Genomic DNA, 1,153,433 nt, shown 5'->3' with positions numbered 1-1,153,433 from the left:
ATTTTTTTATTACACAGTATTTAGTAACGGAATGCTATTGTATAATTTGTTGGGATGGTATTTTCTAATGATAGTAGCCTATTTATTATTATCAAACCTTCTTAATATTTTGCAGCCCCATTTTCAACTTCTCTCGGTTCATTCTTAATTGAATAAGAATGCACAGCGAATAAATTGAATGCCCACTGGAATCTCTATTTCTGTGATGTCATAAAAGAGGGACGCACAGAGATATTGGCACACGTATTCCTGAAGACCACAAAATATTTCCTAGTAATAAAATTCCATTCATTAATTTAATTATTAGTTGTTCTCTTGATATTTGACATTTACTTTGATATTAGACTGTTTAACGGAATTATAATTCCAGATATGTCCAATATATTTTATGAAGTATAATTATACAGATTTATAACGAAAATAATTAATACTCCAAAGTTTTATCTGTTAGTCAAGCTAATAATGTTTTATTACATTCGAGTTTCTTGGTATTTGCCTCAGCAGTTTCAACAATGTGTTAATAAATATACATTACAATAAGAGAAACAGCATTTTATCTGTTTTACAAATTTCAAAAATCAGTAAAACACCAAGGTATATTTAGATTATATGGATAAGTTATACGTTATGTGCAGTTAACCTTAATTGTGTATGTCCTTCAACTTCTATATTAAAATTCAAGAATTTATAAAAATTCGTTTATACTACACGTTTAATGAAATTAATTTAATCAGTGCCTGGCCTGTTATAAAGTTCTTCCTTAATATTTTTTTTTAATGTTAAAGTATTATTTTTTTATTTTCAATCTTTATTTTTAAAACCATCTGCAGGAACTGTCGAGATATTTTAGCTAGTATAACTTCTTAAGTTTAAATAAAATTCCTCAATTTATCAGTCGAAAGAGTGGTGAATATTTCGAGTCATTTTGTCAACCTGCTGTTGCTGGGCAGTACTCGTCTCAGATGTTGATATGATGGAGCCACCCATTCCTGGTTTTTCGGCTAATGATGTTTCCAGAGCCATTAATAGTCTTAATGGAAAATCAACAGGTGGAATCGATGACATACCACCCTTTATTGTAAAAGGATTATGTAATGTTTTGTTCCCATTCTAGTTGACTTATTCAACATAAGTTTGAAGATTGGGTATTTTCCCAGGACATGGAAGAAAGCTAGAGTCATTCCCATACCTAAAAAGGAGGATTCCAGTATCAAGAACTTTCGTCCCATTTCTGTGTTAGGTGTGTTGTCGAAGGTATTTGAGGTTTTGCTCTGCGAGGTCTTCCGAACATACATCGAGCTTAATGTTGCTGTGGAGCAGCATGTATTTTTATTGAGTAGGTCAACTACCTCGAACCTTTGCACTCTTCTGAATAACATAGGTCCAGCAGTAGCAGGCCAGGATTACGTAGATGAAGTACACCTGGAATTCCAGAAAGCTTTTGATACAGTTCCACATAATCTTCTGTTGAATAAAATTGAAAAAATGGGTTTCTCCTCTTCGCTGGTTAGGTGGACCGCTTCTTACCTTGCAGACCGTTGTTTCAGAGTGCGTTTTGGGGATTCCACGTCTGATGAATTTCAGATTGGTTCTGTTGTTCCTCAGGATCGAACCTTGGTCCACTCCTTTTTTTGATTTTCATCAATGATATTGTGGAGCATGTTAGTTGTTCTGTCCTGATGTTTGTTGATATCAAGATCTATAGGAGGATTTCTTCAGATGCAGATCATCTGCCGTTGCAGAGAGCGTTGAACAAGGCTTGGTTGTAGTCTGTTGAAAATAGTCTTCCTTTGAAACTTGGAAAGACGAAGGTAATCTTTCTCACAAGGAAGACGAATTGGTCTCGTTATGTGTACTTTATGAGCAACTCTCGCATTGAACGAGTCTAGAAGATGAAGGGCTTAGCGGTTCTTTTTGACACGAAGCTTTCTTTTATACGTCACACTGAGGCCATTACTTCATTGACAAGAAAAATTTGGATATTGTGAGATGGCTTTATCGTCGTTTCATATTGATAAGCGCTTGTTTATTACTGTATAAAACACTTGTTCGTCCTCTTGTTGAGTATTGCTCAGTCATTTGAAACAAGGATCGTGGTTTCACTAACGATTTGATTGAAAGCGTCCAGAAGAAACTTCTTTGGGCGTTGAGATGGAGGTTTCCTGGTCAGTTTGATACCACTTCCTACACTACTCAATGTAGAGATTTGAACCTAGAGAGACTGAATGATCGGCGAACTGTTTTCGATTTGAAGTTTGCTGCAGATCACCTCCACGGTACTTTGCCGGAATTTCGGGAATTATAACTGCGGGTGCCAGTTCGGAACATCCGGAGCTTTAGGCCCTACATCGTTAGAAGAGTTTCTGAGTGTTCTCCAATATTAAGGTGCTTTGGTCTGGCAAATAGTTTTGCTGATCTATTAGATCAGCGAAACTATTCTTTTTGCTCGTCCATCTATTGATGAAATACGTCGAGCTGTAAATGGTAACACTGACTGGGTTATGCTGGATAGCATATATATCCATTTTTCATACTTATTCTAGTGTTTAGATATTATTAACTTTTTCATACTCATTTAATCACCTTCTGAAATAATATTATAATTTTGTATTAGTTAAAGTAGTTTTATTAGAATTATTTTTTGTTACTGTTTCTTGTGGGCACCCCCGTTGATTCCTTGGGCACCTAGCCTCCTGTATCCATCTTTTGGTACTGAGGTTGCAAGAGGAGTGATGGAGGTGCAACATAAGAATTGCTTAATAATAATTATTTCAATGATTAATATACTGGTTGTTGTATTCTTTTTTATGAATTTGTAAATTATTAGTATTTTTAGAATATATTATTATTAAAATTGTGTTCTAGATTTTGTATATTTTGAATTATGTGTTTTTTAATTGCAAAATTGTAAATTATTACCTGAAAATATTGTCATATATTAATCGTCATAATTATAATTCTGGTTGTTGTATTCATTTTATGAATTAGTAATTATTATTACTTTTAAAACGCATTATAATAATATGAAAATTATTTTTGTTGTGTTTTGAACTATTTTATTACTAATATTATTTTTATGTTCTGCATAGATTCATAACTTACATTTAATATTACTTATATACATGTAAACTTGCTACTGATTTGTATACATTACGTACATAACGTTACATTATTAGTTTTTGTGTTCAATGTACAATATAGAAAGGCTTAAGTAGCAACGGCTACTTACACGGCAACAGAACGCTGTTGTACAAAATAAATAAGTAATTATTATTATTATTAATAAAAGGGTTTGTGTGTTAATGGGAAAGCGTCTGTCTTGAAGATTGATTAAGTACAAATTAATGACAGAGTATTTTCATTTATTGAAATTGATTTATTTACTCTGTATTTTGCAGAACATGTAGAGCAGAGATCTGTTGACTAAAATAAGTAAAATTGGAGCTACCAAATACGTTTCACTATATAAGTTATTTTTTTCATAATACTTACCGTGCAGTTATAGTTCTTTTATGAGTAGAACTGGAGGTATATTCTATTGCCATTGATCATGGCTAAAAAATATGGTTCAGGCGTCTGTCTTTATGTGAAATCATTCTGTCGTTTATCTGCCATACCGTCCATGCAGGAAACTGTACCCATGGAGGAGCGTTCTGTACAATAGTAATGCTAGGTAATTTAGTCTTATTTGATGTATCAATGACTCCTATTCCCGTATAAAAGTCCTGAATAGAGTTCATGACTGTATCCATAAATATTGTCACTGATCGATTGGAACTTTCAGAAGCGGTTACTACATATAACACTAATTTCATCATGTCACTCTGTTTATAAATTTTATTTTATACGTATTTAATTTATTACTATAAATTTTAGGAATATCATGTTATTTTATATATGTAAACAATCGGAGTAAAATTATTTTAGCATATCGATTTTGAAATTCTCAGCGGTTAATTACGTGTTTTTCGGAAGGATGTTAAATTATTCTCATGACGCCAGTAGCAATAATATTGTAGTAATGAAGAGATGTTATATCAAACATAATTAATTTTGCTTCATTAGTGTAGGTTGAATCCATGTATAATATATTATATTATAAACACAATCAGACTGGTAGACGTGCAATCGGAACACCGAGTTTAGGGAAGGGACGTTAACAGTGAGTTAATATTGAACGGATTGTTAACGGTTGATTAGTAGACCGATCATAATCAGTTCTGAGGCGATGCTCAGTAACATAGTTCGTTCGTTACTGCCCAGTATTGTAATAGCTGTCGCAGTAACAGCAGACCGCTACTATTATTTGTAACATTAACGTGATGTGATGATCTATCCAGTGGAGCGGTACTATGTATCCCTTCTTGTTCTGTTCTCTATTTCCATTTCCATAGACACCGGAATATTCTTAAGTCTGCCAGCTATTCTGGTCGATTATAATTTCTGTTTGAATAGGAAAGGTTCTTAGAGTTATCTGCGAAACTATCTCTCATTTTAAAATATATAGTATCATTTTAAATCTATTAACTGTTTGAAATCATACCTTTTATTTTCAATTACATTTATTTTTTCATTTTATTTGAAACAGCTATAAAGCTATAAATTATGCTTTGAAATTTTTGTGACTTATTTTGACGATCGAAAGAATAAAATTATCTTTTTTTCCGTTTACCGCAATCGTTTAAAATATCTTAAAGATAATAACCCTATTGAGAAAATGTATGTCATTTATTTGGTATTTGTTCAGGGGTGCGAATCTAAGCGTAATGTTTTCCTTTAAATCTTAGAAGTAGTGAGCCATCAGTTAATTTGATATGCTGTTTGGTATATTGGAACTTCTCTTCGTCATTTATTTCATTAATTTGCCATTTTGTGCTTTTGTATTACTTTTTTTTTAATCTACACGTCATTATTTAACACAGAGTGTTGAATTCGATAGTGGCTTAGCGAGCGTTTCCAAATTCCAATGAAGTCGTAAAGTTAAAAATTGGTATACTCTTTATGAATCTGTTAGTTTTTGCAAAACTAACAGGCCGTTACTAATGTTTGAATATTTTGTAAGGAAATTGAAAATTATGGAAAAATAGAATCAATTAGGTTTTTATTGATCACTGAGATACGTCCCCATTTTTTATATTTAAATATAAGAAAGACTTAAAAATTATTTTTCATTATTAATATATATATATGTATATATATATATATATATATATATGTGCGTGTGTGTGTGTGTGTGTGTGTGTGTGTGTGTGTGTGTGTGTGTGTGTGTGTCTTACTTGAGTGTTTTTTTGTTTTTTTATTTTAAATAACAGCTTTTGTTTTTTTTTATTGGATTCACATTATTATTTTAGTCTTTATTATTGCACTACATTAGAAATTTCATTTCGATTTATTTTATTCAAGATTGATACAAATACGTGAATTAAAAATTGTTCGCCAATTAATTAACGATACCATTATGCTGTTACTGATAAAATGAAAAGATTTGTTGATCTTAATATTTCTATTCGTAAATTACGTTAAACGTTACTTATCAAAATTATATTTTGCCATTCTTTTTAATGTCGCTGCTAATAGCGCTGGTTTGACTTAACCAATATATCGTTGTTATACATTCCGTTTAAAAACTAGTGCTTTTGTACGTTTAACGTAAAGGATGTAAAACCTAGTTAATGATTTCGGATCCTTGTACAAACGCATTATGACGTGAGTGCGCCAGAACTACGCCTTGCAAGTATAGTCGCACTGCACAGTTTTACGAAAGAAAAACCAATCTCAGTTTACCTTTTTCACAATTTGCTTGTGTTTTCGTACATTGGTAGCAGCTGAGGTTCTTCTGATTTGTTGAACACTGAATTTCTGATTTTAAACCTATTTGGTTAATAAAAATGTTTCTAGTTTAACTCTCAAGGATTCTTTAGCCCTTCCACGCGTATAACTTCTCTCCGGATTTGGTTGTTTCAAAATCTTTCTGTAGTTTCAACTGTAAGATTATTAAATTATTTGATTAGGTTGAATTCTGTTACAGTATTGATTTCATTCTCTGTTAAATAGGATTGCATTTTATTTCAATGAATTACATAAATCTGTTAGGTTGAATGAAATTGATAATTAAAAAGGAACACAAGCCCGAGTGTTCATACAAACCTTAATAAATATTTAAGGAATTATTATTTGTTACTTATTGTTGACAGACTATTAAAATTTTAATATTTAATGTTAGGTGCAGGTAAAAGTTAAGAGATAACGAGTGAAATTTTCCAGACCAAGTTTATCCGTATGTTTATTTAAAATGTACAGTAAAATTTATGTACACGCAAGATGTAAAGTATGTTTGCTGAAGCAATATAAATAATTAACAGTTGTAATAAATAAGTTGTAGAGAATATAATTAAATATATTTTTCCGTCATGAAGTGTCTGCTAATTTATTTTTCATTTTCGGAATTTTTGTACTGCAATGATCACCAAATTAAATTAAATTATGCAAATGAAAAAGAAATATTTTTGCATTAATGAACCGTGTAAAATAAATTTAATTAGTAAAATGCTACTATCATGGGAGTCAATAATTTTTTTTTATTTGTTTATTTATTTTTTATTGTTCAGAGAATGAAACGATAAATTCGTTGGTAAAATAAAATATCAACGTTTTACTTATATATTCTTTTAAAATTTTTTCCTCTTTTTTCTTTTTTTACTTTCCTGGCAGCATAGCGCTAGGCTATGCTGCAAAAAGGAAAGTGTTGTATCAGTCAGAAAACGTGGTATAGTTTTTTCTATTTCTTGACATTTCATGCTCCCTTTTCTTTTTTGTTTTGTTTTTTGGGGTCCTTGGACCCAAATTCTCCACTTTCCCTAAAAATCTAAAAAAGCTATCTTTATATTTATTAAAATTTTTTTTTAACCGAATCTCTATATTTTCCTAAGCGTAGTAGTAGTGCAAGTGTAGCCCAAACAAAATACTTTGGTGGCATATTGTGAGTGGGAAGCCGATCAAATTTTGAAAATATATAAGAATAAATTACCAATGCCAGTAAACAGTAACAACTTTGTTGTCAGCTTTTTTGAATAGTCATTTTTAAGATATTCTGGTTATTGAAATTTCCAAATTAATCTTTTCCAGTCAAGTAATTGTAAATACAGAACTATGAATGTAAATTATTGTAAATGACATGTTAAAAATACTTTAATCAATTGTTTGATTTTTAATCGCAATTCGTACGTAGTTTGATTTGACTTACAACTACAAAAAATAGTTTTCTAACTTTCTCGATCGCATATGGTGTTGTTACCTAAATCTCTTTTAATAGGTTCCCAATTTGAAATTAAATTTTCTATTGTTATTTATATAGTTTTACATTCATAATTTGGCTGTTTATAATTTTATTTATTTATTTTATTTTTCTTGATTTTGGAGTAAACTGTTAAATGTAAAACAAGCAATGAAATACGTTTTAATATTTTACCGATTATTTTATTGTTTCTATATTTATTTTCACCGTATTCTAATTTATAGTTTTACGGGTTTTTTGTATCTTTTTTTATATACATAACTTCCGTGGTGTTTATTTACATATTTTATTAATTATTATTTTTTCGACAGAGATATATATATATTCCCGCCGAATGGATTCAACGGCACGTTGTAATTTATAACCTTGTGGTAGCCCTGAAAAGGGCCGTTTTTTGTGCTAGCTCTGGGAAGAGCTGTTGGATTTGGAAACCGGTATCCGGCGAAATCGGGAAGTTGTCCATTGAAATCAGACTGGGCTTCCCCTCAGCGGCAGTCGGGTCCCCGCTACACCGTGGCTGTGATGGGCCCCGGAGCCCCGTAGTGTCGGGTCGGCGTCGGTCATCTTTCGCCGGCGCGGCCGAGGCGGTTCTCCCTGAGCGATTCCACGCCGGGCCGACTCCAGCTGCTGAGTCCGCCAGCCAGGGCGATTGAAGCCCGGCGAGCTGGAGCGGGAAGGTAGCGTTCGCTTCCAGCGACTCCCTCGGCGGGACGGCCAGGCCTGCTGCTGTTGGCGTCCGCCGGGAGGTCCCGCTTTGAGGCGGCCAGGGAACTTCTTCTGCCTTCTTCCGTATTCTTCTTCTTGGTCTTCTTCAGGTGGTGGTCGATGACGAATTAATAATTCACTGTAGTGACGTATAAAAGATGTAAACATCTTTTATACGTTACAATAAACCTTATACGTTACAATGTAACCTTATAGGTTACAATAAACCTCATCGATTAGGTTTTTTATTCTTTGTTTTCTCCATCAGTTAAGATTTACAGCCGTAACTAACTACAGTATTTATGTAACGAATTTATTTACAGCAGATTATAAAAGTAATCGAACAAATGAAACTCCTTATTTAAAAAAAAAATATTTCGAATTATTGATAATGATGAAGTTATATTACTAAAAGATTATCGTATAAAAAATAACATCGCAATTTATCATATTGAATATTTTAACTTTCCTTTATTCGATTACAAATTTTTTATTTTCTGTATTTCAACAAGTACCATATTGTTTAGAATTAATGCTACGTATAGAGCTAGCAGTAATATTTAAAGATTAGCATCAAGGCTTATAACATCCGCTAACAGCTGATACCGGCTGATTTCTAAAACAAACAATATAAATATTATAATTCTATATATATATATATATATATATATATATATAAAAAGATCGATAGACAGAGGTTTATGATAAGGTTCATGCTTTGTTAACATGACGAGCTTGTGAACTATTTAAACCCTTTCGTCGCATCTCAGAATAGAACAGAATACCACAGTACGACGTCACATTATGTAAGAGTGTAATATTCTATTGTAACAACTGTAGTTCGCGGAACGGTAATCCGCTATTGTTTATATTTCTGCTAACAACAAACAGACATGTTAGTATGCAAATATTGGGTGCTGTTACAATTTTTTAATTGAAGATGTGTCAGAATAGAAAAAATGGTTGATTATAATCATTTTTTGATGTGTAGGTTGTTTTTTAGAAAAACCTCGACTAGAGAATAGTGACAGGTAATTTTTCTGTTCCTTACTACAAAAGAGTGTATGCAATTAATAAGTTTTCCTTGAGGAAATGTTTTTGCAGTTAGTCAAAATTGACTTTTGATAGCGGTGCTACTTTGTGCGGAACTTTGATTGAAAATTTCCACGGTAAAAATTTATTGTAAAGTTCGGTAAAAAATTACCGAACCCCAGCACTATTTATAAAAAAATAATAAATGTTAGACGAACGAAAAGTTTCATCATAAAGTTAAGGAAAGTGTTAAAGTTCAATTTCTGCACTTAAACGCGTAATTAAGTACATTCCAGTTATTACAGAAAGAAAGGTAAATTTTAAAGGTAATCTTAGATCGGGTAAAATATTTTAACAATATCTTTAACAGACAGAGGTACTGTAAACATTTCTGGGTATATAATACCCACAAATCGCAGGTAACTGAAGCAGTTACCTGCGATTTCCTAGTCGTAAAAGCCGCAGTAAATATCTGGGTACTTCCAAAATATCAAAAGAATGAAATCAGAATCGTAATTAACGATCTGATTTTATATCAAGTGTGTATTCTGGTTTTTCACGAGCAATTATATCAGCAACCCGTTTTCATAAACGGTAATTTACTCTTATCACAGTTAATTTTCTCGACATTATTAGATGGTTTTCGCCATCGGATGATCTTCAGAAAAATTAAATTTAACTATATAGATAGAAAGAATAAATTAAAACGCGATATAATTTTGTTCCGTAGTATAATTCGAAACAAAATTTAAAAAGGTAAACCCTGATATTTATAAAGAAAATACAGTATAATAAATTTATAAAAATCACAATATTCAGTCTGTTAAAGACGTTTACATTATCGATAAATTTCTAGAATGAAGTACATCAAATAGTATATAATATGTTTTTTATTATGTTCACGCTCGATTTTAGAACCGCTGAACTGATTGTTAATCCAGTTATAACTACATTATATGGATAAAACCTTTATAATCCACATACGGCAATTCATGTGGATTTTAAAGTTTCTACAATAATAAATTTCTTCATACCTAAAGGATAAGAAGTTGTGAAGTAAAATGCACTATACAGATGTTTGATTATCAACAATAAATTTTATTGAGATAAATTTCAGAAAAAAAATAATCGTTAAATAAATTTCAGGATTGTTTTTTCTCTTGTTTAGTAATTAATACTATGCCTCATCAAGCTATTACCTTTTTACGTTTATTTTTAAGTTAAAAACAATTACCAGATGCGCCAAACAAAATTAATTTAAAATGCTTGTGATAAATATGTTTGTGATAAAGTTTTTGAGAAAAACTTAAAAAAAATAACAGCGTTCATTCCAATAAAAAGCTATAAAACACTTACAAGAAACGATAAAACTGTATTATACAGTTCGTTTTCCAAGTAAAAGTAGGAATGAGATAACATAAATAAATAAAAGTCAGAATAAACAATATTAAAACAGTTTTAAAATACAGTTTGTTGTTATTATTTAGTTGTTACAGAAACTTTGAAGCTGTGAATAAAATGAATATTATTATTGCAATAAAAAAAATAATTAATTGCAATACTCGTATACATTATCAGCTCTTTCATTTTTTTCCTGTTTAGCCTCCGCTAATTACCTTTCAGATAATACTTCAAAGGATTAATGAGGATGATACGTATGAATGTAAATGAAGTGTAGTCTTGTACAGACTCAGTTCGACCATTTATGAGATGTGTGGTTAATTGAAACCCAACCATCCAAAGAACACCGGTATCCATGATCTAGTATTCAAATCCGTGGAAAAATAATTGACTTTACTAGGACTTGAACTATTAATAGACTTGAACTATACTATTAATCTTTTCGTGTAGTTAAATATTATCGGTAGGTCAGTAAAATAAGAATTATGTATTTCAACACTATTCATTATTTTTATTTATTACTATTCAACATAAAATATTTCAGTGAATTATTTATTACGCTAGATCTATGGGAACGAAAAACCGAAATACTTATTTCCACGGAACCACCGAACCTTGACAAATTCAGTAGCTACTATAATATGGAAGGCTATAGTTTGTATTATCCATCAGTTAATTATTACTTATTCACCATCTTTACTGATGTAAAGGAGAGAGTACGATGGTTTATGTAAATAAGAATCTAAATGTTATTTAAATTGTTAATAACTGTAAAATGTTGATGTTGAAGCATTTTACCATAGAAGCTAAAATAAATTTAATATTGAAATTAGATATCATATCGACAATAAAAAACTAGAACAAATTTATTTATTAATGATATAGAAAATTTAAAATTAATAATATTATTTTATAATTTTTTTTTTCTATCTGACGAGGTTAAGCGGTTTAAAAGCTATATTTATAACGGAATTGCTGTGTGTCCTTTTATATGACGTTAAATAAACTATGGCCATTTGATTACAGATACTGAAAATAAAAAAAATGAAATGGAAAAAGTGATAATGGGCTAAATTTATTGAGAATCTTATCGACAAGCTGATTAAAAAACTTTTCCTTTTTTAGTGAAAAGCGTACATTAGAATAAAATTTTATTTATTCACCACTGTTAATATTGTTGATTCCCTTTCCATCAACACAGATTATTTGTTAAAATTGATGAAGCATTTACGTAGATTTAACCTTAAACAACGAAAAAATGTATACACTAGTTATTTTATAAATTATCAACTTACAAAAATTAAAAGAGGTGGAAATTAATTGGAAATATTATCAGTTCATTTGAAATCAATAAGAATTAATCAAAGATATAAAGCGGTTAAATAAACTTTAAGTAATAATAATGTTTACTCAAAATAATAAGGTATTTTTAAATATCTCCACAAGGAAATAAGTATCGTAGAGCGTGGAATTTAAAAACGGTTTTAAAATGTCGTCACCGACTTTACGGCAGTATAACAGTCTAAGAAAGAGAGCATACCGGCTAAGATGGGATTAAGGGAATATAGTAAGAAAGTAAAAAGGGAAATAAATGTTGTATCGATATTAAACTCCCGCCGGATCTGTAAACGATGAGAAACTCTGGTATGGAATGAGGAAAGAATTTAAAACATCTCTTGTTTAAAACCGACCTTGTTCCTGCTAGCAAAACTGAACGGTAGTTAAACTTTTTGCAGCTCGCCACCCATTAGTAGAACACTGAATGTTGAACCCGGAGTTATCTGAAGAGCTGAAAGCTGTTATCAAATATTCATTCGTTGTTCCCTTCTCATCCTTGTTCTTACCTTGCCACGTTAGTCGTCTACATTTTATGCCGGTGAAGTAAAACATACGTACTGATACTTACAATCCTCTTTCGTAAGGCTTCTTACAATATCTTTATTTTTTTATATAAGAAAAAGTAATTTTGGTGCTTTATTTTGAATATTTTATACGATAGAAAAATGAAAACCAGCGATTAATGTGTCTACTGTTCTCTTAAGATATATGAATCATTATAATATTCTCCTCTCCTGTACCTTATTGTTATCTTGTTTCATCATTACAGTTATATTTAAATTTAAGTATGAAAGCTACAAAAAGTACTCTCTTGAGTGTCATTTTATGATGTTACACCAAATGGACATTTTACGATCCAGGAAGCTGCGTAACTTAATTCTTATTCCACTGAATTTCTTCTCTTTACGATTCTAGTACCGTATTTCCATATTGTGCACTAATTTATTGATAGGGAACTAATGGAAGATTCTTATGTTATTATTGATAAAACGATACATAATTCTCGATAACTTAATGAATGTAATCGATTCATATATAGTAGTTTGCTGTTCATACTTATCTATAAAGCGAGAATTTAGAATTTAAATTGGTTTTACCTTTCTTTGCTATACTTAGAGATTTTATGTGCTTTCTTAGAGGCTATAGTTAAAGTGTCAGCATGATGGATGATAGATTGATCCATTTTTTAAAGAATTTACAATAGAAGTGTTAGGAGTTTATAAACGGTTTAGTATTCGAGACAACACACTACTTATACAATGATTTATTCAAACACTTTCCAGCAGACACATAAATACTATTTGGTAAAATACACGACTTCCGTTGTGTAGCCAAAGTCAAGTCTAAATTTGATGCTGGGTTGCATGCTGCTTAATTCCGTATCCTGCTGATTTACGCTACAGTTAAAGGACTGAAAAGAATGCCTAAACTGCTCGTATGTAAGTTTCTCCATTCATAAACGTGTATTTATATTTGTTATTTACCAAACATTGTCATTTTAATTGTTAATAAACATGACGAACGTGAGTAGTGTCTAATCTTTTGAAAAAAGAATTATATATGATTCACTTTATAACTCTCTGGAATTGCGTTACTACTTGTTAATAAAACTCTGAGTGGTAAATCAAACTTTTGCGATTATGTATCACGAGGATGGAATGACCAAATATTTATAGATATTTATTGCGTAACCCCTTATCACTAAATTCTCTTAAAACCATTTTACTATCATTCATTTCATTATTTAGTCGTGTTTATTTTCTTTTTCCCGTTTCATTTGAACCATTGATTTATCTTTCCGGTAATGGAGCGTTTACAAGACTTAATTGACCCGCATTAAAAAAAAATTGTACATTTTTTATAAAAATCGTGGTTTATCATTAATGTTTTTTTAAGTATGACAGATTAACAACATACATTAGGTTCAGGAAAAGTTTTTCTTGCTATAATTGTTATAGGTTAAGAGAATAAATTCCCTAAAGTTTCGTTGAATTTCTAAACACTTGCTGTGACTCGATAATTTCACCTACGGAATGTAAAGCAGAGATGGAACCACCCCATCTCTGCTGAATAAATTCCATGTCTCTTTTCTGCATATTCGTAACTAAACGGACTCCTTCCTCCAATATTCCCAAAGATTTAGGAAAGTGAGTCTCGAGTTGCAAATAGATGATTTTTTTTATTAGACATTTTTTAAAGCGATTTTGTTAACCTAGTCATTTTAACTTAGTCATTGGATTTTTTTTAAATTGTCAAGAAAAAACATATTTGTTCGGGAACAACTGAGGATGATAAATGAGGAAGTGCTTTGTCAATCGGGGATAATAATATTAATACCATGCGTTTACCTGGCATATCACATTATATGAGTTAATGTCATACAAGAGACTTATTATTATTCTGCAGAGATATTTTTTTGCTGTAACATTAATTTTATTTCACCAATCCATTTACATTTACGGGTTGCTTACAAGGATGAGTGCTTAACGATGAAAAGTTTTATAAATTAAGTGGTTCCAAGGTCCTCGGCTGCCAGTGTCTGTTCGGAAATTTGTACTCGAGAATAAATCTGAATATATGAGTATACGAGTGATTCTGAATGTGAAAGCGATGAAGATGATGAGGTCCTCGGCTGCCAGTGTCTGTTCGGAAATTTGTACTCGAGAATAAATCTGAATATATGAGTATACGAGTGATTCTGAATGTGAAAGCGATGAAGATGATGAAGGTTTATAGGGATTGAAACACTCAAAGCGATGATAATGATAACTGTAAACGACGAGGATGGATAGTAATTCAAAAAAATTTGTCTGTGAATCTACAATATCATACTTTTTAAATAAAATTGTATACTATAATATCACAATAAAAATTAATCGTTTTAATATTTTATACTTTGTCAAAAACCTTTTTACTTGTTTGTTGATTTATTTATTTCAGTTCATAGATTGTTGCTAACTAAATAGCTCATTGTATACTATTTTCATATATAAATAGTAAACCATATATTTCCTTGCACGGTGAGTATTCCCTCGTAAAATGAGTATGTAAATAGGTCTCTAAACTGTTGTTTAAGATATAAATTATTCGCAAAATTAAATTGTTAAACATTAATGAACATATAAAGAATAAAAAAATGCATTTATGTAAGTTATTTTCAACATACAGCGCGTATCTGTGTGCTGTGCGCGCATAGTGTATACATGGGCGCGCGACTGTATAATTCCGTTTTACTGCCTTACGTACTAATCAAGCTGTCAGCAATTTTTACATATGCATTGTTAAATGTTAAAGAACAAGCGGTTCAATTGGCTAACATATCCGCGATTAAATATTTTTGCAAAAATTTTGGCAACTTTACCCCTGTCCACCAACCCCTTCACCATAAACTACCTATCAGCCGTTTCGAACTTAGGTTTAGTACATTGTTAACTTTCATTGTACTAATTTTCAAGCATCACGTTGATGGATCGGGTTTCACGGAAAAATGGCACATTTAATCTGTTTTACGTGGTCTCCGTACCAAAACCTGTTAGCCCGCCAGGATCCGTAACATACATTAGTAATACATCGATTTCCAATAAATTTCGTCTACCACTAAGATCAAACCAATTTTTTGGCGCTAACTCTTGAAATATAAGATCTGTAAGATAAACTGACAGTCACCTATAGGAATAACACAACTGATAACTAACTTTCAAGTAAATAATCGAAATTAAGATAGATTAAACTGACGAAAATATGTAAGCCGGTAAACTGAAACGGGGACACTCAAACGGTGTCTGAAGATCCTTTAAAAGTTAAGTAAGGTGGTTCCATTTTTAACGGATCCATTAAAACAATTTTAACTCAGATGAAACTCCCAGGTTCACTGGATACGGAACATGATTGCATTGTAAAAAAAAAAAAATAGTTTTAACTGCTTAAGAAAAAAAAGAGTTTTCTCTTCAATTTGGCATGTAGATCACGAAAACGTCAGTATTCAAAAGTCACTGTAAATTCTTTTGAATATTGAAAATACATAAATCACCACGATTTCGCACTGACAGAAAGTAATAATCAAACCGTTTAACACCAAAGATTTATTACTTACGTAACTAATTAGAAGTCTTTATGTATTTAAAAGTATGCACTGTTATTTATATTATAGTTAATTTAATAAACGATACCCAAGGAAATAAAACCTTAGCAAAGATCGCTACACTACTACTTATTGGATTTTTTCGTTGACTCTACAAGACTCTAAAAAACGATTCCCTATTTGAAATTCAAGATGAGTTCAGTAGACAATAACTATTGATTTCTTCTCTTAAGTTTTCTTTTCTTTATTTATAAAGTTACAGTTTATATAATATTTATATTATGTAATTTTAATTCTCTTACTATAGTAATATTTTAACCGTTCTTAATTCTCGAAGCTTAACAGTATTATCTGAAATTGTATGTACAAGTTACCCGGTCTTATACAAGGAGCTGAACGTATGAGTTCCCACGGGATAACTTCCATGGAGTGTCTAGAGACGTTGTGAATCAATCTTGTTACTATAGTTCCTCTCCGATATTCAGTTTGCTCCCATTTGTCACTGGATTATCATATTATTGAATTTGATTAACATAAATAGCTCAACTCTTTACTCAGAGGATTGTTTACCTTCCTTGTCTCTCTACTTCTCTATCCTGTTCTTTCTTTCGCTTTATCCAGCCCCAGCAGGTCTGCTCTCTTACCTGATAGTCACAGTTCGTTCTTTATTACATTCTACTTTTCAATCTAGCTTTAATTTTGTTACTAGTCTTTTCCTCTCTTTTGCTAACTAACTACCTTAACGAAATCACTAGCTTATTATTCCTAGTTTCGTGTACTTAATTTTCTTTCAGGGTAGGTTATGATAAAAATCTCGCTTTGCATTTATAACATTCTACAGTACTCCATTCGTCTCTTGACTCTGTTTAAAATTATTCTGTATCCTTAATTAATCTATGATTTACAGATATATATTTTTAGAGGTTACCAGTAAAATACTGATATTACTGTCTTATTTTACTTGTACTTAACTTACTTTGAAAATTGTTAGTATTTATCTACTTCGTGTTTACTGTTATGAAAAACTTTAAAAAAATTTCATTATTTAAGATTTTTGATAAATGAGGCAATAATCTTTTTGAAAGGAATAATCTGTTTCTGTTATTTGGTTTGTGCTTACAGAGCCGCCTTGGATTTTCATTATTTTAAAAAGAACGAGGAAAGGGCGTACCACATCGACAACATTTTGTTTTTTATTGCCCTTCGGAACTAGAACTCTTTTATCAAAAAGAATGATTGGAATATCCCGTAAGAAGTCTGTATGCAATACCGACTTTACTGTTGATTCCCTTCTAGAAACTGGAGCATCGGTCCCGGAATCGGGTGGTCCTAATATTTCCAGTTTTCTTACAAACAGGCTTTCACTATGTACTTATTTGTTATTTTCATAATATTATACGAACGTGTGCTAAAGGAATGAAATCAAAGAGAAGTTTCTGATGCAATCCCTGCACAACTACGCCATTTGAAAAGGAATAAGCTTTAAACTAATGAAGATGTTTTCCTAATCCACTCACTATTTCCTGAATGGTCTGGAAAAAGATACAGTAGTTTAATAAATTTAAAAATCTTGCATTACATACCCGTTAGAGAAGTTATATAACGTATTCCTAGATTTATCTCGTCGTTGATGTCTGCACTACTGAGTAGTAATTTTCTTGCTAGTATCGTTTTATCCATCTAAGTAGGCGTATTTTTGTAGGTTCCGGGTTCGAATCCCGGTCAGGCATGGCATTTTCACACGCTACAAAAAATTGTCATTCATCTCATCCTCTGAAGTAGTATCTACTTATATATATATTTTTTTCATTCCATTATTATTCTAAATTTTTTTTTCCTTTCAATAGTTGCTCCTCTATTAGATCATCTACGATTACTCTTACTGTATTATTGTATTTCATGATATATTTGAATTTCATATATTTGTAACTATATTTAAATTGAAAATGCACATACAATTTTGCTTTTACTTCAGTGTATAACATTTTTGCTGATTTGAAGTAAGTTGTGTTTCGCTTTATTCTATATGTATATATATATATATATATACACACACACACACATATATATATATATATGCTAACCCCGTCTTACGCCATCTTTTCGTAAATATAAACTGCTGCATTATACATTGTATTCGTTACATTTTATCCGTTTCTGCCTGCGGCTGTTACGTTGCCTGCACTTGTTTTTGAATTGTGAATTACTTCCATTTGTATTTATTTAAATTTAATTTCTCTGATATTTTTGTAAAATACGATTTTTATATTTTAATTTCTTCTATGACATGAGAGTATTAACTGTCAAGGATGGACAGAATCGCAAAAATACCAGTAAATAGAGTTCTGCAATCTAATTCCAGGTCTCTAACCTTTTCGAGTAATTAGTATTATAGGAAATAATGCATAAGTTTCCATTAGTTAAACTGAATTTTCTTCTTGTAATTTGAAAGGAACGGTTTCAGTGAAACATCTGGTTTTTAAGTTCCATTTCTTGATAATGTATGAAAAAAAATATTTTCAGTCTTTATTCTTCTAAATGTATTAAAGTGACTATTCTCATTAAATTGAATAAGTTCCCTTTTTTGTATCAAAATTGTCTTCCATTTTGGTTTATTTCCGTTATTCGGTTAGAATTTTTAATCACTTATCTTACTAAACATACACACTCATAAGAGGTAGAAAAACCTTATAATTATGACGCATCGCTTTGACGAATTCTATTATTTATGTTTCATGAAAGCTAAAATAAACGCACTTTAATGAATTTCCTTATTATACTCGTACACATAGCTTTAGAAATTCTATAAAAATCAGAAGAAAAGTAAAATTTTAATTTTTTCTTGCCTGTGGTTTAAATTTCACATTATGTGCAAATGAAAATTAGCTTTCAAATGATAAATACCTATAAAATAAGCTACAGAATATCTATAAAAATTATTTTGCTGAGTTGATCCGATTTAGTTTAAACTGTCATACGTTATTTTAGCGCCTGATTATTTGGAAAGACAAAACATGGGTAGACATCCTTTTATACTATCCGGTTTTGCTGAATAAGTTGTTTAACCGATTTGCAGCAAAACATTAGTGATATGAACTGTTTTAAGAAATAAGTAGTTACAGGTGACATCAATGGTGAGAATCGATCACAGACAAAAAAAATAACACGCATATAATATAAGATATTAATAAATAATTTAAATAAAAGCATTCCAGGCAGTACTTCCCGAGATGTATATGTAACTGAACCCCAACGTAGTCAATTCTCCCTTGCTGACTGACGTGGAACATAGCTACAGTCGATCCGTCTCTGCAGCATTGGCTGTCGATAATACAGCTGGTATCACTGGATCTATCCATCTACAACTGTCAATTATTGAATCTTCTGTTATAATTAAATTTCTCTATTTCACTGTCCACGATAAAATTATTTTCCCTTTTTTCTCTACAAATTAATTAATTCTCTACAAAAATATAAGTAAATTTTAGAAACACTATAATATTCAAAACGCGCGCAACAAAAGTTCCTTTTTCAACTAAGGACAAAATGATGATTTGTTTAGCCACTTCACAATCAGGTGTTAAGAAGGCAGCCGTAATGGAGGCCGTACTCCATTATAATTTTCTTTACGATAAACTTTTTCTCTTCTGAGATTTTTTAAATTTACGAGAGTCACGCTTTTTTTTTGACGGATTGTAAATCACTTTTTGATCATCCAGCCACTTCCCTACATTTCCTATAAGTGCAGCATTTCCTCTTTTTCTTTTTATACCGAATGGTATTTGTCGTTGTCTAATATGTGGCGCATGAGGTTTTCAGCTGTAATAAACATACTTCTGTCAAAAGCTTAAAAGATTATTGAAAGTCATTGCATCGTGGTTTTGCCAGTTTTTTTCAACTGCTCCAAAACTAATAATATATTTTTGACGAAGCCCTCTTCTCTACTACCATAAACAATGATGAGTCTATTTTCTTTCCCGATTTTTATTGTGAAGCCAATTTCTTCATCAGTTTGCCAGCATTTAGTAATAGAATGTCCTTGTTCATACGTTTGAACTGAATCTTTTAAGAAGTTTGTGTTTAGTTTGACAAATTTTCCATCCAAATCCAAGCTTTCTTATCTATTTCTTGAGTATTAAATATTTTTTTCCTACAGTTTATAAGGCCATCCTTTTGTATAAGGCTACAACTTACTGACCACACGAACCTTTTTTGACCGTATAAAAAACGAATTTTTGTCGTATAGTGCTTCTAAACCTTTTTCGTTTTTTTGCACTCGGATTGCTTACTTTTTAGGTATGAAATTGTAGTTGATCTTTGGAAGACGATTCTTTTCTCTCAGTTATAATCTCTTTTTACCGCATTAAAGAAATTCCACTGAAATTATTGATCATATCAGTTATATTAATCTCAGGTAAACCAAAATTATTTTTATAATTTCTGAATTACTTAGTAATATACTTTACTTTTCTCACCACTTTTGAGTGATGTGAATACCACAAGTGACATTCGCATTAGTGGCATCTTGACAGTGGCCAGACTGGAATATGTCTTGCGGCTTTTGAAGATCACCTCCGGTAAAACCCCTAAGAGCTCTGTACCAAGGGGGTGGCCTGACGGCCGGATCCGTCACATGACGGATGGATGTCTTTCTTCCGGGGTCAATATGCTCTCTGAGAGGTCTGACATCATATTTTTCTATATTGACATAGTTTATTATTATTATAATATTCCTTATATTTAGAAAATATCTTTATCGTTGTAGTTTAATACGAATAGATAACAATCCCTCAAAACAAATCAAAAAACTTTTATTTTCATACGTACACTCACCAATGCAAAAGAAAGTTACAGTCAATTCTCAAACGTGTACTGAATCATCAAGGTGCTGAAGCAGGGACTGTACTACGGACAGCGATAATACTTCTACGTAATTTTTTTTTAATTATCTTAACGATATGAAGGTAACTCATGGAACCGTATCGCGCAAGCCTCTCCATAATAAATAATCATGGACCTGCAGTAACTTATTTTGTCATAAACATCGGTGATCGTTTTGAGAAAGAGCAACAAATACAATATGAAACATTTTATCAGTCGGTGAAAATAAGCTATACGTCACGTAATAAATAAAACAATCAAAATAAATATACAATTTATTTTGTTCTTATACGAACTAACTATTTTAAAGAAAAGTAAGTAGTAAAATAAACATAAGGTAATTTGATTTATTATGAAAATATATGATCATAAAAGTAATGCAAAGACACTACACCAGGAGATGATAAATAAAACTAGCAATAAGCGAAAATATATTATGATTAATGGTTAACAAACTATTAAAAAATATTAAGTTTCTTTATTTTTTAATTATATAGATGTTTTTAAGCGCATACGTAGAGATTTTTATTTCAAATGATTATTAATAAATTTTTTCATTTATTATTTTATAAAATAATTTTTGAAATCTAAAAATAGTTTATTTTTCATGCACAGTTCAAGGATTTTATTATCGTGTTTGTGGCCGAAGTAAGAGTTGATACAGAGCGAATGACTATTTGTTAGTATCTCACTGGAAGGTAAACCTTTTCTCGCTATAGTAAGACTATCACTCCGTCTTCAACTATCGATTACCAGATGGTAGTTTTGTGGATTACGTCCGCTTGTAACCTTTACTTTCCCTCTTAAGCGTTTGACTCGTATGATGCAATTTTCCATTTGTTTCTGTTCTGTACTAATCTTTTAACTTCAGCATAAATAATTTGAAGTAAGTACCTCACCATTAAATGGTTAATTACTTAAAGTAATCAATAAACAACTGAAGTTTTTTTTATTTTGTCAAACTGGATTATCAAGTTTAAAACTACTCAAGTGAAGTTAGATTACAAAAATCGTTTATTGTATAAAAAGATAATAAATAAATAAAAATAAGTTCTCTTTTGATAGGAATTACTTCAGTATTATGTAAAAAAAAATACACCAATACCATATTATTCATCAATGCACTACACTTTATAGTATCTGTATTAAAGATATACATTACTTCCTCACTTATCTGTAAGTATTTCTTCAGTCTTTGTCTTCTACAATTTTTATCCTTTCCGTGTCCCTCCATATAAAAATTAATTCCAAGTTTTAATACACGGTTAACAGACTTTTCGTTAGATTATTCTAATTGAAGAGAGAAACTTACTGCAGAATGATGAGGTCTACTATCAGGCCGCCCAATTTTCAAAATTTTCCTGTAAGACTGCAATTCAATGGTTCTATTTTACTTTCTCTGTTTTTCTATTGTACATGTTTCACTACTGAAAAGCATTATACACAACAAAGTTTTCTTTCTATTTCTTGAATCTGTGTTTGATTCCAGCAGACTATTTATATTATATTGTTTATTGTCAGCAACTACTTTACAATTTGTAAAAATACTATATAGAACAACAACGTACTTCAACATATTATGTTTAAGTTAAAAGATTAATGCAGAACCGAAACAAATGGAAAATTGCATCAAACCATTAAAATTCCTGGTGAGTCAAAATAAAGGATATAAGTGGTCGTAATCCTGATATGGATTGATTCATTGATTTGCATGGCATTTCTCCCGCCAGCACCCCATTCGTTCGCCCTAAAGCATAAGACCGAATGTCTGTGCCACAAACGGCTACTGAGCCTCAAATCAGTTTAGTGACCAGTATCCTAACTAGCTCTAGAGCTAATCTAATTACGTGAGCGAACTAAGCATGGTGCCACACACCACTTGGTTCGTGTCCCACCACTCACTTGTCATATATTCCAAAATGGGTAGGCGCACCCCGTCAAATACTAAAATATATATGACATTCAATAAATTAAATTTATCCCGTCAAGACAGCAATTCGCTGCCACGCCTAGGTAGCTGAATGCCAGCAAGTACCTGTCCACCAATATTAAAGGGCTTGGTGCTTATTAATATTAAAGGCACGGTCCAACATACGGCTCACGCCACATTGACTCGCCGCTTATGAGTGGCCAATTTTCCCCTTAACCACTAATCTCTAGGGTGGCCTAAGTTCTGGGCCCCCCAAGAGCTGGGCAGTCGAACATCATATGTTCGTTCGACTGGACCTCCCCGCAGACGCACGACTAATCAGCTGCCAGGCGGAACCGAAACAAATATTGGTTCAAGTTGGCATGGTTGGAGAGCACCTGGGCACCCGTTGACCTTAAAAACGAAGGAAAGGCATACCAATCCCCAAGTTCTGTATAAATATATACAAGGACCTTCCCTTAGTCGTAGCGTGCCATTCTTGTTGCCATGCATCCATCGCAAGGCTGTAAAGCCTCCTACTTAGGAGGGAGATGGGCAACTGAACGAAATTTAGAACCGGTGCATTGTGATCACCGTTCCGCTCCGGTGCAGGCCGGGCTCGAAACCGCATCCCAACTCTATCTCGGCCTCCCTGCCTCTTCGCAACTTCCACATTGCCGCCCGAACTTTCACCACTAAATGGATTGGGAGAGCCTTTCCCAATACGGTGGTAGCCTCGTAGGAGGTTTTTTTAAAAAACATCAGTGCATACTATTAATGCTCTGCGCTGGGCACTCCTTAAATTCTGAACAATTGTTCGATTTCTGTCCATCCTATGCGCCCAAATGGAAGCAGCATAAGAGGCCATACTTTTGAAGACATATCGTTACACCATGTACAAATGACGGCCCGACAGCCCGTAATCCTTCCGAGCAATCCTCCTAAGCTTCTGCATCACAGAGACAGTGTCCGCCGTTACTTTCCTAATGTGGTAGCTAAACAGCAACTTCTCATAAAAAAAAACACCTAGGTACTTATGAACTCTAACTTGGCTAATCACACAGCCTTTATACTTAGTATGGGGGTTACGACTGTACGATAATTTATCTGCACCCTTGAGAAGCATAAACTTCGTCTTGGGCACAGAAATCTTAAAATTTTGCATGTCAATCCAGCCCTCCGCGGTCGACAAAGCCGCCTGCGCCCGGTGTTCTAGCTGCGGTCGTGAATTACCACGAACTAACAGGAGACAGTTATCGGTGAAAGCCTGGGCAATGACCCCTTCCGGCAATGTTGTCTCAGAAATCCGTCAAATACCAGGTTCCACAGCAGGGGTACGAGAACGGAACCCTGCGGGCTTCCCCTGGTGACGGACTTTTCCACAGCCATTTCTAAAGCGCATCTTTAAACAGAGGCGTACGGTTTCACAAATAGTCACGCACTACAGCCTGCAGGGCTACGGGATATACCTGATATGGATTGTGTGATTTTTAATTTTTAAACCCTTTATTAGTTTTAAGGAGAAACAATTCAACTTATTATTATTATTAACTAATTGTTAAGAATTTGTCTTGCTCAACAGCAAGACAGATTCTTAATAATAAGTTTTGATTCTAGAGTTAAGTAGAATCAAAACTTATGTACTTCTACTAAACTTCTCAAAACTTCTTCTACTCAACTTATGTATTCTAGATAAGTTGAGTTAAACAGTACTTTACGGTTTTTTGTATCTTCTGGGCATGGATTATCACTCTCAAAATGTAGCAAACATTTAAAAAGTATCAGGCGGTGATGTAGTGCCTTGTTAATCTAAATCACCTAAATATATTTCATCAGTCTTCTTAACAGAACCTTTGATATGAACTTTAACAAGCTTTACAGATGCTTTGATCAGTGAAATGATTTTAAACATAATTTTTATTTCTGCTTTACACATATGCATACAAACTGATATGTCGCATGCACCGATCTAACTAACCAAATCATCAGTAAGTATAAATTTTGATGAACACATGAATGCGTTATCATACAATAAAATAATGACATAATTGTTAAATATATTTAAACAAGTTATAATCCTGTGTGTTTTCGGAAAAGCACGGCGAACCAGGAGGGGTGAGCAGTTGATGGTATTAGAGGGAATTTTAATTTCTCCATTAAATGAATGTCCCACCCTTCCCCCGACACCGTGCAATTACAGTATATTCATTAAAACGGGGGGAATTAAAAAATACGTGCCGTCGCTCTTGTGGAGATTAGAGAACGGGTCTGTGTTACGTTAGAGCACAGCTGGATGCCTGCGTTTCAGTGCAGTGCCCGGATACTGATCACGGTTCCGGGTACCGATGTGTTTTAATACCACAGAGTCCCTGTATTATTTTATAACTTCCTCCCTTCCTCGTCACCCTTATAATACAGTTGTTGTATAGTGTGTGTAAACATTACTAATCTTTATTCACTACTTTCCCGAAAGAGATATTCGCGTGGGTCAACATTTTCTCTCTTTTTTTTCTCTTGCCCGTCCCGCTCTCAAAATATCGATGCATGAACTATACTAAGTCCAGTTCTTCTATTATTACTGGAGTGTACTGCAGTGTATATTATCGTATATGGAATGGAGCGGTACCGCAGTTAAGCTAGGGCAAAAGAAGCTTATTGAATTTAATTATGTGCCCCTCGAGGAAAGGGGAAAACGAGGAACAAAAGGAAGAGAGACCTCGTGTTTACCTCTTTGAAATACTGTAATGTACGTAAAACTGTTTTGTATTTTATTTTCATTCACGCAACCGATTCACTTCTATGATTTGCCCTATGCTTATACACAACCCGTAAGTAAGTACTAACGTTAAGAGAAGTTGGAAGGAGGCATAAATAGAGCGGATGAAAAGAACATAAACGTTGAAATAAGAAAAGGAAAATTCGTAAAACGAAAACTATATTATTCGTTTTTAATTAAATAACTTATTTTTAATTAAATAAATGACTGATAAAGGTATTACTTTATCATAGGAACCTGTTTAAAATTTACAGCAATATGTGATAAAAATAATAAAATATGTGATAAAAATTACATGTGTTACATGTAATGTAACACATATAATGTAAATGTAAAAGTTACATGTGTTTGTTAGTCCAGATTTATGAGGGCGAGTCAAAATTTACCTACATCTTTGGTTCTACAATTTATTTACCCAAAGGTAGTGGTTCAACACGTACATAATTTTTCTACATTGTCACCTGACTTGTCAGTGAACTTGGTTCAGCTGTTCACAAGCTTGCATATTCCTTCCAAGAAGGTTTTTGTTTGGTCGCGAAACCACTTTTGCACCGGTTCCTGCATATCTAAGTCTATGGTAAATCGACAACCTCAAAAAGCATTGTGGAGTAGCCAAAACAGATAAAAGTCGGAGAGAGCAAAATCTGGGCTGTAAGGAGGGTGTTCCAGTACTTAAAAATTCAACTTTTTGATAGTTGGAACGTCGTGGCGAGCCGTGTGCGGGCAGGCGTTGTCATGCAACAGTATGACAACTTTCTTCAACAACAGACTTTACGGAAGCCGACCTCATCGTAAATGATTTGATGTGGGCAGACCCATGATTGATGTTTAAAGAAGACGCCAACTCATCGATGGTAACTCGCCTGTTCGGTAAAGCCATCTCTCGAGTATGCTGAATTTTATTGTACGTGATGGAGGATGACTGGTGTCCTGCTTCCGTCATCATTCTCGTCTGGCCATTTTTAAACTGCTCGATCCACGAATAAATACTTTTACATGATAAGGCACTGTCCTCGTATTGTGATAAAAGTCAATGATGAATTTCAACCCTTTCACACTACGTCCTGAGAAACTGGATCACTGCTCGCTTTTCCTTCTTGGTGCAAACTCCTGGCGGAGCGGACATGTTTACACTGTAACAGCCGGAAGGCAAATAACGCGATCGAGATCAAATATTGCACACGTGACCGTAGTCGTAGAAACTCTTAGCATGCCTGCGCAGAAGGCAGTATGACAACCTTGAAGATAGGTTAAGGCGAAAGTACCATTTTTGATTCGCCCTCGTATGATGCAGCAAACAAACATTAGCCAATTGAATAATTAAAGGAGACAATTACAAAATGAAATTAAAACAAATGACCTAATCAAGTTGTTATAAAATCTATTTTCTTCGACCTTGGTAAATTTTGGAATTTACAAACCGTTTAAAGAGAAATTTGCGGATAGGAATTTGGAATTTTACGAACCATTTGTTTAATCGCTTTTGAGCGATTGAAAAATTTAGTAATGAGTTCTCACAAACCGGCTAACAAATACTGATGAAAATATTGAAAAATGAATGATATATTAATTTGCTTCAAATTTTTCTTCTTTTTCTTGTCACGAAGTAGGCTAGATTTCAACAATAATTCTACAATTACAATTTTTTATTGTTATTGTTGTACATTAGAAGTTTATTTATTGATTTTAAACATTTTATTTCTCTCATACATCAGAGAAGTTATTAGGATAGATCAAAATAATCGCTTTGCCCTTTTTAACTTTCCTGTATCTCTTTGTTTTTCCGGACGATATTTTAAGGTAACTTGAATCATTTCTTTTATTCTTACGATAACTAAATTTTCTTCCTGTTTCTGTCAATGCGACATATTACATTTTGAAACTAGTTTTTTTTTTTTTTTTTTTTTTTAAGGAATCTTACAGTAATTAAATGCAGCAGTCACCGTTTAAAAATGCTTTGATGCATGTCCTTGATCCTTCATCAGAATTGTCGGAGCAATATTTATTTTCAATTTACGGATGGGAAATTTAAATGAAAAATGTTAATTATCTTGTACTAGAGTATTTTTCGGGAGCATAAAGTTTAGTTCGCGAGATCCAAAATATGTTGAAATGTGAAATCAAATAAATTATAATTTATTAAATATAAAATGGTTGTTTCGCATACAACTTACGCACTAAAATTGGAGTTTATAAATTAAAGAAAAACTATTGCAACAATGAAATTATACAGAAATTGACCGAAAGATGTATTTTTTAATAGAAATTTTTATATTGGACAGATATTTTAAATTTATGAAATTAAAATAATTTACATTTTATCATTATTTATTACCTTTGTATTGCTTTGAGAGAGAATTAGTGACCACTTTAATTAAACCTTTGGCTTTAGGAAGATGTTTCTTAATCGTAAAATAGATATTCTGTATAAATAATTTTTATCTTTATTTTTCGTCGATTCTTGTTACAATTTAAACTCTTATTTTTTCTCTGCCTGCTATCATATCAGCTATGGTTTTTTTTTATAGTATAATCTTAAATGACTTATTACAAATATATGTATTTCTGTGCTGTATGATTACATGTTACGTATTATCTGACTCAGTTTTTCTATGATTTTTAAGGATTAATGTTTTAGAAGTGTTTTTATGGTGATACCAGAAATAAGTTATTATGTAAACATTTTGTCTTTTTTACTATTTTTGAAAAACTCCTTTGAGAAACGTTTTATACTGTGTTTGTTGTGGATATAACAGGCTACTACAGAAGTAGTCATGGATACTGTAGCAGACTATTGGATAAAGGTTTTGTGTGAGAATACAGAGTTCAGCTGAGAGGACGGGATTGCGAGTGCGGGTGGGGGTTAGTGAAAAGCCATCAACAACGTTTTTGCCAGATAAGACTTTCAGTCCGTTGTGAAGTCCACTCTTCTCTCCTTGTCCTCGTCGTCAACCCTTTGTGTATGTGATATCCTCGACCACATCGTGTGTCCCTTTTGGGAATAATGTTAGGTAGAGAAACACCCCTCTAGTCCCTACCTTCTCATGCTGCAATCTAAAATTGAGTTGTGCGATTCCCCGTACTACAATATTGCTACCGTAATTGCAGCTTACTGTCGTTCTGTTATTGTAGTCGTAGTTGGGTTTTGTAATGGATTTTTACAACGATCTATGAAAGGTTTTGTTTTTGGATTAACGGATAAAATAGATCGTCGGTACAAATAAATAAGTGATAAAAATATTCCTATTGAATAATCTTATCGCATTTCAAAATAATATACCTAATAATGAATTATATACACAATTCTCTTTGCTAATTAATCAAACAATTAGATATACTTATGAATAATATCTCTAAAAAACTGGGAAAATTTAATAGTTACTTATTAGTTTGACAAGGAGTATCGCATTCGCATAATAGTTATTCCCCATTTAAATTTTTTTGATCAAATGAGACTTTATCTAAGGAGTAGTAGGTAAGGATTAAGCTCTTTCGTAAGTAATCTAATGTATTTTTAGGTAGATTTCATAAGAAAACTGCCTATTGCAATGGCTACCATGATTCGACTTCCGGAAATTTTCGACATATCTTCGCGTTTCACATCCCTCAGACCCCAAAACCACCATCAGTTCAAAACTTTATGTATACATTTAAGTATACAAGGTGTTCCATATAAAACGCAACCCAGCCTTATATTGGTAGGTATTGAAATAATAAAAAGGCATGTGTAAATGTAAATGTAATTTTTATTATTACCATCCATTACCTTACATTTAGAGTAAATGTTGGAAGTGGCCGCCATCTTCTTGAATACAAGCTTCAATTATTTTTACAGCGTTTCTTACAACTTTTTTCAAAGTTTGTTGCTGGATATTTAATACAGCTTGTTCAATATTGACTTTCAATTGTTCAAGTGTTCGTGGTTTGTTGCTGTAGGCTTTTTCTTTGAGATAACCCCGTAGAAAAAAATCCGCCACAGTCAAATCTGGAGAACTTGGTGGCTACAAGCCTCGACCGACAACACGATTACCAAAGAATTCCTCAACGAAATCAGAAGTTGAACCTGCGTAGTGCGATGTCGCACCTTCATGTTGTAGCCATCAGTGTCTGTCTTCAAGAGTGCGATGAACTGAAATAAAATATCCTGATATCGTTCTGCATTAATGGTATACTCGAAAAAAATAGGATCGATTATTTTCTTCCGCGATATCGCGCACCACACGCCCATCTTCTGCGGATGTAATGGTTTTTCGTGATAAACGTGGGGATTTTCAGCACTCCAAATTCTACTGTTTTGGCTGTTTACGTAGCCATCCAAATGAAACCGTGCTTCATCTGTGAAAAATAACGAATCCAAAAACATTAATTCCCTCACGCAGAAATCGACAGAACCGTTGACAATATTGTAGCTGTTTCTCTTTGTCGGGCTCCAGAAGTTGATGAACCGTTTGAATGCGATAAGGTCGTAATTGTAATTGTTTGGTCGCCCGATGAACAGTTGATTTAGACAAATTAATTTCAGCAGACAAACGTCTGATCGATTTATTTGGCGAGGCCAGTAATCGGTTTTTGATTTCAGTGACTGTATCTGTATTCAACACTGACGCAGATCTTTTGTGTTCCTTGTTATTTACAGAACCAGTCTCTCTAAATTTTTCAACTAACCTTTATACTGATGTTTTGTCAGGAGCTGGTTTATCTGGGTACTTATGGCAAAACAAATCTTGCACTGCAACCACTGATTTCGTACTGAAGTACGACTCAACAATGAAACACCATCTTATCTCTAGCAATACACTGAACGTTATGATTGCATTGTTGTTACTATCGGTAGTGTTCTACTGCGTCGCCGCGCTGTTCAGATGTTGGACGAGTCCATTTCAGTAACGAGTAGGGGAGTAAGGTTGACTTTTGAAATTTCATGGATGAGTGATTGATGGGTTGCGTTTTATATGGGACACCCTGTATATATATATATATATATATATATATATATATATTTCACTTTCTTGTGGACACGATAACTGCCGTAATTTTGCGCCAATCATTTTCAAATTGAATCATAAAATATAACGACCCAAAATCTCGGTGAGTTTGTTAGTTGGCAAAATCGGACCATGGGGTTGGAAATGGGGGCTTTTTCAGAAAAACAAAATATCGTTATAACTTTCGTATTAAACAAAGTAACGAATTCGCTTAAAGTTCCTACTATTCTTTGGATAAGATCCTAAAACCTATCTCAGTAAAATATTTTGATATCACCAACCATTGGCGTAGGGGGTGGAAAAATTGGGGTTTCGAGGACAAAGAGATAATTATACCTCCCTTAATAGGCACATTATCGAATCGGTTTGAAGTGTTCGTTAGTCCTCTAAACATTACCTAAAACCTTTCTTTGAAACAATTTTTGATATCACCAACCGTTACGGCAAGGATGATCAAAATATTGCTGGAATGGTAAGAAAATGGGGCTTGTTGTATGCTAAAAATGTGAAACTTTTATCACATCCAACCATTGTCATATTGAGTAAATTTGAACTTTTTCTTAACTTTAAGGTGAGAATTTGTTTTATCCCCTACTTAGTACCGATGAAATCTACCTCCGCTTTCCGGTGTGCCTAAAGGGATCTTTTTAATATGCTGTTATAGATCTTTTAATGAATACATTACTAAAAACATTTTAAAAAAGTTTAAAGGTTCTTTAAAAATAAAATATTAACATCTGGTCTTTAAAACAAAATGTTGAAAAGGATGTAAAAACTAAATGAAATCACTTATCGATGATGAAGCTCTTTTATTTAAATTTAATACTTCAAATAGTCTTATTTTTTTTAACACATTTTAACAGAATTTTTTGTATGATAAGGAAAAACGGCACTTTAAACTCTTATTAGATGTTAAAGTTTTAATTTTTAATAGGATAAACTTTCAGACTTCTCCGTCAAAACAAATAATTACTTTTTGAAAAACAATGTCTTTAACTGAAAAAATATAAATTTATTCTCTTTATTGACGCGTATTCCTCCTAAATGATTATTTTCTTTATTATTAAATCTTCTCAAAACTTAAGAAATTGTATGAGATTGTAGCATCTTGCCACTTGGTAGAAGGAATTTTAATTATTTGTATCGTAAAATGGATTCGTATTTTTCATGTTGCATTTCCAGTTTGGTATTACATTTAAATATTTTTTTTCCTAAATACGAGCTGTTAAATTTATTCGATTTGAATTAATCACAATATTTTTTAATAATATCGTAATCGGCTAATTTTGTTAAACAGCTATAAGATTGAAGATATTTCAGAATAATTTTTTTGTATAATTTAACCATTTTGTTTTTCCTGGTTTATTATTTAAAAATGATTATATTTTTATACTTGATGTAATCTGTTGTTATAGAGCCAATTTCTAATAGGAAGAAAATTCGGTTAGAACAATACACACAATTAGAATTTAGCTCAACAAAACAAACTAATCTTAACGTAATAAACAATCATTAAACTGGTCTAGAGATCGTAATTTAGGATAATTTTATCTTTATTTTAAACTCGATCTGGGCCTTAATTCTCCCTTTTCAAAAACGGGGAAATACAGTTAATTTAGTTGAGATTAAATTAACTCAGTTTTTATATTTTCAGCAATTTATGGCGTCCTTAAATTGTAAAAAAGCGCTCAAGATCTGCAAAAAAAAGATTATTTAAATCTAAAATTTTTCTATTATTAAAAAAATTGATAACTAAATGAAGAAATAATAGCAATAATTAATTAATAAATGAAAAATATTTTGTACTATTATAAAACGAATATTTCTATCAGCGAGAATAATAAACACAGCGGCTAACCAAAACTTAAGAAATATCATTTTAGGCAATCACAATTGAAAGTGTGAAGTTAACTTAAAAGTCCAAACAGTTGAAATATACAACATAGGTTGCCCGCCACAATTTATTACTTTACACATGCCTTTTATAATAGGTTAAAAGCGATAAAATTTATCTCTTAAAAGAAGAAATAGAATGAACTAGAAATTTATCTAAAATATTTTCCCCCTGATTAACATAATTTAGGGACAAGAGTTAATTTACTTTTGATAGACTGTTAAATGAAACTACTATTAATAAATGGATTAAAAACTGTAAGAAATTATTAGATACTGGTCCCTGTCGTAATTCAACGATAAACATCTCCATCACTGTTGATAAATTAAGATTTCCATTTATCTAATTCCTGCTTCATACTGACATTTTTTTAAATGTTCGTTTTGTTATAAAGTAATTTTAAAACTAGTTTTCATTCAATGATAAGCTGCAGCCAATCTCTGTATTCTAAGTTTATAACGAGCCAAATAATCCATATTCTTATTTAGGTTAATAAAATACGATACCCAAATATTCATTTGTGTTTAATCTATACACTACACAGGAAAACATGAAGTACTTGTGATGATGTTTAATGAAGAACAAAACACGATTTCTCAGGTGAAAGTTTGAAGTGAAAACTTCTTTACGCGCGTTGTGCGGAGATTTTGGAATAGACTTTTGCGTGGAAAAAAAAGAGCCGACTCGTAATCAAAAATCGTCACGAAACGCTAGAGCTATACATATTATAAATGGGTTAGTTCTCATAAAATACAACAGATGGCGCTGATGTGTACTTTAAAATAGTTTATTATAGGTGTTTTTAAAAATTGTTGGTTTTAGCTAATTTAGAGATAAAATAATTTTTAACAATTAAAAATTAGTTTCAATTGATAAAATATTTATTTTTAGCAGTAATAATTTATTTTAATTAAGTAAATGCCCACTTAATAATTTTTAACTCTATTCAAATAATCTTACATCAATTAACGCCATCTCTTGCATTTTAAGAGAACTAGCCAAGACCAGTACTATGCATTTTGTACATTCTAAAATTCTAAACACATGCAGTACAGTAAATTTAGTACATTCTAAAAAGAATGCAATAAATTATACTTCTATAAATATATATATATATATATATATATATATATGTAGGCATAGTAGTACACGCAACGCGGTAGATAACGCATATATTTTATACGCCATTCGGGATATTCATAAGAATAAAAATTATTTTTTTACATTTACAATTCCTAATAATTTACTTATAGTTAATTCAGTAAATTTTATTATATATTTTTATTAGGATAATTCAATTATGTAGGATAATGAAGATAGTAGTCAGAATTCAACTAACAGTCAGAAAAGAAATACAGATGAAAGCGATGATGATACTTATAAAATGAATAAATAAGATGAACGTTCAAAAGAATTACGAAGATTACGTAATCAGCGATATAGGGAAAGTCAAAAGAGAAAATTGTCAGAAACAGACATGTCCGATGAAAAAACCAGACAAAAAGAATTATCGAAATTGCGTTCCAAAAGATATAGAGATAAAAAAACCCTTGATCAAAAACAAAATATTAAAAGAATAGAATAATTTTTAAAAAACTTCTCAACGATTTCGAGATAAAACCAGAAATAAAAAATTACAAACAATTCCTTCTTCCCAGATTGCTCGTCCATCAAACGTTGATGTTCCAATTGTTTCTGAAAATAAAAAATTGCCAACAATCCATACATCACAAATAGAAGGTCCATAACACGTTAATGTTCCATTTATTTAAGAAAATACCAAAAGTTAAGCATTCATGCATTCCAGAATCTTCAAAATTCAATTCAGAAGTGATTTCGACTTGTTTAAACAAAATTTTAACAATTTTGTTACAAAAAATAATCAAAATTCCTATTCTAATCATATCAGTGCACATCTTGAGTTCCATAAGCAATTTCTTCAAAACGATTTTGGTCATGATTGTGATAATTGAGAGAGTTTATGGTTTAAAAATATTAAAAAATGATGTTACGTAAGTAATAATATTCAATTTATAAGAACGCTACTCACTAATGATAAGATACCACAAATTAAGATATGCTCAACTTGTCTGGCTGCAATTAATAAACAACGAATACCACCTTTATCTATGTACAATGGATTCAAATACCCTCCTATCTAGAAAATTTGAAAAAATTACCATTAAGTTTATTATAAAAGACTTATTTCATCAAAAATACCATTCATGCAGATTAAAAGTTTAAGGCACGTTCAGGGAAAATTTGGCATCTAAATTTTTATTTTTATTTTTTAATATCTGTGTGCGTCATAACAACTATTAAAATTAGGTCAGTTTTTGTTTGTTTTACGTACTTGTGTAGTGATTTACAGTTCTTCTTTATAAATAGAGTATATGCATTCGATTCTTAAACGAAAGAACGAAAGATTGAAATTTAATGAAAAAATGTCATTTTTAATTAACCTTTTTTCCGGATTTTTTCTGCCTTGCTTAAATTCACACAAACCGCCCAAATGTAATAGTAAAAAAATAACTTTTCCCGTTATTCGGGTAAAATTGTCAGCCGTCGATGGGAAGTATTTTGTAGTAATTTTATTTATATATATATATATATACAGACTAAATTTGTGTGATAATCAGAAAGGATAAGTTAATTTGATAATAGTGTTAAGTCATGAGAACCCTACGAAGGAACAGAATGGAATAGTTAAAGAAAATTCATGGAGATGTAAGATAAGCTGATACGATATGGTAAATTAAGCAGACCAGAAAGAATTAGAGACAGGCAAGTTAAATGGATGGTGACTAAAATACGTAAAAACTATTAAACTGATTTACTTGATTAAATTTCGTATAGTATACTGACAAAAAAATGAAGGTCTTAAGAACCACGTTGCCATTAGTAACGTAACGTGCCATTAGTGTAATTCATTAAAGGAGAGAAAAAATGCAACGTGATTATCCTTGTTCTTAAGCTTGTTCTTTTCTAGCTTTATTCATGTAAAATATACTTTATAGAAGAAGTATGGGAATGTGCGACTGCGAATAAAAAGAAAAATACCAACTTTTAGTTCATCTTTTATGATGGTCGTCTTTGAATCCGTATAGAACCTGCAGTTTTCAACAAAAACAAAAATTGCCTTTCTGAGGAGATTTTGGTCTATCAACTGAAAAATGTTCTTTTCCCTTTCGCAGGCACGTATCAAAATAGCAAAAACGCTATCAAATTTTTACGACTTTTTCCTGATGAGGTGCGTGATTCAAAATCCAGTCTTCTCTTTCGTCGTTCGCTGTTTAATGATTTTTCAGGATCTATATTAAAATTTTTCTCAATCATTTATTTAATCTATACAAATTTAAATGCTTTTCAATTATTTTTTTATCCCCTTTTTCAATTAAAAGTGAAGTGTAATAAATATTGTTATACATAGATTATTCTAGATGATTATTATTGAACAAAACGACAATAGATTTCAACCGGCAGAAAAAATAAATAAATAAACATAAAATAACACAAACAAAATAAATTGAATGCAAATAGTCTAGCTAACAGTATTATTATTTCTCTGACGTCTAATTAAATTTTCAGAATGAATAATCCTGTAAACCAACAACCGAGTAGGTAACTTAAGCAGCCCTTTCCTGTTCTTATAAGAAGAAATCTGATCAGATTAAAATCAATTCGGTTGATGAAAAGGGTCGTTGTTAGGATGTAGGGGATGTAAGTTGCAAGAATATTAGTTCGCCTGATAGGGTTAAAGTAAAGAAATAATAATTGTTTATACCTCGCCACGAGTATAAAAATAAAGGGTAGATTTAATAAGAACCTATATTGAGGGTGGAAGATTTCTAAATTAAGAAAGAAAAGTGGAATGAGGGTTGTGAATTTCTTATAATAAGGAGTAAATAATTATGGTTGATTTCTTTTTATAACTTCTTACGTTTGAATCCACTACTGTAAATAAACAAGAAACTTTCATTATGTACGATTAGGCTATACCGTTCGGAAATAAGAGTTCTTGAATTTGAGATGTTACGTGCGGTTTTTTTTCTTGTGTAAACGGATATTTTTTTACAAAGAAGGAATCTTTTTTCATTAAGAAATTATTTATAAATTAAAACCTTGCTATTCTTTCCGGCCGAGAGACAGGAAAGTATAAGAAAGAATAAAATACTTAAATAATTTACTTATCGTGTTAAGCATAAAATGAATCTAGCTTTGTAGAATTCATTTCTGGAAAATGTACTCTAATGGTGAAATATTGTTCTTCATTTACTACAGTGCAGTTCTGGAATCTACCGTAAAGCTTTACACTTTACGTGCTTCTGTGATTTGTTAACATTGTTAAATCGGTTTATATATATGTGTGCGAGAAGAGATTCTTTATAAACCGATTTCTACACTGTTTTTAATCTTGAAAATTCAGTCGGGTTGTTTCATTAGGGTCTATGACCGCAATGAAAATATTTCAATGAATTCAGTAGATGAGCCTGTGATAAAATAATAAAATTTTATCGTTAGATATTAATATTTCAATTTTTGAAACGTTTTTTTTTCCAACATAAAAAATGCACCGGTTTATTAGAGGGAATTTACTATATATTTTTTTTAATTTCCAGTACCCGTAATAAGAAGAGGTCATTCAGTAATTAAAGACACAAATTGCTCTGCACCTAAAATGGTTTATTTAATTAATGCGATTTTTTTTCACTTTTCAACATAATCTCCAGGTGCATTATTACACTTGCCCCATCTCTGAATCAGCTTATGTATGCCTCCTCTAAGGAAATCTATGTTTAGATGTCGGACCTAATTTAGCACATTTTCTTTATCGTCGTCATGGCCATTAAACTTCTTACCAAGAAGCGCTTCCTTGAGTGGAGGAAACAAGTGGAATATCGAATTTCCGGTTGTTTTGAAGTAGAATTTTCATAGTATGGGTGACGTAATAATTCCCGTTGCAATCTGTCGATTTTTTCTCGAGATACCTGATTTACGTGAAGTTACTTGAGTTTGTTACCTGGCCGGACGTTATCATGAAGCAGAATGATGTTTTTTGCGTTGAAATCTAGGGCGTTTTTCAATATCGATGGCTTCACTTTGTTGATAAGCATATCACAGTGTGCTGCTTATTGTTCGCTGATCTAGAAAATCGACAAAACTAGACTTTTTGTCGATTCTACTCCAACCACCGTCTTTTTGATTCCAGTCCATAATGGTAAATCAATGCCTCATTACAGTTTAAAATACTGTGCAAGAAACCATTAACTTCCTGCTGAAACCGTCGTTTCAGCTCAGTGCATATTCTAAGTCTTGTTTGCTTATGGTGATCTGACAGATCTCTTGAAAGCCATCTTATTTTTATTTTACAGTACTTTCGATTATAATGATATGAAGAACTGTACCGACACTTACTTGTAGTTATTCAGCTTTAATCTTAACTGCAATCCGTCGGAATTCTTGGATGAGAGAATGTATGCGAGTTTCAAGCGCTGGGATTGAAACTTCAGTTGGACATCCAGAGCGGTGCTCATCATTCACTGAAGTTCGATCGACATTAAAGCTTTCTACCCACTTGCAAAAAATTATTGTTGTTCATATTACTTTCTTCATATTGGTTGCTTGTAAAAAAGTAAACGTTAACCGATTTTTGAATTTGAGAGGAAAAACGGATCAATACACCTGTTTAATCTATTCGCAAACTTCAAGAGGAATCCCCATCGATTTTAAAGTTATAAATAAAACAATTTTTCTCAAACACCTGTTCAAAAATAAAAAGTTTATTAATTATTTGTCGAACCCTGGTAAAACTTGATTATTGAAGAGAGTTCAATAGTAAAGTTTAGTAATAACGAATAAATTTTCTCCTTTTTTTCTTTTTATAACAGTTATATACAGAATGCCCACAAATCAACGGAGAAACATCCAGAACAGGTACTACTGGTGAAAAAAATGAAAAATATTCATACAAATACAGGTTTGGAAACGCTTTGTTTTCGAGTTACGGCTAACGAATGATTTCGCCCGGATTACAGTTCTAATAAAAGGAAGCTCTACTGTAATTTTTGGGACCCAAATTAAGGAGTAAAGTTGGTGGTTTCTTATGTAATTTGAGCTATAAAATAAAGCAGGTCTCAGAACTGTGACTACAGAAGTTTTTATGATATCCGATGTAAAAAACAAAATTCGGTATCGAAAAACAATTTTTTTTCAGTTTTAAGTATAATAGCTTTGTTAAATGATTCATAAATGCAGATGATAAATTAACAAAACTTGTAGAGCGTTTAATTATAAGAAAATTAATGTAAATACAGCCAATAAAAAGTAGTTAAAAACTTTTAAAAATCGGTTTTTTTATTGAAGCAAAACAGATAAAAAATCTGTTTAATTTTGAACAGAAAATTGTATTATTCTTTCTGTGCCTAATAAACATTATTCTAAATATAGTAAAATAAAATACATGAAACGATAAATAGAAACAGAAAATAACAAACCTCGATACGCAAGATTAATCATGAGAGGTAAGGGAGGCACCGTCGATCCAAGAAAGATAATGGATCTTATTTCTAATAAGAGAAGGCTTAGGAAGAGGTGGCAATGTTTCAGCAACCCTGTGAATAGAATATCTTTGAACAGGGCTGCTCGTAGATTGAAACGATTACTGAATTTTATTAAAAATGAAACTTAAAAAAATGAATTGAGAATCTTTCTCCTTTGCGTAGAGACGTCTTTCTCTATGTGGAGCCAAGAAAAACTTTCAACAGCTTTCATCCACGTTTACTCCTCATCGAATGGGTCATGGATTCGGTGTGATGGAAAAAATGCTGATCAATCTGCTGTTTGAGTAAGGTCTTTCAGCCACTCGAAAAACAGTGGGTTGGTGTGGGGAAATTTTTGAATTCGTGAACAGCTCGATTCCTCTGAGTCTTGTAAGGAAAAAGAGAAAATAATTGAACATTAAGGAATACTGGTTGCTGAGCAGGAGTTCACAGCCAACAGTTTCTAATAAACAGTTGTAAACAGAGATTGTGAAACCTATTTGAACCTGTGGGATTCAACTCTGGGATGCAGCAAGCAAGAGAAACGTTGATTTTTAATTTTTATTTTGAATTGTGCTACCGATATTGTGCTACACAACACAAAACAAAAATAATCATTCCTATTGCGCTACTTATGGTAGAAAAACAATAGAATAAATTTAAAAAGGAATAGTAGTAGTAGAATAGAATAAAAGATGATTGGCAACACTATGGATGCAGTTCTAACTAATATCACATAAAGTCACCAGGTCCAACACGTGAAGTCGTTTTAGCCTTCAAACGACCTAACTATTGTCTAGAGGGTTCACAACCAAATTGTTCACGTGGTTGCTTAACCGCAGCTTGTATATTGCACCGAAACGCTTTATTCGAAAACCCAGATATTCGTGGATACACTGTTTTTCACGAACCATAGCGTTATTGCTATGCTCCTCACTAATTTGTTTTGAACTCACTTTATGTATGTACTTACCTTACATGTTCTGTACAGAAATGTTAGTATGTAATTTTTGAGGACCTTTGAGGAAGCCTTTCTACATGTGATTGTATGTGATCATATTTATTTATATCGTTTCTGTAAAGATGTAACCGATTGTCACATCTTTGAGACAAATACATTTGTCTCAAATGTATTTTGAGACAAAAAAATTCTTTTTTGACAAAAAATACTTCCCTTCCTGATAAGACATAGGTTTATTTTGGTTATATTCTCGTTAAATGTCATTTTAGTAAAAAATTACTTAGAAAACCTGTTCTTTGCACAATTTTTAACAACTTTTGTCTAAAACTTCTTTTAGTTTTCATATTTATTTGGGTTATGATATTTCTTTCGATTATCTTATTTAAAGCCGGGGGGATTACTTTCAACATTCGATGATATGAATATTATAGAGTAGAATCTGTCATGTTGTCAGTTTTCATCTTTAATTAGTCATACAGCTAGAAAAGCAGCACGAGTTAGACAAATATTTGTAATGTTTCCAATGAACAGTTTATTGAATCTGAACACCTATGTTAAAGAACTTGCTGAATAAGTCATGACTCAAACCAAGCCGGATGTTAAATAGCTAGTTTTACATATCATTCTGTATACATCTATGCAATTATAAATCTAATTTCAATTTTTCAAAATAATATATAATATAGTTTTTTTTTTCATAATAGACTATGACTTTCTACCATTCCATTCTGCATGCGAATATTTCTCAGTATTTATTAACGGAAAAATCTTCTAAAAAAGTAAAACAATGTACAACTAGTCGTATTACCAGCAACTTAAAAATAATCGAAAATTATTTTAAAATATTTTACAAAAAAAACTTTTCATGTGGTTTACATTTTGTTAAATTTTTATAATTTTCTTATAGTCAAAGTCTTTCTGCATCAACCCATCAAACTAAAAGGCTTTATTTATTTTTGTTCCACTAAATTCAGATTTTTTTATTAGTTTTAGCCACTGACCTGGTAGTCATTAGTCATAAGGCCATGTAAGCCTCTGACTAATGGTATGGGTTTATTGTCTGAATTAACTCAGATCATTTTTACGTGGAATGCAGGTGTTATTTATGTTTTTTTTTTGTTCATTTTATGTAAATAATTTTAAACCTATTTAAAATTATTTTCATAGTTATTGTTACACAATTAATATTCATTAATGTTTCTGCAATATTCATTATTACACAATTATGATACTGAAATACTAGTAATATTTGTGAAAAATGTCTATTTTTATGATAAAATTATCATTCCATTGTTACTATTAATGGACCGGTCAGAGTCAGCTCAGATGGAAAACAAATGTAGCTTAGTTGTGAATAGTCATATAGCCCGGCAACGGTTTACGTGTTGTACTATGTGTGTTTATAAGTATGAGTGTGTTGACGTGTTCAGGTTAGCATAAACATATTTCGCTGAACATGTTAGTGGCTTAACAGTTCCTTAAATCCGCACCAATATTTTCATATCACACATGCGTGCGCACGCACCCACCAATAAAAACTCGAAAAACTTATGAACGGAGAGATACAAAGAGAATGAAAAAGAGACACCGAGTAAGTGAGCGGGCGTGCGATTTCACATTCTACTGGAGCGGAAGTTTAATATCAATGTGGAGGCGAACGAGTTTTACTGTTCGTTACGCGGACAAAATGAATAATGTACTGAATAAATGGGAAATTAAGAATCTTGGCGTTGACTGGTTTTACCGGCTGCGTATATATATATATATATATATATATATATATATATATAAGCGCACGTGCGCGCGCGTATAGCTGTGATACACTGCTAAACAGTCTCGTATATTATTCCGAGTTTTGTCTGGCAGAATCCAGATATTCTAGCTCTTCCTCTTTCGTTTCACCTAACCGTCGTCCCCTTCCCGACACATTTACTTCTTTTGTTTCAAGTCTCTTCCTTTCCTCTTTATACGAATTATCTCTCTGTGTCTGCAGTTCGTATGAACAGAAAAACTCATCGCTCTTTTTCCTGAACATTTAATCCTAAACGTATTGTTTTCAGCATTTCTCTTTGGTTTATGATATGAGAGTCCGGATTGAAAAAAGAATAAAAGTTTTACAATAGGGAGGACTTACGGTAAAATGCATCCTCTACTATCTGATGATTCCACCTGGACACATAAGGTAAAAGAGGAACAGTTGAATATGATAGAATTTTAAAACTGTACGTGATTTGTCGATAATTATTTTCAGTCGTGTTCGTATAGTAATAAGAGAAATAGGCCTTTTACATAATCATCCTACACGTTTTTTGTTTTTTGCTTTAATGATTTGTCAAAGAATTATTATTTAAACTTTTCTCTTCTAAAATAAGAAACGCAAAGTTAGACACGAATTTCTAGGTGTTCTATACTACAGAATATTTGTTGAGTATTATTTGTACGCATAATTTTTGTAATAATGTTTTATAATTTTTACAAGTTTGGAATTAAAACTTTCAGTCACTGAATTCTGTAATACTGAAAAATTAGACAAGATAAGAGTCATAAAACGAACTTAAAAACTTGAACAAATTTATACTTTCTACTATTGTGGATTTATTTTCTGAAATGCGATATACGTATAAGAGGAAACATCTTTACATTAAAGTAGACGCACTGTTGACCTAGTTGAGGGCTAGAGTACAGTCAGTTTGGCTTTCGTTTAGATATACTCATTGTTATTCTGGTTTTAAACCTATAGAGACAACCGCTTATCTAACCATCTTCTTTAGAAAAAATACATCGTAACAATCGCATTTCGTGCTACGTAATGTTTCGTGTAAAAAACCTTTCTAAAAATCCATATGTTATAATTTACATTGTAATTATAAAAAAAATTAACTTTTTTTATGAAATTTATAAATTTGGTAATTTACTTATACGAGTACGCCGGTTCACTATTTTAGCTGGAAGCTATGGTACATGATACGGTTCGCATCATCGCTGGGAGCAGAAATTTCCATTTGTCTGTCCTTTTGCCATAGACAAAAGGATATTCTTCCTTTTGTCTATTTTTTTGATATCTTTTGTCTATGAGGAAGAAACGGTTTAATAACGACTGCTATTGTGTGTTGTTACTTGGTATCGTAGTTACTTAATTAATATATAAATAAGTAAGCTGTTTGAAACGAATACGAATTAATTTTTTACTGTTTCTGTTAACTTGTTAATTCGGATTTTTTTAGTTAAATTTATTCGTGTAATCACATCAAAAGGATCAGATATTGGTTTCATAACCTCATTAATTGAGTAACATTTGAGACGCTAGGTTTTTGCCAACTGTAAAATATTTCAGTATTCATTTTTTCTAATTTCTGAGTATCGAGGTTTTAAAGGCACATGACACATAAAGCCGATCTGTAGTAATAACATTTTCCTTTTCTTTATTTTCATTAGTTTTTCTAAATAATATTATACTGATTAAATTTAGCAATATATTTAAGCAATATAATTTAGCAATATTTAACGAGAAATTTGTTGTGTGAATTATGAAAAATATTTCTCTTTAAATAGTAATAATTGTACTGTTTATAGATTAATTCGTTGATTTATATTATATGAGGGCGCTGGTTTACTATTTTAGCTAAAAGCCGTGGTAGATGATACGGCTCACATCATCGATTGCAGCAGATCATTGAATGAATAGCCTAAAAGTAGAATAATAAAAAGCTACATTAAATAACAAAATAGCAAACTAATTTAGCTTATTTTAACATTTTTTACGGTTTTTTTTTTTTAATTAAGTCTCGTAATTATAAATAGAAACGTATAGAATAGAAATTTTCATTAAACAATGAGACGTAAAACACATAATGGAACATCCATTGAGTTGGGTTAATTCGATTGGTTAGGTCGGTAGGTGCCGTAATTAGTGGCCGCAGTGACGTCATATCTCTTCTCTTAAGAGCATCTCTACCACAGTAAAGCATGTACCTTAACAGTTCTACCAACCACCACTGCCATCATGTTGCAAAACCACAACAGAACCTTCTACAATACTCTCTCCAACAAATCCATTCTTCTGTTGTAATGCTATTTCAAGGATGCTTCCATTATTTCAAATAATTAAGACGTGTAGCGCAATCCATTAAAACGTTTTCTTCATGTGGCAAAATACTAATTTTTTTCTCGTTAGATAATTTTCTTTTTTAATTTCTGAACGGAGGCCATACCAGTATTTACGATTTTAAGATGAAAATACAAAAGTATGTAGTTTAACGTTTAATGTGTGAATTTAACCTGATGGCCGAAATCTATTTATTGAAAATTAAGATTTTTGTATCTTTCTGCTATGTAAACCATACGTATAATAAAAAAAAAACATTAAAAGTTCCCTTTCGGCACGCCAGAAGACGAAGATAGATATCACCGGTGCTAAGTAGGATATAAAAAAGATTCCCACCTTAAAGATAAACTTCAAATTTACATAATACGACAATGATTGCATGTGAAAAAACGTTTCACATGTTTAGTATACGACAAGCCCCCCATCTTCTTACTATTCCAGCAATATTTGGTCATCCCTTGCCATAAGGGTTGGTCATATCAAATATTGTTCCAGACAAAGGTTTTAGGTAATGTTTAGAGGACTAACTACCACTTTAAACCAACTCGATACTATGACTATTAAGAAAGGTATGACTTTTTTGTTTTCGAAACCCCATTTTTTCCACCCCCTACACCAGTGGTTGGTGATATCAAAAAACTTTACTTAGATACGTTTTAGGCCCTTATCAAAAGAATAGTAGGAACTTTAAACGAATTCATTACTTTACTTAATAAGAAAGTTATAGCGATATTTTGTTTTTTTGAAAAAGCCCCCATTTCCAATCCCATGGTCTGATTTTTCCCATTCTCGCTGAGATTTTGGGTCGTTATATTCGATGTATCAATTTGAAAGTGATTGGAACAAAATTACGGCAGTTATTGTGGTCACAAGAAAGTGAAATAGGTATATATATATATATATATATATATATATATATATATATATAAACTTTTGAACTGACGGTGGTTTTGAGGCCTGGGGGATATGAAACGCAAAGATATAATATATCGAAATTTTCCGGAGAGTCGAATCATGGTATTAAAATATGTAGCTTTCTTATGAAATATACCTAAAATTAAAAAGCCCTTAATTAGTAAATAAAAGCATTTAAATATTTATTCCGTTTCATGTGAAAGAAGCGATTTTAGTTTTACAAACTTTAATTTATTCGTTATTTTAAACAAACGAAAGGATGATTTGTCATGCAAACTATAAGTGTTTCTTTTATGAAAATAAAAAAAGGATATTAAATTAAAAATAGGGATTTTTTTTCTTATTTCAGCTAAGCCTGTGCGCTTTCACAACTCACCTGTTTACTTTTCTCATACACGAAAAAAATAACTCGGCCTACATTACGTTTTTTCTTTTACATTTAGATTTTATATGTTTTGTCTACTTTTGGATTACATTTAACGAATTTTGATAATATTATTTTATTCATTTGGTTTATTTAATTAGGGGTGTATATAATCGTATGAAAAACTACGGCTAGAAGAAGGAAAATGGAGATCCTGTCCAATATCCTTAGTTAAATTAGTAATTCTTCAAAATAACATTTATACCAAAACTTCAAAAAGTACGTACGCGAACTTCATCGGCGCCAATTGTTTCAGAAAAAAGCTAATTATGGGTAATTAAATGAATTTTTATTCGAAATCCAGTAGAGAGAGATTAAAAATTAATTGAACCATAATGAACGACAGTTACAATTTTTCTTCTTTTAATATTCATTTATTAGCGATCAAATTACATTTACTTAATGATAATTTGACTTAATTTCATTTTCTTAATTGATATTACAGTTTAATTGTTGTTAATTCTTTGTCACCATGTTTCAATAGACATCAATATTTGTTTATAATAAATCGTCATAATAAATGCAGTTTGTCTAAGGAATGGAAAGTAAGACTTCCGTAAGGCTCGCAAAATTAGACCTATTTTATCACTTAACATATAAACTATCACTTAACATATATTTATCACTTAAAATATATATATATTTTAAATTGTTACCACATATATGCCTAATTTCTTATCGGCGAATGAACACGGTAGCAACTCAGATGTGATTGGCGCATAGTATACGTACGTGCTGATACAAACATCTCTACCGCCGCGCAGATGACCGCGCAGTTCTACCACCATAGCGGCTCTGCGGCCCCACCACTCTCAGGCTTCAATAAAATAGCGTGCACGAGAGTGAATTTTTCATTCATCGTCGACCACTACCTGGAGAAGACCAAGAAGAAGACGGAAGAAGTTCCCTGGCCGCCTCAACGTGGGACCTCACGGCGGATTGCAACATCCCCGCCGGAGCAGCAGGCCTGGCCGGCACGCCGAGGGAGCCGCTGGACGCGGACACTATCTTTCCGCTCCAGCTCCAGCTCGCCGGGCTCAGCAGCAGTAACCGGCCCAGCGTGTGTTCGCTCGGGGAGAACCGCCTCGGCCGCGCCGGCGAAGGACGACCGACGCTGCGGGGCTCTGGGATCCACCACTGCTACGCTGAAGTGGGAACCCAACTGCTGCTAAGGGAAAGCCAGGTCTGACTTCAATGGACGAGCCGCAAGTCCCTGACTTCGCCGGAGACCAGCTTCCGAACCCAACAGCTCTTCTCAGAGCTAACGCAAAAAACGGCCCTTTTCAGGGCCACCACAAGGTTATGAATTACGAGCCGTCGAAGCCATTCGACGACAACAACGGTTTGCTAAAAAACCGAATAAAGTTTTACCTTGACCATGAATGAGCTAAACAAATCATCAGAAAACGGTAAAATTTCATTTGGGTGTAACTAAAGTACGAATAAGAGTAGAAAAATAAACAAATATATTTTTTTTACCATCTAAAAATAACTTTTAACTAAATAAATGTCTAAGGAGAGAAGGTCCTTCTTTCAGTATACAAATTGTAATTAATGCACTACTACCTTACTTATCAGTACAGAATTTTGGAGATTGACACGTAAAGGAAACGTTCTATGCCTAAAGCTGTTCCTCCTGTAGTTTTATACTAGACTAAGATTTATAGTTGTTGACTAATTCCTTTCCCGTTAAATTGTGATATCTAATTGATGACAGATGCAAAATAATTTTTTAATAATGTACATAATATTTTACGTTAAACATTTATAAGACAGGATTATTAATAACATAAAAGTTATATTTTATATTTTTATAATATTAGAATATTTTAATAACAAAATTTTTTTCATAAAACTCTGACCACTGATTATTAGAACAGTCAGTTCATCCATGGCCACAACCGTTTATTAAAAAAAAGGTCGGTGAGTTTTTTAAACTACATTGAAGCTAAGAAATAACTGTTTTTAAATAAATAATAAAATGTGATATCAGGTTCGGATTAAAGGTAACATACGATAGTTAAGATCTCAGATCCAACTGTTCTGGAAGTCTCCATGACGTTTAACGAACTGAAATTTTTAATATCGTTTTAATTTTATCTACCTACCTTTCTGGTTTGATAAAGTACCAAAGGAGAACATTTCTTTACTTCAAATTTTTCTTCTTTGTCCTTCAACATTGAAGTTTGTGGAGATCGTAATCATCTAAAAATTTCCTCTCTCGAGAAAGCCGGTTTATATGGTAACAATTTAAATGTAACACATCTCTTTTATTCAAGAGTTCATCAGTAATAATAATATTCTGAATTGGCAAAATTATTTTAAAAGTTTAATTAATAGTCGGATATATACTTACAGGTCAATATTATTATTATTTATTTATTATAACAACATTACGACAACAGTGCATAAAAAATATCTTTCTAAAAATTAAACTTTGTTAATGCTTTTGTATTTACATCAATCGATTCGGGACTCTACTTTTAACGATACAATTTTAAGAAAAATATATGTAAATAGGTCAGTTAGTCAGTCAAGTCTAAAAAAAAAGTATTTATATCTGAGTTATTTAAGAACAATCCCAATGCTAAAACATAAAGAACATTTACAAAAACAGCAACTGATAACAGTTATTTAAAGAGAGGTGTTGAACCATCTTTTTATTTCTCTTATTAAAATAGACTTACGTTACTCTTTCAGTTTTTTTTTTGTTCCTTGCAGCTTTACAGAGCCAATTATTACTACAAAGAAACTACGTTAATGTATGAATAGAGAGTTTTTTTTTTTTTATTAGGATAAATATATATCTTGCAATCACGGTCTTAATAATTTTATAATAGATTTAATGCTGATCTTTAAATCAGACAGCGCTGTATACGTATTATAAAAAAACTTCATTATTTCTCGCATAATGAAAATTAGTATTTATGCGTTGCATCAAATAGATTACAATATATTTCGCGTGTTCGCAGCTCGACCACGATATTGACAGTAAAAAACTAAAAATTTCTTATAAATACGATTTACTCTTCCGATAAAATAAAATATAAAATAATAATAACGATGGTAATAGTAATAATAACAATAGTACTAATTGTAATAATAGTATTAGATATATGACATACTAATTCAAATTTGTATTGAGACAGTTAAATTATATAAAACTTGAATACTGTCTAATTTACTAAAAACGTTATAATGACCCTCCTAATATTAATACCTAATATTGCATTAACAGCAACATAAAATTAGAGAAGTCATACAATTCAATTCTCTGCGAATATTATTACTTTTCATGTTTACAATAGAACTACCCTACACTTTATGGATGAATTTAATACGGTCACTTTCACTACTGTTTACCAATAACTCGCTGAACAACATCCTGCATTCAACTTGAATGCTAGTGACGTACTTTTCACTCTTATGACCAAACGTTTGCTGATAACAGCGAAACACAATCGCGTCAAACATGGCCTCGCAGAACTACTCGCTTAACTGCTGACTATTCCCGCTGGTCCTGGCAGTATTTATATCCCCTGGCCTGCAGAACCACTATCCGCCTCATTCCTTAACTGTTGAAGCGTAATAATTTCACCGTCTTCGCCCTTACGTTTTCCCACAAATTCCTACTCCGATCCGGTAACACTTTTTGTCGAACAACAGCTGTTGGAGGTGCCATTGTCTTCACTTCAAGAACAGACTGTTAAACTGACCTATTAGCCTGAGCAAAGGATCCCTTTAATTCCTTCTGGGTTCCTTTCATTTTTATTTTCTCATATTTTCTTTTTAATTGGAATCCGTTACACTCGTCCTGTTACAATATTTATTTATTAAATATAATTAAGAATAAGAATAAATTCACGTTTTAATTTATTATATTACTATTATTTGCATTAAATATAGTCGTATATATATTTTTTTTCCCCTAGCAAATTTATTTTGACTTCCCATATGCACTTCAACAATTGCGTACTGCTTATTGACTATTTTGTCCATCTCATTCAAACATCATTCATTTGGTTTTATTGATGTCTCAAATTTTTCCCGTTCTCTTTTATTAGAACAGAGCAACCGCGGAATGTATTGCGTTGTTTTACCGATAAGTTATTTTAAGCATCGGTATGGCATTTTTACCACACTGATGATTAAAATCTGCACCGGTTTTTCTGTGTTATACGCAGGGCTGGTGACATCTTTATTTTTGTAAAGGGACGAACGAAGACATTACGTTCGTAAATTTTAAATAGTTAAACTAATCATACACCATTCGATATCTTCAATGTAATCAATACAATTAGACTTTCGAATGACTTCAAGACTCAAAATTGTTTCTCTAGTTGCTCTGTTTCCATTAAAACATAACTGATCTTTCCTTCTACACTTTCTTTATTCCATTTTTTTTTTTATTCCATACTTTGACAAATAATTGTCGCAATTTTTATGGATTACAGAAGTTTTAGCTTTATAATAATCCATTATCAACCTCAAAGCTCGAAGTTCTTAATCCTCGGTACCCTTCAGAAAACTTATTTTTTGAAATTAATAATAGAGTATGAAATCAACTAATATTTTCCCACTAACATAAATTTTTTATTAACAAATATATTATTTATAGCATCTTTCTGACGCTGTTAAACCTCTCTTAGAACATTTCTTGTCTTTCTTGTTTCACTTCTTAAAGAACGTTCTCTAATTCTTCTCTTTAATGATGGCCGCAATTCTTAAACCTGATTCTCACTTTCAGAAGACCAATTTTTAAAAAAATCATTGTGTTCTTTTCGCCTTTGACCTTTCTTTTGTAATTTCCATTTTTTCTTCGACCTTTGTTTATTTTTTTTTTTCATTTATTTATAATTGTTTTGGATCCAGTTTTCTTTCTTCTTTGTACTTTTATAAACATCGTATCCCTTAATTTATTTTATTTTCGGGGTTTATATGGCCGAATGACGTTTACTTATGTGACATTACACTTATGTAACTGTTTTTACTTATAAGATTCAGTAATTGTTTAAATTATACTGTATTCACAATAAGACATGATGTAGATAAGTTATACTACCGAGTATAATATTAAAATGATCGTAGATAATTTCATGATGCTTTTTTTATGTATTTAATATTTCTGCATTCTGAAGAGTCTGTGATTATTTCGTTTATATTACGAAAGTAATTCATTTCCTTATTTTACTTTTAATTGCGTTACCCAGTTGTGTATGAAAACTTTATTTAACCCTTTTATTATAAAAAAGGATGTAATCTAACTTGAACGATATATCTTAGTTAGTTACCATCTTATCGAATTTTGTCGTAGTTTCTTGCATTGAGTTACACAAAATTTATTTGTTATTTAGAAAGTTTTTGTGTCGGCCGTTTAATTTGTGCAAACCCCTTTAGCTTTTATTTCTTATCGTCTTGTTTTGATAACTTATTGAACGAATGTTTTATTATTTGTTAGTTTTTAGTGGAAGAAATCCAAGATAAAATCTTTTTTAATATGGACTTACATAAAAAGTTCTCATATTTTTGTTCATTTGGCAAATAACACAAAAAAAGAAACAAGTAATGGGCGATTTTAAATTAGCAACAGTCTGTAAGTAGTTCTCGAGCGGGGTCGGCCTGACGACTTCTTTCAACTTAAGGAAGTTTAGGTGGAAGAAAAAGGGAGTGGTGGATATTTGGCCGCGAATCAAAATGTAACTTAATACAAAGGGAAAGTTTTCCCGGAACCGAATAAGGGTGCCAGAAGCTGCATTAAAAGCGTAGACATATTTTGTCGCCATTTATCGTCTAGGAGTTGTAATTATATACTCAAATAATGTCTTCACTTCCATTCGTTCCTCTTTGTATGTTTATGCAGTAACACTATTATTGCTGCTATTTCTTACAAAATCTTTTGTCATCGTCACTATTATTACTTTTTCAATATTATTGTGTGCGTTTAAGCGTTAGGAACCAAACAGACCGACAAAGGTTTATCGCTTCCTTCTTACAGTGGGATGGCATTTCTGTTTCTGTTAGTTTAAACCCTGTAAATTATGTTTAAAAAATACTACTACTTAAATAATAAGTAAATAAAATACTTATTTTCAGTGACTAACGTAAAAGGGAAATTTAAAATCAGGGAATAACTTTGTATTAAAATTTTATACTTTTATTAATTACTGTTAATCATTGAAGATCTACATTACTGAGAAACTGATGCATAAAAAGAATTTTCTAACCAAAAATATCCTTCAAGATAAATGAGAAAAAAAATCATAGCAAAAGTTATTTTAATGTAAGTTTTTCTTTTTTTATTGTACATGTTACAGAAGAAACTATTTTCTCTCATGATGATGTAAGTTATTACTTAAATCACCCAATAACTTAAAGGTGCAAGTTTTTTTAATAGCTTAATCATTTATACCGCGTCGTAATAATAATAAACGCGTCGTAACGTAGCATTTTATTTCATTGTAACTTGAACTTAAAGAATAGAATTCCTTGTTTTAATGAAACCGAATTCAGTAATACAAAGGGAACAGTTTTAATATATCCTGAGAAAACTTTACAAATTCATGTCATTTGACTCTAAATAAAATTTTTGCCTCATTTATGCGATTCATTTCCGGATCCACGAACATTGAATCGATTAACTGAATCGTTAATTACATTTAGATCTCCTTCGTCATCTGTTCTGATAATGGTTATTTTAGTGAGATGTAAATGGTCGGCTTGAAACGAGTTAGAAGTGTTGTAAAGAAGTTAGTCTGAACGGGTACAGCTATTTATGAGAAGCTAAATTCAATGCTTACTAACCCCTAACGTGCACTGTCATCCTGAGACAAGTATACTTGGACAAGAAGAGCTTGAACTAAACGAAATTGAGGAGTAGGACAAGAAAACGGTAAAGCGCTTGGTGGAGAGAAGAGAAGAATTGACGAGGAGGGAATGAATGTGAAGTGTTGAGTACAAAAGTTATGGCCTCGAAGGAGAGTTCAATTCCAATCTGAATCCGTTAACTGTTTTTGGAAGAGGAAAACGGAAAGGGGAAAGAGGCCGACCTTTCTTGATAGTCGAGGGAGGTGCAGGACGAGCAAACTGTTCGGCCTCTTGATCCCATGAACCACTCTTTAACAAAAGGGTTTGGGGCCGAGTATCGTAACGACCCAACTTTGCCAATATTCTAATTGACGATTGGGCAACAAATCTCCTGCTTTGTTATTTATGTGGTAAGCTGCCGAGACCTTATTTCTTTCACACCCCTTTCCACTACCAGTAGTTCTTTGTTTTTTCTTCGCTTCTTCTTACTTAGTCTACTTCTTGTTTCTGCTTGTTATATTCTTTTCCACAAGTAGTTGCTTCCTAAAAAACTTTCTGACGATTTTTATTTACGATTCAACAGTGACTTTCATTTCTTGCTAGGTGAATAAAAATAATTTATGTGAAAGATTATAATGATAAAAAAAAATAATTATGATTATTTTCCATCGATTTTTACAACCAAGTATCCTTTTTACAAAGATTTAGTTGTACAAAGTTTTTTCAACAATTTTTAGTTTTTAGCGTGAATATTGCAGAAACATCTTATACCACAATTTTTTAAAAATTGAATTTTTATAAAATATTATATGCGTTAAAAAATTACGTGAAAAAAAAAATGATTTTATATGTGTTGTAAGAACTTATATAAATATCTGGCCAGCAAGTACTTATATAGTCATCATTCTAGTAACAGAAATAAATCGCTACTTAACCAACATGATTTGTTGTTTATGAAAAAAATTAGTGGTTACATTTTCATAAATAAATAAACATTTAGAATTAGTTCCAATTAACGACTAGACATTTACATTTTGAAAAATTGACGTTTATGGCAATTAATAGAATCTGAGGTCTAATTTTTGTTCGAATATTTTTCAAGATCATGAAAAACCATATTTTGTTGGCAAAAAATATTTTTCAGTTTTTATAAAATTTTATATTGGATAAAGAACTTAAAATTTGAATATTTTAGTTCCATTTTAAACAAATATAACGTAGAAAACGTATTATTAGGTTAATTATGTCTCTTAAATAAAATTCGTAGTTTTTTTTTTCTCCTAAAACTACGGAACTTTTATGGCCTCATAAAGATTTAGGAAGAAAAAGCTCAAATAAAACAAAATAATAAAAGACTGGTGTTGGATATATTTAACAGATATTCAAGGAATCAATCGTTAATATGTTATCAGAATATTCAAGAACTAAAGAAACTTTTCCATGTTCGGACCTGTATTTCTTGAAATTATTTGAAAAATTGTTAAGGTTGGCTTATAGTACCGATTAATACCTTAAACCTTACTATTTCTTTCGATTTGCAGAAATAAAATGGTAGATTAATTATAGAGTTGCAGTAGGTAAATAATTTTAACTCTACCTACTCTTCTTAAGATTAACTCACTTAATTTGTACATTTTAACAAAAGGTTTTCTAGGTTCTGTTTGTTTAAAAACGAACTAAATATTCAATTTTAATTTCTTTCCAACCTAAAACTTTCTAAAATAACTGAAAAAGAATATCTTTTGACAGCAAAATTTATTTTTAAATGATCTTGAAAATGAGACCTCAGATTCTATTAATCACAATAATCGTCAATTTCTCAGATTGTAAAAAAATAAAATGGGAACGATTTGTGTGTTTTTTTATTGCCAAATAAGTTTAAATATTTGAATAATCGTGATAAATATGTATGAACGGAAAGACATCAGAAAATGCACAATTTTTCTGTGTTTAGGTTACTAATGTAATCTATATTTTATTGATGGAGGAAACAATAATTGTTGCAATCAAATTATTTCTTTTGTACTAGGTGGCATTTGCATTTAACAAGCAAATTTTAGTATTTTAATTGTTAGTTTTTCTTCATAGGCCGGAGAGTTTGTTCAGATAAGTCATATATCTTTTGGATATGCCATTATTTGATTTTATTTATTCAGAAACTAGACGGCAATATCAATACTGTAGGATATAGTGCGAACAATTTCTAGGTAAGGAATCGATTATTGATATCTTGTGCATTTAACTGATTAGGAAATACAGTATAAACGTTTGGTTGGTAAGCTATCAGTACCACTTAAAAAGTTTTCTTAACATCTAATATACGAATAAATAGTTTTGATTTGATGATTGAACAATGCTGCCGACCGATTCTTTTTCGATTATCTTGTATTATCAAGTTGAAATTATCATTTTTGAAAAAGTTTAATTTATGTAATACGACCAGTTTTTTCGTTAACATGTAAACATGTTTTTCGTAAACATGGTAAATTAGACTAATATAGTAAGCATTTAAACACTTTTAAAGAATCTAGAAAAAGTATAGCTTCTGGCAGATTTATTTTGATAAGTTAGACCGGTTAGCCTACAATCTAGCTCGGGAGAAGATGCTGAAAATCTGTTTAATGTTTATCGAAAGTCAGAAATTAAAAAATTATGATATAAAAAATAAACATGAATTTTTGTTACCAATGTAACAATTTTGGCAGGTATGATTGTCGTATGCTGTAAATCTTCAGCTATCTTTAACGAACTTCTGTTTGATATTTTTTGTACATCAAAAAACACTTTGATACATTAAAAATTTTAAAAAAATTTACAAATATATTAGCAGGGTGAAATATTAAAAAATGTGTCATTAAATAAAGGAATTTAGAACGCTCGGAAAAATCAGGTGATTACAAACCTATGAATTTGTTTGGGAATAATACTCACACGTCTTATTTATTCAAGACATCCGTTGATGTCCATGATTATTCAAGGCTAATCATTTATTGTAGAAATATATAATTATAAGAACTCATACGCCTATTAATCTTCATATTTCTATATTTGTAAGTTTTATTTAATAATTTCCCTACAACATTAGGAAGAAGTCTTCATGCGCTTTTTCATTAAAAAATAAATTCGACATTATAATATTGTAATATTCATTATATTTATTGCTTTATGATTTCTTTCAGTTTTTGCGTTGTCCATAAAAACTTAATTGGCAATATAATATTTGATAATTGAATCGATTTCAAATCATTGAAATCCATTTTTTAGACGCGATTCATTTATCGTAAAAAATATCAATTTTTGGGACCAAAAATAATATATTTGTTAAACTAATTTAAGTTAATAAGTAACACTAATAAACACGGTTTTTGACACATGAAAGTTTTGTTACGTGCCTAATGTTACATCTTATGCTGAATTCAAAAATGTAATCTGAATTTTTCCATCGCTCACAGTTTTTGCGTGATAACATTTTTGAAGTATACTTTAGGGCTATTGTAAGTTTTATTTAGGAATAACTTATTTACATAAAATATATTTTACATGAATTATTGCAGAGAGTGAAATAGAAACGTAACATTACGAAGGCAATATTAGTGTATGCATGATGATTCATTTTACAGATTCTGACATGTCAGTACAAAGCAGTTTTCTGAGTCATAAAATTAACACATTAGAGTCCTTTAAACTTTTGCTGTGTATATATATATACACTATGGTTTCATTCTGTTTTGTCTTTTATTGCCAATTATCAAGTGCGTTATGTTAATGAAAAAATTCGCCAAGGAAGTGCGTAAAAGATCTGGATAACTTCTGTAGGGATTTAACGTTTAAAAAAAGCCGAAGGTTGACTCCACTAGTTAAAACATGTTATAAACTATGTTTTGGGTATAAAGTTTGGATCAAGATAAGAATTGAGACGGCAGATCTGCTGCTTCACCTGTGTGAAACGTCTGACAGTCTTGGCCAGGAGTAATCGGTACATGGTTTTTCCCATACCGATGATGTGGCGTGAACCATAAGACAATTTTTCAGATTGTTATTTCTGTATTAAAAAGACAAAGAAAGTAGTAGTAAATCCAAATATACAGTATAATACTCGAATTTACTATCAGCTGTAATTCCAGGACCTCTTGGTGAGGACTTACATATTCCGCATTCTCCAACACATCTAAGTTTAATAGATGAATCCAATATGAGATAGCCATTGAAACTTTTACATGAGGATTAAGAAGATCCTACTTTTGGAGCAGAATCCTCTTCACGTGAATTTCATTCACGGAGAATTAAACGACTTTTTCTCGGGATTTGAACTCATCGAAGAAACAAGCCGAGTTTTTGGGATATAAGTTGACAGGCAGGAATCTTCCCCATATTGGCACTAAAATGTTTCTTTTATAATTGTAAGTAAGTGTTTCATGATTTACATTCTGAAAAAAGTATTTTACTGTATTGTATTGGATGCATATTATCATGAACATAACTCTACAGAATGGACACTGTTAATCTATTCTTCGAAAACTAGTTTAAAGCTACCCTTTTTTTCACAATGACAACAAATTCCCTTCTGTAACTATAATTTATTCGACTAACATGAAAGAAACATTATCAAATAAGACGATATGAAGACCAATACAAACATATTTTCCAACCCTCGATGACAAGTGAAGAACAACAGAATGGCCTGCATTTACCGAAATGAAACCTTGTGCTGTATAAGTCATGTCATGTCTGATCCTATTTTTGGCGGTGGCTTTCACCGATACTTAGACGATTGAGATAACGGAATCCGGGCTTGCTTAGTGTATGGAGTTAGATAACCTGTAAACGACATCCAACAGACTTACGTTTAGGTCGCTTGTCGGTCCGTGGTTGTCGTGATATTGTGCAGGGGAAGCCCGAAGCATTCGAAAGAAAATCTTTTAAACAGTGAATAAAATACACATCACTTAATGAAGAGAACATTTTGGTTGACTTTTTTAATGAATTTTGTGAATGCTGATTAGTTTAACTGATGTAGTTTAAGTCCAGCTGAATTTTTTTTAACTTTGAGGTATCTTCATTAATATTAACATTAATTAATATGAATTTATTAATTCATATTAATCAATATGAATAATTCATTTCATCCACTGTCGTTTACAAAATTAAATCAGTAATTCAATCTTAATGTACACATTACTACCTCTATACTTTCCCTTTTTTAGTTTTATTACATATATATATATATATATATATATATATATATATATATATATATATATATATAAGAACTAAACGGTTACGGATACTTTTCGTATCCGTAATATCATAATTTTATTAAATTCTCTGGGAAAGAGCAAGCGGTGACCATTAAAATGCTTCTGTATTTTAACAAACAGTAGCAGTAAAATCAATATTGAAACTTTGACTTTATTTTCCTAGGTAATCAAAATCTTCATCCCTCTTAGACAAACAAACTACCCCCGTGGATGCCATCTAGAACTGTAAACACACAATGAGTGCGCGGATAGAGTAAGGGAGCTGTTGAAAGTAAAGAAAGAGCTATCGAACGACGGGTGTGAGTATAAGCTAGTAGTTCGCCCTCGTAGGCTTACTCTCTATATACTATCTCGCTCTTTCTCTCGCTCTTTCTCTCTCTCTTTCTCTCTCTCTCTCTCTCTCTATCTATCTCTCTCATACATATATCTCTGCTAATGGACTGACTACTGTACTCCATTCCACTTTGTTCTAATGGACACACTCGAAATGTTTAGTCTGTACTCTCAGACACCCACTAATCAACCACTGAACCAGTGACGTTTCTAACTAGCCTCTTCCCATTCTAGATCTGCTATTCTCCTTTCCAATTATTGCGCGGCTGTTTATTGTTAAATAAGTACTTCAGAAAATTATTTTTTATTGCGGCAGAATAGATTTGGCCACGTTATAACCAATTTATTTTTCGATTGCGATTTCAGTCGATTCAGTTCTGTTTCTTTTCTTATTAACTTTAATTGTCTTTGTAGAAATATTAAAGTAAATAAATAACTTCTGAAACATTACCAACCTTAGATATAAACGATCCTATGAATAAAATATCTTACGACATAAAATTTTATCCGGTTAATAAACTTATGTTCCACGATTAGCCAAATGTTAATGCGTCGATTATTATCTTGTACTTAAACATGGTAGTCGATGGTGTAGAATCGTAGATATTAAAGTTTTGTCATTAGGATCATCCTGTTTTAGTATGCTGTGATGTTCTGTAACCATTTTAGTGCCATGTTATTAACAGAAATTACTTGTGATAAGAACTGTGGTATATTGTTTCTTGAGAGGTTTAGTTACCAAGTTAGAGGAATTAGTTAGACTAATTTTATTAAAGTTAAAAGATTCTCTATAAATAAATATATGATAAAAAATATTCTATATTTAAGTTAATTATACTACATCAAAAATGTTTTGTCATCATATCATTATTAGATTATTTGAAAATATTTATGTTTACTTATCAAAATATTTAAAGTCAAAAAATATTTACGTAATACTATAATCTATTGTGATAAAAGCGTTTATTTTTAAATTAAGATTTAATTAATAATTTCCGCTTGCTGCAAATCGGTTTAATATATAAAAGAAACTATTGGGTGTATATTTTGGCAAACAAGTTAATGCGTGCAATCGAATGAAAAATTAGGAATATAATATATATTTATGTATGACTGTAGTCCCGGTGGGGGATCCCTTTGGGGGTCCCCAGTAGAGGCAAGGCGTCAAGATCGGAGTCCCGGTGCAGAGTTCCCTTTTTGGAACACCTAAGGCACATTAAGGCACCCCCCGGAGCTGAGTTTATGCTTAATTGCGTGTCCGGCTCCGGGCGGCGGGAAAACTACAGATGTATAAAAAAAAATATATATATATATTTACAGTGTATGTTTTGTGGTCTTTTTCTTCTGAAAAATATGTAAATTATCATAAAAACATAATTATTTTTATGTAGTTCTTAACGAACATGAACGATTTGTACGGTGATTTAAAGCCTATTCCTGTTGAAGATTCAGGACATATCTAGACTACCCATAATTATATTACCTTCACCTCCTTTAGTAATCCTTTCGTAGTAATAAGATTAGTTAATATAAATAAAAAATTAAAGTTCGATTGAGAGAAAACAGTCTATCAAACATCCACTAAACGTTGGATTCTTATACGAAACCAGAAGCGTTCCATCACTAAGTTCGAAAAGCTCTACATTCTGTAACCTCTTCTAGAACTCCTTCTTCCCCTCCCATTAGTTTATTAAAACATTTAAATACCGTTAATCAATTTTTTTTTTTCAAAATCCGTTCTGCCTTTGAAAAGCAAAACCATGTGAGGGAATGAAAAGTTTGCGCCACTTTGCCCGCCGACTTTTAAATTTACCATAATTGAAGCGTTCTTCACCTCAGATTTTTGTTCTGTTTCTTAAATATAGTAAAAAATTTGTGCAAAATAAATTAAGATTTAGAGCAATAAAATGTTATGGTTATATATGAACTGTTGCAAGAAAAACCAAATGGCGTTAACAAGAAGTATTAAATGTTAACGTGGAAAAAATGATGTATAATTATTTCAAATTTACAAGAAATTGATTCATAACATCGAAAAAAATAAATAAAATAATGATTTATATTATAAATAAATACGGTAAACTTAAATTATCACAAAATCCAATAAACTTCCGAAATATCTAAAGTATTCAAGGAACAGTATGAGACGTTTTAGACTTTTCGAAGAACATGTATTCAATGTTCTTCAAACAAAGAATCATTTTCGAAATAACAAAGAAATAGAAATCAGTTGAGTTTCACCTAAAAATTGAACTCAAGTAAATATATTAACCGATTAAACGAATGATTTTAAAAATAATAAAGTAAAAAATTGTATTAATGATAATAACACGTGAACTAGAGGAACCTTAAAGGTTATCAAATAAATCTGTAGTTAGAAATTTATATAAATGTTTGATTTTTGTCTTATTAAGAAAACTTACTGACAGTTTCAAACTTCAGGCGCTCATATTATTTAAAATTTATTAAAAAATTTTAAAATATTTAAATGCGCCTTGCCTTTAATGCAATAATTAAAAATTTAGGTTATAAAACCGAATAAAATTAATTCATCCTTTTTTTCTTTTTTTTGAGGCTTGCAGAATAAATATGTATGTAGATAATGAGACACTAGATAAATAAAAAGAGAAAGTAGACAATTAGCGGTGGTGAACAAGCGAACGATTTACCAAATAGTGCGGTCGACTGGGAACTAGAGAAGCGACGTGCTACTAACCGGCATTTATGACTTCAGGGCTGTCCGTAACTTACTCAGCCGTATCCATAATGCAGAATAAAAAAAGAAAAATCTAAACGTGTTAGATTAGGCAATCTTGGCAGTCAGGAATGTGGACCAACCCATTTCTCAGGGAAATGATGATTTAACTGAGTAGAAAAGGCTCGAGAGAAGTGGGAGGCGCGCCATTGTGCTGGAAGTATACTTTACGTCTCAGCGCTAGAGGAACCACCTTCAAACAGATGCGGCAATTCTTCTTGAAGAAAGTGCAAGCAGATCTCAACATTCAAGCGGCCGGATAATATGAACGGTCCAAACAGCTGATTGTGAAGAAGGCCGCACCATACTGACGGTTAATCGGTGTTGAGAATTGGCTTTCACCGTATGATGAGAATTTACTTCTGCACGTGTACGCTCGTTGTGTAATTTGATGACACCATTTCGAGTGAGATTTTTCTCGTCAGTAAAGTACCATTTGCCTCGTCGGATTTGTAATCCATCAGTTGCAGACCTCCAAACGAAGCGGATTGTCTGCTGGGTGTAGATGTTGAACTGGCTATTTATAAGGATAAAACTTTTGTTTAAGTGTCCTCCAAACTATCAAATGAAAAACTCCGATCCGCGAATTAAGTCGTCTTGTACTGACGCATGTACTGCGCTGAACTGCATCGATAATAATTTAATCGATAACAGCGTCGTGTTGGACAGCTGGTACGAAAACTAGGTAGTGAACCTGTTACCTGAAGATTACGAAAAGTTGCGCTAATTATTTTGCTATCTGGAATCCTGCGATTTGGAAAACATATTTAATATTCTACTGCAGCAGCTGTAGCATTACCATTACCATTACGTACACCCAAAATGAATACATTATCAGCCTTTACCTCTGTTGTAAATTTGTACAGCATTACTACAATGGCTAACCGATCACGTTCAAATTAAAATTCGCAGAAAACCGTCGCTAACGATAGCACAGTTCACAGTATTCGATATACTCAATGTACCTTACAGAATTATTTAAATACTAATGAAGTATTGCACATTGCTGATCAGCTGTTGTTATTTTATTGCCAACTTTGAAATAATAATTTTTCAAATGATTTATTTTCATTAATAAAAAAATTTTATCTAAATAATTTTTATTTTATAATTGTTGTGTAATTTCCAGTTTTTTTAAATTTTATTTTAACAAGTTTTCCACGTCACCAAAAAAGAATTTAGTTTTTGTTTCCACTAAGTCAGTACTTTACTGACAATGCGGTAATGTACTATTTCTAAATAAAATTCTAATTTTTCTATCTTTTCTTTGTTTTATCCAGTCTGCACTATTCTGTTCAGAATTTAATTCTCTACAAGTTTTGTTAACATTTTTTTTTAATTTTTATGTATTATTACCCATTTAACGAAGTTATTGCACGTCAAAAACAAAGAACAGGTTTTTACTTCAATTTATTGAAGTAAAGTAAGTTTATTGATTTCACCCCGTATTTCTCAAAAACAACTGCAGCTATGTTATGGGACCTTCTTTATTCGATTTTTCAGGTAAAAATCCATAAAAAATCACTAATTCTATCCTTTAATTAACATCCCAAAAATTTCAGTAAGACTTCATTTCTCCCTGGTAGCTGAAATTCGAGCGAAATCTTTCAGTAGTAGTACAAAGCATTTTAGAATATATGTTTTTAAAAACTTTTCCATTATTTTTACGAGCAGATAGCTTTAGCTTATGAAAGTCCCAGGAGAGCTTCGTGATACACTCGATATATATATTTTTTTTTTTTTAATAATAAATAAATACAAAAAAATAGTTTTAAAAAAAATTAAGAGGAAAGTCGTTGTTATTCTTAAAAAAATGTTTTTTCTCTCCAATCAGACCAAAAAAAAAGTTTTTTAGAATCATTAAAATTGTTCGAACGGAATGTTAAACTTACTGCTGTTTGAAATACAAGCAGTCAGATTTTTTTTACTCCTTTCCGTCACTCGTCAGTCAACATCTTGCAGCCATCGATTTTATTACAATTTGATAACAGAAGAAATATAAGGAATATTTTAATACTTTTTTGAAATAAAGCCAGAATTATTTTCACCACTTATTTGATTTCAGTCATCGTCACGTCGACAGAAAATAGATTACATGTAGCTACAATTCAGAATTTTATGAAGGATAATTCAAAATAATGTGAACGTCAATAAAGAGCGTAAAACGAATTTCAACCTTGACTTCAAATCCACTATTTCACCAGTAAGAAATAACAAAAACTGGATCACGGCTCGTTTTAAGGTTCTTCCAATTTATAATCAATCATTTGCAATATCCTAAATACGTATAAATCATTAGACTAATTTTCATTTATTATTAAAATAAGGGCCCGATTTTTATTATCAGTAAGTCTATTTTGAAATAGCTTACGTATCTCATGCGATTCACGTAAAACAGTTTGTCGGATTTTCATTAAAGTATTAATGAAATGAATAAGTACACGGTTATATTACCCCATCAAGTCATTTACGTAATTTAATTTAGAACATTTCGTCAATCGCACGGTGTTTATTTAATCGTGATATGAACTTTCATAAATAACAATATTATATTGGTTAGTTCTTAAGATTACATTTTTATCATTAGAAACAAAACATTTCGCAAAATTTATAGTAACCCTTAAAGTATGTTTTAACAGTATGAAAAAACATATTATGACCATATAACCACTAAATGAAACAAAATACGAGTATTCTACAGTTCTATTTGATTGTGGTTAACTTCACGCCGTACATTATTTAGACCGCATAGAACCATAGTTTTGTCTTAAATAATAATAGCACCTAACAATTTCGATACATAAATAAAATTTAAAAAATTATAAAATAATAAACAGATACAAAAAATCAGTATTAAAAAAAAAAAATTAAGAGGTAAACAGTTTTTCTAAATTTTTTTCTCTGGCAACTAGAAAAAGCCAGACTAAGGTTCTGTTTTAAAGTAATTACTTGAAAAATATATAAGCAAGTTTTCATTTATGAAATTATTATTTTTTAACAGGTAATTGTTATGTTTAATTTTGGTAAGTCTTAATTATTCCTGCAGTGTATATTTTCCCTAAATTACAATCAATTTTTTTGTAAATGACTAATTCTGAATAATAAAATATTCTAAATAAGGTTTGCATTTAAATATTAAAACGTATACAATCAAAAACTAAAACAGTTTTATATAATTAATTTATGCAATATTGCACATAATATCCAGTAACGGGAATTGGCCGTTAGAACCTTACCTTTTTTTTGCTCCTGTACATCGTGCGGCTTATTTGAAGTCCCAAAACCGGAAAACTTTATAATATATATTTCAATATTTAGTAACTGGTTGCTTACAGTTAAAGGTTTAATATATAAATCTGTGATTATAATGTATGTATTTGGCTTCGAGAATTATGTCAAAAACGTTTATCCATGTAGTTTTTTATCTGTAGTCTAAACCCTTGCTGTTAGGTAAAAATTATGTTTTAACTTTTCACCTTCTTTGACACATTTACAGAAAGCTCTTCTAATGCAGGTAGAAAAATCCATTTTATACTACCCTCAAAACTAAAAACTGGTCCAAGATTTTTTAATTACAAAAATAACACTGTTTGAACATTTTCGTTACATCATCAGAAACAAGTAAAAAGATTTTTAAAAGCTAAATAGCTCTGGGGCAAATTTAATTCTAGCTTAACCTTGGGCTGTATGGCTGAAACTTTACAAGATGCTAAAAACTTTTTGTCCTTAATTCTGATAAGTCTTAATAGTGCGTCTCAGTATACATTTTATGCAAACTACAGTTGGTTTTTTGTCTGTTTTTTTGTAAATGACCAATTCTAAATAATAAAATATTCTGATTCATATTTACTACTGAGTTCCAAAACAAGGACTTCTATTCTGAAGTCGTTTGTGACTTCTAAATGGTTAATATTTGTATTTGTACTCTTTTAAAGAGAGGATGTTGGTAGGCATTCTATATGCGATTACGTAAATGAACTATTATTTGTTAAACTGTTAATGATGAACGGCTCTCGTGATTTACTGAACGAAATGATATACTGTATTTTGTTTTACAAAAATTAAACGTAAGGATAATTTTATTGATTCAAGACTACTCAATAGATAGAAATTTCAATCGATCGAAATACCTTATTCCAAGTAACTTCTCTGTGAACACTAAGGCGGTATCTTCTGGAAAAGAGATAAAGTAGATATAGTATGTACGTTCTGCCCCCAATTTGAACTTTGACCTCTGAGAATTTCCTATTTTTTTTTTACCTTTGGAAATTTTCTTTTTCCCTTTCTCCCACAATCTTTTGCAATTAAATACATTAAATAACCATTTAATGTATTTTCAATTTTTTGCAAGCAACATTTTCACGTTAATGTATTTAACTCATTTTCGCAATCTTTTGCAAGCATAATTTTCCAATCTTTTATATTAATAAACAATCTGTTGATGTATTGAATTCCTTACAATATTTCCTTGTATTGAATATAAACTCTGATAAATCTAGATTAAAGGTAACAATTAAAATGAAAAACTAAGATGAGAATAACTATTAGTTAATTTAATTATTTAGTAGCTTTTTGCAGGTTTAAAGTTCACAATTAATAATATATTTTTTTTTTATAGAAATAATAAAAATTAAATTTAACCTTTGATCTCTATTTAATAATTCAGAGTTTTTTACGCATGTGCAATAGCATATTTAATAATTTAATACAATATTTTGTTCATTTATTATATAGACACCATGAATTGTAAACCTGTATTTTTACAGCATGATTATGAAGCCGCTAAAAACCGAGGCAGATTAGCTATTTGTGACTCGAATTGATTCTCAATTTTATAAAACGCCTTTAAAAATAATTTAATCACTTATTATTATAAAAATACGAAACAAATAAAGATATTTATTTTTAAACAATATAAAAAATTGCTTTTTCAACATTTTAAATTCATACGTAACAGATGCTGTAGCATTTAATCTATTATTGGAATGTATATATGAAAAAAGTCAAAATGTCCAAACCGATAGTCAAGACATAGTTTTTAAAACTAAAAATATTCCCATATTTAATTGCAATTAACTATAGATCAAGGTCAAACTATAGATACAGTGTTTGAAAAGCTATTAGTTGAAGAATTTGAATTTCAAGGTAAAGACAGCGGTTGGTATTTAATCAGTATGATGGTTTATTGTTGCGTATAAATAAATTTAAACCATTGCGTGGTTCTTCATATATAGATTTGCCAGATAAAATAAATAAAAACAGGCTGTGATTAATGTTACAAATAATGATGCTTTCTGCTTGATTAATTACATGGGCTATTTTATCGAAACATGTAACCAAAAATAATCCACAGCGAAAAGTTATAATATGTTACTGGATAAATATGATTTTTAGCATCTTAACTTTTCCAGTTGAGATAAAAGATATTAGAAAATTTGAAGTCGCAAACAATGTTTCTATAAACGTATATATACTGACAGATGATGAAGTTAGACCTTTAAAAGTTTACGAAATTGAAAAATCAGATCATTTTGATCTATACATTTAAAGAATAATGATAATTCACATTATTGCTATATAAAAGATTTTTCACTATTAGTTACGTTTCAATTGACGAAACACGCATCTGAAGTAGATATATGCAAACGCTGCTTTACATTCTATCATAAACATAAAAGTAGCGAATAAAGAATGAATGCTCATTTAAAACGTTGTATTTACAATGAACCTGCACATAAAAATGCCAAAACCGTGTGAAAATGTATTAAAACTTAAAACATATGAAAACCAATTTCCTAGCTTGTAGCATATGTTGATTTTGAATGCATATTGAATCTGACACCGTATTTTCCAACATACACAAAATCTTATACTTAAACACACATACACGAACCGATGAGTTATTGTCTATATTTCGTTTGTCATTAATCGGTTTATGGTGAAATGAAACAAGGTTTACCAAAACAACCTGTACCGTACAGAGACAAAAACGCTGCTGAATTTTTTTTTAAAACTATATGATTTTGCAAATCAAGTTTCAGAAAAAATTATATACATATTAAAATGATAACTCTTGCAACTAATGAACAAAGAAAATTCGGCAACACTAAACACTGCGAAATTAGTCAAACATCATTCGGTGAATAATGTAAAAAGGTTGAGATGCAGTTATGCTGTAACTAACGCGTAAAACTTAAATCTAAATTTGGCGGTAGCTTGAACCTAAAGAAAAAATTTGACGGGAGATTAAAATTAAAGAAAGGCGGGAAAAGAGGTAGTAAAAATAAATTAATAGATTCAATACAAAAACGCGCTTTATATGGTTAAAAATTAGTTAAACATGCAAAACAGTTGGAAATTTCACATTTTAGGGTTATTTTTATGCGAGATGCATTACACAAAAAATTGTAAAAAATGAACTCGCTTTAGTCAATTTAGATTCTTCAAACATACTCTGTACAAATTGAATTTGTTTTTAAAAAATCGATAAAATGTAGCTTATTTTGATAGTATTGGTGATGTACATCCCCTACAGAATTGATGAATTATTTCGGAGAATCTAATGTAACATAGAATAATACTAGATATCAAGCGCATGACGATGTAATTTGTGGTCGATTATGTTTTGAGTTTTTAAGTGAATAAAATATTAATATTTTTTTCATAATAGGGATATTGAGCTTCTATTATCGATTAATGGTATAGTTCGGTGATTAATAATACATTATTTCCACAAATCCATCTTTCAAAAGGACAATGTAAAATGGATTTATAGTTGATGACGGGGAAGAGTATTCCCAATATTGAAGAAAATAAAACAATAAACTGTTTCGGTTTTGATGAAGATTAAAAAAAAAAAGATGAAAACGATAATGTGCTAACTAAAAAAAAATACATTACTATACTGACAGACAGTTATGCAATTAAAGATATCGGTGTATATACAAGCTAAAATTAAAAACTTTAAACAGTCTATTGTAATTAAAGCAAACAATAATTCATTATACTGAAATTAAAGGCACAGTATGAGTATATTTTTCAGATAAAGATTGCAGTATCGGTCGTCTAATGGGTTATGGATTGAGACTACTCAAAACGACTCTTAACACACATATCAGATCAACCAATAAATATTGCTCCTGTAAGTTTATTACATGTAAAATGTAATATTATTATATTGTCAGAGATGGTAATCAAGACAATATTTTGTATGCGTTTCCATTAATCGCCGACCCTGATGATATGATTGATGAATATCCATTGAATATTGTATTTTTACCTGTTGGTGTGAAAGAAATTAACAATTTAGAGACACAGTTAACCGATCAAAACGACAATTTATTTAATTTGCGTGGCGAACAAGTCAGCCTGATGCTGGTAAATCAACCTATGTAAAATAAATTATTGCAATTGATGTTTTATTTTTTTTTTAATAGATAGATACAATATACCTCTTATATTCGATAGTGATGATGTTGTTTTTGTTAAAAATTGAGTGTACAAAGCATGGAAAAGTTAAAATCTCTGGGACTTGAAATCGTAAATGAAAAATTAAAATCTATCCGCGGCTAACCAATACATTATTGAAATTATGGATTTATTATTTTTTTTATATAGTAGTATTATGAATTCTTTAACTGTTGAAAAATTTAAACGTCAAGACGAATCGTTAACGTATAAACAATACCATAAACCATATCCATTTATGAATAAATTCGATAAGGGTGAAAAAATTAGAATCTATAAATCAACCAGATGTATATACTGTTCCTGGTGATAGTTTTTTGATTGGTTATGGGAAACCTGTAGACAAAAAAAGAAGAAAAATAACATCAGATTTAGTAAATTTTGCTGGTGCATTTTTATTGGATGATATTAAGTTTCTTTTAAAAGGGTAAGAAATAGCCAGCAGTAGAAATTTGGTGTAACAACGATTATGGAAATGCGATTTCAATGACAAAATCTTTAGTTTCATCTGCGGAAAGAGCCGGAAAGATGAGTGGTGAAAATTATATTCATATGGACAATGATGGTAATTTCAGTTTGCACATTCCATTATCAATATTGATGGATTTTGCTGAAGATTATAAAAAAATAATCAAACAATAGACAAGAATTAGTGTTGAAATGTGGTAATAACAATGTAAACGCGATACATGCTACAGTTTCATATCATAAATCTAAAGTATAATTAACAGAAATCGTATGGAGTATACCATATTTAAAAACGGCACCTGAATTTCAACCGGAATTGTTTAAATTGAGAGTTAAAAGTTATAAGTTCCGTATGAAATTTAGAAATTGGGAACTTCACGAATATCCGACCGTTCTTAAAACAAATCCTATAACATGGAATTTAAAAACATCATCGCAGTTAGACACATCACGTTATGTTATTGTATGTTTTCAAACCGATAGGAAAGATAAAGCTGTTAGTTATGTTAAAATTTGATTCTTGTAAGTGAAGGATATTATAGTGAAATGATAAATTCACCTCAATATCCATATGAAGATTTACACTGAGATAAAATGTTAATGTATAGTATGTTTATAAAATTTTTAAAATCATATTAAAAAAATATCGATTTGCCGTTCAAATTTTCAGATTACAAAAACAATTAACCATTATACGTGATTGATTGTTCTCGACAAGATGAATGTATAAAATTAGGCATTGTTGATTTAAAATTTAAAATTGAAACTGAAGAAAATTTCATGTCCAATAGAATAGCATATTGCTTATTAATATGTAACAATATAGTTGCTTATTCACCATTAACTGGGAAAGTAATAAAAGAAAAATAGTTGATTAGATTTTGCGTTGTTAATTTAAATTTTTTGCTGGCGTTGTAGATTGAAAAGATTGTAATGGACGAAAGGTCAAATGTAGCAATATTATCATAAATTTAATTAATACCATTCTATAAAAACAAAAATTATTATTTTTATATAAAAACCAATTACATTTTTATCACATATTAATTATAGTATGTATAAGTAAACCAGTATTAAAAATAATAATATTATAATATAAATAAACCAAAAATTTCTTTAGTTAGATTTATCAGTTTATATTATGTATGACACTCAATCCATCAACATGTTGTTTATTAATGTAAAAGTTTGGAAAACATTGCTTGCAAAAGATTGAAAAAATACATTAAATAATCATTATCCTTAAAATGATGCTTGCAAAAGATTGTATGAGAAAGGGAAAAGGGGGATTTACGAGAGGGAAAAGGGATGAATTCCCCAAAAAGAACAGGGGGAAATTGCCAGAGGTCAAAGGTCAAATTTGGGGCAGAATCTACATTCTATATCTACTAGATAACATTTAAATTTTCGTTACTATTTAAGTAACGTTAGTGAAGATAAAAAGAGAATTGGCGAAAGAAATAGCCCTGTGGTAAACCGAATCGCGATAAATTGCTCACTTCGGTCTGTTCCCCCGATGTTAGTGACTAATGATGATACTAACAGATTCGACTAGTATTCCATGCTGTTCAGTTTAGCATTCATACATGAAATATGGAATCGAATCCATTAACCACGATCATTAAAAGTGTTAGTGGTTTAAACCCATCGCTTAAATTTTTAGTGATAATTTCACCGAAATTAATAACTGTCTTGAATATTTTTTCAAAATAAAATTCACCTCAATGAATTGCAATGTATTTTTTGAAGGAATTCATTGCCTTTACCATAATTATTTATCCATTATTTTTTATAAATTCATAATAAACTTGCTGGCTTTTTTTTTTGGGTGACCATTGTTTGCAGATCTCTTAGGGCTTTATTTTATTTTTTAAGATGTTTAAGAAAATACTCTTTTCAAGACATTCATTAGAAATTTAAGAGGCTTAGATAAATGTAGAGCTATTTTCTTTAAGCGTAAATTACGTACTTTATCAATATCTGGTCATTTTTTTTAACCATTAATTTTTTCTATTTTGTTAGAATCGATTAAAAGACAAGATAATAAATATTTATTGAAGGCAGCTATCCTTTTTGAATTTATTAATATAAATCCTGGCTAAAAGCCAGTTTAAATATTCAGAGAAAATGTGTTACGCCATAAATTTATTTTAAGTATCAATTAATCATTATTATTAATCCAAATTTTGTTTGTTCGTTTACTGTATTTAAATATATTTTTTATTAAAATAGTTTATTTTAGCCGTTTTTATCAATTTCATTATCTTATACCGAAAATCTATGAATTTTCTTATACAGGTTGTTTAACCAGGTATTTTCTTAGTTTTTCAGTAGTTTTCCTTTAAGTGGTATTTTATGTTAAGTAATTTTTTCAACAATTTTGGTTTTTAGAGGCATAATATTGTTTTCTAAATGATCTATATCTATTCTGTAATTAATATTATAATGTGTAATATCCATTCAGTTTTCTTTTTTAAGGGTCTTTGTTATATGATTATAATTATATTTTGCAAAACTTTGCTGCGGTATTACTTCGCATTTATTTATTTAACAAGATAAGCAAGCTTTAAAATGAGTTATGAGTCCAGTTTTTGTAACTTCTCACTAACTTGACGCCTGGTTTCAAAGTCAGGTTTCATCTTTCGTTTTACTCTGCAACAAACATACGTTAAACTGGTTAATTAGAACCGTTTTAAGTTAATGTTAACTTAATTATTTCTTACAGTTTTTCATTCAAAAATTCATTAAGGATGGGATACGAGACAGAAGGAAATAGCGAATATAAAATGATAAAAGTATTATAACTAGTTGGAGGGTTTTAACTTGCTCCGACTAGTCGTTACCAAATCGACCCGCGTGGGTTTTAAGGCGAGGGTTGACTAAGAACAGCAAAAGTGAGGGCGATGTAGACGATGATTACATTTTAATTATGATGGTGAGTATTTCAACCACCACTCTCACCCCCACTCACTGTCTTCTATATCTTCTTGCAACCCGGTTTTAATACGCGTAAAAGAAAAGTTTCGTAGTCTAAGACTAATGTAAAAGATTTTATTATGAAGGTGCCCTTTATCCTCCTCCTCCTCCTGTTCACTATACCGCTCTAGTTGTACCGGGTAAACGTAGATTTATGCCTTTTTACTGTGTAAAAGATTCGTTCCAGTAATGCGGAACGAGGTACGTCGTATACGTTGCCAAAAGTATGGGATAAGAGCATAAATTCCCCTGACGGCTGCCACCCTCCTCCTTAATAAAATTGATAAGTGGGCCTAACTGACCTGATTCTTTCGTTTTCCATTTTACAACTGCGTACCTTTTATTATTGAAGGCAAGCTTTCTTGATAGATATAATAATAATTTTCTTGTTAATACTGGGTTCAGAATTTTTTTATGAATAAAATGTTCAATGAAGAAGGACGAAATTTTCTATGATGATATCTTAAAATACATACTGAGGAAGAAAATATAACCACATAGAACACTTTAAACTTAAAGCAGATTGGTTGTGCGTGCGCGCGCGCGCGCGCGCGTGTGTGTGTGTGTGTGTGTGTGTGTGTGTGTGTGTGTGTACTTGTACATGCGCTCACATTTGTATTGTAAATGTCTGTCTTTGTACAAGAGGATATGATTTCATGAGGTAGGTACATCATTGATACGAGTTCCTAAACTCCTCTTATTTTTTTCTTGTTATTCTTTTATTCAAAGATATACTTTTAAAAGAATCGAATCAAGGATTCATTTATGCATTCAAAAAGAGAATAAACTTCACATTAATTATTTAAAGTCTTTTAAATATTAAAGGACGAACTCTAAACAATTTCTTTTTACGTTTATGTTATGAAACATCTCGGTTGGTTAAAAAGCGCTAGGTAATAATCATTCCATTTTTTTAAAAAACTAGTCTTCGGTAAACCCTAGTGAATTCACCTTTTGTGAATCAGAAGAAATTATTTATTTTTCTCCTCTTGTTTCACAAAATGTTAAATCTTTCCGATGTAAAGTTATTACCAGGAATGGAAAAATTCCATTGTTGTCATTAGAAAATTATTGAAATGGAATATTATTTCTTATCCTGCTGTTTTTGTAAACTCTAAAACAACTCATCTTCCGTACTTATTTAGTGTATCGAAGAATTTACCACAAAATAATGTTTTTTAAGAAGGAACATGCTTTTGTCATTAAGATAATATTATTGTTAACAATTTATAATAGCAGTGATTGATTAATCGATTCAGTCAGGTAGTAGATTTAGAATTAATGAATTTTTAGATATATTAATTCGCAAGTAGAATATGGTGTTATGTTAATCAAAAGGACAAAATTTTATAATTCAGATGGGATTAAAAATTACAGTTTTGTTTATAACTCAACTTATCAGCAATTTAACTTGTTAACAAGCTTATGACGCCGGAGAAGCTAATTTTAACTTCTATTTCTATAATATCAAAGAAAATGTTCAACCATTTTGAAAAATATACTGCTAGAATTGTAGCCTAGTTCCATACTTAACTTTGTACCTCCTCTTAGATATACAGCTCTTCCACGACGACGGCGACTGCGATGGCGGTGGTGATGGTGAAGATGATGATGAAATTCCACTTTAATCTCCCATTTGTTTACAATTATTTATAGGAACACTAAAAAATAATAAGAATAGAATTAAATAACATCACGGTATCGGTTACAAAGATTTGTGGAATGCAGTTTTGATTCATAATACAAGAATGCCATTCTGAATTATTTTCCACTTGAAAGCAATAAAACAATTCGAACAATCATTCATTCGTTTTTATATTTCGCAATTGGAATCAAATAAAAGAATCTCTACTTTTTTCATTGGAGAAAACAATGCCCGTGACAAAAAATACCGATGAAGTATATTTAGTTTAATAACTTTAACAAAAAGATAAAAAGAATTTGATAAAAGGAATTTCTAATGCGTTGTTTAAGTCGTAATTAATACTATAACCTTACTTTTGTGTATTTGTACTCGTTTGTCGGTGGAAGCGCTGATTTATTTTCTAGTTTTACAAATTTGGATTAATAATTAAACGGTAAAAATTAGATTTCATTAATAGTAAAGACATTAATATGAGTGGAATTTAATCACAAATCCAGTTTAAAAAATTCCAATTCACTAGAAATAACCCCGATATCGGGTGTGCAATATGATTTTAGTATGTTTATTTTATTGTGTTTTAAACTTAAGAGATAGAATATTTAAATATTAAAAGAGTAATAAATAATTGTAGTTAATGTGTAATGCGTATATTTGCCTTCATTCATGTTGTTTACTGGATTCTGTACTTTAAATCCAAAAGACTGAGTCAGACTTTGTAATTAATTTTATTAACGTGCTTTAGCCGATGTTTTAAATATTTGATTTTGTCCGAGAAAAGGCTATCTTGGTTCTTTAAATTGTGACATTATAGTTTTGCTATTATCTATTTTATGAGACCGTTTTTATTAACTTTCATTATATGAATTGAACGAATATTTCATATAATAATAAATTTTACCTATTACTTGATGTCTTTTTGTGTATATAAAATGTACTATCAATAGAAGATAATGGTTGTAATAGCTTCTTATGTAAGCTACAACAGTACAATTGAATGTAATGAATAAATAAACAGTAATATTTATCGTACGATTCTAAAACAGTGTAGAATAGAAAGGTCTCATGAAATTTAACCGGTTGTAATGGTAGAAGGGATACCAATATCGCGGTCCTACCGACTCTGTTTTCTCGTTGGAATAATAAGAAACACATTAAAATGTCATCAGAGCGGACTCGGTGGGGTGGCGACCCCCTGCATTATTTATGTTCCCTCCGCGTACCCTAATGGCACTCTGCTGGGCACCCTTTCTTACAGCCTTTAAAACTCCCGGCCCTTATTGCTCTGTATGTTAAACTCCAACTAATTATTGCCACTACTCCAAACCTGCCCATTTCCAATGATATTCCTATTTAAAATTTCCCCATCCTCTCGGTCAAGTCCAATAAAATAACTTTATTAAGGAACACGAACTACAATTTCTAACCTTACCAAAAAAAATGTTTAAAATACCTAAAGAATGTTTAAAACAATTTTTGATGCGTTTGTAATCGCTAATTACAAGGAGAGTTCATCATGTACTATTTGCTTCATTGAAATGAATTGTTTGTATTACTATAAGTTTTGTGCTCATTGTTTCTGCGTTTTCGTATATAATTTACTCGTTAAACAAACAGTTAAGCATTTTTTTAACCAAAAGAAATAAATGGTGTGAGGAGGATTGTTTAACCTTTAATAATTGTATGAAGTTACTGGTTCTTGTTGAAGTACTAAACAAAGACCAAAACAAAAGGTAATTGAAAAGGGTTTGTAATGAGTTAAGTCTTTAAAAGTTTATTCTGTAGTTTTTCATAAAGATTATTTAGCTGAACTCCTTATCTCATTTAATGATATAAACCAAACAGCGATTAGTTAACAATTTTGATTCTTATGCATATTATTTCTGTTTATGAAATCTCTAAAACTGTTTTGTTTATACATGAACATATGATTAATATTTATTTTTCATTTATTTAATGGGTACTCTAAATCCACCTGTTATTTTTAAGGAGTTTCGTATTTCTGTTGCACGCGCGCGCGCGCGCGCACACACACACACACACACAAATACAAAATCTTACCCACACACATATTTATATATATATATATTTTTTTTTAAATTCTTATTTTTAATATACAGTTTTTATTTCGTGATGATTTATGTTAATGGTCACAGTGATTTTGCCTATAAAGTGTAGAAACAGAATCTCAAATCTGTTATGCGTTTCCCGTAAGTGTCACTTATGTTTTTGTTTTTTTTTTTTTTTTTTTTTTTATCTGAGTTACGATTTTTTCTAACATAAACCCATGAATCCCGCTGAGAAAAAGATGAAGGACTCTTAAAGACCGGAACTGTTTGCATCACTTCCTGTGTCCCATCGAGTCGTAAGACATGCTAGGAAACGCCGTAGTTTATTTCACGACTTAGTGTTGACTCGTCCCCTCGTTATCCGTGCTTCTGCTTCCTGAGCTTACTCCAGTTCTATGACTTTATCAAACGACGCTATTTACAATGCTAATCAACCGGCGCCTATACTAACTGTACCTCACACAGCGACTACCCACCCTCTTGAAAATACAACAGCGGTTCAAGATAAACCCTTAACCGTTCTCCCAGTCCGTCTCGTTTTCTTGCGAAAAATAAACAATGCTGCCCTCTAAAAAAACAACAGAAATACGTACATTGAGAAACATTAAGGCTAGATTTTGTAAAAAAAAGCGTTCTTAAATTGTTTTGTGTAATTTTATTTTTTACCTTTACTAAATAAAATAATTTATTAAAGAAATCTTTTCCTCTGAATAACAATCTTTCTGAACACTTCCGTAATTTAATCATTAGTTTGTAGCAAGCAACCAACAGTTCTACTTAAAAAAAAAACTTAAAATTTGTTTTACAACTTAATATATATACTTTTTATTATTATTTTATTTCTTTTTTTTATTAAAGGCAAGGCTTTAAACATTATATTAATTATAACTTTGTCATTTTTATGTACTAAAATATCAAAATTCATTCATAAAATTTGCTCATCCAATGGTTACGTAATGTAAGTTATTTTACTTTGTAAGACATTTTCACGGTTTTTTTTGAAATCTTAAATATTTAAAGATTATAATTCACTTGGTTTCTTTTTTAAGATGTTATAAATGTTCATTCATTCAAATAAATTAAATTTCATCCTCAAGGGACCGGCAAGGTAAAACTGAAAAATGTTATTGCAGATTTAAAACTATTTAGTTTCTTACTTATTTCTAAAAAGCATTTTTACTTGACCTATTTTTAAGTTGTACTGCATAAAGTGCAATAATAAAAAGTCATTAAACAGTGGTATACTTTTATTTTACAATACTACACTTTTTTGAATAAGTGTCACTGTACTCAGCTTATTTTAATTATGAAAAATTATTTTGGTACCCTATTTGAGTTAATTATTGTTTTGTAATGGTTTATGTTAACATTAAAATTGACATTTGTACATTTCAATCTTCGTAGGGGGTTTCCGTTAAAACATCCTCGCCTGAACGGAAAATTTAGTATTTGTTAAAAATATAGAATAAAAAGAAAGATTTCTGGTGATTCATCTCTAGAAATCTTACTCTCATTACTTTAATAAGAAACTGGGGTTGGTAAAATACTGAAAAATTAAATGAAAAATATAATTATGAATTTTCTTAATCTCTCTTAAGTTGTATTTCTGTTTCAACAACTGTTTCTTCAGTTTGTTAAATTTCATACTTAGGATTATCTACAGATACTTAGTTAATGTCATAGGCCTAAAATGTAAAACTACAGTTAAAAGGAACAGTATACGAATTTTTTTTCTTTTCCACTCATATTTCAATCATTATAAATTCTACGTAAACTAACGATTAAACGGATGTTAATTAATCACCGATTGTAATTCTAACGTAATTTTTGTTCAAATACACCTATTTATTAAAAACTAATTTTTCTTCAGTTAAGTAAAATTAAATATTATATATATATATATATATATATATATATATATATATATATATTATTTTATTATAAATATAAAATTATTATATATATCATTATTTTATTTATATATTGTAACAAGACCGGTTTAGCGGAATGAGTAAAGGATTCCTGCCAATTAAAAAGAAAGTAGTAGAAAATATAATAATGAGAGGAATCCAAAAAGGCGCTGAAAGAAACCCTTTTAGTAAAGGTAACAGGTCCATTTAACAACAGTCTTTCTTAATACTGCCCACTGCCATATCTACTGCCCTCCTTTCTAAGTGCCCAGACCACTAGTCTGGTTCGGAAATTAAAGAGGATAGGAGTATAATACTTCGGGGAAGACCAGTTGATCAGTCTAAGCAAGACGTTGTGATGTCAGTCTGCGATTGAGCTGCAAGGAGAGTCTGCGAGATCAGTCTAAGCGAGACTTTATTATGAGAGTCTGCGAGGAGGACAGGGAAGGAGCAAATTTAGTGTGTACACAGTTCGACAACGCGATTAAGATGACTTCACGAGTAATTCCACTGCACGAAAATAAGAAATGGTTTCGTGAGTACTATTAAACAGTAAGTGAAAAAAATAATATGCAAAATTTCATTTACAAATTGTTAGGGTAGTTTTATTTTGCGAACAGCAAAGGTATTTGCAGTAAAAGAACTTTATACTTGTCTTATCTACTGTACTATTGTTGTTAATACAAGACTCGTATGGTTAAAAGTGTTAAGACTAGCGGTGACGCTAATGGCTTTTGTCAATAGAACTGAATTCTGCTTTTCAACATTTACTGCCTGTAAATAAATCCTGACTATTACTTTAAATTCTGTTTTGTGTATAATTACTGTTTATTATTATTATTATTATTTTTATTAATAATATTGTTTGTGTTGTTTTACTTATGTTTTTAAACTAATAAATTGTAATTATATAAACATTTTCAATTGTCAATCTCTCAATATCCTGATCGAGCCGCGAACACGGGACAATATATTTTATTTACATTACTTGTATATTTTCGATTGTATATTGTAAATTGTTCGATTAATCGAAAAGAAGGAAAATTATTTATGATTTCAAAACGTTTTAAAAATTTTTAAGAGAAATAGAGAACAACCATATTAATTGTAAAATATGTACGGAGAAAAATGATCTTACTTCATTTGCTGGTCAGTTGTTCTCAGGTTTTACCCAGAGTACAATTACTCCTCAGTTCAAAGATCTTTTGCCGAAACGAATTGTAGTACTGGAACTTTTAACATTAAACGTAAGTAGTATAGAAACCTTACATACAAACGTAATGCCGACCAGTCCTGAGCACAAGCCATTACGTTTGTAAGTAAGGTTTTTCTTCACGATAGCTGATTGGTCAGTAACCTGAGGTTATTTTTCACGAGAGCGACCCCCTCTTTCTAGTTAAATTTTCACCACGAAAGCGTGTATTTACTACAAAAAGCACAGCAAAACACGACTCTGTCTCATTTCAGTAAATCAGTATATTATAGATTGGCCTAGAACCTATCTCATATACATATAAGATAACGTCATTAGCTATCTCAACAATAAAAAAAATAAACACTCTACAACCTTTATCGCCTATCAACCCGCTTTCGTTGAAAGTAATGATTCCCGATGTTTTTTTCAAAACATTATTATAAATTTAAAAGTGATCAGAACTGTTAACCGAGTGGTTACTATATAATAAAAACATATTTTTATTTTATTTCATCATCAAATACAAAAAATATTGAGAGAAAAGGGCGTACCTCGAGAATGGTTGGAGTTAGACGCATGAAACTAGCGGTTATCGTTCCAGAAAGTTGGAAAGTTCCCTTGCGATTAAGCCTTTCAAAATCGCGTTAGAATTGGTCTAGGACGCACCGTTTTGCAGATACGCCCTTTTTTTTAATTTATGATGTGATGAATAATTATTAAAGAACTAACAATGATTTTGAAGTTTAAACTGACATTATAGACAATAAATAATCATTATTGTTTACATTAAAAAATAATCAATGATATATTACACTATCGCTGAAAGTAATGATGCCCAAACATCATAATAAAATTAACAGTGTAAAAAAGCTCTATCTCCATATGATGACAAAAGATTCGTGTTAGAAAACCTTATAGATACACTTCCATATGGAGATAAGAAATTAATGAATATATGATAAAAAAAGAAATTAGTTTCATATGTATCATGTATTATTTAATATGCAACATTAATACATATATTTAATATTATTGAAATTCAATTTATTCAAAATAATAGACATTTTTACAATTCTGTATAATAAGTAAAAATATTAATCTACATTACATGAAACTTAATATCGAACATCAGTACTACATGTAAATTCTACATCATGATAATTATGAACATTAGACAGTTTTTTCATACCCTTATATATTATATAACTTCTTTAGAATTATTAATTTCGTTTAAATCTGATAGTGTAAAATTATTGAATCTTTGTGGTAAAAATATTTTTCAAAAACTTTCAATTCAACAGATAAAAGACAACTATTTGTATTGTATCTTTGGTTATTTTAAGCTAATTATTGATATAGGTTTTTTACTACAACAAATTTTGTCTACGTGGTGGGAAAAAATTTAAAAATTGGTTTCGTAATAAAGATTCAAAAGAATTAATTAAATTTTATAATAATAAAGCCAATTCTCCGATTCGAGGATCGGCTTTTTATAATTTTAAAGGTGATAATAAAGAAGAAATAACTAAAATTATTACCGGTACATATGTTTATAAAAATTGTTACTTAATATTGCTTCGTGGATATTAAAAGATTTTTACGATAAATGTTATGATATAATAGAAGATTTTTTTTATTAAAGATTTTATGTCATATCAAAATGATAATGTTCAGTTGCAGTTGAAAATGAAATATGTAGAAAATAAGCAAAAAGAATTACAAATCGAAATTAAGAGACTTATAGATGAAAATTTAAAGCGTTTGGTAGCTGGAATTCCAGCTAGCAAAATATTATGTATAATGTCGATTCAAAGGGTAAAAATCCATTAGAATTAGTCATTTATGGTACTTATTTAAGGGAGGAATTAATTTTAGATTTAGTTTGTTGGATCTCTAAAGATTTCTATAAAAAATGCTATAAAATTATAAAAGATTACTTCACTAAAGATTTTAAGTTATATCTCAGTTGCAAATGAAATTGAGTTATGTAGAAAATAAGCAAGAAGAATTGCAAAGCGAAAATAATAGACTTAATGATGAAAATTTAAACATAAGTAAAAATATTTAAAATCATCAGTTTGTTGTAAAAATTTATCGTATGTATATAGAGACAAATGAGTTTAATAGATGTATGTTATGAACAGATAAAAGACAATTATTCATATGATATATTTTGTGATTTTAAGCTAATTATTGATACAAATACAGGTTTTTTAATGCAACATAATTATGTAAAGATAGTGGGAAACGATTTGATAATTGGTTTCGTAATAAAGAAAAGGAACAAAGGAATAAATTGAATTTTGCAATAATAAAGCCGACGCGCTCATATTCGCGCATCGGCTTTTTATGAGGTTAAAGGTGATAATAAAGATGAAATAACTAAAATTATTATCGGTACATATGTTTATAAAAACTTGTTACTAGATATTGCTTCGTGGATATCAAAAGATTTTTACGATAAATGTTATATAATAGAAGATTATTTCATTAAAGATTTTAAGTCATGTAAAGATGATATTGCTCAGTTGTTCAAATTTGCTATATATACAAAATAAGCAAGAAGAATTGCAAATGAGAAATAAGACTTGTAGATAAAAATTTAAAGTAAAAATAATTAAAATCAACATTTTATTGTTGTAAAACATATCGTCTTTATGTATAGAGATAAATGTTTAATAGATGTTTGTTATGAACAGATCAAGACAACTATTCGTATAGTATCTTTGGTGATTTTAAGCTAATTTATGGCGTCTTTTAAGCCGGGTCTCGATCTTTTAACAGCTGCCTGCATCTAACCAGGTCCTCCAAGGGAGCCCCAGACGGGTCTCGGTCTTAACAGCTCGAGGGTGACGGAGTTCTCGTGTCTCATCGTCGTCATCCATCCTGGCAAGGCCGGACGAACGATGACTCCACAGGAGGCTGTCCATCACCCCTCTCTACCTCGTCGTCACTGCCTTTGCGCTATAGTATCGTTTTAATATATTCTGACACAGCCCTGAATTTGTAGTCTCCAGATAGCATTGTCGGTACAATCGTGTCTACATCGAGAGGTCCAGATAGTTGTTCGCAGATGCCTCTTTCGACCTTCCACCGTCGACCCCTGAACACAGCATGTTCAGGGAGTCATAATCTCCCCAATATAGGCGCTCGGAATTGAGAGCCTCCTCCTCCCGAAAATATATGACCTGAAGATCTCGTGCCCCATTTAGAACTGGGTTAGCCAGAAAGTGAAATGGCCAAATTTGCGGTCAATCCACGGTGCAACCTGTTTTATTACTGATCAAATTGGAATACTCGTTCCGTACCCTTCATTCGTCGTTATCACAGTTACTGAAATCGCTGTTATCACGACTGTACTAAGCTCGGCGTCGTCGAACTATTCCTCTGTTCGCTGTTCCCTGGCAGTATTTATATCCCCTGGCCTGCTAAACCAGTACCCGACTCATCCCTTAAATTGTTAAGCGTAATAATTTTCATTGTCTGCTCCCTTACGTTTTTCTATAAGTTCTTATTCCGGTCCGGTAAACCTTTTGGTCGAACAACAGCTTTTGGAGGTGCCGTTGTCTGTATTACAAAGAACAAATTGTTAAACGGACCCATTATTCTAAATAAAAGGATCTCATTTAGTACCTTCTTGATTCGTTTTTATTCTCTCTTTCTTTCTTCTTAATTGAAAGAAACCCGTTACCCTATCTGTTAATCTGTTATACTGGTCCCGTTACAATATACTGGAAAGGTACGCGCCTTATCTGTATGATACTGACCAGCAAACGTCAGTAGATTCAACATCAATTCCCGTTTATTACCAATTAAACCCAAAATTTTGTTAATAGTTAATATTAAAAATTGCCTATCAAAAAATTAGTTGGGTTATGCAACAACTGGTTTCAGCAATCACCTCTAAGTACCTTTTTGTTAATTAACAACAATTGTTATACTGATTGTCAAAAATTTCTCTCTGTTATTATGTTGTAAACGAAATTATTGCGTACATTTTATTACAATTTTAAATTAAATTACACAGGACCAGACGGATTTTATAATACACAAATAATGTTTTCAGAAAAATCGATAGGTTAATAATTTTGTCGTCGAATTTTATTACCGTAAATTGTGTTTGTGTGTGTGTGTGTGTGTGTGTGTGTGTGTGCATTATTTATTTTTAATTAGTGTATAGTTTTTACCATAAAATTATTTTTTATCAGTTGTTTTTATAATTAAATTAAATATCAATTGATAAATAATTTATAACAGTAGCCTTGCTTGACTGACCAGTGTTGCTGTATTGCTGTTAGTATTTTTTTGTATTAATTTTTTCATGTTCACAAAATAGAATGAAAGGATTGGTACTGTCTATTGGTATATTATTTATACACAGTATAAAAATAAACAAAAGTGATAATTTTAATTAAGATTTCGTTTCCCGGTATAATTTTTTTATGTAATTTTCCGGAATAGTGTAATTTTTTGGTATTGTGTTACAATCAAAAAACAAGTTTTTTAGATTTTATTTTAAATTAGAAATGAAAAAATCAAATAATAGTTCGCAGATGATTTAGTCCCCCTACTTATATAGTTTTTGAATCATCATATTCAACATTTGATGTTCAGGTTTTGATCATTAAATGAGTAATAGCAACAAATTTATTCTATCCCAAGAAGAAGGATGGATAATCCAGCCGCAATGTAATTTATGCAGTCGTGTACTTTCCTGCTGACTAAAAGTTCTGGATTCGACTCCCGGTAACGGTGTGGCAATGTTTCAGGAACCTTTCGTTATAAGCTTTTCATTTTCTGTATTAGAATACAACGCATAACAGTCGGGTGTAAATCATAAAAGGATCTCTCTCTCGATTAATATCTATCTACAATTTTACAAGAATCTGTGTTCGATGTTATGTAATCGACGACATGTTAGTCCTGTAGTCCTTAAATTAGACACACGTTCTTAATTTTACGTTTTTTATTACTTAAAGATGAAAATCACACAAAGATAACGTTACAGTACTTAAAACTTAATTTTAAAGTAAAGTTTATTAGCAAATTTTACGTTAATTTCATAGCGATAATTCGTAAAATTAGAGTTCAATTAGTTTTTCTTGAATATCTGATCTTATTGAATGATTTTGACTTATATTTCTTGTATAAAATAACCGTATGAAAGATTGTATTTGGGACTATAGAACTGCACAGTTGTTACGTGATGTAATAAGTAGTGGGGTCTCAACTATGTAATGTGGCAGAGTTATTTGTCCTCACATTGTTAATTACACTTATTATTTCAATCTCGTTAAAGAAGGAACCTAGCAATATATTCTAATTAATGATATGATTTATAGAGATATTATTCCATCAATCGCATTAAGGAAACTATGTTACTTTTAGATCATGTTGATTTATATTATACAGCAGCGGCAAGTTGATCTCCGCCTTTTATCCCCCTTTCAACTCCCTCTTTTCCAGATCGTTTTTGGGGTAGTTGTTCAACCCTGACAGGCTGAGAATTTATTACACGTTTGACCTTTAACGCGTGTTATAGGTTATATTTCCCTCTTGAATGACCTATATCAATTTTTTCGTCTCCTGTGGGTTCATTTTGTAATTCACTCGATATAACTATCTTATTCTGTACTTCTGTTATAGAAATTCTCTATCTGTACATCTTTATTGTGTGTCTGTATATTCCTGTATATAAAACCAATTGGTGTAAGGTTATAATCAAAATAAAATTCTGTAGGCTTCATGATAATAAATTGTAATTAAAAATTCTATACTCCTGCTTCGGAGGAGTTTAAAATTTTATTTGTTTATTGAACTACATTCATGATTATATGCGAGATGATGTGTATTACAATCAACGTGGAATTCAAAATCTGCTTAGATTAGAATTCGAACGTTCTTTAAAATGATGCATACGAATGAATTCAATCATGTATATCAAGATACGTTACTATAAAGAAAGTCTTATGCCTCCGTTAAGTAAATTTCTCAAATCTTTGTCCATTAGATTCGTAAAAGTTTATAACAATCTGTATAACGGTGTAAAGTCGTAAGAGTTTTAAGCCGTAAAAGTTTGTGAAGAATTTAATGAGGCAAAGCAAAGTTTTATATATATATATTTGGACTATAATTTTTGAATACTTCATACATTGTATTTTAGTAATCAAATAATAATATGCTGAGACATTCTCAGATCTTGTAACCGAATGTGCAATGTTATGCACTTGTAACCGAATGAATATTCCAAATTAAACGAATGTCGCATCATAATTCGTTCCATTTAATATCATTTAACAAGAATTCATTTAAGAGATGATTTAAGATCATTTAAATAAGATTATATAAAAACTGAATTTAAGAATTTTTAATATTTTCATTAAATAAAGCATAATTATCAACAATACAGAATTTAGACGTTTTAATAAATATACATAATTCCTAATTACATCTGTAATGAATAATAATAATATATCATACTTCTATTTTTACGTTAATTATTTTTGATTTGAATTATATTCGATAATTATTATTTTTTAATGTCCAATGTCTTTTTGGTATTTTCCGAATTGTCCTTAATCTCTACCAATAAATTAGGTGGTTTTACTTATGTTTTGTATTATTTGATTATTTATGTCACTTTCTTGTGTTTAATAAAGGTTAGCTTACCTTTATTAAACACAAGTGGTCTAGTGGTTAACTCGTCGTCGCAAATCAATGTTTAATAGCTGATTTTCGAAGTCGAAGATTCAGGGGTTCAAATCCGTGAAAAGGTTTGTTGCTTTTATATGGATTTGAATACTAGACTTTGTATACTGTACGTTAGTGGCTGGGGTTCTATTAACCACACGTCTCATGAATGGTCGGCCTAAGTTTGTACAAGACTACACCTCATTTACATGTCATACATATCATCCTTATTTCATTTGACCGTGGGGAGGTGTTGCTTATTGTTTACTAGCTGAACAAATTTCAACATACACAATAGGAAAAAGATAGGGGTTGGTAAGCCTAAATTTTTCCCGATATTATTATGAGGTCAGGAAAAATCTGGAAAAATATCACGGTTTTTCCCGGTGGGAGATGAATTAAAAACTGGTAAAAATAGCATGAAGTTATCTGTCAGCCGACCCCTTAAACAGGTGAAATCTCATTCCTGTTTTTATGCTAGCATTTTCTTTGATGAATAAACATTTTCAAGGGTTCACCATGTTTCATTGAAAAATCTTCTGTTCTTTAAAGCTCCTTTTTAGATGCATACAAATATTTTTATACTTTTATTTATTCTTCCATCTACTCTTCTTTTTTTAAAGTTCACAGGTTTTAGTAAAATATTTATGATTAAATTTAAATTTAAAAAAAATTGTACCAGATTGTACTTTTCAAATTACATAATTACACAGTTATCTTGTATATCTTTTTAGCTTTAATTTGTTGCTGTTTCTGAGTCCGAGTGTAATTAAGTTTTATAGCAATTTGTTTCGTTCCGCGTTTATTTTGTGGGAGCAGAACAGGTTTATTCCCTGTAAAACGTATTCTCTCTTTTAATTTATACGAATAAATCAGCGTTTGTGCGTTTAGTAACATTTTTTTGGCATTAGTGCTCTGATCTATTGTATATTATGTTGGCTTTCACAGATTAAATCGCATCACGACACGTTGATGATATCAGTCTAAATGCGTTATTGTAATGGCTTGTTATAAATGGCGGCTTGTGTACCTGGTGTACCTATGGGGCAGCAAAACATGCGTTCAGGCTACCGTACATATGCTTAATATCGTATTTGAATTTTAATCCCAAAATCCTGCCACCCACTGCCGAACCATTTGTTTTGTTTTTGAATTGCTTACTGCAGTTGTGACAGTTTTCTAGCGCTGAGGAAATGAGATTTTTTAAAAATAGGTTTTTAATTAAACGGTTAAAGCTTTTAAATATACGCAGAGAGCCAGGTCTCGCATATCTTTTCCACTCTGACACTATCTCATTGAATGTTTTGTCATTTAGAATTATCACCAACGCTAAAAATTGATTCGTGTGTACGCATTTATATTACGTGTTTATGTTTGGTGTGTGTACTTGTTGTAAATGAACATTTTACTTAAAACTTTTAAAGTTTAAAAAAAATTATTTATTGTGTTCACTAACTCAGTACAGCAAATATTTCGTTTACATTATGACAGGTAATCATGAACTACAGCTTGTCGAACATGCATAATCAAAAATGTTTTTATATATACTTTACTAAAAAAATTTTTTCAAAGAAATCCTCAGAATAAAAGCTTATATTAATGAGTAACATAAGATAACCCTCAGAGCATATCAGTTTTACACACGAGTGATTGGTTTAAAATATAATTAATATATTTACAGAAATACTGTATCTGGTAATAAAGCTAAATAAAACTAAAAATATGACGAAAACGATCTACTAAAATTGCCTATTCTCTTCAGGGTATATAATGAAATAAAAACGAAGATTTTATTCATAGATTCACTTCAATCTCTAATATTTTTTCTTTTTTTTGTAATAGTTTGAACTGGGTCACGCTAAACACTTATTTATAGGTATAGATAAAATGTAATGTTGCTTTGTTTATTATTGAACGTGCAGACGAAAACAAGAGAACATTTTGAAGATATGTTTGTCTCTAGATTATATCAACAAAAACTAACTCGTCCCAAATGTGGCTTCATCTCTCTCGGCGATCCAGCAAAGAAAATCAACATTTTCCTCTGATAAGTCTTGTATCAATCGGTTCCTTAATTTAATGGTCCCTGCTTTCAATTTTCATTCGTTTTTTTTTATTTTCCAGTTCCTTCCACTTCATTTTCACAATCTAAGTGACTGATGTAATTATATATTATGAAGTCATCAATTACGTTGTAAATATTGATGCAGTTCATATTTCATATCAGGATAAAAAACACGAGATTTTAATAAACGTTTTGCGAGCACTTTTTAAAGAAGAGTCTCATTACCAAAATAAAACGTTTTTTAAAAGGTTTTACGTCTTTTTAAACATTTTGTTAGCTGATTTTATTCACAATATCAAATAGGATGCAAACGGTTTAAGCGAAATGGAAAATGGTCAACCAGTCAGTGGTACGGCGAGAAATACCTTAAGTTTTCTTCAGCTTTTCTTTGTTACTTCTCTTATGTATGCATTAGTAAACCGGTTAAGTAACTTTTTTTAAATGCCTATGAGATGTATTAAGTAAATTAATATTTCAATAATTGATTGAAATGGAGTAACGAACGATTACTATTTAAACCAAAGAATAAAAGGGATTTTGTAGATCTGTTAAGCCAGTTTATTGGTATAGAGAACATTGCGTCTATTAAAATTAATATTATCTTGGAAATTTCTATTGAAAAAAAACAATATGGCGGATAGAGGGAAAATTAATTGAGGTAATGCATTTCTCTAAATAAAGTTCTTTTGTTTATTTTGATGTTTTTGAATCTTAGGTTTTGTCAACCTCTCCTGGGATATATATATATATATATACAGAACCACACTTACATATCTATATATATATATATATATATATATATATATATATACGTACACACACACACACACACACACCCACATTCACACTTCCACGTATACTTATACTTTTCTTCTTGTTTAAGTTTATTTACAAAAGTTCAATCAACCAACAACGCATAACCCTCCACATTATTTACGATTTTTTTTTTTAAGTCATCGGTCATTTGATTGGATTATGTTATTTTAAATTTCTTTCTATTGTGTATTATCTTTTTACCTTAACATAATTAATAAACCCTACGGCCTTGGCTATCAGTTTCATAAATTCCAGTCATCAGTGGCTGCAGTACAAGTTTTCCTGCTACACATCAATAAAATAATTAAATGTAACACTTTTTATTAATTTTGTCTAACTTTTATTTTCAAATTGAATTCAGTCTTTTTAATAAACTCAAATCGTTCAGAAATTCTAACTTATTTTTGCCTTATGCCAGCAGGACAGTCAGCAGCGCATTTTAACCATTTTTTTATTATCATTGGCCGTTGAGTAATTTCTCTGCTCTTAAAGTTGAGTTTCTACTATTCTATTGCTATTTTTATACAATGGTTAAAAAAGAGCAATGGGTATAGGCTATATGAAGTTAAGCGAGCTTCAAGAGAGTCTACTGTAATGATGCCATCAATTTCTTTATCCTAGTTCTAAACCTCATCGGATAATTTTTTCTCATTCAGTAGTACCTCTATATATATTCCTGCCACTTGTTAGTACCTACTCGTCACTCTCTCTATCTATCAATCTCATTGGTTTTCCATCCTCACATCAAATTTGGCTTCATTTCCCACACGTTTACTTTTATTTTTTGTACTGCACTACCTTCGTAGCAATTATATTTCTCTATACTTCACTATACCTCTTCATCGACCATTTTGACTTTGCTGTTCAGCATCTACTTACTCTTAATTTATTATTCCTGCAGTCTATTCTATCAAATCAAATATATATCAGTTGTTATTTTATCTATGATTTATTACCAAATGTTAACTTTTTTGTGTAACATTTTATCTCCTGGTTTAATTTTTCCCTTTTTAACAACTGTCGGTTCATTTTCGACTGAATCTGCTACTTTTATTGTGTTTTCGGGGTCTATGATTATTTAACTTTTAACTTTATACTATTCCTTGTTTGTCTGTTTTACTTCTCTTTACGCTCAATTGCTCAATTGTTTCTTCATTTCTTAAACTTTAACCTATTATTCATAAAAACTGTTACTGAGTACAGTTTGCAGTTTAAAATTTGATTTTGAAATCTCTGTGTAACCATTACGTAATCTACTTTATACCTACCCGTAACCTTTTATGATTTTTTTTAAAAGGGTGTTTGTGCGTATATATTTTTATATAAAAATTCTCAATATCTCTTTCATTTCTCTTTCGTAGCCCATATTCTCCATTTATTTCAATTCTCCTTGCACTCCCTTTTCCCTTTGCTGTCAAACAATTGTCGTTTAAATTTCTGATTTTGTCTTATTTCTTCCTATATTCTTTCTGTCAGCGAAAGAGGTCGTCGTATAAATCTGCAATACTGTAGGATTGAACTTTTAATCAATCCTGACTAAAATAGTCTTCTCTATGTGTTGCTTATTAAAGTAACAAATTTTTCCTAATTTATTCATTGTTATTCCAGTTCTTGCATTTCGTTTTTTTTTATTAATTGTCCTATAATATTTTGACCAAAACTCTATTTCTCATCTATTCATTTTATCTCCATACTCCTCACAACATCTAGCTCTAAAATTTCAACTTCCTGTTTTAAATTACCTAGCTTGTCATTCTCATTTAAGTTTTTAACGGTCCGAAGCATGCCATAATTTTTAAAATTTCTGATAATCTTTTCTTAAGCAGTCTCCATCCGGAGATCGATTAGGAAACTATCTTACCTCCAAAATATTTTATCAAAGAGAACACCAACACGCTGATTTTCTCAACAAAAAATAAATAAAAAATCATTTCCTTGCAAAATATGGTTCTAGCTTTCCATTGCTTTTATGAGCGCAATATATTGAATCTAAAATACATTAATCACAAGTTTACTGTTTAGCCCCTATCAAGAATCTATTAGTTGGTGCTCTCAACAGATACTGAAAAGCTTTCTATCCGTTTTGTTATTAATTTTTCTGTCCTCTCTCTTGACACCCGCCCGTTACGGTGGTAACTATGTTGCAGCTATCTGTTTCTCAAGCACATATGATTTTCTGCGTGATGATATTTCGGCTTATTCACAGGCCGCCAACACTCACCTGTACACAATGTCTTTGTTGACTTTTTGACAGTTTTTAGATGTACCTTGATTCCTCCAATCCCCATTATATAGCACTCTACCGTACTTCAAACATCGCTGCTGTATGTCCGCGGCAGCTTATTCATATTACTCTTAAGTTTCATCTAACTGGTTAGGATAGAGGAATATCTTACGGCCCGTCTTTTCCCAATATTTACCCTGGCGTAACTAGGGATTGTGTCTTTTGGTCAGAATCAAGCTACTTGCAAGTATCGCTAAGGAGCGTTTTTACGAAGTAATAAAAATAATAAATAAAAACAAAATAACACGTTTAAACAAAAAAAATTACGACGAACATTACTGTGTATTTCTTTATCACTTCTTCAAATTAATTGCGTAACAATATGGTAATTTGAATAAGGATATTAAATTACTGACAAAATTGAAAACTAATCTTGATAATCTCATATTTTTGAAATCACGAATAAATTATATTTTTGAATGGTTATCCAGAAATTAAATGATTGAGAGTGCGAGTAAGGCATTTTGATGATTCTTACGATTATTAGGTATCCATGTGAGAAATAGGAATGAACTACACGCAACCAAGCATACCAGCTGATTCCTTTGTGGTTTAACAAGAGCGAAAAAACAATGTTTTATCAATATGTAGTTTAATTGGAAACGTTGTTCCAAAACTAATTTCAGGCATTTCTTCATTTTCGGTAAACATATTTTGTAACTTCTATATGTTGTATTTGATGTTCCTGATGTGATAATTTTGCGATTTCATTTGCATCTAATTTACACATTCATTATAATGAATTCTGATCTGAGGTGGAAAAGCTTTCTTTCAATCAAAACAATCTTACAATTATATCAGATATTGGCTTCTCACGTAATTCCTTATCACCATCTGTAAAAAAACTCACATAGTAAGACGTAATTATAAATGTGTGGTCGAAGAGAAAAGTATACTTCCCAATATTTTTTAAGCATCATACTCTTCTAAAGAAAAAATGTAGTATTCATTTTTTTTTAATTTTAGTTGAACGGTCTCATTCGAAACTGATTACACAACCAGAATCATCAGTAAATTTGGATATACCCTTGAAAGTTGTATAATCATACGAAGAGTTACGGAATCCACTGGAAACTATTCTGAATAGATATCATATTCGTAATACAGATGATTAGATCAGTCAATTTTTGGAGAGAAGACTAACCAAGGGGGTACAGATACAGTCTCTTGATTTTCATGAGATTGAAAACCAAGTAGTCTGTGATTCTTAAAGTTAATAACATTAAATTCATCAATTTTATGATGATAAAATTTAAAAATGAAAAAAAATCATCAAAGAGAAATTCTTGATTAAATCAATTTCGGCTGATAAGACTTCAAAGTATGTATCATCAAGTTTTGGTGAAAGGGTTTGGTATACGTAGGTTTTTGAGAATGTTTTTCATAAGAGGATTTGAGTTAAAGAACTGAAAAGTAGGGCTTTCACTTGAAGAAAAGATTTTGTAGCGTACGAAATCATAGTTTTCTGCCTGATTTCTAGTGCTTCTGCAACTTCAGCCAAACTACTGATTGTTTGGCTAATTCTGTAAGCTCTCATGTTTATTGTAAGGTTTACTGAGCGAAAAAAATTCTTAAGGTCAATGGCACACTGCGCTATAAATGATTGAATAGTCTGATTTTTGTCTGATTAAGATAATAATATAAGGTTTCCTTTCTTACTTATTTGAAGATAGTTTTCAACGATAGTATCGTGTAATTTCACTAAGGCGATCAGCTCGAATTATCGATGGTTGTCTTCATAAGAGATTTTCATCAAAGTAAAAACCAAGAATTCTATTTTTTAACTCTCGTAAAAACTATGTTTTTTATGTTATTTGGAATACGTTTTTTATAGAAAATAACATATTCTGACATTTTTTGAATTTTTTTAATGAAGGCAGTAGCTCAATTTGTAATTTACTTATATTAAAGAATAAAGTACTTGAATTGTATTATCTTACCGCTGTAGAGAATAAATTTATCAGAAAAAAAGAAGGCATGGTAAGATATTATAAATATTAGATCATTTATCCCTTAGATCAGATGATGTTCTACAACAACATCATTTGCTGGGTGTAAATCACGCAAAAAAAGTTTTGTTTTAACCTAAATCACACTATTTTTAAAAAAAGTAAATATAAGTCTGAGAACAGACCCATGCAATTTATAATGATTTTTACTTTTACCATTACATAAAGCCCTATTATCTGTCTAAAAGCACTGTACTTAGGCAATGGGATATATTACGTACATTAACTTAATTTTTACAAGATCGTCAAGGATTGAAAGCTGATTCCGAAACACATTTTGAGAATGTGATAAAAATACGTTATTTTCGATCGGCTTACATACTATCGGTAAGGGAGATTTTCCCATAATTGTCAAACTTATTTTGTTTGGTTTGCATTCATGAAAAATAATTTTTCTTTTCATTTAACAAAAAAAAACCGTCATAACAGTCTTCGTTTTAGACAAGAGTACTATGAGTACTAAGCTGGACCTGTGTTTCATTTTTTAACGTAGGAATGAATTCTTTAATTTCATGTAATCGAACGTGTGAATTTAAATTTCAAAATTTTGCATAATTTTTCAGTTTCAAAAGTTGTAAATGTACTTTCTTAATTAAAATCAATGCGTTCGAAGATTAAAATGAATATGATAAAGTAGCAAACTAACTACACAGAGAATTAATATTCTTTTCTGAACAAAAAAGAAAATAAATAAATAATAAATCTTTAAATAAATATAAAATATTAGAAAGACCATACATAACTAATAAATAAACTTGTAAATTATCTTTTCGTAATTTAAGTTGTTAATCAATTTCAAAGTTGTTTTGTTGTTTCAAAGTTGAGAATATCTGAGATGTCGTCACGGAAGAAACTTAGTCTCTTGTTCAGATGAAAATCTAAACACATAAATCGTTTTTATAGAAAAAATTGTTATATATAATAATGATATTTTTAATTATAATATATTTTGGTAATATTAGTAATAATTTCTTTTAACACATCTAAATATCTACAAACTGTTCCTTCAGAAGAGTGAATAAGTGTGGCAAATGTTCATAATTGTTTTGGAGAAAAGCCCAGCAGCAGTTATTACTAATTATATTCTCTTCAATTTGAATTGATCCTTAAGCTGCCTACAGATATTGAATTTTTGTGCCTGACCTGGACTCGAACCCAGAACCTCTGGATAAAGGCAGAGACTCTACCTTTCCGCCACGAAAATCGACATTAATATAGATTAAAATTAATCAAATAATCTTTCTTCTTAAATTTTTAAATAAATTAATTTTACTTATTATTAATGGCACAATTTCTCGTCTAAAAAATTAAACATTCTTGCCCTAGAATCATTGCCCATGCAAAAATGTACAACGCTAGATATTTAACAAATTGTCGACTTGAAGAGATTTAGCTGCTCGACATGACGAGTAGCATCTCTGTTTTCTGTTCTAGATTTATTAAAAGACTAGGCATAACTATTATAGTAGTTATACTACTAGTACTGCTTATAGTAGTTATTGCATATCTTTTTGTAATTTGGAACCACTCAATTTGTATGACATAACATATTTTCCAAAAATATTCTGTTTGACCGCTTAATAGAATAAAATTTTAATTTGACACCTTTATAGAAAAACGTAATTCTGTTTTAATATTGAAGATAAATGCTACCCGACGCAGTAATTCGAAAAATTTGAATTATTATTTTTTTTTTTTAATCCTCTTTGTGTATATATATATATATATATATATATATATATATATATATATATATATATATATATATATTGTGACCATGTGTACGTTTGTATGTGTATTATGTAATGAGTTTACCTGAATTAGAGTTAGTTTTTTTTCTATAGTGAGCATATTATTTTAAAAGGTAAAACAAATGAATAAGTTCGCTTATCTGAATGAAAACAACAGCTTAACATTAAAAAAAGGAGAATACTATTGAGATACTCACTTATTTTTGTTTGATTCTGTTGATTAATAAAGTTGGGCTTCAAATTTAAAAATAATTGTTGAGCGGTAGTAGGGAAACTGGATTTATTTAGTTTGCAGTACGTGCAGCATTATGAGTACCGTTGCTTCACAGAGAGCAAGAGAAAAATGCAATATAAAAGCAACCCCCATCCTTAATAATTTGTCAGTTTTACTAAATTTAAAACCGTGTTGTTCTATATCGTTACCGCATCTTTATTGTTTCTTTGAAATATATTCATTCATTGGATATTTCTAGCTATTCACGCGTTACAATATAAAATAGGGAAATATTTATTTAATAAACACAAATTGATAATGTTTTGTCGATTCGAGATCTATTGAAATTTGATATAGGTTAAGTCTACACATCGATTGTTTGTTTATGTATTCCGTACATTTAAGTCGCTATAATAATAATAATAATAATAATACAATAGATTATAATATTGTAGTGAAATTGTTCAAGTCATGCAAGGTGGATTCAAATGTAGCCTGTACGCTACCTATATAATACAAGTAAAAAAGAAGTAACATGTTCGCGTGATCATATAACCAAAATTGATGTGTTTTATATATTCGTTCATTGTAATATGTTTTAGATATACAACGAACTGATATACATATAACAGGCTGATTTTTTATTACAAAATTTCAGTTAACAAAAAAGTATGTGTTTGTATGTGTACTTTGGGAGATTGAGATGTGATTGTACACAGTTGAACAACACCACATTCAGTAAGAGAGAGTCTTACACAATTAAATAAAAGTTATACGTAGAAAGTAAATGGGAAGTATAAAATACAATTCATATATTACCGATTTAAATTTCAGATACATATTTTATATAAACAGCATATCGTCTAGTTTAGTTATGTTTAAAAAAATAATAATATTTAATCTGTAATTTACTAGCAACATATAAATTCTTGTTGCAAGTATAACTAATGATAGTAACTTATTTCGTTGTTGGTTTTTATATCGCCGTTGCTCTTCATTTTGATCGCGTGATCAGATTTCTGTGAATTATGATTTTTATTGTTTGAGCATAATACAGATAAGAGTTTGGCCCGTTTTTACTTCCTGAGTTTATGCTGGTTTTTACTTCCTTGTACTTGAAGTATTGTAATCACGAAAAATTTTGGTTTTCGGATTTCAGCGAAAATATTCATTTTAATCATCCCTGAATCCATTTTTATTAGTTTTGTCGAAACGTCTGTACGTACGTATGTACCTCGTATAACTCAAAAACGGTTAGCCGTAGAATGTTGAAATTTTGGATGTAGGAGTGTTGAAACACCTAGTTGTGCCACCTCCTCGTTTGATTGCAATCGACTGCACCAAAAGTGTCCAAAAAAAGCGCAATATCCAAAACATTTGAATTTTGGACTTTTTCTTAATTGCAGTAATAAGCCCTGGTAGAGAGCTTTTCAACGATATATCATAAGTGGTGGTACTTATTTTCATTGGTTCCAGAGTTATAGCCCAATAAACTTTAATTAATGGAATATTTTGATCTTACAAAGGTAAGGGACATCGGCTTGAATCCGACTTCATTTCCATTCCTTTTTTTTAAGTTTTTTTTTTTAATTTAAATATATTGATTTATTAATAATTATTAACCTCTGATTGTAAAAAAACTTTTACAGTAAATAATAATTCAATAACAAAAACAAAACATGTAATAAAAATTAAATATAATTTAATGGGTGACAAGGAAGTCATGTGGGTCCACATCAGATTTTTATTTTTAAGTAAAATTGATAGAAACACTAATACATGGGTCCTGAAACTGACAAACCGTCTACATAACTACCAGATTTGAAGAACAAGATTTTTGGCTTCTGTATGTAATCTTGAGAAGCGCACATTCTCCAGATTTGAAAAGTAAAAAAAGGTTGTTTTTGGAAATTATATTAAGAATATAGTCTGTGGGCTGTATTCAGGAACAGTTTGAAACAACCGTTAAACTAGTTAGTAAGGTTACTAGTAAATCTTACCACAAAAAACCACTAACTTTTCTGTTATCTACTACGCCCCATCTCCATGGCAGAGATCCGTCACCGTTAATCACGACCACGTTAATAGATCACTGTGGCAGCGTCTTGGTTTTTTATCCGCAGGTCCCGGGTTCGAATCCCGGTTAGGCGTGGTATTTTTCATAAAAATTTCAATTTCATATTCCCATGGCAGAAACTTCGAGCTTATGAGGTAAATCAGTCATTAAAAAAAATAATAAAAATAAAAAAACATTTAAAAAATATATGTAATACAAGTACTTCGAATTTCAAAGGATTTACGCCTGCGATAATCATTACTTCTACGCTGTGGCAATTATTACTTGTAGATAAATTAAGCATTCAGTTAAATTTATTTCATTTCCAAATTAGGCATTTAAATTAATTAATTTTCAATCAATTATTTACCTATAAAATGAATAACGAAATTGAGTCTGTGGTACTACATCAAAAAAACGAAAGTAAAAAGCTACTTCCACTAGTTGGCGTTATTAGGCGTGCACAAATTCCATCATTTTAACAGTCTATTATAATGACTTTTTAAATCGAACTATGATCAATAACTAATCGTGAATATTGTAAGCGTTTGCTCAGATAACTTCATCTAATAATCATTAATATAAATTTTGATACATTTGCAACATTGGAAATGAGACAATTTTAGTTCCAATGTTAATGTGGTTTGAAAAGTCTAAATTCAACACTGTCTACATAGTTTCACAAGAAATGATATTATCAGTAGTTTTTTAGGGGGGGTTATATTTTTTTTTACATATGATCATTGCAAAAGAATAAGTAGTAGTAGTAATAGAAAAATGTTCTGATCATCAGGTAACCTATATTTACAAGTAAATTGGCGCAAACTCTTTTCTTTTTACATTTGTTTCCACAATTTTCCATTTACGCCTTTACCTAATCATATTTTCCTTAATAATAGATTAAATAATCCTCAGTACAACTCAGTAGCACATGTTTGCATACTTCATTTTCTGACATTTTTTAAAATAAATAACTGTAATATTTCTACCCGCTGAATACGATTTATTTTTTTCGGAAACGAATTCCTTGATAAGTTCCCTATACGAATTCCTTCAGGAAGTAATCTTTTACTATTAAATCAACAGGACTGATATTTAAAATTTCTCTCCAGTTTTCTTTGATAATAATTGTATTCTAAACGGTTTGTTTGTAGTGAAGATATGTTTTATTCAAACTCAAATAACTGAAACATTCAGTGCTTCATTTTAGTTCGGATACTGTAATTGATCTCTGTATTCGGTTTTATCAATTTCCTTGTGCGATTACTTATTTAATATAATAATAAGGTATGAACCATTTGAAACTGGAGTTAAACTTGATTTCAAACTGTTTCTTATTTTATAGACACTATTTTTTGCACTTTCAGATGAAATTTTCGAACTTATCATTGTTGAAATTGAAAATAGGTGTGCAAGAGAAAATTCCTTTTCTTCTTCTGAAGAAATATCACTAATAGAATACTATTCTTCAAATAGGGAATTGATAAAACTTACGGAAAATTTTTATAAGAACAAATTCCGAAGGTAATGCTCTGCAAATGATTTTTGAAATTTGTTCAATCAATCGTCAGCGTCGTTAAAATACGCCTTTTTAGAGTATTACAAATGTTTTAGTATATTTATCTCTCATTTAATGACAAACCTTATGCAATAACAACGAAAAAATAAAATTGGATTTAATATAAAGCGGTAATATAGTTTACTTGGCTGATAAAACCAAAAAATTGCAGATCATTTGTAATTTAATGTACGTGTAAATATGAAATAATTACACAACATGAACAAAATTTTAACATATAATTATTTTTTATAGAATAACATATTTTTCTATTCCTTGGACAAAATGAAGATCTTACTGACTTTAGTATATAAAGAGCTTATAAAGTAATATTCCTTTGGTAAATTTTATTGAGAGTACTCTTTAAATTTACCAAGTTAAGATCAATTAGTTCTACTGAAGAAAAAACTCTATTACAAATTTCTTTATGATCTACAGTTAATATATTAAGCTGTTACGCAATGATAAAAATAAGTGACAGCTATGTGCTAACTTATTGAAATCATGTAATTTCTTAGTACTGGTACGACATGGTTCTGCCTCATTGATGGTTTATGTCCTGACCAATCGGAGCCAAGCAAAAAATATTCAATCTAATACAGGCTAAATTTAAATGTATGCGTATAAATGTGTTTATCTAAGGATACAAATAGAAATAGACGGGTAAAGAAGTTATTGAACGACGATTGCTCATGAAATTGTCATGTAAAATTTGATTCGCTAGATATGGGTTTTGGAAATGATATGATTACGGTGTGAGTACGAGTTGAATACGTACTTGTCGAAATACCTTTGTAATAACACCTGTACGGAATGTTTTGAAGGTTATAAATCTTTAATAGCAGTAAAGTGTACCGTATGAGGTCATTAACTACTATAAAAAGATCCTAAGTTGTGTTTTATACGAAAGTAAAGTTGGTCTCGGACCCGATCTTGAAAACTGATTGATATACTATCTCGCAGACTCCAAGCATCAAAGATGCTAAAAAAGTAATGTTTGAGTTGAATAAATGAGATATTAAGTAGAAATAGAAGTCTATATTGGGATAGTGATTTAATTGACATTTGAAAAGAAACAGTTACCTGTTACTCCACTTTAAACAGTATATGAAACCACTGCTTCCCTGCAGAAAGGATATATTAATCTGTTGCTTAACACTAACTGTCCCAGTCTATCGTACGGCTATGGTACGTGTAAAGTGCTCGAGGTACAACTGACATAGACTCGTTGATTTCTTTGAGAAAAATGATATTAATAGAGTCAATCAAGTTTATGTATATGTGTTTGTACGCACAGTGTATGCATTTAACATGTACAGTAAGCTGGATTGTTGTCTTGCACGAGTACGTACTAGCAATTTATTTTTCTGGCTTGAATACGAATCAGTTGCAGGATATAAAACAATTCAAGTTTGCGAAAAAAAATAGTATTCAATCCTTAAATTATTTAAATTTTATTTCGAGTTGAAATTAATCTGTTAATGTGTCTTTTTTGTTTTTTGTTTTTTTTTTTTATGTCGGCGATATTTGGCCTATGTGCAGCCTATAACAGAACTCTTCACGTTTGGCAATGTCGTATTTACGTATAAAAAAATAAATTAATCCAGTTTTAAGAAGTACATTTCATCTCCCTTTTCCTTTACGTTCGCTAAAACGTAAAAAATACTTCAAACCTACATTACTTATTTCTTTCTCATTCCTGTTATCTTATTTCTGTTAAGAAGACTCTTTCTTTCCCTCTTCCCATCCCCGTCTCGTACTACTTTCCCGCTCTTCCAAAGCGTTTACCCCTACATACCCTTTCCACTCGCTAAAGAAATCTAACCTTTCCAACACTGCCTGTTTCGTTCCACTATAAGGGCGGTGTGTTACGAAGTAGCGACTTTACTTTTTGACACCAACCGACCCTTCCCGAACTCCTCCTCTTCATCTAGTATTTTTCCTTTTCAGTTGTACCGAGTAAAAAGTACCCTTTATTTATATATATATACACACTAAAATCCTGCACAATAGGAAGCTTTTTGTAAGAATAAAACTCTAGTTTTGTATAGCGCTGCACCTCTTGTTCTCTGCTTTTTTTCTAAATGTCATACCGTATTGTTTACATGTTTGATATACATATATACACATAAAATTTAAGTATATAACACATCTTTCACTGTCTAAAAATACTTCACCGTAAAATTTTCAAAATAAGAAGAGAGTACTGCAATTAAAGTACTGCTGGAACGCTATTTATATTACTCACTAGTGTGGATCTGTGAACAACTCCGGAAAAAAATGAAAATGAGTCATTATATTATTATTGTCCCTGATGAAAATGTATATTAATATGAAAGTGAAAGTATGATGTATACATTTTTCTCTCCACTGAAATGCGAATGCAAAATAATTCATGATTTTGTTGTGTGTGGCGGGCGGGCGTGCGCACGCGCCATGTTTATAATTGATAACTATTAGAACAAAGGAAAGGGTGTGTTTTAATTGTTCCTGTTTTTAGAAATTTGTATAGATTACATATCTTAAGAGAGCAATTTATAATATATAATTATAGTATCATTATTTCTATTGCTTAAATCCATTTTACGTCACAGGCCTTATTAAAATTTTTCTAACGTGGTTTCATCCACTGTCCATGATGGGTTTGTTATTTAAAATAAAAATCATCTTTTATATTCATTCTCTATTTTTAAGTCTGTGTACACTTAATTACACTGTTAATTTCTCGAAGTAATATTAAATTATCACATATGTATTTTTGTAAAAAATATTATTCGACTGTAGATGTTATACCATTATAAATAACTATAATTTAAGCGTTGTCATAAATAGCAAAATCTAAGATTTAATATGTATATTTCATTTTATTAAATGTACATAATCCACAGAACAACATGATGTTGTTCTATGAGGATATTGTTACATTACTTCAGCTGTATCTCAGTTACTAGCTTGATGGCATTCTTCGTTTTATATAATTTACTGCACTATCTTATAAAACAATTTAACTTTTCATAGAGAAAATTTAATCTGATCTTTTGTTTATTTAAAAAAACATATATATATATATATATATATAATATTAATATATTAATATCTTTATTTCCGTCTTTTTTATATATATATATTAATTAACGAACCAGATTTTACGTTATGGTTTACGCTTGGTTCCATGCGATGTCTCTGCCTCAGAATATTTTACAGAAAATCTGATTTAAATAGAATTTTATTGGTGCTTTCTTTAAACTCACAAAAATAATATGAGTGTTTTTTTTGTCGTTACATCTTATTTTACCAAAATAAGAATGACGGTGAAAAAATTTTATATTAATTCTTTTTATTTCATTTTTTCTTTAGCTTTGGTAGCGTTTGGTTAAATTAAGAAATACCGGAATAATTTTTTAAGAAGTTAAAATATGCATTCTTTTACGACTCGCATTATTAAACCTCCCCCTTACAAAGTCTTTTTGAACAGGAAGCGTTTGTAATTTTTTCCAGAGATTGTGAAGTTTTAGTTTAAAGAAATTTTAATTACTCGTTCTACTAAAATTTCTAATCTTTAGCGATTTGTAGAATCGAGACAAGTAGAACAAAACTCTTTTGTAACAACTGAAATACAATGACGGATGTGATAATGATGAAGCGTAATACTATATAATCTTTCTTTTTTCTATGGCCTTTATAGACAATAAACATAACTGATGGACTGATTCATATGATTTTCCGTTGTTCTCCGGTTTTCTAATTGAAAATCCGGCATCCCTTAAAGTGATAACCCGTAAAGTGGCACCCCGTAAAGTGAGTTAACCTGTAGATTGTTACATATATGGGTTGCTGTGACAGAATATGTAATTAATTAGAAACCGACGAAAGTCAAAAACGACTAAAATGCCTTAAATTGTTCTGATATATGAGCTACCGACATCAACCTTCCCCAGAAAGGCAAGCGCAAACATTCTGGACCATTTCGAGACATAGTTTGTTGAATAAACATGGAATAAACAAGACCCTATTTCAGATTTTATTTTATTCCGTCCAGTAATGTACTTTCAAATGTTTTACCTGACTTTTTGAGATTTAATTTTCGATTAGTTTTGATTTATTAATTTTATATTTCTTTTTTACTACAAGAAAACATAAATACCAGGCATATAAAAAAAAATAATAATTTTTTACATGTTCTATGTTTATAAGGCGAAAAAGTCATTGGGTTCTGCTATATTTTTAAGCTTTTCTTTAAGTTAGGTCATAAACTGTGAATGTAAAGCGAAGTAGATTTTCAAATTTCCTTTTTAAATAATGTTTAAATACTAGCTTCGAGATGAACTCAAAATGTTTTGAAGAAAAATGTAATGTCCTCTATAACTACATAGTAAATTATAAATTGTAACATAGATAATAAACCTTGTTGAAGAAAATAAAGTAGCGTATTTAAAATTGAGTTAGAGGGAGTTATTGAATGTTGATTACCTATAATCCGAATTTAATCCTTTAATCTCAAATTTTCTAAATTCACCATAACAGTTCTTTTTCTTCTAATATTCATTTTTAACGTTAGACGAGAGATTGACAGAGATAAAATTCAATGTATGTCTTTTTATTTAGTAGGAAAGTTCGAACAAAGGTTAAGAAGCTAGGGCTTATAAATTGGCCTCATAAACGTGGCAACTATTGAAGTGTAAGGGCACAGATGGTTTACATCCTTCTTTACTGTTTACTTCCATCCTTTTCTTTGTCACTTTTGTTTGAGAAACAGTAAGATACGTTGGCCTTGGATCTGAACGGCAACGCCTACAGATTGTGTGCTATTTCTTCTATCACTTTAAATAGAATAATATTTTACGGCCAATTCTTGTAATCCTATTTATCACCGATTTAAAATTCGTTCTCTCTTTTGCTACTTTAGTCGTTTCTATGTTATTTTTTTCTCGTTGTTTTTAAATGAGTAGGATTTTATTAATTTCTATTATATTATTATCTTACTATAAAATTCAAACCTGTTTTTTATACTTTTTGTTTCTTTTTTTTTTCTCTCAGCTCCCCTGGGCCGGACCGACTTGTTGGTATTACGCCGCCCAGGGGAGTGTCTTTAAACTCAAATAGGCCTCCCCTCCTACCGGCTATATACCGGCATGGCAGGTCGGCCTACCGGTTAGCTCTTTTTGAGAGTTCTTTATTAATATTGCCCTTTTGGACACCACGCCAGACCCAGTTCGCCGCGACGCGGCGCCTGGTCCCATCAGTATTCAGTGTGCTGTTGCCTGACTGTTACCCGTGGAGTCCTTAGTGGCTCATCAGTGCCGACACACCGCAGCATGCTGGACCTCACCAGCAAGGCTGTCCACCCAGTCCTATTCTAGCCAACACCTTGTCTTCTCTCATCGGAGTATTTCTGTAGAACAACTTGTCTAACAAAACTAGCAAAATTATTCCAGTTTGACTCGCTTCTAAGCATGTAGTCTGTTGTTGTCTCTGGAGTTATACCTGTGAGTGCCTTACTATGTCTAAGTGTGTCCCACCTATTGCACTCAAAAAAGGTGTGCTCAGCATCATCTATCTCGTTGCAGTAGTTGCAAATTGGCTCTTCTCTCTTGCCTATTTTGTGCAGGTAGTTGTTGAAGGAACCATGTCCTGTAAAAAACTGCGATAGGTGATGATCAACCTCACCAAATCTTCTCGACAACCATGGCTTGATGTGGGGGATGAGAGTTCTCGTCCATCGACCCATAGCTTCCTGCGACCATCTTTCCTGCCAGATATTATAAACGGCATCCCTGACCTCTTGTTCTGGCTTGCCTTGTGCCCTCTCCACCCTCTTTTTTGCGATTAGGTCAATAGGAGGTGTACCCGATAACACGCACAGGGCGGCATAGGACACTGTCCTGTATGCGGACACAACACCTAGGAGCACACACCTGTGCGTCCTCGCCAGTCTCTCTTTGTTGCGCCTGATGGCGATAGAGCGCTGTTTTTTATACTGAAACATTTATCTCCCCGTTTATTGTTATTTTTTTGTTACCGTTAAACTACGTAAAAGAAGCAAGATTGGAATTTATATGTTGTACTTTAATTTTAATAAGCGATAGGACGAAACACTAATATATTTATATTAATCTTCAGTAGCCCACCTGGCTGGTCTAGTGATCTGTGACTCGTTGTCACAAATAAGCTGTTTAACAGCTGATTTTCGAAGTCAAAGGTTCTGAGCTTCAAACCCTAGTAAAAGTTAGTTGCTTTTATATGGATCTGAATACTAAATAGTGGATACAGTGCGCTTTGTTGGTTGAAGTTCAATTAACCACACGACTCATGAATGGTCGGCCTGAGTCTGTACAAGACTACACCTCATTTACGTGTCATACATATGATCTTCATCTCATTGTACGGGAGGAGGAGGGGTTGCTTATTGTTCATTTTTTGAACAAATCGTAACGAACAAATTAAAAAAAAAAATTTATGTGGACACTACATGACTTCCTTGTGCGTCTATTAAACAATATATACACATTTTTAGTTGCACTTTATTTAAACTTAATTCATTTGAAAGTAAGATATGATTCTCCAATTCTTTAATAAAATGAACAGTTACACAATTTCTGAAATATTAGTTTTTATTAACATCAAATATTAATACAATTAATTCAACAATCTTACATGAAATATTAGGATGGTGTAAAAGTCCCTTTTTTACTCGTATTACTAGATTAGTATTATTCGTATCTTCATGTGTTGCTGATTAACAATAGTTTTAGATTTCTGGTGTGTCGTATAAATAAAAGTTAATAATAATTAAACTATTCCGTTTAGTGAACTCCTGTATACTGGTTACAAATGTTAATTTCGAACTTACGGTGTAAAATATTCAGTTTTTATTGTTGTATTTTGTTGAATAATCAAAAATAGAGAAGAAACAATCATACAGGACAAAAAAGATAACATGATGAAATCTCAAAAAAAGACAAGAAGATAAATATTAAGGGGAAGAAAATTTTAAGAACAAGGGAAGAATAAAAATTTAAGAAAATATGATAAATATAAAGAACAAGAAAATGTTAAAATCAAAGAAAGAATAAAGAAGTAGAAAATGTTGCAAACTAAAAAAAAAATAAAAGGAAAAAAATGTTGCAATCGAAGAAAGTATAAAAGGATTAAAAGATGATAAATACAAAGAGGAAGAAAACATTAAGAGAGGATGATGAATATAGAGAGAAAATTTTAAAACTAGAGAATGGGTACACAAATTAAGATTACAAGAATTATATCGATTCAAAGAGCGATAAATGATTGGCAACAATAAACAAATAAATGAAGTAATGATCAACTCTGACTTAAGCAGAATATTGTGTGATAATATCAGAGTAATGAACTAAAAGCTAAAAGATAAGAATTTTTTGCCACTCCGACTTAGGGAGAATATTGTCTGACAATATCAGAGCTAAAAATAAGAACTAAAGCTAAAATGAACTAAAAGATAAGAACTAATCTAAGAGCTAAACTGAACTAAAAGATAAGAAATTTTTGCAATTTATTAAAGATTGGGCATGTGTGCCTCAGTGTATACGAGTATGTTGTTCTTGTGAGGGTCTATTTTTTAATAACTCAGTAGTTAATTTTAATGTAGATAAAATTAAACAGAAATTCCAGAATAATTAAATAAAATTAATAGAAATAAACAAAAAAATCCAAAAATAATACGATTCTAAATTATAGTTTTCAATTGATATTAAATAATCAGATATTTTTCCAAATCTAAAATATATAAACGAATGCAATAATGCCTATTAAATTACAAATACCTCTTTTTTAAAGAACATAACATTTTGTTTCACTAATTACTTACGATTTTTTATATTTTTTTTTTTATTATTGAAGTATTGTTTATTATAAAGACGTTTTTACAATCACGGGTTAATAATTATTAAATCAATATATTTGAATTAATAAGAAAAAAGTTAAAAAAATTTAAAAAAAAAAAAGAAGAGATTAAGTCTGATTCGAACCAACGCGCCTTCCATGATTCAAATATTTCATTAATTAAAATTTTATTTGGCTATAACTCTGGAGCCAATGAAAATAAGTACCACATGATATATCATTGAAAAGCTGTCAGTGAGGGCTTATTGCTGCAGTTAAGAAAAAGTCCAAAATTCAAATGTTTTAGGATTTTGGACTTTCTTGGATACTTTTGGTTCAGTCGATTGCAATCAAAAGGGAAGGTACACAACTAGATATTAAAACAGTCCTAAATCTAAAATTTCAACATCCTACGGCTAATCGTTTTTTCAGTTATGCGAGATACATACAGACGTACTTATAGACGATATTTACGTACGTACAGACGTCACGCCGAGACTAATTAAAATAGATTCAGGGATGGTCAAAATGGATATTCCGTTGAAATCCGAAAAGAAAAATTTTTCGCGGTCACAATACTTCCTTTACTTCGTACAAGGAAGTAATAAGAAAAAACTTTTAAAAATTCTGAGTAGTTTGTTGGCTCAAAACAATTAGTAAAACAGAATAATTGTTTAGTGGATTATTAGTTAACCAAATAAGCTTGAAGCTTGTGCATGGGAAGATGGAACTAAAATTTTGCAGCGTTATATTGCAAACCATAAAATTTACATGCGTTCCGGGTAAAAATTATTTTACCTTTTTTCATTACTTAAAATATTTATAATGTTATAGCTTAAATTTTTAATATTTAGGGGATATTATAGTCTGGAAAATTTTGGCTAATGTTTTAGTTAGGGAAGTTATCAATAGTTATTTGGTCTTTGTGCGCTTTTTTACATACAGCACAAAAATAATTGTTACTGATTGCATTATGCTGTTTTATTTACATGATTTTTTTTTTTGTAATTGATTTCTTTTTTAAATAAACAGGATAATGAGATGTTTATGTTCGATTTTGAATAATAATATATGTAAAACTAAGCTGTACTTCACATGGGATATTTATTTTAATCGGCTCTTTCAAGTTTGATGTTGGATAAATAATTATATTCTAGCATTTAACTAGTTCATCAACTCTAACCATTCTGAATCAATTAGCATCGTTTTCAGTCTGATTCTTCTTTTTTTAATTTTTTTTATTTTACTTTACAAATCTAAAAAAAATAAATTAAAAAAATATACATATAACATTTTTAATCTCGTATTAAGATAAGTATATTGTATTTATTATATTTTAATTTTATCTGTAAGGTTTTTCTTTATATATTTATTTATTTATTTTTTTTTTTTAATAATTCTTGACTAGTTTTACAAAATTTAGAAAGATTTAATTTAATCTTATTTATTCAGTTCTCGTTTGTATTTAATTAGATGCATATTGGTTTAGAGAATCAGTAAAAGTTTTTTTTCTGTTTATTAATACTTTAAGAGGTTCTTCATTCTATCATTAAACAAATAGATACTGCAAAACACGATTAAATAAAACAAATGATTTTATTACAGTAATTCAGATGTAACCGAAAATAATTTTCTTTCATGTTTTCCCCTTACCCCATTTTAGAGCATGAAAGGTTAAGCACAAGCAGCTCTCTGTCTCACTCACTCTCACTCTTTCTCTCTCCAGTAGGTATAAAATACTAAGCCACTTAGGTGCGTTAGTAAAGGTCATAAAACATTTCCGCGACATTAGCCCAGCCTAGCACAAACCTCGCCTAATGCAACTGTTCAATCATACTGGTTACAACTTAGCTTAAACGTTTTTTCGGCACCAGAAGTTTGACAAATGGGAAATTTGTACGCGTCGTTTGCATAGCCTAAGAGAGATATTTTTCTTCATTTCTATTTGTACTTGATGATAAATACTATTGTTATAAGTTTTTTCTTCTCTCTTTCTCCCCCCACTCACTGTCTCTCTCTCTCTCTCTCTCTCGTTCTCTCTCTCTCTCTCTCTCTCTCTCTCTCTCTCTCTGTGTGTGTGTGTGTGTGTGTGTGTGTGTGTGTGTGTGTGTGTGTGTGTGTGTGTGTATGTATGTGTGTGTTTGTGTGTTAGCTTATGCGCGCGCGCACAGACAGAAATCTGAAGTTTTTTTTAAAATAAATCACTTAGATCACCTACTCATTAAACTAATATGATCTGAACGATGTACACATATACCGATTGAAGTAAAATGTTTACTTATTTAAAGAAATGCTGTCTATACAATACATTCCTTTCTTGAACGATCATTAAATATCTAAGTTTCTTATGTGTTCTATAACATCTTGAGTGCAATATAAAAATCTTTCATCTAAGTAGAATAATGCGTAGTAATAAAAAGATATAAAATACAGGGATAAAATAACGACGTATTTCAATGGTTGTGGTCGCTTATAATAGAAAAACGCATAATAATAGAAAAAAAAATGATTAATTTGCAAATTGATTGGTTGATTTGAATAAAATTCCGTAAATCTCAAAGAATCTAATCTTGATTCGGGACCCAAAGTCAGCTGCATCCCTTCTTCTTGTAATGAGTATATCTGCAGTTTGTTACTACCATGGCTTTCCAGAGATGGATATCTTCTTAATCAGAATCCAATAACAAAATAGTGGCCGCTGACAGCCTCGATGAACCGTTATCGTTAAAATATAAATGATTCGGCCAGACTCGACACTTACACAATTAACAATTCTGACGTTACTCATATTCGGTGATTACATGAACATGTATAATACATGTAGCTTAATTCACAATTTTAATTTAATTTTTCCGAATATTTAATTTAAATTTTATTTTAATTTTTCGAATAATCTCGGACTCTTAACTTTAAGCGGTGTCAGTTTCTCTTATTGCCTACATTAAAAAAATATTTACCAGAAAGTTTTTTTACGTCAAAACTATTGAATATTTTTGAGAAAATTATAGATTAATAATCACTTATAGAATGATATAAGTTATTCCTGAAAGATTTAAAACTTGACAAACTTTATTGTTAGTAGTCTTCTATTCAACATATAATAATTAAAAGAATATTCCCATAAAAATAAATAAAAGGGTCTTAATTAATAATTAAAAGTTTTAAAATGTGAAATTTCATACACCGTACATTGAGATTCAGCACAACCTTCAGTGATGTGTTTAGCATAAGAGTTTATTGTCACCTTGATATCTGTCTACAACTAATCAGTTGAATTGAAAATTAACGATCTATTTAATAAAATTGTCACGTGTTCGCGGTTCGACTAGGATAATGAGAGCCTAGCAAACGTAAAAATTTCTTACAAATACAATTTATTACCCTAAAAACATATGAAGAAAATAAATAATAATAACAATAATAATAAAATAATAATAATAATGACAAATGTACATATAACATACAAAATAGTAATTTAAATAAAAACACAAAATTGATTTAATAACAATTAAATTTTAAATACCAAAATACAGTCCAATTACTAAAAACTTTATAATGACTGACTGATAGAAACTAATATTGTACTAACAATAAGATAACAGAATATCACAGATAACACAGCTAAGTCACAGGAGATGTGGCTACAATGTTAAGGCAACAAATATTGGTCAAGGTTGAAGGCACCATGGTCTCGGCGAGTAGGCGTTCGGCGAGTACACTTACTCATTAAGGACATTGATGGCCTTACCTCAGAAGAGGATTTGATGAGTGAGATACGCAAGACTGTTGGTGATTCGGTTACCATCGATGTCCTCTCCCTGAGGGCGAAATAAAAGTGGCAACGGTGGCGGTCCCTCCTCTACTGGCGACAGAATTATTGAAAGTTGGCCGAATTAGAGTCGGGTGGGTGTCTTTTCGGGTGTCCAGGAGATCTGACGAAGAACGTTGCTATCGATGTTGGGGTATAGGGTACCGGGCGAGAACCTCCGGCAGTTCTGACAGAAGGGAGCGATGTTTCAATTGCGAGGCAGAGGGGCAACTCCGTAAGGACTGTCCAACGGAGGCTGTGTTTGTACTGCAATGTCTGTAGGCACGCTCTTGGTGGCCATGGCTGCAGGGCCGGCGCCCGGAAATGAATCCTGTAGTCTTCACTTTTGGGATGAATTTAGGGTTGGGACAGCCCGTCCACGAGGGATGTGCCGCTTAGGTGTCCCACCCTCGATGACTGGGCGGGGACTCCTACATGGCTTCGGATTTTAGGGGGTAAAGTAAGACCGCAGTCCCGGTGAGGGATCCCTCTGGAGATGCAAGGCGTAAAGACCGGAGTCCCGGTGGGGGGACCCCTTTGGGGTCTCCTCATTAGAGGCATGGTATATCAGCTAAAGACAGAGTCCCGTCTGCCTGAGGGGAAAATTAGTTCTCGCGATGAGGCAGTTTGAGACGATGGCACCCCTTGTTGCTGTTTGTGTCCGGCTCCAGAGTGGATAAGAAGTGATGCACTCAAAAAAACAATAAGATAACAATAGAAAATCTAATATTCAAACAATCCACTTTCTACAAATATTATTGCTTTTACTGTTTACAAAGACCTACCCTATTAATTTGTAATGAAACAAATGAATAGTATGTGCGTTTAGTTTTAACATGTATCATGAATTTGACCTTTTTAATTTTTCTTAGTGAAGTCCAGATCTAATGTAAGAATGGGTAGAAATTATTTTAATTCCCTGAAGGTACTATTATTCTTACGTGGGATCTGGTACGAAAGAAAGTTGATTTCAATTTATTGGGTTTCTCTTTGTGAAAAAAAATCCTACGAATTATCCAGTCAAGTACGAACTTGTTTATTGCTCCGCAGATCAAATTTTTAACGTTTTTTTTTCAACAATATGTAAGTTTATTTGAAAATTACTCTTTGTGTACGAGTTTTGGAACATAATATGGTTAATTCATAATTCATTTGATTCAGCTCATTTTATTAAGAAATTTTTTTAAAATTATAACTGGTTTCCATTTATCGACAGATTTTATTATTAAACCAGTAATCATTTATGTTCTTTTAAATTTTTATGATAAATGTTTTGTTGCTTCTATTTATTGAATAATTGTTAATATCGATTTTCTTTTTTTATTTCGGTTTCAATGATGTTAAATCCACGGTAGTAGAAACAATTAACTTTTGAATTTTCTCTATATTTACTATAAGACTTTTGTAATTTTTCCTTTTTTTATTTGTCCACTTTAATGTAAAACGTAAATACTTTATTTTACTTCCCGAAGAATATTTTATTTCATTCTTTCTGGAACAATATGATTGCAAATTATATTAAAGAATAATTGTAATTGCCTTTCATTTTCTAATTAAATTTTACATTTTATTCGTAAATAACTCTACATAAAGACGTAATTAATATTTTTTTTTAATGAAAATGGACTGTGATAAAAAATTAAAGAACAAAATACAATTTCAGAATTTTAAAATTCTTTCCTTGTTTTCCTCCTTTCTATTTTTTAATTTTTCTCTCTTTTTCAATCGTAAAATTATGAACTTTAAAAAATACAAACATTTAAAAATTGAGCCACCAGAATCTCTTGTGTTTGTAATTAGCCAGTGAATTTAAAGTATTGTAAAAATCATGTTTAAATTTCTTAATGATTATAAATATATCGAAAGTCTTAATATGGTAGATAACAAAACAAGTTACGTGTGAAAACCTAAAATACATAAGGGACCCGTTTTTTCGCTCATTCATTTTTCCTTTCCACCGAGCTAAAGAAAAAGGTCACAATATTTTTCATCTAAAAGTACACCGCAAATTTTCAACGACAAAGTTCGCTTTGGCACACTGTTACAACTGGTGTCTGATTAAGTTTGCGATTTCAGATAACCCATCTTTGTTTTAGATCTCATTTATTAAAAAATAATATAATTAAAAATCTCTCTATAAATTGTTGAAGCTAGATTATATAATCAAAATTTACAGTGAATACTACCCTGAAATTTTCCTTCGTTGCATATAAAGAGCAAGTCGCAAAAGAAATTGTTTCGTTACCAGCCAGTTTCATTAAAGTAGTTCTCATGTATTCTCCAAGCGATGAATAATTTCTTAGTATGAATAATTCTCTTTTCTAGTGCTTTAAATTTCTTTTAAATTGTATTAATTTTCTCTTAATTTTTGATTCTTAGCACTATTTTAGTTTCATGGAATATATATATATACTAGATGACAATCAAAGTAGATTACTCTGAAGTTGCTTATGGTTCTAGACCCGAAAGCTGAAGCAAAGTTCCTTAAATATGATGAATATGCAGCAAACAGTACTATTACTCTTTTCTTCCACTATTTTATTAAAGTACTACGATTATGTTGTCTATTAAATATTAAAATCCTCATTGTAAATTCATGGTAAATGATGTGTGAGAGATTGTACTCACTTTTTTATATTTATCCCTTTCTATTGACACCATAAGAACACGCTGACATGATTAATTTTATTTAATTTCATAAAGAAATGTTTCTCACGTGATGGTAATAGGTTTTATTTATTTATATTTCAACAATATGATGTGTTTTAATTAAATAAATATTGTAAATTGAATAAAAACGCGTAATTTTAATACAACCAGAAAAATTTATTGGAGAGTTTTTTAATTCACCTTGTAAAATCTTAATTATTAATGAACCAGAAAAATACTTTAGTGATTATCTTCAAGCTGGTTTTTCTTCACAAGGTAGTGGATGTGCTATTATCCGCTGAATGATTTAATAATTTTTTACCACGACCTTTTAGTTTGCCGTTGTTCTTATGTTCATTCTCTGTTTTTTTTTGTTACAGGTAAACATCAATATTAGTGGTCTTACTGAATAACTCTCCTGTCGATAAGTTTTAATACACTCATGCAATCAGACGGTAAGTTTGAGTAATTTACTTATCGATTAGTGAATCTTTATTTCATAAAATGTATGGCAATTCTTGGCAAATTTAATCTTGTAAATCTCTGACATCAGATGAAAGAGATATTTAACTTATATGTTTGTTGAATTTGACAAAGCTAATTTTAACTTCAGGCCTAAATTTATTTTTCAATAATACCAAAACTTTGCTTTATTGTTTTAATTTTTTTTTACAAATTGTGACCAATTCAAAAAAAATTCATTCCTCTTAGAAATAAATTAAAAAATTTTACTTTTTTCTAGAAAAAGAACAGTTATTTTAAAAAATGAAGTATTTATATCTTAACAGAAAAATATATTTTACTTTTAGTTTCCTTTTTCTTAAGCATTTTATTGGAATTTTGTGGACCGGCAAATATTAGTTATTAGCCGTTTGAAAATAAAACGTATTTCACTGAAGTAATAGTTTAACTTTAAAGTTTAAAAATATAATTAGTACATTCCTTCTTGTAAGGTGTGTAAGAAAACGCGCGTAGTAATTAAAACTAACAGTTATTAACATGGGAAAGGAACGAAATGGAATTTGAAAAAAATTACTTTCAAACGATTTGTGCAACGAGTTACGTAACTACCACGTAATAACAACACAGAGGTTCTATGGATTCCAGGTTACAAGACACTTTTAACATTGCACTTTTAATTTACAAATGAACTTCATCTGCAATTGAATAAAGGTTATATGTCATAAAAAAAGTACCTTTCTACTTCATTTATCACAACGCATATACGGGTTTTATGTTACAATTTTTAAAAACAATCCCGATTGAAGTGCTTGTTATTTGAAAAATAGCCACTGATCGAAAAACCTTTGATCCAAAAACCCGCAAGTTAATGAAGCTCAATAAGAATAGATTAGTTATTAATCAAGTTAATAAGGTATATTTAAAAAATATTTTAATATTTCTTTTTAAATAAATCAGGCATAAAATCTAGTTAGGTTGAAAAGCAATCTAGAAGGAGGAAGCTTTTCTTCAGTTTTTGAAGACAAATATCAAAACTTAAATAGAATCAAGTAAGTTAAAGAAATAAATATTTTAATAAAACAAGGCCATCCCAGACGTTTTTATTCTATAACGAGTTGTTAAGGTTCAAACTCATAAGTAAAGATATTACGTGACTGGCATAAATGTGTCTGATAAAATCTGTTTAGACCGGGTAACACTGTAGATTATTATAGCAGGCGTTAAATATTTTTAGATTGCATAATTTTAACCAATTAAAGCCGAATTTAACGAGTTAAATTTCGGCATTTTCTACCTTATCCTATAATGTTTGTGTGCACGCAAACGTGTACTATTCAGATCACTGTTGAAACGTTTAACCATAAATTTTATATTACTCTAATAGGTCGATGAAATGAGTCTGTACTTCTGCAGAATGAGATACCGATGGAGGGTGCTTTAAGGGGGTGAGGATTGGAGGGAGATTGTGCTATGTCAGCAACTTTCTCGGCGAGAGGTGCTCTCGCATTCGCTATTCTGTCTCGCTCGTTCGTTCTGTGTCATCCCTTCTATTCCTGCTATATTCAATATCTGTCATTCTTTCTATTGGTTAAAAATAAATTAAATCAATAAAATAACACATAAATATATCATTATCTAGGTTAACTACAAACTTATTAAATTGTGGTCGTAAGGCCTACATTAAATCGGGAATGAAAATTTGGAACTGGTTCTCCAGAATAAATTCAGAAATTAGTTGCCGTTTAAATTAGGCAATAGTATTTTATTGCGTTTACATTGTTACTTAGTATTGATCTTTATACAGACGTCTATCTCCAGAATGTATGGCGATGTTACAATCGTAGTTTAAGCCTCAGGTAAATGCTGAGTATATCTCCATTTTAAAAAATTAATAAACCGTATAGATAAAAACTGGTTGGCGTTGATGTGGAAATGAGATAATCTACTTGCCATCGTTTCAGTCGGCCATTTTAGTTACTCTTGCACCACAATAAAAGGATTAAAATAAAATTTCTAAAACCGTACAGAACATTTTTTTTCACTCATAAGCTGTTTTTTAGCCTATTAATTGCAAAGGCTCAAAAATTAAAATTTTGGCCATTTTCCAAAACTAAACGCATATTTTGGGGAGTAAATCATTAGTCACCTCTACCTGATGTCAGAGGATCAACGTGATAGGTGACATAATCATTATTGGCTTTTGTATATTAAATTTGAATACATAAATATTTGTGAAAAACGTTAGAAAATAAATCTTTTAATTTACTGCTTGGTATTTATAAATATTATTCTCTAATATACTTGTACTTTAATAATTGTTTAAAAAGTCAAAAACATGTTTAGCAATTAAAATTATAAGGAGGTGGTTATAACAAATGAGATTTAGTGAAGATATCAGTTAAAAGAAAAAGGTTACCTCTTTTACAGCTAAATGCTCGATTTTACATGGTAAAAAACTCCCTAAATATAAGATCGAAATCTTTATTTTAACAAATTTCAAAATATTTTATGTGAAAATAATGGAGGTTTATCTTACTGTTCAAAAAATGGCCCTTATTGACAATTTATTCGACCTCATGATATTGTGCCCGGTTTATTGAAAAGTATTGAGGCGTCTATTCGCAACATTATACCCGATTTTCAAGAATTCATTGGATTACAAAAAAGCTTACATATTTCCGAACATTAAGGTGCAATAAACGAGAAAAACCACCAGAATATTAAACTCAGGAAAAAACGAACAGGGTATCTGCGTTTCAATCTGACACCATTCTTATTTCTTACATTCTGAAGAAAACTAGAAATGTGATTTTCATTTCAACAATGGTCTTTGACGCTGATATTGATTCTGGTACTAGAATTTGTATTAAAAATGTGCAATTATTACCCGACATAATACTATGAAATCGTAAATTCATGAAGTTGAAGTTTCAGTATAGTTATTAAAGTATGAGAAACCCAGAATAACACACTAATAACAATGGATATTTATTAAAAATAAAAAAAGAGGGAAATGGATGGTAGTGTATTGCCATACTGAGATTTTAACAAAAATTGTATATTTTGAAAGACATTTTCTGTTTAATATATTTTCAATAAGATCATTAAAATAAATATTTATATAATTTTTCTGAATTAGTTATGACACGTTTTCATAGGAGAGTAAAGCAAACGCCTACACACTTAACTTTTAGTAAAGATACAGACTAGAAAGCGTCTAATTAAGAGTTTAACAATTATATTTCAACTAATATTCCAGTTAATTATTTTAGTTCAATTAGAAGTATTCGATTCTGGACCTCAGTCTCGTACTGTAATATTAAAGAAATTAAAGAACACTATTTCTTTCCAATTATTACTATTATTCCAAACATTATTGGTTCCCCTGAAGATTTTTTTTTTATAAAAATTCAAATTGAAATCAGAACTGGATAAACAATTTTAATCACATCACATGTAATTGAACAACTAGTGTAATTAATCATAAGGGGATTAAAACTGGAATAAATAATTTGCAAAAATGTGAAATTTTTTGAATCTTCATTTTCAGTGTTATCATTAAAAAAAAACAAAATAATTAAATCCGGTTTAATATAAAATCAATTGAAGATAATTCATAGTCGCGGAGTTGATCTTGAAGATGATCTGTACTCGTGAAACATCATTTGCGTATGTAATCAATTTCTCTGGTTCTAATCAAGATAAGCTTATGCTTTTTGAGATAGCTAATGAAACTTAGGATCTCATCCCTCAATACTTCAACTAAGATGACGGAAGGCGGGAGGGATGTCGAGAAAGATGAGTTCAGCGCGATAGGTTAGAAAAGGAGAGAGGGAGAAATTTCGCTGTCAATATTTGGTTTGTCTGATTGCGAGAATTTCTCCCCTCTTTAGACACATCTCACCGCTTTCCTCTTTCTCCACCCCTTCTTCCACATGCTTTCCCTTTATTGCTGAAACTTGACCGCAATATCATTAACGGCTTAACATCCACTACCCTTCTCATTACACATTACAGACACAAATATCAACATTGACTAACATGATATCTTTCTCTTAATTCTGTTTTTGTATGTTCATATGTATATATATATTATGAATCTTCTATTTTCATGCTGTTTGATGATGCTTGATTGCACAGTTCTTTTTTACATAACTTTTTAACTCTATTAACTCTTTATATTTACGTTATTTTAAATGAGCAATGTTAATAGCTGTTCGTTTTCATTTATCTTTTTTTTTATTTGTGTATGAAACATCATCGTTAAATTTGTTATATTAAAAGAATTAATACTTTTATATTGTAACTTAAACTGTACTGACATATTTTATACAATTATAATTCTTTATATTAATCGTATTATAAGTAATAGATGTGAGATAGCTATAACATTTATAGTAATATATTTAAATATAGCTAAAGCAATAACATTTAACAATCCCGACGGACCGGCCAGTTGATATAGTGTTTACCGTGCTATTTATTAGACCAGCTCTCTTGTTCGATTCCCGTCTTAGAGCTCGCTTTTTTATTCTATTATTTTATTCACTTTATCCTAATCATTAGATTACGCTCGTGTTAAATTATCTTGATAATAGTATTATTATGATAATTAACAGAAAAAAGGATCGACCTTTGCTATCAGTCGATTCCAAGTTCTTAGAAGTTCGATGTTATGCAATTATAACAGGAGTAAGCGAATGCGTTTGTACGTTTAGTAATGTTTTATTAGAGCTGCTTTTGTAGTGACTGGATTAACCTATTGAAATGTATTCTTGTATTAATGCATGCGTTATTTAGAAGTGACTGATTTTGGTAAAATGAATAGAACAGGCAGTCATTTCTTTGTAATTACCGCAAAAGAGGATATTTGAAATATAATCTATAATTTAGCCGGTCGAAAATAAAACTGAAGAGATATTTCATCATAATACATTGCATTGCACACGTTCGTCATGATAACATTCATATCACTTAAAACTATAGTGAAGCTAATGTTTTTCCCAGTATTCAAGTAGACATGGAAAATCAAACAGATACGTAATCAATCGATTTTAACAATAAACGCACAGGTAACTTTTAATGGTCGAGTTCAATCGATAAATCTTTGTTTGTGTTTGCTACTAATCTTATTGTCTGCTGCGCTCGTTTGCTCCCTTTGAGAGTCGTGACTTAATTTAGTGAATCACTAAAACGATAGATTTATTAATCTTTCTAACTTTTTGTATTTTGTAAATTTTTGTTTTTATTGAACATATATATATGTTCAATAAAAACACGTCTGTTCTAGCAGACGAAAAAATTACTGATGTTGGTTTTACTTCAACGAGGATAACATGTAAAAGATACCCTGTTTCTATCTAATATAAGTGCTGTTCTTAGATTATGGGCAATATCTTGAGCGCTTTTCATGAGTCGATTGAGTTTCATTTTAGGAAATTACCAAAATACTGTTCGCCGCTATAAAATGAGAAAAAAACGAACAAAACATAGCAAATGCTATGCTACCATTCAAACATTTCGACCACTTTTAGTAATTGACTTCGATCGGATAAAGTGGTTTTTTCATTAGCAGCCTTAGAAAATTGAAATGAATAACTGAAACATAACCGGTACTGAAACATGCTGGTGATAATAATAAAGTAATGTTGCATAAACTATTATTCATTTTCATTTTATTACTTTGAACATTATTCATCTTTTATGTATTTTATATTCTAAGTTTTGGCTTTTATAAACTTTTTTTTTTAAATCATATACCAAATTAAAACTTTTTCTCTATTTTTTTTACTAACGATTCTTTTCAAGCAAATGTTATGTTATTTTATTTTTATAAATCCCAGAAAACGCGATTTATATGACTTTTTGATATTTCAAGTAGATTTACAAGAAACACTGTACAATGTAGTCTTTCGTAAAATGAAATTCATGTATATCAGAAAAATGAAAAATTCGAATTAAAAATGTTCTATGGGCCCGCGCTTCATCGCGACTAGGGACTGGAATAATACACATGTTCATTGGGGCTTATGACATATCAGCTAGGAATCAAGCTTTAAAGGATTGCATCATGAACTTGCATCTCGACGTGATCTCGGTATTACAGCCGACATCCTGGCCGTAGGATCTGACTAAGGTTCCGGACTTACTTGATTTTTATGTAACGTCGAGTATATAGTGTGTAGACTTTTGTAAAGACTAGCTACGATTCAAAGTTCGCTCATTCGCCTGTCCCACTCACTATAGCACGGTGGTAATTAGAAAGAAGAAATCCCTTATTCTACAGAACAGGACAGATTGGTGGTCTTACACTAGCTGGATCGAGGTTGAAGTGGCCGTACCAATTGACCATTGCGTTGAAATATTCGGCTGATATAGATTATGCGACCGAATACCTGACCTCGGTGTTACAGGAAGCAGCCTGGCGCTCAACGCCTGCGGACAAGAACGAGGGCAAGGTGAAGCGGACTGCCCACGGGAAGTAATGGATCTCATTTCAACAAAGATGTGGCTCAGGAGGAGATGGCAATGTTACAGGAGACCAGAAGATAAGACATCTTTAAACAGAGGTTAAAACTAGTCCTAAAGTCTTTCAAGGAGAAGACGTTTAAAAACGTCATCGGAATCGGGTTCTTAGAGAACCCGATTCCGATGAGTCTTCCGATTAAGCCTTTCTCATCTAGTGTAGTGCTGCCAGTGATTGAAAATGAGGCAAACTCAAAGAAAACCCCTGGCTTTGACTTGGTTACCAAGAAAATCGTTGTTGCTCATATCTAAGGCCGTAATTTATGTGACTACAACTGTTCAATGGTATCCCTCGAACGACGTGGAAGTGGAAGGTCCTCGAACGTCTCGGAGTGGAAGGTGACTCAAACAATGATGGTACATAAGCTGGAAAAGTCGGTGCACGATATTTCCTCGCACAGGCCAATAAGCCTATTATATCTAATGTATTAGAAAGGATATTCCTTCAGAGATTGTGGCCTATATTAGAAAAGAGGCAGACACAGGATCATTCGTGTTGTTACTACTTGGAAAAATATTCTATCTGGCTGCCTTTGTAGATATATAGCAAGTATTAGATAAGTTCTGGCTGCCTGGTCTGCTATTCGATCTAAAAGCAAATCGACCCTAATATTTTTGCTTAATATTGACGGACGCTTCTCCAAGATTGAATACAAGAAGGTGTTTCTAAATTCGTTGATCCTCAGGGCTCAATATTGGCGCCTGTCCTCTACATCATCTTCACTGCGGACCTTCCAGTCATAGACAGTATCACAATTGCATCGTTTATGATTGACATGGTAATCGTGGCTCTCGATGATGATCCAACACAAGCCTCGATAAGCTGCAATCTCGGTTAGACCTTCTAGCCGAGAGGTTGAAGGAATGGAAAATAAAGGTCAATCAAACAAAATCGACTCGTATCGAATTCGCTATGAGAAGAAGTGACTACCTATTTAGATGGAGGTAATATCCCGCGAGCTGAATGTTTATTTAGGGTATTTAGGTATTCATCTAGATCGTCATCTAACATAGAACGTTCACATTAAGGAAAAGAGGAAACCGCTGGATATCAAATTTAAGAAACTGGTTATGAGGGAGGTAAGAAGTCGTAACCATCTCTATCTAACAGGCTACTTCTGTTCAAAGTGAATCAAAAACCGGAATCTGACTCTGGGGTACAGCGTGTACCAGCAATATAGAAATTATTCAGCATTTCCAGAATAAATTTATGAGATGTATTACATAGGCGCCATGGTTTGTACGAAACCACGAGATTCACGAGTATTTAGGGTTACCTTTCGTTTGAGAGGAAGTCGATCGATTTGCAATAAGAGCAAAATAAGACCGGATTAACTATCTAGCTGTTAACTTCTTAGAAAATGGGAAAATGTGTAAAACGTTTAAAGAGGGTACTTTTATTGGACCTAGGAACCTAATAGTGATTTTCAGGACAAGTTCCATTTTCTTAATTTGTGCATCATCAAAGTATTTATGTTTATGTTTTTGATCATTTATGATTCTAATGTTATTTGTTCCAATGTTACTGTTATTATTTTTATGTTGTGGTTTTATTCGTAGTATTGAGATTATTATGATCTCTAGTTCATTACTAGCTGGACTTTATCAATGCCTAACTACCTTTAATCTACTGTTAATGTCTAGAATGTACTTAATTATGTGTTTCAAGAGAAACTCCTTTATAACTTGATTATTGTCATGACATTTTCTTGTGGTGTCAGATCTACAAAATCGATTTTAAATATAATTTGAAATACAAAAAAAAAATGTTTTACAGATTCTGAGCTTTGTTTATGTGCAAGAGAGAATTAGGTACATATCATGACAGAATAGACATGGTAATAAAATGCTGTTGAATAGGTTAGTGTAAGTTTGTACGAAATCCTAATTTTTTATTATCAGGCAGTGAATCTAACTTGTACTAGAGTACTCTACGTTGTCTCAGAAGGCCGTAACATTTTTCACCACTGAACTGTAAATTTTTTCTTTCTTTTAAATGACTATAAAAATTGATAAATGTCTACTTCTTTTAATCGCTTTTTGCAACTGTTTATTGTAAAAAATTATTCTTTGATTCGATACCTGGAGAAAGAATCATCATCAGTTCTTCGATTAATGGCCTTCCAACTTCCAAACATTAATCAAAATGACGTAAAATTTCATGAATCTAAAAAGTCTACATTTTAAAATTTGCAACCGTTTTTTATAATTACTCTCCTTTAGTTATGGAACTTGGAAATGGTGCTTAAAGAAAAAGAGAGTAAGCTTTTCTTCCTCGTTCTTTTAAAAATAAAATACAATTATATCGCCGTGTAAATTTTTTTTTTTAATAATAGTTCACAGAATTATATATCAACACTGACAGATTGATTTCTTTTGATAACAAAAGTATAATCACATTATACCTTTTGTGATTAGTTCGACAAAAATAATAGTAGTTAGCTTAATAATATTTTTCCAAAATAATGCGAAAAAATCGAAACTAATCTTCATTAAATCCCAATTTTTGTTCTGCTAATGCCTGAAATTAATTAAAGTGAAGGAAAATTAAAGAAAATTAGTTGTAGTTTTAAGAACTACTTAATTAAAAAAAATTAGTTGTAGTTTTAACTGTTTTTAATCTAACTTGATTGTACGCCTGTTGAAACGCGCAAAAAATCAAAAAAATATGGCTTAGGACCTATTAGTTGCTAATAATTAATTTATACTTATAACCCTCGCTTGACCATTTTGTAATCAACGTTTTCCAACTATTGCCCAATTTTCAAGCATACAAATTTCAGTCAAGAATTGTGAAAATAAAAAATATTGTTGTATTCGATTTTATACGTGAATAAATACTTTATTAAGTATTACTTTATTAAGTATTAAGTACCAATCGACGGGTTTAATTATTATTAAACCCGTCGATTGGTACTACGGAGACAAATTGGTATTGAACGTTAAAATGTTTAGTAAATATTTGCTTCAGTAGAACACTGCAATTTAGTAACTGCTGTAGAAAGTATTCTCCAGCTTTCCTTCTTTTGAGTGTACACTTATAGTTAAATCTTACTTTAAGATAGATTTACTCACTAAGTGAATAATAAACTTTTCAATTTAAGATGATTTAGCGTCTGTTATCATATATTATTTTAATATAATATTATTCATTAAATTTTTAGTTAATTTTTTAATTTTAATTAAACTGATAATATAGGCGCTATCGTTAAATATGTTAACTTTCATGATAAGAAACGAATTTCCTTTTTGTTTGCTTAAAGTTTGAGATACATTGCTTCTTATATTTCAACAAGTGATATTGCGTAACACATTATAAAACTTGGAAACAACTTATTGAACTAAGCAATCTAATAAGTACGCAATGGAATGTATTATTTTATTAATTATTCAATATAAATTCCGTGCATATATTAAAATGGTCAGTTATGTATTACTATTTATTTATTTTTTTATTATATTATTATTTTTTGTATTTGTATTATTTTTGTTGGATGGATATAGGTTGCTAGACAAAGAAAAAATAATTTTTACTTCCTTGAATGAGTAAAGGAAGTATTGTGATCGCGAAAAAATTCGGTCTTTAGATTTCATCTCCTTTTATCTTTTTGTTTAACTTTTTTATACTTCCTTGTACGAAGTAAAGGAAGTATTGTTATTGTGAAACATTTGGGTTTTCATATTTCAACGGAAATATCCATTTTGACCATCCCTGAATCCATTTTGACTAGTTTCGGCGTAACGTCTGTACGTATGTATGTATGTATGTATGTATGTGTGAATGTATCCTCCCATAACTCAAAAACGATTAGCCGTAGGATGTTGAAATTTTGGATTTATCACTGTAGTAACATCTAGTTGTGCACCTCCCTTTTTGATTGCAATAAAAGTTTTATTTAATGATATATTTGAATCTTAAAGAGAAGATTCAAATATATACATCTGCTTGAATCAGACTTCATCTCCTTTTGTTTTTTTTTATTTTTTATTGATTTATTTTTTATTTAAATATATTGATTTAATAATTATTAACCCGTGATTGAAAAAACGTTTTACAATATATAATAATTCAATGAAAAAAAATTATTAGTGAAATAAAATTTTATGTTCTTTTTTTAAATGTGTTAATGTAATAGATTTGGTGAAACATCTGCTTATTTAATATTAATTGAAAATGATAATTTAGAATCATATTATTTTTTTATTTTTTTAGCAAATTCTTATTAAAATTGTATATTTATTTTTTTTAAATTATTTTATTTTATTATTCGACAGAAATATAAAATATACTTTTGAATTGTATTAAATTTAAAGTGATTCTTGAAATTTTTTTCACTTGTGCGTAATATGCACAAGATTTCTGGTGTGTCGTAAAAATAAAAGTTAATAATAATTAAACTATTCCGTTTAGTAAACTCCTGTAAACTAGTTACAAATATTAATATTGACCATACGGTGTGGAATAATCAGTTTTTATTGTTGGATTATTTGATAAACAATTTATTTAAAGAGTAATCAAGGGACTTTTACTCTAACCTAATATTTCAAGAAAGATTGTTGAATTAATAATTGTATAAATATTTGATATTAATAAAAACTAATATTTTAGCAATTGTGTAACTGTCACTTTTATTAAAGAATTGGAGGATCGTATCTAACTTTCAAATGAAATAAATTTAAATCATGTGCAGCAAAAATGTGTATTTATGTAATTTGATTGACTTAAAAGAAGTCATGTGGTGTCCACATCAGATTTTTTTCAGTTGTTGAAATACTTCCTGATGCCGTTTTACTCTACTCTTTGCTGTGAGACAGCGGTTGTTTTACCACTTCCCTTATCGTTGGTAGCACAATTTCTTAAATTGTACCTGTTCGGTACCTGCGCTGCTGTTTGGCACCATGTGATAATAAATATTAGTTTTTTCTTCTTTTCAGCATAATTTGTTTGTATTTTATTAAACATGTTTTATTCATTAATTGTTAGTGCGTAACACACAACCACACGACACGGCCTAGTCGCTAAGCTTGTTGGATTTAATCTTATTATATTATCGTAAGAGGTATTAAATAATACGAATCAGTTTTTGTTTTATTCATAGTCCACTTAACATAATGAAACAGTACCCTTCATATCAACAAAACTTTGGTGATAATTATACTTTATAAATCAATAATATAATTATATTTTTCAAATCAGTATGCTGTAACTGAGAACATTATAACTGTATGAAGCAATTAAGAAATAAATAGTTGGATAGTTTGATTTTGGAAGGAAGGTGAACAATAATAAATATATTTTTAAATAAAAATAAAAAAAAGATGCGATTTTATTTTATTTGTTAATAATTATAAAAAATGGTTATTTTCCTACATATGTACGTTTTTCACAATTATAAAAAATATGTTGCTTGCTCCCTTACTCCCTTACTCCCTTACACCCAAGAGTCGGGCATTTATATTTAGATATGCTTATATATCAAGTTGAAAACCTCTGCTGAATATTTATATTTATTCTGCTCACGATAGTTAATTTATCAGTTATTGTAAATAGTTTTTTCTTTTAAAAACCTGCGTTGTTATACCAGCTGTTTTAAATTACAATTCTTATTTTCTCTTATGTATTTTCATCACACTTTTCTATCCAATTTATTTTTAATAAAAAATTGCTGCCTGTTGTTACTGCTTGGAAAACGCAAATATTTGTTTATTTATTTATAAAATCCAACTCTAAAATCAATTGTTAAGCAACTCTTAAAAAATTAAAGAGCAGTGATTTAATTTTTAGATACGTAACCCATTTTCTTCCTTCTAGTTCATTATTTAAATGCTGGCAGCGGCATAACAATTTTAAAACTGCATTATATATCCTTTCTGGTTGTGTAGGAATAGGAAAAACTAGCATGAATTTGGGAGTTAGTCAGTCAGTCCCAGTTTTATATTAATGTTAATTTTTTTAAATGATTCGAGTTACTAGAAAGAGTGTAAATATGTAATAAGTCTGTATCTGTGTGTGTGTGCGCGCTCGCGCATGTTTGTTGTATATATTTCAAATAAATAAATATTTAAAAACGCATATACTGAACACGCAAAACTTGTAGCTTACATCGTAATATAGTATAATATTATACTAAAGTTATACAGTAATTATACTATATAAAGTTAGTTATTATACTAAATAGTATTAACTATAGTAAAACCTAACCCTTATAGGTTGTAGCTAACATTTTTTTAAATAAATTTAAATTTTTTGCAGGCGATGAGTCCACCAGATAAACTTATTAATCTGTTGCGCGGAAAATGTTTTGAAAAGTGTACTTGCAAATAAATGTGCAATCCCTAATATGTATTCGTTCTACTACTGTAATCAATTATTATTAGTGAATTCCGATTTAATAATTCGCTCAGGTGCATTCAGATAATTAATGACAATAATTCCCCTAATAGCAATTATTATGATTTAACTTGAAGTAATGTCCTACAACCAATGGGGGATTGAGGTGATCGGATTTGACCGTTAGACCTATGTCCAGACGCATTAGTAATCGTTGTACTAGACAGGGGAATTGAACCATTACATCTGCAGGTCCCGGCATTATTGTTGTGTGTCCCATGGGTAGTAGCAACCAGCACTTCACGAGGCGTCTTCACAATGCGTCTCATCTTCTCACTTATTGTCAACTTCTAGAGTAAGAAGGTATCAGATTCACCATCAGTACTAGTGCAGTTCTCGCTCGTCCCGTCTATTAAACTACTTTCCACGAACCAATCTAACCGACCTCAGAGAGCCGGGAAGGGAATCGAAAAGGGCGAGATAGAGGAAGGGAATCTACAGTAACGATGTTTCAGCAGCCCCCTCTCACTCGTTCGTCTTACCCGCTCTTGTATTCTTCTTATACTACTGCCCAGTAGTAATTTGGCAATCCTCCCACGTCATCTCCTCGCTATCCCCGCATCCGCACACATTCTGCAAAACCAACAAAGGCGCTCTCTCTTTCCATCGTCAAAAATACGTTTGATCTGTTTTTAGTTTTTATATATAGGACCCGTGGGGGTATTGAAACACATATAAACGCACAGCTTTTTTATACTTATCCCTCTCATCGTTCCAATCTGACTTATCTTTTCAAGAATATAAGTTACACGCCGCACTCTGTATCCGTTGCAAGGGCGTGCGTGTGTGTGTGTTGTGTGTGTACGCGCGCGCGCAGATAAATTAATGTACATATGGACGCAAGCTTATAAGCTTGCATCCACATGCACATTAATTTATTTTACGTAATATAATATAAACCTAATGTATTTATTTTTATTTTTTTATCATCAGCATTTGAATTGTTCAGATTTTTTCATTCATTTTTGTTTACTGCTGATCTTAACCTCAACACAATCAATGATTAAAATATAAGTGCATTTATCCCTGAGACATTCAAGCTGTTGCAAGATTTTTATCCGGTTATTCTTGTAGAAACGGAAGTTTTATCTTTCTATAATATGCACCTTAATTATTTTTAGTGTAACATATATTTAATAAAACTTCATCACAAATTTATCTTGCTATAAAAAAATCCATTTTAGAGAATCTTTTTGAAGAACTTCACTAGCTTTTACATTGTGAGACAAACTTATGCAATGAAAACGATCAGAAAAAAATAATATGGTGCAAAGAGTGAAATCTATGTTAATAGCGAACCGGTTTGGTATTTTCAAACATGAATTAATCAAAACTTGCACCAGAACTGAAATTGTTACTTCTATGTTGAGATAACATCTCACATTTACGAAAATGTAGTTCCTCAGCCTGGTCAACTTAGGTAGCGGCCTTCTCAGGCTAGAATAGGAGGACATTATCCTGAAGTAATGTGTAAAATGGTTCCCGGGTCGAGTCATGGTACACAGAAGGGTGGTTGCATTGGCGGTTGGCATTTCAAGCAATAAAAGCATTAAATGTGCGATCTTAGCTTAAAATAATAACTATTAATTCTCAAATAATAACAATATCCACCTCTACCCAGACAACACTGTTTTTCTGTAATTCAAGACAAAACTTGGGCTTACGAGAAAGGATCTTCTTACAGTTCCGTCACAATGATCTTTCAATCAGTTCAGTAAGTTATAGCATCCCAAAGAGCAGTTTGGATTTGAAACTCTCCGTAAATATGCTTTATTAAAAACTTCAAATGTACAGTACGATTTAATCCAGTGATTATCCCAATCTAGTTTTTCACCTCATTATTTACGGTTCTCCAATTTCAATTCAGCAGATTCATTTTTCTTTTTTGTAGTTTAATAGCGTGTTTTTTTAGAATTCAAATTTTTGGTGTATTAAAGAAGTTATAAAAAATTATTCAGTTATTGTAAGTTTTCCTGGCACATTAAACAATACAGAATAACTATAAACTGAGAATATCTTTGATAGTTTAGAATTTAAGTCAGATGGATAATAAAGAGGCCTACCAAACTTTTAGTAGATGACGATATTTTATATTCATATGCAACGTCCAGCAGATCTGGACAAAACATTAAAAAAACAAAAAATCAACGATCAAATATACTTGTTTGATCGCTGGACCGTAGGCTAAACTATTTTAAATTTAAATTTTTATCTCTACTAAAAGTAATAAGTTTATTTTTAAAAGAAGGTAAAAATTCAAGATTCCCTTCCTCGAGGTGAAGAGATATTATTGTAACGAAAACAAATAAAAAAAGTATTTTATTAGACGTTCATTTAGAAAAAAGTGATCAGCAAAATATTCTAGATCACTCCTTTGTTAAAAAAATGTATAAATGCATTTTGCCATCTAGCTTCGTTTAAATATTTTCAAAATATTATAACAGAGATTCAAACTACATTTTTAGAAATAATTATAGCAATTCAGCTTCAGTCTGCATTATATTAACAAGTGCATAAAGTCTGCTGTTAAAGATTGCTATTATATCTATTAGCCAAGTTGTGGGCCGACTTAATTTAAATATATTATCTTGTATATTACGTACGTTGCAAATGGTGAATTGGAAATGATAAGAAAAAATGGAATGGAGACAAAGAAGAACTTCATCATTGGTGTTCAGTTTTAATAAATTATCTGTTAATCTACTTATCTATATTACCACGTTCTCTTCAACTTTCTTAAGATTATCTAGTAGATATATAGGTAATTATTTGCCTAGTTTGTCTTCCAGTCTTACGATGGAACCATCGATAGCATTGTTTAGTTGATCGATTTCACGTAGGGTGTGCGTAGTCATTTTATTAAGTGTCTCTTCGTAGCCCTATATACCGAAGCTGGTTCTAAAATTGCTTAGAACACAAAAAGTTAATAGCAAATGAAATTACATACCCTTGGCGGGATTTTAGACAATTTATTTTACCGTTTAACTTTATAATTACTAGAAACATATATTTTAAATACAATAACAAAAGGTGGGTATATTTTCTGATTTTCCGGTGAAGATTCAGGTGATTAGTAGATTAGGAGAAACAAAAAAAAAAACGTGCACAGTTAAACAGAGATAAAAGATTTATAAATTAAATCATAATACTACAGTTATTTTCATTAAATTGCTAATGAGGGAAAAGTCCATACATAAAATTTCTCTTGAGAATATAACTCTACTGTATCCTTTTTTACTTTCACCTGTGAATTTATGAGATCATTGGTAACTGTACACAATGATGACTGATTTCAAGTGAGAAGTAAATTAAATTCTTCAATTTAATTGAAGAATTATGTACATAATATAAAAGCTGGTATCCTATATTGTAATAAGCTATCTAAGTTTAAGTATTTTTCTTTTTGTATTTGTGTTGAAGTGTTAATATTAACAATAAATTATCGTTAATATTATGTTACTAATTGAAAACCGGTAGGTGACTGATCGTTAAGAGATTACAATCAATACTCTCCGGTCAGAAAATATCTGTTTACTGATGTTAATCAAAGTCCTCGAATTGTATTAGTATTCTTAAAGCTCTCAAAATTCGTTGCATTCACCAAGTATTCCAAAAAAAAAATAAACAAAAGTACGAGTAAACGAAACAAAACTACAATTTTGTAAGTCAACATAGTTTTGTAACTAATATTTTTTTAGAAACTGTTATAATTGTTTTAATTATTTTTTTGAAATAATTTTTTATCCTTTTAAATCATCATTCGATGATTTACGACCTGCCCAAATCTGAAATATTTATACTTGCGCAAATCTGGAAAGCTTTTATTCAAACGAACTCTTTATCAGAACAATGCACTCATAAAGTTTTCTTTAGACATTAAAATTTATAATAGAACAGACAAAATTTTCAATTTATCACTATTTACAAATCATAGATGTGAATTTTAAGTATCTGATTTCACGGTTTCAAGGACATTTCAACTAATAAATTTAAAACTTAGGTGTAAAGTTACATAAAAAAATGTCAAAGCAAAAGGTTAAAATTAAAAATTTTACTTGTGTTTGAGTTAATAAAACGTTGGAAACTAAGGAAAATTATTAAACTAGTGACATTATTCACAGACTTTCCCTAGGCAATTATTTATTAATTTCGTTACAAGTATTTCATATTCATTTATTACATGTTGCATTTATGTAATTTATATGATTTTGTTTTACTGACAGTAAAGAATATTTAGGTTAACCGGGTCTATAATCGTCGCTTATTCATTTAAAAGTATCGATATAAATAAAAAGTTATACTAATAATATTATTAATGTTAATACTACTGTGATCTATTTAACTGCGCGTAATAGCTTATAAAATTAATAAACCCGAGTGCACTATCACAGGTGGTTTAATAGGTCGTACTTAATGTTCTAGTGAATACATATGTTTTTAGCTCAACTGCATCATTTTGACGATGAATAAAGTAGATTAGAGCATGCTTTTCTCCACAAAATGTGTTTTCTGGTAAAATATTAGTATCTATTTGTAAGCAGTGCATGTAGGTTCATCGTTTCATTTGTAAATGGATTTAAGTGCATATGTTGCATGTATTTGTCACAGAAACGCTCGTTACGTTAAATTCAATCTCTATTCACCCGTGGTATATTGCATTATGAAATTTTAAAATTATTTCTGAATTTTTTTTTAATATTGATTTGTATATACGTAAAAAAACCTAATTTTATTAGAAGCATTATCTTTATTTTTGTTTCACTTTATACCGTACTTGAATGCTATATTTTATATGTTAATTACAAGTTCGGCTGTTGTTTATTAAACCGTATACTGTATTATTAAACTGTATAGACATTAGTGTTCAGTTTATTTTAAGTTCACTAGCATATTAGCTTCTTTACGTATATTAGCTGTATTAAATCACGTAAAATTAGGGCGCCACATTTTCACCAAAATTGTTCACAATTTGAACGTTGGAGCAAGATCTAACATGATTCATATGTGTACCCTCTCATGTGAGAGAAATTAACAGAACTTTCACCTTGCGCAGAATAGACTCTGTGCTCAATCATCGCGTAATCGAATGATAGCAGGTTTCCTGTTTGACATTGTTCTACCGGCCGGAAGCAAATATGATATAATGAAAACGATTGAAAACTTTATTAATGAATCACAAGATTAGAAATAATTTATAAATAAATCTTCTTAGAAATAATTTATAGTTATATAAATATAAGTATAAATTATAGATATATAGAACATGAATTAAAACATTATTTGTGTTCAGTTAGACGACATATCGGCAGAATTTTCGAAAACATTCTCACTAAAAACAAACTTCAGTAATAGGTACTCTACATATACTTACATATAGGCTAATAGAACCGTATAACCATCACACATACTTCAAAAAAATAATCTGTCCTACGTAGGGAACAAGATAACTCAAACGCCAGTTAAATTACTTCTTATAATCGGTTCGTTCATCCGTGCTGCGTAGTGTGGAAGTTTCACGACCGTTTTACGCTTATAGAGTTAAGGGAAACATATTTTGAAAGTATTTATTCGATGTTTTGTGTTAGGATGACTAAAATCAGCGTATTTTGCTATATAACATGAATATACCTGCCAGTTTTAAATTTCTAGCTCTTTTGGTTTCCAAACCCTTTTCAATTCTTCTTTTATTTAAATCCCAGAGAATGTTATGTGAAATAAGTTCCTTAATTTTTTTAGATACCACTTTGACAATAACTACTACCAACTCAGCCCTCTTTCTTTTTTTGGAGTGCTCAGAAACATTTATCCCTAACTTTGTGAATCTGTGAGAGATATTATTTGTAAAACCATTTTAAATCAGACCGGTAGTTTCTATGATTAAATTTGCTTACTAACAGATACTACAGGGTTAAATAAACGAAGATACCTGTTTACCTAGCTCTTACAACATCACTTCTACTTACGTTATTATGTCAGAAATTCACAATGGTCGACTGCTATCACTAAGTGTACAGCATGCTTCACTGTTTATAAAACAGAATCCTCAACTCGCAATTATAATAATAATAATAATAGCAAGTTAGCAAGTTACCCTTATTATTTCGTCACATGAAAATGATTCAGGGAGTGTAAAGGGATAATTATATTGAAACGTATTTGTATTACCGAGCTCACATTATAGTTTCATAAAATGTCTATCGTTCCACAAATAAATTGTCAACCGTTTCCATTGATGTGCTGTATTAAAATATAAATTTCTTATAATCTGATTACAAAGTTTTGAATGATTTTTATATGCAATAATTTTTGAAGTTATACTTCTTTTAGCGCGTCTTAACGCGCTAAAAGAAACTGATCAAAGTGTATTTTCAGCAAGTTACGGAAGTTGCGCGAGCCGATGTAACACACCATGAAGATTACCGCAGGCTCAAGTGGATCAGTTTGCACGCACATAAGTGTAGTATCTAATTTAATCAGTAGTTCAATGCAATTAAATTATTAGCACGTGTTGTAAACATAACAGATATTGAGTTGTAATAAATATATATTTACATACACGGATTTCTGAAGATGGATATTTTAAACTGTAAATATTATTGTTCATATTCATAAAACTTTATTCTTATTGCAGCGTATTTTATTTATTTTTTTTTTTTTGTGAAAATTGTGTATCAAGATTTGAGGGTATATTTATGTAAGTATTATTTTTTATGAGTACAATTATATTTTTTAATGACACAGAAAACAGCACTCACCAAATAAATTCTTAATTTTTAATAAAACATTTTAAATTTACCAAAAACAAAATTTTTGATAAAATAAAACTATTTGTATCATATTTTTCATATCACAAGCTGCTGATAACCCTCGTGCCAATTCAGTCGTCAACCGAAGAATTAATGAAACAAAACTAATCGAAATATATTCGATGAACTTAATGTTATATAACAACGAATACGTCAATATTTTTAAACTGTATGAAATAAATATTATTTAATGTAATTTAAGTATTATTTATTCAAACATTTATTCATGGTATTTAATGTCGTCTATCCATCTTTTGACTCAGTTCAAATTTGTTTGAATGCATAAAAATATTATTTTTTTATTCACGCCAAAGAAGTACAACTTCTTACGTGCGTACATAAGTACATAAGCTTTTTTTTTATTCAGTTTTTAAACACTTTGTTTTAGTATTTTAGCTTGCCATTATGATGTTAGAGTTCATTTCTATCCTGTTTGTTATTTCTGCATGTTTTTATTTAGTTATTTATTTACGCATAATATTTAGTACACATGAATTTATTGTGCAAAAATACAAAAACCAGCAGTAATCTGTTCTTAAGATTAATGTCCGAATCCGGCTCAGGAAACTATACTAAGTCTTTTATGTGACTTCTCATCTCATCTGTTTAAATTATTACTTAATTTTAGTGATCGATGCAGCCAGTCTATCCTGGTGTATTGCATTGTCCCATTGTATGTATTTTTTGTGAAATTATCTAAAATTCTTCTATATTACTTTATTATATTTATTTGTAATTCTTGAATTTTAAGCGCAATCAATTCCATTTCTATTTAAAAAAATGACTTTATTATAGTCCTCTCCTCTTATCTACGGAATGAGTTCAGATTAAATTTTTGTTTTAGAATAAATTTTTATCAGCAAAAATATGAATTTAAAAGATTTAATGATTGTTAAACTAATCTAAGCGCATATAAATCCAAAGGATTTCATTGACTAATACTACCACTTCTCAGGTAGGCAGAAAGCTGAATTGGGGATAATTATTGCCCAAAGGATATCCATAAAAAAGTAAGGAAAACTTACTTCAGATAATCTCGCCTGGGATTTAAATAGCATAAGGATTAAAAGGGTGTGGAGACGAAAAAAGTTAGAAATTTAAAACTGGCAGATATATTCACGTTACGCAGTAAACTGTGCTCTTTTTCAGTTATCCCAAATAAAACTTTTATCAAAAAACCTTCAATAACTCACCAGTCCTAAAATTCGACAGAGCTGAAAATTAACAATTTATTCGAAAGGATCCAATTAAAGATTTTTATTTGGAAAATTAAAGAAGTTATTTTGATAAATTAATTGGATGAAGTAGGTAATTAAATGTGGATTTAATGAGATGCTGAGACAGTTAGAACTAAAAACATAAAACTTGAACTGAAGTGATGATCCCCTTAGATAATAACCTACCGCTAAGCAGTAAAATAGCTAGCTATCTAGGTAAAATTGATAGTAATAAGCAGTACATATAGATTTATGAGAAACATAGAAAAAGAGAGAAGCTTGAAATTCAGATCATGTTCTTTCAAGAAAACAATTCTTGAACCACTTATCCAGTTTTCCCTTTGGACCATTCCCATTTAGAATGAACTGAATTCAGCTCTCTCCCCCTCCCCACCTCGGTGATGGAGCAGAAGAAGCCTCGTACAGCTGGGAAGTCTGGTCAGGACTCTGGTGAGTCGACTCTGACGGGGGAGCCGGGAGCCGGGAAGCTTCATTAGAAATAAAAAACTTTACTCATTCTCATTCATACTCGTATGCTTTCAAATATAAAATTTCAAATTACTTGAATGTACAAACTTCGGACTGATCTGCAGATGTAGGGTGTTTTGTCAACTCAATGAGCTAAACAAATACAAAAGAAAGGACTAAATCATCCAAAAAATGGGTATTTCAATTAATAAACATTAAATCAAGAAACCTTTTGTTTTCATCTGTATGTATATTAGAAAGCGAAAACGATTAACTATATTTAAGCAAAAAAATGAATATTTAAATAAACATATTCATTAATGATTCAAATAATGAATAATAATGAATGATGAATAATAACAAAAAATAGTTAAACAAATTCTTTGGAGATTAAAAAATAACAACTTAGCTGTGCAGAAGTCCATTCAACTGAAACTTTCGGTTTAATATGCAAGCATGCTTTCATCCAACGAGGCTTTCTCAGAAATGAGTAAAATTGTTCTACAGTACAGACACGAACCTATTTAATAACTCCCGACGGGGAGTCATACTCTTTAAGACGGTGGGGGTTAGCATTCCCACGGCTGTAGCCTCTGCAGCCTTTCTTCCGACTACACCCAGAGCTGCAGAACATGTTATAATATACAGACACACTACATCAAGAACACTACAAAAATTACAACACATTCCCTTACACAACAACATCCTACACTGTTTCTTCTCACATCTACACTCGATGGTGTTGCGACATCTTCCAAAGGTAGGAACACAAGGTAGAAACTGTCGTGCTGATGGGTAAATGGGTCTACGTAGTGAGTCTCGATCGATATCCCCTGGGAATTAGGGCGAACCCAGTTGTATTTAGCTTTAGCTCCATTACGCATGCGCTCTGCTAGAGTGGTCCGTTATATCGCCGGTACGCGTGGGACCAAAGTTACAAGTTCACAAGAAATTCCTGTGATGGTTGGTGGTCCATCACGGTAGTCCATCAAGGTAGTCTAGTGAAAAAGCCTCGCCTTTAATTAAAAAAGTCGTAACGGTTTCAGATGGTTCCCCAAAGAATATTAAGAAATTTCGAAACGGATCGATTCTGATCAAAACATATAATGATGAGCAGAGTCGATCTCTATTACGTCTGACTACTATTGACTATAATGGATAGTATTAATATGAGCAGATGCCACAAAATTCTAAATACGAGTCGGGAAGTATTCTTTGCCAAGACCTTTTGGATATAGATGTCACCGAAATAATTGATGAGCTTCGTGCCCAAGAATTTGTAGAATGAAACGTTCCCGAGATTGAAACTTTTAAGAGAAAGCAATTCTCAGAATCTGTACGGAGCATAAACTATCCTTTCCAGCCGCACGAAGAGAATATAAAAATTAATAAACTCTCGTAACTTGGCTAAACCCGACATCTCTTTCACCACCACGACATCTAGCAAAGCTCCATTAAGTGCAGGTAACCATCAAAGTGAATCGTGCAATGAGTTAAAAGAAGTTGTGTAGATGTTATCTGATCAAGTTGCTTCACACTACTAGATACAACCACTATTTCAGAGCTTATTAAGATGAATAAAAGTCGATAATTGCAACCAGTGAAACCAAAAGTTTGATCCATCTGAAAGTCCTGTCCCTGAAGGTTTTCCTTTGCGGACAGGGGTAAATGCAGCTGGTGGTAAGCCACCAAATATATTCCCTGTTAAAGGAGCCCATACAGCCTCTTCCTCTGGAATGTCGTCTGCAACTTCCCATTTTTCTAAATCTCCCTCTTCAACACCACGTTTACTGGAGAACATGGTAGAGGAACCGCTCGATCTCAGGGCATCGGATTTTCTTAAAATGAAAAATTCGAAAAAGAAAAACCGGATCACCCTAACTAATTTCGTCATATATTTCCCTGTACTTCTGCATTTAACTACTTTTATTTATAAGCATTATTCAGTGGAACGTTAGAGGTCTTCGGTCCCGCATTGAAGATGTTAAAGTGTTGTGCGAGCACATGAACCATTAATAATGTGCTTCCAAGAAACGCATCTATTACAGCAAGATGCGGTAACCCTCAGAGGCTATACATGTGAGAGATACAACTGTCTTTCAGATTGTAGAGAGAGAGGTGGTGTTGCTACTTTCTTGCGGAACGAGTTGTCGGCTACAAGACTACAACTAGCTACCCTCATTTCTGTTGCTCCTGCAAAAATTTCATTTCCGCTTAAAATTGCATCTGCAATTCGTATCTCTTACCGAACTGAGTTCAATGCTCTAGAAATATCAAATCTCACGTAAATCCCATTGCTGTCGTTAACAGTAGGAGACTTCAATGCCCACCATATTTCCTGAGGCTCATCTTTCTGTTCCTCTTGAGGAAATATAATAAATAGAGGGAGACAAGACTTGGAACTTTGTCTACTGAATGATGGGGTTATACACATTTATTTCCTTATCTACTAGTACACTGTCAACCATCTACCTCTCCTTATGCTCACCAAATGTACTACCTCGTCTGAGTTGAGTTCTAGCCTTGGTGGAGTAAGGAAGTGCTGCTATGCGCACGTTTATCAGCATTGCTTGTTGATACACGTGTTGCTATGACTAACTGTGTTTTTCTTATGGTTAATAATATCTTCTGCGTATTTTATTAAATCTGACACACTCCCTGTGACAAATTAGTTTTCTTTTATTTTGTAAAATATTAAATCGTTAAATAAAATATTATTTACAATATTTCAAATTGTGTTCCGAGTGGTGAGTGTTTCTCTGCAACCTTTGTTTAAATTATGGATAAATTTGTAACACTGCAGTCTCACAAAGGAAAACGGGTTCGTGCAGTTAATTTGCCTGAGGAGAAGGACCAAGCAGCAGACGTTCGGGTTATGGACTATCTAAAGGTGGAATTATGTTAGCCTATATATATAATTTTCGGGGTTTAAATTATAATTTTTTCCAAGCTGTTGGGGGGACAGTGATGACGGTAAAATGGGATGATTGCTGTGTTTACGTAATTCCAGTTTACTTAAACAATAATGAAACGTGGGAAGATGATTTTAGAAGATTATGGAGCTTTATGGAAATCATTGGCGAAAGGTTTTACGTTGTACTATTAGCGGATTTTAATAGTAGAATAGGGGATCGACAGGTACTGCTAGCTGAAATAATGGAGAGTGAATTGAATGTAAATGCAATTAAGTGTTCTAAGAATGAAGTTGTTAATACTCGGGAGCGGAAAGTGATTGAATTGTGTGAGAGGTTTGATTTGTGTGTGATAAATGGAAGAACAGGGTGTGATAAGAATGGTGAATGGACTTTTATTAGTGGGTTGGGAAGTTCGGCTGTAGATTTATGTTGCATATCATTAAAGTTATTAAGTAAAGTTAACGATTTTCAAGTTATTTCCGCATATTTCTTGGATCACATGCCCGTTGAGGTGAGAGTACAATGGCAGCGACCATTTAAAAATGATAATTGTTTTTTTTTTGTCTCTGTTACCGAAGCTGAGGTGGTCTGTGGCTGAGACAGAGAGGTACAAGCATGCATTAGAAAATTTAACACGAGACGCGGTTTTGGATTATTATATTATGTTCGATGAATTAGAGGTTTTGGTAAGGTTTTTTATTAAAAAGTTATTCTGTTTGCTGCAGTCCACTCCTAATTGTGTAATATACTTGGAAATGGCTAAGATTAATTTATTTCATCTTACTTTTAGTATGAATTATAAAGATATTAAACTTAAAAGAAGATCGTTCGCCGCGTAAACTTGTTATTAAAGTTATCGAGCACAGTATCAGGTGGTATAGGGTGTGGAAGTCAATAACGGAAAGGTATGGCTGTGAATTTAACGAGGGTGTGGGTGGTGCATGTGATTGGAATGTACAGCTGAATAGTGCGAATGAATGCATGAAGAAGGATTTAAAGGAGGAATGGATGGCGCGTGCTCAAAAGTCGTTATTTCACAATATTTACCATCGTCTGGATCACGTAGTCAAAGATCGGAATTATTTTACTGTAAATTTAACAGGAGCGAAATATCGGTAATATTTAGAACGTAGCGTGCACTACGAAGATTAAATAAAAGTCCGGGTAGGGATGGCGGGCAGTGGTTATGCACATTATGCAATAGGCTGGAGGAAGAAGACCAATCACATTTTATCGTAAGGTGCGTTTATAAGAAATTCTAAACTGGGCAACATTGTCTTAACAGGGGAAGAGATAATCAATCTACTTAATGAGAGGGATTGGAAAGGCTGGTAGGATTTATTAGCTGTGCTTGGTCTTACAGATGTAGTTTAGTTGCTGAATTTAATACTTAAGTCAAATATGGAGGTATGTGTATGTGTTATTCAGGTGCTTCGAATTTAGGATGAAGTATATATCGCTCAGCCCCGTTGCACTGAAACAGATAATTTAAAGGTGAGGTCATAATCAAAGTACATTAATAAAATTTATGTTCATTAGACTGGGTGCGGATTGATGGTTATCTTGTACGTATTGTATTGTACTGATTATTATTTTTGTTTTTTTATTATGTCTAGTTTTAGCTTATTTTCATTTGGCTGTTAATGTAGTAGAATTTGGTTTACTTCTGGGAATTAGATTATTTATTACTTTGTGTCCTTTATATATATATAATCATTAGATTATTATAAACTTGTGTTTGTTTATAGACGACTTTATAAATATTAAAAGTCAACCTGACCCATAGGGTTGGTCTAGGGGTGAACGCGTCTTCGCAAATCAGCTGATTTCGAAGTCGAGAGTTCTAAGGTTGAAACTGCACAAAACTACACCTCATTTACAGTCATACATATCATTCTCTGAATTAATACTAATGGTGGTTCCGGAGATTAAACAGAAAACGTAAAAAAAGAACTCAACCTGACAGAACAACCAGTTCATGGTTATGTCTATAAGATGTGTTTACGTAATATTTTGTAATTACCTTCATTCTGAAATAAACATTTTATTATTATTATTATTATTATTACTACTACTATTATTATTACTCCCTCGTCTTAATTGGTTGCTTGTCACGACATTCATGGCAGTGACCACAGACCAATTACTATAGACTTTGGTGTCGACCACAGGGTGAATAAAAGACCATAGAGATGGATTGTTGAAAAGGCAGATTGGAACAGTTACCATAAAGTCTTCCCATCACAGTATGACGATGATGAAGACGCCCTTGACGAACTTACATCTTTTACGTCTCTGATACTTTACAATGATATATCCCACAAACATCGGGAAACCCAAGACGTCTTTCCGTTCCTTGATGGAATGCTGATTGCCAAAACGCTGTTAGAAATCGACGAGAAGCACTACGCAAATTTAACCCCAGGCCTACAAATGAACACCTAGATTTTTACCGTAAGGCTAGAACGGTATGTCGTCATATATTCTTAGACGCCAGGAAAATATCATGGAGGAAATACGTGGACACCATCTCACGCACTACTCCCACGCCTACTGTGTGGAAAAAGATCCGTACAATCTGCGGATCACCAAAACAGTCGATTCTCGTACTCATTCATGAAGGAGAACTTACATGACCTACAATAGCAAGTATTTTGGAAGATTGTTTTCGATCGGTGTCCCTCACCTCATCATTCAGTAATTAGTTTCACAGGTACAGAATACATATGGAAGTACTATCATTAAACTATGGTAATTCGGTCAGTGAATTAAACGCTCCATTTTCATTTAACGAGTTGTGTCACACGCACTTAAATACTCATGTGACACCTCCCCTGGACCTGACTCACGTGATCCTCCCCTGGATTTGTCTGAGTATGCTCTCACACTTTCCTAAATCGGCTCTACAATACCTTTTGTGTATTTATAATAGTTTGTTTTCCCTTCGGTCTGGTCAGAAACCATTGTCGTACCAGTACTTAAACCTGGTAAAGACAAAGGAAGCCCCTCAAGCTACCGCCCTATCTCTTTGACAAGCGTTTTATGCAAAGTGATAGAGAGAGTGGTGAACCACAGGCTCACATGGTATTTAAGAGAGACATGGCCTTCTATATCTAGAACAATGAAGATCCGCCAAGAACATTCTTCCATCGACCATTTATTGTCACCGGAACCAGCTACTCAAAACGCTTTCCTACTCCCCCAGCGCCTCGTAATTATCCTGTTTGATATCAAAAAGGCGTACGACACGGCCTTGCGACGTGGTATTCTTAACACCCTTAAAGAATGGGGAGTCAAGAGCTGTATACTTGCATTTATCAGAGGTTTCTTAATTGACCAAATTTTCCGCACTTGTATTGGAGATTCCTTATCGGGTAGCGCCACCTTGGAGAATGGCGTGTCTCAAAGAAGTGTTTTAAGTACCATCTTATTTTCTGTAGCCATCAGCAGTATTATTAAATGTGTGCAGCCACCTGTTTCATGTTCATTATTTGTTGATGACTTTGTTATATATATTACGTCCCGTTCAACAGCCACAGCAGAGATACTGCTACAGAACACTATATCTCGCCTTGAAACTTGGTCCAGGGTTACCGGTTTCACCTTTTCACTTAAGAAAACAAAATGTGTAGTCATTTCTCGGCTGCGAGACCCTTCCATTCCGCAAGGTTTTCTCAACGGAGAGCTAAGTACTATCTCTCCCGATATCAGGGTTTTAGGTTTATTTTTTGACAGCCGTGTTACTTAGGTCAAACACATCAAAGAATTAAAAACAAAATGTTCCAAACTTTTAGATATGCTGCAAGTTCTTACCAACACCAACTGGGGAGCCGATCGGTCACGTATGATACGTTTGTATTGTTCCTTAGTTCGTTCCCGTTTAGGTTATGGTTGTATCGCCTATACTCTTCAGTGCGCCATACTGTTCTTAAAGTGCTGGATGCTGTACACCATAGTTTTCTTTGGCTTGCCACAAATGCCTTTAGATCAAGCCCTGTCGTAAGCTTACTTATAGACTGCGGTGAGCCATCACTTTGGGATAGACGGGACCAGGCTTTTAGCATCTTATTTTGCCCGTCTCAAAGGACAGCCAAATCACCCGGCTTTTGACTCAGTCCTTGGAAATCCAAGGAAACATATTTTTATGTTTCTTTTAAATAAATTTATCATATTTCTTAGATTCCTGCTGTGATATTTGTTGTAAGTGTTTAGTGATATTAGTTTTAAGGTTTATTTCATTTTTAATATTTTAGTTTTTTGTTGTTAGTTATGTTTTTATATTACATCCCTCTCAGACTTTGTTAAATTTTATTTATTTTTAGTTAAATTTTAGATTTTAGCTGTGACGTAAGGTTTTGTTTAATTTTTTAGACTAGATTTTGTTTCTTTTATTTTTTTATAAAACCATTTACTCCAGGCGATGAAAACGCGAAAGCGTTTTAACGTCAAATATTACTTAAAACCAGTAACTTCTGATTGAATTCGAAAGATATATTGATGAGATAATATTGGCAGAAAAATTTGTTAAAACTAATTCATGATTTTCAGAAAATTTTCTTACAAACGACAGGAAGAAAGTACGTATGAAGAATTAAAACAGTTTATGGTGTTCTCACTTTTGGAGTAGCTTCTCAGTAATCAGAAATCTTTTCAGATCTATGTTCGTTGGCTAAACTATTACATATACTTACATGTTTGCATTTTTAGTCTTATTTGCATTATAGATATATTGCATTTAGTTATACATGCATTTACATTCATATGCATGATTTATTATAAGTTCGACTTATAATGAAGTCCCTTATTGGCAATTAAGAAGAGACATCGCTCTTACTTTATCCGGTATTCCTTTCTCTGCTCCCTAACGTGAAAATTTCAGAAATATCAGCGTTTTTTAAAAAGTCAGGTCTTTTAAGTTCACGAAGATTAGTTTGTGAAGTATTAACTAGAATTTTTTGCTCTATTATTAAAATTCGAAGGTTTATAAAAGGTTTTCAATGTATATTATAATAGTTTAAATGAGTCTGAATTGCTTCTGAAGGAATGAGACATTTTTATAATTTAGTATTTCTCTCCTTTATTCACATTTAAAAATTAAAATAGTGTACATTCTACACTGTTTTTTTAACTTATCATTATCATTAATAATATTGGTTCTTTTCCAAATTTTCGCTTGTATTTTGCTCTTTATATTTATTATTACTGTTTTTAATTTAGATTTTACTTTTTCTTTTATTTCTTATTTAATAACCTCCACAGACAATATCAGAAAATACAGACATTTTGCCCGTAGAGTAGCATCACAGTTGAGAGTTTTGTGTTTGTTTTTGGATCCCTTAATTCTCTCTGCTTTAGGATTTAGTTCAGTTTTACAAGTTTTTTACGCTGAACATGCTTATTTTTTATATAAATATTTTCTTTCTATAGGAGAAATAAAATACTAAATTCTGTCTTAAACAGCTATAATTAGGAGTTACGCGTAATTTGTTAAAATGGCGTCTCAAAACAAATTCAGTACTCGAAGTAGTTAGATCTGTTTACTAATTGTGGACTGAAAAGGTTAATATTTAATTATCACCTTATAATGACGAATCAATTCAATTTTATTTCATATTTGACATATTTTTGATATATTTTTTCGTATTATTCATTACATGGAATGGAATATAAAAAAAAGTACTTTAAATAACATGAATTTATGAACAAATAAATGAGTATACATAAAAATATCAAAATGTAAAATACGAGTATGTAATAAATTACAGTATTATCGATAAAATGTTGTTACGCATGTTGAAACCTAACTTGATTCAGAGTTGTAACCTCATTTTTTTGTTTGTTTATTTAGCAAGACAACTAAATTTAATATGAAAACATACCATAACACTATTTCTGTTTATGAATATTGGTTATACTTCAACATTATGTTAATTAGCATCATCGATATATTTCATGTAGTTCATTAATTTAGACCTTTTAAATAAAACTTTACGTGAGTTTCCGTAATTTACGTAGAGTTTTCGTAATTTATTTCAGTATAGATCGCTCCTGCCATTTTTAAAATACAACCACCTTCTAATTTATAATTATAATTTTATCACTTAAATTGTTTTTTGTTTGTCTTCAGTCATTTGACTGGTTTGATGCAGCTCTCCAAGATTCCCTGTCTGGTGCTAGTTGTTTCATTCCGGTATACCCCGTACATCCTACATCCCTAACAATTTGATTTACATATTCCAGACGTTGCCTGCCTACACAGTTTTTTCCTTCTACTCGTCCTTCCAATATTAAAGCGATTATTCCAGGATGCCTTAATATGTGCTCTATAAGTGTGTCTATTCTTTTAGCTATATTTATCCAAATACTTCTTTCTTCATCTACTTGCCGCAACACCACTTCATTTGTCACTTTATCCACCCATTTGATTTTTAACATTCTCCTATAGCACCACATTTCAAAAGCTTCTAATCTTTTCTTCTCAGATACTCCCATCGTTCAAGTTTCTCTTCCATATAAAGCGACACTCCAAATGTATACATACAAAAATCGTTTTCTGACAATTAAAATAATTTTTGATGCAAACAAATTATATTTCTGACTGAAGGCTCGTTTCGCCTGTGCTATTCGGCATTTTACGTCGCTCCTACTTCGTCCATCTTCCCAAATAACAAAATTCTTCTACCTCCATAATCTTTTCTCCTCTTATTTTCACATTCAGTGGTCCATCTTCGTTAATTCTACTACTTTTCATTACTTTCGTTTTGTTCTTGTTTATTTTCATGCGGTAGTTCTTGCGTAGGACTTCATCCATGCCGTTCATTGTTCCTTCTAAATCCTTTTTACTCTCGGCTAGAATTACTATATCATCAGCAAATCGAAGCATCTTTATCTTTTCACCTTGTACTGTTACTCCGAATCTAAATTGTTCTTTAACATCATTAACTCCTAGTTCTATGTAAAGATTAAAAAATAACGGGGACATATATAACATCCTTGTCGGACTCCCTTTCTTATTACGGCTTCTTTCTTATATTCTTTCTTATGTATTATTATTGTTGCTGTTTGATTCGTGTAAATGTTTGCAATTGTTCTTCTATTTCTTATTTGAACCCAATTTTTTTTTTAATTCTGAACATTTTATTTCAGTCTACGTTATTGAATGCCTTTTTCTAGGTTGATAAATGCCAATTATGTTGGTTTTTTTTCTTTAATCTTCCTTCTAGTATTAATTTGACGCCTAAAATTGCTTCCTAACACTTCTTCCACTCTCCCCTCAATTCTTCTGTACAGAATTCTAGTTAAGATTTTTTATGCATGACTAGTTAAGCTAACTGTTCTGTATTCTTCACATTTATGTGCTCCTGCTTACTTTGGTATCATGACTATAACACTTTTTTTGAAGTCTGACGGAACTTCCCCTTTTCCATAAATATTACACACCAGTGTGTATAATCTATCAATCGCTTCCTCACCTGCATTTCGCAGTAATTCTACAGGTATTCCGTCTATTCCAGGAGGTTTTCTGCTATTCAAATCTTTTAATACTCTCTTAAATTCAGATCTCAGTATTGTTTCTCCCCTTTCATCCTCTTCTTCCTCTATAACAAAATTTTCTAATTCATTTCCTCCGTATAACTCTTCAGTATATTCCACCCACCTATCAACTTTACCTTTCGTATTATAAATCGATGTACCATCTTTGTTTAACACATTGTTGGATTTTAATTTATGTACCCCAAAATGTTCCTTAGCTTTCCTGTATGCTCCATGTATTTTACTAATGTTCATTTCTCTTTCCACTTCTGAACACTTTTCTTTAATCCACTCTTCTTTCGCTAGTTTGCACTTCCTGTTTATAGTATTTCTTAATTGTCGATAGTTCCTTTTACTTTCTTCATCACTAGCATTCTTATATTTTCTACGTTCATCCATCAGCTGCAATATATCGTCTGAAACTCAAGGTTTTCTACCAGCTCTCTTTGTTTCGCCTAAGTTCGCTTCTGCGGATTTAAGAATTTCCTTTTTAACATTCTCCCATTCTTCTTCTACATTTTCCACCTTATCTTTTTTACTCAGACCTCTTGCGATGTCCTCCTCAAAAATCTTCTTTACCTCCTCTTCCTCAAGCTTCTCTAAATTCCACCGATTCATCTGACACCTTTTCTTCAGGTTTTTAAACCCCGATCTACATTTCATTAACACTAATTTATGGTCGCTATCAATATCTGCTCCAGGGTAAGTTTTGCAGTCAACGAGTTGATTTCTAAATCTTTGCTTAACCATGTTATGCAAACATGGTACCTATCTCTTACCTTGCAGTATCGCCTGGCTTTTCCATGTGTATATTCTTCTATTATGATTTTTAAACTGGATGTTGGCAATTACTAAATTATACTTCGTGCAAAACTCTATAACTCGGTCCCCTCTTTCATTCATTTTGCCCAGCCCGTATTCACCCACTATATTTCCTTTCTTGCCTTTTCCAATGCCTGCATTCCAGTCTCCAACTATGATTAAATTTTCATCTCATTTTATGTGTTTAATTGCTTCGTCAATTTCTTCGTATACACACTGTACTTAAATTGTAAATATTATTCAACAGTTTTAAGGAAATGTTATAAGAGAATATAAGAAATATTTAATCTGAATCATAAAACAACATACTTGCATTAACTGAAATGCAGCCGTATGTTTCATTTTGTTTGATTATATCAGGTGGTTAATAAATATCCAATTCATTGTCGGATTGTACCGTGTAAATTCTACCGATAGTAAATTCATTAAGCGTTTTTCCTTATTTTTCAATAACCAATTGAATCCTCATGTTAAACTTTGACGACTTCTAACTGCAGTTCAATCAGTTAAAAAGTTATAAGATATGTTATAATTTAAATTTATTGAAAATTTCAATAAATTAAATAAGTTCAGGTTTTCAATTTATTGAAAATATGATCGACTTCTGTACTGAATATAAAGAAATTTCCTTGTCGTGATATTATCGCGCTAAACATGATTGTTTGCCATTTCTTGTTGTCGGATCAGGTATTATCGTTTATGTTTCGCTGATTTCAATTTTCACCTACGATCCCGATTTCATAAAATGTAAAATAAACAAATTTCAGTCGGTAGTGACATCATTATTTTCACAATTGATGTTACTGCTAATTGTATAAGTCTCTTATATAACGGATTATATCTATAAAATACGTTTCTGTATATGAATATACTTATACAAATACAGTATAAAGATATGTATTAATATTTGTAAATTAATACGCTACTAATGTATCGGTTCGTCTACTTAGCTGAGTCTTACCTAAGGCTGAGTCTGTAGGAAAAGGTTGAGAAGAGCATGAACAAGTAGAAGATGTATAAACAACACATAGAACTTGTGCCAAGTTTATAGTTTAACAGAGATCTACAACCTAAATAAACGCGTAGCACGAGGAAGATTTTAATAGCCGATCATAAACAAATAGAACAAAAATAATAATTTTTGCGATTTTTAATGACAGAAACATTTCTTATAAATATATTCCAGTTTCTGTAATTTCCTTTAATACTTGTTTTCAGTAATTCAAGCTTCCTGTATTATCGGCTTTAAATATACGACTGCTTTTCTCAGGTAAAATAAATAGCAAACAATCACGTTTAGCGCGATAATATTACGATAAGGAAATTTCTATCTATTCAATACTGTCGATCATATTTTCAGTAAAGTAAAAACATGAACTTATTTAATTTATTTAAATTTTCAATAAATCTAAATTACAACGTTTCCTATTTGTTTCTAAGCTGCTTATCTTGTACAAGTTAACAGGTTTAAAAAAAAGCTTTTGTCTTGTAAATTATAAAAATTGACTTATAGTTTGCTTTAACTATCGATTTTCGTCGCTATCAAGGTATCGTGAAGACTGTCGAGTAAGTTGATCCTCGACGTTAAAAATAAGTTTATTTTCATCATATTACAGTCCTCTTCGTATTACTGCAAGCACGCCTAAATCTGTTACATATTTCCCTTGTTCCTTTATGAACGTAGAAAAAATATTACATAATTCCTAAATTCCTAGATCTTTTTTTTCCGAGTCTAATAAAAATAATAAATTCATTCAATTCATAGCTTTCATTTGTCTGATATCAAGCGCGAAAGATTGTTTTCTGTTAATTTGTTTATTTTTTTGGCAATATACCTAATTTAATGTTTTTTAAATGTTTTAAAGAATTAAGTGTTTTTACCCGCAGTGTATAGCATTGACATTAAAGAAACCTCTTTATGAAATTTTCATGTCTGTTAGCCATAGGGAAATGATTTCAAGATTCCTTTTAAAGACTAAGAATGCTTTTTTGTTAAATTCTGCGTATTTTATTTATGGATAGGCTTTATATGGTGAACTTAATGAGTGTTACAGGTGGTTTTTGTCTTTTTGTCTTGCTTTATTTAGCGCATAGCTTATAATTTTTATGATTGGTACCAATTTTTAAATTGTTTTACACTATTATAATTTTTTTTCAAAATGTATCAAGTTATATTTTGTTTTTGATAAGTTACGTTCGTGTAATAAAACTTGGTATTACTTCAAAGAAAGATAGGTATTTATATGTAAAAGAGAAAACAATAATTACCTCTTTCCATTCTACTTTCCTTTAGATTGATACTCTTCTTTAAAAGTTCTGCATAGACGGCGCCAGTAAATAAATTCGCAAAGCCGGCTCAACAAAGACGTTCTGTATCTTATTTTTGGTTCAGAACTCTTCGACCTCTTTCCTGTGAATCGACTAGATAGAAAATTATTTTCTTTGATAATCTTACAGAGTTTGAAAAAGAAATAGCGGTAGGGTTAGCGAAAGAAAGCCGAAGAGTTCATTTAATCAGAGACCATATTAATAAAAGAGCGTCGCTCGAAAAGATGTGAGGATGGAAAAAAGTTGAACAGAATACGATAATGTAGGCGGAGTAAAACGGACGGATCAACAGATATTGGAGGGAGGAGTGAATGAGGCCTCAATAGCATGCGATGTCGCTGTATTAAACCAAAATACCATATTAAATTTAAGCGTACAATAACTTGGTCCCTATTGAATTTTTTCGTGAATTTTTAGTCTTTGATATGTTAATTTCATTTCAAAGTGAACTTATTTTAATTTATTAATTAGTATCGAATAACACTTGAACATCTTAATATCGAATGAGACCTATTTAAAAATTAAAAATGTCTTATTGCTTTAAAAAAAAAAACAATAAACAAGTGTTTAATTCGGACAAGTGCACTACAAAAAACCTCTCGGGTAAAAAAAAATAAAAAGTGCTATTTTAACAATTATAAGCTACCATTCGCCAATTACTCTCACGTATAAATATATTCTCAGTAATGTGAAAGAGAATAAAAAAATAATAAAGCAACAAATGTTAAATATGTAGGGCGCGACCCCCTAGAGGGGCGGGATAACACTAAATGGGGGGCGCGACCATATTGAAAAGAAGATACTATTAAAAACATTTATTATTTTACTGAGAGGAAAGCAAAACAAAATACATTCTGATATAATAAATAATAAAATACACATTTTCACTGATGTAATACTCGTACACGTATGAATAGGATTGTATCAATACTGCACATTTAATAATAAGTTTGTTTTTATTTAATTTTATTCATTTCATTTATTCATTTTATTTAATAATTAATCTATCAATACTGAATTAAAAACAAGTTTTTCCAGCGAGTTCTTTTTCTATATCTAGCGGGGATCTGTATTTTGTATTCAAAGCAGCCATCGCAAAAAAGGTTTCGCAAAGGTCGGATGTTGAAAATGGTAATATTATACGAAATGCTTTTCAGTGCAGAAAACTCATCACCCACCCCTGCCCAAAATTCAAAGTGATTACTAAATTCTCTATTGATTTCGCTACTTACCGTGAAGTCTATGAAGATTTCTTCTTTGACAGTTGAAAGCCCTTCGGGAGTACTTTAAAATAGATCCCTAACCCACTCGTGACTTGCTACCAAGTTGTCATCAGCAAGAAGATACTTTGTAAAATTCTTTGCCAGCATAGCTAAATGATTTGCAGTGGTTGCAAAAACAACTTTCAGATGTTTTACTTCAGCCTTGTAAGTTTTAAAACATTCATCCACATTTGCAAACATTTCTAGGTTTTTTACTTTAAATTTCTGCTTCACAATTCCTATTTTCCACAAAAACCATTAACTTTATCAATCGTATCCAACATATGTGTACTTACTCCTTGGAGTTGATGATTCAAGGTATTTAATTTCTCGAATATGTCGACAAAGTAGCTTAATTCCACCACAAATAAACCATCTTGAAACTTCTCGCCTTCCGGTCGGTTTTCCTTTTCTAGAAAAATGGCGATTTCATCTCTTAATTTATAAATACCGTTGCAATTATTTTTCCCACATGATAATCAACTTGCCTGGCAATAAAATAGTAACGCTGAATGTACTGCACCCATGTTTTTAGAAAGTGCATTCTTGATTTAGGGGTCTTATTTTTATATAATTTACTACGGTTACAACTGTCAATTAATATTCAGACCAGGACTCATTTCTTTGGAAGCTAATTTCTTTGGAGCATTTCTGTGTATCATGCAATGTATCCAGACTCACTGTAGAGATTTTTGTTTCACAAGTGCTTGTATACTTTGGAATCTTCCAGACATTGAACGAGCACCATAGGTGCATATTTCGACGCAATTTTTCCAGTCTCTGTTTGCCTCGTTTATAAAATCATTTAAGATAGCAAATAATGAGAATTCTGTTGCTTTGAGTTCTATTGGTTTGCAGAAAATTAGTTCTTCTACTGCTGACATACCTTCACAAAATCGAACATAGGTAATGAAATAAGCATCTTTATTGCTATCTGTTGACTCATCAAGCTGAACGGAAAACAATTTGTCACGCAACTTCCCGAAAAGCTGATGCTATACATCTTCAGCTATATCACCGACTTGACGGGCAACAGTATCATTTGATGGAGGTATGCACTGCAATTTTTTGCAGTAACTCCAAACATATTTTCTACAATCTCAATTGTAGCTGGCAAAATAAGCTCTTCACCAATTCTGTAAGGCATTTTACATCTGCCTATTTTATGTGAAACTCTGTAAGAGGCAAATAACTTTATTTTCATTCGCAAAGGTTTTTTAAAAATGTTGTTTGCTATCATATAATTCTAATTTTAATTCGAAGAATTCTCGGGGTTTATTAACGTACTCACTATGAAGCGCTTCCAAATTTCGTTTAAGTTTATTAGGTTTCATGCTATCTGCTGCCAAAATGTTTGAGCAAATGACACACATGGGCCTTTTTTCTTCATTTACTTCAGTACTGGTAAACCCTAAATTTATGTACTCTTGAGAATATTTTCTTGATTTCATTTTCGGAACTATGATCGGTCTGTGCAATTGTTGATGCTTCACTGTCGACTAATACTCGTTTACATTTATATACTTATAAAATTACATTTACTTATAAAATAAATTGTCCCGGCATCAACGTTTTTTCTAACTGGAGGCACAAGTATAAGGAAAGAATTATTAACATATTTTGACACTTTTAGATTGTTATTAAATTAAGATTATATGTCTCATTAAAAAGTGCAATTTAGTCGTATTAACTTTTTAAGCCTTTAATTATAATACAATCTTGCAAACAAGAATTGATATATGGTGTCCCGGCATACGATTGCATGTGCATGTAAGTAACAAATATACATACTTAGTACTACTTTTTAATGTTAAAAAGTGATCAAATAAATAAAAAAAATATATATATATAAAATATATATATAAATTATAAATAAATATATATATATATATATATATATATATATATATATATATATATATTTATTTATTTATTTATAATATATATATTAATAATAATAAATACGTAATAAATTACGTAAAAATGTTTTAATTTGATCATACTTAACACTTTATCACTTTTATCATTTATTTTTGTTTTTACTTTATTTTACTTATTTAAACGTTTTCTACGAAATTTGATGATTTTTTATTTACGTAAAGTAAAATACACTCAGTTAAAGAAAATTGCAAGTATGTGTATTTACGCGGCCTTCATTCTCCCCATCAACTGAAACTAAACAGCTTTTCCACTGATATCTCTTTTGAAAATTTAGCGATATATTTTATTATTTTATTTATAAGAAAAAATATGAAAACGTTATGCCTATATAATAATAAGTACCGATCTGTATTATGTTTTTATCAAAGAGCGGAAATTAGGTAAAAAGAATTAATCTTCTCCTCGTTACGCTTTCATTTACTTGACGGATGAAGCTCAAAACTTATTGCATTCGTGCATTTTACATAAACATTTATTTTCATTATAAATTTCAATGAATTTAGGTACTGTGTTGCCTTTGAATCGTTAAATAACTGGTGAGAAACTAATTTTATATAATAGTTAATACGAACCACTTCAGTAGTTACGTCCAATCTTTAAATGATATTACTTATTAAGTTGAAACTGCATGTAATTGTTGTTATTAACAATAATAGTTTTTGCCAGTTTCCGTGGTGGAGTGGTAGCCTCTTAGCCTTTCATCCGGATGTCCCGGGTTCGGTTTCCTGTTACGTATGCCATTTTTCATACGTCATATTTCCATTTCCATATTCCCACGTACAAGCTTCTGTGTTGAATTAATTCATAGGCAATAAAATCTGAATAAAAATTTGTAAGAACTTTTTAACATTCTCAGTTGTACTCCGATCTTTATTTTTGAGAAATTCGTAATATACTCTCCCGATTTTTATGTCTGCTTCCTAGCTTTTTTATTTTTATTACTATTGACAATTTATAGCAACAATTAGTACAAATTTTCTTTCGATCATAGTATGAATATTTTAGGTGTCTTGCTAAATGATAAATTCTTATGAGACGTTCAAATTGATTTTGTGTGCATGAACATGAAATTAAATTCTTCTGAGCTAAAGTGTATCAACAAAAGAACTGAGCATGCCAGAATTACTAAATATTTAACAAACTTATAAATATTAATGCTTAAAACGTTATGCCTTGGAGATCCTTTGAAATATCAGAGCTAGCTTCCAGGATGCAAACACGGGCTGTCAAATAATTATTTGGCATCGGAAGATATGAGTTATCCAGATCGATATTTAATAAATAAAAAGATTCTTACCTACCTAGAATTTGTATTTTTCAACACGGAACCCTTGAAAAAGGAGACAAAGATTTCATTTATACTTACATAATAACAATAATCCCTCTTATCAAACCGGACAACAAAACTATTTTTTATTTAAATAGAATAGTTCGTACTAAATAAATGAAATTATCTTACGAACTTATATAAAAATAAATTAAAAGGTTTACTTAAACGAAACTATGTTACATTGTCAATTACTTATTTTTTTAAATAATAGTTAAAATTTTGAAATATTTTGCATTCTCTTTCGAAGTGAAGAAAAAGTACATGGGTTCTTAAATACGCAAATAAAATTGTTTTACTTTTTTATTTTAATTTTACTATCACACGTGTGCTTATTCATTCGATTGTTTTTTTTTTTTATTTTTTTTTAATTTTAGTACTTAATCTATCCTATTCTCTTTTTATTCTTAATTTTGTATTTTAAGATACTGATTTTATCTGCACGGTTATTCTTGATTCTTGAAGACAGATGTTGGGGCAAAATAGCACAGTCTATATATATTATTATATACTATACTATATAATAATATTACATAATACTATTAGACTAAATAATAGTATACTATATTGAGTTTCAGTAGAGATAAACACCTTCTTATTCCTCACGTCATTTCTGTGATAATAATACCTTACCTTTAATATATAATAATTTATGTCTTAATATATATTAACTTTATAACGGATGGTATACATTACTATATACACTGATTCGAATATCTATTTATTTCATCTCATTGTTAACATTAGTTTATTTCATTAAAATGTCTGATACGGATGAAATATTTAGTAGAATAAAAATATCCAGCCTTTTTAGATATCTCCAGCACAAAACAAATTTATGAATTTGTTTTTACTAGTATTATACCAATTGTACAACAGAGATGAAATGCGGGTTGCAGCTGGTAAGCTTGCTGGGTTGAAAAACTATATAAAGTAAAATTATATACTACTATTATTATTTCATGAGAACGCGTATGTTAAGAAAATGGGAAAGTATTTGTAAATTTTATGTAACTAAATTTACATAAAAATAATTTTAACTTCGAGAGTTTGACCTTTTTGATGATGACTGAAAAAAGTAACAATCTTTATTATCACTAACTTAAAATACTAACTTTACCTTAGAAGCTCTGCTAACGATTTTACCCACATTTAAGTTATCCATCAAAACTTTCGTCGAACTAAATCAATTAATTCAACACTTTACAAAATGTAATAATTCAAAATAATTTCAACTAATTAGCTACTAATTCAAAATCGAGCGTTATTAAATTTTGTCTCCGAGAGCATGAGCATGATAGGGAAAGCTTCCGTGATGGTCGACAATAAACTCTTGAAGGAATCTGAATCTGCTAGATTCCTGGGTATGCACCTTGATCGAGGGCTGACCTGAGATAAACACATAGATCATGTTTGCGCTGAGATTTCATCGGGCATCTTTGCTCTGCGTAAACGCAGGTGTCTGCTCTTTAGATCTGTTGAAAATGGCGTACTATGGGCTAATATTTCGACACTTGTCCTACGGGATTCGAATTTGGGGATACTGTGGTCGGAGCTTGCTGATTAGGGTGTTACAGCTTAAAAAAAACTGTTAGAGTGATTATGAAATTAAAATTTAGAGAGTCGGGTAGACACTCGCTAGGATTTCTGACTTTGCTCTGCCTTTATATCTTGGGTTTTGTGGTGTATTGCCGTTTGAAATGCAGTTTAGTGCGGAACGGAGATGTACATATTTACGATACCAGAGGAAGTGACAACTTGCGTGCCCAACAGCGCAGAACATTGGCTTTCGAACGTTTGCCGACTCAAGTTGGTTTCAGATTAATTAATAGGATTCAGATTAATCCCAGAGGATTTCAAACAAATTCCTATTCTGAGTCGGTTTAAATCTCGACTAAAACACCTTTTGGTGTCTTAAGGCGTTCTACTCTGTTGACGAGTTCATGGATGGCCGCTGGGATAATTAATCAAAATTTTATAAGAATAGAGCATGATGTCAAAAGATGTGAATTGTGCATTTTGTATGTTTCAATGCATTTTGTGCGTTTTGTATGTTTCAATGGGGTGACTGAATGGATAGAAAGGACTTGAAATTTTTTTTAATTTTATTCTATTCTGTAGACTTTTAACCATATTTTCTAGTTATTCATTGTTGACGGTTATAATGCATGGTTTTATTGTTTTTACGTAATAAAACGATTATTATTATTCGCCCGGGACCCCCACGGCTTGTGAAAAGATACATCAATAAAATCGACGAGAAGAAATTCAAAAGAAAGATCTTCTCAGAGATGGTAACCTCTGAAAACATCACCAACGGGGGGACGCTAGCCCTGAAGCCGTAATTGCTTCGACCATGCGGCTGATCGCTTCTGCATGCGACGCTTCCATGCCCCACGGGAGGACGAGGCACCGGAACCGACCCGTGTACTGGTGAACACCGGATTACGGGGTTGCGCTGAGAGTATCTTCGACTAAGACGAGTGGCGCAAAGTGCAAGGAATCGTACAGATGCAAATGCCAGGCCAGCCGAGTATAAGATGGCAAAGAAGCGGCTCCGTCGAGCCATCAACGGAAGCAAGGCATGCTACTGGAGAGAACTGTCGGAGACCGTGGATGCAGACCCTTGGAAGCTGGGTTACAAGATAGTAATTCGGCGATTGGGGGTCTCGCGGTCAACAGCTCCACTAAACGAGGCTAAAGCGGAGCACGTTGTTAAGATGTTGTTCCCGGCCCCCTCGGTCCGTGCCGAGCGGGACTTCTGAAGGCTGGGTCATTTAGCGCCAGATGGAAGACCGCACGTCTTGCGCTAATTCCCAACGGCAAAGAAAACCTAGAGTCACTGTCCTACCGCCCATTGTATATGCTTGACACAGCTGGGAAGGTATTGGAGAAGCTGTTGTCATTGGTTGTTATTGGAGAAGACTGGTTGCGGCGATGAATCAGGCAGGTGGCCTGTCACCTACCACTACGGTTTCCCGAAGGGTCGGTCGACCATAGACGCAATTCAAGAGGTTTTTGAAGCAGTGCGGCGAGCAGAGAACCACAATAATTTTTCGCAACGTGTATTTTTTCTCGTTATGTTGGACGTTAAAAACGCTTTCAACTCCGTACGGTGGAGCGATATAATTCGGGTCCTGGAGCATTAGTTCCATGTGCCTCAATACCTCCTCAGAATGGTGGACGCATACCTGAGGAACCGGGTCTCATTTACAAGACCGCGGCAGGCGTAGGACTGCGATCACGTCAGGGGCGGCGTAGGGGTCGATTCTCGGCTTGATTTTGTTTTCAAATCGAATTGCTACATTTAGGGTGACGCAGTACCATGTTTCGTATGTGTTGATACTATTTTTGGTGTACGTAAATCGAATTAGACATCAACCAAAGCATGAGCCAATATTGTTGGAACCCAATAAGATATATGTTTTGAAAAATGTTTAATAGAAAAAACCTTATCGTAAATATTCATAAAAGTGGCTAGAATAAAAATCCAAATTTACAATTTGGAATTTATCCAAATTAAACAACTTGGTTTTTTATTTAACAAGATATATGCCAAACAGTAATTTTACGTAAATAACGTTATTGACATTTCTTCTTTTTTTAATGACTGCGCCAATAAAAAGAAAAAGAAAAAATTGACCTCTATATATATATATATATATATATATATATATATACACGCATCAACGTTAACGGAGCGACAATTTGTATTAATTAATAGCCCAAAGGGTTATCAATATCTATCACATCAAAGGAGTATCGTATCTACTGGTTATATTGTAGTCGCAAATCAGTTATTTAACAGCTGATTTTCGAAGTTGAAGATTCTGGAGTTCAAATCTCTGTAAACATTAGTTGCTTTTTATGGATTTGAATTCATGACAGTGGGTACCGGTGTACTTTTGTGGTTACGGTTCAATTAACCACACGTCTCAGGAACGGTCGGCCTGAGTCTCTACAAGACTACATCTCATTTACATGTCATACATATCATCTTCATTACATGCGACCGGTTAGAGGATTGCTTATTGTTCCCTAGTCCCAACAGAATTGCAACGTGCACATTAGGATAATAAGTTAATAGATCCAAAGTGAAATATTAAAAGTGGAGTTTAAAGTAAAAATATACCCGCGTAATATATCAACGTAATGTTTTTAAACTTAGTTTCTGGGAATTAAATATTTTTTAAATAGCTTTTCATTAATTTAATTATAACTAGCCAATCAGGGATCGCTTCGTTCGCCCGACTGTCTAGCCAGGAGGCGGAGCCCCTGGACCCATGACGCTTTCTTCATCCTCATGATTGTGAGAATATTAAATATTTTATACATATTCATTAAAGAAAAAAAATTAGTCGTTTTACTTCATTATAGTTGGTTCATGCGTGATGCTGTTGCAACAAACAGAACCGCAATCTTTCTCATTTATATATATAAAATAATAACTCATAAATTAATTAATAACTCATTAATAACTAATTAATAACTCATAAACATAACTCGTAAATTAATTTTTATTTATTTATTCAATTATTATTTTTTTTACTAATAATTAACATTTTCAATAATGTTAACATGTTATAACATTACATAACATGTTTAATAATTAACATATTTTGTAGGATTATGTTATAATCCTTTTATTCTTACGGTCGTAATTCGTGGCTGTTATATATGCTAATATCTACTTGTTTACTATATATTGATATATATAGTAAACAAACAAAAACCGAAATATTTACTTTTATAATTTTTTCTCTCTTAAATCATTAAAAATTCCAATTTTACAATATTTACGTGAAAATTATTTTCCGTATTAACACGTTAATTCGTTATAAATTTTCATTCCTGCATTAGGCTTTCTGAAATTAAATAAAAGATATTTTAACATATATTTTACTTTTGCCGGTTGTATCATTAGTTAATATTTTGTCGGTCTAAGTCAATTCGATTTGTTTTATTTAATATCAAACATTTTGTTCTGTTTTCTATTATTTATCATGTATCATAAAATTTTTCGATTCTATCGAAAAATTATTATTAGAATCCTGATATAGTCGTCAGTCGACAAAATAACTGGCTGATGTGATAAGAGTTTTTAGTTTAATTTGCAACATATGCTTGTCACATTGATTTATCTTTTAAAGCTATACTTTGCTTACTTTTTATGAAATGTAATTATTTCATTTCAGTTATAAATCGGTCGATTAATGGGTTCTTTAAAAATGATAAATGATTAAATTAACATGTAATTTTTAAAGGTGAGTTTAATCAATGACCTTGAAGTACGAATACAAAATGAACTGACCAGATAGAGTTTAGGAATTTATGTCGGTATGTCGTAAATAAAAACGTAAGAATGTTGTTGTGCTTGGATGCCGAAAATATATTTATGGCTACAAAATTTTCCATTTCATCTCACCTCTGAAATAATTGGTTCCGGAAGCTAAAGAAATTAAAAAAAAGACCCACCCCAAATCCAAGCCATCGAGAATTAAATTTCTGTGTTGTATTACATCCTAATATTTGAGATTCCTTTTAGGAAGAAGAAACAAAATTAAAGGGAAAAAACGAAAAAATTGATTCCTGCCGAGTGGACGTGATGGACATTTTATTGTTAAGGTGTTTCTAGTGACTTGAAAGCAGTTACTGAGGAAGTATATCTCTTTATGTCACCCTTAAAAGGCGATTATAAAGAGCACACCTTATTTAATCGTAGTAGTTCTCTTAAGTTTACCGCTGAGAATTCATTCGAAACCCAGCTATGGCCATTAGCTGTTTGGATGAAAAGTTTTCTTAGTTATCAGTTCAATTGACTCCCGCTTACGCTAGATAATGTGACCTAGCCTATTTTAGAAGTAAGCTAATTAGAAATTCCGCAACAAAACCTATGATTTTGGTTCCTGGTGTAGTTAATTATACATAGAGCTAAACCGCCGTTAGTTTTGTTTAGTTTATATAAACGAAATTTATTTTAATGAAAAAAATAAATAAAATGTATATCGTAATATTTTGTAAGTGCGCATAAATTGTATGTGATATTAAAAATAATATTTGTAATGATATAAAATTTAAATATATATAAATTGTATAAATATTTAACTTTCTGGGAAAAAATTAATTTAGATTAAAAATAAAGTTACTTCACATTTTCTTGATAATAAGTAAATGAAACTTAAAAAATTTAAATATTTAATTTCTTAATGGATTATATTTAAAAACTTGAATATTTTGTCTCAAGATATGTATGAAATGTATGGGCATCGGCGCCTTAAGGATTGTGCGGCTTCATGCATTTACTGTTCAAGACGAAGCAGACTGACTTCGGTAGCAATTTTTCAAAATTAATAAGCATCTAAGCTACAAATAATGTAGCTTAGTGTCGAAGTGAAAACTTTTATTCCTTTCCGTTGCGAAAATTTCTCCTACAGAAAAAGAGAACCCACCTTCGTATAATATTTTATTAGACCAGTCGTTACGATCTACCCTTCCTGTAAACAATAAAAATACTACCGTATTTTATCATCTATATCTATTTTTATTATTTAGGTTATTTCTTTTATATCCATTTATATTCTTTCTATTTCAATGGTTCTGATTATTGAAATTCAAAACTGTATGAGGTACGAGGTATGTAAGAAAAGATATACATGTATGTGACTAACTAAGACTTCATGAAGAAGCTCTTGGTCTTATCCTCTTGATTTTTAAGCTTTTTTTTATAACTCACCCGTTGACAAACTTTGAATTATTATAATATTTATACTAATCTGTTATCAATAAATTTAAAACCAGCAAAATTAAATTATTCATTAATAAAATACGATAGCCTAAAATGTAAAATTTTGTTTTTGTCTTCAGTCATCAGTCATTTGACTGGTTTGATGCAGCTCTCCAAGATTCCCTATCTAGTGCCAGCCATTTCATTTCGATATACCCCCTACATCCTACATCCCTAACAATTTGTTTTACATATGCCAAACTTTGCCTCCCTGCACAATTTTTCTCATATACCTTTTCCTCCAATATCAAAGGATTATTCCAGAATGCCTTAATATGTGGCCTCTAAGTCTGTCTCTTCTTTTAACTATATTTTTCCAAATGCTTCTTTCTTCATCAGTTTGTCGCAACACCTCTTCATTTGTCACTTTATCCACCCACCTGATTTTTAACATTCTCATACAGTTCAAGAGTTTCTAATCATTTCTTTTCGGGTTCTCCGATCGTCCAAGTTTCACGGCGTATAAAGCTACATTCCAAACATATACTTTCAAAAATGAGATTTAAGTTATTGATGTAAGAAAATTATATTTCTGACTGAAAGCTCGTTTGGCCTGTGCTATTTGTAATTTTATATCGCCCCTGCTTCGTCCATCTTTAGTAATTCTACTTCCAAAATAACAAAAATCTATCTCCGTAAACTTTTATATTCCTATTTTTATATTCAGTGGTCCATCTACATTATTTCTACTACATTTCATTACTTTAGTTTTGTTCTTCTGTGTTTTCATACGGTAGTTTTTTCACAGGATTTCATCCATGTAATTCATTGTTTCTTCTAAATCTTTTTTACTCTCAGCTACAATTACTATATCATCAGCAAATCGTAGCTTCGTTTATATTTTCACCCTGCACTGTAACGCCGGATCTAAGCTGTTCTTTAAGATCATAAACTGCTAGTTCTATGTAAAGATTAAAAAATAACGAGGATAGGGAACATCCTTGTCTGACTACCTTTTTTATTACATTTTCTTTCTTGTGCTCTTCAATTATTACTGTTGCATCATCGTTCCTGTAAATGTTAGCAATTCTATCTCTTCTTTGAACCCTACATTTTTTTAAATGCTGAACATTTAATTCCAGTCTACGTTATCAAATGCCTTTTCTAAGTCTATAAATGCCATTTATGTTGTTTTTTTTTTCTTTAATCGTCCTACTATTAACCTTAGCACATTCTTCTTCAACATTCTTATATTTTCTACGTTCATCCATCAACTGCAATATATCCTCTGATATCCAAGGTTTTCTACCAGTTCTCTTTCTTCCGCCTAAGGCCGCTTCTGCTGATTTAGGGATTTCCTTTTTATCATTCTCCCATTCTTCTTCTATATTTTCTACCGTGTCGTTTTTACTCAGACCTCTTGCGATCTCCTCCTCAAAAATCTTCTTTACCTCCTCTTCTTCAAGCTTCTCTGAATTCCACCGAGTCATCTGACACCTTTTCTTTAGGTTTTTAAACTCCAATCTACTTTTCTTTCAATCTTCCAGCCATTTTTAAACTTGTAACATTCCACGCTCCGACTCGTGGATTGTTACTTTCATTTATTAGTGTTATTTAAATTGTTAAATAGTCGCAATTCATTCTTGAGAGTTAAAAAAATATTCCTTCCCTCTGAGTTGATTTTATTGTATTGTTTTTCAAAAAAAATATACTTCCTGAACCACTATAAGTTTAGCTGAACTCGTAAGTTTACCGCTGAGAATTCATTCGAGAGCCTATTATGCCATCAGCAATTAGGATAAAAAGTTTTCTTCGTTATCAATTCAATGGAGTCCCACTTATACACTTTACTTATGCCTATTTCAGAAGTACACCAATTAGAAATTCAGCAAGATTTTAGTTACTGATATAGTTAATTACATACAGAGTTAAATAGTCGTTATTTTTTATTTAGTGTATATTAACGAAATTTATTTTAATGAAAAAAAAAAAAAAATTGTTGGTTACACTTTCTGAACCATTTCTTCTGTGCTAATTTTGCACAGGAATAAATAAGCTAATTAATGATAGCTATTCTTCTAAGAGTCTACTTATTTTTGCCGACTTTCTTGTCATAGTCAGGTTTTGTTTTTTGTTCTGTAAAGATAACAAAAATAAGTTTTTACGTTCAGATATTTTAATTAAAAAACTTAAAATGATACATGATGAATAAATGAAAATGTATCGGTCAAAATCTGGTTTGAGAAGCATATGAGATCACAGGTACGCTCTTCCAAAAAAATTAGTGTTTTCATTGATAAAAACATTAGGCGATGATTGCCAATCAGAATTATTTTCAGTTTGCCTCCGCTCTCTCCACTTGTGAAGTACGTTATGTACCCTATCGTTGAGATTTATATTTTCTTTCTTTACTCGCATCGAGTTTGTTAAAAATGTTTCCCGTATTTAGAAAAGTAACTGAAGATGCGAGGTGATGATAACAAATATACCGAAGATTGTCCCTGCAGTCGTAGTTTCCTGCTAGGGGCTCCTCTTATAAATATTTGAAAAGTGGCAAAACTAAGACACAACAGAAAGATGTGAGGTTAATGTAGATGGAGTTTTCAGGGATGGTCGGAGGGGTTAAGATCCAACAACTTCATTTCCACTCTGTAACTCGCTATTGTATGACGTCACTAATAGTAATGTAACGCCCGCTAATGGAAAATCCCTCCCGTACGCGTCAGACACCCTCCTCTTACTTTTTGTCTCCCTTCATTCTACGTGTTATGTCGGTATAGTCCGGAGGTGAAGGAAGCATCGGGGTGTTAGAATGTGTTTTTAATGATAACAGAAAGCAGGTCGCATGAATCCTTCAACAGCAGCTTTTCTCTTTCACTCATTTTCTCTCGCCCCTCACTCTTCCCGTATTTCTCCCTGTTTGTCTCTTATTTCTCTTGTTTGTTGGATTGCTGCTTAAATTATAGTGGAGATTAAATTTTCAGCCGGATAACTGGATCGCAGTAATCTCATAATTAATTACCCCGTTTTATTAATTAATTTTATGATGTTAATTGTTGATTTCACGATTCAGTATTTAATTCATTACATTTAATGTCCTATTTTCCCTTTAATCGTCTTATTTTCACAAAATTATTTCTTAAAACAATTTAATACTCTTCATTCCTATAGATTCTGGAAGCAGATTTTACTGCAGGATGTATTCTACGCAGAAATTAAACGACTATACAAATGAAAAAATTTCATGATATTATATTTCATAAATTTAAGAATTAAATCTCCCCCTTTAATTTTTTTAAGTTCCTTCACTATAGGACTACTTTTTTTATAAGTGATGAGGATTTCTTTTCAATTACAATAACGTGACGATAATTTCATTTTGAAGAAAAATTAAATTACATACTTGCTAAGATATGCTAAATTATATGAAAAAAGACTATTGAAGATTGTTTTTATTAAATATTTTATGATACAACTCCTGTTAACAATGTTTTATTAAAAAAAAGTGTGCTGACAGGATTTTTTCTTTATGTGTGCGCATTTATGCATACAAACTATGAGTAACTAATTTAACAGCTTATTTGTATTCTCAGTTTAAATCTAGAACAGACTCTTTACCTAGAATAGCTACTGAAGCTAGGGTTGTTCTATCAGAAAGACCTATTTTCATAATGGATGACAAAGGTCCAAGTCCTGTCTCACATCGTGTACTATATTTCCCCGAGTTGAGCAGAAAGTCGAGCACCAAGAAACATGGTGGGCATTGAAGTCTCCCACTATTAATGATGGAGATGGTATTTGTGCGAGGAGGTCTGAGATATCCAGAGCACTGAACTCAGTTTCGGCGAGAGATATAGATTGCAGATATGCAACTTGAAGGGGACAGAGATCTTCACTGCAACAGCAGGAACGAGAATGGTCAGTTGAATCCTTGTAGCTGATACCTCATCCCTTATGAAAATAGCCACTTCACCACTCTCTCTACCGTCCACTACACAGTCGAATCTGTCACAAAAGTACCCCCTGAGTGCGATTACGTCATGTTGCAGAAGATGAGTCTCCTGGAATCACATGACAATCGGATCATGCAGCTGCGCCAGTACTCCAATATCTGCAATGCGGGACCGTACACCCCGAACATTCCACTGAATAATGTTCATAAAATTAAAATAAAGTAAAAAATACAAATATAATAATAATAAATATACTCAGGAAACCATATAGAATTCAGTTGTACGTGATTCTATTTTTCTTTTTTGTGTTCTTCACCTTAGATAACTCCGACGCCGGAGGTTCCTCAGGCATAACATCCAGTATATGGGGTGACGGCGGAGGAGATTTATGAGAACGGGATTTCGCTACTGACATCCCAGAGGGGGTGGCCATGCGGGTCACTTTCGTAGGGACCTTGTTACTCGGCTTACCACCGTCTGTGGAGGCCTCTGCCCGTACCGGCAGCACGTTAGGAGCAGGAACGTTTTTATGAACCACACTGTTGGATTCAGTTACTGCTACACACTTTTCACACCCTTGTCAGCCCGGAAATAGTGGCTGTCGGCAGCACTTTGGGAGTAGGAACGTTTGTACGGACCACACTGCTGGATTCCGTTATTGAGACGCAGGACTTGTCACTCATCCTCGTCAGCCCGGAAGTAGTGGCCGTAAGCGAAGTAACCTGATCAGAAAGCATCTGAACGAGCTTCTTAAGTTCCGTGCAGGATCCGCACTGTGGAGCATGAACAGGAGTAGCAGTCTGTTTTGACGCAGCAGTGGCGAAGGACACATCAGGTTGAACGAGATTACATGAGTTAACTATCTTCCTATACTCCCCGCGTGCAGCCGGGAAAGATAGATTCTGCTCAGTACAGATCTTGAGAATCGCCTTCTCTTCCTTAAAGGTTGGGCAATCCCAGGAGCGAGCCGTATGCGAACCATTGCAGTTCGCACATCTTTCTCTTTCCTCGCAGTTAGCGTCACTGTGGCCTTCGGTAGCACATCGAGCACAGATCTCCGACATCGAGCAAGATGTTGTAGTGTGACCTACCTTTGGCACCTGAAACACCGCCGTGGGTTGGGAACGAACTGGCGTACCCGAACGGAGAGGTAACCCACTCTAATCCTCTCTGGAGGAACAGGAAGACCGAACATCAGTATAAGGAACGGCGTCGGTTCTTCTGTTCCGTTCTGCCGTCTCATCATACGTTTCACCTCTACAACACCCTGAGTACTAAGTTCATCAGCAATTTCCCTCAAATTCATTTCTAGAAGGTCACAACAAAAAATCACTCCTCGGCTGGTATTTAGGGTCCTGTGGCATGCCGTACTTACGATTATGCCGCCCATATTGGTCAGACGCAACAAAGACCGACTCTGCTCGTCGTTATATGTCTCCACCAGAATTGTCCCACCACGTAATTTTTTAATGTTCTTCGGAGAACCAATACTTCCTGTTATGCATTTACTAATGAAGAAAGGTGAGACCGTTTGAAGGGAGCCACTCTCCTGATTATTCTTAACAACAAAGCGGACATTCTTGCACCGAACACCATCTTCATTGGCTGTAGCAAAATTATCCTCGTCAGACGAAGCTGACCGAGGCCTATTCACCAGACTTAAAGTGGTAGTTTTTCAGATGGACCACCAACCATCATAGAATTGGCTGTAGGAACTGAAATTTTGGTTCCACGAGAACCGGCGATACAATAGACCACTCCAGCAGAGCGCACGCGTACTCGAGCTAGAGCTAAATACAACTGGGTTTGCTCTGATCCCCAGAGGACATCGTTCGAGACTCACAACGTAGAGCTATTCACCCATCGGCACGATAGTTCCCACCTTGGGTTACGGTTGCATTTTGTAAGATGTCGCAACACCATCGAGTGTAGATGTGAGAAGAAACAGTGTAGGATGTTGTTGTGTAAGGGAATGTGTTGTAATTTTTGTAGTGTTCTTGATGTAGTGTGTCTGTATATTATAACATGTTCTGCAGCTCTGGGTGTAGTCGGAAGAAAGGCTGCAGATGCTACAGCCGTGGGAATGCTAACCCCCAATGTCGCAACACCTTCAAGTCTAAGTGAAAGAGATAACTGTGTTGGATGTTGTTGTGTAGTCGAGTAAATGTATATGTTGTAATTCATGTAGTGTACCTGGTGTAGCATACCTGTATAGTAAAAAGTATTCTGCAGCTAAGTGTGTAGTGGGAAGAAAAGCTGCAGAGGCTAGGCCCGTGGGGACGCCAACCCCCAAAGGTAGTAGTCCCTTCTGAAGTATTATCTGAACGGTAATTACCGGAGGCTAAACAAGAAAAAAAGGTACGAATGCCATCGATAAGCTGCCGGTGCAGATTCCCAGTGATGAGAAAGCAAGGTTGAGCCATAAAAGGGTTTTGATACAATGAATCCTATACAATGACATCCTTTGCCATTTCAAGACCGGTGTTTGAAGCAACCCGAAGGAATGTGAGCAGTCACATGAGTAGGTATATTGGTGCGATTCTCGTATTGTTCCTTTATGGATCCAAATGTAGATCTCATGAGCCGAATGTAAACGTGCTACAATTTACAGTTAAATTCGGAAGGTAAGCAAGCAGTTTTAGGTGAAGCCCTCTCTTGAGGAAAGTCTAAGGAAGGGTTTTTCATAAATGATAAGGGAGATCCTTCTTTTGGCTTGGAAATGTTTCCTATATTTAATTTTTCATACACTTCCCATTTTTGAAATATCAAACTCTGATTCCTCCTCAATAAAATATCTTAACCACACAAACATTAAGTCGACTTCCGTGGCGCGAGTGGTAGCGTCTCGGGCTTTCATCCGGAGGTCCAGGGTTTTGAATCATGATCAGGTGTGCAGTTTACATACGCTACAAAATTCCATTTCCATATCCCACGCACAAGTTTTTTTAAGCATATGTGGCGATATCATCAAGCATTAAAAAAGATTTCTATATAAATACTCAATGCCTAGAATAACACGGAAGAAGTTGAAATATTTCTTTCAAAGAGTCACCAAATTTTGCATTTATTCAGAGCATTGGCTGACTAGAACACAAGCCATTTCTGAATCCGATAATTTCAAGCTAAACGATGATTTTTACAGAACTTCTGATAAAAGAAGGAGAGTCTAAACGTTTATTAAAGACTGCCTTTTTAACAAAGTTGAAAGTTACCGTATATTCGCAGAAGAAATTAATTTCGAGTGGTGTACAACTCAATTCCAAGTCTAAAGTTGATATTGACGGTAATTTATAGATTTTTTCTGGTTCTTTTGAAACATTTCTACATAAACTAATGGAAACTCTTCTTGAAATTCTTAATAAATTCAGTGTCAGTGAAGTTCAATGTTCAGTGTAGTGCTGGCGATTTTATGTTAACTTTCTTAAAAAATCGATTCTTGTGACGAATGATCGTATTCCTTCTAGTACTTTCAAAGTAAGTCGTAGATGTTATTGTTATTGTCCTTTCAAATTTAATCAATGAATCTCTCAGCAACAGAGTATTCCTACCGTTTTCTGCTTAGTATCCGGAACCACCGTAAGGTATTACTTCAGAAGATGATACGTATAAATGTAAATGAAGTATAGTCTTGTATAGTCTCTGGTCGACTATTACTGAGATCTGTGGTTAATTAAACTACCAAAGAACACCGGTATCCACGATTTAATATTCAAATCCGTATAAAAGTCCCGTTACTAGGATAAAACCTTACCCTAGTAAAGCAATTAATCCCTTTACTAGGATTTGAACCTTAGAACTATCCTTAAGAAAGGTTCGGCACTTAATTTACAAAATTAGAGGCCGTTTCGTTATTGACCATATTTTCTAAAATATTTGGAAAGATAATGAAAAATCGACTTTAAATTTTCTTAAAAAGTATAATGTATAAACAAATTTTGAGCCTGATTTTAGGAAAACATTGTCTACTGACACAGCCATTATCCAGTGTTTGGAAAACATTTTACTTTCTGTAGATAACAAAAAGATTCCATTTTTAATTCTTTGCGATCTGAGTAAAGTTTTCGATGCAGTTCAATTTTTTACTGATAAAAATAATTAGTAGTTATCGTATCAGAGGATACGATATTTTTTAAATATCGTACCCTTACCAACCGAAAACGAGTTGTTAAGATTTCATCTTTTGATAAGAGTATAAATGTAAAATTTAGGTCCTCATTTCATGGTGTAAAACGCGGAGTACCTCAGGGAAATGTTCTCAATCCCTTCCTTTTTTTATTACTTATTAAAGACCTCAAAATCATAAGAGTGATGATTTTAACAGACGACTCAACTGTATTAATATCTTCAGAAAATTATTAAAAAGGCATTACATATTGCACGATATCATCTCAAAAAATTATTCATTGGATGGGTTTTTTCCATCTAACTTTAAATATGGATAAAACCGTTGCATTGGGCTTCTCATGTAGATGTAACATTGCTGATAAACAGGATAGAATTCCCGTTAATAACATAGTGTTTCTGTTGCCCACAAAGCAAAATTTCTGGGCGTTTTATTTGATAACTTGTGGATAGACAAATTGAATTTCGTTAGTAACAAATTCAAGCCGTACTGGTTTTCTACGAAGGTCCTTAATAAAAGCTTGTCATCATTATTAAATATTTATTATACATACGTATATTCTCTTGTAAAGTGTAATGTCATAACTTGGGTGTCCCTTCAAAAAGTCAGAATGAGTTTTTAGATAGAAATTAGTGTTATCAGATCATTATCTGACGCTCTTAAGTATGAATCGTCTAAACATACATTTAGAAAATTAAATTAACTTATCTTTGCGTCTATATTTATGAATGCCCAATCTTTGCTAAAAAAGAATAGTCACTTATTCTTTAAAAAAAACAATATCCACATCTACCCAACTAGACAACGTAACTGATATAATTCAACACATTATTTTGGCCCAAAAGAGAAAGGGCCTTATTAGGTTTACCGTTGCCATGTTTAATAAATTGCTTAACCATTTGAAAAATCTTCCATCAATTTACATAAAATACAATGGAAATATTTTATTTTACGGGAACAATATTATTCTGTTGATAAATTTTTAAATAATACTAACTAAAATCAAAACAAAAAAAATTCGCTTTATTGCATCCTGTTCAATATGTACGTAAATATGTACTCAAAATAAATTTCATTTACCTGTTGTTAATTGTAAATTATTTTCAAGTAATTTTTATATTCAATGCATTTATTTTAATATTAATTTCATGTTTTCTGTATTTAAGTAATTAATATGGACTTAAACACTTGTATTTTTTATCTTATAATTGTTTTTATATTTACAATGAATCTTATATTGATGTAACCTGTACAATGTATATTTATATTACGATCAGCATAAAGATTTATTTATTTAAGAACGCGTAGTTTGACTGACGTTTGAATGTTGGCGTGCGGACTCTTGCGTTAAACGACTTCGCTAACAAACAACCGTATAGAAGCCATAAAGTAAATTTTGTGTTTTTTAAAATTTCGAACTTGCTGCATTACTCTTACATTTGAGAGATCGATATTGGTGAGCAAACCTATTGCGTATAATATTCATCATTTCTTTACACAGAGAATCATCGCTTTACATGAGTTCGTATCAGATCTAAGGAATTACGTTTACCTAACGGCAGTCATCAAGTATCTATCTCATATTTTCATTAGTTTGGGCTGTAAGGTCATAGATGAATGTTGCATCATTTGATGATAAATTGGCTTGTTCTTGTGGATACCTTTTCATTTGAAACGATATGTAACGATTGGCCGCCATTAAATTGCTTAAAATCAGATAATGACACGCTTAAAAGGAAAGTCTGTTTCTATAACCGTAGAAAAGACTGTATTATAATTTGCACGTAACTACAAAGATTTTTTAATTATAACTGCATAAATTTTCACGTAATTAGAATTGTCACTGAACAGATATTGTACTAATCTGATCAAGTCAGTGTAAGTTAGGACACTTTTTTGCAACAGTATTTTCGAACCGAAGTAAGTATTCCGGCACTTCCGCACTCTTCGGCTTGTAGCGTTTCCTTAAAGAAATTGGTTATTGAAAAATTCCTGAGTTCGGACTAGATTGTAGTCGTTGTTGTACCTTCCTGCACAGGTACCTCTACCTGCACGATTATTAACTTTAGCATGGCGATTTGTCGAATTGGAGTGCACACCTAATGGGGGTATTGGGTTAAATTGGTTGCGATCGACCAGGGTGTATTCCGAGAGGCCCTCCTAACCGGAGCTGAAGTGGGAGATTAGATGTTATACTTAGCTCCTGACAGACCAAACTTTAGGACCTCTGGGACTTGGTTTATTGTTTATCTAGCGGCTGTGCTCCAATCGCTTAAATTCTTACGATCCGTTGCGGTTACCGAAATAATTTCGCTGATAGATACGCTGTCGTGGCGTACTTGAGGCATTTGCGGCATGGAATAATTTAGACTGATTGTGGTAGGCGCGGGGTCTTCTTCTCCGCGGTTTTCTTAGGCTTTTGCTTAGTTCTTGAGGGCAACGTGGTAGCGTTAGGTGTCAGCTGTCTTCTTCGGAAGGCAGAACTCATACTATCTCTCGTGACGAATAACCGATGTAGATGTCCCTCGGGGCATCTGCATCGGTGGCATCTCCCCGTGGCCGGGCTGTACACTGTGGAATGTGTTACAGTTTGAGGGCAAGAAGATGTCCTCCGTTAAAGCCACTGCTGGCAAGGAACGGAGGGGGTGGTGTAGCGACCTGACACGCTACGAGGCAGGGATCTTCTCCCCTCGGGGGGGAATTGAGAGGTACCGCTACTGTGCAGGAGCGGTACCTGTGCAGGAGCGGTTTTTTCCAACTCGAAAACAAGTAATACACGGATGCTTTTTTTAATTAGCAACAAAGATTATCAAACTTTTCAGAACATTAATAGTTAAGCATATGAATGCGGTTAACAACCGGTTAGCTGACTTAATCGCCAGTAACGGGCAACACCATCTCGCCAAGTTACCGCAGTAAAGTTGAGAAGGAAACCAAGATGTTTATACACGAATTGTATACATTAAATTGGAGTAAATGTAGTAGTATATATCCTCATAAACTCTTATCATAAAATTTGTGCTAACAAAATAACATAATTATATTTATTAGGGTAAATATTTTCAGAAAAGTCTACCCGTCGTCTTAATGGACTTGTTATTTATTGGAACAGCGAAGATCATCGGTAAATAATCGCAATATCATTACGGAATTTAGCATCCCAGGTTTGGTTCTCGGTTTAGGATAATGTCATAAGTTCCGTATTTTATTGGAAGAAAATCTGACTGGAATTTAAAAGTACTACTACCTAATTAAAAAAAAGTTAAGTTTAATTAATTTTTTAAATTATTTCACAGCATTACAAAAATCCTTCATAACTACATATTTTTATTCAAAATACTATGTCAATTAATTACTCGTAATTTAAATTTTTATAAAAATCTTGACAGCAATTATTTTTGACTTCAGAATTAATAGTTATCCGTTTTCTTGTATTTAATTATAGTTTCAATAACCATTAGTGAAGAAATTAGTATTTTATCATTCTCGTTTGAGAATATTCACCTTAAAATAAAACCGTCTTAATAATGATGTACTTGCATTTGAAGTACATTGCACAATGCCATTGTTAATGGATCACCATTTTGCGTTTTTGATAGGATTTTCTAAGAGATGATTTTTTAGGAATTTTTCGTGTAAAAACGATTAGAATAATGTAAAACTTAGATATAATCCCGCTCTAAAATCAGTTTATCTCTTCCTTAATTTGGGGTCTTATTTACGTCACTTTTAACTCACCAAATATTACTTTATATTATTATATAGAAATTTAAATATTAGCATAAAATTTATATAGTCATATATGGAACTTGAGACGTGAATAAACATTTTTAAATAATGCCTCATATTCAAGCATGAATATCTGAGGTATACGAGAAAGAATTCAAGAAATTAATAATTAATCATGCTAAATTAAATGCACATCGATTGTGAAATTTGTCTGAATTCTTGCTGCTATAGTTAAAAATATAAATCTGAAAAAACAGATTTTTCAGATTTATATTTTAACTACAAATACATAATTTAAATGTATATGATTTTTTGTTTAATGATTTAATAACTTCCATGTTTCTAAAACATGTTGATAACCTTGAAAAAATATTTTTAATTAATCAAAAAAGTGATAGAGATTTTAACTGTTTACTTACTACGAATTCATTTTCAGCAATTCGTAAGAGTGAATTAAACGGAGGTAATATTTGTTTATGATGGAGGATATCGAAAAATTAATCAAAATTAATTAAAATTTACGTCTCGAGGAAGAGGGGAAAATTAAACGATGACAGCAGAATTCATTAACTTACTGAGAGTATTTTAATTTCATTTGAATACTGTGTAACAGATAAGAAGATATGATAAAAATTGTAATAACGTAGAACAGAATGACCTCTCTTCTGTCACTGAAGCGAATGATTGTGCGGGAAGATCTCACCAGTAATAATTATTTGTCAATTAAAGTGATCAACAAATTAATTACCATCAAGTAAGTTAGTTATCAAAGTGGTCGTTGATACCATTGGCGCGCTAGTATAGCCATCAGCTGTAATTAAGTAGGGTTGACATGTCCAAATTACGCGGGACTAACTTTCGACTGTTAAATCATCCTGTTCCTTTCCTTCTTTACTCTTCTCACCCTTCTGAGCGAACCGTTTTTGCTTACTCATTCCTTCTATCTCTCTCTCACATACACACTCACACACACACTCGCTTTCTCGTTGCGTTTCTCTTCATCATCTCTTATCTACAACCTCTCATTCTTGTGGACCGACAAGAGAGGAGGGATTTAACAGTGAATAACTGTTTTCCTCGCTTATATGTGTTTCTGTGAACCCTTTACTAATTACCCATATTAATTTATTTTACTTAATCGCAAGGGCGAAACTTTTATTTTATTTTTAAAAATGTAATCGTTTAATAAAATTTATTTTAAAAAACTTTAGCTTGTCATTATTTTCCAGTTAATAACAATTCGAAAAATATCTATTTTTTTGTCTGTCTTTCTCTCACTCTCTCTCTCTCTCTCTCTCTCTCTCTCTCCCTCTCCCTACTATCAATTAACCACAAAATCAGCGTGGAATGGTAGAGTTGTTTCTCATTATTCATATCCTGTGTTTTTTTTAATAAAATCCTCTTTTTTCAAATATGGTGAGCCTTTTACTAATGTTTATTCTCTATTTAGGATAATATTAGAGACAAACTATTTTATACTAACGTTGGTGGTTTTATTATAATAATAAGTAACTTTTATCTTACTTATCGAAAACTACTGAAGTATTAAGTAAAAAAAAAGATATACCAAAATACTTAAATAATATATTTTTAAAATATTATAAAAATAAACATAATAAATATGCCTCTGTACAAAAAGTAATAGGTAAAAATATAACATATTATTTATTATTCTATTGTTATTGTTAAGAAGGAACATGTTACTTAAAATCGATTTCTTAACTCTCAGCCTAGCATGGCACTCTTTTATATACTTGTACTACAAAATTTCCATTCCATATTCTCACACACAAGTTTAGAGCTTATGTGGTAAATTTTGTTTTTATTTATTGTGTGTGTTATTATAGTGTGTAATATAGAAATAAATTAAAATTTATTTCTATATTACACACAAACAAATTCTTTTATTGATTTTACTGTAGTAGTAGTTTCAGTAAAATAGTAACTACTATACTATACGTACATACAGCAAGCACACACACACAAAGAAGATTTAATTATATCTAAATATCTGTTTTAGTTCTATGTTGCGTAGCTAATAAAGAATATTAGCTACATATGGTACAGTCGTAATCATTTCATAAACTGTTTAAAACAATTGAAATATTATGTTGTTAATCTCTTAATAGCAAAGTGTTTATTGTTCCAAACGAAAATTATTTTCTTTAAAAGTATCAATTTTTTTAAAATAGGTTGCAGGTTACGCGGCATAGATTTACGAGTACATCACTGCCTCTTTCGTGTGAACAATCCTTGGAAATTATAGGAAAATATTTAAAATTCCACTACAATTTCCTGATAAACATTTTTCAATTTTACTGACAAACGTATTTTTTAAAATCTGTAATAAAACATCTACTAAGGTGAAAAAATTATCTTGATATTTATAACAAAATATAGATTACGCTAAAAATTTCCGCTGTCGCTGGTCGAAATAATCACCGGAAATTACGACCTGAAATTTTATTATTATTTTTAATTTACTTGTATAATTTTTGAATTTTTGTTGTAATCCTGTTCTTTTGTTATAAAACTATTGTGATTCGATGACTGCAGACGAAGATATTTCTTTCCGTTTCAAGATCCACTACCACTAGAACAAGCTTAAAGTTTATGAGGGTAAGAAAATAACTGGATTTTTTAACATAAGTAACACATTTTATAGTCTCATTTCGTCAAATTTACAGAACTCGGAAATTGAATATACCAAAATAATGGGTAAAAACAGTGTTTTTCTCCATTTTCTTTAAATGGAAATGCAGTTTCTTCTGTTCAAACTAGTTAACAAAATAACAAGACGGGGTTAATTGTATATATATTGTATCTTTTTGTTTTAACTATTTATTAAATGTAAAATTATTACAGCTTAAAAAACCAGTTTTTGTCTACCATTACCTACATACGTATATTTATAAGGATCAGTCCGTTGGTTTTTCTAAAACATAAATTTTTTATAGAAGAGTCTTCAAAATAATTCTTCCCAAGATATCGGCCAGTAAAAAAGTTCACGCTGAATTACATTTTTCTGTTGAATAAATGTTAAGCGTGGTTTTATTAACGGGATATAAAACTGTTATCACCATAAAATTCATATATTTTTTGACTTTTAATTTTTGTTTAAATAGCTCACTTTCAAGACATATTTTTTTTTTATAAATTTATGTTAAGATAGAATAAATAAAAAAAATAAATAATTTAGTTGGTAAGAATTTATTATCTCCTAAGTATAAGAACAGACTAATTAAAACATGACTTTTTAAGGCATGATGTTTCATATGACAAGTTGAACAGAATGATCTGGTGAACTGTCGTCTGCCAATTTCGTCGCATTCATTTATAAACATGAAACTGATAGATAGATAATGTATTATATTCAAAATCTAGATTTAACTTGTCATTTCAGATTAATAAGAAATAACAAGCATGTAAAGTATATCAATGAGATAAATAGGTAAACTTTTTAAAAACTATATTTTTATAGCTTACGTTTTTACCTGACGCAAACATAATAAGACGTCATAAAATAGTTAGAAATTTTAACGTTTGCTAAAAGAGACAGTAACTTCCAAATGACAATAGCATGAACCATCTTAAAACTTAAACACTTATTGATTTTTAACCCAAAAATAAAGCAAAATATTAAAACTAAACAGTTAAATTCCTGCAGGTAGTGCTATCATAACCCACCGTGCTGGTCTAGCGGTGAACGCGTCTTCCCAAATCAGCTGATTTGAAAGTTGAGAGTTCCAGCGTTCAAGTCCTAGTAAATTAAGTTATTTTTGTATAGATTTGAATACTAGGTGTTCTTTGGTAGTTGGGTTTCAATTAACCACATATCTCAGGAATGGTCGAACTGAGGCTGTACAAGACTACACTTCATTTACACTCATACATACCATCCTCATTCAACCTCTGATATAATACCTGAACGGTAATTCACGGAGGCTAAACAGGAAAAAGAAAAGGCGAAAGGTATTGCTATCATAAAATTCCTTGCAACAATAAAATGATAAACATAAAAGGTGGTAGTGTCTTCTTAATTACCTTAATATCCGTTTGACACTAATTCAGAAACTAAATACAATCATCATATCTTAATAACATGGTAGGAAAATGAAAGAGACTTAAAGTAAGAACAAAAGCAAAAAGAAGTAGTTGCATTTTAAATTTGTACCAAAAAACGTACGAAGTTTCCTGAACTGTTGAATCTATATAGCGATCACTAGACGTAATAAATTTTAGTACCGTAATAATCGAAATAATTTACAGTTTTAATTTACGTAAAAAAAAGATTTTATGAATTACATTTCCATTAACAAGTGGTGTAAAAGTTTTACCATTCTTTTATTGGTAAAAATAATAATAACCAACAAAAAAAATTGTCTCGTAAAAATATTTTTGGAGATTCACAGATTACATAATAATAGTAACTGATCCTAAATGAGTAATCTCTTATTCATTTAAATCACAGAATCAACCTCTTTCCTTTTAATATATTACATCGTCCTACTTATTAATTTCTTTCTTTCTATCCATTTACAAAATGTCTTAGTTTTCGATCAGCGTAGCATTAAGACATATTGCTATTTCTACAGTAAAATTTAAAACTACTTTCTCACTAGAAAGGTTAAATACAAACCTCTCTTTTTTTAAAAATCGACGAGATATCACTTAATTTAATAATATGTTAAATTCTTAATATCCTTGATATCCTTAATTTAATCTGATAAATTTTGACCGGTGAAATAGGATCCTGATTAATCATTTACTTACTATTTGGTTTTTTAATCTCCTCTATACAGTATTAAGATAAAATAAACCATATTTTTTAAATTTAAAATCGCTTTTTACCTAACTTTGCTCTGCCACTGCTTAAAAAGAATGGATAGTGGGCTAAAAGCAGTCAAAGAAATGCTAATTATTCAGTAAACATATATTCTGAAGGTTTTCCAATCTCATCAAAATTTAGATGAAGATGATGTAAACAAGTGTGTGAAATCTTACTTTCAACTGTGTTCACCAGCCTACATGCATCTACAAAAAAAATCAACAATCAATCTACAAACATTAAAATTTTAGTCTATGAACAATTTACAGAACTTTAGATAAAGGAATGGGTAAGAATAAAGGTGAACAACAGTAGGTATAATCTGTGATATGACCTGAATAACATAGTTCTTGAAAAATAACTTTTTCTGCTTTGTTTCTAGATGTCACTCAAGCTTACTGAAAAGTGTGGCACGATAGTTTAACATATAAAATGAAAAACTTACCACTAGTTCACTTCATTCTAAATTATACTTTGAGAGAAATGCTTTCAAATCAGCATTCTCATAGAAATAACACTACTATCGTTGTTTGCAAAAATCCAACTCTAATCGTGGAAAGATTGCAAGTCTAATAGTTTCTAAAAGTGGTTAGATGTATGAAAACTAAAAATCTACAAATTGTCTGCAAGAATTATTATATCATCTGAAAGTCGTAACATCTTTATCTTTTCAACTAGCACTGTTACTCTAGATCTAAATTGTTCTTTAACGTAATTAACTGCTAGTTCTATGTAAAGATTAAAGAGTAACAGGAATAGGGAACATCCTTGTATGACTACCTTTTTTATTTCTGCATTTTTCTTCTGCTCTTCAATTATTACTATTGCAATTTGGTTTCTATAAATGTTAGCAATTGTTCTTCTATCTTTTACTTGAACCCTACATTTTTTAAAATACTGAACATTTTATTCCAGTGTACGTTATCAAATGTCTTTTCTAAGTCTATAAATGCCATTTATGTTGGTTTGTTTTTCTTTAAGCTTCCTTCTACTATGAATATGAGTGCTAAAATTGCTCACCTTGTCCCTATACTTTTCTTGAAACCAAATTGGTCTTAATACTAATACTTCTTCCAACTCTCCTCTTTGTTCTTCTGCATAGAATTGTATTTAAAATGTTTGATGCATTAGTACTTAAGCTAATTGTTCTGTATTCTTCACATTTATTTGCTCCTGCTTTCTTTGGTATCATGACAATAACAATCTTTTTAAAGTCTGATGGAACTTTTCCTTTTTCATAAATACACCAGTTTGTATAATCACTTCCTAACCTGCACTGTGCAGTAATTCTGCAGGTATCCTCTGTACCACAGGACCCTTTCTGCCATTCAAATCTGCTCTCTTAAATTCAGATCTCAGTATTGTATCTCCCTCTACATCCTTTTCAACCCACTCTTTTTCCTCTATAACACCAGTTTCTAATTCATTTCCTTCGTATAACTCTTCAATATATTCACCCACCTATCGACCTTTTTTTTTGTATTATAAATCGGTGTACCATCTTTGTTTAACACATTATTAGCTTTTAATTTACATAACACAAAATTCTCCTTAACTTTCCTGTATGCTCCGCCCATTTTAACAATGATGATTTCTCTTCCATATCTGAACACTTCTTTCAATCCACTCCTTTTTTGCTAATTTGGATATCCTGTTTATAATATTTCTTAATTGCCGATAGTTCCTTTTACATTCTTCATCACTAGCATTCTTATACTTTCTACGTTCATCCATCAGCTGCAATATATCCTCTGATATCAAAGGTTTTCCTGTCAGTTCCCTTTGTCTGCTTAAGTTTGCATCTCCTGATTTAGGAATTTCCTTTTTAACATTCTCCCATTCTTCTTCTATATTTTCTACCTTATTGTTTTTACTCAAACCTCTTGCAATGCCCTCCTAAAAAATCTTTACCTCCTCTTCCTCAAGCTTCTCTAAATTTCACCAATTCATCTGACAACTTTTCTTCAGGTTAAACCCCTATCTACATTTCATTATCACTAAATTATGGTCGCTATAAATTTCTACTCCAGGATAAGCTTTGCAGTCAACGCCGTCCCCTCTTTCACTCCTTTTACTCAGACCATATTCACCCACAATATTTCCTTCCTTGCCTTTTCCTATGCTTGCATGCCAATCTCCAACTATTATTAAATTTTCATCCCCTCTTATGTGTTTAATTGCTTCGTCAATTTCTTTGTATACACACTCTACCTCATCATCATGGGTACTTACTTGCAGGCATGTAGACATTAACATTGTTAGCTTAGGTTTTGATTTTATCCTTATTACAGTGATTCTGTTGCTATGCATTCTGAAATATTCTACTCTTTTCCCTATCTTCTTGTTCATTATGAAACCTACTCCTGCCTCCCCTTTATTTGAAGCTGAGTTAATTATTCTAAAATCATGGTCGTTTTATTCTTCCCACCAAACCTCACTAATTCCTACTACATCTACATTTAACCTGTTCATTTCTCTCTTTAAGTTTTCCAACCCTTTTTTTTTAACCTCCAGAACCACTGTTAGGTACTGCTTCAGAGGATGGGATGGATGGCAATTTTTGAGGTGTGTGAATGCCTGACCAGGATTTAAGATTGGTAAATTTTCTAGTCTACCATCCTTTTTTAGGCTTCTAACATTCCATTCTTCGACTCATAGAATGTTTTTTTTTTTTTTTTAATTTTCTGGTGGCCTCTTCCTTAGTAGTTCTCACCCGAAGATCCGAATGGAGAACTAGTTTACCTATGGAATATTTTACCAAGGAAGGCGCCTCCATCTTTGTTACATGAAAATGCAGAGAGCTACAGTTTCTTGGATAAAAAACAACTGCAGTTTTCAGTTGCTTTCAGCTGCACAGTACTCAGAAGATGAGTGATGTTGATATGGCCATTTAAATCCTCATGACCTACACCCTTAACAACTATTGAAAGAGTTGCTGCCCTCTTTCAGGTATCATTCCTTAGTCTGGCTCTCAACAGATACCACTCTGATATGGTTGCCCCTTTGGTCCAGTTACTCTGTATCACTGAGCACTTAAGCCCCCTTACCATCGGCAAGGTCTCATGATCCATTTAAGGAGTAAAAGATGCCAACAACACACAGTATTTCCAAGTGGTCCACCATCCAAGTACTAACCATGCTCAATGTTGCTTAACTTCAGTGATCAGATGAGAACCAGTGTGTTCAATGTGGTATGGCCGTTGATTAATATGAGTATATATGTTGCATAACCATTCTCAGAATCAGAGTAAATACCACAACCGGAGTACATACATTCGTGGACTTAGAAATTAATATAGATTCTAAACTTCTGATTTCTCGACACATTACTGAGATTGTATCACGGGCAAGGAGAAAATACAACATGTTTTGGAGTATTGTTGGATTACATGAAGTTATGACAGGGTATATGCTATTAACAAGATTGAAGCAGTCCAAAAGAAGTTTTGTCATATTCTTGTCAATAGAGGTTCAATTCCTTCTGCTCCTTATATTGAACTCTACCATGAATTAGGATTATATTTGTTGCATGGTCACTGCAAAAAGGCCACTGAACATTCCTTATACAAATCTCTACATTCACTTTTATAAGGATTTGTTTTCCTGATTAGATTAAAAGTAATTTATGGTAACACTCGACACTACAGGCAGTTTTACGACACAGATAATTTGATGATATCTCCTGTAGCAAGATGTGTTGCAATTTTGAATGAGATTGTAGAATACATTGACTTTTTTAGTACTAACATATGATATTTTAAAATGGAATTATGGAGCCTTCAATAATGTTAACGTCAGCAAGTGAATTGAAATAATTTATGTGTTTCTACATTTTCTGTTGTATTTCTACATTTTTTGTTTCTTCCTTACATGTTCTTTGTTATATGTTAGATTTTCCATGTACTTTTATATACTCTAGTTTTTGATAAATTGAATTCGTGCAACATACAAAGGTAGGCATATAATTGTTCTCTGTGTGGTACCACAGTTTTCTCCTATTATATATTCTAACCTGGTTGTTTGGGCTCACTTGTGTGATGAAACTGTAGGGGGCAGGGTGTAAAGGAAATTGGGAGCCCTGCTAAAAAAATTATCAATAATATCTATAATAATCTAATTAAAATTTATAATAACAAATTAAAGTTATTCTTTACTAGTTGTCTCATTTGATTGATAGTAATAGATTTTAATGTATTTATTTATTTATTAATCAGAATAGAAGAGGTTGTAGTGTTGCAGTCTACATTTGTATCAATCCTGTATTATATTTCAAGTGGACCCTGTTTCAAGCATCCTTAATTCCTAAATGCATGTAACAAAGTATAAACAACGTATAAATTCATATAAGTTCTGCGATTCTTTTAAAAATAGAAATATTCAGATGTTTTAAAACATAATCTGTTGTATAATTTAATAATCTTGCACCCTGTACAAAACCACACTTTCACATGCTGTCAAAGGAAACTTCTTAACTTTCTCTCTATGAGAAATTCCCTATTTCTGCGGCATTTTCCTTCGGGGAGATAATGCACAGAGACATGTTTAAAGTCTTATGATATGGAAAAATTGCACTGTTAGAACTCTATGGGGTCTTAATGATAAAGTTTCATTCTGACCTGCTTTCTAAACTCTGAAATATTAACCACACTTGTTTCTGCATACAAGAATATAAATGGAAGAGGTCGATAACAAAATGGATTGGAAGTTCATCGAACACCTGTCAGGCAGCTGGTTAGAAAAAGCATCTGTAGATCTGCATTAGCATAAACCTCTAGTATAAATCAGGAGCCAGTTTTTTAACAATCTGCCAAATGCAAAAGAATCATTTTCATACACGTTATTTAAAAAAGCCATAACAAAATTGCTGGTGGAGTATACTCGTAGATATTATTCAGCGCCGGAGTTAGTGTGTGGTAAAAATTAAGCAAACTAATCAAATTTCTTTTATATTGTTTTACTTGTAATCTGAATTATAATTTTAAATCAGAAAATGTTATTCTTATTCTTGTTTTAATTTGTAAGATATGTATATGTACTGTTTTACATGATTTGTTTAAACAACCTTTCTACATCTCTCACAGAAATGGAATTTAATTGTATTGAGCTAATAGAGAGGAATATTATGTTTTATACAGTAAATTTTCTTCATATTTTTTGCCAAAATATTTGCAGGTTATGTATTTTGTTTTGTCAGGTTAAATATTTGCTTTGTCAAATGTATCCCCAATGACAATTGACTCATAAAGTTACCTCAGAAAAACTATTTTCTCTCAGTTGTCTCTAACACTCCTACTTTGTCTAATACGAGTATATACATCCTTTATTTCAATCTATTATCACAAACAGTTTCCATGATTGACGTTTCATTTTACTTTTGTTAAACTATTACTTCGAAGCGCTTTCCAGTCCAAATATTAATGAGCAACTATTATGTTGCATTGAAAGAGAAGTGAATACTTCCACAAGTTATTTCTCTACATTACTTAAAACAATTTTATTAAGCTTTTGTTTTATCTACATCAAAATAAAATTAAGATACTACACGTTAACTTGCTCTCCGTGAACAAGTTCATTGATTTTCCAGAAGTATTTATTAAAATTTTGGCAAGTGGTCCCAGTTATAAAAAAAAAAAAAAAAAACATAAAAAAGGTTCTTCAATGAGTTATTCTGGATTTTCCGTACTCGTGACGTTTTATAATATTAGTATCATTGGATATGCTATTACAACGTGAAAAATGAGACAAATGGAATTAGAAATGAAAAAATACCAGAATCTTGCCGGGAAGGCGTACAGCCGATCTGTAAGTCAACATGCTAACATCTGTAAGTCAACATTGCTGCCGGTCGCATCATCTATTGTTCAGGTTACATCTTTAGAAATTTATTAAACAAGGAAAAAAGGTGGGCAGTTGCAGTGCATGCTAAAATTTAAAACTAAATGATTGTTTTCACCTTAATATGAAGAAGTGTATATTTTTCTTCTTTCGGCACTGAGAAAAATCTAAAAGTTGGTACAAGCAATACAAGTGAATATTTCGCTTACATTAATGCCTAAAACGTACGTATAACATGTTGGATGTTATAGCACGTTCTGTCAGACATCATTAAATGTTTAAAAAAATAAATCTAAATATGTTATTCTCTTTCCATTATATTTAAGTATTTATATTACGAAATGTACTAAAGGTAATATTATTAGATATCCATTCATGTTTAGCTGTCTGAAATTAATATCATTAGTACAATGTACGGAAGTGAAATTGGGGAATGGAAGTAAAATTGGGGATAAAAGAGTTGGTGAATACAGCGAACGATAACGAAATTGTTACACATGAATACTCTCAGTTGATTATATATAAAACGCTAATTGTACAAGCTTTGTTCGTTAGCTTCAAGCTAAATGTTGCCACAACATACTGTTGGAAATTATTACATGTTATATAATATGCATAAAAACACGCCTCAATGAAGAGATTCTATGTTATTATTGATATTACTGTAGTCGTTGCAGTCATACCACGCGTTCTTCGTAGTGGCTGCTATATTTGATTATTACGAAGTACATGATTACGATTTACTTTTATAGATAACAATGCTTGGGCGACAGGAATTATATGTATCTACAGTTCTAGAATACAAAACTTGCGATTAAATGAGAATTTTATTCAGAACGTTATTTAGGTGAAAATGTTTCTTATTAGTGTTTAATTCTTTTTGCTGCATTTATACGAAGGTATTGTATTCTAATTATGAAGTAATTGTTGCTATGTGGGAATCCCGGGTAATGAACGTGCGGATTCCGCTGCTAGACCCATATAGCCAACCGTCTTTCACCACTCGTGTAACTACTACCGACTTTATTAATTCTGTTAAACACACTCTTCGAGGAAGGTGGCAAGATGACTGGATTATTACAGTAGATAATAATTCCGACACATCAAGGCTGCATAGGAGATTTTACAGTCCAGAATAATTGTGGAAAGGTTATTACGAAAAAACCTCCTCCTCCTTTGTAGTATTTTTTAGAAAATCTTACACGTGGACACCTAATGAGTCAGACCGATACACTCGTTTGTGTTCGCTGCAACTGCGGACTAACGATACACCACATACTTGTGGACTGTGTATGTTATGCGGCATACGTCGTAAATTTAAATTAGAAGCTAACATCCAAGATATTCTAAGGAACAGTGCGATTAGTTGACGAATATCTTATTGTTTCTTAAGGTCGAGCATCTGTATTCGACTATTTAACAATTATTTAAATATATTTTCTTTTGTAATATTGTATTATGTTTTTTTCGGGTGACGATAACGCAAAAGCGTTTTTCATCATCCCAAATATTTAATGAGAAATTATTTATTGAGCAATAAAACAAGATTATTGAGACATATAGTAACTGATCTTAAAATAAAGCAAAACGATCAGGAACAATATATTTGATGAAATATACCCTTTAAATTTATGGGGTTCTATAGAATATAAGCATTAAAAAAGCATCATAAACGATAATTAAAAAAACTGATGTGGACCCCACATGACTTCCGTGCACGACTATTAAATTACATATACACATTTTTTTAAAATGAAAGTACATAAAATTTAATTTCATTAATGACTTCTGATATTTTTGCACATATATATATATATATTATTGTTATTATTGAATTATTATTATCGTAAATTTTTTTTTACAAACAGAGGTTAATAATTATTAATAAATCAATATGTTTAAATTAAAAAAAGTTAAAAAAAATAAGATGAATTGTGATTCGAACCGATGTGCCCCCTTGTAAGATCCAAATATTTCATTAATTAAAATTTTATTTCACTTTTAGCCAAATAAAAAAAAAAAAAATAAGTATCTATATCGTTGAAAAGCTCTCAGTGAGGGCTTATTATTTCAGTTAAGAAAAAGTCCAGAATCCAAATTTTTGTCATTTTGGGCTTTTTTTGCCACTTTTGGTCCAGTCGATTGTTATCAAAAAAGGAGGTGCACAACTAGATGTGATAACAGTCCTAAATCCAAAATTTCAACATCCTACGGCTAATCGTTTTTGAGTTATGCGAGATACATACGTACGTACGTACAGACCTAAATTAGTCAAAATGGATTCAGGGATGATAAAAATGGATATTTCCGTTGCAGTCTTAAAACCGAAATTTTTCGCGATTACAATACTTCCTTTATTTCGTACAAGGAAGTAAAAATGAAAGTGAATGCTAGCGATATTAATGCTTACCATCGTTTAAAACAATCGAAATACTTTTCCTTTTTCCGTCCTTATGGTTAAGTTTACCAGACGCATTGATGATGAATACCACGTTACGCTAATCTATGAAGCGAAAAGTTGTAAATTCGTCACATCAGTTTACAGGAAGATAATTTGTTGATCAGTTCGGATATTACGTTAATAAATTCATAACAACAATAAGAAGAGGGCTGGTCATCAATGTTAAACAAATAAATAAAAAGAAAGCGTTGAAATATCTACTAGTAGACTGAATCTGTCACCCACCGGGTTGGTCTAGTAGTGAACGCGTCTTTGCAAATCAACTGATTTTCAAAGTCGAGGGTTATAAGGTTCAAATCCTAGTAAAGGTTACTTTTTTACGGATTTCAATTCTAGATCGTGGATACCGGAGTTCTTTGGTGGTTGGGTTTCAATTAACCACACATCTCAGAAATGGTCGACCTGAGACTGACACTCGCTCACTTCATTTTCACTTAGAGACTTTACACTTCATTTACACTCATTCATATCATCCTCATTCGTCCTATGAAGTAATCCTGACGGTGGTTCCGAAGGCTAAATAGAAAAAAAAATGATAGAATCGGTCGAGTTATGATGTTAAGTCATAACAGCTAAATTACATAATGCAAGTAAAATGAAACTATATATTACGGGTGGCTAGTTAAACGTATTGTTGTGTCCTAGAACGGTGAGTGGACGAAGAGCGAAGTAAATCAACACATCTCTAATTGCCTGTACGGCTTGTTCGAGATATAATCCGTATTTTACTGTTAAAACTACCATATGATTAATTTGATCCATTTTATATCGCGCATTTTTTACCGATTTGTTTATTTAATTTGTTTCTTTATTGAGGATTTATGTAATACTAATTTATTGTTACATTGTTAATTTACTCGCGTGGGTGGAGTAGAATTATAGTTTTCATTGTTAATGCTTTCATTTTTCTTTTCGGTCGGATTTAATAAATATACTCACCTGTGATGTTAATTAAGTTAATTAAGTCGGCCAGCTTGAAATTTATTTTCATTATTATTGCTTCGAATTTCTACTTGTTTATTAAGTTACGACATATTTGGACTTAATTACCAAACTCCTACAATTACTTTATTTACTACAATTTGAACTGGAATATTTTAAAGTCAATGTAATGAATATGTAAAGTTGCTGTTTGTAATTTTGTTTTGTTTTATAACGAATTGAATTTGTTCTTTTGTAGAAGTAAATCAATTTTAATCTAATTTTTTTTCAGATTATTTAGTAGCTTGATGTCAAATTAAATTGTAACTTCCGAATTATCATGGTTGATAATTGTTGTTAAAATTTTGAGTATTTTAAGGTATTTGAGTATTTTAAGGTATTTAATACTTGTGTGCATATCAATTCGGAGTATTGTAGAATATAATACTCTGCGAGTTGCTAGTAAGCCGGTCATAATTTTTTTTTACGTTTTAAAACTTGTGTAATATGCGCTCGCTTTTCCATGTGTATATGTTAATCTATTTATTTATATATTTTTTATTGTAACTATTTTAATAAATTCAATTTAAATATAAAGATAAAATGAAGAGATTAACGACATTGGAAAAATAGTACATTTTATATTCCTCTTAATTATAATCCTATAATATAATTTTGTCAAAAATGAAATCTTAAACTAATTATAAAATTACTATTTGAAACTAACGCAAAAAGGTTAAATTAATTAATCGGTAACAATGAACCGAATTTTCTTATTTATAATAAATAAGAAAATTCGAAAAATATATTTTCCTCTCCACGACTGTATAAATACAAGGAACAAAATTTATTATGTTGATTATAATAGGGAAAACAAACACGTATTTTTTTAGTTTCGAAAATGTATGTCGATATTAGAAATCAATAATGGCAAATTTAAAACCCTTGCTCGTACTTGTAAAAACTCATAATAAAATACAATAAAAGTATTTTAATGAACGAGTAAAGTTTGAGTGCAATGACTAGCTTAGGTAAATAACAACGGTGAATAATTCAAATTATTAACAATACATAATTTATATTTAAAAATGTATTTAAATATAGTGCATAAAAAATAGTGACAGCAACAGAATAATTTATTTTAATGGGATAGTAAATATTTATCTCTGAAGTTTTAACTACGTTTTAAAGTAATCTGTTATTTTAAAAAAAATCGTTCTGTCGAATTAGATCTCTGAAACAAATAATAAAAAAACAGGCAAATATTTTTTTTTAATATTATTATTATTTTTTTTTCATAAAAGCTCAACAAGATCACAAATAAAGAAAAAGAATTAGGTGAAATAATTTTTTAATGAAATTTTAGAAAAACTTACAACTTGGTTGCATGTTTATTAGACATATATTTTTTTATACGTACTAATATATTTTTAGTTTTAAATTCGATTAAGTAGCTGTATAAAACTATGCATATTGTAATCTGTAACGAATTGAATTTGTATTATCAGAACATTAGAAGACATACTAAAACCTATGATTATGTTATGATTAATTTAATTAACATAATTGCTCTACTGAAAATCTGGTTTAAGGATGGTGTACAAGACTGAATTGTTTGATGACAGTACAAAATATTTCGTAGCGATAAGTTGGGTTACCGAAATGGATTGGAGAGCGATTGCTATGTCTTCTATTAGGAGCATGTGATACAAAGCCAAGAGTTCTATATTCTTTAAATTTCCTTACAGCGTCTTGGGAGTGCAAGTCATACGTGTTACTTCAAAAACTTGAGGTATTTCTTCTTTCGTATATATTTCATTTATTATAAAATAGGACGGCAAAAGACTATGGAGGTAGAAGAATTTTGTTATTTTGGAATTAGAATCACTAAAGATGGGCGAAGCAGTAGCAATATAGAATGCCGAATAGCATAGACGAAATGAGCTTTCAGTCAGAAATATAATTTTCTTACATCAACAATTAATTTAAATGTCAGGAAAGCATTTTTGAAAGCATATGTTTGGAGCGTAGCTTTATATGGAAGTGAAACTTGGATTATCGGAGTACCTGAAAAGAAAAGATTGGAAGCTTTTGAAATGTGGTGCTATAATAGAATATTAAAAATCAAATTGTTGGATAAAGTGACAAATGAAGAGGTGTTACCCAACTTGATGAAGAAAGAAGCATTTGGAAAAATATAGTTAAAAAAGAGACAGACTTATAGGCCACATCTTGAGGCATCCTGGAATAGTCGCTTTGATATTAGAGAGACAGGTAAATGGAACAACTTGTGCAGGCAAGCAACGTTTGGAATATATACTTATACAAGTTGTTAGGGATGTAGGATGTAGGGGTATACCGAAATGAAACGACTGGCACTAGATAGGGAATCTTGGAGGGCTGCACCAAACCAGTTAAATGACTGAAGACAAAAAAACAAATTATATTAATCAGACTGCCTTTTGATTTTACTACTAGTAAAATGAGGATTTCTCCTGGGGTTTTGTTTAATGGATTAACAAATAAAAAAATGACCTTTTATATTTATTTATTTTCATCTATAAAATATCAAATAATGTAAATAAATGAAAACAAATTTAATGATTTAATGTTACATCTGAAATAATGCCACATGGAGGAGATGGAAGCGTTGTGAGGGATCAAACTGGAGAGAAAAATATAACAATATTATAATAATGATAGATTTTTTTTTACCCTACTAAACCTTTGTGTAATACGGTTCGGAATGCTTCCCGGTATTTAATATTATTAATATATATTTATAACAAATGAAATAAAACGTTTTTGTAGTAGTTTGTTGCAGTAAACGACGTTTTATTTCTTCAGTTTAATACAGTAAAATAGATATAATGTTGTACATTTTTGAAAAAGTATGTAAAGTTTCAGAGAGAGAGAGAGAGTGAGAGAGAGGTACTATTGTTTCAATTATATTTAGCCCCAAGTGAATTACGCGTTCTCTATAACTCGGAAAAGACTTCAGAGACGGAATAGTAAAGTACATAGAGAAAAAAAGAATAAGTTCAGAACGAGAAGGTGAGAGAAAGGAAAAGAAAATGTTTTTCAGTATTTCTTTATAATTCAACAAGCAGAAGACACCACAACAGGGTTCACTGTGGCGGTTGATAAGCCAACCTGAATCTGCTTGGCTTGCACAATTCACGGATTGTGGTTTCAGATGGGCTGGGAGGGTGTGGTGATTCGAGCCGGGTGTGAGTCGGTTTTGAAGGTATAAGGTTCTTCTATCCTCTGTTGTCGGTGGATAAGGAAGGCTGAAGAATTGAATCAACTGCTATCGCCTTCTCTTTCCTTCCTTCTTATAACTTAGCTCTTTTTCTTCCCCTTTTACTGTCCGTTATTTCTCTATCTGCCTTTTTTTCTTTCGTTGTTCACCTCGAATGGAATATCAACAACTTATTTCAGTGTTTCTGTTCAAAGAATTTTGACAAAAAATTTCTCCTACCAAAATTGGCTTAGTAACCAAAGCCAACATCTTGCAGTTTGTTAAAATTACTCAGCCTACTCGTTTGCGCCATAATTTTAAATAATACATTATTTTCACTGATTTAAGAAATTTGTTTCCTTTCAAATATTTCCAGTAACAATATTTACTCATCCTGTTTTAAATATTATTTCTCTTTATTTAATTAATAAAATCACTGTAACATATATAACTGTGTGTGTATATATATATATATATATATATATATATATATATATATATATATATACAAACACACATTTTCAGTTTAAATATCCAAATAGATTTTCTGATTAAAATGAATTATTTAAACATTTTTTTTTTTACTTTTTGAATTAAAATCTTTTGAATTAATTATTAAAATTACGCGTACGTTACATTAAAGAGTGTTTCATTAAATTTATGCTAAAAGGATTTTCATATAGTTGCTGATTAATTCTTTTCTATGTATACTGAAAGTTTGGAATTTAACCACCCTATTTAAGATAAAATTCGCAGACAAAAAATGTTGGAATTAGACTTTTACAATTTTATGAAAGCAGATGCCTGTCTGTCTGAAATCCACTTGGATACAGCGTGATCAGCAATTTGGAAAACAAGATAATAGAAGTAATATTATGAAAAATCTTTTTTTTTCTTTTGGTTTGGTGACTTGGTGTTAACTTGAGAATAAGTTAAGGTGTCTGTGAAGTAAACCCGCATCCGCCACTGGTTCAGTGACATGCGAAAGTACATGACCGAAGTACACAACATTCAGCCACGTTCCCGATGAAGGTGAATTCCCAATAATGAATTATGTACGTAGGTCTTGAGATTCAGTTAATTACACTGTCTAATGAACGGTTAGCTTGCGATTTATCACAATTCAGACGTCTGCCGAATTTTAATCGGTCTACAGACTCTGTTGATAATAAAAACATTAATACTGCAACATTTGTAATCCCCTCATAGATATTTGACCAAAAAATTATCAGATTTGAATCTTACAAAATATTCATAAACATCATTTCAAAAGCTGCAAAAATTACCCGAATATCACTTATCCAGTTACTCGTCTTGTTTTAAACAAGAAATACAAAAAACCAAGCAACTGTCACACTCTTCTCTGGTTTTACTCATATTTATTTCTGAATACAATCAATAATTTGTGTTGCCAGTGGTACACTTAACTAATTTAAAAGAAATATTTTATGTGAAACGAAAAGATAATTTATTAACTTTGAAAATATTTGTGTATTTCTGTATAAGTATAAAAAAATAAGATTCGTTTTTTTTTTTTTCATTTTTACAGATTACAGAATTATAGGATTAAAACTGGTACGAATAATGGATTATTTTCCGTTATGAAACTCTACACATAATAGCCTCTTGTTGCTTTACCAAAGCTGATTGTACCTAATTCAAACATAAAAGTTTTATGATGAGATTTGAAATAATTTGTAAATGATCATCCACTGGAATAGTTGTAATTTTTCAACGTTAATCTGTGTAGTGATTTTTAAAACTTCATTACGATATCTTAACCTGCCGTCATCTTTATACCGAGTTTTCGAAGAAACGTATGGCATACTTTCGGTTGCTAGGCGGGAGTGGGGAGAGATGAAATGAATTTTCTTTACGTTTTGAGGTATGAGGAGTAAGAAAATACCACACACTTAAATTGAGGTTTCGTTATATATTTATAGGCATATGTATAACATTTTGTGCCTCGAAAATTTCCCAAACTACTGGTTCAATTTCTTTGATATTTAGTTTTGTTGTAATAGTGTACTTGAAGTTGTGCATGTGAAAATTTGATGAAAATTGGGTTTTTTTTTGTTTAATCTCCAGGTCCACCGTTAGATATTGCTTCGTAGGATGAGATGAATGATTTGTAGCGTGCATGAAAATGCCATGACTGACCGGGATTTGAACCCGGGACCTCCGGATGAAAGGCCGAGACGTTACCACTCACACCACGGGAGCCGAGGATTACTTGTTCCGCTCAAACTTTTTTCGACCTTAAATTGTGAGTAACTCAAGAAAAACTCAACCAATCTTCATGTTCATCACGGTATATTGATCGCACCAAAATACCGTGGTCAAGATGAAGATCGGTTGAGTTGTTCTTGAGTTACGCATAATTTAAGGTCGAAAAAATTTGAGCGGAGCAAGTTCGAAGCGTGGTTCGTTATAATACTGCAAGTTAAAACGTATATGTTTCTTTATCTACGGTATCTATTGTTAGCAATATTAAATCAGATAAAAAAAAAAAAAATTAAACCAAATTAAATAATAAAAATTCGGTCTTGCGCCAAACTGCACAAGAATATTTTTCACTATTACGGCTAGTCGACTCTTAGAAAATCGCAAATTTGTTTCTCTCTATGTCATCTTATGTCTCAACGCCACATACTCGTTAAATTGTTAATGATGGTAATACCAAACTGGAATAAAAGAAATAACAAAAAGTGTGACTTTAATATTTGATTAAATTAATTTGAATTAATTTTTTGATTAAATCAATTTATTTTGATTTCGTGTTGGATTTTTAAAGTGACATGAAATTGGCGTTTTATATTATATAGAAAACAAAATGAAGATTTAACGTACATAATTAATTTCCTATTTAACTGATGGCAATTTGTATCAGTACTGTTTTTGCAGTTAGTGGTAACATATTTTCAGGAATTGTTCTGCGTATATTTTAACTTAAATATACCGCATTACCGTCCGACGTAGTAACTGTTGTGATCGTTAATTCTATGAGTTTACATTGTGTATGTTGGTTGTCGTATCGGTGATTTACTACTTTTAAACTCGCCTGTTAAATGAATGAATGTATCTAGTGCTGTAGAATTTCACTAAGTGTGTGTATGTGTGTGTCGTATGTGTTAGTGCATTGTGCCGTATTTTGTGAAACCGGGAGCGATGTTTTATCGGTCACATCCCGGCTGATGTTATTATGGAATCAATCATGTTGTAGTTCGTTGGAACGAGCGAAGTTTTCCCGCCCGTTTTGTTTCGGACCACCACTGTGATGCGGTTCGCTTATATAACGACGGCCATTGGTCTATCGGTTGACCGCTATAAATCCAATACTGTACGTTCCAAAATACAGTGTTGTGGGTAGGGAGTGTGTGAGTGAATACCTATGGAAGGGATGAATTTCGTGTGTAATTTATGTCATTTTTTTTTCATTAACACAGCAGCGCTGTTATACGGTATAGGTTGCTTCAACGATCCTACCCCCGACCACGGCTGGCACCTTGGCATGAGACACCGACGACAAACTATCGTCCTCTTGCCCTCTCTGTCGCTGTGCCCTCCCATTCTGCAGCCGCTGTTCGTAACCCTTCAAGAATGCAAGCACCCGGCCTTACCCATATAATAATTGCGAGCAATATATTCCCCGCAGAACGTATATTTGTGCGCCTGGGCCGAACCAGATCCGTACTGTCACTTCCCTTCCGCACCCTTTCCTATCCGTTCCAACTTATTTTAACCAACGTGCTCGTAATTCATGGTCGGAAACTTCCGACATACGCCACTGTTTCCTGCTTAAAATGTGGGATGAGATGTGGTCGGGAGACCTGTCGTGCGTGGTAACTAATTATGCATGTGTTGTAACAACTATTTAATAACTCATGTAATAGCGCATCGAAATAAACTCTTTCATCTGGTATTAATTCTACATTAATAAAATAAGCTTACATTTATAAATATGGATGTTTTATTTGTATTCGTATCTAAAATATTCAACCTAACATTTTTCCATATACTGTCATTTTTTTCTATCTAACTGTGTGACTAAAGACAAAATAAATAAATAAAAACAAATCTACTGAGATTAAATTTGTTTGAATTGATTGAAATTGCATAAATGTAAAAGTCGGTTATCAGTTTTTCTAAGCATTCCGTATAAATACTATATTTATCTGCAATGACGGATGATCACTCTTTTTGAGATTTAGTCTTGAAGTAGCATTTGGAGAAAATCATGTTTTTTTTTAGTATTTCTCTTTCTCTAATCTTTATTTACGTACAGGTAAATAAAGATATCTACAAACCGGTAGCTTACCGGTTTGTAGATATTATAGATACATATCATACATACTCATACATATCATCCTCATTCATCCTCTGAAGTATTACCTGAACGGTAGTTACCGGAGGCTAAACAGGAAAGAAAGAAGAAGATATAGATATGTCATTCAATACAGGGATGCATCAGCCAATTTTAGAACGTTAACAAAAGGGAACTTTTAAATATGATTTAATTGATAACATAATTTTTGTAAAATTTGTATTAATTTTTTATTTTATAAGGTTTGTTATTTAAAGTAGTCATAGAATTTATAAATGAATATTATTTACAAAAATTTTTAAATAAAATATTTTAATTCAACATAATAATAATTTTTAAATACTTTTTTTGTGAAATAATGTTTTCTTGATAAAAGAAATAAAATTATCATTTCTTTTCTACTTATCTATTTGTCTTTTTTTTGTTGAGAAAATATTTGAGTTCAAACATCAGAATCAGAGTTCAATGTTGTTAATGTTAGCATTGTCTTCATAGTTCATTTATTTATTTCTTCTTTTCATGAATTAATTTATGAGGACTTTGTAATTTACATACATTTTTTAAATTTTTTTGTGATGAATTAATTAAAAATTTTTATTTGTATTTCTGTTTACCTTTAGACCAAACTTTTATTTGATTTAAATTTTATTTTGTAGGTTTTATTTAACATAACATATTGTCGCGTGTTCGCGGTTCGATCAGAATATTGAGAGATTAACAATTGAAATTGTTTATATAATCACATTTATTAGTTTAATAACGAAGGTGAAATAAGACAAATATTAATAATGACAACAGTAATAATAATAATAAACGACAATAATAAAAAAATAATAATAATAGTAATCACAACTACAATAATAATAATAAACAATGATTACATACAAAACAAAATTTAAAATAATGTCGGGATATACTTCCAGGTAGTTAAATATTAAAAACCAGTATTCAGTCCCACTGACAAAAGACCGCTAATATTTACACCGATGACAACCGGTGTTGTATTACAACAAAGATAAGGTTAGACTAAAATTCTTTAACTGCAAATACCTTTACTGTTCACAAATAAAACCGTATAGTTTAGTACTTTATCTTTTTTACTAATAGGCTGTCAGTAACTCACCGAAAAATTCCTGTATTTATGTACTCTTTACATTGGAATGCTTGTAACGTCACGTCGAATACATCCTTCACCCTGCAGTACTACACGTACTGCAGGCGTCTTACAATCATTAAGGCGCCGCATTAAACGGCGTCTTACAATCATGTCGAATACTCGATTCTTCAAAAGTGATCTTAACTCGTCTCCTAGAGTATTTATACTCCTATTCTCTTGACTTGTAGAATCAGACCCAAGTTGAATCGTGAGAATGATCGTCAGAGTACTTAAATTTTTCCATAAATTCCTACTCTGATCCGGTAATTCTTCTCATTGAACAACATCTTTTGAGGCCTGTCAGCGGGCAATGTTTTAAAGAACGATGGTTAAACGGACCTGTTAGCCTTAGAAAAAAGATTCCTTTTAATCGCCTTCTGATTACTTCCATTATTATATTTTCTACTACTTTCTTCTTAATTGGCAGGAATCCGTTACTCAGGTCCTATATCATTGCTACCTTAGTATTAGTTTTTATACTATTATACTGGGTTCTAATTTAATGTAAATGTGTAATTTTTAGTAATTTAAGCGGCAGAGTGATATCATAACCAAGAATTAAAAAATAAAACAGTCCAATCAATCTTTTCTTATTCCTCTCTCGTTCGATCTTTCTATCTCATCATTTAGGCATAATAACATAAGATGGAGGGAAATGCCGTGTGACTAAGAAAGAACGTAAAAAACCAGCCAATTTATTTTGCAGGATTAGTTGTACTTTGTTCAACAAAGTTTGTTTCTTAGTCACACGACATTTTCCTCCTCCATATGTTATTGTGCCTAAACGATAAAAGAAAAATCGAGCGAGAGTAGAGTTGTACGTAGTTGATCGTTCTTACCGTATTGTGATCTTCCTGCCGTAATTAGTCGGAAAAGGACAATAAAATTGATATTCTTATTTAAAAAAATAAAAATAAAATAGAGCCTATTTAAATCTATATTATATTATATTATAATTTGTATTTTATATTAAGTAGGCTATATTTCGTCACTTGGGTCGATGATGTTTTTTTATCAATTTATGTTGTTACCCACAATTATTTATAGTCTAAGGAGTATAGTATTTACATCTTCAATTTTCTGAAATAATTTAAATTCGTAAAGGATAACATTCCATGGGATATTTCGAAATGAATGGAATAATAAACACTACAAAAGTGAAAGTGGAATTGACTGTATAATAAGCATAGTAACTCGTCAAAAATAACTGAACTGGGCCTGTGCATTTTGTACCTCATGCTTTGTTTGCGTTATAGATGTAAGAATGGAGATCGCAACAAAATGGTGGGATAGTATAAGGAAACAAAATTAATGTTCCTCTTTCTGCCGTTAAATAACTCATTGTAACGTACTGGGCGCACTCAAATAAAGGAAGTTAATGAATTAGAAAATATTTAATACAAGTTTTAACAATATAAGTACGCTATATCAATGATCTAATCAGGCAAAAATATTCTATCGCTTACTACAAACTGTCAGGTCGCCAGAAATATTCAACTCTGAATTTATGAAGAAATCGACTGAATTTTAAATAAAGAGAAGGGAAGGCAAGTCTTATTGAATTTCATAAATAAACACAGTACCATAGTAAGAATATGAATTTAGGCGATGCGGAAGTAAAGAAATTAATGAAGTTTCAAAAAGCTCTTATAATTTAGAAAAGTTTCTTTGGATATATACTGAATATACTCATGAAAAACAGGTCATTTGGTCACTAGGTCTTCTAACAATTAATTGCTTATAATAAATAATTACCTAAATCTTTAGCTATGACATAAATAACGAAAGAAATATAATTATAACCCCGGGAATAGAATAATATTCGTATTATACATATAAATTTTATATTATTTTAAAAGATTCAACAATATACAAATGTTAATTAATATGAAACTACGTTTTCAATAACGTAAATTACTACAAAAAATAAAATGGAATTTTAAAAAAAATCATCAAAGAATTGATAATGTCGACGCGTTTCATTATTCAACTTATAAATTTCTCTTGCCATTGAACTTGGATAATGGTGTCTGAAGTACCAGCACTATAAGTAACATAGTAATTTTAGGTTATAATACGTAATATTTTACCATGCTTGGTAATTTTGGATTTTTTCTCTTCCTTTGCTTCTTTTAAGTCTAGATTTTTTAACAAAAAGTAAATCGTGATGGTTTAGAAGTAATCTAAACTTAACCCGATGGATCGGTTTTGTAGTAAAATCGACTGAAATTAAAGATTTCTGGGTGTACGGCCACCTCCGGTTTAGCAGTTTTTTTCTTCTAGTCAAAACAAAGTTATGTATGACTCTTCCTTAGACATATTGTACACAGGAAACAATTGGTTTGAAGTATTTATTTAGATCGTTAATTAGATTAATCCAAAGCGGTGAATAGAATTTTGTAGAAAAATCTCCGAAAAGAGCTGCATTACCAGAGAATATATCCAGGAATCAGCATAGTTGGTAATAAAAGAAATTGAGTAAGTTCTATGCCACTGAATGGCACGACAAAAAAATGAAAGGATTGTCAAATCCCTGTTATTGTTGAAGGAAGTAACTTCTTTTATCTATATATATAAAAATGAATGTTTGTCTGTCTGTATGTCTCTTATGCCTTCTTAAACCGTTCATCCGATTGCGATGAAACTTTGGTTAGTTGTAGTGGGCACGCCTGCGAAGGTTTCCGAATGGACCCTGTAGGTGGCGCTGGGGTCGAAATACGAGCTCGTATTTCGAAAATTTGTATTTATGGTCCGATTTGGCTCATATTCAGAATATACATTAGTTACGTGAAAAGACAAATTTTTGCAAAAAGCAATAACCGCTAGGTGACGCCGGTGTCGAAATATTTACGAAAAAAACAAATATACAAACAGACTTTCTTCTTATATATATATATATATATATATATATATATATATATAAAAGGTAATGTTCGTATGTATGTCCGCTATAAACTAAAAACTGCTGGACCGATTTACATGCCGGAAAAAGGGAAAAATCAGAAAAGGGAAATAGGGAAAATAGGGGAAAAGAGAAGAAGGTAAAAAGGGAAATAGGTAAAATGGGTAAATGTAAATAGGGGAAAAGTGAAGAAGGAAAAAAGGAAATAGAGAAAAAGGGAAATAGGAACAAAGGGGAAAAAGAGATAAAGTGAAAGATTAAATTTTGTGATGTTCTGTATGTTCATTTTTTTAACGTTTTATCAAATTTTCAATTGTGATCATTTTATATATATATATATATATATATATATATATATATTAATATATATACACTCAAAGCTAGCAATAGCGAAGCATTGCCGGGTCTGCTAGTTGCCGAATAAACATCTTTGTTATAGTTTCCAAAAAAGAAAAAAAATATTTTATTTCTGCTGGTGTGTTATGGTGTGTGTTATGAAAATTAAGATTGTTTTTTTTTATTTCATTATCGTTTGTTTTCTTTTAACTGTAATGGAGATTTTGTACTCCCTAATTTGCTAAAAAAAATAAATCTCGTTATTGTATTAATTTCATAATATTTTTTTATACCTTACTTGTAAATCTACTCTTTTTTAACTCTTCATTTAGGTGGCGATTAGAAGAGGATGTTTAGTTTCTGTGACCTCACAAATAAATGGTTTACGGATTTCGAATTAGTATTACGGACATCGTAGAGTATTTATTCCACAAAATGACTAACTTTTCTGAATGGAAATGAATCTAATTTTCAGTTATTCTATTCAGTGAACATTTTTAACAGAAGTGTAGACCAACAATCGGTTAAAATGTTCGACATTCCGCTTGTTCTTTTAATCTTTTTTCTGGTGTTTTATCCGGTTGTAACTAGATTTCTTTTTCGCGTCAAAAATATCGTAATTTTTTATTACCAAACTGTTTCAAGTTTTGTTGTTTGTTTTAAAGTTTCGTCGTTTAATTTGTTGCCGTACATCATCAGCGTATTAATCTTGTTAAACTGTCTCTTAGGTGGATGAATCGGAACAATTGTTCAGAATTTCAATAAATCTTTGCTACAGAGATTATTTATACGTTTAAATATTTTTCCTGTTGTACTTTTAAATACAATTCTCAGCTAATTAATACTGAAATATAATTTTTGTCAAAGGAGACTGGGTATTGTTTCGGGAGTATTAGGAATTATATAATATTCTACATTGTAAAAAATTTTAAATGATTATCTTTTCATTCAATTTTTCATTCTTCTCATGTAAGTAGTTGACGAAAAGGCGTATATAAACTTTGATGAACAGAATTTTTTTAATCCTTATATCATAGAAAATGATCATTTCCGCGATCTTCAGACAAAAAGTAAATAAACATTTTTGCTCGACGGAACTTTATGGGGAATTAAATTTAACCGCAGTTGAAATGTATTTTACATTTAACATAATTTGGGGGGGGGGGGAGGAATCATTTTCCTTTTTGAGGGAATTTTTTGTTGGCTCAAAAAGTATTAGAAAGGAAAAATTAAAAGTAAAAAATTTTTGAACTTTGTTCAAAAACTTTTGTCCTCTCCCTTATTTAACAAAACACTTTGTGATTTGTTTACCGGGATGGAGTATTGAAATAATTAAGTTAAATTTGAACTGTTCTGAACAAGTTACAAAGAACTTTTTTCAGATCGTTTCTGAATGTTCCTTTTCCAATTTATAAAATTATCTCTACCCCATCAATTTTTCTTTCCATCTAAATAATTTATTTATCGGCTTTCCAATCTGGTTTTCTACTGAAATCTAGGCACCAGCTAAGAAATCTTTTAAAATATTTTTATATATCCCCAAATGATTGAAAATATCAACCAACACAGGTTATTATAAATAAAAGTCATTACATCAATGAGATGTAGATTCAAATGACAATATTGGTGCTTCTTCATTCTACACAGAAAGATTTACAATGAACATAATTTATAAAATTTTTACAGTTACTAGTTTTTTAAAACTTTTATTATGTGCTACTAAACGTACTGTTTACTACTGTATTATTATTATTATTATTATTATTATTAGTGGTAGTAGTAGTAGTAGTATTAGTGCTTAGGGGGTGTATTATAATGTGCACGTAAATAATAACTATTATCTTAATATTGACAGATTAATCTTAAATCTAACTCGATTTCTTTCCAAGTTATACATACGTCCTCTGGGAGTGTACACAACTTATAAATACTTGTGGTAGAGATTAAGCATACACTAAAACTAAAAGTATTTATTGGTCCCTATTGAAACCGATTTTTCTTGAGGTTCAGTGTGATGTATAAAAGTAGGCCTCTATCTGAAAGGAACACTGATAAAAATAAATATAAAATAAGTGTAACGTAATATCGTATGATCTTCGTTCCTTTTTACGTATTTTCTCCCTACTGTCTCCATTGTCCCCTTCCTCCCGTACATTACCATCAATCAAATTGGGAAGTGGATACGCCGCATCGAGGATTGCCTTATTTCCCCCATCTCCTCTGTTCCCCTTTAATTCCCTTTATTTCCTTTGTAAGGGTAAAGTAGTAAATCAGAAAAGCATGATGATTGCTCTTCACTGATTTGTTGTAGGACGGGTGTGTTGGGGAGAAAGGGTAGAAAATTCCATTAGCTTCCCGGCCCTATCCGAAATATTGTATTTATCCTCCCTATCCCTCTCTGTTACTCGTTATTGCTTATTTACTTTCTAATATCTGGCCAATTTGAGGTAATTCGTCTTGTATAAAATTCCGGTTATAATAATTGGTTTGCTTCTTCCTTTTCTTTGGGTTTCGTTGTATACCTTGGATACAAACAGTTCTGTCATTCACTACTAATGCGATATCCCCTTTTGCAGTTTCTGCGTAGTCTGATGAAGTGGTAATTTAAAAAAAAACCCAAGTGTTACTTTATTATCCGCTTGTAGAATGTTAGCTGCTATTATCAAATTAAATGAAACTGTGCCTGAGCTTTTCCTTTTTAATTAAAGGGTCAGAGATTTGATTATCGATAAGAAAAAAATCTGGTATTTGGTACTCGATGGCTAGGTTCCTTTAGTAACCTTATCCGATTAAAACTTTATACATTTTTTTTTTTTTAAATACTGGCGTATAGAGTTGAATCTGTTACTTCGAAATAGGCATCGGCGATTAAAGCATCAGATCCCACCTCATGGATATATCATTCAGTGATATTTCACCTAAACTGCCCATCAGTATGCATACAAAAAAAATACTTTTTTAATACAGTGAGAAAATAATCGTGTGGCATTGATGCCAGCATTTTTACTTATCATCCCGACTGTGGAGTTGATAGACGCTAACTTTAAATTTAACCATGAAAGTAGAGGTTCCTTCTTTCTTAAGCTGTAATTAATTTAATAATATGACAAACCTATTGTGTTATTTGATCATCATTTTATTTGGTTTTGACCTAATCCAAAAAAAATTCTTTGTGGCACGCACATTCAACCATTCTTAACTACACCTTCGTTGAAAATTCTTTACCTTTAATATTAATATATTGTGCCTTATATTGAAACTGTCGCGTATTGTCGAAGGTCGGTTGTTGTTTTATAAATTAAATGAATTATTTATGGTGTGGTAGTGCGCCATCTTGAAAATTGCTGTCCATTGTTCTTTTTTTTAAATCTTTCAGCAAATTTATTTATATTGTAAATGCTAAACTACGAATCACTGACCAATTAATGTAATATTAAAGCAGTTGAATTCTAACACCGATATTTATAGGTGTATATGTATTTGCATCACAGTTTAAGACATCTCCGACTCACTCAAATCTCCTAAAAACGTTACGCAAATATGATCTATGTATGATTTTTGTTGAAAATAACATCCATTAGACAGATGGCAAGTAGCTAGCTGTAAATAAATGTGTATGATTTTTCGATTGTTTTCATACATTTTAATGCGTGAATATCTTAGCTGTCGTCTAAGGAATGATCTGCTAATGTGTTTTGATGAGTTTCTTAGTTTTTTCACGTTTAAAACAATTTCACTTTTACCGTCAATTTTTTAAGATGATTGTTAATTTCGTTCGCTCTTGAAATACCATAAATATTGTTTTTTCGTTAGGTAGTTTTTTAACATTAGACAGTATGAAGACATTACATTACGAATGTATTTCATAGTGTATAAATTTTTAAAATGAATGGTTTCATTAAGTTTAATTGATGTTAATTGCATAAAGTAGTCAATTATTTAGATGAAAATTTCTTTCTTAAAATCTATCTTTTGTTACAAATAAATATGCTTATTAGAATTTTGTCTCAAATGACTTTCTTCAGTAAGTCTTAATTAAAACCGATGTAAATTAAGTAACCTTTTGGAACAAACATGCGTACAGTGAATTATTATCTCTAAAATTCCTTTCTTGAAAGTCACGTTCATGAACGTATGTTCATCAGTTATTAGAGTTTATTACTTCCTATTTTCTTGCTCGTTTACGTTTCATATAGCATTTTAAATTGCACCTTTTGATGAGCCAAGGTTATTAATAAATCGGTCTTATTAAAGTTTATGCTTGTGTTCTCTTAAAATATCTTTGTTATCTCTTTTACATAAAAGTATATTATCTGTAATTTATAAAGTTATTTACCCTTTGTGCTTATTCTCTTAACTCCGTCTAGTCTTTTAAATTGTATTAATTCAAGTATCGGTTTCAGTGTTATCACAAATTAATGTTGCTTCAGTTACGATAGTCTTGTGAAAGCGTCTAGTACTGTATGTAATATACTTGTTTATAAGCTAGTGCTGTACTTATCCTTGTTATTATGTTACTTCTTCGCTCTCACCCTCTTTTTGGGGCCTTCCATCGCACACCCTCTAGCGACTGAACAGAATTTTAATTTATCTGAAGCCTCCTACACCATACTCCCCTTTCTTCCTCATCTGTAGAGTTTTTAGGCGTATTTCAGAAAGGAAGGGATGGAACGGGGATCGCTGTGTGCTCCGACCAGACTCGCTAATGAGGCCTCGTTAGAGTCTCCCCTAATTATCTCTCCTCTACTCTGTACTCTTGTACAACTCCTCTTCTTCTTGCTGTCACCCGCTCTTCTCTGGCAGCTTCACTTCCTACACCCTATCCCTCCTTCTTTTGACACCTCCGCGGCAGTTGTAGCATCAGCATCCCTTCAAGGCATAACCACATAACCCTATCTTTCCTTTCATCAATTCCTTTTCCTTTATTTCCGCCTCGCATGTCGTACAACCTGTATTTTATCTTCACTGTAATTTTCGCCTTGTTTTTTCTGCTGTTCAAAAACTTGCCCTCAGAAATAAAAAGAAAAAATATGTCGTGTTTTCTTTCATATTTTTAAGGCTTACGTGATAGTTACTACATAACAATTGATAATGCTTAATGACAATTGTTATTTTTTTATTAACATTAATTAATAAATATACCAAGTTTTTTACATTGATAGACTGTATTCTGGAACATTTTAAAAATACTTAATTCTTTTCAGGTAGCAGTTGCAGTGTATATATTCATCTAAACCTACATAACTTCCACAGTGAGATAAATAAATAGGTACTTCAGTACACTAGTACGAAACCAAATCTAGACCTTAATCGTATAGACAAGTTATCATGATTTCTATTTCTGACTTTTTCACTAGGTTATTTTAGCAATATCTAGTATTTTTCGTCTACTGCTTTTCAGTTTTTGTCTGTACTCTGTATATTTTAATATTCAATTTATTTGAATAGTATTTCAAATAAAAAAACAAGATTTATTTTATGACAGGTAAATTATAAATGCCACAGTCGAATTTACTAAAAACGTTAAAATGATTGATAGAAACTAATATTGCATTAACAAGATAACAATAGAACTGTTTAAAGTTCATACAGTTCACTTCTGCAGATATTATTACTTTTACTATTTATAAAAGAATGACCCTACACGTTATGAATGAACAGATTACTGTCACTTTCATTCTTATGGTTTACCAATAACTTTATAAACTTATGGTTTACGAACATCTTTTTGCATTCACCTACTGTCTACGCTGGAATAATCGTGACGTTCTCTTCACTCGTTGTTACCACACGCTTACTGATATCGCTGTCATCGCATCCGCGTCAAACTCGAGCTTACGAAACTTCCCTGTTATCGCTTGTTATCACGACTTTGCCGAACTACCACGCCGACCTACTGACTCTCTCCGCTGGTTCCTAGTAGTATTTATATTCCCTGGCCTGTAGAACCAGTACCTACCTCATCCCTTTAATTGTTGAAGCGTAATAATTTTCATCGCCCGCGCCTTAACGTTTTTCTATAAATTCTTATTCCGGTCCGGTGGTAACCCTTCTGGTCGAACAATAGCTTTTGGAGGTGCCATTGTCTGTTATTACAAAGAACAGATTGTTAAACGGACCAATTACTCTAAGAAAAGGATCCCTTTTAGTTCCTCTAGATTCTAGATTTATCCAAAACAACTCACCATTCTTTAACTGTGCTGTGCTGTTTTGTGGTTATTTCATTTAATCAAGGTAAAAAACCATCTGATTCTTGATGGAAACAAATTTCGGGAATATTTTCTAAAGCTAATAGTTATGCATATTTATTTATTTTTGTTTAATATTAAAACATTGCATTTTTAAAATAAATAAATAAATAAAGTATTACAAAAAAGAAAGATTTGGTGCGTAAGTCGGGTCAGAATTTACATCCGCGGTCTCCTACACCCTATCTGAAAATTAAACAGTAGTTAGCCAGGTTTACAGACCGAAGGATTATGAAGAGAAATATCTTGATGAAATAAATAAATAAAAGTTTTTCTTGTTTATTACGAATATTAAACAGGATTCTTACCTTTATTTGAATTGCACTATCAAATTGGAATTAAATAAATATAAGTTTACGTTCATTAAAAAATGCACTCATTGATGAATAAAAATGTTTTTTAAGGATCCTCAAGAATTTTTCTGAAGTTCTATAAAGAATATACTACATGTAATATTAGCAAATCTGTGGTGTTTTCATTTAGTGATTGCAAATCTCTTCATTTCTGAAGTTAATCAAGTTATCATGTATTTTACTTCATTTGGCTGCAGTGTTATCATTAAAATTCAATTATGTTTTATATTGAATTACAAATATTCCTATGTTTGGCTGGTGAATAATTTATTTACCCGTTAGTAATTATATCAATGAAATTTCTTTGTAGGATTTATTTCAAAGTAAGTAATTAAGGTGTTTTGTTATTCAGTATCTGCTGTAATATTTGGAATGATTTTATTTGAATTTTGAATTAGCAATTAAAGTAATTGAAATAAAAATTATTAATACTTATCACTTTTAATACACGGTAAATATACCAGGTACTCTTGTTTTCTTTTTACTTTCCATTTTAATAATTAAAAAAAGTATAAGAAAATGTAATGTAGGCCAACAAAATTGCTACATTTAAGGGTTGGAAGTTTCACGGAATTGAAGAGCAGTATTACAGTAGTGTGATTCTGTTTGCTGGACGTTATAAAAGTCACACTTTATAGTCAATTTCTTTTTTTTAATTATTTTAATTTACTTTTTTAGTAAACACGTATTTTACACTAAAATCGATCTTTTTCAATTTTTTTTATCGTCCTTAAATTTAAAAAGGTTTTTTTAATAAAGTTAATATTCTATAGAGCTAACTTTGTTTTAGTAACATTAATAAAAGGATGTTTTAAACAATTTTTACTATTGAGAATATTTAAAAAAAAGTATTTTGTTATTACCATTAATCTTTCAAATTATGAGTATGTTTGGAAGTACGTTTCAAATTATCTAATATTATAAAATGAATTAAAAAGAAAAATGTTTAGTTTAAAATTTAATAATTTAGAAAATAAAAAAAGTTCGAATCCGCTGAAAAAATATCCTATGTAAAAAACTGGGTTAGTTAGTGATGACCTAAAAAATGATCAAATTGAAAATAAAAACTGCTATTTTCTTCATCCCTTAAACAAAAGCTTTTGTTCTTAAATTTTTTTCTGAAATGTATTGATTTTTTTTTCCAATTATAGTAGAACTTTCAGAATGTAACACCCATTGTATTTTTTAGTTTCCGCTGGAATTCTTTTTTAAATAAACTCTTAAATAAATAAAATTCATAATAAAATTATTTTACTTGTCGACATAAATCCTAAATAGCAACGAGCAGATTATAAATAACACCTTAGAACCCTTTAGTTCGAAGGTGGCTAACCAGATGGCTGTCACTATCAACTGGTATGAACTTTTAGATTTTTTAGTACTATATCTGATAATTGATTCGGCGTATAATTAAGTAAATAACAAAAGCAGATTAAGGTGAAAAAAACTCAAAAAAAATCGTAGTTTTCACTTAATAGAACGTCAGAAATCATTATAAGTGACGTTACGTTTTAATTATTGTCTAGTTGTGTGGCAATACAGAACCTTTGTAAAATCGGTTTCTGTCTGAGCAGTTACTTAAGAAACCATATTAATGCATAAAGCTGGCAACCATATTCTTATTTATTACCGGTATTTGCACCAAGGTTACAGTTTAACAATTTTACCCTGATCAAGTTAAAACTACTTTTAATCATTATGTACCGTAGCTATTTCCTTCTTTACATATTTTCTCGATTAAAAATAAATAATAAAAAAACTCCAGATGAATTTTAAACTGACAAAATGGAAAGCGATTTACTCCTGTGGTAAAAGTACACCAAAGGTATCATGATAAATATTTGTAATCAAAATATCTCAGAATAAAAAATAATAAATCCGTTTTTGGTTATTTAAAAAAAAAAAATAGTTTTAATATTTTTTTATAACATTAAAAAATTTACGTTCTACCACGCTAACATCACTTTCAAGTAAAACTTCCATAGTTTAACCCGTTCCTAGGTTTGGAATCGCAGAAGATCTCCACATCCATTATCTGATTTTGAAAACTTAAACTTCCCTTCTTCCACAAACTACTTACTCAAATTTCATTATCGTAGGTTAATAAGTAAACGAGATAAAATCATGTGAAAGCATATAAAAACATGCGTACATGTACTTACTTTGTAGTCTTCACAGATCTTGCGGGTCCATGACTTCCATTGGCAGTTTTTACCACCCATCTGTGTCACCCGCCTCCACCAACCGGTCACTATTGTGGCCTGCTTCTCCGATGATTTCTCTCAACCCTATCTCCCATCTTTTCCTTGGTCGATCTGGTCTTCTGATTCCTTCGTACGTTAGGTTAATAGTGCTTTTTATAGTAGCATTATGATCTAATATATTTTGGATTTGACAATGTTTAGTACTGATGGCTTGTACAGCTCATGTATTTTTTTTCCTTACACGCCATGTTCCTGTCTCTTCATCTAGCGCAGGTCCGTATATCTTCCTCAAAACTTTGTTCTCAAAGGATGTTAATTGGTTTTCCAACGTTATTTTACACGTCCAAATCTTACACCCGTACGTTAATATCATCTTTATAATTATACAATGCACCTACTCTTTCACCTTTCTTGAGACTGATCTACAGTTAATTGACCAGATGGTTTTATTTGCATTTAATATGCGATGGACTACTTCTTCTTCGATTTCATTTTTACAATTAATATTTATTCCTAAGTATGTAAAAGTATCTACCTTTTCGAATGACTCGCCATTAATTTTAATATACGTATTTGTCTTTACTTATTTTTCCTTTTTTAACGCGAGGATTTTTAACCTTACTCCACTTCGCTATTATCACTGATGTCCTGTGCTATCCTTTCTAATGCTATGTTGAATATGAGGGGAGATAGGCCATCTCCCTCTTTTTTCTCATTTCCTATAGTGAATACTTCAGATGTTTCACCCAGTATTCTTACTCTGTTTTTTGACTGGCACATACAGCATTTTTGTCATTCTCAATAATTTCTTCAGGATTCCGACGTCAATCATTGCATTGAAACCCTCGGCCTTATTTATCTACCATATGCTTTTCGGAAGTCTACAAACAGGAAATGTGTTACTTTATCGTATTCCAACCTTTTGTCGAGTAGCTATCTCAAGATTTCGTGAATGGTGAGTGATTTTTTTTAAACCTATTTGGCAATGTCTTATCACCCCTTTAGTTCTTTCTTCTATCATACTTAGTATTACCAGTATTTTATAATGTATATTCAGCATGGAAATTTCCCTTGTTGTTGTTCCAGTCAGTTTTAGCGTAGTTTTTTTTTTCGATGGCTCTATAACTAATCTCTCATCATTCCATTGCTAATGTTCCTCCATCCAACACTGAACAATTATTTTGTGTATCTCCTTCAGAAGTTCCTTTCCTCCTTCCTTTAGTAACTACCCGCTGGGTATGTTATCAGGACCGGGAGCTTTATTGAGTTTCAAGCGTTTAACTGCTCTCCTCACCGACCCTAGTACCTTTTCTCCTTGTTCAGCTGTATTAAGGGTGTTCTCTTCGGTGGCCACATTCAGAATTCAGAAACTCCTTGAGGAATTCCCTCTGCCTTTTTTTTATTTCCTCCCTGTTTGTTAGAACACCTCCATTCCTGTCTTTGATCATGTCCACTATTGGCTGGAAACCCTTCCTATGTTTTTTAATGAGGTTATAGAATTCACGTACATTTATCATTGTATTTTCTCGTTCCATTTCCTTTAGCTTTCCCCTTATGCAGAATCATTTTTTCCTTCTATCATGTTTTGGTCACATTTTTCTGGCTCTTGTATTTTTCCTTATCACTCGTCAATGCAGAGTGGACACTCGTCCACTCTGCATTGCCAGTTTCCGTTTTTGTCTTTTATTCTCTAAGGAACTCTTGCACTCATCGTCAAACCACTTATTTTTTACTGTGCCCTTCTTATAGTTAAAGTATATTTTTGCTGCCATCTCAATAGTTTCCTTGATACAGGACCAACGTGTGTCAACATCCTTGACATCTTTGCGTATTGGTTGTTTCTCTCGTCGATATAGGAGTTATATTTCAACTTATTCTCTGGCATATTCAGTTCTTCTACTGCTTCTCCCTTGGATTTGTCGTTTTCCTTTTTGCAGAGCTAATACTCTCTTTTAGTTTTGATATTTCTAATATATGATCAGAGTCGATGTCTGCTCAGAGTCTGATCAGAATCGATAAGTTCTCACATTGCATATATTACTGTGCCACTTTCCACTCCCGGACAACCCGGACCATTTTTTCTCGTCTGGTGAGATCCAGGTTCCCTTATGCATGTCTTTGCGAGGGTAGGAAGTAGTTTTGATGCACATGTCTTTCGACTGGGCAATATTTATCAGGCGTATACTATTATCATTGAAAGTTCTATGCAGGAATTTCTATATATTCCCTACTCTCTGTGGTAGCTTTCTTTATCCAATTTGGCGTTCAAGTCCCCTATTACGATCTTCATCCCATGTAGGTCAAAACTGTATACGTATTAAACAAAGACTCACAGAATACCTCTTTTACCATATCATTTTTCTTCAGTCGGAGCATGGGCATTTATTACACTGATAATCTTGAATTTTTCTCTCAGATCTATGAATGATACTCTACCACTGATAAATTTTATGTTTTTAATGCATTCCATGTATTTGTTCCTTATCAGGAAACCTGTACCTAGAAAATTTTTATCGGACCTACCATATACAAACGTGAAGTCGTTTTTCGTATGTTGCCCCTCTCACCACCCATCAAGTTTACTGCAATGTGAGGATGTCTAGTTTATATCTTTCTGATTCAACCAATAGATTATCGAATGAACTGAGTTTAAAAAGGCTTTGTGTATTCCATATCCCTAATCTTAGTTCACATTTCTTGTCCAGTTGCTTCCTGTATTTATTCAGTCTGTTCCGTGGCTGATGTAAAGGTTTCGAAAATGTTTCGTATGAAAACTATTTCTTATATTTGGATTAATACAACTTAATTACATACAACCTAAACACATTGAATAGAATATTTATTATTGCCTTACATTGTTTGTCTTTTTTATGTATATATATATATTAAATGCGATAGTAAAAGGTTTAAACACAGAATTATATTTAAAAAAAGTTTGAGTAAGAAGTAATGCAACAGAAATAAAAAAGGTAAACTATCAGAAGTTGTGAAGGTAACTTTTTGTTGATGTTTTCTACCTTCCACCTGCTGAGAGGGTTTAAAACCCTTTCATTGTAATACTTGTAGCCCCCGTCGGTAATAAGTTAGAACTCATTAACCGAAAATTCAAAGGTAAATTTCATTTATTCCTAAAACTGACAAAATTCTATTACCTTTTCTTTTTCATTTAAACTTTAAATTAGCGTATATTTTCAGTTAAACCGTTTAAATATTACTCAACTTTATTGTTTGTTTTGTCTCTTTCTGTGATTACTTGTCTTAAGTAATTAAAATTTTAAGAAGTTCTGAAACACTCTGATTTCTGAGTTCATTTTATTTCTCATAGAATATTTTATTCAACAAAAGGAACAAATATGGATTTCCTGTTTATTTTTCATCTGCAAAAACTATACTTTTGTAGATGTACTTACCATAAATTATCTATATCGTCTAATATAATTTGTTCTCTTGATTATATTTTAAGAATTGCGATATGCCTGTTAAGTCCCTGTCTCTTAACGGTAGTGGGAGGAGATCTGAATGAGATACAACAGAAAATGTCATAGCCGTTTTTTAGGATAGCGTATAACATGGTAGGATTAGTAGTAAAATAAAAAAAAGACTTTCTGTTGCTTTCTCACTGAAATGAATACACTGTTGCAAATCTGCACGCCCAATCCTCAAATCCATACTGGCCGAGTCGGCGATGAGGGGGTAAACGCTTGTATTCTTGTGGAATAGGTTGACGGTTCGAAGCCTGGCTGTACAAAGAATATTTTTAACTTCTGTATTTTATAGAGGAGGCAGTGAAAGGACTCTTTTGTGTTAAAAGTTCTCTGTAACTTGAGTACATTCTCTCACGACATTGTTTTGTTGGTTTGACATCAACACATCCTGATGGTACCTTTAATACAGAAACAAAGAATGTAGATTGACCCTGATTCAACAACACTACAGTAGTACGGCTCAAGGCATTCAGGTCTAATAAAACAACCGGATGCATAATGGTTTTCTGGATTCATAAGTTTCCGGAATGTGTCAATCGATAAAGACCAATCGAAATCTAGGTGATATTCAGCTTTTTAAAAGAGGAAAAGACTGACAGTTTGATAGTGAAATTGATAGCGAGAATCATCAATAAATATACCGATTTCAGAGTTTAAATTTATTTAATTTACAAACACTCTAGGGTTTTCATTATTTGTTTCACCATTTTTCAGTGTAAAAATAGAGAAGTTTTTTTGTAGCGCTCCATTATAGTAAGCCTGACCGGAATTCGAACCATCGTCCTTTCGACTGAAATAAGAGACGTTATCATCGCAACACAGGGGTAGTTAAAACAGCTTAGAATTTTACCGTCACCATGGAAGCATTAAAGCAGACGATTAAATTTTACCAACATTTTTTTACTTACCCCCGTTTTTTGTATTTACAATGATTACGAGTGTTAATATTTCATTAAACTGCAAAATTATGTTTTTTTTTTTAATTACTTTTTGTGAAAAATATCTGCCACTGATATTTATATTTTAAAATGAAATGATTCGAAAATGGATAGCATTTATCTGCATCACCCGAGGGAACAGAAACAAGACAGACTTGATTAATCATTAATTACCTAGTTTAACATTATTAAATTATTTTTTTTTTACGGTTGGGTACTACGATAATTATTTTACCTTTTAACTAATTTAATTAACGGTACTTCAGGCTTATGTACTTTTAGCATATGAGCTGAGTAAATCAACAGTTCGAAAGTTAGTTTAATGTACTCAATGCATCAATTCGTAGACTATGCGAAATCTGCTTGCACACGTGCGCATCACAGAATCTTCTACAACTCTTGTTCTCTATTAGGAAATCTCTGGTGCACTCTGACTAATATTGGACGGCTCATTTTAACACGCATTAAATTTATCTTGCCGAATTTAAAATCCTTCTCAATACCAATCATTTAATCAACTAATTTCAGTAAATCCGAATGATTTTATTTACAGAAACTGTTTTATCTTTAATGCAGTTAGTGTTTGGTGATGGGATTGAGGTTTAGTGATTCCTATCTTTACTGTATTCAAAATTTGGTTGGCCAACTATACTTCGGTGGTCGATACTCGTACGGCTAATTTGATAGTATAACGTTTTTCAGAAGCGATGTTAACGGCATTGGTCTTAAACGCTATTATTAAAATTGTATTCTATAAAAATATTATAATTCTTACAGTGCTTCAGTATATCAGCGCACTTGTTTCCGTAAGAACACAGAAGTTAAATAACATAATGAATAATTACTAAACGGACATAGCGATTCATTTACACCTTGAGCTGGCTGTAAAATATCTTTTAAATTCCTCCCGTCTAAGCCCAGAAATCGTACTATAAAAAAATTATATTATTTTTTCTGAACCGTTGCAGTATAATTTTGTACAAGGTTCTAAGTCTTATCAAATTAATTGACGTTATAAATTCATACGTCTGTCATTTGGTGCCAAGCTGCAGCGATCTGAATAATGACAGTAATGACAGAATTCGCTTTCTCCCCCCGCCAAAAAAAATATAGATTTGCTCAAGAGTAGTTGGGTTTGATACCTTACACTCTTTGGAAAGTGAAGGGTGAAGCGCTTACCCTTTATGTTCTACATTCTGCCAAATGCAATACTAATGCAAATAAACAATGTAAATAATCGAACCACTGTGTCGTTATTCATGCAGATTGTTTTATTCTGTTCACCAGTGGCTGTATTGTGAACAACCCTGATAGAAAGCAGCTGTGGTTGCTGCTTCTTCAAATCACATTTTTTTAAGTACCGTCATTTTAATTTCGTAACAGTTTTTGCCTTAAATAGTCTAATACTGTAAATTAAACAAAAATTGGGAGGAAAAATATTATCTCACTAGTTTGAATTGAATCTGAAACATTTTTACAATTAAAAATATGTTAAATAAAATCAGTTAAATGAAGTGAAAAAAAATCAAATCAAATACCGACTTGTACATCAAGAAAAACCTACAAAACCTAAAATAATTAATTATTATATATTATTTTGTGTTGCATCTGATCAGTCTTACACATCTGTAAAAATTTTGTTATGCTTAATCATGGGTATGCTTATAATCAGCATCATCATCGTAATTAAATAATCCAAAATAATTTTTTTAAGAAGTGGAGGAAAACCATATAACTCGAGAAACGATGATGATACATAGAAAAACTTACGTTGAAAGTAGTAGTAGAGAATTCTATTTAATTAATTTCTACTTATAATTTTAGAAACATTTCAAAAGATGAAACATTTGCAAAAGATGTTCTTTTTTTATCTTGTTACTCTTATTTGTAGTATTACTGCTAATGCAGTAATATATATTTTTTTGTACTCTCAAGATCAATTATTTGTTTGGTGAAAGCCTACAAATGTGGAACTGCAAATTTTGCTATTACCTTATCTAATAATTACGTAATAAAAAACTAAAAAAAAAAAACAACAGAATTTCAAAAACAGTTACCCAAAGATCCTTTGAGAAATTTTTAAAAAGAAATAGATGAGTGAAAGAAGAAGTAAAATTTGTACTTGTAAATTTAATACATATTTCATCAAATTAAATTAAGAGCATGCATGCTATTCTGGAAAACATGAAAAATATCATGAGATCGTTATAAATCATGGTATGCATTTTACCTTCTTAAGAACGTTTGTAATTCACGGTCATATTTGTTCAATTTCGCTTTATTATGTAAAACAAAATGACAAATTTATTTTTTCAATCGGACTATATTACTGTTTCTGTTATGTAGTTAAAATGCTAAGATATTTAAATTAAACAACATTTTGTTAAAATAAGAGAATTTTACGGTAATTTATCTTGAACAATGGAAACAATATTTATTCTTGGATAGCGGTAGAAAGTGAAAGAATAAACTCCTGGCTTGTAAATGTCTAGAATAACTGAGAAATAAAAATAATTAGAATAAAGCCGTAGCTGGCGACGCCATCTGAACTCTAACTCCACCTCCACTACGTATTCACCTCGCTCGGTGTTTTAACTGTAGCCATCTGTCTGCCCTTTCTGCTTAGAGGCGTAGTGGGAAGAAGGGAGGCGGAAATAACCGAGTATAACCGACGAGTAACGATTTAGTAGACAGCTGCACAAAGCGTGTACGCCAGCTCAAAGCTTTGTGCTTGCGTTCTAACGGAATTGTAGTCAGTCGTTGCCGAACCGTTGGTGAATGTATAGGTTGGGTGTGTTGCGGTATCCGTGCACGTGTTATGTTACGTGAAATCGGCTCGGAAAGTTTTTTATTTACATCATGTTAGCCTGCTTATTACGTTTAGGCCTTCTGGTGGCTGTATTAAGTCATCTAGGTGTACTTTCACAAAGTTCAATTGATATGCAGGATTATGGGAACCATTGGACGTCGTACTATGAAAAGCCATGCTGCGTTTCTCAGAGACACCTTCGACATCATAAAGGTATTTCTTAAAACAGCACAGTATAATCGATCAGTTTTATTCATTCATGAAACTTCATATAAAGTAAAAGTTGGCTGTGTATACACATTCAAAATGTCTGCTGGAATGACATGTCTAATCGAATGCTTGTTATTCAGTTCTTTTCGCTGTATTTTATTTATAGATACCATGCGAAGTCACAGTTACTCAACTGTTTCGTACTAATAAATACGTAAACGAAAATATTTAATCTTATTTCCGTTTCTTTAATATCTATCGCTAAATGATAAAACTTTCAACTAAAATATATATACACACACACAAAAAACAACAGGTATTGGTGAATCATTCCCCTCTCCATGTATATATCCCAAGCAGCCATATTCGAAATTTTTAGTAGTTAGACAACATGAAATATAATTTGCCGTTTCGCGTAGCTGCGTAATAAAAACAATTTGCTTCAATTATTTTTTATTTTACTTTTATCATTTTTAATTATTATCTTGTGTCCGATATTCACTAAATTAAAAGTTGTGAAAAAAATTGTATAATATATCTTCCACTGAAGTACGGAAAGAAGTATACCAAGCGTGATTCTTCAGCGTACTACTAAGGACTTAAATTTTACACTGTTATTTTCTTTGTTGTATTTGATAAATCATCTTAAAGTCTAAAATAACTGAAGACCAAGTTATTGAAAATTAAATTAAAAGGTTAATTGTTTGCAAAAGCAGTATCATTCTTTGCTGATCAGATTTCAAATTATATTAATTAATTAAAAAATTCTGAACGGTTAATTCTTTGCTCATATGCGTGTGCATAACTTGCTGTTGCTTTTTTTCAATTATTGTCTTTAATTGATTGTCAATTATTATTATTGCCTTAAATCAGTCCCCTTCAACTGACAAATTAGTTAATTTATCGTTAACGATTTTATTTATTTTTATGTAGTTGCATCATTAATATTTCATATTATTATAATTTTTAAATTTTATTAAGGACGCTAATCGCTTTTGTATATTATTTGTTAATTCGTTTTTATTTATTTGTATCTTTTTAGTTAATTCAACATTTTTCGCCACAGGTTCTCTTAATCCTTCTTGGTAAATTCTGGAGAAGTTAATTTTTTCCGTGAAATATAAAAAATTGTCATTCCTATCGCGATCTCAATGTAATGTATAACTACGTTTTGATCTGGATAAAGCGTTTACTTATTTGTTAGTTGGCCGATTTGTACAAATTATTCCTACTATCTTCTTGGTTACCTACTAAATGGTTTATTTGGCAGGTATTATTTATTTTTTGTTTTAAATATTACTATTATAGTTTATTAAGTTCAGTACATTGCCAATCCGTGCTGTGGTAGTTGTAATAGTAATTAGAGATTTTTTTTAAATTTAAGTAGTGTTTTATAACCGATGACACTAGCTGTGCGGTAATGCAGTTAGCTACAGTCGTGTAACAATTAATTAATTTGAACTTATATCTAAAATATTTATTTATTACTCTCTTCATATCGATCATAAACAGTATTTTCCATTTGGATTCAGTTACTATAATACTATATCCTTTTATTATTATCACCTCTAATTTGTAACAAAATAAAATTTGTTATTTTTAATATTTATTTTTTTCTTTTGTTTTCCCAGTAAAATAATATCGAGAATACAATATATTTATTTAATTACGTTTTTATTTTTAAAAAAGTACGTGTATTAAGGACTAAATAAATTTAATAATATTTAAAACTAATTATTAAAGATGATTCATGATTCAAGTTCATATTTACATTTTTTTTATTTTTTAGTCGTTGATGAGAGTTATGACCAGATATTTTGAAGCGTCACTAATTTTAAAAATAAACTTCATTGTAGAATAATATTTTACGTATTTATTGTTTGTTATTGGCTAACAAAATTTAATGTAACTATTTCAAGTGTTTGTATGACGTTTCATAAGAATTCATTACGCATTTCCTATGTAAAAACGATTGTCAAAATCAGACGATTAACACTGAATATCGATAATACAGTAAGCTGTTAATTGATAAAAAAGTTGTATGAAAAAATTAAAATAAAATTAAAAACGTTTTGAGATAGTTTCAAGAAAACCTTGTCTTGTAAACCAAAATTCTAATAAATTCATCAGAACAATTAAAATTTAACATTTTCGTGTTTTTTTATTTTTCATTTTGACATTGTTATTTGTGTATTTTATAATTTTAGTTTAAATGTGGTATTTCTGTATTTAAAAACTAATGTTAACTTTAATATATTAAATGTTAACCCAAATGATAATTTTTAATATTAAAATTTGAAAGTTTCCGCTATAATGGGTGGAAATGAAGTTAAATTAACTTCATTGAGGTTCACATTGAAGCTAATTCCGATTACATTTACCCTAGTTACAATGAGATGAGGCTACCGCAATGTTTGTCCTGTAAGTAACTATAGAGAACTTGAAACGCAACAACGATTTTAGTATTCTGATTTTAAGTGGTGTAGAAATTTTTTTTGGTTGATATTTCGGACGACAAAATAAGCACATTATTGATGTATATTGTTTTATAATTGGAGTAATTGATCTCTATAAAAAAGATATAATATTTTTTGAGACTTATTTGTTTTAAGATTATTTAAAAAAAAAAATAAATTCTCATTTAACTATTACTTAGTTTTTCTCTCTTTACCTCTACATTGAGCGCTTTGTAAAGATCTCTGCTTTGACAGAACGTGTGAATGTGAAAATTTCTGGTTAAAAAAAATGGTACTTACGTATTAACGCCACCGCAGCTACAGCTTTATTTAAAATTGAGTATTTATTTTATTGAGTCTCTTTAGTAATCTTAAGAAATGGTTATTTATATTTATTTATTTTATAAATATAATTTAACCTACACTCGCTAACCTTGACTAATTAACACCGTAATTTTTTGAGTATTTATTTAATAATTTCAGTAATTATGGCAATTATTTATTATATAAATAACAATAATTACTGAATTTATTAAATAAATACTCAAAATATTACGGTGTTAATTAGTCAAGGTTAGCGAGCGTAGGTAAAGTTTGGTTAAATTATATTTATAAAATAAATAAAGAGACTGTTTTGAATCTATGTTAAACTCTATATCGGCCCATTTTCCACCGAAATCCGATTGACTACTTTGTTTTTAAATAAAGCTGTAGCTGCGGTGGCGTAAATACGTAAGTACCAAAAAAATAGTTAAGAAATATAAAATCTATGGCGAGATTTGCTATCTGAGTCTCCTATATAAGGTTTTAATTCTAATTTAGATTAAAATTTTATTATTATTATTATTATTATTGTGTAATCAGAAGAAATAAAACCAAAGATGAAAAGGAAAACCAAAGAACAGCTCCAGGAAATTTGCAGAAGAGCAAAAACAAGCACTTTCGGAAAGAATGAAAAAGTACTGGAAACAACGGAAAGAAGAGAAGAGAAAAGGAAAGGTGATCTAAAAAAGAAGAATAGTAATCTTTATGTAAAAAAAGTAAGCATGTTTTCGATTCGAATTTTCCGTGTTTATATTTTCCACATGTCATATAATATTTCCATCTTCATGCCTGATCTTTACGAAAGTCTAAAGTCTCAACATAGAGTAAAGAAGGAAAAATTTGAAATTTGGTTGAAAAGGAAAAAGGTTGTAAGTAAATGAATATTTATTTTTTTATAAATATGTTCTGCCGCTAGGATGTAATTTGTTAGACTGTTTTTATTAATATGAAAGATTAATTTTTCATGTATACTAATTTTTTTGTTTTATCGGGTGCGTCTATGTTCTGAATGTTTTTACTTTTCATTTTGACATTGCTATTTATGTCTTGTAATCTTGTTTATAACTTTAGTTCAAATCGGGTACTTCTCAGTATAAAAATTAATCTGTTTGCCATTAGTTTATAGTATTCGTTCTATTAGTATCTACTATATAATATCTATAGCACTTTTAAATATCATTGCAATCGATTGACTAGAGAATTTGATCGTTCTTAGACCATGTTAATCTTATCGAGGTAATTTTGTTGCGTAATTCGCAGAATAAGTGAAATTTTATTGATAATAAATTGAAAATAACATTAATACATATTAATAACATTGAATATTGTTATGCCTTCTAATCGCTTATTATTGTATAACATATGTTGCTTCAAATTCAGATCATTTTCCTATTGTCTGCTTTGTTTTTGTAACATATTAACAAGAGTATTGAGTAGTTAATGTGTAAGCGTTCATTTAGTTAGGATTTAAAGATTGTGATCAATTAATCTGTGAAATTTTATTTCGTAATTGTTACTTGCTAAATGCACTATTGACAAAATATGCCAACTTTGTTACAAAGTGCTCGACGATTACTGAAAAGTAAGTAAAAAATTTCGGATTTTATGTTCTTGTATATAATTTAGAAAAAAATTATCTCCAACGACTATTAATGAAAAAAAAAAAAAATATTGCTTATACGACCACGGTTCTAGCTCGCGCATTTTTTGACAATATTTATTTATGACTGAGATCAGATTTATGAGTTTATTAGCTGCGAGATCACATGATTGTTATAAACAAAAGATTTCTTTAGAGTCGCAATATTTTTATCGCTCAAACCAGTCATAGCGGTAGACAAATATTCATAAGCTTTTTCGTTTGATATCGGTGTCGACAGCCTAGTATTCAAACCAAAAATCAGCTGTTAACACGTTCGCTGCGGTACGGCTCGTATATGTGCCGTAATAGAGGTAGTTGCTGTGTGCTTGTCTTAGTTTGCGTAATTTCAGTACAGTGCTGTACGGTAAGTTTTTTAACTCAACTCTTGTATTGTACGGGCCTTATTGTTACCGTATTGTAATTACGACTGTGCATTACGGGACATAATGTGCCGTATATAATGAATATTTTATTTCTCTTTAAAACTAAAAATATTTTTTTAAATTATTTTATAGTCTACGATATCTCTCTGAAAACATGTGAATTAATTCCAGTTAGACAGTTCTTTTTTACATATTCCTATTTAGCGTCTATTCGTAGTAATTGTAAGGGGTAATTTTGCTGGATTGTTCCGTGACGGCATCATTTCTTTTATTAAAATGACGGCAAATTTTCTATAAAAAATTTTTTTATTGTAATTTATAATGGTATATAATTAATTTATGGTATTAATTTGATAAAGATGAAAAATAAAATTAAGAATTTCAAATTATGTAAATGTTAAAATTCGATATTATGAATTTATAAAACTTTTAATCACAATGACATCATCACGAAATAATATTTGTTGAAAAAAATAATTAGGTCAAAAGTAAATCAATTATTTAATAATTTGGATGATGTTAAGTAAGCGTATAAAACATTTTATGTGAAGCGATTCAGACCGATTTATATGGTAATAAATTTTATGTTTTGTCCAGTGTTTATATTAGTAATATGTACATTTGAATGGATGTTTTTTAAAAAAAAATATTTCAACATATATTTCATTTTGAAATAAGATGACAAATCAAATCAGCGAGTAATGGATTAGGAGACGTAATATAATAATTAATCTAATTTATAAATAAAAACCAGCATTTATAAGATTTAGTAATATTATGAATGTTTTATTGAACAACTTGTGATAAAAATTTATGAAAAGAAAATCAAATTATCAGAAAGAGATAAAAACAGCGTGATATGCGGTACGTTACAAATGTATACCGAACGAAAATCCAAGGTTAAATAGTCCAGCATATAGAGTAAATCCGTAAAAAAAAACACGCGCACAGTACAGAACCTCAAGACGAGCTACTATGAGCCGTAACGCATAGTAGGTAATTACTACAAGTCATCATAGTTGCCCGTACAGCAAGAAGGTCAAGTTCCGTATTCTATCTGCCGCAGCAAATGTGTTAAACTATTGATTTACAAAGACCATTTTACCATTAGACCAACCTGGTCAGTTTAATATATATATATATATATATATATCGAAAGAAATAGACAAAATAAATATATATATATATATATATATATATACTGAGAGAGAGAGAAAATATATATATTACTGAACGAAAATTGTTGAACAACTACGAGTAATATATAGTAAAAGGAATAACAAACATAGTTCCACGGTCAAATTTATGAATTTTTGTTCAAGCACAAAAAGCAATTTATGGATTCCGAGTTTGCAATCTGAATCCATAAATTGCGGTGTGCTATCAGAACAGTGATTTGTATACACACAATAAATCATTCGTGGGTCTAATGCCGTTTCTTGTATTATATCAACGAACATTTTCTAATTATTAAGATAACGTCATCTTCCTGTTAGCAAAAACATGTCAATGATAAATTTGTTTTCACATGTCGTTATAGAAATTATTGAGGCTGTTGCAGTTTTTTTCTATATAATTATTAAGTTTTTTTTTTTTTTTTTTTAATAACGTTCTCAGTTTTAAGTAGTACTTTTAATACTTTTTTTTAATATACTTATACTAAATATAAGTATTAAGGCTTAAAAATATATTAAATTAAGATTCATACTCATTAATTCTTCCAAGTAAATTAGGTGTAATAAACATTAGATTGTGTCTAATAAGATTGCAATACCGTACGTACTTTATAACATCACGAATGATCATTAAATACCAGATCCTACTTTTTAACTATATTGCGCCTCCCAAGTAATTTTTAAAATTGGAAAAGAAAGTTTGGTGATAAGAGGATAGGTCGTATAATGAAGTTTTTGTCATTTGAAAACTAATAATGCATTTTTAATGAATAATAATGAATCATATTTAATTAAATTTTTTTCAGAATTTCGTACTTGTACTAAAATAATAATAAATAGTTATTATAAGTTAATTTTTTAAATTATTTAAGTATTAAAAACATTAAAGAAAGTAAAAAGAAAAATTACAATCGACGATATGTTACTAAACGCTTATCGTCGATAATTTAGAATCTAATAATCTCTCAAAATTTCATTTTCTTAAACTACAAATTTTTCTTTATTTATTTATTCCTAATTTACGAAAGTTTTTATTTAGTTACTCTTTATACACACGTGTGCGTGTATGTATATATATATATATATATATATACTATACAGAGTAAGTAAAAAATATGAACGTCCTCAATAACTTGAAAATCGTTCAAGATAGAATACTGTGACTTTCAGGATAAGGTATCGGTCAACTACTTTACCTTTTGACGAGCATACTTCGTACGAGTTGTGTTATATCCCATTAAAGTGTTTCATCACTACATTCCTAGTTTTTTTTATGAGAATTTATTGTGATCGGTTGGCTAATTGATTTTGTGTTCGTAAGCACATTCGTATGCCACTTCTGTTATTTTTGTAAGTCAATTTTGATTTTTCCTTTTTTGTAATTGTCTTTTATTGAATTAATTCTTTCAGTGTTATGTGCTAACATTGCTATCAACATGCCACTTTGTGAACAGGAGAGGATCACACTTTTAATGATGAGGGGCTTTGGTGATAGAGATTAGTCGTATAATGAGGTTTTTGTCTTTTGAAAAGTAAGGTGAAGCACTTACAAAGTTTCGATTACTTTTTATTTATGTTTTGTCCTGTAATACGTTAAAAAACTCATTTTGGTATCGGTTTCAGCTTCTCGGATAATAAATGCATTAAAGTAAGTTGCCGAATAGGAAAGTGACGAACGCTTTAAATTCGTCGGTTGACGACTACGACTTGTGGAACTTATTTTATTATCTTTCTGTTTCACGATACGAGTAGTCTTGTTGCAGGATGTAGGTGGGTGTGGCATGATTGTATCGAGGTGAGTGTGAGTGTGGATGTACGTGCTCGTACCCAAGGTAATCCAATAAAATGTGTTGGAAATTGGTATTTACTGAATAGTAGTTCAGCCATTATCTGTTTCCGTTGATGTGATTCTAGGGAATAAATATTTGCCAAAATAGGTACATTTTATGAAATTGCGACGTCAGTTATTGACAACTACACGTATTCACAAAATAGATCAGGATATGATCCACAGTCTTTGCGATATAAATTTCCTTCAATCCCCAAGGACAGGAAATCTATTGCGTTTCTTACTGTCAGGTCTGTTTTAAATAAATTAAAATTTCTCTTAGTATCTTTAATTTTATAGTTTCTTTTTAGTATTGTAATTTATTATTATAATTCTGATTATTTTGTAAACCTTTTAAAATTGAGATTAAATTTAAAAAAAATTAAATATTAAAAACTCAGCTGAGCATGAATAAGTTGGATAAAAAAACGACTAAAATCAATTAAAAGAGATTAATAATCATTTACAATTCCTCCATTACTTATTCGATTAGTCTTCTTTAGGAAATTTAATTATGAATTATTTAGTTTTGGTGATCAATAGTATATAGATTGTACTTCGTTTATTTTGTTGGCGCTCTAATGCATCAGTTCTCTGTGCATTGAAATCGTAAAAAACTAGCTTATGGAAGTAATACGGTGTCTGTACAGTTCCAAATAACTGTATCGGTCACATACATACAGGTGAACTAATCGCACACAGGCACAGCATCGTTCCTTTTCTTGATTAACTCTGCTCTTATCGGATCAGAACGTTTTTTATCTTAACGTATGGCATATTTTATCGTGAATTTTTCATGAATTCAAGATATTTTTAAAATAATTACTTTTTACTATAATCTAGTGAAAAGATTTCTTCCGTATCATGTTCCGTTCAACAATAAGAAATTATTTAATTACGGGAATATTTAATGAAAATGAACACGCTTAGTTTCATATATAAAATATTGTCTGTATGTAGTCTTAGTATAGGAAACTACACTTATGAACATAAAAGAAGTAATTTTTAAAAGAATTTTACCATTAATCTAGAGAACCGTAGAGAACCGAAATATAAACTCCAAACATTATTACTGTTAAAAACTCTGATGTGGAGAACACATGACTTTCTTATTGACTACTAAATTACATACACACATTTTTTTATAATGAAAAGTACATAAAATTTTATTTCATTAATAACTTCTAATATTTTTTCATATTTTTTTTTTTATATTGTTATTATTCAATTATTTATTGGAACTTTTTTTTACAGAGGTTAAAAATTATTATTAATTAATCAATATATTTCAATAAAAAAAAAGTTAAAAAAAGAGATGAAATCAGATTTGAACCGTTGTGCCTTCCCCTTGCAAGATCCAAATATTCCATTAATTAAAACTTTATTTGGCTATAACTCTGGAACGAGTGAAAATAAGTACCACTTATGATATAACGTTAAAAGGCTTTCAATGACGGCTTGTTACTGCAATTAAGAAAAGTCCAAAATCCAGATTTTTGGATTTTGTGCTTTTTATGGACACTTTTTGTTCAGTCGATTGCAATCAAAAGGGGAGGTGCACAACTAGATGTTACAACAGTCCTAAATACAAATTTTCAACATCCTACGGCTAATCGTTTTTGAGTTAATGCGAGATACATATGTACATAGGTACTTACGTGCGTACGGACGTCACGCCGAAACTAGTCAAAATGGATTCAGGGATGGTCAAAATAGATATTTCCGATGAAATCTGATACCGAAATTTTTCGCGATCACATTCTTCCTTTACTTCGTACAAGGAAGTAAAAAAGTAAAGCTATCTAAACAATATAATAACACAGTTTATCAAATTGTATTCTGTTACAATTGATATTGGGAATTATTAATATGTGGGTGGAATTACAGCTTTTTTCTTGTAATAATAAAAAAAAAAGGTTTGTTGTTTAATATAGGTCGTGTGTTTATTTTTTATTTTATTTAGCTCGTTTACTTTTACAAATTTTCTCATTAAGTTTATCAAAACGAATGCATCAATATTTTCTTTTGTTAAATGTGATCGAAAGAACAATGAAATAAAATGTAGTCGATAAATATATAAATTGCGCGAATAGAATGAGAAAAATATGCACAGATACTTATTTACATAAACCCATATTTTAACAGTTTTTGTGTGTTTCAATTGCAGATTAATTTTGGTTAAGAAATAGAAAAAAGAATTGCAGTTCTTTTGTTTGTTTTCTAAAAAAATTATCAATATTAAATTGCGCAGATCAATAGAAAAGTGATTGGGAAATCTCAGCGGCAAAGATGTAGTGCGCCAATTGTCGGCAACAGCATGAAACAGCGGTCGGAGTCAACTCTGTTGTCAGAAAGTATTCAAGAAAAAAGGTTTCCTTTACCTTACGGTGTCATGAATGTAGAACCTTTTTTAAATTTTGCTTCTATACCTTATCTGTTCTTAAGAATAAGACAGAGCCCGTGATATTTGAAGATAGATGAACGATTCAGATCATGAAAAATCCTGATGAACGCTATCATTTAAGATCGGATGAAGGGCATCCATTCGCGATGTCAATTTACAATATTTTATGTTTTCTAATTTATCAATTCATGAATTTTTTCGTTTGGTGAGGGATAGCCAATCATTCTCATTGGGACTGACTTTAAGCAAATAGGTTTTAATTATTTCTCGAGTATTACGATAAATAGAGACCGGGGAAGATTATTCGCACTAAAAAATAACTTTTTTTAATTTTTTATTTCTTGACATTTTGAAGTTTCCGAACTTACAATCAAAAAAACTTTTGTGTGTTTGTATGAATATTATTTGGCCTCATATATGTACATCAGAAACTGTTTGCTTGCTTACAACAACAAAATTTGGTTTTGTTAACTTTCGTATTTCGGAATAGATTTATTTTTACTTTTTTTTTTAAATAGAATGAAGGGTGGAAACATAGTAATAGGTGCTTCTCTAAAAGGAGTTTGGATTGGAACAACCCTCGTTGCGCGTTTTACTAGGACGTAACTTCGAGTAGGGTTGAAAAATAATAAAAGGAGGTTATTGTATTTTTCTTTATTTTGTCTACATTTTTTAAAGATAAGTTTGTGTAATGAGGTAAAATTGTATAGCTTAACAAAAACGTATTGGGGAATAAAATAAAAATTCATCCTCGATTTTTTACCGTTATTATGAAGTTAGTTTCTTAGCTTCAAACTCTTCGACAAAGATTTATTGCGGCTACTAAAACTTAATTGGAGATGTAAAGTTTAAAGAATATAGTATATTACAAATAGCCGATTAACTTAATCTGTTCCTCAGTATCTTTTTCTTTATTGTATTTGTCAGTAGTGTAGAGTTAGTACATGTAAATAATTTCTCATCTTAATTGTTACACAATTTTTGAAAGAAAATAAAATTATTTTTAAATTCAAAAAATATATTTATATTTTATTATTATTATTTTTATTTTTATTTCTAAACCGTTACTAGACGTATTAGTTCACTGAATTATTTGATTCATTTTGGTTATCTACTCGAAGGCTGCTTTAATTTTTCAAATGTGAAGATTAACTGTAAATATTAAGCTACGATAGCAGTGTTCCAGTAAGCCAGGCTGATTCTAAGTTACTGCAATAGAGTTTGAGTGGGTAAAATAGATAAAAACAAAGCCGCTGAACGTTACGTGGAAGTTTTGGCTCTACCTCATGTACTGACTTCATCCGATATTTTGACAATTATCATATTGCATACGACGAAGGATTAAGTTAAAAACCTCGTACGACATCTGCACAGTTATTAAAAACACGGTCCTTTTAAAGTTGGTTTTTCCAGCAGAATTTATCTTTTTATTTTTTCCGTCTCTTGCATCTGCTATTAAAGAAAAATAGTATTTATATACTTCAAGTTCATTTTCCAGTTACGTTGTCTTTGATAGGCCAGGTTTCATTATAAAAAATTGCCTTTCGGAGGAGGTATTTTCGTATATTTTTTCTTGTACGACGTTCAAGAGTTTAAATAAATAAAATCGTTATTTTCGTTCCCGAGTTTACTTATACGGTTTAATTATGTAATTTTTGCCAAGAAATGGAGTAGGTTAATTTACATTTCACTTAAAAAAAAGTTAAATCTTGATGTGACCCAGTAATATATTATTATGTTTTATTGTACGTTCATTTGTATTCATTAAAGATAAGTGTTTGCTAACACGCAGACTGTAATGGAAATTAGCCGTGCTTTCAATTAAAACAGATGAAAAGGTTTCAGGGCATACGTTAATTTGTCAATGCCCTGGCTTCCAGGTTCAAGCCGAGTTACATTATGTTTTATTAAAATACGAACACAAAACTGAATATGTGTCAGTAAAAGTCGAGAAGATGTACGTCTCCTACTGTGTTTCTTGATTTTTTGTTAATGCAGAAAAAAAATAGTTTTTTTTTTCAAAGAAATTTAACACTTATGTACGGTATCGATCTCATTCAATTTTTTTTTTTTAAAACAAAAGTCGTTTTAAGTTGTACCTTTTCGGTAGCAGTTGAATAAATTTCTGCTATTTAAACATTTGTAGCTATGTATATTCTTTTTTAAATGCGATATTCTCTTCTCAATTTTGTTATTGTGAAAAGTTCTGTTCTATTTATTGAAGTATTTTTTTTACAGTGTACTGGATGATATATTTATTAATATTGGAAAACCTGTTAATATTTAATATAATTAATTATGTTTCTTTAATGTTTATCGTTACAAACCACCCTTTACATAAAATTTCAGGTGTTTTCATGTTATTGTTTTCTGTGCTTTTATAAGAATAACTTTTATCTCCTAGTAGATGATTTGCTTAGTGTGTTTTAAACTGACTGTACATTTTACGAAGTTGTCAGTTGAGGAATAATGGTGTTTGCTGTTACTTGCATTTTACTTTATTATATTGTCTTGGACATGTTAATCTTATAAAACATTTTGCCGGATTGTAATAGTGTGTTTTAGTGTGTCGACGATTTGATAACATTATATATGTGGGGATGGGATGAAGGTTATTTTTCCTGTGGTCGGTTGGTTGTAGATAAGAGTTTTATTTAAAACGGGTTTCTTTTAATGCGGTTTGCTCAGGCTCTTTAAAATAAAAATGAATTTCGAGTTTTAAGACGTTGTATACAGAAAGCTTTCGGAAATGTATCTAATTTTATAATTACTAATTCGTAGCCATTTATAATAATACATGATTATATATTTTTGATATTATTGTTGAGATAATATCCGCCTTGTTGTAGTATTTGGTTGGATAATTACTTTATGTATTTACGGTTGGTTCATATAATAAATAAATAAAGGTATCACTTCATAATTTGATATGATCCTTTAGTATTTGAATGAATAATACAAGATTATGTATAAGTGTATTTAAATGCTTTTAATGATTTCATAAATGAAACATTGTTAAAGAATATATATTATATTAAATTTTTTAAGTTTGTACGTTGAGTGTATGAAGATTGATGGTAGAAGGCTGGAAGAAAACTTGACTGAATGTAGCAGTAATGGGAAGAATCGTGAAGGTGTCGTTCCTTCGATTCGATCCCTTATACTGAACGAAAGAATCGTGAATCGGTTTGCGGGATAAACCGATTCTGTTTACGGTTCCAAACAAAGAATTGGATAGGCGATAGAAAACAAAATCTTTCTCGGTTACGATTCGATTCGATTCATAGCAATCTTTCTTAAGAAGTCGAATGAGAGCTGAAAAGAGAAGAATCGAAGACATTTAGTAGGTATGCATCAATTGAATCGAACAGGAATGTGAAGAGAGATGAACCGTTAAACTTGGGTCAAGAAAAGAAAGAGAGCATGCGCATTAGAGTTTACAATACTGGTAGTGGGGGCAAAGAAAAGAATCGTTGAATCGGACGAACGAATTTTTTTTACGAATCCTTTCTGAGAATCAAAACGAAAGAATCGATTCCTGAAAAAGAACTGTTTGACCCACCACTAGAATGTAGTGCGACGCTTATATAGTGTGTACGGAGCCGCTGAATCGTCAGGAGCCGAGTGCATCCGAAAGGAGCGTATGAACTACGGAGCCGAGTGCAGCCGACAGGAGCCGAATTTGAACTGATAGAAACACTTTTAAAATTTCAAGTACTTCTTAAATAGATTTTTAGTAACATGCACTGAATCCGAACATATTGACCTCCAAATTATAATATGATGTTTTTTATGGTATTAAAATGAAATGTTACAGTAAAAATATTAAATGATAATAATGTTTGATTAGTAATCCATAATTATATAATGTAGTTACTGAATGAATAAATTATATAATATATAATCTGAATGCGTATTACAAATTAGTTAATTAAGTTATTAATGCTAATACAGTGTTTATGAGTATGTTAACAATCATAATTTTTGCAAGTCTCTGGACCTCTGCCCGCTATGACGAATCATAATTGGACAGATAGAAAAGAATTTGTTTGCGGTAGTGTTAGTACATCACTATAACCGATGCAGCTTTGGTCTTGGCGTAAATGTTTTGATTGTGGCCTTAAATCTTGATAGCGATTACGTTTATTGTTACTATCAATATTATCATCATTTGTATTAATATTAAGATTCGTGTTTGGTACACTCGATTTCCTTTGTTGTGAATGGAAAGTTTTTGTTGGCATCAGTAGGATTTTGTAAAATCAAATCGTTCTTTTTTTAAGGTTATAAAGGATATTCGCCTTTCATATACCATATATGTTTATGCTTCGTTGAGGAATATTCTCTGGAAATAACTTACGCGATATATTTTGATAAATACTGTCATCTCGTTGTTCGACAGATAATTATGATTATCATCGATAATTGAATGATCTGGTTTATTCGTAGAATATTGTTTATTATTATTGTTGTAAAATTGTTTGATCGATATCTTAGAGTGTGGTTTCTCAGTAATAAGATGTCTTTCGACGTTCGACCGTTGTCTGATCTGGATTTTTTGATACCCAGAATAGCATGAATAATGTTCTTTTAACTTTCCTTCGATTATTTTTTTCATCATTACATTGCCAACACATATTTATGATTGAACTCTACCAATTTTTTTTCTGACTGATTCTTATAAACAATAAGTAATTAATCTTGTTATTACTTTCTAATTTAGAATCATTGAATTTGTCCATATGGATGAGTGTATTGTGTTTCTTAGCACAAATCTTACATCCATTTTTTTAATAACATTAATTAGTGGAATGGCCTTTACGCAGACAATTAGAACAACAATTATAATTTTCTAAAAAGCCTTTATGATAATCAATGGACAAGTTAAAAAATTCCTTACATTGATAAAAGTACTGATTTGAATTGCAGAATGATCGTTGGTTAAAGTAAAATTTTGAATAAAAACGGACATTTTTTCTTTTATATTATTTGTTATGATATAAAGTACAGAAAGCATTTGGTAAAAGTTTTAGTTGAATTATGGTAGCGATTTACTTTGACATTGTTTCCTTTATTCACTTGGTATTTGAAGTGACTACGTTAACGCTTTCTGTAAGTTGTCTTCTCGTGTTGAGAAATTCTATTAAATCTTTAAAGTTGGGAAACCTTTGATTTGATAATTTCTCATTCTATAATCTTAAAGTGTTATAATCCAATTTAGATGTTAGAAATTGGACTACGATAAATTCATATGTATTAACAGGTAGTTGCATTGCTTCATGTGAATTTACATGTGAGGATATTTTGTTAATAAAATTAGGCAAAGATCTACAGATTCTCTTTTTATGGAATCTGAACTTGCGATGTAATTAGCAATATGAGATGCTAATTAATTATTTCTTGTCAGATCGTTCCCTTAATAATGCTAGAGCAATAATATAATTTTCGTTAGTTATTGGTAGATCTTTAATGATGGCTAATGCTTCATGTTTTAACAGAGCGTGCAAATAATGTAGTTTTTTTAAATTTGTTAAATCAGTATTATTATATTTATATATAATATGTTATAAAAATGCTGCCACTCTAACACTTTACCTCTGAATATAGGTATATTGGTTGGTTGCAATTGTGTTTGTTTAAATATTGTATTTGAATTAATTTCTTTATTAGATTATTTTTTATTATTACTAGTATCATTTATTAAAAATAAATCATCATCAAATTTCATTTCGATTTTTGATTGAATGATGTTATATCTGTCTTGCAAATCAAGAAGATTTCTTAAAATAATTTGTGAGTCGATTCTATCATCTTGTGAGTGATAGAATTTATCAGTAAAGTTGCGAATTCTCGTTATAGAGGTCTTTACTCTTTGTCTTATTAATTGTTTACTCTTTAATTAACTCTGCTCTCTTTATAGGCCTATACTCTTTGTCTTATTAATTGTTCCGATTCCATAATGATATTAAATAACTTAAATTAATACGAAATGTTAACAAAGTAAATTAAATCTGATATGAATCAATAATATTACATAAATGTTGTAGAGCTAGATGCTGCGATCCCCTTTATGCAATAGATTGTTGAATATGAAGATTCTTGAATGATGTTTCTTGAAGTTGCAGATTTTATCCGCAGTTGTGGTAGATTAAATGATGAATTCTTAAAAAATGTACATTATATATATCCGCGGTCGGAGGACCAAAAAATATGTTGTGCTAGTATCCGCCTTGGTGTAGTACCTTGGTTAGGGTAATTACTCTATGTTTTTACCGCTGGTTCAAATAATACATTTATCACTTCATAATTATATGTGATCCTTTAATATTGAATAATAAAAGATTATCTATAACTGTATATAATTGCATTTAATGATTCCATAAATGATACGTTGTTAAAGAATATTTATTATATTATTTTTTGTAAGTTTGTACGTTGAGTTCATGAAAATTGATAGAAGATCCGACTTATATAGTGTGTACGGAGCCGCTGAATCGTCAGGAACCGAGTGCATCCGAAAGGAGCTGTGAACTGTGCGGAGCTGAGTCTGAACTGATAGAAATACCTTTAAATTTTAAAGTCCTGCTTAAATAGATTTTTAATAACATGCACAGAGTCTGAACAATTAATTATATTGTACCATAATTATTTAAATAAAATTTCATAGTAGCTGTATTTCCTGTCGATAATCGGCATCTTTTTTACTTTCAATGTGTTTGAAACTACAGTTTCGTCTTGTTATAAGTTTATTTAACCTCCAGGACCACCTCATCGTTAAGTAGGATGAGATGACAATTTTGTAGCGTGTGAAAATCTCATGCCTGTCCGGTGTTCGAACCCGGTGGTTAATACATATTGTGTAAACTTATATCCTTTTTACGTAATTAAATAATTAATTGACTATATTTCCTCAAACAAGTAGTTGCAGTCAGCTTCACGATATTTATAACACCGTCAGCTTATCTGTACTAACATAATACTTTTATGTATGATTTTACGTATTATTTCAAGTATGAAAACCTTTATTTTTTATGTATAATATATAAACAAATAAATATATATTTGTTAATTATAACAAGCCTGCAATGAGTAACGAACACTGTTCTGTAGATGAAAGATTGCTGTTTTAAAAAGTGTCAAAAATACTAAAAAAATCAAATATATTTATAGCCAAAAAAGATAAAGTATTCTTTGATTTTATTTTGCATCGACTTGAATACCTGAAGACAATATTCGTAAATGATTTTTTTTCTTTCTTTTCCTTTGTTTTTATTCGGCTTTATAACTTCTTAGGTTCATTTCCTATAAATTTGTATTATAACGTATAGATTTATTTATACAGTATTTCGTATTGTACATATTAGTACAATAAGCAACTACGTTTGAGTGAAGCAGTTAATGAATTAAGTGCTACGGAGTTTTATTTACACTCCAAACTTACCAGAGTCTTGAAAACTGTATTCCTATAACAGACCTTAGTGTTTTCTATTGTTTTGAATATTTTTTACATTACAATTAAATTTACATTATCATTTTTGTGCTAATCGTTGTTGCAAGTGTAGGGAAATAGTGAAGCTCAGATGTTCGTTCGGTTAAAAAAACGTCCTGTTAAATGCATTTATACATTAGTTTCTCAGAAGACTATCCGGAACAGTTGATCTATAATTAGCTGAATCTTTACCGGCGTAGTTCGTTAATATACTTTTCTTTTTCCTGTTTAGCCTCCGGTAACTACCGTTTAGATAATACTTCAGAGGATGATATGTATGAGTGTGAATGAAGTAGTCTTGTACATTCTCAGTTCGACCATACCTGAGATGTGTGGTTAATTGAAACCCAACCACCAAAAAACACCGGTATCCACGATCTAGTATTCAAGTCCGTGTAAAAATAGCTGGCTTTACTAGGACTTGAACGTTAGAACTCCCGACTTCCAAATCAGCTAATTTGGGAAGACGCGTTCACCACTAGACCAACCCGGTGGGTTAGTTCGTTAATATACTGTTGGCACTTTCAGCAACTCTTGACAATTAAAAAAAAAGAATGATAACTGTTCAGGAATTTTATTAGTTTAATTTATTATTATTATTGCATATGTGTAATTTACAACTGTCGACCTTTTGTTAAGTTAATATTTAACAAACAAATTATTTCTTCGACTATAACTGAATATTTTTCTGTAATGATTAATCACAATTTGTAATGCTAAAGCAGTTTATAATCACATTAATTGTAAGCGGTTTAACAAATTAAACTTACCTCAACTTCTCGGATTAATTCATTTATGAATAAGTTAATACCTAATAGTACTTTTGATTTATTTTTAAAATAGTTCTCTTATTATCTCCGTTGGAAAACAATGCGGTTTGTATGTTTTTAATTGTGTTTGGGTTTTCTTAATTGGGAAAACCGCAACGGTCGATTTTCTTCGCATGTCCTTGAAGTCCGGAAAAAGATTTCGAGGGTTCGTAGCTCTGTATAATTACGGCTGACGCAATAATAGCTGAGCTGCACTTCTAAACGAATTTTCTATTAAAAAACAAAGTTATAAAAGGGTTGTATTTATTTCTATTGAATATATATATATATATATATATATATATATATATATATATATATATGAATATATGATGTTTTATTAATTTTTTTTCCTAAGACCTAAAGTATTAATTTTTTTGCTTTTTTAGCTTTAACCTTAAAGTGAATGAAATCATTTACACGTAAATGTGTTTAACCTGCACGTTTACTTATCTGTGGCTTCATAATTTTTTTTACTATCCGTCACGATATAAAATATTTTATACTTAATGAAGTTTTCCTTCCCTCTATAAATTAATTGTTAATTTTTATTTAAATTTTTTTCATTTTTTGTTTTCATAAAACTTTTCTTATTTTCTAATGTAAGTTTCTATTTTGTAGTTTATACTTACCGCGTCATTTAAGCATTTATACTGCTGTAAAACCGAGCTGTTACGCTTTACATATACAATGAAATATTATCAGTCTTAGTTTTGTGCTTTATTAAAGATCAGGAATATCCAGATTATTTTGCTTTTCTAGCTCTAATAAGTGAAAGTAAAAAACGTTTGTTTCTTTTTTTTAATTCTATTTTTATTACAAGTATATATTTTAATTTGCCGCTAACTACGTCGGGAAAATTATTATTTATCTTATTTCTAGATGATTAACGAAAAAAATTATCGTTTAAGAACAACACACTCCATATTTACTTGCTCCTGAGTTTAATATAATTGCATCCTGGATTGTATTTCGACTAGCATTTATAACTAAATTTTTGGTGTATTTTGTGATCTTCCATCTGTATGTTGTGGTTCTTTCAGTTTTTTTATATACTGACCTTTGGAGAGGAGAGTGCTTTACAATCATTTATTTATATATATACATGATCGGGTATTGAATGTAATTGTTATTTTTTGTGTTCAATCTTTGCTTAAATTATATCATTGTCTCTTTTCGTTCAGCTAGCGGATTGTGGGTGAAATCTGTTTAGCAATTTCACATCTTACTTTTTCAGAACGTTTTCTAAAAGTTTAAATTAAAAACATCATTAAAATAATAAAAGCATAGAGAGGTTGTGTTTCCATCTCAGTCATACATACAAAATGAACTATTTTGCTGCTATTACGGTTCTTGACAGATAACGAAACCGAAATGTTTAATTTCGCTTTGAGAATAATTTGATTACTTGTAATTTGTACTTGTAAATTTTTCTTAATTTTTAAATAATTTGGAATTAAAGACGACTTAAACGGAAAAAAATATTTTTACAACAAATGATATTCTGCTTCTAGGGTGCAGTTTATTAGACTATATATTAACATCCGATTTAAGTTGTAGGAGGTTTCATTCTGTTTTTAGAATGACTGAGGTACTGCTTTTGATATCAAGTTAATGATTCGTTATGAGATGTACAGTAAACTGTAACACTGATAGACAAAAAAAAAAAATTATGGTTTTTCTAAGTGTGATACCATTTCTTGAATAGCTTTTTTCCTTAGATTACAGATCTGTAAATGAAAATTTTCTATCGCCCTTAGTTTTAAATAAATTACGCTTCAAAAGTAAATTAAGGGAAAATACAGTAAAAATCTGTAAAATGTATAATTTTGCATGGCCATACCTACGTTAGAATGATTTCACTGATGCTTTTCTTTTATAAATAGCCTCAGGAACATCCCGAATTAATGTCCAACAGTAATCGGCTAGCATGTTAATATTCCATTTCCCTTTATAGCGATTTTCCATCACCGGTGGAAACGTTCACGGTGTTCGTCACTTAGATCTCCTAGGTTATCCGGAAAAAATCCAGAGGTGAATGGAGGAAATGTATTTTCAAAGACGTATTCATCCCATAGTTCTGTATGAAATAAGAAGTTGATTAACAATATCGTGGTAATTGTCGGATTTTTTTTTGCCAAGAAAAGTTTTGCAAACGTCTTTAAATGAAGCCCAAGTTGCACTTTCTACATTATTTAACATTGAGTTAAATACATCATCTTTGACCAACTCTTATTTGAGGACAAACAAATATTCCTTCTTTAATTTTTCCTTTACCTACATTCGGAAATTTCTGCCTGATGTACAAAAACCAGGGACTTTCCTTCAGCGTTTTTACAGAACTTTTCATTAGTCCTAGCTTGATATGGATCGGGGATAAAAATATGTTTTGGGTTCAACTAAGGAGTCATGTGTAATATTTTTCCCATCTGGAGTTAAGTTGTCTCGTTTCTTCCACTCTTTGGTAACATAATATTTATCCCTAGCTCGGCTGTCCCGAGCAAAGAAAGCACATGCACGTGGTATAATGTAACTATATGTCTAACAGAATAGCTATAACTTTCAAATCACCACATATGTTCCAGCTATGTTTTTTATAATTTATTTTTTCAAGAACGTCTTTCATCACATCGTATGTCTCTTTCAAATTAATACCATAAGCGATCTTTCATATTAATACCATAATATCGAAGGATATTTGTTACCGTTGTGTAGTAGAACCACTTTTAAACTATACTTGGACGAATCTATGAAAAGGCGCCAGTCCTCAGGTTTATGAACTTGTGCTAAGTGCAACATAAGCTCATCAATATTTGTACAACAAACCAAATTATTTTCATCAATAAAGTACTAAGTTCTTTTTGTCGGCTTCGAAAGCCCAAAATTTTTGTATTTTTCTGAAGCAAATTCCAACCTTGCAGTCTTGATCCTAACAGTTCAGCTTGATTTTTTGATAAATTTAAATCCCTAACAAAGTCATTTAATTCACCTTGTGATATAAGATGTGGCTTATTGGAAGATAATTTAAAATCAAAATCATTGTTGTCTTCTTCAGTACTGCCTGATTCTTCATCGCCTCTTTTGAAACATACATTCAGATCTGGCTCAGGAACTGGAATAATTTCACTGTGAAGTACAGGCCTGATTGCAGATTGCAATGAAGGATATTTTACAGTATGTGTAGATTTTTTAGAAATTCCAGACACACTTGTAAATAAAAGTAACAATCGATTACATGATCCTTTGGTTCACGTCAAACCATAGGTGCACCAAATGGCAAAGCCTTCCGTGTACCTTTCAGCCATTCTCTTAAATATACAGAACAATTAGTGCATGCTATATGAGGAGCCCATATCTTACCCGATCACCAATTTTTCACTGAAAGTACAAATGATATGCCTTTTAATTAATGGTGTAATATTTTTTCTATCTGATTTTACGGTAAACTCACCACATACATAACAAAAGACATCCACATCATTTACACAATTTCGAGGCATTATGACACTGCACTGTTAACAATCTTAAGACAGCATAAGACTGAACAGAAGTAATTCATTCCTAAATCCAGTGATAAATACAAACAACACAGCTGTGTTTTCAGCTGCATGTTTTGACCTGCACAGACGTGATCAATCTTGCCCATGGAGGCTTATTCTTCAATATTAGATACGATGTCACAATATGTGATTATGATATGATTTAATTCTTTGTCTAGAATTGTTTATTTATAGCTTACAAATTACGTTAACAAAGGTAATAAAAAATGAGCTAACAAATACAATATAGGAGCTTAAAATCCTAACTATACGTTGAAAAAATGGAAAAGTTCTTTAATTAGAAATTAAAACTTTTTCAAAAATTGTGGGTGATAAAAAGATTCTGAGTTCATATTCGTTTTCAGCATCAAAAAACAGATTAAAATCATGTATCACATGTTAGGAAACAAAAATTATGTTCATCAGTGTAACATATGTGTATTGCATATTTCATGCGATGGGCCTTTAAAAATAAATTAATTTCCTTTTAATTTTACATCATGTTGTATAAAAACATCGCTTCGAGAAAAATACTTTTAATAGCCTTCTAGAATACCAAAGATATAAAACTTCCACTGCAAAAGTTTTTTTCCTTAATTGAACAAATTACAATCATTAAACTGTTACCTCTTTTTTTCATTTTTAAAATTACAATATCCTAATTGTTTAATAAATCGTTGTGTTGTCTAAAATGATGTGCCTTTATTCTCTGCGTTTGTTATAAATGAACTGTATTAATAAAACGGGTGCTAGGGACTCGCCTGAAGATGTGATAATTACATCTCTCGAGCACTGAAACTCCTATTATCGTTTGCTTAATAATGCTTAACACGTTAACTTTTTCTATTAAAAAAATCTGATGTGGACACCTCATGACTTTAAATTACATATACACATTTTTTTTTTAAAATGAAAAGTACATAAAATTTTATTTCATTAATAACTTCTGACACTTTTTATTTTTTTTTTTTGTTATAGAATTATAATTCAACGTAAATTTTTTTTTTACAATGAGAGGTTAATAATTATTAATAAATCAATATATTTAAATTAAAAATAAAAAGTTAAAAAAAGGAGATTAAGTTTGATTCGAACCGATGTTCCTTCCCCTAAGAGCCAAATATTTCATTAATTAAAACTTTATTTGGCTATAACTCCAATGAAAATAAGCGCCACTTATAATATATCGTTGAAAAGCGATATAAGGACTTATATCGCTCAATAAGGACTTATTACTGCAGTTAAGAAAAAGTCCAAAATCAAAATGTTTTAGATTTTGGCTTTTTTTTAGAACTTTTTGTCCAGTCGGTTGCAACCAAAAGGGGAAGTGCACAAGTAGATGTTATAAAGGTCCTAAATCCAAAATTTCAACATCCTACGACTAATCGTTTTTGACTTATGCGAGATACGTACAAACGTCACGCCGAAACTAATCAAAATGGATTCAGGGATGGTGAAAATGGATATTTCCGTTGAAATTTTAAAACTGACATTTTTCGCAATAACAGTACTTTTTTTTACTTCGTACAAGGAAGTAAAAATACATCTGTTTTAAAATTAATCTAAAAGTGGATATCTGAATGACATTATGTAACATAATGTTTTAGCTGGATAATCAGAGATCATTCATATTACAACAATTTACTATTTAATAACTAATTTGGACAGTTATTCTTAAATTTACAGAGGAAAAAGATACATTATTTTAATACTCAAATCTTTTTTAAATATTAAAGTTTTATAACGATAAAACCATTGAAAATCCAGTTCTCCACACTTTGTTTTTTTGCGAAGCAGTTCCTCCGCGGAAATTTCGTGCATCAAGAAGCAATACGACTTATTTTGCCAATAATTAATTACTTTGTTCAGTTTTAAAAATTGAACAGTTATCTTAATTTTCTAAAATAACTGTGAAAATGCAGATATAATTGTTATTTTTTATTGGCTGCATCGATGCGCTTTTTAGCAATTATAAATAATTCACAGCTGATAACGCCCTGAGAGTATTATTACGAGTGTTTGATTGTTAAAGTTAGTTCTCCATCTGTAGTTACTTTAATTTTTAACTGGCGTGTGTATTTTTGATTTTAAAGAACCTATCCTTAATAAGTTTGAATTTTGCTCGTGGGGAAGAAAATTATACATCCACTTCTCGCAGGATTTTTAAATGTATAATATACATGGTTTGTGAGTGATTATATATATATATATATATATATATATATATATATATATATATATATTACTATTATTAATGTAGATAAAAAAAATTTGAACAAATATTACGCCAACAGCGGTTTGGATGATAAATATGTATGAATAAAAACAGTAAAAAGCTTTTAAAAAAGCAAGTGTGAATCGTTTTGAATTATGTATTCAGTGTGTTTTTCAAATGGAATAATTTCATTCTGTTTAATGAAATTAAAGAAATATAAATATTCATTCCACATTTCCTTCAGATCGTGGATTTTATTAATATTTTTATGTATTATTTCAATATTTTGTATGTTTTCTGCGTGTTAATTGCAGTTATTTTTTAAATTTTCTTGAATAACTTATACGATATTAATACTCTAAAAGTGTGCTTTTAAAAACATAAGTTTTGTACAGCAATACCTGTTAAATAATTTTTCTTCATTGTAAAATAAACATCATATTTTCGTGTAATTTTTAAATTAAATCAAGTTTTAATTTATTTCTCCCTGATGTGTCCAATTTAAAAATTTTTTCAATATGGTGATTTAATAGCAAACGTGTTTTTCATTTGTGAAAAATTTTGAATAAAAAAGGATTTTTAAATTTTGTAATAAAAATCAAGTAGCTGAAGGATCTTTGTTTTTAATGTATGGATCGTAGTTTATGAAATTTGAATAAGGACGGAAATTTAATTCTAATTTAATTGCGATAAGCATTTAAACGATTATCCAATTAAGCGTTTAATTTCATGTTCATTAACATTATTAAAGATTATATTCTGTAAATCTTAATGTGCGAGTCTAAAATAACTCTTTTTTTATAAATATACGATATACCCTAGGATTTATTATTAGGAATTTTATAATCGTTTTTAAGTTAGTAAATTGAGTAAATATAACGTAACCTAATATCTTTATGCTGCAAAGGAGCTTCAATTAAGACAGTCGTATCGTATTTTTGATTTAATTAAATTAATGATCTTAAAGTATTAGTAAATCGCTTGCTGCGTCACACTCCCAGCAAGAACAATGAATTAACGTAAAACATTGATTAGATCTTTTGTTAGGTAATAACTTTTACATTCAATTTATTCGAGTATGTATAGTTAATTTGTATTCTTTAATTATTAACTAGTATATAAATGATAAATCGCATTATTTTTGTTAATTTTCCATTATTTTATGAAGCATCCCTTCTACCTGTTATCGTACTGTTATATCTCATTGGGGATCTGACTGATTTTTTTTTAGGTCAGTAATCGGTTCTTCAGTGCGGAAGGAGTTTTTAATTTTTCTTCTGCAAAACGATTTCGAGAATTAACGGGGTTATTCGTTGGCCAATTCTAGAATTTCTGGAAGAAAATCAGTTTTTGTTGAGTTAAGCAGTTATCTCTGAATAATTTCTTATTTTACAAAATCCTTCAACAGCCTTTTTTTTTTTTTAGAATTATTCAGTTTTTCTCAGAGTTTACCTTTTTAATGTAAGTACTGCTGAGATTGCTCTTGTATGTTACGATTAGTTGTGTTATATGCATTTTTCAAAACCAGAAATTCTTTATGCATGGAATTTGTTGAATTTATTATTATATCTTGTTGTACATTTTTATTTCTAGTAATATCGAGGTAAGAGGATCATTTATTATTATTATTTCCATTTTTGAGGGAAAATAGTAGTTTGGGTTAGTGTAATGTTTGATGAATATTATATGCCTCGCATTAATTTGTTAGTATTGTCGGTTGAGTCTGCGTTATCTATACGAGTAGTTACAAAATGAAGTCTACGATGTGAAATGAAGGAATTTTTATATAGATTTAAAGAAGTCGTATGCGAGGTGCTGTTTGTCGATTTATGTACTGGTAGTGCGGTTTAAGTGTATTGTATGTGATATTTAACTTAACGCATTATTAATCTTATTTTTTATGTGCTATTTTTAAATTTTGTGTGACTGTTATGACGTATAACCTCCTACATTTTATCTTTGTTGTCTCCGATTTTTATTTACTTTATTACGTCTTGAGGACCTTATATATTTATTTTACTCGATAAGGATTTTTGAGAAGTACGATAAAGTAATATTTATTTCGGTTTTAAATTAAGAAATAATCTTTATACGTGGCGGGTCGCTAGTCGCTAACAAGTATGGTATGATTTTATGGATGTGACAACACTGATGTTTTATTTCTCGTTCCACCTCGTGTACGTGCATCGTGCATAATATACATACTCATATTTTACATGCGTCTGTATCTTTACTTTTACACTGCTAAGTGGAGACAGCGTGTATAATTGTTTCACACTCGGAAAGGAGATAATCTTTATGTTTACAATCAGTCTGCCCCGGTTTTTTTTTATTGCTATGAGGCATATAAAGCGAGTTTATAAGACAGCATTAGTCAAAAATTCTCAGAAATTATTGTTGTGTACTGTACCACCAGTTCCTGCGGCGAACAGGTGAAGGTGTCATTTATAGAGCTACATTCAACAATCAGTGAAGAAGGAAACGAACCTAATTTTTACTTAAGTACATTCTACTAAATAGTTAGTCTTACAGTACGTAAAGTACGATATTAATTTATTTTTTTTGTACGTCATTTTACTGGTTTGATGCTTTTCTCCAAGATTCCCTATCTAGTGCCAGTCGTTTCATTTTGGAATACCTCTTACATCATACATACCTAACAATTTGTTTTACATATTTCAAACGTGAATTACCTGCAGAATTTTTCCCATCTACATGTCCCTCCAGTATTAAAGCGACTATTCCAGGATGCCTTATGTGTAGCCTACATAAGTCTGTCTCTTCTTTTAACTATATTTTTTCAAGTGATTTTCTCTTCATCAGTTTGCTGCAACACCTCTTTATTTGTCACTTTATCCACCCATTTGATTTTTAACATTCTCCTGTAGCACCGCATTTCAAAAGCTTCTAATCTTATCTTCTCAGATACCCCGATCGTCCAAGTTTCACTTCCATATAAAGCGACACTCCAAACATATACTTTCAAAAATCTTGTCCTGACCTTTAAATTAATTTTTGATGTAAGCAAATTATATTTTTGACTGAAAGCTCGTTTCCCTTTGCTATTCGGCATTTTATATTGCTCTGCTTCGTCCATATAATTCTACTTCCCAAATAGCAATTCTTCTACCTACATAGTCTTTTCTCGTCCTATTTTTATATTCAGTGGTCCATCTACTTTATTTCTACATTTCATTACTTTCGTTTTGTTCTTCTTTATTTTCATGCGGTAGTTGTTGCGTAGGACATCATCCATGCCACTCACTGTTTCTTCTAAATCTTTTTTATTCTCGGCAAGAATTAACTATATCATCGGACAATCAATGTCGGTATATTTTCCTTAAATTTAGCAGTAAGCGTTAATGTGTGCACGAATTTGATCGACTACTAAATTCTTAGTCTAGAAAAAAGGGTACCTTCATTTCTGTGCCCATCTCACGATTATTTTTCACAACATTTTGTCTGGACTAATCCGAAGTAATTTTTTTGAAAGTTCAAAAAAGTTTGCATGTGTTTTAAAAACAATATCCTTAACATCTTGGTAATATAAAATATAAGTATCGCTTTAGTTTTTATTAGTTGGAGCTACAGCGCGGAATTTCAATATCCAGAATTGCGACTTTTTACTTTTAATCCTGTGGGAGTTTCAGGGACAAGTCTAATAATAATAAGTTGTGTGTTCCCTTTTGTGTCGAGTTTATTCAATAAGTTTTCTTCTTTCTATATTTCTCACACGCCTTCTTCACCTTGTTGTTAACGTTTTTGTTCCGAGCATCACAGTATTTTGAAAGTTTTTGTTCTTTTCGTTCTTTACTTTACTTGCTGATTTACTTATTTTCTTAATGTTACTTTGCAGTTATGGTTTTCAAACTTCTGAAAGTTGTAAAAGTTTTATACGGTATCATTCATTTCATTCTGTTGTATAAACATCGTGCGAGTTTTTAGTTGAACGGGTTTATTTATTTTCTCGTTTACTTTTCAACGATTACAAGCGTGTGTGTTTAATTTTTGTGGTTGATTTTGTAGTATTCATATTGAATTTATGTCGGAAAATATCTTTTCCATTGAGAGATTTTAATTTTTATCAAACTACATACGTTTTATCTTTAACTTCTGACATTTAATTGTAGATGTTATGTCATCGATAGAACACGTTTTTCATTTGTCAGGTCCAAATTGTTTCATCGTATTGAAGAACCGACATTTTTTCTTTGAACTAATTATGGGATATGATTTTAACAAAATTAGAAATTTTTATTATATATTGGTATTAATATTACCGGTCGTATTTATTCTCGTTTAAGGATGTAAACACTTCCGCAACTATTCATACACAAGTCATTTATACGAATGTAGGCTGAGTCTTGAAGTTTTTTTTATTGGTGAGAATTAATATCTTTAAAATTCCAAAAGCCGCCGCCCCTTTTGTTTACTCTGAGGTAGTATTTCTCACTTGTTTTCTCTTTCTTATGTCTTTTGCATCAATAAAAGATCACAATATCTCAATATTTTTGTGTTATCTTGCTGAGTTTTGGTATTATATTTTCAGGGCAAAACTGTGGTGTTACCTAATCTTGATGGCTTAGATTTCAATTCAGTTCCTGATATCATTTTTACTAATTATTGTTTTAAAACCTTTTTGTTAGTAATATTTGTCTTAATAAAATTTAATGACTTTGCTTGGGAAGGTTTTTTAGTTTTAAGATGTTTTTTACTCTGATCTCATAGAGATACCTTCGATCGTTTTTTGTTTCTTTCTTTTATTTACTAATTTAAGAGCTTCTGCGCCGATTTTAATTAAACTTTCACTGTTGGAATGGTTGATGATAAGAAAAAATGATAGGGTCTGTAGAATTTTAAAATGTGGCCGCTTACCTCATTCAAGAGAGGCGCCGACCTAGTAATCCAGAAACGGTTTTCTGTCATTGCATCTTATAGTTTATACTAAATTCTATCTAATCTTCATCGGCGTTGAGTTCATCACAATTCACCTGTCTGAAAACCAGATTTTCAATTACACGTGATGTTTTTTTTCCATCAGTTTAGCAAACATTATGCTAAACCCGATGATTTAGTAGACAAGGTTGGTTTTCGACACTCTCTCCCACATACTCGTATTATTCTGTCTCGTAAATAACTCATCTATACCTGGCGATTCAGAATTACAACAAGCTAGACAAAATCACTACTACTCATACTAGGAAAGCCGCTGCGTGAGGGGCCCTAATTCAACGAAGATTCAGTAGAAAAAGAAGCCTGTATATTTGCTGTAGAAAAAAATAATAGCTGTAGAAAATATTTCATGTCTTCCCTTAGATCGGTTACCATCTCATTTACTCCGCGTAATAACAGGGGTTTTTTAAGAATCCTTTTTGAAAGGATATCTTTCAAGTCTTATCTAAACTTTTTATTGTTTAATAGTTTTGATTTATTACTGTAACTGAATGCGCATTTTGGGGTCTAGATATTTCAGAAAATTATTTTTAAGGTCCGATTTTGCTCGTATTCAGAATATATATTAGTTATGTTAAAAGATATATTTTTTCGAATAATGGAAAAATAGAAATAGAGAGAAAGAAAAGAAAGGAAAAAGGGAAAGATTAAATTTTGTGAAGTTCCGTAATTTTAATGTTTTTATCTACCTTTCAATTGTGTTCATTTAATCTATATTTATACTCAAATCTAGCAATAGCGAAGCATTACCGGGTCAGCTAGTTTTCAAATAAAAATTAGTTAACTGCAATCATGATTTCGTTCAAATTTATTTTTAAGGGGACTCTTACATAAATATTTTCAGTTTCGAGAAATTGGGAAAAAAATCCTTTATGATAACCTTCATTATTCTACTGCTAGTTATTTATATCTAACGTAATAGGAATTTTTTTATTGTAAAATCATCGCAAAATCTGTTGTGGTTAAAAAACTAGATGTTTGTAAAATGTTAGGATTATGTCGTGATACAGATGAATATAACTCTAGGATTTTTTTGCGGGCAAATGAAAATGAATAGTTGTTTTAAATAAGGCTAACATTTCACTTTTATATCTACAGACTGACGACTAATTACGGTTCCTTTTTTATGGTAGGATGAGAGATGTTTTTTTTGTTGTGATAACGGTTAGCATATGACATTTGACCCCAGAACTTTCCGGATGGAAGCCGAACTCACGACCGCATTAATTTTATTCATTTTTAGCTTTTTGTGTTTGTTTGAAATTATTTTACTATACTGATTCATTTATAATCATTTTAAGAGTATCTATGTCGTACGTAAAAGTATCAGTGCATTAAAATTCGAGTGAATATTATTGTTGGACGTCACGTAGTTAGGAAATAATTGCACTGTCCTTTATCATTTTTGTCGTTCCTATCGCCAAGTTTATTTTCATGCTAAATGAAATGAAATAACTTGGTTGAAAGTGTGGTTTTCATCAAGTTTTTCCGTAGTTTACAATGCAGTATTTTAAAAATGCTCTTCATGGTTTTTCGTTATATTTTAACCGGATATGAGAACGGTTAGTGGGTTAGAAGATCTTAATTGTAATTTAAATTTTCATTCTACTTATTCATAGAACTTATAATCAGATATTCTAAAATTATGTTGTAATTATAATCATAGTATTATATTACAAATTATAATTGTTAATGAGAAGTCTTTGTTTTTGTTTTCCAAGAATGATCGTATTGTATATTTTTCTGAAATTTTAGAATTAGATGTATAGATAAATAGATTTGTATAATTCTATTTCATGTTTTATTTGAAATATATTTATATGTCGTGTTATTATTTACGAACTTTTTATTCATATCGTATCCTCGAAACAAGAGACAACTTTTGATAACTTTGTTTTTAGAAATTACTTTTGTTTTGTTTATAAAGGTAGGCGTTTAACACAACGATAATTATGTCGTTATTACGAAGTTCTGTAAAATTAGTTCCTTTGTTGTGAGGTTTTCAAATTAAGCCCTAACTTCTCGAGCATTCTTAGAAATACGTACCCGTTACCAAAACTTTCCTTTTCTAACCCTGAAGCATCCCTAGTCCTGTAATTCGAGATCGCTGAACAGTTTCGTCTTTGTGACTAAAACATAGTTCTATGATCTTAGAGGTCTTTATTGTCTGTGACTTTATCGTCGACAGAAGCCGGAGCTACTGATTAATGATCTTACCGATAACTAATTTTGCTCTCTTCAGTATATTTTATATCTTTACCCTAAATATTCGTTTTTTTTTATTTATATAATAGCTGTATAGTATAAGTTCAGAAGTAAGAGGAACCAAGTTTTATGGTTTAAAACCTTTTTTTATGTTTATTACTGTGTATTTCCAACTTTAAATGTTTTTTTTCCTGGAATTTGCGGTTAGTCATAATGTTTTTTTTTTTTTTACAGCCTATGAATATCGTTGTTGTCGTATTTTTTTTTACTTTGCTGTATGTATGCCCAGAAAAATAAAAACATCTTCGGGAGTTTTTTCTATATAAAATAAATATATGTAAGTTTCCATTTTAATTTGTTGCTGTCGGGGGAAAAAAAATTGTTGGTAATTTTAGCAATTTAGAAAGTATTGTCTTCAAACCCATATATAATACATGTTCATTTTTCCCTCAACAGGGAAGAATTAAGCTTATTTTTTAATGTGCTTGTTGATTAAAGCTCTTTGCGAAACGAAGAAATTTTGACTAGATTAATTGTTAAAAAGATTTTCTAGCGTGTTTTATATCGTAATTTTGTTTTGTAAGAAATATTTCACAGAAAGTGTAACAACATTTGGATCCTTGCATTGAAATCTATTTTGAAAATAAATTTCAAAATAAATATATATAATATATATATATATAAATTATTATAAAAAAAAATAAATTTAAACACTAAATGCTAATAATTTAGCATTTAGTGTTATTTTTTTAATAGTTAAAAAAATTTCATAAATTAGAATGAATTTATGCCATTTGTATGATTAATCACTAATTTAATAAAATTGTAGCAATAACGAAGCATTAGTGTAAATAATGCTTCTAATAGAATTGTTGGTAAAGGAATTACAAATTACATATAAAAAGCGATTTTGTCACCTCGGTACAGTCTATACTGGAATATACAGGTTCGACTACTCCAGTTTTCTTTATTACCCTCTATAAAACATTAATTGTATTATTAACTCCCTCGTCGTAAATATTTTATTATAAGTTATTTTAAGATGTTAAAAAAACCAAATATATCGATTTTAAGTCGCTAAATGGATTTCATACGGTACAGGTGTTGTTTTCTATCTGAATTATTTTTTTTTTTTACATAAATTAGAGTTACTTATCTAAAGTAGGTCGAAAATAATATGTTCGCTGAAAATCTCTAATATTTGAAGAACTTGCTGTTCATTGTAATAATAATTTAAAAAAAATTTAATACACATATTTATTTTTACTGAAAGCTACAATGTAAAAAATATTAATATATAATTTTTTTTTCCTATGTGTTCAATGTTATTTAATTATTTTCGCAGTAATTGTTCATAACCGATGCAGAATATTTAAAGCAATTGTACAAGTAGCTATATTGAATCTACAACATTTTAAATTTAATTATCAGTTATTATAAATTACTATCTTGAACTTCGGTATTTAAAGTAACTTATTGATAAGCGCAATTTGTAGCTTTTAAATACACGACCGAATACATTTATGTAACTAACCGCAGACGTTTATTGTTCTCTGTACGTTAACCATAATAGCTGTAGATAACCCGATAATTTTATACGGATTTAAATACTAGATCGTGAATACCGGTGTTCTTTGGTGGTTGGGTTTCAGTTAATCTCACATCTCAGGAATGGTCGAACTGAGACTGTACAAGACTACACTTTATTTACACTCATACATATCATCCTCATTCATCATCTGAAGTAATACCTGAACGGTAATTCTCGTAGGCTGAACAGAAAAAAAGAAAAAATATGGACCAGTAAGTCACGTCACTTTTGAAAATGGCAGGCATTCCGTACTATACTTACTTCAAAAAATGAGGAGCGAAGCGGTTTCCTTTTTCGCCGAGGTGTCACGGTCGCATATGAGCATGGCAAGCTCACCGAAACACGACATATACAACCCTTGAAGTGACACCTTCACTCTACTCACGAAAGGAACTAGCTGTATAGTGAAGAATATTACATTCAGATTAAAGGAGTCGGTTATGCCACGTATTTAATACATGGGGAGTTTTACATATTTCACAACCACAGGAAAGAGTAGGACATATAGTGTAAAGAAATCTATCAATCACCCGGTTTGAAATGAAACGTATAAAAAAATATCTCAATTTATTATCAGTTTTCGCAAACATTTACCAGACGCTCAATCATAAAATTTAACCTTTTGGCTGAAACGCTACTGTACAAAACTAGAGTCTTTAGCTATTTTTTTTCTTTCTACGGCAAAAGTAATTAAACTGAGGATGGTAAAAAATTCTTGTTTTTATAACTGAAATAATGCCACGATGTTTCACTTTTATTGTTTTTAGAAAAAAAAATTATTCAGACAATTATCATTTCTAGTTCCGCGCACTCTAATAGTAATTTTATTTATTTATTATTATTTTTATACTGTTTCTTTGACAATACCATTATGATAATTAAGATTGCAAATTAAGATCCTTTTTCTCCCGAAAGTAAAATTTTATATATGGTTTATTCACAATTAAACTTAACGTTTTAGCTCTAATGTGAAAGTAAAATTTAAAAAATTGATTTTGTTATTTCTTAAATTTTGTTTTTCTATTTTTTTTCCAGGTAAGTGTTCCACTTGAGCTTTGAGTGTAAAGTACTTTAAATTAACTTAGCCCTAAGAAGAAGATGGTAAGATATTTATTCTAAAATTCAAATTATTGTGTTATAAAATTTATATCTTAGAGATATCTTTGTTCCAGTAACAGTGTAATGTATTAGTAGCATTTTTACTTAACATCGATTAGAAAATTAAATTTCGTTAATACTCTTTAAAATAGGTTAGATATGACGTTTAATATGATTAAAAATGGGTGTTCCCTATAGGAAAATTTAATTTTCGTGTTGTTCTTTACGAAACACCTTGCATAAATGAACTTAGTTTAATTTAGATATGTATAAAGAAGTAGACGGAATTGCTAATTTTCTTATGATAGGGGTGAAATATATCGTGTATAACCTATTATGTTTTATGAAATAATAAAAAGGTGATTGTATGAAGATAACCCTTTTTATGTAAGTCAACGAAAGGTGGGTGATAAAGCTTTAAGAGGTGGTTATTTTTAAGTCTTTATACTAGTTATGGGATCATCCGTGGGATGGAGATACTGAAGGGAGATTTTGGTCATTCTTGTAGCAATTCATTTTGAAGAGTTTGCTCTAAACCGTGTTTAGAGTCCGTGTTGTGGGCTAGCTATCCCGAGTAATATCCTTACTTGATGGTTCACAGCCATTTTATACCGGTCGCAAATAGAATATAAAAATGTATTGTACCTTGAATCGGTTGTTTTTTTCCATAACCTCTTCGATAACATACGAATATTTTTTTCAATTGTTATACATTATTTCAATTTAAATCATTAATAAGCAGGTAAATCAGCCGCTTACACCGTGTAATTTCTATATTATTCCTTTATAGTTTTATAACGACTTTAGCGCCGAACGAATGTTAGGGATAACCTGCACAAGGGCTAAAACACTGGGATTTACATAATCCATTACGTTCAATTCAGTTTTAGGGCACGCGTAACTTTCCCATATTCATTTAAATGGGTTCTGTGAATCCCCGCGGTATTAGCGCTCGTGTAGCTCAGCTCGCATTCCAAGTATATAATACTATAGCGTTGGTTTGACTGCAAAGAATTTTTATTATTTTCTAGAATTTAAATACAAGTAATCGTAATAGGTTGCCAGATGTTTTTACGTAGAGTTTAAAATTATATTTTTAATAAATAATTAGTTATATTATTAAATGCGGCATTATTAGGGGAATAATCGTTCATAATTATTTAAAAGTTCCTAATCTTATTATGGAAGCACACTCTGGTCTTCATGAACATTTCTGAGATATCGAGGGTCGCTTCTGGTATCTGTATCACTAGTTTTCTTATTCTTTTTTCTTATTTTTTGTATTAAGGCAACCTATGTGGTACGCTAGCATTAGCGATCAGATAATTCAACGGCAATTAATTATAGAAACCTTTGTTTAAATTTTACTGGTTCCAGTAAAAGAGCCTCAATTTACATCAGACGATGTTGATGTTCTCAAATCTTATGTACGTTCCCCCGTGTGACGGTGAGTCTATTTGCACGCTATTATCTCGGCGTTTAGCCCTTTACACGTAAACTTTTGGAAGTACACATTTTATCTTCCTTTATAATTATATTTCCTTTAAAATGTCAACACTTTAAAGGGAATTTTATTTTCTGCAATTATGTTCTGATCAAATTTTCTGCATAACCGATTATTTTTCAGCGTTTCAAGAAAAGCTTGTAAATTTTGTAAGGCTCGGTATTACACTAAATTTGAAGGCATTATCTGCACGAGTACATTATCGACTGCACATTATCATAAGAGGTTAAACGGTGTTTATTTTTGGCAGTTAAAACATTTTAAGGCGTGGCCAGAGCAGCCATGACAAAATAACATTTCCTGTCTATCGGCTATTAGTGATGCTTGGTATCATACTGTTATCGGGGTTGTATGAAAACTTAAAACACTTAAGGACTTCATTAAATAATTATTTTTGTTATTTTAATATTATTATTTTAAAATTCTATTTTACAGCTGTATGTAATAAACTAATAAATAACGTTCTGAATACTCGTATTTCCAGTTAATAAATTAATGAAAAACAATTAATTTATTACTAATAAATTAATGAAAAACATATTTCCTAAAGTACTACATGGAGAGCTTGTAATTCCGTTTTAATCTTTTTAATCGACGTAAAGAGTGTACGGAGAATCTTTTTTATCGAAACAGATTTTGTATATAACTGCTTACGTAATAAAGCCATTCTAAAAATACTTGTTTTAGGATAATCTCTTTTCTGCCTTCTTTTTATCTAACTTTGATTTGACTTTATCAACCGCACTTGTCGTTTCATTATTTCTTGAGAGGTCTACGAGGTGTGATCAAAAAATACGGTGAATAATTTTTTATTAAAAAAAGTAATAAGGTTACATAAATTCGATTTAATCTCCTTCAAAGTACTGTCCTTTGCTAGCAATTCACTTATCCCAATGTTGACTCCATGACTGGAGGCATTTCTGGAAGGCGTCTTTCAGAAGGGCTTTCAGCTGCTCGGTCGTGGCCCTCTCAATGTCAGCAATAGTGTCAAAACGTTTTCCTACAGTTTAAGCACAGTTGTCAAAACGTTTAAGCACAGTTTTAATTTTTGGGAAGAGCCAAAAGTCACATGGTACTAAATCCGGTGAGTATCGCGGATGTGGACAGACAGGAACACTTTTTTCCGCCAAAAACTCGCGAATGAGAAGCGAGGTGTGACACGGTGGGTTGTCGTGGTGAAGAAGGAAGCCATTGGTCCATTTTTCTGGTTGCTTTCTTCGCACGTCGTTTCGCAAATTGGTTTGAACGGATCCGTACGAGATGTTAAGGTCTTCGATAGCTCTCGAATAGTCATTCGCCTGTTTGAACGAACCATTGTTTCCACTTTTTGCACATTTTCAACTGTTTTTGAGGTTACTGGACGTCCCACACGCTGCTCGTCTTCAACAGACTCATTACCGTTTTTAAATCGGTCGTACCACTTGTACACCGTCTTCAAAGTTACCACATTATCACCGTACACCGATTCTAACATTTCGTGAGCTTCTTTGGCACTCTTTTGCAACTTAAAACAAAACTTAATGTTAATGGCGTTGTTCAAATTCCATGTTGCGCGGCAGACACGATAAACACAACCTCTCTCTAGCGGCTCTGGCAGCTGACCGGCAAGCTCGAACGTGTTACAACTTGTCCCTGCCTGTCTCAGTTGATCATGCTATTGGACAAATTACAGCATATGGATGTATCGTCGGCAGTTGCCGCTTTAAAAATTCATTCACCGTATTTTTTGATCACACCTTGTAATAATAATCTTTTGAAACTGTCTTTTTTTTTCTTATTATTGGTGGGAGACGCCATTTGGAGAATATACTACGGGTGTATTCTTTCTCTTCGGCTGCTGCGTAACTTTTTAATTCTGTGTTAATTTAGTTTCATCGTTTCTGCTACTGTCCTTGTCTGCTACAGTTCTCATTTATTTTTTTCAATGATTCGAGTCTACCTATAAGACCAAAAGACTTAGTATGGAACTGACAAGTGTTGAAACTTGTATTTGTGAATTTATTTTTGTTTAATATTTTTTTCTGAGGGACCTTAAGGATCATGTATACACACATAGGCTTCATCTCATCAGCATTTACGATTCTGCTTTTTCTTCTGTTCTTCTGCAAATTCAAATACATTTTTTTTTCTGAAAGTTCGACTGGTCAGAATTCTGCTTTTTGATATTTTGAGTACTTTCAAATTCTTTTCTGCTTCTCTAAACCTGCATATTTTTGTTTTTCTTTTTTTCAAAAAATTAAAAATCTGTTCTCCATTCATTCTTTCTATAAAGGTGTCCGTAAAATTCTAATCTTCTTATCCTCATTGTATGTTCTATTTTTTCAAGGTTTTGATATATCTCCTAAAAAGTTAATTATTGTAATTTTATCTGCAATAGGGCTTATTGTAAGTTTTAAATTCCTCTAATATATTAAATAGTGATTTTCCCTAAATAATCGTATATTTTTTGAAATCTACAAAAACTGTTATCAATTCTGGATTTTTGGTTATTAGTTTTTGTAAAACTGATTTTACGTTAAAAATTTGTTCGGCGTACCTTTTTCCTGGTCGATATTCACCTATTTCCTTTTCAATTATGGTTATATTCTGTTTAATAGGCTTTAGATTGTATTTTATATGGTATTGATAAAAGTATACCTGTACAGTTAGTTATTCAGTTCGGTTTTATCTCCTTTTTTTATGGAGTGATGAATTAATGCTATCTTCCGTCTTTTGGGGATTTTTTTACCTTCACCATATTTCTTTAAATATTATATCTTATTTGTAATATAATTCTTCTGTTGCATATTTCAGTATTTCCGCAACGTTATCTTCGTCGCTGGTTTTGCTGGGTTTTTTAGATTTTGGATATTTTCTTTTATTTCTTTAGATTTTATTGGTTCTGAATTTGTTATTTTAGATTTATTTTTGCTAATTGTAAATTTCTTCTTGGATGTTGGTGTTTTATTAGTTTTGCAAAATATTTGGTTAGAGGGCTTCTAGGTTGTCTAGTAGTTCATCATTAGTTCACCTTTTTAATTTTTAAAGTTAGTGCGTATAGGTTGAAAACTGTTTAACTGGGTTCTAAAAGTTTGGTAGAAGTCTAGTGTTATTTATAATTAAAATTTCCGTCAATTATTTTATATGGCTGTTTTCATTTAAGCTTTTTTCATTTCTTTTAATTTTAGATGTTGCTTTTCTGAGTTCTATCCTTTCGTTCGTATTTTCTTCAGTTGTATTGGAATTAATTTCTTCCAGATCTTTTCTCTGTTTTGTAATGTATTTTCTCAGTTATTATTCTTATATTTACTCTTTGAGAAAGTTTCTCTGCTTATTTTACGATTTCTTCTTTACAATTTTCCCAATTATTTTCTTTAATTTCGGAAACTTTATCGTTAAGTTTACAATTAGTTTATTCCTATTTCATTCATTTATATTAAGTCTTTATTTTTTTCTTTTAGTATGTACTTTTAGAAAAATTTTTAGTTTAATTGGATTAGATAGTGATCGGAGTCAAAATCTTTAGATATCCTACTTTGATATTGAATATTTCTGTTGTGTTTTCTTTTGAGATCGTAATAAATTCTCCCACTATTGTGTTTGGTCACTTCCAACTTTTACATAAATAAATTAATTTTTTCCCCTTTTATTTGTTTTTATGGGCTGGATATTGGCGTATTATAACTTTTTAATTTTCTTTTCCTGTTTGAGCTTTTAAATCTTCTATTAATATTTTAATGTGTTTTTTATTTAGTTTTTCAGTTCGTATTTCCAAATTTTCCCATTATCGGTTCAACCTTTCCTATATTATTTATATTATCTTGGTTTATAGGGGGATATCAATTAATAGGATAGTAGTGTCGCGTGTTCGCGGCTCGACAAGGATATTGAGGAACTATCGTAAACATTTCTTATAAATACAATTTATTACTCTAAAAACGAAGAAAATAAACTAATAATCGTGACAATAAGTAGATGTAACATACAGAATAGTAATTGAAATAAAAAGACAAGATTTATTTAAATGACAATTAAATTATAAATATCACAATGCAGTCCCATTTACTAAACAATGTACGGTAACCGATAGAAACTAATATTGCATTAACAAGATAACAATAGAAAAGTCTAAAGTTCACGCAATTCCCTTTTTGCGAGTATTGCTTTTCCTGTTCCCTAGAACTACCGTACACTTTATGAATGAATGAAATACTGTCATTTTCACTACTGTTTACCAATAACTCGCTAAACAACTTCTTGAATGCACCCACGTTGTGGAATACTCACGACGTACACTTCACTCGTTACCATATTTATTGATAAAGCTGTTATCACAACTGCGTCGAACGCGGCCTCACAGAACTACTGACTGATATCGTTTGTTATCACTACTGCGCCGAATACGGCCTCGTCGAACTACTTTTTCCCGGCAGTATTAATTTCTCCTGACCTGTAGAAACAGTACCCGACTCGTCTCTTTAATTGTTGAAGCGTAATAATTTTCCTTATCTGCGCCCTTAACTTTTCTATAAATTCTTATTCCGGTCCGGTAACTCTTCTGGTCGAACAACAGCTTTTGGAGATGCCATTGATGGCCACAGATGGTTAAACGGACTCATTATTCTAAGAAAGAATCCCTTTTAGTTTCTTCTTTTCGTTATTATTTTTTCTCTGTTTTTCTTAATTGGGACAATTCCGTTACTATGGTCCGTTACCATGGTTACCTGGTCCTGTTTCAATATTGTTGAGCGAGATAAATATTGTATCTCTGTAGATAATTATTGAGAGAGATCAATGTTACAATATTATTGTTATAATTGTTGAAGGAAATAATCTGTTATTCCGGGACTTAAGCTCTACAATTCTATTTCGTAATTTTAAAATGACTACCGAATACTTTTTTTTTAGGGTGAGCTGAACCTTCAATAGTTTCTGCTGGTTTTCCTTTTAAGATTTTGTTGTTTTCATAAATAAAATTATCTTCAGCGTAAATCCAGTTTCTTGTATATGCAACTTTAATTTGAAATTTTAGTTAATTACATTCAGTCTATCTACTTCAGTTAATGATTTTACATCAGCAGTCCAATAAAATATATTCTTTAGAAGTATAATTTATTTACGGAATTTGAATTTGAAAGTTTTCAGAATCCTCCGATAACATAATCTTTTCCTTATCTAACTCCGAAGAATCCGAGACGGTAAGATGCACGGTTTTGTGCTACGGATTAGTACCGGCATCAGATTTACTTTCAAAAAAGATTATAAGTCGCAGAATTTCCCTGGATTAGTTCAACGAAAAAAATTGTCCGATAATCCAGCAGCACCAAGTATCTTTTAGCCTTTTCGGAACTTTTAACGACTTTCCGGAACGGATAATTCAATGCCGTTTGTTTGATTTATTGAGTTGTTAAAAAAATATTTGTGATGTTATTGTAGGGCCTTTTCTAATATATTAAATACAGACTTAAAATTAAACTTTAATTTAAAAAAAAATAATAATAATAACTTTCTGAATCCATTGTACATTTTATTTACTGTAAAAGCAGATGAATGCACTTCAATGACGTTCCATTTGAATAGTGCTATGCTCGTCGTTGGCACTGTTACTGATGGAACTGTGGTTTTCTGTTGAAATTTGTTCCTCAAGTAATTAGTAATTTTGACAATGTGTTTTGTCGTACTATTAGTTGTTCCGTCATTTCTGTTGATATAGCAGTTTAATATACGTTACCAAATATCTGTTGATTATAAATGTTATTATAAATATAAATTCTTAAAACTGTTGTTTTCTATTAGAATACTATTCCCAATAAAGTGATGGTTTAATTTGTAGAAATATGTATTGCTGATTCCAAATTAGAACTTATTTATTTTAATAACTTCACCAAATTAGAAGTTATTTCAGTTGGAAGGAGAAAGTAATAAATTGCTTTAATTGATGTAATCGTATATTTTTATCGGTAAGTTGTTATTACCTGTGAAGTTTTCTTACTTTTTAAAGAAACATTATTATATGAAGGATTATCTCATATATATATATATATACATACACACGAATGTTATAGCATAACAGGACCAGTGTAATGGAGCAGGGTAACGGATTTATTTCAATTTAGAAGAAAGGAAAATTAATGAAAAGAAGAATCTAGATGGATCTAAAATTTGTATTATTTATTTATTTTTATCTATCAGTAGAGTAATGAATTGTGTTTATAAGAAATTTAGTATATCAGCCACTCAATATCATGGTTGAACCGCGAACACACGACATTATTTATATATATATATATATATATATATATATATATATATATATATATATATATATATATATATATATATATATATATATAAGATGGTGCAAAATATTTAAGTTATTTTAATTAATTAACTTTTTAGTTTACATAATATTTTGATTAAATATTTTATTTATGCGATTGTTTATTATTTTTTCTATTTTTTACACGACTGCCCAAAAATGAGTGTAATGTTATTAGAGTATATGTATGTATGTTTGTTCCACCTAGCAGCTCAACGGCCGAACCGATTTAGAAGTGTGACCGCGCGCATTGGAACCCTTACGTTAAGGGGAGTGTTATAGACTATATATATATATATATATATATATATATATATATATATACACATATATATATATATATATATATATATATATATGTGTGTGTGTGTGTGTGTGTGTGTGTGTGTGTGTGTGTGTGTGTGTGTGTGTGTGTGTGTGTGTGTGTGTGTAGTAGTGCATATTTGCTGGTTGAAGGACAAGCTTTAATATGTTGAATTAATGAACTGTGAGTTGGGTTTGTACTGAATGATTAGAATCAGTGAAATGAATAATATTATAAAAATAATAGAATTAAATTTACGGTAAATAAAATAAATTAAAAAATTTCTGCTTAATAATGGGCTTCCCTTGGAGGAATGCGTGTGATGCTAATGGAGAGGTAATGCGAGCACCTCGTACGAGGCTTGACCAAACATCACCAATTGGTAACATGCGGGGTGCCCTTGCGGCGCTGTTTGGGATGTGGAATGGGGTGCTGTTATAATAGTATCTCTGCAAACGTCCGATTTTCAAAATTCAAGTGGGGTATTTGTTAGTAGTTTGAGGGCTAACGTTTGTATGCATCAGGTACACTGTCGATCTAACAGATAACGGTTATTCGGAAGTTATATCTTCGTAACCAGTCTTCCAGTTTTCTAAATTGAAACGGGGTATTTGCTAGTGTAATACAAAATTACAATGCAACTTAACCGGAACAAAAAGAGCAATGTTTTTTCGGCAGTCGTGTTTTTTAATTTTTAATATTTATCTCTTGTTAAGTAACGTTTTAGTAATTATATTGAAGTTATTAAAACGATGAATTCAGTCGGATACTCATTGTTACGATATTCATTATTGACCTCACAACTGCTTTAATGCGTTAACAGTCGAAAATAAATTGTAGATCTTTTATCATTTATTATTTAATACAAGTAATCTTCACGATGAAGGCGCACTTCGTATTGATAAAGTAAAATTAAAAAAATACTATTTTTTTAAGTAAAAGTAGTAAATAATGAAGAAAAAAGTGTATTTTAACATAATGTTTTGCTGTAACTTTGTTTATTAACTATAATTATTGATTGTGTATCTTTCATTGGAAATTTCCTATTATTCATATCAAGTAACTTATTCATACGATCTCGATAAATGAACTAATTGCGGTAATTATAAACGATTATTTATAATTAATGAATCGTATCTCGCCTTGACTTTATTTTTTAGTTATTAACGATCTGTAATTTAATTTCTTATTTTATTTTTAGCTGTGATTAAATAGTCAAAATACTTTAGGTAAGTTTAGACAGTGTTTAATTAGAGTTTGTATAAAAGTTATTTTGTAAATTAAATTATTATAAACAAGTTATTAATTAAATAGTATTGGAATCTTGATTGTAATGCGCACGTGACTTCCTCACTTCTGGAACGTGTCCCTCTTTCCACTGCCATTTGGATCTCCTACAGAGTTGAGTTTCAATTTCATGCTGTGACAGCACTACTTTACAAAGAATACTGATGAGTTGAGTACATTCTCCTCTGTCTCTGTCATTCTAGACATGTAGTCTGCTCTCTTGTCGCGCCCAAACACGCATTTACACACAGTGCTGTTTATTTATACAGTATGTACACACTATTACGCGCGTTTTGGGTGGGGGTATACTAAAAGACCTTTGTAATAAGCTTAATTTAATACTGATATTCAGTTTCCGAGAAGATAAATAAATCTTACGTCAAATAAAATACGATTAAGAAAGAACTGTGTTGCCTTCATTAGAACTCGACTAAAAAGAATAAATTACATTTCGGATGATATGTTGCGTATGCATAAATTTCATTAAATTGTATTTTTTTCTGAAATTAACTTCTTTTTTTGTAGATGATATTATTTAGCTACCGTATTATGTGCGATTGACACTGTGGAAACCATCTTGCGTACATTTACTAATAAAGTGGTATCAACTGGCCACTTTTAATCTGTTACGCTTTTCATTTCATATCGGTTTTTAATTACAGTTCTACTCAATTTTTATATTGTAAGGCAGTCTCCAACCGAATGATGCGTGATGTGGCTCGGTTTCTGTAAAAAATCGTTTACTGAGGCGAATCGCTCAACGTGATAAACGAAGCAGTTAATTTAGTCATTTGCAGTCGGTATTCGGATTTTGTTATTTGTAGGCGCGGTTAAAAACAAGAATTGTAGATTTGCAAAAAATATAATCTGATTTTTGAAAAGTAACGTTCAGATGATTTTTGTACGAAACTTAGTATATGATATGAGTATATGAAATATAGTGTATGATAGTAAGTTCTTTTTTTTGTTAGTCGTTTCTTAGGTTTTGCTACTGCTATTATTACTTAATTATTAAGATTTGACTCGATGGGCATGAATCAGTTTTTTTTTTTTTTTTTTTTTGCATTTTACATAATTTATTAATCCATTTTCCACTTGTAAAATCTAATTATAATCAAAACAAGATAATTTAACCTGTTCTGTTTGCAAGCGTGAGCAGGTCAATTACTGCAAAAAATTAATATTCTTTATTTATTAAAAATGAGAACTAAATGTTACAAAAATCGGTGGGTAAATAAAATAATGAAAAGAGTTGAAATTTTTTTTTTAGTTGGGTCTTACAAAAAAGTAATTTATTATCCCTTAATATTCTTTAAATATAAACTTTATATCTTATTAATGTAATATGTTATATATTTAAAAAAATAGTTGAATTCTTGGAAACTTTATTTTCATAAAGTGAATGATTATTGTAAAATATTGGATGATCTCTTTTGTTCTGTTTGTAATGTAATGCATTTGTTATTTTTACAACGATTGACATTTCAATTTATGTGGGTGATATGATAATCCCTTAGGTTCAGTAACACACTACAGGAGATAACTAATTTCTAATTATGTTGTAACTCTCTGTAAACGAATACAATTTAAACTTGATGTTGTTTGTTATTCGGATAATTTAATATTTAAAATTTTATTTTTAGTTGTCAGATACTTTTTTTTTGTTCATTTTTTGAATTCACTTTATTAAAAGTTAATTTTCACGTGTAATTTTAATAATCGCCTGTGTAATGAATAATTTACTAATATAACATTTTATTTTGAATTCTAAGTATAAAAAAAATTTATTCTGTTATATTAAATTTATTCTTTTTAAGTAGCTAACTTATACCCGTTTTGATTAACCTTTGTCATAATTTACAGAAATTTAGTGGATTTACTCACTCTTAATCACTGTGAACTTACCTTCACAATAATCATTTGAAATATTATTTTTCTAATTTAACGGATGTTGAATCTTTAACCACAACTAACTTCGATCAGGTTACAATTTGATAGATTCGTACGAACCGCTTCTGCTCGTTGATCAATGATCTTGTTTTACTTTCGCGAGATCGCTTGTTCTTTTACATTTGAGGATTGGTCTATCGAGCATCGAGTAAATGTTAATCTGGTTAACGTCGTATATTCTCCTCATCGCCTTTGACTAATGCATAAAACCTAAATAGCAATAGAAATTTGTGCTCTGTCAAGAACTGCGAATTTGACGGCTAGTATCTTTCCACTTCGGAGATACACTGCTATCTCATTTATCGGCTACATTGTAAACAGAAAATTATTCAGGTTATAAAATAAGTATGTACTATACAGAATTATGAGAATATAATGTAGTGTATTACTATTGAATTTTCATGTCCTGTAGAGAGTTAGTATTAACTCTGAGTTCTAAGCAAGTAGTCTTCTGTTCATCGACCGGGTGTTTATCAGTAGCCTTGAATTCCTACTGGATATTGTTTTTCCAGTTCTGCATTTCTTGAGCTCTTAAATTTCCTATTCTGGGATTTCGCAACAAGTTCTTCCCAAATAAAATTTGTGCTCTATTAACAACATTTAAAATGAAAACTTGCTACGCATACCTCACATTATTTTGTTTTTGTGAGTTAAAAATAATTTCTTACAGAAAATTGCCCGCAAGCTATCACACTATTCTTTTATATTAGTAATTTATTATTTTATTTATTTTTTTGCCAATGATACAAAATAGGTAATTTGTATTATGTTGACCGAGGAGGATATATGTTATATATATATAACATATATATATATATATATATATATATATGTCGCAGGGAAATGATGAAAACGGAGATTTGATCAAATTAAGTTATAATTACTTAATTATAACTTAATTAAGTTATAAATTTTTGTTCATGGTTTTTTTTTTCAATTAATTTCGAATAAATAATTTGTGTTACAGTGACTATTGTTGTATTACCTATACTCTACATTTAATATACATGATTTACTAAATAAATACTTTTAATATCTAAGCAATATTATTACATCTTTTCACTAAAACAGTTAAAGGAATTTGATCATATCACTTACTTTCTTTAGGGAAATCCCCCCACAGAGTTGTAATTTTAACATCTTCCGTGAATTGATCATCTACCTTAGGAATTAGATCAAATCTCCGTTTTTATCATCTCCCGGCGACATGTATATATGTTACGGTAAATTTGATAAATCCTGTGATTATGCATAATCTCTGGTTATATAACCGCCTTCAATGTTGGATAGTTTAATAAATATATAGCAATAAGTTATAATTTGTATATGAAACGTAATTAGACGAGGTTAGCGAGCGTAGGTTATGTTTGATTAGGTTATGCTAACCGAACATAACCTACGCTCTCTAACCTCGACTAATTAACAGTAATGTTTTGATTATTTAAGTATTAAATAAGTAATTATGCTTATAGTCGAGTTATATTTAATATGTTAACACGGAGAATATGTATAATTACCGGTATATTTAATAAATTGCTACATATTTATTTAATTCTCTAACATGGAGACGATTACACTTAACTGGTAACTACGCATCATCTCCGGATTCATCAGATTACCGTAACATATATACATAAATATCTTACAGTCTGTTAAACATTTTTTCAGAATATCTTTTCCAGTTTTCGTACATCTTTTTGTGACACGAGTATGTTATTTTCCACTAAAAATTTCCATCAGCACTCATAAATCCGGTGATTTACGGATAGGTTCGTTGAATCTGACTTTGGCCGTCTGTAGTTTACCTTTTTTTTATTTTTCAATTACCAACATCCTGCTAAGCGAGACATTCCAGGATATTTTTCATGTTTAATATTTTATTTTGTTACGAAAGCTTCATCGTCACGTTAAATGCCCTATATAAGTTTTTAGTTGACTTCTCATCAGAAACGCTTCCGAACTGGCATAGTTATTCTAGAAAATAACAAATTTTTATGCTATTGTTACTAAGTAGAGTGAGTAATGAAGTGGTTTCCCGTTGCCTTCAAAACAAATTCAATCCACATTTCTGCTTGCAAGCCCAACATGGTGCAGATTATGTTTATTCTTACTTGGTGATGTTAAGCCTCAGTGATCCTTTCCCTCTAACCCACCGGGTTGGTCTAGTGGTTAACGCGTCTTCCCAAATCAGCTGATTTGGAAGTCGAGAGTTACAGCGTTCAAGTCCTAGTAAAGCGAGATATTTTTACATGGATTTGAATACTAGATCGTGGATACCGGTGTTCTTTGGTGGTTGGGTTTCAATTAACCACACATCTCAGGAATGGTCGAACTGAGAATGTACAAGACTACACTTTCATTTACACGCATACATATCATCCTCATTCATCCTCTGAAGAATTATCTAAACGGTAGTTACCGGAGGCTAAACAGGAAAAAGAAAGAAAGATCCTTTCCCTCTATTCAACATGGAAGATGCTTTCATATAATCATATTTATTGTCATAGAATGTAAATCTGACTGCTGTCTTTTGTTCCTTTACTGTATAAACACTGCCTGTTCCGTATAGGAGAAAGGCGGAATAAAAAGAATTTTGGATTTATTATACACAATGTATTATTTCGCAGCGAATTAGAAATATTGCGACAGCAATGTGTAAAATGTTTCTCTATGGGTTTTATGTGTTTGTTTAATAAGATTCCTAATATACACCTTTTCGAGACAATCGACTATACTACACTTTCGCAGATGGTTTTTACCAAAAACCATCTGCTAACAGTCAAGCTGAAGATGGTGTCTTCAGTTTGATTGTTTGTAAGTCGATCGATAGGTTGATTTACATAATATATTTTTTTAATGTGTCACGGACTGATGGCACTACCAAATATAACTACAATGATGTAAATCAAAGAGCTCTCCATGTACTACTTTGTATTTTGCTTGCGTCTTACATCTAATTTCCTGCCAACACAAACTGTCACACTCAAGCTCAGTTAGGAGACAGGAACGTGCTCCCTAATATATGCGATTTCCAGCCTCAATACGAAATGAACTGGGAACTCTTCTAAATGTACCTGACTGCGGTTTGACACTTAGGTTTTAAAAAGGAGAGGTAGGGAAGAAAATAAAATTAACTTCCTACTGCAGTAAACATTTTTACGGTGTCCCTTGGTACTTGAGGAATTGAATGCAAGTTGTTTCATTGTATTCTCTTGGATATGCTTACAATTTTATGACAAAAATATTGATTTTACTTTCATGTCCGTTGGGAAAATACCTTTATTTAAACTGAATTTTCATTTGTAAGATGGTTTCTATCCCATTAAACTTAGTTTAATAAATAGTGAATTGAATAAACACTAAATAAAATAGTTTAGTAAATATTTTAACTTTCTTGTATATAAATATTTAAAAAAAAAAAATAACTTTGTGTTTATATGTCCTCGGACGGCACGTCTATTTATCTTTGGAGAGAAGTAATACTTTACTATAGGCAGACATTGCAGTTAACTGTCTGTATATTTGTGTTCATGATAAGATAATGACATTCAATGAGTAGTACAAAATTTTTCATTATAAGTGTAGGTATAATAATATCAAACTTGCTCCCAGCGCCATTGATAGTAACACTATTGTTTATACTTACGGTAAAATGTCGGGCAACTATTATCCTACACACACACACACACACACACACACACACACACACACACACACACACACAAATACAAATGTTTTTTCTTAAATTCAGTTGACATGGTAATAAAATACTTCACTTTTATATTTGCTCTTGGTACTGTTAGATATTTCTTTAGTCCTTTATTTTTAAAAAGAAATAGATTTATATTATAATTACATTTTAATTTTCAGACAAAACTACTTTGTTTTAGAAAACAAAACGATTAAGAAAGAGTTCTAAGACATGGTGTTAAATGAACTCGAAAGACCGTAAAGACATCAGTAAACCTTTATAAAAAATACTATATATATAATTGAAACCAGTAAACCACTCATTAACCCACCGGGTTGGTCTAGTGGTTAACGCGTCTTCCCAAATCAGCTGATTTGGAAGTCGAGAGTTACAGCGTTCAAGTCCTAGTAAAGCCAGTTATTTTTACACGCTTTTGAATGCTAGATCGTGGATACCGGTGTTCTTTGGTGGTTGGGTTTCAATTAACCACACATCTCAGGAATGGTCGAACTGAGAGTGTACAAGACTACACTTCATTTACACTCATACATATCATCCTCATTCATCCTCTGAAGAATTATCTAAACGGTAGTTACCGGAGGCTAAACAGGAAAAAGAAAGAAAGAAAAAGTAAACCACTCATTGAAACAGCTCTTGAAAGTAATTGTACCTTTAACCAAATTTAGGACCTAGGTCCTAATGAATTTATGCAAGCTTATTAACGGAGCTGGTAATAAGTTGAGGTTTGGATTCTGTACGGTGCAGAAGTCTACTTGACCATGATTAACATTGAGCTGGCAAGTATTTTTTTTAGATTGACTGAATCTCTATGTTAAAAGTTTTAAGAGTAATTTATTATTATTTCAAGTCTTTCCTTTTATTTTATTATTTTGATGGTGTAATTTTTATTAATATTTTCACGTTTTCGGATAATTTTTCAATTTTAATGCTTTACTGTTTTATTTCTAATTGCCTGTTTTATTAAAAGAGTCACATATTTTAATATTTCTTTTTCGGTGTAGTTAACTGTAACTAACTAACTTTTTTCTTAAATGCTAAAACTGAGTACTTAACTATTTTGAGAGAAAGATGTTCTGATCTCGGTCTCCTGACGCAGGGAAAAGAGACCTTGGTCTTACGTCTAAACGCCAGTGACTTTGATATGTTGAGAATGAATGAGAAGATAGATTTTTCTCACGAGAATTTTAGCGGATGATAGAAATTTCAGGTTGATATTTTCTATCCTTGAGAATATTGATGCGGCCAGGTTGTGGAAATTTCCATCGTTTCTCAAACCGAAGCGTTTCGTGCGATTTGGCTGCGTAATTTAATGCCCGTATTAAATTTTATATTGATTTTAATTTATAGATTTCTTTTTTGATTCATTAAAAACTTACATAAACTATAGGGAAATTTTTAAATTTCTAACAAATTCACTGTCATATAGTGAGTGGCGATTTTAATGTTCACTTTTTAAATATTTCTACCCTTGTGACGAATCAAATATTATCTCAGATCGAGTTAAAAAACTAAATATTTCTGTTTCCCAGCTGATTAAAATTATAAATACCTCCCACCGGTATTGAGAATATTTTTAAAAATTTATCAAAAGGTAATTTTCGATCCTTTTGTGTAGATTACGGTCTTTCACGTTAGCATTTATTGCTAACAACTTGTGACGCGAAAGTTATTACTTATATTCTTTTAAAAGGGTTATTAATAACAATTCTATTAGAAGTTTAAGAACCGTATTGTAAAAAATAGTTTGACTAAATAATTACAAAATTAGCGTTGATGAAAGATTTAACGATTTCAGTAATATTTTTCAGAAACGGTTCTTTCTTGCTACCACTTTTTGTAAAAAGGAACAATTTAAATATAAAAAACGAAAACGCACAAAAAGTTACTAAAGAAATTGTAAAATCTAGCTCTGCGCTAAGAAACCTTCATGAAATGTTGGTATCATATATTTTTTTATAACTTTAAAAATTACATAGAATTTATACTGAAGTTGTTTGAACTGCTAAATTTAATATCAATAATAAATCTAAACTATATCAGGATTATGAACCGAAAGAAGTTTTGTAAATAAAACAGATCGATAATTTCATCATCAAGGACTCAAATTCTGTTATCTCATCTTACTTGAAACGAGGAATTTAATAACAGTATTTTAATTTCCCGTTGATTCTAGGAAATCAAAACTTGTTTATAGTACATAAATAATAAATATTCATTGAATTTTGATGAAATTCTTGCCAATATTTAAAAAAAGTATATTCTGTTATTATCCTTCCCACAAATTTAATTAACGAACACTTCAACAACGAAGTATTTCTCAGATGCCTTTAAACTTTTACTATAACTCCTCTCCTTAAGAAAGATTAGGGAATTTACAATATTATAGGATAATGTTGTTATTTTCATTTTTTCTTAAATTATTTTAATGAATTATGAAAAACAGACTTAACATTTCCTGAAAAACAAGACTTACTGATAAACTTTCAGCATGGTTTCAAGAAAAAGTTAAATGCGCAGTTAAACTGGGAAGTTTGTCAATAGGTTTTTTCCATGAAACGTCGTTTCCCAGTTTTTGGAATTATTTTAAATAGCGTACGTAACAGAAGATCGATTTCATTTAAAAATTTAGTTATCTCCGTAAATTATTCCATATTTAGTTCCACCTTTTTTACCGATTGAAAAACTTAGTAGCTATAACCCAAGAAGAGATTAATTGGTTAATGTCATAACTTATCACCGATAAACAGGTAATTGACATAATCTTTTGGTAAGAATACTGTAAAATATAGTTCCTCACTCCAAGATGTGGAATATAGAGTGTTTTAGGAAAGTGTCATCTGTCCTTTATCTTTCTTATCGTGTATAAATAATCTACTTCAAAATATGAACCATTCATTTTACACTCTTTGTTAGATGGCACATTTATACCTATGAGTATATCCGAGATAATTACTTAAAAGACTAGAAAATTCTACGTTAATAGTTCAAAAAATTCACTTAGTCGACTGTTTGTTCTTTTCAAATAGACAGACATAATATTGATAGTCGTATAGATATGGTTCCCGTTTATGATAACGTTAATATTTCTTTTCCCTGTAACGTGAAATTTCTGGGTGATGACAAATTCTGGATGCAAATTGTCTTAGGATAATGAAATTGATTTCGTTTAAAAAAAAATCAAATCGTACTGTTTTGTTGTGGTGCGCTTTAATAAAATGCTATACTTGCCATTAATAAATATTTATTGTACTTACGAATGTATATTCCTGTCCAAAGTACAATAGCATCATCTCTTAGGCCTTTCTCAGTAAGTCAGAATGAGTCTGATTGTTTGGCGCCCATAATTATGAATCGTGCAAACCAATGTTTAAGAAATTTAAAATGTTAACTTATCTATGCATTTTTAATTACGAATGATTAAATTTTTATTAGTAAGTCACTTATTATTTAATAATTATAATATATATATATATATATCGAACCAGACAATATAACAGATTTCGTTTAACTCAAAATGGTACTTCGGCTTTGAGAAAGAATTTTATTAAAGAGTCTCCATAACTATCTGTAATCGCTTTAAAGTTTAGCAAAAGCTTCCCATCAACTTATTAGGACTTCAATTAAAAGATATTTTTTTATAGAAACAATAAATGTTACGTTATCGATGAATTTTTAAATATCCTGAATTTTCTCCTTCCCGTTGTACGGGTATGTGCTTAAATAATTTCCATTAATCTCTTCTGAATTTCATTTATTTTGCAGTTACTTTTTATATTTGGCATCTTTATGTTCTTGCTTTAACGTTATTTCACGTACTTTTAAAATAAATAATAAGGACTTATCACTTTTTTAGGTTTATAATTAATTTTATATTGCTCTGATCAAGGTTTACTCTGGTTTCCTTTGATCCATCTAGGGAAATGCTGGTAAGTTCCTTTTTTCATTATCCAAGGAGCAGCATATTTACCCAATCTTGACGCGGTCTATATAATGCATTGTTTTGTGTAGATCACATTAGAAGATTTATTTATTATTCGAAAATACCCGTATAAATAGAAACATCCCGTATTCCGCACTGCATTGTTATGGGATTTCATCTCTAACTATACCCGCTTTATTACTGCCAGCTTGCTCGGGTTAGAACGGACTTATCTGAGCCCCGACTGTAGATTATAACTCCGATTTAATGAATTTTGTTCTCACAACTATTAATTATTAATAAACTTATTGTAACGTTTTCGTAACACAAATTTAAATTTATTTATTTGCGAATAAATATGTTATGCATGAGTGAATGAAGATGTGTAACATCTTTGCAAAAAAAAAGATTAATTATATTTATTTGTAGGTGGTAAATTTTTTGACTTTATATATTTTTATGACCAAAGATTTTCATTAATTGTGTTCGTTTTACTCATTAAATTATTTTAATTTTCATTTGTCACCAAAAACTAGTTAATTATTAATAATTTTTTTAAAATGTAGAATTTATTTATCAGAATCTATTATTAACAAGTTAGTAACAATTAATTGATTTGTTAATTATTAATAATTTTTTAATTATTTGATGATTACTTTACATTAATTTAAAAATACATATATACCGGAATGTACTGTAGAGGGTTATAGCAACTATTGATTAAAAATTCAGTAGTTTTGAAACATAATAATGAATCTAGTAATAATAATGATAACAAGCGGTCTATAAATTACTAAAAAGTAGTAATGTAGGTACGTAGTGTGGGTTATAACTCCATTTTTATTAACCCTGTCCTCGCAAGCGGTTAAATATCAATAAACTTATTGTAGTGTGTGCGTAGCACAGAACAGTGCAAAATATTTATTTATTTGTGTAAACAGTATTCTGCTACTGATATTTAATATGGATTGAATGAATAAGGAAAAAAATTGTACAATAGAGACAACTTTGTACTATACATTTACAGATATTATTGAAACAAAAATCTAGAGAAGTTTCGCTTTTATCTTCTGTTATTTATTTTGTTGGTTTATTCTTTATTTATGATATTTAGAAACACAAAACTAATTGAATTTATAATATTTTATCCCTGAAGTACATATTGGATTTAGTGTTTTTAGGAAGTTATTAAATGAAAGGTATTATTAAATTATGTTAAGGTATTATTAAATAGGTACGTATTCTAATTAAATAATTCGATATTGTAAGTGTAAAATTTTCTACACTAATAAAATAATATTAATGTAATTTTGATGCTGTTTAACGGTGAGGAGAATGCAACGACAACTTTATTCTACTGCTGAAAAGGGAACAAAAGCTCCTTGTACATTTTCGTCAGGTAGTAAAATATGAGCTAACGATGTCAAATCTAACGGGAACAGCAGCAGTTGTCGCAGTCGAATAAGAAATCCAAATAGAGGTGTTTTTATTTTTCTTCGTCTTACAAAATAGTTGAAAGAGAACGACAGAAATTGCATGTATAATAACTGCCTTAACCGGTTGTTAGCATACGGCACGTACAAACGCTCATCTTTCGTATTAACTTGGTTTATTTAGGCATCGAAGTACTTACGCTCCATGATGCAGATGTGTTTGAAAAAAAACTAAGATGCTTCAATTTTTATTTTTTCCGTTACAGATCGATTGACCAACTGTTCGTGGATTTATAACATTAAAAACATTGTGACTTAATAAAAAATATTTATTAAATCGCATTTGATTTTTACATTTACAAGGATAAATGTTTGAAACAATGATCTGGTGATTTTTAATAACTGTGATAAGTCAACTAATTTTCAGCTATTGATGAGAAAAATGAAGCTTCGTACCATAATAATTGAGATTGTTATTTTGCTGATGTTAAGTGCTGAAAATTATGTATTTCGGTCTTCATATTAGTGATAATAATAATTCTATTTTAATATGAATTATAAGGAGGATGCTAAATTTAATTTATGTCGTTTTAAATCCTTAATTATTATTGTTCTTTCGTATTGCCCGAACGGGTCGGTACTCACTTTGTAACAATGATGCGTCATACAGAGATAAATTATTCCAAAATAAAAAATATCGTACAGAATTAAGGGACCGAATATACGAGTAGGATCGTATTCTGATATTTGTTGATTTAAGGTATATCCTGAAAATATCATTAATGCTCTTTTATTGTTGCTTTATCAAATAAAACTTTCTTTGGAAAAAATACGCATTTAACCGTATTCCTGTGTATAACTTATTCATGCAGGTATTTATGAACTGTCTTTATGGAGGTCATGCTGTCTTTAAAAGAGACCCTATTACTCCAGAAAGAAAGCACACATTAGGTTCTTTAACTGAAGAGATAAAGAGCGTACCTTTGAATAAGCGTACAAATATATTTTCTTAATGGTTACTGTGTATCTAGTACTGTAATAGGTAAATCACTTAGTAGGTAATTGTGAGAATCCATGTCGTTCCTCATAAAAGAACTATTTAAAAAGGGGGCTTGTGAAATTTTGTAATCATTAGTGTAGTTGAAAAATTGGTTATCAGATAATTTCATTTTCAAAATTGTAATTAATGTTAAAAAAAAGTTTCTGTGTAGCTGTTTTTACAGTTTTATTATATCCGTAGAATTTACAATGTCAACTAAAATAAGCTAAGATGTATTTTCACCAGCGGCCGAATGGAATCCTTTACAGTCGTTATTTTCTGAGAGCCCGCTGCTTTTTTACGTTTTTGAATAAAAACGTTTATAAAATTATATTTTATGGGTCTATTCTTTACGCCGTTGGTGTAAGGTCAGCTTATCAGTAACTGAAATCTATATTAATTAAAACAATCGTTTTCTTCACATTCCGAATAGTTCTACGATTCTAGACGAAAAAACAAAACTATATTTCATATTATTAAAGTATTTTATATTATATTATATATTAAGCGTAGGTGCATGACTTCACATTTATATTTTTATAAAATGAATATTTCTAATGAATAATACTGAAAAATAAACAGCAAGATGGCCATACTTAGGGATTCAGATCCCATCTTCGGTTTAAGTCTTGAGTATCTAAAATGTTGGATTCTGTTGATTTTTATATTTTTTCCCCTACGGTAGTACGGGAAAATTTTACGGTAGTACGGTAGAACTTTTATTAAATAGTGCTCATGATGATAACTAATTCAATTGATATTTACGGTAGTACGGTAGAACTTTTATTAAATAGTGCTCATGATGATAACTAATTCAATTGATAATTTATAATTAATTCAGTTCATACGATCATTTCATCATTAATTGAATTCGGTTGAATAACCTATTGATTTTGATAGAAGTTGGAAATAGAACAATTATTGTAGGTGGCCTACTTCAGTTATATGCTGTTAATAAATAAAATCGATTTATTTGACTTAGTAAAGAGATATTTTTACGAAAGTATGCTACGTACGAATATTATGATTTATAATATAATTTTTAGGCAGTTACCTGTAGGTCAAATAACATTTCTTTTAAGTGGTTAAAAATGATTTTTGTGTTCGAATCGTACACATGTAACCAAACTGCTTATTCTCGGGTGTTATTTGTGAAAATCTAGTAACTACTTAATTACGAAATATACTTTTACGTGAATTTAATTTTCTAAATAATAATATTTATGCTGCTTATTTTGTATTTGCGTGAATGTTAATAAAAAAGCTTTGTAATAAGGCTTCTATATTAACACCATAATTTTTTATTATTTTTTTGTTCCTCGGGTAAATGCATTCGCGCGTGTGTGTGCATCTGGTAGTGAGTGGCGGGATGATTTCTATTTTTCCTTCGTTCCCCTTCGCGTATCCTACTGTAATATCTTTTTCTTTCCCAATTTCCGTCTCGTTTGTGCTGTTTGGCTCTCCACTTCTAACTCAGGTTTGTTCTTATTGCGACGTTGATTAATATATCTCGTTTTCTCTTTTCAGCGTCTGGTTGTAAGACGTAAATAATAATAAATCTTCAGAAATTAAAAGTTCTAAAACGATTTATAACGAGCACATTGTCTTTGACACAATCGCTTGCTCAAATGAATTACGAGTATTAAATAAGTCGGGTGAAATTTTTTAGTAAATAGGGCTTATTATTAATCGAGTACAACCGATGACAACTGCATGGGATCGGTCTATGATCCTGTTATAGAAAGATGAAGGTGATCGAGGATATATACGACTAGGCTGAGTAAATTTAAAGACCGATACACAACATCAAGAAAATGACGCTGGATGAATTACATCCCATTCTGTCAAAAAAGAAACAAAAACTTAAATTGTACAGCATCTAGAAAAGGATTGAGTTTCTTCACCTTGTTCACTGAAGCGAACTCTGTGTGGAGATATATTTGTTGACCTTAGAAAACTGTTATTGTGTGTCAATGGGTACATCGTGTATATGTGTATACGGTGTCCTGTGCGTACAAAACGAAATGTTTCAAAGTTGGCTTGGCTGATTCGACCCTTATTCTATTAAATCTAATACTGAACAAATGTTAAATGCTATTCGATATTTTCAATTGGCTACTGCAGCATAAACATTTAAGATATTTCCGTTGTACAAATTTAAAATAGTAATTCCGTTTTTACAACACTATTCATAATATGTTTCGAACTAGAAAAAATTGACTGTTGATTTAAGTCATCTTGAACAGAAATTGAGGGAATTAATTTTATGACTTTACCGTCACCACTCATTTCTCTTTGAGATATGTTTTTCCTATTGATTATTTTTCTTTGCTTAATTCAGAGCTTTGTTTTAAAAAGAATGTGTATTGTTTCTTTTAGAATTTGTTTTAAGTGTAAAAACTTTGATTTCTTTTGAAGTCGAAGACACTGTTCCTTCTTCATGATTGTGAAACATACGATTACCGACGTACGTTTTTCGAGGATGTTTCTGCATTTGCTGATGTAAGTTAGCTTTTTTCAATTGCGTTTACGTATTGCCGGTGCGCTTTTATCAGTGAACTACTAATCCCTTTCACAGATAACACTAAACACGTTCAATACGTTTATCTTAAACAACCGTTTAGAATTTCATCGCAGGTGTTATTCCGCAGTTTTGCCTTTCCTTACTCTATATTATTAGTAGACCGCAAAAAGTTGTAAATCGGCCGTAGCATCGGTATAAGATGAAAATATTTATTATCTGTGTTTATTACTTTCAAAACGTTTAGTCTAAAACGTCGCTACAGTTTTTTCTGACCTATTTCTGTCATTATTCCCTTGTAGATCCGTTTCCTGTCCCTTCTTTTGTCAAAATATTTTTGCAAAATTTAAAATGGTTATTACTTTACCTCTTGAATTCACCGCGTTTCATTTTTTTTTTTTAACTCTGCCAGTTTTATTAGAACTCAAATGACTGTTTAGGTAAATCGTTTAGTTCTGCGCTCGCGATTGCTTGTATATTTTTTTAGTGACGTAGGAGAAAAATACTTCCGATTATTAGTCACAAGATAAGTTAAAAATAATCGGAAAAAAGTAAAATATAGAAAACTAAAGAAGAAATTATTGTATAGAAGTGATGCTTCTCATTTTATATAAATCAGTTTAGGTCCAGACCAATTTTTCATATTTTTTACTGTCTGAAAGATGTTTCTTATCGCCCTTCTGACCGATTCCATAGGTACTCGATAATTATCTCATCATGCGAGCCTTTCTATTAATCCTTTATATTTGATGCAAAAAAAGTGATTTTACAAAAATATTTTTAGTATGTGATTATCAAGTCAGATATTTTTGTTAAAAGTTTTTAAAGGTAATGATTATAACTTAATTGTTTTAAATTTATTTACGGTCTTCTCGTTTTTAACAAAGAAAACAGCCCAATAAACACAAACATCTAACTTTCTTAATCTTATCTCAAGTAAAAAAATAATTTTTTATACGATACTTGTTCTGATTAATACTTTTTTTAAAAATCTAATTGCTTTTCTATGTTCTTACTCATATTTGAGTAAAGAATCGCTTCGTTATACGAGTATACCGAAGCGATGTTAACGGTTCGCTTCTTGATGATTACGTGGACAGGCTCTGGGTGATTTAATTCGTCATACTCATAATTACGACCTTTTCTTTTGTTTTGGTTAAAATTTAACTTCGTTAGTAAATCGTTTATATCTGAAAGAAATAGCATTACAACCGATTTATCCGGTCTGACGGATGTTTTAAAGTAATGTAAAAAAATTAAAGTTATATATCACCCCCAATCAAATATTGAACATTATTTGTAGTTAAACAATATTTTTTATTTATTTACTTAATGGATGTTAACTGAAAAAAATTTAATCGTTCTAGATTTTAAAATTAAATTCATTCTATTTTTTTTTCATTGAAGATTTTTTTCTATTATCAGTTCATTGCGAAGCATTTAATAAATAAATAATAAAAATAGTGTACATATTGTTATTTCGTGTACATTTTAAATATTAAAATAAAAATTGAGAAATATCGCTTTATTAAATTGTTTAATGAATTGAATTCAGTTGAATTAAGGTAATGGAATGTCTCATTTTCCGAGAATAGAAATTAAAAACAGAAAAGTGGATTTCTGCCAAGTTGGTACTTAACGATTTACAGAATGAAAAGGAGGAAACGGTAAAAGAGCGTTGCCAGCTTTTTATCCTGAAATTAAAATTATCGAGTTGTAACGTATTGTTTTTTTTAGTCTCATTTTAGTTTCGAATGAATTACTGAATGAACTAAAATTATTTCATATTGTCTTAATAAATGCTATTCATGTGACTTTGCTTTAAAAATAAAAACTATGTCCATTATGATTATCGGGATTATTTTTTGTTCAGGATTAGAATCTTCTGATTTCATCAATAGTAACATTTTTCAAAGTGATTTTAATTAAAACGTGAAAATTTATCCATTTTTAGTTAATTTAATTGAAACCTCAAGTTTTATTCCATTACGAGGTGAGACCATAATAGCTTCACTTTCTCGTTAATAAAGCACGGTAAGAACAAATCTTAGTAATTATTTTCTAATATGTTTATGATGTTTTGTGCAACCTGATATATAAGCGGTTAATCATAGCGGGTGTGGTACTTGTAGAAAAATACTCCACTAATCTTATGTACACGACGCTGCCGATCATTAATTGCCTAAAAAATCGTTTTCTCTCGTGTTCTTGGCAGCTTCAATTTGGAGAGGGTATCCGATACCGCCTTTTGAAAAGTATTCTTTTTGAAGGAATGTAAACGGTCTATGCTGTTCTGTTGACCCGGTACTAAATAACTGAACCTTTGATATTTGAGAAGGGACAGCATGTTACAATCACCGGGCAGTGTATAACACGTACACATACGCGTCAGGCTGTGCTGATGCGTACATGATAAGGTCCACGCGGACGGACAACACACACACTTTCATGTTCACTAAGATTTACAAACGCAATAAAATACGCACACAACCCGAGGGAAACATGAAGCGAGTACATTATAGATAACGTTACATTGTCTTGTCTATAAGTAAGTACACAAGCAAAGGAAGAAACAATTATAAACTTTGAGGAAGCCTCCAGGCTGATAAAAGATGTATTTAAGGAACTTACGAAACTAATCGTCAAATATATTTAATATGAGTAAGTCAAGCCAAATTTACACGCGCGCGCACCCGCACAAATAAAGCATCTATAGCTAGTGGATTTGGTTATAAAAGGAAATGTAGAGGATAAAATAGTAAAGAAACGAAGTATATATAAAAACAGATAATTGACTAGTATGTCGGTAGCGTATTTCACATAACCGTAAATCAAATGAAGCCTGTAGTACAATGTTGCCCACAAGAAAGAAAGAAAGAAACGTAAAAAATAAAATAATGGTAAATAAACGTCGCAGTACGCCGTATGTTCGGAACGTAGTTGTCATTTTTTTGGTGTGTTCAGTTTTTTTATTGTTTATTTAACCTGGGCCTTAGTACGCTCCTATCCATTTCAGTCTTTTATGCCTTATTGTTTTGGGGCTATTAATCTATGTATGTTCTATTTTAGCTTTATTCTTGCTCCTTTTTTCTATTCATTTTGAATAAGGTGGAACCTTTACACGTCTCTCACGAATCTGTACACTCACTCGTGTTGCTGTGATTTGATTTATCAGTTTTAGTATGTGTATCTATTATAATAGATAGTTTAAATTACATAGGTTTGAGTATTGGGTATAGTGTTTCTATCCCGTTTTTGATGTGATATATTAAAAATAGAGTATTCGTTACTTTTGGTCATTGTTTGCTACCTGCTGTTTTATCTTTTCTATAATTATTTTCTGTCATCATATCTAGTTCGCTCAACAAAGAGTGGGAAACATTTAGAATTTTTTTTTTTTACTCTCATTGATCTAGCGTTATCGGTTGTATTGACGTGCTCATATTTCCATCTGAAACATATTTTAATTAATCATATTTTTTTTTTAAAAGCTGTCATGTATTTTACAGATGTGGGATCACTTTTTTTACCTGTATCACATCGGAAACTTATTTCTTATTCAGAATAGTTGGTCGGTAACAAAAAAAATGCGAAACTAAATAAAGATTTTTGCTTAACGTTTGTATTATATTTTAAGTGTGATATACGATACAGGTATAATCTGAATCTGTCGCAAATTTTTTTAATTGCTTATCTCCTGACCTGCGAGGTAGGAAAACAATATTCCTGACTTTCGGCTAATAAATTTTGTATGTACACTACCTATGGAAGGATGTTTTGTTACAACAGGGAAATGGTAATCGCTGCAGTTTTTCCGGACTCAGCCGAGGATTTCGGCAAAGTTTGGCATGACGGTCTGCTATACAAACTAGCCCGGTCTACTGTTCAAGGTCGTCATATCAAATTGTTCCGATCGTACCTGCTGGGGAGACAAATCACCGACAACATGGGGGAATCGGAATTATCCACGAGAACAATAACCGTCGGAGTCCCTCAGGGGCCCGTGATCTCATCCCCTCTATATACGGCATATACAAACGCTATGCCGCGCTGAGAAAGAGTCAAAACGGCCCTCTACGCCGACGAAACAGAATTTTATTACCGATCCCTGAACGTGAAATTCTCGGTAATGAGACTCCAACGACAGCTGGACATAGTTTATCCGTGGCTTGATAGGCGGAAAATTAGAGTCAACTGAGAGAAATCCGTGACCGTGTTGTTCACAAACAAGTAGCGCAGGCAACTGGAAATCTCAGGGGGGAAATTCCGTATGAGACGAGAGTACCTGGGAATGGTTTTGAACAAATGCTTACCTTCGTTGAACATCTAAATTATGTGACCTGGAAGGCAAAGGCGACCAGGGCCTTCCTGAACCCAGTGCTTAACTCCGTACCATCCCTTGGGCGACGAGAATATTAATCTACTGATTTGTACATGTTGCTAATTCTTATTTACACCTACCCGGCCGCGTCCGAGCATCTCTGCAGAGAAGATCCAACCCCACAGGGAGTAAGGAAAAGACTTTCTGCTGTCCTTGACGAACCACCGTGATTGGCAAGGTCACGAAATATTGGATAATCCAAACAAGGCCGGTTGGTTGTCTCCCTTTTTTGTTTTGCCTTTCTCTAGATATGTACGGGAGTAACACCGACTGAAATCACCAGAAGACAAAATCAGAAGGTCCATCTTAAAATAAAAACATATTTATAACCGCCATTAAAACTTAAATACCCGCCCGATAATTAGAAAGACCCAGCAGAAAAAGACCGTTCTCCAGACTCTGCAATTAATAAGGATAAAATTTCTCTGAAATTTTACAGAATGATTAACAAGGATGATTGTTGGGTTAGGTATTTCAAAGATATAGACGCTTCAAGACAGTGGTGAAGAAAATGAAATGGATATTGATGTTAATTTTTCGTACCTTACAACTCAAAAATAGAAAGTTGAAAATTGATCACCGTCTGTAAAAGTTTTACTTTTTTTCTTGGAATTAAGTACGGTTACGGATATGATCGTTCTTAGTGCACTAAGAATAGAAATTACGTGGCTGATCAGACAATCACCGATCTTAATATTTTGTTCCGAAATCTTTGCACCGTTTAAAATCAGTAGAGCCGATTTAATTGATCAGAAATTCATCGTTTCACTTGGCCGTCTCTGTGTACAGAATCTCTCTGCTATTTCAGCGGTAAATATTGGTGTGGATGGAATATAGCTACGTTTGACTATGTCGAGAATGTTGTTCGTTTATTTGTCGAGAAAAACACAATGAATAGAAATAACATAAAATATAACTTGACGTACGAGTATGTGCTGAAATATAATCGTCCCATCTCCTTACCCATTTTCCATTTAATATACTGTATTTCCCGATCATTTCAATGTATGAACAAAAAAAAATTATTTATTCGTCACGAAAGAAATAACTTTTCCTTGAGGTTATCTCTTTATGAAGAGTTCGATGAAATAAATTAATTTTATACCACGAACAATGCAAAATTAAATAAGAGGTCAATTACCAGTTTCTATGTTTCTATGTTTTAAGCAAAAAATTATTGCTTAATCCAGTAACTGCCAAGCGTCGCAATTGAGTCTTTAATGCGCTATTGTGAATACCAAAGTCGCTATTGCGACGAAAATGCAGGTCAGCGATCATTTGTTATTAATATACACAGCTGAGAGTCAAAATACTATATATATATATATATATATATAATAATACTAATACAGAATCTATCTAAAGAACAAGAATCGTTTTTTATTTCCAACACTAAATAACATGGATATATTACTGTCAGCGTAATAACAAAGACCGTGAATACATGTACTTTTGTTGATCTGTTGAGGTTATGTGTCTCGTTTGGTGTCGTGTCGCTTTGCGTTGTGTCAGTTACCTGTTTGTTTGTTTTATTATCTTAGTGTATTTTTTACTTTTGTTTCTTGTTTATTATTTCATGTCTGACTCTGACATTGATATTTTAAAGCGTTCCTGTGAAATTAGAGACATTTTCGATCGATCTTTTTGTCTCGCTGATAGTGATGTTTAAGCCGCTGAATCACCAGATTCAGAATTGTGAAACACCGTTTAGCCGTTCACCTGAACGTGATCTTGTTTATGTTCCTGATTGCAACGAATTTAGTGATACGAGTGACCAACATTCTGATAATGAAATAATGCCTCAATTTGAACCTGCAGCAGTGCCTGCTTTATTTAAATACCGTTCTCCTGCACCGGTTCCTGATAATTGCGCATCTGTGCCTATTTTACCCGATGATAATGTTCCATCACCTGCATCTGTTACTGATATAGCCCCTAAATAGGCAAGGGTTTATCCATTTGAACCCGAAAATGATATTGCTGCTAACTTTACTGTGAGAGTTACTGGACCAAAAAACCTGCTAGCTAAAGATAGTAAGTCTTCAGATTATTTTTATCATTTTTACAAATAATATTTGGATTCTTTTAGTCAGGTAAACTAATTTATATGCTGAGAAAAAAATTAATTTGAAAAGAAGATAAGGTTCATTGAAGCCGCTGTCTAGGCTGAATAAGTGAGTTGATGTAACTGTTCGCGAAATAAAAAAGTATATTGGTGTTATTATAAATATGGGACTAATCACAGAAACAATGTTGCAGATTATTGGGATAAAAATCACAAAATTATCATATTTTCATGAAACAAATAGATATCTTTCCCGCATGCCTAACAAACGCCATGCGATAAAAAAGTTAGAAATTTGTGATGGTGTTAGTAGGTATGTTTTTCACACTGAACTTTACAGCGGGAAAAACGTCTTGGCTAATGTTGAAGGTCCTTCCACTCAAAAGGTTGTTATGTATCTCATGACTAAAACAAGATCATTAGATAAAGGTTACCATCACTTTTGCGACAATTACCTTTGTACAAAGAGCTGCTGGAAAGGTCCACTTACTTGATTGGACTGTAAATAAAAATACTAAAGATTTGTTTAAAACTGTTGTTCAGACAAAATTCGGGATAACTGAGAGCATTTATTTCAGACAAAAAGAAATTCTTTTATTAGGTTATAAGAAGAAGTAAACCCGGAAGCCTGTTTACCTGATAGCATCAGCATGCCGCGCAGAAGATAAATTAATTATAAGTAAAAGTAAAACAGATGGGGTAAAACCTGTACTAATAAATAAATATAATATGTTTGTGGGAAGTGTTTACGTCAAAGACAAAATTATTTATCATGTAACTTGTACGAGGAACGTCGTTACCTGAAAAAAATTATAATATTCCAGACATGGCTCTTGCAAATGCTTTTATTTTGTACAAAAGTAATACGACAAAACCGCTTGAAAGTAAATAGTTTATGATAAGTATTTTACAAAGATTAGTTGAGAGTGCAAACGAACAAGTAGTCCATCCAATTCCTCAAGCAGCGGGTTGCCAGCATGAGTTGACCCATCGTGAGGAGAGGCTATGCGCAGTTTGTGGGCCTAGAAAGAAAACGGGGAGGTCTCGTTTTTGGTGCCCTGGTTGTAATTGTAGTGTACATCCAGCCAGATTTCATAAATTGGAGCACTTCTGGATGCCTCTATCGCGAGTAAGAGGAAGCAAAGATAAAGCAGTGACCCTGAACAAGTTAATAAAAATTAAATATTTTATTACTTGAAAAATGTTTATAGATTAGTTTGTTTCTGTGTATACTTTGTGTAACTATAATATTGATATGGAACTACAGGTTTTGTTGCATTATAAATTTATTCAAGTGGTTGATAGAACGTAAGAAAATAAGAAGGTACAAGTAATGCTTTTTTGTGTATGAATATTTTTTATAATTGGATAAGTAATAAAATTTATGTTTATATGTGTATACATATAAACATATTTACTTTATTTTCTCACAGTAAATGAAAACGCAATAATTATAGTACAGATAAAATTCTTCAAAGTTTTCTGATCAAAATGATGTTTATATGATGTAGCTGAACTTAATGGTTAATTTTATGTAGAATTTTTAATGTAGTAATTCAAAAAGTCCAAAAAAGGCTTGATATTTTAAAGAAACATTATAGGAACCTATGGGATCAAAATCGCATCTTGCGTTAGGTTGTACAATACCTAACACATTTGTACATATCATTCCCACCATTCTAAAGTAACGAATTTGAAAAACTCAACCTCTCAGGAGCGCTAAACAACTCAGTTCCCAAGTTAAATTTTAAATAGGAATGTATATTCGTAAAAGTGAAAAGGCTTAAACTAGCCCTTCCTAAAAGAAATACGCGTTGGATAATTTACCACAAGATGCAGGACGTTCAAATTAGTCGTAAACTGAAGAATCTGCAAAATGTTTTTTTGGCTGTATGAGGTTGAGCGTTATCCTGAAGCAAAATCACGCCTTTGGAAAGTTTACCACATCTTTTGGATTTGATTTTTTGCTTCAATAAACGCAGTAGCTCACAGTAATTGTCATTGTTTACTGATTGATCTTTAGTTGTGAAGTAAACCAAAAGTGAACCTTCCATATTCCAGAATATCGTCATCATCACCTTTCCTGCTAACATCTGAGTATAGAACTTGCTGTGGGAGATGAAGAATGTTTCCACACTAAACTTTGTCGCTTACTCTCGGGTTCAAAGTGATGGACTCATGTCTCATTAACAGTTATTATTCGCATAAGAAATGAGTCTCCTTCATCCTCGTAATGTTTCAAAAGCTGGGAAATTTTCAAACATTTCTCTGTGTGGATGCTGTACAATTGACGTGGAACCCAGTGAGCTCAGAACTTTCAAATGTTTAAAGAATCATGGATGATTGAAAATGCTGAACCATGGCTTATATTCAACTCACTTCCTATGCCATCAACTGTAATTCGTTGATTACCGAGAATCATTTGTTTAACCGCTTCAATATTGTCGTTATACGTTGAAGTGAAAGACCTACCTTGCCGCTGTTCATCAAAGAAAAATTCTACCATTTTTAAAGCGATCAATCGCTTTAAAATTCGTAGATTATGCTTCCACTCAAACAACTTTCTCCATATTGCTGCTGCATTCGAAAAATAATCTGTAGGGTTTCACCCCTTTGTGAATTGAGGAAACGTATCAATGCGCGTTTCTTCTTGGTGCAATCAGAAAAAGGAGCACTCAGTTTAAACACAATCACAGATAGCTAACAATGAAACAATATTTTCGGTTAACAGCTGATAGAGCTTATGAGTTATAGCAGAACAATCATTGCTGCCATACATGTGATTGGGAGGGAAATCAAAATTTACCGTTACTTTTTGACTTACCCACGTATATAATACACACATTTCCTAATAACCGTGATCTATTAGATCGAGAGTGTATCTGATGCACGCAAGAGTTAGCCTTCAACTTACTAACAAATACCCCGTTTAAATTTTGAAAATCAGACGGAAAATTGTTTGCAGAGATATAAGAGCAGTCTATTGCACCTCCCAAAACAGCGCCCCTGGGGCACCCCGTTTCTTACCAGTTAATGGTGATGATTGGTCTAGCCTCCTACAAGGTGCTTGCATACCTCACATTCTAGCCTTCCATGCAGTCCCCACGGGAAGCCCATTATTGGTAAACAATTTTTTTTTTATTACTTAATATTATTTTATATAACGTAAATTTAATTCTATTATTTTTTCGATATTATTCACTCGTTTAATTCGAATCATTCAGTTCAAACCCAGTTCAATCAGTGATAGAGACTCATAGTTCATTAATTCAATAAGAGTTTGTGCTCCAACCAGCAAATTTCCACTATTATTTATTTTACATATATATATACATATATAAAACAGGCCAACATATATATCTTAGCCTGTTTTATACTTTTCTTTTTTTTCCTGATTAGCCTCCGGTAACTAACTTTTAGATAATACTTCAGTGGATGATATGTATGAGTGTAAATGAAGTGTAGTCTTGCACATTCTCAGTTCGACCATTCCTGAGATGTGTGGTTAATTGAAACCCAACTACCAAAGAACACCTGTATCCATGATCTAGTATTCAAATCCGTGTAAAAGTAACTGGCTTTACTAGGACTTGAACTCTGGAACTCTCGGCTTCCAAATCAGCTGATTTGGGAAGACGCGTTCACCACTAGACCAACCCGGTGGGTTAGCCTGTTTTATACTTGATAATCTCCAAACTAACTGGACCTATTTGGACCGACGATTTATATTTATGAAGCATTGATGACATTTATTTTTGGTAACAATCGGTCAAGGGAGCTGGGAGATACGGATGTTATGGTTCCCGTAAACCAAACCTTTAGCAAAGGGTAGATAAATTCTTTTCGTATAATTTAATACCCTTTTGATAGCTGTTGTACTCTGTTTTATTCAGATTATTACTATGTTTTATTCTTTTTTGGTCTTATACAAATCGCCATAAAGATATGGAAACAAAATCCCCTTTTTTTTGTCGTTTCTGGACTCAAGGTTATATTCTTGTATTGTTAGATGATTTCATTACGTATTATGTCACTGTGGCGGCTGTATATTCGAGTAAAATTTAATTCAAGGTTGGGGACAATGAACCTAATTAAAAAAAAACTTTCTTCGGTTGTTTTTCTTGACATCTTCAGACTCGATTAAATGATTGTTATGACATTTAATGAAATCACTTCTGATATGGTCACCATGAATTCCGTATCGTAAAATTTTAATCAAACTAAAGAATCAATTTTCTTTACCCAATTCTTCACTTTTATTCTTTAATGTTCCTTTTATCTTTCCAAATAAAAAGTTTTTTCTATAATCTGGCGAAACTGCTGTTTAAGAGCACTGGTTGCCAGTGTTGCCGGCTTTTACTAATTTATTTATATATTGCATCGTTGTTAAATAATGTTCAATCTAGTGTATCCCACAATCTTGAATTAATTTTAATAGTTAGTATTTCATCTTATTTCGTTCTTTGTAGCTTATAAGTTAATTCTTACTCCTATCCCTTCATAAAGAGTATTTTTGAACAGAAAAGTAAACTGCAATTGTTTAGTATGTTGGTTCTTATAACGCAACGTTACGGATGTTAATATAATACTGCAGGTGGTCTGTCGTTGCCGGTTGATGAAAATAAATAAAAAAAACATACACAAAGGCTCCTCGGTCTAGTGGGGGTGAAGAGAACTCCAAGACTGACTGTACGAGTGATGACCTTCAAGCGGTTAACGACCGGTTTATACTAGAGAATAACTCTTAAAGCGCCCAACTACGATTGTTAACCGGCTTAAATATGATATTAATTAAATTTAAAGTTTACAAGTTTATTGTTCTGTGGTACCCGGTTACGTTACTCCTTGAATTCCATGTCCTTTCATTTAATGCATTTTATAGGAATTTTTCGCCTTTACTTTGAAATCTCACGCTTGCGTACAAAATAATGTTCATCAGGCTTTGTAAGATTATCGAGGCGTGCAGTATTAAAACAGTAAGAACATGCTACCTGCACGTGCACGTTTTTGAAATTAAGTTATCAAATTCTTGTATTGGTAAAGAAAGTAAAACTAAGTTAAAATAAAGTCTGACTACATGTTATGGGTTGGGGGATTTTGAGGTAAAATAACTAAATATAACTTTACTTTTGCGTTGTTTAAACCCGTTTTAGCTTTTACTTGTTCACTTTACTTACTGCAGAAATAATTGAACTAGGTCGCTTTAACGGTGATAGACCGGTTTACTTGCTTCTTTAACTTCGTATCACTGTACTACATTTAAACCATGGGATGTCAACTTCCTTCCTAAATTTTTCTTTTTTTTACATTTAACCAGTTTTTTTTAAGTACAAGAAGAATATAGAAATACTTACCGAAATATTTATAATTCATAAAAATAAATCGCCGTTAACGAAATACTCTTTGTTATTTAGAAAAAGAAGGTTAATTGTGTGAATATTTACAGTTCCAGTAACTTTACCGATTACTTGATGGTAAAATAAAGTAATTAATTACCTTTAGGAGGCAAACGTCTTTCACTTGATGTGGAATATTAATTTTCACTATTTGCTTAAATTAGTAGCCAGTTTTTGGTTTTTTTAACTTTTATGTATTTTATGGTACGGTTAGTTTTTAGTTTCGACTGCACGATTATCTTTCTGTTAGGATTATTAAATTAACGTATCAATTTTTAAATTATAATTTTGAAAAATATTTTATTTTTAAATTATTCGAAATCAGTTGAAAAAACATGCTGATCTACTAAAAAAAATGTAGGATTTTACGCATGCAAGACATTTTTCTCAGGCATAACTGTGGCGAATAAAATTTAATAAATTAATATATTTTTATGTAATTTTACCTTTGTTTAACAATTCCTTTTATGGAATGCTTTAGAGGTCAGATATAAATTCAGTTATAGCTACAGTATAGGAGGGTTTGTGTTGATTTGATGCTCGTGTGCTGTTGTTTATTTCGGTCTCAAGTGTAGAACAACATTCACTTTATGGTGATAACTTGAGTCTGGAAAGAAACAATGTTATTCTAGCCGCCAAAGGTGTTAAAAAATAGTTCTTAATTAAAGAAAAACCTGTAATGCTTTTTTCTGATAGCCTGTCTTTTTTTTTGTAAAATTTCGATGTTTTCCTTTTTATGTAACAGAATCTTTCTTTTTACGTTTAGTTAATTCCTTAGTCTTAGGCTAGGGGTAGTCTATGGATAAACGTTTACATAAAACTTTGACTTGTATGTGGAAAGATAAAATACGCGTAATTGAAAGGATACTTCTTCTTTTAATAAATTCATGAAAACACAATGTTGATAAGTGATGCGGATCTTATTCGTGAAAAGTTGAAGAAGAATATAAGTAAATATTTTTTATTTACTGATTTAATAGTAAAATTAAAATAAATATTTTGTTCTGATCGGTATCTAATGGTACATTATATAGATCATGCCTTTATAAGATAATACAAAAATGTATATTATAAGATAAAAAGTAGATGAAATAGAACTCCACATTAATTATTTAAAATATAACCGCGTGAAATAAAATAAAGGTAAACAAACAAATTAATTCATAAAGATATAAAATATAAGAAATATATCTAAAAATAAACCGCTATTCAAGTGTTGATAAATATTTTGAGACATGTCATTTATTGCTTATACGTTAAGGGTATTTTAAAAAAAATTGTTCGGTATTATTTAAAAATTCAGCGACAGAGTAACGTTTCTGTAAAAGAATATCTTTAATTGTATTTTAAATAAATTGGTGAGGGAATAAAGAATGTATTGATATTCAAATAAATAATGATATCTGTGATGAGATTTTGTTGTTAGATTGACATTTGGCACGGAGTTCAGATTTATAATTTTTTCCAATCTTAGATTAATGAAAATTACATATTATATATTTATAAACTTAATGAGAGTTAAACTTAATATAAACTTAATATTTATAAACTGTAATGTAGGCGAAAGCTCGTTTTCCATCTCTTAATGGCAAAAAATTAATTTCACACCTTATTACAGAGTATATTTTTATTCTTTTTTACTGAATAGCAATCCATTAGAATAATAAGGTTTTTGTCTTTACAGTTATTAATTTTCGCTCTGAAAATGCAATTACAATGTTGAACTAAAAAAATATATAAGAAAACGTGTTTATTTATAAGTAAGAATAGATTGTTCTGTTGATTAATTATTTTTAGACATTTCTGATGGTCGGTTTAATATGGAGGACAAAAGTATATTACTTCGGTAAAGATAGGACTTTTTTTTCTCGTTCATATGTTTTAAAGAACCGTTGCATTACGTACATAATTTCATGATTTTATTGACTACGGCATGTAAAAAGAGTTGTAAATAAAAAGTAACTTAAACTTTATTTATTAAAATCTATACGAATCTCGGCCGTCTGTGAAGTAACATTTAATCGCTTGATGTAAACGTAGAATACATTACAGACTACGATCTTCCCAGCGCGATACAGCCGTATCATGCTGTGAAGGATTATTATTATTACTAGTTTTTTGTTGTTATTATTATTTTCTAACTGAGAGTCCAGAGTTTTAATGAAATTTATTTTCCTGTTTCCAAATTTCTCACTTTACTTGAAGTAGTGTGATCTTTATCCAGTCAGTATCCTTGTAATTTTGTGATTTATTAACAAATCAAATAAATTGTTATTAAGATTGCATCTTCAACTAAAACTTGTCCAAACAACGAGTCTACATCAATGAAGATAAAACATACTAAATTTTCTTTCATATGAGTTTTTTTTGGTAGATTTGATTATTGATTACCTCTCCCCAATTTTATAATTTTTTTTTTCGTTTTTTTTTAACCAAAATTAATATCTTGGTTGATTATAAACAGAAGCGGAATCATTCGGTTGCTTCGTTGAGCACTCTTTGTTTTGCTCGTTTTATCATAATCTAATCGCAATTTCAATTATGTATTAATTACCGTAGAATTTATTTATTATCTGATTCTCCTAAAATAGGATGTTTAGCCAATATTTTGTGACTAACTCGAAACCAGAGTTTTATTCATTAACAGGTAATAAATAATTTTGTATCGTAACGGATAATCCGACCGATAATCCTGAATTTGAACTCTGCATGTAATCACTTTTTTGTCGTAGTGCATGATTAGTTTCTTTCATTCGGTCTATATTTGCTTCCATCGGTTTTGTTTTTTTGTTATCCGAGTTAAATAATGTACGTAAACGCATGATGATAAAAAATTGTAATTTGGTTGTCTTTGATATGTTTTGATACCTGTAACGTACAATGTTTAGTTAGCTTACAAGCTTGTTACCCCTTCTGCAAGTTATAAAAAAAAACAGCTTCCCTTCTCGTCCTGCCATTACTTTTCAGTCCGTTCACGTGAACTTACACACATCAATCATAATGGTAGTAGCTTTATCATAACACAATATTTCCAGTTTTACAATTACGTTTTGTTATCAGCAATGATTCATCAACTGAAAAGCCCTTATGCAACAGCTATAACTAATTACTAGTACACGGTCATAAATAATATACATAATTTACAAAATAAATTTATGATTATAACTTAACATAGATCTGTTAGCTTGTTTAATCTTTCTCTCACGTTTATTTTGTTGATATAATAAAACAGTACGCCACTCGCATGATTAAATATTTTTATATATATGTATAAAATTTTAAAAACACATTGATCTCTATGTTATGTGTGATACTATTATAACAGTTTGGTAATTTATATATTGTATTACCGAAAATCAGAACATGTAAATATTAAAATTCTTCAATAACAGTTGCTGAAGTTGTAGCTGATTTCTGAAAAAGAGAAAAAAGAAAGTAATTGAAAAAACGACATTTCTGGTCGTCGGTGAGGAAAATCAGACTGTCCATGTGAATATATTTTGTAGCAGTAAGAGATCACAGTGATGATAAAGAACTTTTCAAAATTTAATATCTTATTATAGTTTTATAAAAAAGTTACAATAGTGGAATATAAAATCAAAAAAAAAAAAAAAATACGTCAATAAAAAGTAAAATTACAAGGTCTATTTGAGGATAACGTTGAATCACCTTTAACTAGTAATTCTTCTAACAGTAGATCTCGTTCATTTTTTTTTTTAAATTGTCCTCGTCAACAAAACTAAATACAGTGAAAATAAAATATGAAACAAAAAGGGATTGCCGATCGTAATTAATTGCGGGAGATTTAGCCGGTATCAAAAATAATCTTACTATAGTAACGAGATCATTTCCAGGGAAGTGGACATCACCGATCACTTCGATGAGGTACATCCAGTATTTTCCTTTTTTTCCCAAGGGAACACAATAGAACAAAATTAGGTAAATTTATCGAAAACGTAAAATTACTTGTTTAGAAGTACTGAAAAGCCGTGCGCTGTACAGTAGTGCGAGAACAGGTTTAGAGGCAAAAGTTAGATGAAGTAAAACGTGAAAGGTTGAAATATCTTACGTTGCGATCGGACGAATACCAGTTTTCTCCTGTTCGAATATTAACTACATCTCGCATAGTTTGGGTATAAACCCAAACTGCTATTCTTAATTCTATATTTAAAATATTAACTTTTAATTTCTTTTTTTCTCATACATTCTTATTAATCTAGTTTTTATTTTACTATGTATACATTTTTTTAATAAATGAATAAAACTCAAGTTAAAGCAGAAACACTTTTGTGCTGTAAAAATAAATCGTTAACAAATGAAAAGAGCTTTTACAGAAACCTTTTAATTTTAATTAATTTGTGAAACTACTTACTGTCATTACCCAAAATAGTCGATTGGTTTTCTAAATGTCTTACCTATTAAGGATCTGTATTTTTTTCTTAAATAACATATAACACGTAAGATATTAAATAACAACAACAACTAACAGATTTAACACAAGAAAACAATAATGATATATATAAAATAAAATGCAAATTTAATACAACATAGATTGGACAAACGAAAAGAAAATTAAAATTAAGATATAACGAACACATGCGATTTAAAAAAATCAAAAACAAGATTCTAATTATGCAACGCATTTAATAAATGAAGGACACATACCCCAATGAAAACGAAAGAATAAATCAAATTAATTCGCAAATGTGTTAAGGAAGAAGAATGAAAATTTTAGAAAATTTAGAAATCTTAATTAAAATGTAACAATAAAACGATCGTAAATGAACAGATCAACATTCAAGCTGATGTCTGTTTCAAGAACCTCAATCTGTTGAAAACAGGAAAGAAATAAATAAATTGAAAAGATAAGTATAACCATTAGTAACAAATAAACAAGAAGAAGGCCAGATAAGGCATGACGTCAAATACAGGGCGGGCGTTGACTAAACGCTATATAAAGATTCACAAAAATTTAAAAGTACGGTACGACAAGTTTTAACAATGGAGTGGTTCCGAAAAGCGTCAACAGATGTTAAAAGAATGTCGCTAAGAAAGATAAACTGTATTCAACATAGAAAGTGGTCTTAGGAGAAAAGATTTTAGTAATTAATATTTTATAACAACAGTGTTGAATCGAGTTTGCTTCTTTCCTTGTTGCAAATTAAATCAGAGGTGCTGAAGAATCACTCTAAATAAACTATTGACTGTCATCTATTTAAATATTTTAATCATAATAGCTTTATGCGGGGATACAATTTTAATTCGTCAATATTCGAAAATATTTTTACAGCTTTGGGACCCATACCTTCTACTTATCTGACGAATGAAACACTCGCTGAATAGAAGAAGCGATATTCGAATTTGGTATTATGGAGTGATATTGAAGACGCCGAATATATTTTATTTAATTTTTGAGTATTCGGCCACAGCAAGTTTATGCTGGTCGTTAGAAGCCGAACTGTGGGTGACGTCATGACACATCGCATCGTGGAGGGGAGATCGTATGTTCAGTTTATAAGCACTTTCCATGACACCTCTTCAACCCCGAATCCATTCTCCTACCGACTGAGATAGCTCTGGGGCGCAACGTCTCACAGCAAACCATCCAGTCACATTTCCTTTAATTCAAACCAAATTAAATTGAATTGAATTAAATTAAATGATAAAGTGTAGGCCCAAAAATCACCTCCGACGTCCTTTCCTTAAGAGAGGACGCCTCCTTAAATAAAGGATTTCAGCCCACTCTAGGATGAAATGGAGCGCCTCACGAAAGATAAGCTTATTAGCACATCGTTCCGTCGGGCCCCTACCGACAAACCCTCCATTGGATCGGAATGCAATCCAAACTTCACAAAACGAATGAACGTCAGCCACTATTAATAACCGCCAGTCCATTAGAATCACCCAGCAGCAAAGGACGTGAGTCCGTATACTGCAAAAAGTAGGAGGGTATTACACCCTCCGACATCCTTGTGTTCCGTTCCGTTTCCTCTTCAACATTCTTTATCTAAGAAAGATACCAATCGCCATTTTGAAGGGGAAAATTTATGAAAAATCTTTACACACATTTCGTTACGTTTAATAGTAAGGAACTTCCCAACTGCAAATTCATAAGATGATAAACATGAAAACTTAAAAAAACCACGTAAACAGAGAAGTTGCGAAAATGTTAAAAACGGGATGTGGCTTCTATTGGTTGTTAAATGAACGTAATCATAGTGGCAGTGAAGGTAGTTCTCTAGAAATTGCATCAGCGATGAGTGGAAAGTCAAGTGTGAGCAAGATAACATTAATGGTACAGTGGTGTATTTTGGTGATTTAAAGAACCGTTTTCTGTATTTCTGGGTTATTTTTAGACTTAGAGAAATTAAAGCGTTACATAAAAGATAAGGTTTTGTTATAAAATTAAATGAAATTTTTATTGCGTATTATGTGTATACATATCCATTAATTTCTCTTTTTTTAAATTAGTTAACATCGTAAAACTTGTTAATTCTATTTTGGTTGATAAAAATGCAGTACTGTTGTTCGTTACTGATTTAGTATTTAAATAATAAAATAAATTTAGCCACAGTCGTGTCCATCCCTTGGCAATTCCAGTTCCTTAGAATTTTCCTGGTAGGTTTTACGTGTGGTTTGCTATTGCCTCCCAATGTGGTTAATTGAAACCCAACCACCAAAGAACACCGGTATTCAGAGTCTAGTATTCAAATCCATATAAAAGCAACTGCCTTTACAAGGACTCGAACCTTAAAACTCTCGACTTCGGAAATCATGTGATTTTGCAATTACGAGTTTAACCACTAGACTAACCAGGCGGATTAATTATACACATATATATTTCATAGACAAAATGATATTTTTACTTTCCTGGTACTGCAGAGGTGTAAGCACGGTCGTTGGAAGCTAACATTTTATTGTACAGTTGTGTTCGTTAACATTGTACTAAACGTTGTATAACTTGGCGGGTGAATTTGCCTTACAACTGTGTCGACAAAAAAAATTGTAGAAAAAATTTGAATTTACTATTAAAATTAACAACCGTTTCTGGATAGAATTTATAAATCAACATTTGTGTGCAGTTTTTCATTTCACTTTCATTGGCGTGAAAGTAGAAAAACGCATTTTCAGGAAATTATGGAAAAGCAGAGTTAGATAGCTATAAAAATATAACGGACCGTGGTAAGAATTACCGTGAAATTTAAATATCCTGTTCGCCTAATCCTTATTTATCATTTTACCGAGTACCAATTTGATTAAAAGGTCGGTAATGGGTTATTAAATCTATTTATTTTTATTGTTTCAAAAAGATTATTCCGCGATCTGACAGCCGTTTACCTATGAATTTGGTGTATTTAGAATTGTTCAATTGCTATAAGAATTCGACTGACAGTTTTGAAACGAAATAAAATGATAACAAACGCGTAATGGACGTAGATTGAAACTATTTTATGAATTTAAAAAAGGTACGTAAAAGAAAAAAATTGGCAATTCTCTCGTTAATTGTACAGTATCATAATTAAAGACCGCTGCCTTGTTTCTTTTGTTGTAGTTAGGTATACTTACTAGCTGTAAATGGATGATGCGGGCAAGTTTTACCGGTTTGTTTTTAATGATAACTGCTAAGTGATATGGAAAAAAATCATTAGAAGAATTTTTACGCTGGATTATCGGCTCTACGGGATTGATTTTTCCTTTAATTAGTTCGTGATGCCTAGTAAACCTGCGTGCGCTTATCTTATTATTTTACTATCAAAATCGTTTTCACGACTGAGATGTTAAAGGTAAGCGTTATTCTGTGTGCCTTACGATACCTTATGTAAATATTTTTGCGTGTCGTGTGGGTTGCATGTTAATGACGTAAATAGTAGCGGTCAAAAATGTTGTAAAATTATTAACGCTGAACTTATGGATCTGAGAATTTTAATCAGAAAAATGTGATTAACATTATACGTTCAGCTGTCTGAATGTTTTATTAAATTAAATTTTTTTGCTGGAAATTATTTTTGTACTTGCGCAGGAGTATGTGGGAGGATCTGTATGTTAAAGAAGGACGACGAATGAGAGCGAAGATTTGGAGGAAGAGTGAACGACGGCAAGGAAAAAAGATGAATGATTAATAAAGGGTGGGTACCGTTTGTTGGAAGTCAAGGCCTATATATGTAAATAAGAAAAACCTTATAATATGAAGAAAGGGTTGAACTTGTTTATATTAAAATATTTAATTTAAAGAAAAACCTTCCTTTCATAACAATAAAAAAAAAAGTTTCTGAAAATAAAGTAAATACGCAGCCTAGTTTTCTTATAATATTTCTTCGTTTCTTTTAATTTTTGTTTAGTATTAAATTTATATCCGCGTAGTTAAGGCGATATTATTTTTAATAAATGATTGTAAATTCTACTACGATGTGGAGGTGTCAGTCGAATATTCCGACTAAACATGGTAATTGACTAAACGTTTTATTACATTTGTATAGAACGCTCTATTCCTCGGTACGCTGCGCAGTTCATATTGCCGAGTAAAACATGTTAAATTTAAATTGAATTGCTGTACGTATTTTATAGCAAAAGAAAGGCGGGGAGAGAATGAGAAATGCATCCAGTTATTTTGTAATGATGAAGAGGGGGATGAGTGGGCTCTTGAGGAGAACAGCATGATCAAACGAAATAAGATTATTTATAACCCTCGGCGCATTATTATGGCGACGGTTCTTGCAGCTTTTAAATATGTTTCACCTTTAAAGGAAATTAAGATTTCTGTCATGGGAATGTTTTCTTTTATTTTTGTTTACGTAAGCATTGAGAGAAATTAATATTGATTTTTTTTATCGGTTTTTACACGCTTTCACTTTCCATAAATTGGGTTTGGGAATTCATATGTTATTTCGCCTAGCGACCGAAATTATTTATGTAATTTTTTTTACGAATTTTAGATTCTACAATTCCATCTTTCGTCTTACAATGTGTACAATTTTATTGCTATGTGTACTGCATTCGTGTAACATTCAGTACGTACCGTGCGTCTGAGCACTGAACTCGTACGTAACAGCAGTGAGGCGTAATATTTTCACTTGGATATTCTCATACCACGAACAATGTGTAGTGGATGTTATAATTATGGTTATTGAATGATGTTAATGTATATTTATATTATTTTTGTATGTCCTTTTTATTTCTTGAGTATCTTTCTCAAAAAATTTAAATAGTAAGTTACTGTGATTTTTTTTCATCAGGTACTTCATTTGTTCGTAGATATAATGTTATTGCGTTATTTCAATATCACCTCCCAAACTTCGGATATTTACAGTATAAACATCTCATCATACAAATCACATCTCACCGTAGCAGATATCAGATCGCCTATCCACCATTTCCTCGCTTTCTATTATGTGTAGCTGAAATCAGTTAACAAGGTGTTTAAGGAATTGCTTCTTTAGGCGTTCTACGAAGGTAGAACGCCTAAGTGGTTATATAACCATAATAAACTTCGTTCTTAAATTGGTCCGATACTGTTTGTCGCAACGATTTAGTTCATAGTGATCTCATTTCGAATGCGATAATCGGGCTGCACTCCAATAACTCATCGCCGTTGATCGTAATGGTAAAATCTTGTCGTTCACGTGATAAACTTTTTTGTCATTCTGGTACCTTATCTTATAAGCGTATTAGTAATCGTGTTAAAAAAAGATGGTTAGTAATCGTACGGTACTCTTCGTTTTTTACACTTTAAAGACCTAAAGCCTTAACCCTTTCTTTGTTTAAGAATGATTTTCCCTGCCGTATCGCAATAGATATACGGTTTATAGAGAAATCTAAATTATAATTTAAGTCTTTTTTAATGCACTATAGCAGTATTATTATAATCAATAATTTTTTTAAAAATCAGTGCCCTCGTTTACCTTGTTTGTTTCTGTAGAATAATATAAATTTCAATGATTCTTTTTAATTCTTTTATTCTCTAATAACGTAGAAAATTGTTATTTGGAAAACATTAACTGTAATTGAAAAAATGAATGCCCGTTGCAATATTTTATACCAGTGGTTGATTATGTCCTTCTCGGCTTTTTGAAGTATGAACTTTGGGTAGAACTGCCTTTTTGTTCCATGAAGTGATTCAGTGATGATCTCCGACGGAAGTTAATTATCTAGTATTTATTTACCAGATCGGGTTTATTTTACGCTAGTGTAAATGGTTGAGAAGAAGCGCTTTTGTGTCTGCCAGACTCATTATGTTTTCTTATATTTTGTTGTGTAAAAAGATTTAGGAGGACCGAACACCTTGGAGGTGTTCGGCAAAAAACCCTCAGAAAAACCAGGTTATATAAAGAAAAAATGAGGCTACTTTATTTTAAATCAATTTGTGTCGTAGATGTTAGGCTTCGTTGACGGTGGTCATATGATGTCACTGTCGATATACACAACCTTTCCTGTTTGTAGTCTTGGAAAACCATCGGGAAAGAATGGATAAGGAAAAGAATAGTTGGTGATAAGGAAAGATCTGCTTACATGGGTTTACGAAAGGAGACTAACAACCCTACCCGAAGGATTACCTATTTTTTCCCTGTTGGCGGTGATTCCCGCCTCCGATCCCTGGGGAGATCGGTGTAATTTTACTAAGGAAAAGAGCATATCATTACGAACTAAGAATTTTTGTCGAATAGAGTAAATTTTTGCTGCCACAAACGCTTTTCTTCTAGGTATTAAATTACAGTTTGTGGCGAGGCTCTGGCTTGCTTAAAGAAAACCCTCGTCCATCGCAATATGTGTTTGCGGTATGGAAGCATCCAACTGAACTACATACCCGTTTAACTAAATCTCCACTGGAGAGTACGCAGTGTTACTAAAAATACTAACTAAATCATATATTTGTTTCTAAACATATTCACAATAGTGTTTAGGATTCTATTTTAACAAACTATCTGAGTCGATGAACTTAGGAGTTGTACCGGAATCGGGAGAGATTTCACTTTGTAACGATCATTATTAAAATTATATGAAATTATGTGTGCAACACTCATCACACATTGTCTACAATTTAATAGGACTGTGTTAAGAATAGCTTTGAACTTGAATTTCTAATGCAGTACTATTTCAAAAACATAATTTTTGACATTGCGTGGAGTGTAAGGGTGAATTACTGGTGACGTATAGGATTTTGCTATGGTACATAGTTAAAATTAATGTGACCCTTGTGAAAAATGAAGTACGGAAGTAAAGGCATTGTAGCTTGCCTATTTATGTAAACGAACTTAGAGCTCTGAATAAGATTATTGTGGACATTAATTCTTATTTCCATATTCCTAATCTTTTCTCTTCGTGTAACGTTTCTGATTTAGTTTGTTTTATTAATTGACCTTTTTTTCTTGTTACAGGTATGTCATTTAGTGCTCCGTGTCACTTCCGTCTACTGGTTTTGGTGTTGATGCGGTTTGTTAATTTGGTTGTTTACTTATTTTTTTCGTAAATTTTATGGAAATTTTCGGCTGATTGTAACGGTTTTTGATTTTTATGAAATAATTTTTACCAAAAAATGGTTATAATTTTAATCCAAATTTTTTTTTTTTTAACTATAAAGGCTACGATCGCAAACAAATTAATACAATGATTTATGGCGCTAATTTCAACTTTATTGTAAGCATTTTATAATGAAAGTTAATGTGCTCGTATCTTGATCTGAAGCGTAATTTTTACTCATTATTTTCTTATTTCTGTAATTTCCTCGATTAATTTATATTGCTATTAAATTATATTAATTTATATATCGTACATTTATAACTTTTCTTTGTAATTATTAATTTAATGTATTAAATGCTGGGTTATTACGATTTGTAACAGAGCTCTGCCCAATTCACTTCATTAATTCGATGAAGTCATCATTCTCTGACCAAGTATTCTAACTCCATTTGAAAATTGCCATGTTACTTCGTTATGGAATTCCCAAGAAGTTCTTCCTTTCGAAATTAGTCTAGACCAAAATAAAGCTATTTTCTAAATAAAAAAATCCCCTAGATTTGCGATTTTAAACTAGGTCTAACGGTTGAATGCTTTTGAATTATGTATATATACAAACACACACTTATAAGGTATATGTTTTTATTCAAAATAAAATGTATTTCTATTAGATTAGAAATGTTGTTTTGTTGCCAGTGGTAATACAATTTATGTCATAATGAGTATATGTACCATCTGAATGTTTTTCCACTACGTAGACTATGAAAATAGCAATTGAAATTTGGTTTTCTCGTTTCTTTATAAGATTAATTTTTATTTTTATTTAGAGAACCCCTAAGGTGAACATCCTTTTTTGATATCTTTATTACATATCGCATCTTGTTTACGTTGCTAGCGGTTCCTCTCCTTCCGCCGATAAGGGCCGCTGTATAAACATTATTTTTTATTTAGCGCTAATTATATCGACCTCATTGTCAATCTTTTATTTTTGCTTGACAGGAAGTGATAAAGATGCATTTATCTAAATACTTTAATCTCTTTTTCTAAATTAGTAGGACTGGTAAGGGTTACAGCTTGTATTCGTATCCATGCAGTTTGTACAGATTGTATTCATATCACGGCTTGTGTAGGGAAGAATAGATACAGGATGTTTGTGTGTGTGTGCAAAATCTATGATGTTATATATTTTTCTAGATTATTTATTATAAAAAACATTATTTTGCAATAATAGTTTTTCAGTCTAGATTGTGGGTTAAGGTTGTAGAGTGATGGGATTTTATATCAAGTTTCTATTCAGTGATATGTTTTCCTAAACCCATATGATATTTGTGTTAGTGTTAAATTACATTTGTGTTTTGTTATATTACATTCCCTGTTAATTAAATACTAATGTGTTTGTATGTTTTTTCCTGCTAAGATGAACTGTCTAGTTGTTCGTTTTGAAAGTAGTTTTCGTTGTTATATCTTGGCGTTTACTCTGTTACAACATTGTGTTTGCTCCGTTGAATTAATGGTATTATGTAGAGATTTATATCAGTTGTCGTATTAATTATGGATCTATAATCGTTTTTTTCATCTTGCTTACAAATCTAAAATAACCGTAATTGCTTCTCTGATAGTGTATATAATGTGGAATGTATCGTTGGGTGGTCCCTGACAAAACGTTATTTGTCATGAGGGTAGCGAAGGTATTCATTTAGATTTTTATTTTCTGTTACTGTTAAAGATTTATGTGCTTATGATAAATCATCTCTAGGTTATTTTGATGTAAGGATAAAAATTAAAATTGTATTTATTGGGAGTTATTATATTTATTATTAATTAGTTTTACAGAATTTTCGTGATGCTTAATTTTTTACCTTTATTATTTAAATCATCCAAAATGGTGTGCATCCAAATATCAAATTTACTGAGATAAATTTCTCTGCCCTTTGTCTATTCCTGGTTTCTTTTTGTTTCCTGCTTCCAATTTTAATCAATTTAATGATAGCTGTGTTTGTTGGACATGCATCAAGAGGTGTTATTTATATTTAATTGGTGAATGCCAGTTAAATTCTTATGATGCTCTTAATGCATAATTTTAATTTTTGTTCGTGAAGAAATAACAAATATAAATTAATATCGGTTCGATCAGTTGCCGTTAATTTTATTTTTTTTCCAATTTATAGTACGTTGTTCGCTTTTCAATACTGGTTTTTCAGTGCGTAAAAATTTCTTACCGCAAAACGAAAACCGATTTATTAATGTTCGCTTATAATTCACGAAGAAACATTAAAAAAATTCAAACATTTACGTAGGACCAGGTGTTTTAGATGTAGAGAGTGTGCTCTTCCATACTGTATAGTAGTATTTTGTATTATTACTACATATAATTGTTGCTAATATTTTGAATTTTAGCATACAAAAAGTTATAAAATAGTGAATTTGCCATTTCAAGATATTAAGACGTTTTAAATTTTCAGTTCTCATAATTAAATAAAGAAACTAATAGCTAAGCACCGAAGACAGTTAGTTACCTTTTAGGTAACTGTCGTCATCTAAAATTTAGGGTTCAAATTTCGGTTAATTTATTTTTTTTATTTTCAGTTGAAAATTCTTGTATAATACAACGAAATACTTCTTTAATCTTCCTCCCCCCTCGAAAAAAAAAATAATGGAGCTGCAATTGACCGTTAGCCTGTAGTTGTGATAATGAATAAGTAAATATTTAATTAAAGACGCACAATATCTCCTTGTTTGATTGTTCAGTAAATACTGTCACTTAGATCGATAGTATTTCTATCTAACAGCGATTTTATTAAAACAAATTATGTATTTGGAAGATTTATTTTGAGATTTACGAGTTAGTAAGCGACTATGTACACTCTCATTTTTCATTATGTAATTTTTTTTTATATCTGTTTTGGAATGTATTTTTAACATTGCTTGTACAGATAACTTTGTCGCTATTTGATTCTACATTTTCATTTTACTCGACGGAAAGACAGAGAAATTAATTTATTTACTTACTTTCATTCAGAGATTATCTACTCTATCACGATTTACGTTTCACAGTCGCCTTGTATAATCTCAGATCGACAATTTTTTACATCGTAGCACCTCACTTGTACATTCACTACGATTATTGATGTTACGTTGTTGACCAACGAGTTTATTATATAATATCTGGCTTAAAAACTATGTAAAAATGACGATTTTTAATTAAACAAACCGTAAAATTATCGCAGGTTTTTAAACTTTCTTAATATTGATAAAAAATGTCTTCAACGAAATTTTCGATTAAGTTGTGTTAAATAATTACTTTTTTTTCTTACATGTAGATTGGAACATTCGCAAGAGCCGTTATTTTCTTGTACCCTTTTTTTTTAAATAAGGTGCTATCTTCCTATACTGATTTTCTGAATTGATCTTTTTTTCATTTCTTTCAAAAGATGGTACACATCGTTCATTATCTCCCTGGCTTGCCGTCTTGCTTGGCTTAAGATCACAGTAAAATGAGGGTAGGAAGCGCTATCCTCATTATGCGTACGTATATTTAAATAATTAGAATTAACGAATAAAATCCGACTGGAACCAACAGAGACGCATATAAAAAACTGTTTAGATTTACTATGTTTACATTGTTTATGATGTTATTTACGTTCTAGGTCATATTTATTAATGTGCCTAATTCACTTACGATGTTTATAGGCGTTGTGAAGATGGATAATCCTTATTATTACCTGTTTCATTATAATTATACAATTCATTTTTTAACAACTTTACCACTTATCATTTTTTATATTTTTCGCGTTCTATCTTTGGTCATAAAACAAACAAAAAATTGTTTAAAAACAAAATTGATTTTATATATCTAAAGAAAAGTCAGTAATTAAGCACTTAAAACGGCATAATTAGTATATTTTTGCGTATTCTAAACGGATGAAATTTATTTTAGTTTAAAAAGAAAGGTACTGCGTTAAGTTTTTCTTTATTTTATTTCTTTTTTTTAGCAGAAATTCATTAATGAAATGATATTGGTTTTAAAAATTTTTTTAATATATTTTAACAGAAAAGTGATAGGAGAATAAAATAACACCATCTTTGATTTTTATCTTTATTTTGATGCGAGTTAGTTTTATTATTGTTAAGCGTAATCTCATAAAAATACTACTTTAAGGACGATACGTGCAGAGTAATAACATACATTTATGTTATATGAGATACTTTAGAACAAAATTTACTAAAACGACTGAAATTGCTATTATTATTATTATATTTTCTGTAAGATCATATCATCAATAATTAATGTATTGTTTTTATTCTGTTTGTTATGAAAATTCATTTGAATAAAAAAATATTTAAGCTAAAAGACTGCCGTTTCATAAAAGCAAACATTTCTTATTGTCTTCATATACATTTTAGATTTTTCATTAAAAAATTTATCTTTTTTTTGTGAAAAGAATAGAAAATTGCGAAAGTAATGTTTTTAGATGTGGTGATCCGCAACGCAACCACCTTAGGACAGCAAAGCACAAGATGCGTAGCGATACTTATAGTATACTGTACTGTTCGTACAGTTACGAACTGGTTACGGGTTTCGCCGAAAATAATGTTTGTTCATTGTTCTGGTTATTTTTTTGTGGCGAACAGAGTAGTCACGTTGTTGAATATTGCTTTGCCTATTGTTGGGTTTGAGTTGCTGGTGTATTATCGGTCTATGAGAAGAGTGCAAAGGTAAGTCAGTGTTACTTAATCAATTCTTTTCGTATTAGGACGGGATAATTGTTGATTTAAAGACCGCTGTATCAGTTTCGGGTATGACATGTATTTGGTGTTAAGTTCCCTATTGTCATTAGTGTTTTTGACGATAAAAGACAGCCTTTCTTTTAACTGGGCCTAAACTAGGAATTTACAGCGTGACAGAATAGTTGTTATCGGTCAGAATTGCTTATTAGCAGTTATCCTATTTGAGTGCGGTGACTTTTTACTGTATCTAGAAATCCTGTTGTATAATTACTTTTTATTTAAATCATTTTTTCTTCTTATCTTTACCTATTTATATTAAATCAGTTTTTGATCTTGTTTAATCTAAATTTTCCTCTTAATATTAAGGGTCTGTTCACAGACATACACACACACACACACACACTCTCTCTCTCTCTCTTTCTTTTTTTCTCTCTCTCTCTTTCTTTTTTTTTCCTTTTTGTATAATGAGAGAATTAATATTCTGTTTAAAATCATAAACTACGCTCATTTTGTTGTTTGATATTAATTATTCAATTGTACACACTGTTTGAGTATTGTTGTGTTCAACAAAAATCAAATGAATCAAAGCAATATTTGTTCAAATGGAAAGTTTTATTTTACTGGAACGGAAAAGCTCTATTTTATCGCCACCGATCACTGCGCTGCACTATTTGTACAGAAATAATTGGCAGCTTCTAATAATCACTTTTGATTTATTTGGTCGTACGCAGACAAACGAACGAGTAACGTTTTGTCAGCTGTCCCCTCCCAACCGTTTTTGTTGTGATTTAGTATCGTTACATTTAATAAATAAAAATATAATATCGTCATAGATGAGATCCTTTTATTAATGATGATGGTAATTTAAAAAAAATAAATCACTGAATTCAACTGTCGTAGTTACAGCCAGCATTTTTTTAACGATTCTTTTACTAGTTTTAAGTGAAGTATAATGGAGGCTTTTTACGTTTGAATAGAGGTCATATAAGATGTAAAATACTAAAGGGTGTGTGGAGGCTGTTTAGGTCTGGTCCAGCTAGCATCTGTAGCACATGGGTTATTGTGGGACGTGTCTAATGAGCATTCCAATGGTTACTTTTTGTGGAATGATGCGGAGTGAATGGAGGTCGTAATTGTCGGTACGGCAGTTAGAGGGAGGTGTAGAGAGAATTTATCTACTCGTTCCAGCCTTCAGGCACACCTGCGCGGACCTTCCTGCCCGCACCTGGTTAGTTGCCTTTGTGATGTCTTTATTCTTTATTTCTTCGCTACTTCTTTTCTTTTTTTATCGGTTGGTCGACTGACAGGTCTACAACATTTTATTACTCTTTCATTATTTATAAATCGTAATCATTATTAAAGTATAGATAACGAATTATGTTTCTCACTCCAAACATTATTCTTACTCACCGATTCCGTCTAGTATTTTTTTATTCCCTCATTCACGCTCGCGTTACCACCCCTTCTCATTCGGTCACATACACGCGCGCGCGCACGTGCCCTCTATTGTTTGCGATAAATTCTATGTTTTTACTATTAATCGGTAATTAAGACCTGTTCTTACATGACTTTTACTTGGCTGAGTTTATCGATGATTATTTTACTCTTCCTTTCTACTGGTTATGTTTTAACCAAGTTGGGGAGTAATTCTAAAATAGATGCGTTTAATTGTTCTTAATTTTTCATTAAAAAAAAGATTTTTGTCTGAAAATACTCTTTTAAAGACATTTTGGTCGATTGTATTATTTTTATCCAGGAGAAATTGTAACAATGGTACTTAACCATTGTTGACTTAAACATGATAGAGATTATTTAGTTGCGTCTGAAGAAAAGTCGGCAAGTTCAATTTCGTTAAATCTCTAATAGAAAAGCTCCAATATATATTTCTAATATATAAAAATCTTAATAAAAAGCTGGTTCAAGCGGTATTTTTCGATTATTCCAAGCAGGATTTAATGTAGATCATTTAGGCTGTGTGCAAGTGAAATCTGTTTCGCGAGATTCTTCTACCTCTTGTATTTATTCCAACTTAACCACACTCTTTTAGGTTTTATAAATTAAGTGTTAGTTATTTATTTGTAATATCTTAGTGGCAATTTTTAAAATTTTAATTACACCAATTGCCTTTATTGATAAGTTTGAAGCTCATAAACTCATAAAACAGTAAAAATCAATATAAAGATTTCTTTTCCGCGAAGTATTTAATTTATTATTTTTTTATGCTAACCTCTTCTAAAAACTAAAAAAAAAAAAAAAAAAAAAAAAAAACACGAAAAGTTCTCTTTTTTTATTACTATTAAGCTCGACTTTAAGCTCATGTTTTATATATATATTATTTTGTCTTCGGTCATTTGACTGATTTAACGTAGATATCCAAGATTCCCTATCTAGTATCAGTCGTTTCATTTCGGTATAACCTGTACATCCTACTTCCCTAACAATTTTTTTTACATATTCCAAAAGTTGTCTGCCTGCGCAATTTTTCCTACCTACCTGTCCCTCCAATATCACAGCGACTATTCCAGGATGCCCTAATATGTGGCCTGTAACGTCTGTCTTCTTTTAGCTATAATTCCAAAATGCTTTCTTCATCAATTCGCCGCAACTCTTCATTTATCACTTTATCCACCAATCTGATTTTTAACATTATCCTATAGCACCACATTTCAAAAGCTTCTAACTTTTCTTCTCAGGTACTCCGATCGTCCAAGTTTTACGTCCATATAAAGCTACGCTCCAAACATATACTTTCAAAATTGTTTTTCTGATGTTTAAATTTGATGTAAACAAATATTATTTTTGACTGAAAGATATTTTCGCCTGTGCTATATGGCATTTTATATCGCTTCTGCATCGTCCATCTTTAGTAATTTTACTTTGCAAATAACAAAATTCTTATACCTCCCTAATCTTTTCTCGTATATTTTATATTCAGTGGTCCATCTATTCTTTTTTTACTACATTTCATTACTTTCGTTTTGTTTTTGTTTATCTTCATGTGGAAGTTCTTGCGTAGGACTTCATCCATGCCATTCATTGTTTCTTCTAAATCTTTTTTACTCTCATCTAGAATTACTTTATCAACAGCAAATCGTAGCATCGTTTATATTTTCACCTTGCACTGTAACTCCGGATCTAAGCTGTTCTTTAAGATCATTAACTGTTAGTTCTATGTAAAGATTAAAAAATAACGGGGATAGGTAACATCCTTGTCTGACTACGTTTTTTGTTACATCTTTCTTGTGCTGTTCGATTATTACTGTTGCAGTTTGGTTCCTGTAAATGTTAACAATTGTTCTTCGATCTCAATACTTGAACCCTAATTTTTTTTAAATGTTGAACATTTTATTCCAGTCTACGTTATCAAATGCCTTTTCTAAGTCTATAAATGCCATTTGTGTTGGTTTGTTTTTCTTTAATCGTCCTTCTACTATTAACCTTAGCACATTCTTCTTCAACATTCTTATATTTTCTATGTTCATCCATCAGCTGCAATATATCCTCTGATATCCAAGGTTCTCTTTGTTCCGCCTAAGTTCGCTTCTGCCGATTTAAGAATTTCCTTTTTAACATTCTCGCATTCTTCTTCTGTATTTTCTACCTTATCTTTTTTCATTCAGACCTCTTGCGATGTCCTCCTCAAAAATCTTTATTATTTCCTCTTCCTTAAGCTTCTCTAAATTCCACTAATTCATCTGACACCTTTTCTTCAGGTTTTAAACCCCAATCAACATTGCTTATCACTAAATTATGGTTGCTATCAATGTCTACTCCTGGATATGCTTTGCAGTCGACGAGTTTATTTCTAAGTCTTTGCTTAACCATGATATAATCTATCTGATACTGAACTATCGCTCGGCTTTTTCCACGTGTATATTATTTTATTATGATTTTTAAGCTGGGTGTTGGCAATTACTAAATTATACTTCGTATAAAACTCAATAAGTCGGTTTCTTCTTTTGCCCATCCCGTATTCACCCATTATTTCTTTCCTTGCCTTTTCCGATGCTTGCATTCCATTTTTCAACTATTATTACATTTTCATCATGTTTTATGTGTTTTAATTGCTTCGTCAGTTTTTTGTATTCACACTCTACGTCATCATCATCATCATGGGCTCTTGTAGTCATAGATGTTAACAACCGTTGTTCGCTTTTGATTTTATTCTTATTACTATGATTTTGTCGCTATGCATTTTGAAATTCTGTACAATCTTCCGTATCTTCTTGTCCATTACGAAGCCTACTCCTGCCTTCCCTTTATATGAAGCCGAGTTAATTATTCTAAAATCACCTAACCAAAGGTTGTTATCTTTTTCCTACCGAACTTCGCTAATTCCTACTACATCTACATTTAACCTATCCATTTCCCTCTTTAAGTTTTCTAACCTACCAACCTTTTTTTAGACTTCTAACATTACACGCCTCCGACTGGTAGAATATTTATTATTGTTTTCTTTTTTAATTTTCTGGTGACCCCTTCCTTAGTACGTGATGTTGGTATGGTCGTTTAAATCTTCTTGACCCACATCCTTAACAGCTACTGAAATATGTACCTCTGTGTGTGTGTGTAAAACGTTAAAAATTAAAAAATATATATATATTATGTTCATTACTAACAGATTAAGACAAGCAACGGTCATTATCTTATTCGTGCTGTATGTACGCAAATTATGTGAAGGATGGATTACCTGGTCTACCTGAAAGCCACCACGCTTTAAAGAGGTCATTTTTACGGTTATCAAATAGAAAATCGAGTTTCTTTATAGGTACATATACAGAGATCGCTCTCTCTAAACCACACAAGTACTAAAAACAGAGTAACCGTTAGTATTCCCGCTTTTCTAGATCGGATCAAAATGGTAATATCGTATATATATATATATATATATATATATATATATAGTATTTAGTAATACGACAATATTAAAAATATTGCCGTTTTCTGTGTAAATCATTTCTTTAAAAGTCACATTTAACTACTGAAATCATCTTAACTGCATGTATTTAATTAAAAATTAATAGGGAGTATTTTTTTATTAATAGAAAGTGAAATTTTTCGCGATGAATGGTGTTCTAATGTTGATTTTTGCGATAAAATTGATAAACACGATTTACGTTAAATAAAAAGTTTTATTTACTAATAAGTAGGACCTACTTAAAGTTGTAACGACAAAATATTTGATTTGTTGTTTCCACGGTTTCTTCGTCGTTGTCACAATTTTGAAGATTTTTTTTTTGTTTCGCTGACACGGTTAGTTATCCGTTTAAATTCTTCTTGGGCTGATAATTTCGCCACATAAGCTTGTGAATGGGAAATGGTAATTGAATTTTGTAGCTTCTGAAAAATACCACGCCTGACCGGGATTTGAACCCGGAACTTTTGGATGAAAGGCCGAGACGGTACCACTGCGCCACGGAGACCGGCGTTTCGTTCCAAAGATGAGATAAAATTACGTGATTTTAGTGTATTCATCTTAGCATTTACGCTAATTATTCAGTATATTGTAACATTTTATACTGAGTTAATAGTTTTATTCTAGTTAAGAGAGTAAGGGTGATAAACTTGCTGTTATTGTTTGCGATGTGTATTGTAATAATTCTAATGTTCATCGCTGTTTATATAATAGTTGTTAATTTATAATAATTAAATTTGTTGGGTGAATAACTCGCTGAACTGTGCTGCATTTAGATAACAGTAATGCGCGACTTAAGTTTAAAGTGAGGTGTATTTTTCCAGAAGACAGTACTTAGCATTTGTATTAATGCACACACTCTTAAAATGTACAAGTATATATTTTTTTCGTAATATAATTAGTAACTTAAACAAAGGTTGATCTCAAAGTTACGAATTTCAGCGGAATTTAAAATTTGAGTTTAGAGTCAGAATCTGATAATTGGAATTACAAAATTATTTACTCTACTCTTATATCCTTTTAAGCCCGTGATTACAATTTCTCTTAAGGCTATGGAATTTTAATTGCTGAGAATAATGTTGAAAAATAGAATTGAATTCGTCCTTAAATCGACTCAAAAACAAAACTAATCTGCTTTCGTTTATGGTATAGCCTAGATTAATAAAATGCGTAGTCCGTTAAGATATTGAAAAAAAAATCATTTGTTTCATATCTTTATACATCGTGATCTCTGTATATAATTTTAAACTTAAATCTTCATTTCAATCGAAGTTTTAAATTATCCCACATGTTTGCAGGAACAAAAAAATGGAGACAATACAGATAATAGAATGGGCTAGCTTGTTTCAAATGTGCTCTGAACGAAAAAAATAACTTATGCTATGTGGTGCATCAAAATTGACGTTATTTCAGTATTTATTATTGTTAATTGTCCATAAGTTTATGGTTCCTGGGAAGATCTATTTTTTGCTCTAAATTAAAAGCATCCTTGAAAGATTTCACGTCACTTCTTTCATTCATTGCTTTACCTTTATCGGTTTATATTATTAAAAAACTACCTTTAATGACGCCCACTGGAGTGTATTGTGTCGTCATAAGTTATTTCGGAATTCAAATTACGTATGTCTGAGTAAAAATAGACGGTAATTTTAGGATATTATTTCAATAAGGCTGTATAAAAATATAACAAGGTTGATAATGCAGTTAATAATTCAAACACCAATACTTATGACGTATATTACGATTATTGGAAATAATTTTTTTATTGTTAAGATTTTTCTCTTACGTAGGTGTTACTAAATATAGTTTATTATTTTTATAGCGATATTCTTTACCGTCTCCACCCCTTTATTGACGACATATGATTTCTATTTCTGTATATAGATTATTTGTCGATGGAGTGAAATATGATTTTATTCGTTTGAGATTTGGTTGAATGAGTGAATGAATTATAAAATAATTGTGCGAGACCATTTTACTGAGATTGTATATGTATATATTTTTGCTATGTTTCGTTGTATAGCGTATCAAAAGTATCATAGTTGTATAGCTCAAAGAAATCTTAGATTTCTTAGTTAGCAGCGACAAAAATGGATGCGCATAATATTTCGAATAAGTTTATTTAAACTAACTTAATTAAATGTTATAATTAATTTTGGATTATGTTCTATTTAGCGAACGTCAAAGAAAAAATAAAGATTACTTTCTATTTACATTATATAATTTTAGATATACGTAGATTAAGAATATTTCTTTGTAGTAAAATATTTAATCCGCTTCAAGTTTATCAATAATGTTTGTAATTCGTTTATTATATTTATTACATAAACAGTTTACCGTTCTGGTTGTGTTGTTTCCTTAATATCTTACGTTTTTTTGAATTGTGTTGTTCTTTGATAAACAAAAAATTGTCATTTAAATTTTTGAGCTGACGAATTAAAATGTAGATTATTTTTATGGAAATAAATTTTTTTATTAAATGAACTGTATACCTTCAGCTCTGTATAATAAATAATTGAAATATTTTACGTAGTTAACGATAGCATTCGCTACCGAATTAAGTATTAAATAATTTTACATTCCTCAGAGTAAAAATCATTAAAAGCTTTTGAAGTATTCATTGTATTACCACTTTGAGCTTTAATTTGTGTAAATTAACTAAGCGGTTATAATAATATTGTTATATTTTTGTTCTGCAATACAAATTATAAAAAGTAATTACTGTTGAGGCTTGCGATTCTAAATATATACTAGGTCGCTTCGTTTAGTGTTCTGTGTAATTTTGGTTTCACAGGTCTGCTGTTCATTTGTAAATATCATTCTGTTGTTTATGACGGCTGTATTCGTAAAGGACTGGTGCTGGAGTGCTTTCACTATGAGCGCGAATGCTCAAGAAGTAAGCTGATAATTTGTAACCTGAATATGCCAAACTCGGACGTGAACAATATGAAAAAATTAATTATTACGGAATTTTTTGTTCATATTTTAAAAAAAATGTCTACACGAGCGTAAATCGAGTTAGTTTAAAAGATTCCAGGATCAACAAAGGATAATTGTTTCAGTTTTTTTTTCTCGAAAAATTTGAGTTGTAAAGATAATTTTGGTAAATTATTGGAAAAGTGATTGAGGAATAGATTTTTTACTGTTATAAGCGGCTTATTAAGCCTTAAGTTCATCGATGAAGATACAACGCGACTACAGTACGAATAGTGAATGAACTACTGTAATATAGGTGCCTTAAAAGTTATGCTTTTTTATATGGTATTGATGAATAAGTCTAACATAATTCAGTATTTTGTTACCGTTTTTAGAAATTCTAAAATTCTAAATATTATAGCTCCTCAAGTCACTCTATACTATTACATTGCTTCAATGGCAAACGGTTGCACGTTTTAATACTTGTAAATACAACATGGGTATCCTCTTACGGTTACCGTACTAAACTTTTTGTAATAACAGAAGTTATAAAATCACTAACTTGCAAACGAAGAAGAGAATTATAAAGAATGCAGAAAAGAGAATGTATAAAGTAATAATTATTGATTGGTTTAAAGACTTGATACTTGCTTATTTAATTATGGTAATTTAACTTTTACTGTAATGTATGAAGTTTTAATTGATTACTCTCCTTATAACTCGTCGTGTATTTGCTGGCAACGCAAAGGTAGGCCAACACACAGAACTATTGGAGGTACAGACTGCATCCCAACCCTTCTTATACATTCGCAATGTTCTTCTTGTGTTACGATTTTACTCTGACATGTTCGAAACAAATTTATATACGCCGTAATTTAACAAAAAATTCCTTTGATAAATAAATTTAATTAAAGGGAGTACGTATCGGAAGAATTTCAAGTACTTGATATTATCTCGTTCTAAAAAGGTTTTGGTAATTTAATGATTAATTTACAAACAATTCCGATTATCGTTTTCATTTATTCCATGACTAGTTGTGTATTTACGAACGGTCGGCGACTTACTTTATGTCGATAAAAAACTTAAAAAGATATTTATTTAAAGAAAACATTATGTGAAGTGAAATTACTTCTTTTGAAACCAAAAAATTTACCTTTTCAAAATAGATAGACTAATAGTCTAATACAATATAGTATTCGTTTCTATATTGTAAAATATCACAGGATTTTTCTCGACCGTATGCTGTAGAATCTGGACAAGTAGAGGAAGTAGATTACCTACCGTATTTATATATCTTGCTGATATTAGATTACATTAATGAAGTTTTAAATACCGTACGGATAGGAACCTAGCTGAGTATGTTGAATAAAAGGTAATCTAAATAGGAACATGGTTTAGTAATAAAAGTTGTTAAAAGATAACGTTCGTAGTTGTTTATATTAGGGTGTAACAACTCCACCTATAGTAAAACAACGAGTACGTGCAACAAAATCTGCTACCCGGATTATCTTTGGTCATTCGGTCGGTTTTGTAATATTGGTGTGCAATCTATGCATATTTTAATATCGGTTAGAATTTAGTAAAATGAGATACTGGCCGTAAGTGTAGTGTAGTCAAGGCCGTATATGTAACAAGTTGCTAGCTGTGTTACACGGTCGCAAACTGCAGTTAATCGGTATACGTTTGGAATTGGATTTTTATTTTTTTATTTTGTCTGTAATAATATCTTCTATCGTGTACAGAACAATAGATGAGTTGTTGCCTTATCGATTTGCCAGTAAGATGATTTTAGTCTTGTTAATTTTCCTACCGCTCGTGTAAATATCCAATTATGCGAATTAGAGAATGTTGTAAATTCTTTTTGTTTAAAAATTTAATGCGGTTTTTTTAGCTGTGTAGGCTTCAGTTAGTCTGAAGTGGAATTTTAATTTTACAGTTATCGTACGGGGTCTTGTTGTTTCTAAAATGAAGATCCGATCTCTGTGGCGGAGTGGTAGCATCTTGGCTTTTCATCAGGAGATCCCGGATTCGAATACCGGTCAGACACGCATATTTCATACGCTACAAATTTAAATTTCCATATTCCACGCACAAGTTTCAAGCTTATCTGGCGATATCATCAAACAAAAACTGTTTATATAGACATTTAATTCATTATTACTGTAGTATAATATTCCTGTTTGTAAAATCATTTATACTCATAATTTATCAGTTTGCTGAAAATTGGAGGTAGAACGATTGACAGTTGAATGTTAGACTGAAAAACATTTCTTAATATGACTATGTAAATTCTTTATATATATCCTAAAAACATTTTAATTTTTTTTTTCATTTTTAACTTTAGAAGATTTATTGTGTAAGTCACTTAGCAGAATTTATGTTTAATATCTAGAAAAAAGGATAAGAATATCCTCTAAGTAACATTTTCTCCTTGCTGTATCAGTGTAAGTTTGAATATAAGCAGACTACCTAAACAGTTCAAACTTTGTTGACGGTAACCCCAAGTTATTGTGATCTTAATATGTCGAATTCTGTTATGAAAAAAAAAAAAAATATATATATATATAAATAAACATAACACGAGCGTAAGTCCGTACTGAGTTTACCCCCTATATATGCGTGTAAGCAGATGGCGCTTGCGAATGTCAATTATTTCAATCAACAGTCAGATGTTAGCAACAATAACAACAATTTTGTTGTTAATGTTTATATTCATAGATTTTTAAAAAGTCCTACAGTTCATGATCCCACCAAGTTGGAAGTATGAGGAGTAATCCGATTTTTGAAAACAGAAAATAATTCTGCAGCAGAAATTCACAGGCAAATTTGTGACATTTAAGCCCGAATATTAAGAATGACGCTAAAGTAGAAAAATGGTGCCGTTCATTTCGAAAAGGGCAAACGAACGTTTATGGTGAAGAAGGTAGCGGCTGCCCGTCGTTGATAACTGATGATTTGATTGAAAAGTTGACGAAAAAATTCGAGAAAACCGGCGCTTCACTGTGTCATAATTGTCTTTGATGTTTTACGATCTTTGATTTATGAAGTGTTTGCTGAAAAATTAGACTATAAAAAATTGTGTGCCGAATGGATGCTGAATATGAATTTTGCTTTAGTTAAATTTTTTTTTAATATTTGAAATGTATTTAACAAAGTTAAAAGCTCTTTTTGTACTCTATTTTCCTGTCGGGCTGAAGTCTTATTTATTATCTTGAAAAAAAAAATTATACATTAAAAAATATAATGTCTTTTTCAATATCTTGACTATTAGAAAGCATACATTCTTATTTTATCTTTTAAGTTTTACCATGTGAATAATTAAATCGGGTGCTGCATAAAATTTATAAAAGTTTAGAAAAATAAAAGTATGAATTCGATTTTGTGTATAAATTTTAAAAAGATACATACGTAATTCATATTTACGGTCAAAATACTAAACACAAAACGTCTAGAAAATTACACGTTTGTGTTTGAATAGGTCTGCTTCCAAGAATCATAGAATATTCATTAGTATATTCCATGTGAAATATATTTTTACGCAACTGTAAATCGGTAATTTATGTTAGAATTATGTACAACTAAGCGGATTTATAGTTTACAGAAGTTACTAGGCGAGTGAGGTGGAGTAAAATCAAATGATTGTTGATAAACGCGGCATCGGAAAGTTCTTAATGTCGATTTCTGTAATGATTATATAAAATTAATCAATACATATATATACACACACATATATTTACTCGTATATATTGACCGCTTTCTTGAAACTTGGTATGTTTTTATTAAATCATAATCTTTCAATTTATTAGGTATTAAAAATTGTATTCACGAAAATTAAATTTCATCGTTATACGATCTATGTTCCATTACATTTATTATCGTATTAATCCCGATTTTATAAATGCTTCCTCTTCAAGCACGTTGTAAGGAGTGTTTCGGTAAACCAGATAAAGAAATAAATTCAAATAAACCATCCAAGTCCGAACAAGTCAAGATCATGTCATAAAATTGTGACACTTATTGTCATTTATTATAAATTACTTTTATTACTTAAATTTTCATTATTCGACTACGTGAACTCCTAATACTCTACTGCAGAGATTCTCTACGGAATATCAGTAGATAATAAAAATACACCAGTTTTTATTTAGTGTTAAAAGAATGGAAGAAATTAATCACGTTAGTTGAAGGCTTGTTAACTAGATATGGAATTCAATAAATTTAATAGTTAGAAAAGTAGTAACTTAAAACGATATTTCATGGTTTCTGTAGAATTTTAATTCAACTAACATCTTTCAGGTGGGATTTCATAAGAAAGCAATGGGTACCAAGATTCGACTTTAGGAAAATTTCGACATATATTCGCGTTTCACATCCCCCAGACCCTAAAATCACTTTCAGTTCAAAAGTTTATATACATATATATCTATACATATATTTCACTTTCTTGTTGACACAATAACTGCCGTAATTTTCCGCCCGTCACTTTCAAGTTGATACATAAATTGTAACTACCCAGAATCTCGGTCGAGTTCGTTAATGGGCAAAATCGGACCCTAGGGGTGGAAATGGCTTTTTGGGAAAAAGATATATCGCTGTAACTTTCCTATTTAGTGAAATATCGAATTCGTTTGAAGTTCTACTATTCTTTGGATAAGGGACTACAAATTATCAGAATAAAGTTTTTTGATATCACCAACCATTGGCTAAGCGGGTGCAAAAAATGGGGTTTTGAAGACAAAAAATCATACTTCCCTTAATAGGCACAGTATCGAATCGATTTAAGGTGGTCATTAGTTCTCTAAATATTATCTAAAACATTTGTTTGAAACCATCGTTTACGGCAAGGGATGACCAAAATGTTGCTGGAATTGTAAGATGGGGCTTGTCGTATGCTAAATACGTGAAACTTTTTTCACATGCAATTATTGTCGTATTGAGTAAATTTGAAGTTTTTCTTAACTTTAAGGTGGAAGTGTTTTTTAACCCCTACTTAGTACCGGTGAACTCTACCTCCGCCTTTCGGGGTGCAGAAAAGGATTTTTTAGTTTTGTTGCATGCTTTTAATCGTATTTTTTTTTTTTATTGATGGAGGACACACGTTTCAGTAAACTAAAAAATTGTAGCTAATAACATTCAGGCAATCTGGAAGACTACTACACCTGTAACAGCAATCGTTAGTAATTGTCGGTTAATCAGTTAATGGGCTTCGTAATTGAATTTCTGTTAATATTTGAAATGCAATTAACAAAGTTAAAAGCTCTTTTTGTTTTCTATTTTGCTGAAGTGTTAAAGTCTTATTTATTATCTTGGAAAGAAAAAATTCGAAATATTGAAAAAATTCAATGTCTTTTTCAATGTATCTAATTTTATGATTGAAGAACGATCCTTTAGTAACAGCTAACGTTTTATTTTTATTATCGTGTTTTTCTGTCAGCATATTGGGTACAAAATTCAGTAAATTTTTAATTTTATTATTATGTTCGCATTGTAAACAAGGTACACATGAACTCTGAAAACTGAACAATAAAATAAGTTGTACATAAAACATTACCTCCAAAGTTTATGATTAATCATAGGTTGATCTCTTCCTAGGAATCATCTTATACCCTTGAACGTTACTATAATATAGGTCCAGGGCAGTGGATATTTCCAGTAATGTTCAGGCGGATTTATGTTTTGTTGAGAAAAGAATCGATTCTTTTGATCACTGGGGAATGGATATTTTTGAATTTTTTACGGCGGGTTATCAATGGGCTGTAGAAACGTTAAAACGTATTTATAGCCCATTGATTCTTGGAAGATCTAAAGATCTTTCAAGAATTCTGAATCTTAAGAGTTATTTACGAAGTAGGCCGAATTAATTTTGAGTAGGATGGGCTCGGGTCTTTCTTGAAACGATTAGGCTCAGTAGCCTAATCTAGTAAGTAAATAATATTATTTACTTTCTATTCATCAGAATGCCATCATAAATTTCCGATTTTGAAGTGCTGCCTTATTGTTGTTTCGGTTTTGATGTTTAATTTCCTTCACTTGTATTACATTTTTTTTCTTTTTACTTCAGTTACTTTAATAACCCACTGGCCTGATCTAGTGATTAACTGGTCGTCCCAAATCAGTTGTTTAACAGCATTTCCAAGTCGAAGGTTCTAAGATTCAGGTTCTTGTATAAGTTAATTGTTTCTATACGGATTTGAATGTTAGACAAAGGATACCGATGTACATCGGTTATTAGGGTTCAATTAACCACACGATTCAGGAATAGTCAGCCTGAGTCTGTACAAGGCTACAGCTCATTTATGTGTCTTACATATCATCCTTATCACATTAGCCGTGAAGGAGAGGGGTTGCTTATTGTACACGAACAGATTGCAACGTAAACGTTAGTAAAATGAATAATTTACTTTAATGGTCTCAATTCGTCTTTATCCGTACCGTCGCATTTTATCCCATTTGATTGCATTATTATTTTGTAAAGCAAGAACAGGTAAATGTGTTTTTTATAAACATCTTTACATAAATAGTAAATATACATAATTTTCTTAGTATAGTGCATTTTAAGGACTTCACTTAAATAACTACTTTCTTACTTCACAAATAAATAACGTTAGATAGCTCATTAGTGCCTTGAATTTACTGTGCGCCCGCTCAACCGTATTTTTGAAGCCGGATTTATTTAACTCTAGAGTATGGTAATGTTTATTTATTCCTTACACGAATAACGAATGATAAAATTTTATCGATCGCTGTAAATAAAAAGTTGCCGACCCTGTACAAAATGTATTTTTATATAAACATTAACGTTTTCCATTTTTTTTTAAAAGGCTTTAGTATAATTATAAATTTAGCGTACAGTTCTTCATCGATTACACCGGACAATACAGATTGTAGTTCGCATATAACATTTCTGACAATCGATACCGAGCTATTATTATTAGACTACACCGAAATAACTAAGTGTAGTGACAGGCAAACTTACTCGATTTTCTAGCGATTCATTTTAAACCGTGACTGTCTCTGCGATATTCGTGTACATCTTCTCGGCTCTTGTGAAGTGGTTTTCATGCGATAACAATAGTTTCTATTTGAATTGGTTTACATGTAAAGAAAACAGTTGACAGTCGTTAAATGAAATTATTCGATCAGAAAGAAAAAAGTCATAGTTACCGTCGCCGATTAACAAGTAAATTTGAAAAAAATTCGTACATTGTAGGGTTTTATATAATTAAACCCTAATATGAAAAAAATGCTAAAATGAAAATTTGAAGAGTAAATTGTTATTTTTAAATGTTTAAATTGTGATGTAAAAATTATTTATTATTCAGTTTCAACATTATTCTGTTAACAGAAATTAAAAATATGAATGTAGTTTAAGCATATTTATTTTCGTTTAACGATAGTTATTTAATGGTATACATATATGTTGATGTATTCAAGCTGAATGATGATATTCATATTATCGTTATTACTAATTTCCTTCTCGTAGGTTATTTCGCTTTTTCCCCAAAATATTTTCACTACCATAAAATTAATGTAAGAATATATTTTCTACATTAAAAATGAGCTAAAAAATCACAACTTTCGTCTGAAAAGTTTGTTTTAATAATTTTTTGGAAATATAAACCAATAAGTTCGTTGATTTTTTTTAAATTTGAAATTTTATTTAAAATAATATATGTTCTTTAAGAACAGAAGATTTCAAAATAGCAATGAAACTTTCTATGTTGTATTTTATTTCAGTTACGTTCCTTATATTTCTTTTCAGAAATGTTTCAATCCTTTAATATAATATTATGCGTTTCCGATATTTATCACGCTATCTATCGTTTTAAATAACATTAAAATTTTATTCACTTTTGATTTGTGTGGGTTTTTTCTAAACGAATTCGTCAGGCGGCTTCTAAAATTACTATGTTTTCTGTTATTGAAATTCCAATTCCTTTTAGCTGCTTTACTCGCATTTTATTCAACTTTTATTACTAAACGGTGACTGATTGATCTCTCTGTTAAACATTCTGTGAAATCCAAAGATTTCAAGAAGAAAACTGTTAGAATGCATCCTAAGCTATATCTATCCGGAATGTGTTGTAAATTTGAAGTCTTTTTTTTTTTTTTGTTTCCTGAGATGTTTGAACGGTATTATTTCGTCTAAATACTTACCGGCAATAGAGTTTAATGGTTTCCTTTTTTACATGTAAACTCCAATTCATTTAATGCTGTTTGTCAATGCACGTATCGTCTTTTAATGATCTAAAAAAATATTTAAATGAAAACTCAATGCAGAATGCATTCTTTTTACATGTTTGCAAATTTATGAGGCACAGAAAGCTTTTTAGTCTTGTATTATTAAATTACCCCTTTCTTTATTTGACCCAAAATCTTTAAACCTTTCAGTTTTGTCTGTATGTTTTGTTTATTTAAGTGATATAACGATTGTTTTAAACGTTGAGCTATTAATAAAAGTTGTAATTCATGTTTTGTATGTAGCATTTAAAATTTGCTCAAGTATGTCCGTAGAGTATTGTTGGTTTTGTTTTACTACTTAAAAAATAATAACCTCTCGTTTACGTAGGAGTTTAATATGATATTGATCGCGACAGAAATATATTCTTCGTTTTTGGTTTTTTAATTTTTAATTAGAATCGATTGAACAAAAATAGTTAAACCTCCGATCGTTCTGAATATAGATTCTCGTAGTTTTATGGTAGGTGTTAGGCTGTAACAAGGTTATATTAATGCAGTATGGTTAAAAATACCTGCAGTTTAATAGTTCTCAATTGTTTTTAGTAAATTTCTTCTGTTTACGAAGTATTTATATAAAATACAAGGTTATTTTTATTCTAAGCGTTAAAATAGCCGAACTATATTAGGGAAAGGAAGTATTTTTATTTGTGCATTCAGGGTTTTCTATCTTTTCATTTGATGCAATTCTGATAACGGTTACGTAGTATCATTTTTAATACTAAATAAATGCACGATTAATTTATACTATTTTGTTTTGAACTATTGCAGTTACTAAAAATCCAAGGCAATTTAATAAATTTTGAAGTAATGTTTGTAAAATTTGTTCCTATTCGTTACTGTCAAGTTCATATCCCTTTTGTTGTGCGTGTCTAGACCTCTGTAGATCACACTTGTAAGTTTTCATACAAGTAAAACTCTGAAACATCCTACAACTTAAATCCTGCTGACTAAAGAGCAGAAAGGTACGTGGAACATAATAATAAAGTTCAACATCGGAAGTGAGATGAAAAGTATGATTTTCTACGTTTATCTTTCTTATTTTTAGAGACACTTACAGGTGAAACAATTTCGCTAAATTATGGTTTGCTTTTTCCAGTTTTTACTGGAGTTGCGATGCCTTTGAAAGGATTTGCAATTTCTAAATAAAACGAGGAAAGGGTGAAAAGTAATGTTTCAGAGTTATAATGATCTTCGTGTAAACTGTATCGCTACCCTTGGGTGTGCAGCTTTACTAGCTAGCTGTTTAACTAATAATTTGTAAATGCTACTTTTAACCTAATAATTTCATGTGTACACGTCTGTAGAATTTTATTAAATTTAGTGACGTATCTGAAAGCCGTACTACTAACGTTTGCGTTTCACTTTCTTGGTCCAGTGTAGCAGATGTTTATTTTAAAATAAAATATTAAATAAAATAGAATTCTAGTGCGCTCAAACTGGATTATACGGCCGATATAAACGAATCATTACCTCACCGTTTGAAAAAGATAGTATCTTGCGTTAATTTTCTTAGTAAGTAGTGTAAGAAAAACTACCCTCGCTGCTCTTTGGCGTGTGACTGCTAAATAAGAAGTATAAAGATGAAATTGGAAGTTGGGAAATGTGTGAGCTGTTTATATATAATATAAATGTAACTGATTATTTCCGCTAATATCTAAATTGTTCTGAGAAACTGATATTGAACATATAAAGCGGATATCAGTAATATTCTGGTTTGGAAATGGAAATTATTATTAAACTAATTGTTATTCTGGTCTGATTTCTTTCGGAAATCGAGATTTATGTTATTTTATGGCAAACCGAGCAAATGGAGGGATACATTCTGTGTTTTACAGCTTTAAAAGTAACGCGTTATTTTGTAACTGTTAAATTCTCCTTTAATTAAATCATATATAAATTGGTTTTATTCTTGTTGATAATCTTGGGTAGTTAAGAAATTGATTTTATTTTCGCGGCTCAATACTTAACATTCCTGACCCGAAAAAAAAACAATTTAATGGAATATTTTTGATAACTGGAAAGCGTTTGGTCGATTTATTAATTTTAAAAGCATATTTCCTTATTGCTTGAATATTTTCTTTAAAAGAAAATTTCTCTTTAAAATGAATGCATAAAAGATTTATTATATGACAGATATTTGAAAAGAAGAGAACAAACGGCGTTGAGAGACAAGAATTAGTTTTGATTTCGAATTCCAATTTCTGCAAGAAGTTAACATTTTTTTAAGTTAAAGCCTCCCACCCGTCCATGCGCGATAAAGTGTATTATTAAAAAAAATTCAGCGAAAATAAATTTCTACATTTTTGGTTTATCAGTTTATTCTTATAACTATATTAGGTTTATTTAAATATTTAAGGATATTAATATTTATTGAAAAATTCATGTAAAAAAAAGAAATTATCTATAATTTTTATGATTATACTGCGGGAAAAATTTAAGTTTTTATTCATTGTACTACTAGTCGCTTTTATTAATTTTGAGTTTATAGCTTAATAAGTTATTTCATTATAAAAACTCGATAGTGGTCTTATTTTATTCCAAATTCCTTTTTTTAAACGTTTACAGTTTCATTTCTTTATTAAAATTAGCCTTCAAAACTGAAGAAAACTAATGATTGCAATTAAACCTTCTGGACTACTTTTTAAAACAACTTTATAGCCGTTTAGGAAGCGTACAAAAAATTCTAAAACTTGCTTTATTAATCTCCTAATAAACACCATCATTTCCCTCCAAAAAAATTTGATACATTTGACAAGTTAAATAAATGTGGTTATAACCAAAAAAAAATATTTTTTTAAACAACGGGTATAATTAACAAGATAAAAATAATATATTTATACAATTACCTTATTAATTCTACATGTTATCCTCATCAAAGTTATCAGTTATATACACTTTTCAAAGTACACTAATTTTTTGTGATAAATGTTTGTTTAAAAAATAAATAATTATAACTGATACGTTCTTTTTTATAAGCTAAATAAAACAATGTGTGTAATAATAAAAAGTAACTATTTTAAAGGGGACAAAGTTGGACTTAAAGGAAGAAAAAGATTCTTTTAACTAACTAATTGTCTACAACGTTGACGCAACGTTATTTCTTGGGTCATCCATAAAAAATTACTTTTAATATTTGTAAATATCTTTATATTTAATATTCAAGTATCTACAGGTACTGAATTCGATAGCAATTAAAAATAGTGAGAGGTGAATTACGTAGCGTGTAAATATTACTAAAACTGATCGTGATTAGAATCCAGAACCTTCCACACGAAAGCCCAGGATGCTACCGGTCTTTATCAAGAACGGTGTCATAGTTAAAATAGTTTTTGCTTTGTAGGAACTTCATTAAGTATTTAAATATATTAAAGAGACGCGCCTTCAGCTTGCAATTTTATTGCAAAAATAGCTTGTGTACGTCATCAGGACGATATACACTATTTTCACTAAATATTTAATTGTAGTTTCCATTTTAAAACGCATTCAATCGAGGACGTAATAAAGGTAGTCTTGAATTAATTATGACCATTCTTATTCAGTTTATTTTATTGAATGTTCCATACGGGAGTACTTTTTTCTTAACATTCCTGACACGAAATAACAATTAAATGGGATATTTTCGACAACTTGAATGCGTCTGGTTTGTTTATTTAATTGAATATTTTCTTTAAAAGAAAATTTCTTTTTAACATTAATAGATTTAAGATTAAAAGAATAGATGATTAATAAAGTGCATTTAAAAATCTCACAATGGTATAAAGTAGAGTCAAGTTAAAAATAATAGAAATGTATAATTTTTTATATCACTTCCTCATTTTTGAAGATAAATTTCATTAATGAAATTAATTAGGTTAACAAAACTTTGATTGAGAGTTAAATAAGAACTTTTTCGTTTTCTCCTCTATTACGAAAGGAGTTCTTAAGCTTCAAACTTATCAGCAAAGGTAACTAGACTCGAATAATTCGTTATACTATCCAAACCTTTTGTTTGAAAAATAGTTTTAGATACTTTTTCCTGGGCACACAACGAAGTGTCGTTATTAGCGCCCGGGTAAATATTATTACCGTAAGCAATTAAAAATTAAACTGATGTACATATGGTAAAGGCAAATAAAATCATAATAAAAAACAATATGGAAAATCTAACTTAAAACAACAAAACTGGATGAAAGATATATTAATAATAATAGTCAAATATTTGAATTCAGATATACAGTATTTTCACTAAATATTTTAATTTTTATTCTTTTTTTATTTATTTTTAATCCGTAAGTCTAGAAGAGATTATTTAGACAAACCTTACGTTAAAAGTTTCAACATCCTGTTTTAACATCCTTATGTGTTTGTTGCCGTAAGAAATAGTAAGACTTTGTTCGAAAGCCGTATCTTTTCCTGAAAGATTTCTGATGTTGCCCCAGTTTTAAATCTCAGACGCAATGCCGCATGACAGATATAGTTTACAAACATATGAAGCACCGTTAGTTGGCATTTGCAGTGAGTAGTGTGCCCTATTCGCAAACGGCGAATAATTACTTTCTCTCGTCGGTTACTCCTGTTTGAAGAGCCCCACGGTGACACATGTTTTTAACTGGATGAAGTTTATTATCGATGCCATTCATTCTGCTACTCATCACGAACCACCCTCTTCAGAAAATAGACAAGATATTCAGAAACAACACGGTTAGGAAAGGAGGAAAAATATTGTGTAACGGCAGGAACCGGAGTTTATTGTAGATTTAGAGAAAAGAAAAGGCGGTGAGTTCTGATGCCGAGCGGGGTAGTAGTTCTTGGCCGTTTCTGATGTCGATTAAGATGTTTGTAGAACATCGAGTATAAGGTGGGATGGCATGGTTGCGCTTTAATGCGGGCTACATAGGAGCAGAGAAAAACAGTTGAGGGTCAACATGTTCCTTTAATTGGGGAAATCAAATGCATTTCGTTTTCTCCGGGGAAAACGTGAATCCGCCGTTTTACACCACGATTCTAAATTGTGTTCTAGAGCAGTTTCCCACCAGTAGCTAAAGTCGTATAAGAAAAGTAAATTAAAAAATAATATACAAATAAAGAACACATAATGAATTTTCGCACGCAGTTTGTTACAGTATTTATTGCTACAACAAACAAGGTAATACTCACCGTGGTATGCCGTGTTCTAGTATAAAATTTTCGGATAGTGTAGTTCCAACTAGAACTTGAAACTACCGACTATTGAGGAAACCCCTGATAAATATAAGGAGATTTTCTTACATATCCCATTCATGTAGTTTATTTAGGATTCCGTTCCTCCAAGCTGTTGTACGCTTTTTGCAAATCGAAAAATACTGCAACTAGCCGATGGCGAAGTAGAAAGTCGTTTTGCATGACAGATTCAAAAACTACATGATCGATAGACGGTCTGCCTTAGTGAAAATCGCATTGTTTAGGTTGAATTAGAGAATTTCTCACAAGGTACCACACTGGACGACGGTTTACCATTCATTCCATCATCTTGCATGTGGTACTGGTCAAAGAGATATGAGATTACTTGAGGGGCATCACTTATTTTTACCTACTTTCAGTAAGGAAATCAACAATGCTTCTGACCAAGAAACTGGAAGAACCTGGTCAGAAAATATTCAGTTATAGATACACAAAATATGTCGTAATGCATTATCCGGGAGGTGTAACAACATACTGAACATGATGGAAGTGTCACGGGAATTAAATAACCGTAGTAATTAATTAAAACCGTAGTCGAGCGGGTAGATCTAATTTTGACCATTTTGTTAATCTTTTTCTATTAAGCCTTAATTAATGCCTTACAGTTGTAATGTATTTAAAAATAAAACATTCTTATATATATTTTCTTCTCATTTTATATTCTTGATCTCTTGTTCTTGGTTTGATTATTGGCTGGCTATCTTCGGTTGTTAATACAGCATCGCTAAACTGAATTGATCAGTATTAATTCTCTTGTTACTGATTTTCTCCATCAATGCTCGTATGTTCCTCCTATGAAGTATATTTTACAGTTTCCATTTCTGTGTGTGAAAATATTAGAAGGGTTTTTCTGCAAGGGTGGGATGAGAATCTACCGCTCAGAATTTAAACAGAAAACTAAATGTTTAAGAGTAGAATAAATTCTAGAAAATCTTTTTACCGACCATAAATATTTTATTATAGAATGATCTTTAACCAGCTAATTTCAAAACAGTACCTTTAGTTTAGAGGGTTGTTGAAGCCCTCGTGGAAAAAGTTTTTTTTTTTTTTAAATAAAATGTAGCGTCAGCTCAATCCCGACTAAGATTCAGAATTTCTTAATTTTCGTTTTGTTAGTTTAGTCAGTTGAGCCAACTCAGTTGACATGGACAAAAATTAAAATTATCTGTTACAAATATTGTTTTTCTCTTCTAATTCTCTTAAAACATTTTCAATGGATTCAGGTGCTACTTTCCCAAATGTTCCCCGTCTGCTATAGTGGAAAACAGATTCTCAGTTATTAGTAGACCTGTTATTTTGTTTAAAAAATCATTTTAGTAATTATTTTGCTAATTTTTTCTTCTGGTGATTCTTTTATGGAATAGTAGAGTTATATTTGTGATTTCTTGGTGATAGGCGACATTAAACAGTAGTTACGCGGTATTTAAGTTAATTTTATTGAGGTTGGTTTATTAGCTAAAATGGCGTTCAATAATTGCTGTTTTGATACTTCAATTGCGTAGTATTACTGAATGTTATCGAATCTACTAACTGTAGTACTGGATTAATAATAGCGATGTAGTCATGTTATTGCGACCGATAATGAATTGAATGAGTTAATTACTTTCAGCAACGGTAGGGTTCTGCAGAATTGTGGCATTATCGTTCGTACAATCCTTAAATCAGACGATTCAATTATTTCCCGTTGTTGAGAAAAGGAGATAAAGGAGTGGTTCGGTGACAACTGCAAACGGGGTAAGTGAGAAGGGTGTTAGAGAGAGCGTTGGAATGCACGCCTCTCTCTTTGTCTTGCTAGGGGATCGGTTGTGGTCAGTGGACAAGGGTGTCCACTTCCTGCTCCCGTTTTGTAAGCCTCGGGCAACGAGCAACGAGCATCTTCTATCTCTGCCCTCCGCCTACTTCTCATCTGACAATATCACATTGTGTGCGCGCGCCCTCTGGCAACCTCGCTAACTTCGTTATTAACGCTTTACTACTTAATACTCTTTAACGTATTGGAATGTGTGGCCCTTTAGAACATTTTGAATAAATTACCCTTAGATAAAGTCGATTAAGAAAAACCTGTGCCGCAAACCCTAACTGCATTACATCTATCCAGTTTCAGTTTTAGTTCTTTTGATCTATTTTTGTTAAAAAGCAGCCTTTCATACTTGATTCTGTCTGTAATATTATTTTGAAAGTTTTCTATTGACAACATTAATGTTATTAATAAAGTTAAAAAGTTTGTTGAGTAGCTAAAGTTGTCATTTATAGTTTACTTTTGTCATGTACGTTTCTTTGAATTATGTACACATAAAAAATGTTACTGTTGAATATCTCTTCCGGTTTTGATCTTAAACTACTATCTGACTTAAAGGTAACTTATCATTGGTTCGAATTCAGTGTAAAATAATTTTTTCCTGTTGATTCTGAATGGCATGTCGCGTTTGTAACTACTACTTTAATAAACAACACTTTTCCTTGTTCTGTGTACCTTAGTTATTATAGGTTCAGTGATGGTTTTTAATAAACATAAATCGCAGTTCCGAGTCAATTTTGAATTTTTGGAATGCGTGAACGTTTTACTATTTGGTTGTTTTTATGATAAAGGATCTGTTCTGTTGAATATCTTGTTGCCCAGCTTCAGCTTATTGCGTATTGTTGGCCTGGTTTTCATTAAATATAATGTACCACTATCATTAAGTAGAATGCATTGTCGGGTGTTCGCGGCTCGATCAGGATATTGAGAGATTGATTATTGAAAATGTTTATATTCTTACAAGTTATTAGTTAAAGAACATAATTAAAACAAAACAAATCAATAATAATTACAAAAGTAATAATAATAAGCGACAATAATCAACTTACAAAAATAATTAGAATATGAGAATAATAAATAAACAAATAATTATCGTAATAATCACAGTCACAACAACAACAATAATAGTAATAATAATAATAATTATTATTATTATTATAATAAATAAAAATAAATAATAAACAATGATTACGTAGAAAACTGAATTTAAAGAAATTGTCAGGATTTATTCACAGTTAGATAAATAATGAAAACCTGAATTAACACCCATTGACAAAAAATAGCATGACCACTAGTCTTAACACTTTAAACCGTCTTGTATTAACAATAGTACAATAGATAAGACAAGTATAAACTTATTTTACTGCAAATACCTTTGTTGTTTACAAATAAAACTACCCTAACAATTCACGAATGAAATTTAGTACATTATCTCTTTCACCTATAGTCTTACAGTAACTCGCCGAACCATATCTTGTTTTCGTGTACCATCCACACTGGAATTACTTGTGATGTCACCTTAATCGCGTCGAATTCGTATAACTCCTCTATCGTATCACTCTCATCTCGCAGACAGACATCATAACGTCTCGCTTAGACTGATTCGCAGAAATAATTTTTAACTGGTCTTCTGCGGAGTATTTATACTCCTATCCTCTTTACCTGCGGAGTCGGATCCTACTCGAAGCGTGAGAATGATCGACCGACCTCAGATTTTCCCATGAAATTCCAAACGTTGGTATGGTAACTCTTCTCACGGAACAATATCCGAATGTGTCTGTGAGCATTATTACAAAAGACGATTGTTAAATGGACCTGTGACATTTTTTAAAAGGTTTCTTTCTCCCCTTTGTGGATTCTTCCCATTATTGTATTTTCTGCTAGTTTCTTCTTAAATGGTAGTAATACGTTACTCAGGTCCGCTTTACCGAACGCACCGGCTTGGTCTAGCGGTGAACGCGTCTTCCCAAACATCAGCTGATTTGGAAGTCGAGAGTTCCAGCGTTCAAGTCCTAGTAGTCAGTTATTTTTACACGGATTTGAATACTAGATCGTGGATACCGGTGTTCTTTGGTGGTTGGGTTTCAATTAACCACACATCTCAGGAATGGTCGACCTTAGACTGTACAAGACTACACTTCATTTACACTCATACAAATCATCCTCATTCATGCTCTGACGAATTATCTTAACGGTAGTTACCGGAGGCTAAACAGGGAAAGAAAGAAGAAGAAGACCGGCTTTACCGGTCTTGTTACATTATGTTAATGATACATGTTGTCTTTGCTGTTAAAATATCTTTTTCGTTAATTGATATTGATTTATTAACATAATATATAATATACATATACATAATATATGGTTATATATACTATACATAATATATGATATTATATAATATACATATATTGTTTTTTTTTATTGCCATCATTACCAGAAATTTCAATTATCTAATATTACGTTTCGTCCATCCTTTTCTAAAATTCTACTGTATATGCGGTTTTTAGATTACGAGTTAGTTTAGTTGAACAAATTTATTATTTCCATTATGTGTTTTCTTGAATAAAATTAATTTGCCTTTTTTGTTTATATTTTTGACTTTGTTTATTTGTTGGCATTATTATTTCTGTGTATTTGAATAACAGAAAATTGGATACGGATTCAGGTATAATTGAAACTTATTTGTGTGGGTTTCCCACTCCGCACTCTCATGATCAAAGAAGACTAAAGCCGCTTTGGTCGGTAGTTTGTGTTATTTTCTGAGAAGTATTAGTGAAATATTTTCCGTAATAGCCGAGATGACTGTGGTCCACGCCACACTAGACTTCACATCAGGATACCAATTTCAGGTTTAGTTTGAACTCCTACAAGGGATTAAGGGTAGAGATCTAATACAAAGGTCTGAAGCTCATCCCAGACGAACGGATGTTGTGTAAAGTAGGTTCATTTTGTAAAGTTCCTAGAGTTGATCAAAAAGCTATGTTATACAGCGACGTAAACACTCTCTCGTACACGTTCATATGTTAGTTTTGATTAGAAAGCTAGGTACCGATTAAAACATTCGGACATCTATTCAGAAAACAAATCAATATGTACAACCAATCTCTTTCAGTCTCCGTGTGCTGTTCCCCCTTTATGATAAACAAGTTGTTCTAAATTAGTAGCCAATGCTACCGGTATTGTTGCTATTCTCTGTTCAGTTTACCCCGACTAGTCTCTTTATTTTAATTGTAAAAGCCGTTTAAAAGCAGTTCCTACAATTTCTCTTTATGTTAAATATTTCTTCCTACATAAATGAGAAAAATCGATAAATAAGATCGTTAATAGAAAGAGAAGGAAAGAGAGGCCTATTCGCCTATAGTATTCATTCTTTCTGGTATTCTTTCCTCTTCTCTTTTAATTAAAATTAAAAGAGAAGAGGAAGAGGAATCGTCACCTACCGAACTAATTATAATTAAAATCGAACTGTTGAATGAATTATGTATGTTTAGACCTGTTCTATTGTAACTGCGTGACGCGAATAAATAAAGATAGAATTGTAAAACATGAACTTTAAACGCTTGAATTTCTTAAGCGGTTTATTAATACTCTGTACATTTATATTAAAAAGATATTAAAGGAACAAAATAATTATTTAAATATTTAAAGTTTATAACTTGGCATTTGCATCTTGTGTAATTAAATCTTGTATTAAAGAATGCTTTCATTTGCTTCGTTATGTAAAGAGACAGACAGGTGGAGAGTATTTTTTTTTTTTTTTTTTTTTTTTTTTTAATTTTTACCGATTGTTGTAATGCAGATGATTTGTTCGTTGATCTGACCCATTATCAACGTTAATTTGAACAGTAGTAAATATTTTGAGTTCAGAATCAAGAGGAATGACGAAGTTTAAGATTGTCTATGTAAGTTTGTTTGTCGGTATTTTCCTTGTCGTATAGCCCCAGATGCCCGATATAATGCACTGAGATAAGCAAAGAACATATTAAATTCGATAAATAAGGAATCACCATTGCAGCTGGTCATAATCATTATATTTTTTATGGTGTTTGTATTTTAATGCCCGTTGACTTATAGTACTTTTTTCTGATAATTTTCAACGTTCAGACCGCTTTCTGAGTAAATTTACGTAGTCTCTCTTCCTGTTTAGTTTCCGGGAATTACCGTTCAGATATTACTTCAGAGGATGATTGAAGGTGATATGTATGTAAATGAAGTGTAGTCTTCTACAGTCTCAGTTCGATCATTCCTAAGAAGTGTGGTAAATTGAACCCAACCACCAAAAAACACCGGTATTCACGATCTAGTATTCAAATCCGTATAAATTTACGTAGTCTAATCTCCAGCAGCATCACTTAAACAGAATGAAACCTATCTTTTATGTAAGAATGCATAAACGGGGGAGGGGGTGGCGACCAGACACGTCACGAAGCTGGTGTTCTCCCTCGGGAGGGAATTGAGATGTGCGTAAACGAATTGTGTATTTTTTTTTTTCGTGGGCGCAAAACGAAGTATCAGCTTAAGCGCCCGAACATGATATTTATATAGTAAAAATGAAATTTAAAAGATTAACCTAAAAATTAAATAAAAGTAGTACATAAACACAGTATAGATGGAAAATGCCTATGTCGTATGCTAAAAGCGACATAAAATCATAATTAAATGCGATATTTAAAATTTAACTTAAAATAACAAAAATACCATCTGGCATACGCCAATTCAATTTTATCCAATAACCTATATATATAAAGGGTTTGTCTGTTTCTTTGTCATTGAATCACACGAGAACCAACCGATCGATTACTTTCAAATTTGCAGGATAGATTCGTGCTATCCCAGAGAAGGTTTTAAGCCATCGACCGAGCCCCTGGCTCCGTTGAAGATTAAGATGTTAAAAATATTCATTATTTCTTCGCTCCCAAGGAGCGTGAAGTTGTGAATTAAAAATACCCTTTAAGGAAAAAATAGATTAATACTTTTACTTCATTATTATATTTCTATCACTATGGCAAAGAAATAATTTGTGAATTTTTCGACGTCAAAGATTTGTGTACTTTATTACCGTAGTTATTATTATTTTGTCTTTTGTAATTTAATTTTTTTCAGGTTTCTATAAAGCCTGAATACTACGATTATTATTTATACTCCATTATTAATATTATTCAATACTACTCTCACACCATTAGAATAACTTACAGTGCGGGGGTCCAGGGAGTGGAGCCCTCTGGGTAAATAAGAATTGTGACCGAAGCAAGCTGTCCAGGGCACCAGTCCCCTTGGGAAATTGGGAGTGGTGAGCGAAGCGAACTTGCAACCATGCGGGGGGCCCCGAGGAGCCCCTGAGTTGGCTACAAGATTTTTCTGGGCTGACCTGAGCCCCTAGGGTCCAGGTTCAGGTTAGATGGGCCGGCTAGTGTTATTGTAATACAAAGTATTAATACAACACAGATATTTATTATTATTACAATGGTTTACACACTTTTCTTAATATATTATAAATTAATAATATTTTATTATGTATTTCCTTTTCCCTTAATTTGAGAAAGTTATTTATGTATATGTATAGGAACAATATGAATATCAGTTATTCGGGTAGGAAAAAGAAACGCACAAACCTGACTGGTTCTACCATGCTATACCCCATATGTAGCGTCTTAACTATCCCATGAAGCATGCGTACAATATGATCGCACGTATGCGAACAAGTTTCTTAATGCCCACTATAAAAAATTATCTTATTTTCCTTATTATAACCAATATGTTATTGGTTTATTTCTATAATAACGTGTCCGTCGCTACATAAATATCTGTAATTTGATCAGGTCGGTCTCCATTAATAACAGATCAGTTCATTTCTTAAGTTTGAGTGTCCTTGGAACAGGTTAAAGTTAATGCTAAATGCTATTCTCTAGGAAATGTTAAAATGCTGGCTTTTGCATCTTTTAAAAAGCGATGTAATGCTAGGCTAGACGAACGTAAGCTATCTTACGATTCTATCTTTCTCTCGGAGAAAAGCGCGGCTTAGACAAGTCATTAGTAACTAAAAATGGGAAAAAATTTTCGTGGTTTAAATTATGATGTAACATAGTCACATTTATGTACGACTCCATCTTATCGCCCTGATCTTCAAACCGAACGAACTGAGTTGGGTCGCAATAAAACGTAAAATCGCCGTATAAAAAAGTCGGTTTCCCTTTTGAAGAAAAAAAGGAATTGTCTGTCTCGGACATTTTGAAAAGCACAACATAAAAATTGAATAAGCGGCGTAACTATTAAAGAGATCAAGATGGAGGTCAGTCTTCATTGTTTTGTTTTCACATGTATTTTTTGAATGTAGTGATCATAATTACTGTGAATTCAGAACTTGGGATCAAGTAACATCAATAGTTTTGACGGTGTGTGAGTAACGACCCTGAAGTACAGCTGATTCCATAAGAGAGGAGATATGTAACAAATTCTTGGGGAATGTTAAAACATCAACATTTCGTTAAGTTCTGCCTTCAGTTTTTTCCCTAAATAGTTTAACTGTCGTTTAATTTATGACGAATTAATTTATATCCGGTTTGGATGACTTTGCTTTACTAAAATCATGATATCATGCAATGGAAAATACGTTTATAATACCCACAGTATAGCGTGGCGGCTGATTACTGGGCCGTAAAAAAAAACAACAAAAAATTGTTATATAAACCAACTAACTTAAACATGCATAAATTATTTCCTAATTATTCCGGTAATTCCCACGAAAATTTTTTTTTACTTATTTATAGTTAGTTTTTATACTGAAAAATATTTTGTGTAAATGATTTTTTAATAACTTGTAAATAACTTTTTTGTTTAAATTTCATCGTGAAATTAAATTTAATTTTTGTTTTATTCGGAATACTCATTTGCAAGAGGCATTATGGACCTGCAAAATTGGGATCATTCCCATGATTTCCATTTATGTGATTGGATGTCGCGCTTCTTTATTTATTACAGCTATTTTAAAATCCCCTTTAGCTTCATTTAACCCACATAAAGTTTTTAATTGTACACCTTCCTCCGTCAATTTATCGGTTTTTATAATTTATATTAGTAAGAAAAATGTTAAACTAAGTTTCGTAATTTATACCGGTTTTCTTACGTACCGATCGGCTACCACAGACTTGTAAAGTAAAAATATTTCTGGAGCATCATAAAATCAAACAAAATTTATGCACATATTTTATATCACGAAATCAGATTTGGATAAAGCATATACGATTAATTTTTTAGTAAATAATTTGTTCGTTACTAATAATATAATAAATGTATCGCTTCAGTCGATTTATTATTCGTCATTACGTCAGAAAACACTTAAGTTCGCATTATTAAATTTAAATTTTGGTCGCTGAATAATTTTTACTTTACCTTAATAATTTTATTTCTGCTTATTATATAATTGCCGGTCTTTTTTATATAAATATTATTTTTTTTTAAATTAATTCAAATCGATATTTAATTTAATGTTTCAGAATTGTTACAGATTACTGAAAATTGTAACTAGGGTGATACAAACGAGTCGGAGCTCTTACAGAAAGAAATTATAGTTGTTGGAGTTCTAATAGAATCTATTCCGATCTGGTCATTAGGGAAAGTTGCAAGACTGATGCAACACCACTTGAACGGTAGGAAGGGATGGGAAGAGAAGAGAAGTAAATACTTGGACTCATACCGGAGCCCAGGCTACTGTCTTCATTGAAATCATCAGTATATACTGTACACTGTTTCCATTGAAACTTCTATGTCTGTCTAAGAAATTGTGCCGCGTTTTATTAAATGATTTTATAATACGCCGAGTGATTTAAACAAATTGATTCATTTCGTTCTGCTAAGATTATCGTAGATCTTAGAAGTTCTCAGTTTCGAATCGAACAAACTGAAAGCTGTCAGCTTTTTTCAATATATTTATAATAATTACTACATATTTAAATATATTATATAATAGTTGAGGATTTCATGGATTAATTAGGTCGATCTTCTTTTCGGAGTGGTAACGTCTTTGATTATCATCCGGAGGTTCTGTGTTTGAATCCCGGTCAGGCACAGCTTTTTTTTATAGGCTATAAAATTTCTGTTTTCATATTCTGATGCACAAGCTTCGAGTTTATGTAGTGAATTAATCCATGAAGGAAAATGTTCTTTTAACTCTATGATGAAGCTTTAGAAAAATATGTTCTACTGACGAAAACCTACATTTCAAACTCCACTATTAGTATGTATGGAGAGGGAAAATCCATCAGAAGTGTACTTAAAATTTCTTCATCCCGTATTTACTTCATTCCAACGCTTGAATTGTATCCGTTGTACATACCATATTCCGCATATCACATTTTGAAAAAATTATCGGAACACATCATGTCTACAGTCGTCTCAGGGGTACCAGTTTATTTGCAGGTATACCGTTAGTGCTACAGTACAGTACATCCATTGTAGCTCTTTTTGGCAACGATTTATGTTTTAAATCTTAATTTATATTAAGAGTTTTATAGTTAATAACGGTAATCCGTTTCAGTAAGACTGAAAACAGATTTTTTATGTTGAAAGTTGTTATAGTGAAGTAAAATGTCAAAAGAAACTCATTTAAGGAAATAATTTTGTTTTCTCCTCCACCTGATTTTTATTTATCTTCTTTCATGAAGTGTACGCAGAGACATGGTTGATTGAGATTAGCCTTGCATTTTCTACTGGAGTTTGATAGTATGAATATCATGTATGTGCGTACACTACCTTGCTGCTGCCTTTGCACTAACAACTGAATATGATAAATTGTTTTTTGCTATCTTGCATAAATTATTTCTTTGTTTATTAAAAGTATTATGTCATCATTATTATTTTATTAATCATTATTTTGAGTGTAATAAGATTATAATGACTGTGAACAGATTCTAAGTGTTCACTGTATAATTAATCTATATATTATGTATAACATTTTATGTTATACATAATTATAAATATGTATGATTTATGATATAAATCTATAACAATCTATATTATGTTGATTCAACAATTTATTGGAAATTTATTTTGTTTTGTGTATATACGATTTTATATAACAAGATGCATATTAAAAACAATTACATTTTTTTGTATCCTAGAATTTTTTTACATTTTTTTGTTAGCCTGATATTGAACGCCACGCCGGTCCGAGTTCTAGTATTTTAATCAATACATTTGTCTAGTTAATACAAAAATAAGTGTATGTAATAGTAGTAGTAATAGTATTATAATTTTAATATAATTAAGTTTTATATCGATTACAACAGCATAAGGGTATAATCAGTAGCCAAAAGTTAATTATGAATGGTTCAGCTTCCTCGTTATTTACAGTACGCAGTAATAATTACAATAAAATAACGTCTAATTTGTGTTATCTTTATTCCAGATTCTAAGTTTTTGTATTTTAATTTTTTATACTGCTTTTCTTAAAATCTTTCTTTTTTTAACTTACTATCGTTTACATCTTGCTATCTTAAGTTATGCAATTCTAGTATTTACGTGGGATATGACCTATTTTTGCGGTATGTATTTTTATCAATGACAAAGGATGAAAAAGTTTATATTCTCCTTTTTTTAATTTACAGAATTGAATGAATGAGTCTGAAAATATAGATGAAGGAAGAAACGAGATCGAAAAATTGTAATAATAGAAATAAATTGAAGTTGAAATAATGCGATTTATATATTGGGCTAATATTACTTACGGAGTAATCGATTATGAGTTACCTTCTTTCAATAGAAATGTTATTAATAATGTAATCCTCCGTTATCGATACTTTAGAAAAAAAGAAAGCCGAAATAAAATTGTGATCTGTCTGCTGTATATAAGAGATAAAAGGTGCGATGATGGAGGTAGATGGGAGGGTTAGAGATTAAAGAAAAAAACAGTAACAGTTGTAATCGCAGAATTATCGATCTGAAGCTCTGAAGATAGAAAACAGAAAGTAATAATTTTCAGTATAATATAGTAGTACACGTAGGAAGCTAATTCATATGTATTGTGTATAGCGTTTGTATTGTCGTTTGATTTGATTACATGAACCCGTTGTGTTGTGCAGGTGTCGATATATTTCTTGGAAATTATGATTTGTGCGTCGCATTGCGCTGCAGTATTGGCGTTATCAGTTAGTTCGGTTATACAGCTTGGGGACATTCATCCCTACTATGTCCTCCCTGTTCCGATCACTCCGTGTGCGGTGTAAGGGCGAGTGCGTGAGAGGGGAACATATTGTCGGTAGCCTATTGTTTGCTTGTGACACATTGCTGTTGTTTCCTTTATAGCCCATTAGATAGCACTGTCGTCATATAACGGGCTCAACGGGCCGAACTACCCGGCACAACTGATAACAGGTGCGGATTTGACCGGTTGTTCGGTCGAAGGGGTGGATAGGCTCGGTATACACTCCGTGTCACACATTTGTCACCGCACCACCTGTCCAGTTTACTGTGATTAACTTGATATGATCCCCCTTCACACTTCTGCCTAACCGACAGCATTACTGTACTGCCATCTAATACAAATAGTAAACGGAGCGAGGTAACAAATAGACGAAGAGAGCGTGAGAGTGGTAATTTTGTACCGGTATTCATATTGCTAAAAATTATTTGGATTTATTTTCATAAATTTGCAGACGTGTCTACTTAAAACAGGTTTTTGTGTGTTGGTGTGGCATCAAATTAATTATTCCCAATATCCGTCTGATAATTAACTTAAAATTAAAGATCTTTGTAAATTGTTTCTTTTTATAGGTTATTGCAGACGAATAATCAATCAATCTTTTGTGTTTGTTTCATTTTCAGTAGCACGAAGGCTGGCTTGAAACTGATAATCTTGGTGATATTAATGTACCGGTCGGAGCGGAGGATATCCGAGACCAAGCTTTGCGCTATTATTATGTTTATTTTCCTTGTGCAGCTTATTACACTTTATAATCTTGCTTATAAATTCCCTTATTTGACTAAATAATTCGGACAATGCTCACTTACAATGTTAGAATAAGGTTTGATCGAATTTACACCATTACATTCTTAATTCTTCAGGCAAGTTGTTTGTGCGATTGTGTTGCTTTCTATTTATGAGGATCTTGCTTTCTAATCTTCATTTGTCCTGTTCAAGTTGTATATTTTATTGAGCGATCCCCAGATTAGTATTTGATTTGTTTGTAGTCAATGAGATGAATTAATGTGAAAAAATGAATTTATTAGAAACTTGAAGATGCTAATAAAAATATTCCAAACATATAACATCTATATACCACTTATTTCTTCTAATATTTGTGCTATTGAAACAATGAACGTTTAAATTCTCTATTGGCTATTAAAACCTTTTTTTTTGGTAAAATATATAAACCACTATTTTCTTTTAAACGCTCCTCTTTCTTGATCAGTATTTTAATTGTCCTTCTTCCTAAAATATTTTAGTTTTTGTAACTGAACTGAAACGGGAACCCGACCTATTAATTACTGAACACAATTTCCTTTAGTCAGTAATAAATTATTTCTTATTTCTTCTCGTTGGAAATTTAAAATAGAGAAACATTAAATGAATTAATTGTGTAACCACGTTTATGATACAAACTTTCAAACCCTTGTCCACATCTATATTGGATTTATTGAAAACCTTGAATCTCTTCGTGTCAACCGCAACGATAGAAGTATGAAAAACCCTTATAAATAAATATCTTTTTTGGTTGAGGAACTCGTCTTGGATGTACCGAGTAGAAATGGAATTTCTCTCCAAACAACGCCTCAATAAATACTGGTTACCGGTAACGAAATTTGCTGGTCCTCGTATAACAGCTAGTTTAAGAAGACTAAAATTCAATATTAATGTTGCCAAAGTATCATATGTTTTTTCCTTTTCAATACTAATTACCATACCAGCATCGATTTTATAATTATACACAGGTAATTCGAATTAATTTAGAAAAAGTGAAATTTCAGTAGAAGAAAGTAGTGGAGTGACGCGAGAAAGTTTTAGCATTCAGTTTTAAGTACGATTACTCGTAAGTGTAATAAAACTGAGTCGTAGAAAAAGAAAAACTACTCTGATTTCTGGTTTCGAGGATTCACCAAATCATTACATTCAAATTCGTGTAAAGAAATAAAATCACAAAAAGTATCCTCAAAAGTCCGTTATTGCATCTATATCTTCTTATGATACACGATTCAACATTTACGTGTAAATGTTGTCCAAATCATGTACAGTCAGAAGACTTTCCAGTTATATGAGAAGATGTATACTATTGGTAGGGTAGGTTTAACTTTTTAAGTCGTACCATAAAGCAGTGTTTGCAAAGATGAATACTTGCTGCTACCGGTCGAAATATTACTAGTCCAGTTTAAATGTAATTTTTTTTTTAGTCATTCTCAACTAGCTTTTGGGACTGAATTGTTTCCGTTTTACGTGAATGGTCTATTTACATCCTTTAAATATTCAGGATTCATACGATTATATTGCAATTAGTGTTGAAACAGTTTCCCATATTGTCCTACAGTCTGCAAAATGTATTAACAGATCACATTTACGCGGTTGGTTTTGTGCGATTAACGTTTTTAAGTTTTGTGAAAAAACTAATCTTTTTCATTTTGGTCTTAAAGAATTGGATGCGGCACGGCAACTTTGTGTATTGTTGGATCCTATGGAGTTTTTATCAATATAAACTCTTCTAGTTGGATTGTAGAGTTTTTTTGTGTTGGCCCAGTTGCACTAATCATTTTGCCTGCAGACTAAAGTCGATACGATTTATTTTTTTAAAGAAAAAATCACAAAAAATTCTAGACAAACGAATTTTTATATTATTTGTTAGTGGTATCAATTTCCTATCTGTGTTGAGTTAAGGGTGGAATTACGGGCAATGGAGTAGGAGAATAAAAGGTTATTTAAGAATCTAAGAAAACTTCGTAGACTATTAGAAAACTTATTCTTATGCATGAAATTATTTAAGAATAATTCATTTTTATTTAATGTGTATGTTAAAAATAACGACAATAAGATTTGTGGGTGTTTGTGTGTGTGTGTGTGTGTGTGTGTGTATATATATATATATATATATATATATATACTCCTATAAAGAAAACTGAATATACCTTTAATACAGTATAATAAGCATCGTCCTTTGATATTGCAATATTGTGCTGAAGTGTTATATATTGTTTTACTAATGTGTACTACATATAGTGATTGTTTGCTTTATATTAAATTTTAATTAATTTTGTACTGAACAATAGAAGGTATTGCATATTTGAATGACTATTGTTTATGAACTAAAAATCGTATTCTACATCGTAACACTTCTGTATTGTTTAAAAACGACACAAATGTGTGCGACTTGCCTATATACATCATATAGTCCGACTTTGGTACGTTTTCTAAAACATTTCTTAACTGTATTACTAAATTTTGAAGATTCTTTAATAGTGTGATTGATAAGAAGAATTTTCTATGCAAATTTAAGTAGTAAAACGACAATTTTTTTTTCTTATTACGAAATATAGTTTTTCCAACATAAAAACGTCAAGAGTGCATTAACTTTATTAAAATTAAAAAAAGAAGCTAAATTTTTCTATGTACTTCTTTACAATTTTATCCACGTGTACTTTTATAACTTACGCACTTTAGGATTTTTAAAATTCAAATTCGATAGTCGTACTGTTTAAAAGATAAAAAAAAAAAATTGGGAAGTGAATCTTTGTGTATTGTTTTTACCGACCCTTCAGTCGGTTAATTGTAATTGATTGTAATTTCGTTTTCTGAGAAGTTAACATCTTGAAAATGCTTTTATCTTCTCTTTTTTCCTTAAAAATGGTTCGTTTAAAAAACAACCTCATTAATATATTTTTAAAAATTAAAAAATAAGTATGTTGTACAATTTTAATTGTAAGTCAATAGTACTATTTTGTTTTTATGTACAGTTTTATTGGAAAGCAACAAAACCTCCAACTACCCACCCAGCCGGATGTTGTACAAATGATTTGTAAACACTTCATAGAAATAAAAAAAAAACTGTTTTTTTAATAAGAATGTTATTTATTAAATAGTAATAAATAATATTCTTAACAAAAAGAAATTACATTTTTATTATGTGTGTATAATTTTTTCATTTTTAACACTACATTTTAAAACTTATTTTTTTCCTGAGTTAGGAAATAGCGAAATTAAATGTAGAGTGTGAATTGAAAATTTAAAAATAAAGATTACTGAAAATTGTAAATGAAATTTAACAGGAATTAGTATTTCAAGATAAAAATGATGGAAATAGTGTGTGCGTTAAATAAATTTAAAAAAAATAAAATGTATTTATGAATAATGAAAGAAGCAAGACGCTGCTACTGGAAAACTGTTTCTGGCTCTGTAAGCAATTCTGCGGTCTTTTCTGTTCTACATGTATTAATTCAAACTCAGTAAAGTCGCTGCGTATGAAGAATAATTTATTTCCGTTTTCATATATTGTAAGATATTATTTAAGTCTCAGGCATATCATTTTAGTGTTTACATTTAATAAAGAGATTACTTAAAATCTTGCGGACCAGAACAATGTAGGTTTCTTTTCTGTGCATTGTTCATCTGAAATTGTGGATTTATATATATGTCGGCGCTGAATAGTTTATGCAGGTTATGTTGTTAATTTACAAATTGTGTCACTCAACATTTATAGAGTAATTTACGTATTAATCTTGTTAAGTGATCTCTTAATTTTCAGAATCTTGTGAAATTGTGTTTTAACAAGAAGATAAATTAATTTTTTTCTCTATCAAATAATAGAATTAATAAAACATAAAATGTTAAAAATAATCTTTATTTTAAAAGTAACTGTGAACGTTGAGAAACCACATTAAAGTTAACTGTCTAAATAGTTAAATAGGTCTTCTTTTAAAGTATTCATATAACCAGTAACTTTTTAGATTATTTGTATATTTCGTTTGTGTATATGAGTTCATTGTTTTTTGAACGACTGTAGTATTATAAGTTTGACATGGGAACTATCTAACTCAAGAAAGGTTATATTAGTATCGAGAGTGACGACTATGTCATGTCACGTCGCCTACAAAGTTTTTTTGTTATATATGACTTACAGTTGAATTTGTCTATTAATTCTATCGATCACGATAAACTAAACGTTTGTTTATATATGACAACGGTCAAGCTGCAGACTTAGACAATTACAATGATTTGCTTGATTGCAAGGATGTATTATCTTTCTGTCGGATATAAAGCTTAAACGTGACTTGTTTGGGTTTCGTTCCTGTGATTGTTGTTGTCAGTACATCTTTTAAGAATTTTTCAGAATGCTTGCTGGCTTTCTGATATAATAGCTTGAACTTCATCAAGACAAAAGATTGTTGTATAATCTGTTACTGCTATAAGAGGAGTTTGATGATATTATTCGTCAGATGAAGTAAACTTCCTGACGGTACATCGGGTTTTATATTGCATAGATTTGTCAAGACGTTCTGAAACTTGATTTAAATTTATTCAGATCCTTTAAGCTTGACTACCAGGAAAAAATTGCTCTCTGGCATATTCATAAATAAAATACAGCATAGTCATGTCCCTGTGGGTTGAATATACGAAATAGGTAATAATTTTTATTCACGTTACGTTAAAAACCTGACTTTATTCTAGAAAACACTTACGGTTTCAGTTGAAAAGTATTATTTTAATCACACTAGTATTTTGTTTAGTTGCCTTCCATGAAACTGGGTTCGGAATACTGTTAAAATTGGCTGGTTTTAGCTATTCGCGAAAGATTTTGTTTTCACGCACTTTTAACTAGGTTTTAAGGATACCGATCGCCTGTAAAATTTCATACGATAAGAATCTTTACAGAGACAAGAATTTGATTTAATAGTTAAATGGAATGTTGGTATGATAACGTTTCTTATTAATAAAGTAACTTGTGCGCGATACTTCTTTAGATTTATGAATAGTAATTACAAAATAAACCCACGTTTTTTTTAAGATTATTACTTTATCGATTACGCCTGATTTTACTTGAATTCTTTGACCGATAGAGATCTAAAAGCTAGTTTTTGCGTCTACGTAATCGTCTGAACTACCGTGACTGTGAAAAGATAAAGTACTCTTTGAGTAGCGTATCTCAAACTGGGGGTCGCTATGTTAGCCTACAACTTTACACGTAAACGATAATGAAATCATTTTATGAGAAAAAAATCGTTAATTTTAAACATTTTACTTACATTTATAAGTACACATGTAAAAAAAATAAATAGTTGCGTTTGTTTTTCATTTAAAAGTTTCTCCTTCGTGGATCTATGTTAGAAACACACAAAAGAAAATTGTTTTCAAATGATGAATGCATTTCCTATATTGAATTTTTAGCCCAACAGTGGACGAAAGACCCTTTTCACGAAGTTAAAAGGTGGTGAAAGGGTTTAATATTTTCAGTTCTTCTGTGACTAAATTTCTGCACTTCGATGAGCAGGCCAAAACGTATCTAAATCTTCAGATGTGAATTGTAGTTTTAACACGTTTTTTCGGCAGACATTTCGATCAGCTGGTCATAAATATCAACTGGCTTTTTTTAGTAGCTGCAACAGCGTTTACACTGAATGAATTCAGAAACCATCTGTTTGAGAAATCATTGTATCTTCCGGGAAATACTCCAAGATTTGTAAGAAATTTGATTTGATTGTAAGAAATTCGTACAATTATAATTACAGAGTTATTATTGTAGTAGCTTTTTATAACGAGTGTGCAGAAAATTTCAGGAAGACTTTTGAGGTGGAATCAAAACGACGTATTTTTTGATGACTTGCAGGAAAACGACGCTTTACATCATTTTGCTCTTTTTATACTTCCATTAGAGAAGGGTATTTTGACAGAATTTATTAATTAATACAAATACATTAAATTTTTATTTATCCGTGTGCTATATGTTCATTTTTTAATAATATTAACTGGAACGAGAAATACAGAAAATGTCTGTGTTTTATTTACGACATACCGTTATATTTATTACACATTTATTAACGCTATCTATACTCTCTTATTACTAAGCAATATTCTTTTGTATGAATTCAGTATGAACTTAATGAATAGAAAGGAGATGAAGATATAAAAAGATAATATAGAAAAACGAGGTTGTTGTTTCATTTCTACTGTAGATAAAACATTTATTTTGCTTCATTAGTCGTGCTTGTTGTGCATTAAAAAAAGTATTGCGTTTAGAAAGTAGGGGCGTTGAATATGTCGGAAAGTGATCGCGGAGGGTAGGGGAATCGGAGAGTCGGAGTACTGAAGAGTTGGCGATGTAATAGTAAGGAACGGACTCGACGTTATCATTTATGTGTGTTAATTTGAAAAGTCGTTGATGCAGCCAGCGAAAGCAGAGTTGCACTACCGCTATACTAAAGTTTTGAAAGGGCTTTATAGAGGGTTGGCTGCCGGCTTATGTAGAGGGTGGTAGCAGAGAGCTTACAGGGGTAGTTATTCAAAGGGTTTAATAAAATGTGTAATTGGCGGCAATTGCCGGGGACCACTCTCGCGCTTATATTCTCCCTTCTTTCCCTCCATCTACCTACCCCTTAATTTTTCTCTTTCTCCTTAGTCATTGATAAAATCGAAATTCAATTTGAGCTAACCTCCCCTTTTTTCTCCTCCGATTTCATCGTCGGCAGTGTATTCGGTACTGTCCCAGATTTAATTTTAAAACTCAGTCGGTCGTTTATTCATTCTATCGGAGTATCAAAAAAATGCCTCTGCGTCACTCCTCGCTGACGTTCGTTAATCATCAGTTTTGTATCGTATTTTATTTTGTATCCTCACAACGCACGGTTACGTTTTACTTTTGTTTATTTTTTCTCAGGTTTCGATGGGTTATGTTGTTTTCTTCGTTGAACGGATTAACATGGTAACGTCAAAACCCTATTCCTGTACTCTAACCACACTTGCCTTTCTCGATAAGAGAGTTAGTATTCAGAAAGGAAGTAACCGATATCCGATTAGTTTATAAACGGTAATATCGTTTTGGTGTCTTCTTAAAGACTTTACGGAAACGTCTATGCGTAAGTTTTGACTCGGCAGTACACATTGTTTTATTTATTAATCGAATTAAAAATCCTAAAAATTGATGTTTAACGGATTGCGTTTAAAGATCCGAATATCGAGTAAGTTTATGCGAAATATAAAAATTAGTGAATATGTGTTATATTTTTTTCGTAGAAATGATGATTATTTTTGTAAACTTAATTAATATGATAACTTTGAAGAATGTCCTGTGACTAAAATAGAACATGAAAACAACACAGAAAAAAGTACAGAAGTGTACGTATAAAAATATATATGTAAATTAACACAAAAATGATATGATAATAGAGGGGTTAGTAAGACCATCTTATTATGCTTTCAATATATCGGGGTGTAACGGTCGATAAAAAAGCACAGATATAAAGAGAAAATGTTTTTGGCACCTTATTCTTAGAAGAAACTCAAACCAATTGGTGAATTATTTAGTGGCGGAATAAAATAAAGTAAAATGGCACGACACCATTTAAACAGAAAGTCTAACGTAGAAAAATCAACTTAAAAATAGAATGTATGTTTTATTTATGGTATCGGAGTCATAGTTATTAAGAAAAATAATTTAGTTTCAATCGATAACTTTCTTTAATAAAAAGAAAAATGAAAATTATCTTAATCATTTTTTAGGGTATTTGAATCTTTATTAAGACTTTATTCATATTATTTTCATCGATAATTTATCCCATCGATGGAATGGTTTTATTTCTTGGACTGGCATGTGGTTTTTGAAAAAGATAATATTTGTTCGTTACAATGTATTCATGATTTTACCTGTTACTTTAGCTGTTGCTTATGATAGCTTAGTTTTCTTAGAAACATGGGTTTGTCAGTTTCAAGTTTTCCTAAAGTTTTAAATTCAGAATGCGTGATGGTGAAATATACAAGTAATCATCGTTGGGAAATTATGTTGATTTAATAAATGTTTTCATTATTCATTATTGATTCAACTTATAAAGGTTACAACGACTAGTTGTATGTGTGGATATTTTTCCTACGGGTCTCTTATTTTTTTATTAAAAAAATAAATAGAATTTTTCCCTACATCACTTGCTAAAGCTGTTGATGGATGTTGTTGATTTTTTTTTTTGTTTGAAGTACTTTATCGTAATAAAAATTAGGTAGTCAAAGTTTTCTTTATCTTCAGTCCAGTTGATAAAATAAAATCTACTAAAGACGAATTATGATAATATAAACTTTATCTATTTAATTGGAGGTACCCTAATTGGATTACCTTTTTTAAGGTAGCTGATTAGTATATTTGTCTAATTTTTTATAATTTTATTTTATTACGATTATTTGAAAATCTATGGTTGAGAAAAGTCCTTCATTCGTTTTTATACGATCGGTAGACCGTGCTTATTAATACGAAAAGTGTATGTTCGTGGATTCACCCCCTTTTAATGTATAACTGAAACGGGGTTGAATTTGAGTAAACCCTATTTGAAAGGAGTTCCACGGAATTGTAAAGTATTTCTCTTTGCCATTAGTACTTCTGTAGAACGTTCTTTGACGTTGCACGCCGTACTTATTTACAAGTAATTACCTCAGTTTTCTACTTGTAGAAAGGTTTTTTTCGTGTTTAAGAGCATATCTCCTTTTAATATAATATTTCTTATTTTGTTTTTCTTCTTTCAGTTTAATTACCTTAAAATTAACTAATTTCTTTTTGCGGTTTGAAAAATGTGGAATATTGCTCCTTTAAGTAATAAATTTATCGTTCAAATTTTCCCATCTTAATATACTCTATTTGGATCAGTTTCCCGTGAAGTACTTTATATCTGGCAGTACTTTAAATTGATTTACTCGCCGCGATGATTACGTAGTTCTGAGATCTCAATGCAGTGAAATTTAACCGATTGTTCTTGAAATGTGCAAGTTGTAAACGAAATGTAAACATCGTATTTAATAACCGATATGTTTACAAATCTAATATAACAACGTTTGCAATAAATCAAACGGTTAACATAAATGTAAAAACCCACGAATCGGGAAGTAATATTGTATTTTAATTTATATATTAGTAACTTTAAGTGAAGTAAACAATTATTCAATTGAAATCTGCCACTCATGTCAGTTGCAATGATTCATATCAGTTCTAGTCGGTTAGAGCGTATTATCTTTGTCTTTAAAAAATATTTTCAAAAAAGCGAAACAAATTGCAATATTCTTTTACAAAGTATTTGAATTATTCAATTTGTAATTTAAATGTTGCGTTTTATACTTAACAATATCTTTTTAAAAAAGTCTCCTGTTTCAAGATAAGTAAAAATATTCTTGCGAAGAATTCAAGAAGACCGACGTTTCGTTATTTTATTTTGATTGCACGTCCCAACTTGCAGCATCATGATGAACCACGCTTCTAACTTGTCCCGCTCAAATTTTTTCAAAGGTAAAATTGGCCGTAACTCAAGTACGACTATAATCTTCATCAAATTTTGACATGCACAACTTCAAATGAACTACTGCTGCATATCTAAGTTTCAATGGAATTGATGTAGAAGGTTTGGAAATTTTCGATTCACAGAATTTTATATACAGGCTTATAAGTATATAAGGAAACTGCAACTTAAGTGAATGGTATTTTTGTATTCCTCATACCTGAAAACGTAAGGAAGATTCCTTTTCGCCCCTCTCCCCTACTCATACCTTGCGAGAAAAAGTAATACAGTACTTTTCTTCGAAAAGTCTGTAAAAACAAAACTCTACATCAGTGTTTTGTTGCTCCCTCTTCTTAACACAGATCATAATTAAAAAAAAAAAAAATGTAATTCTGAGTGTAGATAAAACTTTAGTAGAAAAAGACACAACCGTTTATTTATCTGTAATTATCGATAACATACATATGTATTCGCACTTGCAATACATTTCTTAATAATGATTCAGATCTTTTTATGAACGTTTGGCTAATGTTTTTCGTTGAATTCAGTTAATTGTCGTATATTTAACATTTTATTAGAGGCTATGTGTTTGATGGATAAAATGCAAATTGAATAGGCAGTATAATTATAATCTATTTTGATGGATACAAATTGATGCATGTCGTGTTCATACCAGTTAATTGATTAAATTCGTATTGTCGGTGATGTTGATCGGACGAGGTCTGAGGGATTTTAAAGTCCATAGAGAGAGCGCGAGGTTGTGAAGAAGGGATGGTATTCATTCTGTTCAACGGTGGTGGAATTTAGGGATAGGGGCGTACTGATGAAAGACCCGGGAAATAGCTACAATTGACGGTAACACGGGCAGCTCCGGTAGGCCGTAATTTGTCACCGGCAGTGTGTGTGCTCGCGTGGCTGAGAACGATAGTATATTTTGAGGAGGAGTGAGGGAGGAAAGCTTCAAAATGTTTCAACCGTTTCGTTCTAATACGAAGCGATTACTATGTCATGAAGTCTTCAAAGGTCTCTTTTTCTCTCGTTTCGTACCCCTCTCTCATCCGGTTACGTTGAGTTAATGTTTAATTCCTCATAATGGCCTACAATAAAAGTTGGTTTCCACCCGGCCTGTGCTTGCCTCTTATTGCTTTCCTTTTAAGTCGTAATTCCCTAAAACAGATGAAACCTTTATTTTATGCTCTGCATTATTGTTCTGTCTGGTCTTTGATGTGATTATCGGTTAACAACGCGTTTTTTTTGTTTAGTTTTGAAATTGTTTTTTTCTATTATATCGTCGATATCAATTCGTAGTGAGCTTGCTCCTTGGTTACGGAATTTTCTTACATAAGCATGCGTAATAAAATTTTCTTCGCGTGTTAAAAGAACACATAAAAATTGAATTTTTTCAGAGGTTTTTCTTTCTGGTATTTTTTAGTTAAATATTTATCGCTAGGTAACTTAATCCTGTGTTTTCTATATTTATATTATTCATATACGTTTTGATAAAGAATTGTTTTACATTTGTTCGTTCCCCTTCGTTTATATACATGTATTTTTTAATCCGTTGTTGCATTTATTTTATCAAAAAGAATTTTAATTGCAAATTGTATTATTCTTTGCCCGTTTTTCATTTTTTTAGCAAGGAAATACCTGTAATATTTAAGGTTTCTTTGTGTTCTTTTTTTATTTAGATTAATCTTTTAATATTTGCTTAGCTTATATTATTTGCATACGGCGTACATAGCATTCTGGTTATTTTCATTTTTAATTCATTATCGGTAAGCGTAAGTGTATTAAGTTCTTTTTCCAACTCGTACTTCCTAAATTTAATTTCGGGTGAATTACTGGTTAACGAGAGAAATGTAGTCTAGCGCTTATTTTATTCGGCTTTATACACTGAAGAATAAGTTGAACGTTTCCCTGGTTAAAATAATGAATTAAAAGAATGTAAATACATATAAATAGAAAGGATAAACCAGGGGAATGTTCAACTATTTATATGTATTTACATTCTTTTAATTCATTATTTTATTCGATTTGTAATTATATATATTGGAGGCAGAAATGTAATTGTATGAACCAAGAAGGAACTCGCCTAAATACCTATACAAGGAAGAACATATTTGAACTATGTATCTTTTATTCTTTTTTATGTAGGTTGGTAGCGATGAAAAGTATAAATTTGTAAGTAAGGCAGGATAGCAGTTGGCAAGTTATATATATATAGTACTACCTATTGCTGATACAATAGATTGAAAAAAAAAAATGAAAGGGTGCTAGAAGATCGAGACTGAACTGAAAATATATATTCCGCTAATTACATAATTTTTTTTTATAAATCATTCACACTCTTTTAGGATTATTTTGTTTTGAGTGATACATTTAAGGTCAAATCTTTTTCATGTCTGCGTATACTAAACACTGGTATCTATGCGGAATAGTCTCAAATATCAACTTTTCATTTGTAACTGTTCTTATATTGTTGCGTAATTCCACGACTGTCCATTATAATTTTATAAGTGATAAATATACTGTATTACCTTTATCCTACCATGGGCTGGTAAAACTAAATAAGAAGATGAATAATAACTATTTAATTAAAAGAAATAATATAATTGAAAACTGACGGCTGATTAACCTTTTCCAATTCTATTTTAGCATGTACCTGCGTTTTCTACAGCTATTAATTAATTTATGGAAATAAGTACAACTTTAATTTTCTTACGTTTGTTATTGTTGTTCCTAAAACTAACTCAGCTAAATATATATTGTTTTTGGTTATGTAAACATAAAAATTTTATATTTTTTGTGGTGTATTTTTTTAAGCACTATCCCCGATAAAGACCCGGTTTTGTATCATATTTTCACAAAAAAATTAGCCTTCTTTCTCCTTCACTGCCCTTTGCTGCATATAACAAAACATTTTTTGAAGATATTTTTATAAGTTTTTTTTTTATGAAATCCCATCTAGACTTTGTTCATCAAAAGATGAACGTCTGCCTCGCTTTTTACCAGTTTTATTTATTTATTATGTCTTCCATTAACTGCTTTATTATGGCTATTCTAAAATATTATGTGGCTGTAGTCTTTTATATATTTTTCCGTAAGATTGAAATTATATAATATGAAACTATTTACAACTGATACCTCAAGCCTAAAATAAACATTTACGCAACAACTTCGTGGTTTTTTACGTAAAGGCGTATGTCCCCAGTACTGATCAGAACGATCTATATCCCCCATATATCTCGTATACTGGGATGTGCATAAACGTTTTTATATGTTATTTTTTTTACCTCTTTTTACTATTTGCTCTACCGTTTGAACTTCTGGGCTGAAATATGTTGATTGCATTGACAAATTCTTTGTCAAGACAACAAAAAGCCATTATTTCAGATTTTTTTTTTGTAATGCCAGAACTTGATGCACTTGTAATCTAGATTTTTATTTCAGTTAGTAGACCTTTCCTATTGGTTTGCACAGTGCCAGTTATGAATATTCAGTATTCTTAATTCTAAAGTTAAATTGTAACCAGTATAGAAACGATCAGTAAATACATGAAAGCCGGTGCCATCCGAATTTTGTAGTACGGTAGTAAGACTGTATAACTGTTCTGGCTGTGAACGGAAGGTCTGGTCTAACTAAAGTTTCTGTTACATTTACCCTAAAAGGGATGAGACGGCATACATTAACCAGTAGCTGAATCGGAAAGACAATAAATACGAAGCCCCCATCTGTCTAAATTTATTATCTATGAATTACCTAATATTTCTTATTTTACGACCCCTAGGTCTTTTTTTTAACCTAGGTTAAAACGCTGTTTAACCCTTCTGTTCTTTTTTTTTTGTTTAACTACCCCTAGGTCTAGTACACTAGGACTATTCAGGAAGAGTCAAGGGTAGACACGAGAATAACTGCAAAAATCTTTCTTTAGTGAATACATATTTAAAAAATAGATATTGGTCTCTCCAGTTTTCAGAAAAATAATCAGTAAGTTCGGGTATTGGATTGATGTTTTAAAATAGATCCTAATAAGTCTTTCAATTTATCTAATTTATTATACGCTTCCATGAATGCCACATTAAATATTGTTGCAAGGCAATGCATTTTTGAATTTTTGTTTTTGCGTATTTATTTGGAGTACCTACGATCTCTAATAACAATTCATCGGTAAAGAATAATTGAAAATATCTTCATCCATTTACTCCATATTACTTAGGCCTAAACGAAACCCTTATAGATTAGGATCGTTTACCGTATAGATTGATTTTACACATTCAACAACGTTAGAACTATTATCACACTCGTATTATTTATATCTGAATTGTAATTATCATCGAGCACATTACCATCTTTATCGCTAAATAAATTATCACTTCCTTCGTTATGAAACATGTAATTACTAATCTTATTATCCGGTACACGTGAAGTGGAGGACATCATTGTTGTTTATGAATACACATCTGACCAACATTGAGATGTTGATTAAAAATGTTGGTTTCTAGAAACATATTATTCTTAATTCTCATATTATTCTCTCATATCATTCTTTCATATTATTCTCTAATAACAATTCATCGGTAAAGAATAATTGAAAATATCTTCATCCATTTACTCCATATTACTTAGGCCTAAACGAAACCCTTATAGATTAGGATCGTTTACCGTATAGATTGATTTTACACATTCAACAACGTTAGAACTATTATCACACTCGTATTATTTATATCTGAATTGTAATTATCATCGAGCACATTACCATCTATCGCTAAATAAATTATCACTTCCTTCGTTATCAAACATGTAATTACTAATCTTATTATCCGGTACACGTGAAGTGGAGGACATCATTGTTGTTTATGAATACACATCTGACCAACATTGAGATGTTGATTAAAAATGTTGGTTTCTAGAAACATATTATTTAGCTAACAAATATGTAAAGAACAATCGTACAGAGACATCTGTTGGTATGAATTGATACTATTTTTTTTAAGAGGAAATACTCTGTTACTAGTTTTAATCCTAAAATTAATCCTAAAGAGCGATTGATTACTCACATAGAATTTTTATAGTAAAAGTTATTAGCTAATCTTAATAAACTGAATTAAAACAAATGTTTTCAGAGTAGGTAATAGCTGTTAGATTCACTTTTAGCAGTTACAATACGTTGATCTTGATAGCCTATGACTAAACCCTGTGGGTTGGTCTGGTGGTCAACACGTCTTCCCAAATCAGCTGATTTGTAAGTCGAGAGTTCCAGCGTTCAAGTCCTAGTAAAGACAGTTACTTTTATACGGATTTGAGTACTAGATCGTGGATACTGGTGTTCTTTGGTGGTTAGGTTACAATTAACCACACATCTCAGGAATGGTCGAACTGGGAATGTACAAGACTACAGTTCATTTACACTCATACATATCGTCCTGTGATATAATACCTGAACTATAATTCCCGGAGGCTAAACAGGAGAAAAAAAAAGAGTGATAGCCTATGGTTGAACGTGTTTTGCCGTTTTTTCTTTATCAGGGTGTTTGGAAATTTTTAAGCTTCATAATAAAGGTAGAAATTTTTCACTCATTAATTTCGGTGACTAGTTTAGTAAATGCATCTTAACAGTGCACAAATGTTACATATTCTAATTAATCACTGTATATATATATATATATGTATGATTTTTAGTGATAGCGGGCATATTTAAATAAAAAGATATCCGGAAAATAAAAAATCTGACTTAGAGAACTAAAATAAGAATAAAAAATGGTATTCTCTAATTACGCTTACACTGTCACTAATTTATTAATTCTTTCAGATTCAATGTATTACTTTGTGAGAAATTTTTACACAAATACTTATGTAAATGAAAATTAAATAATAAATAAAGTTTGCACTTTTGAAATTCAATATTTTTTATGCCAAGTTGGCGTAACTAAATTTACAGGTTTAAAAACTCTTGTGCTGTTAATAAATCCTTCCAGTTTGGATTTTCATTTATATTATTTGTATCAAACAGAATATTTGAATTACATAGTAAGATTATTTACTATTTTTAATCCTAAAATTATTGCTCTTACTTTAATTTTGTTCCATAACTCATCAGTAATATCAGGTAAGTTGTTTAAATCAACATTTAAGGTTATTAATTGGAAATCATTTAACCAAATTGTTCCCGCTGCAGTGGTTTTCTTCATCTGATGACTTGGAAAATGCGGTAAAACATCATTACTAAGGGTTTGTTTTACGTCATTACACCACCATGCTCGTCTGTCTTAGGAGAAGATTACTACTTAACGGTTAAGAAGTTTGCTTCAGGATATATTGATTTGAAAGTCGATTTTCGTCTTCCGGAACATCAGTTTCACTCATTGAAACCTTTATATTTCGCATTCATTTTACGATTTAACTGCTTAAGAAGAGAACACTTTAGTTACCTTAATAATGTTAATATTTAATGCATTGTCAGACGTGCAAGTAGATCTATCACTGAAAGATATCATGTTTATAATCAATCAATAGGTCGCTGGAAGATTTACTATTGTGTTAAATTATCACATGACAGTTTTATCAACCGAAACCTTGAAGTTATCAATTTAAGCGTCCATCAGATTGATCTTATTCATCTTTTATTTAAAAAAAATATTAGATTCATTATTTGGTTTCGCTTTGACTTAAGTTAAAAATAACCATTTTCAGACAACTAGTCAGTCAGTATTAACAAAAGTTCACTGTTCAGCTTAAACTTCTTTGCAGTTTAAAATTTATGCATATATATATATTATATATACCGTGTGATCATTTGAGTATACATTTATTATTTAACAGTTATCATTCCCATCTTAGTTTTGTTTGCAGGCATGTACACCATTCTCGGGGTGAACCTTTTTAAAATTATTTTCAAAGGGATGGACCCACCCTTTCTGCTACACTTACCCAACTCAAAAATCTTAAACGGAAATTGTAACATTTAATTACATTAATTGACAACCCGGAAAAAATAACGAATTTTGGTGAAAAGAAATTAAAATCCACCCACCCCTTCGCTCATTAGATGCGAAAACCCATTTGGGGTAGTACTTTTTTTAAATCTCAGTCTAACAAAGATAACTATAAAACTACGTGATATTCTTAAAACATTGGAAATAATCAAAATCCGTAGATTAAAATTGTGTAAATTACCAACACAAAATTTCAGTTTTAAAATGTTTTCTAAATTTTCAAGAGTGTAAAACTTATTTTTTTTTAATCAGACAGTGTAGATTGTGACACCTCATTGCTCTTTGAATTATAAATAATTTGGTACAAATAAAAATAGGTTCACTGGTATTGATGTTATGATTAAAAATGTGATTTTTAGGTTATGTTGGAATACAGTGTTATTAACACAAAGCATTAGGTCTGAAATCGCCCGTTCTTCTTAAAAATATGGGTTTTAGGTTTCTCCAGCATTGAAAAAACGTGCCAGTAAACACAATATTATAACATCAGTTAAACATACGAAGAACCAATTATAAGGTAAGTTACCTTCTTCTTTGCTGCAACATGTAGAAATACTGACTACCTTGTTATAACAGGTTATAATTTTCTCCCAGTTATTGAGATAGTAGTTTCTATGGTAAATTTTTGCAATTTATTTTCTTTCATATTGTATGTAATTAGTGGCAAAAAGTATTATTTGTTGTATTTATTTCATCATGATGTTTTATTTAAATTGTTCTTTAATTAAAATTTGTATTTGGTTTGTGTAATTGTTCTACCATTTGACTTATCATTTTTTTTCTTTAGCAGATGTGTTTCGCTAAAATGACTTACAATTTGGAAGAAAGGACTGAGCTAATTTTTACAAAAAAATAGATGTGCTAGAAGAATTGCCCAAGCCTTTAATGAACGGCATTCAAATAAAAATATTTCAAATTTTTATTGTAAAACTTTTAAAAAAATTTGAGAAAGGAGATCTGTCATGAATAAGAAACGTGCAGGGCAAAAGGTTTTAGACGATTAACTTTGGTTGAAATCTTGGGAAATGTAGTAAACCTCAAGACTCAATTCCTAAATTATCCCGTGAAACTGGGGATTTCTTACGGTTCTGTTTTCACTACAATAAAATTGAATAAATTTTTTCCGTATAAAATTCAACCTGCTTCAAGAACTGAATGAGGATGATGCTGACAGGTGGATTGAATTCTGTGAAGAAATTATTCAGTTAATAGATGCCATTTCAATGTTTACGAAAAATATTTATTTTTCTGACGAATTCTCCTTTTTTTTCTAAATGGCTTTGTTAATAAATATAACTGCCGATACTGGAGCGATATTAATATTATTATGTTTTAAATGTTGAAAATACGCAGAATCCTAAAAAAATAAATGTGTGGGCCGGAATTTGCGGTGATGATATAATCGGTCCAGTATTTATCGATAGGAATTTGACAGGTGAAAAGTATTTGCAGTTGCTGGATGAAATTATTCACCCATTAATAGTCCATGCTTTAGAAAATCAGTTAGATGACAATGGAAACATGTTTCTTAACGAAGACGTGGTTGACATTTAGCATGATGGAGCACCTGCTCACTGTTCACTTCCAGTTCGACAATGGTTGGACCGAATGTTTCCTAGCTGGAGAAACCTGAAACCCATATTTTTAAGAAAAACTGACGATTTCAGACCTACTGGTTTGGGTCAGTAACACTTTATCCCAACATAAATTAAAAAAAAAAAAAAAAAAAAAAAAAAAAAACATTTTTATTCATAACTTCAATACCAGTGAACCAATTTTTATTTTATTTGTACCAAATTATTTGTCATTCATAGCACATTGCAATGACGTATCGCAAGCTACATCGTCTCATTTAAAAAAAGAAAATAAATTTTGAATCTCCGAAAATTTAGGTAACATCCAAGGCCGAAATTTTGTGTTGGTAATTTAAAAAATAATTATCACAGGTTTAATCCACAGATTATGATTATTTCCAATGGTTTATGAAGTAATATCACGTAGTTTTATAGTTATTGTTGTTGGACCGAGATTTAAAAAAAGTACTACCCCAAATGATCTTTCGCACTTACTGAACGAAGTGGTGGGCGGATTTTAATTTTCTTTTCACCAAAATTCGTTATTTTTTCCGGGTTGTCAATTAATGTAATTAAATTACCATTGCCGTTTATGATTTTTGAGTTGGGGTTGGTGGAACGGAGAGGGTGGGTTCCATCCCTTTGAAAATAATTTTAAAAAGGTTTCCCCGATAATTGTATACATGCCTGCAAACAAAAATACGATGGGGCTGAGAGCTGTTAAATAATAAATGTGGTACTTTTCAAATTATCACCCTGTAGTTGCCCCAACGAATATATGAGCTTGTAAGTCACGTGGTGACATCTCATTATATTATTGTTTTCCAAAACATTATTTTTGGGTGTAATTATTATTTTTATTTCATTTTTCGACTTACAACCAATACAGATGCCCAAACAATACATTTATGTTGTGTGTTCAATCTTTCCACTTGAGTTGATTACATGTATAAAAATGCTTAACGACTCAATCTTGTAAACAATAACAATTCCTTAACCAATGACTAATGCTCTGATTGGTATTATGTACAGGCCTATAAAAATTTATAAATGCAGTTAGAGATGATGTCTTTCGTCACGATTATATTTAGATCCGTCATTCGTAGTACACGTTGTCTGTTATTGTATATAAAGAAATAAACTTAAGTCTAGTTTATATCATGTTCCGTGAAAGCATTTGGATAGCGTTTTTGTGCGGTCATATTATTTTATAATTACTGGTTTTTTCGCTAATATTTTGTAATATATTATTTTTTGTTTTATTTTTGTTCGTGTGTATATTAATGCGGTTTGTTGTGGCAGAATTTAAATCCGTAGTTAAGAAAAAAAACTTAGGAGCCAACCACGTGAAATTATCAATAATGTTTATGATTTTATGAAAAAATAAGCTCTAAAAGTAGGTAAATTAACTGACGACAAACGTATAATTGGCATTAAAAAATGTGAAGAAAGAACTGCTGCTGCGTGTGGAATATCAAGAACATAGGTTCCAAAACTCAGAAGAGAAAAAAAACACGATTCTTTAATCAACATCTCAGTCTTGTTCTTTCAGCATGCCGAAAAATTATAAACGACGTTCGAAACCTGTCAGTGGACTGGACAGTTTTGATTTAGTGTAGTTAAAAGAACAGTTAATGAATTTCATTCAAAGAAGAATGAATTATCTTCTTTAAAAAAAATTAGACAAGAACTTCAGTCATCTATTGATTTAAAAGGCAGTGAATCAACTTAAGCTGTTATTTTGAAAGAGATAAGTTTCAGATGGCGTAAAACTGAAAATAACAGAAAACTTTAAATTGAAAAATCCAATATCAGGTAGAGAGAATTGAATATTTGCAGGCAACGGCTAAGTACAGACAAAGCAATGCTACAATTGTTTACTTGGATGAAACGTACATTTTAAGTTGGCATTGTTCGACAAAGTCATGGTTTGTTGGTATTGTTGAGAGACTTCATGTGCCGATTAATAAAGGTGACCGTTTAATAGTAATTCATGCTGGAGGAGAAATCGGTTTTATTCTGTACGCATTACTAACTAGGAAAACCAGCTAGAAAAGTAGCGACTACGATGACAACAGAAATACAGACAATTTCATGAAATGGGTGCGTGAAAAATTGATTCCAAATCTTCCACCAGTGTCAGTAGTATTTGTTGATAAAGCGCCAAATTCTAACTCCAGAATAAAAGATATGACCGACTGGCTGGAGAAACCCCATATTCCGTAATAGTTCAAAAATGTTGCAACCACAGTTACACGAATTAGTAAAGTTATATAAAACTAAAGTACAAAAATATCACTTGAATGACTTTTGAAAAAACATGGGCACTGTTATTAGACTCCCACCGTATCATCTTGATTTGATGGAATGGTCAGCCGTAAAAAGACATGTGGCGAATCATAACATTTTCTTTCCCAAATGTTGAAAAATAAACTACGGAGAAAAGTAATTCCATGAATGAAGATGACTGGAAATCCTGTTTGAAAAAGTAAAAAAAATGTTGAAAAAGAGTATGAAAAACTGGTACCACTGATAGATGAAATGACAACGTTATATTATACGTATAGATTCTGATAGTGAAAATGAAAGTGACAGTGACAGTGATTCGTTTAGCGAAGATGGTGAACTTACTGGAAGTTTAAGTTTGATGCATGAAAAATTAATTAAGCTTTTGTTTATTATTAAAAAAAATAATTTAGTACAAATAAAGGTTTTAAAAGAATTAATTAAGTATTGTTTATAATTAGACAATGCATATTTACATTTACTATCATATTTGATAGTTATTACCGCGTACAATATGATGATAAGTAATACGCCGAGTTGATGTTTTCAGGCCGAATAGTAATACGCAGTCTGCTCGTACACTGGCTGGGCCTGGTATATATATATATATATATATATATATATATATATATATAACTTCCATATATATTCGTAGTTCTTAAGTATAGATGCTGGATAATTTTATGGTTAACAATGACGTTAATCATTGGGAAATGTTTTGGGTGTATTTCTTTTAATTTCTTTTACGAATATTTTATCTTTACAGTACGAAGCTTAAAAATGTAAACACTATGGTAAATATCCTCAATAAAGAAAAGTTAAGTTTGTGCTTTTCATGATTTCGTGATCGAATGTGATGTTTCGTTCAATTTGTAGCGGGCAAGGCCCTTTCTGTTATATTATTTGAAACTCCGAAATGTTAGTATTTTAAATAAAATACAATATTGTTATGTTCTCTCTCATTTTTTCATCCAATCTTTTTCAAAAATCAGAGTTAAAATTATTCTTACAGGAATTGTACTTGTATACGTTCTGCTAGATATTTTTTGCTGGACAAGAAAACTGGAGAGCGCGATTAATAAATTTTCTGGATTTTTTGCGATTTAAAATCGAACGACTGCGTAATGTTAGCGTCGACTCGTTTATAGTAAGGCAAGATTCGCGAAAATCACTTCAGAGTTTAACGTTTAATGTGTAAGTAGAGGAGATAATTAAAGCGCTAATAGTAAGATGTGGTAATTCTCGTTAGTTACCTCCTCAAGCTCTCTTCCACATGTGCTTCATGTTATCAGTCGCATGCTGGCGTGCGTATAGTTTCTTCTCTGTAGCTTCATCCTTGTCGGAGTTTGTTATTCGGAAAGGAAAGGTCTATAAGAAATTGCTCCGATTTTATCACTCATAAAAACTCGAAGGCGAGTCGTGATTTTGATTCTGTTTCCCTTCCCTATATACTTAAATTTTACCGATGGATCAAGAATAAAAAGAGGGTGTTCTACAGGGCAAGGCGGCTTAGAAATTGGGTTGAGCCGAGTAAATGTTTGCCGGCAGTTCGGCTGTAATTTAATTAAGCACTAATAAAAAAGACGTCCTCATCGAGATATATCCGCTCCCTTCTCGGTCTCATCAGAATCTTTGCCTCTTCCTACACTCGAACTACTTTCAACTTTCTCTTTCTCTCCCGCCGTCAGAATCGTACTTAAAATACCCCCACCAGTATCTTCTCTTCATCCGTTCATAGCCTTTTAATCCGGGCAAAGGAGCTGCTGTCCGCTTGTGTTTTCGTCGCCCATCTTTCTTCAGCTCCACCCCCTCTGTCATCCTCTTGCTGCTCTGCTTTCCCCTGATCATTCAAATAAAAATGCCTTCATTTTGTTTTCTGAAAGCAGATACGTTATATATTTTTGCATTTAAATTTTCCCTAAGTATATTAGATTACAGAATTGTTAATCTTCTTAGGATCACTCGCTATTTTATGTTATCGATTATTTAGAAGGATTATTTTTCATGATTATGTTTATACCGGCTGTGATGTTAGCTACTTACGGTTCTTAGATTTATTTGCATGTTTTGCCAGTTATAATGGTGAAATCTCGTTAAGTTTTAACTTGGACGAAGTTTTTCACTTTATTTTAGATATTATATTAGTAGGAATCCTGATTACATTCGATCCGATTAATTTTTTCTAAAATTTATTCTCCCTTAACGGTTGTGAAGTAAAGCTAAGTATTGGTAGGTGGGTAGAAAATATGAGCCATAAGAGAGTAAATTATTTAAGAAAAGTTATTTTGTATCAGATTTTCCAATTTTTTGTACCGCCAAAAATGTGGTTATTAAATCTAAAATGGGCCTAAATTTGAATATTTTCTTTTTTAATTTTCCGAACGCTTTTTTCCTTTTGTTTTATCTAATTTTTAAAAGCATTACATAGTAAATTAATAGAAAAGTTATAGAATGCATCCCGGACACTTGGGTGCTGAATTTTTAAATGTTACTCTACTTTTGAGGTAACCTCTTTGGATTGTGTTTAGTTGCATTCATATATTTTAAACAACTAAGAGCATTTTTAACTATTTTAATACGCTTAAATTACTAGGAGCCAGAAATGAAAAAACTGCAAAAAAATTGAATCATTTTTATTGTCGAGAAATATTTGAAAATTGAGCAGAAAAAGAAGTGTTGATTGACATATTAATAAAATGTCACTTCGGTAATATAAGCCCCTTTTTTAACGTGAACGTATCCATTAAAAAAATTGAACTCGAAGGACAGTTTGTGTACATCTAATAAAGGTACGGTTTATTATTTTTAAAAGTAGCTTTGTATGATTAAAGCATAAATTCGTAGCAGGACTGATCGCAAGTAATTTTACCATAAAATTATATAATACAACAGTTATAAATTAACTGCACTCATCATTCATTTACATGATTTACCTACACTTACATAATTTACGTTAGCTAGAAAAAATCTCTTTATTAGTGTAGACAACAACATTTACTAATGGAAAGGTTATACATTTCGTAATGTGAATTTACAGCTGTGAAAATATATTTTTGTGATTTATAACTGTTAGATTCCGTATAGGAATTCTGAGACGACGATCGTTGCGTTTTATCTGACAAGCGAGTAGACTTTAAGAGAGACTTTAAGATCGTCCGATTACCGAATGATTTGTGAAACATACTACTTCGTCTATTAATCTTGTGTTATCCGATTATTTAAATTACTTAGGAATTAAATGACTAACAGAACGCAGTTCCTTTTCAGGGTCAAATATTCATTAGGTGATCACTCAGCATATTTGTGGAAATGAAATAAGATCGAAAACCAAATTTATGCTTCGTATCGGGCTACATGTTATTTGGTAAAAAAATTACTCGACGGAATAATTATTACGAGAAGGAACATTTAAATTCCCAAACAGATTTTGAGCTGCTTTTTTGTTGTGAAAATGCGGATACAGTATTATAAGCGCTCGTATGAGCTAACTCATTCGTCTTACTTTATTTTCTAATCGTTCTTTTTAATTTTTTATTCAAGCGACTGTTTACAATCTTCCCAGAAGTGCCTTTTAGTGATGTACGAACGATGCCTTTGGTTTTACGATATTTTTTTTAATTTTGGGTGTGGATTTAATTATCTATTGCCTTTTGTATTAAGAATATTTTTAATTAATTTATTTATTTACAAAATTATACGTGCATAAATTTATTTTTTATTTTTATTTAATTTATTTTTACCTCCTAATACGAAGTAAAGAAAGTATTGTGATCGCGGAAAATTTCGGTTTTTAAATTTCAACGGAAATATCCATTTTGACCATCCCTAAATCCATTTTGATTAGTTACGGCGTGACGTCCGTACGTACGTACATATCTCGCATAACTCAAAAACGATTAGCCGTAGAATGTTGAAAATTTCAATTTAGGACTGATGTAACATCTAGTTGTGCACTCCCTTTTGATTGAAATCGATTGGACCAAAAGTGTCCAAAAAAGCCCAAAATCCAAAAAAAATTGGACTTGTTTCTTAACAGCAGTAATGAACCCACATTGACAGCTCTTCAACGATATATCTATCATATGCAGTATTTATTTTCACTGGTTCCAGTCGAACGAAATGTTAATTAATTAAATATTTGGATCTTACAAGGGGAAGGCATAACGGTTCGATCCGACTTCATATACATATATTTTTTAAACATTTTTTTGTTAAATTTAAATATATTGATTTATTAATAATTCGTTATTAACCTCTGATTAAAAAAAACACGTACAGTAAATAATAATTCAATAATGACAATAAAAAAAAATATGAAAATAATCAGAAATTATTAATGAAATATAATTTTATTAGTTTTTCATTTTAATTCAAACATTTTTACAGAGTTTAATAATTATTAATAAATCATTGTATTTAAATTTAAAAAAATGATATGTATATGAAGTCAGATTCGAACCGATGTGACCATGGTTACGGATCCCACACATTCTCAGTTACACCACTCAACTACTTCAGCGGCGGGAAACAAATATATATATATAAACTAATATAAAATGCTGATGCGGACACCCCAGAAAATGATACAATGTGGTGTCCACCACAATGGTGTAACTGTCCACTTTATTAAAGAATCGAAAGATCGTATCTCACTTTCAAATGAAATAAGTTTAAATGAAATGCAGAAAAAATGTGTATATGTAATTTAATAGGAGTACAAGGAAGCCATGTGGTGTCTACATCAGTTTTCCCCAAAATTATTCATTTAATTTTGGCGGTGAACCCCGTAAAATATATGATTCTTATTTTCATTTTGACATAATATTAAAGCTTAAACGACGACCGCGCTGTAGTTGAAAGAGCACGTCACCTGTGCGGTACGGTGATATCTACAGCTTTAAATATTTCTTATTTTAATCATATTTTCCCTTATTTTCTTAGATCATTTTTTCAGATAACGAACCCACGAGTTTTTTTTAGACCTGTAAAATCGAATTGATTTCATTTCAAACTTAAAAAAATAATTATTTAATATCGTAAAAAACAAAACCGGTTGTTTTCTTCGGTCATAAGAACAATCTTATGTTCTGACAGAAGAATAAATACGATCTATCAGCTTAATATATTCCAATATTTTTTAAGCGTTTTTGATCCGGGTTTTTGAATTATACCGATAGCAAATTTTTTATACAATATCTGAGATTTTACTTTCAAAACGAGAATATAAATACAGTTTTATAAGTATTTATATACGTATAGTTACATTGATTACAGATAAAAAGATTCTATTGAATGTACAAATGTTCAATGTTCTATCATTTAGGATGAAAATTTAAATAAAATTAAAGTATTGTTTTTACTTAGTAGTAGTCTGAAATAGTTAATTCTGTATGCAACGGGGGAAAATCATACTAATAATAAGTAAAAAATTGTCACTATTATTCATAATTTTTCGTTTGATTTTTTCTTTTTCGATCTTTGGAGATTCAAAACATTTGTTTGTAAGATCATGTTAAAAGAAAGAAACGTTAATATGATGATAGTTTACTTGAAATAATTCTTTGCTAACAGATAAACCAAACAAAAGAATTGCTTTATTATTTATAATCTACTAAATCGTCGGAGATACCGATGATATTTTTCAACAGTATCATGCCGATAAAGGATCAGGTAAGATTTTAGTTAGCAAATTTATTATGCTATCGTTTCCTAAATTTTAATTCGACCAGGTAATGGAATTTAAATGATACGTTCATTTAGAATACTCATTTTACGATATGCATAACCTGTTAGTTTGGGCAGTAGTTAAAATATCCTTATCGCTTAGTTGTTTTCTTAGATAGTTGTCATTGTTTTTTCAAAATTATCTTTTTTCTGGATAGAGTATACAATAATTGGAGTTTTAGTGTAGGTATGTTGGTATCTCATTGATAATGTCGATTAATGATGATCAGAATAAGTCGATTCTCCCGTGAGATTGTTTTGAAATTTGGCGTGTTAGCCAAACTTAAAATTCATTCCTTAACTTTAATCTTAAAAACCTCAACTTAAAATTCACGTAATTAAACGTAATTTACACGTATACTTAACATTCATGTCATTGAATTAAACATGAATTACAAATCTGTAACGGTTGTATGAAACGTCGACGATATCTAATTGTTAGTGGTCGAATATGCGCCCGTATGTTGTTTTTTGTGTAAATAGAAGTAAACTTATTATGAATTGTAAACCACTTATTCATATAAAATTATGCTATTCATTACTCGTTTGCAATAAACAACCGTCATGTCCGTTTAGTATTTACTGACCGTACAGTATTTTGTTTTTGTCTTTATTAGTTTCCTGGAATCTGTTCGGATAGGTAGTCGGTGGAATCGATCGATCGCTCGATACGTTTCCTATATTGAATGATCGGTGTAATTCTAGTAATGAATAAGGTTTGATTGATAAATGACTTGTTCTCCGATATTTTGTCTGCAAATTCCAAAATTCCAATGATCTACTAAGATTGAATCCACGTGTCGAAACATGTTATATACTGTTTTTCTTATTATTGTTTCTAATATAACGCTATTTATTTTTAATTCGCTTTTGTTAATTTTCGGCAGCAGATTTATAAACATTTGATACAAATTTTTTTATCTTGTTGTTCCTTGTAAACAATTTTAGTATATTTTAAAATACAACATTAATCGTAGCTTTTTTATTAGTATTGTCTTTATTTTAAAGCGATGATATTTTACGGCTTGCAAAAAGTATACTAAGTCTTACATAAAAATGGTAACAAAGAGAATCAGATTCCGGAAAATTTTGTTTAACGTTGCCTCCAAAGAAGCATACTAACTTATGAATTTCTATCATTTTATTGCATTCCTGCTTTTTTTCAATAAAACAATAAAAATTAATTTTTGCAAAATTAGGAACTGTCGGTTTAATTTTTGACTTTCTAAAAGTGACAAAATATTTTTTAGTGGAATATTTCATTTCACGCTCTAAGCTTATACTTAAATAACCAAATTTTTTTGTTGAGCATTGATCACAATATATGCAGTGTGATCAAAAAAATGTTTCCGTTATTTTTAATTACGCTAGACGACACTTGTTGTTAATTACCTGTCTTGAGTGGCCTGTAATTAACTCCACTGTGAATTGCTTCAAATCATAATATTTAAAATCTTTTTTTGTCAGGGAAAAAATGCCTTCTATCTATGAATATCAGTAGTTCCTGAAAGTGAGCGAAGGTTCGCTATTTTTAATTATATACTAAAAATCTCTAGTCAATATAGTGTCTTTGTAATCTTAATTATAATTATTTTTAAATGTAAGATGTTAACTTAAAATAATAAAAGTGAGAACTCAACTTAAAAGGACTGAAAATGAGACTAAATGTTGTTTCTTGATCAGATTCTTGCCTTGCCAAATAAAACATTGTTTTTATTTATTTATTTTTTTAAATTTTAAATATTATACAATTGCAGTTTAAAATATATCTATCTAACCTCGTGAAATAGTTCGCTCTGAATGTTACTGTGATATTAATATACTCAAAAGAACACTACCGACTATTGAAGATCTGTTAGTATTTTATTTTAATACTTGATATTCATATAGGTATGCATTTAAGTTACGTGTTTATGTAAACTGGATATTTAAACCGAGAGTGGTAACTTCCATACGTTGAAACCTATTGTCAGTGATATTGAAAAGTAGGGTTTTTCCATTTTGCTATCGGTATGTTAGGTTTCTATTGAATTTGTAAAATACAACATACAAGAAAACTAAGGTATACGTAAACAACTTCCAGATAAAGTCTTGTTATGCAGTCGACAGTACGATTTGCATTTTATCACTTTTCTTTCATCATCGAGTTCTGAAGTTAAAGAATAATGAGTTTTATTGAGGGTTGAGAGTCGGCCTTGTGGTAGTTAAGTAGGCAGATAAAAAGAGATGTATAAACATACGGATGGCCGTAATGTGGGGGTTAAAAAGATGTAGAGAAGAAGTGTCACTGTCTTGTATCGAGTCTGCAAACAAGGGTGACTATTGTCGAAGAGAATGAACGATTCGTGTACTTTTTTTGGGAGGGTAAAAGGATCATAGTCCGGAATACGAAGGGTTGTCTTTTATTTTGCTGACCCTTAACCATCCGTCTGCCTGTCCTTTCCCCCCCCCTAATGCTTATGTACTTTCACCCTTTTCATCGGCAGACCCTTAGGCCGTAGGGTCAACGAGTTGTTGTCTGTTGCGGTCATTATAGCTTGTGCCGTACTCATCCCGGTGAGTTTATCTCGGAGTCTGGCGCCGATCTATATTCTGTTTTTAGAATAGTACTTTGAAGCGTTTACTTCCTCGAATAAATTATTATGAGATTCCCCGTTTATTTTTCCTTTCGCATTATTTGATTTTCTTTTAAGTCAATACAAACTATACTCACTTTTGGATTCATAGGGTATGTCTAATCCGTTCATATCGTTTCCCTTTCACAAATTATCTGATTTCTTTAGAGAACAGAATCTATGTTTTTTATGAACATTGTTCAGAACATGCGGGCAGGAGGAAGATTATTTTTTACCGCTTGTACTGTCTTATAATACGTTTTATATTCGAAGCAAATTAAAACTTATTTTTTGAATGTAACTGTTTTTTTATTCTGTTTTCATTTTTTAATTACTTTTAACGAATAATTTTGTATGACAGATAGATCAACTGGAATGATGTAACAAGCTAGCGGTAAATTGTGAGAGGGTTAAGGGGAAGTTGTGACGAAATACCGTGCGAATTGTTCATTAAGGATATGTGTTGTGGGTTTTATGTATTTGTTTATGAACTCCATATATTTTATTATAACTTTATGAACTTGTTCTTTCACCTTTTTGTGATACTGTGTATGTAGATTATCTTGTACTTTAATCACTTTTCCACGTCTAGTTTATTGTTTTGGTAGTATCTTCTTTTTCTTGTCTAGACTCCAGGAATTACCGTTCAGGTATTGCTTCAGACGATGAATGAGGGTGATATGTATGAATTTAAATAAAGTGTCTTGAACAGTCTCAGTTCGACCATTCCTGAGATGTGTGGTTAATTGAAACCCAACCACCAAAGAACACCGGTATCCACAATCTAGTATTCAAAAAATGTAACTGCCTTTAAAAGTAAGTATAAAAGTAACTGTCATTACTAGGATTTGAACGCTGGAACTCTCGACTTTCAAATCAGCTGATCTGGGAAGACGTTCATCAGTAGACTAATCCGATGGGTTAGTCAGTAGTATCTACTTGTTTTTGTATGTGATAGCTTGTTTGAAGAGCCGGACCGGGATATTTACCTATGCCCTGTGGTTGCCTTGTATTATGCCTATACATATATGCAATGAATGAAGATAATTATACTTAATTCATTGCGTACATGATTTTAGTTGTTCGACCGATGTGCTATAATCGAGACAGTCGTAATATTTTGGTTTGAATAATAATAATAGTTTTATTACCGAAATTTTGCTGTTAAAATTTCATTTTTGTAGCCGGAAATTTAATTAATATTACTTACTAATACTTTTTAGATGAGAATATCTCATAACGACTCTGACAAGCGGTAACGTATAACAAGTTGATTGTTAAACAAACGTTTACCATAGATTATGTTGTAAAAATTACTACAACAACGCCACAGTACTGTCGTATAATAAAGAATAGTGTGTGCGTGTATATTTAAATTTATTTAATTCATTAATTAAGGATACGGTAAATAAGACATTCTCTCTTTTTTCTACCAATTGAACTTTTGGCAGTGATAACTATTATTTCCTTCCGCTTAAACAATTTGATGCAATTCCTTTCTTCTGTCTCGCGGTTGGTGATATAGTTTTTTAGTGATTATTGCAGTTTAATGAATCATTTATTAAAGGTTACAGAAGGTAGTTTTAATAAAACATAACCGTAAACGTTATGAATGCTACTTTATTGCAGTATATGTCTTTAACACATACTTAGCGTAAATACATTTTCTGTTTAATTTTATATACCAGTTATTTTTATGTTTCATTAACCTAAAGTAATAAAATAAAATAAATTACTTTTAAGATGTTTTTACGGTAAATTGAGTTTACTTTTCAGAAGCAATAGATTTATTTTAAGTTACTTAGATCATTATTTTAATAAAGAAAAAATGCTACTGTTACCTGAAATACTATTATGAATTTTCATAAATATCTCCTATAAAAATTCCTGTAAATCATCGATCGTAAAACCTGGTGAATTCTTTCGGTGTTTTTCCTGATGTTGAAGTTCCAAAAGTATGTTTTAGTTAATATATTCCTGTTTTATAAACAATGCGTTAATTTTTACTTCGTTATCGGGTAATAGAAAGTTGTTGTACGTTTAGGAATGATATAGTCAAAAGGAAAGAAAAGAAGTTTACACGAAAAGTTTCTGGATATCGGTCGATTTAGTTGCTTCACGCGTCACACCCTCACCCAATCAGACGATGAAACACGTGACTCACGTTATGCCTTCGGGGAAAACGTTTGAATTTATGCATCCCGTACTCGAGTTCATTCGCTCACCCGCTTACAAACGCGGGAAGGGATGATGGAAATGGAGTCAAAATTTCATTTCAAAACTGAGACGTAATATAAAGAAGGGTAGATCTTTCACTTTCAACCTCTCCTGTTTTCTAAGATCAAACCACATGTCTTCTCCCTCTGGGCCTCTTGCACCCCACGGAATTCTTTGTTCTTTGTTAGTTCGGTAAAGAAAATAATATTCTGAAGGGATATTTCGAGACTAATTCTTTTTGTCGAATTCAAATCTTCATTTTCGCACTTCTAATCTTAGCAGAACGGCTAGCCTCTTGTTTTGTTTGTTATTAAGTAAGCCAGGCGATTGCTAATATCATTCTGTTGATTCTGCTGTTTTAACTCTACACAAAATGTGTAAGAGGATAAAATTTCCCCTCTTTTAGTAACGGGAAAGTGAATTTTGTATGGTACGGTCGGATCCAGATAATATTCTATAATTGATGAGCCGATCGAATGAAAGAACAAATAGCCTAAAGCTACATCGCCGCTGGTAAAACCTTTTCTTACCGACGATGAAACTCCTCGTACTTTGATCAAGAAAATCATTCCAGTAGGTAAACATCTAGATTCCCGGATTCATTTGTTATACCCGATTTACATTTTATTTCTTGTTAAGTGTTTCACTACGTGAGAATTAAAAAGCAGTTCTATTTTCCGTTTACTAGTTTTATCATTTATTTAAAAGTTTAATTATTGTTCGGTTATATCTATTCTATACACCTTTTTTCAAAAATAAAATACTGCTGTTTTATAATTTACTTTTTGTTAAAATTGTTGAATATCAGGAGAATAGTCAACTGCCAGGCGGTACGTGTGAACGATTGTCCGAGTGTATGTATGCGTATATTTGCGTTACTGTGTAGATTTCTTACGTTGAATAACTTCTTTTGGTAGAATTTTTCTATTAAAAAAAAAAAAAAACTAGTTTAATTGTGTAATACCGTAAAGTTTCATATTCTCTATAGTAGATGTTATTTTTAGTTAATCCACCGTATCTAGGAAATGCTTATCGATTTATTATACTTTAAAAAGTAAGTTATTATGAGTTCGTACATTGTACAAGATTCTTAATGTACTGGCGAATATAAGTTTACTTAACATTAGTGATTAATATGATTTTACCTTCTCTAGTTTTTCCGATGCTGGAAAAGCGTAACTTCAGATTTGAATTGAAAAGTTTGAGCGTGTATTTTATGAACTTTAATAATTTTATGTGCGTGAACCAAATTTTATAATACGTAACTTTGCCATAAGTTTAATTCCATTTCTGTTGAAAATAATTTTTATAACGTAAGCCTTCTCAGTGGTAACAGATGGCGTTGTGCCTTGGCATTAATTCTTAGAAGACGACTTATTTTTTATTTCTTTCACAAGCCGCGCACGTGTCGAGTAAATCCATTTTTAAACTAAGTTGAAACTTTCAATAACCCTCGGCTTCATTTCTAATGGTAGATGTTCACAAAAATATTTACTCATTTAGTTTAGAAAAACGACTTCAATTTCTTTAATTAATAATATTCTCTTAAACTCGTTCTTAATTTTTTGTGTCATTGTGTTGCACCACCTTTTTATGTTATTACTAAATATTGGAGTCTTTAAAATTTGTCATGTGTTAAAAATGGGGTTTGTTGTTTTACTTAAAGAGATTAAGCTAGATGGCTTAGGTGTTCTTTAACCATAAACGAATTGAAATTATTTTCTACCATTTATTTGTTGTTAACTTTGTGATTTGTTTTGTTATTTTTCATCTTTTGATACGGTTGTCGAATTTTAATTCGTATATACAGTACTTATATTCGTACCGTATTATTCTAACATTTACTTGGCAAAAGTGAGATAAGCTGTTAACTTCATAGACAAAATTGAAATATATTTATTTGTGTCTGTAAATTAAAAAAAACTTAAAATACTGTAACCATGCTGTGTTAATAAACTAAATTATTATTTTATGGGAATTAATTGCTTATTAATAAACTAAAATGTATTGTCAAACTGAAAATAAAATACGAATATTAAGTGTTTTATATTCAATTTGTTATATGCTAATTTTGGAAAAAGCGACTTTTCTTGTTGAAATTTTTCTTACAAAAAAACAACTTTCTGTTTAGTACACTAGAAGACTGCATGAAGTACACAAAGTTGATTTTTTTATGCAGTTAGATATCCAGAATTTTAACAAGTATTGAAGTTTGTAGGTCTTGTGACGTTACATTAATTCGCTGATATTTTTAACTATTTTCTAACGTAAAATATTTGCTAAGAATAAAAAAAAATAAGTTTTGCATGCTTATGGTGGAAATTTATGTTACGGTGAGAATCGAAAATTAGAATTTTTTTAATTTAAAAGTTTTTTCCTATTAATTTCTGTTAGGTTTTATCTACTCTGGATTGTCTACTTTGTTTGGTTTTATCAATCATTACAGATTTACTTACTTCTTTCCTTTATATCTCCGAAATAATCTCCTTGTTATGAAAATCGTTGAGAATCAACGACCTCAGTTGACTATTTATGTATACGAGGACTATTCAGAAAATAACCGAACTTGATATTTTTTCGTGACGAATTGTGTTTAATGTCATCAATAACTTCAAAACGGCGTCCTTTCATCACTGATTTTAATTTTTGAAATAAGAAAAAATCCAAGGAGCTAGTTCTGGCGAGTAGGAAGGCTGAAGGAGCAGCCATTTTTGGCATACAACTGGCGTGTGGGCGCATTGTCATGGTGAACCATGAATTGTCTCGCCACAACTCTGGTCTCTTTTTGCGAATTTTTTCACATAATCGTTGTAAAACGCCTTGATAGTGCGCACGGTTCCCTGTTTCACCTTGAGGCAAGAATTCAAAATACACAATTCCATTATAGTCGAAACAACAGAGAGTATCACTTCGACATTGGATCGAGACTGACGCGCTTTCTTGGGGCATCGAGATCCTTTCCCGATCCATTATGATGATTGAACCTTTGTCTTAATGTCATAACCGTTAACCCAGCTTTCGACTCTCATTATGATCCTTTGCATGAATGTTTCATCGTCATCGGCTTATTCAAGAAGTTGCCGACAAATGTCCACTCGATGTTCATTCTGCTGTTCGGGTATCAAACGAGGAATAAACTTTGCTGCAACTCGAAGCATGTTCAATTTTTCAGTCAAAGTGTCACTCGTGATGCAATTGAGATGCTAACCTCTTCTGCAAATTCTCTGACACTCAAACGACGATTGAAGTCAAAGGCCTTCCCGGTTGAGAGTCATCTTCAATTAACTGAAGGCCACTTTTAAATCGTTAAAAACATTCGTAACATTGCGTACAACCCAGAGCATCATCACTCACCATAAGCTTGTTTCAAAAGTTGAAAAGTTTTTTTTAAAGTTTTCCTTAAGAATCGCTACTAAGACTTAAACACTTTGTACTCGGATAGTAATAACACGAAAACTAAACGAGATATAAACAATCCAAGAACATGTAGTTGCAGAGAAGGTTATGCGGAACACAATGCTGCCAACCGCACGTCCCTAAATGTCTGGTTGGCGCGTAATTAAAGATTTTTCGGTTACTTTCTGAATAGACCTCGTTTGCCTCTTTTAAGACTCAAAAGCCGATCAAACATCCTTAGTTCACCAAAAAATCGAAAAAGTAATTATCGAAAACCGCTTATATTTCCAAGGGCTTTAACCTTACACGAGCTAAGATTAGGTTTGTAGGAGTTATTCAATAAATATAGTTGAGGTATTACAGTTAAGGGTAGAATTAGAAATTTAACATTAGTTGCGATGTTCAGGTTGGATTTTTAAGTTCTTGAAAATCCTGAACTGCAGTGTCAGAAAATATTTGATTAATCTAAGATCCAAAAATATACGTGCTTCTGATAAAAATGTTATTATGTTTTTTTTATGAATTCATGTAATTCCAGTTTCAGTTAAATATTTAAAGAGGACTATTCTTTTGAAATAGGTATAAACTTTTAAACAAAGTAAACTCAGAGAATTTTTTATGTCGACGATATGCTTCGTTTACTTTAAGGTGTAGGATAGTGGAATGAGTTATTTTGAGGGAAGTACTATAGTGATTTATAAAAAATAAAAGATACTATTCAGTTGACGTATATAAAAGAGGTTTGCGTCGTATGACGTACATGAAACGATTGCTGAAAACGCTGCGAAGTGTTTGGTTAGGTCGGCTTATCCGAATGTCAGATGCAGGCTGTCGCTCTACCTGCCTCGCCGTTTCATCAACCCTCCACCCGCACACAACAGCAGTATCTTTGCTTCTTACGTTTACCCTCACATGATGGAGACCTCAAAAAGTCGGTATTAGACACATCACTCGCCCGTACTCACGGTTCAAAACAACGCATTCTTTTTATGTCTCATTCCGTTTGTTCAGTGACATTTCCGAAGACGAACCGTGGAGAGAGCTCAGCAAGTTATTACTGGAATAGAATGACAAACGAGTGTATAGTGTATTCTTCAATGATTGAGTTTTACGTTGTTACTCATTCAGTATCAGAATTGAAAATAAACAATAAATAAAACTTCAGGTTTAATAAATTAAAATTGAAATCTGTCTCCGTCTTACTCATCGATTCATAGATTTTATTTTTTAAAGCAGAGTTAAGAATCGTTCTGTTTAAGATATTTAAGTTTTCTTTTTCTTATACTATGAATTAATAATAAATCTATAATGTTACTTATTCTTTTTCCTGCAACTTGTACCCGTTCGGTAGAAGTTAAGAGCTTTATTTAAGCCGAATGTAATTGAGAAGCATCACTATATCCGTTTAAAAAAATCTATTTTGTCTTTTAATTATGTTTCAGAAATATTCTACTAAGTAACCCTTTGTCAAATATTTATTCGAGTTGAACCGACACAGTGGGAGTGCAGCTCAATGTGATTTTCAAATAAAGTAAAATATGTAAAACTTTCCTTTCCATTATCATAATAAGCTAATATTAATAAAACATTAAAAACAGGAGTTAAAATAAAAATGTTATAATTTTTAATATGTCTAGTATATCAGCTTAATACTATATAATACTCTTGGGAAATCTAAACGCTCTTTGTCCCGAGGTACTTGTCTATCTTGCGAACTGAACTTCATAGTCCCTTACCAAAAAGAAAATCTTTTCATCTATTTCGTTGAAAGTGAACATTTATGCAGTCCTTAACACTAGACTCCCAGAATTATTGGATATATTTGAATGATATGATTGAAAGAGTAAAGTTTGATGATTATTTATAATTTTACAACGAATAAATGTAGGTTTTATATGAACCAGTAAGGAAACGAGTATTCCAAATCGGTTAGTTTAATATAGAGATGAGACACAAAATGGCTGAAAGAGGTTATTCCAGTAATAAAAGAACGAAGAAAAAGGACGTAAATCCGATTACGAAAACAATACAAAATGAGTGAGGAAGAGGGCAAGAGTAGGATAGAGTTGATAAATTGGGAATGGAAGAGAAGCCATAAATACTTTGCGTTACCCTTGTGGGCTACTCGTTGCGTTGATTAAGACAAGATGTTTTTTTTTTTTTTTTTTTTTTTTTTTTTTAATATAAATTTTCTACTCTGTACCGCCAAAAGCCTTAATAATAGTTAATTAAGATCGATTAGATCATTCTCATTGTCAGTTACTGTCTGTTCAAGGAGAGTTATGTACTGCATAAAAGTTTTTTTTTTTTTTTTATGGAGTTGTTTTAATTTAAGAAAACCGAGCCGAATATTGCTTCAGTTTAGTGGAATTTGTTTTTTTTTTTTTTCAGTAACGGAAGAATAATAAAACAAAATTATATATTGTTTAGCCTTGTGCGTGTTTGTGTATTTATGTATACGACTACACATTGATATACGTATATAATGTGTTTCAATTTATGGTATCCAGTACCTCATGAAATTAAAGATAAGTTGTAAACTTATGTCCTTTGTTTTTAGTTAGTAAATGTATTTATGGATTATTATATTTAATTATGGAAGTGTATTAATTTTACTGGTTTTTCTGGTTTCCAGAAAAATGAGATAAAGATTTTTTTTTTTTTTGCGTGTATAATTTCGCTTTTAGAATTTTCGTAATATTTTTTTCTTAAATCAGCTTCTGCGTCGCTAATGTTAACAAATTTATATGTATGAATAAAATTATTTCTCTAAAATATATATATTTTTTTAACTCTTGAAATAATCAGGAATAGGGGGTTAAAAAATCGCACCGTATATTTATGGAAATACTTGTATGCATATTTTGGATACGCCGACCTGAGTTTCATAGTTCATCGTATATTTTTACTCGTGAGGGTATGAGAAAAAACCATGTGCTGTGTATTATCCTTAAGGACGTATTACCGCAATCCCCTTCTTTTTCTCCTTTCTGACGACTTGTGTGCGCACACGTGTAGTGTTCAGATGACGGTTTGTCATACGGTATAGTCGATACGTACCGCCGATTCGATATATACAGTATTTTATTAATCGTACAGTTCATGATTTATAATCATACACATTGTACTGCATGCGATGAAGGATATCATTTCAGAACCACGTGCCAAATCGGTAAAAGACTCGTTACAAAAGTTGTTATTTTCAGAATTTAATTTTTGACAGTATGCATTATAATAATTATTAAGGAACTCTGCGGTTACTGATATGAAAAGTTGGCCGATTTTCGTCTAATTTTCTACAGAAATCGTTTTCGACATTATGTAATTTACTACAGAAAAAATTGTCCGTCGAAGTAAACATTCTTACAACAGAAATTAAATACCGCAAAATTTTCAACAACTTATGTTTAAAAATTTTTTTATTGAAATTTCAAAATTTCAGAGATAGGCCGGGCACCTCTTTCTTAGCAAAATATGATTTCTACAATTTTATAGTTTATTTTGCATGGTAGGAAAAATGTACGATCAAAAATTAAATATCATTCATACTAGCTTATTAAAAAATATGTCGCCCTTTTTTTATTATTTTCTATCAGAATATTGATTAAAGTTAATCTCGTTCAGTTTCCAAATAAATAGTACTTTAAACAAAGTTCCGGTATAAAATAAACTTTTTTCTGCATCATTCTTACTATCACGCTCTCATGATCCGGTTCTTCGTTATATATCATATTCATGTTATTAATACAATAAATATTTTCTAATTTTTTGGCGGAAAAATTCATTATTACCGTACGCAATGTTAAGAAATATTCTGTTTAAAAAACAACTTAAATTTGATCCCCGATTAATAGTTTATGTAACCCTTTTCATCGATCATCTGTTTAACAAAGAATATAATGACGTTCTGCTCTAGACGAAGTAATATTCCTTTATTTTGGTAAATATTCCCGCAATAGCATTGTTAAGGAAGAGTGCTTTTGTGCTTCTGGTTGGATTCGGCTTTAAGATGTTACAGATTTTGGTTTATTTTTCTAAATCCTTATAAACGTGCTGTTCGTTATCTTGAAAAAAAAAATTGTTATTTTATTTATGAAGAAGCATGACTACAACTAGGCAGTACATCAACCGCTGAAAAAATCTTTCCTCTTTTAATTCTAATACATCTGTAATCTAATGTAGTACAATTTGTAATTTGTTTAGTCTTTCAAACGATTATAAAAACTCTTCGGTTCCACCGAAACTTGTTATTGTTCTTCTGTACTATTTGATTAATATAAAGATGATACTGCAGGAACGAATTTCCTGAGTCGATTAAAAATTAAAATAACTTGTAAAGAATTAAAAAAAAAATTATTTATCTTGTAATTACTCTTACACCACATGACTAACAGTTAGCTTTATATTTAAATTGTAAGAAGTAACATATCCATTCCAGAGTTAATTTTTGTTATAAATTATGACTGCTTCTTTCAAAGTTACGTGTAAAATAACTAATAAAAGGGCTCCGCTGTTATCGATAGTTGGGCAGTAACTTATCCGTACTCAATTAATTTTTGAAAATAACAACCCCTAAAATCAGAAATTTTTTAAATTCATTTTTGACTTTAATCTGATGACGTCACAGTTGTTTGTAACAACAATCGCATCTTTCATTGTACTCGATAAAGTTACAGTAACTAAGTAAATAAAGTCAACTAGTGTGCGTTAAACACCCTAACGACCCACAGTTTGTGAAACGAGATTGATTACGACCGACCTTTGTTAACGGTTTATTCAGTCACCTACCCTGCGCCTTCGTTGATCCAAGTACAAGTGAAGCTGTCCATCTTCTATAGATTATAAAAGTTTTGTGTACATTTATGTTTCCCGCCTCCACACCCATACGAGTACACAGTAGGATGATTTTCACATTCAATACACGAATATTAGTGTAATTAATAAGGTGCGTTGCAAAGGAGTAAGGTACAAATGTTTTGTTTTACAATGAAGGTTGGAAAATGTACTAATGTTACTTTTACAGTGGAGGAATAATTTTAATTATTCTAATGGATCTGCTAGAATTAAGTTTCTAGGTTTTGCTGTTGATTATTATTGTTATTCTCATGCTTTGCATTTTATCACGTAAAATGCAGTTATAATAAAAGAAATTAATATTTCCTCTTTAACCGGTTTTGCTTTAATATTTTTTTCGTTTCGTCATATTAATAAAAAATAATTTTCATACTGATTTTGTTGTTTTCTGACAACAACAATCCTTATAAATCTATGTTAAGTATGTGGATGTAATGAACAGAAAGAAAAAATTTCATAATTAAAGGGTATTAGTGTAATAGCCAAAGGAAATGTAATTATTGAATAGATTTCACCGTCAGTTTGAGTTTGTGTTACTTGAAGTAACTTATGAAAGATGGTAGTGTACTTTAATTATTTAATAGAAAATAAAAAAAAAAGAAAATGTATGATTGAAAGGAGGAAAACTTTGATAACGTTGTTACATTTTTGAACAGTAAAGAATTAAACAAGTTTCATTCTTTTTTAGTTTTCCCCTACTGTAGATTTCGTTTTTCTTTGTCTCGTGTAACCGTTTAACGTCATGTAGTTTCCAGTCTTTACATATTTTGTACCATTAATGAATAAACACTGCTTGACGTCTTCTATAGTTTGTGCACCGGTATCGACTTTTTCGATTTGTAAGATTCTTTTTCTGACATCATTTTGCTTGTGAAGTGTAATATTTTATTTTAACTTTCTCTTTAATAATATTAATCTTAGCTGTCGCATCAATTTTAAACAAGATATATAGTATTTATCCTTACTTTAAAAACAACATTCATAGACTAATAATTTTTAGATGTTCCAAGTCTGGTAACAATTTTGAAAAAATCAAATTTATCGACAAATCAATGCCGTTTAACTCTATCGTGTTATTAGTTTTACTCTTGCTATGAAGTATTATTATATTATATCATTTTGTATTCAAGGATTTACACGTAGGGCTAAATATGTGGTATCCTAAATTTGATATTCGTCTTGGAGAATGCATAATCATGTTTGATTTTTTTTTAAAGAATCTCCATCTACCGGCTAACTTCAGATAAATTTAAGAAAAATAACGTTCGCTATGATGAAAGCTTTAAGAGTTAGATCCGTGGGAAAAGTAGGAAGCTGTTTGTAAAACTTTCCTTTATTTGATAAATGGTTTCATATTAATTCTGTTATTATTTACAAAACATTTTAAATAACAATGACCAAAAAAAATTATATAATAAAAAATGAAATAATGCATTTATAAATTAAGAAAGAAATGCTTATGAACGGTTTGTTTGAGACTTTAATGAAGGAGAGGGGGAAAAAGAAAGTATTCTGCGTGATATTACGTGTTTTGATTTGAATAGGTGTGCTTGGGAATCAGATAATTGTAAATTTTATTTGATATCTGCATTTAGTTAGTTAGCTGGGTGGGTGGAGGTCGTATGTTACTATTTATTGTACAATCTCGTTATGTAGGGTTCAATTCTGCTTGTTCTCCGCACGCGCATACACACTCTTCTCTCTCGCACACAAACTCTCTCTCTTTCTTTCTCTCTAATCTTGTTGTTCGGTCGGTTACAGAAAAGTCTGTTCAGTACTAACAGAGTTAAGAGTGATTTTGGCTTATCGCATTCACCAGTATTGTAACGGACGCACTATAGTGCGCCAGTAGGGACTAGCACTTCCGCTCCTCCGCCCTACCCTTGCATTTGTCCCGGTTTGCGAAAGTCCAATTTCCGCAATCTCCCCCCCTCTCCGATCTCTGTTCACAATCCTTCCAGCCTCTCTTGTAACCTCCGGTACCGAATGAAATCCAAGATCTAGCTATTTATTAGCGGCGCGTGCTGAGACTAACACCGTTGCATTTCGGCCCCTCTTAGGCGTTTTATTTATTGCCTCCTCATTCCGCATTTTAATTCAGTATGTTTCTTCCTCTCGTTCATCTGGTCGGTTATATTTCTCTCGCATGCTTTGGTTTTATCTCGGCTTTTGACTTTCCTTTTCATGTTAATTGTCAACTCAAATTTTCGTCTTATATGCTAATGTGATATAAAATAGTTAAGAGTGTTTTTTTTATAAGTATTATTAGGCCCAGTGTGTGAATTTATATGATATACCGAAAGTCCCAGATTCAATTCTAATTTTTGGTGGCGCTTGTCTTTACTCACTACAGACTACAATCGCTTGTGTAGAACTAATATGCACAGATAATTTAGGTTGCATTACGTACTAAAAAGCTTGATTCGTATGTAAGGATTACACTTTAAAAAATATTTGAAACTTGATTTTGTGGTAAACCGGGTCTACCAATATTGCCAATTGTTTTACATATTCAAGTGTGTTTGTGTTTTGTGTGTGTGCGCGCTCGCGCTCGCGCTCGCGCTCACGTGTGTGTTTATATTTGTAAACATTAATATATGTTTATACATTTTTTGTATGTTTCTTTATTTTATTTCACATTCTTTTAAAGCACGAAACATTTAACTAACGTAGAAAAAAAAAGTATAAATGGGTTTTATTTTTAAAAAGTGGGATTATTAATGATTTTATTTTCGGTATGTGCTCTATTCACACGAAATTGGTGGTAACCTGCTGATATTCCCTTATTCTGATATTTTCTGATCCGGAAACTCCTTTGCAAAAGGAGTGAAGAATTGTTGGTTGTAAACTTTCAATGAACTGAAAGTGTGTAAGATATTGTTATTCAGAAAAAATGTATTAAACCAAATAATTAATAATTACTGATTATTGATAATAGATGACCGAAGATAACTACATATTGGACATCGTTATTCACAAATTCTCACAAAAAGCAACAATTCCTGGTATAGCTTAGATGCCTTACAAACTTAGAAGCCAGAGACAGAAGGTGTTATGAAACAGATTATTTTCATTCTTTGATTGTGAAACGGTACGTTAACACTGTATGTATAATATTTAAATTTACGCAATACAAGGTAAGTTAACGGGATTTCCAGTTTACATCCTTGTACGAAGTAAAGGAAGTATTGTGATCGCGAAAAAATTTCGGTTTTCAGATTTCGAAATATCCATTTTGACTAGTTTCAGCGTGACGTCTGTACGTATGTATGTATGTATCCTCGCATAAGTAAAAAACGATTAGCCGCAGGATGTTGAATTTTGGATTTAGGACTGAACAACATCTAATTGTTCACCTTCCCTTATGATTGCAATCGACTGGACCAAAAGTGTCCAAAAAAGCCGAAAATCCAAAAAATCTGGATTTTGGACTTTTTCTTAACTGCAGTAATAAACCCTCATTGAGGGCTTTTCAACGATATATAATAAGTGATACTTATTTTCATTGGTTCCAGAGTTGTAGCCAAATAAAATTTTAATTAATGAAATATATGGATCTTAGAAGGAGAAGGCACATCGGTTCGAATCAGACTTCATCTCCTTTTTTTTTACTTCTTTTTAATTTAAATATATTAATTTATTAATAATTATTAACCTGTGATTGTAAAAAAAAATGTACAACAAATAATAATTCAATAATAACCATAAAAAAATATATCAGAAGTTATTAATGAAATAAAATAATATGCGCTTACCATATAAAAAAAAAAAAAAAAAAATGTTTATATGTAATTTAATAGGCGTACAAGGAAGTGATGTGATGTTCACATCAGATTTTTTATTGAAATAATTTTAATCTTTTTTATTAATTAATTTTATTTTTTATAGATTTACTAATTAGATTATTTTAATATTATGTAATATTATTTATTTTCATAATATGTTTAGATGTTTGAGGAGTAAAACTAAAAAATAAATCATCTTTTTGTTTCAGGTAATTTGAAATCGGGTTATTGGTGGCTCCATGGGTTCGGGGATTAGTATTCCAGTAAGTTTTTATTATGTAAATTACACACCATGTACTTTACGTTATTGACTTGTTAACGAACTTACTGGTGCATTTATTTTATTTTAATTTGAAATCTAACCCACCGGGTTGGTCTAGTGGTAATCGCGTCTTCGCACATCAGCTGATTTCGAAGTAAAGAGTTCCAATCTTCGAATCCTAGTAAAGGCAGTTACTTTTATACGGATTTAAACACTAAATTTTTTTGTTCATTGGTGGTTGGGTTTCAATTAACCACACATCTCATAAATGGTCGAACTGAGATTGTACAAGACTATCCTTCATTTACAATCGTACATATCATCCTCTGACGTAATACTTGATGATGATTCTCGGAGCCTAAACAGGAAAAAAAATCGTTTGAAATCTATTATATTTAAAATTGATATCTGGGTAGCTTACTAGTCCATAAACACAAAGTAATTTTTTTTTTGGTAAAATTATTAAATTCTAGTAATACGATAAACTTAAAAACGTTCTTCATGAATAGGAGAAAATATTTAAAAGTACAAGGTTTGCTCGTTAATACGGGGTAAATTTTTTTTTTTTTTTTTTTTTTTTTATGTAAAAGTTAAGTGGTGGGTTATGATGAATAAATAAATAGGCTTTGCGGTAATTCATTACATATCATTTTGACTGTTTGAAAGTGCGTGCATTCGCGAATTGCAGTGCAGTTAAACTCGTATTTATTTTCTATTTTATTTTAAATCAAGCGCATTACTTCAGATACTTCGAATTAAGTAGTATATTGTATTTAATGAAAATACGCTATTGGTCTCTTGATAATGAAGTTGAATACTCGACCACATACAAGGGTACGTATCTTTGCCATATTTACTGAAATTTCGTGTCTGCGGTAGTTTTTAATAAGTTTTAAGAACGATTAAAAAGTCTTGAATATTAAAATACTCTCTGAATGGCTGAATGTACGGATTTAGGTGTGTAAGATTATTACATACTGTAAAGAAGGTGAGGCGAAGTGGTTCAGGTTTCAGTCTTCCGAATCGAGATTGAGAAGGTTAATGAAAATCTTCAAAGCGTTCTTATGAGCCTCTGCAAAAGGTTCTGAGGGTGCGTGCAAGTGAAGCTTAGCTAGTGAGTAACCGAACCAAGGGAAGTGGAACGTGCACTGGATGTAGAGTTAAGTGAATAGAAGGAGGATTGCTTACATTGTGATGAGGTAGTACAGTGGGAGCCGTCCGTGTGTGATCTATTTTGTGTGTGTGTTTGTTGGTGTTGGAGGGGGAGAGTTTCTGCGTTAAAGCCTCTTGATTCTCCTCTTATATTACCGAAGATCACAAACGATTGTCGGGTTGGTGGAAGGGAAGGAATCACGATAGAGACAAGGGAAATGAAGGTAAAAGAGAGGGATGAGTTGTTGGAAAGCATTATGTATGTTTTAATTGAACAGTCCTCAGTTTGACTCCCAGACATTAGCATGTAAATGAATCGGTCACCGATTTCCATTTAACTCCTGCTTCTTGTGCACCCCTTTCTAATCCTAGCGTTTTCTCTCGTATCATAGATTCTCTCGATTCTGCTTTCTGCTTTATTTTTTTTTTATCTACTACATTTTTTGTTTTTAATAGCAAGTAGAAACTCTTTGTTTTCCCCCCCGGTATTTGTTTTACCAGATTAATCGTGTAGATATTGGAACTCGTTCACGCGTATTCAATTTAAATGTAGTGTATATATTTTTAGTGAAGTAATTTAATGTTTAAAATTGTTGTTAAGATATTATTATCTTTTCTGCTAAAATTTCTATACTTTCTATGTTTAGTACCGCTTACCTTTCTAAGCTTCATTCTTTTATTACGCATTTCGGAACCACTCCTTTGCTGAAACTTATTGTACTGGTACTTTTAAATTTCTGTTAATCTTTTAATAGCGATTAGTCAGCGCCCCTCCGTATATTTGACGTAATGCCTTATCTGGTCTTTTTCTTGTTTATTTGTTATTATTGGTTATACTTAGTCGTTTCTTTTCGTTTTATATATTCATTTCCTGTTTTCAATAAGCTGAGGTTCTTGAATAGGACATCCGCTTGATTGTTGATCTGTTCATTTATGATCGTTTTATTGGTACTTTTTAATTTAACGATTTCTAGATTTTCTAAATTGTTCATTTTTCTAACAGTAACACGTTTGTGAATTAATTTCATTGGGTCATGTCTTTTTATTAAATGCAATGCATTATTACAATCATTTTTTTATTTTATTTTTAAAGATCTCTTGTATTCGTTATATATTCATTTTCTTCCCGTTCATCCACTGTATGTTGCATTGCATTTATATTATAGTTTGTAAATGCCGTTGCTGTTGTGTTTCTTCTACGTTAGTGTTAAATATCTTTTTAGTGTGTTATTTGTATTTATAGCGGTTTTTATATTATATTTACTAAAGAATTGTTTAATTAGGAAATTTTCTTTCCCAGTAAATGTTAATTTACTCCATTTATAGGTTTCTTTATCGATTGTTATTTTAATTTATTTCTATTTTTATTCATTTTTCTGTTCATTTCTTTCTGAATGAAGCTTAGAAAGGTAAGCAGTACTAAATATAGAATCTAATAATATAATGTTTGTTTAAACCGTTTCATTTTAATGACGTAATTGTCTTTCATTTTTATTTCTGTTTTGATTTACGAGTCGTATTAAGAAAGTGAAGTTATAATGTAACCGGTGTATTGTTAAATTTAAATCTCTTTTTAATCACTCTTCATTGTACGTATGATATTGATTATTTTTGGTATGTATTAGTTAGTTATTTTTATGTATAATATTAGTTAGACAGCGTGAAGCTGTCTAACTAATATTAAGAAGAATTATTTTAGATTATCGAAAAATATTTAGGTATATTGCTGAATATTTACGCTGTAAATACTTAATTTCGTGCTGCTAAATCAGTAAAATAAAGTACGTAGATAAGACCAGCTCATTTTTTAGTTCTTAATACAGCATGTTTAAATTTCCTTAATTTTAAACTAAAGGTTTTTTCTATTTACAAAATGTTAGTCAATTGAATTTCGTTGTTAAGGTTGCTATTTGATTAAGTAACCGATTCTACGATTAACCCCTTATTTTACTGGGGCATTTTTTAATCGGGATATTTTTCATGTAGTTTGCAATAGAGAGGACAGCTGCATTAACCTTTTTGAAAGAAAATTGTTATCATAAGTGGAAAAGTTACAAAGTTTCAGAGAAAATGAATAATACTTTTCGAAATTTAATGATGTACTTCAGATATACTTGGGTTTAATTTAAAAGCTGTCTGAAAGGAAACAGGCGATAAAAGAACGAAAAAGCGATACCTTTATGAGTCTTGAATGAGTGCAGGTTGGTGTTACATTAAGAAAAAGGTAGAATGTTTCGTTACTCTGTTACAACAATGTGATCTGCGAAAGTATTGGATTGTGCTCAATGTAGAGACATTGACATTGGCTATATAAGTCACGTGGATGGAAAAGGACTGCTTCACAAATTTGGCTTGCGGGCAGAAATGTAATAAACTGTTGAGGAGTCGGGGGTTTAATAGAAACAATAGGCATAAAATGTTAATAACATAATGAATAGAGTATACTAACTACGATTTGCCGATCGGCTTTCTGTTAAAAGAACGAAATTCATTCGCTGTTTAATTATTTCAATAATGCGGCTCTGTTTCGTTTCATTTTCAATGATAATTACTTGGTTGGTCATTTAATAGGAGCTATAGAATATCATCTCTTGTTTCTGTTGTGTTATACAAAGAACTCTGGTGGAGTGCGAGATCTTGTAGTCATCCACCCTGTCGTTCAGTTGCGTAATTGCGGTGTCATGTATCTCATAGAGCTTTGTCTCCTGTGCTTCGGAATGCCACCGTGTCAAACCACCTTTATCGTTGCGCTCTGGCCTACCTGATACTCGGTATCGTTCCTCTTAAACACTCGGTACTACTTATGTCCTTACTGATCGTTACACATTATCAGATATCACAGCCGTTCACTCTCGATCTCTTATATCAAAGATTCGTTTTGTTAAATACTAGTGACTGTAGGTAGTGAAATGTGACCTTAGACGCATTAACGATCTTTTGTTCAGTACTTTAAAAACATTTAAGACTTTGAACGGTAATAGTTTATATTTCATTCGGAAGAAAAATTTTATCTGTAATGATTTGTATATCGATCAATTTATTTTCTGCTTAGACCATTATACCTTTTAATCTACAGTAGTTATATGGTGTGAAAGACTTGTCTCTTGTAAAATTCATTTGGTTTTAATGTATCGTGTATTTATTATAAATAACAGCTGAAACTTCTACAGATAACCACAATTAAAATAACAAACACACAAACGTGTATATGTGTGCACACACAAGCTGGTGAAAATAATGAAAAAGGTTCATATAATCATAGGTCTGAAAACGCTTTGCTTTCCAGTTAGGGCTAACGACAAATTTTTCCCGGATTTCGCTTTTCTAATAAAAAGAAGCCCTACTGTAATTTTTGAGACACCGAATTTTGTGTTTTACGACGGATATATTAGAAACAACTGGATTTATAGTTGCTGGGATCTGTTTTACCCTACTTCCCAACTCAAATTAGATAAGAAGTTTAACTTTACTCCGTAATTTGATCCCAAAAATTACAGTATGTCCTCTTTCTAAAGACGTATGTTTATATGAACTTTTTTCATTATTTTCATCAGTAGAACATGTCCTGAAAGTTTTTCCGTTTCTTCATGAAACACCTGTATATATTAACGAGCTCGCGCGCGCGCGTGTGTGTGATGTTGAAAAATTTCGTGGGAAGTAATTTTTTACTGATAAATTGCGTCAGACTATTGTTTAAGTACAACTCAAATACAATTGAGTTTTTCTGTCATAAATTGGATTTTTTTTTTAACTTTCCAACCGTGATATTTTGTTTATATTATTAAGGTAACTGTCGTAGCATTAAGCAGGTTAACTCACTTAAAAAGTCTTGGAAAAGTTTAAGTAATTTTTAAACGGATATTTATCTACACGATTTAGAGCTATAAAGCGAAAATAAAAAAATATGTACCGGATAAGTAAAAATTAGAACTTAAGATATTGTCCCTTTTTTCTGAAAAACTATCAAGGCAGAAATTCTAGTTTGCGATAAAAAAAAGTGTCAAAAATTACCAAGTTTCGCCCCCAATCAACAATCTGAACTAGTGCAGTACGCCATTAAGTACTTACCGACTGCGTTTTGATGATTTTATCATTAGTCATATAAAATCAGGATGTTTTGAAAAACTGATTTACGGGAAATTACATAGCCCTTGTAGGTTAAATTTTGCCTCGTCTCGGTGATTTTGGCATCATAATGCGCACTGTTATATTCAGATCTCTGAATTATTAAACTAGCAGGAAACTACTTCATCACTCATCTTCCTTAGTGTGCTCGGCACATTATGCATGTCATTCTTCAGATACCTATGATATTTTTTAGGATATATTGTTTCACGTCTGATCACTTACGAACATTCGGTTGTGTATCTTAAAATCTTATAGTAATTCCTGATACTCGATCCTTAATTTTAAATTGTGTTTTTCTTAACACGATGCGTTAGTGTCGTTAATTTACTGATTAGTTCGGTAATCTGAGGTACCTCGGGCTATTTTCTTGCTGCTTTGTAGATAAAACCCGTAGGCAAATGCTTTCATCGATCTTGTAGCGAATTTTCTTGTATCTTGTTACATACAACGTAGAATCGCCAGGGCTAGGTGTATCGTTAATTAGAACACAACAGAAAGTAGCCGAGAGGTAGTATAAGGAAGTTATTAATGGCGTTAAAATGTTACTGATCCCGGCTAGCCCGGAATACGAGTCGGACTGTCAACATTGTAAGTATCCCCGCCACTTTTATATCAGTTAGTTTATTAAAAATAATGGGCATTTCAAAAATAGTTGTTCGAAAATATTCGAATCGACGTAAATAACAAATTAGTTAAGAGGCATATTTGTTTACGGGAATGTAATCGTAACTGTAAATCCAACAATATTGTAGCATTTACTTCTTGTAAATTGATTATGTTATCGTAATTATTTATTTATGTTCATTTATTATTTCCCTCGGGCGTAGTGACAGTGGATTTGTTATTAATTAATATTCCAGATCGCTTATTTACTTTATTTCTGTACATTATTAATAATTGGAAATTAATAATTTTATTTTTGTTTAATTTTGTAAAAGGTTGTTAAAACAACCAACATCAGCATCATTAAGCATTAACTTTTATTATTAACTAAATGAAAAAAACACATTTTTCTTACGACTACTACATTTAACATAACCAACAACTTGAAATACCTTGAACTAAGTATAGAGAGGTACTATGCGTAATTCAATTTATCGATATAATACAGTGTCGATAAACTAACACGTTCATTCCCCTCTATTGATAATTTGTTTACAATAATTATATTATTAATGAAACAAGAACAACGCAAGATAAGTAAATAAGTATTTGAATACATATGAGTACAAATCACCTCATGAAATATATAACCTCCAAAAAATAAAATAAAAATACCTTCTAATTCAAAATAATTATACTCGTACTAAAACTTAAGTTATGCTTAATCAGTAAAGGACCAATCAGTGGCGGCTATTAGCTAAAATTAGTGGAGGTGCTGCTCAAGAGAATATTTTCGGGCCTTTTCAAGGCCATGGTTTATGTTTTCTGTAAAATAAAAGAACCGAAAAAATGTATCAGATATAGTACCTAGAAGCAGGAAAATAATCCAATTTTACACTTTATCTCATTCAAGAATACGGTACACGGTTTTTAAGTTGTTTGCTCGGTTTAACTGAATAAATAATAAAATGTCTATTGATTTTTTTTTAGTTTTACTAGATAATAACCTAATAAAATGTCCGCTTAAAAACTATAATCCATGATGCTTAATTTAATTTTCTATGTACACAGAAACAAATGCATTAGTTTTTACTAATTACCTTCTGTTTCGCCCTTCCAGAGTGTTTTTGGACAGATTTGGCAATCAAAGAATCCTTGAGCCCTTGCTTTCTGCCATCTTCTGATCACTACTGAAATAAACAACTAAACCACTTTCATATTCCTTCCACCGACTAAACTAGTAAAAAGAACGAACAAGGAACGTTCTATACACACGCCGAGTAAAGAAAAACTACGTTCCACCAGCACGCCAAGATCGGCACTGCAGGAGCGACAGTGCTCTCTCCCTCGCAACCTCGCGTGCAGCTTCTTATGTGCGCATGCGCACAACAGCCAAACGCCACTATAAAGCGCACAGTTCCATACAAAGATTTTTGTATCTTTTTCATAAACTGGGGGATAGCTATTGACATTAAGCTTAAGGATTATATAGTGTACACGTATAAAAAAAAGAGCCCATTATATTAAATGTTATCGATAATATCAAGTGAAAATAGGTGGTGCTGCAGTACCACAGAGCCTGTACGCGAGCCGCCACTGGGACCAATGTAATAATATTTCTGGCAACTTATTGATTGAACAGTTAAATAACTAAAATGAAAGCCTTGTGGTGCGTCAATTAAAGTTAACCCAAACCTTTTGCTCCAGTAAGTTTTCAATATCAATAAGTTCGTAATAGTTAAAATCATTAGTGAGAACAGTTTCCTATGTTTAATAAGTTTTTCTTTACACAAGGATTTTGTCATGACATCAGCCACATTATAGTCAGTTTCTACATATTCAATATCTATAATCTTTGCACACAAAATCTTTGATAATAATCTTTTAATATCTATATGCCTAGCAGGCTATTGAAATACCACTACAGTTATCCACTTTAACTATAAACGTTCCACTATATGATCATTAAATTCACACAACATACCCTTTAAATCTACTAGTTCTTGGGCGATTGCACAATATTCTGCCTCATAGTAGAGATTGCTACGCAAGACTGTTTTTTAGAAACCATGCAATAGGATTTGCACCCTTACGCTCTTCCTTGAAGTTTTATGCTGTACAAGGATATTCACATGATGGCTGGTATCTAATAACTAAATAATAATGTAACCTTCCTTCACTCTTTCTAAATTTCAACTCTGGATCTTTGGTAGCACCTAAATACTGAAGAACGTGCCTCACTGCTTCCCAAATTTGACTAGTAGGCTTGTTCAAAACACCACGCAGCAGTGAAATACAAATGATAAATCTGTTCTTGTCATTATAGTCACATATACTACTCACTAGCTGATCATAAGAAATATTAATATTCAATTCTGATTTCTCAATTTGAAATCCAGCCTCCATTGGTATATCTTCGACTATTTTCCATAATGAATTCACTTTTTAAATTATGAATTATCTTGCTTTGTACACTACAGTTAAGCTTTCATTTGTTCTACTAAATTGCATTCCTAAGAAACAAGTAGCCTCTCCCATATCCTTGACTTTAAATTTATTATACAAAACTTATGTAAATCTTTATTCTTATTTTAATCACTCGTAAATTACGCATTGTCAACAAGCAATAAGAGATACACATCTTTGGAATAATATGAACGGTAATCATGCTGTGATCGTCGAAAACCATTTTCTTCTGTTACCTCATTAAATCTCTCTTTCAAGCACTTTGGTGAACCTCTAGGTTACAAAGCACGATTTAATTTCAATATTTATCCATAACATTGTGGTTTTTTTAATATAAATATCAAAATTAAGAGTACCATTTAAAAAAATAGTTGTAACATTTATTTGTATCAGTGTCCAATAATTTTTCACAGCTTGAGATAGTAAAATTCTTAAAGTTGATATCCTACAAACTGGAGCATAAGAACACTTATCAAATTCATCTTGTAATTGAAATTCTCTTACTACAAACCATGTCGTCTTATTATCCATCTTCTTTAATCTTAAATACCGATTTTGTATCGACCTTCCCATTCAGGTGACCACGTATCAAGTTGTTCGTGAAAATCTAGCATTTTTAACAGCATTTTCCAATCAGATATCTTAGCAGAATTTTCATAAGTTTGAGGTTCTTCTGCATTCTTTTTTATTCAACTTTACTTGTTTGGTTTTATTTATTTCTTCTGTCATTTTAATTCTATTCAAACGGAAATCTCTCAATTCTCCAATATGGTATAATTGTTGTTCCAATACATTTTCGTCAAATCTCGCATCTCTTGTGCACATAACTTTATTTTCATCGGGTATCAATGTTCTATAAGCACCTCCACACCAATAGCCAACAATTACAGTATGTTTGGAAATTGAATATAATTTGTTAGATTTTGTTTGCTGTTGTACCAAGCCGTACAACCGGATAATCTTAGTTTTGTAATTTCTTGTTCATACCGCAGAAGAGATGTAGTAACACTCATTTTTAGAACTGAAGTAGAGGATCTTTTTAGTTCATAAACACTGCATTTTAATGCTTCATACCCAAAAAAGTTTAGTCACCCCTGAGTCTGTAAATTTAGTTCTAACCCTGTTAAGTAGTGTCCTATTCATTTTTGGGCTGTAATTCATAGTGTATTCTAATTTAACACCTATAGACCTGGAATAATTTTTAAATGAATTGGAAGTGAATTCACCACTATTGCTGCCGTTCTAACTCCCTGATGTAATGAATCCAGTTTGAGCTTCATCTTTAGTTTTCAATAGACAAAGAATTGCAAACTGAGAAAAATCGTGGAAAATGAATTGATATTATATTTCTCATCGTTATATGATAGTGGATTGACAGGTCCACAAATGTCAGATGTATAATATTAATTCTCCATTCTGTTTAGTTGTTTTGTCTTATTTGTAAACAGGAAGTCTGGAAAATTTACCTTATAAACACACCGTACATTTTTTATTTTTGAAAGGCAGCCTCAACTGGCGTAATCCCTCATAATTTAAATGTCTGAAACGTCGCGGCTTGACATTTTCTGCGAATGATTATCATGCAACACAACACTGTCCTATTGTTTTCATGATATTGACTTTTAATACGTACAAGCCATCACATACTCACAAAATATTTTAAAATAAATTTGGTTATCAAAATAATATAATTTTTGTCGAAATCTACTTATAAATTTTTGAAACCAACTTACTAACAGATAAGCTTTAGACCAGCTACACTCAATCAATGAATGCCTCCTCGGTTATAATTTGGTTTTGGCTGGAAATTTTTTTTTTAGTTTACCCTTGTCAGTGGCTCACATTATTTCGCTTTTTGTAATAGAGGTAGTCATTTTTCGATCTAATGTTTTCATCAATCTTTTCATCTTTGATTTCTTCTTTCAGCTTACTCCTGAGATTATAATACATCATTACAAGATGATCCAATGTTTTCTTTACTAGATACGAAAGTTATTTCAGTGGAATATTGTGCAGTGTTATTTGTTATACCACTTTTTTCTACTATTCTCATGGCCACTACATTGACGGGTAATGAACCTGTAACACTTCCTGATTTACCTCGAAGAGTAATTTTCTTTGGACACCGGATTACATAGTGATTTCCATCACCACAATTGTAAAAACAGTTACTATTATTACTACTGTATACTTTGAAGCTTACTTCAGAATTTGAACTTTTAAGCTACTTTTTAGCTTTCAAAACTAATTTGAAAAGGAGTTTACTTTTAATTTTATCTCGACATCTAAAATTAACCTTGCTTTTATAAAATCAATTTTAATTTCAGGTTGTATCTTTAAAGCCGTTGTAACTGTGTCATATTCTTTTAATAATGAAAGCAACAGATATCGTACCTCATCCGATTCATTAATCTTGGAACCCGACTCTTCCAACTAATGGGTAAAGATATCAAACTTCAGAAAATGGTCTTCTAAGTTATTTCGTTGACTGCACTTTAAATTCATCAATTTTCTCCACAAAGTCAGTTTACTACATTCATTTGAACGAACAAATATCGACTGTAGAGCCATTTCCAATTTTTTTACCGTCTTTAATTATATCCAAATATCTTGTATTACATGGCCTGCACATTCGGATTTTTAATAAGAGAATCCTTTTTCACAGTTGCATCCGTTGGTATGTCCTCATCCAACAAGCATTCAGTTTGCTCATTTCATACTAACGAACGGATTCTAACTTGCAATTGTTAAAATGAGTTCCCGATAAAACGGTTACGCTAATATTCAAACCTCATATTTTTCCGACTGCAAAATAAATGATCCGACACTTTATAGGTTATTTGCATTTTATAATTTTTATCCGAAAACATTACCTTCTTATAATAACTATTTATCAAAATCTGTAAAAGGTTGTTAATGAACAATGAATATCAGCAGCAATAAGCATTAACTTTTATTACTAACGAAATTAATTAAAAAAAAAAAACAAAAAACATATTTTCCTTATGACTACTAGAATATACGACATTAACCAACAACTTAAAATACCTTGAATTGTTTATTAAGAGGTATCGATTAACTAACACCAAGTAGTCCTCAAATATTTTTAATTTTTATATGAATGAATTGTCATTAAATTGAGAATAGTGTTTAATGTGCATTTTAAATCGATTTTCATGTTTTAAAATACAAATTTTGTTAGAATCCAAATTATTTAAAAATTTACAGAAGTTAATACTAGTGAGAAAATAACCATTGTATAGACTAAAACCAAATTTCATGTAAGACTTGACGAATGAAAACGGACGTTAAAAATTACGTTCAGCAAAGAGAGAATAAATTACTAAGTGAAAGAGTTCAGATCAGTTTATTGGATGCTATTTATCGTCTGTCCGGTAATTCCGGTTTAAACCGATTGACACAGGTTTTGTCTGATTGTAATGCGCTTATATCGTTTTCATACTTGGTGCAGTTGTAGTTTTTAATTCAATACAGATTTTTATGTTTTAAAACTGAATTTAAAATGCTTATATACGGAATTATATTTGAACGACTTATTTCATTAATGTGTGGCTTTATTACTTGTCAAGATCAACGGCACCCTGAAATGAAGAATTACAAAAAAAATATCCTATATTTCTTTAGAATTCAATGTAGTTAAAATCAATATTTGTTTGGAAAAGGGACCCTTGTGTTGCATTTTAAAATAGAATCACTCTACTGAAGTACAGTATACGAGTATCATTTTAGTTCTTGATCGTCAACGGTAACCTAGCCCTCCAGAGAGTCAAACAAGACTGAAAAAAAAGTAACTGCTTTAATGTGTCTGCGAAGAAATGGAATAAATTCATAAAAATACTTTATTAATTTATAACCGAATAAAATACTATTAGTTAGAAATTTTCCTCCGAGAATCACCATAGTAATTCAAATATATTTTTCCAATATCCAAGAAAATTCGAAACATTACAGAAATTGTATTTCTTGACACCAAAACAGAAGGTACATCGATCAGACATAAAGTTATCGATTCATTTATCATCAGATTCTTTTAACTTGCCTTAACTGAGGCAATGTTGGTCCAAGATCCAGTGTTCCTGCATCGTTCATATATCTTGTTGAATACTTTTAATTATGAGTGCAGTTAGAACAGGCAATCTCTTGCATGTTCGTAATTGACGCGTAGTTCGTGCTTGGGCCGCCAACAACATAAATTTAATGTGAGTATAAGAATATAAATTACGTGCATCAAATTAATGCAATTAGCAGTCCACATAGCCGTTTATTTTTTGTTTTTAAAACCTTGAGTTGATAAAAATTCATCTGTATTTTTAAAAATTTTTATTGTATTTATCCGTTTTGTATTTTTCTAAGGTAAAAAATAATAAATTGGGCAAAAATTATTAACTGCATTTAAAAAATCAATTAACAAATCTTCATTTGTTTTATGAAGATTTCTCCGGATTTTATTGAGTCAAATATGTTTCACGTACGTCGTCTCGGGATTTTTTTGATTTAGATTGTGAGGGATGTATATTTGATTTGGCTATACTTAAAATTGGATACAAATTTCATTATTTTAGACAAATTTATTTATCTATAATAAGGAGACTTAATTAGAATTTGCTAAATATAAAGCTAGTTGTAGATTAATATTTACTGAACCTTGATCTACCCTTCTATCAGTATGACTGTGTTTTGTTCGGTGATAGATTTGGGAAGAGCTTTTATTTGAGACCTTCGCTGTTAGAGGATGGCGCGGGGATCGTGTTTCCGTTAATTGGTTAATTTGATAATTGAGGACTGTAAGTTATGGTAGGCGGTCGTGGTTGGAAGAAGCCCTACGAAGGCAATAGTAAGTTGTGTATATTCACTGATGGGAATGTCTGTCGAGGCATTTGCATCGGTGGCATCCTAATAGAGGCCAAACTGATCACTGTATTGTATTATCAGGTTTAGAGATTCTAAAAGACGACCTGTGGTCGTCTTTTAGAGTCAAATCAAGACTATCAAGACTAGAACGGAGGGGGTTTGGCGATCGGGGTCGTCACAAGGCAAAGGTGTCTTCCCTTACAGGGGTCAGGATGCTAAAGATGATATTTACCTGATGACGAATAAGGAAATAAGTATGAGCTGGCCAAATAGCATGTGCTTTTAAATAAAATTTAAATAGGTTACCGTCTTCAAGCTCTTTAAAACTATTTTAATGGGGGCATTTGTGTGAGTGTGCGTTTAGGGATTTTAAGGTTTTGGGGGTTCCCTATTAGAGGCTGAGGCACCTAAGGACCGAGACCCGGGCGCTGGTGTGGGGGTGTCAGGATCGGCAAACCCGGTTTTGTTGGCCCTGCACTAGGGATTAGAGGCAGGCGCAAAACAATAGATCCAACCGGCGGGTCGACCTGTCATGCCGGAAGAGGGGGAGGCCTGTTAGAGTTAAGGACATCCCCTGGGCTGAGTTATACTTAATTGTGGGTCCGGCCCTGAGGGGGAAGGAAAAAAAAGGTTTTAGAGAAAACAGCATGTAACGTTCAATTATTTGTTGTTTTCTTAGTCTGAGCATTATTACCCCCATTAAAATCATATTTAACTTAAGTTCGATTTGAAATATAAAAACTCAGGAAAACTTGGAGTTTTTTTGCTAAATTTACGCTCCCATAAAATAGGAAGTCAGCAGTTAGATTGCTACAATTAATTAAGACTTAAAAATTACTTAGCGTTTTATTTAAATATAATATTACAAGTTATATTTTATCCTGATGATATTCTTTTCTCTTCTGATAAATCATCTCTACCTAATTTTTTATTTACGATTAATCATATACAAAAAAATGAAAGCATAAATAAAAGAACTGCTTTTTTACTTTATGACCTCTAAAACCTTATTCAGGTATATAGGATCCTGTAGTACGTTTTCAGCACCTTGTTGTCATATAAGTTGCGCATATTATGTCATTGCATTTATAAAATAGAAACGTCTAATTTTATACCATACGTATTTTTAATCTGAATTATTTATTAATGATCAGTTATTATCCAAAAGTGTTCTTCAACTAGGAACTAGTGTGTTTGGTGAAAGTTGGCAATTGAAGTATAAGTTACAGTGAAGGTTTTTTTTAATAATGAGTTGGACTTTTTCAAGAATCTATTAAAACTTGTAGAAAATATTAAAAATAAAAAATACTACCGTTACAAGAATAGTTCAGCTCAAGTTCAGCTGTAGGTATGTTTTTCAGTGTTTATAATGATGATGGAAACGCTGCAAGTGGTGGATGAATAAACTCCAACTGTTCTGTTCCCTTAATTCTGAAAAACATTAAAGATTGTAAGTTGTGTCATTATTAATAAAAAAAGGTGTGTTTGATTATAATTAATTTTACATTACTTTATACAGTAATTGATTTTTTACCGCCATTAAATTATGTATTTGAATCCTATAAGTTTCTTTATAAAAAATTTCAAGCGAAGATAAAATAGTAATTATTATAGAAATTCTTTCATTGCGTGATCTTGACAAAAATAAACTTAACCGAAGTCAGTCAAATAGTCATTATCTGCTATTGAAACAAATTTTTCACTAAAATCAGTGGAAAATTATATTTTATTTTATCCAAATAATTTTGATAGGTAAATAATTTTACGGAAATCATGTAGCTTCCTCAAAGCTTTTGTTGTTACTTTAAAAATATAGTTTTGTAATCCTGGTGTCAGTTGAATAAAACTTATAATAATTTACCTTCTCGGCAAGTTAGGCGGTAATAATTAAGCCGAACTCATAATAAAATTCTACAATTTTTCCGTTCACCCTCATGTGAACGGTATTCTTTCACCTTTCCTCGTTCACCTTTAAGTCAACGAGTAATAGATCGGGCTTTGATATTGATTTCGGGATTTTCTCAAAATTTATATTAATGGAATTCGATTTACAGTTAGTTGTTTATTTGCATATTATGTGTGTGCGCGCGCGGTATATAAAATCAATTGGTTTACTTAATCTTACTTCATAGCTCTGTTACGTACTTTCTTAGAGATCTCCGGCTTTTCAAAATAGATTATTGTAAAAAATATTAAACCTCTAAAATTATATCGATATATGTTATTCTCTATCATTGAATAAAATGGTTATTAAAAGAAACAGCAAGTGAAAAAAACATAAAGTAAAAATAAAAATATATTCTGATAATAGGATGCAAAATGCATTACGTATTCTCTTTATATAAACATTATTTATTAAGCAATTTTTTTTACCATTTACAAAACTTTCACACTTTTGTTTTGATTTGATGATAAAATATAATGTAATTCTTTTTAAAGTAATATGAATGTTCAGGCGAGTAAATGAATGACACTATTTTTTTTTTGAATTGGCTGAAGTTGTATACTGCTGCTATATTTTACTACTATTACCTTTTTAAAAATCATTTATGTAGCTCTTTCATTGGAGCATCGTTATTAATGAAGGCTAAGTGGTATATTACTGCCTCCCCTGAGTTTTTGTTGAATATTCCAATAATCTAGAAAGCTGAAACACGGCACTCGTGTATTATTTCAATTTTTATCATCCCAAGATTTTTTGAAAGACTTACCCGTAGGGAATACATTCCTCCTTTTACAGATTCACGTTATATGAAAAAATTCTTGATTTATATATTCATAATCAGTATTTTGTTGAGTTATTTGCGAATTTTTTGAAGGGGTGGTTGATTACTCTTCTCTTTACATAATTTTTTTTTACTAAAATAACACACTCTTTAAGCAACAATTTATTTTAAAGTATTTAGAATTTTGTTTTATATCTTAAATTTCCTATTTAACAGAACGTAATTATTTGCCAGGAATTAATTTTAATCTTGATAACTGTGACGGATATTAAAAAAATGTAATTGATTTTTTTCGCTGTTTTATGTTATTGTTTGTATTATTATTACATTTATTATATCAGTTGTTAGTATTACATCAGTCGTTTGGTATTTACACTAATCATTTGGTCAACCAGCGTATGGCGTAGTCTGGACTTACACGTAATGTTGATCGGTTTAAAATATACACCACGTGATTTTCATGATGGTCATTGTGTTGAATAACGCCACTTTTTTTAAGTTAAACCGAAAACCAATAATAAACAGTTTAAATTTGACATTTCTTTCCATTTTTGAAATTTTGAAACTAAATCTAAGGTTATTTAACAAAATCGAGTAAAATCTTTTTCAGATATCTGATATCTTTGTATTTACAACTTTCATAGATAATCGCGTCACATAATTTTTGAAGTAAGCCTTAAGATTAAAGTTTCGTCTCACAATTTCTGATATTGTTTGATTTTCATGTTGTCCGGACGTTTCACATAAAACTGAATTAAAAACCATTAACTTTTTTAATCTGATAATAGTTAATATGAAAGAAATCATAGCTGTCTGCATAGCTTCACTTGAAATTGATAATAAAGATCTTTAATTCTAATAAAAATCCTTAACCCTTTGAATTACTAGCTGAAAAAGGGAGAAATTTTAAGTAATGAAATTTAAAGAAAGTAGAACTTTAAACTATACGAGTACTTTTGTAAACGTTTCTTGAAATTTCAAACTGGGTTTCTTACACCAGTATACGTGAAAAATTTTATACGATTTACTGGTGCAGTAAATAAAATTACAATCAATTTTCGTACCTTGTCTTTTAATTTTAACTACAGGATTCCACTCCTGTAAAATATAAAAACTGTTGCCTGGAGCAACATCAGTTTTTAAGCTTGTTCTTAAAAATTGAGTACATTAGCTTTAGGTTTATCTTCAGTATCACTGACAATAGCAATAGATAACCGGTCACTATTAAAAATGGTACTTTCGACCAAGTAATTTCTGCATAATTACTCCAGCAAGAAACTACATAGTGGGAATTCTTTTGTCTTAAAATAAACGTTTTGTTGTAATCTCCGCTTAGTGCTCAATTTGTACGGTTGATTATTTATAAATTTGTAACCAAACTTGCTTCATCGTTAGGCCAGGTCTTTATGTGAAAAAAAATTGTAAATATTTCCAATTTACGACGAAGTATACGTGAAAGGTAACTACCGATCAGTCCGTATAGCAAAATTTGTAAATTAATTTCTAACCTCTTAGGTCATCTTCCTATTCTCTTTAATTATATTTTTTAAATACCCTCCTTGTTTAAAAGAATTAAACAGTTACTTTAGACTTTTTAATTGTAAAGATTTTCTGCTAGATTTTAGTTTGTTTTAGTCTGAGTTAAAATCGATTTATTGAAAATTTTATGTATTTTTTTCCCTTTAACTTGGTCAGTTTTCAGATTAAAACTTTTTATATACAAATTTTTTTTAAACTTTCATTTGTTTATAGGCAATTTAACAAAGTTCATTTACGCTAGATCTAAATAGCCGTTTTTTTTTTTACTTTTAGTTGAGCTTTGCAACAATTTTCTCGGAAACTCCCTCAGATATAGTCTTGGGATCTATTTCATTCAATTTTTTAGGATAGTTTTTAGAATGAAACGCATGAAAATATCAAAATTTCCTCTTAATTTGGATCCCAAGAATTTCAATATAAATTCGATTTACTCTTGTGGCAGATATAGAAACGAAACATTTCGTTACTCAAAATTCTAAAACAAAGAGATTTCGGATATATGATTGATTATAAGAATGGTTTTGCTTAACTCCCGTAGCATTGACGGAAATTTTAAATCATCTATATGTGTAAACTATATAGGTGATTTATACTATTCTGTTACACTATTTCTATTACACATAACTGTATATTTTAGTAACTGATTAAGTTTCGTGGTTCGTGCGTTTAAGTTTTAAAATTCTTGTTGGTCCCTAGATTAAAATATGAAAAAAAAGAATGACACTTAACAGGTGTCAGTGTAGTAGTAATGTATTGTTTATAAGTGATGTTCGTTTTAGTACTTGATCTAAAAACAACAAATTCTTTAAGCAGAATTGAATCGCCTCAAAAGTGTATGGAAAGTCAATTTAGCAATTCCTGTTAATAAATTAATAATAAAAGCGTAGTAATATCTAAGAGGATATAAACTATTACCTGTGTTACTGTTGAAGACATTAGAATGATCAGGTAAATTTGATACGGTTACATTAGCTTCTATATGAAAATTTTTTGGACGGCATTAGATTTTTCAGACATTTTGTGGAGGCTACAAACTTAATCGTTGATTGACCGTTCCCAGCATAAGAGTTTCCTCAGCATATTTTTATCGTGTATTTTCGAATATTAAACAAAACTTAATGCATCGAATAGACGTATTACAGAATTTCTAGTCACTAATTGGCGTGTACTGTTTTAAGCGAAGAATTTATGAATATTATTTGTTTATTTGTAGATTATTTTAATCAGATAAGAAAGATGAATAATTGAAATATATAACTCTTCAAACTTGTGAATTTCTAGAAATAAATTAATAGAATGATAATTTAAAGGATGGATCTTTTTTTATGTATGATACTCTATTTTTGTTTTTAACTAGCTAGGAAAAACGGGATTATTTTGTTTTACTGTTAAAAACTAAGATGCATTTACGATTTAAACTTTTATAAGTTATTAGTTCGGTTTTATGAAACCGTGACAGTAGCTAATTAGTATTATTCTGTCCTTAAGTTCTGGAAATTTATTGATTATGTAGTTATCTGTGGATAACATGTACTATGCAATAATGTTTGCTTTTAGATGAGAAGGAACTGACTACTCTTGCATGGCGCTTGGTCTAATAATTTAACTCACAAAGTCTAATTACCCCTTATCTAATCCATTGATTGTATCAGTAAGATTGAAACTATCATCTTAGATTGATAATTAAGGTCATTGTCGAATCTGTAGTTTGTTACTAATATAATTGTTTTATACCATTTTATTAGGTTTTGTGTTACAACGAAATTAGAATCGTTATTGTTCGTTATTCTTCTTCGATGACCGTTCGATTTATATCCTACCCTTTGTGCGATGGAAAAAACCAATGAGCGAGTCAGAGAAAAAGATTGCGTTCAAAACTTTAAATTATACCTAGTTGGAAAGTAGTTAGAATTGAAGTTTGCAGCCTTTTGTGATGAAGGAGAGAGAAAAGAAGGGAACGAGAACAAGATTAGAAAAAAAATACCGCGGTGGAAGAAATTCGGGTCGCAGCCTTCAACCAAATAACAGAAAACCAGTAGTAAGCTCCGTATGGGACCTAAAGTAATGACTTACAAAAAGTTTTAATGAAAAGGACGACCTTACGACTTTGTAGCAGTTTGCGGCTACTATCTCTCTTTCTTATTTTTACACGCGTAGAACTCAAGAGTTGCGTGCGTTTGTATATGCATGTGAGTGTAAATATTGTATTTTTATAATCGAATATAAAAACTATTTTACACTGAAATCATGTGGTTTTTAGTGTCCTAATGACTTTCTCCCTTGCGTTATAAAATTATATATATAAAATGTATTTTGTTTTCATTCTGATGCGTTCAAATTTTAGTTACTTATCTTAGATTTAAGCACTTACAAGATCTGCAACTTACTGATAATGTATACATTGATAATAACTATGTGCTTTGCTCAGTCCTAATCTTTAAAGTAATTTCAGTTTTAATAGTGTACTAGAAACAGAATTTGGTACAATGAATCGATAATATTTTTACTTTATTTTGAATTTTACTAAAGCAAATTTATGTCACGCTAAGTCAGGTTCTTGTTGTACCTAACAGGATAATTATGATTTGATATTGTATTTTAATTACGTATGATATATCACCTTATAAATTGTGTGTAATTTATATAACCTTCTGACCTATATAACCTCTTTCCGTTTATATCAACGGTTGATGTTTGTGTGTATTGTTAATTTTTGTTTATTCTGCTGTCGTTGGGAAAGGATTGTGTAGTCGATTTTAATTCTGTTAGTAAATTTCCTGAAATATGTCTGCTCTGGTAACAAAAATTATAATAAAAAATTAAATAAAAATTTTATTTGATTTGTTGTTTTTGAAGTGACAGTAAACTTTTTGTAGACTTAAGTTTGTTATATAAAACTGAATGCAAAAATCTGTCTTAAAATATACGAATCCATTAATTTTCAGGATATAGAGAGAATATGCCTTAAAAACTGTGGTTTTCAAAAACACTATTAAAATGGAGGTTTTAAAAACTCCATCATGATCTCAATTTTTTGAAGAAGAATGTGTCTAAAATTTTATTTTTGTTAGCAGCTATATCTTGAGTTCTAATCTGAACTTAGTTTCAGGTACTGTAATAGATGCTAATGTGAAAATTCATTTTCCTTATAACATTTATGATCATTAATACATGGAATAGAAATGTTCGATTTCATCAATATTCCACGTAAAGCGTTTTTACTTCCTTTACTTCGAACGAATACTTCCGCGATCACAAGACTTCTTTTACTTCGTAGAAGGAAGTATTGTGATCACGGAAAATTTCGTTTTGGATATTTTTCATTCTGATTTTAGTTTTAGTTTTTCGTAATGGATATTTCGCGGAAATATCCATTTTGACTAGTTCCGGAGTGGCGTCTGTACGTACGTACAGATAAGCTTTTGAGTTATCTCGCATAACTCAAAAACGATTAGCCGTAGAATGCTGAAATTTTGGATTTAGGACTGTTGTAACATCTAGTTGTGCACCTCCTCTTTTGATTGCAATCGACTGGACCAAAAGTGCCCAGACAAGCCCAAAATTAAAAAAATCTGGATTTTGGACTTAAACTGCAATAATCCCTCATTGAGAGCTTTTCAACGATATATCATGTGGTACTTATTCTCATTGGTTCCACAGTTATAGCCAAATGAAATTTTAATTAATAAAATATTTGGATCTTATAAGGGGAAAAACATCGGTTAGTATACGACTTCATGTACATATATTTTTTTAACTTTTTTTCCTAATTTAAATATATTGATTTATTAATAATTATTAACCTTCGATTGTAAAAAAAGGTTTACAACAAATATTAATTCTATAACAATAAAAAAAAAATCAGAAGTTATTGGTGAAATAAAATTTTATGTACTTTTCAGTTTAATTCAATTTCAATTAAAAATTTTTTAGAGAGTTTAATAATTATTAATAAATCAATATATTTAAATTAAAAAAATAGATGTATATGAAATTAGATTCGAATCGATGTGTCTGTGGTTAACGGATCCAACACGTTCTCACTTACGCCACATAACTACTTGAGCGACCTGAAACAAAATTAATATATGAACTAATATAAAATGGTGATACGAACACCACGAAAAAATGTGATGCAATATAGTGTCCACCACAATGAAATTGCGGAACTCCACTTTATTAAACAATTGAAGGATCGTATCTCACTTTCAAATGAAATAAGTTCAAATGAAGTGCAGTAAAAAATTTGTATATGTAATTTAATAGGCGTACAAGGAAGTCATCAGGTGTCAACATCAGATTTTTATTATTTTGATCGAATGTTTGAAAAATACTGATAACAAAAGGATTGTGTGGATAAATTTTTCGTATTAAAATAAAAGAAATTGTTCGACGGTAGATGAAATTTTGTTGATGGAATTCGAAACTGATTTGTTCAATTTCAGATCTTGCCAGCAACAAAATTTCTTTAGAAATATTGAAGCTGCTCTTGCCTTTTTTTTTTTTTTTTTGCTTTTCTCAATGCGGTTGATGATTAATGGTTATATCTTTTTACCAAATTTAAATTAGATATTATACATATCCGTAGATATTATACATATCCGTAGATATTATCTTCATTTGAAGTCATGGTTTTTTTTTATATTCATGAATTCTTTGTTTATTTTGGATTAGTGGTTTTAGTTTGAGTAATCTCTAAGGGATCTATCTCTGTAGCGCCTGACTAAATTATTTTGAAACATAATTATCACAATTAAAGTAGAAAACGAAATATTAAGTAGCTCTGGCTTTAATGCGATGAATCATGATGAAAAATTTCTGTACGTATGTAATAATACCTTTATTTGTGCAAACAATATTTCTGATATATATTCTGTTTACAAATAAATTTAGTATTGCAAATTGGTCTGAGTGCATTCAGTACGTGTACGAGTTTCTTATACTAACAGAATTAAAATATATAGTAGAAATATCGTTTACACTATTTATGGCTGGGGTAGTTTGCTCACGTACATCACCCGCAAGGTATACGAGTACGGAGCCTCAGTCCACTCCAATAATAAGTGTCGGCCATTGGTTGATCTGAAATCCCCAATTGTCTTATAAAATTGTATTTAACTAATAATTTTTGTTTCTTTCGAAAACTACAGTCGTCAAGTAATTTCAACCCGAATGTGCTCATGAACGGATTGTAACTAGTATAGGCATCATCTAACAAATTACGAGAAGTTCAAACAAAGAGACCATCAGTGTACGATGTAATCGTGCTAAAACATCAATATAAAGAAAATTAAAATAAGGATGAAAGAGCTGATTTGCCTCTTTAGTACTTGATGATATAATACATAATGAAAACAGGATTCAGAAACATCGATAAAGATTAGTCAATTATTTTTTAATTTTATAATGGAGTACTTAAAAAAAAGTATCTGTTAATTTCAACTGTCCGCTACCCTTGTTCAAGATATCTTCAATTTGAATTCAGGTTGTTTTTTATTAACTTTAATGAGTCCGGTTTTAATACTTAATTTTGTATTCCATTCTTCATTTTGGTACTTATGACATACTGAGAGCTCGTGGAAAAATGTGGCTGTTTTAATGATAAATTACGTTGTCGGTTGGAGAGATGGTCGGAAGTGGAACTTTATTCCTTTATATTATATTAAAAATATTGCATTATATCGGCAAAGTATGTTATGATGGGAGAGTATGCGGTGGGGTCGTTGGGTTAAAAGAAGCGATAAGTCTTATCGTGTTTAGCAGGCCTCGAATGTAAACCATTATAGGCCTCATAAAATTCGCTCGTGCTCCGTACCATCGCCGTACTCTGTGAGTTACTGTGAGAAGTGACGTTCCGCCGTGCATCGGTGTATTTACTGCTACTCTCTATTTTATCCTTGCTACTTTAAATCAAGTTCTCCTCGACGCTTAACTTCCGCCATTCTCAGTTCTTTTTTCTTTCATAATATTTTAATTCTCTATTTACTGATACTCTTAGGATGATTACATCATATATTGATGCTTTCTTTGTTTTTGCTTTTTCTCGTACTTTGTTAGATAATACCTATACTTGTCACTCTGTTCATCATCGGACTGGTTGTATAGTGTACATCTTTATCTCTGAGAACAAACTCTTAACGGGTATTTATTTTATCTCAAAGGCTTTACATGCGACGTAGCCGCAAGAAAAGCTGGAACGGATAATGGAAAGCAACAATTTAATGTACCTCTTTCTCCAGTGAAACAATATGTTCTTTATACTGCTTCGACTTAAAAGGGAAAAAAATACAGTCGGTCGATAACACAATTAGTGTTATCTACTGACATAGATGTCAGTACAGAAAACTGATGTTAACTGTACACATTAATTTTCATTATTACAAGATTAGTGAAATGCAAAGACAGTAAATAATTTATCTAAGTAATAGATCGATCGGTTGTGTGTTTGTTAAAGCTGAATTTCGTAACGCACGTTAATGTTTGAACACCGATGTGTAGAAACTTTAACGATGATTAATAATTGAAATCTTTTGCGATTATATTAAAATTGGTCTCGGTTTGTTAGATAATCGTTAACAACGACGGCAATGTTTTTTTTTAAGTAGGAGTTTCATTTTATTTCAAAAGTTGTATAACACTCGTAAAGCAGTCGGACTCCTCGATTTGTTTACAGCTGTGGCACGATTCAGCAGGCACGCATTCAACTGAACAGTACATCAACTATCACATCTTTTATGACTTAGCATGCTTAGATACTGAAACAAACTGTAATATTCATAATTACGATGTGTATATATATATATATATATATATATATATGTGTGTGTGTGTGTTGGTACGTTATTAATTAAAATGGTATTAAATTAATATTAACAACCTTATCCTGCGATTATTATATCAATTTAGAATACTAATTAATTCATAAATGTTAAAAAACAATTATGATTTGAACATTCATAAGCAAGAATGTACTCCTTTCTTGGTTAATAAGAATGTACCACATTCTTACCCCAAGAATGTGAGCATTCATCAATGATGAATTAGGAACGACTCAGATTTTAGTGATGGAATTTTTTACTATTCTTTCCCCATCTCTCGCCACACCTGTCAGAGTAATTAAACTATATTCAATTTTTCAAATTATTAAAAATACTTTCATATTGTATGAAAAGTTTTTATTTTGTTTTTCGTACTTAACTTGTAGAAATAAATGTGCTAATTTTTTTTTTTTTTTAATTAGATTTTCGCCTCTTTTTTACGCTCTGAAGCTATAGTTGGGTTTATTTTATTATTTGATTTTATTTGATTTATTTATTATTTTGCTAATTTTACAGGAGATGAAAAGTTAACTGATTACAAGAGATAGGATGATACTGTGTGATATATATATAAATCAGTAAGTAGTGAGGCATAATCGGGAGCTGAGTTGGAAGTATTGTGTGGCTGTTGAGGTTGTTTAAACGATTGTAAGAAGAGTTGGAAAAGCTAATACTGAACGTGAAAACCTCATTTTACGTATTTAAACTACCAGTTACGTTTTCTTCACGATATAGAAACGTTGAGAGGACGGATGAGGTGATTTGTTGTTAAAATTTCAACTTACTAATTTTTTTATATTAATTTCTGTTTAGTAAATGAATGCAGCTAATATTTCCCATTGTATAGATTTGTCTAACAGTATAAGTTTAGTTGCTAGTTGCACGTATTTCATTTCATTAATTTACCACGTGTATTAATTTAAGTTAGATTATTAATTTATTTTATTATAAAATATTCTTTTATTAAGATAAATGTTCATTTTGATTTCGATTTATATACGAATATGTCATTTATTTAATTGGAAAGCACCAAAAGCAGAAAAATATCGAAAGTGTTTTTTTCACCTACGCAACAGAAAAATTAAAGTTAATTTTACCTATTAATTCATTGTTGGTTAAGATTAATATTATTAAAATCTGCAAATTTTTTTTGTGTGAAACTGATAAACTAACTTCTGTTTATTAAACTTAGTTGATCACTGGGTGGAAAGAAAAAGGTTAGGGTTTTGCAACATTTTTTTACTTTACGTCAACTTTTGTAACACTTATAATTTATTTCGTAACAAATTTTTTTTAATTTAATTTAAAATTATTTTTTACAATATATTATAACTAATTATATATATGAATACGAATATGTGAATTACGTAATACTGTGTTGAAGATTCATCGGGTTTAACATATGAGTTAGATGTTTGAAAATGTTTTTACTTTTTATAAGAAGTTTTTTCATATATATACTGATCCGACTGAAGACGATCGACATTTTGAAGAGAGGGTGTCTGTACAGTTTGTTTGGCGAGTAGTGGCATTTAGTTGTCTCTATCCAGTAACAGAGTTTCTGTGCAGACAGGAATACAGAGAGCAAACCGTTGTCTACAATCGTAGTTAAGAACACTCAGCTCCATAATTCGCCTTCGCCAGAGTTCCTTATGACCCTAATATATTACACGTACATTAACCTTCAGCGGCTAACCATAAATCTACTTTAATTAATAAAACAAAGCTTGTCTTTGATCTTTTACTGTTGCGGAACCAGTACAACATTAATCGCGTTCTCTATAAACCCTGTTATTCCGAAGTTATTTTATATATTGTGAATGAAAATTAGTAATTTTCATTTATTAATGTTTTATTTAATTTTATAATCTTATACGTTTAAGTATGTTTTACAGTTATTTTAAATAATGTGTCGGAGATAAAACTGAATATCGCTGTAAAATCACGTATTATTTCTGTGATATTGTTAAAAAATATTATTCATTGAATTATTACTTAATTTCTTTACATTCTTAGTTTACAAACTTAATAATTCGTTACCATGGTATATGAAGTGCAGAATGAGATAATAGAACTACTTATAAAAAACTGGCAAAATTCCCGGTATTCGCGTGGAAATTTGAATTAACTTCTCCGTAATAATAAAATTTGGAAGTCAATCTTACGATTTCTTATTTAAAGAAAAATATTATTAAATTTTCTACATAATAAATTTGTTAAACTTGTTATGAGTGTAAATAAGCGGTAAGGTCTTAAAATTAGTTAAATAAAACTTAATGACCTTGTTTTAGATTGTTTGACTAATACAAAATTAGAAAATTTTTTTATTTATTTATTTATCACTATATTTGTGAAAACTTGAAATTTTCCCATCTTTTTTGAATAATAACATGTTATTTTTCAACATGAGTATTAATGGGATTACGGTTAGAATTATATTTATTGCATATGAAAATGCTTAGTCTATTAGAAATTTTTATGGAAGAAAGAGATGTTACTCCAATAATGAAAAATATATTTCAAGCAAATAGGTTGAAATAGCAGAAATAATTGTTTAGAACAAATAAATAAAATATAAAATACGTACGCATATCCTATAGAAAAAAAATTAATGGATTTTATTTTATTTATCTATTATTACTAAACATCCCTGTTTAAGTGATTCGTAAGGGAAATGTTTCTTTTATAGTTTTATCCGCCGTCTTGTGCTGACCCTGAGAGTCACATTACCTCCATTTTATTTTTTGTTGTACATTTCATTAATTTTTTAATAAAACTTTTCTATTCATATGTAGCTTTGTTTTAGTAATTTCTAAGGTGACGTATTTATTTTACATGACTAGGATGTATTCATGCTTATGTTTGTCTTTTCAACACGTACTGTTCGATTATATAGCTTGTAATCCCTTATAAATTAATTTAAGACGGTACATATTTTTATATCATTATACTTGTAAATTTAGCCGTGGGATATGACCTCATGCTATTTATTTGACTTTAATCTTTCCTGCGTAGTTTTGCAGCAAAAAAACTAAAATTTGTTTACTTTTAAAAATTATTAACTTTCGCAGTGCTTTGTCAGTTCAGTTTATTTAGAACCGTTTTTTATTTTTTTTCAAATTTAATCACTTATTATCGTTGATAGTATTATTGTTAAAATTCTCTCTTTCCGATTAAATCTCATTTCCGATTTTTTGTATTCATCTTTCTATTAATATTATACAGTTTTTTTATGAAGGTGAAATTTAGCTTGTAGGGAGATTTGCATTCAATGGCGTACTGATGTAGTAAAAAATAATTCAGTATTATAATTTTTACACAACCTTTATTTTCACAATATTAAATTCTTATAGGAATGTAATATATATATTACACCATTAGTTGTTACACAAAAGAAAAACTTGTACAATGTACGTATTTCAGAATTCTTTGTGTTTTCTCTCGTAGCGCGGTCTGTATATGTATTGCACACTACTCTTCAGTGATTTTTCTTTACACTGCATTATTTGTGCAGTAATCTCATTTTATTGCCATTGTATTTATTCATTATTCTTCTGTTTGCCTTTTCTCGGTTTTCCTCTGTTCATTACGCTGTAATTTGAATTATGTCTCTTCGCATGAAAATAATTCTACGTTTCTGATGTAATGAATACACTAATTTTATGGGAGTGTAGCTTTTAATGCGGGCAAGTTGATTATTTTGTATTAAAAAAAAATTGTATTTACCGTTAATCGTGTTTCTTCGTTTATTTATGCTTGATCCCGTAAGCAATTTTTTTTTAGTGCATTTACTATTGAAAGACTAATGTGTAATTGTTATTATTGTAGGTTACGAGTTTTGTTACTAGCCATTGATATCCGCCACATAACTTATTGAAGAGTTAATTACTATTCTAAGTATGGTAAGGGAAAACAGTCCAGGGGTTTTTTTTTGTTGAGAATATAATTTTGAAATATCTGCAAAATAAAAACGGGTTGAAAAAAGTTTAATTTTGTAGCTTCTTTAATCGGTACTTAATTCAATAATTTTTTCCCCAGTTATTTCTGTATTTGAAACTTGGAAAGAGAATTACACTCTGCGATCGAATATTTTGTTTACATTCTACAAAGAATGTATTTACAAAGAATTTTATTCAATGTAGTAGATATATTTTTAGTTATGCTTGTATTTATATTTGAAGTACTTCGAATAAAAAATTAGAATTTAACATTTATATTGGTTAAACGACTGGGAATCTGTCATTAAAACACCGTTTAAGATAACGCGAAAGGGTTGTATCGGCTCAACAGTAACATCATTACTATAATTTTTTAAAGTTATACTCGTCGAATAAAAAAAGGAAATTAAATATATAAATCGTGTATTTAATATCATTTTGCGTTTTATAAGTTATTGTAAATTTAAGTTTTTAATATTTTTCTACTGAATAAATAAATTACAATGAAAACATTTTAAATAGCTTCTCATTATCGTCTCTCTCTCTCTCTCTCTCGCTATATATATATATATATATATATATATAAAATTGAAATTAAATAACTCAAGTTGAATTTTAAGAAAAACTATAAAATTAAAGTCTATTATATTTTGTACACTGTTATCTTTCGAAAAAATACTTTGTGTTAAGTATAGGAATAAGTAGAAGGTTTTTAATATATCGACACCTTCTGTAAACATATTGTATAGAGCAGATCTTTGCCCTTAGATTATACAGGTCAATAACAAAAAAATAATAATTTGTAACTGATATAAAAGTAGGTGAATTGGAATGTATTTTTTATGCTGATTTTTAAAATGAAATATTGAGAAACTTCGTAAATAATAGAATACAAAAATAATAATTAAAGTCCTACCTTTATTTTGCAGACATTTACGTTTATCATAATTTCTTTTTTGTTATTCTCCTTTTGTGTTTAGTGAAGTCTTCTCCTTTTATCATCCAGCAGTAGTCATTCATCCTATCCTCCTTGATAACGTTATTCCATCTGCAATATATCTTGGTGGAACCTTTCTCCTTGTTCGTCGCTGATGTCACCCATGTTTAAAGGGAAAACGTCCAAATGAGAATGTAAAAAATGAATTTTCAGTGACATTCTGCAGCCTAAATTTTTCTAGTTCCCTGAGTTCATTTATAAGCTGGTTTTCAGCTTTTGAATTGAAACCAGTAACATTTGTTAAGCAAAAACAGCATTGATTATAATATTTAGTAGAAGGGCCTCGGCAAATCATAGGTACACCAAAAGGCTAATGCTGTTTTTTCCTTTTAACCACTGGGTCAGTTTAATGCAGCACTTGATGCATGTAACATGCAGAGCCCAGGATTTATCTTAGTCTCCCAAGGTACAGTCAAAGTAATGTTTGTAAGCAGTTTTCAGTTCATGAACGCTTTTAATAGCATAAGATGGGTGGCTATCCTAGAAGAACTTGAGCGAAGAAATATCATCACCCCTTACATACACTGTGTCTCATATAGAATTATCTGTCCCGGAGAACAATCTCAGCCTTTGCAGCTGAGACTACGATCGAATTTCAGATGGAGTGCGGTGTTCCTCAGGGGTCTCAAATTGGACCACTTCTGTGGAACCTGGTGTACGACGGCTTTCTTAGACAAAACTGGCCTGAAGGGGTGGAGGCTGTAGGCTATGGTGACGAAGTTGCGCTGATCTCTGTGGATCGGGAACTGCAGAGGCTAGAAAAAGGCGCATCTCGCCATCCGGATTGCAAAGGGGTGGCTGGAGAACAAGGGGTCAAAATTGGTAGCGGACAAGGAGAGGGTAGCTAGGGCGAGCAGGCAGTTGGGGGCCTCTAGGGGTCGTCACTGCTGTTGATACGCCCATGACTCCCCGAACTATTCCTGGTAGGCCGCAAGGATACAGCAGTCTGTGAGTGGTGCCACAACATAAAGCTGATATCCGGGTTGGTGTATATGAAAAAGCAGTTCTCGTTGACTTTTCGTGGTGAATTCTCCGCAAAAGTAATCAAAAATATTTGGAGAATTTTTGCAAGCCCGATTTTTATTCATTGTAAAATTCAAAATGTTTCAATGAATGAAAGTAAACTGCAATATTACGGAAATAGTTAATTATAAAACTAATAAAGTTTTAATTTATAAATACTTAATTACTTAAAATACTTAATAAAATTCTTTCTCCATGGAGTGTAATAATACCTGGCGTGAAACACACACACACACACACACTCAACTTAACAAATCTTGATGTTCAGTAAAATAATACCAAAAGTTGTTCAGTTATAAAAATCTTTCATTAAATTTATGGCATCACTTATGAAACAATCTTTACAATTTGTGCATGGTAAAACAACTACCACAGCTAAAGAACACAGCAAATGATACCAAGAACTGAACTCATACTGATGAAAATTTCATCACGTTGAATTACTCATTACTTGACTCATTGACATGTCTAGCTTGTCATGAAATGACATCATTCGATTGTTATGTATCAATTATTGGTCTACAGCCTGTTTCATAATATTAATCAGTTGTGAATAAGCAAACATACAGACGTACTAACTTATTTATATTGTTCCACGCGAATGATGGATCAAATACATTTCAGGGGTTGTAGCGTAAGAACATTACGTGATGGGTTGTTTCGGAATACATATTCAGATTCAGTGTATAAAATACTGTATGGAACACCTACTCCCTTTTCAGTTCCAAACTGTATGATGACTAGTGTTATTAAAAAAAAATCCCTAGTTGCACAATTCAAGAGCCCACCGGGCTGTTCTAGTGTTTAACTCGTCATCGCAAATCAGCTGATTTCGAAGTTACGAGTTCTAAGGTTCAAATCCTAATAAAGACAATTAGTTTTATACGGATTTGAATAGTAGATCGTGGATACCGGTGCTCTTTGGTGGTTGGGTTTCAATTACCCATATATCTCAGGAATGGTCGACCAGAGACTGTACAAGCAAGACCACACATCATTCATATATATCATCCACATTCATTCTCTGAAATAATTCCTTACAGTGGTTCTGGAGGATAAACAGAAAAGAGAGATCTGCAAAATTCAAGAAAAATTGAATGTAATGTTTTCATACCGATTATTTTTTGAGAACTTGATTACTTCGGCGACACCGGGGCGATGAGTTAGCGGTTCATCTTTATCCAGAAGGTTCTAGGTTCGAATCACCTTCAAGCATGGTATTTTCATAGATTAAACAATTTTTTTACTCTGTTCCATTTCCTTCCTTGTGGCGGAGTTTGGCAGTATTTCTTCCTTGTGTTGGAGTACTGTTTTCTATGAGTTGGAACACCGCAATGTTCCCGTAGCCCTGCAGGCCGTAATACGTGACTATTTGTGTAATCGTACGGCTCTGTTTAAAGATGCGCACCTAGATGTGGAAAAATCCGTCACCACGGGAAGCCCGCAGGTTTCCGTTCTCCGTCCCCTGCTGTGGAAACTCATATTTGTCGGGTTTCTGGGATAGACATTCCCAGTAGGGATCACGGCCCAGGCTTTCGCCGATGACTGTATCCCTTTAGTTAGTGGTAATTCACGACCGCAGCTGGAAGATCGAGCGCAAGAGGCCTTGTCAACCGCGGAGAGCTGGGTGGACATTCAAAATTTAAAGATTTCTGTACCCAAGACGAAGTTTATGCTTCTCAAGGGTGCAGACAAATTATCGTGCAGTCGAAACCCCCACATTAAGTATAAAGGTTGTGTAATCAGCCGAATGAGAGTTCATAAGTACTTAGGTGTTTTGTTTGATGAGCCGTTGCTGTTTAGCAACCACATTAGGCAAGTAGCGGCCGGCGGACGCCGTCTCAGTTATGCACAAACTTTGGAGAATAGCTCGGAAGGACTATTGATTGTCTGGCCGTCAAATGTACATGGTGTACCGAGGTGTCTGCGAAAGCATGACCTCTTATGCTGTGCCCGTTTGGGCGCATAGGTTGGATATGAATAGATCACTTGTTCAAAACTTAAGGAGTGCCCAGCGCAGAACCTTAATTTTATTGGTCTTATTAAAACAACTTCCTACGAGGCTACCACCGTATAGGGAAAATCTCTCCCAATCGATTTGGTGGTGATAGTTCGGGCAGCCATGTGGAGGTTGCGAAGAGGCCGGGAGGCCGAGGTATTAGGGATGCGGTTTCGAACCGGGCCAGTACCGAAGCGGAACTATGATCACAATACACCGGATCTAAATTTCGTTCAGTTGCCCATCCCCCGCCTGCGGAAGAGGCTGCAGAGCCTCGCGATGAAAGCATGACTAAGAATGCTGGAATGGGTCACCATGACTAAGGGAAGATCCCTGTACAAGTTTACACGGAATCTGGGGGGGGGGGAAGATATGCCTCGAGTTCATTTTTAAGACCATCGGGTGCCCAGGTGCTCACCAACCATGTTAATTTGAACTAATATCTGTTTCGGTTCTCCCTGGTAGCTGATGAGCTGTGCGTCTGCGGGGAGGTCCAGTCAAATGAACACCTGATGTTTGACTGCTCTGCATATTGGAGGGCGGAGTCCTGATCACCCTGGAACTTAGAGATCAAGGGAAAATTAGACACTCACAAGCGGCGAGTCAATGTGGCGAGAACCGCATTGTCGGACCGTGTCGTTCCTAGATGCGGTTGCTATGTTCAACCGACAGCAGTAGTTTAGTTAAGGAAAAAACTGCTACCGCACTGCTGTCCGAAGCTAACGTACAGATATATGGCTGACCACCAGCCATATTAAAGCGCTTGGAGCCTTTTTAATATGGTGAACTGGTACTTGCTGGCATTCAGCGACCTAGGCGTGGCAGCGATTTAATGTTTAGACGAAGTAAATTTTAATTTATGGATGTCATATATATTTTTAGTAGTTGACGGGGTGCGGCTACCCATTTTAGTAAATATGTCACAAGTGAGCGGTTGGAACACATAAGCCGGTGGTGCATGGCACCGCCCTTAGTTCGCTCACGCTGTTGGGTAAGCTCTAGGAGATATTTAGGACAGTGGTCTCTAAACTGTTACGTGGCTCAGTAGCCGTTTGTGGCATAGACATTCAGTCTTATGCTTTAGGGCGACCGAATGAGGTGGTGGCGGGAGAAATGTCAAGCAAACCAATGTACTTTACTTTGTTCTATTCCACAGACTTTGTGGTTATAGGCGTTAGAAAAAGGATATGTCACATTTATTTAAACAAAAAGGTTACAGATAAAGTTAGTATTCACATTGTATTTTGCAATTCCCTTTTATAATTTCTTATGAGAAGTGAATAAAACTTTTTTAATCTGATTTTTTTATTATGATCTGTTAAATGAATAAAATATAAGAGGATATTAATTTTTATTTCGCGTCTTTATTTATACACAGCATTATTGTCAGCGGTCGAAATTGTATTTTTAAGTGTTAGGCTGTACGTCTTTTGGTGATCCCTTTTTTAAATGTAATTCATTTCAAATATAAGTTGTCCTTTAGAACTCCATGAGAAACTTCGGTGTTTTAATAATTGTTGTAAAATGGGTAAGTGTTATTTATTTGTTTGTTACGAGAGTGACCTGTGTTTTCTCCTCAAGTTTTTTCTGAAATTACGAGCATATTAAAAAAAAAATATATATCCTGTTCTGTAATAATACAGCCAAGTTCCAGTATGTAGGATTAGGATTTAATAAAGATAGTACAAATAGTAACTCGTAGAGTTTCTTTAAGCTGGAATTACTAGTTTCTGTAAACTGTGGAGAGCCACAGGAACTTGGGTTTTTTAGAACTCTTACAATAGTGTGTTAATTTTGAATTTGCATTTTGTTAGAATCATGATAAATTAACAAAAATAATCACAGTAACATAGCTATTGAAATATTTTCGGAGAAAAAAGTGATCCTAATAAGAAATACTTATTTACATTACTAAAAACGTGAACGGTAACTAAAATAATTATCTCCTTAAATATGAATAAGTTTCTTTTCCGTGATCTTTATACTTGATTTCCACACGTTGGTAAAATTTGTGGTAAGCATAAATTTATTTAGAAAAACTATAAAACTTTCTGTGTAAAGTACTCAGATTATTTAAAGAAAAACTTTGTTCTATTAGTAAGCTGGGTGAGAGGTGAGAGCTCTTTAAAAAGTATGAATCACATAAATTCCAGAGTAAAAGTTGAACAAATTTATAAAGGAGGTTTTTCAAAACCTGCCTTGAAAAATTTGGATTACGGTGGCGATTTAAGTGACATACATTAATTTACATCTAGTAGTTTACTTTTGGAATATGTTGGTAGCAGAAGCGACTTCAACACGGTACTTCAAATATTCGTATATTGATTTAGATTGCTGCGACTGTTCTCTTCATTACCGTAAGTTTTGTTAAACAACAGACAGCATTGTTAGTTTTATTTTATTTAATATCATAATTTGTATTTGTATGCGTGTTTAATTCTTTTAACATTAAAAGTTTTGTTGCTTAATAAATTAATACTGTGCGCTGTAATAAGACTGAAATTATTCGCATTTTATTAACCTTCTCATGCTGTTTCATATACAAACCAATGAACCGTACCACCAACATCGATCGTAAAATGATGTCATAGAAGACTTATTATGTTATCCCATTTTAAAGCAAGGTATTTATGAAAAACTTTCCTGTAATTAGCGAATGAACAGTAAAGAAACGGTTTAAAGTAATGCTTTGTTCAAAAGAATTTCACAAACAAAGCGTATTGACTGGAATAATACCATGTAAAATGGCTAAATGAAAACTAGTTATTTCACGTTGTACTATTTGTATTGTCTGTAATGGGCAAAGTGTAATTCTTAACAGTCATCAAATTTGTAACATAACTGATTCCTGTTAAATCTATAATATGACGACGTTTTTATTTTTCTTTATATAAAAATTGATAAATCATTAATTCCTTTAAAGAAGAAAAAAAATATATATATATATATATTTATAAAACTGACATGCATATATTACAATTTAGATGCGTAAAGCAAACTAGGAAAGTTATGTTGTTTAGTTTTAACCCTGATGTAAATTATGTTATATTGTGTATATTGGTTAGTTGTGTAACTTATTTATCAACTTATAATTCAAGTTTCAATTCACTTATTTCATTTAACTTCATAAATCCAAAATTCGTGACATACGCGAAATTTACGGGCTTTTTTCTGTAATTAATATATTTTTAAGTTTATTAGTAGTTAGTTTATGTTATTGTGGTTTATCATATTTTTACATTTTTGTTTTATGAATTGTTGCGATGTATTGTTTTATTTTTTTTCTTTGCAGCAGGTTCATACTCATAGCGAAGGGAGATATTAGCGTTAACGTATCTATATTTAAAAATAAAATTATAAAAAAATGTTATAAAATATTATTGTATGTTAATAAATATGACAAATAATACTGCTAATGGGAAGTGCTTTAAAATGGGATAATATAATAAGTCTTCTATGACATCATTTTACGATCGATGTTGGTGGTACGGTTCATTGGTTTGTATATAAAACAGCGTGAGAGGGTATTGTTATAAAATACGAGTAATTTCAGTCTTATTAGAGCGCACAGTATTAATGTATTAAGCAATAAACAGTTTACTATCAACTACTCTATTAGACTTTAAAAAACGTATAACTCGATACGCGAAGCATCGTAAGTTCTTGCCTTTGCAATTTTTCTCTTTTATTATAAGAAATGTAGGAATATCTTTATGATTACAACTTAACGATAAAGACAAAAAATAAATACCTTATTTATATATTTCTATTTTGTAGTAAATTAAATGTACAATAACCATCGGTTTAAAATAGAATTTATCGTCGTTATTATTTTTATGTTATTTAACATTCCGTCTTATTGCATTTATAACCATTATTTTCTGCTTGGGTTTTATGAATATTATAATATTTTTTTCTTTCTTATTAAAATTTCAAGACACGTTTCGAGTAGGTTGGTTATTTGACCGATATATAACTTTCGATTTCTATTTGTTTTATTTTTAATTTAAACCGTAGAAATTTTCACAGGGATAGGTGAATCCATTCGTACTTCAAATGCGCAGTGGTTTGAAGTTTGCTTTATGCGTATGACAGATTGAAAGTGGTAGATGAACCTAGATTAGGATACAGAGTTAATAATGCATTTTGTTTACCAACATCGCAAATGTACATTTGTTGGGAGCGTAAGCGCTAGAAAAGGTTGTTGCAATTGAACCTGTCACTCACTAGCAGGATGTTTGGAGGGTGAGGAAGTGGCTTGTGACCACTTGAACACGGCCATTGATGCGATGATCATGTTGGAGAAAGGGTGAATTTCAAAATAAACAGTTGCAGTTGACTGGCAAATCGAGCAGTATGAGGGTCGAGCAGTGTCTATATTTGTCTCGTTGTAATGGAGTGATTTTCCGTCGCATACTGAGTGACATTATCTCCAACATGTTTGACATAATACATTTATGGGATGTGTTTACATTTGTTGTCTTTTACTCTTCCAAATATATGGTACTGGAGAGAATACATATGATGTAGTTCCTACTTCGTTCGACTCGTTTCCTGGTCCATTACGCTGAGTCATAATTCTTGTTTGTTTCATTCGGTACTACGTACAACTTCAGGTTATTGTAAAATTAAATACTAATAGTGGATATTTTGGAGTGTTTGATGTTGAATGACTTATTTGCCACACGACTTCAAGTACTCCATATTGCTCGTACTAAATGTCGAATGTTTTGCTTATTCGGTAGTCAGCAGAAGCAGTTAGCTTAGTTAATACATTGATCGTTATTGAAAAACTTATGCGCGTGTTGGATACAAGTGAAATGTCTAAACTCTGATCCTACACTCGTTTAATACCGGTTTAAAATCATAGTTACAGTCGCCTACATCGGATATTATACTAACTTATTAAATTATATGTAATCGTTGTTTAGTATTGTAAGAATATACAACATAATATTTGTGAAAGCTTATGAATTTTTATTATCATTATTATTCTTTCTCGCCATTTGTTATGTTAAATTATTTAAATAAAATTCTATAGATAAGATTTAAAAAAAGCAGTGTTAATAAATATTACATAATTACTGATAATAACCTACGAGAAGAAAGAAAAGAATGCAACCACAACCAGATAGACTCTTTTGTACTGCGACTTTTTGTTGTTCAGAATTAGCGTAACTTTTGATTTCGTTCCACTTTAGTTAACAAGGTGTAAAAGATGGAAATTAAACATTTCAATATGCAATAATTTGAAAAACTTGTACAGGGGATTAATTTGTTTGTTGTATACTAGACTGCTTAGTTTTTGTCGTGTGTTAATTTTTGTAATTCTTGTTATATCAACCATCTAAAGAAACAATAAAAAAAAACATTTATATAACAAATATTCGCACCGGAAATACCGGGAATTATAATTTCAAAAGTTGAAGCCGTTTCGCTTTTATGATCTTCATTTTAGTCTTATTAAATATTTGTTTAGCAAGAAAATTAGTAAACAATTATTTATTAAATTTTTTTTAATGGAAAATGTCGATTTTCTGATTCTTGAAAAACATTTCCGAAAAAATTCTTCAGAAATTCGGGACTCTATTTTTCTAAAATGTTTGGCGTTCAACTTTTACATTCACTTTTTAAGTGAGAAATTGTTAGCTTTTAATCAAAATAGGGTGATAAAACGCTTGGTAAAAAAACAGTACACCATTTTTAGTCCTTATATTGATTCAATTTTTATAGGCTTTCACTCATTCTTCCCTTTAAAATGTTTTATTAGACCTTAAAATCTTTTTCTTAAAGTGCATCTTCATTAATGAAGATGCACTTTAAGAAAAAGTTATTAACCGATTTTTGTTTAAAAAGTTAACTTAAAATTAAAAGCATCGTGCAAATTTATTTAGTACTGTTTAGCTGTATTTGAAACCAAGTAAGAACAGACTAATAGCTATAAATTGTATAAATAACCGAAATTAAATCCATTATTGCGAGGGATGGTCATAAAGAATAAAATTACGGGAAAAATCGTTTGTGCTCACAAAAATATTTTATCGTATTACTAAACTGTGGATAACTTAAGTACTTAAAGCTACACATTAAAAATTTAAATGAAAACGAGTTTATAGTTTTATTGAGTAGAAAAAATAAAACAAGTAGTTCATATAGTAATGAATTGTTACTGATGACATCGCGTGTTGCGTGATATCTGTCCTAACTGTATTTTATATTATAATTTGTGTACGCATAGATGTTATCGATGTCGGTAACCTGTACATGAGGTACACGATGTTGTTGGGTATGAAAAGGGGAGTTCTATTTGTCCGATCGAAGCAGAATTATACGAATCTTTTAAATTATTCATACATCAGTTTTTACCTGTCTATATTTTAACAGAGCGTATAACGACCGCAGCTTTCTTTATTTGTAGCTGCTTGATTAATAAGCTTTCCACTCATATGAAGTAAGAAAAATAAAATTAAGGAAAGTAATGGGTTTTTTCTTTACATATGATAATTGACGATTTACATAAATCTTTACATATGATTTATTTAATTTGTTATAGTACATTTAAATCAAGTTATCGGTTTTGAAATTAGCTCGTCCATTTTTAATTTTACACAAAAATATTAGTGTTTCAAATAAAGTACAAGAGGATCAGCGATTTTATATATCATATTGGCCCTATTTAGATCAGATATCTTGCTTGTTTATTTAGGCAGACAATTTATTATTATTGTAATATTTAAAAAAAAAATTTAAAGAGAATTAGCACTTCCTATTTTATTTTATTATTCTGTTTATGAATATTTTTCGTTGTAGATAATTAGATAAAAATCATTAATTAGCAGATGAAGTAAGTAATTTTGATATATTACACAACATTCAGCACAGCTGTATGTTATGTATTCAGTGGATTTATTTTTACGCTATGTATGGACACATTTGTACCGAAATTCCATCGACATTTGTGTCTGCAGTCCACAACACAATGCAATTTTTAGGCTTGAGTGAGTGTCGTAACCCGTGTCTAATTTGAATTCGGCAATTACTATAGTAACCTTTCCTCGTCTCTAGGGCTTATCTAGATCGGGGGTAACTCGGTCATCGGCAGTGGGTGAAAATCTGTAAACATGGATGAAAGTACTGCAGAAGCCATCGCAACTGTTTGTAATATTAAAAAGAAAAGTGCATATGAAATGGAGAAGTATGGATAAGATAAAAAGAATGGTAAAAGAAGGAAGACTTTAGGATTTTTTTTGGATTCATTGTCGAGTTCTCTGATCTTTCAGTTTTCGGTTTATTCGATCGCATCAGTTTTGCATTGCTTTCCGAAATATTCAGTCGCTGCGTTACCTTTTGTTTGATTTTTTTAAAAATTATGGCGTGATGTTTCGCACAATTCCGTAAGATCTTTCACAACGGTAAATAAATGAACGGTACGTTTTTGTCCGCTCGTTCTTTGAGATAGTATATAGTAATTTTTAATGAAATAATAGAAGTGTCGCGATACTCACAAAAAAAGGCCGGTAGTTTGTAAGTTGTCTAGAGCGGCACTTAATTCCATGCACTCGGACCGGAGTTACAGCTACACTGACCCATCGGTCATGCACATTACCTACGGCTACGCTCGAGTTTATATCCTCGATCCAGGTACAAAAATCTTCGCAATTGATGTAGACATAACTGTAGACTTGTAAAACAATGAAGCTGTACAGTTAAGTAAAATATTTCTTTATTCCCCGCATACGAAAGAACATAATGTTCTGTCACACGGGTATTTGCTAATTCAAGCAGAGGGTTATTTCCCCTGAAGATTAAAATATGTGACATCATATTTGATTACAGCTGATATAAACTTTATAGTTAATATATTAATAGATATATTAAAATATCTGAGGTTTCAAAATATTTTAATTCATAAATCTGGTATGTGTGTTGTATGTCCGATATATGTTGTGCTAATGAATATGCACCGTATAATACCATGATGCAGTCATAATGTTTCTGTAATTAAACCTATTCCAACGATTAGATAAACGAATTATACGTATTCATTCGTTTTAGATATTAGAGATACTAGAATTTGGAAACAACAGTACATTCAAATTGTTTTTTTATGAAATTTGTTTTTAACACAAATAAGGTACAGGCGACTAATTAGAGATACTCGCATTTTATACTTCCATTTTCAGAATTGTCAGGAACAAATTATTACATGTGATCGTGCTGTGCGATTTTCAGTTTTCGCTTAATTTTACGTAAGTAGATTCACGTAATGATATATGTAAAGGAAAAACATAAGAAGAATGATGATTGACATTAATTTTCTGAGCGACAGGAGGTTCTTAAAGTTAAAAACAATATATTTTTTTTGGTTGATGTGCAGTTTATGGAGTCATGTAGATTCTCCCTCGTTGTCGATTGGAATATATAAAAACATTTAAAAAATTTTTCTCTTTCCTTGATAAATATGATTCTTAGTCAGCCATATTTGTTGTAAAACTGTTTGGCACAGTTAATAAGATCACTTTAATACGATAAATGAAGATATGGATCTTTTATTATTGTAAGCCTCTATAGGCTCGTAGCCTACTAGCTACAAGCAATAGCTCGGGTAGCCGTTGCCATATAAGCACAACTCGTAGATTTTAGCGTAGTTTTTTCTTTCACGATGTTAGCCTAACATTTGAGTTCTGAGTACTACTTTGTATTTACTCATAAATTTTTTTTGTGTATCAGATGTGAAATTTATTTTAAATAAATTTTATCTGATCCGGTGAGTGTTTTCTTAATTGTGGAATAAACAACTGGTTGTTTGATATGAATAAATTGCTGCCGACAATTTACTCGTATCTTTGGTAATATGGTTCGCCGATGTCCATTGCGAAGCCATTTCCTCCGTTGCGCAATGTAGGAAATGGCGACTTCCTCAACCAGTGGAGGACGCCTCCAATGGATATCTCCATTTTTGGAGGCGTCTGAAAAAATGGAGACGCCTTCCCTTTTTCAAAGGGAGGCGTCTCTTCCTTTTATCCGATAGGTCTTGGATTCGAGTCCCGATTACAATAGGTTTAGCTTTTTTCACACGCTACAAAAATTCAGCGGTTTTCAAAACTCATCAGCGGTTGTTTTCATTCAGCGGTTTTCAAAACTCATCAGCGGTTGTTTTTTTTTGAGGCGGCTTGAGAATGAAAATAAATTTTAATTATGTATCATGTTAATTATTAAAGGGTCCGTGTGAAATAAATTTTATTACTTTATTGTTTGGTCTCTTTTTTAATGTACTGTGACTGTTATACTCGGGAACATGTTTTATTTGTTCAAGAAAATGTTCCATTCGGTTAATAAAAGCTGGATTTTTTATACGACTGTAGTTATCATTACCGCATATAAACGGTATTTTCTTTTAATTTTTATTATAGCCGGTAACGAAAAGTAATTATATCACGATAATAACATGAATTTTGCTCTGTACTTCTTCGCGTTGCTCTTTCTGTTAGTTCATCCTCTTTAAATTTACTTCAGGACGGGTCAGTCACGCGACTTAGGTTATTATACAGTCCCTTTCCACAATCTTTGCCTTTTCTCCTTCTCTCTCTCTTTCTCCATTTCAACCCCGCTTTGTTCCTGTATTACTCTGACTTTCCCTTCCACCCTTGATTATACTTACAATATCATTTTCTCTATCCACCCTTACCCTTATGTCTATCTATCCCCATTATATAAAACATAAATTACAGTAGCTTCGTTTCTGTTCCTCTGTCTTACTTGTCTTTACTGTCAGTCGAATTAGCTTTCATTCAATTATTATGATTACTTAGAAATTTATTTATTTAATTTATTATAGTACATTTAAATCAAGTTATCAATTTTGAAATTAGCTCGTCCATTTTTAATTTTACACAAAAATATTAGTGTTTCAAATAAAGTACAAGAGGATCAGCGATTTTATATATCATATTTAGTAATAATGAGTACGATTTTAGTTTTGACTGTTAAATTAATCTTTTTCTTACCTTCCTCGTGCCAAACATTGAGATTGTTTTGTTTTTCCATCTAGTTGGTGCGTAAGATGAGGTATGTGGAGACTACCATTCTGACTAGTGTCAGAAAAAAAATCATATGATAGCTTCAAAATTAAATGATTATTTTGTTTTCTACTGTATATTTTAGACCAGAAGTATTACAGTATAATTTTTTTTCAGGGAGTATCCTTTGATATTAAAATACCTGGTAATCTAGTAGATATGGTTTTGATGATTTTTTAAAAATTGTATTTTATTAAATTTACTTATTCATTGTTCCTAACCAGTGTTAATTGTATAGCCCGAAAGATATTGTTAACTTAGATTATTATGAACGGCGTTTATGTAGTTTTGCAAGAATTCTTATACAGGTACTTGGCATCAGGCTCTTGTAAAGTTGCATCCTTTCATGTATTCTTCTCGTAATTTTTAATATCGATCGTCTCTGTGATTAACTAGAGCAATTTTTTTTCAGTTACGCGGCATTGTTTAGTATTTTTGATCGGGTGACTCAACCGTTTCTGATAAATCTTTCCAAAACGATAGTTGCAGTTCCGTTTATTCTATACAGGTGATGAGACAATAAGATCATCTTTTCAAAAAAAATTTAACTGAACTCACATTTTTTCCTGTGCACAGTGGGATGGTGGGCGATGGGGTGAGGTCTTATTTTGGAGCAGTCCCATTATGCTGTTGTAAAACCTGGGTTCTGGACTTAAAACAGCCTCCCTACTTTATAATAAAAGAAGCAACTGAAGCTACAGTTGCTTCTTTTACTCTAGTATTTGTAAAACTAGAGACTCGTATTTTTTGTACGGTCGGCCTCGTGTACTATCGACATATGTAAGTAAACTGTTGATTTTACTACCAGTTCGTTTATTTGTAGTGAACAGACTTTATTTGATATTTAAAAAGTATTTATAAAGATCTTAATTCTCTACTGCGTTGCAATGTAAATTGCTCCAGTCGATATTATACTCTAAGAATAGAATTAAGTCTAAAACAAACTCACTCCATTTGCAGTAATTTTTCTAAAGCATATAATATCTAACTGTACGTCCATTGTACAATCTTTTATTACCTGTTCATACTTTTACAAAGTAATTATGACTGGCGATTACTATAAAACATAATTCACTGGATTCACATATCATTTGGTATTTTATATTCTACTCTACGAAAATCAATTTTTCAGATTCTTGTCTATACGAAATTGGTTTCTACAATATGCTTATTATTCTGTTTTGTTATTATTTATTATTATTAATTATTCATTCTTAATGTATTTGTGGAGACAATATATATATAAAATGTTCTTCCTCAAGAAAGGGAAGATTAATTCATTGAGATTATCTGTCACTTATATTACAGGCACTTTTACTGACAGTATAAAACATCTGTGTACAGGGTGAGCAACATAAAATCGTACCCATAACGTAACCGCTGCAGAACCGGTAGGTTATGTTGGAATGCAATTTTATGAATGATACGGATAAATTAGATAAGAAAAACATAAAATAATTTACATTTTGCATTTATTTGCCTTATTATTACAGGAGATGTTCAAAATGATCACCCTGGACATCGATGCGCTTTTGTACTCAACTGATCCTATCGAGAGCCGTCTTACGCAAAACGTTGTTGTCAATTGCGTTGATTTCTCGTTGAATGTTCACCTTCAGTTCATCAATATTGTGGGAATTAGATGAATAAACTCTCTCGTTTAAGTAGTCACAAAATCGCAAAGTAGACAACAAAGTAGAAAACATCGCAAGTAGACAACTCTATCTGTCCACTAACAATGTTTTCGAGAAGCCAGTTGCAATAATCAAGTCGTTTCGGTTTGTCTGTTTTCTTCAGTTGTTGCACAGTTGTAACGCGGCATGATTTCAATTTTAATTCATGAAAAATATTACAAGATGTGTATTTAACACCAGATTGTTGGGATAACTTGCGAAGTGTGTTTTTTGGACTGGCAGTAATTCTTTCAATACCGGCAATGGCCTGTGGAGTCCTAACGGAAGGTTGCCTATTTCGTTTTGTATCGAACCTCTTGTACGCCAGTTTTTAACTAAATCGTGTATGCTACTCTTCGCTGGGATATAGGTATTCGCAAAATTTTCTACGAATACTCGACGTGATTCTTCAAACAATCCAGAACGAATATAGGCCTCAACTGTAGCTATCATCTGCTGGATTGAATAAGGTATTTTACACAAACATAACTGCACCCACAATAATGCGCTGTAACAAAACGTATACTGCACTGACACATAACCACCTGACAAACGGCAGCAACAATCAGTGGTAACTTTTACATCCACTAGTCACGCTAGTTGTGTGAGAGTCTTTCATAAATAGTGTTGGGAAGCGGGTTTCTTTCATTATGGGTTCGGTTTTATCTTGCTCACCTGTTCAAGAGGCTCTAGACTGAATTACTCTACGAAATTGATGACGTTCATTACAAACCCAAAGTGATACTTGTACAGCTGAATATTTGGTTTTTGGTACTTGTGATATGCCGGTCTACAACAGTACATTTGGCTTGGACGGGATCTTTGTTACGAAGAATCCTTGTTATCCTCGATCTTTGGAATGTCTGTTTCAGTTTCGGGAATGACTTGTGTGTAAAATTTCTGCAACCCTTTTTTACACGTATAACAATGGATATTTTATTTCCTATCACCTTTCTAACTTCAAAATACCGTTTTTCAGGCGTGTCCCACGCTTACTACATAAATATTTTTTTTCTATTAAGATATGAAATACAAACGGTTTTTAGTATGTGATTTCGTTTATATTTTTATGTCAACGATGTATATTTCATGTTTTGAGATATGGATAATATTGCGGTTTGAAGTATACTACAGTATCAGTCAGGCATTGATGTGTTTTATGTTAAAACATGTTACAGCTACTGGAGTGATTGTGTTATGCGCCTGTTAGACGAACTCTGTAAGGCTACACTCGCGTGGCCTTACATATTGTGAATGATATTTGTAGTCAGCATTCTTCAGTTAATTTATATTTTTTTATAAATGTCCTGAAATGAATTAATTATTTAATTATTTTTTCAACAATTTAGCAAATATGTTTGTTCTAATACGTTAAGAACTTAGAAACCTGCAGTAGTAAGGGTAATAATAATAATAAAAAAATAGTAATAGTAATTATTATTATTTATTATTGCTGCTCTAATGTAGATTTACGTTTATGAACCAATTATAAGTAAGAGATGTTACTAATACCTTAACTGACTAAATGCTGTTAATAATTGAATTATTAATATGTATAAGTTTACTGCTTGTAAGCCTTCTTCGCGAGTTTATTTTAATGCAGTAAATTTATTGTATTTTATTAGTTATTTTATTTGACTAAAATAAAAGGTTAAAGACTTTGTATTTAGTTGGAATAATGTGATTATTTTCTTCTAAAATGAAAATTAGATTTATTGTTATTATATTATCTTTATCTATAATAATACTGTTTATTTAGTTGAACATGTTAAATTTTCGATAACAAATATGTCCATAAGCACAGTGAAATTGCAGGAAGCAAATTAAGCAACTGCATTTCGAAATCGTGGGAATAACTGCATTTCCAATTTGACCGTTCCCGAGTTCGGGTGAATGAGGGCTATTTCGTAGTACGACTGATACTGACAGTGTAATTATAAACGGTTTGAGGAGTGGAAGGGATTTACTGTATGAAACAGTTAGGGGTAATGCAGTACAATGTATTTGACCAATGAGACAGAAATGGCTGAATGAATTCGGTGGATAACGGTCACGCAGTTACACTTTTTTTCTCAGTTCAACTAAAGTTGAATAATTCTTATCATTACTTAAGGTGAGGTTCGAAAATATCTTATTTTATTTATTATTTTTTTAATAAAAAAGTTATGTAAGTAAAGTATGTTATTCAGGTGGAAACAATTAAAATCCTGCTCTAAAATGCCTTATTTAGCTGTATGTTATTTATAGCTGAAGAAGGTATTCATTTTTCTTTGATTTATTTTTATATTACTTGGTTTTTGTTATACATTTTTTATTTTAAATTATAAGAGATGACTTTTTACAATCTTCTTGTTGTTTATTTTTTAATTGTAACTGTTGTTAATTTTAATTTGTCGTTTGTTTTCACTTTCTATTGTAGAGGAGGAACTTTTTTCAACGTTCTTATTATTAAGATTAAATTGTTCTTTTTTAGGGCTTTTTTTTATAAATTACAGAAATTTTTTATTTCCTTCAGTATTTTTTGGCCTATGTGTTTTGAATTTGTTATATTCATCAAGATTTTTAATTAAATATTTTTTTTTAATGGTCATTAGCTCAAGGATGCTCGTTCTGTTGAAAGTTCGGAATTTTGAGTAGTTCTCTTTATGTCTGTCTACTTACTTTTGTATCGTATTAAACTACGATAAAAGTATTCTTCTTAAAGATAAATTTTTCGTAGTCATCATCTCTATCGGACAAAACGTATAAATTTTAACCGAGAATATGTTAGAAAGGCATTAAACTTTTCTTCTTTCCTTCCTCACATTGTCAGTGTTTGCTAGTTGCGTAAGCGATTAAATCGGGTGAATCGTCGTAGGCATAAAAATCATGTATCAGTATGTCGTTGATATAAAAATCATATATTTTTATATATAAACATATTTTCTTGTGGACACGATAACTGCCGTAATTTTGCACCAGTCACTAATAAAAAATTATATATAAAATATAACGACCCAAAACCTCCGTTGAGTTGTTAATGGGCAAAATCAGACCATCGGGGTGGAAATGGTGGGAGCTTTCTCGAAAAAAAGAACAAAATATCGCTATAACTTTCTTATTAATTAAAATATCGAATTCGTTTAAAGTTCCTATTATTCATTGGATAAGGGCCTAAAACTTACCTAGGTAAAGTTTTTTTTAAATATCACCAACCATTGGCCCAGTGGGTGGTAAAAATGGGGTTTCGAAGACAAAAAAAATCATACTTCCCTTAATAGGCACAGTATTGAATCGGTATAAAGTGGTCGTTAGTCCTCTGAACATTACCTAAAACTTTTTTTGAAACAATTTTTCATATGACCAACTCTTACGGCAAGGGATGATCAAAGTGTTCCTGGAATTGTAAGATGGGGCTTGTCGTATGCTAAACATGTGAAACAGAAATTTGATGTTTTTCTTAACTTTAAGGTGGAAATCTTATCCCCTAGTTTTTCTCCCTTACCTCCCGGAACCAGACCCCCAATTAAGCATGAACACGGGTCCGGGAGGTGCCTTTGCCTCTAGTCGCCAGACGAGGGAAATGCCGGGCCCGGCTGTGTCGTTCCTGGCCTCCATCACCCAGCAGCAAAGGAACTCGGTCCTTTGTGCTTCGCCTCTAACGGGGACACCCCCGGAGGGACGGCCCCGCCGGGACTCAGTCTTTTAGCTCAGGGACTCGAGAGTCCCCGCACTTCATCACCACCGTCCACCCGTGTAAGCACTGGCGAACGGCAGTTCCGTACGAAGCTGTCCCTCACTCCCTCGCTTCCCGATATTTCAGTAGCAGTATTCTCGACACAAACCCCGTCACAGTGTCGAAGTCCACCGAACTTCGTAATATCGTTCCAACGATGGTCCCCACCTCGAGACGCCCAGTTACGGCAGTACAGTCCCGGCGTTCCTCGTCCCACCACGGGTACTCTTCTTCGTCCACACAGGTATGAACGAAAGACCCCATGGCCGGTCAGCCAGAATCCCAGTTCGCCAAACTTCCTCTCGGCCCACGACTCAATGTGCGCGATCAAACGATGCGTCCACCTCCCTTTCTTGGATGCATCCCATCTGGCTTGCCAATCCCGGTAGACAGTTGTGTTGGCATTGTTCTTAGACACACCCTGATAAATTTCCGCACGAGCCGCCACCAGCTGCTGTAGTGACGGCATCCCAGTCACCACCAGCACCGCCTCAGTCGAGACAGAGGCGTATGCCGATGCCACCTTAAGAGCTATACGGCGCTGAACCCCCTCCAACAGTCTTCTGTTACGCCCTATTGCCATAGCTCTCTTCCACACTGGTGCACCATAATGAAGAATTGAGTTCTCTACATGCGCGTACGCCACCTCTTTGAGATACGAGGACCTCCAACGTTCGATAGTAATTCAACCAGATTCTTGACAGTCTGTCCAGCTTTTTCACCCACCGCCTGACGTGACGAGTGAATTACCGCCTACGGTCCAACCACACTCCCAGATATTTGGCAGCCTCTCGTTATTGGACCATCGCTTCCTCCATAGAAATCGGGAAAGGCAACAGTCGCCGCCTTCCTGCCAAGGTGTAGACAAACAGAGATTTATCGCAGGACTGATGGAGTCCCACCCCGGCCATCCACTCACCGACCATCGCGATAGCGGCATTCGCGGCACATGTCACCTCCTCTTCGGTCTTTGCTACCACAACCAGGGCGAAATCATCAGCGTAGGCGATAAGGGTGACACCCCGCGGGTATCGCAACCGGAGGAGTTCATCGTACACGATATTCCATAGGTGGGGTCTCAAAACGGAGCACTGGGGCATCCCACACGTGAAACGGAACCAGAGATCAGTGTCAGCAAGCTTTTATACCAGCTTCCTATCGAAATAGTCTTCCAACATCCTCACACCCCAACCCCTTAGCGCCCGGGAGTCCCTCAGCCACTGTTAGATACTCTCGTCGTAAATCCTCGGAGTTTACAGGATCCCGTCTTCTACTACGCTAGTAGGACCTCCTCGTGGCCCATGAACGCTTGTGCATCCGGTCAATTTCCACACCACCAATAAAGGTGCCGTCGTCTCGGTCGGGTATAAGTCACCTGAGAAAGGCTACACTCGTCCGCTACTATCTCTGAAAACTGCTCAGGAGACTTCTCCTATAAGGCGGCCTCCAATTCTCCGGGAGAACTCGATGCAGCCTACCTTGGAGGTGACCATTCTCGCCGCAGGGTCAATTCTGTGACCTGTCCGGGAATCAAACATGATGAGCCTCCGATCTGATAGACATTCCTCCTCCAGCAGCTGCCAGTTACAGTTATAGTCGCCAATATGATCTTCCGTAACAAATGCCAAGTCTATGGCTGATCTCAGTTCTCCCCGTTGGAACGTGTCGACTTCTCCGTTAATGCAGCTGAGACGCAGTAGACTCACCCGCTCACTCAGGTGAAGGCCCCTAATTGACGTTACTCGACCAGCAAATTTGGGGGACTTGGCGTTAAAGTCCCCCACCACCAGTACACTCCTGTTCCTATTCCTGGTGACTTCTTCACTCAGATCGTCCAAGAAGGTAAGGAAATCCTCTATGTCGGTGTTGGGCGGGTGGTAGCAGCTGTACACCACCAAGCCAGCGAGGTCAGCCTATACAAAGCCCCTCTCTGATCCCCAGCCGACCACTAGCACACTAGCCGATGGGAGCCCAACAGTCGCCCCAGAAGTCCGATCCACCATCCAGCGAGATCCCGCCACCATCGCCTTGTTCCGCTCAGATACCAGGATCACGTCTGCCGCCTCTCGCTGAGCCACCTCCCAGCACAGGTCCATGGCTTGTCTACACCTTTTTGCATTGAGTTGGAGGAACCTCATTTCGTTGTCGGACATCCTCTACCACACAGCGCGCAACATGTCGCCTCCGTGCATCGCTCCTTCTAGTGACCCGGTTTCCCACAGGTGAAGCATAAATCAGTTCTATCTTTTTTTATATCTTTTTTTTTTCCTGTTTAGCCTCCGGTAACTACCGTTAGATAATACTTCAGAGGATGAATGAGGATGATATGTATGAGTGTGAATGAAGTGTAGGTCTTGTACATTCTCAGTTCGACCAGTTCGAATCAGTTCTATCTGGGCCCGAGCAACGCAACGCGACATGCCCCACCCCCCAGCACCGAAAACACCTGTCTTCCACCCCCCTGATATACGCACAACAGTGGACCCAGCCGATCTTGATGCGTTCATCTGTCAGCTTCTTAGCCGCTTGTTGGCTAGTAATGACCGTGGCATTTTTGTGTGTCCGTATGCCGACCTCACTGAAGTTATCTTCAACTGGAGACTCCTTTGAGTCTCCAGTTGCTTGCTTCACCGCATTCCGAATCTCCTGTTCACAAGAGTCGTGTTCTATGTTCTGTATATGAACGACCGATCTTCTACCACCTCTCGATTTGTAAGTAACATGAAGATCAGTCGCCTTAGTACACAGAGTCTCTTTCAACTCCTCTGCCTTCTGCACCTCGTATGCAGAGTTCTTCCATAGTCCCCTTCCGGATCGAGAGAACCTCACCGGCCTCCGCCTTTGATACGGTATCCTTTATTGAACCGTAGTTGGTCAACATAAGAATCGTGATTTAAAAAAAAAAAAATTTTTACGTTTTGAGTACTTGTGCGGTAACAACTCGCATTGAACTTAACAAGGTTTGATAAGTGACGCAATTTTTATGTGAATTGAACTTATTTTATTTTTGAAGTGTAATTTAATTTTTATTTTGATGGTGGATAAAAATGTGATTTTTGCTTTAATTTATGAATTAAAATTAAATTAACATTTTTGAATGCTACTTAATTATTAGCAGTTTATTTTTACTGATATCTACACATCAGCATCGTTAATTTTTCATTTAGCCTATTTTATTTATTTATTTTTTAATTAGCATACTTTTTTAGAGCAGCAAAATAATTTTATTAGGCAAGAGAACTGTAAAATCCAGCAGATATTTTTTGAGTTTAGTTTTGTTTTAGCAATACCAAAACTTATATTAGTTTGTAATTGTTTTTTAGTAAAAATTAGTTAAACCTTATGAAAATGTTATGATTCTAATAAAAAAGTTAGGAATTTATAAGAGGGAGAGAAATTTTCATCTGTTGCTTCGTATAAATTAAATAATCGGATGACTGAAATCTGATATATGTAGTGATCTCTATATGTAGTGATTTTCTGTTGAATCATTTTTGAATGTCGACTGTTTTGGTGATATTTCTGGATAATTTCGCACAAAAGTACAGTAATATCAAATAAATAAGCTGACGTAAGGATTTTAAAACCGTTTCTTGAATTTATGTTCTGTACAGTTGAGTCAACAATTTATCTCAACACGTTTATGTACGTGACATCACGGCCGCAAGGTTAGATGACGGGGGTATGAGAAGAAGGTGCCATTAAAAAGTTGCAAGCTAATAACAAGCACAGTTAATTTTACCCTCCGTTAGTTCATTGAAGACACCCTATTCTTTCTATCTCTCTTTCTTAAGCGCGCGGGTAATCACACACATGCACAGTTGCTACTAATATCACCATCACCTACCGCCCTCTCCTCTGAAAAACGGGCTTTGAGGGACTGCCAATGTTTTTTTTTATTTTATTACCTATTTCGAGCTTTAGCCAAATACTTTATTATAAAAAAAAAAACATCGTTGTTGAAAATTAATCTTGTTGGGTAAATTTTATTTAGTTTTATTGTTTGAAAAAATTATCGTATTTCAACATACATTTTCATAAAATTATCATCATCCATATGCCTTAATTAATAATGGAACTTATGTTAAAATTCTGTCACTAGTTGACTGTACAATCTTTTATTCCTCGCTGACGTTGAAGAATAAATTTCATTGAACGTATAAAAGTTATTACTGGCATGTTATTTAATGAGAAAATTTGAATTGCAGTTTAAGTAAACAGCCTATTTGCTTCCTTCTTCGTCATCTGGTTAAAACGTGAAATAAAAATGAGACCGAATCATAGAGAATCCAGGATAAAAAAAAAAGAAATACAACCCACTCTAAACGTTCTGTGTAAATAAATTTTATGAATATTTTAACGAACTGAATTACTGTATACAACAATAATAATGCTTTGAATTTAAACCCTCTTTGATGTTTAAGAGAGTGCCTTAACCCTTGAAAAACAACGGTGGGTGCCCCTTACTGTATAGTAAAACTTGACAATAGTTCGACCGTTCCGGCTGTTTGCTGATGATACTTCTTTGAGGCTTAAATTTATAACTGTTATCTAGTTGTTGGTCTTGTTACGTAACTTACCAAGAACATCCGTATGGACAAAACTATAAGCCAGATAGATATTAACGACCTGGAGCGTCTGTACCAGAAGCTTACTCTGCCTATTGTATTACCCGATTTGTATGGCGGGTGGCGTATTGCTGTGCACTTAGGCTGACGGCTGGCTTACCGCGCTATTAAGTATCCTGTACTATGTAAGTAATGGTAATATAGTAAGTATACGTAGCTATACGAAATGTTTTCGTGAAAGTAAGACTAACTGTTCCACCCGTCCTATCATCCAATCTCTCTCGCACGCAATGTGCACAGCTATACGCCGCCCGCTATATGGAGAAAATCATCTGATTAAGTCTATGTATAAATAAATAAGTTCAGTAATACGAGTACATTAAGCGTAATTACTTTAATGCTTTGTTGCACCAATCTTAAAGATCAATGGATAGGTATTGACCAAACCTGCATGCGTAACAGTTTGAATAAAAAAATATCACCATTGTAAAACTGCGATTTCTTATTTTTTGTTGTAATTTTTCCTTATCAGCTCCCAGCGTTCCTAATGCTTTAAACATTTTTGAAGTACCCCATCAATCTCTTCTCTTTCTCACTTTCATCATTTTTTTCATGCATCTATGGTAAAACTAACCTCGGTTAATTTTATCGAAAGAGAAGAAAAGGTTGTATGCGGTTCACAGGTGACATGGTTTTTTAGGAGATGAAGCACAGATACTCTAATGGTTTTAAAATTAGAAGACACTAATGATAATGTGGAATTAAAACCATCGTTAGGAAACAAAAGTCATCAACCTGAGACAATTAGCGAATGGATTTCAACATTAAAGAAGGTAAAATTGAAAAAAAAATCACAAAGTTTAAAGATACTTCTATTCAATGTTAACCAAAGACTGCAAAATGAAAATTAAATGAAAACACGAATACCAGTTATTAATGAGTATTTATCAGAAACAACTATTTTGTAGTAAGATAGAATTACACTCGAAGAATCGTCTTGTGAATCGTTGTTTTTGGAGTGTACTTCTGTATAGATTTGAAAGAACACAAAGAAAACGCGTGACTGGAGGGATTTGATATGTGAACATGGATAAGATTGGTCACCAGTGATTGAGAGTCGTGGTGAAAATTAAATAAAGAGGAGTGTAAGCGAGAATAAAACGTTAAACAGAACGATCACAATTGGAAAGTAATTGGTTGGACATTGGATAGAAAAAATATTGAATAATCCAGTGATTATAAGTATTAATTTTTCTTCTAAACAGTAGAACCTACAAAAAAGTGAGGCCGAAAAAATTAAAAGTTACAGTTGAGCTAAAAAGAAATGAAAGAGCTATTACAATCTTAATAACTCCCCGATTATCTGGAACTAGAGGAAAATGGATTCGGCCACAGTGAAAAGGATCTTCCTGCGGGAAAATAACCATATTGATAGTGTGTTAATGATGTTTCAGTATGATTCTTTATTATTCGTAAGTGATCTTTTGCCCAATTTTTATATGTAGCATTTGGAAGCATCCAGCTGAACTATAATCCGTCAGACCTCTCGGCTGATTATGAAAGTTTTATTACAATAGTATTCGACCTTAGTTGAAAAATTCCGCTGCATAACAAAATTGAATGTAAAAAAAAAAGAAGATATTGGTAGTGAAGTTGCAGTTCATTAATCTAAAGTATGACTGTATGTCTAGTGAGATCTTACTGGTAAGATAACCGTGAAATAAAATGTTAGAATTGTTCAGCCAAAATATATATTTTATTCCATGTCATAATTTATATATTTTTTCATTATCGAGTAAGTAGATGCTCTACCAGTCTCATTTATTTATCCTACAATATATGATATCATACGTATAAAGTTATTAACGTTATTCAACCTTAACTGACCTAGAAGTTAGGGATCGATGGAACATAAGAACTTAACGATTACACTGTTCAACAAAATGTAATTTTTTTGTTTGTTAAATGAGAGTGAATGGTTGTTTCTTATATTATTTTTTATACTGATTTCATATATGTTAATGAATTTTTTCTGTCTGGCTAAGTTTTTTTGTAATTGAAATTTCTTTTGAAACAAAAAATATACGGTGAACGTAATACGACAATATATTACACTCATTTTGTACCCACCTAAAACCTATTTCTCTTGAATTTTCTGCTGCAGGTAGATCCCTCGTTAGATTCCAACAGTAGAGCGCTAACATTTTTGAGTTCCATTTTCCCTGGTATCGTGTTTCCATTGTCGATATCTTTTAGTGAAAGCGTTACCCATGTTCATCACTGTTAGCGCCGCGGTTGTTGGGGAAAAATCCAAATCTGAATGTAAGAAATATATTTTGAGTGACATGTTACTCCCAAGTTCTTTGACGTTTTGAAGGAGTTCACTCGCACGTTTTCTGTGCTTATTGGCCTTAGCTTACCAAGGAAATTGTTTACCACATTTCGAAATGATTTCCATGCAGCAACATCCAAGTCATTCAATCGCCAGGTCGCTCTGTAGTTTTTTATTTGTTGTGCAACAATACCTTCCTTTATTTTTGCATCGCTTATATTAGGAAATTTTTTTTAGAAACTGAAACCCTGCACCATTACGATCCGTTGCTTTACAAAAAAATTCGAATAAACCTAGCTTAATGTTGTAGTGCATTGTGTAGTGGCGGAAGATAAACTTTTTTCTGGGTTTACTAAAACCCGACTGACAACATTTTTCTCTCCTGCAGTTAGTACCTCTTTGTTTGGCCACTGCTCTTTTATGGTTTTTCTTATCCCTGCTGTCCCACTCACACAAAAAGCAACAGAACTTACTGTATCCAAGTTGCAGTCCAAGTAAAAGCGCTGTTAATTTCAGATCTCCACAAATATGCCATACATATTTATCATACAATCCTGCTCAATACAAGTTTCATATGACTCCTTCATGTGAACAGTGTATGCTGATGGTGTTGATGGTATTTATTTCCAATGTGAAGTAGAAAAGATTTCAAAAAACTAAGCTTCAACTAGTCAGTAAAAAGTCACCAATCATCAGGATGGCTCAAACCTTCCAGTAAAGACTCCATATCATTACAGTATCCTAAGTTTTTGTTCTGAGAGAAGAAATCTTCAAATTCTGACTATCTGTCACGGAAAGCAGTTATTTTAGTGTTAGGTTGTAAAAGATCCTTTCAGTCTTGATGCCATCATTTTTGCTTGATTCTTTGATAAATTTAGATCACGAACCAGATCATTTAATTCTGACTGATAATTAAATGGGGTTCAATATATCTATTTTCTAAAATGTTTGGATCTCTTTCTTCATCACCTGATAAGTCATCCCAATCCCGTAGGGGGAAGACACCTACCTTGTGACGTTACCGGTCGCCACACCACCCCCTCCGTTCCAAGCCCTGAGGAGCTTTACCGGAGGTCGTCTTTAGACCCTCTAACTGATTACATCTCGCAGTAATCAGCCAGGCCTCAGTCGGGATGCCCCCGATGTAAATGCCTCGGCAGACATTTGCATCAGTAAATTCATATCAAAATTTGCCTTCATGTAGGCCTCAAACGGACTTCTGCACATCCAACCTAACATGATTCTAACTAACAGAAACCGCGGAAGCGCGAACCCCGCGCCTAGTACACTTTTAACAACAGCACAAGATTCGAAATTTTCATATTCATCTAAGTTCAATGTTTCTGGTGCTACTGGAATTTGAAACTCTTGGCTATCTGGCAGTGGCCGGATGGCAGAGGGAATATCAGGGTATTTAACAGTAAGTCTAGTTTGAGTTATTATCCTAGATATCTTTATTACACAAAAATAACAGTCTGTGGTGTGACCTTTTGGTTCTCTCCAAACCATTGGAATTACAAATACAATTCCATTTAGGCAACCAATCAACAAAATTACAGAAGAAGCATAGCAAATATGAGGAGTCCAAGATTTGTCGTGATTGTTATATTTTTTTGTGAGACTTCAACGTTACCTTACCACAGATCAGCAGAAATTGTTTGGATGATTAATGCAACTGCGAGGCATTGTTAATACATTACAATAACTAATGTTGAAAAAAAAACACTTTATAAACACACTAATTTAATAAACATACTCACTTTACTGAACAACATATACCCGCAAATATGAAAGTCAGCTACAAAACTGCATGTTGCACACACAAGAACTCGCCCTTGAATTAGAATAAAAAATATTTCTCTAGTCTGCACGACAGTTTATAAGTAAATATAATAACAACAGAAATAGCTAATGAGTGGATGATATGTTTATAGAAAGATGAAAATAGGAAGAGTGAGTCACATTCTTGTTCATTTTAATTAATGTGTAAATAATAAACTTCATGACTAATGTCTAACAAATCATTGAGCAAACAATTATGAGACTGTATTAAAAAACAAGCTATTTAGTTCATGGAAAATATAATAAAATACGTTCACAAAATGCTATGCTTATGGAGTTCATGCATGATACTACCTGAAAATAAGAATGGTAATTACAAAAAAAAACTAAGCCTGGTAGAAGAATCTGATTTCATATATGAAATCGGCTTCAAAAATACTCTAGGAATCAGTTACTCGCTCTTATTTAACAAAATCATTTTTGATCAGTGTTATTAGTAAAAACTATTATTTATATACAAGTTCTTAATTACACTGACTTCCGCATCTTACTTTATTTCAGTTGAGTAATGTTGTGAAATTATTTGATAAAGTGTTAAGTCATTTCAATTAACTACTTTTAAATATAAAATTCTCTATAAATAAATTTACTTAATAATTAATTTGTCTTAAAAACTTTACTAATTATCAGTGTCTGACAAACAGGTTGTAGTTAGTTGTTGCACAGTATTCTGTTTGGAAAAGAAGTTCTTCAGTAATTAAATTGCTGTAATTACTAGCACTTCATCGACTTCACAGAAAGTTCTTGCCAGTTATTATACTCTCAATTCATTGTTCTGCACTTCTCTATCGCGTAAATTAAAAATTATTCTAATTAAAGAAAAAACATTCTAAAATACAAAAACGAATTCTTTAAAATTAGAATGTTATTCTTAAAAATATTACTGTATTGATTCATTAATATTTAATTGTTTATAATGGTTTGGTTTAATTGTTTATACGGTTCTTCCGTCAATAATAATGCATCACTTGTTCGACTTGATGACTTAACAGTCTTATATTAAAAAAGATCAGTTGTACTCGTAGATACAATCGGCGAATTAGCATAAATTTCATACATAGTCGGAAGGGAGCTGTTATTATAAGCAGTAATCGACCAACGCATCTGATTTATTACATTTATCCATCTTATACTCTAGTTAGATTCTGGAGAAAGATTTACAAAAAACGAAAATAGCTGAGCACGTCGAGTATTTTTAGACAGAAACAATATATTCAGATTAAGACATTATTATTTGGTTAGGTTTGGTGATTTTTCATGCCAATTGTGACGTTCTATTTGTACGCCCTTTAGTTCGAGTATATTTAGTTATTAATAATGTTTCCGTTACTTTTTTAAAATCATAATATTGCTTCTTTCAAGAATCAATTCAAGTAGTAGGTAATATCTACTGATGTACATTCAAGTTAACAATAGAGCCGGTACAGATTCAATTGTGAAAATATCCTTGTTATATTGTTACAACATTGTTGAAGTGTGTACATGATTGTTCGTTATACTGCTCTTTGTACGTTATATTTGCTATTATTATGTAAAGAATGCTTATTTTTAATCAGTTGTACTCGTATTAAATACGAGTAATGCTTGATTAATACTACTAGCGTTGTTTCTAGTTTTTTTAGTATGAATAGCAAATTTTGTGTAGTTTCTGGGTAAATGATAACGCAAATTAACTGCACGACTACAGAAGATAAAAGTTATACATCTCGTAACTATATAAATTTTATTTATTTTTGTCATCTTTTGTTTCCTCGGCTCCAAGAGCCGGATCCGCAACTAAACATACAGAGCTCCAGGGGGTGACCTCGCCTCAAATTACCTCAGAAGGACATAAAACCCCAGCTAGGTAGCCGGCCGGGACTCGGTCTTTTTGCTTGCCATGCCTCAAAGGAGGAGTTTTCAAAAGGGAATCCCCTACTGGGACTCCGGTCTTGATGACTTGCCTCTACTAGGAAACTCCCTAGAGGGATCCCTCAGGGGACTACGGTTTTACTTACGCCCCCGGAAGGCATCTCAAGTGAGTTCCCAACCGATCATCGTAGGTGGAAGACCGAAGCCTCCCACCTCTCCCGAGTAAACAGTCCCTCAATGACACCATGGCGTTTCTATGAAGACACAGTTCCAGATGCAGATGAAGCCGTCTTATATCCCGGACTTCCGGGCGCATGATCATGTTAGTTGCAGGACCCGCATCTAGGTTCCTGTTTGCAATCCTTACGTAAATGGCCGGCTTTATCAAACGTATAACAGTGGCCGCTACTTTCAACTCCGGAACAAAACTTGGGCCTGTGGTCTGAATTCCAACACCTGAAGTTCATCGGAGGCACGCCGCATCACTCGACAGTGGAGGACTGAAAAATGTCTTCGGGCCAGCCCCTAAGGACCAACCTCTCAAGGTCAACATCAGCGACTCCACCATCGGCCTGACAAAGCTTCTCCAGCGACAGTATCACATAGCCACTTCAGTTCTGCACAACGGTCCTCCAGCCGCCGCAGCTTCTCCGCATAGGCCGCCTGGCAGGTGCCAGGCAACGGGGCCTTGATCCCCATCGAAGAACCGGGGGAAGAGTCACCGACGACCGACAGGATCGGCAAACTACAGCGGTCACAAAAAGCAAAGAAACACTTAAAGGGGGTGAACTTTAAACGGGCGACGTAGAGGCAACCGCAAGGAAAACCTGGGGAAAAGCCACCAAGCAAGTGCAAAGTTGTGTTTTAATAGCCGAAAAACAAAAACGTAAACACACGTACGGTAAGGCAACGCTACGGTAAGCTCGAGAAGAGAATAACCGCCACTAGTCGCAGAAAGAAAAGAAAGCAGAGGACAAACCTAGACGGGAGAAACAGCAACTTGCAGACACAAAACATCACTAAATTAGGTCAAATAAAAAAATTAAAATCAAACTTCACAAAACGTAAACAAACAAAATACTCAAATCAATTAACGAGGGAAAAAAAATTAAAAATAATTAAGAAAAGTTCACCGTCTGCTGGATCTCCGACCTGCAACTGGAGAAAAATTCTCCTCAGCGATCGGGACCTCGTCGCTGAACATACAAGCATAAAGAAATTTATTTTTGTGATTATTGTAAGTAGAGCAAGATTAATTATTGTAAGTGTTTTTTCATGGTTTTTTGTTAGTTGTTTTAATATTTCCATTGTCAGAAGTCTCATTGTCATTATAGTAGACCCTATAGTCTTATATCTCACAAATGTAACTTTCAAAATATACAAGTGATTGTTGACGAACAATTTTATGTAATTATGAGTTAATAAAGAAGTGGTTTCGATATCTGGCTGAATCTTAAGATAATTTTTGTTGACATGTTGGTTTCATTTCTCACAGCGTCCATTTGAAAATATAAACAAATAGAAATTTACCAAATACATACAACACTTTTCACAGAATTGGCATGTATTTTGGCAGAAAATATATTCTAACTTACATACAGATAAACTTATTAATTTCGGATTTAGGTTTAGAGGCCAAAACCTACATGGTATGTCGGTTTTTTGTAGTTTTCCTCTACTCTTTCATTTTACCTTTTTGATTTAATGATTAAGCTTTTTTTGGTTAGCTTTCTTTATTAAATATTCAGTACCTTTATTAAATAGCTTTTTCTTCCTCCCTTCTTATCGATTATACTTTTTCTGTTATTGTTAATTCTCTTTGAAAACATTGTATATTTTTTTGAAGTTGATAAAGCGTTGATGTGAAACTTATTATTGTATGTATCTTGTTAGAGGCAGTCGGTGTTTGTAGCAGTTTCCGTAAGTCGGTACTGTTTTAACTATGAACTTTAATATTGTTGCTGCTACTCACTAACTTGTTGACATGACAAGAAGTTGGTGGATCCTTATATGTAATAGTTGTTCCGTGTACTATGTTCTGCTAATTTTAATCTCGTAGACTGGAGTATGGAGTACATGATACGCAAAATGTGATTTAATATGAAAGACTCAGACTTATCGGTTCGGTTATTAATAAACTTCGAAGGCGTTTGGTTTAAAAAGCGCCATTTTTTGTTGATTTATTTTGGAATAAACACGTTTAATTTTAAGTGATGAAATTTCAGTAATGATTAATACGGTGTTTTTTGTTTTTTTTTTTAGTAATTCCATTAAAAGTAGTTATTTTCACTCTTTTAAGAATCCACTAAAGTTTTTCTCGTTTTTGGTAAATTATAGCTCTGCAGTTTCTATTTCATTTTTATTTAATCGCTTTATTAACATTTACTGAAAGCTTTTACTAAGGCCGAGTAAGGTAATTTAGCGTTGGCCGGGGACTGTTAATAAAACTTATATTACAGCCTTCCCGTAAAATATTACGTTTACCATGTTGTTTTAACGTTGTTTGTAGTTATTGTTAATTTACGATCGTTATAATTATATGATCTTTAATTTTCTAAGTAAGATTTCTTTCGCTGTACAGTGGTTAAAAAACAGAGCATCATGTAAAGTATCTCTTACTTTTAATTCATCATCTGTGATATTGATGACATGAAAGTCTTCATTTGTAGCGGGTTTCATTTTATTAAAACTTGTAGCATCTATTAAAACTTGCTCGGTCTTCGGGTGTAGTGGTTAGCTTAGATTCTTTATATAGCCGCTCTTGAGTTCGATTCTCGCGGCAAAGCGAGAATCGAACTTTATATGTTATGTATTTATATGTTTTCTCCTACAATTTCCTCAGAGATCTTTCTCTTAAAAATACGTACATCGAGTTGTATCGTAAGTTATGACAATAAAAATAAAACCCGGTACGAGAGAAATATTTGGACATCTAATCTTCAGTATCACGTCAGGTTTCTTGTTAAAAAATAGTGGACGGAATTCTCATTTACTCAAAGTTTACCTTATAAAATGTATTGAATTTTGCATGATTATTACCCGGTTATTATCTTAATATTGCTTTCTAAGAAGCTGCTTATAATGAAATTAAAATAACGAGTAAAATAGAGGTTTCGGAAAATATTGAAACCCACGGTTTACTGTAGGGCAGTATTATCAAAAGTTGATTATTCTCACCCGGTTTATTTTTTAAACCCTTTAAAATAAAACCCCTACAGTACCACCAGCTTGTATTGCGCGCACTACATGATGCTTATGTGTATGGTTATTTGTTAAGATTCCATTTAAAAATATGAGCTGCTTGAATCGAACGTATGAAATATATCCAGAAATACATAATAATCACGTTTTCTATTTTAATCTAAACAGAAATGTAAGGCTTGACAGTTTGACAAATACCGAGTGACGACATTTATTATTAGTATTTCTAAATGAATATTCTATATATATATATATATATATATGTACGTGTGTACATATATATATTATGTACACACATTTAACAATAAAATGCTTCCAACTATTGATTTTAATAGTAATGTTACTTTCATTAAAAATTATATATATAGTTAAAATTAAAACTGTCAGATTTTTAACAAATACAGATTTGAAACAATTTTAGAATATAGGACTCATGTTAGAACACAAGTCTATATTATAAACTCTGTACTGTTGCGTAGATTTCACGATGCAACGTAGTGCTAGCCAGGTGCAGGCGGTAACTCGCTCAGGATTAAGGTTTGTAAGTTCGATTCCTACAGGGATACGTCTTTTCGACAGGCAATTACTATTCAAGGGGAGCTCAATTACCATCGAAATATTGCAATAGTGCAAGTCACTTTGTGCTGTCCCATTGTTAATCGCTAATTTAATTATATAGAATGACAATTGACAATTAACATGTATCGGTTGATTTGAATTAGTTATTAACATTACGTTTAATATAAATATAATATTATTGACATTTTATGAAATACAAAATTCAACATTGTCATCATCTAACTTTTCTTCCAAGTCTGATCGAATTGAGGTTTTATTTTTCACATATTAACTTTATATTTTTTTGTAAATATGAAAGGAATTAATTTTTTTCATATTTCTGTTGTATCGATCCACTTCTTCAAATTTGAATGAACAATTTGATTAACATATTTTTAACCGGTAAATATGAAATTGGTATTTTTAAAGTGTATTAACGTATAGATGTGTTTCTTGAATACAATTAAAAAACTTTGTAACCGTTAATTGAAGTAAATTAAAAAACTATGAAAAATCGTTTACAAAAAACTTTACTTTTTCTTCATAAAGAACATTAATATCCTTTAGTCAAGAGTAAGATCTGGATTATATTATTTGAATTACATTCTTCGGTGATTTGAAAAAAGTACACGATCTTCTAAACTATTCGAAAAAGTTAGTTCTTGTTTCTGTTAGTCGCACTCTGTATGTGTGTGTGTGTGTGTGTGTGTGTGTGTGTGTGTGTGTGTGTGTGTGTGTGTGTGTGTGTGTATTTTTATTTTTTAACTTTTATTGAAAGGTATATTACATTTGTAGGCTTCAGATTTTATTAATTCGTTTCAATACATATTTTTTTTAGATTTCATGATGATACTACGATTTTTTTGAATAGAATTTATGGTTAATAAGGCTTTGTGAAGTGTTAATCAGACAGAGACCATGATTGTTTTGTTGAATAAAAAACCTATAATATTTTATAATATTTAGATTATAATATATTATAATATTTATAATATTATAATATTTTAGAACTATATTATATTACTATATTATAATATTAACTATATTATAATATTTTATAACTTTATAATATTTAAGATTAACAGAAATTTTCGGTATCGTGTTTTTGTTCGAAATACTCGGTATCTTTTTATTAAAGAGCATTTTTGTTTTTTCGAAGCGTGTATTTTCAAATACTTGATGCTGTGTAGTAAACGGATTAAAATGTTAATCATTTGTAATCTCATCAGTTGTAACTTGGTGTTCTTGTTTTTTCCTGTTTAGCCTCCAGTAATTAGCGTTCAGATATTACTTCAGAGGATGATATGTATGAGTGTAAATGAAGTGTAGTCTTTTACAGTTTCAGTTCGACTACCATTTCTGAGATGTGTGGTGAATTGAAACCGAACCACCAAAGAACAACGGGATCCACGATCTAGTATTCAAAACCGTTTAAAAATAACTGACTTTATTAGGACTTGAACGCTGGAACTCTAGAGTTCCAAATCAGCTGATTTGCGAAGATGCATTCACCACTAGACCAACCCGGTGGGTTGTGACTTTGTATTCTGTCAGTTCATAACGCGTTCAAAATTACAAAAATATTTTTTTGAGATCGTGCCTCAACCGAGTAAAAATATACTAGGGTATTATTCTTACTGGTCGAATTGAGTTACATTAAATGATACTTAAATATCGTTGTACGGTGTACTATTACATATCTTTGAACTCAACAAATCTTTGCTGAATTCTCGTCGTAGTTCGTACTTTACAATTGTTAATTTCAATCACACTTACGACAGTATTTGCAAAGATTCGGGTTTCGTAGATTTTTTAACACACCATCAGAAACTTCAACACGTGTGATTAAATTTATCATCCGTTCATCATTGCATATCTCATTGTTTAGATTTAGTAAATATTTCATCGGTATAATTCGAGTTCGTTTACCTATAGTGGACCACTATTGTATATGACTCAAAAATTACGGTAGTGGTATAATCAGTACCAGATTGGGAAGAAGCAATAAACGTAATATAATTTTTTTTTTCTTTAATAAAGTTTCCTAATTACTTTTTAAGTACGTTTATTGTTAATTTTTTTTTTCAAAAAGTATGATAATTAACGTTGTTACTTAGCAATTTATGACTATTTTGTGTAATATTAATAATGATTAATTATACGAAAAATATGTGTATTGTCGTCACCGGTTTAATTTTTACTTTTCTTGTTATCTGAGTAATTGGGATCGATTTATTCGATATAATTGAAATTTGAATTTGGTTGAATCCAAATTCATACCCATTCATATCGGTTCGAAATAAATGTAAATGAACTTCTGTGCCTCATTTAACAGTTGCGTTAACAACCAGTCATGTATATACCTATGTTCGTACAAAACAAACATACAAACAAAATTGGTATAAAAAAAAAACAGAAAACAAAACATTTGATATTTCAATTAACTCTCAGCAACTGTTCAGTCGCACTCTACTACGTATTTGGTTGTATTCAATTCAGTATGATATTGGGGTTCAGAATAATGTTCACACGAACAGTTTCTACATCATTCAAAATCAGTTTGTTGTAAAATGATAACACATTTTATATATATATACTTGTTTGTTTATTTGTTTTCAAGTAAGTTACAGTGTATTGAAGTTTGTGTGAAAGGTATTTTAAAAATAATAATTTGAATGCCAGTGAGTATTTTGAATATATTTTTATATTCAAAATTGTATTAATATTATCGCTTTTGATGAGACAAAAAATGTTTTACCAAAGGTGAAAATCCATCAAAGCGACAATTTTATTGCGATTGTTAAAGCACTTCATTGTATAAGATGTTTATCGGATTGCTTTAGATATAATTGTTACTCAGTTTTTTAAACGTTCACACGAACAATTTTAGGATCAAGGTCGGGCGGCTGTATTTGCATGTTGTATATTGTTTACATGCATAACACGGAGTTATGTAATTTAATAGTCCAGATGTATTCTTATCAGTTCGGTTACGTTTTTCCGGTATATTTATTTATGAATGGCTAATATTAATTTTTGGTTCTCTATGCAAATACCAAATTAATAAAGATTTTACAAAGTAAAGCTAGTTCTGTTTGTATGTCGCTATTTTTTTTTGAAACGATTCGTGCGATTCAGTTTCGTTTATTTTCTCGGACGGTTATATCCAATTTACAAATCGCTTTTGGTTTTATTTTTCATGATTTATGGACAATTTTGTCTGTTAAGCATCAGATCGACTTTATTATAAAAGTCGGGAAAAAGTTTATAAGTTTTACAGAAATTAAAAAAAAAATCGAATGAAATATAAGTTTACTAGTAGCAACAGAGTAAAGATCAGTTCAGGGAAACATTTACGTATAGGAAACGATATCAAACAGATAATTCCAAGAGAAGGATTCAGTTTCTGAATGAAATAAAATAAGACGATCCTAAACTTTTTAAAACAAGTGAAATCAAAAAAACCTTCACAATATCTGATGAAAAGGCACATTTCTATTTACCAATAACAACCCTAAGCATTTGTCTCGGAACTCAGTTAAATAATTCTAGTGTTTGTAGTACAGTATTCTGAAAGAGACTGCTAACGCAGTCTTTTTTTTTATTTGAGATGTGAAAATTTTTGTCGGTTGTACTCAACCACTGTTCAGTTTTGATGCTAAATTTGTAAATATAAGGTGGATTTATTCGATTATCTAATCTAAAATATTAGTACCAGACTCATTTCCTAGCTGGTGTTTTTACTTTGTTGGCATTATTCAAAGTATACTTATAAGTGCCACAAAAACTAATTTAAATGAAAATGTCTTCACTCCTACTGTAGTCTTTTGAATTGTAAAATTGATACCTTTAAACAGTGTTTCTTTTTGGTTTTTTTGTTTTTTTTTTTTTTTTTAGTGGTCATATTTATTTAAATATAATTCATTAATTATATTTAACTGAAAAAGCAAAAAATATGTTTTTGTCAAATTTTTTTTAGTACTGATAATTAAATATTAGTATTATTGCACTTCATTTATTTAGTATTTCATCGCTAAGTCCGTACAGTCATAAAAGGCGAATCGTAAAAGTATTGTGAAAGAAATTTTATTTTAATAGTTTTAATAATTTGTCGCCAAAATTAAGTTAGGCTTCAGTAAAACAAGTTTACTTATTCTATTTACCAAATTTATACTTTAAACTTGAAGAGAAATATGAAACTCTACAAAGAAAGGAGAGAAGAAAACTGGGAATTGTTCCGATAAAGTCGGTATTACGAGTAACGTAACATTCTTTAATATAAAATTAACTTTACTGTAACGTTTTCATAGACGATGATGATGACGATCTCTCCACTTAAGTTAAATTAAATGGATTTCTATTTCGCTAGAAACAAAAAACTCATTTTTTAACTTTGTCGAAACAAACAAAGGTCAAACATTTTTTTAATAATGAAATCCGTCTATTTGGGTAATTTCTCCACTTACTACGCATCAATTTAAATATATTAGGATATCTATTGGCTTTTAGACAAATATTTTCCTACTTTTTCATTATTTAACTCGACAAAAATAAGAATAGTTTATGTCTGTTTTATCCTTGTAATTTTATGTGTAAATATCCGGAAATAATTCAATTTACTTTATCACAATGGTTATAACTCAAGACAATGTCTTTATAGATAAATGCGCAAGAAAAGGGTGGATTAAATATTGCGGTTGGAGATGAAAACAAATTGTGCACCCGTGTGGTTAAACAAAACCAACAGGAAAAAAGAAGACGGTAGGTATGGTTTCCGTTCTTCTAATAAATAACTAGATAATATCTTAGGGGAGAGAGTACGTACTGCACCGGCGGTGGCTACCGAGGAAACATGGGAGCTTATCTTGTTTACACCATAGTTGCCCCTAACACGTTTTCCGGCATTTTATGAAGGGGGTATTGTTGGGATTTGTAATACATTAGGATTTAATAAGTGGAGTCAGTCGTAGTGTCGTAACTGTTACTTTTTTGAATCGTTAATGTCGTTTTGTATTAGCTTCCTGTACATGTGCATGACAGTATAGAAACTAATTTTTTCTTTTTCTTCACTCAAAATTGTATTTTCTTCTGATATCATATTCTGTACTTGTACTGATGATTAATAGATTTCTCATTCGAGATTTTCAATTTAAGTTATCATTAATTATAGGATTTTGTCGTCTTATAAGTCGGTTCGTGAATTTAATGAATCTTGGTTGTTTGTGCACGGATGTGTGTGCAGTAAGTCCACCTGAACGAATATTCCTCTATATTCGTATTACCTTTCGTTTAATATTTGAGTAAATGACTTTGAATATACGTAACTTCAGTGTGTAAATAAAGATTACCGGATTAAGACTTACGAGTGTTAATCCTATAATCGATTTCGGAACCTCTTTATGTAATCGATTTCGTCTTCCCGTATTGTAGCTACTGAGCTGTATAAATAACTTTACACATATATAATAGAATTAAAAAATAAATTGAGAATTACATGATTAAAAGTAAATAGTTTGTTTTGCCCTTTTCTTTTTGTTACATGCATTTTTATTGAACTTTTTGGTTTGTTATATTTGTAAAATAAATATTTTTATATCGCGCAGTTAAGTCTACACTGTCATGTCCGATTTTTGATAATTATCAGCACTAAAAAATGTATGTGTTGCTTAAATTTTTATTTTAGTTACATTTATGTACAATTCATTGGAATTGTGAAAACACAAAATCAATAAATCTGTCTTGTAAAAAATTATCTCTGTTGTAGTCAGTACTCTTTTAAAGTAAAATTGTTGTAATATTTATATTTTGTTAGGTTCTACTCATTATTGTAGATTGTTCTCTGAAAGAGCTGATATATTCCTTGTTTGTGCCTATTGGTTGATTTTGAAATCCTAAACTAATCCTTAGGTCCACTAACCCTTTTCATATATTAATAATGTTTTGCTGATAGTAATAAACATTTCTTCTGTTATTTTATGTGTTAGGATATGTAGTCTACGTATTATTACCGGGATGATTTTAATGAAATGTACTGCGATTCATTGTGTTATATGTTTTGGGAAATACGTATGTTCTTGACGTACGTATTAGTTTTTAAAAATTTTCATGTATAAATACAAAGAAGATCAAATCGTTCAGTTTCATTAAGTCTGATAAATAGGTTCTGAGTTTTTAAATTGTTATTTCTGTTTATGCTGTTGCCGCATGCTGTGCTTACTATCGGCGAGCGCGATGCTAGTTGGTAGATGTCTGTGGAACTTGCAGTCCACCTATATGCCTTCAGTACCAGGAGGCTTAGCAGTGAAGACGGAACCGGAGGAGCACTGCTCGGGGAGAACCACCTTGGCCGCGCCGACGGAGGCCACCGTCGCCTACTCAACAATGTAAGACTGTGGGGGCCACCACTAAAGCGGATGTTATAGTGAGTACTCAACTGTCACTGAGAGGATCCTCGGCTCGATTCCAGTGGAGAAGTTGCAACTCCCCGACTACAATCCGTCGAACCGAGCCGGGCCGACATCGCCGGAGACAAAACTGAACAACCCTTCTTAGAGCTACCTAATAAAACACACATACTGCCCTTTTTAGGACCACCACTACAAAATCCAAAACAGTTCTTTTCAGGGCTACCACAAGGTTATAAAGTCCCACGTGCCGTCGAACCAATTCGGTTACAGTATATAATATGACAATATTAACTTAAGCCGTTATCGTTAAAATGAATTCGAGAAAATGAAATAAAAAGGTGAAAGTGTATGCTCAAATTATTGTTTCTTGTTAGTTCCTACTAATGAATGCACTTGCAATCTTTTAATCGGTTAGATTTATCGGAAATCGGTATTTCAGTGTTAAGATAGCTTATTGGTATATACAGAGATTAAAATAGAGTATTATTGCTAAACGACTAATCGTAATAACTTTTATATCTATTTAAAACCGTTACAGAGAATCGATTTGATTCCTGTTTGTTTTACGACGAAAGATACGCGAATACTTATTCGTTATGAAGCAATTTCAAGCGTAAATAATGCAGTAGTTAAATATAATTTTCAGTTTACTTAATAAAAACCGTATGGATAATATTGATACGATTTGCACAATATGCACGTGAGTATTGATGAATAAAAAATTTGTTTATTTATTAAATATTCATGCGCACAAAATAATAGAATCTTAGAAATACTATACTCTGGAAATAAATAAAAAAGAAAACAGAAAAGAGGATAATAAAACTCAAATAAAAAATACATGAACGCATCTAACCTGTTTAAGAGAATAAGAAATAAGAAAAGAAAAGGGAATTGTGTATTCGCGATAAACGAGAGGTGCAAGAAAAAGACGGAATGGAAAGCAACATCACGAGGGACGACGAAGGAGTATCAAGGGTAAACTTTTATGACTACAGGGACGAAGACGAAGAGAAGGAACGAGTTCGAGTAGGAAGAAGAAGGATCGGGAGGATAAAAAGAAGTGAAGACCGAGAGTCGGGAGCTGTGAGGAGGAGGAGGAAGTAGTGCATTCCTCGCAAGGAATAAATACTTTAGTCCGAGCAGGCTGACTGGATAAATTGCTGTTGAGGGGTCTAACGCGTAAGAGCGGAATAGTCTCTGGGGTAAATAGTTTATGGACAATAAATTTGCCCGGCAAAACACAGTCCGACCGACCGTCAAGTATCACGGGATCAAAGTTTGTACCCTTCCCTCTCATGAAACTGACTCTCCCCAAAACGAAACCCTCTTCTAACAAACCACACTTTTGCCGCCGCCACTACTAGTACTACTACTACTACTATTACTACTGCTGCTGCTGCTGTTGCGAGTTAGCTCTAAAAACCTTAACTCACGAGAATGTATCCGTCAAACCGTTAAAACTCATTGTATGAATTAATACGTTCCAGAATCACTTCTTATGAAGTAATTTTTTAAGACCCTTCTCTCGATGTCATGTGAGACACTCCAGCGATGTTGTAAGTCTATTTTCTTTTCCACTACCGTGGTATTGAATATTAGATAAGGATAAAATTATATTTTTAAATTTTACGTTTAGATATTTCTGTAAAAAAAGTGCTGGAAGAAGTGAGTATTTAATACGTGTAATGAATTAATAAATTTAAACTTAGGGTAAATTTAAACGTAATAAAGCTTCTATAGAATTCAAGAAAGACGAGAAAAGGTTGATTTTAGTGTAAGTTCCATATTATGTTTCTGAGTTTAATAATGTTTTTAGTATGTTTATTGTAAACTGAATTATAAAGAACTTACTACCGATTGCTTATTTATGAATTGTACGAAGAGTTACAGGAACAAAAAAGAGTTTATGGAACAAAAATCTTATAAAACAAACTCAGGTGTTATATGGGATTAAGCGGTTTTATTTGTGAAAGTCCCTTTTGTTCCTTTACCATACATACAATATAAAGGAAAGTTGGTAGTAAAAATACAGATGAAGGTCGGTCTTTTCCGTTTTTTTTTCTGTTTCGTTTCTTTATATAATTTAAAGCGGTATAAAAATTATGTAGACCAAGTAAAAGAATTAATCAACTTTATATCTTGTTGAGGCTGAAATTTCACTTGTGATGGTATCCTTTATATATTTTTTTCTCTCTTAAAAATAAAGGCGATAACCTTTCCCATTTTTTTCAAAAATAAATACTTTTTCATGAAGTATTATGATTATTAAAAAAATCGCCTTAACTTCCAACTATTAAAGTAAGCTTTGAGGAGTCTCCTATTTTAGGTGTAAAATATTTACACCGATTTAACTCCTGTTTTAGGCTCAAAATATAGATTTTTACCGTAAAGGAACGAATGGGTAGAAAATCTCTGCTACTAATGGTTGTCAAAGATCAGAATGATCTTATGATAAAAATGAATGCGTTAGAAATAGTTTGGATCTTTGTTAACAAAACTCATATTAATCGAATATCGTTCAACGTGCGCCACTATAGTGTCTCCTTTTTCTAATTACAGCCTAGTATTTAAAAATTCAATGAAGAATTATTCGATAAACGAGTTAGTGAGGTGTTAGTAACGAATTGAACTAATGAATATTTTACGAATGATTTGGGATTTTAGAATTTTTCAGTAACATCAAGAATTTTTCAGTAACGATTCATTTTTTAAATTTAATTTTATGAATGAAAGGTTAAATTTATTGAAAATGAATGTAAGTAATCTATTGAACTCAATAAATTTACTTTATTAAAACTATTCGGTTAATATTGGTGAACCGATACTGAATGTATGCTATTTTCTTACCGCTTTTGTAATTTTGAGATAAGGTAGTTATTATGAATACATGCTGTACATCTAATAAAACTTGTATGTCGTTTAGAAGGCGTAAAGTGGATATAGATGAAGACGGAAATAAGGTCTGTTATAGTTAAACTATTAAAATATATTAAAATCATATTTTTTTTACATGCGCTTGAATTTAAAATTTCATTTGCATGTTTTCGTCTTAAAAACTGATATCTGTAGTTTAACTAGTTATGAAATTTTATTTTTACGATCTGAGCGGTTTCATTAAGTTTCATTCTATATTATTCGAAAATATGGATGACTATTAAAATATACCTTGTTTGAAGAAGTGTTGCAAAACATTGCAGTTGCAAAACTTTACATTGGATCTAATAAAATCTGCAAAGATTTAAAACTTTTGTCTGCATTGTTTTACTGTGTATTTTGTTACTCGGGAGACAAAGAAAGGACATTTAACAAGTGAATTATAGATGGTACTGTGATTATGTACACGTGATAATATATATAGAAACGTATTCGGAAGTAACTAAGAAGAAAAAAGTGTTATTTTTTTACTTCTCGTAAAATGTTAACGCGCGTTATGCGCGGTGTACCGGGTTTTTCTTGCCCTCGTAAAACGTAGACACCTTTGAAACACAGCCTAATCTCGAATGATGGATGGATTGTGCTTCATCAGTTTTCGTCAAAACGTTGTCCAGAAAAGAATTTATTCGGGTTCAGAATACAGATGGCTATTTCTCGGCCCAAAGTCTTAGCTTACAGGAGATGAGTTTAGGATTTGTTCCTGGCATAATTATGAAATAAGTTGGGTTTGAGCGGCCAGTATTCATCCGATGAATTAATCCATGTCAGTTAGTAAATATTTAGAAAAGGATGAAACATAGAAGTAGATTTGTTCAATAATACAAGCATTTTCGCTTACGTACACCACAAAATCCTCAATGTTTAGCTTGTTTCCTGTTTCTGTGAATCCCATTTCTACGGGGTTCACAAAACCAGGGTTCATACTCGGTGGTGTTATCTTTCAAACTTTCATTCGATGCTTTACCTTAATTTTTTTTAATGAAATTTTATTTTCTTTGATCCTCGATCCTAGTACCGATTGATTGCAGGTATAATTTCTCATCGGTAAATGTAATTCAGTTTTACTTAACCACTAACTTTATTATTAACCGCCTCGAACAGCTTTAATCGGCTTTACTAACGTAATTTGTTTTCTAATCAACAATTTTTGCGTAAAGTTTTCTCGGTATATATATTTTTTAAATTTCGTCAATTTACTTACTAAATCCTTAAGTAACCTCTTATTTGAGATGAACCTTGGATTCTACCTAAGAGTTCGCAACCTTAGGTAGACAACCAGTACAGTTCCGTGTAGGCATGTTAAGATACTTAATATGTTACGTTCGGTAAATTGTACTCCTGGGCTGTTTGCGGTATTTATATTTGGGCGAAAGAGCACTAAAATTTTATTGTTTGATTTGAGCTGATGTAAATAAATAATCCTCTTTGTTTGGACTAAAATCCCCTTCACTCTTATTATCTTCTTCCTTTCAAATATTAATTCCCTAAGAGGTCATTACAAATCCCGGAAATTAAGAAACCCGTTCTATAAACCGTTAAACTACTAATCATTGCTGTAATCTTTTTTCTCTTTATACCATTCTGTTTTTAATCAATGTAGCGTAGCCTTTCACTCTTACCAAAGTACAAAAACTTAATGATATTTATAAGTTATATTAGCTTAATCGAATGATTATTTGAAAATATTATTAGTGGAAATTTGAGATTATTTTTCTCTCTTATCCCTTTTTTCTTTATTTTTTGGTCTTAAAATTATTTTTTGAATAATAAATTCTTGTGAAAACGGAATAACGAGAAATAGCTTTAAATATGTTCTGCATTCTGTTATTTTATCTTAAAGTTTTTAAATTATGGTATAATTACTTTTGAAAATCGGAAAATTAGGTGTACAGTTGTGACTTAAAGACTTATTGATACATAAGGGCTCAGTGTTCAGAGTGGATGTTTCTTCGATATAACCTGAAATAATTCTCTTAGTTATCGGTTGAGAAGTTTCTTTGGTTTCGATTAAAAGGTTTTATTTTCCAATACAGTCTGTGTTTATGTTTATTTTTATGATAACCAAATGAAATTTTGATGATAATTTTGGTTATTTACGTTTTCATATACGTGTGCTCAAATATTCTGTTTGAAATTATATTATTGTGTTTCATTATCCCATATTCGTCGTTTTTATAAATTTCTATTGCTTTTTTTAAAAAAATATAGGTGTTTTATACTCTGATGGTATTCAGGAATATGGTTTTTCATAGCTTAGCGTATTTTTTTTTAATTTGATGCATTTTTACGCGTTGGCAACAAAGGTAGTAGTGAATATTTATAACATATTCGGTTAACAAAAAAACAGGTTGTTTTTTTTTACATTTGCCTGACTATTACCTGGATTAATCTTTTCATCAGATTTAGTCTTAGTTCTTTACTTTAATTTTTTTATATATTTGACTGTATATATTGTATATTTTCTTATATTTGATTAATGATTGATTGAACCGTAATATATTATAAATAGTTACTGCAGAAAAACTAGTTTGAACTGATGAACGATACTGATTTAGTCAGATACTTTTTTTCTTTAGCGGTGCACATTTAGTCTTAAATTTTATATATTCAGATATTCAACCTCAATTTTTTATTTAATTGAATTTTGTGGAAAAAAAAAACGTTTATTTATGTCAGGTAGGTGAATTTTTGCGGTTATTGGAGCTGTATACACGCGTTATAATTTTTTTTTAGATGTCCAAGCATGTTATTGTAATTGCATGTTATTCGGTATTAAATCTGAACTGTATCTATAAATAAATTACATTTTGAAACTGCCGATAATTAGTGTAGTATGTGACATTACGGCAACGGATTATTGTTCATGTAGCCCGTGCTTGTGATTTACTGTCTTACATCTGCAGCCTAACACTAACCATACATACCGGCTTATCCTGCAGTCGCTGTTATTAATTCTGTTACTCCAGCGCATGATCGTGTGTACAACTGTTTGTGCATCGATAACGTGTATTTAGTGTTTCAATCGATACTGTACGTTTGTGTCTCCTATACCTTAAATTTCTATCGATGCTCTCGAACAAGGGCTGAACTGACTATGCGGTACTGTGTAACATTGTAGGAGATGAATTTTCGTGACTATTGTGGATCGCTTTTATGAAATAAATAAATTCCGTGATTGTTTTCAATCTTTCTTAAATCCAAAGAAGTTGGACGATCTACTTTTGATGGTAACAGTTTTGAATAGTTTCTTTCTGAAACTTATTTTCTGTATCTAGAATGTGTTTGTAATTTTGTTTTGTACCCGATCAGGTTGAGTTTTCTGACAGAAATTATTTTTGTAGTTTACACGATCGTAAATAGATTTATTCCCTTTATTTAATATATAGCTATTAAGAAGGCATCGGATATTTTTGTTGTATTTTGCCTGTAGATTAACGTTATAGTAGTGTAGGGTTATTTTATTCCGTGTTGTCGGTCTGTATATAAGGGTTTTGATCTCGTACATCGAAAATAATATTTTTAAATCGTCCTTTAAAAACCGATTATTAAATATTATTTTTATTCCTATCTTCTTTCCAGTATTCTGGCAGTTATGGATGGTATGATCCTCAAATCTGTCTTCTGATACTGGCTTAAAATCATTAAAGAATTATCCCGCCTGTAAAACATCCACCAAAAGTTGTCATATCATTCCTCTTCGGTATCCAGGCTCCAGTGATTTTTATCTTTCCTGAAAGTAAATTACGATGGTAGTCGGAATACGTTGCAGATTATTTTTTGAAAGCGGGTACTGATTGTTAATTACAATTAAGTTTGTGTTTAATGACCTAATGAATATTACGATGAGCTTGGCAATGATAATTTTCATCCTTTAAGCAGCTGTTTAAAACCCTTTCGCTGAAATGGTTTATTTGTATGAAGTCAAATGAATAAAATATATATTTACTTTCCCCAATTAACTTTACATTATTATTCGTACTGAGTGGGGTCAGTGTACGTAATGCGTCGTTTCCCTGTTTCCCCAGAAAGAATTGTTTGTTTACCCTATTATCATAGTTCTTCTTATGTCTGTGAGGAAAGTGAGATACAAGTAGAAATATTTAGAATTGCTCTCTTTTATAGTAATGGTTTTCATTAAACACCTAGTCTTGTCGTGAAGAGAGCGCAGGTGTCACTTGTAGGGATGTATATCATGTGCATTTAAGTGGATTGCTGTACAATCTTAGGTTCAGCATGTAAAGCAACGTATACATCAATTCGTTCCTCATTTCCGTAATAAGTCTGGCTTTTATTGTTGAGAATCGCCATGCGATTTTAGGAGTGACTTTATCTTGTATTTGGTCTTCCCTAACCGTTACGGTTTAACATACATTTTAATTATGTACGAGGTCTGTTCAAAAAATTACGAAGTTTTGATTTGCGCAGCTTTGAGGAATTTTTTCGACTTATGAGGTCTATACCACTATGTAAGGGAAAATCTTCAAATCACGTACCGTTAATAGCTTATTTATATGTTGCGACTGTGAAATAAGCCAGTGATTATGCAGTTTTACCATTTTTACAGTGGGAGGATATATAAGTGAAATTTTTAAAAAACGTGTAAGTTTTTCTGAGTTCGATATTAAATTAATCGACTTGCTGGTAATGCCGATTTATAGTAATGATTATTTGACTATTCGACTGTTTTGAGTGGTTTACATGTTTTAATAACGTATGTGAATCGGCTGACGGTAATTCACACTCAAGCATGCCCGTCTACATCGATAGACGCCTTTCTTTTCAGAGGAATCGGAGCACTTGTTTATTCCAAAATTATAACGCTTTAAGTAGCTTTAAGTTTTAAATTTGCGGACAAACGTCAGAAGAGCCCGAAATTTGGCGCCTCAAATCCTGGCTATTCCTATTCGGCAGTGCGTCATCGCATACAAGCTTTTTAATTAGCGAGTTTTGTTCAAAATTTTTTTCTGGCATAGAGTTTTTTGTTTACAGTCCCTCGTACATCCGAGATATGTCTCTGCAGTAATATTTTTTCTTAAATTCAAATCAGCGTTACAAAGCAGAAAATTTGACTCGATCGATTTGATACAAGTGCTTTCTGAATTGAAATATCGTGGTATATTAGAAACACATCAAAAGGGAAGAGGAATACTTCGTGGGTGATGAGAACCAAGAGCTCTGTGTAACCCGGAAATTTTTTTGTGGCAAAGGTACGGTTTTTTAAAAAAGATGATCATGTGCACTTTTGTAACTTAGCATTCGCATTAGTATTTTTTTTTTGTGGTGAACGGTTTTCTTTTTAGAAGAATTTTTAATCGGCCGAATGATGAAAAATATTTGTCATGTATTATTAGTTGTAGCAGTTTTAATTATTTTGGAATTTACTTATTAGCCCGTCGATCACAACCATAATGATCCCGTATCTTTGAAGTATTTTTAAAGTTACGGGATTAATATATAGGAATTAATATATTAGGGATAATATTAGTAGTAAAATATTAATATATTTTACATACTAAAAATGTAAGCATTATTGCTTATAATCATTGATATAGATTAACCAAACTTACGTTCGCTTCGCTCGCTAACCTCAAATAATTAACAGTAATGTTTTGATTATTTAAATAATACATAATTTCAGTAATTACTGAATTTACTATTTAAATCTAAACATTACTGTGTTAATTAGTCAAAGTTAGCGAGCGTAGGTTAAATTATATTTATAAAATAAATAAATATAAATGGTTATAAAAATGGTAGTATAGTCATTATATCGGGTGATATTAACAATAACCCAAAAGTTTGCAATTTATTTGGTCGACGGGCTAATTAAATCATTAGCAATTATTTTTATTAGAGAAGTTATAAATAGCTGTAAAATCAAGTTTAATTAGCTTACACCAATAATTAATTTTGTTTAACCTTGTCGAGGGAATTATCACAAACATAGCAACCATAATTATGATGTTGCTAGTAATACAATGAATATTTGTGGTAGCTGAATGTATGTATGTCAAATAGGTGCGTCAGGCATGTCTGAATTTCAGAACGTTCTATATCACGTTGTTAACTAACGCGTACAACCGACCCTACCGTTATAATGTTCACCTCCAAAACTAGAACCGCCGTACGTCACGTGAAAAGCTGTATGTATAGACAGACATACAGATGGATGAATGGAATTGCATTTAGACGGTGGCACTAAGTGTGAGAGGGATTTATGGGCTGTTAGCTTATTACCACTGCGCCGCTTACGTCTGTGGTTTCGGGGAAGAGAGATGATTATCAGTCTAGGTTTCAGGTCCATCTGATGCATTCTCCTTGCGATAAACGTGCATTCGTATACTCTGCGTACGTACTTTACATAATTTACTTCGTATTGTTGCAAGAACGGTAAACTATTGATGCCCGTATATAATTTGAACAAGTAAATAAGATTTTACAGCGTATTTTAGTTTATTTTTAACAATACTCAAAGTTGGTAAATCTCCATTGCTGATAGTGGGACCTAGTATACCAAAGTTTGGCGACCAATAAAGGGGTTTTTGTAGTGCGAAAATCACTTTTGCTAGTCAGCTTTCTTAGTTTTCAGAAGTTTTATTATATAAGATTTCTTCTTATCTGGTAGTTTGTTATATGAGAGTAGTTGATAAACGTAAAATAAAGTCCTAAATGCCGAAAAGGCGATAAACATAATCAATACTTTAAAAAATAATATCATCTTTCATTTTACTAAGAATTGTTCATTAAAAATTATTAATTAAAATTTGAAAAAATATTTCTTCCTGGACTATTTAATTACATTACATATCCGTATTATTTAATATATTTTCTACTGCCTTTCTGCCTTGCAACTGCACAAATTATTGTCCATGCTTCTAGGTAGAGATAGAGCTCGAGTTCGAGCCCGTCCCGAATTCAGGCCGGCAGTTTTGCCCTCGAGTCGAGTTGGCGATTTTAACCTGACGGTCCGGCCCGAATAGCTCGAATTTCCGACGCCAGCGGAATCTTATGTACAATAACAATACCGTACATGTTGTCATGAAACTGGCTAATTTTCTCTGAATCTAGAGTCGTCTTCTGTTCTAATGTGTGGGCGTAAAGTGGGAAAGTTTGGAAGAAATGATCCTTTTTAGTTTTTCTCGTAAAATTGTTTTGAATGAAAATCCTATGTGGTTTTCTGCAACTGTCTGTGGTTACTGCTGAAAAAGTAGAACAGGGGTCTTCATGATCTGGTGTTCTCGTAAATCATACGGTGCAAATAATAAATAAATAAGTAAAGTATTTTTAGATCGAACATTTTAATCGTAATGTAACATTCGAACACTATACAAATCTGTCAATAATAACTGGCTTTAAATCAAACAAATCTGTGGGACTACGAATGAATATTTATATTTATAAACATAAATAGCTCTGATCAGTACATAACGGCACCAATTTTTATTTCCTTAACAGTTAATTCCTTTCTTTTGTATATATATTTTTTTTTAATTATCACCCTCACTTTGGCTTGTTTTATTTTCAAATTCCATTATTTCCAGGAACTCTTTCTGAGAAATAAACTCACAAACATTTCAGCGACGCGATTTGAACCATACCAAAAGACTCCACCTTGAACCATACCAGATGCATATTTTATTTTTGAACTTCAAAAAATGTAATTTTTTTTAAATTCATTGAAATACTGAAGTAAAAATGTGCATTTTTTGAAGCATAATCATTTAAGATGTAAAACATTGTTCATGTCTACGAAGACCATTTTACAATTGATTTTGGAAAATCTTTTTTTTTTTAAGGAAAGTGATGTGTTAAATTCGGGATATGGCTCGAATTCGGGCCGGACTGAATAGGATTTTTCGGTCCGACTTTGTAGTTGGCCCTAAGATTTCAGGACTCGAGTCGAGTCGGGCAGGATCACAAAGCTTGACCCGACTCGGCCCGTGTTCATCCCAACTTCTAGGTATGTCTTGTATAATTTATGTAAGGAAAGAAGATATTTCGTATAGACCAAAATTAGGCCTATATATTATTTTAACAACATGCTTTATTTTCTAAGTTTTTTTAAAACCGCTTTTAAAGTCTTATTTCTTTGGAAAGATTTCTGTGAGAGTTTTTGTCCGGAAATACATCTTAACTGTTTAAAGTTATTTTTTAATGTATGGAAACTCATTTTCGTTAAAACGAAGTCGGTAAGTAGTTTTGTTTTAAATTCGATTACTATGGAAAACAGTTCTGGAAAACAGTGAAATTTCTTACCTACATTCCTAATATACAAAAAAAGATAACAGAATTAATAAATTCTTTTCCGGAATTGAAATTAATATTCGCGATAAGGTAAAAAGTTACCACAGCAAAAAACTTTTCTTGCTGAAATCTTAGAGTAATTTTTGTACAATGCGGAGAAAGTGTAGTAAAAAATTATTTTTTGGGGAGAAATTTTAGCGAATAGTTCAGAGTTATAAACGTCGACATTAAAAAATTCTCTCCATTAATTAACCAATATTTTCCAGGCTACTGTTTCCTTATTCTACACTGGAATTTCTTGCAGCGTTTTAATTTGTTCTACGTTATTTTACTGAGTTTTTGAGATTTGTGTTATTCTCCAGTCGTTTATGAATATGAAAATCAGCGTCTAGTTGAAAAAAGCAATAGATCCGTGTTTTGTTTCATGTAATGATTAAGTAAAAAAGTATGTAACTGTGTGTGTGTATGCCTGTGCGCGCGTGTGTTGCACAGACCGTTAAAATATCACCTTTAAATGGAAGTTTTTATTTTATTCCTGTGGAATTTCATTTCCTTACCGAAGTTAAAAAAAGTAAAGAAACTTTTTTTTTGAGTACTTTTTAACCTAACACGACGTTACGCTCTTCTGAAGAGCACAGAAATATTTAGAAATATTCCAGCTTAACTAAAATATGTTTCTGAACTGCCCGATAACTAAACTTGTCTCATTTTTCTTCTATTTTTTCTTGTACTAACCAATGATTTTTCAGTTATCACCCGTTTTCCAAGAAAATTTATTTCTTACAGGAATTATAAATTACAAAAATGATAAAAACTTGTGCAAAATATTTCATTATATTTTTTTGTTTACAAAATCAATATTTTCCTTAGTTTCCCATCATTTTCTCTGTTTATCAAAATTTCCGGTTTTGATTTTAAAAAGCAACAGACCCGTGTTTTGCGTCTGGCCTGTTTTTCGTGTTTCAGCGAAGTTTTTTTTCTTAGATAATTAAATAGTAGCGTAATATTTCTTGTCATCACTAATATCTAACATAGATTATTCTGATCCGTGTTTATTAACACGATCGTATTAACAGATCCGTGTTTGATTCATGTAATAAGTAAAAAATCCTAGTTAATTGTGTGTGTGTGTTGCGCTAAGCGTTAACTATGCTCATTTTATGCTAGTTAATTTTAGAAAAGTATGGTGTGAGTAGACACGTCTCGCTCGGTACGAATTTTTCATTGGCGATGTTTGTAACCTTGATATCTCTGAACTGATCACTAGTTTTGAAAAATTCTTTCACAGAAAATAAATTCCGATATCTTACTATATGTTATCCGTGTTGTACATAAATTACTGTAAAATTATGGCTGAAAATATTCTTTCAATGCGACTGGTTTACACGATCCCGAATATTAATCAGAACTGGTATATATTGTTTCAGATACGCAAATAAAAATCTGTGTTTATTACTTATTATTATTATTATTTTTATTATTATTCGTTAATGGTGCAATGGGAATGCCTTTCTTCAAATTCTACATACACGGAATTTCACCGTTTTCTGTAAGTTTTTGTTGCAGTAATCATACCTAAAATGAAATGTGATACCAACTTTTTTTTTAATCAAATGCAATTTTAACGGATTTCAAAGAACGGAATTTCATTTTAACGGTTGTATTTACGTCATCATGATTTTGTACAATGAATATAGGAAGTGATACTTATATAAGATTAGGTATTTTAAAACTGTTTTAAGACAACTTAGAAGATAATAAAAAAATAGTTAGTTAAAACAATAATATAGGCCTGATTTTGTGTCCTTCAGCGATGTTCCTTTTTCCGAGACAAGTAAATAGTAGTGCACAATGTGTTAGCTTTGAATTCAGTTTAATTTGTTTTTTTTTTAATGTTTTAATCCATTTAGTGAATTACAGTAATTAAGATATGCTATTTTGTAAACTGCGTTATACTATTTTGTAAACTGATATCACTTTAGCACTGTAAATAAATGCAGTATGTTTATCTCTTGTCGTTGATGTATTTTATAAGATGAGCAAATAAAATAGCACCTTTAAATGGACGACTGACTTTATAATAATGAATTAAGTTTCTATCGAGACCACGTTCCCGCAAGCATTCCATCTGAAACACGGAAATATATAAAATAGCTTATATGCTGAATGAAGTTAAAACGTGTTAGAGAAAAAAAAAAGAAGAAAAATAAGCTGAAAAATAACCAATTGTAATGCAGTGGTCGTACCGGTACAAATCACACAAAAAGTTTTAACTCTCTTTTGCCGTAGTTCCCTATTTTGTCCTAAAACCTTTTTCTTTGCTTTCCTTACTTTAACATTAACCATCCCCATTTTAGTTGCGTTGTATAACACTATAAAGATGTTGGTACCGTAAAGGTTGTCACATCAGTTTTCATCTCGGCTTACTTGTGTTTGCTTTCATATTTCCTGCCGATAGTGGTGGTGTATCCAGTTTTTTATCTTTTTTTTATAGATTTCGCTAAAACAGGTAAGTTATTAGATTTGTTTAGATTAATGTAGTACGGTCCTTTAGAGAAATGATATTGTTTACGGCAGTCTCTTGCATTCAATTTTTTTTCATAACTAAAGGTTCTATCTACTCATTTCGGTTTGGGGAAAGCCTTATTGTCTTTGAATATGAAGGAGAGATAATGTGATGACTGTCAGTCCACATTTTTCCAATCATTCAGCAAGAGTAGGCTCACTCGTTATAGCAGCCTTTACCGCCGTTCCAAAGTTACAGCCATATGGTTGATAAGGCTGCTGGTTCAGGACCCTTTTGTGTGTATCAAAAAACACATTTAGGCTTCATCTCAAAACTCAAAAAGAAATCGCCGTTCTATGTAAAAAAATTTTACATTTCTCTCATTTTCTGGGGTGAAGTGTAACACTTAGAGTTTTGAACAAATAAAATAAATAATAAAATATTTTGTGTATATTTACAGTATTTCCTGGTTTTCTAATGCTGTGTTTAATAACAGATATTGATGTTGATAAATTTAATTTACTTTATTTATTCGTTCCCATTTAATAATTTAATTTATTCCAGTTTGGCAATTTTTATTACTGGCGGGGATAAAATCCCACTGATTTCGGTTTGTCGACCGATTTAAAAAATATGATTTAATTCTGTTTTCAATAAAAGACTTATAATCTTAGCTAAAAACGTGTTTTAATTAGAATAAAAATTACAGGATAAAAATTAGAAAATTGGCGTGGTTAACGTTTTCAAATTTGTGGATGTGTTTACACCATATTTTTTTTTTAATAATTTATTACAGAAAGTTGTTATTTATATTCGTATCAAATATTACAGAAAGTTGTTATTTATATCCGTATCAAATATTACAGTGGTTCTTCGATCGGATCTTGAGATAATTTTTTGTTTAAAAACTACGAAATTGCGAACAGAAAATAACGAAGGAAATCTCCATTCAATCATAAAATATTTTTTATTTATTTTAATATGTATAATCCGAAAATAGTAGCTGGGGACACGTTTTTGTTACACTCTGTATACAGTTTTATAATTATTATAAAAAGCATCTTCTTAGGAACTAGAATCCTTTTTATTAAATTACTGATTGGAAAAAACTGGAAAATGAATGAAAAGATGTTTATTAAATGCGCTGCTGTGTAGCAGCGTATTCTACGACTTTAATTTCAAAAGAGAGTAGAGACAGCTGTAATGAGTGAAACTTCTACTGCTGACCGATTGAGATCGTAGATATTAAGCAATTAAAAGCATCAACCGAAACTCTATAAATGACAGATTTTCTGAACATTCAAACCCGTGGATCCAAAATTTAAATCTTGCAAAAAAATTCCCACTGATTAAAAAGTTTCATTTTCTTCCCGAAAATGCAATAAATGAAGGGGTTGCCATTGAAAAATTATAATTGGGTAGCCTTATTGAAAACGTTTTTTAAAAATGTGTTTAGTGAAGTTTTATCCTCATAAAAAATTGGCAATATTTCCGACTTTAATTTTGTATTTCTTGTTGTTTTAAAGATCCTGCTGATGGACATCTTGAATTGAGTAACGATTAATGTACATATACTAATGGCGATTTACTGAAGTTAAGTCATTGGTTTTTTAAATCGTTAATTTTTTCATCTAATTATGTTCTTGTATTTTTTATATTTATAAATAAAAACTCAGAACTAATTTGATGATAACAGTTATTACTCTAATTTCAACTCTGATTTTTAAAATACCTGCTATAGTTTAGGATAACCGATTTGGTTCACATGTACAGCTAAAAAAAAGTAGGGAACTAAAAATAAATTACACTTGAATTTTCCTCATTTCGATTCTAGATGTCTAGTTCTAATTATATTTTGTTGCAAGCGATATAATATTGGTATGTTAAGTTAGTAGTAATTCCTTGTTAATTTATTTCTTCAATTACATTTATTTTGGTTATTCGTTTTCTCTTTTTTAATATATAGTAAGATACGTTCTCATTCATACGCACACAAGTGTATGAGTTTTTACGCGTTGTGATAAAGGTGGAATAGTTATGATGGAAGAGTGTAATGATGGATCTGGATAGCTAAAGGGAGGGTGCTTAGTTTATTCTTCACTGGGCGCAGCTGTACGTTAGACTTATTCCGTTGTACCTGACTAGAATCATAAAATGGTAAAGCTGGTTACTGATAAAACTAAAAACTGAGTGCCCAAAAAAAAAAGATATATATATTTTTTTTTTGTACAGCTACTCAGTTCTTCGGCTATTCCTTTTGTTCAGTTCAGCGGAAAATATATTTTCCACTCAACATTAAAGAAAATAAAATAAATAAGATTTGGAATAGCGGGAAAATGTGTTTTTAGAATAAGAAATAAAATTGTTATGAATGTTGGATAATATTTTTATTTTTTATTTAATTCCGGATGTGTGCTTAAAAACTACTTTGTTCAAATCTTAGAATTATTTAAATATCGGATAAGTCCAGTCAGTGCCTCCTAATACCATAAATCAGTTTTAACTATTGGTTTTAAAGCAATGTATCGATTTTCTTTTTCCCTGACCCTATCACTCTTTCTCTCTCTCTTTCTTAACGGAAGATTCTTTGTGAAGTCGATAAAAACAGTAGCAGATGAAGGATTTACCTATAATATGTTTGGTTCCGTTTAAATCTTTAGCAATTTCTTGTTTGTGGAGAAGAGTAATTAATCTCGAAATAAAATTTTGGAGAATATGCGTTCGTGTTCGTATGAATTGAGTCACAGAATCGCGCTGCATAATTTCTAATGCTGTATTTTTTTCATAGCCAGAAGCTGTAAGGAGGGTTTAGATTTCGCTTACATTAGTATTTATAGCTGTACAGGTCGGGGGCAGCATTTGGCGGTGAAGCCACTGATTTACGGCGTTTGCCTGTCACCGCCTCCCAACCCCCTGAAGCAGGCAATCGAGCTACAAACAAGGCAGTCCGTTCATATTTCGCCCCACGAATTCCCGTTGCGTGTCTTCCGTTTTTTTCCAGATTCCGTCTTCAGTACTCTGCCAACCAGTGTAAAAAATGATGCACAATAGAAATAAGTGGCCGCTAAACACAATGAGTTATTGTGGTTCATTAAGAATATACTGATTCAATGAAGTAGTATTTATTAAAGATTATTGCGCGGGTATAAGATATACTATGCGTGGTCGAGAATTACTTTGATGTGGTTATGCGGTTATCTGTCATTTAATCCTTGAAAAGTGTTATCCATTGCGATGGAATATCCATCACTTTCTTGATGAAATATCCTTCACGGGCGTGATAGATAAATCAGTAGTGTTCGGTAACGTGTACTTTCGTAGATCAGTAGTTATTTTAACAAATTTTTAACGTTATCTGTTTTTTATCTAAATTATCCTTAGTTGCGGGTTCAAATCTGGTATAATGAAGGAGTAAAATTATAATATGAAAATAATTTTGCTCTGTTTAACTTACTCTTCTCATAGATACTGAATCACGATATTCTGTTGAGCTCTTGATCTGTGCAGAATAATAAAAATTAATGAACATATTCGTGTGAATTAAAGCAAAAGAAAAAAACCCCAAGAAATTACAAGAGCAAAATGTGCGTTGCGTTATTCCAAATGTGGATGGAGGCATGACAATTATCATATCATTGTCATGACTCAAATATAACGTTAAGAATAAGTTTTGCGGTACATGTATGCTTGTACGTTGTCTTTAAACAATGAAATTTGTATATATGTATATATATATATATATATATCAAAGCTCTGTGACGTCCTTTGATATTCAGATATTCAACAGTATTCATGTTTGAGGGCGATCACATACACAATGTATTATTTTTGATACAGCCTGGAGTGAGACACTGGGATTACGGTACAACAGCAGAACTATTTGTGCAACTGAGATTTACTCTGCGTATGCGAGTGCGTGAGTTCGTGTGTGTGTTTGTATGTTTGTTTATATGATTATTTGCTATTTGTAGAAGAGAGAAAGGATTTGTTTGTTGATTTTTGTTTGTAATTGGAGGCTGCTTCCTCTCTCCTAACGCATATCCTAATCACTCCCTCTTCTCCAAACACTCTTCATGTGTTTGACCCCATTGTTACAACTATGTTGTTTTATCGTTTTGAGGACTGACCAGTTACTAATTTGGCCGATTTTTCATTTATTTTCAGTATCTTTTAGTTATGTTCTTGTAACTATCGTAGTTATTGTTCTTAGTTAAGTGCTTGAAATTCTGTACGGTTTTGAAAAAAGTTGACGTATTTAAGAAACCTTGCAAAATTGCAACTGCTTTATTAATCTGAGTTTATGTAGTATACTAAGTTTTGACGTTATGCGTGGACAGCAACTCAAATATAAGTTAATTTAACGTGCTGTTTTCCCGACGACGAACAATCTAAATGAAGGTAACTTCTAATAGAAATCTTAGTTATGTTTCCATTCGAAATCGTTAAATTACTGTATTCAACAGAATTCTTACTTATCATTCTGCAGTACGATTCAATTACGGTTTTGTGCAACTGCTCTTATTCATAATGAGCAAATGCTTTATATGGCCGGTAATAATATATTTATTTGTAAGATACATTTATTCTTCGATTATAACTGTTTATTCGGAGAAACACATAGCCTAGACGATGTGTACGAGACGTTGATCATGAATAGTCTAGGCATTCGTTCTCAAACTGGGTGATAACGCCCCCTTGTGGACGCTGGGCACCTTCAGGGGTTGGTATAAAGAACACAGAAAATTTGGAGCGTTCAGGTAGTCTAGGAAGGCGATGGCTGATTAAAAAAAAGGCAAAAATTATGTTTTCCTGATATTTCAAACTAAAATTAAATACCTACTATATTAGTACAAAAACTTAAAGGGACAAAAAATGTTTTATGACAAAAAATGAATGTATTTAAACTACTTTAACTTTGCAGCCTCTCGGGTGCAAAGTAAAAAAATTAAAACAATAAAAAAAATTAAAACTTGAATATTCTACTTTTTGACAGTCTGCTTCAGATTTCTGCTTCATGATTTTGAAAAATCATCAAATTAAATGTAAAAAAATCTGTGAAAAGAAAAGTTTTAAAAATTTAAAGTTTTTCTTGGTGTTTGATCCACCGCATGAGGGAAACGAAATTTTTTCAGTAAACTGCATTATAATCGTTTGAAAGCTTAAGACTAGCTTTAATTTCTTCTTTTTTTAAATTTGTCTACGATTATTCTGAACCGAAATATTCCACTTTAAAGAGAAAAGGCCACTTTTGTCTTTAGTGCTGCATATCTCCCGGTCTAAGCAAGGTATTGATACAAATAAATATGGAAATTAAAAGGTTTTGATCTAGCTGATGTAGTTTTAATGACAAGTTGTGAAGTCTTTAATGTAGCGTTTTTGGCTTTAGTTTATTTTGTGCCGAGGTATTGAAATCATTAGATTGTGACTGTAACGTTTATCACCCGCTCTCAGCTTAACCGACGATCATGTTGCAGTCTCAATCATTAAAGATTTCAATATATCGGTACAAAACGCACAAAAGCCAAAAACTGCAACGCTTCATTAAAGACCTCACAATTTGTCATTAAAGCTGGATCAACAACCCAGTTAGAAGAACAACTTATAGAACTACAAGAATTACTACAAAATCCCAATCCAGCAACTGTATCCTCGATTATGGTCGATTGTCAACGATTTCTGATAGCATACCCATCGTCGTAATTGTCTGAACCTGGATTTAGTGTTTTAGCAACGTTGCTAACCAATAAGAGAACTCGGCTAGATGTTACCGAACGCGGCGACTTACGGATGTTTTTAAGTAAATTAGAGCCTGATATTAACAAACTCGTTAAAGCACAACAGATTCATCCCTCACATTAATGTAAGTGTAATTTTTCAGCTTTGTTTTAATTATTTTATTGTTATATCGAATATGCTATCACTATTGTTGTTATATAACTATATAGATACAATTGTAATTTTTTTGAAAGCAACTTTAATAAAAATACTTTCAAATATGATTAAATATGCGTTTTTATTGCTCTCATTTAAAATGTAATTTTCAACGCAGAAATAGAATATGCCACTTTTAAAAACAATAATTGCAACTGGTGTTTTTAAGAGCGCATCTTGAAAACAGCAATTGCAATTATTATTTTTAACAGATGGTAAGTTTAAAAATTTTGTGGGCTCTAGAGAATTTTTGGATTCTCTAATTGGGTGGAGGGGGGGTAAGTTTGAGAATCAATGGTCTAGGGTAACCTTTGATCATAAAGAACCATCTTGCGACAGTAGTGTCGATTAGTCGATGTATTCTGGTAACATTAACTTCAGATACAGTCTGAAGTAATTCTAGGCCAATTCGTACGTGGGTTTGAACCCTTAGTCCTGCAACGTTCAATACAGCTGCTACAATAGCAGCTAGATCACTCAACCGATCCGATGATATATATATATATATATATGATAAATTTCTACCGTATATCCCATATCACGTGTATTCAGGGTTGGAAAATATTAATAACAGTAAAAAAAAAAATATTGTTACTTTTTGCATTTTATTAGTACAATTCCCATAGAAAATTGAACTTACAACATTATTTATTATTTGGATATTGTAAAATCAATCTATACTGTAGATATTTAATTAAACGTATAGCAATTATAATAGGTTGTACCTGTATAATAGGTACCTTTTACTATTATCAATACTCGAGTTTCTGTTATCCAAATAACTGCAATTATCTTCGTCATCACTTTACCATAAAAGTAGATATAATATGTTCCTTGTAGCACAAAGTCGATATACATTAAAGAAGGTAATTTCCCTTTTTCCCTCTGGGGATTTCCCTTTCCAACTTTTCCCTTCTAGGAAATTTCCTTTTTCCCTCTGAGAAATTCCCTTTTCCCTTCTCTCGCACTCTTTTGTGAGCATCGTTTTTCAATTTAATGATTCTTTATTGTATATGTTCTTTCAATTTTTATCACATCATAAATATAAAAAAGCGTATTTCGAAAACGGTGCATCCTAGGCCATTTTTAACGCGATTTTGAAAGGCTTAACTGTAAGGGTTCTTTCCGGTCACCCGGAACGTTAGGAACTAGTCCCATGCATCTAGGTCCAACCGTTCTCGAGATACTAGCGCGAGCGAAATTGGCATTCACTTCAAACCTACTTTTCAGTATCAATTTATCAATAAATTTGCTTCTTCATCATGTAAATTTAAGAAAAACTATGATGAGGCTCTGCATCAATCGGTCATCATTACTTTCAGCGAAATCGGGTGCAAACATCTGATTCTTTATTGTATATGTTGCTTCAGATTTGTGAGACTAAAATAATTTCATATAAAGCCGCAAAATGCAGTAAATTTATCGATCCCACCGCTTCTACACCACAATTCATAGTTTGTTATAGTATTATAGTTTTAGTTTGTTTATAGTATTAACATACTATAGTTATTATAGACTATCTATGACGTCAGGGGATTCCCTATAGCAGCTGTTAATAATTCATGGTTAGTTGTTTTTTTTTACATATATTAGTTTAGATAGATATTACAATAACATTGATCTTTAATCTCTACTTAATGTAAATTACAGTTTTTCTGCGCATGCGCAGTAGCATATTAATCGATGTATGTTATAAACAAATAAAAGACAACTATTCATATGGTATTTTCACCGATTTTAAGGTAATTAGCGATACAAATCCGGTTTTTTTAACATTACAAAATTATGTCAAAATGGTGGGAAACAACTAATAGCATGATATCATAATAAACAAAAGAATTAATTGAATTTTACAATAATATAGCCGACGCGAGAATCTGTACTTCGGCTTTTTATGAGGTTAAAGGTGATAATAAAGACGAAATAAGTAAAATTTACCGGTATGTATGTTTATAAGAAATTATTACTTATCTACATTTCGCATACAATAAAGAATGAAAAAAACAAAAAAAAAAACAGCTGGTTGGCTTTCGAATCAGGAGACTACGGGATGCGGCTGTTTGTCGCCTTAATCCGTTCGGCTACACCAACAACATGACAAGAGTGAAAATTGTATTACGTAAGTTGCATGTTATCTTTTACGTGTAATTAATGTTAACAGCGATACCATGTAATCATTACAGTTGTTCACCTTATTTATATTAGATGTGTTTTCATGTCGTTACTAAGTAGTGGTCGGTTCCAAGTAAGCAAAAAAAGAGTACCTATTTAACAAAACGGCCAGACAGGGTTAAACTATTTCTATGTAAGTAGTATACCAGTCGAACCAAAACCCTTATAATTACGTTCAGTTTCATCTAATATTTCGCTTTCCGTTCACGATATGCGTTTGTATTTCGATATTATTGTTTGTGCGATTCTCATCCCCCTCTGCACTGTAAAATCTTTATCTCCCAAATTAATAAGATCAACTTTAATTTTAACGCTATAATCAGTATCGACCGTGCCTGGTGAATTAATTCTCAGCTGTAATGCCGTAGCTCATCGCCATACCCGATCTAGGTCTTATTTGCGCTTCATACTTTTTAGGCAGCGATATAACAATGCCGGTTGCGATTATTATTTTTTCACCCCGTTTTAAAATCGTATCGATTGTTGAAATTAAATCTAAACCGGCGCTTTGTTCGGTAGCATATTTAAAAAATTAATCAAATTATTATTTTTCTTATTTTTAAAAACTTCCATTTCTAAATAACTATATTGAAAAACAAATAATCTATGCGTGTAAAAAAAACAGACAAATAAATATTATATATATGTATATGTATGTAGCTCATTCATTGTTAAGATAATATTACTATCTTTGACCTACGACCTATGTGACTCTTCTTTCGTCTCATGTTTTATTAAATTACCAGTTAATGGTGAGTAGGAAACTACATTTTCATATAGTAATAAACAATATGCGATTGTGTTAGATTTGAAGTCCTCTCCGGCTTCGATTTTAATTTTCAAATCAATAACGCCTATTTTTACCGATTCATCCTGTCACGAACTATCAATCACATGTAACGGATATTTTTTTTTTTTAATCTGAAAACATGTACGATGAATCGATCTGTTTATAATACGATTTTTGAAACATCTTGTACATCATCATTCGATTCCCTTCTAAATCCTCGTATGGATAATGGTTTGAATTCATCATTACTTTAATATTTTTCACGTTACACGAATCAAATTCTGACGTGTTCTTTGCAGCTTTATTTATCCTATCTATTTGAAAACCCACAAACCGTATCGCGGTTTGTCTAATTGTGATGTTTTCAGGTTCCAAGTCGTAGATTTTGTTTGCGGAACTGTTGGATTTTCGTGAAGTTCCCAAATTTTAAACGGCATACGCAACTCTTCATTTTTCTCTCTCAATTTAGCCAGTTCCAGCTGATATTGAGGCACCGCCTTTAAATAAGGTACAAGCCATGCGATTTCTGTTACTTCTAGTCTAGATTTATGATCTGAAACCGCGGTCAGTATCGCTTTCACTTCATCACTACTACGTTTCAAGAATTATTCTTGTCTATTGTTTATGATTATTTTTTTATAGTCTTCAGCGAAACTGACCAACATCGATAACGGTGTACATAAAGTTACCATCATCGTCAGTATCAATTTTATTTGCTCCCTTAACCCATCCGGCTAATTCAGATGATGAAATTAAACAATTTGTCATTGAAATCGCGCTTTTCATAATAGAGGTCACACCTTCATTTCTCGTGCTGGCCATTTTTTGCCCGTTTATTTTATATTGTATCTCGTCGAATAGAAAGGCACCCGCAAAATTAACTAATTCTACTGTTGTTAATTTTTTACCGTTTTCGCCTACAAGCTTTCTGCAAATAGGTAGAAAACTATCGCCCGGAACAGTATACCCATCCGGTTGATTTATTCTTATTATCTTATCACTCGCTTTAAAGCTATTTTCAAATGGAGCGTGTTTGTGGAATCGCTTATATGTTAACTATTCATCTGTACGCGCGACTTTTTTAACATTTAAATAATTCATCTTCAATCTGTATAAAAAGGATTTAATTTTTCATTTCAATAACGTATTGGCGCTTTTAAGTTTCCCATCATCGATTTAAAATTCTAGAGATTTTAATTTCTTAATGCTTTCTTTAGTCAATGTATAACGTTTTTTAACATCAAAAAACGCAATTAATTGTCTCTGTACTAATGACATGCTTACTCGTTCGCCGCGTAGATTTAATAACTGATCATTTTCATCAGTCAGTTGTATTAAGTTGTAAATTTACTTCACATCTACTGGTACGAATGTAATGTAAAATGGATACTCTTCAATTACATCGCTCGGACCAGCACATAAGGAGCAATTGCACAAAATATTATCTTGTGATTCGTTTTTATAACCGCCCGAAATAATATTACATTTTACACGTATTACATTTATAGGAGCTATTTTGTTATTCGATGTTACATTCGATTTGAGAATTCTCGCTCCGTAACCCAACAGACTGCCGATACTAGAATCTGTATCCAAAAAACTATCCGTACAGTGCTTTTAATTTCACACTGTAACGTATTATTGTTCGCCTTCAGTGTGGTTTGATTATGTTTTTTTCATTTCACTGTGTATATTCACTGATATCTTCAATTTAATAACTATCCGTCGGGTATAATTATATAATTTTTCTTTCCAATTACATAATTATTATTTTCATCTTTTGAAACCTGCATATCTAACGCAAAACACAATTTATTGTTTTTATCCTCTTCAACGTTTGGAATAGTGTTGGCGATCATCAGTCATTTTAATCCCAATTCATATTGACCGTTATAAGGTCGATTGACAAAAAATATGATTTCTTAATCACCGTCATTTGACTGTCAGTTACCATCAATTGACAATATAGTCGACATATCGCAAATGAAACAAACATATAATTTATTCGCATAAAAACTACAAAACAAATTACATCATCATCGGCTTGAAATCTAGTATAATTGTAGGTTATATTAGATTTCTCGAAATAATTAATCTTTTCTGGAGGAGGAAATGCTGGAGGAAAATATTTTGATAGCATCATTATGCTATCAAAATAATCTACATTTTTATCGATTTTCCGAAAACAAACCCAATGCGTAATCGGTTCGGAATGATCCAAACGAATCGGTAGATAGATTGCATACCCTTGTGGGCGAATATGATGCCGGAAACAGTAACAAAAAAATAACATAAATAATAATGTATTAAAAAAATGTGTATTACATTAATCCGACTCACGTTCACGTTCTTCTTTTACTGTTGTCGTGATTTGCAACTTATTAAAAGTTTTTTCATATAACATATCTAGCTCTTGCATAAAATCATCAAATTCCGTATTTATATTAAAATGATTACGTTTCCTTTTAATTTAAGATCTTTAAAAGCGAGATTACAAAATCGAACACTATTCGGATTTTATAATTTTTGATAATCAATTTTAAAATTAAAATATCTTTAGTTTATTTAATGCTTCATCTAGATTTCTATATTGAACACGAATATGATAATATTTATACTCTTCATCATCTTTCTTTTTATCCAAAATGGTGTGGCCATGGTTTTAATTCTTTTTACATTAGCGTTTAATTCGTTAGTTTGCAAGTTACGTTTTTAAATTTTCATCTACAAGTGTATTATTTTTCGATTCTCAATTTTTGCTTATTTTCTACATATCTCAATTTCAATTGTAACTGAGCATTATCGTTTTGATATGCCTTAAAATCTTTGATAAAGTACTCTTTTATAATTTTATAACATTTATCATAGAAATCTTTCGATATCCAACTAGCTAAATCTAAAATTAATTCCTCCCTTAAATAAGTACCAGAAATCAGCAAAATCTAATGGGTTTGTACCCTTTGAATGGACTTTATATGAATTCTTTTGGGGGCACGAAATCGGTCTACCAAATGTTTCTGAATAATAATCGATTAATTCTTTAGATTGTTTATTTTCAAATCTTTCTCTAAATCGTTTCCCTCCATCATGACATAATTTTGTTGCGTTAAAAACCCGTTTTGGTATTAATTATCAGCTTTGATGAAATACTCTTTTATAATTTTAAAACATTTTTCATAGAAATTGTTGGAGATCCAACAAGCTAAATTTAAAAATAATTCCTCCGTTAAATAAGTACCAGAAATTACCAAGTCTAATGGGAGAGTACCCTTTGAATCCACCTTATACAGAATATTTTGGCGGTGAAGATCTTCACCATCAAATGTATGAACAAAATGCTCAATTAAGTTTTTAGATTCTTTAGTACGATACCATCCTTTAAATTGTTTCCCACCATTTTGACATAATTTTTAATGTTAAAAAAACCCGTATTTGTATCGATAATTAGCTTAAAATCGGTTGATAATACCATATAGTAATCTTTTATTTGTTCGTAACATACATCGATTAATATGCTACTGCGCATTCGTAGAAAAACTATAATTTAGATTAAGTAGAGATTAAAGATCAGTGCTATTGTAATATCTATCTAAACCAATATATGTAAAAAAAAACAACTAATTATGAATTATTAACAGCTGTTATAGGGAATCCCTGACGTCATAGACAGTCTATAAGTATAGTGTGTTAATACTACTAAATATATTTATAACAAACTATGAATTGTGATTTAGAAGCTGTTTGATCGATAAATTTACTGTATTTTGCGGCTTTATAGAAAATTATTTTAGTCTCACAAATCTGAAGCAACATATACAATAGAGAGAATCAGATGTTTGCACCCGTTTTCGTTGAAAGTAATGATGACCGATTGATGCAGAACCTCATCATAGTTTTTCTTAAATTTACAAGATGAAGGAGCAGATTTATTGATAAATTGATACTGAAAAGTAGGTTTGAGGTGAATGATACTAGCGCGAGCGAAATTGGCATTGACATAATTGCCAATTTCGCTCGCGCTAGTATCTCGAGAATGGTTCGACCTAGATACATGGGACTAGAACCTATAGTTTTGGGTGATCTCAAAGTACCCTTCTGATTAAGCATTTCAAAATCGCGTTGAAAATGGTCCGGGACGCACCGTTTTCGAGATACGCCCTTTTTTATATTTATGATATGATAATTTAAAGAACATATACAACAAAGAATCATTAAATTGAAAAACGATGCTCACAAAAGAGTGCGGGAGAAGGGAAAAGGGAATTTCTCAGAGGGGAAAAAGGAAATTTCCTAGAAGGGTAAAGTTGGAAAGGGAAATTCCTAGAGGGAAAAAGGGAAATTCCCTTCTTTAATGTATATCGTCTGTGTTAGAAGGAACATATGTCTACTCATAAATAATCGTCCTCACTTCCATTAAGAGCTTTTGAAATACAACATTTCTTGGACGTTTTTTTTTTTTATCTAATCATCCGGAATATCTGACGGAAAACCGCAATAATCCACTCGCAATTATGTATGTAAGAGGGTTTTTTAATTTTACCAATAATTTAGTGTCATGTATCATGTTGACCATCCAGTTTGTGTAATGTTTGGTTTTAAAACAAATTATTAGATTATTTCTTACTGCACCTAAAGAATAAAATACAGTAGAATGCCTGCCGATTATCCAGATAAACCTTTGCAAGACCTAGTCCGGATAATCAGAAGTACGGATTATTAGGAAAAAATAGTTAATACATACTGTGAACATATCAATCTAATGTTTAATGGGTATCACGGTAGGTAATAAAGAGATGAAAATTTAAAAAATTAAATATATTTCTGTAAAATTGAAACGCTACTAAGAACATATGTACAACTTAATAAAAAAAAAAAAAAAAAAACAAAAAAAAACAGATATAAAATTAATCTTATGAGTAGAAATTTACTAATAAAAGAATCGAATTTATAAAAGTTACCTGAAACATTTTAAAATTTACTCGCTTGCTGTTTTACAAAAAATTCATTTAAAAAATTATTAAAAAACTTATAAAAACGTATTTAAGAGAAATTGAGTTAAGTTACAAGTTAAGTTAAAAACTACGCATCTTACTCTGTATCATGAAACTTACGCTATGTATGCCCACCGGGCCGTTATGGGTAGTTAACTCGTCATCGCAAATCAGCTGATTTCGAATCGAGAGTTTTAAGGTTCAAATCCTAGTAAAGAGCCTTACTTTTATGTGGATTTGAGTACTAGATTCTGGATTGTGTTTCAACCTGAGACTGTACAAGACTACACTTCATTTACATTCATACTTATCATCCTCATTCATCCTCTTAAGAAATACCTTACGGTGGTTCCGGAGGCTAAACAGAAAAAGGAAAGAGATAGGCTTCGTATACAATAATGATGTCATTCGTTTTTATATCATTAGTGTGTATGGACAGCAGAATAAAAACGGCATTATATCCTAAGGTCGTGCTTGACCACTTAGTTTGTTTCCATCGATCTTTTTAGAAGTTAATTTTATTATTAGTTTAATACAGGTTTAAATTTACGTAAATCTGTGCTTTACGAATTAGAAAAATTTCAATTAAATAACACCCTGTAAAATCAAAGATCGATCAAAACACACTTCCTGTGAAAACATAGCTTTCTTTAAATAGTATTTTAAATAAAAATTACTCATTTTTGTTAAATTTCATAATGCGGATAAAAGCAAATCCTGATATTTAGATATCCGGAATATCGGAGTTCGGATAATCAGAGTTCCGCGTTACTATTTATACCTTTGTAAAGTATCTGATGCTGATTCACTAAAATTTGCAGTATAAAATTACAAAACTTATAAGAAGTACTGAAAAATTAAAATATTGTATTAGGGAAAAGATTATGGAGGTAGAAGAATTTTGTTATTTGGGAAGTAGAATTACTAAAGATGGACGAAGCGGGAGCAATATAAAATGCCGAATAGCACAAGATAAACGAGCCTTCAGTAAGAAATATAATTTGTTTACATCAAAAATTAATTTAAATGTCAGGAAAAGATTTTTGAAAGTGTATGTTTGGAGTGTCGCTCTATATGGAAGTGAAACTTGGACGATCGGAGTATCTGAGAAGAAAAGATTAGAAGCTTTTGAAATGTGGTGCTATAGGAGAATGTTAAAAATCAGATGGGTGGATGAAGTGACAAATGAAGAGGCATTGCGGCAAATAGATGAAGAAAGAAGCATTTGGAAAAATATAGTTAAAAGAAGAGACAGACTTATAGGCCACATACTAAGGCATCCTGGAATAGTAGCTTTAATATTGGAAGTACAGGTAGAAGGGAAAAATTGTGTAGGCAGGCCACGTTTGGAATATGTAAAACAAATTGTTAGGGATGTAGGATGTAGAGGGTATACTGAAATGAAACGACTAGCACTAGATAGGGAATCTTGGAGAGCTGCATCAAACCAGTCAAATGACTGAAGACAAAAAAAAATTAAGGAAAATGTATATCTCCGTGGCGGAGTGTTAGCGGCTTGGCCTTTCATCTGACGGTTCCCAGGTTCGAATCCTGGTCAGGTATGGCATTTTTCGTACGTTATAAAATTATGCCGAAAATATTGCATTGATTTCAGTACTGAATGTAGTAGTATGGTAAAGTAATATATATATATATATTGCCTTTAAAATCGGAAGGTAATATAAATTCCCTTCCGGTTGTAAAGGCAGAAAATGTTTTAAAATTGAGCTATTTCAACGTGTTCGTATCGATTTACAGAAATATTCCTATTTACAAAAAAAAAAAAAAAATCAGTTGAACTGGCCACTATTTCTCGATACAATTAAACACTATTTTCTTTATTATTTTCCACTACAATAAATAATATTAATAAAATTTCGTCCACTGTCAAAACCGAAGGCAAAATCAAAGTTAATCATGAATTAATGTTTTCTCGTATTGTATAAAGTGAAAGCAATCGATGTGATTTTAGTTGTTGAATTCCTGTTGACTTACTAATTTATTTTAACGATCAGATAACCGATACTATTCAAATCATTTCGATTCGTAATGTATATGAAAAGTGATACTGTAAATACCGTGGGAGTACGTATCTGAAACCTTCCGTATTACTTGTATATTATCTATGTATCTTATATGCATGGAGTAAATTCACATTAAACGGACAGTGAACCTCTCGCCTGATATTCGGTTCCACTTTGATTTTATGTAAAGGCAGAGAAGTGTTTACAAAATTGCAGTCTTATAATTTCGATTTAGATATCGTGTAAATAAGTTATTAATCATTGACCTTAATTGCCGGCACGAGCAAAGCGACCTTAATGGTTCGGTTAACTTATCTTTAAATATTAAATTCGTCGTAATCACAAGAGTAAGGTGGAGTATTTCGATGGGTTTTGAGTGGCACTGGAAATTTTTCTCTAAAAAACTGCCCAAAAAATGTACCGGTTCAAATGTATTACTCAGCATAAAGATAACATATTTTATAAATATAAAAAAATCAGGTGGATACCGTATACTTTGCAATTACTGTCATTTTTGTACATGATAACCGTTAATGTATAGTTCCTTTTACAGATTACAAATCCTGTTCTGAACAAGGGATCATCCTTTCATTTATATGTGTTTACGTTTATTTATTAAAGTTATTCATTGTAATTATTTTTTGTTTCAGGTAATTATTTGAATATCTGTTTCTGTTTTTTGCCATTACTTCTGAGGTAAGATCATAAAAATAAAAAATAACAAAATATTTATAACCACTACTAAAAAATTTAAAGTAGCAATTTATTTTATACTTCTATATATATCCATCCTTTTCTGTGGTTGAATGGTGCCTTTAAGTATCTACAGAAAGTAAATACTTTCAGTAATTTCAGCTTTCATTATGTTTTTCAACTTCATTCATTACGGAGGACGACAAAAGATGAGTTAAAACGAAAACTGTTATTCTTAAATTTACCACGTACCCGGGTTAAATACTATTTTTTAACAATTTACAAAATTTTATTTGCATTCTTGTACACTTCCTCTCATTTAACAGTATTATTATGGGGGCTTTATAAATTATTGTAATTGTCTTTGATAAGGTTATAAAAAAATTGAATGTGTAATTTTTATGGGAGAAAATACTTTAAGTAAGCTTGTTGTAAATCCGAAAAGTCATTTATTTAACTTTTCAGTTAGTATCTTCACATCTTTTTTTTTTCTCTAATTAATTACTAGCGAAATAATAAGCTTTTGGTTCTTGTACAATAGATTCAGAGCTTTAATGTACGATTACATTTGTCAATTATTTTAAGCGAAGATAATTCAGTATAATTTATTAATTAGTTAATTAATTATTTAATAACCGATTTTCCTCTCTGGGTATTAAAATTTCATTATCGTTCGACAACTGTGTTTCGTGTCTGGCATATATATTTCGCTACAGTTACAATCGATCATTTTTTTAAAGAGTATTTATTTTAGCTGCAGTTCAAATATTTGAATGTATAGTATCAAACATTTAAAATTTTGTGTCGCGTATACGCATACATAACTATTTGTATACAAAATAATACTGTTGTGAAGTAATTAGAATTCCTTCCTAATTTATCTGGTGAAATATAATTATGATGTAATACCGTAAATTTCTGTGCGATTTTATTTAATTAAATTTCTTCATTACACATGTAACAAGGTCTTTTTTTTTATTCCTGCTAAGGAAAAGATTTAACGTTTTTTTTATCTAAAATTTCATAGTTTTGCCTAAAATTTGTCACCGCAAGGAAAATTAACTTAACAAAAGGTAACATATTCTTATCAGCTAAGGATAGTGTTTTTCACTTATTTGTTATTCTCATTATAATTTTATTTTGGTGTACCTGTAGTTCATTAAGTATTGTTAAACGAATTATACAAACATTTTAATTTCTTACGGTTAAATTTCGTTACCATATTATTGTCACAAAATGAATACATTGGATGTTTTCTAAACCTAAGTAAGGTAGTTGCTGTACTCATTGCCTGATTTTAGAGTGTTGTTTTGCGTACAAATTTTACAATACCTGATTTTTGCAGGTAGTATTTCTTTTTTTTGCAGAGGATTCATTATTTTCAATCCAGGAAATTGTTAGGGAAAACAGTTTAAAATATTTTGTTGAGGTGACGTGTTTTTCTTGAATTTTTACCGATAGGCATTCAAATGTTTGAAGATTAACTATACGCGATTGCTGCTTGGTAATTTATTTTATTTTACCTTATCAGTAAAAATCTGGAAAAATCATAATATATCTTTACTTTAGGATGAAACCGGATGCATTTTGTTGCTTGTGTGGTTGATACATTTTTTAATCGACTATGAGTGGTAGGTAATATTAAATATCAGGAGTCTCATATGAATTTTGGAATGATTTCGATTCTGAGTGGCGTCCGATGTTCGATATTATCACTATCATTAAATCTGAGTGGAAGTTGATAAAAACTATAATATTTTCTGGAATAATATGATGTGTAACATTATCGGAAAAATTAAAGCATACGTAACAGGTTTTTTGATCAGTTATTAAACAGGTTTCAGGTAATGATATTTGAAATCTCTATCATTTGAGTAGTTTTACTACTAATTCCCTTCCAATTAATATTGTTATTATTGACTAGCTATCATTTTTATGACTGTTGACCAGCCGTCAATGACGCAACATATGTTAACACAATATTGATATATATAATAGTATTACAAGTTCAAATGTTATAGTAAAATTAATTTACAATATAAAATAATAAAGACTATTTAATTGATTCAGTAAAACAAAAGATTGGGGATAATTAAACATAATCGAAGTACTACACCAAGGCGGTAGTTATTCAACAATTTGTGTTCTCCGGCCGCGGATATCATTGACATTTTAAAGAAACATAATTTTTAATGCTCCAGCCGCGGATATAATCTGAAATTTTGAAGAAACATCATTTTGCTATTCCAGAACCTCCATATAATTTGAAATTTGAAAGAATCATTATTTGGGTCTTCCAGAATCGCATATATAATCTAAAATTTCAAACTTAAATTCAACAAATTACTGCCATAAAAGAGCTCGCAACGATTAGATCTACATCATTTGCGTAATATCTTTTTAATTTATTACATTTAATTTACATTGTTTTATCATTTATGTAATATGATTGATTCATTTTACATTTAATTTACGTTGTTAATATTTCACATTGTTAATTTAAGTTTCTATTATAATTATGAGTAGGGAACAATTAATTAGACAAAGAGGGTTAGTAAAGGCCGCTGTAACTAGGAATGGCAATTTTACTCACAATTATGATCCTTCACATGGTGATATTCCCACCTTACAGATTAAAATATCTTCTTGAATTGCAAAGCAAATATTAAACGACTCAATAAGAAATTGAATTGGAATATTTTGATTATATTATACAAGTCGAAGAAGACTGTGTACTGTAGACTCCAAATTGCAACATTTAATAAATAATCAAAAATCATCTTATCAAGAATTTAGTGCAAGTACATTTAAACAAACACAACTACAACCCATTAATATACCTTTATTTAGAGGTAATGTGTTAGAGTGACAGCACTAATTTTAGTACATCTGTTGATTTAGTACACAGTAGAGATGAATCCTTAGCGATCATTAAAAATTTACCAATTACTAATGAAAATAAAAATATTTTTGCTCTAGAATTATTAAAATCACGATTTGATAACAAATATATAATTGCATTTCATAATACTGAACGCATTTTAAGGTCAGATTCAATAAAAAAAAGAGAATTAGTAGGTACTTTATCAAAATTTATTAATGAAATTTCCTCGTATGTGAATTCGCTGGAAGCAATGCAGCTTCCTGCAAATAAGTATGAATTTATTTTCGTCCAATTACTAAAATCAAAATTGGACTACAATACCTCAAGATTACGGAAGGAAAAGTTATCAAATGAAGGGGTTTCCACCTTTAAAGACTTTCTCGAGTTTCTTAATTCGAGAAGACAACTTCTAGAAAATATTAAGCATTTACTTGAAACACGCAAGCGAAAACAGAAAACGCAAACAAAGGACAGCGTTATAACATTCTAACCAAATCTTTAACAAACGCTTTACTTCAAATCATAATAAGCAATTTAAAGGAAACAATGTCAGTTTTTATTCAAAATTTAATTGTAAGCAATGTTTGTTTTGTAATTCATATCATTTACCGTATTGTGAAGAATTTTTAATTTGATCCATTGAGGCTCGTAAGGCCTTTTTGGGGGATAATAATTGTTCTAATTGTTTATGCAAAGGTATTAATGATGTCATTCAAAATACCGATGTCAGATGTTTAATAAAGAATATAATACTCTCATTCATATGGACAAAATTACTGATTCTAATTTAGATAGCAATAAGCCTGAAAGTAAATACCTATTTCTTTTTAATAATCACTCAACCGAAAATGTACTTTTATAGCCATATGTAACACCAATGACATATATTGTAATCATCATTCGTTTAGAATCTTGTTAGATTCTGGTAGCCAGGAAAATTTTTGCACTTGTAAATTTGCCCGAAAATTAGGATTTAAACTGATTAAAAATGATATCCCCTACTTCCGGCATAAATAACTCATTACCTCAGTCCAAATAGTGTTACACTTACATTACACTCTCGTTATAAAATCCAATCATTCAAAGTGCAATGTGCTGTTTTATCTGATATATCAGACAGCCTTCCATCAACCACATTTGACATTTCTAATTTTAATCTTCCTCGTAATGTATTTCTAGCAGATCCCAAGTTCAATAATGCAAATAACATTGACATACTGATTGCTGCTCAATTCTATTATTTATTGGTTAGCACAAAAACATTTAACTATCGTTTATTATGTATTTTTTATCCTTTGTAATGCCTTCTTTAAGTTGAAATTTATTACTTTTATTACAATCTTAATATTCACTGTTCAGATAGACAATGATTTTAAATTATTTGCTTGTTTTCATAATTGTTGTTTTCTTTGTGTTGATTTAAAAAATATATATTTACGTGAAGAAGCCAATGAATACAAGAACGAAAAAAGATTGCTGGGACAAAATAGAATTAAAGAAAAAATGATTGTAGTCAGTTTTGCATTATAGTTTTACTTATTCACGGAATTCTGTGCAATCTTTTTGAATGGATTTTCTGAATCAGTTTTCTCGTTTTTTCGTGGAATGTAGAAAAAATATGACTAACTGTAATCTCTTTATCACAAGAAAGATTTGCTTCTTTTGTTGGTAAAGAAAATCTTTTAAATATTCATTTTAAACTTCATTTGCATTCATTTGTTACTTTACACCCTCTGGGAGTGTCTCTTTTACGACTGCGATGCATGTAGAGCATCTGATTAGTAAGGGGAACCGCTCTGAATTACTTTCTCTGAGAGTAATTATGTTAATTATGGAGTCTCTTTGGTAAGTGAAGGAGTTGCATGTTGGACTGAATACTGCAGTCCGGTAAGCTTGCTCAATGATATAACACTGCTCATTGAAATTAACAATGGGAAACCACTTAACTTCTCGAGTTCCCTAGTAGCCTGTCATGGAATGTTGCTCTTCTTGCGAAGTCACTGCCATTTTTGAAATCGACACATCAGTTTTAGGTCTCCTACAACCGTTAGGTTACGTCACCTAACATACAAACTTTTTTTACTTATAATTTGGCATGTATCAAACTAAACTATCATAGATTTTTCTGTGCATACTGTTATGTAATTATAATTAGAGACAGGTGTTTGATTTTCTTCAAAAGCATTTTGAAGATATTAAAGTGATATTAAATATGAAAACACAATAAACATTAACAAAACAAATTATGCTTGTTCATAGTAAACATTTTTATTTAGTTTATCTCAGGGTGTATATTTGTTAGCATATTTCTGAGGATAACTTTTCAAAAAAAAAAAAAAAAAAAAAAACAGCACAAACAGAAATAAGTAAATGTTATTGAAAATTGCGCTAACGCTGTCGTTAGCTTTCAAGCATTCCATTAAAAAAGCCTCGTAATTTTCGTATCTGGTGATTGAATGCTGCCGGGTATTTTAGTTTTCTGTTGCTTTCCTATCTCGATCAGTTGGGAATCATCATGTCGGTGTGATGTTCCGCGTAAATGTGATATATTATTTTTTTCTCTACTCATCCTACAACCTGTCGGTTCTTTTACACATTTTGCACTCTTTTTTCGCACAACTGTGTATGCACTCTTTTTTCATCCGTATTTTTTTTCTCCATCATATTTACTATAAAATGATCCATCCATAACAGTCTACCGTGCTCTCTATTTATCTTCTAAGAACGCATTTTTCCATTTGGTGAAAAGCTATATTTTTTATACTACCATTTTTTTCCACCTTCGTGGTTGAGTTTACAGGAATCTTGTTTGATTTACACTGAAAGCATTGAATAACCTTCAGGATGGAAGCTTAGATATGAAGAAAGTATTAAGGATAATCAGTTTAGGTGTGTTGTGGTGTATTTGAATTTATAACTGATGTTCGATAGAATATCTGACATACTGAAAATCCTCTGTTCGATTGCCGGCTTTGTTTGGATTAAATATTCAATTAGGCATACTATTTTTAAGTGTGTCGATTTACATATTTATAAATGCTTGCTCCACTGTATAGCATGTATTTCTATGTGGTGTAACACTAGTGGGCGCATATCCGTTCTGTATCATATATAGTAAAATTGCAATCAAATGCAAGATTGATCGCTTCTGAAAAATGTTAAACTTATTCGTATTATTTGTACAGTAAGATGAAATTTACGAAATCCTTTTTTTCTAAATAAGGTGTATTGACCTTATTCTCTTAGTTTTGATCGTTAAAAATACTCTAAAATTTACGACACCAAGTTTGGTTAATGTGTGTAATACACTACAATAGAATAGTGTCAAATTCCAGTTTGATAAATAACGATTGAAATTTCTCAATGTTGAAAAAGATTGAATTTTTAAAAAAAAAATGAATGTGTTAAGTATAAAATTTCTATTTGATTACATTTTAAACTATTGAATCCAATTTTATATTAAATAGGAATTTTTTAATTTGGGATAACGGTGATTAGTTTTCAGCATCTTTCGGTAATTTAGAATATTGTAGTCTAATGATAAAATTTGTATTTAAATATAATAAACAAAAAAATAGGATTTTTTAAATTGATAGTGGTTTTTTTTCTTTGGGTTGTGAAAAACCAGTTGATAAGACAAAAAGTGGTAGATGTAAAGCCAAGAGATGCTTTTAATGGAATTATGAATTAATTGTTTATCATTTGACCTATACAATACTCGATCTAGAAGAATTGGAAGCTTATCGATCGATTCGTTTAGGTGATTAATTTATTGAAATCTTGCGCAACTTATTAACTGCTGACTTTGCGGTCAACTTCTGTTATTCAGTTGCAAACCGAGTTACTTCTGTATAGAAACTGTTTATTTTATTATTGATGTAAGACCATTAAAAGTTTACTGAACTTTTTCAGTGATAAAAAAGTTGTGTTAGTAGGCAAAATGTATTCGCACCAGCGGCAACATGGAGAGAAAATAACTTAATATATAATCTCGTCCTTTTTATTCGCTCTGTACTTCGTCTCAACGCTATTTAATATGGGAACAGTCTTACAAAGTGTAAAATATGTAACTTAAATTTTCATTTTATGAAAAAAGATACGAAAAAGTACTTTAATCTTAAACTTTCCTTCAAACTTTTTTTAAACAAAACTTTTTCTCGTTCTTGCCCGTTTTATTTGTTAAACTTCATGTTATTATTTCTTCTCTTCCACATTAAACACGTAATTTTGTAAACGTATTATTTTTAAACGTCTGTTTTATCTTTTATTTGTTTTGTGTTTCATTATTCTATTCTGTTTTTTGAATGTTTACTTTATTAAATAGTTCTTAGTTTATCTTATCGCTCCTACATGGTGTCACTCGACCGGTTCATTTCCAAACAGAGAACAAACAGTTTTTGAGGTATTTTTAAGACGTACCTGAAATTTTATCTCTTGAAGTATAAATCAGTTGTCTATTGATACAAATGTAGTGTTTACATAAAATGAATTTTTCTTACTTTCTTTATGGATGTACTATTTACTTATATTACAGTTGAATAAACGTAAAATCAATGTTAAACGGATTAACAGTAGTTTAATGAAAGTACTATCTTTAATTATAAACAGAGCTTATTTTCACTTTCATTGACTTCGGTTAATTTTCAGATTGGTACTACAGTTAGTAACGTGGTTTGTTCTTTACTTCTAAGATTGAAGCATAAAAATGTGAGATGTATATATAGAAGATCCAAAACAGTCTTACACTTTCTTTAGTTTGTGAATTGGAAGGATGAGGTAAAAATATCGATCAGACTTCATCACTATGAAGAATAATTTTTTAATACGTTCATCTGAATTCTGTTTTTCGAATTCGTTTATTTCTTTCTTAAATATGGATTTTCCGTTTGCAACGTAATTATTTTTTTCATAATAGCAAAAGCTGGTAAAATAAGATCTAATTTTTCATAATTACGGTTAATCTTTTAAGATAAAATATACAGTAACGATTAAAACTGTGAAACGAACTGAGCTGCTTTTATAAGGCATTTATTTATTTATTACTCTACCGAATACAGAATGCAGTGGGAGTACACATTTTCAAATTATATGTAACATGAATTCATGGATTACGGTGTGTATAGGCTCAATTTTGTGAATGGGTATGAAGCGTAAATCTATTATTATGCAGTTACAGTTTACATTACCATAAGGTAAATGTGGTCGTCAGAAATAATAACGATTGTAGATTTATGTATCGGGCTCTTCGTAAGTAATTTAATTTTTTTTTTAGAACAATGAACAACTTTTTTTACTAAGCAAGCAAATTGTGTATTATTAACGTTATAAGCTTTTTTTTTGTAATATTAAAAAAATAAATAAATAAAATAATAAGTTTATATCGATGTTGATGTTGCTTTTAACAAATCTTTTCCCTTGAGTTGAGGCGGTGTATGTAACGCATTACTTCACTACATTAATATTTGGTTTGGCAATCTGGTCCGGTCTTTTTTTAGTTGTATTTCTTGGAAAACATCTGAGGTACAAGAAATACCAGTCACAGTGCTTTTGTGAGAGCGTTATGTTCACGATGGAGCTACCTTCTGAATCTGGTCATACGTAGTACATTCTGAATTCAGTATTTTCCATACAAATTATTTTAAGTTGTTTTTGTTACTATGAATCCTTTTTCACGAAAAAATTCAAAATAGGTATTCAATCTGTAATCTTCCAGTTAATCAGTTTATGTTATCAAGATGTGTTTTGTGTGAAGTAAAATTAAAAACAAAAATACAGGAGATGAGCTGCTTGTTAAAAAATTTAGTTTAAAACTAAATTAAGATGGTAGAGGAATTAAAAAAAAATTATATCTTGCAAACAGACTAAATTTGATTGAAACATATTTAACCAGATACGACACGAAATCAAGGACAACATACCACCATATTCTAAAAGGCTTTGTAACTACTTTCAGACTGGGAAATTTAACAACGCCCTTAACGATGAATTTGACTATTTATTCCCAAAACGGTGGCATAGTGTAACCTGTGTGGTGATTTGGTTGTAGTCACATATGTAACCGCTTCTGTACATGTTTTAATTAATGGGAGCTTAAACCTCAAGCCAAAATATTTATTTATATAAAATTTGGCTTTTGCAAAAATCATAAAAATTTGTTTGTAAACTTTGGAACATACAAATGAGTGATTAAACTTTAAAGCATCATGTTAACATCAAATGTTTATTGTAAAAAGCAGCAAAACTGTTGAGTTGAAATTGAATGTTGAAGTGATGTATGTTATAATGGTGGCACTGAAAAATATTCATTCGAAAATGTCTTTAATAAAAAATAGAAAGATTGGAAGATGTGAACAACCTACCAGAAATTGGTAGCAGAAAGAAACTGACGGACGCAAATCTTAAAAACAGTTTCGGAGTTGATAATACGGTTTTAATAATAATAATACGGTTTTGATAATACTGTTTGATTAATGGATGATGAAAATCTTAATGATACTGATTGTTAGCAACTCGTCATATGCTGCGCTCATATTGAGATAGTTTCTGCTTAAAAATGTATTAGAGAATTAAGTAATTTTGGTTATTAACGTGTCTAGCCTGATTTGATTTCTGGTTGTTTCCAAAAATTAAAACCGCGCTAAAAGGACTAGGATTTTCTGGCAACGATGATATCCAGCATTACATGATAAAGGAACTCAAAAGTAGTCCAAAAAAAGAACTCCATTAGCTTATTCTTAGTAATAGGTACACCGTTTAAATCCGTGTATATGTGCTTAAGAAGAGTACTTCGAAGTCTGCATTACTCACTTTCTAACGGTTTTAAACGTATGGTTTTACAGGTGTCACTCTGGGAATTAAAATCTTTATACTTAAAATATATGGGTTTATTTTTTATTTATTGCTGTAAATATGTTATCTACCTTAAACACCAGTTATTCCTTTATTGATGTTATTTTAATTGTTTTTAAGTGGTTTTCAGAATTGGTAGGATAATTTTCGATTTTTAAATATGATGGAGCACATAATTTTGGAAGTTAACACCACTTTACTTTCGTTTCTACACTTGTAGGCAATAAATTATTTTTTGTTTATTATAGTGATACTGATATTGTTTACGGTGGAAGGATTTGGTAAGGTTGAACGGCCACAAACAAGACTAGCTAGCAGGCAGCCGACAAGAATAACTACATAGGTGCCCCCTGTTTGGTCCCCTTCACGTAGACGCACGCACGTTGTACAACACGCTATAGCATGTCATATAGTTTTTCTTTCCTTTCCTACCCACTAAAATCAGAATGCAAATAATATATTCACTACTCTCTCTAATTGTGAATCTTTATTGCCTACAATTCTACACCGAAGAATAAAGCAACCTTGCCAGGTTGTAGAGTATTAAGAAGTCACATGCACGCTATTTGATGTGATATTGTTTCGTAAAAGTGCCAGTAAAATATTTTAAAAGTAATTTTTCTAATAGAATATCTCAATACATCAATTTCTTGAGTAATTGTAATTAATGTCGTGTAATTTTGATAATATATCTCCAGTTTGGCAAAATGAATAGTCATAGATTTGTATTTCAGAATTTCTCTACGGATGTCTTACATGATTAGAAGTATAAAGTTTTTTTTTAATGAAAATTTTTGTAGCGTGTGAAAATGCCAAGCCTGACCGGGATTCGAACACGAGACCTCCGGATGAAAGGCCGAGACGTCACCACTCTCACCACGTAGGCCATTTTTAACCGAACAATATACGATAAAATGTTTAATGAGAGGGTCAAATATTACAGATGTAGGTACCTAAATGTTTTTTATTTGTTCAGTATAAGTTAATGAAACCTAGCAAAACAAAATACAAAAAATTGTTTAAATATTGGCCTTTTTGACCAATTTTTAGTGTAGAATTTATAAATAATTGTAACTTAGGGTTATCAAGAAGTTCGTAAGAACTTCGCCGGTAAGAGTCCGCAGAACTGGACGGCATAGCGATGTGAACGAATTATGTTTACAGTTCTAAACATGATCTAATCTAAAAATTATATAAAAGCGGGAAAAATTAAAAATAACCATGAAAACATCACATTTCAGTCAAATTACATTTGTAATAAAAAAATTCTTTCAAAAAATACCTCGAATTTTGTTAGACAATGTTTTTTTCTTCCATTTGATGAACTGTGGCAGTCGAATATGTTGGTCTACGAATCGCGCCGCTAGGTAGCAGTATTGATAGTACTAGGTAGCGTACAAAAACTTGATAATGTACTTGAAGTACTAAAATTTAAAAGAAAACATACTACAGCTTGTTTTAATAGTAAATGCTCTTATGTAAATGAAAGTATTGAAGATGAAACAATTTTTTTAATTCGCATCACTTAATTAAAAAAAAAAAATTGAAGTATTGCTTTATAAGAGATTATACCTGCTAATAAAACACAAAAAAAGAATACTCTAACAAAACGCTGTGATATAAAAAAAAACTACAATGAAATTGTAAACCGTACTCGGTTGTAAGTCTCATAGATATCATTGTTTCCGATCCACTGGGTTGGTCTAGTGGTGAACGCGTCTTCCCAAATCAGCTGATTTTGGAAGTCGATATTTCCAGCTTTTAAGTCCTAGTAAAGACTTTTATATGGATTTGAATACTAGATCGTGGATACCGGTTACTTTCGTGGTTGGGTTTCAATTAACCACACATCTCAGGAACGGTCGAACTGAGATTGTATAAGACTACACTTCATTTACACTCATACATATCATTTTCTGAAGTAATACCTGAACGGTAATTCCTGGTGGCTAAACAGGAAAAAGAAAGAAGGTATCATTCCTTCCGCTCAAAAAACACAAATGTCTGTAATATAAACGAAATTTTAACAAAATGATACTGACATCAAAAGAGGAATGATACATGATTTCTGTATCAAAATCAGTTATTAATTTAGATATTTGTTTAAAATAAATACTTGGTAAATATAATAGACAATAGATATACAGTAATAGTTAATAAACAATGTTTGAGGTTTTCACATAATATGCAAAAAATAGAAAAATTAGTTACAAAACTCTTAGCTGCCCGATTTTATTTATTAAACAACGGATAATCATACGAATTGTATTATTTCTGTAAATGTGATATGTATTACACATAAATGAAATTGGGCCGGAAAGACTTTTGTAACAAATTTTCTACATTTTGCTTATATGGAACGCTTAATCATTATTACAGAAATTTTTGTTAAATAATCATCATATAAGGGAGTTAAAACTGTAACAATAATGCCAATATTTCCACAATTTTATAAAGAAAAAGAAAAATCTTATTACGTCCTGTAATCTTTTTTAACATATTTTTTAAACATGTATAAAGTTTTTGTGATCCTCATTGTTTTTAGGTTTTACTCTAAAAATTCCTTTATTACGTATTCTACTGACGATAATTATTTAATGATTTTTGAAAAAATAATGCAGACATGTTATCGTTAAAATTAAATTTAAAGGAAGTGTTGTACTGTATTTTTTAAATTAAATTTTCATTACGGGCCATTTTGTTTATATCATTTTTGTTCTTTGTTTCAATACCGAAATTTTTAACGTTAATGTTATTAATTAAAGAAGCTTGTTGGCTTCATAAAAAATAAACGAATTAAACGGAAATACATAAGTGAATTTTGATGTAGATTTTGTTGTACGTCATTGGATACAATGACACTTTACTGACACTTTACTGTCAAATAATCTTCCTAGGTTGTTAAATTATTTTAATATTAATAAAATCATTGTAGTACATCTAAATGTGAAGATCGGAATCTTATTCTACAGATAAGGCAAGTCCTTTGAAGAATTTTAAAAAATGCATTCATTACTAACAATAAAAAAAAATTATTTTTACTCTGTATTAATTTTTTTATTCTGATGTGTTTAGTATTGCACAAGATCGACAAATAATAAAATACATGTTGTACAAAACAATCTTTTATGTACATAGTGACATTTTACTATTAGACTGACATAATTTCGCGCTTCCTCAGTAGAGGTTCTTAAATGCTTTAATTTTGTTGTACAATGGTGTTGCTAAGGTATTCTTCCGAGATGTGCTTCTGAGATCTTATTTTGCTCTATAGAATGTGTGAACATATATGTCAATATCAGTAGCGTTTTGTTATAGCTTTGGTAGTGAGCAAAACGGTTTTAGATTTTTAGTAGTTTGCTTATAATAAAAATCGCTTGACTTTCTTCACAGGAAGTCTGGGGTTTTAAGTACGTGATTAGAAAGTAAGTAGTCTACGCGAGTGCTGTTCTCTGAATTCAGCCAACCCTTTCAGCGACCACCGGGCGATTCTATTCCACGTTTAGTTTGAGAGCCTGGTGAATAGGGTCAAATATCATAGATGGAGACCGTCGGCGGCGCAGGCTTTGTCGTTTTCTTCCTCGGTGGCCGCCAGGATGCAGGACCTCCAGGCCTGGAACCCTGAAGATTTCGCACTGATATTGAGAGAAGAGTGTGATAGGCTGCGATCGCGGCTTGTTCAGACGATGCGGAAGGTCTATTGGCGGTCTAGGGCCACACCGCTCTACGGTTTGCGGTCCTTGCGGCCAGACGAAAATTACAACGAATGCCGAGGGACTGTATTGTCCAGGTAGCGGGGGCGAAATCTTCATACCGGGTTGCCCGTATTGAGCTTTGTGCAGCAATTAAGACAGCCAAGGGGTGGCCTGGAGGAGACTGGTGGATGAACTGGATGACGACCCTTGGGGGAGGGCGTATCAAGTGTTAATGAAGTTTGGTACATCCCTCCCTACACTAACCAGAGGACAGAAATTGAGAGCGATACTTGATCTCTTCCGGATCGAAGAGTCGCCTCATACTGACGTGGTCGGCAATGAAGAGGGAAGGTTTGGCATTGACAAACTGAGATGGGCAGCGTCAAGGATTAACGTTAAGAAGAACCCGGGCCTGAATGTCGTATCGGGTGTGCTGTTAAAGGTGCGCATCTATGGCTCGTCCTAGAGGTTATAAATAACGATAGTACGGCTTTGTATAGAAGAAGGTTGACCGTTCATGCGCTCCGTAGAGTGTAGAATGGATTGGATCGTGCAGGATGGGCACCTGGAGGACCAGAAAGATACTCTCCTGAATGGTCCTTCTTGATGGGAAATGGCTATGACGGTCCTCCTGGATGTACGCGATGCTTTTAATAGCGTACCCTGGTCGACAGAAATGGAGGATCTCAGAGAGAGGAACAGCAGTTCTTACTTGATGTCGGCATTCAGTGACTTTCTCCATGAACGAGATCTGCTGACAGCGATGAAGGAGGGTGATGTCCGATTCCAAATACAAGAATGTGTACACCAAGGGTTGGCGTTTGGTCCTCTTCTCTGGAACCTAGCCTTTGATGGGTCCTAAGGCTTGGGTTCCCGGAGGAGGTGTCCGTGGTCGCTTATTCTGATTTGGCTTTGTTGGTAGCCGGCCGCTCGTAAGATGACGTGGAACGGCTGGTGAATTCAGCAGTACGACGGGTGAGCGCTTGGCTTCAGGACAGGGAGTTGGAGCTGGCGCCCTGGAAGACGCAGTTGCTTGCAGTGATGGATCGCCGTAGAAACAGGGACAGCACTGTTCTGGTTGATCGCTTCCGAGTGGTTATGGCTCAACACATGAAATACTTCGGTGTATGGTTAAACGAACCGGCCTGTTCAACAAGCATGTTGCGGAAGTATTTAGCAAAGCAGAGAGGACCATTAACACTCTTTGCCGGCTAATGGGGCCATGGGTGCCCAAGGGGAGGTTACTTCTATTGGCCGCGACATCGATACTTTTATATGCTGTCCCAGCATGGTTCGGGGCGTTGAACAGGAAGAGGAATGTGAGGCAGCTGGCCTCACTCCAGCGGTGGACAGAGTTGAAGATTGCGGCTGTTATAGTACTATGTCCACAGAGGCGGTGGGGGTCTTGGCGGATGTCCCACCGATTCGTCTCCAGGCCCAGCAGTTAAAGAGGATATATGACGAGATGCAGAAGGCTGACTGCATCCCTTCTACAGGAGTGGAAAGAGGATTGAAATGCGTCATATACAGGTGCTTGGACTCTGCGACTAATTCCTCGTATGGAATTGCGGAATCGTCTGGGGAGGAGGCATGGGGACGTCGGTTTCTACGTCCTACCACCTTCTTTTTGGCCACGGTGAATTTGGGGCGTAACTTCACAGGTTTGGGAAGCGTGCATTTCTCAGTTGTATCTACTGCGGCCTCTTGGATACTCCCGACCATACATTTTACTGCTGCCCTAGATGGGCGGAGTTGAAGGAGAAGTCTCACTTAGAGTGGATTAAGCCGGATACTACAATTAGCTATATGTGGTTAGGACGTGGGCGAATGGAGGGAGATTGAGAGGCGTGTGGCTGACATCTTAAAGCAGAAGGAGGTCGACTACCGTGATTGAGGGACAGAATGAGAGACGTGTGGGGGAGATGGCGGTGAGGGACAGCCCTCTGCGGAGTTACTGTTTGTATGTGTTTGCGCGGATGGGCAGTAGTGTTGAGGTACGGGGACTCCCGAATCCCCAACTGGAAAAATACCGAGTCTCGGTAGGGATGCCCCTTCAGGATATTTCCGCTTGAGGCATGGCGTCAAGACCGAATCCCGGCTTCTGGGGTGGAACCCAGGAACGACATAGTCGGACCTGGTTGCCCCACTCCGGCGGCTTGAGGCAGGCAAGAAGATAAGATCCAACCGGCGGGCCGGCCTGTCTTGCTAGACGTAATGTCGGTAGGCGGGAAGGTCCGTTAGAGTTTTATGGACACTCCCCAGGGCTGAGTTATACTTGATTGTTGGTCCAGCCCAAGGGAGTAGGGTTATATAAATAAAAAAAAGCTAACCCTTTCTTTTCTCAATAACCGTAGATTATTAATGATCTTTGCCGAATTTCACTTCTGTTGTCATTAGTATTTCAAGAACCGACTCATACATTTTTTGTGGTGTCCAATATTTCTTTGTTGAAGTCTGTTTTTCTCTGAACGTTCAGATAATTAACTACTATGATTTTCTGTGTACTTAATAGTCGATTTAATATGCCCCCTTAATTTCATCTAAAAAATAACGCTACACGGTTTATCGATTTTACTGTGGTCTAACCGCGTTAGTATACGGTAATCTCTTGATGATTTGGAGGAATCATCAAAAGCTGCTTCTCACTAGTAACAGTTTTATCTTCCGTAATGTTTTCTTAAAATATTGTAAAACAATTCTTCCATCCCAACCCCGTAGGGGAAGACACCCACATATGTGACGTTCCGGTCGCCACACTACCCCCTTCCCGTTCCTTGCCCTGTTGGGCCTTAACGGGAGTCGTCTATAGCCCTTCGACTTTTTACATCTTATAGTAATAAGTCTAGCCTCGTTGGGATCCCACCGATGTTAAATGCCTCGGTAGAGATTTGCATAGGTGATTTAATAACTCAGCTTATTGCCTTCGCTGTAGGCCTTGTCTGGACATTTTGAATGTCCTACAACGTCACCCTCTGAACTAGCTAACCGAGCTTGCGGAAGCGCGAACCTCGGGCCTAGTTCTACTTAATATGAGCCAATTTCGTTAATGTCTCGTAATTCGAGGCAAAAAAACACAACATACCACCATGTTGATCGCAACAACGAAATTTAGACCTAGTTCCCTTAGTGAAACTCAGCTTACGTTTTAAATAAACCCCTGACTTAGGTTAAATTACGGACTCCGGTCTGGTCTACCAGAGAGAGGTAGATTGATCGCCTACTCCCACTGAACTCCACCGTAGAGTCCTGCGTGACATTCACCACGTAAACCATCGTCGAGACGTCGCTACACCCCCGGCTGCATGGTGTCCCATGCTCTTCGGCAGTGCAGCCGCATCCCGCCGACAGTGTCGTTTGCTTATTCTAAAATGCCCTCGTCGAAACGCCGCTACACTCCAAGGCTGCATGGTATCCCATGCCCCCGGCAGCCCAGCCGCCGTTCCCCCTATACCTCTTATCTGACTAGCCGTGGCTCACTGCCAAAGCACCTACCTTCGGCCAATTAACTGTCCAGGCGGACCGTAGCTACCTAGGTTCCTACTTTACTACCTACTAAATCCCTTAAGCAGTCCTTCGCAGGGCAAGGAAGCGAAGGAAGCCAGCAACAATCTCCCGGTCTCTGCGAGTCCTCCAGTTGACCCGCAAATCCAAGAAGGAGTTAACTCTCTCGAGTTCCCTGACAACTCTGGTACGCTCAGCTTCGTACCGGGGACAGACATACATCGATCCTACAGTCCGGACTAAAACAATTCTTCCGTAGGATTCTTTACTAGGAGTTGTTGTTTAAATGATTTAGTTGAATTTTTGCAATAAATTTGTAATTTGCAATTTTTCATGTCAGCTGAAAAAAAATTTTGCTGTGGTTTAGATGTTTGAAAACATTTTACGATATTTCAATTATGAATCTCCAATACACTAAAACTTGGGCTTGCAGATGTTAAATGGTCCGGAAAACCAAGGATACTTTTTAAAGTTGGAGTACCTTTCTACTGGTACTGGATTTTGGTAGGACTCAAGGTTTCCTTTTGGCTAAGCGTGTTGTAGCCTGAAAAACCTTTTAAAACTTATGTTCTAACATTTTCTGATTTTACACGATATAGGATGGTCTAGTCTAGAATTAACTGAAATTCATTAAAAATTGAAGTATAACTAATAACCGTTTTATTTGCATTTCATCCAGATCAGTTGAATACTTTTTGACAAAATTTTTCGGAATACTGATTTATTTTTAGTATGTTTAAAAAGTAATATACTTGAGTTAATATTCCGTAGAAACAGAATACATTATTTTTTAGTATCGTTCCATCGATGTAACTTACCTGTACTACTACTAAAGTAGTACAAGCGGGTGACCGTAAAGCAAAACATGTCCGCCATTTTGCCCGAGGAGAAATTTATTGTAGCTGAAATGCAGTCTTTTTCGTTTCGGATCGTGAAAATATGTAGAATGATTTTTAGGCTACAGATGTTTTCTATCGGGAGACCGATGTGCCATTTTATTATTAAGACATTATTTGTTTGAGTAACAGAAAAGTGACGCTTATCTAATTTTATTTTTATGTAGATTCATGTCAATTATCAGTCTACTGACTTAACAGGTTTCTTGTTTTGGAAATCCTCATAAAAACTAAATCAATTGATATTTAATTTTCTTTGTAATTATTCTCAAAACCAAAAGTAGTGGTGTTTTAAGTTAATAAACCAAATCCTGTAAAAATTAAATTACCATAAATCTTTGGAGAATTAATGGGTTAACTAATGTGTATCATAATACGAATAAAAATGTAGAAGATTTTATTCTTGTGCCATTTTATTATTTCTAAAGAAATTTCAGATTTGTACTGTTTTAATTATACACGGAATTGTTTAAAAGGATACTAAGAAAGGATTGTTTAAAACATTTTATTATGGGTTACATTTTCGTTCATATTCTTTCCACGGATTTTACCTTTATAGAAATGAATTATTACATTTTTCCGTAAGCTACAAATTCAATAAGAATACATTATGATGTTTAATTTGGACTGTTTATATACAGAACAGATAGAAAACAAATTAAGGTTTCGTGTAGAATTTATTCTGTATCATTATTATTTTACACTTTTTTGAATGAAACTTGTAAGACGATGAAAAGAATTAACAGATGAAGATATTTACTATTTGGTATTTTTATTAGGTATTTTCATTACATTTATGAAATGACGGCCGCTAAAGATCAGTAATCGTGGATAATCGAATAGCACTAGAACTGCTCTCCTTCTCGCTACGCTGATGGAGCTGAAATGCATAATGCCAACCGACCGACATTCCTCAACCCTCTTATTAGGGACAAAGTAAATACCGAGATCTCAGCTCAGAGTATATTAATAGGGCAGATGCAAAGGACTGGAAAGCTAAGTATTTTCTCTCTCCCACTCACACCGTCGTTACAGACGGAACCGCCCTCTAGGGACTTTCAGACGTATCTCTTGTTACACAGCGTCCCCTATCTCAGTATAAATACACAAACATAGTCTTTATTGATATTTATATCATTTTTTGTTCGCCGAGCCCATTTAGGGACTCTTTTAAACACGGTACGTACATTATATTAAACCAGACCCTCCTCAACACAACCTGCAACAATACTGATCGATACTTGGACTTGCATGTAATCACAGTGATGCTGTCTCTCCATTATTTATGTTAGAGAGAGAGAGAGTGAGTGAGAGAAAGATAAAGGGACATATTTAACGGAATACTCAAGATATGGGCGAGGAAGAATGAAATAATGACCGTAATGAGAATATTTCAGACAATATTTGTTCTATCTTTATAAACGATTCCAAGAACATCAAAGGCCGGTACCGTTTTATCTTTGTCAATTATATTCTAATTAATTTCATTATGTAAATATTTTGTTGTAAAATAATACTTTATTTATTGTATCCCAGTCGCTCCAGGGGAGCAGTAGTTTAAATAGTTGCAGTTTTTTGCTTCTTTTTTCCTTCTTTTTAGAATTATGTGTAATTATATAAATAGAATTATATATTATAAATGTATAAAATATATTTATATTATGTGTTTTATAAACTTATGGTTTTTGGCGAACTTGACGCTAGTCACTCCTGAAATGACAGCTATTATTAAAACTATCAAGCGTCCCATGCTAAATTCATAGAGGGAAATGAGGTTTGATATTGTTTCCCCGTAGTCTTTTTCATTTAACTGGTTCGTGTTGCACATCAGCATACAAAGCTAACAGAAATGCAGGCGATATTCAGTTGTACAAGTAACACACCTTCACTCTGTTCTTAGAAATTGATTGTATATTTAAAAACATTACTCTCAGAAAATTCAATTATGATGTATTTCTAGACCTTCTCCTGGTTGCTTTACATTTTTACAGCCAAAAAACCCTTAGGACTGTTTATTAAATACCACTACTTTCAGACAGCAACTCTGATTTCTGCCTCTTGTACTTAATACTTTAATGCGCAATAGCTAACAACGCATTTAAGTCCAAATTTGCACAGGAAATGAAAGTCTGGAATGAATATTGTTATGCAAAATTCAGTGAAATCTCGAGCAACAATGCATTATATACTATTCATCATACACTTCATGAATAATACTGAATATAATTTAAAATATTTTGATTACAAAATAGAGTTGTTTAGTAAGGAAATTTTGTTTTAAGGGAGTCTTTCAAAGTAGTTGCTTTATATTGATGCTATTTGTTATTATTGTAAAGGAAGACTATAATCACGATTCTGAAACTAAGTCAAACGAATGAAAGTTCATTTATTTACCAGATCTCATTTTATTCAATAGATCCACAATTTTTTTGGGTTAAGATCCGCAATAAAATATTATCTTTCTGTATTTTTTGTTGCGCGCCTTGAATTATGCTATCGCATAATTAGCTTTTAGTAAAAATTAATTCTTTGAAGTTTGTATACTACGATTTTTTTCCCGTGTTATATTCGAAATGGTATTTGCAGAAGATATAATCAAACTTTGCAACTGAAAATATGTAGTCATTCGGTTGTAGCCTAGCGTAATCTAATGCATCAAATTAATTTTTTCATATTAATTTTTACTTCTATCGTAGGTATGTGTTGTGTACATTTATTTATTTTCGTTTGCTGTGTGGAATGCATTTGTAATTATTTTGTGCGTTTATGTGTATATATTTGTTTTATATATATATATATATATTTGTTGGTATAAAAATTACGTATAGACTTTAAACGTCGTCCCCTTTAAAAAAAAAAACAATAAAAAAGAACAAACTAACAAAATGTCGTCTTAAATGTTTCTAAAACTTTTTACAGGAACAAAATTCTTAATACCATGTAAATGATAATGTAGAGAAGATAAAAGCCAGTAGTATGAGAAGGATGCAGTCCGTTATTAAGAAAAAAGAAGAAAACTGATAGTGTTAAATACTTGGCTAAAAATAAACCTAAAAAAAAGTTATATTTCATAAAATGGATGATTTGTAAAAACAGCAGTAAGAAAAAATTCACGAATTCTTTTATAGAAATGAAATACCGAGACGTATACTGAAGGTAAACTATTGATGACCTGAAGGTGTAATTTAGATATATTTAAAGTGTAAAGGTACGAGTATATTTAATTTAGGTGTGTAAAGGTATATTTAAACGAAACGTGGGTCGCTGCTGGTCGTACTAAATTCATGGTTTGGTTGGATAAATCTACCTGTAGCGAAGATGCTTTTTTAAAAGGGCTTTCTGCAGGAAAGAAAAGTCCATCTAGGAAAACACTGAGCTTCTTTATTGATTTCAATGGAATCTATAAAGATTTTCATAAATGCCTTTTAGGTATTTGAATCCCGTTCGGACAATGATTTCAAACGTACAGAAAATTTAAAAAAAAATGAAAAGGTTTAAGCATGGTTTACGTCAATTTAGAAAAATTCCTTGATAATAATAATAATGCATCAGTTACGGATAATTCTCGATACCGTTCTTTAAAAGTGGAGGCTTATCTTACTAGTACGATGGTACTGTACTACTTCGAGTAATACTAGTACTCGTAATCGGACAATGCGAAAAATTATTAATATTGAATGGTTAACGGATAAGGGGTTTATACTCATGAGACTGATGAAAATGTAATTGCGGAGCCGGTTTCTTTGCACAAGCAAATCGACAAATACGTTGCGATGAAAACGCGAAAAAAATAATTGTTTTATTATTTTGAGAATCCCTTCTTATCATTGTGAGATTAACCCGATTGAAATGGTACGGGCAGACGTTGAGGATCTCACAGTATCAAATTATACGATTTTTCAAATTAAGGAATAAAAAAATTATTAACTGAAGGAATTTACCGAATTACTCCTTTAATAAAGGATTGCGTAAATATATCATCGATATAGAAGAATCGAATCGTATGATATAATCGAAGACTGTAAGCCTGTCATTTTAAAGTTAAACGAAATTCATCTTGAACTCACCTTGAACCGGTTCTCAGAATTAACACATTTACATGTAAATGTTTCCATCTGAAAGACGTTATCCAATCGTTATTATATCTTTTTTTCTTTAAATTCCATCCATGAATTTTTATAACGAATATTACTGACGGGAGGGGGGTATAGTCAACATTACTCATGCAATGGATGTATTGCCATGCATCCTACCATATTATCAAGTATACTGTAGTTGAGCCAAGAGTTACATGCAGTTGTGTAGTTGGAATATACTAGCTTTTGGGGGCATGCTTCGGAGAGAGATCTTATTATTAACAACACTCTTGCGGAAACTTTGAGCGAAAGCTTTATCAGCTTATGTGCGTCACATCTTGTTAGTGTTTTTTTTAACAAATATGGTTTGTCGAAGATAGACAGATTGCCGTTATCTTTGTCGTACTCGTAGATTTTTTCCTCTTGCATCAATGAACCAGCGAAACCAGCCACTCAGCATGACATGGTTAAACGGTAAATATCTTCACTGAAAAGTTTTAGCTATTTAAGATGGAGGCAGTGTCAGATTCAAATTCAATTAATACGTTGTTTGCATTCGTAATGTACGTTAAAAGGCTCGGGTTTACGTGATAGGTACTTCTGCCGTTAGGCTTACATAAGTACCGGACAAGGAACTCACTTTCTGGATCGGTTCACCGGGAGCACTCCCACCACATTACACTAAGTATGCATCAGATCCTCGGAGGTGCATTAATTCTCCGGAATCCTCGGAATAGAACTAGCACGGTTCGACAATATTTATTTTTAATTTCCGGGCTACAGCAAGATATGCTGCTACGGCAGCTACAGCTATAACGGGGAAGTATATAGATCGATTAAAAAAATATCTAAAAAATAGGTCTTTTTTAATTTTCTGCCTTAAGAAGACGTTTAAAAATTAACAAAAAACATAGATTTATATAAATTGTAAATAACCTGCAAACATTTTTTTTATTCAAATGCTCCCAAGTCCAAAAAATTAGTTTTGTCAGACGGACGTTTATGCATATGTACGTATGTATGTACTCGTATGTCGCCTGTGTTTGGTCTTACAACTCTGGACCCCATTGACCAATTTTTTTTCAAACTCAATAGGTAGGTACTACCGTTAAGGGGAAAACATTTATTAAACTTTTTTCGAAGATTAGATAAAAGAGTGAGGGATTTTGGGCCGAAATAAAATTTCAATTCAATAGTGGGGCACTTTATCAAAATATTTTCTCACAAAGTTGAAGATTTTTTTCAAGATCACTAATTACCGGAAATGTTTATTTAGTATTCATCCCTTCCCTAAAAATTTATTTTTATTTTTTTAGCTATATCTTGCTTCAGAAAAGGAGTTTTTTGAATCTAATTTTCTAAATCAATTGGCCTTCAGACTACTTTAAAATTTTTTTTGCCCATCCCACTCCTAAGATCTGTAATAAATAGGTTTTTCAAAAATAAAAATATTTTTTAATTTTTAAAAAATTTATTTTAAATTAATCTGTTTCAGAAGTTAACCATACATTTAAAATGTAAAAATCTTAATTTGATAGCCCTTTTACTAGTATTTTTGGAAAAAATAGTCAAAACTTTTTACCTCCTTCCTAGAAAATGTTTAAATGTTGCTATATATTTGTATATTTTAAACAGTTAAAAAAAACAAACAATTTTTAAATATATTATTACCACTTGGAGATTACTTTCTTAATCCTGAGTGGTATTAATTTTATCCGATTGCTTCTCCTTGAGTATGGGAGTCTCAAAAATAAATAAAAAATTCGCGATTTCAAATCTTTAGTGCTCAAAACTTATTTTCTTAAACAATAGTCACTAAAATAACTTAATACCGCTTCCCAGATGGGAGAGCTCCCAAATTAAAAAAAATCGAACAATTATTTTATCTGTTTAACAATTTCATTTGAATGTATTTAAAATAAATTTTAGTGAATATTTTAATCATTAAAAAGAATCTCCCTAATGCATGAACCCCCAAATTTTCTAGTTTTTTCCAAAATTAATTACATAACTTGATCGGCGTGGCCGGGAAAGATATGCAATTTATTGCCAGCATTTTTTGAGTGCACGGTTTGTGATACAGTTTCCTTTCGGAATTTTCGTCAAACTTATTTTCGTTGCACGTATTTTTTAAACGGGCCACCATTTCTCGCTGTGCTTAGCTACCATAAAGGTAGACTATTTTGTTTATTATATTTTATTGACAACTCAGAGTTGGTTAGAAAAGAATTGCCGTACATTTTGAATAGATTGGAGAGTACAAAATATTTTTATACAAATATATGTAAATTTGACAGTACTAAAAGTTCAAAAAAATTAATAAATAGCAAGAGTTTATTTTATTTCTATGATCTCGTACTTGCTTCTGTTCTTATTAATCGAAAAAGATGAGATAGGTGAAATTTCTGGTAAATAATGCCGGAGACTTGCCGGGAATGAAAACTTATACCGGATAATCTAAAAGCCTAGATTAATAATAAATACCACCAGCCGACATTTTGATTAATGATTCATGTTTTTTTTATATAAATAATATCATTTCATTTAAATTAATAAAAAGATCAAAGTTGTTTTCTTTTAAGGTTTACGCTTCTTGGTTATGAATTCGTGTAAACAAGATTTAAAAAAAAAAATTATTTTAATTATTTTTTATTGATACTTGACTTAGGCTATATGAAAATATTTATTGATTTTATTAAAAATTCTTCTGTCTGAATAGTTAATAAATAATTGTTGTATATGAATTGCAAACTGTGTTCGATAATTTCGTTGGGTAATTAATTTTTATAAAAAATATTTCCATTTTTTTTTTTTTTTAGCAAACCTGTTGCTTTAATCTCAAAATCGTACTTGAATTATCTACTATTTATTTTTTTATTTTAAATTGTAGATACCTATAAATCGATGTGGTTTAACTGTTATTTACTTTTTCAAGGAAAAAGTAAACATTAATAACAATTTTATTTCCTTTTTGTAAATACGAATTCTAGTTAATTAAAGGACAGAATTATAATATTTTAAATGACTTTTATTGAAGAACTTTTCCATATTTTCCTATAACATCTGACACTATTGAAAATACAATTTTGAATGTCAGATTTGGTAAACGGCTCAATAAAATATTTTCTACCAATAAAGGTTTTATACACGTTATTAATAGCTTACATAATTTTCATTTTTTAGGAAATTGTATTGACGATTCCGTTTTAAATATTGTGTATTTAATTGATGATGAGTAAACCCAAAAATCCCAGTGTGAATAATGTATTACAAGGGTTTTGTAATACTTGATTTTCATGTCCGGATCGGCAAACATCGGCCGCTTTTAATTTTGATCGGATGATTCGTTATTTTATTTTTTTTTAAATTATACAAATATTTTATTACACAACTAATATTTTTTATTTAGTTGCTCAAAGACGTTTTTTAGCATCCTTACATTACGCTAACTGACTTTCTTCATATATTTCCATTTAAATTAATTAATTTCGAAGATATTTTCTTGTAATTGCCCTTGATTATTCCATCTATTTCTTTGTTATTTGTTGAACAAGGTCTTTTTGTGTGTATTATTTTATTTTTTTTTAATGACGATTCAAGGTAGTATAATTTTTGTGTTCGATAATTATACATTGCGAATAGTCTAGGTAATAATATTTAGTTCTAGCTACGGCCGATATTCAGTGGAATAAAGTAAATAAGTTACATTCGTTATAAAGTAAATGAATTAAGTCGGTTTAAATGGAAGGGTGGAAAGGTCTTGCGGGTTCGTTACTAATGATGTCCTGGACATAGGATGTAAGTTTACTGATGTGAGACCATAAGGTTTTCACTAGGGTGGGTATCGTTTGTAAGTCGGTACACGGTTAGATTTTCAATTACACAAGTAATCCGGGTCTAGGGCTAATCAGATTCCGAGACAACACTAGAAGACAATATCCCGGAGAACGGGATTTGAACAGCGGGAAAAGCGGTAGTACAACAAGGAGACGGAAACGTGATAAGAATCTTAGTGCACACCTGGGGACGACCTTGCAGCCCTCAAACGCTGAAACCATTCCTTACCGTACTACACCCCTTATAAGACTATCATAACCACAAACAACTTTTCTTGACCGAACAAACGCACCGTTATTTTTGTACAGTATGAAAAAAGCGTAAAACAATCTTTAGTTACGTGAATTTTTAGTCTAAAACGATTTGATGAAGGTCTTTCTTACATTTTTTATTGAAAATTTCTTGACGCTTCTATATGTATTTAACTGTTTATTTATTTATTTTGATCAGTTATCTTGTAAGATTATGCTTCAGACGGGTTTATTGAAGTATTAAAAATTTTAGTTTGTAAAATATTTTAAAAGTAATAAGATGTATTTTGTTCGCTGATATGGTGGTAATAAATTCTCACTTCTTATTATACACAACAGTTGTAAACGTATGGTATCGTGCAATGAATGTACATCGATCGTGCGCAAATAATAATTATCGTAAATTGAGCGCATAATTTCTATATTTTTTAGCAATCGCCTTAATTTTTTTTAGATTTTGTTTTGTAATAACATACCTAATAACTTTAAAATAAAATTTCAATTACATTAAAGGCTGGCAGTAAATGATGAAACACGAAGGCAGCTCGTTTGTTTCTCTATAATTAACAAGGATTGCTGTTATACGTCACTTAATTTAGTCTTATTGTTTCCGTTTCTCCTTCTTGCCCGGGATTCTGAAGTACTGGACTACAATTATTTTATTTCGTCTCCGTTTTTCATTCTCTTCCCTTACATTTTTTTGCATTAGAAAAGATTGTTTGTGCGGTCCTTTGTAAGCATTAATTTTCTAATATAAGTAAATGCGCGTCGAATACTTTTCAGTTGTTTCTAAAACTAAGACGATGGATATTTTAATGTAGAATTTTATAATCTATATTTTTTATATTCTCTTTTATCTCCTATCTGCTTGATCACTAGAGATCGGATTATATGCAACATAAAATGCTTGAAATATCCATGAAGAATGCTTAAAATATGCAACTTTAAATAATAAAAAGAAATGATAATTTTTAGTTTTTTTATTTGAAAACCAGCATACAGTTAGCAAGTAGTTGAATAACATATCGATAAATTCGATAATTAACAATTATTTAGCATTTTTGTTACTTTTGTTAACGCAAACAATCGGGTACTGTTCCAAATGTTGGGTAGTAAGATTGTGTCTTCGATCACTCTAAATATTTTTATAAGTGGAAAAGGATCGTTCCACATCCACTGAGGTAACTGGGCTGTATTTGAATTTGGGTGCTAGTTAAACTTCACCCGTCCCATTAATAAAACTATCAATTTGACACAAAGATTCAAAGCCTAGGTTATTCAAAATGTTTTAAAATTTTTCTTTAAGTTTACCTCTGGCAATGCGGAGTTTAGTTGGCGGATTTTATTCATTAACTGAATAGATTCGGTCAACGCCAAACCCTGAGTTTCAAGCTTTTTTATACTCGCAGGTACATGAGAAAAATGAATGCTAATCACAACTATGATTTTTTTTATACTAGAATCGCTAAATGCTTCCTTGGACTGACAAACTGCCATAGCCTCTGCACTATCGAAGTCGTATACTATACTTTCAATGGACTCGATATGTTCATTGTAAAACAGTACAGCATCAATCCACGTTCCTTATCGAGTTATCACTGGTTCAGGAGGAAAAGGCACATTTGTTAGCTTTTCTTTATACATTAGTAGTTTTTATTTCTGGTACATTTTGATTCAAACAATATTTTCGCAGAAAATCTTTGAAGGTAGGATTTGTAAGTTTGTGAAGAGGAATAGTACTTGTAAGCAATGCTTCACATAAATCCATGCTAAAGTAGTTTTTTGTTTACTTTTGGAAGTGAAATCACTGCTATTTGCCGCTGTTGTAAGTCGTTTTCGTTGGCCTTTCTGTTTGCAATCCTGCGATATGAAGACTTGTTTTGACATGCTGGTCTATTTGAAACTTTTTTGTGAACGAAATATTTTTCTTGTAAACTGGACAAATAAAACATTTCCGTCGTATGTAAATGTTCCAGATTAGTCAACTATCTACGAAGAGGCACTTTTTTCGGGAGGCATGGTACACATTAAACTTTGTTCAATTAAATAAAAAACTAAACTGATGCTATGAACGCATAACAATAACTTGCGTAATTTAATTGCCTAGTGGGAGGAGGAGTGTTGCAGTAGGCGTGTGCGACGCAGAACGGTATCGTCCGTCTTTTTCTCGCGAGTGTGTTTTATTTGGTCTCATAATAGTATTATCGTACCAAAACCATAGACGTGCGGCTAATAGGTTTGGCCGGCTACAATGTAAGATTTCATTTATTGGCTAGGTACCGTACCAATAAATATTGTAAATATAGCGAAAATATGCATCATCACTAGATTTTGAGGAAAATATACAATAACCGGTGAGAATGGGCTTCATATGCAAATGCATATAATCCGGTCTCTATTACCACCAGAGGTGGTATTATAATTAAACTTCTTGTTCTGTGGTAACACCTGTACTACTTGAAAAATATTCATTAAGTTTCGGAACTTGTAATATCTACACGGGTAGTATGAATATGTTCGAAGTGCTAACTTTCCATCCGAGATGAAAATCTGAAAAAGTCTTACCACTGTACAATTGAAGACCGCTTACGTTTTATTGTTGACCGTGATTCGTTTGTTATACGGTTCTTTTTAACGGCACAATCGATAGTTTCTTGATCTACGTGTGGTATCGCACATTATCCTACATATTCAAATAAATTGTAACTATTGATAGTCTTGTGAATGTTTTTTTTAATTCGTTTAAAATTTTTCAATGAACTTTATAATTATTCGTTAAATACATGTACGTACTTACAGGCTGGGTGATTGTACCAACATTATGTAAGTCTTTGAAATCTAATAATATTTAAATTAATGTTATTATTTAATGTTCTTATTTTGTATTTAGATGATTTTTCTCTTTCTAAGGATAAGTTTTTTCGAGTAGAATCGTAATGCAAAGATATTCAATAGTCAACCTATTTCAGGACCGGACTTAGAATAGATAGGTCCTTTCCTAGACCGGTTCAAGATCTGGTAGAATGTGTCTGGTAACGAGAACAGGAACCTCTGCTGCGAATTGACGTATGGTAATTACGGACACTTTAAGAGTCATCGGATTGAAGATGTTAAAAGAAAAAATCTTATGTGGACACCGCATGACTTCCTTGTACGCCTATTAAATTACATGTACATATATTTTGCTGCGCTTAACTTAAACTTATTTTATTTGGAAGAGAGAGATACGATCCTCCAATTCTTTAATAAAGTGGACACTCACACAATTGCTGAAATATTAGTTTTTATTAACATCAAATATTTATACAATTATTAATTCAACAATCATCTTACACGAAATATTAGGATAAAGTAAAAGTATCTTTATTACTTGTATTACTAGATCAGTATTATTCGTATCTTCGTGAGTTGCTGATTAATAAAAGTTTCAGAGTTCTGGCGTGTCGTATAAATAAAAGTTAATAATAATAAAACTATTCCGTTTAGTGAATTCCTGTATACTGGTTACAAATGTTAATTTCGACCTTACGGTATAAAATATTCTGTTTTTATTATTGGATTATTTAGTGAATAATCAAACATGAAAAACAATCATAAACGAAAAAGAAATATAACATGAAGAAATATGTCTCAAAAAATGACAAGAAGATGAATATGAAGAGGAAGAAAATGTTAAAAGCAAGGGAAGAATAAAAACATTAAGAGAAGATGATAAATATAAAGAGGAAGAAAATGTTAAAACCAAAGAAAGAGTAAAAACATTAAGAGAAGATGATAAATATAGAAGAAGAAAATGTTAAAACCAAAGAAAGAATAAGAGAAGATGGTAAGTATAAAGAGGAAGAAAACGTTAACACCAGTGAAAGAATAAAGAGAATAAGAGAGGATGATTAATATAAAGAGAGAAAATTTGAAAACTAGAGAACGTGAACACAAATTACGATCAGAAGAATTAAATCAAACCAAATAGCGATTAAATGATTGGTGACATAAAACAAATAAACGAAATGATCAACTATAATGATAAATTATAATTTTCAATTAATATTACATAATCACATGTTTCACCAAATCTGTTACATATACGAATATATAATAATGCCTATTAAATTACATATACACATTTTTAAAAGTATATAAAGTTTTATTTCACTAATAACTTCCGATTTTATTCAATTTTTTTATTTTTATTGTTATTATTGAATGATTATTTATTGTAAAACTTTTTTTACAATCACGGATTAATAATTATTAATAAATCAATATATTTAAATTAAAAAAAAAATTAAAAAAGGGAGATGAACTCTGATTCGAACCGATGTGCCGTCTCTTGTAATATCCAAATATTTCAATTAAAATGTTATTTGCCTATAACTCTGGAACCAATGAAAATAGTACCATTTATATATACCGTTGAAAAGCTCTCGATGAAGGCTTATTACTGCAGTTAAGAAAAAATCCAAAATCCATAATTTGTGGAATTTTGGGGTTTTTTGGGCACTTTTGATTCAGTCGATTGCAATCAAAGGGGGTGTGTTACTAGATGTTACAACAGTCCTAAATCGAAAATTTCAACATCCTACGGCTAATCGTTTTTGAGTTATGCGAAATAAACACGTACGTACAGACGTCACGCGGAAATTAGTCAAAATGGATTTAGGAATGGTCAAAATGGATATCCGTTTAAATCTGAAAACCGTAATTTTTTGCGATCACAGTACATCATTTATTTTGTACAAGGAAGTAAAAATTCTGTTGGAAAGTATGACCGAGTTGTCGCTTCCGGAAATATGATTCCAGTGTCACAACTGCTAGTTGTATGTATAACCGACAAAAATTGCGATGGAAAAACTACGAACTTTTATTTAAATTGGAAGGCAAAAAATATACATTGATCACCTTATAAAATAGAACCATTGTGTTCTTTAGTTTAAAAGTAGATTGATGCAAGAGATGACATCCCAGAAGTATTATTTCAGAAAAATTTAAAAAGGTGTACTGAATTTTTTGCTTGTTGTTATGGGTGGTAGTTTGTGCTACTCGATTTGTTTTAATTTCGTGGATTGTATGTTATTGTAATAGTATTGCTCCGTGATTATTAACCTCTTTAGTGTTTCTATGCTTGACAAAGAAATACAATTTTTTTATTTTTGTGATAATGACTTCCTTAGTCTTTCTTCAATTAAAAAGAAATCCACAATCTTTTACAAAACATTAATTTTTTTTCAATTTTCCTATCAGTTTATATTTTCGTATACTTCACTGAATTAATATGAACGTTTCGTTTTAAATTATTTAACATTTTTTATAGTATTTGTGCAATCCTTAGTACACAACTTTCGTCTGAAGGATGCCCCAGATGGAGTATTCTCAAAAATAATATAAATTCAAGAAAAAATAGCTGTACATAATTTGGTATTTACAAGTTTCAGGAAAACCGTTTCGAAATAATTAACTAAATAAGCTATTAGCAAATAGAGTTGCGTATTATTAAGCAAATAAAAAGTTCTCAGGTATTTCTTTAATAAAGTACCACAGAGTAACACACAGTACAGTCAATTTATATTTTTATTTGAAAATCCTTACCTATCTATTGATTTTTTTCCATATGTTAGGGGAGATGAGGGAAGCTTAACTCCAGATTATTAACACCCCCTCCCATAGATTTTTTGGAAAACTCAAAAAGTTTTTGAAATGCGTTTTTCTCTGAATCTATGCATTTTAGAGAAACGTGTTTTTTCGGTTTTTTCACCGGAATAAATTGTTTTTTGTCTGTATTGCATTTGGAAAAGTTGTTGCATCTCAAAAAACAGACAACTTTTATTTAAACAATTTTCTTGTACGACTTCCCGTTTTCGAGCTGTAGCTTGTGAAAGTGTGAAAATGTTGTGAATTGGGCACGTGTTCGAAACCTGTCTACTCGTTTACGTTTTTTACAACTTCAGCGCCATCTAGTATTTCAATTTCAAATTATACGGCATAACTTCAAAGACATTAATTGTAGAGGAGAATGTCCTCTACATTTTTTGTTTGTATAACTTTTCTTTAAAATGCACATAGATTCAGAGAAAAACGCATTTCAAAATCTTTTTGAGTTTTTCAAAAATCTATGGGAGGGGGATTTTAAAAATCTGGAGTTAAGCTCCAAAAGATCAATCGGTAGGTAAGGATTTTCAAATACAGCCTATTTTGATGACAAATTGCCTGTACTATAACATTTATCTCTTAAGTCATTTGCTATTTAGTCAATTGTTTGTTAGATGTGACAACAGTATGATGGATGTTTATGATCGGTTAATCTGCAGAGAATTTCTACTGTTATTATAAATAACTAGATTTTAACAATGTGGATACGGTAAAAGCATTAAACCAGAAACTTTGTTTAAAAAAGTAAAAAATATATTGTTCATTGCTGTGTTATGTTGCAGAAGTAATTTATTATTTTACTGTGCATTTATGTCATAATAAAACAAACTTTATATAAAATAGCGTTGTTTTGTTCTTTTATTCAACGAGTATAAAAATTCTGGGTAATATTTATTAGTATTTTATTTTATTTTCAACAAATTTTGTTAAAGCTCTACGACTAATGTATATGTGAGTTTTGTTAATGTACGATTCCTTAAATTCTTTTGTGTTTAATGAGAAAGAGCAATATTTTGGAAAATCGATTTTATTGTTTCTTGATTTAATTTGTATGATTTATTCTGTTTGTAATTTTTTTGTTGTGTGCATCGTATAAATTTCGATATTAAAAAATAAAACTGCAAAAGTAACTGCACATCAAACCAAAAATATTTTTTTCACGCTGCCATATCTCGGTAGTATTCTGAAACTGAAAGTTTCTCGCTAAAATGTTTGAGTTTCTCACTGGTATGTTTCAGTTTACAGGTTTACAAAATTCACATTTTATTGGAGTACTTACCGATAAATAAAAACTTTTTCCATGTTATTATATAATTCTACGTTTTATAGATAATTACATTATTATATTTTATACGTAAGGATTACGTAAAGATTTATGATGCTTAACCATAAGTGATCCATTGTGATTCATTGTAATAGGCCTTACATATCAGTTTCTTCTTACCTACTGTAATGATATTACATTTGTTTAAATAATATGTTAATTATTTTATGTGAGCGATTTTCTGCTTCCCAATTTTGAAATTTAAGCATCGACTGAAAAAGCTATTAACATTTATTAATAAATATTATTCTAATATTATAGATATAATCACATTTGTAATTTTATTACTTTATTTTGTTAATATTATTTTTTTATTTTACTGTTTAAATTTTCGATTTTGATAGAAATTTAAAAAGGTATACAACCGTTTTAAATTGTTATAATATAAATAATAGTAGAAATGACTAAATTTTCCTAAGAAAAAAAGTTTAAAAAAGTGATAAATTATTATTATTTTTTTCAGTTAAGAGTTGAAAATTGTTTAATTCAATCTGTCTCGAAGAAATTGCATATTTTTCCATCGCGTTTTAGTCTGCATCACTAGGCGATCGCTAATAATATTCTATTTTTCTCGCTTTAAAATATTTGGTGTTATAATTAATTATAACTCATTATAGTAATTAGGACTACATAGATTATTTATGCTAAAAATTATAGTTAAAGTATAATTTACTATTGCAGGAAAATAGTTGCTTTTCGTTCAGAGGTGCATATCTCAACCGCTATAATGTTATTTAAAAAGTGTTATCTGTCACAAACAACTGGGAAAAAGATATAAAGTGCACTCTTAACGTTGTAACTTAGCGACCTGCACTACAGTTTTATAGAACATATGAATTTGACAGACATGAATTATATTATGGCTTATTCAAAAAACCTTTGTCTGTGAGCTGGAGATCATCGGTTGAAAAAAAAAAATTAATTGATGGTCGACGATGACAGAACAGTGTGAGTTACATGGGATCCTACGCGAGATAGGTCAAATAAACCGAGCCGTTGAAGAGATTCAAGTGTCAAGAGTTGTCCTAAACAATTCTACCCTTGAACGCTGCGAACACTCATAAGCTGTTAATACTGCTGGTCTATAAGCTTTGTGTTAGATTCAAGTACTTCCATCATTTCTCTCTTTCATAAATTCGCTCTCTATCCTTTCTTCTTTCATATTTTCATTCAACCCTTGACATTAACACTTCCATTAGAGCACACATACGCTTACTCGCAATTCATGTCACATCAATTCACATGACAAAACAGTCCGCCGCTTTCCGGCTTTTTATTCGTCGCCTAAATAAAATGAACCGAGTTTTCAGTATATATCTGTCAGTTCGTAACATATATATATATATATATATATATATATACATACTTCTATTTGGTTTCATCTGCATTCAGATTCCTTTTTGTTTGCAAATCGGCTCTTAATTGAGTCGATGAATAAAGTTTTTGCTTTCCATAATTATAATAATAATTTGCAAAAAATGCCAAATTTCTTCGAATTTAAATGTGAATTTGTAAATGCACAACCCACTAAACAGAGTTTTTCTTATGAAAAAAATGTGGTCTTTTAAATTTACAAAATCAGTTGGTTTTTTCTGGGTTTATCTTCATTTAGTTTACGAAGCATAGAGAGTATACTGGAATTACCTTTTTTACCTTTTTTTCTTTCTGCTCTGATGTTTTTCGTTTTTCTTTGTGGGTAAATTGTTTAATTATGAAATATAATTTATTTTCTTTACTTGAGTTTGAACTTATTATGGCGGTGAAGTTTTTGTTTCACATCTAACAAATAATGAGGTGCCGGCAAAATAGTACAATTTTCAGCGAGCGTTTTTCTACGTTCCACAGAAAATCTGTAAAGTACCCTATGGGGATCAGATTTTTACTGTATGATGTTCATTTATACAGGTTGATTATAATTTAACTTCTCTAAATAACCGGTTTTCTAACTGTTCATAAGCAAAGGTAATATGATTATTATTTACTAAGCTTGTAATTTTGACGTGACAACGTCTTATAAATCGATGAACGCCGGCAGCACGCACGAAAAAGCATAACTCATTGTCCCGTTCCGCCTGAGCCGAGCGTACGAGCAAGAGAGAGGCACAATCGGCCTAAGCGTTCGGTTTTTGCCGCATCTATCTCTCTTCCACTCCATTTCAAATTAACAATTTATTATCATTGATTTGATTTAAGTTTATTTATATAATTAATTATTCATGATTATATTTAAACAAATTATTTAATTTGCAAAAGCTATAAATAATGTTTAAAAATTGAATATTAATGTTTTTTAACCAGAATTTCGATTTACTTAACACGAGTTTTAAAACTATTTAGACGTTTTAATGACAAGTTGAACCGCCTAACCGTTGTGCAATGGAATGTACTATCACGTCAAGCAGGTTTTGGCGGGCTTTTCAAAAACAGCAATTTCATGAATTTGCTTATGATTTCAATTTCATCGTTTTAAATTGACACTTTATCAACATTGATTTGATTAAAGTTTATTTCTATAACAAATTGTTCATAATTATTTTTGAACAAATCATTCAATTTAAACTTGCAAAAATTATTAATATTAATTATTATTATTATTAAATGAAATGAAAAATGTAATATTAACGTGTTTCATTAGCTAATTAAACAATAACTTCGATTCAATTTGTTTGTTTAAACAAGTAATTTTTTAAAACATCCAAATCATAGCGCCCGCAACATTTTCGGTCTTTGCAAGACGTTGTCACGCTCAAATCTCGTGCGAAACGTAGTTCCACATAAACCAATTTTTTTTTTAAGTTCTTTTTTAATCATGAAGTTAGAAAATAGTGCAGTTGCTAATCGTGTGAAAAATGCATAAAAACGATTCTTTTTTAATACGAAGCAATATGACAATACCTCTTTGAAATACGAGTAACATAGTGAATTATTAGTGTTCATCTGCTGCCGCCAGCTTGTCGCACTGGTTCCCGTCGGTTGGGTGGATGTAAGTTAATTCTAAGTGAATGTGGAGGGGGTAATTGTTAAGGGGTTTATTAGAAACGTGCGGCGGGAGGGATTTGGGAGTGCCCCCATATCGTGCCGCACGATATAATACTACTCTGCAATGCTCTGTTGCACGACGCAACGCGCGCGTGCACACGCACACACAAAACCGTATGACTATACTATACGGAATCGACCACACAACACGCTTCTGATAACAGTTAATAGGGAATTAACGTCATAATTTTCTTATGAGTTGTGTGTTTGTATTTGAACATAATAATGTTTATCTAAATTCTTGATCTAACAATAATTCAAACACAGTTTAATTATTATGCAGGATCAGTCAACGCAGTCTAAGGCCGCTACCAGCGCTGAATCTCCCTTTTCTGTTTTCCTCTGTCTTAGAAATAAATTATATATATATATATATATTTTAATTTGGCTGTAAAGCTAGTTCATTACGAAAACTTTTTCGGAACTTTACGATTTTTTGTGCGAGTTAAACTAAGAATATTGTCGATGATAATCAAATTCTTCAGCCAATTTTATTGGCTGAAGAATTTGACGCAACGCATCGAATCCGAACTTCGTAAATTTTGTTTTCTCAGTTATATAAATGTTAGCTTTTTAATTTTTTTTCTTTATATTTTTTTATTAACAATGAAAATTATTGTCTTATTCTTATTTAATTATTTTAATGTATGTTTTTACATTAAATGAAGTATTCTTAAACAGGTGGACATGATCGGTTCATAGACTGTGGCGCCTTAGCGGCCGACCCTATAACTACTTAACCTACATGTAATAAGATGCATGAAAAGTCAACGCATGTTGTACCGTTGTACGACTTGTGTGACAGATTCCTTTTGATAAGATAACGGCCCGACTTTACCGCCCTCCTGTCGTTCCTCTTCTAAAATTACTATTTGCACACGACACTTCACAAAACATAAGCCTTAATTAAATCCAATTTCCTTCATACTACAGCATCTTCGTGCTTTCATTGTTGCGTCATTACGTTGAATAAACGAGCGTTTGTAACACAAGACACTAAGTAGTTTCACATAGTGTAGATACAGTACTTTGTTGCACGTTCACTTGCATAGAGCTGTGTAAGTGACAGTGATCAAAACAAAAACTAATAAATTATATTTATAGATGCGAAATCCAGATCGGTAAATATTATTTTTTTATTTTTTGTTTAGAATTTATATTTATTTTATACACGAAGTAGTCGTATATATCATCATATATACGCGGAATGATAATATGTATTAACACGATTTTGATTATATTTTCGAAGGTCGAAGGTAATATTCATGAATTCGTCGGTAGCAATTTATCTACTTTTGATGATATTACTTTTCACTCGTACATTTTAATACTTTTAAGTCATTTATTCTCAACATTTTTAGCTTCACGAGCCTTAAAAAGTAAAAAATAGTATATAATGAATATTTCGCGACTTCCCAACCCCAACACATTGAAACCAAGTTAAAATTATTTAACTGCGTTGATATTGAAGGGTATGAACTTGTATGTATAGACTGTACAAACATGAGCTTCAGGTTCCTATTTTATTGTAACGTGCTCCTTGTAATTGGCTTGCTTGTATAATATTCGCTGTGACAGCGTGATGTTCGAACATGCATTCGATACATTTGAACACGTCTTGCTTTCAGCAGCAAAAAAAGAAGCTTAAGGGATTGCAGAACTTCAGTTTAGTTTCGAATGCGAAGCGTGCGTCTGGTGGTGCCTCTATTTAAGTTTTCAGAAACGTAGTTTCATTGATATAATAATAATAATAATTGAGGTTTTGGAATTTAGTGTGCGGTCAAAAGGTGTAACTATTAATCTTTTCAATTATATTCTTATGCAAATGGATAAATTTGTGAAAAAATGTTCTACATCCAGTGTATCGAACGGTAAAAAGACAAGATTATACAATGCCAGTTATTGAAATTATGGTTTTGCCTCATTGGATGGAAAGGTCTCATTGATGTCGAGTTCTCTCCGATGAAAGTATAAAGCCATCAAAATTAGTTTGACACTTGGAATCTAAACATTCCGATCATAAGAGCAAAGACTTGGAATTTTTCGATAGAAATTAGATACTTTGAGAAATCAACAAGCTTCTATTTGTAGATCAAGCCATACTGATAGAAGTACACTTGAAGCATCTTATCTCGTAACATTAAGAGTAGCTAAGATGTCCAAACCCCTTACAATCGTACAAAACCTTATATTGCCTGCTGCAATTGTATGGTCATTGTTTTAATAGGCGTAGAAGAAGTAAAAAAATTGAAAAAATTCCGCTTTCTAAGCGGAACAACAAAGTATCAAGGGAAAATTACATCAAAATACAGTATCAATGCAAATTAATGATATGACTGCCGATGATCACATAATTCAGAAAGTTATTTGAAGTGTTGATGATGATTGACAATGGTGTGGCAAACATTTTTCAGTTCTTATGTTTTGTGAGATATGAATGCGATAAGTGCAGATCAATCGAAGTAAATATGTTGTTTTGCAAATCAATACTTTGTCATGTAACAGAACAATGTATTTTTTTTTTATGAAGCTGCTAAAAACTACATCGTAGATTGTAAAGACGTATTGTAGTGATGTTGCAAAGGCTGTAATAAGAAAGAACAGTTTCTGAAAAAATTTAAACATCGTCTTATACCAAACGGAATGGATACACTGCTTCCTGTTCAGACACGGTGCATGTTATTAAAAATTTAATAAGAAGGACTAAAATTTAAAGGTTTTTCTATCAGTTCACACTCGGCTCCGTACAGTTCATACAGCTCCTTTCGGATGCACTCGGCTCCTAACGATCCAGCGGCTCCATAAACACTATATAAGCCGGCTCCGCAATACATTCAGTCAATCTTCATCCAACCTTCATGGACCCAACGGTCCTCGATAGCCGTGATCGTATAATGGTTCAAACTTACAAAATATTATATTACACATATTATTATCAATGAATCATTTATGAAATCATTAAAAGGCATTTATATACACATTTATACAACCTTGTATTATTCATTCAAATATTAAAGGATCATATCTAATAACGAAGTAATAAATGTCTGTATTTATTTATTATTTGAACCAGCGGTAAATACATACAGTAATTATCCTAACCAAGGTACTGCACCAAGGCGGATATTATCTCGCTACTTCCTTCACAGACATGCTGTTACCACAAAACATATGCCGGAAAATCTCAAACAAATTCTTTGTAAAGCTATAAAAATGGTTCATTTTATTAAAAGTCGACTATTACAGAGTAGGCTATTTGCTTAACTATGCAATGAATTGGGCGAAAAAAAAACTCTGTTCTTTTCCATAAAGAAATCAGATGGTTATCGCGGGGGAAAGTATTAAACCGGTTATTGGAATTGTGAGATGAATTAATATTTTTCCAGAACAAACAAACGCCACTCTCAATGATTTTCAGTTTAATGAGAATATATTTTGCTGCCCTTATATATAGCATTATATATTATATTATCGCATATATTACTTATATTTTCGCATTTAAATGACTTGAATGTGAATTTACAAAGACGTAATAAAAATATTTTATTAATGACAAAGTTCATGCTTTCATTAATAAGCTTGTTATCTGTATTATTCGCCTTCAAAGTAAAAATTATGATGTGTTTCCACTCACTTCCGATTATATTAAGAAAAATTTGGATGAGGAAGACACTATTATTCACCACAGTTTGTATATCGTGTAGATGCATTTACGTGAGCTAAAAATTCAGTTGGCGGAGTATTTCCCGGAGAATAAAAATAATTTCACGAAGAGATGAGTAATGAATCCATTTAATGAAAACATTGTTACGGCTGCTAATTTACCATTTGAGATTCATGACCTGCTCGTCGAAATGTCTACCTACAAAAAACGTTACAATTACAATTCAAGTCTGAAGATTTAGATACATTTTGGCTTGCTCGTCGAGGTGATTATAGAAATTTAATCGCAGAAGTATTGAAAATATTAATTCCTTTCTCCACGTTTCAACGCTGTGAAAAGAGTTTTTCGTTTATGGTTGCGTTAAAAATTAAATATAGGATCGTCTTTTATTACTTGAAAACAATTTTCTTTTATTTGTTTCTAACATAGATCCACGTATGGAGAAACTTTTAAATTAAAAACAAACGGAACGATCTCATTGAGTTTTTGATACATGTGTACTTATAAATGTAAGTAAAATGTTTATAATAAATTATTTTTTTCTCATAAAATGACTTCATTTTTATTTACGCGTAAAATAGTAGGTTAATTTCGCGACCCCAACGTTGCTCTAACTTTTAACACTCTAACTTGTACAAGAGTAGTCAGTGTTTTCAGAATACTCCTAAATAAAATAATGACTTAATATCTTTCCAACTGTCACCAGTTTACTTGTTCCGTTTCAGTTTTTCGTATATATTATAATTCTCGCATACGTTGACCTCAAATTTCGCTTTGTTAAAATTAATAGTAATTTTAAGGTTAAAATAAGAAATTTTTTTTTTTAGTTAAGATTGATAATACCGCAAGCATTGTGAGATTGATAATATTTTATATGAAATAATACAAAGCCCGTTAAACGTATTTAGAAAATGTTAAAGAAATGTGGATGTTAATTAATTTTCATTATTCTACTAAGTATACTTTGATAACAGAAAAAAAGAGAGAAAAGAAAACGGTAGCTTCTTTTATGACAGTATTTCGCTCCCTTTCGATTCTTTAGCGATTCAATGATTCTTTTTTCTTTAATCTTTCTATCAGTCTTTTCTTTCTAGATTTCTTTTAGCTTTTTGTACTTTTTTGTTTTCTGCTGTTTTATGTGTCATTCTGCAGAGTAGTATCTAAGAATTCGGTTTAAAATGTTCACTGCACTTCACTTTTATTGTTAAGCCTTTTAGCTGCTATTATTTTATTTAAGCTGATGAAATTCTTGTGCGGTATGTTCAGTGAAGGAGGAATTTTGTTTGCCGAGAGTCTTATCGGATTGTGAGTAATAAGTGTAATAGTAAAAAAATATATTTTTGTCTACGATAATAACAAGAGTTATACAATATCTGTTGAGATTAGGGGAGCACTTTATCGTAAGTTTAGCTATGAGTCGTTTTGGAACTGTCATCTTCCTTGTGTAGCTAAGTTTAATTCTGTTTTTAATTTCTAGTGTATTTTTCAACTGTTCTGAACACCGGCCAAAGCCTTCGTAATGAATTGAATGATTTTCTGTCAGTTCATTTTTTAAAATTCCTCATTCGTCTTCAGCTTTCTGCTTGTGTGCAATTAATTTATTATTTTCAGTATTATGTGAAAAAAGTCGAAGCTTTCTCGGCAAAGTCTTTAGTAGTGTTTATCATACAGTACAAAATTTACTCTGGATTTCCCACTCACTTAAAGGTTATGCGCTGCATTAATTACTTACAAAAGTAAAACAAAAACGGAATCGAATATGTAGGATTGTATACCGTTAAATTATTTATTTCAGAAGTGAATGCACCTGTTTTGAATATGTTGTCGTACAATTATATTACGTGTACCATACATTAGTTGTTATTCTACCACCCGACTATAAACTATGATTGACTTGTTAGCCGTATTTTACTAGCAAACTTAGGTGTTTTTTGCAGGTTATGGTTTTATTAATTGATATACCAGAACCGATTATTTGAAAACAGATTTGCGAAATTAAATGAAACTGCAAGATATTAACAAGAATTTAATTGAAGATAGTGAAAGTCACTCTCCATTTTTTATGGTGTAGGTAAAAGTTAATAGGTAACACTGAATTTTCCTGGTTTATGTAGAGATAAATAGGAGTTACATTAAGGTTCAAACAAATCGGTGAAGATATAATGAGATTATTGTAATAGAATACTCTTTTAAGTTCTGAAACTTTTACATAAAAAAGCTTTTCGGTTTCATTTTCTCTACTAAGCTTCTCTTTGCGGTTTTTAAAGAATTTTTTTCCAAACTTAACGGTTCTTTTTAGCTAAGTTACTTTATTTACATTTTACACTTCTACCTCTTTATTAAGAAATGTAGACTATATCCAGAAAACTGATTGGTCCTAACTCCTCTACATTCGGTAAGGAATATTATCTTCTCATCTGAATAATATTTTTCAATTTCTACTTCATGTAGAAAATATATAATAAATATGAAATTTAATGTTACTGATGGAACCGATAATGGAATCACAAAGTGTTCATTATGGAAGATATTAAGCGGTAAAACTAGATTTTATTATTTGAAAAGAATGTACATTTCTGTACATGCAACAGCCTACCTTGATTACATCTCATATTTTCGCGTTGGAAGTTAGAAATTGGGCACAGTGTGCCCGATTTTATATGCCTGTAAGAATTTGTTTATGTTACTTAAAAACTGTAATTTGGACCCTGCTTTGTCCATACTGACGATATTTGGACCTTAGCGTCAATACTATCATCTTCGGTTTGTTTTTGGGGATGTTTCTACGGACCTACGTGGGATCTCTGTTTCCTTTTTTGGTGAAGTAAAGTAAGTTTAATGACTAACGGGCATAATTTGCCAATCGGGTTAAACGCTCCCTATTAACATCTATTTCATTCTTAAAATACAAAATAACGCCTTTTCTACCGCCACTGATAACTTAATCTAAATTTAATTATATTTTCGATACGCCTCCGTTTGCATAGTCTTTATCATTTTTTAAAAACTTTTTCCCAAATTTATACTTTATACCTTTAAGAAATCTACATTTTGTTTCTCTAAAAAACCAAAAAATCGTTCAGTTTTCTTATTACTAGTAATTACCGAATTTCCTTATTGTTCATTGTAATGTGTATAGCCTCCTTTATTACAGTTAGCTGATATTTTGTTTTTTATTGTGCTTTATGCCTTTAATGGTAAAAAATGATCGATAAAAAAAATATCTTTGGAATTTTTTTTATGTAAAGTTTCTTTACGACGAAATGAATGCGATGCGATGTCAACTTAGTATATTTTATTAATACATTATTATTTAATTTGACTGTAAGGAAAGCTATTAGTGAGATATTTTATCTCTTATAGGCCGGTTGCAAGACAGGCTATTTTGTAAAACACTTTTTCCTTTACAAACTTTTTTAATGTAATCCACCGTTTTTATCGATTTAACACCTTCATCGATTGCTTCGCTTTGTGTATGGAAAGTAATTTTCAGAGTTAAAGAATCGATCCTCACTGTATTACGTCATTATCTTAATTTAATACGACTCAGATAACAGCCAATACTAATGGGTCGCAGTTCCGGATTAATTACCAATATTTATCCGTAAAATAAACTTAAAAACTTGCGTTCAGGCGTTGTCAACGGTTTGCCTTTTAATGCTTTATCTGTAGCGTGTTACGAATGAATGAATGTTATCTGTAAATTCAGTCGTCCCTATTCAGTTTCATTGAATAGAGGTCTCCCGATCTCTGATTCTGCGAGGGTACTCGTGTGTATAACGGTTACATTTGTTTACAATTTTTTTTTTCGAAAATGCCTTTGTGAACTAAAACGAGTGGTAGAAAAAAATAGAATGAATTGATAAATTCTTAAATTAGAGGAAATATTTGGGAACTAATAAAGCCCTGGTTTAACTGAAAATCTGCCATAAGAGATTAGATTCAGATGTGCGTATACATTTTAATTAATTAATATATACAATAATTTTAATTTAATATAAATTTTTAAACAAAGTATGAAGAAAGAATTAAAAGTTAATGCTTGGTTTTTATTCACTGATTGGCATTGCTTTGCTTGGCATTTCTCCCGCTACCACCCTATTCTGTCGCCCTACAGCATAAGATCCAACATAAGTCAGTGCACAAACGGCAACTGAACTTCGAACACTTTTGCGACCAGTATCCGAACATAGCTCCTGGAGCTTACCTAACAGCGTGAGCGGACTAAGCGTGGTGCCATATACCATCGGCTTGGGGGCTTACGTGTCCCAACCGCTCTCTTGTCATGTATTTACTTAAATGGGTAGACGCACCCCATAAACCACTAAAAATACATATGACATCCATAAATAAAATTTATTTCGTGTAGACAGCAATTCGCTGCCACGCCTACGTCGATGAATGTCAGCAAATACCTGTCCAACATTTTATGGCGCTTGGAGCCATAATAATTTTGCTAGTAGTTAGCCGTACGCAGGGTTAGCATCCCACGGCAATACGGTAAGAGTCTTTCCCTTAAGTAAACTACTAATGCCAGTTGAACAAAGCAACCGCTTCCACACGGTTGTCAGACCGTGTGGAACACATTGACTCGCCGCTTGTGAGTGGCCAATTTTTCCCTTGACCTCTAAGTTCCAGGATGGCTCGGTCTCTGCCCTCCCTTCCCTGTAAGAGCAGGGCAGTCAAACATCAGGTATTCATTTGATTGGACCTTCCTGCAGACACACAGCTCATCAGCTGCCTGGCGGAACCGAAACAGATATTGGTTCATGTTAACGTGGTTGGTGAGCACCTGGGCATCCGTTGCCCTTAAAAACGAGCTAGAGGCATATTATCCCCTTAGATCCTGTATAAATTTATACAGGCATCTTCCTTTAGACGTGGTTTTCCATTCCAGCTGCCGTGCTTCCATCGCTTGGCTCTAGCCTCTTCCGCAGGCGGGACATGGGCAACTGACCAAAATTTAGATCCGGTGCATTGTGATCACCGTTCCACTGCGGTACTGGCCGGGGTCTAAACCGCATCCCAAATACGGCCTCCCGGCCTCTTCGCAATCTTCACATGGTTGCCCGAACTTTCACCTCTATATCGATCGGGAAAGCCTTTCCCAGTAGGGTGGTGGTCTCGTAGGAAGTTGTTCTAAAAACACCAGTGCATACAATTAAGTCTCTGCGCTGGGCACTCCTTAAATTTTGAAGAAGTGCTGTATTCATATCCAACCTATGCGCCCAAACGGGCGCCGCGTAAAAGGTCATGCTTTCGAAGGCACTGCGGTACACCATGTACATTTGACGACCCGACAACCCATCGTCTTTGGCATGTAGTCAGTTTTTTTGCTCGCTATACATTCAAATTAGAATAAACAGTTAATTTAAAACAAATTACGTTACCGCCGTGAGATGGTAATTGAGAGCCTTCGCGGGCGTTTAGTTGCACTTATGTAAATATTTTGTTCATGTGAGTATTAATCCCGTACTTACACTAGGCGAACGAACATGAACGATTGTTATATATGTGTTCGAGTTCGAAAGGAAGGTAAACACCAAATTTAAAGTTACTGTTTCTCGGTGACTACATCAAAGGCGAAATATTTCGTTGTTCTTGACGACGAAATACTCAAATATTTATTATTGCGATTAACTGTTTCGGTATTTTTGCTACTAACTTACAGAGATGTTCACATAACTATTCTCTGTTATATAAATGCGAATTTATTTAAGACAACGTAACAAAAAATTTGCATTTTTCGTATAATGCAGTTTTGGGGCTCTCCAATGGGAGCCCCAAAATGGCATATATCATTACAAATGTTCAAAATATGACTGTGAATAAATATTAATAAAATTTGTAATTTTGTGTTAGATTTTGATACTACAAAATAGGATATTATTTATTTTGTATACATTTTTTTTCCCCGATAATTTGTTGTTTCAAGCAACATTAATACTTCCAGTAATACTGCGGTTGTGTCTCTGAAGTCTTATATATAATGGTCTCAGTTACAATTATGCGATCATAATTGTGTGTATATATATATATATATATATATATATATATATTTGCGTACTAGTCTTACGACTAATTTTTTAAAGTTTATTTTTATAGCAACAGGCTGACGCCCGATAACCCACCGGGTTGGTCTAGTGGTGAACGCGTCTTCCCAAATCAGCGATTTGGAAGTCGATAGTTCCAGCGTTCAAGTCCTAGTAAAGGCAGTTACTTTTATACGGATTTGAATACTAGATCGTAGATACCGGTTTTCTTTGGTGGTTGGGTTTCAATTAACCACGCATCTCAGGAATGGTCGAACTGAGACTGTACAAGACTCCACTTATTTACACTCATACATATCATCCTCATTCATCCTGTGAAGTAATACCTGAACGGTAATTCCAGGAGGCTAAACAGGAAAAAGAAAGAAAAGGCTGACGCCTGATAACGTTGTTCCATAAATTAGGTACTTCAGAAAAACCGCTGCTTGGTAATCTTCCGATTGATACTATTATCCGTTGAAAACCCCATAAATAATTTCTTTTAAAGTAAATTTCTATTGCGAAAAAGCCGCAGTGTATAAAAACCTTATGAATGAGAACTTTGTTGATGTAATTTTTTTAGGTATACCAGCCTTATTTGTTGACGTATATGGGAATTCATAAGTGAAGAAGATATTTGCGTTCGTTTTTGTAATCTCCACGTGTGTATTAGCTACAAATTTGAGACACTCGGAGGTAGCACATCAATGAAAGCAAGCACTAAAGGACTCTATCCCATTAGCGTGGAATTCACTAACGCTAAATCGTGTGAAACGACTGAGCAAAAATAGAAATAAAATATGTTCTCTCCACACTAGTAAGGAGTGATAGAACTTTTTCACCTATGGTATGCCTTCCAGCTTCAAGAATTTGCCTGCTTTTTGTTGACATTTATGTTCGTGTTCGATGACACCTGTTTAACCGTATTTTGTGGTCGATGTTTGTGGTCGATCAACCGGTTGAACATAAATTTTGTTATCGTTTGAGCTTGTTCGTGTCCGTCAGCTTATCCACACGACTCTCCAGTTCATTCGTCGGTGTTTCGTATTGATTATGTTCACATTTGGTCGACTGGTTTGAACAAGGTTTACATACCGTTTAAACCCTTATATTTCTTTTATTCGAAGTAGTAAGCCATATCTAATTAACTAATACAGACATTTTTGGGGCAAACGAAAAAAAAAACCATTTTGCTCACTTAGTAAAAAAAATAAAAATAAAATGGAAAAAAATTGTAGACGTATTTTTAAACGTTAATAGAATATTTTCCTTCTAGACATAAAATATTCTACTAATTAATCAATTGGTAGTGTTGCTTAAGGGCATTAGACGTTTTTCTTTTGAATGCATGTCTGTAGTTTTTAGATTTTGATGGAAGTGGCCATTTTCATCCTCTAAATTTTTTCCTTTAATCAGCCAATATTCAGTAAGAAATACACAGTTCTTTACTACGTTATGTTTATATAGTCTGATACAAAAGTGCGAAAATACTTCGTGAGTTGGTTTGGGACGTTAATATAAACAAAACAGTTTTTAAAAATTACATGGCCAAAAACGTTTTATTTTCTAGGGAATATTTCGCCGTGGTTTCTGTGTCTTCTAGTAAGAAAACCATACTGAAATTCTTAAGACTCAAATCAAGGGAAAAGTTTTGTATTTTTTTTTTCGAACTGAAAAAAATAAGTATCAGAACTGTATTTCAAGTAGTTTCCCGAGAAAGTTGTTGCAAAGTTTTGGTAGATTTGTTGTAAATTAACTTTTTAAAACTGTAACAAAAAATCAAATTTTCTAATTAAATCTGTAAAGATTTTAATTATTTGCTCTTTTATAATTGTAAATATTATATTCTTAATTGTTATTATGCTATTCTTTAAGTTTCCTAAAACGTTTTTTATGTGTAAGAAATTTTGTTGTGTTATTTTAATATTGTAAAAATTATTTATTTATTATTTTCTGTTTGAGAATGTTTGAAATGGCTTGAGATTAGGATATCGTGAATTTAAAATCTCTCCGCATAGAATAAAATCCTATTCGTAATAGAATTTAAAGATAGATTGATATGTCCACCAAATACCATCCAATACACAATATACTTACCTCAAATGACGGTTTGTATTTTTATTCTAGGTCTATCAGTTTAATGTTTATAAATAAAAAATCGATAAAATTTATTTTGTCATAAATTTATTAACGCTGTGCGAAGCAGCTACCTTTGTATAATTGTTGATATCTGTAAAACGAAAATTCCAATTTTGGATGAAGAGAAAACCGTATGAAATTTGCACAGTTTTTTTTAATTTCCTTTAGTTTACTGTAGAAGTATTAATGAGATACAATTATTATATATTAATTTGTTTACGTATAAAAGAAAAAAAAGTGATAGTATGTATGAGTTGTAAAAGGGTTCTTTCTCCTCTCGTTTCTGTTTATATGTGTTTGTGGGAATATATGTGTATGTTAGAGGAGACTTAGTTCCGCTTGCCTTCACAAAGGATATTGCGGCTTTTCTGATTTGCTGAACAGTTTAATCATCGTCATCAACAACCTCTGCTCCGTTGCACCTGAAAGTGGTATTTTGCTTTGGTCATCCTTCTTGTGTTCAATATGATAAAATTCACTCGATAAACAAGTATAATATAAACCCTTTACCGATTTCTATTTGTTTTTCTTCATTGCCTTCACTATATGAGATTAAATTCGTAGAAAAAAATTCTTCACCTTCAGCGGGTAATGACTGTCTTTGTTTTGTATAATGTATGTTGATAATAATTTTTAGTTTATTTATTATTTTTAATTTTATTTGAAACTATTTTAATCATCGTTAATTTATTTTATGTTTATTTCTTTTTGGCTGTTTTTAATATTCGTTTATTTCAGTTCGGTGAATTGAAATTCTTTGTTGTGAAAAGTATATTTTTATATGAATAATAATTATTAAGTGAAGTTGTAGAAGTGGAAATTCTGTTTTATAAATTATGGTCTACAAAAAAAAAAACGAAAAAATTTGTGAAATTATATATTATCTGATTTTTTTTTGGATACGTTTTTAAATTTGATGAACATCGTTTAAATCTGAACAAAATCTTATCTTATTTTTGTATAAAGTGATGTTATATATTTCAAGCTTAAGAATATGCAAATACGGTACAATTTTGAATGCTCGATGGTCTAAGCGTTCGGATTATCTGAATTGCGTTTTGAAGAAAATTCTTTTTGTGAGTATCACAAAAAGGAATCCTTTTGTGTTAGTTTCCGGGTAAATGATTTCCCGGCAATTAAAAAAAATCTAGCGTATAAAATTTAACTAGAACTGATCTTAAATCTAGTGCACTATGAAAATATTACACTATTATTAGTGCACTATTACTTAGTTTGTTAAATTTATTTAAATAATAAACTAGACACTTGTCCGCTTGTACCGATTTTCAATTTAATAGCTGGTCAGTGTAATAAAATTTAATTGCAGACAACCGAATATGTAAGCTTCATTTCGATTACATAATTCGACTGCGGTAAATTGACTACGCAATTTTTTGACAGAAATTTTTCTTGGTTTCAGACAAGTAGCTTGCACCTTAGCACTGCGATGCCTGAAATAATTGTTTTTATCTAAAATCTGTTTAGACAAGGCCTAGTCTGTATTTAAATTTCTTAATATTACTTTTGTTAACGAAAAACTGGAACGAACACGTTAATAATGTAACATATATATGTTAGCTAAACAATTCCGAGTGATATATTTTCTGAGAAAACTGAAAATGCTGTAGTTCCATTGACATATTTTTTACTTTATCATTTCCGCGTATTTTATTTTCTTAATTTTGGAGTGAATCACCCTACGTTGATAAGATATTTATTTTGCAAAACAAAAAGAAAATCAAAACGTGTAATGATTGATCCAAACCACGTTTAGTAAAACACTATGTTATTACTGTTCACTCCAGATGTCTTTGTATTAATCCACTCTCAGTAAAGAGATACTAAAGCTGTAACGGATATTTTTACTTCCTTACCTATGTAAAATTTTAGTTATCCTCCTCTTCAAATTTAATCAGAACGACTAATTATCATAACGATTATACAGTAGATGATGCTGCTGTGTTATAAAAATTACGACCTTCCCGGGTGTATGATATTTAAAAAAATATTAAATACATAGATAAATTGCTTTATAACTTCTCCGATCTCTTCAAAAATATTAATCGTGTAACTCCTTAGGTGGAAAGTCGATATCGAGAGATAGTCTGAATACTTCAGTAACCTTAAATGTGATTTACATACCCGAATATGACATATATATATTTTATTTTTTAAGGAAACTCTTGATTTCAAAACGATGCGGATTTTGCTTGTAACCTTTTATTTTCGGTAACCATATACACTGTTAGTAATCACCGTGAGTATTCGATTCTCTCCTATTTATAAACCGACTTCAAATCAGAAGTTATGCAAATACTTTTTAAATACTTTCCATTTTTGTAAATATCTATCTACTTTATGTTTTTAAATTGTTGCTAGTTTTGTAAAACCGTTTAATTCCGTTGAAAAATAATTTATATTTATTATTATAAGTTATGGAGACATAATTTTTAAAAGAGCTATTACTGCGGAAATAATGGTGAAAATTACGTGAATTTTATGAAAAATATATATTATATATTTTATTAAGAATTTGTATCGCCAAGAGCTTATCAAATACTGTTATGAGATGTAGTTTTTTCTTCGTAAAAGAGCTCTTTTTAACGCTCGTTTCCTACATATTCTTAGAATTGGTTTTTGAAAGTTACAGAGGTTGGAAATCATGTATACAAAAAAAAATGTAACAATCTTTTTACACACTGTTACATCCCTAACAGTTCTATTTTGTGTATTTTTATACACAGATTTTCCACTTGTTTTCTTATTGCTGAAATGAATTCTTAGCAATAGTATACTTACTTATTTACAATACAACCTTTTGTAGAACGATTTGTAACAAATATGTACTCCCTAAACTCTTCGTTTTCTTTGACAAACAATAGCTATAATCTAATTAAATATAATAATATTTCACGCTATTTTTATTTTTTATTTGAATAGATTACTTGGAATGACTTGTTTTTAATTCTTTGCATCGGTTCCTAAAATTTTCCTGATCTTTCACGTTCGGTTGTTTTACAGTTTTAATAGATAATCCGGTGCCGGGGTTTCGGTTTGTCGGTTTTTGCAATTATATTTTCTAAAGCGCGGTGTCTTTGCTGTATGTTTATTAATGTTTCAAAATACTAATAATAATGAACTGTGTATTCTGTTGTGTGATATTATTACTACTATCAATCTAGATTTTGTATATCATAACTAAAAGAAAGTAACTAACACAGATACTACAACCCCGCTCAACTCAATATTATCGTAATAACAACCATAACAGCACATGCACCTACCGGTAATGGCGCTATTTTTCAAAATATAATACTGTTACACATCGCATAAAGTATAATAAAGTGGTGACTTTACAAAAATAGGGACTACCTGGTGAGGTAGTCCCTATTTTTGTATATGAGCTAGGAGACAGAGGAAAAACGAGAGAGTTACTAATGCGTTTAATGCAGTCGCTGAATTTAATGGAGAGAATAATATCGTAGTGTTGTGCAGAAGCAGTGAAATGGTAGTAGGATAACTGTATTGCCTGCGTAGCAGTTACAATGAAAATAATTACTAACATATATTTGTCGTGATGATTTGGTTCGTCGTTGTGGCGATAACGATATTATACGTAGATGAAAATATAAAATGGAATATGCATTCCATAAATAAAACCAGAATTCGAACGGATCATAATCGTATAGTACGTGCAATTTCTGTAGCTACCGATCTTTTTATTAGTCCGTGTGTTTGTTAATGAGTTATTTGTTTGTGTTCGGTTCATTTGATAGGTACAGTTTTAACAACTGTTGATAAAAGTAATTAAAAGAGAGTAGATATATCCCCGTGAGAAGAGCTTTGGAAGCGAGTATTATTACAGCGAGATAAAAACAAGCTTAGAATGTATAGTTAGTACTTACAGATTACATTTTTTATTATTATTTGATGATTTTCTGTATGAGGGAGTGCATGTGTATACCTGTAGAGCATCATCTTTCGCTAAGTAAATCGATATTTAAATTACCGATACTCGTTTAAAAATCTGAAATCTTTCAAACGTCTATCGTATATATTATATATCTATAATACATTAAAAAAAACACGGATTCGGTTAGAACTACAAATCACTGAGTGTAATAATTTTTTTGCTCGTTCAGAAACATATCACAATTTGTTGTAATAATTACTTCACGAGGTGTGGTTATTTGTGTTTAAAACCATATATCTTCCTTCGACTTAATTATACCTATCTGCTATGTTTAAAATGTCATTGCGCTTAGTGTTATTAACGCGTTTACGCTAGTTATATTTTTTTTAAACGGAGTATAAATCATTTAATGAAGTTTGTAACCTCGTTAAAAATTTTATCTCACGGTTTAATTAAGTCGGTTGGAAGCTATTAAATCTTTTGAGTCGTAAATTTTATCGATTGTATTATTAGTCTCTGTAAGTAATATGTGCCGGCCTCCGTGGCGCGAGTGGTAGCGCCGCGGCCTTTCATCCGGAGGTCTCGGGTTCGAATCCCGGTCAGGCATGGCATTTTCTCACACGCTACAATTATTCATCTCATCCTCTGAAGCAATACGTCCCGGAGGTTAAAAAAAGAAGAAAATTCGAGAAATCGACACACGTACGGTTCAGTATCCTGCCGATGGTTTTTAACATACTACAGTACGTGAAAGTTTGACTATCGCATCGTGCACGCCGGTCTATACGTATACGATCGGGAACGGATGTGAGCGGGAGAGATTAGAGGAAGTGAAATTATCATTTCAAACAGATTTAATCATTTTAACGGTAACAAGTTTCACGTCAAATCCAATTATTCTCATTCTGTATACGTCGAGAAAATCAGAGATTTTCCGCTTTTCCTACCTCCGTCGGTGTGTATTCTCTCCTTCCCTTATATCGTTCTACACCTGCTCCTCTTCTAAAGGAAAAGAGATAAAGGTTAACGGTAGAGAGGGATAGAGATCGGTCGGTTACGTAAGCGTCTTTTCCGACACGACTGTACCTCGAATTCGGACCGAGAAAGTTGTAATTTTCCCCGAGTTATTCTATAATTCCGCTTCCGAAATGACCTTAGACCCTCCTTGCCGACTCGCTGAGGAAAGCTTTACGTGAGGAAGAGGACGTTGCCTCCACCTTCAATTTAGCTATTTGCGTATTCAAGTCGCGGAAACAGGAACATACCGGCCGATTCCCCTTCACTTTGCCTGTTATATGTTAACATGAGTGTTATTATTTAATGTTATGCCTTCTATTTATTGTTACGACTTTAGCAGATCAAGTCTCACACTGGAGATTTGATTGCGTTCTAGTCGATAATACGATCGGATCAGAGTTACTGAATTTTATTTTTATTTCAGGGATATTCTGCTTGTATTATGAAGTAAAATAATACCACTGATAATGACAACAAACAAGTAGTAGTGAATTTTTAGAGGACTTCATAATTAGACACTGTTCTCTCTATGTAGCAGATAGACTGAGCGATGGAGAGCGAGAGAAAGAGACAGCAAAATGAGAAAGAAACTTGCAAAATATTTGCCTTTACAAATTTTTCTAATAAATATACTTTATACTATACTACATACTTTAAATCACTTCGTTTTCCTACTTGCAGGAATTGCATAAAAATAAACCTACGGTTACTCTAACACTATATTAGTCTAAATAAGTTTATTTACACAATAACATGTATTTGCTTTAAGTAGAATTTCTTAAGTTTTGATTGAAATTAAGCACGGTCGTAATTGAATGTGTGCTATACAATTGTGCGAGTAAACGCAAAGTTTCTAATATACAGTATTTTTTTTTTCTTTTACAGATCATGTCCGGGACTTCACTTGTGGCCGCTTATATTACAGAACATTATACGTAGATGAGCGTCGGGATGCGTTATACGTTGGAGCGATGTGAGTAATATATTTTATTTTTTGTTATATTTTTAATTTGCTAATTAATGTATGGTTTCTTTTTTTTACTTTAACCAGGTTTTCACATATTTTCCTTCGTATTCGACGCTTTTGACGTACAATAATCACTGAATTAGATGTACGTTACAAATATTATTGCTACAAATGAATTTGTAATAAATTAGTTATTTTTGGCTGTAAAGAGTGATTTTCATGGTTTTCATATCTATGTTTGTATTTGGTCTTAAAAAAGTTAAAAGAGCAAAAAGTATTACATTTTTTATCATTTCTTTTTGCATCCCGTGCATCAATTATAACAAATTCTCTTACATACGAGGTGTGATCAAAAAACACGGTGAATAATTTTTTATTAAAAAAAGTAATAAGGTTACATAGAATTCGATTTAATTTTCTTCAAAGTACTGTCCTTGGCTAGCAATGCACTTATCCCAACGTTGACTCCATGACTGGAGACATTTCTGGAAGGCGTCTTTCGGAAGGGCTTTCAGCTGCTCGGTCGTGGCCCTCTCAATGTCAGCAATGGTGTCAAAACGTTTTCCTTTAAGCACAGTCTTAATTTTTGAGAAGAGCCAAAAGTCGCATGGTGCTAAATCCGGTGAGTATGGTGGATGTGGACAGACGGGAACACTTTTTTCGGCCAAAAACTCGCTAATGAGAAGCGAGGTGTGACACGGCGCGTTGTCGTGATGAAGAACTCACCACTCGAGTGAAGCACTCACTCGTCTCATTTGCAATTTATTAGTTAAAATGCTTTGAACGGATCCGTTAAGGTCTTCCGATAGCTCTCGAGTAGTCACTCGCCTGTTTGAACGAACCGTTGTTTCCACTTTTTGCACATTTTCAACTGTTTTTGAGGTTACTGGACGTTCCGCACGCTGCTCGTCTTCAACAGACTCATTTCCGTTTTTAAATCGGTCATACCACTTGTACACAGTCTTCAAAGTTATCACATTATCGCTGTACACCGATTCTAACATTTCGTGAGCTTCTTTGGCACTCTTTTGCAACTTAAAACAAAACTAATGTTAATGCGTTGTTCAAAATCCATGTTGCGCGACAGACACGATAAACACAACCTCACTCTAGCGGCTCTGGCAGCTGATTGGCAAGCTCGAATGTGTTACAACTTGTCCCTGCCTATCTCAGTTGTTCACGCTATTGGACAAATTACAGCATATGGATGTAGCGTCGGCAGTTGCCGCTATAAAAATTCATTCACCGTATTTTTTTATCACACCTCGTACGTATACAAGAATATCCTGCTTATATTAATCCTCGTAAAATTCAGGTTTATCAAATTTATTAGATTGGTGATTAACTATCTAATCGGAATAGGATTTTAAATATTAGTTCTGGATTAAGCTTAACAACACAGTTACTGCTGGCATGCAGACAAGTTTGTTATATTTACTGGATACGTTGTAGTTGATTGTTTGAACTAGTTTTAATTTGTCTTGAGAAACTGAAGAAATACTAAAGAAAAACAACCTCTTCAATTATTTTTAAATCCACGCACGCATAAAAGCCGTATAAAAAATATGCTGTAATAAACTGCCTGATAACTAATCTTTAGCCAAAATTTCAGCAATTTTTTAATAATAGTTAATTATCGTCTATTTTGTAAGTAATACGGTTTTTCTCAGAAATGATCTTAAAAAAAACTGATATGTTAGATTTGATATACAGAACAGCACAGGTAGTTGTTGAAAATTAACTTATTACGACTTGAATAAAGCAGTCTCTAACAAAATAATTGCTATGTTAACTACTGCGGGAAGTAAAAATTTCTGTATCAGTACCTTAATTCGATTAACTACATTCAATCTGCTGTTGTGAAATGCTACTACTAACACAATATGCCGACTTAAAATTTTTTGGAGGGTTACAGTTCCTCGCCTCCAGTGGAGAAATATGTCTGATTTCGTTTAATTTCATTTCATTTAACGAATTAAGAGTTTTTTGAAAAAAATCGGTGGTCAGTAAAACGGTAAAACGTCCGGAGGAAGTGAAAAAATAATTGTTTCAAGGAAAGAGTATTTTTGGAATTCTGTTTGCTTATTTTACATGCATTCCGAATTCCATTAATGTTAAAAAAGGCATAAAGGATAATTTTCTTTATACAAAAAGACAAATTTTATACGTTAGAAAACTGATTGGGATACGAATGTAAAATAAGACCACCCGCACGCGAATATTACCGTTATTAGGAAGCATATTATTCAGCTTCAGACTGATTCGCAATGACACAGAACAATTAGTATAAAATTTATCGCACGTTAATATAAATTTAATTTATGTTCGTTGGTGGTAATATCTTTTGCACGAATTCATTTAATTGACTTTCGTATAAAATAAATCAAAGATGTACAAGTGTGTGAAGGAATAAAGGAAGAGATATATTATACATGATATACTTATATTTATATAAGCATTACATTGAAAAATGTGTAGGTTACACAAAGAGAGGAAAAAACATTCACTACTTCACTGCAGTATTTTTTTGTGCATGGCTTTCTTTTTAATTGGTCAGTAGTTACTGTAATCGATAAAATTATACAAAGGGATACATGCTTATAATAACGCATGATATTTTTTGGTTATTGTAATTTACTTCTCTTCGCTTCTATTTTATTGTTCACTTGCAACTACCTATTTTCTATTCCTCCATTTACGTTTTTCCCGGGGGGTTGTTCGTGGTACACAATCATCTTGTAGTGCTTGTAAAAGACTGTTACCCTCAAGTGATGGATAAAGAGAATGATGGAAGGGAAAAAAAGAAGGGCTGTGTGTGGCCGGTTGTTTCGAGGATTCGACTCGTGGTTAAGAATACAAATTCGGAAGGGGAGTTTAAGTTAACGCTCGCTGGGGTTGCAGCACGCTCGGCTCCGGACACGTCTCGTCCTTCACTTGCATACATCAGAAGGGAAGGAATAGCACAGAATGGTGGAGGAGGAGGAAACAGATAGGATCTACGACGATGGTTTGGGGGCAAAATCGAAAGGATTGAAGTTTGAGGGAGTTAGGAATTGTAGTTGCTTGTAGATGATAGAATGCAAACTAATGTACTGTGTGAATTGATCTTTGGACCGATTTGTATTCCTCTCATACTGTTTAAAATAAAGTACGATATCAGTTTTTTTCGGTTCACTTCATTTGTCTTATTTTTGTATAAATCTGTTTTTCTCAATAGAATTTTCTGAGTAAATTAATTCAGATTTTCTTAGAAGTTAACAGTTGCCTTAAAATGGAGTAATATATATTTATTACTATTTTTTGTGAAATTTGAAACGATTTCGTAATTTATTTCGTTATTATTTGAATAATATACTGTCTTTAAATTTCATTTGAGAACAGTACAACACATACCAATCTACCGCAGTCATCCACAATGATCTTATCGAACGGTTTATAAGCACATGGAACTGATTTGTTGCTTTTACTGGCACCAACATCTTATAATTCTTAGTTATTTTGAAAATGTCTTTTGCCTAAGGTATCTTGACATATTTCTGTATCCGATGTTATAGTTACGTGTAAAGTTTTTTAAACGACTTAGCTTACTTGTTTATATATAATAACTCTGTTAGTAACGTACAAAATATTCTGTTACTTTTTGGCATTTCATTAATATCGAAAGAATTAAATATGAACATTGTATTTTATTAAAAAAATGCCAGAAAATGTCTTTGGATGGAGATCAGCGTGACAGAGTTATAGGAGATGACCATCCTATACTTACGCATTTAGGGAAGAATGAAATTATGTTTGTTGTCATCTGTTGTGGGAAACGAATCATCATATTTTAGGTACCCTTTCATCTGTTATTTAGCCTCAGAAAACCCTTTTTTTTATGTGGAAGTTATTGGCGATCGAATGAATAGATTGCTAGCTCATAAGTCTTCGTTTAAAGCAAGGAGCGTTTTTGCACGTGATCTAATGAAATTATATCGGAAGATTTATAAATCCAAGCGAATATGTTGTGTTTTTATACTCGACGGCATGGTAAATTATCAGTGCCAGTGAAAGCAACGCATCAGTTCCACGTGTTTCTCAACCGTACGATAAGATCCCGTTGATGATTACTGTAGATGGGCATGTGTACAAAACCTCAAGCTACAGGTTTTTAGCGTCATACGTACAACCGACTTATAACAAAATTTTGTAACAAAAGTAAATGTGAAGAGGATGCATTAATATATATTAGAATAGACAAACTCGAAGTATACAATTTTGTAAGTAGGTAATTTATTTTTTATTTACTACCTGTATACTAACTGATGTACTTTTATTGATGTCCATTCCTTGAGTCATCATTAAATATATCCGTATTAAAAATCTTACTTATATATCTTTAAGGATACAATAAATTTTTTTGATAATTTACTTTTTGTTTACTGCGGTAGTCGCGTCCTACTAATACTGGGTAAAAGCAGACCGTATCTAAGTATCTGAAAAATGGCGAGGAGCGGAATATGGATGTCCAAGAATGTTCAGATTTGGTGAGGACACGTAAAGGAATCAGACGGTTGACGGAGTATATACTTAAAATTACTTTTTCGTCTCGTGAAGATTTTAGTCGAATGATTTTTAAAAATTAGTCTAAATAAAGCTGCTTTTCTGTAGCTTTCCATCTTTGTTTTGAAGTCAAATTAAATAATTTAATAAAATCGCATAATTTAACAGAAAACCGATCGGGGAATAAAATTGACCACCAACAAATTTTTATGATTATTTTAAACGGAGTTTTTAAGTTTCAAATTAAAATCGCATAAAAAATTATTCTTACCTTCTTTAGGATTTTATAGCCCACTAAATCTGCTCCTGTAATCGGGTTGTCATCGTATGTAGTTTAAATAAATGTTCTTTTAAAAAGAAAATATCACGAAATTTCTTATGTGAATTTAATAGAACGATATTAATTTTCTTAATATTTCAATTCTTGTACTAATGAACATTTAAAAAGTCTTTAAAACGGAGATATTCAATGTCATTGAAATAAAATATATTTTAATGATACTTTATTAATTTTTATTTCTAATAAATTTTAATTTGCGTCGTTGGAACAGCGTACAGATGTGTACTTTAAAACAATAAAGCTCCTGTTAGACAGAATATTTGAATAACTTTTTAATGTGATATCTAGATTTTCTCAATTTTTTCTTCATTCATCCAGCTTAATGCTTTACTGGAAGCATTTCCTTTTTTTTCTTCTGAATCGTACCTACACATTTCTGATGTTATTTTTTATTAAAGTAATATATTATTGCGTTGATCTGAAAAAAAAGAATGAAAAAAAGAGATACAGAGAAATTTGAGAGTGTTATTTATATTTTTAACATTATAATGCTATATTGAAGATTCAAATTCTGATGTTTTTACTATTTCGGCGAATATAGTTAGAACAGTTATATTAAAGGGAAAAGTATGGTGATCTTTCAAAAACGGCTAATGCAGTAGCTATCAAGAAATGTCTACAGTTTTTTAAAACTCATAAACCTCGTACCTAAAATGGAGAAATGTTTTTTGAAAATGTTGTATATTTTTTTTATTTTAGCTTTACTGAAGGGGATTTAGATTTAGACAAAACTTTGCTTATGAAAATTTTTTAAGCTTAACCTACGTATGAATATCTCCAGAAAACGTTTTTACCGCCTGTAAAACATATATATTTTGTATTTTGGCTCAGGCTCTTAATTTTTAAGACCAACAGCTGGGAAAGTCATTCAAATACTTTGCCGGCTTCTTTTTTTGAGATAATCGTTGTTGCCTTCTTCAGTCAGAAGTTGTTTATAATAGACGCTGCTGATTGGGTACCAAATAATAGAAACAAGGACGCTCATAAAACGGTTGAATACGATAAAGAAATAGTGAACAACGTGAAAAAGTCGCAACGCGATATGAATTCTGTGAACGTAGTGGAAGCGTCAAATAGCAAAAACGTGTAACGGCGGCATATGACCCATGGAATTCATACTTTCTTTTTATTTGTTTTTGTGTACATAAATTTTAATCAGTTTTTCATCAATTATACTGCTACTCATACAAATTATACTACAGTAATTATACTATCTATAATTTTTAAATAAAAGTGAATACGACAAGTACGTAAAATATTTTTACTTTATGTCTTATTACTTTTTTTTTAAATACCGATGTTTGTGTCGGCTTTTATTTTAATACTATACTTAAAACGTTAGAAAAACATTTCGTAGTTAAAATACGCGTGCATTCATGAAAGCGAATTTGCGCGTGCGCACGCGAGTCACGCTTCTGTGAATGCACGCATATTTTAACTACGAAATGTTACGTTTTTTAGCGAGTCACATTTTAAGAGAAACAAATATCTCCATTTACGTAGACGAATAGAGAAAGATATTTATTCATAAATGTTCTATGTTGGTTGTAAGCCAAATTATGTGGTTAATAAAACAGTCTGTTTCCAACGTGTTATTCTTACGATAAAACTTATTGTAAAGTTGTGGATTAATAAAACCGCAAAATTAAACCTTCTTACCTCAGTACATTTTTCTTTGGTAGATGTTTGTATTTTTCTTAAATTGATGTTTGTATTTACAATTATTGAATTAGATTTTTATGATAGGTTATTTGCGGAAGAAAGTCGATATTAGATTTTGTATATTAAACTGTGACTGTATAAATCTGAAAGTGATCACGTACTGAGGGTTGGTGTTAGAAGTTGGTTGTTTTTTCGAATAGATAGTTTTTGGAGGTTATGATAGATTTTTACTAATAATTTTTAGCACATAAACTCATGAAGTTACCAAGTACATAATACTTGGTAACCTTAATAGATAATCAGCCTACGCCTTTTCAGAATGAATATTATTACGCTTGGAGAATCCAAGAAGCAGTATTTCCAAAGGAAATCTTGGCAAAATTAAAATAGTTATGAATTAATCACCGATAAAAGGGTGTATCGTGGTACTTAATCATTGAGAGATATGTAGATTATTGTGTCGTGTATTCGGAGTTAAACGATATTAATGAAGAAATAAGGTTATTTGATGTCATCAGGGAGAAGGGTGTTGTGGTCAGTGGATTCCCCCAAAATGAGTCGCATGCGGGGATAACTTCTTTTAATGATAGAATTGTAGTTATTTTATAAGAAATAAAACAGCAATTTAATGCTATAAGATTAATGTAGGAATTTATTTCTTTAGTTGTTTACTTGTCCGGTAAAATGTGTCGGCATACAGTTTGTCGTAAATATTTTCGTGAAAGTTTTTGATCGAATAATAAATAAAAAGTAATTGGAACTCTGAGACTTGGGTAGAAGAATATGAGGGAGATTGCGTGCACAACAAAACAGCAGTGCAGTGGTTAGACCGGTGACACGCGTACACGCTAACTCCTTCGCAAAACGTACACTAGAAACACAGAGATACAACAAAAGTGGACATGGAAGATATATATTGATACTGAAAGAAAGAAAGTTGGAGTTTTCTTGCATGAACACACAATATCGCGTGGCATTATTTCTATTACTGTGTCATCTTTTTAAATGCTTTTGATTTTCTCATTTTTTTGTTGATAAAGCGGCGATTTGTAATAGCCGTCTAGCTGTAATAATTTTTTTAATTTTTATTCCCTAAAATTTAACAACCGTTTCGAAAATATATAATTCATTTATAGAGTTTTAGTTGAGGATTCTGTAACACTTCGCACATGTTTTATTTGATTGTATTCGTGCATGTGTTTTTTCGTTTAGATATTTTCAAAATATTGCACTAAGTGACATAAAAACGGCGATTATCTTTGTATTATTTTAATTCCAGGTTCTTCAAATAAAAGGCCGCAGTCAGTCTTAATATTCACTCAGGAATTTGTTTGTATTTCTGGAGTAATAAGTAGGCCTGGTTTTATTCGATCGATATCTCAAGGCATATCGATAGTGGTTGCACACTAAGCGTAAGCTTAGTGTGCAACCACTGGCCAGAAAACAGAGTTTCCGTACACCGTTTCACCAAAGGATGATCTCAAAAAATCACATTAAGGATGCACCGGTTGTACAGTTTCCTGCTTCATGGATTTAGTCATTCTGATCGGCATCTACAGAACCCAAAATCCTAAATTAGGGAAAGAGAAATCAGTGATAATGAAAACAAACGAATACTGGGAAAGGTGCAGTACCTTCCCGTGGAGGTACTGACATCACCTCTGCCAGAGAGTAGTTTAAAGTTGCTCTTCAAGCAGCAGCTGCCAAGCTACTGGCGCGAGTGGTAGAGTCTCGGCCTTTCAATCAACCTATACTCTCAATCAACCAGTATACGCTACAATCTCTGGATTTTAATCAGATTCATTACAAAAGGTGGATCCTCTCCACCGTGTGAAACAAGTGCGTGGCTATCCTCCTTGACCCTAGTTCCCATGCCGCGTAGCGGATCGGTGTCCGAAGTCGACCTACTGAGGCAACCTGCTAACTGGTTGGCTGGTTGTAAGTTCGCGAGGAAATCGCCAACTTCTTCCCGTCCTAACCTATAAGCGCCACCACTAGTCCTGCTAACCTATCCTCAGTCGGGTGGAATTGATATGCTCATTTCAAGTAGGGCAGGGATAATAGACGCTAGTATAACCTGCGATCAGTTTTCGCACAAGGGTCAGTAACAGTTAGTGCAGTCGAGCCGCGTGCTCCAAAATTTTGGCAGTTGCACGGAATATGTAACCCCAACCGCTCTTGGAAGGATTACGGGTTGTCGGGCCGCCAAATGTACTTGGTGTACAGAGGCGCCTTCGAGAGTATCATCGCATACGCGGCGCCAGTTTGGGCGCATAGGTTGGAAAGAAATAGAGCACTGCTTCAAAATTTAAGGAGTTCCCAGCGCAGAGCCATAATAGTATGCACTGGTATATTTAAAACAACCTCCTACGAGTCTACTACCGTATTGGGAAAAGCTTTCATAATCGATTTAGTGGTGAAAGTTCGAGCAGTCATGTGGAAGTTGCGAAGAGGTAGGGAGGCCTAGGCATTTGGGATGCGTTTTCCAGCCGGGCTAGAACCGTAGCGGAACGGTGATTACAATGCACCGGAACTAAATTTCGTTCAGTTGCCCATCTCCCGTCTCCGAAAGAGGCTATGGAGCCTCGCGATGGAGGCATGGCACACCACGACTAAGGGAAGATCCTTGTATAGGTTTATACAGGATTTGGGGGGATGGTATGCCTCGAATTCATTTTTAAGGGCAGAGGGTGCCCAGGTGCTCACCAATCATGTAAATTTAAAACAATATCTGTTTTGGTTTCGCTTAGCGGCTGATGAGTTGTGTGTCTGCGGGGAGGTCCAGTCGAACGTCCATATGATGTTCGACTACTCTGCTCTTTGGGCGGGGAGGGGCAGAGATCGAGCCACCCTGGAACTTAGAGGTCAGGGGGAAACTTGGCCGCTCACAAACGCCGAGTCAGTGTGGCGAGAGCCGCATTGTCGGACCGTGTGGGAGTTCCTCGATGAGGTTGCGATGTTCAACCGTCATCGTTAGTTTTAAGGGTTATTATAATGTAATACGGATTCCTATGGTGCTGCAGTGGGATGCATTTCTTGAGATAATGACTGGCCGCCAGCCAGATAAGCTCCAAGCGTTGTAATTGGTGGACAGGTACTAGCTGGCATACAGCGACCGAGGTGTGACAGCTTAAATTGCTGTCTTTTATTTATTAATTAAGTTCGATAGTTTTAATTGTAACAAGGGGTTCGCCTCCCCGATTTAGTTTTAATTCTGACAAGCGATTGGGACACATAAGCGGGTGGTGTATAGCACCCTGATTAATCCGCTCACGCTGATAGGTAGCTCACTAGGAGCATATAGGAAACGAGGTCGCAAAACCGTTTTAGAGGTACAGTAGCCATTTCTTGGCACGGACATTTGGTCTATGCTCTAGGGCGACCGAATGGGGTGGTGGCGGGTGAAATGCCAGTTAACCAGACCCCAACCCCTTTATACAGGTCCTGGGGGGGGGGGGGATAGTACGCCTCTAGTTCGTTTTTAGGGCAACGGAAGCCGAAGTGCTCTCCAACCACGTGAATTTAAATCAATATTTGTTACCGTTCCGCCTGGCAGCTGATGAGCTGTGCGTCAGTGGTGAGGTTTAGTCGAACGAAGGTGTGATGTTTGACTGCCCAGCTCTTTGGGGGGGGGGGGGGCTAGAGCTCAGGCCATCCTGGAACTTGGAGGTCAGTGGGAAAATTGGCCACTCACAAGCGGAGAGTCAGTGTGGCGAGAGCCGCATTGTCAGACGGTGTGGGCGTTCCTTGATGCCGTTGCTTTGTTCAGCCGGCATCACATTAGTTTATCTAAGAGAAAAACTGCTAACTCGCTGCTCTAGAAAACTACCCGAGAATTACGTCAGGCCACCAGCCAACTAAAGCTCCAAGCGCTTTAAAATAGTGGAGAGGTACTTTCTGGCATTCATCGACCTAGGCGTAGCAGCGAATTGCTGTCTTGACGATATAAATATATTTATTGAAGTCACATATATTTTTAGTAGTTGATGGGGTGCGCCTACCCATGTTAGTTATATATGACAAGTGAGCGGTAGGGACACGTAAGCCGGTGGTGTATGGCGCCACGCTTAGTCAGCTCATGCTGTTAGGAAAGCTCTGAGAGCTATTAGGACACTGGTCGCTAAACTGTTTCGAGGCTAAGTAGCCGTTTGTGGCACAGACATTCAGTCTTATGCCTTATGGCGACCGAATGGGGTGGTGGCGGGAAAAATTCCAAGCAAACCAAAATCCCAACCGCAATGGGAGTAGGTTATTAAACAATGTCTTTGTTATTAGTTTAAATATATCCTTGAAGATTTATTGCTTTTCTTCCAGAAAATTAAGTCTCCCATTCGGCATGTAATTTCAATATGTAAGTCGTGATTTCATTGATGTAATTTCTGTCTTGATTATAATTAATATCTTCTTAAATTATGAGATCTAACGTTTTTTTAATATTATTTTCAAAATATTTTATAAGTTAAGAATTAAAATTAATACTTTGTACTTTCCCAAATACTGAATGATAACATTTTCAAATTTTTTTTTAAGATAGAGATAGTATCGAATGTTACAAATGTAATGCTGTGCGGCTAAAGTGCAGATGCTCTCCTGATTTAATTTTTAAGATTTAAGCCAAACGTGCGTAACTAACACATTTCATTGAATTAAAAAAACTCTTTCTTTCGACTCATTAACCGTCTTTCACATCGCTAACCTAGCAGCTTCCATCTATTCGTTCTTAACACAAGTTATCGAAGGCGTTGTACTGTTATTTTTGCTGCTTTAGTGTCTTGTGACGATTCAGGTAATTAAGTCGTTAGTAATTTGACGTCGACGTCAGTAATTTGATTGTCAAACGGCGTCGTATTATATCACTGCTTTTCTGATTAGGATTAACTAGAAGCAGCCCTTCTCGCTCGTTTTCTTTACCTTTTCCTTCTCTGTTTGTTTATTGGGTTAAATTTGTACAACCTGATTTTTATTCCAACATCGTCTTTGCAGAATACATCATACTTTACGTATGTTTTGTTCAGTAAATTGTATCAGAGTGATTAAGAGCTTTTTAATTTCTTTTCGTGTGATATAATATTGAATAATATAAATTCTGTATATTATTTTAATTATTAATCATAGCACGATTTTCACTTACGAATTTGGCGATCCGAAACTGTTTTTTCCTTGAATGCAATTTAATTAAACAGCGGCTTAATTTTCTGTTTACCTAATTTTTTCATATTAGTAGAAATTCAGTAAAGGGAACTCTTATGTTCTTTTTAACCACAAAAATAATCATTCTATAGTTGAAACTCTTTCAGACTTATTTTCATTAAATATTTTGTTATACTGAGATCGGTTTAAGTACAAAATTAATAATTAATGGATTTATAGCACAAAAAAAAGTCTAGGCATATAATTTAAATAATATATATATTTGAGGATGTACGTATAAACTAACGTACTAACTTGCTATAGTAGATTTGTTTCTCTAAAATAGTTGGGACAATATTGATGCGGTGTTTTGCATTTCATAGGTATTACCTCATTGCATTACATAGGTATCAACAACTCAGAACAGGTTCATAGATTAGTTTTATGGTTATAAGCCGCCAGTGCGCGCTGCAGTAGATCTGTATTTTCAAAACTGCTTTTGAATGTTTCTAAGACTTTATAATTAATACTTTTTTGCTTAGCGTTTATTTCGTCGTGGTTTTAAAAAAAATTTAATTTTATATACTTGTATAGAAAGTATTTGCTTCGAGCTGTGTTTTACGGTGAAATAACTATGGATTAATAAAAAAGTATGACCCTCTACACAATTCTATTGTATACAGAAGTTTTTATGAATTTCTATTTCGTCACGATAACATGTAAATCTCAGGTAAGTTATTTTACAAACTCTACCGGAATCTATTCTAATAATAATATTTTTTTTTTTTATACGTATAAGGATTATTCGTATAAAAATGTAGGAATGCAATGTTCTATAAAAGTAAAGTTTGTTTCTAAGACCACATCACGATGTGCTGTTGAAATTATTCAAAAGTTCTCTAAGATTTAAATGCCTTTTATACTTTGTCAAGATGAAATTTTGGTATTTTCATATTACTGTCGAAAAAATATTTGTGAAATATAAAATTGAGTTTCGATCATTTATATCTTTTATGACGAATGTTGGCTGTATCTACAGTATTATCATTGAGCGGTGTTTTATCTCATCAATAAACTTGTTTTGGGAGCGGAATGTTACACCACTCCACCGTACAGGATTCTCATTTTTTCGATACTTTAAATAAACTAACCTAATCTTCTAGCCTTATCCGTATTATTAAAAACGAGATAACGGTGATGATAGTTTATTGTAACCAAGTTATTTTGCACATTTAAATTATCCAATCAGTTTCAGTAAGTAAATTTTATATGTTACGTATTTTACGTATTTCTGTGGTATAACAAAATTCATATAAAAGTCTTTACAGCCGTGTCGTTAAGTCGGTTATTTTACCAGATGTTTTGACTCTCCAAATTTAATAATTTACAGTAATAAAGTACACCAGACATTTAAAAATAAATATGTAACATAAATTTTTTTTTAAATTTCATATTTCTTCCCTGTACATAACTTACTAATAAATGTTTCCGGCCTCCGTGACGCGAGTAGTAGGGTCTCGGCCTTCTATCCGGAGGTCCCGTATTTGAATCCCGGTTAGGCATGGCATTATCGCGTACTACAAAATTACCATTTCATCTCATCCTCTGAAGCAGTAACTAACGGCGGTTCCGGAAGCTAAAAAAAGAAGGAATAATTACTTTTATTAAGACTATATCGATCATTATCTTATCCTTAACTGTTTGATTTTCATTGTATATTAGCGATTATAAAAAAAGAATAAACCGTTCAAATAAAATTGATATTATAATATAATTATTATTTTTGTTTATGATTAACGTTTAATGTTAACGCTTAAAAATCTTATTATTTAATAATCTCTTTATACTTAGTCCTTTTATATTAATCTTTAAATTAATTATCTTTGTTGTTGATTAACAGTTATTTATAAAAGTTACTTAATATCAGGTTAAATTATTTTAATAGTAAAATTTGATTACTGGAGAAATTTTGAAGTAACTAAAGATCATGAAAAACCTACAAATGATTATAGCAACCAACGCTTGGTCGTTATGAATTTGTACATTTTCATTTTCGTTTACGTATTGAACATCTACTCGTATTTATCAAAGGCATTTAGGAGCTATATTCGAGTTGTTGTATTGTAACAGCCACTCAACAGATTTAATATGAATGTTGCTTGTTCTAAGTAGTTTTTTCCCCTACATCCCCGAGCCGGACATCCAATTAAGTATACTCGACTCGGGGAAGTATCCTTTCCGGATCTTTTAATTGCCTGCCTCTAATCTCCAACGGAAGAAACCAGGCCCGGCTATGCCGTTCCCAGCCCCCCCGCCGGAGACCGGGTCTTTCCTTTTGCCAGCCTCAAACTGACGGTTCAGGAGCCGAAGCCGCCAAAGCGTATCCGGGAACCCACACCGCCGGCCGGGTCTCGGTTTTTTCATTCATTCACACCTAACGGACCCCAGGAGTCACTGCTCCGTCACGGGAACCCTCACACCAGAGCATGTGAGCCCTCAGGAACGGGGCTGTCCGCCCAGCCCTGCCATAAACTAAAACCCTTAGTATCCCAGTCGTCTTGCATCATCTTCTTTTATTCTGAGGACTGCTCTTGCAAATATTACAAAATTATGCCTTTTTGCGGATATAGCCAAGAGCCACTCCGAGAGCTGCTCCGGTTGGGTATGCATCAATCCTGCATTTATACGATGTTCCTTCCATCGTCTGCACACCAAAATAGTGTGTTGGGCATCGTCAACCTCATCACAGTAACAGCAGACGGTGACTCTCTCCTTCCAAGCCTATGCAGGTATTGTTCAAAGGCACCATGTCCCGACATGAGTTGAATTGTGTGGTAATCTAATTCGCCATGATAGCGATCTAGTCAAGCATCCAGATCCGGGATAATTCTTCTGGTCCATGCTGCCACTGCTGAACCTGCCCATGCCACTTCCATTGTTCCCGTATTATAGATTTGGCCTCATCTTTAGCTACACCGGACGCCCTTAGTTTTCGTCCTTTAATCTGTAATTCTATCGGGGGCACCGAAGAAAGCACGCACAGTGCATGATACGATAAGGTTCGGTACCCCGAAACTACGCCCAGAAGCGACTTCCTATGAGTGCTAGTTAATTTTCTTCTGTTGCGCTTGACATTAACCGCATCGGCCCATACCGGGGCGGCGTACAACAGAGACGACGTTATCACCGAGGTGATAAGAATTCGCCTTTTCGAGGCGCGTGGAATTCCTTGTCCCGCAAAGAGACCTCGCAAAGCACGGATTGTTATTTCCACTCTGTCGCAGATCATGGCCACATGACTGGAGTATTTGAGGGGTTTATTCAGTAACATCCCCCTAAATATTTAGCACTTTCCACCTCGACAATTGCCTCTCCTCTCAGGCGCATCTTCTGAGTATCCTCCTACCAGTGAAGAGGATATTCTTGCGTTTGGAAGGAGAGACTTCCAAATTGTTGTTGACGAGCCATTCATTCATTAATTCTAAAGTGATATTCCCCTTGTCCCCCACTTCATCTAAGATACTGGCCTCCACTAGCAGCAAGATGTCGTTCGCGTATCCTCGACATTCACCCCCGGCGGGAATTAAAGTCCGAAAATTTCATCGTAGAAGATGTTCCAAAGTAGGGGTCCGAGTACAGACCCCTGTGGGACTTCACCGAAGATCTGATGACTTACCACACCATCCGCCTTATTAATTTCAGTCCGTCTCTCGGATAGATAACTGGCTACTTGCGTCACCACTATATACTTGCTTATATTCATTCTTTGAAGTGCCCTCAATATAGCTGGCCAAGATACCGAACCGAAAGCGTTTCTTATATCCAGGAGTATCATTAGTGGGATACGTCTGATTCTGCAAGTCCTAGCCCTCAGCGCAGCAGCCCATGAAACGACTTTTTTGATGGCGTTAATAGTTGACCCCTCCCACCACGCCTAAAGCCAAACTGATTCTCATGGAGGAAGATGTTGTTTTCTAGCTCCTCAATTAGTCTATTAGCGATGAGCTTCTCCACGACTTTTCCCATATTATTAATGAGACTTATAGGACGATATTCGAGAGCCCCTGGAACTAGGTCCTACAATGGACCCAGCCAACTCATAGTCTTGATGCCACCAGCTTTGTGGCGCCTCTATGTGTCGTGATGACGGTGGCGTTTTTAGTGTCACCGTATGCTTTCCTGAGAGAGATGACCTGGAACGTCTCCCCCGCGCCGACAACTCTGGAGACCGCTTCTCTCACCTCCTTTTCGGTTGTGTTTACGTCGAGGTCCTTAATTTATCAAAAAGGACCACAGTCCTTCTGTCACCCCTAGAACGTAGGTCCACCTGAAGTTCTGCTTCCCGATATCTCAGAAGAGTGGTGAGTTCTCCTGCCTTCTGCGCCTCTTTTATCCTCACCTCTGATTCTTCATTTCGGCCTTGGGTAGGGAAAGGACCTCGCCTGCCTCTTCTTGGGTGACTTTGGGACGACAGACAGGTGACTTTGGAACGACTTTCTGACGACAGATCCCGAATTTGTCGTCAGAAAAATTCGGGTGGCCCGGGGTGGGGGTGGGGGTCGAATATGTATCCGACCAAAAGTGCTCCCTAAAAAAATTGGTGCGATGGGGGGTTTATGGAAGGTATTGGTCTTGGATCGGGTAGATCCGAGAGGATTTTGGGAAATATTGGTCAGGGAAGGAGTTATTAGGAAAGTAAAATCCCCTTTATAAGAGCCTCAAACACTTCTCAAAACTTCGACTAGTATAACTTATTTTGTCGATAATTATTCTAAGTTGTTCTTTACTACAACAGCGGTGACGTCACAAACTTGTGGTTACTTATCTATTGACTTAATTTATTTTCACTACCCTCAACGGCCAATTTAACATTGGCTCTTATGGAGAAAAAGTTACAATAGAAAAAAACGTAATTACAGCACAGTCCGGTCACCAAAATTCACAAAATTTAACACAATTGTACGTTATCTTTAATTCGAAATGATTCACTACTTGTCCTATAAAAAAGCCGCAAAAAATAATGCAAACCGAAAACGCATAAAACGCAGAGCTATAAATACACGTCCACTAAGGCTGATTATCCACACTCGACTCTCCAAGTAGATATTAGGTATTGTTTGTGTACTTTGGAGTATGTACATTTAAAAGATCATGTTAACGAGAAGGAATCGTTATAATTATTAATATTTTTAATTTATATTTACTGTTTGCGTGACTAGTAGTGAAAAAAAGAAAAAGTCTTGAGACGACGCAATAGTTCTAAAAAAAAGAGATGGAATTCCTTTAACAACTAGTAATCTAAAACTGATGTTCCTTCTACGAGTATGTTGATCGGCCACAACATAAACACATTATTTTGTAGCAAGAAAATCACAATATTTAATAAATTGTTGTTAAAGTCAAAGCTTTCAGACAAGTCTATTAAATGTAATTAGAAAAATTGCCTTGTACAGTACTATTTTGTTCGAAACCGTGCTGGTTTTATTTCTTTAACGTTATTAATGTTTTCTGATAAAATAGCTGGCGTATAGTGTATTGCACGTGCTTTACTGTCTTTCTATGTAAAATATTCTGTACACAAGAATTGTGTTAATTCCCATGTACATTTTGTGTGGCTTTTTATTATTTATATTGTATTATGTTTTTGTTGCGTGTTTAAAAATATATTGTTTAGTCTACCCCGTTTACTGATAAATTAAGATAATTAAAAATTATAAACTTTTCACTTTTAAAATGCGTTAAAAGTTTTCTTCCAAAAATATCTTTCGAGATAATTAAATCGCTCCGTGTTCAGTAAAGTTATCGATGGCGCAACTAATGGTAACTACCATTTGCAAGGTATAGTTTCAACATCGAATTGAGGTTACCGCTTTTGAATGGCCGTGTCATATATCATCTAGAACAGTCGCGAGTTTAGTTAGTTTAAAACTTGCAAATGAAATATGTCTTAGTTGATAGCTTCTTTAATCTGTACTCAGAATTTTCAAATTCTGAAGTTGAGTTTTTGGTGCAAACTATTGCAGTGATAAAAAAAAACGAAAAAAAAGAATGGACAAGGCCATATGTAAAGGAAAAATAAAAACGTGGAGATTTCAACTCTTGGGTTTTTTTTGTACATTTTATCCTCTGAATTTTATAGCACGGGTTTATTTTCCTTCTTACATTTAATTGATACATGCATCTGTACAGTACGCAGTATAAAAACTTATTTCATAACAAAAATATTTTTCAACAAACTGCACAACTACAACCAAGGAAGCGAGAACCCCAAAACTGCTGTAGCCAGTGTTACCGAAACCGTGTGGGAGTGTGAGGTAACCGACTCAGAAGTTTAGCTATCGGCAACTGTCGCAATCTTGATTCCGGTCGGTTTCGTCTGTCAAGTCCGGTGAGGAAGTAATAATGTAGCCGTTCTCATTAAACAAACGATTGGATTTCTAACAAAACTTCAGTCCGTCAGATATTTTTATGAACACTTTATCTTCTTTTTCGTATTTTCTTAAATATCCTATATTATAGAATATATGTAGAGAGAATCCTCTTTCTGGTTGCTTGTTACTCTTTGTTGCGCTTTTTAATTATTTGGTCGTAGAATTTAAAAAAAATACATGTTTATTATTGTTACTGAGCTGCAATCCATGGATTTCTTTTCATTTGTTATTGTAAATTCAGTTATTCAAGGTTTTGACTGTTACGGTTAGAAAAAAGACTTAATTAAAACCTTATGTAGTTCTGTTGTCTCTGTATTCGTTAAATTAATAGATTCTGTTGAAGTTCAGGAAGGATACTTACTGGTTACTCTTACAGAGGTCATTTCATTTTAACTGCGTGGCAATTCCCTTTTCGGTTCACCCTTGCTTCTATCTTATTCCTTTAGCGATACTGCTTTATAAGAGGCTTAAGTTTATGTAGTAGTGTGTCGTGGTTTGGTCGAGGGAACTAAGCTATGCTGTTCTCTTGCTGAACACTGCTCGGTCGACTAGCACACCTCCGGTCGCAATAATTCATCGAACAGTGATTACAAAGGGTTGAATATTATACCTCTCATTAAGGGGGATGAAATGACCCGGCTATTCTGTATCGTACTCATCTCTCACCCTTCTGTCTCTGTTGCGCACTCGAAATACGCACGCGCGAACTTACGCACTAAACACTCCCGCTGACCGGTCTCTTTGTCCTATTATTGCACAGGCGATAAGATGTTTATATTTTATGGGGATTCCGTACGATTTGTGCACAATAAGCTACTTATTATTTATATTAAGCTACTGTGAACTAAATGATGAATGTATTCCAGCAGTGTTTTATTAATACATGTACCTGGTGAGACTTCTACTTATGTGAAGAGAGGCTTTTATGTTTTTCTCTTCCTCCTTTAGTTCGACCATTTTTCCACTTGAGTTTGCACTGTTCTGCTTCGCCGGACACTGATAAGTTTGTCTTAGGTATATTTTATTTGTAGTTGTGAGTACAGGTGCATTACTGTTTTCGCTAACCATACATTTTTGTTTTAAAGTGTTTTCAGTGTCCGTAACGTGACTATGAAATTGTTCATCAAGTAATCGGGTATCAGTTAGCGCGAGATGAATTTTATACAGTAATAGAGACAGAATTTTATATTATTATTCTTTTAGAAAAATTTTCTGTACGTGCAGTTTTTCTCTTTTGGTGTTTATTCGAGTGGATAATTTGCTAATAAGGTTACTTTTTTAATGTCCCAATATTTACGTTTTTTATCTAGATCTAATTATTTCATTTCAATGATTGTAGATTGTTACTTCTTAGAGGTTGGTGGTTTTTTTGTTGACAGAACATGATTTGTCCAACAAAGAAAATTTTTCACTGCCGAAAGAAACCTTTTTAATAACTTTATTGAAAAAATTTTGTTTATTGTAGTGGATTTTAACTTCAATTTTTTCAGGTGATTAAACTATTAATTTTTTTACGTTTTACTGTTTTATTATTTAGATTTAGCATTCTATATTATACATTTAGATTTAGCATTCTTCGGCTACTTAGAATATACACGTCAATTTTTATAGTATCTATAATATTCTGATTGAATTAAATAAATAATAGGATTAATAATGATTGAAGCTAATTTATTTTATTGTGCACAAATTTATTGTCGGTGACTTGACGTCGGTAAAAGTCTGAAATGAAATCGCCATTCTATTCTGTTACCCCGTCGATTATTTCGGAAACTACCTATTTTGGTGCAAAGTGCCAGTTGGTATTATCAGGTCATTTTTGATCCTCTATTATATTATATTGTTCCGTATTGCTAAGAAAAGAGAATATGAATGAACGAACTTATTTTAATTAATTTTTTTAATTAAAAGATATTTATTAATTTTTATTTTATTTATTTTTAAGTAACTAAAACAATCTCAAGAACAAAGTAAATCGGGTGATCTAATTTTAAAGACGGGAACAGCGAGAATGAGGAACAAATGGACAGATCGGTTAAATGTTGACGGGAATGCGATAAGGGTGCTGTTTTTCTTCAGAAAAGAAATGGTAATTTCTTTCACCGTTACGGCTTCTCGATATTCCATTTTTTTTATTTTCCTTCAAATGAGGCGTTATCAGGATGAAAACAATTTCCGTTGGGATTAGGGTAATAAACTTTTATAATTAAGAATAGTGATTGTAAATTTTTAACATTTTTTCTGCTTCAAGTTTGGAAACTCTTCTTTTTAGTATTTTTTCCCCGAAACGAGACTTATAAGGGTGGAAGTATTCTGAAAGCGTTTATCGTATAGGTATTTTTTTCGAAGTTTTAAAACGTAATTTGTAATTCAATTAAAACAAAAATTTCTTATTTGAGGTGTTTATAAATATACAGTAATCACAAATTGCCGAAAATTACTGTAATTACAAATTACAGTAATATACAAATCACAGAATTGAGGTGTTAATAAGTGTTGCTTAGTTTATTACTTAGAATATCTTATTTCTAATTTAGGCTATGAAAATTCGAGCGAATTTCAGCAAAATAGATTGTAGAAATGTACTAGTTTTACGCTTATATTGAGAGATAATAAATAGTAAATATTGATAGTAAATTTGTTCATCATAATTTCACGTGTTTATTTATTTTATTTAGTTTTGATTTCGTAAAGAATGTGTTACACCTCTTACTGGTTGTATTTGCGGATTGTAATCAGCCAAAATGTCTTATTCGGAATTTGAGTTTGGAAAGCCTGGTATATTTCGGATTTACTCAGAAAAAAAGAAAACTTTTCTAATATAGTGCTTAAAAAAACGTTTAAAAACTACCAACAAATGTTAAACTAAACAAACAACTAGTTTTCAGTGTATTATGAAAACACATGCAGGTATCATTTAAGTATCATGTATGCATTGTTGCATGGATTCATTCGGTTAATAGTTTTGATTTAATTTCTATTACATGCCATTTTTTCTTCTCTCAAATTAATATAATATTAATGCCCGGAAATCTTTGCACGTTTATTAAATCTCTCATTCTGTCTCAAGAAGGAAGAGAGGTGGACCTAGAAAAACGTGTAAAGAAGGGGCGCCGAGGGCAACGTGGAGGGAGACTAAATGGACGGAAAGGTATGGTGATCGAGGTGCAGGATGCGAAGCAATCTATAGGAACCACACTTGAAATAAAATAAAATAAAAATACACTTAATGCAAAAACTTGATTGCACAGTCTGTTAATGATAGGCTGATGGAATCCTAATTACTTTTCCAAAGAAGATCACTTTCTGTTAGGATATTGTAAATATGAACTAAAATCTGGTTTTCTGGATTCCCTGTAAGGAAAAAGTTTCCGTCCTAAAAGTAACTTTATTGCCAGTAGAATTAAAATTTAGTTTCTCCTTGAGTAAAAATTTTTTAATACTACCGCGAAGTTTCATTTGAGAAAAGGACTAGACCTTATTATCTCCAATAATTTATTAAATTATTGGAGATAATAATTTATTAATATTATTAATAAATTATTATTAATAATTTATTAATATTAAGAATCTGAAATCCCTCAGCTTATAGAATTTGCTAAAAAAATATTTTAGAAAGAGCTTTAAGACAACTATGTTAGCAAGATAAACGGTGGAAGCTGGACAAAAGAACTTACAAAAATTTGATTTAATTTACGAACTTACAATATAATGGTCAAATTTTGTATGGTGAGTTTTAGGCTATATGCGACGGTTTGCTTTTTTCATATACAATTATGTATGATCTATTGCAACACAGTTAATTATTTATAAATATACCGATAATGGTGGACTAAAATAGTATTTTCTTACGATGATGAAAACTTTATAAATGAAAATGAAACAAAACTGTATTAATATAATCAGGATTATAATTTTTACTTCCTTGTACGAAGTAAAGGAAAATATTGTGATCGCGAAACATTTCGGTTATCAGATTTCAACGGAAATATCCATTTTGAATCCATTTTGATTAGTTTTGGCGTGACGTTTTTACGTACGTATGTGCGTATGTATCTCGCATAAATCAGAAACGATCAGCTATAGAGTGTTGAAGTTTTGGATTTAGGACTGTTGTAACAATTAGTTGTGCACCTCCCCTTTTGATTGCAATCGACTGGACTAAAAATGTCTTAAGAAACCCAAAATCCAATTTTTGGGATTTTGGACTTTTTCTTAACTGCACTACTCTTATTGAGAGCGTTTCAATTATATATCATAAGTGGTACTTATTTTCGTTCCAGAGTTATCGGCAAATAAAACTTTAATGAAATATTTGGATCTTAAGGGGAAGGCACATCGGTTCGAATCACACCTCATTTCCTTTTTTTAACTCTTTTTTAATTTTTTAATAAATATATTGATTTATTAATAATTGTTAACCTCTGATTGTAAAAAAAAAATAATTATGATAAATAATAATTCAATAACAACAATAAAAAATAACAAAAAAATGTGAAAAAATATCAGAAGTTATTAATGAAATAAAGTTTTATGTACTGTTCATTGTAAGAAAATGCGTATATCTAATTTAATTGGCGTAGAAGGAAGTCATGTGGTGTCCACTTCAGATTTTTTTTCTAAAATATTGGTAGATTTTGTTAGGTATGAATATCTAGCATCTTGACCTTTCATCTACAATCTTAAACCAAAAATCAATTTTATGTGAGATTTTTTGTCTATAGGTGTGGATAAAATTTGATTGAAACTGAAGAAAAAATGTTTGTTATTTTTTTAAAACTTGTAGATATTAAACTTTTTGTAATGAATTGAATTGCGTAGGATAATAGATAAGTGTGGTCGGTAGAATAACGTAAATCGTTCATTTTCTACCTTCAGTTTAAATTATCAGACTCATTACAAAATACTCGTTATTTATTGAAGAACAGATTCAAACATAAATAATCATTCAATATACATTAATGTTTACAGTATAATTTCTGTTACATATATACGCTTGTTTTGCGTAATTTTAAACAACTTACACGTAAAAACGTTGCAATTTTCTTATTTTGCTCATGAAGACAAATTAGTTTTCTGTAAATACTAACAATAACAATTTCTAACTAAATTTTACTGCAGTTGCTAGGAAAACCGTTGGTGCAGAATCGTCTAAATTGCACTATCGCAGTATGAAAAGACTTGTAATGTATTTAAGTAAGAATGCTCAAGAAGGGGTTTGCGCGTTAAGTATGGGTGTAAATTCGATTTAGTTAGTCTAAGAACAGAATTTTTTTTACTCTTCCTTTACCTTTTTAAAATTTCAAATAACATCTCCCTTTTTTATCGAAAATGCATCAAATAAAAGATATATGGTAAAGGAATAAAACAACACCACCCTCGACGTCTCTGTGAAATATATCGTTATTGTGAAATAGATTATTAATATACCATATTTTTGACGAAGGTGTAACGCGACTACTATGAATAAAACTAAAATTGAATGTATAAGATTTTAAAAATTCAAATCTAAAACAAAAAAACAATTAGATATAACTTATGTACAAAAAACAAACAGTAAAAATTAAATTAATTAATTTAATTTTACTGTTAAAATTGTTGCAGTCTTATTAATCGCGCTCTGTATTACTACAAATAATCGCTATGATGTGGATTTTGAGCCCAATTTTCAGCCTATCGAAAGATTAAAAAAAAAACGGTTTTAAAAGGTATAACATTGTGAGAAAAACTCGCCTTTCATATTGCATTGTTTTTTATGGAAATGCGACGCGTCACTAAGAGGTAGGATAACTTATTTTTTAAAAATTAATTTATAAAAATTACGAAATTAATCAGGCATATAAAAGTTAAGTTAATTTCCAAAAAATATTTTTAAAGCCTTTCTGCAATAAATCTTTCTTAAATTTTCTTTTTTTTTGAAATAATAGATAAATCGAAGCACATTCACTGAACTGGTAATTATATTTGTTAGAAATTTTACGTGTACAAAGCGTGAATGCACCTTTTGTGCAATACAATATCATCGGTATTGTATTATAGTTTTCAATAATAAGTTAATTGTGCATTTGTAAATACCATTTACTGTTATTACAATAATAAAACCATTTAATGTTAGAGTAATGATCTGAAACTTTTTTAAAGGACTTCAATGTTCCGTTGTAATATGTTGAAAAAAAATTATAGCAAATTTGTTGTACCGTTACGTTGTTACAATTATACAAAGATTATGTTGTTTAAAAGATATCTTTGAAAAATTGGCGATTGAAAAATTATGTACAGTTAATATTGCCAATTATAGGTTATTTATGACTTGAATAAGTTAATGTTTTCCGATTTTACCGGTACCGCTAAACTCCGCTGGAGGCAGAGTTAAAGTAAAAATGGAATAAGAGTTTATTGGTTGGTAATTAAAGAGGTCCTTTATGGGTAATGAGTATTACCTATTAACGATAACTCGTATTATTAAGATTTATGATCGAATTACGAAGTAACTAGATTGTCCTGTCCGTGTGTTGTTAGTTGTCAAAATATAGTTCTTCAGGTTACCCATGTTCAAATCCTAGTAAAGACCTTTATACGCATTTGAATACTAGACCGTGGATACCAGTGTTCTTTGGTGGTTGGGTTTCAGTTAACCTCACATCGCAGGAATGGTCGATCTGGGGCTGTACAAGACTGCACTTCATTTACGTACATTCATACATCATTCTCATTCATCTTCTGAAGGTAATACCTTACGGTGGTTCCGGAGGCTAAACAGAAAATGAAAGAAATGCTACGCAAGTTAGTTGGTGATAATACATGGAATACAATTATTCCTAAAATACGGACAGCGTAAGTAAGTAAAAATGATATATTCAAGAAAGACAGTGTCAGTTTTACTTTTACGAAGCATTACGGCAGTGTAAATGCAATAAAGTCTGAACATCAGACGGTAAGCATTGCATTCAACACCAGATACATGCAGTATCCAAAAGATTTGAGATATTATTATACGTTTCTTATTTAGTATTAAAGTAATACAGGGTTTCTTATGAATTTTAAATATATATTTTTACTTAAATCAAATGTTTTGTTTTTAATTAAAATTAATGTCCCTATTAGGAATTTCAAACGGTAGATCACGATTACATTTAACTCAGTACGTAAAATAACATATAATGTAAAGTTATAACAAACATTAAATGATTTATATTTTCTTGAACAGTGCAATAATAATCCCCCAGCTTTTAAAACTAGAATATTGGATTTTAACTTAATGCTTAGGATCCCACTACAGGGATAACTTTTTATCCTTTTTATAGATGTGAGTTTTTTCAACTTTTTATAGATGTGAAAAAGTCTCTGGATTTGTGTAGTAAAATTGACGTAGTTAAGGTATACATTTTTTACGTTATAACTACATATGATTTCAGTTAAGGTTTCGAAATTCTACTGTAGGTTTCTTTTGGAATAGAACTGTTTAAAAAAATTTAAACAACTTACAAATCATTTTTTCGTTACGATGCGATCGATTACGTTGCGATTTCAATAAAAAGATTCTACAAAAGTAATTTTGTTTTAAATGATGCATATAGATTGCACTACATAGCAACCATTTGATGATTGATAGTCGATTAAAAATACCGATTCTCAGTAAGAAAGCGGCGAACTGTGTTTTGCAAACGTCGACAGAATTTTATTCGCCTAGAATTTTGTTGCCTGGCGTGGTCTGTCGAACTTGGATTAGAAATTCCCTGACCAGTTCGGCAAACTGTTCCTTAACAAGTTATATGTTCGTCTAAAGGCAAGCATGTAGTGACGTCGTTACAGTCTGTTTTAGAGTAGATCTGTGATAGATTTGTAAAGGACATCTGCACGGCTTATGTCAGTAGTAAAAATTATCTACTATCTTAGCGGTCGACTAATACGACAGAAAAATGCCTAAAATAAAAAAATTATTTAAAAAAAAAATTCTTCAAGTTTTCCGTCCAGCTCTCTTTTCGTTTTATTTGAAAAATAATAATTGTTAAAAATTTTAAAATACGAAAAATAATAGACGTTTTCAATTTTTCTTTAAAGTATTTTGCAGCTTAGGTCCTGATATACATTTTGAGTTGATTATCAAGAACAAATTTAATAATGAAGTGTATTCTTTTAGAGAGAAGGTTTGTATAACGGCTTAGTGTCGGTTGTTTTTTCGTCCTTTAAACATTACTGCACATTCCTTAACCCTGTGTGTATGTGCGGACGTACAAAATTTTGTATGTACACGCGTATTTATTCTCAAATGCCTAAAACCATAGAAGCTAAAACGATTCAACTACTACGTGAATGAAGTTTTTACAGAACAAAATTGTTTCCTGCGTGCGTTCGGTGAAGGGGTTGAGGGGATGTGAGCGGCCGGCTGGAAATGATGTTAAACAACCATCAGCCTCACCATTCAGCCTTTCCAGCAGAGGTTAATATAGGGAATTATTTTTAAAAAACGGTTCCTCTTTCTGTCTCTTACTTTTCCTCTCTCTATCGCTTTCATTCTCGCACCGAATCAGAAGTCCCACGTGGGTATGTAAATGGAAATACATCGGCTTGTCTGTTGTTTTATACCGTTAGTAAAACATAGGTACATAAATCTTTCATATGTTGTACAGTAATTGTTTTTTATATTTATTTATTTTTTAATAAGATCTCTGACTTATTAATTTATGTACCAGTATAAAAAAGTTAATGCTTGTACTTAAATTAGTTTTACTTGAAATTAATCGTATAACCTATGTTAAACAGAATAGTACTAACTGTTCTATTCCAGCATAAAATTTCAAATTCTGCCTATAAATAACATTGATTTAATGGAAATATCAATTACAATTAATTACCTTTTTACATGTATGCAGATATTGGATTATAGCTTTGTCCTTGGCAATCAAATACACCGTTCAGTTTCTGTTTCTGTTTCTCTAGCCAGACGTTTCCCTAGCCAAAAAGCAAAAGAATCACTTTAACCTCTAAGAAGTCTATTCAGATGGTTAGTCAAACCGTTTAATAACTTAAGTTGTTTTGCAAAAATTTGGTTGAAAAATCTTTAAGTTGTTTTGATTGAGCTTAATTTTCGACTTGTTAAAGATCTTATTTTGCCGTAGAAGACATCATAATGATGTATCTCTTAAATATTATTTTCAAAGTATCTTTGGGTAGTATAGTTTTCATCACTTAATGAAATGCTCAAAATATCAAATCCTCAAAATAAATCGTATATGTGATAAAGAAAGTCATAAGGAGAATGCAGAAGCTGCAAGTTTTTATTAGTTTTATAAACAAAAGGAAGAGTGAGAATCTCGGAACTATCACTTATCGTTAACCTAGTGCATGCGAAACTCGTAGAAATCACCGTTACAGAAAATCTTATAATATTTTAACAGACATTTAGGACGATGTCTGAAATCAGGATTTTTAAATGGCGTGTTTTAATTTTTTATTCCTGAAAGAGTCCTTTTCACTTGCAGTGATTTTTCAGATTACTGCTTATTTATATTTTATAGGTATGTCCTGTGTCACCTTAACGTAATAATGTCTTATATAGCTTTATTCTTGGTCTTTTGTCAATATTTATTGATTGACAAATTATGATGTGTGTTGAGGTAGAGAGAACATAGTTAGTATCTGATTAAACTCAGTATCTGCAAAAAAGAGCTCAATATCAGTAATTTGATCTAAAGAAACAATAACATTTCATTTTTTCAATATTCATTTTTATATTCATTTGGAAAAAATTGCAGGGATGAAAAATCAGATCACTTCTTAAAAATATGAGAAGTAATTTTAATTATATAATTAAAAAGTACTTAACATATAAGGCAAAAATATTTAGACAGATAACCACTCCATTGCAAGTAAATTCCAACCAAAAATATCTTGTAACACAATTGTAGTTTACCGTTGGCGATAAGTAAGCACGATTTCGAAAGATATGCATGGTAAATAAGCTTTAAACAATATTGCATCCACAATGTTAACAAATATTGATGACTAATTTAAATATCAATAATGTTAAATATTAAAATTCCTTCGTAGAGAATACGTTTAAACATTACGACAACGAATAAAATAAGCCTTTTACGTAATTCTAAGAAATGGATAATAATAAACATATTCAAACAAGGAATTTGTATTTGATACAAGTTGACTTAAGGAATGAAACACTCTCTGATACAAGAGCAAAAAATAATAATTAAATAAACTTCGTGCCCGAAAAAGACTAGATAATATCAAAAAATCTCTATAACGATTAAATAATAATTATATTAAAGAACTATCTATCGGATTGCTTTTACATTTTTTTTTCAAACTTTAAAATTTGAAGGTTACGAACATTTTGAAGACCATACACTTTTTGCCCGGTGCGCAAATTTCTTAGCAGTAAATAATTTTAAAAAATAACCATGAAAAAGCAATTAAAAATATATATCCTGAGGATATTAATGTAATTTAAAAGCAAAATATTAGGTAGTAAAACACGAATCGTGGTTTAGAAGATGGAAAGTATATCCCTGTCACGGATATTATACGGTTGATGTTTACGGCAGGGTGAAAAGAACCGAAACAAGGATACATAGTACGGGATGTTATTAACACAGTTCGTTTGTTGTAATTACAAGAGAGAAGGATTGAGGGAACGATGGTCAGATAAGAGGGGTTAAAAAGAGTGAGAGGTTGCTGATTCGGCGAACACGATGCCCCTTTCCACTTCTACTCGGTATAAGGCCAGAACCCTCTTTTAATCTGATTATAGGCATGTAACGTACATACAAAACATACGAAACATATAGATGAAAGCGTTCACACAAACGCGCGCACGCGAACATACGAAACCAGGATAAAGTAAGAATTGAGAGCGGTGACTATCACGGTACAAGAAACGCACGCGTAATTGGAAGGTAAACCGTACAAAAAAAATATATCTGGCTGTAGTTTCTATTGTAGAGAATAAATCTACGAAACGGTTTACTAAGATTACGTTATAAAAATATATTTACGTTTCAAGAAAATCGTATTTTATAAACTTAAAAAACAATTTTTTTCATAACAAATAGAAAAGTTATAATTATCACTCAGGCCGCAGATTCTAGTAGCCGTTGAAATTAAAGTCAAAGGAACGAGTAACAGTGCAACACAGAAAAACTTCGGTAATCAGCAAACATAAATAATAAATTAAACATATCTCATTCCAAATCGATTTGTGACCTTGTTTATTTTATTTTTCTACATTTTTCGTGAACAAGTTCTCATCAGCGAGTAAACGTTCTTAATCCGTTTACGTTAAATAAATAACAGCACTGCTCAGAACACACAGACGCATGTAATTCAGAAATTCAAATGTTAGTTACTGCTTAAGGATAAGTTACATTGACAGAGTTCGCTCGTATTACATTTTTATGAATAAAAACAAAAATTACATGAGAAGTAAAACTATTATTAACCGCTTAAATAATGAAGTATAATAGCTTTTCGATATCAGAAAAGTATAAATCTTACATAATGCGCAAGACTTAGATTAACAAATCGATTACATACAGGTATACCATTTATTTGCGAACGGAAGTAATAGAAAACAATTGTTTAAACTTTATATTACTATAATCGAAATTATAAGTAAAGTTACCTATGTTTAAACTAGCACATTTTAGGTAGGATAGGCGCAAAGCAACTGACAAATTATTCTATTTCCTACATTGAAAATTATTTTGTGAACAAAGCTCTTTTACAAAAAATAATGTAGCATAAGATTGACCAAATTATCGTATTTACTCTGTACTACATACATAACATGTATGCCATAAAATTTAAAGCGTTTAAAATATTTTCAGTATATTCGTAATGTTTTTTATGATCAGGTTCTTATTACATTACTTTTTCGTTTAAATAGCGTGTGGATTGACAGAATATCTAAATAAACTACCGATAAATTCAAATACTGACTCGATAAATTTTAATTAAGCTATTCATTTAATCTCTGATTTTATATCAATTATATTTTTAACGGTCGCATGTTAATTTTGGATTAGCCTGTCTGTATGAATTAAAAACTTATGCTTGATTATTGGCTGTGAAGATTAGTTGATCGTGTTTAAAAGATTGTTTTTTTAAATGTTTTAAGCTTAAATAAAAGATGGCAGCTGGCCCATAGCGTTATTTATTTACATTAACTTATTCTATTTAATACAATTTCGGGCACATACGTTTTTCAATAAGGAAACTACATCGAATAAAAATTCTACCCGTTGCAGAATTACAACCCGAGACCAGCTGACATGCATAGATTGAGCGCTGTTCTTTGAATTGGTTATTGTGAATAACTTAGCTTAGTTTTCAATTCACATTATAACAAGTAGTGGGATTCGAGAACAAAATTAACTCTTGAAGTCTCATTTTCAACTCTTCGTTTTTTTTTTGTGTATTGAAGATCAAGATTTGAAATAAAAATATCGGTAAGCACTACAGGCGTAGTTTCTAGTGTGTAAATTTCTACAACAGAAATTTTTTGTTCAGTTTGTTTTTACGTATTCATTTTCAGCTTTCTCTTCAGTAATTTTTAACTGTTGTGTTAACTTTTTCGTATTTCTAAAATTATTTAATCCCGGCTTGGCTTCCCTTTCTTAATATCGTATTACTTATTAATCTATTTAATAGATATTCTCGTTGTTGTGCATTCTATGAGTTTCTAAGTGCGGTAGTGCTTTCTGTGTTATTTACTAAACGTAATTAATTATTTTCGCGGTATGGACTTAATTAATCTGTGTCTCCGTAAGATGACTTGCATAGATGTTGATGTTGGTATTAATAGGGGAATATGAGAGAGAGTTTCTTCTGAGGGATGTGACGCTTAGGAAGAGGGGTCGGGGCGTCGGCGTCGTGCAGGAATTCAAGGAATGCTAGGTTTTCCCTTTTGCTGTTCCCTTTCGACCGCCTCTTTTCCCTTATGCTTCTGCATCTTCCTCTGCATACTCAGCGCTTTTCTCTCCTTTCCCTTCCGAAAGTCTGCATTACTCTACTCACTTCTATACCAATAATTATCTTGCAGGCATTCCTAGACCACCAAACTGCCTTCACGGCCACCATCCTCTTTTACCCGTCCACTTATTGTCGCGTACCTCTTCGTCACTCTTCACTTTTTAGTCATCCTCGAGCGTTCATTTCATAAAATTTCATTCACCGCAGGAATTTCTTTTTGTTGATGTTTACATTCTTTTCGATTTAGCCATCAAAAAACACTAGCCCAGGGGGTTTTTCTTGCAGTTGATCGATTCGTTTGACCTGTTTTAATCTGTTTCAGTGTGCCCATGCGATGTTACAAGATACGTTGTATATTTTGCCGCTTGTATAGACGTTTTCCTCAGGTATTTTGTGTCAATCAAAATGAGAATTACAGTAATTAAGTTTTGTTTGTTCAAAGTACTACTCTACTTAAAAAAATTAGCTTTGGTGTGTGGTCAATTGTGAAACGCGTTTGCTTTCCCGATTGAGTGACTATATTGCGACGTAATTTTTATAATTTATGAAGTATTAATTTGGTAATTTTGGGAAGGGGTAACATAAGAAAGCGCTGTATTATGTAATGCGGTATTTATTTGTTTTATCTTATCCGACTGCTGCAGGGAAGCTGATACGATTGCTTTGGTGTATTTACCATTTACGGTATGTCCAAGGTTTTAACGAAAAGGTAGAACGTTTCTGAGAAATTTTTTACTTTGTTAGCTTTTTTCTTTGAATACAATTCGACAATTTTTCTGTAAATTGTCATTGTTTTCCTAAAGTGAACTGTGATCTCGTAAGTTATTGAATCTTTAAAAAAAAAAAAATACTAGCTCATTAAAAAAAATTACGTTCTCCAGCCAGCAGACGGTTAGGAAGGAAAGTAATTTCTAGTGGTATTTTTCCACAAAATTATTAAAAATAATTGTTTTTTTTTTTTTAAATTCTGTTAACCCTTATACAAATATGAGCAGTTGCATTAAATGGTACGTTAATGGTTGTTACGTAGAAGCTTTATGATTGAAATAAAGTGAGTAACAATTTTGTAATAACTGTGTTACATAATATTATACGTAATATGTTATAACTTATGCGGAATTCTCTGTATAATGAGTTATAAACGGAATTAATATTTGTGGGAAATTGTCATAGCTCCAGATTTATTTCAAAATTTTGCCAAAAAAATAAATTCAAATTAATTTATTTTTAAATAAATACGTAATTTATTCTGTTAGAATATATTCATACAAATTTATTTTGTTAACAAAAATTAAATGATAATATTAATAAATGATTATTTTCAATTTGTTATAATGGTCTTTTAAAATATATATATACACATAAATTTCACATTTCCTTTTTTTGGTTTTCTTTTATTGTATTATTAATTTTTTGCTTGCTGTTTCAACTACTATAAAATTAATGTATGTTTAAATATTCACAGATGCTTTTAGTTCGTCATTTGACTTAGCTTGATAGTTGATAGATTTCTCAAATCCTTATAATTCTCTGAAAATCAAACGAAACATAAATGTAGCATATATTAGTCGACGTACGAGTAAAAATTCATAAAAATTTTAAATACAGAAAAATTGCTAGAAGGTAATGATTATTTACTCGCCTAACTGTTAAATAAAAGCAGCTAGTATATGAAAGGTAATTTAGTTGAAAATGAAAGTTTTATTAAAGTTTATTATTTCAAATAAATATACATTTTTATATCGAATAAATGAACATATTTTCCCTACTGTTCTGTGGAAGCGTATTAATTGAAAATAAACACTGACGATTTTTTTTCTACATGAATGAAGTTCGTAATGTGTTTTGATCAAAACCCTTTAGGGATAAAGCGTATCATTCTTTCTCTTTCCCGCCAATAAATGTTATCGATATGAATGGCTTACAATATAGCAAGTATACTAGATAAATCAGTGACTTTCATGAGGAAGGTTTTTTCTGTAGACAAAACTCATTGTTGTCAGATTATCCGAATGTTGTTTTAGTAATCTTTTAAAATATATTGACCTAGTTACTTTAATCATAATAGATAAACTGTCCTTGTATCGCGTGAATAATAATCTTAAAGAATAAACTGCGTTAAATTCTCGAGGAAAGATAGTATTTCTTAATAACCCATGGGCAATGAAATTATCACCTCTTTAATAATTTTTGAAAAAAAAAATTTTTGTTACTGCAGTGCTCTTTAATCAACATTTTCGCACTAATTTTACTTTTTTTATTTTTAGTAATTAAATCATGTTTGTAAGTACAAAACAAGGCTTCAGGAATACGTGTGAAAAATATTATGTAACGGTTTCGAATAAAAATAAAAAATAAATGTAGTATATAAAACAAAGTGAAGGAAGAGCGTGCTGTATCCGGTGTTATCATGAAGAAGACTAGCCTACTAAGTGAAATCATTCGGTCAGCCTCACCCTTATACTGTTTCTGGAAGGGAAAGAAAAAGAAGTATCCGTTGAAGCAGAATAAAGGAAATGGACTAGCACGCGGCAATATTGTTTTCCTCAACCCCTCCGCTCTTTGCGAGGACAAATATCATACCCACTCCGCCCATTCTTATGCTTTTTCCCCACTCGTATTTCTTTTCTGACAGAAGTTAGCTACTCTTCACTTTCCTGCACCGATGTGATTTCGCTAAACAAAATCAATGTCGATAAGTATGAGTGAATTTTATATAAGGAAAGGGGGAGATTTTACATCAGAAAAACTTGTTACATAAGATAACTTGCTTATTTTTAACCGTGCTAATGTAAATAGTGTTTATTATATTCTGTGTTACGTTGGTATTGCTTTATAATTTAATTTTTTTTAATGGAGATTGTATATTTTCATTGAGTATGAATGAATGAAAAATGATTTTATGATTACAATGAAATTTTATTTACATAACATGTACAATAACGTAATACTACTTCAAAATAACATATTTCGGTGTAATTGATTATGGTAATAAACTGATTAAAAAAGGCTTTATAGATCACCTGATGAACAGTGTTGGCACAAACAACTAAATTTGTGTGTATACATTAGAGTATTTTCTAGCACATCTTGTTGACATAGAATAGATATTTCTTTTTATTAGCTAAACCTATTTTTCATATTTATAAACAGATTTCAGTTGTGAAAAGAAAGTTTTGAGGATTTGTGAATGAAAATCTTAGAATAAGATCGTTTATTCAAAGTTAACTTTTTGGTCGAACTGTAATTTCCCTGAAATGGTTTTAATTATGTGTTTTAAGTCTTAACTCTTTCATGGAACAGAAATAAAAGGTCTAATACTATGGAACTCAATTTTTAATATTCATAAAAAGTGTAATGTTTCTTATTATTTCGATTGTTTTTTTCTTTGTTTTTTATGTAAGTTTTTCGCCTTGATTTATCATAGAAGTTTTATTCTTAATTCAAGTTAACTAATAAAAAAAAACAAAACACGTCAATTGTTAAACTGGGCTAGTTAACCAGCAGAAACTCATTATTCGTCTAATAATGTGGCTAAATAAAATATAATTTTCGATAATCAAAGCATATACCAGAGATGACAGTATACATGATCACCTCTTAACGAACCATAATGCTGACTTTTATATAAATATTGTGTGTGGGTGGGTGTGGGGTGTGTATGTTTGCAATGCGATATATATTGTGTTGTTTAACTTTACATTATTATCTATATTTTCAGAATAATATTAAAAAGTAAAGCTTTCTTGTTTTCCAATTAATTTCAATAACCGTTTAGCGAAGGTATTTCTTTGTATAGAACTGCAAAAGTAGTAAAATAATTTGCGAAATAACGTGCAAATTTTGTATGTATGTGTTTTAAGGCATTCATTTAAGTTATTCCATTCTTATATCATTTATTTTCTTTCACTGTTATTTTTTACGATACAGTAACGATTTTGACCCTGAGATGGGCATTAAGTGCTGGTAAGATATAATAATTATTTTCTTTTCATTAATTTTCGTTCACGTATTTTGTAGTTTTTTCTGTATTTTTAATTAACAAGTTACTGTGCATATTTGCTTCTGAGATGAATTTATTTTAATTCCGGCTTGTACGTTTTCGAATATGAGATTTCATTATAAAATACTTCAAATTTGATGAGAAATCCTGTCGGCTATTTTGAAATGCGGTATGAAACTGTGCGCCTTCCCATGTAACTAACGCAACAAGCAAATCTCTAGAGTGCTGAGTACTGTAACTTGTTATTCAGCTATCTTTACAAGTGGATGGTGCATTATGCACTGCGCTGTATTCACGCACGCACTTTGAAACTTAAGACAGACTGACCACTGTAAACACAAGATTATTCTTATAAACACAGTAATTTCAATAATTTTTTACAACTAGTTGATACTTTAACTATTCCATTCGTTAACGGTTAATTATCTAGACATCTTGGTGTTATTTATTTCTCGTAAATTATTTTTTCGGTGAATTTATATATCTATTTTCAGTCTCATTTTTTATATTTTTGCGTTGACAACCACCCACACATTAAATTTGTTATTTCTTTATGGAAATTTATTTCTCACGTTTTGTTTGTTTGTCCTAGATTTTCTTTATATTCCATTCCAATTTGTGCATCTACAAAAAAACATACCTATCTATCATATTTGCAAGCTTTTTTTTATAGTCTCCTTAATGTTGAATAACAGGAAATAAATATTCTTTTTTATCTCTGAAAGGAAACGTAGTAAAATGAAATGGAACAGTTCCATTTCAATCTGAATTTCATTTATTATTTTCTATTATTTTCATTTTATTTTATTTTTGTTGTCATTACTGCTGTGGTATTTGTATGAGGAACCGTCTTCCAATTTATTATTATTAGAACAGTAGAAAACTTTAGAATTTGGTTGAATGATTAAATATGTTATTACGATACATACTTATCTTGATTAAAAATACGTAACTAATTTACTATCTTTTTCTCTTAGTGTACAAACTTTTTATATTAATTTCCCACACATCTTCATTACTCATACTCCCCCCTCACTCTGTGTGTGTGCGCGCGCGCGCGCGCGCGCCTTCTTGTTTGTGTTTTGTAAGCATGTTTGCATTAAGTTAGTGGCTGAGTATGAGAGCGATACTACCTTTACTAAGCCATTACATTGATTGGTTGCTTTTAGATCCCCATAACGTCGTTCCAATTACCACATTAACAACCATTATTAGTTGGTTTGCTGCTACTGTTACTACAACATTGGCAATACTATCAATTTAATTATTTCATCTTCTCTGGTTATTATTGTAATATAATTATGTTACTCGTAATCGGCTTATTTAAACATTTATTTTTCATCACTTTTTTTTTTAATAGTTTATTTATTTTTTTATTTTTTTGTAAATATTTGACTGTTTATGTCATTCGTTTGTGTGAAATGATAGAATGAACATGAATGTTTTTCCTGATTATAACTTTATGACTTAAAAACGTAGGACGTTTTAGATATTATCTTACTCATATTTCTTCTTTCATTGCACTAGTACAATGATTAAATCGTACTGCTTTTCTGGAGAAGTTGTCAGTATTCGTGAAGTTTTTCTGTATATTTTTCTAAAATTCGCAACCTTAACCATTTGTTCCGTAACCCTTGCCTCAAAGTTTATTTAAAAAATTAACTGATATTGAGTGCTACTCTTACATAAAATACGCTCGGAAAAATAATTCCAGAGATCTATTGTTGCCGGACTGACTTTTTAAAAAAGTGAAAAATACATTGCTGGATGTCTTCTGACCGAGTGTAACTCAGACGACTGGTAATCCCTTATTCCATCTTTGTAAATGTTTGCATCGATAAAAAATATAAAAAACTCGGAAAATAGCAATTTAATTCACTTAATCTATTAAACAATGCTTATTTCTATGAGTTTTCTAAGTAAAAAAATCCCTTAAATTTGAATGATATTTTTTTTATGTATGTTTTTTTTATAGTAAAAAGAAAAAAAAACCAAGGTTCAAGTAATAATGTTCTTCATAGTTCATTGGATAATGTTAGAGGCAAAAACCGAACATCAGAGACTAGGCCCGGCTCAGTAAATTAGATATAATAATCAGAATTAAGAAATAAATTATGATAAAAAATTATAATAGGCAGTATAATAATGCTTACGAGCCTTCTTTTTATTTGCATTGATCTGTTCACAAATGAAGCTATTTGACTAGAATTTTAACCTTTGGGATGTGACTGTACAGAGTTAATTTCATATAACAACGGGTCGAATACTTTTACCTACAGTGTGAACAGTCCTCAGCCAATCTAGGCTTTCTTGTAAGTACTAACATCGACAGTCTGTGTAAAACGTTTTATAAGGCTTTTTTTTGCTCTGAATATCTTTCTGACTTGTCGATAAACAGTTAGAACGGTGAAGGATTCAGTATTTCCTTGAAAATAATGTACACGAGATTATTGCTATCCTTTGTAGCGTGTGGGAGATAAACTATGTTAGAGATTGAATTCGTTATTGATGGTATTTCAGGTGTTAATATGGCTGAAGTAACGAGTTGTAACTTTAACTTCGCTTATTTTAAATCTTTATTCAGTGAAAGTCTGTGATAGTATCGCCTGATAATTAATGTATCCTACTCCTCAATTATCCGTTTTATAAAATATAGTCTTCACATCTTGTGTTATTTATTGTTATTACTTAATCGTACTTTTTTTACGCTTAAATGAAAAAAATAATATTATGTTTAAAGCTTCTGTTTCGTTTCATAAAATAAAAATATAAGTGAAGAAAAAGTGGTTTTTAATAGCTTTGACTTCATTTAAATTATTTTAATTAAATTGAAGTTGCCAGATGTACTTAAGTCGTTTTACATATTTCTAATAGTGAACGAATTTAGATTTTCTGTTTACATCTCCTTATTATCTACAATGATGATATCATTTTACGGAGTTATAATTTCCGGGTCATTATCGTATAACTAAGTTGTATTTTATTTCTTCATCATAACGAAAAAAAAATCACGAGAGTAACGATGAATACCGTACTGCGGTTCATTAAGTTGGTTTCTTTTCTTACGTTTTTGAAATACATTTTGTAAACTTAATAACCGTTCTCGAGTACAATAATATTCTATAAAAAGCAAACGAATAAAAAATTCAAGATGTGTGTCGTAAATTTGCAATTAAATTGCAAATACAATTGTATTGTAAATTTTACTGCGTTCTGAAATATTCAAAAAACTTTTTTTCAATAGTATTGAGTATATTTAAAGTGTAACCTAAATAATTGTACTATTTGTTATATACAGAAATTTAAATGTGTGTTTTTTAACATTTAGTATAATATTTTATAGTATATAGTATTCGGTTATACGCGTTCAAACCTTATTAATATAAATTAACACAGACTTTTGAAAATATTTGTTAACTATTTTTTTTCGTAGATTGCGACTCAAGATCTTCAATAATTGGATGGCTTCGTTTTTAATATTTGACCCCGCTTTACCTGAACTTATACGTATTCTATTATTATTCTCGTTGTCTTTTGAATCACCAGCTTGTGCACGTTTTCATCTATCAACAAGTTGAATAACCGCGTTAAAGTACTTGTATTTAAATATTAGAAAAGAAAATTATATACTTTATTTAATAAATAGTAAATATTTCATGAAGGACCGATATGGATCAATCCAGTCTTCATGAAATTTAAAACTAATGAATTTAGATGTGTTGAGGTGATTGATGGATATATCATTGTTTATATGTCCTTCGTCATCAACCTAAAGAATATTTTAACTTAAGAGATGAGCTAATTGGGTGCTGCATACAAATTTCCTGTGGAGGTCTTGCTGCAAATTTTCAAAATTATTTTTTATGTTGTTCCTTTTTATTTCTTAATTAAAGATTTCGTTAAATAACATTAATTAATCATTTTTAAGTAGCAGTAGTTCTGTTTTGTAATTGTTGTAAGCACTGAAATGGGAGTGATAAATAGGTATTACTTTTTTAGGAAGACTGTTACGATATTTATGTCTGTATCTCTTTTTTCTGATTTCTAGCATTATAATAATAAATCACCCGTATTTGTTTAATAAACATCTTCTTCGAATAACATGTGGAGAATTATTCCGTGAATTTTCAAATTGATGTAATCTATATCACATTTACCAGACGTTACAACGGCTTGTCCGTGAGCTGTACAAGTATACACGAGGATAAAATTAATTGATTTTTTCGTTTCCGGATAATTTTCGTCATTTTCTATTCAGTACTTTAAAATAGGATGTCATAAAACTAAAATTTTAAAATTTTGTTTCCTATTTACTCATCCTGGTGTTTGTTACTTTTTTTTAAACTACTCTATTTTTATTTTACGATGAAGGATAGCATTCTAATTACGATGAGTTCAAGTTTTCATTCCAATCTCAGTCTCCTTATTTTTGAGAGTGGATATTTGGATACGATTATTACCCTGTACAGTATATGAATGAAAGGGAGCCACGATACGTAATGCGTTGAGCCGATAGAATTGTTAATTCTAAGCGTATTAACTTCACTCGTACCTATTACCATTATTAAAGCGAGTTCAGGATTTAGTTTCTGATGAACTGTGGTGGCCGATTCACGTATACAAGAGAATTAAATAGATGCTACAAATACATTCTGAATAAATTTAAGTTTGTAGAGGAGCTATTCGGTACTTATTAAATCTCCGAATTTCATTTTACGGAAGACGTCTAAGAAATCCAGGTTTCCGAAAAAATAAATAGTCTTTTATTTGCTAATATTCGGATCGGTATGAAATCATTTTTAATGTAGTTTTTTCTTGAAGAATTTATTTCAAGCCAGGAAACCTTAGAGGAGTTTTTTTTCCAGATTGTTAGGGGCTATCTACGAGTATATGAACCGTTACATGAGTAAGGATAAAGAAAACAATTTTGTGAGAATAATGTTGTTCGAGTAGACTTCAAAATATTGTGCAACTATTTTCATTTGTAAGTGTTTTATAGTTGTATTATTTTCCTTTTTTCAAATCATTTCGACTACATGTTTTCGGTAATTTTTTTAAAGTTAAAAGTGGTGTCTGTTTCATTTTCTTTACCGTTGCATTAGTTTATTTCTATTAGTTATCCTTTAATTTCAGTTTATTTTCAAAAAATATCACTTTTTATTTTAAATGGAATTTTTTAGTCAAGAAGTTTTTTAGGGGAATTTTTCTGCGGCTATACGGTATAAATATCGGTCTCTGTCTGATGTATGATTATTGTCACGTGATAGAAGCGACTTGTAACTGTCATTCAGTCGGATATTTTACGATAGAGGAGTAGAGAAAGCACGATTGCCACTTAACGAAATGACCATTGGTAACATTTCGTTCTGGTGCCTCCCTTTCGATTCTACCGCTCCACTACCTTCGTTTCATATCATCAGTATTTGCGGCGTTCACTCTTTCCCTTTTCCCCGTCTTACTAATAGCACAATTTCGATAAATCGATCAAATACCACCATGATGAGACTGCTGATAATGATTATTACGATAGGAAGGCGTACTGGTAGTGTCGAGAGCACAGGGATGTTGCGGAGGCATCATTTCGGCCGAACCACGTAGTCGCCACAACTCAAAGTGGATCTTTCCTTTACTCCTCTTTCTTCATTGCCGACCCATTATTCTTACGTTGTACACCCTGTTTTTTCTTCCCTTTCTTTTGTCGTGTATTATCGTTTAGTAGTTGTCGTCGTCGTCATCATCATCATTTTTATCATTATCGTTTCCAGTTACAGCATTACCGGTAGAAAAATGTGCTCCTTGCATGTCAACTAGGCTTCTATCCTTGGCATATCTTATGTTCAATTCATTATTTTTAACGAAAGATCAGTCTTAAATTTCAGACTTCATTGAATAATTCTCTGTATACTTCTTTCGCATTTCTCTTTTTTCCTTCCACGTGTGGGCTCTGCTGTGTACAATACTTAAACACATGTGTGCCAAATTGTTCACTTGTTGTTATATACTTCCTGTTGGTGTTAAATTTACAAATTACCGGCTCATTGATGATTTTCACGAATATTGTTTTATTTTTTCAGTTTCTGAAATACGTACTTCATATAATAAAGATAAATCGTGCATTAAAACGACCACACCGTGCGATAATTATTCATAATGCTTCACGCTGATAGAGAAGTAAATTAATTACTTTGAATGCAGAAAAAATATTCTTCCCGTTTTATGAAAATTTAATATCGTTATATTCAACTTGCCTGAATTTTCAAAGTTTGAAAAGGGCAGTCTAATATTTAGTGGAAGTTTCGTGAGACAATTTCTGATCCGGGTATCATTTGTGTGCAGTGTCCAAAACTGGAATAGAAAATACTGTTTCCGTTTCCTTACCTTTTACAATAAAAGTAATTTTTTCTAATATATTCACCATCATGGATGTAGGAGAACTTACATATGCTGTTTTATATTTTTAGGGTTGCGTGTTGTGTATGTATATTATACTGGGAAACAGTTTCACATCTCTTTTCCGACTCAGAATGTCGTATCTTACTTCAGTTTTTGATCTCCTGAATACGTTTTTGTTTTTTCTTCTGCAAATGCGACTCTACGCCATCTTTTTTATAAGTGAATCGGGTTTGTTCGTTTATTTAGATTATGATTGTTTTCTTCTAGTTCACAGGGAATATTTTATTCAGAATTTTTTGCAAAAATTAATTTGATAGAATCAGCTTTTTTTATACAAGACTAGCCTATACTATCTTTACTGTTTTTCTCTATTTTTATCGAAAATAACTCGATTTGAAGGGAGGTTTTAACTGAACATAAGTTTTTTTTTTTCTGTGATCTTTACTGATAAAACTTTACCTGTGTTGTATTTTATTTTCCAAGTAGGCAGGATTTTTTTCTTCTGTCGCATTCATCATAAGAATTATGATGTAATGTAAGTCGTTTAACATGTGACGGTACAATCCGTCTGTTGAGAAACCACGTAAAGTTCGTCTTTTAATAAGTAAAAAAAAAAAAAACATGCGTTTTACTTAACACCATTAAATAAAGCTACTTAAATATTTCAGAAAATAAAAACCGTCTCTTACAATCTATTATTATGTCTGTGTTTACACGATAGCGTGTATTGAAAGTTATCGCATTATAGTGATCGTCGACGACGATAGATGACTATTTTGCTTTTTACTTTTGAAAATACCTTATATTTTGACCGACAACAGTTTTTTTTGTTGTCTGATTTGATTTCTTACCCGACAAGTAATAGCGAATTACTGCCTTTGCTCGACCAACTACTCATTTATTGCGTGCCATAACACCTTATATTTCTTTGTTATTAAAGGAAAAAAATCACTAATTTTAATAGTGTAACTGTCTTTGATTTGAAAATATTTCACGCCTATAATTTAATATATCAGCTATCAAAACCAGAAAATTCTTATCTGTATTCGACTTTAAAACCAACTGTATTGCCGCACTCGTGTAAAATTATGAATTGTTACGTGAACTTCAATTGACAAAAGTATATAATTATAGCAGATAATTATTTAATACACGAATAAAATACCATTACGTTTTGTTTTTATAGTATTTTACTATTTTAAAAGAAAACTTTATAGAAATACATTTTGTTTAGTCCTTACGTTTCATTCCCAAGACGAAGAAAGTTTGTAAATACTCCTATGAAATAAATACTCTTATTTAAAGATGTCTCGCGCGGTTATGTTACACTTTAGCGTCATATTAAGTACGGTATATAGCTAAAGTTTTATTCATTAGATGTGCAGAATACATCTTTTGTCGCTTACTTCATTCTATCCATAAATTTATCTTCACATTCTACTTTTACGGTCGCCTGTCTCTCGTTGACATTCGTGTGCCTATATATATTCGCAAATATTATAACACTGGTTATTGTTATCTCTACTTGTCATAACAAACATGCGATCGCTCATATTGTGTTTTGAACTGATATTTCGTTAGCTTGGCAGTACTTAGCGCTCACTTTTGACAATCAGTCTCTTAGTTATTTCTGTTAATCTGTGTAATTAGCAGCTGTTACAATAATTAGCCGACTAATATTTTCTTTAACACGTTATAAATATACTATAAAAAACGTTTATCGTAATCATATCTGTTCTAAGTACGTTAAAATATTGCTGGGTAGTTGTTATCGTGGCATGTTGTCGCGTTATAAAAATGAATCGCACGTAAGTAATTTTCTTGTTATTATACCCGAGTCGCAGTCGATTATAGTCTGGATTTCATCGTCCTCTGTGATAAGTTAACCGGATGAAATTATCGGTTTGCCCGAGTTACATTTGCATGCATATGATTGGTGAAAGTGAAGCGAGAAGTAAAGGAAATTTAAGTCCCGTGTATATATACACATCTGTATTTCTTTTTCTTACTCTCTCACTCTAAAAGTTATAAAGTAATGCTCGGTGTAGTATAGAAAGGGTAAAAAAAGCCGATGTGATGTTAGAAAACGGAAGGGTGTTCTAAAGGTAGGTTCGTGAAGGGAGTGGTTTGCCTTTTCTTCTGTATTCTCCTCTTCTCCATTTTCCTTTCTCTTAGTCGGTATTTACTTAGTTTCCTCGTTCATCTGTTTTGTTTGTATTTTACGCTTCATCCATCACTTTTTTCACTTTCTTTTCCGGTTTTAAGACACCTTAGCTCGTCGAGTATTTTTGTTATTTTTTTTGATCGAAAACCCGACCTAACCTGTGATGCATGTTAGTTGTCCTTTTTACACCTTCCGGTTTTGGATAGGAATAAGAAAATATATTTATTTTTCAGTTTTGCCTTATAGTATCCTTGACGGTATTGAATTGGCTAGTTTTTTCGGGCGTTCTAGCAACCCTTTCGGCTTCAACGATTTCATTTCTCTACTAACATTAATATTTTCAAAGATTTAAAAACTGCTCGTATTTCTTATTCGTTGTGATACTGATATTCTCTGTTACGTGCTTATTCTTCTACCGCTGTATAAGTTTGTTACCACTTTTTAGTTTTGCGCATGTTACTCGAAGTTGCTATAGATTTTTATAATTTTGAATATATTTGTTGTAACCATCTTATCAGTTATACAAGTTGAAATGCATAATACTATTTGTTCACTTACTATTTCTGTTTTAAGGTGAACAATTTTGCTAAGCATTTCATTATTTAAGTTGCTGATTAATATATTTTGATAAAAAGATTTTTGGATATGTTACCTATTAATTCTGTACTCGGTGTTTTTCTATTTTATCAAAGTAACCTACCCAAAAGTATATTAAGTAGCTTAGATGTATTTAAAAAAAAAGTAATAGTAGGTGCATGTGTACGATATTAAAAGTTTTGAGTGTGTGAGAACTAATTAGTTCGTTTATTTTCGGCTGATTAGTTCGTTTATTTTCTCTTTCAACAAACATTAAATTTTTTTTGTAATATAACTTAAATAGAGATCTGTTAAATTATCTTGCTATTTAACTTATTTTTGTTCAGTTCATTGAAACTAATTGAAGATGAGTACTCATAAATAACCTACTATAATGAGTTTATGTAAGTTTGTAACAGCGTCATAACTTAATTTTCAAATGTCCTACAGTATTAACCTACACGGTATAAGCTTTATTATTGCATATTAATTGTATATAGCATCACGCATGAAAGAGCTTTCGATGTTTGTGAGCATGCGCGTGTTGCGTATCGACGTATGTATACTGTTGATGTTCTTATCCACCTTGGAAAATTATTAAGACTGCTGATCAAAAGTTTTGTTTCATGTACTGGTTTTAATCTAAAATTCTGTAATTTGATTATTTTATCAAAATCCGTATCATTATTTAAATGAAGTAAATCAAATTCCCTGTTGAATTCTGCTATAAATTTCACATATTATTCGGCGAACGTATGCGTCATTCGAATCCCTTATGTACTAATTTTATATTGCCTTTTGAAATTAATTCCGTGTCAGTAATTCTTATTATTGTCGTTATTATGAATTTCTGCTCGTGAAATTGGAATTATGTTTTCTTAAGTCTTCTTATTCGAGATGACGTTTTGTAAATTTATATCGTGTTTATTACTTTTACGTAAAACAAAAAATAATGAAAAAATTCTAATCGAACGTATCGTAAATCATGTACGTTTTGAATTCACTTTATAAAAATTTTAAACACTTATTTTAAGAAAGAAAGTCTTCATTTCTTTACAGTCGAAATGTTTTACGAATTCTTATACCTTTGCATTCACTTTATTGATTTATAGGTAGTCTTTTTGCAAATATACCAAAACCCATGTTAAATTAATTAATTTGCATCTATTGCAGAGATACAGCTGTGTTTTAGAGTCCAAATGTGGATATCAAAATAATCTCAAAATTCTTCAGATTTTTCTTAATCGTTGCTTATAACAAGAACTTTATATAAAAAGTTTGAGTTCAATACTGTGTAATTTATAGACACTTACTGAACTCGATACATGCATTTTTCCGTTTTATAAAAATTATATTACTGAAGTATTTAGCGTGTGTAATTTACTTAAGTGTATGTAATGCGTAAATTAATGGTCGCTGTAGAGCCGACTGTGTGAATTCTCTTTATTGCAATTCTTATATCATTACATTAAACTGTTATATTATGATTTTCGTGGATAAATAAATGTTAATAGTGCCAGTGCTCCTGTTAATTTTTCAGTTGTTACAGTCATTGATAATAGCATTAATTATTGATAATAGCAAATCTCTACCTCATGTATTTAAACAAGCTTTAATACTTCGGTAAGTCTGTTGTCTTGTTTGTGATGGTAAGAGATAATTGAATATGTAATAATTGATGGTACAAATTTCTTTGATTTTGTGTTTTGAAGACTTAGTTTCGTTATACTGTATTGGAGGGTTTTAAGTTTCTTTATCGGTTTCAAAAAGGTTATCTGTTAGCTATAACCTACAAATACAATAATATAGTTATCTTTTTATTAGTTCAAAACAGTTTTTGAATCAGACTGTGAGGACTGCAATCAAAATATAAGCAGGAGAAAAATGAAAGCTGTAATAGATATGTTTGTATGTCAATGAAAGGTAAGGTGACGGAACGGAACGCAAGGATAGCGGCAGATTCATATATATATATATATCTTCCTACTTATCGCAGAGCTTAGACAAAAGCCCCATGCTGCTGAGTCATTCTTATTATAGGGCGTGTGTTTGTTTATTTGGCGGTTATACATTAATTTGTTTAGTTATGGATGGCATTGTGTGTTGCGATCCGATCCTTTAGATCAGACTAAAAACTTTACTCAGGCTGATCTTGGGAGAAATGGGGGTTGTGCCCGGGAGTTCGCTCCCCGAGCACGATCAAAACTTTAGCTTGGCGATTTGTCGAATTGGAGTGCACACTGAAGGGTGATGGGTGATGCTGGTTGCGATCGACCTGGGTGTATTTCGAGAGGCCCTCCTAACCGAAGCTGTAGTGGGAGATTAGAGGTTATACTCAGCTCCCGACGGACCAAACTTTAGGACCTCTGGGACTAGGTTTATTGTTTTTGGCTGTGCTCCAATTGCTTAAATTCTTACGATCCGTTTGCGGTGACCGAATCTGCTGATAGATATGCTGTCGTGGCATTCTTGATGCATCTATGCGGGCGTAATATAGTTTAGGCTGATTGTGGTAGGCGCGGGGTCTTCTTCTCCGCGAGTTAGGCTTTTGCTTAGTTCCAGAGGGCGTGGTAGCGTTAGGTGTCAGCTGTCTTCTTCGGAAGGCAGAACTCATTACTATCTCTCGTGGCGAATTACCGATGTAGATGTCCCTCGAGGCATCTGCATCGGTGGCATCTCACTGTGGCCGGGCCGAGCAGTGTGGAATGTGTTTCAGTTTGCGGGCAAGAAGATGTTTTCCATTAAAGCCATTTCTGGCAAGGAACGGAGGGGGTGGTGTAGCGACCTGACACGCTACGAGGCGGGATCTTCTCCCCTCGGGGGGAATTGAGATGATCTTGGGAGAAATCGCGTATGTACTTCATTCTCCCGGCGCGATTCACCTTCATTACTTCCGCTAAAAGCCTGTTACTACTAGTGCCTTGCGGTCTAGCAGGAATGCGCCTTATGGGGCCCTATTTTTTGGAGTATGCAGTGCACTTCCTTCGGAGGGATTCCTATGTACTGATAAGGCCTAAACTGTACGCTGTAGGAAAGAATGATGATTGGTGAATTTTAAGGTGAATGTGAGCGTACTTCTAAAATGTTTATAAAATTTGCAATTCTCTATATTGTACTTCCTTTAATAAACAAAACCGAAATACAGTAGTTTGCGTAGGTAGGTGTTGATTTCATCAGAAAACGATTACTGTTCGGCGATTGATGTACAAGTAGATAGCTTTATAATTATATAGTACTTTAGTCTGACTGGAGAAAGATTACGCTTAAGTTTGTTCTATTATAACTTTGCAACTAAGAGTTGGAAAATCCCATCAACGTAATATCTATTGAACTAAAACCCGTACTGTTTCCTTTTTTAACAAAAGGAATTTTAAAAACACCAAAAAAACATTGTTTTGTTCATATTTAAAGGAAAATCTTGGCAAACAGTTTTTTATCTATGCGATTTTTGAGCTCTTAATCTCTACAAAATAATTATTTAAAATGTGTAGTAATGACTTGTAAAAAACAAATTTGGGTTATCACCTTGTCAAATTTTAGATCGTTTATGTCATTATTTCGGCGATTGTGACCGTTTAAAAAATGATATCTCCAGTAATCTTAACGAAATTATTTTTTTTTTTATACTTGTGAACAGTTTTATAAGAAACTTCATTTGGATTTCCGTAAAATTATAATTATATCTATCAAGTAACTGGAAAAAAGGGGAGGAGTGTATGTAAGTTTGTCGAAAGTTCGGCCCATCAATATTTTAATTTTCAATAAATGAGTTGTGCTGTAAAAACGATTATAATTGATTTCTTATTCGAGTTAAAATTGATTCTGAAGGTTTTATGAAAAATTAAACAAAAGTTCGAAAAAAAATTGTTATTAGTGTAAAATGTAAATTTTTGATTACTTTTCTCAAAACGTAACTGCCTTGCTTTATGATTTATATGTAAAAGATATAATTAAAATAGCTAGTAATTACCATTCAATAATTTTGTGAAATTATTTGTTTTGGGGTGCGGGCTTTACGTGTACATGGTTAAACACATTTTAAAGTTTCAATTTGCAATTCCATAATATTATTTTTTTTTTTTTCATTTTCATTCTGTATAGTTTTTTATTTATTTAACCTTAACCGAAGTTGACTTGAGGTTTTTTAATGTTGTGCGACATTAGTATTCATTAATCAAGATTTTCTTAGTTATTAGGTCATTAATATATTAACATACTGAATTTTTATTTTTAGCTTAGGTAACACTGGTTCATGAAAAATAATGAGTAAATTCTTTATTTTTAATTATTAAACTAAGAATTCCAGAACAACTAAGAATTAATAATTAAATTCTTTAACATTTTATAAAAAGTAATTGCATTCATTGATCTTTATTCGAAGTATAATTTTACTATTCTGTTCACCTTATTACTAATTTTTTGGAATCAACGCTCTTTAGATTTATTCTCTCTAGTGGATAGATAATTTTGTTTTTATTTCTTCATGAGTTTATTTCTCTAAGAGTTTAAGAAGTTTTGAGAATTCATTTTATTGTATTTAGTGTTATGCGTGTTACGGACCTACATATTGTTAAAGTACATTATCTATTATAGTAACACTTACCGAACCCATAATAAATAAAAAGTTTTTGCAGTCGACATTTTTATTGAAGGATAAACTAAAAAAAGAAGATAGAGTAGAGATGATGGGTTCGGATAAGAAATTCTTCTCGTCGTGAAGAATATATATTTGAGAGACGGGCGAGAGGTTAGGTAGTTCAGCGAGTGAAAAATCTTCCCTTCTCCCGGTGAATGAAGTACATTCGTAAGTCTCTGCTGCCTTTCCGAAGCACGCACTGCCGTGAAATCCTATTGTCAACAGCTGCATTTGAGACTGAAGAGAAGCACAGGGTTGTTTACTTTCTGCTCCGTGGTATTACAACGTTCAGACAAATGAAAATAGGTTTATTAAGGTGTTGCCTAGATCATATCGTTGAAAAGGATTGGGTTGTGACGGGTGTGTTCAAAGACTATATCAATACATCAGTAGTACAATGGCTCATCGAATCAGCAGAAACCGTTGCGTATTATTTCACTAATATAGCGCACAGTTATTCTCTTCTATTTTCCTCGTTGTGTATATTAATAAATGATGAGGAAAAAATAGTAAAATAAATAATATATTAATACTATTTGTTGTTTTATGTAAGCTATTGTGTTTTTACAGTTTTCATTGGTTTTTATTATAGTGTAAGTAAATATGTGCTTTGAATATATTACGTATTATGTGTACAATAAGTTTTTAACACTGGATAAATTCGTATGTCAGTATGAATAAATGTTACGATCTCGTTTAATTTCTTTTAATTTTTTATGAATTTTAGCTTTCCTGTGATTTCTGCAATTACATTTCACGTGACTAATAATTGTTAGTTACTGCATGAGTATGAGTGTATTGTCTCACATACATCTAATTTTATTAGTATATTACGTCTAACATTATTCAGTTGTATTTGTTTCTTAGAGGAATATAATATTAATTTTCTCAATTAAATATAAGTATTCACCACGACTAAACTTTGCATAATATTTGGTTGTGGTCTTTGTTGAGGCTCTAACTAGCCTTCGGCTAGTTAGGCAATAGTTATCTAATAGTTAAGGCTAGTTAGCCTTCGGCAATAGTTATCGAATTATTGCCTACATTATTTTAAACTTAGGTAATTCATTGGTTCTGTCGCGTGTATATTGTAAACCTCGTGGTTGTTATTAGTTTTTGTATTGGAGCGACACAAATTGAACTGAAGTAGTTTAATTGTTCACTTGCTAAAATTTCAACAATTTCCGTTTATTTTCCGTTGAAAGGTAATGGAATGGTGCTAAGAAGTAACAAAAAGTATCATAAAAAGAAATAACGTAGATGGACCATTGAATATAAAAATAGGAATAGAAAAGATTACGGAGGTAGAAGAATTTTGTTATTTGGGAAGTAGAATTACTAAAGATGGACAAAGGAGAAGCGATATAAAATTCTGATTAGTACAGCCATAACGAGCCTTCAGTCAGAAATATAATTTGTTTACATCCAAAATTAATTTAAACGTCAAGACAACATTTTTGAAAGTATATGTTTGGAGCGTAGCTTTATATGGAAGTGAAACTTGGACGATCGGAGTACCTGAGAAGAATGATTAGAAGCTTTTGAAATGTGGTGTTGTAAGAGAATGTTCAAACTCAGATGGGTGGATAAAGTGACAAATGAAGAGGTTTTGCGGCAAATTGATGAAGAAAGAAGCATTTGGAAAAATATAGTTAAAAGAAGAGACAGATTTATATCGTACAAAGTAAGGCATCCTGGAATAGTCGCTTTAATATTAGAGGGAGAGTTAAAAGGGAAAAATTCTGTAGGCAGGCAACGTTTCGAATATGTAAAACCAATTGTTAGGGATGTAGGATGTAGGTGGTATACCGAAATGAAACGACTGGCACTAGATAAAAACAATTTCTAAATTTTGTTGTAGCTTTGTTCTCGGCTCTCAGAACAAAGCCACAAAATTTAGATTAATAACGAAGCTTTTTATAAGTTAACCGTATGTTAACTTTATTAAATTGTTAATAAACGAATAAAAATTTGTAACAATATTCAGAGAACTTAATTCTGAGAAATATTGAGTAATTTTGAGGAAAATTAAGTTTCAGAGATTCGATTTAAAACAGACCAAAATGTAGCAGGAAACGTTATAATTAATAAAACTTTTCTGCATAATATTAAAACATTTTAACAACTGACTTCAAAACACACAAAAAATTAAATACAAGGTAGCTCAATAAGAACCGGTATTTTAAATTATGCGCCATTTTCTATCTACAAAATTCCAAGCCGCCATATTTGATATCTACCTTAGGGAGACATAGAGGTTATTAGAAATTTCACGTTTTTGTTAGTTTATTTATTGTATGAATCCATTACAAAAATGGGAGTGTGGCGGAAACGATGAGAAGATTACGTACTCATTTCGGTGTCACAATGCTCCACCTCGGTCAGCTGTTTAAGTGTTGATTATAAAATCTGAGAAAACGTATTCCCTCAAAGATGGTATACACCGCGTGTGCGTCAACGTTCCGGTCGGTCTGCACAAAACATCGCTGCACTGAGTGAGAGTTAAACAATTAATTCTAAAACATTAATACGCAATCGACCATAATAATTAAACATTACATGGGCTACAGTATAATAAATTTTAACAAAAGATCTTCATGCATACAAAATTCAATCGATGCAAGATCTGTTTCTTAGAGTTCATCAACAACGAAGAGATTTTGTCAATCAGGCGTTGGAACACAAGAAAGTGGATGATGAATTTCAACGGAAAATAATCTTTAGTGATTAGGCTAATTTCCAACGGCTTAGTGAATAAACAAAATTGTCGAATTCGGGGCAGTGAAAACTCAAGGGTAGTTCACGCGCATTCCACGCTTCCAAAAAAGTGACGTTACGGTGGGCAATTTGGGTTAAAGGAGTGACTGGGCCATGTTATTCTATTTTCCTGACAATAAACATATAACAGCATTAAATAGGATCATATTTTCGTTTCCAGGAATTGAAGGTTTTGGTAAGAATGTCATTTTATCCTTGAAGCAAGTAATCCGGGCGGAATATTTCGCTAGTTTCAATTCGAAAACAAACGTTTCCGGAGATAGGTTTAGTAGACCCATTATTTTTATTTATATATATTCGAGAGAGAGTGTGTGTGTGTATGTATGCACATCTGTTTTTGTGCTTGCTTGTGTGTATATGTGAATAATTTTTTTCATATTTCTGGGTGTTACCAAATTTAAATGACTAAATCTACAGTGAACCCGGTGACTGAAATTGTATACTAAGTTTTACAACGTATCTTTCTTAAAATGTAATTTAATGTAGAGACTATTTACTTTTTTAATGTTTTTTGTTCTCCCGCTAAGAAACGTTGAAAGAATGTTAATGAAACTGAACACCGAGAAAGGTTTCTCACTTCCACTTCCCCTTTTTGTCTGGAATGACTCTTTGATTAAATAAAAAATACGCTAAGATTTAAAACTTTTAACTTACTTTACTCTCGTCACTATTTCATTGTGAAAGAACGAAACCGAAATAAAGCTTTTTTTTTACCGAAATGTAGAACCGACTGACTGATTTGCCTCGTTATAAATTGATTATAGTCATAAACACCATGAAAAACTAGAAGTTCTGTTTTTACAAAACTTCAGTCCAATTTCAATCGTTCTCATTCCCACATTTGCACTTGTACAATGTATAGATATTCTCTGAGAGTAGGCCTGAATATTTTTGTGAATCATTCTGTGACACTTAATATCGCCCCTTCCAATTGACTATGATAATCGTTGGGAACCATAATGTTACTGACTTAAAAAGTATATTTTATTTTTGTTACTCGATAGCTTTTTTGTTGCGTACGATTTTCGTTAAACTTATCCATTTCAAATTTTGATTTTTTTGTCGTTGTCAAGTACTTAACAGTTATTCGAAAATTTGCAAGACACGTGTGATAACTTCTGAATTCTTGAACATTAAACTTTATTTATTAACGTATATTGTTGAATATAATTTACTGATTTAACTTTAAAAATTCACAAAATTTTACACTTGAAAAATTGTAAATTTAATTGCCACATCCTACCCTCTCGGTAATTCTTCATTTTATTTTCATAAATCTGATTTATCAGACGTGTTATTTTCTTAAGCTATCGTTAAAAATGACAAATTTTTAACGTTATTGACGAAATTTTGATCAGTGATAATTTTCAGATTTATAAGTTTTCATTTTGCACGAAATTCGAACTAAAATTGCCAACATAATAAACCAAATAATGAAATTCATTGTTATGATTTTTCTTTCTCATCGTCATTCAAAGTGCAGCGGCATTTGAGTAAGTACATTACAATGGTCAACATAAGATATGGAACTGAGAAGGGAGTAGGTGTTCTATATAGTATTATTTATGCTGAATCTGAATATGCATTTCGAAACAACCCATAATGTAATGTTCTTTTAAGTTACAATCCCTTAAGTTTATTTGTTCCATCGTTCGTGGACAAACAATACAAATAAGTTTATATTGATACATATATTTGATACATAACAGTCGATTGATGTCATTGATGGGTGTGTGTGTGTGATTGCTGTTCTTGGTGAAACAATTTTACGAAATATTTTAAGTATTTATAAATTAAAATTTAATTATTTTTTATAATTAAGTAAGTATTTTTGTAATATTTCAGTTTACTTTCATTCACTAAAACATTTTGAATTTTACAATGAATAAAAATCGGGTTTGCAAAAATTCTTCTAATATTATTTGTTAAGTTTGCGGAGAATCACCTGGAAAACCAGTATCGAACCTGCTAAAAACTGCTTACAAACATTTTCTTGGAAAGAAATTTCTGATTCCCCGGAAGGCTAAAAAGCTTAACAAAAAAAAAGCTTAAAGGCAGTGTTGTTGCATAACACGAATAAGTTTTCTTCTATACCGGTAGCACATGTAGAAGTGAAAGAAACAAATGAAAGTAAGTAAAAAATTTAAAAGCTATTTAAGTGTGATGAACACTTATGGCGAATCATGGCTGACGCAAAAGTGATAGGGTTTTCTTGTGTTTGTGGGTTAGTCGGTTTACAGATAAACACTACGCAGTTAAAGATTGGCCAAAAAGAAATCAGTTTACCCCAGGAAAGGAAAATGTTGTATTCTATTATTTAAGAAGTTTCTCAGTATATTCAAGGGTCATTACTAAAAATCTGAGGGTGATGAAGAAAAACTTTCATTTTAAGATTCACCATAAAAAATACATTCTAATTCACCTAGTTTTATCTCGGTTCCAAGTTTTTTTTCACCCGTTTTATTTGATAAAGTGAGCACATACTAAATAATTACCAATATTAGTGTAATGCTAAAGAAAGGTAACTCAACAAATTTATTCGATACATTATCAACTAAGTCGTCAAAAAAGAGATGATATATATTAATTTGAAGAATGCATTGTGTATTCTACTCAACGAAAACAATACGAGTCGGTATATGTTGTGCAACTTGCAAATGTCATCTATTATCTGGATGAACTGAATCTTAAGTGAACGTATTTTAATTAAACCTAGAATTTAATAACAGTGATGATAAAATGAGTCAACTAAATATAAACTGTATGCATACGCTTGCATATATATATATATATATATATATATATTTGCGCGCGCGCGCGCGCGTGTGTAATTTTGTCAATAACAGATTAAATTATAATAATCGTTGATAAGAAGTGATTGTAGGTTCGGTGAGGTATAATACTTTATTTAAGTTCGAGCTTATTGTTTTTTAGGTTTAGACGAACTATCATTTTTTTCAGGTATCTATTGAATTTAATAATTAATTACCTGTATTATTATAAGAATTTCTTTGGAGTGGTAGATTTATTATCACATTCGTTACTGTGTACGAAGTTAAATTTTGTCGGAGTAAAACTTCAACTCTATATAATAGGTTATTCGTCTGTTTTCGGGTGGTGAACGTTGGATTGGTAGTGCATAAGAGTAAGCGTATCGGTAAGCGGGTGAGTGATTGTTTGCTAGCGAGTGAGAAAGAGGTAATAATGCACGCGCGCGTCTCTGTGATTGAGAGAGAAAAAGAGTAGTACGTTGGTGGGTTACTGCAGGTGAATGGGAATTGTACACATCGATCATGACAATTAACAAGCTAGCTAGCGCAAGGTCCGGCGGCAGTAAATTAATGGATGGGCGACCCCTCTCAATTAGATCGGTCCCCTTCAAACATCTCTCTCTTACTCCCTGCTTTCCTTATCCACCACATTCCTCGCCTATCACCAGATCGGTTCAGCGAAATCCGCACTGCACCATTGTATTAAAGGTTAATATATAGGACGTAGTAAAAATATTCGCCAAAGCAGCGCGGGGATTCATTTACTTTGGAAAATTCAAAAATAATTACTGAACGTAGTTTTGCACTAGCATTCAATTCCACTTTTGAATCTAATTCCAATAATGCCGAGCGGCAATAATCAATCTTTGGATTTTTTTTTACATTTCCGGGTAGAAATATTCTGCTTAGCATAAAGTTATTTAAATTTTCAATTTACTAAATTTTTAGTTAATTTAGTTTTTTCTAGAAAAAACGATACCACGGAATTAATCACTGGCATCATTAATACTACTGTTTACAGTTTTAATCCAATATAGTAAATCTGTTTTTAATCCTTTATAGTAATAGAAATTAAACGAAATTTTTTTTTTTTCTACTGAACAAACTTTGTTTGGCAGCCTAGCGATAGCTTGAAAGATATTTAAGAAATTATCTTAATTTGTTCGTAATTTTCAATATTCGTTTTCTTCGTGTGTTCTGATACGAGTATGTAATACTTTAATCTTGAGTTATATACACAGTCATTTTCTGCAAAAAAGGAGTGTTCCATCCTACAGTAGTTTGAGTACAAGTATAAATATCTTTGATTTTGCTCTAAAAATGAACGCAACTGGAAGGTGTTCTTTTTAAAGCTTTTGCTATTCGTATTTAAGTAATCTGAGTCCGTATGTCAACTAAGGGTCATAATTCATGCGATCGAGTGAGATATATTGCCAGTACTTAGAACTATCGATAGTACTCTAAGTAACACATACCGCATACAAATATCGGTTTTTGACAATACTAAATTCAAATAAACGGTTACTCCCAGATCAAAGCTCCCACCGTGTAATATATCTTTATTAATGTTTGGTTTAAACGTAGCTTTTTTTCAGTGATCGGTACAAAAAATAATTATGTGAAATTCGGTAGCGTTTTTACGGAATTTGTAATCGTGATTTGCTAATAACTAAGATCTTTAACTGAACTATTTTAATCAAAGTATGTTACAAGAATTTTACTATTTACAAAATCGGTAAGTTAATTTACCACTAAATTAAATTTCTGTTAGTTTTTCGTATTCAGGAAAATGTTGGAGTTGCAGTCCTTTTTTTGTTTCAGTGCTTGATTTGTTTATTGAGAGTAATAAGTATTATAAGGGTAATATTTCATTTTTTATAGGCCTAAAATTTGAAACTTTTGGTTTAGAATGAAAAATAAGAAAAACCTAACAACTGAAGATTCAAATCTGGACATTTTCTGGTATTAGATAATATGTAAGATATCACTATTGTTGCATTCATGATAAATTTATGTTAAATATATTTAGTTAAAAAGAATCCATTTTTTTCAAAGTGTAACAATCAAAATACGAGAATTTAGTTAACTCATTTTATCGCCTCTATTATTAAACTCTAAAATTAGGTTTAATAAAAATACTGTTCACTTAAAAGATTCGCTTCCTCCAGTTAATAGATGACATTTGCAAGTTACACTGTATGTACCGAATCGTATTGTTTTTCTCTGTGTAGAATGCACGGTGCTTCTAATTAATGTAAGAAATCTCTTTTTATTAAATATAGGTGGTTATGTATTGAATAATTTTGTTGAGTTACCTTTCTTTAATATTACACTTTTATGTATTTTTTTTTATATCGATCGAATCTTTTAATATCGGTATCTTTCTCGACTATTTCCACAAGTTATCAAAAAGTCATAGAAATTCAATATGCTGATCACTAAACCGATCGTCTTAATTTAATTATGACATAATATGCACATGTAAAATGTATAATTTTGACTTTCGGTTAAACATAGATGAACTCTATAATGTTCCTAAAACTTTAGATTAATCTGCGTTTATTGCGACCTACGTCGCAAATAAAGGAACGTGCCTAATTGTACCTTTTCTACGATAATTATCTATTTTATTTCGATAGTGTGAACTTTATGAAATTTTTTCAGTTCATTATATTGAAATCTTATCAGAAACTTATTATTTTCATCAGAAACTTGAAATTAAAGTTTGGTTTAAACTTCGGTGGAATTTAGTCCAAGAAACATAAGGTATTATTTTGTTCTCGAATCTTCTTTGTTCAGGAAATATAATTCATTATTAACATGTATAATGATTTTTCCGCGTTGAAGTCATTTGAATATTTGTTCTAAATAATTTTATCTTAAATACTAATAATGCATTTTCTTTTTTGAAAATAACTTATACTTTTTTAACAAAATTATTACTTAACTCCTGTTCCCAATCTGAATAACTTGTCAGAACTTAAATGTTATTATTATCAGGACGCAATGTAAACATCATCAGTTTGTTTTAGATAATTGCCAAAAATAAAGAAAAGTAGTACATTTTAAAGAAGGATTTCTTTACTAGTTAAATAATCTGGGGTTACCTTTTCATACAGTTTTGCATGCATGCGAATATTAATGTAAAACTTATAAATAATCTTAGAAATTGCAAATTTAACTGACTGCTTTCTACACTTAAACTGCTGAATATTGATTCTCTATTGTAATTTTATGTAGAAAATGTTATTCTGTGTATCCACCTGAGCACTCGTCAGCCTCTTCTTATTTCTAAGTTTTATTTCTTTTCTATTTTTTTTTTTTTTTTTTTTTTTTTTTTTTTTTGAAGCGTTACGAAAACTTGCTACTGTAACTGTAATTCTTTCCGTACTTCCTCACATTCTTCAAGATTTCATTTTTTGTAAACTAATTCTTTTCATTTTATGATCGTTAAGATTTCGAAGTAGGGATTCTCTTAGTCTCGTGTTATGAGCTCATAGTCTTTGAATTTAACGGACACATTTAGGTAGGCAGACTATTGTGATCAATTTTATTTATGCATATGATGAAGATAAACCTACAAATATAGACCTGTAGTTTTTGTTAGGGGGAACTTCTACTATATCGCTTACTATAGTGTATAATAGAAACAACCTGAACTAGATAAAGCCTGTAGTCACCGGTCTTTAGGCCACTTAATTTTGTGAAATTTCATTACGATTGTAAAACGCAGATTTTCTCCTCGTTAGATGATTTACTACTATTTTCTTTTAGCGATATAAAAATTATCCAGTTTCTTCTGTGTAAAATAGCATCCAGTGTAAGTTTAAAATTTAAATTACAGCATTTCATTTTTAAAATAATTAATATTTTCAATTTTTAAGGATTCCCGTTGTCCGTAGATAATTTACTCTATAAGAGTGTAAACTAGATTATTTTGTATGAAACCCTTTTTTAATGAGGTCTGAAATTTATTAGATTCAAGAGAATTTTTGTGAAATTTGAAAAGTTTTGGAGGTGAATTCATTTCAGAAGTGCGAGTTCATGAGAATTATTTGTCGTGCAATTTGATTACAAGTCCTGAAAATTTGAATCAGTCATATTACGGGCAAAGATAATTTTGTCAAAATAATTTCCGGAAAATTAATAATTTAGAAGAGTTGGTACTCTATTTAAAAATAATTTACTAGAAGTTAGAACAGTCTGCTTTCATGAGCAGACTTTTTTCAACGCTGTAAAAATAAACTAGACTTTTTTATTTAATCGTTTACTTTAGCCAAATTTGAATTCTCTATTTCCACAGTATATTGGTTATTACCTGAATTTTTCTTGTCATTCCGATGGATCAATTTTAAACTCCTCATCTTTTTAAGAAAGAACATTTTTACAATTGATTTAAATATATAATAGATTGGTTGAAGGAATTGTTAAAATATATACATATGGAATTAGGTATCAATCAAGCTTGCTTGTAATGGATTCAAGATTTTCCGATTGTTTTAACTCGAATAGTGGTATAAATGTGGTAAATTGTAGTGGTAAATTCTGTTTTAATATTTAAATCGATTCTGGATATTTGTTCTTTTTTTCAAAATTAAATTTATTCTTTAATGAACTAGTAAAAACTTAATGTTTATACCAAATGCAGCACACAGAGACTCCTCTAGGAATTTTTCTTTAGAAATCGTTAAACAGCAATCTTTCTTACTCGTGTTATAGAATTGCTTAGGTTTTGTGAAAAATCTTGCTTGTTAAAATGCTCTTCGAAATTTTCAGTATGTAAAAATAAAAGAAATTGATTGAACAGAGAGGTTGCGAACTTTCTTTGTAATTTCAGGATTGAAATCGTGGAACTGTTAAATATTGAAAATATAATTCTCGATAACTCCGTCGAAAAGGGAGAAATTTTTTTATAAACATAAAACTTAAATTCCCTTTTTCTAATATGATAAATGTCTGTGAAAAAATTATTTCTGACGTAACAATTGAAATAAGAAAAAATTCTTTTAGACATTAAGGGCAGGAAGCAAGCCGAATGTTTTAAGTCCCTTTTCCGAATGAATATGCTAACGAAAACACTATTCAGATAACAATTTCAAACTTAAAGAATGAGAAAAAAAATTGTACGAAAATTAAATCATTTTTTTTTTTTTAATGATAATAATTCTGCACCTGTTTTCATAGAATTTTGGTTACAAATAAGAATCCATAGCAGGATTGAAATTTATTTCTAAATTTACGGTTCGAGTAAGAAAAAATTTATCTTACAATTAGGTATCTTTCTCCAATCATTCTGAAAGAATTCTTTCACCCAATAGTAAGTATCTTTCTCCAGTTATTTTGAACGAACTCTTTCATTCAATGGTACGATTGATGTCTTATATTTGATGGTATCTAAAGGTTAGAAAGCGGAAGGAAATATTGCATGGATGATGGATTGTGAAGAGTTTTGAATACTTTTCTCCTACATACACTAATAATTAAGACGTTTCTGAAAATACTTTACGTATTTTTAACGTGTAAAAAGTGTTGCTACGTTAATTCCGATTATAAATATCAGAAAATTTGGAATCTCTGTACTAAAGATGAAGAAACTTCCTAGGAATCGCATGTTCTGCTCAAAGTATTAAAAACATAATGGTTTTTACATTGGCCCACAACACAGGATGTGGGCTGAATTTACTTAAATTATTTAATGACGGGAGGAGAGTTTCCTCAGAGTTAGGACCAGAATAACGTATGAAAAATGGTAAGGGTATTATCTGGTGGTTTGTTCCTTCTTGTCGACGGAATTAACCGTGTGAGCTTCAATAGCCGAGCAATATTTGTTTTTGTGATAGTTAATATAATGTTTTAATTTATCCATTTTTTTTATTTTGTGTTCAGGTATTTAGGATTAACTCGTATGCAATTTATGGTCAACACTGCATTCGGCTTATTTTATTTCCCAAATCCTCAACAATTAAATTTATTTATCAATTATAATTATAATTTTTAATAGATAATCCAATCGTTCCTACATTCCTTAACATAATGTGTCTGCATAGCCACTGATTAGTTGATTTTTTGCAAATTTTTTATCTATCATTATAACTCCTTAAACTACAGCTGATTTGCGTCCTTTTCAGCAGTGCTATGATTGCATTGTCGGCATAGTATTATTTATTTATCTTTATCTAGCTCTCAAAAGAGTCAATAATGTATTGTTTAGGAATTCGCTAGCTTAAGTCTTGTTTTCAGAAAAGAATTGGACCGGGGATTCAGTTTTGTGTCTGTGTAGAAATCAATCATATACCAGATCTGTTGCCTGGTCAGCGTATAAATCAAATTTCCTGCCTCGGCGAGCATCACTAGCCGACTCAATTCCCTTTTCCCTTTCCTATCCGCCCTATCCTTCTCCTAACTAAATAAATCAGGACCTTCTTTCTTCTCCCGGTCCTTCTCTCCCGTCTTTTACCCTCTTACACTATCCTTTTTAGCGTTGTTTTTACGAAAACATCTCAACTTGTTCTGAACAAACTCTTGTAGTAATTCCTCAACTCTTGATTCGATTTTATTTCTCTTCCTGTTTCAGCTATTCTCTCCTAAACCACTTCTACTTCAGTTTTACTTATTTGGAATAATTATTTTCTCTTTTATATTTTTAAATATATTTAAAATGGGTTTTTTAAAATGGTATGTCTATTGTTGCAAATGCGTGTTATGTGTATGTGTTACCACCGTGTTTTACTTTTACGAATAAAAAGCTCTTTTTTTTTTTTTTAATAAAGTTTGAACATAGTTTTTGGTAGTAAAAATCAATATTTATCTTTTCAACATTTACGGAGCTATCTTATGCGCATATTATGAAAAATTTACTGAATTATTTTTCAGTTTAACTCCTAATTTAGTAATTACAGTTCGACTTATTCAATTTTACAGAACACCGCTTGTTATATATACAGTTGTTAATTTTTGTTATATGCATTGGTTGAAATATGTTAATGGAATTAAATTATAAGTGTTACATTCTTAACGCATTGTTAATAGATATAATGCATATTTTATGATTGAATTCATATTTTCTTGTTGTTGTCTGGTATCATTTTGAAATTAAATAATGTTAAGTCTATATAATAGAAAACAAATTTATCATATCGGGGTATAAATGTACGTTTCTGAAAAAAATAATACTATTATTAATTAAACTCTTCTCATGCCATAATTTAATAGTTAATTAAACGAACGGTTTAATAAAAAGTTTACTGCTGAATTTTTCCCTGGAGATTAAGAAAGAAGAAAAGAGCATTTAATGAATTCAGCGATGCTTTTATTTAATGAAGAAAAAGAAAAGGAAGAAAGTAAAGAGAAATAAAGTTAAACCAAACAACGAGGTTAACTCGTTTTGTTTGTGTTTATATTAAGATAGGGAAATGCGCTTTGTGTTATAGTGTGGCAAGATTATTAAGAAATTAACCACTGTAAACGACTTAAACTCTACAACCGTGGCTCCTTAATGGAGGACATTACGCTGTAATCCACGAAGAATAAGAATAAGACCGCGTAGGATTATGAGACTAAGACGGGAAATTTGCAACTCGGGACTCTGGCTAAAGATGATAACACGCATACACGCGCGCTCGTTTGCTCATTAGACATGCTAATTTCTCGCGTATAGCTTATGTGTAACTTGAAAGAGACGACCTGCTGTTTAAGATTAGATTAAATCAACGTTATTGGTCCTTTACTTCACGTACGAAGATGTTCTATTTACTTGTAAATGATTCAGCTTCGTCATTTGATGCGTGGTTATTGATACCGCAATGTTACGATGACTGCCGATGTTACGGGCCACACGTAATTGTTAGCTTTATGAGTAGACAAGGTACGGGTTGAAGTTACATCCAATGAATTTATCAAAGGTACGGGTTGAAGTCATATCCAATTAATTTATCTTATATCATAGCTTGATACTTTAACTGTACCTTTGCTAATAAAATATATGTACATGCAAGAGAATTTGTGAACTTTAAGGGATCACGTTGAAATTATAAATAAAATTGATGATCGACGAAAGTTCTTTTGGATACGATAATTTTGACATTTCTGATGTTTAAGATCGCTGAATAAATTTACTTATCTGCATCATTTAAAATTTTTTTAACATAGCCTTGCATCCTTTTTGTAAGTACCGATATTGCCATAACATATTGCTGTGCAAATAAACAGCGTACTGTCATGTGGTACGGTGAAGTTAGATACTTTAATTACTTGGTGTAAAAAAAAATATATATAAATAATTCCGATTTGGTTTCAAAAAAGTATATTTTTTCTCAGTAATTTTAGTAAATGTAATTTGGTACTGAACCATGTGTTTTAACATGATATTTCAGATACCATTGTAGAATAAATTATATTGTAGATAGTGTAATAATTTAAATTAACCGCGGGATGATAAAATGGTTGTAAAGAACTTCGAGTTAAACGGGTGAGAATTTCGACCGTCTGTTAATTTGTACTTTTGCTTCACGTGACTATATGCTATAGATAGGAACAAGTAAAATTAGAATACAGCATTTACATTCTACTAATAATATTATAGTATTTACTATATTTACTATTGTTTTTATTTACTATAAAAACAAGTTATTATTTACTATATTTTTTATTTATCATATGTTTATTTTTTTCTAGCAGACGATGTTAAAATAGATCGATATCTTAAAAATAAAGTGTCTGGGCTATAAATTAAAGCTGTATTTTTTATTTTTATCTTTGCAACATTTTAAAGCGATATTTTTTTTCATTGGAAAAGATTCGTGGAAAAGTGTGGGGATTTTCAATTTTCCACATATTTTTCTTAAACGGTTAGATCTACCATAATTGGAGTGCAGTAAATGTACTGTAAAACTAAATTTAAAACGTAAATTTTCCTATCAAAGCAATTGTAATTTTTAATGAGAAACAAAGTTATCTAGATGATGATATTTTTAAGTTAGGTGTGGGAAAATAATGGACTGGTGTTGTGAGACTTTTCTTTTTTTGGACCTTATCTTGTGAATACTGAATCGATTAACAGTTTTTCGATACAATTGATTGATTTATGGGTTTTCTTTTGAGATAAAAGGGGAAAATGAAATATCTCACCCGTATTCGGTTATTCATCTCTAATATTTCCCAGGTTCTAAGTCGTTTAATATCTAAAAAAATATACTACTTATACAGAATTTTATTTACATTAAAATATTGAGAATATTTATAAGTTATATAAGAAAACATGTTCTTTTATTTTTTTCTCAACTTCATTTATAATGAACTTCTTTCTTCTTAACTAATGATATTCAAGTCGATTATTTAAAATAACAAAACAAACATTTATAGAACTTCAATTTTTATTAGGGTTATATTTTCTTGCTCAGTAATAAATATTGATTATTGTTCTCATCTTCGTAAAATCATATCTCTATAAAAATAAAAATGAGATTTAAAACAGGTGAGGTTGAAAACAGTTGTTAATATTTATATTAACGGTGATAATTGTGCACGATTCTAATACTTCTTGTTAGCTTAAAAAGAAGTGCATGTAAAATTTATATTCAGTAATTTTACATTTTTGTATCTTACCAAACCTCATTATTTCTTTTTTAAATAGATGATTTAACGGAATCAGTAGAAGGTAAGTTAAGATAAATCAGTAGAACCGGAATCATACGAGAATTTTAAAATAAAGATGCTGCAGATTGATTAACGTAATCGCTTTTATTCGAAAGGATAATTTTTAGGGTCATAGAGTTATGTTACATGTGTTATATAATAGGCAAAATTTGTTGAATTTATCTGTATTGAATTCAAAAATAATTTTTAATATATTTCAAGAATATATATTTTTTTCATAATAAATTAGTATAATCTTTAAGCAGTTTTGATGAAAATACTTGTGTAAATGTTTTTGTTCATAATTACCGTTTTGTAATACAGTTTGTGTAAGACGCCATGATTTATAATATATTTTATTTGTAAGCGATATGTATGAATAAAATGAATTATAAACGTACAAAGAATGTCGGTTAAGTTTATGGATAATATTCTAGTGAAAATAATGTATTGTGAATTCTTTGTTGTTTATTTTAGGTACGAGAATACCTATTGTACATCATCAGCTCGTGTAGATAGCTCTATCGCTACCTCTTCTCAGTGTAGTCTTCTCATATTATAGACGTGTAGACTTTTCAAGTGGTACTCCTTCTAGCCTACTTCTCACTGTTCTGGCTTTGTCAGGGTCGCTTGCTTTCATTTCACACCTACTTCTTTTTTTTTTACCTCAAACCCCCTTCTTTTCATATCTGAACCCACCCGCTCCTTCCAAAAACCTGAGTACGACGTCTTCTGTACCGTGTCTCAAGAGACTGTTGGTTTACTTTTTCTTTTTAATACCAACTTCTCCTTCCAAAAATAATCTATACTCCGTTCAATAATCCTTTACTAACGCAAATGTACGTAGACTACGTATACAAGGTATAAAGCATTTCATATATTTTATGTACGAAACCCTTAGTATATAAATACGTTTTTACATGTTTTATACAAATTTAATGACACATTTTTTTGTATTTTAAAGAGGCTTTTTTAATAAATTAATTACGATGATATATCGGTTCAAAAAGAAAAAACGGAAAGTAGTTTTATGTACAAAATAAGTTTCAAAATGATATCGTGTTGATAAAATGTTATTGCAGATCTATTAAAGTGAATTCTTATAAAAATAATACTGTAATTATTTTATTTAATTCTTTGATCTGAAATCTCTTATGACTAATGCACTTAAAATATAAAGAAAAAACACATTCATATCGACATAAATGTAATATCGGTTTTATGATATTTATTCAATGTCTTCTTTTAATATGACACGTAATAAAAATAAAAATATATTAGTTATTTATTTTTTCAAGCGACTGCACCCTATTTCAATTATAGATGATTAAAAGAGATGAATTTTTATCCGCGTGAAAATACCAAGTCTGACTGATATTCGAATCCAGAATCCGTAATGTCCCTAACACGATAATAGCCATTAAATTTTTACCGATACATTTTTAAAAATACAGTTTGTAATTTTTTACAGCCTGCTTCACATCGACCCCACTCAACCTAATTTCATAGTACGTGATTTATTGCACCGCCCGATCGGTGGGGCCTTTAGAAAAATATTGTAATAAACGGTCAGTAGTGAAACTTTCAGGTGAGTTTAGAAGTCGTCCCGTATGTAAAGGCGCAATGAATAATTTAAAAATGTTATTTTTGTTTAAGTCTATCTCCATGGTGGCCCGATAGCGTCTCAGCTTTTTATCAGCAAGATCTCGAGCTCGAATTCCGGTCAGTTTAATATTTTTCATACGCTAAAATATTTCCATATCGCGTTCCCACAAACAAGCCTGGAGTTTGTGTGATGATTATTATTAATTAATCATCTTCATTGTCAATAAATCATCTTAGATATCAGACGGTCTCAACAGCCGATATGAACGCTCGATGTAGTTTGAAAAGGACGATTTCAAACTACATCGGTAATTAGTCTTTAAGAAATCCCTTACTGTTAAGTAACGATTGTTGTTTTTTCTTTTCAGGGATAAGGTGTTTCGGCTGAACTTGAGTAACATCAGTCATTCCAACTGCGAGGTAAGTGAATTAATTATAATCTTAATTGGATGTCTGAATTAAGGTATTCATTTAATTAATATATGAAATCTTATCGCTCTTGAAAATATTTTCTCGATGTCGTGTTCCTATTTGGTGTTACCCCGTAGGTACTGCAAAAACCCCAGCTAGTTTGATGGTTTATTTTCCGTATTAAGATTAGTTTGCTGTAATAATTAACTTTAATTAAATACTGTTTTTGTACACGTTGAACTTTGCAAAATATGACTGGACATACAAGATAATGGGATGTTTGTAACTACAGTGAAGAAATAAAACTGTTCCTAGTCGTCTTATCTTTATCGACGGGTTTGACGCTTATTACAATATTCGTTTTGTAGTAATGGGAAAAGTAAAAAGTGATCGTGTTATATTATTAAATAAATTTTCTGTTACCTACCTAGTATTTTTTATTATAATCTTGTTTTCTAAGAACAAGAAAAACTAAATTAAAAATACCCGTTTTACTACTTTTTAAACTATAATTTGCGTTTGTATGAAAGCGCAAAAACAATTTTAAAAGTGCTATTATAAATTCTAGCTTAATTAGAGGTTTTTAGATCGATGATTTTTCAGTTACCGACTAGTTTACAAGTAATAACTGTTAGGAATTATAAAAAAAGTATACCTTTAAAGTTGATTGATAAATGTTTGTAATAATTTAATTAAAGTCGTTAAACGACGGAGATAATTCATTATTTAAAAAGAGGAAAATTTTTTTAAATAACTTAAATTAACGTGATAATTCGGGAAAAGTACTGAAATTATCTCAGTATCATTTACGTTCTTTTGGAGTGCTGCTTACGAGTCCGATTTGCGGCTAACCATTCTCTTGTGGAAGTTGCTGTACATTTCCCTCGCACGAAATATTTAATCACTTTTTTTACGTAATGAAGGTCGTTCGTTTTTCATTAATTTATGTATTTTTTTTTATTCTTCGAAACGAACATACCTGTTATTTAATTTTAAAAAAATATACATTCGTGAGTGAAATAGCTATGAAACAGCCATTGTTGGAAAATAGCCGGTAACTGGAAAAACATTGTTACTAAACGCCATATTTAGGAGTACAGTAAAAAGAGATTGGTTATTAGGCAGATTAATAAAACATGCTTTTAGAATTTTTATGTTTCAATAAGGGTTTATATCCCGGTTAAAAAAGTTGTGAATAAAGAACATTTTCCTTTACTTTTTCTGCAATTATTTAATGTGAATTTTATTTCATCACTAAAATTCCATAGTTGACAGAAAACGTTACCGGAGAATAAAATAAAACAACTCTCGAAATTTAATGTTATTAAAAACGGCTTTATTATGGTTCAAACTAATCGGTAAAGATTTAACACTTAGTTTAATGTAGCTCTGTTGACTGCTAAAAGCCGTACCTAATGATTAAAGAAAATCCATGACATAATACAGCTGAACTGTGTAAATAATCAAGGTTCAAATTAGTTTTTTCTTTTTTAACCTCCGGGACCACCATTACGTATTACTTCAGACGAATGAAAATTTCTGTTGCGGGTGAAAACGCCATGGCTGACCGGGATTCGATCCCGGGACCATGCCATGCTAAGTAAATTTAATCTATAATATTGATGTATGTCATTAATCGTACCAAAATTCATACAAAATTGCCAACATTTTCAGGAAAAGTTATTTTGTCGCGTACAATACTGAAACGCCTTATTTAAAATCTTGCCGTCTGCAAAAAATTACCGATTGTACAAAAACATAACTAAGTTTTTCAAAACACCGGCACCGTTGGTAAAATATGATTACGTAAATATAATTTTAAAAACAGCTTTGCAATATATTGTTTGAATATAAGAATATCTTTTCATAAAAGATAATAACTTTAAAGAAATAAAAGATTCTACAAATAAAATCAAAAAAGAAACTGCTCTAATGATTAAAACATGTAAATATGTTTTCACTGAGAATGACACTAAAAAAAAGTTTAAATTCACTAACACTGAATTCCATATATTAAAAGCATTACCAAAGATTCATAAGACCAATATGCCTATACGGCTACTTTGATAAATTTTATTAATGTACCCAATTAAGTAAGTAATTTTTTAATCAAGTAAATTTTTATCAAATACATTAAAAGAATATATTAAAATAGAAAATAACTATAATTTCAAAAACAGTTATGAATTAATAAATATTCTTGATAACATCAAAATAAGCAATAATACCTTCTTTCTTTCTTTTTTTTTTTTTTGAATGAAATGAGTGTAAATGACTACACTTCATTTCATTTATCCTATCATACATATCATCCTCTGAAGAATTATCTAAACGGTAGTTACCGGAGGCTAAACAGGAAAAAGAACGAAAGAAAGTATTATTGTTTATTTTGATGTTCTCAACAATATTTATTAATTCATAACTGTTTTTGAAATTATAGTTACTTTCTGTTTTAATATATTCTTTTAATGTATTTGATAAAAATTTACTAAACTTATGACACTTAACGTAAAAGATATGTATACAATATTGATATAGACAAGATTATAAATATAATTAATACTACTTTATCTGAATTGAAATTAAAAACCAATTTGACATTTGGAATAATTAATGTATTAAAATTACCCCTTAAGTATAATTATTTTAAATTCAATGATAAATTTTACCAACAGGAGAAAGGATTTGCCATGGGATCACCTCTTTCGGCAATTATGGTAAACATTTTTATGAATAAATTTAAAAACAATTCTGCCTACAATAATTAATTACCGTCAAATCATTCTATATAAAAGATATGTGGATAACATTTCAATTATTTTTAATCGACCAACAATGAAAAAGATATAATAGTTAATGAAATCAACTCATTGGATGAAAATATTAATTTCACTATAAACCAAGAAATTAACAATAGCATTGATTATCTAGGTATAACAATTAATAAAAACTTAAATAAATTAGATATAAACATATATAGGAAACTAACACAACAAGATACCATAGTACACTGTAATTCCTTTCATCAATGTTACCAGAAAATAGCCACAATTTCAATTCCTTAATTCCATCAATCAACTGAATTCATAACAACTGTAACACACTTACAAACCGGACATAATTTTTTAATTTAACTTACGACTATTACAATTACAAAATTTTTATCTTCTGACGATCAATCATGTGAATTTTATATTTTTTATATATTTTAATTCTAAATGATTATAAATTTCATTTGAAGATGGCAGAATAGCCGAAAACGTTTCAAGAGCATTCATTTTAACTGTACTGACTGACAGCTGCAGATACTAAATTTGGAGACCGAATTCAACATTCAAACATAGCTGCAATGAACACGTACAACTTACGACATATGTTGTCGTATTTTGTACGTAGTATGTACAATCTATTGTAGTATGTCGTAATTTGGGTTAATTACTACAATAGATTCAACCTTTGAAAATTACCTCGGGGAAAGTGAACACAAGCGTATTAAACGTTCCAGTTACACACAGTATATGAAACCCTCGAATTCAACTCGCCAGAACGATGTAAATTTTATTAATAAATACAAATTGGAAAAAAAAAATACAACTCAGATTAAGTATTTTTTATGATCTTATATGGTGTAGTTTCTTCTAATCACTTCATGTAGGTGCTCTAAACAGTGGCAATACCATTATCGAAAAGGCTACATGATGACTCCAAAAAACCTTCCCGAAGCATATTTAAATTTTTTTTCGAGTTCTAATATTTTTGTAAATTAAAAAAAAAATATTGTAACCACACCCTGTCTTACTGATCAATGAATCGAAAAATAGTGCTTTAATATTCACAGTTAGTGTTACGTTAGTGTAATTAAAAAATGAAATTATATAAGTTGAACATATTTTTAAATCTTTTATGATATTAATACGAGTATAACTGTTAAATTGAGTAAAATATGTAGGCTATGCCTTTTTTCAGTTTTTATTCGCATCTAACGCTTTCATCACCTGTACTAAAACGTTTGTCTAATTCTATGGAGTGAGACGATCGTCGCTCATCCCGTTCTTCTGTATTGTAATTATTTATATTTGACCTTTATTACGAGGGACGTTTTGTATATACAACGTGTATCATTCGAACCCCTGTTATCAAGAAGATATAAATCGCGGTAGTATAATTTCTCTGGGGAGTTTTTCTGTTACCCTAACCCGGAAAGAAGAGAAACTGAGAGGTCGGAAAATGGAGAAATCAGTTTTCTTTGGGACGGAAAAGTACAGAGAAAGACAGAAAGACTTCGATTTGTTGCTTTAACAGTTAACCTTCCTTCCACCCCTCTGAAAATCCCTGCAGTGTAGACATAGGCTGGCTCACTCGTCCACATACATGGATTCAATACGTGACTCGGAATCACGGTTTCATTTAATGTTAGTGCAAGGATGGGCTCCGAAGACCGACTGTTTTATTGTTTCCTTTAAAATTCTTTTGTTCCTTTATGTTGTAATATAATAAAAAATTGTAATTACGTAAATGTGCGTTTACAGCTGTGATGTTGCAACTTGCATATGGATTTCATGATTTTTTGTTGAAGCCGTGCATTTAAATTTTTCTACAAAATTTATTTCTTATGAGATGTCTTCAGAGTCATTTCTTTTAACTGATGATTATAACTGGTTATTTATGACATGTTTTATTTTGTGAATAAATGTGTATGACTGTACGGTTTAATAGTTTGAATTATATATATATATATATATATATATATATATATATATATATATATACACTAATTTCTCTGTTAGGATCTTTTTTTTTTGCGATAGCTAAGATGTTACTGCGCTATAGTACATTGTGTATTTACCTGGAAGTTTGTTACGTTATTGTGTTATTGTAAAGACGTGTTCCAGTAGCTTTTGCTATACGTAGGAATAAAATTAATGAAAGAGGTGGAATATTTCTAAAATTCCACACCAATTAAAGGCGTGGTGGATTGTTACCTATCTAAGCATAGTACACGTAATGACGTGTACCATACGTGTATCCATACTTTCCCCTTGTAATGGCAAAGGGTAAAGTATGGATATTAAAATCAGTTCTCCGTCTGCTCACCATCTGTGGCTGTAAAACTTGAGTTATCTCAGGTAAAGAAAGTAAAATTATCTGATCTCTTAATACGCACATGCTCGCACATCGATGCGAGCATGGACGAACAATCGTCCATGCTCGTCGGCAATCAGATTATGTGCTCCGTAGTAACCATCTGGCCGCAGCATATGCAGTTAGGAAACTTCCACCTCCCAAGCCAGAGAGGAGCTGAGAAACAAAGAAACCTACGTCCCCATGCCTCCTCCTTAGCCACGGCCTCAGTCTGGGATTCAACTTCCAGGTCCAGGCTCCTGTACGTGATACGTCGCAGCCCTGTTTCCATTCCCGAAAAAGAAGGGATGCAGAGTCAGCCTTCTGCATCCATTCGTACATCCTCTTCAAGGTCCGGAGACGGATCGGCGGGACTCACGCCAGCACCCCCACGTCTCAATGGACACCGGTCTATTGGCAGCCGCATCTTCAAAGCTGCCCGACGCTAGAGGGAGGCCAGCCGCCTCACGTTCATTTTCCTGTCCAAGGCCGTAAACCACGCTGAAACAACGTATAAAAGCACTGAGGTTCCAGCCGACATTAGTAGTTTACGCTTGGCTTCCCGCGGTCCCCACCTGGATTCCATTAGCTTACCAAGGGTGTTAATGGCCCTTTCCGCCTTGCCTGTTACCTCCTGTAGATGTTTATTAAACAGATCGACTCGTTGGAACCAAACTAAGTATTTAATTGAGTAAAGCGCCATTTCCACCCGGAAGCCATCAACCGTGATGCTAATATCTCGAATTCTACGCTGGCCGATCACAGCAAGCATCTGTGTCGTAGAGGAGCCAATTCTAAGTCCTTCGTCCGGAGGCAAGCGCTCACCCGTTGCACCGCCATATTTACGGAACATTAAAGGAACATAAAGAACATAAACATTTTCAACTTCTCAGTCTTGAGATGCACTCTTAATGGAGGGTTATTAAAGGTAATGTTTGGGAAAATCTGTCGTGGCCTTCTTTCAGCAGGACTGCAAAGTGTGAGGGTCAAATGTTAAACTTAGATTAACAAAACATTCGATTTAAACATCTAATGCAGCAGAGTTATAAAAGTATAACAAAATTTAATTAAAAGTTGTAAAAATATTCTTTGTCAACTACCCTTACAGGACGGAAGCTGGTACGTATTTTGACAAGCAGCTCGGCGCGACACCAGGAAATTTTTACTGAGATAAGCTTTTAAGCGATATCGTGATTTCAGATCCTGATAGCCACACTTCAATATTATTATGTCACTTTTGAGATAGTTTTTATCATTTTCTGTCGTATATGCAAAAATACAAGGTAGAGATTCCTTTCAGGTTATAATCTGTTTTTAAATGTAGTAGAAACGAGTTAAATAGAAATTTCAACCTACCGTTTACGGTCGGTAAGGTATAACTTCAGCTAAAAGCATTTCCTTTCATAACTTAGTAACTAGATTTATTCAAATAAGGGCGCCTAAAGTTTGTTTGTGAGGTTTCTATTCTAGTAAAAGATTGTATTTTTGAGCTACTTTCTGTGTTTCTGCTGAATAACTTTGACTAACTGAACTTTGTATTCTTGTGTTTTTGTATAGTATATTATTCTTCATTACGCTCATTTTTGATTTTATTGTCGCATATTGCATTCAATATTATTTATATATAGATGCGAAGTATATATAAACATATAATATATATTTAATCATGTATATTTAACATTTTTATAAACCTTACTACGTTTGTTCCATATCAATTAGAAGGTAATACTAATTATCTTCTCGAACGCAGATACAAACGCATTTTCTTGTTTCTTGAATCTTTAGAAGTGTGGTTTATTTTTATTACTAAAATTCAGAAAAAAAGATTAAAGTCACGTAATTTACAATCATTTTAGAAGTTTTTAACGGCTTTTCGGGTCCAGTTTAATTTGAAGAAATGCAAAAAAATGTTACATCGATATCAATTAAAAGACATGGTATATATATAATACGAATGCTTCTCTACGTGCTTCTTTTTCATCTGACATATCGCATAAAAAAACAGTGGAACTGTGGTTAAAGATCGTACCGGTTAGCCACGATGAAAAGCTTTTCAAGAAGTATTTATAGACATTAATAAGACATATTTTTTTATTTGTTGTAATAAATTCTTCATATTTTGATTTACGTCGTTGTTAGTATCATAGTTATAAAAAAAAAAAAAAATAGCTGTTTTTCTAAAATTAATTTATTTTGATTATTGTTTTCTATGAGGTTTTTATTATTTCTTATACTAATTCAACCTTACTAAATTTATTCCATAAGTACCGATTATCTTCTCGAACGCCGATACAAAGGCTTTCTCTTGTTTCTTAAATCTTTGGAAGTATAGGTTATTTTTATAAATTTGTTGAATGCGCTGATATTAAAAGAAATTTTAGTATGTAATTTAGTTTGTCGTGAAGAACTAATTTCATATGAAATTAATATTTTAATGACGACGTTCTTTGAAGTGAGCTATTGTGTTGTGAATTAGCAGTAAACGATACATTAAATGTTGGATAATCAAATTGTGATTTTACTGTGGTCGTCTGCTATGTAATGTTTTGAGTAAAATATACCTAAAATGTGACAGACGTTTTATGAATGGCATTCCGTCTCTCAGTGCTTGTTTCTCGACTGCCGCTGTTTACAATAAGCTTTACAATTTGGTGACGCTGCAACAACCAAAAATTCCAGTATAATTATGATTGATCATGTACTTCGTGGCTGTGAAGTGAGTTATCAAATTTAGATCTAAAATGAACATTTTAAAGAAAAATAGTTTTTGTACTTCTTCGAGGACTCTCAGCGGTTCAGTATGTTTCCCTCTCCTTTTTATGTATAAGTTTCTAATCATTCAGCGAACTGGAACGTCGATACTGAATAACTAAATCTCATTTAAATTAATCTCATTTCTTGCTAACCGAAATATTTTTTTTATAAAGATCAGCTTTTCAATGTGTTAGAAATTTAAGAATCTAAATTTGTTCATTTATCAATTATATATTTATCTACGAGGGTATCGGTAGATGTAGACAAATCTTAAAATTGCTCCTTGTTTAAATTAAATTAATGTACTATAAATTTTGAAGTTTCAATTTCGTGAGAATCGTGTAGCTTAATTAATTTCTGTTGTAAAACTGAAATACGTGAAAATACAAATTATAATAAATTGCTCAAAAACTTAGTGTGTGCAAGCTTCACTCTGGGTCTAGAATTATCAGGCACGTACAGTCTTCGTGCAATGACTTAATTTTATAATACTAGTACTCTTCTTTCGAAAGAAAACAGTTCTTATTCTCAAAGTTTCTTATTGCGTTATCACTTTTTACGTACCGGTTTGTAGTTGTTTTGATCGACTATTTTTTTTGTGAAAAATCAATAACACTTGGCCTTTGCTAAAATTCGTAAACAGTTGATGTAATTTTATTTTATTTTTTTATTGTGTAATTGTCCTTATCTTACAAATTACACTTATTCAAAAGTATATAATCTATTAATTCACTACTTACTTTTCTTATAAAAAAGGTACTCAAATATTGTGCCATCTGGTTATTTTTTGTAAGTGGAATTAAGTCTGTAACGAATGGAAAATTACCATTTTCTAGGGATCTATAGCCTGGAGTGCTGTTGATAACCAAAATATAGTGACCGTCATTTTGCAACTAAGGACCTACAAACCAAGCTCTTATTATTAAATATAAATGTATCTAAGATTCCAAAAACAAAAAATCTGACTGCATCGGAATATTTATTTCTTTTACAAATTTTTCATTCATGAAGAACGGAAAATTGTGAGATGAAATGTATTCCAGAAGTATGATTTTAAGCAACAGGGTTTCTTTCATTCCAAGATCCCTCGCAAATACAGAATCCGTAACGATTCATTTTTTCATGACGGAACGGAACGTTCGTATGAACGTATTTTTTATTTCGAACTGTACGAATCACAGTACTCGTTGCATCGAAACGAAATTAATTTTTTTGACAGGAGTGGCCAGGATCTGAAAGAAAGCAATTTTGGAGCCGTTCAAAAAGGTGTAGTGGAGATTTAATGATTTACCGATGTAATGAAAATAAATATTTCCAAGAAATATTGTTAGTTTATCTCGAAAATTTGTAAGGACTTAAAATTTGATAAAATCTATTTCATATTTCATTAAGATTCTATGCCAAAAAGATTATTAATCTTCCATTGGTTTTAAGTTATTAAAAAAAAAATGTGTTATTGAAATATTAATTATAAAAAAAAAAATTGCATATTATGCCCGATAAGTAACTGGAGAATTACATTGTATATTCCAAGCGGTTTTCTTAGCCTAAAAATATTTAACCTATAGTTCGCAAAAAGATAATTTTTTCCCCCATTTTTATCCAATTCTGATAGGTGAAGTAGGTTTTTACTTCCTAATGCCCTTCCTGACGCTAACCTTTTTTTAGGACAAGCAGCGTATAACTTAAACGAACGTTTAAATCGTGGCTTATGTAACTTAAGTATATTTTACGGGAATCAATGTTACTCATTTATGTATATTAATTTAATTACAATTAGGGGTTGGGCGAACTGGAATAATGCCAATCTAACCATGCTATTGTTATCCCTTAGTAAGGTAGTAAACCTAGACTGCTGAAGTAATTATATTTTCATAGCGTATATTTATTAGACTTTTACATTTCATGAATTGTTAAAGACTCTTAGTCTCTCTCGTTCTTCTCACTCTATCTTTACGTGCGCATGCGTGTTATACCTAAATTACTAGGTAGATATAACTTTTGAGGATGGATATTCGTTCATTTCAAGAGATTACACAACTGTTGCGTATAACTCTAAACGTAACAGGTAACACGTTTCATTTGTATTTACCGGATAGGATTTGTATTTATTTAGTACGATCCCTATCTTGATAGTGCATAGAAATCGAGGAAATTTGCTTTTTCAATTTCATTTTCAGAGATTACTACACGATAACTTATAAATAAGAGTATTGTTCTTCCTTAGAGGGATTCCAGTTTTAGCTTCTGAATGAACGAAATGCCCTTAAGAATTAATAGATTATTGAGGTATATGTAAAAACGTATTATTTTATGATAAAAAAAAATCCCTTCTAAAATATATGTTGAATGAGTTCGCTCCCATAAAATTTTGATGTTGTACAAAAGAACTACGGGAATTTGAAATTCAAGCATTTAGTTTAGTTAAATTCTGAATTTTCTTTTGAGATGAACTGATTTTCTGTATATTTCTTGTAGCGCTACAGTGGCAGTATGCAGACAGTATAAATCTGATACGTAGTGTGCGAAGTGAATCTAAAGAAGATTTAAATTCGTTTTTATAGTTGAGATTTACACCTTGGCGCTGCTTTTCAGACAGACAAGTGTTAATTAAGCGAACGAAGCGGGGAAGGAGAATATCAGGGAGGAGGAATTGTTGGAAGTAGAGGTGTGAGGGTGTTTGCTCCAAAATGGAAGGAGAGGTAGAAGAGTCGGTGGTAGGTAGAGTAGAGGTTTAGTTTGTAAATCAAACTGTGAACTCCAACTCCTCCGCCTTCTCTCGTATCAAGGTTTATGAGTACACACTGCAAATTTACCTCTAACCGCTCGCTCCACCAACTTAACTAAGTGATACTGAACAATAGTAGACTTACGTGCGTGGTATCCCGACGTGCAGTTCAGCGTCAACGATCACGGTTGAGCTAATGCAATTACTAGCCCTAAGTTTCATCTTGTATTAACTGTGATAATATTTATAAATAACTATATAATGATACAATCTACAAATAAATAATTATATTTTCATTTGTGTATCTAATTTTCAGTATTCCGAAATAGATTTATGCGCTCTTATATTTACAGTAAAATATTTAAAAAAAAGTTTAATTCGAATATATTATTGCAGAAGTCATAGGTAGGTTTATGAAATTCGTAAAGTAACTAAGCGTGCTACTCGAAACGCATTCTAGTCCAAAAGTAACAAAGGGTATATTTAAATTCTGTAAACTTTCCATTTTATTTATTTCTATTTTATTATTTTATCATTTCGTTTCAACTATAGTGTGAAGGTTGTCACCGAATGGCATCGACGGCACGTGGCGCCTTATGGTAGCCCTGATAATGGCTGTTATCGCCGAATGGCTTCGAAGGGTCGTGGCAATTTAAAATCTTATAGTAGCAGCCGTGAGAAGGGCTGTTGTCGCCGAATGGCTTCGACGGCACATTTTAATTTAAAATTTTGTGGTGGCCTTGAAAAAGGCCGTTTATGTGTTATCTCGGAGAAAAGCTGTTGGGTCCGGAAGCTGGTCTTCGGCGAAGTCGAATTGACTGTAGTCGAGGAGTTGCGGCTCGTCCATTGAAATCAGACCGGGCTTTCCCTCAGCGGCAGTTGGGTCCCCACTACAGTGTGGCAGTGATGGCCTCCTGAGCCCCGCAGTGTCGGTTGTCTTTCGCCGGTGTGGTTCTCCCCGAGCGATCCCACGCTGGGCCGGCTCCTGCTGCGGAGTTCGCCGGCCAGGGCTATTGAAGCTCAGCGAGCTGGAGAGGTAATGTAGCCTTCGCATTCAGCGGCTCCCTCGGCCATGCCTGCTGCTCCAGCAGGAATGTTGGATCCACCCGGAGGTCCCACGTTGAGGCGGCCAGGGAACTTCTGTCTTCCCCATCTTCTTTTTATTCCTGGTCTTCTACAGGTGGTGGTCGACGATGAATTGAAAATTCACTCTCGTTTGTTTTTTTATTCGCGTTTACGAGTGGTAGGGCAGCAGCGCCGCTGTGGTGGGAGATGCGCGGTCATCTGCATAGCGGGAGTAACGTATGCAAGCGCGTACGTATACTGTACTCCCGCTGACATCTGAGCTGTTACTGTTGCCGTCCGCTGATATTAAGTTAGGCATATATGTGGTAACAAGGTATATAACTACTGAGTACAATATGGAGGTAAGCAACTAAAGTTGACTGTATGGAACCTTTAATATTTGTTTTGTTTGTTTGACGGTGAATCTGTTTCATAGTTAAGAAAATTAATCTTAAATTTATTAAAGTAAAAAATAGTTTACTTTTAAATTTAATACGTTGATGATTTTTCCGAAGATGTCAAATATTTGGTAATTTTTTACATAAAGCCAAATACGATAGTAAAAAAACTTCATATCTTAATTAGTTACTTTTGTCTAATTTATTTATTTCATATGATCTTTATCATTGTGATCTTGAACTAAATGTATAAGTGTATAATATCAAATTAAAGTGGAACTGTTAATAGGTTATTAGGCAAATAATTAGAATTATTTCGTATTTTGAAAAAAGGTAACGGTTTACATGGTGCTTCATAATATCATTTACTTATATTTTGCGGCTAAAATAAGCATATCTTCAAAGTTCTCCAATACCGAAATTGATCACTTAAATCTTTAGTAAGTTATCACGTTTTATAATGTTTCATAAAGTTTTTGGCTCTAGTAGTTAAACTATCAGACGATGTTAGTCTTACTGATTAGAAAAAAATGTCACTTCCTTAATTAGTAAATAATATATTATTAGGATATAGACCAGCTATGATTTTTACTTCCTTGTACGAAGTAAAGGAAGTATTGTGAACGCGAAAAATTTCTGTACGTATGTATATAGCATAACTCAAAAACGATTAGCCGTATGATGTTGAAAGTTTGGATTTAGGACTTTTGTAGCATCTAGTTGTGCACCTCCCCTTTTGATTGCAGTTGACTGGATCAAAAGTGTCCAACTAAGCCCAAAATAAAAAAAAGTTTGGATTTTTGATTTTTTTTAACTGCACTAATAAGCTCTCATTTAGAGCTTTTCAACAATATATAATAAGTGGTATTTATTTTCATTGGTTCCAGAGTTATAGCCAAATCAACTTTAATTAATGATATATCTGATAGTAAGAGGACACATCGGTTGGAATCAGAATACATCTTTTTTTTTAAATTTAAATACCGTATTTATTCGAGTACCCCCCGCCCCCGAATAAGCCCCGCACCACGATTTTCCGGACCGAAAATCTAAAAAAATCTAGTTTATACCGGTATTTTTAAGTGCAACATATATGATAAAAAAATATGTAAATAAAAAAATATTCAGAAAGTAAAGCATTTAATTCGTTCATTTAAATTACAATTTTAATATTACATTAATAATTAATTACCGTAAGTACTAGTTTAGTTCAGAATCAGTAGGTCAGTTAAACAAGAAGAAAGTATCATGTTGAAAAGGATCATTTCAATACCCTTTTTAATATGGGATTTTTTTTTAAATTAATCACTCTCACTGTCAATGTCTGTAGAAGAGTTGTTACCCGGTAGTCTCCACGTCGCTCTGCCAAAGGTGATCGTCTTCACTACCATCAAGTTCATTAGATAATACGCATTTTTTAAAAAAATTTTCCACACTAATTCTTCGGAAATATCTTCCCAAGCATCTTTTATTTAAACACAAATCTGGTTAAAATCTGGCCGTTTGATTCTTCCTGTAGGCGTGAGAAATAAATTTTCATCAGCCATCGATTTACTGTGCAGTTGTTTTAATGCAGATTTGAACGGTTTATTAATGCAGACATCTAGTGGTTGTAATAGAGATGTCAATCCGTCTGGAATTATTACTTGGTCTGTCATACCCTTTTTTAAAATGTCTCACTTTGTTAGTCGTATGTCCCCGTAACTATCCATTACTAGCATACCGGTATTTTTTTTTTATTAAGTAAATCTCCTGATCGCTTTTGCCATACACACCTGTTCCAATCTAAAATTAAGGTTTCGTCCATCCAACCTGATTCCTGTGCTCTGATAATAACTCCATTTACCTGTACGGTAGGAAGAGTTTTTCTTTTAAAAACAATGTACGAAGGTAATTTTGATCCATCAGAAGTAATGCAAAGCATAACACTACACTTTTGTTTTTCATTACCACCAGTGCGAATCGTAACACTTTTTTCACCTTTTTTGTTTACGGTTTTGTCAAATGGCATTTCATAATATACGGGGGTTTGATCAGCGTTTCCTATTTGAGAAGGCAAATAGCCTTTATCTTTTCTAAGATTTTTTATGTATTTGTGAAAATGTAATATTTTTTGTTTATAAGCGTCTGGAACTCGTTCAGAAATGGTCGTCTTTCGTCTTATTAACAAATCATTTCGTGCAAAAAATCGTGTTATCCATCCATGGCTTGTTTTAAAATCAATTTTATTCAATGATTTCGCGATTTCACGAGCATATGATCGACACATTTCTGTCATGACAGCATAACCGCATTTCATTTTTTCCATAACAGAGTCATACAATGTTTTTTTTATATCTATGTATTTTGGTTTTAAGCCACGAAAAGCCCTTTTATTACCAGTGTCTTTCACCAGAAGTTGTTTCTTCTTACGCCAGTCTCGAATGCAGCTTTCATCTACGTCAAATTTTCTTCCTGCCGCCCGATTTTCAATTTTTTCAGCCTCTTCTACAACGCGCAGTTTATCATTTACTGTAAAAGATCGTAGACGCTGTCCTTTTGTACTCATTTTAATACCGTAATTAATATAAATCACCGTGTTAAACTTTACAAGATAAACGAAACGGATAAAATACACATAACCGTCCACATATGCAAACAGTACAATGACTATGGCGAATAGTCAAGACGACGATGGGTAACTGATACTGTAACTGTAGTGTCGTTAAAACCGGATGCAACCGTAACTTCGTTCCTAATTCTGTATAAGCGGCATCCGGTATTGATAAACGAAAGCCTAATGTAAACTATATTTATGTGATTGAATTTAGGTACTTCTAAGAAAACGTTTTCTTTACATAAATTATCCTGGCTAAAGGCTATGTTTCAAGTAAGCTTCGCACCCTTATTTTTTCTCTCCAATTCCAAGAAAAAAGTGCGGGGGGTACTCAAATAAATACGGTATATTGATTTATAATAATTATTAACGTCTGATTAAAAAAAAAACAAATTTCAATAAATAATAATTCAATAATAACAATAAAAAAAAAGAAAAAGTATCAGAAGTTATTAGTGAAATAAAATATTTTGTACTTTTCTTAAGGAAAAAGAAATTATATATAATTTAATAGGCGTACAAGGAAGTCTTGTGATGTCCACATCAGTTTTTTTTAAGCGATTGATTCTTGCTGTATGTTGATAATGACGAAATGAGAAAGAGCAAAATCTCTGTGAATTTGTTTTGATCATTGATAAATGTTCTAAGAGATAGACATGATTACATGATCAAATTTTTAAATTTAATTCGTTAGATAAAATTTTTACAATGTTAGCAAGGTAAATAAAATAATTAAAAATTACGTTTTCGTAAAAAATAGATTACTAATAACAAAAACATTAGTTTTTTTAATAAACGTGCAACAACGTTTTTACGTCAAAATTAAGTTAGAATTATATTTAATTACAAAAAATTACTAGTACAGAAATGGGGATACGAATTAAATTAACAGTACAGTAATGAGCTATATTGTATTGTTTTATAAAGTAGTTAAAATAAACTTTGCAGAACGTTGATAGTATAAATATTTTTTCTACATAAAATAAAAGCAGAGTTTCCAGAATTACTAGTCTGAATTATCGTAACTACGGAACGGTGAATTCTACCTGACACTATATAAAATAAAATATTTTTTCTAAGTGGTATATTATTTTATCTTTTCATTTGAAAGGTCAACGGTAGATATAGTGTTTTTCGCATCTAGAATATTTTTAGAATATTTTCTGTCGTCTTACAATACCGTTAAATTTTATTTGTGTAATTCGCATTACGCTGTTGTTTATTTATCATTTATACTAATTCTGTAAATTAAAGTAATTCTTGATTTTATTTTTTCGGGTTGTGATTATTTTCTATCTTAAATTTGTAAAGCTGGAAATAGTATTAGCTCTACTGCTTCTTTTGTTTATCCTGTAATAAAAATTACTTTAAGAATTCGTATTCTTTTTAGTAATATTATTAGTTGTAAAAATAATTTATAGTTGAATGATATAAAAATTTTGATTACTAAAATATGGATTAATTTAGAGGTAAAGAGACTAATTAAAAGATGTATGTATGCTTGTTTTTTTAGCGCTTAACAATTTTTATCTGATTTTAAACTACAAACTTATTTACGTGACTTATTTAAATTTTCGAACAGTTTAAACTTTCTTTTGTTAAAAAGTTTTAACAGAAAACCATCGACATAGTAACAACATATTTCAAGTATATTAACGCTGGGTAGATAACGTCTGTAAGTGAGTGAGTGAATGTGTGTGTGTGTGTGTGTGTGTGTGTGTTTGTGTTTTAAGAGAATTTTCTATTCTATACTTGATCGGTTCCTGACACTTTCTTGAACTCCTTCCTTAAAAATTTACGATTTGAAAGTGGAAAATCTACGACCCTTATAAACAAGGATTCTTTCTTTCTTTTTTCTTTACCTCACCTAGGCCGTGCGAGTGCTTTTCACATTTCCCTTACTTCTCTTTTCTTTGACTTTCCGTTTTTATTACCCGGTTTTTCCTCCCGCTTCGACCTCACCTCTTCGGTGACTCCATCCTGTATGTTCATTTCCTCGTACACATTCTATTCAATAGGCTCAGCCAACCCAGACGGGCTGCCGACTCTATTTCCCTTACGGCTATTGAGTTTCAAACTTTTGCGAAGAGCGGTGTGAGGGACATAACAGCGAGAATAGCTGGGACAGCTTGAATTTAGGATTTCAAGAGGATGGGGCAACCAGATACACCCCTTTCCACTATAACTACTCTCTTAGTCTTCTTTGAATATCGTCTGTCCGTTTATAATGGTTATCATGAGACCAATTGAAATTTGAATATAGCCTTTGTACCCTACGATCCGCAATACGTGTACGGTATTTCCAATAAAGGTTATGTTTATTATTTACATCGTTGGTCCGTATCGTCGGTAAGTGATATTCTTATAGTAAATAATACTTATTATTATTGTTTTAAGTAAATCACTCTGGTGATTTACTTAAAATAATGATCTACGTTCTGACGTAGATCGTTATTTTAATATCTTGTAATTATGTAATTGTTATTTTTAGAACCGTTATTATTTAAAAGAATACATTTGATGTTAGTATTTTATTTACATGGTGACATTCTCTTCGTTATGAAAAGAGTGTGGTGCTTATTTTTGAGTCACTTGTGCATGTGACCTTAAACTTTCGTTAATGAATAAAAGTAGACCCCTCCTTTTTCTTTTATATTTAAACGACTTACCACGTTATATATAAATAATATAATATTAATTTTGGAATTCTCCGTTTTATTGATGCCCGGTTATTGTTAAAAGATAATAGTTTACTTATAGTTAGAAGTACCTTGCCTTCGTGCAAGATATTGTGTTAATAATTGATTGAACGATTGAAATAATTGAATCATTAATGATTGTGTTTAATTCCGAAATAATTGTGAACTACTTTAATCGAAAGTGGTATCGTAAGTCTATTAAGTTACTGGAGATTTACGTAGAACATAATCTGGGTTAGGAAAAACATACTGATTATTTTCTGAATGATTGTTTATCTTGAGGAAGCTTTCTTTCCTTTATTTATAGTGAACGATAAAATTATATTTTTTCTTCATACATTCGCTTGTCTTACGATAAGCTATTTCGAGGGAAACAATCTTATCAGTTAAATTATGAAAATATTTTTATTATGAAAAAGAACAGTTAATTCAAGGTATGAAAAACGGGGCTTTCTTTAAAGACATTTAAAAGTAATCTAAATACATTTAGAAGTAAATGTATTACGTTTCAATATGTTTATGTTATCGTCTACTTAATGTGTGTAAACTAAAGAGTACAAATTTTTATTTATTGTTTAACTAGAGTTGATTTTCATTTAACAAGAGGTAATTTAAAAATAAGTACTGATTATTGATCAGTACTAAAAGGATTAGTTTATCATGTTCTAGAAGCATTATTATAAATTAAAAAAAAAATTCTATTTGAAAGCGTTTGAAAAATTAAAATATAAAACACCTAATAGAGTTGCATACGATTTTCATTAGGATACGATATTACGATTTTGTTATCTGTTTTACTGAGTATTCGATGAGGGATTTTAATACAGTTTTTATTAAGTTTAAATTATTATCAAATACTTTTAACCTGCTATTTACGCAGTGTCAGGTTGAAGTCTATGTTTTCGTTGTCTTTTATTGTCATTACGTAGATTTGCAACTACACCAATGAATTTGAAGCTGTCAAAATCGTTTCATAAAAGGAAAAATCAACAGTATTCCTACTTTAAAAGAATTTATCCATTAGCCTGTGCAACTTCACTTCAGTAATGATTTTTTTCCAAAAAAAACTTTGTAAGTAAAACTAAAAAAAACTTAATAATCGGTTTGACTGCTTTTAAATTTAACGTGATTTTACTTTCTGTTAAACAGAAAAACTAATCTAAAATTGTTTTCTACTAAAAGCCTAAAAACCAATAATATTTTGTAATCGGCCATCGCCCTCGTCCCATTTGGGCGATTCTGGATAAACATTTATCTCAGTTATTTGCCGTTTTTCGTGTAATAGCAGCTATTTGTCAAGATCATTATTTCCAAAGAATAAACAAGTAGTTTAAGATAAGATGAATGTCTTATAGAAAATTAAAAGTAACTAAGAGTATTTTATTATAGCGGGAAAGAAGTGGTATTTGAAAAAAACAGAATTCTAAAATAACTGGCAAGCTATAGTTTTCTGAAGTATTAGAATTTTAATTTTATTACTATTTATTTTTATTTTTGGTGTATATCTAAGAAGACTTTTAAAGTTGATGAATATGAACAAACATTCACTGATTCATTAGCATAAAAGACACTAATACTAACATTGCTAGCATAACGATTTCGGAAGGTATTTTATTAATACCCGATGTGCATGCTGTTATTTCACTTTGTTAAGTTATCGAAGTGGTACGTGTGTACAACAGGCATGATTCAACTTTTTTTAACTATAACCTTTTAGAAATTTTCTGCTATAATTATACTTTTATATCCTATTTAGTATTATTATTGTATGCCACAGATTATTTTGTTTTCAAACATCTTTGTTCTTCCTTCTTTTTATAAGATTTTTGTTTGTTTTATTATAAGATTTGTTACATTTTTAAGCGTTTAAAATATCTTGTTTTATATTGTGTACGTTTCAGTCTGTTTTGGTAGTTGTGAGCTTGAAAACTTATTTAATCAAAATAGTTAAACCGAGGTATTATGTAGCGGGTAGATGACTTAAGAAGTGAAGTTTAAATAAAGGTTATTATTAACTCTTACGTGATGTCATCTCATAAACGAGTGTCCGAGTCGGTATCCCGGTTTGTCGTCGGTTGATATTAATGAAGTTGTGGAAGTCGTGTGCTACGGTGCCGTAGGGTTACGACTTTGCTAGTTTTACCGACCCGACTAAATCGTCGTTGCGAGAAAAAGAAAGGATTTGCTTTTAAAGGCGAACGTCTTGTCCAAGAAATGTCTAATGGAGGGCAAAGAGAACATCCGATTTAGTCGAAAAAAACCGTCGCGAACAAGAGATACTGACAGAGAAAGATAACTGAGAATATTTCCCGCGGGAAATTAACACGAATTATTTTGCCACTGTTTTTCCGAAACGTATTACTCGAAACGTAATTGGAAACGGAATAAAAGCTTACCTTTTAATATTCTCCCGTCTTCGTCGTCTAATTCTGGGAGAACTTCTAGTGATGTATTTATCTCTGCGTTTTTAATTTCACAAAGGTGTAACTTAGTCATTCGAGAACGAAAATAGTAAGCGAACGGTAGAAAATAAAATTTATATTTAAGGTATGTTTTTAATAAAAAACAACAATAAATATATATATATATAGTAATAATTTTAAAGCCTGTAATTCTCACATCGTTCTATCTTTTGAAATCTATTTTCTTTTATTGCTGGTAAGAATCTAGCGATATTCGACTTCTCATCGCGTTATTCTATAATTGCTTTATTTGTTTTCTGTTTAGCCTCCGGGAATCACCGTCAGTTATTATGGATGATATGTATGACGGTATGTGAAGTCTTGTACAGTCTCATGTCGACCATTTCTGAGATGTGTGGTTAACTGAAACCCAACCACCAAAGAACACCGGTATCCACGATCTAGTATTCAAATCTGTATAAAAGTAACTGCCTTTACTACGAAATCAGCTGATTTACGAAAACGCGTTTTCACCACTAGATCAACCTCGTGGTTCATAATTGCTTTATTAACTTTGTTTTTATGTATGGTGTTAATTAAACTAAAATGAAAAACAACAGTTTCTGTGGTCGGGCAACACAACTAATAGAAAACTGCGTTCTTTAAGTTCGTGTAATTTAATAGCAAGTGACGTTTTGTTATAGTAAATAATTTTAACAAACCCACCGGGTTGGTCTAGTGGTTAACGCGTCTTCCCAAATCAGCTGATTTGGAAGTCGAGAGTTCCAGCGTTCAAGTCCTAGTAAAGCCAGATATTTTTACACGGATTTGAATACTAGATCGTGGATACCGGTGTTCCTTGGTGGTTGGGTTTCAATTAACCACACATCTCAGGAATGGTCGAACTGAGAATGTACAAGACTACACTTCATTTACACTCATACATATCATCCGCATTCATCCTCTGAAGAATTATCTAAACGGTAGTTACCGGAGGCTAAACAGGAAAAAGAAAAATAATTTTAACAGGCTATAAGGTCATTTTTTTTGTTCCTTCGAATTAAATTCCTTCAATAAATAATTTTACCGTTTCAATTTATTACGTCTTTCTTCCGGATTAAAATTCCGTATTTGATAATCTTATTCTTGATAGAAATATATGATAAGTATTGCGGAAAAACTGTTTTACATTTTTCTCTCTCTTCGTACCTTGTTTTTATTATTTTTTCTTTGTTTCTTCTCACGCCGTCCGAATTCTAATTTTGTTTCAGTTCATAATTCGTGCCATGTACCTACCTATAAAATAACCTCTTCTCCTAACTAAGGGTAACGTAGTAAACAGAAGGCATTATCGTAATTTCACAGGTAGTATACTCTTCGTCGTTCTCTCTTATTCCGTTGTTACCCCTCCCGCTATATTCTGCCCAGGTTACTTAACGAGTTCTGAAAACGCAATAAGCTGTGCTTCCCTCTCCCGCTTTGTCCTTTACCTCTCTTCCAAGCCTCCATTTTATATTCTTTAACGCTTTTAATAACAGCGACGAATATTAGCTTGTCTTTATAACAAGACAGCTTCAGCTCCCTTTGATACTTTCAAACGTTGAATTGAATGGGAAAACAGAAAAAAATACATTCAACGCCAGAATTCGTGTCGTATTAGTTCTTAAATAATATGAAGAAGAGAACAAGACGTTACAAAAAAAGTTAAATAAAAGAAGCTATATCGAAGAAATATCAGAGAACGTGAAAAAAGAATACTATCATTATGTACACTTCCGTTTTGTTCAATTATGACTTGCTGTTCTTTCATTTCAGTGGATTTAATTTCGTACTGTGATTAACAGTACTTTTTCCACATGAGGACTACTTTTATTAAATTTTAACAAAGTCGCCTTTTACAAAATTATATTATAAATCGTGCAATTTTCTTTGTATTCACAATCATGTTTGTATTCTCAATCTCTCTCATTCTCATTCACTGTAGTTCTCTTTCTCTCTTTATCTATCTCTTTCACTCAAGATTGTAGTGCGCGGAAAGAAAGATAAAGCTTGTGTTAGAACTAGTGTGTCTTTCTTTAAAAAGGCGGTGAAATTTGTTGTTATTTTGGGACAAAACTGATGAAGTAACTTTTCTTCATCATCCTTAGAGTTCCATTATCTTTACAGTCGATTCACGTACTTAGTTTTCAGACGATTGTTTTACGAGGAGAAGATTCAGCAGTTTTAATACAAGTAATATATTTCATGGCGTATTGAATATGTATGAATATATATGTATACACATACACACATACACTATCTGTAATCTTTTGATTAACTCCTCCTCTGTGCTTCTTACATACATACAATCTTGTTCATTTATTTTTGCTAATAAATTATCATTAATACTAATAATGATTTATTTAATTAATAGTAAACAGTAAGTTTGTCGGATATTATAATCGTTCTTAAACTTTTTATATTCTTAATAATGATGACCATAAAATTTTTATTTGTTATACTACTTCAGCAATATTTAAATCTTTTTTCATTATACGAATGTGAACTGGAAGTCATTTTCGTACCTTATTATAACGGGTAGTTTTTTAATCGTTTGCTTAGCACTTAATTTCTGGGGCAGCATATAGGAAAGGCGAGCTGAACGCTCGCCTTTCTGTCTAAGAGTTTTGATAGATCGAGATATCTTTATATCTCTGATATTGCGTCATCCTCTTTTTCTCCCGGTAAAAATTTGTCAAATTTTAAATTTGATTTTTAGATCTTTTAATTACAGTATTTCAAAAATTTTCCCGTCAACTTTGTGTTTCCATCCAGCAGGTAGAATTGGTGATTTTCTGTCTAAATAATAGCATGCCCGTGAATAATTTTTTTACCGAGTTCTTATGGTTGTACGTCCTTTACTGAGCTATCAACTATTTAAAATCGTTGAATTATATTTGAATAAAATAGTGTAATTCAGCGTAGTTCCTTGTACATATTTATGTATATGTTATTGCCATAACCAGTAATTTTAACCGATTACTCGGAAGGCGAAGATGCTTTGTGTGTATGTACGCGTATAAATATATATATATATATATATATTAGATTCTGTAAAATAAAAATTTTCTGAAAGAAACTTACGTCGTCTATGGAAATTAGCACAAAAATGTTTAAAATAATAATTAAATGAAGTATTTATAATGTATGCGCGGTTCCTTTATGGCCATTTACCGCTGTATATTTCCGCCATCAGAACTCATATTTTTTTTTTTCCTCTTCTTTTATAATAAAGATAATTTAATTATTCTTCCGATATTTGTTGACTCGTAATTGATATTTATTTGCACGCTCAGTAGTTCTTTCATAATCAAGTTTTAATGCCTTACTTGTATCTACTTTGGTGGGAAAAGTTTTTGATGTAAATTAAAATTGGCCCAACTAGACTGCCCTAAAATAGAATTTGAGATGAATTTTATATTACGTGCCCGTTATTTTTTTAAATACGGTATACATACAGAAAATTATGTGAGTGGAAGTCGTAGATGCGAGAGCGGTATGTGTGGAGAAAGAGGTCGTGCACTGGAATGAGGGAATCTGTGCTTAATCCACATGCGTCGGTCGCATCCGGCAAAATTTACTTTAGGGCGATAATTCTGCAGCTTAAGGCTTGCTTTTCTCTCCGTCACCCTCTTTTCGACTCTCTTCCACTACCTAACCTGACTTTATCCCTGTGTAAGTATTTCGGCTTGTATACTGACGTAGAGCAGGAAGAGCATGGATGCTAGGAAAGGGATTCAGAGAAAGTGCGGGTCGGATTTCGGTCGGTATTGTATTGAATAACATAGATTTGACTAAGTCCACATAAGCATACCCGAAACGAGAGTGAGTGAGTGAGCGAGTAAGTAAGCAATGTAAAGTGTGTTCTCGACCTACCAGTAAGAGAGATTGTAAGAGAAGAAGTTTGTGAACTTCCCTTTTACATATTTGCTGTTATATCGACATATTTTGTGGTTAAGATGTTGGGAACGTCTCAAATTTTAAGTTGAAATAATTCTCCATTCTTATATACGATCTACGTTCTATTGGTCAAGTGAATATGTTACGGTTAAAGTTCGTTTCCTAACAATTGATTGGTTTCGTGTTTTGCAGTAATAATTCTGAGTTGTAAATTCACATCTTTATCTAAGTATTATTACAAATTAAATTGAATATAATATTAGTGAAATGGATTTGTAAATGAAATAAGTACATTCTGTGCCCAAATATTGTATTTTCATTAATCGTTCTCACAGTCATATTACAAGATCGAAAGTTCTGGAAAAAGTGTAAAACTTAATTTAATCATTTTTATTTCCGGTATTTAGTAAGATTACTTTTCATGGCATCAGATTTCAAAAGCTTCCTTACATTCATTTCCTAATTCCTTCTCATTGTCGTGTATAAATTAGGAAGTTTGCCCAAAATCCATCATTATTCACAAAGTTTTCATCCCACAACGCGTTCTTAGAGCCAGTATTGAGCATTTTTTTTTTCTATATGTATATAGTAAGTGGATATGATGTAGAACTCAAATGCGAAAATATCTGTCAAAACAAAGTAGAAGATTTTCGTGGAAAAATCAATTTAACAAATACGCGATATCGTTACAACTACTGCTTAATTCGGCTACTATTACGTCGGAACGGAATTCTCTCTAACTTACATTGTATGTATAAAGTACTTGCGGTCGATTCTGTGTAAATCCATAATTAATTTTATTATATTTTTTATTTATGAATTGATTTACCACAGATACTTACAGAGAAGCTGATACATGGGAAATGATACCTCCAGATCAAAGGCTGAGATCCTTTCGCTCCGGCAAGGAGATCGGCTATTTTGAGAATTATTGTTTTTGTGAATGTCTCGTTCCTATGAACTACTGGATCAATCCTGTATCTGTACATTTTTCACTCAAAAATATGAAGTAAATTTAGATTACATAATGTAATAACGGATTGCTGCCTGATGAATGATAAAAATTTATTATGTTTGTTTAAAAAAGTAGAATCACCTTTTTTTTTAAAAAAAAAATTCGCTAGTTTTAAAAACTAGCGAATAAATCAATTGACATGAGTAGGTTGGGAACAAGAATGTGTCATAAATAAAAATGGTTCATAGAGAAAAAGAAAAAAAACTGTGGTCGAATTTATTCGTGATCAGACTTTATCTTGGTGAAATTAACTTTTTCTTTAATCGTAGTAAACAATTTAATTAATAAACACTGGAACGGAGGGTAAATTATACATATTATCTTGGATAATCGGTTAAGGATGGATGGTGTACAACAATTTCAGCCGCGGAGGAATTCGTTGGTTGTTTAAACTGTATACATTAAGTAATGCCGGATAACCAATTATTAATAATCACTTCCTTTATTTACTTTCAAAATATATACTTCATTAATTAAACATTGCAATGAGTTATAATAATTTATATTTTTAGTGAAGTTCACATTTTAAATATATGTTAAATATGTCTAGCTAGTACAATAAAAATTTAGTGATGTTGCTAATACATCTTAAAGAAAAGTAAATTCGTATAATTAATTCTAACAATAATTAAGATCAGCTGGTTCATTAACAAATAAAAAGAAAGAAGATAACAGGAGATGTTTACATTAAGCAAGGGGCAAAGAAAACAAATGAATCTGAACATACTGCCCGTCAAAAAAGAAGTTCTTTTTCCTTATAACTTGAGAATATTAAGGTACATAAATGTTATACTAATATAAATATAAATTATATCAGTAATATGATTCAGTAGTACAAGATAAACCAAGTATATTTGTTTTACCTTTTTTTATCAATATAATATATAATAGTGATCACAAATCAATGATAATAAATAAAAATAGTAATACAGTAAGAATAATAATCATAATGCTCATAGATTCAGTAATCTTGATATGAGAATCATAAATATACAACGATAATAAGAATAATACACTGATAAACATAATTTTTGTTTCCTAGCATGCGATACACGGGTTTAATTTGTTTTTTATGCTTATAACAAATATGAACTCAGACTCTTTCCATCACCCACCATTTTGAAAAAATTAAAAATATTAATTAAAGGATTTTTTTTTTCAATTGTGAACGTGTAGTTAGCATATTTTAAGCTTCTACATTGTATTTTCTTATCTCATTTTTTATTGTTTAACTTTGTTAACATAATTTATAAGCTATAAATAAACAAAGAATTAAATCATATCATCAGTTACATATTATGACATAACTAATACTGAAGAGTGAGCCTTCATGGACAAGATTAATCATGTCTGTGCAGGTCAGACCTACGTAGTTGAAAACAAAGCGTTGTTTGTATTAATCGCTGGATTTAGGAATGAATTTATTCTGTTCAGTCTTATTGCTGTGAAGTTTGTTAACAGTACAGTGTCATAATGCCTCAAAATTGTGTAAATGATGTGGATGTCTTTTATGTATGTGGTAAGTTTACCGTAAAATTATCACTTTTACATTTTTTTGAATTGAAAAAACATACTTTTAATTTTTTTTTGTGTTCAGTCATTTGACTGGTTTGATGCAGCTTTCCAAGATTTCCTATCTAGTGGCAGTCGTTTCATTTCGGTATACCCCCTACATCCTACATTCCTAACAATTTGTTTTACATATTCCAAACGTTGCCTGCACAATTTTTCCCTTCTATCTGTCCCTCCAATATTAAATCGACCATTTCAGAATGACTTAATATGTGTTTCTTAATATAGACTATAATATTTGCTTCGTAATATATGCTTCTTTCTTCATCAGTTTGCCGCAGCACTTCTTCATTTGTCACTTTATCCACTCATATGGTTTCTAACATTCTCCTATAGCACCACATTTCAAAAGCTTCTAATCTTTTCTTCTCAGGTACTCGGATCGTACAAGTATCACTTCCATATAAAGCTACGCTCCAAACATACACTTTCAAAAATGTTGTCCTGACGTTTGAATTGAATTTGGATGTAAACATATTATATTTCTGACTGAAGGCTCGTTTCGTTTATACTAATCAGCATTTTATATCGCTTCTGCTTCGTCCATCTTTAGTAATTCTACTTCCCAAATAACAAAATTCTTCTATCTCCGTAATCTTTTCTCTTCCTATTTTTATATTCAGTGGTCCATCTACGTTATTTCTGCTACATTTCATTTCTTTCGTTTTGTTCTTGTTTATTTTCATTGGGTAGTTCTTGCGTAGGACTTCATCCATGCCGTTCATTGTTTCTTCTAAATCTTTCTTACTCTCAGCTAGAAATACTATATCAGAAAATCGTAGCATCTTTATCTTTACACCTTGTACTGTTACTCCCGATCTAAATTGTTCTATAACATCATTAACTGCTAGTTCTATGTAAAGATTAAAAAATAACGGGGATAGGGAACATCCTTGTCTGACTCCCTTTCTTATTGCGGTTTCTTTCTTATGTTCTTCAATTATTACTGTTGCTGTTTGGTTCCTGTAAATGTTAGCAATCGTTCTTCTATCTCTGTATTTGAAGCTTAATTTCTTTAAAATGCTGAACATTTTATTCCAGTCTTACGTTATCGAATGCCTTTTCTAGGTCTATAAATTTCAAGTACGTTGGTTTGTAATATATATATAACTCCTTCTACTATTAAGCTAAGCGTTAAAGTTGCTTCTCTTGTCCGTACAATTTTCCTGAAACCAAATTGGTTTTCTAACACTTCTTTCACTCTCCTCTCAATTTTTCTGTACAGAATTCTAGTTAAGATTTTTGATGCATGGTTAATTAAGCTAATTGTTCTGTATTCTTCACATTTATGTGCTCGTGCTTTCTTTGGTATCATGACTATGACACTCTTTTTGAACTCTGACGTAAATATTACGTCTTTTTTCGTAAATATTGCGCACCAGTTTGTATAATCTATCTATCGCTTCCACACCAACATTGCGCAGTAATTCTGCAGGTGTTCCGTCTACTCCAGGAGGCTTTCCGCCATTCACATATTTTAATGCTCTGTTAAATTCAGATCACAGTATTATATCTCCCTTTTCATGCTCTTCAATTTCCTGTTCTTTCTCTATAACACCATTTTTTGATTCATTTCCTCCTTATAACTCTTCAATATATTTCACCCATCTATCTACCTTTCCTTTTCTATTATAAATCAGTGTACCATCTTTGTTTAACATGTGATCAGATTTTAAATTATGTACCACAAAATTCTCCTTAACTTTCCTGTATGCTGTGTTTATTTTACCAATGATCATTTATTTCTGTTTTCATTTTTCTTTAATCCACTCTTATTAATTGTTGATAGTTCCTTTTACCTTCTTCGTCACTAGCATTCTTATACTTTCTACGTTCATCCAACAACTGCAATATATCCTCTGATATCCAAGGTTTCCTACCAGTTGTCTTTGTTCCATTTAAATTTGCTTCTGCTGATTTAGGAATTTCCTTTTTAACATTCTCCCATTCTTCTTCTATATTTTATGCGTTATCGTTTTTACTCAGACTTCTTGCAATGTCTTCCTCAAAAACCTTCTTGACCTCCTCTTCCTCAACCTTCTTTAAATTCCACTGATTCATCTTACATCTTTTCTTCAGGTTTTGAAACCCCCTATCAACATTTCATTAGCACTAAATTATGGTCGCTACCAATGTTTGCTCCTGAATATGCTTTGCAGTCGACGAGTTTGTTTCTAAATATTTGCTTAACCATGATATAGTCTACCTGATACCTTGCTGAATAACCTGGGTTTTTCCATGTGTATATTCTTCTATTATGTTTCTTAAACTGGGTTTTGTCAATTACTAAATTATACTTCGTGCAAACTCTATAATTTGGTCCCGTCTTTCATTCCTTTTGCCCAGCCCGTATTCTCCTACTATATTTCTTTCCTTGCCTTTTCTAATGCTTGCATTCCAGTCTCCAACTATTATTAAATTTTCATCCCCTTTTATGTGTTTAATTGCTTTGTCAATTTTCGTATACACACTCTAGCTCATCATCATCATGGGTACTTGTAGGCATGTATATGTTAACAATCGTTGTCGGCTTAGGTTTTGATTTTATCCTCATTACGATTCTGTGGCTATGCATTTTGAAATACCCTACTCTCTTTCCTATCTTTTTATTCATTACGATACCTACTCCTGCTTGCCCTTAATTTGAAGCTGTGTTAATTATTCTAAAATCGCCTGACCAAAGTCGTTTTTCTCCTTCCACCGAACCTCGCTAATCCCTACTACATTTACATTTAATCTATTCATTTTCCTCTTTAAATTTTCTAACCTACCAACAATTTTAGACTTCTCACATTCCACGCTCCAACTCGTAGAATGTTATTTTTTAATTTTCTGGTGACTCCTTCCTTAGTAGTCCCCACCCGGAGATCCGAATGGGGGACTAGTTTACCTCCGGAATATTTTACCAAGGAAGGCGCTTCCATCTTTGTTACTACAGAAAGTTAAATTGTCTTGGAAAAAAGCAACTGTAGTTTTCCATTGCTTTCAGCTGCGCAGTACTCAGAAGATTGAGTGATGTTGATATGGCTGTTTAAGTTCTCTTGACTTATGCCCCTAACAACTACTGAAAGAGCTGCTGCCCTCTTTCAGGAATCATTCCTTAGTCTGGCTCTCAACAGATACTTCTTTGATTTGGTTGCACCTTCGATCCAGCTACTTTATCATTTAGCACTCTAGCTAGCCCCCTTACCATCGGCAAAGTCTCATGATTCATAGAGGGAGACAGCCTTAATTAAAAAAACTTATCATTTGTCGTTTCAGTTTATAATTGGTGATCAGGATAAAACGTGGGCTCCTTATATAGTATGCACTAATTGTTCTGTATATTTAAGACACGGAAGGCTTTGGTGTCCTTATGGTTTGGCGTGAAAAATAGGATCAGATACCAATTGTTCCTTTTGTTTAACAAGTGTGTCTTGAATTTCTAAAAAATCTAAACATGCTGTAAAATATCCTTCATTGCAATCTGCAATCTGGCCTGTACCTCACAGTGAAATTATTCCAGTTCCTGAGCCAGATGTGAATGCATATTTCGAAAGCAGCGATGAAGAATCGGGCAGTACTGAAGAAGACAACAATGATTTTGATTTTGAATTATCTTGCAATAAGGCACATCTTATATCACAAGGTGAATTAAATGTGTTGATTAGGGATTTAAATTCATCAAAAAATCATGCTGAACGTTAGGATGAAGACTGCAAGGTTGGAATTTACTTTAAAAAAATACAAAAATTTCGGGCTTTTGAAGCCGACAAAAAGAACTTTCTCAGTATTTTGTTGATGAAAATAATTTGGTTTATTGCAAAAATATTGAAGAACTTATGTTGCAGTTCTCTCCCCCACACTCTCTCTCTCTCTCTCTCTCTCTCTCTCTCTCTCTCTCTCTCTCTCTCTCTCTCTCTCTCTCTCTCTCTCTCTCTCTCTGTGTGTGTGTGTGTGTGTGTGTGTGTGTGTGTGTGTGTGTAAATATAGTATAATAATTAGTCTATAGGGTAGAGTGTTAGAAATCATAAAATTTAAATTTAATATTATTTGCCATGTGACAACAACCAAAATTTTTAATTCAATTTTTGTATTAGTTTTTTATTTTATTCTAGAGCTAACCATTTCTATTATTTTAGCTTATTATTATTATTATTATTATGATTTTAAAACTTAGTTCTTAATTATTTTTTTTATTATCCGCGGAGCCCTTTACACTCCTCTCAAACTTCGTTAAATTTTATTTATATTTATTATTTACGTTTGCTGTTCCTTTTAAATTTATCTTATTTTTATGATTCTCACTGTGATATTAGTTTTAAGTGTGTTAGTTGTGATACTAAATGTATGTTTTTTGTTTTTTTTATATTTTAGGTTTAGTTTAGTTTCATTATATGTTTGTTCCGGGCGATGAAAACGTGAACGTGTTTTTCACAAAAAAAAAAAATACCCTAATCTTCTGTTATAACCTGTATGTATTTTACTTTACACACGTTGAGTTTTTTTTATTAAGGATGACAACTGTCAAGTTTATTGTTTTATCTGTACATAAAAATAAACCATAGTATCGTTTGATGTTATTACATTCCCGCATGCAGAATATTCGTTCGATAACATAAAAAAAAAATTAAAATAAGCTATTTTATTCATGTTTCGTTGTAAGTGAAATGGATTACAAGTTTGATGGATTTTAATCGTACAAAAATTATTTGTCAAGTCCATGTTTATTTCTTTTAAAGTTAATCATGAAATATAAATGTCTAAAAGTTTTGATTGCTCTAGTCGATTAATTCTTAATTGTTATTTCAATGAACATCATGGAAATACACATTAGCTGATATCATTAAAAGTGCAATTAGAATGTTTGGGAATTGTTTGCCAAAATAAAAAAAAATATATCTATATAGATGAACCTTGATTACGTTATTTTACGCTGTGTACAAAATTTAATGTCGCTGGATTTATATTTAAAACTCTCCAGATTTTTTTTTTTGATAACTATAAATACATCATTTTTACAAACTTCCTAATTGTTTTAACATTGTAGTAAACTTTAAAAGCATTCTGTACGCCTTTGAGATGTTAAGGAGAAACGATCCACGTATTGGTTGCAGTAGAATGGGAAGATAGAGCATATGAAGGGGCCAGGAATTTATGGTCTGTGGCAAAGTGGAAACACCCCATTGGGAAATTTCTATTCTCTGTTGAACCCCCTTAGTAACAGAACCCCCTCTAGACGACCATCCCCTAATTTATGTGTTCTAATTATTAAAACTCCCTCTTGCATATGAAAGGGTTTAGGTAAGGAGAAATGTACGGTAAAGAAGGTGGGGGTTGGGATTCTGAAGCGGAGGAGGAGCTGTGTGTGCACCTGAGCGCCATCTTCTTGTATTCTTACGAACTTCACTGAATGCCCTTGTAGCTTTATTATGGAATTTATGAACTTATTTTCTCATCATGTTCTTATACTATCACTGCTTCTGGATAATTTCTCAGTATGGCTGCCGGTTAAATATTCTGTTCCATTTTTTACTACTGATTTATCTCATTTTTCTCATTTGAGTTGTTTTTTAAATGGGTGATCGACTTTTTGTCCGTACGTGGTTTTCCGTCCTAATAGTGAATTAAATGTTAATTTAGGTCTTTTGTTGTTAACCTGTCTCGTGTATAGCTTTAATGAATGCTTCTACATCTGTAGTTAATCATCCCCATTCTGTAAATGATTTTCTTATACGTTATTTTAATTTTAACGTCTATTTACAACTTAAATAAATTTTTTATTCTACATTCTGTAAATCAGTTGTTGCCTCCTGGTCTTGAACAGAAATGGATTCCACATAACAAAAGTCTGGTTGCAGTAAAATTGTGACCGTTTTACCTTACCTCACTGTTTCTATTGTACATGATTTTTTCCACGCCGTGTACGTTTTGGTTTTTATCAACTGCGTTATTTTTGTGCGTAGATTCTACCTTCTTTTAAATATCTGAAATCTTTAAAGTCAAAAATCTTTTCATTTATTTGTTCATACCAATTCTTCCCGCTCGCATCGTTTTCCTGCCAGTAACACAGTCTTGTTAAAAAAAAAAAGTTTTTTTTCCAAACGAGAGTTTAGTGATATTGAAAAGGAAATCACAATTTCATTATTATTTTCTTTTTATTGTGATGGAAGGAGTAATGTTTACGATGAACACATATTTCTTGTTGAATCCGAAGAATGGAGTAGGAAAAATCCATAAAAGTGCTCTAATTTTTCCAAATTATGCTCTGTGTAAATATGTAATAAATTCCTAAGTGTTTGATATGTTTAATAATCTTATAAATTTTCTTTTTTTATGTAATAAAAAATGAAAAGATAAATACTCAAATGAAGAAATAAATGTATATTTATTTATTTAGTGCATGGCACCAAGACACAATACCAATTATAGTAAAAAATTGTAACAAACAAACATCTAACAAATTAATATAAGCTATTGAGTCTGGCGTCGCTATCAGGAAATCTTCAAGAGTCCCTTCATAAGCTGTCCTAAGGAAAAAACTTCTGTGATGTGTTTAACTGTTTGATTTTCACCACTTGCAAAGGGGCGTCGGTGTTTTACCTCATTTATACAGGAATGGAGCGCGTATTCTGTTTAACGTTGACCATGTCTTACGTGGCAAGTCAAACCCGGCGTCTTTTGAGTAATACATGGGATTTGGTTATTCTGCGTTGTGGTCCATTCTTGAAGCCAGACGTCAGTTAGGTTAAATCTTTCCTCTGTGCCAGGAATTGCTGTTTTAATAGGTGGCTTTCTAGACCGAAGGCGACCATGATTGGCATCTTCAATGTCCTCATGTATTGGTAGGTTTCGATTGTCCATGATCTTATTGTACTCTATAAGAGCGTTCATACGGCGTAGATTTGGGGGTGGGATGTGGCTCCGTACTGGGAGCCACTCCACAGGAGTAGACCTGATAACCCCGGCAATCATTCTCATAGTGTTATTAAGTTGAGCACAATTCTATAATCATAAGGGCTGTTAAGCCACACTGGCGCACAATATTCTGCAGCTGAGAAGATGAAATTCATAGCCGATGTGCGCAAAGTGGAAGGCGATGCTCCCCACGTTGTTCCACAGAGCTTATGTATAATGTTGTTTCTTGCTTTCAATTACTCTGCAGTTTTCATTAGGTGCTCCTTAAATGCAAGCGTTCTATCAAATGTCACGCCTAGGTATTTTGGTGTGTTATTGTGAAAGAGCCATCTTTTCTCGAATAGAATTTTAAGCTCCCTATTAGCGAACTTGTTAGTTAGATGGAAACATGACACTTCTGTTTTACTAACTTTTGGTTGGTTTGGTTGGAGGCTTCATCTTCGGAAGTACCTTCCCACTTTCTCCAGGTCGGCCATCAGGACCTCCTATGACTCCTCATGTGATCTACATTTTGTTGTTAGCACCCAGTCATCGGCGTAGCCATGCTTTTTAGATCTTGTCTCTGACATGTCTGCAACATAGACGCTGAAAAGTAGAGGCGCAGTTACTGACCCTTGTGGCAGGCCATTCTTGAGTTTCCTTGGTGAGCTTATATCGGATCCCATGATAACGTTGAACATTCTGTCGATCAACGTGTTATTAAGGAGGCGAGCTGTTAATTTGCATGGGATTACACGGAGGACCTTACAAATCATGCCTTCTCTCCAGAAAGTGTCGTTAACGGCTGATGAATCATCAATGTAGCAGATGTTTTAAGATGTCTTTGGAACCCCGCTTCAGTGTTCATTGTGAGCGAGAGAACTTGGTCGGTGCAACTTCGTTTTGGCCTAAAGCCTGGTTGTTCAATCGATTTAACATCAAATATTCTGACAGGTTCTCTTGTAGATTAGACTTTCTAGTAATTTATATATCACTGATAGCAATGTTATAGGCCTGTAGCTCTTAGGTAATTTTGCTGGTTCCGTGGTTTTAAGATGGCTACTACCTTCGATTGCTTGAATTCTCTGGGTACGCTACCGGTCTGCATTATGTCAATGAAGAATCTGGCCAGCCAAAGTTTTGCGTATTTTCCGTAGTTTAATAAGAATTTCGGATTGAAATCCTCATGGCATCAAATACAGCATCTAATCCAGGTGTGTTTCCTGGAGCGACATCTTTGAGCGCCGATTCAATCTCTTCAACTGTAAAAGGGTGAACGTACTCAGTCTCCCCCGCCTCTCACCACAAGTTTCTTAGTTCGCTTTTATCTGAATTGTGTGCGTCCTGTCTCTTGGTGCTCTAGATGTTGCCACTATGTGGGACGCTACGGTGTTTGGGGAGACATTTACGTTTTGTAACGTGAGCGGAGCTCTGAATAGGAGCTCCGCTTCCCAGTTTTCTTAGCAGAGTCCATGCATGACGACTCGAGGTCTGAAAGTTCAGACACTTCCTCCGTTTCTGTTGTCTTGCAGCATCGAGGCTAAAGAGAAGCTTGTCTGCCACCTCTTGATCGCCTGTCTAAAGGAAGCTTCGGTAGAGAACTTCGCTATTTTGGGACCACCCTGGGATATATTCTCTGCGAAACCCTCTACGGATGCACTTCTTACCGGTACTTGTTACTGCTTCAATAAATCTGCTATAGTTTTTGCTGATTGGTGGTATCCAGCCTAGGCATTTATCCAGATCCCTAGAAAAATTGTCCCATCTAGCCTTTTTGAAGTTCCATCTAGGGCGAGGTACAGAGGTCACAAGTGGAATTTGGCTACCTGCCTCTATAATAACTGGACGGTGCTGGCTGTGGGGAAAGTCGCAGAGAACTTTTTCGGATGACTAGCAGCGGCCGACTTTTACTGTCAGTTGAGGTGAAACATAGATCCAGGTTATACTCTCGCCTCCAAGCCGCTTATTTAAAAGTAAATCGGTCATTAGCATCAAAGACAAAACTAAAATGTCATCCTCAGCCCATCTCACCAGAGCCTCACGTTCGTATCACAATCAATATATTTCCACTGATCATGATGGCTATAAAAATACTCAAGTAGACCGCTGGGTGAGGTTGTATTTGGATTACCAAGGTGACCACGAGACAGCTGGTGGTTTATAGATATTGGACACTGTTATACTTCCGATTTCAACTATAACATTATGAATTTCATTGCCCGTGGAGGTGGAGATGAGAGTGGCGTTTTCAATATCGCGTCTAATGTAAGTAGCGACGCCGTATGCATCATGGTATGTGGCACCATATCCAGGTATTTTGCCACTTTTCCGTAATTGTTCCTCAGTGTTGCAATGTGTTTCCTGGATTGCGGCCAGATCAATGTTGTTGTTCTTCAGTAGTTTTGATAAATACTGGCTCGTAGACTAACTTACTCTTTCCATATTTATATGGCAAATTCGGACCGAAGGTCCAAGATTTCTTGTCGGCAAGTCCTGAAAATGATTGTTGGGTTTATCTAGCGACATGACCTGCAGTTTGTAATACTGTAGGCTTGTGTCTGCGTGGTCAGGATAAATTTTTTTTTAATAATTCGGTTGTTACTTAATTAAACTTAAATTAGAATCATGTTGAAAATTTAACGTATACGTATTAATTTAATTGTAATAAATTTTGATTAGTGTAATTAAAGTTGAAAGAAAAGTAAACAAAGTCCTTATGAACATTTTCAGATTTTTAGTTGGAATTAGGTAATGTGGAGCGAAATTCAAGTGTTGCATATACACTAAAGTCTGAATTGTGTAGATTCATCGCTTGAAAAAAAAAATTAGAATGTTAAGTGTAAGAGTAAAAGTGAAGAAATGGAATCTGACAGAAAGGAAGATAATTGGGAATAAAAGTTCAAGATGAGGTATATTAAACGTCTGTCATAAGTTTAGTTTTCAGAAATTTAGAATTTCAATATCAGAAGTTAGGAATTGGTTATTTACAGGACGGGAGTAAAAGAAGTCGACTGAAGATATCAAAAGTAGATATCATCAAAAGATATCATCAGCAAATGGGAAAATACTTTCATGCAGAAAATTTTATGCAAGTATGTCAAAAATGGATTTTGAAAAATAACATTTTCGTTTAAACATTAATATTCGTTCGGTGATGAACGGTTTTACGTAAACGAAATTTTGTAAGAGGTTATTGATTGAGTAATTGATAGCAAAAAAAAATTTTTTTTTCAAACAATTTTTTTGAGTAAATTTGAGACTGACCAAAAACTAATTTATAAGCGTACATGAAATTTTAATACGTAAGTACTTAAGTTATGGTTGACAGTTTTACTGATTATTTTTTATAAAACTTTTTGTGGCATATACTTGATTTTACTCTGTTAAAATTATTTATTACAGTTGTTACTTCGTTGTACGAAGTAAAGGAAATACTGCGATCGCGAAAAATTTCGGTTGTAAAACCGACATTTTTAAAACGGTAATATCCGTTTTGACCATCCCTGAATCTATTTTGAGTAGTTTTGGCGTGATGTCTGTACGTATTTATGTCTGTATGTACGTACGTTTATATCTCGCGTAAATCAAAATCGATTAGCTGTAGAATGCTGAAATTTTGTTTTTAGGACTGTTGTAACATGTAGTTGTGCACCTCCCTTTTTGATTGCATTAGACTGGACCAAAAGTGTCCATAAAAGCCCAAAATTCAAATTCTTTTGAATTTTGGACTTTTTCCTAACTGCTCTTTTTTTTTATTTATTTTTTTAACTTTTCTTTATTTAATTTAAATATATTGATTTATTATCTGTGATTGTAAAACACTTTTACAATATATAATTATTCAATAATAACAATAAAAAAATATATGAAAAAATCTGAAGTTATTAGTGAAATAAAATTTTATGTACTTTTAAAAATATGTGTACGAGTATGTAATTTAATAGGCATTACATATGTGTATATGTAATAGATTTGGTGAAACATCTGATTATTTAATAGTAATTGAAAATTATAATTTAGAATCGTATTATTTTTGGATTTTCTAGTTTAATTTCTCTTTAATTTTATTTAGTTATTCTGGAATTTCTGTTTAATTTTATCTACGTTAAAGTTAACTACAGAGTGACTGAAAAATAGATCCTGACCAGAACAACATATACACTGAGGTATACACGTCCGATCTTTGATAAATTGCAAAAAATTCTTATCTTTTAGCTTTTAGTTCATTACTCTGATATTATCACACAATATTCTGCTTAAGTCAGAGTTGATCATCATTTCGTTTATTTGTTCTTTGTTGCTATACATTTAATTGCTATTTCGTTTGATACAATTCTTCTGGAATTTGTATACATGTTCTCTGGCTTTGAAATTTTCTCTCTCTATATTCATCATTTTTTCTTAATCATTTTATTCTTTCCTTGGTCTTCTTCTTTCGTCGAGTAAAGTTCTGTTGCAGAACTCGTTGATGCACTTCATCGTCCTATTTAATTCATCACTAACATATACACAAAATGATGTTAAAAGTTAACTATTTACAGTTAATTTTTATCAATTTTAATGTTAATTGTATAAATAAAGTTCATGTGTGATTTATTAATAATTATTTACCTCTAATTGTAACAAAATTTACGATAAATTAGAATTCAATAAGCTGTTGAAATAAAATTTTACGTACTTTTCATTCTTACAAAATGTGTATATGTAATTTAATAGTCGTAGAAGGAAGTCATGTAGTGTCAACATCAGATTTTTACTTCCTTGAACGAAGTAAAGGAAGTATTATGATCGCGAAAAATTTCGGTTTTCAGATTTCAATGGAAATATCCATCTTTACCATCCCTGAATCCATTTCTACTACTTTCGGCGTGACGTCTATTCGTACGTATGTATGTATGTACGTATCTCACATAGCTCAAAAACGATTAGTCGTAGGATGATAAAATTTTGGATTTAGAACTGTTGTAGCATCTAGTTGTGCATCTCTCCTTTTGATTGGAATCGACCGATCCAAAAGTCTCCAACTAAGCCCAAAATCCAAAAAGGTTTGGATTATGAACTTTTTTAACTTCAGTAATAAGCCCTCATTGAGAGCTTTTCAATGATTGTCATAAGTGGTACTTATTTTCATTGGTTCCAGAGTTATAACCAAATGAAATTTTAATTAATGAAATATTTGGCTCTGTAAGGGGAAGACACATCGGTTCGAATCAGACTTCGTTTCCTTTTTTTTACCTTTTTTATTAATTTATTTTTTCAACTTTTTTTTTTTAATTCAATTTATTGATTTATTAATATTTATTACCCGGTGGTTGTAAAAAATTTTTTACAATAAATAATTATTCAATAATAACAATAAAAAAAAAAATATGAAAAAAATTACAAGTTATTAGTCAAATAAAATTTTTTGTACTTTTGAAAATGTGTTTGTGTTATTTAATAGGCATTATTACATATGTGTATATGTATAGAGTATATGTGTATATGAAATAGAGTTGGTGAAACATCTGATTATTTAATATTAATTGAAAATTATAATTTAGAATCGTATTATTTTTGGATTTTCTTAGCAAATTGTTATAAAATTGTATATTTATTTTTAAAAGAATAATTTTATTTAATTATTTGACAGAAAAATAAAATACGTTTTGCTTTAAATTAAATTTAAAGTGATTGTTGAAATTTTTTTTCACTTGTGCTTAATATGCACAAGATTTCTGGTGTGTCATATAAAGACAAGTTAATATTAATTAAACTATTCCGTTTAGTGTACTCCTTTATATCGGTTACAAATATTAATTTTGACCTTGCCGTGTAGAATAGTCAATTTTTATTATTGGATTATTTTGTAAACAATTTATTTAAAGAGTAATGAAGGGACTTATACTCTAATCTAATATTTCAGGTAAGAGTGTTGAATTAATAATTGTACAAATATTTGATGAAATAAAACCTAAAAATTGATAAATAAAATCTAATGTTTTAGCAAATGTGTAACTGTCCACTTTTATTAAAGAATTAGATAATCGTATCTCACATTCAAATAAAATAAGTTGAAATGAAGTGCAGCAAAAATGTGTATATGTAATTTAATAGACGTACCAAGATGTTATGTGGTGTCCACTCAGGTTTTTTTGTGGTTATATAATTTTTTTAAAAATAGATCGATTATGAACATCTGTCGGTCGATCACGTTTTATAAGATATAATGTGGATTATTATATCGTATGAAAAGTATTCTTGGTAGAAATGTTTTCTTTCGTTATATTGGGACAATACAATTTTATTCGTTAGTTCAGCTAGTGAAACGGTTTGCTCCGGTCGGTCAATAAGCAAAGAACATCATTTTTATTACAGTGAACTTAGGTGCACAGCTGGTGGCCGTAATTTGAACAAACGACTAATCTTTAGCTAAAAGAAAAACGGAGATTGCCGGGCGGTTGACGTCGGCGACTATCGGTGATATTTTTGACCCTGTTGGGGGTCGTTACAGTCCGTTCTCTTCATTTTCTTCACATCAGCGTCTTTAAGCTGCTGCTAAAGCTATGTTGTTTGTCTTACTCTTCATCATCATTTCCTTTATGAGGGTCATTCTGCAAATAGCTTTGATCGTAAGCACCCTCTGTCCGCTGGATCCTTTTTCACTCGTTTAATTTCATCGAACTTAAAATCGCGGTACTTTTATGTACATTCGCCTCTGCTATTCATCATTGTTAATGGAAACATCATTTTTCATTATCTGTCTTTCTCTCCTGCTAAATTGTATCGTTATTTTTTATTATTTTTTTTTGGGAGATGGGAATTATGTACTGTACAACTTTAATTTTGATGAAGTATAAATTGTTCATTAGCAATTATGTAATTCTTTAATATTTACAAGTAGGCTACCTAATTAACGTTATTTTAAAATGTTATGTTTCGTATTTTTCTTTACTCAGGGAGCTCATATAGTATTGTGAGTAAAATGTATCCCGGAACTACTTTTTACTATTAAAAAATTATCCATTTCATTTAGCTGCTATTTTCCCACTTAGCACTCGTTTAGTAGATACTAGTAAAAATTTATAGTTACTATTTAACACTGACCACACTGATGAATGAAATGAGGCTATGATCTCCGTAAAATTACTCTTCACAGTACATTAACTGTACTCCTTTTTTTTTATAGAAAGTATTTCACTTAATAATTCTTGAATTATAAATGCTGAAATTCATCCTAAATATTTATAATTATTTATAATGTAATAGGTTTTTTAGAATATCTTTTTTTTTTATTTGAATGTTTTTATGTTGTTCATTTGGGAATCCAATATCTCTTATTTTCGTAAAAAAAAAAAAAAAAAAAAATTGCAATATTTTTATAGCTGACTTTGTTCGTGTTCACTTCCACAGTAATCAGAAAATAACTTACCTTCCGGTGACGAGCTCTGAATGAAGAAAAAGGAAAAGGAAAAAACAAAAAAAAACATTGCTAATTTTGTCTTAGAAATTTTTACCTTCGTTGTCTCATTAAAATGCAAATACATAGTAGGAGCCTCAACATACTTACGCGTGTGCAAGATAAGGTTGAGTTATCTTCCGTGACAGGAGGTAGGATGCCAAAGCACGCAAATTTATGTAAACTATTTACGAATAAAAGTTTCATATTCTTTAAGCTATGAATAATTAATGAATTATTACTCTAATAAATTCGATAGCCGTCATTCTCTTTTCTTGAGTTTGTTTTTTTCTTTACCTTCTCTATCAAGTTATTGGCAATCTCCTTTTTGCATAGACTTATCAAAAATTTTCACCCTTTCTTCATCGTATCGTTCTCCTTAATTTTATGGCATCTTTTTATCTTTTATTTCCCTCCTTCACTAATTTGAACTGCCGACATTTTCCTGCTTTCTCTTTCAATCCTCCCTCTTGCTTTTGTTATGATAAGTTAAGTACCGTTACACCCTTTATGCATCTCATTCTTACACCCGACATCATATAATTTCAGCATCATATCCCAATTGAATTTCTGTCATTTTCTTTACCGCATTACATTCTATGAAGTAATTGCACTATATACATCTACTGCCTCTCCCAGTGCTTCTTTGATATTAATTTTAATAACGTGAATTATGTATGAGGGTGTCTTATTACTACGTCTTCCTCTACAGAAACATAAATAATTGATTTTGTGCTAGGGTGTTATCCTTTAAAACCAGCTGGTTTTATTATTATTTTCTAATTTATTGTTTGAATTCATAAACATTCGAAGCTACATTAGTGCGGAAAATGTTTTCAAGCAGCTGACGGTTAAATCAAATCATGTGCACTTTATATTAAACAAATTGGTACGTGATAATTTTCTGTAGTTTTTTTTTTCTAATGTATAAAAATGTTTAATCTGTCATTTTTAAAAACTCTTTAAATACAATAGAGTGTAGAAACAATGCAAATTATTCATTGCTTGTATCAAGTGAATTAATTATTCAACTGCTTGTGCAGATATTTATGTGTTTGTGCTTATTTAATGTACGGACAGTAACCAATGAAAAAAAGTATCATGGATCTGCCTAAATAAATTTAATTGGCAATTCCTTCATACCGACGGACATTAAAAATATGGTAGTTTTTTATTTGCTAATTTTGTATTTCCTCGAATATTTTAAATAGGATCATTGAAACAACATTCATCTTTCTTATTTGACATTATATTTCCTCGTAATAGAGAGCAAACTCTAATTTTAGATTGAACTATCAACTATTTTACTGGTCTTACGCTGATAAGTCCTGAGACATGTTGATAAAACTGCATGACTATAGTGTACCGTTTAAAAAGGTGATACAATCTAATCGAAAAGTAATTCTTTTGCATTTTGATTTAAGGTTAACATTCTGTAAATCAGGAGTTGTTTCCTGGACTTGGGGAGACAGGGATTTCCTTACAAAACGTCCAGCTGCAAAATAATAGTTAAACTATTCCACTGATTATTCAATTGTTTTCTAGTGCACTTTCTTTTTATTAATGACTATTAATTGGTACTAATTGTATTTTTTTTTATTTACTAAAAAAATGACATTGAAGGTTTATAAGGGACCTCACTGAAGCTAAAACAACAAAAGCCAGGAGGTATAAAAAAAAGAGAATAAGAAATCACGAAACACAAGTTAAATTAAAAACAAAGACTTATTTAATATAAATATGCAGTACAATATACAGACATATACAGAAAATTATATATTAGGGAATATAAGGGGCTTCATCCTAAATGGTCGCGTAAAAGTAGAGTAGATGAAAATAAAATTTAGTCGTTAGTTTAGTTGCTTAGTCGTTTAATTGCTTAGAAACAGTAAATCAGCCTGTTTTTATCAGCCAGTTTATTACCATAACAACGTCAATTCCTTAAGCGTTAGTTTAAATTTTCTCCCCAGTGCCATATAACCAAATGATGTACAATCAAGAAGATTGAGATGAACCGTTCCGGATAGATATCACGTAACTGTAATAATAAAATAATATTAGACAAAATGATAATTCCTTGAGCTCACTTTGCATACCTGAAGTGTAAACAGCAAAAGACGACTATTAATATGCATATATTACATTGTTTCTTCTTTCACTTCCTTTTATTGTGAAACATCCACATGGCATAGTGTAGGCTTATGACCCGTTAATTTTTACTTTGTGTAAAAGACGAACGGTCGGTGTGTTACAGCAGCCTTTTTATTATTAAAACTTAAAACTATTTACGATTTGAAAAAGCCACCAAATTTAAAAATTACGTCATTTTGAAGAATAATTTTTGCTCTAATTTTAAAACGTGTGAATTTGCACAATTGCTGTATTTTCAACGATCAAAGAACCGTTTCAGAATTTTCATCTTTTGTAATAATTCTCATCAGAACGATTCTTTCAAACGGAAAAACTGAATAGGAGAATTTTATATGAATGTAGAGAAAGGAAAAGGAAAGGATACAAAAAAGTAGGAACACCGTAAAATGTGCAGATTTTTATAGTCTTTGAAAGTATCGCATCTGAAAATAGTCGTCTCCGGTCTTCACACAGGAAAGGATGGAAAAGGAAGCAGACCGATTGCTATTGTCTCTGTCGCCGGGTTTATTGCTGTATCTCGCCTTCTCCCCGACTTCGTCTCTTATAAAGGTGTAAAAGGTAACGACAAACAGGATACCAGAAGAGCGCTCTGTTGGCAAACGGTGTAATCACCTGGCAGAATGTAACTTTTACTTTAATGTCGTATATTCCTCGTCTTTGTAGTAACCTAACGAAAAGTGAGGGTGCACTTGTTATTTGTGTATTCGCCTAGTAAATTTCTCTTAACTCCTTCAGAGCAATCTTTTCCCGTACCCCATTTCCGAATTCATCGAAGGATAAAAATACTCTCTTTCGTTTTCCTTATTTTTTTTTTTTGAATTACGTACATCAAATTTTTCATCTACTAAATCCATAATTGTCATTTTACGATATTTGGGATTACCAGAGAGAACATAATTATAATTATACCTTATGAAATTTATTAATTCCCTTATTAATATCGGCCGGGTCATTAAGAACATGGATATTTACTTGTGATGTCTTTGTTTTGTAATAGTCATTATCTTTATAAAAGTAGGCTTCACTTCTGAAGGAGAAGTACGGTGCTGAAAGTGTTATGACAGCCACGATAACTATGAATTATATTTATGTAACTAGCAATAGCAGTATTTTTTAAGACCTAGTCACACATAAGTACGATTTCACATTTCTGAAACGTGAAGATAGTCGTAAAGGTAATCGATGCCGATGTCTTTTTGCACAGAAACACCTAATATTTTCCAGCCAGTTAGATAACCATCGTCAAGCGGTTCGGTTAGCCCGCTACTTCATATCGACAGTACACAACTCATCTGCTAATATGTGACGATTATTCATGATGACAATTTCGCACTCAAGGTTTGATCGTCTATAGATACTCGTATAAGACCTTTACTTCTTTTCTATTATTCAAATACGTAATTTCGCAGCGACAATGTAGCCGTGAAATTACATTGTCGTTTTAGTGTTTGGGTCGCAATTCTGCAGCCGCTTTTTAGATCAGTCGATTACAAAAAAATCTTAGCCTGTTCAGTCCCGTTATAAATTTAGTCTATTTTCGATCTCTTGCAGATGCATTATCTTGACGGTATGATTACATTTAAAAGTACTTATCTAATAGAAAATTAGTTAATTTCTTTTTTATCTATGATTAAGATTATCCGACAGTAAGAACTGAAATAAAATAAATTTAGTTAATAATGGAAAAAAGTATAATTGATTTTTCTTTTTTTTTAAACTTGACCGATCTGGGTAAATTGTTTCTCCCATTTTTCCCATAGCCTTATTTTGTAACCACAATTATAATAATCATTTTTTTAAAGTATGCAAAACTGGTCGGTTATCTATAGCAGAAACAAAAGTTTCTGCGTTGTACATATTTTTACTTTTTTTCGCGCTACAAAACAACTGCCTACTTCATTAGCTCGCGGGTCACCGAAGCAAGGCGGTGAAAATGTATTGGCAACCGCTGTTTAAAACTCCGGTATTATACGTAAGTGATACTTCATACAGACGCGAGAAAGTTACTGCGACAGACGCTGTTACTAAAGAAGTTTCGTAAAGTTTGTACCGACTGCGCGCATCATTCGTAAGATATTTTCGGTGTTTTGTACTGACCTAATCCTGCTTGATGATTACTGGGAGCGGAATTGTCAGGATGCATTCAGCTGGTGCTTAATTCAGCTCTACATTTCTACAGCATTGTGAAATTTTGTATTTTTAATTAAGTAATTGTAATTCATTTAACCGGAGAATGAGCTCGTCTAGTGGGAAAATTGTTTGTAAAGACAGGGCGTCTGACTACAGATAAATTTCTTTATTATTAGTGAATTAATATGTCGTAATTAGAAAAATTTATTTTTAATATTTATGTATTGGCTAATTGCAAAAAGGCGATGATATTTTTTCTTTATTGAACGAATGAAAAGTTTTGAAGCGTATAATAAATGCCAAGTTTGACTGCCATTTAAATCCAGAACGTTTTGGATAAAGAATTGAAAACACTACCCTTCCGCCATGAAGGACTTTCGTAATTTGAGGACAAATAAATAATATATTTATTTATATTACCGAAGATTTACTTCAGATCTTTTAACATTTAACTCACGAGTCCAGAAACAACGAAGTTCAGTTACATATTTACAGACTATCCGTCATCACGCACCGGGTTGGTCTAGTGGTGAACGCGTCTTCCCAAATCAGCTGATTTGGAAGTCGAGAGTTCCAGCGTTCAAGTCCTAGTAAAGCCAGTTATTTTTACACGGATTTGAATGCTAGATCGTGGATACCGGTGTTCTTTGGTGGTTGCGTTTCAATTAAACCACACATCTCAGGTATGGTCGAACTGAGACTGTACAAGACTACACTTCATTTACACTCATACATATCATCCTCATTCATCCTCTGAAGTATTATCTAAACGGTAGTTACCGGAGGCTAAACAGGAAAAAGAAAGAAAAGAAAAGACTATCCGTCATCAATAATAATGATTTCGTCATCATTTAGCAGCGTACAATATTTAAATTAAAAATATTTATAGCTGACTAAATTTAAAAAATCATAATAAAATCCAAAACAAAAAAAAATAGCAGATTTCGATAAATACTTATTTTAGCGGAAAAAACGACACAATCGTTTTAATAAAACGCTATTGTCGTTAATTGAAATAAAATAAAAACAAAATTAATAATAAAAACAGCGACGATACCGAAGAAATTCCCTACAATTTTTACAATGAAATATATATTTAATTTGCAATTGATTATTAATAATAAATGTTAACTACGTCGCTTGGTTAATTTTGTCACATCACAAAATTACATCAGCAGTCACTTTATAAGTTAGTTCTTTGGTAATGAGCACGACATTAATGTTACTGTCTGTACTTTAGGCAATAGATCCACTGAAATGTTGCAAAAAAATAATCTTTTAGTAAACAATACAAAAATCAGTAGTTTTTATTTCCTTTACGAAGTAAAGGAAGGATTGTGATCGCGAAAAATTTCGGTTTCAGATTTCAACGGAAATATCCATTTTGACTAGTTTCGGCTTGACGTCTGTACGTACGTATGTATGACGTCATGTATGTATCTCGCGTAACTAAAAAACGATTAGCCGTATGGTGTTGAAATTTTGGATTTAGGACAGTTGTAATATTTAGTTGTGCACCTCTCCTTTTGATTGCAATCGACTGAAGTAAAACTGTCTACAAAAGCCCAAAGTCCAAAAAAAACTGAACTTTGGGCTATTTCTTAACTTCAGTAATAAGTACAGAGTGACTGAAAAATAGACCATAACAAGAACAACACACTGAGGCATACATGCCCGATCTTTAATAAATTGCAAAAAAAGTCTTATCTTTCAGTTCATTACTTTCTCTGATATTGTCGGACAATAATCTCCCTAAAGTCGGAGTTGATCATTTCGTTTATTTGTTTTTTTTTTTTTTTTGCTAATCATTTAATCGCTCTTTAGTTTGATATAATTGTTCTGATCTTGTGTACACGTTCTCTAGTTTTCAAATTTTCTCTCTCTTTTTGTTCATAATCCTTTCTTAATCTTTTTATTCGTTTCTTGATCTTAAACGTTTACTTCCTCTTTTTATTTATCTTCTTCTCTTAATATTTTTCTTCTTTCTTTGTTTACAACATTTTCTTCCTGTTTATTTATTTTTTTTTTGGCTGATAGCATTTTCTTCCTCTTTATATTAATCATCTTCCCTTAATTTTTTTATTCTTCCCTTGTTCTTAACATTTTCTTCCTTTTCATATGAATCTTCTTGTCGGTTTTTGAGATATATTTCTTCATGTTATCTTTCTTTTTCCTGTATGATTGTTTCTGTTTCAGTTTTTATTACTCACCAAGTATGTAATCCAATAATAAAAACTGAATATTTTACAATGTAAGGTCGAAATTAACATTTATAACCAGTATACAGAGTATACTAATATTATTTAATATTTAGCAGTATTTAAAAAAAAGGATTCTTTACTTAGCGGAAGAGAGTCGTTGACGTGCATCCGGCCGGCACATCACGTGATCCACTGTGCGCCAATAGCAGCAGCTGGACTGGCAACTAACACAGCCTCACACGAACACACACAAAATTAAACGAAATCGGTGGCCCCAAGCCAATTCCCTGTTACCAATCAATATGGTTAACGTTAATTATTATATTTCTATTAAAAACTACTAAATTATATATCTACTCTCTCCTTAAGATTATTTTAAATATGAAGATACCAATATGTTCAGAAAAATTATTCTCTACTCACTAATATTTCTTTTTTAAAGATATTTCTGTAAAATACTTAATATTGTCATAAACATGAGGATATGAATGCGTCGAGGGTCCAGGGAGCAGAACCCTCTGGCTAGACGGTCGGGGGAGCGAAACGACCCCTGATCGGCTAGTCTATAAATACTAAAATTTAATGATTCATGAGGTTATATTTATTCATAGAATTTTTTCTCAGAAACTTAGGAGACAGTCTGCATGATTCTAAAAATTTTAGCTTAGAATTTTTACACACACACACATATATATATATATATATATATATATATATATATATTATAATAAAATATACAGTAAATTAAATTTTGTACCTATATTATCATTATTATACGTGTGATTAAAAAGATTTAAATATCTTGTACCATTCTGCTGAAACAGATCATGTTTTCGTTTTACTTCCTATATTGATGTTACTTCTGTACACATACAAAATTGTATAAATTTAAAATATGCTTAAATTTCACTATTAGACCGTAAAATTACTTCATTTGAAGTAACTTGCCCATCTTTTCTTTATTGCTTAGTAATCTATTACAAATTAAATATATATATTTCATCGTAAAAAGAGTAGGTTATTTCTTTGCCAACGTCGCTGTTTTTACTCTTAAAATTGACTATTAGAAAGTAAAATATTTTTGTTTTGATATTGGTTTTTCGACTTAGATTCATGTTATTTTATTTTTTTAAATTTTTTATGAAAGTTTAAATTTTGTAAATCACTTCTCAGGTGTTATAAAACAAATAAATTAAATGCAGTGTATATCTTTTTTTAATATAAACAGCGCTTTTATATCCATACTTTTTTCGTTACCTCGCCACGTTGGGATCAAACGTGTTTTAATATGAACACAGCCCCGGGAGGCTCAGGAGGAATTATTCATCCCTGCACTTCTGCTCTCTTCGTACGGATAATATTGACCATCATCGCAGATACCGCTAGTCACGTCGCTTCGATCTGCAGCATATTTTCTATGATGTTATTTGGGGAAAGCAGGCGAATTCTTTCCACCATGCTTCCTTATGCTGCAGGAACCGATCGCTCACAAATTCCGTGTGTTCTGCGGTGCCCTTTTCCCCGCAGTAGTTCCATTCGCAATGGGTCTTAACGTCTGCTCGCACAGGTATTCTTCGAAACACTTGTAAGCGGTAAGGAACCGGGTCAACTCGTTTGCGGACCACCCATCTATGGAGTTCCGGAATATAGGTCGACTGACTCATATGTCTATCCTTACTGGATTAGAAAATATGTCTTTAACGCATCAGTGTTGCAAAGGGTAATGTCTTTAATTAGAAACGTCTCCGTATTTTTTTTTTTTTAATAGAATGCTGTCGCGTGTTTGCGACCTGATCAGGATATTGAGAGATTAACAGTTGAAAATGTTTATATAATAACAATTTCTTATTCCAATAACATAATTAAAATACGACAAATCAGTAATAATTATGAAACAACAATAATAGTGATGACAACCACGACAATAATGTTAAATAATGACAACCATAATACGTCAATAACAATAATAATAATAATAAACAGTGATTACATACAAAATAGAGCTTAAAGTAAGGTCAGGATTTATTTACAGGTAGTTAATCATAAAAACCAGAATTTAGTTCAATTGACAAAAGACCTTATAACAACCGCTAATCTTGACACTTTTAACAGCTAGTTTTGTATTAACTACAATAACACAAGATTAGTTTAACAACTAGTTGTTAAAATAGTCAGTAATACAAGATTAGTTTAACATTAGACAAGTATAAACATCTTTTACCGCAAATACCTTTCCTATTTAACAAAAAAAAAACTGCCCTAACAGTTTATGAACGAATTGAGTATCTTATCGCTTTTACTACTTGGCTATCAGTAACTCACCGAACCACTTCCTGCATTCATGTATTGTCCACATTGTAATGCTTGTGAAGTCATGTCGAACATACCATTCAGCACTACACGTTCACAGATAACGCCGTCTTGCTTTCGCGTCGGACACATATGCTTATACTGGCTTCTTCAAAATAAAACTTAACTCGTCTTTCCTAGAGTATTTATACTCCTATTTTCTTGACCTGCAGAGCCAAACCCAAGTTGAAGCGTGAGAATGATCTTCAGCCCTTACATTTTTCCTTATATTCTTACTCTGGTCCGGTAATCCATCTCATTGAACAACATCTGTTGAGCTGTGTCAGCAGGGATTATTAAAAAGAACGATTGCTAAACGGACCTGTTAGCCCTAGAAAAAAGGATTCCTTTTAGTTCCCTACTGGATTCCTTCATTTGTTATTTTCTATTACTTAATCGGCAGGAATCCGTTACTCAGGTCCGTTATACCGGTCTTGTTACAATATTATTTAATTATCAATGACAGCAACATACATAATACTTGAAATTCAGTTGTAAAAAGACACAATGAGTACAAGCGAAGAGGGTTCTAAAAGTAATAAAACTGTAAGTTCACCGAAATAAAGGGGCTAGCTTAGTGAGCAAGGCGTTATCTGATTATGTAACCTGCATTTAGTGTGCATTTGCTAGGGGAAAAAGAATTATTCTTGATCTGTTGCAAATATTCGTGAATCTTAGTATAGCGTTTGCATCATGCTCTATTAATTCTTTGTCGAAGTAATAATAGAATCTGAAGCATTCGTCTTTCATATTTTAAATATTTGTGTTTGACTTCAATTACTTTAGTTCTGCGGATAATTAATGAAAATGAATGAACATCTTTAGCTTAATGATAATTCTATATTTTTAATTAAAAGTTTCTTTATGTAAAAATCAGACCAATAACGTTTCTCTTTAATAATTCTGTGTATATTCCATAAAGTAAGTGACAACTTATTTGGATATAAATTTTACCTTTTCTTCTTTTAAACGCCAACTTCCTTTTTCTTATTTAATATCAAAAACTATGTGATATTAAGCAAAAATAATGCTATTTATATCGATCAAACTGAAAAGTAGGCTAATAAAGAATTTATCAAGCGATAAGACAAATTCTTAAGTAACTAACAATTGAATCTGTTTAGAGAGCTTGAGATTAGTCTTATGTATTTCGCTGTTGTTTACTATTAATCACTTTTCATATGATTATTTACTTATGTGAACGCCCTCCTTAAAAAATAAAATAACTGGACCGTTCGGCAATTATAAGGCTTAAATGTATAACACTTGGCGGCACTGATACGTCAGTGGATTCTGACATATATTTTTTATTTCAGATTTTTACGCTTCGTGTAAATTACGTATAGAAATGAATCTAGAAATAAATTACTTATCATTTTACTTGATAATTCATTTTTTTGGATGCTTGGAATTCTTGTTCGGGTCTGGTATCTATCACCGTCATCTTTGTACATCAAGAGTTAAATCTTTTACCCTTTAGTAACAAAATTATCTATAATTAGGATTGAAGTAATTATGGTTTATAATTTTATTATGTCGCTAGGTAATTTCAACTGGTAATAGATGTATTTTTTTGAAAAGAAAAATGAAATAAACTTATTAATCAAAAACGCTAAATATTGCTAAAAATGTTAATTCTTGAAGGACGAAGAATACGATTTCTAATTGAGGAAAACTGTTTTGAATCCAAAATGAAAACTTCTGACCTAATAGAATTTCTTAACGGTACAAGAGTTATTATATTACTGAACGAAGAGAATGGCTAAGGCGTAAATAAAATCAAAGTTTCTAAGAAAACATTTTGGTTTAATAACTGGAATCTGTTGGTTGGTATAGCTTCTCTAAGGTATTTAAAGAACAAACGAATGATTTTTTTTATATTTCGATCTTTACCGATTACCTTCAATACACTGCGTGTATGGACAGGTCTTGATATCAGTTTGCTGTGAACAGGGCTTTGTTGTTTCGTTTAGGATGGACTCTCACCATATTATTCATTCATAGATTATTTTGGTTTTGATTTAATATGTTGCCCATTTTTAATTTCGCTTGAAAAAGAATCAATAATACTATAGCAAAAACTTTCCTATTTCTTCTTGTGACTTATATATAAATGGTAGGAGGAGTAAATTGTTGGTTCAGATATGAAACATCACTCTGAAAAATACGATAATTTCTCAGTGGACACGGTGCCAGTTAAATTTTATTTCGTTAACGTTTTCATCTTCAATAAGTAAATTGTTTAAAAAAGTGAATTTTTTAGATTTTTTGTTACCGATAAGAAAATTTCTAATTCATCGTTTCTTCGAAGCAGCGCTTTTCTATTAAAAAATAAGCTTGTAATTTAAATTTATTTGATTATACCGTAAAAATGTAAAAAAGTAACTAAACTTAGAGGGTTTTTTTTGGTGTTTGTTCTCCTATTCCCTGGGCCGATTCAACAGTCAAGTATTAATCAGCCCAGGGGAGTGTCCTTGCGACTCTAATGAGCGAGCCTCTCCGCTTACCAGCAGTACGTTATGACAGGTTGGTTCCGGATCTTTTCCTTATTTTCATCTTGCCTCTGCCTGTAACCGCTAAGGCCAGGATCACCGGGCCCGGCTTTGCCGTTCCCGGGTCCTTCCCTAGCAGCCGGGTCTCGGTATTTTTTTTATCCCCTGCACTTATAATCCACTTCCTTTGCTCGTATAACTTCAGCCACGAATCTCTCTGTTGTCAGCCATTCCTCTTTACCTCTCTGCATATATTTTGTTGTAGTTTCCGTAATATCTTGTATATTATATCTTGCTTTTATATCCTTCCAACGTGCACATTCAAAAAAGGTGTGGCAGGGAGAGTCCTCTTGACCGCAGTACACACAATTTGAGAGCTCCTTTCTTCTAAACCTGTGTAAGTATACACCAAATCCTCCTTGAGAGGAAATGTGACAGGTGGTACCCCACGTCACTGTGTTTCCTCCCAGTCCTGGTGCTATCTCAGGAATAAACTTCTTCTTTGTCCACACCCCAGTTGTAGCGACGTTCCATTTCTCTTGCCATTTATTCCACAGTTAGAGGTTACAGTTTAATTAATTATTGGATTATATTTATGTGTGTAGGTACAATGGTTTACACCTTCAGTTTCATAAAAAAAATATGGTACTTTCTTTTATGGAAAACCAAGACCATGTCTTTACCCTTTATGTTCCAAACAACGTGAATAAATAATTGAGTAGATTTAATAGATAGTTCTCACGAACAGAAACTTGTTTCTGTTCGTGAGAACTATCTATCTAATTGTTTCTGTTCGAAATATATTTAACAATTTCGTTCTCTTAAAAGTGTCTTAGCAATACAACAGTGGCTTGTTTATTAAGCATTTTTCTACCTTTCTCTGAATGATGGAGGAAATATTTTACGTTTGTCTTTGTTTTTTGATTAAAATTGAGCGTTATCTACTGTTAATTTAAAATATTAATTTTATAAATGCGATCAAATTATTAAAGGAACTATAAACGTACAATTGCCACCAAGTAAAGGCGAGCTTGGAGTGGCGACAGTTAAAACATTTTCCTCGTCCTTAGTATTCACCCATACCAAATAATTGTATTTTTAACAAATTGAAGGCAACAATTTTGAAATGAAATACAGTCGGCTAATTCTGTTCTGTATTGTACATTGTAAAATGTAATAACGGATGAAAAAATATTATATGTTACTAAATACACAGAAAATATTGCGATAGGTGGTTATTACTACAACTTTAATTACTGGAAAATGAATTATCCGTTTAATTCCTCAGCTAGAACCCTCTCCTTGCTATCATCATTATCTTCAATGTAATTGTGACTATTATCATTGTCACAATGAAAGATTCTGTCAGAAAATCTATTAATGGTTCTTGGCTCCAATATTCACCTTCGATTTTCTTTAACCTTTTCACAGTAAGGTTTCCATTGTTCGTCGCTCATCGAATTCATTTTATCTCTAGACAATGTCTGGACTTTGATATCTTAAACGTTCTGTTGGGGCTCGCATCGAGTATTGTCGATAACTACTACAGCCTCATGCAGAAGGTTAGGAACTAATTTTTCGTCAGCCCATTTCTAATAATTTGTAGTGTTCATGCTATCATGTTAATCGCTACGTTTTGATTTGGCTGTCCATTTCACCTCTGGCATGTATATAATTAAGCGTTCACCTTTATTAGTCGGTAAATGAAGTCTTGCATTGCTATCCTCAACCCATAATTTTACCGCTGAATGAGATGATAAAACATAGGATTCATATAAGTATACGATTGCCCTGTTATATTTTCTAAAATCACTGCCGGCAAATCATCTTTTGCCTGCAAATATGAAGTCCTTTTCTGCCTCTTATCATGTTTTTCAACTAAAATTTTCTTTTCGTTTTCTGTTGTACGCCACGTAAAACCTAATTCTCTCAAAATTCTCCTTAAATTAGATTCACTGCCGTTAAAATTAATTTTGATTTTTAATTCTTTACAGAATTTGTTAACTATTTTTAGCTCCCTTCTTTGAGTGGAATTCTTTGAGGTATCTTTGAGTGGAATTCATTCACAATTCGCCTAACCATACCTTTATCAAAATCATTTGATCTGGTAGCTGATTTAGAAAATTTCTTTTTTTTTGGAGTGATGGACGAATATTTTGGCTCCTCGGATCGAAGAAACTCTAGTTTTTCTTTTCTTAGCTTTGAACTTGAGTCCTGGAAATGCCGCAGGCAGCTGCAGTTCTCTCTTCACCCTTTTGTATAGCAATTAAATGTTTGTCGTTTTTTAGTTTTTCTACAGCTAAAAAGATTCATTCCTCATAAAATCATACATGTTGTTTATAATTTCACGCGCCTGTCTTTTTTTTTACTTTTCATCATGATTTTTTACTTTTTGAACTGCCCTTTTTTGAATTTTTTTACTTTTCATGACAAACTTAAATTCAACTATAACTATTCGCAGGTGAACGAACTACTTTAAAAAGTTTGAACTGTAAACTACGATAAAAACGTCTTACTAAATATCGTATCGTACATTAATAGACTATTTTAGAAAATACACGACTCACTTCAAAAGAATCGTACCGAGAGGCAGAACCACAAAACTGAACTTTTTTTACATTGATAAGCAAAAGAGAAAGAAAAATAAAATAAAAATAATTGTTTTGTATTTCAAACTTTCTCAATACTGTATACTCAGAAAGGTACATTGCTTCGTAAACAATAGTTGTATGATGCTTATGCTACTAAGAGAAATCATGGTGCGCCATGTTTCAGAGAACAATAATGTAGTAGTGATGTGCGGGCTGATAATCCAAGCTCGCCGTTACGACCACTGTTACTTTAAATGCAAGACGTATAAATCTCGAATTAATTGTTCATTAAGTCGTTTCTCGTTTCACTCGTGTATCTCCTTTTAAATAGTGGCAGTAGACAACGACTACTTAAAGCCGAAATTTATTTTGAAAATGAAAAACAACAAAGAAAGGTTTCCCAAAGTTTTATGTTTTATTAACCTAGGAGTGTATAATTTCAGATACGTTCATTATAATTTCCAGCATATAATAAAGTAGGATCGATTACAAAACAAAAGAAATATATTAATCTCGGAACAGAGCTTGAATAAAAAATTCATTTTCCATTTAGACTGTATTTTCTTCCCTTAAACAAAAAAAAAAAAAGAAAAAGAAGAAGCGAAGAAGTTGTATTCACTCGAACCGACTTTACAACGCTTATCTAACCTTCTTCACTTGTGCTAAGTAAAAAGAAAAAAAAAAACCAATTAATAACACTTTTAATAGGAAAAACTTTTCTAACGTTGAAAAGATGCAGCGATTTTCGTTTAACGCCCTCTTTTCAAATATTTTGAAAATGATTAATGTCGACTTTTACGGAGTTCCTTTTATTTTTAGGTAAAATATATCTGAAGTTAGTAACTCGAAATGAAAATTACTCTCTTAAGGCGCTTGTCATTATAGCATGGAGATAATTTTTTTCATAAGTACAAATAGGCTGGACAATTTTTCCTACATTTGCAATATTTTTAGTACCTTTTGACTGATCAAGTAGAGTTAATTTTAATACCTTAATATTTTTTTTTTTTAAATACATTGCACATCTATTCGTAAAACATATAGTACCTCGAAGATGCTAAATAATATGCATTTTTCAAAAATTCTGTCGTACTATATATATATAATTTTTTCTCTAATTCTAAAAATCCTTTAGCACAACTATATTTGCGTTATTTTATCTGTGAAAGTTGCAAATATTTTTGTTATCCTCAGTTATTCTATTAATTTATTCCTTATAATATATTGTACTTCCTAATTTATTGGTACGGCCATTATGTTTAGGTAATAAGAGTGCCTTATAACTTTAAATTTCCTTGAATATAATAAATTTAAAAAAAATTTGGATAGTATTGAACTTCCTCAGTATATTATTAGTATGTATACGTTTAATACGACTTGTAACTGTATTCGACTGCGCATTCAACTGTATTCGAATGCGAGCATTAAACGGTTAGGCACAACAATTCCATTGATTGGTACGTTTCTGATTAGATAATTTAAAATGTTAAACAGCTCTCTTCCAATAGGGCTCTTCTTCCATTTAACTGATCTTTTCCATCTTGTATTGAGTATCATCATATGTGCAGGTCTCATTCTTGACATAACCTTTAGAACAAGCTGTAATTATTTCAACATTGGAGAAATATCATGAACGTGATTATTACATTCTTTGAAGCGAAGAATTGCATCGCTCTTGTCCTTCTCAGAGCAAATTTTTTTTCGTTTTCATCTAATCGCTTACTTGGTTCGTTGATTTTCTTCGATTTTATTTACTTTTTTCACATTTGATTGGTACCTTTTGATCCACGAATGAAAATGAACTACACATTGTAAATATAAAACTATATGTGTGGGAAATAACTTGACTACAGTTAACTTCAATATAAAATTTCCTTTTTTTATCTATAATTATAATTTAATTTCAGAACTTGAACCGAGGACGCGGTAATGATGAGTGAAAAATTTAGATGGCGTTTCTTTACAATAGTAACTTGAAATCCGTCTGAAGTCTTGTGAAGAATAATTTCGATAGAACCGGTTCATTTTATTTTGTTTACTTATAAGTGATATCAGAAGGTGGATTTTCCTTTTATCTTTCTTGTTGACGTGTCGATGTTAAGGGATAGAGAAATGAAATAGAGTAAAGCAAAGTACAAAGAACGACTTAGCGAAGTCCCTGCTGTGCAGCTTGACAAGCCTCTTTGTTGTATGCGTTTGTGCACCCTTCTGTCACAAGATGACGTAGCTATACCCTTTCCCACCGCACTAATTCGCGTCAAACCTCAAACCAGTCTCTGCTTCCATTACTCTGTTGAGTGAGTTGACGGTAAATAATTGTCGTTAAAGTTGGTACCGTTGTCTGTGTCTACCTGTCAGTTACATGTCTATCTTGCGGGTCGGTAACCCTACTTAGTACTAGTTGTATAATCCTATATTTTATGATATTCACTGTTTGCTCTCTTGTTTTGCTGGAATTGCAAATGTTATGAGATCGTGTAACCCTTCCGTTTTCCTGTTGTCATGTGGTATGAAAAGAAAATGAACCATAATAAAATAATAATTGTATTATCAGGTAAATATTAAGTGCTAATACTCCATTCTAAATGTTTATGCAGTCACTTGTGCGTATTTAGCTCCAGATATGTCTTTTTATTCGTATTCGGTATAAACTTACGAAGCTTTGGTCGAAGTGTCAGCTTAGCAGAATCAGCTAAGCATTTCGCATCTCGAAATACGTTATTTTATGACCGTGAAGTATAATTTTTTAACACTGACAAAAATCATAATATATGTACGTAATCGTAAATGCTAAATGAGAAACGGAAGGAGATACACAACAATCAAATGAAAACTATGTAATTACATGATGATAAGTTGTAACAAACTTAGAAATCAATTATTTTCATAAATACAAATAACTAGTATGATTTAAAACCATGGACATATTTTTCAGTGGAAATGATTTTCTAAGTAGTTTTTTTTTTTAACTTTTGGTTAACTTTATAAAATTTGTCATTAAGCTGGTCCTAACGAATTAAAAAATAATGCTTTGTACAAATAATTTAAAATTAATGGTAAATGTGGAACAATGACGCCTGACTTTTCAGCTTAAATAATATTTCATTTTGATTTGTTTCAACATTTCTACCAATTTATTTGATTTAACAATTTTTTTTAATCCAGAAATAACATCTAATTTTCATCCACTTAACTTTATTATCTTGGGACAAAAAAAGAAATAATAACAATGATAATAAAGAGTTGAACGAATCTTGTACAATGTCAGTAGAATCGAATAGATTTAAAAAAAAAAATTATTTTATTTTTTTAAACGGTACTATGGTCATATGATAGTAAATGGTCACATGGTTATATGACAAGTAAAGTTTAACGGAAAAAATCGATGATAACCGCGCATTGATATATCTCTACCTTTTTCAAGGTATTGGCCTTTAAAAAGCCTACCGACTAAGGGTACTTATTTATTAATTTTCAATACCTAGATAAGTAACAATAAGTAAATCAGATAAAAAAAGTTCACTTCGCTTTTATGAAATTGAAACAGTCTTTATTAATTTTTAAAGCTAATGTTAATAAAATCTTTATTAATTTGTTATTGATAATATGATTAGGACCGCAGGTGCTCAAAATAGAATCGTATCCTCTAACCTCTTGTTTGTAGTGTATTCTATCTTGAAATTCTCTCCCTTCATTTTCGAGATTGTCACGGGTAAGGGATTGACACGCATCAGTTATTCTGTTCTTCAGGTCTTCAATATCTGCTTCAAGGTTTTGTAAACAGGTACTGTTATAGCCCCTCAAGAAAAAAATCAGTAGCACTAGGTCTGGAGAACTGCTGCCTATTTCACTGATTCTCTTCAGTCTATCCATTTTTCTGAAAATTTAGCATCTAAAAATGTCTTACTTTTCTATTTAAATGGGGTAATGCACCATCTTATTGGAAAACAGTTTCACCTTGCTGAAATTATTTCAAGTATTCATCTGTAATGTTTCTTATCACTAGTACGATTTCTTTCGGGATACTGGGTGTTAGTTTCAGGTATTAAATGTGGATTATTGTTATCCCATTACCTAAAATTGTGTCTATTAACAAATAAATTTTTATAGAAAGTGCAGTTATCACCGAAGCAAGTATTGTGAACAAATAATAGGTTATCTATTATAATATTGTCCATTTCTTCAAACAAATTAAATCCGGCGATGAGAATCATCTTCATTGAGTTTTTGATGTAGTGCTTTGTAAGAATGGAATTTATTTGTTTTAAAACGTTTTATAGACGTAGACATATTTTATACCAGTATTTCTTGTACACTATTTTAGGATTGTCCAAAAACCTGCAAATAATATCAATTTTTTATCATCATCTAGAGGAGATAAATTTGTTTTAACACTTCCAGTTGTACTGAACTTATTTACCAATTTTTTAAGGTAGCTTCTTGAAAAAGTACGTTCAGAAGAGGATTGTTAAGTATCATTTTGTTTAGTGATAACGTCCATAATTTGCTGCGGAAAGAAATCTGATTTTATTTTTTTTTCAAGTCTGTTTGCTATCGTGACAGATTTCGAACGTACTAGAGAACAAATTGAATAATCACAGGCAAATGTGAAAATGTACCAAGGAAAAACTTATTTTTTAAAAGTACCACAGTTTGTAATATTACTTTTAACCGTAACTTAGTAATTATATTACTTTCTAACTAAAAAAAGAAACAAATTTTTCATTCAGATTGTAACTTTCATTATAGAAAAATTCAATATTGTTTAATAAATCCATAGTGGTGTTTAAAAAATTCAGCTATTAAATGAATGCCAACGATTTAGTTCAAATAGTTCAAAGGATTTTAAGATATATATATATAATGAGTAAATCTGATTTCATGATTCTAATTGTTTTTAAGTATTATTTTAGGTAGATAGTTGTATAAAAACAACCTAATATTTTGAAAATGGATTGAAAAATCAGTGCGCAGTTTTCCTCATCGAATTTTTCGTTAAATTTTACTTGTCACATGAGTAATTGACTTGTCTCAGATGGTAATTCGAAACTGTTTCGAATTAGCAGTTTCAATTAACAGTACGAACAAAACGATCGTAAAATGTTTCACTTATCTTGAATTTATCACTCTTTTTTTAATTTTAATCTAGTAAGCGGATTATTTTTTAGTAGGTTGTTCGAAAAGTTAAAATAGTTCTCTTTAATACTTGCATACTTGAGACCTTCCTGTTTCTACAAATAAGTGTAACAATTAACAAGCATATTCAGATTAAAATCTTTGATTCGTATAAGTGAGCCCATAATATTTCACTATTATTGTCAGTGTGGGTAAAATGTAGTAAATAAGCCGAGATATTGAACGGTTTGTAAACGGTTAGATTATATAGCCAATAAAAGGTCAAGTTTACATAATTTATTTTATTTTAGCTTTTTTTGTGATACAACGGATGTTATTTGTACTAAAATTTCTAATAAAATTGAATTAAATTCGAGAAATGTGTTGACCGTTTATTTTGTGACATAGGTATGCGCATATTCTACTTCGTAATTTAATTCTGTAGTTATTTTTAATATCATTTTACGGCACCATTAAAAAGTATTTTATTAATTTAATTTCCTGTTTGTTTGATGTTTAATAATTTTTTTTTCAGCTTATTAATAAATATTACGTATCACTCTTATCAGCTTATTACTTATTTTGTGTTTTTAAATAATTTCTTACGTTTTTACTAATAATAAAAAAACAATAATAATCGAGCTTTCATATTTTTAATATTAAGAATAAACTAGTGGATGTTCTGTCATAATAGTTGAGTTTATGTGAGCGTGCGTGCGCAAGCCCAAGGGATAAGTGTAAAACGCAAGAGCATGCGCGTAACGTTCTTTGTTGCGTGTTTAAAAAGTAAGTGAGGGATATATTAGATTGATTTTCCATTAGACTTCTAACATCTGAGTCAATCAACAATCTTCAGAACGGTTTGATGTGAATTGTGATTGTATGGAACTGGGTTTTTTACTTATTGCATTCTCCCCTCTTACTGCCCTTTCCAAGTATGCGCGTGAATAACATTTATTTTCACAGTTCAATTTAAAGCTCTCTGTCCGCGCACCCGCGTGTATTTATATATTAATTAGAAAATAAATTGTTTCCTTCTTCCGTCAATTAGCAAGTCTATTTAACTGTGTACTTTTCTGTATTGATTGTATCATCAGTATGATGCATTTAATGTCTGGAATGTTTTAAAGGTAATTCGATTTCCCTGATGTAGCTTATTTCAACATATTTATGGTTTGTTAAATATATTTATTTATTTAAATTATTTGAATGAATGTGTACGCAGTTTTTTGAGTAATAAATGTATATACGAGTATAATTATTTTAAATGATTAATACCCTCCTGTCAGTTAAATGTATTTCTTATTTGAATAACATTTTATTAGAAGAAATATATTGTTACTATTTTAGTGAGGTTTATGAAGTTCAACAATGAATTCTGTGAAAGGCAGATTTACTTAATTACATTAATATGTTCTACAGATAAGCAGCTCGTGTTGCTAAGAATGTACTTTAAACTACAGTGTCTTTGTTGTGGTAAACACAGTAAAGGCACAATCGTTACCAAAGAGTCTCTGAAAACGTGTATTAAAATGTAATTTATAAGAGAATCGTTTAATATTATATCAAAATGTTTTGCCGTGAACAAATCGGGTCATGAGATTTTGATTACCTCTACATTATAATTCTTTTTCTCTTTTATCCGATAAATTCTGTTCAATGATTAGCGGAACATCAAAAGGATGATTGTGTGATTTTTTTTAGTGGATGCTCGTATCGTTGATCTACATTGAGATGAATGCGAGTGAATATGTTGACACTTCCAACGACATTAAGGTAGGACAACGTTGAAAAAACAATCGGATCATTTTTTTTTAACTACATGATTCATATAAAATTCCCGTTAAAGTCAGAGAATTAGGTAGGATAAGTTTAGAAGAGTAGATACATTCTCATCAAAAAGCCGTAAATGTTTAATTGCACATGTGAGACGCTTTAAGCCCGATATAATACTTTACATTAATAATAAAAACTTATGATTGTATTTTGTAAATAGCGTTAAGAGCAGTAACTCTGACCGCTATTTATTTAGTATAACTTTTGTAAATAAAAATTTAAATAAAAAAAAAAATTATTAATATTAATTGTAAAAATATTTAATTTTGATTTTGTAAATCTTAGCAATTCTGGTTTCTTTTCGACATTATTTTTTTTGTATTTTTCTCCGTTAAAAAATATTCTTAAAACACTTTTCTTCAACCGGATTAATGTCTACAGGTAATATGAATAAAATGATTCTTAATATACATTTATGTGTATTATTTTTTTACTTTTATTCAAATATAAAGATTTGCTTTTTAAACAAACACATAAAATAAAGATTAGTCGATGTTTAATCTTTTCAGAAATTCAGTTGATGTAGCTTTTTAGCAACACATTGGATATCCGTGGTTTAACTTTTGACTTAGGCTCGCTATTTTTCCTCCCATTATTAAAAAAAAAAAAAACATGATCACCGCTGCTGGCACGGTTCCTGTAATTACTACTCTTAACTAAATAAACTAGTAAATATTTTCAGTTTTTTCAGAACTAATAAAAGGTTTTCTTATATAAATATTTTTTTTTTTGAGTAGGGAGGAGAAACGAATGTAAAGATCAGATTTCCAGTTTTAAAAAAAATGAAAGTATAACTTAATTCAATTTTCGATTTTTTTTTTGTTGGTATTGATAAAAGATTATATCGTCTAAGTTCATGTGTGTACTTTTTAGTAAGCATAAAAACAGTAAGAACGTTTGGTCATAAATATAGTAAAAAAACCTTTTTTTCCCTACTCCCCTGAGCCGGATCTACAATCAAGTATAACTCAGTCCAGGGGAGTGTCCTTGAACTCTAACCGGTCCATCTAACGAACTGGCAGTACGTCCGGCATGGCAGGTCGGCGCACCGGTTGGATCTTTCTTGTTTGCCTGCCTCTAACTGCCAGGCCTGGCTGTGCCTTTCCTGGGTCCCATCCCGTCAGCCGGAACTCGGTCTTGATGCCCATGCCTCAAACAGGGGCACTCCCGCTGGAACTCGGACTTTTTCGACTCAGAGGTGGGGGAGTCCTCGTATCTCATCGTCACCACCCATCCAGTGCAGGGTCACACCACCACGTCCACCTCGTAGACATCTTAGTCCGACCCCCACTCACGGTAATCGATCTCCATCGTTTTTAGACGTCAGTTGCCAGATCCTCTATCCATTCGACCATGCCCCGTAGCATATAGTTCACTGTGGCCTCCAGCGTGATCCACTCTAGATGAGACCTCACCTTCATTTCTTACCACCGAGGGCAATCATAGATCGTGTGTTCTGTTGCATCCAACTGGCCGCAGTATATGAAGTTAGGAAATATCCGCCTCCCAAACCTGTGCAGGTAGGCCCCAAAGTCCCGTGCCCAGAGAGGAGCTGAAAAACAAAGAAAACTACGTCTCCATGTCTCCTCACCAGCCACGGCTTCAGTCTGGAAATCAACGTCTGCGTCCAGGCTCTTGTACTTGATAAGTCCCAGTCCTCTTGCCATTCCCAGTTAGGGCCCGGAGACGGCTCGGCGGGACTCCCACCAGCATCCCCACTGCCTCCGTGGACACCGTTCTATAGGAAGCCACATCTTCAAAGCTGCTGCCCTACGCTAGAGCGAGGTCAGCCGCCTCACGTTCTTCGTCCTATTCAAGGCTGGAAACCACGCCGGAACAGCGTATAAAAGCACTGACGTTGCAGCCGACATTAGTAGTTTACGCTTTGTCCCCGCACCCGCCCGCGGTCCCCACCTGGATCCCATTAGTTTACCAAGGAAGTTAATGACCCTTTCCACCTTGCCTGTTACCTCCTGTAGATGTTTATTAAATAGACCGGCTCGTTCCAACCGAACTCCTAAGTATTTTACGCAAGACTCCATTTCCACCCGGAAGCCATCAATCGTGATGCTAATATCTCGAATCCTACGCCGGCCAATCACAGCAAGCATCTGCGTCTTGGGGGGGGGGGGCTAATTCTAAACCCTTCGTCCGGAGCCAAAAACGTGCTCACCGTTGTACCGCCATATTTACCGCCCTCTTCACCTCTTCCTCAGAGCGGCCAGTCTCCAACAGTGCTAAATCATCAGCTTAGGCGACCGCGGGCACTCCAACCGGAAACCCCATCCTTAAGACCCCGTCGAAAGCAAGGTTCCAAAGTAGAGGACCCAGCCCTGACCCCTGAGGCACACCTCACTGCATCTGAAACCAAACGTCCTCTTCATACGTTGCCGTCAGGAGATCCCTTTCATAAAGAAAGTCGTTAATTGCTGCTACTAGGTAGAGACTGATGTTTCTGTTCCTCAGTTCCTACACAACAGTCGACCGTGGCACGCTATTGAAAGAATTACGCACATCCAGGAGAACCAGAAGGGGTATCCTTATGGTCCTATATATCAACTGTCGCCCTCCCCCTAGTAAAACTGTATTGCGCTGGCAAAAAGCCCCCTAAAGCCTCCAATTCTGTACGAATCCTCTCCGCTAGCATGCGTTCATATAATTTACCGAGAGAGGGCAACAAACAAATCGGCCGATAAACCACTGCACATCCAACAGGCGACGATGTAGGAACAAGCAGAAGATGTATGTGTATGTGTCGTATGTTAAGTGATATGTTAGTATCTACGCTAGAATAATGCAGTAGATATATATGTTTATAATTTATTTGTTGTTTAAATCTTGTTAAAAGTATTAATCTCGATTTCATTGTTTTAAGTAATGTATTTAGAAGAATAAAGTTTAGGCGTTTTATCACATTAATGCCTGTTTAATTGAGTGACTGAGTGTAGATCATCAGAAATATCATTGATACAAAAATTTATAAACTTTTTCATGTTAAGATCTCAATTTTTTTAAATTTTAAATATATATTGATTTTATAATTTCCATACAATATTATATATTTTTTTATTTATTGTGTGTTTCTTGCTAAGAGTGAATCGAGTACGTGTTGCTCAGCAAATTCAGTACGAATATGTGTTTCATATTGAAAACTATTAAAGCATGTCTACCCTTATCACTCTTGCGTATTGATAAGACTCCGAGATACTCTACTCGTAAGTCCCGGATGATTCCACTTGCGGGTTTTTGGGTGGTGCGGGTGGTTAGGAAGGTTGATTGTAAGGTGGTTTAGGAGAGTGGCGGATAGAAGGAAGGGGACATTGAAGAGATGGGGGTTTGATTTCCCGCGGGGTTGAAATCACCCTCTGTATTATTGATAATGACACAGAGCTAAGGTTGATGTGCCGTCTACGAACCGATATAACATTATGGTTGTGGGAGATCTATTTTGATGATCAGTGGCGTGGTTTTAAATATAATGCCGTTCGTAATAAGTAACAATTTCAGTGAACCGCGTAAAATTATTCGAACTTATAGTTTATTGACGATTTTGATTAATCTTTTTAACGTGTCTTTCTCTTTTTTAATTCAAAGATTCAAGTACTGTAAGATTGCTTCAGCTAAAAACATTTTAAATTGCGACTCTAATCGATTAATAAAATTGTAATCGCATTAAAATCTGCCTAAATTTTAACTTCTTATTTTACAAGTGGACGTTTGATGTAAAGTTTTGAAATTCTGTACCGTACTTATTTCATAAAAAAATAATTATCTTGCTATAGTAATATTTTTAGTTTCGTGGGTTTTCTCCGACATTGAGAGACTTAAACTCTAATTAAATTTTTATTTTATATACTATATTTAAAAAAAAGAATAATACGTCACGTAAATGAGAAACATGTACGCGAGGGTCTAAGTCTAACCGGGATTCGAAACTGAAACTCCTTAACATCCAGAGATATCGCACTATTATCGTGTGTATTATAGAAATGTTGAAGTCTCTATTATCATAATGTTTCTTCTAGTTTTAATGAAAATATATTTTTTATTTAGTCTTTTATTAAGCTTTTGAATGCAAGAGTTTTAGGCTAAATGATATGAAAGTAAGGTGTGGTATAGAAACGTGATCAGTTGAGAGTGAACCGCGACTCTTCTGGTTTGTCAGCAGTTTGTAACCGTTCGGATCAGAGTACATTCATGTTAGGAATGCAGTAAACGAGGAAGACAGCTACAGAAGTCTGAGTAGTAAACTATCATACAGTTTATGCTTTTCAGAATTTATGCTTGTATTTTATTAATTTTAACTTATCAGTATTAGACAAAGCTTAATAGTTTTAACAGAAATCTGCAGTTTGATTTTAACGATCTGTTTACCTCCAGATATGCTTAACAAGGATCGTCAGCCAACCGATTCATTTTAGGAGGTAAAATAATCAGGTAGCCCGAAGGACTCTTTAGAGTTTGGTTTCTTACAAATTAATAAATAATATCTGTTGTGATTAAATATCATAAAATCATGAAGTGTGCTACCTCATCTTGCCCATTTGTTACTGGCTGTGAAATTAGGTAGTTTTGATTTTACACAAAAAAAACCTTTTTACAGTTATTGGCAAAGTAAAACCTTTTACTTAGAACAAAATTTAATTTACTACTGTAATCAAACATATACGTTATATTTTAACATACTAACTAGAATTAATTACTCTCGATAAGTCTTTAAGATTATTATTTTTTGTTTATTATTGTATATATTTAGAAAAATCACTCTTTTTTGTTAGTCAATGCTCTTGATTTAGGGTGCACGTGGGACATCATATCTAGATTCCGACTGTAGTTTTAATCTTTTTCTTTTTGTAAAGTTATTTTAATGAGCGCAGCTGATTGTGTAACGTTGTTCTTCCATAACGATGGTTTTTATGTTTACTATGTTTATTTTAAAAGGTTTGTTTTGGATTGTAATTTAAAAACGTATTTTGTTATTTTCAGAGAGATTCAATGGGATTGGAGCCAACAAACATAATTAACTGTGTGTCCAGAGGAAAATCTGAGGTATGATACTTTATTTAGTTTATATTTCTAGAGGTAATTTCATTTATTTTAATGCAGTGTAGAGACTGTCCAGAGTTTTTCTATTGTGAAAGACATATTATGTGAGGTTACTGCTATGAATGTCTTATTATTACCACTTCGGTTATGTTTTTCAACGTTATTGTAACGTTGACTGACTGATCTGAACGTTGTCTGACTGAAGATCTGGTGAGTAATCTGCTTTGGCCCATGTCTGTAAAATTTTAATAGAAAATTTCGAAGAATTACTGCTTTCAGTGAGTGATCCGCTTTGCTTTTGCTCTTCTGCGAGTTCGTACAGTAGTATATTTGCCATTGATAAATTACGCTCCTCCAGCTTTCATCGCCTCACAGAACGAATTAATTCGATCAACGATTCAATGATCTCGCTGCTATTCATATATATTTGCTATTAATTGTCGGTGGAAAAAATTTACTCATAATTTTTAACAATTTTCAATGTGATACACATCCAACTCTGTTTCTCTACATCTTTGGACTGAGATTTAGGTCAGCCTGCGCTTTCTATTCTAATATTTGGGATAGTCGGTGTCTTTTTAGGTTAAAAGACAACTATAACAGTTATTAACATTCCGATAAAATTTCTTTATATGTTCTTGTTTAATACATTGTAGTTTACATATTTGTTCGAAGAGCGATATTTATAGTGTTGCAGTTGAGTGCTACCTTCGTACGAATTATAACGATACTATAGAATGTAGCAGTTTATTCCGTAAACCGAGAAACAAAAAATAACAATTTATTAAAGAAAGGAAGACAAAGAATAACACTAACAAAAAATTAAAGTCATAATAACTCGTAAACGAAAAATAACAGTTTATTGTGTATTTGTTAGCAGGTGGTTTATCATGTCGATGAATGAGGTATACACCGTCACTAATAATTTTATTTATCTTGAGCTATTATACACGATTCGTTTATTTAATGGAACAATGTGAGCAACAGATCACATGCGCCGAGAATTTGGTATACTATTTTTGATAGTGCTGAAACTTCTACACAGTAGATCACAGATACACAGTAGTAGTTAATCTTTCTAGATTAGTAAGTGAAAGTATGGATTTTTAAAAAAAAACGTTGTGTAGCTTATGTAACCTTAATATTTCAAAATGTAGGTGTTATACTCGTATATTTCGAAATACGATATGAAGTTTCTTCATAAACAGACAAAAATTATATAGTCAGTAAATATAGTCATGAAAGGGTGCTGATTAATACTTGAAAATTAATTGGTTTTAGTGAGAAAAACATTACTGTTCAGGAATTTAAAATGTAAATCGGTTATAAAGTTCGTGAAGAATGCAGTTTTCTGGACAGTCTCGAAATAACCTATCGTTTTTACGTTACTAGTCTAAAGGATACAAACATTGACTACACGTATTTATTCAGTATATCTCTTTCGGAATGAAGCTAAATATATTCCAATTGAGTTTATTTGTTTTGTGAAAACGTTTCACTAAGTGGGTGTTTGATGGTTAATTGAATACGTCAAATGTATTAGGCTACATTTGGGAAATTTAATCGATGGAATTAGTATTTAGACAAATACATTTAGATAATCATTTAAACAAAATTGAGAAGTTACTATACAACGCAGTAAAATTGACAATATTACACAATAGTCGCAGTGAAATTCAGTTTACTGTTGTGGTGTAGATAGCTTTGATATTTTAATGTAGGTTAAATTTGACGTTTCAGGAAAATTACTTTTAATTCATATTACTGTTATTATTAGTTCTCATTATTACGATATTAGTTTCGGAATTACTCAAAGTATACTGAAATGAAAGACAATTAACTCCAAAAAAAAATTACGTATAAAATTTATTTATTAATGTGTTTGGTTGGTGTCATTACGTTTGTGATGACTTATTATGAATGTTGGTATAGGGTCCTAAAGAATACGATTACTTAATTAATTTCCTTTTATATATTATTTTAAAGGTCACTGCCCAACATAATCATCCACCCCTGATTTATTATAATAAATTTAACATAATCATTTTATATCTTCAATTTATTTGATGAAATTAACGGTTTCATTTTATAATTATTAAGATTTGATTTTTTATCTTGTTGTAATTCGTTAAGCGCTACTTTGGCGGCAAATTTATCTACTTAGCTCACGAAATTTTGCTTTTGTTTTATAGCTCAGTTAAATTAAAGAAACACTAAATATAATGCAGACATGCAAATTTTTTCAGCCTACTTCTAAATCTCCCGCATTCCATATATTTGCTAGGATTATCATCTTGGAATAATGCTAATAAACGAGTTTTTAATATACATTTTAACTGGTTATTAAAATTACATTTCGTTAATTTTTTTTTTTTTTTGTCTTCAGTCATTACTAATCTACTATTTCGTTAATAGTAGATTAAATAGATATGTTGATTTTAGAACACAGAATTAGCTAATTTATTTATATTGTTTAATTAGCATGGGTGGCGTAGGCGTATCGCCTAAAACTCATTTAAATGAATAGTATGCAATGGGAACAAGCCTCTTGTCGACACATTCCTTCATACTAACTGTGATTTTAGCATATTATGTTGTGTGAAGTTAATCGACGCTGAACTGTTATAACTTATTATTAAGCATCTAAATCGTAGTGTTAAAATTTTATCTCCTTCCCAGTATTATAAATCAAGTTGAGTGTAATGTATAACAACTAGTAACCACTTTATTTTTGTTATTTATAGCCATGATATATGATCTTTGTGTTTAGATTATTGCACCCCTTAGGTGCTCTTCGAGGAGGTATGCAAAATACGTTTTCTGTTACAATTTTAACATACAGACCAAACTGAAAGAAAGCGATACGAAATTTTAATGTTTCAGGTGCCCGATTTAATTCTTTGAATCTGAAATCATTGAACGTGTCCTTACAATCTGTATAGATTCCTTCTAGTGCAGTTATTAATCCGATAATTATGATTGTTAATTGCTTTCTGAGTTTGAAAATGTCATCAAGCGACGAAACAGTGTAAGGTTGGAAAGGAAAACGTGGGTAGAGCTTTGTTTGTCGGTTTTATTTCTGAATATCTCATTATAAATGAAAAATGTTCAGTTTAAAGACTTTTTTGAGTATGTCTGACAGTAGTATTCTCAGGTGATGTAAGAGATGCTATTCTTGTGAAGATGCGAATGTGAAGCTACTCCTGTTAGCGATAGCTTTCTAATTAATAATTCGATACCCTTGAGATTTATATATCGATCATCAGTCAAACTTTGCTGATTACTTTATTTTTATGTAGGTACAGTCTAATTCACCCACTACGGTTTGCAATCAATGAAGTTTTTTTCACAAAATCTTTGCATTATTTATTTTTACCGTACCAGGTAGATATATCCAGTTATCTTTTTTTTGTTTCAAGAATCTGGAATACATCAAAAATTTTTTTTTTTAAACTTATGGTTGAGGGATCGATCCAACCATTCTCGGGTCAGACCTCTGGAAACTAGGATCGCTGATAGAACAAAATATCTCCAATCATTTCCTCAGAGACAAAATTTTCAAAATTTCGTCTCTATTTCGTGTTTATTTATTTACATCCACTTTTCAGTTGGTATATGCATTAATTCGTGAACCACAATTGTGAGCTTTTCCTTCAGTCAACATTCGTTTGTATACACATAAAAAATCGTTTAATTACACTAACTAGTTATTCTCATTAAGAGTGGCACATTTAATTTTTAGGCGATTATAACACGAGGAGATTTATTAGAAATAGTTATGTTCTCTTAAAGTCACGATTCGATTAACATTAAAATTAAGGGCACAATTGTTATTTTAATTTTTATATTAACCTTAAGCTCGAAAGGAAATTATGGTTTTAGCTTCAATTATGTTCTGTATGAGTTACAGACTCAGACATTTGCAACGCTATGTACTCTGCTGAAATGTATGTGCGTGCCTTATCTTTTAGTTTAAAATGATGAGGATGAACAGCAAACTCTTAAAATATTGTATTTGTAGAATGTAAAAAGTACCTCCTGTCATAAATATAGCTTCTTTATATCGGATATACCATAAACTTTGTTCACTATTGTTAGTTGTACGAATTAATATCAAATGCATTCGATCAGTCGCTTCGTATTTATACAATAGTCCCACGAAATAGTTATGAAATACGATAGAATATTCTCCGTTTAGTGTTAGTAATAATTAATTACGGCTGTGCTAAGTTAACATTGTACATACAGTTTGTAATACTCTTTGTTACGTACTGTACTACTTATTACATTCTTAGTACTACTTATTATATACTTTAATACCCTTATCTGCTTACGATATGTTAAGCATCTTATGGTGTTTAATTCAATTACGTAATGTATGTTGTGTAAAACTTAATATATTACACGATAAGCTTCTCAAGTTTATCAAATTTTATAGATAATCCTAGGCTATTTTAAAATTATATTAATACACTGGCCATCTAAAACTCACAGTGAAATAGTTTTTTAGCTTTTAACACGCTTTTGAAAGAGTTTTTTCTTATAAAATTTTAATTATTTTTTATCGTAATGATTATGATTTTTAACTTTTACAATTGGTGTAGCTCATTAGTTAGAATTTTCTTTTTTAATTGTAATCTGACTGTAATTAAAAATACAATTTTAACTCATGAGCGATATTCCTTGTCGTTTGACACGACATTAATTCAATCGTACGCTAAAAAAATCAGGAGGTTCAAAATTGGAGTAAAATTCTGAAGGTGTAATGATTACGGTCAGATATACGCGGGTACGCGGCGGTGAAGCAGAGGAGAACGCTTAGGGAGCTAATGGTATCCACCAGTTCATCATTTATTCAAGTCTCTCGTTGTTTCTAGCAACAGAGTGCAGGAGCGTTCACCGCTGGCGGCCGGCATACGGCGAACTACTTGTTGCAAAGTGCGGATCATGATCGTCTGTCCCGCCCGCACATCGTCCTGCCTTTCTTTTCAAAATGCTTTTTAATTTTCTCTGACACTTCCCCTTTGCTCTCTTTCATCATCACTCTTTTCCTTTTACCTTTTATTTGACTTACTTTTCTCAACTTTGATTTTATTCGTATATGTTGCTCGATGCAAGGTTTCAAGTACGGAGCTATTCACTACTTTTTTCAAATTTAATTTTGCATTTTTTCATAATTCACGTTTCACATGTTCTTGATAAAAAGTAAATCTGAAGCACTCGTGTTGACAGTAAGTAGAAATAATGATATTGCTAATTTTTATTTTTATTATGCAGCCAACAATTATTGCTTCTACGTAAAAATTATTATAAAACTAAACTAAATTTCTTTTAATGTAAATAAATTAATTTTAAATTAATAAACTTCTTCTAAAAATTTGTGTTGTATGTACCCATTATACTTCTATTATATTTCAAAGAATTTATCGGAAATTAAAATTTATTATTAATTGAAAGCTCTAATTAAACGACGCTCAGCTAGTAAATGCCGTGCAATAGTCACAGAAGTAAAACGTGTAATATTTTTTCCTTATAGCTTGTTTTCTTAATTTGTAGGTTGTTGATATTCTTCTTAGGATTTTATTGAGTGGTAACCTTTTAGTAGAATTTTCTGCTACAATTTGTACTCGCTCAAAATTTATACATATTCATTATAAATTTTATACTCATCATCATCGTGAATCATTTATACTCGTGATTTTTAATTCACAGTTACAAACAACTCACAATAGACTACAGTTAATTTAATTCCTTTCTGAATACATAAAATTATAAAACTCCACGTTGTTCTCAGGCGTATCATAAACCTACAGAAATTAAAATGTATGTAAGAAAGTCGTCCTTATTTCGTCTTCGTTTGTCATTCGCCCATTTAAAAGCTAGTTTTTTAAGAAATGGGAGAAAGTTTCATTTTCTACAAATATCTTCAAATATAACATTTTTAAGAACGTATCAAGAATGAAATTGCAAAGCTTACTAGAATTTAAGTAGTAAACACAATCTTAATTCATGTTTTCGATGTTTGGCTACAAAAAATGTAAAGTTTAGTTTTACTTAAAAGTCAATAGCTATTGATACCTCTTGAAAACCCGTACGAAAATCGATTGCACATTCCCATTTCCTTAAAATGTGGTACTCTCAATCGGATAGAACTAGTCTGCCTGATCGTGTAGGTTTATTTTCGATACAGAATAATGAGGCGTACGGTTTTGTACCGAGAAGGTGGATTGAGAAGTTTAAAACCAGTAAAGATGCAGTTAATGATTGAACGAATTTGGTAGCGAATTACTTTTTTTCAAAATAAACGTATTGGAATTTAAGTACAGCTATACACCAAAAACATACATTTACAGCGAATACATTGCTAATGAGCTCATTTCAAAAGAATTGCAAACATTTTTAACACTTCAAAGAGTAACAGAGATAAAACAAAGTTTATGTAATTAATAGGCGACTCTGTTGTGAACATGGCATTGCTAGAAGAAAACCCGTACAAGAGGCGGAGATTTATTTGATGTGATCATATAATTGGATTACGTTTGAAATTGTTGGAATATCAGTATAGCAGATAAAGAAGTATTGATCATTTGATTTTACATTTGTCATTTATTGTCTTCTTTTCAATTCATTATTTTGAACCTAAAAGAAACATTATCTTCTTTGATAAACTATTTTTTTTGTATTTCTAATAACATATTTCATCGGTCTCCTAATAAATAGTTCAAATTCGTAAGAATCGCTTAGTTATTTTCTGTATTGCTGATGGAATGAGTCACTAGTATTTTTGTACCGTTGAGATTCTTTGATACTATAATACTAACAATAGAAAAAATAAAAGTGTTATTTCTAACTAATGCTCGTATTAATTGCATTATATCCTTGCCTAAGAGTTTGAAACCTAATCGTTTCAAAAGAGTTGTAAAAAATATGGTGGTAATATTCTATTTCTCACTTTTATTATTTTTTTAATTTATACAATTTCATTTCTTTACTAATTTCTTCAGAATACTGAACAAAAACTAAAGAAAAAAAGTAGCTTTCCTTTAGTGCTTTTTATACAGTCAGTTTTACGCCCGTGTGAAAACAAAATATACAAAAGTATCATTAAAGTTATTGAAATTCACGTTGGGTTTACTTAGAACACAAAGACTTCATCAAGGTTTGTCATCTTAGTGATGTGAATAATGTACATAACATAAACCCTGGTATTAAAATGTATAATATGCGTAGTAGTAATAATAATAATAATGAATATTGTGCTCTGTTTGTCAAGATAAAATGATCCAAAATGCACCGCAAAATTTGAGATTACAAATAAATTAATTCTAGTTAATTTTGCCATTTTTGGCATGCCTTTCAGTAAAATACTAAACGTGTTAACGCTGATAAATGAGTTCATTGTTTGGCTCTTCGACGTAATAGATTTATTTGTAATAAAATTCCAGTTAAAGAATAAATCCGATGTTAAAAATCGATGTTGATAAAAGGGATTTACTACAATAACTATAACAAATAGGAATTAAAATTATTGTCGGAAAGGTATTTTTTGAAATTAAATTGAATATTGGTAGGTTCTTTACATGGTGTCATAACATTGAGGAATATATTTTTTTTTCAGAGACACACTAAGTGTGTTTTCGACATTTGTATAAGGAATTTTTTTTATAAGTGAATTTTTTTAAGCACTCTAGAATAACTTACACTACTGATTAATTATTTTATTTCTGTGTGGTATGTATGTTTTCCAAAATAATAAACAAAGCGAAGGTTTAGGGTGCTGTAAAGTGATCAAAAAATTTAATTTGGAAAGCCAAAAGGGAATGATACGTGAAGAATAAACTCATAAACTTCGACAAAGAAGCTGTCATTAGGCAAATGTTTAACTGCGAAAAAACGTATTTTTGTTGCATTTTATTTTTATGTTTTTTATGTATCACGTAAGATTTGGTTATGAACTTTAACTTAACCGTTTATTTTACCTTGCGTTTATTTGCATGTTCGAAATTTTCTTTATTATTTTTTTAATAAGTAGAAATATTTTTTAATAATGATAAATTATGTGGTTCAGCGTTCTGACGGCGTGTTTATCTGGTTTTTTTTCTTTTTGTCATTTATTGTATGTAGTAAACAGAGATCCACTTGTTACGATATGTTCGGTAACGTTGAATTTTTACAGAATGTGTTGAAATGTTTCTAAAGGAGGGTGCATGGTGAAAAGAAGAAGAAAGAGAAAAAAAGAAGAAAATTGGGTTGATTGATTTACCCAAGAGGATAACATTGATTGATAGATTGATATATTGTGTTCAGTTGATTGATGTATTTGATTTATTGCCGCCTTTCTCTAGCGGCTTTGTCCTTATACTTAAAAAATAACGCTATTAGTCTTGTAAGTAAAAAGCATAAGAAAAAAAAGGGATTAATTCATGATGGAAAAGATATTGCGCTATAATACGCGATTACGTTTGTTAAAATTTTACGATAATTTTTTACCGATAATTTTCAGGCTTTTCCTTAGCTTTTTCTGTGTTTTTCTTTAAAATAATTGCAGACTTTACATATATTTACATATATTTTCTTAGTTTTATTTTATTTTATGTAGTTCACATAACCATTTTTCTACTGATAATTAGATGAATAAAATCAAGAAATAACAAGATAACAATATATTATCCACCGCACTTGTAACGCGAAGAAAGGAAAAACCTGTATAAAAGGTGCTGAGGTGTGGACTTTGATGGGAATTGGCAGGATCTCTTTTGGACCTAATCCAGACCGTATCACCCCTTCCATTCGCATTGCGCTTCCGCTGATCGTTGCTTTTACATACCTTAACTTATGCTTTCTCTGGTGTATTCGTTTCATTAATTTTCTCTCTCAGATCATTTAGTCAGTGTATACAGACTTGCAACAAATCGAACGACATTTTACGTAATGATTTGTAACCATATGAATATCATTTGAACGATAAACCCGCTGATTCGAATAATCGATTATTTATAGCAAACATGTGAAGTAAGTCACACTGTTTCACGCAGCTTATTATTACTGCTTTATCGTAATGATGAAGTAAAAAAATTATGTAGATTATTTTGGAAAATGTATAGTAGTAAATTATTATTCTCCATCCCTGGGATGGAAACCTTAAATGCACTCGGGTATATTTAAGGAGTAAAACTGAATCGATTTAAGTTTACATTTGAAGTCTTATTTGAAATTTATTTTGAATTCATCCGAATTGTTTGTCGGTTAAATTTCTGTAAAACAATCTGTTATAAGATATTGTTTTTTAGATGAGTAAATTCCTTTCGATATTTCAGCGTATATGTTTGTTGTATTAATTAAGAGAATTGATGAGTTTTATATTTATAAGAGATTTTTCTGTGTACTGTTTTACTAAACATTATTTATTTAATTCTCAATAAATTATTCTAATAAAAATCGGACGTGTGTCCCCTGCTCTGTTATCGGGTGGTTCGGTTTTTTTTGGTTTTTTTTTATTTTTATTTTTTTTTTATTTAGCAATGACCATTTTTTATGAGAATTCTGGTTTACGATTCTCGGTTTAAGTTAATTGCTTGACGACATCGTTGATCGCAAGACAGTGTGTCAGTGTGTGGCCCCGACATCGTTGTCGTAATTGTCAGCGGTCGGGATAAGGGCTGTTAGGAAAATGAATCGAGTAGAGAGAGGTTTGAGTACTTTACGTTACGAGAAAGTGGCTTCAATTCATGTCTGCGTTAGTTTAGTTCGGAGCCGTTCCCGATAATCCAATATAGTAAAAGACGACGACGCGGCGTCACAATCCCTAATCTTTCATTTCAAAAACGGTCGGTTCTGGATGGGATGGGACTTGTCACAAAGTTGAAACTTAGTGGTTCTGCTGCAGCTTTTCTTCAGCGCTGAACTCGCCCTTTTCTGATAACTTGATTAGCCTCATCCTCCTTCGCTTCTCCCTTTTCCTTACCTATCTTCTTCCACCTCAGACACGAGTAGCAACTTTTTGCGTCAAATGATAGGGAGGCGACATGAAACAAAGAGTAACTTTCTCTTTCCTTCCCTTCCAATACTCTTATATTGTAGATGAATCTGCTGTCGAGTTTTATTCTAGTTTCGTGTCCTGGCACTTCACTTACCAATTATCATTAACCTAACAACTAATGGCAGCCATTGCTTTGAAACGAATGGATTAGTTACTACGTTAATCTTCTTCTTCCTGAGTTGAATAAAAATTGGTGAATAGTTTATCTACGAATTACTTTTACAAAGTTGTGTGTGAAAAAGTACATACATATTTATTTTTTCCTTTTTTCTGAAATTTAGTTAGTCTATAATTCAAAAAACCTTTCTTTTAATGGTAACTTATGTTTGATTTTTTAATAAGAAATAATTTCTGGATAACTGAAATTAATAATTTTGTATCATTTAGCATGATCATATGACAGCGTTGAATGCACCTGTTTTCTGTTTTCAAGAGATTTTCTGTAAATTTCTGATATGAAAATCTTATTATTTGTCGATTTCGGGACCTTAGAATCATGAATCACAAAAAATGAACCTCATTCATATGACTACCGCTTTTTCTCAAACAATGCTAAACTGATTTCCTTGAAACAGATTTTCAGTAACATAAAATTATATTTAAGTTACACGTTAACACCAGTTTGCTTCAGTTTCTTCTAAGAAAGAAAAAAATCCATTTTTTGACGTTTTTTCTATCATCTTTAAGATTTAAAGAGTAATAATAATGATGCTATTTTACCTAACCTTATTGATTAAAAAAAAAAAATTAAATAGTTTACGGAAACATTTTGAAAATAATTCAAAAATAAAACTTTTTCTTCCGCATCAGTGGCATGACCTCTCACGTCGTATTAAGGCTGGCTTTAGAAGATAAACATATATGAATGTACAAAATAAAGTTACTAAGTAATCCATTTTATCTTAACGGAAATATTATAATGTAGATTACTGTAATTAGGATACACAGTATAATAACAGTGTCAATAAGTGTAATTACAGTTTTTATAGCCTAATTAAGTAGGCATTGTTTAAGAGAACTTAATTCAGCTACTCTTAAAAATTTGAGTTTTTCATTGAATTTTATTTTAAGATAATATTTTCAGATATTTTAAAAGTTTAAATATTTATAAGTTTATAATTAAAAATTCCTAAACTACAAATATTATATAGGTATATATATATACCTATATATTAATTTTTTCCAAAACTTATATTATTGAGTTTATCTGTAAAATGAGATTTCTGTAAAAGTGTTTTAATAATTCATGTATTACATAAAATTATTAATTTATATATGTTATTTTTTTTACAGGAAATGTTTTTTTTTTTGTAATTTCCTAAAATCATAAAAAAATACATTATATTTTGTAATGTTTAAATAGGGTTAAATGTTAACATTTTTAATGTATTTGAAAAAAATATATTTTTTTTCCCGCTTCCAAAAAAACAACATTTTTTTATTATAAAATTTTAATTAAAATGCTCTATTGTAATCTTTTAAAAAAATTTTTCTAATGCTTTTTTTTCAGTTTTTTCCATTGTTATAAAGTTAATTTTACACTACCATAAAAAAACACTTAGTGAGATGGGAGAGTCTAGTAATACAAAAAAAATAAACGACGTCATGAGTAGGTTATTTTTTTACCGTAAAGGTTAAAAAAAACAAAAAAAAATCAAGGAAATTTGTAAACTTTAAAGAAATTCTGATAAAATTATTGTTTTCTAATTTCAAAATGTTTTTATCTAATTGCAAAAAAAAACAAAACATTTTAGTTACCTTTACTTCTACTGACGTTTTAAAAGATCCTTCATTTCACTGGGACACTTCATAATCTTATATGGTAAATTAGTAAAACTAAACATGTCAGACAAAAAGACAATGGCCCCTAATTATTTCCTTATTCAATGTCGTTATTGCTGTACTATTTATTTGTACATATGCCTCAGTCATCAACCAAAAGTAACGGAATGGATGACATTCAATATGGAATACTGCTGCAGCGAAACAGTTTTTTGGTACAAAAAACTTGCCTTTAATATTTAAAAGAACTAAAATTTTTATGAATCTTTACTGCTTTAACCCACCGACTTGACTTACTGTTTTTAATTACTTTAAATTATTCTTTTATACTGCTCCTTTTTTCCAAATGAGATATTTTTGTAATGGGAACAGTTCACAGCTCTTTTCACATATGCTGTCGTTAATTCTCTCCACCACAAAAATGGATGTTCTATAAGTATTTCCTCATTATTGTGTTTGTTTCGACTGTCAACTTGAATTTTTTTTATTATTATATATTTTCTCATTTAGAAGTACGAATGTGAAAGTAGATTTCAATTCTACATCATATCAGTGACAAGGAAAGTTTGTTAAATTTTGCATATTTAATTTCAAAAATACAGTTTTTATAATACCATAGGGCAGAACTATGATACCATAGATGGTGTGAATTTGTGTAACCCTTTCTGTGTTAACGCATCTGTTTATGATACCATTTAATTATTTTTCTTTTAATAAGACATTAAGTGAGACTTAAAGAATAAAAATCAATGCTATTACTGCCGTGGGGAGGGGGGGAGTTACATCTAAGTCCGAATTACCAGGAAAATTCAGCAACATCATCACCAAATTTTTATTGAGTATTATTTTTCATTTCCATTGTTTCTGTATGAAATTACAGTTAATACGCAAGTGAATTCTTTTTTCTGCTCTTTCTCATCTGTTCATCTACGTCTGTATACTTTTTCCCCCTTTTTAGAAGCTAACAGAACATCAAACGGTTTATAAAAATGAATCATATTTTCTATAAAATGGAAAGTTTAAACTACCTAAAATTCTGTCATAACCCGAAATCATAATAAGACCTGAGTATTTGTGTTTATGTCAACAAGTTTTTCAGTCATAAACTACCATTTTGTATCTATAACAGCCGCAAAATTTACTACTTTTACTACAAAAATTACTACTGATAAAAATAAGTTTCGATTCCAATAATTTAATTCCATACTATTTAAGCACAGTGTGAATAAAAAACACCCACGTACAAATCTAAAATAAACATGTTATACTTGATGTAGTAGTATTCAACTGGAACAAAACTCGTATTGTTAATAAAATAGAAAAAAGAATCAGTTAAATTAACCAAAAACATTATTTTTAATTTTATAGGTATTATTATGATAAAATAAAATTAAAAAAAAATAATAAACGTAACTGTTTTTATTATTTATAGTCCTTTAACACATTGAGAAAAAGGGCATTTTTTAATTCGAGCATCAATATTTTGTTATAAAAATATGATATTATCGTTGTTCAGGTTTTTGTAAATTAATATTTTAGTTAGCGTATTTTTCGTAAAAGAGAACTGGTTATAAATTATTTTAATAGTAAATTATAGATTTATATTACGAGATGTAAAATATATTTGATACAATACATAAAAACTTACTCAATTACAAACTACAAAAAAAATAAAAATACGGTTAGAGTTGAATCGCTTCTCAATGCGAAATTTAGTTATTAATTTGAATTATTAATTTTGAGTTAGTAATTGAATTATTAATTTTCATAAATACTTCATGAACGTTTAATCACGTCGGACGGTAGTATTTATAATATTAATATAAAATGCCAAAAACCAAATTACTAATTGTTGAAAATTATTTATCCGATTTTTAATTGTTGAACTGTTATAACATTATGAAATTTAAGAATAACTCGTATTTAAGTAAAAAATAATTACTCACGAGAACTAAATTCGGCTTTGTGCGAGTACAATTATATTACTATCGTAATGTAATCTAAATACATTTTATTACCTAAAAACATGTTCACTTAAAATATCAAATATCATAAATCACCTATACCAAATATCATATCACCTATATATTACCGACGTAATATAAAAAATTATATTAATGTATTTAGATTTGTACCGGAATGCAGTAGACGGACGGTTATGATTATTCCCTTCAGCTACAGAATGTGTTTGGTGATACACATATATTAAAAAAATTGCTTAGCCGTCGAGAGATATTTTCGCAAACTTGAAATAACGAAATATTACTAAACGTCTGAAATAGTAATATTTTAAACTTCTGAAAAATGAAAATTTTCATAAAAAAGCTGAAGTTGTAAACAATGGTTTACTGAATACAAAACATATTCACAGATACCTAACAGTCGCCACTGTCTTCTCACTTTCCTTTGAAAATATTGTGACAAACGTAAGTGATACGTGGTATAAATATTTCAATTTTGAAAATATCAATTGAAGTTTAAATGATTGTATTACGGATTAGTTTTAATTTCCTCTTTTGAAAATGAATTAGACGTAAATTTTTAAACATTCCTTTAATTCTCAGTCTTTGTGTATAATTTGAAATTACTATTTCGTTTGTTAATTAAACACCCATCGGGAGCAATATATTCTGCTGCTGCTGAAGATATAACAACAATTCTGAAAATAATTCTCAACGAACTAGTCTTTTAAATTTGTTCTTCATAAATATTTTTATCACTAAATATTGAATTATGAATATATACTGGCTTTCGACAATATATTGTTTTTATTTCTCTAATATTGGCCATCATTTTGTATTTTGCTGTCTTTCTTTCACATAGTTTTGTAGTTTTTCATTTTAGTTGTGTTATATTTATTTCCTTGAATACTTATTGTAATAACGGACTGCAGAATATTAGAAGAAAATCTATGAAAAATGTAGCAGTTAAAAGAAGAAAATGTTGTGAAGTCTAACAGTACGGAGGTCTTACTATTTATGGTAGTTGGATTTAATCTGGAAAATAAGGGTTTTGTTGTTTAAAAGGGACCATTAAAAACGCTTGTTACTAATGTAATTTGCATTCTTCTTACGTTTCCTCTATTTTTTCTCGAACCAGAAGTAAATATTTTTCCTTAATTACAGCCGGGTTTGCAGTCACGTTTACGACAGCGGTGAAGCCACGGAGGCAGTTACAGCAACTACGGCACCATCACGAACCGACTCCCGTATTTCTTTTACACGTAAAATTAATTTCTAGACTGTATTCAACATGGGCGTTACGTACCTCGTCGTTGAATACGCATCATAATGAAAGCGTACGGTAGGAATAGGGTGAGGAATCGTAAGTCAGCCCGATTAGCATTTAATTAACACATTTAAGAAAAATATCTCGAGTGTAAAGAGCAGTTATAGTGATTAATAGTAGTACAAAACTATACCGCCACTTTAATTAAGGACAACTCTTATCGTGATAACGCCCGGCCCTCTCGTGGGGATTGCCACAAAGAAAGGGGTAAACTCGCTAAGTTTCCTTCAGAACTACCACCTTCCCATCGAGACACAAACTACGTTCTCAGCTAATGGCTCTCAACAGTTAACGGCCTATATGTATTTATTATTCTGACAAAATCAGCTAACTAGTACTTACTTAATGTTACTGTAATAAAGGGGATTTGATTTAGTTAAGGATTACTAACTCGTTAACGATAGGATGCCAAAGGACGATGTCAGTGTAATAAGTTCTTTGAGTCGAAATGATTTTTATTTTACAGCCGTTTACGTGAAATATTTTTTTGATGAGTACTGATGAAAACGATTTTTATTGGATTTAATATCAATAATAATTTCAGTGGATAATATTAACTCTATTGTTTCCATCGAAGCACATATTTTCGACGCTCTACATTAGTTACGCTATAGATTAGCTACGCGATAGATAAAGGAAACCTGGATTTCCTTTATCTATCGCGTCCATAATTTATTTTAAATATTTAAATTTAACTTTCTGTGTTTTAATTATAATATAAAATAAAATAATGTAAAATTGTCAGATATTTTCTCCAGTTTAACGAAAGGAATTTATTTTAAAAATTGCGTTAAAACGTTGCTGATATTTATAATGCTATATTTATGAATCAGTCGGTATTTTCTATTGAAAATGTTCATTTTGTATCAAGACTAGACTTTTTCTGAAAAACAAATTGAATTAATGTATCTTTTTTAATGAAGGTCGAATTTCATTTAAAACTGTCTTTCCGTATCCTGTATTCCAGATCCTGAAATGGATCCCGTTTGAGAGATATTTCGTAACTATTTTGTTTTCAAAAACCATATTTTTGGTTTTTTTTCACATACTTAGTATAGTTGAATAGATAAGCCTCTTTATATTTTACAATATTGACAAAAATATTCATGATTAATAAATTATAATAAAAATTTTACAAACTTTAAAAAGTCTTTAATATTGACCAGTGGTCATCAGTGTAAGCTCCTCTTTAATATGAGAGAAGAAAAATCAGTTATTTCGCCCTTCCTGCATATTTTGTCAAGAGTTTTTTCTCGAGAACTGCTTGACTGATTTTTATGAAATAAAAACTGGAAGATGGGAAATGCAATTCCGATTAATACCCGATTCCTTAAATTTGTGTAAAAGTGTTTTTTTAACATACTCAAATGTTCATCTAAACGCTGAATAACGTTCTGGTTTATTCACTCGATAAAAAAATTTCCATGAAAAATACCTGTGTGTATGTTCAGTTTTATTCGGTGCAGTCTTTTTATTAGAAAAATTGGAAAAAAGGATATTTGTTGCATTTGTAATAATTAACTCTTTGTTATTGATTTTTATTCAGATACTGACAAAATGTTGTGAAATTCAGCAATTTAATTTAATGGTTATAATGAACTTATCAAAACAGTGATAATCGAATATCGAAAAATGTGATGCATCCTGACCCCCATAGGCGAAGCACCCGCCTTGTGACGATCCCGGTCGCCACACTATAAAAAGTTGCATTACATTTTTAGGGTGTACCCAAGAGGCATCCTGAAAATTAACAACGTTTGGAAAGAGATTGTGCGTATAACGCCCACCCTCTGTTTCATCCCATCTGGCCTGCCACAGAGGATTGCTATGTTGTTCAATTTCTCCAACTTTATTCAAGTCAACTCATCGGACTTCTTAGCATCACACCGCTGCTGCTTCTCAGACGCAATCAAGTCTATAGGTTTCACGCCTGCAATCACCAAGACTGCCTCCCGTGAAATAGTACGGTAACCACCCATTACCGTTAACAATATTAGGCGTTGAGCCCTTAACAATATGTCCCGATAACTTATTTTAGCCAATCTGCCCAAACAGGCGCCGCATATAGCATATATAATAGCCTCACACACGCCTTTATGCAGGATGCTCATGGCCTTAAAATTAAGACCCAAATCAGGATTGACCACCCGTCGAATACCGAAGAAGGTATTGCCGGCCTTCTCCGCGACGTATAGAAAGTGCTTTTTAAATTGCAGTTTCTTGTCAAGAAACATCCACAGGTACTTTTGAATCTGAACATACTTTATACGCTGGCCTCCCATCGAAACAAGGACTCGCCGACTCACTGCCAAACAGCCTTTGAGGAGCATCATCGTGTTCTTTTCCGATCTAAATGTCATCTTCTGTTGATGACCCCATAGCTCAAGCATCCTGCAAGCTTGAGTGGTGGCTCGAAGTTCAGCCTCCCTTCGCGAGCATCCTTCGACCAGCAGGAGTCCATCGTCAGCATAAGGCACCATGCAACACCCGCTGGGCAACCTCAGCCGCAGGAGAAAATCAAATTCCACGACCCACAATAAAGGACCCAACATGCTACCCTGGGTCATGTCTCGAACAGCGTGTTGTCTCCCTCGTAGAGCAGCACATCCCGATGACTGAAGTAACTTTGCATAACTTGCTATCCACTTACAGTACATTCTCTTTTTGGAGGCAAATGGCAGAAGGCCACCATAAATTATTAAATGCTACGGAAATGTCCAGGAAAATTCCCAGGCATATTTCGTCTTACTGATCGTTGCCGTATTCATCACACAAAGTATGGTGTCCTCACTACCCTTTCCGGGACGAAACCCGTACTGATTCTTCATCAACAATCTTCGCGAGGTTAACCTCTAAGTGTGATGCAATTTCTTTTTTTGATGAGTTCTGAAAAGTGTTAAAAATTACTATGAGTTAGGTTCATATAATTTTTTTGTTATTCTTAAGGATGCAGCAGTTCTTGCGAATCTGTATAGGCAAATTAGTTCTTTTGTAATATAAAGAAAGTATACAGCTAATGTTTTTATTTTTCAGCTCCTAAGGGAGCAGGATACTATAATAAAATCCGGGAAGTATAGTCACATTTTATTCCTTTCATAGTTTTTGTTAGTAGAATATAATTGAAAACATTTTTAAATAAATGTTGCAAAAATTTCAGTCTGTTAATTTTTTATTTTATTGTAGGAGACTGTGGCAACATTTACTAGTTATGGGGTTGTAATTTGGTTATTATAGTTTTTGTTATTATTTTTATTACAAATAAGAGTTATTCCTACATAAAACACACCTACCATTACCTCTACCGCTGGCATTGCTAAAGTAATTGAAAATGACTAAATTAACTTAACTAATAATGTACGCAGTAGTTTCTTTTTTGTTGGCATGGAAATTTCACTGTGGCTAACTTTAAGGAAGTATTTTTGTAGTTTTCAAGTTGCGCTGCTACATCCAACTTGTCAAGTGCCCTTTCGTTTTTTATGAACACCACTGTCAATAATATCAATAACTAATGACATCGAGGGACAACGCTGACGAGAAATAGTGATTACACCTTCTTGTCATTTGGTGAGGGGGTGGAGGACTGACATTTAGTTTGTCGGTTTGCATATCATATCACGTTTATCTGTCTGTTAAATACGTCGTATATTACTAATTGAATTATGCTTGCCTGGTACATTCCACCTCATCCGCAACGATCATGTATATAATTTTGTCATATTTCGTTCTGCTTGCAGAAATGTTACAAATTTAAAAATAGAGGAAAATAACATTTTTGTCGATTTTTTTTTTAATCTCGGGAATAAAGAAAAACTGTCCCCTTTTTTTCATATTGGTTTTTTAATTGTTTTTCTTGACTTACCGGTTTACTAAATGGCCTGAACATATTATTTCATAATAATTGAGTATTATTTTTCTCTTATCAGTTCTCTATCAGGACATGAAGGTTCCAACTAGGATTTGTCATAAATGGAGTGGGTAAGAGGTATGCTTATTTAATGAATGGTAATTGAATGTTTAAATGAAAGACCACCTTTTTTTAATAAGCATGAAAATTACGTGAACCTATTACTAAAACAAAAAATATTTCTTTATTTACAAGAAAGGTTTGTATTTATATACAAACCTTTACCTAAGTTGATTCTTTTATATAGTTCGGAGATTATCAAAAAGTTAGAGAAACAAAGTATTATTTTCCAAAATAAAGTATTTTGTTAAGTACTTATAAATTAACTATTTAGAAACAAAGTATTGTTTCTAAAGGCTTCGACAACTTCGAAATCGATGGTGCCAAGGGAACCGGGCGATAATTTCACAAGTCATACGTATTCATTTTGTTGGACACGTTTCCAGAAGCATTGAAGTAACCGCAAAAGATGCCATGACGGAGAACATAATTTAGAAATTCTGTTACAGGAGAGCTAATACATGATTAGACATTCCATACATTTTTTTTTACTTTTCTATTTCTTAAATCGAGCAACTAATGTAATATCTTCAGTAGTCTCAGGAGACTACTGGAACTCACATTTACGGAGTGAAGTTTATTCATGTATCCGGTGAAGCCTGTCAACATGAAATATTAGAAAACATTATTTAAAAAAAAAATGTATTTTTAAAAATATACATATATATTGTATTTTAAAAATGTTTATGACGGTATTTTCCGCGTTATTGGTGTTACCCGACTTACAGACAAGATCTGATTTCTTTTTTTATAACAGCCCACCCTGCTGTAGCCATTATCCGATCGATAACGTAATTATTATTGTTAGTAGTTCAGCTTGAAATAGGTTGTGAATCTTTTTGTTTTATGGTATAATTTTTTAATAAATGATAGGATAACCGTTTATTTATTCGTCAATTTCTTTCGCATTACTTTCAATTACGGAGTAAACAACGAGTACTTTGATCCTGAGACTTCGGTTTAATAAACGCCAGAAAAAAACAGGTTGTAAACCTTTTTAGAAACCGTTCAGGAAATTTTATTCTGTTATTTCTTAAACTAGCAATATTAGCGTCCGTAATTCAAGAAAATTTTTTTGTAAGCAGAACATGACTCCTGAGTATATTTCTAACATAGAAGTAGACTACTGTGATTAATAACCGTAGATCGATTGAAGTCAAGACCGTAGTTCCGTAGGTTGAGTGTTTCGAAATGTGGTCAACACGCTCGGGAAGCCATAAAGACAAAAATATTCTTAAAACCTGAATCCAAATTGGATTTCAATTCCGGATTTTCCGACACCTAGTCCATAAATTTATTGAGGCTACCTGAAGCAAGATAAACTTTTACATAATGTTTCGGTATAGCGCGAATACCGGCATCACTTCTATTTCAAGTCTCCATACAAAATTCATGGATACTAAATATTTGATACTTATATAAATGCAAGAAAAATACTCGCCCTGCGATAAACGTGAGCTTTTCTAGATAAACCACTGACCAATCCGTCCAGCTATATACGAAGTTTTCATCAGTCTGCTCACCTACTCTCTTTCAATTGAAATTCATATTGCAACGGGATCAGTGTCCGTTAATGAGAGTGATAAAGAAATCTTTTGAGTAAACATTCCATGTTAATTGAAATATTTTAAAATCTGTGATTGAATAGCAGTGTTACTTTATTAGGCAGAAAATTAACCAACAGTCACTAAGCACGATCCCATTACATGTGCATCTGATTGCTCGATGACTGGTTATTTTCCTGAGTAGTAGTTACGTCTGCACATTTCTTTCTTCTCTGAACAAAAACGAAATTGGAATCGCAAGCAGAATAATTCAGTACAGGATTTGATACTACCTACTTCGTGTTGCGTTAGAAATTCTTCCAATAATACTGTTAAATTTTTACAGAGTCCATTTTCGGAAGCTGATCGTGTAAATACCATATTCGGTTGAGTGCTTACCGTTAATTAAACGGGTAATATTAAAGATTTTATGAGTATAAAAAAAGATTGTCTCAACTTGGAATCGGTCATTTGTATGTGATTATTGATGTAAGGCTTATCATGTCTTTTCAATACTATGTTGAAAACGATATTATTTTTACAGCCAGTTTGATAAAAACCTCTTTACAGAGGAAGTAGATACGAACTGAAAAAATCATTATCATACGTACCTCTAACCACTACAGCGTCCATGTTAATGAACTGCTTAACGTATATAATATAATTATATACGTAAATATAACGTAATACGTAAATATATAAATAAGTATTAACGTAATATAATTCATTATGTTGCGTACTAGACACGTATGAATAATATACTGTTTCCATTGTACTGGAATGCGGTAGAAGTTTATGATAATTTCCTTCAGCGAAAGAATTTTCCAAGTAGCCGTATCAATAATAACGAATCGTCTTTTAAGTAAACCTATTGTTAAAAGTTTACTCATGTTAGCTGATATCGAAAGCGAAACAGATTTCTTTCCAAATGACAACTTTACTCGTTTAGCTGCAGCTATGTAACGCAGCTTATACCTCAGCAATGTTCCCATAGATTTCTAATTCAGAGTAACACTTTTAAAGATATATTAACAGTAATTGGTAAATTAGGAGCACTATAATGGCGCCTTCACAGTTTTAAGATTCGTCTGATTAACTTAAGAACGTAATGAATTTCATGATCTACACTTTACGATTCACTATTACAAACAAGCTGAAAAGGATTTAATCAAAGGAAGACAATAAGAGCCTCACATCACAAGTATATGACACCACTATCTGCTGAAGAAGGTATAGAATTCTATTTTTTGATAATCGAAAATGTATAAAGAGTGACGAAGATGATTCTAATGTTAGGCTTTTTGTCTACCACGCCCTCCTTCCATTTAGGAAAGAATATGGAAGTGAAGCCGCTTGATTGCTTTCCGAAGTTCTTCCGTGTTGACAATGTGCCCGTGCGTTGCAGTAGAATACGGATTCTTATTCGGTTGTAATTATGAACCTCTATGTTCTTTAGCGTAAATAAACAATAATAATGTAATAAATAATGTTCTACGTTCTCTGGTGCAAGACATTCTCTTCTCTTCGCCTTAGCGAGGTAGCTGCATAAAATTAACTTTTATGAATTTTACCCATCAGATACATTCAGGACTGTTCCACATCTCACTACTTCGATAGAAGCACATTGAACATCGCTCAGTGAACACCTCAAGTTTTTCCTTCAAAAGACGGTCTTTCTGTAATGATTTTGGACCGGAATAGCTAATAGATCGTTGTGGAGTATTTATTGACTCTTAATGAAACAGAAAATAGTGTTTTCTAGACTGCGACAGGTCACGTTTACGATTGAGTTGTTTCAAGAATTTTTGGCGGCAGTTAAAGAATATAACAGCATTTGATTTTAATGTTAATGCGTTCGATACAAAAGGATCCTGTAAAAATAAAAATGTGTATGGTTACCTTAGCTTGTATTCGTATGTATTGAGACTAGTACTATTTTGAATAATTTTCTATTTTTCGACGAAGACTGAACTTGCAAATTTTTTTAATCAAAAGTTTATTTTGATTTCTTCACACAGAACAAGAAAAAAATGTGAGAACTTAAAAGAGATTAACTCAAAGCTAATTAAACACAAGTAAAGGAACTGTAATACTTCGGTAGTATAAATTTACTAATTCGTATTATATTCCATTGTGAAAATTCTTTGTTAGAGTTTTTATTGATTGGAGCGTAAAAAAATTTTTGTATCGTTTATTTTATCTGTTTCATTTGTGTTATTTAATGTTTAATTTCCATCCTTATTTTTGACGGTAATGTTTTGTAATTTATTTAATTTTACAATTAAAATTGAATAAAAGTGTTTTCTAAAGAAATAATCTTGTGCAGATAGAACTGATGGCGGAAATTATTCGCTTTTTTCTTCACTTTAGTAAATATTTACTAAATTTCTGTTATTATAATTACTTTCCTAATTAAATTTAGGTATTATACAAATATCTTCATTATTTGTATATAAAAGTTATTGTAAAAAAAAATTAGAAATCTATTATTAAAAAAAAACTTCTTGAATATGTTGTACATAAGATACCTAATACATTTTGTGTTGTTAATTTTCATCAATACAGGATTGAATTTCTGATGATTTTCTATATAAATTTTGCAAACACTAGTTTATGAAAGATATCGGTTACAAATATAAGTGTGGTTAAGAATATTCTGCGTTACTGTGTTCTTTTTGTGTCGTTAGATGGAAATTTATACTTTGCCCTATCTTGTTTCCTTTAATGTAGCAGTGGCTACTAAAAGGCGGTTGAAGGGTGCATTTGTGACCGGAACTGGAACGGTTTCGCATCGTCTCATCTCGCTTCCTTCTTTCTGACTGGCCGGAACTCTTTCTTTTCGTTGGCCATATCCTTACCATCCCCGCTGTGAAATGGTTTTACTGTGTTGTGGATCGTTATGTTTATTATAGTCTTCTGAAAGTTATTTTTTAAGGGAAAAGGTACGAAAACGTACATTACAGTAAAATAAATTGCTCGAACATTTGATATATTGTGTGGGTGTGGGTGGGCGGTGGGAGGTTATAATTATACGTTTTGTAGGAATCTTACTTATAAAAATAAATGATTTCTTTAAGTACTCCTTTTCTTTCTTTTTTTCTTTTCTGTTTTAGCTCCGGGAATTACCGTTGAGGTATTTCTTCAGAGGATGGATGAGGATGATATATATGAATGTAAATGAAGTACAGTCTCAGTTCGACCATTCCTGAGATGTGCGGATAATTGAAACCCAACCATCAAAGAAAACCGGTATCCACGATCTAGTATTCAAATCCGTATAAAAGTACTACCTTACTAGGACTACCTTTATTAGGAATTGAACGCTGGAACTCTTGACTTCCAAATCAGCTGATTTGGGAGGACGCGTTCACCACTAGACCTCTTTAAGTACTCCTGCTTGATAGTCTTTCTCTAAGGAAATCTAAGATATGTTAAAAAAATATATATTCCTAATCAAAGAGCGATACATTACGCCTTATTTTGATACCTTATTCTATTTAAGTTGGTTACATTTAGTGGTAATAATAGTAATCTTCTATTCAAATGATTTTTTTTTTTTAATATAAATGAAATCGAAACCGCTACTATGCACACACGGTACCGTGAGGTATGGAAAACTTAAGCTGGTTTTTTTTTAGCGTCTCGGCCTTTCATCCGGATGTCCCGGGTTCGAATCCCGGTCAGGCAAGGCATTTTCACTCACGCTACCAATCATTCATCTCATCCTCTGAAGCGATACCTAACGGTGGTCCCGGAGGTTAAACAAAAAAAAAAAACTGTGGGTTGGACAGTGACTTAGTTTGCTCCCTCTGGAATATGCATTCTTACATAGAAGGCATACGCAGGAAATTCAATACACGAAATTAATATTCCTCTACATACTAAAAACCTATCTTTCCAATATATTCAACAATAACAAAGTTGTCGCTAGAAACAGAATACCATGGCTTTAAGAGTGATTGAAAGCGTCGTTATGACTTGATTTTTACGTGTTGTATTTAATATATTTGGACCGGTTTGTCATTTAAAATAATTAGTTTTACAGAGCATAATTATTCGCCGTACAAATCTTCAGTTATTAACCTTTTTTCACCGGCTAATGTTTACGAACTTTTTATATTCAAAAAAATTGATTGTTTATACCTCTGTTGGACTAGTATTTATTATTAAAAAATTCTGTAGATGAAATTGGCATTTTATTTATTCCTGATTTTGAGTTTGAGCTTTATTTAACTAATTTTTTTACTGTAGATTATAGAACTTAGTGGCTGTAAGTCCATCGTTTTTGAAAAAAAAAAACTGTTTATTCTAAGGTTTAAAGTAGATTTAGATGTTCACGAACATGACTACATTTTCTTGAATTTGATCGAACCTTGCAGCATTGCTGAATAGATGTAATAGTGACTGATTAGCGACTTACCTAATCATCTACTTGTGTAGATACATCGAATAACAATACATTTTAGAATTTAATCTTATATAAATTGCTCATTGATTTTATTTATTACTTGAAAATATTAAAGTTAGATAATAAAAATTAAGGATTTGATAATTATTTTATTGGCATAGTTATTCTGCGTATTCTAAAATTTTGATAAATTAATTTTAATTTGATTTTTAGGCTTTATAATTTTGTTCATACATCACGGAGAAACGGTTTATTGCTAGTTCAGTAAATATTCTTTGTTATTTAATTTTCCTATGTGCCTTGAAATTGCTCTGCAAAGCGGTAAAAATGTTGATATATACGTTGTGAGTAAGGAAGAATGTTGGAAAAAATTTTGTTTTATTGCGGTAGATATGAGATTAATTTGACTGGACTGGAGTAAGAAACGGAGAGAGGTGGGATCATATGAAAAAAAAAAAAACTGCCACGAGAAAGAGAAAACGAGAGGGGTGTTATAGTCACAAAAGTGGCGCTATAGTGTATCATTCTCTCCAGATCGGGGCAGATTGCCAACTTTGTCCTTCCCCGAGGTCGCTAAAACTTTCAGCCTTTTGTGTGTGTGTCTGTGTTTTCTACTCGTATTGCAGTTCTGTTATTTGAACTATTCGCCTGGTCATCGCTTGCCGGGTTCCCCTATAACGTAGTACATGTCAGGCATTCTCCATATCTTTTGTTTGCTTTAATTTACCTTTATATATATATATATATATATATATATATATTCCGTATTCTATTTTCATTTTTATATTTCGCTGGTTTTCTCTCGGTGAATTACTCTACGAGCAATGTTGTTGATCATGAAACATATATAAATAAATAAATAGGCATGTATAAACACTAATATATTGCAGTCGTAATCCGACTGTATCAGTTTGGTTACGTCTTGAAGAATCATGATATCACTAATAAATGCCAATAGAAATAAAATGAATTTCCAAGTAGGTTAGGTATAGCCAAGTAAAATCTATCATTGTTTATGAACAAACAAAAATATCCCCTATATATACATGCTTTCTATCTGCACGTAGGAATATCGAGAAGTTCTCTTATCACTATGACGAACTGACTGGGTGAACATTTGCCTCTTAAAGACGATAATTCTAATATTAACTAAGAATTTTACGGAAAATCTGGATTAATTGCCGTTAGATAATATATATTTTGAAAAAATTAAATCTTTTGCTTGAATTGAACAACATTACGACATTGAAGACTTTAGTTAAATATATTTTTGCACGCAAATTAAGGACTTTTTTCTTAGAAAGATTTTATTTTTTCTACCAATAAAACAATAATTTTTATATATTCATTTCTTTCAAAAAGGATTTTCTGTGAACGGTTTTTGAGCATTTACTTGCTTTGTAATTCTTATCAATATTCATTTAACATAGCTCGATCTTTGTATTTCATCTATTTTTAGTTTTCTAAATTTTTTGTTTTTCTGTTACAGCACTTCGAGTGTAGAAATCATGCACGAGTGGTGACACCTATCGGTGATGGTACAAGACTGTATGTATGTGGAACAAATGCACATAATCCGAAGGACTGGGTCGTATATGTAAGTTAAACTAACAGTATTATTTTCAATTCAGTAGCGCTATACTTGATATGCTGCTAGTAATACAATTATGTCATATTGATACCATTCAATACGATTGTCGTACTTTATTCTTTGTGCGCTTTCGAATTCGAAGATGATGGTATTATAAATTTTGGAGATCTTTATAATTAATTTGGAGGCCGCTTTAATAGATCAATCACACATCGGAATCAAATGCACATCGTTGTTGTCTTGACATGTGGCGTTTTTTACGAAACTGAAAAAAATAATCGATTATCTTGATATGTATGTTTATCTGTCCCCGCATCATGAAAAAATTGGCGATCCAACTTATAAATCAAAACTGTAAGATAAACTAACCCTGATTAAAATGTCTTAAAAACTTTAGAAGAGAAAAGGCCTCTTCCTAAAGCTATTTTTTGTCCAATACTTCTGAGTATGAAGATCACGAAATTAAAAAAAAAAAACCTGAAAATGAAATGTCTTTAAATAATGCTACTGTTGTTGGACTAGAATTGTTGACACTTGAATTGCGAACTACTTTAAGCAACAAAGTTGTATGATATTCCTTCAGCACAAATTTAGTAAAAAAGATTCTGGAAACTGGAGTCCATAAACCTTATAACAACAAATGTAGGAAATATTTTCTGAAACGTTTTCGTAATTTACGCCTTCTCTTGGTGAATCACAACTGTAAATTTATGTAATTTATTTTCTAACTGTATATTAGTCAAAACTGCTGAGGAAGCAGTTTTCTGTGGACACCTGCTCACCCATCTTTTAGATAATCTTTGAAAAATCCATAAAACCAGACGGTGCGTAAACCTATCAAGAACAGCACCTTTCCTTCCATAATTGTATCATTCCATATTATTTCGCTCTAGTAATTGCTATTTCGTACGGGGCATATCCAGAAAAAACACGCAGTTTTAGTATCCGTACTAAAACATAGTGAGCCAGATACTGTACGATATATATGAATATCATCAGCCTCCACACGAAGTAAAATTCTAACTAGCGAAATCTTGCTATCGATTTAAATAGACGGACCTTATATAATACCAATTCATTCAAAAGCTCGCTTTTGAATGACGAAAGGATAAAGAGATTTAATTCCTATTGCCTTCCCACAACCCAAACAACTTTAATAAATGACTTCAACCTCGTGAAAAACACTTCGTAATTAAGTTTACCTGTCGATTTCTTTTTTTATCAAAACTTATACCTAATTGTTTTTGTCGAATATATCTCATTTTCTAGATTGGAATACGATGGTGAAACGAATAGATCGCTCGTAGAAACAGTAGTTTGTTTTAACAAAAGAATTAATGGAGAAGATCAGATTTTATTTTAATAAATAAATTCTTTAAAGTTTTTTTAAATTAAACTTTCGAAATAAGTTCGATAAAAATTATAACCGCAGCTGTTTAGTTTACCTTTGGAAATATAGTAAGTGAACCAACTTTAAAGTAAATGAACAAAATAGCATTCAAAAATGAAAAACTACAAGTAAATGAAAAGAAAAAACTAATCGCGTAAATATTTTACCGATTATACAGGTGAAAATGAAATGCCGCTGTATAAGCGGCATTTCAAAATTTAATCCGATTATACAGGTGAATCCAAATTGCACGGCTATCTATCGGTAAATGATTCTACAGCCAAAAATAAGAAAAAAAGTTCATTTAAACATAGGTCAGAAAACGGCTCGTTAGCAAGTTTCGGCTTGCGAAACATTTAGCCCGTATTAAACCGTATTAAAACTCTTAGGATAGAGATCGAGGAGTAGATTTTATCGCTTCCTTATGGTTTTTGATCTAAGAAATTGAATAAAAGTAGTCTCAGACCTCTTATCTCACTTAGTTTTTAAGAAAAATGGGACAAAACACAAAAATGTTTTGTCGGAGGATATACTTCTTTAGGTTTGAAATAAAAAAACTTCGTTAATTTACCGATAAACAGAAATTTCTAATTAACTTTATAGAAAATTTAATTCTGAGAAATTTGATGTTAATAACGTCTATTAAAATTAAACACAATTTGAAAAGTTCAACTTTAATTAGAAACTAAACATACAAAATGGATTGGAAAAGTGATACGACTTTTAAACAGAACATTCACACCCAAATGCTAAAAATAAAAAAATAAATTTGAAATACATCCTTCTAAAACATTAAACGTTTTTATTTTTTTATAGGTTGGCAATTACAGCTGATCATTAATTAAATTTAGTATGTAGTGTGTGAATATTTGTTTGAGCTGTTTGTCCTGTTATTGTTCGGCCAGTCTTCAAAGTGGTGATACCACAAATTTGTTTTCATTTGCAGAGTTGACGGACTTGTTAATTTTTGGTTTCATAACCGCAATCTATTTCGTTCACGCGGTCTAAAACTTTCCTCAATGTAAAATTACAGAAAAACTAAAATTACTATTACAAGAGAAATCCCGACCATCAAACCGCCTCTCGCTCAACTTTTTCAGTCAGTTTTTGTCGATTGATTAGACATGCTTATCTAACTATATATGTCGATAAAATTACAGGAATTGCGTTTTTTCTTGTAAAGCTTACAGGATGTAGATAAATATCCTCAAAATTAGTTACGGTCAACTCTGAATTTCCAAAAACAGTTACCTCATCATTACGGTTCCCACAAAAACTTACGTGAAAGATTTGTAAGTAGTATATCCTGTAAGTTGAGCCGGATGTTGTCGTCAATTTTCCAAATTTTAATACGGCTATATTTAATAATATAGCCGCACTCAATTGATAAGGACTCCAAATTGTTTCATATTTTTATTGTAGCTTAAAAGTTTTAAGTGTGCCAGACGACAGCAGTCATCCTAAAAAAAATGTATAATTTAATTTTTTTCTTAATTATAATATTATTTAGAGAACAAATTTTTTTTATTGAATCGTCCATTTATACAATTGAAGTAAAAAAAAAAAAAAAAGCTGAAAAAATATGTATGTAAAAAGAGGAAATTGTGTGAATTAATGAGGAAAGAAAGAGAAAAAAATCTTAACTGAACAAGGCATTACAGGAAACATGAACTGAACTCATCCATTACCTTTGGTAAAATCCTTTTACCACCTCGGAAGTCATTGCGATGTTGAACTTACTTCAATAATAGGTTATAATTAACACCTTATTACATAGCGGATTATACTAAATTATTCATTTCGGGAAAACTAGTTTTATTTTTTTTTGTAACGAGCAGAAATCTTTGAATGAAATATTTCTACATAGTTTAGTTGCGCATAGCATCCCTTTTATATCCCTTTAATTATCTATCCAATTCATGGTAATTCTATCCCTTTTCATTCTCTATCCAATAGAATATGTGCGTTTCTCTATTTTGTGCGCACGCATATGAAAACGTGTGGATGAGAGGCCAATCGGTAATTACGATTATAGGTGAGTAAAATTTCAGAGTTTTCGCCGGTCCCCCAGACGGCGATAGCGCCCATTTTGACTATCAATATATTAGAGCAGTTTTGTAAGTAGAAAGTACATTCGATGCTTGGTTACTTTTAAACGTACATCGTGCATTTATGAATCGAGTAAAGTTTTAAAAAATTCACTATGTCTTTTATATTGCTACTGTTAAATAATGTAGATCGAGCTAACGTTTAAATCGTTTCATACCGTAAGGTTTTGTTTTTGAACTCACCGGGTTCGTCTAGTGGTGAACTCATCTTCGAAAATTAGCTGATTTCAAAGTCGAGAGTTCTAAGGTTCAAATCCTAGTAAAGCCGGTTACTTTTATACGGATTTGAATATTATATCGTGGATACCGGTGCTCGTTGGTGGTTAGGTTTCAATTAATCACACATCTCAGAAGCGGTCGACCTGAGACTGTGCATGACTATACTTCATTTACATTCATACTTATCATCCTCATTCGTCCTCTGAAGATGATTCCAGAAGCTAAACAGAAAAAAGAAAAAAAGTATTTTTACATCAAGTTGTCAGTGTGAAGCCGATTACAATTCTGTAACATTATCATTTGTTTCCTTGGTTTGGACTCTTCAGTGATATGTGTGACGTAAGCTGTTAGATCTTAAGCGCTTTTATTTCTGCACTATTTTTCTTTAAAATTATAGAGAGTTTTTGCTGAAATTTGAAGTGAAATTATTAACTACCTGATGAATTTATGTTTGTAAAATTTCATTTAAACTTCGCTTATTGTATTTCTGACAGATCTTAATATTAAGAGCGAGTTTTTTTATATATTTAATCGATCCTAGTTGTATCGTGGACATTGCAAGTTAGCGAATTAATTATATAGCACTTAATATAAGCAGTTCGAATACTAAAACTAAGGACCTATTTAAGGTCCTCAAGATACGTTGGCAATACGAGCGTTTCGGTAATATCAGTTCATAACAGTTGAATATTAGCTTAGTTAATTATACCTTAATTACGTTTAGGAGAAGAAAAGAGGCTATTTTGGTTTTGACAAAAGTTCGTAGTATAAAGTTTATTCCCGAGTGATATATTTTAAAAAAAAACTACTTTAGTGTTTCTTTCAGTCTCTTATTGCAAACGAGCGTTTTTTAATTGACAGAGAAAGCTTAGATTTGTTCTATAATGGAATGAAAAAAAAGAGGAATGGATTAATTAGGCAGGAAAGTGCGGTGTAGGTGGCACTTGCGGTGTGACCTACGGTGTTGTTGGGAAATTAATCGCTTCAAAGTTTCCCAGACTGCTAGCCTGTAGTAGGTCTAGAACGCGGGTTACCGATGACTTTTCCCGACCGAACACTTTTCACTTGCTCTTCTTTCCCGTCGCTCTCTCTTTTTTCCCCGTCTTTCTTTTTCATTCTCTCTTCGCTTTTTAAACATTCATTTCCTAACATCGGAGAGTAAGAGCTGAAGTCAAGACTCGTTCTTTTTATGGGTCCCATTCCGGCACCAAACCATTTTGGGCTCTTGCTGGTCGGGTTGGTTTTTTCCTTTTCCCCTGATAACGTTTTACATTTTCTATAATTTACTACTCCTAAGCGCCTTATAATACTACGTTGCTCGCATTCCTTTTCAGATGACGTTATTAAGCTATATTTCGCATAAAAACACGGCTTTTCACTTAAGTTAGTTTTATAACGAGATTAGTTTTGTACGATTGTATTTGCACTCTTTATAAAATAAATATTAACCTGATTTAATTCTACGTTGGAATTTGTACAAAAATTAATTTTATTTTAGTTTTACTGAAATTCAAAAATAGCCTGTCTAAATTTAACTCATTTTGTTTTATAATTACATATTTTTCAAAAGCCTTCGCAAAATGAAAAGCCTCTAGTCAGATTTTTGGTGGATTATTTTAATAAAAAATAAAAATCTGTTGATACTTTCTTAGTATGATACTGATGCGTATTTCGTGTTAATGATTTAGTCCTATGTCGACCGATTGATATGGAAAGGTAATTCCTTTTGAGTAGCAACGGATGCACTCTAAAATTCAAACCGCGTCCGCCAAATGAAAATTGTTACAATAATCTACTAAATAACGAATACAACTATTTCTCGTAGCTGTATATAGAATACCTTCTTTGACATTTTTGATCTACAATGCCCTTCACTTCTTAGCGTGGAATTATGTTTTTATTAGCTTCTATAAACAGAAATGAAATAATTAATTTTTTGATGGAATAATTAAGTTGTACGACGATAAAAGCGCACGAGTTTTTATCAGAATAGTTTCTGATTGATGATCTTGTTACTGACACGTGACAGCTACTTTGTGATGAAGGCACTGCAGGCATTTTTAATTTTTAAAGAAGTCGATAATTTGCTACTTAAATCGCGCGACACCTTAAAAAGTGTTAAATGCACTATGTTCGTTCTGTTGAGAGTGAGAAACGGAGATCTATGAATTAGCAATTCGTGTTACTGTTATGCTTTTCCCTTACTCCCGAAACCTCAAAGTAACCTCTGTTTTTGAGCCTTTGGATATGTGTTAGTGTTCTTAATACTTCAAATTTATTTTTTGCTGTAAGGGTATTCTTTTTATTCACCCTTTGCAGCGTAGGCAAAGGGTGTAATTAATTGAAAAACCCTATTATACTCCAAAAACTGTTAATTTTTTTTACTTAAAATCTAAACCTAGATGGTTATTTAAATTGAAATGATTATTTTAATTGATTATTATTGAATTGTCATAATCACTAACAGTACTGAAAAAACATATTAAAAAAATATGTAAAATAAGTTAATTAAATAAGAACAAAGGAATTAAAAATAATATAAATTCACAAACAATACTTACGAAATATTATCGATTCACTATCCTTCCTTCGTCTTATCATTATTAGCCTACAGATAACGCAACTATAGGGCCCCATCAGATGCATTCCTACTAGTCCAAAAAGCCTTCCCTGTACGTGCTGAAGGGAAAGATGCAAATATTTTGCTAATCTTCCAGTGAATAATCCAAGTAAAAACATTTCAAAAACCGATCTGAAATAGACCAAATACAATCCCTAACTCCGTACATCTTAAAATAAAAAGAAATATATAAATGCCAACAAATATTAAATACCTGATATGGCGGGTAGAAAGACTAGCAGCAAGGGGTTGATGGGGCTCTGAGATTAATAGGAAGATAAAATATTCCCGATACCCTTGCGTTCGGAAAATTGATAACACATATTTTTACCCGGCATATTGGAATAACCATAAAAATTAAAACTTAAAAAAATACTTATAGATTGTCATTCTAGACACTCAGTAGAAAGCGTAGATTGCTTTATAACTATCTTTAAGCATTTAAACCCCAAATCCCGATTATCTATCAAGTCTTTGTGCACGCCTCTTTAATATGTCAGGTACGTAAAACTTATCTCAAGAAAGATAAAGGCAACATAAGCCTGGCAGTAATCAAACTAATATCCCCAGTAGTGAACAATTTTGTTTTAAGTATGGGAATAACGGGCTTATTCTCTCACGATTGAAAACTTTCACGAAAGGATTTTTAACAAATTTGAGATCAAACAGGGTACTGGATATTGATGCCTACCGTTGTTAAAAAATGAATTTTCTGCTTCACTATTGGGTAAGTAACTTTGTAACTATTCAGATCCAGTTTTTTACTATTTTTTTTAAACCATCTTTCTAATAAATTAATTTCGTAACCGGTTTTTAGGCAATAGGTTATATAATTACATCCGATTTCTGTGATTCTCTACATTTTTTGCTAATACTCCTTTATTCTAATTTTAATTTGCCTTTGTTAATCCTATAATTGGAATTTTTAAATTTACATAAATATATTGACCAACTAATCTATCGACGGGTTTAGTTTTATTTTCAGCGTGGAAAAAGGCCAATTTTCTACACAACACGGTAAAGTTAAAGCTTCAATTTGTTTTAATATTCTTTCTCTTATTGCTATATGAGGACGGTATACAATTTTTTCCCATGCATTTTTTTATATTATTGTGAAGGTCAATTTTTTTTACTGCTTTAGTTAAATTTTTGAATCCATTCTTTTCTGTATATTGAGCTTCAAACAAGGGTACTGGAAATTGATGCCTACCCGTAAATATGAATTTGTGTTAAAAATATGAATTTTTCATATTTTCTGCTTCACTATTGGTAAAGTATTTTCAACTACTCAGATCCTGTTTTTTACGTTTCTTTTTGAAACCATCTTTCTAATAAATTAGAAATACGATAATAAATTAGGAAGATCACCATTAGTGTGGTCTTTGTAGTAAAATTATTGAACGGTTGCATTGTTAATAAAATTCATCTCTTTGGGATAAACCTCTAGATCAAGCGATATCCGGTTTGCTCTGTAAACCATCGCATTTTGAAGGTGCTATTTTATGTTATACAGAAAGAAAAAATAATTTCTGATATACGTAACAATGTGCGTATTTTTACGGTACATATTAAAGTGACTTCATTCCCTCTACGAATTAATTTGATATCCAAAAATTATATCTGTTTAATATCAATTTCATACGTCAATTTAATGCTTTTGCTGTTTTGGTTTAATTTTTGGATTTCCCATAGATTGATTATTGATGGAACCACTTATAGTCTCGATGTGGAACCATGCGTTTTTGCCCATTTACAGAGCGTACTAAATGTGGAGGTAAGGGATAGGACGATTTTTCACGACAGTAATGTGCAATTTCTTCTAATATTTTATCATTTAAGACCTCCGAGATGATTACCTGAGATTAAGATCAAAATAACATATTGAATTATTTGGTTATTAAACCATTAAACCAGGAAGTGTCCTTTGTGATATAATACATGCTTAAAAATTAAATTCAGGGTATCTTACCTTTCAAAGTTTAGATTCTCTTTTGATTACTCTGTTTTGGTAAAATATTTTAGAGAATAATTTTTTGTGGATCTTCTTTAATAAAAGAGAAAATTTTGTTACTGATAGTTTAAACATTTCATGAAGTAGGGAAATGAGGTGTATTTTTTGTTTTTAAATGTTATAAACCCGTACTCTTCTATTATGTACTACATAACCCTGTTACGTATCTATTATTAAATTAATAAATGTATCTATTATAATCTAGTTATTTATTTAGTATTCTTAAACGATTGCTTTAGCCAATTAGTGACTTTTTAAAAAAAATAATTTTCATCAGTCTCTATGTTTTTGTTGCATTTTACCAATATTTTTTTGTGCCGTGCAGTTTAACGTTACTGCTCACTTGTTCACGAGCCAATAATCTAGTTGAAAATTGACTGTATGAATCTATTCGGCTACCTTTTATCATTTGCATAGAAGGTTCTGTTTCTGTTTTGTTACATTCCAACACAATTCTGTTATTGAATTCTAATAAAAAAAATTGTTATTGGGACCAGTTGGTAACTACGTTGACAGTAATTTTGAGTTAGCCGATTCGGATTTTTCTTTCATCCCGTAATATTAAAAACATCGTAAGACATTATTTACAACAATTGTTGAACCCCGATCTGAAAATGAGGTTTTACGAGGCGATTCGTATCTTTATGATTTCATAATTCGGGAGTAGATGGACCACATTTTTTGGTTTTGGTTAAAATAATTGCTTGTGGGACCAAGTGTTATACAAACATTTCTCGACATAACCTGTTTTATGAGCAACTATTTTATACTAGGAAAAAACTTTTGATGTTAGGATTTTGTTCATGAACAAAATAGTATTTGTTAATACTATTTTGTTGTTTTCTTAGTATTTGTTAATTTTTAACCGTAATTGTATTTGATAATTTGATCTGGGTATTTTTCGAAAATGTTTTGTATGTGCAAGGTCTATATTTTAGTGTGGGTGGCGTGTTATATTATTAGATCGCAATTTGAGTTTTATTGGTATTTCATATTATAAATTTTACTACGTGTGGTTTTTTTTAACGGTATTGCGAGTTAAATTTATTTTTTGAGCGAAATATATTTAGGTTTGTTTCTGTTAATAGTTTTAGTTACACTGTGGAGTGCTGTATTAGTATACTGTAGTTTGTGTATGCATCTGCGCGTGGGTACGCTCTCGGGCTTTTGTATTAAATTTAAGCGGTAATAAACTCGGGTTACATTATAGCTAGTGTAATAAAATACCGCCTTAGTATTATTATTGTATTATGTAGCAGTACATCCATACTGGGATTGTATATTGTAAATTATTAGTCCGTGTCGGCGTACGCTTTCAATTTTTCTTTAGCTTCTCACTACTACATAGCCTAAATACGAGTATAGTGGTCGGTGTTCTTATTTGAAGCAGCGATGAAGACTTTTTACGGTTGTTGTAAACCTAACAACTTTACCCCTTCACCTCCTGTTCTTTTTATTTTGCTTCAGTCGTCGTACACTGCAGCTTCTCTTCCCTCTTTGCCGGTTGTACTTCTTTAAGGTCGTTAATGTGCTAACCGCTTCTATATATTCGCCCACCTGACGGTTCCTGGGGTTCATAAAATTAAATATCCTACTTATTCACTCTGTAGTTCTCCCATCAGTTTCCCATCCTCGTCGCACATTTCATCTTATTCTTCGCATTTTCTGTTTGTTCATTTACGTTCTGTAACATAACATACTTCATCCTCTTCTTTTTTAACTCCCATCCTTAACTCAGAAAATAATTTTAAATAACTGTCTCAGGCGCCAGATTTCAGGGATACACTCAAAAGTTTCCCTCTCGTACAATAAATACCGGATCATTTTATTATCGACTTAAAATGAGGTTAATTCATTTTTACCGTTTTATACTTCTAATAACGTTTTTAAAAACCTATCATTAAAATAAGTTTATTTTAATACTGTTTATTTGCGAGGTGATTAATGAAATTACTGGCTTCACAGTGTTCTATGTGAGTGAGAAATCACTGTCTCGGTAACTTCACCCGAACTCACTAATTTAAGTTTTTATTTCTTTAACCGTAAATAAATGAAAACTTTGTTAGGATTGTGAATATCCAATTAAAGTGAAAACATTATTGTTGGATTGTGGGTATTTGCTGCCTTGTTGTAACCTGACTTCGCTCGGACTGTGCATGTTGAACAGTCTGGTAAAGATATTTCTGGACGTAAGAATTTTGCGGATCTAGATCAGATCTCACTTTAAGGGACTTTTGGCAGATTTTTATATAAATTGTATATAAGATAATATAACTGTTGTATAAAAAATATGTATTTCTTTAACGAAAGGCGCGAGCGCTGAAGCTGAACACATTTAAAAACATTTCAGTCATAGGAAATCTTACGAATTTTATTTTTATAAAATTTAGGCTGTGACGTAAACAATAACTGTTCTAAAACTATTCATGTTAAAAATTACTCATATTTAAAGCGTCATAAAGACTAACAGAATGGATTCCATAAAATGTTTAAGAATAATTTACGTAACAATTCAAGTTGGGATGTTTGCCTGCTGCAAGTATTTAATCTTTTCATATTTATCGTTTAATGTGAAAACTACAGCATTTAAATGATAACTGCTGAAAAAAAATCATTTCCAAGAATAATAGTTTTGGCTTTCAGAATTAAAAAATGATGTTTGATTGTGAAAAATATTCTCAAATTTTGTAGGGTAGTTTATTAACAGTTTTTTTCTAAAATTCATTGTAAATGAGGAATAATGAGAAAAAATCTTAAGGTATTTTTGAATTTTCTCGACATTTGCGTGTACTTAAAAAATTACTACTCTTCCGGTGATTGTGTTGAATTTTTATCACTTAATAATTTCCTAATTTATACACATCGTAATAAGTAATAAAATAAAAAAAATGCTTTAAAGTGATTTTGTTAATCTGTAGAAAGGTATAAAAATTTCTGTGATTTCAACCTGTGTGTCCTTTGTTAAGGTATCCCAAAAATTTAGTTAAAACACGCCTGTAATGACAATATTTTGGACTATTTGAACAAAAGTTACTTTTTAAAAATATGAACAAATTAAGTAATTAATAATTACAGATTAATTAATGAGCGAAAAGTCACGCAAGCTATGTAGAAAAAGGCATGCATGAAAGAAATATATGAAAAAACCTTTCTAAATTTTAAGAAATAAATTAAATAATTTCATAACTTAAATTTTGTTAGAATAAATGTTCAAATGTCCTCCTGGATACAGCACTGATATATGAAATATTTTTAATTCAATGTTCCGTTCTAGTCGATCAGTTGTGCGAGGATTATTTTTGAACACTACTTTTTTTAAATTACCCCAGAGAAAACAATTCGTGGGAGATAGATCTGGCGACTTAAGTGGCCATAGACCACAGGAAATAATAACTTTCTTCTCAAAGACACGTAGGAACAACATCATGTTTTTTTCTGTGTGATATTGCATCGTCAAGCTGCAACCGCGAATTCTTATTACATTTCCTTATATTATATTTTTTTACTTATTTATGTTTTTCACTTCGGTGGCTTAGTTTTACTTTCTTGGGATTACAGCTCTAGAGTTATGCTGCAAAAAGGAAAGTATGGTTGGTAATCAGTCAAAAAATGGGGTATGAGTTTTTTTGCATTTCTCGATGTTTCATGACTCAAGGACCCCAAAAAAAGAAAATAAAAAGAGGGAAGCAGTGTTTATACGTATTTATGTATGTGTGTTGGCGTGTTTGAAGCTTAATAACTTTTGACTGGATGAACCAATTTTTATAAAATTTGGCACAGACTCATGTATATGGGGCAATTTGTTGGTAAAGGTTTGGGGGTAAATATCTCCAAGGGGTGGAGTAGAAGGTTTCTTTGGGATCAATTTTTTCGAAATTTTGCAAACATAACTCCATTTTATATCAAGCTCAGTACATGGTTATATTACCATTTAAAAAAAAAAAAAATGTTCCCAAATTTTCCCCTCCCCCAAAAAGTAGATTTTTTCCATTATTAATTATTATCGATTTATTAAACTTTTTTCATTTATAATTATTTTTCACTACATAAAAATAAATAACCAGTGTCAGGAAAGTATAACACAACTTTGTTGTCAGTTTTTTATTCTTTAAATTATATTATAATTAGTATTAAAAATTATATTATAATTAGTAAAATTAGTATTATAATTATATTAAAATTAGTAATAATTAGTATAATTAGTATTATATTATAATTAGTACTACTGTATATTCCATATTTGGATTCCTTTAGAGAGTCAGAAGAACGAGTTTTCAGGAGAGCTGTCAGCTTATCTTTGACGCTTATAAATATGAATGCGTAGATGGATATTTAGTCAATTAAAAATTCTCAATTTTTCGTTGGATTATTTTTACGAAACTCCCTCAAACCAGCTAACAAAACTGTTTTCGTTTAACACAGCACAATACTCAGCCTTCGAGAAAGACCTTATTATGCTTCTGTCGCTATTTTAAATAAATCACCGACACATGTAAAATATCTTTCTACCGATTTATTTAAAATTAAGATACTTTTAACTAAAAATCCGATATTACTATTTTTGTTTAAAACTCGGGAATTTCCTTCGACCTCTTCCATTAATAATACATACAGGAATTTAACAAATAATACATACATACAAAGAAATATAACCATCCAAACGGTTATTTTATTGTATATGAGTTTTAATTATTATTTATTATTCTTCTCACATAGTGCTTTTTTATAGTTTTATATTTAAATATTAACTTTTACCCCTTAACTTTTTTGTTATTAATTGATAATTTTGTTTTGTACTTTTTCATGGTTCCCTCGATCCCCTATGGAAAACCCTATTCAGTTTTTATACGAGTAGTAGCTTACCCGTTCGTGACGTATTGTATACATTGTTTAATTATGCAGCTATCTAAATAAAAAACGTATTTATTTATAAAGAATGTTCTAAAAAGAAGAATGGTGAACGTTTTTAGTTAATAGCCTTTGAAACTTAATGAATTATCTTTCGTTTACATTCCTAAAGAAATGTTAATGATAATTAATGGAAATAATGTTTTTTGTTGAAATCCATTTTATATGAGATTATATGGTGGTATTAGACCAAAATAAAATCTTTATTTTATTTAAAAAATAAATTCTTGGAATTTAACTTCATTTTTTCGATTCATGAGGCCTGTATTCCAGAGTAGAAGAAAGAATGGCAACATAGAAAAAGATACATTAATATTGGTAATGTCCTTCATCCGCTGTAAGAATCGGATCCTGTCTTTGTTATCATTTCTTACTTCTTCAAATGCTGATCTCCGTGGTGGAGTAGAAACGTCTCTGTCTTCATCCGGAGATTCTGGGTTTTAGTCCTGGTCAGCGTGAAATTTCTTCGCGCTACAAAAATATCATTTCACCATCATCAGTTGGCCTCTGTTACAGGCTGCCAGCCGGAATAATTGAAACATAGAGCAGTTAGTTGCTGTTGGGCTTTCTTTTCTTCAAATCAGTTGTAGACATTCAACACCTAGGTATATTCATTGTACTGTGGGAGCAGATAGTAGATTTTTAATTGTGTTAAAAAAATCTCTATAAAGACGGTACATTTCACCAGAAAGGAACAAAGTACCATCAAATTTTAAAAAAAAAAGATACAAACAAAATTTCTTGAAAATGTTTGTTTCATTAGTTTCTATTATTTATTTATTTCTAAGACATTCTAAATAAGAAGATATTATGGTAAAGTTTTTTCTGCAGATGAGGGTTTCGAGAAAGATTTATGAGAACTTTTAGATCAACCTAATTGTTGATCCAATCCCGATGAAACCTACCTTCTGTTTAATTAAAATAGTTCTGATCTTATTTAACCCAAGTGGGAAGAAATAAATGGAAAAATAGTAGTTTGGAAAATGAAGATACAGAAATAATTCTTAAGTAATTAAATTGTACGTATATATGAAGGAGCATTCAGAAAATCTATGATCACAAAATCGTACTATATCTATAGGCACTACATTTTTATTATTAGGATGAGTAACATGCTTATATTTTTATATTTTATTCTGAATTATCTGTTCGAATTATACTATTATCTGGACTTTTATATTTCCATTTATTACAAATATGTGGTATTGCGGCGGATAGTTTTCTATACTGAGTGGGCTTTGCCAAAATTTGTTTAACATTCAATTTTTATAAAATTTTGGAATGGAACAATATTTCTGTTTTTCATCTGGAGAGTTTCTGGTTCGAATCTATCAAGCATGGAACTCCTCACCCGTTAAACATTTTCCTACAGATTCCTTAAAGCAGGTTTACTTTAGGAAGGTATATGGCTGTAAAAATTGCGCCAAACCCTTCTGCCTAACTTCCATAAAAGTGGGTAGAACAGAGTAGGTAAAAAAAGTTTCATTCTAGTTACTTAGATTGTTAGTTCAGAGTCAGTAAAAATATACTGTAAGGTGTGCTTAAAACTTTTAAAAATAAAAGAAATGAAGAAAGTTGTTTTGAAAATATTATTGTTCTAAATTTGTTTTGAATTTTTATTTCAAAATGTAACTTTAATAATGAAATATCTAAAGACTTTTCATCTTCATTAACCTAGAAAGAGGTACAGCACTTGAAAGAATGCTAAGATAAATTATCCTGTCTTTATTCTTTTTTTTTTTCATCTGAGCCTAATGAAATACTGTCCTTATCGTAAGAAAAGATGGAAATATGAACTTAAGTGTAAGTTTTTGCAGAAACTTTCCGGGGTAAAAAAGTGTGTTTGTCATGTAGCAAAAAAGACAACTTTTGATTGGATTAACTGGATAAAATCTCTTTTTATTACTGATTAAGTTTTAGTTTGAGAAATATAATTTCTGATTGAAGAACTTAATTTAGAAAATTGAAGATTTCACATCACAAAAACATTAGCCATATAAAAATTTATTTATGTATATATATGTTGTAGTAAGTACTAACTTACTACAACATATATATACATAAATAAATTTTTACTACTAAATTTTTTTAGTAGTAGTAAATAGCAAAGTTAAAAATAATTTATTGATTTTTATCTTGTTACAGTCTAATTTAACTCATCTACCTCGCAGTGAATACGTGCCTGGGGTGGGTGTTGGGATAGCAAAGTGTCCGTATGATCCGAACGACAATTCCACAGCTGTATGGGTTGAACGTGGTAACCCAGGAGAACTACCTGCTCTTTATTCTGGTACAAATGCTGAATTTACGAAGGCTGATGCTGTTATATTTCGTACTGATTTACATAACCTCACTTCTGGTCGTCGTGAATACACATTTAAAAGGACATTGAAGTACGATTCAAAGTGGCTGGACAGTAAGTATAGACCTTTTTAATTATTTTGAGTAAATTTATATTTGAATTTTTTATTTACCTCCTCCATAAATTATTAAATCAATTTGTACTGTTTTGATCCATACTATTTTTGCCTAATAAAGAAAAAGGTTCACATCCTACATTAATCTATATTATTTATGAGAATAAAAATAGTAACATTTATTTTAACATTTCTGAACTGCGAAGATATTAAGTCGGCTGTATAGTTTACATCCAAGTATCTTTCAGTACCTATGACATAATAGGGAAATCTCCAGCCTGATAAACTTAAAACTTTTTATAATAATTAGCTAGGTAAATTACCTTATTGTCTGTAATTTTTTTCTTTTATTAGTACATAGTAATTTTATCAAAAGCAAAAAGTAAAAGTTTAGTCATAAGCTTTAATGATTTTTGTATTTTTCAACCGGTTTTTTAGCTAAATATGTTTAAGAAATCTTGAAAAGTTTGAAGTCTTTTTCTGAGAAGTGCAAAGAGTATTCTAATAACTTTACACCATTGTTAATAATTATGTTTTTAAAATAACCATTGCTGACTGATTTCTATTAGTTTGAAAAGTAGCAATTAACTGGAGAACTGTTTGTCAAAAAAGCCCAAACTGATAGGTTTGCATTAGTCAGGCTTGGCATTTTTCATATGCCAAAAAAATCCATACTGTGTTTTTACTCATGACTTTGATGCTTAAACTCAGAAATTAATCGCAAAAAAGTCGGATATGTTCAGTAAATGGACGACACTTTTTGACTTCACTCAGGTATGTTGAGACACCTATAGGTTGGATATCTAAATTCGACTCTTATTTTAAATATCGACTTTTTGTAGTCAGTGTTATTACTACTTGGTTTTGTTCCAACAAAAAATTGAAATTGAATTTAAAAAATTTAGTATTTTTTAAGTGTAACCTAAGTTGTCAGTTTAAAAGCAGTTAATTGCTTTCATAATATTGTCTTAAATTTCAGTGATTTCCACTACTGATAAAATTAATCCAACTGTTCAAAGTATATTTAAAAGTGATGATATTTAAAAATTTTTCATAAATGTTTGGGATTATTTCCAGATATTATAAGGGTTGTTGTGAGGTGATTACAAATGTCAATTTTAAAGATTGATTTATTACACCATCTCCTGTCAGTCAGTTGTTCTAGTTTGGCCTCCACTAGATGATCCAAAATCAGTTAATGTTTTAAAATTGTAACTGTTTATACTAGTTATCATACTCTAAAATTCAAAGTCAAAGCACTCAATAGAATTGTTGTTTAAAAATAGTTTAGCCTTATTCAAATAATTTTATCTGCCATCCAAGTCTGTACAGATGGGTGTATAATTTTATATAGATCTTATTTTTGTTATAATCCACTTTTTGTAATTAAAAAAAATAATAAAATGAAAATAATAACATTAAGATAACATAATAATAACATTACCTTTCTTTTTTTTTATTAAAATGATTTCTTTTTTAAAGAGAATATTTTCTTTATCACGTTTAGATAATTCTACTTATGGACAAAAACTAAATATGTTAGTTAAGTAATGTTTTCTGCTTTTGAAACAAAAATAATCAAAATGGTTGTAATTTAAAAATTTCTTATCATTAGATTATATTAAATTTACCTTTGCAGTAGAAATTTAAGGTAGCGTGTTTAGTGTGCTTGGTAATAATAATGGACAGATCTCTCCTCTCTGTCTATTATAACAGTTATAATCATTATGAAAGTAACAGGTCGTAAGTAGGTGGATTATATTGTTGGCCCTCTGTTATACAGCATCGCATTAGCTTAAATTCAATTTGATGCTATCTTTCAATCCCCCTGTATGCTGTGCAAATTACATCTCAACCCATTCTGTGTTTCTGTCACTCAGTTTAATCTCCAATGTTGTTCACTCTCATCTGACAAAGATTAAAGTAACCTCACTTTATATTGACTTTATAAGTTATTATATTGTTATTACCACTAAATTAATTTTTTTGAAAAATATAACGTATCTACCTATTTTTAAAATTCAAGTAATTTTTTTGCTGTTTATGTAAAAGTTACTCTCAAATAGAATAATAATTAATACTTTATCCAGAAGCAACTTTTGAGTTGAGGAAAGTATATCGCTTTCAGTGTACACTCTTTTTTTTATTAAATTGTTGTTTTCAATTATGAAATTTTTCTTACATTTTTAAATACGATAAACGAGAGACATTTAGTATTTTTATTTGAATTGTCGTAATTTTTACTGAATTATATGTACAACACAGTAAAGAATACAGTCACAGGTACATGTATAGTGGTTCTCATAGAACAAGCTGCACGTGTGAAATTTATAAAAAACAAAGTACATTCTTATTAATAAAATTATACTTACTTTTCCAAATCACGTCAACTAAATTTTGACACAATCTGAGGATGAAAAAATGAATACAAAGGAGCATGTTAGTTAAGTCACCCAAAACCTTGAGCTAGGAGATATATGAGTTTCTTATAAGGTAATATAAATGCTCTAACCCACCGGGTTGGTCTAGTGGTGAACACGTCTTCCCAAATCAGCTGATTTGGAAGTTGAGAGTTCCAGCGTTCAAGTCCTAGTAAAGGCAGTTTTATATGGATCTGAACACTAGATCGTGGATGCTAGTGTCCTTTGGTGGCTGGGTTTCAATTAACCACACATCTCAAGATAGTTGAACCGAGACTGTACAAAACTACACATCATTTACACTCACACATATCTCATCCTCAGAAATAAAACCTGAATGGTAATTTCCGGAGGCTAAACAGTAAAAAGAAAGGAAGGAATATAAGTACTCTACCTGTAATTACTAAATTCCAATGCAATATAAATAAATTAGAAATACTTCTAGGAGGAAAACTTGTGATCCTATGTCATATAACCATACTACCAAACTTAATTTTTCCAGTTTTTAAATTTTTGGTTATATGTTTTAATTTTATTCATTTTCTTTGTTGAGGTTGAATGCACTTGACAATAATATATTGTGTTTGGATAATAATTCAGAAATATTTAAAAATATTTTCTGTAATGTGCGATTCAAAAGAATGAACAAATTCCTTGCTATTTAGGTCAGTGTTTTGTTTATTCAGTTACCGTGTACAACATCCAGATTGTTCTTATTCATCATGTTTGGATTTAACATTAATAATTAATTTTCACCAGCAATTTTATATATCACTTTATTAAGATTTATAAGGAATGTAATTTTTTTTAATTTCAATTAATGGAATGGTTGTTTTTGTGAACCACAACACACAGTAAATTATCTTTAAGCATTGACTAAACTTCAACCCAGAGTGATCACTGTGAAATGATTTCACAAAATTTTCTGTAATTTTGTTCTAAACTATGGTGTAAAATTTCTTTGGACAGCAACAGTAAAAAAATGCACACCTAACACAGCCTCTTGAATATTTATGTTTCTAATTTAGCTTATTTGAAAGTTGTTTGTATTTTTATGACATTTTGTTCTTGTAAGATTATTTTTATTATTATTTTATCTTTATTATCTTTGTACTGCATCAGGTCAGTGTTAATAACATCTACTGAACTTTAATTTGAATAATCTTTGTTAAAAATGGAATCCTCGATACAAGGTTCTTTTATATTAAAATTCACCTGACTATAGAAACAAGTAATTATTTGCATTTTACATATGTTCAAAAAACTTTACGTTCTCAAAATACATTTGACTCAAGTCTTGGTCAACATACAGCTCTAACAGGACCTTGAATCAGCTCACCCACTTTTTAACCATTTGATTAGAATCATTATCACTTCCTAGTTTTCCATTAGGTATACTTCCAACTTCATATATTATATCGATTTGTTTACCTGCATCTTACCCTTGGATTGGTTCTTTTACTTTGACTTATGTCACAGCATTGACATGACTTCATGGCTGTCTGAGAATTCACTCACCAGAATCATTTTTGTACCTGTGTCTTTTCATTGTGCCTTTTTCCTTCTAACTGGTGATGAAAAATTCCCATCAAATCACATCCTAGAGGATGGAATTTGCAAAACAGTAAGAAATTTGTGGAGATTGTTCAGAAAATTAAGAACCAAACAACATCCGTAGCATCAAACAGCCTAAAATTGTCACCTATGATTCTATTTAAAAAAGAAGATTCAGTTATATTCATGTAATTACTGGAAGTTTATTACTATAAAGTAAAAGGATCTCTCATGCGTAAGTGACAATTATGCTAAAAATTGCTGTCTATCATCTTCATCATATGATTTGTTACATACTGCAATACTACTATTGTCACATAAATGAATTTCATTATTTTATTAATCTAGTATACGTAAATAATTACATATTAATAGGTTTTTTAGGTAGTTGATACAAATAGTAAGAAAGAATAAAACTGAAGAGATAGATTTTAAGTGGTTATCGAACCAAAAGAGCACTAGAAGCTTTTATGAAAAAAGAAATAGTCTTCTGACTGATATTTACAATTACAAATGATTATTATAATAAATGATAAAATAAGATATCTTTTTGCATTGCAGTTCTTTGAAAATGTTCGTCCCACTTGATGATAAACAAGAAACTCTTAAAAATATTTTTCTTTAACTAATGTTTATCTAACTTTTTTATTAAGAGTACTAATAGCTGTTTGTACAACTTTTGAGAAAAGTTTTATTATTATTAAACTAGTCAGAAACATCATACAGATATTACTGACAACTCAGTTACTGAAAAAAACAAACTTTTAATTATTTGAACAGGAATGTAATTGATTTTTGAAAATATATAAATAAAATTAATAATTGTTCTGTAATTTCAGTTCTATTCCATTTTAAAAACATGTACTTCACTTAATTTATCCAATTTTTCTTTTTTTTTTTCTCTCTGTCAAGTGAAGTATAGTAAATGTAAATATATTTATTCCATCCATTTCATCCATTTCTTAAATAGGTTACAAACATATAGTTATTGTAATGAGATTAAAAAAAGTACAGCATTATCTTTGTTTTAGTTGATTTTTTAAAGTTATCGGTTTATCTGTTCTGACTGTTAAATTGCTGTACATACCTTTCATATCTGTTTAATTTTCTTACTTTTCAGTTCATTTCTTTCAAAAATTATATTTTACTCCTATAATGTGTAATACAACCATGATGATAACTTTTCTTTAACATTCTGAAATTTTGAAACATATTCTCTTGGTGAATTTTATGAATTTGGTGAATTATTTTTTATTTATGTACTAGTGAATTGTCTGTTTGTCATTGGTTCACAATATGTGTCTGTACTAGGTTATTCAAATAATGTATGAACAAATTTCACTTAAAAATCCAAATACAAAAGGTTATATCTTCAATTTATGCAATTTTTCTTCAGCTTCTGACAAATTTATTACAAACAAAATGATAGGCATTATTCGATTTAAACTGATTTACAATTCTTACCTCTGTAAAACTAGAACTGAAATAGAATACACTGTGTCTTTTGAAGAAAACGAAAAAATGTGTTACAGTCATGTGAATGGTACTGGGTGTATAAAGATTTTAAGAAAACAGATTGGTGATTGGTCAAGGGCGTTATTTCCATTGAATAAAATCTAAGTTCTTTTAAACTCATGCAGAGTTTAAAAGAACTCTGCATGAGTTCTTGATTTTTTTATCAAGTTTTAAAACTCAAATATTTTAATATGCACTTATTTTAGGATTCCATAATGATATTATGCTTGATAAGTAATTATGAACGTTAAAAATTTATATGATATTGTTTGGAAGTAACTATGAGACTTAAAAAAAATAATTAAAATAAGTGTTAAACAAATTCATGAAAGTTCTTTACAGTTTTTGTAATTAATACTATTTAACAGTAAAGGAAATTTAAAACGTGTTAAAAATTATATATATATAAATGATTTGAATTTTAATATTAATTCATTAAAAGATTTTTGAATTCTAACATTCTGTTACATGAAGCTTTTCTAATGCATTCCATTTAAAAAGAAATCATAAAGAATTTTAAAAAAATATCAGTAACTTATTTAAAGGTGATTTAGCACTTCTGAAGAATTAAGGAAGTAATTTGAATTTTTTATTACACAAAAAAAAAAGTCTATTATTGAAACAGTTTTTTTACTTCCTTGTATGAAGTAAAGGAAGTATTGTGATCATGAAAAATTTCGGTTTTCAGATTTCAATGGAAATATCCATTTTGACCATCCCTAAATCCATTTTTGACTAGTTTCAGTGTGATGTATGTACGTACATACATATGTATCGCATATAACTCGATATTGATTAGCTGTAGAGTGTTGAAATTTTGGATTTAGGACTGTTGTAACTTCTAATTGTACACCTCCCCTTTTGATTGCAATTGACTGAACCAAAAGTGTCCAAAAAAGACCTAAATCCAAAAAAAATTTGGATTTTGGACTTTTTTTTTACTGCAGTAATAAGCCCTCATTGAGGAATTTTTGACGATATATCATAAGTGGTACTTATTTTCATTATTTCCAGAGTTACAAATAAAATTTTAATTAATGAAATAGTTTGATATTACAAGGGAAAGGCACATCAGTTCAAATCAGACTTCATCACCTTTTTTTTTAACTTTTTTTTTTATTTATATATACTGATTTATTAATAATTATTAATAAATCAATCAGAGGTTAAATTATTAACCTCTGATTGTAAAAAAAGTTCTATGATAAATAATCAATAATAACAATAATAAAAAAAAAATGAAAAAATATCAGTAATTAATGGAAAAAATTTTATGTATTTTTTATTTAAAAAAAAAAAATGTGTATATGTAATTTAATAAACATACAAGGAAGTCATTTGGTGTCCACATCCGATTTTTTTTAAATGGTTTTTGGCTGCTGTTTATCTAGAAAATTCATCATCAGAAATTACATGACATGATTTTATTTTTCCTGTGTTTTTGTAATAAAAATAATTTATTGTCTCTTAATAGCTATGTTAATTTTAAAAGTGGATTGTAGTTTTTTTTTTTAACTTTAATGTAGTTTAAAAGTGTTATTTGATTTAAAGGTTATATACTTTTTATTTACAAACAGGTAAAATAGGAAAGCTTCTAATGTACTGCTTAAGTTGACTGTACTTAGTGCCAACCATTGAGTAGTTAAAAAATGGAAAGTATTAAGATTTCATCACAGTGTAGATTCAGAAGATGCTTGGCCTCTTGTGCCCAGAAGAATCAAGGAGATGTCCAATTTTATATTAAATTAATTGAAACATTTTGATTGTGTCTAGTGAATTTGAGCTTCTGCTACTACAGAGATGTATACACATTTAGATTAACAATAGTTACTTCTAGCAATTGGTCCGTTGACACATACTCGTTCATAACTTCCATTCATTTATTTGCTATTGGAAGAAGTAAATAGCAGCTAGTTGAATTCTGTAACTTCAATTATCTGTTGTATTATCATATGTAAAATGAAGAATACTGGTAAATAATACATTTGTAGATATTTTATGTACATTTATAAAAGGATTATATAACAGCAAGGAAGTTAGCTTATTGAATGAATTAGTTTGCAGTAAGGTCTCTCATAGAAAAGGAATGGCATTATTGTTTTCTGTTGAACTGAAAAATATAGAAAATTTGTTATTTAAATAAATGGCATTAAAATATATTATGGATCATATTTTCATGATTCAATTCAAATTTTATTCCATATGATGTAAAATATGCTTAGTATTTATGAAAAAAAAAGAAGTATACTAATCAAACAAATTACTATTCATTTGGAATAAATTACTGTTTTTGTATTAATCTTATAATAATTTTATCATATCTAAAAAAATTTGATCTACAAAATCCAATTATATTTAATCTTTGTTATGTATTTTAATTAAGGAAATGTGAATTTTATTTACAAAAATACAAACAAAAAATTTTTAATATTGAGGGTTATAACCCTTAAAATTTTAACTGCTAAAAAGAAATAAATAAAATAAAAAATAGTATAAAATAAATAGAAAAAATTAAGTGTTTTTTAAATAAAGACAGCTTTTTCAGTGTAACATTCAGTTATACATTAAGTTATGTAAAATCTGTTACAGAGTAAGTGAGTGTGTCACACACAACTAACAGTGTCTTTGCCTTTTACAGATGTACATGCAGAATTTTAACAAATATGAAACATACTGTACATATACCAATACTTAAAATTGAGAAATTCCACACTCAATAAAACATACATAATAAACACATTACATACATAAATAAACTGAATTACATCAGTTGAATAAAAAATTGTTGGTTTGTTAAGAATTAAATTTGATTTTATTTTTCTGTTATCATTTTCTCATTTGTGTTCCTTATTATAGCCAAATTTTTACTTCATCATTATCATTTTCAGTTTCTTTTAATCCAAGTTTCCTTGGGTTGGGTCTTCTACAAAATTTCATCTGCCTCAATCCATGAACCATCTCTTTTCCATTCTTTCACCACATCTTCTCTTTTGCACACTTTCTCCATCAGTGTATTTATCTATTTCATTCTTGCCCTTGGTCTTTTACCTGTTTCCTCTGTATGTATCATTCTGTTTGGTAATCTTTCCTCATTCATCCTTTCAACATGTCCAAACCATCTGAGCTTTGATATTCTAAGTGACTCGACAAGGCTTCATCTCAGTTCCTCGCTAATCCTACTACATAACTATCTTACATGCAAAGGTACCTTCATATTCCAGATCAGACTTCTTACACTTTATACTCTTGTACTTATTTTTTAACCATTATCCCATAACCAGATAAGTAAACCTTACCATTTTTATTTTTCTACCATTCGTAGTTAGGGCCATTGAATTTTTCCTTTTTTCTGTCTTGCACAATCACTTTATTTTTCTCAACATTAAACTGCATACCACATTCTGATTTTCTTTACTCCACACATTTATTGCACATTGTATGTCCCTTTCAGACTGCCTCTTCCCCCCCCCCCCTTCAAACCAGGTCATTTGTAAATAACAAGTTGCTCATTCCTTCTGCTATTTTCTTTTAACTTGACGATTCCATCCATAGTTATTATAAACAAAAGTGGAGAAATCACACTTCCTTGTCTCAATCTATCCTCTCTCAAACCAATTTAACCTTCTCAGCCTTGTCCTGACACAACTCTTGCTCCTCTTACACATAACTTTAACCATTTGGATGTCCATTTTATCCACATTTCTTTCTAATTTTTATTTTTATAATGCATTAATTCATATTAGTGTAAGTAGGTTAGACTTACTGTCATGCAAGGCAACAAAAGAAAGCTATTAACTGAATCATTTTAACTACTGTTCATTGTGACTGCTATAATGTTTCTGCAATTAAAAATAACTCATAATATAAATATCTTAACTTTTGCTATGTAGCTGATAATTACGACATATTTATTTTTCTTTTTTCTTTATCCACTTAAAACTATAAAAATTACCTGCATGATTACAAAGAAATAAAAGTTCCTTAACCTTTTTTAAAAACAAATTTTATTATTTATATTAAAATAAATTTTATTATTTTATTTTTTTTTTAAAGACAAATTTTATTATTGATGGTGTAATTTTAATCTCATTAGATAAACTGTTAAAAATGATTTGGATCAAATGCAAACAAAATTTGTGAAAAGGTCTCTTATTTTGGCCTTAGCTCTGGTCTATTATTTTGCATTCTTAAACATCTGGTATTCTTTGGAACATTGCTGATATTAAGAATAAAAAAACTTTTTAAAAACTATAAATATGTACAAGTATATTAGCAAAAATAGTAATTAACTTCTTATTGGTAAAATTAATGATTCTCTAAATAAGGACATGGATGGCACATTACATGCCTTAAATTTCATTTATTTGAATATAAACTTTTGGCTTTTGATCAAAGGTTCAGTTAGCTTTAAGTACAAATTGACTAATTCTATCATTTTTATATTTATATAAAGTACTACTACTGCATTTTTACATTTATCAGTAAACTCCAAATTAATGAAACTTATTGAATATGCATGTTAATGGCGTAGTAATATTTTTATTTATTTATTAGTATTAATGAATTTATAGCATGAAAACCAGGTGATATTTTTTTTAATTTCAATTTTTTTATCAAATTACACTTCTTGATTTACACGATTCAAAAGTATAGAAATTTTATGTTATTAAATTTGTAATGATTGAAAAAAGATTAACATTGCAGTTGATACCTGTAACTTATTTTTCTCTTTAAAATTATCAGCCGATTTGTTTTATCCACATAAGCTCTGCCACCACTTGCAACTTTTAAGATTAATAAGAAATAAAAAACTTTTGAATATATACTCATTTACACCTAGGTACTTAAATAAATGAAAGATTTGGTTTCAGTAAAAGTAAACAACCCTCAGTTTCACAGATTTATTTATTAATGTTATTATAAATGGATAAATAACTATTTACAATTGCTAGGATTTCCAGTTAGTTAACTCCTTTTTCACTTTCATATCCATTTTCAAATCGAGAATCAGAGTCTTCGTCCTCTTCCTTTCCCCAGAGGATACCATCTTCCGTCCTATCAATATTATGTGAAATTGAACACTTTTTAAAGCTTTTAATCATTAGCTCTGAAGATATTTTCCCCTCTGGGAAATGAGGGAACAGTTAACCTCTGGGAAATTTCCTTTGGGCAAAGTCTTTTCGCTTGAAAATAGCAAAAGGTGGAAGTTTTGTTCCACCTGCTAAAATGGCAAGCGTAAGTGTAGACCTTTTCTCTTCACAACCAGTAGTTCGAACAGGATCACTTCTTTCACCAGTCAAACTTAGAGTTGAATTCTGTGGCATTTCAAAGTATATAGGCATTTGATCAGTGTTACCTATGATTATATATATATATATATATGTATATATATATATATTTGTGATAGTTTGAAATGGTGTAAGCCATAACATATGTTGAAATCCTGTAAGTTTCTCTTCATATGCATCTGGCAATCTTTGATATATAGTGATATATAGTCTATCTTCTTACAGTCAAACCAGATCTACACATAAATTTTTGAAACCGTCTCTGCTAGCTGTAAATTTCACAATATTACTTGCTAAAGCTATTTGTTTTGCCTATGCACATCTATGTAGAAACTGCAAAACACTCTTCCATTTTTTCTTAAATAAACAAAGATAGTTCTGGCTCTTAATTTGGGAAATTTTTTTGGATTTCGGTCCACGAATCCATCATCTTTTTGATAAGCGCCAAGCAACAAATCCTTTTTCTTTTGCCAATTTCAAATACATGACTAATTGATGTCATATTTTTTACTGACTGCTTAGTTACCTATAATTTCAGCTTCTGACATAACCTTTAATCAAAAGGTGTTTTTTAAAAGAAGAAGAGGAATGTGACACACATTTACAACTTTAAAATCAGCTGAATACTTAATGGTATGCTTAAAGGCTTGCTGAAGGAAGTTCATTTGAAATTAATAAAACTAAAAATTGGAATGTACCATAATTCCAGAAACTTAATTCTTTCTGTATATTTTGTTACAAAATTAAGAACGAATAATAGTATTAACATATACACTCTTTCTCTATTGGGACAGGCGGGTATTATAATAAAATTAACCATGTTTATATGTTGTACCTATTTTTGTATAATATTTTATAGTCACAATGGTATTCAACACTGGATTATAAAATAGTAATCAAATATAATTCATCGTTCATGCATTAATAATCATTCAATCATTATAATGATTCAATGATTGAAGTAAGATCCGGATCCCTCTTTTTCCTCTTTAGCCTCTGGAACCACTGTAAGGTATTACTTCAGAGGATGAATGAGGATGATATGTCTGAATGCAAATGAAGTGTAATTTTGTGCAGTCAGGTTGACACTCCTGAGATGTGCGTTTAATTGAAAACTAACTTGGTCGTAACCAAAACCTTTTTGGTCTGGGTGATCCCTTTGAGCACCAGTGCGAACTTTGGCGTTTTGTCTCTGAATCGTATTGAAAAAACCAACCTTCATCACCAGTGATAACACAGCTCAAAAAATCTGGATTGATTTCCGTTTGCTGTAACAGATCGGCTGCCACATTTTTCCGTGTTTCTCGCTGTTGTTGTGTGAGATTTTTGGGAACCATTTTTGCACAAATCTTTCTCATACCAAGATCTTCAGTTAATATTGACGAACCATTTCTCGATTGATGTTGAGTTCTTCTGCAATCATTTTCACGGATAATCTTCGATCAGATCGTACGATTTCATGCACCCTGGTCAAGTTGACATCTGTCCGTCAGGTTGATGGTCGTCCACTGCGGTCTTCATCTTCAACATTCGTTCTGCCTTCACTAAAAATTTTATGCCACCGAAAAACTTGAGCTCTTGACATAACCTCCTCTTCAAAAGCCTTCTGAAGCTTACCATAAGTTGTTGCATTTTCACCCAATTTAACGCAAAAAGAAATGGCATACCGTTGTGCAATATTTTGCAGTTTCATTTCTGTGACAAGAGACTTATTACAGCACAACTCACCACTGAGCAGTTGCATCATTGTGCCGCTTGGACTAGAAGTAGCTTATAGACCAAGGTCAAAGATGGTGTGCCTACGCAAGCTGCAGGGTTGCCACATCTTGCAAAGAAAAATCAGTCTCATTACTTTATTGTCGCACCTCGTATAATAATATATTTACAAATTGAATCTGATCATTTTCCACATATATATTAACTTGCTTAGAAACACTTTCGTCTTACTTTTTTTGTAGCAAAATCTGTTATAATCTGCTCACAGTCTAGTTTTAAAAGAATATCAGCTTTGATGTTCATTGTAGCTAAGCTATTTAAGCGATCTTCAGTCATTGTGGAGCGGAGGTATGTCTTAATTCTTTTTAAGCAAGAAAAAGACCTTTCAGCATTGCAGTTTTTAACTCCAGTACAAATAAACATATGGTATGCAACTTCCACATTCGGAAACATGGTGTACATGTCATTTTTCCGAAGAAATTTCTCAAAATTACTAAAAATTACAAACATTTTTTGGTCCTTCGACCGATCCAAATGTTGAAAAGTTATTAAAACTAATATATCTTTTCAAGCTTGACCCTTCCTAATTAGTTTCAGGTATAAAAGATTCCGAGCTTTACCTTTTCGATACGCTAATTAAAATCGTCCAATCATGAATTTTGAGTTCTTAAAGATTATGATGTCAGCAAGCGGTGGAATTTTTTTATATATGATTTTGAAGAATGAAAAAGAATGTTATTTTCCCTAGAGTTATTTTGTCCGTATCCTAATTTGTCCAAATTTTGTTTTGATCAGTGTATTTTTGTCCGGTACTATTTTGTTCAGTGTTATTACATTCGGGATACCCAATAATGAAATTAATAAAAATAGATAGAATCTAATGTTTCTTACTTTTACTGAAGAATGTTTGAAGTTTTGGTGTTTTCGATAACACCTGTTGTTCTGCTTGTAATTTTTCTGCCGCCCTTTTTCGGTTAGCAGCTCCACTACACTTTTTTCGATAGTCACTGATAGTGTTCTCATCTGTAGTCAAAATTAAGAATTAGAAAAATATGTATGTAACTGGTATGCACTAACACATTTTCATCTTTTACCTTTTCAATCATTGATATTCATAAATTTGATGAAACTTTTTTAATGGCAGAATAAAATATATTTAAATGCAACACACATAAAGAAACGGCTCACTTAACACTCACAATTAACAAATTACTGGTTACGAAGTTGTAGAAGTTTCAATTCACAACTCAGACGGTAGCACGTTACTCATATAGAGGAGGACTTGTTTCCCAAGCTAAGCAATGTACTCGAATGCAAGAGTTTGGAAAAATTTCCACACTTAACCATGGGAAATTAATTGAGGCTGCATATTTAGAGAGAGGGCAAGGTCCGATCCTGGCTGTGAATATCAGGTAATAGATCTCAAACCCTGAACAATAGAGAGTAATAAAGAACAGGCACAAAAATGAGTGACTATATTACATATAAAATTTGAAGCTGTCTGAAATTTCTATTCTCCTAAAGATAAAGAAAATAATGAATACATGAAAACTCAGCGACGGCAATAAAGCCATAAAATAGTAAAATCTCACATGAATATCTATAATGCTATTGTTTGGAATATGAATTGATTCATAGTCTCTAAACAACTAAATGACAAACAGTTTAACCGATTTTCGAGTTTTTCAAAAAGTCGAAAATTTGCACCCCCCAAAATTTGCCGCCCTAGGCCATGTGGCCCATGTTGCCCCTGTGTAAATTCAGCTTGCTTCTATAGTTTAAAAGTTGCAGAGTAATGAAATACAAGTTCTACATTCTAAATTTTAGTACTGTAATATATAGTATCAATTACAGTATTTACTATGTATGAGAATTACAGTTATATGGTCAATTACAGTATTCAGACAGCATGGCAGTGTCTATGTTTGAAAGTTGGAGCTGTAGTATTAATGTTGCTTGCCTGGGGAATTTGATACAGAGATAATTTAGAATATCATATTTTACTATCCATATAATTGTTTCCATCTGCAAATAAAAATTTGATTATGACTAATGATATTAATAATAATTTAAATCATTAAGTATTGCATATTTATAATTGATAAATTTTTATATTAATAGACTATACTTGTAAATGAAATTGTAACTTGTGATTGAAATTGTTGTGATAGTTATTGTCACTGTTATTCAAGAACAGTTCCTAGTGTATTTTACAATTTGTTCATCAAACATGTATTTATTCTGATTAAATTTAATTCAGAGTTTAACAATGTGTAATTCAGAGCTCACATCTAATTTCCCCATTTGACACAAACATGTTTACACAACTTTATCACACAATATCAGGTGTCTGAGAAATATCTGAACAACTTTGATGTTTTATTAGAAAAAAAAAATAGTTCTATTTATGAATGGTAGAGTTCTCTTTAACAAGTGACATTCTAAAATTACAAAAAATTACATTCTAAAATTTAGAATGTAGAACTTGTATTTCATTACTCTGCAACTTTTAAACTATAGAAGCAGGCTGGATTTACACAGGGGCAACATGGGCCACATGGCCCAGGGCGGCAAATTTTCAACTTTTTGAAAAACTCGAAAATCGGTTAAACTGTTTGTCATTTTGTTGTTTAGAGACTATGAATCATAAAGTTTCTCTTGGCAAATACTAGATAGCGCTGTGATTGCATATGTAATCACATATGTCAGTATGCAGTTACATATGCAGTCACAGCACAGATGAATCCACAGATAAAGGCACAATGTGTAGAGTAGTGGTTTATTGAAACAAAATCAGACACAGAAGTTTGATGCAATTTTGGAATTTGGTATAACTTAGAGCCACTCTCTAGAACAAGTATTTGTTCATGGTATGATAAATTTAAAGAAACTGGCAGTGTTGAACATAAGAAGGGTGCAACATAGAAGACCTAGAACATCAAATGACAAATGGAGATTATTCATCAGTCTTTCATTTGTAGCCCTGGGATATTAACTTGGAGTGCAGCACGTGAGTTTAATCTTTGGGGATCTACCATTCGTGTTGTTTTGAAGAAACTATTAAAATTGTGTCCTTGTAAATTACAAATATTGCAGCACATTACATCAAAAGATTACACTGCTAGAAAGGAATTTTCCATGGAAATAATTGAAAGTGATTATCACCTTAAAAAAATTATGTTGTAAATGATGAGGCTACATTTCATGTGTCTAGAAAAGTGAACCTTTAGAATGTTCGAATATTGCGATAAGAGAACCCACATATTACTCTTGACTGTATTAGAGATAGCCTAAAAATTAATGTTTGGTGCGGACTGCTTCACGATCGTGTGATTGAGCCTTTTCTTGCGGAAACAGCAATTAATGAAAATAATTACCTGAACTTATTAGAAGGGTTTATTTATCCTCAGCTTGAAGAGTTGCAACCCGAAATCACATTTCAACGAGATGGAATGTGAAATCACATTAGTGTGTGAATCCCTCAACAACACATTCCCAAATCACTGAATTGGATGTGATGGTCCAATTACTTGGCTTCTTCAATAGCCAATTAATGCCATGTGATTTTTTCCTATGGGATTTCATCAGGAAACTCATACATTTAAATGTATATAAAACTTGTGTAGTGAATATTGATGACCTTAAGGAGAGGATTAATGCACAAGAGAGAGATTAAGGAGAGGATCTAATGCACTTGAACTCAGATGTGGATATATTGTAACAAACGTGGCATGAAATTGATTACTGGTTGGATATATTGTGAATGGTGCACACATTGAATGTCTTTGATTACAGATAAAAAAACTTTCAGTTATAATGTTTCTAAATTCATACAACCCATTTTTGTATCTTTTTTTTGTTTGTTTAACCTCTGGGACAACCATTAGGTATTACTTCAGAGGATGAGATGAATGATTTTTAGCGTGTGTGAAAATGCCATGCCTGACTGGCATTTGAACCCAGGACCTCTGGATGAAAGGCTGAGGCACTACCACTTGCGCCACAGAGGCTGGTGTTTTTGTATCTTAGTAAATATATTGTTTACTCAATATCAAAGTTCAGATAATTCTCAGACACCCGATATATTATCTAATACACAAATTCGTATATCAGTTGATAACTACCATGATGAAATCAATACAACAAAACCACATGTTAATGGCTACAAGCAATATGTAATATGACCCAAAATAAAGAACAAAATCAAAAAATTCACTTTGTGACAAAATGTTCTGATCGTTCCAAATATCAATTGTATTTTTTTTCAAAATTTCAACATTTTCAGGAAGAAAGAAAACTGCCAACAAAATAAACGAGATTGTTTGAGACACTGATTAACAGATAGCATATATTGATTAACAGAGTAATATATGATTTTGTGAATTATAGATTAACTCCACTGAATGATGCATTGTACAGATTGATAATGTAAAGAACACTTTTTTTTTAATTGAATTATATGAGCATCAACTTCTAAGGTCATTAACAGTTGTCACATTCTTTTTATAAAGAAAAGAATGAAATCACCAATAATCAGATGTAAGAGTGTATAGGGCCTTACATTTTAATAGAATTACAAAAATACATTTACTATTGAGATATTTAAATAAAACAAACACATAACACATACAGAGTGTAAAAGGTCTTGGCATTTACATAAAACACAAAGATTAGATGAAAAAAATGAGGCATTCTTTCAAATAAAATACTCAAAAAATTTGGACTATACCATGTTGATTGTGAGAACCCTATGTTCAGGTACAAAGGCCTGCGTGTATGGGATTCTCAGTCAACATGACATACACTGACTTTCGTTGAAGGCTTACTACAAACAACTTACTGTTAATCTGCTGGCATGTAAATAAGCAACTATTATTTCTTCTATGCCATTTTCTAAATCGGCAGCCATATTATTTGTTAATCCATGCATCTTTCTCAAGTTTTCATATATTGTGCATTTTTCCGTGTTCCTAATATATTTCTTCCTTAGAGAAAGTTTTTGTTACTATGAAATAAAATAATGAAAATTAATTTATAAAATATTGTACATATAAAATATTAAATCATGGTATATAAACTTGTTAATATAAATAATATAAAGTTAGTATAACTTGCAAAACATTAAGTTACATTAAGTGCCAAATAAATTGTTAAAAAACAGCACGTAAACATTTTAATTAGATAATTAAAAATAATAAACATACTCCTTATTTTAGTGATGAAAATTAACTCATGAGTCGCTTTCAAATGTGGTTTTGTGCAAATTTGAATGTGCACAACGTACACACTTTATTACTTGCTCATTTCTTCTTTCATTATTTATCTATTAACTCCAAATAAAATAAAAATATGGATAGATTTTCAATTGATTCCTTATGACATCAGGGATATTATTTTACCCATCTCGTGTGTAAAAATGAAGCAACTTTTTCATTCTTCAAATCATATTGCTGATCACTAAAAATACTTATTATAATTCTCTTTCCCTAATTATTGAAAATGAATAAAAAATTACATATGTTATACATTACCTTATTATGGTTATTATTGCAGTTGTTAATTGTTAACAAAATCTTTTCTCATAGAAGTCTTAAATGTTATTTCTATCTGTCAGTAAATCACTCTAACCACATGCATAATTAATCTACTTATCTCCTTAAATAAATATCTGATGGGGTTTTATTGTTATTAAAAACTACACTAGTTACTAAAAAAGGAATGAAAATTAAAAGTTGAAAAAGGATTATTAAAAAGAAAATTTAATTCATGGAAATAAAAAAAAGTGAAGGTGGATGAATAATTCAGATAATAGGATTTAAGTATTATAATGAAATATGTTATATATAAATACTCCATAATCAATATTGCCACACAAGTTTGAGGGAGTAGATGAAGGACAACAGTGGTTGTTATACACAGGCACATGCACATTCTGTGTGTGGGTAGAAAAAATTGAGAAGGGGAAGCCTGCTTTACAGTACAAGCAGGAGAGTTTTTAATATAAAGTCATGAAGTTTTTTGTTTTTGTATGTAACAAAATTGCATGAGTGGTAAGTGGTTACGAGGAACAATAGAAGAAGAATTAGGTATATGCATGGAGGAAACCCATTCTCCTGGTTATGGAAATATGTGCTGTTGGCAACATCTGTGCAACCCTGCTGAATTAATGCCGCAGCATTTCATTAATGAGAACACTGCATGTGTGTATATATATATATGCATGGTACCACTAAATATATTGAGTTGTTGGCCTATCAAATATTTGTATGCATTTGTTTATGTACAAATGCATTTAAGCATTTCTAAAATTATTAGTATTGAATTTTTTTGTATCCATTTTTGTGATAGTAATTTTACTGAATTTGTAGATTTCTTTAATGGATTTACACTGAAGCTACAATGTTTTAAATGGGATAATATTAGGTTTTAAAAATAGTTTTGAAATACAGTCATAATATAAAATATTTGGAGGGAAGGGTAGTTTCAAACATCATACAGCTTATAACATTAACATAATGTAAAAAATCTCATTCATGGAACTTATTTACTCAAAAGTGTAAATTTTATCATGACCTGTCTTAGTTCAGGATAATGATTCAGTCAGAATAAATATTATAATGATATTTAGTTTACTTTAACAATCAGAATAATTGCATTTACAATAGGTTCTAAAATGAATTATTTTATTTTCATTAATCAGTCATATAGATCATTGTAAAAAATTGTAGAGAGAATTGTTTTTAAAATTACAGTTGTTTGTCATAATATAAGTACTGCTGATTAAAATCTTTAATCAATTATTTTATCTAATTATCACGCTTTATTATTACCATTCTTTTTTGAATAACTAAGGTATTAAATCCATTCAGGCAGATGAAAGTCAGCCATAACAGCTGTAGTAGTTTTAGTAAAAAATGTTACGGTACATTTATTGTATAAAGTTAAGATGTATGTAGCGTATAAATTAATCTGAACACATGGAATTATTTGTTTATTTTTTTGTTGAGATTGGAACGGAACGTAAAACTGGCGGGAGTATCAACATTTCTCCCTACGAATCGCAGAGGCTGGACAATGTCCCTTGCTGCTGTATGATTCTGTAATCGGGCGTGTTTCAAGGGTTTTCTTTTAATGTTCGTTATAGGTTTTAAGTTTTATTTATAGACGGATTTGATGATTTGCCTTCTCATCCTTTTGGACCAGCATTTTCAATTTATTACTGGGTCTGACCGTGGGAGATTAAGCTTTTTGAGTCTAGTGCTCTCGGCGTGATTCCCCTTCAGACCGTCCCCTAAAATTCTTTCGGTACTAGCACCTTATGGACTAGCAGGAATACGCCAAAACTGGGCCCTAGTTGTTTAGAGGGAGCAATGCGCCCCCTTCTCCGGAGGGAGTCGCATGTGCTGATTAAATTAAATCGTACGTTTTCAGGATTGTGGATAAAGGTTACAGATCTTCATCTTCGTCTTCTGTGGCTGCCCTTCACGTTGCTACTCTGCTGGACTCTTCTTCCGGACTCCAGTCCGTGACGGCGGGTCGCGTTGTAGTTCTTCTTTCTTCTTTTGATGACCTCTTCATTCTTCTTTGGCCTACACTTTCCGTGACGCGGCAGTAATCGAAATTACACGCCAATAATCTTGGTAATCCCGTGGCCCTTAAGGGCTGAACGGGGGAAAGTGCAGGTCTCTTCTTTTTTCTCTCTTCGGTATGCTGCTGGTGGCTGCTTAGCTCGTTCCCTCTTCTTCTTTCTTGGAAGGTAAGGAAATAAGGAACTTACAGTAGGGTAATATTTTTCGCGGTCGCGGTTTGGGAGCGGCGATTGCCTTATTTTTGAAGTTGTAAGAAGCGGAATATTCAAATATCATAATCAATAAATCATCCACACGTGTGTCTGGGAAGGGGTTGGGGGGACCGCGTGACCGCAGCGAAGAAACTAGTGTTGTGGTGGCTGTGAAATCTGGAACATAGAAACAGAAACACAAAAAAGGACGTTTTATTTTATTTTTATTTCTATTTGTATTTGTTTTATTTGGAAATATAGGAAGGGAAAAGGCATTGTTTCCCTTATACGGGTGGTTATATATATAAAACACGACTTTGTCGTGTATTATTATAATTTCTCTTTCCCCTTTCATGGGAACTACTTGGGAGGAATATCGCTCGCGCAAAAAAAAAAATCGTGCTTCCAGACACCAAAAACGGCGTTTGCTCGACACCTTACCTCTGTCTCCTTTTTTGGGCCAATATTTTGACGGGGTTCCTGCTACAAATTTGGGTCGGCACAATTCCAGAATCCTGTCTGAAAAAAATATATATATATATTTATATCTGAATAGATACGTACCGTTTATAGTCTCTTCGTAAGAAGGTTTGGCGTGCTGTATTTTGCTGTGATTTAATACTGGAAACGGTCACTTGCGCGGCCGGAAATTTTTCTTTTTACGTGTTATTCCGGTTATGGGTTACGCGATATAGAGGCTCCTAAGCCTGGTTTGTCAATTTTCGACTACCGTACCGCCTGTTCACGGTGGTTCGTCTAATACGGCGTGAGGCCGCTTCCTTACACCCTGTGGAGTTGGGTCATCTCGACAGATGTCCCGAAAATGGCTGTGTTCGGACACAGCCTCTCTCCCGAACAGTCTTCGTGCCTGCGCCACTCCCACCTCGGACACGGTTTGTAGTCTCGCATCGTAGCGGAGAGTGGCGTTTCTAACAAACCACGGTTCTTCAAACATTGTCCGCAATGCTATATTTTGGAGGGCTTCTAATTTCTTTTGAAGCGTGGAGTTCAACAAAGCCCCCCCATGCCGGGTAAGCATGTCAGAATCGGCAGGACATGTAGCCGAAAAATGAGCAGTTTTGTCGCCAGTGGATATGGGCTGGCACTGTTCAGTACTGGGTATAGTGAAGCCCTGGCGGCCTTTCCCCTGTGGGTCATATAGTTAACATGTTTCCCTAAGATAAGCCGTTTGTCCAAGTCTACTCCCAGGTACTCTTCACTTTTTTCTCAAAAGAGATTTTCTCCTGAGATTTCCAGCTGCCTGGCTGGAGCACGTCTCTTGTATGTGAACATCACGGCTACCGATTTTTCACCGTTGACCCTGATTCTCCACATATCGAGCCACGGCCCTACTAGGTCCAGTTGCCTTTGGAGCCTCTGGACCGCGAAATCCACATTTACGGATTCATAAACATATGCCATGTCATCTGCATATAGGGCCGTTTTTACCCCTTCCGACAGCAGCATGTCATTTACGTACACCGTGTACAAGAAAGGGGAAAGCACTGCTCCTTGGGGAACTCCAGCGGCTATATCTCTGGTGGAGGAAATCGTCTCCCCACGCGTACGACAAATCGTCGGTCTAGTAAATAGGACCGTATCAGTTTGACATAGCGGCAAGGAGTCGCTGATTGCGCAAGCTTGTATAGTTAGCCGCTATGCCAAACTTTATCAAAGGCTTTAGCCACATCCAGAAAGACGGTTGCAGTCACCGCTTTCCTGTTCAGGTCTCCGACAAGACCGTCTGTTATTTTAACCAGTTGGAGGGTAGTTGAGTGGCCCTCCCTGAACCCAAATTGCTCAGGCCGCACTTCCCCCATGTATCGCCTAAGTTTCTCCAGGAAAATCCTTTCGAACAATTCAGACAACACCGGCAATAAGGAGATCGGCCTGTAATTCAGGGGAAAGAGCAGACTTTTCCCAGGTTTTTTGTTGGCATACCACCTTTGCCGTGTTCCAACAATTTCAAAAATATCCAACGTAAAAATTCGACGTGAATATAACCGTAATAGTCGCGTAATGTAGCCGTAATAGCCGTATTAGAGCGGGTGAAATGTTCCGGAATGCGCGGGCACTGATCCCGTCGACACCCGGAGCCTTGTCGGGGCTTGTAGTCACTGAACCAAGTCTGCTTCAGTGACTTGGTTTATTTCTAGTGGGGCGTCCTCCTCCTGCGCGAAATAGTCTACGAGGAAGGACTCCACCTCGGTTGTGTAATCGTCGTTCGGGGCGGGAGTGGGGTTTGAGTGAATTGGTTCTCCAAGGTCTCAGCGAAAACCTCCGCCCGGTCCGCTTCCGATATGCCAAAAGGCCTCGTTGCCCTACAACCGGGTGGCGGGGCTTCTTCCCTTCTCATAACCTTCTGTTCAGCCTGAACACCGAGGAGCGGTCGTCTGAGATCGAGGGGAGGTATTCGTTCCACGAATCCTCTCGGTGTATTGCCAGCAGCTGTTTCACCCTATCCGTTTGATTATAAAAAGCCCTTTTATCATTGGGGATGATTCGATATCTCCTCCTCAGTCAGAGCTTCTCTCCTATGGCATCAGAGATGTGAGGCGGGAGATCGTTACGTATAGATTGGTCTATTGGTTTTTACCGTAGTCTGTTTGACAAAGCCTCGGTCATTGACAACGTGACGCGTTCGACAGTGTCGTCGATTTCCTCCGGTGTGGACAGGAGTTCAGGATGCGCTGGACTGTAGTCCCGTTGGAGAGTTTCATAAACCTTTTTCCAGTTAACTGACCATCGGTGTATAGGCGGGGAGGGGGGATGTCTCGGCCATCTCTGACAAGACAGGAGTGGTCCGAGCTGATGTCTTCTATCGTTTCAATGATACGGATGAACGGGATTGTTACCGCATTCATGATTGCAATGTCGAGAACATCAGGTCTCGATGTGTCCGATCGATGAACGAAGGTGGGCACCTCGGGGCCTACGACTAAGCGGCGTGCTCGTGCCCTTTCATATAGCAATCTGCCATTTGTACTGTTGCTGTTCAGATTGCTGTTCCAAGACACGTGCTTGGCATAGAGGTCGCCCCTGAGTATCATGGGCCCATTCCAAATTTCTAGCATGGCATCCAGATCTGCACCGGGTACCGCCGAGTTCGGCTTATTATAAGCCGAAACCAGCCGGTATACCGTGCCTAGATGCTCCACATGCACACAAGTGTGCTCCATCACGAAAGTGTGGAAGTCAACCCGCGTATGCATGTGGCGTCTATGTACCAAAATTGCGGTTCCGCTGCTGGAAGGGAGTCCTGGTCGTACTGGCCTATCCGTCCTATACGTAAAATAATTCCGAATGGTCAGTTGCTTGTTCGCGTTCAAATAGGACAACAGTATCACGTCCATCAGTAGTAGATCTTCAGCCAGACGGCAGAATTATGCCGTCCTGCCTACCACTGAGTTGGAGTTCCACTGCAGTAGCCTGAGCGTATGCCTAACCATACCTAGACAGCAGGGTCATGAGGCACTCTATTGTGGACTGAATGCAGTCCTTGAGAGATTTGGCCTGGAGCAGGCGTGGTAGGACAGTGAGGATTTCCGGTAGGATATCCTTAATTGTCACTTGAGACAAGAAGTCCATACCGGAACTCTCCTTCGGGGGTGCGGCCGTACTTGGTTTGCCGCTAGAGGGGCTGTTCAATGTTGACGCCTTTTTGGTGTGGCGTGGGGCTTCTGGGACCGTGGGTTTGGCACCCACCCTCTTTGTTTTTGCCGTTTGCTTGCTCCCCTGTTGAGCAGGCTTCGCCGCAGCCTTTTGCAGCTGTTTTGTCACCACCTTTTTGGGTGTTGCTGCTGATTTCTGGTTGGGAGCTTGGTTTACCCTCTCCGGCAACTCGCGACCAGCTGCGGCTGTCAACCGCAGCGGACTTTTTAACAGTGCCCTTCTGTTTGTTGAGCTGCTCGTTGTAATAAGGACAGCCTTTGTAATTGGCCGGGTGAGGCCCTTACAATTTGCGCACAAGGCGGTCTCCTCGCGCGGTTTGGCACACGTCGCTGTGTCGTGGTCCCCGCCACATTTCACGCAGAGCTGAGCCCTGCGGCAGTAGTTTGGCAAATGGCTGAACTTCTGTCACCTGTGGCACTGTGGAGGCCCCCCTCGTGACACAGCCTTAACTTTAACCCTGCAATAAAACAGGTTTTCCAGGTCATATATGACCCTTGTGGCTGGGTTCCGCTTAAGTGCAACGGGGCTGTTGATTTCCCTTCCGTCCCTCATCAACAGCTTTTTAACGGAAGCTGCCTCAAAACCGAGCAAGGTCAGCTCCTCTTTAATTTCTCCTGGGATGGCCCCATAAGGGATACATTGTATCCCTTTTAGCTCCCTCTCCTTTGGGAGCTGAAAAGAATGGAAAGCTACTCCCTTCAAGTGCAGGAAGCTCTGTACTGCCCGGAAGGCTTCTTCACTGCTTAATTGCAGCCTGATTGAGAGCCCGTTGCTTTTTGCCACCAGGCGCTCCCTTATTCTGGTGGAGATCATTCTCACTAGTGTTAACCACTCCTTTGGGCAGTCCTTGATGAGGCTACACCGCTTGACCACACCCATTCCTTAATTTGTCTGTGTAATGTGAGATTATCGTACTTTATTTAGCAATTTTCATGTAATAAATAGTGTTTTGTGAAAGTTTATTTCATTTTTTTATTACAAAATCATATTTTCATATTTATTCTTCAGTATGTCTTGAATACATAATAATGGACTTAACTCTAAGAAAACGCTCAAAATTTTTTGCTCTTTCTGAGCATACCAGTATGACACAACAAGAAATATCTTCTGATTGTGGTGTTGGGCTATGGAGATGTTATTTTAAAACAATTTTGAAGAAACTGATTCCTTTTTACCTCAAAGGAAAGGTAAAAAAAGACCATAAAAGAAAAACTACTCCAACAAAGGATCATTTATTAATAAGAGAGAGTAAACTTGATCCAGAATTATTTGCTGTGGGCTTAGCAGCCACTGGAACAGATTCACTTGTGACAACTGTTAGACACCAGATTCTTGCAGCTGGACGGAAAGGTCGTTGGCCAGATAAAAAGCGGCTTTTAACAAAATCCTGACCCCTGTAATGGAAAACACCCTCTGGCACCCTTTCTGTTCTGAACCCTTATGGGCTTTACTGGAGGCCATTTTCGAAACCTCGGCTTTTGACATATTCCAGTCCGTCTCAATCAGAATGCCGCTGATGTGAATGCCATGAGTGACATTTCCATCGATGTAGTACAGTTTAATGTACTCAAAACAAAGCACATCTCACTGAGTCTTAAGTAAGACTGAAAAGACCTAACTAATCAAAGGAATTGAACAACCTACCTGTAGAAGGTAAAAGTGAATTCAACGCACAACATGAAACATACAAATATTACATTGAACAATAACAACACAGTAACATTGAAACAAAACAAAACAAACCAAAGGACAAAAGCAACAACAAAAACACAATTTATAAAACAAAACATCAACAAAAACCGAATACAAGAGAAATGATCAGATCCTCTTTGAGGGGATCTAGATCCTCTCAGCAATCCTTTCCTTTGCTAAATACACTATAAAATCACTATTTTCCATTTGGTCTGGCTACTCCAGTTTACACAGAGATCCAATGCCAACCGGATAAGATCAAGCCGACAGATGGTCTCCATTAACGACAGATCCATTGGCCGACAGATGATATGCATTAACTCGTACATTTGTCCACACTGAGGACACATACCAGAATCTACCAGACCGAATTTCTGCAGTTTGTCTCTGAAAGCACCATGGCCGGAAAGAAGTTGCGTTACATATTTATTAGGATGCACCCAAGAGGCATCCCGCAAACCTACAACATTTGGAGAGAGATCATGCCTATAACACCCATCGTCTGTCTCACGCCACAAGGCATTGCCATTTCACATTTGGAAGCCCTTTTTTTTTATTACTTTCAATAGATGGTATGTTGAAAAGTGTTGGGTATATCAAGACTTTGAAGAAAAGGATTGTAACACAACATCAAAACAAATTCCCACACGTCACTGCAGTGTTCCAATAAAGGTTTGTTGTCCTTATGCCATATTGCCAAAAAAGTGGAAACATTTTTCGAAAAACGAAATATGAAAGTGCTATGGCCAAGCAACTCCCCAGATTTAAACCCAATTGAAAATTTTTGGACAGTAGTTAAAAAAATGAATGAAAAATGGATTGTTCCAAAATTTGACCTCATTAATGCAATGATATTGGTATGGTTTCATGATGAAGGAAATCAAGAAAACGTGTATTACATTTGTACTACACAAATACAAATCATACAGATGAAGTAATTAATAATAAAGAACATATTAATAACTAAATATTCACAAATTTTACAGATATGATTGTTTTTCTAAATAAAGTAACTTTTTATTAACTAACATCTGGGTTAGTATTAATTTGCACACTACTGTATTTATTTTTCTTTACTCATTCATTACTTACTTGATTTGTAGTTTTATGTAGCAATCTATGAAAAATATAAAAAAGTTCAGGAATTCTGTTTGTTGGTGTTCAAAAGTTTAAATTCATATGTTATTTGGCTATAACTTTAACAGATGCACTGAGGTTTGTGTTGCTTATTAAGTAACAGGTTTAACATTACAAGAATTTAAAAAAGTAAGGTATCTCAACAGACTTTGTGTTACAAAAGATAAAAAAATACACTTTCCACTATTATACAGTCAAAGTTGTTATGGATCCTAGATTCAAAGTTCTGCCTGTAATTAAATATTCCCTTAATTTCATGAATTTTGTTAAATATTTAATATTAACTTTCCCTGTAGTACTGGAAATTGGCCGATCTGGTTATGGAAAGTACATCTATGTTAACTGAAAAGTTTTAATTAAATTTATGATTAAGAAATGATAACATTTGAGTCAATAGTTACATGTAAGTTGTAAGTTGATATAGGTTTAAGGTAAGGTGTGGGTTATGTAATGATTTTGATATATATTAAAATTTATTAAAACGTACAATAATTAAAATGTTATTTGCATAGTTCCAAGAAATTATCCCTATCTATTGTGGGCCAAGTACTTCAAAAGGTTTTTTAATTTCATTTACCTGTAATATAATTATATTGTATAAACAAAGAATTCACCCAGAGTTTTAATTAATATTTGTTTACTTGACCTTTAATTACGAGAGGTTATCTCTAAAGTAAAGGCCATTTCATTGTAAAGAAATTTATTCTGAAAACTTCATAAATGTTTTTTATTTCTCTAAACTTTTTTTTTTTTTTTGTCTTCAGTCATTTGACTGGTTTGATGCAGCTCTCCAAGATTCCCTATCTAGTGCTAGTCGTTTCATTTCAGTATACCCTCTACATCCTACATCCCCAACAATTTGTTTTACATACTCCAAACGTGGCCTGCCTACACAATTTTTCCCTTCTACCTGTCCTTCCAATATTAAAGCGACTATTCCAGGATGCCTTAGTATGTGGCCTATAAGTCTGTCTCTTCTTTTAACTATATTCTTCCAAATGCTTCTTTCTTCATCTATTTGCCGCAATACCTCTTCATTTGTCACTTTATCCACCCATCTGATTTTTAACATTCTCCTATAGCACCACATTTCAAAAGCTTCTAATCTTTTCTTCTCAGATACTCCGATTGTCCAAGTTTCACTTCCATATAAAGCGACACTCCAAACATACACTTTCAAAAATCTTTTCCTGACATTTAAATTCATTTTTGATGTAAACAAATTATATTTCTTACTGAAGGCTCGTTTAGCTTGTGCTATTCGGCATTTTATATCGCTCCTGCTTCGTCCATCTTTAGTAATTTTACTTCCCAAATAACAAAATTCTTCTACCTCCATAATCTTTTCTCCTCCTATTTTCACATTCAGTGGTCCATCTTTGTTATTTCTACTACATTTCATTACTTTTGTTTTGTTCTTGTTTATTTTCATGCGATAGTTCTTGCGTAGGACTTCATCTATGCCATTCATTGTTTCTTCTAAATCCTTTTTACTCTCGGCTAGAATTACTATATCATCAGCAAATCGTAGCATCTTTATCTTTTCACCTTGTACTGTTACTCCGAATCTAAATTGTTCTTTAATATCATTAACTGCTAGTTCCATGTAAAGATTAAAAAGTAACGGAGATAGGGAACATCCTTGTCGGACTCCCTTTCTTATTAGGGCTTCTTTCTTATGTTCTTCAATTGTTATTGTTGCTGTTTGGTTCCTGTACATGTTAGCAATTGTTCTTCTATCTCTGTATTTGAACCCTAATTTTTTTAAAATGCTGAACATTTTATTCCAATCTACGTTATCGAAAGCCTTTTCTAGGTCTATAAACGCCAAGTATGTTGGTTTGTTTTTCTTTAATCTTCCTTCTACTATTAATCTGAGGCCTAAAATTGCTTCCCTTGTCCCTATACTTTTCCTGAAACCAAATTGGTCTTCTCCTAACACTTCTTCCACTCTCCTCTCAATTCTTCTGTATAAAATTCTAGTTAAGATTTTTGATGCATGACTAGTTAAACTAATTGTTCTGTATTCTTCACATTTATCTGCCCCTGCTTTCTTTGGTATCATAACTATAACACTTTTTTTGAAGTCTGACGGAAATTCCCCTTTTTCATAAATATTACACACCAGTTTGTATAATCTATCAATCGCTTCCTCACCTGCACTGCGCAGTAATTCTACAGGTATTCCGTCTATTCCAGGAGCCTTTCTGCCATTTAAATCTTTTAATGCTCTCTTAAATTCAGATCTCAGTATTGTTTCTCCCACTTCATCCTCCTCAACTTCCTCTTCTTCCTCTATAACACCATTTTCTAATTCATTTCCTCCGTATAACTCTTCAATATATTCCACCCATCTATCGACTTTACCTTTCGTATTATATATTGGTGTACCATCTTTGTTTAACACATTATTAGATTTTAATTTATGTACCCCAAAATTTTCCTTAACTTTCCTGTATGCTCCGTCAATTTTACCAATGTTCATTTCTCTTTCCACTTCTGAACACTTTTCTTTAATCCACTCTTCTTTCGCCAGTTTGCATTTCCTATTTATAGCATTTCTTAATTGCCGATAGTTCCTTTTACTTTCTTCATCATTAGCATTCTTATATTTTCTACGTTCATCCATCAGCTGCAATATATCGTCTGAAACCCAAGGTTTTCTACCAGTTCTCTTTATTCCGCCTAAGTTTGCTTCAGCTGATTTAAGAATTTCCTTTTTAACATTCTCCCATTCTTCTTCTACATTTTCTACCATATCTTTTTTACTCAGACCTCTTGCGATGTCCTCCTCAAAAATCTTCTTTACCTCCTCTTCCTCAAGCTTCTCTAAATTCCACCGATTCATCTGACAACTTTTCTTCAGGTTTTTAAACCCCAATCTACATTTCATTATCACCAAATTATGGTCGCTATCAATGTCTGCTCCAGGGTAAGTTTTGCAGTCAACGAGTTGATTTCTAAATCTTTGCTTAACCATGATATAATCTATCTGATACCTTCCAGTATCGCCTGGCTTTTTCCAAGTGTATATTCTTCTATTATGATTTTTAAATTGGGTGTTGGCAATTACTAAATTATACTTCGTGCAAAATTCTATAAGTCGGTCCCCTCTTTCATTCCTTTTGCCCAGCCCATATTCACCCACTATATTTCCTTCCTTGCCTTTTCCAATGCTTGCATTCCAATCTCCAACTATTATTAAATTTTCATCTCCCTTTACGTGTTTAATTGCATCATCAATCTCTTCGTATACACACTCTACCTCATCATCATCATGGGCGCTTGTAGGCATATAAACGTTAACAATCGTTGTCGATTTAGGTTTTGATTTTATCCTTATTACAATGATTCTATCGCTATGCGTTTTGAAATACTCCACTCTCCTCCCTATCTTCTTGTTCATCACGAAACCTACTCCTGCCTGCCCATTATTTGACGCTGAGTTAATTACTCTAAAATCACCTGACCAAAAGTCGCCTTCCTCTTCCCACCGAACCTCACTAATTCCTACTATATCCACATTCACCCTATCCATTTCCCTTTTTAAATTTTCTAGCCTACCAACCTTTTTTAAGCTTCTAACATTCCACGCTCCGACTCGTAGAATGTTATTTTTTAATTTTCTGGTGACCCCTTCCTTAGTAGTCCCCACCCGGAGATCCGAACGGGGGACTATTTTACCTCCGGAATATTTTACCAAGGAAGGCGCCTCCATTGTTGCTATGTGAAAATGCAGAGAGCCACATTTTCTTGGAAAAAAAGCAGCTGTAGTTTTCCATTGCTTTCAGCTGCGCAGTACTCAGAGGACTGAGTGATGTTGATACGGCCGTTTAAGTCATTGTGACTCACGCCCCTAACAACTACTGAAAGAGCTGCTGCCCTCTTTCAGGAATCATTCCTTAGTCTGGCTCTCAACAGATACCTCTCCGATATGGTTGCACCTTCGGTCCAGCTACTCTGTATCCCTGAGCACTCAAGCCCCCTCACCAACGGCAAGGTCTCATGATTCATAGAGGAGGTTCTCTAAACTACATACCTTATACTACTTCTCTATGTAATCGCCACATGAATTAAGACATTTATCGTGGCGATACTCTAGCTTCAATATACCCTCATCGTATTCTTCCAGTACATTTAGCCAGCGATTAATAGCATTTTTAAATTCATCATCACCCACGAATTGTTTACCACTCAAAAATTCTTTCAGTTTCCCAAACAAATGGTAATCAGCAGGAGCTAAGTCCGGACTATATGGTGGGTGACCGTGAATTTCCCATCCAAATGTTCTCAGTAACTCACGTGTCGGACCTGCAACATGTGGACGTGCATTATCATGCAGCACACCGACGTCGTCGGTCAGCCGCCTACGTCGCCGATTTTGAATGTTGCGCCGTAACTTAGGTTGAGTTTCGCAGTAGGCTTCAGCATTTATAGTCGTTCCACGTGGCATGAAATCAATCAGCAGTATTCCAAACCGATCGAAAAATACTGTGGCCATCAATTTGCGTCCAAATGGCTGTGGCTTGACCTTTGTTGGTCTGGTTGATGATTGAGGATGATGCCATTCACTTGACTGCCGTCTTCTTTCTGGCGTGTAATACGAAATCCATGTTTCATCGCCAGTAACAATGGGATTAACCTTTTCCCATCACAATGATCCGCGCTTGATTAGCGCTCCGAGAAAATATGTTGGTATCTGATTGCCTCCCTTCATAGTCTTATGCTACCCTCTTGTGAAAAAAATTTCAAAAAATTACAGTATATTAAAGAGATTTAACAGATTCTGACAAAAAAAAAACCGTTACGATTGAATATTCTTTATGCCTGTAACAACAACAAAATTGAAATAGTACAAAAATTACGATTATTAATTGCAGAATTTTTTTGCGCATTTCTACCGCGTTTTTTATTAGCGAAATTTATTTTTTTTTGTTTTGTGTTTATGAAACATAGTTTGCTGATGTTAAAAATAATACTTTCAAGCAAATCGGTTGAAATTGGGCAAAATATGATGAAAAACCCGTGTCATAAATCACAGATTAGTAGCATATGTTAGTATAAGTGAAAGTAGATTCAGAATAATTTATTATGTGTTTCAATACATCGATATGTTGCTACTAAGATATTTTTGTAAATAATAAATAAATCCATAATCGTCATAGCAATTATAATACACAAGTCACACACACACACACACACAAGCACATTTCTGAGAAAAAAATGGTCATATTCTTTCTAGTCTAAATAAAACATTTTACATCGTATAAACGTTGTTCAAATTGTGTAATAAAACTGATTCCTTTGTGAATATAAAACAAAATAACTGACTTAGATGCCATATAAAATGATTTTGTAACAGCGTTTTAAAACTGACGCTGTACATAACCAGTTCCAAGGCTAAATGATCTGAAAAGGTCAGAACTCAACACCTTTTTCTATGCAGCTCATCAAAAATTCCAAAGCAGATCCCATTCGGATTTTTTGTGACGTTCCGTTACCATGTACAGCACCCAACTTGTACAGACCTTTCTGAAGCCTAAATTGCCATGAACCGATAACAGCTCTTGAAACATCAGGAAAAGAAGGGCCAGGTCGAAAATCGTTGAGTGACGATCTTTTCTGATTTATTAATGACGCGTTTCAATAAGTCCTCGGTGATTATCGACAGCCTTCCCGAACGTTCTTCAACATGCATATTAATTCTGTTATTTCTAAACGTTTCACACCATTTTCGGACGTTTCTTTTTTCTCCATCGAATTCTCCATCCCATGGAGCCGGATTCGCGATTAAGCATAAGCTCAGCTTCAAAGGGTGCCATTGCCTCAAACTACCTCGGAAGGGCATAAGACCCCACCCAGGCAGCTGGGACTAGATCTTCCTTACTTGCTATGCCTCAAATGTGGGGATCCCAAAGAATTCTCCTCACTGGGACCTCCGCTCTTAATGTCTTGCCTTTAATGAGGAACATCCAAAGGGATCCCCCACTGAAACTACAGTTTTACTTTCCCCCCAACAGCACTGCCGGAGAGTCCACATCCGATCATCAAAGATGAGACGCTGGAGCCTCCCACCCCTCCCAGATGAGGCGGTCCCTTGCAGATACCACAATACAAGTGTGCACATATTCATAGTGCTGGTGCAGGTGGGACCATCTTACATCCTCGACCTCCAAATGGAGTTATACATGGACTTAACCAAACTGTTATACTTAATAGACCAAAGTTGCAAAGATGAAAAGCAGCTGTTATAAATGCCATAAGATTTAAGCTCAACAAGAGAGAACAATATATAAATTGAATTTTACAAGGAACATAGGGTTTATTTAATTTTTAGTGTTATTCAGTTGCTAACTCTATAGATGTAAAGATCTGTTCAAAATTTTTAAAGCCAGCATAAACTGAAATTGTATTTACAAAATATATTATTCAAATTAAATTAATATATATTTTTAAAAAGATAACTATGATAAAGTACATTAAACTAGATAAATATATCAGGTATAAATAATAACAAACATTTATTTGCTTAACAAATCTTAAATAGTGAAAAGTTTTTATTTTTGTATTAACATTATTTTCACAACATTCACAGTGCTTCATTTGAAGTATTCTCTTACTTAAAATGCAGATTTTAAATAACTGGTTGAGATACAGGAAAAGAGATAAGTAGTAATTAAAGTAATATTTTTATTAAGAAAATATAAATATTACAATATTGTAGAAGTAAAGCAGCATGTTTTCTTAAATTTCAAATTTTTATGGTTAACGTCTTGAGTTGAATTTATAAGGAGGGAATCTTCATATTCATGATGTTTAAACCCAAAATCAGTTACTTAGGATTTCAGTAGAATAGTCTTTAGCTGATAGCTGTGTTCAGTAGTACCTGTTAATAATATAAAATTTATTAATTTTCTGTGAAATTCTATTAACTCTTATTTTACTGTACTAAATGAACATCTGTTGTTAAAAAGTCTGATGAACCTTTTAGCTATATCATTAATATAAATGAACAACTGCTTCCTTTTAATTGCTTATTTTTCTAAATAATAATTGGCTGTTATCCAATTACAGATACAATAATATGAAAATATGAAAATTGCTCAGCCTGACTGGGATTTAAACCTGCTGGATGAAATATAGAAATCCTATCACTTTCCATGGAAGTTGGTAGAGCATGAATATTTCAAACTAATATATGAATTTGGAAACTAATTTAGATAAAACTGCTGACACTGTCATCAGCTGATGTTGCTGTGTTTTAACATTCACAGCGTGGTGCTATTCTGCTATAAAATTTGCTTTTGAATACTGAAAACATTTTCATACAAATAAAAAAATTCCTTCATAATCAGCCATTTGATATTCACATTATACAATTCTAGTTTCAATAATGCAAAGTTTTACTTATTTAAATTTATTTCTATTACTCTTTTACATTATATGTATTTATAAAAGTTTTAAGTATAGATTGCATTCTTTTCATGATTGTAATTTAAATTTTATTATTTTGATACTCCTTTGAATAAAAATATCATATTCAAGTAAAGAAATTGGTATTTTTTATAGTTATTTTTATTTCTACTGTAATACTATTTTCATAGTAATACAGTACTGTAATTCGTACAGTAATACTATTTTTCTTTAGTTATCCTGCCTTTAATGAACATCAAATTTGAACTAGTTTGATCATTGCATAGTAATTTATTGCTTCATTTTTAAATTCAAATTAATGTTTGTAAATTTTAGCTGGTTCCTTTTAGGTTCTTTTTTTTGACAAAGTTTAATTTTAGTTGTCTAATAAATTCAGAAATTTATTAACAACTTGGTTTCTGGGTATGAAGTCAGGGCAAGTGTGCTAGGTCAGTTGAAGCCACCTTACTGGGTGAAAGATGATTTAGATGATCGTTAGTATCCTCAAACTTGTCTTTTATGAGCACTTAAAGCTCAGAACACTAATGCTTTCATAGCCTCCACAGACCAATCAGTTGCTTATGAAAACCATATGAGTCTGACCTAAGATGATCAACTCTTATTGAAGTTGATAATTCTCTATTCTGAAGTTCTGAAAATGCTGAAGATTCTGAGAGTGTTTCTTAATAAAAGATCTGGGGTCCTTGCAGATGGCCACAATGCGAAAAATCATCTTCTCCCATTCTAAGCTAGCATCTTTCTATGGCTCGAGTTTGGGACTGTCCTGTGGCAGATACATATTGGTTGCAATGTTTCACAAGTTATGATAATGGCACTCCTTCCATATGAGTTGGCATTCTTCAATCCTAAAAAAAAAATACCAAAAAATCATAAAAAACACTACTGTCATTAAGTGCTGACTTTATAATGAAATCTATTTAATGTACTATACCACCAAAGTTATCACTTTACTTTTGTTATGTTTTCATATAAAATTTTAATTTATCAAAATTAATTATGTAAACCAAAAATGCTGCCTATTTTCAATATTTTAGAATTTAAGACACACTGTCTTACACATTAAAACAACAGTCATTATTCGTTGAATTTTTTTTTTATTTTGACATTAATAAAATATCATAATGCTGAAATGAAATATTCTTTATTCTATGATTAAGTTGTATATCTTCGTATAATTAAGCCATGCACAAATGAAATCATTCATATGGATAAATTAATTATTCACCTTCTTTATGTTTACCAGAAGAGTAGTGAATGGATGAAAATTTGAGTATTAATTTTCCTTTCTTAAATTGCACCTGGTGCTCCTAGTGTATTCAAGTAGAAGGAGAGTGTGTGAACTATTTCTTCCATCAGTTCAGTCTGTATATTGAAATTGAAATTTACCGAAATGCCACATTTGACATCTGTCACATGTCTTGCAATGTGTCATGTTTCAAGTTATTTGAAAAATTTTACTTTATTCTATACTATTTTTAGGATGATGTAATCTTTGCATTAACTTTTTTTTATTATATTTTATTTTCTTAGGTGAATCAATTTCAGAATGATACCATTTTCAGATGACCACATAATACAAACTAATGATCAGTTTGAATCCATTTGTTTGTATATGCATACACACAAATGCGTGTTCAAGATTCTGGTTTCTCTCATACATTAAGCAATGTTAAATGATATTTCTGCATTGAACTTTTGTTTAAGATGTGTGGTTATTAGTATAAAAAAGTATGTCTTTTTATGTTAAATGTGACTTGCTTTGTGTCATTTGTTAGTGTAATGTGAGATCTAAATCTAATTTTTTTTCTTATGATTATAATCATTATTTTTGAACAAAGTAAGCCATCAATAATTGCAGTAATTGATAAAAATAGAACTGCAAAATGCATGAACCTTAGAAAAACAAAAAGTGAAGCATGTGTTTGTGTTCTAAATTTGAATCTCTTTTCTATAGAAACTTTTTTGTTTGAGTTAAACTAATGTAATAATAGTAATTTGAAAAAAATTATAATTAGTAGTTGGTGAATAATTGTTTAACCCCTGATTATCTTGAGAATAAAGTGTGCTTTACCATTTAAGCTCTATTAACAATTCACTTAATTGCAGGGTAATATTGTCAAAAGCATGCATTCTAACCAGGGTTATTTTCCAAGGACTTTCACCTGCTCATACAGCTGTTCAAATCTTAGTGGGAAAAAATGTTTAAGATTTAAGGTTCTCTTCAGGGATTGATCCAGATGCTCCTTTAGGAGGGGGAGAAATACTTTGATGTCATAAGGAGAGAGAACTGGAAGTTCATTCTGGGATTAACACAAAGCGCCTTTTTGGGATTTAATCACTGGATGTATTTTATAAAATAAATTAATAAGAAAAATTTTTAATATAAAATTTAAAGTTAGATGTTTAAAATATTATCAAATTGTTGTAAGGGAAAATAATATTCAAAAAAAATAAAAATATGAGCACTTATAATTATTATTATTATTACATACTTTTTCAAACATTTTATACAGCTGCATCAAATAAATTATTTTAAAAAAATATATAATTTAACTGCAACAAATACAGTTCTAATAAAAGGTAAGAATACTCATCTATTTGTAGCACTTACAGAGTTCATACTCAATCATCAGCAGACCAATTTTTATAAATTACACAGTTATAATTACAATATATAGATAAGATTCAGTTAAAATTTTTAAAAACATAGTATGTATGTTAAGTTTAAAAAGTTAAGTGTGTATGTACTAATGTTATATTTAAACACTACTTATTTACCATCATAAGATAATGAATTATTATCTTACCAAGATAGATTATTTTTTACAAATCTATCGTAGATTATCTAAGATAAAAAATTTATCTCTCTAATCTTTCTTAGATAAATTATTTCATAAGATTATCATTAAGGTAATGAATCAGTATTAACTTACAATGGTGGATATAAGAAGTTTTCAAATATGACACTAGTTCGTATATACTTAAGTTTGTAAAAAGTTTTAACTGAATTTAAACTATATGTTTTAATTATAATTATGTGTAATTTATACTCGTAAAAATTTGTCTTCTGAGGATGGAGTAAAAACTCTATCCTCAGAAAGCTCTATGTAAAGCTCTTACTCTATTAGAGTAAGAGCTTTACATTGCGTTACAGATAGGCAAGTGGTGTACTTACCTTTTGTTTGAGCTGAATCTGGTGGAGTTAAATAATTGTTGTTAAAATATTTTTTTAAATTATATGTCGGAGAGGCGAGGAGATTTGTCAGGGATTCAACGTTTTGTGCTTCACTCATCTTTACTATTACAAGTGGAGAATATATAAGATTATAATAAAGTTCAATTAATAAAAATGAGCAGACAACTCGCACAATGAAACAATTACAAATGATAACCATCACTCATCAATAACTCAGTAGTACACGAACCATAATATAAGACTAATTCAATTTAGAATTCAAGTAATATTAAAACAACTTGTGATAGACCGAGGCTCAGGGAAATAACGAATTCGCGATCACCAGGACGTCTGTTCGATCTGGGTTCCAAAGCAAGACTACCCTTTCTCCATATTCTCAAATAATATACCTACTGCATATTTCCTTTTCCTTATTAATTTTATGATACCCCTATCGTCCTGGGATCCCGACTACGTTGACAACCATGTGCCTACCTAGGCCTAAGCCTACCGCAATAAAACAATTTAAACCTTATTTTACAAAATATTACAAGTAATAGTACATTTCTTAAAACTACTAAAAATACAGATATTCTAAAGAATATTCTCATCGTTTTGTCGGAAGATACTCCACTGCACTTTATTCTCCGACATATGAGAAGGCACATGGTTGTCAACGTAGTCGGGATCCCAGGACGATAGGGGTATCATAAAATTAATAAGGAAAAGGAAATATGCAGTAGGCATATTATTTGAGAATATCGAGAAAAGACAGTCTTGCTTTGGAACCCAGATCGAACAGACGTCCTGGTGATCGCGAATTCGTTATTTCCCTGAGCCTCGGTCTATCGCAAGTTGTTTTAATATTATTTGAATTCTAAATTAAATTAATCTTATATTATAATTCGTGTACTACTGAGTAATTGATAAGTGATAATTATCATTTGTAATTATTTCATTGTACGAGTTATCTACTCATTTTTATTAATTGAACTTTATTATAATCTTATATATTCTCCACTTGTAATAATAAAAATGAGTGAAACACAAAACGTTGAATCCCTGACAAATCTCCTCGCCTCTCCGACATATATATATATATATATATATATATATATAAAATAACAGTAAAATCAATTTTTTCTTTATTGTTGCCCATATCTCCCTCTGTACTAATTATATTAAATAAAAATAACTAAAATTCAGCTATTCACCATAGTACAGAATCCATTGTAATCAAAAGTGATTTCGAGAGTTATCCTCATCGTCAGTTGATCATAAAATTAAAAAAATTCAAATTACACATTAAAAAATAATTCAAAAAATTAAAATCATCACATATATAGTATAATATATGTAGTTAACAATTAAAATTAAACATTCTTAATAATATAACGTTTTTTTTTTTTTAATTCTTAAATCTCTTGAATATGCTTGTGGCTAGCCACCACATACAGTATTGTACTAATATTTTATGAAATTTTCTTAAAATTTACAAAAATGCTGCTATCTACAGAAGTTTTGATAAGAAAATCGATATCAAATTTTGTCAGCCGATTAATCAAGCTGAACTTTTTTCTATATTTGTGTATATAATATTTTACCAAAATTTCCAATCTTTTATCATATTGTTATATAATTTCAATTATTCTCAAATTTGTTTCTAAATCAGTAATGGAATGTTTGCTAATTATTAAATGGTTGGCAACATTAGAAAATCGTAACTTATTGTTTTTATAATGTCGAAAATGTTTTGCAAATCTTGCTCTAAATGATCTATTGGTTTTCCCAATATAGATTTTACTACAATTATTACATGTTATTTTATAGAGCTCACATGAATTGTTAGAATCATAATTATCATTATGGAATTTTAAATGTTTTATTATATGGTTGTTTGGTTTAAATGCTGGTTCGTATTTTTCATCATTATAAACATTAATAAAATGTTCAATAATATTATTAGTATAGAAGTATTTTATATAGATATTGTCACAACTCTCACATAATTCATATATCTCATGAGATATGTGCAAAACAGTTCTTAAAATGTGCCTGATAATTTTTTCTCATTGCCCTTGGTTAGTTAGAATGTTTTTCATCCAGTGGTTTTTAGTTATCACAAACTGTTTCCATTCTGAGAATGTGATACTTCGACAGAAATTTTCAGCTGGAGTTAAAATTAACACTTATGTAACTTAGATATGATTGATAAAAATGGGATTCATTATTATGTGTTTTATGTTTTATTTGAATGTTTTAATTCAGAAATATACATATACTGTATGATATTAAAAAAAAATACTGAGAAGTTGCAACCTTATACGGTATCTACAGACGTTTTTGCAATGATGTCTATTATACTATAAATATTGATTGAAAGTTTGAAGAAGAAAAAACTGAATGAAACATTAAAATATTATAAACTTTTTTTTTCAAACTTTATATTTATGTCTTTAACTGAAAATTTTTCTTCTGTAAGAAAAGATTTAAATATTATCACTCATCATAGAGTAAGTGGTCTATTTCTATTTCTGTATCAGCATTTTGAGTAGGCTGATTTTACTAATTTTTCCCATCTGAAATAATAAAACTGATAACCTCTGCTATATAGCAGTACCAAAAGTTCTTACTGTTTTGTCACTTTTATCAACCAAAACACCAATATTTTAGTGTTTCATTTTTTTTTGTTAAGTTTAAAAAAGATATTTATATCATGTGATAGAAATTATTAAAATTTTTTTTTATTACTGCATATTTCATGCATGGACACTGAAATAAAACTCCTTGGATAAGTTTTTCTTATAAAGTCATTGTTTAAGTGAAAGGCTAACATCAGGATCAGAATTTGATTATATTGATGCGGTCATAACCTTATATTATTAATTTAGAATATAAATCATTAGTTGGCTGGTCTGAGTGTAAATAAAGAATAATAAAGAGCCCAAGATGGAACTCCCTGGCATCCTGTTCAAAACTTTATTAAATTCAGTATTACAAAGATTACATATTAACTTTTTGTTTTTCACATTTACGATATGACTTGATCCAGTTCCAGCACAACCCAAAAAGCATAGCAGGACTATTCAAGAAGTATGGTGGACAAAAGCAAACACCTTTAATCAAAAACATCCCAAGAGTGCCCTTCAACCCATCAAGTGCAAACAAAAATTTATTAACAAGCTAAATGACTAGAAGTACTTTTACTATCCCTAAGTCCAAGCTGAAGTATCCAATTGATTATGCAAATCAAAAATAGGTATAGAACATCAATAATTGTAAAACAGCTAACCAAATAATTTATTCATATTTTATTCCCTTTATCAGCAGATGATAATTAGAAATCCAATTGTTAAAGCAGATGTAACAATCAATATTAAAACAGCCATTATATTACATTTTAATGGTCATATGTAATTATAAGATTATTATATATATAATTATATTATTATTATAATAATTCAACCTAAAAAATAATACATGTGCCAACTCCTAGGTTAAACCTCCTGAGGTTAAATAAAATAATTTGTATTCTGGCATTAGGATTGTTTCATGTTTTCTGGAATTTATTAATCTGAGTTCGTGATAGCGACCAAAAATAATAAAATGTTACTGATGCTATCAGGTATTAAATCATTAGTTTTCTAGCAATTCATTGTATCTAAACTAATCTTGTAACTTGTGCATACGACTAGTTGTATATTAGCTGCTTACATTATTCTTTTTTGTTACAGAGCCTGATTTCGTTGGTTCATATGATATTGGTCAGTATGTATTTTTCTTCTTCCGTGAAACAGCTGTAGAATATATTAACTGTGGTAAAAATGTTTATTCTCGAGTAGCTAGAGTTTGTAAAAAAGACACTGGAGGTAAAAATATTCTAAGTCAGAACTGGGCTACTTATTTAAAAGCAAGACTTAATTGCTCCATACCAGGAGAATTTCCTTTCTACTTCAATGAGATACGTAAGTATCACTAAGATATGTTGAAAAAGTTTATTGTATAATTTGTGATGCATAGGAACTGTATAAATGATCATCTGATGTGAATTTTATTATATCATGCTTTCTTAATTTTTTATTATATCCTTATCAACCTGGGTGTGAAAAACATATGTCTCAACATATGGAGATCTCTATTATACTGTTTTCAGATATTTTTTTATGCAAATATGTATTATTACAGATGTAAAATATTATTAGAATAATCATCAGGGGCTCACTTGGAGGTACAAGACTCTGTCCATTTTTATTGAAATTTGTATTAAAATTCCACATTTATCAACTTTATGGGCTCTTTCTAGAGGTATACTACCCTCTGTGCAATGACAAACAGCAATTGAGATCTATGTTATTTAAATGATACTGAATGACTCTTCACTGAGAGGTAAACAACACTACCCAGAGTTGTAGTTGTGTACCTCTGAAGAAGGTGTCTCTTATATTTTATGTGCACACAACAGGTGACTGAATTTTGACAAAAACCTTTTTCATGTTATTTGCAAACACTAGTGACATCTGAATTAACAAGTAAAAAAATAAGTTGCTGGTTTTCATCACTAAATTCACAAATTTTAATAGATCTTTTAAAACATTGTACCATATACTGTTTTATGACACTCTTTATTCACATAAATTTCTGTGGAACATTGTTCTTCTGTGAAATTACTTGATAATAATGTAAAAATTTAATGATTTTAAAATTTGCAAATTAATATTATTAAGTAAGACTTATTTATTTAATAAGCACTTCCTTTAATACACTTTTCTTTAATAAAACACAGATGAAATTTGAGACATTTGGTAAAGATGTGAACAGGTCACTGACTAACGTCAGTCTATAACTGCAAAGCTAAATGATGCAACAAGCATAAATGAGAATGTTCCAACATGAATTTTCCTGACAACTGGAAATGACTTCAAGCCCCTGTTATAACATGAACACTGCAATTGAATGCTTCAAACAAGTCAATTATTTGAACTGCAGCAATAAGTACAAAAATATTAAAGTGCTAAGAAGACAAGAAACCCCCTTGGAGCACTTATTTAGCGAGTCAAAATGGTATTGCTTGTGACAGGTTTTTCATGATTTTTGAAAGGTTATAATTTTTTTATTAGTACAATACACAAGAAACTTCTTTATTTGCCACAAGCATTGCAAATTGTGCAAATCCGAGATTTTTATCACCAGCCCCATCAGAGTTATTTGAAGAAAAAATTTGAATTTTTTTAAAAAGATTAGTTTCCAAAAATTCATAAAACTTTAGGGGTAAGTATATCACCATTAATATTATTTATGGTAAAACATATAAAAAAATACTTCAAACTGTATATGCCATCCCTGCCTCTTGAAAAAAATTACCAAAAGTGAAATTTCACTGTTTTTCATGTTGTACTTTATTGGTAATTTTCTCATAGAAAGAAGAGAGATAGGTAAATAAACTATTTTTATTGTGAGAAAATATGAAAAAATTGCTTTTTGTTCATCCTTCCAGGACCAAAAATTGTTTAGTTATGATTTTTTCCATAAACCCTTACAATTTCAAAAATAGGTGTGCGCACAGTAACAAAAATTGCTGCTAAAGGCAAACTGCTTAAACTAAAAATTAAAAAAAAAAAGAAGTTTTAAGGTCCTGTAGGAAACAAGTGGGTAAGTTTCAGTTTTTTTTTTAATTGGTCAAGCAGCCAGCTTATGTTTTTTTGGGACACTCAAATGGATTGAGACCCCTTTAGGATACCTAAATGTGTGGCCTATATGTCTGTTTCTTCTTTTAATTATATTTCTCCAAATGCTTCTTTCTTCATCAATTTGCCACAACACATTTTCCATTTGTCACTTTATCTACCCATCTGATTTTTAACATTCTGAGAATAGTACTCTTTTTGAAGTCTGATCGAACTTCCCCTTTTTTGTAAATATTACAGTTTGTAATCTACCTTATTTCTTCCTCACCTGCACTGCACAGTAATTCTGCAGGTATCCCGTCTATCGCAGGAGCCTTTCTGCCATTCAAATCTTTTAATGCTCTTTTAATTCAGATCTCAGTATTGTATCTCCCTTTACATTCTCTTCAACTTCCTCTTCTTCCTCTATAACACCAGTTTTTTATTCATTTCCTCCTTATAAATCTTCTATATTTCACCCAGCTATCACCTTTCCTTTTGTATTATAAATCAGTGTACCATCTTTGTTTAACATGCGATTAGATTTTAATTTATGTACCACAAAATTCTCCTTAACTTTCCTGTATGCTGTGTTTATTTTACCAATGATGATTTATTTCTTTTCCACTTCTGAACACTTTTCTTTAATCCACTCTTCTTCTGCTAATTTGCACTTCCTGTTTATAGTATTTTTTAATTGTTGATTCTTTCTTTTTCCTTCTTCGTCACTAGCATTCTTATACTTTCTCACATGCTATTCATCCAACAGCAGCAATATATCTTCTGATATCCAAGGTTTCCTACCAGTTCTCTTTGTTACATCTAAATTTGCTTCTGCTGATTTAGGAATTTCCTTTTTAACATTCTCCCATTCTTCTTCTATATTTTCTACCTTATCGTTTTTACTCAGACCTCTTGCAATGTCTTCCTCAAAAACCTTCTTTACCTGCTCTTCTTCAAGGTTCTCTAAATTCCACTGATTCATCTGACATCTTTTCTTCTGGATTTTAAACCCCAGTTAACATTTCATTATAACTAAATTATGGTCGCTATCAATGTCTGCTGCTGGATATGCTTTGCAGTCGAAGAGTTTATTTCTAAATCTTTGTTTAACCATGATATATCTGATACCTAGTAGTATCACCAGGCTTTTTCCTTGTGTATATTCTTCTGTTATCAATTTTTAAACTGGGTGTTGGCAATTAGTAATTATATTTAGTACAATGCTCAATAAATCGGTCCCCTCTTTCTTTCCTTTTGCCCAGCCTGTATTCACCAACAATATTTCCTTACTTGTCTTTTCCGATGCTTGCATTCCAATCTCCAAATATTGTTATTTTTTCATCCCCCTTTTATGTGCTTAATTTCTTTGTATGCACACTGTACTCATCATCATGGGCACTTTTAGGCATATAGATGCTAATAATCGTTTTTGGTTTTGATTTTATCCTTTTTGCAATAATTCTATCGTTAAGCCTTTAAATACTCTACTCTCTTCCCTACCTTCTTGTTCTTTACGAAACCTACTCCTGCCTGCCCTTTATTTGACTGAGTTAATTATTCTAAAATCGCCTGATAAAAATTTGTTTTCCTATTCCCACCAAACCTTGCCAATTCCTATTACATCTACATTTAACCTATCCATTTCCCTCTTTAAATTTTCTAACCTACCAACCTTTTTTAGAGTTCAAACATCCCACGCTCCGACTCATAGAATGTTATTTTTTTAATTTTAGGGTGACCCCTTCCTTAGTAGTCCACACCCATAGATATGAACGGGGCTCTAGTTTACCTCCGGAATATTTTACCAAGGAAGGTGCCTCCATCTTTGTTACATGAAAATACAGAGAGCTAAATTTTCTTGGAAAAAGAAACAGCCGTAGTTTTCTATTGCTTCCAGTTGCACAATATTCGTAAGATTGAGTGATGTTGATATGACCATTTAAGTCTTCCTGACGTACACCCTTAACAACTATTGAAAGAGCTGCTGCCCTCTTTCAGGAATCATTCCTTAGTCTTGCTTTCAACAGATACCAGCCACATATATAAGTAAAAATTTACACCGTAAAAGAAAAAATGGAAATGTTTATTTTAATGCGATTAATATAATTTAGAAATTGATGTATAAACTATTGACCCAATTAAGTTAATAAATAATGATCTTATTCATTTTAATTTTTAATGAGCTGTTTTGTTTGTTGTTTCAGAGAGTATTTACAAAGTGCCAGGAGATGATTCAATGTTTTATGGTGTGTTTACAACATCAACAACAGGCCTTATGGGTAGTGCCATTTGTGCATTTGCTCTTGAAGATATTCAAAGTGCATTTAAAGGTAGATTTAAGGAACAAGCTACATCAAGCTCAGCATGGTTACCAGTACTGAGCAGTCGAGTTCCTGAACCAAGACCTGGAGAATGTGTCAATGATACTGAAACATTACCAGGTGTGTTAATTTAAGTTATCATGTACTAAGTAATGAATAAAGTGCATACTGATTACATAATTTACATGTGTGCATGTATAGATATATTTATAAAAATTAAAGACAAGATGTATGCTTTAATTATCTGTAATTTTAATTGTTTAGATTGCCAACTGTACGACGTCTCTTCAGAAAATAACTGAACACTAAATACATCCACTGGTGCGTAATTAAAAAATTATGCACCAGTGGATGTATTTAGTGATGTGGGGTTGGCAGCATTGTGTTCCGCACAACATCCTCTGTAACCACGTGTTCTTGGATTGTTGATATCTCATTTAGTTTTCATGTTATTATCTTGAGTGCAACGTGTTTAAGTTTTATTAGCAATTTTTGTAGTGTGCAATTTTCAGGAGCAATACAACGTAAAATTTTGTTTGAAACTGGGGAAAACTTTCACAGAAATGTTTCAACTTTTGAAACAAGCTTACGGAAATGATGCTCTGGGTCATACGCAATGTTACAAATGGTTTTCATGATTCAAAAGTGGTTGTCCGTCAATTGATGATGACTTCTCAACCAGGATGGCCTTCGACTTGACGCCGACATTCAGAAAATCAACGATCTGGTGCATGTAAATCACCAACTGAATGTCAGAGAACTTGTAGACGAGGTTAGCATATCAATTGGATCATGCTATATGACATTTTGACTGAAAAATTTAACTTTCATTGAGTTGCAGCAAAGTTTGTTTTTCATTTGATGACTGAACAGCAGAAAGAACATTGAGTGGACATATGTTGGCAATATCATGAACAAGGTGTTAACAATGAAAAAATCATGCAATGGATCATAATGGGAGATGAAAGCTGGGATTACGGCTATGACACTGAGAAAAAAGTTCAGTCATCACAATGGGTTGCCAAAGAGTCTCCATGCCCCAAGAAAGCATGTTCTTCTTGATCCAATGTCAAAGTGATGCTCTCTTTTTTTTATTTAAATGGAATTGTGCATTTTGAATTCTTGCCTCAACGTGAAACGGCGAACCGTGCATACTATCAAGGCATTTTACATGAAACAGTTACATGAAAAAATTCACAAAGAGAGAGACCATTGTTGTGGTGAGACAACTCAACTCATGACAATGTCCCTGCACACTCAGCTTTATCAGTTCATCAGTTTTGTGCTAAAAATCAGATGACTGTCCTCCCTCAGCCTCTGTATTCACCAGATCTAGCTTCTTGCAATTTTTTCTTATTTCCGAAATTAAAATTAGTGATGAAAAGACGCCGTTTTGAGACTATTAAAGCAAATTCATCACAGATTATAAAGGTCATTTCAAATGAAGCTATCCAGGACTGCTTCACGAAGTGGAAACACTGCTGGGAAAAGTGTAAAAGTGTGTGAATTGGAGAGGGGAGTACTTTGAAGGAAACAAGGACCAATAATCTGTAAATTATTAATAAAGATTAAAAAGTTTGGTTATTTTCTGAATAGACCTCATATATAAAATACAATATAAGAAATCCATTAACATGAAACAAGAATTGAAATTATATAATAATAAAACCAGACAAAATTGGCTAAGCATACACAATGTTTTGCCTAAAATTTGACGGTTTATCAAGTACTAAAAAAATACACATAGACAAATTTCCTAGCAAGTGGACTGGTCTGTGTAGATACAGAATGTTAAGAGGCATTTATTACTCTGGTTATCACCAAACAATAAATGCCATCAGTGAATAATAAAACTGTATAAAATAACTCAGATGATGGTATTAAGTGTGGCTTTGACTTCTGGAATTGTATCCTAACACTTCACACTCACCAATTTCCAGGATGCTGTTCTCTGAGAAGTTACAGGGAACTACAGCTTCTATGTATATGTACATTTATACATTTTTATTTTTATCACTTTTAAAAATGATTTTGGTTTTGTTTTGTAAAATATTCATTATATTGATTATAAGTAAAGTGAAAATAAGTAATCAACTATTGCCAAAGTGATCTTAAATAATGCATGTCACTGAAATTCCTGAAGCAGGTCATTGACTATATAAGTATTAGTTAAATGCTTTTCAATAAATTTAACATTGCTTGTGTTTTTCTTTATTTATATCGGGTTTAGAGTTTCTTGTTTACAGAAAATAGAAATAAGTTTTCTTCTTTTCTTTTCAGACACAGTATTGAATTTCATTAGATCTCATCCGCTTATGGACTCAGCTGTAGCTCATAGAGATGATAAACCTGTATTTTATAAGCGAGATCTTTTGTTTACACATCTTGTAGTCGACAAATTAAAATATGATGTATTTGGTGATCAACTGGAATATACTGTTTACTATGCTGGAACAAGTATGTAACAAAGAAATTCATAATTTATTTTAAGGGAAGTCATTTACATAATTTAAAAAAAAAAACTATATTTAAAAAATGTATTTATATGTTTTAAAATCTTTTTTTCTTACTTACTTGTCATAAGATATTTTTGTACTAATTGTGAAATAATAAATATTAATAGTGTTTCATTGAATTAAAAATTTTATATGATAAATAAAATAATATTTTATTTTTTGTTTATTAACAATGTAACACTGAAGTAAGTAACTAGAAAAACACAAATACATCATTTATACAGTATTATAAGCATTTGTACTAGTATATTTATACCATATTCAATTATATAAACTATATATAGTTAACTACTTTATAATATGGTACTATAAGTACTATATGAACTATTATATTATATTTAACTATTTGTAGTACTAACATCTAAATTTTTCTTTTTATATTCAAAATTTTAAATTATAAATTAATTTTTATTTTTATTTTTAATTTAATTTATTATTGAATTCATATTTTGTATATTTACTATTTTTTAATTTTAATTTACAATTAAAAATTTTGAATATAAAAAAAATTTAGTTTTATTTCTGTTTTGATTTAATTGGAAAAGGATCTTTTAACAATTTTAAATCTCAATTTTAATTTTAATGTGCAGTTTGCAATGTACAATTTTAATTTTAATCTGTAACTTGCAACGAAAGATTTGAAAAATTATAGAGCAACTGATGATGCAAGGTACTCGCAAAAGCGCTCTTGCTTGAGTTATGAAATAAGTAGGAGTCATTCTATTTTATTAATTCTGTACTTGGGTTGATAGGATTAATACACACATGTGCGTGTGCACACACACACACACACACACACACTCACAGTATATATAAAAGACAAATACTAGCAGACCTTTTACGGCTTTTCCCACACACTATTTGGTTACTTGCATTTCCTGTCACAGTCAGGGGATGTTTAGCCGGTCAGGGCTCTCTTCACTTTTCCTTTCCATCTTACTAAGAGGCTGTGCCCCCTGGACTTCCCTGTGCCCTGTGTTCATTAAACTCACGCTTGTGAGAATAATAATAATAAATAAATATTAAAGCTTGTTCAGTTTATAAAAACTGTCAGTGTATTGTAATTTCTTCACATCAACAGTTTGGTCAGTACAAGCCTTAAGTTTGAGTGACCTAAGTACAGTAGCCGCCAAGTAACAGTGAGCTTGGAGTGGCAACGACTGTTACCCAACGTAACAACATTTTCCTCACTCTTACTAATTCCCCTTACCAAATAATGGTTCTACCTTTAACAAATGAATACAACAATTTTTAAATGAAATACAACTGGCTAATTCTGTACTGTACATTGTAAAATGTAATAATGGATGACAAAATATTATGTATTACTACTTACACAGTAAATATTGCGATAGATGATGGTTAATGCTGTAACTTTAATTACTTCCTGGAAAATGAATTATGTGTTTAATTTCCCAGCTAGAACGCTCTCCTCACTGTCTTCAGGAAATTGTCATTATTATCACAGTCACTAGATAAAGAGACATTGGAGACAATGAAAGATTCTGTTGGAGAATCTATTAACGATCCTTATTTGCAATAATTCACCTTTGATTTTTTTAACCTTTTCACAGTAAGGTTTTCGTTGTTCGTTGCTCATAGAATTCATTTTATCTTCACACAGTGTCTGCATCTCTGACATCTTAAATGTTGTGTAGTGGCTTGCGACATGTCATTTTACCTCTGACCATACCATCTCGACTGAATTTAAATCAGGATGGTAAGGTGAAAGCTGCAGAACTTGAGCAGTCCTTTTCTTTACAAGAATTCGTCAAATTGGTATCATTTTCTGTTACTTTTATTCAACTTGATTAGTTCATACAATTGTGGTTTAAGCATTTGAGATGAAAAAGGAGTATGAAGTTTCTGTAGCCAAACAGTCATGTTTTGTTTCTTGCTTGATGACACTAGACGTTTTTCAGAAAGAGTATTATGATATGGAACATTGTCAATAATAGTAATTATTGACAATGTTCAAAGGATGAAGGTTAGGAACTAATTTCTCCAGTCCATTTCAAATAATTTTTGGAATTCATGCTATCATGGTAATTGTCACATTTGGCTGCCCAGGTTACCTTGTGTTTGGAATAAATAAAGCTCATTTCCAGTGTAAATTATGATTGTGTTCACCTTTATTGGTAAATAAAATCCTGCACCACTGTCATTAGCCCATGATTTTGCCATTCAACGAGATGATGAAACATAGGATTCATCTAAGTATATAATTGCCCGGTTACATTTTCTAAAATCACTTGATTGCCTGCACATATGAAATACTTTTCTGCCTCATATAATGTTTTTGAACTAAAATTTTCCTTTTGTTTTCTGTTTTGTGTCACTTAAAACCTAATTCTTTCAAAATTCTTCTTAAACTAGTTTCACTAGCGTTAAAATTAATTTTCAATTCTTTACAGAATTTGTTAACTGTTGGCACTCCCCTATCTTTGAGTGAAATTCTTTCACAGTTTGCCTAACCACTTCTTTATCAAAATCATCCAATCCAGCAACTGGATTGGAAAATTTCTTCCTTTTTTTTCAGAGTGACGAACGAACATTCTGGCCCTTGAATCGAAGAAGTTCTATTTTTTTCTTTTCTTAGGTTTTGAACCTGAGTCCTGGAAGTGTCACAGTCAGCTGCAGTTCTCCCTTCACACTTCTGCATAGCAATTTTGCATGCCAGTTTTCAGAGTTTTTACCTTTCACAAAAGACTTAAATTCAGCCATCCTATTCACATGTGAACAAACTACTTTAAAAACTTTGAACCGTAAACCACAATAAAAACTTTTACAATAATATTGTAATACAATATTTTTTTAAATATCTTATCGTACATTAATTGCCTGTGTAGCAAAATACACAATAAACGTCAAAATAATCATATCGAGAGGCAGAACCACAGGACTAAATGAACTTTATACACATGAAAAAGCAAAAAAAAAGTAAAAATAATTGTTCTGTATTAGAAACATGATGTTGCTTTGTTAGTACTGTAAAATACACAAAAGTACATTGCTTCGTAAACAGCAGTTGTATGATGCTTATGCTACTAAGAGATGACTAATAATGGTGTGCCAATGTTTCAGAGAACAGTACTATAGCAGTGATGTGTCAGCTAAACATCCAAGCTCGCCGTTATGTGGCAGCTACTGTATGTGGTTTTCAAAACAGTTGGCCTCTATCTTAAAAACATTAGTTATAACTGGTTACCTGTACTTCATACGGCTAAAAATGTATTTTGCCCAAATTCTTATCATTACCCTATATATACCACTAGAAAGTGACCACACTTGGTTTCTAAAATTTTTTAAAATTATTTTTGTTTTATATTTTTTAATCAAGTAACAAACTAGTTTAGGATTTCAAAAAAACCCTTCTTAGTGTGCACTCGTAAAATGTTGATTCATTTATAGAAATATGGTTCATTTATGTGTTAACTCAGAACTGTATTCAACATTATCAACTATCTGGACAGTAGGTTTTATTGAAAAGTGTCATGGTGATGTTTCAAAGGCAAGTAGTCACTATCATTTACTGACCTAAAAGTGGTCGTGTATAATCAAACATGTTACTTAATTTCATTAGCTTTTTATTCATATTTCTGATATTAGAACAGTTTTGTAATTAAAATGTTAACTCTTTAAAAAGTTTTCTATTTGTTTAATTGGTTACCGTGTGTTAATATAATTATAAAAGAAAGTAAATTTCACAGAATTTCAGAATATGGACTATACTAGTTTTGTTCAGGAGTGGAAACTTTCATAATTTCACTACACTGTATGGGCAAATGTGATCAGTAGTTGTAGGTTGATTTCTCCATTTGAAAGTTTTATTTCTCCCATTATAGAATTTGAATATCACAGACAGTATTGTTATATTTTTATGAAAAATTTATTTATTTATCTCATTTTCATTATCATTTTGCAATTTAATAATAATATAGTCTTATTCATTATCACTATCATCTGCAGTTTTCATTATTATCAATTTTATCATTATTTTTTACAAAATCTTGTAAGTTGTGCTCAGAAACTAAACACCTGACCTACTTATTGATTTCCATTTTATGTAAAATATTTTTATTGTTTTTATAATATATAAAACTAAAACTCCAACCCGTTTAAGTACAAAAGTTTAGTATAGAACACAAATCACAAAATGAAAGCATTGTGGTCAGTATGTAATATCATTGATTTCTAACATTTCTTATAAGAAATAAACATTGTAAAATTACTGATGATAACCAACCTTTAGAAGCAGAACATCTCTGGCAAGAAATGATAATATAAAGTCACATAAATTGTGTTCTTGAAGTCATATATATATTCAGTTTAACAGAGCTCTACAAAAATAATGTACAAAAAATTAATGATCTAATGGCAATCTTCCATTCCAAATGGAAGTTTTTAAATACAAATTTAGTATGTGTAAAATGTAGATATTTAATTTGATTTATTTGTACTGATAATAATTCTGTAAAATAAATAGTAAAATTTAATTTATTATTTAACAGTTAACTACAGGCATTCAGATATGTTTGTTACTGATTGGTTGGGTTTTTACAAAACTGCTCATCGGTTTAATTATTAGCTCTATTTAAGGAATTATTTTGTTTAATATCTTATCCAAAGTGTCCTTCTGAACAGTTCTTTTGAAATATACATTCTGTTGTATATTAGTAGAAACCATTTGGCTGGAAAAATTACATTGTTGACATAAACAAGTACTTTAATATATTTATGCAACATTAATCTTTAAAATAAAAATTACGAATTTGTCAATTAAGTCCTAGAGTATTGTAAACAAGACAGTTGTGAAATTTTTTATTTAGGTCTAAAAATAACTGTAAACATCAATCATTTATTCAACATATTAACTTATTTATAATCTGTTATTCAAAACATAATTGGTATTGCATTCTTGTTTTTTTTTTTTCGGTCTTTTATAGATGAGGGTAGAGTATACAAGGTTGTTCAGTGGTATGATGATGAAGGAGAATCTTATTCATCTCTTCTTGATATATATGATGTTACTCCAAAAGAACCAATAAGAGTGATGGCTATGTCACATGAGGTTAGAAGCTTTCATTTGTTACATGTAATGTGTTATAAACATTTTATTATTTTTTTTTAATTAGAGCATTAATATTTAGTTGTTGCTTAAAAATGATTTATTTCATTCATAAAATTTACTATATTGGTTTAATTTATTTGTAAATTATTAATATTAAGACCTTATTATTTTTTGTTTTCTTCTCATTTTTACTTCCTTGTACGAAGTAAAGGAAGTATTTCGGTTTTCAGATTTCAATGGAAATATGCATTTTGACCATCCCTGAATCCATTTTGACTAGTTTCAGTGTGACGTCTGTACATACGTACATATCCAGTATAACTCAAAAATGATTAGCTGTAGGAAGTTGAAATGGGGACTATTGTAACATCTGGTTGTGCACCTCCCCTTTAGATTGCAATCGACTGAACCAAAAGTGTCCAAAAAAGACCCAAATCCCAAAAAATTTGGATTTCAGACTTTTTCTAAACTGCAGTAATAAGCCCTCATTTTCAATTATATATCATAAGCAGTGCTTATTTTCATTGGTTCAAGAGTTATAGCCAAATAAAATTTTAATTAATGAAATATTTCGATCTTACAAGGGAATTCATCATACTGGATCTTACAAATCATATTGGCTCGAATCAGACTTCATCTCCTTTTTTTGTTACCTTTTTTTTATAATTCACTTTTTAACTTTTTTAAAAAATATATTGATTTTAATAATTATTAACCCATGATTGTAAAAAAATTACAATAAGTAATAATTCAATAATAATAAAACAAAAAAAATATATATATATAAATCCATAAGTTATTAGTGAAATAAAATTTTATGTACTTTTAAGAATGTATATTTTTAATTTAATAGGCATTATTACATATGTGGATATGTAATAGATTTGTTGAAACATCTGATTATTTAATATTAATTGAAAATTATAATTTAAAATTGTATTATTTTTGGATTTTCTAGTTTAATTTTATTTAATTCTGAAATTTCTGTTTAATTTTATCTACATTAAAGTTAACTACAGAGTGACTAAAAAACATACCCTCACAAGAACAACATATACACTGAGGTGTACATGCCTGAACTTTAGTAAACTGCAGAAAATGCTTATCTTTCAGTTCATTACTCCTCTGATTTTGTCGGACAATTTTCTCCCTAAGACAGAGTTGATCATCATTTCGTTTATTTATTTTTTGTTGCCATTCATTTAATCGCTCTTTGGTTTGATATAATTCTTCTGATCTTAATTTGTGTACACATTCTCTAATTTTCAATTTTCTCTCTATATTTATCATCTCCTAATGTTCTTATTCTTTCTTTGGTTTTAACATTTTCTTCCTCTTTATATTTATTATCTTTTCTTAATTGTTTTATTCTTCCTTCTTCTTAACATTTTCTTTCTCCGTCATATTCATCTTCTTGTCATTTTTTGAGATATATTTCTGTATGTTTTCTTTCTTTTTTCTGTATGATTGTTTTTGTTTCAGTTTTTATTATTCACCAACTAATGCAATAATAAAAACTGAATATTTTACACTGTAAGGTCGAAATTAACATTTATAACCAGTATATAGGAGTTCACTAAACAGAATAGTTTAATTATTAACTTTTATAAATGACCCACCAGAAATCTGAAACTTTTGTAAGTCAGCAACTCACGAAGATACGAATAATACTGATCTAGATACGAATAATACTGAGTAATAAAGGGACTTTCACTCTATCCTAATATTTCATATAAGTTGTTGAATTAATAATTGTATGAATATTTGATGTTAATAAAAGCTAATATGTCAGCAATATTGTAACTGTCCAATTTATTAAAGAATTGGGGGATTGTATTTCACTTTCAAATAAAATAAGTTTAAATGAAGTGCAGCAAAAAATGTTTATATGTAATTTAATAGGCATACATGGAAGTCATGTGTTGTCCACATCAGATTTTTTCTTGTGAATTCTTCCTAAGTGAAGAGTGATTAATGTAATACATTCTATGTTAAGTTTCCAGAAAATACTTCTCATCTGGGGGAAGTTTTTTATGGTTATCTTAAGTGATTTTTATTATTTATGGGAGAAAAATTTTGGAACATCCAAATTACAAAATATGTTTAGGTGCCTTGTTTGTCAGTTAACTGACAAACATAATAAATCAAAAACATAGTAATTTTATAAGTCTGAGTTAAGATATTTTATCATGTTATTAAATGGCAGTAGTAACTCATTACTACTCTTACTAAGCATAAAAAAATGTATAAAAAGCAGCATTTTTTCACAAGTAAGGAACAAGAAGCTTTGAGAAAATAAGAAAATACTGAAATGGCTGTGATTGGTTATTACAAATAAAATGCTTTAAGAGCTTCATCTAAAATTTTTTAACTAATCCCTTAAACCAGAATATGTACCTGAAGGTTTTATATTACCTGCTGTAAAAATTATGGTTTCTCCATTGATCATTGAGAAAGCATCTTAGGGTTTCTCTTAATACTGTTATGAAATAGGTAAGAAGTGCATTAAAAGTGCAGTTGGTCAAATACTATTAAGGAACAGTTTTTAGTAAGAGTATGCTTATCTTCTTTTTTTTATCTTCAGCTGAACAAAAATATAAACATAAAAAACAAAGCTTTTTTATCTGTTAGATTAAATATAAGTACAAGAGAAATACTTTTGAAGACTTACTTCATATTTTTTTAATTACTAATGTTTTATAAGAAAAACAAAACAGCTCTTAAATAATCAAGTAAAAATGAATAAATTCACAACTAAAGCAGCTTTGCAAGGAAATTGTCTGTGAACACTCAATTTTTCTTCCACTAGAAAGTTTATTGTCTTATCATGTGCTGTAGAAAAGTTGACCAGAATTAACACATCAACTTCATTGACCATACGATCAAAATTATAAAACAAAAACTTTCTTAGTTCTTTGAGACACACATTTATTGTGTGATGTTTATAAGGTTTGGAGTGTAGTTTTCATGACTGTTTTTGTGTTTCTGAGCTGTCTAATTGTGTTAGTTTCCTGATTTTGCATTAATATGTATAAATTATAAGAGCATGTAGCAGCAAAAGAAGGTAAGCTCATAGATATCTCGATGGATGGTGCTCTGAAATTGCTGTTGAATTAAAGTATGTTCTAAATTTCTGGGTTCATTTATAAAATGAATTTCCAGAACTATCAAATTGTGCTCTGTAAGTATTGATTTTTCTTTGTGAAATTTCTTTCTCTGCATTTTATTTGCCATAAAAATAAACTTGGTATTAGAAGACCTGTAAATGAAATACTTGCTCATTAATAAAAATGAGGAACTTAAACTAAGGTCATTATTCAATGTTTTCTTTTGATAGTATTACTATTGCTTTAAATTTGTATGGGCTTATTCCATTAAAAATAAGAGTAGTGTAAAAATAAGTGTGATCATTCACTTGTCTCTGTTTTTCTAAAATTTGGAAACCATTGATAAGCTGCCAAAATTAATATTAAATTGTTCTAGTATATCAGATTATTAGTAGTTGAGTTTAAAGGATTCCAACAATATTCAAAAAGAGCTTCAGTAATAAAGAAAGAAAATCAAAACCACTGTTGATGGAAGTAATACAAAGAACTGGAACCTGGATAGACTTAACATGTTTGCTATACCCACATTTCTGCAGGCAACATGGATCTTTCCCAAATTGCTATACCAACAGGCCTGTTGTCCCTGATACTTTTTGTTCTTGGACACTCCTGGAACAATTTGTGTATTAATGCAAATTATGAATTCTTTTCTGTCTCAATGTAGCATTTAATCAAGTCAAATTTTTAATAGCATGCAGTTCATTTATAATTTTTAATTAAATCTTTTTCTTACAATCTTTTTTAATTTTAATGAAGATAATATTTCTTGATCAAAGTTTTTCTTAACTATCTAGAAAATTATTTTGAAGTTAAATTTTTTTTTTTTTTTACTTTTCTTTGATGTTTGTTTATTTATTAATGTAATAAGCATTTCTTCCATTTTATTTTTTACTTTGTCAAATCTCATAATAATGAAATAAATAAAATACTTCAAACAATAAACAGAAACATTGACAACCTTGATTTTCTGTTGCCATTTTCTTCTTTTTCTTGTTTAGCCTCCGGTAATTACCTTTTTCAGATAATACTTCATAGGATGAATGAGGATGATATGTATGAGTGTAAATGAAGTGTTGTCTTGTACAGTCTCAGTTCAACCATTCCTGAGATGTGTGGTTAATTGAAACCCAACCACCAAAGAACACCAGTATCCACAATCTAGTATTCAAATCCATGTAAAAATAACTGACTTTACTAGGATTTGAACGCTGGAACTCTCGACTTCCAAATCAGCTGATTTGTTTACCACTAGACCAATATAAAATGACTGGTGGGTTGATTTTCTGTTGCCTATTGTAGTATTTGGTAACTTGATGTAGGATGTTAAAATTTATTATAAGTATACATACTAATATATAGTAAGGCTCAATAGGCTTAAATAATAGCCCCCTTTTATCCTTAGGACTTCTTAACTCCTTCTTAACATCATAAATTAGCTATTAACCTTGAACATGTTAAATTCTACTAAAAAAAGAAAAATTAAAATATCTTTACAGATTTCAGAACTAATTAATTACAAATTTCATAATATAATTCTGTAAGATTTCTTTCTTAGTTATGAGTGGTGTTATAATAATAATTATTCATAAAACACATATGAAATGTTAGAGATAAAAATTAAATTTAAGTATTCTGCTAACTTTATTTTATAAATATTGACAGAGGCAAGTATTAAAATGTTGCTTTGAAATTTTGCAAGATTTTATAAAATTTACATTTATAAAGTATGTTTTGTTTTCTGTAATAATTTTTGGTTGGATAATAGTTGAACACGAATGATGGAAACAAAGTTTCATAGAAAATAGGAACTAGCTTCTGATTGCAGCTGTACGATTTGATTTGAAACTATTTACATTTCAAGTGTTTGAAGGGTTAAGATGCTGTGGAACTGAATACATAGCTTGGGGCCTACTTGAGCCTGTCCATCTGACTGATTGCAAGTGAGACTTGAGCATAGGCAGAATGTGTTATAAATAAAATATGCATTGAGTGAATACCAGGTTTTTATTATTGTTAAAGGACAATAAGTGATCTGTTTATATATAATACCTTTAAAAGACAATAAGTGATTTGTATATATATATATATATATATATATATATATATATATAATACCTATTTCATGAATTTTTTTTATATTTATATAAAATACATTATTTTACTTGGGTAATGTATTAATTTAATATTAGACAAAGTGTTTGATTGTTACAAATAGTTTGTGGTTATTAAGTCATATATATTTTTTTCTTCAACCTTTAAACATCCCAGGAGCAACAGGCATCCGCTATAAGGTGTTACATCAGTTTCTCCTGAGTGTTGTGGCAGTAGACTTCTCTGCCTGACTCAGTTCCTCTTGAGAACCACCCTCGAGGTCTCTGCTGGATTGTAAGAGCTTCCTGACCTCCTCTTCTCTGAAATATTCCTCCTCAGGAGAGCTACCCTTCCTGGCCCTAGGTTAACCAGGTTGCATGCACCTGTCCTCCCACGTGCACCCGTCTCTCATACCATGAGGGTCCTTAATGCATCATTGGAAGCACCCTGGACCCAAGCCACTCTTGCATGTGGTTGAGCCAAAGCGTCCTCAGCAAAAAGACTGCCTTCCTGGCTATTAAGTCATATATTGTTTATATTAATTCCCACTGTAATAATATGGTGATATTTTTTGTTCCAGGAAAGTTTTAATATGTTTCAAATAAAAACAGTGACAACAAATTATAGATTAACATACTTTGCATATCTCTCTTAATTCATAATTTACCATTTCTGCTACTAAATTTTTAAGAGTTTGTGGTAGTTTTTATTGTAAAAAGTAATTTGTAAAATTATGATTTTGCAGCATAAATCTTTGTACATAGCATCTGATGATAGACTTCGTCAAGTAGACATGGTGATGTGTGCTAGAAGGTATGACAGTTGTTTGAGATGTGTCCGTGATCCATACTGCGGCTGGGATAAGGATTCAAATACCTGTCGACCTTTTACTCCTGGGTAAGAATTTATTACAAAAATTATTAGTTAAATTTGATTATATTGTTTTTAATTCATGTCTAAATTTATTTTAGGTTATATTTTTTTATCATACTCATATTTATAAATGACTGAAAATTGAGTGAAATCTAAAAAAAAATTTCTAGGTTAGCCTAAATTAGTAAGCATGGCATTTAAATTTAAAATCATAAAAGCAATTCGTAGAATGTTACCACTACTTTGGGATAAAATTCCTGGAAGTTGTTGTAAATTAAAAGTTCATATAAAACATATGTCCAAAGTCATTTTGCTTTCAAGTTATAGATAATGAAATATTTAGCTCCTAATTTCTGTTCCACCAATGATATATATATATATAAAACATATTATATTAAATAATGATATATTCTCTGGACAATAATTATGGTACAGAAATACATGAAGACAGAGTTTTTGTTTGTTTTATTTTTTTATACATAATTTTACATGAGGTTTAGCTTAAAAATGTTTAAAAAATAGTCTCCAGATAACTCCAGTATTTGCTGAAAAAGTTTTTGTGAAGTTCAAATAATCAAAGTCAAAAAGCAATTATTTACTTTAAAGTAATTTATATCGGCTATTCAGAAATAAATTCTTTACAAATTTGCTTGTAAATTATTATTTATTATTGGTAATTTAATGAAGTTAATGTATTGCCACACCTTAAAAAGTTTATTTTGCCTAATAATCATTATCTCATAAATTTTACTAGATTGCACATTGTTGAAGCAGAAATTAGAGCAAAATATTCGTTTGAAAACAAATAAGCAACTTTAATTTGAAAACAATCACTTCAAAAGGCAACATATTGATATATATACGAGGTGTGATCAAAAAATACGGTGAATGAATTTTTATAGCGGCAACTGCCGACGCTACATCCATATGCTGTAATTTGTCCAATAGCATGATCAACTGAGACAGGCAGGGACAAGTTGTAACACATTCGAGCTTGCCAGTCAGCTGCCAGAGCCGCTAGAATGAGGTTGTTTATCGTGTCTGTCACGCAACATGGATTTTGAACAATGCACTAACATTAAGTTTTTTTAAGTTGCAAAAGAGTGCCAAATAAGCTCATGAAATGTTAGAATCGGTGTACGGCGATAATGTGGTAACTTTGAAGACTGTGTACAAGTGGTATGACCGATTTAAAAACGGAAATGAGTGTTGAAGACGAGCAGCGTGCGGGACATCCAGTAACCTCAAAAACAGTTGAAAATGTGCAAAAAGTGGAAACAATGGTTCGTTCAAACAGGCGAATGACTATTCGAGAGCTATCGGAAGACCTTAACATCTCGTACAGATCCGTTCAAAGCATTTTAACTAATGAATTGCAAATGAGACAAGCGAGTGCAAAATTTGTTCCCACACTTTTGAGTGATGAACAGAAGGAAAATCGTGTGGTCAATTTGCACAGAGTTGAAGGGTCGTCTTCATGCAGATCCGGACTTCATGGCCAAAATTGTAACTGGAGATGAAATTTGGGTCTATGGCTATGACCCTGAGACCAAAATGCAGAGTTCCCAATGGAAAACCAGTTCATTTCCTCGCCCTAAAAAGGCACATAAGTCAAAATCCAACATCAAGGTCATGCTCGTTGTTTTTTTTGATAGTGAGGGCATAGTGCAATCAGAGTTCGTTCCAAGGGGAACAACTGTAAACTCTGAATTTTATAAGGGAAAGCTTGCGAAACGACGTATGAATAAAGCGACCAGAAAAATGGACCAATGGCTTTCTTCTTCACCACGACAACGCGCCGTGTCACACCTCGCTTCTCATTCCCGAGTTTTTGGCCGAACAAAGTGTTCCTGTCTGTCCACACTCGCCATACTCACCGGATTTAGCACCACGCTACTTTTGGCTCATCCCAAAAATTAAAACTGTGCTTAAAGGAAAACGTTTTGACACCATTGCTGACATTGAGAGGGCCACGACCGAGCAGCTGAAAGCCCTTCCGAAAGAGGCCTTCCAGAAATGCCTCCAGTCATGGAGTCAACGTTGGGATAAGTGCATTGCTAGCCAAGGACAGTACTTTGAAGGAGATTAAATCGAATTCTATGTAACCTTATTACTTTTTTTAATAAAAAATTATTCACCGTATTTTTTGATCACACCTCGTATATATATATATATATATATATATATATTTTTTTTTTGCTTCAAATGGCTCTAGAGATGTTTTCCTAGAGTGATAATAAACCTTTCTATATAACCTTATATATAGAAATGTTATTTTGAACATTTTCTTGTCTGATGGAATGAATTTAGTGTAAAATATTGCCCTAAAGTGAAATATTACTGAACTTCCAATAATACTGGTCTTTTAGAGCAATAATTCTTTAATAATGTGGTGTTATTGGTAAATTAAAAAGTTTTATTTTTTTATAAATGCATAAATTCATGTATGTGTGACCAGGAGTGTATTCTTCCTTCAAGAGTGAAAAAAAGAATAGAGCATGTACATTTTGTACTTGCTCTATTCTGCTTGACATTCTATTATTTGTTTACGTTCTTTGCCGACTAAAATGTTTACCAAACATATGAAAGCCTTTCCTTTATTATCTATCACATGTGTGGTTCATAATTTCTATAAACTATACCTCCTGTAAAGTATTATATAGTTAGTTGCTGTTAAGTTAAGAAAGTGTTTTATTGTTAATATTCTGGGCCTTTGTAACAAGTTATGAAGAGTGTGAAGCCTCATCTTGTGTAAATTAATTTAAAATGTTTTCTTACTTATTCTCTTCAAGTTTAGAAATTACATAGCATGAGAGAAAATTGCTACTGCTTTTTACTGAAAACAAACAGGAAAAATTTAAATACGTGTTATACATCTCAGAATTAATTGGGTATAATTCTTGTAACATATTTTTGTAGCACTTACCTTTTTTAGTTTTAAATGATATGAATATAAAAATAATTAACTTTCAATTTATCTGATGTTTAAAAAAAAATCAATTATGAATAAAAAAATGTATTTGAACTGATAGCTAACAGTAGTTAAATATGTTAGATGTGATATAAGATTGATGACAGAAATCAATTGTTTTTGTCTACTGTGATATGGATTGGGTTAAGAGATTTCAAATTATTTCCTTAATAACATTAATTGTATTTATTTGACTTGTTTCATTATCTAATGAGTCAAATATCTTAGGCATACTGTACTTATATAAATTAGAAATATAATACTAAATTAGGAAAAATAATTTAAATTTACCTAACTTTTTCACTCCCACTCAAGTATATTTAACAGACTTGGAAGGTGGTAAATCAGGGTTTTTTTAAATTGAACTAAATAGTATAAAAATTTATAGATACATAGAATGACTTATTGACAGCATCTGAAAGGTATTTTCTATTAAGGTTATTAAGTTTTCTTATTTTATTTCATTTTTTCCTTATGAGAAAACCAAACCTTATTTTTGAAAAAAATTCAATTGTATATTTTTAGTGTTAAATCACTAATACTGAAATCAAGCGAAACAAATTATTACCACACACGTCCTAAGTATAAACAGATTCTATGTCCACTGGTTCCATTATGTTTTCTACAGATTAACCAAACTAAAAGAAATATTAACGAGAATAAAGATTAACCCTCCCACCCATGCACAGTGCACTGAGTGCGCCATGCGATACTTTTTTACATATAGGTTAGCAACACTGTCTCTGATCTTGTTCCTGCATTTGTTAACTTCAAACAGATCTGTTGTTAATCTGCTAAGTGCGTGAGTTAGTTCATTAGTTTGTCTTTGTTTTCCTGGCAGCTTGTTCAGTGTGACAACATCAGTTCTGTGCTTAAAGTGCACCACGCGTGTAAGCATGAAAGTACATTTTTTATCTTTATTAAGTATTGTTATCTCTAGTAATATGTATTTTATAACATTTTTAACCCTATTAGAACTTTAATAATATCATAATATAATTATTTAGTATCATAGTGAAAATTAATATAAGTTACTTGTTGAATGTATAAATTTTCTTGTAAAATATGTTACTGCAAGCATTTACTTTTGAAATTTAGATTTATATGATCTTTTCTTTAAATCTGTCTAAAATTCTTTCTTTAAATTGAATTAGATTAAATTAAAATTTATATAAAACATAACATTTGATTGTCAATTAAGAAAAATCAAGTCATACATCATATATGCGTCTTGTCAGTAAAAAATTCTCAACTTTATGTTTGTTGGAATGAAATCATTTTGGCCAACTTAAGAATCAACAATTATTGTTTAAAATTTGTTTGAATAAAATATCATTATCAAAATTCATCTCTTCATTTATCAGATTGATGTTAAAGTATATATGAAATTTTTCTAAAATATTAGTTTCATAAAGATTGTTAAGTATTTGAGAATATTATTAATAAAATTGTTTGTGTTATAATTATGATTCTGTTGTAAAATATGTCTGGCAAAATTAGATCGTTCTTTGTGTCCTTTATTTATGCAGTTGATGTGTTCTTTAATCCTAGTCGAAAAGGATCAATTAGTCATATCAGTGTATTCCAAATTGCAGTCTGCACATTTCAAACTGTATACACCTTGTTTATCTAAATTAAATTTATTATTTTTCATTGTTTTTGAAGGATCTGTATTATTTATATAATTTATTATTTTATTGTTTCTTATGTAAGCTGTTTTTAACTCGTATGATTTAAAGCTTTTATTGAATTTGTTGTAATTTGTATTATATTCGATTTTAACATATTCATTTTTGTTATTATTATTTGTTAACTTTATTTTATCGTTTATTTATATTTTATTTTTTATTCTAGTATATAATTTATTTATTATTATTAGGTTATTATAATAACCTATTATTATATGGTTGTATCCATTAGTTATAGCGACATATTTAATATTATTTAATTCATTATTTAATTTTATGTTATGTTTTAGATATTTTATTGCTCTATAAATTAAGGTGTTAAAGGTTGCTATCTTATAATTCCAAAAAAATAAAATAATAAAATTGATTTCATTCCAACAAACATAACAGTTGAGACTTCTTTAATGACAAGATACATATACAACGTATGACTTGATTTTACTTACTTGGTGATCAATTGTTATGTTTTATATAGATTTTAATTTAATCTAATTCAGTTTAATATGTGAATCTAAAATATGTGTACTATTTGATGAAATAGTACACATATTTTCAGGAAATATTATTTCCTGAAAGTGCTAGAACATAATCACTATTAATAATTGTTGGCAAGCGGAAATTATAACTTATAAAATACCTTTTATATATTATATATACCAACAGACCATGCTAAATAAAATTAATAAGGAAAGTAAACGCCACATATTCGAATGGCACACAGTGTGCGCCATGTGGGCGTTCATGTTATTTTCCGCCACATGTGTGACTGAGGGTTAATGAAACGAGAATAAATATTATTGATTCAGTTTAATTTCAGATTATTGTTCAGTTATGAACAATTTTGAAGAAAAATATAATACCTACCCAAATCTAGCTAAACCTATCCATACCATGCTTTAACTATCCACATTTAGTGTGTGTGGACAGAATAAATACATATCCATTATGCATATAAAAAAAAATATATTTAGGTAAGTTATCAGAATGGATGTTTTTTGTTTGTTTTTGATCAGTTTAAATGGAGTCTTGATAAATTAGGTAATATACATACTATTGTGATGTATGCAAAATTACAATATTGTAATAGCAGTAATATTTTTTTAAAATGAGTTTTTAAGTTAAAACTCAATTGAACTCATAGCAAGTAATAATAGTCACCATTTCTGATAAATATGGATTTTCTAATTCAGTGATATGATTGTTTCCATGCATTATACTGGAGTGTTCAGATATCATCCAACATATATTTTTATATGTTTTAAGTTTTCATATTTAAATATATATGCACTGTATTTGTAATTAAACAACTATATCTTTTTGTGTTGACTATTGTTATTTTTTATTTTCATTTGTTTATTCTTATTGTTCAAAAAAGAAATTGTCATATAAAAATACAGTAAATTCCAGTTAATAGGACCACCAATTATTCGGGGCAGCCATTTAATTGGGGCAGTTTTGTAAAAACAGAAATAAGTTGATATAATTAATTCATGTATAGTTACGCTGGTTTAACAGCCCTAGTTTGTATTGTTGTGTGTTTGTAGCTCGATCAGGACATTGAGAGATTGACAATTGAAAATGTTTATAGAATTATAATTTATTAGGTTTAAGAACATAAATAAAATAAGCCAAATCAATAATAACAATAAGAATAATAAACAACTCATAATAATAATAACAATAAATGCCAATAATAAGCAAATAATAACCGTAGTAATCACAACCACAACAATAATAATAGTAAATGTCAATAATAATAATAAACAATGATTACATACAAAACAGAATTTAGAGTAATTATCGGGGTTTATTTACAGGTAGTTAAATATTGAAAGCCAGAATTCAGTCCCATTGACAAAAGACATTAGCATGATCGCTTTTCTTTACACTTTTAACAATAATAGTACAATAGATATGACAAGCATAAAGTTCTTTTACTGCAAATACCTTTACTGTTCACAAATAAAACTACCCTAACAATTTATGAATGTAATTTAGTTCATTATCTCTTTCACTTATTCTAACAGTAACTCACCAAACCACTTTCTGTTTTCATGTACTGGAATTATTTGTGAACATCAACCTAACTGCGTCAAATTTGTACACACTAGAAATCCACTCCTTCACTGACCTCCTTGAGAATACTTTCACATGAAACTTGCATAATAACTCCTTGCTTAGAACTCTCACGCAGAACTGATTTCAGCTCATCTTCCCTTCTTTAATTGTAGGACCAGACCCCAGTTGAGCATGAGAATGATCGACCAAGCCCTACCCTTTTCCCATGGATTCCTACTCTGGGTCTGGTAACTATTTTCATTGAACAACGTCTGTTTAGGTGTGTCAGCGAGCAGCATTACAAAGGACGATTCTTAAACAGACCTGTTAGCTTTACTAAATGGTTCCTTTTAGCCCCTAACTGGATTCTTCCCATTATTAAATTTTCTACTATTTTCTTCTTAATTGGCAGGAATCTGTTACTTAGATCTGTTATACCGGTCTTGTTACAGTATCTTTATTTTAATCGTAAAATAAATCAATTTTATTTTTGATTTAACTCATTTAACCATTGTCTAAACGCTATAGGGAGAAAGGAATAAACATTCAATTGACTTTTGCCACCAAATACAACAAGTTTAATTCGATCATTTGACATGGGAATAACAAAAATTTTAAATCTGTTTACCAAAGTAAACTAACTAGTAAGCTACATTTTACAAGAAATTGAAGGAAATATGTTGACTTCTTCCACTTGGCTAAAAATGTCAGTGCACATCTCAATTTGCTGCAGGCAATTTATTTCAAAACCAAGCATACTCAGAAATTGCTTTGTCAAATTGTTTAAAAGTTGCAGAAATAGTTGATGCCAAAGATGATGCAATAAAATGTGTACCTCACCAATCAGATATTTCCATTCTGATACCTTCAGTACATGACCAGACATTAAAACTTAAACTACCATGAATACAGAATAGACTGATAAAAAAATTGTCACTAGGGTTTGGTTAGGAGAATTCACAGCCTTTCAGAGTTGATTTGATATATGATTTTTATTTTACTTAAAAATGTAGACTTTTAGTTTCAGGACTGAAATCTTTTTGTAGAAGCAGGTTCAAAATTTTGAAAATTTCTAGAAAATTGGCAAAAACATAGAATAATGCTATGATTAAAATGAAACTAGTGATGATGAAATAATCAAAAAAATTAGTCAAAAACTGGACGAAGTTGAAGATAGAAAATTTTTTTGATGGATTTCAGGATTATTTTATGCAAGAAGGCAGTGTATGAAATCCACTAGCAGAATTGGGAGTTTTTGCCAAATTTATAGAACAACATTAAAGTACATATTTTTGTATTTTATTGTTTATGAAAACCACTCATTATTTTGACTTTTACCTCTTTTTTTGTTATCTAGCTTTGGTTTTTATTATTGATGTGACACTAGAAAAACAATAAGTTTGTAAATTTAATAATGTGTTTATGTAACTTTAGTATTAGAAAAAAAATTTAAATAACAAGATATTACATTATGTTAATAATTAGCATGTACTGTGCTGTGTTTGTGTATATCTCCTCATTTTTCATTAATATTGCTTACTAGGGCCTTATGGTTGGATCTGGTCCCAAAGTGGTCAGATTATCCAGAATCCATTGTAATTTTTTCTTTTTCTTAGATTTAAATGATGAATTACTTAATAAATTCTGTATTTATGTAACATTTGTCATTGTCACTTTTTATTGGTTTATCTTTCTTTAATTTGCATTTGTTGTTGTTATTATTATCATCATTATTATTAAGTTCTATTAATTTACAGATTGTTGCAAGATGTGACTAACAGTACAGCTGGTGTTTGTGAGAGTTCTGTTGTAAAAAAGAAGTTGACTGTTACTTGGGGTCAGAGTGTACATCTAAGTTGTTTCTTAAAAATGCCTCAGGTTTTGTCCTCACAGACTGTTACATGGTATCATTATAGTAAGGAAAAAGGGCGTTATCAAATTATTTACAGGTAACTAATTTTGTTAATAAATTATTCATTTTTGTTATACTTAATACATTAACTCCTGGGCTTGGGACTACATTTACATTTACATTTGGACCAGCCCAACAACATGAAAATCATAACTGGACCACAAGTATTTTTTGCCAAAATATCATTCACAAGGCGTACTTATTGGTGTACTTTAGTCACATATGCATTTTTTTTTTTAATTTAAGTAAGTATTTTTGGTGTGATCATATTTAGTATACATAGTACAAATTCATAAATTTATACTGGGTGCATCAGTCTTGGATACTATCACCTAATACTGTATAACGTATCACCTAATCACCTAATACTGTATATTACTGTATCACCTTATACTGTATAAAATAATATACCTAATAAAATAAAATATAGCAGTTTTTATTCCAAAATTACTATGTAACATTGGTAGTAAGTGAAAAATAGTATAAAAATAAAATGTTATCTTGTTTTTACATCAATCATTTTGAGTAGTTTTTTATTGCAGTAAATGCTAATCAGTAATACTCACTATTTTTTGTTTCTTTTTACTTGTGTAAACGCTCTCTTTTGTAACATATGATGTTTTGTCTTCTTTATTCAATGATAATCTTTATGAGCCCTCATAAAATCATCCATCATTTTAGGATTTTGCATTATTCACTTTAAATATTTGTTACTTTTATTGTTACCATTAATTAAATAGTTCTTACTATCATAATATTTTTTATACTTTATTTTAAGATTATAGTAATTCTAATTTTTTTTTTCTTTGAAATTTCATTATTTTGTGCATAATCTGTTTGGTACTGATCGTGTAACTGAAATTTCAGGTGCTGAATAATAAAGTTTAATTTTATGTACGGTAATATTTGTATAACTAAATTATTTTAAAGCAATATAAATGTAAATAATTTCAGTTAAATGTAAGAAGTTTACTAAAAAAATTAATTAAAGAAAACATATTTTAAATATTAAATTGTTCATACTTGTGGTGTTTTTGTTGCATTCCTGAGATATTTACTGAACTGATTAGTCTCGTAATTACTTTCAAAATTATTAATATCTACCTTGTATTATGAATGTTATAGATAGAGAGCCAAAATATGATGGTGATTTTTATGGGAGCATTTTTTGTAGTATATTAGACCTATATATTAAACTCTAAAATATTTTTTGAGATATATTTCATAACAATATAAAAGGTTATTCTGATTTTTAACCAACAAATCTAATGTTCTAATTTCGGACTATCACTATTATAATCAAGAGGGACACAATAAAATTCCAACCAAAAAAAAGTAAAACATTTAATAAAAGTATTTCAATTTATTTATGTACAGCAATTGGATGTTAAGCTAAAAAAAGAGTAATAACAAACTTTAGTAAAATACTGCAGCATAGACAAGTTAATTATGATTAAAATTGACATTGTTTAAGGCTATCAACAAAAACCACAAAGTAAATTTTTATAGGTATTATGATGATCATTGTGCAGTTTCTCTCTCTCTCTCTCTCCTTTTTTTTTTTTTTTTTTTTTTTTTTTTTTTTTTTTTTTTTTTTTTTTTTTTTTTTTTTTTTTATTAATAAAACACAGTTTAATAATTTATTTTTTTCATTGTTTAATATATAAGTTTTATATTTCAGACCTGAGAAATATATTGAGACATGTGAACGAGGACTAGTAATAGTGTCTGTAAGTGAGGCTGACTCTGGAAGATATGACTGTTGGCTTGGTGGTGCTTTGCTGTGTTCATTCAATATCACAGTTGATACTCATCGATGTTCACCACCAAATAAAACTAGAGATTATCATAAGATTTATTCAGATTGGTGCCATGAATTTGAAAAGTATAAAAATGCCATGAAGACTTGGCAGCGTAAACAAGAGGTGATATTTAATTTAATCTTTTATAAATTCATAAGTCATCTTGTGCACATTAATCATTGATTTAGTTTAATAAATTTTAGGCTGCTTCAACCACTGCTTGAAAAATTAAAAATAAAATAGCACGATTCTGATTCTGGTGCATTTTATGTACTTATAAATTGAATTAATTTTTGATTTTCATTATATTGTAATTTATTAAAATATTTATTCTTGATTATTCATTATACAATTAGTTTGTGTCAATTAGTTCAATCAAATATAAAAAAATGTCAGATTATTTTGCTTTAAGGAGTACATTTGTGTCAATAAGCTTAATTTAATTGTTAACATCCTTTTTCTATTGTATGCAAAGCTGATATTACATAATCTTTCATGGTAATTAGTTGCTTTTACTCTTGAGAGGTATGGTGATATTGAATAATATAATAAAGGACACAGGAGCACAATGGTACTGGCCTCCCAACAACCTGACAAGTATAATTTTTTCATGTATTTATTTTTGGTAGAAACATGAAAAATCTTCAAAATATACCTTCTCCAAATGTGTAATGATATGGGATTTTAAGTGATAGTGACCAATAGATTTAGTGATAATCAAAAAAAAATTTGTCTCAATGCTATCTAGAATTTTCTACATCTACCCCTAGGTACCAATATAACATGCAGAACAAGTTAATATCCAATACTCTGGATATTAGAAAATATAAAGCAAAAGTAATATTAAAATGGTTGCAGAAGATCCTTGTTTCTAATCAGTCGCAAATGTGACTGATAAGTTGCAATTGCCACGGTAAAGTAATACTAGCTTGATGCAGTGACAACATTGTATTATCATTGTTATATGATCAGTTGCAGGAAAATTTCCATTTTAAAACGATTGAAAGTTGTAACTGAAATTGAATTGTTAAACAGCAGCTTCAAGACAATGTCAGTTTTGTAATTCCATACTACTCTGTTGAATTCATGTTGTAAATGTTAAATTCACCTTACAAATCAGCCTAAAATTACCAATGGAATTAATCTCTTAAGTTTTGATAAAATGATGAAGCACAACTATGCTGATAGTATAATGTTTTATTAAAATTACAGTAATGAAAACAGTGTAAGATAATAAAGTGTTCAATTGCAAGAAAACTGATGGAATTCTGTTAGCTGCACTAGGAAAAATGTAGTAATTTCAGAGAGAAAAAGTAATAATGCTTTGTTTAACTTAAAGTTGATTTATTGATAAGATACTTATGAGAACTTAAATGTAGTAAATAATTTTATTGGTATGCTTTATTAAATCTTCAGCCTTTTGTTTATACAGTAAGAGATTTATAAAGACATCATGCATTAATTTTATACATTATTACTATTATTTTTTAAATATTCAAATAATTCAGTAAACTCTTAACCATTGCCCTAATAAAATTTTAATATTGTATGAAATATAAACCACCAAGTCACAATAATTTAATAAGTTCAACTTACTTTATTGATTTCCAATAATTGGTTTTCACAGTATCCTGCATCTTCAGTTGGTATTAAATTCTACGTTTATTACATTAAAACTTATTGTTTTTAAATGACACTGGTGAACAAAAAAATAATTTTTTTTTGACTCGGGAAGAAAAATATGATTCTAATAGTATTTTTTCTCTTAACTTCAAATATATTGGTTTTTCCCACTGTGACCCAAGTTTTCTGAGACAGGCATTATAATTTCAAATTTTAATACTTTCTGCATTCTTAACTACACAATATTCAAACATTTGACTCGCCTAGAAAGTAAGAAATGATGATTTTCTGCTATATTTCGCCTGTGGAGCATTCCTTTTGACAGTCCCTACAATAATCTGCCAGCATATCAGGATTCCATTTGTCTTAGGTGAAATTCCATTTGCTCTTTGCCATAGGTGAAATCTCCTGATAAAAGTGTTCCCCGTGCTCATCGCTCTCTGCACCAAGATTTTACAAGAAGAAATGTAAGTGTGAGTGTAGGAAGTGTACTTTTAAGGACATATTAAAACCCAAATTTTTATAAGATTTTATACGATCGTTGACAATATCACGGTAATTTTCCACCTTTCAATATCCAAATAACTCCAAGTAACATTTTTGAATGCTTGTCAAGCTGCTTTCTCCAGTGGATTCAGTAGTTCCTCAAACTTTTCATCATGCATTAGTCGTCGTATTTGTGGACCCACAAATATTCCTTCTTTAATTTTTGCATCATTTATTTTTAGGAAACTTCTGTTTTAAGTTCATGAAATCAGGAGTATTGTCCATGGCCTTGATGAAATTCTTCATTAATCCTAATTTAATGTGTGACTGAGTTAGATAAAGATTTTTAGGATTACACATTGGGTCATGTTTGACACTTTTATGTTCAAGAATGAGTGATTCACAATTAGGCCATTCTTTTTTTAATGGAATTATTTTTTCTGTCCTTACAATCCCATTCACACAAAAAACAACAGTACTTTATGTAATCAAGCTGCAGACCAAGAACAAGTGCAATTACCTTCAAATCACACAAATATTCCATTCATACACTGCATATTGAAGTTTTTCCAATATGAATTTAAAGTTTTTATATGTTTCTTTCATACCAACAGAGTGAGCCACAGGTACTGATGGAAATTTATTGCCATTATGCAGAAGCATAGCTTTTAAACTAACTTTAGAGGAATTAATGAACAAGCCCCATTCTGTTGGGTTATGTCGAATACAAAGTGTCTCCATAAGAGAAGAAATGTCATTACAAAACACTAAGCCATTTTCTTCAGAAAAATAGTCTTTAAATTCAGAATGACGATTACGATAGGTACATATCTTTGTATTCTAGTGAAGAAGGTTCCATCCTTTTAGCCAGGAAACAAGCATTTCGGACTGTTTTTTGGATAACTTTAAATCTTGTATGAGGTCATGAAGACTTTCTTGAGTCAGTAAATGAGACTCAAATGAACTGCTTTGTTCAAAAGTTGTGTTACCAGAATCTGTTTCTTTTTCTTCCATATCCATCAAACTCTGAGCTTTCTTCATCTATTTTCACATATTCTGAAGTCATTGAGACTTTGGTATGGGCAATTCTTTGCAGTGTGGAACTGGTCTCATTGCAGATTGCAAGTCAGATTGTATGTTTTGATTCTCATGTAATCTCTTGAATCTTTGTTAAGCAGAAATAACAGTCAGAGTGATCTTTGGGTTCCCTCCAAATCATAGGGATATCAAATGGCATGTGGGGTGTTCCATTTTTTCATACAGTGAGAAGCCTTTTTTTTTTGTTCTTTTTTAATCACACGGGCAACCGGTAATTGCCTAGAAGACGCTGCATCGGTCGGCCCTTAGTGATATGGCTGTAGAATAACCCACCCTAGTGCATACAGCTAAAACTGCTGCCCTGCCCATCTGGGTCCCTCCTGGTTCATTGAGACAACTGACATCCTGACTGGTTCATGACAACTGTATCCAGTTGCCCCAATGCCTCTCTTCAGAAGGGCTGCCCTTCCTGTTCCTATATCCTAATCAGAATCCAGGTATACCCCCTCACACATGTGTGGGTATACCCCCCACACATACCCCCTCCGAATCTCACGCCCACCTCATATACCTTGAGGGTCCTTAATGCATCATCGGAGTGCCCCAATCCAACTACTGTTGTATGTGGATGGATTAGAAACGCCCTCAGCAATGACAATACCTCCCTTGTCTCTACAAGTGTTCACGATTCGACCCCTGGCGACCTTATTTTTTTTTTGCCAATCTTTTTTTATTTTTTGAAATTATCATACCCCCTATCCACACATCCAGTTAATGACACCCTGGGTATTAGACATTACAATCTAAAGCTCTAACAGTCACGATGGAGTTAAGACCCCATAGGAAAATGACAGGAAAAAACATGCACAAATGCAAAGAAATTAGAAAAACCTACATCTAGATTCAATAAAATGGTATCTCATGAGTTCCATATAGACAGTCTACACGACGAAAGTTCATGTCCAACAAGTAGGCATCAATAGACAGCCAGCCTGTGAAAAGAAAAATATCAATGAACAAAACTTTAATATACAATTACAAGAAAGAAAACTTAACCTAACACAATGAATTACAATATCAACAATGGTAACTACCTTAATAGCTGCAACGATCCTCATTTATGCCGTCTGGGTCCATGAGCTCCATCGTCAATATCATCCACCGGTCCGGTCAATCGGGACCCCATTCCGTCATCTCTTCCAGTTTGGTCTTTAGGATGCCTGTATCAATCTGGACTCCTCCTCCCATTGTAGTTGACTCCAGAACATATAGCCCACCATGTTTTCTGGTGTCAGCCAGTCTAGCCCTTGTTAATGGCGATGACCCAGCCACTGTTCACATCTATAGACCGTATGTTCCAGGGTGTCTACAGTGAGAAGCCTAGAACACAATAAATTGTTGCAAAACATGTAAATATGAAAAAAATTGTGGCGTTACACTCAAATATGCGAAAAAAGGTGGCTTTACATTCAAATAACCAAAAAATTTTAAAATTTCATTCGAATTTGCGAAAAATTGTGGCATAGGCAAATATCTGCGAAAAATTGTGGCAACCACAAGGAGCCCAGGCCCTTGTTTGGTTTCCAACTTTACACCCAAAATAAAGTTTTTGGGTCAAGGGTTCTTTATTTATAGTTGGATTATATATGACTAAAATCCACATATCTTATCCTTAATAATATTTGGTATGTATTTAATTTGCTATGTACAATTTTATTTTCAAAATCTTATACAAATACCTCCAACTTAATAGTAGATATAGGTGATCCCATTCATAATTCTTCTGTTAGTGAATAATTTTTCTCATACCCAAAAGTAATTTTGAAGACAAATATTATAGTAGTAATTAATACATTGGTGTGTTCTGGGGTTTTCATTTAATCTATTTTTTATTATTTCTATTTTCTTGTCAATTGGGATATTAGGGTACATTTTAGAGATATCATAACATACCATTTTTGTGTTATAATTAACTTTAATAGAATTTAATGTATTTAAAACTTTGTAACCATTTTTTACATTATGTTTATGGGTTAGATTTATTTTTATTCTATTTTATCTGTTATTTTAGCAATGAAATACGCTGGTACTGTTTTAAAATTTGTTAAAGATCTTAAAAGATTATTTATTTTATGAAATTTTGGAAGTTTGTGAGTTTTGGGGGTGACGGTATACAGGGATATAATTTTAAATGGTAATTTCAGTCGTTATCAAAATTAAATATTGGATTTTATATTTAGATATTAAATCTTTTACAATTCTTAAATATTTGTTTGTTGGGTCTTTTATTTTTTTTAAATTATTTCCCTCAGAGTAATTATTCATAAGTATTTGTTTTTGTGCATATTAATTGGTGTAATCAGTCTTGTCTGATTTTAATAATATTAAATCATTATCATAAAATTTATTTAATAAATCTAACATTTCTTTTTTTTTAATGTTCACAGCAATGCAGTAGTCGTCAAAATGAAAGTTCTAACCAAAATCTGCATCCAAATGAAATATACCATCGCAGCCCACCTCTCGTCTGATGCTGCCTTGCTGGAAATGATATATCATACCACACTCCCGCTCGCCTCCAATAAACTTCCTTCCCAGACATGAGTTATGTTCCTCACCCTTGACCACTAGTATCATGAACTGTGATCATGACAAAACTTTAAGGGTCATTGTGATGTATAATTTTTTAAAGTAGTTTCTATAAACATAATTTTTTTAAAGTTTTAATATGTTGCTTTACTATTTTCTTTTACAAAATACATTTTTTAACTGTAGACTTATATAACAGTAGCTGTTGTGACTTTTTTATTATTTGCTTTTTATTTAGATTCATTGTAACTTAATTTATTATAATATTTTTTAACTTATATATGTAACATGTATTTTACTCTTCTTTCCTGATTTTTATTTGTAGAAAAAACTAATATTATAAAGTTATTTGTTAACTGTAAAGTCTATTAGCAAAAGCATTGTGAGATCAGGGAATGGTTTATGAAATTATTTTTTTAAATTGATGATAATATAACAACTAAATTAGCAATCTAATATTGTTAGAACTAAGAGGTACTTATTCATTAGATGGAGCCTGTTTTATGTGAATTTGGAATCACACTATTTTCATATTCATGTGCTTATTTTCACATGTCAGTAATTTTTTATTGCATCTGTTATGGAATCATTTAAATTATATTCTTTAATTACTTTATTCCATGTTAACTCACTTAAATATTACATAGATAATGTATAGGAAATGGTGTGTTTAAAAATTTTGAACAAATTAAGTGTTTACCAATTGCAAGTATTATGTTAGATGTAGGCCAGTAGTTGTTAGCCCAAAAATATACCAGTAATTCAGTAATATATTTTGGTCTTAGGGTTTTTGTTGTTGATTTTGGTAAGAGTCTGGACAGCATTAATTGCAGTGATATAATTTGGCTAACAATTTATTCATATAACTTAACAGTTATATGAATATTGCAAATTAATTAATTCTATTGCGTGGGTTATTTTGTCAACTTAATATTAAATAAAATTTAATATCTGTATGTTGAAATTGATTTTTCAGTTTGTGTTCATATTTATTTTTGTGATGTTTGTATAATTTAAATTTATTAAACATTTTTTATCTGTCTCTTTAAATTGCTGAACTTATTTAAACAAAACATGCAAAATATTTTATATTAATCTAACAAAGTCTAAAATATATCTATATCTTAAAGTCTTCCTAAACTGTAGTTTTTTTTAAACTTCTGTCTGCCTAACTGTGGTGTAAGGCTTACATATATATATATATATATATATACACATATATATAGTGTTTATATATATATATATATATATATATATATATATATATACATTTTCATACTGTTTGTAATGTGGTATTTTCTTAGTGAGATTGGTATTCTGTTAGAATTTATAAAAATAAAATTAAATCCATCAAATTACTATTATTATTATTACTTCTATTACTCAAGGGTATTTTTAAGATATTGATTAAGATGACAAGACAAGAGTATTTTTAAAATGTTGATAGGCTTATCTTGTTGAAAACTGATATTTACAGTTTTATTTATTCTAGATTTTTAAAAGGTTGGAGTTAAGTTTTCTAAGATTCAATTTGGTCCTGATTTTTTTATTAAAACAGTTTTAACTAGGCATGTAGAAACAGATAGTGAGCAGGTTGTATTAACATGGTCTGAACAGTACATAGTCTAGAGGTGAAGCTCCATATTTTAGGTGTAGAATTATAAAGTTTTCATTTAATGAACTGTATTTTTTAGAAGCTTTCAAGTCCTTATGCGAGTGGTAGCGTCTTGGCCATTCATCCGGAGGTCCTGGGTTTCAAATCCTGATCAGGCATGGCATTTTTCATATGCTACATTTCCATGCGAATGAAAATTTTTTTCCAAAAAAAAAAAATAGTGTACAATGGAAAATATTTAAAATGGCAGAAAAAAAATATTATTCTTTTGCGAGTTTGAATATTAGAGAAAATACATTGATATGTTTCCTATAACTAAGATGCAATTTAGAAACACTATTAATTGCTAATTAATTTAAATATAAGAATTTTGAAACCATGATTAGCCAAGTTATTGGTGTTTACAAACTGAAAATTTTAGTTTTCTCTACATTTCATAATTTGAATAATTATTGATTTACTAATCTCTTAAATAGAGAGAGAAAGAGAAAAATAATAAATTCCAGTAGAAGGTAATATGTAAGTAATTATTTTTTGTCACAATTTTAATATGTTATTAAATAATGGTTTAGGCAATATTATGATTATGAAATTATGTTCTGTAGCAATTATTTAATATAAAAAAGGCCTTTACACATAAATGAACAAATCTATAGTTTTCCCCTTTAATGAATGAGTACCAAGGAATCTTATTAAAAGTAAGCAAATTTTTGTTACTTTAGAAATGTAACATTTATAATGGCTTTTGAACTGTAGTTTTTTGCTAGTTGATATGTGAGTTATTGTGTATTACAGTAAAATACTTTCAGAGCTAATAAGGAAAATACATCACGTGCTCCTTTGCTAAACATCTTGCCACTAAAATACACAGACATAGAGCAAGCCTAACTACTGTAATTTAGTTGATTTAATTTTATAGATAAATCCCTCATAAATTGTTATAACTAGTTCTTGGTATTGTAGGCTTAACAGCTTGTTTTGCCTATGAACAATAAACATAACTAATTTGTTCAAGTATATTGCCTAAATAACTTCAGCCCATAGCACATAAAATTATAAATAATAGTTACCAACATATATAACATATCAATGAAAGCTTAGAATTCTCTTGCAGGAGGATAAACTTTAAAGAGCTAATTTAAACAACTCATAACTATATGGCTCAGTTGTTTATACTGAGATGATAAATCTATTATTGTTGCAGATTAATTTTATAAATGTTTGTTCTTTTTGTGTTTGTACACATGCACACACACAAGTGCACGTGTGCACGTCATGAATGTGAGAGCATTAGTAGGTATATTTGTTTAGTTGAGGAGCATCCCAGATATACTGTTTCCTTTCTTGTATTAGTTCTGAAATTTTTTTTTATAGTGAACATTTATGCATTTCTACATTTATAGGAATGAAGACCTAAAAAGTTTCAAGAATATTTGTTATTTTTCCCATAACTGTATGTTTAGTGTTATTTTGTAAGTTACGAGACTGAGACTGTTAGAACTTACTTGGTTTCTGCCAATACATTTTGTGTAATTTTTTTTTGCACACTTTGGATTTTATCTGCTCCTCTGAATTCAGAATCCACTAATTCTGTTAATTCATTTTAATCATTATATATTAAATGTTCAGTGGCATGCAACTTTTAAAACATTATTCTCATAATTTAGACTTATTCTTGAAAGAGCAGGAGTATAGTTACGTTTACCTGCTGCAACTATCATTACTAGATGTTTTAATGCAGTTCATAAAATATAAATTTTAAATTTGCTTTACAAATTTAAGCAGTAAACTGAATTTCAATACAACACATCATTTTATTCAGAAAAGTATTTGAATATGTAACTGCAGTGTCAGTACAGTAATATATACTGGAGTATCCATTAAGTTCCAGTTAATCTAATGTTAACCATGCTAAACTAATGTCAAAAAATCTACTGATATTTTCTTTGAAATAATTTCATTAAAGTTGTCATTCACTTGAAGATTTGTTTATTTTAAATAATCAGAAAATGTGATATAATCTCTAAGAATGTAATATAAATTCAGATCAGACAAAAAATAAGTGTGGTTTATTTATTATTATTTTTTTAAATATTCGCATTGATGACTCCGTAGTAGTCACATGACGAGTGTATGTTATAAGTCTGTTATTAGCTAAACTTGTTATTGGAAGATTCATACAAAAAAAGTAAAAATTTATTTCTGATATTTATTTTGTAGTTTAATTTTACATTAATATTTATTAAAAATGGCATGATATATCTCTATTACACTATTTACATTATACCTATTATACTGGTCCAAAAATGAAATATATATTACATGTAGTAAGGTTTGATGTCCACCTATCAAAGCCTTTGGTTTGATCAAGTCACAGATTTATTAAACTCCTGCTTAGACTCAAGTTTCAGAAGTTTTTTCGCTGATAAGTTTGCAAGACATAATTAAATTTCTTTTAATTTGGTTTTAGTAACCAATGATATTTTTGCTTACAAACTTATTTAATGTAAATTAGAAAATTTACATTCCAAATGTTTTTTTTTTTTTTTTTTTTTTAGTGTATTCAGTTTTATATATTACTGATCTGTTAACAATATGGAGAAAAAGAGTTTATTTTTCTCTGTTATTAGTTATAGATGAAAAATAAATAAAAGATAATTTACTTGAGTGTAAAAAGAAGACAATTTTTATTTTGCTGTGATTTTTAAGAAGTTCTGAATATGATTGATGTTTATGAAGAAAATTAATAAAAGTAAGTGCAGCGTAGCACTGAGCATAATGTTCTTACATTTTCCATTTGCAGCCTTTTTTTTTATTGTTTCCTCAATATCATTTTACATTTTTTGGTTAATTGAATTTTTCAATTTATAAATTTGCACTCATTTTTAGTTAATACATTTTGCAGTCTCAGTTCCTAATTTATTTTTCTGTATATATTAATTTTTTTTAAAGATTTTTGCATATTCATTTCTAACTACTATTACAGTTTCATTTGTTTTGCCTATAATTAACTAATTTTGCTTACTGGACAATCAGTAGTATATTATTTATCCACTTGTGAAAAAATAAAATGATTTTAGTTTTTATTTTATTACAAATGACAGATTATTTTATTTTTAATTTTGTATTCAATTATTACATAAAATCTTGTATTCTAAATTCTTTGTTATTTAGATCTAAGTTTTGCAAATTTAAATATTTTTATAAATGCATTTCTATTATTTTAAAATATAAGTATAAATTTAGTGCAGTGGTAATGTTGTTGTTTCAAAAATGTAATAATGTACATATGTATATCAGTATATTATTATTATTAATTTTATTTAATATGTAAAGAATATTATTATTCAGATAATTTGCTACTAAATTTAATGTAATTTTGTTATTCATTGTAGTTTTAATATAATTATAATTACTGTATCATACTATAATTGTTTAATATTTGTATTTGTTTTTAACTAATGCATTAAGATTAAAATTGCTTTTGCTCAGAAGAAAATTGTTAAATTTAATGCAGTTTTAGAATAATAGGTTCCAGAATGTTATCTATTAACAGTTTTAACAATCTCTAATTTTTATTGTTATTAACTTTACTTTACTATATTTATTATCAATACCACAGTAAACAAGAAAGGGCCTCAAATAAAATGTCTGTGAATTTTTGTTGTTGACAGAAAATATTATATATTTTTTCTATATTTATATTTTTTGTAATGCACATAATCATGATCAGAATGATAGTCAGTTAAGTAATGTAATTCACAATTTTTTTGAACTATGTTGCTATAATATAAAGTCATTGAATCCTCCTGCTCACAAATCCTTTTTCTATGTATGTTGAGTTTTCAGCCATAGAGTTATTTTTTTGTTGAAGATTGTTCCAGTTTTTCTTTCCAGGTGCTCAGGTTGATTATTGCAGTATAGAGCTGTGAAGTAGGTCTCTTCAGAAGAAAAGAAGTGGGAAGTATGAAGGAAGCATTTTTGATATATAGTAATGACCTCTTCCAAGTCTAGGTTATTTTCAAATAATGTGTAGAGAATGATCTTGTTTTTGCATAGTCTATCATTGTAAGGATCTTTGAGTTTCCAAAAAGCTTCTTAGCAGCTGTCCTATGCGCCGTTCTCGGCTTTTCTCACTTCGCCCTGCACCGATGACGTGCCAAGAACGACAAAAAAAATGAAAATGTTTTAAATGTTTTACAAAATGTAAAACCAAACAAAATGTTTGGTTTTTTGAAGGATCTTTTTAAATAAACTGAAATACGTTAAGAAATTTGAATGTTTGAATAAAGTTAAATTTTATTGATGTAATTTGCCTTAGAAATAATAATTTTTATGTTGGGATTCACTCTTTGATGCCGGCCGGACGCTTGCTACATCATGAAAATCTTCATACGCATTCAACTCTCCACTGCATTGTTCGCCTCACAGCATACCCGGTCACCGATCTTAATGGCTGGATCCTGCTCCTTCCAAGTCGTGAGTGAGAGTGCTAGTCCCTCTAAGTCCAGAGTGCGAGTGCTAGTGCCCTTTCCATACACTTACTAGCCGGCCGGAGAAAAAATATAATTACCTTCCCCTTCCAACAAAGTTTATTATGTTACAGCTCGCATGCGCGAGAACGTCAACATCTTAACACTAACACAATGTCACATAATTACATACAAGTTACATAGGTCTTAAGTTTCTTCCTCGGTATTTTAATGTGTGGCTTTCAGGCTAGGTTTGTGTAAAGCACAATGCCAAGATGTTTGGTGGTATTTCCTGTTGTCAGATTTAGAAAACCTTCATATTCTTTATTTCTTACATTATAGATTACTCGCACAGTATTCCTTCATTGAGCAGTAAGATGTTTGAATGCAGTATTGTTTGGCCATGATGAAAAAATTGTAGATTGCAATTTTCAGTTATCCTGTATATTTGTTTGCTGATTGAGGACAGTATCATCAGCATACTTGACTGCCTAGCAAGGGTGGAGACTATGCATGAATCTCTGTTAGTCATTGGTGAGAAGAAGTAAAATTTTACTCTTATATGTAAGTTTTTGCATTTATCATCTGTGATGCCAGGCCTTTTGAAACAAATTTAAACTTTGGTTTAGTTAGAAGCTTGCTCTTAATCTTAGGATTCCATCTACAGACATCTAAAATGAAATTTTGCAAACATAATAGTTACAAAATCTTAGTTCTAAGTTAATGAAATAACTTTTCTAATTTATTTTTTTTTTAGTTGTGAATTTATATACTAATACTGATCTGTTCAACTTAATGATATTAAAACTTATCTACCTGCTACTATGTGGTTCATGTTTAATCATTGCTACATCAGCATCCAGTAGTACTTCTTTGCAATTTTAAAACATAGAACACTTTTTGGTGATTGCAGCAGGCTGGACACTAAAAATTTTCTTATGTTTGATATAATTAATTAATACATGCACAAACTTATATTCTGATATTTTCTTTGTTTATTAAGTAGGTACACAAACATTAAAGAATGTAATTAATGAAAAATAATAAAAAAGAAACTAAGAAAAATATTAATTATGTAATGCAAAATTGTTTAGAAAAATCTAAAGTGATGTTTAGATGATGATTTTGTTTTACTAATATAATTTTTATTTCAGATTTTATCATTAGTTTATTTATTAAATTTGTTTCAATTTTTAAAAATAATCTTATTTTAATTACTGTAATAATCAGTAATGTAATCTTTAAAAACTAAGATGCTTGTTTTTTAAGAAAAAAGTTTTATTTAGAAAATTATTTTAACATTAGAGATTAAAACAGGTTTTAGGGGGTAAGGTTTAAGGATATTTTATCCCAAGGCCTTAGAAATCTTTGGTCTTTTAATAAGTATGTACCTGCTGAAAGTTAGTTTTTTTGTTAATGCATATGGTTTTTTTAATAATTGTTTACTATTATGTGCATTATAATGGTAGTTAACTTTTAGGTTGCTATCTAATAATGTAAAATAAACCTAAAAACTGTTATTTTTACAGATAAAAGAAATTTAATTTTTTCACATAATGTAGGCTCTTCATATTGCCTATCCCTATAATTTCCTTATTATATAATAATTTACTGTAGGTACTTATAATTAACATTTATAATATTAATAACTACTTATTCATTTCTTATAATTTACATTAGTAGTGCCTGTTTATAATAGCTCGTAGAATGAGATGGTGGTGTATAAGGATTGAAATAATTAATATTCATTCTTGTATCTAAATTTGTGATTAATTTTGAATGAAAGAAATTATTAAAATAATCTGTGCAAAAGCAGTTTTTTTCTTCGTATTAAGGTTACTAAAAGTGTAAAATGATTTTTAATGTTAATTCTGAAAAATTAAAATAGAGTATATTTAGAATGATTTAATACTGTAACTATTTGTACTTATGATAACGCTCCTTAATTGTTGTAAATATACGTACTGTTTTTAAGAGTTGTTTTAGCAATTATTTTTTACTATTGTATAAAAAAATTTACTTGAACTTTAGTGTAAAAAAGAAATAAACTGCAAGTGTGTTGAATATTGGATTAAATTTACCAGACGATTAAATTTTTTCTTATTATTTGTGCACAATAATAATAGTTATGTGAGTACTATGTAAGTTACTATGGTATAGACTACAATTGTGAGTGATCATTTATATTTATTTTTTTTAATATAAATAAATACTGATTTTTCTTGGCAGAAGGTGAGTGTAAGGAGGCGGGCACTTTGGATCTGTGATAATTCTAATGTTGAACAACTAATACAATAGAGACTGCTCTCTTTTAATTTTGTTTTCTGTAGTTGATCAGTAGAGCATGGAATAAGTTACATGTTTTATTTATATAATAATAATTACAATATAATAATAATTATTGTAATGAATGGACAATTATGGTGCAGTGTAGATGAGTAAATGTATTTTTATGGTTTTTTTTCTTTTTTACAAATAGTGGTGATGGTTTAATTAATCAGTTTAGAATAATGATAATAATTATGTAATTGGTAATTTAATTAAGAATATCTATTTAAGACCAATTCTTCTGCCATATTAACATACAGACACCTATACACACACAAAAACACATACATATTTACACCATAACAGGGGTTTTTAAATATATTCATGGATATGTATATTATATTTTATATGTATGATTTCCATCTCATTTTATTCTTCTACATAAATCTGTAATAAGTTCACTGATTACTATCAACATGTTTTTTTTTGCATTAGTAAATTGTACACTTTTTTCTGCTTTAGAATTTAATAGAAAGAGGTTGCCAATTATGTTTATTTTTGTAATGTTTTTTCTTACCAATAAGTTTTCATAATGTAAACACCATTTACTGATAAAAACAGAGTTCTTAAAAAAATGTTAATTTTTTTATCTATATGCAGTAAAGCAATTAAAGAAAAATTAATTATGGTAATTTTGATGCGAGTATTTTAGGCATGTTAGTCACAAAATACATTTTAATGGTTCTTATCCATCTTAATAAATAGTGTTTTTTTTTTTAAGGTAATTTTACATGAAGTTGCATTGTAAACTAAAAACAATTATTTAATTGTAATACTAAAATGTATTTTTTTTTTTCATTTCTTGTATAGTTTCTTGGTTAATAAGTATATCTTCATAAAATAATTTGATAAAGTATCATATGAACTAAACTTGTGATGTTTCAAGATTTTTGTATGTTTCTAATAATACAAGTGTTTCTCTTTATATAATATTACTCTCTTTATTACCAGAAATTATAGATTATTGTAGTTAGGAAGATTCAATATTTTTTTTTAATTAACTTTAACAAATATTAAATTTCATATTAAAATAGACTTAAATGCATGGTTTTAGTATCTGGCAACCCTGAAGTAATTTTTTTTTTAAAGGATCATTTAGATTTACATATTTAACAGATTTTTTTAGTTAGGTAGTTAGTTTTAATCAGTAATATTTAAGTTTTTTATTTAAATTTAGGCAATATTTTTGATTAAGTACTTTTGATTAAGTCTTTTTATGTACTATTTTTGGTTACATTAAAATATTTAATTTTGTTTCCAATGTTGCTTATAGTTTTCTTGAAGTATCTTGTAATGAATCTTATCTTATAATCTAATGTTGTGACTGAAATTCTACCTTTGAAAAATAATACCCATTTTATTTATTGATTATTTTTATAACTATTTTCATTTGTAGAGTTTTATGCAGTTGATTTATATTTTACTTGATTAATTGATTAATTTTTTTTTCTGGTTAGGATTAATGAGGTTTTATGGTGCTTATGAGCTTTGAATAAAATAATTTTAGCATATTCTCAGTGTTTAGGTCAGTTTTTGTTTCAAATTTTTAATATATTTTTTTTACATGTAATGTATATAGCACTTACTGCTGTTATGTAAATAAATAAAAGTATAATATACTGTAGTATTGATATTATATTGTTTTTTATGAGCTATTTTCACACTTTTTAACCTGGAGAAGATTTTGGTAACGTATTTATATGTATTCAAAAGATTTTCTTTAAAAAAGTTATTGATGTCTAAATAAATGTTTTATATTTACCAAGTATTTTGTATTATGAAGAATGGCTATTAGCTGATTATGAAGAATGGTAACACATAAAGTAACATGCATATAGCATTATGTTCATGAGAAAGGCAGTAGAATGCATCCTACTGATATGGTGGTTTCATGCACCTAAAACAATCATAAGAAAAGACTTGGAAATGAAAGGATTGACTACTAACGATCAAATTTTAGAATGGCCAAAGGCTCATTTAATAATCCATTCTTGTAGATCACTTAAAATGGCAGGTGTAGTTTTCCATTGAATATGTGTGTGGTGATATAATGTTGAATATTTAGTGATTGTTTCTATTGCAATTATTCCACTTTAATTTAAAAAAAAAAAAAAACAGGTATATTTTATATCAGAGAAACATTTTGGTCATTATAATTTTTTAATTTTTATTTTTAGTAGTATTCTGCTATGTTTGATTTTCAGTTTTATTTTTCTGAAATCTTTAATTTTTAATCTTCATTTTAATTTAAGAAAATAGTTTTCTCCTTTAAAAATTATGTTTAAGTTTTCAAAAATTTTATCTTCAGTATTTTTTATCTCATTTGATTTAATGATTAGCTTCACTTGAAGTTTTAGAATGTTGGTTAGGAGATCCATCTTCTACAGAGCTAATCTGAGTTCAGTGAAATCCAACTCTTAATGAACTTAAACGATTGTTTCTCTTGTAGTATATGTTCATGTTTCTAAATGATTAATTTTCTTCGTAGAGTGATATTACATCATTAGTATTACTTATAACATTGGTTTGGCTTGTTTAAGTCTTATTGATTTAATAAAAACATTTTACTTAGTCGCTGATATCATTGAGCAATTTGGAGCAGGACATTCCAGTTTGATTTTTATACCTTCCAGGTTAAAATTTCTGATATGCAGTTAATAAATTTTTTCAGAGTGGCGTTTGCTCTTCTAATAAGAGTAAAAAACCTCCTGATTATTTTATAAACGTTCTGTTAAAAGTGTTATTAAATATGTTTTCAAACAGATTTAGTACGAATGATAGATTACAATAATAATAATAATGTTTTTAGCAATTTGGGTATAAACTGTATGTAAAAATATACAATAGTTCATTTCATGAATTTGAATAAATGTTTTATAATTTCAAAAAAACACTATTTACACCAGTTTATTTATATGCATGAATATTAAAATAATTTATTGATAAATAAACAATCATGGATACTTACAATAAAATATTCATTTCTCTTCGGTTATTCAATATGATAAAAACATTTTGGAGTAGAATCAATAAACTAAAGGTGCTTGTTTTATCTTAGATATTTTAATAATTAGAAATTAAGCTGTTGTAATACAGTTTCCTTGTAGTAAGCTTCACTTAAGTTAAATTACCATTACATTCCCACTGCTAAATTAACATTTATAAGTAATGTTAAAACATTTAAAATATCTTGCATCTTTTAACATGTTAAAACATTTTGGCATCTTAAAACTTTACTTAATATTTACTGTATTATGAATTTTATAATACCTTTAATAAGGAACTTTTACTTTTTGTACAGAATTTTAAAAATGTTGCTGGTTTATTCTTCAATTGTAATACAGTATATTCTAAACAAACTTCTTGTTTGTTTTTATGTTTAGAAAATTTAATAAAACATTACTTTAATAATTTTTTTCTTTTACGATTCTATGAGGTTTGGCGAGTGTGTTTTTATCCGCAGTACTAGATACAACAAAGGTTGTCCGCAGTCTGTACAACAAAGGAGTTAACTTAAATTACTTGTAGCAGTAGTAGTGCATTTCCTCACTAGTTTGTTGCTAACATGTGGGAACAAATATTAAAAAGTTTTTACTGGTATCAATTTTAAGAATGTACATTCTTCACTGTTGATTCCCCTTAATATGTTATGTAATAACGTTTTGCCTGATTAAATAGCTTTTAAAGCCTATCTTAGTGCAATTGAAGTTCCTGTACAATGATTCTCATTAAAGGTGGTTAGACAAGGCCCCAGAAAATAAGTAGGGCAATAAAAAGGTCAGATATTGTTTTCCAAGTTAAGGAATGCATCTTCAATCTTATGTATTTTTAACAATGATATCAACTTATTTTATTTAATAACTTTATAATCATTTTTAATGTAAGATTATGTCATACAGGTGTAAACTCAATACTTATACTTAAGTTGCATTAAATTTAATGAGTTCAACTTTATTCTTAACATGTTTCTGGTACAAGTAGCATATTTAAGAAAATTATTTTGCTCTGATAAGAAAAATGTTAATAGATAGATATATTATTACTGTAAATCTGTATATCCTTTAATTGAGTAAAACAATTTTACTTAACATGGCTTCTCTGCTTGAAAAGACTTACTTTCTTTGTCTTATGAAGACAGTCTCTTTTTTATAAAAGAAGTACTCTGAGAAATGTGTGTGCAGTGATTAAATTGAACAAATTTATGTAATCCTTGTTTTATATGTGTATTTTTTTTTTTGTCAATGTTCAGCCACATTTCACTTTATTTGAGCTTAACTAATTTGACAAATTTTTCATTTATTTGCTGTTTTCATTGTTTAAAACTTTCATTTGTAAAGCTCAATATAGAAAAAATGTAGCTTCTATTGCTGTGAAGGGAAGAGTTTTAACATAGTATAATTAATTTGAGTTTTAGCATCTGAATTAATCTTAGATTCCTCCATCCAGTTTTAGTACCAAAATTCTTCTATAGACAGTATTATGAATTCATTTAGCTTTCGGTTAAGAATATTGAAAATAGATTTAACAATATCATTTTTGTGACATGTTGCCACATTAATATGGTTTAGTCATGCACTTTCAAGTATTCTGTTTAATGTATGCTGCCTTAAATAACTATAACTATTTAAAGTGTTCTGCCCTTGTCCTAATGAAAGCTCTGTCATTTTTGTTACTGCTGTACTTCCTATAAAAAATAAGTAAAGATAAGTCAAAAAGCACTGAATTTTTCAAGAAACATGGATGATTTTTTTCAATAAATAACACAGCTAGTTCAGGAATTGTCAAGTGGATACTGTTTTCCAGTGTTATAGCTAACAGTGAGTGTACTTTTTTCTAACAGTTTTTACTCACGGTGAATGTGAGTGTACTTTTTTCTACATTCATATCAGTCAAGGTGTTCTGTTTTATCAGGGAGTTTCATTTTCTGTTTCTAGCTAGTTTATAGATACACAGGAGCCAAAGGTTATATATAAATTATTCTTCAATACAAAATGTTAAATGTATTTTTTAAAACCTCAGAAAAAAGAAAGAGGTTTGTGATCGTAAATAACACATAAATTTCCTGAACTACAGCGGCTGTACATTGTTCAGTAATGAATGCAGTTTTGGTACTACATTAACATCTTTACTCTTTCACTTTGTTATGACTATTTCCTGTTTTATGTTATTATATAAAGGATAAATTGGAGAAACAAGACTCATTATGGGATAATTGCAAGTTAAGTAAACTGAGACAGATGTTTCTGTCTCAGTTTGATGTTAGACATGTTTGTCTAATGCAATTGCAGGAACTTTACCTACCCCCAATATTTTAATACCACTCTTTAAACTTTTACCCATGTTTATTTTTACGAATGATAGGAAAGCCCTCATGAAGAATAGGTTGGAAAAGGTTTTACTATGTGGTATGATGTTGATGTTATAAAGATACAATGTTTTTTTTTTATTTATGGGTGGTTAAGATGATTGCAGGTACCCAAAACCACTGTTAATAATGAAGACATTTATATGTTATAAATATAATGAGCATATAACAAATTTTACAATTCTTCAGTAATGTTTTTTGCTTAAATCAGTTTAAGAAAAAATTTGATTCAGTATTTTTTTTTTAATGATGATCTTAATTTGATTAGTCGGAGCATTAGAGTCAAAACATGAATGTAGGGGCAAAGTTCTCCTGTCAATTAGACCTGATGGAAAAGGTTCCCAAGGATGCCTCAATTAACATACTTTTCTATTTCTGTTTAGCCTTCGGAACCACCATAGATATTACTTCAGAGGATGATATGTATGTATGTAAATGAATATGTTTGTATGTATGCAAATGAAGTGTAGCGTTGTACAATCTCAGCTCGACTACTACTAACCCACCGGGTTGGTCTAGTGGTTAATGCGTCTTCCCAAATCAGCTGATTTGGAAGTCGAGAGTTACAGCGTTCAAGTCTTAGTAAAGCCAGTTATTTTTACACGGATTTGAATACTAGATCATGGATACCGGTGTTCTTTGGTGGTTGGGTTTCAATTAACCTCACATCTCAGAAATGGTCGAACTGAGAATGTACAAGACTACACTTCATTTACACTCATTCATCCTCTGAAGAATTATCTAAACGGTAGTTACCAGAGGCTAAACAGGAAAAAGAAAAAAAAAGAAAAGGTCGACTACTACTGAGATGTGTGCTTAATTGAAACCCAGCCATCAAAGAACACTGGTATCCATGATCTAGTATTCAGCTCCATATAAAAGTAACTGCCTTTATTAGGATTTGAACGTTAGAACTCTCAAATTTGAAATCAGCTGATTTGCGATGGTGAGTTAACCACTAGACTAGCCTGATGGGCTCAATTAATTAACATACTAAACCATTCCAACATTTGTTTATAAACAAAATAAAATTTAAGCCAATTTTTTTTTCACTGTTTTGGCTGTAGGTTATTGATTTAACAGAAAAAATTATTTGTCAAAATGAGCGGAAAATTCTACATAAAAAAGTGCATGAACACATTTCGATCAGATCAAAAATAAATGAGCTAGTGCAATAAACAGTAGTGCTCTATATACTGCTTATGCAGAGAGATGTGACATAGCCGGTGGCATCGTTTCAACACGCACATACAATAAGCAAATATCTATAACTTTTGATCTATGATAGATAATGCAAAAATCAAAATTTCATTGATAAATGATACCTAAAGGAATAACTTTTGGTAAATTTAAAAGAATTTTCTACATTTAGAAATAACATATTATAGTTTAATGTTGTCAGGTCAAAATATTTTCAAATTTGTTTATCAAAGGCCTGCAAAAAGTAAAAAAAACTGTGAAAATATATTCTTAAGGGGATCATTTATGAATGTAATAAGTTTGGTAGCAAAATATATTGGTTTTTTTAAACATAAGTAATTTTAAAATTATATTTCAAAAAGTGTATTTTGGGACTTCACTAAGTACAAAAACCAGTCATAACTTATAAAAATGTTATGAAATTAAATATTAAACAATAGCAATAGTTAGGGAAAAACATTTACTTGTAGATGATAGTATCAGTTTTACGTAATTTCAATTTGTGATGGAGTTTTGTGAGTGTAATGTTTGTAAAAAGTTAACAAAATCAGATTTTTATATTAAAATTGGTAAAGTTATCCATAACTATGTACTTTATTGTGTTAACCTTCAATTTCATTATTTAAAAAAAATTCAAAAAATTTAATTAAGATAAAAAACCGGTTTGTTTTGTTTTAAATACAACAGATAATTTTCACGTTTATTTATGATCTTATGAAAATTTCAGTAGAAGTCTTTTGTGTAAAATTTTCCATTCTACAACTTCTGTTTGAAACAAGTTTCGGTAAATTCAGTATTTAACTAGTTCCAACCAAAAAATGGGACTACGACACGTTTACATCGATGTAGAGTGGGCCATTTTACTAAATCCACCTGGATATCAAAATATTTTTGGTAAGGCTCTTGACTTTTAGTATCTTAATTGAGGCATGCTTAAGAGCCTTCTCCACCTGGTCTGATTGACAGGAAAATTTTGCCCCTGTATTCATATTTTGAGTCTAATGCTCCTACTCTAATGGGTCTGAGAATTGGTTGGGTAGCAGAAAATATTGTACAATAATAGCAGCTGGTAGGTGATAAACACAAATAAATAGAATGTAAAAAATTGAATCAATTAAATTTATTACATTTTTTGATCAAAATTTTCTTTTCTATGTTTATGTATTAAGCTTATTAAACAATACAGTTATGAACAGTGCTTGAAATAGACCACGTAAGTACTGTTATGTAAAATTAAAGGTTAAAAATAAATTAGTGGGTTATTGAAGCTTGTTTCAAGCCATGTTGCAAATGAACATGGCAGCTTCGGAATTAAGATTCTTTCCCACGGCTAGTTTTTTGTCATTCTAATCTAATTCCTTGTATTGATGTATATCTTTCATTATCATTTGCATGCCAGTTCAGCTATTATACTGCAGTATATAAGTTAATGCAGTTCATCCCTCATCCATCCATGCCTAAGCATCATCATTAATGTTTTCATATCCACATTTTTTCAAAATAAAGATTAATGTTTTCACTATTTTAATGCTTATTTATGTAATTCATTGTTTTGAAAAAGTAAATTTTTGTCAAGATCTTTGTGTATTAATGCTTGTAAGTGTGTGTATTAATACCTTCCCATGATTAAACAATCCAGTGCATCACATCAGTTACTTGCTCTTAATTCATTGATGTTATCTTTTCCATTATGTACTACTTCAGTAGGACTAGTTAAAAGCCTACAATGATTAATTTTAGTGTTTCTAAAACCTCATGGTTCATAGATAACAGGAAGGAAAATTATTTTCAATTCCTCTCTTGACATCATCTAGCTGAGAAGTAGCAGTATCTGATTACTGGAATGGCTTTTTATGGTAAGTTAAATGATTTTTTAAATCTTCAAAGAAAACAAATTCCATAAAAACTGATATCAAAAACATTTCATAATTTTGCTTTTTATTTCAGTTCTTGTTTGAAACAGAAAAGCTATCAGCTATTTTATTTTCCAGATAAAATACAATTATTTTGGATGGAAATGAAAATGTATTTCTTGCTAGAATTAGACATGTTTCTTAACTTTTTACCCAAAGGTGAGACCTCACCAAAGAAACTAGAGGGTTGATTGCAACATTTTGTAGGTTAAATCTTTTTAGTCACAATTACATATTTGGCCATTTAATAATCATCAGTGTTGAAAAGCTTGCCAGTTTTTTAATTCATTGAAAAAAATTTTTTCCAATTTTGGAAAAGCATTTATACTATTTAATTTTCAAATTATCCCTGGTTGGTTAGGGTAATTATTTTAATGGACTGAAGATACATTTATCAAAGTTATACATCCCAGGGATATTTAATATTGATGTAAAGTTATATTGTTCCTTTTATTGTTTATATAATTAAAAAACATAATTTTTAAAATATTAAGTTGCCTTTTTTTGCTTATGTTAATATCTTTTTGCAACCAAGAACTTTTTATTTTGATGCTTTGTACATATCTTTTATTTTCATTAGATTTCCAACATTTGATCTTATCTAAATCACTTAAATTATCACTTTTCTTCATGATTTTTCATAAACTTTGAAACAAGACACAACAAACTGAATTAAAATGATTAAGTATAATACACACCAATAAATAATTTATACTGATATAATTTTAAACAAATTCTCTGAAATAGAATCAGTTTAGAAATAGAAATAGAAATAGAAATAAAACCACTATGAGTTATTGGATATAAAGCCCAAATGGCTTCCTAGTTACTTCCATTGCAGTGAAGCTGATGATGCTTTGAACCATCATTGCCAGTACAGTGGCCTGGAAATGTTCATCTAGGAAAACATGCACTCAGAAAGAAAGTGAGCTGGAGCCAGCTTCCTGCATCCAGACATGTTTCATGATATCTTTTCTTAAAGTTGAGGTGTTAACCATCTTTGCAACATTTTCAAGTAAGAATTACCCATCCACTTACTGTACAAAAATATGTGGTCTGAATAAGTATCATGATATCATCCTAGTTCAAGCACTAAATGAGTATTTTTGTTAGTTTCGAAAACCACATTCCTGGCTCACAAATTGCAATAAACTGCACAATCATGAAAAACATCACTTGAGGGGTACCATATTTATAGATTATGCTAATAAAGCATCCAGTAATTCATTCTCAAAAATTAATCAAAATGGTTTCATAATCAAATCTTTTGTAATATGATCATTAAATGTTGACTGTGGTATATTAACTTCGGCTGATTGTTTCCAAAAGGATTTAATTAGATACTGTTCAGTCAAATTGGATGGCAACACATGTATGCCCTTGTTTTCTTTCAAATACTACGCAGCCTCTCTTTAGCATTGCTGGAGGCAAATTCATGTTTCTCCCAATCAAGCATTGCTGCTTTAAGAGGTGGGTCCTTGTTAAATTATTCATTAAATGCATTCACTGTTTGCTTTGTGCGTTTTGTTTGTGTACCCAAACACATGTCACAGTCCCTCTTCAACAATGTAACTATGGTAGCTCATATTACCTATGGTTTTGCAACTGAAACAAAAGAATAGGTGGGTCTCTTGTGTGACCTTAAGAGCAGGGATATCAATGCAAAATTTTTTTTTAACTTAATACCTTTGATTTTCAAAACAGTAACAAGATGTTAATTGGCAGGGAGTGTTACAGGGACTTCTAGCATCTACTCAACATTAATTCTAAGCAGAATTATCTTGAAAGTATTTGTTGGCTATTTTCTAGGGTTGTATGACAATGCCAAATTATACAAATAGCTAACCCATAAATTTTTCTAGAATTCTTTTGTCATGCATTAAGTAACTTAATTATGATAATAGCTTTACAGTTAGTCTAGCTGATACTTCTGTAAAATCTGGTTTTCTTCATTAAATTCTTTTTTGGAAAACTGAACTTTCTCCTGGATTAAAAAAAAGTTGAGGTATAAAGTGTAAGTTAAAAAGTTAAAGTGTAAGTTAAGTTAGTAGTTACTAAATTTGTAAATATATTCAGAAAAAAGGTAGTTAGATAAATCTTTATCTTTACTGAATAGATATGCAAATCTTCAGTAAATTTTCATAATTGCTTTTCATCATTGTTTTTCCTTTCACCTCTTAAGACAGGTTGAGTTCAACCTTTAAAGTGAAGTTTCACTTTTTTAATTCATGCTTTTTTCTTTTTCCACAACACCAACTTGTCGACTACCAAATTCAGTTGTAAATGTTTGCATTGCTTTCTCTTCTAGTTTTCCAGAAGTTCAAAATTTTGTTCTATCAAGAGGTTCTTTTATTTTTCACTTGACTTTTTAATTTTTAAATACAACAGAATATAACTTAACCTATTAATTATATGTACCTGATGATACTAAAGCTGTCAAAGAATATAATAACCACAAAATTATAAAACTTCAGTAGTATTAAATAAAATATTTGTTAACCAAAGTAAAAATATATAAGTAGCAACTAACATAATGACAAGTACTGTACTCTATTAATAAATAAACACTAAATCTGTTTTCCTTTGCTGTTTATGTATGTAACAAACATGCCTTCAGACAACTCCCAATTCAACACTGAACAGTGTGAGAATAGGAATCAACTCTGTAACTAGTTTGAATTGATAATGTTTTTATATTATATTTGTTTTACATTAACTGTCTTTATTTAGAAAAGCCAACAAAACTTCTTATGTCACAAACTATACCACTACCAGATAGCATTTAACTTCAGGCAACCAGGAAAATTGCTTAAACACAATCTTGGAAATTTTATATTTTCAGATATCGAAAGTAGCTTGTTAATCCTTAAAAAAAATGCCAAAGTTTTAAGTTGAGTAACATGTTTTAACACTTAACCTCATATAAATTTATTATGAACAAAAATCAACTATTTCCTTTACAAATTTTAACAGTTGTTTGGCTACATTTTTCAGGTTGAACAATGATCAAATTATAAAAGAGAAAATTAATTTTGACTGAAGAAATAATTTTGTCACATATGTCCTAGAAAACAATTTTTCTTGAGAAACTAAATGGAGCTTGAAACTTTTAACTTTTTAAGACAAATAATCAGAAATGACTAATTAATGTCATTTGAATGAAATTATCATTGGTAATTAAATACATTAAATATTAATACTGCTAATGTATGAACAGATATTTCTATTTCCATGCCGTTATTATTTGTGCATTAGAACCCCAGCAATTAGTAATTTTCATACTATTTATAGTATTACATTCTTAGCTCTGCATATATAAATATCTTTTTGCACAGAATATCTTTTTATGGGCAGTTTTTAAAAACTGGGATTTGCAATTCTAAGCTAAATTAGTAGTTAAATCACTCGCCAGCAACAAACTTAATTAATGCCTTAATCAAGTATTTTTATTAGAGCTAAGATGAAAACCATGGCTGTTATTTCTTGTCTTTTGATGATAAATAGTAAACAGATGGTTAGGACAATTATCAGGGAGAAATAAAGTATTTTCTTCCAGCTTTCAAATATGCAAATAGTTTTTAACTGATCCACATTTTAATAAAAATGTATTAATCAACTCGAATAAGAATTAATTTTCATTGGTCCAGTTTGATTAATTTTTATGGTAGCATCACTTAACAGGAAGCATTATTGGAAATAAAAGAATTTTTGAACTTTGTCATTGATATGAATATGTGCTGCATTAAATCTAAAATTAATGGAAATATAGTGCTAAATAGTTTTTACCATGAAGTATATTTCTGTTTAGAGAGATGAGACCTATGGAAATGCATGACAGAATATCTATACACAAAGGAAAAGAACAAGATAAATTATTTTTTGTACTCGCTATGAATTTTAAAAGTTTTATTCTAATTCTCATCTATTTTCCATTCTTTTATTTAGCAAATTATAATTTATTACTTTATTGTTTACATTTTATTGATAAATAAATAAAAACGTTATGTATAGGAGGGATAATTAAATTTAAGGAAAGTATAATTAAAATCATGGATTTATGAAGTATGGGAAGAATGTGATGCAAACAATTATTTAAATGTAACAAAGATGCTATGGAATTAAATGATGAAAAATTGTTAGATTACCAAAATTACTGAAGGCATGAAATTACTACCAGATAAAGATATTAATGTGATTTTACAAAATTAAATTTAGTACAGTTTAAAAGTTCATTTTGGCATGGATGTCATGATTTCTATCAATGACTGATTTCTACTTTTTATGGGATCAGATTAATTATAAATGAAAGACTGTAAGTCAATGTTAAATTGCATATAATTAAGAATGAATAGTTTGCATGATCATACACTTTAATGAGAAGAGTCAAACGCTGTATAATATATTGGTGATATAAAAGAATTTTGGTTGGGCTTTGGTGTAAGTAGGTTGAGGATGTTCTTTACCATGTTGTGAGGAAATTTTTCAGTATGCAGTTTTAAACTTTTACAATTTCTGATATTAAATATATTTTGTTATTAGTATTTACATTCATTATTTGTACAATTTTAACATTTTACATCAGTACTGTTTAAGCTAGTGTATTATTTTTAGAAATCTTTATTTGATATAATTTAATAAAAACTACTTAAAAGATGAAATATTAATAAAATTCCTTTTTTGTGATAATAATTTGCTTAAACTGTAATTTTTGTATTTAAAAAAATTGCTTGGTGGTTTTACTTCTGTGAACCTTAAAAAAAAATAAAGCTTTAAGAATATTTTACCCTAAACATATCTATATCTTCATATATTCAATCAATATTTACCAGTGGAATAATGCATCAGTTTTATCATCATACTCGTTAAAAAGATTATCTGTAAAAAGTTATAAAACAGCAGGCAGGATTTAAATCAGAAGTAAAGTACAGTCTTTGATAAATTTTTTGGTAGTTAGCTCCTTTTTCACATTTTGTACAAGATATAATAGTGGCCTGTGAAAGAAAGCTGTCTTGATCTTTGCATTATTTATAAACTGAAGTATGAACAAAGTAAGTATGAAAATTTGTTTAGAATTATCATGTTAATATGTTTGGGTACGTTGCATTAGTCCTGAAATATGTAATTAATGCATAATTGCTATGAAAGGATGTAATAAAACTACTTTTGCCACCGGGTTACGAAAAAGAAAGGCTATCAGATGGCAGCTGTTTAAAACAGGATGTTTAATAAAATTTTATGTGAATAAAATAAATTTGTTTTCCAACGTGAGTATGTGTAGCTTTTTGTTTTGGAAAAAACCCTAGTTTATAAATAAATTTTTTTTGTAAGTTTCAAAACTATTATATAGCTCAGTTTCAGTTACATAGACAGTTGATGATTCAGTTATGTCATGTACGAAGTTCCATGAGGCTATAAATTTATTTTAGACTAAAACCTGTTTACCACATTTGTTTTATTTCTTAATTCACTAAAAGATGACCAAACACTGAAAGATGACATAAATATATGATTGTGGAATGGTTGGTATGATTAACTTTATTCACTATAACTTTCTGTAAATTGTTTGGTCCATGTCAAAACTTAGAGAAAAATGTTTTCTTATAAAATAGAGTCATTGCATGAAAATTTTCATGCAATCATTTTCCAAGCTGGTACCATCTCTTTTTGTAAAAAAATAATCTCTGGAGTCACAGTCGTATTACAAGCAGGTAAAACTGCAATCAACAACAAAGGTACATTTGTGAATAAACTTTCTTTTGCATTACAGTGTTTCTCCATGCTGAATTTATTAATGCTGAAAAATACGGTGTTTAAAAGTGATAGCTTTCTCTCACAAATTTTCATTGATTATTGTCATTAAATAGAAATATGTTCACCTTATATTTTAGGATTTCTTTTCACAGCTGGGTTGTGTGGATTTAGTATATATTTTTTTTAATTAAAAAGAATTAAGACATGTATGTAATTTGATGCTGTATTCAAGTGATGGTTAGAACTGTATTCAGAACTACAACTTACTTTTTTATTAATAAGATTTGGGTATAAGCCATAAATTATTGTGAAAAAAGTATATATTATTATTGAAGTAAGGTATAGTGTTCCTCACATTATTATAATGATTAATATTACTCAGGATATATCACTACTTATTTATTTACTTTATTATTAACATTGTTATTAAAGATTGTTATAAATGCTTCTCTACTTGTACTTTAAAATGTAAGAAGAAATTTAAATTATGATTTATTTTTTTTTAAATACATAACTTTAAAACACATAATGTGGATCTAATAAAATTTCTAACAATTTCTTTTGCATCCCATATATGTATGCATGCATCAACTTATTAAAAATAAATACCAGAATTAGTAAGCAAACAAATAACTATAATAACTGTAAGGTTTCATAATTGTATAAAGTAATTAAAATGAAACTGAATAGATTAAATATATAAAAATATACTTTTAAAGCATAATAATTATTATTATAATATGTGGAAAGTGAGAGATGAAAGATTTACTGAATAAGATTGTAAATATTTACGAAGAAAAATATATTAAAAAATGTAAAATGCTGAACATTTTTATTTATCCTTTTTTAAATGTAGGTAAAGGAAAATTTCTAAACCTTCAATTTAATTGTTGATTTGGGTTAATATATTAAATTCAGTTACTGGAGTAGTAAGTGGACTCACCATTTTTTTTTTTTTTTTTTTTTTTTTTATAAATATAATCATAATAGATATATATATATATATATATACAAACTTATGCAATGTATAAATCCCCTCTATTAATGCACTTTGATAAAAGTATATCTGTCTGGCCGAAGTGCTCGGCTCATGCTCAGAGGGCTTCAGATCTCAATAATCAATAATGAGTTAATTATTACAAAATCTGTTACTAAGAAGCAAAAGAGGTTTGCCAAATGCTTTAAGTAAGAGTATTATGTAAAGTCAAAGTCACCACTTACGAGGGGCCCGAAGGGCCCCCTAGAATCTGGTATTATATTAGATAAATATAATTTTATATAACTTTATATTTTGTTGTAAATACTGATACTGCTGAATTTTATTTTTTTGGTTAATCTTACTGTTTTTAAAAAAAAATAAGTTGGCTTAATAGGAATACATGAAATTCAGTCCTGTTATCCAAATAAATTATTGATAGCTATGATTCACACAATTACTTTTTTATATTTAACACAAAATATTAATTAACTTGTTTGCAATTTTTTCTTATAAGTTAATAATAATAATAATAATAATGATTATTAAAATGATTTTACTCGTGTAATACAATGCTGCCAAATAAGTATGATCTGTAGAAATAGTGCTGTTCAGAAAATAGTATCATTTGTTATTGCTGTATGTGTATTCTCCACCTCTATATTCACAGAAGGATTTTCCCTCGCTGTCAGTCTGTAGAAACTGGTTATTCATGTTGTTAAGAAAATGAAAAATTTGCATGTAAAAATGGCACTGGTTTATAGAACTAGTGTAAATGCAGAGGGTGTAATTGATGTTTGGCAGTTTATATTGTGGCTCTATTCAGTATTTCATTAAGGATTAACTAGATTGGGAAGCAGTTTTTAAATCATCAATCATTGTAATTGCCTTATCTCTCCTACACCAATTGCCAAACACCTGATGCTATCGTCCTCGATATTACTGTTCATGCACTTGATGAAATAGTACCTTTAATACCAAAAGTATTCAGTCATTTTCCAAAATAAAATTCGTAATAATAGGATAAAATTAATAAGTAATGACCAACAAGATCTCTTAACCTGAGATGTCGATCTCTTCACCTGAGGTGTCCCATATGACTTTATACAGTAATTAAAAAATTAGATTGGTGGCCTTTCATCTGGCAGTCACAGGTTTGAACCCCAGTCAGGCAGGCATTTTCCATCACTACAAATGTCCATCTCCATATGCCCACACAAGCTTCAAAGCTTCTGTGTTGAATATTTAAAAAAAAAATTACCTATGCAATCTTTATTAAATGATTATCTAATTTTGATGGAAAAAATAACAATTTATAATAATAAATACAATATTTATTATTGTAAAATACGCTTTTTTTCTCATGTTAGGACTTTTTTTAATGTAAGAGTTAGAAACTCCACTTTAATCAGTCACAACCCAATATTTAATACAATATTTCCAATTGAGCTTGGGTTTATTTAACATAGTTTGAAATCTTTTGAAGATTGAATGTTTGGACTGTGATTTTAATAATGACAAGTGTAATGTTTTTATTTTGTTACTTATTATTTGAAAAAATGGAACCTGCTTACTATTAATTTAAAGAAGATTTCTCCACTAAAATTATGTGTGTCCATGACAACTGTGCAACATGATTTTTGCTGTTGGTATCGACACTTTAAAGAAACTGGGTAGTTGGGTAAAGGGAAATACACAGATTGCATTATGTTCAGATGAAGACTTTGAATGCATCCAACAGTCTTGTATGTAGCATGGAAATTTTATTTCTCTGCCAGCCAGTCTTCATATGATTGACTGATGTTTTGTGGCGATGTTTATTACTCAAATCATACGAGATTCAGTTGGTACAAGCCCTCATCAGAAGTGATAAACAATGACGTGTGGAGTTCTGTGAATTCAACCTTGACAAGCAGGAAGAAGATGGGATCAGAGCTGCCACATGTATCAGTCAAACATGAAAGACCCTCCAACAAATGTTGATATCTTTTGTTCTGTTTTACAAGGTCTGAACTTTTTTTGTGGGAAAAACATTACAGGAATTCATATCTAACAACTTTTCCCGTAATACAAGCAGATTCTGATCAATTAATTTTCCAGCAGGATGGGGCATCATCACATTTGCATCTTCAAGTTCAGGCATTTCTTAATAATGAGCTTCCAAAACAATGTTTTGGCTATAAGGGGCCTGCCAATTTTGCATTTTACTATTGGCCACCAAGGTCACCCAATGTCATAATCTGTGATTTTTTTTGTCTTGTGGGGATTTGTAGAAGACTGTTTACTTGCACCCTCTTCTACCAAATACAGATGAACTGCAAAATCGCATCACAGATGATAGCTTGAGTAGATGGGATGAGTCTAACTGTTATAGATGTATGCTGTGTATCCGTGCCATGTTGAGCATTTGTCAAAATTATAAGTAAAAATTCATGTTCAAACATACATTTTATAATTCACTGCAATGTTATACATTCATTGTTAAAAAAATAAAGCCTTTTGAAGTCTGATGAATCTTTTTGATATAAGCTGTAATTTACAGTTCTATTTTTCAGTATTATTGAAAATTATTTTGGCAGATATTTATAAACACTTATACATCTTTTGGACACATATTTATATGTATATTAATGTTAAATAATTATTTTTCTACAGAAATTTAAGCTTTTAAAAAAGGTTTATTTTTAATATTATTTAAAAATTGATTTGTTTTTCTACAAAAGAAAATCTTTTAATTCTATTTTAAATAAATAAGTGGAAAGTTTTTTAAATAACTTGGTCATTTATTAAAAATGACAACAGAAACATCATAAGGCCTTTTCTTGTAAGCACTGTGTTGAGTCAAATAACACTTTTGTTGTATGGTTTGGTAGAGGTAATGCAAGGCTATAGCTGTGTGTTGGACATTAGTTACCATTGTTAAATAGTTTTCATATCTAAGTATTAAATATTTTACCACTCAAACTCATGGTAAATGGACAGGCCAAAAATTTTATTCAGACAGCATAATTATACATTATACAGGTAATGTCAGAATGGTAAGTATCCTATTCCACGTGCAACAAAAAGGGTAATGCTCCAGCATTTCCCTTCAAGATTAGGGAAACTATGGAAAACCTTAGAATTACAAAGTACAAAATTATAAATAAATAATTGGACCATATTATTCATAAAAATAATTTTTACATGAAGTAACAGTGATGTAACACTGTGAAATAATAAACAAATTAACTGGATCATAATAAAAGAAGTGTAATTTAAACAATGCCAAATGCTAAAATATTTAAATGAAAATTAACTGAGTATGCAAAAATCCAGGTTTAGCAAATTATTATGATTTGAAAAACTGTCAATATTGTTTCTGTAAAAGAAAATCTCTACACTAGCATATAGAAATGCTAATATTATCATTAATGGGAATACCATTCATGCAATTAGCAATGTTGTGTTTATCACAAATTTTTTCATGGTCTAGTATTTTTAGGAGTGTGATTTCACACAAGAACACACATAAGACTGGCATGAATGTAAAAAGTTTGTTCTGTATAATAATGTGTTATGTTTATCTACTACAATAAGAAAAATTATAAATTCAAGGAAAATTTAAAGATTTAAACATTTTTTTTTTTTTTAAATAAAGGTACATTTTCTTTTTTACTAGTAAAATCTTTTTTCTACGTTCTACATTTGTTATAATCTAATAGATCATTATTCAGCACCAGCTATAGGAAGATGAAAATTTTTGTTTGAAGTGAGCACCTCATTGACATGAATTCAATGCTCCAGATGAAATTCAGAACTTAGTGAAAACTAAGGTTCTTTTTTCTATTTCACAAAAATTAATTTACTTTTTTGTATAATAAAGTAATAAAATATCCATTAGCAATATGGTAATTAGTTGGTTTTTAATAAATAAACAACTTCCAAAGAATTTGTCTGCTATATTTCATTCTTTTTATTTTGTAAAATTTATAGCCAAAAAATATATGTTTAAACTATTAACTATTGAGAAGTTTTAAATAGTTAATTTTTAATCATTTAGCGTTGGAATGATAAGATTATTAGATAAAATGGCCTTATATAGCATAAATTACAATGTATTACCACTATGTTAAAAAAGTATCTTAAGGCAGACATGGTGTAGTGTCTATAGTGGTAGTACCATGGAGCAAAAGTGGCTGTAAATTAGGTCTCTTTACAAGCCAAGCTAACTTCCATATAACTTTTATGTTTAATCTGGAAAAAATGTGGAAGGCAGGGGTAGTCAGAGATATTTTTGTGTAATCTTACGTAGATATACTAGAAGAGAGGCAAACAACTGCGTTTAGACTATTCAAATTCAGGACAAAAAAAGAATTCCACACTAGAAAATAAAACAAAAATTTATTTTCTGTAGTATTTAATTTTATATATAAAACAAATTCAGTGCATTTAAAGGAGACTAGAATAAGCTGAGATTTTACTAAGACATCATAAACATATATAGTTTTTGCAGAGCAAACTAATTAATAAATAATATGAAATGCCGGGAAGTGCCCTTTGTTGCTTTTCTTAATATTTCTAAATGATCTTCCTTTAAATATCATACCACTCATTGTTACCCCTTTTTATAGATATAACTCTATTTTATTTCAGAAGGAAACTCCTTAACAGAATTAGGAGATTCTGGATTTACAGTTAGTTTAAAAAGTCATTCAATGGGTGGATTTTAACTATTTAAATATTTACACAAGTATTGCAGTTTGCTTCCCAGGTAGATGATAGATATACTATTATAATGGCATTGATATTATTCCCATTAATAATATTTTGTTACCCAAAATGTAATATTTTCTTGTTATATGATAAATTTTCATGGAATAATAAAATTGATTTTGTTTGCAACAACATCAAATCATATTGTTATGCTCTGAAGTGTCTTACTGGTTACTAAGCTTGGCATCATTGTTGTTCATTATTCTTTTACATACAACCGTATAAAATATAACATTACATCTTTTGGTGCTAATAAATACAATTCATACAAACAGATTTTTAGTATATGAAAAATTCTAACAATTCCACGTGCTTGCGTTTGCAAATGCCTGATGTATGCTTAAACAGTAGCCACTTTTTTCTAATAAATATTCACTTATTAAACAAACCATACAACACAAATATTTTCAAGTTAATCAATTAAATTAAACAATTTACTTTTACTAAAACAGTATTGCTTTTTGATGAGTTTTTAAATGACATTAATTTGATAAAGCTGAATTGTTTGCATTCTCATTTAATGTACACTTATACAGTTTTGCAGTTAATACTTTTAAAATAGTCTTCAAATGCTGTCAGGCATAATAATATATTTCTGTTAGGTGTACCAATTCTATTGTGCATATATAGTTGCATACAAACATGGACAAAAATAATGGGTCCCAGAAATAAAAATAATAGGTCATCTCGGTTAATAATAAATTAACCGAGATGACCGTTTTTAGGTACTCCTCTATAGGTTTGATGTAGCGTTCTACCATGCCATCTGACTGCGGATGAAGTGATGTAGTTCTCATTTTTTTAAACGCTCAAAGGCCTCTTGCAAAAGATGAGATTCAAAGTTCTGCTCTAGGTCACTGTGTATTTCTCCTGGTATCCCAAAACAGCGAAGAATTCATTCACTGGAGTGTCTACTACTGATGATGCTTCTTGGTTTGGTAAAGAAAAGATTTCCAGCCATTTAGTGAAGTAATCCATAGTTACTAACAAATATTTATTTTCTATGTCAGTAACTGGGAAAGGTTCAGCAATATTATTGATCGGGACAAATTAGAATGGTGTTCCCACATTGTACTTTACTGTTGCATGTAGGCTTGGCTCCACAGTCTGGGTTCTTAACTAGCCACACCCACAATCACAGCTATTGATTATCATCACAGCTTGCACCAATTCTAAATTTCATCATTTAAATGGAGCCAATAGTAGCGTTGTCAAACCCTGTCCAAGTTTTATTAATGCCTAAGTTACCTTCTGACAGTCCATCATAAATTTCTTCCAGAACCTCTTTCGCTACTGTTTGGGAGAACAAGTTGTAGAATGGCCCATTTTCCATCCACAGACTGTCATTCCTGGTAGAGGACTCCATCTTTCACTACCAGAAAATTCCATTATGTCCAATAACTTTTCTACACCACTGGGCTTCAATCTCTGATCTTCTCCCATTTTAGTCTTTCTTCAACCTCTTTCTCAGTTAATAGTGTGGGCCAATATCTATATCTGCTAATTGTGCATGTCTCATCTCTTTTTCTGCCATCCTGTTGCTGCTATAATAGTGATTTGATGTAAATCTGACTCTGGCTTGTTATTCTACTCAGATGCAGTGACTAAAGTTGACGTTACAGGGTTGTCTGGAAAGAGTGCTTGCATTTGAATGCTTCCACTCTAGCTGATGCACTCACTGCCATTTAGTCATATTCTTGAAGGATTCTACCCAATGTGCTGTCTGTCCCTAGAGATTTTTAAAATTGAGCAGCCATACAACTGCTGTATTATCAGTGAGAAGTGTGAAATGTCTTCATATATGTATTTGTGAAAGTATTCTAGTGTCTTACTACAGCGAGTAATTCTCGACAAGTTGCACAGCTGTACTCTCTGGTTTAAATAGTTTAGCTGAAATAGCCAATTAACTATTCTTTTCAACCTTGAATTTGCGAGAGTATCCCGCAGATTCCAATGTTGCTTGCATCTGTATATATGACAAATCTATCATCCGACTGAGGATAACTGAGGGTTGGAGCTGAACATAAATTCTTCTTGAAGAGTTCAAATGATTTGGCTTAGCATATCGTTGAAACCTTTTATAAAACAACGATGCAAAGTCCAAAAGGCATTACTGTGACCTAGTTCAGTAGAAAATGTAGTCTTCTACTTGTCTTCTGGATGCACAGAAACTTGCCAGTATCCACTTTTCAAATCTAGTGTGGAAAAACCATTTTGCACCTTGAAGTGTTTCTAGGGTGTCATCAATTCATGGTAGAGGAAAACAATCCTTCTTTGTGACATAGTTCAGTCTTCTGTTATCCATGCAGAAATGCAGTTCATCATTGTTCTTCTTGAGTAGAACAACAGGAGAGTACCAAAATCTGTTCAACTCTTCAATGAATCCTTTATCTTTCACATCCTTCACCATCTTGTTGACTTCATTTGTTTTGCTAGAGGCAGGCGCCATGGTGCTTGATGAATTGGCTGGGCAGCTCCCTTGTTGATGCGATTTTTCTCTTTATTTGTAGGCCATAGGGATCGTTCTTCTGTTGCAAAGAAATCTTGATATTCAACAATAAACTGTCATTGCCATCTCTGGTCTTCAATCTTTAATGCAGCACTTGTGCATGATGTTAATTTCTGTAAGTGCTCATCCATTCATACCTTTTTTGGCATTTTCTCTTCCAAATTTCTAGGAGATATCCAGATTACAGGTTCACACTTTCCCAGAGCGGTTCACAATTAACATTTTCTTTTACTGTTTACAAAAAAACCAATCTACAGTTTACTAATGAATAAAATACTATCACATATGATAGTATCCTACTCACAAATAATTTTCAAACAGCTTCTTATTTTCAACCACTTTCCAAACTGAATACTCATAACAGATTCTTTACTGTTCATTACCAAGCACTTACTGTGATCACTTTTATTGTACACATCACACCGAGCAATCCTTCTTCTTCTGTTAGCCTCTGGAACCAACGTAAGGTATTACTTCAAAGGATGATATGTACGAATATAAATGGTTTAGTCTTGTACAGTCTCAGGTCAACCATTCATGAGATGTGTGGTTAATGAAACCTAACCACTGAAAACACCGGTATCCATGATCTAGTATTCAAATTGAACCACACCGAACTTGAGAAAACTAACACTGTCCTCTGCTGGCTCCCAGCACTATTTATATCTCCTGATCTGCAGTACCAGTCCCTGATCATCCTTTTGATTTTTCAAGCATAATAGATTTTATTGCCCATGCCTTCTACATTTTTCTAGAAATAATTCCTTTGTTTTCTCCTCTTTCTTGAAGCTTCTCTGCTTGTTACAGTATATAAATTTAATGATTACATCATCATCAATGTGAAACCTTAAAATCCATGTATGATACATATGTTATTTTTGCAATCATTATTTCACACAAAATGGTACATTTGATGCAATTAATGGGCAATTTTATTTAAAATCTAAAAACAGATGGTCATTTTGATTATTAAAGACTCATCATCAATAGACAGACAATGAAAGAATTTTACTAATGACAATTTTAATATTCATTGAGTTGAGTGAGGAGGCTTGTGAAGAAGAGGGTCTGTAATATGGCCCTTTTTCACAAGCTAACATAAAATCACTCAGCAAGAAAGAAAAATTTCTCTTTATTTGTAGGCCATAGGGATCGTTCTTCTGTTGCAAAGAAATCTTGATATTCAACAATAAACTGTCATTGCCACCTCTGGTCTTCAACCTTTAATGCAGCACTTGTGTATGATGTTAATTTCTGTAAGTGCTCATCCATTCATCCCTTTTTTGGCATTTTCTCTTCCAAATTTCTAGCAGATATCCATTGAGATCTAATATGCTGAACATTATAAGATCTTAGTAAATGATGGGCTACATGAAAACAGTTGTATTGTTTGATTTGATAGTTATTTTTCAGAAATAAGCAAAAGTAACACATTTACTTGTAGGTCAACTTACCTGGGTGGCTATAGGTCCAGATTTATAACTAGCTGTTTTAAATGTGCTGACTCTAATAAGCTGTAGCATTACAGCTAGGTATAATAAGCTGTAAGTACTAAGATTATTTTAAAAAATCCCATACTCCTGCTACAATGAACAGCTATCACTAATGTTCATCAACTAATGTTAACACAAATGAGGTTCATTTTATACAGAGTGAGTCAAAAGTATGGAAACCCCTCAACAACTTTAAAACTGTTCCAGATAGAATTCTGTAACTTTCAGGATAAGGTGTTGATAAACTACTTTACCTTCTGCCAAGAAACAGAATTTCAACCCCTTCTTGGGGAGTGGCCAGAAGTTGTAACTCAAATATTTTAAATGGTAGCACTCATAGTGTGATAATCATTTTAAAGGTCTCTTTAAGACAAAAAAAATGGTATAAATAAAAAAGAAATTAAACTGAATTAAATTTTAAAAGTTAAATTAAAAAATCTAAAAAAAAAATTGTTTTAACACAAAAAATTGTTTTTGTTCCAATTTAATGAGTAAATAAATAAAAATATTGTCGTCACCTGATCACTGATGGTGTCTTACCAATGTTGCAAAAATGAATATTACTTCATTGTTGTATAATATTCCATTTAGAGTGTTTCATTACTAAACTGTTAGTTTCTTATGAGAATTTATTGTGATCAGTTGGCTAATTGATCTTGTCTACCTTTCCCACACTGTAAACCACTTTTGCTATTATTTCTTTTTTACATTTTTTGTAATTGTTTTTTACTGAATTAGTTTTTTTTTTGTACTATCTGCTAACTTTGCTATCAACATGTTGTTTAGTGACAGGAGAGGATCAAACTTTTAATGATGAGGGGCTTTGGTGGAGTTATGTCGTATAATAAAATTTGTAAATTGTTCAAAGCAACATTTAGAAATCATAATCCCACCTCAAAAGGTAGATTGTCAAAAAACATCAAACAATTTAAAGAAACAGGGAGCATTAATAACAAGGGAAAATCAGGGAGGCCTAAATCTGCAACAAATAATACATTGTTAGCGGTAATGCAAGAATTTATTAAGAATCCTCATTCCTCGACTCAACACAAGAACAAAACAACAGCCAAATTTCAGTGACTTGAACATAAAAAGTGAAAATTTCAAACCCTACAAAATTCATCTGGTTGTTGTCACTTAATGAAAATGGCTATGATCAAGGCTTGAGTTCTCTAAAATTATGATGAACAATATTTGTGCAGATCCTAATTTATTAAATAATATAGATTTTAGTGATGAGGCCACATTTTTTTTTAAATGACACTATAAATCACCATAATTGTCGATATTGGACTGACATTAATCATGACACATATTACATAGTAACCAGTCAAAGTAAATTTACAGGCAGGTACTGTTGATAAACAATTGATAGGGCTTATATTTATTGGCAGAAATTTAAATGCAATGAAATATGTGGTTTTGCATCTCAACCATATCATTCCAAATGTTGTTGTCCCCCAACTTCCAAAACATTTGGTTTTAACAAGATGTGCTCCTCCTCATTTCAGTCTTCAGGTATGTGAAATTTTAAATGCATATTTTTTCCTGGAAGATCAAATAGAATGGCCAGTGAGATCATCTGACTTGTCACCAATGGATTACTTTCTATGGGGCCACTTAATAAGTATTGTTTATCATAATAAGCCCCAAGACATCAATGATTTACAAAATAGAATCTAAGAATCAGCACAAAATATCACTAGGGAATCATTGAATAATGTAGATCATCCTTTTAAAACCAATAAATAATTTTTTTTAAAGAAATTTATTCGATAATATTCATTTAATAAAATTTTTACAAATTTATTTATTTGCGATAACAGTTCCTTAAATTTTATTAATGTAATTTTTTTTTAAATCCAACTTTTATCCACCTGCCATTATGAGTACAGACATCGTACCAACTTTTTATTTACACCACTAGAAAAAGCCAGCTTAAGGCCCGCCATGAAAATGTTACCTAGGTTGTTTCATTATACATGATTTTATTAAATGTTTTTGCTAATTGTAACTAAGTAACATTAATGAATTTAGCATACTAACAAGAACAAAAACTTTTACAATGAAAAGCTTCAAACTCCTAAACATTTCTAGCAGTTTCTTGAGTTATGATTTTTTAATACAGCTCTAACCTCAGTGTTCTCCTTTTTTATCCCCAAAACACAAATTTAGTTTTACATAAATATTTATAAGCAAAGATTAAATAATACATTACAATACCAAAAAATCAAAATGAAGAAAAGTGATGAATGATAACTACAAAAAGGTACTTAGCTTATCACTTGAAAAAACCCCAAAATACTTACCTTATGAACTGAATTCATTGCAGTTGAAGAATTTTCTCTGGATCATTGATAAAAGTTCAAATTGAAGAAATAATATCAGATCATCTTCTTTTTTTGCAAACTGAATCAGCTAAATAACCTTAAACTAAATTCAAGAAACCAATGATAAAAAGACTTTCCTTGTTATTGTAATGTTGATCCCTAAAAACTACTTGTCTCCGCTGTAGGGGCTATCTTAATGATAGCACAAATAGTATAAAATTAAATGAAAAACTAATGAATTATATATAGTTTAATTACTTATTGGAATATTTCTTGATACACATAATTCTCTAACCTTTATTGTCCTAACAACGATGCCTTCAACGCTGAAGCTATTTTAACTTTGGAGCAACATAAAATTGTACATGGTTGAATACATCTTTCCTTAAATCTAATCCAACGTTTTTGAACATTTGACCTTGGCTTTTATTAATAGTCATAGCAAATGCAATTTTAACTGGAAATTGTTTATTTGCTAATTTAAATGGATTTCTTCGTTGTAAAGTAAAATTTGATGGATAAAAAACCTCTTCACCTTTTATCACCTGTCATAATTTTACATTGTAAGCAGTGGTTTAACATTCCTATAACTATCTTGTTCCATAGCATAATCCTTCGTTTGCACTCAAGTTTCTCATATGCATGACTACAGTGTTCTTTTTTAAACATAAAGTATGGGGGTGGTAATGATGCAGGATTTTAACTGTTAAGGTATTCCTGAGTGATTAATTCTTGCAAAGCTTCTCATTCAAATACTGGTGTAAATGTCAACGGTGATGTAGTCAATGAGTGTGTAAATCTTTTCATGTTGATTTGGTAACAAAACTGTGACTGACTTGTTCATTAATTTCATCAAAGTCAGCAATTCTTGCAGAAAGAATAGCAAAATTTGTAACCTCATCGAAACTGTTTTGCTGAATTAAATTACTGTAAACTTCCTGTACTAAATCTGTTTCTGTGATTTATTCTTCTAGGAATTCAAGGCTATCATTTACTTTTCCTTAACTGATTTTTAAGAGGTAATTAGCAAATTCAATATCATTTCAATCAGCTGTCATGTTTTCGCTTAAAGTTTTTCAAAATTGTCCCAAAAATTACAAAATTCTACAGACAATCTAACACCACATTCTGATCTTGTTCCATTTCTACAAACGGGTAAAAGCTACTGAAAATCACCACCCAAAAGTAAAAATTTTCCACCAAAATGTAAATCATTTTTCATTGTCCATAATTTTGAGGGCCGGCCATTGGTGCTTTAACCCAAATAAAGACATCAGTTTCAATAAGACTTTTTGCTTGTTTAGAGTAAGGTTTTAAGTTAGAATCAGAATAAATTGGAATATGTAACTCTAATGTTTCATGTGTAAAAAAATTTACCCTTCTGGTAAAAGAATTGAAGCAGTTCTTGTAAAAGCCAAGTTTGTACTTTTTTACCTTTTGATTGCAATAAATGCTAAAGATTTTTATAAACATAAGCCTTTCCTGAACCTCAGTAACTGTCAAGGTAAAAAAGTTAGTTAGAACTATCAGTACGTAAGTTGGCACAAAAAACTACTAGGCTGACTGAAAACATTGTCAGTTTAATATAGATGATATTTATAACTAAAAATGCATATAATAATATTTAATTAAAACTAGTTTAGTATCCCAATTAATATTGTTATTTTAAAGTACTTTAAATAATTATATTTTCTAATCGCTTTATTGCTGTAGCTCGTAAATTCTGAAGTCTTCTTCCGTAACCATTTCATGTACTTTTCGGAATCCATTGACTTGTGATCTCCTTTCTTATTTGACTCATACATAAGTAATACATTGTTAATAAATCCTTTATTACAGCTGGTATGAACGATTATTAATAGTGAGCCCTTGGATACTGGTGTTTTCAGTCCCTCATGAAAGTTTGTTGTGTCTATTCACGATTTTTGTGTCGCATGACTACAGTGAATGTAGGTTATATCTGTGTATACAATTGGTCTTCCTTCTTTGCAAAACAGGGAAATTTTTTGTAGAAATTTCATTCTTTACATTTTAATGTAATGCTGTTCCATCAGTATTTTCTGGTTTTTTTTCCATCTAAATTCCATTTTACATATTATTCTCCTTAAAGATCTTAAGATCTCACTCTCTTTGAAATTAATTTCACTTCGGCAGGCTTTTTGCATAATTCTCTTCACAGTAGGAATGCATTTTTTGGTTACATAAAATTTATTATTAAACGCCTCAAAGCATCCACATCAAATGAATCTAAATTGCACACAGTACTGGGACGATTTACATGTTTTCTTGATGAAACTAATACTGATGGCTTCTCACTTTCATTTGATTTTACTACTGCTACTGCTATAATTCTTTGGGCTGTTTTAATACTTTAGTCGCTTGAACAACCATATTCAGCACTTCAGTTTTCCTCATTATTCCAGTTCAGGCATTTCTTTGTAAAAAGAGATTGTAAACATTGAATGCAATTTCCCTCGCCCGACTATGAATTACTGTACCTTTTCCTCCTAACTTGGAAATTTTAAAAGAAAATAACTCTATTAAAATATTACAAATTTAAATAATTGAATTTAAGATAAAGCCTTAAATGAAAACAATACAACAGATGAATGAATGGAAAAATGAATCACTAACAGCTACTTACTTCATTAAGTAAAATATACATTGCAATAAATGTTTCTATAATAACCACTTCTAAAACATAATTACAAGCAATGTGTTACACATGATTCTTCACAGCACAATGAGAGTAGATTAAAAATAAGTAAATGAAATTCTTAAAACTGAGTGTTGTGTTTACAAAAATTCATAAATAGCACATTAGTCATGTATGATTCTACTACTATTAGTTGCTATACAACAGGAAGTAGGCCTAGATCATGAATATCAATATATCATTTAGAACAAAACTCAACAATTACATAAGCTACAGCAAGTTTATGAAATCTGTTTTTTATATATTACCATATCACAAAACACATATAGAAAATGAAAATGCTTTTAGTTTGCTTGTAACAAAGGCCAATACAGGCAAAATGCTAGTAGATAGGCTTTCAGTATCTGTGCCAACATATTTGCTGATATTAAGGCTTCATTAAGGACTTGATACCACTGTTTATCATCTTCAACTAAACCTAACCTAGTTAGTTTATAATCTAAACTAACTCAAGACACACGCTTCAGTGAATGTCTGACAGACTCTTCTATCAACTGTTTTTAAGTTATCATAACTTAGTGCACCTTTAACATGAAGGTACACTAAGAAAAAGGATTCTAAGATGGAAAATTTCCTGATTTGTGGGAGAAACCAAACACATTCGGCCAATGACATTGAAACTTGATTTTCTTGATTCCCATCTAAATTGCTTTTTGTTCCTTGATCCGTAAGCATTAACTAAATTTTGACCTTTAATTTCTTTCCAAGTGAACCTTTCAGGGAAAATAATTCCTTGCATTTGGATCTCTTTGGATTAGTTTGAAATAGTTTAACTACATTGTGCTTACATCTAAAACAGCTTGTAAGGCATCCAGTATTATCTGCATCAACAAAGTTTATTGTTTGTTCATTTGGTAAGTGCACTGTTAAATGACAAATTGTATGTTTTTGTCAATTAGTTTTGAACTTACAATTCTCCAAATAGCTTCAGATGCGCCCATGTAGCAACGATAGAGAAATTATTCACATTTGTCATATTCAACAACACCATCAACAATTTTAATGCAACTGAGTCATAGACTTTAAAAATATTCTTGGCGAGACATTTTACTGCTTTTTTAGATGGTACAACTTCGATGTTTATATGAAAATTTAGTAAAAGTAACAAACTGGGAAAATGAGGAACAATGTAATCTATCATAAACAAATCCTGAACTTTTTATAATACTTCTTCCAATGTCTGGTCTTGCATATGTTGGATATGCATCTTCAAGTGTAGTTTCTTGAAATGATTTAGAAAACTTTTTGGAGCAGTGTCCATCTTTTTACATCTATCTCCACAAGGTGCATGAATCATCATATGAGTTGCAACTAAGTTAAACAAATTAGGATAAAGTTCAGGATCAGGAAGTTCAACGCTGATATATTGATCCATTACTTTTGCAGTTCTCATTTTGTAATTACCAAATAACGTGACTAAAATATGGGCATGTGGAAGACATCTTTTTTGAAACTCAGTGATATAAACAAAGACTTTACAATCACCAAAATATCCTTTCTTTTTACTTAAATCAATGCAAAATCCAATTTTGCTTGAAAACTCTTGCTACCAAATCTGGTCTATCAGCTGGTGTTTGTCCATTAAAAAAATTTTTCAGTTATTTCCCTCGAATTTGAATTATTACATGTCAATTATACATTTACAAATAAATCTGGCTTTCAGTCTTCTTACAATAGCCACTGAATCTTGATAAAGGTGTTCCATATTTCAAGGTGATCCTGAATGTGTTGATGGAAGAATGAATTTGGAACTGATGAAAGCAGCATTATTTGGTGCTTTTTCATAAATTCTTCAATCTTTGTGTAATTGTCCCTTAACATTTGTGTTCGATTTTTTCTCTAAAAGTAAACTATTTTTTTGATAAGTTGAATAAGTCTAACCATTGTTGAAAAAGACTTTCTCCATGTGACATTGCATTAAATTCTCCTTGCCTGACTGAAATTTTGTATATGTATTTCTTGTCAGTCTTTTACTGGAAAGTAAAGTTTTCATTTCATGATGCTATTGTGGTTCTCCATGAGGGAAGAAAATTGGATAAAGCCATGGTTCAACATTTTTGTCAATTGCATTTTCAGTTTTAAAATGTTTTCCTTCTTTATCAGTTACATATTAATCAAGAATTTCACAGTCACCTGTTGTTGCAAAAAAGCTCTAACTTTATTACTTGCATGTAAGTTGTATCTCCGAGAATCAACTACTGGCTTAAGCCCAATTTGGTAATAGATTTGTACTTGGGAAACACAAGCCAAGTACAATATGTACCATATGAAACCATATGTACCTGGTCTGTTTAATCCAAAGTTAACTGTACTGGCAATGAAAGGAAACTAAAGCATGGAGATTGTTATATATTCTGATATTTTTACAAAATTCAGCAGTATTAAAAAGCTGTATTGTTAGAATAGTGTATTCTTTTTGTAGAATGTCAACATTTCCATCCTGGCAGCAAATGCTAAACTTTTGTTGCTAATCTTTTCACCATCAAAATCAAAAGCACCGCAGTATATGGCGTTGTTAAATCCATTGGCTTTAGATAATGTTCTTCTAAAATATTATTAATATCAAAACCTGGAGCACCAACAGACAACACAAATTTTGCATAAGTGAATCATAGTTTAATGAAAAATATTTTATTTTTAGAAATTGGCTTTAAATTGATGATAATTGACTTGCATAACGATGCATTTCTCATGCGAGCCAATCTCAAAAATGTTATCTGTTATGGTGACAACATTGATATCAAGTAATATGATACTGATATCATTAAGTTACATCTACGATCTTATTCGAGCGTTTGTTCTATCGAATATATGTTCTCCCACCCCTTTAACAAAATCAGTTATACTGTGTTTTTGCGTAGATAAGACATTAGTCATAACAACAATTAGTATTAAGTTAGTCTTTACAAATAAAATTTATATGTTTCTAAATAAAATGTTTATATTATGTTTGGATACAAATTATAGCTTATGTAATCTATGCGTTTTAGACATATTTTCGAATCTCTATTGAAATGGAAAACATTAATGAAAATTATTTTAATGGCCGGATTTCGGCTATTGATAATTACTACTTGAACCTAGACGAATTTTCACAAAATTACTCTTTTATTGAAACTGAGTATACTTCATTTAAATATTAGGACTATTTGTGGTCATTGGGATGAATTCTTGTTTCACCTAGGTAATAGTAACGTAGATTTGATAGTTCTCATGGAAATAACATTATGGATAATGAAATAAGTTTAATTGATTTTTATCAGATTAATGGCTATGACTCCTATCACTGTGTCCGGAATATTAGGTATGGTGGTGGTATTTTAATTCTTTGTCGTAGCACACTCAGTGCTGAAAGAATAATGTTGGATTTGACTGTCTCAAGTTGTGAACTATTATGCATTCAGGTTTCAGTGGAATTGGGCGTTAAGACCGATGATTTTACGAGATAATATGCTTTTACAGACCGCCAGATTTAAATGTTCATGAATTTTTACATGATCTTGAAAATATTCTACATATATATTATTAATATTCTACAATTCTTTGTCGTAGCACACTCAGTGCTGAAAGAATAATGTTGGATTTGACTGTCTCAAGTTGTGAACTATTATGCATTCAGGTTTCAGTGGAATTGGGCGTTAAGACCGATGATTTTACGAGATAATATGCTTTTACAGACCGCCAGATTTAAATGTTCATGAATTTTTACATGATCTTGAAAATATTCTACATAATTGTAGTAATAATAATGCGGTCTTAATTGGAGATATAACATTGATCTTACTAAGGAAAATACTGTAGTTAGTTACTATCAAACCTTATTACATACAATGGGATTCATGTGTTGCATATCTGATATAACAAGGGAGGAAATAAGAGATGGGGTAATTGTTAGATCTTGTATAGATCACATTTTTATTAGAGGCTTTCCTGATTACATTTTTTCTGGAGTAATTGAAACTAAAATTTCTGATCACTAAGTAGTAATAGCAGATCTGTTGTACAAGAATTCATCTCAACGACCGATGGATGACAGTCTTGGTTCATTTTACTTAGATAATGCCTTAATTAGATATAAGTTAGATAGCATAAATTATGGCACCTTGGGTAATAAGATGGATAATAATCCATCTGCATATGAGAAATTTGTTGATATAATTAATTCTGTATATAACAGTTCTTTAGTTCGCAGAAATACTGATAGGATTAAAATTCAAAATAGAAAAAAGCCATGGATGACGGATGACATTCTAAATAAAATAAAGTATAGAGACAAACTGTTCAAAAAATGGAAAAAAGCACCAGCTAACCTGGAAAATCGAAAAGATTACATTTTATATAGAAATAAAATTAACATTGAAATACGAAAATTATTTGTCATATATATGACCGTATAAAAAATTACCACATAAACTGTAATTGTGAACATCTCCAGAATGCTGACAAATACAAATATTTGGGTGTACATTTTGACTCTTTTTTTTAGATGGGATCACCATATAAAACATATATGTAAAAATCTAAGGGTGGTTGCTATGAAATTCCACCACATCTCACCCCTATTACCAATTCACTGTAAGCGCTAACTCTATTCATCCTTGTTTGAATTTGTTATTCGATACGGCTTGACAGCATGGGGATCAGCCGCAGAATATCTCATAAATAAAATAAATTTAATACAAAATAGGGTCCTCAAAGATATTGCTTGTTATGATTCTGATAACAATTATGACACCAGTTTAAATAATCTTACAAGGTTTCTGTCAGCTAGAGGTCTATTTAAATTCTTAATTATTTTTAAGAACTTTTGCAACAGTGAATACAGGGTAAATGTAGAAAGCGGATACAATTTGGGAGCAATTAGCTTTACTACAGATAGATATAATAATACTTATGGTAAACGATTAAAGAAGTATGTTGTTCCTGCATTACTTAATTCTTTACAGAATCACCTCAATAATGAAAAAAAGTGATTTAAAAAACTTCTCATTGAGTGGGCATTAACTATAACGTAATTAGGTAATAACAGGATTCATGTTGGATTTATACTGGCAGTCCAGACAATTATAACATGATTATAGTTATTATTTTAATGTTAATAATTATTATAAATCAATAAATAATGTATTGTTGAATAGTTAAAGCTTAGTTATTTATGTAATTGTTGCAACAAGATATTAATTGTTGTAATTAAGTATAGTTTTGTTTCTTAAATATAGTTTTAGTATATCTGTCGACAGACTTAGGTCTGACGGATGATAATGTAAGTTTTAAATTGTAAATAAATAAAAAATAAAATAACAATATCCATAATAAACTTAACCTTATTAATCAAAAGAGCTTGTAGAGGTTATATTAGGAGATAATATAGTATCTTCTGTAAGGTACTATGTTGTACTGTAGTATCTATATTATGCGTTCTTTGTTTCTCCTTATGACAGCAGGAGTAACTAACTATTCAAAATTTTTTACACTTCATTCTCAAATAATTGGGATGAAAGTCGGATTGCTCGACGAATGTTTTGTTTATTCAAAAATCTTACAGTTATCTTCTTATGATCAAGAAGCATGGTGCCTTGGTCACCATGAATCTTGATGATAAGATAATAATAATAATAAAAAAAATATATATGCGTATTTACAGCAAACAAACCAACACAATATTCTTCTTGATGATGTTTCTTGTCTTAAAAAGACCTTTAAAATTATGTATCACACAAAGGATGTTACAATTTAAAATATCTGAGTTACGACCCCTGGGCCACCCCCAAGAAGGGGTTGAAATTCTATTTCTCACCTTACCCTGAAAGTTACAGTAGTCTATGTGAAATGGTTTTAACCATTCCACATAACTACTTGTTGAGGAGTTTCTACACTTTTGACTCACTCTATATAATAAAAACACAATTTGATAAAACTAATATTTACAGAGCTTAATTGAATAAAAAATTTAATGGATGCCAGTTTGGAATTTTCAAACTTATTTACTTTGTAGAAGTTGTTGAGTACTGTACACCAAATTTCATTAAAACATCTCAACATGTTAAGATAATAAATTTTTATTGGAAAAACATAAAAAGGCAGACAGAAGGAAACTGAATCAGATAGACAGGGCTTTTGTCCAAACAAATTTTTTGTTTATTTTGACGTTCTAAATCAGTACCTTAGTTTGGTCAATGCCTCCTAGGACTTTCTGTATACGATTATCAACATAATTTAAATTTCTTAAATTGTAGCTTTTTGAAACAACTTAGAACATTACCAGGAACTTACTAACTCTTAATTCAGAACAGATGTTTAAAAAATAACAATTTAAAGACTCTATACTTATTATTTTTCATATTTTTGGGTGATTTTTATTATTTCATTATGTAAATCTCTCACCAAAATTTTGAAAATGTGTTAATATTATTTGATAACTATTGTAAACAATAGAGAGGAGGAAGTAATGGTTAAAATATTCATAGTTTAAGAATTATGTATAAAAGGAGGAATTACAAGAAGCCACATCCAGATCTCCACAAGAAATTTCAGCGGGAAGAGTGTGCAACAGATTATATTCATTACCAAAAAAGAAGCATAAAACAACGTTGTACACAGGGTTCTGAGATTTCTTTATCCTCTGCAGGGGACTAGATCAATAAACACAGTACTCTAGATTAATTAAAAAATAAATGTAAAAAAATACACTGCCAGTTCTAAAAAAAATACAATTCCAACCATGATGAAGAAAAATTTAGTAATTTTAAAATTAACACCTCAGTGGAATCTAGTATAGATTTTCTATTTCTAAAAGCAAGCATGTGATTTTAACTGACATCTACAAATTAATGTTTGGATTGATCACAATCTTCTATAAATTGAAAGAAGAAATCTCAGGCTCTAGGAGCGTGTATATATGCTTCTTACTCCGTGGTTTAATCCAGGTTGAAGTTCTGTGGTGTATATGTTTAGATGCCACCTTTAAATCTTACAGAATTTACCTCGCTGCAAAAAAATCTGAAAAGTATGTAGGTGATTTTTAATATTAGAAATTGAAATTTAATATTTATTTGAGATATAGTTAATGAATTTATTTTTCTTAGTAATTTATTATTACATTTTTTACAATTGTATATCAATAATATATTTTAATGGTGTAGCAACTACATTTAGTTCAATAAAAATATTTTTTCCCTGATATCATAACTTTTAGCCTTTCAGTCTCAGTTACAATCCCTGTTTAATCATCTAAGGTCTTAAATTAGGTTAACATAGAAAAACAATAAAAATTCAAGTATAAAATACTGAGGCAATTATTTTTTTACATTAAATTAAATTAAAAAAACCATTAAAATATAATTAAATTGCCTCAGCAGTTCTCAATTTGAATTTCATAAACAGTGTAGAAGTAAATATTATGCTGGACAATAATTTAAAAACTGGGGGATAACAATACAATTCAGTATTGTTTTCTTAACAGGTTGACTGCTATGAGGGTTTTTTTTAGCTTGCATATTGAAGGACTACTGTACCCCTCAGGCCTGTTCTGCATTTCATGCTGTAAGGGATAGTTGAAAACTAAATTTATCATAGGTTTATATTGATTTGTAGAGAAAAGACTTGAGAAACAAAACTGCACATTTTTTTTTAATCAATTGAAAATTTTACATTGACTAAGAACTTATCTATTCTTTTTCATTAATTATAATATATTTAAAATATTTTTCCCTTTTTTGGTAGTATTATTTACACTAATTTACAAAAACGAATGAAGAAATTTTATTTGATAATAACAGCTGGTTTATTTAAATAAGTAAACATAAACTCTTATGCCGACCTAGTTTTGTTCATTGTTGTATGTGGACCGATACATTTTTATTCTTCATATTGTTATATAGCTTTAAAGATTAAATAATTAATTTTGGTAACCTTAGTTATTGTGTTTTTTTTAAATAAAATGAGTAATATATTCAGTGAAAAGGAAATGCATTATTGTGCAGATATGTCTTGTTCACATGCCTACTCTAAAACACTATGGAAGCCATTATCTTTTTCGAAAATGATATAAATGAAAAATTGTCCCTAAGTAGATTTGAATTAAAAAGTAGAATGGTTAATGATAATTAAGTATAATGGTTCATTGTGAAAATAATGAGATATAATTAATTTTAATTTTTAAATCTTCCAACACCCATTCAAGCATCAGATCACTTGGCAAAATCCATCTGGCATTGACTCTGCAGTATTGGATTATGTTCTGGTCATCACTTCAGGATGTGCATGCCATGTGAGTACCAGATTGTGGATCTGACCACTACCTTGTTCGAGCCAAAATACCTTCCTTGCCATGCGATCCACACCATCAACAGCCAGACTGAACTGTTCAGATCAGCTGGATCCCCTACGTGGGGAGGAATTCTAGATTGCACTTTTTGATCGATTTGAACAATTGACAACAATAGATGATGTTGATGATGAGGTGAACCAGGTATTCTACCACTGTGCCCTGCCATCCACCATACAACCATGCAACCGTGGATCTCAGATCAGTCCCTGTACATGATGGAAAAACGGAAACAAGTAAACTGTGAACCAACTAAAAAAAATATTGACCAACTATGAACACTATTGTCAATTATACAAAGATGTCCGACGGAAAATGAAAGAAGATAGGGAGGCATATTGGAATGAGGTAACAGCTGATCTTGAAGAAGCCACATCCAAGCATGAATACCACACCCTGTACCACACTCAGAAAGTAAGTGGGAAGAAACAATCGACAAATGACAATGAAAGATGGATGGATCCTTTGTGCGATCACCAAATGAACAGCTACAGCGCTGGAAGGAGTTTTTCCAGAAACTCTACACCCACAATCCTCCACAAGGATCTCCCACAGTCCTGTCACAAATTGATGCACAAGCAATGCCTTTAAACCATGCCTAACCAATGATTGAAGAAGTTAAAATAGCAATAAGGTCGCTGAAGAATGGCAAAGCATCTGGAGTGGATGAAATCATAGCGGAGATGATCAAAGCTGGAGGAAACATTCTGTTTCATCAATTCCACACACTACTTCAGTTGATTTGCCTTGCAGACTATACACCTTCCACTTGGAAGAAAGCCATCATCATACCAATCCATAAAATGGGGATAGTCAAGATTACAATAACTGCCGCGGCATTAGCCTCCTTTCAATCATTGTCAAAGTGTTCATGAAAGTCATTCAGTTGTGACTGCAAAAGATCATGAACAGACGAATCCTGTACAATAAGCTATATTTCGGCAACATTGTGGCTGTTGTGATCAGATTTTCGTCCTCTACCAGCTGATGTAAGAAAGATCGAGTCTGGAATATAAAGAGTTATTTGTTCATCAACTTTAAGTCAGTATTTGAGTGCACCCACTGGCCTGCACTGTGAAATGAACTGAAAGCTGAACATGTACCCCAGGAAACCATTTGCCTTTTCCAATCATCATACAATGGGTCAACCAGCTGTGGGTGAATCCAAAATGAATTATCCAATGGATTTTCCATTCAAACAGGTGTTCGCCAGGGGGTGGTTATCTTTTCACTGCTGTTCAACATTGTAATTGATGCAATAATGAGGACAGCATTTGCAGGAAGATGTGGAGTAAAATATTGTAAGGATCACTACCTAATTGACCTGATGTTTGCAGACAACAGCGCCATATTTGCTAACAGTGATGCTGAGGCCAGAGATACTTTGTATGAGATCTCTAGTATACAAGAGTCCTTTGGACTGAGGATCAATGTTGACAAAACAAAGATACTAACAACTAACAGCTCACAGTCCATTGTTTACTTTGGAGAAGCTCAGATTGAACATGTCCAAGAATTCAAATATCTCAGATCACTGGTTGTAGATATCATTGTATCTACAGCTGAAGTGCACGGCAGGATTGGGCAGGAAGCTGCAGCTTTCACCTCATTAAAATAGTGCCTATGTAAGCGAACAAACATTACCATCCAGACAAAGATCTACCTCTTTCGCACACGTATCCCAGTTCTCCTCAATAGATCAGAAACTTGGACCCTCCTCCAAACAGACTTGAGCCAGATAGAAGTTTTCCAAATGTGGTGTCTGCACCAGATCATACGAGTCTCACTTTATGAGCCGAAATGAAGTTATCAGATTTAGATGCGGGCAGCAACTAACAGTTGAAGAACAGATCCAAATGTGGAGGCTGAGATGGTTTAGTCATGTGTGCCGGATGGACCCAGATTGCTTACTGCACAGACTTCTCTGTAAGCAACGTTCTACTCAGTGGAAGATTTAAAGATCTGCACCAAAGAAAACTTGGATAAAACAAGTTGCAGATGACCTGAGGAACCGGTGAATTGATCTCAACCAAGCCAGAATCATTGCTATAGACCGTAAAGCATGGAAAAGTATTGAGCAAAGTTCAGAATCCTACAGCACCCACAGCAGCGTAATGGTTGCATGGCCAGCCGCCAGCTAGGAATCAAAGAAGAAGAAATTTTGAATCGGTCAAATCTGTTTTTATGTAAATTAAGATAAACAATAGTTACAATTAAGAAAAATTAACTTTATTTTCAAAAAATCACAAATAATAGGCCTGATGAAAGTGATATTTGAAACAATAATCAAAATCACCTTAATAAAATTCAAAGTTTGGTGGATAAATTAGTTGCATTATTTCAGAACATCTTAATCCCATAAAGGATTGTATGCATCGCATATCATTTATCCCTTTTCTTTGAAGAATATAAACAGTATATAAAAAATAAGATACTGTCTGTTACCGTATAACAATTTCTACAGTGTAATAATAATATAATAAATTTTACACATTACAATTTAAAATTTATCTAACTTAATTTATTTTGTGATCTGTTGAAGTGAAGTGTTGAGCTATAAGACTAAATAAAGTGCATCATAAATAACAATTTTTTACAGACTATATAGTGTATCCTTGTTGTGATTTATCTAATCTACTTTGTGTTCTGTTGACGTGAACTATGACTTTAACCTATAACTATTGAGTTATATAACTGTATAAAGTTCATCATAAATAACCCTACAGATAATGGTAGACAAAAGAACAAAACATATGGATTTATCTCTTCAAGAAAAGAGGAAAATTTTAGAGTGCTTTGATAAGTTGCCTAAAATGAGTTAATGAAATGCAGCTGCGTACTTAAAAATTTTGCAACTGCTCTTATGCAAAATCTTAAAAATTTGATCAAGTATAGAAATTTCTCAAATTTCCAATCAAAACATGAATCAAAAAAGAGATCAATCTGGAAAAGACATTCAAGTTGTCAGCATTAAAAATTTAGTTCAGCAATGTTTGTGAAAACAACGTTCTGATTAATGGACCTATTATGAGTCAAGAAGCAGAATTAGAAAAACTATGGGCAAACAGTATTTCATTTGTCTGTTGAGCACTCTTCTAGTGCTAAGTCTTAGATGACAAGTTTTATTTTTAACAATTGTTTAATTAAGTGGGATCAATAATTAAAGCAAAAGATTGTCCTAAGAGTAGATAACTGCACAGCACACTCAAACAAACTATCTTTACAAAATATAAAAATAATTTTCTTATCTTCTAACACTACTTTGATAATCCAACTATGCAACCAAGGTACAACACGGACATAAAAGCCTATTACCATAGGAAAATTCAAGAAAAAATTATAACTGAGCTTGATGGAATTCAAGATAAATCAGATGCAAATGCGATTGCAAAAAATTTCTCTTTTAGATGGATTACATTTGCTAGCAATGTTGTGGAAGCATGTCTCAAAGACAACAATTGAAAACTGCTTCTGAAAAGGAGGATTTTCACAGATCCATGATGAAGCTTTTGCTGCTGTAGATCTTGATTAAGGTGTAATACAATTCAAAACTTTAGGTCTAGGGTTGAGTTCGAAAGTTGGGTTGATATTGACTGGACAGCTACAATGACCTTGACAGAAATATATATGTAAGTCACTCATCAATCAAATCAAAAAAAGTTAATGAATGCAACGAGCCAACAGAGGATGAAGAAGTTGAAGCTCCACAAACTAACGAAGAGATGCAAGATGCCTTGAGAAGTCTTCGTCGTGGTGTCCAGTATGGGCATCAAATTTTACCATCCATGAATTTTTTAAATAAATTTTATTTTATTTTTTAAACTGTTAATAAGATATGGTTTTGTGTGAAAATAAAGTTTATATTATTGTGCAGTAATTTTTTTCCCCATCCTTTCCTTAATGTTATCAATCGGTTATCGTTATAAAAAGTTACAGGTTCCATAGAGATCACAATAAGCAGACTTCACGGTATAAATGAAAGTCAACACAAACTTGTGAAATAAGAAACAAGTTATGTAAATAATGTTAGAAAAAATTGTGTGGTACAAGTAAACAAGCACAAAACAAATGCCTTAAAGTGAATACCACATGCAGTACAGTAATATTCCCATCTGCCAAAAATGTTTCTTCTAACATCATACCTCTTCTTTATTGAAAATTAACTAAGTAATGTAATAACATTTATTATTATTTTTGCTGTTTTTTTCTATATGTTATGATTTTGTGATACACACACACACACACATCACACTTTATTATCTTACTACTATTCATCAATAAAATGAGTTTCTTACTACGGTAGTTAGAATTATTTTTATTACAGTACATATAATTTTTATAAAATAAGAATTCATATTTTAAAATCACATTTCAAATTTGGTCCAGATTTTAAGTAAATCCCACATCAATTTACATGAAGAACATATCTATCTTTAAGTATTGATTTTTTTACAACATATCTACAAATAGTTCAACATTGTGATTATTTTCCAATTTATAAAGGAAAATAGTAAAAAAAAATATAACACTAAAATTAAAAATCACCTGCATTTCAAGATCAGCAGTCAACCTGTTAATTGATTTTTAGGATAACATTTTTTCTCAATCTGTTTGTGTGAGAGGAATTATAATTTCTAAGAAACCAACTGTTTAACATCATTATTAAAACTTTTGTGAAATACAGTTTCAATCCTTTGGTGTTACACAACATATCTGCTGCCACAATGTTTATCTCAAAATAAAAAAATAAAACAAATGATACTAAAAAATAACAGAGGTGTTTGGATATCAGCTATTCTTTTTTTATAATCTAATGGCTTGAATTACTTTATAACGCTAAATAAACTTGTAGCACATAAATACTGACACAATAATAAACACATTAATTCTAAAAGTGGGTTCTGTTTTGCTTAACTTCTTTCGATATTTTTTATATTACATGTAAGGTCAAAAGATTAATAACTTGTTACGTAGTTAGAAAAAACGGAAGACATATTTATATAGGATCAAAATTTTACCTGTTTTCAAACTTTTTATAATTTGATCAAAAATGGAAATTTCCAACTAGTCTCCTGTCTTTTCTACTATTATCTCTATGCAACGGATATAAATGACATACTGCAGTTGAATTTGCACCTTGTCTCTGAATATGACACTTTTAATTTATCATTTCAGATAGTCAATCTGCTTGAGATTTTTTTAATAGAAAATTCTATTAACTTATATAACATTCATTTTTAAAAATTATCCTATCTCCATAAGATAATAGCTACAAACATATGTACAAATCTCACAGATGTGCGAGTCTTACTTATAAAACAAATCACAGTTAGACAAAATCAAATCATTATACTTTGTATATTAATTTTATTACAACAGTTGCACTTTTAATATGTTTTCCATCCAAACTTTATGTTTTGATGCAGATTTACTCTGCTGAAAATCATCAGTACAACGAGCCAAAAAAATTTTTTCAAAACATAATAAATGGATTCTCATCGATTCTGGAACTGATTCTTCCATTTTCAAGTCCTTTTCAAACGGTACACCATCGTTATTTTTATGACTATGTCTACAATCCCAGTGCTGTCTAAATAAATCACATTCATACAAATTTTTACAATTATTTTTTATGAAATTCTCATGGAATGTGTAGATTAAAAAACGTCGATGACACCAAAGCGCTTCATGGCCGATGTACATTAATATCAAATCATTATTTAAAATTAACTCTGAGCAAATAAGTCCCAAAATAAAATACTCCGGAGTGATAAAATCATTAAAATTATACAATTCATCTCCTCGACGCATTAAATTATTGACTCTTGAATCTTTAACATCTTTAGATAACTTGTAGCTATCATTAGTCATATTAAAAAAAGATTGTAATGACGTTTCACATATTTGTAATAGATTTGGATGAGTTCTTTTTAACATACATGTGTTTTTACAACCTGCTGATATCAGTTTAAGTAATAAATGTTGCCTATACTGAAATCCACTGTGATCTGACACATGTGTAGTTATCCACTTCTGAGAGCTCATCCATTCACTAACAAATAAATTCAGAGACTTGAGTGAATCACTTGGAAATTGACTCAAACACCAGATTCTGTGGTTCCATGTATAATAATTGTTAGGATATCGATCAGCTGCTATTTCACAAACATGAAATTCATTTGAGATCAATCCAGGATCTGCTGGAAAATCTGAAAAAAAAAAACAGATTTATAAATTAAAAAATAAAAAGGTTGAAAATAAAGGTTTGGTTTAAACTAATTATGAAAATCTTACTAATGCTCTACAGACAATGACTTTCTCATGCTGCTTGTAAAAACATCTTCCTATAGTGCAAATTAATTATTTAATTCTTTTTACGCACACATCGAACAGTAAATAAAAAATAATTTACCTTTAAGTTAAGGTTACTTGCACATCAATTAAACTTTTTATTAAGTAAATCTTTTTGTGCCTGTAAATGTAATTATCAGTGAAATTACTTAAGTCACCGAACTCCTGTGCATAATACATAGCCTAACTTTAAAACTGTTTTGTTCTAATAAACCTTTTGGGATAGAAAAGGTCACTTTGGCAGAAACCACAATACTTTAACAATTGATTGTAAAATTATTATGTTACTAACTATCGGTCAGCTTCTTAATAAAGATTTGATGGATTTCCTTTAGTACTTAATATTAATTTTTCACTTTAACAGGATTGTATCAGGAGGAAGGCAATGAGTTTGGGGAAATGATTTTTATTTACCTGGCTAACTTCAGAACAGATTTTAATTTAAAAAATGTATTAAACGATCTGTTTCAAGCGCATAAGATACATAAGTACATGATGATTTAAAAACCTAAAACTTTGAAATTCATTGAGATTGGATATTAGATAGAAGTAATTTTAAAAGAGATTTCAGAATACAAACATTATCACATACTTTTGTATACTGAAAAATAATGATGATAATATAGATAAGAATTGTTAAGAAAACTGAATAAACACTTCAAAAAAAAAAGAAGTAAAAATTACTGCATCTTACAAAACTCAATATACAGTTTACTTTGAGATAATAAGACTATTATTATAGTATATACTGGTAGAATTTTTGAAGAATTATCAATTCCAGCTAACTAAATATGCCCTCTCCATCATTTTTTTATCATATACTACGATGAATGTGTGCATTAAACATAAATATGAGGCTCTGTTCATATTTCCTCTTATTAAGAGAAAAAAAATATATTGGTCTGTATAACTGGTTATGTATCCTGAATGTTATAAGTGGCCACAAATGAATAAAAATTAATTTGAAAAGACAGTCACTGATGTGACTAAAACCAAAATTGCATTGGTTGAAAGTTAGGTATCTCCATTAACTGAACATCACTAAGAAATACTGAATGAAAATAAAATAAAAACACAAAAAGCGGGATGAAACAATATGCAATTTTTTTTTTTAATTTAACAAATAATGTATCTACTCTGAAATATTAAATCAGAGCTGTAATTATATAGTCTGGGGGTCATATATTTACAGGTTTTCTAAAATCCTCCTTGGCTGGAAAATGTATAAATGGCGTTATAATCTAGGTTTTCTAGCTATAACTCTTCTGATATGCTTTTGCATTACTCTCACTTCTTTAATTGTGGATTTATAAGTACTTCTGCAGCAGACTACTCCACAGTTAAATTGACAATATGTGAGTCTAAAATGTAAAATTGTTAGAATAATACTTATAATTAAGCTCCTTAAAAGTAAAACATCTGAATGCGGCTACTAATCTGTTAATATTAACAATGTGCCGTTTCCAAGTCAGTTGACTATTTACAATAACTTCAAGAAATTTTACTGAGCCCCTTTGTAGTCTGAATTCCAAGAAATTTGTTTTGTCCCTGATATTTATTGAAATTAAATTCAAAGATAATCACCACCTAATTCACTTTATATCATTTGCCACTGCAGAGGGCACTTTTTGACAAGCTCTATCCCTTCAACACAATTAGCACAAGACCAGCTGACCTTTAAACAAAATCTATGTTTGTTTTATAGTGATTTTCTCAGAAATTAATCATTAAAAATTTTATTCTAAAGTTTTATTTGCTTATTGGCAATTTTCAACTAATTTTTGGGAGTTGCAACAATTTTCTTGCAAATTACCAGATTCAGTTTTGGTGCCTGTTTTATTTGATTTTTAGGTCAACAAACACTTAAAACCACCACAAAACAAATTTAGAAAAAATTTCTTGGTTGCCAATAATTTCATTATAATTATATTGTTAAGAGTGTGTGTGGTATGATAAATCATGTCTACAATATTTTGTAAGAATATTGTGTATCTTTTAACACAAACCAGCTATATAATGGGTGTTAAAATTTAAATTTGTGTGAATGAGCCAAGATTATTTCAATGCCAGATTGTTAAAAAAAATAATTATAAAATATTCAGTTCTTTATAATCAGGCATGTTATATTTACATAAAGTAGGAATTATGGACAGGTAATAGGGGATGTGATTAGTTTGGATACTAGAATCTGCAGAAAATAGTACTGGGCTTTTGATCACACATATCAGTTTCTTATAGAGAAAACATTTTACAGTAAAATATTATAAACAATGTCTAAAGAATTTAAACATTAAAATACAGTACCTTTACATTGAATGTGTATTTTTATAATTAAGTTTAAAGTTTATATACAAAAAAAAAAGTTATTATTTTTGGTGCAAACTACGTGACACTTGCCAATTCTTTTACAGGTATTATTCTTTCTGTAAGGGCTACTGACCTTACCGACATCTAGGAATAATGTATTGGAAATTCTCTTAAGCAGAAAAATATACTAATAATAAATTTTAATCCATAGCTGAAAATGAAAGTTATCTATGTAGTTTACATATGATGTAAGAAACAAGCATATGCATTGGCGATTTAAATTTACCAAGGTTTTATTTAAAATGTATAATGACACAATCTTAATATATATCTATTATAAACAATGAATCTTTGCATATATTATATAATATAATATAATTATATAATATAATTGCATATATTAAAACAATAATGAAGATACAATTTTGGAACACAATTTTTGAAATTTTTTAAATCAAATTAACTTACTTGGAGCTACAAAAATTTTCCCTGTAATTTTGTCCACAGAAACATAATATGGTATTACTTTACATTTACAGTAAAAATCTGAATTTGGAAAAAATGTTATAAATACAAAAACTGTTGTTTTACATCAGTTTGCTTTTTCACAGAACACTCTGTGTACGGAATGCTATTATCATTCATGTACTTACCAAATATACTGCACTAAGTTAATTAAATCCCTGTGTTAGCTACTCTATGATATGCTATTAGTGCTTTGTCCATTATTAGTAATTTAGTAACACTATAGGAATGTCATTGACAATACTGTTAAACGAGACCTCAGTTAACAGACTCAGCTAATGCTTTCAAATGATTTTGTGGGGGCTCTAATTAAAAAAAGAATCTTACATGTAGCTGTAGCGCTTACCACCTTCAACGTACGATTCAATGACTTTTCCATGTTCAAAAAAATTTTCTTTAAATCCTTTTTTTATACAGTATTCTTCAGCTGTGCTGTCTCATTTTCATCTTACTTCATAAACATAAGACGCCATATCTGGGGAGTAAGCTGCTTGAAGAACCATGGGAATTAACATATTTTAGTAAAAAATTAAGGAATAGTTGTGGGATAGGGTGTCATGTGGAGTTTTTAATTATTATTCTGGCTTCAGTAATTCAGGTCTGCACTTTTGCGATGACTATCACAACCAAGATGAAAATAAATTCTTGACAATAATGTTTATTAATTTCCAACTTGCTAAAACATTTCTGGATGTAAAGTTTCCATATTAGTAAAATAAAAAGAAAACAAAAGTAATTAATGTCAGCATTAATTACTTTGATTCTGTTCTTCATCTTTCTTTTTCCTGTTTAGCCTAGTAACTACCTTTCAGATAATACTTCGGAGGATGATATGTTTGAGTGTAGTTTTGTACAGTCTCAGTTCGACCATTCCTGAGATGTGTGGTTAATTGAAACCCAACCACCAAAGAACACCAGTATCCATGATTTAGTATTCAAATCCGTGTAAAAATAACTGACTTTACTAGGACTTGAACGCTAGAACTCTCAGCTTCCAAATCAGCTGATTTGGGAAGACGTGTTCACCACTAGACCAACCCGGTGGGTTGCTCTTCATCTGTCTTGCCTTCTCTGACCTAGGAGAGTTTAAAGCTTCCAATGCAGTGACTGAGTCTTGGTGTCTGAATGCTAGACCGTACCTATGTCTCTACATTTTATCACCAATTATTATTATAATTTTAAGAAAGTCAATATCACTGTTGACAACCTAACATGTCCTATATAAAGTTGATTTTCTTCAATTGAAAATGGCTTGTGTACAAATTTTGGAGTTTACCTATATTTGGCTAAATCATCAGTTAAAAGTGCATATCCTGAATCTTCTGTAATACAAATGTTCAGTCTAATTAAATTCTGAAATCTTTCAATAACTTCAACATTTTGTTATTTTATGTATAACAGAATGCTCATCACTTTCCACTGAAGCAGAAACATTTTTGCAATTGTTGTACCTTTTTATTTGTGCAACCTTGTAGCATTGTTGCTAAATGCTTGACTGAATGTTACATATTGTTTCAGATTTGATATTACTGAGCTTATAGCAAAACTTGATTAAGCAGCATTTTTTAACACATTATCATTCATGAAAACATATAGCAAATGCATGATTAAAGTATGCATTTGCATGCTATTAATTTCCATTTAGCTGAAACATTTCTGGATATACAATTCTACAATAGTAAAATAAAAAGAAAACAAAGAATAAACAAACTAATTAACATCAGCAAGTAATTACTTTGACTCTGCTCTTCACCTGTCTTGCCTTCTTTGACCTTTGTTTTTCCTGTTTAGCCTCTGAGAATTACTGTTCTGGTATTAGTTCAGAGGATGAATGAGGATGATACGTATGAGTGTAAATGAAGTATAGTCTCGTACAGTTTCAGTTCGACCATTCCTGAGATGTGTAGTTAATTGAAACCCAACCACCAAAGAACACTGATATCCACAATCTAGTATTCAAATCCATATAAAAGTAACTGCCTTTACTAGGACTTGAATGCTGGAACTCTTGACTTCCAAATCAGCTTGATTTGGGAAGACACGTTTACCACTAGACCAACCCAGTGAGTTTGCCTTCTCTGACTTAGGAGAGTTTAAAGCTTCCAATAAAATGACTGAATTTTGGTGACTGGATTCTAGACCACACCCACGCCCCCACAATTCATCACTAGTTATTATGTATATTGGAAATTAATGTAGAAAATGCAAAAAATAACCCAAAGACTGATAATTTATTAACAATGTAACTAATGACCGTCATAAACTGTAAAATCACTCAAAGCCAAAAGAATCTTTTGTTTTGCAAAAGAAAAATGGAGTTTAACGGTACAGATTCTATGAAACATTTCCTTTTCAAACCACAATTAATAAAATTGTATATACTAAACTTCAATCTACTTATTTGTATGTTTAGAAAAAGCACATACTAGAATATAACCAATATGGGAAAGCTTAAAAAAAAAGCTTACATTACAGTTCCAGAACGGTATGAGCCTGAAACAACATATGAAAAAGTTGTAAAAACGTTATCTTGTTTTAAAAATATGATTATCAAATGAGCTACCAGCAAATGCTAGAAATATGTCAAAATCAAGGCCCCAAAAAAAGAGTTAAAAGAAAGGCTAATGGGAAAAATATTTTTCAGCAATAATGAGTATCTGATGAAGAAAGGGTGCTTGTAACAACAATGACAGTACTGTGGTTATTTTAACATTCTGCCAATCGCCATGAAGTAACAGAATCTGCTTCTTCCATTCTGAAGTTCCTGGATTTGAATCCCAGTGAGATTTTGTAATATTTTTACAAGCTATAAATACCTTTCTAAAAGTGGCTATAATAGTAGTTATTTATAATTTATATAAACACGATAGAGAAATAAATTTTTCTGGTGATAATATTCTTGTGATTTTTTTTTGCCTATATAACATATAAAAAAATGTTTATATTTAATTTTATGACTGGGATCACAAGCATAGGAGTATTAATATTTTATCAACTCTTTGCACAGCCCACTAAATCTTGCTTTATTAGCAGTTTTATAATAAAGCAATAAAAGTGTTTCAAAGAAAACTGTAGGTTTCAGCAAAGAACACAGCTCCCAAATAAATGTGCATAAGTTAAACGAAAATCACAAAATATGGTAAATTCTGCTTTAACATTACAATTTTTGTGGAAATAAAGAAGAATAACATCAGACGGAACATTTTATGTGCAAAATGTAAAAACCATGTTTCTTGGCTTTTTGAAGAACAAAATCTAACCACCAATATTTTATTATTTATAACCTACTAGAAGGTAGAATATGGAAATAAAATGATCCAATTTGCTTACATTTAGATATTATTGTTATAAATTACACCTTTAATGCAAGTATGAAATTTATATTACAATTTTTTATTTTGTAGCAGTAATTTGTCCAATAATTACAACTGCTTCAACATGTTAGTAGTAATAACAACATACTCATTGAAAGGGTAATTTGTAATTTTATCCATTAAGTTTTTACTTATCTGGAAATGAAAATTCCATATTGTCGGTCATCGAGAAATTTAAAAAAAATAACTATTATACCTCTATACTATCAGATAAGAAAGGAAATTTTATATAATTTTAATGATATGAAAATTAAACATGAGTGTTTTTGATGGAATTCAAATATATGGTACTGATATTTTATGGGTTTTTGGTAGGATAAGTAAATATTGTAATGTTTTCACAAGTGGGAAACTGTTAACAATAAAGCTGACCTTTCAACAGATTTTTGATAAGCCATTTTCGGTAAGAAAAAACTTCTGCAGATTTTGGTTTTCTTGAAAGTACAACAGCAGTAAAATGTAGTTCAGAATGTGGATCAAGATGACGACATAATACTAATTCTCTTCGCATGTTCCAAAATGTTGTAATATCTGGATTCAAAAGCAGTGCAGTTGTCAGAAAACGGCTTACTCGGCTTGGGTCTGAAAGAGGATAAAAATTTAACATTGAAAATAAGTAACACTAAGTGACCTTACCTATACAGATAGCATTAGTGTGGCTGAATTGTTAAAGTCTGATCCACTCATTTCAAGCTTGTATATGTCCTATCATTCAAGAAATATTCATTTGAAATATAAACACTATAGCATTTACAAGCATTTCTTTCTTCAACCAGTTCAAATGAAGGGTTGAAGAATCAATTTAGTCTTCCATTAATATTCCACTAGAAAAATAAAAAGTGGAATAGAGAAATACTTGTTTCATCATTAATTTAAAAAAAGGCAATAAAATCATTCAAATAAGATAAGTGTACTTTGATGTAAGGATGACTTCTATGATATTATTTCAGCTCTTCTATGAAATCTTCATCTCAGTTTTATTTTTGTGGCCTGGAGAATAGCAGTAAAAAAATATATCTGTTCAAGTCTGTTAATATCGGGGTTTTAAAGCTATTTCTCTTAAATCTGACTTACAGTAATGAATTACAAATAAAATGAAAGTGTAACTAACAGTTTTTCCTTACAAGTGTTCAATGAGGATCTTTTGTCATGAGGCAATCACCCAATTTAAACAACTAATAGAGATTTCATTACACTTAACCAGCATGTCTGGAGTAATGGAAGAAACTGCTCCTTCATTCTTGAGCTCAAACTGAGTAGATCTACCCAATTATTGAATAGCTACTGGAGGCAAATAACCAAGATCCTTAATAATAAATAATAAAATCCCCAGAGGAAAAAATTACATAGGGTTAGACTGGATGATGTAGGAGGTCACTGCAAACAAGTTCTGTCATAAAGTCCATGATAACCGATCCAGCAGTTATGCCAATCCCATACAGAGTTATGTCAGTGAGGAGGCACACCATCCATTTAATAGTATTCCTAATTTAATCCTGAAAAAAAAATCCTGATATTTTCCTGTTGCCAAATAAAAATTTCTGGTTCATATTGCAGTAGGAAAGAGCCTAGAATGAATCATATCCTTGTATTCATATACATATAACTCCTTTACACTTGCTTCATTGAAAAAGAACAACCAGTAAACTTGCTGTTCGAATTTGCTCAGAAAACATTGTGTGTTAACTTTTCACTAAGATGAAATGCTGACTCATCACTAAACATAAAATAATCAAGAAAGACATCTTCATGGCATAATATTTTGATTGAGAAGTTGGGACACAAGCCTATAACAGCTGTAAATGGTATGGACACATATGTAAACAAAATACAATACTATCAAAAATATTCTATACTGTCATCACCAGCATTGACGGTTCATGGCTGTCCTTCCTTACAGATTTTTAAGGACTACACAGGAAAAACTCTCTGATATGTTCAACATTTAATTCAGACACCCTTGCTTGTCCTGTACTCTTCCCTTTACACATACATCCAGTCGTCTAAAACTGATTATGTGAAGAATGTTGTCACATTGAGGATCACAATTAACCTTTCTACAGAACACACATTGAACTGTAACTATTCACATATAGCATGCTGAATAGTTTGCTTTCTGTTCAGGAGTCTTCAAATTTGCTACTGGTGCTGTCAAGCAGAAAGTTACAGAATCAATTTACAGCCATATACAGAATTAAAGCTATTTTTTGCTCTTTGATTCTTGCTTTAAATCACCTCTGTGAACCTCAAACAAGAAATATTAAAATCCCTATTTACTTTTTATACATCTGACACTACTAACAAACTTTATCAGTATCTACATATACACAGCATGTAGCCATTTACTGTTCTGTTGATTTGCACATTAAGTTCATTACTATTAAAGTAGGGTGAATTCACAGGGGAAACTCTTAATGAATAATTCCTTTATTATTATACAAACCTTTTTTTTTTTTATTAATTACAATAATTTAGCCAAAATGAACTTGTACAGAGGTAAACATGGATGAGGTATACAAGGTGTTTTAAGACTAGAATCAAAAATAAAAAAAGGGCAGTTTTTATTTATTCTGCATCTTTCTACTTGATAGCACAAATAGCAAAGATGGTGACTCCTGAACAGAAGCCTAACCTGTAAATATATACTTTTTAAATTTTAATTATGAAAAGCAAAAAAACTGATAATTTTTACAGCTGATTTTGGAGTGTATAGCAGAAGTTTTTTAGAAAAGAATTAATTTTTAACATACAAATAAAAATGATAGAAATCTTATTTTTCAATGGAAGAATAGCAATGTGTGGTATGAGGGTCAATCAAATATAAACTAGAATTTTGCCACATGAACTGAGGAAAGCAGTGAATGCGGGTAGTTAGTTGGATATGTGATGTGGAGGAGGAGCAACTGGTCATTCTCACCTAGGTTAAATACCGATATCAATAGCAAGAATGTCTGAGCAGGAGGTATCACATCCATTGTGCAATGAATTATAATCTGACTTCTCACCAAGTCAAATTCATTGAAATTTTGACTCTACTGTAGGCACAGTTTGGAGATGCCACTCCGTCAAAAACACTTAAGTTTTTGACAGGAATCAAAAGAAAATTTTTATTCATTCTGCATTTTTTAACTTGACGGCACCACTAGCAAAGATGGCGGCAACTCCTGAACAGAAAGCCTAACTTGTAAATATATATATTTTATAAATTTTAATTATGAAAAGCATAAATTGATAATATTTTTTGATTGGGCCAAAAAATGTTGAATGGCCACGATGCAATAGAGAATGATAATCAGAAATGTTGTCCACAGACCTGCACCAATAAAGATAACAATCAAGCCTTTCGTTACCTTGTGGTAGGTGATTGCCACTAAAACTGCATAAGAGATGGGCGTAAGTGTTGGGGGTGTGCATACAATGCTGTCAGGCACTCCTGGATACAGCACAGTATTGGCGAGGCTAGTTCTACTTCTTCTCACTGAGGTACAGAGAAATATCTGGAAAAACATCTGTCAGCAGCTTCTGAATTGAGGAAGAAGAAGAGGCATTTTGGACCGTATTATGGCTTGTGATGAGGTATGAGTCTACCACTACACCCTGAAAAGAGTATGGATTGGAGGAAAAGTGGGGTGGGGGACCAATCAACGACACTGGCACAATCAGCTGGAAAGGTTCTGGCAATGGTGTTTTGGGACTCAAAATGTGTGCTGCTGATTGATTTCCTGCACTAATGAAAGATTGTTAATGAGGCTTACAACTCAGCAGTTGGATGATGTCAGGGCTGCTTATTGTAAAAAATAACGCCGGCAACTGATCGGCGATGTCCTCCTTCATAGCAACGCATAGTCACATACAGCAGCTCAGACTTGTGATAAACTTGCTAAAATTATTGGACACCTCTTGAATACCCACCTGAGCCCCACAGGGAAGAGACCTGCTGTTGACGATTCGTCACCACACTACCGTCTCTGTTCCTAGCTCGGATGGGTTTTAGCAGATTGGCCTCTGTCAGGATGCCACCAATGCAAATGCCTCAGCAGGAATTTACGTGTATTTACAAAAGCTACTATATTGGCTTTGTATGGTCTCTTCCAACCAAAACCACCTACCATAACTTACGCCCACAACTACCAAATTAACTGATTCGCAGAAGTGCAATCCTCTAGCACTAAAGGTTTTACACAAAATATTTTCCTTTATCTAACTTCAATTAGACTATGGCACTCAGATCATTACTTGATTGAGTTTTCAAACATCAAAAATACTATCCTCATACCAACAAAACAAGTGTTGATTGCAATGTCAATTTTATCCTTCAATTCAATTTTTTTAAATACCCTCATTTACTTAAAAATCAAGAAACATATTTACAAATTTAATAAGCCTCTAATGAAAACATACCCTATCTCTCTCTGTTCTGGTCTGCTTTCAGGAGCAAGGTCAATGCCTACACCTTCCACACCGCAGCTCCATCACAGAGTTCTCCTCACATCTATCTCATCCTAACAGTGATTATCTCAACTAATCAGGGCTTGAAGCCAAAACGCCTATCTTGGTAAAGTAAGCACCCAGGCGGGCACCTCGGTTTCTGTTCTATTTATACATCTATAACAGCATCAGAACCCTACCCCCCGGCCATCCTTCACAGGGCTAAGAATCTAAGGAAGCCAGAAACCTTCCATTCCCTTTTGGTTTTCCAATTAACTTGCAGATCAAAACCGGAACTGATCCTTGCAAGCTGTCCAGCTACTTTGGTATGTTCAGCTTTGTACCTGGAGCAGACATATAAGACATGGCACATATCATCAATAGTCCTACACTCCGGACACAAGCCTCAGCTAATCAAATCAATTCTGGCCAACCTATCTCGAAAAGCATCATATCCAGAAAGAAACTGTGTAATATGCCGATTGCGGAAGTTCACCAACTACTGGCATACTTCTCACATCAGGAAAAATATCATATGTGTAATGGCCATTGGATGATTTAGTCCATCTGACCTACCATAAATGAAAAACTTTCGTCACCTATTTCTTTTATGCACCCAGAGGTAAGTTGGCCTACCTTCTTAGCATCACAATGTAATTGGCGCTAGGTCACAAGCATATCAATGGGCTTAATACCAGAAATAACAAGTACTGCCTCTTGTGAGACAGGCTTATAGGCACCAATCACAGGTGACAACAGGAGATGCTCAGCTTTAACAAAATATTTCAATAACATTTGTACCTCATTCAATGAGCCCAGACAGGTGCAGCATACAGCATTATAGCTTTGCATACATTCTTTATATAGAATATGCATGGCTCTGAAATTAAGACCCAACTGGGGTGAAATTCTCTCTGAGCACTGAAGAAAGATGAACTTTTTGGCAGGATATTGGAAGTGCTCCTTGAATTGAAGATTCTCATCAAGGATAACACCTAGATACTTCTGCAGCGGGGCATATCTAATGTGACGACCAGCCATTCAAAATACGTGAGGTTATCGTGTAACAGCTAGTCTGCCTTGGAGCAACATCATCATTATCTTCTCTGGGCTAAACACTATCTTACATAGCAAACACCACAACTGGAGTATCTTGCAAGTCTGGGCTGCCCTGAATTCAATTTCATTTAACCTCCTTCAACCAACAAATCTCCTTTAACCAACAAAAGCCCATCAGATGCACATGCAATGACACATCATTCAATGGGTAACCTCAAATTTGAGGTTACCCATTGAGTTAAAGAGTCGAATTCAACAACCCAGAGAAGGGGTCCTAAAATACTACCCTTCAAACAACCTTTAGATAGTGTTTTTCCTTCTTCTGAGATGCAATTTTGAAGAACAATGTCTTGATTGCTGAAATAATTATATAACACATTCAGCTCATTCTATGTTCAATTACGCTTCTGCAGTTGAAATAGGGCAGAGGGCCACCACAAATTATTAAAAGCCCCTGATACGTCAAAAAAAATTCCTAAGATACTCAGACTCACTGGAAGAAACAATGTTCATAACCAAAAGTAAAGCAGTTTCTATCCCCCCCTTGCTTGGGTGAAAACTATATTTATCATAAATCAACAACTTTCTAGAATTCAATCTATTAGTAATACGAAGATACAATACCTTCTCAATAACTGGCAGGAGCATTAAAGGGTTATAAGAGCAGCTCAGTGAGGTCCTTGTCACCACCTTTGAACAACAATTTTACAACAACTTTTTTCCAGCAAACAGGGAAATAGCCAACAAAGAGCATCCTATTAAAATTCCTAGTCAAAGTACAAACACAAACTCTGATAAAACAAATAAGGACCACCATGATTCCATTGAAACCTAGGGTGGCTCCATTGAATACCCATGATAGACTACAGACTTGTCACTGTATGATTTCCACATATTTGGTTTGTTGAAAAGAGCTTTAGGAGGGGAAAGATTTGAAGATATTGCCACAGTCAAGCATTATATGGGCAATTGATTGTAGGGGCAGCCATCTTGTTTTTTTGATGAGATTATCAGTTAGCTACCTATCCAGTGGAGAAAATATATTTCTGCTGAAGGAAACTGTATAGAAAAATAAGGTAATTTATTGGTAATTTTATCTAATATCAATAAAGCCATGTAAACAAATTCCAGTTTATTTTTGAATGACCCTTGTTTATAAATAGAATTAACAAAAAGCAAAAAATGTACTTTTCTTTCCTAATAGTAACTATTGATTTAAATAGTAATTACAAATTTTATATCAGAACTAATTTGCGTTAAGTATTATAATTATTAGTTTTTATTTACATTTAGTCAAGCTGAGAGAAATTATAATGTAACTGCTACAATGTAGGAAATACAATATATGTAATGTAACTGATATCTTGGACCATAAAGCAAAACACTGAATACTTAATTCCAGTAAATTGGCTGAAATATTTGTCTTTTTGTAACTGAACATCTATATATGCTGAATATATTGACCCTTGATCTTTGTTTATTAAGATAATAAATTAACACTTAAGGGGAATCTTCCCAACTCAATCTGTTTTACTACTTAAGCAGAAGTGTCATTAATTAAATCAAGTACTGGTTAAATTAGCCTCTAAAAACTCTTTTGAACCACTCTTAGCCAACAGGTAGTGAAGAAAATTAAGAAGAACTTAAGATTAGAAGAAATTAAGATAACTCTCTCATGACTACCACTAAATATTTAACTGCAAATGATTGGGTACACAGTAATGTAAATTTATTAAAAAAGTATCAATGGCTTATTCAACTTCAAAAACTCCATTCATCAAGAGAAAAAATTTCAGTTTTTTTTAATTTTTTGATAGAACTGATATTTTTTTAACTGCAGGATTATTCCGGTAAAAACATATTTTTAGTGGGAGGTTTTAATTTGATAGTTATGTAAAAAAAAGTATGCTATGTAGTATTAGAAGTAATTATTTTAAAATACATGGTATTAGATCTAATGCATTTGAAGGTAAGTGGTATTAGAACTCACTATTTTGTAAGATATATGGTATTAATCAGTGAATAACAAAGTTTAATCAGCAAAAAAAAAAAATGTTTATTAAACTTTTATTTTACTTTACTTCATTTAAATTATTTGAACTTTACAATACTTTTTTTTAGTTTCTGATGTTTTCATTTGGTCTCTAGTCTTTATAAAGCTGAGGAAGTTGAAACCTTTACTAACTGACTGGTCTGAGGTCTTCGTAGCAATTAATTACCGTATTTATTCGAGTACCCCCGCACTTTCTTGGAATTGGAGAGAAAAATAAGGGTGCAGGGCTTACTTGAAACATAGCCTTCAGTCAGGATAATTAAATGTAAAGTAAACGTTTTCTTAGAAGTACCTAAATTCAATCACATAAATATAGTTACATTAGGCTTTCGTTTATCAACACCGGATGCAGCTTATACAGAATACATCCTTAATTATTAACATCCTGTTCATATTATCAATAGGAACGAAGTTACGGTATTTTTATAAAACTGATTCATTCTGTATACGCTGCATCTGGTTCTAATGACACTACAGTTATAGTATCAGTTACCCATCATCATCTTGTCTATTCGCCATAGTCATTGTACTATTTGTATATGTGGATGGTTATGTGCATTTTATCTGTTTAGTTTATCTTGTAAAGTTTAATACGGTGATTTATTTTAATTACGGCATTAAAATGAGTGCAAAAGGACAGAGTCTACGATCTTACAGTAAATGATAAACTGTGCGTTATAGAAGAGGCTGAAAAAATTGGAAATCGGGTGGAAGAAAGAAAATTTGACATAGATGAAAGCTGCATTCGAGACTGGCATAAGAAGAAACAACTTCTGGTGAAAGGCATTGGTAATAAAAGGGCTTTTCGTGGTTTAAAACCAAAATACAGACATAGAAAAAAAATTGTATGACTGTTATGGAAAAAAGGAAATGTGGTTATGTTGTCACGACAGAAATGTGTCAATCATATGCTTGTGAAATCGCTAAATCATTGAATAAAGTTGATTTTAAAGCAAGCCATGGATGGAAAACATGATTTTTTGCATGAAATGATTTGTCAATAAGATGAAAGACGACCATTTCTCAATGACTTCCAGACGCTTATGAACAAAAAATATTGCATTTTCACAAATACATAAAAATCTTAGTAAAGATAAAAGCTATTTGCCTTCTCAAATAGGAAATTCTGATCAAACCCCCCATATATTTTGCCATTTCAAAAACCTTAAAAGGTTTTGCTGTAAACAAAAAAGGTGAAAAAAGTATTACGATTCGCACTGGTGGTAAAGAAAAACAAAGGCGTAATGTTATGCTTTGCATTATTTCTGATGGATCAAAATTACCTCTGTACATTGTTTTTAAAAGAAAAACTCTTCCTACCGTACAGGCAAATAGAGTTATTATCAGAGCACAGGAATCAGGTTGGATGGATGAAACCTTAATTTTAGATTGGATAAGGTGTGTATGGCAAAAGCGATCAGGAAATTTACTTCATAAAAAAAATACCGGTATGCTAGTAATGGATAGTTATCAGGGGCAGACGACTGATAAAGTGAAAGATATTTTAAAAAAGGGTATGACAGACCAGTAATAATTCCAGATGGATTGACATCTCTATTGCACTAGATGTCTGCATTAATAAACCGTTCAAATCTGCATTAAAACAACTATACAGTAAATGGATGGCTGATGAAAATTTCTTTCTCACACCTACAGGAAGAATCAAGTTTGGATAAAAGATGCTTGGGAAGGTATTTCCACGGAATTAGTAAGGAAAAGTTTTAAAAAATCCAGAATATCTAATGAACTTGATGATAGTGAAGGGATCACCTTTGGCAGAACGACGTGGAGACTACCAGTAACTCTTCTACAGACACTGACAATGACAGTGATTAATTAAAAATAAAATCCCATATTAAAACGTGTATTGAAATGATCCTTTTCAACATGATACTTTCTTTTCGTTTTACTGGCCTACTGATTCTGAACTAACTAGTACTTATGGTAATTAATTATTAATGTAATATTAATATTGTAATTTAAATTAACGAATTAAACGCTTTACTTTCTGAATATTTTCATATTTACATTTTTTTTTAATCATATCTGTTGCACTTTAAAATACTGGTATATACTGAAATTTTTTTTTTTTAGATTTTTGGTCTGGAAAATTGAGGTGTGGGGCTTATTTGTGGGCAAGGGGTACCCGAATAAATATGGTACATCAGTCATCAAAATGAAGTTTGTAAATTAAAAACCCATGTTTTGGAATATTAGTAACAACAGGATCACTTGGAACTCATTCAGGTTGAATGGAGTTATATTTGCTAATTTTAAAATAATCAAGAAAAAAATTTGTGTTTCAGGTATTTGACATCATATGGAGGAGGTCAACAGAGAAATGTAGTAGAGCATTGTAAATTATTTGCTTCCTTTCTGATAGGTGCAGCCATCACTGTATATTACAATTTTGAGTCTAAGGTTAATACATTTTTCTTGGAAATAATGAATAATACATAATATGAATGTATTGGCAAATAAGTAATTTTGTTTTATTAAACCAATAGTTTATACACTGATGATTAGCAAAGTTGAAAATACTAAAATTATAGGAACACAATCTAGCTCTTGTGATTGGTATAATTTTAACTACTTGCACGGCAGAAGTTATGCAGTAGATTTTACCTTCCGTTACTAATTTCTTATCATCTTTTTCCTTACAGGATCAATTTTTCTCTTTATAAGATCTCAAGTTTCTTTGCAAATATTATCTGCTTTTTTAAACACAATAAGTATAACACTGATCCTCAAGAGGACTAAAAAGTAATAAATTTAAGTCTTGAAAAATACTATTAAACACTGCTGCTATACTCACCTGTAGTTTACATGCATCAATCATTTTATATTCATTATACATTGTACGCTTTGGCTGCCAAATCGGTTCTAAATGTAGTTTTTTGGGGTCTTGTCTATAATGGTAGATAGTAGTTTCGGTAATTTCTCAAACACCAGCCTCCCTTTGTAATTCATTATTAGAGTTTTTGATGTTTAAAATTAAAGGCATTACCACTGATGTCTGTCATCAGTGGTAATCCATGGTGTTCTTTAGTTGCATTATTATGTTTTTTGCCCAACTGTGACCCATCCATTCATAAGTTCCCAAAATATTCAAGAAAATCTCATAAATTTATTTTAAACACTCTTGATATTTCAAAGTGCAAGTGAAGGTACCACTACACCCTAATGATGCTTTGATAGATCGCACAGCCTGTTAATATATCATGAAGGTGTAGCAGTGCCTTGTTTTTAGTTGCAGTTATTGTTATGTTAGAAGTCACAAATAGCTCTTTTCCTTTCCACGATAAATTCCAAAAGTTAGAGAAGTTATTTTTTCCATCGTCCTCTGAAAATTTCACAGTCTTTTAACACAAATTTTGACAGAACGAACAAGGAGCTGACAAGCCTTGCCTTTGGTTGTTGTTTTCCATTCCAATGAGTGACATTACAAACCAGAGTTGCACCAAGGGCCAATTTTCTTTTACAACTTTCAGAACTTGTTCTAGTTACTACCATCATGTTATAATTTTTATTCTAACAGCAGGTATGTAAGAAACACGATTATTCAACTTTCAATTCTAATACCATACATTTTAACAGGTAGTTTAAATACAGTTTTATACAAATTCGATCATAAATAAATCATATAAGTATGATCTACAATAATATTATTAATCTTACATGCTTATAAATAATGAAGAACTGCATTGTTGACAGTTGTTGTACTATGTAACATAATACAAGGGTAAGTCAATTATTATCCGCAATTTAGTTATATTTTTGTTTATGTTGGTAGTACTGTCATGTTGCGTAGATGACACATGTGTGGTTTAATTGTTATGTCTGTGCAGGTTTGATGCTGCTAGGTTAGTTCCATTATCGCTGCCCTGCTGTTAACCATGGCTGCTCTGCTTTCTGTTTGCAGCAAAGAAGAGCAACGTTCAGTGATCCATTTTTTGTGGTCAGAAGATGTATCAGGGGCCAAAATTCAATGAAGACTTTCGGTACAGTACAGGTACAGTGTGTTGCCACAACGGAATGTCTACAAATGGGCAGAAAAATTCAAAAATGGTCACACAAATGTTACGCACGACAAAGGAGCTGAATGACCGTTTACCACCACAAATGAGGAAAACATTGAGCATGCATGTGACAGGTTTTCTTAGACAGATGAGTAACTACTGATGAAGTGGCACATTGTCTGCAAATTAGGCACGGTTCTGCCTACGAAATCATCCACAACAGACTTGGCTTTCATAAAGTCTGTGCAAGATGGGTCCCAAAACAACTCACAGCTGCATAAACAAACACGCTTGGACATCTGCCAAAAACATTTGGATCACTATGGTAATGAACGGGACATCTTCTTAGACAGAATCATGACTGGTGATGAAACGTGGCCATCATTACGAGCTGGAGAGTAAAGGGCAGAGTATGGAATGGAAACATCTAAATTCACCCTGCAAAAAAAAAAGTTCAAGACCCAACAATCTGCAGGAAAACTGATGCTTACGGTTTTTTGGGACTCACAAGACCCAGTACTAGAACATTATAAGGAAAGGGGCACGACAATAAACAGTGCGTGTTATAGTGATATGCTTACTGCCAAGCTGACCTTCAATTCGAAGCAAACATTGAGGACTGCTGTCAAAAGGTGTTGTATTGTTGCACGACAATGCCTGTCCACACTGCTGAAACGCTTCAGAAACTCAACTTTGAAGTACTGGCTCATCCTCCATATAGTTCTGATCTTGCCTCTTCTGACTACCACTTGTTTGATCCACTCAAAGAGGCATTAAGTTGCCGTCGATTTACCTCGGACAAAACAGTGAAAGAAGCAGTGCATTCCTGGCTCACAGCTCAACCAAAAACCTTCTTTTATGATGGCACCAGGAAGCTTGTGCAACGAGGGACCAAGTGCATTGAAATGCAAGGGAACTATGTTGAAAAATGATGTACATGTAAGTTTCCTATTTGTATTGCAATAAAATTTATAACTACATTGCGGATACATACCCTCGTACATATCAAAATATATTTTTTACAAGTCTCTTTATAAGCTTTCTTGTTATCATCATATTTTAACAAAAAAAAAAAAAAAATTGAAAACTTTAACATTGGAAGAGGTACAAGTAATGATTGTAGTTTAAGCACACAAATCCAAATGATCCTGTACAATCCTGTACTATCAATTCTAGCCAATATTGGCAGTTATAAATAATTAACAATTTTAATTAGATTTGAGGCTAGGTTGATCTATCATAGAAAACTTGATAAGGGAATACTGCTAAGATTATTTACCTTACAATTCGGGTTAGTCCAATCAATTTGTTTGATGAATAGTGCACATATACATTAGTACTAAATGAATTATAAACAGAAGATGAAAACACTTAGAGCAAATAAACAAACCTTCTCGCTTCCATCTTTGCTGTCTTATATCCATTAAACGATTATATGAGTGATAGAAAACATGTCTGACACACCATGATTCAAGGCCCAAAGTGTGATTTTGAACGACAACAGGTGACTTATTTTCATTCAGTGTAACAGCTATTATTTCAAACTCTTTCCTAAAATCCAATAAACAGTACAAAAAATAAATGCAATAAAAAACCAGCAAATACTAAACAGTGCAAAAACATAATATTCACACCAGACAATTTAGCTTCTTTCATGTTGAGAGTGTGGTAGTGTAAATTTACCATGGTAAAATTAATTAATTACAATTTTTTCAGCAAGCTACATATTTGCTAGTTAGGCTGAAATGGAAATGGATGTCTGTAAATCACGATGAGGTAGGTAATAACTGTTATCTCAGGTCTCTTAGATTAGCAAAGGTGTGAGATTAGATATTTTTTATAATATATAAAGTCCTGGGCCTACCACTGAGATAAATGTCTGAACATGTCACATATTTCTGCCGAACAGAAAAAAGGTCTGCATGTTCTTTTCTTTGTAATTTAACTAAGAATAATAGACAAGCGTACTTTAAATACCATATTTTTTATCTGTAATCAGTAATACAACTGAACTTGAGGCAATGCAGCTGGCACAGATAATGAATTTAATAAATTAAACTAATTTTATTAAATATTCTTGCTTGTATGCAACCCCATTGCTCGCCAATTTTCTTACAAAAAAAAATTCTCAATTGATGTTGGTGGTGCCAGCAAAGTGGGATTAAAATTTGATTTTTATGGTAGCCAATCTAAAATATTCAATTCCTGATTTCATTATATGCTTTGAGTTTCAAGTCTGTTGAAAAATTACTTTGGCTTTCTCCATGGTCTTTCCTTTGACTTTATAATACATGCCTTGATTAATAAACACATCAAAGGAATGTTTAGGATTATTCTTATAGTCCATTGCTTCTTCTTTTTTTCTATTATTTTAATTAGAAGGGTAAGCAAGTATACATTTAACTTGAGAGGATTTGAGGTTTGGGACACATTACATTACTTACTAATGTCCTAGTTGACATACCATTTTGCATACAATTTTATAATTGACTGAACTTTTCACTTTTGTTGCTTAATTCCAATACAACTGTATGACTAATAAGTTTCAGCCACATGTGAGGATCCATATACAGAGTATTTATTGAATTAAGATTTCACACTTTTCTGAAAAGGAAGAGTAATAGTTTATACTCCAACTATATTGAGTTTTGAAGCTACTTCTAAAGTTAGAAAAAAGTAACCTTTAAATATTAAAACTTTTATTTTTATTACAACTTTTAACCAACTTCAAATGACAAATCTCATGCCACAAATATCAAAAATGGGGGAAAAGAGTAGAAAAAATTTAATTTAAAAAAAGTATAATTTTTCTTCAACAATGTATAATGTACTAACTAATAATGTAGCACCCGGCCATGATTTTTCTTACAATTACTCCTATTTTAATTTTCTGTAGGAATATAACTTTTACACCAAGTGAAGAACCTATGAAGTTTGATCCAATAAACCAAAATTTATTAAGGAATAAAGTAAAAAAAATAAGAAGATACCTTAGAAGAAAAAATAAGGTTTTTAAGTGTTAAAAAAACTAGGACCAAATAAAGAAAATATAAGGAAATGTATTCTTTAAAATAAAATCAAGAAACAAGAAGTACTTTTTTTTGTCTTCAGTCATTTGACTGGTTTGATGCAGCTCTCCAAGGTTCCCTATCTGGTGCGAGTAGTTTCATCTCGGTATACCCCCTACATCCTAAATCTCTAATAATTTGTTTTACATACTCCAAACGTTGCCTGCCTGCACAACTTTTTCCTTTTAGCTGTCCTTCCAATGTTAAAACGACTATTCCAGGATGCCTTAATATGTGGTCTATAAGTCTGTCTCTTCTTTTAACTATGTTTTTCCAAATGTTTCTTTCTTCATCTATTTGCTGCAACAACTCTTCATTTGTCACTTTATCCACCCCTCTGGTTTTGAACATTCTCCCATAGCACCACATTTCAAAAGCTTCTAATCTTTTCTTTTTAGGTACTCTGATCGTCCAAGTTTCACATCCATATAAAGCTACGCTCAAAACATATACTTTCAAAAATGTATTCCTGATGTTTAAATGTAAATAAATTATATTTCTGACTGGCTTGTTTCGCCTGTGCTATTCGGCATTTTATATTGCTCCTGTTTCATCCATATTTAGTAATTTTACTTCCCAAATAACAAAATTCTTCAACCTTCATAATTTTTTATCTTCCTATTTTTACATTCAGTGGTCCACCTTCTTTATTTCTCCAACATCTCATTAAATTTTGTTTTGTTCTTGTTTATTTTCATGCAGTAGTTCTTGCGAAGGACTTCATCCATGCCGTTCATTGTTCCTTCTAAATCCTTTTTACTCTCAGTTACAACTCGAAGCATCTTAATCTTTTCACAATATTAAGTTATTCTGGATCTAAATTATTCTTAAACATCATTAACTGCTAATTCTATGTAAAGATTAAAAAGTAACGGGTATAGGGAACATCCTTGCCAGACTCCCTTTCTTATGTTTTTCAATTATTATGTTGCTGTTTGGTTCCTGTAAATATTAGCAATCGTTCTTCTATCTCTGTATTTGAACCCTAATTATTTTTAAAATGCTGAACATTTTATAGCAGTCTACGTTATCGAATGTCTTTCCTAGGTCTATAAATGCCAAGTATGTTGTTTGTTTTTCTTTAATATTCCTTCTAATATTAATCAGAGTGCCAAAATTGCTTCCCTTTTCACAGTACGTTTCCTGGAAGCAAATTGGTGTTCTCCTAACACTTTTTCCAGTCTCCTATCGATTCTTCTGTACAGAATTCTAGTTATGATTTTTGATGCATGTCTAGTTAAGCTAACTGTTCTGTATTCTTCACATTTATCTGCTCCTGCTTTCTTTGGTATCATGACTATAACACTCTTTTTGAAGTCTGATGGAACTTCCACTTTTTCATAAATATCACACACCAGTTTGTGTAATCTATCAATCGCTTCCTCACCTGCACTGCGCAGTAATTCTATAGGTATCCCATCTATTCCAGGAGCCTTTCTACCATTCTTTTAATGCCCTCTTAAATTCAGATATCTGTAATGTTTTTCCCCTTTCATCCTCTTTAACTTCCTGTTCTTCCTCTATAACACCATTTTCTAATTCATTTCCTCCGTATAACTCTTCAATATATTCCACCCACATATCGACCTTTTCTTTCGTATTATAAATCTGATTACCATCTTTGTTTAACATATTAGATTTTACTTCATGTACCACAAAATTCTCCTTAACTTTCCTGTATACTCCACTTATTTTACCAATGATCATTTCTCTTTCCACTTCTGAACACGTTTCTTTAATCCACTCTTTTTTCGCTAATTTGCACTTCCTGTTAATAGTATTTCTTAACTGTCGATAGTTCCTTTTGCCTTCTTCATCACAAGCATTCTTATACTTTCTACGTTTATCCAACAGCTCCAATGTATCCTTTGATATCCAAGGTTTTCTACCGGTTCTCTTTGTTCAGCCTAAGTTCGCTTCTGCTGATTTGAGAAATTCCTTTTTAACATACTCCTATTCTATTTCTACATTTTCTACCTTATCTTTTTTACTCAGATCTCTTGCGATGTCTTCCTCATAAATCTTCTTTACCTCCTCTTTCTCAAGCTTCTCTAAATTCCACCGATTCATCCGACACCTTTTCTTCATGTTTTTAAACCCCAATCTACATTTCATTATCACTAAATTATGGTCGCTATCAATGTCTGCTCCAAGCTAAGTTTTGCAGTCAACGAGTGATTTCTAAATCTTTGCTTAACCATGATATAATCTATATGATACCTTGCAGTTTTGCCTGGCTTTTTCCATGTGTATATTCTTCTACTATGATTTTTTTAACTGGGTGCTGGCAATTACTACATTATACTTCATGCAAAACTCTATAAGTCGGTCTCCTCTTTCATTCCTTTTGCCCAGCCAGTATTCACCCACTATATTTCCTTCCTTGCCTTTTCCAATGCTTGCATTCCAATCTCCAACTATTTATTATTAAATTTTTATCTCCTTTTATGTGTTTATTTGCTTCGTCAATTTCTTTGTATACACACTCTACCGCATCATCACCATGGGCGCTTGTAAGCACATAGATGTTAGCAATCATTATCGCTTTAGATTTCGATTTTATCCTTATTACAATAATTCTATCATTATGCATTTTGAAATACTCTACCCTCTTCCCCATCTTCTTGTTCATTACGAAACCTAGTCGTGCCTGCCCATTATTTGAAGCCGAGTTAATTATTCTAAAATCACCTGACCAAAAGTTATTTTCCTCTTCCCACCGAACCTTGCTAATTCCTACTACATCTACATTTATCCTATCCATTTCCCTCTTTAAATTTTCTAACCTACCAATCTTTTTTAGACTTCTAACATTCCACGCTCCGACTCGTAGTATGTTATTTTTTAATTTTCTGGTGACCCCTTCCTTACTAGGCCCCACCCGGAGATCCGAACAGGGGACTAGTTTATCTTCAGAATATTTTACCAAGGAAGACGCCTCCATCATTGTTATATGAAAATGCAGAGAGCTACATTTTCTTGGAAAAAAAGCGGTTGTAGTATTCCATTGCTTTCAACTGTGCAGTACTCAGCGGATTGAGTGATGTTGATATAGCCGTTTAAGTAGTGATGACCTACGCCCTTAAAAACCACTGAAATAGCTGCTGCCCTCTTTCAGGAATCATTCCTTAGTCTGGCTCTCAACAGATACCTCAACGATATGGTTGCACCTTCGGTCCAGCTATTCTGTATTACTGATCACTCAAGACCCCCTCACGAATGGCAAGACCTCATGATTCATAGAGGGAGAGAACAAATACTACAAGAAGGAAATAAAATCTAACTATACATACCATAACTATACAGAACTCAGAAAGTAATTAAAAGATTAATTAAAATATAATTAAACTACAGTAAAATAAAATAAAAACAGAAATTAGTCAAACCATAACATTATGGTGGGACGGGATTAAAGAGGTGGGGGGCGGAGTTCTCCATCCCAAAAATCATGTTTTTACTTTTGGATATTCATTATTAAAAAATTCTAAAAATTTGAGTAAAAAGTAAAATGAGATTTAATACAAATTTGTTATTGTTAAGTAAAATTACTTGTTTAAAAGAAACGTATCAGTTTTTTAATAGAATGTTTAAAAAATTATAATATTTTTTATTATTAACAACACACTTGTTTATATCATAATTATATAAAACTACAAAAAATAAAATACATCGGTGAGTAGGGCTAATTTAAATACATAATGAATATTATTAAACATTTTTAATGTATTATTAAGTGTAACAGTGCACAATGGATTGTTTCTGTGAGGGGAGTAGATCAATTTGTTCTTACTACTACTTTTTAATTTCTTTCCAATGAATATCAAATATGAGAATCATCTAAGCTAGAAGAACTAGTCACAGATACTTTCTCTTCAAAATAAAAGTATGGCCAGACTTTGGTGAACTGAATAATGGTGTCAGTTGTTGGGTCAAACATCATTCAAATTTCAATGGGCTTGCATGCTGATCTGTAAAAGTGTGTTCAACTCTGTTAAGACAGCAAGAAACCGCTCTATTTTGTAATCTTCTTATTAAGCCCGGCAGGGATGTTCATTAGACAAATTTTGTAACACTTTTGGGAATGACTTAGTTTCGGGTAAGATAATCTACAACTATTATGGTTATGACATCTTAAAAACAAACAATAATTTTTTTAATTTATTTATTTTTCAAACATATAAACAAATTTTACACATAAAAGCACTTAAATTACATTGCCAACATCCTTTTTTCATATGATTAACATTCTTTAGATGATTACCAGTTTAATGTAGGTAAATCTGTTATGCAGCTCACTTGTACTACTCTTTGTAGCATATCCATATGAATTAATCTCTAGATGGATTTAATATTTAACATGACAATTATCTAAGGTGCTGATGTATTTAATACTTGACTTTCCTTACACTCCCAGAGTGCATGCTGGCAGATTAAATGATCTGACAAGCTATATGAAGAATAACATGACTAGGTAATAATTTAAACCTTTTAAAATCATACTGGCATTCTTGTTTTTCATTACTACAGCTATCCCAACATTATAATGACTTGTTGTTGGCTTCTAACATGCTTAAGATCACCATTTATTTAATCAGTAAATTTTTCAAGGTTTAAAGGTATACTGAAAATACAAAACTAAAATAATTTATATATGTATATCAAAACAAAACAAATATAACAAAATTAAATTATATATTAAAACATACACCTATATACTAATACAGTTCTAGAGAAAATCAAGCTGTTATTTACAAAGGAAAAACTTGAGGAACTTTTTCAAATCAGGGTAACCTTATTAAATGCAATTATTTAATATTTAAGTAAGATGAATGTGGGCACAACTTCTTTAATAATTATTTTAAAATAATAACATATTTTAATAATTAAATGTACGATTCAGATGCCAAACAATTTAGAAAGAGGTTTTTAAAATGAATTTTTCATCATTTCAAAGTACATTTCATCTTGCTGATTTATCAGCATGTAAAATAACATGTACTGCATACAGGCCACACTTTAATAACAGAAATTAATTTCAAGACTTACTACTACATATTTTAATATGATAGTCATGTGAAGGGTCAGAACATGGTGAGAAGAATGGTTTTACATCAGTAACTACAGAATAATTACTACGTGTGCAATAAGCTTAAGCTAAATCATGTAACTGGAACACTGTTGTGGTACTGACCGCATTAGCTCTTAAAAACATCAGCCATTCAACTATAACTGAGGATTAGTATTTTTCTTTTGTGATATCTGTATTAATGAATAAAGGCTGGGGGTTACAGCATAATGGCACATCATTTTTGGGCAAATTTGAATGAACTTTTTATCTTGATGCAACAACCGACTGGAAAAAATAAATGAGCAGTACAGATGCACTTATGGGCTGGTAAATTATAATACATACATACATATATATATATATATATATATATATATATATATATATATATATATACGGACACATACACACGCGTTACAAAGCAAAATAAATATATAACATGAATGTAAATTATACTTTTATAAGATATTCACAGCATTATGTTTTCCATATACATACTTGATAGCAAACTAATCAAAGACGTAAAATAGAGCAATTTATATACACCCAAAAACAATCGCTTTTCTAACAATTTACAATAAATTATGTTTCAATACTAGGAAAAAACGGTTTGAAACAATTAATTAGGATATATTGCAACATCTAACATTTTTAGAGCAACAAATACAAAGTACACATTATTATAACCTCTAATTACTTACAGTTTAGGATCTTTTTTGAGAACAGTTTCAATATCAGTTATTATTCTCTCAGCAGCAGGAAAACTATCTTCCTGCATATTAACTACTAACGAAATTAAATCAACTCAAAAAAATACCAGTACTTTTACTTCAAACACATTGTGGTTAGGTCACACCTCTTCACGGCTAACATTATTACTTTTTCTCGGAAGTAATTACCGCTTAAAGATTCGTTCGTAGGTTAGTATCTATAAACTATACAGCAATTAGCCAAAATATAACATCTTCCGTGCACTACATAGAAAACTTACTTTATAACATCATTTCGTTTATTTTAAAATAAAGGAATTTTGGGGAAAAACAAATTTATAAGAGCTATAAAATTTTCTATGTTGAAAATATTTTTAACTGGATTTAAAAATTTCGGGGGGAAAAAGTTTTAGAGATTTATTTCGTGATTATGCAATTTAGGAAAAAATAGAGAATAAAATTTGAAACAACCATGGTAAGAATGATTTTTACGAAACCTCAAAAGGAACCTAGCCACCGTTTGTAGAAATGATATTTTCTAATAGCAAGCTCAGTATCTCCCGCTATGAATCATAAGATCTTGCCATTGGTGAGGGGGTCTTGAGTGATCAGTAATACAGAATAGCTGGACCGAAGGTGCAACCATATCGTTGAGGTATCTGTTGAGAGCCAGACTAAGGAATGATTCCTGAAAGAGGGCAGCAGCTATTTCAGTGGTTTTTAAGGGCGTGGCACTACTTAAACGGCTATATCAACATCACTCAATCCGCTGAGTACTGCACAGTTGAAAGCAATGGAATACTACAACCGCTTTTTTTCCAAGAAAATGTAGCTCTCTGCATTTTCATATAACAATGATGGAGGCGTCTTCCTTGGTAAAATATTCTGAAGATAAACTAGTCCCCTGTTCGGATCTCCGGGTGGGGCCTAGTAAGGAAGGGGTCACCAGAAAATTAAAAAATAACATACTACGAGTCGGAGCGTGGAATGTTAGAAGTCTAAAAAAGATTGGTAGGTTAGAAAATTTAAAGAGGGAAATGGATAGGATAAATGTAGATGTAGTAGGAATTAGCAAGGTTCGGTGGGAAGAGGAAAATAACTTTTGGTCAGGTGATTTTAGAATAATTAACTCGGCTTCAAATAATGGGCAGGCACGACTAGGTTTCGTAATGAACAAGAAGATGGGGAAGAGGGTAGAGTATTTCAAAATGCATAATGATAGAATTATTGTAATAAGGATAAAATCGAAATCTAAAGCGATAATGATTGCTAACATCTATGTGCTTACAAGCGCCCATGGTGATGATGCGGTAGAGTGTGTATACAAAGAAATTGACGAAGCAAATAAACACATAAAAGGAGATAAAAATTTAATAATAAATAGTTGGAGATTGGAATGCAAGCATTGGAAAAGGCAAGGAAGGAAATATAGTGGGTGAATACTGGCTGGGCAAAAGGAATGAAAGAGGAGACTGACTTATAGAGTTTTGCATGAAGTATAATGTAGTAATTGCCAGCACCCAGTTAAAAAAATCATAGTAGAAGAATATACACATGGAAAAAGCCAGGCAAAACTGCAAGGTATCATATAGATTATATCATGGTTAAGCAAAGATTTAGAAATCACTCGTTGACTGCAAAACTTAGCTTGGAGCAGACATTGATAGCGACCATAATTTAGTGATAATGAAATGTAGATTGGGGTTTAAAAACATGAAGAAAAGGTGTCGGATGAATCGGTGGAATTTAGAGAAGCTTGAGGAAGAGAAGGTAAAGAAGATTTTTGAGGAGGACATCACAAGAGATCTTGTAAAAAATCTTGTAAGAGATCTTGAGTAAAAAAGATAAGGTAGAAAATGTAGAAGTAGAATAGGAGAATGTTAAAAAGGAATTTCTCAAATCAGCAGAAGCGAACTTAGGCAGAACAAAGAGAACTGGTAGAAAACCTTGGATATCAAAGGATACATTGGAGCTGTTGGATAAACGTAGAAAGTATAAGAATGCTTGTGATGAAGAAGGCAAAAGGAACTATCGACAGTTAAGAAATATTATTAACAGGAAGTGCAAATTAGCAAAAGAAGAATGGATTAATGTAAAATTTCTCTTTTAAATTCTCATACAAAATTTTAATCTGAAAAAAGTGAATTGCTATGAAAAATCCTTGCAAGGAAGAATTATGTTTGAGAGGCTTTTAATTTGTTGTGAGGCTAGTAATATGAGAAGTTATAATTTGTTTTGATGTTAATATATATAAAATACCACTGTGGTTTATTTATAAGTGGAAACGTGATTAGGTATTCTTAAATAATGGTGTTTTGTGATAGTATAGCATTCTAATGTTGCAGGTTGCTTATAACCGCTGATCTCCATGGCAGAGAGTTAAGCAACATTTTGGCCTTTTATCTGGAAGTCTTGGATCAAATCCTAGTCAGGCAAGGCATTTTTCACATGCTACAAAAGTTCATTATCAGCCATCAGTAACTGTAAGTGGATGTTAGCCTGTTGTAATTGTAAATAACAAAATAATAACACGTATATCTCAAATTGATTTTTCATGCTTCTACAAAAAATTAATATATTGTAATGATTTTTGTCTTTTTTATGTAATTTTTGGGCCATATTGCATGAAAAAAATAATGAAGTAGAGCTTCCTACTGAATTTTTACATAAATATTGATATCATTAAATATCTTAATCCAAAAAAAATAATTTTTAAAAACCACTTACTATTGTAGCTGTTTTACAATAGTAAAGAACAATTTTCAACATCAAGAAAAATACATCTTTTTCTTGATCAACAAAAACGTTTTTCTCTATTAATGCTCTAGAGCATTTTTTGTCCTCTACTACAGTACATTACTGGACTAAGAAGAAAAGGTCTTTGGTTGCGAGTACATGATGGTAGCTGATCAGGACTAATCATCTAAGGGTATATAGATATGTGATCTGGCATTATGTACTGCTAATCATTGTAAATTAAATTCTTTAATATACAATGATTCAACCATGTCCTCAAATCTTGAAACTTTAGTTAAACCTATTTCCCGACATCATACAATGGTGAAATTTTACACAGTGATGTAAGTTTTTTGACTATACAGTATTCCATTGTTAATTTCATATATTTCTAAATTCTACAATTATATGAATATGTGTATATGTAATACAAGGGGAACATCTTGAGGAAGGGAGGTGAATCAATACAGTGTAGCTATCAATCCAATTGAATTTGACTGTCGATTCAGTATGAGTAGATAAGGTGGCTGTTAAATTGGATTTTAATATTACTAGTGTAAATTTACCTTCTAAAATTTATCTTCGCTAATCATCTGATTTACTTATAAATTATTGTTATAATTTATAATAATGAAAACTAATCATCCAGGTTATAATATAGAGTAAAACTATACATACGTTTTTGTTTGTTTGCTAACGAATAAAAATAACAACATAAAAACTGTCAGTAAAATACTTATAAAATTAAAAAAAAGTGTTAAAATTAACACTATACAAAGGTATTTTATAATTTTAGAGAATTTATTTTGTTCAAGTATGATTTCAAACAACTTAGTTGTGTAGAAAATAAATAATGTTATAATATGATTCCTCAGAAATTATTTTAAAAGACATGTAGGAAAGCAAATAAACAAAATTCTACAACGATGAAGAAAGAAATGGCGACTCAGCGAAAGAATCGATTAGAGAAAACGCGCCAAAAAATATCAAGGAAAGAGAGCAAATAAAAGTAAAGAAGCTAAGCGGGCAAAATTGGATAGCCATAATAATAAAAAGCGAAAATTGAGAGCTACCGAAACACCAGAACAGCGTGAAGTTCAACTGCCTCTTCGACGCCAGCGCGAATGGCAATATCGCGCAATAGACACACCTAAGACCGCGAAGCTGTCTTGAAAAGTCAACGCCAACGCTTTTAGAATGTAGAACAACACTATAGGTGCCACAAGAACATGAAATTAGTTTAGAGCATAGGTGTCAACGATGTCATGAATGGAATTTTGTGATCGCATCTGTGAAATTTGTACAGTATTATTCTATCCTAACCAGGTTTCAGCATTTCGATTTGCAACAACAAAACCATAATATCTGCCAAACGAATTAAAATAAAAAATTCAGTTGCTAATTTGCCATCTCTATAAAAATCATATATATCAAGCCGCAAAACATCAGTACCACCTAAGGCTTATTGGAATAATCTTCAACCAGGATCAATACCAGACGTAATTCAAATATTCTCACAATCAGAATAACGATGACTGTCACGCGTAATACCAATCGTCAAGATCATCAAATTTGATGGTTTGTACGGGCAGTATGGCTTCAAAGGACAAGCAATATTTTCGTCCAGGACGTCTTTGAAGTCAGCGAAAAATTATCACGTGTGCTACCTAGGCAACAGAAGATGCCGAGATTGTGGTCGTTACGAAATATTTTGAAAACTTACACAAAAAGCGGTAGTTTTTTTTTATTTCGTACACGGGTGTTCTGTGCGCTAAGTTAGTTGATCGAAAACAATCCATATCATGTTATCATTGATTAAACGCCCAATTCAGCAAGCAAGCATTGGTTAGAATCACAGAGCCAATAACGCCAATCATGAGCCACCACTAGCAAGATTATAAATTATTATTAACGAAGTTCCCAGAATTTTGAGAATGTCGTGGCATCAGCGAGTAAAGAAATTTTCAAATCAACATATGTCGGAGTTCAGTTCTGTGGTGAATTCAATGTTTTATAAATATACCTTGCTTTATTTAAAATCCCAATAAAATAAATATAGCATTACATGTATGTCTGCAAAAATTTAAAGCTCCAGATATGAGTGACATGATTATGTAAGGTTTTATATTGCTCAAATTAATTTTCTTTTAATGTTATCCATTCCAAATTTTAGGTTACTAACTTTTTTATTTACTGGCCACATACTTTAACCTAAGCCAAAGAATAAAAGAAGAAAAGAGTTGCTCTAGAATATACAAGATGAAAGTAATAATCATGTGATAATGGTTCCTTCCCCCTGATCCTGGTATTTAAAATACCTCGCAAAAAAAAAGAAAAAAAAAGCAAATCAGTAAACAACATGTAAATACAATTTTTAACATTGTTTTACTCTACACATACACAATTATGTGAGTAATTAGTGACAATATTTTGCATTCCTGTAGACAGTGTTGTTGATTATGCAAAATAATATAATTTGATTTAAATAGATGATATATTTATCAACTAAAATTTACTTTTTTGTTAAAGCTTTGTAATGTAGATTACAACTTTGGGAAAGTAGTCATATATATATATATATAAGTAGTTAAAAGATTAAAGACTGATTAGTTACTAAAGAATTTATTACATAACAAAAACTAAAAAATTGTTACTACAGTGTGGGAGTGAGTATTGTGAAAGTACTTAATAGTGTAATCAAACATAACCTTAAAAACGTATGGGGCATTTGTAAGATAGGACTTTCTATTTATTTGCAAAATTCTACGTTTCAAGATTGTCATGTAGAAAGTTTACATAAATATGGATAATTATATTGAGAATAATGCTTCGAAAAAAATTAAAAGTCAAATAATTTGGCTTTCTAAATTTAATGAAATATGATTTTTAGAGAATAAATCATGTTTAGACAATATTAAGGATGGTTAAAAACTGATTGCTGAAACATGAAGTAAATCTGAATGTTTGTAATTGATTTTGATAAAGAACATACTATTAATCAATATAAACAAAAAGGCAGCGTTGATCCAAAAATATGAAATAGATGGAAAAATCTATTTTTTAAAAAGAAAGAGCTTATACAAAACAATTATTGCTAGGACAAGTATAAAAAATAAACAGAAAGAAAATAGAACATATATGAGGAAAAAACAAAATTATGTTGGAAAATATTGCTGTCTACCCTACTAAACTTTTCTCTACTTTTTTGACTGTTTTATGTATTTGATAATATAGTTTTATAAAACATCATATTTACAGTGTGGCAGTGAATGTTATATGCACAAATAAACAACTTGAACACATTTTATGTTTATTTAATACAGAAGCAAATCCTAAAGGAAATCTTTACTTTCGTTGTTGTAAAAGCTTTACGTTTATGTTGTTTTTTATATTTATTTATGTTGTTAGTTTCCATTTTTCTCTATTTAAATTTTTTATATTAATTTTATTTAATTCATTTTAAGAATAAATCAGATTCTAATAAACCACTATATAACTAAATAAATAACTTTCAATGGTTTTTGTTTATTACTGAATATTTTTCTCTTCTGATGAAGTAGTAACTAATATAAAAGCATTTAAGAGTAATAAGGGATTAAAAGAGCCATAAGGCAAGTTGTTATTAAAATAAAAATAATAGATATATAGTATATTATTAATTTTTATGTGGCACTTAGTGATTATGTTGATAACAATAAATTATGATGTTAGTGGTAAAAATTTTAAATGATGAAGAAATCATTTAAAATGCAATAGGGGAAGGCTTAAGCTCTGTCTGAGCAAGCGCTTTTAAGACCTTACTTTACTTTTACTTACTTACTTTACTTTTTTGTGTCCGAGCGATGAGACATTAAAACCTTTGCGACCAGTATTGTGCCACCAAAACACCAGAAGCATCTCCTTGCCACAGATCTTCTAGTGTGCATTTGGTTGGGCAGAGGGTGCATTTTAGGAGATGTTCAGAGTCCTGAATCTCACTGCACTCGCAGTTCAGGTCGTTAGGCTCTATTTGACGCCATCTAGCGCGGTTAACTCTGGTTGGTGTAACCCCAGTTCGAAGCCGGTTTAAAGTCACCCACGTTTGCCAGTCTAGGTCATGTCCTGGAGGTGTTGGAGCTCTTTTTGGGAACCATGGAGGGAGCTCGATAGATGTAGAGTTTAAAAATCCCCTTCTCGATTTCAGTCTCGGATGGGGTGGTCGCTCCATCTGTTACATTGTATGTCGTGTATCGAAAGATTGTTTGAACCGTTCAATGTACTCTGCTTCAGCTCGACGTATTCCAGGTTCCTCCATCCCGTTATTAAACGACAGGTCTCGTTCAGCGCTATATCAACCTTTTTGGTGTGTGTTGATCTGTTCCACACAGGACATGCATATTCGCCTGTTGAATAGCACAAAGCTCTAGCTGTCGTCGACAGGACGGTTGGCTTAGCACCCCATTTACTGCTTCGGAGTTTCCTCAGGAGATTGTTCCTCGTATTTACTTTCAACATTGTGCTTTGACAGTGAGGCCTGTACGTAAGTGATCTGTCTAATATAACTCCAAGGTACTTTGGCGCTTCTGAGTGTTTCAGCTGCTCCATATAACAAAAAAAAAAAAAGTGTTCCATATAACATTCAATCGTCTTTTTGCTTCCCTGGTTTTCAGATGGTACGCGCATACAATTGTTTTTGATGGATTTGGTTTTAAGGAGTTTGTTTCATAATACTCAGTTAAACTGTTTAGGGCTGCAGTAAGTCTCTTCTCAACTTATGGAAAAGTTCGATCTTGAACAGCCAAGGCAAGGTCGTCCGCAAACAGGAAATGCTCGGCCTCAGGGAAGATAGGTTGATCGTTGGTATACAGGTTGAAAAGTAAGGGTGATAGCACACCGCCCTGAGGCAGTCCATTCCTCTGGTGTCTCCAGCGACTTTTCTTTCCTTTGAAGCTAACATAAAAACGCCTGTTCTGTAGTAATGATTCTACTATTTTAGCTAGGATTTGGTGATCCTCTGTTGATATAAGTATTTTTTGTAGAAGCAGTCTGTGGTTTACTGTATCGTAAGCCGCCGATAAGTCGACGTATGCAACACCTGTGATGAGTTTCTCCTGAAAGCCCTGTTCAATGTGCTCTGTCAGCTTTAAAACTTGACCTGTACAGTTTTTGCCCGGTCTAAACCCAGCTTGTTGAGGAATAAGTATTTGTTCAATAACTGGTTGAATGCGTTCCAGAATCATTCTCTCGTATAGCTTGTACATGTAACTGAGAAGTGATATAGGTCTGTAATTGCTGGGTTCTTCAGGAGCTTTGCCCGGCTTGAGAAGTGCGACCACCTTGGATTTCCGCCATAGTTTCGGAATAGTGTATTTAATAGCACAGTTGTTAAAGAGTTTAAGGACCCAGCCCTTGGTTATGTCTCCGAAATGTTTTATTTGCTCTGTACAAATATCATCCTCTCCTGCGGCCTTCCCAATCTTCAATCCACTCACACATTTCTCCAGTTCTTGCATTCTGAAAGGAGTGTTGAACATGCTACTAGTTGTTGGTATTATGGTACTCTTTTGCCGCTTAAAATTTGCATGTTGGGTCTTCCCATTCTGAAGAAGTTGATGTGCTATTTGGTTGGAGGTTATCTGGCTAGATGGTGTTAAAACTTTCCTATCCCCATTGAGCTTCTTTATCAAGTTCCAAGCCACTTTACTACTATGTGTCATAAATATCCTTTCCAGGGTCTCTATCCACTTTCTTTATCTCTCTTTACCCATCGACTGGATCAGGGTTTCTCCACATGCGATTGTTTCCTCGCTGAAAGGGTCCTGGTCAAAAAGCTGCTTGTATCTGGTCAGTACATGCTGGCTGTCCTTTGATAAACCAGGTATGTGGTTCTTTCTACATCCTCTTGGAATATGCTTACGGGAAATTTCCCTTAGGATGTTAACAAAGGTTTCATAATTTTGAGGTGTCGGCTCAAGATCAGTAACAGCTATATTCAATTCAGAGGAAAATTGCTCCCAGTCTGCTTTTTTAAAGTCAAATCTCCTTTTGAATGGATTTTCAGTAGTTTTAATGGCTGAGTAGACGGTTATTCCAACAGGCCTGTGCTGCGATCTCGGAATATGGTCATATACCTCCTTGGCACGACTTCCCCCAACACATGCGCTAGCAAAACACAGATCAGGGTTATACCCTCTTCGCCATCTTTCACTATAAAAAGAATTTGGGAGTTTCGGATCATGGACCAGACTCAGCTGATTCTCCTCTGCCCACTCCTCAACTAATTCTCCATTCAGGTCTGTTTCCGTATATCCCCATGATAAACTATGGCTGTTAAAATCCCCTAATATCAGCTGAGTTCTTTGTGGAAAAAAATTCTTAGGTGGGAGGAAACTGAAAGGCTTTCCTGGTGGCTTGTAAACGGATGTTACAGTGCAGTTTGTTAGTTCAATTGTGAGTATTTCAATATCGTTATCGTTGGTAAAAGAGGTTGACTTTAGAGTCAAGTCTTCTCTGGTAAAAATAGCACTGCCGTACTTCGAACTTGGCACTTCAACTGCCAGTGTCATTCCATGGATTTGTGGTCTATTTCTCGTTAGGTTCCTGTGCGTTTCTTGTACGCACAATATGTCACAATTAGTATTTTTACATAGAAGAGCAAGAAGCTCTTCCTTGTCTTTTGTAATTCCCTCAATATTAACTGAGATGGTCGTCAAAAATGGCACTGAAAAGTGCCCTTTTATTGGACTGGGTTGCATTGTCTCTATGCTCGGTGGTGAAAGGATCTGCCGTCAAGAGTTAACACTTGACGTTGCCCAGGGTACGCCCGATTGCTATTTGTTTACGTGTATAATTGCAATCTACGTGGAGGCTCCTTTCAGGTACCCCTTTTAAGACTTTAGAAAGGTAATGTAAACCTATCACCTACAGGAAACAAATGATTTTTAAGATATATCCATTTTATTCTGATTGAATACATCTCAGGTTAATTTTTATTACCTATTATCTCAGATATTATTTTTTCAGTGGTAATGCTTATATTTTGTACAATAAATATATTGTTTCTGGGCGATGATAACACACCCTGAAAAAAAAATGATCTTTGGTCCTACATAAAATAATTTTGTTCTATGGACCCCCATAAACAATCAACCTAATGATCTTTTAATGATGTGCCTAATTAGAAACTCAAATATTTAATTAATCTTTTAGTCTTATTATCTATCTGATCTTTGCTTAAATAATGTCTGTTTTGTATTTTATTAAATGCTGTTTTCTAATCTACTAGTCAGATTCAGGTTCCTTTTATAATTTAATTTTATTGATAGCTGATTAAAAAGTAAGTACGTGGTTTTAAATCTGCCTGCTCTGTCCTAGTTTCTTGTTCATATGACTGGCAGTCTTAAGTTTGGTTGACTAATTAGTTAAGGTATCTTATGTCTTTAATTTGATTCAATATTTAATTTTGGAGAATGAATTTTATTTCAAGTGCTCTTTACAACTAAGAGTGCTTGTTGTTGATGTAGCCTTCATTTATCGAACTTTGCTCGAAAGCAAATTATTTCATTTTGCACTGAATTCTGTTCATATTACCATATACTTAATTTAATTAAATAAATTTTGAAACATTTTTGTTACCTGAAGATTGTTTAATTATTTAAAAATGTAAACATTTTCATAATAAACCAACCTAATTTTGTAATAAAATGTTTCCAATAATTCTTCAAAATGTTTTCAGTTATCATTGCAATCATCTTTAGTGACTGGTGCTGCTATTCTCACCCTAGCATCAGCTGATCTTACTGTAGTTTTTTAAAATTAAGCCTAGATTTGTATATTGCTTGTTTATATATATATATATATATAGAAAAAAAGTATATTTTGTTATTTCAGATTCAGATTCTTAGCCTTAGATTTCAGATTCTAAGCATCAAAATGAACAAAAGATATTCTATGAAAAAAATAATGATTTCCCCTTTGATTTTCTGCCATTTTATGTTTTTAAAGAAAATATATGTATCAAGATTGAATTTAGAAATAATTTTTTTTAGTTGAAATGTTTAAATAACAGTCTACTGTTTCTGCTACTCTACCACCACCACTATACAATACCCAATATGACTGTAATACTACAATAGAGTGACTTTATTACAAGTATAGCTCTGTAAAATTGAATTACTGTTCTTGCTAAATTTAATTTAATTTGTTTAATATTAAGTTTATTAATCAATTTAGTATTATTATTAGTAGCTAATATTTACTTATTTGTTTAATAATTTTTTATTAGTATTGGAGATGAAATCTAACTGAAAATTGTTATCAATTTTCTACTATTATTGTTTTTTGTGACTGATTTTCAAAAATAAGTGTAATTTTGTTTACAATGAAAGGCTTAAGCTTAAGGGTATTTTGATTAAATTAATGATTAACGACTTTGTCCTCATTTTGAAATTTGTGAATGTTCAATAATGTTTTATTTATTATGAAAAATATGTGTACCAAATAAATTTATTCCTGCATTATTAAAATTATTATGCATTTTTCTTTAAAAAATACAAAATCTTGGCCATAAGGAAAAAAGTGTGAATGATCATTTTTTGTTTATTTTGACAATAGAACCCAAACATTAATAGCCAATATTATTTTATTACACTGCATGTGTAATATGTCGATTCAGAATATCATCGTTGATGTTTGTGAAATTGTAATTCATATCTAACAGACGTTTGGTAATGTTGAGTGTGCTGCTATGGACAGCTTTCAAGAGTTTATTGCACCTTTGAAGTTCCATATTGTTTGACCAGTGTAGAAAATCATACATTAAGCGTAGTTCATTTTATGTATTCAGGGGCACTGTGTTTGATAGCTTTGTTCTCAATCTAATAATTTTTTTTATGTTCTGAATGCTGCATTGTAATCTGAATTTTTTAAATTGAGGTTTTTCCCAAAATCTGCTTATCTACATTTAAATGATGAATTTTTGTTTTTATTTTATCTATTTTGTTTAGTAGTATATCAATGAGTGTGTTATGCTGGATATATATATGTTTGTATGTAAAATGTATTTTATTGCGGGAATCCAATACAGAACTATTGCTTGTTATAAAGTTTATTAACATTGTATTTTTTTATTTTTAAATATTACAGGGTGGACATAAATTATTTAGCTTATTTTAGGTGTTAATAAAAAATGAACAAAGCAACGCAGTGCGCATTGATTTTTTTTCAAACATTAGTGTCTGTACTAGTCACTGATGACCTTGAATAAACATGCCACTGTTGAAATGACAGGGGGGATTGTCAGTTGAGCAATGGCTTCCATGCAGCTGAAAGCAATGTGCATACTGTGGTTTCATGAAAGCGGATCTGTTATTAATGTTCATAGATGTTTTCATTTAGAGTACAGCCGTGATCCTCCTAATAAAATTATTATTAAACATTGGTATCAGCAGTTTAAGGATACAGAAGTGTAGTACGCAAAAAAGTGCTGGAACTCCACTAGAGAAAAATGTTTACATAATTTATCTGTTGTAGCAATATGTGCAAAAATTGCTAATGAGATGGAAAAAAGTTATCAAAAGAGATTATGCAAATTTAGAATCTCAAAAAAATTTCACCTTTTAAAACAGTAACTAGATAATAACACTTATAAATCATTTTATTGGTACACACCATGTTAGTAATTTTATATATTTAATATGCATTAACAATATAGTTTTTAAAAGTACATTGTTTAGGAGATATTTTGTATAACTGTTTCTTTTTACCCATGATGGAACAGAGATGGTATATGCATATGTGTTTGGTGTAAGAGGTTGTGTGTGTGTGTATGTACATGTGCGCGCGTGCGACTATTTTCCTCAAAAACTTCTGGACCGATTTTGATGAGATTTTTGCATTACATAGGTATCACCTCATTGCATTACATAGTTATCATTTCAGAGCATGTTCTTAGATTAGTGATTAGATTAGGGCGCTGCAGTAAACGGCTTCAAACCGGCTTGACAAAAAGAGAAACAGCTTTGTAGGTCTTTTAAAATTCTTAATTTTATCACGTGTGAATATTTTCCATCATTTATGAAATTACTCTTATATTAAAATAAAAATTAAAATATAAATATATTAAAATAAAAATATAACTAAATACAAGTTGTTTATCTTTCTGAGGGCCCAAAATTAAATTTTTGGGATGTTGAAAATTTGTTATTCTGCTACTGCATAACAGTATTACATTATTGTAATGTTATATTAAAATTTTCTTAAAATGGTGGTCATGCCTCTGTTTTTAGGTTGGAGGATAAAACCACAGTACCATTTTGTGGAATACAGATGTAATCTACTAGGTGGTTAACGCTGGTTGTTAAATGTGAGTAGTACTAAATTAAAAAAGATAAAAAAAGTTACTAATAGATTCTTTATTCTTTTAAACTTATAATAAATGCTCTAAGAATTGTATGAAAACATTTTCAGAACTGGTTTCAATTTATGGTTTGGCTTATTTAGGTTGGGATTCTTGCTAATAGGTGATAAGTTACTTATTCAGTTGCACGGTGCTAATGATGAAGTTAAATGTTAAAGTAGAACATTTTGAAAGAAAGTGAAATACATCATGAAAAGGTTTAGCTAGAATATCTCTAACCAAGAGGACACAGAAATTGGAAGACATAATCCTGTTTGTTGTTTTAGGTACTGAGCTGCAAGTGCTATTCTGCCCCACATTTACACATTCTAGAATTTTCTACCGAAGCTAGCATTTATGTTATAATTAGGTAACACACAATAATTTAGGTGTGAATGCATCAGTATATTACTCAGGCAATAAGATTAATGATGAAATATTATAATTGTAAATAACATCATTTTTGTTACAGTTCATTGTTGATAATTTTGTAGTACTAAAATTAGGACAAGAAAAAACATATTATTTGGTCTGATTATTTATAGGACAGAACAATAACTGGAGGTCCATTGCAGTGTTTTAGTTTCTTGTTACATCAAGAACTGTTGTTGAAGAAATATTTTTTATCATTGGCCATAGCTTCTTGCCCTGTGACCGAGATTTTGCTCTTATTGAGTACCAGACAAAGAAAAGCACAGTATATAGGCTAAATACTGGATTGAAGTTATTGTGGAACATGCCCATCGAATCCATATATTGTCTCCTACATTATGCAGCAAGACCTCATCTTTCTATCATTGAATCATCTATTCAGAGGAGACCTTATTTACAAATTACAGACTACTTATGGTTTCAGATATCTAAAGTTGATCCCACAACTCTATACATGCTAGAAAGAAAAAAAAAACAATGTTTTACATCTGTTGGTTTTAGACAGCCTGTCACAGATGTATGGAGATGGAGGTATTAACTTGTTAATATAAGCTATGGTAACTTAACTCAATTCTACAAAGGCAGCATTCTAATAAAGCTTGATAAGAAAAAGAACTTAGAAAAATGAATGAGAATGCCTGATAAATATAAGCAGTTCTTTCAAATTTAAGTAGACACCTAAAACTGAAGTTTCTCTTGAATAACAATATTGTGTATTGGGTGTTTTTATGGGTTTTGTAAGAATGTTTTGCAAAGGTAAATTTCAATTATTAATTTTTTTCAAATTAAGTTTTAGCACACTTCCTTAATTATGTGCATTACAACTTTGTATTTTTTGCTTTTTGGTATATTATTTTAGTATTTGTATCGAAAGCATTTTATTTTAGTTTTGACATTTAGTATCGAAAGCTTAATTTAGTATTTATTTGTAGAAAAGGTATTGTGCAATGTAGTAAAGGGATCTAATGCTGGATTACACCCCTTTACTTGAATCATACATCATAAATCCATTTCATAATTTTAATATCTGTTTACTGATTGAACAAACAGGTTGTATGATCTGTAATCTTACTCATATTGTTTATAATGTGATGGAGGATTGTAAAGAGCATTTTAAATTATCTTTTTATTATAATAAAAGATTTGTGATAATAAACCAGCTCTCCAGAAAAATTGCTGCTTTGACGGTTACATCCATTCATGAGGAGCTAATTTGATATTCTACATTTCTAAAATTGTATATTTTCACTTGCCTGAGCTTATGTCAAGACTGATTTCAAAATATTATTTTTTGCAATAATATTAATAATTGTGGAGATGTATCAGCAAGCAATATAATTTTTGTAAATTTAGTAGAGTATTAATGCCAGTCAGTAAAAAAGAGAATGGTATGCAAGCTACATAATAATTATAATCTTTATAGTAAACTTTTTCATTATTCATTTTATCATTGTGTACTTTGTGAAGCTGCTTTGATCAAGGTTTTACTGCTGTTTCCCTTCATCCATTTATGTAAATTCTGGGAAGGTTTGTATTTTTTTTTTTTAATAGAATTACATCAATTCTAGCCATTCATCAATGATCTACGTATAATGTGTACTTATATAATAATTTGAAAAAAAAATTTATTTCTAAAGGCCTTCGTAAATATAGTATTTTTGAAGATAATACCAGATATATTCAAAGATATGATTTAGTATATATTTTTATAGATTTTTAAGATTATTTTTTTATAGAAGAATATTTTTATACGGTTTTGAGATTAATATTTCTTTCTCAGTCTCCATATTTATAATAAATTAATGTTAAAGGTATTCGTTAAGTGTCAAATTTAAACTAAGTAGATGGTAAAAAGTCATGTTTCTTAAATGGTGAGATTTTTGCAATGGATATAGTTAATTCATGTTACTAAAGTAATTTATATTTGCAGTTAACTACAAATATTAAAGGTTCAAAAGACCTGCAAATAAGTTAGGAACAGCACACATTTTCAGAACTTGAAGGGATAATATATAATAAACTTACTATTTTCATTTTATGATATTTGTGTTTATTTTAATTAACTTCTCGTTAATGTATGTTACTGAGTTATCTTGTCCTTTATATTCCAGAAACACATTTTACACATACATCTGTTGTAATCATGGCAGAACCTTCCATTGTACAGCCAATAACACAAACAGAGAGTGAAGATGAGAAGGTTGAGGATGATGTAAGTTATCTTATAATAACTTTTATTATTACATAAGTTTCATCATAACTTGTCACATCTTGCCTTTCAGGTTTTTGTGGTTTGGATGAAATCTGACATTCACCTCTTGGGAGCACTTAAATGCACAAAACTCAAATACTAATCAGAGTATAAAAAATATAAATACTAATCAGAAATTAGAAAAAGTGCAAATATTCACTAATGAAATATCCTTTTAGCTAAAACTGAATATTGAATTGGATTGCACATATTGATAGAGAAATTTTAATTTCAAAATAAGTAATTATTATAAATGTGAAACTTGATGATGAACAAACGTTGAAAAAACCTACATTTAATTTGTAAAATACACTGGTCAACAAAATTAAATTTTTTGTTTGTTAAATGAGAGTGAAAGGCTGATTCTTATAGTAATTTTTATACTGATTTCATATATGTTAATATATGTTTTCTATCGGGCTCAGTTTTTTTGTAATTGAAATTTCTTTTGAAACAAAAAAATGTATGGTGAACGTAACATGACAGTACATTACGTGCATTTTGTATTCACCTAAAATTTATTTATTTTAGATTTTCTGCTGTAATTTGCTGTAGGTAGGTTCCTGTTTAGATTCCAATAGTAGTCAGCTAACATATTTGGGTTTCATTTTCCCTGGTATCATGTTTCCATTGCAGATATCTCTTGGTGAAAGCATTCTCCATGTTCATTACTGATAAGTGCCAAGATTCTTAAGGAAAAAATCCAAATGTGAATGTAAGAAATGGATTTTGAGTGACATGTTACACCTATGCTCTTTTGTAGTTTTGAAGGAGTTCACTCACACGTTCTTTGTAGTTACTGGCCTCTTATGGTTTCCAAGGAAGTTGTTTACTACATTTTGAAATGGTTTCCATGCCACAACTTCCAAGTCATTTAAACATTCTTCAAATGCTGGATCACTCATTAGTTTTATTATTTGTGGTCCAACTAATATATTTTCCTTTATTTTAGCATCGCTTATATTAGGGAATTTTTTTTTAGAAACTGAAATCCTGCACTATTAAAATCCATTGCTTTAGCAAACTTTTTGAATAAGCCTAGCTTAATTTGTAGTGGCAGAAGATAAACTATTTCTGGTTTTACTAATGTCTGAATAACAACATTCTTCTCTCTTACAGTCAGTACCTCTCTCTTTGGCCACTGCTCTTTTATGTAATGGTTTTTCCTATCCCTGCTGTTCCACTTGCGAAAAGCAGCAGAACTTAGTGTATCCAAGTTGCAGTCTAAGTAAAAGCGCTATTACATTCAGATCTCCACAAATATGCCATAAATATTTCTCATACTGAAATCCTGCTCAATACAGGTTTCATATTTTCATAAGAAACCCTCACGTGAACAGCAAATGCTAATGGTATTGATTGATATTTATTTCCAATGTGAAATAGAACAGCTTTCAAACTAAGTTTTGACGAGTCAGTAAAAAGTCACCATTCATTAGGATGGTGCATATATCCCAAAGCCTCCAGTAAAGAGTCCACATCATTACAGTATACTAAGTTTTCATATTGAGAGAAGAAATGTGTAAATTCTGACTGTTTTTCACAGAAAGCACATATTTTGGTGTTTGGTTGTAAAAGATGCCATTCTTTCAGTTTGATGCCAGTATTTCTGCTTGATTCTTTGATAAATTTAGATCACGAACCAGATCATTTAATTCTGACTGATTAATTAAATGGGGTTCAGTATATTATTTTCTAAAAAGTTTGGATTTCTTTCTTCATTGCCTGATAAGTCAGCACAAGATTCGTTATTTTCATCTTTCTGTTGTTATATTTCATCTTCTGTTCGTTATTTTCATCTAAGTTTCATGTTTCTGGTGTTACTGGAACTGGAAGCTCTTGGCTATGTGGCACTGGCCATATGACAGAGGAGATATCAGGATATTTAACAGTATGTCTAGTTATAGCTGTTACTCCAGTTATCTTTGTTACAGAAAAATAACAGTCTGTGATGTGATCCTTCGGTTCTCTCCAAACCATTGGAATTGCAAATTGTATGTGATGAGATCCAATTAGCCAACCAGTTAGCAATGTTACACAAGAAGCATAACACATATGAGGAGCCAATAAAAAAAATTGAAAACAAAATTTGTTAGGTACAAACTAAAATTAAGATGGATTTGATCATTAGTCCTGATCACCTATTTTAAATTTAAATCGCAAAAACAGTTTATATAACTTTATTATATCTGTTATCTGAGACTACAACATTACCTCACTACAGATGTAGCAGAAATTGTTTGGATGATTTTTTTTTTTTTTTTTTTGTCTTCAATCATTTGACTGGTTTGATGCAGCTCTCCAAGATTCCCTATCTAGTGCTAGTCGTTTCATTTCAGTATACCCTCTACATCCTACATCCCCAACAATTTGTTTTACATACTCCAAACGTGGCCTGCCTACACAATTTTTCCCTTCTACCTGTCCTTCCAATATTAAAGCGACTATTCCAGGATGCCTTAGTATGTGGCCTATAAGTCTGTCTCTTCTTTTAACTATATTTTTCCAAATGCTTCTTTCTTCATCTATTTGCCGCAATACCTCTTCATTTGTCACTTTATCCACCCATCTGATTTTTAACATTCTCCTATAGCACCACATTTCAAAAGCTTCTAATCTTTTCTTCTCAGATACTCCGATTGTCCAAGTTTCACTTCCATATAAAGCGACACTCCAAACATACACTTTCAAAAATCTTTTCCTGACATTTAAATTAATTTTTGATGTAAACAAATTATATTTCTTACTGAAGGCTCGTTTAGCTTGTGCTATTTGGCATTTTATATCGCTCCTGCTTCGTCCATCTTTAGTAATTCTACTTCCCAAATAACAAAATTCTTCTACCTCCATAATCTTTTCTCCTCCTATTTTCACATTCAGTGGTCCATATTTGTTATTTCTACTACATTTCATTACTTTTGTTTTGTTCTTGTTTATTTTCATGTGATAGTTCTTGCATAGGACTTCATCTATGCCGTTCATTGTTTCTTTTAAATCCTTTTTACTCTCGACTAGAATTACTATATCATCAGCAAATCGTAGCATCTTTATCTTTTCACCTTGTACTGTTACTCCGAATCGAAATTGTTCTTTAACATCATTAACTGCTAGTTCCATGTAAAGATTAAAAAGTAACGGAGATAGGGAACATCCTTGTCGGACTCCCTTTCTTATTAGGGCTTCTTTCTTATGTTCTTCAATTGTTATTGTTGCTGTTTGGTTCCTGTACATGTTAGCAATTGTTCTTCTATCTCTGTATTTGAACCCTAATTTTTTTAAAATGCTGAACATTTTATTCCAGTCTACGTTATCGAAAGCCTTTTCTAGGTCTATAAACGCCAAGTATGTTGGATTGTTTTTCTTTAATCTTCCTTCTACTATTAATCTGAGGCCTAAAATTGCTTCCCTTGTCCCTATACTTTTCCTGAAACCAAATTGGTCTTCTCCTAACACTTCTTCCACTCTCCTCTCAATTCTTCTGTATAAAATTCTAGTTAAGATTTTTGATGCATGACTAGTTAAACTAATTGTTCTGTATTCTTCACATTTATCTGCCCCTGCTTTCTTTGGTATCATAACTATAACACTTTTTTTGAAGTCTGATGGAAATTCCCCATTTTCATAAATATTACACACCAGTTTGTATAATCTATCAATCGCTTCCTCACCTGCACTGCGCAGTAATTCTACAGGTATTCCGTCTATTCCAGGAGCCTTTCTGCCATTTAAATCTTTTAATGCTCTCTTAAATTCAGATCTCAGTATTGTTTCTCCCATTTCATCCTCCTCAACTTCCTCTTCTTTCTCTATAACACCATTTTCTAATTCATTTCCTCCGTATAACTCTTCAATATATTCCACCCATCTATCGACTTTACCTTTCGTATTATATATTGGTGTACCATCTTTGTTTAACACATTATTAGATTTTAATTTATGTACCCAAAAATTTTCCTTAACTTTCCTGTATGCTCCGTCTATTTTACCAATGTTCATTTCTCTTTCCACTTCTGAACACTTTTCTTTAATCCACTCTTCTTTCACCAGTTTGCACTTCCTGTTTATAGCATTTCTTAATTTCCGATAGTTCCTTTTACTTTCTTCATCACTAGCATTCTTATATTTTCTACGTTCATCCATCAGCTGCAATATATGGTCCGAAACCCAAGGTTTTCTACCAGTTCTCTTTATTCCGCCTAAGTTTGCTTCTGCTGATTTAAGAATTTCCTTTTTAACATTCTCCCATTCTTCTTCTACATTTTCTACCTTATCTTTTTTACACAGACCTCTTGCGATGTCCTCCTCAAAAATCTTCTTTACCTCCTCTTCCTCAAGCTTCTCTAAATTCCACCGATTCATCTGACACCTTTTCTTCAGGTTTTTAAACCCCAATCTTCATTTCATTATCACCAAATTATGGTCGCTATCAATGTCTGCTCCAGGGTAAGTTTTGCAGTCAACGAGTTGATTTCTAAATCTTTGCTTAACCATGATATAATCTATCTGATACCTTCCAGTATCGCCTGGCTTTTTCCAAGTGTATATTCTTCTATTATGATTTTTAAATTGGGTGTTGGCAATTACTAAATTATACTTTGTGCAAAATTCTATAAGTTGGTCCCCTCTTTCATTCCTTTTGCCCAGCCCGTATTCACCCACTATATTTCCTTCCTTGCCTTTTCCAATGCTTGCATTCCAATCTCCAACTATTATTAAATTTTCATCTCCTTTTACGTGTTTAATTGCTTCATCAATCTCTTCGTATACACACTCTACCTCATCATCATCATGGGCGCTTGTAGGCATATAGACGTTAACAATCGTTGTCGGTTTAGGTTTTGATTTTATCCTTATTACAATGATTCTATCGCTATGCGTTTTGAAATACTCCACTCTCCTCCCTATCTTCTTGTTCATCACGAAACCTACTCCTGCCTGCCCATTATTTGACGCTGAGTTAATTACTCTAAAATCACCTGACCAAAAGTCGCCTTCCTCTTCCCACCGAACCTCACTAATTCCTACTATATCCACATTTGTCCTACCCATTTCCCTTTTTAAATTTTCTAGCCTACCAACCTTTTTCAAGCTTCTAACATTCCACGCTCCGACTCGTAGAATGTTATTTTTTAATTTTCTGGTGACCCCTTCCTTAGTAGTCCCCACCCGGAGATCCGAACGGGGGACTATTTTACCTCCGGAATATTTTACCAAGGAAGGCGCCTCCATTATTGCTATGTGAAAATGCAGAGAGCCACATTTTCTTGGAAAAAAAGTAGCTGTAGTTTTCCATTGCTTTCAGCTGCGCAGTACTCAGAGGACTGAGTGATGTTGATACGGCCGTTTAAGTCATCCTGACTCACGCCCCTAACAACTACTGAAAGAGCTGCTGCCCTCTTTCAGGAATCATTTCTTAGTCTGGCTCTCAACAGATACCTCTCCGATATGGTCGCACCTTTGGATGATTAATGTAACTGAAAGGCATTGTTAATATATTACAATAACTAATCTTGTTTAAAAAGAAACACTTTATAAACATTAATTTAATAAACATACACTTTCACTCAACAACATATATGAAAGCCAGCTAAAAAACTGAATATTACACATACGAGAACTCACACTTGAATTAGAATTAAAAATATTTCTCTAGTCTGCATGACACTTAATAAGTAAATATAATAACAACAGAAATAATTAACGATTGGATTGTATATTTAGTAAGATGAAAATAGGTAGAATGAGTCACATTCTTGTTCATCTTAATTAAATAATAAACATAATGACTAATGTCTAACAAATCAATGTGACAATAATTAAGGAACTGTAATTAATAAAAAAAAGCTATTTAATTGATAAATAATATAATAAAATACATTCACAAAATGCTATGCTTGTGGAGTTCATACATGATACTACCTGAAAATTAGAATGGTAGTTACAAAAAACTAAGCCTGATAAAAAGAATTCTGATTTCATATTTGAAATCAGCATGAAGAATACTATAAGTATCAGTTATTGAATCATCTAACAAAATCATTGTTGATCAGTGATATAAGCAGTGGGTGACAAAAGGATGATTTTAAATGCAGATGACACAAGAGAAAGAGCCTTTATCCAGAAAAGAAATTTGTTGGTAACAAAAATTGATTCTGGAATTAAATAAATGATTTTAAATATATTTGTTTGCAGTATAATGTGCAAAACTGCTTGTTGGTCACAGTACCAACAGTTTGCATTCATGAAGTTTAACTGCATTTCCAGCACTATTTTTATGTCAATATCTGTCAGAACAAGTTTATTATATACTGTTTCAACTGCTGACAATTTATCCTTACTTCATACGATTCTATTTCAAAATGCAATTTCCTGAAACATTTCAGGTATTGCAGAACTATTGTTAATTTTAAGAAAAGCAGCTTACCATCCTAACCAGGACCAAACTCTTGTGTTTGTGTGGTACAAGGTAATAACTGTTTTACAGATAAAAATTAAGAATATGTAAGGAAAGTAACCAATAATATGGTGTGTAACAAGTATCATAAAATAAAAAGTTTAGTTGAGATCAGAAAGAAGTTGGAAGTGCATAAATCCAGCCAAGTAACTATTGATGGAAAAAAGGTTTTGTGTACAAATTTGAGTAAATGACTATATAAATGACTATGTTAAATATATTTAACATAAATAGTGACACATATGTTTGTGTATGAGTATAGACTTTTCTTTCTTTTGTGCAGAATAAAGAAAATGAAAAGAAGGTAGTTTCCAAAGGAGGTAATAAAAAACTTTCTTTGAGTAAAATGGGAGATTTATGTCCTCATAAAGCTTTTCCATCAAATTATGTTAATCGAAAGGACATAAAATCTCAAAAGGATTATTCATATTTTCTACTAAAAAACCCGAAGTAAGTATTACTTTTTAATAAAATTATCAACAATTTATAATTATTATATTTGTGCTCATTTCAAGTTAATTTTTATGTAAACTCTTGTTATTCTCTAAATCCTTTATAAATGTTTTTATTTCAAATTTTTGTCAAACTTTTTGATCAGTCTTTCCAGTATATACTATGGGAAAGTCTCTGTTTCACTGAATTCATCACATTACACCAGTAACTATTATATGAAAAATCAGTTTGCTGTTTTCATCTGTAGTTGTTGATTAAGATTTGACATCTGTTAACATCATTATTCTGTAGGGGAATTGATTTCTTTTAAATAAATGTGTATTCTATAATGAAGAATTATCACTTAACAAAGATGTGTTCTCTAATGAAAGTAAAAGTGATGTATTTGCCATCTGGTCTACTACATTATAAAGATAAAACATACAAATAGACAGTTTCTTAAATAATTTAAACATAGCAGTTCCTCTAAATCACTGAATATCTGCATCAATATATAAAATATAATTCGCTGACTGAGAGACATTTTTTGATTACTAGATCATTTTCTGCCTCATTCTTGATTTTTAATAATTTACTATGTTATTAATATAGTAACAATAAGATTTATCACAAAGAAAGTAACAATTTGCATCTGACCTCTTTTGCTTTTATTGAGAGTAATTATATTGAATATATGTTAAATACTTATTGTATGTATATTTTATATATATATATAAAATTTTATATATGAACTTTGTGATACACCTTGTGTGCATCACAAAGTTCTCCTGTGAAGTTGCTGGACTTTCATAACCTATTCTACTCATAAAAATGATGCAAAAAAATCTAAACGTATGTCTTAAAATGTTTAGTTTGCAAGCTATGGCTAGTGAAAGATTTCAGCTACTCTGGTGAAATGAGATTGTACTGAAATTATTAGGACATCAATTAATGGGTAAAATTTTTTATGATTTTTAACGTGAATAATTGAATAAAATAGACCCCAGGACTCTATATGTAATAGTTTTTGAGAAATCTGGGGTGAAAACCAATAATTTGGGATAAAAAAACCCTGTTTTTTATGTTTACAATAAATTGTTAAATGTGTGTTCACTGAATAACAAACAAACTATCCTGGTTTCATTATTCTAATGATAATTCGCTGGTTCCAATAATAATAAATTTATACATTATCAATTTATTAATTTATATTTAATAGATCAACCCTAAGTACAGAACAATTGAAATAGATTGACTTACCTTATTTCATTATATAACAGAAGCGATTTCGTGAATTTGATTTGCATCATCAGCTGCATATATATATATATATATATATATATTACAAAACCATCAAAAAAATCCAGGAGTGCCCAGAGCGCAGAGCCTTAATTGCATGCACTGGTGTTTTTAAAACAACCTCCTACGAGCTACCACTGTATTGGGAAGGCTCTCCCAATCGATTTAGTGGTGAAAATTTGAACGGCCATGTGGAAATTGCGAAGAGGCAGGGAGGCCAAGGTATTTGGGATGCGGTTTCGAGCTGGGCCTGTACTGGAGCGGAACAGTGATCTCAAAGCACCAGTTCTAAATTTCGAACAGTGCCCATCTCCCGCCTGTGGAGGAAGCTTTACAGTCTCGCAACGGAAGCAAGAATGGCACACCACAACTAAGGGTAGGTCCTTGTGTTGATTTATACAGGATCTGGGCGGATGGTATGCCTGTCATTCATTTTTAAGGGCAACGGGAGGCCGAGTACACTCCAACCATGTAAATTTAAACCAATTTTTTTTCGGCTCTGCCTGGCAGCTGATGAGAGCTGTCATTTACGGGGAGGTCCAGTCGAACGAACACATGATGTTCGACTGCCCTGCTCTTGTGAGGGCCAGAACTCAGGCCACCCGGGACTTTAGAGGTCAAGGGGAAAATTGACCACCACAAGCCGGGAGTCAGTGTGGCGAGAGCCGCATTGATAGACCGTGTGGGAGTTCCTTGATGTGGTGGCTTTGTTCAACCGACATCAGTAGTTTACCTAAGGGAAAAACTCCTACCACGCTGCTGTAGAAAACTAACCGAGAGATATGGCTAGCTGCCAGCCAGATTAAGACTCCAAGCGCTTTAATGGTGGACAGGTACTTGCTGGCATTCAGCGGCCTAGGTATGGCAGCGAATTACTGTCTTTGACAAGATATATTTAATTATTGTATTAAATAATACAATATTAAATATATTAATAATACAATATTGTATTTAATTATTTTATTATGTTTTAGTAGTTGACGGGATGCGTCTACCCATTTTAGTGATGTATGACAAGTGAGCGGTGGGACACGCAAGTGAGTTGTGTATGGTACCACACTTATTTCACTCACGGTTTTAGGTTATCTCTAGGAGCTAGGAGCTATACATTTATCGATTTATATGCATATATATTCTTTAATATTCCATGAATTTTATTCCATTGTTGCTGAATATATGATTTAATGAAAGTGTACATGTTGACTGTATGAGCATTGAATTTAGACTGAACAATACAGAAATAGTTAGATTGTTGCATTATTAATATAAAATATCAGCTGTTAATAAGGCTAGTTGAATATAGACAAATTTATTTTATTTTGGGTAATAAACATATACGAGGTTTGTAAATAAAGTAATGGGACTAGTAATTTTTTGGCAGCCAAAGTGGGGACACTGTAAAGTTACTAGTAAACATATAGTTATATGAACAGCTGGTTTATATTAGGTATTTATAATATGTTTAGTCTATTGTTGCCACGTGAGACACGTAAACAAACTTTTCGTGAAACGAGTTTTTGTTGTGCGTTACAAAATGAGTGATAAGTAACGTGCAATCAAGTTTTGTTTAAACTCGGTGAGAATGCTACTGAAACTTTTTCAAAATTGAAAAGGGCGTATGGAGATAACACTCTGTCACAAGTCAAGTTTTTAGGTGGTTTAAAGCATTTTCAGATGGCCGGGAATCAGTTGCGGATGATCCACGCTCTGGAAGACCGTTGACGTCAAAAAGTGACGACACTGTGTAGCAAATCAGAGACTTGATACTGTATCACTGGCGATGAACTGTCAGAATGATTGCAGAACAATTGAATTTGAACCATACCACCGTCCATCAAATTTTGACAAATGAATTGGACATGAAAAAAGTTTGTGCAAAATTGGTCCCAAAAAATCTCACTGTTAAACAGAAAAACAACAGGGTGGAAGTGTGCCGCGATCTTCTAGGGCGAATTGAAACTGATCCTGATTTTTAAAAAAATGTTATTATTGGTGATGAATGTTGGATATTTGAGTACGACCCAGAAACAAAACACCAGAGCAAGGAGTGGCACACTTCAAACTCATCACGTCCCAAAAAAAGCAAAAATGAGCAAATAAAAAAGAAAACCATGCTAATCTGTTTCTTCGATAGTAATGGCATTGTCCATAAGGAGTTTTTTGTATACAGGACAGACTGTAAATCAATATGTTTGCCGAGAAATTCTTGAAAGATGGCCGAAAAGAGTTGCCTGTGTCAGGCCAGCTATCAAAGACAACTGGATGCTGCATCATGACAATGCACCTTGTCACACTGTATTTTCAGTTAATGAGTTTTTGGCAAAGAAAAATATTTATGTAGTTCCTCAACAACCTTATTCACCTGACTTGAGTCTCTGCGACTTTTTCCTGTTCCCAACTTAAAAAAAACACCTCAATGGATACAATTTTGGAAGATAAAAAAGGGTATTCATCTGAAGGGTATTTCAGTTTCTGAATTCCAACGCTGCTATGAAGTGTTGGAAAACCATTTGAAGCGTTGTGTGGGTTCTCAAGGGAACTATTTCAAAGGTGATAGAGTCCGTGTATAATTGAATAGTAAATAAAAAGCTTTTCTGAACCAGCCTTATTACTTTATTTACAGACCTCGTAAAACTTTTAAACAAAACTTGTACAGAATTTAATTCTGAACAAATTGGAGTAAGATAAGTTGAATAAAACAAAGAAAAGTTAGAACAATTCAAATTTTATTTAGAAACTGGGCCAAAGAGGTTTATATGCACCAGTTTATAATAAATATTAAAAAATGAACCCTCCATTTTCAGCACATTCCTTTGCACACTTCTGTACTGCTTTTATTGATCTTTTTAGTTCTTTAAGACTGTCCTTAAGATGCTCAACAGGATCCATAATGTGGACAATTAATCTTCACAAGAATGTATTTATGTTTTGTACACAATATTTTTCATCCATCACCTTTTGTAGAAATCTAAAAGTGTTAGATCAGTCAATGTTGGTGGCCAGGATGTGGATCTCCACAACCAATCTATTTCTCAGTAAAATGATGATTTAAGTGAAGAGTGAAAACGGTACAAGAGAAGTGGGGAGGTCATCATGCTGCAAGTATTCGTTGCATGTCAGCACTAGAGGAACATTTCAAGTAGACCTCACCTTTAAGCGGCCAGGTAATAGTAACGTTTCAAACAGCTGATAGTGAAGCAGGACGCAATTGTGAGTTGCCTTTCACCGTTTCATGAGGATTTACCTCTGCCTATGCTCATTGCATAATGAAGTGAAATTTTCCTTGTCGATACACAAAACATACTTGTAAAGTTACTGATTTCTATTCCACCAGTTACAGAAAAAGCGAAGTGGACTATCTCCTGGGTGTAGAGGTTGAACTGGTTGTTTATGATAAGGATAACTTGTTTTGTTTAAGTATCCGCCAAATCATCAAATGCGAAACTCTGATCCACTGAGAAAGACCTTGTGGACTGTGCTGAACTGTGTCAATACTAATTTCATCAATTACAGCATTGTGTTGGACAGATTGTTCGTAGATGGTATGAATACTGTTTCCTGAAGGTTACGAAAAGTTGCACTAACTTTTTTGGGATTCTGGAATTCTGTGATTGAGAGAATGTATTTCATATTCTACTGCAGCAGCTGTATCATTAACATTACACATACCCAAAATGAATACTGTATCAGTGAATTTCTCTGTTATAAATAAATACGGCATTACTTCAATGGCATACCGATAACATTCAAACTAAAATTCGCAGAAAACCTTCGCTAACGACAGCACAGTTCATAGTACCTGATATACCTAATGTACCTTACAAAATGATTTATACACAAATATAATATTGCGCATCGTTAATCAGCTGCTGTTATTGTATTGCCAACTTTGAATAATAATTTTTCAAATAATTTATTGAATTTCTGTCATTAATAAAAAAATTATTATCTAAGTAATTTTTTATTTTTTTATTTATTTTACAATTGTGTAATTTCCAATTTAAAAAAAAAAAAATTCAGTAAATTCTGTTTTTGCAAGTTGTTCACATTACCAAAAAAGAATTTGGTTTTTGTTTACATCAAATAATTTTTCTGACAAATATAGTAAATTAAAGTTTGAATTATTTATTTTCTAAATAAAATTAAAATTTTTCTAACTTTTCTTTGTTTTATTCAACTATCTTACACCATTTTATCCAGAATTAAATTCTGTACAAGTTTTGTTTAAAAGGTTTTATGTGTTTATTACCCATTTAATAACATTTATTGTAAGTCAAACATTAAAAACAGGATTTTTTATCCTACTTATTGATTTTCATCCCAGATTTCTCAAAAAATACTGTAGCTACAGTCCTGGGGTCTATTTTATTCAATTTTTCAGGTAAAAAATCATAGGAAATTTTACCCATTAATTGACGTTCTGAAAATTTCAGTACAACCTCATTTCACCAGGGTAGCTGAAATCTGAGTGAAATCTTTCATTAGTTGTACTTGCAAACTAAGCATTTAAGGACATATGTTTATATAAACTTTTTCCAATATTTTCATGAGTAGAATAGGTTATGAAAGTTCTGGGAGAATTTTGTGATGCACCTTACATAAATAAATAAATATATATATATATATAATTTATATTTATAATAGTGAATCTGTGCTACTCTGCAGCATCAGTAAATAAATTAACCTAGTTATAATAGATAATTTACTATGTGGTTCATAAGACTTCCTTCCAGATAACTTTAGCTGTTTGTTCTTTATGTTTCATCTCCACTTTCACATTTTTAAAATGTTATGCATCTAATAGGGCAACTTACAGTTGTCAATCACAAAAAAACTAGTTCATGTAGCCCACTGGGCTGGTTTAGTGGTTAACTCATCATTGCAAATCAGCTGATTTTGAAGTCAAGAGGTCTAATCCTAGTAAAGGCAGTTACTTTTATATGGATCTGAATACTAGATTGTGGATACCGGTGGAACATCTCAGGAATGGTTGATCTAGACTGTACAAGACTACACCTCATTTACATTCATACATATCATCCTCATTCATCCCCTGAAGTAACACCTTACGGTTATTCCGGAGGCTAAACAGAAAAAAAATTGGTTCAGGTAGGTAGCTAAGGCAGTTTAGTGTATTTTTAAGAGTGAGGAAATGTGTATGTTTTCTCAAAACTTTTACGTTAATTTAATGATAAGTCAGTGTGGTCTCATTTGATGATGCTTGACTTAGTGAGTGTTTAAAGACCATATGAATTCTGTATCATAAATAGTTACTAAGATATCTCAATTTAAGTACCTCTGAGGTAAGTCTTTGAGTATGAGAAAAGCTATGTTCCCTTTAATCGCCTAGCATAATTGAGTGCTAGTTACTGTGGCTTGATGTAATGAGTATCTTTATGACTCCAATGAAGTCTGTAATTAAATTAGTTACTTAGAAATTGTAGAAAGACTAAATTTTTTTAGTTTGTTTACCAATTCTTTTTAATACACACACACATATATATATATACAGAGTGATTCAGGATGAAAGGGAATTGGTGTAGAGCTTCAAATAAGGAAAAATGTTCATACAAACGTACAAGTATGTGAAAAAATCAGTTTGAGCATGGCTCGACCACGGTTTGAATTAAGCTAGCGAAATATTTCACCTGGATTTCATTTCGTTCTGTGATATAAGGAGATACTGAAATTGTTATTAATTTAATGATATTTTTGGTTGCCATTTTGTTTTAAATAGTCAGAATTTAATTTTTTTGACAACATTTTCCCTTTCTTGCAAAGACCTTTAAAGCAAGATATCACATGATGATATGTCCCATTTAAAAATTAGAGCTGCCCTCTGTCACCTTGCCACCCCCCTGAAGACCGAATACTTTAGATTGAGGTTTACTGAGTTAGCCTCTCTTATCTGAGAAGCTTTCTAAAGAGAGAATCTGAATACATCAAATAACAAAAAAAATTAAAGGGAAGCATACAACTGTTGTTTAGTTCTAGCTATCTGACAGACATATTGTTGGCCACCATTTTGAATTGGGCTATCAGAATTTAGTTTTAATTGTATCATTTTTCTTGCCTCATTGTGCTCTGTAAAATCATATATCAAATAACCATTGGTCCCTTTTGACATTTTTGAGTTGCCTCCTACCACCACCATCGCCACCCATAAATAAAAAAGAGTGAAATATACATTCATTGAAGTAGCCTCTTGGTACAAGGAAGAATGCCACAAATCACATCTAATTATCTCAATTGTAAAATAAGAAAATAAGTTACAGGTAGTGTAAGTTACTTTCAACCATCCAGTATATATATATATATATATATAATTATGTACATTTTCATTATAATAATAATTAAGGTACATTTTTGAATTTTCAGAGAAAATTATCCTTGGTATATCCCACCTCCTAAGCATAAGATAAAACTACGTTCAGAATCAAGTCTAAAGTGGCTAGAGCAAGCACGAAAATTAAAACTTAGAGCTAAAAAACCAGAAGATTCTGAAGAAAAAGAAATTGATATGACTCGGTATGTTATTGTGCAAAGGGATGATAATGTGAAAAAAGGAAAGAAGAAAAAGAAAAAGAAAAAGGAATTGCAATCTAAGATTGGTTATCAGATAAAAGTGACAGAAGATTTGGCATTTATGTTAAATGTTATGGCTGAATCAAAAGAGATCATGACACAGAAAGCCATTGACTACCAGCGAAAAAAAGAAGAGGAAGAAAGGATAGGAAGAGAACAGGGTGATGTCAAAATCCTGAAAGAAATTGTGCAAGGAATGATGGTTAGTATTTAAAAACATTACTTAATGAATATAAATTGTATTGTTATTTTTTTCAAATTTTGAGAAAGTGTCTGGTTTCCATCAGGGTTATTAATTTTATTCTGATTATATAATACATATTATCCACTGATTAGAAGCAGTATACAGATTAATGTGATGTAATGATGTACTTTTATCCATAATTATAAGCTGTGAATATTAAATTGCCATTATCTTTATATGTTTGATAAAATACAAAAGAAGATCCTATTTTTTGAACGGTTTTTTCACATTGTTACTTTTACTATTTCATCCAAAAGGAAAAAGTAGCAAAGTGCTAAAGTGAGGCTAAGTACATTTTCTGTATTAACTATGGTTAATACTTCACTGTTCTTTATTTATATATATGTATTTATTTATTTTTTGTCACCAAAAAGCTATTTTTATTATTGCTTTAATTTTATATTTTTTGAAGTTTCATTAAGACTGTTAGAGACTTTGAAAATTATTTAACTGTTAAAACGTTTTTTTTTTTTAATATTCTGAATTTTGCTTTGTAATAATTTATTTATTATGTGCTTAAATTTCTAACATGACATAAAAAGAGAATCATCCATTGCTATAAGGGTCCTTCCTTATTACTATAAAAACTAATAAAGATTAGTTTGAATTAGGGTAGAGTAGTTAGTTAGAATGGAATAGAATAGTTAGTTTTTAGAATGGAATGCTATTCCTAATTCTGACTTTGCTCTATAAAACTGCTCACATAGTGATATCTCAGTTACATTTATCCAAGATTCTCTATTTTTACTGTCTATTAAAAAACAGTTTTATAGTGAAGTAGTTGCTAATTTCCTTTCAGTTCAATTTTACTGATATAATAATTTTCATGAATGTTGTATTGGAGTACTTTTCTATTTTATATTCCATCATTATGAACATTTAATTCATTGCAATGCTAAAAAAAACTTTTTCCAGTATCTTTTACCAAACAACTTCAAGTATGCATATGAATCCAGTGATATTATGAGCTTACATGTAAATTTTGCTATCCAGTACTGTAATGTACTGGAATGAACTTTTGGATAGCAAAATTTACATATGTACTCATATCATTTAAAATTTCAAAGTAGAAAACAATTTTTAATGAAATGACAAATTATTAAAAGAATATGTTTTAAAGTAATAGATTTAGAATTTAATACCAACAGAAGATGTGGGATACTGCAAAGACCAATTTTTATTATTGAAAATTAATATGGCAAGTTTAACTTAACCTAATTATTGTGTTTTGGTGGTATATATTTCTTATAATATTAAATGTATGTATGTGTGTGTGTGTGCACACGCGCCTGAAAATTCAGATTATATAAAACTATTAATAATGCAATATTATGTATTGTATTGTATAATATTATATATTGATAATGTTATTTATTATAATATTTAATATAAAATATTATATAATTATAATATTATCATGGAAATAATATGCTAACATTTTTATCTATATTATTTTTTTTTTAAATTTTACAGTATAAAGTTATGGATGAGTATGAAGAGTCTCAAATTAAAAATGATAAACCTAAAAAAGAAAAAAAGGATAAACAGTTTAAAAGGAGCTGCCATAAAAAACACAGAAAATTTAGCAGTCAGGAAGAAAGTGATGGTGCTGATGAGATAGTGCCATTGGATAAAGCACTTAAGTATCAACGGGAAAAGAGAAATGAGAAAACAACTAAAGATCTTATTTCTTTTCTTAAAGATTTGATTGAGGCTGACAGAAAGAAAAAAGAAATGGTTCTTGAAGATAAGTCTGTGTCACCTTTTGTATCTGAAGAAGAAATAGCAATAGTGCCTCTAGAGGAATCTACTCCAGAGGTAAGTGAGGAAGAAGAGGAAGAAGAAGAAGAAGAAGAGGAGGAGGAAGAAGGAGAAGAAGAGGAAGAAGGAGAAGAAAAAAGTGAAGAAGGAGAACTGGAAGGAGAGGAGGAGGGTGATCAGGGAAACAAGCAGATTGGAGAAATTAAATCAAGCGAGGAAGGCTTTGTTGATATGGAAGAGGTAAGTACTAGTAAACACATACATATGAATAGGTCTAATTGACCTATAAAACATTCTATTTAAAGAATACATTTTAACCATTAAAATATAATTAATAAGCTTTATATAAAATATTTATTTTATTGTCTAAATTTCGGCCTTAGAGTTCAGTGGAATCTAATGATGAAGTCCATTTGATAAATTACAATGGAGTTTATATTATGTAACATTTAAGATCTATACAAATAATAGAACTGATAATAATAACCTAAGATTGCAATGATTGTGTTTCTTAGTTTTTGATAAAATTGATTCTTATATAATTGTTAATGCTGTATCTGAAAATAACCTTCATTTTTTCCAGCACATCAGGACTTTTTGCAAATTGCAAATTTCAAAATTTGTAAAAAGTTGAAAAAACAAAAATGTGATACAATAAAATAGATATAAAACATTTTTATGTAATAAATTAATATTATAATACATCCACGTTTTTGGCTTACACTTATTCTTACAGCTAAACAGTTGAGTGGTCTGAAGAGGAGGGGGAGATTCATTGACTTCATTGACTTCTTAATTTTTAATAAAAATTGCCACAAAGTAAGCCAAATTTCTAATATAGTAAATTTTATTTTTATTTATTTAATTAATTTTTATGAGATACTTCATGCCTTTGGAAACCACTTCCTCTCTTCACCTACCCTTAATGACGAAGTTTGTAAAATACTTACAATTTTATTCTATGTGTCGATGTTTCTTTGGATGGCTTTTATTCTGCTTCATGCTTTTCCTTTTATGTTCTGTATAGGGTTCATCTCTGTTTAACATCCAACAACAGTCTGCCATCATCTATTAGTCCATTTTCCTTGATACCTCCTTTCCATTTTTTTAGGTCCTGATGAAATCTCTCACCCATCTCTTCGCTAATGGCACCCAGATTTTCAAGAAAATAGTCCACATGTGAATTTAGGAAATGAAACTTCAAGCTCATGGAACAGCCTGAATTTTTATACTTCTGCAGCATGTTCTCAACGATTGATTTGTAGTTCGGATCCTTCTTATTGCCCAGAAAACTTGGTTACTATGTCTTTAAAGGTTCCCCAAGCTTCTTCTTCTGCAATTTCCATTTTTTTCTCAAAATTACCAACCTTTGAGAAGTCTTCTAAAGTCAGGACTAGTAAAGAAACCCTTTTTTAGTTTGGTGGTTGATAAGACTGAAAATTTGTCACAGTTGTATTTAAAACATTTACCTTCTTTTGGTAAGACTCTGACAGATTACTTCATCAAGCTTAACTTGATATGCAGAAATGGAAGGAGAATGTTATTCGGATTTATAATAGCTTTTTGGAGCACATTTTTGATTCCAGGTTCTAATGAAGCTCTTGGCCAATCTTTCTTTATCCAATGATTTTCTCTGTCTCTGCTATTCCATTCTCATAAAAAAAAACAAGGAAACTTTGTGTATTCTCTTTGCTGTCCTAGGAGCATCAACATTATTTTGAAATCACTGCACGTAATCCACATACGATTGTCATATTTCATTTTGTCAAGAATGAATTGCAAATTATCATAACCCTCTTTTAAATGGGCAGAATGTTCAATAGGTATTGACAGATACTTATTCCCATTGTGAAGATGAACAACTTTGAGGCTTCTTTTGGATGAATCTATGAACAGTCTCCAATCAGTACTTTTGTACAGAAAGTTAAATAGAGTCAAAAGTCCACATACATCAGTGCAGAAGATTAATTCTCCTACTTCTGAAAAATATCTAAGAAAATACTTTTCTCTGTATCTGAAACAGGAAAATGAGGTGCCAGCTGCTAGCAGGTTCTTCTCTTTAAGCCGTGAACCAAGTAATTCTGAATTTTCTTTGGTCAGACATAAGTCTTGAACCAAATCTTTTAGTTCAGATTGCAAATAAAGCTCATACTCCACGATCTTATCTTCATTTAAATCACTTGTGGAACTGTCTATTTCAGGTAAATTTTGTGGTGGAATTGTATTGGTATGTCTGGACCATGAGGAACCGATTGTAAAGTGGATGGCATATTTGGATAGACAATTCTTTTTTTATTCTTCAAATTGAAACTGTGAACACCAGTCGAACAAAAATAATAATCATTTGTGTGATTTCATGGCTCTCGCCAGACCATTGGAACTCCAAATCTGAACGCTTCTTGTTCACCCTTTGTGACCACTGTCTAAGTCCTTCAACACTTGTGTAACAAATGTAGTGGGGTGCCCAAGTTTTGTCTTGATCTCCTATTTTCAATCTGAAATAAGTGAGGTACACTTGTCGAACAAAACATTATATTTCTTTTTGCCTTTCCATCATTAACTCACCAGAAATGTAACAAAAAAATCTGCAAAATTTTTGCAGCCTTGCATGAATAGGGTGGACAGCTGCCAATAAACGTGTTACATCTTATTAAGTCTTGTCACAACCTGTCAGCCAAGCTCTTCCACCATCTCGCCATCATCAACCCAAATCCCCTCCTCCTCTTCAGACCACCTAACTGTTTAGCTATAAGAATGCATAGCATAAGCCAAAAAAGTGAATAGATTGTATTAATTTATTATTAAAAAAAAAAAAAAATTATGATTATTTTATAGTCACATTTTCTTAATTTTTCAACTTTTTACAAATTTTGAAATTTGTGATTTGCAAAAAATTGATATGATGGTAAAAATGAAGGTTATTTACTGATTTAGTGCTAAAAATACATAGGAATCAATTATCAAAAGTTAAAAAAACATTTACAACCCAAATTTTTTGCAAGCTTGTGTAATGATAGAATAAATGGCTTAACAACGTGTCTGTAATTGTTTCCATATTACCAGGAAAGTTAGTCTTTCTATCTAATTTATGTAATCAAGACACTTATTTGTGCAAAAAATTATATTTTCTATTATTATTTTTCTTTTTTTGTGAAGTGAAGACTAAAATTGTATTTATTTTTCATTCACTGTGGTAAGGATAGTAACTAAACAATAAATTCTACTGTTCTTTCCTTTGATTCTTAAAAAAATATTCTTTTTTATTCTTTCTCTTTCTAATATAACAATTACCATTTTGTAATTTCCTTTCTAATGTACCATTATCATTCGTGCAATTAGTGAATACACATGTCTTATTTTAATTATTTTATAACATCTTATTCTCTTGTGGTAGATTGGAGAGTATGTATAATGTTAATATAAAATTATTTGCTGTGTACTTCAGCTTTCAATTTTTTTTATTTTGTGATTTCTTTTTACAAGTATTTTTAATTCTACTGTCGTTTTTTTTTCTATTTTGTATATTAATTTATTTTTAAAGTTAGAAGTGCTTGGTTTATTGTTAATAGTTTTATTTTTTATGCTTGTAATATATATGACTATTATGTCATCAATATATCTTATCTTGGGTTTAATATTATAAACTATAATATTCTTTAAAATATTTCTGATAAAGATTGCTGATCTCTTTGCAATGCCAAATCAACCTTTTAATAGTAAAATTAGTAGTCATTGAAATTAAATTTAGTTTTGCTTATAAATATTTTTTATTAAGATTATCTTAGACTATTTATAAAATTTGATTTTTTATAATTAGTTTTTTCTAAGCAGCTTTTCGGTGACTTTTATAGGCAGGCACATATCCAGCTCAAGACAAAGGGGGGGGGGGGGTAACAAATTTTTGAATTTGACTTCTTTCATGGGGTGAAATGAAGAAAGGGTGATATACAATAATACACAATAAAAAAAGGAAAAATAAAATATTTATTAAAAAAAATACTAATTCTGCAACAATAAAATTAGTTTGTAAGGATTAGATGCAAATTGTATCTAATGTGCATTGATGCACATGGAGCTTCAAATAATTGCTCCATGTTAGTAAACACCAATTGTCAGTGATACTTAACATAGCTAACCCATTTAACATATTTTCAACAATGGTGCTTCTTAGCCATGTTTTAATTATATGAAGGGAACTAAATGAACACGAGATAGTAGTTATTGTGGTGCAGGGCTGTGAAAGCAATATCAGTAGAGCCTTTCTAACAGTTGGAAAAACAATTTGCTCTTTTTTAAAACCTGAATTATGTCTGGTACTTCCTGTACCTCATACTACATTTTTAACCACAGTTCCCTTTCTCAATTGGTGCTTTCTAAATTGTAGAAAGCTGCACAATATGAGGTACTTTCACTCCATTCCTCCAATGAAATATCTCTCATGTTAGTCAGATGGAAATTTATCAATAAAGATGGAGTTGATTTGTCTGCAGAAAATCTGATTTCTAAAGATAAGATTGAATCCAAATCAGGAATTATTAGAGAGAGACCTTCTCCAAAATCCGGATGGATTTTTGACTGGATGATTGCTTCTATGCTTCTGTCAGCCAGCAGTGCAAGTGCCAATTATATGAATATTCAGATGCATTGCAATGTTGCCTGCTTTTTAAAATGGTAGTCGTGACGTTCTATTCATCTTCTCAGTGAACTCGTAGCATGTCAAGAAAGTTTGAATGTGCTGGTTGACTTTGACTATGTCAAGTGTCTTCAATTGAAGTGCATTTGCTATTTATTCCAGTACAGTGGAATACTTAGCAAATGCTACTTACACATAAATGAAGATCTGCATGCATTTGATAAATATTTTTTCTTGTTGCTGCATTTCCGTCTTCATCTAAGGTCTCTAATGCATTAACAATATCAACAAAGTGATCCCTAAAAACATGGATGCTCTTTTATTTCTCTGACAAACTATTCTCTTACAATTTAGGAATGCTAGTAATAAACTTACATCATAAAATGGACTCGTGAAAGAATCTGATTAGCTCCTTGATTGTTCCAATGCAATTTCGACTTTCTGGGATAACATTAAGTCGTTCATGACAAGATTAAGCTTGTGAGAAGAGCAATGTAAGTGGAACGCTTTTTTGTTCTTTGTCTCAAGATCACCTACACACCTCCTTCTTTCCCAGACATGGTGGCAAGACTGTTAAAGGCTAACCCCACACACTTATCAGGGTCTAGGTTTAAGTTTGTCACAAAATCTTCAGTGACTTTGGCAGTATTTGGCATTAAGTCCTTTAGCTCTACAAAGCCTAACAATTTTTCTTCGATTTATTTGGCGTTTTCATCAAAGAAAAGTAATCCAATAGACAGCTGTTTTTTGCTAGAAATATCCACAGTTTTGTCAGCCAAAATGCTGTAAATGCAAGCTGTTGACGATGTGCCATTGTGATTATGTGTTCACTGACTGTAGCACCTCACAGATCAATTATTTCATTTTGGATGGTAGGTGATCGGTACGACACGTTTTTCAGTCCATGCTCAAAACATGTAAATCATGGGTGTCAGAAATCAATGGGTGTCAGTGATACAGGAAACAACTGAGAACTTTATTTTTTTGTTTTTTCTATTAATTTCATGAAGACTGATTAAGTTGAATGTCCACTGGAACGCCCTCCATGAACAATTTTGCAGGTTCCATTGCAGTCTGATTCCCCTGGGACTGTACATGTGTTTTGCAATAATCGTGAACGTCCTTGTACTTATGAAAGATCTGATGGAAAAAACTCCAACCACCTGTCATCGTTCTGGCTGACGGCGAAAACAACACACAATATTTACAGAAAGCACCTTTGAGTTGTCTTGAGTAAGCTAGCCGTGATAAATATGCGTCCAGCCACTGATGATTGAATTTTCTATTGAGGTATTTGCTATCTGGCGCAAAATCGTAATACTTCGTAGGTACCCAGACACTTTCCAAGAGAAGTTTTTTTTTTATCAACCTACGTTTCACTGTCTTGCACATTGGTTTGAACGTAGAAGAAGGTCCCGCACACTCGCAGTGTTTGAACCAGAGGGTGGCTGTACATCCTTGTCCTTATTCTCATTCTGGTATTTTTTTCGTTTTAAATTCATTGAAAAAAATAAATTTAATTAGATCAAACGTTTATGTGAACAAGGAGATTTTTTTTCTGCCCGCACAACGAAGTGTTATCATCAGCGCCTGGACACGTGATTTATAGTGTAAATAAATAAATATTAAAAACTGACAATTAAAATTGAATTAAAAACTAAAACTTAGCAATATAAAACGCCATAATGTAAAACGCCTATTAAGTATGCTAAAAGCGAAATAAAACCACAATGAAATATTACATTAATAATCTAAATTAAAATAATAAATTACCATGTGCTATATGCCAAATGGAATAAATAGCTAAAAAACAACCAATAGAAAACTCAAATATTTGAAAACTCATAAGATAACGTCATTTCATTATTCCCTAACATATTTCGCGTGTTAGCCCTCAGTTTAAACTTGCGACGCAGTACCGCATAACACACACAATCCACAAGGATGTGTTGTATAGTTAGTTGGCAGTCACAGCGAACACAAACGGCTGCGTCTGTTTGAGTCATTAGATATCCATCAGTAAGCTTAGTGTGCCTATTAGCAAACGGCAAATAATAACATCGACGGTTATTCCTGCATGAGCAACTCCACGGTGACACAGTTTTCGTAATTGGACGAAGTTTATTGTTGATAGTAGCATTTCATTCACTTTACAACGCTTCACGAACCACCCTCCTCAGAAAACAAACAAGATCGTTCGAAACAACGCGATTAGTGAAAGGAGGCTAGAAACAAGCCTCTTTTGCCGCACTATCAGCGCGCTTATTACCTGATTTTCCAATTTGGCTGGGGAACCAGCAGACGTTCACAGCTGTATTACGTTGAGTTATTTGAGAAATAACATACTCGATCTCACAGACAATAGGGTGTCTGTAGTACAAGTCATTAATCGCCTGTCAGGCGCTCATGAAATCTAAGTAGACAAGTACGTGTCGAAATGTTGCGCTTAAATTATATTTAAGGGCTTATTAATAGTATATAGCTTCGCAACAAAAATACGGATGATGCTGGGTAAGCCAAATTTGTATAGTCTGTTGCCAAACACAAGAGCAAAACCAACAGAATTATTATTTTTAGAGCCGTCCGTATCTGAATTCACGCTATTTATAAGATTATAGATTTTTTCTCGTAATTAACCGGATTTGTATTTCCTTATTGTACCGACAAAGACTAAAGCAGTAATTTTCTAGAGAAGTCCGCCAAGGTGAAATAAGTCTACTATGATATGTGTATCATGGAGCAATAGTAAGAACTGGAGGTAATTGTTTATTTAGAGCTAAGAAAAGGCGCTGAGCTCTGATGCGATGATGAGGAGCAGTAGATTATGGCCTTTCCTCATATCGATTAGCATGTTGGTTGGAGAACATCAAAGGTTGAATGATTTGGTTGCGCTTTATTGCGAGCCAGATAGGTGCATATCATTTGATTTCGTCAGTTCCAAAGAGGTGGCTTACCACTGTTCACCAGTAGACTTACCTTGGAGCTTGAGCGAAACGCACCTATAGCAAGTCTGATAAATGAATGATCTGGATCGAGGATCTTGGAACGGTACCCCGTACGGATGAATAAGCTACGCTTCATGGCTTGATGTAACAGCGGCAATGGGACGTCTCTTTTAACTAGGTTCCAGGAGTTTAGCGTCTTTTTATATTCCCTTCGTGCAGCCGGAAAAGATAGCTTCAGCTCGGTCAAACTTTGAGAATTGCCTTTTGTTCTTTAAACGTTTGACAATCTCATGAGTGCGCTGAATGTAATCCCCCCAAGTTAATAAATCTTTCTTCCTCCTAACAGTCAGTATCTTTTGACCTTCTTCTGCGCATCAAGCACATATTACGATGTTCGAGCAAGAAGTTGTAGTGTGGTCATACTGTTGACTCTGGAAACATCGCCGTGGGTTGGGGATGAATGGTCGTACTCTAACAGACAGGTAACTTATTTTTAATTTTCCGGTGGTATGGGAAGGTTGAACATTATAAGGTAAGGGTAGGAGTAGTAGTACGGGCGGAAATAGGGATACGGTGCCAATGACGTCACGAATTCAAGATGGCGGTGGTCGGCCATCTTGGAGTCACAATCCAAGATGGCCGACCACCGCCATCAGGGGGGGGGGGGCGTCAGAGGCGCCGTAGCCTGTCAGTGTTACCAACTTATTTTTTGTGTCAGTCAACCTGGTCATATACATGTATTAAATTATTGAAGTAATATTTCAAAGGTTGGTAGCAAGTAGTACGGAAATGGGCATACGGGCGTCAAAAGATGGCGTACAGTCCGCCATCTTGGAATTTACCTTTTTCCCTGTGAGAATTTCTCTTTTTCCTGTTTTTTATCGAGGAAAAATGTTGTATATAAGTTGCGCGCGTAAGAAAAATGAAATATATTTGTGTGTGTGTGTGTGTGTGTGTGAATAAAACTTTAGATGTACCTCGAGGATGATCCTGGTCGTCGTGGCTGTTGCACCGGGAGGCGTCACCCGCCACTCCAGCACCCCGACGTGGCTCGTGCACCAGGAGGCGGCAGCTACGTGTGTGTTCGCGTGCGTGCGTGCGTTGACGTAGCGGCACGGAGTTGTTGACTGTGCAAGGTGTGGCGCGCGACTGAAGAACAGCTGACGAACATGGACTAAGGTTGCGCGTCCTATTTTGAACGGCCGTTACAGTGGTACGCGCAAAAGCGCCACACCCTTCCTACCAATCGTAGCGCCAGAATCAAAGCGGCCACGCATGCGCAACGCGTAGATCATTACTGCTGTCACACCACCACCACCTCCGCTGCAGACACGAGCCTACATGTAAATTTAAATCTAACACTGATAACAAACATAGGAATGTGCTAAATTATCGTAATTTAAAACTCTCTCTCTCTCTCTCTTTCTCTCTCTCTCTCTCTCTCTCTCTCTCTCTCTCTGTGTGTGTGTGTGTGCGCGCGCGCGTAAACTTCCACTAATATATCGCATAAACATTCATTCAGCATTAAGACATTGTTTAGATGATGTATATAAAAAAATAAAAAATCTAGGTGTGTGTGTGTGTGTTAAAAAATTCCCACGATCGACAGTAGCGTCACGCAACACACTATACTCTTACTTTTTATTATTACAAATAAAGCAGTAAAATACACACAGGAATTAAATATAAATGATGAACACGAAGTTTGCAACAATTAATTGATATCTGTTAAGCAAAAAATATGTCTCTTTTAACGCCCCAACATCTAATATAAATGTGATATATAACATGTATCATTGTAACAGAAGAAAATTTAAAGTATGTACTCTTTTTCTTAGTTTTATTTAATCGAATAAGAAATAAAAACCGTTAGTTTATGCAGTATTAATAAGTATATTTAAATAATTCTGTAACTGATTGTATGAAAAGTAAATTTATATATAATAGAATTATCTTACAAATTAATTTGCAATAAATAAATGGTAGCACTAAATATTATTTATTTAAATTTTATAGATCGGAAAAATAATTGAAAATAATTTAGGTATAAATACATAGCAGGCCATGCAAAATACATCGCGCATGCGCAACACGTTGACCGTTACTGCTGCCACCACCATTAAGTAAGCATGGACGTACCTAAAGGATGATCCTGGTCGTCGTGGCCGTTGCACCGGGAGGCGTCACTTGCTACTTCAGCACTCCGACGTGGCTCGTGCAGAAGGAGGCGACGGCGGCTGCGTGTGTGTTGACGTAGCCGCGCGAGGTTGTTGACAGTGCGAGGTGTGGCGCGCGACTGAAGAACAGCTGACGAACATGGCCTAAGGTTGAGCGTCCTATTTTGAACGGCCGTTACAGTGGTGGTTACATGCGGTCGACCTCGAACATGTTTGAACAGGAAAACTACCATACACAAACAACGACTATCTATAGTTTGACCTTGACGTCACACACACACACGTCACGACCAATAGGAATACAACCGTCTAAAGTGCCACACCCAAACCGCCGTTGAAGCCACGTGCCTACCTTGAACATTTCTAAACAGTGTTTATCGGGTAATTCTAAGAAACGACTACGGATTCTCTCAGCAGTTTAATAGCATAAGTAACCTGAAACAGCATATCGTGTTACAAAGTGAGAAAACACTCTTGATCGTTGAAAACATTAATAAACGATAAGGCGTCCATCATCACACTGGCAGAGCTCACGCACGAATGATGGTCCGCAGTGTAGATACTTGTGTCATATACCTTTCTCCCGCCACCACTACTCCTTTCGGTAAGTGTTTTAGAAAATAACCGGTAGAGTTCGTTTTCATCAATAACTCGGCAAGCTAACGACGACGTTGGGTTTTCCCATAGTAATTCAAATTTATTTTTGCGTAATAGCGCTTTAACTTTCATCATGTGTCCAATAACCAATTCGCAGGAGCACAGGTATTCGGGTAACCCTCGACCGCAATAGTCGAATCTATAACACTCGATTGCATGACCGACACATTTGTCATCATCATCATCAGTGTTTGACAAGAATCATAAAACAATGTTTACACATGTATCGTGTAACCGATTTCAATTCATTAACCAATTCGGTAAACGTCTTCCCGATAATCATTACTATAAATCCGATAACCTTTTGCACAGAATCAATACGTCTTTGTAACCGTCCAACGTGAGATTCGTCTTTGCTATTCTATCGTCTAACTTGTTTAACTTTTTATCCAAAAACTTACGGATATCACACTCGCTCACAACAATCCAATCGATGATGCCCGGTACCTCGCATTCGATATCCTCTACGTTAGTCCTGTATGGTAAACCTTATAGTAATGTATTTGATAAAGTATCGGTCACCGTGATTATTGATGTCGGGAACAGTACGTCGAGAATATTCTTTGTATGAGTTAGGTTCGCTATCGGTCCGCCTGGTAAGAAAGGCACCAACCATGTGGACACTTCCGTCATCTCGCCTTGAAGGTCTGTTGTGTAACACTCTTTTGACATATCCTATCCCCACCACCACCACCAACAACACAACCAATACGACGTCTGCACATACTATCAACAGTATCTATTTTCAAATTATTGAGATGTTCTTGCAACCGACTGTGAATTTCATCATAGGTCGCGTTATACGTGAACACCACTCTAATCATATTGAAACGATCTAAATCAATAGTCGTACTCAAAGCGTGCGGGAACGCCGCGTTTACAATTTTAATCAGCTGTCGCAAAGTCCTTACACGTCGATAAGAGAAATAACGAACTAACCACACCGATGCGGCTATATCAACATCCACCCTGAAACTGTACCTATTTACCAGTTGCATTTCCACACCACCCTGGAGGTAGCAACCGTGGGGCGTTGAGATTTTTTTTTACATGAGTGAAATCTCTCCCCTAGAGACCTATTATAAAACACTCGAACCGGTTTTTGTATCGTTTTTTTAATTTTATTTTACCTTTTTTCTTGCGAATGATTGTATGAGATCCACAAAGCAAGCATAAGTAATATTCTCGGCATTAAGCCAAAATGGAAGGCTACAACTATAATTGAGATTTCTAACCAAACATGCGGTTTCGTCAACATCTTGCAGCAGACTGAGCTCTGCAGCGGCAGCCCTTTTCGAGGTACGATAGATTCTAATGACAAGGAATGTTTTCCTTGATGCAATTCCTACATTTGTGGTAAATTATGTGAGTTAATCGGTTCGTTGCACCAACAACATCTTATGCACAAATTGTTGAAGGAATAGTAAAAACCGTTCTTGGCCAATTCTTCTTTGTTGTTTACGTTTGTATTTTCAAACGATATCAAATGATCCGCTACTCTGACCAGATCCAACGGCTTTTTACACAATTTCAACCACTCCATGTAGAAACATCCAGTTTGTAACGCACATTTTCCGCTTGAATGTAGTTTATGGTACGGACAGGTTACGATATAATTCGAATTCGGCTTTGGCGTGTCCTCTTGTATCATTCGAACATCGTTATGATATCGACGCAAAAATTCAAATTTCTCCAACCCCTTTGTGTATATTGTAGATTCTAAGAAACGACTACGGATTCTCTCAGCAGTTTAATAGCATAAGTAACCTGAAACAGCATATCGTGTTACAAAGTGAGAAAACACTCTTGATCGTTGAAAACATTAATAAACGATAAGGCGTCCATCATCACACTGGCAGAGCTCACGCACGAATGATGGTCCGCAGTGTAGATACTTGTGTCATATACCTTTCTCCCGCCACCACTACTCCTTTCGGTAAGTGTTTTAGAAAATAACCGGTAGAGTTCGTTTTCATCAATAACTCGGCAAGCTAACGACGACGTTGGGTTTTCCCATAGTAATTCAAATTTATTTTTGCGTAATAGCGCTTTAACTTTCATCATGTGTCCAATAACCAATTCGCAGGAGCACAGGTATTCGGGTAACCCTCGACCGCAATAGTCGAATCTATAACACTCGATTGCATGACCGACACATTTGTCATCATCATCATCAGTGTTTGACAAGAATCATAAAACAATGTTTACACATGTATCGTGTAACCGATTTCAATTCATTAACCAATTCGGTAAACGTCTTCCCGATAATCATTACTATAAATCCGATAACCTTTTGCACAGAATCAATACGTCTTTGTAACCGTCCAACGTGAGATTCGTCTTTGCTATTCTATCGTCTAACTTGTTTAACTTTTTATCCAAAAACTTACGGATATCACACTCGCTCACAACAATCCAATCGATGATGCCCGGTACCTCGCATTCGATATCCTCTACGTTAGTCCTGTATGGTAAACCTTATAGTAATGTATTTGATAAAGTATCGGTCACCGTGATTATTGATGTCGGGAACAGTACGTCGAGAATATTCTTTGTATGAGTTAGGTTCGCTATCGGTCCGCCTGGTAAGAAAGGCACCAACCATGTGGACACTTCCGTCATCTCGCCTTGAAGGTCTGTTGTGTAACACTCTTTTGACATATCCTATCCCCACCACCACCACCAACAACACAACCAATACGACGTCTGCACATACTATCAACAGTATCTATTTTCAAATTATTGAGATGTTCTTGCAACCGACTGTGAATTTCATCATAGGTCGCGTTATACGTGAACACCACTCTAATCATATTGAAACGATCTAAATCAATAGTCGTACTCAAAGCGTGCGGGAACGCCGCGTTTACAATTTTAATCAGCTGTCGCAAAGTCCTTACACGTCGATAAGAGAAATAACGAACTAACCACACCGATGCGGCTATATCAACATCCACCCTGAAACTGTACCTATTTACCAGTTGCATTTCCACACCACCCTGGAGGTAGCAACCGTGGGGCGTTGAGATTTTTTTTTACATGAGTGAAATCTCTCCCCTAGAGACCTATTATAAAACACTCGAACCGGTTTTTGTATCGTTTTTTTAATTTTATTTTACCTTTTTTCTTGCGAATGATTGTATGAGATCCACAAAGCAAGCATAAGTAATATTCTCGGCATTAAGCCAAAATGGAAGGCTACAACTATAATTGAGATTTCTAACCAAACATGCGGTTTCGTCAACATCTTGCAGCAGACTGAGCTCTGCAGCGGCAGCCCTTTTCGAGGTACGATAGATTCTAATGACAAGGAATGTTTTCCTTGATGCAATTCCTACATTTGTGGTAAATTATGTGAGTTAATCGGTTCGTTGCACCAACAACATCTTATGCACAAATTGTTGAAGGAATAGTAAAAACCGTTCTTGGCCAATTCTTCTTTGTTGTTTACGTTTGTATTTTCAAACGATATCAAATGATCCGCTACTCTGACCAGATCCAACGGCTTTTTACACAATTTCAACCACTCCATGTAGAAACATCCAGTTTGTAACGCACATTTTCCGCTTGAATGTAGTTTATGGTACGGACAGGTTACGATATAATTCGAATTCGGCTTTGGCGTGTCCTCTTGTATCATTCGAACATCGTTATGATATCGACGCAAAAATTCAAATTTCTCCAACCCCTTTGTGTATATTGTAGAGAACTGTGAACAAAGTTTCTTCATAACATCCTCGTTGTATACAGCGTCACCGTACTCCCAATCTATTTTGTGAAAGTTGCTTTCTAACCAAGGGGACATCCGCCTGTATTTCGATTTCAATTAAGCGCGCGGGTATGGTGAACGAAAATGTATGATGAAAATGTATTATGTAGCATCCGCTGTCACTGACAACAGCGAGTTCTTTAACTATAAACTCACCTCGGTTGCCGAGGAAGCCGTGATACTCGATAACCCCTTCCATGACCGCCGCTCAACTGCGAATGCGAGGTCAAAGTGAACTTACTTAGTCCCCTTTATTGTATCACCGTAGACGTGGTGGGAGTAACCCCCTCCACTTTTTCTTCTACAAATACATCATAGTCATCATCATTATGTACATGTAACGTTATATTAAAGTTACTTCCACCGTTTAACGTTAGATGTAACGTTAATATAACGTTAACGTTATGTTAACATAGTAATATTAGTCATCATCATCATCATTATGTACATGTAACGTTATGTTAACGTCATATGTAACGTTATGTTAACATAGTAACACAGTAATTATTAACATAGTAATAACATATTGTAACGATGTAACATTCACTACGGGTTTCTTCAATGCGGTTTTGTCAATATTATCATTTAACGTTACGTTATCCATTACTTTTTCTGAATGTAACGATGCTGTGATGTTGCTAACAGTGTCAGCAGACTTATTTTTTGATGATGATGATACGGTAGTGTTGTAAAAAATGGGAAACGCTTCCACAGTTGATGAATTAACACCATATTAACGGAATGTTAACCGGCGATGGTGCAGAAAAAACCACTCTACATCGTATCGGTTTCATCGTTGTACACGTTTAATATTCTATATTCGATAGGCGGACGCACTGGTATTCCCTTTATTGGAGACTTCGATGACGACGTTTTTTTTTACCACCCATCCCCGATCCGGTCAAAGGGTAGGGATTAAGGTATAATCCCTGCCCTGCAGTGTTGGCTTTTCTTTTCATCATTTCAACAAGACGTTTTATATTATTCCTTTTTGATCGTCTTCTTCTTACTCTTCCACTGCCGAACTTTGCTTTTAACTTCATCGCGTTGTAACCGTCAATGCAGTAGCCTTTTCTGCGATACTCGAATCCTTAGCTTTAACTCTTTCCCAAGCGCTATCGGCTAATTTACGAATGCAGCCGCTCTGCTTTCGTTATCGCTGTACGTAGCGTATGCGATATCGTGTTCTTTACAAGCTGCGTCCAACTTGTTTACACCGGGAACGTTTTTCTTTAATCGCTTTTATAAATTCGTTCCCGGTCCGCAGTACTGATATCCAAGAATATGTAACTCTACCGGCAATAAATCGATTCCTTTGTTTACAATTTTACCCACCACCTTTTTGACATCTTTTAATGCTTTATCATCAATATTAGATCCTAACACCTCTGCAGCTCCTGCTGTTAGAGTTGTTAACAGTCTACCGCCTCGTTTAAGACTGGCAATTCGTTTATATCTTCTCACCTTACCCTTTCGAACAGGAGGACGTTTTGACCGCCTCACTCCTGCCATGTTGGACAGACAATGAACCTGTTTACAATCTTCCACCAACTTACATTGGATCCGTGATCGGTGGTCGTACCATATTTTCCTCCTCCTCCTTTTACGTCGTTGTATCTGTTTTTGAATCTGAGATCGGAGGGCGTACCATGTTGTTATTCAAATCCTCCCCCCCTTTTTCTTCAATGTCTTATCTGTGTTTGGTTCAATGACTGGAGCACGCGCCATATTTTTAGTCACATCCTCGTCCTCCTCATTCTTTTAATCGATCGATTTTAAATACCTCCTGCATTAAATAACCTTTTTAACTATTCTCGTAATGTTACCAAAGCGATTCTGCAAACGCAGATCTAAATAGTAAAGATAAGAAGGAGGAGGATGTGACTAAAAATACGGCGCGTCCTCCAAGATGACCGACCACCGCCATCTTGAATTTTTGATTTTATTCCAAAATGGCGAACGCCGCCATCTTGTCATCAATCCAAGATGGCGGCTATCTTGGATTTTGGCGCCGTACCCCTATTTCTGTTTCTACTTTCTTCCACCCCTTCTGACGTTTCATTATTCTCTTCGTTTCTATTACACCTTGTGAACGAAGCTCATCGGCAATTTCACTAACGTCCTTCTCTAGAAAATTCCGGCAAAATATTACTACTTGGCTAGTATTCAAGGTTTTATGGCATACTTCCCATATTGGTCAGACGTAAGAGGATCGACTCTGCTCATCACTAAATGTGATTAGTATTGATCCGTCTCTCAATTTTCTAACGTTTTTGGGGGAACCACTTGAACCAGTTACTAACTTAATCAGGAAAGGTGAGATCTTATAAAGGGAGCCTTTCTGGTATTCCGTAGAACTACAAATCTGTTGTTTGTATATTGCAGGGGGGACTTGTCACCATTTAAATTATTATTACCTACGGGAATGTTATTGTCGTCCGTTTCACAAGGTTAATATTGGTTCAAGTCCTAGTAAAGCCAGCTATTTTTACACGGATTTGAATACTAGATCGTGGATACCGGTGTTCTTTGGTGGTTGGGTTTTAATTAACCACACATCTCAGGAATGGTCGAACTGAGAATGTACAAGACTCTACACTTCATTTACACTCATACATATCATCCTCATTCATCCTCTGAAGTATTATCTAAACGGTAGTTACCGGAGGCTAAACAGGAAAAAGAAAAAAAAGGTGTACATAGGTTAGAGCTAAGTACAACTGGGTTCACCCAGGTAATCAGAGTACATTGTTCAAGACTCACTATATAGAGCCAACCACCCATTGGTAAGATAGTTTCCACCTTTAGTTACGGTTGTGTTTTGTAATGTCGCAACACTACTGATTGTAAATATAAGAAGAAACAGTGTAGAATGTGTTGTATAATTGTGTAATTTATTTGTTGTAATTTGTGTAATGTTCTTGGTACAATGTCTGTGTATAGTGTAAAGTGTTCAGTAGCTGAGGTTGTAGTAGGAAGAAACGTTGCATAGCTAGGGCCATGGGGGATGTGGACATGGTATCATGTAAACGATTTTTACAATCAGCTGATTTTTATTATTTATTAATAATTATTAATAAATTAAACATGAACTTTATTTATACAATTAACATTATTACAATTTGTATACATTAACTGTAAATAGTTAAATTTAAACATCATATTGCGTAAATGTTAATGATAAATTAAATAGGACGATGAAGTGCATCTAACAAGTATTGCAATAGAACTTTACTTGACAAGAGAAGAAGACCAAGGAAAGAATAAAAAAATAAGTGAGGATGATGAATATAAAGAGAGAGAATATTTGAAAAATAGAGAACGCGTATACAAATTAAGATAGAAGAATTATTTCAAAACAAAGAGCAATTAAATGATTGGCAACAAAATACAAATAAACGAAATGGTGATTAACTCAGACTTAGGGAGAGTATGGTCCGACAATAGGAGTAATGAACTCAAAGAAAATAATTTTTTGCAATTTGTTATAGATCGGGCATGACCCTCTTGTGAGGATCTATTTTTCAGTAACTCTGTAGTTAACTTTAATGTAGATAAAAATTAAACTAGAAATCCAAAATATCCAAAATATCCAAAAATAATTCGATTCTAAATTATAATTTTCAATTAATATTAAATAATCAGATGTTTCATCAACTCTATTACATATACACGTACATAATAATGACTATTAAAATAGTTATACACATTTTTAAAAGCATATAAAATTTTATTTCGCTAATAACTTCTGATTTTTTTCATATTTTTTTTTTATTATCATTATTGAATAACTATTTATTGTAAATTTTTTTACAATCACGGTTTAATAATTATTAATAAATCAATATATTTAATTTAAACAAATAATGTTAAAAAAAATAAATAAATAAAAAGTTAAAAAAATAAAAAAGATGTTAAAAAAAAAAGTTAAAAAAATAAAAAAGTCTGATTTGAAGTCTTCCTCTTTTAATCAAAATATTTCATTTGACTATAACTGTGGAACCAATGAAAATAAGTATCGCTTATGATGTAAAGTTCTCAATGACAACTTATTACTGCAGTTAAGAAAAAGTCCAAAATCCAATTTTTTGGGGATTTTGGACTTTTTTGGACACTTTTGGTTCAGTCGATTGCAATCAGAAGGGGAGGTGCAATCTACTTGTAATTTAGTTGTTACAACAATCCTAAATCCAAAAATTCAACATACTGCAGCTAATCGTTTTTGAGTTATGTGAGATATATACGTACGATGTCACACTGAAACTAATCAAAATTTTTTCAGGGATGGTCAGAATCGATATTTCTGTTGAAATCTGAAAACCAAAATTTTTGGCGATCACAATACTTCCTTTACTTCATACTAGGAAGTAAACATCATCAACAGAAAGTTTAACAGATATTCAGACATTTTTTAAAAAACCCCTTTTTGGATTCAGGAATCTCAAAATAGATTTTTGTTTATACCCATATCATAATATTAAATATGTCACAAGGTAGTTAAATGTTTTCCTTTCTTTACCGAAGAATTTAAGATAAACTAGAAATAAGCTGATTTTACTGATATAAAAACCAAACAAGTACCAAAAGTATGTTAGTAATTAGGCAAAATTTTGAATTATTTTTAATTGTTCATCAAAAGTATTGATTTTTTTAGAATTTAACAAAAATTATAAACTTAAATACAAAATTTTATTCTATGTTGAAAGAGCCAAAAGAATCCCTATAGTGGCATAACACTTGCAAGCATTGAGAGATAACCAAAGAATGAAGAATAACAAATTTTAAGTTATATGCTTTTAAAGAAACAGCTATGCTTATGTAAATTTATGGTACATATGTACATATGCAAGTTAAATAAAATCATGTAATAAACGCCACAGCAGACTACTTACAACAGACTACTTACAAAAAAATGTTCTAATATCCATTTGTTGTTATATTAAAGTGGATGGCAGGTTGCTGGCATAAAAAAATAAACTTTACAGTCGTAAAAAGTTGCATACACACTTCTGTGAAAGTAACAACTGCACAGACTTTAACCAAAAAAGCATGCGTTCTTATATACTTGGCAAATAGCTTCTGGAATATTCCTGTGGTGTCGTGAAATGAGATGTGAGTGATGAGACTATTCTAAAACTCTTATTGCAGCAAGTAAGGTGGTGCCAGTATGTAACAGTAGTTCCTATATCTTCTCAAAGATGGTGCAAATGTCTCTATTTTATAATTAGTTTCTTTCAAAATGTTAATTTAAAATTTTTCAGAAATTTGTTTTTTATATATTTTTTATTTATTTAAAAAAAAAAAGTTCTATCTTGGAAGGATGGGCTGCCCCCATCTGGATACATCCATGTCTTTAGGTATATTTGAGAATCAGTATGTTAAATGAGGTCATTTTAGTTTTGTTACAAATATCAGTTGCCACTGAATTTGTTTTACATAAGATTGTATTTTGTTTTACAAAAAAAATTATGGTTGATATCTGATAACTAATAATCATTCAACCTGGCAATATTGATATTACTGAATCACAAGGACTTAATAAAAAAAAATCATTCTCAACCTGCCATAACAATAGAAAACTGTATTAACAGTTTATAAATTGAAAAAAATCTAATTTTAAACTGATATTTTAGAAATGAATCATTTTAATTATTAAATGATGATGCTGCTGAAGAATTGAAGCAGCAATTCAAAGGTGTGTCAAGACACCTATCTTGATACACCATTTCTGATTATACTTTGTTTAAAAGATGTATAAAAGTTATACTAAAATACATATAATTATAAATAAAATAATATGTCTATATACAGTAAATAATATATTTTCATATACCTATCCCTTCACAGATCATTTTCATAAACTGTGTCCTATTAACAAAATATTTAGGATAAACATAATTGGTGTTATTTCTTATCTATCAGTTTTAATTAGAAATAAATGGAATATAAAATTAGCAAACAGGGTGTAAAATTATTTTATTCAGGAAATTTACAAATTAATCCAATTACTTAAATGTAATAACAATTTTGGCACATTCACCTAATAATACAATTTTCTTGTGTACACCCTAATGTCTTCGCACAATTATCTGCAGTTGTTTGTGTTCTTTGTTAGCACCTAATGTATTACATAACATTAGGCAGCATTTTGTTTTATATTTATGATTTTAAATGTATTGAGTAACAGAAGAAATAGAAATGTTTAATGGTTATGATTAAATAAAGTTGCAGTAGATATCACAGAGCTATGAGACTTAATCACACACACATCTGATGTTTTATTGTATTATTTTTGTGTGTTTACTGGGTCATACCTCATTTATATTTACACACATTACATTTTATTGTAAAACTCACTTTAGACGACACTGAATCATGGCTTATTATTGGTTTTGTGTATATGAAGATATAACTTATTTCTAAAAAGTAGCAGTAAATTTTCCTCAATTATTTCTGGTAAATCTATTTTAGTTCTTAAGAGCTTTTCTTCTAAGTTATTCCATTTTTAATTGATCATTTATCTCTTTTTAAGAGAATTGAATAAATTACGTGTTTCATGACTTTTCATCATGACTTTTCCTTGCAAAATCTTGTACACTTACTTTATGCTTCATCAGGAGTCTCTTCAAAAAATCCAGTTCCAGAAAATTTTGTAAAATATGATAATTTTCATTCTATTTCATTTCGTTGAAATTAGTTCTACGTTTTTATTAAAGAATATTAATACTACAGAGAAAGTTTGCAATTGTTTTAAGTTTATAGAATACAAGTTACAGAGATAGTGAGTGTTGGAATAAGAGTATATGATTGATTTGTGTATGCGCGTGCGTGCGTGAATGTGATTTGGAATTTATTTATTTGGTTGGAATGACTGCTGCATATTATTAATATATATATATATATATATATATATATATATATATATAATTTTTTTTTGTATTAACACAAAATGGCCGGCTATCTTGATCCTTTTCACTGACAGCAATAAATGAACAGTGTGAACAAGCACACTTCATCCAGTTTCAGCATCCATTTATTCTTGAAAGATATCTCAAGCTGCAGTTTTTAAAATCCTGGGTTTCAGTTGTCCAATAATTATTCCATTTCATGTACAGTTACCTATTTTACAAGAACTATTAATACTAATTAATGTAAGATTTCATTGACCTAGGATTCAAATAATCAATTACTGTAAAATTTTCATGCATCCTAATAATGTTCATCAAGAAAGTCAGCATGAAAGTTATATTGGTACTCTGTATCTTGTTTTTTATTGATATCAGCTATCTTTATTAGCTATCTCAATAAGATACAATTTCAAATCAATTATCAGTGATGTGGTTGGTTTATTAACAACATCTGTAATATAAGGTTTACATATAGATTGTCTTACGTTTGCACTAGAAACATATTTGTTTTCTATCTGTGTTTTTAAACAATTCAGTTTAACGTTTTTTAAACTATCTTAGTTTTCATTAAACTGCAGTTTAATTAAATATTTCAATTGTGACTGAGGACGTGGGATCCTGTGAAAGTACTTTCATGGTTAGATATGACTTATCTCAATATTCTGTACGAGGTGATTTATATTAATAAGATTATATATATATGTTTACTTTGAAACTTCAAATGATGCTGAACTGAGATTCTAAGCTCTTTTCATGATATACGTTTTTTTTGTTAACACAATATTTATTGAATTATTAATATTTTATCTTTCAGGTGAAAAAGAAACTAGAAGAATTTGAAGGCGATGAAGAAGGGGAGGACTTTCAACAAATATCATCTGATGTACTGGCTAAAGAAGGTGGCTCATTAGAATTAGAGGGTGAAGAGTCAGATTTTATTACACAATCAGAAGTAGAAATCGAACCCTCTACGAAAGATGTAAGTTCACAGTTTAATTACTTTGAAGAAAGAAAAGCTCTTTATGAAAAGAAACCAAAAAATATTAGTGATGACTTAGCCCAGTTTATGAAAACAGTGATTCTAACTGATGATAGTATGAGAGAAATAATGAAAGAGAAAGAGCTGCTGGAGTTTAAAAGAAAACAACTGGACTTTATGACAATGGGAATGCTATTAAAGAAGCCAGTTAGGTGTAAACTTAAAAAGAAAGCAAAGAGGTGTAAAGAGAAGAATAGACAAAATGAAGAGACTTCTGAAGATATGTTGTACAAAATTAGGCCTAATGAATTTATGCTTATGCTTGAAGTTGTGATGAATTCACTGAATCTAATGGAAGATTTCAAAAATTTACAACAGCAATCTGAAATTGTAAGTGCTCCCTCAGCATCATTAAAAACAGGTTCAGAATCTACTTCATATATGAGTGAATTAGTTGAGAATAATGATGATGATGATGATGAAGGTGAAGAAGGTGATGATGATGATGATGATGAAGAAGAAGAAGAAGCTGGTGAGGGAGATGAAAGTGAAGTTGATGATTAAAAAAGTGACTATGATTACAAGAGAAGTAAATAAAGGGGGGAATTGAAACATACAACAAATTTAAAACAAATGGTTTTATTCTTGACAAATAATGAAATAAAAAAATAAAATTTTATTTGCACAAATATACATAACATAATATTAAAAAAATTAAACTGACTTTAAAAGATTTATTTAGTTCTACAACTAAGGGAATGGTAATTTCTCTACCTTTACTTTGGAAAGTGGCAGGGAATATCCCAGTCATTAGGATTTTGTAGATTGGCATTTTTTAAAAATGCCAAAATTCATTTTCTCATCATTAAAGTGCATAGTCTGTAGTTGTGGAATTGTATAAATATAAATATTATATTAAATATATATAAAATGGTGATTACTCATAAGTGGCTCACAAAATTAAAAGGAAAAGGTGTATAAGCAATATTAAGATTTTTTGAATAATAAATTTGTTAAAAGATACCATATTACGTAGATGAGCAAATAGGCTGATACAAGGTAGGAGGACTTTAAGCAAGTGGCTGTTGTTATGGAATGGGTAAAGAGAAGGCAAACAGTCTGCTTACTACTTACGTAGATTTTTTATTCATTTGTTATTACCTTCTGAAATAAATTCAAAGAAAATATTAATAAACAATGAAAATATTCAGTTAGAATTTAAGTATACTATGATAAAGTATAAAGAAAGGAAAAAAGAAAAATAATAAATATGGTATAGTTAGAAAACTAATTTTTATAATGAAGAGGAGAGACTAAAGTTAGATGTTGAAAAAAGTGCAATACTACAGTGATATCACCTTATGAAATGGTTTATTTTGGAAACTTCACATAAACAGAAGGAAAATTAACCCTAACACCAATGAAATGGTGAATGACAAAAACTTACATAGAGGTAGGTACATAATGTCTAAAAAGACTATATCAATTTTATGTACATTAATACACTTACATATACACATCTTAAGCTTTACATATCTTTCTATATCAGATAAGGTATATCCATTCTCTTACTACTTACTCAAGCTGTGTAATGCATTTCTTATATAAAGAGGTGTAAACTCTTGATTATCTTAAGAGAGATGTTTATGTGACTCAACATGTCCTAACTTATAAAGAAGTTTGAAATCAGAAACTATCTAACTTAAAATGCATTCTGTTCAACTGATGAATAAATCTAGTAAGTTCATAAAACAAAGTTCACGGTATTAAGTTATTACATTTGGTGGTGGTAGTATAATTGCATTACATTGTAGTAGCATTTGCACACTGGTTTTAAGTTTAAATAATTCTTTGTGTGTTTTGTAAACTACCTCTGAGTTGCTTAAAATTTGTAGCCATGTTGCATGGATCTGATGGGGGACAAGTAGATAAAAGGTTGTGCAGCTTTAGTGAGTAGCTATGTCAGGTGTATGTATTGGGTGGACAGGTGGATGTGTCAGTTGGCTGTATCATGTTACTTTTAGATGAATGTGTTCTTATAAGTGTCAGGGAGAAGTATTGTGTAGCTGTGTCAAGTGGATCTGTTATATGAGTGTGTCAGGTGTAAGTGGTAAGAAGATGAGTTAGTAACTGTCATATGGATGAGTAAAGTAAATGTGCCAATTGAAGTGTTTAGTGTGTTCAGTGTTGGTTTGATGTGTTCGTTGGATGAGTAGCTTTATCAGGAGACTGTGATGGGGTGTATTAAGTTAATGAGTTTGTGCATGCCTTTGTCAGATGGGTGGATATGGGAGGTGAGTGTTATCAATTCTTCTTATCTAGGAATCAAAACATCTCTGCATGAGCAATATAAGGTATATAGTAAGTTGAAGAAACCATATTTAAAGATTAACTTTTTTCATACTATAGAACAATTGATGGGTTTCCAACCCATCAATTATTAAAAAATATTTTTAAAATATTTCTGCGTTGATGAAGAATCAGTAGTTTTTACTGATCAAGAGAATCAATCATGTGGTTTTCCAAGATATGTTTTTCTGTTTCATAAAATTATCTTAGTCAATTTCTTTTTTTTTTAGATTACTAAGTTTAGTGAATAATGCTGTAGGCAAAGGATGTTTGAAATTTTATGATTAAATACATGAAATTATTTTTTTCTGGAGTGTGGACCATCCAGTGGTATATTTCTCAAATTCTGTGCAGTTAGGTTTAATTAAGAGCTAAGAGCAAATCCAACCTAAAATTTTCATTGAGAATGAATAATTTGCCTACTAGTTGAAATACTAGACAACAAGCTGACAAACAGAGATCTGCTACAGTATTTTTTATTTACATTTTGTCATGCAAAATAATAATGTCTTTTATTGTGTGAGTACAGAAAAATTAAATTTTATATGAAAATTTTACATTACTGAAATGAATTTGTATTGGAAATATTTGTTTATTTGGTTGACTGTGATGTTAAAACAATGTTAAATTGTGCTACTGTTTTCAAATTGATATTTTATGAAACACCACAAGTAAATGATTATTTAGTAAAAAAAAAAAATAAATGATATATATCATTTTTATTAAAGATGAGTATACTTTCCATTCAAATGTTGAGGAGGTTTGATGTAACTTAGCTGAATAAAGAGAAAGAGAATATGAGGGGGCATTACATTTTCTAAGAGTCTAGGAGATGCCTAGATTTCATTTTAATTTCATGTAAAATAGACCATCTGCGAAAACAAATTAGTGCACATAAAAAATCATAACAGAGTTAATAGCAAAATAGAAGCAGATAAGTTATTTTGTTAATAATTTATGATCTTTAACTTCTTTTTGCCATTTTGGTTGAAATTAGCTTACTGGGTTTATTAAAATAGTGTTTGGCTTCATCCATTGATTTAATTTCATCAAATGTTACAAAGAATATTCTATTCTGTCTGAAGAGTAAACCCAATAGTATTTTCCAGGATCAGCTGCTAATAATAAGGAAAACTTTTGTACAATAAATTATTCAAAACTTAGTAAGTGTTTAGAAATCATTGACTATGATGATATTAAAATAAATCATTGATGCATTTAATCAGAAATACTGTGGCATTACAATTTTACTTCTGAAAAACCAAAATGTTTGAAAAAGAAAGTTTAAAAAACAACTCCTGATCTTTTCTTTCACTAATATAACCTTAACGTCCCCACCATGCTGAAGTAACGAATGTGATAAACTCAACTTTTCAGGACAGCAAATGCTAAGTTTTAAATAAATCCATCATTTTTATTCACTTTATTCAAAATTGGTCTGATTCCTTACCTCATTCTCTGTGGATTATATACATTATTATCTTTAATTGGGCATTAATATTGTAAAAGTAAATTAAAATAAATTCAATATTCTTCATTAATAGGACCATTTTAATCTTGTCAATAAACTGAAAAGTCCAAACTATTGAATATACTATATTCGTTAATTTACTTAGTAAACAATTTTTTTTCTGCATTTTGGCAACTAAGTTTATTCTGTTTAGTGAGAAGTATTGATAAAGGATTGCAGGAATCATTAAATAATTTGAAGCTATTCAAGATATTGATAAGTTTATTACAATAATTAAAAAAAAAAATAGGAAAATTTAAATAAAGGTACAAAACATTACAGCTGAATAATAATTACAATAAGTAAACCGACACTAAAATATCCAAAACTACAAAAAGTTATAAAAATGTCAGAAAAAATAAAATTGTAAAAAATTAGTTACACAATTTTACTTTAAAAATTGTTACCATATAGGGTAACAACTACTTTTCTGTTTGTGACAATAAAGTTTAAGTGTAACATAATATTTACAATTTTTCCCTTTTTTTAATATACATTATGTAAGTGTTGATAAATTTATTAAAAAATAAGTAAAAAAATAAATAAAAATTATGTTATAAAAAATTAATAAAAAGTATAAAATAATGTAATTAAAAATATTTATAAAAACCATTGTTTTTCTTCTCTTTTATCTTCTTTTTCTTCTTCTTCCTCATCTGCTTTGGATAACCTGTCATCTTTATCTTCTGACGATGGCAGGTTTTCGTAAAACACGTGGTATTACCTGGAAATTAAATATTGTTAACATAGGTGCAACAAATCTTTTTTTTTTACAACAAAAATAGCAAGCCTATTTTTATTTTTAAATCGGGTATGATTTCTTGTCTTTGTTGTCTTTTAGGTTTCAAAAACTGGCATTTTGAATTGGCTTCATCTTGTTTTTACCAAAATCTTATTCGAACTGATTTCCAATACTGAAACCAAACACATTCATTACAAGTAAATCGAGCATCAGATTCAGAGGTTGCTTCATCCTCTGTTTTCTTGGAAGTTATTTTTTACCCTTCTTCACCTTTTTTTGTTGATTGGTTATTCGGAAAATTATAGGATTGAAATTTTAAGAAATCGTCATGTAATAATTTGGTAACAGCAAATAGATGAGGGTTTGCTTGAGCCACTCTCATTATCTCTATCCAATCTTCTGGAATATAAATGGGTACAAGCTTCACTCTTAATTCTATTTTTGAGGGGGCTGAGTCGCACTCCATTTAACTGTGTCCGGGTTCAAAATAAATATGATGTATAATTTGTAGTTTTTTATGGGTTTTTACAGTATTAAATATATTGCACTAAAATTGTAATTCTTATGTTGACCACCACAACTGTTGGACATCATTCAGACATGGACAATATCAGGTTTTGACATTGTATATTTGAAAACATATGAAGAAATTTTGTTATTGCCTTGATTCCCTTCAATTTCATCCCAAGTTAACAGTGGACTTCCATGTTTCCTAAATTGTAAATCATTAAATTGTAGACTACCAGCTACCAGCAAAGGATGGCACAGCAACACCTTTTGGTGGGTATAAGAGCCTGAAGGTCAAAATTGAATGCCAAAACATCACTATTTTTTTCTGCTGTCGCTGCCTTGGCTTCATTGGCTTCATTCCTTCAATTTCTGGCAGCTTTTCTATTTATATGCTCCTCATAGGTATTTGTGTTCATTTTTTTCAGACTCGCTTCTCTCATTGAATTTTTATGTTTTGCTAATTTTTTTTTAGGCTTATGAAATCTGAGTTTGTAAATTCTGAAACATTCATCATAAGTTTCAGACGATAAACCCTTTCTCCCTTTTTCTTTACGTTTATCTGCACACATATTATACATCAATCTTATGTTAAGCTATGCATCTAAATAGATAAATTCACTTTTTAGCTGACAATAGTGAGATTCTAGAGCTGGAAAAGAAAGAATGTGTTTTTTAATAAAATTTATATCATCACTACACAAGAGAGGTTTGTGCCCCCTTTTCTCAGGTTCTAAAACTCCTGTATGAGACAATTTTTTAAATGCCCCTCTTATTACTCCTTCACTGATCCCCAGTGTGTTCAATTCCCTGCACACAGTATGTTTTTCATTTTGATACAGAAAAGGGTATTTTTTTTGTCAGTGATTTTCTAGAATTACCAGTGACAACTTTTCTTTTCAGCTTATCTACTTTAATATGATGAATAAAAAACTCACGCTGGGTTTGTACCATCACTAATGAGTGGAAATGTTTGTATATTTCTTGTCTTATTTCTTGCGGAATAGAATCAGATGGAGACTTGTGAAGAAAGAAGTATTTATTAATACTGTTATACTTTGAACTATTGAAATATAATCTTACATTTAAAACGAACAACAACACGTACCTTTGAAAAAAATGTTTGTGGCACATTTGTGACTCTGCAAAGAGTTACAATAAATAATGATAATTAATTCATTAGTCATACATTATCAATGTCACAAAAAAGACATATTCGTAAAATTGATAAGATTTTTATTAGCCTTCCTAAAAGAGATTCACATTGGATAATTTACCACAAGATGCAGGATGTTCAGATTAGTAGTAAAATGACGAATCTGAAAATTTTTCTGTAATTTTTCACATTGTTACTGCATGGTGGTGACAATATACTGTATATGAAATTATATGCTTCATACGTTTATATTTTTGTTCAACATGAAAGATGAAAATAAATTGGTAATGCAGTCCTATTATTTAACTATTCTGTATTTCCTTATAAAGGGCAATTTGTAAAAAACTTACTTCAGAGTATTTAAACTTTCTAGTTTAAATGAAGCTATTGCATCTCAATCCTGTTCTCTGTTGTTTCTACTTTGGTACTGAATGAATGTGGAAAAGTTTTTATAAATAGTCTAAATTTTAGATATACTAACAGCTATGTTTATTTGCTACGTCTTCATCTGTAATTGAAGATTAAACAATTTATTATTATGAACGTACTTGCATATGTTATTGTGAATAAAAAAATTAGTCATTTGAGGAATACATTTATAAAAAGCTACTGAATCACATCATATCTTCATTAAATTCCCTGAATGTGATACGTGAAGCAATGTTTCATCTCTTAATGAAACAATGTTTCTATATGTTTTAGTTGATTTCATATTTAAAAAGTGATATTTAAGAAATATTTATTTTCAGCACAATATATATATATATATATTTAGGAACTAATATCTTGCAAATTCTATTTTATTTGCATTATATTTATATTTTTGACATTTGGTGGCATGAACCATTTCACAGCAAAAGAACTGATGTTTTCCATTTACTCCATAGTTCACTTGTACATGCTTAATTCTAAAACTTTACTGAAGAACTTTCTAAACTTTAACCTTTGGAGGATGTGTTATACTAGAAATTAGTCAGTGGTGTCACTTGGAAAGGAGAGGTGGGTGTGGTAATAAGCATACCAATAATTTGGAAATATTGAAAATTTGTTAACAGAAAACTTGACAGTTGACCCTATTTTTTGTTCTCACTTTTAAAATCCTCTAAAAATGTCTGTTTCCTTTTTTTTTTAAACTTTTACTTTTGTAAGTAAAGAACAAAAAATAAAGGTTGATGTAAAAAAGTTGATATCAATGGGGTGATAACATGAATAACACCAAAATAACAATAACCTGGTGAATAACACCAGGTGACACCATGCCTAGTGGCACCTTTGCACTGAGTATTCGAATGAAAAAGGAATAAAGAAAAGCAGACATATATTATGAAATATTAATAAACATAGTTGTTACAGATATGAGTATGAAATAAAGTTTATAAAAGTATAGTTAATGTGAATTCTTTTCCACGTATATTTCTGTTGATAGATTTTACAAAATTCATTGAAGAAAACAATTTTTCACATGAATATGTGGACCCAAACATCGTTAAAAGATAATACACAAGTTTCCTCATTTATATAAAATTGTTTGGTAAAGAATCCCATATGTCTAATATAATATTTTCAATTTTTAGTATGGGATCATCATTATCTGCACTACTTTCTGACATTTTTCCTTCTACGTTGGAAATGAAGTTTTTAAATTTATTTTTCTAAACTATGCTTCTTTGAAATTCAGCTAATTCAAATCATGGATACCTGCCCCGTAAATTAAGTTAACTCCATTGTTTCGAATCCCATTTTGTATGGATGTAAAATAAAGTGAAATATATTTTCCAAACTTTTTAATTGACAGAATCTCTCCTAAAAAGCTTGTTTTATTTCCTGTATTATGATTAAATATGTTCTGAATACATTTTCTTGAATGTTAAGTGTATTTCTAAAAAATATTGTGTTTTGAAAATGTTTTTCAAATTGAGGAAAATATTTCATGATTTTCATTAAAAAATCTTTAGTGAGGATGCCAAATTTCATCATAATATTTTAATATTTTCAAACATCATTAGTACAATTTGTCCATTTCACTGAAGTTCTTTTATTCATTTCATTGAAATGGTGATTGATATTACGTAAGAACACAAATCATTTAACCAATTTGTATTTGAAAATTCATCATAACTATTGTTTTTTTATTCAAAAAGAGTTTTATTTCTTCTAATAGATAGACAAACCGATTAAGAACTTGACCATTGAACATTGTTGTATGTCAAAATCCCAGAATATTGGTATTCAATTTCCTAATAATAGTGCAAATTCTTTTTTGTAAGACCTCTTGTATTTATAAAGATGATAACTTTTATTGCAACTGACATTACATTGGAAAATATTTTTAAACTTTGCTTCGCACATAGAACTTGCTGGTGTATTATACAATGAAATTCTTATTGGGTGAGCTGAATGAATCTAATTAATTATTAGTTCTATTTATGCAGTTTGCTTATCAAAGCAATAGCTTTCATTTGTAGCTTTACTAATTAAGCTACGTTTGCTGATATAATGATAGAATTTAATTTCTGTTGTTTTCTCAAGAAACGAGGAATTTGATGTAGAGCAAGAATCTGGTGGTCTTACTTTGATAGGACCACCCTGACCCTGAAGAAATGGAAAGAAACACCTCCAGGAAGAAAAAGATTACTGCACTCCGCCAGGTAGGGAAAAAGGAACCTGGAATGTCCCGATGAGTAAGCGAGGCGAAAATGGGGGTTATACAATCAGTGGCCTCAATGAGAAGTGATCCTGGAAAGAAAAAAGAGGAGCCAAAGAAGCAGTCATTCAACAGGAAAGTAGATGTGCTTGACAGTAGTGAGGGTGATGCATTGGATGGTATGGATTTAGATCATCTTCTATCAGAGATACATTGTATGTTTATGTTGATCCGGCAGAACAGAAACACTAAAACCAAAATCAAAGAGGGCGCCTACTTGGATCTTAGGGAAGGCGAAAGATGTGGAAGTAATAATGAAATCTTTATATGACATAGCCCTACCCAAACTGGGTGAGCATAAGGAAACGCAGATGAAAGTGATCAGTCGAGTTTGGATACTCATACTGTAAGGACGTCTTATTATTGCTCCGCGTTTTGTCGCTTTTTCGATAGGTTTTTTCGGTTTTTTCATTGATTTGTTAATTGGATGTTAAAGTGTTATGGTTAATGGACTAGATCTGAAAATTTCAAGAGTTTTGGACACGGAATTACTTTTTTTAGTGTTTTTTAGTTTTCAAACTATTCAGTGAATTTTTAGTGAATTAAAATAGCTATAATTTACTTTTTATAAGGTGTTGAAGTGATGTAAGTTATCAATAGTGAATAAGTATAAATTGAGTTTACATACAATTCAGAAGAGTGAGTAGAAGATACTTTTTTTAGAGTGTTTTATTATATACTATTGAGGTTATAATAGTAAAATATTAGTGAAAATTTTCTAAGTGTTTGAACAAGCTATTGCAAGTTAATAGTTTTAAGTAAACAACCACTTATAAAAATTTTAGAGAATTTCATAAGAATTCAATATGAGATTTTTTCTAAGTCCTACAAGACTTTTAGTAGGGGGAATTCCTTTCCTTTATAATTCCCGAACCAGACATCATAATCCAAAAATTCCTTGACCAAAATCCGAATCATAACCTTCCTGACCCTTTGACCTCCTCCCCAAATTTGACCCCCCCCAATTTTTTGGACCACATTTTTGGCATCATACATTTTCGATCCCCCCCCAATTTTTTGTTTTGGGGCACCAAGGCTTGTGGGTACTCGTAGGGCTTGGGATAGTCCCCTGAGTACTGTGATACATCATGAGAAGACGAAGTTCGCTCCCGCTGGAAGCTACAGCTATGCAAAGCACCAGTGCAGAGAAGTTATCTCACGTCAAGAAAACCGACGTTAAGGGAAAAAAGAGAGCGCGGCAAGGGTCTACAGATGAGGAGGAACCTTTGCCAGAGACATTGGGAAGTCTGATTCACCAACTAGGGCTCACGATGGCGGCACTTAAGCAACATATAGGGCCCGGCTTGCCCAAGTATATAGGCACCCATGAAATGGAGCTAAAGAAGATTTATGAAGGCTTAAATGCCTTGACTGATCTGTCGGCGCCTTTGACCTTAATTTCGCAGGCCACACAAACGACGTCCATCTATAGAGAAGACGATATTGAACAAATTCTCACAAGAGAGCTAGATGATCAAGAACTTATTGAGTTATTACATAGGAGATGGCCCAACGTACTTAGGGCTAAATTGAGTTTGGTTTCTGAGCTGCCTTCTGGAGTAGGGGATACGTGTAGCTTGAGAGATGTTTGCAGAATCCGTGACAGTGAAAATTATGATGCAAGGAGTCCCAAATATAAGGCGGGGGATATTATGAAGGATGAGCAAACTGTCTTTGGAGAGGAGACAGAAGTGAAGCGGAGAAAGTATAAAATTTACTATGACTCTAGCATGGATGAGAAGAGTACTATGCTTACCATACTGAAAGCTCTTAGAAGAATTAAAAGAAATAATTATGAATTAGCATATATATTGCCTAATAATAGTATAGGAAACTATACTAAAAAGATTTTGTCGTACCCCTATAGGGAAAAAGAAGAAGCTATCAAAGTTCTGACTCTACATACGGACAGTGCTGATACCCAGGTTAGGCCCGGGCAAATGCGTATTAAGAAGTCAACCCCTCCTGCGGAGGATAGCAGAACATTAGTCGTTAAAGCTGCGGGTAAATCATATGCTGAACTTTTGGGTGCCATGAAGACGGCGGTTGCAAATGATGATGCTAAAGACGTAATTTCTCTAAAAAAAGGAAGAAATGATGAGGTACTGGTAAGAATTCAGGGTTCTAAAAGTGCTGAAGAATTTACGAGTATTCTAAAAAGTAAAGCTGCAGACCTAAAAGTGGATCTTAAAACAAGAGCTGGGCGTCGAACCATTGTCCATATCAGAGATGTCGAAGTAGATACCACTGAAGAAGAAATCTTAGCGGCAGTAACGGCAAGAGTTGGTGATATGGAGGACGTCAGGATCTCTTCAATTAGACCCGAAATCGCGGAGACTAAGAATGTTACGGTGATCACATCCTATAAGGCAGCCTGTAGGATGGTGGAGCAACGCTTACGTATCGGCTGGGTGAACTGCAGAGCCTTTATTAGGGAAGATGACGAAAAGTGCTACAGATGCTGGGGCTCTGGGCACCGTCGACAAGACTGTAAGGGTCCAGACAGGGTGGACCTATGTTTTAACTGTGGCGGCAAAGGGCATAGGATTGCGGAGTGTCGGGAGCCTAAGAGCTGCCTCAATTGTGGAAGTCATGACCATCGGACTGGTGCTTGGGCGTGTTCTCATAATAAACATGACTAAACTCATCTTAGCTAATGCGAACAGAAGCACGCTGTCGCATGAATTGCTACATGAACTGGCTTTTGAACGTGATGTTGACCTGTTGGTGATCACGGAACCTAATAGATATGAATCGGCGAAATCAGCATGGATCGCTGACACAGTGGGTGACGTGGTCATCAGGAATGTAAGCAATAGAATGGCCTTGAGCTTTACGGAGAGAGCTGAAGGCGTATTAGCGACGGAGTTGGATTCCATAATTATTGTTGCGGCGTATGTTTCCCCCAACATCTCAATCATCGATTATGAGAAGTTTTTGGATAGCATATATAGAATTCTGTCTAGGCAGAATAAGAAGTTTGTTTTGTTGGGGGACTTCAATTGCAAAACTGTTTATGCTGGCTGCTCGCACAGTAATAGACGCGGTGAATTAATTGAAGAGTTTATGGAATCGATTGATGGTCACTGTATAAATGATGGCACGCCGACCTATGAGGCTCGAGGTCATTACTCGATACTTGATCTAGTCATCATTGACAACAGATGGTTGAGGGATCAGTGTGAATTAACAGTCCTGGACAATGATATCGCTAGTGACCATTTTTCATTACAATTGGTCATAAGAGATGGCACTCATACTGCAGTAGAAAGACCTATCGTGATTAGACCCACGGCTCGCCAGGTTGATAAAATAGTCGATAAAGTGTCACAAAGACTTAGCACTATAATTGAATTGACACCTGATACTCTCACATCAATTATTCAACAAGAGATGGACAGGGAGATAAGGGCCACCAGGAGTAGAAGACAAGTATACTGGTGGTCCAATGAGATAGCTTGCTTTCGCAATACTCTACATCAAGCTAGGAGGAAAAAAAAAGACCTAAGGATCAGAGGCGGCTCTGAATATAGTTCGGCAGGCGTCTACCGATATTGAGCTAGCATCACGCCAGGGACCAGTTCAATTCCGTGCGAAGAAGAAGCGATTATCACCTTAGCTGATTTTGAGCCCAGGAGATTTACACCTGCCGAACTGAATTGTGCCATTGGCCAGCTTGGCAATAAAAGAAGCCCCGGCGTAGACAGAATTCCAGCTGCTATACTTGAAGGACTTTTTAAAAAACGGCCTTGGGAAATGACGGACATTGCCAGCCATGGGCTAGGGAATGACTGCTATCCGCGGTGCTGGAGAGAAGCAAGAGTTGTTTTTCTCTCCAAGGGTGGAAAGGAACAAGAACAAGTTCGATACAGGCCGTTAAGCCTTTTAAATAATATCGAGCAAGGTGATCGAGAAGATGCTTGCCGCAAGGATTATTGGAGAAATTGAGCAAGGAGTGGGGATTAGCCAAAAGCAATATGGATTTTGGAAAGGTCGCTCCACAGTGATGGCCCCCAAGAAAGTAGTCTCCTGGATGACAGATGTAAGACGCGGCACCTGGAGGACGAGGGGTGTTCCATTGCTAGTCTCATTGGATATCAAGAATGCGTTTGGCTCCATTAAATGGAGCCATATACATAGAGCGCTATTAGCAAAAAATGTTAGTCCATATTTGAGGAGGCAAGTAGTGAGATACCTCTCTGATAGAACATGCAAGGTGGCAACGCAAGAAGGAGAAATGGAGATAGATATACATGGTGGAGTGCCCCAGGGCTCAGTTTTAGGCCCATTATTATGGGTCTTAACGTTTGATGAGATCTTAAATCTATCTGCTGTCCTATCCTGCTGGGGTTGAAGTTATGGCCTATGCCGACGATTTGGTGGTCTTGGCGAGTGACAGGCATGAATTGGAGGCACAAGAAAAGGCCAATTTGGCATTGCAGATAATAAATGGTTGGCTATGTGAAAAGAATCTAACGCTAAATACTGGTAAATGTAATTTTATTACATTTACTGGCAGAAGGATCATCGAACGGCTAAATATCAAGGTCGATGAACAAGTAATAGCAGAAACAGATAGATTAAAGTACTTGGGGGTCACCTTTCAGAGAAATGGTGCATTTACGGAACACATGCGTGAGGTTTGCAATAGGGCTGATAAGATGACTAAATCTCTTAATATTATTATGACCTTTCAAAGAGCACCTAAAGCGCCTAAAAGGAGGGTTGTTGCGTCCTCGGTTATGTCATCGATATTATATGCTGTCCCGGTATGGTGGCCTTCAGTACGGATAAAGAAGAACTTGGCACGCTTAGTTAGGACCCATAGGAGACTGTTGCTAGGCGTGGTTTCCGCGTACAGGACAGTCTCCTATGAGGCGTTATGCGTTTTATCAGGAGTGCCTCCGATCGACCTTATGGCTCATTTCAGAGTCGAAAGAGATCAAGGTGTTGAAGTACATGAAGCGAGGCATAGGCTAATAGAGAGATGGCAGGAGAGATGGAGCACAGCAGGCCCTGGAGACAGGACCAGAAGGCTAATCCCCAATCTAAGGAACGGATATATAGAAAACACGGTGAAATAAACTTTTACACGTCACAGTATTTTACAGAACACGGTAGTTTTAATTACTATCTGCATAGAGTCGGTAGAAGGGAAACTGCAGCCTGTATGTACTGTGACTGTGATGATGATGTCGAACATACTTTCACTGTATGTCATAAATGGAGGGAAGAGACAGACGGTATTGACCTGTCATCTGATGGAACTGGTAGACTAATCAATAACATGATAAACAGTGAAGAAACTTGGAAAAAAGTTGAGTTGGTCATCAAAAGAATACTTACACAGAAAAACAATGATGAGAGGAGACTAGGTTTTTAAACTTTAGCATAGGGCAGGGTGGACAGCCTCAGTGGTGAGGGCTGACATGCCGAGGTGTGTCGGTTCTGATGATCCACTGGGGACTCCTAAGGGTCTTATTGTTTGGTTAATATCAAGATCTGAGAAGTCCCAATCGCCGCGTCGCGACAATGCTGCTATTGTCGTGACGTGGCGATATACGGATTGGGCAAAAGAACTCAAAAGAACTGACCGGTGGGCCGACCTGCCATGCCGGACTTATAGCCGGTAGGTGGGAAGGCCCATTAGAGTAGAACAGGCACTCCCCTGGGTGGCGCAATACCAACCAGTCGGACCGGCCCAGGGGAGTATAGTTCAAAGAAAAAAAAAAAAAAAAAAGATGAAAGTGATCACGGAAATGGATATGACAAGAGTACTCAAATGCTGGCCAAGAATCGTGAGAAGGTTGATGATAAAGGGCTACAGTTTGGCATCTTATGTGCCCTGGAGGATGTTATGGAAATTAAATGGCAGAAAGAACTTTATCAGAAAGTGGAGGTTTTACGTGGTCTCCCGGCAGGCGTAGTTGATCAATCGCGTGTCTTCCTGGTCCCTAAAGGAAAATGGAAGAAAGGTTCATACACTGACATGATTAGGGATTTGGGTCCGGGTATTGGAAGGCGTTTGGATACTGGAATGCCTATTCTGAGTGGTACCATTGTATGAGACTCTAGGAGTATCGAAATGTTATTCTCAGAAGACGAAGAAGACAAAAGCACAGTATTTGCGATTATGGTACAAGAGGAGAATGATGAATTGGTTAGACAAATCAGCAAAGCGTTGTAAAGGATCGGGGATATGAAGAAAACAAAAACTGTGTTCATAGCCCCAAATGAGTTAGCAGAGGATATTCTGTCCGTAAAGAGAACAAGGGCGACGTATACTATGGAGATCCGAGTGATTGATTCACCTCAGAAGCGCGAGGAAGACGTTTGGGAACGAAAGTGGAGAATGCGGTGATTGGCAAAAGGTCTCATAACGCTAGAATGATTTCATTCCATGTGAAGGATCTTGTCATGGATACCACTATAGAACAGGCTCAGGCCGCAGTTAATAAAAAAGTGAGACCAGATATTCCGGTTAAAGTGTATGCGTTAATACCAGTCTTTGGTATTAAGACACAGAAGGCCACGGTGATGCTGTCCATAAGAGCTAAGGTGTTGGATAACAAACAGAGAATTAAAGTGGGGTGGCACTCTTCCTGTATAGAGCCTAGGACTGATGACATAAGGTTACCGTTGCTGGAATATAGGACATAAGGCGAGTTTCTGTAAGAGACCGAACCGCACAGACTTATACTATAACTGTGAGTGTGGCCATAGAATTGGCGTGCACAGAGAACCTCAGAAATGTTTAGACTGCGGAAGAGTCGGACACCAGACCGGAGGCCGGGATTATCAGTCACATAAATCATGAATTTTCCCGAAATTAATGTAAATAGACGCAGGGTTACCCATGATGTTGTATGGTAGGCTGTGTTAGACATGGTGGTCGACCTTCTAATTGTTGCTGAATCAAATAAGAGGATAGTTTCATAAGGAGAATGGCTAGTAGACGGAGGAGAAGATGCTGCCTGCAATAATAAACGTAACTAATTGCTGGGCAGTTGGAGCGGTGTAAATTGGAAGGGGCTTCGTTGCAGTCAGCATAAACCATTGCATGCTTATAAGTCGCTGTATCTTGATTTGGAAGAGTTAATGAGGATGTCGGTAAAACCTGTAATTCTTATGTGAGATTTTAATGATGAATCAATAGAACTGGGTGGTCCAAGATCGACCCGTCGCGGGTATAGATTGGCGACTCTGTTGAGGGTCAATGGATATGCTAGTACTGGACAATGTGGGAGTTCGGACATTTACAGGTCGCGGTGCTGGTGCAGCGATTGATATTGCGGCAGTCCTGGACGTGATTTCACACAGAGTAAGATTCCAGAAGGTGCTAGAGGAAGATTTTCTGAACGATCACTTGGGGATCCTGTTCAGTATTCAGTTTGAGGTCCCGACATTTCACATCAATAACTGTAGATGGAAACAAAAAGTGACCCAAACCCAAACTTTTGCGGATTCGGTGGCAAATAGGACTGAAAATATACAGAGTGGAATCCAGATGATATTTACGTGTCTTAATGGAGGAGAATGGACGTCTCAAACGACAGGCACTACAAGTCATGAAAAGGGTTTACTGATGGTCGCGAGAGATTGCAGAGCTGCGTGCGGCTACTATGGAGACCAGACTTCGATTATAGCAGATGCGGTGTGATCACCCGGATGAGGCAGATAAGGCAGACATTTTATATAAAAACACATGTAAGTCATGTTTTGCTACGATCAAGAATTCCAAACGGGAGGCCTGGAAAAAACTTGTAGCCAAATTGGATGATGATCACTATGGGAGGATGTATCGAGTGTTGATGAAGATGTTCGGTGTGCCCCTCCACCGCATATCCAGGGAGCAAGCTATACAAGCGGTAGATCTCCTCTTCAAAACTGAAGTAAAAGAACAGACGGGTATTGAATGTAATGAAAGACGATTCGGGATCGATGACGTTGAATGGGCGGTTTCGAGGACAAATAGTGGGAAAAGCCCGGGCCTAGAGGGGTTCCCGGTGGATTGCTGATGAGTAGATGCCCCTGGCTCGTTTTAGAGGTTATAAAAACAAGGCACTGGAGTTATGTCAATTTCTGTCAACATGGAAAAGGGAGAGACTTGTATTAATATCAAGGGTGAAATATCCGGTCCGACCCTGATCCGACTACTGGCAATACAAGAGACCAGAAGGTATGAAGGCATGCCGAAAGAAGAAGTGGACACGCTACTTAAACTATATTAGCAAGAACACCAGACAAGAGCTAGAACTGGAGCTTGGATCCGCCGGATGCTACCGGAGCTGGGGAGGGTACATGGGGTTGTGGAATACTACGTCTCCCAATTTCTCCTTGGCCACGGTGAGTTTGACGAGTACTTGTACAGATTTAAGAGAAGAGAATTCCCGGAATGTATTTACTGCGCTTCTGTGGACTCACCATTCCACACCTTTTCTGAATGCCCGAGGTGGAAGGAGATTAAAATAAGAGCACAGCTGGAGTGGATATCTCCAGAAAATACAGTGGTATATATGCCCAGAGATGCTAACGAGTGAAAAGAAATTGAAAACTTGGTGATGCAAATTTTGATGACAAAAGAGGAAGACTTCCGGGAGTGGAACAGTTATTGATGTCACAAAAAAAAAAAATGTGAAAAGACCGAGTTCCGACTTCTTGGGCAGGGACCCCGGGAACGACATAGCCGGGCCCGGGTTCACCTCCGTCCTACTAGTTAGAGGTATGGCAAAGATGAAAAGAGATCTAGAACCGGCGGGCCGACCTGCATGCCGGCGTACAGTCAGTGGGTGGGGAGGCCTGTCAGAGTAAGAAGGACACTCCCCTGGGTTGAGTTATACTTGAATGTTGAATCGACCCGGGGAACAGAAGAAAAAAGTAATAAAATTCAATCAGAATATTATTTTGCTTAAGCTGCTTAATATATTTTTTTTGCTTAATAATTTGCTTAAGCTACTGAATAAAACCAATGTTTTTTCCCACCATATTGGATGCACTGACTGTTGTTTCAGAAACAATTTTCTGTAGGTCAATATGCAAGGAATTCTTTAAATGCATTATAAATTCTTTAAAAAATATCAAGACTAATAAATACACTTCCCTTTCAACGTCATTAGTTTCATTAGCTCTTTTTTCATTTTACTGCCTGATTTATATTGAGCAAAAAATGTTAGTTGTGCTTAACCACTTACATCATTACTCTCATTTAAAGCAATTGAATACAAATTATTTCTGCATACTTTAAGTCGTTATGTATTTGCGAAGAAATATGTCTTTATAATTCTATTACTCGATCTTTAAGTATGTTGCGACTTGTTGGTAACACATTTATACGCTTTATAATCAAGTTTTACTCTAAAATTTGCAAACAAAGTAACATTACATTCTAAAAAAGCTTGTTTTACAAACTCTGCTCTGAGAGAGGTTTTCCATGGCGAGCAATGCAATGAGCTACTTGAAATCTAGCAGGTGTAATGTTATTTTTTGGAACCAAAAAAGTTTTTAAAACACTGGTTTGTGAATGATTCTGTTTTTCTTTTGTAAAAATTATTCTTTCCTATCTTTGTCTATTGAGAACCTGAGATTTTAATGCAACTTTCCAAAATGTCTTTTTACATTGTGTGTGCAATACGTGAAGCGACTTCATCATTACAAATTACACACACAGTTGTTTTATTCTTTTCAATCACATCAAACCATTCTGTTTGTTATGCACTGGAACTTGTATTGCTTATTTTTATTTTTTTAAGGGTAACAACTAAAAATATTTTTATTTAAAACAATAATTTTAGTTGAAATTTCTTATTAACGTACTTGATATACATACATATGTAGATGAGAAAATTTAATAATAAAAAAATAATAATAAAGTTGAATTATTAAATACTTTTAGACGTTTATGACAAGGCTGCCAATAGTTCAACACTGCGAACTGGTACATTCTCATTCAACGATGCAGTGAATATGTGCGCCAATTTTATGACCGATTGTCATGTGTCATACACAGGTGCAGTGGTATAGAAAATTAGTTAGCCAACGTCCACTTGGAATTTTTTTTTATATTTGACATTAGATATTTATACTTTAATTTTTTAATATCTTCGATTGTCTGGTCTTTCTTTTAAAAAATAAAAAATAGTTTTATAAAAATCAATGCGTGGGTCAGTGTCTGACCCGCGGGTCATAGGTTCGCCACCACTGGATTAGGCTTTTGATACGTAAAACTGGGATCTGTAAATAATAACAGATGAGATAGTTAATTTATGATGGGCTTGACATAGTCTTCACCAGTGTTGCACATTTCTTAGGTTTAATGATTCAATTCCACATATACTTATTATTCAAATTATTTCTTTTCAGTTTTGTAGAAGAAAAAAACAGGTTATTTTAGGAAAATATGTTTTATAACAAAATCTTCACAGTTTAATTAAATTAAGAATATTGTTAAAAATAATAACATAGTAATAGTACCTTGTTTTAATCAGAATTTTGTAGGGACAGTTTTTTGTATCAGAAACATAATTGAAAGAAAGAAATGATGACCTTAAAAACTGCAATATAAATATTTGGTCTGTATTCAGGACATAACCAAATATATTATACGTACACTCAATTTCAACACAGTATATACACTCAGTTCAACATCTAAGTATATGCTTGGAGTGTAGAATCTGACTTCTATTTTGGAATATGGCTACTATAATCAGGTTTGTGATTTATCTCATAAAAAGCTTCGCAAGAACTAATGCTATATTCTTGAAATAACTTTATAAAAATTACCAGCCAATAATTCATGTTTCCATCACTGTAAGATTAAATTACATACTAAATACTAATAATATTGATATCTGCACCTGAAGTTTTCAATTTCAAGTGCAGATAAAAAATTTTTCTTTTTTTCTTTTTAGATGAACGTAAGGTCTTCGAGTCTTTTTATTAAAATGCTTTCAATTCATTTATTTTTTAAAATTTATTTTTTGCATAACTGTGTTAATTAATTAAAAATCTACAATAATGGAAAGTGTTGTAATCTTTGGGTGATATTAGGTAGATTTCATAAGAAAGCTACCTATTGTACCATGATTCGACTTCTGGAAAATTTCCACATTTCATTGCATTTCACATCCCAGAACCCAAAACCATAGTCAGCTCAAAAGTTTAAATATACATTTATATATATTTCACTGTTTTTTAGACATGATAACTCCCGTAATTTTGCGCCAATCACTTTCAAATTGTTCCTTAAAAATAACTTGTCCCAAAATCTTGATAGAGTTCATTAACAGCAAAAATAGGTCCAGGGGGGTGGTAATGGGGAGGGGTTTTCGAATAAACAAAATATTTCTATAACTTTATTATTAACTAAAATATCGAATTCGTTTAAAGTTCCTACTATTCTTTGGTTAAGGGCTTAAAACATATATAAGTAAAGTTTTTTGATATCACCAACCATTGGCCCAGGGATGGAAAAAATGGGGTTTTGTAGACAAAAATTCATTTCACACCTCCCTCCCCGATTCAGTGTAAAGTGGTTGTTAGTCCTTTAAACATTACTTAAAACTTTTGTCTGAAACAATTTTTGATATGACCAACCCTTATGACAAGGGATGACCAACATTTTGCTGGAATTGTAAGAAGATGGGGCTTGTCATATGCTAAACATCTGAAACTTTTTCCACATGGAACCATTGTCATAATGAGTAAATTTTAAGTTTTTGTTAACTTTCAGGTGGAAATCTTTTCTATCCCCTACTTAGCACCGGTGAAAAATACATTTGCCTTCTGGCATGCCGAAAGTGATTTTTTTTTAAATAATGTAATTATTTGTCCTTCAGTAGGCACTTAAAGGAAATATTCTCTATGAAGAAAATCTTTGTGAAAGTAGTGAAAGTATTCCTCCCTCAAATTTTAGTTTAATGTTGCAGTTTGTCATTGTTTTACTTGTGAGCACTCACATGGTTACATTATTTTTGGTAAAGCATACTTAATAAAAATGTTACAGTGCCTGTGTAGAGATAATGTTACAGAGAAGAGAGAGAAAGAAATGAATGAACATCTATATCATGCAGAAATAATTTTTTAAACAAATACAGAACCATAAGAAAGTGAAGAAAGCACTTGTTGCTTTAAAACATCCCAAAGTAACAAATGTTTTCCACAAAATTATACAAATGCTATCTTAAATATAGGAGGATAAGGTAATTAAAAGGTGGGTTAGAAATATGACTGCATAATAGCAGTTAATGATATTGCTTTAGAAAAATCTTAAAGTAACAAGATCTTCCTTAAAATTATAAAGTTGCACTTTAAATAAAGGAAGATAAGGTAATTAAAAGGAGGTAAGGTAATTAAATGGAGAAGGGTAATTAAAAGGAGGAAATGTATCATTGCATATTCTATGGTTTTTTTTTAAAACCAAAGATTTTTTTGAGATTATTTGTGAGGGCGGAATACCCACAGTGTGATGTAGGAAGGCATCCACTTTTTCAATGAGCTTTATCACAGTTTCCTGAAGGGTGGGTATTTGTCCTTAAGAAGTCCAAGGTTGGATGTTTAAAAGTGGAAGTGGAGATTTATATTCTGAAAACAGCTGCTTCTGCTATGTGATAAGGGAGCCAAATGGTGTACAAGATTTCAATGGTAAAAGACATCCTGGCCTGCCTCTTTATGTCTAGTAACTGTGAAGGAAACCATTCGCTTGGATAAAGATGCTGTTCTACCATTTCTTACTTGCTGATTTTTCAAGTTTACATAATAGGCAATGAGTTACTGTTTAAAAACTTTCATATTATTGATCTGTCTGGTGGGTGTTTGAACACTTGTTTCAACACCTCAAATTTAAGGGTTGTTATGACCATTTGCAATTTTATTTTGCTCAATGTTACTTAGTCACAGCCAATAAAAGTTCACATTCTGGTCTCTACATTTTCTGAACATTGAATTTTTATTAGGCATCACATTGATGTCAAGAAATATACATGAAAACAAAACTTTATAAAAACAGGAAAAATTTATTTAATGCGGCACAGACAAGAAACACAAAGATATGAACTTACTCAATTCAAGTAAAAATGTTTATAAGCAATTTTTATCAATAAGAAAAAAATAATAAACAGCCAGCAACAATTAAAGGACTGAATAATTTTTATTTTCAGCTGTCCACAGTTATCCCAATTGGTACAGTAATCTAAATTTCTTAATTAAATTAATTTATTATTGCTATCCTGATCCAATGACATTGGCTGAGAATGTTGCAGCTCAGATTATTTTCTGGTTGCTTGTTTATATTATAGTATTTAACAGTTGAGTCAAATACATAAATGTGTGCAATAATTTATAAAATGCATTGAAAATTTGTTTTCTAAGTTAAGAGAATAAGAAGTATATAATTCGAATTATGTTGTTTCTATAGTAACACAAGTAAATAAATACAAGTAAAGAACACAAGTAAATAATTCAGTGCAATTGAATAAAATGATTATGTATAATTAAGAACCAAATTTCATCTATTAACAACACAAAACAAGTACAACATGATTAATTTGTAAAAAATACATTTAATACACGTGAAATCTAAAACAAAAATTCCATTAACATAATGATACAGTAATAATTTTTTAACAAAATTTTCATTGAAACACAATTACAAAATTCACAAACATAAAAAAAATTTCATATTAGAGATTATATTTTTTAGAATCTTTTAAACAAATGGCAGAAGAAGAAGGAGGTGAAGGAGGTGTTGGTGAAGGTGGTGGTGGTGGTGGGGAAGAAAATAAAGATAAACATGAATTAAAGCAAGAAAAACCTAAAAAAGTTAGTAATTTCTGTTATAGCAGATTGTGTATCTTTAATTAAAGCAAAATTAATTTTTATTACCACTTAATTTGTTAGTATTTCCATCGGTAAGTTCAATGGTTTATTGAGAAATGTATTGAACAGAATCAAACTACATGATTTTATATTATTTCTGTTGAACAGAAACAAAAAATACATCCAGTATATTTTTATTGCCCTCAGTACTTTCTTACATGTACCGAAATTTCTTCTTTTTTAGTTTTAAATATTCATTAAAGTTTTAGTTATTGAAAAGACGGGTTGAAATTTAACGTTTTGCTATATAAATACTTGTAATAATAATATAAAATTAAATTACAGTATCTTGTATTTTCAAATAATTTCTATGTTGGTTGTCACTATTATTTTTTTTAAGATTACTGATGTTTGCATTTTATTAACAGATTAGATAGAATCTCTTTATTATTGCTGTTATTGTTAATTATTATCATTTTTGCAGAACAATCAGATGTATTGTTTTTATATTACTAGACTGTACGATTTTACACTAATAATAGTAATAATATTATTATTTAGTAATTTTAATTTTTGGTTAGATAATTAATTACTACATTGTGTAGTTATTAAGGTTCCTTAAATTAATTGTGTTGTCATTACTATTTTTATTGCAAGACTTTAAGAATAATATTTTTTTGTGGTGTGGTTTTACAAATCAAAATATTTACTCATTTATTGTTTAATTGTATGTTAACTAATTTCATTATAATTGTTTTGCTAATAAGTATTTTGAAAGTGATGAGTTAGTGTGGTGAATGAAGTATCTTCAGTTAGTTTATGCGAAAGAATGATTTCTTAATTACGCTATCTTTATGGATGTAGAAAAGATTAAAAGTTCAGGGCACAGTTAAAATAAAGATCACACAAAACTAAATTTAAAGACAATCTTGTGAAATATTTTATAATGAAAAGGTCTAGCAAATTAGGAGTGACAGACAATAAATGCTTCACATTTAAAAATGTTTATAAATATTTACCATTAAGTCTGAATAAGCTATCATCCTTTTGGTTTAATAATTTTAATCCCTGTTGTGTATGTTTAAAGTGTCAGTTAATACCAGAGATAAACTTATGATGTAATGTATTGAAAAATAACAACTTTTCTTTTCTAATAATGTGATTTTAAGAACAATAAATAGCAAGTGTGATTAAAGCAGCTTGTTCAACTACATGCTTGTTGCTTATAAATATCTGTGAATGTAATTAATAAACATGTAAAGTCTAGAGTGTTTTTAATATTCACATCTGTTGCTCCTTGGGTATTTTGCCACCCAGAGGGTAGCTAATAATAAAAATGTTAATATGTTAAATTTTACACAGGTTTGCTTGACAAATTAGAATATAAGTTTTATTATTTAATAATATATATATGTATATTTAATAATATATATATATATATATATTCCAGTTCTTGTCTTTATTTTGACAATCCATCTGCAATCCGAAGTGAAATTTGTAAAGAATGCTTGTCTCCATTGGAAATATTTACAATTATAAGAGCAATTATGTGATCTATCATTCATTCAATAGTATGCTCAAATCTAAAAAATATTTGCTCAATTGCCATCATAATATTGTCAGAATCTTTATTTTTGATTATATTTTGTCATGGCTTCAAAAAGGTTTTCTTTTCACAATACCCCATAAGATATTTTGATAGATACTTAGGTAGCCAGTACGTTCTTTACAACATGCCAGTTTATTTTCACGGCAATTGACACTGTAAGCTGTCTGGGGCTGTATGGCAGGTATTTGTTTTTGCTGCATTAAATGGATCTAATGGTGAAAATATAAAGATGCTACGATTTGCTGATGATATAGTAATTCTAGCCGAGAGTAAAAAGGATTTAGAAGAAACAATGAATGGCATAGATGAAGTCCTACGCAAGAACTATCGCATGAAAATAAACAAGAACAAAACAAAAGTAATGAAATGTAGTAGAAATAACAAATATGGACCACTGAATGTGAAAATAGGAGGAGAAAAGATTATGGAGGTAGAAGAATTTTGTTATTTGGGAAGTAGAATTACTAAAGATGGACGAAGCAGAAGCGATATAAAATACCGAATAGGACAAGCTAAACGAGCCTTCAGTAAGAAATATAATTTGTTTACATCAAAAATTAATTTAAATGTCAGGAAAAGATTTTTGAAAGTGTTTGTTCGGAGTGTCGCTTTATATGGAAGCGAAACTTGGACAATCGGAGTATCTGAGAAGAAAAGATTAGAGGCTTTTGAAATGTGGTGCTATAGGAGAATGTTAAAAATCAGATGTGTGGATAAAGTGACAAATGAAGAGGTATTGCGGCAAATAGATGAAGAAAGAAGCATTTGGAAAAATATAGTTAAAAGAAGAGACAGACTTATATGCCACATACTAAGGCATCCTGGTATAGTCGCTTTGATATTTGAAGGACAGGTAGAAGGAAAAAATTGTGTAGGCAGGCCACATTTGGAATATGTAAAACAAATTGTTAGGGATGTAGGATGTAGAGGGTATACTGAAATGAAACGACTAGCACTAGATAGGGAATCTTGGAGAGCTGCATCAAATCAGTCAAATGACTGATTTGACTGACAAAAAAAAAAAATTAATGGATCTATTTACTGTTAGCAATTATTCAATTGATAAAATCTTTAACAATTTGTATTACAAAACTAACTTTTGTTCATGTAAGGTGCTATAAATGAGACAATTAAATGGTTCAGTTGCCTACAGTTAAACATATCTTTGTTGTTTGAATTTGGCTTTAAAAGATGAAAAATAAAGTGAATGGCTGCATAGGTACTCTATGAATGTTACTGAGTTTTTTTACTTCATTTTCTAGGGTTTTCTAGTCTTCTTTTATCACAAACTTGTCTTCTGATTAATGGTTTTTTCTTGCTACAACATGTTTCAGTTGATATGTGACTACATGTTTTGTTCATGTTTAAATTGATAAAAATTACAAAGCGAAGTTATAAGTTGGAACATCTGATGGAATAACTTAAATGTGTGATCATATTTCAACCGAAATATTTTTAAATTTCTATTGAGAAGTATCTGGCACAGTTTGACAAAGATCTTAATATCTATTTTAAATTATGATTAGAATTGATACAAACAATAAAAATAGGTTCTGGTTTCAATACTTGCTGCTCTTTTGATTTTTCTTCTTCACTTAGAGTATTAATCTGCCAATATCAAGATTAAAAGTAGGGAAGTTAACTTGTTTTGAAATAGTCATGGATTCCATGTGACTTACATGTATTCTCTTTTTAACAGAAGATATTTTTATTAATTTAGATAGAATTTTTTTAGACTGCAAAAGTTAGTATCTGATAACAATTTAGGGCTTTTAATAATATGGATGAAGAAGAAGAAATAATGCTGTTGTAGTAGTACATCTACTAGCCATGAAGTTTTATATCTAACTAATAAATTAATGTTAATTGTATTAGCTGATTTGGCTTCTCTTAGAAAAATCTTAAGATAAATAAAGTTAAAATTGTTAAACTAGAATAATGCTCTTATGATGATGAGAAAAAAATATAACTTACAGTTAATAAAACAGAAAACAGTAACAAAACAGTTAGAAATAAAAATAGTAACAAAAAAATGCAAACTAAATACTAATAGACTATACATACTAATTCAGACAATTTTTAGTAGGCAACAATATTGATGGATTTTTTATTGATCTATTATTATCCCTTGTTTACATCATGAGTTAACATGATTGATATAAAACAATGAAAACGTTAATAGATTATCAACATCAGAAGATTCATGGCTAATTTTTGAAGAAAAAGAAATGCTAGGATTGTTATCAATGATATCACACAACCCTAACCTTCGCAACAATATCATTTTTACAGATAATACACAGAATTGATTTTTTCAAGTGAAATAATTAATGTAAATTTAATATGTCTTAAACCTAATATATCTTGATTTGCATATTAAGATATTTGTGTTTTAAACTAAGATAAGTTTTATTTTTCACATAATTACAGTAAGTTACTTAATGAAAAAACTTACTAATAAAACTTTGCTAAACTGTGCAATTTGTTTCATTGCTGAATTCAATCTTATTAAATAATCATATTCAATGCATTATATTAGTTTGGTAATGAATAGAATTTGTTGAAGGTGCAACTAAGAATGCTGAATATTTTCAGTTTGCTGAATAAAATTTGACGTGTAAAATTTGAAAAATATCATAATTTAACTTAATGTTAAAACACTGGTTACACAGTGTTGAAAATCTAGGATTGTTAGTGTAGTATAGTGTTAAATAAATGAATACTGCAGGATTTTGAAAAAAGAATGCAAATTCCATAGTGTAAGTTGATATTAGTGCATTACGTGGCTTTGAATTTAGAAATATTTTATTAAATGCCTATTTTTTCTTATTTTGTTTTGTATTGTGAGGTATTTCAGATTTTCAATAGGCTACATGCAAGGGGCTTGAGCAGACTAAAAATTGACTACTGACTGCATTAGCACCATTGAGTTTCTGAGTCCCTTAAAAAAAAAAAATACTTAAAAAAGTAGAGAAAACCATACTTTTATAAATTAATTGAAGGAGCCTAGATGGCTGATGATTGAAGGTTTCAGTACCATTGTGGTTTTTACTGGTTTCTAGAAAGAAAATATTTTATTAAAATTTTGGTTTGAGTACGTTCAACACTTTCAGATCTTTGAATAAAATACATTATGGTGTGTAAAATATGAAAAATCTCATCATCTTATTAAATAACAGTATTATTCAGTGCTAAAAAAATCAAAAGGAACAGTTTTAAAAAGTACTTGACAGCAGTGCTTAGTAGTACTAAGTAGTAAGTAGTACATAGTTAATTAATATGAGGGATTAGAATCACTTAATCTTTAAATTAGATTTAGAAACCAGTAGTAATATTCCATCATGGCTGGATCTCATGTTCCTTTGTATCCTTTAAATTTATTCGTCACTTTCAGTGAAATCATTTGAATGGGAATGTAGGAAGTGTATTTTAGTGACATTCTACATTCAAGGTTTCATTCAAATCTTTGAGAAGTTTGCTTACTTAAAGCAAACCTGATGGTAGTTTTTATCCTTGGCGATTACCAAAAAAATTTTTTAGCTGTGAATGAGTTCCACAAGATATGCTATTTTGGAGAAAGTATTGCTTCAAAACTTGTATCATAAGCAGGTTTCTGATTTTACAGGTTAGTAAATATTTTGTCTTTGTTATGAAGTTTTCACTGGTTTTTGTTATACAGTGTTTTTCTATAACTTAACTCTCCTGCCAGCAAGGGAAGAAACAATGCTTAGTTATTCTTTGAATCTAAGTAGTGTTTTATGTACATTGAGATTATCATATATTTATCACTTTTATTTACTACATAGTCATCAGTATTTTTACAAGCTTTTGTATGACACTTTAACCCAACTGACATAGTGATTTTTGTTGTGACTCTGCTTTCAGACTAAACTTTGACAAATAAATAAAATTTAATAGTCCTTAAGATTATACCTTTGAGTTAACCCAACCCCAGTTCTGAGGAAAGTAATACTTGCAGAAAAAAGTATCATCCATAAAGAAATTAGTTAACAATTTCTAATTGTCAGAAAATTAATTAATTAATTTTTTAATAGTTAGTTGCTGGAGCAGCAACTAACTATTAAAAAATTTGCTTACAGGAGCTGTAAGCAAAATATTACATACTATTCCTAATAAATAAACTTTCTCTATTCACTTTATTAACTGATTATTTAACAGTATCAAGCTATTTTTTTATTTTATATTACAAAGCATTTAAATTATATTAGGGTAGCACAATTTATTATTCATACATTCAGAGATTTGTATGAATTGAACTATAAGATATCACGTTAACACTGTTATGCACTATTATATATCTACAGAGAACACAATCGTACAATGGATCTGTGTAAATGTTACATTGTTCTAGATATTGTTATATATTTTTTATTCTGCATGAGTGATCAGGGTATTAAGTATAAAAGCTTAATTTATTTTATTTAAGCTATTTTATTTAAAGAAAAATGATACTAATTTATTTCTTGGAGGACTTTCAGTAATGTTAGTGTTTAATTCACTAATCAACAAAAAAAAATTTTTTCGTGTATGAAATCATACATGGTGATTTTAAATAATTTTGTAAACTGAGGCTGAATTAAAAACTGTTATCAGAATTTTTGTAATACATTATGTGGTTTTTAGATACATACGATTTAGACATATAATCAATAAATGCTTAATCACTGTGAAGTCATTATTTAAAAAAAAAAAATTATTATATATATTCATTTAAAATTTGTTTAAATGAACTAAATTTTTATTTATTCAAATACAGATAAATTGAAATACACTAATACAATTTTGAAATAACAGTTTCTAAAAGTTAAACTATTGGAATTGTCCTACGTTTAATTCTTAAAATGTGTTGACAAACTTTTTCGCTTGTATAATGTTTAATCAGTTTCTCTAAACAAAAACCAACAATAGTTGCCCATCATTCCAGGATCCCAGCTTCTTGGTACTGGTGCTCCATGATCGGAATATCTTGATTGAAAGCTCTCCTTGCTCATCTCTGACAGAGCCCAAATTTTCAGGAAAAAAGTCTTGGTGAGGGTAGGAAATGAATTTTTAATGATATTCTACATTCTAAAGTTTATAGTTTTCTAATAGTTTAACAAAAAAACATAATTTTCATTTTTTCTGTTGCCTAAAAAACCACCAACGTCTTTGAAGGACTTCTGTGCAGCTAGTTCACATTCGCTAAGTTTATCATCAAAAAAGTTGAGTCCTTAAGCATTTTCTCGATTTGCAGACCAATAAATATACCCTCCTTGAGCATACCATCACTCAATTTAAGAAAACTTATCCCAGTACCATTACAAAATTTTTCATGAGTCCAAAGTTTATGTGAAGTGATGGCAGTTGGATTTTACCACTCTCAATTAATGATAAATGCTTTACATTTTTTTCACCAACCACAAAGTTCTGCTGCAGTGGCCAGTTCTTTATGTGATAATGACTTTTTGTTTCATGACTATCCCAAAGACACAGAAAACATATTTTGTAAACTCACCTTGTAACCAAGAAGTAATGCAACAACTTTCAGATCACTGCAAACTTTCCACATATGTCTTTGTATTTTATTGCTACTTATATTGATACCATAGTTTCATATTTTTCTTTCATGTCGATTGCATGACCTAATGGAATGGATGACTATCTGTTACCATTATACAATAAAACTGCTTTTGTGCTAACTTTAGAAAGAGTCAATAAAAAGATGCCATTTTTTAGGAATATGTTGAATTCCAACCTCTTTTATCAGGCCATCAACATTAGTACAAACACACAATGAATTTTCATAGTAATATAAGTTGAAAGAGTTTTATTTCGTGTCTAAACATACTAACTTTTGTTTTTTTCGCTAAAAGATTCCACTGATGCAGTCTAGATCCAAGAATTTCAGCTTGCTACTTTGGTAACTAAGTCACAATCTAAATCATTAAGTTCATGTTGTTGAATAAAATGAGATTTCTCATCAGATACAGGAAGAGATTCTTCATCATCCTCTACATAATCTGCTTCATTTTCAAACTGTTCTAGCAAAGTAAAATTAGATGGTAGTACAGGTACAGGTAACTCCTTTCCATGTGGTATCAGTTTTGGAACTGAGATACATCTGCATTTATTATGAACTTTCTATTTTTGAATGAAAATACTAACATATTTGTCATAAAAAAAGTAGCAGTTGGTGAAGTGGTCCTTATGTTCATGCCAAACCATCAGTACAGCAAATGGCATGGCTTATTGTTTCCTGTTACCTGAAGGTGAAATGCAAATAACATGACATGCCCAGATTTTACCTTGATCTCCAAGTGCACAATCAAAATAATATTTATAAGCTGTTTTTATCAATTCAGAAATAGCCTTTCTTTGAGATTTAGGCGTAAATTTACTGCTAACATAACAAATATTCTTTGGATGATTTGAACATCCACGAAATTTTGCAGAAGACATGCTGTAGCAAATAAAAATGAGAAAAATCACTTTTGTATTATAACGACTTGTTGAAAACATAGTAAAACACTAATAACTCTGTGAAACACAACACAAAGTGCAGACAAGTTAAGCTAGATTAAATAAGATTTTAAATTATGTAGCAGGCAACAACAGATGTTTGTAAGTGTCTTCTACTCATGGTAGTGCATAAATTTATTTTTTCTTTTTAAGAATGTGCGCATATTGTTTAAAAGTAAAAATATAGAAACTATTCTTAATTATAACCTGTAATTGATCAAAATTATTTTATTATAAATTTTTTTTTAAATTTATGATTTGTGTAAAATCTTTACATGGTAACACAATTTCAGTAGCACATTTGAAATCAGCATCCAAATTTCAGTGAGAAAAGTTGTGTAACATGTTAGATACAAATTTTCTTCTTGTATAGATGATTTCACTTACACATTTACGTAAGGCTTAATTTGTAAAACTGATTACATATAATATGATTATGTGTACTTGAATTAAAATAATTTATTGAACAACAACGTATAATTTTAATGTTTATTCATTTTTTTAAATTTTATATTAACTGTTATTTTTGTTCTACAGAAATGAAATAAGCATTTCTAAAGGACAAAGATAATCAATAATCAAGTGAGGTATAAAGGTGCCCACAAGATATGTCATGACATCAAATGTACTTTAAGACTAGCTAATTACAGTGATTCTGTCAAATGAAATCAGTTATCACTAGAATATAGCAGTTCAGGAAGAAATTAATTTTGTACTATAAAATCATATACTAAAGGGAAAACTAGCTATTATTCTAAATAGGTTTTAAAATTACCATAATCAAATTACCACGTACAAAGCTGGGTTAATAATAAAGCGGTTTCAACAAAAATAATTCGGGTATATATCTTTTCACCATTAACAAAGATGACATTGTATAACTGTTGTTAACATTAATAATTTAGTTTTCCACAGTTAGATGAAGAAAATTAAACATTAAAAAAAAAATATTTTTTGATGATATAATTAGAGAGAGTATGCAATGCTAAATAAATTAAATACAAATTTAATGAAAAATTGGATGTAGAAGTTGAGAAAGGATCACATTTTTGTCGACGTGATCCTTTCTAGGTGTAGGTCTAATACATACATTTCCAACATACTACAAACTTTCAAGGTGATGATGTTGCAGAATGAAGCTGAAATCTATTCAATCCAATGTATATTTGAAGATATATTTAATGCAGTAGACAGCATTGTAAATTAGAGCACTAAGAAAAAATGATCAAGGTGGTATCTCATTTTCAGAAGTGGTATATAACTTGAATGAATGTTCTTTGGCTTAAGGACATTTTAGGAAAAATGAAAATTAAAGTCGAAATTATAAATAGAAGGGACGCATCGATGTTGCTAATAACCCTGTGAAAGCATCGTGGGTCCAGACACAACGATATTGAAAATGAGAAACGCGATTTTATATTTCGATATGTTTCGCTTTTAAGTACTTTTACTGCTGCATTAAGTATAATTGTACGGCATACTTGTAGCCATTCGTCACGTAGCAGACAGTTTACGTCATATTCTGATTTGTTGTGATTCAGCAAGTGGTCTTCAACTACTATCTGACGATTCATTCTACGTCTAATAATAAAATTGTCGATGATAAGTCGAAAAATAAATGCAGGCGCTAGGACATCAAGCGTCTGCCTCTATTCTTTCCAATCGCGATACACGTGTTTGTTTCTGGCAGATACCTAGTCTCCTAAGAATACTAGAAATGAATGAGCCAATGGTAATAGCCATATAGAAATTCGCACACAGCACAATATTCTATGTGTATCGATATTTAGTGTTTTCCAAATCGTGCTTAAATGCAATTAGAAGGTAAAGCAGAACGAGTGATTTACCTTAAGCGTTGTAAGCAATAAACTAGTTACATTAAAAGTGCTTAAATATCATGGACGTGATTACCGTAAAGAAATCTTTGTTTTTAATTAGTATTCGGGGTGCTTATGTCTAGTAATAACTGGTATGTCCCTCGGATAACTATCCCATATCCGTTTGTCACATTCTCATGGTGAACGTGATTAAGATATGGTGAACGTTATTTTTCTGGTAAGATTAAATTAATTTCCAACGAGGATATATATATATATACACTATTATCAGCCTGATAAATATATATTATAACTATTAAAAAAATGTGTTTACCCAATCCGATCAGAATTAAATGAATTCTAGAAGAAAATTATTTAAGAGTAGTTAAAAAGATTAACAAAAATATTAATTTACTTTTTTGTATGTTAACATTGTTTTACTGAAAGAATAAAATTAAAAAAACCTGGGAAGAGAAGCAAGGTGAAGAAAAACGCAAAAAGAAAGCCCAATTTATGCCATGGGGATCAGACCCTTGTATTAAGATAAGATTGAAATATGGCAAGCTACCAGATAAAGAATTATCTTTTGTTAAAGGGTAAGTCAAATTTTGTGGCATAAGCCCACACAAAAGATTTTTTTTTTTAATTTTAAGATGAATACAAAGCTTATGTATGAGTTTGATAATAAACAGAATAACTTTTCTATATTTTAAATGTAGAATGTGATTTTATTATTTACTGTGAGTATAGTTTAACAGATGATGTACAATTGTAGCTATTTATAGTACGCTTACAATCAAGTCTATCTTCGTGTTTATCGTTAACTCCTCGGGAGATAGTCAAAACTTTGTCACTGATTTTTAACCTACTTTCCAATAAGCTAGCGAGCTCAATTTGGCATAACGATTCATTTCTAATGAAAACGCAATAAGATCAAAAAAAAAAAAACATTTTTATAAAGTAAAATTTCAAACGTTCTTTCTATTAATGTAGAATAATTTTATAAACTATATTTAATCCCTTGTTTTCATGAACCTAAATGATTTCATGCATAGTTTTTATCAGCATACATGAATTTTATAAAGGAAATAACTTTTGTATTAAACTTAAATGACATCATTTTTCTCTGTTTATGTAAACATTATTTTATACATTTTAAAAACGTGAATCTAAAAATCTAAAAAATTAAAAAAAAGTTTATTTTAATTTTAAACTTTTTAATCATCACAACTGGTGATTAGTCATTGCATAATCCTAAAGGATGTAAACTGTTACATACTTATTTATGTAATAAATAGAATTATTATTGAATTAATTTATAATTTTTCATCGAGGAATAAGAATAAGCGCAAAAAACAAGAAAAATGAATAATGAAAGTTTTGAAGAAAAACTTAGAAAACCAATAGTTAAAAGAGCACGTGAACCGAGTGAACAAGCTAGAAAAGATTAAAACTCCAAGGCGATGTTTATCAGAAACTGTAGCTTCCAAATCAAAACAGCATGTAACGATATAAATGTTAATCGTTTGTATTACTCATACACAAGTAAGACAAGCAGAAAGTTCTAAAATTGAGAAAGTAGACTATACATGTCCGTTTATATCATTCAAATTGCAATGCCATTCATAATGAATACGAGTATGTATGCATAGGAAGTAGGTTAAAAATCGATTGGAATGTTTTGACCATCACGCCGCTGACAAAGATAAACCACGAAGAGCGAGTTAAATAAAAGGGTTTTTACAGATAAACGAAATAAGCCAAATAAAAAAAAGAAAACATTTAAGCTCAAAAACTGCTAAGGCTGTGAAAATTACTTAACTTCAAATCTAAAATTGGCATTTACGATTGCTAAACTGTTATCATCGGTGTTCACTGAAGACCGTGTACTTTTAAGAAAATAAATAAACGTATACAGATTAAATAAATCTATTAAAAAAAATTATTATTTATTAACAAACAGTACCTACGAAACACAACTGAAAAATCTAATAGCGTTTTTAAAATAAGAGTAAAAACGGTTTAAGACATTCCCAATAGAAAGCGTAAATATAGCTTAAAAACATATACTTCTTTCGCTCATCGCAAAAACCTAATGGACGCCTGGATATATAAATATCTAAATGATCCAAATCAAAAAGATAAACCAATAAAAAAAATAAATATATTACCACCCGTGGACAAAAGGACAGAGATAACAGTATAATGTTCCTATAATTGAAACCTTTCACAAGAATATTTAATTTTAAGAATTTAAAATTCACAAACTTTATCGGATATTGGTTCTCACCGATGAACGATGAGTTTCAATTACGTACTTTTTTTAACCGGTCTCTGATAAACTAATTTTGTGATTGGTTTCCTGTCGATGTTAGGGTATATCCGATTTCTATTTTCTTCTACATTTATAATAAGATAAGTATTCTTTTAATTTAATTTCAATTTTTTTTTTTTTTTAGTTTTTCTCATCTATCCAAAATTGCAACACTGTCTTTTCAAATTAATTTATAATGGTAATTTTTGATAGGTTTAGTTTTGTCAAAACACTTACCTAACCGTTATATTAAAAGTCAGTTTTTATATAAAAATATATGTAACAGCAATGGGCGACCCCTATATAAATTCCTAGCTAATTTTTTCACGGGTAACCTAGAGATTAAAGCTAAAAGGGAATTTCAATATTTCCCGCGAGTTTATTTGAGATATGTGGTTGTAAATTCTAAAGAATTTTCTTGTTGATTTTTCTGAGGGTGAGTCGGAGTTAGTTTCTGGGTTTAATGTTGAATATAGATCTTTTAGATTTTCTTTGTTTTTTTTTTGTCTGAGTATAAAAATATAATGTTTATAAGATTCTTATCTTGATTTTTTTTTGGGGGGGATTGTAAAAATTTTTTTTTCTTAGGGTTATTTTTATTATTTACTTTTTTGTTTGGGTTCGTGGATCCTTTTCTCGTTATCGATATGATAGGTAGATGTATTTATGTTGGAGTTATTTACCTGTTACTTTAAATTATATTTTGTTTTTTATTTTTTTTAAAGGTTTTTTGATTTTCATTATTTTAAGATATTTGGAAAGTTAATAGTATTTTATACTTTTTTATAATTTCAAGTTATATTGCTTAAAGCTTATTATTAACTTATATTTTATCTCAAAACTTTGTTGTTAATGGATTTATGATGAATAATAAAAAGTAAATTGCTGTTAAGATTTGTCCTGTAATAATATATGGTTCTTCTACTGGTCGTGCGCCGATTCATGTGAGTAAAATAAATGTATTAGTTATTGTTCAGAATATAATTTTATTTATTGGGTAGAATGATCTTGTTTGAAATTTTCTTTTATTGAGAATGGTAGAGATATAATGATTATGATTGATATTATTAATGCTACGACGACTACTAATTTTCTTGGGATTGATCGTAGGATTACATATGCGAATAGGAAGTATCATTCTGGTTGAATATTGGGGGGGGGGGAGTACTAAGGCGGTTGGCGGGTGTAAAGTTTTCTGGCTCTATGGTAAGGAATGGATTCATATTAATTATTATTATAAATATTATTATTGTTATTGATATTCCTATAATGTCTTTAGTTGTGAAATATGGATGAAATGGAATCCTGTCAATGTTATTTTTTATACCTAATGGGCTTGATGACCCTGATTCATGGAGAAATACTAGGTATATAATTACTATTATTGACAAGATGAAGTGAAATGTAAAGAATCGGTTTAATGTGGGATTATCTACTCATTGCACTACTATTTCTCCTATATAGGGGATGGCTGAGATTAGGTTTGTAATTACTGTTGCTCCTCAGAATGATATTTGTCCTCATGGTAGAACGTATCCTATAAATGCTGTGGTCATTAATGTTAATATAATAATTGATCCTGATATTCATGTTTTTTTTTAATTTAAAAGATCCATAGTATATCCCTCGTCCTGTGTGTATGAAAATTAAAATAAAAAATAATGAGGCTCCATTTGCGTGAATATTTCGAATTATTCTTCCGTAATTTACTTCTCGTATAATATGTACAATTCTTTTAAATGCCATGTTAATTCTGGGTGAGTAATATATTGCTAGGAATAATCCTGAAATAATTTGAATTAAGCGTATATTTAATAGTGAACCAAAGTTTCATCATAGTGAGATGTTTGAAGGTCTGGGTAGGTCAATTAAAAAAGTAATTTAATGGTCTTGATTTTCGAATTGGTTTAAACATAAGTTTTTTTTAGTGGTCCTTCAAACGTTCTTGCAATATTGGTGACTGAGATTATTGTGATGATTAAAATCATCATTATTGTAAGAGTAATATCTATTTTATAAATTCTAAAGAATTTTCTTGTTGATTTTTCTTCGGTTAGTTCAGTTATGATTTCTTTTGTTTCATTTAATTTTACTATTAGTAAAAGTTATCTCATGCTGTATTATATGCTTTTATTACATGCTTATTTATTATATTATATATTATTATATACTTTATATTATTATATGCTTTTCAAATAATACTGTGCATGCTAATTTCTGTAAATTTTGAAAGTGATTTTATTATCTTAATGAATAATCCTAATTCCAAAAATTGCAACACTTATTTACTATATTTTGTAGGTAGATTTAATGTTTTTATAGTTCAGTTTAAATTTTGTAAGAAATATGTTGAAAAATATCAAAATATCATTCATACAGTCAAAACGTTCAACCACATATCTCAAATAAACTCGCGGGAAATATTGAAATTCCCTTTTTGCTTTAATCTCTAAGTTACCCGTGAAAAAATTAGCTAGGAATTCATATAGGGGTCGCCCATTGCTGTTACAGATATTTTTATATAAAAACTGACTAAATTGAAAAGTGTTTTGTGTCGTAAATAAACCTAATCTTGCATACTCTTATATTTTACAAGAAAAATTAGATCGGGAGATCACTGATCCTTAAAAATTTCCTTTTTTTCTTTGATGGGAATGCTGGGGTACAGTGTAGTCATAGTAAATTGTATAATAATTTCACTAATCTGTAAAACATTTTATTTCTTAAATTATTAAATAGATCAAAGTTATTGTTAATTGAAAAAGATGATGGTGAAATTTTCTAAATTATTTTAGTAATCGTTTTGCTAAATAGGTTGAAGCATTTATTCCTGGAAACTATTGGTAATAATATATTATATATTTATTTTATGTAATTTTTAATACAGTTTCGTCACTGTCTGCAGATGATGAACGGTTAACTGTATAATTGGTCATATAATGTTACGTAAACATTTTTGTAAACGGATTTTGATTGTAATCTTGTTTTTCAGGTAGAGTACAGGTATGCACAGTAAATAAAATCAACAGTGACTTTCTCTGGGAATAACTAACAAAACTGTACTTTATCTTTGATTACACATATTCCTATTGTACTACATGTCTATTACTAGCATTATTAATGCATTGTTGGGATCTCAAAGATCCCGTCCTTTTCCGGGAAAAATCAAAATTTTAAACTTTTCCTCTGCTTTACCTTTTAAGATACTGATGGACCTGACTAAGGTTTATTAGGCTGACTCTTTCGTCTCGTCTTTCATTTTTATTTTTCGTTATCATTTTCTCATGTACTTATGAGTTAGAAAGTTCACACTTAAAATTTAGAGAGACTAATGTGTTGTATGTGTTATTCAAACAGGTAAACGAAAATATATAAAATATGCATTAAATCTACTTATATTAAGTTATATTATATATATTTAATGTAATAGTTATTATTTATATAAATATTATAATTTTTAGAATGTACATAAATCTCATTTTGCGATACTTGGTTCAGCAGTTAAAACTAGAAAACATCAATTCTTTAAATCAAATTTAAATTGATTTTCAAACAATAATAAAAATAGTCATTTTGAAAAATTACAGAATGAATGTGTTGTAAGGTAAATTAAAAAATATTTGTCCATTCGATCGTGATTTATTGTTCTCCTCTTCGGCAAGTTCCTTATTTCTTAAATGTTTAATTTTACCATAAATAAAAATTAGATTCACGTCTAAAGCTTTATACAAGGAATAAACCTGCGCAGTTTGGCCATGTAGGCGAAAGAGTTTAGAAAAGATTTTCTCACACAATAAGCTTAATTTCGTAGTAAAGTGTTCTTGATTGTGTTTCGAATCTTGTTGAACGAGAACAAACGAATCTTGTTGTTTGACTGCAGCACGTTATTTATATTTACTTTAATACGTTACTTATATATTTGGATTAAAAAATTAACTGTTATATTTACTTTTTTTATTTTAGGAGTAAGTTTCCTTGGTTTGAAAAGACATACAAAGTTGAAAATAAGAAAAGAGAAATAGAAAAGAAAGCTGAAAAAGCACGAAAAGAAGAATTCTGCTCTAATCAGGAAAAGCATAAAGAAATTGTAAAAAGAAATAAAGAAATAATAGAAAATTTATCGAATAGATCCCGGTTGAGGAGAATATTTTATGCTAGTAGGGAGTTGGGTGACGATGAAACCTTTGAGCATTTTGTTGAAAGGAAAGAAAGGAAACGACGGATGAAAGAAATAATGAGAAAAGAAGAAGAGTTAGATAGAAATAGACGAAAGGTCGAGGAGGAAAAAGAACAGGGGGTAAAGAAACGAAAGAAAGAAAAAAAAGTGACCGAGGGCCAAGAGAGTGAAGAGACAGAGGAAGAAGAGGAAAAAGATGTAGGTGAAGAGGAGGGCGATGAAGGTGAAAGAGAGAGTGAAGGAGAGGTGGCAAAGGATACGGAAGAAGAAGAGAAAGATCAAGGGAAGATTGAGGGAAGAATAAAAAAAAAGATGAAAAAAGTTGAGAAAAAGAAAAAAGAAACTGTGAGGGATAAATGGCCAGGTCAGTACCCAGTGACCGTAACCGAAGATTTTATTATGATTTTACAAATGATTATAGAAGCAGAATATGAAACGAAATACGAAATGCGAGGAAAGAAAAAACGCGCACTTCCACCTTCTAAAAAAGATAAAATTGTTAAGGAGTTCATGTCATTTTTGAATGTGCTTTTCACGGCTAATGAAATGATAAAAAATAAAGACCAAGATAATAATAAAGAAAGTAGACAGAACAATAAACTAGATAAAGGAAATAAGGGCGATTCTGAGATTTTTTCTAATTCTCCTTCAACAATTTCGGGCAAAGAAGCTGGTGGCCAAGAAGGGATTCCAGAAGAAACAGCAGAGGGAGAAACTGCAGAGGGGGAAACAGCAGAGGGGGAAACAGCAGAAGAGTAATATTTCGAACAAAAAATGATAAACATGCACATTTACATAAAACAGAAACTCCTGCTTACTTTATAATTATCACCAGATCAAAAAATTATAAATTAAAAGAATAAAAAAATTAATAAAACCCCGTTTTTATCGTAATTTAAAATTTAGAATATTTGTATGTAGAATAAAATGGGAAGTTAAAGCACAGTCTTATCTAAGTTCGTTCAGAGATGTCTAAGTAAAGCGTAAATTACGAAATACTACATTGTCCTATTGTACATTAAAATACGAATGATGTTAAGGTTCAGCTCATACAACCACAATAGGTTTATGAACCAACTCTTATTACCGCTTACATAACAGAACAAAATACTACAAGTATGATCTATGTTTTGCGGTATTATATTATTTCTAGTTTTTTAAAGCTCAGAAGTTATAGAAAAACCCCTAGGAAATAGAAACAGAATCCAATAATATACCTGTTTTAAAACAAAATACTTGCTTTGTTTCTAAACATAATATCTGTTATGTTTAAAACAATTTTATTTAATTAAACTGTTAAACGTTTTAATCTTTGTTGACATAACAAAGAATCTTTGTTATAGGTATACATTTTTACTTGTTTAGTCTTTGTTACAGATGTAGACTTTTTGTTGCTGGTGATTATAAATTTTCTTTAAAAAAATTAGCATACCAAAACTTTATATAAAACACTTATTCTATAACGTTGCCTGTTAATCCTGAAATAATTATTTTCTTTTGTCAAATTTTGGGTCAAACTAATAATTTAATACTTGCAAAAGTTTTACGAAAAATTCAGCAAATGGTGCATATGTGTGCAAATCTATAATATCGGTAGAATTATAGAGCTGATAGTCGGCTATACTCATGTCCATGTTATCGGCCGTGTTACATCCCATAAAGACGAGTGTTATAAAGAAGTGGAAAATGCAGTCACTTATATTAGATTTAGATATCTGTTCGAATATCAAAATATGAAGATATTTGAGGATGTAAGTGGGATGTACAAATTTCAACGTATCTGCAAATCCGTAAGGAGACGCGCACGGCAGAGGACAACTACAGCCGCGCTCCAACCGTGTCAAATTTGTCAGCTAGTCGTATTGATAACCCATCGGGTTGGTCTAGTAGTTAACGCGTCTTCCCAAATCAGCTGATTTGGAATTCGAGAGTTCCAGCGTTCAAGTCCTAGTAAAGCCAGTTATTTTTACATGGATTTGAATACTAGATCATGGATACCGGTGTTCTTTGGTGGTTGGGTTTCAATTAACCACACATCTCAGGAATGGTCGAACTGAGAATGTACAAGACTACACTTCATTTACACTCATACATATCATTCTCATTCATCCTCTGAAGAATTATCTAAACGGTAGTACCGGAGGCTAAACAGGAAAAAGAAAAAAAGAAAAAGGAAAGTCGTATTGATAGTCATCTTCTTTGAACATATAACTATTCCTTGCGTTAAGTTAGACTTGAATTAATTTCTGGGCTCGTAATCGGATTAATACTTCATATACACTATCCTTAGATCGATAGAGAAAGAGTGGATTCATGAAGAGTGGCTTACGGGAATATCCAATTGATAAACGGAACAACAAAATCGAACCGTGAAATAACCTTTACTGCTAGAAAATTGTAATTATGTTTAGTACCTTTTTAATTACATATTTTTCTTCCCTATAGACCTGAAATAATTCTGTAAGTAGAAACTAATTTCATCTGTGTACAGTAGTATAATATTCGTCGCTTCAAGATCGAATATATGAAATTGCACGGCAAAATTTGAACGTTTCCTAAATAGGAAATATCGTTTCCAGTCGGATGCGTTTCCTGTGGGTACATATAGTCTTAAAAGTTGATATTGTATTTTTCCGATGAATATCCTTATTGTAGAAAACGAATTTCTTCCATCGCCAATCTTAGAAAGTTGAGATAAGACATTCGTGCTGCGATATCCTTGAGATTTAGACCGCCATAATCGTACAATAATGACTATCAATACAGCTAGCCGATAGATTTGGCACAGTTGGAGCGCGGCTGTAGCTGATCTCTGCCGTGCACGTCTTCTTACAGGATTACAGTCACGTAGAGTGAAATTTGCACATCCCAGTATTATTTACACAATGGTACAAGATAAAGTTGTTGATCCGTTGATTTAATTTTTTTGTTACATTCTGAAATTAATCAAACATCGATTGTGTACAATATTTCACCTATTCGTTTCATTGTTTACATACATTAAAATAAAGTATTTAAAATTAGACACAAACATGACTACAATTTTCTGAAAGTAAAATTAATGTTGACTTCTCGTTACTATGTTAATACGGTTTTAAATTTTTAAAACCCATTAACTCGTTTAGAGAAGAAACTAAGAAATGTTTCATAAAATTTAGTTCAATTTTTAAATAAAATGCTGGTAATAATAAACTTTTACCCGACTGAAAATATTTTTAAAATTACATAATTAAAAAAAGTAATAAAACGTGATTTTATTGTAAAACATTTAACTAAACGTGCAATTCTAAATATAGAGGAGATAACTTAAGGGAGAGAGGTGAAATGTAATTTTTTCGCTTCTTGTAGATTGTTTACCCTCGAAATACCTATTACGAGCAGGGAACCTCGAAATCACTTTTCTTATAAAAAAATGACCTCTCATAAGTCTTAAGTTTCTGCTGGGGTTTTACACCATTTGAAGTCGCAACATTGATGTTTTTAAGGTTTTTTACTTCACTGGTGATAAAGTTATACTTTTTAAATTTGTTCTACCTTTTATATCGTTTGTATACAAATCTGATTATATGTAATGACTGCAACATATTTAGTAAGTCTGAAATTAATATTTCAATGTTATTATTTCAATTTTATTATTATAATTTCTTTGAGTTAGATAACGTATCGGTAAAACAAATTAAAATTATACTATTTTGGAAATTGTTAATTAATTATGAATTTTAGTTTTTATTATTTCTTTGATTCTGAAAAAACAAACAAAATTAGACAAACAGATCAGATAAAATTAGAATACATCTCAAAAAGTAGAATGTGTTGTAAAGGTAAATAACATGTATTCATTTACAATTCATTATTATACATAATTTAACTAGGAACTGAGTAAAGCTATAGTCTTCAGCTTTAACTCACCGTTCTCGGAATCAGCGATTAACCTCTTACCATGATAAATAGATAATGTATTTGAATTAAAATAATGTAGAATTCGGTCTCTTTGTGTATGAAAGAGATTTCTTTTCCCCATCTTGTTGTATTTTTCGTTAAATAACGTCACTAATGTTAAGGATGTTTCAGCAAGCCTCCGAGTTTCAGTTTAATTTCAAAGTTAGAATATGGATTTTAACAATTACCTTTTGAATATATTCCAGAGCTAAATAATGGTGTTTCAACTTATACCGTTTATTTCATAAGATATAAAAGAATGTATACTTTCTATAAAAACATTATCAAAGAATAAGTAAATAAACTAGTCAAAGCATAAATTATTCCTTATCTGATTTGAATAGACTCGTAATTTGTGCTCAGATAATATCGAAAAATCATGTTTCTTTCTCAGAGTTTTTATTTTTTATTTAATATTAAATGAAGCAGCCCTTCATATGCATGTAGATCTGTATCAAACGCTTCGTATCAGAGATCAATGGGGATAAAATATTTTAGTCACATTTTTAAGGCTTCCATAGTAAACGTAAAAAACTGGGAATGAATGAAGGTTTTCCCTCGCTGGAAAAAATGAAAAAAAAACAACAAAAAATTCATCCGAGTTTTTAAAACTAAACAGCCTGTATAAAATTATTAATGCAAAATAAAAAAAAAAAAATTTATGAAAATGTTTCATTCAATCAGCAAATTTGAAAGAAAGATGCTGATATTAATATCAGCAATAATAATATATTTGTATAATAAAAAAAAAAAAAAAAAAAAAAAAAAACCAGTATGTACATTGATGTTTATTTAAATACAAAGTAACAAGATTAACTATTAAGTTAAATTAATCAATATCTAATTGCTTTTGCAGAATAGAGAGGTACACTAATGTTTTATCTGGAACTCTGTAGATTTACTTTCAACATTATCACTGATATTTAACCGCTAATAAACCGTAATTGGTTTACTTTAGACACCGTTTAAAATGACTTCGTTGATTGCTTATTTATACAACAACGAATTATGTTGTAATTTACAACATAGTTTGTATCCGTATATACATGTGTTTTACAATTGTAATTACAAGTTCAAATTCGTCAGATTCGCTAGATCAATTTTGCTGTATTTTTCGTACTTTAGTTATAATTATTGCTATTACCAGTATACCAGTCATTAATATTTATTATAAATATAATTATATATTATAATTACATATAATTATAATAGTAATATTACTATAATATTACTTTATTATAAATAATATTATTTATAATATTGATAATATTATTATAGTATAATATATTATAATCATAATATCTGATTATAAATATTGATTTAAGGCGTAGTTGAACAAAGTGAAATTGTAAAGGCATATTTGGAATGACGTATGTTAAGTTGCGTGACGTTAATAAGGTTATCTATTGGAAGAATGAGTAGAATAATATTTATATTTTTATTTAACAAGTGTCTTTGTCATTATTTGAATAATTATTAAATTTTGTTTTCATTAATGTTTCCCAGTATAGTTCTACACTTGTATTTCGTAACACATCATGATTCTGTCAGTTAGGAAACTAAATCAAAATTGTCCAGTAGAAGTTATGTTAACTTACGCTGGATCCTAGACGGGCGTTGAAGTCCTAGTAAAGCCAGATATTTTTACATGGATTTGAATACTAGATCGTGGATACCGGTGTTCTTTGGTGGTTGGGTTTCAATTAACCACTCATCTCAGGAATGGTCGAACTGAGAATGTACAAGACTAACACTTCATTTACACTCATACATATCATCCTCATTCATCCTCTGAAGAATTATCTAAACGGTAGTTACCGGAGGCTAATAAACAGGAAAAAGAAGAAGGATCCTAGACGGGCACTATCCTTCAATATTCCTCAAACAATTCTTACTAAAGGCTGTTTGTAAAATAGCACAACCATTAAGGCGATAGGCGTTCTGATACAAGTTACTGGTCACCTTTGAAAATGAAACAGTCACAGAAACGGCAATAATTCCTTAAGGAAAGTGAGGAGTGAAGTGGCTTTCCATTACCTTTTTCACTGAGCTGAATATATTGTTCTTAACAGAACTGAATATATCAGTATGCTAAAATGTTCATATTCAGCCCTACTTTATCTTCACTCTGTTCACCACTGGGACTGGCTGTACAGTGAACATTGTTACTCTGACTATAATCGTTTCACCTCAGACCCTTTACATGCGTTACAATTACAGAAAAATAAAGTGGAGCAGTAATTTGAAACAAATAAATATTCCGTTCTCCAAAAATCAATGTATGTATGTATATATACATATATTGATATTGTCCTTATGCGATAAAGGGAATAAAGGCTAATCTATCGAAAACTTTTTAACGAACTAATGTTGATGAAATTTGTTATAACCGGAAAAAATCCCGATTAAATTCGTTTTATAAAATGTTAGAAAACACTCATTTTCTCTAGGAGATCGATCTGATCCACAGAAATCTTTTTCTACGCTCATTGGAATTTTTCTTTTGACGAAATTTATATGTAACAGTTTTTATTCATTTGAATCAACAATTTTTAAAAGAACAGTTTTTAAATAAAAACTGTTCTTTTAAAAACAGTTAAAACATGTTAAAACAGTCCTAAATCCAGAATTTCAACAGAATTACGGCTAATCGTTTTTGAGTTATGCGAGATACATACGTACATATGTACGTACAGACGTCACGCCGAAACTAGTCAAAATGGACTCAGGGATGGCCAAACTGGATATTTCTGTTGAAATCTGAAAACCAAATTTTTTTGCGATATCAGTACCTCCTTTACTTCGTACACGGAAAAAATGTTATTAGATATAAAATTCCTATCATTAAATTAATTAAAAATCAAATTCACAAACATAGCCACTGTGGCTGCAGCTATATATAGTGACGATGTGTTTTAAACATATATTTTGTTGCTTTATGAAGTGCAATGTGCAACTTTTGTTCAAGTTTTATCGATTTTTCTCGTCCATTATTCCTAACCAAGGTAGTTTTTCTATGTTCAACTTTTTCTTTTGCAGTAAAATCAATAAACTACGGTGTATTCGAATGAGAAAAATTTATTTTTGATACGATTGTAAATTGAATGTTACCTGGTCGGTTCTAAATCCATGGCATTAAAGAGAGCCATTCTAAATCTATGGCATTAAAGAGAGCCATCTTACGTCGGTTAGGGCGAAAGAAAGTAGTTGCTGATAGAATAAAGAAAGTAATTTCGTTATTTAAACCTGTTAATATTTATTATTCTAATTTTAAATTTTATGCAACTGTTAACTAACTTAATTCTTAATGCGATTTTCAATGCTGTGAAAAATGATAGACAGCTAACATATAATTTCTACTTATCTTCACTAAATCTATGGAAAATACTTAAAATTTATCTTTAATTTCATTTCAAAATTACCCAATGTTAGATTAGCTAGGAATTCAGTGGGTGGTTACCTATTTTTGTTTTATTTTTTGGGTCATAAAAACGTTCATGGAACTGGAAAACCTTCATAATGCCCAATTAGCCCAGAAAGACTAGTGAATTAATCCTATTTAAAGGTTTATTAATTATCTTTTACAACTACTGTTTTTTTAAATTTTCAAATTATTTTCTAGTTTTAGGTTGATTAGCAAACAGTATTTTACAAAGTGAGTAAAATATGGGAAATCTAATCGCTTAAAGTCGTAATTTTATCTCATTGTCACGTTTAATACAACTACAACTACAACTACAACTACAACAACTACAATAAGTTGCAGTGATGATCCCAAAATTAAAATAGGGGATAATTATGTTCATCAAGGTAAAAAGGGATATTGTAATTTTCATTCTTTTTTGTAAAATACACTACCTTAATTTGTACTTTTAGATTAGTAAGTTACAAGTGAAATGATTAGCAGATAAACTGTTGTAAATATCCGTATTGAGTTATCCAATATTTTCTTATCTATGATACTGGTTTGACAAACATTTTAGCTATTTTATACCTAAAATATAGTTCAAAATATTAGTACTTTAATGTGCACACAGTGCACCGCGGTATCTTTTTTTTGTGTTTAACCTAAGGGTCCACAGTTAAGTATTGCTTCAGAGGATGAGATGAATGATTTGTAGCGTGTGTGAAAATGCCATACCTGACCGGGATTCGAATCCGGGACCTCCGGATACAACTCTTATTGAGTTAGGCACAAATAACCTCACAGTATATCGATTGTCTTATCCACTTTACGGAGTAGCCTGTTCAGTTTTATATTAAGTTGTCTAATATGAATTATAATTCTACCTAATCAGATATCATGTATTTTTTCACATGCTATATGAATAAATATTGCACCAGCATAATCAGTGTCTGAATCCTCAAAGCATCTTAACATTTTTACGCGCGCGCGCACAAACACACACACACACACACACACACACACACACACACACACACACACACACATACACACACACACACACACACACATATATATATATATATATATATATATACTTTTTTTTTTGTAACGAGAATTCGATTCCCGTTGAGAGCTTCAAAGAATTAAACATTTTTTAAATATTTTTTTTTGTTAATTTCTTCTGTAATTTTAATTTTATTATTATGACTTTCATTGGTTAATTAATCTTATTTTTATATTAACTTATGAATCATGATAATTTTATTATTTAATTAGATAGATAAATGAATAACATCCTATAAGTGTTTTTTCTACTTTTAAATTAAATAACTGGATTGCATATTTATTCTTATCCAGCGTGATCTCATTTCTACAGAATTATATTAAATATTTTAACAATTTTTTATAATTATTTTATTAAAAAAAAAGAAAGAAGAGAATCAATCGGCATAATGAAGGGATTTTTTAACTAAAAGTAGAGACGATATCATAGAAGAGAATAGAAGTTCATCTTAAAAGTCGGGATTTATTGAACCTTTACCGCATAAAAAATAATCTCATCATATAACGATGAATATAAATCAATTTTTGCTAGCAAATTTTGCTACACATCCATATAGACCTAGCTAATAAATTACTATTTAAAAATCTAATTAAGTACAAAGTATTAAGCAGCAGCTAGTACATACTCCTTTTAACTAGAGATATTACAAAAAAGTTAATTATTCAGCTTTACACTTAAGCTACGCATAAAGTCCCACGTGGGCTTTTTGTTTCTATTTTATTATCACTTATTCTGTTAAGTCATCATTGAACTTAATTTTTAAACTCAGGGAATAAGTCTTTCAATTCTCCACACCTAATATTCCACAAACATTATAAAACTCAATTTCCTTTTGTACTTTGTTTTTTTTATTCATTATAACAGTAAAAAAAATAAAAATAAAATATCTTTTCTATATATATTAAGCCTAATTATTTTAACACTTAAAAATAGGATGTTATTAATTTATCTATCTAATTAAATAATAAAATTATCATGATTCATAAGTTAATATAAAAATAAGATTAATTAACCAATGAAAGTCATAATAATAAAATTAAAATAACAGAAGAAATTAACAAAAAAAAATTTACTAATTAGTTATAAATCTATTATTAAATTGTTTGTTTCGAGAACATTATATGAAGTCAGGATCGCGAGATTATATAAGCCCGGTGGTTGCCAGGAACAGTCATATACTGTTTTACAAGACTATCTGACTGTCTCTGAATCAAATAACCATAGTCATTAGGGACAGGACTAAGATATGGCCTCGGATGTAAGACTATCCGAGGCCATCCATGAGCCGTCCACCTATACAACTGACGGATTTAGACCGTCAGGAACGGTGATACAACCTTCACGACTTCGGCTGATACAAATAATTATATATATTTTTTATTGTTATAAAAAAGTTCTTTTTACAAATATTATTTTATCGCTGATATTACCACAACCCTAGGGACAGGACTATCCCTCACCCATTAGAGGCTAGCCTTCTTATTCTATCATTGATATTTTTTTTTAATTGCAAACTTAAGCATATTTATATTTTTTCCCTCAATATTAAAATCGTAATTTATTTCCTTTTCTTTTCAAAATTTAGCTTCTATTTATATATATTTTTTGATTCAATAAAATTATAGTAGCTAATATTTCATATCATTAACATAATAAGTTCTAATTTTAATTAATAATTTTTCCTCGAATTCCATCATATGTATCAATGTAATGGTACATGAAAATTAATTATAATAATACTTCATAACACATAAAAAATCTTTTACTCTTATATGTTATAATAATTATTACATACTATTACAATAATTATATTATTTAAATAAGAAATTACATACTGTTAAAATATATATACGTAATTAACCGAGAAGTTGTAATGCAATAAGTTACATATTTGTGGGTAACTGAAAAATGAGAATTTTAGTATTCACACCTTAAAACCTTTATCCCATCATGGAATAATCTGATATGTTCACTTAGTCAGTCTAGCGACTAGACTGACTAGGGATATTACCCTATCCCTAGTCTAGGAATATTACTAGATGTTATCTTCTTAAAAGAAACTGAAATATCCACACGAAATACACGAATCAGTCCATCTTTATCTAGGAAGAATATTTAAGAAATCAAATTATTTTTATTAATTCCCAAGATCTTTGATTTTAATTGAAATTGTGCAGATTGAACTTGACGGATAACAACGTTTTGAGTGACAGACTTGACTTACGACGGTTTGTAGGATTTTATAGATTGTGAATGAAATGAAGACAGAAACATGTACAGTCTGATTAAACATGAAAATGGAGCTCTAAGTTGTATATTAGCTATAAAAGAAATCCTTGAAAGATTCAAGTTGTGGGCCTCACATTTTTTAAATGGGCATGAAACTTCTTCGTTGAAGAAGTAAATATTTCGTTGAAGGTACAGATCTTGAGTTAATTACTGCACTTTACTGTCCTGCTGGTGACAAAGGGCTTCTGTTGAGTTAGAGCAGTCCGTGAAGAACTGCACATAAATCAGTCCAAAGATAAATCAATTTATCTTTACGAAGATCCCAAATCAGATGCTACGTTTTAATTTATTCATTTTTAACTGCTCTTATTAATCGCACTGATTAAACTAGTCAGCAGTATTAAGTGTCATTTGTGAAGGAAAAAAATCATATTGACTGAGCAGGAACAAAATATCTTTATATAATTTTTCAGTTGGTTTTTTATCGGCTGATAAAAATCCATTTTTGGTTGGTTGAGGGGCTTCAGGGTAATAAGCACGGTTTTGAATGGAAATTTCAAATAGATATTTGATAGATAAAAAACTAGAAGAATTTAAACGATAAACAACAATTTATAAATTCTGTAGAACGGCTTTAGATCCTTAAATATTACACCGAAGAACTCTCTGCAATGGGTAATCTTGTGGAGTACCACTCAAAATTTTGACAAAGCATTTTCAGAGTATCATTTGACAAAATGTATGTTGTAGGTTCTAAACCTAGCTTCAGATGAAAATAAATTTTGCTGAAAGAATGAAGAAGAAGAAGAGTGGTAAAAATAATTGAATAAAAAGTGTTACCGTTTGAAGTTTTCTCATTGACATCAAAAGTAACTCTAGTTTTGTGGAAGTAGAAGACGCTGTAATTACAATGAAAAGAGGAAAACAGGATATTTTATAAATTTTGTCTGTATTAACATTTAATACTACCGGCAGTATGTGTTGTAATTCATAGAATTTTTCCACGAGTTTAAAACAATCTTCTTTTGGCTTTTTTTATTCTGAAATTTTGAAATTTCAATATAAATTCCATTTCATTAATGAGATTATTCTTTAAAAACTAAAATACCCTTTGTCTAATGGTGTAATTAGTAACCCATCCGTTATTAGAAAAAGATACGCTTCTTAGACTACGTTTTAAATAACCTAACTCAAATTTATGTCTGAATTAAACGCCTAAAAGTTCTAAATATATTCCCTTTAACAGCTTAATAAGAAACTTTTTTTTTATCGTTGTCGAGATTGGATTTTTTAAACGATGTTTACCTAACTATCTGCCTTTTTCAAGAAATAACTATTTAAGTCGAGAATGCTTCTTCATTTTTGCAGTCAAGTAATGAAACGAAGTTGCACAGGTTAAAAGAAGAGCTACTGGGGAATGAAATAAGATTACCTTATTATATCTTTTATCTTTATTATGAAGTGAATTTATTAAACTTCATAACGTTAGTTTTTCGTTTTTGCAGTTTTTATTCCCAGCTTCTAATAGTGGTAATTTTTAGAACAATCGAAAAGTGTTATTTTATTTTTTAACAGTGGTTTTTTCGAAGCTTGTTTAATTTTTCTTTATAAAACTTACAAATTCGTTTATCGGTTATTTATAAAAACTCCACATTAAATTTATCCATAGATTACCCTCATGAGTATGAATATATATGTATAATAATGTATTCTATACATAATTAAATAATTGGTAGAATTTTGTTTAATTAACCCCATACTGTTAGCTTAGGGGATGAGTGATAATAATAATTATAGCTGCCAAATCTTATTAATATTTGTAAAATAATCACTTAATTATGTAAGCCTATAAGATCTGTCTAAGCAATAATTATCCTGACTGTCCGTCATTTACTGATGATAATATCCTGTGAATTTAATTTGCGCTATGAAGTAATTCCTTTGACAGACCACAGAGAGCCTATATCTTTTGGAAAACTGGGCCGGTATTGTGTTAATTGTATTGAAGTAGTATATAGAATACAGTTGCTTGCAGTATAGATAATGCAGCATTTTAGAGTCAGATTGTATGTATTCGGGAGAAAGGGCATTTAGAGCTTAAGCTTTTGTTAAATCTACCGACAATCCAACGAAACAACACAACAGCCGCCCTCCTGTCCGTAAACCATTATTGGTTTGAAAATCAGTTGTAGTACAGTTGTGTAGTACTTCATTAAGTTGTGAAGGGCACAACTGCAAATCTCACTCTCCACCCTCTTACCTTATCACCCTTATACTACCCGTCCCCAAACCGCATTCGTGACGCCGTCTACTCGGTTGAACCCAGTCAGTCATTCCTCATCCCCGTACGCTGCTTCCAGTATATTCTCCATCCGCCCACCCCAAAACATACTACACTCCTATTATTTGTTATCCCTGTGTCCGAAAGGATAATCCTCCCTTTCCACGTTAATTGTTTTCTACAAACAACCCTCGTTCTCGTTTGCAAACAACCTGCTACATACCACCCCCCTCATTGTGCCTCTTGTTCTTAATTTATTATCTCAAGTAGTTCGATACAAAACAAAAACCCTTATTAACAGAACTATTATAATATTGTTTTGCAGAACTTATGTTATTAATTCGTCATTCTAAAACTTTCATTTACAAGACCTTAATTAAGATCATCTTATTGTTTTGGATAGTAAGTGTATAAGGAGTGACCTTATTTAAAATACTCATTCCAGAACTGTGTTTTCATTTATACCTATTATTATATCAGAAAATAAGAGATTAAAAATATCACTTTCCCGATTATTTCGTTTACGTTACGTGAAGAAATGTTTATATATTTCAAAGCCGTTTAGAGCCGCTTAAGTTCTTACATTTTTTTACTGCTTCTTTACAGCGGAATAGAGAAAATAATTAAATAACAAACGATTAAATTTTGTAGTATTTGACCGTTTTGCAATACGTTTGTCTGTTAAATCATTGTAACATGTTGCAGCCGAAAGCCAAGAACGCTTGACGATCCGACAGACGATCAGTTGCTGCCCTCTCACCGATCGCAACTGCGATCGACTGAAATCAAAGATATTCCCCTTTACCAAACTGTGTTGGTGCAAATTATATCTCGATTGAAGTACAAATACGGGTTAAATGTCGGACTTGGATTGTAAATGATATAGCTCTCCAATTAAGAAATATTTTAAAGGCCACTGAAGACGGAATTATTAAATAGTTCTACTGAATAGCAAACGCTAAATTAAAATTTATTCATTCTGTAAGAATTCATATAATTTTCCTTTATTTAATTTTTTTTATGTATTCAATAAGTTATAAAAAGGAGTGAGGATAAAATCCTTTAGTAATCGCAGTTACGTGATTTTTCTCATCCCATCTACATAACCCGTATTACGGTACTTTTATTACAAATATTCAACAAGCCAGGCGCTTTTTGAACGAGTAAATGTTCGAGTGCTTTTTTACCTTTCAATTTATTAACAATAGGATTTTCAAATCTCGCTCATTTGTTCATACAGACGTACTTTGGTACTCACCGGTTCTGTATTTGATTTACAAATTCGGTTTGATGCACATTCTGGAAAAAACAAACAAATTTCCTGATAAAATAACAACAGACCTATTGATTATTTTTTATTTAATCCTCTTTTTTCAGCCTCTTTTACAATGAAATCGATTTGGCTTGATAGCGACTTCATTTTAATTATATGAGGGGAACACTTAATACCTCTTTTCTTTACTTAAATTTTTAATTTTATTGTTCAATCAATAAAATAAAATAAATTATGATAATATGTCCTAATAAAAGTGATCAGCCTCCTCCATGGCCGAGTAAGTAGTGTCTCGGCACTTCGTGCGTAGGTCCCGTGTTTGAATCCCGGTCAGGCATGGTTAGCTACGTGTATTTATTTTTACTCGGTTTCATCTAAGTATAATTTTCTTTAAAAATAATCTGCAATGTGTAGCGACTTCATCAAGAAAACTTATGTTTTTGATTTTTCTTTGAATTTATTATAGCTATCAAGAAACTTTAGTCTCAAATTGACGTTTTGAGAAATGAGGATTTTACCTTACCTAAAACCAGTCAAATCAATTTTTCAAAATATATTCTTGTGAGGGAACTTCCCTACAGTAGCTTTTTATGTTAAATTAAAATAAATTTAAAATATTAGTATCAAACTACTTATTACTTCCATACGATCCTTTAAATAGGTAGTAAGAGAGAGCAAGACCACAAAGAGATAAAGTAGGTCTATGTAGGCTAAACTATATAATATGTTATTAAGAGGGACAGCCCACTTAGAGTTTTGGAAATCATTATTCTGAGTCTCCTCCCCCATTTAAAAGAACAGTTTAGATATGATTCTGAAATATCAGTATTTTCCATGACTTACAATGATGCGATTATTGGTATCACGTTGTTGCTAACCCCCTTGTTAGCGCGTAATATAAAGATGTCGTTACACGTTTTCGGTGTACAAATGATTAGGGGAACATAATTGGGTACTGCACGTGACCAACACGTGTATAACTGCATAACTTGTCCACGAGATTTTTAGCTTCTGGTTGAATATATTACCCATTAAATGCTGTACTAAAATATACGCTTCCCATTATATTTTTCTTTCCGCCTTCGATGGCTTGAAAAGAAAATAACTTGCTAAAGCTTAGTGAAGGTCTATTCAATATTTACTGTGTATTACCTACACACTTTCTTCACGCTCATATAAATTAGAACAAAACGCACACTGTAACTCATATAATGAAAAAGCAGAAACAGAGATTTTTCAATAAATTGCCCCTAACAAAATAATTTGGTTAAAAAGCGACGTTGTAAGTTTGGCTTACTTTCAGTATCAATAGAAAGGTATATAGTTAAATAAAAGTTTTCTATATTCTTTTTTATTCTTTCTATATAATATATATATTACCTTTTTTCTTTCTTATACGTATTTTCTTTCTATATTCTTTTAATATATTTATATGGTTTTTTTAGAAGTTTGATAGTTGACTTAAAAAAACAATTTGTTTTTTTTCCATTTTGTGATAATTATTTCATTTAATGCAAAATTTTCACTCACTGGACTTAATGAAAAGCTAATGTAATTCTGTGGTGCTTTTATTTATAGAACAGAACTGAAATATATTTCTATAAAGGTTACTTATCGCCAAACAACTCAAACTGTTTCTCAAGTTGTTTAGGAAGATGAATGTAACAATGATTTAAAATTTACTTAACTATCAATACTGTCTCATAATCTGCTAAAACGTATTAAAATTATCATAGTTAAAACGTTTTGGGAGGAAACATAAGGGATTGTGATCTCCACCTCTCTTTTGAGATTATTTATTTTTTACCTCTTTTTTTGTTAACCTTGATTCAGTAAGTATTTTCTTTCTAAATATAAAATTTACGTTCTCACTTAGGAAAAGAAAATAATAAAAGAATGTTAACCTCGACTGATTGAAAGAATAAAAATAAAAAAATAAATATTTTAAAATGAATTTTTTTAGAAAGGTGCTTTTGATTTTTTTTTAAATTTCAACATAAACATTTATTTTCGAAGAAATTATTTTTTTAAATAAATCGCACGTACCAGTAACATAGTTTAATAAAGTTCAATTTCTGGTAGGTTTTAGTTCTGGTAAAAGTGGTTTACTTGGTTCGGAATTTGAACTGATTTTGTTTAGATTAGGTTGCTTTCTGGGTGGTACAAGTTACAGGAATTTTAAAGCTCATGTAGCTTTACTCTAGTAACATAATCGGTTAATTTTACTTACGATAGTTATCGGTTTAATTTAGTAAAGAAGTAATTCAGCATACATCTGTAAAATTCTAAACTCTCTCAATGGGAAATATTGTACAAATTTGTATAATTTTTTTTTAACTAACGGAATTTGTTTTCCTTCAGTTTTTTCTGAGTAAAAGTGTAATTACATTTGTTCAATTGCAATGTGATCGTTCAACTTTTACAACGACAATCCATTTTATTTTATTTATGTTAGCTGTCTATGTTTATGTAAAGACCGAAATTCGAACCCGATTTTTTGAAAGAATCATTGAAAAGTACTGAAAGAATGAATTTCTGGAAAAATTAACTTGCGAAGTTATTATGACAAACGTGATCAATGACTATCAAAAAAATAAACAATAATATTTACATACAAAATATAACCATTTTGAAATAAATTATCCTTTATTTCATATAATTACAGTTAATGCACGTGAAAAATGAGAATCATAAAATAAATTTAGTCCATAAAAATTTTGAGGATCAAATCAGTTCTAATTTAATCTCAACGAGCTGATGTTTTCTTAAATTGACAAAAAAACAAAATGTAAAAATAATAAATAAATGTAAAATAAAATTTAAGAGAGAATAAAATCAAATTCCTCTCTAGGATGATCGTCCAGTAAAAGTAAAATAATAATAATGACCTAAGCTACTGGACATTACTTTCATGTTACTTTTATTTTATGAAATGTAAATCTATTTTTAAGAATTTTACAAACGGTAGAAACTAACAAACGTAAGATTTACCATGAGAGTAGAGCCACTTCTTAAGAGAAAAAGTTTTAAACCATTTTTTTTTTCTGATGACCTTTGTTTAAATAAATATTTAGCATAAAACTCATCTTAAATAAAAAAAAAAAAAAAATGTTGAAAAAGTTCTATGTCGAACTAAAAAATGAATAGATTTCTATAGAAATGTTAACGTTCAAACCATATTTCAATCAAGGAATATACTCGTGAAAATTACATACAACGAGTAAATGAGTCGTACAATAATCCAAAGGATACAGGAAAGTGACATAAAAATCAGTCAACTGATTCTGAACGTTTATAGATGATTCATTCAATGAAATATACGAATGAGTTATTTTGTGCCGATCATCAGTTAAATGTTATTTATTAGATTTTTTAAAATTATCAAACGTACTTTTAATCGTCATTACTTTTTCTAAAATTTTTGAACAGTCTTTTGGAATCACAGTGGGATAGATCAGCAAGATATTCACGCTGAAAAATAAATTTCTTGAACTCTACAGGTACAAGCACGCCATGTGATTCGTGATGGTGTGGAGGAGCAGCATAAAAGTAGATTTTAAGACAACCTGACACAATTCTCTTATCCGATTAACATTTTACTAATTTGTTTTGCGTATTGAGTAAGTAACGCTTTAATTTTACTCGTACAATTATATTATTCAAATATTTCTAAAACCTAAATGTTTACGGACTCTAAGACGTATTTTAGAATTTTCAGGATAAAGTAAGAAACCTAACAGATGATTCCAGGTTTTACAGAAACGGTGAGTCTTTTCTGGTATCTTTATATAATATCCGTGTTTGTAAATCTAGGTTATTCAGTCAAAAACACTGGTACATTAGAGAAACAGATAGTGTTGTAGCCACGCAGCTGAAGTACCATTTTTAAATAAGAACTAATATTTTTTCGTATTTTATCAAAAATTTATATTGATAAATACTTTGTAAACCAAACGTATATAAGGACATCATATATCTATCGAGATAAAAATAGGTTAACATGATTAATTTTTTTAAAAACAGTTTGTTTATACGCTTGATTTACCTTATTCCAAACTTATAAATTATATGCGTATTACATGTAGTTCATCAATGGGTAATTTTTCGTTTAAGATTTTGAATATTGCTATTAATCACCAAATAATTTTTACGTGTTTGCTTATTACACTGTAAATAATACACTGAGTAATAAAATCCATGTGAAACGCATCACATGTGTCAATAACGTGGTGCGCGCGCGATCGTGTGTATACGATATTACCTTATATTTTTAATATTTGTAATATTTCAGAAAATACTGATTGTGTGTCAGGAGGTGCATTTAATTATACGTCTGAGCTCAAGTTTAGACCAGCTTTCTTAACAATTCCGTCATGTACTAGGCGAAATAAGATATTTTGTTGTAATTTACTATCAAATCCACTAAACCGTCCAAATCATTTAATTCAATGTTTTTGTTTTTTACAACATTGAAGATATTCGGAGATTAAAATTTTAGATTGAAGTGATATACTCGTAATTCAATTATCAATATTTAAATGATCTAATGAATAAGTATAAAACGGAATAAAATTTCAGATTATATGGTAGAATATTATTAAAAAAATTAAATAATAAAAGTACTAAGAGTGAAAATTGATAAAATTTTAGATCCTTGAACTCGTGAATAACCACAGCAGTAGATTACCTAGGCCTAAATATTTTTTATTTATCTTTGTGTAAATTGCACTTGATTTTGAACTTCTGCTATGTGAGTGTTTCATACAAATATCCATCACTTTTTAAAAAAGTGAAGAACTCAGTTGAGAGTGTCTCTTCACATTATATAGTAACACAGTCTCAGAATTATTAGTTGTATTTATAATCTTTTTAACTAGCTACTTTTTCAGAAAACCATAACCCTTCTCAGCAATATTGCTGCCTCGTAATGACACACTTCAAAGAGATGAAATTATTAGAATTTGCTTCTTATGTAATGATGGATAGAAAGAAGATATTATTTATTTCGTACTTTGATTTAATTTCTAAATGAAATTAGATTAGCGTAACTAGATCGTGGATACTGGTGTTCTTTGGTGGTTGGGCTTCAATTAACCACACATCTCAGGAATGGTCGAACTGAGAATGTACAAGACTAGACACTTCATTTACACTCATACATATCATCCTCATTCATCCTCTGAAGAATTATCTTAACGGTAGTTACCAGAGGCTAAACAGGAAAAAAGAGAGAGATTACCGTAATTTATTAAAGAAAGACTAACACAGAAACATTTAAAAACAATTGTTAAATGGACGTATAAATTGATTAATCTATTTGGTTATGTTAAAGAGGCTATAAGATGTAGAAGGATCTGGACTAATGAATTTATTTAAACATTAATATCCGTTATTATATTAATGACAAGTACAAATTTTTACTAATGATAAATTTATAATTTTTACTAATGTACAAATTTTATTAATGACAAGTACTGTTACCGAATGGACTCCCCGGTAGACCGGAACAGAGTCCGTTAGCTTTGCACTCATGATGAGTTAATGTTAGCGGGGTTCTCTAAGAGAACTAGGACTAAATTTCGTTGCGATTAACACTTTTAGTGGGAAAGTTGTTGTAGTGGTTTAGTTATTGCCTCGAATCCGAGACATTCAATGAATTGGCTCATTAAATGGTTAGAACTAGGCGCGGGGTCTTCAATCCGCGGTTAGGCTTCTAGCTTAGTTCCTGAGGGCGACGTGGTAGCTGCAGGTGTCCGTTGTCTTCTTCTAAAGGCATAAACCTAAAAACTATCTCGGGGTGAATTTACCGACGCAGATGTCCCTCGGGGCATCTGCATCGGTGGCATCTCAGCGGGGCCTGAACTGAACGCTGTGGTATGTGATCAGTTTGAGGGCGAGAAGATGTCCTCCGTTAAAGCCACTACTGGCTATGAACGGAGGGGGTGGTGTAGAGACCGGACACGCTACGAGGCGGGATCTTCTCCCCTCGGGGGGTAATCGAGATGTTGCCGAATGGATCAAAAGATTTAGGTTTGTTTTACTTACGTAGCTCTTTTTCTTGCTTAGATTTTTGTGTTAATTACATCTTATCTTATTAAGGTATTTTGTTAGTTTTATCTAATTTATCGATTTCCAACGGCAAGATTAGTTGAAGGGATATGAATACCTGGTTTTCGACCCAGTAAATGAGTTTACTAATCGTGACTAGATTGTTTTAAATTTTATTAATAGTTATGTAATAATTACTTGAATAGTAAAAATCGCTTTTTGTTTTTCTACAAACGTAATCGATTAAATCATACAAAATTTGTTAGAGTTTTGTTTTGTAAAAAATTTACCTTGAAAAATAAATTAGTACTTTTATTATCATCATAACTCTTCGATTTTAATTATATTTTCTTTCCTTAAAACTCAGAATAACTTTCTTTGGAAATTTTTACTAATTTTGTATGGCTTATTGTAACCATTATTTTACAAGACCGGCTCTGAATATTTTTACTTTCTCCACAATATGAAATTTTAGAATACATATCAATGAAATAATACCTACTTAAAAGTTAGGAAATTAAACGTTAAGAAACCGTACGGTCGTAAATATTTGTATTTCTTTACTGAAAATAGTCTTTTTTCTTTATTAAAAATGTTTATTTTGTAAAAGAAAAGTAATTTTTTTAAACATGTTTTATTTTGTGAGAAAATTTGATGGTTTAAACTATATGTATCAAGATGAAATAATAATTAATGTAAAATAATTAAATGATTATATTTTTAATATTAAAATAAACGAGAAATAAAGAAGAAGTAACTTTCTTTCCCTTATTTTTGAGGAATAAATTTAATAGAATAGATTAATAGGAAACAACCGGTGATGATTAGGTTTTTAATTCTGAAAGAGTCAATAGGGATGATCAGAAATTAAATGGCACAAACGGCTGGCTAACTTAGTTTATGTGATCTGTCAATACTGTAAGGGTTGCTTTCAAATAAAGTAGTATACCATATGTTATTCTTATAAACATAGACGAGTAGAGTTACCCTTCGAAAAAAGTTGTTTGTTTACTCTGTTGATTGCTAGTTCTCCCTTATTGCCATTATTCGATTCCATTGTTCTTAACATATTTCATTATAGTACATGTTTTATTTATACTTAACTAAAACATTTATTACTAAATATTTAGATGAAAAATTAAGAATAGGTTGCGGTAAAATAAATTAAAACCTAATTTAAAATCCAAAAAATAGTCTCACTATAAAAAATATAGTTTCTTTATCGTTGACTCTACACTTGATACATCCAGTAAATCATCCATATGAACTACATGTCTCTGAATCAACAGAAGATTAATTATTTTTCTCGTTTATAGGTAATCTTCATTTCTATAAAGGTTATAAGGGCAAATTTACAAGAAAATTTCAAGTAAAATTACAACCGTCATATTCTGATATAATCAAACAAAATACGACGGTAGGCATATGCTAATTCTAGACAGTTAAAATGTATTTTTTCTTTTCTTTTTAGCTAATTCACTAGTTACTACAAACTCAGGAAAATATGTTGTTAAAGAGGAAAGGGAATGGCAGCCTTCCGTATTACTGTTGGTCTGATACTCTTTTAAAATATTGCACAGGTTTAGGGCCTATTCTTCGCAAAAGACATCTTCTATTCTTCCATCTTCTCCATGGGATTTTTTTTTAATGTTAGATAGAAATAAATCATGAATTCGTAAATGAGTTTTTAGAAGAACGATATTATATAAGTAGTTCTATTATTATACATATATTTAGATTAAATTTAAATCTATGAGTTCTTTAAGACAAATCGAATAGGTTTGTTTTTGAAATCTGTATAAGAATTTTGTTCACTATTACGTGAAAAATTCTGCTACATTTTTAATATAGTAAAGAACATTTTGTTCTTTGGATTTATTAGTGAACATGCTTATGTACGAGATATATTACTGAATATATAATGTAATATTGTATTATTATTGAATGCTTATGTATCCGACTGTTAAATATTTTCTATAAAATTGGTAAATATTCTCCGCAAAACATTTTATAAATAAACCTACAACAGAATTATATTTCCAAAATCATATACTATCTTAAGTTGTTTACTTCCGCGCAGTAGTCATAAACTAAGAGTGTATTGACGGATTGACCTTAAAAGTACGTTCGAAACTGCTTTCATTGTAACAATTTGTTCATTCTTTTCTTCCTTGTACGAAGTAAAAGATGTATTGTGATCGCGAAAAATTTCGATTTTCAGATTTCAACGGAAATATCCATTTTTATCATCCCTGAATCCATTTTGACTAGTTTCGGCGCGACGTCTGTACGTACGTATGTGCGTATATATCTTGTATAACTCAAACACGATCAGCCGTTGAAATTTTGGATTTAGAACTGTTGTAACATCTAATTGTGCACCAGGAGGTGCACAACTTCTTTTACCATTGTTGATATGAACTTTAGAAGTTTTATAGAAGTTGTGGAACAAGATTTGGTTAAATAGAGTATAACTTATCATCTCTAAGGTAGTTACGATAGTTTTATCTATAATGGTAGCTGAGAAGCTACCACTCCTTCTTTTTCTCCGCATATATTGTGCTTGTTCTTTGAATTTTTCCCACTACAAACCTGAATCTGAGTTTAGACTGAAACATTCAAAGTACCTGCTGAACTAATCGTTCTTTATTTTGCAAAGAGGCTTTTATACCGCACTTGTCAAATGCCTGATTTAAGTTCAAAAACGATATGTTAGAGAAATTCTTCTCCTTTTGTGTTTACTGACATTACCTTTACTCTGTAAACTTGTTCTATAATTCCGTGAATGTCTTGGATACCAAATTAATAACTTCATATCAAATTTAACTGTTTTCATAGTGGATGCAGCGTTTTTAAGTAAAAATTTAAAAAATGTAATATTACGAGTAGTAGGCTAATGAAGTTGTGTTGAAGAGATTTCACTAAAACGTTTTTCAGACTTACGAAAAATTAATGATAATTTAAACCACATCCCATTGGTAAGAAACACATTCAGTTATCAAGATGGAATTAAATGTGATATTTAACTTACCACAACGACTTTATTGGTAAGTTCTTTCAGCATTCTCTTGTATTTAAATCGTAATCAAATCACTTTTTTCCTTAGAAATGATTTCTTTTTTTCCGACTGTTTTTGGCTAGCTGAAAGTAATCGGACGAATACCTACCATTTCTTCTTGAATAGATTGAAAGTGAAACTTTAGTAAAAGCTTTTGTTAGATAGTAGACAACCCCTTCTGCCTTTTCTTTACCGAGATAAAAAAATTATCCGATTAGAATACTCAGCGAATTTACATTACCGTGAATGGAGGTTCAGGAGAAAAACTTAGTAGAATCTTTTAGAAAGAAAACCTCTTTACCGAAATCGAAAGACAAAGGAAGATCTGCCGTATAGATAACTAGAAAATACTATCCAGTGGCAGAAAAGGAGTAATTATATAAAAAAAACGACATTGGAGAATCTGAAGCAAAAGCAAAGCGACTGTTAAAGTGAGTTAATGTAACGAGTAGGATGATATTTAAGTCCTTAAAAGGAACTAATGGCAATGATAATATTCTGATGAAGATAACTACGGGACTGATAAGATTTGTGCCTAATCTCTGAGTCTTTCTTTTTTTCTTTTTCCTGTTTAGCCTCCGGTAACTACCGTTTAGATAATTCTTCAGAGGATAAATGAGGATGATATGTATGAGTGTGAATGAAGTGTAGTCTTGTACAATCTCAGTTCGACAATTTCTGAGATGTGTGGTTAATTGAAACCCAACCACCAAAGAACACCGGTATCTCTGAGTCTATTTTTTCTGAAGCTAACTCGCTTTGTAGACATCGCTAACTTGGTAGAAAGATCTGTCTTAATCGTGACAGGACGTGTGATCTTCCAGCAGAAAAATGTTAAAAATAGTGAAACAGAAAATGCTATTTATTTGAAATAATTTTCATTCGTCAAAAAATAATTATTTCTGTAGTCTATCTTAAATACATTTTTAACTGTATAAAACCTTTGTTGCGGCCTTACGAGCTGCTATAAAGCAGCTCGTAATTTATAAAGCTGCTATAAAGCAGCAATTTTTATCTACTTGAAAATAATTTTAAACACATACATTTATTGCAGAAATTAATATTACTACGCATATTTTGTATTAACACTCGTAGTTTATATAAAAATTCCGAACAAATCGAAAATTTAAATTAATCTGGGTCCAGTTATTTCAAATCACTGACTTTCTGCTGTAGTACAGTATTTTACACAAAATAAAAGGTATTAATTGTGGATTTGCCCCAAACTAATTAAATTTATCATACAGTTAATCTTACTCTGTTTGACCTAAAAATTAAGATCTGCTGCTGCTGCTATCCGAACCACATTGTCAAAACTTTAATGTGCGAATGCGTTAAAATAATACATAATAATGAATAATCTGTTTGTGGGAAACAAATTCTTTAATGTTAAATTTTGTTTCTTTCATTCTGTTTATTATGAGCTCGACCGTGCTACATATTTTAACGAGGAAGATGAGGTGGATGATACGAGACGTGAAAGAGTGCGCGAGTTTTGCGTGGAATCGAACCCGTGACTAATTGATGTAGAAACTAATATCTTATTGAAATTAGTAATGGAGATTAGTAATGAGAAATAATCTCTTACTTTTTACATATCTAAAATTACAAAAATGATTGTCTTATCTTTTCTGAATTAACGTGAAATTATTATCGCATATGCGCAAATAAAATTCTGCAACTGTAAATTCTTAACTAAATTTTATAGGTTTTTGTTTTGTTCGAAATTAAAATATTAAAAGAAATAATATAGTCGAACTATCCAGTAAGAGCGTTTATGGTCGCTCAGCTTAAATTATTACAAAGCTTCTTTTTACTTCCTTGTACGAAGTAAAGGAACTATTATAATCGCGAAAAAATTCGGTTTACAGATTTCAACGGAAATATCCATTTTGCCGTAGAATGTTGAAATTTCAGATTTAGGACTGTTGTAACATATAGTTGTGCACCTCCTCTTTTGATTGCATCGACTTGATCAAAAATGTCCAAAAAAGCCCAAAATCCCCAAAATGGCTCAAAATGGATTTTGGACCTTTTTTTAACTGCAGTAATGAACCCTCATTGAGAGCTTTTAACGATCTATCATAAGTGGTACTTATTTTCATTGATTCCAGAGCTGTAGCCAAATAAAATTTTAATTAATGAAAATTTGGATGTTACAACGAGAAGGCACATCGGTTCGAATGAGACTTCATTTTCTTTTTTAATATAACTATATTGATTTATTAATCATTATTAACCTGTGATTGTAAAAAAAAGTTTTATAATAAATACTAATTCAATAACAACAAAAAAAAAATAATAAAAAATAAAAAATCATAAGTTATTAATAAAATAAAATTTTCTGTACTTTTAAAAATGTGTGTATATAATTTAATAGGCGTTCAAGGAAGTCATATAGTGTTCACAGTAGATTTTTTTCTAGTGTTTTAAAACATTTAACTGATTTTCGTGATGAATACGGTTAATGAAACGATTTATATTTTTATCGGAAAATTTAAATGACCATATCATTTGTACTTGTATCACTTATTCAAGTAGGAAATTTACGCAAAAATAATTTGGGGGAAATCCCCTACAATAAGTTGATTTTACTAATTTTAGCCCTTAAATTTACACGTCTTAATAAATACAATATCAAGACTGCTGCCTGTTTAATCAGATAGGTGTTTACTCACATAGAAATTTAAGCCAACCAGATTATCTAAATTGTCTTATAAAAGATTTCAGTACTTTAACCAAAAATAAAAAAAAATATTGGATAGGGTGACAGTATAATTTTTGTTCTATTTTGCTTTATTAAAGGAAAGATTTAGCTATCTCTAGGGAATGGCCTATTTTTTCATTTCGTTTGGTTCTGTGAATCTTTTTCGGTTTGATATATTCTTATCCTTCACATCTAGGGAGGTGTTATTTATTCCAGAATTATTCAGCATACAAATAATTCGCGATTATTAAAAAATTACTGAAGAAAGTGTGCTTTAGTGTATTAGTTGACGAGTTATCAATCTAAGTTGTATTTATAACATCGGCACCGTGGTAAATCTAATATATAAAACGTTAAATAAGCTTTGGTTATAAAATACTGATTTTATTAATAAACTGAGGTGTTTTATTGTACACCAACACTTTTGCTTTCTTTTCTTCCCACTCAAGTTCAGCTCAGTCGTCATAAATGTAAAAGTATCATCTGATTTTTGAACTTACGCAATACTGATTTTCCTTTTTTTTGTTTAATTTACTTTTATTTATTTTTAAAGCTATTATTTATCATAGCAAAAAATACTAATGCAAGACATGGTTTTTATTTCATTTCTAAACTGAGCATTGGTGAGAATAAGGTTTGTGACTCAGTAAACATGACTCGAATGCTACTCATTTTGATCCAATTTATATAAAAAAAATCGATAATGTTGATGACAGGAACAATTATCAACCTAAAAAATCTTTTAAGATCTTGAAGAAAGTTTGGAAATCACGTCTATGTTTGATTAAACCTGGAACCACTGAAAAATTGTATAGGAATAAATTTTGTGATTTTCAGTTATAGCAAAACCGTAACCTACTCAAAATGACTTCTTTTTTAATTTTGACTTTCTTTCATTTTTTTCATTGTTATAAAATAGACACTCGTGCTTTAATAAAAGCTACAGACAAAGAAAACCTATAACGAATGCTAGTTAATGAAATTCATATTTTACAAAAATCAATTATTTATTGTTGGTTTGAGTGTTATTTATTGCCCTTCCTAGCAATGTCATTTTAACATTTGTAGTTTACGCGTTTCGGAGTACCTCTATTCTCAAAACTACTTTTAACATTCATTGAGTATTAATATTTTTAACACTTTAGCAGTGTCAGCTACTTTTAATACACTTGAGTGTTAAACGTAGCTTTGAGAATGGAAAAGTAGCTCCGAATCGTGTCTACTACAAACCTTAGAGTGACAGTGCTAGGAAGGGCAGAAAATAGCACTCGATCACTTAGATAATCCTAGCTGATTATGAAACTTTGTTGAAATTTTAACAATTATTTATGGTGCAAAGTTTATTTCATTCGATTATAATTCGATTTGTAAAGGATATTCTTTTGGAGGTCGACCAACGATGAGAAAATTACTTTGAAGTCGTAGATAAAATCAAACTTCATCGAATCAATATTTTGTGTTATTTTCCCAATTATGATGTATAACCTTGGGATTCAATTTTTGTATAAATAATTCATTTGATTATTGGAATTTTCAGAACAAAAATTTCTTCTAGTTTAAGAGTAATCTGATCCGATTGAGAACCCAGCCATACCTATATGACTCATAAGTTAATTAGTAATTAGTGTTTAAAATTAAAAATTATTAAAATTTAATGATTGATTAGTTGTATAATCTGTTTTATTGATATTAAATTACGGATTATTTATATACTCGAACAGCTGGTTATTAAAATATGTGTGAAATAGTAAAAGAGTTATATTCACACCCATCACAACCTAATTTTAACTTTTAGAAGGACATGTTTTAATATTTTCCTAATTTTACAGAGGGAAAAATATTTTTTTAAGAGAAATAATTTGATGACGGAATCTTTCTTTAGCTAAAATTTATATTTTTAATTCAAGTAATATTGTGATTTTCAAGTTAAAACCGAGAACTATGACGCTTTTATGTAGATATCAACAATTAATATTGCAAAATCTGAAACAATTTTAATTATTCCGGTTGGAAACTCGTTAGCTAGGTTGAATGATAGAAATTATTTTATTACATCACCTCAAAAAAAAAAAATCAAAAGATAAATCGAAATCTTTCTCATCTTTCTGATACATTTTTGTTTATGAAATAAGATCGTGAAATAATTAAAATTAATTAAGATTCTAACATATTGGGTCAAGATATTCTGAGGTAAGTTTTTACCGAAGGTTAAAGTAGTAAAAAATACAGTTTTGATCTACGGAAGTGTGATTAAAGAGGGAAGGATACGTTTTGATAAACAGATAAATTAAAAAGTTCTATGGAAAATTAATAACCGGTAAATAAATAAGCAAAGTTATTTAACGGTAATAGTTTAGATGGATATAAATTACTTAATATCGTGAATATTTATCGATGTTATAAGTGTGTTAACTTAAATAAGTTTCCTGGACAAACTACGGTGTAGAATTGTGGGGAACGGCTAGTACTAGTAATATGGAAATTATATAACGATTCCAGAACAAAGTAGCGAGGGTGATCGCCGAAGCACAATGTTCAAGCGGAATGATGAGGTTCACGATTACCTGCAGCTTCCGACGGTTCGTGAGATTGCACAGCAGCGCAGTGTCAAATACCTGTAGAGTCTTGAGAATCGTGTAAACCACTTTGCAATTAATCTACTCGATAAAAGCACGGACGTAGTACGGTTGAGATGTGTCCATATATTCGACACAGTTTGGAGTGTGACAAGTTTAGTAGTGTCGTATTTAATTTCTTTGTTTTTACTCTTTTATTTTCTTTTTATTCTATGTTATTAATGTTTGTTTTTGGGGACTATGTAGTGCTGAAATTAATGTTTTGTAGTTTATGACTGAGCTTGAAATTTCATATTGGACTTTAAGTTTACTTGCAACTATTTATTATGCATTATACATTTCGGGGGTTCCTTAAGTGCATCCTTATTAGGTGCTTTTGTCAGTAGGCTTACTTACGGCTCTGTAGAAGAGCCGATTGTAATTATTATTCTTATTGAACAAAAAAAATTTCATTCCGTTTTCATTTTATGTCGTTTAATATTAAATCGCATGATATACATTCTGCGTCACAATTTCTTGCAAATAAGATTGTGTAAAGTAGCTTTTGAAAATTTAAGGAATTTATATATTCAATTCCAGTAAGTTATGATACAATCACTAGCGAAATCGCGAGTATTAACCTCCAGTTGATAGTGTGAGGCACGAGGATGAGAAATGATGGTTAAAAGTTTGAGTAATTTAATGATACCATTAATATTCTGTCGATTCTCACCGAATTTAATCGTCATGAACAATGAACAAATAACAATTTAAGCGGCAGTGCCTATTTTTTGTGGAGCTTTTTTTTTTTTAACCTCCGAGCCCACAGTTAAGCATTACTTCAGAGGAGGATGAGATGAATGGCCTGACCGGGATCCGGGATTCGAACCCGGGACCTCTGGGTGAAAGGCCGAGCTTGGAAAAGGTTTACTTTACGGCATTTATTTTGAATTAAAAGCGAAAATTCTCAGAAAGTTATGCAAACCTCAGATTTTTAAAATGTTTTCAGATTTTTATAAAAATCACACCTTCGATTCTTTTATTTAACTAGAAATTACATTTAGCTGCGAACTGAACAGTAGAAAAATATAAAAGTATAATCTATTATGAATACGAGAGCTGCATTAGCGTATTATTTAATTGTAAATAAAATGTATATTTTGTATTTCTATTATGACAGCTTAATAAATTATTACATTAACGACATAAACATCGGTATGAGTACAGAATATCCCTTTATCCCTTTATTACAGTTTGTTAAGGGTGGGATGAGTGTATTCGGGAGGGGAATATAGTCAACGGTTGATCAAGTTATAAGATAAGGTTGCATTGTAATAAATAAAGCGAAACCACTACCACAGTTTACATGAGAGTTAAATCTGATTGGTGTGCACTGCGTCTGCGTTACACTATCACCGTCGTTATAGGGTGTTATTGTCCCGCCCCTCTCTAAACTCGGCCTGGCGTCACGACGTCAGATAGATGGCCATAAAACTTAAAACTCGTGTTCAGTTTGTATTTACTGTAAGTCAGGTTGTGATCGACTGTTCTCAACTCTTTATTAATTAATTAGTAATAAATTTAAAATAAATTTTAGCTGAATATGCGAAGGAGCAAACGTGGAAGACTCGTCATCGAATAACTCTTGATGCAGAATAATTTTATTACTTTTTTCATCAGCAGTAATTAGTATACTATTAATAAGAATTAGCTAATTAACGGGAAGACCAAACGGCAATCACTTTTAAAAAGGTAAAAATGAATTAAAACATCATTTTTTTTTTTTATTATATTTATTTTTTGTTACTGCTAAATATATTTTTTTTCTGAAACTAGCAACAGGTAATAAGAACAATTTTTTTATGTGATTATCTAAAAAACGATTTTAATATTGATTCTAAAAATTGTTTTCAAGATGGGTCTGCAAGGAGGAATATCAAAAACTCCAAGTTTTATCGCGATAATTTTATATTGACAGAGAATTATTGATTTAAAGTATGAGTATGCCTTTAGAGCTTCTTAGTCATTGTAAGCTGTAAATCATGGCAGAAAGATTATATACACAAGAATTCAAACTATTTAAGTTTTAACATGCTGACCATATTTCCCTCACAAATAACGGCAAAAAAATTTTATGCACATTTTTATGTTGGTAGAAGAAGTAAAAGTTTACGTGACAAGAGATAAATTATGAAAACTTTAATTACATTTTTATTTACTGGTTAGTATTTTGCTTTATACTTGTGTTGTCTGTACGCGTTGTATTTATTATTAATACTTTATTTATTTATAATGTGTTGCTAGTTCTGGTTTACTTTGTAGATCGAATAATATCTATAACCGATTGTAAATAGAATTATGACCGTAGTAAAATTTACAGAAAAAACTGTAATTATATTCTTAGCTTTTTCACATAAATATTTTTGTAACATAAAATATAAAACGAATTATTAAAGGGATCCGCTGTAAAAATCTTAAGGGATTGGTATTTTATCTTGGAGAAAAATATTTAATAGCTAACCCACTTACGTCAGGAAATGTATGAAAATAATCTTTCTTACAAGTATAAAAGAATGTTGTAATTTTTATATATTTTATAGAATTCCAACAGGAGTTATTTTGTAAAAAATTATTATCATCCTATTCATATTAGTATTCCAATATTTTCATAATTAAGTACCTACTTTAGATTTTAAATTAATTTAATTTTTTCAGCTATTTCAATTTCTTTTGGTATTTATAATTTTTTCTGTAATCAATTTAAATAGAACGGTTTATATCTTATCAACGTAAAGATGTATTAAGAATATGTTAGGGTGTATATTAAAATGTAATTTAACTGTTTAATTTTTTTCTTTACAACGAAAGCTTGGGCTAAAGTACAAATTGAAATTTAATGGTATTAATTATAAAAACAGTAAATTAAACAAGATTTGATAAATCCTCCTCGGTATATATATACATACATATATATATATATGTATTGATGTAAGAATTTGCAATAATAGATATTTCAGCTAATTCTTAGGGTGGAAATGTATACATTAAGCATATAAAGTAGATTTTTTGTAGAGATTCAGCCGGCCTAGTGCAGTGCCATAATATATCCTATTTGTTTGAATCTATAAAATAGAAATTATGTGTAATTAGCAGAGTAATTAAGAGTACTTTCTTATTTATCTTCTTTGAAGTTTAATCTGCGGCCTGTTGTGACCTATAAATTTGATATACTGAACATTTCTTTGACATTTAATATTCCCAATACCAAGAGGACCATTTGAAGTAATCTCACAAACGGCCATTATTATCTTTTAATGAGATAAAACGAAATTTCGAATTTTTAAGATCCCTAAATTTAAATCATAATATCTAGAATATACATACTTTTCCCCGTCATTTCTAAATCAAATTGTTTTCGTAACGTTGAACATAAATTTCGAAAATTGAATTTTTGCAACCTGGAGGGATCTCGGATAATATTTTTTAGTTTTCAAAAAGTATGTTTCACTTCATACAATATTACTTGTACAAATTTTTTCTTTTGATATAAACTTCAGTTGTGCTTTTGTTTTTACTTTATTTCGCAGTATTAAAAGACTATTATTTCATATTCTGTAGAATACAGTGAGTTTGGTTTGCTTTTCCAAAATAACACGAGCATCTTGTTCATGCTCAGAATCAGTATCTTTCAGTGTCTTATATTCAGAACAGAAATAAGAGTCCATCAGCAAAAATTAGATAAGATTATCTTGGTTTGTATTTTCCGAGTGTAAAATAAACAATATGTCTACTCAGCGTAAAAATTATAACAGACTTTATAATTTAATGTAATCTATTGTCTCCATAAATTTTATTGATGCTATAAAAGAATATATTTATATTTTTATTATTTTAAAGTCAATTTTAAAAGTTTCATTTTAATCATGTACAAAATATTTTTTGATTTATAATACAAAAAAAAAAGAAGAAATTAACCACTTATTTTAATAAAAATATATACTGCAATGTTAAAGTTATTATTTAAGTTGTATTAAGATCTTTTATTTGTATTATGCCGTTAATTGAACTCCAGCAACCAAAATGTGCTTGTAACATATGCGTTCATATCTAAAGTAAGGGAAGTATATCTTTACAGATCTATTCTAAGTCCTTTTATTGACCGTAATAATTATTTAATCACAGCTCTAATTATTTCAATTCCATTTCATCAATACATTCAATATGTATAGAATAGATTCTATGCCACTGCATAAAATTGATTAAGAGCATTTCCTCTTAAACCGCTTAACAAAAATCTAAAGACGACGCAAGAATGTAAATTTTTAAATGTATTTTCATAAAAATTTTAAATTAAGTTTAACATTTTTAGATCATTCGATTAAAAATTAATTCTAAAAGAATAAAAAAATAATAATAAACTCAAAATTATAGCTTATGCAAGAAGTCCATGAAGAGTAGGAGTCGAAAAAATCATAGACTACAATTTATACCAGTTACTCTGGAAGAAATATCATATCATCGTTGTAATTAAAACTAGTCTTCTATTACAAAAAAATAATTCATAAAAAATTTTTTTTAATTCTTAAAAAATGTTTTTTTAGAAATTTATTAACTATAGTTAATGAATTTTCATTTACATTTCACATAAAAACGTTACTTTTGGTAAAACTAAAATAATTTTCAAACCAGATGTTCCAATTACTTAAGCATTCTTCTATTGAATTAGTCTTAATAATCTTACAATTCCCATCTAAAATTCAACTTCAGAAATAAAATTTAATTTAAATAACATTTTAATCCTTCAATGTAAAGACAATTAATTAAAGTACCATATTTATTCGAGTACCCCCGTCCCCGAATAAGCTCCGCACCTCGATTTTCCGGACCGAATATCTAAAAAATGTATCGAGTATATACCAGTATTTTAAAGTGTAACAGATATGATAAAAAAATACGTAAATACGAAAATATTCAGAAAGTAAAGCATTTAATTTGTTCATTTACATTACAATATTAATATTACATTAATAATTAATTAACGTAAGTACTAGTTTGGTTTAGAATCAGTAGGCCAGTAAAACGAAAAGGAAGTATCATGTTGAAAAGGATCATTTCAATACTCTTTTTAATATGGGATTTTATTTTTAATTAATCACTGTCACTGTCAATGTCTGTAGAAGAGTTACCTACCGGTAGTCTCCACGACGCTCTGCCAAAGGTGATCATCTTCACTACCATCAAGCTCATTCCGGATTTTTTAAAACTTTTCCTTACTAATTCCGTGGAAATACCTTCCAAGCGTCTTTTATCCAAACACAAATCTGGTTAAAATCTGGCGTTTGATTCTTCCTGTAAGCGTGAGAAAGAAATTTTCATCAGCCATCCATTTACTGTACAATTGTTTTAATGCAGATTTGAACGGTTTATTAATGCAGACATCTAGTGGTTGCAATAGAGATGTTAATCCGCCTGGAATTATTACTTGGTCTGTCATACCCTTTTTTAACATGTCTTTCACTTTATCAGTCGTATGCCCCCGATAACTATCCATTATTAGCCTACCGGTATTTTTTTTGGTAAGTAAATCTCCTGATCGCTTTTGCCATACATATCTGACCGATCTAAATTAAGGTTTCGTCCATCCAACCTGTTTCCTGTGCTCTGATAATGACTCCATTTACCTATACGGTAGAAAGAGTTTTTCTTTTAAAAACAACGTACGGAGGTAATTTTGATCCATCAGAAGTAATGCAAAGCATAACAAAACACCTTTGTTTTTCATTACCACCAGTGCGAATCGTAACACTTTTTTCACCTTTTTTGTTTACGGTTGTTAAATGGGATTTCAAAATATACGGAGGTTTGATCAGCGTTTCCTATTTGAGAAGTCAAATAGACTTTATCTTTCCTAAGATTTATTATGTATTTGTGAAAATGTAATACTTTTTGTTCATAAGCGTCTGGAAGTCGTTGAGAAATGGTCGTCTTTCGTCTTATTGACAAATCATTTCGTGCAAAAAATTGTGTTATCCATCCACGGCTTGCTTTAAAATCAACTTTATTCAATGATTTCGCGATTTCACTATTATATTTCACGTCATATTTCTATCATGACAGCATAACCGCATTTCCTTTTTTCCATAACAAAGTCATACAATTTTTATCTGTGTCTGTGTATTTTGGTTTTAAGCCACGAAGAGCCCTGGTGAAAAGCCCTTTCACCAGAAGTTCTTTAAGAAGAAACCAGTCTCGAATGCAGCTTTCATTTACGTCAAATTTTCTTCCTGCCGCCCGATTTCCAATTTTTTCAGCCTCTTTTATAACGCGCAGTTTTTCATTTATTGTAAAAGATCGTAGACTCTGTCCTTTTGCACTCATTTTAATGCCGTAATTAAAATAAATTACCGTATTAAACTTTACAAGATAAACTAAACAGATAAAATGCACACAACCGTCCACATATATAAACAGTACAATGACTATGGCGAATAGACAAGACGACGATGGGTAACTGATACTGTAACTGTAGTGTCATTAGAACTGGATGTAGCCTATACAGAATGAATCAGTTTTATAAAAATACCGTAACTTCGTTCCTATCGATAATATGAACAGGATGTTAATAATTACGGATGTATTCTGTATAAGCGGCATCCGGTATTGATAAACGAAAGCCTAATGTAACTATATTTATGTGATTGAATTTAGGTACTTCTAAGAAAACATTTACTTTACATAATATATCCTGGCTAAAGGCTATGTTTCAAGTAAGCCCCGCACCCTTATTTTTTCTCTCCAATTCCAAGAAAAAAAGTGCGGGGGGTACTCGAATAAATACGGTAGTTTAAAGAAATCAATACTCAAAACTGAAAAAACAACACTAATAATTGATAAGGTTTGCTAACTTATAATGATATAATTATTTTTTACGTCGTAAGATTTAAAAATAAAAATTTGATTAGGATCTGCTGATGACGGTGAAACATCTGAAGTTTTGATATCCCTAGTAATAATTTAATGGTGAAAGGAGTATAGTCTTAAATAATCAGAGATTAAGTACTTGCTTTATGCAAGTAGGGTTTATGTTTCTTCGGAAACCTTTACATCTTTATATGTCTAACGATCATGGATAAGATAATTTTTTAGTCCTTTTATTTCTATATCCTGAAAACTTTGGGCTGTTTCATTGGTGTTAGGAAGACCTAGTCTAATCGATCGACTAGATCTCATTTCCACATTCTTCTTGGTTAATGCTCGGATCCAATTGTCACTCAAGATCAATCCCTTATTTGACTTCTTCAGCCAGAAGAACTTCCTTTCCCATTGTCACCATCACGTAATTTCTTATTCGTTAGACACCACACCGTTTTATAAAATTCCTAGACTTCAGCTGAAATCAGAGATAAGGAAATTTCAGGTATAATATCTAACCCAAATACTTAAAAATGTACAAGTAGTAGTACAAGTAGCCACGCGATAGGCCTCTTTGTTTATTCTAAGCTATTCACGCTGTTAACTTCGCCTCAGTGCTCGTATTACAAAATCACAGTCATTATCGTCATCTGCAAAAACAGTTCTGTCACTAGCAAAAAAAAAACTTATTTTCAGCATTCGAACTTCAACTACAAATTTTATCTTAATTATTCAGAGCTTCTTGAACTTATACGTTATACTAGGTGGAAAAGCTGCAGTTATTTTAAACGCAAATAAGTATCAGACAGTAGGAGTTTAACTTGTGCAGAATGTTGTTACCTCACTAACGTTTAAAAAGCTACAAACTGTGTTTTACAGATTTATACTAAAAAATAAGTAAAGAGATTACAAGATGTTCTAAATCTAATTTTTCAATTATGGCACCGTTGGTATATAAGATTATTTATGCACAAATAAAATAAATTAAAATTCAACCTCACCAACAATTCGTCCGCGTTTTTTTTTGAAGTACTTTCGGTCATTCGACCATCATCAAGAAAATTTTTTTACATGAATTTAAAAATATTAAAATTAAAATTAACGTGAAAAGATTAATAAGTTAAAAATTATTGATGAAATAATCTTATGTTAACATTCATTACAACTGCGACTTTCCTACATAACGGACGTAGTTACTTTTACACTATGACAACCGGTTGTTATGATTTCAATTTTTTTTTTAACTTATTAATCTAGTCGTGTTATTATTAATTTTAACATTTTTAAATCGATGTAAAAAAGTTTTCCTGATGTTGGTCGAATGACCGAAAGTACTCGAGAAAAAAAAACACGGACGAATTGTTGGAAAGGTTGAATTTTAATTAATTTTATTTATACATAAAACGATGTTCTAAGGTTGGCTGTTTTTCTTATTTTCTATTCGGATGCGATTCGGTCTTTGAAGACTAATACTACTAAACATAGTAGTGGGTGCGGGGATGTTTCGGTCGGGTGTAGATCGTGTCGAGGGCTGTAATCCGTGTTTGTTTTCTTCAAAACGCTAATTAAAACTTACCACACTCAACTTCAAAATATTTTGAAAGTTATAAAAAATGAATGCTCTATTAATTACTATTTTAATCATAGAATAATCGGTTTTGATGAAAATAGCAATTTTATATTTAAAGAAGCAGTTGAATTAATTTTGTTTGAAAGAATGTCCGTATTCTGATTGAAATTTTAATTCTCTTCCATGACCTGATACTTTTGAAAAAAACAGCAGCAGCGACTTTTCGGCGAACTGATTTTTACATTTAAATTTAATATCTTAAATATGTTTATATCAAATTTGAAGGAAAAACAGCAAATCCGAAAAAATTTAAAAATTTCGATTAAATTTTTATTTTGAATTGGTGATTTATTCTGCGACTGATTTTATAAAACTGAATTTTTATCTTATATGAACAGCTTAAAATTCGTAGTAGTAAAATTTTCATTAAATCCAATCCCAAACGAGAATGATACCTGACCTTTATATCACACCTCCTTTTTAGATCCGACTCCAAATTTCAACTGCATTAATGTTCCATAGATTGGTGCACCTATTGCAAATTCACAGATCTAGAGTTATTAACTCAGACAGATTTCAACGCCCACATACATTTGAACGAACAGAATTCACTTCCTTTTTTAGATTTCTCAACGTTTCTAGATCGTGGAGTCGAAAAACTAAAAAAAAGTAGAAAAGCGATATTTTACACGATTCTATACTTTCCCTTTTCTATATTACGTACTCGTACTGTGCTGTAACTGGCGAGGCTAAGTAAATGTAATTTAATCTTAGTTGTCTTATAATATATACGAAAAGTTTGATAGTAATAGTTACACCGAAATTTTTAGAAATTATAGACACCATATCTTTTACCTATAAAACGCTCTAACAAACTCATTTTAAAGATTTAAATTTGTTATATAACTTGGACTTAATTTTGAATTTTATCAGATGAAAATAATCTCTTAAAAAACTCAAAAGTGATCTTATATGTTAGACGACATTTCAAAACTATGCACGAGTAATTTAGTTTACAATGTAAACTAAATTACTCGTGTTATTATTGTGTTTAAATTTCTGTATTTTATTCAAACTACAACATCTGGAATATTAAAATATGTAATTATGAATATCTAATAAAAACGATTCTGATTACAAGCCGTCAATGAACGATATCTTACTTCCCTATTTATAGTTTGAATTTAGTACCCTTGTCTACTTTTTGTTTGCTATCTAAAATAACAATGTTTTTTTTTTGTTGCGGGCAACTAAAAAAACTGATATAGCTGGTGTTTGTCAGTGTAGAGAAGCTTAATTAAATGAAATTTTTTGTTATATACAGATAACCCTTAAAGTTAATCCGATTTTCAGGGTTAATGTTAAATCAAAAAATGGGTATGATAGTTAAAAAAAGCTCATATTTCTTCTCTTTAACATGTTTTATTTTATTATATGTAAATAGACTTGTAAACTCTTGGCATCGGATAATTTTTTGAGGAAGGATAACTGATAATAGCAGTTTATTTTTTGTTAAGAACCAGTTATTATCTTGAGAGTATATTTACATTCTGGTGAAAATATATATTACTGAATCGTGTTTCAGTTAGAATAACCATCGTGCAAAATTTATGTTAATATGCACTGCTATGTTAATTTTTGCCTGAACTGCTCTTTTATATAATGGAATTTAAGTTTTTGCTATTACGATTAGCAGAAAAGACAAGAAAAATTAGCTGTAATAAATTGCACAGTATCACAGTATATTTTGTTATTTAGAATATTTTTCAAGATTATTCTTAAAAACGATGCAAATAAAAAACTCATTTTTTGAAGAGATTAAATTTCAGAAATTCTTCCAAAAATCCGTTATTTTAATTTTAAAAAAAAGATTATTTCTATATTAACTATGATTGATCTCGTGTAGCAGAAACCTTTTTAATTGGTAGGTTTGATAATGGTTAGTATTAAAACTAATAACCTGAAAATGAAATAACAGGGAAATTAAATGTAATCACCACGTTAACCTTATCTGTATTTAGGGTATTATGAAGTTACTTTTTATTATTTATTTTTGTATAAATTTACTGAATGTTGATTGATTATAAATCATATTTTTCTTATCAATAAGAATGCTGTATTGTATATAAAGCAGTAATCTATATAATACCAGTTTATCATAAAATTTACGTATACAGTTTAATCTAATAATGTATCTACATAATAAGAACGTGGATTGAAATCAGTTATTATTGTTAAAGTGAAAAATCTCACACAAAATATTATTAATAAAAATTAGAAATAAAAATAAACTCCTGCGTAATTTATCTGTTAATATATCAAAGAAATATTCAAAGACATATTTGCCTCTATGGTGATAATCACAGAAAAGGCAAAGCTGCTTTCACCGTCATCTGTCAATAGAAAAACTCTTAACTATATGATGAAATAATCCGTCTTTAAAAGATTCATATCTTTAAAAGGAAACGCTGTAAAGCATAAGAAAAAATGATGAATCGATAATATTAAATACTGTATGAGCCGATTTTAAACCAAATATTTCTATTATCTCTTATTGCTTTCATTAACTTTTGATAAAGAAAAATCTTTTCATAAATTAAGATGTAAAATCAGAAATTAAAATGTTGCTTGGGTTAATGAAAATAATTTTTTTGAGACTGATATAAAAAACTAAAATTATCTTTCAGGTTCGACGTGCAAAAATCTGAAAACGAAAAATTCTCCTGCAAAAAGTATAAAATTAAAAGGAATCGTCGTAAATTAGATTGTAATCTTTGACATACAGAAATAATTTAACGTATACTAAAGTAGAATATTGCTAAATTAATCAACAGATTATAAAAATTCTTATTTCTAATGATTCGCATTTTTCCAACTTATTTTGTAAAATAATAATCTTATACAATCTTTTACGTTCCTATAAGCTGAAAAATTGAGAATATTACTTTAAATTAATTAGGATTAATATATTTTCTAGTGTAATTACATTTTATTGAAGAATAAGAATACAAAAAATCATAATGACAAAAGAAGCACTGTAAACTGAAATGGTGGACACTAAATTTGTTCTATACAGAAAATATTCTGAAAACTACAATGTTCACGGTTTTGGATTGATACACTAAAAGATAATTCTAATATATTTGTGCATTTTCCCGCTTACAATAATGGCTATTTTCTTATAATAGGGCATTCGGATAATTCAGTTAAATTATTAAATATTTTTTCGACTAAATTTTTATTCAAAAAATGCTATTACTCCACAAGAAAAGGATTAAATAATAGTCATCTATTAATAGTATTAGATAACAGCTATCCATTATTTAATACTTCCTCTTAATTTTTGTAACTGCTGTTAAGCTTTATCTGAACGTATTCAAAATAAATTTTTTTTCCTATACTAAATGGAAAGGGAAAACGTAAAAAAAGCTCAGTAATACAATCTCCATTCTACATTCTTTACTGAAACTTCTTAATAATAATGAATACTTAAATACATAATTAAAAACATTATGTAAATAGATAATTCAATAGAATGTATCAAATTATATTATGTTAATAATAAAAAGTGATGTAGGTTTAAGAATACTACATACGAAATTTTATCCATTTTTATTCTTCTGTATCTTCAGTAATATAATTTTAAGAAAGAATGACTTAAAGATGTTTTAGTGGTTATTTCATATCCTTATAACATCACAATTCTTGCGGACTCTGCTTACAAACAATTTTCTTTCATGAGTTTTTTGTTCTTTTTACATTAAATCCACTAAGCGGGATGCGGTTAGTTAAACAAGACATATTTTGTAATTTCATCTGAAACATAGAATACTTTTCATGCGCTTACAAACATTCATTATCCATTCTACTAAATAATCTTCGTAAGTGTTGTTTATTTAATGTTTTACTCACACATTACTCTCGAATGGTAGAATTTAAACACTTTCCATTTAGTGCATTTATCACCCATTCTAAACATTTTTTCGAAGTTTATAAATTTATACAAATAGCATGCTTAAAAAAATGTTAATTAATTATCTACTATTAAAAAATTAATTAAAGTTATTACTTGCACGTATTTCACACAACTATATGTGTTTTTAGTAATTAAAATAAATAACAGTATTCTCATGAGTAGTATAATAATATATATGCTTTTTTATTTTATTTTTATTGGTATTTTCATTTAAACATTATCGAAAGCACCGGCTTCTGATAATCCGGATTATTTTCAAATCCCTTACATCTGAGTAATCTTCAGAGTTCTCTGCTTATGTTGTATTATCTACAGCGTTTAGGATTATTATGTTACGGTTGTTTTGTTCTGACTGCAGATAAAATATAATGTATAAATATATATTTATACTCCTTATATTAATTAAGACTAAATATAATTTTTGAATGGTATACCAAGAAATAAGGATGTGTTTGTTAGTATTACATATTTAATTATAAATTATCTTAGGGTATTGACTTTTTAATATTTTATTTAATTTATAAGATTAAAATCAGTTTGAAATTTTACTACATTTTGCATACTTAAGAATATTGGCAAAACCTAATGACCAGTAAGATTCGGAGATTGAAAATTCTTACTATTAACTGTCTGGCAATTATATGGAGATTACTACGCTATTTTCACCAACCGTATGGGCATGAAAAACAGTATTTGTACTGATAATTATATTGCAAACCACTGACGCTTGTGAATCCTATCCCAGTCTAATGAAATTTCTCCTCGTCCAAAAATTTCTGTTTTTGTTCATCTGACAAATAGTATTTCTAGGGAAAGTTTCTATTTATATTTGCGTACTTTCTTGAGATGAAATCCATTCTATATTAGAATGACAGTATTGATCGGTTCATGTTTATTAATGTGTGTCGATTTATACAGCATTGGAGATTAAATTAGAAATTGCAGATTTCAATTTCAATCTCAAAAATAGTACTTAAATCGGAAAATTATTCAGATATTAACGGCATTAAAATTTAAAAATTAAATTTTTAATAATTGTAGACATTTAAATCAATTAAATTTTCTTATCTTTAAAAGTATATTTTTTATATTAAATTTTGAAATTAGATTAATCAAAAAACTTTTTAATTTTATGTATGTAAATAATACGTTTGCCCAATCAGACGTACTTTCTATTTTATTGTTAGAATGAATTATAATAGTAATACAAAACTGTAGATTATTCAAATAAACCTTTGGTACGATTATTACATCATCAGTATAATCTATATTTGTAACATTTTAATATTTTTATTGCAATTTAACCATTTAATTTATAACAAAATGGAATTTGTAAAATAAAAGATAAAAAATGTATAAATTATTGAAATTAAATATTATATACCATTAAATTAGCATTTTATTTATTTTCAGTTAGAATATTGATGAATTCTTAACCTCTATATAGGTATACTTATTACCTTACCTTACCTCTATAGGTATATACTTATACTTATGTATAGTGTGTACGTTGAAAACAAAGGCTTGTTTGCACAAGGCAGATAGTCGCTGTGCAGGGCATTATATTACTCGTTTCTAGCAACATTAGGCTCATTCAGAAACCGAGTATTCTGCAATACGGTGTGTTTAATTATTTTCATAAATAGCAAAAATTCTTTCCACGATTAAGATTTATTATCATTTTGTTTAATTTCAGGCAATAATTTGTTTAAAAATATTTAGTGTACTTATAAATATTTCTTATTGAATACAGTACAAAAACGAATAGCTTTTTCTTGTATTAATAGATTATTATTACACTCCTTCATCAAGTGAGTCATAAAATTAATGATCACTTTATACGAATAGAGATTATAAAAATATTTCATTTGAGTTATAGTTATATTCACTTGTAATGGGCACTCAGTATTGTTTAACATCATGTAAACATCGTACAAACATCATCTAAATAATAGGTTTATATCATAAAAATTATAATAATTTCTTAATAGGTTAGTTATTTTATACTTATTACTAAAATAGCTAAAAACTTTGCATCGCATTCTAAATTAATATTCAATACTAATGTTTACTTTTCATTTTCAATTAACCGATTTAGTTCAATTTTTGGCGTGTATCGGTATGAATGGTATAGTTTTTTCTTCTGTAATGTGTGGCGTGTTAGTTAATATTTTGTTTATATTAATGAATTAATATGTTTTTTGCTTTTTTTGTTTGTGAATTTTTTTTTCAATAGTAGTATGTAAATTCACAGTTAGGAATAAAAGCTCCGTAGTCAAGCTCGTGAAATAATTAATAATGTATACGATTTTAAAAAAGAAGCTATAAAGTTAGGAAAATTAGATGACAAACATTAATACGCATTCAAAGTTGTAAAGAAAGAACCGTTGCAATTTGTGGGATTTCAAGATTACAAGTTCAAAAACTCCGAAAAGAGAAGCAGTTAACGAGTTTTATGTAATACATAATGAACTGCCTACATTATATAAATTACATGAAGAACTTTTAAGAATATTCAATTTAAAGGTTCTAGAACTACTAGCCGCTATCCTAAAAGAATTAGAGTTTAAGAGGTATAAAACTGATAACACTAGGAAACTTTATATTGAGAAGGAAGAGATCCGGTGGAAGAGGATAGAATATTAAAGAAAAATGGTCGATTACAGAAAAGAAAATTCTTTGATTGTTTATTAGAACGAATCGTATATTTTGTCGACTCCTTCGACTACAAAATCTTGGTCGGATGACATTGGTGCAGGAGTAAGTGCCGATTAGTAAAGGTAATCAATTAATTATAATTCCCTTTGGTGGAGAAGTGGGGTTCATTCCGAACGCGATGTTAACTTTGGAAACGAGTTCAAAAAGCGGTGACTATCACGAAAGCGTCAACAACAACAATTTTATAAAGTGGCTTCTGAAAAATTAATTGCTGGTCTTCCCCCACAGTCAGTGGTTTTTGTCGATTATGCGCCATACCACAATTCACTTCTAGAGAAGCCTCCGAATTCAAATGATAGGAAATGGGGCATGATTAATTAGGTAAAAAAGAACAATATTCCGTTTAATAAAGCAATGTTAAAACCACAATTGTATGATATAATTAGATCGCATAGAAATTAAAAAATAAAGTACCATTTTGATGAACTATCTAAAAAACACGAGCATCAGGTTCTGTGAATTCCATCTTACCATCCCGATTTAAATCCAATCTATGATGGTATGATCGGCTGTGGAAAGATGTGTTGGTAGTAATAACACAACATTTTTATATCAGATATTAAAAAATTAGCTGAGGAAAAAATGAATGAAATGAATAAGGATGATTGGAGACATATCCCATCATATATCACATATCTCATCACATCGGAACAGTGACTGTTCCGATGAAGGTAGAAAAGATGGACGACTTGCACAGGAACTGGACATATAATGAAAATAAAAAAAAAAAAAGTTGATAATAATAAGAGTATATTCAACAATAAAAACAATCGTACAAAAAAAAATCTGAAAATACTAAATATTGTACACAAAAGCATTTTATATTAATAATTGTACATCTAATTTAGGATAATTATGAATACAATATACATTCAAGCACTAGTTAAGATTATTTTAATTTAAAAATACACCTAAATTAGAATCCTTTTTTTTGCTGTCTTTCAATAAAAATTATAATAAAGATATTATCAATTCAATGAAATGATGATAATAATAATTATTAATAATGAATTATAACTAACAAAACATGAAAATAGTAATAAATTAAACGTGCACAATAAAATTACGATTATTATTATTATCCTGTTAGATGGGTGTAAATGTTTTCAGCTTCGGTAGTAATGCAGTCTCGTTCTTCTCCAGCACAAGCTTTTATTTTCATTGTACTCACTGTACATACCGGTATGTATACCATACCTAAGAATTTTCTTCAAGATCATTTTCTTCTCTTTGAATAAAATAATTTTTTTTTATTTTACCAGTATGGAGACTTCGTGTCTATTTCATTATTGGAGTCGGTCTCGTTTTGCAAACCTGCTGCACTTACAAAACTGCCAATAACTTTCCTACATGCTTTCACAGAAATTACTGGAGAAATAGACTAATCATTTCTTTAAAAGATTAAATGTTCGAGCAATACGGAAGTGTTGTGTAAATTAAAATAATGATACTATATTTTCAAAACAGTTACCCAACCAAACTGTCTTTAGGGTAATGCAATATTCTTTAAACTTTTGCGCAGTTTAGTCGTTAATAATGGTGAATACTCCATCGTCACCATAAGTTACAGAAGCACTCTTTTAATACAAGTGGCATGTAACTGGATATGTCGATAATGAAAAAGAAAGTTTTATTAAGATAATATCGTTGGCATATACTGGTCGGTATTGGTAGAGTAGCATTTTTTTTTTGATTCTTATTCTGCGGTCCTGATTTCAATCTTCAGTAAGGGTCTCCTGTTATTATTACCGGTCATCCAAAAAAAAAAAAAAAAAAAAAAAATTACTGTAATAGGAGAAATATACCTGTTTCAGCTAATGAATAAAAAAAAACTAAAAGCAAAATATGATTGTGATTAGGCTATGTACGCACGTTTTCATTATTACGTTTTTAGATATAGATAGAAATCTTTGTTCGAAAACAAAAGTACTGATAGCAAAGTTTAGTGATGAATAAAATATAACGTTTGTAATGTATTATTCTAATCTTATAGAAATACTAAAACACGATAAAATTTATTTAAATCACAGTATCAGTTTTAAAATTAATTTGATTTTAAATGTAAAATAAAAAATCGTAATTTTTACTTTTATTACTATTCTTTCGTATTAACTATTACTTTTTAATTATTTTACGGATTTCATCAGTTTATTGAGTATTTTATTATTAATAAACAATATCCATTATTTATACTTAGCTGTTATTATACTTAATATATTTAATAACTCTTTGTCATGCATGAATCAAGTGAATGTCACGTGAAGCGATAAGTGTCCCAGATTCATAAATAATCAACAAGAGACACGGGTGAATATGTGTTTGTGTTTGTGTATGTTTAGTGTTTGTAATGGTTGAATGATTTTATCTACAGTAGCAAGTAATTACTATGAATTTTTTTTGTTCTTTCATTGGCAGCACCTAACTTTTCCTACCTACCACTGTATCTAATATCTATATGGTCAGGCAATCCAATCCCTTAGTGGGCACTTAATATAATTGTGTACTCTACGTAATAGTGCGGTAATCAATTATCTATAAAACATTATCACATTTTTCCCACCATATTCTACTTCTATAATACAATCAAATATAAACAATATATAATATTAAAAAATGAAACAAACAGTTATCCGTGTATTTTTTACTAATTTTAACTAGATTATTTTTTAGTGAATTCTTCTTTATTCATGTTTTGTACTTAATAAGAATCTATTTATTTAACGTGTTATCTATAATTCTTAATAAATGCATTATTATTTATATGAAAAACTATAAAGTTTTTTCAGTAATTTTTTGCTTCAAAAAATGATGTTAGAAAGCAGTCCTAAAATAATGTATGTATAATTAGTATTAGATAACTAGTTATATATATATATATATATATATATATATATATATATATATATATATATATATATATATAGAGGGGGAGAGAGAGAAAAGAGAGGTGTATATTTTAATAATTATCAATTAATTCTGCAGTACTCGCAATATAGTTTAATTTTTGCATCTTCATTGACTATTTTAACTTTGTTAAGATAATGAAACGTGTTATTTTAGGAAGATATTTATTGCATTCTACAAGTATTTAAAAAATTCATCAATAGTATCAAATTTTTTAAAATCTTGTCGCTTATAAAAATGATCATGTAATGATTATGATGACATTATGATTATGATTACTCACTTGAAAGGCTTATGTCGTTATTTTAATGGCTACTGAAAGTAACTCAGAGCATCATTGGTTTTTATAAACATTAATAATGAAGGGTGTATTTTAAATATGAATATTACTCTTCTATATTTCTTGCAAACAGTGAGAGAAGTTTTGGAAAATGTTCTGAAATTAACTACTGTTTTAAGTGTGTTTTTAGTATTGCGTTATTAAAATTTTTGATGATGTCTACATATTGGCATTTTCATCAAATTTATGATCAGGTTTATTTCGTATGTCTTGTTGAGTATGATGATAAGCTATCCTGAATTACATTAGATACAAAATGATTAGGTTTTATTTTGAATTTAATAGAGTTGGATTTACACGTTAAAAGATAAGACTTAGGATCTGACGTGCTAGTCGGAAGAATGATGAGTTGAGGTCGGTGTAAGCGACGTCTGTTTGGAGTAGGGGTGCCCGGGTGCGCATTGGACCGTGAATTAGTCTGGTTTGTGGAGGGGAGAAATCTCCTCTCTTCCTACTCCGGTAGAGAGAAGTGATTGTCGGAAGGGAGGAAGTACCATCAAACCGAAATTGAATTATTTCTGTAAATGCAATAAAGTCATTGTTGGCTATTGCTTTACTGTTGTCATGATGTTGTAGAGTAATATTGGTTGGTGTATCTACGGATTGGTTAGACGGTCGGGGAGTGAGATAGAGGGGTTCAAAATTAATTCTAATGCCCATCACGTTATGCAAATACATTATATCAAGTTTTAACTCTCTCAATCCTCTCTGTTATTTCTATTCTGTCCTTTTCTACAATATTCGGTTAAAGGTAAAATAAAGCAAAACAATCGGGTTTGAGAAGAGTAAAAGTTTTATTAGGATAATTCTTTACTTTTTGATTTAAATATTCCTTCGTTCTCTTCATTCGGTGAAATGATTTTGAATTGATTAAAAAATTAATTTTCTTTTTGCATAAAATTAAAAAAGTTTCTTCATTTTTTATTGTACTCGTACTGTAATTAAATTATTTGTTTATGCGTACAATTGAAAGAACTTTTTTGAGCAACACCGTTAGACCTACATTAAAACCAGAAATTGTACAACCATTAAAATATTTCTCTAAAAGAAATAAATGCTTCGTGGAAACTAAATGAATAGTTATGAATTATTTAGAGGTCTTTATTAAATAATTTAAAAGTCGTAAACTCCTGTAATTTAATTATTTATCTACCGGAGAATCAAACGGGATAAAATGCTGTAAGATACATTAGGTGTATAATATTTCTCCTTCATTCCCTTATTATAGACTACATGTTTTTTTGTTGCAGTTTAATGAATTATAATCCTTGAAAAATATAAAATATTATTGTTACTGTATTATACGTAACGGTTTATTAAGATTAGTTAAATACAGTTACATCTACTGTCAGACAAGTTTTTAACATACTGCATTCAATTGTCTCGTTATTAGTCTGAATTAGAAATTTTTATTTAAAAATATTTGTACAGATGATTTTTTTCAAGTTGAGTAGGTTTTAGAAATTATATTCTGTGTAGAGTGGCATGAATAAAGTCCACGGAAACTAAATACAAACGTAAGAAATTCAAAGTTATTAAAATCAAAAAATATAACGTAGCAGATTTTAACTATCTATTAAACAAAACAAATTTTCAAAATTACAAAATAAAGAATTAAATATTTAGAAAAGAGACAAACACAAACAATAATACCAACTTAAAACCGATCAAATAAACCATTGAAAATGTCCGCTACAATGGATGCAGCACTCTACCCGATGAACAATATTTTTTTGTGGCTTACCGCATTTCACAGGATTGTTTTGTATTACTTGTACCGCACTGAGAATTCAAATAACTAACATTCCTCTTGTATTAGTTTTGTTCATTGTCCACTTGGTTCATATATGAGGGTAAGTCAATTATTATCCGCAATTTAGTTACATTTTTGTTTGTGTTGGTAGTACTGTCGTGTTGCGTAGATGACGCATGCGTGGTTTAATTGTCTGTGCAATTAATTGTCTGTGCGTGTTATGTCTGTGCAGGTTTGATGCTGCTACGTTAGTTCCATTGAAGTCGAGAGTTACAGCGTTCAAGTCCTAGTAAAGCCAGTTATTTTTACACGGATTTGAATACTAGATCGTGAATACCGGTGTTCTTTGGTGGTTGGGTTTCAATTAACCACACATCTCAGGAATGGTCGAACTGAGAATGTACAAGACTACACTTCATTTACACTCATACATATCATCCTCATTCATCCTCTGAAGAATTATCTAAACGGTAGTTACCGGGGGCTAAACAGGAAAAAGAAGAGGTTAGTTCCATTATCGCTGCCCTGCCGTTAAACATGGCTGCTCTGCTTTCTGTTTGCATCAAAGAAGAGCAACGTTCAGCGATCTGTTTTTTGTGTGTTTCGGAAGGTGTATCAGGAGCCGAAATTCATCGAAGACTTTCGGTACAATACGGGAACAGTGTGTTGCCGCAACGGAGAGTTGACGAATGGATTGAAAAATTCAAAAATGGTCGCACAAGTGTTACGCACGACGAAGGAGCCGGACGCGACCATTTACCACCTCAAATGAGGAAAACGTTGAGCGTGAACGTGACATGGTTTTCTTAGACAGACGAGTAAACTATTGATGAAGTGGCACATCGTCTGCAAATTAGTCACGGTTCTGCCTACGAATTCATCCACAACAGACTTGGGTTTCATAAAGTCTGTGCAAGTTGGATCCCAAAACAACTCATACAGTTGCTTAAACAAACGCGCTTGGACATCTGCCAAAAAAATTTGGATCGCTAAGGTAACGAACGGAACATCTTCTTACACAGAATCATCACTGGTGACGAAAAATGGATCCATCATTACGAGCCGAAGAGTAAATGGAAGAGTATGGAATGGAACATCCAAATTCGTCCTGCAATTAAAAGTTAAAGACCCAACCGTCCGCAGGAAAACTGATGGTTACGATTTTTTTGAGATTCACAAGGCCCAGTACTAGAACATTATGAGGAAACGGGCACGACAATAAACAGTGCGCGTTACAGTGAGATGCTCACTGCCAAGCTGATGCCTGCAATTCGAAGCAAACGCCGAGGACTGTTGTCGAAAGGTGTTGTATTGTTGTACGACAATGTCCGTCCGCATACTGCTGCCCACACTGATGAAACTCTCCAGAAACTCAACTTTGAAGTAGTTGCTCATCCTCCGTATAGTCCTGATCTTGTCCCTTCTGATTAACACTTCTTTGATCCATTCAAAGAAGCATTAAGGGGCCGTCAATTTACCTCGGACGAAACAGTGAAAGAAGCGGTGCATTTCTGGCTTGCAGCTCAATCGTAAACCTTCTTTTATGAAGGCATCAGAAAGCTTGTGCAACGATGGATCAAGTGCATTGAAATTCAAGTAGTCTATATTGAAAAATGATGTACATGTAAGTTTCCTATTTGTATCGCAATAAAATTTATAACTACATTGCGGCTAATAATTGACTTATCCTCGTACTAAGGATTTCAAGCGGCCCCATAAGTAGTAGTCTAGAGAACCTGTGCTATTTTTATGAACTTTCTTCTTTATTTTCACCAGTAGAACATGTCTTGAAAGATTCTGACATTCTTCGTGAATCATCTGTATAACTTCTTCTGGAACATGGAATGTTCCAGATCCTGGAACATTCAATAGCAATTGAACACTAGGTCTGTACTGGCGGATCCTCAAATTCTTCGAACCATTGGCTGGTTATCGAAATATATGTACATATTTTTTATTTTTCAAACAGGAATAATCTTTTAGAAACATAGTTTTGTATTTTATAGCTTAAAATTATTTAAGCTAACAAATAATTGTTATTTAAGATAACAAAGAATTTATCGATAAAGAGATATTTTGTTTATTTTTAAAAATTTTTTAATTTGGTTTTCTTTTCAACTACAGTTCAATTATAATTTAAGAAACATTGTGTGATCCTTTAGAATGACCTCTTGAAAGTTCCTTTTCTGTTGTCACTTTAAATCTGTCAAAGGAAAACAGCAACTGAGCACTATCAATGTCAAGTTAAGGTGATTATAACTGTTTCGATTTGCTTTCAAACGTGAAATAACATACTACTCAAACCTTTTTTTTGTCGTCAAAATTAAAAAACAAAATATTGTAATTAAAATTAAATTATATTTACAGAAAGCTACATAATTTTTGCCGGTTTTATACCACCTTTAATTTTTTTAAAACTAAGTTCTAAAAACGGCCCTTTATAATATTTCTGTACTTTTACAGTTTATTATTTTTATTCTTAAAAAGTGATGAGTGAGATGTGGATCTATGAGTTTTCATTAATTTTCTTTCCTTTGGATATATTTCATTTGATAAATACAAAATATCTTTATTCTCTATAAATAAAAAATACTTATTTTTCGATTTAAACAAAATTCAAATGCTTTCATACAGAGCAAACAAAAGGGTGAATTTTTTGAACCAATCAAATTTATCCGTACCAGCTATTACCAATAAAAGGTGTTAAATTGTGTTCAGTTAGGTTGCAGGCGAACTACATCTTGGCTTATTCTTTCATTACGGAGATACTCGCTAGAAAACTTCAACGAATTTATGATATTATAATATCATGCTGATAAACCTAACTTCTGCGTATTTGTATCCACTATCAAAGTCTAGTTGTCAAAAATCAGTTATCTTTTAAAAGCTCAGGTTAATCCTAGTTTGCCAAACCATCTATAAAATCGAATTAATGGAAAGTTTGCGATACTTAAAATCAGTTAGTATGTTAAAAGGCACCCTTTTTATCAGAATAAAAATCCTTGTTGTTAATGCAACGGAAGAACTACATAAGAATCACTCGTTTTGAACTTATATGGTTTCAAGTAGCGTTCATGAATAATTTAACTTTCACAGCTATTCGAATAATTTGAAGACTATAATTTAAAACAAAAATCTCTTTCGTATAATATATTTCTTTTTCGTGCCAAGTAAACGTTATGAATATTATACATTATTAATACTAAATTGTAAACATTAATTATGAATTACATTTCAAATGAACTATTTTAATTTTATTTTCTTATTTAAATATTGAACGTTAAATACATTCCTCGTATTATGATAAATGAATGGGGTTGTTATTTAAATAAGACGATTAGTATTGAAAATAAGATACTGTCGTAGTAAGAGAGAAGTAGAGAAGAGAAGTGGTAAGCGAAGGTAAAGCGATGCTTAGTGTGTAATTTAACTGAATAATTACAGTCAAATGATATTCAATTCATGTGTTAACGTACTTAATAATCTTTAGAAAATGTTCGTAGTAATTTATTAAAACAGAAGTTAGATTTGTCCTGACAAAAGTCATTTCTCAAAAGCGGGTAGTAATTTGTCGGAGTTATATTTGAGGCAAACAGGGGAAAATACTTCGTATTTAAACCAGTAAAATAACAGGAGGGACGGTGGGTGGAACAGCGCAGGAGGATGAGTAACATTTGAACGAGGACAAAATAGGTAGAAGCGAAGGATGGTGCAAGTGTAAGAAGAAAAGAGATAACGGGGGAGGGGGAGTTCTGATTTTTAATTTTCAGAATCACAATAGCGGAACGAGAGTGGTACCTCATTGAGTTAGTCTTTGTAGCTGGTTGTAACTCGTAAGAGTGCTGCTGCTACTGGGGGATTGTCGAATTGAATGCAGAGACAATTCCAGAAAGTCTCTCGAGGATAAAGTCCCAGTCGCTTGTAATTATCAGAGGATTAGAGTTCTTTTCCCATTATACAACAACTGTACTTCTACGTTCCTATCCGTATACATTGTACAGAGTTAATCAAATGTTTGTTCAACTTATAATAAACAATCCAAGAAAATCTTCTTTCAGCTCTTTTCAGTCTAGTATTCTTTTTAATTTTCCTTTCTTTTATAGAATTACATCATCTTGTCATATTTTTACAGTCTCAACAATAGAACATAAATGATAAACATTCCGGTCAACTAGTTCTATACCGACCTAAAATAAAATTCTAGTTCGCGTTTTGCTTTGTTAGTAATTTAAATATATAAGTAAAGTGTTACATCCTTACTGTGTTCAGCACCTCACGTGTAATTTTGTCGACAATTTTAAATTCCGCAATTTTTCCTTGAATAAAAACGTTTCAAAAGAGCAACATATTCATTGCATTCATTACTTTTAATTTTGCTATTTTAATTATAAGAGTGTTGATTCTTTCTCTACTGTCAGCGTGACACCACATTTTACTTATGCGTTTACAGACTAACCTAATGTAAATAAAATTTACAAATTGTTCGTCCAAGTGTTAATTTTCTAAAAGTACTTTTCTCGTTAACTAATCGGTCGTCAGTAAATAAATATTTATTCTAATAATTTGTGATTGTTTTTAATATGGATTTTATTGAATCATAATGTTTACTGGGTTTATAATTTTATAACATCGGTTGAATACTAGTAAAGCCTCTTTCAGGAATTGCAATTGTACGTTCTACTGATTCTTTTTGCTAAAAAAATGCATTGAAAAAGAACGAATTTCCTTATTTGAAAAAAAATTTACCACAACTTCCTTGTATTTTACGGGGTTCACTTAAAAATATATTTTACATTTAACTTGTTTTAAATAAAGAAGTGATTTAAGACAAACGAAATAAGGAAATAAAACAAATAAAATTATTTAAATTCCAATTTTCAGCAATCCAAAAGAAGCCATTTAAAAAACCATTTCGTTCACTTAGGTTCCATGGTTGTGAAATCTTAACTTATTTTTAACCATCAATAAGGTAAAAACAAAAAAACAAACAGTATGTGTTTGTGTACACGAGAATTAATGTGTGTGTATGAGAGTCAATACTGTACTGTCATACTGCTCATATTCTTTCATGAGATAATAACTTTTCTGGCATATTAGAAACGTATTATGTTTAGACTCCACTTCAAAAATTTATTAACGATGGATATAATATACTAAATATTAAAGAAAATTTACCCTTTAATAAAATAAATCAGCCTAAACAGTGCACTTATATAGTGCTAGTGTTAATAATGCATAATGTAATTGCGATTAGATTTTTAAGGTCAAGAGCCTATAAGTGATGACGAGTTTATGGTGGACAGTGGAAGTTAAAATTTTCACATTATGTAATACACAGGAACTTGAAACGAAGAACATTAAGTTTTATTTATTATTATCACTTTCATAAAGTTTAAGGTAACTCAGCGATCGAGCACTTGATTTTCCTCATGGCAAAACCTCAATCGGCGTTTCACATTAAAAATCGACAAATTCTTAACAAATCGCCTGCCATTACTTTCAATTGACTTTTTCTATTGATTGCTACTACCTTACAGCCTTGGTCATCGGAAGAAGAAGAGGAAGAAGAAGGAAGACCCTCTACTCGACCCAACATCACGGACAGAAGTCCGGAAAAGAGCCCAGCAGAGATGCGTCCCGAAAGGCAGCCATCACAGAAGTGGATGAAGAGCTTCTACTCAACCTCTCCCTTTAAAACTTACATTTAAATTAACTTAAATCAGCAATTGCGACTCCTCCGGAGGAGGGGGCGCATTGATCTCTCCATACAGTTAGTGCCCCGTTGTGGCGTATTCCTGCTAGCCTATGAAGCGTTAGCACCGAAAGGACTTCAGTAGACGGTCTGAAGGGGAATTACGTCGGGAGAACAGGTTTCATAAGCCTAGCCTTCCGCGGTCGGCCCATAAAATGGGTTTGATAACGCTAGTTTAACAACGGATTGGAATGTAATTAAATCCGTCCTTAAAAACACAAAATATTAAATAAGACAAAAATTGAAAAATTTGACCCGTCACCTAAACCTTTTTTTAAAAAAACACGCCCGTTAGAATCATCCAGCAGCAAGGGACTCTGTCCAGGTTCTGCGATCCGTAGGGAGAATCTATAAACTCCCGCCAACTTTGCATTCCATTTCATTCCTTACAGCCATTCTCGGCGTTTGCGTTCTGATTAAAAATGGATCTTGGCCTAATGGATTTGAATTCATAGCGTAACTATGTTACATGTTTCACTATATATCTTTCGTAGTCGCTTTGGTATTTTTAATAAAACCTAAACAATGCCGAATTGAAAATGTAAGTAATTAAGTACTTTAACATGATTTCACATGTCTAAACTTATTCTACAATTTACATTACGGAAGGCTCAGGTTGGCAAGATTTAAAACAAACATTTTTAATTTGACAAGATCGTTTTCTTATCACTGTTTGTGAGTTTCTTAGAATTTAGAATCAAAGAAACCTACATAACACAGAAAATGTGTGCACCTTACTACATTCACATTTTGACTCGAGTCTTTTCACCAAGATATGAGATTTATCAGAAACGTTTTTCGTTAATATCGTTGAGCTTTTTCTATCGTTACCTTCCTACCTAAAAAATATTTCTATTTCGTCAATATGGTTTTTGACCCTGACTACTGTTTTTTTAAATTTTTTTTATTTATTATTTTTCTTTAAATCTCTGGAGTTATTTCAAATTGGATTATCATTTCTTTTATTGAATGTTTTACTTCTTCATTAGAATTTCATCCCAGGTCTGACCCCTACAGGTTACCACCACTTAGATATCTTATGGGTACAGGTGGTAGTATAGATTAATGCATTCGTTCGCGAGTGTATGTACGCGTATGTAGATAATTCTAAATCACGCAACCTATGATTTAACTTGCTATGCCCAGAACATATTATATATTTGTTGAATACATCATTATTGATTCAGCAACTTATTTTAGGGGCTTAATTTAATGTCTGCAATCATACTGTACTTATTTTTTCAGATGTCTTTAGTCTCCTTACCAAAACACCGAACAATGGATCATAAACTTCAGGATAACAACAGTATTCAATTACAGACAACTAAATCTGCTAATCAAGTAAGTACGTGAATATATTTTCCGAACTATAATGTTTACTTACTTTTTATGACAGGTTTCAGGCGTAACTTACAAAGTGGAGAAAAAAAGCTTTCAATATAGAAAAACATTGTGATTTTTACCACAAAGTTTCCATTTTAATTAAATTAATTGACAAAAAACTTTATTAAACAAATTACTAAAGATAAAATTTTTAATTTAAGGTAATTAAGAGATTTTTTTTTAATCTAAGGTTTTTTATTTTTAAAGTAGTTTAAGGTAATTATTTATTTAATTTAATAAATTATTAAACGATTCTATTTCGATTTTTTTTAATACCGTATTTTACCTGAAGGTTTTTCAACTAAATTCAAATCTAAATTTAACCTAACCCAATTTTTCTTTTTGGTTTTTGAGTTTAGTACGTGAACTGTGTCCAAGAATGTTTTCATCGGATGTTATTCATTAGCTTTCTTCAATATCTCTTCTTACGAGTGATGTTTCTTGTTATCTAAACAAATTATACATACTACCAGTTTAAAATGAATGCAATCTGAAATCGAGAAAAATGTCTTCAGAAAGACCAAACATTTAAATAATCTAATTAACAGTTTTTTCCATTGAAAACAATGGTTAAATTTCTTTTGTTTTTGGGGTTGTGGTAACAAATTTCCACTTTTCCAACATCTGATAGCTTATTTTACCACCTTGTAAAATGAAAAGATTGTAGAATTCCTATCAAAAAGCCATAGACATTATTTAGAAAATTTTAAGTTGACATTAAGCAGTTAAGCTTTTCGATGTAAATTTTTTCTTAAAATATAATAGAAATAAAAATAATAAAAAACTTAATATGAGATTTAGTTGAAAAGATATTAAGCCCATTCCAATTGTGTTTGGAACTCTCTTTTTCTGTTTTGCCTCCGGAACCACTGTAAGGTATTATTTCAGAGGATGAATGAGAATGATATGTATGAATGTAAATGAAGTGAAGTCTTGTACAGTCTCAGATCGACCATTCCTAAGATGTGTGGTTAACTGAAACCTAACCACCAAAGAACACCAGTATCCACGATCTAGTATTCAAATCCGTATAAAAGTAACTGCCTTTACTAGGATTTGAACCTTAGAACTCTCGACTTCGAAATCAGCTGATTTGTGATGACGAGTTAACAACTAGACCAGCCCGGAGGGCAATTAATGTATACAAACGTTCTACTCGTTTTCCGGAAAGTTTTGTCTTTCAGCTCACTAAAAATATTAGTACAAAATATTATTAGTGCAGTATCGCCACGTCCGGAATATGTCACCACGTCCAGGGAGGCAACAGCTGTACATAAGTACAATACATATAGCTAGCTATGGGGATTCCGAATGCTTTCCTCGGAAATTAAAATTTTCTTTTATAACTGATTTCTCTCCACAGGTCACTATAAGGACTGGACTTTTCGGCCACCTGCACATCATTCATAACTGAAAAATATTTTGGATAGGGACTTACACCATCCTTAGAGCTGGCGATGTGGTCGCCAGGATCGACGTAATTGCAGGGCATGGGAGGGCTTTCAGAGCATGGGAGCCCTGAAACCTTTGTTGGTGAGTAGGAGAATGAAGTCAGTGCAAAAGATTGTGCATCCGCTCTCAGTCAAAAATTAAGTCGGTTCTACCAGAGTACCGAGTCGGAACTCCAGGGTTGGTAGACCAGAACCGGGGGGGGGGGGGTTACATTCCTCTAGTGCTGCCAACCCTGGTAATAAATTACGGCGGCTAGCAACAGAAGAGATAAATTCATCATGCAGTTTGATAAATCTATCGTAACACAAGTTTCACATAAAAAAACCTCGTTCAGAACCAGCTGTATCGCCGGCAGCGAAACGGAAGAAGAATTTAGATACTGACAGAACTTACAGCGATTTGAAGAGTTGGCAGAGAACTGCTATCAAGAACTGTTTACCTAGATCTAAGTACAGTGGTTACAAAGGAAGAAGAAACTTTTGCGAGAGTAAGCCCTTTTTTTATCACTTGTGAAACAACTAGTTGAGCTGATAGCCCAGTAAAATAAACACGGAAAACTTTACCGGTCTGTACGTCGAGACAACCAACTAGATCCAGTCGCAGAAGATTCTTGTTTTAAGCAAAATAGGTGAGTTTACTGTACGCGTCTATTCTCACAGTGCAATACCTAAAAGATGTTGGGGATTGTTGAGGCCTACTTACTTTTTCTAAACAGGAAATTGTGGAGGAGTTGTCACTACAGGTAGTAATAGCGTGTCGAAGTTTACCAAAAAATAAATGGCGAAGTTTTACTTTCTCTCTCTAATGTCCCCATATTTTACAGGCCTTCCCTGCCGAAAAAGTGCGCGTTTTTGTACACCGTCTGGATGTGTGAAGTTTCCTGTTGACACTCATGCTTCAGGTGCCAGAAATTTGGCTTCACCGCGTTTCGATGCAAGAGATCTCAAGTATGTGTGTGTGGTGAAGAAACTCATGACAGGAAACCAAGTAAGGATCCTTCCATCTGCGTTAACTGCAAAGGACAGCATTCATGTCGATCAAGGAACTTTCCTTTTTACAAAGACAAAATGACTGTTCAAAAAGTAAAAATCTTACAGAAGGTCAGCAATTTGGAAGCCAAAAAATTGTATTCAACCGCACACCAAGAACAACAACATATGTTCAGGCAGCGGCCACTATTCCTATACCAAGTGTTAATGTAGATCAGCTATTTAGTAACTTTGCTCCAAATTTGGCTACTACGATAGAGAGAATAATCGACAACAAAATGGAATCTCTCTCAAAAGGAAGCTTCGAGACCGTCCAAGTTACAAGCCACCAGTAAACGTTGTAAAGTAAAAGCAAAACCACATCAGAGTAGAACAAAAAGTAAGACAAACCTGAGACTAAGATACAGCTATATAGTCTATCACATGAGCTAATTATGAAATCTTTCGACCCCCCTTTGGAGGCTTTGAAAACATGTTCTTCTCAGGTGTTGTTACCACCTAAACCACGGAGATCGCTTAAAACCAAACTCCCAAAGGGAGCTGTTTATCCCTCTCCTTTGTGTCGTCTTTTATCTTTGCATCAAGTAGGATTTCGACAGTTCTATTCAAGCACTGACCCAAATGATTAATCTAGAGAATCCTATATATAACAGTTTCATCACTAGGAAACCTCTTTGATCTCCACAGGGCTTTTGATATGATTTGGCGTTAGGAATATCACTTCAACTACACGGGACTGTCGCGGCAATCTACCAGAATTACTTGGCAAGTACATGAAGAACACTACTTTTCAAGTACATTTATAATGAGTAATCTTCAGAAAAAAAGTTAAAAAATGGCATACCACAAGGCTTGTCTTTGAGCGGTACGTTGTTAATGATCGCCATCAATAAACTCATTTCGTAAAATATCAACCATTACTGGAAAAAAATCAGCAAAATCTTTTACGTCGATGATCTTGCATTCCTATATACCAGGAACAGTACAATTATGGTTACATATAAAGTGGTTAAGTATTTGCTAAGTATTCAAATTTTCAACAGAGAAAACGTGCTGCGTGTCCTATTTCGGAGATATATAAAACACTTTAGTGATTGTTCTAAAACTGAACATGGTGTTATTGGATGCTCTATATACATAAATGGTGAAGCTGGTTTATAGAAACCTCGCGATATGAACAGTGTTTTTACAGTGGAGCTCATTGCTCTACAGCAAATTTTCACTATACAGAACAATTCGGCGAAGAGAGGTTGCTTATATGTTTCGATTCTTTAAGCGCAATAACTACTATTCGGAACAAGAAAATTGGGGATCTCCTTATCGCAAATACTCTATCGATTGTGAATGTATTAAACCGAATAGGACAGCGATGTGTATGGACTTCACTGCAGGGCATGCTGATAACTCAAGAAAAGAAAGCGCAGAGGAAGCTGGCAGAATGGCAAAAATTTTGAGAATATGGATTTCTTATTCGTTCAGCAGATGCTAATAAAGTCTATCTAACACTATCTTAAACACGTGGAATAATGAATGTAGAAGACTAAATACGAAATCAAGTGCAATATAAATTACTATATATAAATGGAAGAGCGACGCGAAACTGACTGGCCGCGAAGATGTGGCGGTGTCCAGATTCAGAATTTAACCCACGCGAATAACAAATTCATAACCGGCGAAGAAAGACCTATGTGCTCTATACGTGATAAACTACTTACTCATTATCGTGTACGTGATAATGCTTACTTGTTCAGCATCTGCTGGAAGAGCGTACAATGTATGAAAATCTCAGAAAGAGGTACGAACTAAGAAATAATGTTGCTGTGATTTAGAAAATGGCAAAGGAGAAAAAACTCCTTCCTTGTTGCTTACCTAAATGCCATCAAATTACTAAAATGTTTGTAAGCCGTCGACGAAGTCAATATGTGTTATGTTTGACTAAGAATTGTCTATATGAAGGCACTTTAGACCCGAACATAAAGTTTCAAATTTCCATGATATGTCCAACCATTTTTGTGTATTTTATTTTTCTGTGTGTTTAATATTTTAATTTTATTTTAAAGGTCAGGGCTCTTTAAATCCTGTACATATTATATGTGTACGTTTTGTTGAGATATCCCCTGTTATTTTTTTTATTAAAATATACCCTTACATCTGATGATCTTGCTGGTGATTTAATTTATTTTTTTAAACAATGTGTCGAGGACTGACCCTGACCTTCGAAGTCAATGGCCATATAATGCAAAAAAAAGTGATGATGATAATAATATGCATCAACACATTATTAATTGTGTAATGTTATATAATATTATTTATAATGTTTAAATAATATATAATATTAAACTGCATATTTATATATATTGGGTAGCTTTATTTTTCTTATCGCTGCTAAAATCTGATTGAATAGGGTGATAGACAGTACATATAAAAAGGTTTTTGGCCAGGGTAATAACGGTTTTGGTGACACTACCTTGTACTACAACGGTTTGTTTAAAAACGAACCATAATTTTAAGACAGTAACTCTTAATTATCAGACTGAAAATGCTGTCCTTAACTTATTTAAAAATATCATCGTTTAGTTTTCTTTCTTTCTATATTATTTTTCCTTCTTATCTTTAGTTTCCTTTACTTTATACAATACAAAAGGTTGTAAAACACTTGTGCCTTATGTTTAAACAGTAATTTGTGACTGCCGAAGGACCATTTATAAGCTTAATAATATGGTAATTTTGATCTTCATATATTATAAAGATGGACCTCTTCGTAAATATCTGTTTGGCTAAAAAAAAAAATATTAATAAAGTTCTGGCCAAAAGGTACAGCCTACTTAATTTTTAATTTTAAATTTGTACCTTTTTTCAGTTTGGTTTTATTTTTAGTGAAGTTTTTAAAATTCTTTTCCTCTAAAGTAACGTAAAAAGATATTAATTCATATTAACAAGGAATTCTTATAATTAATGTAGACTGTATATCTTTTTTAATATTCAGGTCAGCACAGTAGTACTCTATGGCGTACCAATAGTATCTCTGGTTATAGAAAATCAGGAACGATTGTGTTTAGCTCAAATTAGCAATACATTATTAAAGGAATTTAGCTACAATGAAATACATAACCGCAGAGTTGCACTCGGAATAACCTGTGTTCAGTGTACTCCAGTTCAACTGGAAATACTTCGACGAGCAGGAGCTATGCCTGTTTCATCTAGACGATGCGGTAAGTAAACAGTGCATTCCATTGATAGTCATGATTTCTGTATCTTTAAAGTTCTTCTGTATAAAAGTCCTAAACTGAAATAGTCAGGTTGGACGACTGATAACTGGTAATTATGAATAAATTAAAACTTATATTTTTTTAAAATAACTTTCATGTTAATGAAGACATACGCAGTCATATGTATTATATAAAAAAATGTATAATATAAATAATTGTTACATGTATTATAAAAGTGACACATATTATAAATCGGTAACAGGTAGGCCCGTCACAATTTTTAGAAGAACTTTGTAAAAATAAAATTCATAAAACATATAACTTAACCGATAATGTAGATTAACTTATTTTTTGAATTAAAACATTAGATAGGGAAAACAGGTTTAATTAGGGAACGTTAGTTTCCAAATAAATTTCACTGTTATCAACTAAACTGCAGGGAAGGAATCCAAATTAAATAATAATTATGAACTGTCGATAAAAAGTAGTTTTGATAAAGTTACGATTATCTGATAAAAATATCTGTTTCTACAATTCACTTCTTTGCTATAGATTTATATCGTTTCATCTAAAAGTAATTTGGTTTCTTTTCTAGAGACTACATTATTTTCTTGTAACTTAATCGAGAAATAAAAAAGTTGTTGAAAATAAGTTGATAAAATACACTCTTATATGTTTGTATGTATTCATTTATTCCGTGCTACTCATGTAATAAAGGTACAGTAAATATCGTTTATAGTGACCACCAAGGAACCGATGATTTGAGGTCATTGTAACCGATAGTCACAATAACCGATGTTTAGGTAGCTTAGTGGTACTACTTTAATATGCCACCTACACGGGTATTGTAATACAGTAAAATAATAATCATTAAAATTAATAATAATAATAATAATAATAATTTACTTCCGTAATAGAATAATATTAAAAAAATTATGCAATAATAAATACAAATACGGTACAGTAATAAAAGAAGATAAAGAAAAAGTATAAAAAATATTTTTTTCTGCAAAAAGTTGGTTATTTTGCTTTGTTCTGAACATTTCCTGATGTAATATAGTTTTTGAAGATTCTTTTCTAAATCAAAACAAACACTCTTTGTATTTTCATTAGCTATTTCTGTAAAAATGTTAAACCGGCAAATGGGTTTCATTGCCGTTAAAACTTCTGGAAGATTTGGCTCTTCCAAACCAAAAAAATTGATTGTTATTATCTACGTTATTTGTACTAGTACTGAAGCCACTACATCATCAACTGTTACATATTCATGCGTCCCTAAATTTTTGTCAACTTCTTGATAATCTACAAACAATGCATCTGACAACGATTGGTTTTGCAGACTATTGCCCCTTTCCGCTAAAGATTTTTCTGCGACGTCAGTAATTTCGCCAGCCTATAGTAAAAATCCTGCATGTCGAAATCAATTTTTTTACAGTTCACGGAGAAAACTCATTCCATGATCTTTCTAACATAATTATCCAGAGTAGTTATTTGTGTTTCGCTTTTTTGATCTAAATCCTGTATCATTTGTAAAATTAGGTGTTTTTTGTAGTGGACTTTTACCGACGTTGATCACGCCTCGATCTAAGGGCTATAAGACTGCTGTTGTTTTCTGTGGTAAGAACACTAACTTTATACAAGAAAGATTTTCAACGTGTTGATGAACCGGACAGTTGTCAATGAGCAGCTGTATTTTGTCATTTTCAATCTTTAATTCACGGTCCATTTTCGTAACCAAGACGTAAAGATATCATTTGTCATCCAAGCTTTCTTGTTACTTTCGTACATAAAGGGAAGCGATATCAAATGTTTAAAACCTCGGGGTTTAGGACTTTTCCCCATAACCAGAAGTTTTTTTGTCATTCCAATCATAATTGTAGCAGCAATTAGTACTGTTAGTGTTTCTTTGAAGATTTTCCCCCAGAACACGTTTCGCCTTTAAACCGAAGGATTCTTTCTGGCTTCAGTTAAAAAAAAAAAAAAAAAAAAAAAAAACAGATTTATCAGTAATATAGACTTTTTTGTCCTAATAACCGTATTTTAATTTTGACCAAAGGTTTCTAGCAATTTTTCTGACACACCGGTTGGAGCTGCTGCGACCTCACCGCTTATTCTCCCTGACACAATATCGTGACGCTGACGGAACTGCTGTATCCAAGCTGAAGTTATTTCACGGGGTTTATCGAATTTTTCAGAAAAATTGTTCGCCTTAGTTTGGAATACTGGGCCGCTAATAGGGATTTCACTAGCCTTCTTATATTTAAACCATTTATCTTTTTTACTTCTTCAATCTTTTTTAATTTTAGTACTTAAATATCATCATTTTTTAAGTTATGGTGTATAGTATGTTCTTTTATCTTATTATTTACTCGCAGAATGTTTTTAATTTGCTCAATGAACCAACAAATTATGATATATATATATATATATATATATATATATATATATATATATATATAAATAACAGAATATATAATATAGATATAAAAATATATTTTTTTAAAATAATTAATAAATATACAACTGAATTTAATTTTACAGAATATATTATCAAATACTTGTAATATTTTTCAGAAAATTTTCAAGGATGAGATTGAGAATTTAATCATATTTCTTGCTTCTCGTAAAAGTGTTCCGTTATTTTACCATGTAAGGTAAACTACAGAATTCTGCATTGAAATGCATTGATTTTTTCGTGAACTGATTTTTTTTTAAGTTTAGAAATTTTAAACTAAGCAGCTTATAATAAAATACTCAGTTTTAAGTAAGTTTTAAACTAAAAAAATTATATTTGAAACAAACAGTTTTGTAGGTAAAGAAAACGTATACGTCAAGGAAGATATTTTAATAAGTATAACTAAGTAAAGCTTTGCCATAAATTATAAGTTGCAAATTTAATCGAATTGTACAACTGCAGTTCATAGTTGGACAGTGAAGAACTTAGATCAATGAAATTTTCTATCCCTGTCTGTCTTTGAACACGGTCATTTTTTGTAACTCCATTTATTAGACTAGAATTAAATAAAAAGATTTTAAGTACGTGGAAGATATAAATGAAACGTTTGAATCCGATCATTCGCAATCAATCATTATTTAAAACCGCGTATAAGTTCTCGAATTGTAACTACTATAATCGACTATATTAATTTAAAAAATATATCGGACTAATCGATAGTTCCCAAACGGCCAACGATATTAGTGTAATGAAATTAAAAGGATTTAGTTATAAATTTAATGTTTTATTTGTATTTTTAAGGTATGATAACACGACGGGAGGCCGAAAGGTTGTGTAAATCATTCTTAGGAGATAACTCTCCACCAAGATTACCTGAAGATTTTGCTTTTTCCGTCCATCATGAATGCGCATGGGGATGTAGAGGATCTTTCTTACCTTCAAGATATAACAGTTCAAGAGCAAAATGTATCAAGTGCGCCGTATGCGGACTGTTTTTTTCACCGAATAAATTCATTTTCCATTCTCACCGAACAGGACCTACAGCAAAATACATACAGCCAGATGCTGCTAATTTTAATTCTTGGAGAAGACATATGAGGTTGAGTGGTTCACCTCCAGAGGAAATTATTCACGCCTGGGAAGATGTCAAGGTATCTATAATTAAAATCCATAAAAAAAAATTAAACAAATAATTACAGTATTATAGCAATGTCGTAAACTTTAATTATCGTCTATGAAAATTATAACAATTACAGTGATTCTATAATTAATCAAATTCTTATTTTAATAATTGATTATTGATGATAACGTAGACTAATAATTCTAAGCTTAAAAATAGTTTTGAGATTGCTGCCCACATTAATGATTTGTCAACTATTTTAGATTAAAATGTTCAAGTATTAGGTTAGTTTAATACAATGGAAAGTGCTGCGTGAAACTTTTGAAATAAGATCGTTCATAAGACCTTCAGAAGTGATTAGGCCGGTGTGCTCAGGTAATTGCTGAACAAATAAACTATTAGGTTTGCTCAAAATAAAACCAATAAATTATTACAAAAATTTATTTGACTATGTATTTTTAACTTTTACGTGCTATATTAATCTTCATACATTGTCAATAAATTTTTTTCTAGTATATAAATGTTTATTTTTCAACATTAAATTTTATTTTTATTGTTTTCTTGACGTGCTTTCCCTAATCGTTAATTTTATCTGTTGGCATAATTTCTTTATGATTTGCTATCGAAATAGGTCATTTTTCTATTTTAAAAGTAATTGATCGAAAGTAAATATAACTTAATTGTATATTCCTTTGAAAGAACATGTGATAAATACACAGTCGTTCCATGGAGATTTTTTTAATAAGGAGAAATATCTGTCTCGACCCTCAGCAAATTATTATTATTCACATGTTTTGTTATAAGTAGGTTACCTAATATGTCTAAATATTTACATCTTTATTTTTGTTTATAGACATGTTAAGGAAAAAATTGAATTTATTGTAATCCAAATATATGAAATCTAATTTTCTAAATAAGTACAATATTACAATTATTGTAAAGGATTATTGTATCGTAGCAGGTACAGAAGTACAGAGTAATATGATTATTAGTATTTCTAGTTATAACCTACAAATTATGAATAAAAGATAACTATTGGTAAAAATTATGAAATAAAATTAGAGTAAAAATCATTAAGACAGTTTCATTATTATATTGTTCACATATTTCTTTACACAGCAACTGGAGACAAATAAAAAAAAAAAATAAATTTCGAATTGCATTATTTGGATCACTCTCAAAGGATAATTAAAATTATTCTGCCCAGCAAGTATTTTAAAAGAATGCACATTGATAAAGGCCCTAAAATCGAAAATCGATATCGTCTTTACAATCTAATATAAAATATTGTTAGGAATCAATAAAATTTATATTCTAGTGTTGAGGACAAAATATCTGAGAAAATATTTTGGTGAAGTACCAGTTAGTTTTTATTTTGAGAGTCTGTTATACAACAAATAGTCATTTTTATATACTTCTGTAATATTGGTTACATGGCTGCCACTTTTATAGATTATTCGGCTACAACAAAAGATCAATATCAGACTTTAAAATTTGTTGACCTCGTTACCATCATCCTGAGATTTTTATGATTTTTAATTTTTTTGTTGTTAAATTGTTGTTATAAATTCCAGAGAAACTATTTGAATCGAACGAATGAACATCAGTTCGAATTTTATTGCGCGCGTTTTATACAAAAAGTATCAAAGTAAGGATTTTAATGGATCGTCATTATTATGATTAAAAAATTGTGTATTCTATTATTTTAGCCACTAAAGAAAGGAAATTAATACTTAATAAATTTTTCAAAACAAGAAAAAAGAAAAGAATTCTTTTTTATCCGGTCGGCAAAGTATGGGAGTTTACCTTTCCCTCGCCAACATTTTCTTACGACTGTCTCGTGTCTCTTAGCGATTAAACCTTTCCCTTATATTTTGTACTCTTTTCTGTGTTACTCACAGGCAAATCAACAATTTTAATTATGAAGGCTATGCCAAAATATTGTTTCAGGCAATGTTCAACGGGGGAACACGGAAGCGTCTACTTGCTTCTGCTACCAGCGGAGACCAAAATAAAACATCTTCTGCCAAAACTCAACAAAGTCCGGAAATTCCAGCATCACCATTTCCTTTACCAGCGCCTCCTCCTACGAGAGTGCCACCGCTGCCACTAGTCATGGATTACGTTTGGCATCATACAGGAATTTATCCAGGTACATTATAAAACAATGCAATCTTTAATCTTTATAGAATGGAAAGAACGGCATTAATAAGTTAAAAGGGAATCTCAGAAATGTTCTGTTTTGGTCACATGATTGCATAGTAATGCCGATTTTCTAAGGAAGGAAAAGATATCCCATTATTTGCTTTTGTAACTGAATTTTAGAAAACATTTGACCAATATTTTTCTTATACTCTGTTTATTTATTTAAGATAGTTTGTCCCTGACTAAACTGTTTTGTAGCAATTTCTTACATAGACTAAAATTTTATCATAGAGTTTAGAATATTAAACCGTACAATAAAACAAAATGCTGCAACTCCATGCAATATTTCATTTTTCAACTGCTCATTTTTCTGGTGTTTTGGAAATACCAGCAAAATTAGCCATTTGTTTCAGTAAAATTTTACCGACTTCAATAATTTTTAATCTTTATGCCATAATAACTTTCCTGATTTTTTTATCATTTAACCTCCCTCCTCTACAAAAAATCCTATAAAATGATTTTGTTAAGATAATAGCAAAAATCGTTTAAATCTGATTTTATCATACATGGTGTATTAATTAAACTTGCTTCTATTAATTTTTTAAATTAATTAAACTTGCATGCTCTATTAATTAAAATTTGTTATGTCCAACCAGTTTTCCAGCTACTTCTGGATCTTCGTGTGTGTGTGTGTGTGTGTGTGTGTGTGTGTGTGTGTGTGTGTGTGTGTGTGTAGGCGAATGCAATACCGGCTTGTCAGGCTTGACGTAGATACAGTGTATGTGTAAGTGTACATGTAGTCTTGAACAGACTCAGGTCGGCACTCCTAAGATTTGTGGTTAATTGAATTCCAACCAACAAAGAACATTGATATCCAAAGTCTAGCACTCGAATCCATATAAAAGCAACGGTCTTTATAAGCTTACCAGTTTCTATTTCTGTTTATTCAGCTCATACACTTTCTGATTTTTAACTTCTTTTCTTCAAAACGTTTTGGTAACGAAGAATTGAAACTTAGAACTTTGAAGTCTAAAAGGTATTTTTCCAAAGGGAAGTTGCTTGCTCTTTTATAATTAGTTTAAGCACGTGTGCTAATATGCCCAGACTATCGCAGTCATGAGGCTAATCTCACTTCCCTTTTAGCAAAAGGCATAAAATTCTCAAAGCTTTTGATCAATTTCCGTTCTTTTACTCAGTAACCTGACTATAGATCTTTCTCAGCAATTACCTTTCATTAATTTCTATAACTTTAAGGCTTACTTACAACAGAACACGTTTCAAGTACCTACCTTAGTTGCAGAGGATTTATAGAAGGATTTATAATAGCTCCAGATTTAAGAACGCATCCTTCCAGTGAAATCAGGAACATAATAAGTTTTTGAAATGTTTAATATTTATCGGTTTGTAGAAAATTAGTCCGGGTGAGAGTTTTAGATTATTTTGATCAGAACGAAAATAGAAATTCATCATAAAGAGCAATTTCACTGTGCCCATAAAAATTTCACAAAAACATATGGAGAAACACAAACATCAACAAAACTTTTAAAAGTATTTCTGTTAAATTTGCTTCTGAATGTTGCAAAAGGCTTTATTACTTGAGGTCAAAGTCTAGAATGTAGATCCTACTCTTTTAAATATAATAATTAAATAATATCATAATACTGAGCTTATGATTTTTAACGTTTATTTGTATTTTATGTAACACGTATGTGTTTTCGACTTATTATCATGAACTGTGTATGATTTTTTTTTTTAAGGAATGAAACACGGTGTTCCTTATTGCTTGCCATGGTTAACGCCATCACCATTGTTATTACCATCTCCAAATCCTGAGACAAAACTGCATGCTTCAGCTTTTAGACCGGTTTTCTCAACATCGAAAGAAGCTACCCCCCCATCTTCACCTGTACAAAGTGATGACGAAGAAACTGTCGATATAGAAACATGTCCGGAAGATGAGCTCAAACCGTGTTGGAATAATGACCAGGTAAAATCAATATAAAAACAAAATACTTGATAACTTTACTGGTATAATATATTATAAATTTGTATTATAATTATTATGTCTTTGATCGATTATTTAAAAAGTTAGAAGGAAATAATATACGAAGTGTTCTTTTTTTTGCGTTTTTTTTTAGTACATCGACTAATATATTCTATCTGAAAATGGTGATCAATAAAATATATATCATGGGATAAAAAAAACTACTTGTCATGGCGGGCTGGCATCTTGTAAATATAATGCTTCTTAAAAACTGACTTAAATATTGTAAAGGTGACGCACACTTTTTTTTACAAATTTACATGCAGCTGAGGAATATATATTTTCACTCAACAATTTAACAAGTTCCTTCCGTAAAAGGTGTAAAATAAAATGAAGTGTATTCCTTCCCATCAAGAGCGATTATTTTTCGGTTAAGAATCTTTTTTCTAACGATTGCAGCTCGTAGTTTCAGTACGGTACTTTTCATTTACTGAAATATATAACCTTATGAAAATATTTATTTTGTACATTTTTCATAAATGTCAGAGAAAATTAATACGATTACAAGTATTCCTAAAACGGTTCAAATGTATTTTAACGTTTTAAACTGGTATTATAACTGGTTAATTTCAACTGGTATTACGAGTGGATATTTCAACTGGTTAATTTTACGAGGAATTTATATACATATAAAAAGCTTCTACATTGCATTTGCCAGCAGTACAACTTTAGTAGTAAACTTTAACGAGTACACGCTATATGGCCATTTTCTCTCTTATTCTCGCTTTGTATTATACATTCACAAATGTGAATACTATTATAAATTTTTTCAAATAAACCTGAACCTGCTGAACATGATTTTTATAAATGATTTCTTTATTTCATAGTTCTGAAGAATTATGAAATAATAAATTATTTAATGAGCTTCGATAAATGTGGAAAATTCATTCTGATTCGCCGCTGATATTAAACAATATTGTCCGTAAGGACATAATTACCTTGCTTACGAGTACAATCAATTTTCCAGTTTATTTCTTTCGTTTAATTTGATCGTTACGTTAGATTGTCACGATGAGATTTCATTAATTCAAGGAAGGTTTCTTTTATTTATAAATACTTTTAAATTTTATGGTCAAGCTGGGATAATTTATTTTCAAAAAATGATCCTATTACAGTAGCTGAATACAAAAGGATTTAGATTGCGGAAGATCTTAATACTCAACGATCGTTAAGAGCGATATAAAATTTTTGTTATGTAGATTCAAGCTGTTATGAGACTGCCACAACTTTTTAAAGTGACTGAAAATTGAGAACTTGCACTTCTTGTAAATATTATAAGAACATATGAGAACAAAGGTATAAGAAATATGTACATATTTAATTTATAGTATAATTTTATAAACATTGTTTTTAAAACATAGTTTTATCTTAATGGGATGTGTAATTTTAAATACTTTTTTCTATTGAAATAATTTTGATAATTACGAAAAGTATTTAATCCCAAGTTGTCTGTAAAATTTCGATAGTTAAAAACTAATAAATTATGAGTATCTTTCCATAGCCTGATGTATTCTTTGGAAGAAGAGCACATTATTAGACTGGGAGGGAACGGATGAAAAAACTGGAGAGGAGAAATATATGACCTACATATATCTGCGAGGGTGGGGGGTGGTGGTGATTTTTGGCTATTGGACAGTGTTCAACAGTGAAGTAAACTTGTTCACTTGAATACACACAGTGTTTTTTTTTTGCGTGTGTTCTTAATATCTTGTAAGAATATTATATCAAACGAGGTTTAGACTTTATTTGATCAGTTACTTTTATTATTTTTATCGTGTTTAAAGTTATTAACTCAAAGCTAACAAATTTCTAAACCACTGATGAAGAAGCTAAGCTAAATATATTATTAGGTAGTGTAGATTTAGGATAATGTTCGGTTACTTTTCTTCATAGAATAATGAATTACATTTATTTATTTATCAGTTCCCTTAACAACTTTTTTTGGTCGGGTGCTGGCACCCAATTACAGTGAATGTTTTATTTTTTATCATGCGAATGAGACATTAATTTTTTTAATTATGAAGAATACCAGTCATTCGGTTCACCATGTTATTATTCTGCTATGGAAGTCGGCAGAGAGGCTGTAATTACCAATGTCTTTACCTGTTAAAAGTGTTTCAAAGATTAATATTTCTCTTAGAAGTATATGTTAACTGTGCAGCTATGGTTGTTGCTAGAGAATAATTATTTTTTTTAATTTAAATTAACATTATGAGGCAATTAAAACTAAAATTTACAGAAAAACAAACGAAAATTCTAGATAAAGAAATATGTATTCGTCGTATGTATGATGTAAGATTTCGATGTACATATGTAGACGTTGTCATCTCACATACACGTATAATAAAACAGTACCTTGTAAAAAAAGAAAATAACTTCAGAGTTAATAATATACGCATATTGCTGAAAATGGGAAAAAACTTTACTTAATTGTGTAAAGTATTGTTTTTAGAGATCCAAAAAATAATATTATTTACTCCTCTTAAAATTCACTCTTTAAGCTAAATTATATTTTACATTAAAAAAAATATTTAAAAAAAGTAAATATAATTTTTAGCAAATCAAAATATATTGAAACGTAACTTTCATCGAAAATGATAAAAATTACAAAATTTCTATCGGGTGCTGAGAGCAAATGAAAACGTAGAGAAGCTGATGAAAGTATAATTATCGAGTATGCATAGATCGCATATCAAACGTTACAAAAGTGAAGCATTCTGTTATTCGTACAGTTCCAGACAGTAAGCCTGCAAGCGCTTTGTAAATGTGTTCAACTTGACTTAAGCACAGTGAAGATTTCTAATTACAAGCACACTTGATGCTTTACTTCCCTACTTCTGTCTTCCCTCGGGAATCTAACGTTCCCATAGGAACACCCCCCAAAACCCTTATTCGTTTGCCACCCTCTTGAACCCCCTAAGGTCAGCCTCTGACATTTGACAATATTGTAAAGAAGAACCAATCTCTCCATGGCAGTTTTCCATCCCCACTTCTAACATATTATCCCTTCCCTTAATCATCTTTTCTTTATATTTACCTTCTTTACTGGCTCACTACTGCTTAGATCGTTGAGTGTAATAGATCAGTACAATTAACTTTTAAAGACTGTTATTTAGAAATTTTACGGTAAATGTTATCCAATGTTTTCCTGTTGTGCGAAAGGGAAAAATCAATTAAGGTTAATTAAAAGTCAGTTCTGATTTAATCGTTTTACATAGAGGAGAGACTGATTTAAAATAATCTCACTTAGCCCACCTATTAATTCTGATGAATAAAACAATAGCAACATTCACCACTTACACACACACACACACACACACACACACACACACACACACACACACACACACACACACACACGCACACACACACACGCACACACACACACACACACACACACACACACACACACAAATCGTACATAAAACCTGTGAGCACATGCGCATTATATAAATTATATAAAGCAGCCAATAGCGCTTTTCTCAACTGACTGGTTCAAAAAGCTGTAATTTCGTGTATTTTTGAATTAAAAATCTCCTCTGTTTATTCCAAAGTAACTCTGAACAAAGATTTGAGTTCCAAAGATTTGAGGAAAAATCTGCCGCCATTATTTCAAAATGTAAATTTGAAGCTCATTTATCTTCTCCGGTATGTGTGATTAAATTTCAATCAAATCAATTTTAAACTCCAATCAAATTAATCTGAATAGCCTTCCGCTAGCTACCCCAAAATTAAAATCACTATTAATGGATCGGCGCCCAATCAAAACATTTACATCGTAATTTATGGTGTGCGTAATATGTAGGCTCCTATACATAATAAAACTTATTTTTCTCTTATGCTTAATGATGTTGATCATTTTTGAGTCTTTAACTCCAATCTTCTTTCTTTTGATATTTATGCCATAATTTAGAGTAATCTAAATCGTTCTTAATAATTGTGAAAAATTAATTAACCTTTTTTTTGCCGTCGTTATTTATAGTCGAATCAAGGATTATAATCATCGGCGATTTAAATATGACTACACGATCGTAAATAATTAAATAATAAACACAAGAAACAATAAACACAAACTATAACAAGAATAATAAATGGGTAATAAATGTTGGAACATCACCACCAGTCTATTTACTCTGCTCATGCAGTATTCCATAAGGAAAGTAAAACCGCTTAATTAAGTTCTTCATATCACTAACAGATAGAAATCGCAACAGTTTTTTTTTTTTAAGTATTCCTTCTGGTTTTGTAAACATTTCACATCTGAACCGAGGTTTAATTGTTGTCGAGTAGACCCGAACATTGGGCAATCTATGAGTAAGTGGTTTACGGACCATTTTACATGGAGGACTTAGCAGCGAGAAATTATTTCACTGAGAACGTAGTTTAACACGGCCTGTTTTCATAAAGTCGCTCTTACATGCTAATTATAATCGGAAGCCATTTGTTGCCGCTCTTTTGGCAGACTTATCAGCCCATTCGTTCTCGAAGATGCTGCAATAGCCCAGGATCCATACAAACATCACTGTCTTATTTATTCTTGAGAGGGTATCGTAGATTATTTGGACGATGGGTTCAAAATCGTCTGCTGCTCAAGCTGCCAAGTACATTCATAGAGTCAGTTATTACCAGGAAGTTGTCGCCACTACGGGACTCGATAGCTCTCAAGATGGAGTAAATTGCATAGGCCTTGCAAAAGAACACAGAGGAAAAGGCACTAATTTTTTACATTATCTCGGTGTCAGAAAGTATAATAGAACAGCCACACTCGTCGGCCGAGACAGAGCCTTCTGTATAGATGTATGTGTGTAACCGCTGTACTTTATCGTCACCTCGCTAAATTGGTCTCTAGCAGATTGGTAACTTGAGTCCCGTTTCCGACTTCCAGACAATAAATATTCGATCTTTAGACATCTGCGCAATCAAGCAACGCCGCATCCTATTTCTTTTCCGAGAATGCTCGGAATAGGCAGGTGTAGTTCCTGAAGATAGCGAAGCAGTCAGAGGTTGAAAGGCTGAAGTAACGACTTCTTGCCCACGGGTTGTAGAGTGCGAGCGGACCTGGTCATCTGCCTCGAGAAGCTGGAGAGACGGACCTGCTGATCGCGTACTTGATACTCTGATATTTCCTCCTGTAATGTAATGGGAGTTCATAGGATTCCATTAGTAAACTTGGTATAGTGGTAGTGGCAAATGCTCCTATAATTATACGAATGCATAATTATAGGAGCATTTCATATTGTGCAAGGAGTCTAGTAAACCTTTAAGTTTTTCTCTCGCAGAGTCATACAGGATAGACCCGTATTCCAGCTTCAACAAAACAATGCTTCTAAATGTGTTCAGAATGATGTGATTGTCAGCACCCCAGTTTCAAGATGATATGAGTTTGAGAACATTAATTGTCCTTAGACATTATTAGTGTACTTGATGTGGCTCGAGAAAGTCAGTTTGTCATAAAAAATCACAACTAGAACTTTAATCTCGTTTGTTCCTTTTATCTCATCTTCACCTACGTTTAATTAGTTCATTTATCCTTGAAATCCCAAACTGCCTCGTTATTTACCGCTACTTTTTTACCTCATTCACTAGCATTTCCTGCAATAACTTCTTATTCGATGCTTTAGTATTTTAAAAATTCGAAGTGAACTCAGATTTGGAATTACTGTGAGTGGTTTATAGCTTTTGGGGCCGATGCTGACTCGATCATTAAAACGGTCACCTTCCTGAAGCTCATCGCAACATTCACTTAGTGTTTATCGTGCCAGCCTAGACGTTAAACAAATAGGTAAACATCAAATAAAAAGAATGCGTTTAAAAGAAGTAAAAAAAAAACCATAAACAATTTAATTGAAAATTATGTCTTTCCATTAATAAATATAAAAAGAAAAGTTCATAGTACAATATTTAAGTAAGATACAAAATAAGTAAGGAAGAGATTTTGGAATTCTGGAGCCTCTATACTTCATAAAAACACCATTGTCTCTTATAGGCCTATACTAATCGGTGTTATTTGAAATCCCACGCATGTTTCAGTGAGTAGCACGGCCCAGAGTTGAGATACGAGTAACCTACATTCACTGGAATTAGTCTTTGCCTCATATTTATCAGATTATGACTTCATGTGTTACATAATCGGACGAAATATCTGTGAGAAGAACAAAAGCTAGCAGGTGAAATATAAATATTCACTTTTAAAAATAAGTATTCGATAATACATATTATGCTGTAAAACGTACAATATAATTTTTAGTAGAATTCATAAAAAAGTTACCTATTTTAATGGGTACCATGATTCGACTTCCAGAAAATTTCGACATATCTTCGCGATTCACATCCCCCAGACCTTAAAGCGACCGTCAGCTCAAAAGTTTATATATATACATATTTCACTTTCTTGTGAACACGATAACTGCCGTAATTTTTCGCCAGTCACTTTCAAATTGTTCCTTACAAATAATTGACTCAAAATCTCTATCGCGTTTGTTAATGGCCAAAATCGGACCGTGAGGGTGGAAATGAGGTACATTTTTCGAAAAAAACAAAATATCGCTATAACTTTCTTATTAAGTAAAATATAGAATTCGTTTAAGTTCATACTATTATTTGGATAAGGGTCCAAAACTTATCTAAATAAAGTTTTTGATTATCACCAATCACTGGCCCAGGGGGTGGAAAAAATCAGGTTTCGAAGAAAAAATTCATACCTCCCTTAATACACAGTATAGAATCAATTTAAAGTCGTCGTTAGTCCTCTAAACATTACCTTTAACTTTTGTCTGAAACAACTTTTGATATGAACAACCCTTACGGCAAGGGATAACCAAAATATTGCTGGAATTGTAAGATGGGGCTTGTTGTATGTTAAATATGTGAAACTTTTTTCACATGCAACTTTTGTTGCACTACTCCGCGGCAGTGCAAGTCTGCTTCTTTACGCATAATAACATAACTGTCACATTTTTAATTCAGATAATACAGTGACTGAATAAAGACTGTTACGCGTCTTCCCAGAAATTCTACACGCAGATTTCGTTGTTTAAATCTATATAAAAAGTTTCTTCCAAATCCTTCGTCTTATCAGTCCGATTTAAAATTTCATCATCTACACTTAATTGAGCTCAATCATCCGGTAAGTACATTTCTATGATGATAAATTCCTAATATTATTTTTCGAGCAGAGAATAAAACAATATCATAAATTTAATAAGATTTTATTTGCCTTATTCCGAATTTCTCTGAATATCTTAATATCATCAAAAATACAAACATAATTCATAATACAAGAGGATAAGTAATTAAAAAGTAAATGAGTTATTAGAGGGAAAGTGATCGACTGAGGAACTCAGGATCGACTGAGGAACTACTACAAAATTAATTTTGTAGAAGTTATTAATATATAATATTTATAATTAATGTTGCTAATAAAATATTAACATAACATTATTTTAATTTTACATATTTTATTATCATTAATATGATGACAGTTAATTACAATTAGAACATATTTTTAGACATAACATTTTCTTTGTATTATGTACTGAAAAGAGCGTTACTACTCTTAATAGGATACTTATTTTACAGATAACCGCTGAAGTAAATTGTAACTCTTTTTTCGGAACAAATAATATTTTATAATTTTTATTTTCATCATAATGGTTGTTATCTTTGCTTAAATGAAGAAGAAAGTAAAAAAGTGAAAAAATAAAAACCTATCATTTTTAGAATTAGGCTGAATAAATTATTAATGAAATTTATGGACTGAGTATTCTTGTAACCTTATGAGCCTTACGGAAAATAAAAGTTTAATAAAGTTTCATTTTTTTTAATAACAATAATTATTTTGAAAAAAATATTTTCAGTCAATATTTAAACATTTTATATTTACAAAAAATTAATGTAAGAAAGATTAATTTAATAGACATAACAAAAGAGAGGATTTATTTTTTAAACAGAGTTTGCTCACGCGATTTAGTCGAGCTCTTGTATTGTATAACCTTTTACTATGATTATATCAATGTGTTTAGACAAGGTGTCATTCCATCCATAATTTACTGATGTCATGGACAAGGGGTTTCTGAAGGGTGGTCAAAAGGAAGGGGTGAATAAGGGACTAAAGTTGAGACACCAGCGCTTTTTCAACCCCTCTTCGTTAAACAATGGAGGTGGTGGTTGCCTTCCTCTTCGTGGGGATGTAGAGTGGAGGCTCTAGAGTCAACAGTACTTTAATGTTATCGATAGACAATGCCAATGACATCAACTTGATTGCCTAACAATCACAAATATCGCGTCCTAAAATGTGGCACTCACCTTCGCCATATTTAATCCAAAAATAAACAAGAAAATAAATTACTTCGAAATAAACGAGTACGAAAGGGGAACTATTATACTAGCGTAACGTTTTATACATTAAAAATGTATGTTTTCTATTCCTTGCAAATTAAATTAATTAAAAGATTGTACAGTTCAGTCGGGAATAAATATGGAGATTGCTTATTGATTAAAACGAAACCACTACTACTCCGACACTCGATTTCATTGATGTTATCCGAGTAAATAATTATACTTCGACGTATTAGTCCCCCTCAGTGAACAGAACCGAATGGTATTAAACAAAATTACTTCTTCTGTATTAGCGTAAACTAAATTATTCAGTTTAAAAATAAATAACAATCTTCATTTGTCACAGCACTTGTTATTTCAGCAACGATGATAACAGTACAAATGTTTAATGCTGAAATACTTTCCTCATAAAACTATGACAGTTTAATGGATTCAAATTTATTCAGTCAACGCCGTCTATTTACGATCGTGTATAAATAAATTTTAGTGACTACCTGTAATCAGATTATGAAAAATTTGGTAAAATAAATGATTACGAAATTATTAGATTGTTTTAGTACGATTAGAGTTAAAAAAAATATGTGTCATTTATATTGCAAGAACCCTGAAAGTCGTTCAGACTCGTTAAATCAAATTAGTTCGAATCGTTTTGACTTTTGTTATTTTAAAAGTGAAATAATTGGCAACAAATCACATCATATTCACTAATTTATTTAATATAATTATAACACTTTTCAAATTATTATAATATATGATGATGAATTCTTTTACGATGAATATTTTATTCGTCGACAGCATTCACTGATTATAACGAATTCCAAGATAATAAATAATCCAATAAAGATACTTAAACGACAATCCTTTTCCATTTTTATTGTCTAACCCGTTGAAATTCGGGTGATATTTAGCCATATTTACATCTTCTCTTTATTCTTTACAGAACTGGCTGTATTGTGAGCACCATTACTTTCTGAGAAAACAATTCTGATTTGTGCCTCATTTATCTCATGTAACTTATATCCACTCCGACCAAAATAAGAATCAGGAGAGGTACTGGAAAGAAATAAAGGAACATACCAATTACTATCTTGAAGCAGTTACTTATATATACAACGTCAGATTTATGAATCATTAATCGTTAGTGTTGCTGATACTCTTATTGACAAATAAGCCATCGCTATCAATCATTTTTTTTTCACTTTTCGAAATAATTCTAACGATTCTATTTAAATTTATATTAAATTTTCATAATTATTAATTTACTACTTCTAAACGATATTTAAATTTATGTCAATTATTTTTAAGGTTATAATTTCTTATTACTTTTATGATTCCTTGTAAATGATATTTTATGACTATATTGAATGCGTTTTGGTCACAGAACTCTTTAATAATACGATGAACTATGAAATATGTTTTAATATTTTTAGGATGCTTAGACAAAAATGATAAAACGTGATAAAGCGTTCTGTCGTTTCAGCGCTAGAATCGCAAGCATATTTATACACGATCAGAATATATATTGCCGTTCTGTAGTCGTCAAAATTGTACTACTTCATATATATTTCTAGCTTTTTAAACGAGTCTAATGATTTAATTCTTATAAACAATACGTACTTCATAATTCTACGCTCGCTCAACATTTCTGATTTTTTTATCATTTTAAATAAATTTACATATTTCATATTTAAAAAAAAATTAAGTAATCAAATCGAGAAAGAAAACATAATTTAAAACATAATATCGTTAATAATAATAAATAAAACATTTTTTTCGTTAGATAGCCATCGACTACTAAGGTTATTGTCCTCATCAGATTGTTTAAAAAAAGAATTAAATCACAAGTAGGATCGTCAGATGTAGGGTGTTTAGAGCTCTTACATTTTAATAAAAAAAAAAAATATCACACGAGACATCTAAACAAAACGCACACATATAACACTTACAAGGTTTAAAGGGTCCTGACATTTAAAATAAAACACAAAAATAAATACTAAAGTATTAAACGCATAGATAAACAAAATATACAAAAAATGATTGATATGTAAATTTAACAACTCTATATTCTGGTATAAAGTGCCTTCACACAGAGGATTCTGTCAAAAATAACACACACTGACTTCGCCAAAGGCTTACTGCAAATTTCTTAATAATTTGATGGCATGTAGATAAGCAAAACTTTTCTCCTTTGCCATTTTCAAAATCACAACAGTGTTATTTCTTCGTCCGTACCTCTTTCTGAAGTTTTCATATATTTTACACTCTACAGTAGATGCTTAACAGTAAGTGGTTTATCACTTACACGGCACATTGGTTTTCCTTCGCTGGTTATGAATTTGTTATTCGCGTGTGTTAAATTCTGAATCTGGACACCGACACATGTTCGCGGCCTGTCAGTTTTTGTCGCTTTTCCATTTATATGGAATAATTTTAAGTCCATTTGATCTCGTATTTAATATTGAGTCTTTAGCATATTTCCATGACATCAAATCATATCAAGAGTCCTCTGCAGATCAAAGAAGACAAAGTGTTTCCTAATGATCAAACTGTTGAATATAGTATTATGTAAATTGATAATTTGGTCTGTAGTTGAATGGTACTGTCAAAGTCTTTCTTGAAGCGAGGGTAAAAGACTTTCTTCTTAAAATTATCGAGTCGATTATTTATCATTTTTTCGAATAAAAGCATACGTCAAGGAAATAGGACAGGTAACTATTGCGATCGGTCAGTTTTTTATCTTTTCTTGCAATTGGGGCGAATTTATGCTTTCTTCCTTTACCGCGGTATAATTCCATCCCGCTATATCTGATTATATAATTCTAGCAATGTAAGTTTGATTATGACGTAATGTATTTCGTTTAGAACAGATGCTGTATTCCTGGTTTTCCTCTACACTTTTACAAATTCCTCTATTTTGTAAGGGACATTGTATGGAAAATTCATTTTGGTCTCAAAATTTAGATGACCCTTTTAGATGTTTTTTGTTTTTCAAAACACTCATCATAATTAGTCGGTTTTCTGGCTCTTCCGAATTGATTGGCTAATAATTTAACGATTTCATTTGGCGAATCCACTAGTTCATCAACAAATTGCAGGCAAGGTATGGGGGGAAAGTCTGCAGTTTGTCCACTGCAGATAGCCTTCATTTTCTTCCTCACTTCTGCCGCTGTTATATTTCTGCTAACAGATGACACGTATTGTTACCAGGATTGATTGTCTTTTTAATCTGTCATAAGTCTTTTGGCATGCGCCCTGAGCTTTTTTAAAGGCAATTAAATTTTTGGATATTAGACGTTTACTGAAAACGTTGTATGCCCTTGTACTTTCTTTTTATTGCTCCACTTATTTCATAATTCCACCACGGAACGGGTGGCTTCTGGGATAATAAAAACGTGTTATGTTATTCTCCCACTAATCAAAATTTTGAAAGTATATGCTGTAGATAATAACCTCCAGCGAACGATTTATTCTGATAGTGACCGTTTGCAGATTTATACTTATTTTAACCGTTTTTGTGGTATCTCTACTCGACGTTAATAGCTCTACACCACCACTTAACTTATATATCAACAAATATTTAATAACTAAAATTTATATTGGCAAAAGCGTGTTTCTTGCAGACAAATAGGATCGACACCGTGTTCCAAGCATTTGAGCTTAAGGATGTTTGGCAAACATCCATTAATATTCCATTGCAAAAGCACGTCTTTATTAGAAGGTTAATTTCTAGGTTTGCCTTTTTCTAGCCCTTTTTTCTTTTCTTTTCCATCTTCCGAACTGCTTCGTGTACTAGAGGTATAATCGTCCATGTAGCTCTCAGCATCCGACTCGGAATCAAGGAAGGGGGTGGGACAAGGACAAGAATGGCTCGGCGTTCGATTTTGCCGACGATTCAGAGGCGGAAGCAAGAAGGACACCAGCGATGGGTGCCATCGCTGGTGCCCCCACCGATGGGTGCAGCCACCGAGGCGGTGGCAGCACCCTTGCGGGCCTTCCCTTTAGGCGGGCTCTGTGGTTTAGGTTGTGAGATCACCTGAAAATAACATGTTTTCAAAGCCTTCACAAGGGGTTCGAAAGACTTCATAACTAGCTCATTTCTCAGACTATATAACTGTACTTTAATCTCAAGATTGTCTTGCTTTTTGTTCTGCTCTGATGCGGATTTGCTTTTACTTAAAACATTTACTGGTGGCTTGTAACTTGGACGGTCTCGTAGCTTCCTTTTGAGGGAGAGATTCCATTTTGTTGTCTATCAGTCTGTCTATCATAATAGCCAAAGCTGGAGCAAAGTTACTAAAGAGATGATCTACATAAACATTTGATATAAGAATAGTGGCCGCTGCCTGATATGTTGTTGTTCTTGGTGTGCGGTTGAATACCGTTTTTTAGCTTCCAATTTGCTGACCTTCTGTAAGATTTTCACTTTTTGAACAGTCACTTCGTCTTTGTAGAAAGGAAAGTTCCTTGATCGACTTTATGCTGCTGTCTTTTGCAGTTTACGCAGATGGGAGGATCCTTACTCGATTCCCCGTCATGAGTTTCTTTACCACACACACACATACTTGAGGTCTCTTGCATCGAAACGCGGTGAAGCCAAATTGCTGGTACCTTAAGCATGAGTGTCAACACAAAACCTCGCACATTCAGACGATGTATACCAGTGCGCACATTCTCCGGCAGGGAAGGCCTTTGAAAGATGGGGAAATTAGAGACAGTAAGTAAAACTTTGCCATTCCTTCTTATGGTCAGCCTTCGGCACTATGTTACTCCCTGCGGCGAACACTCCTCCACAATCTCCTGCACTGAATAACTATGTAGGTCTCAACGAACTCCAACACCTTTTAGGTGTTCTGCTGTGAGGATCGACACATAAAACTAACTCATCTATTTTGCTTAAAGCAAGAATTTTCTGCGTCTGGATTTCATTGATTTTCTCGACGTACAAACTGTTGAAAGTTTTTCGTGTTTCTTTTACTGGACCATCTGTTCAACTAGTTATTTCACGAGCAATAAGAGAAGGGCTTATCCTCGCGAAATTTTCATCTTTCTTTGTAAGCACCGTACTTAGTAGATTTAGGTAAACAGTTCTTGATAGCAGTTCTCTGCCAATTCTTCAGATCACTAAGTTCTTCCGGTATCTAAACTCAACTTTCGTTTCATTTCCGGCTACACGACTGGTTCTAATCGAAGGTTTTTACGCATACCCTCTGCCGCAAGATTTTTCAAACTGCATGATGAATTAATCCGTTTTGTAATAGGCAAACGTCGTACTTTATTACCAGGGTTGGTAGGCAGTGTAAATCCCCTCTACCAACCCTGGATATCCAGCTCGGTACTCTGCTGGAACCGGCTTATATCCTGGCAGAGAATAGATGCGCAATCACTGCATTGACTCCAGGGCCCTATTTACAGAAGCTTTCAGGGCTCCCATGCACCAACACACATTGGCACCTTACTATGTGCTTGCCTTCATTGGGAGACATGTGGACAATGGAACGGTCTCTGTTATACCTGCAATTACATTGACCCTGGCCGCCGCATGGCCAGCTCTAATGATGGTATTAGTTCATTTACAAAAACGTTTTCAAACGTACATAATTTCCAAGTGGTTGGAAAAAATCCATTCCGAAAAGTGTCCTTAATTTGGAAGTTGGGTCAAGTGAATGATGAAATTTCCGAAGAATTTCCGGAGTCCCGTTTACCAGCTATGTGTATTGTGCTTCTGTACGGGTGTTACCGCCCTGGACGTGGAACAAACATGGTATGTTCTAGACGTGGAGATTGTGTATCTAATGGCACAAATAAACCTATCCATAGCCAAAATGTTTTATTCAGACTAGCGAATTTATGTAATTGATGATTTATCTAAATAATCGAACTTTATTATTACATACGTGACTTTGAAATCATTACGAAAATTTCAATAGCAAAAATATAATCTGGAATCTGATTTCTCGTTCAGAATATATATGTTGAAGATTCATGAAAAAGTATATTTTAATACCACTCTGAGCCTAGATTCTGTCAGTGAATCTATTTTAAGATAGCAAGCTATTTCTGGTTTGATTAAATAGCAAAATTTTCTTAATAACCGCTAAACTTTTTATCATCATCTAACTTTTTATTATTTTCAAAATCCACTACAAATTTGTTAATTTTATTGTTTTAAAGTTCATAATGAGACATACTTGTTGTATATAGAATATCCACTTTTGTAAATGAATATAATATAGTATTTTAATTCTATCAGAAAAATACATCAGGGGATAAAAACCTTTTTTTTTTTAAAAACTGTTGATTTATATATTATACTCTGCGAGCTTATTTAAGACTTTTTATTTAATTTACATCAACAATTTTCCATTTAATTATCTAAAAAAAGTAACTTTCAATTATACGTACGCACGATGTGCACATTATCAATAAAGGAATTCATCAGGAGATTTTTGTTATTTTATACATAATATTTAGACATAATAATAAATAATTTAGATTTAATATAGCCTGAGATTGACAATACTAAAACCTACTTCAAACTTATTTTGGCAACAGCCAAAATAAATTATTATTTGTTTGCTTTCAAATTAATTTCTTTAGCTTCAACGTTCACTTTAATTTTTCCCCGTTAAAGGTACACTGAGAAACTTATGCTGGCGTTACTTAATTTTTCTTATTAAGAACAAGAATATTAGTAGTAAAACATAAATATTAAAAGTAGATTAGATACAACTCTTAAGTTGATATCTGTAGCTTAAGCTTAGAAAGAAGTATCATAGTTCAGTAACTCGGTTGATTAAAAGGTTTTAACATGTTTTTGTATTCAATGTGACTGATCCGGAACGGTGGTTGTCCCGTATAATCCCCTCCCTCTTGCTCTACAACCCTTGTTATGTAGGGCCGTATTAGTCGGCGAGCAGTAGCTGAATAGCAAGAGGACGATAAATATATGGAGAAGGAAAGGGCGATACGAAAAGGGCGCGAGGTGATTAGGGAGTTGGCAACCAACTGTTACAGTAACGATATTATACTTTCAGTTTTGAAAAACTAAAATCAGACTACAGCAATCAATTCTTTGTAATAGATTTTACTTTTATTAATATTCAACTTATTTAAATAAAATTTGAAAATTACTAATTTATTAATTCAGAATTGGTTTTTTTTTCTTGCGGTATCTTTATATGAATAGTTTTCTAAAGAGTTCTAAAGAATTATTATTCAGATCTGAGAAAATATTATTTGCCTCTAGACTGAAAATAGAAATTTTGCGTCATTCCTGATCTATAATTAACCATGCAGGTGATATAAGATAGGACTGATATTATTGGCGCATTGTTTTGTTGAGCTATCCTAATAGCTCAAATGGGAAAAAATCCTAATTTTTTCCCACCAAAGTAGATCTATCCATATATCACAACTCTCATTTTTTATAGTTATTCTAGGGAAATGTTATAAATATAAAATTCTTAAGGTAATTATTTGATTCACTTCTAGATTTTAGTTTAATTTTAAAATATTGACATTTTAATTTTCAATTTAGGTGGAATAATCCAATTTACATGAATCCATTTTGTTTCACACGCAACTTTATATTCGTATTATTATAATACATAATAATGCAATATTATTTATGATACGTATAGAGTTGATTGGATTTTTGAACTTCCTCGGTTCTAGTACACTTATAAATTGATAAATACTTTACTCATAACAATTTCTTTATTTGTTTGGTCTCATTCTATCTCCAAGCTATTACATGGAAAAATACTTAAAGTAATTCTATAGACTAGGAAATATTTCCACTCTGAAACAGTTATTACTTTACGAATTTTTTAACTCTTAATAATTCTCTAAATAATTCATGTTAAAAAAAGAACAAATATTTTAAGTAACGGTTAAAATTAAATCTTTTCTAGAAGAATGGTTGGAGCAAATAACAGATAAAAAGTTTAGTCACGACTTAAATAACGATTTTGGCTTGTTTAAAAATAAAACGGTTGACTAAAAACATAGAGAAATATTACATTTCAACTTAATATTCAGAAGAACGACTAAGAGCGTAATTTAAGTTTCTACTTTATTGAACCAAAGGGACTAATTTCCGTTGGAGGGTGTAAAAGTCAGTTAGAGTACAGGATGGTCTTTTTTTTAAATAGAGGTTTCTTAGTGCTGCTTTTTGTTTAAAGGTTATAAAAAAATATCATTTCTTAAAGATAAGCCTCTTTTTTTGACAATGTTCTTCAGTATAGATAGTATCTTCTTTCCAAAGATAATTTGTGTGTGTAGGTTTCTTATAGTTTAAAAAAGTCAGCATTTAAATAACTTATAAAATCGATTCTTAACAGTTTTTTTTGAAAAATGAGGTAAACTGGATTAGATTATTTACTTCATTACTAAAAACAAGGAAAAAATAGTAAGAATGCAGAATAATATATAATTGCAACATGCACTGAACATCCAGAATAATACATAAATTATATACGTAAATTTAAAAAAAAAATATTTAAAAAAAAAAATAGTGGTCCTTTCAGGACCAACATTTTATTAAATCTTTTCTCATTTTTTGTTTAAAAAGTTGCATTATTTAGATTTTTAACCTTTTTGGTTTCTTTATTCGTTTATATAATGAAGTTTAAAGTAGAATTTATGACCTGTTTATTGTTGCTCTGAATAAATTTTTCCCACTTCAGCAGTGTATCGTTTAGAGAACCGTGAGTCATCTTGAGAAAACGGCAGTGTTCACTCTTAGATAACTCGAATAGAGCGCCAAAAAATCGAATTTTAGTGATTAATTTCGGTGTATATTACTTTCAAAGATATTTGAGGTTTTCAGCTTCTCAAAACTGTTGTTAGTAACTTTATATTACCGAATCAGTCTAAATTAACCAACTATCCATTGTAATAGGTTTGAACGTAGTGATATTACAAATGTTTGGAACTATTACTACATTTAAAACTACGATTAGGAACAGCGAAAACCCAGGGTAATAAATTCTGAATCGGCATCCTCTCAGTAAACAATTTCATAGCAATGAATTTTGAACATAGGTTTGGTTTAGCCTACTTTGTAGGAGACTAAAGTCATAAATTTCTACGTAAGAGAACCTACAGAAAAAGATGTTCAGCCTTAGAAGTATAGAGTGAAACTAAATTGATTAATAAAATATAATACTCGTATAATTTTACTTATAAATATTGACTAATTCAACAAAATAATTCTTTAGATTTCTGAAATCTGCTACAAAGTTTCTCCAAAATATCACTACGATCAACATTGTAGTTTTATGACGGGTATTTACGAGGGCTGTTCGGAAAGGTTTCGGTCTGACAAAGGAAAAACAAAATTTTCAGTATCTTTCAACGTATTCATCTTAAAATTCAATAAATTTAGACAAACGACCTTTTCCAACTTTTTAATACCTTCAGTGTAATGGAATTAGCCTAACCCTGCAAAATAAGCTGTAGTTTCAGCTTACATCATCATTTGAAGTGACTCTTTGTCCAGCAAGCCATTTCTTCAGGTTTGGAAAACGGAGTTAATCGTTGGAAGCGAAATCTGGTGAATATGGCGCTTGTAGAAGCACTTTGAAGCGTATTTCTTTGATTTGCAGCAAGAAGCCTAGACGTATGTGCAGGCACAATACTGTGATGAAAGAGCGTTTACTTTTTGAGCTGATATGAAAGTTTAGCTGGAATAGCATTCATCATTCGGTCCAGTAGTAAGTGTAATGTAATCCTCAGCGAAGTAAGGGAAAGTAATTTTAAGTAAGGGAATGTAATTCCCTTTTTCTACAAAAAGGAAAAACGATCACTGGTTCTTCCTTAGTTTATAAGCACCAAGAGAATTCCAAAAGAACCCTAGACATGACTTTTTTGCAAATTGAATCATTTTCGCTCTTTTGCACCCACCCACTGACCTCTGGCGTGTAATGGTAAATCTATATTTATTTTATAAAACTTCGAAGAAATTCAGCGGATTAGCATTTAAATATGTCTAAATACCTTTGAGACGTATTAAGTCGAATGCGTTTTTGGTCAACTGTTAATAAACGCGTATCTATCTAGCGGAAAGCGTTTTCATAGTGGGCGATAACTTTAAAACGTAATTTCGGATTTTTGTGACGATTTCGTCAGGCGTAGCTGTTTTTGAGCGTCCCTAATGTTTATAAATTTAAACGCATGTACGACCTCGTTTAAATTCAGCAGCTCGCTTTTCGAAATTTTTGTATGATCCTAGTAATGCAAGAAACAACTGCTTGTAAATGTAATGGTTACGGATAAGAAAAATTGCTGTTCCTAGATGATGTATCTCTGTAAAGACATTGCAGTAAACGGAAATTTTTCAAAAGGAAGGGAGAAAGAGAAAGACAAACAGAGAGAAGAGAGTCTATATGTAACTGTTTCTTCAGGCGACAAGTATGAATTGTCAGATCTTCTCTGCTGCTCGGCTTACCTCCTTAAAAATGAAATGTACATTTTTAAAACTTTAATAGAAAACCAAACCATAAAGAATAAAAGAATAAAAAATAAATAATACCAATGAATGCCAAATAAAACAGAATATGTTGGAATAAAATTTAAAAAAAAAACGTAATAAATAAGGTAGGCTTTTTGAAATATAAAAGTAGCGGAAAGAGCAGAAGTATTTCTTTAGGAAAATTAGAAGTGTAAAATTCTTTAATAATATTTTGCAATTGCAATGAGATTGGTGTATTTTTAAACTTAATTTAACAAAATGAAAGAAGAAGTCGCCACAAGGAAAATATATTTTATTTTACTTAAAGAAAAAAATATACAGTTAAATATAATTTTTTTTTAAAAATATGATTAAAAGAAGTTTTTAGGTTTTTTAGTAAAGGAAAAGTAGACGTTAGCAAATCGCAACCCACCCAAACATAAAAGTAACGAAATCACGGAAAACCGAACTGGCCACAGATAAATGTTAATTACATTTCAATGGCGGCGCTTGATTAAACCTAATTTTATTTTTCTGACAAGGAATTCACCATATAAAAGAAATTACTTTAAATGTTTTACATTACATAACAATTTTATACATTGAAATTAAAAGGGTTAACGAATTTAAAATTAATAAGAATAAAACAAGACTTAAAATAACTGATGGTCTTTATTAATTTTTATAGTGGCTTAGAGTGATGAAGTGAAAAAGTTCAGATTACTTAAAAATCGAAAACCACATTTATTTTTACTTGCAATGGTTATTACGGTATACACAGTTAAACATGTAAACCGTTCGCTTACTTTAAAGTTTAAGCTGAGGAAAATTTTAATTTTTCCATATTGTAATTTATGTGGTGATCAATAAAAATGTAATAATAAATTTTTCAAAAGGAAGGGAGAGAGAGAAAGATAGACAGAGAGAAGAGAGTCTATATGTAACTGTTTCTTCAGGCGACAAGTATGAATTATCAGATCATCTCTGCTGCTCGGCTTACCTCCTTAAAAATGAAATGTACATTTATAAAACTTTAATAGAAAACCAAACCATAGAAGAATAAAGGAATAACAAATAAATAATACGATTACAAAAGCTTTTGTAGTCGTATTCTGTTTCATAACAGATTCTTTTTGTTAAATTCGCATACTTTTCAAACTTATTTTTCATGTTATTTAACGCTATGTCTCTGTAAAAACATTCAAGTAAATTTAGAATAGCATTTAATTTTTACATTCCACATATCAAATAATTAAAATATGAACAAACCTGCAACTCGAAGTGACACCATTCAGAAATATTTATGATTTGCATGGCTAGATAACAAATAAAATCGATCGAGTGCTTAATTTTTCTTCTAATGTTAGATAATTTCATTTTACTCTTACAGCTGTTTGCTTTTCTGGGTGATCGTAAGGAATTCAAGAAACTGAAAAATTAAAGTCATATTGTTTGTTTTTACTGTTAGTAAGATATTACTCACTATTGTGGACCAGGTAACCTACTGAAGCTTACTTGTTTACAGGTTCATTTTATTTACTACTTTTATTCAGTAACAAAAAAAATAATAACACCCTCACAACTTAACAAAATAGCAAAAAAAATTTTTTGGATGAAATTACCTCAAGTAAGCGTGCTAATACTTTATAAAATTAATCTCACGATATATAACAAAAAATCGTCGATTTAGATAGTCTGCTTAAAACTTGTATAGTTTAGTGTGTTAATTACATCTTTACGCGTTAAAACTACACGGGTCTAAAACAATAATGAAGACAACGTTCGTGATTAGTCTCCAATTAAAGATACATTATCCTATACAATTTCTCAGACATAAATACCCGTATTAAACAACTATATTATATATATATATATATATATATATATATATGTGTGTGTGTGTGTGTATGTGTATACAGATGTAAAGAGAAGCCATGGCTGGTGAAAGGTATTTTGTGAGAAGTTTACATGAAGAGGTAGTAATAGAAATAGATAAGAGAGAGATGGAAACAATAAAAAGCAATTACATTGTGTTCACACAATGTGACTATTTTTTTTTCTGTCACTGAAAAGTGTTCGGTTCAGTAATTTTATGTAAAGATCGGTAGGAGTTTAGTTGTAAATGTTTAGACAGTTTATTCTCCATCTATTGTCTAGTTACCATAAGGTGGTAGACAATACTTAACTTATTGATGAATATTACGTATACTATATGGTCGCCTGTTTCATACAATATTTACGATGCAAGTAACAAATTTTACAACGACTTCTATACATCAAAGTAATATAAAGGATTAACAATTACTTAAGTACAATTTGTACCGTATCCTTGAATCTAAATCTAAAGAAAATAGGGTAAAGTATATATAAAGAGTAGCCGGGCAATATATCTTTTCAATAAATATTATTTTTCATTATGTCATTGAAAAATGAAGGTTCATATACGTTACGTAAGGTCTGTTTACGTTATCATATTGTCTGGCGCAGCCAACTCCAGTAAGTACATAAATACAGAATGAAAGCTTTTGTAATCGTATTCTGTTTCATAACAGATTCTTTTTGTTAAATTTGCATACTTTTAAAACTTATTTTTCATGTTATTTAACGCTATGTCTCTGTAAAAACATTCAAGTAAATTTAGAATAGCATTCAATTTTTACATCCCACATATCAAATAATTAAAATATGAACAAACCTGCAACTCGGAGTGACACCATTCAGAAATATTTATGATTTTGCATGGCTAGATAATAAATAAAATCGATCGAATGCTTAATTTTTCTTCTAATGTTAGATAATTTTATTTTACGCTCACTACAAACGACTGCTTAGAGAAAAATTCATTCAATGATGTGGATTGATCGTATAACGCATTTCTTTCATCAGGTGATCCTCATCGCTGTAATTATTCTTCAGTTTTAAGTATTAATCTGTACTGCCTTGTGAAATCAATGTGCAATTATTATTAACCAAATAAATCTCATTGTACTTTTCGAATTATTTTATTTTTCCTTTTGCCATTGACCGTAAATACCATATTTATTTACATTTAGTTTATATATGAATTTTGTTATGCTTTTTTATAAATATAAAAAATCTGATGTGAACACATCTACACATTTTTTGTTGCACTATATCTAAACTTATTTCATTTGAAAGTGAGATACGACCCTCCAATTCTTTAGTAAAGACGACAGTTACACAATTTCTGAAATATTAATTTTTATTAACATCAAATATTTATGCAGTTATTAATTCAGCAATCTTAGATGAAATATTAGGATAGAGTAAAAGTCCCTTTATTACTCGTGTTACTAGATCAGTATTGTGAGTTGCTCATTAACAAAAGTATCAGATTTTTGGTATGTCGTAAAATAAAAGTTAATAATAATTAAACTATTCCGTTTACAGAACATCTGTTTACCGAGTACAAATGTTATTTTCGACATTACGGGGTAAAATATTCAGTTTTTATTATTTGATAATAATAAAAAATGAAAAAGAAGCAATCATATAGGAAAAAGGAAGATAACATGAAGATATAATCTCAACAAAAAAAACGACAAGTAGATGTATATGAAGGGGAAGAAAATGTTAAGAGTATGGGAAGAATATAAAAGAAAAATTAAGAGTACATGATATATATATATATATATATATATATATATATATATATATATATATATAAAGAGGAAGAGAATGTTAAATCCAAAGAAAGAATAAAAACATTAATCGCAGATGATAAATTTAAAGAGGAAGAAAATGTTAAAACCAAGGAAAGAATAAAAAGATTAAGAGAGGATGATGAATATATAGAGAAAATTTTAAAACTAGAGAACGTGCACACAAATTAAGATCAGAAGGATTATATCAGATCAAAGAGAGATTAAATGATTAGCAACAAAAAACAAATAAACGAAGTGATAATCAACTCCGACTTAGGGAGAATGTTGTCCGACAATATCAGAGGAGTAATGAACTAAAAGATAAGAATTTTTTGTAATTTATTAAAGTTCGGGCATGTAAGCTTCAGTGTATATGTTGTTCTTGTGAGGGTCTATTTTTCAGTCACCTTGTAGTTAACTTTAATGTAGATAAAATAAAAACAGAAATTCCAGAATAATTAAATAAAATTAATGAAGGCATAATGAAAATAATACGAATCTAAATTACAATTTTCAATTAATATTAAATAATCAGATGATCAAATATATTACATATACACGTATGCCTGTTTAATTACATATACATATTTTTAAAAATAAGTAAGATATATATATTTTTATATATATTTTTTTATTGTTATTATTGAATAATTATTTATTGTAAAACATTTTTACAATCGCGGGTTAATAATCATTAGTAAATCAATATATTTAAATTAAAAAAGTTTAAAAAAAGGAGATGAAGTATGATTCGAACCGATGTGCCTTCCCCTTTTAGGATCCAAATATTTCATTAATCAATATTTCATTTGTTATAACTGTGGAACCAATGAACATAAGTACCACTTTGATATATCGTTGAAAAGTTTTTTGGACCCTTTTGGTTCAGTCGATTGCAATCAAAAGGAGAGGTGCACAACTAGATATTACAACAGTCCTAAATCCAAAATTTCAACATAATACAACTAATCGTTTTTGAGTTATGCGAGATACATACGTACATACATTCATATGTACATACAGACGTCACGCTGAAACTAATCAAAATGGATTCAGGGATGGTCAAAATGGATATTTCCGTTGAAATCTGAAAACCGAAATTTTTAGCGATCACAATACTTTCTTTACTTCGAACAAGGAAATAATAGAAAATTTAATAATTAATTAAATTTAACATATATAGTTCAGTTGATGACAAGTTGAAATATTAAAGTGGCAGTTACTGAAACCATATTTGAGATGAGCTAACTAACTACCAAACCTATTCAAGAAATCTTTTCAGTAATTTGTTATAAATTTAAGTCAAACGTTCCTATGACAAAAAAATTACACAGAATTTTTAGTCAATCCTTATCCTACATTGTATTTTTTGATCTGATTTTTTCTAAACGAAATATTTTATTAAAATTTTTTTGTTCAAAATTATTTTAGAACAATTAATAAAATTTATGTTTCCATCTATACTTTAATTTTTAGTTAAAATTGTTAAAAATAAATGACTTGCATTAAAATTAAAAGAATTTTTTTAAAGACCTTTCGAGCATAATCTAATCTAATTGTCTATTATTAGATAATTAAATTAAATAAAAATATAGATTATCTCTTCTGACCTGCATATACATCGGTGTCTTTTCGGTTTCACTGATCTCAACAGCGTTCTTCTACAAAAAAACGGGTAAGCCATTAATAAATTAAATTTATGTTCGGCTATCGTTTAATTAGTTTTTTTTTTATTTTTAAATTTAGTGTCCGAGTGAACTTTACAAGTTCAAGCGTGTTAAGACATCGGTTTTGTGTGTTGTGTGTATATTATCAATTATCATTAATGCCTTTATAGTCTAGTTTCTACCAAGTTATTTGGAAAAACTGATTTTGTTATTATGTATTGTACTTGTATATAATTAATTTTATCTGAAAATAACTGTTCGTAGTCTCTCCGGTTTAGTATTTAGTGTAAACACTGCAGTTTAATCTTTCTTCTTGTGTTTTTCTCTTTTTTATTAGTCTGTTGTTTGATCCTGTGCGTTTAGATTAGTTTGTTGAAAGCGTTCCGTCCTTTCTAAAAATACCCTTCCTTCCTGAAAATGTTGACAGTTTTGTTGAGTATTAATTGATACTTGCAAACATTATGTGTTTTCTGTAACTAAATAATTTTTTTAATTTTTTTCTCCAAAAGTACCTCGTAAACCCAAAGTGAGTTGCTGTTTTTATACAGCATTTTTAATATGCTTAATGGAATCATAAGTTATTTATTTCCTCACTAGAAATAATTATTGAATTACCAATAATATATTCCAACAAGATAACCATTAGTATTTGTGTATAGCTCAAATGTTCAACGGTTTTTCGAAGAGCACTGAGGAGTAAATGTTATACGCAGAATTTCCACTATGTTAACGTAAATCATGTAGGGTCACAATATTTTTCTTTGTCGGCATATCTGTTGCAAGTTAGTATTTGCAAAATTAAGCTATCCAGAGAGACTGATAATTGTCACGTTCAATTCTGAAAACCATAGTGCAATAATTCTGTAAATAAATTATCTATCCTTTTTGATGAGATGTTTTTGTTTTGATTAAACTAACCTTAACGAGTTAATATGCTAAACAAGATTAAAAGTATTTAATGCACAATAGCTGTTTAACGTAAAAAAAATTAATCAATATAATCTATTAAATGGTAGAGGATGTTTGGGGCCGTATTTACAAAATCCATTAACTGATACCAGATTAGTTTTTTAATAATTAAAAACAAAGCACATTTACATTAGACGAGCATCTAAATTATTTTCAGTTACTATAATGCAATGCGGGGTATATTACGTGCATTTACCGTTTTATAATAAATTATAACAACTAAATATTAATTATAATTATAGTTAAAATTGTAAAAATTAACCTTTCCATCGTTCTATATGAATACAACTAACGATCTGACTATCATAACTTAGTTACCTATTTTATAACTTCTACCATCAACAAAATTTTAAAAAAACTTAATTTTGGAATTTTAACCTTTCGTAAATTAATAATTAATTTTTCTACTTTTGAGTTCATGTTATGAACACGTGAATATAAGTGAACATACGAGTTTTACTAAGAATAAGTATGACGTCATAGGTAAAGCTAGCATATAAACATAAGGTTAAACTTACCTAGGAAGCATTAGTAGCCTTACAAATAAAATAACATTCTTCATTAATAAACGATAAAACTTCTTATCTGTTGAATTTTACTAGATTTCATATAAGTCTAAGCCTATCACTGGAAATGCAGGAAATAAAACTTTTTAATTTTTGAATGAACAAAAATAATTAATTTTATTAAACAATTCTTAGGTGAGGAAGATAGCAGTTAAATATAATAATAATAAAAGATTTGCCTGCGGTTATGTATAATTGAAATAGGTTATTAGGAAAATTGAGATATTATTTTCTAACTCTCATTTCAGTTTTTTTTTTATCGTTACAATTTAACTGCTTTTGAGAACCGAATTTTAAATTATAATTGAATAATAGAGAGAGATTATATAAAGAGTGTTTGTGTATACATATTTTTTTTTAAAGAAGAAGAGTAGGAGTTTTGAGTGATGAATTGAATTTTAAAAGGACATACGAAATTATAATCGAGGTAGTAGATGAATAGGTAAAACACAATTAAAAGATTTAAAAGTTAATTGCTCGGCTTGCTCGGCAGATGGTGGGTGAAGCGTCGACATTCCCTATTAGAAAAGGTTAATTTTAAAGGGTTGTTTTATTGTAAAGGATGGTTCAATTAAAAGTCATTATCTACTGATTATTACCAGACATGGAAGGGACAAAGGATTGTTTAACCAAGCCAAGCCCTCTACGTTAATACAGTATGTATATATAGATGGGTTGGGCGTCCCTTCGGGCGAATGTTTTAAAATTAATTAGGTTTTGCTCAGCAGCATTTTCTTTCAACGATGTTTGAGTTTGCTCATCCATGATTCAAACTCTCGCGCTATTCGTTAAACGGTTTTCATTCGTTTTCCTCATCACCAGCGTCATCGCCGTCATTACCATTGCTGTTGCATGTTGTAGCCGAGACCTACATCGTACTACGGCGTCTGGTGCAGCACGATTCCCCTATCCAGAGGGTCCCGCCTGGTTCTACAATTCAACCACCCGGACTGAATTCGTAATGAACAAACCCCCGGATTATCGGATTACAATAGATGTAACTCCCATTTCCCTACCACCCTACACATACATACATATATTTACTCGTCCTACCTCTCTGTTCCATATCACACCTCTTCGTCATCACTACCACAAATGCATTGTAACCTCATACCTCCGGCATAACGGCATAACACTAAAACACTGTGCACCCTTTGCAGATAATATATTTTTAAAAATATAGTTGTAATATTCCGATACACTTTGGACACAATAGTAACTCATTTCATTATTTAAATCGCTTTATTTATTCTGAATTCCTACTGTGTTGACCCGTATCGATTATTTTACAAATTGTGAACAATTAAAAGCTATACATTTACACAAGAATTATAAACAATTTCAGGAATAACAGAATTTACCCTTAAATTATTAATACTTTTTTTTTTATATATTACAATAAACTAAATATTTGTATAAGAAGTATTATTAATAATTATGTTTTACCGTTTTTTGTTTTTTTAACCTCCGGGACTACCTTAGGTATTGTTTGAGGATGAGATGAATGATTTGTAGTGTGTGTGAAAATGCCAATGTTTTACCATTTGTGAGAAGTAAACTTAACACCCTTATTACATAACCTTTATTTTATTACTTCTACTTTTACTTATTAAAATTTTCTTCTTTTATTTATTTCATTTTTAATTTGAAATCGGTTGTATTAAAACACAGTTTTTTTAAATTAATGGCTCGTTTAGTTAAAGTTGTACAATACAGATCAATTTATCTAATCCGTATTAAGAAAATAAAAATATAAACCGACTGAAGACCATTAAAAAAGGCTATATGGAGACAAAATTGTAATAAACACTGTAATACAAACCTTTTTTCTATGGTTGATTCTTTTACGTTTAAGGGAGCTTTCAGTGAGTACGGGTCGTTTCAATCAAGTATGGGATAATGAAATTACGGTTCTAGACGAGTAGCTAAAACCATGCAGTTCCTTCTTATGAAATTCAGTCAGGGTAAATTTTGATAAAGTAAGTTAACATTTTTACAACATAAGAAAAAATAGATAAATATATAATTTAAAAAATTCAGTTTCAACAAAACAGCTAATTATTGTAAACTTCTATTTACTTATGAGACATTTCACTTTCAGTTTGTTCTGTTACATGACACACCTTTCTAATTACCAATTTTTTGTTGAAATTTATTTACTCTATAGACAATTATAAACAAACATAAATTTTAATCACAGTAATGAGATTTTGCAGTCAATTAATAAAACGCATTAAGATTTAGAACTGAAAAATATAATTTAAAAATATATATATTTTATCACCGTTAATAAAAGTAAATATATTTAGAAGACATAACGATAAAAAACCAAACAGAGAATTAGATTAAAAAGAATTAATTAAACTTTTCTAAATACCGTATGTGAACACGCACGCACTCACAGACAAAGAGTGTGAGAGAGGGAAAGAAGAGACGGAAAAATAAAATATAATTTTTATATCATTACAAAATTATTTTGGTTCAAGTTATACTAAATTACAGTATTATTATTATGTATTTTTATTTAATTTTTTTGTATTTTGCTTTATTTCAGTTTCCTGAATAATGAAACTATAACTAAATTGTACACTAATAATGAAGTGAAAGGGAGGCATCTAATGATACCTTCCAAGACAATCTAAAAGGTTTAAATATTATGTAATACAATACAAAATACAACGAATAAAAAGTATAATTATTAAAATTAAATGGTTTATAAATCGTAAGATGCAATTGAGTATAAAAAAATTGTCATAAATCATGCAAGAGAAAAAAAGAAGACAACAAATTAACGCTGGTCACATACACACACACACAAAAAATGTATTTTTATATTTATTAAAAATATTACATCTGTTTATATTTATAATATTACTATATAATGGCTGTGTATTACAGCTTGCATTTATAAACCTGCAAAGACTAAGCTCAACCATAAAAAAATGTAATTTTGATTTCATAATTCACTCTTTAAGACGACAGTAAAAACTTCTTAATATGATGTTAACTGTAGGTTTTATATTGAATCATCAGGGCGTAAGATGCAACTAGGAATGCAGAAATTAATTCTTGATTTCATACCTACTCCTCAAGGCGTCAGATGCTACTTGTAATACCTTTCTTTACTGTTGATTTATATATACGAAGCTAGGAGTCACCAGAAAATTAAAAAATAACACTCTACGAGTCGGAGTGTGGAGTGTTAGAAGTCTAAAAAAGCTTGGTAGGTTAGAAAACTTAAAGAGGGAAATGGATAGGTTAAAAGTAGATGTAGGAATTAGCGAGGTTCAGTGGAAAGAAGAAAACGACTTTTGATCAGGTGATTTTAGAATAATTAATTCAGCTTCAAATAAAGAGCAGGAATGAGTAGGTTTCGTAATGAACAAGAAGATAGGGAAGAGAGTAGAGTATTTCAAAGTGCATAGCGATAGAATCATTGTAACAGGGATAAACTCAAAACCTAAGCTAACAACGTCTACATGCCTACAAATGCCAATGATGATGAAGTAGAGTATGTATATGAAGAAATTGACGAAGCAATTATACACATTAAAGGGAGGAGAAAATTTAATAACAGTTGAAGAATGCAAACACTGGAAAAGGCAAGGAAGGAAATATTGTGGGTGAATACGGGCTGGGCAAAAGGAATGAAAGAGGGGACCAACTCATTGAGTTTTGCACGAAGTATAATTTAGTAATTGTCAAACCCAAAAACATAATAGAAGAATATACACATGGAAAAAGCCAGGTGATAGTGCAAGGATAGATCATGGTTAAACAAAGATTTAGAAATAAACTCTTCGACTGCAAAGCTTACACTGGAACAGACATTGATAGCGACCATAATTTAGTGATAATGAAATGTAGATTGGGGTTTAAAAATCTGAAGAAAAGGCGTCAGATGAATCGGTGGAATTCAGAGAAGCTTGAGGAAGAGGAGGTAAAGAAGATTTTTGAGGAGGACATCGCAAGAGGTCTGAGTAAAAAAGATAAGGTAGAAAATGTAGAAGAAGAATGGGTGAATGTTAAAAAGGATTCTTAAATTCTTAAATCAGCAGAAGCGAAATTAAGCGGAACAAAGAGAACTGGTAGAAAACCTTGGATATCAAAGGATACATTGGAGCTGATGGATGAACGTAGAAAGTATAAGAATGCTAAAGATGAAGAAGGCAAAAGGAACTACCGATAATTAAGAAATACTATAAACAGGAAGTGAAAATTAGCTAAAGAAGAGTGGATTAAAGAAACGTGTTCAGAAGTGGAAAGAGAAATGATCATTGGTAAAATAGACGGAGCATACAGGAAAGTTAAGGAGAATTTTGTGGTAAATGAAGTAAAATCTAATAATATGTTAAACAAAGATGGTAAACCGATTTATAATACGAAAGAAAAGATCGATGTGGGTGGAATATATTGAAGAGTTATACCGAGGAAATGAATTAGAAACTGGTGTTATAAAGGAAGAAGAGAAGGTCGAAGAGGATGAAAAGGGAGATACAATACTGAGATTTGAATTTAACAGAGCAGTAAAATACTTGAATGGCAGAAATGCTTCTGGGATAAAGAGGATACCTGCAGAATTACTGCTCAGTGCAGGTGAGGAAGCAGAAGGTATTATACAAACTGGTGTGTAATATTTACAAAAAAGGGGAAGTTCCGTCAGAGTTCAAAAAGAGTTTTATTGTCATGATATCAAAGAAAGCAGGAGCAGATAAATGAGAAGAATACAGAACAATTACCTTAACTACTAGTGTATCAAAAATCTTAACTAAAATTCTGTAAAGAAAAATTGAGAGGAAAGTGGAAGAATTGTTAGGAGAATACCAAATTGGTTTCAGGAAAATTATAGGGACAAGGGAAGCAATTTTAGCACTCTGATTAATAGTAGAAGGGAGATTAAAGAAAAACAAACCAACATACTTGGCGTTTATAGACTTAGAAAATGCATTTGATAACGTAGACTGGAATAAAATGTTCAGCATTTAAAAAAAATTAGGTTTCAAGTATAGAGATAGAAGAAAAATTGCTAACATTTACAGGAACCAAACTGCCACAGTAATCAAAGAACATAAGAAACAAGCAGTAATAAAAAAGAGAATCCGACAGGGATGTTCCTTATCCCCAATACTTTTTTATCTTTACATAGACTAGCAGTTTACATAAATAGCAGTTAATGATGTTAAAGAACAGTTTAGATCCGAAGCAACAGTACAAGGTGAAAAGATAAAGATTCTACGATTTGCTGATGATATAGTAATTCTAGAATGGAGTAAAACAATTTAGAAGAAAAAATGAACGGCATGGATAAGTCCTACGCAAGAACTACCGCATGAAAATAAACAATAAAACGAAAGTACTTAAATGTAATAAAAATAATGTAGATGGACCAGTGAAATTAAAAATAGGAAAAGAAAGGATTACGGAGGTAGGACTATTTAGGAAGTAGAATTACTAAAGATGGACAAAGCAGGAGTGATATAAAATGCCGCATAGCACAGGCGAAATGAACTTTCAGTCAAAAATATAATTTGCTTACATCAAAAATTATTTTAAACATCAGGAAAAGATTTTTGAAAGTATATGTTTGGAACGTAACTTTATATGAAAGTGAAACTTCGACAATTGGAGTACCTCAGAAGAAAAGATTAGAAGCTTTTGAAATGTGGTGCTATAGGAGAATATTAAAAATCAGATGGGCGGATAAAGTGACAAATGAAGAGGTGCTGCGGCAAATTGAAGAAGAGAGAAGCATTTGAAAAAATATAGTTAAAAGAAGTGACAGACTTTATAGGCCACATATTAAGCCATCTTGGAATATTCGCTTTAATATTGGAGGGACATGTAGATGGAAAAAATTGTGTAGGTAGGCAACGCTTGCAACATGTAAAACAAATTGTTAGGGATGTAGGAGGTAGGGGGTATACCGAAATGAAACGACTAGCTGTAGATAGGGAATCTTAGAGAGCTAAATCAAACCAGTCAAGTGACTGAAGATAAAAAAAAAAATATAAACAGCTCTAAACAAAGACAGCCAAATTGAAATAGCAAGCAATAATGAAGAAACATAAGAGTTTGGTCTTATTTGACATAATTTGAGGTATGAAATTACAATAAAATCGATTTCAGAGAGATACTGAAGGAAAAAATAGGTAGAGGAAGGCCAAAAACGCAATTTACAAACCAGGTTTAAATACACTGTGTCTGCGGCATGACACTTTTTAAAAATTTGAAAGTTACAGTTAAGAAAATACCGCAAAAGTAGTTTTCGGATTGATGATCTAAAAGAAGAATTGAAATGATAAATTTTACTGTAGCATAAGAAATTCGTAATGAATTTCCACCAATACCAATTTCCTTTAATTGGCCAGAAGTTGCTTTCCCAGCCCAAGATTTGTTGATGTTGAATCACAAAAAGAGAGCGATGTTACTGATTCTATGATTGTTTGCAATCCATCAGTTTAATTACTTTTTCTGATGAGTAGGTAATTCAATCTATTATTTAGGCTATTCTTAAAAATCCAGAAATCTGAGAAAAATCCTTATTTTTCAAATTTATTTCCCATAAAAACTTTTTAACTAAAAAATTCTTTCAAATGTAGTATAAAAATTAACATAATTTCCCTAAATGTTTTGTGATTTAAATAGAATATTATATTTTCATCCGTTCTTTTTTTTGGATCTCTTCATTTATATATATATAAATTAATATAAGATTAAAATAATATTTTTATTAGGGTTGAATTGATACATATATCAGAAATATACAGTAAGAATAAAATACAAAATACTGGTTAAGAAAGAGAAAAGAGGTTGATTCAGTCGGACTGAAATGAATAGAGAAGCACTGTAGAAGTGAATAAGAAAGAAGATAAAAAGGAAGGAAAAGAAGCTTTTCTGAACCACGTAAAAACGGGCCGTAACCTACCAATCAGGATCGTGTATTTGAAAAGGGGATGGGACTTTGTTATGTCGTAAATAAAAGCACAATAAAAGAAAAAACACATCTAAGTCTTCAACAGATTTAAGAAGTCGACTCTTTAACCAACTTATTCTATTTTCAGTTCAATCTTTAAACGAATGCTCTTTTCATTACATTTTCTAAATACCATGACACCGTCACAGAAAAATTTCTTGTAATATAATTATTTTTCCAGTAAATATCTTTTTTCAAGTTTATTTAGACTACAGTAAATACACACAATAGCTTTGTTATTAAAGTCGACTCGGTTCTTAGTAAGCAAAAGCACTGTAGTATTTGCTACTATATTCTGTGCTACACCATAATTAAAGAATTAAATAAAAACTTTACATTCAAGTATTCCTGAAATATTGAATAATATAACCTTTTTGAGAAGTTTAATTTTTCAGAAGCAAAATGCAGCTCTTTTTGTAATCGTGTACTATATTACGGTAATTAAATAAAGAACAAAGAAGGAATAATAATAATACATAATTAATATGTACATCATTATATATTTGATACATATTTCCTGTTAACAATCAGTAAATTATGCATTATATATATATACAATGTAAGTAATGATCCTTTAAACCATGCATAAATAACATTATATGTAAGTAGTTGATTGCTTCTCAGTTGTATTGTCTGCAATTAATTCCCGCTATAAAATTGAAGAAATTTTAAAATTCAAACCAATTCCTTCTTTAAATTTTTTTAAAATTATTGATGAAAATGTTGATTACACGCAAAATCATTTAAATATATTCTTTCAATTTATAAGATTACCTTACTTAAATGATCTTTTCACGGTCTAGGGATCCAGACGTTTAAAAAAGCTTAACTTAAAAAATGAAAATCTAGATTATTATATTTAAATTTTTGTGTAATTTGTGGATGCATATTATTATTATTTATTTTGGAATAAATCAGATTTCAAGTATCACTCATTTATTTTTATGTATGGTAACCTATAATATAAAACTGCTGCAAATAAAAATATTTCTGTAGAAGGAAGAAGAGGGCACTTATAAACAAGAATATAGCATATATAATGCTATAATGGAAGTAACAAAGAGAAAATAATCAAAATATGTTACTTGATTTTCACAAAATTTATTTAAAAAATATCACCGTTAATAAAAATATCGCTGTTTATAATGTTCATAATCTGATGTTCTATTTATTCTCTTTTAGTTTTTGTAGTGTAATTTTAGTTTTCTATAATCTTAGTATTCCGTTCATAACATCTGAGGAAGGTACTGTGTACCGAAATAGCTGTCGTGATTTTTTAGAAATAAACTTTTGAAAATGAAATAACATATTTTGTTTATTTTCTTTTTTTTAAGAAGGATTTTCATCAAGTAACGGCTTCATCCGTCCATTATTTAAAATGGAAATATTGTAAACAAATTTCGAAAACTCTGGCTGATCCTGTACTTTTTAAAAAGTGCACGCATGGCAAAATTCAAAACGCCTATTATCGTCATTTAGTAGATGTGGACTACAATTTTCAAACTATTTTTATGGGTATAGAACAGCTTTCTCAACCTGGGGTTCGTGACCCCTACAGGAATCGCAGAATTAGCCTATAACTTTACACGTGAACAGTAATGAAATCTTTTTATGAGAAAAAAAAATCGTTTATTATAAACATTTTAGTACCACTTATAAGCGCACATGTATAGAAAATAAATTAATGTGGTGTTTGCATTTGTTTTTCAAAAATCAAAAGCAAATTGTTTTCAAATAAAAGACGATCCCTATATTTAGTTTTTAGCGCAACCATAGACAATAAAACCCTTTTCACAGAGGTAAAACGTGGCGAAAGGAATTAATATTAAATAGCAAAAAAGTCAAACAAATTTACTTTTGAGAATATTTCTACCGTTGTGAATTAACTTCAGAATAATCAGTGTTGCAGTGATCTCCCGTCTATTAAAGCAGATGAAATTATATCCTAAAAAAATATAATAAAATCATATATGATCATATTTTTAACAGTTTATAAAAAATAAAAATACCTAAAAATTCGCTAATGATCAGCTTATAATGAAAGATTCGGAGGATTATCTCCAAAGATCGATTCCTTGTTAAGTCTTATTACTTCTGAATGCAATTAACAAATTTCACTTGGGAAAACTATGATATTCTACGGTAAATTCTCAGTCACTTAAGAAACTGTTCTTGGTGATAGAACTTTATCGGCTAATTTTAAATATATTGGGCTCATGTTATTCAAAAGAAAGACTACACAGGAATTTTAGATTGCAGACAATATATGGAATTATGGTCGTAATGTGTTTAAAAATATAATTAACTGTATACACATTGCGTATGGAGTGTCCGGTTCAAGCAGCCAAAATGAGGTGCCTTCCCACCGATAAACGTTGTACAATACCACGATATACGGAACAAATTAAACGTTGAGCCTGTATATTGCTTAGTAAAACAATCATAAGGCAAAAACAAACAAAAAGTAAAATCATGTTGAGAGAATGGATTAATTTGATTTTGTGAAGCATTTTTATTTTACTGACCTGAAGGAAGGAGAAGTGTGAGAAGATTATGAAGTCGCCGGTGATGCTTTTTGAAATCAAAACGGTCAAATTGCTTACTACGTACTGGAAAAGGTCAGTGACCTACAAATATGATTGAATTTATAGTAAAATTTTTCGTACTACTGATTATATTAACAATAATTATAAAAAATAAATTTACTAACAAAAAAATCGTTGATGTTGGGGAAAAAAAGCCGGAGACAATATTTTTTATTTCTTTTTGGCTTGATGATATCACCACATAATAAGCCTGACTCGCAGGATATGGAAATGAAATTTTTTAGCATATGAAAAATGCCATGCATGATCGGGACTGGAACCCAGGACATCCGGATGAAACGCCGAGACGCTACTACTCCGCCTCGTAAATCGGCGTCGTGTATATGTATAAAAAATTATTCTTGTTATAGCGCGAGCGCCCAAGCACATATATACATACACAAATATAAAAGAAACACTGAAGGCCTTTAAGAAACTTTTACATACGCAAACAGTTTATGTGAAATGGAATATGAAAAGCTTTCTAGACTTAATTGTCTCTGAAAAAATTAAGATAAGGCTAAATATTTCACTGCAGAAATGAAAGATTATAACTTCTCGTGAGCTTAAAAAGTAATTTATTTAGCTAGTTTTAAAAATAAAGTACATACATGTGTTTCAGATACAGAAATTATTAATATAAATTCTTAATTATTATTAAGAATTTATATTAATTCACGGATAATAGACGGTCGTCATTTCCTGTGAACTAAACTTTTTCATTTTTTTATTCATTTAATGTATTATACAATATTTATAAAATTGTTTCTAAATACTCGTTTATCCAGTAGAAAATTAGCGAAAAACATTAAAGGATTTTAGTATATGTACTTGAATATACGGAAATTATATCCGTAAGCATGAAATAAGTTATCCGTATACGGAAATCAAATTCCGTAAGCATGTATTAAGTCATTATTTTGAGGTACAAGGGCTACTAACGTGAGTTGCCTTCTCTGGAAGTAATGATTTAGTATTTCATAACAAGTCCCCGTAATGATCTGAGTGAATCTATGTATGTAAACGGTTTGCGAAGTCATAATAAGTTCTTGAATTGCTGATTTTAATCATAAAAAAGCGTACAATTTAAAAAGGATAAAATGTTTGTGTTGAATATCATCAACTTTGTCATTTATAAACTTATAAAGTTTTAAAAACAGCCAAAAAACTGTTTCTTTCAATTTTTGGTTTAACTAATGTTTTTAATTATTTGAAACTGAAAAATCTTACGCAATTTTTTTTGTTTAATTTTTACAATGAAATTTTTTTAGTTTTTTCCATTTAACATAGTAAACGTAGACAAATCACAAAACTTTCTTCGGTGGTCATTTTCGAGGTGGGGGAGCAGAAATAAATAAATATATAGAATCTTTAACTTTTTTAACTCTAAACTATTTTCATGTATCATTAATTTTCACTATATAAGAATAAATAACCAGTACCAGGAAAGTATAACAGCTAACAAAATACAGCATTTCATATCGTCTTTACCTGTAACTGAAAATCCTAGGTATCTTTACAAAAAAACTAAAATAGTAAACTCGGTCAACGAAAAATAGTTTATTTAGATTCAAATATGTTAAAGTTAAATTTTTATTAAAAATTGAAAATATATTATGAAATGGCGGCGCCAACAGTTGGATGCTGTATTTCCACCATTGCATTAAAAGACAAACCTGGTTATTCATTACTGCTTCACGATAATGTTTGTGTGTGTGTGTGTTTGTTTGTATGTGTATAACATTAAATAACACATGCTTTCTCCAGAACCCGAGGGGAAACTGGCATGACGGCTGTAAGATCGAAGCTGCTACCTCATTCCCCTTATGCTCGGATACCACACCCTTCTATCTGGCGATCGTATTCAGCAATCAATCTTTCTTGATCTGCAGTAGCCGTGAAGAGAAGCAATCTGGTTCATTTAGCTCACCTTGGATAAAGTCATGCGCTATTTCATAGATTACAAGCTGATGGTTTCTAATAGTAGCCACGGGTCAGACATTCCAATTAGAGGTCTTACACATTATGTTATCTGTAACTAGAGTAATGTCAATATAACATTTTCCCAGTTTCTCAAAGAAATTTAGGGATCGGTCGGCATAATTAGCTCTCACAATAAAGGTTCTGACTTCTAGGAATTAGCCCTCTTGAGGAGTCCTCAAGCCCTCAGACAGTTGCTTTTGAGTTCGAATCAAAACTACAGGGAAAAAGTGTGAGAAGAACGTTTAATTCATAGAAGACTAGAACCAATCTAAATAATTGCGGTAAAATAAATTTAAATGAATTTCTATTCACCTTGCAAACGTGAAACCATAAATTTCGGACTTTCATCCGAAGGTCCCGGGTTCGAATGCCGGTCAGGCATGTAATTTTCACACGCGCTTCAAATCATTCATCTCATCCTCTGAAGCAATACCTAAAGGTGGTCGATGAATATCACTTTGTACATTGTTGTTTGTTTAATGTTGCTTACTTTTGATATTAACAGTTGGCTATTTTTTTTTTTTTTTATTAATTTGATGTTAACTTCAGAAGTCCAAATTATAGTGAAATTTATTTGTTGATTTTAAACATAGTTATATACATATATATACTAGCGGACTCGACCGACGTTGCCCTGTTCAAACGTTGTAAATCCAAAAATTAAAAAAGTTTTCAAATAAACTTTAAATTGTTTGGATCGTTTTGATGAAAAAATATGGAAAAAAAAAATTATTTTTAAAATTCCTGACGCCACCACGCGTACAGTTATCACAACTCGACCTATCAATTGCGTGTGAGTGTATTTGTACACTATAAACTTAAATGTTTTGAGTACAAACTTAAAACTGTCTTAAATAATAGCAAGAAAGAAAAAACTAATCATTTTTATGACAGGTATATTTTTTTAACGTACAAGAAATAAATATTTAAATATATTTTTAATCTCAATATTAACAGGAATAAAATTACTTTATTTCTTTTTTTTTATCTTAATGCGATTTGATGGACAATATTTTTACTTAATCCCTGAGGGGTATAAGCGAACAAACTTGATGGTCTGCCAACCTTTGAACACGCAACATATAATTGGCTATGGAAAAGCACGGATTTTCTAGATCCAACCCACAAATTGACATTGTTTGGCGTTGTGACTTATTTATAGTTATTCTATCTGCCTGCGAGCTCTCCATATGGTAATTTTTCTGCTTTAATGATAATCACGTAGTTGTCGTTTTGCAATCTGTTGGAAACAGTGTTGAACAACTGGACCAACCGGTTATGATTTTGCAGAAACGTTTCCAAAGTTGCCACTATTTCTCGCTCCTCCATCTGATCGATGTGATTGTATTGGCAGCGTGTGTTAATTTGTTGCTCCTCCTTGCCCGTGAAGTAGATTTGCAAAAATTTTGGATCGGCATCAGGCATTGAGAACAAAGAACCAATTTGATGATATACTTGGCCCTGAATCTTAAATGTTGATTCAAAATTACGACCATCCTCATTCTGAACGATTTTTGTTGCTCCAAATGATGTCATCTGGAAGCCATTGAATTTACAAATTTTACGCAAAAACAAATTCGATTGAGATGTGGCTCTAGCCAATAGTGTTTTCGATGGTTATGGCGATGAATTCAATGGTGGAAGTGAAATTTTTCCTGATGCGCAGCAAAGACCGGCCGATTCACCTTTGTATTTAAATGCACGACAGTGCTGGCATTCTTTGTCCATATTGCCGATGACAATTAGTGCATGACGAATAGCCTATTTCCGGCTCATATTCGAACGCAAGGCGGTGAAGTGACGCACGTATCAATGTGCGACGTTCTTGCACGCTCTATCGATCATGTGCTCTTTGTGCGTCGGTGACTCGTTGACGTGCCTCTCTTTGTCGCAGTGGATTAGCTCGAAGACGTTCATTATGATGTTCTCGACTTTTAATTTCATGTGTGTTTGCAACCTGGTCTCTTAAATTTACATTGTCCGTCAATTGATTTTCTGCCGTTCTATTTAACTGACGGTTATGGACTATTTGTGAATGCCGTGTACGTCGACCAATATTTCCTGCTCGTCCACAAAGAAGTGACATTGTTCTGTAGTAAATACACAACACATAAATATAAGTAACTTATTTGCAGGAATGTGGACGAAATTTCATTAATATGACTATTAACAGTTTGTGATTGTTGAATTATTGTAATGGGTTTATTGATTAATTATATGTAATATGGTAAATATTTATTTTCGCTAAATATTGAAATGTCTGATGAAAATTGAATTAAAAAATCGTACGTCGTAAAATTTATAATTAGTGTAATTAATAAATTTTCATCCACATTACTGCTAATTTTCACTTAAGATCATTCTAAAAAGTACCTCCTACATTTTGTTTTTTTTATTTAACAATTTTCAAGTTTCATAACATTGAAGTTTGATAGCTTAATTAATCAATTAATAAAAAAATTAAAGTACTGTAAAAAAAGCAACGTAGTTAAAATTTTAGTAGAAATTATTCTCATTCTTTATTTTAACATCTATTTTACCAATTTTAGGTAATTGTAAATTAAAAACAATTTCAGAAAATTTTTTATAAAATTAATCAGCTACGAAAATTATAACTTCAATTTTTTAAATATACTTTAAACTATAATTATTATAATAATTATTTTAAGTAACTTATATTTTAATTTTATAAATGTTATAAGTTATTTTACAAACTTACATTTTTATTTTTAAAGTGCCGTTCAATACTTCATAAGTTGCATAGAATCAAATGAGAACTGACAATTTAACTTTGTAAGTTAAATTGATTGTTATTGAATTCATATGTATACATCATTAAAATTCTTGAAAAATCATGTAACATCTCACTGTAATACTACACCTTACAAATTTGCACAATGTATCTTTTTTAATTACACTTTAAAACGTTATTTCAATAAATAATAATATAATATAATATTCTCAACAAGCGCGCAATTCTAGTACATATGAATTTTTATGTAATAACAACACTAAGCTACGACGCAAGAAACTGAATGCAAAAAAGCAACGAAATAAAAAAATGTCCTAGAATTCGATCGTAGCACCAACTACCGGGTCTGACTGATATGCCAAAAATTAAAAAAAATTCTAAAATGCGTTTGCAGCGCTGCCTACCGAATCCAATTGTGAACCTTAACCATCCCAAGATCAACAACAACACATTAATTAATTAAAACACAATTTTCTATCGGATCAAATTGTCAATCTAAACCATTCTCGAATCAACTTAATCACACACACAAAATTTCATAAAAATCAGTTCAAAAAACCCAAAGAAATTCGTTTTAATCTTCAACTTAACGTCTTCATAATTAGAGTAATATACAATGGATGTTCTACGATATAAAAATTGTGAAGGGGACACTCTTCACCACCACAATTTTTTACACCTCTCCATTATGGTTATAGTTCAACCATGTTTACTAGTATTTTTTAAAGTTATCTATCTTTTTTTGTAAATACGTTTGATTATTATTTTTCGTTACTCTATTTCTTTGTTTATTATCTTTAATAATTCTTGCTTTTCTTGAGTTTATTTAATTTCATTGAAGATTCGCTTTTGCTGAAGGTATTCCTATTTTCTTCAAATATCTGCAGTTTTTATTGTAGTTTTAAATCCCCTCTTTATCTGTGGACTTTTTCTTTTACAATTCTTCTTTTTTTCTTATATACGAGGTTTGTAAATAAAGTAATGAGACTAATTTTTTGGCACCTAAAGTGACAGCTCTGTAAAGTTATTAGTAAAAATATGGTTATATGAACAGCTGATTTATATTAGGTATTAATATTTTTAGTCTATTGTTGGCATGTGAAATGTAAACAAACTTTTCCTGAAACGAGTTTTTGTTTTGCGTTACAAAAATGAGTGATACTAATTATGAGTAAAGATGTGCAATCAAGTTTTGTGTTAAATTCGGTGAGAGTGCTACTGAAATTTTTTAAAAATTGAAAAGGGCATTTGGAAATGACGCTTCGTCACGAGCCCAAGTTTTTAGGTGGTTTAAAGCATTTTTATATACCCGGGAATCAGTTGCGGACGATTCACGCTCTAGAATATAGTTAACGTAAAAAAGTGACGACAATGTTGAGCGAATGAGACAGTTGACACGGTAAGACCGGCGATTAACTGTCAGAATGATTACAGAACAATTGAATTTGAACCGTATTCTGGTACGGTTCAAATTCAATTGTTGAATAAAGTAATAAATTGAATAAAGTTTGTGCAAAATTGGTCCCAAAAAACCTCAATGTTGAACAGAAAAACAACAGAGTGGGGATGTGTGCTGCGTGCTGCGATCTTCTAGAGCGAATTGAAACTGATCCTGATTTTCTAAAAAATGTTATTATTGGTGATGAATGTTGGATATTTGAGTACGACCCAAAAACAAGACGCCACAACTCACATCATCCCAAAAAAATAAAATGAGCAAATCAAAATCTAAACCATAGTAATTTGTTTCTTCGATAGTAACGGCATTGTCCATAAGGAGTTTTTCTCTACAGGAGAGACTGTAAATCAATATGTTTACCGAGAAATTCTTGAAATTATGCGTTACCCGCATAAGAGTTAAGAGTTACCCGTTAAGAGTTACCCGCGTGAGACCAGCCATAAAAAACAATTGGATGCTGCATCATGACACTGCACTTTCGTCACGCTGCACTTTCAATTAATGTGTTTTTTTGAATAATTGAATAATTCAAAAAGTAAAATAACTGCTCCTCTAGTTAAAAAAAAATCCAACTTTCTATTATTTGACAGTTTTCGTTTGGATCAGATTATTCCTGAAATTTCCAAATAGATTAAAATTGATGGAATGAAAATTTTCTTAATTGCATGATTTGTTATTTAATTTTTTAAGAAAGACGATTGTGGAACGTAATATTTCATTGCTCATGGTACAAAGATTTGCTGTGGAGTCGGTTCCAGTGGAATTAATTTACCAACTAGTTGTTAGTCAACTACGCTAAACCTTCACAATCGACCAGTAAAATTCCTCTCAAGATAGGTCACACTATCAGCTGATTTCAAAGTTAAGAGTTCTGAGGTTCAAATCCTAGTTACTTTTATACGGATTTCAATACTAGATTGTGCATACCGGTCTTATTTGGTGGTCGGATTAAAATTAACCACACAATCTCAGAAACGGTCGACCTGAGACTGAAGAAGACTATACTTTATTTACATTTATACATATCATCTCCATTTATCGTCTGAAGCAATACCTTACAGTGGTTATGGAGGCTTAACAGAAAAGACAATAATTAAAATCAAATTAAGTTCCTGTCAAACATAAATAATGATTGAACTGAGCCCTGAATAATGACTCAATTTCGATTGATGAATTTCCATTGATGCTGTAGTCGTGTTTATCATATTGTTTTACACTTACAGGCTGCTTTCATTACACACTGATTATATCATAATGGATTTCCTTTAAAACAAAAATTAAACAGCCAAGGAATAAATAAATGGTCAGTTTTAAATTTAATTGAAAATAATTATTTCTGATAATTGTTATTATTTGTATATATATATATATATATATATATAATAGTAATTTATTTTAATTTTATTTATTTATATATTTTCATAAAACTGTACAATATAGGGTCCCGCTAAGATATAAGTCTTATTAGCAGGTTCCCGTATTAACGTAATTTGCAACAAGTAATTTACACAATACAACACAAAAAATACAATAAAAAATATTTTTACCCTTAGTAAACAGTTAAAATTCTATCAAATACTTAATTAGGGTGGCGTCAGTAAGTAATACAAAAGTAAATAAAAATTAATTAAATATGAGATTAATTTATAAAATATATTAAATGGATTTTAGTATAAAATTAATTATTATATGCTTAATTTTTTTTCTACGTTTAATGTTACAGTAACTTTACAATCTGTTCAAAATTAAAATTGAACAATATGTAAATAAGCTAAATTTGGAATAAACATTAATATGCTACAGACCCAGTGTTTAGTAGCTTGAAAGTTAACAACGAAAGAAAAGAAATTATTGTTTATCATTAATCTTGAAAAATCGCTTTAGTGTTATCTAATACATTAACTGCCGTATAATTTGGATGCCGATCCAGACGATTTAATATGGCTGACTGATCAGAGAGATTTCTTGCTTAACGGTTGGTAATTTATAATCATTTTTATGAGTTTGTTGCTTTATATACCATTGTATGTTTTACATTTTTCTGTGTTTTTGTCTGATAACGCTCAAGTATGCCAATATTGGAATTGCTTGCTGGAATTGCTTATTGGAATATTGGAATTGCTTATTTTTTTACTGGATCCCACAATACAATTCCATAAGTCCAAATTGGTTTCAAGATAGATTTATAAATCAATTTATTTTCTACTGCGAGCCGAGATATTGTGTCCTATTAATTAGTACATATTGTTAAATTTTAAGTCTAACTGCATTCGTTTAGATTTGATGTGTTTTACCCAAGTAAGCCGCCGGTCAAGATTAAACCCTAAATATTTACATTCTTGAGAACTTGGAATTGGGATATTAAAAATAGAAACAGCTGGATAGTTTTCATTTCACAGAGTAAATGTGAAGTGCTTCGTCTTTATTTCATTTATTTTTATTTTCAAACCTGTAAGCCAGGAATCGAGAGAAGAGTGAGGTAATTTTGAATATAATGAGATGCAGTAGCTGGATTTTCATGGACAGCAAGAATTGTAGTATCGTCAGCAAACGTAGCAACGGTTGTATCTGCCATAACTGGCAAGTCGGCAGTAAACAGAATATATAAGATGGGTCCAAGAACGCTTCCTGAGGTACCCCTGATTTTATTAGGAACAAATCCGTTAAAACTTCTTTATGTTTTAAATTGAAATTATCTGCATTCTAGGTAAGATTTTAGCACTGCATAGAAAATAAGCGGTAACACCTTTTTTAATTTACAGAGCAATTCTAGTGCCAAACTTTATCAAAAGCATGACTTGACATCGAGGAAAACCGCTGAACAGTATTTTTTGTTGTCTAGAGCATGATTATTTAACAATTCATTTAACATTATATGTAACAAATATAACTGTATTAACAATTCTGTTTGCTTGCTCCACAGTAGCACGTTTCTCCCTAAACCAAAATTAATAATTTGGAATTTATCATTTACGAACGGCTTCATTCTTTTTAAAAAGAGCTTCTCCAACACTTTCGGGAAGCAGGCTGATAGACCTATAAGATTTAATATATCTGTTGGTTCTTTACCCGGTTTCTGTATAACAATTATTTGTAAAATTTTCCACACACCAAGGAATGACCAATTCGAATAACAGCATTAAAAATTAGAGTGACTTAATAATGTATCGCTTTTCGAGGTAATGCTTCAAGAACCTGACCGGTGATTAAATCATATCCCGATGCTTTTGTTGGATGTACTTCGTTGTTAATCACTGAAGAAACCTCGTGGATTCTAAATTTCTAATTTGCAAGGACATTTGCAAAGGAGAAACCAACTGTCACGAAATTTTCCTAATTTCAACTGGATCCATTTCATTGTTATTAAACTTCAATGTTATTCGGAAAAGTGCTCAGCAATTAAGTTCGCTTTCTTTTGAAAACTTTTCACCCATGTTCTGTTATTTTTACAGAGAGGAGGATCGGACTACTAGGGTCTATTGAACGACTTAGCGGCTTTCATAAAGTATATTCAGCAGACTGCCTGTCTAAAATTTCTTCAACATAAGATTGAAACTAAAAGTTTGAATTAATCGTTTTAATTCTTGAGAAGCCTTAACAGTCGAGAATTCTGTCATACTCGTCTTAGACTCCAGCGTTCTTCTGTCTTTTCTCTGATAAACATCGAATAGTTATTTTGAGCTATAGAAGCAGAATGCAAATCAGGAGTGGAGACTCACGACTCTGACTGAATTAATTTGGTCGATTCGTGTATTGCATTATCTACATCAGTCGGTGATTTTAAGCATATCCAATCTTGTATTTTCTCCAAAAGTCTTGAAAACATCGTTTACTGGTTAATCTATTAAGTAGTGTAGAAGGTCGAGCAGTTAGTTTAACGTCAAAATAATTACAGTTAATTATATATTATAATTACAATTAATAATATATTAATTGTAAACACAACAGTTATATAATCTGAAGACAAGTTAAAATGTGGTTCAACACTGAAACAATTTTCAGAAATAACTTTGAAAATGAAAAAATCCAGACTTTTATTAAGATCTGAAGGCCAGTAAATTGGTTCCCAGAAGACAAACACTCTAAATTATTGTCAGTCATTGATCTAAAAATTTTGCCTTTTGGTGACTATAATCGCAATATCCAGTGTAGGTTATTAGAATTCCAATCTCGAATACATATAAACCTCGGATTCAAGGATCTAAAGAATGATGTAAACAGATCCGCCTTCACGACATGCCTTGGTGGGCAATAAAGGGAAGAGACAGTAAATTGTGATCATTCATCGTGGACTACCACGGTAGTGGCCTGAAAAAGTCCTTTTTGAGTTCAACCGATATAGAGTGAGAAGAAGTACTTTTAATAATAACAGTAACGCCGTGTGAATTTCCCGATGGATGATTGGTGCAACATATTGCATAGCCATGAAACTTGACAAAATGTCTATCAGTAAATCTTGTTTCAGATATAAGCATTCTGTCTGTCTTAACATTTACAAAAGCTTCTAATTTTAGTTTTTTATCAGACAACCCATTAACATTCCAGATTGCTAGTCTAAAACAGTTCATTTATTCTCAAGACGATTCACGAATAGTCCAGTCATTCTATCAGTCATATTTTCAAGCATTCGCTCAAATCTTTGAAACATATGTCAACATTCATGAGCCCATGAAAAATTTGGTTATCAATATTTTTCTGTTCAGGTATTACCCATTTTAACTTTTTAAGAGTAGGTAGGACAATAAATATTCAGCCTATTATTGTTTTCATTAATATTGATATCACTAACATTATTACTATTATAATTATGAAAATCATTGTTACTCGAATTATTTATACGAACATCTTCTCTTTTAGCACTAAGATTATTGACATTAGTGTAATTATTATTACCAGTAAAATTGTTATTAGTTGCAACTCCGGAAGATAGGGCGGGTTTGGGTGAATAGACTTCTTAAGTTTTATACTGCTGATAGATTTTACACCCTTTGTAACTCGTTGGGTGTTGATCGCCGCAGTTAACACAGGAAGCCGGAACCTGTGGTGCCATAAAACAGACTATATGACATGATCTGCACCGCATTTCACAAAGCGGTTCGAGCGACTGGATAGACTTTTGGTAAGTCCAAAGGGTTGGCCACGTTTGCATTCGACCATTTCTTTTTTAACATACGGAGCTTCAAATCTTATAACTGTGTAGTTGACAGATCTTACGTAAAAAACGTTTTTATTAGATGTGGACTCCAAATCTATGAAATAAAGTAGCAGCGGTTCCTTCGTTTGACGATGTACAACGTTAGTAACGTTTCTAACCTCGTGGCCTAACTTTGTCAATTCATCAATGATTACCGACTTATCTTAGTGATTCATACCTCGCTTCACTACTCTATATGCTCTTTCATGTTTACGTTTATATGTATACTGACAATATTGTTTTCAAATATTTTTCAACTAATAGTTTCAATATCAAATGGTGAACTTTTACCGTGTGGCCCTGTTTCGTTGTCCTTAAATTCAATTTAATAACGTTACAATTAGGAAATAATTGTAACAAACTATTCTTCAAATCAGTTATTGCATTTACTCCTGTTACAAAAATATTTTCAGGTTTTCATGTTTTTGCATGAACGCATTCATTTTGAACAACGTTGTCAAGAAGACTAAATTTATTTGACGTAGGAATAGTAAAAGTAGATGGACCAGCTGATTGTACCCAAATAGTAGATTCAGTATAATTTGTGCGTTGGCGTTTTATTACCGTTGAAATTTGATCGTTCTGCCAAATGACATTTTCAGTTTGTGAACGAAATCCAAGATCCCTTAGTAGAGAAAAAGAAGGATAGTTTTGTAACATTTTGGTATTATTTGAATTACACACATTTTGATCCATCTGAGAATCAGGTGATTAACTGTCGAACATTTTAGGTTACTTGAAGTTTTATGTGAAAAGAAAAAAATAATAAAATAAAAAGTGAAAAAGTCCAAAATAAATAGGAAAACCGTAATAATGTAAACAACTTACATGTTGAATCTTACATGCTTTTTTGACGTAATAAAATGAGCACCACCAAATTAATGAGAGCAATACAATTTGCTTCTTAACCCCACGATTTCAACAGTTGAACGTGTAAGCTTAAATTAATTTAAAAAAGTTTACGTAAAGGTAAATTTTAGTACATGTATACATGTTTAAACGAATATTTTCAAATTTAGGCTGATCTTGCATATTACATGTGATAATATAAAATAATCGTACTTTTTATAATAAAAACAAAAATTACGTTTATAATAAAAAAAAAAAAATACAAATACGTAGTACTTAGTACAGAATTATTAAAAATAAAATATTAAATATTAAGAATATTATGTATAGTACATACATAATACATATACAAAAATATTTTAAAATAAAAGGAAAAATAACTATTAAGAAATTCCCGCTAATAAATAATTAACTTCTTTTCCAAATATTTTCTTTTTATTATTTTAAAAATATGTAAAGGCAGTTTTTAAAATTGGTTGGAATTTGAATTTTTAAAGTCTTCTTACCAGATAGATTAATCATTTTATCGTGTACATTCTCTTATATCGCAAATAAAGTGGTACATTGCGTTTTACTAGGTATTTATTGTATTGAAAAAATAATTTACAACGTAAGAAATAATGATAACATATTACCATTATTGACCATTGTTGACCGTAAGAGGGGTCAACATATTACAAAGGTTTTTAAGTTTTGGTCATTTGAACAAAGAGCCTGAATCCACTCTAAGCGCTCTTTTTTGAAGTTTAGTTATAGTTTTTAATGCGATTCAGCTGCCAAATCCCATTCCATTATGACTTTATACATTAGTAAAGAAGAATCTTACATTGGATATCATTTTTTAAGTAATAAAATCTATTCGATCAAATTCTAATTTTACGAGAAAGCTTTTTAAGTGACAATCCTATTTAAATTTATTGTCGACTATCACACCCTAGTATTTAACCTCATTGGTTACTGCCAAGTAACCACCAGGTTACCATAACTTGCAAACGGGTGGCCTATAACTGTACACGTTGCGTGCGAGAGAGATAGATAGGACGGGTGCAGGAGTTAAACAGTTATTCCTTTACGAAAACCTCTCGTGCAGCTCCGTATATTTACATAGTATGCAGTACTTTGCCAGAGTTGTCAGAATAATTAATAGCGCGGTAAGCCAGCCATCAGACTATGTGCACAGGAATACGGCGCTCGTTTACATGGTTCATTATTTCTGATACTGAGTAAAGGAATAATTGCAATTGTGCCCAATGAATGAGATTTCATGAGCAGGTTTGATATGTACAAGCATAGTTTTTTTTTTTTTTTTTAATAACGATTTGGTTACCATGAGATAATACTGTAATAAAATCATCCTGCAATAAAGATTCTGCTCCTGAAGGTCTTTGTGTGCATCTAAAAGTACATTATCATCAGCATACATAAAAGCTAAACCGTGGGATATAATTTGTTTAAAATTTCATTAATTAAATAAGATATAAAATCGGGTCTAGGTGACTGCCTTGTAGCATCCCAAAATTACATTTCAATGGATCGCTATTTTAACAACAAATTATTTGTCATTTAAATAACTAACTACAAAACCAGTCAAGCAGATGATCTACAATTCCTATTCTTTTTAAACCAATAAATAGGATTTCATGACTGAGGGTATCAAAAGGTTTACTTAAGTCCACAAAAACCGAAAGAATTATAATAGTAAATTAAACAAAAGTTATAAATTATTAATTAAAATAAATAGCTTACTTCAGAAAAACCTGAAATGAATTAATCAAACATTGATCGTGATCAATTTTGAAAAGGTTACATTGCATTTAGAGTACATTTTCAGTATCGTGAGGCTAATATTAATCGTAAACATATTACCTTATCATATACCCTTGGTAAACGAATTAAATCTCTCACTGAATGCTATAAGCCTCGTTTTGCGAAAAAGCTGGCAGAACGCTTTGCAGGTTCATTACTGGAGTTAAACACGACCGTTGCACCAGTCTGTGTTAAAAAACTTTAGTAATCCAGAGATCTTGGTAAAGTGTATGTGTGTGCGGGTACGCACGTGTTAAATTAATTTTATAAATATGCAATAAACAATAAAGCCAATTATGCTAATTGCACTACATTTAGAAAATCGCATTATTTGGTGGAATAATGTGCACAATTGCAAATAGAAAAAATCAATTTTTTAAATTCAGTTACCATTTTTATTTCAGCTTCAATTGTGTATTTATTCAAGCTCAATTCAGCTTCCTAAAATGGAGCACAGTCCGGTATTTTGTCTTCGAATTCTGGACTAAATTCATTCTTTTGAAAAATCTTGTATTGATTGAACCTCTAGAAACGGGACTGAGGTCGGTTACACCGGAATACTCTTTTCTTTACCCTCTCCCGCGGGTGGATCCTAAGTATTACACAGCCCAGGGGAGTGTCCTTTTCTCTAACGGGTCTCTATGTCTCGGCTCGCCGGTCGGATCATACTTTGCACCCGCCTTAAACACCCAGAGTAGGATCCACCAGGCTCGGTTATGCTGTCCCTGGGTCCCCACTCCGGGAACCGGAACTCGGTCTTTATGCAACACCTCTAACGGGGACACCCCGAGTGGGCCATCCCCGCCAGGACTCGGTCTTCTTCTCTCAGGGGTGCGACAGTTCTCGTCTCATCGCTACCGCCTACTCGTGCAAGCACGTGTGAACTACAGTTCCGTAGAGGGCTGTCCTCATCCCCGAGGCACCCGATCCTTCTCCTGAAGAGCCCTCGCCACGAAACCTGCGATGGTATCAAAACTCTTGGAGCTCCGCAACATGGTAGCGATGATGTTCTCCACGCTGAGCGGTCCGGTAATCGCCGAGCAAGCTAGGCAATATTCATCACACTTCTTCTTCTTTCTTTATTGTTTAGCCTTCGGTAACTACCGTTTAGATATTTCTTCAGAGGATGAATGAGGATGATATGTATGAGTGTAAATGAAGTGTAGTCTTGTACATTCTCACTTCGACCATTCCTGAGATGTGTGGTTAATTGAAACCCAACCACCAAAGAACACCGGTATCCACGATCTAGTATTCAAATCCGTGTAAAAATAACTGGCTTTACTAGGACTTGAACGCTGGAACTCTCGACTTCCAAATCAGCTGATTTTGGGAATACGCGTTCACCACTAGACCAACCCGGTGGGTAATATTCATCACACTGCGGGCACCAGAACAACTTGTTCTGGAGTATCCGGGTCATCAGAGTAAGGGCAGTAGGGGCCATCCGCTCTTCTCGTACCATACATGTAGGCGCGGAAGACCCCCGTGGTCAGTCAGGAATTGAGCCAGTAGTTCAGCTCACCAAACCTCCGACCGGTCCATTGCTTATCCGCGATAAGGCGGTGCGTCCATCTGCCCTTGGTGGACGTATCCCACCTAGCTTGCCAATCACGGAACAGAGCCGCATGTATGTCTCCCTTGTTTATTCCCCAGTGGCTAAACACTTGAATCTCTGCCAGCTGTTGAAGAGGTGGCTGCCCCGTGATCACCAGCACCGCCTCTGTTGACGACACCGAGGCATATGCTGATGCCACCTTGAGGGCCATGCGACGCTGTACCCCCTCTAGAATTCTCCTGTTGCACCCCACGGCTATGGCCCTCTTCCACGCCAGAACGCCATAGAGAATTGTTGCATTGACCACGTCCACGTGTGCATATAGCTTTCTTTTCGATGCTCGTGGTCGGCTGATATTCGAGAGCAACCCAGGCAGACGCTGCACCATTTGTCTCGCCTTCTCGCTAAACTCTTTCACATGGTGGGTGAACGATCGCTTGTGGTGCAACCACATTTCCAGCTACTTGGTGGTTTACCGCGACTGGACCACCTCTCCCTCGATGTTGATCGCGATGAGCCCCAGCACCCGTTTCCCCGCCAGCGGGACGAACACAAATTTTCCTCGGAACAGCTGCCACTTCTTTTCCGTCATCTATCTTCCTATCTTAGCTATAGCAGCGTTTGCAGAGTTAGCCACCCCTCCTCAATCTTTCCCACCGCCAAAAGGGCCAAATCAGCGTTGACAATGAGATGACGGGAGTCATCTCTCCCGGGTAACGTAGCCGAAGTACCTCATTATAGACCACGTAGGGGTCCCAAGATAGAGTCCTGGGGTAGACCGGAACTACAGCTCGTTATCCTCCAGCCTATATACAAGTTGCGGATCGTCGAGGTAATCCTGTACTATCCTCCTTAGGTAGTCAATCTCTTCCCGGAGCCTTACGTCGATCATCCTCTCCAATAACTTAGTAATGTTGTTCACCAGACATATAGGTTTGTACGAAGAAGGAGACTCCTTAATGTTGGGAGTTTATATTAATACCAGCCGTGATCTTTAACAGGTGTCCGGGATTGATCCTCGACTTAAAACGCCATTTATTACCCGAAGGACCTCTACTGGCACCTCCTCCACCAAGATTCGGATCACCTCAACCGGTATCCCATCCGGAGCCGGGCTCTTGTACAGCTTCATCCGTCTGCAGGCCCAGATATGCTCTTGAATTCTGAAAGGTGGAATGTGATCAGCCACAATCTCCTCCCAAGGCTGAACTTCTCCAGCCTACTCCGGAATACTCATTTAAAAACAACAATCCCCGCATTTAAGTTTTACTCATACACAAGACGTGAAAAAAAAAAAAATTTAAAACCATTGATAAGTAGAAAATAAGAAATTTATTAACACAATATATTTGATAAAACAATACATTAGATTAATAAATATAACTTAGTTCAAATATAATATTCAGCTACATACTAAACGGTAAGAATTTTAAGTAATTTCCGCGTAATTTGAAAATTAAATACTAATCATTTTTAATATTTATAAATGAATTGAAAGTTTAACTAAATTTGTTCATATTTCTTAGATCTATTATTGTGTTTTAAAAGTTAAACTTATATTTATGAAAAAATACCTTTTCCTTTAAATTTACTGAAATCTGTTGAACACAATCCCATGTATTTTATTGAGTACGATAGTTTTAGTTGCAATATTGAATTTTTTTGTTACATGAGGAAAAAAATTAGTTGTATCAACAAATATAAAATGATAAATAATCACTTAGTTGGTTTTTATATCAATCTGTAACTTGTTATAAAAACAAACCGTTTTTTGCCCTATAAAAATAATGACCTTATAATGTACTAAAATAATATCTTCCATAATAATATATTGAACAAACTTATAAAAATGTCAACATATGGATCGAATATGTATATCAATATTTATGACAAGAATGTTTAGAATTAGTTACTACTCTTAAATAACTCTGTGTGGCAACACCTACACTGATTTTATTTAAACATTGTAGTTTAATTAATTTTTGGGTGAACAGAAAATTAACATCGCTTAATTATGATAAGCACCTCGAAGAAAATTATCTTTGGTCTTCTTCCTTTTATTCCTTTAATGTACAAAGATTAAAATTAAAAAGTGGGAAAAAATGATTAAAATAAAGATAAAAAAGATGGCTATACGGTTAAAAAATAATGTGAGATGAATCAAATAATCTTACAAAAATAGTAACAATGAAAATCAAAACTACTGGTTTATTTTCAATAATACATTATATTAAAATTGTTATTTAACTGTCCCTACTTTCTAGCCTAATATATTAATAATAGAGTGTACAATCTAATAATCTTGCAAAAATAATAATATTAATTAACAGAAAACAAAGATGAAATTTAGTTGTTATTATTATAAGATAATTAATGCAGAATTAGCTTCAATTTTTAAATAACACATCTCTTTTTAAACAAGCAAAAGTTCATTGAATTTTTAAAAATATTCTACTCTAATTTTACTCGTATCATTTGGTAACTTTCCGAAGATTCTGAAAGTGATAAAAGGGAAGAATCTCGTTAACATTATTTTTTTGTTTTGTTTAGGTATTCGATGACAGTATATTTTCTTAATTTCTTTTTATAATTATTTTCTCTATTATCAACAACGCAAAATCCATTTAAAAATAAAAAAAATAAAAAACAGTTTCCTTAGTGGCATATATTTAGTCACTTAAAGGAAATGCGCTCAGTAATCTGCATATTACTCGTAATGTGTAGTGAGCTTTGACGATATAATTACCTTTCGTAAGCACAACCGTAACATTATAAGCACGGTATAAAATAAATTAATTTTTGAAAATATTTTACTTTGAAAATAATTCTTACAATTGCACTCATTTCCTAATTCAGACCAATTATAGGATTCCTTCCAATCGTCAATTTTAACACCAAATTGCATTTACTGTCTCAACACTGTTTACGCGTTTTCCTTTGTAAGCATCAGTTCTGCCACAGATAGTCTTACTTTCACCTAAGTAGATATACATACGTTTGTTTTATTGACGAATGATATTTTGAAAATCACCAAAGCAATTGAACTAAATCTCTTTCGGTGGCAGCTTTTAACACAATATCAAAAAAGTATTTGTACAATAAAGCATTATTATTCCCGAAAAAGTTTATGGAACCTTTAAATACAAATACACTCTTATACAGGTCATATGTATAAAAAATATATACACAATTCTATGTACAGTTTTGCGATTTTTTACTACATTTTTAATTTGGTGGGTTTTAAGTTATAAAACTGATTACTTAAAACTTATTACAAAATTATTATTATTATCAACTTTACAAACTAAAATATATAAGTAGAAACTTATTTAGAACTTATTACTTAAAATAATAACTGAAAATTCTGACAAATTTGATATGTAACACTCTTATAGGAGTATTTGTCTGTTTGTAGTATTACCTATAAACTCAGGTATCTATAATTTTGCAATTAGTATTAGTTTATTTTCTTTCTATCCGTATTGATGAAAAAAAAAAATTAATACAAGTCTTTATTAAGTAAAAAATGACTGTTGTAGGACCAGCTTCTACTGCGAATAAAAACTTGGCGGTCTTCTGCATTAATTCTTCAGAAAGAGCCCTTGTTAAACATGGAAGTAAAATACGCTAAGGCCAAGCAACAACAGACCACGGTATAACTGCTTTTACAACCTCTTCAGATAGGATTTCATGCCGGGACCATAGCAAGTACAGCTGAATATATATGACGAAAGTGTTACTTTTTTTGTGAAGCTGATGTCAAGACGTGGACCATATTGTCGCTGTCAAAACGTTGTTGTAGAAATGTTGTACGCTGGTTCGACAATCATGATTTTTCTACAATCATGTATCACAATTCTTAAACTTCTGATCATCCAAAGATAAATGGATTTTTTTCATCCTGGGCAGCACAATCAAACTGATTATTTTCTGTAACCACGACTGAATTTCAAGGAATTCGAGAAAATCAGCTAGAATTCATAACTAGCAGTTGTCATCTACCAAGAAAATGAAGGGGAACATCACTAGTATTGAACACCTAAAGATTTCAATAATTTTTTAGGATTACATTAACGATAAACAAAAAGAAAAGACATTTTCTTATTCCTTATTTAATAACTTGCATATTATGTTAATCAATTTATTAAAAAATTATATAAAAACCTAAGAATTGAGAAATAAAAAAATATTTATTTTTACAAATTACAAAAAGTTGGAAACTATATAGAACATTCATTTAAACTTTTTAAATTTACAATTTAAGTAAAAATTTTAGTTTGTATAATCTATTCTGTCATCTTGCAGACATCACATCAAAACTAGAAGATCCCTGATTGTAATTTTGCACAATTTTGAGCCCTTGCGGTCGCACTCTTTGCACTATATCTAGTCTTCCGCGAACGACAGTGCACAGATGACACAGTGGTTTCTTCTTTAATAGACAAAATTAGCTGTTTTTCTTCTGGAGATAGGATAATTCCCAAAAATTAATAAATATTTTACAAATTATCATTGCATTAATTTATTATTTAAATTACGAATATATACGATTACTAAAAACAAATTAACATTTCTTAAAATAATGTTTTCTACTAAAAATAGTCCATATTTATCTGAAATTAACCCAAGGCTTAAAATTACCAATCATTAACCAAAGGCGTTATTTTTCCATGAATGAGAGTTAGAACGACTTGAAGACCATTGTAAAGAGATGAATGTTTTGTAGCGTGTGTGAAAAAAAAATATCATGCTCGACCGGGATTCGAAACCAGACCTCCGGGTGAAATGTTGAGGCGCTACCACTCGCGCCACGGAGGGCGGCTATTTTAAAGACCTGAATATTTATAAATAAATTTAAAAAAAATAAATACTTTACATTCTATTATTTTTTTACTTCATTAACATTGTGGTTTCGTGCTAATATTTTAACTACAATATAATTACTTCATTCAACTTCCTTAGATACTGTTTTATACATTTTAATTCTTTTTTACTTCTACACTTTTTACCACCAACAGATCTTTCCTATTAGCAAATTTATTACACCTTTATTTCTTAACATATATATATATATATATATATATATATAAATAAAGTTACCACATATATGTCTAATTCAATATCGGCAGGCGAACACGGAAGCAACGATGTGAGCTAACGCACAGAATACTTACGCGCTGATACAAGCATCACAACCAATGCACAGTTGTCCCACCATAGCAGCGCTGCAGCTCCAACACTCACAGGTTCCAATAAAAGAGCGTGCACGAGAGTGAAATTTCAATTCATCGTCGACCACCACCTGGAGAAGACCAAGAAGAAGAAGAAGATGGAAGAAGACAGAAGAAGATTCCTGGCCGGACCTCCCGGCGGATACCAACATCCTCGCCGGAGCAGCAGGCCTAGCCGGCCCGCCGAGGGAGTCGTTGGATGCGGACGCTACCTTCCCGCTCCAGCTCGCCGGGCAGCAATCGCCCTGGCCGGCGGACTCAGCAGCTGTAGCCGGCTCAGCGTGGGATCGCTCACTGGGAAGAACCGCCTCGGCCGCGCCGGCGAAAGACGACTGACGTCGACGCGACACTGTGGGGCTCTAGGGGCCCACCACGCTGTAGTGGGGATCCAACTGCCGCTGAGGGAAAGCCCTGTCTGACATCAATGGATGAGCCGCAACTCTCCGACTTTGCCGGAGAGCAGCTTTCGGACCCAACAGCTCTTCTCAGAGCTAATGCAAAAAACGGCATTTTTCAGGGCCACCACAAGGTTATGAATTATGAGTCGTCGTAGCCATTCGACGACAACAGTCCTTCTCAGGGCTACCATATGGTTAGTACTTACAACGAGCTGTCGAAACCAATCGACGACAAAAACGGCCCTTTTTAGGGCTACAATAAGGCTAGTAAGTGCCACTTGCCGTCGTTGCCATTCAGCGGCAATATATATATATATATATATATATATATATATATATATATATATATATATATATATATATATCCAACTGACCTAGCGTTAGAAAATTCTGTTATAAATTTCTCTTTTCACCTATTCGTCTTCATTTCATTTGTACCAATCATTCCAACAAGATGTCTTTATTGCTTACTTTATCAAACTACCAAAATTTTAACAGGTTTCAAAAGCCAGCATTTTTACCGTTCTACTTTTTTCTCTATAATTAGTTATCATAAAGCGCTACACACAACAGAAATTCTTATACTTATATTTCATATCAGAAGACTTCTTTTTTTACATAAAATCTCTTCTTGCTTAAGTCAGTATGCTCTTACTATACAGCTTACTTGTCCATCCTTTATACTTTTATCACTGAATATCAAATTCTTTGACTTCCAATACAGTTTGATGCCCATATTACCGTTTAATTTCTCATTATCGTTCTTTCTTATATTTATACTTCTTCTTGGAAATTATTATCTATTCTTAATGGGAGCCAAATTGTTGTTTAAAAAGTTGGGGGATGGTTTTTTGTTCAAGGGTTTATATATTAGCTCGCATTCATCCAATTTTTATTATCATCATTTTTATATAAAATACAGATTGTAAAGCTCAAAATAATATTTTTCTCCCTATCAGCACTTTACATTCATATTTGTGTAATATAAAAATGCACCTGCAATAACTTGAAAATATTTTTGCCTTCTGTATTTAAGACGTGCTCGAAACGAAGCTACTGTTCACGGTTTAATATTACACAAAAATCTAATATAGATTCCACATGACTTACTTGTACGTCTGTTAAATTACATATACACATTTGTTTAAAATGAAAATTACGTAAAATTTTATTTCATTAATAACGTTCATATTTTTTCTTTTTTTATTGTTATTATTGAATTATTATTTATAGTAAAAATGTTTTTACAATCAGAGGTAAATAATTATTAATAAATCAATATATTTAAAATAAAAAAAGGAGATGAAGTCGGATTTGAACCGATGTGCCATCCCCTTGTAAGATCCAAATATTTCATTAATAAAAATTTTATTTTGAGTTTTATTTGACTCGGAAACCAATGAAAATAAGTACCACTTATGATATATCATTGAAAAGCTCTCAATGAGGGTTTATAACTGCAATTAAGAAAATAGGGGTTTTTTGACACTTTTGGTCCAGTCGGTTGCAATCAAAAGGGGAGGTGCTCTACTAGATGTTACAACAATCCTAAATCCAAAATTTCAACATTCTACAGCTAATCGTTTTTGAGTTAAGCGAGATCATACGTACGTACAGACATCACGCCGAAACTAGTCAAAATGGATTCAGGGATGGTCTAAATGGACATTTCCGTTGAAACCTGAAAACCGAAATTTTTCGCAATCACAAAACTCAGAAATTTCTGGCGTCCACCAGTATGTATTTGTTTGCAAACGGCCTGATGGGGGTCGAATCCTATCATACTCTTCGATCATAATGTTTAGAAACATCCGGATTTCTATCTCGCCATGTTGCTGTTTTCCTTTCTACCGCTTGGACAAAAAAAAAGTGTTAGTATCCTCGTAGGTTGCCATCTCGATCTCTCTCATTGTACAATCGGCTGTCCCAGATTGACCTCGAAGAAGATCCCTAAATGATCACTTGTGAACTCCTCTTGTAACACGCACCATGTGGTGACCTTACTTATACTCTCGGGCAACAGCAGTTATATCAATCACAGAGCCTCTGCCACGACCTACGAAGGTACAGACCCTTGGCGTGTTGATGACTTCCATATTGATTGAGCCCAGCGTTGCTTCAACTCGTAGCCACGGCGAGTAGATTTCATGCCACCAAGTCCAACAGATTCGGTATTAAAGTCATCCGATACGATGAACGGTCTTCTTTCTACTCTAATTGTGTCTTCCAGTTCATTCAGAAATTCTTCGAATCTCCCGTCAACACAATTCGGCGATATGTATCCACATGTAATGACGCATACCGATAATCGTTTGACCAGTATACTTCTGCTACTCTTTATTTAGACGACTGCCCATCGAATCGATACATTTAATATGGCCGTGTCCAGAAGTTCATCCGTGATCCAACTACCAGAAGAAACCGTTCTACGGTTTGGTTCAACGGTCAATAGGAAGTTTATATCTCTATCCCTAGCTGCTTTCTACGCCAGGTCTTGTGCCAACGCCATTCTATTCATATTTATTTGTATTATCTTCATCGTCTATCCGTACCACAAAGTCGGCTTCCGGTCCGGTGTCCGACTTTGCCAAAATTTAAACAATTTGTAGTTCTAAACGTTCTTTTGCTTTATGCCCCGCACCTCCACAGTTATAGTACAGTGAGAAGCGATTTGGACCGTTAAAGTTTTTTGACAAATGCCTTGCGCTCCAACACTTATAGCATTTGACTTCGTCGGTATTAATCTCAATTCGGCACAAATGCCATCCAACTTTTATTCTTGACTTACTCGTTAAATGTCTCTCGTTAGTTGTAGAACTGTTGCCTTCTGAATATTCCCCAAAGCGGACATCATAGGGGTTACCCGGAGCGGAATATCTGAATCGATTTCCTTCTTAAGCGCCAAAGTTACTTCTTCAACCACTACATCGGTAACCTTGATGATATAATAACTTTTGATGATTTGTATATTGTGAAAAATAGGATCGGATATTTTTGGGGGGGGGGAATATTTTTGGGTCAGGGGTCGGATAGGTCAGGATTGGCGTGAAACGAGTAGAAACGGAAGGATTTGGGCGGGCGAGGATTTTTGAGGCGTGTATTTTTTGGGGTTTTTAGGTTTGGAGATAGAGGAAGCCGGGATCGGTGGTGATCCGGGGGAGGGAAGGTCTGGGATGAATAGAGAATCAGAAAAAATAGAGAAAAAGTGATCCCCGTTAAAATTGTCTCTGTGAGGACTTAGAATATTTTTCGCTTCGAAGACGAAAAGTTTTCAAAGTCCTTGTTTATATCAATTGCGTGACGTAATACACTTGCCCAGTCTTGTAGTTTAACTTAGAATCATTCTAACTAAACAAACTAAACGCCCAACTCCTATGCTATAGAGTAGGAAAATTAGAGTAGTAATTGTAAATAAAATCTAAATATCTAATCAGTCCGTTGTCCAAAACTCAACAAATTTTGTGTTTATGTTCATCAGTCTTTCACCAACAAAATCCTATCCACTAATCCAAAAAAAATCACCAAAAACCAGTCCAAAACAGCAGAGAAAAACTACAGATGTCTTATCACTAACGCAATCCCAACTTGACTATACATTACATTTTACTTTATAATATCATTACGCGTTATGTAATGTTGTAAAGGCATGCAGGAAATTTTCCTATTAATTCCCAATCTAACAAGAAAGTATCAAGAGACTAACTTTGGTACAGTAGTAATAGTAAATAAAAAAAATATTAAAACTATTTAATAAAATGTTTAAAACACACTTCGAAATTTTTCTATAAATAATTTTTTAACAATAAAGCCATACACATATCAGATAAAAATTCACTCGCCATGTGCTATTTAAAAATATAAGAAACAACTGATTTATAAAAACCACGAAAAGCTACTCAAACGTTAAGAGGAGCATCTATTTAGAATAATATCACTTTTTGTAACTTTTTCAATTTTTGCACGACTTAATTTGTCAAATAATTTTACTCTGCATTTGAAGTAAAGAATTGTGTTTTAGAGAACTTTGAGAGTAGCAAATAGTATCTTCGTATATGAGTTTCTTTGTATATGAATTTTATTCGGATTCGGAGCAAACAACTAGTTTTGAGGGACGCCCACTGTAAATGTTTTTCGGGGGTTTGTATGATTCACCATTTTTTTATATAATTCTGTTTGTGATAAGGAGATTCACTAACACTTTTACAATGAAACTGTTTTTATTGTGGTGGTGATAGTAGTTATTTTTGTTATACATTTCATCACTTTCGTTATGAAGTATATGATGACATAAAATAAATAAAAAAAACAATGTTCTTAGATCAGTTTAATAAATTAATCAATACAATACATAAAAATTACCTTTAGATTTTAGCAATGACTGTCGTTGTCTACCGATATCAACAGCAAAACCCTTGTCTTTAAAACCAGAAACACAGATTTTTCCGGCAAAAACACTTATTTTATATGTGTGTATGATTTATTATTTACTAATTATTTCCGTTTAACTGGGAATTACCACATCATATATCAGTTGATCGTAATTCAGCTATAGTTTTACTGTGTTTACCCCTCATTATAATATACACAAAAAATATAATTACTAATATATATTACTATTACTAATATATTACTAAATATAATATATTTTATTAAATAGATTTTTCATAACAATCTTTGGATACATATCCTAGTATTTGCTGAACCCTTATATCTTGGGCCGTCTGAGAAAAACAGACGGAGAAATGGCGGTTTCATTTTTCGTAATGAGAAAAGAGTGAAACATGAGATTATAGCCTGCGCCATCTGATGAAATATAGACGAAACGTACGTTTGTTTGCTGTTGGAGAAGATTAAAAGCGGGGGTTTCATTTGCACGATGATAAAAGAGTAAAAACATGTAACCGTGTCAATGAATGACTAATTGTGAAAATAGATTTTATATTAAAAAAAATCCATAGCGAAGCACTATTACCGGTTAACATCTAAGTGTATGTTTTTTTAATGAACGAAAAGTCGTGACCTTTCATAAGTACTATAAATAACTCTTGTTTGTCGTTTTCTTGTGTTTTTTCCACTCTTATGTTTGATTGTTTGGCGGAGATTTACTGGACTCCCAAACTGGAGTTTTGATATATTTATAAAAGTTTTAATAACCGGAGGATTATTAGATTTTCTGATAGTTAACTATTTGAGTTTTAATTAATTATTAAGTTGTTAAGCTGCTAAATTGTTTTGTACAGTTAGAACAATATTAACCATTTTTAAAAGATTAAATCACTCAAGTGATGGAAGGAAATGAAGAAGGAGGCATTAAAATGATGGAGAAACATGGAAGAAGGCTAAACGTCTACAATAAGCGACCGTACGACTACGTAGAAAACTGCTGTACATAACAATCTGTTGAGTTTAAAACGAAATAAACAATAAAAAGGGCAAAGAAAATAAGGAAATACTGGTTTATGGTTTCCAGATTAGTTTTTATCAGCAAGGTACAACTCGATTCTTACAATATTAAGATTATTGGAACTGTTAGCATTTTAATTTTTAAATGATGTCGCTTCACTAAAATTTATATCTTTACTCTCCCTCTACACTTATACTTACCAAATCATTGCGAAAATTTAGGCCTAGTTAGTACAATGTTTTTTTATTATTTACTTCGTCTATTATATTTCTATTTCGTTTTTTTCCTTCTAATGTACACATAGAACGGTAACCTAATTGTTTTTAAAAAAAATTTGAGTCATACAATAATGCAATAACTTTTATCTTCATGTCCATTAATTGGAGTCACGTGACTTCTATAATCTCATCCCACTTTTTTAAGAACCTAATTTTTTTATTTCCGTTTAAATAACATATTTTTTTGTTGTAAATAACCATGAAAAGTTTTTTCTTCTTTGCCTTCTCCAGCCAGTATTGTTTATATTGTCGTAACATAATTCTTCCATAACTTTTTCCATCAAATTTTGTATTCTAACATTCATTTATCAGGAAAATACTCTAAAATTATTCCTTCCCTCCGAAGGTGAGAATTCCCCGAAGCTGGGAAGAAAAGTACAAATTAAGGACAAATCTATTTCAGACAATATTTTGTCTTGAAGTCTTCGAACAGTGATAGTGTTAAGAGTTTCATTTCCTTCTTTTGATTTGTAAAAATAAAAATTTTCACTTTTTTGTTACTATTATTGACTGAATTTATCTAACGCCCTATTTTTAGTCGGTCTTGTACCATACTATAAAAACTCAACATGTGTTTATTGCGAATGTATAATTAATACAATAATGTTATATATATGAATGACAAGTTCAAAAATTATAATAAAAGTTATTTGAATGAACCAGCGAATAATAAAATATTTATAATAATTAAACCTAATCGAGGTATTGAGCCAAGGCGGCATATTACTCAACAGATAGACACAAAATTTCCACAGTATTTTATTTTTCCGCTAGAATTATCATAATTAAGTGCTAAAAGTAGTTTTGGGAATGTAGGTACTCCGAAACGCATCAACTACGAATGTTAAGAGTGATAATGTTAGGAAACACAGAAAATAACACTCAAATCAATTATTGACAGATACAAAAAAAAATTTTTCCCAACAAAAGCTGTTGAGTATAAGACAATCTAGAGCGCGGTAACGGTTTCAAAGATTTTTCTTATTACCTACAATGTCAGTTGTAGCAATGGCTTCTAGAGAAATGAACCGCAAAACGTATATAAGTATTTTGTAGCTCAAATATGTAGCTCAAATATGTAGCTCATGATGCAACTAAAATTTTTTTTATTTACTCCTATTACACAAAGTGTGTTATTTATCGGTTCAATCCATAAATAGATCGGCGGTTTCAATCAAATAATTTGTACATAACATTTATTTGATTTTGCGTTAATCATAAATATTATAATTTATAATCGACTTACATTTTATTTCTATTTTTAATTAATTTTTACTTTTATCAAAATACAGATATTGAAATATTAAAAACATTTTAAGTACCGTGAAAAACGCTTCCATAACCAGAATAGAAACAAAGAACTTATTTTAAGTAAAGTTAAGCGCAAAGGATTATTATGCAATTTAATTCCCTTAAATAATAGCTGGTAGTTATTATCTGAATTGAATCCAGGATCGAAAATAAAAAATATATGAAGTCAAACAGAAGGCATACTGGATGTGGGTGGCCGCGAGGTATAGGGTGAATTAAAATCAGGGGTAGAGACATCCACATAGATAGTGTACGAAGGGCGAGGAGGGAATCAATTATTAATTCTACGGTCTTAATCCGTCTACATCGAACTGATGTACGGCTCTGGGACGGGATCGGATTTTTATGGTGGAAACAATGCAGAAGGTAGTGAGGGGGGCAGATGTCGATTGTACTCATCGCCCCTCTACAGATTATGGAGATATAAACTAAAAAATTGCATTTTTATCCGTACATTCCCTACAGATACGCTTTCATTTACATATATGGAAAAACAGTTACAAAAACTGACGATAGTTTTTAGTAAAATCTGGATTTAATGATCTGATTTTACTTCAAAGTAAAATAATTTAGTTGCTTTAAAAGACAGCTAGCTGCAGTCCTTGTACTGTAGAGTATAAACAAATACTTTAATGTAAAAGAAAATAAGTGTAGTACTTTCTCTATAAAGGTGCATAGGTTTGCTTTTTTGTTTTACTTATGTGCTCACATTTTTATTTTAGCTGCTATTGGCGCAAAGAAGACCGGGCAGCTGCGCAACTGCGCACAGCGCACGAACGATTTATACTTTTCGAACGATTACGTCGTTCGAACCATTTATACTTCTTCATACGAAAGATTTATCTAAAATTATATTTGTGCTTTTGGGGATAAAAAGGAAAAAAATTAGGATTAGAGCTGTGTTAAAAAATCACAACTCATGAAACAGCTGAAAGTATTTTAGCTGTTCAATATTTTTAAGCTCTTCGTGGTGAAAGTTTTGTTGTTAATACGGTAAATTCATGAAAGTTATTTTGTTATAGTTGGCAAAAACATTTAACATCATATGTTATGAAACACAAACCATGTAACATTTTTGCGGCGGGCTGTAAGCCCGATTTTTTTCTAGTACTTATTCATTATTGCTTACTTGTGCTCATCTGGAAATGTCTGTATCGTATCATAACCGAACCGCCAAAGGCAATCTGACCTTACTTCATTTCCGAAAACAGAATAATCGTAAGAAAGATTAATTAAATAGCCCGTATCAGGCTTATTAATGGAAATAAGGAGTGAAGTAGTTTACCGTTTCTAGTTAAACTGAGCAGAACGTACTACATGCATTTGACTATACCAAGACTACTGAAATCATGTTATATTCAGGGTTACGAGTGACACTTTCATTATATAACCGCAGAGGCTGGCTATGTCATGGAAAAGATCAAGCTCAGAGAAAACAACTCCGCATAGTATTTTTCTTACCTAAGTTGTTGCTTTACTAAACCCTTTCCGATAAATGATGAAACGGTCCGTTTAATCTGAATTCTGAGCTCGTTAATTTAAAATTTTACTGCTTTACTTTCTGTAATATAAAATGAAATTTACATTTATTTTGTTTTTTCTGTTTCAGAAAGTTCAACAACCTTTAGGAACACGAATTCAAGAATGTGATGTGCCATCGTCAAATACAACAGAAGGTGAGAAGAATTTTGAAAATTAAATCCCTTCAAGTTAAAGACTGAAACTCCAACAGATCTGGAGTAATATTAGACTCGATTATAAATGTTACTACTTAAGTAATGCAGTCACTTCTTTGAATATTATCGTTACTCTATGAAATAACTTATTTTTCCATTTAAGTTTGGAGTAGCATTCTTATTTCCTGATTTATTTAACAACTTATTGTAGAACTCTGTAAAATTTTTTTTTAAGAAAAAGAGAAATTATGTCTTAAATGGGAGTTGGATCTCCCAGGGAAAAAAATATGAAAAGTGATCCAACCATTGTACAAGAATTTCATTACATTTTTGTTTATATTTATATAAGCTGACTGGGAAAACACAGGGAAACAAACAAAAAACCTAATAATTTTAGTAACAATTAACGGATCGAATCAGAAAACTTAGGTAAGGTAAACTCGATGAATTTCAATTATTTTATAAAACAACGAAAAGATTTCTGTTCCTTAAAAGTGACGAAATTACACTTTCATAAATTGTTACAGTATCACCTTTTTATATTACAGGAAATTCTATAAGGAAATTGTAATTTATTTAATCATCTTGCACGTGACACAGTTGTCTAGTTAATTTCAATTGTTTTTTAAATGCATGTATATTATTTTTAGAATCAAAAAATAAGCTTCTGTGATAGAAGCCACCGTAATATAAAATAAATTACGTGAACAACCAACATGCTCTCTGCTATTGGCTATTCAAGATTCCCCGTTTGGTATCGAATGAAATTCCGTCAAAAACTCAAAACGAGGGTAAAAAAAAACAAGAAACGACATACGAGAGTTATTTACAGTAATGGTTAAGCTTCTTATGAAAGATCTCGTGACTTTTTTCATTCTCTAAAAAAAACCATTCACTAAATGATAACCGTTATCCATTTTTCTTTACATAAAAGCTATTTTTACTATTACGTAAATATTCATTAATTGATACGTTCACATGTTTTTACTCTTTTCTCATCGCGCAATGAAACCGTCATTATTATTCTTCTCCCAAAGCAAGCAAACGAACGTTTCGTCAGATGGCGCATGATACGTTTTACTATTTTCAAAAATGGAATGTTAAGTCTCGCGGCCATAACATTAGCCAAGTCGTGGATGCGAAATTTGTTCGGCATAATCTATGAAATGGGGAGAGTAGATGGTATAGAAATTTATGATTTGGATAGCTCAATTCTTCTATGTCTACCCATACGGCGTTTAGCATGAGCAGAAGTGTCATAAGTGTGCAGTCGGGAAAGTAAGGGGTTTAAGCAAGGCTTCAGGTCTTGACTAGATAACTCATAAGCAGCTGTTTATGTTGCAATTAAGGGTCATGAATGCATAACACGCCTCTTCAATGCATCCTTCGGACTACATAGTTCTCATCGGAATGGAAGGTGTCACAAATAACCGTGGTTCTAAGACCTTAGCCTTTTGCTGAACTGTCTAAGATCTTTAAGAGGCGCTTCCTCGGACAAAGGAGGTCTATTTAAGTAGAAGGGTCATTATTCCTGACCACCAATTTGGTTTCCAGAGTGAACACTTCAGCATTGAACAAACTCATAGAATGTTTGATGTCATTAGCGGTTGTTTAGAGAGGAAGGAATATTGATCCGCGGTTTCTTTGGATATCCAACAGGCTAACAATAAGGTGTGCTTGGCTGATCTGCTGTACAAGGTTAAGATGAGCCTGCCTCAACCATATTATTTTGTGTTATTAACTACAATGATGGACAGTTCTTTAGGTAAAACATAGCCAAGAATTATCGGGCGTTTTTGATATGAAATCGGGAGTCCGAAGGTTTCAGTCTTGGGCCCGGTTTTGAATCAATCTACATTGCTGATCTTCCTAGTACGGAAACTATCACTCTTGTGTCCTTTGTTGATGACACGATTACGGCGGTTAACTGAACCAACAGTAGCGTCGGGAAAATTGAAATCGTAGTTTGATCTTCTCAGTAAGTGGCTAGCTAAATGGAAGGTACATATTAATACTGCAAAGTCGAGTCATGTGATCCTTTGCAATGAGGAGGAGAGTCTGCCTAGATGGAGTACAGATGATCCCTCATTCGGATAACGTACCATACTTAACACTTCATTTAGAACGCCGCCTATCATGGAAAAATCATGTGGGAGAGAATAAAAGCAATTAAATATTAAACTTAGGCAGTTGAACTGGTTACTAGGAAGGAGGTCCCTGTTGTTAAGTAACAAATTCTTCTTTTATAAGACATTTTTAAGGCCAAGCGTCTACGAAATACAACTTTGGGGCACGGCAAGCAGCAGCAACATCGAAATAATCCAAAAGTTCCAGAACAAAGTACTGAGGAACATATCGAGGAAGCATGGTTTGCGAAGAACAAGGAGGTCCACGATTACCTAAGAATGCAAACTATTCGTGAAAAAATTCGTCGGTAGGATGAAAGTATATGCTTAAGGTTATCACGTAAAAGGTTATCATGTAAAAGGTTATCACGTAGTTTATCTGGCTGTTAACCTATTGGGTAACACCCCGCAAGCATAGGACGAGGAATAACCAAGAACGAAAACGCGCACTATAGTGAAATCCAGACACTCCAAAAACTTTTTTTTTAATAAAAAAAAACAAAAACCGAGAAATTTACACGTCGCCTTTGTCAATGCAGACAAGTATACAACAGTTAATCTTCAAGACGAAATATATGAGCCTCTTCAAAATGTAGTGGTGGATGGAGAAAAGCTAATGGAACTGGGAAGAAATAGAGATACACGGAAGGTTTAAATATCAGCTGTTGCGACCGCATGTTGACAAGAAAGCATCGCACATATGGTTACGAAGAGAAAAAATATAGGCTGAGATAGAAGGCTTCATGTTCAACATACAAAATGCCACTGTTAAAACCAAAAATTATACCAAGCACATCATAAGATAACTTCAAAGCGGATACCTGCTGACGATGCAGTGATGTTAAGCTTGCCGTGAAAGGTTTTGACGTGGTTGTAGTTAGTAGTTAGGTCTTCCAAACGTGATTCCTGGCGCTCTTTTATGCAAGAGCAGGGGAATAATGACCCATGGGGTGTTGTTTATCGAGTACTTGGTCATAAGCGGAAAAAAGACATTCTCTGTCGGCTCTCTCGACCCTGGATGATGTTGTTAAAGATAAAGATCGTGTAATCACTCATCTGATGGACGATCTACTTCCAGATGATCTGATGTTGGTGAGACCTCGTATCATCGATGTGTTCGAAGGGAAGTTGTAGGTTTTCGCTCTGAGATAATGTCTTCAGAAATTACTGAGGCGGACTTCCGTCAAGTAATTTGTAGCATGGCTAGGAATAAAGCCCCCGGATATGATGGTATCACGGTAGAGCTCCTTGTTCGCATATTGCCTGTCATAGTTGGTCTTCTGACTAGGAATTGCTGTTTGTTGGGCACTTCCCAGCGTGGGTATGTTGAAATTGCTCTTAAAATGTGGCTAAAAGGATCCCACTGTAAGCTTCTCTTACCGTCCTCGGACGCTCTTGCCTGTAGTAGGTAAGGTTTTCGAGAAGGTCTTGTACCTCTGCATTAACAGTAGGTTAACTTCTAACCATATGCTGATGGACGACAAGTATGGTTTCCACCCGGTCAAGGGCACAGAGGACGGGCTTCTTAAGGTCATGAATTTGGCTTCAGCCAGCGAGTGCATGTATGTACTCGGTGTTTTTTCGGACTTATCCGGCTCTTTCAAAAAGTTGTGGTGGTTCTCTGCCTTGTTTTAACTGCAGCAGCATGGTTGCACGCTAAATGAGATTAGAACTCTCTCGAGTTACTTCAGCGACAGGACTCTCGTCCTTCGTGACGGCAGTTCAGAGGTAGGAAAGACCCCTGTCTAAAGGTTGTCCACAGGGCAATGTTCTAGGTCCATTCGTTTGGGTCGTTGAGTTCGATTCTCTCATGCAATTGCGGATGCCCAGTGGCTGTCACATCGTGGCTTACGCCGACGATGGGCTGCTGCTGGTCGAGGGCAACTCGCGTGCCGAGATAGAACTCAGACTAACGCAGGCATGTATGGTATTAAGATTGTGGAGTCTTCAGTATAAGATGGTTTTCAGTGCGGAGAATAAACTATAATGTTGAATGGTGGTCTAGCCGCAACTCGTCATCCACAGGTTGTGATGGACGGTTTTCCGATTAGATATGTTACCGTTCAGAAGTATGTGGGTGTTATCCTTGATCAGAGGCTTCTCTTCAAGGAGCACCTCTAATTTGAATCGAAAAAGGCAACTGATGCTTTCCTCGGCGTCCGTAGAGTCATTCATTCCGATTGGTGGTTCCACCTCTAGTAGAGGTGGAACCTCGGTGGCTAGGGTCCGTCTGGACAGTTTGACTGGCCGAAGGTAGGCGCTTAGGCAGCGAGTCTCGGTTAGTTAGAATTGAGGTGATTAAATAATAAAAGCTGTCGGCGGAACGGCGACTGCACTGCCGATGGGCATGGGATGCCATGCAGCCGTGAGGTGTAGCAGCGTCTTAACGACAGATTAGAATGAGCAGACGACACTTTCGGCGGGATGGCGTCTGCACTGCCGAAGGGCATGGAGCACCATGCAGCCGTGAGGTGTAGCGGTATCTCGACGATGGTTTATGAGGTGAATGTCGCGCGGGACTCCGCGATGGAGCCGAGTGGGAGTAGGAGGTCTGTCCGCCTCTTCCTAGTGGACCAGACAGGAAACCTTAATTACCCTATGTCTGGGGTTTGAACTAAGTTGAGTTCACTAGGGGAACTAGGACTAAATTTTCGTTGTTCCGATCAATATGTTTGGTGGTATGTTGTGTTTATTTTCCTGGAATTACGAGATATTCACGAAATTGGCTTATAATAAGTAGAACTAGGCGCGGGGTTCGCGCTTCCGCGAGCTCGGTTAGCTAGTTCAGAGGGATACGATGTAGGACATTCAAGATGTCCGGACGAGGCCTGCAGCGAAGTCAATCAACTGAGTTATTAAATCACCGATGTAAATGTCTACCCAGGTATTTGCATCGTTGGCATCCCAACTAGCCCAGGCTTATTACTATGAGATGTAAAAGTCAGAGGGCGATAGACGACACCCGTTAAAGCCCATCAGAGCTACGAATGGGGGTGGGGGTTTCCGGAACCGTCACCAGGCGAGTATCTTCCCCTATAGGGTTGGGATGACGATGCAGTGCTGGAAAGGAGATTATCGATCCCATCACAGGAGGATGCCCGCGGTTCCAAGCTGTAGAATACACCAGGCCGCCACGTTCTCGTCGCTAAGATCATAATCAACAAAATAGCTGTGAAGTACGGACTACCTCACTTAAAAACGCATTACTCGAAATATGAGCCGTAATAAAAAACGAAACAATAAAATTGTACTTGAACAGAGAAGTGATGACTGATAGAAATATCGCGCACAATATGCAGGACATCACACTAGTCGAGAAAGCAACGGAAGAAATATTTCTGGTTGAAATCTCGATACTGAACAGCAACAACTTGAACAAACAGCACAACGAGAAAATAGAGTAATCTATACAGTTTTCTCAGGAAATTACAGAAATGTGGCAGCAACAACTTGTTCAAGTAGTGCCTATCGTTCTCTCGACTACGGGGATGATACCGAAAAAACTATCTGCAAACATCGAAACGTTGAAACTCGACCAGTGGATCTATTTAGAGTTACAGAGAAGTATAATCATCAGTACTTTCAGCATAGTAAGGAAACTCCCTTCTATAAAATAGTTGGATAGCTTAACGAAGAATGCCCGCACCATGACACCAAACAATAGCTAATGTTGAGTTAAAAAAAAATAAATAAATAAAATATTAAAATTAAACTATAATAAGGAAAAAATTCATGGTTTTTTATGTTTAAAAACAAGAGAATTAAATTTAAGATTAATAAATTAAAGAATAATTATATTAAATATTTTTTTTTTTAAGATAAGAAAGTTTTCTTACATAAATAAATTTAAAAAATATATTAAATAAAAAAAAAATGATGTGGACACCACATCACTTCCTTATACGTGTATTAAATTAGATATACAGATATACACATTTTTAAAAGTACATAAAATTTTATTTCACTAATAACTTCTGATTTTTTTCATATTTTTTTATTATTATTATTGATTTATTGTTTATTGAATTTTTTTTTTACAATCAGAAGTTAGTAATTATTAGTAGATCAATATATTTAAATTAAAAAAAAGTTAAAAAAAAGAAAGTAAGGTTGGATTCGAAACGATGTGCCTTCGCCTTGTAAGATATAAATATTTCATTAATTAAAGTTTTATTTGACTATAACTCTGGAACAAATGAAAATATGTATCACTTATGATATATCGTTGAAAAACTCTCAATTAGGGCTTATTGGTACAGTTAAGAAGAAGTCAAAAATCCAAATGTTTTTAGATTTTGGACTTTTTTGATCCAGTCGATTGAAATCAAAAGGGGAGATACACAATCAGATGTTATAACACTCCTAAATCCAAACTGTCAGCATTGGCTAATCGTTTTTGTGTTATGCGAGATACATACGTACATACTACAGATATCACGCCAAAACTACTCAAAATGGATAATTCCAATGAAATCTGAAAACCGAAATTTTTTGCGATTACAATGCTTTCTTGGACTTCGTACAAGGAAATAAAAATATTAACATAAATAATAAATAAATAAAACAAATATAATTATCTATAAATAAATATAGTGCGTGCATGCGTGTGTGTTAAATAAATATTAATAAAAATATATATTTAATTTGTATGTGTATATGTACGTGGGCGCGAGCGCGCGCGCACACACTACACACTAAAATCCATTGTAAATGGATTGCAGTTTCAATAGCAACTCAAGTTTTGAAAAATTTTCTAGGTTTATAGTCGGATGAAAATTTTCAGATAAAAAATCCCAAATATCTCGTAAACAGTCTTTGAAAAAATCTTCGATCCCTAGACGAAGGTACACCACATCTGACCTACTTACCTACCATGAACTGGTAATATTTAGGTGCCCCTAGGGCGCTGTTTTTGTGGGTATATTGGGCTGGTCTTGTAATATTCCCACAACTACTCGTCCGATTTACACGATACAAACGGGGTATGTGTTGATTGGTTGAAGGCAATCTGCACGCATCAGATACACTCTCGATCAACCAGTTCGAGAGTGTACCAAATCGATTATGAATAAGATAGTCTTACTTAAGCCGATCCTGATTGCTGTGGCCGCTGCACCGGGAGGCAACGGAAGGTGCTGGACGTGGCCTGTGCATCGGGAATTCAATCGTTTAAATTTTTTAAAAGAGTGAAACATTTTTCGTTATTAAAATGAAACCACCATTTTTCGTCTGAATTTCTCAGATGATAAGAATTCGTCAGATCAAGGTTCAAAAAATACTGGGATATGCATTAAAACGTTATTACGAAGAAAAAAATATAATAGAGTAATGAATCAAATATAATAATGATAATGAATAATAATTATTAATTATTAACAAAAATTAAAATAAAGGAATTATTTTTTTTGTGTATTATTATGATGAAGGGCAAACAGAGTAACTAAGAGATAAATTACGATCATGTTATTTGATAAGGTAATTTCCAATTAGATAGAAATAATAAATTTAGGTACATGAAAATAATTTCTGTTTCAGTTAACTACATTAAAATTGGGCAGATAAAGCAAAATAGAGATATACTTATACTTAAAATTAAAAGATTTATATTTTTTCTATGTTATTCTCTATTTAAAACCCACTTTAATTTACATATTTTTACTTCTTTGTACGAAGTAAAGGAAGTATTGTGATCGAAAAAATTTCGGTTTTTAGATTTCAACGGAAATATTTATTTTGACCATCCTTGAATCCGTTTTGACTAGATCGGCGAGACGTCTGCACATACGTTTGTATGTACGTATCTCGCATAACTCAAGAACGATTAGCTGTAGGATGTTGAAATTTTGGATTTAGGACTGTTGTAACATCCAATTGTGCACTTTTTGATTGCAATTGATTGAACTAAAAGTGTCCAAAGAAGTTCATAATTCAAAAACATCTGGATTTTGGATCTTTTCTTAACTGCAGTAATAAGCCCTCATTGAAAGCTTTTTAACGATACATCATAAGTGACACTTATTTTCATTGCTTCCAGAATTATAGACAAATAAAATTTTAATTAATAAAATATTTGGATTTTACAAGTGGAAGGAACATCGGTTTACATCCGACTTCATATCCTTTTTTTGTAATTTAAGTATATTGATTTATTAATAATTATTAACCTCTAATTGTAAAAAAAATTATCAACGATTAATATTACATATTTAAAAGAAAAAATTATTGATTAAAATTAATTAAAATAATTTTTTTCACTTGGTCTAGTAGTAAATTTGCCATCGTAAATCAGCTGATTTCGAAGTCTAAGTTCTCAGGCTCAAATCGTAATAAAGGTTACTTTTACTTGGATTTGAATGCTAGATCGTGGATTCTGGTGTTCTTTGGTGATTGGGTTTCAATTAACAAGACAATAAGGTAGCTCCGGAAACGTATACAAAAAAAATGATGAAAATGAAATGAAAAAATTCAATTTGGTTCTCACTTGCCAAAATTTTTTAAATTTTCTAAGTTATTAAGCAAATTTCAATTTTTTATAAATATAGATTTTTTATCTATAATATTATCAAATAGCACAATCATATTAAGTTGAAATTCATATATTAATAAATAAGGAATCAAAAACATATCGATTCGGTTCCAAATACTCAACGGTTAAATTCAGCATTTTCACCCTTTCATATACAGTTCCTCTACAAAATTTATCAATTTAAAAACAATTTCCTTAATTATTTACTTCAAACAATTTCTTTCAATAAACTTTTAATTTTTTACATTAGATGGAGTTTTTTAACAATTTTACCATAATTATTTCCAGAAATAGAAATATCTGAATGGATAAAACGTGTACTCCTATTTGACTAAATTCCAAGATTGTTCAACGATAGTCCAGACTATATTATAATATTTTTTACTATCATTATTATTGTTACTTTCTTTTAACGTAGCGGTTAATATGATGTATGTATCGTAGTATCGCTTTATTTTAGGTGACTAATTTAAAAAAAAGAAATATTTTCGTTGAACTTCTTTTTCTATTTTTGCTATTTTCTATTTGTGCTTTTTTATTTATGCTTAATCAAGAAGGTTAATTTGTAGTTATTTATTTAATTTTTCTACCTTCTTCAAAGATTATTGTAGAAAAATTTGGAGAATTACTCAGTGAATTATCAATCGATTTTATAAAATGTGGGCATTATTGTTTTGGTCAGAAAATACTCCAAATAAAATAGGAACTGGCGAAATTAATTTTAATGTTTTTTTTTTACAGCGACAAGCAATCAAAAGATACGTGAGTCACAAATGGGAATCCAGGCCAGTTCAGAAATAGATGAAAAATCTAGTAGAAATCGATCGTGGGCAGAAAATCAAGAATCTGTGCTGCAAGAGACATATAGTAATAGAGTAGCGCGACAGCTACATATAATGCGAGGTAATACAAAATACGTTATTTTAATCATTTTCACCTACAAATTGTAGTATTTTATGAATCTTACTATCAATATATTAATAAATTCTACGGGAAAATTATAATTTTAGAATGATTTAACTAATTTTTTTTTTCTATTAATGGAACTAATATAACTGGAGTTTATTTTACAAAAAATTATACCGTATAAATACAAGAATTCAGGAAATTGATTACTACTTAGAAGTTAAACTTATTCTAGTTTATTTGTTCTTGTGTTTCAGTAGTTTGTTTGCATAAATTTACCGTAAATAAAACAAACGCCAAAGCCCAGCACCGTTCCATGAATATAAATGAAGCAAAGTCATTGATATAGATTTTAGTTAGTGTATCTACCTGTATTAATTTTTTTATCTATTTAACTCACAAGAGATGGGAATAAGCTTCTTATACCTCTTGTAGTAGAACAAGGTACACGAACTGAAATTAAGTAATTTCATTAAGCTTATGGTGAATGCTATTTGGTGATATGGTATTTGAATCGGTTTAAATTGTAAAATAAGCTGAAATATCTTGCCTAATGAAATGCTCAACATCCTATAAGTTCCATCTTGTAATTTCTAAACATTCATTTTCTTCTGGTATTCCAATTAACTAGTCGGTATTGATATGTAAATTGTAATTTCAGTTTTTTCAATGTTAATTGCAAATTCAAGTTAAAGTATAATTTCAAAAAGTATAGTGAATAACCGTTACCACTTAAAATTCTATTTAAATTTCTATTTAAGTTACTCGCAATGTTTTCATTATTTCAAAATATATTTTTTCTTATATTAATAAAAGTCGGCAGTTTCGATGATAAGGAACCACAAAAAATACTTTATCCAGTTTCCTTCTCATTTAAGACCAATCTCCTCTAAAAATTTCCAAATCGCATTACAATTTTATACCTAAAGGACATAGAAAACAATTTACCACAGCACCGGATAAGTACATATTATGATGGTGAAATACTTCAAGCATATATCAGCTTGAATCAATTCCGCCGTAATAAAGTGGATTTCAAATTTTTATCCAAATTGTATCCTAGAAATGTGATAAAAACATTTTACGAAGTTCAAAGCCAAACCAATGCTTACAATTGTGGATTCTTTGCCACGGTCGTTATTACGTCTATATGGTTTAAAAAAAAGACGGAAAAGGAAAATTCTGATGAACCAAAAATACAACATTCATATTAAATATTCAACGAAAAAATGTTTTATGCTCGAATCCGACTTTTCCTTTTTTGTTTTTAAACTTTTTTTCTTAATTTAAACATTAATACTTATTAACCTCTGATTGTAAAAAAAATTACAATAAATAATAATTCAATAATAATTTTAAAAAAATATGAAAAAATTCAGAAGTAATTAATAAATAAAATTTTATGAACTATTCATTTTAAAAACAAATTTGTATATGTAATTTAATAAGCGTACACGGAAGTAATGTGGTGTCCACATCAGATTTTTATTTAAATAAAAAATTACCATCTAAATCGTTTATTTGTTTTATAGCGTTTGTGTACTTTTGTTTATCCGTATATTTTACTTTAGGAATAAATACGTACTTTTGATTTACACAAAAATTCTTGTGTAGTTTACCTGCTTCATATACTTTTATTGGATTCACTTTTAATAAAAGAACATTCAGTAAAACGACTTTTATTATATTTTGTATCTTACGAATATCGTTATTAAATATCGTTATTTTCTATAAACGAAATATGCATCCATCATAATTAAACAGGTAAGAACATAGATATTTTACTGAATAAATTAATAGAATAAATTTATTCATTATAATAACATTTAAAATAATTAATTTCTTGTTAAATTTTAAAAATGTATTTTAAATAAACAAAATTAATAAAAAAAATCTGATGTGGGCACAACATCAGATTTTTGTACGCCTATTAAATTACATATATATATTTTTTGCCGCACTTCATTTAAAATTATTTCATTTGAAAGCGAGATACGATCAGTCAATTCTTTAATAAAGTTGACAGTTACACAATTGCTGAATATTAGTTTTTATTATCAAATATATATATATATATATATATATACAAATATTAATTCAACAACCTTACATGAAATATTAGGATTTAGTAAAAGTCCCTTTCTTGCTCGTATTACTAGATCAGTATTATTCGAATTTTCGTGAGTTAATGATTAACAAAGTTTCAGATTTCTGGTGTGTGGTATAGATAAAAATTAATAATAATTAAAATATTTCTTTTAGTGAACTCATTTATACTGGTTACTGATATTAATTTCGACCTAACGGTGTAAAATATTCAGTTTTTATTATGGATTATTTGGTGAATCAAAAATGAAAAAGAAACAATCATACAGGTAAAAGAAAGATAACATGAAGAAATATATCTCGAAAAAACTACAGGAAGATGAATATGAAGAGGAAGAAACTGTTAAGAAAAAGGGAAGAATAAAAAAAATAAGAAATGGTAAATATAAAGAGAGAGACATGTTGAATATGTTTTTCTTGTGAGGGTCTATTTTTCAGTCACTCTCTAGTTAACTTTAATGCATATAAAATTAAACAGAAATTTCAGAATAATTAAATAAAATTAAACTAGAAAATGCAAAAATAATACGATTCTAAATTATAATTTTCAATGAATATTAAATAATCAGATGTTTCACCAAATCTATTGCATATACATATATGTAATGCCTATTAAATTACATTTAAACATTTTTAAAAGTACATAAAATTTTATTTCACCAATAACTGCTGATTTTTCCATTATTATTATTATTGAATAGTTATCTATTGTAATTTTTTTTTACAATCACAGGTTGAATTATTAATTAATCAAATTAATAAATCAGTTATTAATAAATCAATATATTAAATTAGAAAAATTAAAAAAATAAATTAAACAAAAAAAGTTAAAAAATAAAGGTGATGAAGTCTGATTCGAACCGATGTGCCTTCCCCTTATAAGATCCAAATATGTCAATATTTAAATTTCATTTGGTTATAACTCTAGAACCAATGAAAATAACTATCGCTTATGATATATCGTTGAAAATCACTAAGTAAGGACTTATTACTGCAGTTAAGAAAAAGTCAAAAGGTTTTTTCGGACACTTTTGGTTCAGTCGATTGCAATCAGAAGGGGAGGTGCACAACTAGCTGTTACAGCAGTCCTAAATCCAAAATTTCAAAATACTACGCCTAATCGTTTTTGAGTTTTTGATACATACATACGTACGTACATACGCCACTCGAAATTAGTCAAAATGGATTTAGGGATAGTCAAAATGATATTTCCGTTGAAATCTGAAAACCGACATTTTTCACGATCACAATACTTCCTTTACTTCGTACAAGGAAGTAAAAATGAAACTGACATTACTTATAATAACAACATTAAGTATTTTACAAAAAATGAGTTTATGAAAATAATTAAAGAAAATCTCAAGTAAACTAATATAAAATGTTATAAAGTCTGGTACAATTTTATTTTTTATAGCAATAACTAAACGAATACGTTTTCAATTTTCATTTGTCCTTGTGTTAACCTACGGAATTACAATTGACACAAAACTTAATCGACAGTAATTAATTTATAACTTGTAATAATTCTTCATTATTATTACTTACAAAATGTTTCTGTAAAATCTATCTACCGAAGAGGAATTTTCAAAGAAAACATCGATGTCAATAAGAGGTAGGAGTATTTGCTTACAAGAAAGCTACATATACACATTAACAAACATTATTAACTTACAAGCATTGTAACATTAACATGTTACACATGCTTTACATTAGTAAAGCATTGTTATTAACATTAAAAAGCATTATTATTTAACATAAATAGTTATATAAACTTTCAATTTAAACTATTTAAAATGTTATAGTTGCTAAACTATTTTTTATTTTGTTCTTTATTTTCTATACACTGAAATTGTTTTTTAATTCTTGGGGAATTACGTTACCTAATTATCTTTTGCTAATTATCTGGATTAACCTCCGTGATATTTCTCAGTACGCGCTGTGAGAAACCGCTTACATTAATAAAAATATCTTTATAGTGCTTATCGGCAAGATAAAATACAGAGGATAATATTTTCTCACGCAGTATGAAAGGTCTTTGTTGCAATATTAAATGAAAATTGATTATGAATAGTCTGCTAATAAAAAAAAAAAAATGATTAAATTATGAAATCTTATTGAAAATTAAAATCATACTTTACTTTTTAATGAAATATAATAAAATCAAAGGTTAAACAAAAACGAATAATTTAAGTATATAAAAACTGAATATTTTATAAGTCAGGTTGTATTAAATCTTGTAATAATGATCTCTTTACAGACGTCTAACACTTAATCACATCATTATAAAGTATTTTACTTTTTGTGAAAGAAAATTATCTCAAAAAAGACACGAAAATAACGATTAATAATAGACAAAAAGAAAAATGATAGGTTTAATTTTATTTTTCCATCCAAAAGTACGAGTACGGTAGAAAGGTACCGGGTTGAAAAGGTCGGTAGAATAAAGAGGAACCAAAAAATAATGGTGGTGTGAGTGAAAGAATAATAGCGTAAAAAAAAGATCGGTTTGGTTGGCTCTGAAGAAGATAGTGGGAGAATGCGGAGAGAGTTCATGAAGGGGAAGGAAGAAGAAAGAGAGAGTGAGAAGCGAGAAAAAGGAATGAGGTAGAATGAATCGAGGGAGAGAGTTTTTCACTTTGAATACTCCCCCGCATTAATGTGCATAAGTCGGTTTTGATTGCTATTATATGAAAAGGTGACCCCCTCGATCGCTGAACGATTCCTTTTCATCTGGTCGCCCGCTTTCCCGTTGGATGTTTATATATATCCTCTTCCTTTTACCCCTTATTTTTCTCCCCTCCGCAATGTTAAATCCCCTTCCCCGACCCACTGTTTATACTACAAAGAGACTGATGCAGGTAACGGTTTATTGCCTTATTTTGTAACTCAAAAATACAAAAATAAAAAATAAGCCAACGGATCCTTGTTTTACCTCCTTTTTGTGTAACAAACGAGTGGTTTGCGTACCGAATAACATTAAAGGGTGAGGAATAATCTTCTCGAAGCGGGAGGGAATACTTAGCTGCCGTTAATGAATGCTTCCAATTAACACAGGACGCTTTGAGTGTGAACAAGACATCCTCAACCCTCTTTCGATACCTCTCCTTCCTGCCGCAAATTAAACCATCGTCACCACTCTCGCCCCTCTTTATCACCCGTTTACCGATAAATAAATCGGACTCGTAACCGTATGAAACTTCCACGAATGTAATTATCGATTTACCACATACAGTTACATGTACGGTCCTTAGTTACTTACATACGACAAAACTAAATACGTCTACCCTTTCTCACTGCATCTGAACACTTTCGCTTCTTCAAACAAATTCTACTTTTTAAACCCGTACAAATAAATAAATAAGCGAATGAAGAGAAAACATGTGTGCGTTTCAAACAAAAACAACTTTTTTCATTTATTCTAAGTTTCAAACTTAATCCCGTTTACGAGTGATTTAGAAACAGTACTTACATTAAATTCAAATAAGTATACTTAGTTAATTTATTTTTTTTTAAAATCATTCATACTAAATAACTGAATGTCATAATTACCTTTTTTGTGGGACGAGAGTAATATCTTAAATAAAACGTTTTCTTTGCTTAGTCTACAGTTATTTAAAACTGAATAAGTTTCCATAAAATGTAATAAAATTGATTTTAATGAAAATAAGGATTTAAACAAAAGCTACAAGAATCCATCTTCAAAATTGATTAAAGGAATCGGTATTTTTTTTTATTATTGATTTAAGTTCCTAAAACACTTTCAGTAGTTAGAATATCAATCAATGGAAAGTTCTCATGACCTATGAGTAGGATGAAGCTGGATAGACTTCAGTCTGTCTGTCCTAAGAGAATATACTACTTAAAAAAAAGGTTTTGTCAAAACAAAATTCTTTTGAATTGTATACAATTTGGCAGATTAATTAACCTACTAATTCACAAAAAGTTATATTCCAAACAACTAAAATTTAGTGTCTTAACTTTCATTTTCGCACAAAACACAACTACACATACAAAAGTCCAATACTTTTACATCACTATATTCAATCTTGGTTCTAACTTTGCTTATCAAAGATTATTCTAAAAAATCTGCGGTGTAGAATTAAAATCTCAAATTATTCTGATTTTAAAAAACTGTGACTTCCCGATCTGTATTTGTAATTACTCTTGAAGAAAATTTTTAATGAAGGTATTCCCATAAAAGGCAAAGTTTTTTTACGTTTAATTTAATCATTTTTGTATTAACGAATGAAGGATATTTTTTTTACAAACCGAGTTCACTTATAAATATGTAAGTAATCTTGTCAATTTTTCACTCACACATCTTTGATCGTCTTCAACTCTGTGAATCTAGACGTTTATTAATAGGATAAATATTTTTAATTAATTAAATTGTTTTAATACGTAGAAAAAATTTAAAATCGAACCTAAGTACCCGTTTGCAACAACTCACTTCTCATTTACCTAAGAATCAATCCCTTTTTAAACTTCTTCTATTACACATAAATTCTTTATACGACAGTTAATAAAAATGTATTACAAAACATTATGTGCGAATCAATATCAGTAGTCTGACCTCATCCTATATTATATTATATTTATCCAAGCATGATATCACATTATAAGGCAAAAGAACTGAGATATATTGCCGCTAAGTCAGTGAAAAGAAGACTTTGTTGTACGATATCTTTTTTTTGTAACACTAAATACAAGTTTTGTAAACCTATGATTACTTTGCTAACCTTTTTGTGATATCAAATTTGCTCTGTTCTCAATAGAAAAAAGCCCTGCAAAACTGCATACAGAGGAAAATAAATTTTATATTCATATTAAGCAACAGTAAGTGCAGCCACGACTAAAAAGTTTTGAATGATATTATTTTTAAAATTTAATTTTAATGAATTAGTTCATCATATGATGGTGAGGAAGATAACGGTTGTTGTTGGTTGAATACTAACAATACAACTCCTAACAACGATTTGAAATAAGATTTTAATACATTTAACAATTGGTATTTTATTTAACTTAATCAGTGAACTGAAAATTACATGATGAGTAGTGACTACGAGGGGTGACTACGTGCGATGTATTATGATAGAAATATCTGATACAATTGGTGTTATTTATAGTAATGAAGCTGTTGAGATATTTATAAAAACAAAAGTGTGGTTTATACACTTCGGTATTACAAAGGTTTATAAATTTACCAATCAAGCAGAAGATTTAACGTTTGTGAAATTATTGTTGTCAACACACTACAAGTCCAGAAATTTCGTTTTGAATTTCGAAACATTCATCAAAAGATCGAAATCAGAAAATTTAATGAAGTTAAAAATTAATTGTTAAATTATGTTAATAAAATGATAAATAAAGGATTCCCTGAATCTAGAAAATCATAAAAGGAAAGACCAAAAACATTACTTTATTACTTTCGCTTCAACCATACTAGTAAGAAAACTATTTTTAACGTGGAGAAAACCGTTTCAAGTCGGCAGAAGGTAGTATAAGCGTATCCTGTAGAGTAATGATTTAGTTCTTTGTTGGCGAACGTCATTAACCGTTATAAAAATTAATAAAATGAACAATTATTACCTATTCAGGGTTATATTTTACAGTGACGATAAGAAAGTAAGAATCTCATACATGTGATCGCTGATCAAATTTCGGTATACTTTGGAGTGCCTTCTAATGTTACTGTGAATAAAATGGAAATTCTATTCTAGTAAGAATTTGTGGAAACGATAAATCCTGAACTGATATTACTTAGTACCAATCTATGGAGGAAAACCACCTCCATTTTTTGCTGAAAAAATACCCATTAAAATAATGTCAAAAGGTTATATATACGCGTAATAAAAGTCCGCGATAAAAGGTGAAAGGATTAAGGACTGATTGTTAAGAATATTGTGGGAAATTCATACCGGGGTAAAAAATTTCAATTAACATTAGTTCTAGATGTTTATAGAAGACATTTTAATGAAAGTTTTCAAAGGAGGCTAAGAAAATAACCATAGATCTAGTAATTATTCCCGGGGGTACATCGTTATTCTTACAAGGTTGTGTTATAAAATACCACGAACATTTATCAACCCAAACGGCTGTTAAAATAAAAATGTTGTGTAACTGGATATTTGTGGCTGAGGAACAAATTTCTGCTGAAAATATTAAAACGGACTTTAAGTTGTTTTGTATTTCAAACCCCTCAGATGATAAGGAAAAAATTATGAGAAAATAGCTTTGTAAATAATATTGTTATTGGAGTAGAGAATGAAGACATATTGAGGGACCACTTAATAATGAGTAGTTTAGGTTTTTAATAGACATTTAAAAATTGCGTTTTTTTTTTAAATATTCTTTTTAAATATTTAATACTGCTTTTGGTTAAGTTTTACATGGTACTCGTATTAACAGAAATATAAACGTTTTTAATTTCAACGGGTTTTAATTTAATTCGTTGTCGCCGTATACTAGTGTAATACAATAAAGTAACAATTGTTTGTGTACCTACCTAGTCTGATCGAAAAAGTTCTTCTAGGCGACTTCTGTGCATCTAATAAAGCGACTAGTTAATGACATTTCTGGCCATATACACGTGTATTCAAACATAACGCACACTCAGATTCATACTAAATAAATGTATACTATTAAAAATAGTATGCAGGGGTGTAGAAAGCACGACAACACAAACTAGTACAATTGGTTGGTATTGCAAATGGAGAAATAAATTTTAGCAAATTTAATGTTTTTCCTTCTTCAGAATAAAAAATATTAGGAATGAACCGTTCTTAAATAAGAAAAATCTGTTTAATAATAAGGGTTAACCGATAATCATCAGTGTACAGCGGCTCAAATTATGGCTATAATTTTAAGTTATTCCTCTCCATAAAAATTGATAGTACAAATTTAATTCATATTAAATAATAAATTAAAAATCCACCTCGAGAAAAAAATGAAATTTTTATTATACTACAATTATTTTATGCTTTCTGTTGTGTTTCAGAATTAGTTAATCCTGGTAAAGACTTATCAATTACGCCGACATCGTTTCTTCAGTTTGGTGTACAAACACCTCAACGATCAAGAGGTAATATATTGGATATTCTTTTGATTCAATTAAGATTACTTTTTTCAAAACACTTAACTTATATTTTTAATGAAAATTTTTCACTTTTAGTAAAGATGTTAATTTTAAGCTGCATCATCATTTCCAGGCTTTTTCTTTTAATAAAATGTTATAGCAATGTTTTGTATACCAGTAACAAAATAAATAATCCTTGAATCATTTAATTTAAAGTTTACCGATATTCGATATATTTAAAAATATATTTTATCAGCTGTTTAGAAAAACTAGATTTTTTGTTTTCTTTAGAAGCCATATACTATGTATTATTTGTCTGCAGGAGTATACAAACATTTTTTTTAAAGTGACAAAAATCGATTTTAATAGTTTAACGTCTTTAGAATTTTTTTCAAAGTTTCAGCTATAAAAGGAAAAAGTAACTGTCTCTAGTATTAGTGAAACAGTAATGTACTATAAAGGATAAAATTTTAAATGCGAGGAAGAAATATAAATTACTATTTTTTTTTTAAAAGTAAGGAAATGAAAATTATTACTATTGCGTCTTTTCAGTACAATAAAGATCAACTTGCTGTGCAAAAATGCATAGAAATTTAATATTTGTGCAGTAATAATACATCAGGAGATTTTCAAGATAGACCTACATTTTATGTTCGTACCAGCCATTTATTTAATCTTCTATGAAACCAGTTATTTTTAATTTATCTTTTTTCCTTCTGTCTTTTGAATTTTGTATGTTATTCTTTCATTCTTACTTCCATCAGAGGGAAATAGTGCAATCAGTAGAGGCTTGATAACTTAAAATAAATCTTGCTCGATGTAAATATCAAGTATCATTTCTTCACTTGAAGGCAGGAAGTATCATTTCCTGTAAGTGAAGAAAGTATCATTAATCATCAAAAGTATCATTTAGAAAGTATCATTAAGAAAGTATCAAGTATCATTTCCTTCACTTGAAGGCAGGAAGAGTGGATAGCTAAATAAGAGCTATCCACTCTTCCTGCCTTCAAGTAGGACATCGAAACAGACCCTCAAAAAGTCTGTGCATCTACCTACCAAAGCTGTAACTTCTTGCAATCCTCCTAAATCTTTTTATCAGTCGGCAAGCATCACTGTGATTTATGAATAAGAGAGATCTTCTTAAGTAATATGTTCTATATCAGGAGATTCTCAATATCGGTACACTTTTCAAACTCGAGATTATTTTCGGTTCTCTGTTGACAACAGAAACCCATCGGGTTGGTCTAGTGGTTAACGCGTCTTTCCAAATCAGATGATTTGGAAAGTCGAGAGTTACAGCGTTCAAGTACTAGTAAAGCCAGTTATTTTTACACGGATTTGAATACTAAATCGTGGATACCGGTGTTCTTTGGTGGTTGAGTTTCAACTAATCACACATATCAGGAATGGTCGAACTGAGAATGTACAAGACTACACTTCATATACACTCATACATATCATCCTCATTCATCCTCTGAAGAATTATCTAAACGGTAGTTACCGGAGGCTAAACAGAAAAAGAGAGAGAGAGAGTTGACAACAGAGAAATCTGTTCATTTGCAAACCGTTCATTAATTATTTAAATAAAAATAAATGAAAATAGCAATTTAAAAAGAAAATTAACTATATATCGTCAAAATTTATCGAGAACTCACAAGCAAATATGTTTAAATATATAAATTGTTAGATACAGCTAACTCTGAATAACTTTTGTTATCTTAATCGTGATTTATAATTTGCGCTTCTGACCTGATAAATTAATTAGCTCTTCAAACAACTTATCTCCCCCAATATTATTGATAATCAGTTGGACTTAATGTTTTTGTTTTTTTTCTGTAAACCCAACTCAATGGAATTCTTCTCAATATAATTAACATAATCTTTATTTCTCTGTTTCAGATAAAGCGATAAGTTGTACAGAACAACATGTTTCCGATAAGGGTAACTTAGACTGTACAGCGTGCAATCAAATAGCAGATATTTATAACGGTATAATTCCATCAATTACACAAAAATCTACGGCAACTAATGATTCAAACTGAAAAAATTAACTTAAAAAATTAGAATTTAATTAACTCTAAGAAATTACTTTTGGTAGGAATAAATAAAATCTGTACAATTTTTAATAAGTGTTACCATAAATCATTTTAATATTCGATCCGCAAAACTCAATCGAGTGTAAATTTCTTGTATATCGTTCTTTTTTAATTTCATTTGTGAAAATGAAAAATATTACGGATGAAATTTTTACCGTATTTGTTGGGTATTAATAAAATGTACTTAAAAAATTCACTTACCTTCTAAATAGGAATAACGAAGCAGAAAGTTTATGTTTTTTACATATTTCAACATATCTAAAATATCTTTGAATTTATTTATAAGAAAAATGAATTATTACTGAGGTTCTATTTTCAGTGACCAAAAGATATATGTTATCAGATTCTCTGAAGTATATTATTTACTTTATGCTTTTGTTTTGTTTACATCATTTATAAAACTTATCGATGTTAGCTGAATTATATTGTAATGATTACATTTCAAAATATTGTAAAAATTAAACACGTCATAATGTTTCTGTATAAAGGAATAAATACAAATAGATATAAATGTACTGTTTGGGAAAAAAGACTACTAAATGTTTCAGGGAAACTAGTCGCTGAGTTAAGGATCTAAAAGTCTTTTATCTATTAAAATATTTCATATAGAGATTTAATATTTAATAAATTTCAGTATCGTATAATATAATACTTAATAATAAATAAATCCACATAATTTTCGATTCTGATTATCTCTTAAGAGGAATTAAATATGGGTCTAAAATGGTAGAATTTAATAAGCAGTTAAAATTATATTACTTAAATTTTTTTTTCTGCTTTAGTTAAATATTTTTGTTAGCATTATTGAGTTGTACATCAGGACAGAAGAACAAAACATCAGGACAGCAGCTACCTACTTAATGATTCATTATTTGTAACTTATCTGTAGAGAATGAGAAAATAATAAAGAATCAATAGAAAAGTGCAAGTAATTGCACCTCCGTTTTTCACGTGAAAAATACTGAGTTCGAGTTCCGACCAAACTTCAAGCTTATGTGACAAATTACGCATTAAAATGTCACTTAAATCTAGAATGAAAGTGTGTACTAGTTAAAAGTTTGGCTATATTTGTTATCAGCTAAATTCTGAAATAAATATTGTCATAATTTAATTATTGCGAGCGAAATAACTTTTTTTAGGACTCGAAATGTATTGAATTATCTTACCTTTATTATCTTAAATTCGTTATAAATTACCAGATTCCTCAGGTTTGAAATATTAGATTAAATTTTTTAATTTAAATTAATTAGAAATTTAATTTAATTTAAAAAATATAATCTAATTAAAAAATGAATTTTATTAATTAATTTAATTTAATTTAGTCTGTTATGAGTAAGCATAATGCCTAATATCTTAACAAAAAAAGCGTAAAAAATAAAATACATCGAACAAAAAGGACAATATTTTTGAATTAATTATGAACAGAAGAATTAAAAACTGATTCTGCTAGGCTAATGTATGGAATATTTCAATTGATATTATCTTTTTTTATTTAAGAAATAAAAATAAAAATAAATATTTAATTGAAATTCATTTATAACATATGTTTAAAATAGAATCTGGGAAGTTTTTCATGATGGATTAAACTTCAATCTACTTTTTTTTAAAAATAGATTAAAGTTTTAGAACGTTGGAAACGTAACTAATACTAACTTACATCAATTGTTAACTAATGTTTAATAATAAGTTTTGGTTGTGGCTGAATCCTTTACATAAAGTCTATTGAATAAATAGATATTTTTAGGTTTATTCTCTATGCTATATACAAGCAAAAAGTACTCTATATGTCACGTTTTGTACAGTATTATATTATTACGTCTATGTTTTATCTAGTTATATGGATAATTTTATCTTCAATGTTACTTATGTCAAAAAAGTAATCCATGTAAAACCTTATCTAAGAAGGATTTAATATAATTAAAAGGATAGATTAAACCAGTTATTGACAAATGCAAAATTAAAATATCGTTATTTATTTCAATTCTGATGATATACGAATGTTGTAAAACACACAAAGTCAATTGCCCGTTTTATAATAATATTTCTTTATTACGTATAATTAGACCTTTTCTTTATAGCATAATATGCAACAAATGTAATTTGAAATCACCTAGGTTTATTAATGCTATTTATCAAAGGTATTTTTACAAAATATGAAAGCTTATAAGCAATATTAAAAAATAAAATAATATATATATGTATATATAATAATAATATTATCTCATACAGTATATGAAAGTAGCAATAAACTCATATTAATACAAAATTAATACTACTGAAGTATTATAAAAAAATATTAATTTAATACTCAATAAAATTAAAAAGTAGTTCTATTTTTGTTTTATTTTATGTTACATTATGTATTTTTTATAAATAAATAATATTTAAACTTTGACGATATTAAAAATAAGGCTTCAAGTTTAAATGTTATAACATTAATCCCGAACTATTCACTTTTTTATCAATCTACCGTTCCGTTAACCTATCCCAGTGCTCACCAATAATTATTACATTAATAACTTCAGTTCATATCTATTTATCTATTCTTCCTTACTTCTTTCATCCCAAGGTAACACTTTTATTTTGTAAATTAACCCCTCTTTCTGTCAAAGTGTTTAATCACCCAGCCGAATGACTGGTGTGTTATAATCTGTTTTTCTAATCGTTTAACTTTCTGCTACACACTAATCTTAATTAAATTTTACTTATTGTTTAAAACTGTTATAATTATGGAATATGTTCTCATCTGGCTACCGCTGAAAAATAACTAAAACGTTATTTTTTTAATGCTAGAGGGCAATATTGACGTTAAATTAAATGTATGATTTAGACATCAAACTTACTTATTTAATTATAGATTACAAATTAAAATATTCCTCATATACATATGTAATAAATTTTATTTCAAATTTTAACGTTTTTACTACTTATTTTTAAAATCTTTGCAGCTTTTTGAAGAAAAGGAATAATTTGTCTGTATACAAATGTAGAATTTAGCGGCAGAGTGAAATATTTTAAATAAATAATATTAATATTATAAACGTTTAAATTAACATAAAGAACGTGTATTAATTATCTTTAAAATAATTCGTTTTTCAAAAAAAATCATTTTATAACCTGTGTATCTTTACGTGTAGATTATTTATCGATACTTTTTTATCATTCATAAATTCTTGCACTTATCGTAGATCACTTTCGAACACATGGGTAATATGTATATTATATGTATATTCTTTAAAATAATACATTAAGAGTTATTTAGTAAATCTGTGCAATAATTTATAAAATAGACTTCATTTATGTAATTATAAATCTCAGAAAAATAAATAAATATTGTTTCATTAAAAAAAATTTGTTATTTTTATCTTAAACCGATTCTTTTTTTAAAAAAAACAAACATATAATTAAATTTTGATGAACCACATGTCCAGTCGTTTGATAGTAGAGCATAAAAAATGCAGAGAAAGACAAAATAGCGTTTACAGAATAGATAATTGTGGGCATAGAATGCAATAATTATGTTTAAGTTAAAAAATTATTATAGAACAGAAGAAAATGGAGATTAGAATCAAGCCAGTAAAATAATGGGTTATTACCCAAACGACCAGCAAAAACTAGAATTATTTGGTTGTGCCGAAAGGTTTATCTTCAGCTTAGGTTTATGTTCAGACAAATTTATTATTTTTAATTTTTTCTGGTTGACTACATATAAATATATTGTTTTGTATTGCAGATATAATTAATCGTAAATTTGGTTTAAGCTCTACTAATTGTTGATTCTTTACCATAATAATAATCTATTAATTAACAAATTGAAGTACCAGGCTCAATTACAGATAAAACGATTATTTTGAAAATTTTATTTATGTATGTGAAATTCAGTAAATATCACAACACATACTCGTTTGTGCCTAAACATACTGTTCTAAAAATATTGAACTTTATTCAATATTTTTAGATGAATGGCAGTTTGTCATTCATCCGACAAACTGCCTAAGAAAATACAATAAATAAAATATTCTCATATTTATACAATATTGGAGTTTTACTTCACAAACCACTGAATTCGTTCTGAGCAATATTTTATCTCTTGAAAGAAAAAATGCGTCTTCTACGAATTTTTCTCATGATCTTAGTCGAAGTTTAAAGCAAGACCCTAGTTAATTTGTCTAGCAAGATTCACTAAAACTGTGTAAGCTGATCTTATGCGAATCGAATACAAGAAAGGCCAAAAAGACAGACTCATTTACTGATAACTAATAAAATTTAAGAATAAATGAATTAATTATATGCAATTTTATCATAAGAAATATCTTTAAAAACGGTTTGTATTATATATGAGGAAAAAATAAAAGAGGAAGTTTAAGTTTAGAAATAAAAAACAAGTAAAATTACTTATTTAACCAAAGGTTAAAGGAAGTACGGTTAAAGTTAATTTTACAAAATTCTGAATTTATATGTATAATGAACTGTGATAAAATTTAAAAACCTTAAATGTGAATTTCAATCTGATTTCTTTAATCGAGTTTCTGCAGCTGTTTTTTTTAATTGTTTACTATTCAAACAAGTATTACAAGAGAATAGAGAAGTTATAAATTACATATACTTTAAATGCTGACTTATTCGATTATTAAGATTCAATAACTGCAATTTCTCATCAATAATTTATATTCAAGAGCTTTAACATTCCTTTCTGTATGAAAGGAATACAATGTAATTTCACAGGGAATAGTAGCTATTTCAATTTAGTATAAAGATTAATTTCAATCGCTTTTCATAGTTGTTTTTGCATTCGTTAAAAAAAACTCACTCATTTGTTACTCCTAAGAATAAGAATTGGATAAATGTCGATCGAAACAAAGGTGAGACAAAAGCTTTTAAAATATTTGATTTTTGTGCAGCCTCCTTAATCTATCTAAGGGTTGAACAATCTTGCTCTCAGAAATCATGTGTTTCTTCATCCTTTTTTTTCATAACAAACATTATTACATCACTCCTATGTAGACAATGTAGACGTGTTGATGTAATAAAACGTTTAAGCGTAAAAATGAGTTCCTCTACTGTAAACACAACTACATTTGGAAAAAACGTAAGATACTGCAAACAAACTTTTAAATGTTTTGTAGAATTATACGGAGATTAAATATTGAAATTACTATGCAGTAAATGTCTGGTTTTAGAGTTAAGGAAAACGTTAGCCAAACGCTATGTATGGAGTGTTTTGTTTTACGTAAGAGAATCATAAATGATGATGATCCAAAAAGGGACTGGATTGAGGCTTTTGAAATGTGGATATGGAGAAAGTTAGAGAAAATAAAATGGAAGGATAAAGTTAGGAATGAGAAAGTAACTAAGAAGATTAAAGAACAAAAAGCACTTTTGCGGGAAGTACACAAAATAAAAGGTAAAGGAAAGGTAAGGACATGTAGTTAGAAGAATTGCAATCTTGACAATGCGTAATTAGAATGGTCAGTAGAAGGAGGAATAAAGCGATGAATAAGAAGGATGAAGTAAATAAATGAGGTGAAGATTGGAAACTACAAGGGGACGAAAGAGAAAGCTTAGGACAGGAATGGATGTAAACAGCTGTGGCGTAAGAAACCTGCTGCAGAAAACTAAGGGTGGCAGAACGCCACTTAATATAAACAATAAATATTACGGTCGAAAGAATACGGAACTTATTCATACAGCCAATCGGATATGTATAATAGAGTGATAACTATAAAATAATATAGTAACACTAGCGGACCCGACAGTCGTCCTGACGTGGCATTGTTCTGTAATAAATGAACAACACATAAATATAAGTAACTTATTTAAGTTAAAATGAGCAGGAATGTGGACGAAATTTCATTAATATGACTATTAGTATGATTATTATCAGTTTGTGATTGTTGTATTATTGTAATGGGTTTATTGGTTAATTATGGGTAGTATGGTTAATATTTATTTTCGTTAAATATTGATATGTCTGATGAAAATTGAATTAAAAAATCGAAACGTCGTAAAATTAATAATTAGTGTAATTAATAAATTTTCATCCACATTACTGCTAATTTTCACTTAAGATCATTCTAAAAAAGTACCTCCTACATTTCTATTTATTTAATAATTTTGAAGTTTCATAACCATGTAATAGCTTAATTAATCAATTAATAAAAAAAAATTAAAGGACTGTAAAGAAAGCAATGTAATTAAAATTTTAGTAGAAATTTTTATCATTTTTCTTATTCTTCATTTATTTTCTCATTCTTTATTTTAATGTCTTTTATCAAATTTTAGATAATTCTAAATTAAAAGCAATTTTAGAAAAAATTTATAAAATTAATCAGCTACATAAATGATAACTTCAATGTTTTAATTATTCTTTAAACTTTAATTAATATAAGTAATTTATATTTTTATTTTATAAATGTTATAATTTATTTTACAAACTAAAATGTTTATTTTCAAAGACCCGTTCAATACATAAGTTGCATAGAATCATATGAGAACGGACAATTTAAATTTGTAGATTAAGTTGATTGTTATTGAATGCACGTGTATACATCGTTAAAATTCAAGAATAAATCATGTAAAATACTCACTTCAATACTGCACCTTACAAATTTGCACAATGTATATTTTTAATTACACTTTATAACGTTATTTCAATAAATAATAATATAATATAATACAATATTCTCAATAAGCGCGCAATTCTTGCAGACTCGTCAATGCTTCGTTCTTGCTAGATTTGAGTATGCATACAGATTAAATGAACACAATTGAAAGTTTCATAAAAACTTTCAAAACTTAAAAAACTGAACATTAGGAACCAGAAAATTTAACCTTTCACTTTATAAAAGTCAGAATGTAAATAAATCCAAATGGCAAAACAACAGCACTACCTATCGGATTTAATTCAAACTACTCTCTAAACACAGTAGTCCGTTAAAAATACAAATTTTAATGTAATAACAACATTAAGCTACGAAGCAAGTAACTGATATGCGAAAAAGCAGCAAAATAAAAAAAAAATACTAGAATCCGATTGCAGCACCAACTACCGGGTCTGACTGATATGCCAAAAATTAAAAAAAAATTCTAAAACGCGATCGCAGCGTTGCCTACCGGATCCAATTGTGAACCTTAACCACTCCAAGATCAACAACAACACATAAATAAATAAATAAATTTAAAAAACTTTTCTATCGGATCAAATTGTGAATCTAAACCATTCTCGAATCCCCTTGAACACACACAAAAAATTTCATCAAAATCGGTCCAGCCGTTTAGGAGGAGTTCAGTGACATACACACGCACACAAGAAATATATATATATAAAGATATTAAGAAAATAGTCTAAAATATTAAGTAATGTCACCTTTAAAATTACGCTAGCTTTTACAAAAGCGTTCATGAAATGATTTATCAAAGAAAGAAAGTAATGCAAATTGCAAATTTAAGCTTTCCTTAAAGTTTTGATTTTCTTCAATCACATGACTAATCTTGAGCGAAAGAGGTTTATAAAATCTCATATAAAAAAAAGGTTTTTAGTAAAATTAATCAGTTACCGATTAAACACTTCTTTCTAACAGAAAGGAAAGTGTCTTAGAAAACATAGCCACAATTAAACTACTATCATTAACGAACTTAAATAACTATCAAATAAAGAAATTTTAAGGAAGAATTATTTTCAAACGTTAAATTCAAATTTTTAATATTTTTAATTTACCGCCTTTTTATATCTTTATTTTAATTTAATGATCTATATCTGTAATATAAGAAATAACGAGAGTTATAATCAAATTATGTAAACTTGTAAGTAAAAAATAAACTACAAGAGTAAGAAGAGATTTCAGTTTTAAGTAGTGGTATTACAATATAACAACCCGTGAGATAAAAACAACTTTCGGAAAACCATCAAAAAGCCTTTTTTTCTAAATTTATGTTAGCGTGTTCGTACAATTAGTAAAACTATTTTCGTTATTAACAGAAAAATTATGGAATATGAGAGGAGAAACAGATTTTGTTGAGGATACAGCTGAATTCAATAGTTTTATGACAAATAGTCATGAAAAAATCAGAAAAGAATCTATAAAAATTGATTAGGCAACAAAATAACCGTACTTTGGAAAACCAGAAAAGAAGGACCAAAAAAATCAGAATTAATCGCAAAGACTAAGTAACTGCATTAAAGAATAATAAAATAAAGAAGGATTTTTTATCATATTAAAAAGTGACAATTAAATAGAATTACTAGCCCACACGAGAGCGCGCGCGCACAAACGCACATGCACACAAACGTCAAAATATACATCTAATAAGAGTATAACATTTTAAATTAAATAAACTTTAAAAAAAATTGACTTCAAAACTATAAGGTAAAAAAAATAATAACTCTTCTTTAATTGTCGGTTTTCAGAAGGCCGTAAATTAAAAACACACTAGTACTGACAATTTTCCAGTCATTAATTTGGCGTTGAATTCAATATATCGAAATTTAAAGAAAACTACACAACTATTAATTTTGAGTTATTAGTGAAAGTTTTTTTTTTTACAACGGTTTTATTTTTTATTTATTTTAAGCTCAAATATTTCCTATTTTTCAGTTTAATTTTTTTTTTTATTTATTTAAAATGTTCATACTAAACTCTATCAAAAAACTGTTCGTAACAAAAGCAAAGCCGAAAAACGTACGTCTTGACAGAAAAAAGAAAAGCGATATTGAGAAACTGCATAAAGAAACTACTTACTAGCTTCGGATATGGAAATATGAATTATGGATTTAACTTAAATTCTAATTACCTGAAAAACTCGAAATTTCAGCATGACGTCAGAGTCTATAATAATATTATGCTACTATATTAAAATATTTAGAAATAATGACGAAAAAAAATGTTTAAATAACTTCATATCTTCTACGTAGTCAATGTATTCGTATTTTTCCGTCGAAAAGGTATTTGGAAAATTTTACAACAGGAGTTCAAGAAGAACTCTGTCTACAAAACGAAAGAAAAAATCATAGAAATTCGTTAATTTAGTGAAAAGTGAGGCTTGAATATACGTAATAACAAATACGGGTCAAACTGAAAATCTGCACCTGTTACTGAAATCTGCTAAGGATATACATAAATATACAAACATATAAAAATCTATATCAACTTAAGTTTTTGGTATAAACTACATTTTTAGCAACTGTTTCTTTAACTGAACTGTTATTAAGCAAGATTCTATAAAATTGTTTTTACGTTTTCGGGTTTTTATTTTTTATTTTCTCAATTCGGAAATTAACATAAAGGTGATTTTTCCTTATTCAGTTTTATTAATTTAAATATATGTTTTTTTTTTTAATTTACATTTTCTAGTTTTTCTTTTTCCATTTGCTTTGGGACAACCATGATTATTTAAAATTTTTCATCACATATGGTAATGCTTGACATGCTTTCTGTGATACTGTTTCATATCAGTTCGTTGTAACGGATTGTGTCCAGTGTCCATTATGCAGCATTGAACCCCGACTTCAAACCAGGTAGTATAATTTTTGACATTTTAGGTAATTGAATGAAAAAGGCAAATTATTAACATGCATAAAATCGGCTACATTATGCTCTGACTTCTTGTCTTTATCTAACATTCATATTATTTTTTATAGCGCCTTTACATCACTGCGAATGTAAAGACCAATCTATTGTCTTTTTTATAATTTTCCTAAATCGCATTAATATTGTTAATTAATATATTGCAAATAGCGTTATTAAAAGTTTAATAATTTTTTATACAAACTATGTTACTATTTATGATTTTTAAAATTAGTTTCACTCCTTTTTTGTTACACAACCTTATTCGTTCTAAAAATATTTAAAATTGTGCTTGATTTATTTGTTTTTTTTTTGTTGTTCTAATTAGTTAAATTTAAGGGTATCATGAAATTCTTTTAGCAGCAAACTTTGAAATTTTTAGCAAAACAGATTTAAGCATTGGAGATGTACTACACTACATGAAGAATGATGCTGTCAGTTGTATATAAGTCTCTGCTAAATCTTCACTAACAACGTTTTTTAGGCATTTTTTTTCAAATAATCATTTTAGTTACATGTTCACCAAAATCCTAAGAATAAATTTAGTGGTGTATCATTATCTTAATTAATCCATTATCCTGGTGATATAACAGTTAAATCATCAGACGAATTAATTTTCAGTTCTCCGTTTTTGAGACTTCATTTTTTCAACCGAATAAATAATCTATCCGTATTTGGTGAAATTGTTTTCGTAGAAATTTCTTCGACCATTATAAGAAACTAAGAAGACGAAACCATTCAATATAGCTCGTACAATTAAACTTATCTTCCTCAACCAACAACCAGTTATCCAGAAATATCTGAGCGGACAATGAAGCAAAGATGGAAAAAAGCAAAGCACTGACTGAAATAATATATATTTACCGACGTTGGAACCTATCGATGAGTTCCACTCTATTGAAATACTTTCCTCGTACTTTTTTAAAAATGCTGTTTGAACTGAAAAACACTATGTAACGTAGTTCTATTTCAGCAAGAGAATCCAATTCCTTGTCAGGAATCAACCCTGGGACCTTCATTTTCAGTCATCAGTTGATAAACTAAGTCACCGAGGCAATAAATATAAATAAAATAAGAAATCACAGAATTTAACTTTATTGTAAATGTACAAAAACAGTATGGTGCGTACTTTCACAACTTAATGTTTTAAGTAAAATGATGTTTTAATTCACACAAATCGCTCGTCTCAACGTAATTTTAAGAAAGTTTAAGAGAAAAAAATATTCGTAATGTAAAATTCCATAACGTTAGCTTATTTGTGTTCCGTAAGAAAAATTTAAGAAATGTCAAACGATAGTTAAACTCGTGAAAAAATGATGGAAGCGGTAGAGAAGAAAAGATTTTTATTGGTCGATGAGGGAGTTAACGTAGGGAAACTTGCCAGTGGAGATTGAAAAAACTCTTGGGGATATATAAAGCGACTGAACACAGAAGAAGAGAAAAATAAGTGGGAGAGAGAAAGAGTAATGGGAGAAGAAATGGCTCCCCAGAGGCCTACGTGTGTGTTTAGTTTGCCTCCTAAACACGTACAGTATTGGCTATTCTTGCTCATTTTGTGAATAATAGCCTATTTCCAGTTCTATACTGTGTGATTGTATAAGAAAAAAGTGATAGCACGCCCGATCAAGCAAGGACTTCTTGTAAACAGATTGCTTCGTCTCTCCTATTCCTTTTCAAAAAAGAAGATATCATCCTCTTTCTTGTACACATCCGCTATTATACAATCCGATGTCACACCCTGCCGATAGAAAACCTCACCCTTCTTAAACTTAGCCTTAAGTTACTTTCTTTATAAACTACATTACTTTTACAGACTATGCGAGCACAGAAAGTCTTTTCAATAAAACTAATTTCCAACAATTTAAACAACAATGTTTTCTACTACCATCATTTTTCCGCAGTGACAGCAAATTGATGTAAGAAAATAACAAAATTTCCTTCTAAACAAACCATGGAATAATTGACAGGAAGAGCAAAAAAAAAAATACATTTCCCTAATTATTTAGTAGTAATTTTGCTTATTTGTTAAACAATCTAATTATAAACAATATTATAGCTTCCTGTTTACAGTTTGTCTAAAGTACTAGATACCTCTTCAGACAGGACAAAAAATAGTTTTTCTCCACGAAAGACTAAAAACTATTAATCATCACAGTTTTATCACACAAATAAACACAATCAATTATACCGTTACAAAAAAAAATATTTTCAGGTAGAAATCCACAAAGACTTATTATTCGGACACCTTTACTAGAGATACAATTGGTAAATACATCGATGAATATTTGGCAGACTATTTTATATTACATGACTAATAAAAAAAATGCACAAGGCCAGTGAACCGACATAAATATGTTGTAAACTGTAGATTGATTTTATCGTGCGCCATTTTTGGTTTCTTTCTTTCTACAAAGAAAAATTAGTTTTATTTTAAATTAGTTTCCTTCCACCGTATTACGTTTAGATTTTATTTTACGTTTACATACTTAAGTTGATGTAGTAATACAATAGAGTAATAAATCCACTGCTAAACATCTAATGAAATTCTGATCTTATATTTGCTATAAGTATTTGGTTTCCGACATTTTTAATAAATACATAATCAACCAATATTATTTACAGTCTACAGTCGTTTAAAGTTAAGATTGCAATCAGATTATAACATCATGATAAAAAAAAAATTATGGAGTATGTGGTTATTTAATTTAGGTGATGTACTTTATAATTCGACATGAACTTAAAAACTATCAAAGACGCAGTAAGAATATATGAAGAACCATCTCATGAAAACGACTGGAGCAAAAGATTTGATTTTTTGTTAAAAAAATATTTTATATAAAATATACGTATATAACTACAAGCTAGTTCAGCAAGTATGGAATCGAGCGGCCGACGGACCGATAAATCCTCTTTTATGCGCTCGGTAGCAAATAATTTTAATTTTCGTTCAACCCGGCATAGAGTTACTTACTAGTGGGGGTAGAAGGAAGGCTTCCTACTCCACGGCTGGCTGGCATTTGTAATACCCTAAGGACTAGTCAGCAATAAATAGGATTTAGGAAACCACCCTGTTACTACCCTGTTGGCAAAACTACGCCAATTGGGAATTGGACAGATTGCATTTAGAAGGGATAAAGTATAGAAGAGAAGGCGAGCTGAGAGTTATGATTGGAGAAATCCACCTCCACTTCTCCTTAGCCACCGTTTGACCTAAATCCAAAGCAAACCTCTCATACTCTCTCACTCCCGGCAACCAACCGGTCCTTAAAAAATGAATGTTTACTCTGGAATTGAATAACCTTATCCTGTCTTAAATTTGATAAACGTGTGTGAGATTATTTTATTTGTCACATCTTATCTCATACTGACGCATACTATCATGATATTGTGTATCATAATTTTCAAAATCTTATTATCACTAACCGACACATTTTTATGAATGCTACCAAATTTATATTGGAGTACGTACAGTCAAGTCTGAAACATCTAAAATGTCAATAATAAAAATATCGAGTCAGATCATGTACTAATTGCACCAAATAAATAAAATCTTATACGTTTTTTGTAAACGAGTAATATATTTATAAAATATACAGTAATTTTCGTGTCATTTCTTGTCCGGAAATATCTCGTAAACGACTGTTGAAATTTTTTTCAGTGTTCAACTTCTTATTTCTTCTTGACTTTACGTTGGGATTACCCCCATTCAAATATTATAATTTTATTTTTTTAAATTTTAGTCTATTTTCTTGAAACCCGTTTACAGTTGGTCCTCCAAATTGGTATGCCTAGTTCTTTAGGTTCGGAATAGAATCACCATTAGGTTCGGTAAATTCTCATAACATTCCTCGGAATCCTCTTGACTGATAATAAAAATAATGTCGCGATGTTTAAAATATTATTTTTCAATTTTTTTTTTGTTTTTAGTGAAAGTAAAAACCACGAATAGAAGTGGTAAAATTCCAGTCCTTCTCTTCGAGCTAACTAATTAAAATATTCCAACAGTCCTTTTTTAAGTTATTCTACTTCCTGAACAACAAAAACGGTCAATAATAGTTCTAAAGTGGATCAGGCTCTCCTTGAAACTAAAGCAACTTCAATCGATGAAAATCATAACTTCACAATTAATACAGAAAAAATTTAAATTAGGCGAATTAATACTTTTTAATAGAACTAATACTACTACTATACTATAATATATCACTGTATAGTTATATACAGAGGTATATTATAGTAATAATATATAGTAATATAAAACAAAATTAATTAAACGGTTTCAGACATTTTTATTTGTACCTACATTTAGCATATCATTTTTTCCGTAATATTAAAAACTCAAGTTAAACAAATTTTATTCCAGTTACATACGTGTAATTATTAAATTCTTTTTTTCTTCGGAATGATAATATTATCTTTTTCTATATATTTTAAAATCCTTGAAAATTGTTTAACAAGTACTTTAATATTTAGTAATTATACCCTGTAAAATGGAAAAATTAGGAATTTTCATTATTCATCTATTTTCTAAATTCGCCATTTGCAATTATATGAACTTCTTATTTCTCCTTAAATAACTGTTAAATTCATTCGCTTCTCTCTTTTTCTGAAGAAAAATATTTTTGCGGTCTAGGAAGTTTATAAAAACTACCATCATTATTGGTGTAAGGATCAGTTAAAAAGATTCGATAAGAATCACTTTTATTCTTTTTTTTACATATTACTTCCTTAATATTTTTTAATAAATTCTGTAAATTATTTGTTATAGTTAAAATTTCCATTAAAAGTTTTCCTACTACAGTTTCTCTTGGATTCCTTATCTATTTCACATTATCGATAAGAGTACAGTTTGGTTTACATTTTTCTTTTTTATTTCCTTTTCCATTTACCGGTTTAGGCTTTATAATACTTTTTCTTGAATAAAGCGTATTAGAATTATATTTCGAGAATTATTTTATGATTTAATTCTCTTTCTCTACAATAGGATTTTATGTTTAAATTTACTCTTGAATAGATAATTTTATAAGAGGAGTTAAATAAAACCATTATATAATAAGTAGATTTATTATTCTCAAGTAGGGAAGTAGTTGAACATTTCAAGTAAAAAATTTAACCGTATGAAAACAGTGAGAAAATGAAGAAGATTAAGGAGCTAAAAAAATACATTTTAAGGAATGATTTAACGAATCATTTTAATGATTTCAAACACTCCATTATTCAGGAAAATATCTACTCAGAAGCAAGGTTCATGACATATAAAGAAAAGATATAAGTAAGAACGAATTGAATAATTTTGATGTTAAGCGATGTATTTCAGAATATGAGATTCATCTTCTTCGGAACTTTAAAAATTAGGAGCAGAAGATGAGAATCTTCAAATTCATTATAATAAAATGGAAAAAAAATCAAAAAAACTGTAAAGATATAACTAGGTTAAGTTGTTAAAGTAAAAATAATATTACCCCAAAACCATAAAATATTGGACTTCAGCTACTTAAAAATCTTCGGAATATTCTCGGAAAAACTTTTATTCAAATTTTTAAAAAGAATAGATTTTTATAGGAATTTTTTTCCGATGCTTTGAGGTTTTCATTTGCAAAGGAGGTCGATAAATACAATTATTTATGGTTTAATAAAGACAATGAAAATTTATTGGATAAATTATCCAATAACATTTATTTGATAAGCTAGATTGTCTATCTGTCCGTCACTCTCCCTCTCTCTATCTCTCTCTGTACGTGTGTATGTGTGTGTGTATATTTGTATATATATATGTGCGTGTGCGTGTGTATTTACTTGGAAATTTTAATATGCAAATAGATAGTCTAAAACATTGATTGATTCTCAAACCTTCAAAATATTTAAACTTACCATCTATTAAAAATCATAATTGCAATTGCTGTTTTTAAGATGCGGGGGATGATCTTGGGTTAAGCTGTGAGCGGGTGATACATGTTGCAGTCTTCAATACCTCGGCACAAGATGAACAAAAGCCAAAAACTGCAACGCTACATTAAAGACCTCACAATTTGTCATTAAAACTAGATCAGCTAGATCAAAACCCTTTAATTCCCATATTTATTTGTATATTGTAGATCGGGAGATATGCAGCATTAAAGACAAAAGTGGGCTTTTCTCTTTAAAGTGGAATATTTCGGTTCAAAAAATCGTAGAGATATAAAAAAAAGAAATTAAAGCTTAAGTCTTAAGCTTTAAACGATTTTAATGCACTTTACTGAAAAAATTTCGTTTCCCCCATGCGCTCAATCAAACAAGAACAACTTTCAAATTTTTAAAACTTTTCTTCTCAACGATTTTTTTTTAATTTGATGATTTTTTAAATCTGAAGTGTACTGTCCAAAAGCAGAGTATTCAAGCTTTATTATTTTTTTATTCGTATCTCTAAGCCTCTTGGTTGCAAAGTTAGAGTAGTTTGAACACGATCATTTTTATCATAAAATATAGGTGTTCCTTTAATTTTTTCTACAAGTGTAGTAGGTATTTATTTTAGTTGAAATATCAGGTAAACATAATTTTTGCCTTTTTTTTAATCAGCTGTCGCCTTTCTAGACCGCCTGAACGCCCCCAATTTTCTGTGGGCTTTCTAACGCCCCCTTGAAGGCCTCCAGCGCCCATAAGCGGGCGTTATCGTCCGCTTTGAGAACAAATGGTCTACAAGATCATCGAGCAGGTAATGAAATATTTAATTATTGTTTTGCGATCGACACAACGAATTAGGTAATTAATAGATTTAATTACAAACTTTTTAATTAAAATAAATATATACATGGATGTGTATGCAATATATCAAATAGCACGTTTCTGGATTTGAACAATAGATTACATCAATGGTATTATTAATACCGTAATACTTTAAAATAATTATATCAAATCTGTTGCTAGCTTAATATAAATTAAGCTGTAGTTGCTAAGTTAATCGCTCTTAACTCTCTAACAGTAAGCTAAGCCCCTACTTGTTATAGTTGCCGCACCCATTATCTACCGATAATTAAAATCTCCAACCCCCACCTTCACTCGCTTTTTCTACCTCTCTCCACCAATCTCCTCCAATTCCCGACCCACTTTTATTATAGTTCCCTCCTCATTTCAAACTCCCCTCAGGCCGGCTTCATAACATTACGGTTCAATCGTGATACATGAGAGTTAATTCTCTCCTTTAGTTAATTGTTTATTTAATCTTAATAATTATGAATTAATATCGTAAACACCAATTTTTCATTTATTTGTCGATAATTAATTGTAAATTAATTATTTAATTAAATTTTCTTATAGTTGTCACTAACAGTTAGGATAAATTGTGTAAATACTAATGGAATATTTTACATCTTTAAATGAACTGAAATAATCATTTTACAGCGTAAAAATTTACTACAACAAATTACTGTTATTTAATAAACTATTTTTTTTTTTTGTTTACTTTATCCTGTTATAAGTTATACATTAACAATAATTATTTTAAAAAACGTACCTGTTAAAGTAATTCTATTTAATTTCTCTGTTATTTATTTATTTTTTGTTTTTATTACAAAAAACTGGAGCGACACATGTTGAACCTTTCTCATATTTGCATAAAGCTTAAAATTATGCCCTTTCCCTATGGCAAATTAGATCAATAAGCTCATTTATTTACTTACGTAGCTACTGTGATAATTAAAAAATAATATGATAAAATTTTAAAATGGTTTGTTAAACCAGTAAAATGTTATAAAAATCAATACAAATTCAATCCAAAGCTAAAGGATTCCATTTAAATATTTAAAAAGCTTAAAAAGCCTCGAATGATAGTATTTTGAACCGTTGGTAATAAACATGTTATTTTCAAATTTGGATATTAGTTGTTTTTAAAAATTCCATTCGATTCTCATTTGAACGATTGATGATAATGTTAAATTGATAACTTAAAACAATAAACATTTAAAAATTTTAATGGATAATGGTTAATGAACTTCTTCTAATAACTTATAAACAAATTTTCAATCCTGATAAAAGATCGTTTATAAAAGAAAATAATAAACTTTTGAGTCAGTATAATGGGTAAATAAAAAGTTAACAGAATTAATTGATTTTGAGCGTGAGAAAGTATTATCAGCTAATTCTCTAATAAGAATTGTAAAGTGTTCTTATAATAATATCTACTTATTTAGAAAATAAAAATAGAATAATTTTCAAATCGATAATTTGAAACTTTAAAATATTAATCTCTGACTGAAGAACTTGTATTTCTCTTATGAAAGAATATAACTTTTTTTTATTGAAAAAGTTATATAAATAAAATTGCAGTGGTTGAAGGGTTTTTGTAATGTTATTTTTCAGAAAATAAAATCAAAAATTAAAAAAAACGTTGACAACACAACATTAATATTAATATTATATTAATATTTTTTCGTTTATTTAATTCAATGATTCTTACTAAAGCGTGCGCGTATACCGTATTTAATTCGTGCGGATGTGGCGGTACTAGCGGCAACGGTCAACACTAACTAAACTAATATAATTTCACAACTTACACGGAACAAATTTCATTTGCACGGTTGGCAGACTGGTGCAACCACGAAGCTTAACACACAAGGTACCGATTCAATCAGGTAATCGAGTTCAAGACCCAGCCAAACCGCGTTACTTTTTTGCACTTTAATATTACTCATTTATTTAATTGTACCGCTCACCTGTGACGTCACAACATAGCAGACGACTTAAACAGCTTTTTTTGGGATGGGGTGCGATTACGCAAAAATCTTTTATTGCAAATACTGTTATTTTTTTATTGTTAACAAATGTGCCTAAGAAAAATATGACGTTAATTAGGCGAAATTTTGAGATACTGAGCGTGACCTTGCTCTACAGTCTTACTCCCTTGACATTTTAAGATTTTTTGGGTTCCTTGTGTCAAAAAGTCAAGATCGGGTGAAAACCGCATATGCCCAAATTGGACCGATTATAATACTTTCCCTTCTAGATCTATAGCTCTACTGTAGCGATATCTAAACGGGAAAGAAAAATTAAAAAAATAAAATTTCCAAAGAATGTTAATAATTTTTACATTAGTTAAAATACAAACTTAGATTAAATCTAAACATGGTTTAACCACTTAGAAATATTACACTCTTCATAGACTCCTCCCCTCCAAATCAAGTTTTAAAACATTTTTATGTGAACACCACATGACTTCCTTGAACTCCTATTAAATTATATATATTTTTTATTACATTTTGTTTTCATATTTTTCTTTTTTTTATTATTATTAAATTATTTATTGTGAAACTTTTTACAATCACAGGTTAATAGTTATTAATAAATCAATATATTTAAATTTTAAAAAAAGTTAAAAAAAATTAATCAGATTCTCACCGATGTGCCTTCTTACAAGATCCAAATATCTCATTAATTAAAATTTTATTAGGCTATAACTCTGGAACCGATTAAAATAAGTACTACTTATGATTTATCGTTGAAAACAATACATCAATAAGGGATGTATTGTTCTCCAAATGAGGCTTATTACTGCAGTTAAGAAAAGGTCCAAAATCCAAAAAAATGGATTTTGGGCTTTTTTTGGACACTTTTGGTCCAGTTGATTGCAGTCAAAAGGGGAGATGTACAACTGGATGTTACAACAGTCCTAAATCCAAAATTTCAACATTCTATGCTAAAGTTATGCGAGATACATACATACACACATATGTACAGACGTCACACCAAAACTAGTCAAAATGGATTCAGGAATGATCAAGATGAATATTTCCTTTTGAACCTTAATAATAAGGCTATTTTTAAAGGGAGTATTGTATTTCTATAAAAAATTGAAAAGGTAAAATAAAAATGTTTGTGTAGATTTCATGACTTGTGATATATAGTGATATGCAGTACAGTCACGTAACACCTTATCTGCTTAAACTGCACTCTATTAGTGAAAACCCATCAAAACAGATCAGCATAATGCAACAATCTTGCAGTTATTAACAATAATGATGTTACCTATAGAAAGGAAATTCTTCTTCATTTTTAAATATATATATATTTAAAACATCCTTAAAGATACAAAATCAAATATTAATAACAAAACAGTTCATCTATTAAATCGAAGAATGTAATTAAAAATTAACTCAATTAACAACCGTGAATGAGATGATACATATCATTTAATGACTATTTCATAATAGTTTCTATTCTATTATTTACACACACGCATGCAACACATAAGACATAAAAAACTGTAAAATTTGTTTTTCTTCTAACCAGAGAAACACTGTAAGAAAGAGAAGTACTGCAGTTTTATTTGATAGTTTGCTATTAATATTTAAACTTTGATCTGCTAAAACTGGTAACACATATTTATAAAGTATTGTTACAAACTTAGAAGTAGTAAAGAAATTTGAATAATGAAAGTGGTATAAGATAGGAGAAAATAAAAGCAATTTATTAAGAATTAAACAATGAGTTAGAGGGCTAGGTGGTTGAAGAAAGAATATTTTGAGGAATATCATTATATTGAGGATCTGGAAGAGAAACGGGAGTGTGATATGGTGTATAGGAAGGTAAAGAATATTATAGGGGATAAATTGAAAGGAAATGGTAAAATGAGAGAAATTGAGGATCAGGATGGTAAAATACCATATGAGGATAAGGACGTCAGAAAAAGATTGAATGAGTATGTAGAGGACCTATATATGACTAGAGAGAAATCTGAGGAAGTAAATAAAAAAAAGGAATGAGGGGTAGCTGAAGAAAATGAAGTACCATCGATATTAAAATGAGAAATATAGAATGCAATTTAAAAAATTAAGAATAAAAAACCCCATGAAATAAATGAACTGCCTGTAGAATTTTATATATATTTAAATGAAGAATTAGTGGAAAAATAGTTAAATGTGTAATAGGATATACTATACAGAAGTATGTCTTGAAGAATTTGTGAAAATTATAATGATACCAATTCTGAAAATAACTGATACCAGAAAATGTACAGAACGTAAAACAATAAGTTTAATAGCCCATGCCAAATGCCCGCATCACGAAAATATTGTGGAGGTTGGTAAGAATAATGGAAGCGAGTGCAGAATGCAGAAGAGAACAGTTGACTTCAGGAAAGGGAAAGGAATCAAAGATTACTTAGGTTACTAAGGATGATTGGAGAGATATATTTAGAGAGAAGAAGAGAATTAAGTCTGTGTTTTATAGACTTAGAAACGTTATTTTATAATGTCAAATGAGAGAAAATGGTGGAGATGCTTAAAATAAAGTATGAAGAATGAAAAAAAATAAGGTTAATAAAAGAACATGAGACATACAGCAATGAAAGTAAGAATATGAGGTAACATAAAGTAACTAAGTATATGACTGACTGGGTAGGTCTAGGTCTTGATGTTAAACAAGAATGTTGCCTCTTATTGACGCTGTTCAACATTCACTTGATAAAAAATATATAGAAGATTTTTATAATTTAGATGATAAAGAATGTGTTAGAATAAAGATAAGAAGGAATAAGTATAGGAGCATGAAAATAAGATGATTAAGGTTTGCTGATGATAGTTCTACTGATGACGTAAAACTGCTTCACAGTCTGTTAACAGCTCTGTTAGGAATGAAACAGTATGGAATGAGAATAATAATAATAGGAAAAACTATTATAATGGAATAAACAACAAAGAGAGTTGTTGTTGAGATGTAAGGACAAATTAAAAGGAAAGCTAGAAAAAATAAATATTACTGATATCTGGGAACTATGGTGACAGAGGTATGGAAGAATACAATGGAAGTAAAAGGAAGAACTTCAATGGCAAAGGAAGCGTTCAATAAGAAAAGAAAATTAGTATGTAGTAAAAGTCTGAATTTAAGTTTTAATGAATAACTTAGCTAAATACTATGTTTGGAGTGTTTTGTTGTACAGAAGTGAAATATAAAAGATAATGAAGAGGAAGAGGGACAAGATTGAGGCTTATGAGATGTGAATATTGAGAAGCATGAAAAAGTAAGATGAATTTTTTAAATGAGGAATGAGGAAGTAAACAGGCTTAAAGAAGAAAGATGACTTATGAGGAAAGTACACAAATGAAAAACCGGTTAGAACATGCGAATAAAGGAAATAGAATCTTGACAAATGCGTTGGAAGGTCAGTAGAAGGAGAAGGAATTGATAAAGAAATTAATTGATCAGGTGAGGATTTGAAACTACAAGGAGAAGAAAAGAAGGCTTGTGACAGAGACTGGAGATAGCAGTGGCGTAAGGGACCTTCCGTCACGTAAAACACCAGATTATGATGATGATGAAAGTAAAATTAAAATGCCATCTGCCAAACGATTTTAATTGGCTAGTTCTCATAATATATACTACTGGCACTTAGTGGCTAATGACATTATCAGTCGAAGTCACTTAAAACTAATATATTAATGAGACCTAAATAACAAAGAGAAAGAAAAAACGAAATAAAAGAAAATATAAAGCATGATAGATGTTATGTCAAAGTCCGGACAATAACACAATAAAAATCGTTAACTATCTATTTTCACAGTTTTTTCTTTGTTTAATATTTTATCAAAATTTGAATATTAAAGTATCACATTTATTTTATTTTATTGATAATATTCTACTTTTTATTCACTGTTTTAACACTGAAATCATCGTCTGCTACATGTTTTATTTTACTGGTATATTCGCATACACAACTAGGAACACCAGCATAACAACTCCAGTCGTTCCGAATAGGAGATTATAATTTTGCATTTTCTATTAACATTGCTCATAATATAACCCTCAAATTAACATATGTTCAGGTACTCCGATATGTGTTTTTATTTGTTACCTTTCGAGAAATCTCGGAGGAGTTCACTCAGTCAAAATTTCGAAGACTAGTTAATAGGAAATCGTATTTAATTATATTTGCTTTGATTACTGTCTCCCTGAGATATTTTACTAAATTACATTCCCAACGAGTAAATCACAAGCTGTGCTGTCCACCAAGGTGCGGAAAGGAACTTCCATTTGACATTTTACGAAAAGAATAAATTTATAAAATTTGTTTAATAATTTTATCGATTTAATTTTAATTAAAAAAAAAAAAAAATCATCAAATATGTGTCAGAAAAAGGCTAAAACTCTCATTCCCCTTTCAAACAGGAAACCCTTTTTTTAATTTTATTACCATTCGTTGATTTATTCTAAAATGAATTTTGAACGAGTAAATTAAAATAAGTTTTACCGAATGATAGAGGGTATAAGTTTTTGTTCTGCAACGGTTTTTTATTTTATTTTCTGTAACACATCCTATTCAGAACGTTAAAAATCTCTTACAGCAAGATGGTTAGACTCGTTAGTAAATATTTTAGGTAAATACATAATTAAGATTAACAATTTTTGCTACCCGTTATTAAAATTGGTTCATTCAGCAAGCTTCGTTTTATCAAGTTTTATCAACCAAACTATTCTCAGAAACAGAAAAACGTTGTACAGTCTTGTGAAACACAGAGATTAGTAACGTACTGACATCATTTCAACTATGTACTGAATTGCAGCTCCCTAACAGTTCCAAAAATAAACCAAAATAAAAATGTAATAAATAATAGGCAGTTTCAGTAGCGTAACAGTCAGAAGAATAGAGGTTGTAGCCGGTTGAAAATGAATTCACATTTACATGATAAAAATCAATATCGGTGAGATATATAAACAGGTACAGATTAGAATACTGTAGAAATGAACATTATTGTAAAAAAAAGATCATGATAATGATTTATTCAAATACAACCAATTTAAAGTGTTCCAAAAATTGAATACAAAGGGAAACCATATCCAGAAAATCAACAATATTAATAATTTTAACAATAGTACTAATAATTTAATTAACATGATAAATAAAAGAAGCAACTAAAAATGTTTCCTTTGTGAAATCCAGTAAAATATAAGTTGCATATTCAACAAGATGTAGAAGAAATAATTCGATGTACGTAATGTAAAAAATGTTTTTTTATGAGAGAGAGATAATTACATAATGTGTATCAATTTTATTTCAACACAACACGGAACAAATGAGTATATTTCATTTACATTCCTTTCAAGAACAATGAAAAAAAAAGTTACTTTTACATTTCATTTGTTTTTGTTTATCACTTTTTTTAATATAGTATGTTACAAAATGTAGTACAATATTTTTTTTTTTATGTGACAACCGCAATTATTTCTCAATTTTTAAATTTATTCCCAATTTTTATTTCTGTTTTTCTTTCATCTTTTATAGACGGCAATAAAAATCTGCATGTTTTATAATACGAGTATACACAGTAAGCTGATTATTACTGCATTAACATATCAAGGAAAAAATGAACGAAAACAATTAATTTCAACTTAATTTTTTTAATGTAATTTTGAATAAGACGATCAAATTTTTCTTTCTCTATGTTCCTTGTATATTTATTCTAACATTTATATTTTTTTAAGTTCTTTATTCTGTTGATTACTATGTGATTATTTTCAGTATGAATTTTCCACTGCATTGTAGTGTTCCACCCAGTTGTGTTATGAAAGAGTTGGGGCTCCAACAGTTAGTTGTTATGTAGTGTAGCTGTATCCTTATCAAATATAAAATAATAAAATTATTAGATTTTACGTGATTATTATATTTTTCTTTATAATAAGTGTAATCGTAAGATAATATATCATGTAACAAGAAGGATTACAGTACCAGAAACTGTACAACCGACCGAATAGTAATATTTCGTTTGTTTTTGTTTATAGTAATGCGAATCGACTTTTAAACCCTGTGAAATTTTGTTTTGTCCAGTATAATGTTCTGTTTTAAAAAGACACAAATGTAGCATTAAAAACACAAAAAGTAGAAGTCCCGTATTTATACTTTTATATTTAACTTACGTTAAATAGAATATAGTATTATGTACCTGAGTATCACTTTCAAACTTTTAATGATTGTTAATGGAAATTTCAAACCGTGTAATTGAATAATTGAACTATATTAGAATAGTAAAGGAGAGAACATTTTCAGAATAAAGATGAAAGATTACCTTTCTATTTCAATGGTTAAGAGTGTATAGGGATGGAAAGAGGGATGATGAATAATCCTAAATTATTTTGATGTGCGAAGGCATCTGGATACGGTAATGTGTAATGCACGTAACATATCCTAATAGGATGGTTGGAGAACGTTGAGAACATTAGGTTTAGGTTGATATTGTAATACACAATTAGAGCAATTAGACTGATCTGTTTGTCTGGAGTGGTTTAGAGATACAGTAGCGTGTCTATGTAGTAGTTTATAAGGGGGTTAGAAAAGGTAGGAAGGGAAGAGGTGGAAGTTTAACAAGGGTTCAGAGGTTTATCCACATGGGGAAGGGGGTTTCAGAATAGGTTTAAATGTTCTATCTACCTGTACTGCACTGTACTCTAGTAGAAAGCTTAATTAATTAAAAGCTTCACTTAAATTCTCCCTCGCTACCCATCCTTTCATGTCACTCATCTACCTTCACAATTAAACAGTTCCATCTTAACGTCAAATGGAATCTTTTTAGAATAGGCTATTTAAAAATTTGTTTCTGAGTACCCTGAAATAAAATCTAAATTTCTGATCGATAATTTATTCTGTTTAAAAATATATTAGCATTAAAAAATGGAATTAAAAGTAAATTTATCTACTTTCTTTTTTTTAGTCTACTTTCTAAATTAAGCAAATAAAGTAAAAAATAATTTAAAAGCAACTTAATAAATACTCTTCGGTTGCATATTTATCTTGACTGTGAAAAAATTAACTTTTAAGGGAAAAAAATCTTGTTAGAAAACTGAAAGACACACAGTAAACTAAAAATCTGTATGAGGAGGATACAATATAAAAAAATATTTACAAATTAGCGTCGCACAAAAGTAACGCTTATTTATCAAGAAAGTAAAAAAATAACAGTATTTTTTAACAAATTACAACATTAGAGTTAGCACTATAGTTTCTATTTTTAAAGCAGCCTAGTCCGTCAGATAACGACGCATTTCCTGGATGGGTAGCGAGTCAAATACCTAAGCCTACATTAAAATTTAATGACTAAATATACGAAGGTAAGTCAATTATTATCCGCAATGTAGTAATAAATTTTATTGCAATACAAATAGGAAACTTACATATACATCATTTTTCAACATAGACCCCTTGCATTTCAACGCACCTGGTCCATCGTTGCACAAGCTTCCTGATGCCCTCATAAAGAAGGTTTTCGGTTGAGCTGCGAGCCAGGAATGCACCGCTTCTTTCACTGTTTCGTCCGAGATAAATCGACGGCCCCTTAATGCCTCTTTGAGTGGACCAAACAAGTGCTAGTCAGAAGGGGCAAGATCAGGACTATACGGAGGATGAGCGTTGGCTCATCCTTCATATACTTCAAAGTTGAGTTTTTGGAGCGTTTTAGCAGTGTGGGCAGCAGTATGTGGACGGGCATTGTCGTACAACACCTTTCGACAGCAGTCCTCGGCGTTTGCTTCGAATTGCAGGCTTCAGATTGGCAGTAAGCATCTCACTGTAACTCGTACTGTTTATTGTCGTGTCTGTTTCCTCATAATGTTCCAGTACTGGGCCTTGTGAATCCCAAAAAATCGTAAGCATCAGTTTTCTTGCGGACGGTTGGGTCTTGAACTTTTTTTGCAGGGCGAATTTGGATGTTTCCATTCCATACTCTTCTGTTTACTCTCCGGCTTGTAATGACGGATCCATTTTTCGTCACCAGTGATTATTCTGTCTAAGAAGATGTCCCGTTCGTTACCATAGAGATCCAAATGTTTTTGGCAGATTTCCAAGCGCGTTTGTTTTAGCAACTGCGTGAGTTGTTTTGGTATCCATCTTGCACGACTTTATGAAACCCAAGTCTGTTGTGGATTATTGCGTAGGCAGAACCGTGACTAATTTGCCGACGATGTGCTACTTCATCAATAGTTACTCCTCTCTCTAAGAAAACCACGTCACGTGCACGCTCAATGTTTTCCTCATTTGTGGCGGTAGACGGACGTCCCGCTCTTTCGTCGTGCGTAACACCTGTGCGACCATTTTTGAATTTTGCAATCCATTCGTAAACACTCCGTTGCGGCAACACACTGTTCCCATACTGTCTTCGATGAATTCGGCCCCTGATACACCTTCCGACCATAAAAAACGGATCACTGAACGTTGCTCTTCTTTGGTGCAAACAGAAAGCGGAGCAGCTGCTTTCTGTTTGCAGAAAGCGGCTGCTAACGGTAACGGCAGGGCAGCGATAATGGAACTAACCTAGCAGCATCAAACCTGCACAGCCATAACAACAATTAAACCAATTGTCATCTACGCAACACGACAGTACTACCAACATAAATAAAAATATAACTATATTGCGGATAATAATTGACTTAACCTCGTAGAAACATAGTAAATGAACATTAAGCTCAAAGGTTTTATTGTGGTTTCATGATCTGGAATTGACTACAATCACCTTACAAAGGAAATTCAGGACCAGTTTTCACACATAATCGTTTCAAGATACCATAGTTTTCTTGAAACTGGCTCTGCAGCATACAGAACGTCAGATCAGAGTATATCTCCGGTTACAGATGAGGCGATGGAATAAGTTCAAATGACGCGTTCATAACCCGAAAAAAACAACATAATATGATGTCTTAAAACTGTATATTCAAAACGGTAGCCTATCATATGACATTTTGTAGAGAGTCAGGAATTTATAAATTACAAATGAGCTTCAGCGACAAAAATCATTATTCATCTTTTATTGATGATTGACAGAATGAAACGGTTGATAATTTCCTTTACGATTACGTTTAGAAACGAAGTTGCTTTGCATATGAGAATTAAGATAACTAGCGGTAAAGAAGAAACGGTTTGCGGACAACCGTCGTAGTGAAAAAATAAGAGACTCCTCAAAGATATTTATGGAGCTTAAATGTTTTAAAACGTATGGTCTTTTTCTTTTTCTGAAGTAGCTATAACTGGCTTTAATTACCCGACGTGTTTGGTCACTATCTAACGCCATAAGTTTTGGAATTTACGAAGAGTAAATTTGTTTATGTAAGTGAGAATTTATTTTCCAATTTGCTGAAAAATAAATTCTCACTTATGTAAATAAATTAATTTCAAAATGCGGTTCCAAGAATAGAACTCCACTTCTTTTTTCAGATTACTTCTTATCTCGAGTTCACTGTGATCGCATTGATAGGATGTGGTGACAAAAAACCGGCCACTACAATCGTCCGATTTAGCGTCCTGGATTTCTCGATTCCGGACTACAATATGAACAAATCTCGCTTCTCACTAGTAAAGTTGTGATAAAAGAAGATGACCTAAGGCTGCGACCTGTACGGTCGCAGCCGTAGGTTTAGAACCTACGGTTTGATACAACCTTCGCTGACACGAAGAGGTTACACCAAATTTAACACGAAGAGGTTACATTGGACTTATTTATTATACTCAAAAATTTTTTGCATTGTGTTATTTCATAAAAATTAATAAATTTTTGTTTTATTAATATTTGAATGTTACTTTTATATATGTAATTTATAAATGCCTCTGTATAATGTTAAACATAATATTTCTATAAAGATCACTATTCTGATCCGATTATTATTCACACTACTTCGTTTCTCACAGCTTACATAACAGAGGAATATCATCGGGCTTAAAAACCTTGTCTCAGTGACAGGGAGTAGAGGTGAATGGAAATGAGGAAAGCTGTAACCCATTAATTAATTTGAAAATTACAGTTATATCTTTTCAGTTAGAATAAGTCAAATATATTTTAAGTTTGAAAAGGAAAGCTGATAGAGGTTCACGTTATAAAAACTCTTACTAAAAAAGTGAACAAATATTAGCCCTCAGATTCACCTTTTAAAGGAGAATAAGGAAATAAAAATCTGATTAAAAGATTTAGCAGATTTTTTTTTACTTTCTTACTTAGGAGACTACTTGTTCGCTTTTTACTTTTTTATTGATAAAGAGGTTCAAAAGTTTAAAATTAAAGACAGTGCTGGATTTAAAAAAAGGTTATCTTAGGGTATATACAAAAATCATATCGCTGGAATAAAAATAAAAAAATAGAAAAAATAACTGAAACAAAGGCAGGAGTGATGCAAAGTTGAAATTTATCTCAGTCAGTTTTAATCTGATCACAAAGTAGAGGAAAGTATAAATAATCAAAGAATTTTAGCGAATGGTAACAAAAAAAGTCAAGGTGACTAACGAATGTGTTTTTTCAGGCCGTAATTTACCTGGATCATAAGTTATACTAAACTAATAAGCGACTTCCTCAAAGACAAAACTCAGTTATTATCTAACAAGACGGTAAAGAAATCTGATAAAAACAAACTAAATCACTACAATAATAAAATTTACTATTTGGAATCGTATAAAATACGACTTAATCGTACAGAGGAAGTCATTTAAGAAAAGAAATATTCATAATTGTATCGTATTTATTATTGTATTCTCTACAGTTATAAAGGTCAAACTAATATCAAAAATTACCAAAAAGTAATTACAGGTAAAGAGTTCCTCTACAGCAAAATAACCAATATTCGACGTAGGTTTAAAAAGAATTTTAAAGATTTCTTCAAGGTAGTACAAGAACAAAGAATAAGTGCATGTATGTACGCGCCAATACAGATGTAAAAGAGTATACTATATTTACGTAACTGTAAAAATATAATTATAAATGGTATAAATTTAGCTTTTGTTTAATAAATTAAAGAAAAGGGTTTACCAAGCCCTTATAATAATCGATATTTAAAATGAAGAGTAAAGAAAAAAAACTATAACATAACAATGTATTTTATAACCTCGTCAAAAACTGAAAGTAAACAAAAACTGGAAAACGAGGGGGGAATCAGAGAAGTGAAAAACGGCAACAAAAATCCAGGAGATTCGTTATACTGATATTCTAAAAATCCTTAGGGTATAAGCTAACAGTAACGACGCTTCTTTCTTACACACAATAAAATAATAAGTTCATGAATTATTCAATAATTCCAACCTTCTACTTTCTCTTTCTACCCGTTCGTTCTTTTCCCCAAACTTTCTCATTTTTCCTCCGCTTTTCTCTCCTTATATCTTATCTCCATAAATACTGTATTATCACTCCTTTTCTGTTACTTTCCTATCCTAGATCTCATGTCTTTTCCCCTTATAACAATCGTATCTTTCTACGACGGTTATGAAAGAAAATTCTCAATACACCCTTCCTTAACGGTTCCTATCGCCTCAGAAAAATCACCTTATTTTGACATCATAACAGAAAACGAATGCTTTGTTACCCTAACTGAGTTATTTTCAATATAACTCATGTCAAAGCACGAATTGACGTTCAAAAACTAGAAGAGTAGTTTTCTCTCGGTCATTTTTTTTTCACATATTGATTTTTTCTCAGTTATTAAATATGTACTAACTTAAAAAAGGTAGTAAGATTACTTATAGCAGTTTCTTTGTCACAGACGAAATTATACAGTATTGACTCACTCCATCGCATTTCAAGAACATAGAACTAATTTCCCTGAAATCTGTAACTACTCTAATAAATTCTAATCTGTATATTAATTTGTAACTACTCTTAGGAATAGTCGGCCTGAGTCTATACAAGACTACACCTCATTTATATGGCATACATGTCATCCTCATCTCATTGGGCCGTCGGGTGGTTGCTTATTGTTCACTAGTTGAACAGATTTCAATGCACCTATTAGGAAAAAATATTAACTGACATACAAAATAAAGCTTTTTTAACGTTTCTGTAGTGTGTAACGTTTCCCCACGTTGTTTTTTGTATAGTTTACAGCTCTGTAGATAAAATATTTCTATTATCCTCAGTTTAATAGAAATGGCACACTTAAGGTCAAAGATAATATAACTAATGTTATGGGATGTCATATACTTAACATTAAAACTTCTTAGCAGATGCTTTCCTTTTGTAGGTAGCATCTTCAATTTAAGTCCAACAGTAATCAGCTAGCATATTAACAGTCCTTTTGTCTTTGTACCCGTTTTTCAACGCTGAAATATCTTGGTGGAAACGTTCACCGTGTTCATAACTTGCTGTCCCAAGGTTTGACGGGAAGAAATCCAGATGTGAACGCAGGATATGAAGTTTAAGTGACATATTACACCCCATAGCACTGTATGAATTTATCCTGATACTGTTTTGATTTATAGACACCCAGAAAATCTTTGCAAGTGTCTTTGAAAGTTGTCCATGTAGTGAGTTGTAGAATGATCAACACCAATGTTAAATATTTCATCTGTGATCGGTTCCCACATTTATGAACCAACAAAAATCTATCTTTAATTTTTGCTTCACTTACGTTTGGGAATTTCTGCCTCATATACAAAAATCCGTAACCGTTCTTCTTCACAACTTTTACAAGATTTTTATTAATCCCGGTTTGATGTGAAAGAGTGGTAATTTGTTTTTTTTTTGACTTCAAGATTACTTCATATTATATAAGGAGCTCATATATTATCCTAATCACCGGTCTTATAGTCAAAGTACAATTTATAATAAGATATTTTAATTAAAGGTGTATTGTTTCTCTAATGTGATTTTGTAGTGAACTCACCACACACGTAACCAAAACTGTCCGAATCATTTACACACTTACAAGGCATTATGAGACTTCACTGTTCACTCACTTGATAAAATTATCACCTGACTAAGAGACTATACAATTAATAGCAGTAGGCTAATAAATCCTATAAGCTCCGAGTTGTTTTGAATTGTACAGACATGATGAATCTTGTTCATGTACGCTTCAGTAGAAAGGTATGATGTTAATATACGATGTTTGTGTTATGACTTAATTATTGTTTTAGGGATAACAACTGATTGAGTTAAAGTATATACTGAGCACATAAATATAGAATAATCACATAAAATAAAAAACGTATGTGTATAATCATACTTCATAAAATGGCAACGGTTTTAAAATTTTAAATTGTTGAATTTTTCAAAAAGGTCGGATGATGGAAAAATGAAGATTTCAGATTCATTTTCAGAATTAAAACATAGATCGGTTTAATGTTTCACATGTTAAGAAACAAAAATTGTGTTTATCAGAGTTATTAAATAAAAATAAAAATTAAGATAAGGTAGATGCGTTCATTGTGTGCGAGCCAATCCCAAAGTTTTTTCTTCAAAACAGTTTCATGTTTAATAAATAATCATTTCTGTGCATAATCGATATTAACCTTTTAATATTATTTACCTTTTTTCTCTTGTGTCTCAAAAGTAAACTATTTCGAGCATTTAATTTTTTTGGGGTTTTTTTTATTCCCGTTTTAATCAGTTCCCCGTGATAAGTGGGAAGGGATTTAAAAGGATCAGCAGGATTTTTGTGTAGTAATAAAGCATTATATAAATTAGATGTCCCTATCCAGTTATTAATTCACAAATGAGGCCACTAAGGTTAGGCTTATGTGATGTCAGAAATATGAAAATGAAGTTAATTAGGCTTCGTATTTTTATTCATTTAATTCATTTGTTTTTTAATTGTTAAAATCTTTAATTTAATAATAAATACTTCCCACTTCATTTTTGTAAGCGATAGAAAATTTAAGGCGTCAGTTCGGAATATTGCTGATTTAAGGAAGATCGCTTATAGTATTATTTACAGTTTTTGGGTAACGGGTAATGGGTAACGGATAGTCCTGTAAAAGATCGTATGCATTATTTTTGTTTCTTTAAGTATTCTCTATGATGCTCGGTTATTATTAACTATAAATTCAGTTTACTTATAATTTTATCGACTAAAGCAGTCTAGTTATAGCTGCTTTGCACAGATTGATATTTAAGTAAGTCTTCATTTGTCTTATTAAATGAAGTAAAACAAATGAAGTAGTCCAAATTTGCGGAAATACGAACGCAACGTCGGATTATTACATTAGAATAGAAAAATTCTTCGAAGCAATTTTTATCAATATATAAGCACCATAAGTATTAATAGTCTTAGTATACTTACAGCAATTTGACTTAATACATCTAAGTTATTAAAAAACTCAACATTTAATTTGGGTTGTTATAACTGCAAATAATGAGCTACTTCGTATAATTTCGTTTGTTGAAATAAAATCGCAAAACCCCTCAGTTAGCATTTACAAAAAAATAAATATCTTGACTCCGACTTTCAGTCATCAACCGTAGATACAAAGTAATAAGTAAATATAACTATAAAATCTAAACAGAATAAATAAATGAATTTTTAAAAATTAAAAATTTATAAATAAATGTATTTATAAAATTCAAAAAATATTTTTACAGTTGTTTATAAAAAGTAATAATAATAACAGTAGTATTATTTTATTTTTTTTTTTTTGTTGTAGTTATCGGGCATCGACTACTAAAATGATTTCCCTTGTCAATTCTTAAGATAAAACTAAATAAAAGATAACACACTACAGATAAGGGTGTAAAGAGACCCTGTCAGCTTGAAAAGATATGAACCCACCTGGTTGGTCTAGTGGTTAACGCGTCTTCACAAATCAGCTGATTTGGAAGTCGAGAGTTACAGCGTTCAAGTCCTAGTAAAGCCAGTTATTTTTACACGGATTTGAATACTAGATCGCGGATACCGGTGTTCTTTGGTGGTTGGGTTTCAATTAACCACACATCTCAGGAATGGTCGAACTGAGAATGTACAAGACTATACATTTCATTTACACTCATACATATCATCCTCATTCATCCTCTGAAGAATTATCTAAACGGTAGTTACCGGAGGCTAAACAGGAAAAAAAAAAGCTTGAAAGGATAGCAAAAGAAGAAAGTATAAAACCACAAAATGGTATATATACAAACACTTTACTATATATGACTAGTATTTAAAACCTACAGATACATGTTTAAAAGCACTCTTAGTCCTTGATAAAAGCTACACAACTACATTGGAGGGAAAGGTTCCATTCAGTACAAAACAGACCTAAAACAAAATAAATAAATAAGTTTCCTATCTGGGAATAAAGACTCAAATCCGGAAGAGAGCCTTCTAAAATTAAATTTAAATAGAGTAGATAAGCGGGTAATAAAGAAAAGAAAGCAGTCTCTAACAGCACATTCTTAATTTCTCAAAACTTTCTTTATTCCTCCTTCTACTTTAAGTTGACGATACAGATCTCCATGTACCATGCAATCTTCCAGTAAGTGGTTGACCGTCAATGGTTCTTCACACTCCTCACAAACCGGTTGATTGTTACCAGTTAACATATAACTCGACATTAGGTTCATATGTCCTATTCGCAGCCTTGTTATGACAACTTGTTCTCTCCTCTTGATCGTAGAGGGATCGGTCCACTTGCAAGAAAAGTCCTTCACGGAGTTGAGTTTCGTTGTTAACACTTTCCAAACTCTGTACCATTCACGTCCGACACAAGCAGAGACGTGACACTTAAAGTCGCTCGGTCTGACAGGAATTTTGTCGGGCTCAGGCGTGCCAGCAGCCGCTCGAGCTGCCTCATCCGCAGCCTCGTTTCCAGTAATGTCGGAATGTCCCGGGATCCACATCAATGTTCCCTGTTACCCCTTTCTGCACAGACTCGGAGCAATGCAAGTATCACTTTCTTCAAGGGATCCGATGTAACTCTTGACGTCTAACGAATCCTTTCCTTGTTTTAAAATACGACCACTGCTTCTTTGGACATGAGGCCGAGGCCCATATTCTATTAAGTGTGTAATTTCCACGCTTTATCATCCTCTTTAAGATTTTTGACGAATTCATATGGAATATCATCATATCCAGGTGAAGTGCCACTGGAGTTTTGTAGAACATGATTGAATTTTCATTCGACGAATGAAAACTGTAGGTTGTAACAAACGTCGTTTTCCGTTACAAAGTTTTGTACTACTTGTTCTTTTGACATGCGAATGAAATCGATGTGATGATTTTTATTGCTACTTACAGTTTTGAACTGATTGGCCAACAATTCACCTATAGCTTTTTGATCGATTACGACGACACCGGCTTGTTCAAGCGCGTTTACAGAACGGCTATCGGACCGGCCAGCTATAGCCTTAACCTTCTTCCATACTTGCGTAGCAGGTGTTCTGCTATCGATGGAGAATATATATGCTTCCCAGGATGCTTTTTTCTCAGATAACATGGCACGTCTGGTATAGGCACGATGTTTTTTATTATAAGGTATTAAACTCCAGAGTTTATTCTTTATTCTTGAATAAACTGAAGGCCTTCTTTTTCCTACTAATCGCTATAGTTATTTTGACGTTCCACCACGGTACTGTGGATTTCATCGAATTTGCGATGGTTTTAGGAATGTTTTTCTCCGCTGAATTTAAAATTGCTCGCATTGCTACTTCTACGTCTTCATCAATATTTCCAATATGACCTGACATAACGACGTTTCTTGTGTAGCCAGTCCAATCGGCACGTTTAAGAAACCATAGTCGAATAAAATTTGGTGATTTTACCGTAAATTTGTTTTAATTATAACTGAAAAGTGGTCGCTTCCATGAAGATGTTTATCAGCGTTCCAATCCAAGGACGGCGACAAAGCCGGACTGCTAAATGACAAATCTATAGCCGATGTTTCACCGTTTTGTATATTGAAAAAGGTTCCTGTACCTTTGTTTAACAGGATTAGCTCGGTATTTGATATAAATTCTTCGACGATGCGCCCTCTTTTTTTTCTAATTGAGAACCCTAAAGTGGGTTATGCGCGTTGAAATTCCCTACTAAAATTATTGGTTCTGGGAGTTGGTCACATAATTTTTGAAGAACATCGATATTCTAGTTTCTGTCTGACAGATAAATATTACAGACTGAGACATCAACCGGAGATAGTAGACGTACAGTTTTTAGTTTTTATTTATTATTATTATCTGGAAGGGGCAGAAACTGAGGCAGAGGTAGCGGCAATAAGAAAAACCAGGGCGGGAGATGTTCTGATTGAATTCGGAAGCACCACCAGAGACAAACAGACCTTCAGTGCTGCCCTCTAGGCTATACTCGGAGATGGTGCCATAGTCCGAAATGTGGAATCGCAAGAGGTTCTGGAGACTGCAGTTCTAGACAGGGTTACAGAAAAGGAGAATGTAGAAGCTGCACTGGGAAGAGATATAGGAGAATCCCGGATTAGCGTTACCATTGTTAATGCCAGGGGGCAGAAAGTATCAATAATAGAGATTGGAGAGAAGGCTAGTGCCAGACTACTCAGTCAATCCAAGATAAGGATTGGCTGGATGTACTGCCAGATTAGGCCTAGGGTGCAGGTTCCTTGGTGTTTCAGGTACCATGGGTATGAGCACCTGGCTCGTGGATGTAAGATCCCTGACAGGAATCGGCTCTGCCATAAGTGCGGGATAGGGGAGCACAAGGCGAAGAATTGTTCCGCCTCCCCTTGGTGCATGCTCTGCTTAGAAAAAGGCGTGAACGCCCCACAGCTGGTCCACGCATCCAGAACAAGGGAGTGTCAGCTCTTCCGGGAAGTCTTGGAGCAGGCGAAGAGAAGGTTTTTTTTTAGGATGTTCAACGTTATACTCGTCAGCCTAAACAGGGGCCGGCTAGACGATGACTTACTGCTACAGCTAGCCAGGGATAAGGAGGCAGAATTGATGCTGATCAGGGAGCAGTACCGGGACCGTAACGACTTCCAGTGGTTCCGGGACTTGCTCGGGACTTCCGCGATATGGATTCCATATCGCGTAAGAGGCCACGTTCGGAAGCACGGTGCAGGCAAGGTTTCGTTGGGTCTGCTGCGATGAAGTGACGGTTTTTAGCTGTTACCTCACCCCAAATGACTTGATAGCGGACTTCCGCCGGAAGGTTGACGCTCTGGAGGACTTTATCCTTTCTATCGCCGGTGGGTTGTGGTAGCTGGGGTTGGTGGAGTGGGGTATGGCGCATACCAACTCCAGAGGGAAATACATTCTGGACATGGCGGCACGTACTGGACTCGTGATCCTCAATACAAGAAACACGACGTTCCGCTGTCCAGGATATTTGGAGACCATTCCCGATATTTCCCCCGCCTCCAAAGAGCTGGTAACGCTTGTCCAGGACTGGAGAGTTCTCGAGGATTACACCGGTAGCGACCACCAATTTATCTCTTTTAGAGTGGTGCACGTAAGCTGGTCACCAGCTCCACTGGTGCTCAAGCTGGTGGGACACTGCTGGCCCCGTCTGTTTCTAGACATGTATAATGCATGTATGGAGGCTGGGGCTTTCAGAGCCAGATGGAAGACCACGCGTCTTGCGTTGATTCCCAAAGGCAAAGGAGACCCAGAATCGCCGTCCTCCTACCACCCCTTGTGTGTGCTTGACACAGCTGGGAATGTATTGGAAAATCTGTTAAAGAAAAGACTGGTTGTGGGGATGAATCAGGCAGGTGGCCTGTCACCCAATTAGTACGGTTTCCGGCAGGGTCGGTCGAGCCTAAATGCAGTTCAAAAGGCTGTTGAGGCAGTGCAGCGAGCAGAAGACCACAATCACTTTTCGTGCCGTGTAGTCCTTCTCGTTACGTTGGACGTGAAAAACGCTTTGAAGTCTGTACGGTGGAGCAATATGATTCGGGTCCTTGAGTTTTCGATCCATGTGCCTCGATACCTACACGGAATGGTAGACGCATACCTGAGGAACCGCGGTCTCATCTACGAGACCACGGCAGGCCGGCGTATAACTGAGATCGCGTCAGGGATGCGCAGAGGTCCTCTACCCCAACCTTTGGAATGCCGTTTATGACGGCTTGCGAAGGCTGGAGATGTCTGTAGAATCGGCCATTTTTGGTACGCGGACGACGTTGTGCTACTTGTCGCAGAACGCAACTTGGAGCGCGCCCAACTGAGCCGTGCACAGAATCAGTGCCTGGTTGAACGACCATGAGGGTTGTCTCTAGCCCTCATCCCAACGCCGTAGAGGAAGACACCCATCTTGTGACGCTTCCGGTCACCCCTCCCCCCTCGCCTGTTACTAGCCCTCAGCAAAACGGAGATTGTGGTTCTAACGAAGAAGCGTATCGACACCGCGCTTATCTCCATGTTATACGGAAAGTGCGTCCCCAACTGCCTCTATTGCCTTGGTGTACGGGACAACGCCGAGCACAAATTGTTCAAATGTGATCGGTGGGTGGCAAGTCGAGCGACATTAGAGGCGGATCTCCGAGCACTGAGCCCCGCAACGTGGTTGCGATGATGCTCCGTAACATGAGCAACTGGGAGAGTATGGCCCGATTCGTAGGCAGCATTCTTAGGATCAAGAAGGGTCACCTGGATAGTCCTGAAAATAAGTTAGCGGCCTTCTCAGGCTAGTATAGGAGGACTCGGCCTGAAGTAATGTGTTAAACGGTTCCGGGTCGAGTCCTGGTAGAAAGGGGGTTTGTTTTAGTCGGTAGTCTGCTGATGGTGATTGGATAATACCATCAGTGGAAGTCAGACACTCCGTGCGTAAATACATTTCTCCTCCAAAAAATAACAAATAAATAAAAAATAATTATTATTGTCTTATTTTTAGGATTGGTTAATATTACTGGATAGTGATATTCGATTAGTAAAAAGGAACAGGTGGGTGAAATCTCAAAAAAGGTTGTTTAAGAATCATATCGTAGAATTTTAGTACACTTCGAATTACAGATTCGTAAATTTATTTATGAATTATTCGTAAGTTTATTTATTAATAATTAATAAAGTAATATTTATTTATATTAATAATGTAATAATTCAAGTAGTTTTTATTAAAAAAAAATAATAATAATAAAAAAAATGAAAACAGCAATACAAATTCCCTAACAACTTTTTATGTTCATAATGAAATTTAAACTTATCAATTATAATAAAAAATAAACTATAAACCTGATAATGATTTTTTTTCTATTTCCAGTTTGTACGTGAAGCACTTTTTACATTACTTCAAAAAAATACAAACACTGAAGAGTTTTACCACAGTAAAATAACTTATACGTTAAAAAAATTGTAACATGAAACTTAATATTTACAAACTGTATTAATTAACCTTTCATTTTTTGCAGTAAGAGAAGCGATGAATCAAGCGAATTCTGGTGGTATTAGTACGAACGACAATTCACAGATAAAGCAAGTGCTGCGACCTTGTGTTACTGTTAAAAATAAAGATAATTACAATAAAGAGTACATTCTCGTAACCATTTAAAATTTCAACCGTTTACTGTTTTAATAAATTCATTACGCAATATTTTCTACATAATATGAAACAAATATTTTTAAAAATAAAATGGTTTTTTTTTCAATCAAAATTACGACAGATTTGAAATAGTGTAAAAGTATATTTCACCTTGGTTAGAAATCTGTGGAATTCCAAATATGTTATTTTTCGGGAGGGACATTTTAATATTTATGCTAAATCTAGAAAGTATGATGATATTGGTATTAAATGGTATTGGTATTATTAATCTCGACATAAAATAACTTGCTGAATGAAATTATCCGTTTCAATTTTATCAAAATATAATTTTTTTAATAGCATTAGCCTTTTTTAGAACTGGTACAGTGTTCTTGTCAAAACAACTATAAATTTTAATTGTATAATATTGATTTTTATCAGTAAAAAATTGGGATTTATTCAAATTATTTATCTCCAGGAGCTCAGGTTCCTTGGTATTTGACTGTAGGTTTTTCCATATAATTGTGGATTTTAACATCAGTAAATAATTGTATGCTTTTACACATTCTGAAATAACAGAATTTTTATATCATTAAACAAATTCCTAAGCTGTAATATTTAAAAATTGAAACTAGTTTTTAATGAACAAAAAACAACTTATGAAATTAATCTATCTCAAGATAGATTAGAGTCTATAGGACTCTTTTAATTTATAGAAATGTCTTATACTAATTCATTATACAAATGTCTTAAGAAAATCAGAAAAAATCACTAAAACAATTTTTATTGTTTACCTCTTATAATTTTTTTTAAAGCACAGGATGGCTAAAAAACTGCAAATTAACTTTATTTACATAATGTAAATTATGTAATACAGTGATGTAAATTTCAGACCTTGTTACCTAATAAACTATTAAGTTACTGACAACACACATTTCTATCACGAAAAGAAATTCACCAGCAGAATAAATTTGTATAGCTCTCTATATATAATGAGGCTCTTTTATTTATTTTTTTCCTTTTCCCTTTGTATTTTGATCTTAAAAACCCTGAAATTTCATTGATTTAAAGACTACAGATCTTAAATATATAACTTTGTGCATATAAAACCTCAAACTGCCAGTAAACTTATATATATAAAAAACCAATATCTGTATTTGTTTGTTATATAAGATATATATAATAACCTTTAAATTACTTTAAATTGAACTGAAAAAAGCGCACAATAAGGCAAGGCATAAAACAATACCTTTTTTAATATGTCATCCATCAAGATCATGAAAAACTAGTGAATTAATTTTTTTATTATTCTTTTCAGCAACTTTTCTTATATATATATATATCAAATGCTAATTTACCACATAAGACATCAATCTACTTGTATTTATCTATGAAATATTTGTAAATAGTAACTTTAGTAATTTATGGTTAACATTTTCAGATTTTTATTTAATGTATTTTGTTAATTCATATACTTAAGTTGTGCTCTTGTTATTATTTTTATTCTAATACTCAATCCAATTTGTACTTTTTTCTTTAACATTAATTGATGTATACCCAAATATTTATGATTTACCTAACACTTTCTAGTTGCAAACAGAAAATTATAGTTGAACAAATGATTGTTATATTAACTATTAGCACTACAGTATTAAACCACTTACCAATTCATTGAAATAAATAAATAACAAATGAGGCTTAAATTTGAATTACAGAATGATTAGTTCCATCTTAAGACACTAAAATTTATGAGCTAATTGCTGTATAACCGCCTTGGTTCAAAACCTCGGTTTGGTTTAATTATTCAAAATTTTTTATTATTCACTGGTTCATTCAAATAAATAAAAGTCTTTATTTAGTTTATAACATTAATTATTTTTATTATAATCTGTTAACTTGTAATTCATATATATATATATATATATATATAAAACATTATTATATTAATTAATTATAAATTCATAATAAACACAAGTTGAGTCTTTGAAAGATGGAACGAGACTGACTAAAAATAGGACATTAGACCAATTCAATCAATAATTGTAACAAAAAAGTGGGAATTTATAAAGAGTGACAAAAACAGTAAGAATTTATAAAAAGTAAGAAAAAAAGTGAAAATTTCTATTTTAAAATTTAAAAGTCTTTCTTTAACAAAATTTAAAGTTCCTCCTTTTAATAAAAAAAGGAGCAAATGAAACCTGAGTCTTAACATCTTAACACTAATTTCATGCTGCTTTAAACTGGATATACTGAATTTTTAATTAAAGGCTATAATTCAAACTATTTTTCATACAAAAATTTATGCAGTTAAATGCTGTAATAACACAGAAAATATTTTTTCATAACCTAAATCTTACATTACATTTTTTCTACAAATGAAATGACTGGAATCGTAGTAGATTCTCTTTTTCTGATTCTCTCCTGCTCATTTTCTAAACTGTTACAATTTTTTTAGATCTGTTAGATATAATCTTTCAAAAATGTTTGATGCTGATGAAAGAATAGCGACTGGCATCTACTACTGACTTCAGATATTTTTACACTTTTTATGAATTAGTTTATAATTTGATCATATTTATTTACTTGGAATTAAACCTATTAAAAGTGGAATTTATCACTGTCTTTATTTACCTTTTCCTCAAAGAAAAATGTTTGAACAAAGATTATTCAATTTATTGTTATGTATCTGCTGATGATGGGTGAAGTTTCATAACTTTCTGTAAAATAGTTAGAAAAGGAATTATGATAATGTTTTTCCTATAATATTCAGTCATTACTTAACTTATTTATAGTTTCTAGTTTCAGCAATTACTATTTATAGAGAAAAATAAAATTAGGTAATTAAAAATAAAAAGATTTGTTTGTGTGTTGTGCACACACAAACATGCACTTGTGTATGCTTAGAAACTTCAAAACTGAATCATTATTGGAAAATTGCAAATTCTTTAGATTCCATTCAAGTCAATTGTAGAATATTCTGATACACAAACAAGATATAAATCCTTGTAGTAATCTGATAATGTAAATTATAAAGAATGCTGATACATGACTGACTAGGATCAATTTTTTCTGGCACAGAAGTATCTCTAGTTGCTTTTGTCATAGATAGTGAAATTGTTTATCCATATGTACATGGTTCTAACCAAAGGCAAACTTCAATTGGCAAACCAAATAATAATACCTACCTAACCAAATGCCTTACTTAGACAGCGGAATATAGACTCACAAGATAAACAAATTATTGAATAGTTGTACTGGTATCATTCAAGTAGATAATGACATTACAGTGGAAATACAAATACAAAGGGGAGTGAGGCAGGATGCATTTTATCTCCCATGCTATTTAATCTGTTTTCTGAAGCAATCTGTTTTCTCAAGTGGCTCTAAATGAAGATGAAGCTGGAGTTGTAGTGAATGGTCGATCAATTTTTAATTTGAGATACGCGGATGACACTGTTGTCATAACAGAGACTTTAAGTGATCTACAGAGAGCAATTCAAAAGATTAAAGATGTTAGTACACAGTACAGCCTGAGAATGAATCTCAAGAAGACGAAGTACGTGGTAAACTAGATCACAAATGACAGGTCCAGATTATACATCGACAATGCGATAATTGAAAAAACAACAAAGTACGAATATCTTTGTACTTGGGTAACCAACAACATGGACCAAACACTGGAAATTAAAACCCGGATAGAAATGGCTAGAAGTGCATTTCTCAAAATGTGTACTTTCTTGTGTGATTGGCAGGTCAGATTGACTATATCTGCGGGCTAGAATGGAAAAATGTTACGTGTTTCCTGTGCTGCTACATGGAATGGAGGCATGGACATTAAAAAAATTAACACATGAAAAAGTTGGTGTCCTTTGAAATGTAATGCTATAAACACATGCTATGGATGTTTTTATATGTGGATGTGTTTATTTATTTACCTTATTCTTGGAAGAATAAGGTATGATACATCAAGGTACTAGAGAGTATGAATAAACAACTTGAGATTACGTCTACAGTACAAGCAGGGAAATTACAGTATCTAGGTCAAATAACGAGGGGAAAGAAGTTCAAGTTGCTCCAGCTGATCATGCAGGGGCAGATAGCGGGCAGGCGTAACATTGGGAGGCACAGAATTTCATGGTTGTGCAATCTTAGGGAATGGTTTGGTACAACGTCCACAGAACTGTTCCAAGCTGCCTACTCAAAGGTCAAAAAACGATGATGATTGTAAACCTCCTGAAAGAAGATTCCACTTGAAGAAGAAGAAACCAAATGCCAAGTTCCAATTTTGTTCAAAGTTTACATACTGCTTTACATACTTTGAGTAAAAGCAGGAAGGAATTAATCATTGTAACACATTTTTAAATTTCAAAATATAGATGGATTTAAATTCATAATAACAAAAACTTAAGATTTATTTTAAAAACCTGTGATTCTATAGAATACACTAAATTAAATTGAAGAAATTTCATTGTAATTATTGTTATCTTGAACATAAAACTAAAAAAAATCTGAGAAAAACTTGATTGAGAAACTGGGAGGGGTGCAGTAAATTGTTAAGGCTTAACTGATGTGAGCCTTAATAATATTTGAAAGTCATGAACTAAAACAGTCAGCTTTCACTTGTAATGACTAAAGTTATTCAATGTAGATTAAGACAATCTTTATTTAGGAATGATATACCTAGTCATTGGTGAAGGAGCTTAATTTCCTTTGAAATGAAGGAAGCTGAAGTGCAGGTACTATCGTAATAGTTGAATGGATGTGAGTAGGCCAGATTTAGGAATTATTCCTAAAAGAGAGCAGCAAACCTTTTGTTAGTGATTAAGGGCATAGTTAATCATTTTCTCTCCTGGAAAGATAAAAAGTTTATTTTAGCAATCAGGGTAATTTAAAAGGTAGACTAACGAAGAATAAAGCAACTAAATGTCAATTATATAATCCAAGAAGGAATTTTATAATAGAGAATAAATTAAAACATTTAATATCTGAACAAAAAATAAGTCAAAGAAGAGTAACTTACAATCTGCACAGTAATCAGGAAGCTGTAATAAGAAATAGTCAAAGAAACAAACACAGTAGTTCTGTAAGGGAAGTTAAATTCCCTTTATGTTTCTATTTGCCTGTTATTATACACCTAATTATGTTATTTGTTTGTTTATCTAAACCATTGATTCTCAAACTTTTTCACCCACCGGCCACACTGAGAATCAAAAATTTTCTAGTGCCACAAAAATTGTTAAACTTACCATCTGTTAAAAATAATAATTGCAATTGCTGTTTTTAAGATGAAAAAATAGCAATTTCAATTATTGTTTTTAAACTTGGCATATCCTATTTCTGAGTTTAAACTTACATTTTAGTTTGAAATATCAGGAAAACGTAATTTTTGCCTTTTTATTATTTTTTTTAATCAGCCATCACCTTCCTAGACCACCTGAATGCCCCCAGTTTTTTATGGGCCTTCTACTGCCCACTCTGAAGGCTTCAGCGCTCACAAGGGAGCGTTATCACCCACTTTGAGAATGAATGATCTAAACCACTTTTATTCTAATGAAAAAAATGAATCATAACTCCAGTAATTTTATGAGATTATAATAAAAGAAACCAAGTTAAAAATTTTAAAAACAATCCTTCAGTGTCTAATTGAAATCTATTCGAAATTTATTATTTTTCAGATAAAAATTGCAAATCCCAGTGAGACATCTTTAAAATTAACTATTAACAGGTCGATTGTGATGAGTGCCAAACATGGTATTCACTAAATTCATCCACCAGGTCATGACTATCACATATAGTACTCAGCTTTTTAAAAATATGGTTCCATTTTTTCTATTAGATCATACAGTTTACACAATTTCTACAGATTAATTGGTGATATTTATTGAAAAATATGTAATGAAATATACTACTCCATTGGTTAGTGTGTATGACACTCTGAGAGTGAAGTTGTCGCTGAAGCTTCCTTCCAAAAAATATATTATATATTTACATTACTTATGTCCAGTATAGAGTAGGTGAGTTACTTTAACATATAGTCTTTGTTAATTAATAAAGAACTTTGTTTTCCAGAAACATCAGAAAATGTTGGGGAAGGAATATGTGAAAGATAGTTTTTCACAATTGGAAATGGTCTCATGCTTCTATTGTGCAGTAAGAGCACATTGTTTTCAAAGATAGAATTTAAATAATCTGTTCAATAATAATATTGTAATATCTATATATTAATTTAAATAAAATAAACACATCTATGATGTATATTTTGAGTCGGTATTTTTTTCCATTGGGTTTTCTTCCACCTTCAAAATTCTTGTTTACTTAACACTCATTTTTATAAAGTATTCTCTGATAATATCCTCTAACTTCGAAACAATCTGTTGAATGTCCTTTCCTTAATCTCATAAAAACTTACGTCCCTTATTTTCATAGCTGCTTTCTGATTTTGGTACAATTCTTTAATTAATCTTCTATATTTCCTACCTACTCGGTCTTTTCAATACTTCCATTGGTTTTTCCTCTTTGGTATGGTTAAAATACTCTTTCCATATCTACAAAAAATTTTTTTTTCTTTGCCTGTACCTATAAATTTCTCTTCTTATTAGTCAAATCACATCTCTTATGCCTCTTTCATTTCATAATTTATATTGTTCTTTTTTAACCATTTACTGTGTTTTTCATTTAGCTTTTTGTTCCAAAAGTAAAGATGACAAAAATCACAAAATAATCTTTGATAAAGGCAAAATCAAACTAATTCACTGTCATCTCAACACTTCAGTGCACCACACTTTCAAGGATTTTATCATGGTTGTTTTAAGAAAGTCTGCATGTAATAGATTTTATTCCTCACTGTTGTAAATCATGATGATCATTATTATAGATTATCATTATTTTAATCCTTCTTCATTTATCTACATCTTTTACTACAGCTATTGCATTCTTTATAAATTTTACTTCCTGTATATAGTCCAGTTTTAAGATTGTTACTCCTATTGAATTCTCCATTTCTTCTTGATCTTCTTCAGGGAAATCATTTGGCTTTCTGTTGTAGTAGTATAATTTCTTCATATATTCCTTTCATTTTTTAACTCTCTTCCTCTTTCTGCAAAACTGAAAAACCTATTGAAATTTCTTTAGTGCTTGTAGTCATTACCTAATTATCCAGTGACACTCTTTTTACAATTTTATTTATTAATTCATATCTTCTTTTCTTCTTAAACTCACTACATTTGATCAAGCCGTTTTCTGTTTGCCTCTTGAATTTCTCTTCTTAATTTATTATTCAGTTTTTGTAGATGGAATAATTATATGGTCAATTTTACATCTGTTTTCATTCCTGGGATTTTCAAATGTTGAGTTCTCTAATTGTATTTAAACCAAGTACTGATTATGAATATTTTTTTTTTTTTTTTTAATAACGGTAAGCCTTTACCCCTTTTCACTCTCTCTTTCCATCCACACTTTCCCTCTACTTTAACTCCCCTTTCTTCTTCTACCATATTCCAATCCAATCATTATCTTACAACATTTTTTTACCTTCCACTTATAGAATACTCCCTTTCTGTTTGTGGACCATTTCATTCACATCAAATTAACAATTGGTAAATTTGAATTAGAAAGCAAATCCTTTGATTCATTCTATCAGAACACCAATATTAATCCAGGTAAATTTTAACAAGTATCATTCTTCATTTTCTACTACTTTTGACTCTACCAGCTCTACCAGCTCAGACGATCTGTTCTAATGAAACAATTGTGTTTATCCACTGGATAATAGATGTTGAGTATATCAAACAGAATAAAATATGGAAGATTTACTTTTTGTACTTATACTACTACCATTACTTATACTGGCATTATACTTAAATAATGGTTGGGCTATTTTCTATCCTCCCTGGAACTAGCTCAACCATTTGACCAACTACCCAAGTACTCGCAAGAGGCTAATTGAGTTTATTTGATTAGCTACTGGGCAAAGTCTTAATCATAAATGATAATCTTAAATCTTAATCAGAATCAATGATAAAAATAAGTTTTTAATGTGATACAAAGTGTAATCATTGTGACTATCAAAATGACGGTCAAAAATTGATTATGTTAATGAAATTCTCATGTTCCAATGTACTGAAGAACACTGACTTCATTTTGGTAGGCTGTCTTTTATAACAATATGGATTCATATGTTCAAATAATGAAATATATTTAATGAACCAATATTTTCTATGAAACTCCTGTTAACAATCTATATTAATAAAAAAATCAAAGCTCTTAAGATTATGATTTTCATTTTGGTTGGTTTTTATTTAAATTAATAAACAAATAATTCTTGGCATAATGCTTACCCATAAATTTACAATAGTTTTAAACAGGCTTTCATATTTTTTCTGAAATAAAATTTTGTACAATATTTTAAGAAAAAAAAAATTGTACAAAATACATTTTTCTCTGAAA

The 1,153,433-nt window shown here is 31.4% G+C and overlaps 5 protein-coding genes and 1 pseudogene across 5 annotated transcripts; 4 read left to right on the top strand and 2 right to left on the bottom strand.

Annotated features, from left to right (window-relative positions):
• Window positions 1-178,311: 178,311 nt before the first annotated feature.
• Window positions 178,312-178,430, bottom strand: LOC142318631 (5S ribosomal RNA; annotated as a pseudogene).
• A 33,978-nt stretch (window positions 178,431-212,408) lies between these two features.
• Window positions 212,409-779,701, top strand: Sema2a (Semaphorin 2a). Its single transcript, XM_075354839.1, has 14 exons — window positions 212,409-212,651; window positions 528,384-528,471; window positions 594,485-594,536; window positions 660,982-661,044; window positions 687,556-687,663; window positions 703,059-703,329; window positions 744,448-744,678; window positions 748,584-748,820; window positions 750,981-751,157; window positions 756,163-756,287; window positions 762,231-762,382; window positions 770,833-771,024; window positions 772,669-772,912; window positions 778,384-779,701. The coding sequence occupies exons 1-14, from the start codon at window positions 212,489-212,491 to the stop codon at window positions 778,465-778,467; spliced, it is 2,187 nt and encodes a 728-aa protein (XP_075210954.1). The 5' UTR covers window positions 212,409-212,488; the 3' UTR covers window positions 778,468-779,701.
• A 43,666-nt stretch (window positions 779,702-823,367) lies between these two features.
• On the bottom strand, window positions 823,368-857,454 carry temp (protein prenyltransferase alpha subunit repeat-containing protein tempura). Its single transcript, XM_075375282.1, has 4 exons — window positions 857,228-857,454; window positions 849,781-849,941; window positions 837,204-837,413; window positions 823,368-830,483 (listed from the first exon to the last, which is right to left on the bottom strand). Exons 1-4 carry the CDS (start codon window positions 857,302-857,304, stop codon window positions 829,645-829,647), a joined length of 1,287 nt encoding a protein of 428 aa, XP_075231397.1. The 5' UTR covers window positions 857,305-857,454; the 3' UTR covers window positions 823,368-829,644.
• Window positions 857,455-862,320: 4,866 nt separating this feature from the next.
• Window positions 862,321-912,750, top strand: LOC142318272 (uncharacterized). Its single transcript, XM_075354838.1, has 7 exons — window positions 862,321-862,380; window positions 870,238-870,314; window positions 872,891-872,991; window positions 879,768-879,934; window positions 887,594-888,002; window positions 889,518-890,045; window positions 911,709-912,750. Exons 3-7 carry the CDS (start codon window positions 872,923-872,925, stop codon window positions 912,435-912,437), a joined length of 1,902 nt encoding a protein of 633 aa, XP_075210953.1. The 5' UTR covers window positions 862,321-862,380; window positions 870,238-870,314; window positions 872,891-872,922; the 3' UTR covers window positions 912,438-912,750.
• Window positions 912,751-923,661: 10,911 nt separating this feature from the next.
• Window positions 923,662-924,399, top strand: LOC142317798 (uncharacterized). The gene has a single exon (XM_075354348.1). It carries the CDS (start codon window positions 923,662-923,664, stop codon window positions 924,397-924,399), a length of 738 nt encoding a protein of 245 aa, XP_075210463.1.
• Window positions 924,400-1,006,854: 82,455 nt separating this feature from the next.
• fuss (SKI family transcriptional corepressor fussel) lies at window positions 1,006,855-1,106,268 on the top strand. Its single transcript, XM_075354347.1, has 9 exons — window positions 1,006,855-1,006,917; window positions 1,012,387-1,012,612; window positions 1,015,866-1,016,215; window positions 1,018,135-1,018,336; window positions 1,020,087-1,020,316; window positions 1,085,421-1,085,487; window positions 1,094,881-1,095,042; window positions 1,104,149-1,104,232; window positions 1,106,126-1,106,268. Exons 1-9 carry the CDS (start codon window positions 1,006,855-1,006,857, stop codon window positions 1,106,266-1,106,268), a joined length of 1,527 nt encoding a protein of 508 aa, XP_075210462.1.
• The last annotated feature ends 47,165 nt before the right edge of the window (window positions 1,106,269-1,153,433 follow it).

The sequence above is a fragment of the Lycorma delicatula genome, chromosome 1 (assembly GCF_047948215.1).
Source record: "Lycorma delicatula isolate Av1 chromosome 1, ASM4794821v1, whole genome shotgun sequence".
Classification (NCBI taxonomy): Eukaryota; Metazoa; Arthropoda; class Insecta; order Hemiptera; family Fulgoridae; genus Lycorma; species Lycorma delicatula.
This window is presented reverse-complemented; position numbering and strand designations above follow the sequence as displayed.

What these genes read in the sequence shown, in the direction of transcription:
- Sema2a (XM_075354839.1), top strand. Translation starts at nt 212,489, where the DNA reads ATGTTAGCCTGCTTATTACGTTTAGGCCTTCTGGTGGCTGTATTAAGT. An exon ending in GCGTTATACGTTGGAGCGAT is followed by an intron (nt 528,472 to 594,484) that starts GTGAGTAATATA and finishes TTTTCTTTTCAG; the next exon opens with GGATAAGGTGTTTCGGCTGA. An exon ending in CGAAGGACTGGGTCGTATAT is followed by an intron (nt 687,664 to 703,058) that starts GTAAGTTAAACT and finishes ATCTTGTTACAG; the next exon opens with TCTAATTTAACTCATCTACC.
- temp (XM_075375282.1), bottom strand. Translation starts at nt 857,304, where the DNA reads ATGCAGGAAGATAGTTTTCCTGCTGCTGAGAGAATAATAACTGATATT. An exon ending in GCAAAGATGGAAGCGAGAAG is followed by an intron (nt 837,414 to 849,780) that starts GTTTGTTTATTT and finishes ATCCTCTTTCAG; the next exon opens with ACCCAAGCCGAGTAAGCCGT. An exon ending in TATCAAAAATCTGTTGAAAG is followed by an intron (nt 830,484 to 837,203) that starts GTCAGCTTTATT and finishes TTTTTTTTTCAG; the next exon opens with ATTTTCCAGCAGATCCTGGA.
- LOC142318272 (XM_075354838.1), top strand. Translation starts at nt 872,923, where the DNA reads ATGGCAGAACCTTCCATTGTACAGCCAATAACACAAACAGAGAGTGAA. An exon ending in ATGAGAAGGTTGAGGATGAT is followed by an intron (nt 872,992 to 879,767) that starts GTAAGTTATCTT and finishes TCTTTTGTGCAG; the next exon opens with AATAAAGAAAATGAAAAGAA. An exon ending in GCTTTGTTGATATGGAAGAG is followed by an intron (nt 890,046 to 911,708) that starts GTAAGTACTAGT and finishes TTTATCTTTCAG; the next exon opens with GTGAAAAAGAAACTAGAAGA.
- LOC142317798 (XM_075354348.1), top strand. Translation starts at nt 923,662, where the DNA reads ATGGCCTTGAGCTTTACGGAGAGAGCTGAAGGCGTATTAGCGACGGAG.
- fuss (XM_075354347.1), top strand. Translation starts at nt 1,006,855, where the DNA reads ATGGATCATAAACTTCAGGATAACAACAGTATTCAATTACAGACAACT. An exon ending in TCATACAGGAATTTATCCAG is followed by an intron (nt 1,018,337 to 1,020,086) that starts GTACATTATAAA and finishes TTTTTTTTTAAG; the next exon opens with GAATGAAACACGGTGTTCCT. An exon ending in ATCGTCAAATACAACAGAAG is followed by an intron (nt 1,085,488 to 1,094,880) that starts GTGAGAAGAATT and finishes TTTTTTTTACAG; the next exon opens with CGACAAGCAATCAAAAGATA.